Below are 1153433 nucleotides of genomic sequence, written 5' to 3' on the forward strand. Positions count from 1 at the left end.
GGTGGGGGTGGATGGTGCGGGGGGTGGATGGTGCGGGGTCGGTGGATGGTGCGGGGGGGGTGGATGGTGTGGGGGGGGTGGATGGTGCGGGGGTGGATGGTGCGGGGGTGTGGATGGTGCGGGGGGGTGGTGCGGGGGGGGATGGTGCGGGGGGGGTGGATGGTGCGGGGGGGGTGGATGGTGCGGGGGGGGTGGATGGTGCGGGGGGTGTGGATGGTGCGAGGGGTGTCGATGGTGCGGGGGGTGTGGATGGTGCGGGGGGGTGGTGCGGGGGGGGATGGTGCGGGGGGGTTGAATGGTGCGGGGGGGTGGATGGCGCGAGGGGTGGATGGTGCGGGGGGGGTGGATGGTGCGGGGGGGGTGGATGGTGCGGTGGGGGTGGATGGTGCGGGGGGTGTGGATGGTGCGGGGGGTGTCGATGGTGCGGGGGGGTGGTGCGGGGTGGTGGTGGTGCGGGGGGGGTGGATGGTGCGATGGGGGTGGATGGTGCGGGGGTGGTGGATGGTGCGGGGGGGGTGGATGCTGCGGGGGTGTGGATGGTGCGGGGGGGGTGGTGCGGGGGGGGTGGATGGTGCGGGGGGGGTGGATGGTGCGAGGAGGGTGGATGGTGCGGGGGGGGTGGATGGTGCGGGAGGTGTGGATGGTGCGGGGGGGTGGTGCGGCGGGGGGATGGTGCGGGGGGGTGGATGGTGCGGGGGGGGGATGGTGCGTGGGGTGTGGATGGTGCAGGGGTTGTGGATGGTGCAGGGGGTAATGGTGCGGGGGGGGGTGGATGGTGCGGTGGGGGTGGATGGTGCGGGGGGTGGATGGTGCGGGGTCGGTGGATGGTGCGGGGGGGTGGATGGTGTGGGGGGTGGATGGTGCGGGGGTGGATGGTGCGGGGGGTGTGGATGGTGCGGGGGGGTGGTGCGGGGGGGGATGGTGCGGGGGGGTTGAATGGTGCGGGGGGGGGTGGATGGTGCGAGGGGTGGATGGTGCGGGGGGGGGTGGATGGTGCGGGGGGTGTCGATGTTGCGGGGGGTGTCGATGGTGCGGGTGGGGTGGATGGTGCGGGGGGGGGTGGATGGTGCCGGGGGTGTCGATGGTGCGGGGGGTGTCGATGGTGCGGGGGGGGGTGGATGGTGCGGGGGGTGTGGATGGTGCGGGGTGGGTATATGGTGCGGGGGGGGTGGATGGTGCGGGCGGATTGGATGGTGCGGGGGGGGTGGATGGTGCGGGTGGGGTGGATGGTGCGGGGGGGGATGGTGCGGGGGGTGTGGATGGTGCGGGGGGGATTGTGCGGGGGTGGGATGGTGCGGGGGGTTGGATGGTGCGAGGGGTGTGGATGGTGCGGGGGGTGTCGATGGTGCGGGGGGGTGTCGATGGTGCGGGGTGGGTGGATGGTGCGGGGGGTGTGGATGGTGCGGGGTGGGTATATGGTGCGGGGGGGGTGGATGGTGCGGGGGGATTGGATGGTGCGGAGGGGGTGGATGGTGCGGGTGGGGTGGATGGTGCGGGGGAGGGATGGTGCGGGGGGTGTGGATGGTGCGGGGGGGGGTGATGCGGGGGTGGGATGGTGCCGGGGGTTGGATGGTGCGAGGGGGGTGGATGGTGCGGGGGGTGTGGATGGTGCGGGGGGGGGTGGATGGTGCGGGGGGGTGGATGGTGCAGGGGGGGTGGATGGTGCGGGGGGGGTGGATGGTGCAGGGGGGGTGAATGGTGCGGGGGGGTGGATGGTGCAGGGGGGGTGGATGGTGCTGGGGGGGTGGATGGTGTGGGGGAGGTGGATAGTTTGGGGCAGGTGGATGGTTAGGGGCGGGTGGATGGTGCGGGGGGGTGGATGCTGCGGGGGGGTGGATGGTGCGGGGGTGGTGGATGGTGCGGGGGTGGTGGATGGTGCGGGGGGGGGTGAATGCTGCGGGGGTGTGGATGGTGCGGGGGGGGTGGTGCGGGGGGGTTGGATGGTGCGGGGGGGTGGATGGTGCGGGGGGGGGTGGATGGTGCGAGGAGGGTGGATGGTGCGGGGGGGGTGGGTGGTGCGGGGGGTGTGGATGGTGCGGGGGGGGTGGTGCGGCGGGGGGATGGTGCGGGGGGGTGGATGGTGCGGGGGGGGGATGGTGCGGGGGGTGTGGATGGTGCAGGGGGTGTGGATGGTGCGGGGGGTAATGGTGCGGGGGGGGTGGATGGTGCGGTGGGGGTGGATGGTGCGGGGGGTGGATGGTGCGGGGTCGGTGGATGGTGCGGGGGGGGTGGATGGTGTGGGGGGTGTGGATGGTGCGGGGGTGGATGGTGCGGGGGGTGTGGATGGTGCGGGGGGGTGGTGCGGGGGGGGATGGTGCGGGGGGGTTGAATGGTGCGGGGTGGTGGATGGCGCGAGGGGTGGATGGTGCGGGGGGGGTGGATGGTGCGGGGGGGGTGGATGGTGCGGTGGTGGTGGATGGTGCGGGGGGTGTGGATGGTGCGGGGGGTGTCGATGGTGCGGGGGGGTGGTGCGGGGTGGTGGTGGTGCGGGGGGGGTGGATGGTGCGATGGGGGTGGATGGTGCGGGGGTGGTGGATGGTGCGGGGGGGGTGGATGCTGCGGGGGTGTGGATGGTGCGGGGGGGGTGATGCGGGGGGGTGGATGGTGCGGGGGGGTGGATGGTGCGGGGGGGGTGGATGGTGCGAGGAGGGTGGATGGTGCGGGGGGGGTGGATGGTGCGGGGGGTGTGGATGGTGCGGGGGGGTGGTGCGGCGGGGGGATGGTGCGGGGGGGTGGATGGTGCGGGGGGGGGATGGTGCGTGGGGTGTGGATGGTGCAGGGGTTGTGGATGGTGCAGGGGGTAATGGTGCGGGGGGGGTGGATGGTGCGGTGGGGGTGGATGGTGCGGGGGGTGGATGGTGCGGGGTCGGTGGATGGTGCGGGGGGGTGGATGGTGTGGGGGGTGGATGGTGTGGGGGTGGATGGTGCGGGGGGTGTGGATGGTGCGGGGGGGTGGTGCGGGGGGGGGATGGTGCGGGGGGGTTGAATGGTGCGGGGGGGGTGGATGGTGCGAGGGGTGGATGGTGCGGGGGGGGGGTGGATGGTGCGGGGGGTGTCGATGTTGCGGGGGGTGTCGATGGTGCGGGTGGGGTGGATGGTGCGGGGGGGGGTGGATGGTGCCGGGGGTGTCGATGGTGCGGGGGGTGTCGATGGTGCGGGGGGGGTGGATGGTGCGGGGGGTGTGGATGGTGCGGGGTGGGTATATGGTGCGGGGGGGGTGGATGGTGCGGGGGGATTGGATGGTGCGGGGGGGGTGGATGGTGCGGGTGGGGTGGATGGTGCGGGGGGGGCTGGTGCGGGGGGTGTGGATGGTGCGGGGGGGATTGTGCGGGGGTGGGATGGTGCGGGGGGTTGGATGGTGCGAGGGGTGTGGATGGTGCGGGGGGTGTGGATGGTGCGGGGGGGGGTGGTGCGGGGGGGTGATGGTGCGGGGGGTTGGATGGTGCGAGGGGGGTGGATGGCGCGGGGGGGTGGATGGTGCGGGGGGGTGTGGATGGTGCGGGGGGGTGGATGGTGCGGGGGGGGTGGATGGTGCAGGGGGTGTGGATGGTGCGGGGGGTGTGGATGGTGCGGGGTGGGTATATGGTGCGGGGGGGGTGGATGGTGCGGGGGGATTGGATGGTGCGGGGGGGGTGGATGGTGCGGGTGGGGTGGATGGTGCGGGGGGGGCTGGTGCGGGGGGTGTGGATGGTGCGGGGGGGATTGTGCGGGGGTGGGATGGTGCGGGGGGTTGGATGGTGCGAGGGGTGTGGATGGTGCGGGGGGTGTGGATGGTGCGGGGGGGGGTGGTGCGGGGGGGTGATGGTGCGGGGGGTTGGATGGTGCGAGGGGGGTGGATGGCGCGGGGGGGTGGATGGTGCGGGGGGGTGTGGATGGTGCGGGGGGGTGGATGGTGCGGGGGGGTGGATGGTGCAGGGGGTGTGGATGGTGCGGGGGGGGGTGGATGGTGCAGGGGGGGTGAATCGTGCGGGGGGGTGGATGGTGCAGGGGGGGTGGATGGTGCTGGGGGGGTGGATGGTGTGGGGGAGGTGGATAGTTTGGGGCAGGTGGATGGTTAGGGGCGGGTGGATGGTGCGGGGGGGTGGATGGTGCGGGGGTGGTGGATGGTGCGGGGGTGGTGGATGGTGCGGGGGGGGTGGATGCTGCGGGGGTGTGGATGGTGCGGGGGGGTGGTGCGGGGGGGTGGATGGTGCGGGGGGGGTGGATGGTGCGAGGAGGGTGGATGGTGCGGGGGGGGTGGATGGTGCGGGGGGTGTGGATGGTGCGGGGGGGGTGGTGCGGCGGGGGGATGGTGCGGGGGGGTGGATGGTGCGGGGGGGAGATGGTGCGGGGGGTGTGGATGGTGCAGGGGGTGTGGATGGTGCGGGGGGTAATGGTGCGGGGGGTGGATGGTGCGGTGGGGGTGGATGGTGCGGGGGGTGGATGGTGCGGGGTCGGTGGATGGTGCGGGGGGGGTGGATGGTGTGGGGGGGGTGGATGGTGCGGGGGTGGATGGTGCGGGGGTGTGGATGGTGCGGGGGGGTGGTGCGGGGGGGGATGGTGCGGGGGGGGTGGATGGTGCGGGGGGGGTCGATGGTGCGGGGGGGGTGGATGGTGCGGGGGGTGTGGATGGTGCGAGGGGTGTCGATGGTGCGGGGGGTGTGGATGGTGCGGGGGGGTGGTGCGGGGGGGGATGGTGGGGGGGGTTGAATGGTGCGGGGGGGTGGATGGCGCGAGGGGTGGATGGTGCGGGGGGGGTGGATGGTGCGGGGGGGGTGGATGGTGCGGTGGGGGTGGATGGTGCGGGGGGTGTGGATGGTGCGGGGGGTGTCGATGGTGCGGGGGGGTGGTGCGGGGTGGTGGTGGTGCGGGGGGGGTGGATGGTGCGATGGGGGTGGATGGTGCGGGGGTGGTAGATGGTGCGGGGGGGGTGGATGCTGCGGGGGTGTGGATGGTGCGGGGGGGGTGGTGCGGGGGGGTGTATGGTGCGGGGGGGGTAGATGGTGCGAGGAGGGTGGATGGTGCGGGGGGGGTGGATGGTGCGGGAGGTGTGGATGGTGCGGGGGGGTGGTGCGGCGGGGGGATGGTGCGGGGGGGTGGATGGTGCGGGGGGGGATGGTGCGTGGGGTGTGGATGGTGCAGGGGTTGTGGATGGTGCAGGGGGTAATGGTGCGGGGGGGGTGGATGGTGCGGTGGGGGTGGATGGTGCGGGGGGTGGATGGTGCGGGGTCGGTGGATGGTGCGGGGGGGTGGATGGTGTGGGGGGTGGCTGGTGCGGGGGTGGATGGTGCGGGGGGTGTGGATGGTGCGGGGGGGTGGTGCGGGGGGGGATGGTGCGGGGGGGTTGAATGGTGCGGGGGGGGGTGGATGGTGCGAGGGGTGGATGGTGCGGGGGGGGGTGGATGGTGCGGGGGGTGTCGATGTTGCGGGGGGTGTCGATGGTGCGGGTGGGGTGGATGGTGCGGGGGGGGGTGGATGGTGCCGGGGGTGTCGATGGTGCGGGGGGTGTCGATGGTGCGGGGGGGGTGGATGGTGCGGGGGGTGTGGATGGTGCGGGGTGGGTATATGGTGCGGGGGGGGTGGATGGTGCGGGGGGATTGGATGGTGCGGGGGGGGTGGATGGTGCGGGTGGGGTGGATGGTGCGGGGGGGGATGGTGCGGGGGGTGTGGATGGTGCGGGGGGGATTGTGCGGGGGTGGGATGTTGCGGGGGGTTGGATGGTGCGAGGGGTGTGGATGGTGCGGGGGGTGTGGATGGTGCGGGGGGGGGTGGTGCGGGGGGGTGATGGTGCGGGGGGTTGGATGGTGCGAGGGGGGTGGATGGCGCGGGGGGGTGGATGGTGCGGGGGGTGTGGATGGTGCGGGAGGGTGGATGGTGCGGGGGGGGTGGATGGTGCAGGGGGTGTGGATGGTGCGGGGGGGGGTGGATGGTGCAGGGGGGGTGAATCGTGCGGGGGGGTGGATGGTGCAGGGGGGGTGGATGGTGCTGGGGGGGTGGATGGTGTGGGGGAGGTGGATAGTTTGGGGCAGGTGGATGGTTAGGGGCGGGTGGATGGTGCGGGGGGGTGGATGGTGCGGGGGTGGTGGATGGTGCGGGGGTGGTGGATGGTGCGGGGGGGGTGGATGCTGCGGGGGTGTGGATGGTGCGGGGGGGTGGTGCGGGGGGGTGGATGGTGCGGGGGGGTGGATGGTGCGGGGGGGGTGGATGGTGCGAGGAGGGTGGATGGTGCGGGGGGGGTGGATGGTGCGGGGGGTGTGGATGGTGCGGGGGGGGTGGTGCGGCGGGGGGATGGTGCGGGGGGGTGGATGGTGCGGGGGGGAGATGGTGCGGGGGGTGTGGATGGTGCAGGGGGTGTGGATGGTGCGGGGGGTAATGGTGCGGGGGGGTGGATGGTGCGGTGGGGGTGGATGGTGCGGGGGGTGGATGGTGCGGGGTCGGTGGATGGTGCGGGGGGGGTGGATGGTGTGGGGGGGGTGGATGGTGTGGGGGGGGTGGATGGTGCGGGGGTGGATGGTGCGGGGGTGTGGATGGTGCGGGGGGGTGGTGCGGGGGTGGATGGTGCGGGGGGGGTGGATGGTGCGGGGGGGGTGGATGGTGCGGGGGGTGTGGATGGTGCGAGGGGTGTCGATGGTGCGGGGGGGTGGTGCAGGGTGGTGGTGGTGCGGGGGGGGGTGGATGGTGCGATGGGGGTGGATGGTGCGGGGGTGGTGGATGGTGCGGGGGGGTGGATGCTGCGGGGGTGTGGATGGTGCGGGGGGGTTGGTGCGGGGGGTGGATGATGCGGGGGGGTGGATGGTGCGGGGGGGGTGGATGGTGCGAGGAGGGTGGATGGTACGGGGGGGGTGGATGGTGCGGGGGGTGTGGATGGTGCGGGGGGGGGTGGTGCGGCGGGGGGATGGTGCGGGGGCGGTGGATGGTGCGGGGGGGGATGGTGCGGGGGGTGTGGATGGTGCAGGGGGTGTGGATGGTGCGGGGGGTAATGGTGCGGGGGGGGTGGATGGTGCGGTGGGGGTGGATGGTGCGGGGGGTGGATGGTGCGGGGTCGGTGGATGGTGCGGGGGGGGTGGATGGTGTGGGGGGGGGTGGATGGTGCGGGGGTGGATGGTGCGGGGGGTGTGGATGGTGCGGGGGGGTGGTGCGGGGGGGGATGGTGCGGGGGGGTTCAATGGTGCGGGGGGGGGTGGATGGTGCGAGGGGTGGATGGTGCGGGGGTGGTGGATGGTGCGGGGGGGGTGGATGGTGCGGGGGGTGTCGATGGTGCGGGGGGTGTCGATGGTGCGGGGGTTGGTGCAGGGTGGTGGTGGTGCGGGGGGGGTGGATGGTGCGAGGGGGGTGGATGGTGCGGGGGCGGTGGATGGTGCGGGGGGGGTGGATGGTGCGGGGGGTGTGGATGGTGCGGGGGGTGTGGATGTTGCGGGGGGTGTGGATGGTGCGGGGGGTGTGGATGGTGCGGGGGGGGGTGGTGCGGGGGGGTGGATGGTGCGGGGGGGGTGGATGGTGCGGGGGCTGTGGATGGTGCGGGGGGGTATGGTGCGGGGGGGTGGATGGTGCGAGGGGGTAGATGGTGCGCGGGGGGTGGATGGTGCGGGGGGGGTGGATGGTGCGGGGGGGTGGATGGTGCGGGGGGGTGGATGGTGCGGGGGGTGTGGATGGTGCGGGGGGGTTGTGCGGGGGCGATGGTGTGGGGGGATTGGATGGTGCGGGGGGGGTGGATGGTGCGGGGGGGGTGGATGGTGCGGGGGGGGGATGGTGCGGGGGGTGTGGATGGTGCGGGGGGTGTGGATGGTGCGGGGGGGTTGTGCGGGGGCGATGGTGTGGGGGGATTGGATGGTGCGGGGGGGGTGGATGGTGCGGGGGGGGGTGGATGGTGCGGGGGGGGGATGGTGCGGGGGGTGTGGATGGTGCGGGGGGGGTGGATGGTGCGGGGGGTGGATTGTGTGGGGGGTGTGGATGGTGCGGGGGGTTGGATGGTGCGAGGGGGTGGATGGTGTGGGGGGTGTGGATGGTGCGGGGGGTGTGGATGATGCGGGGGGGGGTGAATGGTGCGGGTGGTGTGGATGGTGCGGGGGGGTGGTGCGGGGGTGGGATGGTGCGGGGGGTTGGATGGTGCGAGGGGGGTGGATGGTGCGGGGGGGTGGATGGTGCGGGGGGTGTGGATGGTGCGGGGGGGTGGATGGTGCGGTGGGGTGGATGGTGCGGGGGGGTGGATGGTGCGGGGGGGGTGGATGGTGTGGGGGGGGTGGATGGTGCGGGGGGTGTGGATGGTGCGTGGGTGTGGATGGGGGAGGGGGTTGGATGGTGTGGGGGGTGTGGATGGTGCGGTGGGGTGGATGATGCGGGGGGGGGTGGATGGTGCGGGTGGTGTGGATGGTGCGGGGGGGGTGGTGCGGGGGTGGGATGGTGCGGGGGGTTGGATGGTGCGAGGGGGGTGGATGGTGCGGGGGGGTGGATGGTGCGGGGGTGTGTGGATGGTGCGGGGGGGGTGGATGGTGCGGTGGGGTGGATGGTGCGGGGGGGTGGATGGTGCGGGGGGGTGGATGGTGTGGGGGGGGGGTGGATGGTGCGGGGGGGGTGTGGATGGTGCGTGGGGGTGGATGGGGGAGGGGGTTGGATGGTGCGCGGGGCTGGATGCTGTGGGGGGGTGTGAATGGTGTGGGGGGGGTGGATGGCGGGTTGGGGGGGGATGGATGGTGGACAGGGGTCTCTTATTCAGTGCCTGATCAAGGATTTTAGCATTGGGAAGGGGGTCCACTGTGAGCCACCTCCCCTGCTCTTTGATGTGAACACCCGTCACCATTGCCTCTGCAAGAACCCCCACCTCAACACCCGTTCCCGCCAACACTCACCTGCGCATGGGACCCTTCTTAATCAAGATCCCGGATGGGTTTCATAACAGCAACAGTTGCCATTTCCCTGCTCGCCACGCTGAGTACTAAAGTGTTCCAGCCTCTGATTGACCAGCAGCTTTTGGTAGTTGGGTCTTCCATCCCCGGGTCCCTGTTCCCAGGAGGTGAAGGCCAGCTGTTGGCCTGATATGTCTCTGAGTGGCAGAAGATGTGGTGGGCCTTGTCAAAAAAAGACAATGTGAGAATCTTGGCGGTTCTTCATTTCAGTTGGGTAGATAATCAGTGTGGTGCCAACTGGTGGCAACAGTACTAGTTTTGATCCCTATTTTGGCTGGGGTGAATTTAGGACATGCCTCCTTGCCCTGACCATAGCGGAGGTCAATGGTGCTGCAAGTCGGAACTTGCCTTGGGCAGAGAAAAGGATATTTCATGTCGAGGTCTTCATATTCAGCTAAAAGCCTATTTTAATTCAAATTTTCATCTAACTAAAGCATCACTGTAAGAATTTTGCAGGCTGTTGCTGAGACATGTCACATAATAAATATTATTCCCGATTTACTGACCAGTCCCTTTCCGGTTTTCAATTTACTCCAGCAGACTATCATGGTTTCTAGCTGCCTGTGATTGCCTCATGCATTGTCCAGTCATTGTATTTATGCAGACTCCATTTTAAAATGAAAGCTGTTGGGATGAAGGAAAAACTGAAAATTGGATAAAGGATTCATGTTGGGCAACAAACAAAAATAAAGTTCGAATTGGATAGTTGAGCACTGTCAATGTTAAGTCTTAATGGACTCTCTCTTAAATTGTGACTGGAATAAGATGTAATCTTGAAGAGACAGATGGGTTGGTTTAATTTGCATGAATGATGCATTCCAATTGAGACCAATTGGGTTCAGATCCACTTTGGTCTTTAAAAATATAGAACAAGATAATACAGGTCATGCACAAAGGCCAAAGTGCTTCCCTGTTCATTCCAGTCTGTCTGTGTCATGAGGTTACAGCACTTTATTTTTTTAAAATTAATTGTCAAAATCTACAACTGGGATTCTGTAACCTGAAATGAAACAAAACAAACGGCTTTAAAATGCAAGGCCACCTTCCAAAGTAGAGATCAGAAAGGCAAAGAAGAATTGTCAAAAAGGGAGTGTAAAAGGGACATTTTTGCACCTCAGCAGACATCCAAATCCCTTCTCCTGCTGATCGATATCTCAAAATGTAGATGGTCTGAGTGCAAAGAAATCTGACTGGCTTGTGATGCATGTTGCTTGTTTTCTTTCAGGATACACAAGGAATTGGGATTTTAAAAATTCCAACTGCAAATCTGCTCTGTGTGTACTGGTGTGCTGATGTATCGGAGTGTATGTGTGACATGGAAACAAGAAGGAACTGCAGCCAGGTACCCTTGCAGCAAGCCTTCAAGCTTAAAAAAGGTCTCTCTCTCTCTCTCTGTTGCTTAAGGAAAGCTCAGCAAAAGCCACAGGCTAAAGTAAATCAAACAGCTTTTCAGCCATGCTGCAGAATCCAGCGTCTCCAAACTAACTGTTCGCCTGTCAGAATCAGCTCTACTGGAATCACCCAACTTAATGGCCGCAATTTATCACCATCGAAACTCACGGACTAGCCAGAGAGACTGATTTTTTTTTTAATGCCTATCTGGACTTTTAACTTTTCAGATGTTACAATTATAAAAAATCAGAGATTGCTTACAGTACAGAAGGAGGCCATTTGACCCATTGGGCGGAATTCGCCGACCCCCCGGCGGGTCAGAGAATCCCCAGGGGGCGGAGCAAATCCCGCCCCGACGCCAGCTGCTGTATTCTCCGGTGCCGTTTTTTGGACGGGGGCAGGATTCCCGCCTCACCGGTTGGGGGCCGTTGGCGATTCACCGGGCCCCAATGGGCCGAGCGGCCATCCAGTTTTGGCCAGTCCCGCCGCCATGAATCACTCAAGTTACGTACCGGCGGGACCTGGCAGGTAAGTCTGTGAGGGCGGTCCTCGGGGGGGCGTGGGGGGATCCAACCCCGGGGAGGGCCCCCACGGTGGCCTGGCCCACGATCGGGGCCCACCAATCTGTGGGCGGGCTTGTTCTGTGGGGGCACCCCTTTGTTCCGCGCCGGTTTTTGTAGGGCTCCGCCATGGCCGGCGCATGTGCCAAAATACGCCGGCTGGTCTGCGCATGCGTGGAATCACGCCGGCGGTTCCGCACATGCGTGAGATCACGCCAATCCCTCCGGCGTCCACCTAGAAAGGGCAGACAATTCTGCACTTTCGGGGGCTGTTGATGCCGGAGTGGTTAGCGCCAGTTCTCCCGCCGCCGTGGGGTCTTAGTCCCCAGAAGGGAGAATCCCGGCCATTGAGTCTGCACTGGCCCACTCCCCACCCTATCCCAGCCTAACCCGCACATCTTTGGACACTAAGAGACAATTAAGCATGGCTAATCCTCCTAACCTGCAAATTTTTGGACTATGGTAGGAAACTGGAGCACCCGGAGGAAACCCACACAGACACGGGAAGAACATGAAAACTCCATGCAGTCATCCAATGCCAGAATTGAACCCGGGTCCTGTGAGGCAGGAGTGCTAACCACTATGCCACCGTGCTGGCCCGTTGCATTCTTTTATTATTTTTCTCTGATTTTTATTAAATAAATACCATAATAAACTTTCTCTTTCTTTGACTCAAGAAAACCTGGTTAAATTGGTTTAAATATATTTGGACTGGAAATAAACATCCACGGGGGAGAAGGGATTCCTTTTAAACTAATCTTATGTGACCAACTGATGGAGAGGCTGGGGTCCTGTGATGAACGATTACTGCCTTATCATCATGTAAGGTGATGTCCCCTTTAAGACCAGGCTTGGAACCCTGGGGACTCCGCCTCTGGCTCCGCCCATCTGGGAGCCATACATAAAGGCCTGCCTCATGGTCTGTATAGCAGTCAGCTCTCGTCCAAATCTGTAGCATAGTTATTAGCCTAATAAAGCCTTCTTTACAGTTTAATCTCGAAGCATCATTATTGAGGGTACCTCAGGTCCCGTTCTGGAAACTAACAAATTATGGAACCTTGTCTGGGGGCTGAATCTAGCAGCTCTGATGGACATAAGCACCCAGTGCTGACAAGAATAGAAATTGTAGAGAAAGAAATTAGATACATAGTGTGCTGCTCAAACGTATCCTGGTTCCCAGGGAGGCAGCAACATTACGAGGGTACTAGGTCCACAACCAGAACAACATTCTTCAAAGACTTCAATAATATTGCTAGAACCGACGCCAAATGAATGAATTTCAACCCAAAGTCTTTTTCTCTTGTCCGTTTAACAGACTGCACCTGATTGTCATGGTTAATTAAAAACCTGCTGCACAGAAAAAAGTCCATCACTCCTGTCCTGGCCACTTATTAAAAGAGCAATTCAAATAGTTGCACGCCCCTGCTCTACCCCTTAGCCCTGCAAAGGTATTCCTTGTCCAGCAGAAATTCTATTCCCTTGTGTAATATCCTGTCGAATCTTTTTCCACCACCCTTTCAGGCAACGCATTCCAAATCAGAACAGCTTGCTGGTTAAAAAATATGTCCCCTCATATCCCTGCTGGGTTCTTTTTATCAGCACCGTGCTCTTTTAAATTCTGTTTGATTAATGGTAGTTTTGAGTGTAGGTAGGTTAAAAATTGGGGAGGCGGCACAGAGCAAATAGCTTGCACGATGCAATCGCCGACTTCCCTGCACATCCCTGACCTTGCCAATTTCTAGGTGACCCAGAACACCCACTCAAAACAGACTGGAGCCTTGTTAATACCGGCTAATGGAGTGAAATAATATAGATATGACCCCTGACACCATTCTCCTCTCTGCCCACGTTGCTGCTGCGAGCTGCTGCTTCCGCCCGTCAATTATGGGTGACATAAGTCAGGCGAGAAGCCATTTTCACCGACGGTTTAAAGGGATCCTCGGCAGGGTTGGACAAATTGAGAGCTTTGAAGGCATTTTCCTTGAATTAAAGACCTTAGTTGCTTGGCTACTTGGAGAATTTCAAAGCATTTGGGGCAGCTGTTGGATCTAAGTGGCTGCTGGCACAGTACTTACTTTCTTCCCATGTGGGGTGCAGGCCTTTTTTGTGGGTGATGTTGGCGGGGGGGGCGGGGGGGGGGGGCGCATTTATTCTGCAAATTCCATTCAGGCAAGAGGAAGATTAGAAGCAGCATCAGAAAGAAGATGCAGAAGGTGCAAAGGCATCAGCAAATGTGTGGGGTATGGGGGTGGGGAGACCAAGATGTGGGCTTGCATGCATTTTACACAAAACCCTCCCTATCTGCCATCTGCAATTATCTCAATCCCAAAGCGGTTGGTGAAATATGAAATCAGATATTAATACCCTTCTTGATAATGGGTGTATTCATAGAATACAGCATCACCAATTGTCCCAGCAGTCTTTCTTTAGAAATGCTCTAAGTACTTAATTAGACAATACCCGACATGTGTATATCTTAACAGTACAATTAACAAACAAATAACTCTGATTCCACCCCACCCGCCCCACACCACCACCACCACTGGCCCAGAAAAACATAACTACAATTCTTTGATGATAAACACATAAGGAAGGGTTGATTCTTTTGTGAGGCTTTGACAGACTTGAGTTGCCTTTTGACAAAAATAGGCACTACCATATGCTATGGCACTGTTTTAATCCAAATGGCTGACTAACAAACTGAGGCAGCTCAGTGTCAGATTTTTCCCTCTATTCCTGTCGGACTATTCCTAGCTTTTACTTGATCCTTGCCCCTGACTGCTCACCTAAGCTTTGGAATTCAGAGTGTGAGGAATTTAGGATTCACCTCAGCACCCCATCTATCTTGGTGCTTTATGAAAAATGATCCTCTCGAGGACTTCCGGTGGTGGCTAAGGAGTAAGTTGCACATTTGGTGGCTCCCGCTCGGGTCGGACTTTTGGACCTTTTCCCCCAATTTTCTACTGGACTTGATTTGAAAAATCGACGACAGAGGCAATTGTGTACTGGATTCCCACATCGGTGCATGGAGAGGAGGATTAGAAGTGCTCGCAAAGGCAGAAACAGAAGAACAGAGAAGGCTTGGGCTGAAGCTGCAGCGGGAGACAGCATGGCGGGCAACCGGAGCTCTGGCTTGTCGACCCAGCGGTCAACGGAGCAGCTGATGCAGGTTATCCAGGATGGCTTCGCCAAGCAGAAGCGGGACAGCTTGGACCCAATTAAAGAGGCAATTGCACGGCTGGAGCTTAGATTGGAGGCCCAAGATCGGGCGTTCAGAAAGTAGAGAAGACGCTGGCTGACCAGGAGGAACATCAAACTGCGGTGGAGTTGGAGGTGGGGATGCTGAGAGACTAGTAGAAAAGGCTCCTGGAGAAGGTGGAGGACCTAGAAAATAGGTCCCGCCGGCAGAACTTGAGAATTGTTGGGCTCCCGGAGGGGTCCGAAGGAGCGGACGCTGGGGCATACACAGCAGGCATGTTCGAGAGGCTGCTGGGGGATGGGGCATTCCCTCGATCCTTGGAGGTGGACAGGGCTCACAGAGCGCTCGCGAGGAAGCCGCGAATGGGAGACCCCCCCCGAGTGCAATGGTGGCGAGATTCCACAGGTATTTGGATAAGGAGCGTATTTTACAGTGGGCCAAGCAGACACGGAGCTATAAATGGAACAACAGTATCCTGCGGATCTATCAGGACCCGTGTGCGGAGGTGGCCAGGTGAAGAGCGGGATTTAACCAGATAAGGTCAACCCTTTTTGAGAAAAAGGTGAAGTTCGGACTGCTGTATCATGCCCATCTCTGGGTCACATACGACGAGCAACATTTTTATTTCCAGTCTCCTGAGGAAGCGTTGGACTTCGCAAAAAGGACTGGTGTCGGACTGACAACTTTGAACTTTGCTGCAATGTTCATGTTGAAAAAAGTTTCTTGTTTTTCATTTTGTGGACGTTATTTGTAATGCCTTCTGTATAGATTTGGGGCCAGTTGCAGAGCTGAGTGAATTAAAGATTACATTTGCACTGTTGGGGGATGGAGGTGTGTTTGTCTAGATGCTGGATCTTTTGCTTGATCTTTTCTTTGTATAGTGTTTTTTTTTTCCTCTTCTCTGTCGGGCAATTGTGCTGGGATTGTTTTTCATTTGAATATGTATGAGTGGGGTGGAGGGTGGGGAAGGAATAATAGGTGGAAGAATGTCTGGCGCCAGGGGCGAGGGCCACCAAGCTAGCTGGGTGGGCTAGCTCACGGAAGCGTAGTGGGGGGTGAGCAGATGCTAAGCTTATCAAAGGGGTTGATTTACATCGTGCTGTTACTAGGGGGGGGGGGGAATGTTCTGCTGATGAGGGAGGGGCTTTTGCTGAGGGACAGAGAGGAAGTCAGGGGCGGAGACTGCCTTGGGGTGGGCCGGTGGAGACATGGGACGCAGGCTGGAGACTGGCCCAAGAGAGTGGATGGTTGATCAACTAAGAGGGGGGGTGGGGCGATGAGCCCCCCAACTAGACTGATCACCTGCAATGTAAGAGGGCTAAATGGGCAGGTGAAGAGGGCACACGTGTTCACGCATTTGAGAGGACAGAAGGCGGACGTGGTAATGCTGCAGGAGACGCACCTTAGAGTAGCTGACCAGATTAGATTAAGGAAAGGTTGAGTCGGACAGCTTTTTCACTCGGGACTGGACTCGAAGACTAGAGGGGTCGCGATCCTGATCAACAAGCGAGTGGTGTTTGAGGCGGGAAGAATAGTTTCGGATGTGGGAGGCCGGTACATTATGGTCAGTGGAAAATTGGAGGGAGTGCAGGTGGTATTAGTAAATGTGTATGCGCCAAATTAGGACGATGTGGAGTTTATAAAGAGGATGCTCGGGAAGATACGGGACCTGGATTCGCATAAGCTGGTCATGGGAGGGGACTTCAACACAGTTATTGACCCTGGTTTAGACCGGTCAAGCTCAAAAACGGGCAGTGTGCCAGGAACGGCAAAGGAGCTAAAAGGGTTCATGGAGCAGATGGGAGGGTGGATCCATGGAGATTTGGGCAACCGAGAGTGAAGGAGTTCTTCTTCTACTCACACGTGCATAAAGTGTACTCCCGGATTGATTTTCTTATTCTGAGCAGGGCTCTACTGGCGGTGGTGGTGGACACGGGGTACTCGGCGATCACAATCGCAGACCATACCCCCCACTGGGTTGACATACAGGTTAGTAAAGATGGTAACCAGCGCCTGCATTGGAGGTTAGACGTGGGACTTTTAGCAGACGAAGAGGTGTGCAGGCGGTTGAGGAAATGTATTCAGAACTACCTGAAGGTCAATGACACAGGGGAAATTTCAGCAGCGGTGGTCTGGGACGCATTGAAGGCGGTGGTTAGAGGGGAGCTGATCTAGATTCGGGCCCACAGGGAGAAGGTAGACAGGGCAGACACGGACCGACTGGTAAAGCAGATACTACAGGTCGACAGGAGGTATGCGGAGACCCCAGAGGCAGGGCTTTTAAGGGCACAGCAGAGGCTACAGGCAGAGTTTGGCTTGTTAACCACAGGGATGTTATGTTATGCTTCTTCACGTAGCATAAGCTGCTTCCTTGATGTATACTCTGACAAAGGAAGGTTCAGACTTGGAGATAGATTTAACACATTTATTGAACAGTTAACAATTCTCCTACTTGGATTCGACTCTCCTGCTAATCTATCTATAGTAACTCAATCTAATCCATGTGGTGGGTGTGATGCTTCCCTGTTCTGCCCCTGTGTCTCTGAGTGTCGCCTGTGGAAAGAGAAAGAGCATGTGTGTCCTGTCCTTTTATATGGGTAGCCCCCTAGTGGTAGTGTCACCTCTGGGTGTGTCTTGAATGCTCATTGGTAGTGTCCTATCTTACTGACCTATTGGTTGAATGTCTGTGTGTCATGATGTCTCTGGTGCTCCCTCTAGTGTTTATTTAGTTCTAGTGTATCTACATTAACCCCTTGTGTATTTACAGTGATGCATATCACCACAAGGGAGGGCGGTAGAGCAGCTGAGAAAGGCGAGAGGGGCGATTTATGAGCATGGAGAGAAGGCCAGTAGAATGCTTGCACAGCAGCTTAGAAAGAGGGAGGCAGCCAGGGAGATAGGGAAAGTAAAGGATGGAGACGGGAACCTGGTGGGAGACTCAGAAGGGGTGAATAAGGCGTTTAAGGAGTTTTATAGTAGGCTGTATGGGTCGGAACCCCTACCTGGGCCGGAGGGGATGAGGCACTTCCTAGGGGGGCTGAATTTCCCGAAGGTGGACTGGGAGCTGGTAGAAGGACTGGGGGCCCCGATCGGGATCGAAGAGATAGCGGAAGGGCTGAAGGCCATGCAGTCGGAAAAAGCCCCGGGGCCGGACGGGTACCCAGTGGAGTTCTATAAAAAGTTCTCTGGGATATTGGGGCCGCTGTTGATGAGGACATTCAATGAGGCAAGGCAGAGAGGGGTGCTTCCCCCGACGATGTCACAGGCCACGATTTCGCTGATCCTGAAGCGGGACAAGGACCTGGAGATGTGTGGGTCCTCCAGGCCGATATCCCTATTGAATGTGGACGCCAAACTGCTGGCCAAAATTTTGTCCTCTAGGATTGAGGATTGTGTTCTGGACGTTATTGTGGAGGACCAGACAGGGTTTGTTAAGGAAAGGCAGTTGGTGGCCAATGTAAGAAGGCTGTTAAACGTGATCATGATGCGCCCGGAATGTAGGGACGTGGAGACAGTGGTTGCAATGGACGCAGAGAAGGCCTTCGATCGAGTAGAATGGGAATATCTGTGGGAGGTACTGGGAAGGTTCAGATTTGGGCGGGACTTTATTGATTAGGTCAGGTTGCTGTATCAGGCTCCTGTGGTGAGCGTACGGATGAATAGGGCAACATCGGACTATTTAGGCTGCATCGGGGGATGAGACAGGGATGCCCCCTCTCCCCACTGTTGTTCGCATTAGCCATAGAGCCGTTGGCAATTGCACTGAGAGCTTCAAGGGGCTGGAAGGGGCTGGTCCGGGGGGGGGGGGGGGGGGGGGGGAGTGGAATACAGAATCTCGCTGTAAGCAGATGACCTGCTTAATCGGACCCAGCAGAGGGGATGGAATTTGGCCGGTTTTCGGGGTATAAACTAAATATGGGGAAAAGTGAGATATTTGCGGTCCAGACGAGGGGACAGGATAGGCGACTGGGGGAACTGCCGTTTAGATTAGCAGGGGAAGCTTTCGATATCTAGGCATCCAAGTGGTGCGGGAATGGGAACGGCTGCACAAACTAAATCTGGCCCGGCTAGTAGACCAAATGAAGGACGATTTCCAAAGGTGGGACGCGCTCCCGTTGTCATTAGCTGGGAGGGTGCAGACGGTGAAGGTGACGGTCCTCCCGAGATTCCTGTTTGTGTTTCAGTATCTCCCCATCTTTATTCCACGGTCCTTTTTTAAACGGGTCAACAAAGTGATCACTGGCTTTGTATGGGCAGGCAAAAATCCTGCGAGTAAAAAAGGCAATGCTTGAGCGGAGCCGGGTAGAGAGCAGGCTGGCGCTGCCAAACTTCAGTCACTACTATTGGGCGGCGAATATAGCCATGATCAGGAAGTGGGTGGTGGGCAAGGATCGACATGGGAGCGTATGGAGGCGGTTTCATGTAAGGGCACCAGCTTGGGGGCGTTGATAACGGCACCTCTGCCGTTCCCGCTGGCACGGTACTCCACCAGCCCCGTGGTGGTGGCGGCCCTGAGAGTCTGGGGGCAATGGAGGAAGCATGTGGGAGCGGAGGTTGCATCGGTCTGGTCTCCAATTTGTAATAATCACCGTTTTGCCCCGGGAAGGCTGGATGGAGGGTTTCGGAGATGGCAGAGAGCAGGGATTGAGAGGATGGGGGATATGTTTATAGAGGGGCGCTTTCCCAGCTTGAGGGAGCTGGAGGAGAAATTTGGATTGGCGAGGGGAAACTAATTTAGGTACCTGCAGGTGCGGGACTTCCTACGTAGGCAGGTCTCAACCTTCCCGCTCCTACCGCCAAGGGTGGATACAGGACAGGGTAGTTTTCAGAGGGAGGGTGGGAGAAGGGGAGGTCTCTGACATCTATAAGGAACTCATGGGGTCAGAGGATACGCAGACTGAGGAGCTGAAGCGCAAGTGGGAGGAGGAGTTGGGAGGTGAGATAGAGGATGGTCTCTGGGCGGACGTGTTGAGTAGAGTCAACGCGTCCACAACATGTGCCAGGCTCAGCCTGATACAATTCAAGGTCGTTCACCGGGCTCACATGACAGTGACCCGGATGAGCAGATTCTTTGGGGGAGAAGATAGGTGTGCAAAGTGTGCAGGAGGGCCAGCGAACCATGTCCACATGTTCTGGACATGTCCAATGCTTAGGGGATTTTGGCAGGGGTTTGCAGACATCATGTCCACGGTGTTAAAAGCAAGTGTGGCACCGAGTTCAGAGGTGGCGATTTTCGGGGTGTCGGAAGATCTGGGTGTCCAGGAGGAGAAAGAGGCAGACGTTCTGGCCTTTGCTTCCCTGGTTGCCCGGAGAAGGATATTATTAGCTTGGAGGGACTCAAAGCCCCCGAAGTTGGAGACCTGGCTATCTGGCATGGCTAGCTTTCTCTGTTTGGAGAAAATCAAGTTCGCCTTGAGAGGGTCAATGTTAGGGTTCGCCCGGAGGTGGCAGCCGTTCGTCGGCTTCTTTGCGGAAAACTAATCGTCAGCAGGGGGGGGGGGGGGTTTGTTTAGATTAGAGTTGGGGGTTAATAAAGGTGGGACCTGTAAGGGAGAAACCAGGCTTTTTCACTCTGTTTATGGATTCATGTACATTGTTTATTTTGTTGTTGTTGTAAAACCAAATATACCTCAATAAAATGTTTCTTAAAAAAGAAACTCTCGTATTGTGGAATTTAAGTTGTTTTTGATTCTCTTTCACAACCCCTCTATCCTTTATACTCCATCAGTGATGGAGAAATTGTATAAGTGTGAGATCGCACAGTTTGTCAATCAGAGATCCTCAGAAAAAAAAATGAATTAGTTTTGGACATTCATGTCTAATGATAAACTGGGGTATAACTCACCAGGTAACGGTGTAAACTGGAGTTAGTAAGGGTTAACAAACAGAGAGACACAGTGACTGCAGTGGAATTTTATCAGCATGACAGTAAGGATTATTGATTGGACAATGGGGAAAATGGGAGAAATAAGAGATGCTGCAGGCCCCAATCCTGGTTATAGTTCAAGTTACTAATAACCCTGTATGTTTTATTTAGCAAAGAAGAAGTCCGAGCGAAATATAGAAGTGTAAAGTTCTATAATTTATATGTAATAGTTAAGCTCTTGCAGTGTTACACATGGGGGCCTGGAGTTTTATGTGATCTCAGGAAAATGTGACTAGCACACTTTCTCGCCCAGGATTCTTGTCTTCTTACACAAGGGTCTGCAGTGCATTTTACAAACTGCAATGGAGTGTGTGAGGAGTGTGGGTATAAAGGCAGGCTGGTCAGAATGCCAACCTCAGTGCTCCAATCCAGCAGCCCAGCACCCAACATAATTTAAAGGTCCCCTGAATCTCATCCCTCACCCATATCTCACACCATGCCCTGCACCCTCAGGTCACCTATATCGCCCCATGCTCCCTCCACCCTCCAACCACCATACCAAACGATGCCCCCTTAGATCGCTATGTCACCCCCATGCCCCTTCATATTCCCCCCTGTCACCTAATGCCACCTCCGTTTCCTTCAGTCCCACCATGTCAGCCAAGCTAAATTCATACTTCCCATGTATCCTTCACAGCCACTTATCCAGTATCCATTGTGCGCAGTCCTCAGGAGCTATGAAATTACATTGGGAATTATTTTAGCATTTTTGGGAAAACAATTAAACCTCCAACAATCCAACAAAAGACTATCATTGACAATGGAAAGAAAATATAATCCACTCCAGTGTTATAATGTAATAAAAGCAAATTACAGCGAATGCTGGCATCAAAAACAGAAAATGCTGGAAAATCGTAGCAGATCTGAGAGCATCTGTGGAGAGACAACGGGGCTAACATTTCAAGTCTGGATGACTCCTCGTCAGCTCTGACAAAGCGTCATCCAGACTCAAAACTCTTAGCTCTATTAGCTCTGTTCTCCCACCACAAATACTGACAGACCTGCTGAGACTTTCCTGCATTGCCTGTTTTTGTTAAACAAATAATCCTTTGAGTGCTCATTAGATTTGTAAGTAAACAAGAAACCACTTAAAAGGCATATTCTCTTAATACAGTTGCTTAAAAGTGTCAATCATTCTTGGACCAATAGAGCTGTGCATTGAAGAAATTATTATCTTTTGAAACCCAGCCAATTGCTGTCATAACAACAACTTCATGCCAAATTACCTGAAACTGACAGAACTGAATGGTAGTCTAGTTCTATTTCAAAATAGAGTGCTTGTCAGTCAATGCTGGGGAGCAGACGCAGAGATTTATTTTTCAAATTTCAAAAACTTTTATTTTAAACAGTCAGAGCTGTCAATCAATTCAAATCATAACACAAAATAAGGCAGCAGAGGTTGCCAAGGCCTTTTTTAAACATTTTAATTAATGGCACTTTCTCCAATGGATGAAGTATTGTAATTGATGACAACACCTATAGAATGGTCAACTTACCCTTTCAGAATAGATCCCTATGATGACTCATAGCCTTATAACCACATCTGCATTACAATATGGCATCTAACAGTAACATTCAAATGTGTGTCAAAACATTTTGCATTTACCTATCAGAATGTTCCAGACTCCTCACCAGGCTTCGATCCGCAGTTATGGACGTTCTTAGTGGTGTGCAGGAGGAAATATTTCTCAGATTCAAGAAGGGTAATGGTTTCTAAAGTGCCTGTTTAAGCCTGTTTTTTATGACAGATTTGTGAGCTTCCCTATTCTCTTTTTTAAATTAGTTTGTGGGGTGTGGCATCACTGGCTCGACCAGCATTTTTTGTTCATCCCAAATTGCGTCTTAGAAGGAAGGGCTCGTAAGTTCGAGGTGATTATGTGAGGGGGGGGGGGTGAAGAGATTGAGGGACAGTGAAGGGGGAGAAGGGGTGAGGGAAGGTGGGGAGTGAAGGGGTTTGATGCAGGTGACAGGGGTGAAGGGTGTGAGTTGGATGAAGAGGTGGTAAAGGCGGTGAGGGGCTGAGAGCAGGTGAAGGGGCGAAGGGGTAGGAAGGGTGAGCCCATCAGCATCAAACATGAGAGCGAAACAACCTATTGTTGGGGCAGCAGCTCCATACAGAATCTGTCACATCTGTTTACTTTTTTTAGAACACTGGATCCATGAGCAGGTCAGAAATTCTTGGTGGGCTGAACTCTGGTCCCTGGGCCATATGCTGGACAATACTGCTTTGGAAGTTTACAAAAAACTCAAAGCTTTTAATATTTTAAAGGTACAACTTTCTTGCACATGATCTTGCAGAAACAAACAAAATATATATATTGTACCATTGTCTTTAGGTTTCTTCAGCGAGAAAGGGCAACATTTCAGTTTCGCAAACAATGTTTTTATTCAGTACTGTGGTAGTACGGTCCAGTTGCTTAGCATTTTGCTTGTTTGCCTTAGCAACCATGTCCAGCAGAGGCTGATGGATGAAATTATTTATGGTTCCAACCCGTGAGAAATTAATTTGTACACTTTCAATTGGGTGGACACAGTTCCCTAAGACATACCTCAACAATAAATTGACAATCTTGTTTCCTGGTGCAGGAAACAAGGCATAATTGCACGAGAGGGAATGCTGAGCCTGGATAAACATTACTGTTGATTTTGAGAGAGTTTAAGCCTGCACCAAGATTCTACTGTATCCGACTGGCTGATAACATTGGGTCAGAAAAGTGGTTAAGTGTTTCATTAACACATTGGCATTCATACATATTGATGCACAAAGTTTCCACCATTTCCTTCCACTGTTCCATGCATGCAATTGTGATACATGAAGTGGCTGTCAACCTGTCACCCTGCTTTTTTTCTGGTTATATCAGTGCGATGTTATCAATGCAAGCTGAAGGTATCTAGACATTTTAAGCTCACGACTTGCGAAAGATTATAAACACTGCTTTGGATACATCCTGGTGCTTGTTTATATGGCTTCCTGTTACATTTTGAGGTTCACATTTATCACTTAAAAGTTGCTGCTGCCTTCAAATATTGTGGAGTGACACAAGGAGCTTAATTTTGATAGTGCGTAAGCGTATATATCAGTGACTTATATATCGTTGGATGACATTGAGATTTTACAGTCATTCAGTCATACAGGCTGCTTAAAATCATTCAGTTCTGTTATTTTAGCCCAACAACGTTTTGTTAAAATTATCAGTAATATTCTGGTGTCATTTATTTTGGATAATGACTAAGACAATAAAAATGAAAGCTGGACAGGGTGTAAACAGGTGGCTGATCCATCTCTCACTCATTAGCTGCATAATCTAGAACTAAACATTCTCCCTCTTAGTTTTATATTATAATTAAATAAATTACATTTGTAGCCTTTTCTGTATGCAGGACAACTCAAAGTACTTGACAGACAACTGGCAACGTTGGAAATTGTCAGTTTGAAAACATTTTTGTTAGTATTGATTGAGGGATGAGATTTGGCCAGGGGGGCCAGCAGAAACATTCAACTGTTCTTCGAAATAAGTACCAGGGGATATTTTATGGGGCCTCAGTTTTAATATCGGAATCTGAGAGATGACAAGTCCATTGATACAGCACTCCTTCAGTACTGCAGTCAGGTGCCAGGCCAAATTGTGCACTCGTGTCTATAGTACAACTGACTCAGGAGGAGAAAATGTTACGACTGATACGGACATTACAAAATACATGATTAGGACTAAGTTCCATTGGTAAATGCAACCAAATTTCATTTGGGAATAAAATGTTAATCTAGAATTGCAAAGTTGTCTCATCTCGAACACCTCCAGACAATGCTGTGGTTTTATTTGTTGCATATATTAATTTGAGTGAACCCCAGCTGAATTTTCAGCCAGTTTTGGAATAAACAAAGATGAAGGTTTGGGGCCATCTGAAAATGGTAGCTACAGAATTGACTCTGTTCCTGCAGAAAACAATTGTTTTCCTGCCTCATGATCAAACTCTCGCATGACCGGGATTTCTAAGCTGCTCATTAAATGTAAAACTTTTCAAAACATTTCAAAATAATTCCGTGAAAGTTTGGAAAAATGCCCGCTATCCCGCCCTATTCCCATAACCCCACTTAACCTATACATCCTTTGACACTAAGGGGCAACGTAGTGTGGCCAATCCACCTAACCTACACATCTTTGGACTGTGGGAGGAATCCGGAGCACCTGGAGGAATCCCATACAGACACAGGGAGATCAACCAAACTCCAGGCAGACTCTCATCCAAGGCCGGAATCAATCCCAGATCCCTGGCACAGTGAGGCAGCAGTGCTAATCACTGTGCCATCATGCTGCTACTTCATATACATGTTCCTGCTGTGACCTCTGAACCAAAGATAAAAGCACCAGCACACTAGTCACCCGCACCAAGTCCCCTATTGCCTGTATTCGCTCTCGTTCAAGCAATGTCATAATTTTAAAATTTACATGTTTGCTTCCAAATCCTTTCATGGCTTTGCCTCTCTCTGTCTCTGTAATCTCCGACCTACTACTCTCCTAGCTCTCTGCGCTCTGCTACATCTGACCTCTTGACCATCCCCGATTTTAACTGTTCCATCATTGGTGGCTGGACCTTCAGTTGTCTAGGTGCTGCAAGCTCTGGAATTCCCTCCTCACTTGTCTCCCCCTCTCTACTTTGCTTTTCTCTTTAGGATGTTCCTTGAAACCTTTGATCAAACTTCTGGTCATCAGACGAGTGGGATTTTCCACCCAGTGACTGGAAATTCCTGCCCGAGGTGGACAGACCTTTCAGTTGTTCGTCAAATTGTCTCCCCCACCCGCAACAATTCCTGCAGCGGGTGGGAATGGCAAATTTACCCCAATATCTCCTTATGTGTTTTGGTGTCTTACTTTATTTTATAATGCTCCTGCGATCTGCCTTGCGGTATTTTATGATATTAAAGGCACCTTGCAAATCCTTAGGATGTAAGGATCAGACTTTGCATTGGTACAAACCCTTGGACCACGCTCTGTCTTCATCTGCCACATAATTATTACCGGTCATCGTTGCAGGTTAAAAGACAGACAGTAAAGTTTTAATGCGAAGCATGAATAGATTTGTGGCTGAATGCCCTTTGTCCTTGTTGGAAAGAGATCCCTGTTCTCCCAGGGCTGAAAGCAAGAACATTTCAACAACTTAAACACAGAGACAGATTTTGTTTAAATTGGTTTAATTTTTTTTAGTGAATCCATAAATAATTGTAACTGACAAAGTGAAAAAATGTCCTTAAGACTATATAAGTTTTACTAAACTCATTACAGTTTGTATACAGTACATACAGAATGTGCTTTTACAGGTAATTAGAACAACAATTAAGTTACAGAGAAAGTCAAGTACTGCTCATCCTGAAGCGTATTCAATTTTCAACCAATAGTTTGTGCAAAGTAACAGCTACAAAGATACATTGTCATGTATACTACCATAAACAATCCATAAAATGACCAAAAACACAAAATCACCACCTGTCTCTCTCTTAGCAGATACATTTTCCCCATACTAAAGTAAAAATGTTATATTAACAATAGTTTGTCTTATAGCCAGTTAAATACTTGCTACAAAAACGTCTAATCTGTATTTTTTAATTAATCAAGATAATGAGCTATCACACTGCAACTGGTTCTGAAGCTAGTTCAAAACTGTGGATATAAAACTTCACCCAAGTTTATATATATGGTGAGAAGGCTGAACGACTGCTACAAATCCTACACTGAAGAGGTACACAAAATAAAAAGATACTATTGTAGCAGACCTCGCAGGTCATTTGGATTGGATTAGTAATAAGTAGAGTGAAAGTAATGTGATACAGGTTTCCCAAGGCGGGGGGTGCATCCACTTTGCAGTAAATATCACAGTTTCCATCAAACAAAGCCAGAAATCCATTTGCAGGACTTGGAAAAAAAATGTGTTGTCTCGGTTTAAACTGCATCTGATCAGAGCTGGAACTCTCTAATTGCTCCTTGGTGTAGCCAATGCTATAGTGTTATCACAGTACCTTTCCAATGTTCTTTCGTACAATTTAAACCTTTAAGACTCAAAACTTCACCCTCCACCACAACGTTTCACAACACATAGGTTACTTTTTGTCTGCGATGTACATATTTAAATCTTTATCAAACAAGCTTGCTAATCTAAAAGATTACTTGGTAGTCTTATATAAAATTAAATGAAAGAAATGAACAAAGGACAAACAGATTACAATGTTGCACGTTCCACTATTTAAGAACTCCTGATATTTTGACTGATCGGTATTATTTACTCACCTACCTTTCTTTTCATTCTCTTTGTTGTCTCTGCTGATCTTCCACTACTTTTTCCCATGTTCACGTTGCTAGATTTCTGACGGTAATAATACCAGTGGCGGGATTGACACAGATATTGAATCCTGAAGCCAGATACAGGGCACATGCCACACGCCAGAAACGTATTGACTGCAAAATGTGCCATTTCAGATTACTTTCATTGCAACTCCTGGTCAGTGAATTATCATTGCAAGAGTGAGTGTGGGATGTACTGAATGAGCTAAAATGTCACAGTGTTAGTTCTCTTTATCTCTTATGCTCCTAGTTTTCATTCTGGTGCTGTCTGGTAACATTTCACTCAACAAAGAGTTAGATGTCTGGGCTCATGGATTGAGGTTATAATGGAACAACTTAACTCGTGTTAATATTTAACTCCTCTGCAATTTTTCCTTTCCACATGTGCTGCTATTTCTAGTGGTCCATCCTTTTGTGTTATGTCCTACCTCAGTTTACAGCTTAAAATTACTGGTGCTTGGATCACTGTCTTTTTAAATATAACAAATTTAGACATTTCTTTCCCCTGCTGGTTTAGTAGAGAGTCAATCTGCCCCGGGGAATTTCCTTGGACCTGATCTGTCCTGCGTTTAGTCAGATGATGGTATGCCTTTAAGAAAGTCATTTACTCATAATATGAGCAGCCAGTATTCACGTACAGAGCCTGCTTTCTCAGCCCTGTGCCCCCACCCACACACATGAAAAAAATGGCTGTCAAGATGGCTGTGAGCTAAAACAGGGTGCAAAGCTTTTGCATTGAGAACAACATAGCTGGAGCCTTGCCCGCTGAATTCTGTGGTGAGGGGTAGGATAACTTAAGGATATGGAAGTAAACAATGTTCAAATGGGGTAGGAGAAAGACAAGATAATGTTTCACAGTTAGAAAATAACCAGGAGTGCAATGAAGATGTCGTTTTAGAGAAACCATTCATGCAATAATGGAGGGATCTGACATTGAGTTGCTAAATTGGAGGTATCTGAAATCTAACTTTTCAAACAGGTGGAAATGCAGATTAAACTCATGGTAAATGGTGCAATTATCTCAGTAAATTGGGATGGATGATAATCATTTTAAAAAGTAGCTGTCATCAAAGGCAACAATAACATCGAAAGGTGGGCGTTTTTCACACCAGGGATAGTTTGAGCTCTCACTAACTGTCAAAGGTAGCTGCTTGTGGACTGAGGCAACAAACTGATGCCAGGCTTTTCACTCATTATGCTGAGGTGAGGCAGTTTTACTGTTGCGATGACAACAGGGAAATACTTTTACCTTCTGACTACAGAACCATCGCTGGCACAACCTATCTCGGAACATGATTTACGATGGAAAGAGTAGTCAGCTAATTACCAAAACAATTATTCAATTTTTCAATCATCTAGATTGTTGACTACTCCATTATTTCAGAATTATTCAAACAATTACTCTGTCTCCATTTTACACGCCTGATTTGTCCCAATTTATACTGTTGAATGCAATTTCTTAAGAGCACCTGCCTAAAATCTTCTCCTGGTAGATTCCACTGTTTGATATCCTCTGTTAACAACCTAAATAATTTTTTAACATTCCATCGAAACATCACTTTAATATTGTCAAAGAGACTATAACACCATCTTCTAAATAGTAAGTTGCAACTACTATTGTGCTTTAATCAATAAATTGTACATTAGCTTGAAAGCGTCACTTTTATTTAGTTGGTGTCACTGTATTATTTACAGATAATATACAAACTATAACAGAGGTGTACTATATTCTTTCAAAACTACAAATCCGCCCCCCCCCCCCCCCCACCCCTCCCGACCTTTATATCCCTTTCCTATCTTGACCTCTGCCTGGGACATTACAATTCTTACCAATAACACCACTCTCCAGAGCAAACAGATGAATCAGTCACTGATTTGTGGCTTGTCCTTGTTTTTCTAAGCATTGTGACTGATAATTTGACGTGAGCAAGGCAGGCACCAGATTTGGCTTGAAAACTGGTCACGCAGATAACTCCAACTATCGGTTTTTTTCTGATGGGCTTATTTTATGTTTGGTCTTCCAATTCACTGCAATGACGGCAACGCAGAAGTGGATGGGTATCCTGATGTTATAAGCAATCAGCTACTCTCACTGTCAGCCACAAGACTGACCCCGAGAACTAAGGTATCACTTGGTAAGTCACATCAATTGAAGAGGAAATTATTTCTGGTGGATTAACCATTTTACATAATAATAACTTCCCGCTTTAGAACACTATCTCAATTATATCCTTGTATTAATGATGTGCTCTTTGAGCCATTGTTGTGAACAACTTTCTCTATCAACCTAGCTAAATACATGTAAAAGGTCAGTTTATGTTTGTGGAAACCACAATTTGAACCATGACCTCCAAGCTTGAGAGTTCAAAGCACCACCATAAGATCTACTTATATTTTCCTGCTTTGTTGACTTGAGTGTAAACTAGCCTCCCTTTAGATCTTAAAGCCAATGCAAATTTCAGTTCTCACTCATCAACTGGTTGAAAGGCTGTGAAATGTCTCCTCATACACATTGCTGGGTAACGCACAATGTTGCTGACACTTTTATAGCTTGACATATGTCTCCATGGAAACATGACTGGTGAGGTCCCCAGGCCTATTACATTATGAAAGTATCTAGATAATTAAAATAGCACTACCATTCAAATAAAAATTATCCCAATTGTATTTTTGTACCTGAAGTACTTTTACTGCTCAGGATCTTGCTAATGAAGATAAAATCCATATTTGATGCAATTCATTATCACTTAATGGCCATTTTGCACAGAAATCCCCAAGTACATTTCAAGGCTGCCCAAATAGTATTAAAGATCACACCATTGCTGCATTACAGAAAAACCTCTACTTGTCACCTCAAGCCATTCATTTTAGAGGTCAAATGACGTATAAATCATTCACCACAGTACAATAAATTCCTCAACAGGCCACACGGATCCAATATTTATATATAATTTCAAACTTGCATACCACAATTTTCACAAATTTTGTTTTACAAATCCAGACGCTCCACCATCTTTGTGAGCAGTGGATGTCGGAATATTTAACATGCTAATGTGGGCAAATATGGATTTTCAGACCCACTCACAAAACATCCTGTGCACCTTTTTAAATTACGCCAAATTTCATTATCAGTTTGCGCACCGGTGCCTAAGTCTCTGCTGTAAGCTTTGCTGCACATACAGCATTGTGCCCATCTGATCAGAAGTGTCAGACACATCATCAGCGTTAAAGGAGAGCAAACGTGAACAAAACGCAACACAGCAAGGGGCAACTTTTTTGAAGATCGAAAGTGAGTGAGTATTGGAAAAGCATGAATGTCGAAAGAAAAGCACCAAAAATGGAGGCAGAAAAATTAATGTCTTCAAGGAAGGATAAACATTCTGAAGAAAGGAGATGTCACAGTGCCATTAAAATAAAGAGAAGCAAGGGTGGTAGAGAGAAATGAAAGGCAAAAGGAGAGGAAAGGATCTGGAAAAAAGGACACTTGTAGAATCAAAAATGAACAAAGCCTGTTTCTACCACCTTCTACGAGATTGCCAAAACTTGTAGTGATTTGTCAGAATGTCTGACAGCTTTTGGCGACAAGCTCTCGGTGACTAATAAAAATGATAAATTTTCATTTGATTCACGTCAATCTGAATTTAGCCAACAGTCCTGATTGATGATTTCAATGCCCGTATGAGTGGCATTCCATTCTCCAGCAGCAAACTAGATAATAATTAAGTTTTTTTAAAAAATGGTCAGTAATGGCCTCCAGGGTTCAAAAATCAATTTGCAGAGTCACATGTCCATGGAATAAACTCGATATTTTGTCAATACTGCAAAGTCCTCCAGCATTCTTGCACGCAGCAAAATTTTAAAAAGGAGTCTTTCATTCTCTTGAGAAAAATACCACACAGCTCATTACCACTGATAGAAAATGGTAGAGATATGCTCGGTAACGAACAATTATTTTCTTGCTAAGGTGAAACTATCCAAGGCATCTTATCTCCCTAGTCCTAGAATTCAAAGCAACCATCTCACCATTCGAAGGGGCACAAGAAGCACATCCAGCTGTGCCCCATACTTTCCATGGAAATGGTCAGCCATGAATTGGTCTACTTATAATTTTACTGTACATGCTTAGAAGATGGTAAATTTTTCACGTTTTATATGTTTAATTTGGGATGATATGGTACAAGCTTTATTTGTTTTTATTGAGCAAACACATCAATTCTGACTAATTACCAAATGAATCCAGTATCCCCCAAACCAAATAGCCTCAATCTCCAAAAGTAGCATTACCAATTGGTTAGAAATTTAACCATTGACTTTGTTACTCTATAAGCCCTTTTAATTGACTACCCTACCACATGGCTTCCTTTGATAGAAACTGTCAGGTGACCTGGATGGTACACTACCATCTGTTGTGCTAATGTACCAACTAAAATGAAAACCTTGAATGAAACAACGAACTGATGTTAAGTGTCTCTGAAAAGACTGAAGCCTTGTATAGAATGCCACTTTGTTTAGGTAAAACAAACGCATTTGCTCAAATAACATGGCAGGAATTAGGGCATGAGTAATTAGTGTGGTCTGACAATGCCATTGTCCTCTGGCTCACTGGCAAATATTCCAGACTCTTGTTATAATGGAATCGGTAATGCGCATTTTTAAGATCAGACAGTTACTTCTGTTTTGCTGGCTGTATGGTAGTTACGGTGATGTCCTGGGATATAGTGGAGCTGTTCCACGGTGTTGTGCCGACGTGAAGCAAAGGCATGTCGCTTAGCAGCAGTGTGGTTTGTTTGATTTGTATTTAAGGTATTATACGAAGAGTTTGAGGCACTGGGATGCGAGTGCATTTTTGTCATCTTATAACGATCTAAGACTGGCGTGGAAACAAAGACATCTGTGTGGGACTGGGACAAGGCCCTGGACATGCCTTTTTCAAGGAACCCAGAGCGTTTGAGGGACATAACTTTATCAGGAGAGAGCAGCGGATCCTGGGATTGAAGACGTTCAGCTGACAACAGTTGTTCATCAGACAGGATGCGCTCATAGGACATGACACATTCTTGAGGTATGTCTCTCTCTGGAGACAGGACTCTGTCCTGTGACATTGCTCGCACTGGTCGTCTAGGCCTTTCCCTGGTGTTACTGTGTTCCTGATTCATTTTCATGATGTGGAGAGGCAGGGTTCCTCTTGCTGCCAAATCTGGAAGGTGCCTTCTTTTCATATAATATTCATCAATCTCCTTTTCACCTGCAGGAATGATGCAAAATACCTTTTAGAATGACTTTGCTATGTCAGCCACTCAATGGGCAGGATTTTCCAGCCCTGCCTTCCGTTGGGATCATCTGGTCCTGCCAAAGGTCCATGGATCTTTGGTTGGGCTGCCAAATTTCCAACAGTGGATCCCGACACTACAGGGCTATAAAATCCGCGCCAAAATTGCACATTCAAAAAATAGCAGTTATCACAGTTAGGGCTGCCACGTACCCAGTTTTGTGCGATTTTTAATTCTAATACCTGCCATATTCTACAGGGTAAATGAGATGCCAATAATCTGAAGAGAAGTCTGTACTTTCTCGCTCCTACCATGCCTTTTGATAGTGAGGCATTGGTTCATCATATCTTCAACTACCGCAAAAATAAACAGCAAATTCTTTGGTCATTATCCCACTTTGACTGTCCCACCACTGGGCAACCTTCTTATCGAATTCTGGATTTGCTAAAAATTCAGCAGCCCTAATTGCAACTTTATTTAAGACAATGAAACCAACATAGATTTGAGGCTGTATTCAATTACGCACATCTTGGGCGGGATTCATCCCTACCTGGCTGGGCGGGGGGTTCCGGAGTAATGGAGTGGCGGGACCCACTCCGGCGTCGGGCTGCCCCAAAAGATGCGGAAGTCTCCGCACCTTTAGGGGCCAAGCCCTCACCTTGAGGGGCTAGACCCACGCTGGAGTGGTGTCCGCTCCGCCGGCTGGAGGAAAAGGCCTTTGGCGCCACGCCAGCCGGCGCCGAAAGGTCTTCGCCGGGCGACGCATGCGCGGGAGCGTCAGTGGCTGCTGACGTCATGCCCACGTATGCGCAGGGGAGGGGATCTCTTCCGCCTCCGCCATAGTGAAGACCATGGCGAAGGCGGAAGAAAGAGAGTGCCATCACGGCACAGACCCGCCTGCAGATCGGTGCGCCTTGATTGCGGGCCAGGCCACCCTGGGGGCAACCCCCCCACACCCGCCCCAGGACCCCGGAGCCCGCCCGCGCCTTATCCCGCTATTCAAAAGGTGGTTTAATCCACGCCGGCGGGAGAGGGTTGACAGCGGCGGGACTTCGGCCCACCGCGGGCCGGAGAATCGCCGGGTGGGCCCGCAGACCGGCGCGATTCCCGCCCCCGCCAACCGGCGCGGCGCGATTCCCGCCCCCGCCGAATCTCTGGTGGCGGAGAATTTGGGACACGGCAGGGGCGGGATTCACGCCAGCCCCCGGCGATTCTCCAACCCGGTGGGGGGTCGGAGAATCGCGCCCATAGTGTTTGTGTCTTCAATGTACACAACCGTCATTTATGTTTTCATTTATAAACAGAATTATACATAAGATATTCATGCAGAGAAATGTGCAATGTTGATAGTGGGATGCATGAGCTGCTGTCATACAGATAAATGCTGACAGAAAAGTCTCCCACGAGGACAGGTATCAATGAAAATGCGTAGCAGAAGCAGACAGGCATCAGTAGAGTAACTGCAACTCTCATGGTACCCTTTGCTCAGTTGTCCTATATGGAATTTAATCTGCCTATTTTTTCCCCCGGCAAAACACTGTTACAATTCCCAGGGTGGTCGATGACCCTCTTCCATGGTTAAACCGCACTTGCACTGCAGCAGTTTCCCAGACTTGCATCTCGAGTGTTAGTTCATCCCTTCTGAGTAGTGAACCTGAATGAGGCATGGTTCATGTACAACCGTAATAACATTATTCTTACTGTTCAACCTTATTTTGTGATTGCAAAATCTTCCAACAAGCCCACAATTCTGTAAAGGGCTCGAGACTCTGGTGGAAAATTACCAAGTCATCCACCTGTGCCTTACTAATAATTTTGAGTAAATTACTGGTTAGATTCCAGCACCCCACTCAACTCATTAGTACCTGCTGATTTCTTACATCCAGTACAAAAAGGCTGCCACATTTTGGTTCCTACTTTCTATTTTTAGTTCTCTATATTTGTCTTTTTAAGCAATTCTTACTTTTTAGATGTGCATGCTTCAAGCACTTAAGAAAAATACCATCGCATATTTTCTTTTTTTAGATTTTTATTCAGTTTCCTGATATCTTGCACTCTGATCTCTCAAAGTGTGAAATTTTACGGTCCTGCTGAAGTCAATGGACCTTTGAACAGTTCCATGCATTTTATGACACTGCCTCCGCCACCCCGGGGCTGTTAAAATCAGCCCCGTGTATCCAAACTTTTCTCCATTTTGTTTTTCATCCTCTGCTCTAAATTGTAATTGTTTGGGTTCCTTTCACTTGTCCTCATTCCCTTATTTTATTCTTATTAATTTTTCCTTTGCTTTTTCAGGAATTTCTGAGTACTTTTTGTTTTGTTCCATTTCCCTCTTTATAATTGTCTTTGCTTCCGTTTTGTCTTCAGTTATTTTATGTTTATTTTGTTAGGTTCCTTTCATCCCCTTCTAGCATTGATACTTTTTACTTTTAAGACAGGCTGCTATTCTTCTTGTATGGGTGAATTCCCATGGGAGGTTCAGCTTGCAGAGCCTGACTTCCAATAGGAATTGCAATATCAGGCTCAATAGGGCTTGCAATGAGCATCCTTTACCAGATAGAACTACTTCAAAACAAGGTGGCATTGTGAAGTGGGTCTCATTCACATTTCAGGGAGGGCTGCATTATCCACGGAGCACCACTGGTCAAAACAGGCCAGAAATGAAGACACCCATCCTTTGGACAGACCGAAGGATTAGCTTAATTGTAGCCTCAAAAAATACCGATAGCCTCTTCAGGTGATATTGCTCATATTTTTCATTGGGAGCCCTGTTGCTACCTCACCTAAAGAGGGGTATTTATTTAATGCCCCTGCTGCCGCACCTCACTTGCCCTGTAATATGACCCACAAGGTTACTGTCATGCAACAGCATTGCAAAGGAACGGTTCTGAATAGTGGGTTAACAGCACACGTAACTTTCCCACCCCTGCAATGAGTTGAATTATCCATGGGATTTTCAACTGAAACAAAGAGCTTGGCCATCAATGAATGATGGCTTACCATGAAGTTATACAGTTTGTCACTCTTATTTACCAAGCAGCTGGGGACTCTGCAAGGCTGAAGCCGTTGAAAGATAGCAGCAGTTAATAATAGAATAAATTACCAGATTCGATTTCCTAGGTATGATGCAAAATAATGTTAATGGAAAATTATGGGACACCTACTTAATCGTTTTAGTGAAGAATACTTGCTTAAGTCAGATTTGACTGCAGACTCGTAAGATGGTGGAAGGTGCGACAGACTCTGGTAGGATCTTGAGAAAGACAAATCATATGGTTCCGTTGCAGAAGTAAGAATACTGTTCATCCGAGGTTTTTCTGTGAGAATGGAGGTAGGGGGAGAGATAAAAGGGAAGAATTATGTAAGATCAAGTAAGGGGAGAGCGTACAGATTTTCAATCATATGAATAAAAACCGGACACTGGAATCTGAAACACAAAACAGAAAATGCTGAAAAACCGCAACAGGTCTGGCAGCATTTGTGTAGAGAGAAAATAGAGTTAATGTTTCGGGTCTATCTGACTCTTCTTCAGAGCTAAAGGGAGTGAGGAATGTGATGGATTATAGCCTGTATAAGGGGATTGGGCACCTGGAGCAGAGTAGAAGGTAAGCAATTGGTGAGAGCTAGGAGAGATTTCAACACAAATGTGCAGGTCACAAGACAGAGGAAGTGTTAATGGCAGGAAAATGCATAAAGGTAAGGTATCAGGGGCGGGATTCTCCGACCCCCCCCGCCGGGTCGGAGAATCGCCGGGGGGGCGGCGGGAATCATGCCCTCGCCGGCTGCCGAATTCTCCGGCACCGGAAATTCAGCGGGGGCGGGAATCGCGCCGTGCCGGTCGGTGGGCCCCCCCGGCGATTCACCTGCCTGCGATGGGCCGAAGACCCACTGCTGTCATGCCAGTCCTGCCGGCATGAATCAAACCACCTACCTCATCGGCTGGACTGGCGGCGCGGGCGGGCTCCAGGGTCCTGGGGGGGTGCACGGGGTGATCTGGCCCCAGGGGGTGCCCCCATAGTGGCCTGGCCCGTGTACGCGGCCCACCGATCCCGGGCGGGCCTGTGCCATGGGGGCACTCTTTTCCCTCTGCCTCGGCCACAGCCTCCGCTATGGCCAACGCGTAAGGGACACCCTCCCTGCACATGCGCCCGCGCATGCACGGATTTCCGCCGCCTGGCGAAGTCTTTTTGGCCCCGGCTGACGTGGCACCAAAGGCCTTCCACGCCAGCTGGTGGAGCGGAAATCACTCCGGCGCGGGCCAAGCCCCTCACGGTGAGTGCTTGGCCCGTAAAGTGAGGAGAAATATGCACCTTTGGGGTGGCCTGACGCCTGAGTGGTTCACGCCACTCCATCCCGCCGGGACCCCCAACCCCGCCAAGTAGGGGAGAATCCCGGCCCCGAATGTGTTAATGGCAGAATAAAGGTCCGTTCTCAGTCAAATGAAAATTAAAGAACAAGCGACAGATGGCCTGGTGGAGAAGGGAAATGGATGGTTTTTCATTTTGCTCGAAAAATGTTGATTTCATTTCCTCTTATTCGCAGAATAAAATTGCTCTTTTGATGTAGTTAGGAGCTGTCAATCATGGTAAGAGTGTTTATAAACATCACGGTTAGCATCAAAGCAGGGTACGTGAAATGCATTCAAGTGTGAAGGGAAAGATAGATAAATAATCCATCAATCAACATCTCTGGACTAATAAAACTGTCAATCACTGGCCAGCGAAATGTATTGTTGTGTGAAATTGAATGGGAGTTTGATATTTCAAAGGCTGTCAAGGGATGTGAAACCCTTTGAATGTCCTTGGCTTTAGATGGAGCATCTGACACTTGTAACTGCTGCTGCTTGAAACACTTTCGACTGCGGCAGCAAATGATCGGGAAGGGTAAGTGAAAATGTAGTGTTCTTTCACTGTATTGCCTGGACTGCTTTTCAGCTTTCAGGCAGAGGTGATTGATGTGGGTTTCTGGTGGGGGTCACTGCTATGGGTCTCTAATGTAGGTCTCTGATGGGGATCTCTGATGGGGGTCTCTGATGAGTGTCTCTGATGGGCATCTAATGGGGGGGGGTCGGATGGGGGTCTGATGAGGGTGACAGATGGGGGTGACTGATGGGCAGCTCTGATGAGGCCATTGACGGAGGTGAGTGATGGGGTAGGTCATGGGGGTAGCTAATGGGGGTGTCTGATGGGGGTGATTGATGGGGTTGACTGATGGGGCTTACTGTTGGGAGCCTGATCAGAAGGGCCTGATGGGGATTGATGGGGTGTCTGGTGGGGATCTGGTGGGGGTAACTGATGGGGGGGGCTCTGATGAGAGGAACTCATGGGAGTGATTGATGGGGGGGTCTGATGGAGGGGGCTGTGGGGGCTGTGGAGGTCAGTGGAAGTCAGTGGGGAAAGGGTTGGGTCATCCTCATGCGTGCGAGCTGTGGGGTGGTGATCCATTCTTCCCTTGGTGTGGGGAGGCTGCCCCTATTTGTCAGCAGAGGGCGGAGGCAGAATATTCGCTTTGGGATGGGGGGGGGCTGCTGATGGACTTTGGGGGGCACCTCAGTTATGCATTGAACTCCTTGACCCACCTATGGGTCCACCGCGTCAGGGCCATACTTGGGGTAAACTTGCACCAAAGAACACCCGATAGATTTCCCGCTGTGGGGACGGAGCCTGAGCCCAATAATTATGTTGAAATGGATGCAAATTACTGATGAGCATCCTCCTGCCAGCGAAGGGCAGGTAGCGCGCCGAGGCTGCTGGTGGGGTATTGGAACATTGCAACTGGTTTGATGCCTGGTGCCAATCCCGTTTTTCGTGCAACTCACCATTCTCCACACGATCAGGAATTTCAATACTGGTGTCGGGAAATGGAGAATCCACCCCGTAGCTCCCTGGTAGCCCCCGAACACCTCAGCCAAGTAACCTTTCCAAAAAGACACCACACCCAATCTAACCTCCATCTCCACATGCCAGTGAGAGACTATAGCAACTGGAAGTGGGAATCCTGGATACTTTTCCCCCTCAGTAATGGTGGTTGGGAGGTGGGGGGAGGGAAAGAGGCCATTGATAGTTAGATAACTGAGCACAAAACATGGAACGTTCAAATCTGCACAGCTTAATAACACACCATGTTAGTGAATTTAACTGTCAAGCCAAAAGGGATTTCAAATTTCCACTTTAATCAATCTATTTATCGGGTGTAATCTGAAAATATGCATTGCAGCAGATTACATATTCAAAGTCATCTTACAGATTGTGTGGGTGAGAGATCAAAAGATGTAACATCTAGGTACTTTCTTCAAATAGTGAGAGCTGTCTTGCTGTGAGCATAGGGGATAAATTAGTCATGAGATACCTTAGTTGTCAGCCTTGCGTTACTTGGAGCATCCAAGCTTATATTCACAAGTGAGAAATGGGGCCTAATACTAATGCATTTTTTGGGTAAAAGTAACAGCAGTATTCAGTACAGGTTTGTACTGCTGACCAAACCAGCGAAATGGTGGGAGTGCTTGTCGTACCACAGCTGTGTGTGTCAAAGGCAAAATCATGCACAAGTTCGATGTCCCCAATTCATTCCACTCATAACAGAGGCCGACTGCCTCCCCTTGCTGGGAGTGAAGCTTTTGGAGCCAATGCCACATCAGGGGCGGGATTCTCCGCAATCAGTCCGGCATCACGCCGCCCCAAAGGTACGGAGTCCTCCGCATCTTGAGGGGCCGAGCCCTGGGCGAGATTCTCCGCAATCGGCGCGATGTCCGCCGACCGGCGCCAAAAACGGCGCGAAGCAGTCCGGCATCGGCCGCCCCAAAGGTGCGAAATCCTCCGCATCTTGAGGGGCCGAGCCCTAACCTTGAGGGGCTAGGCCTGCGCCGGACTGATTTCCGCCCCGCCAGCTGGCGGGAAAGGCCTGTGCACCGCCAGCTGGCGCGAAACTGACTTTGCCGTGCGGCGCATGCGTGGGAGCATCAGTTGGCCGCTCACGGCATCCCCACGCATGCGCAGTGGAGGGGGTCTCTTCCTCCACTGAAAAGAGTGTCCCCACGGCACAGGCCCGCCCGTGGATCGGTGGGCCCCGATCGCGGGCCAGGCCACCGTGGGGGCACCCCCCGGGGCCAGATCACCCCGCACCCCCCCCCAGGACCCCGGAGCCCGCCCGCGCCGCCTTGTCCTGCCGGTAAGAGAGGTGGTTTGATTCTCGCCGGCGGGACAGGCATTCCAGCAGCGGGACTTCGGCCCATCGCGGGCCGGAGAATCGCCGTGGGGGGGGGCCCGCCAACCGGCGCGGCGCGATTCCCACCCCCGTTGAATATCCGGTGCCGGCATCAAATTGGGTAGGGAGGAATGGGAATGGGAAAGTTAGTTAGGACAGGAACTTGGATTATTTCTGGAGGGGTTCGGAGGACAATTGATGTTCCACCATAAACCCTACTTTTAAACGTACCTGCCCTGTCTGAAAAAAATCACATCATTTGGCATCATTTGTTTTCAAAAGCTTTTGTTTGATGTCAACTAATAATAACCTTTTATTGTCACAAGTATGAAGTTATTGTGAACAGCCCCTATTCAACACATTCCGGCGCCTGTTCGGGTAAGCTGGTACGGGAATTGAATCCGCGCTGATAGCATTGTTCTGCATCACAAACCAGCTATCTAGCCCACTGAGCTACCTGCACTTAATTGAAATAATTTTGCCGTCATTTGATATAATTTCTTCTCAAATGCTAAAATGTTGGTTTAGCACACTGGGCTAAATCGCTGGCTTTGAAAGCAGACCAAGGCAGGCCAGCAGCACGGTTCAATTCCCGTACCAGCCTCCCCGAACAGGCGCCGGAATGTGGCGACTAGGGGCTTTTCACAGTAACTTCATTTGAAGCCTACTTGTGACAATAAGCGATTTTCATTTCATTTCATTTTCATTTTGTCATCACTCAATATCACTTCCACTCACAAGCAAACATCTGGCTATCGTTCAATTTCATTTTCACTCAGAACTGGCCATTTGGCTTTCATATTCACACAGAACCACATTTGTGATGTCAAATGGTGGTTATCAAATGACATCATTGCCACCAACTGTTGTGCAACTGTGATCACAACATGTGTCCACATATACTGCCAAATGTTTCCTATGTGCCAACAGATTGTCTCTGCAGTGTGTAGGGTCACACTCTCCCACACCCCGATCTAACCTCTCTCTTTCCTTCCCTCTCTTCCCTCCCTCCCACCACACCCTTTCTTCCCCTCCCAAAATCTCATTTACCCTCTCCCAAAACACCACTTACTTCCCCTCTCCCCTCCCTTCTTCCCTCCCTCCTTTCCCCCTTGCCCCTTTCCCTCTGCCTGCTTTCTTCTTTGCTCCTCCCTCCTTCCCTATTTCCTCCTCCCATTCCCTTCCTTTCCCAGCTGCTCCTTATCCTTCTCCTCCTTCCCGCTCCCCGCCTTCGCCCTCTCCTCCTCTCCCCAGCTGAAGATCTCTGCTAGTAGTGCTGGCTGGAAACTGAAAGGGAGCCTTTCTGGGCCAGTCCTATAAATATTTTAAGTCAGCCTGGGATCAGCGAAGACTGTCCAGGCCTGGATCCAGTTGAGGTCAGTGAGGCTGGGATCAAGAGGATGTTGGAGAGGCCGGGATTGAGCTGGAGTCTGAGAAGCTAGGATCGAGCTGAGGTCGGAGAGGCCCTGTTGAGTTGAGGTCGGAGAGGCCCTGATGAGGCGAAGTTGCAGAAGCCCTGATGAGGTGAGGCCCGGATCAAGGTGAGGTTGGTGAGGCCCGGATCAAGTTGAGGTTGGTGAGGCCTGGATCAAGGTGAGGTTGGTGAAGCCCGGATCAAGGTGAGGTTGGTGAGGCCCGGATCAAGGTGAGGTTGGTGAAGCCCGGATCAAGGTGAGGTTGGTGAAGCCCGGATCAAGGTGAGGTTGGTGAGGCCCGGATCAAGGTGAGGTTGGTGAAGCCCGGATCAAGGTGAGGTTGGTGAGGCCCGGATCAAGGTGAGGTTGCTGAGGCCCGGATCAAGGTGAGGTTGGTGAGGCCCGGATCAAGGTGAGGTTGGTGAAGCCCGGATCAAGGTGAGGTTGGTGAAGCCCGGATCAAGGTGAGGTTGGTGAGGCCCGGATCAAGGTGAGGTTGGTGAGGCCCGGATCAAGGTGAGGTTGGTGAGGCCCGGATCAAGGTGAGGTTGGTGAGGCCCAGATCAAGGTGAGGTTGGTGATGCCTGGATGAAGGTGAGGTTGGTGATGCCCGGATCAAGGTGAGGTTGGTGATGCCCGGATCAAGGTGAGGTTGGTGATGCCTGGATCAAGGTGAGGTTGGTGATGCCCGGATCAAGGTGAGGTTGGTGATGCCCGGATCAAGGTGAGGTTGGTGAAGCCCGGATCAAGGTGAGGTTGGTGAGGCCCGGATCAAGGTGAGATCGAAGTGGTCCAGATGAGCTGAGGTCAGAGAAACCCAGACTGAGGTGAGATCAGAGCGGCACGGATCATCGTTAGGTTGGTGAGGCCGGGACCGAGATGAGGTTAGTAGGTTCCACCTCCCCTCCTCAAATTCCTCTTACTTGCCTCCCAAAGCCTCTACTTCCCCCCTCCTTCTTCCCTTCCTTATTTTCCCCTTCCTCCTTTCCCTCTGCCCACTGTCTGTTTCTCCGCTCACCTGTTTTGCTCTTTCCCTCTTCCCCATTCACAGCGCTTCTTTCCCCACTCCTCCTTCCCCTACCCCTCCTTCCCTAGTCCTCATCTTCCGTAATCCCCTCCTTTTGCATCCTCATTCCTCTTCATATCTCCTCCCTCCCCATCCTGCCTCCCCCTTCCTACCTCCCCCTCACTCCTTCGGCCTTCTCCTCCCCTTTCCCACCTCCAACTCGCCCCTTTCTGGCTGCCCCTTCCCCTCCATTCCCCTTCCCACCTCCCCTGCCCTTCCTACAACCTCTCCTTCCATTTTCTCCCCCTCCCATTCCCTCTCCTTCCCGTCCCCTTCCTCCCCCCCCCCCCCCTTCTCTTCCCTCACATCCCTACTCCCCTCATATGACCATCAGCCTCCAGCTGCCCCAGCCCTATGCTCCCGTCATTGATCACCAACGGGTCTGTCCTCCTGGTGCCCACCCTTCCCAGATAATGACCATTCCAATCCAACTGGGTGATGCTTCTCTGTCAGTCAAACCTTTTACCCCTTCCCCAATCATTTTATACCTATTAAACTGAAATGTTGATTGCGCATGGAAGTACACATTATTTTTTAATGCCCCAGTGATTTTTCTCCTGTGTTTTCTCACAGTATTCTGGTGATTAACCTCCAATTCTTAGCGATCTTGCAATGTTTTTTTTGCAAGTACTCAACAAGAAAAAGAAACTGATGCCACTCAAACAATGGTAAAGCTGCATGTCCAGATTTTTTTGGGTGAAGTTCTCCATGGTTGTGGAATAGTGGTAACATTTTATCAAAACTGTACACACACACTTCCAGAATTCGGAACGGTTACATTTCAAAATTAATATTTTCGGGAGGTAGTTACAACAACACATTCTCTGACATGTGGGGCGTCATTCTCCGAACCCCGCCGGGTCGGAGAATCGCCGGGGGCTGCCGCGAATCCCGCCCCTGCCGGTTGCCGAAGTCTCTGGCACCGGAGATTCGGCGGGGGCGGGAATCGCGCCGCGCCGGTTGGCGGCCCCCCCCCCCGCTCGATTCTCCGGCCCGGATGGGCCGAAGTCCCGCGGATAAATTGCCTGTCCTGCCGGCGTAAATTAAAGCAACTATTTACCGGTGGGACAAGGCGGCGCGGGCGGGCTCCGGGGTCCCTGGGGGGGGCGCGGGGCGATCTGACCCCGGGGGGTGCCCCCACGGTGGCCTGGCCCGCGATCGGGGCCCACCGATCCGCGGGCGGGCCTGTGCCGTGGGGGCACTCTTCCCCTTCCGCCTCCGCCACGGTCTCCACCATGGCGGAGGTGGAAGAGTCTCCCTCCACTGCGCATGCGCGGGAAACTGTCAGCGGCCGCTGACGCTCCCGCGCATGCGCCGCCCCGACATGTCATTTCCGCGCCAGCTGGCGGGGCAACAAAGGCCATTTCCGCCAGCTGGCGGGGCGGAAACTCCTCCGGCGTCGGCCTAGCCCCTCAATGTTGGGGCTCGGCCCCCAAAGATGCGGAGCAATCCGCACCTTTGGGGCGGCGCGATGCCCGTCTGATTGGCGCCATTTTGGGCGCCAGTCGGCGGACATCGCGCCGTTTCGGGAGAATTTCGCCCCTGATCTTTGTCATCATTGAGCAAATGTAGCCATGGTTTTAAACATCGTAAAGTCACTCATTCATAACCATTGAATAATGAAGCTAAATGTCACCTTCTTTAAAGAGCTTTGAGAAATACCAGCCTGTCACTAACCCCAATTAGTATTGTCTTTAATGTTGAGAATTGCAAATGACATAGCCTGAATTGTTACACATGTGAACATAAAAATAGTAACAGGCTGGTAAAGATGGCCAAACCTGTCGCACACACATGGTAGCTGCAGTATCACAAAACCTCTTCCAACACTGCTAGATGTTGGGGGAAGTGTTGCTGACATTAACATGTTGTGCCACCTCCCACCATTTGTGTTTCCAATTTGGTGTGGTTCCAGTTGATGTCCTGCAGGGTTGGCGGGAGGTTTAGGATCTCATTTCTACTGTGAATTTCCTCTGTAGTGATCTCGACAGCTGCATCCCCCAACTACGGAGCCTGGCTAGAAATCTTTCCCGAAGGCACGGTTCCAGGAATGGGAGATTTTAGTTACAAGGTTAGGTTGGAAAAGCTGGAATTGTTTTCCTTGGAGCAAAAGAGGTGAATAGGATTGCGACTGTCTCAGTTCAGATAGGGAAAGGGAATCTGTTCCCATTAGCTCGTAGCACGAGAAATATGGCACACAGGTCTTGGGCAAGAGATTCAGGTGAATGTGAAAATGATTGTTTTTGGCGCAGTGAGGGGTAATGGCCTGGAACTCACTGCCTACAAGTGTGGCGGAATCAGAGATGATCAATGATTTCAAAAGGAAATTGGATGGCTCTTTAAGGAAATAAATTTGCAGTGTCACGGGGGTCAAGCGGGAGAATGGGATTGACTTGGTTTCTCGACAAAAACCCAGCATAGACTCGATGTGCCGAATGGTTCCTTCTATGCCAACAATGACCCCAGGACTCTATGACCAGACACTCGCTCCCCTCAAAACAAGTCTGCCAAAGTTTTGCAATATTTCCCTAGCTATGAAAAAGGAAAACAAGAAACATAAAAGTCAAGTGATAACTATTGTCTCAGCTCAGTCAAGTGCATCAGAACTGATTAAAAATTGAGACCATTGAGACAACAGCCTGTTTTTTTTTACTCCATGGCAGATAGAGGCAGGCAGGAAATTTCCTGGTTTACTATATCTACTTTGGTAAAAAGTGATCCAAATGGATCTTCTTTCTGGGTGGATTGGTGCAGATGTAGTCAGGCCCGTTGCCCCCAGACGCAGATTGGAGGTAGCCACGGAGGCTGCCGAATGTCAAGGTGTGCTGTTTAAAAGACCTGCCTTAGTTCTGTGCTACTTCATCCCAGTTGTTTTCTTAAATATTAGGCACTCTAGCCCTCACCCCTCAGAGTCCTTCATCTCCCCACTCACCCGCATGTCCATACACACCAGTTCTTGAGCCCCTGTCCATTCCCATAGCCTTTCCTTTTCTATAAATATAAAATCAATAAATTGAGCTAACAGGGTGGGGGTGGGGGGCACCTCTGATCAGCAAAAGTCAAAATTCCAAAAGGAAACTTACAAAGTAAAACTAAAATATGATTCCCCGGGACGATGACACACCCCAGCCCCACAGGAACCAATGGTCATGAATGCTTCAAGCCTCATAACCCTTTGTAGCCCTATGCCAATTTTGTGCAAACTCAACACCCCCACTCACCACTCTTTGCTCTTATCCCCACCCTGTCAACAATCCAGCATCCACCTTGGGCAGACCTGAGAAGCCATGCTGAAGTGAAGTAAAATTATGTCCTAAATATCTGTAGCACTTCACTATATTAAAATAGTCCCATTCATAAAAGTCCAATCACTTCAAGTACTTAATCCTGAAGCAAAACAAACAGACATGTGAGTAGTCATTTTGTAGTACTGAACCTGAGTATTGCTGAAAAGAGACATGTCAAAGCTTTTAATCTTTGCACTCATCAGGACACTTTGCAACAATATCAGTATAAGGGGGAAACAACAATTTATACTGTATGAGAAGAAAACGCTGATTGGGTGGCAAGCAGACACTGATTGGTAGAGGCATTGGCATGGAGAATGCACCAGTTGATGGTACATAAATTAATACACAAGGCCCTATTCTTTGAAGACAGAAAGAACATATACACACTTTCATTTGTTTCAGCTAAACTAAATAAGTGACGGTCATTTGCTGAATCATTCCCCAGGGCCAACTGTTTCCATGGTTTAAATTTAAAAGAATACTTGGCAGTTATCTGTCAGTCACTTTTAACTGGTAATGAATGGGAACCCATCTATATTATAAACAATACTTTTTGTGAAGCATTCAGTGAACAATGCTGATCAAACCTGATTGTTGCTTTCTCCGTAATAAGCTGTATATAGCCTCCACTCATACCTTTAGTCACTAATCAGGGCACAATAATGTGATGTGGTCATTACCATTCATGCCTTGTGATGTGTCTGGTATGAATCCACCACCATACAGACAATACATAACCTCATTAGAAGCTGGCCCTGGGCTGGTTACAAACGTTTCAGTCCAATATATCTACACTTTCACTTGTTATGAACCTTTCTGCAGTGGTTACAGTTCAAGATGGGAGTCCAGGTTGCTGAAGCAACATGCATACTTTGTCCGGCGCTATGGATAGTGATGGCAGAGGCCTCAACATTCTTCATCTCATATGGCTGACCAGGAATCTCTCCTTCTGTTACGGTCCAAGACTGGGATGTTTCAGAAGCATTTGCAGGGTGATATCCATTGTGAACACACCTACCTTGGCCATTGGACTCTGGAATAGGATTTGAACCCAGTGCTTCAGGCTCAGAGGTGGGGATGCTGTAGTGAGGAATGTAGGAATTTCAGATATGTTGTATTATATGGATTTGGCGCTGTAAGGATTAAAAGCCTGGGTTAGTGTGTTCCCTGTGGAGTAGTTAATTAGATAACATTGGGCGGGATTCTCCTTCTTCGGGGTCCTCCGCTTCGCCTGCAATGCAATCACGGCGCTGATTTCCCGACGGCGTGGCAGTGGCCACAATGGGAAACCCCATTGGCCGGCTGTTGGGAAGGAGGCTACCGCTGCCGGCGGGGGTGCACCTCGCTGCGCCAGAAAATGGACGTGGCAGGCGGAAAATCCCGCCCATTGTGTTTCAGCTTGGTAAGATAATGTAACTAATGGGAGGAGCTAGAGTACCAGGAATTTTAACAGAGAAGCAGAGATTGTTCAATTTTCCTGAAAATTAAACCATGAAGACAGTCTCTGAAGACGTCAGCTAGAGATCCTGCATTGTTCTGAGATGATTCAGATCTATCTCTTCAAACGGTCTCAAAGAACATCTCAGTGCAGCAAGTATACCTGGGTCTGCTAACTGTATTGAAAAGTTGATTGAGTATGACATGGTTTTGTTGTTTGAGGGAGCATAAAGATAGCATTTAAGGGTAGTGTGTTGATTAGCATTGTTCAAAGGGTAATTGTAAGCTATTTTTCTTGTGTGATGTTAATAATATTTTAAAACTGTGTTAGTAATAAAGTTTGATTTAATTTCTATGGGGCGGGATTCTCTGACCCCTCGCCGGGTCGGGGAATCGCCGGGAGCTGGCATGAATCCCGACCGGCCGGTTGCCGAATTCTCCGGCACCGGATATTCGGTGGGGGCGGGAATCGCACCGCGCTGGTCGCCGGGCCCCCCCCCGGCGATTCTCCGGCCCGCAATGGGCTGAAGTCCCACTGTTGGAATGCCTTTCCCGCCGGCAAGAATCAAACCACCTCACCTCTCTTACCGGCGGGACTAGGCGGCGCGGGCGGGCTCCGCGGTTCTGGGAGGGGGGGGGGCGCGGGGCGATCTGGCCCCGGGGGGTGCCCCCACAGTGGCCTGGCCCGCGATTGGGGCCCACCGACACGCAGGTGGGCCTGTGCCGTGGGGGCACTCTTTTCCCTCCGCCTCAGCCACAGCCTTCACCATGGCCGACGCGTAAGAGATACCCCTCCCCGCGCATGCGCGGGGATGACGTCAACAGCCGCTGACGCTCCCGCGCATGGCCTTCTGCGCCAGCCGGTGGAGCGGAAACCACTCTGGCGTGGCCCTAGCCCCTCACGGGTTGGGCTTGGCCCCTAAAGGTGCGGAGAAATCCGCAACTTTGGGGCGGCCCGACGCCAGAGTGGTTCACGCCACTCCATCCCGCCGGGACCCCCCACCCTGCCGGGTCGGGGAGAATCCCGGCCTATGTTCTTATTTTGCGTGAAACACTCCTGGAGCGAGGTATCCTTTCCCCACAGTTTGACAAAATTAAAATAAAATATTGAGGTTTCTGTCCAGTATCCTAACCACTGCTGAGGCTGGTCCAGGATTGTAATACTATCCACTGCGTCACAAGACTTAGCCCTTAGCAGTATGAAACACTGAATAAATGGCAACTAGCAAACTAAGCTGTGAGTAACTATCCATAGTTACCATGTCTTCTGCCTGAAAACGTGCTCAGATTGTGTGCATTTCCATGGCAGGCGAATGTCGCAGTGTGCACTAATTAGATATTTTTGCTGCAGCAGCATGCAAACTCAAATATAATTCCATCACTTAATCACCACACCTGTACTGTGTAATTGTAATTGTATTTGCAGAAAGGCAACACATTGTTATCTCTCTAGGAACCCATTTCCAAATACGGAGATCACAAGAAATAATTCATGATGAAGGATGTGATACAGCAGGCGTCTAATTGTGAAGCAATCCTGAGGACCACTTCAGCTAGCACGGCCGTTTACTAGATACGAAATAAGCAAACATAAAGAAAATCATGTGTTTTGGCGTAATAGGGTTTTTGCCTTTTATTGAACATTCTTAATATATTAAGCTGCACCGGGAAAACAAATTTCCCTTCAAACAGAATTTTCAAAGTGATCGTTGCTTTGATTTACCCACTTTTGGGAGCCATGTCTCCAGAAGATCCAGGCCCAAAACTCTGTAATTTCTTTCTTGAAACTCTCCTCCTTTAAAACCTGATTAAACCTAACCTCTTTGGCCCATGCTCTAATGTCTCCTTCTTTGGTTTGGCATTTTTACTGCCTGATTGCATACTGCGAAACACTGTGGGAAGCTTCACGTATTTAGAGGTGTCATTGTTAAGAATACAAGGATTTATAAGGTGGTTATGTTTTAAACTGTCTTGCCGAGCAATAAGCCAATGTGACCACGGGCGAAATTCTCCGGAAACGGCGCGATGTCCGCCAACTGGCGCCCAAAACGGCGCAAATCAGACAGGCATCGCGCCGCCCCAAAGGTGCGGAACGCGCGGCCCCAAAGGTGCGGAATGCTCCGCACCTTTGGGGGCCGAGCCCCAACCTTGAGGGGCTAGGTCGGCGCCGGACGAATTTCCGCCCCGCCAGCTGGCGGAAAAGGCCTTTGGTGCCCCGGCAGCTGGCGCGGAAATGACATCTCCGGGCGGCGCATGCGCGGGAGCGTCAGCGGGCGCTGACAGCTTCCCACGCATGCGCAGTGGAGGGAGTCTTTTCTGCCTCCGCCATGGTGGAGACCGTGGCGGAGGCGGAAGGGAAAGAGTGCCACCACGGCACAGGCCCGCCCACGGATCGGTGGGCCCCGATCGTGGGCCAGGCCACCGTGGGGGCACCCCCCCGGGGCCAGATCGCCCCCGCCCCCCCCAGGACCCCGGAGCCCGCCCGCGCCGCCTTGTCCCGCTGGTAAGGTAGGTGGTTTAATTTACGCCGGCGGGACAGGCATTTTAGCGTTGGGACTTCGGCCCAGTCGGGCCTGAGAATCGAGCGGGGGGGGCCGCCAACCGGCGCGGCGCGATTCCCGCCCCCGCCGAATCTCTGGTGCCGGAGACTTCGACAACCGGCGGGGGTGGGATTCACGGCAGCCCCCGGCGATTCTCCGACCCGGCGGGGGGTCGGAGAATCTCGCCCCTGATTACCATGGGGACAAGGGCCCAGGTAAAGTGCTATTGAAAGTCATGTACCAGGTTCAGCAATAACGCTGAACAGAGATAGAGAAATAGAGAGATTTTACATATCGCTATTTTCAGGTGGCAGAGCCTGGCAGAGATTGTGGTGTCGGCTAATGTCACTGAACTAGTAATCCAGGCACGGGTTTAAATCACACCACAGCAACTGATGGAATTTAAATTCAATTAATAAACTTGGAATATAAAGTTAGCTTCAGTAATAGTGGCCATAAAGCTATTAGTTAACGTAATCGTACCAAATTGTCATAAAAACCCATCTGGCTCATTCGTGTCCTTTAGTGAAGAAAATGTGCCATCATTACCTAGTCTGGCCTTCATGTGACTCCAGACCCTCAGCAATGGGGTTGACTCTTTATCTCTCTTTAAAATGTTCTAACAAGCCATTCAGTTCAAAGTCAAATTGGAATAGGCAATAAATGCTGGCCTCGGCAGTCTTGCCCACCCATCATAGAAGAATAAGGAAAAAGGCTTTTCTTGATTTTTCATTCAATCCGCAGATTTTAAGTTTGTATTGTTACTTGACTGACCCACCAGTTTTGAGGGGGGGGGAATCCAAAGGGTGTGAGAGACCCAGAGTGACATCACCAATTACTTCCTCGCCATGATCGATAGGTTGGCTTCCAGTCAGATTGGTTGTAAAGGCTGTAGGACCAGGTAAGTCATTGCTGGTGGGAACAAGGATTCATTGGGATGGGAGAGAAAGGTGGTTGATTAACGATGATGGGGTTTGATTGGGATGTTCCATTGAGGCCTTGAGATGGAAGATTGGGGGGGGGGGGGGGGATGTAAATGAACAAACAAGGAAGATCCTCAGACAGGCACCTAAATCCAGGAGGTAGGTGTAAAGGCACTGACCTCCTGAATCTGTCAAGTCCCCGCCTTGATAAAGCTGTTGGAAAACCCAAACACCATAGTCAAAAAGCTGAATGACAATAAAACTCAAAGACTGATTGCCACATTTAAAGTTCCAACCCGGGGAGGTGGTTGCGTAGTGGTATTGTCACTGGACTAGTTAACTAGAGACCCAGAGTAATTACGCGGACTCCCAACCGGAAGTGTGGGGGCCCGTATCCGCAGCCAGAGCTGCGAGAAGCACTCCGGGGCCCTGCTAGTCCCCTGCAGGTAGGAGAATCGCTGTAAATTTTTATATGGAAAGTCTTGTGTGAAACGTCAACGTCTTTGTGCCAGCGTGGGGACATAGCCTCATTTTTGGAGAATCATAGATTTCATAGAATTTACAGTGCAGAAGGAGGCCATTCGGCCCATCGAGTCTGCACCGGCTTTTGGAAAGAGCACCCTATCCAAGGTCAACACCTCCACCCTATCCCCATAACTCAGTAACCCCACCCAACACTAAGGGCAATTTTGGACACTAAGGGCAATTTAGCATGGCCAATCCACTTAACCTGCACATCTTTGGACTGTGGGAGGAAACCGGAGCACCCGGAGGAAACCCACGCACACACGGTGACCCAAGCCAGGATCGAACCTGGGACCCTGGAGCTGTGAAGCAATTGTGCTATCCACAATGCTACCATGCTGCCCCATCCAGCCCAATGTGCTTGGTTGTAAAATGGTGTGTGTCGGAAGATGAGTCCTTACAGTACAGTGCAATAAACAACTGAATGTAATGGAAAGAGGAGTAAACCCATTAGCAGAAATGTCATGAACAGCCAAGTGTTGTATTTCACTCCATTTGTGTGTTAACTCATTTGGCTATGTGCAGAATGACACCAAGGTTTGTGGTTTCAAACCTTCTGGAGGTTCATGGAGGTTCTATTTCCTCAGACCCCATCAAGCAGGTGTTGAACCATTTCCCTGAAGCTATATAACCAATTGTCTCTCTATGGAAGGGTCATGGCATTGTGAACTCACTTAAAAGAGTATGGAGTAGCCACAGCATCTCGATTACAACAAAAATTTGCCTTTTGAAAGACCTTGCAAGGCCAATGTATGGTTGGGAAATCTGGAGCATCTCGAAGAGTGGCGTGGCTCAAATAAGGGCCGGGATTCTCAGAGCCCGCTCCGGGTCGGAGAATCGCCGGTCACGCCGGAAATTCCCGCCACGCTGCTCCGACAGCGGGATGCGATACTCCGGCGACCGGAGAATCGGCGTCAGTCGCGCGTGCGTGGTCGATGCGGCGCCGGTCGGGTTCCCCCGGGTTCCGCTGCCGTGTTTCCAACCCGATGCCAGCCGGCGGGTGCTCGGACCCGTGGCCATGGTGGCCGTCCTGGTGGGGGGGCAGGAGGATCAGACTCCGGGGGGGGAGGGGGGGCCTGCATGACGGCCAGGCCCGCGATCGGCAGCTACCGTCTGGAGGGGGCCTACCTGCTTCCGCGCGGGTCCACTGTGTGGCTCTGCCATGCTGCGCAGCGCCGGAGCGAAAACTGCCACCATGTGCATGTGCCGGCGTGGAAACGGCCACCACGCGCATGAGCCGGTGCGGAAACGGCCCCCACGCACATGCGCGGACCCGCGCCGGCAGTGCAGGGCGCGTATTGGCACCAGAGCAGCGTGCAGCTCTCCGCATCGTGCTGGCCCCCTGTGGCCCACTGAATTGCTGGGCCAAGAGGCCGTTGACGTCGGCGTGATACACTCCAGTGTTTATGCCGGCGTCAACATTTGGCCGGGATTTTGGAGAATCCCGGCCCAGGTATTTGAAATAAAAGTACTCAGGCAACATTATGTGTTATGGACAGCCAAGTGGACAAATCAGTGGGTGCTCGAGATTGCTGGTGTTAAGAAGAATTTGTTTGATGCAGTGGTATCAAGGAATATAAGAATTTAAGAACTAGGATCAGAAGTAGGCAATTCAGCCCCTTGCATCCGCTCCGCCATTCAATACGCTCATAGCTGATCTTCTCATGGCCTCAACTCCACTTACCTGCCTGTTCTCCATAACCCTTCAACCCATTACTAATCTGTCAATCTCCACTTTAAATTTCCTCAAGGTCCCAGCATCCACCGCACTATGTTAATTCCACAGGTTCATGTCCCTTTGAGAGAAGTAATTTCTTCTTATCTGTTTTAAATTTGCTACGCCTTTTCCTCTCGTTCCAGATTGCCCCATAAGTGGAAAGAACCCGCTCTACGTCTACTTTGTCAATAACTTTTATCATCTTATATACCCAAGTTAGATCTCCTCCCATTCTTCTAAACTCGGGTGAGTTTAGGTCTAAACTGCGCAATCTGTCTTCATAAGTTACACCCCTCATCTCTGGAATCAATCTAGTACATCTGAGATGGGGGACCATAAAGTTGCACGGACAAGATTCCCTTCAGGATTCCACTTGCCCCAATCCGGAAGCTCATACTTTTTACATGTGTTGCAAACAGGAGGGGAGTTTTTCGAAAAAAGTAAAACACGGCAAAACACTTGAACCAGAATTTTCAGGCTCGGCCCCCACCATCAGAAGAGTCGGTGGGGAACACATCGCCACCAACTCCAGCAGGCCCAATGCCATTTCACGCTCTAACGAGCATTGATTGGCAGAGGCTGGACTTGTGCTGTCAGAAACACGCCCCTTTGAGTCATCCAGACTCGAAACATTAGCTCCCTTTTCTCTCCACGGATGCTGTCAGACCTGCTGAGATTGTCCAGTATTTTCTGATTTTGTTTCAGATTCCAGTATCTGCAGTAATTTGCTTTGATCTCTTTGTAGATTATCTGGCAACTCTCCAGTCATTCCAGGAACAGCACTGCAGTGGCCAGAAGATAAGTGGCAGGGGTCGGGGGAGATTGTGAGTGGGGAGATCAAGATCTTAGGGGAAAGGCTGTGGGGGATAGGGTAATCTGAAAGTCACTGGACCTGAAGGGGAATGTCCCCCAGTTAGAAAGGGGCATCTGATGGAAGTGCAGCCCCCTCACCTTCCTGTCCGAGATAGAATGGTGTTCAATTTCAACTGCCCCCCAGATCTATCATCTGCTCACCAGCCTACAAATTGAGGTTAGGAGGGAAAAGACCTTTAAGTGATTTTTAAGCGGCCTTAATTGGGACAAGGGCCCATTCCTATGAGGCCCTGTCCATCCTGGTGTAAAATCATGACCCGGTCAGGGTGGGTGGGATCCTGGAGGGAATCCTGTGCATGCAATTTTATGTTCCCCCAACTCATGATCCTCCAGGTGGGGGTGAGTGTAAACTCTGACCTTGGAGAATGTGCACAAGGAAGACTCAACATTTCCTGGATGGATAAAATTCGGATGTGGACTGGCCTCTGTATGAGACAGGCAGTGAGGAAAGCGGAGAACAGGAATCAGTGGAGAAAGAATTTTCATAGAGCGTCTAACCCTCCGCATGAGGGTGGATTAAAGACAGATACAAGCAGACAGAGCGACATTGGAGGACAATGCCTACGCTCCTTTGTGGACTGTAGCTAATTACCAGTACCAAAGTAGAGATGTTTCTTGGTTACAGTAAAATTCCCTTGCTAAAATAATTAATTTAAGTGATATTTTCACTAGCCTAAGTGTGAATTCTCTGGGCTGTAAATGAATTTAATCTGCTCAATCTGACAAGCATGACTTTAAAACATATTAACGCCTGGGCTTCAACCCTTCACACCTTTTTGCTGTTAGCGCTTTTTGCAGCATTTTTGCACCTTTCTTTCTCACGTTTTAATCTTCCAGTCTCCTTCGACATTTCCCTCACTTCTTCTTTGTTTTCTCATATGTTCCTCCATATCTAATCTTCTTTATTAAACCAACCCAATGTCAGAGGGAGCATCCTACCATAATTTGGTGTACAGGTTAGCAGCCACAGATATCAGTGGATGAAGGCTTCTCGCACACATAAAGGTGGCTCTGTCCACTCCTTTGGCAGATATGTCAGCTCTTGCATTAGTGCCTGCTTAGCTTAGTGGGAGCACACTTGTTCCTGGGGTGGAAGGTTGTCGATCCAAACAATAAGCATTATTGTCCTAACATCCATGGGACCCACGGGCTGGGCCGATTAGGTTCACCATGAGACTCATGGAGTATGAGCTCCCCCGCTAAGGGACAGAGCCCCCTCATCAGCGGGGGAGAAAACTAGACTACAAAAACTCAGCCCGAATGTGAGCCGGGTGCGGGTAGTCCCTTCTGGGACATGAGTACGTAGTATTTCCTTACCTCTGTGAATAAACCATTTTGTTCCCAATGCTTCCCGTGTCACAGAACGTGAACTCAACAATTACACTTCCGTGTAGCACCAAAGAAAAGCTGTATTGTCAGAGGTGCTGATATGTTAAACTGAGGCCCCGTCTGCCTGTTTTGATAGACATAAAATATTCCCGGTAATATACAGAAAGGGGCAGGTGAGTTTGCACAGTGCCATGTCCAACCTTTATACCCCAGCCAATGCACCACTGAAATATATTAGCTCGTCTTAAATATCATTATTGGTTGTGAGACCTGGCTGTGTTTGATTAGAGCAGTGACGTCAAAAGTAATTAATTGGATGTGAAGTACTTGGAAATACACTTGACGTTGTGAAAAGCACAAAAATTGTAAGTTTTTTTTCATTAAACAGTGAACAATAGTGGTCACAGCTTCTTCACTAACATCAATGACAGCAAATGAAATCTCTGTTTAAAAATGCAGACAACAGATTTTGATACAAAACCATGATATCAAAGAGTAATTGTATCCAGCCTTGTATCAAAAGAGTTGTTCAATCAATTGTTAGAAATGTCTGTCGCTCATTCAAATTTGGTATTATTACCACAGCGAAAAGTCTCACAAAGTAACTGTTGAGCGAAATATTCACCCTTCCACAGACCAACTCATTTCAACTATGAATAAATTAAAAATTAAACATGATTTGAATCGATGTATAATGCCGACCCATCATTGTTTAAGAGACCTTCTATCTCCCAATTTATATTGCTAAGTAATTGCTACACTTATTGCCAGCACATCATTTCTAACTGTGAAACTACTTCGGTAACATGTTCAAGGAGCTTATATAGAATTGGAAACATTTTCTCCACGTCTACCTTATGCCATGAAATGTCATAATCTTAAAGATCTCTTACAGGTCACCAAGTGGCAGATTTTTCAATGCCGTGTGTCCTGTTTATAGTCTGGCATTCAGGACTGTGCTTAGTACTCCAAGTGTGGCAGAACCGAGGTTCTGAAGAGATTTAACATAACCCCCCTGCTTTTCAATCCTATCCTGACAGAAATAAATCCATGGATGACTTCTTGGCTTGGCCTCAGTAACTTGGCCTGAATATGTATATACTTTTGATGATTTGTGTATCTGTACCCTGAGGTCTCTTTGCTCTTCTAACTATTAGACTCTTAGTAGTTTTCCAAGGAATGTGAGCACTTATTCGTCCTAAAAAAATTCTATGTGAGGCACTTATACCAAAGATGTAGCTATTAATGTATCTTGTACTCAGGATGCATGATGACTCTCAACAAAAGCGTCCACAAGCGCAACGTCTATCGTCACCTCACTCACAACTTTACTGATGGACAATTATCTAATGTAAAGAAAATAGATCTTCTTTAGTTTTTAAAAATGACCTTACAAACTTCGATTTAATGATGTTAACTTTCACTGGGGAACGGCTGGAAAACTGATAGCTGCAGATTGGTCATCTGCTTCATATTCCAACTGACAGGAAAAATACATGATGTGTGGGATTCTCCATTACCCGACGCCGGTATCGTAATCGGCGATTGGGCGGAGAATCCCTTCCAATGCCCAAAGCGGGGACGGCGCCGGTTTGACGCCAGTTTTCAAGTCTCCGCCCCCTCTGAAATGGCGTAATTGCATCATGTGTCATGCACCGCATGCCATTGCAACAGGGTTGGCGCGTCATCGGCAGGCCCTCCCACGATGCTCCGCCCCTGATGGGCCAAGTTCCCGACCAGAAAGTTGACGTGTGGTCTGAGCAGTCGGGAACCTGACGTGGCAGCTGCGGATTGTGTCCAGCAGCACCACACTCAGCCGGGATCTGTGCCGCTAGCTGGGAGGGCTTCCGCAGGGGCCGGGGGGGACTGGTGGGGCGTGGCAGGGGCTGGCCAGGGGGTAGCCTGTGGGGTCACATTTGGCGGGTCAGGATCGCGCACGGCTGACGCATGTTGTACGGCACGACGGCTGCAGGTCATCGGCGTGTGCATGCATGACCAGGGACCCGGCCGTTTTTGGCGCGGGAGCTGGGGGTTTCATCCAGCACCGCTGCTAGCCCCTCACAGGTTCCGGAATTGCTGAGAGTTTAATTTTGGCGTCTTAAAACGCCCGCAAATTCTCAGTTTCAGCCGGCACTTAGCCACTGAAAAGGAGAATCCAGTCCGACAATTGTCATGGAAATTTGATCAACAACCACCAAATTTCCATTTGCAAACCATAATGAAAATGATCCCAATCACACTTTTTCTGATTTGCTGTCTGCTCATCTGAGCTTTCCTCTTTCCAGCAGTCGTATGAACGATGTGAGCACTTCTTTGTCAATCTGCCATTCGGTTTGGGTCCCCTCATTTGTCAATCCGTGCTCTCTCAGTAGCATATTTGTTGCTTTTGGGCAGCATGGCAGCATTGTGGATAGCACAATTGCTTCACAGCTCCAATGTCCCAGGTTCGATTCCGGCTTGGGTCACTGTCTGTGCAGAGTCTGCACGTCCTCCCCGTGTGTGCGTGGGTTTCCTCCGAGTGCTCCGATTTCCTCCCACAGTCCAAAGATGTGCAGGTTAGGTGGATTGGCCATGATAAATTGCCCTTAGTGTCCAAAATTGCCCTTAGTGTTGGGTGGGGTTGCTGGGTTGTGGGGATCGGGTGGAGGTGTTGACCTTGGGTAGGGTACTCTTTCCAAGAGCCAGTGCAGACTCGCTGGGCCGAATGGCCTCCTTCTGCACTGTAAATTCTATGATTCTATGATTCATGCCTAGGGTGGGTGGCACAGTGAATAGCACTGCTGCTTCACAGCGCCGGGGACCCGGGTTCAATTTCGGCCTTGGGTGACTGTCTGTGTGACGTCTGCACATTCTCCCCTTTTCTGTGGTTTCTTCCGGGTGCTCAGGTTTGCTCCTACAGTCCAAATATGTGCAAGTTAAGTGAATTGACCGTGCTAATTTGCCCTTTAATGTCCAGGGATGTGCAAGTTAGAGTAAGAGGGGAGGGCAGGTGAGTGGACCTAGGTAGAGTGTTTGGAAGGTCGGTGCAGTCTCAATGGACTGAATGGCCTCTTTCTGCACTGTAGGGATTCTACAATTCTATGGGCCTGAGTAATCCATGGCCTTATTTCCCCACCTTTCCTCCTGTCAGGATACAGGTCAGGGTGAGCGCACAATTAGGCCATTTGTTTAGGTCCTATATTCTCCTGGTGGAGATCCACTTCATGGCAAACGCCGGTGCCTAGAATTAGGTTGGAACTTGAGCTGGTGCTGTAGGTGGCACCGTAGCACAGTGGTTAGCACTGTTGCTTCACAACGGACCCCGGTTCGATTCCCAGCTTGAGTCACTGTCTGTGCGGGGTCTATACATTCTCCCTGTGTCTGCGTGGGTTTCCTCCGGGTGCTCCGGTTTCCTCCCACAAGTCTCGAAAGACGTGCTTGTTAAGTGAATTGGACATTCTGAATTCTCCCTCAATGTACCCGAACAGGCGCCGGAGTGTGGCGACTAGGGGATTTTCACAGTAACTTCATTGCATTGTTAATACAAGCCTACTTGTGACACTAATAAAGATTTATTTATTTATTTAAGCTTGCGAGACCTGCAGTACCAGCAATGGCTGCCAGCTATGGGGGTTATGCAGCCAAGGACCAATTGGAGACCTGCATGAAGAGTTTCACTCAGCTTTTGAGTCATCCCAGAATATGTGACCAGCCCCTGTTGAACTCTTCAACTTAAGAGGAGGTGAGGTGAATTGGTGGAGGGGGAGGGAGGAGGGGAGGAGGAGGGGGCTGTGGACACCACTATTAGTACAGTCAAGGTCAAGTAATGATGTGGAGATGCCGGCATTGGACTGGGGTGGGCACAGGAAGAAGTCTTACAACACCAGGTTAAAGTCCAACAGATTTGTTTGGAATCATGAGCTTTTGGAGCGTAGCTCCTTCATCAGGTGAGTGAAGAGGTAAGTTACTCAAACACAGCATGTATAGACAAAGCCAATGGTGCGAGATGATACTTCGATTACCTGCAAAGACTCGCATTCAAAGTATCACCTTGCATCATTGGCATTGTCTTTTTATGCTGTGTTTGTGTAGCCTACCTCTTCACTCACCTGATAAAGGACCTATGCTCTGAAACCTCGTGATTCCAAATAAATCTGTTGGACTTTACCCAAGGTCAAGTAATGTACTAGAAATTCTGATGCAACTTAAAAAGGCTGAAGACCCTACATTGGAGAATCAGTCCTCCCTTTCTCTCCTTCATATTAAGGAACGGAGTACACCTCCCAGATCACCTGCGGTTACATGGAGAACTGGTATGAATGACACGTCCATGAACCTTTAATTTGAAATCACTGCATCATCACTCACTTCAATGCATTATTTTCGAGCAGCTTAAAACAATGGAATCATTTACCTTCTCCTCCTATGCCCAGCAGAATTTTAGAATATAGACTTGAAGTGGGCACATTCATTAGGAAGGTACAGGGATGAGGGATATTGCTACATAAAGGGATTAAAGAAGCTTGGATTGCTTCCCTCAGGGCAGAGACGGCTAATCGGAAATGTAATAAAGGTTTTGGAGAAACTGTGACCGCCGTCAGGAGGGTTGATAATCAAAAGACACAGATCTAAGTAAATTGGCAAAGGAAATAAGATGAATTTCTTACAGGCAACAAGTTGTTATGATCTACAGTGCACTTCTAGTAAAGGTGAAGGACGCAGATTCAATAGTAAATCACAGAAACGTGTACTTGAGAAGGAAAGATTCATATAATTATGGAGAAAGACTCAAGACTGCAACTAATAGGATAGCTCTTTCAATGAGCTATCACGGCATAAGACCATAAGACCATAAGACATAGAAGCGGAAGTAAGGCTATTCGGCCCAACGAGTCCACTCCACCATTCAATCATGGCTGATTTCAACTCCATTTACCCGCTCTCTCTCCATAGCCCTTAATTCCTCGAGAAATCAAGAATTTATCAACTTCTGTCTTAAAGACACTCAACGTCCCGGCCTCCACCGCCCTCTGTGGCAATGAATTCCACAGACCCACCACTCTCTGGCTGAAGAAATTTCTCCTCATCTCTGTTCAAAAGTGACTCCCTTTTATTCTAAGGCTGTGCCCCCGGGTCCTAGTCTCCCCTGCTAATGGAAACAACTTCCCTACGTCCACCCTATCTAAGCCATTCATTATCTTGTAAGTTTCTATTAGATCTCCCCTTAACCTCCTAAACTCCAATGAATATAATCCCAGGATCCTCAGACGTTCATCGTATGTTAGGCATACCATTCCTGGGATCATCCGTGTGAATCTCCGCTGGACGCGCTCCAGTGCCAGTATGTCCTTCCTGAGGTGTGGGGCCCAAAATTGCTCACAGTATTCTAAATGGGGCCTAACTAGTGCTTTATAAAGCTTCAGAAGTACATCCCTGCTTTTATATTCCAAGCCTCTTGAGATAAATGACAACATTGCATTTGCTTTCTTAATTACGGACTCAACCTGCAAGTTTACCTTTAGAGAATCCTGGACTAGGACTCCGAAGTCCCTTTGCACTTCAGCATTATGAATTTTGTCACCGTTTAAAAAATAGTCCATGCCTCTATTCTTTTTTCCAAAGTGCAAGACCTCGCACTTCCCCACGTTGAATTTCATCAGCCATTTCTTGGACCAACCACTCTCCTAAACTGTCTAAATCTTTCTGTAGCCTCCCCACCTCCTCAATACTACCTGCCCCTCCACCTATCTTTGTATCATCGGCAAACTTAGCCAGAATGCCCCCAGTCCCGTCATCTAGATCGTTAATATATAAAGAGAACAGCTGTGGCCCCAACACTGCGGGACACCACTCGTCACCGGTTGCCATTCCAAAAAAGAACCTTTTATCCCAACTCTCTGCCTTCTGCCTGACAGCCAATCGTGAATCCATGTTAGTACCTTGCCTCGAATACCATGGGCCCTTATTTTACTCAGCAGTCTCCCGTGAGGCACCTTATCAAAGGCCTTTTGGAAGTCAAGATAGATAACATACATTGGCTCTCCTTGGTCTAACCTGTTTGTTATCTCTTCAAAGAACTCTAACAGGTTTGTCAGGCACGACCTCCCCTTACTAAATCCATGCTGACTTGTCCTAATCCGACCCTGCACTTCCAAGAATTTAGAAATCTCATCCTTAACGATGGATTTTAGAATCTTGCCAACAACCGACGTTAGGCTAATTGGCCTATAATTTTCCATCTTTTTTCTTGTTCCCTTCTTGAACAGGGGGGTTACAACAGCGATTTTCCAATCCTCTGGGACTTTCCCTGACTGCAGTGACTTTTGAAAGATCATAACTAACACCTCCACTATTTCTTCAGCTATCTCCTTTAGAACTCTAGGATGTAGCCCATCTGGGCCCGGAGATTTATCAATTTTTAGACCTCTTAGATTCACTAGCACTTTCTCCTTTGTGATGGCTACCATATTCAACTCTGCCCCCTGACTCTCCTGAATTGTTGGGATATTACTCATGTCTTCTACTGTGAAGACTGACGCAAAGTACTTATTTAGTTCCTCAGCTATTTCCTTGTCTCCCATCACTAGATTACCAGCGTCATTTTGGAGCGGCCCAATGTCTACTTTTGCCTCCCGTTTGTTTTTAATGTATTTAAAGAAACTTTTACTTTCATTCCTAATGTTACTGGCTTGTCTACCTTCATATTTGATCCTCTCTTTCTTTATTTCTCTCTTTGTTATCCTCTGTTTGTTTTTGTAGCCTTCCCAATCTTCTGACTTCCCACTACTCTTTGCCACATTATAGGCTTTCTCTTTTGCTTTGATGCATTCCCTGACTTCCTTTGTCAGCCATGGCTGCCTAATCCCCCCTCTGATAACCTTTCTTTTCTTTGGGATGAACCTCTGTACTGTGTCCTCAATTACTCCCAGAAACTCCTGCCATTGCTGTTCTACTGTCTTTCCAACTAGGCTCTGCTCCCAGTCGATTTTCGTCAGTTCCTCCCTCATGCCCCTGTAGTTACATTTATTTAACTGTAACATCTTTACATCTGATTCTACCTTCTTTCTTTCAAATTGCAGACTGAATTCTACCATATTATGATCACTGCCTCCTAAGTGTTCCCTTACTTTAAGATCTTTAATCAAGTCTGGCTCATTACCTAACACTAAGTCCAGAATGGCCAGTTCCCTCGTGGGCTCCATCACAATCTGTTCCAAAAAGCCCTCCTGTAAACATTCAATGAATTCCCTTACTTTGGGTCCACTGGCAACATTATTTACCCAGTCCACCTGCATATTGAAGTCCCCCATGATCACTGTGACCTTGCCTTTCTGACGTGCCCTTTCTATTTCATGGTGCATTTTGTGCCCATGAATGGGGCATGATGGGGCGAAAGGCCTCGCTCTGGGCTGAACGATTCTATGAGACTTCACCTGAACTGACAACCACTTCTTTGTTTATCAAATTTCCTCTCCTACTATATCCAACCTTGGTGGTCTCCTGCCTTGCTGTCCTTGACCTTTGCTGATCTTTCCCTTTAAAAGCAAAAGCAACAAATGCTACTGCTGTAAGTAAGAGGATTTGTGAGGTCTCATTCCATTTTAAAATGATGTGCATCTTTTCTTCGGGTCGGTTGAAGCACAAAAGGTGAATTAGTTCAAAGGAAAAACTGTGACCGAAGAATTCAAGTTCTTTAAAACGCCTGTCTAAAGCTGACATGATATTGAAAGTGGTAATGAATTGTGTTAGTCAGCAAGGGATTCTATTGTAAACTTCAAATATTAGTAGTCCATCTGGCTGAACAGAAATTATATTGCCCATTTTTACTTGAGTGATTTGGTGTTAATCAAACTGTCTGATGGACATTTAATTAGTTGTCTTTACAACGTGATGCCACATTAAGCAATTTACAGTCTGCCTGCATAATAACTGATAAAAAAATTGCATGTGTAGGTTTCTGATGACAGTACTCAGAGTGTATGAAAACTGCCATTTGTATTAATGAGGCTTGTTTATTCAACTCAAACCATAATTCAGCTGTAAAACAAGCTAATTCCGCCAACAATTCTTTACATTTCTGTACAAAATTGCACTGTGGGTATTCTATGGATTCTATGTCCTGACTAAGATTTGATCCTCAATCAGCATCACCAGAACAGATTATCTCGTCATTATCACAATGCTGTTTGTGGAATCTTGTTATGCACACATTGATTGCCGTGCTTTCAACATCACAACAATGATAACTTCATAAACTATAAAGTGTTTGGGGTGTCCCGAGGTTGTGACAGGTGCCATATAAATGCATGTTCTAATTTTCTTGTATAAATAAACACTGTTGTTGGAATACACAGTTCGTACGAGGAATTAAAGTTGCTTTGTGTGTTGCTTTTAGTTCTTGCCAATTATTGTGTGCAATGTTTTAAAACCTATTCATTTTGAAATTGAACACGATTGGAGTTCACTCCAAAGTATTTTGGTTGTTCATAAATGGCAGCCAAGAATCAGCAATGAACAAGTCTGTTGTTCCAGAATTCACCCTGTTTAATTTGTGAATTGGCAGTGTTAATAATACCGTAGGATTCTCATCTGCGCAAACATTTCTTGCAGATATATCAAAACCATAAATAATGTACATTATAGCAGATTCTTTTTTTAATTAAATTTAGAATACCCAATTCATTTTTTCCAATTAAGGGGCAATTTAGCGTAGCCAATCCAGCTACCCTGCACATCTTTGGGTTGTGGGGGTGAAACCCTCGCAAACACGGGGAGAATGTGAAAATTCCAAATGGACAGTGACTCAGAGCCGGGATCGAACCTGGGGGGCACCGAAAATTTGGCGGGGCGGGAATCGCGCCGCGCCGGTCGACGGGCCCCCCCCCCGGTGATTCTCTGGCCCACGATGGGCTGAAGTCCCGCTGTTGTCATGCCAGTCCCGCCAGCATGAATCAAACCACCTACCTTACTGGTGGGACTGGCGGCGCGGGCGGGCTCCGGGGTTCCGGGGGGGGGCACGGGGCGATCTGGCCCCGGGGGGGTGCCCCCACGGTGGCCTGGCTCGCGATCGGGGCCCACGGGTGGGCCTGTGCCGTGAGGTCACTCTTTTCCTTCCGCCTCGGCCATAGCATGCGCGGACTTCCGCCAACCGGTGAAGTCCTTTCGGCCCTGGAGGACGTGGCGCCAAATGCTTTTCCCGCCGGCTGGCGGCGTGCCAACCACTCCGGCGCGGGGCTAGCCCCTCAATGTGAGGGCTTGGCCCCTAAAGGTGCGGAGAAATCCGCATCTTTGGGGCGGCCTGATGCCGGAGTGGTTCCCACCACTCCATCCCGCCAGGACTCCCCGCCCTGCTGGGTAGGGGAGAATCCTGGCCGGGGTCTCAACGCCGTGAGGCAGCAATGCTAACCACTGCGCCACCGTGCTGCCCTGTATTATAGCAGATTCCACATCGCAGCCAAAACATGCTCAGTGACTGCACCAACTTTATGCATTTATTCACTTAACTAAACTGGAATTCACACTGAGATACTAATAGGCATTTCCATTACAGAAGTTCTTGCATATACTTTAACAGCTTTAAAAGATTCTCCGAAATATAGAGCACACCACGAGATTTCTGCATTCACCTTGGGCATGATTCTTCGCTCCCGCACCGAAGTGCCCACGCCGTCGAGGTTCACGACGGCGCGAAACAGCCCCTATCCCGACCGATTCAGGGCCCGATAATGGGCTAGGATCGGGGCCGCGTCATTTACACGCGCCAGGCCTTGTCGCCACGTAAAGGCGGCGCCGCATACATGACGCGGCCGGCGCCGCATAACTGGCGTTACCCGCGCATGCGCAGGTTGGCCGGCACCAACCCGCGCATGTGTGGTTGCCGTCCTCTCCGAGTCCTCCCCGCAAGAAGATGTCAGGCGGATCTTGCGGGGCTGCGGAAGAAAGGAGGTCCTCCTTCAGAGAGGATGGCCCGACGATCGGTTGGCACAGATCGCGGGCCAGACCCCATTTGAGGCCCCCCCCCCGGTGCAGGATTCCCCCCCCCACCCCCCCGCAGGCCGCCCCCCCCCCAGCGATCCCGCGCTGCTCCCGCCGGCAGCGACCAGGTGTAGACGGCGCCGGGGGGAACCCGCCGTTTTGGCCGGACCGCTCGGCCCATCTGGGCCTGAGAATAGGAGGGGTGCCGGATAATCGCCATTTTGGGTGTCTTGGGCGATTCTCCGGCCTGCGCCGCGTGGAACTCGACGGGGCCATTCTCGCCGCTTGGGAGAATCGCGGGAGGGCATCGGACCGGCGCCGCGGGAAAATTCGGCGACCCAGGTGATTCTCCCAACTGGCGCGGGTGCGGAGAATCCCGCCCCGTGTGTGTGGTTCAGCTTCTGTTCATTGAAGAGCATTCACTTTACAACTATTCATTTAAACAGGTTTGCAAAGTATGAGAATATCCCAGTTAAATCAGTGGAATCCATAATTTATTTAGAGTACCCAATTTATTTTTTCCAATTAAGGGGTAATTTAACATGGCCAATCCACCTAACCTGCACATCTTTGGGTTATGAGGGTGAAACCCACGCAAACACGGGGAGAATGTGCAAACTCCACACGGATAGTGACCCAGAGCAGGGATTGAACCTGGGACCTCGGCGCCGTGAGGCAGCAATGCTATAGAATCCATAATTAAGGACAGTATCACTGCGCACTTGAACAAACATGATTAGAAAGAGCCAGCATGGGATTATAAAGAGAATCTCAAGTCTAATGAAGATAGTTGACATTTTTGTGCAGGGTAAATGATCAGGAGTATCTATGGATGTTATGGACTTCCAGAAGGCATTCAGCAAGATTCCACATACCAGACTATTGGAAACAACTTATTGACATGGGTAGATAGATAATTAGCCATAGTCCACCAAGGACCAAAGGCATCTCTCTCCATTAAAGGGAGATTCGTCCGACCTGAGCAACTCATAAGTGATAACAGTACTCAGTTCATATCAGCCGAATTTGAGGACTACCTGAAGGGGTGTGGCATCTGTGATATCAAATCTGCTCCCTACCATCCAGCTACCAATGGCTTGGCTGAATGTTTCATACAATCACTCAAGCATGCACTGAAGTTTCGAGGGATAAAAGCTCACTACATAAACGAGTCAATAACTTTGTAATGACATACCGAAAGACTACGCATTGAACAACATAAAGATCACCGGCTACACTAATGTTCAAAAGGAAACGATGCACACAGTCGATCTTTTGCCTCCGTCTTTAACTTCAGAGATAGTCAAGCACCAACATCAGCGCAAATGGCTAGAAGGAAATAACATTCCAAAAGCAGAATCTTTGACCGTGGAAAATGTGTTCTCGTGAGAAATTACACCTCAGGCAAACAATGGACTCCAGCAATTGCATTCGCTAAAAGCGGGTCTGATTTCAGAGACTACGTTCGGGATTCTCCTGCAACTGGCCGGATGGTCTGACGCCAGCGCCAAGAGCGGCGTGAACCGCTCCTGCATCGGGCCGTCCGGAAGTTGCGGAATCTTCCGCACTTCCGGGGGCTAGGCTGGTGCCTGAGGGATTGGCGCCGCGTCAACCGGCGCTGAAGGGCTACCGTGGGCCAGCGCGAGTTGGCGCATGCGCAAAACCGCCGGCGTGTTTCCTGCGCAGGGGGATTCTTCTCCGTGCCGGCCATGGCGGAGCCCTACAGAGGCCGGCATGGAGGGAAAGATCAGTGGGCTCCAATAGTGGGCTAGGCAACCAGGGCTGGATCCCCCTGTGCCTGCCCCGAGGACACCGCTAGCCGCCTTCCAAGCCAGATTCCGACATGATGGACCATGTCCATTTCACGCCGGCGGGACTGGCCAGGAACGCGCGGCCGCTCAGCCCATCGGGGCCCGGAGAATTGCCGGGGGGGTGCCGCTGCCAACGGCCCCCAACCGGCGCGGCGTGATCCCCGCCCCCGCCCGAAAACCGGAGCCGGAGAATTCGGCAGCCAGCATTGGAGCGGTGGGGCGCGATTTACGCCACCCCCCGGCGATTCGTCGACCTGGCGGGAGGGTCGGAGAATCCCGCCCTACAATCTGACAATGATCAAATTTGGCATCAGCATGCTGACCAATTATTGTCTGCACGTAGTGAGAGTACAGAATCTATACCAGATGCTTTAACCACAGAGAGTACAGACAGTTACATGCCCGACTTCAGGACGACAGCTGCCAAAATTGCAGAATCTATTACAACAGAATAATTCACACAACCAGAGACAGTTCCTGAGTTCATTTCACCAGATGTAACATCGAGTGGTGGACATGAAGACACACCTAACATCTCTCAGAGCCAAGTTCCTGAATGTTGTGTCTGCCAAAAGGAGACAGATATCCACCCAAGAGATTGTCTTACTAATGTACATATGTATCCATACCATAACAATATTAATTATGGCATAATATGTTGGATCTGTGTTAAAGTGTTTGATTAAGCAAAAGTGCTGGGAGCACTAAAGGAGTAAAGAGGGAGGGATATTATGTATCTGAGCAACACCATTGGCTGGTGTAATGTTACATGTTATGCAATGATGTTTTCGCTGCCTTTTGTGGCGTTCAGCATTGTACCCTGTTTGTGCAGCATCTTGTAAACAAACCTCTTGCACTGTTATAAAAAATGTGCCGTGTGCTACCTCTGATTCTTTTTCTTTGCAACTACAACAGAGAACTTAATATTTGTTTTTCAGAAAAAACTGATTGTAATTGTTAGACCTGAGTACATGATTTGGCAAAATTAGGCGATTTTGTAGCATTGTCTGGCAATGAGCTTTTGTGTTTTTTTTCTAAGTCTTGGCACAGCAAATGACGGTCCAGGTTGTGTTGATGCTGAGATTGTCAGTATTGTTCTCTGAAACTGACAGCAAATTCTGGCCTCCACCCATGTGCATTTATATGTGGAAATCTGAAATTTGCTGTCAGTGATTCCCTGCTCCTCTACAAGTTGAGCTATTGAAAACCTTGCTGTTGGAAATTAATTTGAAATCACTGAACTGATGTGAATTTCAGCTTTTTATGCATATATTCTCACTGTATTAATCCTTGAAAATGTTATGCCTTATTTAATGAGGTGTATCTACATTTTTAATTGTGTGCTAAGTTAAAATTACTGCTGGAAACCTCTCGGGGCTGTATAGAAAATATTTCCATTTCATGGTAAACATTCTGTCTGGTTTAAAAAAATATTTTTTTAAAGTTTGTATATGATTTTTCAACTTTTACCTCAATCCCATGTGTATGTCTCAATCTTTATTTTTTATTCTATAAAATGATTAAAAAGGGAAGGATAATCATTGCCTTTAATTTCCTGGTTTGTTGCCTGTGAGAATTCTTCAATGCGATTGGCTACTTTTTTTGCCGGCTTGATAATATCACACTTGCTGGCTGCCAGAGATTTCTTGATGTTGATGGCGGAATGAAATTGACTTTGGGAAAGATGAAATCCAGACTACAGAGGTGTTCTTTTATCACTGTGCTAAATGAGATAGATTAATAACAAATCAAACAACCCAAAATTGCGCATCCATGAGGTGCTGTGGGCCATCAGCAGCAGCAGAATGGTATTCAGCCGCATTCTATAACCTCATGGCTTGGCATAACCCTCACCCTAGCAGCAATAAAATATCCATCAACATAAAATGGCTAGTAATTTTAGTCATTGCCAATGTATATATTAAAGAAAAGAAGCTTTCAGGTAGTGAGAAACTGGAATGAAGCCAATGAATGAAGAATAGACATCTGCGCTTAGAGTTGATATACTTTTTAACAAAATCGTCTCTGAATGCAAAATCACTTCAGATAACCAATGATTACAAATGTAGTCCGGTATAAGTCAGTAAGTTCATACAATGGGCTGGATTCTCTGGTCCCCCAGCTGCGTGTTTCTCGGCAGCACGCTGTTCGCTGGTGGCGAGACTCTCTGATCCCGCCATTTGTCAATGGGATTTCTCATTGAAGCCACCTCAGGGCGCCGGGAAACCCCACGGGCAGGGGTGTGTTGCTGGCGGGAAAAGAGAATCCCAAAGGCCGGAGAATTCCGGCCATTGTCTTAAAGCCAGTCTAACTTCTGGGTGGATAACTAATTTACTATTGGAAGGTAGTGAACCAGCCAGCCAATTCAAAACACGCAATTACACAGGTTAGAAAGAAAACATACCATCTTCACTATATTTTTGAATTGATGAACCTTATTAATAAACTAGACATTGAAAGTTTGTTTTGTTACTGCAGAGACTTTCTTTAAAAACACAAGGAATTGAGTTCCCTTTGGAGAAGTCCCACTGGGTTGAGTCAGAGCTATTTCAAAATCTAATAAAACCATATTAAGTGTGTGAGCATATTCTTTTTTATTACCATTTGTTTGAGTATCCAACATGGTTTGCTGATCAGGTGGATTTAGAAATGTTATGTACACAGACTACATTATTGACATGCTATGATTAGCATTAGTTATCATTTATAACTTAATGTATAAGCTGTAACCCACAATGGGCTTCAGTAAAATGTATATATTTTTGAAGTATATGGCATATTGCAATATGCAATATATATTATCTCAAGAATCCACATTTAATTTACTCTATAAGTCAAATTTCTAAGAGTTGATTTTGGTGAACTTTCAAAGAAGTTGGTCTTCTAAGACATGCCTCACTGTACATCTCATCTTAAGTAGTTATAGGGGCTCTGAGACTCCTGGAAGGGGACATGTATTTGAGGACCTCCTCTTAGACTATGTTTCTTTAATGCTTAGAAATTTATTTTGTTTGAAACTTTAAGCTAGCAATAAGTTCAAAGGAATTGGCTTAACTTGCCAGGGGGTAAATGTAGTAGAACCATTAATAAATCTGATCCAGCCAATTACCTCCCCATCAGCCTACTGTTGATCATTCGCAACTCTTCAGAGGCTGAAGCAGTCCATGTCCAGATACAGCAAGACCTGGACATCTTTCAGGCTCAAGCTGATAAGTGGCTAATACGATTTGGGCCACATAAGTGTCAGGCAATGACAATCTCCGACAGAAGAGCATCTACTCATGTCCTCTTGACATTTAATGATGTTACCATCACTGATTTCCTCAATGTAATTCCAGTGTTGACCAGTAACCTAACTGGGTGAGCCATATCAATACTGTAGCAATAAGATCAATTCAGAGGCTGAAAACTCACCATCTGACTCCCCAAAGCCTGTCCACCATTTAAAAGGCACAGGTCAGGACTGTGATGGAATACCCTCCACTTCCCTGAATGAGTGTAGCTCAAAAAACACTCAAGAAGCTCAACATCTTTTTATGACAAAGCAATCAGTTTGCTTGGCATCTCAGCCACCAACTTGGACATCCACTCCCTCTAGCACTGCTGTACGTTTGCCGCAATGTGTACCACATAAAACATGCTTTGCCAAAACTCCTTCGACAGTACCTTACAGACATGCAACCTCCAACACTTAGAAGTACAAGGGCAGCAAATGCATGGGAACATCACCACCCCCAGGTTCCACCACAAGTTACAAACCGCACTGACTTGGAATTATTCCATTGTTACTTCACTGTTGCTGGGTCAAAATCCTGAACCTCCCTCCTTAGCAACACTGTGGGTGTATCTATGCCACATGGGCTGCAGCGGTTCAACCAGGCAGCTCTTCACCACCTTCGCAAAGTCAATTAGGGAAAGGCAACAAATGATGGTCGATGCTGCGATGCTCATCTTCCACAAAAGTATGAAAAAATCATGAGATCACTATGGGAAGCTTTCTTCATTATCGGAAGTTAATGTTGGCAGTTCACTATGACCCCAAAGACTCCAGAGGTAGAAATTTACACCACTCCCTGGGAATGTGATCACAGATGCAAAATTGGGTGACATGCCAGAGATGCCATGCCTGTGGCCTGCCCATCCCTGCCCTTGTGGTTTGTGGATATTTTCCCGTGGCAATGGAGTCATGGATGGCCGAGTCACTTGTAAACAAATTGAGGATTTTAAGTGGCCATTAATGGCCTCTTAAGGGCCTCTTCCCATTGTCCATGCTAGTGTAGGCCCAAGGCATGTCTCCACACAACCCAGAAAGAACTCTCGGTCTAATGGACAATATTGGATGGGAGGAAGCCTCCTGGCTAGTTAGCTCTGTGCTCATTGGAAGCAATCCACAAGGTGAAAACTCCCAAACTCCCCCTGCAAGTCCCTTCCCCCGACACTCTTTTCCATGCCTGGCAACACTGCTTCTACCCATTTTGGGGGCCTGCCAGCCACCTTACAATCCACACTCCATGCCTGAGTATCTTTGCCTGGGACTGTTGTAGTCCCAGCAGTGGCCACCATGTATCGTGGTGCAGCTGGAACTAGAGAGCTGCCGGCAATTTGATTTGGTTGGCAGCACTCTGATGCAGGGCTTTCCCTTGGATGGTGGAAGAAGACCTGCCTCCAGCCAATTAAAGGCCCAATGCCTATTGAATGGTTGCACAGTAAGCTGTCCAATCACAAGCCAGTTTGCTTCTGACTTTTATGTTGGGGCGAGGTGTGGGGGGGGGGGGGGGGGGGGGGTGAGATCTTGTCACCACCACATTGAGCCCCAGGCGTAGTTTGATTCAGATACTTTGAGGCATGATGGTAGTTTTTCACATATGACGCATAAGCTGGGCCAAATGATGAACTGCGATGGCATGGTAATCTTGTAGCTTGCACTTTCTGCTGCCCTAACAGTGCTGTTCCAATGTGTCATAGACTTTTGCAGCACATAAAGAGGCCTTTCAGGACATCGTGTCTGCACTGGCCATCAAGCACCTATTCTAATCCCATTTTCCAGCACTTAGCCCGTAGCCCTGTATGCTACGGCGTTTCAAGTGTTCACCTAAATGCTTCTTATATGTTGTGAGGGTTTCTACCTCTACCACCCTTTCAGGCAGTGAGTCCAGATTCCCACCACCCTCTGGTTGAAATAATCTTCCTCAAATTCCCTGATCTTAAATCTCTGCCCCCTGGTTATTGGCCCCACTACTAAGGGGAAACATTTCTTCCTAGCTACCCTATCCATAATCACTCATAATATTTTACACCTCGTTGAAGTCCCCTTCAACCTTCTCTGCTTTAAGGAAAACCACCCGAGTCTAATCAGCCTGTCTTCATAGCAGAAATGCTAGAGCCCAGGCAACATCCTGGTAAATCTCCTCCGCACCCTTTCTTGTACAATCACATCCTTCCTACAGTGTGGTGACTAGAGCTACACACAGTATTCCAGCTGTGGCCTAATGAGCGTTTTATACAGCTCCATAATAACCTCCGTACTCTTATGTTCTGTTCTTTGGCTAATAAAGGCAAGTATTACATATAAAGAACAAACAAAGAACAAAGAAAAGTACAGCACAGGAACAGGTCCTTCGGCCCTCCAAGCCCGTGCCGACCATGCTGCCCGACTAACCTAAAATCTTCTACACTTCCTGGGTCTGTATCCCTCTATTCCCATCCTATTCACGTATTTGTCAAGATGCCCTTAACTGTCACTATGTTCCTGCTTCCACCACCTCCTCCGGCAGCGAGTTCCAGGCACCCACTACCCACTGTGTAAAAACTTGCCTCGTACATCTCCTCTAAACCTTGCCCCTCGCACCTTAAACCTATGCCCGCTAGTAATTGATCCCTCTACTCTGGGGAAAAGCCTCTGACTATCCACTCTGTCTATGCCCCTCATAATTTTGTAGACCTCTATCAGCTCGCCCCTCAACCTCCGTCGTTCCAGTGAGAACAAACTGAGTTTATTCAACCTCTCCTCATAGCTAATGCCCTCCATACCAGGCAACATCCTGGTAAATCTCTTCTGCACCCTCTCTAAAGCCTCCACATCCTTCTGGTAGTGTGGCGACCAGAATTGAACACTATACTCTAAGTGTGGCCTAACTAAGGTTCTATACAGCTGCAACATGACTTGCCAATTCTTGTACTCAATGCCCCGGCCAATGAAGGCAAGCATGCCGTATGCCTTCTTGACTACCTTCTCCACCTGTGTTGCCCCTTTCAGTGACCTGTGGACCTGTACACATAGATCTCTCTGACTTTCAATACTCTTGAGGGTTCTACCATTCACTCTATATTCCCTACCTGCATTAGACCTTCCAAAATGCATTACCTCACATTTGTCCGGATTAAACTCCATCTGCCATCTCTCCGTCCAAGTGTCCAAACAATCTAAATCCTGCTGTATCCTCTAACAGTCCTCATTGCAATTCCACCAACCTTTGTGTCATCTGCAAACTTCCTAATCAGTCCAGTTACATTTTCCTCCAAATCATTTATATATACTACGAACAGCAAAGGTCCCAGCACTGGTCCCTACGGAACACCACTAGTCACAGCCCCCCAATTAGAAAAGCACCCTTCCATTGCTACTCTCTGCCTTCTATGACCTAGCCAGTTCTGTATCCACCTTGCCAGCTCACCCCTGATCCCGTGTGACTTCACCTTTTGTGAAGTGTACCATGAGGGACCTTGTCAAAGGCCTTACTGAAGTCCATATAGACAACATCCACTGCCCTTCCTGCATCAACCATCTTTGTGACCTCTTCGAAAAACTCTACCAAGTTAATGAGACACGACCTCCCCTTCACATAACCATGCTGCCTCTCACTAATACATCCATTTGCTTCCAAATGGGTGTAGATTCTGTCTCGAAGAATTCTCTCCAGTAATTTCCCTACCACTGATGTAAGGCTCACCGGCCTGTAGTTCCATGGATTAGCCTTGCTACCCTTCTTAAACAAAGGAACAACATTGGCTATTCTCCAGTCCTCCGGGGCATCACCTGAAGACAGTGAGGATCCAAAGATTTCTGTCAAGGCCTCAGCAATTTCCTCTCTAGCCTCCTTCAGTATTCTAGGGTAGATCCCATCAGGCCCTGGGGACTCAGCTACCTTAATATTTTTCAAGGCGCCCAACACCTCGTCTTTTTGGATCTCAATGTGCCCCAGGCTATCTACACACCCTTCTCCAGACTCAACATCCATCAATTCCTTCTCTTTGGTGAATACTGATGCAAAGTATTAATTTAGTACCTCGCCCATTTCCTCTGGCTCCACACATAGATTCCCTTGCCTATCCTTCAGTGGGCCAACCCTGTATACCCTCTTGCTTTTTATGTACATGTAAAAAGCCTTGGAATTTTCCTTAACCCTATTTGCCAATGACTTTTCGTGACCCCTTCTAGCCCTCCTGACTCCTTGCTTAAGTTTCTTCCTACTATGTCTTCTTAACCACCTTGTCTACCTGCCCTGCTGCGATCAGAGATCTTTGGACATGTATCCCAAGATCCCTCTGGTTCTCTGTACTTTGTGGTGTCCTTCAGATCATTGTTTATTGCCTTGTTTTGTTAGTCCTCCTGAAATGCATCACCTCACACATTTTAGGGTTAAATTTTATTTGTCACTGCCCATCTGACCAGCCCGAGTGTAATATTCTGCAATCTAAGGCTTTCCTCCTCGCTATTTAGCACACTACCAATCTTTGTGTCATCTGAGGAGTTACTGATCATAACCCCACATTCACATCTCGATCATTAATGTGCTGCAAATTTACCCAAGCATTGATGCTGAGAGGGTTTTTGTTTGTTTCTACAATTGTCCTATTACCCTTAGCTAGGTTGATCAGGTCGGAAACATGAAAACTGTTTGCCAAGTACAACCTAAGGTAACTACGATAGTCAATGATGAGTCCGGAAAGGAGATTTTAAAAAAAGGTTTATTTCCAACTCTTGGTTCAGGAAAGTATGTACAAGCTACAGTCTAATTCCCAGCCCAGACTGGAATTCCGGCTCCTACCTGGGCCAGGTTTGATCCTGTGGAATTAACGGTCCCGCTGATGGACTTCTGCCCTCAGTGGGGGAGCTCATACTCCACGAGGCTCACGGGGAGATTAACCGGATCATCCTGTGGGTCTTGTGGGGGTTATAACATCCCTTCCCACAAAGTCCGTAAGTCCCTCTGAAGAAGGGCATGTAGGAGGCCGTCTTCTCCTCTTTACCCGAGGCTGCACCTCCTGTGGCTACGGGGCTGGGTCGGGGGGGGAGGGGGGGGTGGTGTAGCGTATTGGGATTTTTCAGCCCCACCCCCATCCCCTTTCTCCTCCCCACCCTCTTCCATGGCACGTTTTCCAGCGGTGGAGTCGGGTCACTATTGGCTGGTGAGCAACCCAAATGGCCATTGACTTCAGTCGAACCGGATGATCCCTCCGGCAGCCAATGGCGAGCCTCTTCCACAGCCAGAAAGCCCCCCCCCCAACTGGGGGCCCGGAGATTCCCGGCCATAACCTTATCACACTAGTCACTGCTGCACCATTGGTAACACTGCAGTGCCTCAGTTAAATGCCTCTGATCTTCAGAATGCGCTTTAGAGGTATCCTTATGCTGCAAAAACCCTGCTTCTCTTGCTTTCCATGTTGCTGTAAGGTTAGCTGTTTGACTATGAATAACATAAAGTCAAATTATTACATAAAATAAGGATCATGTATGACTTTAAAATGGAAAGGGAATTGCATCTCCATAGAGAGTTCAATAATCTTTGAACCCATAAGCTCCTGAAGACTTTGCTTGTATCGCTGAAAACAAGCAGACATACTGGGCTGGATTCTCCAGTCCCCCAGCCGTGTGTTTCCCAGTGGTCTGCCGTTCCCTGGCAGCGGTATTCTCCATTCCCGCCATTTGTAACCCCACGTCGCCAGGAAACCACAGGGGTGTGCGCTGCCGGCAGGAATGGCGAATTGCAATAGCCGGAGAACTCCGGCCATTGTTAAAGCATTTCACCTGACTCTCATCAGGACAGATGCAAGAATGCCAAATGTTAAAGGGAGTTACAATTTAAACTGCATGAGAAAAGGGTGATGATTGGTTGGCAAGTCGACTCTGATGGTCGAGGCACTGCCATGGAGAATGTACCATGCAGGATAAATTGTTGCTCCCTTTGAAATTTGGTATTCCTTCATCTGTCCTGATGAGTATAAGATGAAAAGCTTCGACAGCATGACTCTTTATTCAGCAATACTCAAGTTGTGCACTACCGACCTAACTTGGCCGTTCTACTTGCAAAAGAAAGGGAGATCGAATATTATCGAACATTTTGACAGAAGTAACTGGCAAAGGAAAATGGATAGTTTGTGATGTTTCTACTTATAAACACTGTGCTGTCATGCGGAGAGAAGTTGATGAGAGATCATATTTTAAAAATCTTACAGTTTGGAGAACCTTTTAACAACTTTGAGTCGGCGGAGGAACCTTACCTGACCAAGCTGCTCTGTATCACTGATTCGCTTTTCTCTGAATATTCCGAGGTAAAATTGTGGATCGCGCTTTTCTAGGCAGTGCGATTATTATTTTTTTTTAATTAATTTGGACTTTATATAAAACACCAGAACAGAACAGCTTTGAAAGGATGGATATCTATTAACACAGCAGGAAGCCTGTACATTTCTTTGACAGATCGGTCACCCTTTAGATTTCCCAGCCGCAGTTAGAAAAAATATTTTTCTACATTAATGAGGCTATGTATTATCTTCTCATTCATTTCATTTATAGATTTCACTATGTACAAATGGTTGCTCTGTTTTCTCACATTACAACAGTAATTTCACTTCAAGTGTGACTCCTTGGCTGAAAAGTGCTTTGGGATTTTTTGAGGTTAAACTGCTAGGTCAATGCAGTTAACTTTTTAGAAATATAGAATTCATAAAGTGCAGAAGAAGGCCATGTGGTCCATCGAGTCTGCAGCGACCCTTTGAAAGAGAACCATAACCTAGGCTCACTCACCCACTCTACCCCCATAACCCCACCTAACCTTTGGACACTAAGGGGTAACTTGGCATGGCCAATCCACCTACCCTGCAATCTTTGGACTATTGGAGGAAACCGGAGCACCCGAAGGAAACCCATGCAGTCATGGGGAGAAGGTACAAACTCCACACAGTCACTCGAGGTCAGAATCAAACCCGGGTTCCTGTGAGGCAGTAATGCTAACCACTGTGCCACCATGCCGCCCTGTTTATTTCTTAAGTGCTGATGTATTTTGTCCAAAATCTTGCATTAGAAGTGGAGAACACAAGAAGCAAGAGAAAATGTAATATAGAGTTGAAAAAGGAGAGTGTTTTTCAAACTTTGAACAATGTAGATTTCTCGCTCCTGTTTTAGAATTAAAATATGAAATAAGTATGGTTTGGATTATTGTCCTTTACTGGTGTTGACTTCGAGCTGGATGAGGGTTCTCCTACTCTATGAGTTACTTGGACACAGTCGGCATGAAGCATTTTTAAAATCCATTTATTTATATATGTTGACATCCAAGACCTCACGTAAGTATGTTATTCTCCGGACACACAGGACAAGGGGCTGGATTCCCCACCCCGCCGCGCCACATTTCTGCCTCGATCCGCCGGCGGGATTCTCCGTTATGCCGGCCGGTCAATGGGGTTTCCCATTGTGGGGCAGCCCCGCGCCGTCAGGAAAATCCCGGGTGCCGGCAAAACGGAGAATCTCGCCGTCGGAGAATCAAATCTTCCAAGGGCGGAGGCGGCTCCCAATTGGTTGCCGGCGACATCTTCCGGTCCCGCCGATCTCTATGGCATTTTATGTGATTCATCAGTTCTGCCACAGAGGAACCCACCGCGGAGGTGGCCAATTGTCTTCAGAAGGACTAGAAGGTCCCGTCGATGGAAAAGGCCAGAAAATCGCATTCCTTTTTTGTGACTTGTTCCCTTGGAGACTCTTGGTCGTCCGACCCTGATGTCTTGCTTACATCATTAGTAACGTTACTGTCTAGCTAACAAAACCATTCACCTTTTACTCTGCAATCTACCGAATGCGCCAGTTCCCCAATATTTATATCCTGCCAGTATAAAGGGTGAGTGCTGAACGTAAAGCCCCGTTGAATTAGACTCCCATGCCTCAGCAATACAAACATTTCATACTCACCATTTGTGGGGGTTTGAGTTGGGCTGATCAGTCCCAAGTGATTATAATTGTGTTGATGATCACCTGCAACATAAGGAAGCAAGAAATAAAGCAAAAAACGAAAAAATTGTACCTTTACAAACATCATTTCAAATGGATACGAGTGGGCAGATATTTATGCATAGCCAATACTCAGAATGTCACTGATTTATTGATTTCTGCATTATTTTGTGAGCAATTAATTGGCGACAGTGGACAAAAGAAATAAAAATTGGATTGGATTTTTCCTTCGGCAAGGGGGAAACAGGACTGTTCTGGGTTCTGAACAGAGACCGGGATGGGAAAGAAACAGTCGCACATTGGGATTCGCTGTCCAATTAAAGATGATAGCTGGAGGCCTCCTGTAGGAGGTTGCAATAAAGGATTGATAAGGGAGAAGGTGCTTTAACATGGGGTGCCTTCTCTTCATTTTTTTAAGATTTACATTGAAAATTGGTTCTTGCAGCCATTCCATCACTGTGGGGTCGGTTGATGCTTTGGGGGAAATGTGCGGTGGTGGGTGCAGGAGGCGAGCTGCCTCTACAGTGCAGTGTGTGGCTGTTCTTACACCTAAGCAGGCAGGGAAGGCTGTCAATCCCAATCCCACTTTTTAGGGTGGCACGGCAGCCAGAGGAGCTCATGCTGCCCAGCTCAGGAAAGGGGCTGAAAATCCGGCCCATTGTCTTTCTCTGACCACTCTTGTGTTGCTGTCATTTTAATTTGGATCGCAGGTTTTCACTGCCGTTGAATGGGAAATCTCAGTATTTATGCAATCAAATCGGGATTCATCATTCGAGGAACAGCCCTCTATTCTGTTTTCACTTTGGTCTGCTCATAGATCCTACTCAGAATCTGAATCAAAATAGCTTGAGAACAAAAAGCAGTTTTTCTCCCCTTCTACCCCAGTGAATCACATGTATACAAGCAATTCATTTTTTAACCCATTGACGAAGTTGGTGAAATTTAACAAACTCTATAGACGCGACCTACCTAAAATAATGGATTCCTTTCTGGCCAGGATTAGTCGCGTCGTTCCTGGATATTGTAGCATTGGGAATGACCCCACTATCTAAGGGCACTCTGTTTATTTTTGTGCGCCGGCGCAGAGAACAGCCAACAGGGCAATACTCAGCTTCATTTTAAAATGGCGCCCCTATCTCTTGACTCATCCCCCCTCCCTGTTGGCACGACCCCCAGACCCCCGCAATGCCCCAACTCACATGGGCAGGCCACCTCCAGGTCCAATCACCGACGTGGGCAGAGTGTCACCTGGACACCTTGGCGCTTCCTGCCTGGAACACTGGCAGTTCCCTGCCAGCCTGAAGTGCCATCTGGGCACCCTAGCAATCCAACCCAGATGCCAGGCTGGCAGTACCAAGGCTCCAGGTGGCACGAGCCATCCCAGGGTGCCACCCTGCCCCGAGGTCGACCACCCGGGGGCCTGCAATTGCCTGGAAGACCCACCCAGGTATCGTTCCACCTGGTCCCCATTTGTGGGGACCAGTGCTGTGTGGTGCCTGGCTGAGGCCCTCTCAGCAAGGCTGGTAAATCCTGGGTAACCATTCGATCTGATGGCAGCATGGCTAATGGGGTTCTTAAACTCACTTAGTCGTGCAAGACTGGGTCCCTCCCATTGGTGGCGCGGTCCACATCATGACATCTTGTGAGATCTAATTCGATCTCATGAGGCTTAATGGCCATAGGGAATCCTGGGATCTACCAGCTGCTTCTCGCCCCAGTTCCGGCAGGACATGGCCAGTAGATCGCGACCAATAACTACTACTCCACTCACTAACTTCCAAGCCCCTGATCAATCCATCCATTAGCAATTCAGCCAGACTGGAAACCCATGAATGTAGAGTAGCAAAGGTATCATCATTGTTTAACTGAGCTGAATTCTTCAAACTGATTGTCAGAATAAGCAGACAGTAAAATTTAACAGATTTGTAACTGGAAATAATGACAACAAGGAATAGCACAATTAATTGTGGATCATAATACTTTGACATCACAATGTGAAACCCAAATTTACCCAATACATGCAGCTTCAGTGATGCTAAAGTACATGAGATACCAACTTCCAGGCATCATCTTTAATCCAGTTGGGCACAAGTTATTCAGAAGGGACAGATCATTCAGAAAGTATACATTTGAGCAGGCTCACTGGTCTCCTTTTCTTGTCTTTGGGTCTTGTTATGAGAGTTCTGTTGCTCACTTGGCATTGTTCATCATGCTTCCTTGACCACCGGGAAAATGAAATTCCTCCCCCCACTTGTTTCTTCCGACTGTTTGCGAGTTGTCTTCCTTTGATGCAAAGTTTTCAATTGAAGGTTCACAAAAAGGTGCAGGAGAGGCCAAAAAAATGAAGGCAAAATAGAAATGAAGCTCACCCAAAAGCTTACGCACTGCTGCCCCAGAGCGCCATGGATTCAGGTTCATTCCGGATTGGGTGATTGTGTATGTGGAGTTTCCACATTTTCCCTGTGTCTGCCTGGGTTTCTTCTGGGTGCTCCAGTTTCCTCCCGCAATCCAAAGATGCGCAGGTGAGGTGGATTGGTCATGCTAAATTGGTTCAGTATCTCTGCCATCTCTGCGTTCCCCATTATTACCTCACCAGCATTGTCTAATAAAGGGCCAACATTTACTTTAGCTATTCTCTTCCTCTTTATACCCTTATAGAAGCTTTTGGTATCAGTGTTTCTGTTTTCTATTAGTTTCTCTTCATAATTCATCTCAGCTCTTTTGATTTTATTTTTAGTGGCCTTTTGCTAAACATTAAAGTTTTCCCAATCCTTCAACTTAGCTTTTGCAGTACGGTATGCCCTAGCTTTTGCCTTCAAGTCTTCCTTGACTTCCTTGTTTAACCATGGAATGTTTATTTCCCTTTTACAATTCCCTTTTACAATTCCTCTTCCTCTCAGGAATATACTTTATTTGAGAGGTGTTTAATATCTCCCTGAGCAGCCATCACAGTTTCTTAGCTGTCCTACCCTCAATTATCTGTTCCCAGTATACTCTTTCTTCAGGCCTATATAATTATCTCTGTCCAACGCTAAAACTCTAGTATGGCACTCTGTCTTCTCTTGCTCAATCTGAATTTGAAATTCTAGCATGCTGTGATCACTCCTTCCAAGAGGATCCTTAATGCCAAGACTATTTATCACCCCTTCTTTGTTACACAATGCTAGATCTAAAATAGCCTGTTCATTGGTTGGCTACATAACAAACTGCTCGAAGAATCAATCCCTCATACATTCCCTGAAATCCCCCTTGAGGCTATCCTTGCCAATTTGATTAATCCAGTCAAAATGCATATTAAAATCACCCATGAATATTGTTGTGCCTTTCTCACAAGCCCTCATTATTTCTTAGTTTATACTATGACCCACTTTGGAAGTTTTGCTCACGGGGCCTGTAAATTACTCTTACCAAAGTGTTTTTTCCTTTGTTTTTTTATTTCCACCTAGATCGGTTCAACGTTTTGGCCCTTAGCACCAATATAATTTCTTAATACAGCCTTGATGTCACCTTTAACCAATAAACTAACTGAACTTCCTGTTCCATCCTGTCTATCCTTTCTGAATACTGAGTACCCTAGGACATTCAAATCCCAATCACGGTCCACCTGCAACCATGTTTCAGTAATCCCCTCCAAATCACACCCTTTTGTCTCTACTTGTGCTGTCAGCTCATTGACCTTATTCCGAATACTGCGTGCATTTGGGTACAAGGTGCTTATATATGTCGTACTGATTTGTCTTTCCCTTGCAGGATTTTCTTGTGCACAATGCTTTTCACACATTCTGACCTCCTTTATTAATCTCTGATAACACTCAGGCCTCATCCTCAACTTTTATTTCCACAGTCACCTTACATTTTGATTTTTTTACATTTCCTTTCCCCTCCGTATATGTTTAAAAAAATTTTTTTTTTACAGTACCCAATTATTCTTTTTCCCAATTAAGGGGCAGCACAGTGGCTAGCACAATAGCTTCACAGCGCCAGGGTCCCTGGTTCGATTCCCCATTGGGTGACTGTCTGTGCAGAGTCTGCACGTTCTCCCCGTGTCTGCGTGGGTTTCCGCCGGGAGCTCCGGTTTCCTCCCACAGTCTAAAGACATGCAGGTTAGGTGGATAGGCCATGCTAAATTGCTCTTAGTATCCAAAAAAAAAGGTTCGGAGGGGTTATTGTGTTACGGGGCTAGGATGGAAGTGAGGGTTTAACTGGGTCGGTGCAGACACGATAGGCCAAATGGCCTCCTTCTGCACTGTATGTTCTATGTTTAATTTAGCGGGGCCAATCCACCTAACGTGCACATCGTTGGGTTGTGGGGTGAAACCCACGCAGACACGGGGAGAACGTGCAAACTCCACACGGCCAATGACCCAGAGCCAGGATTCACAGTGCTGACCACTGTGCCATGTGCCACTTCCCCCAATCTGTATTTGTTCGTAAGTTAATTTTGGTTGGGTTTTACTGAATGTGTGAACCATCAGAGTAAATACAATCTATTCTGTAATATCCCCCATGGGACTTATGTGGTGGGAATTATTATCTTACCCCATGGTTCTCATGGAATACAAGCTCCCCTGCTGAGGGGCAGGGGAACTCAATTTAGCATTGCATAAAAGGTGAGCCTGTAAGTCACTGACCAGAGAGAGACCCGGTAGGGATCTACTGGGAATTGTACATACAGTATTGCAAATAAATCAAAGTTCTTTACTTTATTCGGTGTGGACTCCCTGTGTCCTGATCAAACATTCCATACAAAGAAATGAAGGTTGACCTTCGACACAAGCTGATTCCTGTGGTATCAGCCTTAGCTTGTGGATCGCACACTTTCAGCGGAACCAGAAGGTAGTTGGGTTCAAGGCTTCCTCCGGAGGCACGAACACTTTACCTAGTCTCGCACTGGGGTGCTGCATTGTTAGGGGTCCTGCTCTTCAAATGAGAATAGCGGCTGTGCCTTTGTCCACAGGATTCTTTTGAAGATGAGTAGGGGAATTGTCTGGATGTGTCCTGGCCAACATTTGTTCCATATCCAATGTCACTAAAACAGATTATCTGCCTATTAATCTCATTGCTGTTTGTGGGGCCTTGCTGTGCATAATTTGGGTACAATGTTTCCTTAAAGTAGAATAGTGACTTACATTTCAAGAGAAACTCATTGACTGCAAAGTGCTTTAGGACAATCTGAGATTATACAAGACACTTTACACGTGCAAGCATGTTCATTCTTTCTTCACACTACAAACTGCTCACCTTTCTTTACGTGATACAGGTTAAGGCAAATTATTGCTACATCTGTGTATTTTGAAGCTGGCTCACTTAATGAAAATCCAGCAATAGTTACCTACAAAACCACAGGAGCTGGGCCAGTATTTTTCCAACATATTTTCCCGGGACCTACTTTTGCCAACTGGCCGACCTTCGGGACCCACGCTGGCTGAACTTCGCGACCCACACCAGCCAACCTTCACGACAAACGTCATGTTTGCTGACCTTTAGTAAGAAGTCTTACAACACCAGGTTAAAGTCCAACAGGTTTGTTTCAAATCACGAAGTTTCAGAGCACTGCTCCTTTGGAAGGAGCAGTGCTCCAAAAGCTAGTGATTTGAAACAAATCTGTTGGGCTTTAACCTGGTGTTGTAAGACTTCTTCCTGTGCTCACCCCAGTCCAACGCCGGCATCTCCACATCATGGCTGCCTTTAATGTGAAAGGGAAGCCTGCTTGGTCCTCATGATATCACTTGAATCAGGTTCAAAGGAGCAGACAACAATGTGCACATCAGGTGCAGATTTCAACCAGTTCCTTTGTGTCGCCTGCACCTTAAAGAAAAATGGAAAATCTAATCTCGAATATGTAGGTCGTCGTGAAGGGCAATGGCAACAAACTACTTGTTTTACTCAGCACTGGATACTCCTGGGAGATACTACTCCAGAATTCTGACATCCTCATGGACCTTTAGCCAGATTTTTATATGGTATTACAAGTCAGCTACAGCAGCGTAGTCTTTTAATTTGGAGTCAGCTGTAAGTTAATAACTGACTCTGGGGTCTCAACCTCAAAAGGAACTTTTCACCCACCACTTCTCTTTCAAAATCTGAAACTTCTCTCATTTGCCAGTATTTCCCTGCATATAACACAAATGGGCTTTGCATCCTTATTTGCATTGGCACAATTGACAAAACCAGTCCTCAAGAAATCATTCTTATCCTGCTTTGTTCCCGAGTTAAGTTTCTTCTTTGTTGGTTGTTAACCAGAGACCTTGGAGCTAATACTAGTACTGCTCTGTCCTGCACTGGACTCTCCTGGCAAGTCTCTCCAGCAGCTTCTGTTGTGAAATCCTGTCCAATAGGTTAACTGACTATTTTTGTCTCTGGCCATCTATTATTTTTAAGAAAACCATTCATCTTCACAGCTCACCTGCCTGGCTTGCCAGCATCTGGAAAAGGGAAGAAACACTGCTCTGTGATTTGGCGCCAAAAGCACGAACCAGGATGGCGCTTGACTTCAAGTGTGTGTGCAGGGCACATGATCTGCCCTCTTGTCGCTTCTGGATGGAAGAGTCCACTCATTTATGATCATTTAAAAGGCAGCAGCGGCCTCCATTCTCAATGTAAAACCAGAAGCGGCAATTAGTGCTTCTTTCGCTATTGGGACCACCAAGGGAACGGCGCGACAGATCGCTCCGCTATTCTGCCAACACTTGCTTGTGATGCACACTTTTGAAAAACCCTGAGCTAGACTGCTGGACTAGTTTCACCATGATATTCCAACCTATATGTTGAAGACACCATTGAAACATATTTTCTTGAAGATAGAAAGCATACATGCAGTGCAGACATGAATGGTGACATGGTAATATTTCAGGTCATTGAACATGTAATCCCACATACACCCATTGATAAATACCATGAAGTATCTGTGGTAACCTCCTTCTAAAGAAATTTTGCTATATGACAATCAATGCCCATTTAATATATATTTTTGCCAAGCTATTAGAGATCATGCCTGAAGAACCTTATAGATGATTCATGCTCTTCCCTGCAGCAGTGATCCTCCTGCTGATTGTAGCATTGACACCAACCAGAAAGAAAGCTACAGTTAAAGCATGTAGCTCAAACCATCTAAATAGGAAGACCGATGCTGTTGTGTATTTAAAATTCCATTCTGCTTTTTGTCCACATGAGGCTACCATATACACATGTACCAGTAGAGGGAGTCTGCTAGGAAGAGAATAATAAAGAATCCATGCCTAACAGCTTTTGCAGTCTAATTGAAAGAATGTCTGTCTCAGTATATAACCTTTTCTGTACCAAATATTTACAGATACATATCAGATACATATCAAGGTGAATTTGGTTAATATTTTTTCAGTGGCTCTGGAGGAGAGGTTGCACATGATGGAATTTTTGGATGGCGTGTCTGCCCAGTGTGGAATGGGAGAGAAGAGAGGAGTTGGAATCCCTATTGAGCCCAGAGGAGATCATGAAATGTATGGGTTTAATGCAGTCGGGTAAAGTTTCGGGCCTGGATGGATTCACAATTGAATTTTATAAGAGATTTTCAGGTCAGCTGATCCCATTGTTGTGAGACATGTTTAACAATTCTATGTATTGGGGGCAGCACAGTGACACAAGTGGTTAGCACTGCTGCCTCACAGCGCAGAGGTCCCAGGTTAAATCCTGGCTCTGGGTCACTGTCCGTGTGGAGTTTGCACATTCTCCACGTGTTTGCGTGGATTTCGCCCCTACAACCCAAAGATGTGCAGGGTAGGCGGATTGGCCACGCTAAATTGCTCCTTAATTGGAAAAAATGAATTGGGTACTCTAAATTGATAAACAAAAAAACAATTCTATGTATTGTGGGGTATTGCCAGTCACACTGGCATATGCATCGACCTCCTTGATTTTGATGAAGGATAAGGATCTGACAGAGTGTGGGACGTACCATCCTATTTCGTTACTGTCAAGGGCAGGCAGCTATCAGCCAATATACGTCGGCTACTTAATATTATTTTGTCACCCTCTTAAATCCTTGAGCCAGATGGGATAATTTCAATGGACTGTGAAAAAGCATTTTAATAGGGTCGAGTGAGATTATCTGTTTGAGATCCTTGAAAGGTTTGGTTAGGGTCTAAGTTTATATTTTGGATCTGCCTTCTATACAGCACCCCTACTGCAAGTGTCCATATGAATGCCCTGAGCAGACCCGCAGCGCCCCTGACACCAGTATCGGCAGCTGGAGCGGCGTGGGTCACTCCAGCGCCGTGCTGGCCTACTGAGGTGCTCGGAATCGCTGCTCCCGGGGGCCTGTTGACGCCGTCATAAAACGGGACGGCGTTTACAACGGCGTCAACACTTAGCCTCACGATCAGAGAATCCCGCCCATATTCTTTCATTATTGGAGGAGAACCTACATACAAGATTGAACACCATACAGACTGATATCCTTCCATCTTTGATACCCCCATGGTTTTATCCCTGTTTCCTTTTTCCTGTAGCTTTTGATTGTTACTGATATTTGGGTTCCTGGCTATTCTGCCTCTCCAAATCTACCACCCACATATTTACTTGCTACGTGTCTGAATCTACATGGGGAGAGTTTGGCAGGTTATTCATTAAAGTGACCTCGCTTTTACACACAAGTAGTAGAAATTGAGAATTCTTTCCTCCTTCCCTTCACAAAATGCTGTGGACAATTGAAGCATTGAAGGCTGAGATCACGATATGTTTGGTTGGTTCAGAGTAAGGGGTGCATGAATAAGGGATATAGGGTCAATGTGGGTAAATAGAATTGAGGTACAGGTCAGCTATGATCAAAGTGAAACTTGGAGAATGTTCAGGGGTCTGAGTGACCTCCTCCTGTTTCTGTATCCATACTTAACTCTGTTCACCAGTGTTGGCATCTACCTTTCCAGAAAGAATTGCTCGATAGTAAACAGGAATTCTGGCTAATGTGGTGTTGGGTGTTCTAACACACAGAAGAGCCAACACAGTTGCATATGGTACAACACTTGTTTATTTAAACTCACTATTTACAACTTGGTCTTTGCACTCTGCACGTGGGGGGCTCCCTGCTTGTGGTGTTTCAACAGCTCTTTCATGCTTCCTTCTCCCCAGACCTACTGACCTCCAGGTGTCGTGCTCGTGCTTTTTATGTGGTTGGTGTTCTTGTCTGTGATTGGTTGTGGTGTTGTGTACTCTGATTTGCCTGTTAGTGTGTCCATCATGATGTGTGTGTTTGAATATCATGACATCCCCCCTTTTTACAAAGATATGTGCCTACGTGGTAATAAATATGATCGTGACGTGAGTGCATCTAAGAGTGTGTGTGTGTCGTGTGCAGCATGTGTCTATGACGGAACTATGTACATGGGGCGATGTCGAGTGCGTCACATGAATCCAGTTGTACCATAACATAACAGAAATGCGAACGAGAGAAGAAGAAAAAAAAAATTTTGAACAGTTGTCCAGTCAGACGACATCTGGAACGATAAACAACAACAGGTTATCATGTAAAATTGTCCAACTTATTAAACATATGAACTGTATTATAAGTCCATTCTAATGGGTTTGCGACGAATTCGGGTTGACCGCCTTAAGGGTGGATCAAGAACCACCGGCTGCTGTGCAGGCATGGCCATGGGTGGCGATGGAAAGGGCGTGATGTGCGGCAGCTCCACAAAGTCATCCTCGGAAGCCTGTTGAGGATCTGGCGTGTTGTGTGGCTGTGAACGTGGAAGTCGGCGAAGGGCGCGCCGATTGCGGCGACGCACGGAACCATCCGGCATGCGAACCAGGAACGAGCGGGGAGCCACTTGTCGGAGGACTTCGGCCGGTGCTGACCAGCCACCATACGGTTGATGGACGCGTACTTTGTCTCCGGAGGACAGGGGGGGCAGGTCCGTCGCTCGTGTGTCGTACCGACCTTTCTGGCGATCACGCTGCAGTTGCATGTCCCGAAGAACCGCCTCATGGTCTGTTGTCGGTGCCAGGACGGAAGGTACCGTCGTCCTGAGGGAGCGACCCATTAGTAGCTGCGCTGGCGAGAGGCCCGTGGATAACGGGGCCGATCGATAGGCCAGCAAGGCAAGGTTAAAGTCCGATCCGGCATCAGCCGCCTTGCACAGGAGCCGCTTTGCGATGTGGACACCCTTTTCAGCCTTCCCGTTCGATTGTGGATGCAGAGGGCTGGATGTCACATGAGTGAAACCATATGCTGCGGCAAAGGACGACCATTCACGGCTGGCAAAACAAGGTCCATTGTCTGACATGACAGTCCTTGGAATGCCATGGCGAGCAAACGTTTCCTTGCAGGCCCCAATGACTGCGGACGACGTCAGATCATGGAGAGGCATGACTTCCGGGTAGTTTGAGAAGTAGTCTATAATAACAATGTAATCTCTGCCGAGCGCGTGAAATAGGTCAACACCCACCTTCGCCCAGGGGGACGTCACCATCTCGTGTGGTAGAAGTGTTTCCGGAGGTTGCGCCGGCTGAAACCTCTGACAGGTTGTGCAGTTGAGCACCATGTTGGCTATGTCTTCATTAATACCCGGCCAATATACCGCCGCCCGGGCCCTTCGTCTGCATTTTTCGACACCCAAGTGGCCTTCGTGTAGTTGACGAAGAATCATCTGGCGCACACTGTGTGGAATGACGATCCTATGCGATTTCATAAGGACCCCGTCTATATTGGTGAGATCATCTCGCACATTGTAAAACTGGGGGCACTGCCCTTTTAGCCACCCTTCCGTCATGTGGCGCATCACTCGCTGCAGCAGAGGGTCAGTCGCCGTCTCTGCGCGTATGTGGGCCAGACAAGGATCATCAGCTGGCATATTTGCTGCTGTCAGAGTCACGTGTGCCTCAATTTGACGCACGAACCCCTCCGCATCTGGTGGTGTGCTCACTGCTCGGGAAAGAGTGTCCGCCACTATGAGTTCCTTCCCCGGAGTGTAGATCAGTTCAAAATCGTACCTCCTGAGTTTGAGTAAGATGCGCTGGAGGCGAGGAGTCATGTCGTTCAGGTCTTTGTTAATGATGTTGACCAGGGGGCGGTGGTCAGTTTCGACCGTGAATCGTGGCAGGCCATACACATAGTCGTGGAACTTGTCCAGTCCAGTTAACAAGCCCAGGCATTCTTTTTCGATTTGCGCGTAGCGCTGTTCGGTAGGGGTCATGGCTCGTGAGGCATACGCAACCGGGGCCCATGATGACGTGCTGTCTTTTTGCAGGAGTACCGCTCCAATACCAGATTGGCTGGCGTCTGTTGAGATCTTTGTAGGGCGAGTCGCGTCAAAGAAGGCCAGCACTGGTGCCGTGACCAGTTTGTGCTTGAGCTCCTCCCATTCCTGCTGATGCGACTGGTGCCAGTTGAATTCCGTCGATTTTTTTACGAGATGGCGCATGTTTGTTGTATGAGAAGCCAGGTTGGGAATGAACTTCCCAAGGAAGTTGACCATGCCCAGGAATCTTAAGACAGCCTTCTTGTCAGCCGGTCGTGGCATGGCTGTGATGGCGCTAACCTTGTCTGCATCGGGACGGACCCCGGACCTTGAGATGTGGTCCCCGAGGAATTTCAGCTCCGTCTGGCCGAAAGCACACTTCGCACGGTTGAGACGCAGGCCATTTTGCCGTATGCGGGTGAAGACACGTCGAAGACGATGCATGTGTTCCTGCGGAGTGGTGGACCAAATGATGATATCGTCCACATATACACGTACCCCTTCGATGCCTTCCATCATCTGCTCCATAATGCGGTGGAATACTTCAGATGCCGAAATGATGCCGAATGGCATCCGGTTGTAGCAGAATCTGCCAAAAGGGGTGTTGAATGTGCATAGTCTTCGGCTGGCCGGGTCCAGTTGGATCTGCCAGAATCCTTTGGACGCATCCAATTTAGTGAATATGTTGGCTCGCGCCATCTCGCTGGTGAGGTCTTCTCGTTTTGGGATGGGATAGTGTTCCCGCATGATGTTGTTGTTCAGATCTTTTGGATCTATACATATACGGAGCTCGCCAGAGGGCTTCTTTACACAGACCATGGAGCTGACCCATGGCGTGGGCTCCGTGACCTTGGATAGGACCCCTTGGTCCTGAAGAATCTGCAGTTGTGCCTTGAGGCGGTCTTTGAGAGGCGCAGGAACCCTGCGAGGTGCGTGAACGACAGGGATGGCGTCCGGTCTGAGTCGAATCTTGTACGTGTGTGGCAATGTCCCCATGCCTTCAAAAACCTCCTGGTTGTGAGCGAGGAGGGAATGGAGATTCGCGTGGAACTCAGCATCCGGGAAGTCGGATATCTCATCTGGAGAGAGAGACATGATGCGCTGTACCAGGTGAAGGACCTTACACGCTTGTGCGCCCAGTAACGAGTCCTTTGATGAGCCCACAACTTCGAAGGGGAGTGTGGCCGTGTACCCCTTGTGAGTCACCTGTAGCTGGCAAGATCCTACGGACGGGATAACGTTCCCGTTATAGTCAACCATCTTAAGCCGGGATGGTGTGATGAGTGGTTTGACCTTCATGGCCTGGACTGCAGAGTAAGCAATCAGGTTGGCGGATGCGCCGGTGTCCAGACGGAAGGCGACGCGCGATCGGTTGACCGTCAGGGTGGCACACCACTCATCGTCTGGATTGATGGCATTGACCTTGTTGACATCAATGACGGCAACTCTGAAGTCATCCTGGTCATCTGCATCACTTAACTGGAAGTCTTGATGCGTGGGCTGGACGGTCCTGACTCGTGTGCGAGGTTGTCGAGGATGCGCCGGATCCATGGGTTGAGCCGCACGACAGCGGGCTGCGTAGTGGCCTATCATGGCACATCTGTTGCACTGTTGGTATTTTGCAGGACATTGCCCTTTTAAGTGTAGACCTCCACACTTGCTGCACGTCATGACGTCACGGCGTTCGTTGCGCCACTGCGCATGCGCAGTGCGATCTTGCGGTGGGCGCGCCTGCGCAGTGCGTCCCTCGTTGTGGCCGTTATTCTTGGCGCGCACCTGCGCGGGAGACCGCGAAAAGCGCGGGAAGCGGCCGCTGTCGTCCGGGCCGTGGGGCGGGAAGAAATCGACGGCCTGGATGCGTTCAACGTCGTGGGCGGCCTGGCTTGCCGATTCGACGGCTGGGGACCCCCTCCGTGCCAACTCGGACGCCTGAAATCGGGCAAAACGGCAGGCAGCATTTTCATGGAGGACACAGGCTTCCACAGCAGACGCTAAGGTGAGGCTCTTTATTTTAAGAAGCTGCTGGCGTAGGCCACTGGAGGCAACGCCAAAAACAATCTGGTCCCTGATCATGGACTCTGTGGTGGTGCCGTAACCGCAGGACTGCGCTAGAATCCGGAGGTGCGTCAAAAAGGGTTGAAAAAGCTCCTCCTTACCTTGCAGGCGTTGCTGAAAGATGTATCTTTCGAAAGTTTCGTTTACTTCAGTTTGAAAGTGCTGGTCCATTTTGAGGATGACCGTGTCATATTTGGCCTGGTTTTCGCCTTCCTCGAACACCAGTGAATTAAAGACATCATTTGGGTGGGGGCCTGCGTAGAAGAGGAGCATTGCAATCTTCGAATCATCCGAGACATTCTGTTTTTCGGTGGCACGGATGTACAGGTCAAATCGCTGCCTGTAGAGCTTCCAGTTGGTGCCTAGGTTCCCCGTGACTTGCATCGGCTGCGGTTTGCCGGTGTGGTCCATGTCCAGAATGGCAGGTTGGTAGGCAGGTATCGACCCACTCCTGTACCATGTGGTGTTGGGTGTTCTAACACACAGAAGAGCCAACACAGTTGCATATGGTACAACACTTGTTTATTTAAACTCACTATTTACAACTTGGTCTTTGCACTCTGCACGTGGGGGGCTCCCTGCTTGTGGTGTTTCAACAGCTCTTTCATGCTTCCTTCTCCCCAGACCTACTGACCTCCAGGTGTCGTGCTCGTGCTTTTTATGTGGTTGGTGTTCTTGTCTGTGATTGGTTGTGGTGTTGTGTACTCTGATTTGCCTGTTAGTGTGTCCATCATGATGTGTGTGTTTGAATATCATGACAGCTAATATCCTAATTCCTTTCTTGCCCAGAGACATTGGAGACTATTTCCTCCATTGCGGTCCTGTTTAAGATGGAATAGCTCAGCATAGAACAAGGATCAAATCCAGTCTGCAAGACTCATGCCACAAATCACCCACACAACTATCCATTGATCTTATCACATGCTCTCATCCGGAGCATGTGTCGAGTATTACGATCAAAAAATTGGCGCTGTCCCCGCACCGATGCTCCGCCCAGTGGGGGGCTAGCAGCTGCACCACGTAACCCCCCCATCCGGCTTTCCCTGCAGATACGGATGGAAAGTTGCCGGGTCCGTGGCCGTTCATGCACACGGCGGCAACCTACAATTTTCGAGCCATACATGGCGGCAACCGCGCGCAGACCCGGCCTGTCTGATAGTGCCCCCCTGTAACACCCCTCGGACCCCACCCCCCCCACCCGTCCCCAAGCCAAAGCCCCCCTGGCCAGCGAAGCGGGTCCCCCCCCAACTGTGGCAGTGCTGGACACAATCCTCAGCCGCCACGCAAGGTTGCCTCAGACCACAAGTAATCCACGCGGTCGGGAAGTCGGCCCATCGGGGGCGGAGCATTGGGGGAGGGCCTTCAGGTAATGTCCTGAGGTCATCCCAACAGCATGCGACCTACTCACCGATGACGCCTTTTATGGAGGGGGCAGAGCATCCGAAAACAGGCGCTAGCCCCGATTTTGGCATCAAAAGGGATTCTCTGCCCAATCGCCGAATGCGATTTCGGTGTTGGCAATTGGAGAATCCCACCCTCAATGTCTCCATTCCAGAGCCTTACAGAAGATCATACAGAAAGATATTCAAGTTAGAATCCTATGATGTCTGTAGTGATCTCTGTAGTAATCAGTAGCACCACATGATCACTAGAGGGCCGGACCAACAGGGGTATAAAAGACAGCCGCATTGGGGCACTCTCTCTCTCTTGGGTGCTACTGGGACCAAGGCAATAGCAGACTAGTTTAGATGGCTCGTGGAGTTACATGTAGTTACCGTAGTTAGATCTTGTTAACCTTATTACTGGTATCAAAGTTAAAGTAAAGAACTCATGTAAATATTGTTGTAGTTACTCAATAAACCTTTTGTTACTACTGGACGAGTTCGAATCTTCCTCATCGAGATTCAGAATACCTCATCACTAACCAAGGATTGAGTAGCATATGTTATCTACCACACAGGTAACAAAACATGGTACCAGGCGAGTGGCTTTAACAGAACTAGTTAGATTAGGTTAGACAAAAAGAGAAGAAAAAGAGAAGACTGGACATTCGACTGTGGAAGACTTCGTAGCAAATGGCTCCTCGACGACTAACTATGAGACTCATTGGACCTCTAGGGCAGCTGGAAACAACCGGTAATTTAAGTTCTGACTGGAAAAGATTTGAACAGATATTCCAAATATTTATCGCAGCTAAAGCTTTAAGCACGGTCTCGAAAGCAACGAAAACAGCACTACTACTCTCAATAGGAGGGCAAGAAGCTAGAGAAATCTATAATTGCTTTAATTACTTAGAAGGTGAAGGTGGCACCAAAATAGAAGTAATACTCAAAAAATATGATGAACACTGTAAGAGTCAGTCTGGTGAGATGCTGGAAAGATTTAACAATTGTCATAAATGCCAGAGAAGCGGAGGGACCATCACTGATTTTATTACAAATCTCAAGTTAATACCACAAGGCTGTGATTATGCTTATTTCAGAGACACTGTGATAATGAATCAATTAATTTCTGGACTACCTGATAAAAATTTGAGGGAAGAACTATCACAAAATAAGTTTCTAACTCTAGAAATCACTATACAAAAATGCCTTGCATACGAACAGAAACAAAATCAATACTTTGAGTCTTTACAAACACAGAATCATTATCTAGAAAACAAAATCGGTAAAAGAGGCACCAATACTCACCACGAGGCGAAGGTAGGCCTGCAAATGCAGAAAACGGCAGTTTTGATTGGCAGCCATCTTGAGGAAGCGGCCGTGCCTGCGCACTTCCCTAAAAGAAGCAAACCGGCAAAACAGTGTTTTGCGCATGCGCGAGAAGCTGCGCATGCGCAGTTGTGAAAAGAGTGCACAGCACAGGAAACTCGGAGTGCGCATGCGCAATCGAGTCCTACGCGTGACGTCACGAGCGTCATGACATCAGAGGACCAGACCACGCCCACTTAAAAGGAAAATGCACGAAAATGAACAAAAAGAAATTTAAAGCTGCAAAACCCAATTTTCTTACCTCAAAAGACAGAACAATGCCCAAACTTACACTAGCAATTGAAAATAACTTTCACAACACCCTGGAACAAGCAGTCTACACCACCCTAAGTGAAGAGCACAATGACAAATCCGAAACCCAGAAGATGATTTGTTCATTGAACATGAAAAGAGCAATGACAAATCCAAAACAAGAAGAGATGATTTGTTCATTGAAGACTACTGCTCAGACATGAATGAGTTATTCGTAATTGATGATCATTGCATCAGCAACACGGTTGAAAAGCTCAACACGATTCTTCTCATGGTAGAATACCATGATGCCATGGCAGATCGTCGATACATTGGATGACAGCAATACCCAAGAAGAAAACAACGCCACACAGACAGCACAGAATGACTCCGTTGAGAGAGCACAGATCGACTCTACAGCGAGAACACTGCACCACTCCACAAATAGTGCGATGACAGACTCCAGAGAGAAAGCGATGACAGACTCCACAGAGAGAGCGCTGAAAGACTCCACAGAGAGAGCGATGAAGGCCTCCACAGAGAGAGCGATGAAGGACTACACAGAGCGAGCGATGAAAGACTCCACAGAGAGAGGGATGAAAGACTCCACAAAGAGAGCGACACAAGCCTCCACAAAGAGAGCGACACACGCCTCCACAAAGAGAGCGACACAAGCCTCCACAAAGAGAGTGACACACGCCTCCACAAAGAGAGCAACACAAGCCTCCACAAAGAGAGTGACGCAAGCCTCCACAGACAGCTCGGTGACAGACTCAAAAATGGAAGCAAGCAAACACTCCATAGCGAACGCCATGCATGAACAAAACTATGAAAGTTTACCAAGCTCACTGAACAACAAAAAGACTATGACAGTCTAGCCAGCTTATTTGAGCCGCCAAAATCCAGCTCATTTAACCAACAAGAAGACACTAAATGTCTACCCACTGTATGTGAGACAAGTGACGATGTAATCACAATTCCCATACAGGATGTGCAGGATCTCAGCGAGACTGACAGATCTCAGCTCATCTGCACAGAAGCACTCAACAATCAGAGGAGGGCTACTCATGAGTCCAGAGAGACCACGTCAAATGAAATCGTGAAGATTTTGACTCCAAAAGAGGAGCACCAAGAGTCCAGAGAGACCACGTCAATAGTAATCCTGAAGATTTTGACTCCAGAAGAGGAGCACCAAGAAAGCAAAGGTGATTCAAATGAACCAGAAATAACTTCAGAAGAGGAGCACAAAGAGATCACAGATGATTCAAGTGAACCAGAAATGACTCTATAAGAGGAGTACCCAGGAAGCAAAGAAGAGGAATCAAATCCACCACAAATGACTGATGCCACCAACATCAGATCATTCTCACAATTCTCAAGAAGAAACACTCAATGTAATAGATACCACAAAGGACACTGACACCAATAACCGTGACAATGACTCACATCATCCACACGGAACACTCATTGAGCGCAACAAGAACAACAAAAACCGCAAGAAGCACAGCAGAAACAAGAACAAAAACAACAAGAAGCATAACAAAAACAGAAAAACAAGCATGACAAGAAAAACAAGAACAACAGCGAAAACAACAAAAACAGAAACAACAAGCATGACAAAAACAACAACAAAAATGACAACAATAAGAATGACAATGAAACCAACCAAGACAGAAACGACAACAATGAAACAACGACCTGTACAACATGGTACAACTCTGTACATGAAGGACAATGCCACAGCACACTGCAAAACAATGGCAAGTGTACAAACATGCCATGGCATGGCAACAAATCTCACAAATTCACATTTGCTCCACAGCAAACAAGCAAACCAGCTGTCAAGCAAGATGACATGCAGATTCAATACCACAAACACAAAAAAAGGTCAAGGTCAGACAACAAAGATGACTTACAGAATCAACACCACAAACACAGGAAAACGTCCGGGTCAGACAACAAAGATGTAACACAGAATCGCTACCACAAGCATAGAAAGAAAAAGCATAAATCAGACAACAAAGTAATTCGACCATTCAAACACCTTATTGATGACTCCTTGGTTACTTAAACACAGGAACACTGATGACGTTCACAAAGAAATAACAACATCAACATCACCACTTCAACAACAGAAGAAGAAAGCAACTCGACCGAACAAACTCATAAAGTATAGACTCACAAATGTTTTTAAAAATTCAGATTGGACTCATAAATATTAACTGGCTTTGTATAATCGTCAAGATCATCACAACTTGTACATAACATCATTTGTCTACCTATTTTACGCAAGCAAAAAAAAAAGAGACTAAATGTATTAACATTTGACAGACTAACTCATTGATTTTATGTAATGTCTTTGCAAACTGCATCCATTATGTTTGTTCAATTTTCTTTACAACGTACAGAAAATATGTAACACGAAAAAAAAGGGGATGTAGTGATCTCTTTTTGTGCATGTACACAAGGGGTTAATGTGTAATCAGTAGCACTACATGATCACTAGAGGGCCGGACCAATAGGGGTATAAAAGGCAGCCATATTGGGTTTCTCTCTCTCTCTTGGGTGCACTGTGACCAAAGCAATAACAGACTAGTTTAGATGGCTTTTGGAGTTACGCATAGTTTCCGTAGTTAGATCTTGTTAACCTTATCACTAGTATCAAAGTTAAAGTAAAGAACCCATGTAAATATTGTTGTAGTTACTCAATAAACCTTTTGTTACTACTGGACGAGTTCGAATCTTCTTCATCGAGATTCAGAATGCCTCATCACTAACCAAGGATTGAGTAGCCCATGTTCCCTACCACACAGGTAACAAAACAATGTCCTTGAGAGTAGAAGGTTTACAAAGCTCCAAAGCACTTAATAAATTGGTGTTTTTTCAGCACACAGCCACCAATTATTCCCAAGTACACACGAGGTATTGTGGCAATACATTTCAAATTAAAATGCCATTTGTCACAAACCCTGCAGTTTCCATTGAGGAAAAGATTGTTTCCATGCAGCTTCATTCTGCAAGAAAATATATGTAGTTAGGTTCTTATTCTTGGCTGTGCTGTCATGTATAGCTGTATGAAGCTGTGTAGCATCCATTAGTATAGTGTGCTGTCAAGCCCATGTAAACCCACAGATTTATGGATAATGAACACTTCAATTTTTTAAAAGCATCATGGAGAATGGGCAACCTGCATTAAAACAACATGAATTTGAGAGGTCAGATTACTTCTCTGTTTGTCTGCTAATGTACATGAAACTGCTTTTAGTAACTCAGAGAAACCTTAATCCACTAACAGGCAAAGAGTGAGCTTAGCCTTTTACTAACGAATTTGTAGAATCAAGCCAGGTCTTTGCCGCAGGGACTCGGCTGCTGCCTGTTAGCTACCGTGAATTATTTGATGGAAGCTTCAAGCTTCCATTTTGAAAGATTCCAGTGCAACAGTGATATTTGGACGTTTTAATAACCTGAGTGCATGCTACTTCTTTGTAATCACCTTTTCTCATGTGTGTATGTATCTTGTGTATGCCCGTGCTATTGCAAATACATTTGCATGTTGAGAAATAAAACAATAGTTCTTCCTTTTTTAAAGTATGGGAATGCCTGTTTTTTTAAAAAAAGAGAGAATAACATTACACAGGGATTAAAAATATCTTTCTCTTCAAAAGAAAAAAAAACACACCCACCAGTCAGGAGGTGGAAAAAGGAGGAAACCATCCTTCCGTCTCTCCCCTGTCCATAACAACTACATAGGTAAAAGAAGGCAATTTACAGAAGGTGGATACTGAGGGGGCAGAGAGACGACAACGGACGTTGAGAGATGTTTTTGGTTGAAACCTGAATGTTTAAATTATTTCAAACTGATGTACAATAAAGTCAGGGAAGGGAAATAATGTATGGAAAGATTAACAAACAAGCATAACATTTTTTTTGTTCAGTGTGAGGTAAATGTTCTTGAAACTATTGTATCTCGTGTTGATCAAGTGTCTTTATTTAATTGTTCTGATTGTTTTCCTATTGCATTTTGTGGTACAGGTATTTGCAATAAATGTTTTTTTTTAAGAGGTGTGGCTCCCTCTGTTTTAAGGACTTTTTCCCCCTTCATTACAGTTATGCCTCTTATTCCTCAAAATGTCCATATGAAGAGCATGACAATGCCAACTCATCATCCAATTTTCCCTCCTACTGAGGAAAAGTAACTTGGCATTTGCTTTGCTTATCATGGAGTTTGAGGGCCTTCATGAGGTTAGGGGTCATGCAGCTGAAGTAACATTCCATTACATAAGCTTTCAATGTAATGGGACATCAATGTTTTGAAGTCCCATGGCATCAGATCAAACATGGGCAAGGTAACCTCCTGTTATTTACCATGTGCCGTACCCCTCAGCTAATGAATGAGCATTCCTCCGCCTCGAGGGAAACGGAAGATGGAAGTGTGGAAGGTTTTCAGTTGGATGGACAGCATAGTCGGCGCAGGCTTTGAAGGCCGAAGGGCCTGTTCCTGTGCTGTACTTTTCTTTGTTCTTTGATTGAGAGCTGAGATAGTTTTTTTATTGTTTGAGTGGTAATAGAGATATAGTTAAGGGTTACTGTATTCATTACGTGGATTAGCACTGTTTAGGGCTGGCACGGTGGTACAGTGGTTAGCACTGCTGCCTCACGGTGCTGAGGACCCAAGTTTGATCCAGGCCCCGGGTCACTGTATGGAGTTTGTACACTCTCCTCATGTCTGCGTGGGTCTCACTCCCACTACCCAAAGATGTGCAGGGTAGGTGGACTGGCCACGCTAAATTGCTCCTTAATTGGAAAAAATATTTCCCAATTTAAAAAAAAAAAAGCATTGTTTAAGGGGTTTTCTGGTGTGATGTAGAACAAATATTAATACTGTGTCAGTAATAAAGTTTGTTGTAATATACCCAATCGCTATTTTGCGCAAAGATCACTCCTGGAGCGAGGAATCCTTTCCTCACAGTCTTACAAATTAAAAATAAAATATTGGGGTTTCTGTCCAGTGTCTTAGCCACTGTTGAGGTCTGGTCCAGAATCGTAATAACTTTAACTCTGCGCTGGAGTCAAACCAAGATTCAGAGGTTGAGAGCCAATATTGGGAATCATGGGACAATTATGCAATCTAGCCAGTTATTACATTTGACTTACAAGTTTGCTGCATTACCGAAAACTTGCCGTGATGATGCCTCAGTGTCGAAGAACTGAGGCATTCTGATTATTCTTGCTGTGAATGATCAGCGGTTAAACAAATGAGATTCAAGAGAATATTGCAGAAATAGGCTGAGGAAGTAAAAAGGACTTTTTTTTTTTCAATAATGTTGCAGAGCAAATGATCCTTGTTAAACAAGCGAGGTCATAAATTGCAACAAAAAATAATTGCAAGCACATTTCTGAATCTGACCCCAGGTCATAAATAAAACCGATTGATTGAACATAACCTGAGGTAATCATTGTTTGAAACACAGCAGTTGTCATCAGTTCTGCTTGAACATTCACGGGGCCCCTATGTTTACTTTTACATGAAACAGGAAGCAAATCGTCATCTGCTTTGTTTTCCTAGTCCGTTAAAATATACAGCAAGATGCATTTTTCCATAAAGGCAGATTACATCGTTATTGAGTAAAGCCAGTTTTGTGCTCGTTTTTAATTACTTTGAGGTGGTGCCAGTACTGTAGGTACAGCTGGTATCAGCTGATGCTTTTAGCTTTGTACTGACTTTTATATTGACTGTTTTAAAAAAATAATAGTTGATAATCCGATTAGAACAGAAGTGAGGGCAGTACTGAGTGTCATGATATGCAGACATGCAGATTATGATATACAGACAGGCACAGACAGGCAGCTAATGAACACAGAGAACAGGACATGACCAATGAGCAGGCAGGACACTCAGGGGTGGTATCTCACTATAAAAGGCACGAGGCACTCACACACCGCCTCTTTCCACTGATGAACATCTACAGAGCGAGTCAGGGTGTATGTACAGTATCACACCTCCAGCACGTGGCTAAGAGCTAGTCTGGTTCAGTCAGACAGAGTAAACACAATTAGATTAGCAGAGAGTCGAACTCATAGAGAACTGTGCTAACTGTGCTACTGGTCCACGAAGTCAGATTGAATTATCTTCAAGGTCTGGAGTATCTTTTGGTTAAAGCTGCATCCAGTTGCAGCCTGTGTTATCCCAGAGTACATAACACAACATGCTACCAGGAGACTGCTTAATCTAGGTGGTTTACATCAGTCCGTTCCGTGACGACCAGCGAATGTATCCCGGCACCATGGAGAAGATTCAGGCTCCTCGCCAGCTCAGGACCTCGGGCAATCTCAGTGCCAACTGGCGGACATTCAAGCTAAAGTTTCTGCTGTACATCGAAGCTTCAGACCTCGTGGGTGCGTGTGATGCAAGGAAGATTGCGCTTCTCCCCTCAACAGCGGGTGATCAAGCCATCGAACTCTTCAACTCTTTTCACTTCACCGAAGGCCAGGACAAGACAAAGTTTCAGACCATCCTGGACAAGTTTGGCAGTCACTGTGAAATGGACACCAATGAAATCTTCGAGCGCTGCATATTCAAACAGCGTCTACAATGTTAAGATGAATCTTTCAACTCCTTCTGAACTAACCTCCGCCTGCTCGCGCTGTCCTGCAACTTTGGTGATATTGCTGACTCCATGATCAGAGACCAAATCGTTTTTGGAGCTCACTCCTATCCTCTGGGAGAGCAGCGACTGAAAATCAAGCATATGACCCTGCCAGTCGCGAGTGAAACATGCACAGTGCATGAGCACGGCAAAAATCGCTACGCCCAGTACAAATCAGCTGAAAATGAGAAACTTGCCTCCCACGAGGCAGAGAGTGTGCAGGCCATCTCCCGGATGCAGCGCCATCTCCCGGCTGAAAGTGGCCATTTCACGCGCTTTTCCCGGGCCCCATGAATGCGCGATATGAACGGGATAATGAAGCGGCCGACTCCCGCACTGCGCATGAGCGACGATGAGCTGAGCATCAGGACGTCGACGTCACGACGTGCTCGAACTGCGGCAACGCCCACTTAAAGAAACACTGCCCTGCAAAAGGCAGGCGATGTTTAAACTGCGAGAAGCTTGGACACTATGCAGCCTTGTGCAGGTCTGCACCACCAGTCAGGGGCCAGCGCTCCCAATTCCGACGACGACGCGTTCAAAGTGTGCAACAACCATTACAGGATTCTGATCCTGGCAGCACAACGGATCGAGAGGAAGAATGCCTGGACTCCGCCTACTGTGTGGGCATCATTACCAAATGTGAATATGCCACATCCAACTCATCACAAATTCAATCCATCCTCGCTGTGGATTCTGCGGACGAATGGCGTGCAGTGATGCAGGTCAACCACTGCTCCATCCAGTTTAAGCTGGACACAGGTGCTTCTGCCAACCTCCTCTCACAGGCAGGTTTCAAACGCATCAAGAAGCCCCCCCAAGGTCCTACCAGCAGCCTGCAGGCTCCTGGACTACAATGGAAATGCCATCACGGCACTGGGATCCTGCCAACTACTCGTCTCCAGCCGGAGCACCCATACACGGTTACGTTTTGAAATTGTCAAGCCAGACTGGGCATCCCTACTTGGCGTGCAGGCCTGCAAGCAGCTGACCCTCGTGCAGCAGGTTTACACAACGACATCCTCCAATGTGGATCTTCAGGCCGGCATTGACGATATCCTCGCTCAGTATCCGATGAGGTTGACGGGATGGGCACGCTGCCATATCGATAAAAGATTCTGCTACGATCTGATGCCAAGCCAGTGGTCCACACACCACGCCGGGTCCCGGCTCCACTGCGGGAGAGCCTGAAGGCACAGCTCAAGGATCTTCAGCAACAGTGCATCATTTCCAAGGTAACCAAACCGACTGACTGGGTCAGCTCGATGGTATGTGTTAGAAATCCTTCGGGAGACCTGTGCATCTGCATTGATCCCAAGGATCTCAATAAGAATATAATGCGTGAACATTACCCCATTCCAAAGCGGGAGGAACTCACCAGTGAGATGGCACATACACGTTTTTTCCCCAAGTTAGATGCATCACATGGATTTTGGCAAATCCAGCTGGATGAGTCCAGCAGAAGGCTCAGCACCTTCAACACGCCGTTTGGCAGATACTGCTATAATCGCATGCCGTTTGGCATTGCCTCGGCATCAGAGATCTTCAATCGCATCATGGAGCAGATGATGGAAAGCATTGCAGGGGTTCATGTGTATGTGGACAACATCATCATATGGTCCACGACCCCTGAAGAGCATGTTTCCCGTCTCCAGCAGGTATTCCGCCGTGTCCATGCCAATGGCCTGAAGCTGAACAGGTCCAAATGTTGCTTTGGCATGTTGACACTCAAGTTCCTAGGAGACCAGATCACTCAGCAGGGCGTGCGCCTGGACACAGACAAGGTCAAGGCCATCGAAGCCATGAAGATCCCTGAAGTCAAGAAGGCGGTGTTGCGCTTCCTGGGCATGTTCATCCCAAACCTGGCCTCACACACCACGGCCCTCCGAAACCTGGTGAAAAAGTCCACTGCCTTTGAGTGGAAGGCAGCACATCAGGCAGAGTGGTTGGACTGAAAGCCAAACTCACCACTGCACCCGTCTTGGCATTTTTCAACCCAGACAGGGAGACGAAGATCTCGACAGATGCGAGCCAGGATGGCCACCGGTGCGGTGCTGCTTCAACGCGATGACACTTCATTCTGGGCACCGGTAGCCTACGCATCGAGAGCCATGACGCCCACCAAAACAAGGTATGTGCAAATAGAGAAGGAATGCCTGGGTCTTCTCACTGGCATTCTCAAGTTTCACGACTATGTCTATGGCCTGCCGACATTCACTGTCGAGACGGATCATAGGCCTCTGTTCCACATTATCCACAAGGACCTGAACGACATGCCTCGGTTGGAGCGCATCCTCCTCAAACTCAGAAGGTACGACTTTGACTTAGTGTACACACCTGGCAAGGAGCTCATCATTGCTGATGCATTGTCCCGCTCCATCACATTGCCGAGTGAACCGCTGGAAATCATCCGGCAGATTGAATCACAGGTGCAGCTGTGTGCTAGCACCCTCCCAGTGCCTGATGAGAAGGTGGTTCGTATCCGCGAGGAGGCAGCCAAAGATCCCCTCTTGCAGCGGGTCATGCACCACCTCACCAATGGCTGGCAGAAAGGGCAGTGCCCTCAATTTTTCAATGTAAAGGATGACCTGACGGTGATTGATGGTATCCTCCGCAAGCTGGATCGGATTGTCATTCCACTCACTCTCCGGAGCTGGGTGCTCCGCCAAATCCACGAGGGACACCTGGGCATCAAGAAGTGCAGACGCAGAGCCAGGCAGGCTGTCAACTGGCCCGGTACTAGCAAGGACATCTCGAACATGGTCCTCACCTGTGCGACCTGTCAATGTTTCCAGCCAGCGCAGAGCAAGGAGACGCCCAAGCAGCATGGAATCGAGACCTCCCCGTGGTCCAAGGTTGGCATCGACCTCTTTCATGCGAATGGTCGTGACTACATGTTGATTATTGACTATTTCTCCAATTACCCTGAAGTCGTGAAGCTCTCAGACCTCACATCTCGGACCGTCATCAAGGCCTGTAAGGAGACGTTCTCCAGGCATGGTGTCCCACTCACTGTCATGAGTGACAATGGCCCGTGCTTCAACAGTCACGAGTGGTCTATGTTTGCCAAGTCATACCATTTCAAACATGTCACTTCCAGCCCACACTATCCGCAGTCCAATGGGAAGGTTGAAAAAGGGGTGCACATTGTGAAACAGCTCATCTGCAAGGCTGCGGATTCTGCTTCTGACATCTACCTCGCTCTGCTTGCGTACATGGCGACCCCACTGTCCACTGACATGTCGCCGGTTCAACTCCTGATGAACAGGGATCTGCGGACGACACTTCCAGCCATACACTTGCCCAACCTGTATCACCTCCCGGTGCTGCAGAAGGTGCAGCAGCTCCGAAACCAGCAAAAGCAGGGCTGCGATGCTCATGCCACCGATTTGCCCATGTTATCCTCGGCAGACAGTGTCAGGATCATGATACCAGATGGTGGCTGGTCTGCTCCAGCTGTCGTTGTTCAACAGGCTGCGCCCCACTCGTATGTTGTATGTATGGCTGATGGTTCTGTTGTGCGACGAAACAGACGGGTACTGCGCAAAGTTGCCTGCCCGCAACCGCTCTCTTCTCCATTTCCGTCCGTTGTTTTGCCACCTCCTGATACCTCGAACTACGAGGCCACCAGTCAGGCTTCCATCCCACCTGTCAAGACGCCGTCGTCCCCACCACCACCTCTCTGGCGGTCGACAAGGATCAGACGCAAGCCCCAGAGACTGGCCTTATGAACATTTGTTTTGTTTGCTATGTTCTGTTTTCTCACATTAGACAGCTGTCTTCACATGTAAATACGTTCACATATGCCACCGCTTGTAAATATGTTAATATATGCCATCACATGTAAGTACGTTCCCACATGCCAACAAAACATTTTTAAAAAAGGAGATGTCATGATATGCAGACATGCAGATAATGATATACAGACAGGCACAGACAGGCAGCTAATGAACACAGAGAACAGGACATGACCAATGAGCAAGCATGACACTCAGGGGTGGTATCTCACTATAAAAGGCACGAGGCACTCACACTCCGCCTCTTTCCACTGATGAACATCGACAGAGTGAGTCAGGGTGTATGTACAGTATCACATCTCCAGCACGTGGCTCGAGCTAGTCTGATTCAGTCAGACAGAGTAACCACACTTAGATTAGCAGAGAGTCGAACTCATCGAGAACTGTGGTAACTGTGCTACTGGTTCAATAAATCAGATTGAACTATCTTCAAGGTCTGGAGTATCTTTTGGTTAAAGCTGCACCCAGTTGCAGCCTGTGTTATCCCAGAGTACATAACACAAGACTGAGACTCTTGTGAGAAAGAAAATGACCAAATGTGATGAGGGTTATGAACTTGTTAAAAATGATCTGGATTACCCAGGAAATTGACTATATGTTAACAAGGGTATGGGAGAGTCATGTTGACAAGATGGGCTGGAAGTCTGGCTGCAAGAGATGAACCACATGGTAGATGGCCCAGTTGGGTCTGAAGGTCAGCTACCAGTCAAACTTGCATAGGTAAAGGTTGCATGGATTAAGGTTATTGATGGACTCAGTGCAGTTATGCAGGTCCATGTACCTGGATCCAAATGAGAGGAACGTTTGCTACTTTTAGAATGTAAGTTGGAGGCAACTGTACACATCGCACTTGTTCACATTTCTTTTGTGGCTCGTCAACCTTGGTACAATCATATTTTGGAATTCCCATCCCCTCTTGGAGGTATCAGGTGAAATACTGGGAGCCACCATTGCCCTTTGACTCACACTGTTAATTAAAGTTGCAAAGTTGGAGTGTTGAAGTTGGCTAGGATAACAAGGAGAACACATAGCTTTTGAGGCGAAGGTGCTCCTTTGCTGCTGAAGACTTTCTTGTGTTGCCAGCAGATTGTATACAGAGGGTTGCCCATTTCTGTTCAAAGGCATCCTCTCAATGTTGTTTCTCCTTTGTCTAATATAGGTGGGGAAGGTTCTGTGGCACAGTGGTACCTCTGGGCCAGAAGCTCCGGGTTCAAGTCCCACATCAGGACTAGCTGGCCACGGAAATTGTGCCCATAACGTGGTGAAGCAGGTTGAGTATCAGCTTGTCATTCCTTCCAATACGCCTGCTGGCAGGAGGATTTCCTGGTCAGCCATACTTGCAGAAGAAAGTGCCAAACCACTGCAGTACCTTTCCAAGCATAATCATGGACCAATCCAATGGAAGTCCATGGTTGCCAGTCCTGGAGGAAGAGTGAATAATATAGACATTGTAGCTTGCTGCATAATGGGGGCATCGAGGCTTCTCACTGAGTAGCCAGTATTTGGCAGGTCTCATTTCTGTTATTAAATGGCATCAATTCAGTTATTAAATGCACTTTGGACTCAGATAAATCATGGTGTAGATGTGAGGAGCTCTTGTGTCCACACAGGTGCCATCTTTAATACTTTCTACCACCCCTCTCTGTAATGATATGTATATTGACCGGGATGTAAAAAGTTAATGATAATGCTTCTTACCACTAGAGGGAACCACAGAACAGTCATATATATCATGTGACTTTGGGGATTCTGGGATTAGATAATTAGGAGTTACGAGTTGGGAGAGAGTTGGAAGAGGGTCAGGCAGTTGCATACTTGTGAGATCTGTAAGTTAGAGATAGCATAATTTTATACAATAACCTTCTACTTCACGAATGTGAACAAAATCTTAGTTAGTAGTGTAATAAATTTATAGTTCTGTTTGTTAACAAAGCTTTGTGTACTTTATTCAACACTACGCATCCGAGCCATCCAGGTAAAGTAGGATAGAGAATACAACACTTTTCATTGAGAAAAAGATCACGGCGTTGCCCCTTGCAGGAAAATCCAGGAATTTCCTCGCAATATGTTGGCCAGCCCCCAGTCTCCTGCTTGGTGGATACAGATAACTAGGAGGTTTGGAAGCTTTGCAAAAGGGGAATAGTTTGCACTAGCACAGATTGGTGGCCACTTTGAGGACTTCTCCTCAAGCAGTGATATGCCTTCACTATCCCAGAAAGAGGTGTTTGGCTGTCAAATTGTTCTGCCCCTTATTCCAAATAGAATTATGCACACCTTTCTTGCTACCAATGAAAGAATATAAAGAATTATCCCAATCCAAATTGCAGAGAGACACTTACTCATTCCATCAGTGACTCACTTAGAACTAATTCACAAGGTAGGTCACGGAGTACAAATCAGACAGCATAGGGGACATTATTGTAGCAAACATAAAACACATTGTTGCATACATGATTTAATTTTGTTGAATATTTTAGTTGTTACTTCTTTTGTTCTTATCAGGAAAGCAGACGATAAAAATGGTATGATTGGCTGCATGTACTTAAGAGTGAGGATTCTATCTGCAATAAATTCTTCTCAATGTAGCACCCTTGATTTTTCGAAAGTACCTGAGGGGTAAGGCAGGGAGGCAGGCCCAAAATTGACCTTAGCTAGGACAGGGATAGCATTCCAAGCTATGGGTTTTACTCTGAGCCACACGCCAGCTGTCTAGCCAAATGAGGCAACCAGCCCAATTAAAGCATTAAGAATTTGAAATTAATGTTCTGCAGTTGTATTGTGAGGGATCTGCATTATTCCATGCTGCATGCATTGTGCCTTAATGTGAGAAATCCTTGTGTGCTTAATGCAACTTGTTTTGCATTGAGCAAGACTGACTTCTGTTCTTATTCCTCAAGTGAAGATATTAGCAATTCGTGCCTGAAGCCATAGAATCCTTATTTTTCCCTAGCTGTTCCTTGGCTTGTATCCTCGCAACCTCTCTGGTGTCATATTGCTCCTCAGTGTAACTGGGGGGGAGTTTGCAACTGTGACTGTGTTGTGCAGTATGCAACATAGTGGTACAATTAACGCGGTTTGGTCTGAGCCACACTGCATTGTTCTCCCTAAGCAAACCTGACATCTGAAGAATTACATTGCAAACGTTTGTAATGTCAAGGATTCCTGCTTATTCACATGCCTTTTTATAGCTTTTTGCTGGAGTATCGGGATCAACATAGGTGCCATTACTGTGGTAGTCACCACTAACTGTATATTAGATGTGGTACGGTAAGGCTCCTGTACTAGAGGTACATGGGTAAATCCCTGCCTTCTGGCTCCGCCCAGTAGGCGGCGTATAAATGTGTGTGCTCACCAGAGCTGCTCCCATTCTGGTAGCAGCTACAGGAGGCAACACATCTTTGCTCAATAAAGCCTCGATTATTCACTACTCTCGTCTTTGTAGTAATTGAGAGTGCATCAATTACCCACAGCAAATTAGATTTACAAGAATGACACCAGAACTAGTGTGCCTATCAGGGAAGGAATATACGAGCTGGGTCTCTTTACTCTTGAAAGAAGATAGCTGAGGGGTGATCTTACAGAGGTTTTTAAAGTTTTTGATTGAACAGACAACTGGAGAGGGTGTCCTCACTGAATGAGGGAATACGCTCAAGGGGATAAATGGCTGACTGATGTTCCTTTGTTCCTTGGGAGCATCAAGATAAGTTAGTTATCGAGAAATCCTACAGGGTATTTAGAAAATAGTTTCTATACCTAGAGACGGATTAAAGTGCAGAACTCACTATCATACGGAATAGCTGAGGTTAATTGTTGAGATGCATTTAAGTGGAAGCTCAATAAATTCATGAGGGAGCAGGTAATAGAGGGTGATGCTGATCAAGCTAGATGCGGGAGAATGTAAAGAGGCTTGAGTGCAGCATAAATGCTGGCATGGACTCATTGGGCCGGATGTCCTGTACTAAGATTATGTATTCTATGTAACTCAGGAGTGATGTTCTAAATGTAGCCCCCATGCTGCTATGAAGACAGAACAATTCAGCGTGCACCAAATCTCCATTGTATTGTGAAATTCTACAACCCAATGTAAAAGGTGTCCTGCAGTAAAAATATTGGGAACTGTGGGCCGATGAATACATAAGAGAGCAGGAGCTGAGTAAGATTGCTATTGAACTGGAGTTAGCCACAGAACTTCTGTTAATATTCCAGATAAAAGGGAGGAATTTTGGGCGTAGTCGTTATCAGCTATTGTTTGGTAAAACCCACCATCTTAATCAATATTTCGGTGTTGGGTTAAAATGAGCTCAACGAGAAATGTATCGATGAGGCTGTAACAAATCTCTCCCTCGCTTCATCTTCAAGTACAGATGCAGAAGAAATCCAATATTTACAAAAATTTAAATCATGCAAGACCTTTGGCAACATTCATGATCCAGCATAATTACATCTTCACAAATTCTTACTGGCACAGAAACAATTTATGCTCAGTGAGAAAAAGAGGCTTAGAGCATCATTTTCAGGGTAACAACATGTCAGCGTTAACTTTATGGACATCATTTTACTCTTCTGATGGATCATCAACCCTTGACGATAATCTTTGGGCCGTATAAACGTATTCCTTCTTGAGTAGCCTGCAGGCTACAAAGATGGTCTTTGATATTATCGGCACACATGTACGATATCCAATATTGCATGTCGGACCAACATGCAAATGCTGAAGCTTTGTGAAGATTGCCGTTACAATTCAAGCATGAATTTGAAGAACATTTCATCGACATCCTGTATTTCTCGCTCGTGGATAATGTACCTGTGACTTAATCTCAAGTTCAAAAATACACAAGGAGTGATCCAGTGATGGGGAAGGTGATGGACATAGACCGAAAGAGAACGACGTTGATTGGAAAAGTCCAGACCTCAAGCCCTACATCACATGAAGGCTTGAGTTGATAGTAAAGAATGGAGTTTTATTATGGGGATTCCGAGTGATTATTTCTCCGCGCATGTGCAATAAAGTCCTTTGACCAACTGCATGATGGATATCCTGATGTGGTGAGGATGAAGGAATTGGCGCACAGTTATTGTTGGCAGCCAGGATTAGATGCTCAAAATGAAGAGAAAGTGGGGCAATGTCAATCTTGTACAAAACAAAGGAACACTCCACCATTGCAACCATTGCATCCTTGGGAATGGCCAACGTAGCCATGGCAGAGAGTACACATAGACTACACTGGTCCACTGGAGGGACACATGTTCCTAGTGATTGTGAATGCACACCTTGAATGGCCGGAGGTCGTGATCATGAAATCCATGGTGACAGAACAAACTATTGAGAAGCTGAACAAAATATTTGCAAGATTTGGAACACTGGAGTAGGCCATGAGTGACAATGGTACTCAGTTCACTTTGAAGAAGTTCCAAGGACTACCTGAAGACAAACGGTATCCACAGCATCAAGTCAGCTCCATACCATCCTGCAACAGATGGTTTTGTTCAATCATTGAAACATTTCATCAAGGCATTGAAGGACCAGGGTACATTGGCAAGAAGAGTGAACAAATTCTTGATGTCTTACCAGAGCACCACATACGTAACAACACAAATTTCACCAGCAATGCTATTGTTCAAAAGGAAACTGAGAACATAGTTTGATTTGTTGATACCACTTGATACTTCTGAGATTGTCAAATGTCAACAACAAGCACAGAATGCTAGGAGGCAACAAAACTCGAAAAAGTGAGTATTCAGTCAAGGAGAGTGAGTGCTAGCCAGAAGCTACACCATCAGTGGGAAATGGGTACGTGCTGTGATCCCAGCAAATACAGGCCCAATATCATACACCGTACTGCCGGCTGATCAAAGAGTTTGGCAACATCATACTGATCGGCAACTAGCATCACAAAGTGAAATCATTGATCCTTCTCAAGAAGTACTTCCCCTAGAAAGTATAGAGAGCGATACTTGGGAACACAGATCAAACTCAGAAGCAAGTTCAGTTTCTGAGGACTTTCCAGTATCTATAGACACTGGAGTAACTTCCAAGCAAGTATCAACTACTGAAGACAAATAAAATACTTCCAAGGTCTCAAGCAGCCAGGTTCGAGAACATTGAATACAACCAAAAAGGAATACACACCCACCTGAGAGACTGTCTTATTAAGATCTATCTATATGAAATTCAACGTGGGCAAGTGCGAGGTCTTGCACTTTGGAAAAAAGAATAGAGGCATGGACTATTTTCTAACCAGTGTCAAAATTCATAATGCTGAAGTGCAAAGGGACTTGGGAGTCCTAGTCCAGGATTCTCTAAAGGTAAACTTGCAGGTTGAGTCCGTAATTAAGAAAGCAAATGCAATGTTGTCATTCATCTCAAGAGGCTTGGAATATAAAAGCAGGGATGTACTTCTGAAGCTTTATAAAGCATTAGTTAGGCCCCATTTAGAATACTGGGAGCAATTTTGGGCCCCACACCTCAGGAAGGACATACTGGCACTGGAGCGGGTCCAGCGGAGATTCACACGGATGATCCCAGGAATGGTAGGCCTAACATACGATGAACGTCTGAGGATCCTGGGATTATATTCATTGGAGTTTAGGAGGTTGAGGGGAGATCTAATAGAAACTTACAAGATAATGAATAGCTTAGATAGGGTGGATGTAGGGAAGTTGTTTCCATTAGCAGGGGAGACTAGGACCCGGGGGCACAGCCTTAGAATAAAAGGGAGTCACTTTAGAACAAAGATGAGGAGAAATTTCTTCAGCCAGAGAGTGGTGGGTCTGTGGAATTCATTGCCACAGAGGGCGGTGGAGGCCGGGACGTTGAGTGTCTTTAAGACAGAAGTTGATAAATTCTTGATTTCTCGAGGAATTAAGGGCTATGGAGAGAGAGCGGGTAAATGGAGTTGAAATCAGCCATGATTGAATGGCGGAGTGGACTCGATGGGCCGAATGGCCTTACTTCCGCTCCTAGGTCTTATGGTCTTATATGTATAGATATAATGCATAATGTGACTGTTGTAAAAAATGTCAAGTCATTGTTGTTGTACTAACGAAGTAAAGGTGGAGGAGTTTTATGTATCAGAGACTACATCCCTTCTGGTGAAGCATCACATGATCTCTGGTGACGCCAGCAGAGAGTGTTTTGCGTGGGCTTTAAGTTCTCTAAGATTGCATGAGCGACATCCCTAAAAAAAACTCTCATCCTGTTTGCAACAATCCGGCATGTGGGCACCTTTGTACCTTATCTCTTTGCAGCAAACTCAGAGATATACCGACTACAGACTGATTCTCAAAATCACTGCCTGACTTTGCTGCAGACTGATTTACTACTGTTCCACTGTGCTACAGACAGATTCACTACTGTCCCACCGTGTTACAGACTGATTCTCTAACACACCGTCTCACTGTGCTCCAGAGTGACTCTATAACACATCGCCCCAATGTGACGGAATCTCAAACATATTGTCCCATTAGCTACAGAATGTTTCTCTAAACCATTATCCTAGTGTGCTACAGACAGCCTCTCCAGTGCACTGCCCCACCATAGTAGAGACGGGATTCACTAATATCCTCCTACACTGTACTAAATACTGATTCTCAAACACACTGTCCCACTGTGCTACAGACTGGGGGCTGCATTCTCCGATTTTGGGGCTATGTCCGGAGGAAGTGCCTCGTCCTACGATGAAAAAATTGTCGAGGCCTCAGCACCATTTCTCCGTCCGATGAGGGGCTAGCAGCTGCGCCACGAAAAAAAAAGCCTTCACGGAATAAACAGCCGGAGAATTGCCAGGTCCGTGGCCGCACATGCGCACAGCGATGACCTGCAGCGCCGGCCTACCTGCCAGATAGTGCCACCCTGGACACTCCCTCTCTACCCCTGGACCCCCCCCCCTCCCCCACCCCCAGCTCTCGCCGAAGCCACCCACACCAGTGCACGATTCCCCCCCCCCCCGGACTCTGACCATAGTTCGCAGCCGCCACGCCAGGTTCACGAAAACTGAGAGCACAAGTGAACCGCACTGTTGTGCACTCTGCCCATCGGGGCGGAGCATCGGGCAAGGGCCTTCAGGTAACTTCCTGATGCTGTCCCAACGGTGTGCGATGTACTCCCTGATGACGCCATTTTGGAGGGGACGGAGTATCCAAAACCAGGCACTGCCCCCAATTCGGTCGTAAAACATAATTCTCCGCCCGGTCGCCGATTACAAAATTGGGGTCGGCAGGAGGAGAATCTCGCCCTGATTCTCTAACACACTGGGCGGGATTCTCCGTTTTTCAGACGTGAGGCTGGATTCTCCGATTCTGAGGCTCTGCCCTGACGCCGGTCTGGGAACAGTGGTCTTTTATGACCGAAAATGTGGTGCAAAATGGCCACCAATCCTCCATTTGGCTGGGGGCTAGCAGGAATGCAGCATAGAGCACCCGGCTCTAGCTGCCGATATGGCACAGAGACTTGCGAGCCCCGGACCACCCCCAACAATGCCCCCAGCCCCTGCCAAAGTCCCCCTGCCCACGGATCGGCCCTTCCCTGACTATAGCACCGCTGGACTGTGTCCGCAGCCGCCACGCCGAGTTCCCGATAGGTAATACCATGAGAGTCTCACGCCGTCGGAAACTCGGCCGGTCGGGGCCGGTGCTTTGGGGTGAGTGTCGATACAGGGCATGGCATATTCATAGAGTAGGCCTCTTTGGAGGATTCTCCCCATGGGGCGGGATTCTCCATCTCCCAATGCCGACTTCGTAATCAGCGATTGGGCGGTGAATCCATTTTTGCCACCGAATCGGGGACGACGTCTGTTTTTCACAAACCGGTGTCATTGAGGAGTGGGTCGCACACCGTTGGGATGGCCTCAGGATGTCAGCTGAGGCCCTGCCCTGATGCTCCGCCCCAATGGGCTGTGTTCCCGACTGCACGGTTGATGTGTGGTCTCAGTTGTTGGGAACCCAGCGTGGCGGCTCCGGACTGCGTCCAGCGCCGATACAGTTGGGCGGGAGCCGTGCTTCTGGCCGGTGTGTTTCAGTGAAGGCTGGGGGGACTGGTGGGGGTTGGCCAGGGGGTGCCGAAGGGTGTCCAGGGAGGCACTATCTTGCAGGTCGGGACCACGTATGGCTGCGCCATGTTGTACGACGCAACCGCTGCAGGTCGCCGCCGTGTGTATGCGTAGCCACGGACCTGGCAATTCTCCGGCCGTTTATTTCGTGAAGGTTGGGTGTTTCACATAGCACGGCTGGTCGGAGGATCGGTACCGGCTGGGGTGCTGAGGTGACGCCGATTTTTCCCAAGTTAAACGCCACGGATCCTCCGGACATAGCCTCAAAATTGGAGAATCCAGCCCCAAGTTCAATTTGTTCAAAAAGGGGAGCAGAGACAACCCCGGCAACTATAGACCGGTGAGCCTCACGTCTGTAGTGGGTAAAGTCTTGGAGGGGATTATAAGAGACAAGATTTATAATCATCTAGATAGGAATAATATGATCACGGATAGTCAGCATGGCTTTGTGAAGGGTAGGTCATGCCTCACAAATCTTATTGAGTTCTTTGAGAAGGTGACTGAACAGGTAGACGAGGGTAGAGCAGTTGATGTGGTGTATATGGATTTCAGTAAAGCGTTTGATAAGGTTCCCCACGGTAGGCTATTGCAGAAAATACGGAGGCTGGGAATTGAGGGTGATTTAGAGATGTGGATCAGAAATTGGCTAGCTGAAAGAAGACAGAGGGTGGTGGTTGATGGGAAATGTTCAGAATGGAGTTCAGTTACAAGTGGCGTACCACAAGAATCTGTTCTGGGGCCGTTGCTGTTTGTCATTTTTATCAATGACCTAGAGGAAGGCGCAGAAGGGTGGGTGAGTAAATTTGCAGACGACACTAAAGTCGGTGGTGTTGTCGACAGTGTGGAAGGATGTAGCAGGTTACAGAGGGACATAGATAAGCTGCAGAGCTGGGCTGAGAGGTGGCAAATGGAGTTTAATGAATAGAAGTGTGAGGTGATTCACTTTGGAAGGAATAACAGGAATGCGGAATATTTGGCTAATGGTAAAGTTCTTGGAAGTGTGGATGAGCAGAGGGATCTAGGTGTCCATGTACATAGATCCCTGAAAGTTGCCACCCAGGTTGATAGGGTTGTGAAGAAGACCTATGGAGTGTTGGCCTTTATTGGTAGAGGGATTGGGTTCCGGAGTCAGGAGGTCATGTTGCAGCTGTACAAAACTCTGGTACGGCCGCATTTGGAGTATTGCGTACAGTTCTGGTCACCGCATTATAGGAAGGACGTGGAGGCTTTGGAGCGGGTGCAGAGGAGATTTACCAGGATGTTGCCTGGTATGGAGGGAAAATCTTATGAGGAAAGGCTGATGGACTTGAGGTTGTTTTCGTTGGAGAGAAGAAGGTTAAGAGGAGACTTAATAGAGGCATACAAAATGATCAGGGGGTTAGATAGGGTGGACAGTGAGAGCCTTCTCCCGCGGATGGAAATGGCTGGCACGAGGGGACATAGCTTTAAACTGAGGGGTAATAGATATAGGATAGAGGTCAGAGGTAGGTTCTTTACGCAAAGAGTGGTGAGGCCGTGGAATGCCCTACCTGCAACAGTAGTGAACTCGCCAACATTGAGGGCATTTAAAAGTTTATTGGATAAGCATATGGATGATAATGGCATAGTGTAGGTTAGATGGCTTTTGTTTCGGTGCAACATCGTGGGCCGAAGGGCCTGTACTGCGCTGTATCGTTCTATGTTCTATGTTAAGTGTTGACGCCGGGGCTGAATTTGTGGAGTTTCATGACAGCAAATCTGGCGCTGCGACTGGATCGATTCAGCAACTGTGGAGGGACTAGCACCAGCGCCACGTGGAAAACAATCGATTCCAATGAAAAATGGTGCGGGATTCGCCGGGTCCGTGATTGGTACTAGGGTTCCTGAATAGCTGCATCCGCTTATGCATATTACAATCCCTGCACATACCCATCCCAGCCAATAAGATGACACTGGTTGTGCTGGGGTGTGTCCATAAAGTTGATGGGTTGACTGGGGCCAGAGGGCACCGAGGGGATGGCCTGGGGGGGACACTTATACAACGCCTGTACCCAGTGGGCTGTTAGCAGCGTGTGCAGCTGCATGGCTGCCTTGCCAGCTGTGGCAATGGTGTTCTGTGCCAGTCCACGAAAACCCCAGAGCTCACCTCCTGGCCACCCGGCATGACTGCCAGCAAACTATGGCGATGTTGGACACTTTCCGTATCCCCTCTCTCTCCCTCTGCAGCCATGACGCCGGTTTCAAGATTTTTAAAACCACAAGTGAACCACACCGTTGGGAACTCAGCCCATCGAAGGCAGAGCATCGCGAAGGCCCCGGAGAATACCCAGTTCGGTCCGCTAATGACATGCAATTGATGTTTACTGTACGTGCGTAGTGGACCACATTGACGCCACTGTCAAGGTGATAGAGAATAGCGGTTTGGTGTCAAATCGGCACCCGCCGTGATTTTAGCATAGAAATCCATTCTCTACCCAATCACGTTTCGCGGTTTTGCCGTCAGCCAACGGAAAATCTCGCACACTGTCTCATTGCACTACAGTCTGATTGTCTGACACACTGTCTCACTGCACTACAGTCTGATTGTCTAACACACTGTCGCACTGCACTACAGTCTGATTGTCTAACACATTGCCCCGCTGTGCTACAGTCCGATTGTCTAACACACTGTCTCACTGCACTACAGTCGGATTGTCTAACACACTGTCTCACTGCACTACAGTCGGATTGTCTAACACATTGTCTCATTGCACGACAGTCTGATTGTCTGACACACTGTGTCACTGCACTACAGTCTGATTGTCTGACACACTGTCTCACTGCACTACAGTCTGATTGTCTAACACACTGTCGCACTGCACTACAGTCTGATTGTCTAACACATTGCCCCGCTGTGCTACAGTCCGATTGTCTAACACACTGTCTCACTGCACTACAGTCGGATTGTCTAACACACTGTCTCACTGCACTACAGTCTGATTGTCTAACACATTGTCTCACTGCACTCTAGTCTGATTGTCTAACACACTGTCTCACTGCACTACAGTCTGATTGTCTAACACACTGTCTCACTGCACTACAGTCTGATTGTCTAACACACTGTCTCACTGCACTCTAGTCCGATTGTCTAAAACAATGTCTGACTGCACTACAGTCTGATTGTCTAACACACTGTCCCGCTGTGCTAGTCTGATTGTCTAACACACTGTCTCACTGCGCTACAGTCTGATTGTCTAACACACTGTCCCACTGTGCTCCAGTCTGATTGACTAAAACACTGTCCCACTGTGCAACAGTCTGATTGTCTAACACACTGTCCCACTGTGTTCCAGTCTGATTGTCTAACACACTGTCCCACTGTGTAACAGTCTGATTGTCTAACACACTGCCCTGCTGTGCTACAGTCTGATTATCTAACACACTGTCTCACTGCACTACAGTCTGATTGTCTAACACACTGTCCCACTGTGCTAGTCTGATTGTCTAACACACTGTCTCACTGCACTACAGTCTGATTGTCTAACACACTGTCCCACTGTGCTAGCCTGATTGTCTAACACACTGTCCCACTGTGCTACTGTCTATTTGTCTAACACACTGCCCCGCTGTGCTACAGTCTGATTGTCTAACACACTGTCCTACTGTGCAGAAGTCTGATTGTCTAACACACTGTCTCACTGTGCTTGTCTGATTACGTAACACACTGTCACACTGTGCAACAGTCTGATTGTCTAACACACTGTCCCACTGTGCTACAGCCTGATTGTCTAACACACTGTCTCACTGTGCTATAGTCTGATTGTCTAACACACTGTCCCACTGTGCTCCAGTCTGGTTGTCTAACACACTGTCCCACTGTGCTCCAGTCTGATTCTCTAACACACTGTCCCACTGTGCAACATTCTGATTGTCTAACACACTGTCCCACTGTGCAACAGTCTGATTGTCTAACACACTGTCCCACTGTGCAACAGTCTGATTGTCTAACACACTATCTCACTGTGCTTGTCTGATTGCGTAACACACTGTCCCACTGTGCAACATTCTGATTGTCTAACACACTGTCCCACTGTGCTACAGTCTGATTGTCTAACAAACTGTCCCACTGTGCCACAGTCTGATTGTCTAACACACTGTCCCACTGTGCAACAGTCTGATTGTCTAACACACTGTCCCACTGTGCAACAGTCTGATTGTCGAACACACTGTCTCACTGTGCTTGTCTGATTGCGCAATACACTGTCCCACTGTGCAACATTCTGATTGTCTAACACACTGTCCCACTGTGCTACAGTCTGATTGTCTAACACACTGTCGCACTGTGCTCCAGTCTGATTGTCTAACACACTGTCCCACTGTCCAACAGTCTGATTGTCCAACACACTGTCCAGTGCTAGTCTGATTGTCTAACACACTGTCCTACTGTGTCACAGTCTGATTGTCTAACACACTGTCCCACTGCGCTACAGTCTGATTGTCCAACACACTGTCCCACTGTGCTCCAGTCTGATTGTCTAACACACTGTCCTGTGCTACAGTCTAATTGTCCAACACACTGTCCTGTGCTACAGTCAGTCTGATTGTATAATACACTGTCCTACTGTGCCACAGTCTGATTGTCTAACACACTGTCCCACTGTGCAACAGTCTGATTGTCTAACACACTGTCCCACTGTGCAACAGTCTGATTGTCCAACACACTGTCCCACTGTGCTCCAGTCTGATTGTCTAACACACTGTCCTGTGCTACAGTCTAATTGTCCAACACACTGTCCTGTGCTACAGTCAGTCTGATTGTATAATACACTGTCCTACTGTGCCACAGTCTGATTGTCTAACACACTGTCCCACTGTGCAACAGTCTGATTGTCTAACACACTGTCCCACTGTGCAACAGTCTGATTGTCTAACACACTGTCCCACTGTCCATCAGTCTGATTGTCCAACACACTGTCCTGTGCTAGTCTGATTGTCTAACACACTGTCCTACTGTGTCACAGTCTGATTGTCTAACACACTGTCCCACTGCGCTACAGTCTGATTGTCCAACACACTGTCCCACTGTGCTACAGTCTGATTGTCTAACACACTGTCGCACTGTGCTCCAGTCTGATTGTCTAACACACTGTCCCACTGTCCAACAGTCTGATTGTCCAACACACTGTCCAGTGCTAGTCTGATTGTCTAACACACTGTCCTACTGTGTCACAGTCTGATTGTCTAACACACTGTCCCACTGCGCTACAGTCTGATTGTCCAACACACTGTCCCACTGTGCTCCAGTCTGATTGTCTAACACACTGTCCTGTGCTACAGTCTAATTGTCCAACACACTGTCCTGTGCTACAGTCAGTCTGATTGTATAATACACTGTCCTACTGTGCCACAGTCTGATTGTCTAACACACTGTCCCACTGTGCAACAGTCTGATTGTCTAACACACTGTCCCACTGTGCAACAGTCTGATTGTCTAACACACTGTCCCACTGTCCATCAGTCTGATTGTCCAACACACTGTCCTGTGCTAGTCTGATTGTCTAACACACTGTCCTACTGTGTCACAGTCTGATTGTCTAACACACTGTCCCACTGCGCTACAGTCTGATTGTCCAACACACTGTCCCACTGTGCTCCAGCCTGATTGTCTAACACACTGTCCCACTGTGCTCCAGTCTGATTGTCTAACACACTGTCCCACTGTGCTACAGCCTGATTGTCTAACACACTGCCCCACTGTGCTACAGGCTGATTGTCTAGCACACTGCCCTGTGCTACAGTCTGATTGTCTAACACACTGTCCCACTGTGCCACAGTCTGATTGTCTAACACACTGTCCCACTGTGCTGCAGCCTGATTGTCTAACACACTGTCCCACTGTGCAACAGTCTGATTGTCTAACACACTGTCCCACTGTGCTCCAGTCTGGTTGTCTAACACATTGTCCCACTGTGCAACAGTTTGATTGTCTAACACACTGTCCCACTTTGCTCCAGTCTGATTGTCTAACACACTGTCCCACTGTGCAACTGCCTGATTGTCTAACACACTGTCCCACTGTGCTACAGCCTGATTGTCTAACACACTGTCCCACTGTGCTCCAGTCTGGTTGTCTAACACACTGTCCCACTGTGCAACAGTCTGATTGTCTAACACACTGTCCCACTGTGCTCCAGTCTGATTGTCTAACACACTGTCCCACTGTGCAACTGTCTGATTGTCTAACACACTGTCACACTGTGCTGCAGCCTGATTGTCTAACACACTGTCCCACTGTGCAACAGTCTGATTGTCTAACACACTGTCTCACTGTGCTCCCGTCTGGTTGTCTAACACACTGTCCCACTGTGCAACAGTCTGATTGTCTAACACACTGTCCCACTGTGCTCCAGTCTGATTGTCTAACACACTGCCCTGCTGTGCAACAGTGTGATTGTCTAACTCACAGTCCCACTGTGCTACAGCCTGATTGTCTATCACACAGTCCCACTGTGCTACAGCCTGATTGTCTAACACACAGTCCCACTGTGCTACAGCCTGATTGTCTAACACACAGTCCCACTGTGCTACAGATTGATTCTCTGATTCTATATTACATTCGCTCATTGTGCAACATCCTGGGCTAGATTCTCCATTTGCCAACGCCAAAATCGTGAAACAGGGTTGGGGAGAGAATAGCTTTCGACACCGAAATCGCGGTTGACTCCGATTTGACGCCAAATCAGTATGCTCTGGCAGTCTCAAAATAGCGTAAATGCAGCCCTTGCCTCGCGGGCTAAAAGTACAGTAGGCATATCATTAGCGGGCCTGACACCAAATGCTCCGGGGCCTCCGCGACTTACCACCTCTAATGGGCCGACTTCCCGATGGCGGGTTCACTTGTGGTTATAAAAACTGTGAACCTGGCATCCTGGCTGCCGAGTGAGTGAGAGGAGGTTGGAAATGTCCTGGAGCGACTGCAGGCTGCCGGCCTGCACGCGGCCTTGCTCGCCGCGGGAGGGGGACCCTGCCAGGGGCGGGGGAGAGGGGGAGGGGACGACAGGCTGAGCAGCTGGGGTGCCCCCCCATAGGACTGGGACAGTGCCCAGGCACTGACCGCCATTACGGCAGCCATCTTGCTGATCATCCACCCGGGCCCCTGCTTCTACACAGTGACACTGGCCGGATGGGTGTGCCCACCCCCGCACCTCACCATCCAGACCAGGTGCAACACCCGCCCTGAACACCCCACCCAACAGGCCGCCATCCACCGCGGTGTCATCCAGGGCCACACCCACGGCAGATACCAGTGAGGGCAGTGCCAACCAATGGTGCCCCTGGCAGCAGGGACGGACGGCAGGACTAGAGGCACCCATGGAGCCGGATACCGAGGGGGCAGGGATGCGGGGGTGGGGGAGATGCGTGGGTGGGGCCCGCAGTGCCAACCAGGGAGACCATGTAGCCCATGGAACCTGGATGTATGCGCCATGCTAGCATGTTGGCCTTTCATGCCCTGCAGAGAATAACATTCGGTCATCAACCGGCGATGCTGGCCACCGTGGTGATGGCCGCAGCTCTACAAGGTGCCCTGTGGCAGCGTGAGCGGGGGTGGCTCAGGGCGGTGGCAGAGGCTGCAGCAGCGGAGTGGGCAGCAGCAGAGCGGGCAGCAGCGGAGCAGGCTGTAAAGTGGCAGGTGGTGTCCGCACAGGCTGGAGAGCGGATCACCCAACTGGCCGAGGAGGTGCCAAGGGCACCAGATGAGGATCCGCATGTACCGCAACCGCATGTCCTTTGAGGACCTGTCAGACCGGGCATGCAGACGGAGACAGTGGTCAGCTGAGGGACTATGAGACACATATGCCAGATGATGGCACACCTGGCACCGTGGGGGTATGGAGGATACTCGCTCCCGGTGACCGTCAAGGTGATGGTCGTGCTGAACTTTTATGCAACGGGGTGGTTCCAGTCATCAAGTGGGGACCAGTATGGGATTTCACAGACAACGATGCACAGGTGTATCTGTGCCATCACAGTCGCCCTCTATGCCCAGGCGGACCAGTATATACAGTATAATGTGGATCGCGCCCACCAGGATGCCCGGGCAGCGGGGTTCGCTGCCTTTGCCGTGATGCCCCGGGTCTTGGGGGTGATAACAGGTTGTTATACACAAACAGGAAGGGCTACCACTCCATGAACATACAGCTGGTGTGTGACCAACAGATGCGCATTGTGCGCGTCTGCGCCCGATACCCGGGCAATGTGCACAACGCATTCACACTGGCACACTCGGTGATCCCCGACATGTTTGAGGGGCACCCCCCTCCAGCTGCAGAGCTGACTGCTGGGTGACAGGGGTTTCCCGGCACGCCCATCTTGAGGCCACTGATTGACGCGGAGAACCACTACAACGACGCCCATACGGCGACCAGGGGTGTGGTCGAGCGGTGATTTGGAGTCCTGAAGATGCGCTTCAGGTGCCTGGACTGCTCTGGAGGGGCCCTCCACTATGAGGCTATGATGATCGCCCGCATCCTGGTGGCCTGCTGCGTGGTCCACAATTTAGCCCAGCAGAGGGGCGATGTGCTAGAGGAGGATGAGGAGGAAGATCAGGCCTCGTCCGATGAGGAGGATGGAGGGGAGGGGGATAATGAGCAGGACATGGGGCCCAGGCAGGCGCAGGAGGCTGCACAATTAATCGCCAGGGACAGCGCGCACGGGACGCCCTGATCGCCTCATGTTTCACCGACTAGTGGGGGGGGGGCGGGTGCTGGCCATGGGCACGGGCACCACCATCCCAGACCGACACCCCTTCACCTCCCCCACGACCAAACCACCCGCATGCACATCCCCTCCATGACACATACCTGCGGCATGACAAGCTGGGGGCACTGGATTGGCAGTGACAGCAGGTCTGGTCCATGGATGGAGGATGATAAAAAACCGCCCTGCGATGAGCTCTGAGCTCCATATCGTTTGACAATGTCTGATCCATGCCCGCAATAGCACCTTCCACCTGGGTGATCTCTACATCTGAGCTGGCCTGTCTATCACACGATCCTGTCGAATCCTTGGGGTGGGGGTGCTGGGGAGGGTCGGGCAGGTGGGTGGGTGGGGGTGGGGAGCACGGTCCACCCACGGGACCTGCATTGGTCCCCCACTCCCCCCGGCCATTACTGACCGGCCCATACTCACACCCATCAGGCAGAGTACCGAGGCAGGTTTCAACAGTGTTAACAGGCAAATATATACAGTATGTGCGCTAGACACTATAACTAAACTGTGCCCTGCATCCGTGCCAACTTATCTGGATTCTAACTTTCTGGTCTTACGGGCCCTAACACGATGTCTAGGTGGTTCCCCAGATGGTGCAGCAGGAGTGGAGGCGGCCTGCTATGACTCTTGCCCTGCGACAAGGGTCCCTTTTGGCGTACGTCTCCTGGGGCAAACCGGCCTGGATGGGCCCAGCTGCTGCTCGGGCGTCCCGGGTGGCATGGTGCCACCCTGTTATGTCCGTTGCCCACCAGATGCACCAGGAATAGGAGGGGGTGGGGTGGGGAGTCCGAGATGCTGCGTTGTTCCAGCACCTCCCCTGCGGGTGTCACCGGCACGGGCCCCAGCACCTCCTCCTCCCTCGGGGTGCTCGATGGCCCCTGGGTCACTCCATTGGGCGGGGCTGCGAGCAGAACTATCGACTGAGGCCCCCCTGCCACCTGACGCTACCAATCCTGATGGCCATCTCTAGTCTCGACCAGGGCCTGCACGTTCACGGCCATGGAGCACAAGGACTGGAACATCTCCATCTGGGACTGTGCCACCACTCTGAGGGTCTGTGCCACATCAGCCAGTGACTGGGCCATGTATTTCTAGGTCTGGGCCATGTTCCTCTGAGACTAGGCCACCCCGCCCAATGTCTGTCCCACGCCAGCCAGCGCCTGGGCAATGCCACCGATGCCCTCAGCCATGGCCTGCTGTGACTGGGCCACGCTGAGACGTGCTGCTGCGATGTCCAGGTGCCTCTGGCACATGACTGCCTGTGAGAGGGCAGCCCTTCCCTGGACCTCGGCCCCCGTCTGCACAGAATGCCCCAGGCCTTGCATACGCTAGCCCATATCGCCCCCATTGCCTCCACCAGCACCACCCCTTGCTCCTCCACGCAGGTGGACACTTCCACCTGCGCCTGCAGGTGCTGGAAGCCAGCCGTGTGTGGTGCGCACCAGATAGTGTCCCAGGAGCCTCTTCACTAATAGGCCCAACTGAGGTGATAGACTCTGAGATGGTGGAGGGTGTTGGAGACAGCACTGACGGAAAGTCCATGTTCTCCTCTGAACCAAACTCTGGGGTGTCCGGAGGGCTGGTGTTTGGGCTGCTGTCCCCGTCAGTGCTCCGTTGTCTGGAGGGCACCGGCTCTGGTATGGGCTGGGGGCGTGGGGCACCGGATGGACCAGCCCCATCTTACAGGTCCTGTAAGACACAAGTTGACAAGTATGGTTAGACAGTGGGCTGGGGGGGGGGGGGGGGGATTACTGCTGAGGGCACAGCGCTGCCTACTCACCCTGGCCGCCCTGAGGAGGTTCTGCAGTTTCTCCCTGCACTGGATGCCAGTCCAGGCCATATTGCGTACGGCGCTGACCGCGTCTGCCACCTACGTTCAGGCATGGTGAACGGTGCCGCCTGGCGGACTCCTCCCGGGCCGGGGTAAAGGGTCATCCGCCTCCCTTCCACAGCATCCAGGAGGGTCTCCAGATCTGCGTCCCTGAACCGTGGCGCTGCTTTCCTTGCAGCCATCTTGTTGACTGGGATGGTGTGTGTGGGGGGGGGTGGATAGTTTAAGTGCGGCTGCGACGTATGAGCCTCATGTGCGCCAATCACGTACCCGACAAATCCGGCAGCATTTCGCATGGAACCGGTTGTGCCCCACGTGGCAATACTGCCAGCCCATTTAGAGTTGCTGAATCGGTGAACCTGTTGCGCTATTTTTGTTGTCGTGAAACACCACTGTTTCCACACTGACGTCAGCACCTCGTCTCAAAATCGGAGAATCCAGCTTCCTTATTATGTATCACACTCGAGGAAATACTTGTTAGGAAGGAAGATGTGTTGGGCATTTTGAAAAACTTGAGGATAGACAAGTCCCCCGGGCCTGACGGGATATATCCAAGGATTCTATGAGAAGCAAGAGATGAAATAGCAGAGCCGTTGGCAATGATCTTTTCGTCCTCACTGTCAACAGGGGTGGTACCAGGGGATTGGAGAGTGGCGAATGTCGTGCACCTGTTCAAAAAAGGGACTAGGGATAACCCTGGGAATTACAGGCCAGTTAGTCTTACTTCAGTGGTAGGCAAAGTAATGGAAAGAGTACTGAAGGATAGGATTTCTGAGCATCTAGAAAGACACTGCTTGATTAGGGATAGTCAGCACGGATTTGTGAGGGGTAGGTCTTGCCTTACAAGTCTTATTGAATTATTTGAGGAGGTGACCAAGCATGTGGATGAAGGTAAAGCAGTGGATGAAGTGTACATGGATTTCAGTAAGGCATTTGATAAGGTTCCCTATGGTAGGCTTATGCAGAAAGTAAGGAGGCATGGGATAGTGGGAAATTTGGTCAGTTGGATAACGAACTGGCTAACCGATAGAAGTCAGAGAGTGGTGGTAGATGGCAAATATTCAGCCTGGATCCCAGTTACCAGTGGCGTACCGCAGGGATCAGTTCTGGGTCCTCTGCTGTTTGTGATTTTCATTAATGACTTGGATGAGGGAGTTGAAGGGTGGGTCAGTAAATTTGCAGACGATATGAAGATTGGTGGAGTTGTGGATAGTGAGGATGGTTGTTGTCGACTGGAAAGAGACATAGATAGGATGCAGAGCTGGGCTGAGAAGTGGCAGATGGAGTTTAACCCTGAAAAGTGTGAGGTTGTCCATTTTGGAAGGACAAATATGAATGCGGAATACAGGGTTAACGGTAGAGTTCTTAGCAATGTGGAGGAACAGAGAGATCTTGGGGTCTATGTTCATACATCTTTGAAAGTTGCCACTCAAGTGGATAGAGCTGTGAAGAAGGCCTATGGTGTGCTAGCGTTCATTAACAGAGGGATTGAATTTAAGAGCCGTGAGGTGATGATGCAGCTGTACAAAACTTTGGTAAGGCCACATTTGGAGTACTGTGTACAGTTCTGGTCGCCTCATTTTAGGAAGGATGTGGAAGCTTTGGAAAAGGTGCAAAGGAGATTTACCAGGATGTTGCCTGGAATGGAGAGTAGGTCATACGAGGAAAGGTTGAGGGTGCTAGGCCTTTTCTCATTAGAACGGAGAAGGATGAGGGGCGACTTGATAGAGGTTTATAAGATGATCAGGGGAATAGATAGAGTAGACAGTCAGAGACTTTTTCCCCGGGTGGAACAAACCATTACAAGGGGACATAAATTTAAGATGAATGGTGGAAGATATAGGGGGGATGTGAGAGGTAGGTTCTTTACCCAGAGAGTAGTGGGGGCATGGAATGCACTGCCTGTGGAAGTAGTTGAGTCGGAAACAATAGGGACCTTCAAGCAGCTATTGGATAAGTACATGGATTAAGAATTTGTTCTTAAGGGCAGCACAGTAGCAATGTGGATAGCATACAGAATCAGGATGCAGCTCAATGAGAGAGTGCAATTACAAATCCGCCTGTAGCACAATGACAGTGTAATACAGAATCAGGCTGTAGCACAATCAGAGAGTGTAATAAAGAATCAGGCTGCAGCACAATGAGTGAGTGTAATACAGAATTACACAACAGGAGAGTGTAATACAGAATGGGGCTGTAGCATAATGAGAAAGTGTAATACAGAATCGGCTTTTAGCACAATGAGAGAGTGTAATAGAGAATCAGGATGTAGCACAATGAGAGTGTAATATAGAATCAGCCTGTAGCACAATGAGAAAGTGTATTCAAGAATCAGGGTGTAGCGCAATGAGAGAGTGTGATACAGAATCAGGCTGCAGCACAATCGGAGCCTGTAATACAGACTCAGGCTGTAGCACAATGAGAGTGTAATACAGAATGAGGATACTGCTCAATGAGAGAGTGCAATACCGAATCACTCTGTAGCACAATGAGAGTGTAATACAGAATCAGCCTGTATCACAATGAGAGAGTGTAATACAGAATGAGGATGTAGCACAATAAGAGTGAAGAGAACATAGAAAAATAAAGCACAGAACAGGCCCTTCGACCCACAATGTTGTGCCAAAACTTTTTCCTAGACAATCATAGAATTTACAGTGCAGAAGGAGGCCATTCGGCCCATTGTGTCTGCACCAGCTCTTGGAAAGAGCACCCCACCCAAGGTCAACACCTGCACCCAACACTAAGGGCAATTTATCATGGCCAATCCACCTAACCCGCACATCTTTGGACTGAGGGAGGAAATCGGAGCACCCGGAGCAAACGCACGCACACACGGGGAGGATGTGCAGACTCTGCACAGACAGTGACCCAAGCTGGGAATCGAACCTGGGACCCTGGAGCTGTGAAGCAATTGTGCTAACCACAATGCTACCGTGCTGCCCTCATTCTGTATTACACTCTCATTGCGCTACACCCTGATTCTTTAATACACTTTCTCATTGTTCTACTGCCTGATTTTGTATTACACTGTCTCATGGTGCTACAGCCTGATTCTGTAATACACACTCATTGTGCTACATCCTGATTTTGTATTGCACTTTCTCATTATGCTACAGCCTGATTCTGTATTACACTCTCATTGTGCTACTGGCTGATTCTGTATTACACTCTCATTGTGCAACAGGCTGATTTGGTATTCCTCTCTCTCATTGTGCTACGGCCTGATTCTGTATTACACTCTCATTGTGCTGCAGCCTGATTCTGTATTATACTCTCTGATTGTGTTTCAGCCTGATTCTGTAATACACTTTCTCATTGTGCTACAGCCTGATTCTGTATTACACTCTCTCATTGTGCTACAGCCTGATTCTCTATTACACTCTCTCATTGTGCTGCAGCCTGATTCTGTATTATACTCTCTGATTGTGTTTCAGCCTGATTCTGTAATACACTTTCTCATTGTGCTACAGCCTGATTCTCTATTACACTCTCTCATTGTGCTGCAGCCTGATTCTGTATTACACTCTCTCATTGTGCTGCAGCCTGATTCTGTCTTACACTTTCTCATTGTGCTGCAGGCTGATTCTGTATCACACTCTAACTGTGCTACAGCCTGATTCTGTATTACATTCTCTTTGTGCAACATCCTGATTCTGTATTACACTCTCTCATTGTGCTAAAAGCCGATTCTGTATTACACTTTCCCATTATGCTACAGCCTGATTCTGTAATACACTCTCCGGTTGTGCTGCAGCCTGATTCTGTATTACACTCTCTGTGTGCTACAGCCTGATTCTGTGTTATACTCTCTCATTGTGCTACAGCCTGATTTTGTAATACACTTTCTCATTGTGCTACAGCCTGACTCTGTATTACACTCTCACATTGTGCAACATCCTGATTCTGTATTACACTCTCTCATTGTGCTACTGGCTGATTCTGCATTACACTTTCATTCTGCTGCAGGCTGATTCGGTATTGCACTCTCTCATTGTGCAACATCCTGATTCTCTATTACAGTCTCTCATTGTGCTCCTGGCTGGTCCTGTACTACACACTCATTGTGCTACAGGCTGAATCTGTATTACACTATCTCATTGTGTTGCAGCCTGATTCTGTGTTACACTCTCATTTTGCTACAGCCTGATTCTGAATTGCACTCTCTCAGTGTGCTGCAGCCTGATTCTGTATTACACTCTCTCATTGTGCTGCATCCTGATTCTGTATTACACTCTCTCATTGTGCTAAAAGCTGATTCTGTATTACACTCTCTCATTGTGCTGCAGCCTGATTCTGTATTACACTCTCTCACTGTTCTCAGGGCTGATTCTGCACTACACTCTCGTTGTGCTACATGCTGATTTGGCATTGCACTCTCTCATTGTGCAACATCCTGATTCTCTATTACACTCTCTCATGGTGCTCCTGGCTGATCCTGTATTACACTGTCATTGTGCTACAGGCGGATTCGTAATTGCACTCTCTCATTCTGCTGCATCCCGATTCTGTATGACACTTTTTCATTGTGCTGCAGCCTGATTCTGTATTACAGTCTCTCATTGTGCTACATCCTGATTCGGTATTACACTCTCTCATTGTGCTAAAAGCTGATTCTGTATTACACTCTTTCATTGTGCTACAGGCTGATTCCCTATTGCAGGCTCCGATTGTGCTACAGCCTGATTCTGTATTACACTTTCTCATTATGCTACAGCCTGACTCTGTCTTACACTCTCACATTGTGCAACATCCTGATTCTGTATTACACTCTCTCACTGTGCTACAGCCTGATTCTGTGTTACACTCTCTCAATGTGCTACAGGCTGATTCTCTATTATAGGCTTCAAATGTGCTACAACCTGATTCTGTATTACACTTTCTCATTATGCTATATCCTGACTCTGTATTACACTCTCACATTGTGCAACATCATGATTCTGTATTACACTCTCTCATTGTGCTGCAGCCTGATTCTGTATTGCACTCTCTGTGTGCTACAGCCTGATACTGTGTTATACTCTCTCATTGTGCTACAGTCTGATTTTGTAATACACATTCTCATTGTGCTACAGCCTGACTCTGTATTATACTCTCAGATTGTGCAACATCCTGATTCTGTATTACACTCGCACATTGTGCAACATCCTGATTCTGTATTACACTCTCTAATTGTGCTACCGGCTGATTCTGCATTACACTTTCATTCTGCTACAGGCTGATTCGGTATTGCACTCTCTCATTGTGCAACATCCTGATTCTCTATTACAGTCTCTCATTGTGCTCCTGGCTGGTCCTGTATTACACACTCATTGTGCTACAGGCTGAATCTGTATTACACTATTTAATTGTGTTGCAGCCTGATTCTGTGTTACACTCTCATTTTGCTACAGCCTGATTCTGTATTACACTCTCTCAGTGTGCTACAGCCTGATTCTGTATTACACTCTCTCATTATGCTGCATCCTGATTCTGTATTACACTCTCTCATTGTGCTAAAAACTGATTCTGTATTACACTCTCTCATTATGCTAAAAGCTGATTCTGTATTACACTCTCTCACTGTGCTACAGCCTGATTCTGTGTTACACTCTCTCACTGTGCTCAGGGCTGATTCTGCACTCCACTCTCATTATGCTAGAGGCTGATTTGGCATTGCACTCTCTCATTGTGCAACATCCTGATTCTCTATTACACTCTCTCATGGTGCTCCTGGCTGATCCTGTATTACACTGTCATTGTGCTACAGGCGGATTCGTAATTGAACTCTCTCATTCTGCTGCATCCCGATTCTGTATGACACTTTTTCATTGTGCTGCAGCCTGATTCTGTATTACACTCTCTCATTGTGCTACAGCCTGATTCTGTATTACAGTCTCTCATTGTGCTACATCCTGATTCGGTATTACACTCTCTCATTGTGCTAAAAGCTGATTCTGTATTATTCGCTTCAAATGTGCTACAACCTTGATTCTGTATTACACGTTCTCATTATGCTACAGCCTGACTCTGTATTACACTCTCTCACTGTGCTACTGGTTGATTCTGAATTACACTCTCATTGTGCTACATGCTTATTCGGTATTGCACTCTCTCATTGTGCAACATCCTGATTCTATATTACACTCACTCATTGTGCTACTAGCTGATCCTGTATTACACTCTAATTGTGCCACATCCTGATTTTGTATTACACTCTCATAGTGCTACATCATGATTCTGTATTACACTCTCACATTGTGCGAAAAGCCGATTCTGTATTACACTTTCTCACTGTGCTATAGGCTGATTCTGTATTACAGGCTCCGAATGTGCTACAGCCTGATTCTGTCTTACATTTTTCTTTATGCTACAGACTGACTCTGTACTACACTCTCTCATTGTGCAACATTCTCATTCTGTATTACACTCTCTCATTGTGCGACAGGCAGATTCGCTATTGCATTCTCTCATTGCGCAGCACCCTGATTCTGTATTACAGTCTCTCATTGTGCTGCAGCCTCATTCTGTATTATAGTCTCTGCTGGTGCTACAGCCTGTGTCGGTATTACAGACTCCGATTGTGCTACAGCCTGATTCTGTATCACGCTTTCTCATTGCGCGTGCACCTTGATTCTTCAATACAGTTTCTCATTGTGCTACTGCCTGATTGTGTATTACACTCTCTCATGGGGCTACCACCTGATTCTGTAATACACTTTCTCATTGTGCTAAAGCCTGATTCTGCATTACACTCTCATTGTGCTACATCCGGATTCTGTACTGCACTCTCTCATGATGCTACAGCCTGGTTCTGTATAACACTCTCTCATTGTGCTACAGGCTGACTCGGTATTGCACTCTCTCATTGTGCAGCATCCTGATTCTGTGTTACACTCTCACTGTGCTACAGCCTGATTCTGTATTACACTCTCTCATTGAGCTACAGCCTGATTCTGTATTACACTCTCTCATTGCGCTACAGCCTGATTTCGCATTACACTCTCATTGTGCTACATCCTGATTCTGTATTACACTCGCACATTATGCTAAAAGCAGATTCTGTAGTACACTTTCTTATTATGCTACAGCCTGATTCTCTATTACAGTCTCTCATTGTGCTCCTGGCTGGTCCTGTATTACACACTCATTATGCTGCAGGCTGAATCTGTATTACACTATTTCATTGTGTTGCAGCCTGATTCTGTGTTACACTCCCATTTTGCTACAGCCTGATTCTGTATTACACTCTCTCATTGTGCTGCAGGCTGATTCTGTATTACACTCTCTCACTGTTCTCAGGGCTGATTCTGCACTACACTCTCATTGTGCTACAGGCTGAATCGGCATTGCTCTCTCTCATTGTGCAACATCCTGATTCTCTGTTACACTCTCTCATGGTGCACCTGGCTGATCCTGTATTTCACTGTCATTGTGCTACAGGCGGATTCGTAATTGCACTCTCTCATTGTGCTGCATCCCGATTCTGTATGACACTTTTTCATTGTGCTGCAGCCTGATTCTGTATTACACTCTTTCATTGTGCTACAGCCTGATTCTGTATTACAGTCTCTCATTGTGCTACATCCTGATTCGGTATTACACTCTCTCATTGTGCTAAAAGCTGATTCTGTATTATTCGCTTCAAATGTGCTACAACCTTGATTCTGTATTACACGTTCTCATTATGCTACAGCCTGACTCTGTATTACACTCTCTCACTGTGCTACTGGTTGATTCTGAATTACACTCTCATTGTGCTACACGCTTATTCGGTATTGCACTCTCTCATTGTGCAACATCCTGATTCTATATTACACTCTCTCATTGTGCTACTAGCTGATCCTGTATTACACTCTAATTGTGCCACAGCCTGATTCTGTATTACACTCTCATAGTGCTACATCATGATTCTGTATTACACTCTCACATTGTGCGAAAAGCCGATTCTGTATCACACTTTCTCACTGTGCTATAGGCTGATTCTGTATTACAGGCTCCGAATGTGCTACAGCCTGATTCTGTCTTACATTTTTCTTTATGCTACAGACTGACTCTGTACTACACTCTCTCATTGTGCAACATCCTCATTCTGTATTACACTCTCTCATTGTGCGACAGGCAGATTCGCTATTGCATTCTCTCATTGCGCAGCACCCTGATTCTGTATTACAGTCTCTCATTGTGCTGCAGCCTCATTCTGTATTATAGTCTCTGCTGGTGCTACAGCCTGTGTCGGTATTACAGACTCCGATTGTGCTACAGCCTGATTCTGTATCACAATTTCTCATTGCGCGTGCACCTTGATTCTTTAATACAGTTTCTCATTGTGCTATTGCCTGATTGTGTATTACACTCTCTCATGGGGCTACCACCTGATTCTGTAATACACTTTCTCATTGTGCTAAAGCCTGATTCTGCATTACACTCTCATTGTGCTACATCCGGATTCTGTACTGCACTCTCTCATGATGCTACAGCCTGGTTCTGTATAACACTCTCTCATTGTGCTACAGGCTGACTCGGTATTGCACTCTCTCATTGTGCAGCATCCTGATTCTGTGTTACACTCTCACTGTGCTACAGCCTGATTCTGTATTACACTCTCTCATTGTGCTACAGCCTGATTCTGTATTACACTCTCTCATTGCGCTACAGCCTGATTTCGCATTACACTCTCATTGTGCTACATCCTGATTCTGTATTACACTCGCACATTATGCTAAAAGCAGATTCTGTAGTACACTTTCTTATTATGCTACAGCCTGATTCTCTATTACAGTCTCTCATTGTGCTCCTGGCTGGTCCTGTATTACACACTCATTATGCTGCAGGCTGAATCTGTATTACACTATTTCATTGTGTTGCAGCCTGATTCTGTGTTACACTCTCATTTTGCTACAGCCTGATTCTGTATTACACTCTCTCATTGTGCTGCAGGCTGATTCTGTGTTACACTCTCTCACTGTGCTCAGGGCTGATTCTGCACTACACTCTCATTGTGCTACAGGCTGATTCGGCATTGCTCTCTCTCATTGTGCAACATCCTGATTCTCTGTTACACTCTCTCACGGTGCACCTGGCTGATCCTGTATTTCACTGTCATTGTGCTACAGGCGGATTCGTAATTGCACTCTCTCATTGTGCTGCATCCCGATTCTGTATGACACTTTTTCATTGTGCTGCAGCCTGATTCTGGATTACACTCTCTCATTGTGCTACAGCGTGATTCTGTATTACAGTCTCTCATTGTGCTACATCCTGATTCGGTATTACACTCTCTCATTGTGCTAAAAGCTAATTCTGTATTATTCGCTTCAAATGTGCTACAACCTTGATTCTGTATTACACGTTCTCATTATGCTAATGCCTGACTCTGTATTACGCTCTCTCACTGTGCTACTGGTTGATTCTGAATTACACTCTCATTGTGCTACATGCTTATTCGGTATTGCACTCTCTCATTGTGCAACATCCTGATTCTATATTACACTCTCTCATTGTGCTACTAGCTGATCCTGTATTACACTCTAATTGTGCCACAGCCTGATTCTGTATTACACTCTCATAGTGCTACATCATGATTCTGTATTACACTCTCACATTGTGCGAAAAGCCGATTCTGTATTACACTTTCTCACTTTGCTATAGGCTGATTCTGTATTACAGGCTCCGAATGTGCTACAGCCTGATTCTGTCTTACATTTTTCTTTATGCTATAGCCTGACTCTGTACTACACTCTCTCATTGTGCAACATCCTCATTCTGTATTACACTCTCTCATTGTGCAACATCCTCATTCTGTATTACACTCTCTCATTGTGCTACTGGCTGATTCTGTATTACACTCTCATTGTGCTACAGGCAGATTCGTTATTGCATTCTCTCATTGCGCAGCACCCTGATTCTGTATTACAGTCTCTCATTGTGCTGCAGCCTCATTCTGTATTATAGTCTCTGCTGGTGCTACAGCCTGTGTCTGTATTACAGACTCCGATTGTGCTACAGCCTGATTCTGTATCACACTTTCTCATTGCGCGTGCACCTTGATTCTTTAATACACTTTCTCATTGTGCTACAGCCTGATTCTGTCTTACACTCTCTCATGGGGCTACCACCTGATTCTGTAATACACTTTCTCATTGTGCTAAAGCCTGATTCTGTATTACACTCTCATTGTGCTACATCCGGAATCTGTACTGCACTCTCATTGTGCTACATCCTGATTCTGTATTGCACTCTCTTATGATGCTACAGCCTGATTCTGTATAACACTCTCTCATTGTGCTACAGGCTGATTCGGTATTGCACTCTCTCATTGTGCAGCATCCTGATTCTGTGTTACACTCTCACTGTGCTACAGCCTGACTCTGTATTACACTCTCTCATTGTGCTACAGCCTGATTCTGTATTACACTCTCTCATTGCGCTACAGCCTGATTTCGCATTACACTCTCATTGTGCTACATCCTGATTCTGTATTACACTCGCACATTATGCTAAAAGCAGATTCTGTAGTACAATTTCTGATTATGCTACAGCCTGATTCTCTATTACAGTCTCTGGTCCTGTATTACACACTCATTATGCTACAGGCTGAATCTGTATTACACTTTCTCATTGTGCTACAGCCTGACTCTGTCTTACACTCTCACATTGTGCAACATCCTGATTCTGTATTACACTCTCTCACTGTGCTACAGCCTGATTCTGTGTGACACTCTCTCACTGTGCTCAGGGCTGATTCTGCACTACACTCTCATTGTGCTACAGGCGGACTCGTAATTGCGCACTCTCATTGTGCTGCATCCTGATTCTGTATTACACTTTTTCATTGCGCTGCAGGCTGATTCAGTATTACACTCTCTCATTGTGCTGCAGCCTGATTCTTTATTACTCTCTCTGATTGTGCTACAACCTAATTTTGTCATACACTTTCTCATTGTGCTACAGTCTGATTCGGTATTACACTTTCTCATTGTGCTTCAGCCTGATTCTGAAATTCACTTTCTCATTATGCTACATCCGGATTCTGACTACAGCCTGACTCTGTACTACACTCTCTCATTGTGCTACAGGCCGATTCTGTATTACAGGCTCCGAATGTGCTGCACCCTGATTCTGTATTACACGTTCTCATTGGGCTACAGACTGATTCGGCATTGCACTCTCATATTGTGCACCACCCTGATTCTATATTACACGCTCTCATTGTGCCGCATCCTGATTCTGGATTATACTCTCTGATTGTGCTACAGCCTGAGTCTGTATCACACTCTCTCATGAAATGAAATGAAAATCGCTTATTGTCACAAGTAGGCTTCAAATGAAGTTACTGTGAAAAGCCCCTAGTCGCCACATTACGCGCCTGTTCGGGGAGGCTGGTACAGGAATTGAACCGTGCTGCTGGCCTGCCTTGGTCTGCTTTCAAAGTCAGCGATTTAGCCCTGTGCTAAGTGCACTACACCCTGATTCTTTAATACACTTTCTCATTGTGCTACTGCCTGATTGTGTGTTACACTCTCTCATGGTGCTACAGCCTGATTCTGTAATACGCCTTCTCATTTTGCTAAAGCCTCATTCTGTAATACACTCTCATTGTGCTACATCCTGATTCTGTAGTGCACTCTCATTGTGCTGTAGCCTGTTTCTGTATTACACTCTCTCATTGTGCTACATCCTGATTCTGTATTACACTCTTATGGTGCTGCTGCCTGATTCTGTATTACGCTCACTCATTGTGCTCCAGCCTGATTCTGTATTACACTCTCTCACTGTGCTACAGGCTGATTCTGTATTCCAGGCTCCAAATGTGCTGCAGCCTGATTCTGTATTATACTTTCACATTGTGCTACAGGCTGATTCGGTATTGCACTGTCTCATTGTGCAACATCCTGATTCTGTATTACACCCGCTCATTGTGCTCCTGGCTGATCCTGTATTACACTCGCATTGTGCTACAGGCTGATTCGGTATTGCACTGTCTCATTGTGCAACATCCTGATTTTGTATTACACCCGCTCATTGTGCTCCTGGCTGATCCTGTATTACACTCGCATTGTGCTACAGGCTGATTCGGTATTGCACTTTCTCATTGTGCAGCACACTGATTCTGTATTACACGCTCTCATTCTGCTGCAGCCTGATTCTGTATTATACTCTCTGATTGTGCTACAGCCTGAGTCTGTATAACAGGCTCCGATTGTGCTACAGCCTGATTCTGTATCACACTCTCTCATTGCGCTACACCCTGATTCTTGAATACACTTTCTCATTGTGCTACTGCCTGATTGTGTATTACATTCTCTCATGGTGCTACAGCATGAATCTTTATTACACTCTTTCATTGTGCTACAGGCTGATTCTGTATAACACTCTCTTTCTGCTACACCCTGATTCTGTATTCCTCTCTCTCATTGTGCTACAGCCTGATTGTGTATTACATTCTCTCATGGTGCTACAGCCTGAATCTTTATTACACTTTCTCATTGTGCTACAGCCTCATTCTGTATTGCACTCTCTCATTGTGCTGCATGCTGATTCAGTATTACACTTTCTCATTATGCTACAGCCTGACTCTGTATTGTACTCTCTCATTGCGCAACATCCTGATTCTATATTACACTCTCTCATTGTGCTACAGCCTGATTCTGTATTCCACTCTCATTGTGCTACAGCCTGATTCTGTATTCCACTCTCATTGTGCTACATCGTGATTCTGCATTACACTCTCACATTGTATGAAAAGCCGATCCTGTATTACACTTTCTCATTACGCTACAGCCTGATTCTGTATTACACTCTCTCATTGTGCAACATCCTGAAATTCTGTATTACACTCTCTCATTGTGCTACAGCCTAGTTCTGTAATATACTTTCTCATTGTGCTACAGGCTGATTCCTTATGACACTCTCATTGTGCTACAGCCTGATTCTGTATTACACTCTCTTATTGTGCTACTGGTTGATTCTGTATTACACTCTCATTGTGCGACATGCTTATTCGGTATTGCACTCTCTCATTGTGCAACATCCTGATTCTATATTACACTCTCTCATTGTGCTACTAGCTGATCCTGTATTACACTCTAATTGTGCTACAGCCTGATTCTGTATTATACTCTCATTGTGCTGCATCATGATTCTGTATTACACTCTCACATTGTGCTAAAAGCCGATTCTGTATTACATTTTCTTACTGTGCTATAGGCTGAATCTGTATTACAGGCTCCGAATGTGCTACAGCCTGATTCTGTATTACATTTTTATTTATGCTACAGCCTGACTCTGCACTACACTCTCTCATTGTGCAACATCCTCATTCTGTATTACACTCTCTCATTGTGCTACTGGCTGATTCTGTATTACACTCTCATTGTGCTACAGGCAGATTCGCTGTTGCATTCTCTCATTGCGCAGCACCCTGATTCTGTATTACAGTCTCTCATTGTGCTACAGCCTGATTCTGTATTATACTCTCTGATGGTGCTACAGCCTGAGTCTGTATTACAGAGTCCGATTGTGCTACACCCTGATTCTGTATCACACACTTTCTCATTGCGCGCACACCTTGATTCTTTAATACACTTTCTCATTTTGCTACTGCCTGATTGTGTATTACACTCTCTCATGGGGCTACCACCTGATTCTGCAATACATTTTCTCATTGTGCTAAAGCCTGATTCTGTATTACACTCTCATTGTTCTACATCCGGATTCTTTACTGCACTCTCATTGTGCTACATCCTGATTCTGTATTGCACTTTCTCATTATGCTACAGCCTGATTCTGTATTACACTCTCCCATTGTGCTACAGGCTGATTAGGTATTGCACTCTCTCATTGTGCAGCATCCTGATTCTGTATTACACTCTCATTGTGCAGCATACTGATTCTGTATTACACTCTCATTGTGCAGCAGCCTAATTCTGTATTACACACTCTCATTGTGCTTCAGCCTGATTCTGTGTTACACTCTCACTGTGCTACAGCCTGATTCTGTATTACACTCTCTCATTGATTGTGCTACAGCCTGATTCTGTATTACACTCTCTCATTGTGCTACAGGCTGATTCTGTTTTACACTCGCACATTATGCTAAAAGCAGATTTTGTAGTACACTTTCTTATTATGCTACAGCCTAATTCTGTATTACACTCTCTCATTGTGCAACATCCTGATTCTTTATTACTCTCTCATTGTGCTACATCCTGATAATGTATTGCACTCTCATAGTGCTTCATCCAGATTCTGTAGCGCAATGAGAGAGTGTGATACAGAATCAGGCTGCAGCACAATCATAGCCTGTAATACAGACTCAGGCTGTAGCACAATGAGAGAGTATAATATCAGGGGCTGTTGAGCACAGGGCTAAATCGCTGGGTTTGAAAGCAGACCGAGGCAGGCCAGCAGCACGGTTTGATTCCCGTAACAGTCTCTCCGAACAGACGCCGGAATGTGGTGACAAGGGGCTTTTCACTGTAACTTCATTTGAAGCCTACTTGTGACAATAAGCGATTTTCATTTCATTTTTTCATTATTGCAATTTCTCATTATGCTACAGCCTGATTCTGTATTACACTCTCTCATTGTGCTACTGGCTGATCCTGTATTACACTCACATTGTGCTACAGGTTGATTCGGTATTGCACTCTCTCATTGTGCAATATTCTGATTCTGTATTACACTCTCTCATTGTGCTACTGGCTGATCCTGTATTAGAATCTCATTGTGCTACAGGTTGATTTGGTATTGCACTCACTCATTGTGCAGCAGCCTGATTCTGTATTATACTCTCGCATTATGCTACACCCTAATTGTGTAATGCACCTTCTCATTGAGCTACAGCCTTATTCTGTATTACACTCTCCGGTTGTGCTACAGCCTAATTCTGTGTTACACCCTCTCATTGTGCTGCAGCCTGATTCTGTATTACACTCTCTGATTGTGCTACAGCCTGATTCTGTATTACACTCACTCATTGTGCTACAGCCTGATTCTGTATTAAACTCTCTCATTATGCTACAGGCTGATTCTGTATTACACTCTAATTGTGCTACAGCCTGATTCTGTATTATACTCTCATTGTGCAACATCCTGATTCTATATTACACTCTCATTGTGCTGCAGCCTGATTCTATATTACACTCTGTCATTGTGCTACAGCCTAATTCTGTAATACACTTTCTCATTGTGCTACAGGCGGATTCTGTATTACACTCTCTCATTGTGCTGCAGTCAGATTCTGTATTACACTCTCTCATTGTACTACAGCCTGATTCTGTATTACACTCTCTCATTGTGCTACAGGCTGGTTCTGTATTACAGGCTCCGAATGTGCTACAACCTGATTCTGTATTACACTTTCTCATTATGCTACAGCCTGGCTCTGTATTACACTTTCTCATTGTGCAACATCCTGATTCTGTATTACACTCTCTCATTGTGCTACTGGCTGACCCTGTATTACACTCTCATTGTGCTACAGGCTGATTCGGTATTGCACTCTCTCATTCTGCTGCAGCCTGATTCTGTATTACAGACTCAGATTGTGCTACAGCCTGATTCTGTTTCACACTCTCTCATTGCGCTACACCCTGATTCTTTAATACACTTTCTCATTGTGATACTGCCTGATCCTGTGTATTACACTCTCTTATGGTGCCACAGCCTTTTTCTATATTACACTCTCTCATTGTGCTTCAGGCTGATCCTGCAGAACACTCTCATTGTGCTACACCCTGATTCTGTATTCCTGTCTCTCACTGTGCTACAGCCTGATTCTGTCTTACACTCTTCAATTGTGCTGCAGCCTGATTCTGTATTACAGGCTCCGATTGTGCTACAGCCTATTTCTGTAATACATTTTCTCATTGTGCTGCAGACTGATTCTGTATTACAGGCTCCGATTGTGCGACAGCCTATTTCTGTAATAAACATTCGCATTGTTCTATTCTTATTCTGTATTACACTTTCTCATTGTGCTACAGCCTGAGTCTGTAACACACATGAAATGAAATGAAATGAAAATCGCTTATTGTCACAAGTAGGCTTCAAATGAAGTCACTGTGAAAAGCCCCTAGTCGCCACATTCCGGCGCCTGTTCGGGGAGGCTGGGTTACATTGCGCAACAGCCTGATTCGGTATTGCACTCTCTCATTGTGTGACAGCCTGATTCTTTATTACACTCTCTGATTGTGCTACAGGCTGATTCTGTATAAAACTCTCACTGTGCTACACTCTGATTCTGTATTACACTCTCTCATTGTGCAGCAACCTGACTCATAGAATTTACAGTCCAGAAGGAGGCGATTCGGCCCATCGAGTCTGCACCGGCTCTTGGAAAGAGCATCCTAGCCAAGCCCACACCTCCACCCTATCACCATCACCCAGTAACCCCACCCAACACTAAGGGCAATTTTGGACACTGAGGACAATTTAGCATGGCCAATCCACCTAACCCGCACATCTTTGGAATGTGGGAGGAAACCGGAGCACCCGGAGCAAACCCACGCACACACGGGGAGAACGTGCAGACTCCGCACAGACAGTGACCCAAGCCGGGAATCGAAACTGGGAACCTGGAGCTGTGATGCAATTGTGCTAACCACAATGCTACTGTGCTGCCCTCGTTCTGTATTACACTCTCTCATTGTGCTGCAGCCTGATTCTGTATTATACTCTCTGATTGTGCTACAGCCTGATACTGTATTACACTCACTCATTGTGCTACAGCCTGATTCTGTATTACACTCACTCATTATGCTACAGGCTGATTCTGTATTACACTCTAATTGTGCTACAGCCTGATTATGTATGACACTCTCATTGTGCTGCAGCCTGATTCTGTATTACACTCTCTCATTGCGCTACAGCCTAATTCTGTAATACACTTTCTCATTTTGCTACAGGCTGGTTCTGTATTACAGGCTCCAAATGTGCTACAGCCTGATTCTGTATTACACTCTATCATTGTGCAACATCCGGATTCTGTATTACACTCTCTCATTGTGCTACTGGCTGATTCTGTATTACACTCTCATTGTGCTACAGGCGGGGCGGATTCTGTATTACACTCTCTCATTGTGCTGCAGCCTAATTCTGTAATACACTTTCTCATTGTGCTGCAGGCGGATTCTGTATTACACTCTCTCATTGTGCTGCAGGCAGATTCTGTATTACACTCTCTCATTGTGCTACAGGCTGGTTCTGTATTACAGGCTCCGAATGTTCTACAGCCTGATTCGGAATTACATTCTCTCATTGCGCTACACCCTGATTCTTTAATACACTTTCTCATTGTGATACTGCCTGATTCTGTGTATTACACTCTCTTATGGTGCTACAGCCTGTTTCTATATTACACTCTGTCATTGTGCTTCAGGCTGATTCTGTATAACACTCTCATTGTGCTACACCCTGATTCTGTATTCCTGTCTCTCACTGTGCTACAGCCTTTTTCTGTATTACACTCTCCAATTGTGCTGCACCCTGATTCTGTATTACAGGCTCCGAGTGTGCTACAGCCTATTTCTGAAATACTTTTTCTCATTGTGCTACAGTCTGATTCTGTATTACACTTTCTCATTGTGCTACAGCCTAATTCCGTATTACACTCTCTTGTTGTGCTACTGGCTGATCCTGTATTACACTCTCGTTGTGCTACAGGCTGATTCAGTATTGCACTCTCTCATTGTGCTACTGGCTGATCCTGTATTACACTCTCATTGTGCTACAGGTTGATTCGGTATTGCACTCTCTCATTGTGCAATATCCTGATTCTGTATTACACTCTCTCATTGTGCTACTGGCTGATCCTGTATTACAATCTCATTGTGCCAGAGGTTGATTTGGTATTGCACTCACTCATTGTGCAGCATCCTGATTCTGTATTACACTCTCATTGTGCAGCAGCCTGATTCTGTATTACACTCTCGCATTATGCTACACCCTAATTGTGTAATGCACCTTCTCATTGAGCTACAGCCTTATTTGGTATTACACTCTCCGGTTGTGCTACAGCCTAATTCTGTGTTACACCCTCTCATTGTGCTGCAGCCTGATTCTGTATTACACTCTCTGATTGTGCTACAGCCTGATTCTGTATTAAACTCTCTCATTATGCTACAGGCTGATTCTCTATTACACTCTAATTGTGCTACAGCCTGATTCTGTATTATACTATCATTGTGCAACATCCTGATTCTATATTACACTCTAATTGTGCTGCAGCCTGATTCTATATTACACTCTGTCATTGTGCTACAGCCTAATTCTGTAATACACTTTCTCATTGTGCTACAGGCGGATTCTGTATTACACTCTCTCATTGTGCTGCAGTCAGATTCTGTATTACACTCTCTCATTGTACTACAGCCTGATTCTGTATTACACTCTCTCATTGTGCTACAGGCTGGTTCTGTATTACAGGCTCCGAATGTGCTACAACCTGATTCTGTATTACACTTTCTCATTATGCTACAGCCTGACTCTGTATTACACTTTCTCATTGTGCAACATCCTGATTCTGTATTACACTCTCTCATCGTGCTACTGGCTGATCCTGTATTACACTCTCATTGTGCTACAGGCTGATTCGGTATTGCACTCTCTCATTGTGCAGCACACTGATTCTGTATTACACTCTCTCATTCTGCTGCAGCCTGATTCTGTATTACAGACTCAGATTGTGCTACAGCCTGATTCTGTTTCACACTCTCTCATTGCGCTACACCCTGATTCTTTAATACACTTTCTCATTGTGATACTGCCTGATCCTGTGTATTACACTCTCTTATGGTGCTACAGCCTTTTTCTATATTACACTCTCTCATTGTGCTTCAGGCTGATTCTGTATAACACTCTCATTGTGCTACACCCTGATTCTGTATTCCTGTCTCTCACTGTGCTACAGCCTGATTCTATCTTACACTCTCCAATTGTGCTGCAGCCTGATTCTGTATTACAGGCTCCGATTGTGCTACAGCCTATTTCTGTAATAAATTTTCTCATTGTGCTGCAGACTGATTCTGTATTACAGGCTCCAATTGTGCGACAGCCTATTTCTGTAATAAACGTTCGCATTGTTCTATTCTTATTCTGTATTACACTTTCTCATTGTGCTACAGCCTGAGTCTGTAACACACATGAAATGAAATAAAAATCGCTTATTGTCACAAGTAGGCTTCAAATGAAGTTACTGTGAAAAGCCCCTAGTCGCCACATTCCGGCGCCTGTTCGGGGAGGCTGGGTTACATTGCGCAACAGCCTGATTCGGTATTGCACTCTCTCATTGTGTGACAGCCTGATTCTTTATTACACTCTTTCATTGTGCTACAGGCTGATTCTGTATAAAACTCTCACTGTGCTACACCCTGATTCTGTATTACACTCTCTCATTGTGCTACACCCTGATTCTGTATTACACTCTCTCATTGTGCAGCAACCTGACTCATAGAATTTACAGTCCAGAAGGAGGCGATTCGGCCCATCGAGTCTGCACCGGCTCTTGGAAAGAGCATCCTAGCCAAGCCCACACCTCCACCCTATCACCATCACCCAGTAACCCCACCCAACACTAAGGGCAATTTTGGACACTGAGGACAATTTAGCATGGCCAATCCACCTAACCCGCACATCTTTGGAATGTGGGAGGAAACCGGAGCACCCGGAGCAAACCCACGCACACACGGGGAGAACGTGCAGACTCCGCACAGACAGTGACCCAAGCCGGGAATCGAAACTGGGAACCTGGAGCTGTGATGCAATTGTGCTAACCACAATGCTACTGTGCTGCCCTCGTTCTGTATTACACTCTCTCATTGTGCTGCAGCCTGATTCTGTATTATACTCTCTGATTGTGCTACAGCCTGATACTGTATTACACTCACTCATTGTGCTACAGCCTGATTCTGTATTACACTCTCTCATTGTGCTACAGCCTGATTCTGTATTACACTCACTCATTATGCTACAGGCTGATTCTGTATTACACTCTAATTGTGCTACAGCCTGATTATGTATGACACTCTCATTGTGCTGCAGCCTGATTCTGTATTACACTCTCTCATTGCGCTACAGCCTAATTCTGTAATACACTTTCTCATTTTGCTACAGGCTGGTTCTGTATTACAGGCTCCAAATGTGCTACAGCCTGATTCTGTATTACACTCTATCATTGTGCAACATCCGGATTCTGTATTACACTCTCTCATTGTGCTACTGGCTGATTCTGTATTACACTCTCATTGTGCTACAGGCGGGGCGGATTCTGTATTACACTCTCTCATTGTGCTGCAGCCTAATTCTGTAATACACTTTCTCATTGTGCTGCAGGCGGATTCTGTATTACACTCTCTCATTGTGCTGCAGGCAGATTCTGTATTACACTCTCTCATTGTGCTACAGGCTGGTTCTGTATTACAGGCTCCGAATGTTCTACAGCCTGATTCGGAATTACATTCTCTCATTGCGCTACACCCTGATTCTTTAATACACTTTCTCATTGTGATACTGCCTGATTCTGTGTATTACACTCTCTTATGGTGCTACAGCCTGTTTCTATATTACACTCTGTCATTGTGCTTCAGGCTGATTCTGTATAACACTCTCATTGTGCTACACCCTGATTCTGTATTCCTGTCTCTCACTGTGCTACAGCCTTTTTCTGTATTACACTCTCCAATTGTGCTGCACCCTGATTCTGTATTACAGGCTCCGAGTGTGCTACAGCCTATTTCTGAAATACTTTTTCTCATTGTGCTACAGTCTGATTCTGTATTACACTTTCTCATTGTGCTACAGCCTAATTCCGTATTACACTCTCTTGTTGTGCTACTGGCTGATCCTGTATTACACTCTCGTTGTGCTACAGGCTGATTCAGTATTGCACTCTCTCATTGTGCTACTGGCTGATCCTGTATTACACTCTCATTGTGCTACAGGTTGATTCGGTATTGCACTCTCTCATTGTGCAATATCCTGATTCTGTATTACACTCTCTCATTGTGCTACTGGCTGATCCTGTATTACAATCTCATTGTGCCAGAGGTTGATTTGGTATTGCACTCACTCATTGTGCAGCATCCTGATTCTGTATTACACTCTCATTGTGCAGCAGCCTGATTCTGTATTACACTCTCGCATTATGCTACACCCTAATTGTGTAATGCACCTTCTCATTGAGCTACAGCCTTATTTGGTATTACACTCTCCGGTTGTGCTACAGCCTAATTCTGTGTTACACCCTCTCATTGTGCTGCAGCCTGATTCTGTATTACACTCTCTGATTGTGCTACAGCCTGATTCTGTATTAAACTCTCTCATTATGCTACAGGCTGATTCTCTATTACACTCTAATTGTGCCACAGCCTGATTCTGTATTATACTATCATTGTGCAACATCCTGATTCTATATTACACTCTAATTGTGCTGCAGCCTGATTCTATATTACACTCTGTCATTGTGCTACAGCCTAATTCTGTAATACACTTTCTCATTGTGCTACAGGCGGATTCTGTATTACACTCTCTCATTGTGCTGCAGTCAGATTCTGTATTACACTCTCTCATTGTACTACAGCCTGATTCTGTATTACACTCTCTCATTGTGCTACAGGCTGGTTCTGTATTACAGGCTCCGAATGTGCTACAACCTGATTCTGTATTACACTTTCTCATTATGCTACAGCCTGACTCTGTATTACACTTTCTCATTGTGCAACATCCTGATTCTGTATTACACTCTCTCATCGTGCTACTGGCTGATCCTGTATTACACTCTCATTGTGCTACAGGCTGATTCGGTATTGCACTCTCTCATTGTGCAGCACACTGATTCTGTATTACACTCTCTCATTCTGCTGCAGCCTGATTCTGTATTACAGACTCAGATTGTGCTACAGCCTGATTCTGTTTCACACTCTCTCATTGCGCTACACCCTGATTCTTTAATACACTTTCTCATTGTGATACTGCCTGATCCTGTGTATTACACTCTCTTATGGTGCTACAGCCTTTTTCTATATTACACTCTCTCATTGTGCTTCAGGCTGATTCTGTATAACACTCTCATTGTGCTACACCCTGATTCTGTATTCCTGTCTCTCACTGTGCTACAGCCTGATTCTATCTTACACTCTCCAATTGTGCTGCAGCCTGATTCTGTATTACAGGCTCCGATTGTGCTACAGCCTATTTCTGTAATAAATTTTCTCATTGTGCTGCAGACTGATTCTGTATTACAGGCTCCGATTGTGCGACAGCCTATTTCTGTAATAAACGTTCGCATTGTTCTATTCTTATTCTGTATTACACTTTCTCATTGTGCTACAGCCTGAGTCTGTAACACACATGAAATGAAATAAAAATCGCTTATTGTCACAAGTAGGCTTCAAATGAAGTTACTGTGAAAAGCCCCTAGTCGCCACATTCCGGCGCCTGTTCGGGGAGGCTGGGTTACATTGCGCAACAGCCTGATTCGGTATTGCACTCTCTCATTGTGTGACAGCCTGATTCTTTATTACACTCTTTCATTGTGCTACAGGCTGATTCTGTATAAAACTCTCACTGTGCTACACCCTGATTCTGTATTACACTCTCTCATTGTGCAGCAACCTGACTTATAGAATTTACAGTCCAGAAGGAGGCGATTCGGCCCATCGAGTCTCTTGGAAAGAGCATCCTAGCCAAGCCCACACCTCCACCCTATCACCATCACCCAGTAACCCCACCCAACACTAAGGGCAATTTTGGACACTGAGGACAATTTAGCATGGCCAATCCACCTAACCCGCACATCTTTGGAATGTGGGAGGAAACCGGAGCACCCGGAGCAAACCCACGCACACACGGGGAGAACGTGCAGACTCCGCACAGACAGTGACCCAAGCCGGGAATCGAAACTGGGACCCTGGAGCTGTGATGCAATTGTGCTAACCACAATGCTACTGTGCTGCCCTCATTCTGTATTACACTCTCTCATTGTGCTGCAGCCTAATTCTGTAATACACTTTCTCATTGTGCTACAGGCGGATTCTGTATTACACTCTCTCATTGTGCTGCAGGCAGATTCTGTATTACACTCTCTCATTGTGCTACAGGCTGGTTCTGTATTACAGGCTCCGAATGTTCTACAGCCTGATTCGGAATTACACTCTCTCATTGCGCTACACCCTGATTCTTTAATACACTTTCTCATTGTGATACTGCCTGATTCTGTGTATTACACTCTCTTATGGTGCCACAGCCTGTTTCTATATTACACTCTCTCATTGTGCTTCAGGCTGATTCTGTATAACACTCTCATTGTGCTACACCCTGAGTCTGTATTCCTGTCTCTCACTGTGCTACAGCCTTTTTCTGTATTACACTCTCCAATTGTGCTGCAGCCTGATTCTGTATTACAGGCTGCGAGTGTGCTACAGCCTATTTCTGAAATACGTTTTCTCATTGTGCTACAGTCTGATTCTGTATTACACTTTCTCATTGTGCTACAGCCTAATTCCGTATTACACTTTCTTGTTGTGCTACTGGCTGATCCTGTATTACACTCTCGTTGTGCTACAGGCTGATTCAGTATTGCACTCTCTCATTGTGCTACTGGCTGATCCTGTATTACACTCTCATTGTGCTACAGGTTGATTCGGTATTGCACTCTCTCATTGTGCAATATCCTGATTCTGTATTACACTCTCTCATTGTGCTACTGGCTGATCCTGTATTACAATCTCATTGTGCCAGAGGTTGATTTGGTATTGCACTCACTCATTGTGCAGCATCCTGATTCTGTATTACACTCTCATTGTGCAGCAGCCTGATTCTGTATTACACTCTCGCATTATGCTACACCCTAATTGTGTAATGCACCTTCTCATTGAGCTACAGCCTTATTTGGTATTACACTCTCCGGTTGTGCTCCAGCCTAATTCTGTGTTACACCCTCTCATTGTGCTGCAGCCTGATTCTGTATTACACTCTCTGATTGTGCTACAGCCTGATTCTGTATTAAACTCTCTCATTATGCTACAGGCTGATTCTCTATTACACTCTAATTGTGCTACAGCCTGATTCTATATTACACTCTCATTGTGCTGCAGCCTGATTCTATATTACACTCTGTCATTGTGCTACAGCCTAATTCTGTTATACACTTTCTCATTGTGCTACAGGCGGATTCTGTATTACACTCTCTCATTGTGCTGCAGTCAGATTCTGTATTACACTCTCTCATTGTACTACAGCCTGATTCTGTATTACACTCTCTCATTGTGCTACAGGCTGGTTCTGTATTACAGGCTCCGAATGTGCTACAACCTGATTCTGTATTACACTTTCTCATTATGCTACAGCCTGACTCTGTATTACACTTTCTCATTGTGCAACATCCTGATTCTGTATTACACTCTCTCATTGTGCTACTGGCTGATCCTGTATTACACTCTCATTGTGCTACAGGCTGATTCGGTATTGCACTCTCTCATTGTGCAGCACACTGATTCTGTATTACACTCTCTCATTCTGCTGCAGCCTGATTCTGTATTACAGACTCAGATTGTGCTACAGCCTGATTCTGTTTCACACTCTCTCATTGCGCTACACCCTGATTCTTTAATACACTTTCTCATTGTGATACTGCCTGATCCTGTGTATTACACTCTCTTATGGTGCTACAGCCTTTTTCTATATTACACTCTCTCATTGTGCTTCAGGCTGATTCTGTATAACACTCTCATTGTGCTACACCCTGATTCTGTATTCCTGTCTCTCACTGTGCTACAGCCTGATTCTGTCTTACACTCTCCAATTGTGCTGCAGCCTGATTCAGTATTACAGGCTCCGATTGTGCTACAGCCTATTTCTGTAATAAATTTTCTCATTGTGCTGCAGACTGATTCTGTATTACAGGCTCCGATTGTGCGACAGCCTATTTCTGTAATAAACGTTCGCATTGTTCTATTCTTATTCTGTATTACACTTTCTCATTGTGCTACAGCCTGAGTCTGTAACACACATGAAATGAAATAAAAATCGCTTATTGTCACAAGTAGGCTTCAAATGAAGTTACTGTGAAAAGCCCCTAGTCGCCACATTCCGGCGCCTGTTCGGGGAGGCTGGGTTACATTGCGCAACAGCCTGATTCGGTATTGCACTCTCTCATTGTGTGACAGCCTGATTCTTTATTACACTCTCTCATTGTGCTACAGGCTGATTCTGTATAAAACTCTCACTGTGCTACACCCTGATTCTGTATTACACTCTCTCATTGTGCAGCAACCTGACTTATAGAATTTACAGTCCAGAAGGAGGCGATTCGGCCCATCGAGTCTCTTGGAAAGAGCATCCTAGCCAAGCCCACACCTCCACCCTATCACCATCACCCAGTAACCCCACCCAACACTAAGGGCAATTTTGGACACTGAGGACAATTTAGCATGGCCAATCCACCTAACCCGCACATCTTTGGAATGTGGGAGGAAACCGGAGCACCCGGAGCAAACCCACGCCCACACGGGGAGAACGTGCTGACTCCGCACAGACAGTGACCCAAGCCGGGAATCGAAACTGGGACCCTGGAGCTGTGATGCAATTGTGCTAACCACAATGCTACTGTGCTGCCCTCATTCTGTATTACACTCTCTCATTGTGCTGCAGCCTGATTCTGTATTATACTCTCTGATTGTGCTACAGCCTGATACTGTATTACACTCACTCATTGTGCTACAGCCTGATTCTGTATTACACTCTCTCATTGTGCTACAGCCTGATTCTGTATTACACTCACTCATTATGCTACAGGCTGATTCTGTATTACACTTTAATTGTGCTACAGCCTGATTATGTATGACACTCTCATTGTGCTGCAGCCTGATTCTGTATTACACTCTCTCATTGCGCTACAGCCTAATTCTGTAATACACTTTCTCATTTTGCTACAGGCTGGTTCTGTATTACATGCTCCAAATGTGCTACAGCCTGATTCTGTATTACACTCTCTCATTGTGCTACTGGCTGATTCTGTATTACACTCTCATTGTGCTACAGGCGGGGCGGATTCTGTATTACACTCGCTCATTGTGCTACAGCCTAATTCTGTAATACACTTTCTCATTGTGCTACAGGCGGATTCTGTATTACACTCTCTCATTGTGCTGCAGGCAGATTCTGTATTACACTCTCTCATTGTACTATAGCCTGATTCTGTATTACACTCTCTCATTGTGCTACAGGCTGGTTCTGTATTACAGGCTCCGAATGTGCTACAGCCTGATTCTGTGTTACACGTTCTCATTATGCTACATCCTGACTCTGAATTACACTCTCTCATTGCGTTACAGCCTAATTCTGTAATACACTTTCTCATTTTGCTACAGGCTGGTTCTGTATTACAGGCTCCAAGTGTGCTACAGCCTGATTCTGTATTACATTCTCTCATTGTGCAACATCCGGATTCTGTATTACACTCTCTCATTGTGCTACTGGCTGATTCTGTATTACACTCTCATTGTGCTACAGGCGGGGCGGATTCTGTATTACACTCTCTCATTGTGCTGCAGCCTAATTCTGTAATACACTTTCTCATTGTGCTACAGGCGGATTCTGTATTACACTCTCTCATTGTGCTGCAGGCAGATTCTGTATTACACTCTCTCATTGTGCTACAGGCTGGTTCTGTATTACAGGCTCCGAATGTTCTACAGCCTGATTCGGAATTACACTCTCTCATTGCGCTACACCCTGATTCTTTAATACACTTTCTCATTGTGATACTGCCTGATTCTGTGTATTACACTCTCTTATGGTGCTACAGCATGTTTCAATATTACACTCTCTCATTGTGCTTCAGGCTGATTCTGTATAACACTCTCATTGTGCTACACCCTGATTCTGTATTCCTGTCTCTCACTGTGCTGCAGCCTGATTCTGTATTACAGGCTCCGAGTGTGCTACAGCCTATTTCTGAAATAATTTTTCTCATTGTGCTACAGTCTGATTCTGTATTACACTTTCTCATTGTGCTTCAGCCTAATTCCGTATTACACTCTCTTGTTGTGCTACTGGCTGATCCTGTATTACACTCTCGTTGTGCTACAGGTTGATTTGGTATTGCACTCACTCATTGTGCAGCAGGATGATTCTGTATAACACTCTCATTGTGCTAAACCCTGATTCTGTATTCCTCTCTCTCACTGTGCTACAGCCTGATTCTGTATTACACTCTCCAATTGTGCTGCAGCCTGATTCTGTATTACAGACTCCGATTGAGCGACCGCCTATTTCTGTAATAAACTTTCTCAATGTGCTACAGTCTGATTCAGTGTTACACTTTCTCATTGTGCTACAGTCTGAGCCTGTAATACACTTTCTCATTGTGCAACCGCCTGATTCTGCACTACACTCTCTCATTGTGCTACAGACTGATTCTTTATTACACTCTCTCATTGTGCTACAGCCTGATTCTGTATTACACTCTTTAATTGTGCTACAGCCTGATTCTGTATTACACTCTCTCATTGTGCTACAGCCTGATTCTGTATTACACTCTCTCATTGTGCTACAGCCTGATTCTGTATTACACTCTCTCATTGTGCTGCAGCCTGATTCTGTATTACACTCTCTCATTGTACTATAGCTTGATTCTGTATTACACTCTCTCATTGTGCTACAGGCTGGTTCTGTATTACAGGCTCCAAATGTGCTACAGCCTGATTCTGTGTTACACTTTCTCATTATGCTACATCCTGACTCTGAATTACACTCTCTCATTGCGCTACACCCTGATTCTTTAATACACTTTCTCATTGTGATACTGCCTGATTCTGTGTATTACACTCTCTTATGGTGCTACAGCCTGTTTCTATATTACACTCTCTCATTGTGCTTCAGGCTGATGCTGTATAACACTCTCATTGTGCTACACCCTGATTCTGTATTCCTGTCTCTCACTGTGCTACAGCCTGATTCTGTATTACACTCTCCAATTGTGCTGCAGCCTGATTCCGTATTACAGGCTCCGAGTGTGCTACAGCCTATTTCTGAAATAATTTTTCTCATTGTGCTACAGTCTGATTCTGTATTACACGTTCTCATTGTGCTACAGCCTAATTCCGTATTACACTCTCTTGTTGTGCTACTGGCTGATCCTGTATTACATTCTCGTTGTGCTACAAGCTGATTCAGTATTGCAATCTCTCATTGTGCAGCACCCTGATTCTGTATTACACTCTCTCATTCTGCTGCAGCCTGATTCTGTATGATTCTCTCTGATTGTGCCACAGCCTGAGTCTGCATTACAGGCTCCGATTGTGCTGAAGCCTGATTCTGTTTCACACACTCTCATTGCGCTACACCCTGATTCTTTCATACACTTTCTCATTGCGATACTGCCTGATTGTGTATTACACTCTCTTATGGTGCTACAGCCTGTTTCTTTATTACACCCTCTCATTGTGCTGCAGGCTGATTCTGTATAACACTCTCATTGTGCTAAACCCTGATTCTGTATTACACTCTCCAATTGTGCTGCAGCCTGATTCTGTATTACAGGCTCCGATTGAGCGACCGCCTATTTCTGTAATAAACTTTCTCATTGTGCTACAGTCTGATTCAGTGTTACACTTTCTCACTGTGCTACAGCCTGATTCTGTATTACACTCTCTGATTGTGCCACAGCCTGAGTCTGCATTACAGGCTCCGATTGTGCTACAGCCTGATTCTGTTTCACACTCTCTCATTGCGCTACACCCTGATTCTTTCATGCACTTTCTCATTGCGATACTGCTTGATTGTGTATTACACTCTCTTATGGTGCTACAGCCTGTTTCTTTATTACACTCTCTCACTGTGCTACAGCCTGATTCTGTATTACACTCTCTCATTGTGCTGCAGCCTGATTCTGTATTACACTCTCTCATTGTACTATAGCTTGATTCTGTATTACACTCTCATTGTGCTACAGGCTGGTTCTGTATTATAGGCTCCAAATGTGCTACAGCCTGATTCTTTAATACACTTTCTCATTGTGATACTGCCTGATTCTGTGTATTCCACTCTCTTATGGTGCTACAGCCTGTTTCTATATTACACTCTCTCATTGTGCTTCAGGCTGATTCTGTATAACACTCTCATTGTGCTACACCCTGATTCTGTATTCCTGTCTCTCACTGTGCTACAGCCTGATTCTGTATTACACTCTCCAATTGTGCTGCAGCCTGATTCTGTATTACAGGCTCCGAGTGTGCTACAGCCTATTTCTGAAATAATTTTTCTCATTGTGCTACAGTCTGATTCTGTATTACACTTTCTCATTGTGCTACAGCCTAATTCCGTATTACACTCTCTTGTTGTGCTACTGGCTGATCCTGTATTACACTCTCGTTGTGCTACAGGCTGATTCAGTATTGCAATCTCTCATTGTGCAGCACCCTGATTCTGTATTACACTCTCTCATTCTGCTGCAGCCTGATTCTGTATGATACTCTCTGATTGTGCCACAGCCTGAGTCTGCATTACAGGCTCCGATTGTGCTGCAGCCTGATTCTGTTTCAAACACTCTCATTGCGCTACACCCTGATTCTTTCATACACTTTCTCATTGCGATACTGCCTGATTGTGTATTACACTCTCTTATGGTGCTACAGCCTGTTTCTTTATTACACCCTCTCATTGTGCTGCAGGCTGATTCTGTATAACACTCTCATTGTGCTAAACCCTGATTCTGTATTCCTCTCTCTCACTGTGCTACAGCCTGATTCTGTATTACACTCTCCAATTGTGCTGCAGCCTGATTCTGTATTACAGGCTCCGATTGAGCGACCGCCTATTTCTGTAATAAACTTTCTCATTGTGCTACAGTCTGATTCAGTGTTACACTTTCTCACTGTGCTACAGCCTGATTCTGTATTACACTCTCTGATTGTGCCACAGCCTGAGTCTGCATTACAGGCTCCGATTGTGCTACAGCCTGATTCTGTTTCACACTCTCTCATTGCGCTACACCCTGATTCTTTCATACACTTTCTCATTGCGATACTGCTTGATTGTGTATTACACTCTCTTATGGTGCTACAGCCTGTTTCTTTATTACACTCTCTCACTGTGCTACAGCCTGATTCTGTATTACACTCTCCAATTGTGCTGCAGCCTGATTCTGTATTACAGGCTCCGATTGAGCGACCGCCTATTTCTGTAATAAACTTTCTCATTGTGCTACAGTCTGATTCAGTGTTACACTTTCTCATTGTGCTACAGTCTGAGTCTGTAATACACTTTCTCATTGTGCAACCGCCTGATTTTGTACTACACTTTCTCATTGTGCTACAGACTGATTCTTTATTACACTCTCTTATTGTGCTCCAGCCTGATTCTGTATTACACTCTCTCATTGTGCTACAGCCTGATTCTGTATTACACTCTCTCATTGTGCTACAGCCTGATTCTGTATTACACTCTCTCATTGTGCTGCAGCCTGATTCTGTATTACACTCTCTCATTGTGCTACAGCCTGATTCTGTGTTACACTTTCTCATTATGCTACATCCTGACTCTGAATTACACACTCTCATTGCGCTACACCCTGATTCTTTAATACACTTTCTCATTGTGCTACAGCCTGATTCTGTGTATTACACTCTCTTATGGTGCTACAGCCTGTTTCTATATTACACTCTCTCATTGTGCTTCAGGCTGATGCTGTATAACACTCTCATTGTGCTACACCCTGATTCTGTATTCCTGTCTCTCACTGTGCTACAGCCTGATTCTGTATTACACTCTCCAATTGTGCTGCAGCCTGATTCCGTATTACAGGCTCCGAGTGTGCTACAGCCTATTTCTGAAATAATTTTTCTCATTGTGCTACAGTCTGATTCTGTATTACACGTTCTCATTGTGCTACAGCCTAATTCCGTATTACACTCTCTTGTTGTGCTACTGGCTGATCCTGTATTACATTCTCGTTGTGCTACAGGCTGATTCAGTATTGCAATCTCTCATTGTGCAGCACCCTGATTCTGTATTACACTCTCTCATTCTGCTGCAGCCTGATTCTGTATGATTCTCTCTGATTGTGCCACAGCCTGAGTCTGCATTACAGGCTCCGATTGTGCTGAAGCCTGATTCTGTTTCACACACTCTCATTGCGCTACACCCTGATTCTTTCATACACTTTCTCATTGCGATACTGCCTGATTGTGTATTACACTCTCTTATGGTGCTACAGCCTGTTTCTTTATTACACCCTCTCATTGTGCTGCAGGCTGATTCTGTATAACACTCTCATTGTGCTAAACCCTGATTCTGTATTACACTCTCCAATTGTGCTGCAGCCTGATTCTGTATTACACTCTCCAATTGTGCTGCAGCCTGATTCTGTATTACAGGCTCCGATTGAGCGACCGCCTATTTCTGTAATAAACTTTCTCATTGTGCTACAGTCTGATTCAGTGTTACACTTTCTCACTGTGCTACAGCCTGATTCTGTATTACACTCTCTGATTGTGCCACAGCCTGAGTCTGCATTACAGGCTCCGATTGTGCTACAGCCTGATTCTGTTTCACACTCTCTCATTGCGCTACACCCTGATTCTTTCATGCACTTTCTCATTGCGATACTGCTTGATTGTGTATTACACTCTCTTATGGTGCTACAGCCTGTTTCTTTATTACACTCTCTCACTGTGCTACAGCCTGATTCTGTATTACACTCTCTCATTGTGCTGCAGCCTGATTCTGTATTACACTCTCTCATTGTACTATAGCTTGATTCTGTATTACACTCTCTCATTGTGCTACAGGCTGGTTCTGTATTATAGGCTCCAAATGTGCTACAGCCTGATTCTTTAATACACTTTCTCATTGTGATACTGCCTGATTCTGTGTATTCCACTCTCTTATGGTGCTACAGCCTGTTTCTATATTACACTCTCTCATTGTGCTTCAGGCTGATTCTGTATAACACTCTCATTGTGCTACACCCTGATTCTGTATTCCTGTCTCTCACTGTGCTACAGCCTGATTCTGTATTACACTCTCCAATTGTGCTGCAGCCTGATTCTGTATTACAGGCTCCGAGTGTGCTACAGCCTATTTCTGAAATAATTTTTCTCATTGTGCTACAGTCTGATTCTGTACTACACTTTCTCATTGTGCTACAGCCTCATTCCGTATTACACTCTCTTGTTGTGCTACTGGCTGATCCTGTATTACACTCTCGTTGTGCTACAGGCTGATTCAGTATTGCAATCTCTCATTGTGCAGCACCCTGATTCTGTATTACACTCTCTCATTCTGCTGCAGCCTGATTCTGTATGATACTCTCTGATTGTGCCACAGCCTGAGTCTGCATTACAGGCTCCGATTGTGCTGCAGCCTGATTCTGTTTCAAACACTCTCATTGCGCTACACCCTGATTCTTTCATACACTTTCTCATTGCGATACTGCCTGATTGTGTATTACACTCTCTTATGGTGCTACAGCCTGTTTCTTTATTACACCCTCTCATTGTGCTGCAGGCTGATTCTGTATAACACTCTCATTGTGCTAAACCCTGATTCTGTATTCCTCTCTCTCACTGTGCTACAGCCTGATTCTGTATTACACTCTCCAATTGTGCTGCAGCCTGATTCTGTATTACAGGCTCCGATTGAGCGACCGCCTATTTCTGTAATAAACTTTCTCATTGTGCTACAGTCTGATTCAGTGTTACACTTTCTCACTGTGCTACAGCCTGATTCTGTATTACACTCTCTGATTGTGCCACAGCCTGAGTCTGCATTACAGGCTCCGATTGTGCTACAGCCTGATTCTGTTTCACACTCTCTCATTGCGCTACACCCTGATTCTTTCATACACTTTCTCATTGCGATACTGCTTGATTGTGTATTACACTCTCTTATGGTGCTACAGCCTGTTTCTTTATTACACTCTCTCACTGTGCTACAGCCTGATTCTGTATTACACTCTCCAATTGTGCTGCAGCCTGATTCTGTATTACAGGCTCCGATTGAGCGACCGCCTATTTCTGTAATAAACTTTCTCATTGTGCTACAGTCTGATTCAGTGTTACACTTTCTCATTGTGCTACAGTCTGAGTCTGTAATACACTTTCTCATTGTGCAACCGCCTGATTTTGTACTACACTTTCTCATTGTGCTACAGACTGATTCTTTATTACACTCTCTTATTGTGCTCCAGCCTGATTCTGTATTACACTCTCTCATTGTGCTACAGCCTGATTCTGTATTACACTCTCTCATTGTGCTACAGCCTGATTCTGTATTACACTCTCTCATTGTGCTGCAGCCTGATTCTGTATTACACTCTCTCATTGTGCTACAGCTTGATTCTGTGTTACACTTTCTCATTATGCTACATCCTGACTCTGAATTACACTCTCTCATTGCGCTACACCCTGATTCTTTAATACACTTTCTCATTGTGCTACAGCCTGATTCTGTGTATTACACTCTCTTATGGTGCTACAGCCTGTTTCTATATTACACTCTCTCATTGTGCTTCAGGCTGATGCTGTATAACACTCTCATTGTGCTACACCCTGATTCTGTATTCCTGTCTCTCACTGTGCTACAGCCTGATTCTGTATTACACTCTCTGATTGTACTATAGCTTGATTCTGTATTACACTCTCTCATTGTGCTACAGGCTGGTTCTGTATTATAGGCTCCAAATGTGCTACAGCCTGATTCTGTGTTACACTTTCTCATTATGCTACATCCTGACTCTGAATTACACTCTCTCATTGCGCTACACCCTGATTCTTTAATACACTTTCTCATTGTGATACTGCCTGATTCTGTGTATTACACTCTCTTATGGTGCTACAGCCTGTTTCTATATTACACTCTCTCATTGTGCTTCAGGCTGATTATGTATAACACTCTCATTGTGCTACACCCTGATTCTGTATTCCTGTCTCTCACTGTGCTACAGCCTGATTCTGTATTACACTCTCCAATTGTGCTGCAGCCTGATTCTGTATTACAGGCTCCGAGTGTGCTACAGCCTATTTCTGAAATAATTTTTCTCATTGTGCTACAGTCTGATTCTGTATTACACTTTCTCATTGTGCTACAGCCTAATTCCGTATTACACTCTCTTGTTGTGCTACTGGCTGATCCTGTATTACACTCTCGTTGTGCTACAGGCTGATTCAGTATTGCAATCTCTCATTGTGCAGCACCCTGATTCTGTATTACACTCTCTCATTCTGCTGCAGCCTGATTCTGTATGATACTCTCTGATTGTGCCACAGCCTGAGTCTGCATTACAGGCTCCGATTGTGCTGCAGCCTGATTCTGTTTCAAACACTCTCATTGCGCTACACCCTGATTCTTTCATACACTTTCTCATTGCGATACTGCCTGATTGTGTATTACACTCTCTTATGGTGCTACAGCCTGTTTCTTTATTACACCCTCTCATTGTGCTGCAGGCTGATTCTGTATAACACTCTCATTGTGCTAAACCCTGATTCTGTATTCCTCTCTCTCACTGTGCTACAGCCTGATTCTGTATTACACTCTCCAATTGTGCTGCAGCCTGATTCTGTATTACAGGCTCCGATTGAGCGACCGCCTATTTCTGTAATAAACTTTCTCATTGTGCTACAGTCTGATTCAGTGTTACACTTTCTCACTGTGCTACAGCCTGATTCTGTATTACACTCTCTGATTGTGCCACAGCCTGAGTCTGCATTACAGGCTCAAATTGTGCTACAGCCTGATTCTGTTTCACACTCTCTCATTGCGCTACACCCTGATTCTTTCATACACTTTCTCATTGCGATACTGCTTGATTGTGTATTACACTCTCTTATGGTGCTACAGCCTGTTTCTTTATTACACTCTCTCACTGTGCTACAGCCTGATTCTGTATTACACTCTCCAATTGTGCTGCAGCCTGATTCTGTATTACAGGCTCCGATTGAGCGACCGCCTATTTCTGTAATAAACTTTCTCATTGTGCTACAGTCTGATTCAGTGTTACACTTTCTCATTGTGCTACAGTCTGAGTCTGTAATACACTTTCTCATTGTGCAACCGCCTGATTTTGTACTACACTTTCTCATTGTGCTACAGACTGATTCTTTATTACACTCTCTTATTGTGCTCCAGCCTGATTCTGTATTACACTCTCTCATTGTGCTACAGCCTGATTCTGTATTACACTCTCTCATTGTGCTACAGCCTGATTCTGTATTACACTCTCTCATTGTGCTGCAGCCTGATTCTGTATTACACTCTCTCATTGTGCTGCAGCCTGATTCTGTATTACACTCCCTCATTGTGCTACAGGCTTATTCTGTATTACACTCTAATTATGTTCCAGACTAATTCTGTATTACAGTCTCTCATTGTGCTACAGGCTGATTCTATATAACATTCTCATTGTGCTACACCCAGATTCTGTATTCCTCTCTGTCATTGTGCTACAGCCTGATTCTGTATTACACTCTCCAATTGTGCTGCAGCCTGATTCTGTTTTACATGCTCCGATTGTGCTACAGCCTATTTCTGGAATAAATTTTCTCATTGTGCTACAGACTGATTCTGTATTACACTTTCTCATTGTGCTACAGCCAGAGTCTGTAATACACTTTCTCATTGTGCAACCGCCTGATTCTATACTACAATCTCTCATTGTGCTGCAGCCTGATTCTTTATTACACTCTCTCATTGTGCTACAGCCTGATTCTGTATTACAGGCTCCGATTGTGCGGCAGCCTATTTCTGCAATAAACTTTCCCATTGTACTATTCTTATTCTGTATTACACTTTCTCATTGTGCTACAGCCTGAGTCTGTAATACACATGAAATGAAATGAAATGAAAATCGCTTATTGTCACAAGTAGGCTTCAAATGAAGTTACTGTGAAAAGCACCTAGTCGCCACATTCCGTCGCCTGTTCGGGGAGGCTGTTACGGGAAACATTCCCGTAACATATGGGTTACATTGCGCAACAGCCTGATTCTGTATCACACTCTCTCATTGTGCTACAGCCTGATTCTATACTACACTCTCTCATTGTGCTACAGCCTGATTCTTTATTGCACTCTCTCATTGTGCTACAGTCTGATTCTGTATAAAACTCTCATTGTGCTACACCCTGATTCTGTATTACACACTCTCATTGTGCTACAGGCTGATTTGGTATTGCACTCTCTCATTGTGCAGCAACCTGACTCATAGAATTTACAGTCCAGAAGGAGGCGATTCGGCCCATCGAGTCTGCACCGGCTCTTGGAAAGAGCATCCTAGCCAAGCCCACACCTCCACCCTATCACCATCACCCAGTAACCCCACCCAACACTAAGGGCAGGTTTGGACACTGAGGACAATTTAGCATGGCCAATCCACCTAACCCGCACATCTTTACAATGTGGGAGGAAACCGGAGCACCCGGAGCAAACCCACGCACACACGGGGAGAACGTGCAGACTTCGCACAGACAGTGACCCAAGCCGGGAATCGAAATAGGGACCCTGGAGCTGTGAAGGAATTGTGCTAACCACAATGCTACCGTGCTGCCCTCATTCTGTATTACACTCTCTCATTGTGCTGCAGCCTGAGTTTGTATTACAGGCTCCGATTGCGCGACAGCATGATTCTGTATTACACTCTCTCATTGCGCTACACCCTGATTCTGTAATTCACTTTCTCATTGTGCTAAAGCCTGATTCTGTATTACACTCTCTCATTATGCTACAGCCTGATTCTGTATTACACTCTCTCAGTGTGCTACTGGCTGATTCTGTAATACACTTTCTCATTGTGCTACAGCCTAATTCTGTAATACACTTTCTCATTGTGCTACAGGCGGATTCTGTATTACACTCTCTCATTGTGCTGCAGGCAGATTCTGTATTACACTCTCTCATTGTGCTATAGCCTGATTCTGTATTACACTCTCTCATTGTGCTACAGGCTGGTTCTGTATTACAGGCTCCGAATGTGCTACAGCCTGATTCTGTATTACACTTTCTCATTATGCTACAGCCTGCCTCTGAATTACACTCTCTCATTGCGCTACACCCTGATTCTTTAATACACTTTCTCATTGTGATACTGCCTGATTCTGTGTATTACACTCTCTTATGGTGCTACAGCCTGTTACTATATTATACTCTCTCATTGTGCTTCAGGCTGATTCTGTATAACACTCTCATTATGCAGCACCCTGATTCTGTATTAAACTCTCTCATTCTGCTGCAGCCTGATTCTGTATTATACTCTCTGATTGTGCCACAACCTGAGTCTGCATTACAGGCTCCGATTGTGCTACAGCCTGATTCTGTTTCACACACTCTCATTGCGCTACACCCTGATTCTTTCATACACTTTCTCATTGCGATACTGCTTGATTGTGTATTACACTCTCTTATGGTGCTACAGCCTGTTTCTTTATTACACCCTCTCATTGTGCTTCAGGCAGATTCTGTATAACACTCTCATTGTGCTACACTCTGATTCTGTATTCCTGTCTCTCACTGTGCTACAGCCTGATTCTGTATTACACTCTCCAATTGTGCTGCAGCCTGATTCTGTATTACAGGCACCGAGTGTGCTACAGCCTATTTCTGAAATAATTTTTCTCATTGTGCTACAGTCTGATTCTGTATTCCACTTTCTCATTGTGCTACAGCCTAATTCCGTATTACACTCTCTTGTTGTGCTACTGGCTGATCCTGTATTACACTCTCGTTGTGCTACAGGCTGATTCAGTATTACACTCTCTCATTGTGCAGCACCCTGATTCTGTATTACACTCTCTCATTCTGCTGCAGCCTGATTCTGTATGATACTCTCTGATTGTGCCACAGCCTGAGTCTGCATTACAGGCTCCGATTGTGCTACAGCCTGATTCTGTTTCACACTCTCTCCTTGTGCTACAGCCTGAGTCTGTATTACAGGCTCGGATTGTGCTGCAGCCTGATTCTGTTTCACACTCTCTCATTGCGCTACACCCTGATTCTTTCATACACTTTCTCATTGCGATACTGCTTGTTTGTGTATTACACTCTCTTATGGTGCTACAGCCTGTTTCTTTATTACACTCTCTCATTGTGCTACAGGCTGATTCTGTATAACACTCTCATTGTGCTAAACCCTGATTCTGTATTCCTCTCTCTCACTGTGCTACAGCCTGATTCTGTATTACACTCTCCAATTGTGCTGCAGCCTGATTCTGTATTACAGGCTCCGATTGAGCGACCGCCTATTTCTGTGATAAACTTTCTCATTGTGCTACAGTCTGATTCAGTGTTACACTTTCTCACTGTGCTACAGCCTGATTCTGTATTACACTCTCTGATTGTGCCACAGCCTGAGTCTGCATTACAGGCTCCGATTGTGCTACAGCCTGATTCTGTTTCACACTCTCTCATTGCGCTACACCCTGATTCTTTCATACACTTTCTCATTGCGATACTGCTTGATTGTGTATTACACTCTCTTATGGTGCTACAGCCTGTTTCTTTATTACACTCTCTCACTGTGCTACAGCCTGACTCTGTATTACACTCTCCAATTGTGCTGCAGCCTGATTCTGTATTACAGGCTCCGATTGAGCGACCGCCTATTTCTGTAATACACTTTCTCATTGTGCAACCGCCTGATTCTGTACTACACTTTCTCATTGTGCGACAGACTGATTCTTTATTACACTCTCTTATTGTGCTCCAGCCTGATTCTGTATTACACTCTCTCATTGTGCTACAGCCTGATTCTGTATTACACTCTCTCATTGTGCTACAGCCTGATTCTGTATTACACTCTCTCATTGTGCTGCAGCCTGATTCTGTATTACACTCTCTCATTGTGCTGCAGCCTGATTCTGTATTACACTCTCTCATTGTGCTACAGGCTTATTCTGTCTTACACTCTAATTATGTTCCAGACTAATTCTGTATTACAGTCTCTCATTGTGCTACAGGCTGATTCTATATAACATTCTCATTGTGCTACACCCAGATTCTGTATTCCTCTCTGTCATTGTGCTACAGCCTGATTCTGTATTACACTCTCCAATTGTGCTGCAGCCTGATTCTGTATTACATGCTCCGATTGTGCTACAGCCTATTTCTGTAATAAATTTTCTCATTGTGCTGCAGACTGATTCTGTATTACACTTTCTCATTGTGCTACACCCAGATTCTGTATTCCTCTCTGTCATTGTGCTACAGCCTGATTCTGTATTACACTCTCCAATTGTGCTGCAGCCTGATTCTGTATTACATGCTCCGATTGTGCTAAAGCCTATTTCTGTAATAAATTTTCTCATTGTGCTGCAGACTGATTCTGTATTACACTTTCTCATTGTGCTACAGCCAGAGTCTGTAATACACTTTCTCATTGTGCAACCGCCTGATTCTATACTACACTCTCTCATTGTGCTACAGCCTGATTCTTTATTACACTCTCTCATTGTGCTACAGCCTGATTCTGTATTACAGGCTCCGATTGTGCGGCAGCCTATTTCTGTAATAAACTTTTCCATTGTACTATTCTTATTCTGTATTACACTTTCTCATTGTGCTACAGCCTGAGTCTGTAATGCACATGAAATGAAATGAAATGAAAATCGCTTATTGTCACAAGTAGGCTTCAAATGAAGTTACTGTGAAAAGCCCCTAGTCGCCACATTGCGTCGCCTGTTCGGGGAGGCTGTTCCCGTAACATATGGGTTACATTGCGCAACAGCCTGATTCTGTATCACACTCTCTCATTGTGCTACAGCCTGATTCTATACTACACTCTCTCATTGTGCTACAGCCTGATTCTTTATTACACTCTCTCATTGTGCTACAGTCTGATTCTGTATAAAACTCTCATTGTGCTACACCCTGATTCTGTATTACACACTCTCATTGTGCTACAGGCTGATTCTGTATTACACTCTCATTGTGCTACAGGCTGATTCGGTATTGCACTCTCTCATTGTGCAGCAACCTGACTCATAGAATTTACAGTCCAGAAGGAGGCGATTCGGCCCATCGAGTCTGCACCGGCTCTTGGAAAGAGCATCCTAGCCAAGCCCACACCTCCACCCTATCACCATCACCCAGTAACCCCACCCAACACTAAGGGCAGTTTTGGACACTGAGGACAATTTAGCATGGCCAATCCCACCTAATCTTTGGAATGTGGGAGGAAACCGGAGCACCCGGAGCAAACCCACGCACACACGGGGAGAACGTGCAGACTCCGCACAGACAGTGACCCAAGCCGGGAATCGAAATAGGGACCCTGGAGCTGTGAAGCAATTGTGCTAACCACAATGCTACCGTGCTGCCCTCATTCTGTATTACACTCTCTCATTGTGTTGCAGCCTGAATTTGTTTTACAGGCTCCGATTGCGCTACAGCATGATTCTGTATTACACTTTCTCATTGCGCTACACCCTGATTCTGTAATACACTTTCTCATTGTACTAAAGCCTGATTCTGTATTACACTCACTCAGTGTGCTACTGGCTGATTCTGTAATACACTTTCTCATTGTGCTACAGCCTAATTCTGTAATACACTTTCTCATTGTGCTACAGGCGGATTCTGTATTACACTCTCTCATTGTGCTGCAGGCAGATTCTGTATTACACTCTCTCATTGTGCTATAGCCTGATTCTGTATTACACTCTCTCATTGTGCTACAGGCTGGTTCTGTATTACAGGCTCCGAATGTGCTACAGCCTGATTCTGTATTACACTTTCTCATTATGCTACAGCCTGCCTCTGAATTACACTCTCTCATTGCGCTACACCCTGATTCTTTAATACACTTTCTCATTGTGATACTGCCTGATTCTGTGTATTACACTCTCTTATGGTGCTACAGCCTGTTAATATATTATACTCTCTCATTGTGCTTCAGGCTGATTCTGTATAACACTCTCATTATGCAGCACCCTGATTCTGTATTAAACTCTCTCATTCTGCTGCAGCCTGATTCTGTATTATACTCTTTGATTGTGCCACAGCCTGAGTCTGTATTACAGGCTGTGATTGTGCTACAGTCTGATTCTGTTTCACACCCTCTCATTGCGCTATACCCTGATTCTTTCATACATTTCTCATTGGGATATTGCCTGATTGTGTATTACACTCTCTCATTATGCTACAGCCTGATTCTGTATTACACTCTCATTGTGCTACAGGTTGATTCGATATTGCAATCTCTCATTGTGCAGCATCCTGATTCTATACTACACTCTCATTGTGCAGCTGCCTGATTCTGCATTACACTCTCTCATTGTGCTACAGGCTGATTCTGTTTTACAATCTAATTGTGCTACAGCCTAATTCTGTATTACACTCACTTATTGTGCTGCAGTCTGATTCTGTATTACACTCTGTGATTGTGCTTCAGCCTGATTCTGTAATACACATTTTCATTGCGCTACAGCCTGATTCTGTCTTACACTCTCTCATGGTGCTACAGCCTGATTCTGTAATACACTTTCTCATTATGCTAAAGGCTGATTCTGTATTACACTCTCATTGTGCTACATCCTGATTCTGTATTGCACTCTCATTGTGCTACATCCTGAATTTGTATTGCACATTCTTATTATGCTACAGCCTGATTCTGTATTACACTCTCATTGTGCTGCAGGTTGATTTGGTATTGCACTCTCTCATTGTGCAGCATCCTGATTCTGCATTACACTCTCATTGTGCAGCAGCCTGATTCTGTAATACACTTTTTCATTGTGCTACAGCCTGATTCTGTGTTACACTCTCTCATTGTGCTGCAGCCTAATTCCGCATTACACTCTCTCATTGTGCTATTGGCTGATCCTGTATTACACTCTCGTTGTGCTACAGGCTGATTCAGTATTGCACTCACACATTGCGATACACCCTGATTCTTTCATACACTTTCTCATTGTGATACTGCCTGATTGTGTATTACACTCTCTTATGGTGCTGCAGCCTGTTTCTTTATTACACTCTCTCATTGTGCTACAGGCTGATTCTGTATAACACTCTCATTGTGCTAAACCCTGATTCTGTATTCCTCTCTCTCACTGTGCTACAGCCTGATTCTGTATTACACTCTCCAATTGTGCTGCAGCCTGATTCTGTATTCCAGGCTCCGATTGTGCGACCGCCTATTTCTGTAATAAACTTTCTCATTTTGCTACAGTCTGATTCTGTATTACACTTTCGCATTGTGCTGCAGCCTGAGTCTGTAATACACTTTCTCATTGTGTAACATCCTGATTCTGTATTACAATCTCATTGTGCTACAGGTTGATTCGGTATTGCACTCTCTCATTGTGCAGCATCCTGATTCTGTATTACACTCTGATTGTGCTGCAGCCTGATACTGTAATACACTTTTTCATTGTGCTACAGCCTGATTCGGTGTTACACTCTCTCATTGTGCTACAGCCTAATTCTGTATTACACTCTCTCATTGTGCTACTGGCTGATCCTGTATTACACTCTTGTTGTGCTACAGGCTGATTCAGTATTGCACTCTCTCATTGTGCAGCCCCCTGATTCTGTATTACACTCTCTCATTCTGCTGCAGCCTGATTCTGTATTATACTCTCTGATTGTGCCACAGCCTTAGTCTGTATTACAGGCTCCGATTGTGCTACAGCATGATTCTGTTTCACACTCTCTCATTGTGCTACAGCCTGGTTCTTTATTACACTCTCTCATTGTGCTACAGGCTGATTCCGTATAACATTCTCATTGTGCTGCACCCAGATTCTGTATTCCTCTCTCTCATTGTGCTACAACCTGATTCTGTATTACACTCTCCGATTGTGCTACAGCCTATATCTGAAATAAATGTTCTCATTGTGCTATAGTCTGATTCTGTATTACACTTTCTCATTGTGCTACAGCCGGAATCTGTAATACACTTTCTCATTGTGCAACCGCCTGATTCTGTAATACACTCTCTCATTGTGCTACAGCCTGATTCTTTATTGCACTCTCTCAATGTGCTGCAGCCTGAGTCTGTAATATACTCGCCGGTTGTGCTACAGCCTTATTCTGTATTACACTCTCTCATTATGCTGCAGCCTGATTCTGTATTACACTCTCTCATTGTGCTGCAGCCTGATTCTGTATTACACTTTCTCATTGTGCCACAGTCTGAGTCTGTAATATACTCGCCGGTTGTGCTACAGCCTAATTCTGTATTACACCCTCTAATTGAGCTGCGGCCTGAATCTGTATTGCATTCTCTGATTGTGCTTCAGCCTGATTCTGTAATACACTTTCTCATTGCGCTACAGCCTGATTCTGTGTTGCACTCTCTCATTGTGCGATAGCCTAATTCTGTATTACACTTTCTCATTGTGCCACAGTCTGAGTCTGTAATATACTCGCCGGTTGTGCTACAGCCTAATTCTGTATTACACCCTCTAATTGAGCTGCGGCCTGAATCTGTATTACACTCTCCGGTTGTGCTACAGCCTGATTCTGTATTACACTCTCTAATTGTGCTACAGCCTAATTCTGTAATACACTTTCTCATTGTGCTACAGGCTGATTCTGTCTTCCACTCTCTCATTGTGCTGCAGACTAATTCTGTATTACAGGCTATGATTGTGCGACAGCCTGATTCTTTATTAATCTCTTTCATTGTGCGACAGGCTGATTCTGTATAACACTCGCTCATTGTGCTGCAGCCTATTTATCACATTCTGTCATTGTGCTGCAGACTGAACCTTTATTATACTTACTCATAGTGCAACTGCCTGATTCTTTATCACACTCTATTATTGTGCTACAGCCTGATTCTGTATTACAGTTTCTCATTGTGCTACAGCCTGATTCTATATTACATTCTCCAATTGCTGCTACAACCTGATTCAGCATTACACTCACTCCTTGTGCTGCAGCCTGCTTCTGTATTCCACTCTCTGATTGAGCTACAGCCTGGTTCTGTATTACACTCTCCTATTGTGTTACAACCTGATTCCTGATTCTATGTTACACTCTCTCATTGTGCTACAGACTGATTCTGTATTACACTCTCCCATTGTGCTGCAGCCTGATTCTGCATTACACTCTCTCATTTGCTCTCGCCTTATTCTGGATTACACTCTCCGATTGTGCTACAGCTGGATTCTGTATTATATTCTCTCATTGTGCAACACCCTTATTCTGTGTTACACTCTCTCATTGTGTTACAGCCTGCTTCTGTATTATATTATCTCATTGTGCAACACCCTTATTCTGTATTACCCTCTCTCATTTTGCTCCAGCCTGATTCTGTATTACAATCTCCCATTATGCGACAGCCTGGTTTCTGTACTACACTCTCTCATTGTGTTCCATCCTGATTCTGTATTACTCTCTTTCTTGTGCTACAGATTGATTCTGTATTACAATTTCCCACTATGCTAGAACCTGTTTCTGTATTAAACTCTCTCATTGTGCTCCAGCCAGATTATGTATTACACTCTCTCATTGTGCTGCAGCCTGATTCTGTATTACAGTTTCTCATTGTGCTACAGCCTGATTCTATATTACACTCGCTCATTGTGCTACAGCCTGATTCTATATTACACTCTCCAATTGCTGCTACAACCTGATTCAGCATTACACTCTCTCCTTGTCCTGCAGCTTTATTCTGTATTACACTCTCTCATTGTACTACAGCCTGATTGTGTATTACATTCTCTCATTGTGCTACAGCCTGATTCTGTATTACACTCTCCCATTGTGCTGCAGCCTGATTCTGTATCACACTCTCTCATTTTGCCATCGGCTTATCCTGTATTACACTCTCTCATTTTGCTATAGCCTTATTCTGTATTACACTCTCTCATTCTGCTACAGCCTGATTCTATATTACAATCGCCGATTGTGCGACAGCCTGATTCTGTGTTACACTCACTTCATTATGCTACAGCCTTATCCTGTATTACACTCTCTCATTGTGCTACATCCTGATTCTGTATTCCTCTCTCTGTGCTACAACCTGGTTCAGCATTACACTCACTCCTTGTGCTGCAGCCTGCTTCTGTATTCCACTCTCTGATTGAGCTACAGCCTGATTCTGTATTACACTCTCCTATTGTGTTACAACCTGATTCTATATTACACTCTCTCATTGTGCTGCAGACTGATTCTGTATTACACTCTCTCATTGTGCTGCAGCCTGGTTATGCATTTCACTCTCCCATTGTGCCGCAGCCTGATTCTATATTCTATTCTCACATTTTGCTTTCGCTTTATTCTGTATTACGCTCTCATATTGTGCTACAGTCTGATTCTGTATTACAGTCGCCGATTGTGCGAACGCCTAATTCTGTATTACACTCTCTTCATTATACTGCAGCCTCATCCTGTATTGCACTCTCTCATTGTGCTGCAGCCTGATTCTGTATTACACTCTCTCATTTGCTCTCGCCTTATTCTGGATTACACTCTCCGATTGTGCTACAGCCGGATTCTGTAATCCTCACTCATTGTGCAACATCCTTATTCTGTGTTACACTCTCTCATTGTGCTACAGCCTGCTTCTGTATTATATTCTCTCATTGTGCAACACCCTTATTCTGTATTACCCTCTCTCATTGTGCTCCAGCCTGATTCTGTATTACAATCTCCTATTATGCGACAGCCTGGCTTCTGTACTACACTCTCTCATGGTGTTCCATCCTGATTCTGTATTAATCTCTTTCTTGTGCTCCAGATTGATTCTGTATTACAATTTCCCACTGTGCTAGAACCTGTTTCTGTATTAAACTCTCTCATTGTGCTCCAGCCAGATTATGTATTACACTCGCTCATTGTGCTGCAGCCTGACTCTTTATCACACTCTCTCATTGTGCTGCAGCCTGATTCTGTCTTACACTCTCTCATTGTACTGCAGCCTGATTCTTGATTACATTCTCTCATTGTGCTAAAGTCTGATTCTGTATTACACTCTCCCATTGTGCGAGAGCCTGATTCTGTATCACACTCTCTCATTTTGCCATAGGCTTATCCTGTATTACACTCTCTCATTGTGCTACAGCCTGATTCTATATTACACTCGCCAATTGTGCGAGAGCCTGATTCTGTGTTACACTCACTTCATTATGCTGCAGCCTTATCCTGTGTTACAATCTCTCATTGTGCTACAGCCTGATTCTATATTACAATCGCCGATTGTGCGAGAGCCTGATTCTGTGTTACACTCACTTCATTATGCAGCAGCCTTATCCTGTATTACACTCTCTCATTGTGCTACATCCTGATTCTGTATTCCTCTCTCTGTGCTACAACCTGATTCTGAATTACACTCTCCGATTGTGCTATAGCCTGATTCGGTATTACACTCTTTCATTTTGCTCTCGCCTTGTTCTGTATTACACGCTCCGATTGTGCTACAGCCTGATTCTGTAATCCTCTCTCTCATTGTGCAACATCCTTATTTTGTGTTACACTCTCTCATTGTGCTCCAGCCTGAATCTGTATTACAATCTCCCACTGTGCGACAGCCTGGTTTCTCTATTACACTCTCTCATTATGTTGCATCCTGATTCTGTATTACTCTTTTCATTGTGCTATGGCTCGATTCTTTATTACAATCTCCCACTATGCTATAACCTGTTTCTGTATTAAACTCTCTCATTGTGCTCCAGCCAGAATATATGTTACACTCGCTCAGTGTGCTGCAGCCTGACTCTTTATCACACTCTCTCATTGTGCTACAGCCTGATTCTGTATTACAGTTTCTCATTGTAGCTGCAGCCTGATTCTGTATTCCTCTCTCTTTGCTACAGTCTGATTCTATATTACACTCTCCGATTGTGCTATACCTTGATTCTGTAACCCTCACTCATTGTGCAACATCCTTATTCTGTGTTACACTCTCTCATTGTGCTACAGCCTGATTCTGTATTATAATCTCTCATTGTGCAACACCTTTATTCTGTATTACTCTCTCTCATTGTGCTCCAGCCTGATTCTGTATTACAATCTGCCACTATGCGACAACCTGGTGTCTGTATTACACTCTCTCATTGTGTTGCATCTTGATTCTGTAATACTCTCGTTCTTGTCCTCCAGCCTGATTCTGTATTACAATCTCCCACTATGCTAGAACCTGTTGCTGTATTAAACTCTCTCATTGTGCTCCAGCCAGATTATGTATTACACTCGCTCATTGTGCTGCAGCCTGACTCTTTATCACACTCTCTCATTGTGCTGCAGCCTGATTTTGTATAACAGTTTCTCATTGTGCTACAGCTTGATTCTATATTACACTCGCTCATTGTGCTACAGCCTGATTCTATATTACACTCTCCAATTGCTGCTACAACCTGATTCAGCAGTACACTCTCTCCTTGTGCTGCAGCTTTATTCTGTATTACACTCTCTCATTGTACTACAGCCTGATTCTGTATTACATTCTCTCATTGTGCTACAGCCTGATTCTGTATTACACTCTCCCATTGTGCTGCAGCCTGATTCTGTATCACACTCTCTCATTTTGCCATCGGCTTATCCTGTATTACACTCTCTCATTGTGCTACATCCTGATTCTGTATTCCTCTCTCTGTGCTACAACGTGATTCTGTATTACACTCTGATTGTGCTATAGCCTCATTCTATATTACACTCTTTCATTTTGCTCTCGCCTTATTCTGTATTACACGCTCCGATTGTGCTACAACCTGATTCTGTAATCCTCTCTCTCATTGTGCAACATCGTTATGTTGTGTTACACTCTCTCATTGTGCTTCAGCCTGAATCTGTATTACAATCTCCCACTGTGCGACAGCCTGGTTTCTATATTACACTCTCTCATTATGTTGCATCCTGATTCTGTATTGCTCTCTTCATTGTGCTACAGCTTGATTCTTTATTACAATCTCCCACTATGCTATAACCTGTTTCTGTATTAATCTCCCTCATTGTGCTCCAGCCAGATTCTGTGTTACACTCGCTCATTGTGCTGCAGCCTGAATCTTTATCACATTCTGTCTATGTGCTGCAGCCTGATTCTCAATTACACTCTCTCATTGTGCTACAGGTGATTCTGTATTACAGTTTCTCATTGTGCTACAGCCTGATTCTATATTACACTCTCCAATTGCTGCTACAACCTGATTCAGCATTACACTCTCTCCTTGTGCTGCAGCTTTATTCTGTATTACACTCTCTCATTGTGCTACAGCCTGATTCTGTACTACACTCTCTCATTGTGCTACAGCCTGATTCTATATTACACTCGCCAATTGTGCGAGAGCCTGATTCTGTGTTACACTCACTTCATTATGCAGCAGCCTTATCCTGTATTACACTCTCTCATTGTGCTACATCCTGATTCTGTACTCCTCTCTCTGTGCTACAACCTGATTATGAATTACACTCTCCGATTGTGCTATAGACTGATTCTGTATTACACGCTTTCATTTTGCTCTCGTTTTATTCTGTATTACACGCTCCAATTGTGCTACAGCCTGATTCTGAAATCCTCTGTCTCATTGTGCAACATCCTTATTTTGTGTTACACTCTCTCATTGTGCTCCAGCCTGAATCTGTATTACAATCTCCCACCGTGCGACAGCCTGGTTTCTGTATTACACACTCTCATTATGTTGCAGCCTGATTCTGTATTACTCTTTTCATTGTGCTACAGCTTGATTCTTTATTGCAATCTCCCACTATGCTATAACCTGTTTCTGTATTAAACTCTCTCATTGTGCTCCAGCCAGAATATATGTTACACTCGCTCAGTGTGCTGCAGCCTGACTCTTTATCACACTCTCTCATTGTGCTACAGCCTGATTCTGTATGACAGTTTCTCATTGTAGCTGCAGCCTGTTTCTGTATGCCTCTCTCTTTGCTACAGTCTGATTCTATATTACACTCTCCGATTGTGCTATACCTTGATTCTGTAACCCTCACTCATTGTGCAACATCCTTATTCTGTGTTACACACTCTCATTGTGCTACATCCTGATTCTGTATTCCTCTCTCTGTGCTACAACGTGATTCTGTATTACACTCTGATTGTGCTATAGCCTCATTCTATATTACACTCTTTCATTTTGCTCCCGCCTTATTCTGTATTACACGCTCCGATTGTGCTACAACCTGATTCTGTAATCCTCTCTCTCATTGTGCAACATCGTTATGTTGTGTTACACTCTCTCATTGTGCTTCAGCCTGAATCTGTATTACAACCTCCCACTGTGCGACAGCCTGGTTTCTATATTACACTCTCTCATTATGTTGCATCCTGATTCTGTATTGCTCTCTTCATTGTGCTACAGCTTGATTCTTTATTACAATCTCCCACTATGCTATAACCTGTTTCTGTATTAATCTCCCTCATTGTGCTCCAGCCAGATTCTGTGTTACACTCGCTCATTGTGCTGCAGCCTGAATCTTTATCACATTCTGTCTATGTGCTGCAGCCTGATTCTCAATTACACTCTCTCATTGTGCTACAGGTGATTCTGTATTACAGTTTCTCATTGTGCTACAGCCTGATTCTATATTACACTCTCCAATTGCTGCTACAACCTGATTCAGCATTACACTCTCTCCTTGTGCTGCAGCTTTATTCTGTATTACACTCTCTCATTGTGCTACAGCCTGATTCTGTACTACACTCTCTCATTGTGCTACAGCCTGATTCTATATTACACTCGCCAATTGTGCGAGAGCCTGATTCTGTGTTACACTCACTTCATTATGCAGCAGCCTTATCCTGTATTACACTCTCTCATTGTGCTACATCCTGATTCTGTACTCCTCTCTCTGTGCTACAACCTGATTATGAATTACACTCTCCGATTGTGCTATAGACTGATTCTGTATTACACGCTTTCATTTTGCTCTCGTTTTATTCTGTATTACACGCTCCAATTGTGCTACAGCCTGATTCTGAAATCCTCTGTCTCATTGTGCAACATCCTTATTTTGTGTTACACTCTCTCATTGTGCTCCAGCCTGAATCTGTATTACAATCTCCCACCGTGCGACAGCCTGGTTTCTGTATTACACACTCTCATTATGTTGCAGCCTGATTCTGTATTACTCTTTTCATTGTGCTACAGCTTGATTCTTTATTGCAATCTCCCACTATGCTATAACCTGTTTCTGTATTAAACTCTCTCATTGTGCTCCAGCCAGAATATATGTTACACTCGCTCAGTGTGCTGCAGCCTGACTCTTTATCACACTCTCTCATTGTGCTACAGCCTGATTCTGTATGACAGTTTCTCATTGTAGCTGCAGCCTGTTTCTGTATGCCTCTCTCTTTGCTACAGTCTGATTCTATATTACACTCTCCGATTGTGCTATACCTTGATTCTGTAACCCTCACTCATTGTGCAACATCCTTATTCTGTGTTACACACTCTCATTGTGCTACATCCTGATTCTGTATTCCTCTCTCTGTGCTACAACGTGATTCTGTATTACACTCTGATTGTGCTATAGCCTCATTCTATATTACACTCTTTCATTTTGCTCCCGCCTTATTCTGTATTACACGCTCCGATTGTGCTACAACCTGATTCTGTAATCCTCTCTCTCATTGTGCAACATCGTTATGTTGTGTTACACTCTCTCATTGTGCTTCAGCCTGAATCTGTATTACAACCTCCCACTGTGCGACAGCCTGGTTTCTATATTACACTCTCTCATTATGTTGCATCCTGATTCTGTATTGCTCTCTTCATTGTGCTACAGCTTGATTCTTTATTACAATCTCCCACTATGCTATAACCTGTTTCTGTATTAATCTCCCTCATTGTGCTCCAGCCAGATTCTGTGTTACACTCGCTCATTGTGCTGCAGCCTGAATCTTTATCACATTCTGTCTATGTGCTGCAGCCTGATTCTCAATTACACTCTCTCATTGTGCTACAGGTGATTCTGTATTACAGTTTCTCATTGTGCTACAGCCTGATTCTATATTACACTCTCCAATTGCTGCTACAACCTGATTCAGCATTACACTCTCTCCTTGTGCTGCAGCTTTATTCTGTATTACACTCTCTCATTGTGCTACAGCCTGATTCTGTACTACACTCTCTCATTGTGCTACAGCCTGATTCTATATTACACTCGCCAATTGTGCGAGAGCCTGATTCTGTGTTACACTCACTTCATTATGCAGCAGCCTTATCCTGTATTACACTCTCTCATTGTGCTACATCCTGATTCTGTACTCCTCTCTCTGTGCTACAACCTGATTATGAATTACACTCTCCGATTGTGCTATAGACTGATTCTGTATTACACGCTTTCATTTTGCTTTCGTTTTATTCTGTATTACACGCTCCAATTGTGCTACAGCCTGATTCTGAAATCCTCTGTCTCATTGTGCAACATCCTTATCTTGTGTTACACTCTCTCATTGTGCTCCAGCCTGAATCTGTATTACAATCTCCCACCGTGCGACAGCCTGGTTTCTGTATTACACACTCTCATTATGTTGCAGCCTGATTCTGTATTACTCTTTTCATTGTGCTACAGCTTGATTCTTTATTGCAATCTCCCACTATGCTATAAGCTGTTTCTGTATTAAACTCTCTCATTGTGCTCCAGCCAGAATATATGTTACACTCGCTCAGTGTGCTGCAGCCTGACTCTTTATCACACTCTCTCATTGTGCTACAGCCTGATTCTGTATTACAGTTTCTCATTGTAGCTGCAGCCTGTTTCTGTATGCCTCTCTCTTTGCTACAGTCTGATTCTATATTACACTCTCCGATTGTGCTATACCTTGATTCTGTAACCCTCACTCATTGTGCAACATCCTTATTCTGTGTTACACACTCTCATTGTGCTACAGCCTGATTCTGTATTATAATCTCTCATTGTGCAACACCCTTATTATTCTGTATTACCCTCTCTCATTGTGCTCCAGCCTGATTCTGTATTACAATCTCCCACTATGCAACAACCTGGTGTCTGTATTACACTCTCTCATTATGTTGCATCCTGATTCTGTATTGCTTTCTTCATTGTGCTACAGCTTGATTCTTTATTACAATCTCCCACTATGCTATAACCTGTTTCTGTATTAAACTCCCTCATTGTGCTCCAGCCAGATTCTGTGTTACACTCTCCACTATGCGACAGCCTGGTGTCTGTATTACACTCTCTCATTGTGTTGCATCTTGATTCTGTATTACTCTCTTTCTTGTGCCACAGCTTGATTCTGTATTACAATCTCCCACTATGCTAGAACCTGTTTCTGTATTAAACTCTCTCATTGTGCTCCAGTCAGATTCTGTATTACACTCGCTCATTGTGCTGCAGCCTGACTCTTTATCACACTCTCTCATTGTGCTACAGCTGATTCTGTATTACAGGTTCGTATTGTGCTACAGCCTGATTCTATATTACACTCTCCAATTGCTGCTACAACCTGATTCAGCATTACACTCTCACATTGTGCTACAGACTGATTCTGTATTACATTCTCTCATTGTGCTACAGCCTGATTCTGTGTTACACTCTCATTGTGCAACATCCTAATTCTGTATTACACTCTCTCATTGTGCTACATCCTAATTCTGTATTACACTCTCTCATTGTGCTACATCCTAATTCCGTATTACACTCTCTTGTTGTGCTACTGGCTGATCCTGTATTACACTCTCCTTGTGCTTCAGGCTGATTCGGTATTGCACTCTCACATTGTGCAGCACCCTGATTCTGTATTACACTCTCTCATTGTGCTGCAGCCTGATTCTGTATTACAGGCTCCGATTGTGCTACAGCCTGATTCTGTATTACACTCTCTCATGGTGCTACAGCCTGATTTTTTATTACACTCTCTCATTGTGCTGCAGGCTGATTCTGTATAACACTCTCATTGTGCTACACCCTGATTCTGTATTACACTCTCACATTGTGCTACAGCCTGATTCTGTATTACATGCTCTCATTGTGCTACAGCCTGATTCTGTGTTACACTCTCATTGTGCAACATCCTAATTCTGTATTACACTCTCTCATTGTGCTACTTGCTGATCCTGTATTACACTCTCCTTGTGCTACAGGCTGATTCGGCATTGCACTCTCACATTGTGCAGCACCCTGATTCTGTATTACACTCTCTCATTGTGCTGCAGCCTGATTCTGTGTTACACTCTCTCATGGTGCTACAGCCTGATTTTTTTATTACACTCTCCAATTGTGCTGCAGCCTGATTCTGTATTACAGGATCCGATTGTGCTACAGCCTAATTCTGTAATACACTTTCTCATTGTGCTACATTCTGATTCTGTATTACACTCACTCATTATGCTACATTCTGATTCTGTATTACAGTCTCTCATTGCGCTACAGGCTGATATAACACTCTCATTGTGCTACACCCTGATTCTGTATTCCTCTCTCTCATTGTGCTACAGCTTGATTCTTTATTACACTGTCTGATTGTGCTTCAGCCTGATTCTGTAATACACTTTCTCATTGTGCAATATCCTGGGCGGGATTCTCCACTCCCACGCCGAAGTGGCCTCGCCGTCGTGAACGCCGTCGAGGTTCACGACGGCGCGGAATGGCCCCGGTCCCGACCGATTCAGGCCCTGACAATGGGCCAGTATCGGGGCCGTGTCATCTATACGCGCCAGGCCTTGTCGCCCGCGTAAAAGCAGCGCCGCATAAATGACGCGGCCGGCGCCGCATAACGGAAGTCATCCGCGCATGCATGGTTGCCGTCCTCTTTAAGTCCGCCCCGCAAGAAGATGGGGGACGTATCTTGCTGGGCCGTGGAAGGAAGGAGGTCCTCCTTCAGAGGGGACGGCCCGACGATCGGTGGGCACCGATCGCGAGTCACCCCACATTCCAGGTGAAGCCCGGTGCAGGATCCCCTCTCGCCCCCCCACAGGCCGCCCCCCCACAGGCCACCCCCCCAGCGTTCACGCACCGCCCACGACTGCAGCGAACAGGTGTGGACGGCGCCGGGGGGAACCCGCTGTTTTTGCCTGGCCGCTTGGCCCATCCGGGCCTCAAAATAGCGGGGGTGACAGTGAATCGCCATTTTGGGTGTCTCCGGCGATTCTCCGGCCTGCGAAACTCGACCGGGCCGTTCCCGCCGCTTGGGAGAATCGCGGGAGGGCGTCGGACCGGCGTCCCCGGAAATTTTGGCGGCCCAGGCGATTCTCCCAACCGGCGTGGGAGTGGAGAATCGCACCCACACTCTCCCATTGTGCTACTGGCTGATCCTGTATTACACTCTCATTGTGCTACAGGTTCATTTGGTATTTCACTCTCTCATTGAGCAGCAGCATGATTCTGTATTACACTCTTGCATTGTGCTACAGCGTAATTGTGTCATACACTTTCTCATTGTGCGACAGCCTAATTCTGTATTACACCCTCTCATTGTGCTGCAGCCTGATTCTGTGTCACACTCTCTCATTGCGCTACACTTTGATTTTTTAATACACTTTCTCATTGTGCTACTGCCTGATTGTGTATTACACTCTCTCATGGTGCTACAGCCTGATTCTTTATGACACTCTCTCATTGTGCTCCAGGCTGATTCTGTATAACTCTCTCATTGTGCAACAGCCTGATTCGGTATTACACTCTCCAATTGTGCTGCAGCCTGATTCTGTGTTACACTCTCTCATTGTGCTCCAGCCTGATTCTTTATTACACTCTCTCATTGTGCTACAGGCTGATTTTGTATAACACTCTCATTGTGCTACAGGCTGATTCGGTATTGCACTCTATCATTGTGCAATATCCTGATTCTGTATTGCACTCTCTCATTGTGCTACTGGCTGATCCTGTATTACACACTCATTGTGCTACAGGCTGATTCTGTATTACACTCTCTCATTGTGCAATATCCTGATTCTGTATAACACTCTCTCATTGTGCTACTGGCTGATCCTGTATTACACTCTCATTGTGCTACAGGTTGATTTGGTATTACACTCTCTCATTGTGCAGCAGCCTGATTCTGTATTACACTCTCGCATTGTGCTGCAGCCTGATTCTGTATCACACTCTGGCATTGTGCTGCAGCCTGATTCTGTATTACACTCTCTCATTGTGCAGCAGCCTGATTCTGTATTCCTCTCTCTCATTGTGCTACAGCCTGATTCTGCATTGCACTTTCCAATTGTGCTGCAGCATGATTCTGTATTACACTTTCCAATTGTGCTACAGCCTGATTCTGTATTACACTTTCCAATTGTGCTGCAGCCTCATTCTGTATTACAGGCTGCGATTGTGCTACAGCCTAATTCTGAAATACATTTTCTCATTGTGCTACAGTCTGATTCTGTATTACACTCTCATTGTCCAACAGCCTGATTCTGTATTACACTCTCTCATTGTGCTACAGCCCGATTATTTATTACACTCTCTCATTGCGCTCCACCCTGATTCTGTATTCCTCTCTCTCATTGTGCTACAGCCTGATTTTGAATTACACTCTCTTCATTATATGCTGCAGCCTTATCCTGTATTCCCCTCTCTCATTGTGCTTCAGCCTGATTCTGTACTCCTCACCCTGTGCTACAGTCCGATTGTATTACAATGTCCCACTATGCTAGAACCTGTTTCTGAATTATACTCTCTCATTGTGCTCTCGCCTTATTCTGTATTACACCCTCTCATTGTGCTCCAGCCTGATTCTCAATTACAATCTCCCACTATGCTAGAACCTGTTTCTGTCTTGTACTCTCTCATTGTGCTCTTGCCTTATTCTGTGTTACACCCTCCGATTTTGCTATAGCCTGATTCTGTATAACACTCTCTATTTTGCTCTTGCCTTATTCTGTATTACACCCTCTCATTGTGCTCCAGCCTGATTCTGAATTACAATCTCCCACTATGCTGGAACCTGTTTCTGTCTTATACTCTCTCATTGCGCTCTCGCCTTATTCTGTGTTACACTCTCCGATTTTGCTATAGCCTGATTCTGTATTCCTCTCTCACATTGTGCGATCGCCTGATTCTGTATTACACTCTCTCATTGTGCTCCAGCCTGATTCTGTATTACACTCTCTCATTGTGCTCCAGCCTGATTCTGTATTGCACTCTCTCATTGTGCTCCAGCCTGATTCTGAATTACAATCTCCCACTATGCTAGAACCTGTTTCTCTATTAAACTCTCTCATTGTGCTCCAGCCAGATTCTGTATTACACTCGCTCATTGTGCTGCAGCCTGATTCTATATTACTCTCTTTCATTGTGCTACAGCTTGATTCTGTATTACAATGTCCTACTCTGCTAGAACCTGTTTCTGGATTAAACTCTCTCATTGTGCTCCAGCCAGATTCTGTATTACAGTCGCTCATTGTGCTGCAGCCTGACTCTTGATCAAACTCTCTCATTGTGCTGCAGGCTGATTCTGTATTACACTCTCTCATTGTACTACAGCCTGATTCTGTATTACACTCTAATTGTGCTACAGCCTGATTCTGTATTACACTCTCTTCATTGTGCTGCAGCCTTATCCTGTATTACACTCTCTCATTGTGCTACAGCCTGATTCTGTATTACACTATCCGATTGTGCTATAGCCTGATTCTTTATTACACTCTCTCATTTTGCTCTCGCCTTATTTTGTATTACACTCTCCGATTGTGCTACAGCCTGATTCTGTAATCCTCTCTCTCATTGTGCTACAGCCTGATTCTGTATTATACTCTCATTGTGTGCAGCCTGATTCTGTATTCCTCTCTCTCAATTGTGCTTCAGCCTGATTCTGCATTACACTCTCCGATTGTAGGACAGCCTCATTCCGTAATCCTCTCTCTCATTGTGCAAATCCTTATTCTGTGTTACACTCTCTCATTGTGCTGCAGCCTGATTCTGTATTACACTCTCTCATTTTGCCATAGCCCTATTCTGTATTACACTCTCTCATTGTGCTCCACCCTGATTCTGTATTACAATCTCTCATTGTGCTACAACCTGATTCTGTATTACACTCTCCCATTGTGCTACAGCCTGATTCAGCATTACAATCTCTTCATTGTGCTGCAGCCTTATCCTGTATTACACTCTCTCATTGTGCTACAGCCTGATTCTGTATTACACTCTCATTGTGCTACAGCCTGATTCTGTATTACACTCTCCGATTGTGCTGTAGCCTGATTCTGTACTACACTCTCTCATTTTGCTCTCTCCTTAATCTGTATTACACTCTCCGATTATGCTACAGCCTGATTCTGTATTTCTCTCTCTCATTGTGCTACAGGCTGATTCTGTATTATACTGTCATTGAGTGCAGCCTGATTCTGTATTCCTCTCTCTCATTGTGCTCCAGCCTGATTCTGTATTACACTCTCTCATTTGGCTCTCTCCTTAATCTGTATTACACTCTCCGATTATGCTACAGCCTGATTCTGTATTACTCTCTTTCATTGTGCTACAGGCTGATTCTGTATAACAATCTGCCACGATGCTACAGCCTGTTTCTATGTAACACTCTCTCATTGTGTTGCATCCTGATTCTGTATTACTCTCTTTCATTGTGCTACAGCTTGATTCTGTATTACAATCTCACACTATGCAAAACCTGTTTCTGTATTAAACTCTCTCCTTGTGCTCCAGCCAGATTCTGTATTACACTCTCTTTTTGTGCTGCAGCCTGAATCTGTATTGCACTCGCTCATTGTGCTACAGCCTGATTCTTTATCACACGCTCTCATTGTGCTACAGCCTGATTCTTTATCACACGCTCTCATTGTGCTACAGCCTGATTCTGAATTACACTCTCTCATTGTGTTACAGCCTGATTCTGTATTACACTCTCTCATTGTGCTACAGCCTGATTCTATACTACACTCTCTCATTGTGCTACATCCTGATTCTGCATTACACTCTCTCATTGTGCTACAACTTGATTCTCTTTGCCACTTTCTATTGTGCTACAGTCTGAACCTCGAACACACTGTTGCAAAGCGGTATAAACTGATTCTCTAACATGCTACCCCAGTGACCTAGTCATTTTAGTTCAATTGATATCAAAAAATCTACTTTTAAATGGGACTAAGGCGTTGTCGCAGGGTGCATTTATAAATTTTTAGGCTGGGCATAAATGCTTTTCAAAGTTGAATAAAGTATATTGAACTGTCCAGCTGTCATGTATTTTGAATCCCCTGCATTTTGAAAGCTGTTAAACTTCCCTCTGTGAGAGAAGTTTTTTGAAATCTGATTACAGTTTCAGTAGCTGTGTGTTGACATGTCCCTCTGTACTTTCCTTAGGACATTAGAAATGCTTGACTGCATTGCACAACCTGTTTTTCTTACAGCCAGGGGTTGTAAATTCACAGTTAGATTGACAGCTTGGTAATCTATTCCATGATTACCCATTTTTGATATGGGGCTTAGAAACATAAATGTTTGTTTTTATAAGGGGTTTAGAACTTGGGGGATTTGAATATATCAAGTGGGCTTTAATGAATGAGAATGTGTGGTGATTTGTGGTGATTGTATATTTTAGGGCAACACAGCAGACTAAGGGTCACCTGTCTTAGGGGACCAATTGGGGTGCAGAATGGGTAATCTCCTCAGGGGTGAGTCCTCTCTTAGGCAGGAGATATATGGGGAGCCAACAATAGCAGCGTGACTGGGGCCATTGTCCAATTCTTCTTACGAATGAATACTTTTGTTTGTCTAATATAGCCTGAAATGACATCATTACATCTGGTGATGAGGACAAAATTATCATTACACTGCCTCTGGTCTGACACCTGTGAATTTTAATTGAAGTCTAAAAAAAAGTACTCACCATAATGTATCTCTTTGGGCATTTGCGATATTCAGATACTTCAGGACTCTAGAGGGATAGATGCAGACGAACCTGGCTATTTTGAGGCTATGTCTGGAGCATGTGTCTAGTCTTACGACATAAAAGTCGGCGAGGCCCCTGCAAGAATGCTCCACCTGGTGGGGGGCTCACAACCGCACCTCTTAAAGCCCCCAGCTTTACCTGTAGGTACTGATGGAGAAATGGCGGGTATGTGGCTGCGCATGCGCACGGCGGCGACCTGCAGCTGTCGTGACGTACAACTTGGTGCCGGCCACGCGCGGAACCAGCCTTCCAGATAGTGCCTCCCTGTACGCCCCTCGCCACCCCCGGACCAACCCCCACCAGTCCTCCCAGCCCCCGCCAAAGCCTCCCTGGCCAACAGAATGGCTCCCCCCTCCCCGATTGTGGCGGCGCTGGACACAGTCCGCAGCTGCCACGTGAGGTCCCCGAAAACTGAGAGCACACGGGCCCGTGCCGTCGGGAAGTCAACCCATCGGGGGCGGAGCATCGGGGGAGGGCCTTCTAATGGCGCACTGAGGCCGTCCCAAGGTGTGCGGCGTACTCACCGATGATGCCGTTTTGGAGGGGGCGGAGCATCTGAAAAACGACACCGCCTCCGATTTCTGCATCAAAGCACATTCTCCGACCAATCGCCGAATGCGATTCCGACGTCAGCAATCAGAAAATCCAGCCCCTGATTGGCCAGCGGAATTAAAAGTTTAGAAACGTATATAGAGAAAAAAAAATCAATAGGAAGTAAACCTGCGAAGCAAGAGCTGTTGCTTTAAGTTTAAAATAAAACTTAAGTTATAAAAAACAGAGTCGTTCCAAAGATATTTTTTAAAAGGGAAATAAGTGCTTTTAGTAGAAGAAAAACACCAGGTGAGCTGTAGAGAGGTGTCCGGAAGCATAGGAAAATCAAGGAGCTGAAGCTGACAGGTGTTCGGTGTCACAGCAGAGCATTCGTGTGTTCTGTGGCAGCAATCACTGCACTGATGAACTTCATTCAAAAGAAGATACATCTAGATAAGTTAACAAGTTCATAAAATTGCCCCTGGACATTGAGAACTTCGGGTCTCTGGGTGAAATCGACAAAAACCTGATAGCTCAAAAAAAAACGGACTTTCCAAAAGGCCAGAAGAAGAAATAAATTCCAGAGACTGCTGGAAGAACTTTTAATCAGTAAAAGTGGTAGTTATAAAAATTCAACAAAAAGCAGTCAGGCTTGCACCAAAACTCCAAAAGTGAAGGAAAAACACAGAGTGAAACCAACAATTGCTGACAGTTCAATAATAAAAATGACAGTCTTAAAGCGGAAATGCATTTAAAGTGGCAATGCGCTTCAAGCAGCAACGACAAGAAGGAACAAATGGCGATGGGCAGGAAAATTGGATAAGATCGTAGTTAGAGGGAACTCTCAACAAAGGTCCATAAGCAATGAAGACTCATGGAAGAGGCAACGCAGTACCTAAGGGGAGACAAAGAGCACCTCAAGGAAAAGGCAACAGGAGACCACGGAGTAGGCAATGAAGACCTCAAAGATAGGGCAAAATAGACATCAGACAGGAGGCAATAGAATCATCATAGAATAGAATCATAGAATCTCTACAGTGCAGAAGGAAGCCATCAAATCTGCATTGACCCTCTGAAAAAGTATTCCACCGAAGCTCAGTTCCCCGCCCTGTCCCGTAGCGTCTCGAGGATGGTGTCAAAGGTAGTGAATTCCAGGGTTAGGCCAAGCTGGAGCTCGTAATATTTGGGGTTTCGGACGAGCCGGGAGTGCAGGAGGCGAAAGAGGGTAAGTCCGTGTCTCGTAGGGGTGATGCGACCATCAATTCACTGAGAGACACGTTGAGAAGTAAACCGTAGTTTTAATCAGCTTACAACTGAGCCTGCCTGTGACCGGTACAACAATGAATGCGGCCCCGCAGGTCAGCTGCCTTTATACTTCCTGTAAGGTCATGGTGTCGGAGCCTGCGGGTGCCAGGTCCCGGAGGGAGACGGTATCCTGCCGGCCATCGGGGTGTCTGATATACGCATAGTGTGGGTTGGACTGCAGGAGCTGGACCCTCTTTACCAGGGGGTCGGTGTTATGGCTCCGAACATGTTTTCGGAGGAGGACTGGATCCGGTGTCATCAGCCAGGGCAGAAGCGAGGCACCTGAGGTAGCTCCCCTAGGGAAAACAAACAAGTGGTCATGAGGGGTCTGGTTTGTGACCATGCAAAGGAGGGACCTAATAGAGTGGAGCGCATCGGGGAGGACCTCCTGCCAGTGAGAAACCGGGAAATTCCTGGACCGTAGGGTCAGTAGGACGGTCTTCCAGACCATCGCGTTCTCCTTCTCCACCTGCCCGTTTCCCCTGGGGTTATAGCTGGTAGTCCTGCTCGAGGCGATGCCCATACTGAGCAGGTACTGACGCAGTTCGTCGCTCATGAACGACGAGCCCCTGTCGCTGTGGACATAGCTGGGGAAACCAAACAGGGTGAAGGCACTTTGCAGGGCTTTGATGACTGTGGGAGTGGTCATATCGGGGCAGGGAATGGCGAACGGAAAATGGGAGAACTCGGGCGAAATTCTCCATTATTGGCGGAAAGTCCGCCGATCGGCGCAAAAAACGGCGCAAATCCCACTTGCGTCACGTCATAAAAATGGGCCGATAGTCTGCGGCCCGAAATGGGCTAGCAGCGACGTAACGGGATCCGCGCTTGCGCAGTGGTTCACGCCGTGCAGCGTCATACGCGCTGCACGGCGTGACGGCTCATAAGGCCGCGCAGCTCCCCCCCACCCGACCGGAACAGCCGACCGCAACACCCGACTTGATGGCTGGCCGTCGCTCAGGCCCGAGGTTCGAGTCACGCGATGTGGAGGCGCTCCTGGACGCGGTGGAGCAGAGGAGGGACGTCCTGTATCCCGGGCACGGCCGCAGAGTTGCCCCACGCCACAGCCGGCGTCTGTGGAGGGAGGTGGCAGAGGCCGTCACCGCTGTGGCCCTAACACCACGGACAGGCACCCAGTGCCACAAGAAGGTGAACGACCTCGTCAGAGCAGGCAGGATGAGCCTCCCCATATCCCCCCTCCCCCAAATCCCCCCCTCCCCCATATCCCCCCTCCCCCATATCCCCCCTCCCCCATATCCCCCATATCCCCCCTCCACCATATCCCCCCCTCCCCCATATCCCCCATATCCCCCCCTCCCCCATATCCCCCATATCCCCCCCTCCACCATATCCCCCATATCCCCCCCTCCCCCATCCCCCATATCCCCCCTCCCCCATATCCCCCATATCCCCCCTCCCCCATATCCCCCATATCCCCCCTCCCCCATATCCCCCATATTCCCCCCTCACCATATCCCCCATATCCCCCCTCCCCCATATCCCCCATATCCCCCCTCCCCCATAGCCCCCCTCCCCCATATCCCCCCTCCCCCATATCCCCCTCCCCCATATCCCCCCTCACCATATCCCCTCCTCCCCCATATCCCCCCTCCCCCATATCCCCCATATCCCCCCTCCCCCATATCCCCCATATCCCCCCTCCCCATATCCCCCCTCCCCCATATCCCCTCCCCCATATCCCCCCTCCCCCATATCCCCCATATCCCCCCTCCCCCATATCCCCTATATCCCCCCTCCCCCATATCCCCCCTGCCCCATATCCCCCATATCCCCCCTCCCCCATATCCCCCATATCCCCCCTCCCCCATATCCCCCATATCCCCCCCTCCCCCATATCCCCAAGTGAATCCAGCCCTAACCTTAACCTCTGCAATGCACGCGCAACCGATGGCGTGCATTCATATACCTGCCTAACACTGTTGCCTTTTACCCCTGCCACCACCCCCCCCCCCCCAGGAGAAGCGCGCACACAACAATAGGGAGCATGTGAGGACTGGAGGAGGGCCCGCTGATGAGAGGCCACTGACCGTACACGAGGAAAGGGCCCTGGAACTGGCTGGCGGACCTGAGGACCGGGAGGTTGCTGATGCAGAGGTCGGGGCCCCACGAGCAAGTGAGCCACCAACAGCCCGTCCCCATATCCCCCCTCCCCTATATCCCCCTCCCCCGTATCACCTGATCACTGCCTGATGTCTAACCATGCATGCTTCATTGTGTATCGCAGGACCAAACGTCCAGGCACCCATCCCCGCAGATGCACACCGCCCGCAGGATGCCCCTCGGAGACCACAGGAGACGGAGAGACCCGCACCCTCCAGCATGCGACGCCCGCAGGATGCCCCTCGGAGACCACAGGAGACGGAGAGACCCGCACCCTCCAGCATGCGACGCCCGCAGGATGCCCCTCGGAGACCACAGGAGACGGAGAGACCCGCACCCTCCAGCATGCGACGCCCGCAGGATGCCCCTCGGAGACCACAGGAGACGGAGAGACCCGCACCCTCCAGCATGCGACGCCCGCAGGATGCCCCTCGGAGACCACGGGAGACGGAGAGACCCGCACCCTCCAGCATGCGACGCCCGCAGGATGCCCCTCGGAGACCACGGGAGACGGAGAGACCTGGAGCAACAGGGAGACGACACCCCCGTCACGTGCGGGAGCGACCACCCAGCGATGAGGGGGGCAGCCACAGGCCCCCGTCACATCCGAGCCAGGACACCCCTACCCGGGACACCACTACCCAGGACACCCCTACCCGGGACACCACTACCCAGGACACCCCTACCCGGGACACCACTACCCGGGACACCACTACCCGGGACAGCACTACCCGGGACAGCACTACCCGGGACAGCACTACCCAGGACACCCCTACCCGGGAAGACGAAATACCGGACAGTGACTCAGAGTGGATGGGTGGAGACGAACCCCCACCCCAAAGTGCCATGGACTCAGAGTGGGACGAAGAGCACGACACAACGCCACTGCTGTCACCAACACCCTCCACCATCGCAGAAACACTCACCACGGTTGGGCACTTTAGTGATGAGGCGTCTGGTACACTCACTGGTGCGCACAACACAGCCGTCCCGGTACAGCAGGTGGAGGTAGGAGCAGCAGAGGGACCGGGCGGTCGGAGGGCAGCCCAGGCCAAGCGAACATCTGCCGCCCAGATGGATCCCGGGTTCCTGCAGTTACCACACCCACACATAGATCCGATGCAACCACCGACACGGAGACGAGCGAAGAGGGTGACGGGTGGCTTGCGGCGGCTGCGGTCGCAGGTGGAGGAGTCCACCCGCGTCCAGGAGCTGGGAGTGGTCCCGGTCATGCGTGCCACCCAGGCTGACACCGCACGGGTGGCGTCCGCGGTGGAGGCAATGGGTGCGACGGTGTCAGACATGGGGAACGGTTTGCGAGGCCTGGGGCCTTCCGTGCAGGCGGCGTCTGTGGCCCAGGAAATGGCTGCCCTCTCACAGGAGGCCATGAGCCAGTGCCAGCGCCAGATGGCAGAGGCGCTCAACGCCATAGCCCAGTCTCAGCAGGCCATGGCCCAGTCTCAGCAGGCCATGGCCCAGTCTCAGCAGGCCATAGCCCAGTCTCTGCAGGCCATGGCCCAGTCTCTGCAGGCCATGGCCCAGTCTCAGCAGGCCATCGCTGAGGGCATCGGCGCCAGTGGCCATGTGCGAGCTGGCGTCGCACTGTCGCAGACAGGGTTCGACAACCCCCTGGGCTCCATGGCTGCAAACCTGCAGACCCCTGTCGATACCAGCACGGGCCTCCAGGACTGGCAGCGCCAGATGTCGGGGGCGCGTCGGATGGCCAGTCCGTTCGCATCCCCCACCCATGTAGAGGCCTGGGGGCCATCGGGCACCCCGAGGGAGGAGGAGGTGGTGTGGTCCATCCCGGCTCCCTCTGTAGGGGAGGTCCCGGTACACCGCGACACCTCGGACTCCCCCCCTTCCGTCCCAGGTGCATCGGGTGGGCAACGGGCAGGACAGGCTGGCAGCTCGCCATCCCAGTCGCCCGGGCCGCAGCCTGGCCCATCTAGGCCAGGACGCCCCAGGAAACGGCCGCCAAAGGGATCCAGTGTCAGAGGGCAGGAATCACAGGAGTCCACCTCCAGTTCTGCTGTACCGTCTGGGGAACCACGTAGACGTAGTCAAAGGGCCCGTAAGGCCAAACAATTAGACACTGAGTAAGTTGGCACGGGTGCAGGGCACAGATGAGTTTTAGGGGCTAGGGCACGTGCATGAACTCCTTTGGTTATTAAAGTCAATGTTACACCTACCGAAGCTGCCTTTGTGCTCTGTCCAAAGTGTGCGGGGGTGTCCTGTACGTTGAGCGCAAGTGTGTGTGTGAGGGGTGGTCTTACCTCAGCCCCAGGTGAGTCTGCCCCCTTCCCCCTGGGCCGCCATCAACATCCCCCGGGCAGAGGACGGGACCGTGCGCTGCAGTGTCACAGCCGCATGCAGGGATGGTCCGGGTGGATGGTGGTACTGTGGCCATGGGTCAGACATAGTCCAACGATGTAGAGCCAGGAGCTCATCGGAGGCGGGTTGTCATCATTCTCCATGGCCTGCAATAGACACGCGTCCACCCGCAACTGGGTGAGCCCGGCCCGTTGTGCCGCCGGTGGATCGGCAATTGGGGGTGGGGGGGTGGTGTGCATGCGGGTGGGGTGTGTGGGGTTGGGGAGGGGGGTGAGGGTGCTGGGTGGGTGGATGGGTGGGGGGTGTGGGTGGTCGGCTGTTGTCATGGTGTGCGGTCTGTGGCCATACTACCCGATTCCCACGCCCATCTAGTCAGTGAAGCGGGCGTCTATCAATCTGTCCCGTGCCCGCTGGGCCAGCCGGTAACGGTGGACAGCCACCCGCCTGTGTCTACCCCGTCTGCCCTGACCATTGCCCCCATCCCCCTCATCTGGGGAGGACTGGGCCTCTTCCTGCTGCTCCTCCACTCCGCCCTCCTCTGCCTGCGGCACATCGCCCCTCTGCTGGGCTATGTTGTGCAGGACGCAGCACACCACAATGATGCGGCCGACCCTATCTGACCGATACTGGAGGGCGCCCCCAGAGAGGTCCAGGCACCTGAAACGCATCTTCAGCACGCCAAAGCACCTCTCGATCACTCCCCTTGTCGCTACATGGGCATCATTGTAGCGGTTCTCCGCCTCATTGCGTGGCCTCCGTATAGGCGTCATCAGCCACGATCGCAATGGGTAGCCCCTGTCGCCCAGCAACCAGCCCCTCAGCCGGGGATGGCGTCCCTCGTACATGCCGGGGATGGATGACCGCGACAACACGAATGAGTCGTGTACACTGCCTGGGTGACGGGCGCAGACGTGCAGGATCATCATGCGGTGGTCGCAGACCACCTGTACGTTCATTGAATAGGTCCCCTTCCTATTAGTGAACACGGCCCTGTTCTCTGCAGGTGGCCGCACGGCGACGTGTATCCCATCGATCGCGCCCTGGACCATGGGGAACCCGGCAACGGCAGAGAAGCCCACGGCCCGGGCATCTTGGCTGGCCCGGTCCACGGGGAAGCGGATGTAGCGGTGCGCCATGGCATAAAGGGCATCTGTCACTGCCCAGATGCACTGATGCACCGATGTCTGCGATATGCCGGACAGGTCCCCACTCGGTGCCTGGAATGACCCCGTTGCATAAAAGTTCAGGGCCACCGTAACCTTGACGGACACGGGGAGAGGGTGTCCCCCGCCAGTGCCACGCGGTGACAGGTGTGCCAGCAGGTGGCAGATGTGTGCCACGGTTTCCCGGCTCATCCGGAGTCTCCTCCTGCATTCCCGGTCCGTGAGGTCCTGGTATGACTGCCGGGGCCGGTACACACGGGGCGCCCTCGGGTGCCTCCGTTGCCGTGGGGCCGCGACGTCCTCCTCCCCCTCCTCGTCCTGTCGGTCAGGTGTCCCTCCAGCCTGGGCGGCTGCCGCCTGCCCCTCTGCGGCAGCATGCGCCGCCTCTCTGGCACGCTCCTCCTCCTCCTCCTCCTCCTCATCCAGGGCAACATAGACATGAGCGGCTGCCACCACGGCGGCCAACATCGCTGGATGGTCTGAAAACATGACGGCCTGGTGGGGGGGAGGGGAACGACGACATGTCATCATTGCCCATATCCCCTCCTCCCCCCAGCCAGGTGGCATGGACCGCATGGGTCCAACTGTTGGAGGCTGGCACCTGGCCAGGTGGACCAACTCATTTGCCCTCCCATCACCCACCCCGGCACGGACCCCAACCCCCAACCTCCACCCCGGCACGGACCCCCCCCCCCAACCTCCACCCCGGCACGGACCCCCCCCCCCAACCCCCAACCTCCACCCCGGCACGGACCCCAACCCCCAACCTCCACCCCAGCACGGACCCCCCCCCAACCCCCAACCTCCACCCCGGCACGGACCCCCCCCCAACCTCCACCCCGGCACGGACCCCCCCCAACCCCCAACCTCCACCCCGGCACGGACCCCAACCCCCAACCTCCACCCCAGCACGGACCCCCCCCCAACCCCCAACCTCCACCCCAGCACGGACCCCCCCCCCAACCTCCACCCCGGCACGGACCCCCCCCCCCCAACCTCCACCCCGGCACGGACCCCCCCCCCCAACCTCCACCCCAGCACGGACCCCCTCCCGGCACTCCCCCAGAGCCCAGCCTACTCTAACCACCCCCCCCCCCCCCCCCCCCGCCGCACACACACACACAAGCCGAGACACACCTCTCCTCACGCAATCAGTCTGCGGCCACGCCATTTCCTGCCCAGAGCCAACCCCCCAGGCCGTCACTCACCTCCTCGCTGGTCGGCGTGAGCCTGGAGCACCGGGTCACGCCGATGAAAAGGAGGTTTGATTCACGTCGACGTGAACGGTCATCACGTCGACGGGACTTCGGCCCATCCGGAAGGGAGAATATCGGCAGGCCGAAAATCGGCTGCCTTGCGCAGACCCGTGACATTCTCCGCGGCAGCGGCGCCATTAACGCCCCGCCGACTTTTCTCCCTTCGGAGACTTCGGCGGGGGCGGGGGCGGGATTCACGGCGGCCAACGGCCATTCTCCGACCCGGCGGGGGGTCGGAGAATGACGCCCCTCGTCTATGATGTTCAGGAAGTACATGTTGCGATTATTGGAGGGGAGGAACCCTTTGAAATCGATACTAAGGCGTTCAAAGGGCTGGGACACCTTTACCAGGTGGGCCTTATCTGCTCGATAGAAGTGCGGTTTACACTCCGCACAGATTTGGCAGTCTCTGGTTACAGCTTTGACCTCCTCGATGGAGTAGGGCAGGTTGCGGGCCTTGATGTAGTGGGCGACCCGGGTGACCCCCGGGTGGCAAAGGTCATCGTGGATAGCACATAATCGCTGGCACACGTGCTGCGGGACAGGGCATCTATATCGTAGTTATAGGTGGAGAGTTCAATCCTCCACCTCAAGATCTTATCGTTCTTGATCTTGCCCCGCTGCGTATTGTCAAACATAAAGGCAACCGATCATTGGTCGGTGATGAGGATAAACCTCCTACCAGCGAGGTAGTGCCTCCAGTGCCGTACGGCTTCCACGATGGCTTGGGCTTCTTTTTCGACCGAGGAGTGTCGAATTTCAGAGGTGGTGAGGGTGCGGGAAAAGAACGCTACCGGTCTGCCTGCTTGGTTGAGATTGGTGGCGAGAGCGGCCTCTGAGGCATCGCTCTCCACCTGGAAGGGGGCGGACTCATCCACCGCGTGCATTGCAGCTTTGGCGATGTCCGCCTTGATGCAGTTGAAGGCCAGGCGAGCCTCGGCTGCCAGTGGAAAAATGGTGGCGTTAAATAGTGGGCGGGCTTTGTCCGCATACTGGGGGACCCACTGGGCGTAATAGGAGAAAAATCCAAGGCACCTCTTCAGGGCCTTGGGGCAGTGAGGGAGAGGGATTTGGAGGAGGGGCGCATACGGTCAGGGTCGGGCCCTAGGACCCTGTTGTCCATGACGTAGCCGAGGATGGCTAGCCTGGTTGTGTGGAAAACGCATTTCTCCTTGTTGTCGGTGAGGTTGAGTTTTCGGGCGGTTTGGAGAAATCGGTGGAGGTTGGCGTCGTGGTCCTGCTGATCATGGCCGCAGATGGTTACATTGTCCAAGTACGGAAACGTGGCCCGCAACCCGTACTGGTCCACCATTCGGTCCATTGCTTGTTGGAACACCAAAACCCCGTTTGTGATGCCACAAGGGTCCCAGAGGAAATGGAAAATGCGGCCATCTGCCTCAAACGCCGTGTAGTGGCGGTCCTCCGGGCGGATTGGGAGCTGGTGATATGCAGACATCAGATCTACCGTAGAGAACACGTGGTAGTGCGCGATCTGATTTACCATGTCTGCAATCCGTGGAAGGGGGTACGCATCGAGTTGCGTAAAGCGGTTCATGGTCTGGCTGTAATCAACCACCATCCGGAACTTTTCCCCGGTCTTGACGACCACCACCTGAGCTCTCCAGGGGCTATTGCTGGCTTCTAAGACCCCTTCCCGCAAGAGACGCTGGACCTCGGACCTAATGAACGTCCTGTCCTGCATACTATACCGCCTGCTTCTGGTGGCTATTGGCTTACAATCGGCGGTGAGGTTCGCAAAGAGGGGGAGGGTCGATTTTTAGGGCTGCGAGGCTGCATATGGTGAGCAGGGGCAGGGGCCCCCAGAATTTAAGAGTTAGGCTCCTGAGGTTGCACTGGAAATCGAGTCCTAAGAGGAGAGGAGCACAGAGGTCTGGGAGCCCATATAGTTTAAAATTAGCATATTCAGTGCCCTGGATCGCTAGGGTTGCAGTAGTGCACCCTTGGATTTGCACCGAGTGCGACCCAGAGGCGAGGGAGATAGTTTGTCGCTTCGGGAATATTGGGAGCGAACAACGTCTTACCATGTCCTGGTGAATAAAGCTCTCTGTGCTCCCTGAGTCGAAAAGGCAAGGTGTCTTGTACCCGTTTACCCAGACGGCCATCATGGAGCTCCAGAGGTGCTTCGGTCGCGACTGGTCCAGTGTGACCGCGCTGAGCTGGGGGTAGTCGGCGGCGTGATCGGAGGTGCTGGGGCAGCCAAGCGATGGCTGCTGTCCATGTCGTTCGTGCATCTCGGGCGGTGTAGCAGATGGCGGCCAATATGGCGGCCCCCGTTGGTCAAGCGTGGCGGGCGGTGAGGACGATGGTGTCCAAGATGGCGGCCCCCATGGACGCACGTGGCCGGCCACGTGGTGGGGGATGGTCAAGATGGCGGCCCCCATGAGTCGCACGTGTTGTGCGGAGGCGGAGGCGGCAGACATGCTGCCACTTTGCGGGGTTTGCGGGCCTGTGGATCGGGTCTGTGAGTTCGGGTTTTTAGACCTGGCCAGGCAGACCTTGGCGAAGTATCATTTTCGCCCGCAGTTACTACAGTTCGCGTTGCGGGCCGGGCAGTGCTGTCAGGGGTGTTTGGACTGGCCGTAAAAATAGCAGGGCAGCCCCCATGATGGGCAGCCAGCCGCGTGGCACAAGCCTGGGGTAGTCTCTGGTGGGGGGCCCACGAGGGTGTCGCATGGTCGGCGGGGAACGCAGTAAGGCTCTCCAACACGATCTCCAGAGAGGTAGCTAGTGTTACCGTGTTCTCCAGGTCCTGGTCCCCTTTTTCGAGCAGGCGCTGTCTTACATAGTTCGATCGGACCCCTGCCACGTAAACGTCTCGTATAGCGAGCTCCATATGCTGAGGGGCCGTAACGGCCTGGTAGTTACAGCTGCGCGCGAGGGCTTTGAGGTCGCGTAGGTAGTCATCTAGCGACTCCCCGGGGCGCTGGCGGTGAGTGGTGAAGATGTGTCGTGCGTACACCTCATTCACGGGCGTACATGCGTTCGAGTAGTGCGAGGTCCTCTGTATCGGATGCGGCGCCGTCGTGCTGGACAGAAATACGATGGCTCACCCGTGCGTGGAGAAGACTCAGTTTCTGTTTGTCCGTGACGGATGGCGTAGACGACACGGTGAGATACGCCTTGAAGCATCGAAGCCAGTGCGAAACATTTTCTCTCGCCTCCGCAGCCTGTGGATCGAGTTCCAGCCTATCAGGTTTGAGGGCTGATTCCATAGTAGTATTTTAAGCTGATTAAATTGATGCGACCATCAATTCACTGAGAGACACTTTGAGAAGTAAACCATGGTTTTAATCAGCCTACAACTGAGCCTGCCTGTGACCGGTACAACAATGAATGCGGCCCTGCAGGTCAGCTGCCTTTATACTTCCTGTAAGGGGTGGAGCCATGGGCGAGCCCGTACATGCCCCGACATATCCCCCTGTGGGTGAAGCCGTACAATGGCCCATAGGTGGAGCCCACAGGGTTAAACACATAACGTAACACGATACAGCAGTAACATGATATCACAGTGCACTGGTGAATTAACAGTAGTTCCATTCACCACACTCAGTAAGCAGCAAGCCTGCATGGAACAGTCCCATGCTAGACTATATTTGGAACTTTACATAGTTAAAGCTTACCAATAGTTTATGTTTAAACGCACAAGCCTCAAGATTCTATCAGTGAGACATCACCACTGTAACAATAAAACACCCATGGTGTCTCAATATGAAACATCGGTAGTGGATTTAGGTCTCCAGAATTATAGTCTCAGAGAATGGACCTCTGTCGTACCCAATAGAGAAGGAGGGACAGATTGTTCGAATTCAGGACTGAGTAACTTAATTATTGAAGATTGTTTAAAGATGTTAAAGGGGGAGGGATGTGGTGATTTGTGGTGATTGTACCTTTAAGGCAAACACAGCAGAGTAAGTCTCACCTGACATGGGGGGCCAATTGGGCCGCAGAGTGGGCAATCTCCCAGAAGGTGACTCCACTCTTGGAAAGCGCACATGTAGGGAGATAGCAGCAACCGTGTAGCTGCTGGCAGCTGTTCAATGCTTCTTATTAATAAATCTTTTTGTGTTTCTAAGGACGTCAGTGAAAGTGCATCATTACAGAATGTTTATTTTTATATTATGATTTTTAGAGCTTCATTTCGTTTAAACTCAATGGCTCCTGATATATGCCCATGGTGGAGAGGGGGGAACAGTGTTGGGGGTGGGGTCATGAGTTAGCAGCAAGATGCCATCGGGGCTATTAAGGGCTGTTGGGGTTGGCTGGGGTCATAGGTTGGCATGAACCGGCATGTATGGGTATGGGGAATGATTGTGGGTTTGTGTGAGGGATAGAGGGCCTAATTTTCAACAAAACAACTGGGACAAATTCCCACAGAACTGGGGCAGGCTTAATTAACAATCTGCCTTGGCACTCCAATGTATGCCTGAGGCTGGTGGTCCCAGGTCCATTCCATACCACCCTGACCTATCCAACCCCAGCCACAAAGATCCCACTATTCGTAGAACCTTGGTAGGAAATTTCCCCACTCTGTCCACCCACCTTGAGAGTGAAAATCCAGGCCTGAATCTATAACCTACCACCTCACTGATCTACGATTTCATTCCCTGCTGCACTGTGCTACGCTATTCCCGTCTTATTTTAAGGATGGTTATTGCACAATATAATATTGTTCATTAGTTACCGTCCCAACTATTCTCTGGCATGCAGTGCAATATTTAACAGGGATATCTTTAATCGCAGTTTATTCTAGTCAACCATATCTTCACTACAAAACACATGTCTCAGAAAAATAAACTTCATGCCGATAATGTTCTGACTATGTGCTGCCTAGAGGTTTCCTTCCAGCTGTGCATACAGAAATATCTGCCCATATGTAATAAATTCTTCCACTATGTTAGGCCTTCAACAAACAGTGGCAGCAAAGTACATATTTAATCATTTTTAAATCTATGAAAAATATTAGTCCAATGTGAAAAAGTGTGTCATTCCCATCCCAACTTGTGATCTCTCTGTCAGAGATTCAATACTGTGCCAATAACTGCCTAATTTTGGGCAGCGTTGTTGCTATAAACTTGCACCTATTCGAGGCAGAGTTAAGCTCCGCCAAACTCATCCAACTAATAGGTCTGTGGGCTACAGTCAATTCCAAGTTTCCTGAGTACAGAAATAAAAGGACAGTGTGCAAACCCACTGCACCTCTACTGATTTTCTTTGAAAATTTCAGGCATAAGTTTTATTTCTTCTGGGGGTCCTTTATTTTCAGAGAAAACTATTTACAGACAAAAACAACACAATGTGAAATCATTACGTATCTGTGAAAGAGGAATGAGGTTAAACTGAGCACAGGTAATGATTATCAGTAGTATTGTCTGGAAAAGGATTGCTAAGTTTGCCTCTTTTTGATGAGGCTGAAGTCTATGCTTGTTGCCATATCCTGGAGGTTGCTTTTGGTGACAATGTCCTCCAAACGCTTGTCCATCAGAATAGCAGAGGAATTTGATACAAGCTTTATCAACAGGAACGGGTAACCTTGTGTTTACAGACCAGGCACGTCCACAAAGCTCTGCCATCTGCACATACCAGGAAACTGGTTGGAGAGAGCTTCTTTGGAGGATTCATGTGCAACCAGGCAGACTTACCTGTATCAAAATATTAAGCTACTGTGACAAAGTGTAATTTCAGTACATGTGAAAAGGCATATCTTAGGCTTAGTCACCTGTTCATAACGTTCTTGTGGATCAGCCAAAAAAGGCTCCCAGTTTTACTAAGAGAGAAAAAAAACATTTACAACCACATTTCAAATACCTGATTTTAACTGACCTGTTCGACCACTGACTTTGATCTCATGCTGCAGGATGATAGCATGATAATGTTGAACACCTTTGCCCAAATTGATTTGAGCCGATGTGCCAACTGATTTACTTCTCGAGGGTTGAAGTATTAAATAGCAGAGGGAAAAATTTTGCTTGAACAAATTAAGTATTTTCCATGTTATTCTTTCATCGTGCATTTACAAAGCTTTCATTAATCCGAGCCTGAGATTGCTGCAATTGAAGGTACTTTTATGGCTTTTCTTAAGTGTGTTAGTGGTAGAAAATTTGATTGTGTACAGTGCTGAAGAATTGGGGAGAGGAAATACCATGAGCACCCTTTTGCATTCTGAGAATTGTTTTGGGGAGTGGGTGGTGGTGAAGGGGGTGGGGTGGGATGGTGGGTAGGAAGGGAGGTCAGGGCATGGAAGTTGAGAAATTTGACATACCAAGGGATCCAAGTTCTCTGTATCTTTGGGGAAACATCTGAACGTTTTGGGCCTCCCAGTCCAGATATGCAATTTGTTCCTTATGGCATGTTGGTTTGGAATATTGGAAAGGATCTCTGAAACAGTCTAGAAAAAAGGAAAAGGATTGGAGTCAATTCTGCCCGTCATGAAAGACTGGCCCAAATATCAACAGAAAATGGGCATTGAGTTAGAATCAAGCCTTTGGTTTGAAAATACATAATTTGGACACATTGCTTTTGCTTCCCCACACCTTCCAAATACAGGTGCACGATAATGTCTTACTTCACTGATGAATGATAGTGAATGAAAGTACCTCCTTTTCCTTTATGAGATTACCATACAGTTGATTAATGCTTTCTTTGAGAACATTACTGTTCCATTATTAATCTGCTCAAGAACCACATTACATGGCTGTTACCTACTTTGAGATTTCTTTTGCACATTTATAATATAAGGCAACAGTGATTTATATGACCCCAGAGCACCAGTTTATTCTGAGCATGTAATCCAGTGGAAAAAAGTGTTAATTACATATTTAAGTGGTTAAAAATTAATTTCTTATGTAAATTATCACAGAACTCAGCAAGCTGAAGTAACATCCCCACCAGCATGACAAAATACTTGCCAGTGCATTCAGTCCACCCAACAGGGGCTATAATTTTAAGCAAGCATGATCTTGAGAACAATGGTTATACTTTGGTATTCCTGTGAATTTTCCTGATGAGTGCAAGATAGAAAGCTTCGACTGCACATGTCCTTTTACAGTCATACTCAAGTTCTGTACGACCAAACAACTAATTATGACCTTTGTGTCACAATTAATCTACTTCCTCCTCAGCATCAAATACAGTTGCTCAATTTTTGTTGAACACTCCAGTTTCAGTTGCCCTTTCATTTCCAACACTGATGTGAGATCTCTGTTACCGTGGTGACCACAATTTCTGCATCTGCAAATGGCCTGGATAAGTCAAGAATTGGGGCAAGGCAGGGGTTAATGGAGGATATGAACGCCGTCAAGAACACTAAACAGAGAGGACACGGGGATAGATTTTCCAATCAATTCTGTTGGTTGGCCAAGCATATGATGGGTGGATATGGCTGAATCAGTGAAGTTCAGTGCTGAACAGCAGAGTAGGCTCGAGGGGCTATTTGGCCTGCTCCTGCTCCCATTTCTTATGCTCTTATGATCAAACATTTTTTTTTTAAATTTAGAGTACCCAATTAATTTTTTCCAATTAAGGGGCAATTTAGCGTGTTCAATCCACCTAGCCTGCACATCTTTGGGTTGTGGGGGCGAAATCCACGCAAACACGGGGAGAATGTGCAAACTCCACACGGACAGTGACCCAGAGCCGGGATCGAACCTGGGACCACGGCGCCGTGAGACTGCAGTGCTACCACTGCGGCATCGTGCTGCCCTTTCTTATGATCAAACATATTTTCCACCTGACATCGATAGCCTGGAATATTTCAGGTGGCTGCACGTTGCACATAACTTTATTGATGCTCCAGAACATATGTTTCCAGAATAAGTAAATGGCCATGTGCTATACTTTCCTGACATAGGAACAGGAGTACGTCAATCTGCCCCTCGAGCCTGTCCCGCCATTAAATAAGATCATGGCTGATCTGTGGCCTAAATCCATATACCTGTCTTTGGCCCATGTCCCTGAATATCTTTACATTAGGTTTGCCCTCTTGTCATTGACCCACGAATGAAGACCTGTGTCCAATAGAACTCTGAAAGGCAAACAAACTTTCCTGATGAGTGCAAGGTAGAAAGCTTCGACAGCACGTGTCCTTTTACAGTCATACTCAAGTTCTGTACGACTAACCAACTAATTATTACCTTTGTGTAACAATTAATCTACTTCCTCCTCAGCATCATGTTATTTCCAACATTCACAGCATGTTTGTAGTTTTTATTACAAATGTTTTAATAATTCAGAAATTTTTATTCATATCTTGTGTTTTGGAGATATTTTTGTGTGGTTAATGCTATCATGCCAGAAGCTCTATTTTCAAGCTTGGGTATACTCAGTGCTAATGCCCAAGGACTAACTGCCCCCTACAGAGTCTGGGGACCAGAATCAGTACTGTGCCAACTGCAGTCAACTTGTCATCGGTAGGCAAGGTGATCACCATCATGAACGCACAGAATAGAGAGACTGTGCAATGTGATTGGGAAGCTGGAAAATGTATAAATGCTATAACATTGGCATGTTTTGTAATTTACTTCACTTCACATTGTTACAGAGTTCAAGTTGTTGGTTGGGTTGATTGGCATTCTGTGTTGTGACGGTTATATCTTATTTTAGTGAATTGTGTGGGATGGATTGTTGTTGTTTTTTTTTCACTGGGACTGGGTGGGAGGGGACGGTATACCTTGGGGGGGGGTGGGGGGAGCCACCCGCGCTAGCTAACTAAAGTCGGCTCGTGAACGGAGGTGAGGTGAGAGGAGGGCTGTGGACATTGGAGCCTGGTTAGCAGGTTTTGATGGGCCTACGAGGCGAGCAAGGGGGGGAATGTAGGGGGGGGATTTTGGGAGGGGGGGAAGGGGTTCGATGTTAGTAATAGATAGGGGCAGGTCAGGCTCATGGGGCAGGGCCTGGTGGTATGATGATGGTGGATAAGAGGGGTGGGGGGGGGTGAGAGACCCCCAGTTAGGATAGTCACGTGGAACGAGAGGGGGTTAGGAGGTCCTGTCAAGAGGTCAAGGGTGCTTGCGCATCTTAAAAGTTTGAAAGCCGATGTAGCAATACTGCAGGAGACTCACTTGAGGGTGAAGGACTAGGTGAGTCTTAAAAAGGGCTGGGTTAGTCAGGTGTTTCACTTTGGATTTGATGGAAGGGCTCAAAGGGTAGCGGTGTTGGTCAGCAAAAGGGTACGGTTCCAGATAGAGAAGGTGGTGGCAGATCAGGGAGGTAGATATGTGATTGTGACAGCAGCGCTGGAGGGAAGGTTAGTGCCGCTGTTAAGTGTATACGATCCCAATTGGGACGATGTGGGATTCACAAAGAAGGTGTTTGGGGCCTTTCCCGACTTGGACACACACAAACTGATAGTGGGGGGGGACTGGAACTTGATGCAGGTGCCAAGGTTGGACAGGTCACGGCTGCGCTCGCTGGTCCCATCAGGAGGGGGTGAAGGCGCAGGTTGGGTTAATGGTGGAAATGGGTGGGGTGGACCCTTGGAAGTTTCTGCACCCGAGGGAACGGGAGTACTCATTTTTCTCGGCAGTTCACAAGGTATACTCGCGGATCGACTTTTTCGTGGTGGGGAAGGCTTTGCTGGCTGGGATTAAGGGGTCGGAATACTTGGCAATTGCAGTTTCAGATCATGCTCCGCATTGGGTGGATATGGTACTGGAGAAGGGGGCAGCGCAGAGGCCGGGTTGGAAATTAGGGGCGAGATTCTCCGACCCCCCCCCGCCGGGTCGGAGACTCGCCGGGGCTGGCGTGAATCCCGCCCCCGCCGTTTGCCAAATTCTCCGGCACCGGAGATTCGGCGGAGGCAGGAATCCCGCCGCGCCGGTTGGCGGGGCCCCCTCCGCGATTCTCCAGCCCGGATGGGCCGAAGTCCCGCAGCTAAAATGCCTATCCCGCCGGCGTAGATTAAACCACTTACCTTACCGGCGGGACAAGGCAGCGCGGGCGGGCTCCGGGGTCCTGGGGGGGGCGCGGGGCGATCTGGCCTCGGGGGGTGCCCCCACGGTGGCCTGGCCCGCGATTGGGGCCCACCGCGGGCGGCCCTGTGCCGTGGGGGCACTCTTTTCCTTCCGCCTTCGCCACGGTCTCCACCATGGCGGAGGCGGAAGAGACTCCCTCCACTGTGCATGAGCGGGAATGCCGTCAGCGGCCTCTAACGCTCCCGCGCATGCGCCGCCCGGAGATGCCATTTCCGCGCCAGCTGGCAGGGCACCATAGTCCTTTTCCGCCAGCTGGCGGGGCGGAAATTCGTCCGGCGCGGGCCTAGCCCCTTAAGGTTGGGGCTTGGCCCCCAAAGATGCGGAGCATTCCGCACTTTTGTGGCGGCGCGATGCCCGACTGATTTGCGCCGTTTTGGGCGCCAGTCGGCGGACATCGCGCCGATACCGGAGAATTTCGCCCATGATGTGGGACTTTTGGGGGAGCAAGGGTTCTGTGACAAAATTGAAAAGGTAATTGAGGAATCTGTAGGTTTCAACGGTACGGGTGAGGTGTCGAAGGCAGTTGTCTGGGAGGCTCTAAAGGCGGTGGTGGGGGGTGAGGTGATTTTGTTTAAGGCCAGGGTGGACAAAGAAGAGAGGTTGGAGCAGCAGAGGGTAATCGATGAGATATTGGAGGTAGATAGGAGTTATGCAAAAGGTGGTGACCCAGCGAAGTTGGAAAAGAGGAAGGAACTACAGGCGAGCTTTGACCGACTATCCACCAGGAAGGTGGTGCGCCATCTGAGACGAGCAAGGGGTGGAGTTTACGAGTATGGAGATAAGGCAGGTCAGCTCCGGAGGGAGGCAACGGTAAGGGAAATTGTTCAGGTGAGGGACAGGGCAGGGAAGTTGGTGGTGGCTCCGGATCTGATTAATAATGTCTTTGAGGAATTTTATGAGAGGTTGTACAGGTCAGAGCCACCTGGGGGAGACGGGGAGATGCAGAAATTTCTAGATGGGTTGGAGCACCCAAGGTTAGGGGAGGGGGACAGGGCTACATTGGAAGGAGCGATAGTGGAGCAGGAGATAAAAGATGCGATTGGGAGGATGCAGTCGGGGAAGGTGGTAGGGCCGGATGGGTTTCCGGTGGAATATTATAAAAAATTCAAGGAGAAGCTGGCACCCCTGATGGTGGGGATGTTTGAAGAGGCGATAGGGAAGGGGGTGTTGCCACAAACTATGGGGCAGGCACGATTTCCCTGTTGCTAAAAAAATACAAGGACCCGACGAAGCGTGGTTCGTATAGGCCCATATCACTTTTAAACGTGGACGCAAAGATATTGGCGAAGTTACTGGCAGGTAGACGAGAGGAATGCCTCCCGAAGGTGATAGGTGAAGATCAGACGGGATTCGTGAGAGGGAGGCTGCTCTTTTCAAACGTTCGAAGGGTATTGAACGTGGTTATGATACAGGCGGAGGGGAAGGAAATGGAGGTGGTTGTGTCATTGGTCGCTGAGAAGGCATTTGACCGGGTAGAATGGGGGTACTTGATGGCAGTTCTGTCGCGGTTTGGGACTGGACCAAGATTTGTGAACTGGGTAAAGCTACTATATAAGGGCAAGTGTCCGCACAAACAAAATCAGCTCGAGTTACTTTTCTCTCCACCATGGGACGAGACAGGGATGTCCTATGTCCCCCCTGCTGTTTGCACTTGCGATTGAGCCTTTGGCCATCGCATTAAGAAGTTCGGGGGTATGGAAAGGAATAGTGCGGGGGGTGGATAGAGCATTGGGTGTCCTTATATGCCAATGACTTGCTGTTTTCCGTGTCGGAACCGAGAGTGTCAATAGGGGGAATATTGGAGCTGCTTCGGGTGTTTGGGTCTTTCTCAGGGTACAAACTAAATCTAGACAAGAGTGAGTATTTTGTGGTGTCTCGGCCGGGGTTGGGGGCAGGGGTGGGGGGGCTGCCATTCCGTAGGGCAGGGACTCACTTTAGATACCTGGGGGTGCAGGTTGCCCGGGAGTGGGGGGTGCTCCGCAGGTACAACATTTCTCGTTTGGTGAGGAGAGTGAAAGTTGATCTGGCAAGGTGGGATGGTCTCCCTCTGTCAATGGCGGGTCGGGTACAGGCGGTTAAAATGAACGTGTTGCTGCGATTTCTATTTATTTTCCAATGCCTGCCGATTTTCCTGCCAACGGCTTTTTTCAGAGAGATTGAGGGGATGATTGCTTTGTTCATATGGGAGAGAAGGTGGCCAGAGTTAGAAAGGTGCTGCTACAGAGGGGAAGGCAGGCCAGGGGGTTTGGGTCTTCCGAACCTGATGTATTAATACTGGGCGGCGAATGTGGAGAAGGTGCCGAGCTGGGTCAGAGGGGTGGATTCTCAGTGGGTCAGAATGGAGGAGAGTTTGTGCAGGGGGTCGGGATTGAAAGCACTAGCAACAGCGCCGCTCCCGATGGCCCCGGGAAAATACTCAGGGTGTCCGGTAATAATAGCTCCATTGAGAATTTGGAGGCAGTTTCGCCAACACTTCGGGTTGGGGGCAGGGTCAAGGGAAATGCCGATTCAGGGGAACCACAGATTTGAGCCAGGGAAGTGGAATGGAAATTTTCAGAAATGGGAGGAGAAGGGGATTAAGACACTAAAAGATTTGTTTCTTCGGGATCGGTTTGTAGGATTGAAGGAGCTGGAAGCGAAGTATGGGCTGGAGCAGGGGGAAATGTTTAGATACGTGCAGGTTCGAGATTTTGCCAGAAAGGAGATACAGAGCTTCCTGGTGGAGCCGGCCTCCACATTGCTGGAGGAGGTGCTGACGACAGGGGAACTGGAGAAGGGGGTAGTGTTGGCGGTTTACGGAGCTATTTTGGAAGAGGAGAAGGCACCGCTGGAAGGGATCAATACAAAGTGGGAGGAAGACTTGGGAGACGATATGGAGGAGGGGTTCTGGTGTGAGGTGCTCCGGAAAGTGAACACCTCCACCTAGTGCGCGAGGTTGGGGCTGATACAGCTGAAAGTGGTATACAGAGCACACCTCACGAGGGTGAGGATGAGCCGATTCTTTGAAGGAGTAGAAGATGTGTGTGAATGTTGCGGTATGGGCCCCGCTAATCACGTTCATATGTTTTGGTCCTGTCCAAAGCTGGAGGATTACTGGAAGGTGGTTTTTAGGGTAATTTCTAAAGTGGTGCACGGGAAACTGGACCCGGGCCCCCGGGAGGACATAGTCAGGGTGTCGGACCAGCCAGAGTTGGAAACGGGTGCGGAGGCAGATGTTGTAGCCTTCGCCTCGTTGATCACCCGAAGGCGGATCCTGATGGGTTAGAGAGCAACCTCTCCACCCTGTGCCCTGGAGTGGCGGGGGGGACCTGTTGGAATTCTTGACTCTTGAGAAGGTTAAGTTTGAACTGAGGGGAAGGATGGAGGGGTTCGACAATTCATGGGCATTATTTATTATGAACTTTCACGAACTGGATAACATCGAACATTAGTTGGGCGTGTGGGTGGGAGGGTTGGGGGGAGGGGGGCTGTGTGTGTTAATGGCGACTATGGGTGATCCCTAATTCCTTTTTGTCATTTGTTTATGTGAACATGCGGGTTAATGTCTGGGGTTTGGTGGGAGGATGGGATCGTTGTTATTGATATGGGGATTGACATATTTGTTACTGATTATTGATTATTGTTGGTGGGTGTAAATTTGGGAGAAAATGTGAAAAAGGAGGAGAATAAAATTATTTTAAAAAAACAATGAACGCACAGAATCCCAGAATAATATAGCAGAGAAGAGGTCCTTCAGCCCTTCGAGTCTCCACCGACGCATGAAAAACACCTGCCCTGCCTACCTAATGCCAGCACTTGGCCCATAGCCTTCAATGTTATGACGTGCCAAGTGCTCATCAGGTACTTGTTAAAGGATGTGAGGCAACCTGCCTCTACCAGCCTTCCAGGCAGTGCATTCCAGACCATCACCACCCTCTGGATAAAAAAGGTTTTCCTCAAATCCTCCCTAAACCTCCTGAACCTGACCTTGAACTTGTGTCCCCTTGTAACTGACTCTTCAACTAAGGGGAACAGCTGTTATTCAGGATCACATGCGAGCCATCTATCCAACTGAGTTAACCAGCCTTTTGCAAAGGGTACAAACTGTTTATTAAAAAGAACACTTTGAATTCTAACTTTCATTTTGATACACCATCAATAATAGACGATAGAGTGATGAACGTAACTGAGGCTTTAATGCACTAAACAGCAAGCCTCCTGGCGGGGGTGGTGCAAGATGGCATCCAAGATGGCGGCCCTCGTGGGTCGCACGTGGCGGGTGAGGTGTATCATATCAAAGCTCCAAAACCTAGGTCTTGGCTCCCCACTCTGCAACTGGATCCTCGATTTACTAACCAACAGACCACAATCCGTAAGAATGAACAACAACACCTCCTCCACAATAGTCCTCAACACCGGGGCCCCGCAAGGCTGCGTACTTAGCCGCCTACTCTACTCCCTGTACACACACGACTGCGTGGCAAAACTTGGTTCCAACTCCATCTACAAGTTTGCTGACGATACGACCATAGTGGGCCGGATCTCGAATAACGATGAGTCCGAATACAGGCGGGAGATAGAGAACCTAGTGGAGTGGTGTAGCAACAACAATCTCTCCCTCAATGCCAGCAAAACTAAAGAGCTGGTCATTGACTTCAGGAAGCAAAGTACTGTACACACCCCTGTCAGCATTAAGGGGGCCGAGGTGGAGATGGTTAGCAGTTTCAAATTCCTAGGGGTGCACATCTCCAAAAATCTGTCCTGGTCCACCCACGTTGACGCTACCACCAAGAAAGCACAACAGCGCCTATACTTCCTCAGGAAACTAAGAAAATTCGGCATGTCCACATTAACCCTTACCAACTTTTACAGATGCACCATAGAAAGCATCCTATCGGGCTGCATCACAGCCTGGTATGGCAACTGCTCGGCCCAGGACCGCAAGAAACTTCAGAGAGTCGTGAACACCGCCCAGTCCATCACACAAACCTGCCTCCCATCAATTGACTCCATCTACACCTCCCGCTGCCTGGGGAAAGCGGGCAGCATAATCAAAGATCCCTCCCACCCGGCTTACTCACTCTTCCAACTTCTTCCATCGGGCAGGAGATGCAGAAGTCTGAGAACACGCACGAACAGACTCAAAAACAGCTTCTTCGCCACAGTCACCAGACTCCTAAATGACCCTCTTATGGACTGACCTCATTAACAATACACCCTGTATGCTTCATCTGATGCCAGTGCTTATGTAGTTACATTGTATATGTTGTGTTGCACTATTATGTATTTTCTTTTCTTCCCTTTTCTTCCCATGTACTTAATGATCTGTTGAGCTGCTCGCAGAAAAATACTTTTCACTATACCTCGGTACACGTGACAATAAACAAATCCAATCCAATCCAATCCAAGATGGCGTCCATGATGGCGGCCCCCCCTGGGTCACACGTGTCGGTCAAAATTAAAGATCGCGATGCCCACGGGTCGCACATGGCGGGTGGCACGGCAGCTGGGTGTGGCCCCGACAGGCAGCAGGCAACGCTGCTGGGGTAGAAGATTTAGCGGGGGGTCGGGCCTGGCAGGCCTTTGCAAAGTGGCCCTTCTTCCCACAGCCATTACAGGTTGCGTTCCTTGCCGGGCAGCGTGTCGGGGGTGATTACTCTGGCCGCAGAAGTAGCACTTCGGGCCTCCGGTGTTGGCAGGCCGCTGCGCAGCGCAGGCTTGCGTCGCACCCGGGTCGGTTGATGGCTGCGCCCATGAGGGTGCCGCGCACTCTGGGGTATAGGCCCCCATGTTCTGGGAGGCCACCTCCAGTCAGCTGGAGAGTTGTACTGTCTCTGGGTGGCCGAGTGTCCCCCCTTCTAATAATCGTTGGCGGATATAGTTTGAGTAGTAGGCATCCCTGATCAGCAGCTCCGCGTGCTGGGTAGCCGATATCGCCCGGCCATCACAGTTACGGCAGAGGATGCGCAAGGCACACAGGAATTCCGCAAGTGATTCCCCAGGGCATTGCTGTCTCGTGGCGAGGAGGTGCATATACCTGGTTAATGGATTTCACGTAATATCCTTTTAGCATCGTTGTAGCCTCCGCGTATGAGGGGGCGTCCCTGATGAGGTTAAAGACTCATGGGCGCACCCTTGCGTGGAGGATCTGCTTCTTCTGGAGGTCTGTGAAGTCTTCGTTGAAGGATGCGAGGTACGCCTCGAAGCAGGCTTAGCCAGTGTTCAAAGGTCTCTGTAGTGTCGGCTGCTTGTGGGTCCAGTTGCAAGCGATCCGGCTTGAGTTAGGAGTTTATCTTGAGTGAAGAGTCCATCTTTAGAAGTTTAGTTTATTAAATTGATACACCATCAATAATAGACGACGAGTGATAAACGTAACTGCGGCTTTAATGCACTAAACAGCAAGCCTCCTGCCTCTGGACCCGAACCTGAGGCGGAGACTTGCCACTTTTATACAGAAGCCTGAGGGGAGGAGCCACAGGCAGAGCCAGCCTGGACAAGCCCAGGTATGTACAATACAGCACCATTCATATAATACAATAACGTGGTTTACCACACATTTGTTGCCTCTTACTTGTATGTAACAACATTACTTTAGATTTGAGTTGCAGCTCTTTGAGAACTGCATGTTTGTGACTATTCCTCCTCTAGGCCCAGTTAGGCTGCAAAAGGTATGATGCTGCAGGGAGATTTGAAGAACCATTGAACGTGTTGTTCCTAGAATCCAGCTGGAAGTAAACACTTCACTCAATGCATGGGAAGGAGATTGTACCCTACTGTTACTTGCTATTTTGAAATTCTGTTTTATATATCCTGTCTCATAGTCCTGGGAAGCAGAGGTTGAATCTTGGGATACTACTCAGTGCACAGTAGCATTGCTTTAAGGTATGGTTTCCCAGACACCATGTTGCTGTTTGCATAAGCTTCAAGCTTTATTCCTTGAAGCCACAGATCTCTCTCCCCTTGTTTGTACTGACAGATGCTATTTCTGCAACATAGAAATATACTCATAGGAAGACAGACCGTGAACTTTGATATGTGCAATCTCGTACGCTGCGCCCATAGCTGTAACAAGGGATAACATGGATTTCTTTTTTTTAATGATTTATTGACAAGCCTCTGGTTGTGTCAACACCTCATTCGTCCTTTTTTAAGCATGGATTAGCTGTAATGTGCTTCTGGGTGGACTTGTGTTGGACTCCAGTGGTATTGAATAAGTAAACAACAAAGGAGGTGCATAAATTTGCCTCAACATCACATTGAATTTATTCACTTCCTCAGTCCGCTCAGCTGAAAGCCTTGTGTCAAGAACATCATTCAAGAAGCTCAAATATTAACAGGAATTTCAATTGTGATTTTTACCAAGGTGAATTATGTTGAGTTTGCTATTTATTTTGAAATAATTTGGAGGAGGAGATGGAATTTAGACTTTTTAGCCACATTGATCATAGAATTTACAGTGCAGAAGGAGGCCATTCGGCCCATCGGGTCTGCACCGGCTCTTGGAAAGAGCACCCCACCCAATCATCTCTCAAAATGGTTTACAATTTAGATTCTCTGAGATACCAATTGTCCACTGCTCCTCCTAACGTTGTGAGTTGATCTGCCAAGTCACCAAGCTGCTCAGGCTGTTGCGATTTTTCCACCTAAAATGATGTAAATCACACGGTCGAGTTTTAATTGTTTTGCATGTGAAATCCAAATGGGCAAAAACACACTTGTACATCAATGGAATATAATTTACTGGATGTTCATGAAATTCCTGTGGGAACTTGATTGGAAGCTTTTGCGAATTAGTAGAGTTAGGGTCATGTGAGGCATTGCGCTGAATTTTACAGCCCCCCCCCCCCCCCATGGGTTCAAATCAAGTAAGTGGACCCATAAATTAAGATGCTATGCCACCTGCGGTATGCCCGCCACTGACCAGGTTGCTTCCACCCCTACCCCGATTTGACGAGCGATGGAGGAGGCGTGGGTCTTCCACCTTTGGCCTAATTGAGGACTTTTTAAAGTGTGCAATTAATGTCCTTTAACAGGCCTCATCCCATCGCCGCTCTGATTTACCGAGCAGCAGAAGAAGCCGATGTTCAAACAGGTTTAACCCTGCATGTTGCTAGCAATCTAAAGATGGTGGATGCCTTTTTACCAGGCCCCCATTGCCAAAAGGAGCCAATTCCCCACAGTTTTGTCTCCCTATGTCCAACCTCCACCCCCTGCCCAGTCCTTCATATCCCCACTGCCTTCTTGGGCTGTCGAATTCCCCTCTCCCAGTTTTCAATTCATGTTATCAACATTCAATGTTAAGACACCAAGCACCTGATAAAATGATTTCTCACGTGGTCATGCTTTGTTGTTTAAAAGGGGCTCCAATCTTTCAAACCCGCTTGACAGGCTCATGAAAAATACTTTGTATGATGAATGGCTTTGTATCTCTTGTGTGTTACGGAGAGGACACAACAGGAGCTTCTCAGCATCCTCGTCCATAGCGTATGTTTTATGAATTAATTTAAGTGGGTGGAAAATATTGTACCGCCATTTATTCTTTCACCAAATTGAATGTCTACCACCATGCAGTCAGAATTGATTCAATGTCACACTCTCATCACAACAGTTTGGCTTGTGTTGTATTTTGCTGACACCACAAGTCCCAGTAAGATTAGAGATGGTCAGCTAATATCCCGTCAATCTAAAGATGTGGAGCGGGATTCTCCGTAGCTCCATGCCGAAATCGGGATCGGCGATCAGACGGAGAATGGCTTCCGAAGGCGAAATTGGGGCAGGCGCTGGTTTGATGCCGGTTCGCGACGCTCTGCCCGCTCCAAATCGGCGTCATCGGGATGCAAACCGCGCGCAGTCGCAATGCCGTTTGCTCGTCAACAGCCAGCCCACCCGTGATGCTCCGTCCCAGATTTGCCGAGTTCCCGATGGCGCGGGCCACATGTGGTCCCAGCAGTCGGGAACCTGGTGTGCCGGCTGCGGACAGTGTCCAGCGCCACCACACTCAGCCGGGATCCATGCTGCTGGATGGGGGGCTTCTGCTAGGGCTGGGGGAAGAGGGGGGGGGGGGGGGGCTGGTGGCCAAGGGGTGGGCTGTTGGGTCGGAGTGGGAGGTTAGCGGTCCAGCATGGCCGGGGCCATGTTTCATGACGTGACCGATGGCGGCGTAGGCGAGCACTGCTGCAGCTTGTGAGACCAGCGCATGCATGGCCCGGGACCATGCGATTCTTCGGCCATTCTCCGTGCGATCCACGGGTGTTCCAAATGGCACCGATGCTAGCCCCTCACCAGTGCCGGAATCGGTGAGGGGTTTGCGCCGATTTCCCCATTGTAGAGCACAAGGATTCACCATTGCCGCTGGTACTTAGCCTCAGAAACGGAGAATCCAGCCCTTGGAAATCACACTGCTGTGAATAACTAGAATTGATTTTATGCACACTATTTAGACCATGTAACTATTTTCCACCCACTGCATTTTGTTGGAGAAATATTTCTACTGGATTCAGGATGCTGTTGCAATTTCTGTTCAGTGTTTGGAGACTCTACAAATTAATAACATAAGTCTCACCCCCCCCCCCCCCCCTGCCCATTGATAATATATATATATTTAAAATTACACTTCTTCACCTCTGCTCCTTTAGCCGTTAGTTTGGTTCATTTGTTAAAACAGCTTCAGCTTTGCATCTGACATTATAATCCATAGAATCCCAACAGTGCAGAAGGATGCCATTCGACCCATTGTGTCTGGACCGGCCCTCTGAAAGAGCATTCCACCTCAGCCCACTCCCCCGCCCTATACCCATAATCCCACGCATTCATTATGACCAATCCATCTAATTTACACATCTTTGGACTATGGGAGGAAACCGGAGCACCCGGAGGAAATGCGTGCAGACATTATAGGAACAACCATCACACCAGGATTTGAGCCTGACACTCCAGTGCAATTCTGATGGAGTGCTGACTTGTCAGCGATGCCATCCTTCAAAAGAGGCATTTAACCAAGGCTCAGCCTGCTCGCTCTGATGCTCAGACACGTAGTAAATAATCTATAGATCTGTTTAAACAACAGGAGGATTTGCTGCCAATATACAGGTCAACATTCTCCTTTCAAACAAAAACCTCCAAAACAGATTAACAGGTCATTTATCTCAGGCTGTCTGTGGGATCTTGTGTGCAGAATGCAAGCTGTCCCGTCTACATAGCTACAGTTTACTGCAATTTAACAATATTCATTGCCTGTAAAATCCATCAAGGTGTTCTGAGAGATATGAGATACTCTAAAATTATTCTTAATTTATACACCCCCAATTATTTATGCTTCCAAACAATAGACCCGCTGAGGTAACTCATTACTCCAGATAACACTTTACCATTGAAGATTTTTGGTCAGATTGTTGGAGATACTTTTGTGATTCTACCAGCAGAAATGCTAATTGACACATATTGCTTCTTTCGAGATGTCTTAGTGAGGATTTATCAACAACATTACAATTGAAAAAGTTTCAAGAAACAGAATTAATGAAGAAAAGCTAGAGTTAATCTTGGGAGGAGAATGGTGAACAATGGGAAGAGCAGTGGGAAAAATCCGTTCAGGAATTAACAGTATCTTTTCAGGCTTACTTGGGAGTAACAACAATTGAAAAGAAAGGTCTGGTTAGAAGAGTTGAACAGGCACTTTACATTTACTCTGTTAATTGTGACAAGATAGAATGTGCTCCTTGCCATGTGTTTGGACAAAAATCCAAATCAACCTCTTTCGGATACCAAGGAAATTGGTGTTAAATATATTCACCTGAGGAAGGAGCTGTGCTCCGAAAGCTAGTGATTCGAAAAAAACCTGTTAGACTTTAACCTGGTATTGTAAGACTTCTTACTGTGCCCACCCCAGACCAACACCGGCATCTCCACATCTTAAATATATTTAACAGCAGGGTTTGAATTAATTCATCACCGGCTGCTGAAAGAAATGGCAGGTGCCTACTGTGCCCTGGATAAAGGGTGTAATTCTACCTACCCCCCACCCCCGTTACACTCGGTGCATCTCCCGCTATTCCCAGAGAATCGCAAGGGAGCCCCTAAACAGGGTAACAGAGCATGAAGTTTCTGGCCCACGGCACCCGATGCGATCTGGTCCATGTCCTCACTGGATGTGAACCAGATGAGCATATTTTCATGAGCCTTTAAATCCATGTAAATATGTTCAGCCCCTTCAAAACTGGAGTCTCCCCACTACCGGGATTTTCTGCTCCCAGCAGCACAGGCTGAGGCCGGTGGGAATCTCTACTGGTGTCCAAAAAACAAAACTAGTCTGGTGTCAGGGGGCAATGCCAAGGTGGCAAAGGAACTGTCAAGTGGCAAAGCCTGAGGCCGGCGGGAATCACAACTGGTTTCCAAAAATGGAACCTGGTCGTGATGACTACGGCAGGGCAGTTCGGAGGCCATTGGAGTCCCTGGGTCAGTGGCAAGGCTGGTATGCTGGCTCCCTGGCAGTGTCAACTGTTGGCACTGCCAGTGTGTCAGGGGGCACTGCCAGGGTGGCAAGGGGAGCTACCAATGGTGGGGCCTGAGAGGTGTCATGCCTATGATGGGAGGGAGCTAGGGTAGGCATGAAGGAAAGCCTAAAGAAGGGTAGGGGCTAAAGGTCAGGGGACCTGAAGGGGGTGCATGAAATGTGGTGCTGAAGGCGTACATGGAGGGGAGAGGCCTAAAAGGGGGGTTAAAAGTGGGCATTAAGGGGGTCTCTCGGTGATGCCATAATGGGGTATCACTCATTGCGGGGGGGGGGTTGCTCCAATGCCAGCGAGGATGGATGGGGGGGGTGGTTGCCCCTCTTGGGTCAAGGGTTAGAGGTATTTCCCACGGCTGCAAGGGTCGTGATGTTTTTGGGGAGGGAAACCTTCAACTTAACTTTGAGATCAGGGCGTCCTTTAAACATTGTGCCCGATCTCTGAGGAGCCGGTTTTGCTGGTGTCTTTAGGTACACACTCCATAAAAAAATTCGAAGTGTTGGACGATTCAGTGACAAGCACCCCAGGTTCCAAGAAAATGACTGAGTGCGCGAATCAGCAAACCCACTGCGTCCAGCGGGCATCTGGGCACAACGGGGGAATTGCATGTGAACCCCAAATAAAGTTCTGCGCCAGGTGTCCAGCTGATTGCAAGTTACCCGACTCGCTCTGCCCGGTGCGATCTGGATCCCGCCCTCACCAATGGTAATGTTTTGGGATAATCGCCCCCAAAATGTTTTTAACTTGCGGAGAATTCCCGGGCCCTCGGGAGGCCATATTTGGGGTGACGGACCAGCCAGGGTTGTAAACGGGTGCGGAGGCAGATGTTGTAGCCTTCGCCTCACTTATCGTCCGAAGACGGATCCTGTTAGGGTTGAGATCAACCTCGCCACCCTGTGCCCTGGCATGGCGGGAGACCTGCTGGAATTCCTGACACTTGAGAAGGTCAAATTTGAACTGAGGGGAAGGATGGAGGGGTTCTACAATTCATGGGCATTATTCATTATGCACTTTCGAGATTTGGATTACATCGAACATTGGGGGGGGGGGCGCTGGGAGGGTTACGGGGAGTGGGACTGTTTGTGTTAATGGTTATTGTTGATGATTCCTAATTCCTTTTTGTCATTTGTTTATGTTAACATGCAAGCTAATATTTGGGGGCTTGGTGGGAGGATGGGATCGCTGTTATTGATATGGGGATTGACATTGCAATCGTTAGTGATTATTGTTTATTGTTGGGTGTAAATTTGGGAGAAAATGTGAAAAAGGAGGAGAATAAAAATATTTTCTAAAAACTTGCGGAGAATTATTATATTGCTAACAGTTTGGAAGAATATGTATGCGCCCCTCCATTCAAAAGTCAAATCATGAGAATGAGAAATATATACTAATGATCCACACCTCAGTGATGCGAAGTTAATTGAAGCTATTGTACAAGATGCTGTAGATGAGCACTTCAAACATATGGGAATGATAGAGAGTGCTGAACATGGCTTCAGAAATCAAAGGTCAGAATTGACAAAGTAGATCCAGTTTATTGAAGAAATAATTATAATTGTGAATTTGCAGATTTGGGTAATATTCATCAACTCAAATTTCCAAAGAGCTTTTAATAAAATGCCACATGGGTATTTGTGTGATAGAATCTGGCTTCACATCAAGGGGGCAAGTACAAGGGCCGGGGTTCTCCGAAATCCAGGCCAAGTGTTGACGCCGGCCTAAACACCGGAGTGATGTACGCCGGCATCAACGGGCCTCCTGGGACAGCAATTCACTGCTGTTCAGGGGGCTAGCACGGTGCCAGAGAGCTGCGCGCTGCTCTGGCGCTGAAAGACGGCCCTGCACAGCCGCGCGGGTCCGGAACATAGCCCCCCCCCCCCGAATGAGCACACTTGCCGATCGGTAGCCCCCAATCGCGGGCCTGGTACACTCCCCGGAGTCGGATCCCCCCTCCCCCCCCCCTACCAGTATGGCCCCTGCAGCCAGAACGCCGAGGTTCCGCCGGGTGGGACCACATGTGAACATGCCGGCGGGACTCGGCGGAACTCGGCGAGCACTCGGCGTGAACGGCTATTCTCCGCCCCCGCACCAGGCACGATTCCGACGCGGAGGGTCAGAGAATCCCGCCCAGGAACTGTCAACAAATGATGGTTTCAAATGGACTAACCACCCAATAGATTCTGGTCACCATTAATGTGCACTTTAATTGGACATCTAGTCCATGTTCGTGTAGGGGCAGCACGGTAGCCTTGTGGATAGCACAATTGCTTCACAGCTCCAGGGTCCCAGGTTCGATTCCGGCTTGGGTCACTGTCTGTGCGGATTCTGCACATCCTCCCCGTGTGTGCGTGGGTTTCCTCCGGGTGTTCCGGTTTCCTCCCACAGTCCAAAGATGTGCAGGTTAGGTGGATTGGCCATGATAAATTGCCCTTAGTGTCCAAAATTGCCCTTAGTGTTGGATGGGGTTACTGGGTTATGGGGATAGGGTGGCGGTGTTGACCTTGGGTAGGGTGCTCTTTCCAAGAGCCGGTGCAGACTCGATGGGCCGAATGGCCTCCTTCTGCACTGTAAATTCTATGATAATCTATGATAATCCATGATGATAATTCAGTGCTGGGTCCTTCCGATGATTATATTCATTGATGATCAAAAGGAAGGGACAAAGAGCACAAATGTTATTTTTTTCAGAAAACACAAAAGAGAGTTTGGAGGAAGAAAACTGAATGTAATTAATAAGGAAGTGAGCCAATAAATAGGAAATATCCTTTATGTAGATGTATATGAAGTTATGCATAGAAATGCTGGACTTTATAACATGAATATGTTTAAACTTGGCCAACGGGATTCTCTGTTCCTGCTAGCAGTGAACCACTGCCCATGGGTTTCTTGGCGCGTGGGGTGGCTTCAATAAGAAATCCCACTGACAAGTGATGGGAGTAGAGAATCAAACCTCCAGCGAATGGCACGTGCCAAGAAACCTGCGACCCGAGGGAACTGATGAATTCAGCCCCCTGATGAATTTCAAGATTATATAATGCACTTTGGACAGGGAGATATGACCTCTTACAATGCCTGTCCAGAGACAAACCGATGTGATCTGCCTGTTATGGAGACACAAACTCAAATCAAAACCTATTGAAAGTAAGGTGCAAGTTGTAACACCTTCACACAAAGCTTGCCTTGCTGCAGTCAGACAGGAAGATTAAGGGGGAAGAAGACTCATAACTGGTGTTGTGATGCCAGGCAGAAGACAAAGATTGTTTTCCAGGTTAACCACCAGAGTGGTGAAGATGGATTCCATGTTTGATGAAATGAGGCTCGTAGAGTCACCAGAGGGTGCCATGTTACAGGAAATACATTCAAGGATGCTCAGAAGGTTGGTTGGGCAGGGCCTTCATTTAAAACAATGCTGGAAGATTAACCCTGGTGAGGCAAGGAGAAGAAATCCTGCTTAAACGGGGGGAGCTTGGGACATTAAACAGAATGCTACACTTCAGCTGAGAGTGTGATGTAGGACGTGATTCCGCAGACAAAAATTTAAGTCTGTTTTTGGGCGGGTTTGGTGGGTGTTTCTCAGCGGCTGCAGCACTTTGGTCTGAACACTGGCAGTGCCAAGCTGGCATCCAGGCACTGACAGCCTGGCACACTGGCAGTGCCCTGGCAGCGCCAAGGTGCCTGCGTGCCAGAGGGAGTGCCAGGTAATATACTGCCCTATCCCCGACCATTCGGGTGTCTCTAATGGCCTGCGAGGCCCCCCCAAGGTGCGATTACATCTCGTCCATGTTCGTGTAGACCAGTATTAAATGGTGCCCTCGCGGAGTCTCGCTGGGGCGGCCATTGACTCCCAGGCGCCGGCTGAATCCCGAGTCCGGGTATTTCAATGAACCCAATTGTTTATTTAAATAGGCAGATCTAGACCTCACCCAGTGAGGGCGTGATCAAGGTGGAGCGAATTGGATAACCCACGATCGGCCTGGTGCCTAGCCTGGAGCCTGATTTAGGTCTCTCGCCCGATTCATCGGTTATGGCCAGATTCACACCAGGTGAATCGCAGTTGCTGAATCACGCCTGTAATATATAAACATGGCGTGGGATTTTCAGTTGTGTTAGGAAGATAATGCAAAATACCTTTACTGTACTTTACTACATTAGTCACGTACTGTATTAAGTAATGTCTAGCCGATGTTGATTTTAGTTTGTTGCAGCAAAAATCATGGGCTGGATTCTCCATTTCAACAAAACAACAAAACAAAGAACAAAGAAAAGTACAGCACAGGAACAGGCCCTTCGGCCCTCCAAGCCCGTGCCGACCATGCTGCCCGACTAAACTACAATCTTCTACACTTCCTGGGTCCGTATCCCTCTATTCCCATCCTATTGTAACGGCTAAGTGCCGGCTCGAACGGAGAATTTTCAGGCGTTTTACGGCCCAACAGTCGGCGGCGACTCCTCGCTGGTTCCAGGACCGGTGAGGGGCTAGCAGCGGCGCCGGGTGAAACTCCCGGTTCCTTCACCGAAAACGGCCAGAGAATGACCGGGTCCGTGGCTGCGCATGCGCACAGCGGTGGCCTGCAGCATTCACGCCGTACAAAATGGCGCCAGCCGTGCGTGGTCCCGACCTGCCATCTGCGACCCCACAGGCCATCCCCAGCCACCGCCCACCAGTCCCCACTTCTTGTGGAAGCCAGTGGCATGGATCCCAGTTGAGAGTGGTGGTACTGGACACAGTCCGCAGCCACCATGCCAGGTTCCCGACCGCTAAGACCACACGTGTCCTGCGCGGTCGGGAAATCGGCACCTCGGGGGCCTGCGAATGACGCACCAACGGCGTTGCAACGGCGTGCGGCATGCAATGCGATTACGCCATTTCGGAGTTGGCGGAGCAGTGCTGACTGTCGTCAAACCTGCGCTGGCCCACATTTGGGTGTCGGAGTGGATTCTCCGCCTGATCGCTGATTACGGTATTGGTGTCGGTCAACGGAGAATCCTGCCCCATGTGATTCCACTGCGTCAGTCACTGGGAAATTCAGATCTCCCCTCAGTTGCTATCCCTCACAATGGGGATTGTAACAACAGGTAAAGAAAATTAGAATGTAGAGTATAATAAAATCACAAGTCAGGAATGTTCCCTTCCAGTTGGGAAACACTTCAGCAGTCAGGGGTATTCTGCCTCTGATCTTTGGGTAAGCGTTCTCCAAGGTGGCCTTCAGGACGCACGACAATGCAGAATCGCCGAGCAGAAACTGATAGCCAAGTTCCGCACGCATGAGTACGACCTCAACCGGGACCTTGGATTCATGTCTGACTACATTCATCCCCCACCATCTGGCCTGGGTTTACGAAATCCTACCAACTGTCCTGGCTTGAGACAATTCACACCTCTTTAACCTGTGATTGTCCCTCTCTCCAGTCACACCATCTGGACCTGTAAAGACTTAATTACCTGCAAAGAGTCACATTCAAAGTATCATCATGCATCATTGACTCACCTGATGAAGGGGCTGCGCTCCGAAAGCTAGTGATTCCAAATAAAACTGTTGGACTTTAGCCTGGTGTTGCAAGACTTCTTACTGTGCCCACCCCAGTCCAACGCCGGCATCTCCACATCAAGTGTAATAGAAATGATATAAAAGTAAATTACTGAGGATGCTGGAATCTGAAACAAAAAATGCTGGACAATCTCAGTGGGTCTGAGAGCATTTGTTGAGAGAGAACAGAGCTCACCTTTCAAGTCTGGATGGCTAGAGAGAACTGGAAATGGGGTCAGATTTATACTGTAGTGGGGGGCAGGGGGCGGTGGGGCTGGATAGGGGGCCAGCGATAAGTGGAGATTGACATAGATGTCGTGGACAAATAGACAAGGGGAATGTAAATGGTGGTGATTATGACTAAGAAGGGTGCTGATAGGGACACATTAAGAGAGCAGAATGTGTTAAAGGCAGACGTAAGCACTTTGTCAAAGGACAACTTGGAACCGGGGAACAGATGGTGCTGGTGGGATGGGATGGCAGGAGGGGAGACAGTGGTGAGGGGAAAAACAGATTGATGGAAGAAATTAAAATAAATTGGAAGAAATAAAAATGGGGTGAAGGCAGAGGAGGGAGTTCACAATCTGAAGTTGTTAAACTCGATGCTGAATTCAGAAGGCTGAAATGTGCCTAATTGGAAGAATGTAAGTAAGTGTTGGCTCAAGGAAACTAAGATGGAGGACAATTCAGTTGTCATTAACTGCCAACATCCAGTTTCAACAAAGAACAATACAGCACAGGAACAGGACCTTCGGCCCTCCAAACCTGCACCAACCTTTGCCAAAATCCTTAACACTTCCTTGTGCCATATCCCTCTATACCCATCCTATCCGTGTGTTTGTCAAGATGCCATTTGGATGCCGATAATGTATCTGCTTCCACAACCTCCCCTGGCAACGTGTTCTAGGTACTCACCACCCATTGTGTAAAATACCTGCCTCGCACATCTCCTCTAAACTTAGCCCCATGGATCGTAAACTATGCCCCTTGGTGACTGAATTCTCCACCCTGGGAAAGAGTGCCTGCCCATCCACTCTATCCATGCCGCTCATAATCTTGTAGACCTATATAAAATCACCCCTCAACCTCCGTCTTTCTAATATAAACAGTCCGCATCTATTCAGCCTCTTCACAGAGCTAACACCCTCAAGACCAGCAATATCCTGGTAAACCTCCTCTGCATCCTTCCAAAGCTTTCACATCCTTCTGGTAGTGTGGCGACTAGAATTGTGCGCAATATTCCAAGTGCGGCCTTACCAAGGTTCTATACAACTGTAGCATGACTTGCCAGTTTTTATACTCGATGCCCCGTCCAATTAAGATAAAGATAGATAGTTTTTTGAGGAATAAAGGGATTAAGGGTTATGGTGTTTGGGCCGGAAAGTGGAGCTGAGTCCACAAAAGATCAGCCATGATCTCATTGAATGGTGGAGCAAGCTCGAGGGGCCAGATGGCCTACTCCTGCTCCTAGTTCGTATGTTCTTATGTTCTTATTCTGTATGCTTTCTTGACTACCTTGTCCACTTATGTTGCCACCTTCAAAGATCTGTGGACCTGCACGTCCAGATCTCTCTGACTTTCTGTATTCCTAAGAGTTTTATCATTTACGGTATATTTCCCTTCTATGTTAGACCTACCAAAATGCATTACCACACATTTGTCCGGATTAAACTCAATTTGCCATTTCACTGCCCAATCTCCAACCTATCTATGTCCTACTGTATCTTCTGAAAATCCTCAACAGTATCTGCCACTCCACCAACCTTGGTGTCATCCGCGAACTTACTAATCAGACCAGCTACATTTTCTTCCAAATCATTTATGTACACCACAAACAACAGAGGCCCAAGCACCGATCCCCGTGGAATACCACCAGTCACAACCTTCCATTCAGAAAACATCCTTCTACTGCTACACTTTGCCTTCTGTGACTGAGCCAGTTCTGTATCCATATTACCACCTCACCTCTGATCCCATGTGACTTCACCTTTTGTACCAGTCTGCCATGAGGCACCTTGTCAAAGGCTTTACTGAAGTCCATGTAAACAACATCCACCGCCCTCCCCTCATCAATCATCTTTGTCATCTCGGGAAAAAACTCGATCAAGTTAGTAAGGCACGAACTCCTCTTCACAAAACCATGCTGTCTATCGCTTATGAGTCCACTTGTTTCCAAATGGGTATAAATCATGTCCTTGAGAATTCTCTCCAATAACTTATCTACTACCGACGTGAGGCTCACCAGCCTATAGTTTCCAGGATTATCCCTGCTACCTTTCTTAAACAGCGGTACCACATTAACTATTCTTCAGTCCTCTGGGATCTCACAGGTAGCCAATGAGGATACCAAAGCTGTCAGTCAAGGCCCCAGCAATTTCCTCCCCTGCTTCCCTCAGGATTCTGGATAAATCCCATCTGGCCCAGGAGACCTATCTACCTTAATATCTTTTAAAAGAATCAATACCTCCTCCTTTTTGATGTTAACATGATCCAGACTGTCCACACACCCTACCTAAGAATCAGCTTCCACAAAGTCCCTTGCTTTAATGAACACTAATGCAAAGTATTCATTTAGTACCTCGCCCATTTCCTCTGGCCCAACACATAGATTCCCCCCATTGTCCTTAAGCGGTCCAATTCTTTCCCTGTCCACCCTCTTGCTTTTTACATATGAATAAAAAGCTTTGGGATTCACCTTACTCCTACTTGCCAAGGACTTTTCATGACTCCTCCTAGCGCTCCTAATTTCCCGCTTCAGTACCTTCCTACTTTCTTTATCCTCCTCAACGGTTTTAACTGTTCCCACCCAGCTAGACCGTGTAAAAGTCTCCTTTTTCTTTTTGACGAGGTTCACAATATTCCTTGTTATCCAAGGCTCCCTAAACTGCCCATACTTATCCTTCATTTTCTCAGGAACGTAACTTTCCTGAATCCTGATCAACTGTCGCTTGAAAGACTCCCACATGTCCGTGTTGATTTATTATCCAACAGCTGCACCCAATCGAAATTCTTCAATTCTTGTCTAATGTCATCATAATTTGTCTTTTCCATTAACGCGAGGGTTACCCTCATCTCTGTTCAAAAGTACCCTAGAAATTACAGAATGTGGTCACTACTCCCAAAATGTGCCCCTACTGAAACCTCAACCACCTGTCCAGGCTCATTCCCTAATACCAGATCCAGTACTGCCCCTTCCCTAGTTGGACTACCTACATATTGCATCAAGAAGGTATCCTTGATACACCTTACAAACTCTGCCTCATCCAAACCCCTAGCACTAAATGAATATAACTCCAGTATAACTCAATCTGTCAGGCACCTTTTGAACACAGAACATTGATTGGTGTTGCACTTGTTTTACACCCAGAAAATTAGTTCAACAAGGTCCAATTTTTTGGTTGTGATAATCTAGTTAGTATGTCAAGGGTGAGCGGGCTACAATGTTACGTAACTTGCGATTCAGAATGGTATAAGTAGATATTTGTCAGAGTGATTCGATTTGAGAATGCAAGAGGTATGGGTCAATTTATTGGAGCAACTATTGCTGCTGAGCTCAACATATCTGGAGCTCAGATTTGTAATTCTAAGTAAAGGGAGGTGCAGCGGAAGAATAAGGTGGGACGCAGTGAGGAGCAGGAGGTTTCGGTGCTGAAAGAAATCCAGGCAGCTTTGTATCAGGTAGTGGCTAGAAAATTGAGTAAAATTTTGCAGTTATAGAGATGAATCTGAAGTATATCTTTCGAACAACAATCTCGAGGATGGCCTTGGTTACACATAGAAGCCTCTCAGGTAATTATGTAGGGCAATTAAATCCTTTCAAGGTGAAGAAAGAATAGGGAATATTCCAAATTCCATTTGGTAATTTATTAGGTGCGTATAGGATGGGAAAAAATCCTTTTGTGACAGTTCTGCTTAATTTTGTGCTGCATATTCTCTGAAAGACATGCTATTACTATGCATTCGGGACACCGCCAGTAAGAGGATGGCATTGTGGGTTTGCAGTGGAACAGAGGGCACCATTCTTTCGAGCGGATCAGGGAGGTGCAAAAGATGTTGTCGATTTCTTGTTTCATTACTTTTAAAAAGAGAACTAGTAAATAGGAATTAGCTTTGTGTTGGAACTTCAATGCTTTAAAGTGCTGTAGGCTTCCTAGAGGCATGGATCATGTCTAGCTTTTTCACTTAAGTCGGTGGAATGTGCAATTTAGTAAAATTGTGAAAACTACTTTTTTTTTAACACTAAAGACAATGTGTCTCCTTCTAAAGTATTTGCAATTGGTTATTGTTATGCCCAGTAAAGGCTTGTCGTATTTATAATTTTAAACATTGACTGTATTCAGCATAGAATACAGAATTTTCTAGAACAGCCTTTCCATTTCTAGATGGACAGTAAAAGGCTGCTAAGATGGCTGCTGAGGGTCAGGGGGCATTTGCAATTTTTCAAAGATGCAGAAGAATCTTAGGTCTCTGGAAAATTGATAATTGAATGATCATTGGTGAAGTAATGCCCTTGAATGGACATACCAAGATGAAACCATTTGTGGAATTCACACCTCCTACTGTTTATGGACTTGCCTGAAACTCAAAATCCATGAGCTCTGAGACTCATTTGTTTCCAAACTCAAATCTTAACAAGGAGAGTTGCAGAGAAACCAGTTCATTGATCATGTGGTTACCAGAATGAAACGGTCTTCAGATAAAAAATCTTACTTTCTTCAGACACCAGGGAGGAACCAATCAGTCTGGAAAGAACACGGCAAGAAATGGCAGCAACAGCTACAAGGCAGCAACATCAATGCCCTAAGACTGGAGACTGTGTGTTCATAAGCTCCTCAAGCCTGCTCCCTTTTAAATCCACCAGTATAGAAAACGTACCTCTTAGTAATAAGACTACAAACAACTAACTTTGTGTGACCATATGAAATTGTTTCTCTCCAAGGGAATCCTGCAACAACTTTGACATACGACTTTGATTATTGACTTGGTCTAGCTGCACGTCAAGAATGGAATGAACCTCTTCTTCACCAGTACTGCACCAAGATGAGCAAATTATGTGACTTATAACTATTTCTTTACTAGTAACTTGTAGAAGTGCACTATCGTCTTTAACTGATTTTGTTTCTCAAATGTGCATGTCCATGTGTTTGTCATGAATGGGTGACGTAGGGTTAGATTTTCAGGTTGAATCCACAAATAAATAACCCTCTTTATTGAAACCCTCGAAAGCTTGCTCATTAGTAAAATCTTGCTGGGTATTTAAATTGAAGGTGCGCTCAACGGCTAGAAACACGCACATCTTCCTTCTAACTAACTTTGTATGTTAACATTGGAGTAAACTTTGGTTTTAAAATGATTGTCGAGCCTAGAAGGGATGGTGCAAAAGGAGAGATATGGCTCGAGTTTCATTTGTGATTGATGGAAATGTCTTAATTCTCACCATTTCCAAACCATAAGAGTAAGATGTAAGTTGGGAAAAATGCATATGTATATTTTGAATATTACATATTCTTTCATTGTTTAATTTTGTCCTGCCCTTTCCTGAGTTTATTATCCCTGGTCACTGTTTTTTGGGTGTTATCTTCACCACTATACCTCACCCAAGAATTCATTCTTCATAAATGAACCTAAGCTGTAAACGTCAGTCACCTATTTGGCCATAGGAAGCGACTTTGCAAAAGCTCACTTAAAAAATAGCGCTGCCTGTTCAAAAAGCAGAACAGACCACTGGCAATCCACTTCTGTCGCCACATTTGGAAGAGATTTGTGCTGTTAGCTTTCAGCTCAAGTAAATTGGTCTCACACTTGACAAATCTTTTCAACGCATTGGATTAAGGACTGTTCTTGTGCACTTCAATCTAAACTGTATTGTATTGCTTATCTTGCTGTGCAAAAGAAAACAACTTATTTGTCATTACAAAAGTAGAGAATTAAGATTCTGATTCTACTTTTTCCATCTGCCTGTTGCAACGTCAGAGCAACAGTAAAATCAGCTTAAACATTGCGCTGCACAGCACCCATTTACCAGGTACCAAATAGCCTTCCAACTCTGAGTCTGGCAGGCAGGAAATGTGCATGTACATTTGACTGGAGATATGCTGCCCACTACAGTGGATAAAATAGATATGCCGGCAGCAGGAGTGCACGTCGGGTAGAGTTTAAGTGCGGAGCAGTTTATTAAAATTATAAAATTATTTGTTGAGTTATTTTCTGAGTAACTTTGTATTTTAACTTTGGAATGGACCTGGGGTTCACAATATGGTTGCCAAAAATAGGTGGGGATGGCACAGAAAGTGAGGTATGGCTAGAGTTCTGATACTTTGCTGCAGATGATGTTGATACCATAGGAGTAAAATTTAAGTTGGGGTAAGAGTGGATCCTTTGGATAAATTTGCCTCTTTATGCAGCTGGAGCTGGGTATCTGACACCTCGCCTGCTCCATTTGTGGTTTTAGGTGTGTGGTATTATCAGGTATTGCGGTACCTAATAGGCTGATGACCATTGGTTAAACCTAGGAGTTTACCATTGGCTGTTGATACGTAGCTCCACCCTGACAGGCAGAGTATAAGAACCGGTGCCGTCCCAGCAGCCTTCACTTTCTGTACCGAAGCTGCTGGGGAACAAGTTCTAGTCGATTAAAGCCTTCAGTTATGAAATCAATTTGTCTAGAGTGTAATTGATCGTGCATCAATTTAATCGACTAGACTTAAGCTGGAAGGATGAATCTCCGAATCAAACCAGAGTGCCTACAACTCAGCCCCCACGCGGAGAACTTGGCTGCAATATTTAAACACTGGCTGGCGTGCTTTAAAGGCTACCTTGAGACGGCCGGAGACACCCCCTCAGAAGGACAGAAAATGCATCTCCTGCGCTCAAGTGTCAGCCCTGGGATCTACACCCTTATCGAGGAGGCGGAGGACTATGATGCCGCGATCGAACTGTTAAAATGACATTATATCCGCCCTGTAAATCAGGTCTACGCACGTCACCTGCTTGCAACTAGACGGCAAAGCCCCGGGGAGTCGTTGGAGGATTTCTACCGGGCGCTACTGGTGCTGGGCCGAAACTGTGGCTGCCTGCAAGTTTCGGGGAGCGAGCACATGGAACTTTTAATCAGGGTTGCCTTCGTAGCAGGTATGAGCTCCTCAGTGATCCGCCAAAGACTCCTAGAAAAGGACACCCTGGGACTTAGAGAGGCACGGGCCCTGGCAGGGTCCATGGACGTAGCCTCCCAAAACGCGCAGTCCTATGCGCCCGACCGCGCGGCGGCCCCCTGGGCTGCGTGGCACCCCGCAGCGGCAGCCCCAAAGACCTTCCCCCGACCCCGCAGGCCTGCACGGCGAGACGGCCCGCTAACGCCGCCGGGCCCTGCTGTTTCTTCTTCGGGCAGGTGAATCATCCCCACCCGCGCTGCCCGGCCCGCACGCCACCTGCAAAGGGTGCGGCAAGAAGGGCCACTTTGTGGGGGTCTGCCAGGCCTGCGCCGTGGCCGCGGTCTCCAGCGACTCCGGACCGCTGCGGCAACCCCCACTTTAGGCCCTGACAGGCCAGCGCTCACCGGCACCCCCCTATCCTAGGGCCACGTGCGACCCATGGGTGCGGCCAACTTGCCCCCCGGACACCACGCTGGATGGGTGGGCGCCGCCATTTTGACCATCCCCGGCCACCATGTGCGACCCATGGGAGACGCCATCTTGGATGGGGCCCCAGGCCCCCAGCACGGCCAACTACACGCTGCCCGATCAGAACTCGCAACTGCTTCGTCTGGCCTCGGTGACACTGGACCAAAGTCGACCTCGGACACTCGCAACAGCAACAACGACGGTCTTCCTCAACGGCCACGAGACGTCTTGCCTGATTGACTCTGGGAGCACGGAAAGCTTTGTTCACCCCGACACGGTAAGGCGCTGTTCACTTGTTACCCACCCTGTAAACCAAAGGTTCTCCCTGGCCTCTGGGTCACACTCGGTGGAGATAAAGGGGTTCTGCCTCGCGAACCTCACTGTCCATGGAGAGGCAGGAGATTCAACAATTTCCGCCTTGATGTCCTGCCGCACCTCTGCGCGACTACCCTCCTTGGGTTGGACTTCCAATGTAACTTGCAAAGCCTGACCTTTAAATTCGGCGGCCCTATACCCCCCCTTACTGTCTGCGGCCTCGCGACCCTTACGGTCGACCCGCCTTCCCTGTTTGCGAACCTCACCCCAAATTGCAAACCCGTCGCCACCAGGAGCAGGCGGTACAGTGCCCAGGACCGGACCTTCATCAGGTCAGAGGTCCAAAGGCGGCTGAGGGAAGGGGTTATCGAAGTGAACAACAGTCCCTGGAGAGCTCAAGTAGTGGTGGTAAAGACCGGGGAGAAACATAGGATGGTCATTGACTACAGTCAGACCATCAACAGGTTTACGCAGCTGGACGGGTACCCTCTCCCCCGTATAGCCGGCCTGGTAAACAGGATCGCGCAATACAAGTCTTCTCCACGGTGGATCTCAAGTCCACCTACCACCAGATACCCCTCCGTAATAGTGACCGCAAGTACACTGCCTTCGAAGCAGATGGGCAGCTATATCAATTTTTAAGAGTTCCCTTTGGTGTCACTAATGGGGTCTCGGTCTTCCAGCGAGAGATGGACCGAATGGTTGACCGGTACGGCTTACGCGCAACGTTCCCATATCTGGATAACGTCACCATCTGCGGCCATGACCAGCAGGACCACGACACCACCTCCGCAAATTTCTCCAGACCACGAAAATCCTTAACTTAACGTACAATAAGGATAAATGCGTATTTAGCACCGACCGTCTAGCCATTCTAGGCTACGTAGTGCGAAATGGAGTTATAGGCCCCAACCCTGAGCGCATGCGCCCCCTTATGGAGTTCCCCCTCCCTCACTGCCCCAAGGCCCTGAAGCACTGCCTAGGGTTTTTCATGTTACTACGCCCAGTGGGTCCCTAACTACGCAGACAAAGCCCGACCCCTAATCCAGTCCACAACCTAGCGATGCGTCCGACATAGCTCTGGCGGCCACCCTCAACCAAGCGGGCAGGCCCGTGGCCTTCTTCTCCCGTACCCTCCATACTTCCGAAATTCGCCATTCCTCGGTCGAAAAAGAGGCACAAGTCATAGTTGAAGCTGTGAGACATTGGAGGCATTACCTGGCCGGCAGGAGATTCACTCTCCTCATGGACCAACGGTCGGTTGCTTTCATGTTCGATAATGCACAGCGGGGCAAGATTAAAAACGACAAGATCTTGCGGTGGAGGATAGAACTCTCCACCTTCAACTACAAGATCTTGTATCGTCCCGGGAAGCTAAACGAGCCTCCTGGTGCCCTGTCCCGCGGCACTTGTGCCACTGCACAAGTGGACCACCTCCGAGCCCTCCACGAGGACCTCTGCCACCCGGGGGTCACTCGTTTCTTCCACTTCATCAAGACTCGCAACCTGCCCTACTCTATCAAGGAGGTCAGGACAGTCACCAGGGACTGACAAATCTGCGCGGAGTGCAAACCGCACTTCTACCGGCCAGAGAGGGCGCACCTGATAAAGGCTTCCCGTCCCTCTGAACGCCTCAGCATGGATTTCAAAGGCCCCCTCCCCTCCACCGACTGCAACACGTATTTCCTGAACGGGATTGACGAATACTCCCGGTTCCCATTCTCCACCCCCAACCGGCCAAGTTCCCATGGAACTAACCTGCTATTGCCGGTCGGGATGCTCGCATGGCGGCTACGGACCGATCAGAGGTCATGGGGTCCTTATAGGCGGCTGGAGAATGATTGTGCGGGGTTTGAGGGTCAGGCGCGCAGCGGATCGGGGGGAGGTCTCTTTCTTGGGTCTGTCTTTGCGGTCCGAATCCACCATGGAGCACAGCGCGACCGCCAGAGGCCGCCTCCGTGCGCATGCACGCCCTCCGACCCGGAAGTGCAGGGGCCCGTATTGCAGCAAAAGCTGCGAGATTTACTCCAGGTTCTGCTAGCCCCCTCCAGGGTGATGGATTTGTGTCTCTTTTTTCCAGGATTTTCAGGAGTTAAACTCCATGGTTTTGACGCCGGTGTGGGGACATAGTCCCAATAATGGAGAAACCAGCTCACGTATTTTCATAAGCGTGGAGAATTTGAATCCAGGGATGTGCTTTAGTCAAACGCAGGATCTAAGTACAGGGAAGCATAGTTAAAAGTTAAAAATGTTCAAGAACACAGGAAATTTAGTCAACACATTTTAGGGAAACAAATCCTGATGTTGAACAGACTGCCAATTGGTGTGGAGGAATGGAAATTATTAGCTGGGTGTAAAAATTATTGTCAGCAAAGGAGCTACAAGATGATTGGTTTGGAAACACTGGAAGGAAACTGATGTTTTTTTTGGAAGGATAGTTTACATGGGTCAATAGTCCCCTTTGCCCAAACATGGGCCTGGATTCTCCAAAATCCCAGCTAAGTGTTGACACCGGCGTAAACACTGGAGTGTTTCACGCCGGCATCAATGGGCCTCTTGGGGGCCAACACGGCGCCGGAGTGCTCCACACATCTCCGGCGCCGATACGTGACCCTGTACTGTCTGCGCGGGTCCGCGCGTTCTACGCCGGCGCATGCGTGGTGGCCGATTCCAAGCCGGTGCTGCGCAACATGGCGTACTGACACAGCGGGCCCGCGCGGAAGAAGGTAGGCCCCCCCCAGATCACGCGCACCCGCTGATCGGTAGCCCCCGATCGCGGGCCTGACCATCGTGGAGGGCCCCCCCGGAGTCTGATTCCCCCACCCCTCCCACCAGGACGGCCACCCTAGCCACGGTTCTGAACTCCTGCCGAGTTCCACGGCGGTGGAACTCAGCGGGAACTTGGCCGGTCGGCCGCAGAGAATCGTCGCGGGGGCCTCTTTCAACAGCCCCCGACCGGCACTGCGTCGATTGTCTGGTCGCCGGAAAATCGCGTCCTGGCCCCGGAGCGGCGTGGCGGGAATTTTCGGCGTCAACAGCAATTCTCTGACCCGGCGCGGGCTCGGAGACTCCCGGCCATGAAATTTGCCGTTTCTAGGCATTTCGCAGCAAGCCCATTTAGTTGGATCTTTCCCTGCACTCTGGAGTTCAAAAATAAATTTCCTTGTGTGTTGCTGTGGGTGCATGTTGATAACAGTACAGAGGGGACAATGGGGCATTGAGGATCTTGGGGAACAATGCGACCAACAATGTGTCTCTTTGAACAATTAGAATTAAGTTTGAGAAAGAAACAGAGGACTGAGAATGAGAGAGAATTAGAGTGGGTGAATTCAATGTCAGAAAGAGAAAGAGAGAGGGGAAGAAAGATTTGGTTGAGAGAAAGAAAAAAGGAAAGTTAAAAATGTTTTCAAAATTCAACATTTAAAAAATCTATAAGAGTAAGTCGTGGCATGGAAAGTGAGACCCCCCGCATACATAATTGCTCACTTTCAGAGTCATAATCATAGAATTTACAGTGCAGAAGGAGGCCATTCGGCCCCTCTAGTCAGCACTGGCCCTTGGAAAAAGCACCCTACTTAAGCTCAAGCCTCCACCACCCCATCCCCGTAACCCAGTAACCCCATCTAACCTTTTTGACACTAAGAGGCAAATTAGCATGGCCAATCCACCTAACCCACTCATCTTTGGACTGTGGGAGGAAACCGGATCACCCAGAGGAAACCCAGGCAGACGTGGGGAGAAAGTGAAAACTCCACACAGACAGGGAGGTTGATTGACAGTCAATAATAATAATCATGTTATGCCGGGTACTTATACTGATAATTGCTAGACTTAACATTTTATGGTGAGTTTAATGGAAAATGATTGCGCAAATGCAGCAACTTCCTCAGAAACACTAAGGGGTTAGGGTGAGATGCCATTTTTACGAAATGTAGCATAAATCATCCAGTAATTAGTGAAAATTGCCAATTCGTGGCATATCCCTTCCCTGTCACCTATTGCTGCCTGAGTTGCACATTAATGACACTGTACATTTCTCAGACAGCATTATTTTTTCAACAAATTCAGCTCCTTTCTGTTTTGTGTTACATATTTACGGGTATGCACGTGTGCTTTATTTGGGTTTTTTGAATGCGCTACATGTCAGATGTCACAGTTCACCACAAATTCAAAACAATCATAGAAAAGAAAGCCAGTCATTATTTCTGAATGTTTTCTGATTCAGGGAGCAGCCTGGGACATACTACCAGTTACTAAACAATAAAGAAGCAATTCCTCTCTAGCTGACCCTGGAACATGCATATTTAAAGCAATTCGATCTTCTGGACTTAAATGAAGGACAATAGGTTGTACATTACAATAAATAATGGGCGGCACAATGGCACAGTGGTTAGCACTGCTCCCTCACAGTGCCAGGGACCTGGTTCGCTTCTGACCTCAGGTGACTGTCTGTTTGGAGTTTGTACTTTCTCCCCGTGTCTGCGTGGGTTTCCTCCGGGTGTTCCAGTTTCCTCCCAAAGCCCAAAGATGTGCAGGTTTGGTGGATTGGCCATGCTAAATTGCTCCATAGTGTCCAAAGGGTTAGGTGAGGTTATGGGATAGGGCAGGGGAGTGGATCTAGCCCGAGGTAGGATGCTCTTTCGGAGGGTTGGTGCAGACACGCTTGGCCGAATGGCCTCCATCTGCATTGTAGGGATTTTATGATTCTACAATAACGCTCCTATTAAATAATAAATGCTCTGCCACGGGTTCAGTAGCTATTAGCTATGTGCCTCAATGAGGTGTGAGCTGTGAAAGGACAGAAGTTGCCAGGCTGTCTTGACAGTATTAGCTGTATTCCCAGCTACATCCCCTGCAATTCTTAACCTCTTCTGAAATGACATTCCCTGTCCATCATTTCAAATGTTGGCATTACAAAATCATTTACAATGCAAAAGTTGACACGATGATATTGACTGACAAAATATCTGCTTTAAAATACATCTTAATTGCAATTTCTCACAAAGACTCATTCTCTGTTTATTGTTTATCCCTGAGATTAAATAAATTACCATACTACTTTGAAGCTGGGAACAATATGAAGGCATGTTCTAAATCCATTAAGCCTGTTACCCTCAAAGGACCTGTTCCGTCAAATACAGTTTGTTTATTCTCGGCAATAACGCTTTCTAGATATTGACAGTGCTGCTGGTAACAGTCTATGCTTTATTAGACTGCAAAGCCTTCATCTGCTTTATTTTTCAATGCTAATCAATGTGAAAGGTGACTCAATATTCCATTCGACATCCGGAGCATTCTGGCACTTGTTTATCAATGTTGCCTTGTATATCAGACAAATTTGAGCACAATTTGAGCACAAAATTGAATTCTTGAAATGCATTTGTCAGCATAAAATTGAATCCTTGCAATACATCATTAACAGATATTGGACTCCTGGGGGCAATTGCAAGATGGACATCTGATCAAACATTTCACACTGTGTTATAAACTGCAGAAGCAATGCTTGAGTTGGTTTCAGACTGACATCCAACACTCAGAATTAGAGTTATGCTTTAAATAGAAAAGATTTGTTTGGGAATTGTGCCTATTGTTAATTATTTTATGGTGAGAGTGCAATTTCAATTCAAGTAATCCCATGTCAAAACAACTCCAATGTACAAGGTAAGATCACAGCCTGTTGCAGTGTAGAGACACAAGTTAGTCCCTTACTTTAGAACCATCAAAGATGAGAAAAATGCTACATGTGAACAAAACTCAATTGAGACTCAGTGGTGGTGCTTGCAACTAGGCGTCAGAAGGTTGAGGGCTCACGTGTCACTCCAAAGACTTGAGCACAACATCTCGGCTGTGCAACATTGAGGGCATGCTGTACTGTTGCAGGTGTTGTCATGTTGAACTTTTAAGAATATAGCAACAGTAGTTTGGCCTTCAGCCTGCCCTAGTATTCAGTTAGATCTTAGGCTTATCTCTGTCTGAACTCCGTTTACCCAATTTTGCTCGATAACCTTGCAAACACAAATTAGAAGTTGTGTTTCTTACATTATAAGAGTGACTACACTTCAAAAGTACTTTGCTGACTGCAAAGCATTTTGGTGAGTTCTATGGCCGTGATACTTTTTTCTTTACTCTTGCATGGGATGTGGGCATCATTGGCAAGGCCAGCATTTATTGCCCATCCTTAATTGTCCTTGAACTGCGTGGTTTGCGAGGCTATTACAGAGTCAACCATATTGTGGTGCGTTTGGAGTCACAGGTAGGCGAGAGCAGGTAAGTTAGGCAGAGTTAATTCTCTGAAGGACGTTATTCAACCAGGTAAGATTTTATGAAAAATCGTGATAGTTGTCATGGCCACCCATTGTCATGGCCGGTTTAGCTCAGAGGACTAGACAGCTGGTTTGTGCTGCAGAACAAGGCCAGCAGCGTGGGTTCAATTCCTGTACCGGTTGAGGTTATTCATGAAAGCCCATCTTCTCAATCTTGCCCTGCGCCGAAGGTGTGGTGATCCACATGATAACCATCACCAGTCAACTCTCCCCCTCAAAGGGGAAAACAGCCTATGTTCATCTGGGACTATGGTGACTTTGCTTTACTGAGGTTAGCTTTATGTTCCAGATTGATTAATTGAATTTAACTTCCACTAGTTGGTTTGGTGGGATATGAACCATGTCCAGGGTAATAGCCTGGGTCTCTGGATTACTAACCCATTGCAGCTGTGCCACCGTCTCACCCTAAGAGCAACATAATGGTTTCATTAAAGAAAATTGTTGTTGGTACACTGGGTGACACAATGGGTGAGCATATTGACCTGCTGATTCTGAGATTTGAGTTCAACCCCAACCTAGACTGAGGGGATTAAAGTATTTTCAGATTGGCTGCAAAGGGTCCTATTTTACAATAATGACCACTTCCTGGTGGGAATGGGGCCACTACATAAAATGGGTGCCAAAACTCTTGGATTGAGGCTACAGGGTCACCGGCATGGTGAATGATTTGATTTGATTTGATTTATTGTCACATGTATTGAAGTACAGTGAAAAGTATTTTTCTGCGGCCAAGGGAATGGACACAGTATGTGCATAGTAGACAAAAAGAATAATCAACAGAATACATTGACAAATGATACATCGACAAACAGTGATTGGTTACAGTGCGGAACAAGGGGCCAATCAAAGCCAATACATGAGCAAGAGCAGCATAGGGCGTCGTGATTAGTGTTCTTACAGGGAACAGGTCAGTCCTAGGGGGAGTCGTTGAGGAGTCTTGTAGCTGTGGGGAAGAAGCTGTTCCTATGTCTGGATGCAGGTCTTCTGACTTCTGTACCTTCTGCCTGATGGAAGGATCTAGAAGAAGGCAATGCCTGGGTGTGAGGGATCTCTGATAATGCTGTCTGCCGGGGTCTCTGAATGGAAAGTATCTTGCTGGGTTTTTGCTGTTAAGAGTTGTGTTGTGGCAAGGGTGGCTTGTGGTGTGGGGGGAGGGGGAGTGTTCTTATGAGGAGTGGGGGGCTATATGCTGCAACGCTTCTGATTTGGAACAGACTAGAAAATGGAAAATGGTCCGTTCCCCAGAATTAGTATGAGTTCACAAAAATGCAACAGCTTCCTTCTGCACAGCACACCTGAAACACAATTGCCACAAGATAAGATCAATTTCCTGCTTTCTAGCAGCCTGTCTGCTGTTGCTCCTGGCAACATGACATCAATCTTCCAATCTTTGACTCATGTTGACAGTGATACAACAAATGCTGGATTTTCTCATTGAAATAAACGAGGCTCGGTTATTTGAAGCCATTAAAAGGTACTTATAATTTATATGAGCATTTTTAGAAAAGTATATTCTGCCTTTGCATGCCTTCTCCAGAGGTAGAAATCCATCTTGGGCGAGAGCACAAGGCATGAGGTATTAAATCGACTATCTGTGAAATCTGCTGTCTGATATTCAATTCAATTGATGATAAAAGAAATATCAGTCAGGACAAATAATTGGCTCTTGATGTAATATTGTCTGTTTTTCATGAGCATTCAATGCAGGCTTCTACCCCATAATTCCCAATACTTAAGGTGTTTTCATTCTCAAGATGCCTCATATGGCTCCACCTGGATAGCTCCTTATCATTCACCTTCAAGTTAATTCCAAACTGCCAGGCAAAGCTATTCTGGTCAATGAAAAGTCCCAATAGATTTAGGCCGGTATTTATAGGAGACCAAATAAAACTGGTATTTCACACAGGTTGAAGGTTGTGAGTACATAGGAACATCATTAAGATAGCAAAATGTTTCTGAATAGATTTTGCCCTCTGAACATTTTGCACACAAAAAAATTCAATAGTTCTCTGCGAAGATTATTACAGAGTTCAAATGATATGGTAAAGACTTGGTGCAACAAACTGATCAGATTGGGGGACAGTGCTGTGTACCTCATACGTTTTACTCTGCTTTGTCATCAATCATGGGGGTTTAGCACTGTGGGCTAAACAGCTGACTTGTATTGCAGAACAATGCCAGTCGCGTGGGTTCAATTCCCATACCGGCCTCCCCGAACAGGCGCCAGAATATGGCAACTAGGGGCTTTTCACAGTAACTTCATTGAAGCCAACTTGTGACAATAAGTGATTATTATTATTTTTTTAACTTTACTATAAACAGAAGATGTGTACATATGGTGTATTGAGCCAACAGTTTTCAGTGCCTTTGTCCCCTCTCTTATTACAAAGTACTGCACATAGGATTGAAATGGAAATAAAACTATGTATATCACCATCATGATACCTAGAGTTGTCCATGGGTATGATACCAGGTTGAGTTCTTTGTAACATTTGGGAGCTTGGAAAACCTACAGTTCGCTATTGCTATCTCCATGACAATGCTTTGGTAAACCTGCCAATCAAGCAGCACCTTTTCCACCTGTGGTATAAATTGTGCTTTTCCTGATGAGTCCAAGATGAAAAGCTTCAGCAACATTTCTCTCTTTCGAGCAATTTACAAAAAACTTATGACTTAGATCTGCATTAATGTTTCCTTGCTTATCTTAGCCTAAAATTACAAGTTCATGCTGAGAGTAATGGGAGAATTAAAATTTGTGTTTCTTTTTGTGTGGTCCATTCATTTGTTACAAGGTTTATAGAATCCAGCCCACCACCCCAAAAGTGATACGGTTACATAGTTGTCAGATCTGAAAGAGATAACATTATCTTCACTCTCTCAGTTCCATTCTCCGATATCATAGACCAAATGTTCTGAGATTAGGATAGGAGGTTAGGCTGGTAAAGATTCTGGCAAGGCTGGTGGCATCTGTGCAGACACAGAGCAAGAGGTCGTGGTATAATTGTATTATTGCTGGACTAATAATCCAGAGCCCCAGGGTAATGCTCCAGGGACCCAGGTTCAAATCCCATCCATTGCAGTGGTGAAATTTGAATTCAGTTAAAAATCTGGAATTAAAAGTCTAATAATAATCATGAAACCATTGCCGATTGTTGTGAAAATCCATCTGGTTCACGAATGTCCTTGAGGGAAGGAAATCTGTTATCTTTGTCTGGTCTGGCCGATATGTCACTCCAGATCTAACGTGGTTAACTCTTAAATGCCCTCAGGGATGGGCAATAAATGCTGGCCCAGCCAGCGATGCCCACATCCCATGAATGGATAAAAACAAGAAAGAGTGAGATTTATGTGAAGTACAGACTCAATTGGAAAATCACACGAAAGCTCTGACTGTGAAAGTCAAGCTAGCTCATGCTCTCGTTGCCATTTTAGATAATACCATTCCAGTGCTTCTGTTGGAAAACAGAATTTCACTTCCATAATAACAAATTCCTTCCAACACATGCTCCTTCGAAACATTCAATTTATATTGGCTGATTGCCTCCGATGAAACTGTTTTGAATTTCTGACAGCTGTTATTACAAGGACGGGGGAACAGCAAACAAATCGTTGTCTTCAGCCAAATAATGAAAGTAGCTTACACTTCATTTTTGCGGTCATAGTAACATCCAAGCCCAGGGGAAATATTGAAAGTACGACTACCAGCTTAATGCTAAATTATATTGCCAAACCTTGCTAATTAGCTACCACAAACCAGTCATCAAAAATTCAAAAGGAGCAAATGTGTTTTATTTATCTTTTTGACTTTAGTCTTCAGATATTTTTTTATGACTGGCTATATTACAAACATGGCTATTGTGCAAAGCCAAACTTTGCCACAGAATATGTTGGTCTTTACAGCAAATTTGTTTCCATGCCTGCAAGCAACCAGGCCACTATCAGGATAAATATAGAGGTTATAGCGTCTTCCTAATTCTCTTAAAATGAAGCCTGGAAAACCAAGATGAGAAAATACCATTGTCATATTTTCTGGTGGGGAAGATTGGCGTGTGTATTGTATTTACTTTGAAGAGGGGGGTGAGTTCTTGACCAGGGCCGAGATCACATCATTAAAAAGGTAAGTGTCTTCGTGGCTACCACTTGGTCGTCTGAGGAGTCTGGGGAGGAATTTTATAAAGTATGTTTTTCCTTATTAGTCCTTTGGTTTTTTTTGCCTCTCTTGGGAAACAACATGGTTGTAGGAGAAGGCAGGGAAGCAGTTTAATCACGATGGACTGGCAATCACAGTATGGGGTAGCTGGTTTTTCACTACCCCTCAGTTATAAATGTTCATACACCTGCTTTACGTTGTTACTGGTTACTGACAGTTTGTTCAGCCTGGAGGGAGCACGCCTTCTCCTCTTGGCCCACACGCACAGCTATAAAAGCATTTACCTCATGGATTCAACCCTTCTGCCTCCTTTTACTTATTGGGATTTTGAGGTTTGGTAAACCTGGATGAATATGATGAAAAATAAAATCACTGTTAAAAAGTCATTAAAATATTTAGATGACAAACATTCCTCCTGCGAACGGATTGGTTGCCCACATCTTGTTCTGGCTGTTGAAACCAGAGGTGGTTGGGTTTGAGGCAGATCAGTATCTCAGTTCAGATTTTTTTTAGCTTTTTAACTTCCCTCTGGATTCAAGCGGTGAAAAGCACCCCCTCCCTGAATTTCTGCAGTGTTTCGATGGTGTTGTGGATGAGTTAGCAGTTGAACTCAAGCACTTTCCCGTCCTTGTGCATTTCTTTTAGTAGGGGTGATTTCCTCCTCGTCAACCCCAGCAAACTAACACTCCAAGACATTGGATACTAAAGTTAACCTTGGCTCCGCAATGCGACCCAAACCAACAATGTGTATCAATACTAACGGGGAAAGAGAAAAAATAAATTACCATGGAGTTCCTGAAACTCTTTCCCCTTCATGTGAACTGTTTCAATTTTTTAATCATAGTTGCACATGTACCAGTGAAAGAAAAAGAGGAAGTGCATGGGGTTTATGACATTTATGGAAGTGTGAATGTGAATGCACGTTTTGTGCAGAACCCATTGATTTGGCTGTTTGGAAACCAGAACAGAGGTCTATTGGAAGTACAGAATCTCGTGATATGTCACCAACCTTAATCTGCACATAATGGATTGAGGCAACCAATTGTGACTCACATCAGCTGCTTTTAAACTGAAAGACATCCAGGGTTTCACGCTGAGCCCCCAATAGTTCATCTGAAGCACTGACCTGCTTCACCTCAGCTGGTATTATGGCTCTCATTAATGCAAAATTCACATGACTCATCAATGATTAAAATAAATATATTGGAATAAATTATCTTACCATTAGCATCGAGAACAACCTGTAATGCTGCGGATCCTGCATCAGAATTAATGATCTTTAAAGCCAAATACCACCATACTGACATTTCTCTAAATAGAATCAGAGAATCATAGGCCAAAACTGTACAGAAGAAGCTGGTGGTGGGTGGGGTGATGGTTCCTGTGGTCCGCTATAACTGGGAATGGCGTTGAAAGAAGAAGGAAACAGACACTTAGAAAGTTTGTTGGGTAGCACGCCTGCTCCTCGTGTCCTACAAGCAGTGCTGTAAAGGCACTTGAATCCTGGATACAGCCCTAAGTGGCTCCTTTCACTTTCTGAGATTTTGAGGACTGGGAAACCTAGCCGACTGTGATTAAGTGGAGCCATGTTAAAGTGAAGGCACACAGCCTCAATAAAATAGTTAAATGGAAAACCTGCCTTCTGCAAGTAATTGGTTGCTATGCCTCATTCTGCCCATCATACCTATACGAGCTCCTCAAATGAGCAATCCGTTTAGTTCCACTCCCCTGTTTTTTCCCTTTGGACCCGGCAATTCTTTCCCCTTCAGATTTTTATCCAATTCTGTTTTAATAAACACTTCAATTTGCTTCCACCACACATTGTATTCCAGATCACAACAACTTGCTGCGGAATCATTTTTTCCCTTGCGTTGCCACTGGTTTGTTGAATTTTTGTCATAGCTTTCAGAGTGCCCATGATTTCTGCCGAGTGATAGTGCTTTTCTATAAATGTCAAATTAGGCTATAGCCTACTGTGGTATGAATTCAAGGTATCGGACAGAAAGCTGATTGGTGTACTTAGCTAGCACCACATTGTAATTGGCTCAGTATCTTTTATCCATGGGTAGAAGAACATAAAACATAAGAACTAAGGGCAGGAGTAGACCATCTGACCCATCGAGTCTGCTCCGCTATTCAATAAGATCATGGCTGATCTTTTTGTGGACTCAGCTCCACTTACCTGCCTGCTCAAACCCTTAATTTCTTTACTGTTCAAAAATCTATCTATCTTTGCCTTAAAAACATTCAACTTGGTAGCCTCTACTGCTTCACTGGGTAGGGAATTCCGCAGATTCACAACCTTTTGGGTGAAGAAGTTCCTCCACAACTCAGTCCTAAATCTGCTCCCCCTTATTTTGAGGCTATTTTCACCCGCCAGTGGAAACAACCTACCTGCTTCTACCTTATCTATTCCTTCATAATTTTATATGTTTCGATAAGATCCCCCCTCATTCTTCTAAATTCCAATGAGCATAGTCCCAGTCTACTCAATCTCTTCTCATAAGTCAATCTGCTCAATTTTGGAATCTCCTCTGCACCTACTGCCATGCCAGGACATCCTTTCTTAAGTAAGGAGGCCAGAACTGTACACAGTTCTCCAGGTGTAGCCTCACCAGCACCCTATACAGCTGCAACATTCCATAGTATTTCTTTCTATACCTCAGAAAGAATTATTTTGAAGTAGGTTCTGCTAGATGAAGATTCATGCTTGAGCGTTTGATTCACAAAATAACCTGCTCAGTGTGGAACTGAGCCACATAAAGTCAGGGAAGTCCACTGTTTTGGTTCTTGATCTTTTCCAAATTGGCTGACGATAAGAAGGATTGCATTTGTAGTCCTGCAGTTGACTGTAGGGCTTGTAGGCTGGGAAGGATTACGTCAATTGGTCCTGTTTGCAAAGTTCCTAATGGAAAGTGGAATTATCAGTGAGTAAATAGCAATAGGAGTCGATCATTCAACCCCTCAGCCTTTCACTTAGATTATGACTGATCCGTGGCATCATCAATTTGCCATGGTTCTATACCCCTCACCTAACAAAACTCTATCAATGCTGGAAAAGCAAAATACCAAAGATTCTGGAAATCTGAAAAATTTGAAATTTTTCTATGATGGGGAAGCAAGTGTGAAGTCTTTCTGTCTCATACTAAAGTCATTCCAACTTTTGCCACGGTAAAAACGAGTTGGAAGTAGTTGGAAACATTAATGTGGGGAAATGCTTGTTTCCTATCCTTCCTACCCCATTGAGCAGAGGATGGAATTCAGCAAGTTCCTCAGTAGGCTTTAGAAAATGATCAGGCTGACCGCGTAATTCCATTGTGATTCATTAGTCAATGATTACTCTGGCCAGCCTCCACTATCTGCAGCAGGTGGAAGTGAATTACCAGGCAGAAGATTGGCCAAGGGATTTGGATGAAATATTGGAGCTGTAATGTTAACAACAGTAGTTAAACCCTCTGTGATTCTGTGCTGACTGATCCAGCAGGTTTGGACTGGGAGATAGAAAACTAATTTAATAAAGAGCTGGCCTGGAGTGCTTTAATTAGCTGGAGGCCCCCCAATAGCAGCATAAAGCCTGCAGCCATCAAACTCGGTTCTGGATGAGCTACTCTTACATTCAGCTTGATGTTTCTGCGTGAAACATGACAGCTCTGTCATTCAGACCAAATAGCTGTCCAATTTGCAACAGCATCACCCACAGCTCAGTGCAAATCCGTGTCCTATTTATTTCCTGCATCAATTCTCCACCCCTTCTCTCCGAACAGTACTAACTCAACCTGCAATAATGCTCAATAGGCAATAAAGTGAGGACTTGCATTTCAATGCTGCCTTTCACTGGCTCAGGGCAAGCCAATGAAGTATCATTGAAGTTCAGTCACTGCTATAGTGTTGGAAATACAGCAGCCAATTTGTACACAGCAGGATCTCACAAACTGCATTGCGATAATGATCAGATAATATATTCTATTGATGGCAATTGAGGGATAGATATGCGCTATGATAGCAAGAGGAGAATCCCCTGTTCTTTTTCTAAATAATGCCTTTGGATCTTTTATATCCACCTGAGAGGGCACAAAGAGCCTCTGTTTAATATTGCGCCCAAAAGACAGCGGGCGGGATTCTCTGTTTCGCCAGACCCGTTTTTTGGCACGGCGCATCCCAGCTGGCAGCGGGATCCTCCGTCCCGGCAGCCGGCCAATGGAGTTTCCTGTTGTGGCCCCCCCCACGTCATTCGGAAATCCACGGGCGTGAGTGCGCAGCCGGCGAAGCGGAGAATCCGACCGATGGAGATTCCCGCCCAACACCTTTGACAGTGCTGCACTCCCTCTGTACAACAATGGGCTGTCAGCCTGGATTATTTGCTCAAGTTTCTGGATTGGGACTTGACCCCACAACCTTCGGACTCGGAGATTATCACAGAATTTACAGTGCAGACGGAGGCCATTCAGCCCATCGAGTCTGCACCGGCTCTTGGAAAGAGCACCCTACCCAAAGTCAACACCTCCACCCTATCCCTATAATCCAGTAACCCCACCCAACACTAAGGGCAATTTTGGACACTAAGGGCAATTTATCATGGCCAATCCACCTAACCTGCACATCTTTGGACTGTGGGAGGAAACCGGAGCACCCGGAGGAAACCCACGCACACACGGGGAGGATGTGCAGACTCCGCACAGACAGTGACCCAAGCCGGAATCGAACCTGGGACCCTGAAGCTGTGAAGCAATTGTGCTATCCACAATGCTACCGTGCACAATGCTACAATGCGGCATGACTAAACGAAGGCTGACCTGTCATCGCCAAAGAGCAACCTGGAGGTGAGAGTCTACATGTGGAATGTGAGGCAGTTATATTTCCATGAACAACATCAGAACAGATCCTCAGTCTGCTGTGGATTGAAAGTTATGTCACTGTAATTTAAAACTCTGATTAGAGGCCATCTGGAGTATTGCATTAAATTCTGGGAACGGTACTTGGAAGGGTATATTGACCTTGGAGGGGAGGGGGAGGGGGGGGAGATCCACCTGAATGGTACTGGAACTAAAATGGTTAAGTCACGATGACAGGCTGTATGGACTAGGATTGTCTTCCCTTGATTATAAAATATTAAGGGGTGATCTAATTCAGGTTTTAACAGAAATAAATGTTGGAAATACTCAGCAAGTCTGGCAGCATCTGTGGAGAAAGAAAAACAGAGTCAACATTTCGAGTCGAATGATGACTCTGCTTTAGAGCGTCTTTCGTCAAGAACTTTCCTGATTTCTGCTTCCCATTTCGTCCATAAAAATCTGGTCCTTCTTTTTCCCCCCTCATACTTCCAAAGTAATCTTGGTACATAAAAGTAACCCTTTATTAAAAGTTATGTCATTCTGGATTAGGAGAGGTTTGGTTCAAAAGCTGAGGTCAGGGCCATTTGGGGATTTGCGCTGTGATGAGTCATAGAGCTGTACAGTACAGAAAAGACCTTTCAGCTCATCGAGTCTGCACCAACAATAACTACCCCTCATCTCACACTAATCCCATTTACCATCACTTGGTCTATATCCTTGAATGTGACGGTTTTTGAATGTCGCTCCTCACACTGAAACCAACAGATTTTATTCACAACGTCTACCCATCACTATTACGTTGCGGATTTTTATTTATAAATCTCATTAGATGGCAGGCAAGTCATTTAATTTAATTGCCGATGTTCCTTAAAACGTACATGTCAGGATCAAAAAGCATTGTATGAAAGCACACCAGCCATTAATAAAGGGCTCTAGGTTTGTCAATACTCTCAGAGCCTCTATGATTTGAAACCTGACCTCCTGGGCCCTGCTGTAACCAACCCAGGGGAAAAAAAACAATAAAATAAATTCTGTTTTTAAAAAATATTTTAATTAACACTTCCATTCATTAGTTATAAATGTCTTAGGGATGGGGATAAAGTAAGTCGAGTGTTTGGAGTTAGAGTTGTTTGTCACCAGAAACTCATCCAACCAGAATTGGCCAACTGACCATCTCGTGAATTGATCACTAGAGCTGTAGCAGATAGTTGATCCATACATGGATTGGACTTCAGCTCCATCCAGTATACATCTCAGCACTGGTTTCTCTCCAATCCACCACTCTCTTCCTTCCCACCATCACTGATTTCCATTCCCAAGTTTTTCATATGCATTCCCATTGGTCTGTGGAAGTGTGGAGCATCAAACAGATGGGAACCCTGGTGCATGTTTTTCAGTGGTGGAGGTGGCCTGCCATTGGCCGGCAGAAGTATCTTCCGGATCAAAGGAATTATCTTGGGATGGGGAAAGAAAAGAGTCTCATGAGTGTTGATGGTGGGATTACGACTCATTCCTGTCCACATTGACTGTTTTGATTCAAACTAGTTAATGTGACACATATTGCTAAATTGGGACTGGAGTTTGAACCTGTGGAGGCTGCTCAGGAACAAGAAAATAAATTGGTTTAGTTGCTATAATTTTGAAGTGTACTTCAAATTATTAAATAATCTATTGTTGAATATGTGTCATAATTGATTCCCAACTTTTCCACCATCAGGAGCTCATTGAATGGCTTATCCAGATGTCCCGGCACTTTTTGATGCCAACTCCTAGTCATGGCAGCCGCTTTTAACCAGTGTGTGGGATAAATTAAAAAGAGAGTAATTGGATCTGATCCCCTCTGCCCTTTGTGAGAAGTTGAAAAATGTCAAAGCTCAAATTAAATCACAGGATTATCATGAAGGTCGATGTGCTGCAGTGTTCAATGGTTTGTATTCTCTGTGTTTGATTATGCTAGTCTGACAACCGATCCTTGAACACTTGCTTTATTACTTAAGTCTCTGGGTGGAGATAGTGATTTATTCCACACAGGGAATGTTCCAGAAAGAATCTGGAATCTAGCAAAGGCAATGGGCGCAATCCTCCCAAACTGCGACCAATTGCTCCCGCCAGCAGGTAACCTGAGTGATTCTCATTGCCGCTGGGGGTGACCCCAATGTGCCATGCTATGGCACTTGGAAATCTTTTTGCAGAATCGGCTTTACCATGCCATTCCTTGGCACTCTGGTTTGCGCTGCAATTAAGAGGGGTGGAACCTCACCTCGCTGACAGGTCCCACATCTCTGAGATTGGAGCACCTTTTTAAAGAGCAGTCCAATCTCAAAGAGCTGCTGTAGCTGACCCCCCGCTCACTTGCAGGGCATCCCCCACTCAAATCACTGGCAAGAGCCCACCCCCTCAGAACTCCTCTTCACTCCCCCAGCCTCCCATTCAGCCTGCCCGTCAATCCCCCCTATACTGCCCCCACTTTCCTGCTTCAATGCCCCCCACCAATCACTCGTTTCAGGCCTTGCCCATTGGCAATTCCAACCTGGCACCTTGCAGTTTGAGGGGTGGCTTGTGCTGAGCTGGAAGGGCTCAAGTTGGGGATTGTGGTGGCATGGTCCCTTTAAGAGAGTTGGCTCCATGAACCACATTACCAGCTTGGGACCAATCGTACGGGAGCGGGTGAACCCCAGCCAGTGAGGATTTGCGGGGGGGGGGCCTTGTTAGCAGGACACCAGGCATTATGGACTAGGGAGCTGAAGTGTAAATCCTGTTGTATAGCGTTCTGTGTCTGTTATCTAATTGTCTTAGCTTTTCATCAATAAACACCTTTGTTTATTACTGGAAGCTTCCAGGATATGTCTCGGGCCACCACACTGGCGATGAGGTAAACGTTTTTGATCGCAGCCGACAGTCGTTGTGAATTGAAGGGGGAAGTTGAGAAATTAGAGGAGCTCCAGCAAGAGTCAGAATTATTCAAATTGTGATTGGAAATATGTACCATTGGGAAACAATACACATTTGACCAAGGGCTGAGGATTTGAGTCAGTACATCAAACGGCTCAGTTTCCTTCCACCGCGAACAAGATCACAGGTGAAGACAAGCAGAAGGTAATACTTCTGACAGCTTGCAGGCCCCAAATGTATAATTTGATTAGGAACCTTGGGCTGGATTCTCCGACCCCCTGCCGGGTCGGAGAATCCCCGGGGACGGCGCGAATCCTGCCCCGCCGCCCCCGACGCCGGCTACCGTATTCTCGTGACCCATTTTTCAGGCGGGATTCCCGCCACGCTGGTCGGGGGCCATTGGCAGTGGCCCCCCTGGCGATTCTTCATGCCCCGATGGGCCGAGCGGCCGTCCATTTTTGGCCAGTCCCGCCGGCGTGAATCAGTCTACTCACGTACTGGCGGGACCTGGCAGGTAAGTCGGCGGGGGCGGTCCTTGGGAGGAACACGGGGGGGATCCGACCTTGGGGGGGGCCCCCACGGTGGCCTAACCTGCGATCGTGGCCCACCGATCTGCAGGCGGGCTTGTTCCATGAGGCACTCCTGTCTTCCACACCGGCCCCTGTAGGGCTCCGCCATGGCCGGTGCGGAGAAGAGAACCCCCTGCACATGCGGCAAAATACGCCGGCCAGTCTGTGCATGTGCGGAAGCACGGCGGCGGTTCTGCACATTCGCGAGATCACGCCGGACCTTCGGCGCATACGCGAATTCGCGCCGTCCCTTCGCCGCCGGCTGAAGCGGCGGCCACTACATCCACCTAGCCCCCGAAAGTGCAGAGAATTCTGCACTTTCGGGGGCCGTTGACACCGGAGTGGTAGGCGCCGGTTCTCCCGCCGGCATGGGGACTTAGCCCCAGAAGGGAGAATCCCGGCCCTTAAGTCCCAGAGGCACCCAACTTGAAGACCTTTAACCAGATAGTGAAATTGGTTAAAGGACATTACAACCAAGGCCTTTGATTATCCTCCAATATTATAGGTGTATCTCTACAGTGAGGGACCATAAGAAGTCTGTCTCAGCTTCCATAGCCAAGCTTCATAAGATTGCTGAGCCCTGTGAGTATGGGACAGCACTGAGCGACAAGTTTCGCAACAGGCTGGTTTGTGGGATCCATAGCCTTAATATCCAGATAAATTCTGGAGGTGACCACAATTACATTGGAAAAAGCGATTGAGAAGGCTCAGTGTGCTGAAAAAGGTGCCACTGGCTTCAAAGTGTGGTTGAAGGGGAAGTTAACCAAGTATGGGGGGGTACAGCCGCGTTCAGAGTCAGACATGATTATCAGTGCACGATTGGAACCTCAGGAATGAGAAGGAATCAAGGCATCAGACTGAATCTGAGGCGGACTGCTGCCATTGCAGGAGAAGGACGGGGTGGGGCGTGTGGAGGGGGGGGGGGGGGGCGGTGGGAGGTGGGTGGGGCGGGGGGGGTGGTCACAGAACCATCTCCAGGAGACCTGCCACATTTGGGAGTTTGTTTGATTCTGTTGCAACGGAAGGGAGCACATTCAAGCAAGTTACTGCGTGAGGCAAAATACGCCAATGCAAAACAAAACAGCAACAGCAAGTCACAGCGCCACTGAATATAGTGGAGACGTGCTCTGAAGAAGAGCACGCAATGTATCAGTTGAACAAGATGGCTCTGGTTGAAATTGTCTCAAGGGTAAATGGTAGACCCCTTAAAATGGAAGTTGACACCAGGACTTCGGTGATCGGAGTGGGTGAGCAGAACTTCCAATATCTGTGTGTAGAATCACAGTCTTTAAACTTGAAGAGTACGACAGCCAAACATTCAACATATATCGGGAGGGATTTCGAAGATCCTCAGGACAACCAAGACCCAATCTGCCTTTGGCTGTCATGGAAGGACATAGACCCAGTCTGTTAAGAAGAGACTGGTTGCAGAAGATTAGGCTCAACTGGCTGGAAATCTTCAAAATATCCAACAGCGTCCTCCAAGATGTCTTAAGCGGGTATGAAAACATCTTCCACAAATAATTGGGCTGGATTAAGGGTGTAAAAGCCACAATATATGGCTTGCACTCAAAGGTTCTTCAGGATTGGCCCAGACCAGTGACATGCGCATTGCAATAGAAGGCTGAAGAAGAGCTGAAGGGATTGGAAGAGCTGGGTATAATCAAGCTGATTCAGTTTTCAGAGTGGATGGTGTCAATAGCCCCTGTCCTTAAACCTGATCGGATGACAATGTTTTGTGGGAACTATAAGTTGACCATAAATCAGGCTTCCCAGGTCAATCAGTATCCGATTCTCCAAATTCAAGGCCTCTATGCCAAGTTGGCGGGGGTGGGTCTCACCTATTCAAATTTAAACCTCAATCAAACCTACCTGCAACTGGAGTTGGATGAGGAGTCTGAGAGGTTTGCTACAATCGATACTTCTTCCAATATACCAGACTGCCGTTTGGCATTGCTTCAGCCTGCACTATTTTCCAGTGCACAATGGAAAATCTCTTCCAGGGAATTATTTATTTATTTCCAAGGTGATTATTTACCTTGATGACATGCTAGTCACCGGCACTACAGCAGAAGAACACATGGCCAGCCGAGAGGAAGTAAAGAGATTTTGTGATGCAGGGTCCACCTAAAACACGAAAAAACTTCTGGCCTCCGAAGTAGCGTACCTGGGATTTTGCATTGATGCGACAGGGTTGCAACCATTGGTAGAAAAGGTCAAGGTCAAGGTCATACGAGACGTCCCTTCACCCAGAAATGGCAACGAGCATAAGTCCTTTCTTGGTATGGTCAATTACTATGGAAGGTTTATTTTGATCTAGCCCCAACTTCGGAGCCACTACACCAGCTATTAAGGATGAATCAGCGGTGGTAATGGAGCATCAAAAGGACACCTTCCGAGTTGTGAAGCAAGCATTACAACCTCATGCCTCTTGGTGCATTTTGCTCTGGAGAAACCAATCGTGCTGATTTGTAATGCATTCCCTTACGGTATAGGGCCGTTTTGTCCTACAAAATGGTAGATGGTGCAGAACATCCTATCACCTTTGCCTCACGGACCCTTTCTGAAGCAGAATGAAACGAAGGAGGGCTTCGCGGTTATATTCGGTGTGAAGAAATTCCACCAGTATGTGTTCAACATAGTGACCGACCACAAGGCATTACTGAGCCTTTTAAGGGAAGATAAGCCCATATTTCCCATAGTTGGTGGCCTACAACTATGCTTTTCAGCGCAAATTGCTAATGCGGATGTATTAAGTAGCCTGCCCCTACCCAAGAGCATTACGCCACCACCTGTACCCCAGCAGATCATTCTAGCCCTAAACATCCAACAAACCCTGCCAGTATCCGCGTGGCACATCCGCAGCTGGACACAAAGAGACCCTATTCTTTCAAAGGTCAAACGGATGATAAAATCTGGTTGATGGTCCGAGAAGTCTGAACATCTGAGGCCCTACTTTACTCATCAAGACAAGTTGATAAGTGAAGAGAGCGTGATTCTGTAGGGAACTAAGGACGTCATCCTGTCTCAGGACAGGGGTCTCCTCCTTCAAGAATTACAAAGCACCCGCCCTGGGCAGACAAAGATGAAGATGTAGGTACGCAGTCCCGATTGGTGGCCAGGCATCGACAAAGCTATTGAAGAACTAGTACAACAGTGCCACCCTTGCCACATCCAGATATCTTTGCCACCTTACGCCAGCCTTCACCTCTGGGAATGGCCAGGTCGCCCATGGACCAGGGCTTACGTTGATTATGCAGGCACATTGCTGGGCATGATGTTTTTGGTGCTGGTTGATGCCCACTCAAAATGGCTACCAGTTCAAGAGATGGGGACCGCTACCTCAGCAACTAGGTTGGATGCCTTGCACCAAGTGTTTGCCAGTCATGGGCTTCTCAAGTGAATTGTTTCGGACAATGGCACCCCCTTCACCGACGACGATTTCCAGCACTTTGGGTGAGCAAATGGCATGTGACACACAAGGATAGCCCCCTACCACCCAGCGTTGAACGGTCTGGCTGGGGGCCATTCAAACCTTCAAGAATGCCATGTAAAAACAATCCGATAAATTATTTCACCAAAATCTTTTGTTGTTGCATCACAAAACCTCTCATTCAACCATGGTGGTCATGTTGAGAAGCCAATTGGATATTGTATTTCCAAATTTGGCGGGGAGGGTGGAGGCATGTCAGGCCTTCCAGACGAGTCAGAGGTCACAACGGAGAGGTGGCAGGTCACTCCGGGTGGGAGACCCTGACTTGGTCCGAAATTCTGTTGCCAGTTCATTTTGGTTAAAAGGACGGATTATGGCCCAGTCAGGGCATGTGTCTTATGTGGTCGAGTTAAACAGGAAGACTGTCAACATGCATGTCGACCGCTGAGTAGTTGAGTGGTGACGACCACCGGCATATAGTTGACAAATCCAGTGAGCATTGTGAATGCTTCTGTAGCTCGGTCAAACCAAGGGGTGCCAGTGATCCACTTTTCGGTACAACCTGCTGAGGCCAGTGAGGCTAGTCAAAGTGGGCCCTCTTGAGGTGGCATCGAGTGTGGACAGCTCAATCACCCAAAAGAGTGATGAGCCTGTGGCTGGGCTACTGAGGTCCAGGAGGACCCAGAGGTCTCTGGGTTGATTGGCTTTTTAATGAACTCTCTTCCATTGCTTGTCCCTGTACACATTGAAATAGCTTTGGAGTGGTGTGTTAAGGGATTTAAGGGGGGAGTGATGTGGTAGTGTGGCCCCTTTAAGGGGTCGAGTTTCATGGACCACGTGACCGGCTCGGGGCAAATCATACAGGAACTCGTCAATGGGTAGTTTGCACGGGGCCCTGGGAGCAGGACCCGGGGCAGCTGAAATGTAAAGACGTTTCTACAGTGTTCTGTGCCTGTTATCTAACTGCTGATGCCTTTCATCAATAAACCAATTTGTTTACTACTGGAAGTCTCCAGTGTATGCCTTGAGCCACACGAGGGGTCTTCCCTTTGGATTGGGCTTGTTTGTCTGCTCTCCACTTCAACAGTTTTTAAACCCATTAAGGGGCTGCCTCTGTACTTTCTAAGAAGCACATGAGAACAAAGAGGTTGACCCATAACAAAAGCTGCGGTTAGGAACATACCCCCTACCCTGTGTTAATGGATCCCTGTAGAGCTATAAAGCTAAACAATCTGATTCTCCCCTTTGAAACTGACTTGACCTGTTAACCAAGAAGCTTTCAGCAGGCAATGGAGTGTGAAAGTGACTGCAAACAATACAGTTCACAGCTTTCAGCTTTCTAACCATACACGCAGACTTCTATACTTTAAAGGGCAATGGAATTGACTGTAAAAACCATTTCAAACATTTCCACCACTTTGAACAGATAACTATTAGTTTTACCTCAAAGATTTTTAAACATGGCATACTGATAGACGTTTTAAATGGTCGAGGGAGCACTTTCACTTTATTATGATAAAACTTTAATTTGACATTCTGACTGAATGTTTAATAGGTTTAAAGGCTGCAGATGGGGAGAGCAGACAATAATAATAATAATCTTTATTGTCACAAGTAGGCTTACATTAACACTGCAATGAATTTCCTGTGAAAAACCCCCAATCGCCTCACTCCGGTGCCTGTTCGGGTACACAGAGGGAGGATTCAGAATGTCCAAATTACCTACAACACGTCTTTCAGGACTTGTGGGAGGAAACAGGAGCACCCGGAGGAAACCCTGCAGACACAGGGAAAACGTGCATACTCCGCACAGACAGTGACCCAAGCCAGGAATCGAAACTGGGACCCTGGCGCTGTGAAGCAACAGTGCTAACCACTGTGCTACCGTGCCACCATTCCAGAGGAATACAAGCCCCATTCTAGGGGAGACCCCCAATCTGAGACCCTCCAGCGCAAGCCCCCCTCATTCGCACCTCCCATGAAGGACCCCCTCGGCACTCTGGTTGTTGGGAGGGTACTGCCCATCTTGCCAACCCAATGTGGTACTGCCAACCTGTCACTGATAACCTGTGTTGGGCATGTTCCTATACCCCTCTGGGGGCTAAACCTATCTCTGCATCCCCGCAGGGATCCCTTTGACTGTCTCACGCCTGGCCAAACCTGTTGTAAATGATGCTGGCGTGACGGCACACCACCGCCCATGAAGCAGAAGTGTTAATTTGTCTTTCCTCTCTTCAGGTGCTGATTGTTCTGATTCCTGCATTTTTGTTTTAATTTCCAATTTCCTGTATTTCTTTGGAACACTTCTGCTTCATGTTGTGAAAGCAAATAAATTTAGAATCATTCATTTAGCATTTGATTAGCGTTGTGATGATCACGAAGGACACAGGGGATTGTCAATAGATCTCACCGTGGGCTTTCTGGAATATAAAATCCCCTATTGAGCGGGCAGAAGCTCGTTCGATAGGAGATGGATGCCGAGAGTTTAAAACCGCAGTTCCGACCTGGACCGGCACCTCTGTAGGTCCCCTGGCTGGACACAAGTGTTGTACACTACAACCCTTTTTTCTGTTACTGTAATAAAGGGAGTTATTGTTGGTGGACTGGCGTCAGCGAAGTCTTTGCATTGCCTACAAGGAGTAAAAACAAGAGGTGAACACCTGCAGCCTCTCCCGTAATAAACAAAATGGCATGGTAGTACAGTGGTTAGCACTGTTACTTCACAGCGCCAGGGACCTGGGTTCGATTCCTGGCTTGGGTCACGGTCCGTGCGGAGTCTGCACGTTCTCCCCGTGTCTGCGTGGGTCTCCTCTGGGTGCTCCGGTTTACTCCCACAAGTCCCGAAAGACGTGTTTGTTAGGTGAATTGGACATTCTGAATTCTCCCTCAGTGTGCCCGAACAGGTGCCGGAGTGTGGCGACTAGAGGCTTCTCGCAGTAACTTCATGCAGTGTTAATGTTAGCCTACTTGTGACACTAATAAAGATTATAAAATGCCTCTCTTCGGTAAGCCTTAGCATTATGATGTTAATGGAGAAGGCTGGAGTGTATACATTACTTCTTTCTGGCCAATAACATTGTGGCAGATGAGAAGCAGAAAGTGATTCTGCTGACAGCAGGCGGGGCCCTGACAGTCAGCGTAAGAAAAAGCCTGACCTACACAGATGCCCCTACTCGAAAATCTTTGATGAGCTCGTGGTGCGAAATCATGTGACTCAAAGCCCTCTATTATCTTTCAGATATACTGCTTTAAAACTGCAGTGAGTACCCCGGGGGAACTCGTCACTGAATTTTTAACCGGGTTGCGGAAACTAGCAGGGCATTGTGATTTCAGCCTACCCCTGACCGAGATGTTGCGAGACAGATTGGTGTGTGGAATAAACAATGCTACAATTCAAAAAACGTTACGAGCAGAGCCCAATCTGGATCTCAAAAAAGCCATTGAGATGGGCCTATATCTGGTGAACACAGAAAAAGGGGCTCAGGAGCTACAAGGAGCACCTGCCTGTAATATTCTCCAGGTAGCGGGTGGGACATTGTGTTAAAGTATTCATTTCTTCATTGAAGGTGCCTGTGTGAATCGCCTGCCACCAAATCAGAGCTCTGCTGGTGTCCCCTGGCAGGCAAGGAAATTTTATGACACTCCGAAGGATGCTGGGGAACCCGGACCGGAAGAATGCAGAGATCAGACGAGGGACTAATGTAAGCACTGTAAAAGGACACAACCAAGGCAAGGGTACAGGAATCGGCTTTACGGGTGCTACTCAGAGAAAAGGCCAAGGCCAGCACAGACTTGTATCATGCAGATGTGCCCACTCTCAGATGAAGAGACAATGCAATGAAACTATATCATCATGACCAAGATTGCCCAATAACAATAAAGATGCCCACGGGGGCCGCTGTCTCCGCTATTGAAGAGCAGATGTTTAATCGCCTTCAAACTGGCATCCAATCCTTGAGTTCGGAAGATACTTGAGCCAGATTAGCCACCTACATGGAGGAATTTTACTGATTAAGGGTACCTCAATGACCCTGGTGACCTACAGGCAGCAGTCACCCTGGCTTCCACTCATCACTGTGCGAGGACAAGGACCAGGTCTTATGGGAGAAATTGGCTCCAGCGGATCAGGCTGGATTGGCTAGAGATTTTCAGACTGGGCATTGGAGGACTGTATGAAGTTATCAGCACCTTGAAGCCTTCCAGGAGGGCCTTGGGAAAGTAAGAGGAGCCAGGGCCAAAATCTATGTCGATGCTATGCTTAAATATTTCAGAGCAAGACCTGTTCCATATTTCCTGTGGGAGATGGTTGAGACCATGTTTGGGTGTATGGAAAGTCTTGGCATCGTAAGAATCGTGTAATTCACGAAGTGGGCGGTGCCTGTCGTTCCCGTCCTTACCGGACAAATCAGTCCGCCTTTGCAGGAATTATAAGCTTACGGTCAATTGGGTTTCTAAATTGGATAGGTACCCCTAGCCGCAAATAGAAGAACTATATGCCAAACTAGCAGGTGGCCGGACATTCACTAAGTCAGATATGAGCCCTGCCTTTCTTCAACTTGAATTAGACGAGTCTTCCTGCAAATACATCACGATAAATAAACATAAGGGCCTCTCTGAGTGTACTCGCTTGCCCTTCAGGGTCTTGTCAGCGTGCATCATATTCCAAAAGGATCTGGAGAACATACTCCAAGGATTACCTAAAGTGGTGGTGTACTTGGATGATGTTCTGATCACAGGAACCTCAGAACAAGAGCACCTGACAAACCTAGATGAGATCTTGTTGTGATTTTCAAAACCAGTGATACATTTCAAATTGGAGAAGTGTATTTTTCATCAGCGCAGTGACTTATTTGGGCTATTGAATGGACAGAAAAGGGCTTTCATCAGTGCATCTATGGCAGGCGTTTTATGATCGTGAGCTACAAGCCCTCATTGGGACTTTTTATGAAGGATGAGACAATCCCCTAATCGGCTCCACCCGGATACAGCATTGGGCCTTGAATCTTGAAGCTTATGAATATCTCTTAGAGCACCGCCCTGCAATGCGAAAAGCTGACGCTGATGCCTTTGGTCACCTCCTGCTGCCCACAAGCCTGGCTCCCTTGCCAGTGTTAGAAGAAGTCACAATGACCCTGAATGTTTGAGAGACATTGCCAGTATCTGCAAAACATATCAAGGCCTGGACGTAGAAGGACCCAACATTGACAAAATTGAGGCATATGATCCTGAACGGCAGAGTCCGAGGACAATGCTCAGATGACATGATACTTTATATGACCAAAAAGGATGAACGTAATCTTGGGTACGGTATCATTCTTTCGGTGTCCTGGGTAGTTATCACCTACCCTGGGTGGCATCCAAACCTACTGGAGCTACATAATGGCCAACCTGGGATCTCTAAAATGAAAATGCTCACCAGGAGTTACATCTGGAGGCCCAGTCCTGACTCACATTTAACGGACTTGGTGAAGCAGTGCAATTCATGCAAGGAGAATCAGAAACTCCCTCCTTCAATCTCTCTACACCCGCGAGTGTGGCGTGGCAGGCAATGGGTGTGAATGCACATAGACATTGCTGGGCCTTTTCTGGGGCCCATATTTTTGATCCTGACGGACACACACTCCAAATGGTTGGAGATACACCACATGAGCTGCATAACCTCCCAAGTTACGATCCAGAAACTGAGACAGGTTTTGCACACATGGCATACCGGAAGTCTTGGCTTCCGATGGCTTTCACCAGTGGTGAGATCCAGGCCTTCATGAAATCAAATGGTATCAGACAATTAGAATAGCACCATATCATCTGTTGTCCAATGTACTGGCAGATCAGGCGGAATCATTGCAGGGAGTGCTGCAATGTCAGAGGTGCCTCCTTTGCTTGAGTGATAAAGATCTTGTGATACTATTCTGAAGAAAAGTGGGGCCATTTTCCCTAGTACCCTGACTAATGTTCATTCTTCAGCTAACATCACTGAAACATGGGTTGAATTTCTACTGCTGAAACCCATTGGGAGCAGTTGAGTAGAATCTGGAACTGAGGGTTCCTGTGCCTCCTATGAAGGATGGTTGCAGTTGATCAGGTAGCAAGTTGGTGAAGGCTGCAGGAGCATGTTTGGGAATGGTCCTGACTCTTGTGGGGGCTAGCAAAGGGTTACTTTGGGGTGAAGAGGTGGAATTGAGTGGGTTGCCAATTCCAGGGCCCCAGGGGTGTGGATTGGAAGCCCGGGAAGGATGGGAGGCCTGTGGGGAAAGGCTGGGCACATGGAGGGATGGGAATCGCATGGTGCAGGGTGGGTTGAGGGGGAAAGGATGGGAGGTTTGACGGTACGGGGGGGGGGGGTGATAAAGGATCTCGAGGTGGGATTGAGGCCTTAGGTGGCAGGAGTGATGCTTAATGTGGGTGGTGGGGGGCAATTTAAGAAGCTCGCCAACAGGCACCTAAATCCAGGAGGTATGTGTATGGGCACTTACCTCTGAATTTACCAAGTCCTCACTTCGATGAAGCTGCCGGAAAACCTGACCCAAACCTGCGCTCTTATTCGGTCAAAATTGATGCCTGAATTACCTGATCAATAAGACACTTTGCTCTGCGTAAAACAGATGCTGCATTTTCTACATTGCAACGAGTACAGTTCAGAATATATTTCAATAGCCATCAAGTGCTTTGGAGCACCTTGAGGTTGTGAAAGGTGCTATATAAATGCAATTATTTTTCTTTTTGTACAGTGACCCCATGTTGTTTATTTTCTATTATTTTAGGCTTTAAGAAGCAAGCCGGCACGGGAATCACGCTCCAACTGAACTCATGCCCTCAAACCAATATTTCATCATTGAGAGAGCAGCAGGTCTACTGCTCTCATTCTGCTATGAGATGCATGTGGATGTCCTCGATTCACAAGTCTGGTAATTCCTCTTTCCCTGGCATATTAACATGCACAACTTTTAAGAGACAAATTAGATTTCTTTTGTTGCTGTCTTGTTTCACAGTGGAATGTTAGTATGTTGGAAAATTAACATTTATTTGAAATACTCGAAGGTTACATTTCACCTTTGGTGTAATTTTGACAAACTCCCAAATTGTTTGAATTGTATCCATGGTCGATGCACCACCAGCCAGCCCCCACTCCACCAACCCCCACCCCCATAAACTGAAGCATCCAGTGTTGTCCTTGTCACAACTAGGTGAGCGTGCCAGAGAATCAAGTTATTCCTTTGGTTTTATTTAGCTGCCTTGCACCATAGCATTCGCACCATGGACAAGTTCCCCTTTCGGGACTGAAAACAATCCTGTGTAAACCTGAAAGCCATCATGTTTCTTTGAGAAAGACACTTGATGGGGTTTCAACAGCCAGTAAAATTTAATCAGCCAACTGTAAATTTACCACCATGGACTTTTCAATTGTGTTCACCTGTAACAGTATACGGTACTTCACGCTGGATGCTTTTGTTAAGGAATTCAGGAATAAGGGCAGCATGGTAGCACAGTGGTTAGCACAATTGCTTCACAGCTCCAGGGTCCCAGGTTCGATTCCGGCTTGGGTCACTGTCCGTGGGGAGTCTGCACGTTCTCCCCGTGTCTGCGTGGGTTTCCTCCGGGTGCTCCGGTTTCCTCCCACAGTCCAAACATGGTCAGGTTAGGTGGATTGGCCATGAAAAATTGCCCTTCGTGTCCAAAAAGGTTTGGAAGGATTACTGGGTTCCGGGGATGGGGTGGAGGTTTAAGTGGGGTGCTCTTTCCAAGGGCCGGTGCAAACTTGATGGGCCAAATGGCCTCCTTTTGAATCTATGAATCTATAATTTAATAAAGCCCGGTCCTTAACCCAACCGATGAAGGATTTAAATCTTTGCCATGCGCAGGGAGTAAAGTGACAAACAATTTTGACCACAAAACGTGGAAAAATAATATCGGTTAGGTGGGGTTACGAGGTTATGGGGATAGGGCAGTGGAGTGGGCCTAGGTAGAGTGCAGACCCGATGGGCTGAATGGCCTCCTTCTGCACTGTAGGGATTCTATGAACTCAATGGATTCTATGGAATGTAACTAATCCTGAGACTCAGGCAGTGAGCAAAAACCTTGAAGCTGTTTTCTACAAATTGGGAAAATACTGATTAGTCCTGAAGAATTCAAAACCAAAAAGAGTCCTAGGAACTTTATGATGTCCATTTTGCTCTGCCTGTGCTCTATGTTAGAAACAAATGGACTTTTGTGTTTTTCTCATTTTCCTGCAGGGTAACACTTTGTATCTTGGCAATGCAAAATGTAAGTCCTGATAAGACTTATAAAACTCAAGATGGAAATGTATAAATACTTGGTGACAGAGGTCTTTTGATGCAATGTGGAGCCTTCCTGTCTCAGAGCCAGAAGCTCCAGATTCAAGTTCCACTACTGGACTTGATGGCCGAGGAAGGTTGAGTACCAACTTATGTACCCTTCCAACACACGGCAATGGCAGGCAGTAAAAGATTTCTGAGGGCGGCATGCGGCGCAGTGGTTAGCACTGGGACTGCGGCGCTGAGGACCCGGGTTCGAATCCCAGCCCTGGGTCACTGTCCGTGTGGAGTTTGCACATTCTCCCCATGTCTGTGTGGGTTTCACCCCCATAACCTAAAGATGTGCAGGTTAGGTGGATTGGCCACGCTAAATTGCCCCTTAATTGGGAAAAAAAAATTTATAATTGGGTACTCTAAATTTATTTTTAAAAATAAATTTTAAAAAAGATTTCTGTTCAGCCACACGATGAAAAGAACATTGGGGCCTCAATCATCACTATCTCTGAACTACAGGGCGGGAATCGCGCCGCGCCGGTTGGCGCCCCCCCCCACCGGCGATTCTCCGGCCCGTATGGGCCGAAGTCCCGCTGCTAGAATGCCTGTCCCGCCGGTGTGGATTAAACCACCTCTCTTACCGGCGGGCCAAGGCGGCGCGGGCGGGCTCCGGGGTCCTGGGGGGGGGCGCGGGGCGATCTGGCCCCGGGGGGTGCCCCCACAGTGGCTTGGCCCCCGATCGGGGCCCACCGATCCGCGGGCGGGCCTGTGCCGTGGGGGCACTCTTTTCCTTCCGCCTTCACCATGGCGGAGGCGGAAGAGACCCCCTCCACTGCGTATGCGCGGGGATGCCGTGAGCGGCCGCTAACGCTCCCGCGCATGCGCCGCCTGGCAATGTCATTTCCGCGCCAGCTGGCGGGGCACCAAAGACCTTTCCCGCCAGCTGGCGGGGCGGAAATCAGTCTGGCACGGGCCTAGCCCCTCAAGGTTAGGGCTCGGTCGCTCAATATGCGGAGGATTCCACACCTTTGGGGCGGCGCGATGCCGGACTGATTTGCGCTGTTTTTGGCGCCGGTCGACGGACATCGCGCCGATTACGGAGAATTTCGCCCCTGGTGTCGACAGAGAACTCGAGAAAAAGATGATATTCGGTACAAAGAGAAATTGAGGAGTTTGAGGCACTGTGGGTTGGATTTTGCGGCGGTAGAGTGTGGGTGTGAGAAGGGGAACTTTGAGGCCAAACGTCAGCATTTGCCATCATTCACCCCTCTGAAATTGATCACAACTTCATGCCGGACATGCACAGATTAGCATGGAAACCTTGAAGTTATGGGGCGGGATTCTCCATCCAGCCAGCCCCGTTTTCCTGCGTTGCGCGCCCTCACCGGCAGTGGGATTCTCCGTTCTTGCAGCTGCCCAAAACGTTTTCCATTGTGGGCCACCCCATGCCGTTGGGCGTGGGTGCGCTGCCGGCATGGCGGAGGATCCTGCCGACGGAGAATCCCGCAGATGATCTGTCATTCTAGGTTGACACAGGCTGTACTGCGAACAACTCCCACCACACTGTTCCCCCTCCTCACCCCCACTAAGGAATGACTGAACTCAATGAGAATTTCATCATACCCGTTTCCACATTGCAGCTACAAACCCCATAAAAAGATATGACTTATTCAATCAGGTGTAACTGGAATTGTAAGGACAAGATGACTAATAACATTTGATGACCAATAGAAACGGTCTAGGAAAAGTAATTTTAGAATTATCCATTGCTCGTTAATAATTAATTGGTGGATATTTGAAACTAAATGGAATATTACACCTTCAACCCATGTGGATGGCACGATTATTAATTTGTTTTCTGTAAAAATTTAAAAGTGGTTTATCTGACTGCTTGCTGTTTCCTGTTTGGGAGTCTGAAAATACATGACCATTGGATAGACGACCATTACTGATTCTCTACACTGAATGCCCAGTGGTTGCAGTTCCACTGTGTGGCGAGAGAGGGAACACCGCCTGGAAGTTCCCCTCCAAGCCACTTCAGTCACTTGGAACTACATCACCATTCCTTCTCTGTCGCTGGCCAAGATCCTGGGATTCCCTCCTTAATGACCCTGTGGGTGTACCGACACACGGACTGCAGCGCTTCAAGATGGCGGCTCACGATCATCTCCTCAAGGGCGGTTAGGGATGGACAATAAAAATTGGCCCAGTCAGCGATGTCTACATGACAAGAATGAATATATAACAGTGGTTAGCAATGCTGCCTCACAGCACCAGGGACCCGAATTTGATTCTGAAATTGGGTGACTGTGTGGAGTCTGCACATTCCCCTGTGTCTGCGTGGGTTTCCTTCGGGTGCTCCGGTTTCCTCCCACAGTCCAAAGATGTGCAGGTTAGGTGAATTGGCCCTTAGTGTCCCAAGATGAGGTGGGGTCACGGGGGTGAGGGGTTGGGAGGGAGGTAGAGTGCTCTTTCGGAGGGTCGGTGCAGACCTGATGGGCCAAATCATCTCCCTCTGCACTGTAGGTATTCTATGAATATATAAAAAATAATTCTCACCAGTCGGCTCACTAGATCTCTCAGCCAGACAATTTGTGTCGTCAGTGGTGAGCATCTTTGCTTTGAATCTGACCGGAAACTCTGGGAGAAAGTGTCAGTCTGCTCTCAAAGTGGGAACCTTTGCCAGGCGGGAATGCTGAAAAGATATCTGCTCTCCACTGAGGCTCTGCACTGGGAGCGGAGTCTTGCAAAACTGATTGATAATTTTCAAACTTTGCAGGGGCAGATAGACTACAATTGTCCTGTACATTACTCTAACATAAGAGTTTGTCAAGATTATTCGTCACTGTCATGCACCGCTGACATTAATGACACGGTATCTATACTAGACTTGGAAGCTTTAAAAAAATCTCATCCATTAATATCAAGATTGGCCAGTTTTTGCAATCTTTTAATCGGTTGTCAAACTCTTTTTAAGATCAATATCAAACTCTGTATTAACCTAAAATGCTTCAACTGCTTCACTGAGGTAATGGAGGAAAGTGGTTTATCACAATTTTATGAGATCTTATTATTGTGTCTGCTGTCGGACATATCTGGAATTTTAGCTTGAGAGGCCATTGCCCTCTCCTGTCTCTCCATATATTTTACCTCAGTGTACAGCCCAACAGGCAGCAGGGAGTCGTGATTATTTATTAACTTTATTAATCCCTGCCGTTTTCAGAGTTGTACTGGAATCATTATTGTTTTTATTAAAGTTTTATCCCTCCATTCTTAATTATTTCTTTGTTACCTTTGTCAATTAATTCATGGATATTTTAAAAAAGAAATTCTACACATTGCTTTTTAGGATTCCTGGTGATCTGATGATTTGGGAATAACATGTCAGGTTAGGATGGAAGAGACAGAAGAGAGATAAAGCAAGTGTATGGTTTTCTCCAATTTAATGTAGCCTCTCTAAAAGGAAAAAAAACAATGAAATACCGGTAACATTTTCTCAATCAGTGTCAAACAGTATTGTGTTCCAGTCTTGTTAATATAGCACAAAACAAAACTTTGAATCTAATCTGTCACTCAACAAGCATTTCTGTGTCATGTGTTTTCAGTTCGAGATTATCAGCTGCATTGGCAGATGGTGGACCGTTTTTGCCTGCCATGTATAGGAACTGTCTGCAGGCTCTTATTTTGCTCAATGTTGAAAAAGAAGCCAATTCCGTCCATGCTATAGGCACTATTCAACGTAGATTCAGCTCGGTTGTTCCAAGTAACATTACATTCAGCGATTGTTAAGGGTAGCACGTGGTTAGCACTGTTGCTTCACAGCGCCAGGGACCCGGGTTCGATTCCCAACTTGGTAACTGTCTGTGTGGAGTCTGTACATTCTCCGCATGTCCGCGCGGGTTTCCTCCGGGCACTCAGGTTTCCTCCTACAAGTCCCGACAGATGTGTTTGTTAGGTGAATTGGACATTCTGAATTCTCCCTCAGTGCTCCCGAACAGGCGCCGGAGTGGGGCCACTAGGGGTTTTCACAGTAACTTCATTGCAGTGTTAATGTAAGCCTACTTGTGACACTAATAAAGATTATTATTATTGATAGATGCTTCTATGTGCAGCATTTTCAAACCGGTGCTCTGTGGTTTCTTAAGCAGCAGTATTCACAGGAGCAGCCAGAGTAATTAATATTCAAACTCATCTGCCTTTGCCACTTGGCCATTAAGGAACACAGTATGCGTCTCGACGATATTATGGGAGCACCGCTGCCTGGATGTCCTCCTTTTCGGTTGCCTTTTGGTTTCAGAAGGGGCATTCGTCGCCCTGTTGCCAGACAAAGTTTTCTCCTGTCTCGTAACCACGCGACGCGATGACGTAATTCGCGTCGTGATGATGTAACTTGTGTCGAAAAACGTCATCGCGTCGCAAAAACGTCATCACGCCGCTTACGCGTGATGTCGTGGTGGAGGTCGATATGACATGTGGTTCTCCGAGGCTTTCTGTTCCACACCGATGAGTGTTTACTTTCAAAACATGTCCCTCTTACTCAGCGACCAAACCGCCCTTTAATTGACTATAAAACTTCACTTACCGTCAATTATGCTTGTTAGTTGGTACTTGTGACCAATTTCTTTCTGTAACATGTGTGATACCGAAGGGTGTTGACACTAGTAATAGGAAAATAATCATCTTCTGTGGTGGCTAGCAAATCTCTCCTTTGCTATTTCAAGCATTTCTAGGCCAATTTTCAAAGTCTACAGTACAATTTGTACAGTATACTAGAAAAAAGCTCAATATACAGATAGGCATGTCCTCAGCACTGCATAAACACCGATGAACCTGGACATTTGTCATTCGCACCTGGTTTTGTGTAACTGCACATTCAGCAACACATTTCATTTTGCATAATAGTCATTCAATCTGCTGTGCAATCAGATTTTACTGCATGTCGATAGATGAGGAACAAATTGTAGTCAAAGAATGCATTCCTAATGCATTTATCCTGTCACAGTCAAAAGTCCAGGTTGTCAAATTATCAATGTCACATACTGCACGGAGGCAATTTTAATCTAATGTGCCCATCGAGACACTGACAGGAACTCGCTGGGTTTACAACCCACCCATTTGTTTTTGTCAAATTGATGTGGCACTTTGCAGCTGTTGGATTGATTAGAATTTGAAATAAAACTCTAGTCCTCTGTATGTATGCACATGTCAACATTAACTATTCTCCAGGCTAACACTTCTGAAACTGAATTGGCCATTTTGCGAGTTTAAGTGTCCTCAATCTCCTCCATGATGTTATTTTTTCACAACTGAGTGACTAGAATGTATTCTGTGAACTGAGACGGTGTTAATATATTGCAGTAGAACCTTCTATCTGCCAGAATCAGTTCAGCAGACTTTCTGTATTTATCTTCTCCAAGCGTGTAGAGAAGGTTCTTGTCATGTTCAAAAGCTGGGAACTGTTTACCATTTTAAATTTCTGTGCAGCAAGGAAGAATACGGGAATCTGAATTTCACTGTGTGGAAGTGAACAATTTGGATTTGGTGGAAATGCTGTTTTTCCCAGCAAGAGGATGAGTAGGATCATTGGTACTAAATGTTGTGCAAGTTATAGACGGCATGGTAGCACAGTGGTTAGCACTGTTGCTTCACAGCTCCAGGGTCCCAGGTTCAATTCCCGGCTTAGGTCACTGTCTGTGCGGAATCTGCACGTTCTTCCCGTGTCTGCGTGGGTTTCCTCTGGGTGCTCTGGTTTCCTCCCACAGTCCAAAGATGTGCAGGTTAGGTGGATAGACCATGTTAAATTGCCCTTAGTGTCCAAAAAGGTTAGGTGGGGCTACTGGGTTACGGGGATAGGGTGGAGGTGTGGGCTTAGGTGGGGTGCTCTTTCCAAAGAAAGAGGCCAAATGGCCTCCTTCTGCACTGTAACATTTTCTGAAGTTCATAAGAGTCCAAATTCAACAAAGTTGAATGTTGCATGTTTTACAGGCATCAAACAAGTACAGCAGCCACTGATTAAAGCCCGCATTCCACCTGCAAAGCCAGTCACACCACTCCCACTAAATTAGTTGGGCCTTCTATTAATGAGCCTTCCTGAACTGAAATGAAGGTCTTGTGCGCATTTCAGACTATGACTCCAAAATGTGTTTCGACCAGTTGGAGCATTACATACGTTGGTTCTGATTAGTATTCCCGAATAGAAACGTTATGGTGTCAAAAGAGGCCATTCTGCCCGTCGTGCCTGCATCGGTCAAAAAGAGAAACAGGAAACTAGCCGCTCATTTCAATCCCATTTTTCAGCCCTTGGTCCGTAGCTTTACAGGGTCCAGCACTTCAGTTGCAGATACAGGTGCCTTTTAAATGAGTTGAGCATTTCAGCCTCAACTACCAGCTTAGGCAGAGAATTCCAGATGCCCACCACTCTCTGGGTGAAAAACTTTTCCTCATGACCCCTCTAATCCTCTTTTTGTCTTTGAATGCCTCTCCCACTGGTTTGACACAGTTTTTCCTTCTAATCGCTGTAACCAGTCCACTCTTGCCAGCTCATCTCTCAGCTTTGTAAAATTTGTCTTCCCCCAATTTGGAACTTTTACTCCTGTTCTCTAGAATTCATAAGGTTCCTACAGTGCAGAAGGAGGCCATTCAACCCAACAAGTCTTCACCGTCCCTCTGAAAGAGCACCCTACCTAGGCCCACTCCCCCCACCCTCCCGTAACCCCATAATGCCACCTAAACTGCACATCCCTGGGCACTAAGCAGCAATTTTATCATGGCCAATCCATCAAACCTACACACCTTTGGACTGTGGGAGGAAACCAGAGGGCACCCATGCAGACATGGGAGAATGTGCAAACTCCGCACAGTCACCCAAGGCCAAAATTAAGCCCAGGTTCCTGGCACTGTGTGGTAGCAGTGATAACCACTGTGCCCCATAATGATGCTAAATCTAACTGAGGTGACTATCTCCAAAATGGCCCCCTACTGCTACTTCATCCACTTTCCCAGCTTAATTTCCAAAGACTAAATCTAGAATTGCACCCTATAATAAATGCAATGACTGGTGACCACCAGCTGGCTAACGCACAACAAAAGGGTTTATTAACTTACAAACTATATACAGAGCACAACCAGCGATGTCTTCAAACTCAGCACTAGGATCACAACTGACTGCAAAGCCAGCGCTCTGCAACGAGGTCCCCATGCTCATACTCCAATGCATGTCCACTTAAAGAGATGAGTACTACATCCCTCTCCCTTTAAGTATCTTCTTACATAGTACATTGATATACAGCTTTCAAAACATTAACAGTAATGAACAATTTTTAATACAGTTAATCATAAACTCTGTCAGGGGACTTCCTCTTTCTTTGGGAACGACATAGCTCAACTGGTTGTGTTTCCGCTGCAGAGGTAACTTCAGTTGGACCTGCCTCACTGGAACTTTCACTTGGTAGCAGTACATCACTTTCCTCTGTTTCCTCAGTTCCACTGGGAGCAACACTTTGGCCTACCACTGGCTGACCAATCGCTTCATTCGCTGGACACACAACGTAGCTGGCTGGCACAATTGGATCAGGCAGTAACACTGGCTCTTGGGACGACTATCTTGGGATGATCTATGCGCATCAGCAAAAACTTGACCTGCACTTTCCCATCATGGAACAGTGGCACTGGCTTGATCACCACGACTCCTAGGACCCAACTTGGCCCAATTCCAAAATTCTTGACAAATATTTGCATCGCCTGTCTCAAAAACTCTTTCCACACTTGCCAATCATGGTTCCTTTTTTGACAACTCTGCCTTGTCTCCACCCTCCCCGCCAAATTTGGAACCACCAGGCTTAAACTGGTTCTCAAGTGACGACCCATCAGCAACTCAGCTGGGGCTAGGCCTGTAATGGAATGTGGGGTGCTCCTGTGGGAAAACCATAGCTATGCTGTCTTGGTTTCCAGCGACGCAGTTGATTGCTTCTCGAGACCAGCCTTGGGCATCTGAACTGTGCCTTCAGCCGATTCATTCGACGAGGGGTGATATGATGCGGTGTGAACATGTTTCAATCAGTCAAACATCATGCACTGCTGGAATTCCACACCTGTGAACGCCGTTCCATTGTCCGAGACCAGCACACCTGGTACGCCGTGGGTGCGGAACATTGGCACAGTTTCTCATCGGTGGTGGATGAAGGTGTTGACTTCATTTCAAATACTATTTGAATGGACGTCCACGAGAAAAAGGTACATGATTCCCATGAATGGGCCAATATAATCTAGCGTCGCGATTTAACTAAATGGCAACAAAGTTCCATAACGAGCGTGTTTAGCCGTGTGTTCCCCTGCGCTAACAACACTGGAAAACACAATGCTATCGATCTGCGCTCAGGTTAGATAGGGAGCCTCAACGGGGAACGTATGGCTGAGGTCGTACATAGCCACGTTTTTTACACTGAGGAGCTCTGCTCGCTGGAACTCCTCAGTGTAGCGAGAGGGCGGGACACCATTTTTAAATGGCATCTTGATCTCTGGAGCCCGATGCGACCTCCGACCCTACACAAGCCCCCGCCCCTCCCATACCCCCTTAACACCCGTGCATGGCACTGTCAGCCCGATTGCTGCCATGCGGAAAATGCCAGTTTGGCACCTTGGCAGTGCCAACCTAGTAGCCTGGCAATTCCCCTTCCAGCTGGCAGTGCCACCTGGGCACCTTGGAAGTGCCAGACTGGCACCTGGGTGGAATTTTCACGGTTCCAGATTGCCTGGATGGCACCATCAGTGCCAGGGTACCACCCTGCCTAAAAGGCATGCACGTGGGGGGGCCTCCCATCCCCTGGGAGACCCCCAAGAGTGAGGTTCCATCTGGTACCCATTTGTGGAGACCAATACTGAATGGCGTTCGGCCAAGGCTTCCGAGGCGAAGGGGATAGATGCCAATGCCTCAGGTATCCCGGGAAACTGCATATTTCAGTGAGACTGGCTGTCTTGCCCTAATATGCAGATTTGCCAAAACGTGCTCTCACCCACAATGAGCGGGATTCAAATCGCTGCAACTGACGAGATTACACTAGATCTCGCAAGGTGCTGGGAGCTGGATAGACCCCGGGTTTCCCGGCTTCTCTTGGCCACATTGTGCCATGGCGCACTGCTTTTCATATGCAGTGTGGCCGCTCGATCATGCCCTACATCAACCCTCAACCCCAAGGTCAACCTGGTCATTCCAAGGGGTGCAAGGAGGCTGTGGCTGGTAACTTCTGGTTCAACTGGCATGGTTACATTGTTTCACAACCCTTTCTATATCCGCATCGATTCCAAGCCACCACCAGCATTTCCATCTTGGACACGTCCGATTAGGCGTCATGTAATTCACCAAGCAGTAATTCTCTTTCTGGTATGGGGATGACCACTCTCGTTCTCCAAAGGATAACACCATCCTCACAATTAAGCTACTTTTTTCTGGGCTGAGAAGGCTTGATTTCCTCTGAAGCTTTCTCATTTAACTATCAATGCAGTATCATATGTTTAACCTTCAATAATAATGGGTCTTTACTTTATTAGTCCAGCATTTAATTTGGTGCACCATCACAGCTAAAGAGTCCAGAGATTTTAAGGCCATTACAATCTCTTGCGGTACTAGAGAGGGTGACACACCTTCTGGTCATGGAAGTCTATTTAAGACAACTGCATTGGCTATGTGAGCCCCTGACTGATAATGGAAAGTATAATTGCAGGTCATAAGAGTAGTGCCAACTCCGTAACCTAGCAGAAGCAATTGGTGTAATCACTTTGTCCTCACTGATGAGCCTTAAAAGTGGCTTGTGGTCTGTGATGACAGTGAAATTCATCCCATATACGTATTGCTGAAATTTCTTGATGTCATGGATAATAGCCAGGCCTTCTTTTTCTATTTGAGGGTATCCTCTTTCCACATCTGTTAGAGTACTTGATAGGTATCCAATGGGTCTCCCGGGCCTCTCCTCCATCGTATGAAATAACACAGCCCCTTTCCCATATGGTGATGCATCGCATGTAAGCACTATCTTCTAAGAGGGGCTGAAAGGCACCAGTAAGCATGAAGACTGCAGTGCCCACTTAACCTGGTTAAAAACTTATGACTAGGTGCTTTCCAACCCTACCTGTGGCGTTACTTTAACATCGCATGCAATAGTGTTAGCAATGTCGATAGTTTCGGGAGGAATCACCCATAATAGTTGACCATTTCCAGGCAAGATCTGAATTCTAAGTTGCCTCTGAGGGGCTGGTGCCTCCTTAACTGTTCTCACTTTGTCTACTACAGTGTGTAATCCCTGAGCATCCACCTGATAATCAAGATCACCTAATTTGCTTGAAAGGTGCCCTTCTCTCTCTTTCAGCACACTCCCACATCTTCAAAAAGTTTGCCCAAATTGGCCAGATGTTCCTCTTCAGTGGATCCCGTTATTAAAATGATGTCCAAATAAATGTAAACCCTGTGAAAATCCTGCATCAAACTCTCCTTAGTTCACTGCAAGTTGACACAAGCTGATAAAACTCCAAACAATATATTGGTATAAATCCTTTGAGTATTCATGGTGACAAATCCTCTTGATGCGTTGTCCAGTTCTAACTGTTGGTAAGCGTTGTCCAGTCCAACTTAGTGTATGTCAAACCCCCAGCCAACTTGGCGTAAAGATCCCTTATTTTCGGGATGCGGTATTTACTGTCAGCTTGTAATCTCCCCAAATGCGGATTGTCTTGGCTGGTTTGACTACCAGCACATTGGGTGCCGCCCACTTTGCAAATTATATGAGCCTACTGTTGCTCAAATCCGCAAGTCATTTTAATTCAGTTTCTACCTTCTCTACTAATATGTATGGCACAGAACGCAATCTAAACATTTTCAGTGTGGCCTCCAGGTCCACATGGACTTTTGTTTGCAATACTTTGATTTTTTCCAATTCCTCCTGGAACACATACTGGTATTTTTAAATTTTTCATACAAACCCCCTTCTTTCAATTCATAAAAGTCCAGCCAGTTCAATTTGACCTCTTGGAGCCAATCACGTCTCATTAAACGTGGTCCTTGGCCCTACACAACTAACAGTGGTAGCTGAACAGACTGGTGTGCATAACTCACTGGAGATATGGTCATCCTGGCTATTTTTATTTTTATGGTCACTCGGGTATCTGTAGCCAGTTTAGCTGCAGTGTTGTCCAACCGCAAGGGTTGAACCCCTTCTTGGAGATACCTGTAGGTCTTTTCGCTGATGAAAGTTGCCGACACCCCCATGTCTGCTTCCACCTTCAGTGGCTGGCCATTCACTAACAACACCACTGTGATGGGGCCTACCTTTCCTGCTCTCACATTGCTCAGATGTTCCGCTCACCTGCTGGGCCATCCTTCAAATCATGCACTGAGCTGGATTATTTATTCTGCTTGTACTAGACAGGCCCTGCTTGCTTTTACACCCCTGCCTCAAATGTCCCTATTCTTCCACATGCCAAGCACATATTTCTTAAAATATACACGTTCTGGGGAGTGACCTCCCCCGCACAGATAGCACTCTAGTATTCTAAGGCTGTTGTTTAAATCTGTTATACCTTGTGTCTCTTCCAGCTTCTGCATTATTCGCTCTACTTAAACCAGCGCCTTCACTCTTGGCACCGCTGCTGCTTGCAGCTTCGGCCCTAACTGGTGGACCTCTCACTCTGTGAACTTTGCAGCTCCTGGGCATCCTTCACAACTCTCTCTATTGCTGACATAATATCCAGCACCTTCTTAAAGATTAACTCTGATATAGCTAACAATTTTCTTTGCATAGCTGCATGGTTTACACTACGTACTAATCGGTCCCTTATCATGTCATTCAACGCTAACCCAAAATCGAAATGCTCCCCTATTTGTCTTAGTCTTGTTACAAAGGCTACAATGATCTCTCCTGGGCTTTTAAAAAAAAAAAAAAAATCTTTATTATTGTCACAAGTAGGCTTACAGTAACACTGCAATGAAGTTACTGTGAAAATGCCCTAATCGCCACACTCCTGTTCAGGTACACAGAGGAAGAATTCAGAATGTCCAATTCACCTAACAAGCTTGTCTTTTGGGACTTGTGACAGGAAACCCGAGCATCTGGCAGAAACCCATGCAGACACGGGGAGAATGTGCAGAGTCCACACAGAGAGTGACCCAAGCCGAGAATCGAACCCAGATCCCAGGCGCTGTGAAGCAACAGTGTTAACCACTCTGTTACCGTGCCATCCTAAAGGGTAACTCCCCTTTACTAGCTCAATGAGCTCTGCAAATGTCCTTGTGTCTGGAGCATCTGGGGTCATTATACTTCGGGTTCCACATGCAGTCAGCAAAATTACTTTCTTTCTATCTACCCCTCTATTCATTACCCTGGAAAAAAGTATTGCAAACGGTCTTCATTCTGTACCCAGTCCTCTGTAACAACTAAGCTTCTAATTTTCCGAAGAGGGCCATGACTACTTTGCTGCTTTTTCAGGCTGGACTCAATTGGACTTGACTCTTGCAACTGAACTTGCCTTCAAAATTTTACTCTGGTGCAAATTGAGATGCTATTTTATTTGTGTAGTAAATGCAATGATTGATGACCATCAGTTATCTAACGAACAACAAAGGGTTTATTAACTAAAAAACTAGATACAGAGCACAATCAACAATGTCTTCATTCTAAGCACCAGGATTACAACTGACTACAAAGTCCATGCTCTGCACTGAGATCCCATATGGATATCGAGGACACCAGGAGTATCCATGACGTCCCACATCCTACAAGACATGCATTCCACATGACCGAGCTGTCATTAAATTTATTTTACTTTCACAATAGCTATCACCAAACGTGAACCTAGCGCGGTAGATCTCTCAGTGGACCAAGGGGGTAACTCCTTAAGGAAGTTGCCCCCAAGGTCTATCCGAGGACCCCCCCACAATTCATGCCTTGCCCACCCCTCCCTGACCACAAACCCCTACTTACCCTCCCCCCCCCCACAGTGATCCCCTTACTAGAGGGACCCCCCAAGAGACCCCCCCGAATAGGGAGACCCCTCACAGGGACCACTAACTAAAGGGATTCACCACTCAGAGACCCCCAAACTAGAGGGACCCCCACAGGGATTCCCTACCGAGAGGGACCTCCCACAGGTCCCCCCTTCAATGTTTACAAACATCAACCACATCAAAGTTTGATAAGTGCATTCCAATCATACCCGTTCATCCTTGAGTGATTTTGAAGTGCTGAGCTGGAAATTGACAGCACTTAATTTCTTTGATGTGGTTGATTTTATAAACATTGTTTTCAACACTTAGAATGAAGAAGTAGAATGAAGCTAGGCTAACAACTGTTTTGTGGTAGCTGTCAATCACAGCCCACTGTGGGAAATTAATGAATGGCTTGCAGCTAATGGATCTGAGGGGTTTAAACACAGCTCACAACTGTTCTATTTTCAGGAATGGACACGTGGTGCTTCCAAGTAAGAGTTCTACCTGTGATATTTTTCACTGCCCCTATCTGGACTACTCTCTAACTTCCAGACAGAGGTCTCTTTTCTGGGGGTCCCTGTGTGGGGGTCCCCTCTAGTTAGAGGGTCTCTGTGACAATCTCCCTTTTTAGGGAGCACTTCTGGGAGGGTCTCCCTATTTAGATGATCTCTGTGGGAGATCTCCCTATTTTGGGAGTGCCCGCAGCGGGGGGGGGCGGGGGGTCCCTCCATTTAGAGGGTTCCTGTGGGCGTCTCCCTGATTATGGGGACCCTGGGGGGGGGGGGGTTGGTCATCCCTGTACTTGAGGGAAGGGGGTCACCCAGAAAATCCAGCGTTAGGGGGCTGCTTTGTGATGCGGGGGTGGGGGGGGAGGGTGGTGAGGGGCTGATTTACGGTGCGGGGTGGTGACGGCCACAGGACGTCAATATCGGACCGCCCACTCAAAATGGCTGCCCGATTCTGGGATTCCCTGGAGAATCTCTTGTATTCCTCATCATGCATAAATTTTTACGGCAAGGGATACTGAATTTCTCCGAGATTTGAGACGGCATATCACGTGCATTTCGGCTCCAACGGCAGTCTCCCAAATGGAGAATTTTGCCCATGATTTTCCCTTTAGAAATCCATGATAGCTCTTCCAAATCAACCAAAATTTTTCCAGGTGACTACTAATTTTATCTAGGGCAGTACAGCAGCATAATGGTTAGCACTGTGGCTTCACAGCGCCAGGGTCCCAGGTTCAATTCCCTGCTGGGTCACTGTCTGTGCGGAGTCTGCACGTTCTCCCCGTGTGTGTGTGGGTTTCCTCCGGGTGCTCCAGTTTCCTCACACAGTCCAAAGATGTGCAGGTTAGGTGGATTGGCCATGCTAAATTGCCCTTAGTGTCCAGAAAGGTTAGGAGGGGTTATTGGGTTAGGGAGATAAGGTGGAAGTGAGGACATAAGTGGGTCGGTGTAGATGCGATGGGCAGAATGGCCTCCTTCTGCACTGCATCATCTATGTTCTATGTTCTATCCCGAACAATAAGGGCATAACATTTGCAATTCTCCAGTCCTCCAGCATCTCCCCCAAGACTAGAGAAGATGGAAGATGATGGACAATGCCCCTGCAAATGTCTATTGTCACTTCCTTCAATATCGTTGGATGCGTCTCATCTGATCCCGGAGTCTTGTCAACTTTAAGTGCTCATGGTCTTTTCAACACTTCCATCTTATTGAATTTGAACCCTTCTAGGGGCAGAAGTTCCTTGTCTATTCCTTGTCTATTCCTCTCTAATGTTTCCTCTTGGTTCCTGCGGTACACGGCCCCTTTAAGGGGACAGGACCATGTGACTGAAAGGGGGCCAATCGCACAGGAACCCGCGAACCCCAACCAGTAGGGAGTTTGTGCGGGGCCTTGGGAGCAGGACCCTGGGCAGTGTGGACCAGGGAGCCGAAGTATTAAGGCCTGTTGTATAGTGTTCTGTGCCTGTTAATGAACTGCCTTTGCCTTTTATCAATAAAGCCTCTCGTTAACCACTGGGAGCCTCCAGTATATGTCTCTGTGCCACCACATTGACGACGAGGTAAAAGTTTTCTCGCAGCTGACAGTCAACATGAATCGAGGGAAGAAGGAAGGAGCAGTTAAGAAAGTAGAGAAGCTCCAGCAAAAGTCAAAATTATTTAAACCATATGTGGAAATGCCTATCATTGGAAAACTAGCCACGTTTAACCAAGAGATTGTGGATTGCAGTCAATACATCAAACAGCTCCATTTTATTTTACTGCAAATGAGATCACAGAAAAGAATGAGGAGAAGGTGATAATTCTGACAGTTTGCGGGCCCCAAGCGTATAATTTGATTCGGAACCTCACGTCCCTGGAGGTACTCGACTCAAAAACCTTTGACCAGATAGTGAAATTGGTTGAGGAACAATATAACCCAAGGCCCTTCATTATCCTCCAATGTAATAAGTTTAATTCTGCAGTGAGGAACCATGAAACGTCTGTGTCAGCCTTCAGAGCCAGCTTGCTGGGCATGTTGAGCTCGGGACCACGATTAGTGACATTCTGTGGTTTGTGGGATCCATAACCTTAATATCCAGAAGAAGCTTCTGCTGGAGACCACAATTACATTGGAAAAAGCGATTCAGATAGCTCAGGGAATGGAGTGTGCCAAAAATGCGTCACTGAGCTCTAAAGTGTGGCTGAAGGGGAGAATAACCAGGTACGGGGAGGTATGACAGCGAGGTCTGCAGCAGGATCAACAGGCACAACGCAGAACCAGACATAGTTCTTGGGATTGGACCAGAACAGAAAGAGCAGGAAGGAGTTTCCACCTCCTAATCCGAGGTGGACTGCTGTCGTCGGGGGGTGGGACCAACCCCAGGAATGAGTTTCTAATGCAACCGAAGGCGGCACATTCAAGCACGTTGCCGTGCGAGGCAAAGGACGCAATTACCAAAATAAAACAGCAGCAGTCCACAGTGCCACTGAACATAGTGCAGAAGTACAATGAAGAATAGGATCATAGATTTTATCATAGAATTTACAGTACAGAAGGAGGCCATTCGGCCCATCGAGTCGGCACCGGCTCTTGGGAAGAGCACCCTACCCAAGGTCAACACCTCCACCCTATCCCCATAACCCAGTAACCCCACCCGACACTAAGGGCAATTTTGGACACTAATGGCAATTTATCATGGCCAATCCACCTAACCTGACATCGTTGTACTGTGGGAGGAAACCGGAGCACCCGGAGGAAACCCACGCAGACACGGGGAGGATGTGCAGAATCCGCACAGACAGTGACCGAGGCCGGAATCGAACCTGGGACCCTGGAGCTGTGAAGCAAATGTGCTATCCACAATGCTACCGTGCTGCCCTTGTATGCAATGTATCGGTTGAATGCAGAACAATTAACAAAGATGGCTCCAACTGAAATTGTCTTCAGGGTAAATGGTAAGCCCATTAAAAGGGAAGTAAACACCGTGACAGTAATGCGTGAGCAGATGTTCCAATATCTTTGTGCAGGAACACAGGGCTGGATTCTCAGATTATGCGACTATGTCCGGAGGATGCGTCTGGTCTTACGACCAAAAAGTTGGCGCCATCCCCGCACCGTTACTCCGCCAGCAGTCGCTCCAGTAAAGCCCCCCGGCTTTACCTGCCGACATCGACGCAGAATGGTTGGGTCCGTGGCTGCGCATGCGCATGGTGGCGGCCTGCGGTGGCTGCACGGTACAACATGGCGCGGCCGCACGTGGACCAGGCCTGCCAAAAACTGCCCCCCTGTAACCACCCTAGCCACCCCCAGACCACCCCCCACCAGTCCCCCCAGCCCCCGCTGAAGCCCTCCCTGCCAGCGGACTGAGTCCGCCCCCCAACTGTGGTAGCGCTGGACACAGTCCGCAGCCACCACGCTAGGTTTACGAAAGTTGAGAGGACACGCGACCGACGCTGTCGGGAAGTCGGCCCATCAGGGGCGGAGCATCAGGGGAGGACCTCCGGTGGCGTCCTGAGGCCGTCCCAACGGCGTGCGCCGTACTCCTCAAGTATGCTATTTTTGAGGGGGCAGAGCATCGGAAAAACAGCGCCGCTCCCGATTTCGGCATCAGCAATCGAGGAATCCCGCCCACAGTCTTTAACCTGGAAGAGTATTGAAGCCAAGCTATACATCGGGGAATTTTGAAGATCCTTGGAATAGTCAATACCACAGTGACATACTGAGGGCAGGAGGCCAAGCTGTGTTTGGTTGTCGCGGAAGGACATGGCTCCAGTTTGTTGGTAAGATACTGGTTACAGAAGATTAGTCTCAACTGGCAGGAAACCTTCAAAATATCTAACAGCGTCCTCCAAGTTGTCCTCAATTAGAAGATGTCTTCTACAAAGAATTGGCCTAGATTAAAGGTGTAAAAGACAAGTTACATTTCAATCCTGTTTCGATGCCCAAGTTCCTTTGAGCCAGACAAGTATCATACACACTGCATCAGAACGTTGCAGCTGAATTAAAGAGATTGGAAAAGCTGGGTACAATCAAGCTAGCGTGGGCGTCGCCGATAGTCCCTGGGCTGGATTCTCCGATTCTGAGGCTAAGTGCTGACGCCAGCATGGGAATGGTGGCCTTTTATGACTGAACAAACAGTGCAAAAAGGCCACCGATCCCCCGTCTGGTGGGGGGTTAGCAGGCACGCATCGCGGAGAACCGGTCCGAGCTGCCAATACGGCCAGAGGATTGCTGGGTCTGTGGCCGCACATGCGCACGGTGGCGGCCTGCAGCGGTCTCGCCGTGCAACATGGCGCCATCCGCGTGCAGACGAGGCCTGCCAAATAGCGTCCCCCTTTGGCCAGGCTCACCACCCCGGACCACACCCCACCAGTACCCCCAGCGCATGCCGAAGACCCCGGCCCGCGGATCGACTCTCCCCTGACTGTGGTGGCACTAGACTCAGTTCGCAGCCGTCACAACGAGTTCCTGAAAAAGAAAATAGCATGATTGTCCCATGGCATCGGGAACTCGGCCTGTCAGGGGCGGAGCATCGGGGGGATGCCATCAGGTAACATCCTGAGGTTGTCCGTGCGGCGTACTCCTAGAGTAATAAAAGCAAATTACTGCGGATGCTGGACAAAGCTTTGACAAAGAGTCATCGGACTCGAAACGTCACCTCTTTTCTCCCCTACAGATGCTACAAGACCTGCTGAGATTTTCCAGCATTTTCTCTTTTGTACTCCAAGAGTACGCCGTTTTGGAGGGGTGGAGCATCGCAAAAGCGGCAGCGCCCCCGATTTCGGCGCAGACGTGGAATCTACGGCCGATCACCGAACGTGATTTCAACGCGGAGACCGGAGTATCCCGCCCCCTGTCTTTAAATCTGATCGTTCATTAAAGAGTGGTGGGGACTAAGCTGACCATAAATCAGGCTACCCAGGTAATCGGTATCTGATTCCTCGAATTGAAGACCGCTATGCCAAGTTGGCGGGCGGCCTCACCCATTCAAATGTGAACCTCAGCCACGCTTACCTATAACTAGAACTGGATGAGGAGTTGCAGAAGTTGCAATAATCAATCTCCACAAAGGCCTCTTCCAGTATACCAGACTGCCATTTAGCATTGCTTCAGCCTGCGCTATCTTCCAGCACATGGTGGAAAATCTCCTCTTGGGAATTCCCAGGTTGATGGTTTACCTTGATGATGTGCGAATCATTGGCACTACACCAGAAGTACATATGGGCAGCCTCGAGGAAGTATTGAGCAGGCTTTGTGATGCAGGAGTCCACCTAAAATGTGGATGCGCTAAGTCACCTGCCCCTATCTCAGAGCATTCCGCCACCACCTGTACCCAAGGGGATCATTCTAGCCATAAACCTTAGAGACAGCCTGCCAGTGGCTGCGGGCCCCATCAACAGTTGGACCCAAAGAGGCCCTGGGTGGGATTCTTCATCTGTCATTGAAGTGGTGCACGGCCACAGATCCAGCAATCTTCTGGCCGTATCGGCAGTTAGGACCGGGTGCTCTACGCTGCCTGCCTGCTAGCCCCCCACCAGCCGGGGGATCGGTGGCCATTTTGCGCAGTTTGTTCGGTCATAAATGGACACCATTCCCATGCCGGCGTCAGCACTTAGTCTCCGAATCGGAGAATCCAGCCCAGGGACTATCCACGCTAAACACTGAACCAGCTTGATTGTACCCAGCTTTTCCAATTTCTTTCGTTCAGCTTCAACATTCTGATGCAGTGTGTATGGCGCTTGTCTGGCTCAAAGGAACTTGGGCATTAAATCAGGATTGAACTAGGTAGAAAATTAGCAAGCAGGACCAATTGTTGACCACTCGATTGCCCAAAAGAATCTCGAGCCTGTGGCAGGGTTACGGAGGTCTGGGAGGACTCGGAGGTCTCTGAACAAATTGGCTTTTGGATGGATACTCTTTCCCCTGTTGATTCTGTTAGCATTTGTAATTTCTGTTTATAGTTTTTGGGGTAGTTGTAATAAGTGACTTAAGAGTGGAGGGGTGAGGTAACACAGCCCCATTAAGGGGACAGGCTCCACAGAACATGAAACTAGCCTGGGACCAATTGCGTGGGAGTGCATGAATCTCGGCCAATGGGAGTCTGTACTTGGCCATGGGATGAGGACCCCGGGCAATGTGTGACCAGGAGCCAAAGTGTTCTGTGCCTATTACCTAACTGCCGGTCAGGGCTGGGACATCAATATCTTTCATCAATAGACCACTTTGTTAATTACTGGAAGCGTCCAGTTTATGTTTCGAGAAACCACAGTTCCCTCACCCCTGTCGAGTTAGTTTAAAGTTCTCCCAACAGTACGAACAAAAGACCCCACAAGGAACTCAGTACCAGCCCTGTCCGGCTTGTACAGGTGCCATCTCCCCCAGAGGCAGTCCCAGAATTCCAGGAATTTTTACACCATCTTTTCAGCAACACATTAATTTGCCTTTGGGCAGTGCGTTGGCACGGTGGTTAGCACAGTTGCTTCACAGCTCCAGGGTCCCAGGTACGATTCCCGGCTTGGGTCATGGTATGTGCGGAGTCTGCTCGTTCTCCCCTTGTCTGCGTGGGTTTCCTCCGGGTGCTCTGGTTTCCTCCCACAGTCCAAAAATGTGCAGGTTAGGTGGATTGGCCATGATAAATTGCCCTTAGTGTCCAAAAAAGGTGAAGTGGGGTTACTGGGTAACGGGTATAGTGTGGGAGCGTGGGCTTGAGTGGGGTGCTCTTTCCAAGGGCCGGTACAGACTCGATGGGCTGAATGGCCTCCTTCTGCTCTGTAAATTCTATGATCCTATGATCCTTATCGTCCTCTCCTATTTCTGGAATACAAGCAAAATACTGTGGATTCTGGAAATCTGAAATAAAAATAGGAACTGCTGGATAATCTCAGCAGTTCTGAAGGCATCCGTGGAGAGACAAATAAACTTAACGGTGCCCTGGTGGCAGAGCAAAGGTGTCAGGCTGGCAGTGCCAAGGTGTCCAGGTGCCAACAGGAGTGGGTCAGAGTACTACCTTGCTCAGAACCCAACCGCCCAGGGGCCTCTAATGGCCTGGAGACCTACCCAGGTTCCATTACGCCTTGTCCACGTTTGTGGAAACTAATGTTAAACACACCCTAGTGGGATCTCGCCAGCCAAGTTAGTTCCCGGATCAATTAAATATGTTAATCTGGAACGCACCCAGTGAGGGCGAGATCCAGATCGTAACGTCACGTGAGATCTCATTAAATCTCGTGAGGCGTTTCGAGCATTTCAAATCAAGCAAGAGGCACGATGAGGCCGTTAAATCACGCCCAACATTTCATATCTAAATGATCATTTAGATCCGAAACGTTAACTCCATTTCTCTCTTCCTATTTCTATACTCACTTGCATGTGGCACTGGGAGTAATCTGGAAATTACTATTTTTGAGGTCCTGCATGCTAATTTTCTACATATTTCCCTAAATTCTGACTGCTGGACCCCCATCCCCTTCCTACCTAAGTTATTGTGGACCACGACCTCTGGCAGTTCACCCTATACCAGAATGATGTCCTGTAGCCACTCTGTGATATCCTTGACCCTGGCACCAGGGAGGCGACATACCATCCTGTATGTTTATTTAGTCCCTATTCACTATTGCTCTTCCATTTTTCTTCCCTTCTGTACAGCCCAGTCTCTTGCGGTGCCACAAATCATTCAGGAGAGATATTAGGAAGCATTTCTTCACTCAAAGAGTGGTAGAGGTTTGGAAAGTTGTTAATTTTATATCTGAGATAGATAGGTTTTTGTTAAGCAAGGATATTAAGAGATATGGGCCTAAGGCAGGTATATAGAGTTAGGTCACAGATTAGCCATGATTTCATTGAATGGCGGGACAGGCTTGAGGGGATGAATGGCCTACTCCTGTTTCTATGTTCCTAAACCTGGCACTGACAGCAATCATCTGAGGAACCAGCTTCCGAAATGGAAAAATGATTCCAGAGCGGGACGCCTGGGGCTCCTTCACTACCTGCCTAGTTCTCTTGAACTGCCTGATGGTCTCCTATTCACTCTCTGCCTCCAGGCCCTTAAATGGTGGTGTGACCACCTCTCCGAATGTTCTATCCATCTAGCTCTCAGTTGTTGTGAAGGACTTGCTTAAAAAGATGTCCATATCTCCCACTACTAGATGCTGCCCATATCTGCAAAATTTCTCATTTGGATTGAATCAAAAACTGAGGGGAATATTTTCACGATAAAAAAACTTCCCATATTTTTAAATTGGCAGAGGGAGCAGAGAGTAGTCCACACCTCCACTGATTTGTGGAGGTGTGGACACTGCTAGCTTTTTTTGATGGTTTATGTGTTTTGGGCATCTGGTGATGATGAACCCTTCCAATGCCAGCTTTACACTTGCTGTGAATGAACGTATTTGTTGCCAAATCTCCTCTTGTACTTCATGTCAAGGCCTGTTTGTGATTGCCCTCACAATGTTTGTGCTGGAACCGCGTCAGCCTTCAATATTTGGACTTCCAGTTGACTTTAAAACAACCCGTCTAAGCTGTTTTCAGCTACTTAAACCCCAATTTTAAAGTGTTGCTCCCACTTCCCAAGTGGAATGTGGTTCTGACTGATTAGGTGATGGATGAAAATTCAATTGCAGCCTTTCAAAAGGGAATTGGACAAATGCTTGAAAGAGAAAATAGATTGCGGGAAAGGGAAAGGGGCAGTGGTGGGAGGCTAATTGGATTTCTCTTTGAAGAGCCAATATATTCTGGATGGGCCAAATGGCCTCAACTTGTCCTCTACTATCCTACCATTCAATGTCCCTTCTGCTATGATTATGTTTAGCTACGCTTATTAAGTGGTGCCTCGCCCTCATTTTGGATTTTTGCTCACACTTTGAGTAATGCTGGAGCAGCCAAACTTTGTTTTTGTGTAACCCTCGTCACAAATAAATTTGGACCTCTGGATCAGCTTGGAAATTAATCCAGAACATTCTTATTACCAGCAAAAATGTAATGCCACCTAAACAAATGAAGGTTTTGAATTTCCTTTGCGACTTACAAAATTACCTCGAGACATCGTAAAGTGCTTGACAGACAAAGCACTTTTTTCTTTCAAAGCGCCATCCCGGTTGTGAAGTAAGAAACCGAGCAACCAATTTCTGTGACCCGCAACACCTAGACGGTAACTGGCAGCATTGGATGGAGACACCACCACCAACAAGCCATACAGCATCCTGAATTGGAAACATATCGCCGCTCCTTCACTGTCACCGTGCCAAAATCCTAGGACACGAGGGCAGCAAGGTGGTGCAGTGGTTAGCACTTCTGCCTCACGGCGCTGAGGATCCGGGTTCGAGCCCAGCCCCGGGTCACTGTCCGTGTGGAGTTTGCACACTCTCCTCTGTCTGCATGTGTCTCACCCCCACAACCCAAAAAGATGTGCAGGGTAGGTGAATTGGCCAAGCTAAATTGCCCCTTAATTAAAAAAGAAAGAATTGGGTACCCTAAATTTGTGAGAAAAAAAATCTGAGAATACTCTTCCTAGGTAGCACGATGGCACAGTGGTTAGCATTGCTGCCTCACAGCGCCGAGGTCCCAGGTTCGATCCCGGCTTTGGGTCTTGGTCCATGTGGAGTTTGCACATTCCCCTCCGTGTTTGCGCGGGTTTCGCCCCCACAACCCAAAAGATGTGCATGCTAGGTCAATTGGCCACGCTTAATTGGAAAAAATTAATTGGGTACTCTAAAAAAAAATTTAAATATTTTTTTTTTAAATACCCTTCCTAATGGTGCTGTGGATGCTCCTACACCACATGGACGACAGCGGTTCACCACACCTTATAAAAGGCAATTAGGGGTGGACAACAAATGATGGTGAAGGCCTCACTGCATGAAAGAATGGTAGATGAAAAGATGGTCATGATAAAAAGTAGGTCCCACAAACAGCATTGTGATAATGGCCAGCGTTTGATGATAATGTTTTGTAATTATCTTGCTTGAGAGATAAATACTGCCTGCAATCTTCAGGAAGCTTCACTGCTCTTCTTCAACATGGTGCCATGGAATCTTTTACATTTGTCTGACAGGGCAGATGGGGGACTTGGTCCATCTGAAAGACAGTTGTAGGTGCACAGTGGCAATTTCCACAGTATTATATGGAACAGCTTGAGAACTCCAAGGCTGCCAATAAACATATCTCTTCAGAGACAGTTAGAGTGGGGAGACTGGAAATTGTAGTCTTTTATGAGTTGGAAAATGAATAATTGAAAAAAAAACCCAACCAAGTTCAATTTTTTTTACAATAAAAATAGATTGGATCGGCAGAGCTTTCTGTTTTAACCCGTCGCACACGCTTTCACACCTCCCCCACCCCGGTTTTTTACCTTCACTAAAGGTCACACAATGATACAACACTTCAACAAGCACGTCAACTGAAACGTCTATGCTGACATCTTTAAAAAAAAATTGAGAGGCTCTATAACCAGTTGAGAAAAAAAACTCTACAAGAGCATGCATACAAATACAGTAACCTGTTAAATTTCAGTACAAAGTAATTGAATCTAGCCCCATCCCTCTCTTGGGTTAGGCAGAAGATCAATGCCGTATAGAATTTGCCACAGAAAATGGCACACAGCTCTCCACTTCGGCTCCATGAGACACTGAAAAGATCAATACCATCCACTGCTGTCGGCGGGTCTGTGCTGCTGCCTCAAAACCATTATCATTTAAATTGTTCAGTCGGCATATTAAATTGTTGAGTGTGGAATAAAATCATTGGACTTTCCAAAAATTAATTTTGCTCCCTCGTCTGAATGGATCACACACTGAGATTTCCCACCCGGTTGCTCAGGAGTCTGCTCTACCAGTGAAGCTTTTCAAGATCTTCCGATGTGAACTCACTTTCATCACACTCTTCGGGGGGGCTACATCACCAGGTATTATTTTCTGGTGACATTTGTCAAATGCAATACAAGTGACAGAGGAGGTCTGTGTCTGAAATGTTGGGAGTCTTTTTGTGATACGATACCCTCATGATGTTGCGTTCATAAATAATTAACACACACCTAATTACCTCAAGGCTCCAGGATCACACACCAGTCACCAGTGGAAGGCAGTGAGATAAGAGCAATTGCTGGCCTGAACTACAAGGCTGATAAAAAATTACTGCAACACTCTTGAGACCTGGAGGGATAAAATTCCTCACTAGACCTATCTAAATTGAGAATTATATTCATTATCTGTAAAGTGTTACGAGTCATTGTATCTTCAAGCTATAATTCCTGTAGCTTCCATTTTCATTTTGTTTTAATACATATACCATGGTGATACTTATCATTTTCATACCAAGGAGCATCTCTTGCTAACAATGTACGGTTTTGTTGAGCAATGCCTGACTTAACACTAAAACTGTTGTAAGTTTCGCAGAATGGCTCCTTTCAATTTTTATGTTAAGATTTGGTACATACACAGAACTGAGCTGTTTAAAGATGGTTTTAGTTGAAGTAGCTAATCATAGACTCATAGAATTAACAGTGCAGCAGGAGGCCATTCAGCCCATCGAGTCTGCACCAGCCCTCGGAAAGGGCATGAGGCAGACTTGACCATGAGCGGATACAGTACAATGGCCAGGACCGACTGTTTGCAAGTTTGAGTATAGTGGCACGCGTGGAAGCGGGAATGATATCTGCCATGGGACGGGATTGCTAATCACATGCAATCTTGCGCAGTTCAGTCCATTAAATATGTACCTGCGATGAACTCGCAGATTCCCTTGGTGGGGGCAGGCAGAAAGACGCTGTCCATGCCATCACCACATGGGGTTGAAGGTCCAGGCACCATATTTAAAGGGCACCCAGACAGCTTGCAATATCCCTTCCACCTTTTCCTTAGTCTCTGCTCTATCTTTCCCAACTAACCCTTCCTCCCTTCCTTGGTCATTCTCTACACGACGCACCATGAATAAAATCTGTTGTACACAGAGGGTGAATTTCCCCCCCCAAAAAATGGCAAAGTGACAGGTTCTGATTGAAAACTGGTGTGTTTCCCCCAGAGAAAAAGTTTGGTTTTCTCTCCAGATCTTCTGATATTTGTCAAGAAAAGTAGGTGGGAATGTTTTGTACTGTCACTCTGGTGGGTTTGAGCCTCATAGAGCTGACAAGCCCGGGTCTACAGGGATTGGTGCACCATTTTTAAAGGACGCCCCAATCTCAAAATAAAAGTGAAGCTCCCCCCCCAAGCATCGGGCCTTCAATGCGCCGCCCCTGCACCGTGCCCCACACTACCATCACTGGTATCCCCACATAGTGGGAAATCCTCTCCAATGGGTTTCACTGGGGACCCCTCCACTTGGCCCTGGCCCTGGCCTTGATCCCGACCCTCTAACAATGCTAATTTGCTACTGCTAACCTGCTACTGCCAGGGTGCCACTGGGAAGTGCTCTGTCATGTCCCTGATGGTCCGAGTGCCACACTGACCCCTGCACTTCTGACGTGGTACTCTCGCCTGTTGGAGAGCAGTAGCGATTGCTGCCGACGTGACGTCATGCTGAGCCGGGGGGGGGGGGGGGGATCACCCCGGCGTAAACCTTATTATGCCCCTTTCACGAGAGTGAGTGGCCTAAACGGGATTTGCACCCATGGCAAACGGGCTAGGAAATCACCCTCATAGAAACTAGTGTCCTCTCTCCATATCTCTGAAGCATATAAAATATGCAGCTGATACCAACGACAGAATGAGAGAGGTACACGGAAGGCACATTGAAGAAGATTTAAAATATTTTTTGTGTCACAGAATGAAAGTACCAATGCTAAATGATGTTGGGAGAAACCTCCAGAGGATAATGGCAAAGTGACTGGGTGGTTTGCCCCCTGTGGTGCAGCAGAGATAAAGGAAGAAGTAAGTAAGACAATGCATCCAGAATATGATTAAAATAGTGTAGAATGAAACTCAGCATGACCTTCACTTGACTACTCAGGAATGTAGAACAAAATAAATTGAGTGTCAGGGCCTGAGCAGCGATTTTTGCAATTTTTAATATAATTGGCTTCTATGGATCTTCCTGGGACGATGGTCCTGGTCTGTGGGCAGAACAGTAAATTCATAAATGTGACTTTTTTGCAGCCACTCAGAGTCATTCATTACCCATACTCCTTGAAGTTGTATTTGCAGTGTTGCCAATGATTTTCAAATGGATACAACAGTAATACGCAAGGCAAACATGCACAATGGGAAGCAGGTATTTATTTTATATATTCATTCTCAGGATATGGCTGGTCCTGGATAAAACTGAGTCACTTGCGAAACGCGATTGGGCAGAGGCGAGGTTCCGACGCCAAACTCACGTCGGGCGCCCATTTGACACCAAATCACAATTTACCGTTACCTCGACTGCGGTGTTAATGAGGTCCAGAAAGCACGTACAGTAAACACCGTTTTCATTTCATTAGTAGGCCTGACCCGGTATTCTCTGGGACCTCCATGATGCTCCGCCTCCGATGGGCTGAGTTTCCGATGGTGCGGTTCACTTGTGCTTTTAAAAATCATGAAATTGGCGTTGTGGCTCCGAGTATGCCGCGCCACGTATCGACGGTCTCAGGACATTGGCTGAGGCCCGCCCCCCGATGCTCCGCCCCTGACCGGCCGAGTTCCTGACAGTGGCGATCGTGTGTAGTCTCATCCGTCAGGAACTCGGCGTAGCGGCTGCGGCCTCAGCACAGTGCCGCCACAGTCGGGGAGGGACTTTATTCGGGGCTGGGGGCACTGTGGGGGGGGGGGGGTTTGGTCTGGAGCACATGAGCCGGACAAAAGGAGGGCACTATTTCATGGTCCGAGTCCGCGAGCGGCCTCTGCCATTTAGCATGGCATGGCCGCTGCAGGCCACTGCCGTGCGCATGCGCGGTCACGGAACCGGCAATTCTCCGGGCCATATCGACAACTAGAACCGGGTGCTCTTCACTGCCGGCATTATAGCCAGATGCAAAACGGGGAATCGGTGCCTGTTTTACGCCATTTATTTCTAGCATAAAACGCCACCGTTCCCACACCGGCGTGGGGACATAGCCTCGGAATCGGAGAATCCAGCCCCTCATCTATTAAGTTCTTCTTCAGGTTGGATTGAAGTTTAAGAACTTCTTGTTTGTTCATGAACATTTAGCCAACCGTTCTGATTCATCAGCAAGTCCTTCTCCTGTTTCAGGCATTTCTCATGGTACTTAGTGGAGACTTCTGTTGCTTGAAGCATGAAGTTTTAATTGGAGACCTATATTTCTTGAATTTACCTCTATAAGTTTACCATTTAGGCATTTCAAGCCTTGTTTCCAGTATTCAACACCCTGTGTGTGATACTCCAGTGTTCTCTTCAGTTCTTGTTTTTCATTAGCAAACCCCTCTTTCATGTGTGAAAATTGGTTCTCTACACTGATCAGTTTCTTGCAGAGCCTAATTTCTTTATACTATCTTTCAAACTCACATTGTAAACGTTCCTGATGCTAATTGTTTCTCAGACACCTTATGCTCTTTTGTGAGAACAACTACTGTCTCTTGCCATCAAGGTTCTTGGTTTTCATTTCTTCATATATCTTCGGAAAGGTAATATTTTCCAAGTATTCTTCCAAATGTCCAACAGCTTTCTTCAGCTGTGTAGTTTCTTTCTTGTCCTTCTAGAAGTCATCTTGGAATGTAGAACATTGCTGAGCCTTTTTCCAACTGATTCTTCAGTTCATTCAGAGTGATATTCAATTAATTTTGTTGCTCTTCCTAATCTTCCAGATGTCTTGATCTGAGGGATCTCTGGAATGTGTGGAGGCTCTTTAGCAGGTGTACTCTCTCTTTGAAAAGCTCAGTTGCATCGTCATCAGTTTTTTGGGACTTCAACAGAGGTTGCTTGAGCTTCTCTGCTGTTTTTCCATGCTGCTGTTCAAGACAGTCTCCATTTTCTCATGCTTCGAAGGGTTACATATTCATTTTGCATTTGGTCTTGAAGGACTCAACTGTTCATTTTCTTGTTGACCTCACGGCATCTCATGCTTTTCTTCAGTGCATTTCTTTGTCGCTACTGATAGCTCCAACACTGCTTTTGCTGAATTAGTATTTTTTGTGACTGCCACGAAGAATCCAGCACGAGTTTTAAGGATACAAAGTAATAACATTTATTTACAATAACATATATATATATATATATATATATAATGGCAGCAGCAACTTCTATTGCTGCACACTCCTTCCTGCTGGTTCCAAACTGGCCAGCTTTATTTATACTTGGAGTTTACTAATGGTTTCTCCGCCCCCCTCATTGGGGAAGCTCATACTCCCACAGGATTGTGGGATAGTCATTAGTCCCCAGCCAATGGTAAGCAGGCAGGTTATAACATCCCTCCCCCCCCAAAGTCCAAGGAATCCACCGAAGACCCTGGCAAAGGAGGGCGTCGGAGTCGTTTTGCCGCAGACCGGACACCATTTGCACGCGGTGCTGGATCAGGCGGCGTGTAACAAGATGGAGACCGGTGCTTCCGTGATGAACGGTGTAACGGTTGTACATCCATGGCCCGTGGACCCGAGGATTCCCCCTCTGATGCGTCCTGTGTCTCCATCTCGGAGTCAGAGTCTGCTGCCTCCGTCATGTCAGCGTCTCTATCTCCATTTGGTTCTGTAACGACCTGCGCAGGCTTTGAATGAGGCACCAGTGGAAGATTGTGAGGACTACCTTCCATTGTCTCTGGTCTCTGCAGCTGTAGAAATGAGCTCCGGGGGCGGGGAATCTTTGGAGGGGATAGTCTTCTGGACCGAACGTGGTCTACATGTTTGTGCTGGAGACGACCCTGGGCTTGCACCTGGTAAGATATAGGGCCCGTTTGGTGAAAGATTATGCTTGGACCCCACTGGGCACCACCAGCAAACTTCCGAACGAACACTGGGTCACCGAGCGCAAACTGCCGAATCAGCCGATGCCGAGAAAATCCCTGTCCCTGCCGTTCTTTTGTGCGGCGTACCTTTGCGCCAATGTCCGGGAAAACCATACTAAGGCGGGTGCGAAGTCTCCGGCCCATTAGGAGTTCTGCGGGAGCTACCCCAGTCACCGCATGGGGGGTGGTCCTATACGTAAACAAAAAGCGAGCCAGTCTTGTGTCCATTGATCTGGAAGACTGCTTCTTTAGGCCTCTGTTGAATGTCTTCACTGCGCGCTCTGCCAACCCATTTGAAGCCGGGTGGTAAGGGGCAGTGTGGATATGGCGTATGCCGTTCATCTTCATGAACCTCGCAAACTGCTCACTCGTGAATGGAGTGCCGTTATCCATGACCAGCACCTCGGGGAGGCCATACGTACTAAAAGACAAACGTATCTTTTCAATTGTTGCGCAGGACGTTGTCCCCTGCATCTTATGCACCTCTAGCCATTTAGACTGGGTGTCGATTAATAGAAGGAACATGGATCCTTGAAAAGGGCCTGCGAAATCTGCATGCAAGCATGCCCAAGGCTGCCCTGGCCATTCCCAGTGATGTAGGGGCGTGGCCGGCGGAAGCTTCTGATGCTCCTGGCAAATGGAGCAGTTTTGGGCCACCTTCTCAATGTCGGTGTCGAGGCCTGGCCACCAGACATAACTCCGGGCCAACATTTTCATTTTGGTCACACCATAGTCATAGTACTCCGCAATCCTGTGTAGCCTGGATAGAAAATCGGCAAGGGATTCTCCAGGGTCCTCTCAGTGGTATTAAACCGGTAACACTGGACTATCGTGGACGGGGTTGGGTTAAAATGTTGCCCCACTATATTCACAAGTTCATCAAACGTTTTGGTGTCCGGCGCAGCTGGGTACGTAAGGTTCCTAATCACCCAAACGTATGCGGGCCGCAGGCGGTGAGCAATATGACCACCTGGCGCTCGTTTTCGGTGATATTGTTTGCCCGGAAATAGTAACGCATCCGTTGTGCGTACTGGTTCCAGCTTTCCAGCGCAGCATCAAAAACATCCAAACGTCCGTACAGAGGCATGGTATAATAGTAAACAACTTCCAACCTGTATCCAACAAAAATCCAGGGAGGTGATTTCAGCAGTGTAGACAGCTATTCACTTTAACCCTCGTCGCCAGTTTTGTGACGGGCATGAAGAATCCAGCACGAGTTTTAAGGATACAAAGTAATAACATTTATTTACAATAACATATATATATGACGGCAGCAACAACTTCCCTTGCTGCACACTCCTTCCTGCTGGTTCCAAACTGGCCAGCTTTATTTATACTTGGAGTTTACTAATGGTTTCTCTGCCCCCCTCATTGGGGAAGCTCATAATCCCACAGGATTGTGGGATAGTCATTAGTCCCCAGCCAATGGTAAGCAGGCAGGTTATAACAGTATTCAACATCTTTTAGCTCCTCATGTTTTCCCATGGCTAAGTACTGACTCTTCAAGGAATCTTTCAGGGCCGCAACATCTTTGCGGCCTTTTTAGCTTGCTGGTTGTTTTCCTAATGCCCATTTGATTTTTCAACTGTGGAATTTAAGGTCATTATTTCCTCCGAGTACCTTGGTGACACCTCAGAAATCTGTTTGTTCAGATGTCAAACAGCTTACTTCATTGAAGACTGCAGTCTACTGTGCATTTCCAAAGATATATACACAGCTTGTAATTTAAATTTCAAATCTTCCAGTTCAACTTTGAAACAAACATTTTCTAATTTTATTTCTGTATCTTCTTGCTCTGCCTGCTGGAGGGCTTTTTCCTTGTCACTCACTACAAACCGCTGGGACAGTTCTGGAAACATACCGTGGCTTTAAAAAGGAAATAATTTGCAACTTCTGTCTTGGGTTTCCAAGAAGATAGATTCCTGGGACTTCTGAAAAGTTTGGTGCCTCTCTGGCCCCTTCATGTGGTTTGGTTGGGGACAGTCTTTTATCAGCTCATTGTTTTTCTGGGAGCTTTTTAAGCCTCTTTTAAAGCTCTATGTGGTCCTCAACTTGAAGATTAAAACATTCATCAAATATCTACCTAATATTTCATCAAAGCTGTCTGAGGACATCCAATGTATTGCATTAATATTACTTCATCAGCAAGTTCGCTAAACGAGTATAAAACTGTATTAATCTGGACTTCGTCAGATTTTGTGCTTAGGCCTGATGCATTCCAATAATTTAAAAAAATTATTCTCCAACAATGCCAATCAGGAACTGGTTTACCCTTGCCTTCGCCAAAGTGGGGATGGTAGTTTTGATTTACTACTTGTGGTTGTTGTTCCTCATGGACAAGACTTCTTAAATAATTTTTTCTCTTCAAGACGGCTATGTAGCTGCTTCATTTTTCCCTGTGGGAGCGTTCCATGTTTGACAGTTTTGGCACGCTTCCATTGCTCTGATAGGGCCACTTAAAAAAAATCTTTTGCAAAAAAAAAATCTCCAAAATTGACCACATTTGCCAGCAATTCACTCCTAAGTTTTGAAAATTGATTGCAAGGTGATTCTTTTTTGTCCCTTTTCAGACCAGCTCAGCCATCATATGTTTTGGTGCCAGCTGGGGACCCACCGCTGAAGCTTTCTTGTAGCTGTGCATTGAATGTGCTAATTCTGATGGCTGCCTATTTTTTAAAATAAGTACAGTTGCTCACTGAATTTTCTCACCATTCTTTTGATTTGGCCAGGTCTCTTGACTCTTGTCTTCACTGGGGTTCTTTTTTTCATCTGCACAGTGGATTCTCCATTTTTCAGCCTTTTTGCTTCCCTTTTTATTTAAATTTTGCTCATGCATTTTATGATTTGGCCAGCTTCCTTGACTCTGCCCTCTTTGATCCGGTCTGGCAATCGATCTGCTCGTGCCTTGGTGGTGTCCTTCAGCCTCCACATCTGCAATGGAGTTTTCCATTTAGGCTTTCTCCAATTGTGTCTTCAATTTAGGCATAGGTCTATCAGACGAGACCTCAGCTTCTTTAGGTTTTCATGCTTTGAGAATCTTGGTTCCTTCTCCATCTTCTCTGGTATTTTGGGGTCCATCCCGACACCGACGTCATATTGTAAAGGGTCGTTTGGTGTCTCATGGAGGGGTCTGGAAGCTTGTATGGTTAAATATAAATTATTTATTGTTAACCTACAACTATACATATATCCAAGATGTTGCCCCGCATAGGTGCTGGCTCCTTCCAGACTCTACCCATGTGCACTACTGTCATCTGACTACATCAAACCGTTTTCCAGTCCCCTTGCTCTGCCGAACACCTTTATACTACAGTGGCACGCTGTTACTCTTAAAGGCATTCTACAACACATGCTACACTGCTTTAGAAGGCAATTGACAGTCAGCCATGTTGCTGTGGGCCTGGTGTCACACATTGATAAGATTGGGTAAAGACAGGAGGCGAAATACTCTGCCCCACCGCACTCGTTTTCTGGTGCGGCGCGCCTTCACAGGCAGGGGGATTCGCCCTTCCGGTAGCCGGCCAATGGGGGGGGTTCCCATTGTTGGGAATCCCGTGGGCGTGAGTGCGCTTCTGCTGAAATGGAGGATCCCACTGACGGAGAACTCAGCCCAACAGTTTTCCTTCTCGCAGGTACATGAGTGAATTTGTTAGGTTTTTGCAACAATCCAACAGCTTCATGTTCACTTTTACTGTTGTAGGTTCTCCACTTGCAGATACTTTAAAACTGAATTCAAGTTCTCAGTATCCTCAAAAGATATTTGGTCTAGAAAGAATTCCGAGATGTAACTTGGGATCATTCTGTCAGAGTTAGGCAATCTATAATCCCACCCAATGCAGAACATTAAGTTTTCAACAAAATACATTAGCAAAAGGATCATATATCTTTCTAACTGTGGTTTCAGCTAGAGATACTGATTTTGTGGTAGACGACTTTTGATGGGACATAGACTGCATGGCTGGGATTCTCCAATAGGATCAGTGCAAGTTTGATCCGTCTCAGGTTCTCTTCTGGCTAACTAGTGTAACAAAAATACGTACAAACAGTCATTTGGTTGTATAGAACTTGGGTATTGATGAAACGAAACGCATGCTGTCAAAGCTTTTCACCTTGCACGTATCAGGCCAATTCACAAGAATGCTACATGTAAAGGGAACAACAATTTATGCTTCATGAGAAGAGATTGTTGATTATTTGGCAAGTGGAGCCTGAATGGTAGAGGTGTTGCCATGGAGAATGCACCAGCTAACTAAGAAAACTTTAAGCAATAGGTGAAGCTAGCTGTTTCACGCTGCTATTATGCAGCAGCAACATGAGTGATGTTTACCACTAACAGGATGCTGCTGTCAAGCCCAAAAAGGCATTCAAAGGTAGAAACATACATAGAAAATAGGAGCAGGAGGAGGCCATTCGGCCCTTCATGCCTGCTCCACCATTCATTATGATCATAGCTGATCATCAAGTTAAATATCTTGATCCCGCCTTCCCCCCATATCCCTTGAACCCTTTATCCCAGAGAGCTATATCAAATTCCTTCTTGAAATTACACAACATTTCATAGAATTTACAGTGCAGAAGGAGGCCATTCGGCCCATCGAGTCTGCACCGGCTCTTGGAAAGAGCACCCCACCCAAGGTCAACACCTCCACCCTATCCCCATAACCCAGTAACCCCACCCAATACTAAGGGCAATTTTGGACACTAAGGGCAATTTATCATGGCCAATCCACCTAACCTGCACATCTTTGGACTGTGGGAGGAAACCGGAGCACCCGGAGGAAACCCACGCACACACGGGGAGGACGTGCAGACTCCGCACAGACAGTGACCCAAGCCGGAATTGAACCTGGGACCCTGGAGCTGTGAAGCAATTGTGCTATCCACAATGCTACCGTGCTGCCCCATTTTGGCCTCAACTACTTTCTGTTGGAGTGAATTCCACAGATTCACCACTTTCTGGGTGAAGAAATTTCACCTTACCTTAGTCCTAATTGGTTTACCCCTTGTCCTCAAACTATGACCCCTAGTTCTGGACTCCCCCACCATCAGGAACATTCTTGTAAATCTACACTGTTTAATCCTGTTAAAATTTTTAAGTTTGTATGAGATTCCCTCTCACTCTTCTAAACCCCAATGAATATGATCCTAACTGACTTAGCCTCGCTTCATATGACAGTCCCGTCATTCCAGGAATCAGCCTGGTAAACCTTTACTACACTTGCTCCATAGCAAGAACATCCTTCCTCAGATAAGGACACCAAAACTCCAGGCCTCACCAATGCCCTACACAATTGCAGTAAAACATCTCTATTCCTATACTCAAATCCTCTCGCTATGAAAGCCAACATATCATTTGCCTTCTTTACTGCCTGCCGTACCTGGGTGCTTAATTTCAGCGACTGATGCAGGAGATCACCAAGGTCTTGCTGAGTATCCATCTCTCTCAAATTACACCCATTTAAATAATAATCTGCCTTCCTATTTTTGCTACCGAAACAGATAACCTCACATTTATACTGCATCTGCCGTGCATGTGCCCATTCACTCAGCCTGTCCAAATCCCACTGAACCATCTCTGCATCCTCCTCACAGCTCACCCTCCCACCCAACTTTGTATCATCTGCAAACTTAGATAATACATTCAGTTCCCTCGTCCAAATCATTGATGTATAATGTGAACAGTTGGGATCCTAGCACAGTTCCCTGCGATCCTACCACATACACTCTGCCTATCACCATGTGATAAATGAATTTCAGTGCTGGTGTGTTGGTAGTTATGTAGGCATTGTGCCCTAAAGACTGGCAGATAATATCAGCATGTCCCTTTCGCTGTTCGCAACAGGCAGTCTATTGACATTACCCAAGTAGCCTGTGCTTGCAAACTTCAAAACAGTGTCCAACATTGGCTGTGACTCTGAAATTAAATAACATTTGCTAAACAATCCCAAGTGCGCAAAGAATTATGCTGATATCCAATTCAAGATTATCGGTCGGACTCGCAGTGTGGTTCTCGGATTGTGCTGGAAACTGCATTTATTAATACACAGACAGAATTTGCAGACAGAAAGAACATGCACACACATTGCACTTGTTTCAACTGAACAAAATAGGCGACAGCTATCCTCCGGTTCATTCCCCAAGCAAATGCCTTGATTAGTCAGAGTCAACCTGCCTGGTTTGAATTTAAACAAAGCTTGGAAGTTAACTGTCAGTCATCAGTTAACTGGTGCATTCTCCATGGCAACACTTATACCTATCAGTGTCCACTTGCCAACCAATCAGCGTTCTCTTCTCATGAAGTGCACATTGTTGTTCCCTTTACATTTGGTAGCAATACATCTGTCAGCAATACGAAAATAAAACACAATTCTCTTTGATAGCCATTGGAAATTTTGGGGTAGACAAAGGACTCTTCTGTTCATGTTATTTAAATCAAGTCTGCCATGTGGTACATTTCTGACATTAAAATGTATTTTAGCAATGTTGCTTTATCCCCACATTAAAACATGAAAACATCATTACATTACATTAGAAAATAGCTCGAGGTCACTTGCTGCATTTGCTGAAAAAGCCCTGTCTCCATTTCGAGTTGCCAGAACATTTATTTGTCAAGCTGTCATGCTGATTTCCCTCACAGCTAGCGGGCAGCAGCAACAGACCCTGCTCCCTGGCAAGGAACAGCAAGTAAATTTAGTAATGTATCCAGGCTGTATTCTCAAGAATATCCGTGGGAGGAAATTAAAGGCAGTAATGCCAGTTTATCTTGGATTGAGGTAACATCCATAATCCCTATTTGAACTTTATTCTTCAGAACCATGATTTCTGAATGGCTGCTCAAAGGAACTCACAGCTAGCTGTTCCATATTTTGCCTTTGTGCATACTTGTACTCACCAAGTGCTGGGAGTGGAATATATGCTGACTGACAACATGAAGTGCTCTCTCGTCAGGAACACAACACATCAGCTATAACGGAGGATTCAATGTGACAATATGACTTAACCCCCATTTGGATAGCATTGCCTGTTCTATTTTGTAAATCTGGGATGCTGAAGGTATCTTGATGAGATTGGAATGCTTTGCTCTCTTATGCCCATTAGGAAGCTGATTGGAACTGCTTTCAGATGTATGAGCCTCATGGAGGAACACTGCTATGATGAGGAGTATTTAAACTGAATGTACTTCTCACCTCTTCTTGCTTTCCAAAATAAAACCAAGGCACCATGATCTCAAGTCAACTACAATGTAAGATAAATATCGCCTATTCACCTGGAATATTCTGCACTATTATATCCCCTTATTTTTGTTTACTTGTTATTTACACAGAAAGAGGCCATTCAGCCCCTCGTGTCCGCACCGGCTCCCAAAAGAGCTAGCCAGCTAGTCCCATTCTCCGTAGCCCTCTAAATTAATCCATTTCAAATATATATCCAGCTCTGTTTTGAGACCTCCTACGGAATCCACCTCCACCACTCTCCCAGGCAGTGCATTCCAAATTCCAACAGCGGAGTAAAGAAGTTTCTCCTCGTCTCACTCCTAGTTCGCTTGCTGACCATCTTGAAATTGTGGCGCCTAGTCACCGACATACCAACTAGCGGAAACAGAATATCCTTCTTTCCCCTGTCAAAATTGTTCATAGTTTTGAACACCTCAATAAGGTCGCCCCTTAATCTTCTCTGTTCCAAGGAGAATAAGGCCAATTTCTCCAATCTTCCCTTGTGTCTAAAATTCCTCACTCTTGGTATCATTCTAGTAAATCTCCTCTTCACTCTCTCTAGGGCTTTAACATTCTTCCTTAAATAAGATGCCCAGAACAGAACACAAAACCCCAAATGTGGCCTGACCAATGATTTGTAGAGGTGTGGCATCACTTCGTTGCTTTTATACTCTATGCCTCAATTTATAAACCCAAGGATCCTGCAAGCCTTCTTAACAACTGTTTAAACTTGCCTGACCATCTTCAGAGAAATATGCACTTTAACCCCAAGGTTCTGCTCCTGTAACCCCCTCAAAGTTGTACCATTAAGCCTATATTGTCTCCCCATGTTTCACCTCCCAAAATGCATTACCTCACACTCCACTGCACTGAAATTCATCTGCCTGGTGTCAACCCTCTGGCCAACCTGTCAATGCCCCTCTGATGTCACTCAGAGTCATCCTCACAATTCACTATACTCCCTAGCTTAGTATCATCTGCAAATTTACAGATTTGGCCCTCAACACCCACCTCTAAATCATTTATATAAATCAGAAAAAGCCAGGGTCCTGACAATGAGCCCTGGGGAGCACCACTTTCAACTCATCTCTAGTCTGAGAAATGCCCACTTATACTACCCTGTGTTTCCTATCTCTTAGCCAACTTCTAATTCATGCTGCCTCGGACCAATCAATCCAAAACATTTTTAATTTTCTAACCAACCTGCCACGTGGCACCGTATCAAATGCTTTCTGAAAGCCCAAATATACAAAACTACCTTCATCCACTGCCTTTGTCACCTCATCAAAGAACTCAATTAAATTTGGAAGACATGACCTGCCCTTGACAAAGTCATGTTGATTGTCTAGTATTAACTTATTTTTCTCTAAGTGTATATTTATCTTATCCTGTATTATGGCCTCCATCAGTTTTCCCATATTGATGCCAAGCTGATAGGTCTGTAGTTTCCTGGGTTATCCTTTGCCTCTTTCTTAAACAATGGCATCACATTTGCAAACCTCCAGTCCCCCAGGACTAATCCTGTGTTCAGAGAGGCCTGGAAATGTTTTGTCAATGGCTCTGCAATATGCTTTCTTATTTCTCTCAGCAATCTACAATGCATCCCATCTGGGCCTGGTGAATTCTCTACCTGGAGTGCTGCCAGCCTTTTCAGCACCTTTTCTTTATCTATCACTGTACTGCTTAGTTGCTCAACACCCACATTTTCAACTGAGCCATTGTCTCCACCTTTTAATTTGGTAAAGAAAGAAGCAAAGTACTCATTTAGTACCACTGCCATGCCCTCCACTTCAGTGAGCAGCTTACCCTGCTTGTCCCTTATGGGCCCCATTCTATCCTTTGCTAATCTTTTACCATTAATATGTTTGAAGAGCATTCTGCTATTTGTTTCAACACAGCCTTCCATCTTTTTCTCGTGCTTCCTCTTAGCCTTCCTTATTCCAACCTTAGCCTTTCTCTTGCATTTGAGATACTCTTCCTGATTTCTATTGCTATTATTATTCCGACAGGCATCATATGCCTCTTTTTCCTTCCTTATTTTATCATTAATATCCTTGGTCATCCAGGGTACTATAGTTTTGATACCCCATATTCATTTCTCATGGATATGTACCTAGCTTGCACCCTATTCATCTCTCCTTTGAAAGTCTCCCATTTTTCATCTATTGTTTAATCCACCAAAATGCGTTTCCAATCAACCTGCTCCAGTTCAACTTTTAGACGCTTAAAATTTACGCTTTTCCAGTCTGGGATCTTAATCCGTGACTGATTTTTATTCTTTTCCAGCTTAATATTAAATCATTTATATTATTTTTTCAAAAAAAAATTTAGAGACCCAATTAATTTTTTTTTCAATTAAGGGGCAATTTAGCATGGCCAATCCACCTACCCTGCACATCTTTGGGTTGTGGGGCAAAACCCATGCAAACACGGAGAGAATGTGCAAACTCCACACGGACAGTGACCCAGAGCGGGATCGAACCTGGGACCTCGGCGCCGTGAGGCAGCAGTGCTAAACACTGCCACACCGTGCTGCCCAAATCATATTATATTATGATCACTATTTTCTAACTGCTCCCCCACTCTAATGTTCTCCACCTGCCCTGCCTCATTTCCGAGGACCAGATCCAGCACAGCTTGCTCCCTGGTAGGACTGTAAATGGATTGTTCCAGAAAATTCTCCTGCACACACTGCAGGGATTGCTCCCCTTCCGTGCCCCACACACTAACCTTATCCCAGTCTATCCGAGGGTAATTGAAATCCCCAACTATGATAACTCTACTCGTCCTGCAAGTTTCCATAATCTGCCTACATATGCTCCCTTCCATTTTCTCCACACTATTTGGAGGTCTGTAATAAATACCAAATAAGGTCATGGCTCCCTTCCTGTCTCTCACCTCCAACCATATATATTCTAATTCAGGAATTGCATCTCGTTCAAGAGCTATGATATTATCTTTGACCAAGACTGCTAAACCCCCTCCCTTTTTACAAATCCTGTTTCTATTAAAAATCTTATAACCCGGGATGCTAAGTATACGGACGATCCTGTTCTGGCTTGATCCATACTTCTATCAATGCTGCTACGGCATATGCTCCTCGAGCAATTTCTGCTTCCAGTTCCCCAATTCTGTTCACTATACTCCGTGCATTTACATACATACAATTTAACCCTGTCCTTATCCCTTTCTTGCCTTTGGGAGGTGACCATTTCTTTGTTCACTGTCAACACTCAAGCTTTCCCTGACTTCCTTTTCCATGTTCCCATCTTCGCTCTTTTGCCCTCACTGTACTTCTAAAACTAGACCCATTAGTCAACACACTCCTCTGCCTTACAAGTTTAAATCCAACCCTACTGCACTATTTACTCTCTCAGCCAGGCGATTGGTTCCATTTCAACTCAGATGAAGCCCATCTCTCCATTCGCCGGTTAACTCCTCCAGCGCTGTCACATCTGCAACTGGTTCTAAGAGAGATCCGACTGACTGCTATCCTGCTAACCAGGAGTTTGTATTCAGTACTGGAGAGTAATAATGGGCATTACAATTAGATGGTTAATTCTGCCCAAGCTCACGTGTGGAGAAAGACTACTTGAGCAAGGGTCTCAGTGTCCATTAAACTGTAATACACTGAAGGTGGTGAGTTCAAGCCCCACTCCAGCAATTTGTTTTAATTCTTTTACGGGAATATGGGAATCATTGGCAAGGCCAGCCTTTCTTATCCACCCCTAATTTTGATTGAGAAGGTGGTGATGAACTGCCTTCTTAAACTGAGTGACATTACGGGGACATTTCAGAGTCAACAACATGATCTGTCAGCCAGACGAGGTAAGGATGGCAGGTTTCTTTCCATATACGGGAAATTAGTGAACCAAAGCCGGGATTCTCTGTATTTTTGCACCGGTGGGATTCTCTGATCCCGTTGCAGTGAATGGAGTTTTGGCTGAGCGCCAAATTCTCCGTTCTCACTAGCAGCGGTGGCGGGACGGATTTGGATTGGAGAATCCGGACCCAAATGTGTTTCTACAGCAATCTATGGTAGCTTCATGGCCACTGTTACAACTCCAATGGAGGTCCCGGGATCAGGACTATACGATTTCCCATGACCTCCCCGGAATATGAACTTCCCCTTTAAGACAGGCAGGCCTTCTCCTTTAAGGGGGCGGGGTTTCCCCTTTACAAGGAAAGCCTCAGTTATGTCAAAACCCCGGCCTAGCTGTAGACCGAGGAAGGAGACCCTTGGGGAGAGTGTAGAAGTTTTGTAATCGCATCAAAATAAACCTTGTTCTGTCATTTCTACTTTTGTCTACTGCGGATTCGACAGCCACCGTTACTGATTAATTTTCAATCCAGATTAACCAATTGAATTAAATACCAGCAGTCAACGTGGTGGCATTCAAACACTTCCCCTGAAGCATTAGCCTGGGCCTCTGGATTACTTGTCCAGTAAATGACCACTATGCCACCCATCATCCTTGAAGCCGATTTGAGTGCAAATATCTAGTGCTGCACCTCTGAGAGATGCCCTTTCTCGGATGCAACATTAAACCAAGCCACCATCTGCTCTCTCAGGTAGATATGACTGATTCCGGGATGCTAACTGCAGAAAAGAGCAGGGGAGTTATTCCCGATGTTCTGGTCAACATTCCTCCCTCAAGCATTTCACCAAAACAGATGATCTGGTCATTGTCGTATTGCTGTCTGTGGGAGCTTGCTGTTCACAAATAGACCTCCATGTTTCCTACATTACAACAGTGACTAATATTTCATTGGCTTCAAAGCAGTTTGGGATGATCTGAGGCCATGAATGGTGTTATGATCTTCTACAGCAACATCTGAATGCCAAGGGGAATGAGAAATAACTACTTGCGATACACAAAGCAAATTCACATTAATTTAATCAGGTGCGAACGCGTGGAAAATTAAATCCTATTTGACAAATTATTGCACAGTGTTGAAAATGTTATACTGAATTTTGTTTTTTGGAATACAGTAGTTTCTTTACAACTTTTAGTTTGAAGGAAACATCCTTGTCGCGGCCTTGAAATGAAAAGGGCTTTGGTGCTATTTTGTGGGGAAATCAGGTTGCAGCGGAGATTGTTTTGACAATTTGAAATTCACAGCAACATGAAATGAACACAGAAAAGAAAGGAAGCAAACAGAAAAACTGACAGATTCTTGCAATCTTCTAATGAAGTTTGAATGGGTGTTAATTGTATGTGCTGCACCAGAGGAAATGTAAGGCCCGGCTGCTGGATTAAGGTTCATGCTGACAGGAGCTCTGATCAAACACAGCTGATCTGTTTCATTTCAGTCTGCCCTTCATCCATGGAAATTATAATTAGAGTGTTACGCAGCGCTGGCTCTGTTCATACTAGGCAAAGTGAAAGAGAACTCTCTGATGAACAAGTTCATTAGTTCAAAGAATGAAATTTTAATAAGGGCACGGGAGTCCACGCCGAGTGCGATAAGAAACAACGTTTATAAACAAGAGCGATATGTACACGAACCGGTAGATCCCTACCAGATTCTCCACAGGTCTGCCTATTGTACAGTGATTAATGATATACCCCGCTTGGAGAGGGGGGGCTCGTATTCCGCAAGGAGAAGACAAGCGTTCCCACCCATAGGTCCCACGCGGGATATTACAGAAATGACCAACAGTTCAGGTGACAGTATGAGGAAAAAAGCAATTGTGCCATCACTAAGGAGATTTCTCAGACATGAAGATTCGGAAAAGATTAGAAGGCATTAACCTAGAAAAATTGCGGGGAATCCAGTAAAAGTCAGGTCAGCTTGGATTCGACAGATGTGAAAGCAGAAGTAAAAACAAAAGTTTTGTTTTTAACTATTGCGCAGTTAAAAAATGTTATTAAGGTGTTATTCAGCAAGGAAGAACAACTTTATTGTCGATTTCTTTTTGGCAAGTGTTTGACAATAAATATAATCCAGAATGTGAATATCACTAATTGAAAAAAGACGCTGGTTAAAGTAAAATCAGGCTGGTCGTTAGCTAGAAAACTGACTGAAGAATGAAAGCCACAAGGAGATGATAAATTGAAATGAGTTGGGGAGATATCTTAAGTCCCCCCACCCCCCCCCCCCCCTGAGGTTTATTCCGCATTTTTAAAGTTCGATGTACGATGGTCAAAATGTGAAGGAAAGTATTTGTTGGAAGATATGCACTGATATAGTGGCCGGAATCGACCAGCCTTGTCGCGTCAAATTCGGTATCGGGACGAGGCCGTTACATTTCACGAGAGGCACTTTGTGAGATTTTCGACCCCCAGGATCTCCAAGGCAATCGGCGCCCTCTGGGTGGTCGGCCTCTGGGCAGCGTGGTACGCTGGCACCCCTGATGCCACCTGGACAACGTGGCACTGCTCAGTTTGCAGGGGAGGAGGGCGAGGGAAACAGTGTGGAGGGGAGCAGGGCCAGCGAAACAGTGTGCAGGGGAGCGGGGCCAGGGAAACAGTGTGCAGGGGAGCGGGGCCAGCGAAACAGTGTGCAGGGGAGCAGGGCCAGGGAAACAGTGTGCAGGGGAGCGGGGCCGGCGAAACAGTGTGCAGGGGAGCGGGGCCAGGGAAACAGTGTGCAGGGGAGCGGGGCCAGCGAAACAGTGTGCAGGGGAGCGGGGCCAGCGAAACTGTGTGCAGGGGAGCGGGGCCAGGGAAACAGTGTGCAGGGGAGCGGGGCCAGGGAAACAGTGTGCAGGGGAGCGGGGCCAGGGAAACAGTGTGCAGGGGAGCAGGGCCAGGGAAACAGTGTGCAGGGGAGCAGGGCCAGGGAAACAGTGTGCATGGTAGCGGGGCCAGGGAAACAGTGTGCAGGGGAGCAGGGCCAGGGAAACAGTGTGCAGGGGAGCAGGGCCAGGGAAACAGTGTGCATGGTAGCGGGGCCAGGGAAACAGTGTGCAAGGGACAGCGAGAGTGAGGTTGAAACTTGGTAATTTGATGCAGTGAGGTAGTTCGATGCAGTGTGGGAGGAGGTGCTTTTTCCCTATCATTTTGTTTTCCTTTTGGCTTGTAACTGTTAATCTGTTAAATTTGAAAAAAATAACATTGAAAAAAAAATCTAATTAAAACTTACTGCTAAACTAGGTAGAGGAGTAACTAAACCGGAGGGCAGAGATTAGTATTTAGCATTTAATTTCACAGTAAAAATCTAGTGTCAGGGCCATATAGTCAGTTATAACTCAATCTAACAATAATTCATGTATTTATTTTAAATTAACTAACTGGTGCTTAAATGTCACTCAGTGGAGTGCAGTGCTCCAACTGTGAGATGTGGCAGAACTGTGATGCTTCCAGCGTTTCGGTCGACTACATCTGCAGCAAGTGTAACCAATGGCAGCTCCTCACAGACCGCGTGGTTCGGTTGGAGCAGCAGTTGGATGCACTTAGGAGCATGCAGGTGGCGGAAAGCATCATAGATAGGAGTTATAGAGATGTGGTCACACCCACGGTGCAGGCAGGCAGATAGGTGGCCACTGGAATGGGCAGGCAGTCAGCACAGGAATCCCCTTTGCTTGTCACCCTCTCTAACAGGTATACCATTTTGGAGACTGTTGGGGGGGGATAGCCTATCAGGGGAAAACAACAGCAGCCAGAACAGTGGCACCGCAACTGGCTCAGTTGCTCAGCAGGGGAAAGCAAAGTGCAGGAGAGCGATAGTTATAGGGAACTCTACAGTAAAGGGCACAAATAGCCGCTTCTATGGACGTGAAAGAGACTCCAGGATGGTATGTTGCCTCCCTGGTGCCAGGGTCAAGGATGTCTCTGAACGAACACAGGACATCCTGAAGGGGGAGGGTGAACAGCCACAGGTCGTGGTTCATATAGGTACTAACGACATAGGCAGGAAGAGTGATGAGGTCCTGCATGGGGCTGTTTAGCACAGGGCTAAATCGCTGACTTTGAAGGCAGGCCAACAGCACGTTTCGATTCCCATAACAGCCTCCCCGAATAGGCGCCGGAATGTGGCGACTAGGGGCTTTTCACAGTAACTTCATTTGAAGCCTACTTGTGACAATAAGTGATTTTTTCATTTTCAGAAGGAGTTCAGGGAGTTAGGCAGTAAGCTAAAAAGCAGGACTTCTAGGGTTGTCATCTCAGGATTACTCCCTGTGCCACGTGCCAGTGAGGCTAGAAATAGGATAGTGCAGCTAAACACATGGCTAAGCTGGTGGTGTAGGAGGGAGGGTTTCAGATTTTTGGACCATTGGGATCTCTTCTGGGGCAGGTGGGACCTGTACAAGAAGGACGTGTTACATCTAAACTGGAGAGGCACTGATAGCGTGGCTGGGAGGTTTGCTAGAGTCACTCGGGAGGATTTAAATTAATATGGCAGGAGGGTGGGAACCAGAATGTGAGCTTAGAAGGTGTAATAACTGAAGGGGAAATAGAGAACCAAAATAAAAGAACAACATTACCCTCAGGCAGAGCAAAAAAGGTGACAAGTGTGAAAAAGGAAGTGGTCAATGCAGGTTTGAGGGTGTTGTACCTAAATGCAGTATACGGAACAAGGTAAATGAGCTTGTTGCGCACATTGAAATTGGCCGGAACGATATTATGGGCATCACAGAGACGTGGCTGCAAGGGGATCAGGGCTGGGATCTAAATATACAAGGATATGTGTCCTATCGAAAGGACAGGCAGATGGGCAAAGGGGGCGGGGTTGCATTGTTGGTAAGGAGTGAAGTTAAATCGAAAGCAAGGAGCGATACAGGATCAGAAAGCATAGAATTTCTGTGGGTAGAATTGAGGAATAGCAAAGGAAAAAAGACCCTGATGGGAGTTCTGTACAGGCCCCCTAGCAGTAGTCAGGAGGTGGGCAGAAAATAAATCAGGAGATAGAAAAGACATGTAAAAAAGGCAATATTACAATAATCATGGGGGACTTCAATATGCAGGTGGACTGGGAAAATCAGGTTGGTAGTGGATCCCAAGAAAAGGAATTTGTGGAATGTCGAAGAGATGTTTTTTGGAGCAGCTTGTGACAGTGCCTACGAGGGAACAGGCAATTCTGGATTTAGTGATGTGTAATGAGGCAGACTTGATTAGGGAACTTAAGGTGAACGAACCCTTAGGGAGCAGTGACCACAATATGATAGAATTTACACTGCAGTTTGAGAGGGAGAAGCTGCAATCAGATGTAATGGTATTACAATTAAATAAGGGTAACTACAAAGACATGAGGGAGGAGCTGGCCAGATTGAAAAAGGAGCCTAGCAGGGAAGACAGTGGAACAGCAATACAGGAATTTTTGGGGTTATTCGGGAGGCACAACAGAAATTCATCCCAAGGAGGAACAAACGTGTAAAGGGGAGGACAAGGCATCCATGGCTGATGAGGGAAGTCAAGGACAGCAAAAAAGCTAAAGAAAAAGCATACAAAGTGGCGATGATTAGTGGGAAGTCAGAGGATTGGGAAACCTTTAAAAGCGAGCAGAGGACAACTAAAAAAGCAATAAGGGGGGAGAAGATGAAGTATGAATGCTAGCTAGCTAGTAATATAAAGGAAGATAGGAAGAGTTTTTTTCAATATATAAAAGGTAAGAGAGAAGCAAAAATATACATTGGACCACTGGAAAATGTGGCTGGAGAAGTAATAATTAGAAACAAAGAAATGGCAGACGAACTGAATAGTTACATTGCATCAGTCTTCACGGTGGAAGATACCAGTGGGATGCCAGAGCTCCAGGAGAACCAGGGGGCAGAGGTGAGTGTAATGACCATTACTAAGGAGAAGGTTCTGGGGAAACTGAAAGGTCTGAAGGTGGATAAATCACCTGGACCGGATGGACTATACCCCAGAGTTTTAAAACAGATAGTTGAGGAGATTGTGGAGGCATTGGTGATGATCTTTCAGGAATCACTGGAGGCAGGAAGGGTTCCAGAAGACTGGAAAGTGGCTAATGTAATGCCACTGTTTAAGAAGGGAGGGAGGCAGAAGACGGGAAATTATCGGCCAGTTAGTCTGACTTTGGTCATTGGTAAGATTTTAGAGTCCATTATTAATGATGAGATCGCGGAGTACTTGGAAGTGCATGATAAAATAGGACTGAGTCAGCACGGCTTCGTCAAGGGGAGGTCATGTCTGACAAATCTGTTAGAGTTCTTTGAGGAAGTAACAAGGAAGTTGGACAAAGGAGAACCAGTGGACGTGATTTATTTAGATTTCCAGAAAGCCTTTGACAATGTGCCGCATAGGAGACTGTAAATTAGTTAAGAGCCAATGGTGTTCAGGGTAAGATCCTGGCATGGATAGAGGATTGGCTGACTGGCAGAAGGCAGAGTGGGGATAAAGGGGTCTTTTTCAGGATGGCAGTGGTGTACATCAGGGGTCTGTTCTGGGACCACAATTTTTCACAATATACATTAATGATCTGGAGGAAGGAACTGAAGGCACAGTTGTTAAGTTTGCAGTTGACACAAATATCTGTAGAGGGGCAGGTAGTATTAAGGAAGCAGACGGGCTTCAGAAGGACTTAGACAGGTTAGGAGAGTGGGCAAAGAAGTGACAATGGAATACAATGCTGAAAAGTATGAGGTTATGCACTTTGGAAGGAGAAATGGAGGCAAAGACTATTTTCTAAATGGGAAGATGCCAAGGAAATCAGCAGCACAAAGGGACTTGGGAGTCCTTTTCACGATTCTCTTAAGGTTAACGTGCAGGTTCAATCGGCAGTTAGGAAGGCAAATGCAATGTTAGCATTCATGTTGAGAGGGCTAGAATACAAGAAAAGTGATGTACTTCGGAGGTTATAACAGGCTCTGGTCAGACCCCATTTGGAGTATTGTGACCAGTTTTGGGCCCCGTATCTAAGGAAGGATGTGCTGCCCTTGGAAAGGGTCCAGAGGAGGTTCACAAGAATGATCCCTGGAATTAAGAGCTTGTCATATGAGGAATGGTTGAGGACTCTGGGTCTGTACTCGTTGGAGTTTAGAAGGATGAGGGGGCTCTTATTGAAACTTACAGGATACTGTGTGGCCTGGATAGAGTGGACGTGGAGAGAATGTTTCCACTTGTAGGAAAAACTAGAAGCAGAGGGCACAATCTCAGACTAAAGGGACAATCCTTTCAAACAGACTTGGTGAGGAATTTCTTCAGCCAGAGGGTGGTGAATCTGTGGAACACTTTGCCGCAGAAGGCTGTGGAGGCCAAATCACTGAGTGTCTTTAAAACAGATAAATGGGTCTTTGATCAATAAGGGGATCAGGGGTATTGGGGAGAAGGCAGGCGAATGGGGATGAGAAAAGTATCAGCCATGATTGAATGGCAGAGCAGACTCGATGGGCCGAGTAGCCTAATTCTGCTCCTATGTCTTATGGTCTTGTGGTCTTATGGGAGCAGGGCCAGGGAAACAGTGTGCAGGGGAGTGGGGCCAGAAAAACAGTGTGCAGGGGAGTGAAGCCAGGAAAACAGTGTGCAGGGGAGCAGGGCCAGGGAAACAGTGTGCAGGGGAGCAGGGCCAGGGAAACAGTGTGCAGTGGAGCAGGGCCAGGGAAACAGTGTGCAGGGGAGTGAGGCCAGGAAAACAGTGTGCAGTGGAGTGTGGCCAGGAAAAGTGTGCAGTGGAGCAGGGCCAGGGAAACAGCGTGCAGGGGAGTGGGGCCAGGGAAAGAGTGTGCAGGGGAGTGGGGCCAGGAAAAGAGTGTGCAGTGGAGCAGGGCCAGGAAAACAGTGTGCAGGGGAGTGGGGCCAGGAAAACAGTGTGCAGTGGAGCAGGGCCAGGGAAACAGTGTGCAGGGGAGTGGGGCCAGGGAAACAGTGTGCAGGGGAGTGGGGCCAGGGAAAGAGTGTGCAGTGGAGCAGGGCCAGGAAAACAGTGTGCAGGGGAGTGGGGCCAGGAAAACAGTGTGCAGTGGAGCAGGGCCTGGGAAACAGTGTGCAGGGGAGTGGGACCAGGGAAATAGTGTGCACGGTAATGGGGCCAGGGACACAGTGTGCAGGGGAGTGGGGCCAGGGAAACGGTATGCAGTGGAGTGTGGCCAGGGACACAATGTGCAGGGTATGCGGCCAGAGAAACAATGTGCAGGGGAGTGGGGCCAGGGACACAGTGTGCAGGGGAGCAGGGCAAGGGAAACAGTGTGCAGGGGAGTGGAGCCTGGGAAACAGTGTGCCGGGGAGCGGAGCCAGGGAAACAGTGTGCAGGGGAATGGGGCCAGGGAAACAGTGTGCAGGGGAGTGGGGCCAGGGAAATTGTGTGCAGGGGAGCAGGGCCAGGGAAAGAGTGTGCAGTGGAGCAGGGCCAGGGAAACAGTGTGCAGGGGAATGTGCCCAGGGAAACAGTGTGCAGGGGAGTGGGGCCAGGGAAATTGTGTGCAGGGGAGCAGGGCCAGGGAAACAGTGTGCAGGGGAGCAGGGCCAGATGTAGTGAAGTGCATCACTATATAAACAAGGGGTTAATGTAAATGCACTATAACTAAGTAACCACTAGAAGGAGCACCAGAGATGTCATGACATGCAGACACACAACCAATGGGTCATTAGAACAGGACACAACCAATTGGCAATTGTGGTAGTCACCACTGATGTATTATACTGTATATATATGGGTTTTACGGTAAGGCCCCTGTACTACAGGTACGGGGGTAGATCCCTGCCTGCTGGCTCTGCCCAGCAGGCGGAGTATAAATATGTGTGCTCCCAGTACAGCAGCCATTTCATCAGCTGCTGTAGGAGGCCACACATCTCTGTGTAATAAAGCCTCGATTACATTCTACTGTCGTCTCGTCGTAATTGATAGTGCATCAATTTATTAACAGAGATTTTTCAGAGATGGACCTCCGCATCAAGCCGGATCGCCTGCAGCTGCATCCTCAAGCAGACAACGGCAAAAAAGACTTCGAACTTCGGCTAGCCTGTTTTGAAGCATACATCGGGCCTGCGCCAGACCCAAACGCAGAAACACAGAAGCTCCAAATTCTGTACACGCGGCTGAGCTCCAACTTTTTTCCCCTCGTCCAGGATGCGCCGACCTACACATAAGCCATGGCGCTACTGAAGAAAAATTACGCTCAGCGGACCAACCAAATCTACGCCAGGCCTATCCACGTGGTGCCAACTTCCCGGTGAGTCTGTGGAAGATTTCTGGCATGCCCTGCTCGCCCTAGTTAGAGACTGTGACTGCCAGGCCGTTTCGGCCACTGAACACTCGAATCTACTGATAGAGACGTGTTTGTTACGGGCATAGGGTCTGACTACATCCGCCAGCACCTCTTAGAAGCGGCCACGCTTGACCTCGCAGCGACCAAAAAATTAGCACCCTCGCTCATGGTCGCCTCACGCAATGTACAGGCCTATGCCCTGACCGCGCGGTCCACACCCCCTGTGCATCGTGGATCCTGCCGACGGCCACCCCATCATGGACCCCATCAGCAACAGCCCCCAGCCAACCCTACGCCTGCGCCGCGCGGCATCCTACCAACCCCGGGGGACCCAAATGCTACTTCTGTGGACAGTCAAAACACCCCGGGAGCGCTGCCCGGAGCGGAGTGCCCTCTGCAAAGCCTGTGGCAAGAAGGGACATTTCGCTGCAGTGTGCCAGGTCCGCTCAATCGCCGCTATTGTCCTGGCACCCCCCGCGTGCAGCCCATGGGCGCCGCCATCTAGGCCTACTCACAACACGTGCGGCCCGTGGGCGCCGCCATCTTGCCTCCCAAGGACACATGCAGACCGTGGGCGCCAGCATCTTGCCCGCCTCGGGACCCCTGCCCGTCGGTCACCTCATCAGGCCGCTTATCGGCTGCAACCGCCGATGACCAGCCGCGTCCCGTCTCGGTCACAATTGACCAGTCTCGACCGCACAACCTCGCGACCGCTTCGACAAAGGTGAAGGTCGACGGGTCCAAGATCTCCTGCACTCGGGACTCTGGGAGCACTGAGAGCTTCATCCACCACGATACGGTAAGGCGCTGCTCCCTCTCGTTGCACCCCTCTAACCAGAGAATCTCCCTGCCCTCCAGATCCCACTCCGGAGGTACTGCATCGCCACCCTCACCGTCCAGGGCGTCGAGTTCAGCGGCTTCTGCCTCTACGCCCTCCCCAATCTCTGCGTTGCCTTGCTACTCGGCCTGGACTTCCAGTTCAACCTCCAGAGCCAGGGATACAGTGTGCAGGGTAGTGGGGGCCAGGAAAACAGTGTGCAGGGGAGTGCGGCCAGGGAAACAGTGTGCAGGGGAGTGGGGCCAGGGAAACAGTGTGCAGGGGAGTGGGGCCTGGGAAACAGTGCGCAGGGGAGTGGGGCCAGGGAAACAGTGCGCAGGGGAGTGGGGCCAGGGAAACAGTGCGCAGGGGAGTGGGGCCAGGGAAACTGTGCACAGGGGAGTGGGGCCAGGGAAACAGTGCGCAGGGGAGTGGGGCCAGGGAAACAGTGTGCAGGGGAGCGGGGCCAGGGAAACAATGTGCAGGGGAGCAGAGCCAGGGAACAGTGTGCAGGGGATCGGGGCCAGGCAAACAGTGTGCAGATGAGTGGGGCCAGGGAAACAGTGTGCAGGAGAGTGGGGCCAGGGAAACAGTGCAGGGGAGTGGGGCCAGGGAAACAGTGTGCAGTGGATCGGGGCCAGGGAAACAGTGTGCAGGGGAGTGGGGCCAGGGAAACAATGTGCAGGGGAGTGGGGCCAGGGAAACAGTGTGCAGTGGATCGGGGCCAGGGAAACAGTGTGTAGGGGAGTGGGGCCAGGGAAACAGTGTGCAGGGGAGTGGGGCCAGGGAAACAGTGCAGGGGAATGGGGCCAGGGAAACAGTGTGCAGTGGATCGGGGCCAGGGAAACAGTGTGCAGGGGAGTGGGGCCAGGGAAACAGTGTGCATGGGGAGTGGGGCCAGGGAAACAGTGTGCACGGGAGTGGGGCCAGGGAAACAGTGTGCAGGGGAGTGGGGCCAGGGAAACAGTGCGCAGGGGAGTGGGGCCAGGGAAACAGTGTGCAGGGGAGTGGTGCCAGGGAAACAGTGTGCAGGGGAGTGGGGCCAGGGAAACAGTGCGCAGGGGAGTGGGGCCAGGGAAACAGTGTGCAGGGGAGTGGGGCCAGGGAAACAGTGCGCAGGGGAGTGGGACCAGGGAAACAGTGTGCACGGGAGTGGGGCCAGGGAAACAGAGTGCAGGGGAGTGTGCAGGGGCCCAGAACCTGGACAACACGGTAAAACTGGCTACATCTCTGGTGGCCGCTTTTCAGAGCCTTACTGCGTTCCCGGCCGACCACGTGACCCCCTCGTGGGCCCCCGATCCGAGACTACCCCAGGCCTGTGCGGACCGTGGGCGCCAGCATCTTACCCGCCTCAGGACCCCTGCCCGTCGTGCACCTCATCAGGCAGTTTATCGCCTGCAACCGCCGGTGACCAGCCGCGCCTCGCCTCGGTCACGATTGACCAGTCTCGACCACACAACTTCGCGACCGCTTCAACAAAGGTGAAGGTCGACGGGTCCAAGTTCTCCTGCGTTCGGGACTCTGGGAGCACTGAGAGCTTCATCCACCCCGATACGGTAAGGCGCTGCTCCCTCGCGGTGCACCCCGATAACCAGAGAATCTCCCTGGCCTCCGGACCCCACTCCGGAGGTACTGCATCGCCACCCTCACCGTCCAGGGCCTCGAGTTCAGCGGCTTCCACCTCTACGCCCTTCCCAACCTCTGCGCTGCCTTGCGACTCGGCCTGGACCTCCAGTGCAACCTCCAGAGCCAGGGATACAGTGTGCAGGGTAGTGGGGCCAGGGAAACAGTGTGCAGGGGAGTGGGGCCAGGAAAACAGTGTGCAGGGGAGTGGGGCCAGGGAAACAGTGTGCACGGGAGTGGGGCCAGGGAAACAGTGTGCAGGGGAGTCTGGCCAGGGAAACAGTGTGCAGGGGAGTGGGGCCAGGGAAACAGTGTGCAGGGGAGTGGGGCCAGGGAAACAGTGTGTAGGGGAGTGGGGCATGGAAACAATGTGCAGGGGAGTGTGGCCAGGGAAACAGTGTGCAGGATAGTGGGGCCAGGGAAACAGTGTGTGGTAGTCACCACACGTCGTACATTACATCTATTACGGCACTGCCCGTATATTAGAGGTACAAGGGTACATTCCTGCCTGCTGGCTCCGCCCCATAGGCGACGTATAAATGTGTGTGCTCTCCTGTGCTGCAGCCATTCTGGTTCCAGCTACAGGAGGCACAACATTTTGCTCAATAAAGCCTCGATTGTTCCACTATTCTCGTCTTTGTCATATTTGACGGTGCATCAATGTATTGAGCAGAGATTTTTTAAACGATGGATCTCTGCATCAAGCCTGATCGCCTGCAGCTAAGCACTCAATCAGTCATTGCTGCGTCCACCTTTGACCACTGGCTAGCCTGCTTCGAAAGCTATCTCAGAACAGCCGCTGAGGAACCCTCGGACTTGCAGAAGCTCAAAATCCTCTATTCATGGGTGAGCACTGACATTTTTCCCGTCATCCGGGATGCACCCAACTACTCCGAAGCGATGTAGCTCCTGAAGGGACATTATGTTCGACCAGTAAATCAAGTATTCGCCAGGCACCTCCTGGCCACGAGACAGCAACTCCCCGGGGAGTCTCTGGATGATTTCTGGCGTGCCCTGCACATCCTAGGTAGGAACTGTGACTGCCAGGCAGTTTCGGCAGTCCAGAACACAGAACTTTTAATTAGAGACGCTTACGTCACAGGCACGAGGTCTGCATACGTCCGGCAACAGCTACTGGAAGTGGGTACGCTTGATCTTGCGGGAACAGGCTCGCTAACTCGATAGAAGTGGCCTCCCGTAACGTTCAGTCCTACGCCCCCGACCGCGCGGCACCCTCGTGGGCATCGTGGGCCCCACCAGCTGCCGACTCTAGCACACCGCAAGTCTGCACCGCGCGGCAGCCAGCCAACTCTGGGGGGCCCAAGTGTTATTTTTGCGGGCAAGACAAGCACCCCAGGCAGAGCTGCCCGGCGCGGAGCGCCATCTGCAACGGGTGTGGGAAGAAAGGACACTTCGCTTCTGTTTGCCAGGCTCGGTCGGTCGCCGCTGTTTTCAGGCCCGGCGTTCCTACACCCCCCACGTGTGACCCAGGGGCGCCGCGATCTTCCTCATCGCAAGCCACGTGCGGCCCGTGGGCGCCGCCATCTTCCTCACCGCAAGCCACGTGCGGCCCGTGGGCACCGCCATCTTTGATGCTGGCCGCCATGTGCGCCTCGTGGGCGCCGCCGTTTTGGACGGTGTCTCAGGACCCCTGCTCGTCTGGCCGTTCATCGCCCACCGCTACCTCCGCCACCGCTGACCAGTCCGGGACCTCCCAGCATCTGCTGCAGCTTGCCTCTATCACCCTGGATCAGTCCTGGCCCCGCAAACTGGCGACCGCGATGACGACGATGAAGATCGATGGGCACGAGACGACCTGTCTTTTTGACTCCGGGAGCATGGAGAGCTTCATCCACCCCATTATGGTAAGGTGCTGCTCCCTCCCGGTACACCCCATCACCCAGAAAATCTCCCTGGCCTCTGGATCCGATTCTGTGGAAATCTGAAATCTGAGGGTACTGCATCGCGACTTTCACCATCCAAGGCGTAGAGTTCAGCAACTTCTGGCTCTACGTCCTCCCCCACATCTGCACTGCCCTGTTACTCGGCCTGGATTTTCAGTGCCATCTCCAAAGCCTAACTTTAAAATTTGTCTGACTCCTACTCCCCCTCACCGTCTGTGGCCTCACGATCCTTAAGGTCGACCCACCCTCCCTGTTTGCGAACCTGACCTCGGATAGCAAACCCGTTGCCACCAGGAGTAGACGGTACAGTGCCCAGGACAGGACCTTCATCAAGTCGGAGGTCCAATGGCTTCTGCGGGAAGGGGTCTTTGAGGCCAGCAACAGCCCCTGGAGAGCTCAAGTGGTGGTTGCGAGGACTGGGGAGAAGCACAGGATGGTCATCGACTACAGTCAGACCATCAATCGGTACACGCAACTCGACGCGTACCTCCTCCCACGCATATCTGACATGGTCAATCAGATTGCGCAGTATCGAGTCTTTTCCACAGTGGACTTGAAGTCTGCCTACTACCAGCTCCCCATCTGCCCGGAGGACCGCCAGTACACTGCGTTTGAAGCAGATGGCCGCCTCTATCATTTCCTTCGGGTTCCCTTCGGCGTGACTAATGGGGTCTCGGTCTTCCAGCGAGAGAGGGACTGAATGGTTGACTGGTACGGACTGCGGGCCACCTTCCTGTACCTAGCTAATGTCACCATCTGCGGCCACAATCAGCAGGACCACGACACGAAGCTCCAAAAATTCCTCCAGACCGCCAAACTCCTTAATCTCACATACAATAAGGAGAAATGCGTGTTCCGCACCAACCGCTTAGCCATCCTTGGCTATGTAGTGGAAAATGGAGCCCTTGGGCCCGACCCCGACCGCATGCGCCCCCTCATGGAACTCCCTCTCCCCCACTGCCCCATGGTCCTGAAACGATGCCTGTGGTTTTTCTCCTATTACGCTCAGTGGGTCCCTAATTATGCAGACAAGGCCCGCCCACTCATTCAGCCCGCAGTTTTCCCCCTGGAAGCTGAGGCCCTCCAGGCCTTCAAACGCATCAAGGCAGACATCGCCAAGGCCACGATGCACGCGGTCGACGAGTCCCTCCCCTTCCAGGTGGAGAGCGATGCATCGGACGTAGGTCTGGCCGCCACCCTCAACCAGGCGGGCAGGCCCGTGGCCTTCTTTTCCCGCACCCTCCATGCCTCCGAAATTCGGCACTCCTCTGTCAAAAAGGGGGCCCAGGCCATTGTGGAAGCTGTGAGACATTGGCGGCATTACCTGGCCGGCAGGAGATTCACTCTCCTCACTGACCAACGGTCGGTTGCCTTCTTGTTTAATAATACACAGCGGGGTAAGATCAAAAATGACAAGATCTCGAGGTGGAGGATCGAGCTCTCCACCAATAATTACGAGATTTTGTATCGCCCGGGGAAGCTCCATGAGCCCCCGATGCCCTATCCCGCGGTACATGTGCCAGCGCACAAGTGAACCGACTCCGGGCTCTCCCCTGGAAGTCCACCTCCGGGGTCTCGTTCCCAACATGGCTGCCACCCGGGGTCACCCGGTTCTTCCATTTCATCAAGACCCGCAACATGCCCTACTCCATTGAGGAGGTCAGGACCGTCACCAGAGACTGCCAAGTCTGCGCAGAGTGCAAGCCGCACTTCTACCAGCCAGATAGAGTGCACCTGGTGAAGGCCTCCCGCCCTTTTGAACGCATCAGTGTGGACTTCAAAGAGCCCCACCCCTCCACCGACTGTAACACGTACTTTCTGTACATGATTGATGAGTACTCCCGGTTCCCTTTTGCCATCCCATGCCCCGATATGACTTCTGCCACGGTAATCAAAGCCCTGCACAGCATCTTCACTCTGTTTGGTTTCCCCACCTACATCCACAGCGATCGGGGATCCTCTTTTATGAGCGATGAGCTGCATCAGTTCCTGCTAAGCAAGGGCATCGCCTCAAGCAGGACGACCAGCTACAACCCCTGGGGAAACAGGCAGGTGGAGAGGGAGAACGGGACGGTCTGGAAGGCCGTCCTGCTGGCCCTGCGGTCTAAAAATCTCCCGGTCTCCCACTGGCAGGAGGTCCTCCCCAACGCGCTCCACTCCATCCAATCGCCCCTCTGCACCGCGACGAATGAGACCCCTCACGAACGTGTGTTTGCCTTCCCCAGGAAGTCCACCTCCGGCGTCTCGCTCCCAACGTGGCTGACAGTTCCTGGACCCGTCCTCCTCCGGAAGCATGTGCGGACCCATAAGTCGGACCCCTTCGTCGAAAAAGTCCACCTCTTACATGCTAACCTGCAGTACGCCTACATGGCGCACCCCGACGGGCGCCAAGACACAGTCTCCCTCTGGGACCTGGCACCCGCGGGATCCCCACCCATGACCCTTGACCTGACACCGCCCCCCCTTCCCCCCGGTTGCCTCTTTCACCCCTGCACCAGTCATCCTCCCTCCAGCAAACCTCACCACAGCCCCCACCCCAGCAGGATCCGTCCTCCCAATGGTTCCACTCAGGGGAGACGAAGACGATGACAACACGCTCCCGGAATCGCAGGTGACCAAGTCGGTGCCCACATCACCACCAGGACTGAGGCGATCGCAGAGGAGGGTCAAAGCCCCCAACAGATTTAACTTGTAATATTTTCCACCACCCCCGTGGACTCTTTTTTAACAGGGGGTGAATGTGGTAGTCACCACGAGTAGTATATTACATGTATTACGGCACTGCCTGTATATTAGAGGTACGACGGTAAATCCCTGCCTGCTGGCTCCGCCCAGTAGGCGGCGTATAAATATGTGTGCTCTCCTGTGCTGCAACCATTCTGGTTCCAGCTTAATGAGGCACAACATCTTTTCTCAATAAAGCCTCGATTGTTCCACGATTCTCGTCTTGTGGTAATTGACGGTGCATCACAGTGTGCAGGGGAGTAGGGCCAGGGAAACAGTGTGCAGGGGAGTGCGGCCAGGGAAACAGTGTGCAGGGGAGTGCGGCCAGGGAAACAGTGTGCAGGGGAGCAGGGCCAGGGAAACAGTGTGCAGGGAAGCTGGGCCAGGGAAACAGTGTGCAGGGGAGTGTGGCCAGGGAAACAGTGTACAGGGGAGTCTGGCCAGGGAAACAGTGTGCAGGGGAGCGGGGCCAGGGAAACCGTGTGCAGGGAATGGGGCCAGGGAAACAGTGTGCAGGGAATGGGCCCAGGGAAACAGTGTGCAGGGGAGTGGGGCCAGGGAAACAGTGTGCAGGGGAGTGGGGCCAGGGAAACAGTGTGAAGGGGAGTGGGGCCAGGGAAACAGTGTGCAGGGGAGTGGGGCCAGGGAAACAGTGTGCAGGGGAGTGGGGCCAGGGAAACAGTGTGCAGGAGAGCAGGGCCAGGGAAACAGTGTGCAGGGGAGTCTGGCCAGGGAAACAGTGTGCAGGGGAGTGGGGCCATGGAAACAGTGTGCAGGGGAGTGGGGCCAGGGAAACAGTGTGCAGGGGAGTGGGGCCAGGGAAACAGTGTGCTGGGGAGTGGGGCCAGGGGAACAGTGTGCAGGGCCAGGGAAACAGTGTGCACGGGAGTGGGGCCAGGGAAACAGTGTGCAGGAGAGCAGGGCCGGGGAAACAGTGTACAGGGGAGTCTGGCCAGGGAAACAGTGTGCAGGGGAGTGGGGCCAGGGAAACAGTATGCAGGGGAGTGGGGCCAGGGAAACAGTGTGCAGGAGAGCAGGGCCAGGGAAACAGTGTGCAGGGGAGTCTGGCCAGGGAAACAGTGTGCAGGGGAGTGGGGCCAGGGAAACAGTGTGCTGGGGAGTGGGGCCAGGGAAACAGTGTGCAGGGGAGTGGGGCCAGGGAAACAGGGTGCAGGGCCAGGGAAACAGTGTGCAGGGGAGCAGGGCAAGGGAAACAGTGTGCAGGGGGAGTGGGGCCAGAGAAACAGTGTGCAGGGGAATCTGGCCAGGGAAACAGTGTGAAGGGGAGCAGGGCCAGGGAAACAGTGTTGATGTGTTGGGTGTTCGGGATCACAGACAGGTCACCAACACTTGAAGTAGTGCAATACTATTTTATTAAAAGGTTAAGTATTTAAACGTACTTGAACTGTGGGTAAATACGATACTTACTTTAACTAAAGACCTTTGCCTTGTCCTAACCAGTTGATGCACTCAGCACATGGTGAATGTCTGTGTTGCAGGTTGTGAGCTCTGTCCTCCTAGCTAGCTGCTACTCGAATGAGCGGGAACTCTGATGCCCCCTGTCTTCATAGTGCGTGTGCTCTCACTGGTGATTGGCTGCGGTGTTGTGTATGTTGATTGGTCCCACTGTGTGTCCATCAGTGTGTGTCTGCACCATGATATACTGGTGTATATTATGACAAGTGTTGCGGTGACTAGGGCCAGGGAAACAGTGCGCAGGCGAGCAAACTGCGATTAGCAGTGTCCTAGATTATTTTTGGAGACTCTGCTTGCAAGAACCGTGTGTGAGATGTTGTGGAGCCATACGTCACTGAGGTGGATATGCTCACTGTTTTGTGTGGGAGATTGAGCATGTGTGCAAGTGAGAGAGAGTGTGGGGGAGTGAGAGACACAGAGTGACTGTGTGGCAGTGAAAAGGAGGAGTCTGAGTGCGAATACAAGAGGGAGTGAATAAGTGTGTGTGTGTGTGCAAGAGACTGAGTGACCGAGTGGGAGTAAACGTGAATCTGCATTATGCCCAGTCTCGGGTGTCTCACTCTCTCTCACTCCCACACACCAACAGCTACACGTGCACTCTCACTCCTCCCCACCCACAAACTCCGGCCCTCTCACATGCTGGTCATTTTTATCGCTTTCATTTTAACTGAACAATTTATTGCTCTTGCATTGCCTTAATTTTGCTGAGAAATCGTTTCTGTTACAAAAACACCATTTAAAAAAAAAAAATTAAGATTATTGTTCTGCCAAACCTTAACTTTCTGAAATGTTCTCATTGTCCCCTTGAGTGAAGATAACATGCCAATGTACCCAACCCCCCCTACAAATGAAAAGGTTGGATAAGCCTGATCTCTGCCTTGTTGTGCAGGGCACAATTTCAAAAGCTGTAGCAGATACAAAACGTACACAATGTGGAAGTATTGTGAACTGTGAAGAGGATAGTGTAAACCTTCAAAGTGTCATGGACAAGTTGGTGGAGTAGGTGAAGAAGTGGCAGCTGTAATTTAGTGCAGAGAACTGTGAAGTAGGTCAGTGGGAAGAACACAGGGGGACAGTACAAAATGGTCGGTACAATTCTAAAGGGTGTAAGGGTAGAGGAACCTGACTGTATTTGGGCATAAATTAGTGAAGGTGGCAGAATGGCTTGGCAGAGCAGTTAATAAAATATGAAACCTGCTCGGCTTTATCAACAGGGTCAGAGAGCACAAAAGTCAGAAAGTTATCCTCAACACTGGCTTGACCTCAACTGTAGAATTGCCTCTAGTTCTGGACATTACACTGTCAGAAAGGTGTGAAGGAATTTGAGATAGTGCAAAAGAATGTTCACATGAATAGTGGCAGGGACGAGGAGCTTCAGTGACAGGGATAGATTTGAGAGGTAAAAACTGTTCTCCTTAGAGAAGAGAGGGTGGAGAAGAAATTTGACAGAGGTATTCAAAATCATGAGAAGTCTGGGTCTGAGTAAGATAGGGAGAAACTGTTCCCGCTGGCAAAACCATCACGACCCAGATGGCACAGAGCTACGTTAATTGGCAAAATAAGCAATGGAGATGTGAGGAAAATACTTTCCATGAAGCGAGTGGTGAGATCTGGAATGCGCTGCCTGAGAGTGTGGTGGCATTCCAGGCATTCAGGCGGAGATTGGATTATCTGAAAAAGAAGAACGTGCAGTGCTATGGGGAGAAGGTGGGGATGCAGCTCTCAATGAATTGCACCTTTTGTGTGTCAGCACAGACATGAAGTGCCAAATGGCCGCCTTCTGTGCTTTAACCATTTTATGATCCTCATTGCTTTCTGAAGAGTTCACTATTGATCGGTCAGCTGGAGTATGCTTTTTCTATTAGAGCAAAGCAGATTTGACCTTGCGTCAATGTAAAATACATAACATAATTGATTTAAATAAATTAAACTGACAGGGCAAGACCCTGTGAGCACATGCAAAATTCAGCTTACATTGGCTGCCTTCAGATAACAATCTCTTCAGGCAAAACACTTGCTGAAGTATAGAGATGTAGTTGCTTCCGAATTACCTTGGATTTTTTTTTTCTCTGTTAACGGTTGATAATTATTTTATAATTTTACTCTAATTCCTGTTGAGATGCATCTGGTTAATTTGTATCTCATTCGCACACTGTCCCGCAGGTGCAAACTAAATAAACAAAGCTAGCAGTGCAGAGAGAAATGTAGGTTAATTCCATCTGGAGCACCGTTTGTTCCGAGCTCAATACAAGTGCTTGTGAAAGACTGACTGAGCACATGCGCATGGCAATGGTGCACTGAAGCATGCCACATGTGTTGCTGTCAATTGTTTTTGCTACCTTCTCAACAGACTCAATAAAATCACATTATGAGAATTTGCAGGGTTTGAACAGAGTGAAGCTATGTCCCTGCATGGCGCATGTCTGTAACTGTCCAAAGTGACTGATGAGCTTGTTAGGATTCTACTCTCATTCTCAGATTGATTTATTGGCCAGCTATTTAAAAACTTCATGGCAGAGAAAAAACAAAGCTGGTTGTTGCACAGAGGTAATATTCAAGAATGATACTATGGACTCTTTAAACTTGAAGCGGTTCTGTTCACCTAGATAATTTGGTCAGAGATGCACTCAGTCCAAGGCTGGATTCTGTATTGGCCATCCAATAAATGATACACTCCGTTAGATGTATTTCCAGAGCTGCTGCATTAGAGGAGCAGGGAGAACAGGTTATTTCCCAATGTTAATACTTATTTTTATTCATTTACGGGATGTGGGCATCGCTGACTAGGCCAGATTTTATTGCCCATCCCTCGATGCCCTTCAGAAGGTGGTGATGAACTGCTTTTTGAACCGCTGCAATCCCTGAGGTATGGGTACACCCACAGTGCTGTTAGGGAGGGAGTTCCAGGATTTTGACCCAGTGACAGTGAAGGAACGACGATATATTTCCAAGTAAAGATGGTGAGTGACTTGGAAATGAGTGAGCGAATGGGGGATTCAGCGATGGAACCTCTAGGTGGTGGAGTTCCTAGGAATCTGCTACTCTTGTCCTTCCAGAAGGTAGCGGTTGTGGGTTTGGAAGGTGCTGTCTAAGGAACCTTGGCGAATTACTGCAGTGCATCTTGTAGATGTTACACACGGCTGCCACTGTTCACCAGGGATTGAATGTTTGTGGAAGGGTTGCAATCAAGCAGGCTGTTTTGTCTTGGCTGGTGTCGAACCGCTTGGGTGTTGTTGGAGCTGCGCTCATCCAGGCAAGTGAAGAGTATTCCATCACACTCCTGACTTGTGCCTTATAGATGGTTGTCAGGCTTTGGGAAGTCAGGACCTGAGTTACTCGTCATAGGATTCCTAGCCTTTGACCTGCTCTGGCAGCCACAGTATTAATATGGCTTGTCCTGTTCAGTTTCTGATCAATTGTAACCCCCAGGGTGTTGATGTGGGGGAATTCAGTGATAGTAATGCCATTGAATGTCAAGGCTGATGGTTAGATCCTCTCTTGTAGGAGACGGTCATTGCCTAGCACTTGTGTGGCGCGAACGTAACTCACAATGGGGTGGGTTGCACCCGAATGTGAGATGACTTAATAGAATCTTAAACGGTTTACGCCACATTAAGTGGCTACTTGGCTCATCGTGTCTGCACCGGCTGAGAAACAAGCCACCAAGGCTAACCCCCCTTTCCAGCATTTGGTTCATTGCCCTGTAGGTTACGGCACTGAGGTGTGCATGTCCAGACACCATTTAAATAAGTTGCAGATTTAAGCCTCTACCGCGCTTTCAGGCAGTGAGTTCCAGACCCTCGGAACTCGTTGGGTAAAAAAACGTTTTTCTCATCTCTCCTCTAATAGTTCCACCAATCACTTTAAATCTATGCCCTCCTGTCACTGGCCTCTCTGCTGAGAGAAATAGGCTCTACCCATCCATTCTATCCAGGCCCCTCACAATGTTGTACATCTCAATCAAATCTCCCCTCTGACTCCTCTGTTCCAAGGTGAACAATCTTAACCTATCCAATCTTTCCTCATAGTTGCAACTTTCCAGTCCTGGCCACTGCCTCATAAATCTCTGCTTCACCCTCTCCAAGGCAATGACATCCTTTCTGTAATGTGGTGACCAGAACTGCGCACAAGCATAAAAACATATCAAACTAACAGGCCAGTCCATCAAGCTTGCCCTATGCTCATGATAGCCAGAGCATCATGACTAAACAATTCCCAAGCCCTCCTTCTTGCAGACATTTACTCTCCTTGGGAGAAGCATAAAATCAGGAGACAACCCAGGGCCAAAAGTGGGGGGGCGATACTGGAAAATACCTCTCTTTAGCTTTCTGCCAGTGGACTTTCACTGCATTTTTCAGCCAATTATATTCAGAAAAAGTTATATTTTCCACAGTTTGGGGACGCATTATGACTAATAGGATCTGATTGTCCTCCATACCTTAGCCCTCTGGAGGATCCCTAAAAATTCTTTGATTCTGTGTACTGCAATGCAAATAATAATTCTGTTTACTCTTTCACCTTAAAAAGAAGTCTCTTTCTTTTTGAAGTTATCTTTTCAAAAAGTGCACATCAATTGATATCTGAAAAGATAAAAGACGGGCTCAGGTTTTGAGTAGAAACCATTTCAGTGAAGTTAATGGGCTGCTACCCAGAGAGCTGTCCCATTGTTTAATTTAGGCATTCCCCCAGCACTTGCCTGTCTTTTCCATTTACCCAAGTGGCGGCGCACTTGCGCTGGCATTGCACCAGACAATCGCTGACCATTCTGCTCACTAACCCATCTGGGTCTGATGGGTGCCATTTTCCTCACTGCTGATGAAACGCCAAGTAGAATGTTGGCTGAGTGAGATCCTTGCAACCAGACCTGTAGAATGGCTGCTTGATTTACTCGGCACGACTGGGAACAAGCTTGCTAATTCTCAGACTGAATGGTGCTTTACAAGGAAGAGCAGGGGGTTAGGTCCACCTCTATTTAGCTGGGCTGCACTTTACCCTCAGGTTTTCTTTGTGAACATTTATATTATGATTGGCAAAAAATGGCACCTCCGACCTCCAGCCTGCCGCAATCAAAGAAATGTGTTGCACTTTCCTTCCTAGCAACTTTTAACATCAGCAACACAATCTTGCCCAGCCTGTAAATGACGTCAGTATTGCGACTTAAGTCACCGCACGCAGAAGGATACATGGACAATTTTCACTCACAAGGCTCTCAAATTTCAGCCGAGATCAAGACAGGAGAGCGAGCAAATCAAGTGAAGTCATTTTTCAGTTGAATTTTGCATTTTCCAATTCTTCCAACCATGCCCCCTCCCACCCCACCAGGTTAAGGGCATGTATTAGGGTAGTGGGGTGGCAATTTCTAGTCTACTCTGGGTATTTTATTCATCATTTGTAGATCTTAACACAGCTCACACCAACTACAAACTATGCAAGGCCCATTGAGGCCTTTTGTAAAATGCTTCAAATTTTACCTGGAGATCAAGAAAATTGGCCCCCAATTTTAATTGCCTCACAACTTTAATTTCATGCTTGGCACCGATGGACCTTCAGATATATCAGTTGGAACAGCCGTTGGTCACTGGGCCTTACCGAACTAAATCCTCAGCAGACCAGTACCCCCAGAAGTTCTGCCCACTGAGTGGTACCTGCGATAGAATAATGAGTGACATTCACTGCGTGGTCATCTAAAATGGCCACGCGCAAAGGATGATGGGAATTGTGGTCAGGTTGGGACACAGACAAGATGCAGCTTGTGTGTATTTGCAAACAACAACCCAGATCTATACAGAAACTCACACCTGCTGGAGGCCATTCAGAAGTCTCCCCAGGACAATGTGCTTCAGATTGAAACTTAACATTAGTAGCAGACTCAGGGGCACATATTCACCTTATTTGGAAGTGCAGAATGGTGCCTTCGACAATAACAACTAGGAACCACCCAGCTATCGAGGTACCCACCCCTAATTGGCCAGAATCAATCAGGGTGATTGAAATCCTATCGATCCATTGGATCTCTACCTGGGACCGCCCAAAAGAGCGCGAAAGATCGGAGGATAAGAAGAACTGCGTGACCAACATTCTGGCTGGAATGATCCCCGGAATGAAGAACTTGCCGTATGAGGAACGGTTGAGGACTCTGGGTCTGTACTTGTTGGAGTTTAGAAGGATGAGGGGGGATCGTATTGAAACTTACAGGATACTTCAAGGCCTGGATAGTGTGGACGTGGAGAGGATGTTTCCACTTGTAGGAAAAACTAGAACCAGAGGACACCATCTCAGATTAAAGGGGCAATCCTTTAAAACAGAGATGAGGAGGAATGTCTTCAGCCAGAGGGTGGTGAATCTGTGGAACTCTTTGCCACGGAAGGCCGAGGAGGCCAAATCACTGAGTGTCTTTAAGACAGAGATATATAGGTTCTTGATTATTAAGGGGATCAGGGGTTATGGGGAGAAGGCAGGAGAATGGGGATGAGAAAATATCAGCCATGATTGAATGGCAGAGCAGGCTCGATGGGCCGAGTGGCCTAATTCTGCTCCTATGTCTTATGGTCTTATGGCTCATTTGGAGGACCGGCCTCTATCATCCACCTACAGCACATCGACCAGCCAAGTTCAAGAATCCGCGATCTACACCTGAAAGACGACACTCAGCTTAGACGCACCAGACGACCTCCAGCCACCAAACGTTGGGAACCAGATAAAGGCCTTATCTAACCTGCACATAGCCGGTCACTTGGAAGTTAAGTAAAGGTCATTTAAGCTGCTAGATATAGTCTAATGTGTAGTAGTGTGTAAGTTATTAAGTATAGAACCAATCCTATGTTTGATAATAAACTATAATTGTACTAAAATACTGGTCGTGTGGTCATTTGTCCAATACACGGAACGCACTCACATATTGTGGTTATTAATAGTAATAACGATAAAGGGCAACAACTACGTCTGAGCCAAAATATTCCTTGGGGAAGAGGGGATTGACAGAATCAATTTCAGCTTCTGCATGCAGAGCCCTCAGCTGATTTGCACCAACATCCATATAATAATTTTTTTAAAAATTGAAGAGCTCGTATCCTATGGAATTATAAAGAAATAAAAGACAAATATCTCTGCCTTCTTTGACAATAGTATGAACATGAGATCCCTTCACCTTTTCAGCTGTTTTGTTGAATTTTATGTAAATCAGAATGCCACAGGCAGACATCAAGTAGAGTAAATCTACCTGTTACTTAGTACCAGAAGTATGTCTTAAGGCCACAGAAAAGCATGCCCTAATATACCAGTATGACATTCCCAGTATAGTCTTTACAGTTTCTCTGAGGCTGCCCATTTATGCCCAACTGTTGTTGTAATAACATTCTGGTTTGAGACGCGTTCCACTTGGGACACTCACAAAATGAGAGAATTTTATTCCTGTAGGCTGTATTTGAGCAGATGTTGGAATATTATAAGAATTGTGTGCTCATCTATCATCCAGTCTATTCCATCATGAATGGTACTTGCATATTGTTGACTGAACACTGGATGCACATTTTAGTGATTTCATTTCAACAGCTGGCTTGCATTGTTTTGAAATGCTTGAACAGATTATTCCAGAGAGTCTGGAAATAAATGGAACTGGGTTTCCCATATCAAGGTGTTTATCTATTCAGATGTAACAGTGGCGACAAGGATAAAGAACTGTGCATTGTTAAAAGATTGACTGCTAGATATTGATTTCTTGGGTTTTTGTCTACCTTATCACTGAATACATTTTTAATGCTGGCAGAAGAAGGTACTCTTTCTTTAGAGGAGAGAGTATTTTTCTTTGTAGTATAAAGACATCAGCATAATTGGATTGTGTGGCATAATTAAGAAAATTAGCCACAATGAATAGGCAATCCTGATTGTACCTGTGGTATAACCTCACCAAAATGGATCATGGATCATTTCTGAAAGTGGAATTACCATGACCAACATCAAAACTCATGATTGGATACTGGTGGGTGGCTTCAAAGAGGAGCAGTAGAAAGTGCTCAATCAAGAATGCAAGATGAAATAGGACTGTGAATTTCTCCTTGGCCTTCAGTTCATATCTGTCTGTGTCCAAAAATCCAGATAGTTCACCAACAATGAGTGATTTTGTCCTTGATGAGATTGGTCTGAACAAACTAATGAACTATCTTTGGATGCCCCACATATGCTGAACATGGAGGGGCTGGGGGTTCAATGTCTCGACCGATCAGAGTCCACTTGCCACCCAATCAGCACTCTCTTCTCATTCAGTTTAAATAGTTTTTCCGTTTGCTCTTGGCATTCTTGTGATCTGTCCCGATGAGGGTAAGATGAAAAACTTCTCTCTTTTCAAGAATAGTCAAGTTACCATCTACTGCTTCTGCTATTAGCCCTGCCTTATCATAGATTATCATAGAATTTACAGTGCAGAAGGAGGCCATTCGGCCCATTGAGTCTGCACCGGCTCTTGGAAAGAGCACCCTACCCAAGGTCACACCTCCACCCTATCCCCATAACCCAGTAATCCCACCCAACACTAAGGGCAATTTTGAACACTAAGGGCAATTTATCATGGCCAATCCACCTAACCTGCACATCTTTGGACTGTGGGAGGAAACCGGAGCACCCGGAGGAAACCCACGCACACACGGGGAGGATGTGGAGACTCCACACAGACAGTGACCCAAGCCGGAATCGAACCTGGGACCCTGGAGCTGTGAAGCAATTGTGCTAACCACCATGCTACCGTGCTGCCCCGACAATTGGCAATTCCAATGAAAGATGCTGAAAATGATGATAGAAACCTGAAACTCAATTTGGCTTGTAGAAAGTCCCTGGTGGAGTGGATTTCATTATGGTTGCCATACCAACATAACCCTTATTTCCACAGCACGACTGATCATTTGCTATGATTTGTTAACATATTTTTGTAATTTCTTTTTTAATTTCTTTACTTGTTTTTTCTCTAAAGTCTAAAACCAGGCTCGTACTTGGGGATTACTATTTTCATTTGGTAACTCAGAAAGTGATTTGCATCGGATTTGCATATTGTTAATTGTACATTCTCTAATGGGGAGCAAGCTTATCACAGCAATAACACTCCAGGGTCTCGTATTGCTTTCCTGTTTTTGACGGAATATTCCAGAAGGTCTTAGAAACATTACCATCCCAATTTGATTGGTTTTTTGGACATTGGATAGCTCTCTACTAAAGAGACTGCTCTCTTTTTTTAAGGTGATGGGACAAAATTCAAACTCAAAACATCTTTCTCCAGCCTCGTTGAGGTATGACATCTTGGAAACTGAATGTTTGTTGCGTTGTTGCTCATTTCATACATTGTTTCAGGAGGAGATGGTGGAATAAGATCGACAACGTATAGATTTATACAGCACCTTTTAAAGTAAAGTTGGGTGACACAGTGGTACAGTGGTTAGCACTGCTGCCTCACAGCACCAAGGACCCAGGTTGAATTCCGGCCTTGGGTGACTGTCTGTGTGGAGCTTGTACATTATCCCCATGTCTGTGTGGGTTTACTCCGGGTGCTCCGGTTTCCTCCCACAGTCCAAAGATGTGAACGTTCGGTAGATTGGCCATGTAAATTTCCCCTTCATGTCCAAAATGTTAGGTGGGGTTACTGGGTTACAGGGATAGGGTGGGGACCTGACCCTAGGTAGGGTGCCATTTCTGAGGGTCGGTACAGATTTGATGGGCTTCTGCACTGTAGGGATTCTATGATCTATAATGGAAGTGCCCATGGTGCTTCATGGGAGCACTATAAAACAAAGTGACAACAACCCACTTAAGGAGATATTAGGTCAGGTGACCCAAAACCTAGCCAAAGAGTTCACTTTTAAGACTAGATGGGAAAATTGCATCCTCTTCAGCCTTGGACACTAAGTCACAGAATGTATATGTCATAGGAATATAAAAGACCGAAAAGCACCCCTGCAGTTTATCTAGGTGATCCCAGTGTCTAGAAATGATCATGTCTCATGATGGTGCAGTTGGTCTTCAAACTACCTATTCAACTCCCTCTTGAATTTGTCCATGCAATCACTCCACACTGCCTCCCTTGGAATTCCAATCCATATACTTCTGTGATCATTATCATTGTGGGTCTTAGTTTAGGTTGTCTTTGGTTAGAATCAATAGAGGCTGCTGGAGGCAAGGCTGATGGTAAACTTTGCCTTTTATCAAACATTTTTCTAATTTTTCTGAAAAAAGAGACATATCAATATATAAGGCATAGCACGAGGCTCCATACAGAACCATCACTCATAGGTTCGGTTGTCATGAGATCTTACATTAATGATGATATGGACTATCAATTCATATATTTACAGCATGGAAACAGGCCCTTTGGTCCAGCTTGTCCATGCCACCCAGTTTCTATCACTAAGCTAGTTCCACTTGCCCGCATTTGGCCCATATCCCTCTATACCCACCCTGCCCATGTCCTTTCCCACTTCCCTGCATCAGGTTTCTGACTCTGTTCAAGACATTATTTACATTATCCTACATTTCCCTTTAATCACCCTTTTGCATAAATCCAACTGGTCTTTTCACTTTCTCTCTTTCATCAGTTTCTATAAACTCTCTTGTAAAAACTGACCTGAAACACATTGACATTTTCTTTGTTTTGGCCTTTTAGGATCTCAAGTGCTTCAGCATAATTATACTGAGCCTTGTTTCTCATGTGTAAAGAGTTCCAACTTCTGCTAATTCTCCTCCTGCTAATCCTTAGCAGGCAAAATGGTTGCCTACTGTACAGTGCAGTCCTTCATTGCGCCTTTTCTAAGGTTTTTCTCTTCATATGTCTTTTCAGGATGTTGAACAGAATTGTGTGTAGTATTCCAGGTGGAGCTAAACCAGCGGGCGAGACAAACTGTGACTCACTTCCTCTGATTTCAGTCCCAACTTCATTGCAACCCCAACATGACTGGTGAATAATTGGACTGAAAGCACTGGCCTATGCATTAAACTGTCTCTTTAAACTCGTTTTATTTTTTGTTAATGCTTCCAGTCTGAATGTTTTATCACCCCAATTCCAAATTTTTACTCTATGATTTTTAGTTTTCTTCACTGCTGTGTGGGTTAACAGAATTATACTTATTCCAATTACAGCAGAGGAAAAGCTACCATGAACAGTCGGTGCGATCTCACCAAATTGCAAGACGAGTGTGTTTAGCCGGTTGTGTCACGGTGCTCGCAGCATTGAAAAACACTATGCCGTCTATTGGGAATTTGGTGCAGCGTCCTATTTAGTCCTATTGCCTGCACCAAGGAGCCCCACGAGCCGGAACTCCTCAGTGCCGGAAGAGATCGGGATGCCATTTTTAAATGAGGCTGGTAGGTCACGCTCAATGTTTCTTCAATGATTGTTTAACCTGAACCAGTTGAGAGTGCTTAATATATAAAACCAAACCCTTGACTCGATGTAGCAAGGGACAGTTGTGACACTGATGATCACAAATTATGTATCTGCCGCTATAATATTCTCATGAATCCTGAGAAGGATTTAAACTTAGCGACTTATTAAGTTAAATAAATGCAATGCCGCGAAGCAGCGGGCAGCGCATCAAGTCCCAGCCGAGACCATATGAAGATGCTGGTTCCCATCTTGGCTGGCTGTTATCAGTCTGATTTAATGAGGCCTGCCGTTAGACCTCTGCCCCTCAGTGGGGGTGCTCGTATTCCACGAGCCCCACGGGGAGATCAATCGAGCCATCCCCTTTGGGGTTATTACACCCGCTTTCCTCTGCACCAAGGTTACCACCTATGTCTTGCGTAAATTTGGTGGAAACATGCGACAAGCTGATGATTGTGACTTGAACTGCAAAGTTGATGGAATCAGCTTTAAACGTTGTCATAATATACACACATGTATATGATGGTGCACAGACAGACAGTGAGTGACACAAAGGATGACCAATGAACATACAGAACACAGCAGCCAATCACCAGACAGGACACGGCCACTATATAACCAGGGGGCACTAGTTTTCCCGCTCTCTCGGGATGCAGCCTCTGAGACAGTCAGAGCCTGTGAGCAACAACTAGAACATCCACCATGTGGTAGTAAGATAGTCTGGTCAGGTTAGCCTCAGGTCTCCAGTCAACTCAGCATAGTGTCAACCCACAGTTCAAGCATGTTTAATAGTTAAGAGTTTAATAAAATAGAGTTGCATTTCTTCAAGTGTTGGAAGTCTGTCTCTCCCTCTCTGCTCCAGTAAACACAGTCCTCGCAGACCCAGCTTACCCAACACATCATGGTACCAGTGAGTTCTGTTTGAGTTTGACGGACCCACCTTGAGATAGTCTGCCTTTGACCAGCGATCAGCCATCCGGTAACATGGACAGCGTCCACCCTCCCCCGCCGCTCCGCATCGCCAGCAACCTCGGTGCGAACCGGAAGATTTTTAAGCCGAAGTTTCAGCTGTATCTTGAAGCCATCGAACTCGAGGCCGCATTGGATAGCAGAAAGATTGCCCTCTTCCTCTTTACAGCCGGGGACCACGCTATCCACATTTTTACTCCCTCACCTTTGCTGAAGGTGAGGACAAGACAAAGTTCAAAACAGTCCTGCTGAAGTTCGACAGCCACTGTGACATCGAAGTCAACGAGAGCTTTGAACGTTATGTGTTCCAGCAGAGGCTTCAGTGTAAGGATGAACCTTTTCAGTCCTTCTTAACCCATCTCCGTATCCTCGCGCAATCCTGCAACTACGGCTCCACTTCCGACTCCATGATCCGCGACCAGATCGTTTTCGGGGTCCATTCCGATCCCCTTTGCCAGCAACTCCTCAAAGTTAAGTAGCTTACCCTCACCATCACCAGCGAAACCTGCATCCTCCATGAGCACGCTAATGACCGGTACTCTCACATGAAGGTGGCAGAGACGGCGCGGCAAGGCCCTCATGATGTGGAGCGAGTGCAGGCCGTAAAACAGCTCCAGGGCCTGGGTTTGGATGAGGGCAGCCATTTTGCGCGCTTTTCCCGGACTCCTGCGCATGCGCACAATGACCGAGGGGACGGCGAGGCCGAGGATCGAACTGCGCATGTGCGCACATCTTTCGACCGCACCACGCATGCGCGGTGGCGCACAGAACGTCCTGACGTCTGCGTCATGACATGCAACAACTGTGGCTCTGCCCACTTAAAGCGGCAATGTCCCACGAAATCTCGACGTGTCTCCAGTGTGGCAAGCTTGGCCACTACGCAGCCCTGTGCAGATCTGCTCAACTGCCCACCACACAGCGATCCCAGCCACAGCGCAGGAACGTCCGGTCAGTGCAGCAACCCGTTGCAGACTCCGACTCCGACATGGTTCCAGATCCCGACACCGAGGATCTCACATCCCCATTCCGGGTGGGCATCATCACCAAGCATACGATGCTTTCTAAAACAAAGGCTAATCCACTCCCAGTGCTGAGCATTGATCCGGATGATGAGTGGTGTGCCACCCTTCCGGTCAACAAATCTTGCATACGCTTCAGGCAGGACACCGGCGCTTCAGCGAACCTCATTTCGAAGTCTGACCTGGATACCATCCACGTCAAGCCAAGCATTCTTCCATCGGCCTGCCAGCTCATCGACTACAATGGCAATGCCATTGCTGCCTGTGGCTCATGCCAGCTTGTGGTTTCTCATCGTTCCTCAAGAGCCACCCTGCGTTTCGAAATAGTTGCGTCCAACAAAAGCTTCCTTGCTCGGTGCTCAGGCCTGCAAAATCCTGAATCTTGTGTAGCGGGTTTTCTCCATGTCGCCCGCTGAGGCATCAGCCTCGCCAGATGCCAATTAGATGACATCATAGCACGATACCACAGCGTCTTCGAGGGTATGTGCACACTCCCCTACACAGACAAGATACTTCTGAAACTGAATGCCACACCCAAAAGTAACTCTCAGAAGGGAATTGGATATATTCTAGAGAGAGGGAAACAAACAATTGCAGGGCGATGAGGAATCAGCACCGGAGTGGCCTAATCTGCTGACTTTTTCAAAGAGCCAGCACAGATGCGATGGACTGAATGGACTCCCCTGTGCTATATGATTAAACAAATACAATTCCACTGGCCCAACAAACTTACTAAATTGCGCACAGCAGAATCCCAGGAGCCAGCCTCCACTTGAATGCAATTTAGTCTCCCACTGCTCCTGACACGTCCTCTATTTTTGTGATTGATCATGTGAATAACTAGTCAGGCCAGGCACTGAAACAGTAACACATTCAGCTCTAATTATTGCACTAAATTGGGGCAGGCCTCCTGTAGCAAAGTGCCTCAGAGACCAACAGCAAATTTGTTTGCAATCATTTGGGGATCTTGTAAATTGAGAAGTCAAAACTACTGCTTTATTGCTTCTGGTTGCCCACCAAAATGGCAAATAATGTAAGAAAGAAGATACTCACTGACAAGTGAGAATTACTAAATGCTAATGACCCTGGTAATCAGTATTGTGAATTAATGCTGAATAATGAGGCAATTAGCTTCAAACCCATCCAAGTCTCCATCAACATATTACTTGCTCTCCATTAACCGTTTAGGGGTTTTCAGCAGTGGTAAATGCTTTGGAAAGATTTCTCGCAGACGTTGCAATGTCACCGTTTCTATACTCAAGTTTTAGTGCATCATGGCATGATAATGTGCACCAGAACAACCTAAAATTACATATGTTAAAATATATCCAGCAGAGCTCACTGAAACACTAAAGCGCAAAAGGTCTCTGCTTATATTTCCCCCCTCCTTTCCCCAAGGTTGATGTGGCCACCCTGGTTGCGATCAGTGGACACAACGCAGTGTGGGAATCGAACCTTCAACCTCCCTGCCAGGTTTGGCACCAGACAGCAATCACAGAGCCTTTATCTATTAAATGAAATACCTTGCTGCGATTTAGCATTCAGTCAGCATCTACTGAGATGGACTGGCACAAAGCGTCAGAGCCACGTCCCGTTCATTCATCCTCTCTGGCCGACATTGGCTCCTCCAGACTGGCAATACTTCAATGTTAAATTTCTCACCCTTGCTTGGAATCTCCATGCTCCTGCTCTGCCCTGTCTCTGTCATCCCCTTCATCTCCACTAGCCTCTCAGAAATCTGGGGCGTCATTCTCCGACCCCCCGCCGGGTCGGAGAATGGCCGTTGGCCGCCGTGAATCCCGCCCCCGCCCCCGCCGAAGTCTCCGGTACCGGAGATTGGGCGGGGGCGGGAATCGGGCCGCGCCGGTTGGCGGGACCCCCCCGCTCAATTCTCCATCCAGAAATTGCCTGTCCCGCCGGCGTAAATCAAAGCTGGTATTTACCGGCGGGACCAGGCAGCGTGGGCGGGCTCCGGGGTCCTGGGGGGGGCGCGGGGCGATCAAACCCCGGGGGGTGCCCCCACGGTGGCCTGGCCCACGATCGGGGCCCACCGATCTGCGGGCGGGCCTGTGCCGTGGGGGCACTCTTTCCCTTCCGCCTCCGCCACGGCCTCCACCATGGCGGAGGCGGAAGAGACTCTCCCCACTGCGCATGCGCGGGAAACTGTCGGCAGCCGCTGATGCTCCCGCGCATGCGCCGCATTTCCGCGCCAGCTGGCGGGGCAACAAACGCCATTTCCGCCAGCTGGCGGGGCGGAAATCCCTCCGGCGCCGACCTAGCCCCTCAATGTTGGGGCTCGGCCCCCAAAGATGCGGAGCATTCCGCACCTTTGGGCCGGCGCGATGCCCGTCTGATTGGCGCCGTTTTTGGCGCCAGTCGGCGGACATCGCGCCGTTGGGGGATAATTTCGCCGCTGTGCTCTTCCAATTCTAGTCACTTTGGGCAGGCACAATTTTAATTGCTTCATCATTGATAACTGTGGCTTCAGCAGCCTGGTTGCTGAGCACCAGAAATATCTCCTGGAACCTCTCTATCTCTATCTCCTCCTTTAAGCTGCTTCTTAAAATCTACATCTTTGACTAAATGTCCTAATTTGTCCTTTTGTGAATTGGGGCGAGATTCACCGACGTCCCAGCTGCGTGTTTTCTGACGGCGGGAGGCAGCGCACCGTTCGCTGGTGGCGGAATTCTCTGTTCCCGCTGCTGTCAATGGGATTTCCCATTGAAACCACCCCACAGCATTGGAAAACCTAGGAACGAGGGTGCGACGCTGGCAGGATCAGAGAACCCCACCACCAGCGAACGGCCTGAGAATTCCAGCCTTGGTGGCAAATTCTATTTGATAATCACAGATCCGGTGAATAATCTTTCGGCACTTAACTATGTTGAAGGCTCTGTGTAAATATTAGTTCGTGTCAGAATTTTCCTCCATTATATTTAATTTACCAATATAAGATAGCCTTGATTGACTGTCGTATACCTCGTTTAGTACAATGACGATGGCCACATGTTAATTAACCTCAGGGCCCTTTCCTACTGCATGCAAAATATTCCATCACACTGTGTGAAGAAAAGAGGGAAGCTGGTTGTGTGCCTTGGCCAATATACATCCTTCAGCAAGCCAACCAAAACAGATTAGCTGACTATTTATCTCTTTGCTCTTTGTGGCTCCTAGCAGTGTGAAAATTGCCAGCTGTGTTTCCCTAGTAAAACAACAGTGACCAAAATGTAAAAACTCAAGTTACTGAGCGTGAAGCACTTAGCGTGTCTGAAGGACTTGGAATGTACTGCATAAATCCAACACCTACTTCTGTTGAGGTAACAATAGTCGATCGGAAAAATTATAAAATAGCATTGGCACCAGATCCAATTGAAAATTATCCAGGTGGAGGAGACTAAGCCATAGAGTTTTACAACAAAGAGATTGGCCCTTTGGCCCATCATGTCAGCACCAGCCATCAAGCACCTATCTATTCTAATCCCATTTTCCAGCACTTGGTCCATAGCCTTGTATGCTATGGTGTTTCAAGTGTTCACCTAAATGTTTCTCAAATGTTGTGAGGGTTTCCACCTCTACCACCCTTTCTGGCAGTGAAACTTTGTGATGCTTCATGTGATATAGCAGTTTAGTAGCAATGGTCTCGCACCAAATATGAATTATATTTTCCTTGTTTATTTCGTGACTTATCCACTATTCACTATTATACCAATTTTTGCCTCAGAGCACACCAGATCACTTGTCATCGATACATTAACAGTGATGATAATGATACCACAACAGGAATCTACTATTTGACTTTAACATTTTCAACATTGGCTTCATGTTATTAAGTAAATACCAGTCCTGGATAAAATCATTCACAATCCAAGCATTGAGACATTTTTGATGCAAAACCAGATTCATGCAAATAATGATTCAAGAGTGAAGATTCCCCCCCCCCCCCCCCCCCCTTCATTTCTGGTTTTGACACTTTCGCACTGAAAAGTATCAGCATTGCCCATCCGTTATGTTTCACACGCCAGCAAACTTGTGTGTAAAGTTCAATGTAATCAATATCCATCCAAAGTTTCAGGAAAGTATCTGAATAGGGCTGGGTACTTAACATTCTGTATAAGTATTGCAAAAGATTGGAGCCCTGAATGCATGAGAAGTAACGGATTTAGGGCAAAACAATTACTTAGTGCATTGGCTCTTGACGAGAGGATCATATTATGAAGACACAAAACAGAAATTGGGAAGAATTGGCCTAGTGTAAAATTGCCAGAGTGCCTTGCATTTGATGGTGGGGAAATGGGGAGGGGAGCCTGTTTCTCATGCTTCAGGGATCATATTGTGTAGAGCAGAGTTTACGCATTGGCTCATCTTTCCCTACCTGAGAATTTCACATTCATTATTAACTGGTCAAAAGGTTTGCGGAACATGGTGGCACAGTGCTAATGCCACTGGGCCAGTATGTAGCCTGAACGGTTTTTGTAAAGATACCAGCAAAATGATGACAGCAGCAAAGTCTGATGGTTAAAAAGGCTAACTGTATCAGCATAAACAGCAGGGGTCGGTAGTGAAGGACAGGATGTGCAATCAGGGAGTGAGCACAGGAACTGATTGGACAATGGTTGTTGCTATGCCTTAGACTGACAGTGATTGACCACCGACCTCTGCGTGTCGTGCTCCTGAGAAGAAATTCGACCCCTAAGTAAGTCACGACTCTTGAGCATTCGTGACCAGAAAATACATTGATTGATTAGTGCTGTCCTGTGAGTACACGACTGGAAGCATGAGTGAGATAAAAGGTCATACTATGTGTCTTTGTTTCTGGTTTTCCAGTCCTGATCAAACACACTGTTCCCTCATTTACGTTTAATAGCTTACAAGAAAACCAAGCAAATGACTTTTTTTTAACTATAAATACTTTCAGAAAATTCATCAACATGAGCGAGGTCAGAAATTACTGTCCAGATCAAGGAAACTTCTGAAGTGATAACCTGTAGGAATAACCATCATAAGAAGCTGTGTCCTGGGTCCAGGACCCAGAGAAGACATTGGGATCCCCCAGGTGGAAGTCTGGGGCGACAGGGTGGCACAGCGCCAGGGACCCAGGTTCAATTCCGGCCTTGGGTGACTGTGTGGAGTTTGCACATTCTCCCCATGTCTGGATGGGTTTCCTCTGGGTGCTCCAGTTTCTTCCCACAGTACAAAGATGTGCAGGTTAGGTGGACTGGGAATGCTAAATTGCCCCTTAAGAGTCCAAAAGGTTAGTTGGGGTTGTGAATAATAATAATCTTTATTAGTGTCACAAGTAGGCTTACATTAACGCTGCAATGGAATTACTGTGAAAATCCCTGGTCGCCACACTCTCGCACCTGTTTGGGTACACTGAGGGAGAATTCATAATGTCCAATTCACCTAACAAACACGCATTTGGGGACTTGTGGGAGGAAACCGAAGCACCCAGGGGAAACCTACGCAGATATAGGGAGAATGTGCATACTCTGTTTAATGTGAACAGATTGCGCCCTAGCCCCTGTGACTAAACTGTGTCCTGCATCCGTGCCAACCTAACTAGTGTCTAACCTCCTGGCTTTACGGGCCTTAACACTATGCCTAGGTAGATCCCCAGATGGCACAACAGGAGTGGAGACGGCCAACTGTGATTCCCGCCCTGCGACCTGGGTCCCGTTGGCGGGCCTCTTCTGGGGCGACCGGGCCTGGATGGGCCCGGCTGCTGCTCGGGTGTCCTGGGTGGTGTGGTGCTGCCCTATTGTGCCCGCTGCCCACCAGATGCCCAGGGACAGGAGGGGTGGGGGGTCCGAGGTGCTGCAGTGTTCCGGGATCTCCCCTGCGGGAGTCACTACGGGCCCCATCACCTCCTCCTCCATAAGGGTGCTGGATGGTCCCCAGGATACTCATGGGATGCGGGTGAGAGGGGAGTTATCCTCTGAGGCTCCCCGCCACCTGGCACTGCTAGTCCTGGAGGCCCTTCTGGTCTTAACCGCGGTCTGCACGCTCACGCTGCAACTGTGCCACCATCTTCTGGGATTGTGTCACATCAGCCGGTGACTGCGCTAACTCCCTCTGGGATTAGGTCACCTCCGTCTGTGTCTGCGCCACGTCAGACAGCACCTGGACAATGCTGCCGACGTTCCCAGCCATGGCCTGCTGTGACTAGGCCATGCTCAGGAGCACCGCTGTGATTTCAAGGTGGCCCTGGGACATGGTTGCCTGTGCGAAGACACCCCTGTCCTGGGACAAGGCCAGCGCCTGCAAAGAATGCCCCAGGTCTTGGACATGCTGATCCCTAGCCGAAGCTGTCGCCCCCAATGCCTCCACTGCGGACGCCACGTGTGCGGTGTTGGCCTGGATGGCATGCATTGTTGGCACCAACTCCTGCTCTTGCAAGCGTTTGGACTCCTCCAACTGCACCTGCAGTTACTGGATGCTCACCGAAAACCTCTCATGTCGTCTATGGCTCTGCGACTGCCTCGCCACTATGGATGGGACTGTTTGTTCCAGAAGCTCGAGACCCGTCTGGACGACAGCTGGTCCCTGGGGGCGGCCTGCCCTCCGACCGTCCACCCCCTTGGGTGCTCCTACCTCTAGCTGCTGTGCTGGATCAGCTGTGTGCTGTGCACCAGGTAGTGTCCCAGGAGCCTCTTCACTAAAGTGCACAACCGAGGTGAGTGTGTCTGGGATGGTGTAGGATGTAGGAGACAGCTGTGACGGGAGGTCAGTGTCATCCTCAGGCTCGAGCTGCAGGGCGTCCTGAGCTTCGGGCGGAGGGCTGGTGCCCTAGCTGCTCCCATCACTGCTCGGCTCATGGGGGGGGGGAGTCTCGGGCTGTGGCACTGGCTGGGGGCGGGGAACACCTGATCGACCCGCCCCATCACCAGCAGATCCTGCAAGACACAAGACAAGACACATGATTAGGCGTGAGGGTGGTGTGGGGGTGAGGATGGGGGTGAGGGTGGTGCGGGGGTGGTGTTGGCGGTTGGGTGACACACGTGTCACGGGGAATGGCAACTAAGTGGGGTCTCACTTCCTTTGCAGATGGTTGATTTCCAATTCGGCAACCTCCTGTTCCTCCGTGCCGCCGAACACGTCCAGGACCCTCTGCTCTGCCACAATGAGGGGCCGCAGGTCCGGCGGTCCCCCTCTTGTCCTCTCCCGGAGGCTGTGTGCGGCCTTCTCCTGGGGGGGGGGGGGGGGCAACAAATGACGACAGTATTAGACAGTCCGATGCATGCAGCCCAGTGGTGAGAAACTGGTGGCCTCAGTGACCAGGGCACCCGGTCATGGCAGCTAGTATGGGTACTGGCATGTGGTGCAGGGTGGGGTTTCAGCCGCCCTCCTGGTGGGGGGTGGCAGGGTTACGGGGGTATGGGAAGCGGGTTGCTGCCAGGGGTACAGTGCTGCCTACTAACCCTGGCCACCCTGAGGAGGTTGTGCAGTTTTTTGCGGCACTGCTATCCAGTCCGGACGGTGTTGCCCACGTCGCTCACGGCCTCTGCCACCTGCGTCCAGGCACGATGAACAGCGGCAGCTGGCAGCCTCCTTCCTGGGCCAAGGATCATCTCTGCTCCTCCATCGTGTCCGAGAAGGTCTCCTGCTCGGCATCTGTAAACCTCAGGGCTGCTCTCCTCGCTGCCAACCTGTTGGCTGGGATGGTGTGTGTGTGTATGCGGCTGCAGCCTGTCAGTCTCATGAGTGTGACTCACGAAACCGGCGAATCCGGCACCGTTTCTCATTAGAATCAATTGTGTTCCACGTGGCGCCGGTGCTAGACCCTTAGCAGTAGCAGAATCAGTCCAGGTGTGGCACCAGTTTTTCTGTCGTGAAAGGCCATGAATTCCACGTTAGCCTCAACAATTAGGGTGGGATTCTCCGGTTGCCGACCCCGAAATCACGTTTGCCGATCGGCTGGAGAATCCCCGTTTGCACCGAAATCGGGGGCGGCACCGCTTTTGCAATGCTCCTCCCCCTTGAAAACAGTGTACTCAAGGAGTATGGCGCTCGCCTTCGGGATGGCCTCCGGACCTCACTTGAGGCCCTCCCCCGATGCTCCGCCCCCGATGGGCCGAGTTCCAGATGATGTGGAACACTTATCCTGTCTTTTTTAGTGAAACCGGCATGGCGGCTGCGGACAGAGTCCAGCGCCACCGCAGTCGGGTGGTAAGCCATTCCGCGGGCACGGGGGATGTGACAGGGGCTGGGGGCACTGGTGGGAGGTGATCCGGAGGTGGTGAGGAGGTTACTTCGGGACAGTGTGTGGCAGGCTGGATCCGCGTGCGACCGGTGCCATGTTGCATGGCGTGGCCGCTGCAGGCCACCGCGTGCGAATGCACGGCAAAGGATCTGGCAAATCTCAGGCCGTTTCCGCAGGTAAAGCCGGGGGCTTTAGGCTGTGTGGTTCCTAGCCCCCCCACCTGACAGAGGATCGGTGCAGCTTTGGCGCCATTTATTTTGGTGTAAAACGCCACTGTTTCCACACCAGCGTCAGCACTTAGTCTTCAAATCAGAGAATTCAGCCCTTAACGTCTCAGAATCCAGCATTGGGCAGCACGGTAGCACAAGTCGATACCACTGTGGCTTCACAGCACCAGGGTCCCGGGTTCGATTCCGTGCTGGGTCACTGTCTGTGCGGAGTCTGCACCTTCTCCCCGTGTCTGCGTGGGTTTCCTCCGGGTGCTCCGGTTTCCTCCCACAGTCCAAAAACGTGCAGGTTAGGTGGATTGGCAATGATAAATTGCCCTTAGTGACCAAAGAGGTTAGGAGGGGTTATTGGGTTACGGGGATAGGGTGGAAGTGAGGGCTAAAGTGGGTCGGTGCAGACACGATGGGCCGAATGGCCTCCTTCTGCACTGTATGTTCTATGTTCTAATCCATGGGGCTGGATTCTCCAGATGCCGAAATTGCGTTCTGCGCCGGGGCGGAGAATCCAGTTCCACGCATGGAATCGGGACCGGCGTCGGTTCCTCGATTCTCCGGCCCAGAAAAGCCACGTATCCTTACCTGCTGCCATTGCCAGACGCCTGCCCCGCTATTCGCCGCCCCCAACCGGCCAAAGTCCCGACGGTGTGGACCACTCATCGTGAGTCCGCAGCCGCCACGGTCAGGGTGCGGGCCGATCAAAGGGCAGGCGGGGGCTTCATACGGGACCGGGCTATTTTTGAGCGGGCGGTCTGGGTCGGGCACGTGGCCAATTGGGGGCACTATTTCCGCAGTCCAGCTCCGCGATCTGTGCCCGCCATGGAGCATGGTGCGTGGCACGGCCGCTGGAGGCTGCCACTGTGCGCATGCGCGGCCTCTGACCCGGATGTGCGGGGGGCCGTACCTGCAGCTGGAGCTGCGAGCCTCACGACGGCTCCTTGCTAGCCCCCTGCAGGTGAATCTGTGGCCTTTTTACGCCAGTTTATCCGGCGTAAAAGGCCACAGTTTTCACGACGGCTTGGTGACATAGTCCCTGAAACGTAGAATCCAGCCCATGGTATCGACCAGATGACTGGTGCAATGGTCCCAGTCAAAAACCAATACAGAGATCCCGGCTCTGGTGACATGGGTTTAAATCCCACCACAACAGCTGGTGGAGTTTCAATTCAATTCATAAACTCTGGATAATAAAGCTAGTCTCAGTGATGGTGACCACCATGGATTGCAAAAATCGACCTGGCTCACTAATGTCCTTTCGGGAAGAATATCTCCCATCAGTACCCAGGCTGGCCGACCTGCAACTCCAGAACCACAGCAATAACCGCCCTCTGAAATGACCACGCAAGTCAGTCAGTTCAAGAGCAATTAGGGATGGGCAACAAGTAGTGGCCTTGCCAGCGATGCCCACATCCCATGAAAGAATTTTTTACAAAGTCAAATGAAAATGCTCTGATCTCTCACTGCTAGGCAGATCACTACGAGTTGACAACGGCTGAATTGCATGCTGATTCGGAGACATGTTCAGCTGTAGTTTGACTGAGAGAATCCCGCAAACACGTTGAGCCAAGGCACGCATTTGGCCCTTAATCCTTCTCGCTGGCTGGCGGTCTCCTATATAAGCTGTTTAACAGACTGACACACTTGTTTCCATTTTACCTGAACTGTTTGAACTAGCAAAGACCTGCAGCTAGGGAGAGACCTTACTTGCCATGCACAAGAGGAGCTCTGTGGGAATTCAAGGAACTGCGTACAAGGACATGAGTGGTGGCTGGGATTGGCTGCAGTCAAAGACCATTTATCATCTGCCAGTTCAGCTAGAGTTGACTTTAGAAAAGAGAAGTTAAAGCTCTTTATTTCTATCAGTCAGTTAAAAAGGAACTTGTCCAAGAATCAGTTCTCTAATATACTCACTGTTGGAGAGAGACATTTTCAACTATAATAGCCAAGGCCTAAGCGTGCGTGCAATCTGAATGGTTTTATGATACCAGTGAAACCACATTTACAATTCTAGTCCAGTACAAAGTGTCAGTCACAGTCCTCATTAGTGAACACATGTAACGTGCCACACTGCATGCTAATGATGCATTAACTCATTTGAATGCTCATTAAATGAAATCTTTACACAAAATCCTCGAAAGGTGATGAAGCAGAGCAGAGCCCTGGCAGATAGCACCAAGTCACATTTAGGATGGCAGAGGTTAAGTGTTACATTAGTAATGGGAACATGGGAATGCTGCCCCCACAACCTACCACAGCAGGAGATTATCACAAAAGTAACCTTTGGGTCAATTCAGTAAGGTTTGCATTGAAAGATCACGAGGCATTAGCCATGTGAAGTGGAATTGATTAAAATTGATGGTTCGACAAAAGCCAATGGTAATTATTGTTTGTACCTCCACTGCTTGATAAGTCAAACCCATAATTATTTCTCTGCCATGTCATTTGGGGTAACAGAATGTGTTAGCAGTCAGCAGTGGCAAGGTGCATGGGGGTCAGCCTCTAATGCTAATGTGATTGGGGTGCATTCTCTACCTTCCCAGCCACATGTTTCTCGGTGGTGCGCCGTCGCTGGCAGTGGCATGCTCTGTTCCCACAGCTGGCCAATGGGATTTCCCAGGCCGCTGGGAAACCTGCGAGCGCAGTGCACTGCCGGCGGAACGGAGAATCCCGCCGGCGGAGAATTCACCCCATTATTCCTCTTTCACTAAAATAAGAGTCCGTTAGATTATTGAAATAAAATAATTTAATATAATCAAGAAGCAACCACGGGTGCGATTGGATGGAAAAAAACAGAGTCCCATTTTGGGCGCAAATAGCGAGGTGCCGAGAATGACCCCGCTTTAAAACTGGATTTTTCTTTTTGGTCATGCCCAGGAACGCCCCCGTCGAGACCACACTTACCTCACTTCCTGCACTGACGTCCTCAGCTCAGTGCAGGAAGAGATTGAGGCATCAGTTGTAATTGCCACCCTGATCTCTCAATCCCTTTAGCTACCCCACTGCGGCCTGAGGGCCCTCCCATCTCCCTCTTATGGGTCCTCGAACTTCCCACCTTACCTCTTAAGGGCAGGGTATTCCAAGGCCCGATCCCTGGTATGGGTAATCTGGCACCTGGGCACCTTGGCACTGCCTTTCTAGCACCCTGCCAGTGCCCTTGCCAGCCTGGAAGTGCCACCCAGAACTGCCAGATTGCCAGGTGGCTCTGCCAAAGTGCCAGGCTGACAGTGCCAAAGTGCCTGGGTGGCAGCAGGAGTACCAGGGTACCACCCTGACCAGAGCCCGACCACCCGGGTGCCTCTGATAGCCTGGGAGACCCCCCAGATGCCGTTACACCTGGTCCACGTTTGTGTTGGCCAGTGCTAAACGGTGCCCTGGCAGGTTTCGTTCCTGGGCTTCAGGATAATCGGGTGCAGACATATTTAAATGAGCCTAATGGCTCATTTAAATATATTAATCTGGATGTCGCCCAGCGAGGGCGCGATCCTGATCTTGGCATCTTGTGAGATCTCGTTAGGTCTCGCAAGCTATTCCAAGTGTTCCAAATCTTGCGAGAGATCTCTTGCGAGATTTAATGGTCTTGTCGCATCCCCGAGTCGGACATCACGAGGCCGTTCAATCGCGCCCCATAGGAGTGTAAAAAGCTGGGACGGAATTCTCTGGGTGTTGGGATTCTCTTTTCCCGCCGGCAGTGCACCCCCGCCATTCTGTTACATTGTTGAAGAATTCCAGTGTTCTTTTAGTTGAAACCTTGTTTTGTAACAATCCCATTATGGACTTTAAAAAAATTGTCTTCACTTCTTATTGCTTTTAATTCCTTCCCTTTGTAATGGATGTGCATTTTCCCTCTGTGAATAATTTTAAGCATTGGATTAGAAACACATCATTTACCTTAAATCCTCTGGCACTATTTCATTCTCTGGGCATTTCAGGATGTGGAAATGAGGCTGCTTTAGAAAACCAACTGTTTTAATGTGTGTGAAATTCAACTTCAAAGAATGAAGATACTCAGAGTGTGTATCAGTCTCAGGCCTCTGCTCTACGCCTTATCTCTCCAGGAGGTCACTTACATTAACTGGCCACTGATAATTTCCAGCCAAAATTGTAGAATTAGTTCCTCAGCGGTTTGGTCCACTTTGCTTTGTGACAAATACAACTCTATATCCTTCCTCAGAAACTTTTGAATACATTAATATGACAGGTGAGGATGATTTCTTCCCCCCCCCCCCACACCTAATTTGTTTTTGAAGTTTCAAAGCTGGTTAAATTCCATGAACTGTTGAGAATAATCCTAAATGGGAACACAACCCTATTTAGAATTCCAAGATACTTGAGGTAATGTGTCAAAATTGGCGCCCCCATTGAAACAAATTTCATTCTCTTGAGTGATACTTCAAAGGAATATTTAAATTAATCCATATGCAGATGAAACGCTTGGGTTTTACTGTGAATTTGAATCAAAGTTTGCATGTGAGTAGATTAATATAGAATGCAAACAGATAATTACATGGCATATTAAGAAAAAATGAATGTGGAAAAAGGAATCTTGATGTTTTGCGAGGCAGATTAACATTAGTGACTTCAACACTGAGTTACTGTTTAAAAGTGATTGAATTAAATTATAATCTGTTCACCATGCAACGCATGCAATCAATTTGACTCCTAATACAAAAGCAAAGTACTGCAGATGTGGCAAATCTGAAATAAAAACAAAACATGCTGGAAATACCCAGCTAGTCAGGCTGGAGCTGTAGAAAGAACCAGAGTTTGCGGGTGGCATTTTTCACACCAGGAACCTGTCACTCCCTCCCCGCCCTGTGGCATGTTTTGCGTAGGTGGCCTGCCATTGGCCAGTAATGTAATTTTCTAGGCCAGATGCTGTCAGCGGGTTTCCCTATTGCTCACACCCTCTGCCACCGGGGAACCCACAGTGGGAGAGGGGGGCGGAGGGGGGGGGGGGCACCATTGGCGGGACCTGAAGATCCCGCCAGTGGGAACTGCCGGAAAATCCCACCCAATATATTAGGTTGTGATTGCCATTCATCAGAGCCGGTTTGCTGCACTGGTAAACCAAACAGGGTGACCTTTCTGCGGGCACACAAAAGCCATGTAGCCCCCATTTGATCCTTAAGCCAGCACTAAATTGCAGTGAGCTCAGTGATAATGGGTGTCAATTGGCTCATTTAATAAGCCGAATCGGCATGCTGCCTGTGTGTGGCCGGGAATCCTGCTTCAGCCGTTTCTGCCCTCCGAATTGTTCAGGGGAGGTTTTGCCACTGCTGGGACACTGACACGGAGCCTCTCCCCATATTTTGTGAGCCCGGTCGCCATGGTTCCTGTCAGAATGGGCTGCATTCAATCCAAACCTATATCTCAGCTTGACTGTATTCTATTGAGTACAGGAAATTTCCAAGAACCTCTGGGTTCAGAGATGAAAAGTAAAAAGCGAATGCATTACTCCACATTGCTCTTCCTTCTGGTCCAGAAACTGACCTCATTATTTTCATCTTTGGGTCAAGTCGTATTCTTATGTATGTTGATCAGATCTGTACACAGTACTCCAAAAAAGTCCCATCAGAGCACAGTATAGCTCTCCTTAGATTAAACAGACACTTGCTAAGTGCTGTTCCACGGCTAAGAGAGTGATCAATGACTTTCTCCGAGGCCTCTGTCAATTCTAACCTCCAACTGCCGACTGGAGGATGTATGAGGTTAGCAAAGGATCACTTGCCCTTTCGCCTCTATGTTGTGTCTTTTTATTGAAAGCAACCTAGTTTAAACAATTTATTATGAAACAACTGCGTGATAAATATAACTAGGATTAAATAAGATAAGAAACTTCTAACACTGATTAACTATTGTAGAGCTACTCCAAAATACGTCTATCCTCCAACACAATCTACTCCCAACTCCCCAGCCACAGGGTCATGTGACGGGTTTACACTGCCACCTAGTGGTCAGAGGGTGCATAACATTATGTACAGAATTGCTTTATGCATATCAACCACAGGCCTATGCTATGTAGCAACAACGAGAGTGAAAAGGGAATTGTCATGATGGTAGCTGTAACATTTCTTTATTTTGTATCCTGGAAGATTATGAAAAGATTGTCACCCTAATTTCATAGGATTTATTGCAGATTGATGTTGGTACTCAATGTTCAGTTATATCCCAATTGTTTGTACAATTGTCTCATTACTTTTTTTGATCAGCTGGGTATCTGACATCTAAAAGCAGCACTCGTTTTTGTCTGCATTAATGGACAAGTGGTTGATGACTCCACAATGCTAGTGGAGAAGAAGGCCGCACTAGTACATAAATGCCTTCGCACCGTCTGAGGAGATCCTTGTGCCAAAATATTTTCCCTCTTCGCCACACCAACTCCTTAGCTTGAAGAAACGGTTTGAAGGGCCAGGAGAGCTGTAACTATTGAATGTTGAAGTTCTTTTGAGATAAAACAATAAGAATGTGAAGTTATACTCTGGGGAAGGTGAGCGTTAGTTATAAATTTCACTTTGGCACTTGGCGGTTCAAAATTACACTCCAACTTGTTTGCATACGCTATTTTATTTCTTCGTCATCCAGCTACTGTTTGACATACTGGGAAGAATTACTCAGTAAGTGATGTGGGAGGATCTGAGAGAATGGAGACCAAATCCAGCATTCTGTCCACAGCGATGGTGTGTGAAGCTATGATTCAGGGTAGATGGTGGTGGTGAAGTGGCAACATCACTGGATTTGTAATCTAAAGGGATGCCTAAGGCCCTGGGTTCAAATCTCACCATGGCAGGTGGTGGAATTCAAATTCAATTAACTAATAAAGCAAGATCTGGAATTGAAAGCTAATCTCAGTAAGAGTGCCAAGAAGCTGTCATTAACTGGTGTAAAACTTCATCTGGTTTGCTTACTGCATTTAGGGATGGAAATCTGGCCCAGCCTACAGGTCCACAGCAATGTAGTTGATTCTTAATTGCCCCCTGAAATGGCCCAGCCTGGGCAATTTGAGGTGAGCAACAAATCTTCATATCCTGTGGAAGAATACTTTAAAAGTTTTTTTACGTCTCCTGGGTATAACAATCATTGCTGAAGTCTAGATTATATCTGTTTTGATAATGTACATTAATGTGTTCATGTACGCCTACTTGTGACAATAAAGATCATTTAATTGACTGTGTGCAAACTATTTCAAAACTTTCCACCACTTTAAATAGATTACTTTTACCTTCCTCTCAGACCTTTAAACTTGGCATACTGAAAGGCTCTTGAAAGGGTTTAGGGGTACATTTAGGGAACATTTTCACTTTATTGTGAGAAAACTTTAATTTTGACAGACTGGGATTGTCTGCCGCATCGGTGGGGGGGATCTGGTGGGAGCCTCTGGTGGAGGGATCTGCTTGAGGTCTCTGTTGGGGGTTTCTGGTGGGGGTCTCTGATGAGGGGGTCAGTGGGAGGGTGTTTGGTTCATCCCCCTTTTTGCATGCTTGGGGGGGGGGTGACCTAGCAATTCCTGTGGTGGGGGGAGGTGCCCTTATTTTTCAGCATGGTGGTGGGGGGGAGAGGGGGACAGGATCTGCTTTGTGGGGGCAGTGACTCCGGCCTCGGAACAAAATCCATTGCGCTCCCCGTCATGCGTCTACTTGCATGGCTGGGGAAAGTGAATCACTTCTGGTGCTGTTCCCAGCACCAGTGCAAACTAGAAACGATTCCACTCTGGCTGGATAACAGTCTCCCAAAGAATGAACCCAGCCCACTGACTGATGTTTTAATTGGTTGAAAGACTGCAGAGGGGGAAAGCAACCAAACGAGCTCCATCCCAGAAAGGACCCCCAACCTGAGCCCCTCCAGCCCAGCGAAAGTCCCCCTGACCCCCACCTTCCATGAAGGGCTCCTCGCGTCACCTTGGCAGCCATTGTTAAGCATCTACTTACCACCTTGCCATCCCTCGGACTGCAGGCCACCGGGTCCATGCTCCTCGATGTTTGTACAGATTCATGCCATTGGGACACTCGGCTCAGGGCTTGAGGGCGATGGGGTGTTTGAGCATCCTGCCCGTCAATGAGATGGAAAATCGCTCTAATGAGCTATTAGCATCGTCCCGCAGGGTGTTGGGGCGGAATGCTCGACAGGAACATCAAGAAATCCGCTTGGTCGACAGGGTGGGCACGGAGACTCATGGGGCTGGATTCCCCACAGCCCCACGCCAAAATCGCGTTTGGCACGGGGGCGGAGAATCTAATTTGGCGCTGAAATCGAGCCTGGTGCCAGTCTGGCGATTCCCCTGGCCCAGAAAATCGGCGCGTGCGTGTAGTACTCCACGCGGCTGGGGGGGCAATTGTCAGAGGCTCGCCCAGCGATCCTCCGCTCCCGAGTGGCCAAGTTCCCGATGGCGTGGAACTAACATGCTATGACTAGTCGGGACACTCGTGTGGCAGCTGCGGACCTAGTCCGCGGCTGCGCTGGTGGGGGTGGGGCGATCGGGCACCGGGGGAGGCCTTATGGGCGGCGGGGGGAGCGATCGGGCCGGGGGGATCCTCGGGCGTGCAGGCGATCAGGGGAGCCTACATCTTCCAGATGCCTCCGCATTCCTAGTCTGCCATGGTGCTCTGCATGGCCGCTAGAGGCATGCTCATGCGCGGGCTCGCTTGAAGTGTGGGAGCCCCTATCCACAGCCAAAGCTGCGTGAAGCACCCCTGCTTGCCCCCTGAAGGTAAGTAAATCAGCTTGTATTATTTTGAGGAAACTCGGGAGTGCAACGCCAGGGTTTTGTACGCCAGCATGGGGACATAGACCATTTTGGGAGAATCCAGCCCATCGTTCCCGTGCACACTGACAGTGGATGTATGCACCATTTTGAGAATACTGACGTCCTCAAAGAAGAAAAGGAACAAAAGATAATCATTGTGAAGAAAGTCACCAGTCAGGATTAATATCTCATCACCGAGTTCCTTGGGTTAAATTTAGGAGCAAATGTGCAGAAACGTGGTAGACTAGTTTCGCACAGCATTCCCACGTGAGTAAGGTTTAATGATTGCATGCTCCAGGCAGATGAGGCTCCCTGCTGCGAGTGCTCTTTTGTAAAATTGGCTCAAAGGTCTTCATCATTTCAAGTGCCAAGAATTTATCTGAAGTCGCTTCTGCTTGCGTCAGTCAAAAAAAACGTTTTGCTGCGTTCTGTTCGAATGTTCTGAATCCGTTCCAAGTTGCCTAAAATAAAATTTGCTGTGGCTTTCAAGTAATGAATTGTATTGAATCATAAATGGTGAATTTATCTGATTTAATGAAGCCATATCTATTACAAAATAAATCTTGCCGACAAGGCACTGACTGATTTGCTTGCTGTGTTTAGAACCTCTGGCATGGCTGCTGTGGTTATATTTGTGCCTGAAGTTGCTGAAAATGTCAGTCCCCTGGGATTGTGTGTGTAATACTTTGTTTTATTTATACCGCCAGCTATGGCGTATTTAGACGAAAGGAGTGATTCGAGAAATGGAAGTAGTCGATTAAGTGTTGCCAATGCTTCCTGCCACATGAGTCTTTTCACTTAGTCGAATTAGTATTAATATTATGACTGAATTAGGTTGTCATTTCAATAATTATCTGGAAAGATGAAACAATTTAGCCATCATCTTACAGCTAACAAAGACATACAATAATAAATGAATTGAAAGAAATCTACTGATTATTTTTCAAACTTAGTTCTCAAGGTTTTGTGTTTCTTGCCTTTAATTAATACCAAGTACCTCATGACTAGTAAGTAGCCTGTAATATGTTATGTGTTATGGGCCAGTGTTTAGAAAACTCCAAAGTATATCATGGAGTTCACCTGACGTACAAATGTTTATTAATTTTGGTTACGATGAGCACAAGAGCCTGCCTTTCAGCTGTTAATTCAACAGAGTTCTCAGGCACTTTTAATCAAAAAAACAAGCTTTCTTCTAAGAATTTAGTTAACATTTGTATAAACACACACAGTAAGAATTTTATTCAACTACAACCATAAAGACCTCACACACCAACTGTAATCTATGTATTTTTTAAAATAAACTTAGAGTTCCCAATTCATTTTTTCCAATTAAGGGGCAATTTAGCGTGGCCAATCCACCTACCCTGCACATCTTTGGGTTGTGGGGGTGAAACCCACGCAAACACAGGGAGAATAGGCAAATTCCACACAGGCAGTGACCCAGAGCCAGGATCGAACCTGGAACATCGGTGCCATGAGGCAGCAGTGCTAACCACTGTGCCACCATGCTGCCCCTACAGTAATCTATGCATAACCCTTAATGGATTCCCCCTTAACTGTTCCAATTCAATAACAAAATCCAAGTAAAACCAGAAATCCCTTTTCAAAGGTGTGGCCCAGCACACGGCATTCTTATTCTTACTGGTATAAGACTTGTTAGTGATACTTTCCAAATAGCAGGTTTGAACTCCTTACAGAAAGCAATTACCTCTTTTAAGTTATCAAATAGTCTGGAAACAGCTTTTAAAATGAAGATAGAGTAACACTTTAAGCAACCTGTGCAGTTCAAAACCAGTCCAAACTCAAAGCGAAAGTAAAACCCAGATCCACAGCACAGCTTCACCCACACAATGTCATCACTGAAGTCATGTGATAAGACAAAAACATTTCTTAAAGGGACACTCCCATGACACATGTCTGAGGCTCAAACAGTTAATATAATTTCACCTACATCCCTGCTGCTGTGATTACCCACTTCAAAACCAAATATCCTTGCGAAAGGCAAATGGTGTCTCACATGTTGGCACACTGTTCCTGAGGAACAGGATGCTGAGTCATGACACTTTAGCAGTTAACACACAGGATCCTGATGCTCTAAATTACCAAAGAGATTACCCTTGCTGAATACTCAATAATGTCTAGCTTTTAAATTGTTTTCATGAACTTTCTTTGCAGGGATTCTCTGAATTCTACCACTAGTTAAGACAAATTCAATGGGACTTCCGGTGGCGACCATGAAGTGACTGGTTGAGCAGGTGTCTCCCACTCGAGGTGGAATTTCATGGTCCCTTCCCACGAGATTTAGGGGGTGTTTGGTGGTGTGAGATACATGGGCACTGAGGAAGTGAAGTACTCTAATGGTGGGGCCGGTTTATGGCTTACCAGAGGAGGAGTATTACAATAAGAAGCTGCAGCTTGGGTGGGAGCTTATTCAAGGTGAGACACAGGAAAATATGGTGGCGTCATTGCCTGCGCATTGTTCTACTGAGCAACTTGTGGACTTTTTGAATGCAAAGTTCCAGCAGCAGAGGCAGAAGGCCTTAGAGGACCTGGCAAAGGTGGCGGGCTGCTTAGGGGGAGTATCGAGAGAATGGAGCAGAGGATTCAGGTGCAGGGTCTGGCACTCCAGAAGGTGAAGGAGTTAGTGGGAGAGCATGAGGACCGGCTGGCCTCGCTGGAGGCAGAGGTGGTGCTCATGACAGATAGCCATAAGAGGTTGAGGGAGAAGGTAGAGGACCTCAAGAACTGTTCCAGGAGGCAGGATCTCTGGATTCTGGCACTACCTGAGGGGATCGAGGGAACGCAGGCCACAAAGTATGTGGCGAGTATGTTGGGGGATTTGGTGGGGGAGGGGGTCTTTGGCTGTCCCCCGAGTTGGATCAAGTGCACAGGGCGCTGAGGAAGAGGCAAAAGGTGGGGGAGCCACTGAGGGCGATGGCAGTGCGGCTGCATCACTTTCTTGACAAGGAGAAGATATTTAAGTGGACAAAGCAAACTAAAAAGTGCACCTGGGAAGGAATCGTGCTGAGTATTTAACAGGACCTGGGTGCGGAGTTGACCAAGCAGCAAGCCGGTTGTAATCGGATCAAGGCTGCCCTCTACAAGGAAGGAGTTAAGTTTGGGGTATTGTATCCTGCTCATCTGTGGGTCACACACCAGAATCGAGAATTTTATTTTGATATACAGGAGGAGGGGAATTAATTTATGAGAGATGATGGACTGGGTGGTGTGAGGACACTGAACTTTGGAGATGCTAAAGTGGGGAATGTGGGTTTACATGATAGGTAGTTTGTTGTATTTAATAAATGTGGGTGTGGAGTGGGTGAATGTGTTTTCACGTTTTTTACTGGTATTGGAGATTTGTGGGTGAAGAGTGGTTGTGGGGATGGGGTTGACAGAGGCATCGAGTAGGGGCCACCATGCTAGCTGGTTGGATAGTTAACAGGAGTGAAGTGGAGGGTTTGCCTCTGGAGGGTGTGGGGGATCAGGAGCGGTGGTTGGATTTTCTTTGTCTTTGTTTATGGAGGGGAGTGAGGGGAGGGAAGGGACATGGGTGGTATTGATGTGGTGCAGTTGGTTCAAGGTGATGGCGACGGACATCTTGGGGAGGACCCGAGGGTGAGCGAGGCACGTACCTGGGGGAGCTGCCTAAGGAGGAGTTATGGCTGATTAGCAAGTGGGGGGGGGGGTTGCAGGCAGCCCCCTGACCCGGTTGGTGATGTGGACCGTACGGGGTTTAAATGGCCCGGTCAAAAGGTCACGCGTTTGTGCACATTTAAGGAGTTTGAAGGCGGATGTTGTGTTTCTTCAGGAGACACAGCTGAAGCTGGGGGACCAGACAAGGCTGAGGAAGGACTAAGTGGGATAGGTGTTTCACTCAAGCCTGGATATGAAGACAAGGGGGGGAGCGGGGGGGGGGGGGGGGGGGGGGGCGGTGCTGGTCAACAAGAGGGTGGCCTTTGAGGTCGGTAGTATTGTAATTGATGCTGGGGGTAGATTTGTGATGGTTAGCGTGAAGCTAGAGGGGAAGTCTGTGGTGCGAGTGAATATTTATGCTCCAAGAATTGATGTGGATTTCCTGAGGCGGTTTCTAGGGAAGATTCTAGACCTGGACTTGCACCAGCTGATTATAGGGATAGATTTTAATGCTGTTCTAGATCCTAAGTTGGACTGGCCATGCCCTATGTCCCTGAAGGTTTCGGCTACGGCGAGAGAGTTGTTGGAGTTTATGGAGCGTATGGGGGGCGGGCAGATTCATGGCGTTTCGAGAGGCCGAGGGTGAAGGAATTTTCGTATATTTTGCACGTGCATCAGGTGTGCTCCCGGATCGATTTCTTTGTTTTAGACACAGCGTTGTTGGCAGGGGTGGTTGGATCGTAGTATTCGGCAATTGTGGTCTCTGATCACGCACTATACTGGATGGATTTGTGGTTGGTGCAGGTGAATGCTGAGCTGCCACAATGGGGGTTGGATATGGGGTTACTGGTGGACAAAGTGGTCTGCGAGAGGTGGCCATCCAAAATTATGTGGAGCTGAATAATACGGACATACACTGCGGGAGGCTCTGAAGGCAGTGGTAAGGGAGGAATTTCTATTGATTTGGGCGCAGAGGGAGAGAGCAGAGCGAGCTGAGATGCTGAGGTTGGTGGAGCACATTCTGAGAGTGGGACGAAGATAATTGGTGCGCTTGAGGAAGTGTTCCTGAAGGAGAGGCAAAGGCTCCAAATGGAGTTTGGGCTCGTGTCCACTGGAAAGGCAGTGGGACAACTGCATGGCGCCAGAGGGGTGTTTTATGAGTATAGGGAGAAAGCGAGTAGAATGCTTGTGCATCAGTTGAGGAAGCAGACGGGGGCGAGAAAGACTGGCAGGGTAAGGGATGAGAAGAGCTCGGTGGTATCAGAGCTGGAGAGGGTGAATGGAGTTTTTGAGACTTTCAATCAGAGGTTGTATAACTCGGAGCCTCCAATGGGGGATGAAGGGATGAGACGGTTTTTGGATGGGTTGGAATTTCAGAGGGTTGGGAAGGCGAACATGCAGGGATTGTGGGCCCTGATGGGGCTGAGGGAGGTGATGGATTGCATGGGGGCAATGCAGGCAGAGTAGGCCAGGAACCGTTTGGGTTCCCAACTGGCTTTTATAAGAAACACCATTATAAGGGGCGGGGGGGGGGAATATATATATATATATAGAAAGACAAGAAATAAATAAAATGTCAAAGACAGTTAAAATGAAATGGAATGAAAACAAAAGGGTCGAGGTGGGGTAGAGCTAATCATCTGAAGTTGTTGAAATCAAAGTTGAGACCGGAAGATGAGATGCTGTTGCTCCAGTTTGCGTTGAGCTTCACTGGGACATTGCAGAAGGCCAAGGACAGATATGTGGGCACGGGAGCAGGGTCTTGTGTTAAAATGGCAAGCAACGGGAAGGTCAGGGTCCTGAATGCCCACATTCTTCCTTGTCTTTATTTATATATATATTACCCCCCCCTCCATTTTATCTGCCCTCCCTTCACCTTTTCTCCCCTTTGCTTCTCCCCCCCGCCCCTACATCTGTCACAGCTTCTCCTCTGATTTTAGTTTATCTGCTGTTTGGCCATTCACTACCATTTATTCTCTCTGCGGACTGCCATGAGCACTCTTTTCCCTCGGTTTCCGTGGCTATTCGCACTCTTTTTCCTTGGTTCCGTTGCTATGACTCATCTTTCATTTCCTCGCCCCACAGTATAAATATCTCCCACTTTCCATGTCTTTTAGCTTTGACAAAGGTTCATCTGGACTTGAAACATTAGCCCTTTTTCTCTCGCTAAAGATGCTGTCAGACCTGCTGAGATTTTCCAGCATTTTCTCTTCTGTTCATATCCGCTCTGGTTCTTGTACCTTAGATCAGTCGTCATACCCAACTTCATTCAGCAAGCTCTGTTATATCTGAGCTGGAAGAAGATCGCAATGAGCTGAAGACAAGAGTAACTTTCAACTGTACAAATACCTCATTGAGGCCAGGTTACGATGATAACCACAACATGGTTGGAATTTAGTTCAACCCTCCCAAGCAGATTTTATGATGCAAAGGGCCATAGGATTGGATGGGTGCGGGCAAGTGGACATCCCGATGGTGGAAAGTGGCAGCTGGTGGGAAGGCAGCGAACATGCACAAAAGCACTGGGAAAAACAGCAGTGTGGTAGTAGAGGTATTACGGTACCTGGTATGCTGGAGCACCATGGGTGGAAACTGTATGCTTTCTATTGGTTAAGATGCATGGTAGCTCCGCCCTGCTAGGCAGGGTATAACAGCCCGTGCCGCCCCAGCTGCCTTCATTCTGTACCTGAGCTTCTGGGGGAAACATCTAGCTTATTAAAGCCTTCAGTTGGACTACAACCTCGCTTTAGTGGTCATTCATCGTGCATCAAGCAGATGTAAGGAAACACTAGTACCATTCTGAAACTTGGTACGATGTCGCCGTTTCTGCAGTGACGCTGAGTAAAAACTACAGTCTAACAGCACTCACTGTGGCTGTAGCTACATCACATAGACTATAAGACCATAAGACATAGGAGCGGAAGTAAGGCCATTTGGCCCATCGAGTCCACTCCACCATTCAATCATAGCTGATTTCAACTCCATTTACCCGCTCTCTCTCCATAGCCCTTAATTCCTCGAGAAATCAAGAATTTATCAACTTCTGTCTTAAAGACACTCAACGTCCCGGCCTCCACCGCCCTCTGTGGCAATGAATTCCACAGACCCACCACTCTCTGGCTGAAGAAATTTCTCCTCATCTCTGATCTAAAGTGACTCCCTTTTATTCTACGGCTGTGCCCCCGGGTCCTAGTCTCCCCTGCTAATGGAAACAACTTCCCTACATCCACCCTATCTAAGCCATTCATTATCTTGTAAGTTTCTATTAGATCTCCCCTCAACCTCCTAAACTCCAATGAATATAATCCCGGGATCCTCAGACGTTCATCGTATGTTAGGCCTACCATTCCTGGGATCATCCGTGTGAATCTCCGCTGGACCCGCTCCAGTGCCAGTATGTCCTTCCTAAGGTGTGGGGCCCAAAATTGCTCACAGTATTCTAAATGGGGCCTAACTAATGCTTTATAAAGCTTCAGAAGTACATCCCTGCTTTTATATTCCAAGAATCTTGAGATAAATGACATTACATTTTCTTTCTTAATTACGGACTCAACCTGCAAGTTTACCTTTAGAGAATCCTGGACTAGGACTCCCAAGTCCCTTTGCACTTCAGCATTATGAATTTTGTCACCATTTAGAAAATAGTCCATGCCTCTATTCCTTTTTCCAAAGTGCAAGACCTCGCACTTGCCCACGTTGAATTTCATCAGCCATTTCTTGGACCACTCTCCTAAACTGTCTAAATCTTTCTGCAGCCTCCCCACCTCCTCAATACTACCTGCCCCTCCACCTATCTTTGTATCATCGGCAAACTTAGCCAGAATGCCCCCAGTCCCATCATCTAGATCGTTAATATATAAAGAGAACAGCTGTGGCCTCAACACTGAACCCTGCGGGACACCACTCGTCACCGGTTGCCATTCCGAAAAATAACCTTTTATCCCAACTCTCTGCCTTCTGCCTGACAGCCAATCGTCAATCCATGTTAGTACCTTGCCTCGAATACCATGGGCCCTTATTTTACTCAGCAGTCTCCCGTGAGGCACCTTATCAAAGGCCTTTTGGAAGTCAAGATAGATAACATCCATTGGCTCTCCTTTGTCTAACCTATTTGTTATCTCTTCAAAGAACTCTAACAGGTTTGTCAGGCACGACCTCCCCTTACTAAATCCATGCTGACTTGTCCTAATCCGACCCTGCACTTCCAAGAATTTAGAAATCTCATCCTTAACAATGGATTCTAGAATCTTGCCAACAACCGAGGTTAGGCTAATTGGCCTATAATTTTCCATCTTTTTCCTTGTTCCCTTCTTGAACAGGGGGGTTACAACAGCGATTTTCCAATCCTCTGGGACTTTCCCTGACTCCAGTGACTTTTGAAAGATCATAACTAACGCCTCCACTATTTCTTCAGCGATCTCCTTTTGAACTCTAGGACTGCAACGGTTCAGGAAGGTGACTCACCACCATCTTCTCAAGGGCAATAAGGGATGGGTGATATAACCGCTGGCCTATAGCCAGTGATGTCCACATCATATGATAGAATAAAATAAAAGATAGCTAGGAAGGCTGTCAACTTTCATTTGCATGCTCCTGAATGGTATCACATGTACCTTTTGGGACTAAGTGAGTGTCGTGCAGAAATAACAGGTCATCGGATTCCTGACAAGTGAAAGCTTGCCTCGTTGAAGAAGATAGGGCAGCCATTTTGCTGCTGTTTTCCACAGGAAGAAAGAAAGGTGTTCGTGAAGTTGCAGTCCAAGTGGCACAGATTAGAGGATAGAGCCTGTTGGAACACATGTCAGAGAGGGAGAGGGTTGATGGAGCAATCTGAGGAACATACATCAGAGAGCGAGGGGCTGAGGGAATAGTCTGAGGAACTCACATCAGAGAAGGAGGGGCTGAGGAAAATGTCTGAGGTACATGCATCAGAGAGGGAGGGGCTGAGGGAACAGTCTGAGGAACTCACATCAGAGAAGGAGGGCCTGAGGGAATAGTCTGAGGTACATGCATCACAGAGGGAGGGGATGAGGGAACAGTCCGAGGAACTCACATCAGAGAAGGAGGGGCTGAGGGAATAGTCTGAGGTACCTGCATGAGAGAGGGAGGGGCTGAGGGAACAGTCTGAGGAACTCACATCAGAGAAGGAGGGGCTGAGGGAATAGTCTGAGGTACCTGCATCAGAGAGGGAGGGGCTGAGGGAACAGTCTGAGGAACTCACATCAGAGAAGAAGGAGCTGAGGGAATAGTCTGAGGTACATGCATCAGAGAGGGAGGGGATGAGGGAACAGTCTGAGGTACATACATCGGAGAGAGGGGTTGAGGGAACAGTTTGAGGTACATACATCAGAGAGGGAGGGGCTGAGGGAACAGTCTGAGGTACATGCATCAGAGAAGGAGTGGCTGAGGGAACAGTCTGAGGTACTGATGTACCATCAATAACGACAGAAGATGAGTTGAGAGTGAAACTGTGGCTTTAATTAGCTTAAAGATACCTGCTGGCAGCCGGCCCCAGACTGAAGGCACACCCGGAGGTTGGCCACCTTCATATCTGAGCCCGGGGGGAGGAGCCACAGGTGGAGCCAGCAGGGGCAAGCCCAGGCATGTTACATACAGCAGGTATAATACAAGTCAATGGTTTATCACATTCACCCTCTGTTAAAAAGGAGTCCGGCGGGGGTGAAGTGGACGGGTTGAATTATATATCGAGTCTGTCGGGGGCTTTGACCTTCCGCTGTGACTGCCGCAGTCCCGGCTGTGGTGTGGATACTAGTGTCGGATGAAGTTTTGAGGCCTGTGTGTCCAGGAGCGTGTCGTCTTCTGTGTCACCAGGTAGATGAGCGCCTGGCGATGGACCCTGAGGCTCTGGTGTGCCATGCACTGGAATTAGCGGAGTATGCCGTGGCCCTGGTGCATCATGGGTATCAATGGAGGGAAAAGTTGTCGGGTCGGGGTAGTGCTGATGGTCGTTGCGGAACCTGCGGGTGCCAAATCCCGAAGGGATTCTGTGTCCTCCCGCCCGTCATGGTGTGCCACGTAGGCATATTGGGGGTTAGCATGGAGGAGACGGACCCTTTCGACCAGGGATCCGACTTATGACTCCTCGCATGCTTCCGGAGGAGGACGGGCCCTGGGACCATCAGCTTGGACGGGAGCGAGACCCCTGAGGTGGACTTCCTGGGGAAGACAAACATTCTCTCATGAAGGGTCACATTGGTTGCGGTACACAGGAGTGATAGCTGGTAGTCCTTATTGAGGCAATGCCCTTGGTAAGCAGGTACTGACGCAGCTCATCACTCTTGAAGGAAGAACCCCGATCACTATGGATGGAGTTGGGGAAACCGAACAAGGCGAAGGGGCCATGCAGGGCCTTGATGACTGTGGTAGAGGTCATGTCTGGCCATGGGATGGCGAAAGGGAAACGTGAGTACTCATCAATGATGTTAAGGAAGTACAGTTACGGTCAGTGGAGGGGAGAGGCCCTTTGAAATCGACGCTGAGGCGCTCAAAGGGGCAGGAGGTCTTTACCAGGTGTGCTCTGGCCGATAGAAGTGTGATTTGCACTCCATGCAGACCTGGCAGTCCCTGGTCATGGTCCTGACCTCCTCGATGGAGTAAGGCAGGTTGCGGGCCTTGATAAAGTGGAAAATCCGGGTGACACCTGGGTGACGGGTCATTGTGGAGGGCCCGAAGTCGGTCTATTTGTGCGCTGGCACATGTACCGCGGGATAGGGCATCTGGGGGCTCATTTAGCTTCCCAGGTCGATACAAGATATCACAATTATAGGTGGAGAGTTCGATCCTCCTCCTTAGGATCTTGTCATTCTTGATCTTGCCCCGCTGTGTGTTATTGAACATGAAGGCAACCGACCGTTGGTCAGTGAGGAGAGTGAATCGCCTGCCGGCCAGGTAATGCCTCCAATATTGCACAGCTTCCACAATGGCGTGGGCTTCCTTTTCGACGTAGGAGTGTCGAATTTCGGAACTCTGGAGGATACGGGAGAAGAAAGCTACGGGCCTGCCTGCCTGGTAGAGGGTAGTGGCCAGGGCAAAGTCCGAGGCATCGCTCTCCACCTGGAACTGGATCGACTCGTCTACTGCGTGCATTACGGCCTTGGCAATATCTGCTTTGATGCGGTTGAAGGCCAGGTGAGCCTCAGCCGTCAGGGAGAAAGGGTGGATTTAATGAGTGGGTGGGCCTTGTCCGCATAATTGGGGACCCACTGGGCATAGTAGGAAAAGAACCCCAGGCATCTCTTCAGGGCCTTGAGGCAGGGGGAAAGGGGAAGTTCCAGAAGGGGGCGCATGCGGTCAGGGTCGGGTCCTAGGACTCCGTTTTCCACAACATTGCCAAGGATGGCTAAAACGCATTTCTCCTTATTGTATATGAGGTTAAGGAGCTTGGCGGTGTGGAGGAATTGTTGGAGGTTAGCGTCATGGTCCTGCTGGTCATGGCTGCAGATGGTGACATTATCCAGATACGGGAACTTGGCCCGCAGCTCGTACTGGTCAACCATTCGGTCCATCTCTCGTTGGAAGACCAAGACCTCATTGGTGACGCTGGAGGAGACCCTGAGGAAGTGATAGAGGCGGCCATCTGCCTCGAAGGCAGTGTATTGGCGGTCTCCGGGCGGATAGGGAGCTGGTGGTACGTGGACCTCAGATTATTGGTGGAGAAGACTCGGTACTGCGCAATCTGATTGACCATGTCAGATACGCGGGGGAGAGGGTACGCATCGAGCTGTGTGTACCGGCTGATAGTCTGACTGTAGTCGATGACCAACCGGTGCTTCTTCCCAGTCTTGATGACCACCACTTGGGCTCTCCAGGGGCTAGTACTGGCCTCTGTGATTCCCTTCCCGCAGGGTGCGCTGGACCTCCGACCTGATAAAGGCCTTGTCCCGAGCACTGTATCGCCTGCTCCTAGTGGCGACGGGCTTACAGTCCGAGGTGAGGTTAGCAAAGAGCAGGGGTGGGGCGACCTTAAGTGTCGAGAGGCTACAGAGGATGAGGGGGGGCAGGGGTCCATTGAACTCCAAGGTAACACATTTGAGATGGCACTGGAAATCGAGCCCCAGTAGCACGGCAGCGCAGTGTTGTGGGAGGATGTAGAGATTGAAGTTTTTGTACTCAACGCCCCGTACTTTAAGGGTTGCAACACAGTACCCACAGACTTCCACGGTATGTGATTCGGAAGCCAGGGAGATTTCTGGGTCGCGGGTAAGATTGGGAGGGAGCAGCACCGTACCTTATCTGGTTGAACGAAACTCTTTGTGCTCCCGGAGTCGAAAAGGCAGGTCGTCTCGTGGCCATTGATCTGGACAGCCATAATGGAGTTGGCGAGGTGATGCGGTCGAGACTGATCGAGGGTAGTGGAGGCCAGCTTACGATCGGGTGAGCAGGGGTTCTGGGAGGCGGCGGGGTGATTCAAAGATGGCGGCGCCCAGGGGTTGAACGTGGCGAGTGACGGTGAAGATAGCGGCCTCCACGGGCTACACGCAGCACTGCTGGGATTAAAAACAGGACGGGCCTGGCAGACTTTAACGGAATGGCCCTTCTTTCCGCACCCGTTGCAGGTCATGCTCCTCGCTGGGCAGCAGAAGTAGCACTTTGGGGCTCCGGAATTGGCGGGTTGCTATGCGGCAAAGGCTTGTAGCACCCCACGGGTCGGGTGATGGCGGCGCCCACGACGCCCACGAGGGTACCGCGTGGTCGGAGGTGTAGGCATCCATGTTGTGGAAGGCCACTTCTAACGAGTCCGAAAGCTGTACTGTCTCTTGGAGGTCTAGTGTACCCCTTTCTAGTCGGCCTGGCGGGTGTAATTTTACTTTATGCCTGTGACATAGGCGTCCCGGATCAATAACTCTGTGTGCTTGACAACCAATACTGCCGTACAATTGCAGTTCCGGCCGAATACCCGCAATGCGCGCAGAAATTCAGCTTGCGATTCTCCGGGGCGCTGTTGCCTCATGGCAAGGAGATGCCTAGCGTACACCTCATTGACTTTCCTGACATACTGTCCTTTCAGCAGCGTTATCGCATCCGCGTACGAGGCAGCGTCCCTGATAATAAGGTATACTTGCTGGCTCACCCAGGGGTTGAGAATTCGCAGCTTGTGGGTCTCGGTGACGGCGATGGCGGAGGATTCGATGTAGGATTCGAAGCAGCGTAGCCAGTGTTCGAACGTGGTAGTGGCGTCAGCTGCTTGGGGATCCGGCTCCAGGCAATCAGGTTTGAGTGATTGGTGCATCTTAAAACTTTAAGCTAATTAAATTGATGTACCGTCAATAAACAATTTTATTGAGGTATTTTTGGCATATAAAACAATGACATTGTATAGTACTGTATAAAAAGAGAAGCAAATAACGCGTAGTACAAACCACAACTCCATTCTCGCAAGGACCTGCCTAAACCACCCCCTACTCTACTGTACCCTAGCCCCCCCCCTCCCCGCTGATGATTAATTCTCCGTGAAGAAGTTAATGAATGGCTGCCACCTCCGGGCTAACCCTGATAGTGAACCTCTCAAGGCGAACTTAACTTTCTCTAGATGGATAAAGCTTGCCATGTCTGAAAGCCATACTTCGGTCTTCGGGGGCTTTGAGTCCCTCCATGGCAACAGTATGCGTTGCCGGGCTACCAGGGCAGCCAACGTCAAGATGTCGGCCTCCTTCTCCTCTTGGACCCCCGGGTCCTCCGACACCCCAAAGATTGCCACCTCAGGACTCATTACCACCCCAGTTTTTAAAACCCGGGATATGATGTCCGCGAATCCCTGCCAGTAACCCCCCCCCCGCCGAGTCTAGGGCACGACCAGAACATGTGCACGTGATTAGCCGGCCCACCGGCGCATCTGTACACTTGTCCTCCAGCCCGAAGAATTTACTCATCCGGGCCACCGTCATGTGGGCCCGGTGCACGACCTTAAACTGGATCAGACTGAGCCTGGCGCATGTTGCGGTCGTGTTTACTCTGCCCAGAGCTTCTGCCCAAATACCGTCCTCCATCTCCCCCCCTCTGAGCTCCTCCTCCCACTTAAGCTTCAGGTTCTCAGTCTGTGTATCCTCTGCTCCCATTAGTTCTTTGTAAATATCTGAGACTCTACCCTCACCTATCTCTCCACTCGATACTATCCTGTCCTGCCTCCCCTTTGGTGGGAGGCATGGGAAGGACGGCACCAGCCTGCACACAAAATCCCGCACCTGTAAGTATCTAAAGTCATTCCCTCCCGCCAGCCCAAATTTCTCCTCCAATGCCCTCATGCTCGGGAAGCTCCCTTCCAAGAACAGATCACCCACCCTCGCAATCCCCGCCCTCCGCCACAGTCGATATCTGCCATCCATGTTCCCCGGGGCAAATCGGTGATTGCCGCAGATTGGTGTACATACACACTGATGCACTCACTTCCCCTATGTGCCTCCTCCACTGGCCCCAGATCCGAAGAGCCGCTACCACTATAGGGCTGGTGGAGCACCGCGCCGGCGGTAGCGGCAGAGGCGCCGTAACTAGGGCTGCCAAACCTGTGCCCCTGCACGAGGCAGCATCTATCCGCTCCCAAGCCAACCCCGTACCCACCATCCATTTCCTTATCATTGCTCTGTTGGCCGCCCAGTAGTCGTTGCTGAAGTTCGGCAACGCCAGCCCCCCTTCCCCTCTGTTCCTTTCGAGCATCACCTTCCTCACCCGCGGGGACTTCCCCGCCCAGACAAATGCCAGGATAATTTTATTCAGCCTCTTAAAGATAGACCGCGGGATGAAAATGGGGAGACACTGAAATATGAACAAGAATCTCGGGAGAATCGTCATCTTAACAGTCTGCACCCTCCCCGCTAGTGACAGCGGGAGCGCATACCATTTTCGGAACTCGTCCCTCACTTGCTCCACCAACCGGGACAAGTTTAGCTTATGCAACTTGCCCCAGTCCCATGCCACCTGTATCCCCAAGTATCTGAAGCTTTCTCCTACCAGCCTGAACGGCAACCCCTTCAGCCTACTCTCCTTCCCCCTCGCCTGAATTACAAACAACTCACTCTTAGCCATGTTCAATTTATATCCTGAAAACCGGCCAAATTCCCTCAGGGTTTCCATGATACCGTCCATCCCAACCATTGGGTCCGATACGTATAATAGCAGGTCATCCGCGTATAACGAGACTTTATGTTCCACTCCCCCCTGGACCAACCCTTTCCAGTCCCTTGAAGCTCTCGGAGCAATTGCCAGGGGCTCTATGGCCAGTGCGAACAGCAGTGGGGAGAGAGGGCAACCCTGTTTTGTCCCACGGTACAGTCTGAAGTAATCTGATGTCGTCCTATTCGTCCTCACACTAGCCCCTGGGGCCTGATATAACAGCCTAACCCAGTCAATGAACCTCTCCCCGAACCCAAACCTTCCCAGCACCTCCCACAGATAGACCCACTCGACCCGGTCGAAAGCCTTTTCTGTATCCATAGCTATCACTATCTCTGCCTCCCTGCTCCCCGGGGGCATCATGATCACATTAAGCAGCCTTCTTAGATTGGCCACCAGTTGCCTACCCTTTACGAACCTGGTTTGGTCCTCCGCAATTACGTCCGGTGTGCAGTCCTCAATTCTAGTTGCCAAGATCTTGGCCAATAACTTAGCGTCTACGTTGATCAAAGATATCGGCCTGTAAGACCGACAAGCCTCCGGGTCTTTACCCTGTTTCAGACTAAGCGAAATAGTGGCCTGCGGCATCGTCGGGGGTAAAACCCCTTTGTCTCTTGCCTCGTTAAAAACCCTGACCAGCACCGGCCCCACTATTTCGGCAAACTTTTTATAAAACTCCGCCGGATACCCATCCAGCCCCAGGGATTTACCCGATTGCATGACCTTCAGGCCCCCTAATACCTCTTCGATCCTGACCAAGGCCCCCAATCCGTCTACCAGCCCCCTACCCACTCTTGGGAAGGTCAGTCCGTCCAGGAATCGCCTCATCCCCTCCGGTCCCCCTGGTGGTTCCGAAGTGTACAGCTGACTATAAAAGTCCTGACACACCTTGTTCAGCCCTGCCGGGTCCCCCACCAGATTTCCCTCCCCATCCTTCCTATCTCCCTAGCCGCTTGTCTTTTCCTTAGTTGTTGCGCGAGCATTCTGCTGGCCTTCTCTCCATGCTCATATATCGTGCCTTTTGCCTTTCTAAGCTGCTCTACGGCCTTGACTGCAGTCAGCACCCCGAACTCGGCCTGCAGCCTCTGTCGTTTCCTGAGTAACTCTGGCCTCGGGGACTCCGCATAGCTCCTGTCCGTCCGAAGAATTTCCCTAACCAGTCGGTCCGTTTCTGCCCTGTCTGTCCTGTCCCTATGGGCCCGGATTGAGATCAGCTCCCCTCTCACCACTGCCTTCAGCGCCTCCCAGAGCACCGCTGCTGAGACTTCTCCGGTATCATTTACCTGCAGGTAATTCTGCATGCACCTCCTGAGTCTCTCACACACTGCCTCGTCCGCAAGCAATCCAACATCCAGCCTCCATTGTGGGCGCTGAAAGCTACCCTTACAAATCTGTAGATCTACCCATTGCGGAGCATGATCCGATATGGCAATTACCGAATATTCTGCCCCCACCATCCCGGCCAGCAAGTCCCTACTTATGACAAAGAAATCGATTCGGGAATACACCTTTTATGCGTGGGAGTAGCACGAAAACTTCTTCGCCGACGGCTGGCTAAATCTCCACGGATCAGCTCCCCCCATTTGCTCCATGAACCCTCTCAGTTCCTTTGCCATCGCTGGCAACCTGCCTGTTTTTGAACACGACCGATCCAGGCTCGGGTCCAGGACTGTGTTAAAGTCCCCGCCCATGATCAGCTTACTCGAGTCCAAGTCAGGGATCTTCCCTAGCAACCTCCTGATAAAATCCACATCGTCCCAATTAGGGGCATACACACTAACCAAGACTACTCTCACCCCTTCGAGCTTACCCCTAACCATAAAAAATCTGCTGCCCCCGTTCGCAACTGTACCCTCCGCCTCAAATTGAACCCTTTTATTCATTAGGACCGCAACTACCCTAGTCTTAATGTCAAGCCCAGAATGAAAGACCTGACTAACCCAGCCCATCCTTAACCTAACCTGTTCTGCCACTTTCAGCTGCATCTTCTGCAGCATGACTACATCCGCCTTCAGAACCCGCAAATGCGCGAACACACGCACCCTCTTCACTGGCCCGTTTAACCCTCTAACATTCCAGGTGATCAGCCTCCCCCACCCTTTGCCGATTAGCCATCCCTTTTCCTTGGTCAGCCCCCCAGCCATGTGTCGCGCATCCTCTGACCCACTTCCTGGCCGGCTCCACCCATGACCTCCTCACTGTTGCCATGTCCATGTCCAATTTTCATCCTCATCAGCAGATCAGCTCCCCCCCCCCCCCCCCCCCCCCAACAACACCATCCTACCACCTAACCCCTGCTCTAATCTAACTATATGAACACCCCCCACCTGGCTTCCGTTGACTAGCCCACCCAGCTAGTCTGGTGGCTCCCAGCTTCGGCACCAGTGCATCTCTCACCCATTGTTCCCTGGCTCCCCTCCCCCCGGCCCATCCATACCATTTCCCCAAACCAGCCCTGCTTAAACAGAAACTCTATACAAGTCAGAAACATCCCCAATAATAGTGCAATTTAAGTCCAACAAATAGAGATAAGAGGTACCCGGCACTCTCAGCCCTTCCCCTCCAAACACAGAAAAAGATTGCAAAAATAATTCCCACGAAACCCCCATCATAACCACACCTTTTTAACTATTTTCTTTTTAATATTTTCCCCCTTCCAAAACTCCAACCAAACAAGAAACCCAAAAAGGAAACATTCAAGGAAACCCCCAAAAAGAACAAGAAAAAACACATCGCAACCAAAATACATCAACCGAAAAAGGTCGAAAAAAACCTGAAAAGAACAGACCCAAGCATGCAGGCATCTCTCACAGCGAGAGAGGAACAAAATAGACTTAAGAGTTCTACCATGAGTCCAAGAGTCCTCAGCTCAGGGCCAGCCCATGCTCCTTAACAAAGTCCATCGCCTCTTCGGGTTCCTCAACATAGTGGTGCTGGCTCTCATATGTAGCCCACTGTCGCACCAGAAAAAGCATCCCAAACTTCACCTTGTTCTTGTGCAGAATCTCCTTCACCTGCCTGTAGCGTCCCCTCCTCCTGGCCACCTCAGAACTCAGGTTTGGTAAACACGCAGGGTGCTACTGTCCCAAGTACAGCTTCGTGTGCTCTTGGCCCATTGCAGAACCCGTTCCTTGTCCAGGTACCTTTGGAACCGGATCACCGTCGCTCGTGCGATACCCTCTCATCGCGGCTGCCTCACCTGCACTCTGTGTGCCCTGTCCACCACTGGCGGGCGAGGGAAAACCTCGTTCCCTAACAGCTTCTGAAACATATCCCCCACATACGCAGCAGCATCCAGCCCCTCAGCCCCCTCTGGGAGGTCAACTATTCTTACATTCTGCTGGTGTGATCTGTTGTCCAGGTCCTCCAGCCTTTCCAGGAGCATCTTTTGCTGATCCCTCAACCTCGGAATTTTACGGTCCCTCCAGCTTCTTAAGTCCATACAACTCTGTATCGGTTCAGCGCCTGAGTACTATTGCTTTCCAGTTCCGAGCTCAAAAGCGCAAAAAAGTCAGGGGAAAAGGTCCAAAAGTCCGACCGAAACGGGAGCCACCAAAAGAGCGACCTACTCCCTCATAGCCGCCACCGGAAGTCCTCGATTTACCATCAATAACGACAGAAGATGAGTTGAGAGTGAAACTGGGGCTTTAATTAGCTTAAAGATACCTGCTGGCAGCCGGGCCCAGACTGAAGGCAGGGCCGGAGGTTGGCCACCTTTATACCTGAGCCTGGGAGGAGGAGCCATAGGCGGAGCCTGCAGGGGCAAGCCCAGGCATGTTACATACAGCAGGTATTGTACAATACAGTGGTTTACCACAGGTACATGCATCAGAGAGGGAGGGGCTGAGGGAACAGTCTGAGGTACTGAGATCAGAGAGGGAGGGGCTGAGGGAACAGTCTGAGGTACTGAGATCAGAGCGGGAGGGGCTGGAGGAACAGTCTGAGGTACTGAGATCAGAGAGGGAGGGGCTGAGGTACTGAGATCATAGAGGGAGGGGCTGAGGTACTGAGATCAGAGAGGGAGGGGCTGAGGTACTGAGATCAGAGAGGGATGGGCTGAGGTACTGAGATCAGAGAGGGAGGGGCTGGGGGAACAGTCTGAGGTAGTGAGATCAGAGAGGGAGGGGCTGGGGGAACAGACTGAGGAACTGCAATCAGAGAAGGAGGGGCTGGGGGAACAGTCTGAGGTACTGAGATCAGAGAGGGAGGGGCTGGAGGAACAGTCTGAGGTACTGAGATCAGAGAGGGCGGGACTGATGTACTGAGATCAGAGAGGGAGGGGCTGGGGTACTGAGATCAGAGAGGGAGGGGCTGAGGTACTGAGATCAGAGAGGGATGGGTTGAGGTACTGAGATCAGAGAGGGCGGGGCTGAGGTACTGAGATCAGGGAGGGCGGGGCTGAGGTACTGACATCAAAGAGGGAGGGGCTGAGGTACTGAGATCAGAGAGGGAGCGGCTGGGGTACTGAGATCAAAGAGGGAGGTGCTGAGGTACTGAGATCAGAGAGGGAGGGGCTGAGGTACAGAGATCAGCGAGGGAGGGGCTGAGGTACCGAGATCAAAGAGGGAGGGGCTGAGGTACTGAGATCAGAGAGGGAGGGGCTGAGGTACTGAGATCAGAGAGGGAGGGGCTGAGGTACTGAGATCAGAGAGGGAGGGGCTGAGGTACTGAGATCAGAGAGGGAGGGGCTGGGGGTACAGTCTGAGGTAGTGAGATCAGAGAGGGATGGGCTGAGGTGCTGAGATCAGAGAGGGAGGGGCTGAGGTACTGAGATCAGAGAGGGATGGGCTGAGGTACTGAGATCAGAGAGGGAGGGGCTGAGGTACTGAGATCAGAGAGGGAGGGGCTGAGGTACTGAGATCAGAGAGGGAGGGGCTGGGGGAACAGTCTGAGGGGTACAGAATGGTACATCAAATTCAGTGTCAGAAATCAGTGACATCTTTTTTCAGGTACAACATGACTTCTTTGACAGAAGTCAGAAGTAGCTTTTGCGCCTCACAACTGCCAGGCAATGACTATCTTTTAGTGGCCACAGAGGAATCTGGTAAGAAAGTTCAACAGAGAGGTTTACTGTCAAACTAAACTACCTCCAAGTTTAGTTGCTACCTACAAGTTTAGTCAAACTAAACTACCTCCAAGTTTAGTTGCTACCTACAAGTTTAGTCAAACTAAACTACCTACAAGTTTAGTCCGCTCTCAGAGGCAGATCCAAAGCAGTCACAGGAGCAGCCATGTGCAAAGGCGGGCCGGTTAAATGACCCATCTTGGTCCTATTTGGCTTTGTCCCAATTGTTTTGCTCAATATTAGGCAATCTAACCTTACCCCTCTCACCTCGCCACCCCTCCTCCACTCCCCATGTCCATCCATGCCAACCCATGCCCCCCACATCCGCAATGGGCCCTCATATATTCCATGCCAGCCCCCAATGGCCCCTCATGCCCTCTAGACCAATTCATTGCACTTACATGCCAATTCACCCAGTATATATTGTGCGGAACCTATGAACCTTATCGTAACAAAGGCAAGTGTTGAAACGCAATAAAAAACAGCCATTCCTTAAAGAAACTGCTGTTGGTAATGAATTTGCCTCGCAACAGCAGTAAAACATGGTGAACAAAACGTAATAGGATGCGAGATGTCCAGCAACAGGTAGAAATCTGCCAAGACACAGCAGTGGACAGTATATATGTATATGTTAATGTATAATCAAAGAAGTTGATTATACATTAACATACACAAAGTTAAATACACAAAGGACATAATCACAGAGGAACAAATGCATAATTGGCCGAATGATCAGAAGCCAAGGAGGCCAGTTAGCATCTAGCAGTGGATAGGTTGAAGACATTGGGACTGTTTTCCTTCACGAAGAGTAGGTTGAGAGGAGATTTGACAGAGGCATTCAAAATGATTCAGGTTCTGGGCAGAGTAGATAGGGAGAAACTGTTCCCATGAGCAGAAGGGCTGAGAAGACACTGATGCAAGGTGAATAGCAAAAGAAGCACTAGCGTCAAAAAGGAAAACTTGTTTATGCAGCGAGTGGTTAGAGTCTGGAATGTACTGCTTGAGAGTGGGGGAAAGGCAGATCCAGTCATAGTTTTCCAAAGGGTATTGGATTATTCTCTACATGAAGAAGATTTGCAGGACTACGTGGACAAAATGGGAGGGGGGGAGAGGGAGTGGGGCGAGCTGAGCTACGCGGGCAGAGAGCCAGCAGGGACCCAATGGGCCAAATGACCGCCTCCTGCACTATAACCATTCTGTGATTTTCTAAAGAGGCAACCGATGATGGAACTGCACTTCTCATTCTGTCTGCTGTTCAGCTTCTTGTATTTCTGAAGATGAATTATGTGCCAATACTTAACCTGGAACTCTAGCCTTGATAATTAAATTCCTCCTCATCTGACTGCGCGCTCTGAATATTTTATAGAATTAGAATAAAACATAAAAATAATATTGCAAAGGCTAGGGGAACAGAGTTCAGCAGAAGGTGAGAGGAAGGGTACTTTCCACACATTATGATTTTCTGTAGATTGATCAGCTTGAGCACACGGGGACACACGGCGGTACTTAAATGGTGTAAGTGTGTACAATTGACTGAACAGATAGGCCCCTAATTGCATTCTGATTGCAACTCAGCAACTGAATAATACTTGAAACTGGTCTCCCCTGTCATTTTATTCAATAAAATTTAACTACATTCGTTCGAGTCTCTAAAATGTATGAACATAATTGGGCACACAATTAAACTGTTAGTCTTGGAGCTGCATAGGTTTTTATGAGAAAGTACAGACCTGTCAGCTCAGTCCACAAAACATGTTTTTCAGATGTATTCTTTCACGGGATGAGGGCATTGTCCGCTGAGCCGGCATTCATTGCCCTCTTTAATTGTTCCATGAGCACCTTTCTTGAACCACATTAGAAACTGAAACCGAAGTACTGAACATATTATCATATAAAGGATGATTCTGAGATGAGTGGAATCTCCTGTGAGGAGAGATTGGATAGAATAGACTTATAATACCTAGGCGGGAATTTTACACACGTTGTGCATGCACGGTGGGCTTAGTAAGGAATTCCCGCATTTTCCAGTCAGAAATCTCGGACAGCTCGAGATCCTGGAAGGATGGCGATATTACGCTGGCTGGCCAGTTAAGTGCTGGCCAGCGTGAAACGCATCTGGATAGGAGCCGGCAGCGGCTGCCCGAGATGGCTAAAGACATGCGAGGAAGCCAAGGGAGCAGCATGGCAGCAGCATCTGGTAGACACTACAGGTGCGAGGGCATGCCCGGTGGGCATCAAGCCCCCCCGGACTGCCTCCGTGCTCTTGCAGAGGCGGTGAATGCCAGGATGGACATCCTAATGTTGCAGGATGGCTAGAGGAGGCCATCCCACCTCACCAAGAAGGCCTGGGCCGAGGTCATTGGGCACAACGTGGCCCGCCTGCCGTACATGGATTCAGTGCCATAAAAATGTCAGTGATCTTCTGTGCTTGGCAAGGGTGAGCACCGAGTTGGCATGGTCCAGTGTGGAGAAGTGTGGAAAGGTGCCCTCCTTAGTTGCACTCATAGGTGTCGGAATCAGGATTTCAGAGGACACCTCTGCCTGTGCGTGTTAAGGCTGGAAGAGAAGATCAGAAGCCATCAATCTATCTCAGGGTCAGGTGTGAAGAGGTGTTTTGAACATGCACATAGTTCACAAGGGTGAAGGGGTGTGGGGAGCTCAGCATGGAATGGTTTTGGAGTTGGACAGTTCAGTAGTGAATGAGGCTTTGCACTTACAGGAGAAACATAGCCACAAGAATGCAGAGCAATCTGCCCCCAGTGGTGGGGTGTTGAACCTGGCTATCCTCACCAGCCATGAGCTGGGAGCCCTGGAGCTGGATGCGAGTGAGGAGGAAGGTTCTCATGTCATGGAGAGGCTGGAGTCTCTGAGGAAGTTAAAAGTCCAATTGGCAGAAGCGGAGTAGGTGGAGAGAGAAAATAATGTATCATCATCTCATTCCTCATAAGGGCTTCTGAGAAACAGTGTCCAGTGATTCAACAATCATGGAGCCACTGTGATGCCATTGGTATCACTCGCACCCGACCGCACTGAGTGTGTGATGAATACAGTACTTAGAGATTGTTTTCCTGCCTCAGATGAACCATCCTCCAGAGCCAGCAAGGACCTCTATGAGTCTCTATTAACACAGAAGCGTACGCGGATGACAGATGCACCTGCTGTCCACACCAAGCACCAGTGCAGATACAGGCGTGTGGAGGGCATTAGACACTACTGCAGAGTGGTGATGGCACATCATGCTTGCTTGAGCATTTGGTGGGCTGCTGGAGACTAGGACCATGCTGAGTCCAAGGAAGAAGAGAAGCCTCTGGATTCGTCCATCAGGCGACAAATCCATGGAATCTCTACAGTGGGGAAGGATGTCATTCGGCCCATCGAGTCCGCACTGACCCTCTGAAAGAGAACCCTACTTAGGCCCAACTGACCTGCACACCTTTAAACACCAACGCACAATATTTTAGAATGGCCAATCCACATAACCTGCACATCTTTGGACTGAATGCTGGATGTCCAGCAGGATGCATGGGAGATCTGGTCCAGATCCCTGAAAGTCGCAAACGTAAGTTCAAAGCTCAGCGAGCACAGCAATGGGTGTGCACATGTCTGTTTTTTTTTCAACATTACATGTGTAGTTATCAGTTAAGGTTGTATTTTTTTTGTTTCACTTCTTAAATGTCAGGAAGATAAATAATTACTTTGCTCACAAGCCCTGAGTGTCCTGTGTTTGACAGGCTTTGGCCTCATCAGTGCCTGTTGAAGGATGATTGGTATTACAGAGGCAGTGTTGCAACATCGGATTCATGACTTGGTTATGTGTGAAATGTTTGGGAAGGAGGCGGTGCCCTTGAGCTCAGCTGGAAGGCAAGCCGTGGCAGCCTAGCTGAAGGAACGCTGAATCTAGGCCTCTCTGGTGTTCCTGCCTCCCTGAAGCTTCCTTGTGTCTGGCTCCTTGTCCTCACCGTGTGCCTGCCCAGGCTCTGCAACTAAGTGATCATTGGACTCCACCTTTGAGGAAAGCGCACCTGTCTCAGTGTCATCCTGGTCCAATGATTTTCCCTTGAAAGAGAAAAATTATCCTTCTGCACCTTGGGGATTCTATGAATTCCATGAATATGCACAGCTGACTCCGCAAAGGTCACCCACTGACCCTTGGAAATATCCGGAACCATGGAAGTTACAGTGACCTGAAGAGCCAAGGTCAGTACTCCTGCGATACGGCAGCTCGGTCATGCCGATGGAGTTGGATCACTGCTTGTACACCCTGGCAGCAGGATAATGGGAAACCTCTGCTGGGCCATCTTCCTTTCCCTCCCTGATGGTTTTGAACACCCTGTGCCTGCCCCTCTTTTCTGAGGTAATGTCTGCGACCACCTGACCACCTCTCTCTTTGCCCCCTGTCTTCCTCCTTAGAGGAGGTGATCCATGCTAGGTGAACGATACCCATCTGCTGATATGGAGATGGGGCTGACCCATGCACTGGGGGAACCAAAGGGTTAGAAATGTCATGAAAAGTCAAAACTATATGCACAAATCTCTTAAGAAAGCAGTGAAATAGTTCACCAAACTCTAGTATGAGCCCAAACCAAATTCTCACTCACTTCTACCAACTCACCCTGCTTTTATCCCACCATTGGATGACAAATTGGCAAAAACTGATTGTCGGTTGCGCCGACCTAAAAACTGTACGGGCAATGTAAAATCCAGGTTTATTGTTATTCAAATCATTTAAATTGCCTTCTTAATTGTCAGGGGGCACGCATCCGACTCGAGCCATTGACCAAAATATCAAGCAAGTACCCAATGACATTGGGATGCTTGCCTGACATCCTCTTACATAATTTTGTGCACTTTCGGATCAGGCACGCACCCGAACTTTGGGAGTGACATTTTGCAGCTGGAGTTCAGAAGAATGAGAGGTGATCATCAAAATGTGCAACGTTCTTAGAGATCTTGACATGGTAGATGCTTTAGAAGCTGTTTGCCCCTGGCTGGACAGTCTAGATCAGGGGGTCAGCTATTTAGGACAGAAATGAGGTGAGATTTCATCACTCATCGGGTTCTGAATCTTAGGAATTCTCTAATCTAAAGGACTGAGCCAGTCGCTGTGTATATTCAGGACTGAGATCAATAGATATTTGGGCAGAATATGTGGATAGAGCAGGAAAGTAGAATTGATGGAGAGGCTCAGTAATGATTTTATTAAATGGCGGAGCAGGCTTAAGGGGCAATAGGGCCTGCTCCTATTCCTTGTTCTTATGTTTCTTGTGAATTACAATTACCTGCATTATTTTATAAGGACCATATTTAATCTGGATTCTATTTGCAGGCCAAGTTGGGAAAGTTCACCTCCGCCATCTTTTTTTGGTTTTTGCTCCAAACTTTGCAAATGTATATAATTACTCAAACTGCAAAGGAGATTATTTGGCATCATTTTACCTGAATTTTGGGTCTTTGGATGGAAAGGCAAGATTCTCGCCAAAGGCATCCTTGGGATTATTGGAAAAATGGTCAGAAGAGTTTCTATAGAAACAGTGGCCAAGTGGTCAGAGGGATTTCCATGGAAACGGTTGCCAGGTGTTCAGAGCTCACTTATTGGAAATGTTAGTCAGGTGTTCGGAGGTTTTTTTTGTGGAACTTCCAACAATAGGACAAATTGATTTACTAAATGTGTTTTTAGATGCTTTTAAAGCCAAGGGGCTCTAATCTCCGGTTGCCGACGTCGAAATCACGTTCGATGATCGGCAGGAGAATCAAATCGGGGACGGTGCCGCTTTTGCGATGCTCCGCCCCCTCCAAAGTGGCATACTCGCAGAGTACACTGTGCCATGTATCGACGGCCTCAGGACAATGCCTGATGCCCACACCCCCGATTCTCCGCCGCCGAGCGGCCGGGTTGGCGTCGGTCGTGCGTGGTCTCATCCCTCGGGAACTCGGCATGGCACCTGCGGACTCAATCCAGTGCTGCCACAGTCGGGGGAGGGCAGATCCGCGGGCAGGGGGGGACTTCATCAGGGGTTTGGGGCACTGCGGGGGAGGGTCCAGGGCACACGAGCCGGCCGAAGGGAAGGAACATTTTCCATCTGGGTCCGTGGGTGGCGGCTGCCATGTAGCACGTCGCGGCCACTGTAGACCGCCGCTGTGCGCATGCGCGACCACGGACCTGGTAGGTTAACAAGGGCTGCCCCACCCACTCACATAACTGGTTGGCAGTTAAGTATCAGTCACTTTAATCTACTTTGATCTAAAAGCAGGTGGGGGAGGGGAGTCAACTCAGGCCAATTTAAAAAGAGCAACTTGTAACTCACGCCCAGTGAGTTCTCCCAGTGAGCCAGAGAACACACAGCCAGAGTGAGACAGCAAAGAATGAGTTTGGGAATTTGAATATAGGTGGGAATTCGAAGCTGGGTAGGGAGGAGGTGCTTTTTATCCCTGGTAAGTGACTGGTAAGTAATTTTTCTTTTCATTGTCTAATTTATTTATTTTTTCTTTCATTTTTTGGAATTGTAGTTGTATAAGTTAACCTAAGGTTTAAGGCATGGCAGGAGATCCCAGACCCGTGTCATGCTCCTCGTTTGCGATGTGGGAGCTCAGGGACAAGTCCACAGTCCCTGGCTCCTTCACGTGCAAGAAGTGTGTCCTGTTGCAGCTCCTGTTAGACCACTTGACGGCTCTGGAGCTGCTGATGGACTCACTTTGGAGCATCTACGATGCTGAGGACGTCGTGGATAGCACGTTTAGCAAGTTGGTCACACCGCAGGTGAAAGGTACTGAGGGAGATAGAAAATGGGTGACCAAAAGACAGAGCAAGAGTAGGAAGGCAGTGCAGGTATCCCCTGCGGTCATCTCCCTGCAAAACAGATATACCACTTTGGAGACTGTTGAGGGAGATGGCTCACCAGGGGAAGGCAGCAGCAGCCAGGTTCATGGCACCGTGGCTGGCTCTGCTGCGCAGCTGGGCAGGAAGAAGAATGGCAGGGCTATAGTGATAGGGGACTTAATCGTAAGGGCAATAGACAGGCGGTTCTGCGGACGCAATCGAGATGCCAGGATGGTATGTTGCCTCCCTGGTGCAAGGATCAAGGATGTCTCGGAGCGGCTGCAGGACATTCTTGGGGGGGGGGGGGGGGGGGGGCGAACAGCCAGCTGTCGTGGTGCACATAAGCACCAACGATCTAGGTATAAAACAGGATGAGGTCCTACAAGCTGAATTCAGGGAGTTAGGAGTTAAACTAAAAAGTAGAACCTCAAAGGTTTGTAATCTCAGGATTGCTACCAGTGCCACAAGCTAGTCAGAGTAGGAATGTCAGGATAGATAGGATGAATACGTGGCTCGAGAGATGGTGCAAGAGGGAGGGATTCAAATTCCTGGGGCATTGGAACCGGTTCTGGGGGAGGTGGGACCAGTACAAACCGGACGGTCTGCATCTGGGTAGGACTGGAACCGATGTCCTAGGGGGTATTTGCTAGAGCTGTTGGGGAGGTTTTAAACTAATGTGGCAGGGGGTTGGGAACCGATGCAAGAAGTTTGAAGGTAGTAAAACAGGGACAGAAACAAAATGCAGTAAGGGGGAAAGTGTAAGGCAGAGAAGCCACAATCAAAAATCAAAAAGGGCGACAGTACAAGGTACAGTGACTGAAGGGAGCTCAGTGACTAGTCCCAGTAATACTAAAAGGAATAAAACGGGAAGTAAAAACATTAATGGTAAGCGACGTGGCAGGTTGTTACATGAAGATATGGGTTCAACGACTAGGAAAATTAGGAGAAAAGTTAAGAGGAAATATAACTGAGGAGATGTTACTGATCGAGCTGTTAAGATTCCAAACAGAGGTAAAAAAGCCAACATATGTGTACTTTACCTGAATGCTCGTAGTATTCGGAATAAGGTAAATGAGTTGATTGCGCAAATCATCATGAAAGACTATGATTTAGTGGCCATTACTGAAATATGGTTAAAGGATGGTCACGACTGGGAGTTAAATATCCAAGGGTTTCAAACTATTCGGAAGGACAGAGTGGATGGTAAGGGAGGTGGTGTAGCTCTGTTATTTAAGGATGACATCCGGGCAATAGTAAGAGATGACATCGGTGCTATGGAGGATAAGGTTGAATCCATTTGGGTGGAAATCAGGAATAGTAAGGCAAAAAAGTCACTGATAGGAGTAGTCTATAGGCCACCAAACAGTAACATTATGGTGGGGCAGGCAATAAACAAAGAAATAACGGATGCATGTAGAAATGGTACAGCAGTTATCATGGGGATTTTAATCTACATGTCGATTGGTTTAACCAGGTCGGTCAAGGCAGCCTTGTATCCGCGATAGTTTCCTAGAACAGTATGTAATGGAACCTACGAGGGAACAAGCAGTCCTAGATCTGGTCCTGTGTAATGAGACAGAATTGATTCATGATCTCACAGTTAGGGATCCTCTCGGAAGGAGTGATCACAATATGGTGGAATTTAAAATACAGATGGAGGGTGAGAAGGTAAAATCAAACACTAGTATTTTGTGCTTAAACAAAGGAGATTACAATGGGATGAGAGAAGAACTAGCTAAGGTAGACTGGGAGCAAAGACTTTATGGTGAAACAGTTGAGGAACAGTGGAGAACCTTCCAAGCGATTTTTCACAGTGCTCAGCAAAGGTTTATACCAACAAAAAGGAAGGACGGTAGAAAGAGGGAAAATCGACCGTGGATATCTAAGGAAATAAGGGAGAGTATCAAATTGAAGGAAAAAGCATACAAAGTGGCAAAGATTAGTGGGGGACTGGAGGACTGGGAAATCCTTAGGGGGCAACAAAAAGCTACTAAAAAAGCTATAAAGAAGCGTAAGATAGATTATGAGAGTAAACTTGCTCAGAATATAAAAACAGATAGTAAAAGTTTCTACAAATATATAAAACAAAAAAGAATGGTTAAGGTAAATATTGGTCCTTTAGAGGATGAGAAGGGAGATTTAATAATGGGAGATGAGGAAATGGCTGAGGAACTGAACAGGTTTTTTGGATCGGTCTTCACAGTGGAAGACACAATAACATTCCAGTGACTGATAGAAATGAGGCTATGACAGGTGAGGACCTTGAGAGGATTATCATCACTAAGGAGGTAGTGATGGGCAAGCTAATGGGGTTAAAGGTAGACAAGTCTCCTGGCCCTGATGGAATGCATCCCAGAGTGCTAAAAGAGATGGCTAGGGAAATTGCAAATGCACTAGTGATAATTTACCAAAATTCACTAGACTCTGGGGTGGTCCCGGAGGATTGGAAATTAGCAAACGTGACACCACTGTTTAAAAAAGGAGGTCGGCAAAAAGCGGGTTATTATAGGCCAGTGAGCTTAACTTCGGTAGTAGGGAAGATGCTGGAATCTATCATCAAGGAAGAAATAGCGAGGCATCTGGATGGAAATTGTCCCATTGGGTAGACACAGCATGGGTTCATAAAGGGCAGGTTGTGCCTAACTAATTTAGTGGAATTTTTTGAGGACGTTACCAGTGCGGTAGATAACGGGGAGCCAATGGATGTGGTATATCTGGATTTCCAGAAAGCCTTTGACAAGGTGCCACTCAAAAGGTTGCTGCATAAGATAAAGATGCATGGCATTAAGGGTAAAGGAGGAGCATGGATAGAGGATTGGTTAATTAATAGAAAGCAAAGAGTGGGGATTAATGGGTGTTCTCTGGTTGGCAATCAGTAGCTAGTGGTGTCCCTCAGGGATCAGTGTTGGGCCCACAATTGTTCACAATTTACATAGATGATTTGGAGTTGGGGACCAAGGGCAATGTGTCCAAGTTTGCAGATGACACTAAGATGAGTGGTAAAGCAAAAAGTGCAGAGGATACTGGAAGTCTGCAGAGGGATTTGGATAGGCTAAGTGGATGGGCTAGGGTCTGGCAGATGGAATACAATGTTGACAAATGTGAGGTTATCCATTTTGGTAGGAATAACAGCAAAAGGGATTATTATTTAAATGATAAAATATTAGAACATGCTGCTGTGCAGAGAGACCTGGGTGTGCTAGTGCATGAGTCGCAAAAAGTTGGTTTACAGGTGATTAAGAAGGCAAATGGAATGTTGTCCTTCATTGCTAGAGGAATGGAGTTTAAGACTAGGGAGGTTATGCTGCAATCGAATAAGGTGTTCGTGAGACCATACCTGGAGTACTGTGTTCAGTTTTGGTCTCCTTACTTGAGAAAGGACGTACTGGCACTGGAGGGTGTGCAGAGGAGATTCACGAGGTTAATCACAGAGCTAAAGGAGTTGGATTTCGAGGAGAGGTTGAGTAGATTGGAACTGTACTCGTTGGAATTTAGAAGGATGAGGGGGAATCTTATAGAAACATATAAAATTATGAAGGGAATAGATAGGATAGATGCGGGCAGGTTGTTTCCACTGGCGGGTGAAAGCAAAACTAGGGGGCATAGCCTCAAAATAAGGTGAAGTAGATTTCGGACTGAGTTTAGGAGGAACTTCTTCATCCAAAGGGTTGTGAATCTATGGAATTCCTTGCCCAGTGAAGCAGTAGAGGCTCCTTCATTAAATGTTTTTAAGATAAAGATAGATAGTTTTTTGAAGAATAAAGGGATTAAGGGTTATGGTGTTCGGGCCGGAAAGTGGAGCTGAGTCCGCAAAAGATCAGCCATGATCTTATTGAATGATGGAACAGGCTCGAGGGGCCAGATGGCCTACTCCTGCTCCTAGTTCTTATGTTCTTATGTTCTTATCACGCTTGCCATTGCCTGGCTATCCCTGGATCATATATATTCTCCTCTTCATACTTCTTTCCCCTTTACTCTGGAAGTACAAGCTGAACATAAACCTAACTAAGTTATACAATTGTATATTGGTCAGGATTTTGTGGTAGAAATAACAGAGAATAATTGCGAAATAACATCACCCACTGTTACTAGTAAATCAAATAGCAACCTCCGGTGAACGGACATGTGCTGTTAAATGTGGAGTTCAATAAGTGGCTATCTACTCTTCCAGAGGTTTTGTTGTAATGCTATCTCACTGAGACATTCAGCACTCAAATACATGGAAAAGTAGAAAGTCACAGTAATTATGTGGATACCCAATAAAAATGATGGAAAAAGTTAGGGGTTGTCCATTCCTGTATAAGTAAAATTTTAACAGTGTGGAATCTTTTGATTCCCTTATTTCCTATTTCTTTTACTTTGCCATTATTGTTTTAATCCATATATATTTAATGGACATATATTTAATTCGAGCAGAGGAAATGAGGAACTCAAAATTTGCAATATAGTACACTGTGCTATGAAGATTTATATTTTTAACAGAAGAACTCAGACTTTCCGGCACCTGAGAGATTGGAGGGATTCGGTTTGATTGGCTGGCCGGTACCAATGGAATGGTCAAAGATTGTATTCTGCCTGGCAACAGGCCCAGGAAGGAAACAGAACTCTCCTGGATGCGCAGAGAAAAAGCTGAGTTTCTCTCTATTTCTCTCTCTCTCCAAAAAAGGTTTCCTGCCTGCTAGTTTCTGAATCTGCAGAGAAGTCTTGAGATCCTGATGAATCTACTGTGAAAACCATTACATACGGAAAGCAAGACCTCACCCAACTGAAGATTAAAAGATGGAGTGGAAGACATCCATCTGAAACTGAGACTTGTATCCTTTTTACTTTTCGTATTATTTTCCCTTAACACCTCTTTCCCCTCTGTATTTGTCTGTCGTATGTGTATGGAGTGAGTTAAATTAGGGGATTTAGAAATTAGATAATAGTTAACCAGTTGCATTTGCTACCTATTCACTTATAGTTATTGTTATTAATAAAAACAAATTGTGTTTACATTTATAAACCTGGTGATTATAGTTATTGGGCAACCAAAGACCAAAAGACGTCTGGTATTTTCGAAGAATTAACAGTTAATTCCAATTGTGTAGTGACTCCTGGTCAAGTGGGGCTGCAATTGACCATACACTAGCCCAGGGTGTCGTAACAACTACCAAACACTAGCAGCACTGTGGGCAGCACGGTAGCACAGTGGTTAGCACAGTTGCTTCACAGCTCCAGGGTTCCAGATTCGATTCCGGCTTGGGCCACTCTCTGCGCGGAGTCTGCACGTTCTCCCCATGTCTGCGTGGGTTTCCCCCGGGTGCTCCGGAGTTTCCTCCCACAGTCCAAAGATGTGCAGGTTAGGTGGATTTGCAATGCTAAACTGCCCTTAGTGTCCAAAAAAGGTGAGGTGGGTTTACTGGGTTACGGGGATAGGGTAGAGGTGCGGGCTTGGGTAGGGTGCTCTTTCCAAGGGCCGGTGCAGACTCAATGGGCCAAATGGCCTCCTTCTACACTGTAAATTCTGCATTGTAAATTCTATGAGCACTGATTATTAATTTTTACAAGTGTAAAGTCTCATCCCTACAGACTTTTATATTGTGCGAGATTTTTAAACATTAAACCATTTTCTTCTTCATTTTTCTTTTGGTTTCTTTCATCTCCCTCTCAATCTTATATTTTTCCTCAGTGTTTCATTTTCCATTTCTAATTTTAGAATGAACTAATATTCCATCTCTCACAGTCTGATTCAGACTTTATATAGCTCAGTAAAGATTCTTCAACCTGAGGGATGCAACCCTTACGACCAGCATCTGGGTGGAAAGGCCATCCATGAGCCTAATTGAATGCTCATCCCTGCTCTCAAATCTGCTGCCGGGGTGGTGGAGATAAATTATGTCGATAGTCGCTTGCCCTGTTTTCACATATCCAAGATCCCTTTGGTGGATGTTTTGGATTTCTAATGACTGCAAGTGTCAGTGCAAAGGCCCAAAGCAAATCTGTGGGTAAGTATAAGTGTGATGAACAACAGTTATGTGTTCGCTGTCCACAATATCATAGAATAATAGAATCTCCAGCGTGCAGAAGGAAGCCATTCGTCCCATTAAGTCTGCACCGACTCTCTGAAAGAGCGCTCTACCAAGGTCCATACCCCCACTCACCCCACCCTATCCCCATTGCTGGATACTAAGGAGCAATTTAGCATGGCCAATCCACCAACGCTGCACATCTTTGGACTGTGGGAGGAAACCAGAGCACCCAGAGGAAACCCACGCAGGCACGGGGAGAATGTGCAAACTCTATACAGACAGTCACCCGAAGCCAGAATTGAACCCTGGTCCCTGGCGCTGTGAGGCAGCAGTGCTAACCATTATGCCACCATGCTGCTTAATATCTGAACTTTAATCTTGTAGTTAATGTATCCAATTTAATTTGAATTGCAAAACAATTTGTCAACTCATATTTTAATCATACAGTCATAAGCATTACTGAAATATTTTACAATTTGTTTCCAGATCTCCAAAAGCACTATTTTGCATCGGATTGCAGAGTCTGTCTCTTGACTTTATGTATTATTTTCACTTGTAGAAGACGCTGTAGTCTTTGTGGCAGGTCTGTAACCCTGGTGTAATTCAATATTTTCCCGAGCATACACTGTCAGGATTTGACTGATGTCAAGAATGCAATTTCAAGAGTCATCATCAGGAGAGCACCGCACACAGTAGCTGAAATCTTGCCAGTGTGAGTGACGATTGTGCCCTGAAGAGCAGAGAGGTGGCAAGAAATGCACCACCATGAAACTTTTAAAAGCACTCAGCATTTGCTCACTGACTCCTCCACTCCAGAGAGTTGCTGTTAATATCCCAAATCATGCCTTGCCAAAGATGGACCCACTATGGATGATTTCTGTTTAGCTGCATAATGGCAGAATGGTTTTGAATGTGACAGCTACGTTAATGCCTTCTACTCTAAGCACACATTGTTCCCTCTGGCATTCCACCCTTTCTGAATGTCATTTTCTGTTGGGAAGGTGGTAATGTGAACTGTATAGTTTGTAACAGGTGAACATGGATACATCTCTCGTGTCGAGCTCTATATGTCTTGTGGAAGCAGCAGTTCAACCTCTTTCACTGCACATTTTAAAATGGATACGTGTATTATCCGCCACCACGTGGATAGTTGAAATGACTATCAAGACTGCATTTAAGGGACGTTCACTAAGTACATGAGGGAGAAAGAAATGAAAGAATGCGCTGATAAATTAGATGAAGTGGGGTGAGGGGAGGCTTCTGCAGAGCATAAACACCACCATGGATAAGTTGGGCCAAATGACCTGTTTCTGTAATCTCATTGTAATGCTATAACTGTCCTATCAGTGTTGCGAATGTTTCAAAATAAGGTATCATGGTCATTTGAGACCTAAGGAGGTGATCGTTCCAGGCCCAAATAAGGGTCACGGTTATGAGCCACGGCTAACGGTGCGACCAGTGGATTTTCGGTGGTGATGGTGGAAGAGCTGGAACCTCAGGAGACAATGGCTGCTTCCAGGCAGAGGATCCTTCAAGAAGAGAGCTTGTGTTTCCTCTAAGCACACATGAGGGAAGTGACGGGCACCGCCTTATGTCTTCTTTTCCCTTGTCAAACTGCTCATTGAAATTGAAAATCAGAAGCTCTTGCAAGTAACTGAGAAGAAAGGACAAGACTGTGAGATGTGGAGAAATGAGCAGAGGACCACTTTGGCGAACCATTATTACAATGTTTTAAGAGTCGGACAATCATAGATCATAGAATTTACAGTGCAGAAGGAGGCCATTTGGCCCATCGAATCTGCACCGGCTTTTGGAAGAGCACCCCACCCAAGGTCCACACCTCCACCCTATCCCCATAACCCAGTAACCCCACCCAACACTAAGGGCAATTTTGGACACTAAGGGCAATTTATCATGGCCAATCCACCTAACCTGCACAGCTTTGGACTGTGGGAGGAAACCGGAGCACCCGGAGGAAACTCACGCACACACGGGGAGGATGTGCAGACTCCGCACAGACAGTGACCCAAGCTGGAATCGAACCTGGGACCCTGGAGCTGTGAAGTAATTGTGCTATCCACAATACTACCGTGCTGCCCTTACTGCTGATAGAAAAGCTAATATTCATGTGTGTAACATTTCAGATGGGTTTAGCAATGGCTTTGATGCAGTACGAACCCTATCTAAATGATTAATCACTAAAGTTCAAATGGCTTGCCCATGTGATGAGGTTTTATATAGTGTACACTGTAACTCTCATCCTGCAGTAATTCCATATATTGGAACTCGCAACGCTCTGGGCGGGATTTAACTGAATGGGAGCATAACCCCATAATAAGTGTGTTTAGCTATGTGTTTCCCAGGGCTCGCAACACCAAGAAACACAATGCTATAAAACGGCTAGGTAGGGGGCCTCAGCGGGGAGCACACGGCCAAGGCTGCAAATAGCCCCGTTTTGTGCACTGAGGAACTCCGCTCCCCGGAACACCTCAGTGTAGCAGATCCCAATCTCTGGAGCTCTCCAAGTGATCCCCGACCCCCCAAATGCACTATGGGAGGGTCCCTGCACACACTGCACCTCCCAACACCCACGCAGGGGACCCCCAACCCAATCCACAGTGCATGCACCTAAGGGCCTAGTTGTCTCACTTTAATATGCAGATTTACCTAAAAGTGATCCCGCGCACAATGGGCAGGATTTACAGTGCAATGTGAGGCGTTGCGAGCTGTATAGATCCCAGGAGCGGGGTCTCCCAGCTTCTATCGGCCATGCTGCACTGTGGCAAGCTGCTTTTCAGGCGCAGCGTGGCTGTTGGATCGTGCCCACCGGTACATCAAATTATTTAATTTTATGAATGTAAATTTGAATTGTGTTTGAAGGTTTTGGCAGCTGTACTATATGGAATTCCAGTTTCTATAGGAGACTGAGGATATTGGTGTCAGAGAAAATCTGCCTTGAATGTGAAACACCAACAGAAAATATATTTAACATTCACACGGTGTACATCCTCATAACATTGACTCACACTCGAGCGGTACAGTGACAGAGGGCGTGTGCCATGCATATTTTGTGCTGGTGAAGGATTACTAAAGCAGTACTGCTCTCTACTTATGCAGGTTTTAAAGAATGGAGTCTGGACTGCGAACATGTCAACGCAGAGATATCCTACTATGCCTCTGGTGGCTCAACTGATAAGCAAGCTGTCAAGTAGACAACTGATGTGAACCGATCAGGTAAGGCAGCGTGAATCAATGGTGTCCTGAGTTTACTGGTCTCAGTGAAAGCAGCACTCAAGGTGTTCTCAAAAGAACAACAACTTATCTCTATATGGTGACTCCAAACATGGTCGAATGTCCTAACACATTTCACAGGAGCATTATCAAACAAGATTCTACACAAGCCACACGAGGAGAGATGGCCAGAAGCCATGTCAAAGAGGTAGGCAAAAGTTTTATGGCCGTTCCTGCTGTTGAGACCTTCTGATCATGCCAACGACAACCCCCAACCGCACCCCCCCCCCCCCCCCCCCCCCACCCTAACCGCACCACACCACATGTTCCCTAGTGTCTAAAGGCACAAACAATGGGTAAACCCACTGAGAGCAGCAGGACCAGAAAATCCTACCACTGGCCAATGAACATGGACAGGGGTGTCGTCACATGGCTAAGGATTGGAGTTGGTCAAGGTGACTGAAAAAATGGCTTCTGTCTTCTTAATATTTCACGGGGAGAATTTTCTGTTCATTCAAGACTGGGATGTCGAACGAACAGAATGAAAAATCTGAGGCAGCGGGGACGCAAGAGAGACACTGGTAGGTGGACCTGGGTATTGGCAGCATATATGAGGGACAAGATGTTGTGTCATTGAATGAAGTTGCTGAGGGACATCTTGTAGGTGAGAAATGTGAGGAATCCAAGGATAGATCATTGGCGGATTCCATCTTAATTATGTGGGAGAGGGAAGGGAACATGGCTACTCCACAGCCTTTTAACACTCCATGTAGTGTTTTCGGCTGGATTTAGGACTTCCAACCCACACTCAAGAGGAAGACCTGTTTCAGAGAGCTTCCAGTCAACCTTATTGGTTGGACAGTCCCTTGATTCAAAGTGCCGGGGATCTGGACAAGGTAAGTTCAGGTGGTCTTGTGGCAGGGTGGGGTGGTGATGCCCGGGGAGGTCAGGAGGAAAGTATCTTGTTGGAGAGACCATGAGGATGGGAGAGAGCATGTGTGGGGTGCAGACATTGGGAGAAGGGGGCAACTGGTGTGGAAAGGGGGCAATTTTGGGAGGTGCCTCCACTTTACTGCCTAAGCAGGGGAATGTTCTGGGTTTTGCTCGTGTTTCTGAACTCCTCCCGCCAGCCTAAAAAAACGGCCCTTATGTGGTCAGTAATTGCCCACATAAGAGCCTCAATTGGGGCAAGGATGGGCGAACAGTAAAATTACACTCATGTCGTTCCTCTGTCCCCATTATCAGCTCCTTCACTTTAGGATGTGTGGCAAAGGAATCTTTTTTGAACAGCAATGTTAGCACACGGGACTTTGATAACCTTCAGACTTCTCGAAAACTAATGGCGCGTATTCATTTTAATACACTGCAGTTATCATCAGTTGTTGATCAGTGAGTTGAATATTTCCAATTCATAGATTTATAGCAGCTATCATTGTGTGAAGGTAGCTACAAAATGAAAGCTGGTACTGTGAGATATTTGAAGGTCACCATCTTTTGGGTCAAACCTAATTTATGTATCAAGTATGTCATCCCTTTAAAGTTTAATTTATTTGATCCAGTCCACATTTGATATTTGTTGGATTTGCATGAAAGTTAAAGCTATCTCTGCCATTTGTCTGGTTTGATATTATTTTTAGAATTTTTGTAACTTCTGTGAATTGATCAAAAGCAAGCCTCCCGCTGCTGATCATAATACTTTGCTTTGATCATTTGGTGGAATAGTGCACTCATGACAGTGAGAGGTTGCTGGGGGGAGGTGGGGAGACACAAATTTTTTGTGTCTATTGGGATTTTCAATTTTCTTTTACCAACAATTTGCATCAAACAAATAAAAGGAGAAAGCTCGCTCTAGGGTGTCAATGTACAACAGTACAGCACAAAACAATAGTCATTACATAATGGGGAACAAATAAGACTGGAAGAATCAGAGACAAAATCCCTATCATGTTCCTTCCACGGCTAAATGACCTGTGTGGTAGTCTGTGTAGAGGTATTACGGTACCTGGTAATGCTGGAACACCATTGGTAGATATTGTATGTTTCCTATTGGTCAAGCTGTATGGTAGCTCCGCCCTGCAAGGCGGTGTATAAGAGCCTGTGCCGCCCCAGCAGCCTTCTTTCTGTCCCTGAGCTGCTGGGGGAAACATCTCGCTTATTAAAGCCTTCAGTTGGACTACAACCTCGCTTTAGTAGTCATTGATCGTGCATCAATTTAATAAGCTAGATTTAAAAGGATGGAGCTCCGAATCAAGCCGGAGTGTCTGCAACTCAGCCCCCATGCGGCGAACTCAGCGGCAACCTTCAAGCACTGGCTGGCGTGTTTTAAAGGATATCTCGGTACGCCGAAAACACACCCACGGGAGAACAGAAATTGCAAATCCTGCACTCGAGGGTGAGCCCGGAAATTTACACCCTCATCGAGGACGCGGACGACTTCGATGCAGCAATGGAGCTGCTAAAAGGACATTATATTCACCCGGTAAACCAGGTCTACGCCCGACATCTGCTAGCAATGAGGCGACAAATTCCTGGGGAATCGCTGGAAGTATTCTACTGTGCGCTCCTGGTGTTGGGGAGAAACTGCAGCTGCCCCCATGTTTCGGCGAGCGACCACACAGAACTCTTGATCCGGGACGCTTTCGTGGCAGGTATACTGTCCTCCCAAATCCGCCAGCGATTGCTGGAAAAAGACACCCTAGGACTCAAGGGAGCACGGGCCCTTGCAGGCTCCCTGGATGTGGCCTCCTGAAACGCCCGCGCTTACGTTCCCGACCGCGCGGCAGCCCCCTGGGCAGATGGAACCCCTCCGCAGCCGACCCCGAGACATCCCCCATCCCCCCACAAGCTTGTGCTGCAAGGCGGCCTGGCAACCCCGGGGGGCCCCGCTGCAACTTTTGTGGGCAGGTCAAGCTCCCCCAGCAGCGCTGCCCGGCCCGCACATCCACCTGTTTACCAGGTCGGATATGCGGGGGAGAAGCATAGGATGGTCATCAACTACAATCAGACCATCAACAGGTTTACGCAACTGGACGGGTACCCTCTCCCCCGCCTATCCGACCTGGTGAACAGGATCGCGCATTACAAGATCTTCTCCACGGTGGATCTTAAGTCCGCCTACCACCAGCTCCCCATCCGCACTAGTGACCGCAAATACACTGCCTTCAAAGCAGATGGGCGGCTCTATCACTTCTTAAGGGTTCCCTTCGGTGTCACCGATGGGGTCTCGGTCTTCCAACTCATGATGGACCGACTGGTTGACCGGTACGGTTTACGGGCAACATTCCCGTATCCCGATAATGTCACTATCTGTGGCCACGACCAGCAGGACCATGACACCAACCTCTGAAAATTTCTCCAGACCGCAAAGATCCTTAACCTTACGTATAACAAGGATAAGTGCGTGTTTATCACCGACCACCTAGCCATCCTCGGCTACGTAGTGCGAAATGGAGTTATCAGCCCCGACCCTGAACGCATGCGCCCCCTTATGGAGTTCCCTCTCCCTCACTGCCCCAAGGCCCTGAAGCGCTGCCTAGGGTTTTTCTCTTACTATGCCCAGTGAGTCCCCAACTATGCGGACAAGGCCCGTCCCCTGATCCAATCCACAGCTTTTCCCCTGTCGATAGAGGCCCGCCAGGCCTTCAGCCACATCAAAGCAGACATTACAAAGGCCACGATGCACGCCATCGATGAGTCCCTCCCCTTCCAGGTCGAGAGCGACGCGTCTGACGTAGCTCTGGCGGCCAGTCTCAACCAAGCGGGCAGACCCATGGCCTTCTTCTCACGTACCCTCCATGCTTCCGAAATCCGCCACTCCTCAGTCGAAAAGGAGGCCCAAGCCATAGTAGACGCTGTGCGACATTGGAGGCATTACCTGGCCGGCAGGAGATTCACTCTCCTCACTGACCAACGGTCAGTTGCTGTCATGTTCGATAATGCACAGCAGGGCAAGATAAAAAACGATAAGATCTTGCGGTGGAGGATCGAACTCTCCACCTACAACTATGAGATCTTGTATCATCCCAGGAAGCTAAACGAGCCCCCTGATGCCCTGTCCCGCGGCACATGTGCCAACGCACAAGTGGACCACCTCCGAGCCCTCCACGAGGACCTCTGCCAACCGGGGGTCACTCGCTTTTTCCACTTTATCAAGACCTGCAAACTGCTCTACTCCACCGAGGAGGTCAGGACAGCCACCAGGGACTGCCAAATCTGCGCAGAGTGCAAACTGCACTTATTGGCCAGAGAAAGCGCACCTGATAAAGGCTTCCCGTCGCTTTGAACACCTCAGCATGGACTTCAAAGGCCCCCTCCCCTCCACCGACTGCAACACGTAATTCCTGAACGTGATTGACGAATACTCCCGGTTCCCATTTGCCATCCCCTGCCCCGACATGACCGCAACCACCGTCATCAAGGCACTCCATAGCATCTTTGCACTGTGCGGGTTCCCCGCTTACATACATAGTGATAGGGGGTCCTCCTTTATGAGCGACGAACTGCGTCAATTCCTGCTCAGCAAGGGCATCGTCTTGAGCAGGACGACCAGTTACAACCCCCGGGATAACAGACAGGTAGAGAGGGAGAACGGAACGGTCTGGAAGACCGTTCTACTGGCCCTACAGTCCAGAAGTCTCCCAGTCCCTCGCTGGCAGGAAGTCCTCCCGCGTGCTCTCCACTCCATCCGGTCACTGCTTTGTACAACGACCAACCAAGCACCTCACGAACGTCTCCTTGTCTTCCCCAGGAAGTCCTCCTCTGGGACCTCGCTCCCAACCTGGCTGGCAGCTCCCGGACCCATCCTGTTCCAAAAACACGTGCGGGCGCACAAGTCGGACCTGTTGGTCGAGAGGGTCCACCTTCTCCACGCTAACCCCTAGTACGCCTACGTGGCGTACCCCGACGGCCGACAAGATACAGTCTCCCTACGAGACCTGCCACCCGCCAGATCCCCACGCACACCCCAGCCACCAGTCCCACCCTCCCTCCCACTGGTGCACCTTACAGGAGGATCGGTCCTTCAGCCGGCCCCGTCTCGGCCCCCCCCCCCCCACCCACCAATGCACCCCGCAGACGCTCCCTTCCCAGGTCAACCGTTTTCCCCACCAGCGCCGTCTAGGGGTGTTGAAGCTGCCACAGAGATCGCGGCCACGCTCCTGGAGTCACAGATGTCCGAGCCTCCACTGGCGTCACCACCGAAGCTTCGACGATCACAGAGGACGACCAGGGCCCCCGATCGACTGATTGCTTCATTTTAAAGTGAATAGTTAATTGTGAATCTGTAAATAGTTACAAAACGCTGTATGGAGGTATTACGGTACCTCCATAACTATAATTTCTACCACGTTACCATGTTGTAATATCAAGCCACCACCCCCGCCGGACTCTTTTTTAACAGGGGGTGAATATGGTAGTCTGTGTAGAGGTATTACGGTACCTGGTAATGCTGGACACCATTGGTAGATATTGTATGTTTCCTATTGGTCAAGCTGTATGGTAGCTCCGCCCTGCACGGGGCGGGGGGGGGGGGCGGGTATAAGAGCCCGTGCCGCCCCAGCAGCCTTCTTTCTGTACCTGAGCTGCTGGGGGAAACATCTCGCTTATTAAAGCCTTCTGTTGGACTACAACCTCGCTTTAGTGGTCATTGACCGTGCATCAACCTGTCTGCATCCAAACAGGATACAGGCAACATTATAGACCTGCACCTCACCCATCGCTACAAAACAGAACGACAGAAGAAGAAAACAACAACCTGAGAACTCCAGTGCTGAGGGGAATCGATTCACTCTTCACCCAATTTAAAACTCTCCTCTAGATCCAGGCTCGAATAAGCAGCTATCCTACACCTTTGAAATGAGAAAATGACCAAACCAAAGACAAAGAGAGGACCGGGCACAACAAAACCTGAATACTCAGCCTAGGGTCTCCCAAGAACAAGGGCCAAGAATAAGAGAACTTCCACAATCTCAACTTCCAGCCCCAGGTCATGGTGCAGGACATCACACCCAACATACTTACTTCCAGATAAAACAGATCATCTGGCACCGTTCCCCCACCTCCCCCACCACCCCCCCACCCCCCCCTTCCCAGCATGTGGTAATTCGGCACTCACCCGCCCAAAACCAGGACAACATGAGAAAAGAAAGGATGAGGTCACCAAAAGCCAATGCAGATCAGTATCTAATTCTCCATGACATCAAGGCTCACCAGACAACACTACAACAGCCAGCCTTTACAGGCACCAGTACTAAGACAGAGGTAGAAGCAATGTCCCCCAAACCTCTCAAAGTCAGAGGAAAAGTGACAAAGGTAAAGTAGAACTGTCAGAACGAACCCCTTGGACCCCCAAACCACCTCCTAGATCTTATGACTACACGAGTACCATTCAACCAACTGCCAAGTGGGCCCCTCACAACTCAAATGGAATAAGGATAAATACTGGAGAATACCTTCAGACTCTGCCCCAATTTTCATCTCTCTCCGGATGTGGACCTACCCACATTGGACTCCCCCATGACACCCCTAAAGTGTCCTGGTCCAAGGAGCAACAGGATACTGACCATGATTCCAAGCCTGACCATGATGCCGAACCTGGCCTAGCCCAACACAGCCATGATCAAAGGTCAGAGAACAGGCTCCAAGGACTCCCATGCCACCTCGATCTTTACACCCCTCTGAAATTAAGCCAGTTTTGTCCCGAGCAAGACACAACACCTCTCCTCCCCATCAAACCATCCAACACCTACTCGAACAACGGGACCAAAACCCCTCACCCCACCATGAGAAGAGAAAAAAGAAACCCTCTTCGGAGGGACCACTCCACCAGACACATCACCTACGATCAGATAAAGGATATTCAGACCGGCCTCACTCAGAAGAGTTCTGACAGGAGTTAAAAACGTCAAAGAGAGAGACTCACATCAGGAGAAACTACCAATTCCCCCGTAAAGGGAAGTCCACAAACCCCAGTCCTCAGCAGGATAATAAATGGTCTACCTGGGCCTGAAGAAGAAAAAGACGCAGCAAAAAATAACAAAACCACTGACTATCGGGCACCTTCCTCGAATGTTGTGGGGTCAGAACTAACCTTACCAACCACAACCTCCAACCCTCCCCCCACTCTGGCTCTGCTCATCTTCCCTGCAAGGATATACTAGGATAAAGAAACTGCACAAATCCCAAACTCAATATTCAGCATAACATGATAAAACCTCTCAGAACAACCCATGGTGCAGGACATCACACCAACATACTTACTTCCCTGCAAACAGATAAATTGACAACATTAACAGACAGCAACATGATTACCAGGGAGTAAAGTCCAGGATAACAATTGAGGAATGAGGCAGTCATCATGGTAAAGACCACTCCACCATCACATGAATAAAGTAAACATCTGGGATAAAGCAGGACCTTAAACGGAGAGCACGCTTCAGGATCTTCCAAGGATTTCACCAATTGGAACACAAATCTCATTACTTCCAACATGCCGACTCAACCAAGCCCAAGTGGTAAACTGCCGAGGCTCCAGGAGGAGGAGATCGGCCCAGTCAGCTCAGGCAATCCCAACCCCTCTCGACCGACAAAAAGAAGAGGACAACATAGAACCAGAGGTTGGAAGGCCAACCCAACCCCAGGCCTTGGGGACAGGTTTATATGTACCCCATAGAATTTGAGCTACCTGGCCTCCACATCGAAATTCTTGAAACATGGCAGCCAGCTCTCGAATTCGGCTAGAAACATCTCTACCACCTCACTGGAGATCCTCATCAGTTCACTTTCATCCTCACTCGAATGACTTAGGCCATGTAACAGGAACTCAACTGTGCGGAGGCAGGCTTCCAACAGGGACAGTGCTCTCTCTGCTGCAAAATCTTCCTCGTGCAGCCCCACCGTCTCGATAATGACACCTTGCAACTCTTGAAATTGGGCTTTAATGCACTGCACCATAGAACCAAGACTACCCGAAGGATCACCTTCATCGCTAGTAGCCATCATCCATCGGTGTACACTATATCGTCAAGGCCGGAAACATCCCAAAGTTATCTGCGCCTCCAAAGACAAGGACCCACCTCCAACTCCCTCCACCCATCACGAACCAATGAGGAATAAAGCATATTGCCTTGACTCAAAACTGCTGAAATATTGACCAACAAGCAAAAGCCATGTAAACCGAAAAAAGACATTAAAGAGGTGTGCACACGGATAAGAATAAATCCTTGGGATAAATCCTTGAAAGATAAGCAGAACTGGAGCTCGTGAAAATGCAGCCACCCCAGCGTTCACGTCACGTGGAGTCATGATTTTGATCCCAAGGATGCGTGAGTTCAGGGAAGGTGGAAAGTAAATATTTTTGAAATCACAAACCTGATTGTAGTATGGGTTGAAGTCAGAAATAGGAAAGGAGCAGTCACCTTGTTAGGAGTTTTCTATAGGCCCCCCAATAGTAGCAGAGATGTGGAGGAACAGATTGGGAAACAGATTTTGGAAAGGTGCAGAAGTCACAGGGTAGTAGTCATGGGTGACTTTAACTTCCCAAACATTCAGTGGAAACTCTTTAGATCAAATAGTTTGGATGGGTGATGTTTGTGCAGTGTGTCCAGGAAGCTTTTCTAACACAGTATGTAGATTGTCCGACCAGAGGGGAGGCAATATTGGATTTGGTACTTGGTAATGAACCAGGGCAAGTGATAGATTTGTTAGTGGGGGAGCATTTTGGAGATAGTGACCACAATTCTGTGACTTTTACTTTAGTAATGGCGAGGGATAGGTGCGTGCAACAGGGCAAGGTTTACAATTGGGGGAAGGATAAATACGATGTTGTCAGACAAGAATTGAAGTGCATAAGTTGGGAACATAGGCTGTCAGGGAAGGAGACAAGTGAAATGTGGAACTTGTTCAAGGAACAGGCACTACGTGTCCTTGACATGTATGTCCCTGTAAGGCAGGGAAGAGATGGTCGAGTGAGGGAACCATGGTTGACAAGAGAGGTTGAATGTCTTGTTAAGAGGAAAAAGGAGACTTATGTAAGGCTGAGGAAACAAGGTTCAGACAGGGCGCTGGAGGGATACAAGATAGCCAGGAGGGAACTGAAGAAAGGGATTAGGAGAGCTAAGAGAGGGCATGAACAATCTTTGGGCAGGTCGGATCAAGGAAAACCCCAAGGCGTTTTACACATATGTAAGAAATATGAGAATGACTAGAGCAAGGGTAGGTCCGATCAAGGACAGTAGCGGGCGATCTCTGAGCATCTGGAAAGACACTGCTTGATTAGGAATAGTCAGCACGGTTTGTGAGGGGTAGGTCTTGCCTTACAAGTCTTATTGAATTCTTTGACCAAGCATGTGGATGAAGGTAAAGCAGTGGATGTAGTGTACATGGATTTTAGTAAGGCATTTGATAAGGTTCCCCATGGTAGGCTTATGCAGAAAGTAAGGAGGCATGGGATAGTGGGAAATTTGGCCAGTTGGATAATGAACTGGCTAACCGATAGAAGTCAGAGAGTGGTGATGGATGGCAAATATTCAGCCTGGATCCCAGTTACCAGTGGCGTACCGCAGGGATCAGTTCTGGGCCCTCTGCTGTTTGTGATTTTCATTAATGACTTGGATGAGGGAGTTGAAGGGTGGGTCAGTAAATTTGCAGACGATACAAAGATTGGTGGATTTGTGGATAGTGAGGAGGGCTGTTGTCAGCTCCAAAGAGACATAGATAGGATGCAGAGCTGGGCTGAGAAGTGGCAGATGGAGTTTAACCCTGAAAAGTGTGAGGTTGTCCATTTTGGAAGGACAAATATGAATGCGGAATACAGGGTTAACGGTAGAGTTCTTGGCAATGTGGAGGAGCAGAGAGATCTTGGGGTCTATGTTCATACATCTTTGAAAGTTGCCACTCAAGTAGATAGAGCTGTGAAGAAGGCCTATGGTGTGCTAACGTTCATTAACAGAGGGATTGAATTTAAGAGCAGTGAGGTGATGATGCAGCTGTACAAAACTTTGGTAAGGCCACATTTGGAGTACTGTGTACAGTTCTGGTCGCCTCATTTTAGGAAGGATGTGAAAGCTTTGGAAAAGGTGCAAAGGAGATTTACCAGGATGTTGCCTGGAATGGAGAGGAGGTCTTACGAGGAAAGGTTGAGGGTGCTAGGCCTTTTCTCATTAGAACGGAGAAGGATGAGGGGCAACTTGATAGAGGTTTATAAGATGATCGGGGGAATAGATAGACAGTCAGAGACTTTTTCCCCGGGTGGAATAAACCATTACAAGGGGACATAAATTTAAGGTGAATGGTGGAAGATATAGGGGGGATGTCAGAGGTAGGTTCTTTACCCAGAGAGTAGTGGGGCCATGGAATGCACTGCCTGTGGAAGTAGTTGAGTCGGAAACATTAGGGACCTTCAAGCAGCTATTGGATAGGTACATGGATTACGGAAGAATGATATCGTGTAGATTAATTTGTTCTTAAGGGCAGCACGGTAGCATTGTGGATAGCACAATTGCTTCACAGCTCCAGGGTCCCAGGTTCGATTCCGGCTTAGGTCACTGTCTGTGCGGAGTCTGCACATCCTCCCCGTGTGTGCGTGGGTTTCCTCCAGGTGCTCCGGTTTCCTCCCACAGTCCAAAGATGCGCAGGTTAGGTGGATTGGCCATGATAAATTGCCCTTAGTGTCCAAAATTGCCCTTAGAGTTGCGTGGAGGCGTTGACCTTGGGTAGGGTGCTCTTTCCAAGAGCCGGTGCAGACTCAATGGGCCAAATGGCCCCCTTCTGCACTGTAAATTCGATGATAATCTATGATTAATCTTGGACAAAGGTTCGGCACAACATCGTGGGCCGAAGGGCTTGTTCTGTGCTGTATTTTTCTATGTTCTATGTTCTATGAACCATAATCCAACTCCGTCCCACTTACATTTCCGTTTTCAACAATGATGGTTTGGGTGGTAGGCAACCAATCCACTCTCAGGAGACGGGCCAGTCAGTAAAATTGTGTGCCTCTAATTTAATAGTTCTTAAATTTTTAACCAATGGAAGCAAGACAACATGGAGGTAACAGGAAATAGGAAGGGCTGGATCAGTGAGGTGATTTAGATCTGTGTTGCGAGTCAGAAGGTGCTGCAATGTTTCCCTTGGCTCAACAAACAAATCTGAAAGTCCCCCGAAACGCCCAATCTCCACTCTCCCCGTCAGGGACGGTATTCTCCACCCCCCCCCCCCCCCCCCTGCCGGGTGGGAGAATTGCCGGGATGGCACTCGAATCGCGACCCGACCCCCGCACGCGATTCTCCCACCCCCCCAAAATCAGTGCTGCGCAAATCGCGCCGGGCCGCTCGGAGAATCGCCGCAAACGTCGAGCGCCGATTCTCAGGCCCGGATGGGCTGAGCGGCTGTGCGTAAACGGCCTAGTCCCACCGGCGCTGTCCACTCCTGGGGCGAAATGCTCCCTAATCGGCGCGATGACCGGCGCCAAAAATGGCGCAAATCAGTCGGGCATCGCGCCGCCCCAAAGGTGCGGAATCCTCTGCATCTTGAGCGGCCGAGCCCTAACCTTGAGGGGCTAGGCCCACGCTGGACTGATTTCCGCCCCGCCAACTGGCGAGAAAGGCCTGTGGGACCCATGCGCGGGAGCGTCTGCGGCCGCTCACGGCATCCCCGCGCATGCGCAGTGGAGGTGTTCTCTTCCGCACCATGGCGATTGTGGAAGGAAAAGATTGCCCCCATGGCACAAGCCCGCCCGCGGATCGGTGGGCCCTGTTCATGGGCCAGGCCACCGTGGGGGCACCCCCCGGGGCTAGATCGCCCCACGCCCCCCCCCAGGACCCCGGAGCTCGCCCACGCCGCCTTGCCCCGCCGGTAAGAGAGGTGGTTTAATCCACACCGGCGGGACAGGCATTCCAGCAGCGGGACTTCGGCCCATCCGGGCCGGAGAATCGCCGGGGGAGGCCCGTCAACCGGTGCGGCGCGAATCCCGCCCCTGCCGAATCTCTGGCGCCGGAGAATTCGGCAACAGGCGGGGGCGGGATTCACGCCAGCTCCCGGCATTTCTCCGTCCCGGCGGGGGACGGAGAATCCCGCCCCTGGTCGCTGCCGGTGGGTACTCATTGCGAAGGCTTGGGGGATGGCCTGTGTGGGGGGGGGGGGGGGTGGGGGGGGGGAGAGGGGGGCTCCGTCCCGGGGGGGCCTCCGGAGAGGCCTGGTACGCGATCGGGACCAACCGAACGGCGGACCGGCCTCTCTGTCGGTGGGCCTCCTTTCTTCCGCCGGCGAGCCTGGATCCATCCGCCATGTTTGTGCGGGCAGCCTGGGGGAGGACGGCCACCGCGCATGCGCTAGTTGGCGCCGGCCCAACTGTGCATGCGTGGGACCCAAGACGTGGTGCCGGGTCTCTGATGCTGCGCCGAGGCCCCGCCCCCGTAAATCGCGTGACGCCCTGCTAGCCCCACGGAGGGGGGAGAATAGGGGCCTGGGAACGGACGGCGACGCCGGAGTAAAACACTCCAGTTTTTACTCCAGCGTCGGCACTTAGACTCCCGTTGGGAGAATCCCGCCCCAGATCGCTCACTCTGCTCACCCACTGAATCATTCACACACCCACCCTATTACACACTCCCCCTTCCCATCTCCCTCTCCCACTCTACCCAATCTCGCACTCTCTCCCCAACCGATCTTCATCACCCCGCCCCTCACCCGATCTACCACTCTCTCAATGTTCGACTGCTTCGATCCCGCTTTTCCATTCATTTCATCCCCTGGAGCTCCAACTCCCCTATACCCACTTCTCCTAATCTCCAACTCCCTCACATTTAGCGGTTTGATGTTTGGAATTCCTCCTTACCACACGATCTTCACCCCATTTCCCTCCCCCCCTCACCCCAACCCCAAATCTATTTATGACCCCATGTCATTTATGCAGCCAATGCAAAACTCACACATCCAACCGATCCCTTAATCATGGTTTTCGAAGCACATCACTTGCTGCCTTTTGCACAACAGCTATTTAGGTGGCCTTTCTTATATCCCCATTGTAGCACACATTTAGGGCTGGTGTCAGGTATAGTGTACAGTTTCCAAAGCTACTCTAAGTGTGTGGTCTTCCAAAGAAGAACACTTTTAAGGAAGTTTCAATGACTAATCCGGGTGTGCTTTCAGAACTTACTTATTTTTCTGAACCATCTTCATTTATTCTCTTTTTTTTCTCTTCAGTAACAAAAGGATCAAAAAATCAAGCTCTGGATGATTACAATGTAGATTCTATTCAATATTTTTTCCCCAAAGGCAGCAAATTAATCTTGCACACTGTGCTAATAACTTTGAACAGCAGATTTTAATCTATAATTCAAATTATTCTGTTCCAAATGTGTTGCACAGGCTCCATTCCAGCTGCTTATTTCTCAGTTCCTGTTTAACATGCACTATTCGCAGATATGAACTGTTCATGTCGTACAATACCTCTGGGATGGGCAGAATTCTAAAATGAGGAACGAGTTAAACAGGTTTGTCAAAATCTAAAGACCCCAAGAGGCAGCACGGTGGTGCAGTAGTTAGCACTGCTGCTTCACGGCACCAAGGACCCGTGTTCGATCTGCTGTCCATTTGGAGTTTTCACATATCCCCTGTGTCTGCGTGGGTTTCACCCCCACAAACCAAAGATGTGCAGGGTAGGCGGATTGGCCACACTAAGTTGCACCTTAATTGGAAAAATTAAAAAACAAAACTACAGCAACCCAAGCCGAGGAAGCTGCCAGTCTCCACCTAACCCCCCCACCCCTTCCCTGCGCTTCTTGCCAGGGAATTATCCACTCTCCCACTGCTCTTACCATGTATATTTTTTCCAGTATGAATCCAGTCAATCTGAGTGTAACAAAACTATCTGAGTTTCACATGCCCGATCCTCATTGGAACACATAAAGCTGTAAGGACAAGAAGCGCTGGCCTATTTCTCTTTTGTTTTTCGCCTTCACCTCTGAACTGAGCAGCTTAAGCGAACTGCAATGCTCTCAATAGTGTTGCCTGTTTGTGATCAGATGATTCAGGACAGACTCAGGGTTAAACTGGCAACCTCCTTGACCTGTTTGTCTTTGTCTTAACCACCTGAGTACTGTGATAGGACAAGGTAAATAAGCAACAGCTACATGTGGCTGATGGCGTACAGATGGTGTGGTAGAGACGTTCTGATTCCTCACGACGATGGCGAGGCACAAATTCTGACACTCGATAATCCAGCAGGAATAATTGTAGGTGGCCTCAAACTTGTGATATTCAGGGCATGTGGCACAGTAGATAGCACTGGGACTGCGGCGCTGAGGACCCGGGTTCGAATCCCGCCCCTGGGTCACTGTCCTTGTGGAGTTTGCACATTCTCCCCATGTCTGCGTGGGTTTCACCCCCACAACCATGGATTGGCCACGCTAAATTGCCCCTTAATTGGAAAAAAACATAATTGGGTACTCTAAATTTATTTTTAAAAAACAACTCATGATATTCCCATCAGACTAAGGTAAGGGAAAGAAAGAAGTCGATGATCATGTTCTCGTGACACCTACGTTCAATCCATGTATCAAGGTGTGTTTTGAATTACTTTTCACCTGGAATTGGTTCCACGGTTTGGATATTTCACGGTTTGAATATTTTGCTATCCTTTCAGATTTTTATAGTTCATAGAAGATGATAGAATCCCTACAGTGCAGAAGGAGGCCATTCGGCCCATCGAGTCGGCACCGACCATTTTTGGAAGACCTCTCTACACGGACCCAATCCCCGTCCTACCCCTGTAACCCCGCCTAACCTTTAGACATTTAGAGGCAATTTAGCATGGCCAATCCACCTAACCTGAACATCTTTGGACACCCGTGAATAATCAAATTTGGCACCTCCCGAAGCCAAATTGAAAACCGAAACCAACTACAATTCTGGTCTTCAATTCAAACTCGCTTTCTAATCACAGTTCATCTCTTTTCACTGTTAGAAAAGTCATACAATGTGCTAAAATTACAAACATTACCACAGACATTTGAAAAGTTTTCTTTCCCCCCCCCCCCCCCCCCCAATAAAATCTGTTTCTGACGCAAAATTATTTAGCCAATTACCTAATTTCGGTACACTGCAATTAAGAAATTATTGGCATCCAAAAGCAAAGTGGGTCAGAGAACCGAGTATGCATTTTGATTGGATGGCAGATTAACCAGTATAGTCAAACGCTTTAACTTAAGGGCAAGGTGACGCAGTATGGCTAATTTTAGTCTCTGCAAGCTCGGCACACACCTTGGTGAGCAAAACTAAATTAACATTGTCTTCTGTCACTGGCATCTGTCAAGTGAACTGAAGTCCCGACTGAATATGATATGCAGCAAACGATAGAAGACTGTAAAGGTGGAATTCACTTCGCTCGTATTTAGCTTCTCAATTGATAGGTCATCCTGAAAAGGGGTTTATTTGAGGAGTAACAAGAGTCCAGAGTAACTTCCATTGTGTCTTCCCCAGGATGTAGAATTACCCATACTTACCTGGAATGTCAGACACAGAGAATTAAGCTCAAGAACACAAGAATTAGAAGCAGGAATAGTTCATTCCTTCCCACTCTGCCATTCAACATGGCCATGGCTGATCTGACTCTGGCCTCTACTCCACTTTCTTCTGTGCCTCCATCTCCCCCCCCCCTTCCTTCCCCCCCCCTCCCCCTGCCCCCCCCCCCCCCCACACACACACACTCCCTCCCCGCCCCAAAACCCTTGGCTCCCTTGTTGATCTAAAATGTAACTAAGCCTTGAATATATTTAATGGCCATGTCACAACTTCTTTATTTTTAATTCATTTGTACAGCATGTGGGCTTCGCTGGCTAGGCCAGCATATTTGTTGCCCATCTCTAATTGCCCTTGAGAAGGTGGTGGTGAGCTTCCTTCTTGAACCGCTGCAGTCCATGTGGGGTAGGTACATCCACAATGCCGTTTGGAAGAGTGTTCCAGGTTATTGACCCAGCGACGGAGAAGGAATGGTGATGTATTTCCAAGTCACGATGGTGAGTGTCTTGGAGCGGAACTTCCAGGTGGTGGTGTTCTTGTGTATCTACTACCCTTGTCCTTCTAGATTGAAGGGGTCCTGTGTTTGGAAGGTGATCTCTGGGGAAGAGAGTTCCTTAGACTAACAACCCTCTGAGAGAAAGAATCTCCTAACTTCAATCTTAAATGAGATATCCTTATTTTTAGACTGTTCCCCCTAGTTCTCTTCTCTCCCATAAGGAGAACATCTTTTCAGCATCCATCCTGTCAACTCCCATCAGAATCTTATGTGTTAGAGCACCTGTCACTTTTTTAAACTCCAATGGTTATAGGCCCAATCTGTCCAACCTCTCCTCATAAGGCAATGCCAACATCCCAGGAATCAGCTGAATGAATTGCTCCATGACAGTGTTTATGTTCCACTCAAGCCTCCTCCCATCCTTCTGCATCCAACATATGGCAATACAGTTTGTATGCTTCTGTATTTATAAGTAATGATTCGTCAAACACGTCATTGTACAAATAATTCCTCTTTAAAAGAATATGATGGTACACAGCAATCATCTTATTCACTCTTAGCCAAGATAAAAGTACTTTGGAATAGGATACGCTTTTGAATGCCTCCCCGGTACAGGAGTTTGCAGCACTTTTGCCTATGACTCCAGTGCATGACAATACCAAAGTTAAAATTTGGATTAGCTTATGGAGTAATATATAAAGCAAAAGCCCTTTGAAACCACAGAAATTTCTTGGTCTTCATCGCATTGTACAGAAATATAATCCTCAATCCATCCAGCTTCTTTGCCTGCATTCAGTTAGTTCATTTAAGCTGCAGTACAGTTGGCCTCAGTATTGCCAGGCTAAAGGAAAGAAAATTCAGCGAGGGTTCTTGCTTCATCTCCTACTCTGGGAAAGTGCTCCGATGTAAACATACGGTAAGAATGAGGTTAGTCTCAGTTGTTCACTCTGCCTTAAACAAATAATAACCTATTGTCGGTTTTGTCTTGTTTTATGCATAAAGGAGTGGGAATCTCCATTCCTGGATGCTGATTTTGTAATCGGCGATTGGACGGAGAATCCCTTTTGACGCCGAAATCGTGGACGGTGCCTGTTCGATCAGGTTTCATATGTTCTGCCCCCTCTGAAACGGCATCATCGTGGTTGCACACGCCGTTGGGGCGGCCTCAGCCCATCACCTGAAGGCCCCCCCCCGATGCTCTACGCCCGATGGGCCAAGTTCCGATGGCGCGGTTCACTTATGGTCTCAGCCGTGCGGGAACCCGGTGTGGCAGTTGCGGAATGTGTCCAGCGCCACCATATTCGGGCGGGAGCCATGCTGCTGGCTGGAGGGGGGGGGCTTCCGCGAGGGCTGGGGGACTGGTGGGGGGTGGCAAAGGGGTGGCCAGGGGGGCACTATCTGGCAGGTCTGGTCCATGCGCAGCCGGAGACATGTTTTACGCCGCGACCAATGCAGGTTGTCGCCGTGCGCATGCACGGCCATGGACCCGGCCGTTTATTTCGTGGAGGTCGGGGGTTTTACGAGGCACGGCTACTAGCCCCTCAGTCGCAGCATCGGTGAGGGGGCGCTGCCAATGTTTTCCATGTAAAACGCTACAGATCCTCCATACTTAACCTCAGAATCAGAGAGTCTGGCCCCAGATATTTAGGTGGGGAATCACTTGATCGAAACCTTTAATATCTGAGGGGTATTGACAGGGGCGATGTGGAGAGGATGTTCCAGCTTGTTGAAGAATCTAGGGGCACTTTGGGTGTCAGTCAATTCAGATGCAGGTGAGTAGAAATCTTTTTCTCTCAGAGCGTTTTGAATCTCTGGAACTCTTCTCCTCAAAAGGCAATGGAAGCATAGTGTTTGAATATTTTTAAGGCAGAGATAGATAGATTCTTTATTAGGGGTGAAGGGTTATCCGGGGGGTAGGCAGTGATGTATGGTTGAAGTTACAAGTAGATCAGCCATGATCTTATTAAATGGCAGAGCAGGCTCGAGGGACTGAGTGGCCTATTCCTGCTCCTAATTCATATATTTATATATATAACCAGAGGACATCCAGTGCCATGTGTTGGGAAAACAAAGGTAGTTTAAAAAAATATATATGTTTTAAAAAAAATTCAGAGTACCCAATTAATTTTTTCCAATTAGCGGGCAATTTAGAGTGGCCAATCCACCTACCTTGCACATCTTTGGGTTGTGGGGGTGAAACCCAAGCAAACACGGGGAGAATGTGCAAACTCCACACGGACAGTGACCCAGAGGCGGAATTGAACCTGGGACCTCGGCGCCATAAGGCAGCAATGATAACCATTGTGCCACCGTGCTGCCCCTAAAACAAAGGTAGTTTTAAGAGACTTATATTTGTATGAGCAAACATTATAAGTTATAGTTTTAACTGAGTTTAATTCAATTTTTCTGTGTCTGGAAGGATAATACCTCTCGTTCGATTCAAGGTATTTGTATGAGTTGGGATTGGTTAAGTTCCAACTGTGCTTCTATTGTGCTTAGCGAGGGCTACAGTGTAATGGATAAATAAACCAGCAGTGGTTGCTCAGCAACTGGGGCCCTTGTAAGGATAATAAAAGCTTTTAAGTTTTAGTTCAGCTAATTTGATCGCAGTTGGAGATAGGTAGTGAGAGAGAAGGAATTCTCACGGCTCTGCTGGAAGCAAATGATTTTAGAAGTCTAAAGAGGGGACATCTCTCTCAGCCTTGTGAGAAGAAAGGCCATAATATGGAGTAATGGTTAAGAAAACAGATGCCAGAAATCTGAAGTCCAGATAGTTAAGGAAACTAGAGAAATGAAGAGAAATGTCCAAGAAGTTTGGAGTTATGTGAACAGAGACCCAGGTATCATTCAGAGGAATTCAAGGATGAGTAAATAAAGTGCTCTGAGTTAAAGAGACAGTTGCATAACCAGATTTAAAGTGGGACAGCAGCCTTCTGAGATCAATCAAACATCTGATGCCATTTTAATATAGTCTGGGAATTGAGAGTTGAAGCAATTGTGATAGTTTGCACAGCAGTCACGACAAAGAAATCCTAAAGGGGTTGGTGTAAAATCCTGGACTGGTATCGCTGTTAAAAGTGGAGTGGCAGCTTTGCTAAAAGGGCCATTTGGAAAACCTGGTCTGGGTTTCGGAATGTAAACCGCTAATTATGAGGGAGATTTTAAAGAGTATTTTTGGGAGTGGAGTTTGGAAACTCTCACGTGGCGGTCAGCTGAGGGGAATTCTGAAGAGACATCCACAGCCATTAACTTGGTTTCAGAGTGGAGAATGTATTTGCCCACAGTCATCATGTGTGCATAAAAGGGACATTAAGATGTACCTTGTAATCTGTGTTAATCTGAAGACCTGTGAGTAATTGTTAAAATAAGGGAGGGGGGTATATTGGTGTATGATAAAGGTATATTGTATTATAATCCAGGTTTTCCGTGTTTAATAAGTGGTTTTTTTGTTGTTGTTAGAACTCATTACCGGCCCTATGACTCTGTTCCTCCAGGTTTTATTAAAAAAAACTTACGGGGCTGGATTCTCCGCCGTCGGATTGCTCCATTTTGACAGCAGCCCGGGGGTTTCCTGACGGCGTGGGGCTGCCCCACAATGGGAAACCCCATTGACCAACCGGCGTAATGGAGCATCCCGTTGGCGTGTTGAACCAATAATGTGGCGTGGTGGGGCGGAGAATCCAGCCCACGGTCTTTTGTACAGGGTTCCATTCTGGAATCTTCCTGTCCAGTTATGACATCAACTGAGAGGTGGAAAATAGTTACATGACCACAAAGAAACAGGAGTAGACCATTCAGCCCTTTGAGCCTGTCCTTCTTTCACTTAGGTTTACCTAATCTTAACTCCATGGGGTTTATGTAGGCGATTGGGCTCTTGGGACCAGGCTGGAGTGCCAGAGGGAAATCAGTGTTGCCTCCTTTGGGGAAGGCTCACCAAATTACGAGTCAATCGGGAAATTAACAGGCACCGGCAGGACTTCTATGGGATCAGGACCCCAGCGATGGAAAGTCCCACCTGCCGGGAGCCAAATCAAACGTTGGCAGCTCTTTTGTTCAGTAATGCCACTTGGGAGGCAATGGCTGCTGCAGCGAGTGCACCCACCAGGATCGCAAAGTGATCTAGGCTGGAAGACAGTGATGGTGGGAGGGGTTTCATGGGGTGGTGGGTCATAAGAGGGAGCAGGGACAGCAGCAAAGGCTTTGGCTCCCATCAACCCCCCCCTTATCCCCCACCCACCTCAACCCCTACCCCATTCCTGATTTCAGGTCCCTCGTTATGTCACCAAATGCCTTTTATTGAGGCCCCCTCTCCGGGAGACCACGAGAAACCGCACACTGGTTTGCCTGTTGTGGTTCACGTGTGGCATCAGGCCCACATGCTGCTGGGTTAATACTAGCAGTGGTGGAATGAGGGCCTCAATTAGAAGTGGGGCAGGGAGACCATCCATGGGCTATTCTACTATTGATTTCATGAGGGTGGAGTTATCAGGATGACGGTATTCCCACCTGCCAGCACCCCACCCAATTAAATGTCCTGCCTACCTCCAAGCTTACTGCAGAAGAGGGCATAAAATCCCAACACGTCTGACTGCCTCACCTAACACAATTTTATCAACCTCAGTTTTGATCTAGTCTCAGTACCTTTTTGGGAGAGAAAATTCCCATATTTCTAGATATCACCCCTGAACAGCTTTGCTCTGAACCACCTAATTGAAAAAAATATGTTCTCCCTATTAACTCCTTAAAATCATCTTAAACACTTCAATAAGATCAGACTTTAATCTGTTATCCCCAAGGCATTATAATCCTAGTCTGTGGAACATAAGGAACAGATGTTCTTCCCTATTCCTCCACCATTTTGTTCACGAGACTATGGTCCCCTGAAGTGCACATCGCTCAAATAACTAGGTTTGATCACTGTGCTGTGCTCTGCTGGCTGAAATCAAAAATTCCAATTAATGCCGATACCTATTATGTGCCTTGGAACAATTTGTATTAGGTCAGAGTACAGAAGGCTTTAGCGACGGCAAGATTGGTGAACACGATCTTTGGCTTTTCACTCTGGAAACTTAAATTCCACAAAGACTATTTAGCAAGTAATCAATCAGAGTGGAAAATGAGACAAACTTCGGCTAATCATTGAAATAACTCAATGGACTAATTGTTCAAATCTGTCAGCAAATAGCTGCTTTGGTTTGCTAACTCTGAAAGCTAATTGCAAAAAGAAACCTCTGAGATAGTTTTGTGGCAAGCATGGAATCGTCTGTGCTACAGTTGCTGGAGATGCCCAAAACTAGCTCTGGGATTTGTTGGCAAATTTATAATGATATTAAAATATATCACAATTAACCAATGGCATATCAATAGATTAGATTAGTGATCTTGCCAGTCAGCAACTGAATCCACAGTCAGCAATTGAATCCACTCAATTCAGGCATGTGCGCTTGATGGCTTTCTTACAGTAACGTGTGCTCCTTTTAAATGTATAATGCACTTTCTGCAAATTCATGTAGATATACACAGATTAAAAGGGGTCGCTAGAAAGTCAACTATTGTACAGAAAGTAATTTGCATGTAAGAATTAACATTACAGCAATATGACAGTTCATGAGTACTTAAGGAGCTTACAGTCTGTTTACACTGCTGGTCTCTGAGCTCTAGAGAAAATTAGCATGTATAATAGCTAGAATTGGATCTGGATTGAAGTGTTTTTGCATAAATTCTCCTTAGTTGCACTTAATAGAAAAAACTCCCCTGTGAATCGATGGGCAACACTTTGACTGTGAGCTATACATTAAGCAGCAGTAGTAACTTAAGTAGAGTTGATTCTATTTGTTGACTGTTTGTATCTCCTATGGATGGTAATCAGTCACAGAATGCAACCTAGATGAAAAACTATTGATTACATGTCAAATACGAAGCCTGCACTGCAAATCCAATTGACGATTTTACTGAGCTTTCTCCTTGATAGCAAAACCTTTTACACATGAGCGTTCACTGGTGACAATGGACTAACCCCCTGTCATTGGACAGAAGAGGGTTATTGGGGAGGGTTTCAGAAGTACTGATCCTTGGCTGGTTGGTTCCATGGAGGATGAGACCGAGGAGTTAATTGTGGGGAACAGAAATGGCAGAGATGCTAAATCAATATTTTGCCTCTGTTTTCACGGTGGAATACCGTCCCAATAGTAACAGATAATACAAAGGTAATGGAAAGGGAAGAATGTAAAACAATCATCATCAATAAGGAAAAAGTACTAAACAAACTATTGGGATTGAAGGCAGACAAGTTCCCAGGACCTGAAGGCCTACATTCTAGGGTCTCAAAGGAAGTGGCAACGGGGCTGGTGGATCCAGTGGTTATTCCAAAATTACCTAGATGCGGTAAAGGTTCAAGTGGATTGGAAAAATGCTAATGTCACGCCCATATTCAAAAATTAACATCTGCCGTTGGAAATTGTTAGAATCCATTATTAGGGAAGCAATAACAGGACATTTGGAAAGTCAAAAGATGGGCAGCACAGTAGCACAGTTGTTTCGCAGCTCCTGGGTCCCATGTTTGATTCCCCGCTGGGTCACTGTCTGTGCGGAGTCTGCATGTTCTCCCCGTGTCTGCGTGGGTTTCCTCCGGGTGCTCCGGTTTCCTCCCACAGTCCAAAGATGTGCAGGTTCGGCGAATTGGCCATGATAAATTGCCCTTAGTGTCCAAAAAAGGTGAGATGGGGTCACAGGGATAAGGTAGAGGTGCGGGGATAGATGGAGGTGTGGACTTAAGGTGCTCTTTCCATGGGCCGGTGCAGACACGATGGGCCAAATGGCCTCCTTCTGCACTGTAAATTCTATGATAATCCATCAGAGTCAGCATGGTTGTATGAAGGATAAATTGTGTTTGACTAATTTGCTAGAGTTTTTCAAAGATATAACATGTCAAATTGATAATGGAGATCCTGCAGATGTAAGGGGCGAGATTCTCCAATCCCACGTTAGAGTGTCCACGCCGTCGTACACGCCGTCGACACAACTAATTCTGGCCCCTGCAGGGAGCCAGCAGGGCGCAGGAGCGCTTCGCGGCGCTCCAGCTGCAGATCCCGGCGCGAACTGTGCCCCGCGGGATCCGCGCATGTGTAGTTGTGCCAGCGCCAATGAGGACATGTGCAGTGGCACCGGCACCAGCGCACGCATGCGCAGTGGTCTCTTTCAACGCGCCTGCCCCGACGCAACATGGCGCAGGACTACAGGGGGCCCCGATCGCGGGCCAGGCCACATCGGAGGCCCCCCCAGGGTTGGACCCCCCCTCCCCCCCACAAAGGCCACCACCCGACCCTTGCACGCCAAGGTCCCACAGGCCCAGAGCAGGTTAGAATGGCGCCAGCGGGACTCGGTTCTTTACTCACGGCCGCTCGGCCCATCTGGGCCGGAGAATCGGTGGGCCAGCCACGTAGAGCGGCCCACGATCGGCGCCGCACCAACTACGCCAGCGCCAATGGTGCCGATTCTCGGCTCTGCGGAGAATCGCATGCCGCCGTCGGGGCGGCGTGGAGCGATTCACGCATCCCGCCGCCGATTCTCCGACCCGGCGCGGGGTTGGAGAATCCCGCCCAGTATATCTGGACTTTCAGAAGGCATTTGGTGAGGTGCCACACAAAAGGTAAGATCACATGGGATTAGGATAATTCATTCGGTTGGATAGAAGACTGGCTAACTGACAGAAGGCAGAGTCGGATAAATGGGTCCTTTTCAGGTTGGCAAGATGTAACTAGTGGGGTGCCACAGGATTCAGTGATTGACCCCCAACTATTTATAATATGCATTAATGACTTGGATGCAGGGACAAAAGGTACGACAGCCAAATTTGCAGATGAAACTAAAATAGGTGGGACAGTAAGATGCAATGAGGAAATAAGAGATTTACAAATGTATATAGATAGGTTAGGTGAGTGGATCAAAATTTGGCAAATGGAGTTTAACGTGAATATCCATTTTGGTCGGATAAATGGAAAGGCAACTTATTATCTGAATGGAAACAAACTTCAGATACTTCCTTGCAGAGGGATTTGAGTGTCCTCATGCATGAATACAATATAAAAGTAGGGAAGTGTTGCTGCAACTGTTCAAAGCATTGGTGAGACTGTACCTGGAGTACTGTGTACAGTTTTGATCCCCGTATTTGAGGAGGAATGGAGTTGTATTCGAGCCAGTTCAGAGGAGGTTCAGTAGATTTATTCCTGAGGTAAGGTATTTGTCTTATGAAGAGAGATTGAGCAGGCCTATACTCTCTCGGGCTTAGAAGAATGACCGGAGATCTAGTTGAGGTATATAAGATGATGAAAGCCATTGACCATGTAGACGTAGAGCAGATGCTCCCTCTTGTGCGGCAATCTAGAATGAGAGGTCATAGTTTTCGGATAAGGGGCAGCACAGAGGCGCAGTGGTTAGCACTGCTGCTTCACGGCACCGAGGACCTGGTTCGATCCTGTAGTAATCTCTGTAGGTGCATGCACACAAGGGGTTAATGGGTAAATAGCAGCACCACATGATCACTATTGGGCTGGACCAACAGGGGTATAAAAAGCAGCCACACGGGGTCTCTCTCGCTCTCTCATGGGTGTACTGTGAACAAGGTAACATCAGAATCACATAGATAGTTAGAGGAGTTACGTTTAGTTATTATTGGTAAATCTTGTTAACCAATTCCTAGTTTCCATGTTAAGGTAAAGAACTCATGCATTAATAGTTATAGTTACTGTATAAATCTTTGTTGTTACTGGACGAGTTTGAGTCTTCTTCAACAAGATTCAGAGGACCTCACCATCAACCAAGGATTGAGAAACACGTGTTATCGACCACGCAGGTAACACAACAGATCCCGGCCCCGGCTCACTGTTTGTGTGGAGTTTACACATTCTCCCTTTGTCTGCGTGGGTCACACTCCCAGAACCCAAAGGTGTGCAGGGGAGGTGGATTTGCCATGCTAAACTGCCTCTTGATTGTAAAAAAAACTTTCAAAAATGGTTTTAGGATAAGGGGTAACAGAGATGAGGAGAAATTACTTCTCTCAAAGGGTCGTGGATCTGTGGAATTTACTACCCCAGAGTCCGGTGGATGCCGAGACATTGAATAAATTTAAGGAAGGGATAGACAGATTTTTAATTAGTAATAGTTTGAAGAGTTATGGAGAATAGGCAGGAAAGTGGAGCTGAGGTCAAGATGAGATCAGCCATGATTGTGTTGAATGGCAGAGCGGGCTCGAAGTGCTGAATTGCCTACTCCTGCTCGGAGTTTGTGTATTCTTATGTTTTCCTTTTATTTTTCACTGATGTTTATACCCTGTGCCTCATATGGCAAATCATTTTTCTTTGCTAAAGGGACTTATTTTTGTACAAGTCTGGAGTGTTATCCAGACTCAATGGCATTTGGCTGTGCCTTGAAAAAACTAAATTATCCTGTTCTATTTGGTAGAAGTCCCAGTTTTGATTTTCCATTAATGGTATTCTTACATCTGTTGACAGAAAAAAAGGCTACAGCTGACAAGTATTCACAAAGGAAATTTTATTGCAAATTTAGATAAAGAATCAAGGCCCAAGGTGCAAACAGACCTTAAGGTCCACTATAACAGGAGAGATGAGGAAGTAATGCCAAAATTCAACTTTAGTGGCACGTGGAATTTGGGAGGAAGGAAAGACTGGCATAAAGCGTTCTATCATTTTCAGATTCTCAGACAGATTAAAATAGAAAACAATATAATGTGTCTTGGACCTCAACACATTGTGGACGCAAAGACGAGGACAAACTACTGACTCACAGTGGTAAAGCTTAGTCGATGCAAAGCCAATGATAAGCTCTTGGCAGCATTTTACCAGAAAATATAGCCCAACAATTTGAGTTGATCTAGGCATTTACAACATGTAAGGATTAATATCTGCCAGACGCTTCGATTGCATATTTACTAACAAATTGTGCAATCAATTATTTAGCCCCCAAAGCTAGGGGGTGGAATTCTCCACACACCCCCACGCCGGGTGGGAGAATCGCCCAGGTGCCGCGCGAGTCCTGCCAGGCCGCCCGACGCCCGCACGCAATTCTCCCACACCCCCCAAACCGGCGCGGCACGAATCACGGCTGGCCGCTGGGAGAATCGCCGCTTGCCGTTGGTAATGGGTGATCGGCGATTCTCCGGCCCGGATGGGCCGAGCGGCCTACCCAACACGACAGGTTCCCGCCGGCGCCATCGCAAGTTGCTGCCGGCGGGAACAGCGCGGGATCGCTGGGGGGGGGGTGTGGCCTGTGGGGGGGCGAGGGGGGTTCCTGCACCGGTGGGGGCTCAAAAGGGGTCTGGCTCGCGATCGGTGCCCACCGATTGGCGGGCTGGCCTCTCTGAAGGAGGACCTCCTTTCCTCCGCTGCCCCGCAAGATTGATCCGCCATCTTCTTGCGTGGCGGCCGCGGAGAGGACGGCAACTGCGCATGCGCGGGTTGGCGCAGGCCAATTCGCGCATGCGGGTGACGTCATTTACGTGGCACCGGCCGCGTCATTTACGCAACGCCGTTTTACACAGCGCCAAGGCCCGGCGCGCGTAAATGACGCGGCGCCGCACCAAGCCCCCCGGGGGCGTGAGAATGGGGGGCTGGGAACGGCCTCCGACGCCAGAGTGAAACACTCCGGTTTTCACTCCGGTGTCGGAACATAGGGCGAAATTCTCCGTTATCGGCGGAAAGTCCGCCGATCGGCGCAAAAAACGGCGCAAATCCCACTTGCGTCACGTCATAAAAATGGGCCGATAGTCTGCGGCCCGAAATGGGCTAGCAGTGACGTAACGGGATCCGCGCTTGCGCAGTGGTTCACGCCGTGCAGCGTCATACGTGCTGCACGGCATGACGGCTCATAAGGCCGCGCAGCTCCCCCCCACCCGACCGGAACACCCGACCGCAACACCCGACTTGATGGCTGGCCGTCGCTCAGCCCCGAGGTTCGAGTCACGCGATGTGGAGGCGCTCCTGGATGCGGTGGAGCAGAGGAGGGACGCCCTGTATCCCGGGCACGGCCGCAGAGTTGCCCCACGCCACAGCCGGCGTCTGTGGAGGGAGGTGGCAGAGGCTGTCACCGCTGTGGCCCTAACACCACGGACAGGCACCCAGTGCCACAAGAAGGTGAACGACCTCGTCAGAGCAGGCAGGGTGAGCCTCCCCCATATCCCCCATATCCCCCCCTCCCCATATCCCCCATATCCCCCCCTCCCCCATATCCCCCCTCCCCCATATCCCCCATACCCCCCCTCCCCATATCCCCCCTCCCCCATATCCCTCCTCCCCCATATCCCCCTCCCCCATATCCCCCCCTCCCCCATATCCCCCCTCCCCCATATCCCCCCTCCCCCATATCCCCCCTCCCCATATCCCCCCTCCCCCATATCCCCCATATCCCCCCTCCCCCATATCCCCCCTCCCCCATATCCCCCCTCCCCCATATCCCCCATATCCCCCCTCCCCCATATCCCCCCCTCCCCATATCCCCCCCTCCCCCATATCCCCCCTCCCCCATATCCCCCTCCCCCATATCCCCCTCCCCCATACCCACCTCCCCCATATCCCCCATATCCCCCCCTCCCCCATATCCCCCCTCCCCCATATCCCCCCGCTCCCCCATATCCCCCATATCCCCCCTCCCCCATATCCCCCCTCCCCCATATCCCCCCTCCCCCATATCCCCCATATCCCCCCTCCCCCATATCCCCCCCTCCCCCATATCCCCCCTCCCCCATATCCCCCATATCCCCAAGTGAATCCAGCCCTAACCTTAACCTCTGCAATGCACGCGCAACCGATGGCGTGCATTCATATACCTGCCTAACACTGTTGCCTTTTACCCCTGCCACCACCCCCCCCCCCACAGGAGAAGCGCGCACACAACAATAGGGAGCATGTGAGGACTGGAGGAGGGCCCGCTGATGAGAGGCCACTGACCGTACACGAGGAAAGGGCCCTGGAACTGGCTGGCGGACCTGAGGACCGGGAGGTTGCTGATGCAGATGTCGGGGCCCCACGAGCAAGTGAGTCACCAACAGCCCGTCCCCATATCCCCCCTCCCCTATATCCCCCTCCCCCGTATCACCTGATCACTGCCTGATGTCTAACCATGCATGCTTCATTGTGTATCGCAGGACCAAACGTCCAGGCACCCATCCCCGCAGATGCAGACCGCCCGCAGGATGCCCCTCGGAGACCACAGGAGACGGAGAGACCCGCACCCTCCAGCATGCGACGCCCGCAGGATGCCCCTCGGAGACCACGGGAGACGGAGAGACCCGCACCCTCCAGCATGCGACGCCCGCAGGATGCCCCTCGGAGACCACGGGAGACGGAGAGACCTGGAGCAACAGGGAGACGACACCCCCGTCACGTGCGGGAGCGACCACCCAGCGATGAGGGGGGCAGCCACAGGCCCCCGTCACATCCGAGCCAGGACACCCAGGCTGACACCGCACGGGTGGCGTCCGCGGTGGAGGCAATGGGTGCGACGGTGTCAGACATGGGGAACGGTTTGCGAGGCCTGGGGCCTTCCGTGCAGGCGGCGTCTGTGGTCCAGGAAATGGCTGCCCTCTCACAGGAGGCCATGAGCCAGTGCCAGCGCCAGATGGCAGAGGCGCTCAACGCCATAGCCCAGTCTCAGCAGGCCATGGCCCAGTCTCAGCAGGCCATGGCCCAGTCTCAGCAGGCCATAGCCCAGTCTCTGCAGGCCATGGCCCAGTCTCTGCAGGCCATGGCCCAGTCTCAGCAGGCCATCGCTGAGGGCATCGGCGCCAGTGGCCATGTGCGAGCTGGCGTCGCACTGTCGCAGACAGGGTTCGACAACCCCCTGGGCTCCATGGCTGCAAACCTGCAGACCCCTGTCGATACCAGCACGGGCCTCCAGGACTGGCAGCGCCAGATGTCGGGGGCGCGTCGGATGGCCAGTCCGTTCGCATCCCCCACCCATGTAGAGGCCTGGGGGCCATCGGGCACCCCGAGGGAGGAGGAGGTGGTGTGGTCCGTCCCGGCTCCCTCTGTAGGGGAGGTCCCGGTACACCGCAACACCTCGGACTCCCCCCCTTCCGTCCCAGGTGCATCGGGTGGGCAACGGGCAGGACAGGCTGGCAGCTCGCCATCCCAGTCGCCCGGGCCGCAGCCTGGCCCATCTAGGCCAGGACGCCTCAGGAAACGGCCGCCAAAGGGATCCGGTGTCAGAGGGCAGGAATCACAGGAGTCCACCTCCAGTTCTGCTGTACCGTCTGGGGAACCACGTAGACGTAGTCAAAGGGCCCGTAAGGCCAAACAATTAGACACTGAGTAAGTTGGCACGGGTGCAGGGCACAGATGAGTTTTAGGGGCTAGGGCACGTGCATGAACTCCTTTGGTTATTAAAGTCAATGTTACACCTACCGAAGCTGCCTTTGTGCTCTGTCCAAAGTGTGCGGGCGTGTCATGTACGTTGAGCGCAAGTGTGTGTGTGACGGGTGGTCTTACCTCAGCCCCAGGTGAGTCTGCCCCCTTCCCCCTGGGCCGCCATCAACATCCCCCGGGCAGAGGACGGGACCGTGCGCTGCAGTGTCACAGCCGCATGCAGGGATGGTCCGGGTGGATGGTGGTACTGTGGCCATGGGTCAGACATAGTCCAACGATGTAGAGCCAGGAGCTCATCGGAGGCGGGTTGTCATCATCCTCCATGGCCTGCGATAGACACGCGTCCACCCGCAACTGGGTGAGCCCGGCCCGTTGTGCCGCCGGTGGATCGGCAATTGGGGGTGGGGGGGTGGTGTGCATGCGGGTGGGGTGTGTGGGGTTGGGGAGGGGGGTGAGGGTGCTGGGTGGGTGGATGGGTGGGGGGTGTGGGTGGTCGGCTGTTGTCATGGTGTGCGGTCTGTGGCCATACTACCCGATTCCCACGCCCATCTAGTCAGTGAAGCGGGCGTCTATCAGTCTGTCCCGTGCCCGCTGGGCCAGCCGGTAACGGTGGACAGCCACCCGCCTGTGTCTACCCCGTCTGCCCTGACCATTGCCCCCATCCCCCTCATCTGGGAGGACTGGGCCTCTTCCTGCTGCTCCTCCACTCCGCCCTCCTCTGCCTGCGGCACATCGCCCCTCTGCTGGGGTATGTTGTGCAGGACGCAGCACACCACAATGATGCGGCCGACCCTATCTGACCGATACTGGAGGGCGCCCCAGAGAGGTCCAGGCACCTGAAACGCATCTTCAGCACGCCAAAGCACCTCTCGATCACTCCCCTTGTCGCTACATGGGCATCATTGTAGCGGTCCTCCGCCTCATTGCGTGGCCTCCGTATAGGCGTCATCAGCCACGATCGCAATGGGTTGCCCCTGTCGCCCAGCAACCAGCCCCTCAGCCGGGGATGGCGTCCCTCGTACATGCCGGGGATGGATGACCGCGACAACACAAATGAGTCGTGTACACTGCCTGGGTGACGGGCGCAGACGTGCAGGATCATCATGCGGTGGTCGCAGACCACCTGTACGTTCATTGAATAGGTCCCCTTCCTATTAGTGAACACGGCCCTGTTCTCTGCAGGTGGCCGCACGGCGACGTGCATCCCATCGATCGCGCCCTGGACCATGGGGAACCCGGCAACGGCAGAGAAGCCCACGGCCCGGGCATCTTGGCTGGCCCGGTCCACGGGGAAGCGGATGTAGCGGTGCGCCATGGCATAAAGGGCATCTGTCACTGCCCGGATGCACCGATGCACCGATGTCTGCGATATGCCGGACAGGTCCCCACTCGGTGCCTGGAATGACCCCGTTGCATAAAAGTTCAGGGCCACCGTAACCTTGACGGACACGGGGAGAGGGTGTCCCCCGCCAGTGCCACGCGGTGACAGGTGTGCCAGCAGGTGGCAGATGTGTGCCACGGTTTCCCGGCTCATCCGGAGTCTCCTCTTGCATTCCCGGTCCGTGAGGTCCTGGTATGACTGCCGGAGCCGGTACACACGGGGCGCCCTCGGGTGCCTCCGTTGCCGTGGGGCCACGACGTCCTCCTCCCCCTCCTCGTCCTGTTGGTCAGGTGTCCCTCCAGCCTGGGCGGCTGCCGCCTGCCCCTCTGCGGCAGCCTGCGCCGCCTCTCTGGCACGCTCCACCTCCTCCTCCTCCTCCTCCTCATCCAGGGCAACATAGACATGAGCGGCTGCCACCACGGCGGCCAACATCGCTGGATGGTCTGAAAACATGACGGCCTGGTGGGGGGGAGGGGAACGACGACATGTCATCATTGCCCATATCCCCTCCTCCCCCCAGCCAGGTGGCATGGACCGCATTGGTCCAACTGTTGGAGACTGGCACCTGGCCAGGTGGACCAACTCATTTGCCCTCCCATCACCCACCCCGGCACGGACCCCCTCCCCAACCCCCAACCTCCACCCCAGCACGGACCCCCCCCCAACCTCCACCCCGGCACGGACCCCCTCCCCAACCCCCAACCTACACCCCAGCACGGACCCCCCCCCCCAACCTCCACCCCGGCACGGACACCCTCCCCAACCCCCAACCTCCACCCTAGCACGGACCGCCTCCCCAACCTCCACCCCGGTACGGACCCCCTCCCCAACCTCCACCCCGGCACGGACCCCCTCCCCAACCTCCACCCCAGCACGGACCCCCCCCCCCAACCTCCACCCCGGCACGGACCCCCTCCCCAACCTCCACCCCGGCACGGACCCCCTCCCCAACCTCCACCCCAGCCCGGACCCCCCCCCCAACCTCCACCCCGGCACGGACCCCCTCCCCAACCTCCACCCCAGCACGGACCCCCCCCCAACCTCCACCCCGGCACGGACCCCCTCCCCAACCTCCACCCCGGCACGGACCCCCTCCCCAACCTCCACCACAGCACGGACCCCCTCCCCAACCTCCACCCCAGCACGGACCCCCCCCCCAACCTCCACCCCGGCACGGACCCCCTCCCCAACCTCCACCCCGGCACGGACCCCCTCCCCAACCCCCAACCTCCACCCCAGCACGGACCCCCCCCCCAACCTCCACCCCGGCACGGACCCCCTCCCCAACCTCCACCCCAGCACGGACCCCCCCCCAACCTCCACCCCGGCACGGACCCCCTCCCCAACCCCCAACCTCCACCCCAGCACGGACCCCCCCCCAACCTCCACCCCGGCACGGACCCCCACCCCAACCCCCAACCTCCACCCCAGCACGGACCCCCCCCCAACCTCCACCCCGGCACGGACCCCCTCCCCAACCTCCACCCCGGCACGACCCCCTCACCAACCTCCACCCCAGCACGGACCCCACCCCGCAACCTCCACCCCGGCACGGACCCCCTCCCCAACCTCCACCCCGGCACGGACCCCCTCCCCAACCTCCACCCCAGCACGGACCCCCTCCCCAACCTCCACCCCAGCACGGACCCCCCCCCCAACCTCCACCCCGGCACGGACCCCCTCCCCAACCTCCACCCCGGCACGGACCCCCTCCCCAACCCCCAACCTCCACCCCAGCACGGACCACCCCCCCAACCTCCACCCCGGCACGGACCCCCTCCCCAACCTCCACCCCAGCACGGACCCCCCCCCCAACCTCCACCCCGGCACGGACCCCCTCCCCAACCCCCAACCTCCACCCCAGCACGGACCCCCCCAACCTCCACCCTGGCACGGACCCCCTCCCCAACCCCCAACCTCCACCCCAGCACGGACCCCCCCCTAACCTCCACCCCGGCACGGACCCCCTCCCCAACCCCCAACCTCCACCCCAGCACGTACCCCCCCCAACCTCCACCCCGGCACGGACCCACCCCCCAACCTCCACCCCGGCACGGACCCCCTCCCCAACCTCCACCCCGGCACGGACCCCCTCCCCAACCTCCACCCCGGCACGGACCCCCCCCCAACCTCCACCCCGGCACGGACCCCCTCCCCAACCCCCAACCTCCACCCCAGCACGGACCCCCCCCCAACCTCCACCCCGGCACGGACCCCCTCCCCAACCTCCACCCCGGCACGGACCCCCTCCCCAACCTCCACCCCAGTACGGACCCCCCCCCAACCTCCACCCCGACACGGACCCCCTCCCCAACCTGCACCCCGGCACGGACCCCCTCCCCAACCCCCAATCTCCACCCCAGCACGGACCCCCCCCCCAACCTCCACCCCGGCACGGACCCCCTCCACAACCCCCAACATCCACCCCGGCACGGACCCCCTCCCGGCACTCCCCCGGAGCCCAGCCTACTCTAACCACCCCCCCCCCTCCGCCGCACACACACACAAGCCGAGACACACCTCTCCTCAGGCAATCAGTCTGCGGCCACGCCATTTCCTGCCCAGAGCCAACCCCCCAGGCCGTCACTCACCTCCTCGCTGGTCGGCGTGAGCCTGGAGCACCGGGTCGCGCCGATGAAAAGGAGGTTTGATTGACGTCGACGTGAACGGTCATCACGTCGACGGGACTTCGGCCCATCCGGAAGGGAGAATATCGGCAGGCCGAAAATCGGCTGCCTTGCGCAGACCCGTGACATTCTCCGCGGCAGCGGCGCCATTAACGCCCCGCCGACTTTTCTCCCTTCGGAGACTTCGGCGGGGGCGGGGGCGGGATTCACGGCGGCCAACGGCCATTCTCCGACCCGGCGGGGGGTCGGAGAATGACGCCCATAGTCTCCCGATGGGAGAATTGCGCCCAGGGTGAAATTCTCCGGTATCGGCGCGATGTCCGCCGACCGGCGCCAAAAACGGCGCAAATCAGTCGGGCATCGCGCCGCCCCAAAGATGTGGAATCCTCCGCCCCTTGACTGGCCGAGCCCTAACCTTGAGGAGCTAGGCCCGCGCCGGACTGATTTATGCCCCTACAGCTGGCGCGGAAATGACATTGCCGGGCGGCTCATGCGCGGGAGCGTTAGCGGCCGCTCACGGCATTCCCGCGCATGCGCTGTGGAGGGCGTCTCTTCCACTTCTGCCATGGTGGAGACCGTGGCAAAGGCGGAAGGAAAAGAGTACCCCCACGGCAGAGGCCCGCCCGCGGATCAGTGGGCCCCGATCGCTGGTCAGGCCACCGTGGGGGCACCCCCCGGGGCCAGATTGCCCCGCGCCCCTCCCAGGACCCCGGAGCCCGCCCGCGCCGCCTTGTCCCGCCGGTAAGGTAGGTGGTTTAATTCACGCCGGCGGGACAGGCATTCTAGCAGCGGGACTTCGGCCCATCCGGCCCGGAGAATCGCGGGGGGGGGGGCCGCCAACCGGCGTGGCGCGATTCCCGCCCCCCGCCGAATCTCCGGTGCCGGAGAATTCGGCAACAGGTGGGGGCGGGATTCACGCCAGCCCCCGGCGATTCTCCGACCCAGCGGGGGGGTCGGAGAATCTCGCCCAGAGGCACTGCGCTCCCCATTATGCCTGGGAGTGGCTCCTATCAGCTCATTTCCTCTCTTAGAACTGCAAAATGTGACCACTGAGTTATGTGCCTCTTCACGGGCGCGATTCTCCAGCCCCGCGCCGGGCCGGAGAATCGCCGCAACCGCGCCACGCTGCCCCGACGCTGGCGCGCGATTCTCTGAGGTGTGGAGAATCGGCGGCATTTGCGCCGGCGCGTTTGGCGTGGCGCCGGTCACGGGCTGCTGTCCGCGGCAGGGCCGCCGATTCTCCGGCCCGGATGGGTTGAGTGGCCGCGCGGAAACGGCAGAGTCCCGACGGCGCTGTTCATCCCTGGTCGCTGCTGGTGGGAACTCTGCGCAAAGGGTCGTGGGGGGCGACCTGTGGGGCGGGGAAAAGCGCTCCTTCACTGGGGGGAGGCCTCTGATGAGGTCTGGCCCGTGATCGGGGCTCACCGATCGGCGGCCCGGCCTCTCTCCCCCCGGGCCTACTTTGTTCCGCTTCCGGCCCCAGAACCCCCGCGCCATGTTGCGTCGGGGCCGGAGCGTTCCGTGAGTCTAACGCGCATGCGTCGGTTGGCACTTCGCCACTGCGCACGCGCGGGTTGGTGCCGCCCCCAGTCCACACCAGGATGTAAAGCTAGAGCGGCGTGAACCGCTCCAGCGCCGTGCTGGCCCCCTGTGGGGCCAGAGTCGGTTGTCCCCGCGCCCATTTCGCACCATCGTGAAACGCGACGGCGTTCACGACGGCGCGAACACTTAGTCCCACGATCGGAGAATTGCGCCCCACATCTTTGTAATATTTCTGAGAAAGTTGCTGAAGTAAAATGAACCGTAACCTTGAAAAAAGTTTTTAAAGTGGAAATCCATTGCCAACCGATAGTTTGCAAATGTTTCTAATGAACAGGATATGTTTTAGTTGGATAAAAAGTCTCAACACAGATCTCTGGATTTGGTTTGTATGGGGCACTTTACTATTGGTATCTTCAAAAGCAATTTATCTATTTTTTAAATACCTCTGAAGCAATGGCCAGGTGTAGGGGGTGATTCTCCGATATGGAGGCCAAGTGTTCGCGCCGTCGTGAACGCCGTCGCGTTTCACGATGGCGCGAACAGGGCCCGGGCACAACCTATTCTGGTCCCCAGAGGGGGCCAGCACGGCGCTGGAGTGGTTCACACCGCTCCAGCGTCCGCCGACCCGCACATGCGCAGTTGGGGCAGCCCAATCCTGCGCATGCACAGTTGGGCCGCGCCATCCTGCGCATGCGCGGGGAACGTCTTACGCACGCCGGCCCCTCACCAACATGGGGCCGGTGTTCTGGGGCTGTGCGTGGAAGGAGGCCACGCCCCATCGGGGGCCACCCTAGTGAAGGAGCCCCCCCTCCCTCCCCCACAGGCCACCCCCCCCCCAGCGTTCCCGCAGAGTTCTCGCTGGCAGCGACCAGGGGTGGACTGCACCGGCGGGAACCTGTTGTGTTGTAGCGGCCGCTCGGCCCATCCGGGCTGGAGAATCGCCGCTCGCCGGTTCTCTGAGCGGCCCGGTGCGAATCGTGCGCCGCTGGTTTCCGGGGGGTGGGAGAATCGCGTGCGGGGGTCGGGGCGGCGTGGCGCGATTCGCGCGGCGTCCCAGCGATTCTCCCACCCGGCATGGGGGGGGGGGGAGAATAGTGCCCACTATTTTTGTGGAAGCAATAGAAATAGAATGAATTCCAATCCATATTTACTCATAATCCCTATTTCCAAACTCGCTTCAATATGAATACAATATTCATATTTGCAAACATTGAACAAGAACCAAACTTAGGCAACACAAATGCACTAGCTAATGGACTGAGGTAGCTTACATACTTACAAGTCTATTTTGTTCTCTCTTGCCTGGTACTTTTGCTTTTAATTCCATGTAATTGCTATATAGCTTCAATTGTTCCCCTTCTTACTAATCACCTTACTACCATGCAGATCGACATCTTGGTTTTGGACAAGTAAGAAGAAGGGGGAATACATTTTTACCAGGATTTAGACACAGGTGCTGCAAAAAAATCATATTTGGAAAATAATTTGGAAGGTTGAAAAGTTTATATTGGAGATGAACCTCAGGGCAAGTTTTTCTTTCATCATTCACAGGTGGTGGGCATCGATGCAAAGGCCAACATTTATTGCTCACCCCTAGTTTCCCTTTAACCTGAGGGTGAGCTATCTTCTTAGATTGCTGTAGTTCATGGGGCATAGGTACACCCACAGTGCTGATAGGGAAGGAGTTCCAGGATTTTAACCTCGGGACAGTGAAGGAAAGGTGACAACATTCCAAGTCAGGATGATATGTAACTTGGAGGTAAATTTGGAGGTAGTGCTGATCCCCTGTGCATGCACCCCCTAGTTCTAGATGGTAGAGGCTGTGTATTGAGAGATTATTTTCAGGAAGTCTTAATCATTTGCTGCACTGTACTTTGTAGAGTCAAAGAGTCTTTGAGGTTTACAACATGGAAACATGCCGCCCAGATTTTACCATGAAGCTAATCCAAATTAAGAACAAAGAAATGTACAGCACAGGAACAGACCCTTCGGTCCTCCAAACCCGTGCCGATCATGCTGCCCGACTAAACTACATTCTTCTACACTTCCTGGGTCCGTATCCCTCTATTCCCATCCGATTCATGTATTTGTCGAGATGCCCCTTAAATGTCACTATCGTCCCTGCTTCCACCACCTCCTCCGGCAGCGAGTTCCAGGCACCCACTACCCTCTGTGTAAAAAACTTGCCTTGTACATCTACTCGAAACCTTGCCCCTCGCACCTTAAACCTATGCCCCCTAGTAATTGACCCCTCTACCTCCACTCTGTCTATGCCCCTCACAATTTTGTAGACCTCTATCAGGTCGCCCCTCAACCTCCGTCGTTCCAGTGAGAACAAACCAAGTTTATTCAACCGCTCCTCCTAGCTAATGCCCTCCATGCCAGGCAACATTCTGGTAAATCTCTTCTGCACCCTCTCTAAAGCCTCCACATCCTTCTGGTAGTGTGGCGACCAGAATTGAACACTAGACTCGCAAATTGCCCGCATTTGGCTCATATCCCTCTATACCCATCTTACCCATATATCTATCTAAATGGTTTAAAAAAAAAATTTTTATTATGGTTTTCACAGAATATCAGTAACAAAATGAAAAAGGAACCCAACAGGGTTAAGTACAAAACACAGTCCAAAAAAGCAACCCTCCATACTCTCCTCCCCCCTGAACATAAATAATAAATTAACACCCCGACTTAACACAAAGCAAACATAGCAAATATATACACCCCCTCAGACCCCCCAGTGTAAATAAACAAAAACAAAAATAAAGTAACCCCCCCCCCCCGAGTTGCTGCTGCCATTGACCAATGTCTACCGTTGTCTAGACATTGACCAATGTCTACATTGACCAATTTCACCCTCTCCAACTTAATAAACCCTGCCATATTGTTGATCCAGGATTCCACGCTTGGGGGCCACGCATCTTTCCATTGAAGAAGAATCCTCCGCCGGGCTACCAGGGACGCAAAGGCCAGAATACCGGCCTCTTTCGCCCCCTGCACTCCCGGCTCCTCTGCCACCCCAAATATTGCGAGCCCCCAGTCCGGCTTGACCCTGGAACCTACCACCCTCGACACCGTCCTCGCTACACCCCTCCAAAATTCCTCCAGCGCTGGGCATGCCCAGAACATATGGGTGTGATTCGCTGGGCGCCCCAAGCACCTAACACACCTGTCCTCGCCCCCAAAGAACCGGCTCATCCTTGTCCCGGTCATGTGTGCCCAGTGCAGCACCTTAAACTGTATGAGGCTGAGCCTCGCACACGAAGAGACAGAGTTCACCCTCCCTAGGGCATCTGCCCACGTCCCTTCCTCGATATCCTCTCCCAACTTCTCCTCCCACTTACCTTTCACCTCCACCACCGAAGCCCTCCTCCTCCTGCATCACCTGGTAAGTTTCTGAGATCTTCCCCACTCCCACCCACCCCTGAATGCGAATGTGCGGAGAGCACCCTGTCCTGTACTGTGCGTGGCAGCAGCCGCGGGAATTCCACCACCGGCTGCCTGGCAAACGCCCTTACCTGTAAGTACCTGAAGGTGTTCCCCGGGGGGAGCCCGTACTTCTTCTCCAGCTCACCCAGGCTCGCGAACTTCCTGTCCACAAACAGGTCTCCCAACCTTCGTATCCCTGCCCTGTGCCACCCTGAAAACCCTTCATCTGTTCTCCCTGGGACGAACCGGTGGTTCCCCCGTATTGGGGTCCACACCGAGGCCCCAACATCCCCCCTGTGCCACCTCCACTGCCCCCAGATTTTGAGGGCAGCCGCCACTACCGGGCTCGTGGTATACCTCCTTGGAGGGACCGGCAGCGGCGCCGTTGCCAGCGCCCCCAGACTCGTACCCACACAAGACGCCGTCTCCAGCCTCTTCCATGCAGCCCCCTCCCCCTCCATCACCCACCTGCGCACCATCGTCGCATTGGTGGCCCAGAGGTTGGGCAGCGCCAGCCCCCCCCTATCTCTACTCCGCTCCAGGAACACCCTTCTCACCCTCGGAGTCCCTCGCGCCCACACAAACCCCATTATGCTCCTGTTGACCCGCCTAAAAAAGGCCTTCGGGATAAACATGGGGAGGCACTGGAACAGGAACAAAAACCTTGGGAGCACCGTCATTTTGATTGACTGTACCCTACCCGCAAAGGACAGCGGCAACGTGTCCCACCTCTTGAACTCCTCCTCCATTTGCTGTAGTTCATGGGGCATAGGTACACCCTTGTGCCAGCCTTGTGAAATTAAGCCTATGCAGGGCCCCCCAGCTTCTGGCCACCTGGACCCCCAAATACCTGAAGCTCCTCTCCGCCCTTTTTAGTAGGAGCTCGCCAATCCCCCCTCTCCTGGTCCCCTGGGTGAACCACGAACAGCTCGCTCTTCCCCATGTTAAGCTTGTACCCCGAGAAATACCCAAATTACCTGAGGATCCTCATTACCTCCGGCATTCCCCCCACCGGGTCCGCCACATATAGCAGCAAGTCGTCCGCATAGAGCGACACCCTATGCTCCTCCCCACCCCGCACCAACCACTTCCAGTTCCTTGGCTCCCTCAGTGCCATAGCCAGGGGTTCAATCGCCAGTGCGAAGAGTAGGGGGGGAAAGGGGCCACCCCGCCTCGTCCCTCGGTACAACCAAAAGTACTCGGACCTCCTCCTGTTCGTGGCCACCCTCGCCATCAGGACCTCATACAACATACTCACCCACCTGACAAACCCCTCCCCAAACCCGAACCTCTTCAGCACCTTCCACAGGTACCCCCACTCTACCCTATCGAAGGCTTTCTCAGCGTCCATCGGCACCACTATCTCCGCCTCCCTCTCCCTCGCCGGCATCATGATAACGTTCAGAAGCCTCCGCACATTCGTGTTCAACTGCCTTCCCTTCACGAACCCCGTCTGGTCTTCGTGGATGACCTGCGGCACACAATCCTCAATCCTTGTGGCTAAGACCTTCGCCAGCACCTTGGCATCTACGTTTAGCAACGAAATCGGCCTGTAAGACCCACACTGCAGGGGATCCTTGTCCCGCTTCAGGATCAAGGAGATCAGTGCCCGGGACATAGTCGGGGGAAAAGCCCCCCCTCCCTTGCCTCATTTAAGGTCCTAACTAGCAACGGGCCCGGTGCCTTCCCCGCCTGCATGCTCCCTATCCCGTTGGTCAGCTCCTCCAGCCTAATCGGGGCCCCCAGTCCCACCACCAATCCCTCCTCCACCTTCTGAAACCTCAATTGGTCCAGGAAGCGGCCCATCCCTCCCTCCTCCAGTGGGGGCTCGGACCGATACAATTCCTCATAAAAGTCCCTGAAGACCCCATTGATGCCAACCCCACTCCGCACCACACTCCCTCCCCTGTCCTTAACTCCCCCAATCTCCCTAGCTGCGTCCCGCTTCCGAAGCTGATGTGCCAGCATCCGGCTTGCCTTTTCCCCATACTCGTAAATCGCCCCCTGGACCTTCCTCCACTGCACCTCTGCCTTTCTGGTGGTGACCATGTCGAATTCGGCCTGGAGGCTGCGCGTCTTCCTCAACAGTCCTTCCTCAGGTACCTCCGCATACCTCCTGTCTACCGTCACCATCTCCCCCACCAGCCTCTCCCTCTCCCCCCGCTCCCTCCGCTCCTTGTGGGCCCTAATGGAGATCAGCTCTCCCCTAACCACCGCCTTCAGCGCCTCCCATACCATCCCCACTCGGACCTCCCCATTATCGTTGGCCTCCAGGTACCTCTCTATGCTTCCTCGGACCCGCTCACTCACCTGCTCGTCCGCCAACAGCCCCACCTCCAAGCACCACAACGGGTGCTGGTCCCTCTCCTCCCCCAGCTCTAAGTCCACCCAATGCGGGGTGTGATCCGAAATGGCTATCGCCGAGTACTCGGTATCCTCTACTCTCGCTATCAGCGCCCTGCTCAAAATAAAAATGTCCATCCGGGAATAAGCCTTATGGACATGTGAGAAGAATGAAAATTCCCTAGCCCCCGGCCTTGCAAATCTCCAAGGATCCACCCCTCCCAACTGGTCCATAAACCCCCTCAGCACCTTAGCCGCCGCCGGCTTCCTACCCGTCCTAGACCTGGAGCGATCCAGTGCCGGATCCAACACGGTGTTAAAGTCTCCCCCCATTATCAGGCCCCCCACTTCCAAGTCTGGGGTCCGACCCAACATGCGCCGCATAAAACCCGCATCGTCCCAGTTCGGGGCATACACATTGACCAGTACCACCCTCTCTCCCTGAAGCTTACCACTTTCCATTACGTACCTACCGCCATTGTCTGCCACAATGCTCGACTCCTCGAATTACACCTTAATTTCCACCAAGATCGCCACCCCTCGATTTTTGGCATCCAGCCCTGAATGAAACACCTGACCAACCCACCCTTTCCTCAATCTTACCTGGTCTGCCACCTTCAGGTGTGTCTCCTGGAGCATGACCACATCCGTCTTCAGCCCCTTCAGGTGAGCGAACACGCGGACCCGCTTGACCGGCCCGTTCAGTCCCTTTACATTCCAGGTTATCAGCCAGATCAGGGGGCTACCCGCCCCCATCCCCGCCAACTAGCCATAACCCCTCCTCGGCCAGCCACGCGCCCGGCCCGTTCCCCACGGCGGCAGGCCCCGTCTCGACCCCCCCCCGCTCGCTCCAGCTCCCCCTTGACTATAGCAGCAGCAACTCGATTCCCCAAACGCCCATCCCGACCCTCAATCTGTGTCCAACTTCTCGGCCTGAACAAAAGCCCACGCCTCCTCCGGAGATTCAAAATAATGGTGCCTGTCCGTGTAGGTGACCCACAGTCGCGCCGGCTGCAACATGCCAAACTTCACCCCCTTCCTGTGCAGCACCGCCTTCGCTCAATTTTACCCGGCCCTCCGCTTCGCCACTTCCGCACTCCAGTCCTGGTATATTCGAACCTCCACGTTCTCCCACCTGCTGCTCCTCTCCTTCTTGGCCCACCTGAGCACACATTCCCGATCAGCGAACCGATGAAACTGCGCCAGCACCGCCCGCGGAGGCACGTTAGACTTGGGCCTCCTCGCCAGCACTCTAAGGGACCCTTCCAGCTCCAGGGGCCCCTGGAAGGACCCCGCTCCCATCAGCTTATCGATAGAAGCCTTCATCGGCTCCAGCATGTCCGCTTTAATCTCCCTGAAGCAGCGCTGGATAAGCTGCTGTTGCTCCTGCGCCCACTGCATCCATGCTGCCTGGTCCCCGCCCGCTGCCATTTTGTTCTTCTTCCCTCGCACCTTCTTCGGGTCCACCATCACGTTTTAGTTGCCCCGCTCCTAGTAAAAGCCATATACTGTCGGGGATCTATTGTACTCTCCTTCCCACAGCAGGAAACGTCGAAAAGAATCCTGTTGGGGGCCCTGAAAAGAGCCCAAAAGTCTGTTTTTTGCGGGAGCATAGCCGCAACCGGAAGTGACTGTCTAAATGTTTTTTAAAAGACAAAAATTGTACCCACCTCTACTATTGCCTCTGGCAGCTCGTTCCAGACACGCACCACCCTCTGTGTGAAAATATTGTCCCTCTGGGCCCTTTTGTTTCTCTCCCCTCTCACCTTAAACCTATGCCCTCTAGTTTTAGACTCCCCTGCCTTTGGGAAAAGAGTACGAAGTCTTACAACACCAGGTTAAAGTCCAACAGGTTTGTTTCGATGTCACTAGCTTTCGGAGCGCTGCTCCTTCCTCAGGTGAATGAAGAGGAAAAGATGTTGACTATCTACCTGATCTATGCCCCTCATTATTTATGGACCTCTATATGATCACCCCCAAGCCTCCTACGCTCCAGGGAAAAAAGTCCCAGTCTATCCAGCGTCTCCTTTTAAATCAAACCAAGTCCTGGTAGCATCCTAGTAAATCCTTTCTGCACTCTTTCTAGTTTAATAACATCCTTTCTATAATAGGATGACACAGTATTCCAAGATTCAAGGTTGGGGTGGTGAGGAGGTGGTCAAAAGTATGGGGGTAAGGAGGGCCTAGAAGGAAGTGGGGTGGAAAGATTGGGGCTGTCGGACGAAATGCCGCCCGATCTGCGACTGGCCTTTACTCGCCAGCTGGGAACCCTCTAAGTATAGCCTTCGTGGGGTGAAATTCCCCGAGGCTAAACAAATGACAAAGTGTCGATGAATAGCGGGATGTTTCTTGGCACTGCAGGCGCCACAAAACACTGCACCAATAACACCATTCAGCGGACTTTAATTATCGTCCACTCAAATGCGCACAGCGTCTTTGAATTGTTGCTAAGTAAAGCAAAAGGGACTTGATTCAACCAAATAGGAACAAGTCTCATAGTGAGCACGTTTAGTCACATGCTTCCCGGCACTCGCAGTGCCAAGAAAAACATGACTATTCAATGTGACTTGCGTTGTATAAGGGATCTTTATGGGGAACGCATGGCCGAGACAGCACAAAGCCCCCTTTTGTACAATGGGAAGCTTTGCTTGCCAGAACTCCCCAGTGTAGTGAAAGAAAATAGCGTCCCAATCTCCGAGGCCCCCGAAGCAATCCCCGAACTCCCCTCACAGCCCAAATGCAGTGTGGGAGGGTTTCCAGCACCCCCCACCCCCCCTCCCCACCACCCCCCAAAGACCCATGCAAGGCACTTCCAGCAGAATCCCATGCATGCACAAAAATGCCAGCCTGGCACCCTGGCAATGCCACCTGGGCACCATCTGGCTAGCACCCAGATTGCATTTCCAGGGTGCCCAGGTAGCACCAACAGTGCCAGGGCACCACCATCCCCCAAGGGCATGCAGCTGGAGGCCTCTGATCCCCTAGGAAACCCCACAAGTGCTGATCCATCTGGTCCCCATTTGTGGGACTTGTGCTGAACGGTGCTTACCCAAGGTCTCCAAGGCAAAAAGGATCAATTCTAAAGCCTCATGTCGCTTGGGAATCTGTACATTACAGTGAGCCTATCGGTTGGATATTGATGAAAGTTTGGCTATTCTATTAGGTTTCATGAATGAAATATCCCAGGAAAATGATCGATCGGATGCCTACGAGATGTGAACAAAGAACAAAGAAATGTACAGCACAGGAACAGGCCCTTCGGTCCTCCAAGCCCGTGCCGACCATGCTGCCCGACTAAACTACAATCTTCTACACTTCCTGGGTCCGTAGCCCTCTATTCCCATCCTATTCATGTATTTGTCAAGATGCCCCTTAAATGTCACTATCGTCCCTGCTTCCACCACCTCCTCCGGTAGCGAGTTCCAGGCACCCACTACCCTCTGCGTAAAAAACTTGCCTCGTACATCTACTCTAAACCTTGCCCCTCTCACCTTAAACCTATGCCCCCGAGTAAATGACCCCTCTACCCCGGGGAAAAGCCTCTGACTATCCACTCTGTCTATGCCCCTCATAATTTTGTAGACCTCTATCAGGTCTCCCCTCAACCTCCTTCGTTCCAGTGAGAACAAACCGAGTTTATTCAACCGCTCCTCATAGCTAATGCCCTCCATACCAGGCAACATTCTGGTAAATCTCTTCTGCACCCTCTCTAAAGCCTCCACATCCTTCTGGTAGTGTGGCGACCAGAATTGAACACTATACTCCAAGTGTGGCCTAACTAAGGTTCTATACAGCTGCAACATGACTTGCCAATTCTTATACTCAATGCCCCGGCCAATGAAGGCAAGCATGCCGTATGCCTTCTTGACTACCTTCTCCACCTGTGTTGCCCCTTTCAGTGACCTGTGGACCTGTACTCCTAGATCTCTTTGACTTTCAATACTCTTGAGGGTTCTACCATTCACTGTATATTCCCTCCCTGCATTAGACCTTCCAAAATGCATTACCTCACATTTGTCCGGATTAAACTCCATCTGCCATCTCTCCACCCAAGTCTCCAAACAATCTAAATCCTGCAGTATCCTCTGACAGTCCTCATCGCTATCCGCAATTCCACCAACCTTTGTGTCGTCTGCAAACTTACTAATCAGACCAGTTACATTTTCCTCCAAATCATTTATATATACTACAAACAGCAAAGGTCCTGCACTGATCCCTGTGGAACACCACTGGTCACAGCCCTCCAATTAGAAAAGCATCCTTCCATTGCTACTCTCTGCCTTCCAAGACCTAGCCAGTTCTGTATCCACCTTGCCAGCTCACCCCTGATCCCGTGTGACTTCATCTTTTGTACTAGTCTACCACGAGGGACCTTGTCAAAGGCCTTACTGAAGTCCATATAGACAACATCCACTGCCCTACCTGCATCAATCATCTTAGTGACCTCCTCGAAAAACTCTATCAAGTTAGTGAGACACGACCTCCCCTTCACAAAACCATGCTGCCTCTCACTAATACGTCCATTTGCTTCCAAATGGGAGTAGATCCTGTCTCGAAGAATTCTCTCCAGTAATTTCCCTACCACTGAAGTAAGGCTCACCGGCCTGTAGTTCCCTGGATTATCCTTGCTACCCTTCTTAAACAGAGGAACAACATTGGCTATTCTCCAGTCCTCCGGGACATCCCCTGAAGACAGTGAAGATCCAAAGATTTCTGTCAAGGCCTCAGCAATTTCCTCTCCAGCCTCCTTCAGTATTCTGGGGTAGATCCCATCAGCCCCTGGGGACTTATCTACCTTAATATTTTTTAAGACACCCAACACCTCGTCTTTTTGGATCTCAATGTGACCCAGGCTATCTACACACCCTTCTCCAGACTCAACATCGACCAATTTCTTCTCTTTGGTGAATACTGATGCAAAGTATTAATTTAGTACCTCGCCCATTTCCTCTGGCTCCACACATAGATTCCCTTGCCTATCCTTCAGTGGGCCAACCCTTTCCCTGGCTACCCTCTTGCTTTTTATGTACGTGTAAAAAGCCTTGGGATTTTCCTTAACCCTATTTGCTAATGACTTTTCGTGAACCCCTTCTAGCCCTCCTGACTCCCTGCTTAAGTTCCTTCCTACTTTCCTTATATCCCACGCAGGCTTCGTCTGTTCCCAGCCTTTTAGCCCTGACAAATGCCTCCTTTTTCTTTTTGACGAGGCCTACAATATCTCTCGTTAGCCAAGGTTCCCGAAAATTGCCGTATTTATCCTTCTTCCTCACAGGAACATGCCAGTCCTGAATTCCTTTCAACTGCCACTTGAAAGCCTCCCACATGTCAGATGTTGATTTGCCCTCAAACATCCGCCCCCAATCTATGTTCTTCAGTTCACGCCTAATATTGTTACAATTAGCCTTCCCCCAATTTAGCACATTCATCCTAGGACCACTCTTATCCTTGTCCACCAGTACCTTAAAACTTACTGAATTGTGGTCACTGTTACCGAAATGCTCCCCTACTGAAACATCTACCACCTGGCCGGGCTCATTCCCCAATACCAGGTCCAGTACCGCCCCTTCCCTAGTTGGACTGTCTACATATTGTTTTAAGAAGCCCTCCTGGAAGCTCCTTACAAACTCTGCCCCGTCTAAGCCCCTGGCACTAAGTGAGTCCCAGTCAATATTGGGGAAGTTGAAGTCTCCCATCACCACAACCCTGTTGTTTTTACTCTTTTCCAAAATCTGTCTACCTATCTGCTCCTCTATCTCCCGCTGGCTGTTGGGAGGCCTGTAGTAAACCCCCAACATTGTGACTGCACCCTTCTTATTCCTGATCTCTACCCATATAGCCTCACTGCCCTCTGAGGTGTCCTCCCGCAGTACAGCTGTGATATTCTCCCGAACCAGTAGCGCAACTCCGCCTCCCCTTTTACATCCCCCTCTATCCCGCCTGAAACATCTAAATCCTGGAACGTTTAGCTGCCAATCCTGCCCTTCCCTCAACCAGGTCTCTGTAATGGCAACAACATCATAGTTCCAAGTACTAATCCAAGCTCTAAGTTCATCTGCCTTACCTGTAATACTTCTTGCATTAAAACATATGCACTTCAGGCCACCAGACCCGCTGTGTTCAGCAACTTCCCCCTGTCTGCTCTGCCTCAGAGCCCCACTGTCCCTATTCCCTGGTTCTCCCTCAATGCTCTCACCTTCTGACCTAGTGCTCCCGTGCCCACCCCCCTGCCATACTAGTTTAAACCCTCCCGTGTGACACTAGCAAACCTCGCGGCCAGGATATTTATGCCTCTCCGGTTTAGATGTAACCCGTCCTTATATAGGTCACACCTGCCCCGGAAGAGCTCCCAGTGGTCCAGATAACGTAAACCCTCCCTCCTACACCAGCTGTTTAGCCACGTGTTTAGCTGCTCTCTCTTCCTATTTCTAGCCTCACTGGCACGTGGCACAGGGAGTAATCCCGAGATTACAACCCTAGAGGTCCTGGGCGAAAGTCTCCTACCCGCCCCGCCACATTTCTGCGCTGACCGGCCGGCGGGAGTCTCCGTAACGCCGGCCGGTCAATGGGGTTTCCCATTGTGGGGCAGCCCCACGCCGTCGGGAAACCCCCGGGCGCCGGCAGAACGGAGACTCCCGCCGGCGGAGAATGACGCCCCCTGTCTTTTAACTTTCTGCCTAGCTCCCTGAACTCCTGCTGCAGGACCTCATGCCCCTTCCTGCCTATGTCGTTAGTACCAATATGTACAACGACCTCTGCCTGTTTGCCCTGTGGTCAGATTTTGTTTGCTTTTGAAACATGGACAGTTCGTCAATGGAGGAGCATGTCATGGACTTTAACAGATTGCATAAAAGATTGAAGAAATTCAACTTGGAAATTCCCTGTTCAAATCTCGCATTTAAATCACGAAATTGTGCTCAGGTGATGCATATGGACATCTCTTGATTTTGCCAGTGATTGTATTCTCGGAAAGGTAGTCCCATTCGGATCAGGGGCGAAATTCTCCGGAAACGGCGCGATGTCCGTCAACTGGCGCCCAAAACGGCGCCAATCAGACGGGCATCGCGCCGCCCCGCCACATCTTTGGGGGCCGAGCCCCAACATTGAGGGGCTAGGCCGACGCCGGAGGAATTTCCGCCCCGCCAGCTGGCGGAAACGGCCTTTGTTGCCCCGCCAGCTGCCGCGGAAATGACATCTCCGGGCGGCGCATGCGCGGGAGCGTCAGCGGCCGCTGACAGTTTCCCACGCATGCGCAGTGGAGGGAGTCTCTTCCACCTCTGCCATGGTGGAGACCGTGGCGGAGGCGGAAGGGAAAGAGTGGCCCCACGGCACAGGCCCGCCCGCGGATCGGTGGGCCCCGTTCGCGGGCCAGGCCACCGTGGGGGCATCTCCCGGGGTCAGATCGCCCCGCGCCCCCCCCCCAGGACCCCGGAGCCCCCCCACGCTGCCTTGTCCCGCCGGTAAGGTAGGTGGTTTAATTTACACCGGCGGGACAGGCAATTTATCGGCGGGACTTCGGCCCATCCGGGCCGGAGAATCGAGCGGGGGGGCCTGCCAACCGGCGAGGCGCGATTCCCGCCCCCGCCGAATATCCAGTGCCGGAGACTTCTGCAACCGGCGGGGGCGGGATTCACGCCTGCCCCCGGCGATTCTCCGACCCGGCGGGTCGTCGGAGAATGTCGCCCCAGATGTCTGCTGCATTGAAAAGTATCCGAGGGAAGTTAACATTTCCAGCAACCTTTTGAGATCGTCCAGATACTGGACACAGGTGCCAGTACAATGGAAGCATTGCAGACAAAAGGAATGAGGGTAAAAGCACTTGAGCAAATCTTGATACCACAGGAGCCAACAGGAACAGTAGGTAAATGAATTCCAGGAACACCCAGGGAACAGTTAACTGATGATTCATGTATGACTCAAAATATAATTTTGTGATTAACTGCCCAAAGTGGAACAGTAAGGTTCTCGAAGTGACCCATGTCACAGAATTTGATGATGATGTTGATGATTAGTTTGAAAGAATTATACTAGTCACAAGAAGCTTTAGTCCAATGATGAGTGTATTAGTTATGGATTTATTAACTGTGTGGCACTAGATAGTGGTTGCATAATGATGATGTAGAACGGATGAGCTATCTAGAATCACTCAGTCGTGAGGATCAACGTAAGGTCAGGGAGTATGAAAGTTCTATTTCCTTTAGGCTTAGGGATGACAACACGCTGGCATCACTAAAAAGAGTGGTGATTCTATGTAAAATTGCTGGAGTAAGCCACATTATTAGTACAGTTGCAATGTTGAATGAGATACCATTGCTGTTAATAAAGCTTTCAATGAAAAAATTAAACTGGACATGTTTTTGGAAGGTCAGTGGATCAGCAGTCAGGGCATTATTATATTTCCTCAAAAAAATCTACTGTTCCAAATCAGAATGTTAGAGAGGCATTAATGGTATCAGGTGGAAGCATCAAAGAGAAAAAACAAACAAATTGTCTTAAAGCTGCACAGACAATTTGTTTACCCTCCTATTGAAGGATGCAGGTTTGGTTGCTAAGGAGTATACAAGGTACATCAAAGAGGTTCTGCAAAACGTGAAATATGTAAGCAGTACTGAAGGACACCGCCACATCCTGTCGTGTTCTTCCATTAGCACATGACTTTAATGAGGTGGTTGCCATGGATCTAAAGGTATGGGACAGAAATATTTTCATTTTATACTTTGTTGACATGGCAACCAGATTTAGGCTGGAATTTTCCGGCCGTTGCGATTCACTTTTTCTGCTGCCAGTGCACCCCCGACCGGTTTCCTGCAGGGTGGGATGGTTCCCTGCAGGGTGGGATGGTTTCAATGGGAAATCCCATTTCCAAACGGAGGAGTACAGCATCTCACCGCCAGCTAACAGCGCACCGCCAAGGAACATGTGTGTCCCGTTCAGGTCCCTTATTCAAAGTGAGTCACATTGAATAGCCTTTCCACAGTAATACGTGGCAAGGATAAAAGGATGATTGTAGATAAAGTCATGGCGTGATGGATAGGGGTTGGATTTGGGATACTGGCTCAGTTTCTGTATGATAATGATAGGGAATTTATTCATGATGAGTTTAAAGACCTGTGTGAAAACATGAACATTGTGGTCATGAATACTGCAGCCTGAAAGTCCTTTCAACAATGGACTTTGGGAATGGAACCATAGTGATAGATGCGATGCTGCAAAATTCTTGACTGATCAACAAAACTACAAGTGGACAACTGCGCCATCACAGGAGGTTCATGCAAACAATTCATTTCAGGGGCGGGATGCTCCGCAATCGGCGCGACGTCCGCCGGCCGGCGCCAAAAACGACACAAATCAGTCCGGCATCGCGCCGCCCCAAAGGTGCGGAATCCTCCGCATCTTGAGGGACCGAGCCCTCACCTTGAGGGGCTAGGCCCGCGCCGGACTGATTTCCGCCCCGCCAGCTGGCGGGAAAGGCCTCTGGTGCCCCGCCAGCTGGCGTGAAACTGACTTTGCCGTGCGACGCATGTGGGCCGCTCACTGCATCCCCGCGCATGCGCAGTGGAGGGGGTCTCTTCCGCCTCTGCCATAGTGGAAACCATGGCGAAGGCGGAAGGAAGAGAGTGCCCCCATGGCACAGGCCCGCCCGCGGATCGGTGGGCCCCGATCGCAGGCCATGCCACCATGGGGGCACCCCCCGGGGCCAGATCGCCCCGCGTCCCCCCCAGGACCACGGAGCCCGCCCGCGCCGCCTTGTCCCGCCGGTAAGAGAGGTGGTTTGATTCTCGCCGGTGGGACAGGCATTGCAGCAGCGGGACTTCGGCCCATCGCTAGCGGGAGAATCGCCGGGGGGGGCCTGCCAACCGGCGCGGCCCGATTCCCGCCCCTGCCGAATATCCGGTACCGGAGACTTCGGCAACCGGCGGGGGCGGGATTCACGGCGGCCAACGCCTATTCTCCTACCCGCTGGGAGGTCGGAGAACGACGCCCCTGTCCCAGAAGGGACCATAATTAGTTCAATTTTTTCTGCATTTTTTAATGCTTTATGTGCAGGGAGAAGGGCTTTCATTAAGCCTGGGGTCTCAGAGACAATTCAGAGATCTCTAAAGCATTGTATGAGGCTGTCTGAGATGGACATTAATTCTGGTGATTTGGTGTATCACAGAAGAGAGGGTTGTAGGGAGTGAAATCGCCCGTGAAAGGTAATAAAGTTGCCACAGTCCCAGTTGACCATTGGCTACTTTCCCCTTTGATGAGGAGAGCCGATTTGTGGTGATTTAACCTGTGGATCACCACATCTCAGGCGAGGGCAAGGTTAAGAAGGCGAGGCCTTCATGAATAACCTCAGCCGGTACAGGGATTGAACCCATGCTGTTTGCCTCGCTCTGTATCACAAACTACCTGTCCAGCCAACTGAACTGAACCGGCCCCATGATAAGGTAATAGGGCACAATGGTAAAACAGTGGTTAGCCAAATATCTCTCAGTTAATCAGAATTGATTACAAGCTCTCAGAATTCAAACAACTGATAGGAGGTGACAAGGCACTCTGTGCGTGACTCAATCATGAGTGTTGCAATGACAGATCTAAGGAAGAGAATCCGATAGATCAGGGGCTGGATGAAGGCTGTCTATCTAACCATGACACACAGAATAGGCTATCACATCAAGGCCAATTGCCTAAGGTGGGTAATCGAGTGGTATGGGCACAAATAAGTCAGATTTTGAACGTCTATGCCTGATCAGACAGAAAACTACCCACTTACCTGTGGATGGTCTTTCTGTCAAAACTTCCAATCAAAGATCCTGCAGAACTCACATGGTGCAGGAGTCAATAGAGAGAACAGTGTAGAGAATCTGTGCAGAGGCAACGTCCCATTTTTACAGCGTTGGCTACCATATTCTGATATGTGTTTAGATGTTCCCAAGCATCACTGTGTGTTCATGAATGAGTGAGTGAATGGGTGAGTACGTAGTTGTGTGAGTGGGTAGGATGGCAGCTGGTAGGGTGGGTGAGTAGGTAGGTTTGTTGGGGTGGGTGGGAGGGGAGGTAGTCAGGTGGCTGAGAGGCAAATTTGGGGTGTTTGTTACCCAAGGGTTAAACTAGGATTTTTCTATCTCACGTTTTCCGGGTAACCACCCAGGTAAGTAAGTCAGAACTGCCCGAAGTCTTCAATCTAACCCAGAGTCAGAGACTTTTTCTGAAGGTCTTGGGGAGAAGGAGAATTGCCCATCGGAAGTTCAAACATCCCAGGCAATTCCCACAGTCTGTCCGTCGAGACCTTTGCGGGGTCTGATATCTCAACACGTGATTGAAGGCGGTCAATTTTCAGAAATTAAAATGAACGCTGAACAGATTAGAAGAGCGGCCTAAAGTACCTTATACCCTGGTGTGGCAAATATTTAGACCTTATATGTTGCTGGTGGTATAGAATATTAAAGAGTACGTAGCAGTCTGACCAATTATCCTTCAGTCTTGTCAACATCATCACAAATGCAGTCATTATGTTTCATACAAACATATCTCCAACATTTTTAATGCAACTACTAGAACCATTCAGTGACGGCTTCATGGAGGTTTTGTGGCACAATGGATGGCTTCCACCACTCTGAACCAGAGGCTCTTCGTTTCAGTCCCACCCCAGGACTTCATGGCTACGTTTTGCAGCGTGACCAAGCAGGTTGACAGTCAACCTGTGAATCCTTCAGGTATGCAAAAGTCAGCGGTAAGAGCAGGAGAGTTTCCTGGTCAGCCAGAACCATGTGGTAGCTGCAGCGGAACAACCTCCCCATGTTAAATGGGTTCCAATGGAAAGGTTCCTCCTCGATTCGAGGGACCGTTAGTAAGAGAGACTGGGCGAAATTCTCCTGAAACGGCGCGATGTCCGCCGACTGGCGCCCAAAACGGCGCAAATCAGACGGGCATCGCGCCGCCCCAAAGGTGCAGAATGCTCCGCATCTTTGGGGGCCGAGTCCCAACCTTAAGGGGCTAGGTTGGCGCCGGACGAATTTCCGCCCCGCCAGCTGGCGGAAAAGGCCTTTGGTGCCCCGCCAGCTGGCGCGGAAATGACATCTCCGGGCAGCGCATGCGCGGGAGCGTCAGCGGCCGCTGACGGCATTCCCGCGCATGCGCAGTGGAGGGAGTCTCTTCTGCCTCCGCCATGGTGGAGACCGTGGCGGAGGCGGAAGGGAAAGAGTGCCCGCACGGCACAGGGCCGCCCGCGGATCGGTGGGCCCCGATCGCGGGCCAGGCCACCGTGGGGGCACCCCCCGGGGCCAGATCGCCCTGCGCCCCCCCCCAGGACCCCGAAGCCCGCCCTCACCGCCTTGTCCCGCCGGTAAGGTAGGTGGTTTAATTTACGCCGGCGGGACAGGTATTTTAGCGGCGGGACTTCGACCCATCCGGGCCGGAGAATCGCGCGGGGGGGCCCGCCAACCGGCGCGACGCGATTCCCGCCCCCGCTGAATATCCGGTGCCAGAGACTTCGGCAACTGGCGGGGGCGGGATTCACGCCAGCCCCCAGCGATTCTCCGACCCGGCGGGGGGGTCGGAGAATCTCGCCCAGGTTCTCTCTAACAGAAATATATTATTTTCTGTTAAGTATGGACGATTATTTCTGCTTTTTTTTGTTGTGAAATTTGCAATGAGGGGGTTGAAATTCATTCACAAAGTGCCGAATGCTTGTGGAGGTATTTCGTTCAGATGAACAGAAACAAAGATAAATGTTAACTACATAATTCCAGATTCACACTTACAAATGAATTGAAACCAGCGGTATTCAGTAAAAGGCATAAATCATCTATTTATATCATCTGAACTGTTCAAGCAAATTACTACCCGACTACCGACCACTGGTAGCCATTCCACACGCACAAAGTGCTTTGAAAGGTCAGTAGCCACATTGCTGGTTGCATCACTATTGAACTGTCGGGGTTAAGGAAAATCATTAGATTTAATTTCACCTCTAAATTGATTGCAAATAAAGAAGTTAATATTCAATAGAATCATATCATAGAAGAATAAAATTTACAGTGCAGAAGGAGGCCAGTCAGCCCAACAAGTCTGTAAAGGCCCTTGGAAAGAGCACCCTACTTAAGCCCACGCCACCTTACTCCAGTAACCCAGTAATCCTACCTAACCTTTTTGGACACTAAATAGGCAATTTAGCATGGCCAATCCACCTAACCTGCACATCTTTGGACTGTGGGAGGAAACCTGAGCACCCGGAGGAAACTCACGCAGGCACTGGGAGAACGTGCAGACTCTGCACAGACAATGACCCAAGTCGGGAATCGAACTGCAGACCCTGGAGCTGTGAAGCAACAGTGCTAACCACTGTGCTACTGTGCCGCCCAATAGGAATTTTAACAGAATGTTGAAAAGACTTTGGGTTGAATTCTCTGTCCAGCAATGCCGGAATTGTGAAACGCAATCGGGCGGAGAATCTCGTGACAGCCGGAAATCGAGGTCGGCGCTGGGTGCCAAACCAAATGTCATGCTCCGGTTCCGTGACCAGCGGTATGAATGCTTTATACGCTGCACACTTTATAAATGACCTGGAGGAGGGCGTAGAAGGATGGGTGAGTAAATTTGCAGATGACACTAAAGTCGGTGGAATTGTGGACAGTGCGGAAGGATGTTACAAGTTACAGAAGGACATAGATAAGCTGCAGCGCTGGGCTGAGAGGTGGCAAATGGAGTTTAATGCAGAAAAGTGTGAGGTGATTCATTTTGGAAGGAATAACAGGAAGACAGAGTACTGGGCTAATGGTAAGATTCGTTGTAATGTTGTAAGACTTCGTACGGTAAGATTCTTGGCAGTGTGGATGAGCAGAGAGATCTCGGTGTCCATGTACATAGATCCCTGAAAGTTGCCACCCAGGTTGAGAGGGTTGTAAAGAAGGTGTACGGTGTGTTAGCTTTTATTGGTAGAGGGATTGAGTTTCGGAGCCATGAGGTCATGTTGCAGTTGTACAAAACTCTGGTGCAGCCGCATTTGGAGTATTGCGTGCAATTCTGGTCGCCGCATTATAGGAAGCATTTGGAAGCATTGGAAAGGGTGCAGAGGAGATTTACCAGAATGTTGCCTGGTATGGAGGGAAGATCTTATGAGGAAAGACTGAGGGACTTGAGGCTGTTTTCGTTAGAGAGAAGAAGGTTAAGAGGTGACTTAATTGAGGCATACAAGATGATCAGAGGATTGGATAGGGTGGACAGTGAGAGCCTTTTTCATTGGATGGTGATGTCTAGCACAAGGGGACATAGCTTTAAATTGAGGGGAGATAGATATAAGACAGATGTCAGGTAGGTTCTTTACTCAGAGAGTAGTAAGGGCGTGGAATGCCCTGCCTGCAACAGTAGTGGACTCGCCAACACTAAGGGCATTCAAATGGTCATTGGATCGACATATGGACGATAAGGGAATAGTGTAGATGGGCTTTAGAGTGGTTTCACAGGTCGGCGCAACATCGAGGTTCGAAGGGCCTGTACTGCGCTGTAATGTTCTATGTTCACTGGCGTGACCATGCAAATTGTACAGAAAACGCCGTGGCCATTGTTGTAGATGAAGGAACAGACTCCACAAGAGGCCAGGCTGACATGGTACAACTCACTTTATTCCACACCAGTCACAATAATCACTTCTCTCCACTCTGCTCTCTCCTCTCTCCTCTCCACTCTCCCCTCTCCCCTCTCCGCTCTCACCTCTCCACTATCCACTCTCCCCTCTCCCCTCTCACTATCCCCTCTCCCCTCTCCCCTCTCCCCTCTCCACTCTCCCCTCTCCCCTCTCTCCACTCTCCCCTCTCCCCTCTCCGCTCTCACCTCTCCACTATCCACTCTCCCCTCTCCCCTCTCCACTCTCCCCTCTCCCCTCTCCCCTCTCCACTCTCCCCTCTCCACTCTCCCCTCTCTCCTCTCCCCTCTCCCCTCTCCCCTATCCCCTCTCCCCTCTCCACTGTCCACTCTCACCTCTCCACTCTCCACTCTCCCCTCTCCCCTCTCCACTCTCCACTCTCCACTCTCCACTCTCCACCTTCCCCTCTCCCCTCTCCACTCTCCCCTCTCCCCTCTCCACTCTCCCCTCTCTCCTCTCCACTCTCCCTCTCCACTCTCCCCTCTCCCCTCTCCACTATCCACTCTCACCTCTCCACTCTCCACTTTCCCCTCTCACCTCTCCACTCTCCCCTCTCCCCTCTCCACTCTCCACTCCCCACTCCCCCACAGGGTCTCCTTCCCCAAACTGATTCCAGGTTGGGAAGCTCTGTGGGAGCTCCTCCAATTAGGTGGGAGGTCCGCCCCATAGTCACCTGAGTAGCTCATACTCAGGTGTGTAGGAGGGGAAGCGGAGGTTATACAGTTCTGTCCCTGTAGGGGATCGTAACACCCCCCCCACCCCTCTCCCCCCACCCCGCCCCACCAAGTCCTGAGAAATGTTCACGTCCTCAGGCGAAGAGTCCCGTGTAAACTTGTGTTGCGGGTGAAGTTCCAGGGGCGATTCAATCAATCCTGGAGGTGTGTAGCGTACTGGGGACCGCCGCTTCCGCGAAGAACGTTGCAGCTGGCATGGCCCAGCCGGTAAGGCTGCCAGTACAAGTGGTGCCGGTGTGTCGTCGCTGGCCGATCCAATATCGGAATCCGCCTCGCTGTCCACGCCGTCGCTGACCGGATCCCCCAGCATCTCAGCAGTCAACAGGAGGCAGAATGGGCGGGTGGGGTCCCGGTTCCCCACTGGCCTCGGGTCTCCTCCTTGGCCATACAGGGGACGGTGTCTGGGTCCTGCATGGGGCCTTCTGGCCATGCGCCGGTAGTTCCTGGTCATGTCATCGTAAGTAGTCCAGGAGGAGGTGTGTCTCGGCCCCCTGCCCCTGAATCGCGTAGGAGACCGTCCCCATCCCCGAGGACTGTCCCAAGGATCCATGTGTCTCCCAGAGTTCTTTGAGGAGGTAACAAGGAAGTTAGACAAAGGAGAACCAGTGGACTTGATTTTTTTAGATTTCCAGAAAGCCTTTGACAAGGTGACGCATAAGAGACTGTTGAATAAGTTAAAAGCCAATGGTGTTAAGGGTAAGATTCTGGCATGGATAGAGGATTGGCTGAATGGCAGAAGGCAGAGAGTGGGGATAAAGGGGTCTTTTTCAGGATGGCAGCCGGTGACTAGTGGTGTGCCTCAGGGGTCTGTGCCGGGACCACAACTTTTCACGATATACATTAATGATCTGGAAGAAGGTACTGAAGGCACTGTTGCTAAGTTTGCAGATGATACAAAGATCGGTAGAGGGACAGGTAGTATTGAGGAAGCAAGGGGTCTACAGAAGGATTTGGACAAGGTGGGAGAGTGGGCAATGAAGTGGCAAATGAAATACAATGTGGAAAAGTGTGAGGTTATGCACTTTGGAAGGAGAAATTTAGGCATAGACTATTTTCTAAATGGGGAAATGCTTAGGAAATCAGAAGCACAAAGGGGCTTGGGAGTCCTTGTTCACGATTCTCTTAAGGTTAATGTGCAGGTTCAGTCGGTAGTTAAGAAGGCAAATGCAATGTTAGCATTCATGTCAAGAGGGCTAGAATACAAGAGCAGGGATGTACTTCTGAGGCTGTATAAGGCTCTGGTCAGACCCCATTGGGAGTATTGTGAGCAGTTTTGGGCCCCGTATCTAAGGAAGGATGTGCTGGCCTTGGAAATGGTCCAGAGGAGGTTCACAAGAATGATCCCTGGAATGAAGAACTTGTATGAGGAACGGTTGAGGACTCTGGGTCTGTACTCATTGGAGTTTAGAAGGATGAAGGGGGAGCTTATTGAAACTTACAGGATACTGCGAGGCCTGGATAGAGTGGATGTGGAGAGGATGTTTCCACTTGTAGGAAAAACTAGAACCAGAGGACACCATCTCAGAATAAAGGGATGATCCTTTAAAACAGAGATGAGGAGGAATTTCTTCAGCCAGAGGGTGGTGAATCTGTGGAACTCTTTGCTGCAGAAGGCTGTAGAGGGTAAATCACTGAGTGGCTTTAAGACAGAGATAGATAGGTTTTTGATGAATAAGGGCATCAGGGGATATGGGGAGAAGGCAGGAGAATGGGGATGAGAAAATATCAGCCATGATTGAATAGCGGAGCAGACTCGATGGGCCGAGTGGCCTAATTCTGCTCCTATGTCTTATGGTCTTATGACTCCAGTCCCGAAGTTCCTCACATAGATCTCTGAGATGGATGGACGAACCGGGTTCCTTTATTTCAACAGCTTCATGTCTGTTTCAATTGTTGACTGCTCACCCATATACAAGCGCACCTGGAAATTGCAAATTAGGGCTTCTTTCTCCTCTCTTGCTGGCCATCAGTTTGTCAGATGAGTAACAGTTAGCAGGCAGTTGAAACCACTCCCTCCCCATCTCCTGCATTTGTCACTTGGCTTATTTCACCAAAACATTTGCATATTTGACTGAATTCGCTGACAACATCTGTTTCTATGCTGGCGCGATCTTCCGGTCACGCTGCACCGGAAAGGAAGCTCACCACGGTGCAGCGTGGTCGGTGAAAGCTGGAAGACACCGCTCCCAGGATCTACCCATCTCGCAACGCCTTGTGAGATTCAATGCAATCTTGCGAGGCATTGCAAGGGAAACGCCACCCACAATGGGCGGGATCAACTTTTGACAAATCTGCATATTAGATTAGAACGGGGCAGTAAGTCTCACTCTAACGTGCAGATTTCCGAGGTATCTAAGGCTTTGGGATTCAATCCCTTCACCTCGGGGACCTCGGGCGAGCGCCGGTTGGCACTGGTCCCCACAAATGGGGACCAGACGGAACGTCACTCGTGGGGATCTCCAAGGGGATCGCAGGCCCCGAACTGCATGCCCTTTGGGAAGGGTGGTGCCCTGGCACTGCTAGTGTCACCTGGGTACCCGAGCAGCGCCACCTGGGTGCCAGATTGGTGGTGCCAAGCTGCAATTTATTTGCCTGCTTGCAATTGGGCTAGAGTTGCCGTTGTTGGGCGGTGTGGGGTGGGTGTAGGGAGATCCTCCCATGTTGTGTTCGGGCTGGGGGGAGGTTGTGGATTTTTTTGTGGGCCTTGGAGATGCCATTTAAAATGGCGTCCCAATCTCTCGCTACAATGGAGGTCCGGCTAGCAGAGCTCCCCATTGTACAAAATGGGGCTATGTGCGGCCTTGGCTGTGCCTTCCCCATTTAGGCCCCTTATTCAAAGTGAGTCGTGTCGAATAGCATGTGTTTCTCGGCATTGCAAGTGCCGGGGAACACACGGCTAAACGCGGTCGGTCGGGGACTTTGTTCCCTTTTGGGAAGATCACACCATGATTCTCTAAGCAGTCTGTTTTTCATTGGTGTCCATTTTGAATTATTAGGTCTTATAATCTTGAAGGTTTTGCTAAGAGCTCCTCTGGATGGGAGGCTACAATGCCCATCAGTAAGAGTAGCTTGGTAACATTACTATTAAATAAGTTAGCTAAGTCCTGAAGGAAATATCTACCAGACTGGGCTTGCAGAAGATGGTGAGAGAACCAACAAGAGAAAAGCCTCATCCTGACCAAATTACTTGTTGTAGATGCAGCCATCCATGTCAGTATTGATAGGAGGTGATAATCCCACAGTCCTTGTGAGGAGAAAGTCCCAGCTTCACACCGATGATAGCAATCCATAGTATTGTGTGCACTATTATCATGTTAAATGGCATAAATTCAGAAAAGACCCAACAGTTCAGGCCTGGGCGACAGTGAAATGCTGTGGGCCATCAGCAGGAGTAGAACTGTATTTCACCAAAACAGTAACCTCATGGCCAGGTAGGTGTTCCAGCTTGGTGTTCCATGACCAGGTAGGTCTCACTGAACCAAGATTGGTGTTCCAGCTTGATGGCAATAGTAAAGTGATTCATATCCCTCACTTTGCAATTGCCATTAAGCTGGAACACCGACCTTGGTTCAGTGAGGAGTGTGTAGGAGCACGCCAGCAGCAGCTGGCACACTCAGAAATGAGGTGCCAACCTGGTAAAGTGACAACACAGCACTACATTCATACGAAACAGTGGAAACAGCATGCTTGTAGACAGAGCTAAGCAAATCCCACAACCAACAAATCAGGTCAAAGCTCTGAGGTCCTGGTATATCCAGGCACGGATAGTGATGGGCAATTTAACAACTAACAAGAAGAGGAGGAGGCTTCAAGAACATTCACATCCAAAAGTGCCAAGTGGATGGTCCAGTTCAGCTTTTCCTGAGGGCTCCAGAGTCACAGAAGACAGTCTTCAGCCATTTCAATTTACTTCCCGTTATTTCACGAAACGGCTGACTGAACTGAACACAGAAAATCCTACCTGGCAGCAATACTGATGACAGATGCTCTAGAACTAGCTGCACTGCTTGCCAAGCTATCCCCAGTACGGCTACAATGTTGGCATCTGTCGGCCAAAGTGAAAAATAGGCCGGGTATGTTCTGTCATCTGAAATACGAACCAATCAGCCTACTCTAGATCGTCAGCGAAGTGGAGAAAGAGGGTCGATAACCGTGCTATCAAGCAGCATTTACTCACCAATAACCTGCCACTGAATCACAGTGTGGGTTCTGCCAGGACAACCTGGTTCCAAATATCATTTCAGCCTTGGTCCGAACATTGAAAAGAGAGCTGAATTTCAGAGGTGAGGTGAGAGTAACTGAGCTTGATGTCAAGGCGGCTTTTAGCCAAGTGTGGTAGCCTGAGTAAAGCTGAAATCAGAGTAAATCAGTGTTAAACTCCTGACAGACTTCTGTAGGAAACAGGGAGCTAATCTTTACTCAAGTTTTAGATTTATTCTAGAGCAAGACGTTCGTGGAGCAATTTTACGGCTGCGTTGTGCTTGAGTGAGAGCGCGACGCGTCTGTTAGAATGCGGGAGAGGCCTAACAAAATCGTGACCATGCCGGGCGTCGGTCGGTTTGCGATCTAACCGCCCCACTCCTGTTGGTGAAATCAGGATTCCGCTGTGGTGTGGCAAGAAACCAATAATCACCAATTAAAGCCAAACTCCATTCAATTAATGGAAACCACCCCCGATCTAACGGCCTCCCGTGATCTAACCACTTCCCCAGCAAGTGGTCACGCGAGCACCGATGAGTACTCCTTTTTAAAAACGTAAAGCTGGCGAATGGCTGCTGTGGGATCTGAGGAGGTGAGTAGCCATCTTCTCTCCCGGGCAATGAGCCTGGCAGAACTGTGCTTGCGGAGAGAGAGCCCCTTAAGGGGCCGGCCTCGGTTGGGGGGGGGGGGGGGGGGGGGGGGGTGGGGGGGGGGGGGGTGCGGTGTTCTGCCATCGGTGGTGGTCGCCCATGGGCTGGGGAGCGTGGGTGTCTTGACATCCGCGGGTCCGCTATGCCACCCCCTAGATTATCTGTACCCATAACAGGGGTCACCCCAGCCCCTGCCTGTCCCACTGAACACCAATAACTCCCACTGACCGTGGAGACGTCTGCCCGCGCGGCTGAAGACTATTGCTAATAGGAAATTGGCAATCACAGATAAGTGGATTCCCCCGGGTAGGTGTGCCGTATAGCATGTGGAAGTTATTGCCTAACATCCCAATCAGAGAAGGCAGTGCCAGCAGCATCGACAGAGGCTCAAGGCAGCGGCCCATGTGTAGGGCCCCGCCCCACACACCGCGGACCCGGCCACGCATCAGGCCAGGAAGGGACACAGAAGGGGAGGCCGGTGACAGCCCAAGGTGTACAGGTGTTGTTGACCTTTCTGACAGATGATGGACAGCATGTGCTGCAGGAGGCTCCACCTCAACAAAGGGGATAGAGTGGCACCTGTGCCATGTCCTCGCGGACTTGGCACCACGTGGAGGAGGAGGATAACTGCTCCTGGTGGCTGTCAAGTATGGTATTATACATGTGTAAGTTTTTCGGGCAACACCAACACCAAAAACGCACATTGGCCATTTTAAATGGTAGAAGTGGCCACATTTGGCTGCAGAAACTGGCTGTTTCTCCCAGCAGGCTCAGCCCCCAGTCGAATTCACAAACGGTCAGAGCCCAGATGGGCTGCTGGTTAGATTAACTGAAACACAAAGGGAGCAGATGACATCACCAGACCAGACCCGCATCGAGATTGGAAGATCGATACCAACCACAATGGACCTGGATAAGATACAATAGACACGATAATGGGGCTATCCAGCAGTAAGGAGAAACCCATCTCCATGATGGGAAAGCAATCTGTAACTGTGCTATCACTGAGGCTGATAACAATCCGGGACCATTGTTCTTGCAATTGCCGATGGGGGCGGAGCTCACGGGACTTTTTGAAATCTGAACTTTAAAAAGTGCGGCTTGGCAGCCTTTTCGCTCTCTTTTCTCTTCGGACCCACATGGCAACTCTCTTTCTCTTCGGACTCTCCTGGACCGAGTTCAGACAGCAGGTTTTTTTCACAGCACGCAGCCAGCCCAGAAGGTCAAGCGCGACTCAACTGAGTAATTTATAATCCAGGATTGTGAGTATTTCCTAGTAATTCGCGAAGTTCCCGAGGGTAGCATAGCAGTTGAGGCTTTGTGGGAATGGTGGGTGCATGAACCTTTCACAGTGGAATACATTGCTAATACTGTTTACAGTTAGAATTTACGTTGTGTCCGTTTAGTTTTTATTCTCATAGTCATAGTTTATAGAGTATAAGATACCTACATGTTGTTTTCCGGTGTTGATGAGGTTTAATCTTGGTGGCTAATAAAAGATATATGATTTGAACTTGATTGGAGTCCATCTTGCTCTTTCATTTTCTCATCAGTTATCCCTGGTCGGGTCACAATTTAAATATCCCTTACCATAATTCCGGAGTCGAGAACCGAGGGCACTCTGGGCGATTCGAACCCGTCCACTCAGGAAAGGCTGCCAGGTAGTGGATAGGCATCAGTTTTCCTTTTCTCTCTCTTGGGGGGGCGGTACTCTAGTGAAGTAGGCGCAAGGTGGCTGTTGTTCCACCGGCGAGAGAGAGAGAGAGAGAGAATCACTCGGGCATTGGTGGGGTTTGGGCAACGGAGAACCAAACCCAGAATAAGCCAGCGAGTGGAGGTAAAAAGAGGGAGCCCGCTACCACATGCCAGTAAAGTAAGGGTTAATAAAATGTACACAGAGAACCATGAGAGGGAGCTTGTCTCAGAAGTATATAAGGGATGATGCAGAGCCTTGTGGGGCAGAAGTTAGGAGTAGATAGTAGGAGCAGGAGCTGGCTAGAAGGACTGAAGATAGTGATAGAGCAAAAGAGTAGTTTATTACGTTAGTGAGTTAGATGTAGATGAGTATAGTGAGCATAGTTTATGTGTGACCAATCAACTGTTTGTTTCCTAGCAATAAGTGTCGAATCCAGTTAGTCGTGGTTAATGAAATAGTTTTGTCGGTTTACAAGACTCGTTGTTCTCTGATCAACACCACACATCAAAGCCATCCGGATACAGCAGGTAAGAGAACAATACATCAAGGTCACCGCAGCCCTGAACTTTTACGCCTCAGGATCATTCCAGGACTCAAGTGGGGTATTGCGTGGCACCTCAGAAGCTACAGACCACAAGTGCTTCTATATAAAGACTTTATAAAGTTTGACATGGATCAGGCTCAACAAGATGCCTGGGAAGCAGGATTCTCCGCCATCAATGGGATGCAGTAATAGATGGCACGCATGCCACCTTACGCGTACCGGGCTTTTGGGGAGTGCCCTTAATAATAATAATAATAATAATAATAACAATAATCGCTTATTGTCACAAGTAGGCTTCAATGAAGTTACTGTGAAACGCCCCTCGTCGCCACATTCCGGCGCCTGTTTGGGGAGGCTGGTATGGGAATTGAACCCGCGCTGCTGGCCTTATTCTGCATTACAGTGCCCCCGGCGATTCTCCGACCCGGCGGGGGGTCGGAGAATGACACCCCTGTTTCTATGTTCTTACTTGAGCTATTTTATGACCTTATTGTTGCCCCAGACTTGCATCACTCTGTTGTTGATTGGGTTTACAAACATTAATTTAAAAAAAGAACATTTGACAATGGTAACACGACCACTAACCTGCATTAACTATCAACAGAGGTGAGATTAAGTAGTTTAGGAAACACAAAAATATATTTCTTTTGCAAAAGTAAATGCCTCAAACAAATTCTCGTTCCATTTCTAAATCTCCTATCTCCTTTGAAGCACAATCTTCTTTTTGATTCAGGCAGAAATAACACATTTCCCACACATAAATTAACACACGGGTTTGACGACTCTCGCCTTTTGTTTGATTACAAAGGTTAACAATTCAATCTGAGGTGAGTTCTGCGCTAAATAGGCAGCTCATACTTTACATTTTCAAATGACTCATGCTTACATACCCTTGAGCAGTTAGAACCATGGGATCCCTACATATCAGCCTCCTTTTCCTTAATTACTAGGACTCTGTGTTGTTGTTAAACATCCTAGAAATGGTACCACTGAGAGAAAAGCTGTTGTCTCATTTCAGCCAGCAACTTCTGTTGCACCAGTCAATTGCAAATGCCAACATTTTACAGCAAAGTATGTTAATCTCCAGTTTATGATACTCCTGAAATTGGGTTAGGAGTCTACTATGGCAGATGGATTCAAATAAAGCCGCACACACGTGTTATATCAGGGCAAATGACCTTTATAGCAGGGAGAATCTTCCAGCAGTCATTCTGGGGTAGCAAACGGACTGATCACTGAACCTCTTGCTCTGTTTTGAAGAGATCTTGCAAACACAGCACAACATTTCCAACATAGTCTGAACCAAGGAACTGAGTTGACATTCAATAAGATGACAGCCTTGTTGGCCCCCCCGCCACTCAGCTTTTCTCCCGAATTCAATCTGCAGGTCAAGGTTCACTGCCCAAAGACAACTCACGTTGCAATATCCCACTGCGACTTTATGTTGAACTTTGGGCCTGTTAGTTACAGAAATAAATTTAAAAATGGAGAAGGCATGCAATTAATTTCCCGTTTATAATTTGGAAGCATTCCGGTGACGGGTTGGACAAAGTAAGGGGCGCAATTCTCCCATCGGGAGACGACAAAGTAAGGGGCGCAATTCTCCCATCGGGAGACTAAGTCCCGATGCCGGAGTGAAAACCGGAGTGTTTCACTCCGGCATCGGAGGCCGTTCCCAGCCCCCTATTCTCCCTCCCCCGGGGGACTAGGAGCGGTGCCGCGTCATTTATACGCGCCGGCGCCACGTAAAAGCGGTACTGCGTAAATGACGCGACCGGCACCGCGTAAATGACATCACCCGCGCATGCGTGGGTTGGCCGGCGGCAACCCACGCATGCACGGTTGCCGTCCTCCCCGCGGCCTCTCCGCAAGAAGGTGGCGGATCGATCTTGCGGGGAGCGGACGAAAGGAGGTTCTCCTACAGAGAGGCCGGCCCGCCGATCGGTGGGCACCGATCGCGGGCCAGACCACTTTTGAGCCCCCCCCCCGCGGTGCACGAGCCCCCCTCGCCCCCTCACAGGTCGCCACCCCAGCGTTCCTGCGCTGTTCCCGCCGGCAGCGACCAGGTGTGGATGGCGCCGGCGGGAACCTGTCGTGTAGGGCAGGCCGCTTGGCCAATCCAGGCCGGAGAATCGCCGCTCGCCCATTACCAACGGCACGAGGCGATTCTCCCAGCGGCCAGCCATGATTCGCGCCACGCCGGTTTGGGCGGGGGGGGGGGGGAAGAATCGCCTGCGGGCGTCGGGACAGCGTGGCGGGACTCGCGCGGCGCCCGGGCGATTCTCCCACCCGGCGTGGGGGTGGACAATTCCGCCCAAGGACTGTTACAGTGTAAAGCAGGCTGGCCATGAGGCCTCTATTGGCATAGCTGTTGATTTGGGGTAGGCTTGATGGAGCAGCTGGACTTTTCCTAACCATCATTTTTGCATGTCCCTGTGTAAGACGCCACAATGTGCAATGAGCTTGTAATAGACCAGGGGCGGAATTCTCCACCCCCCCCTCGCCGGGTGGGAGAATCGCCGGGGCGCCGCGCGAGTCTCGCCACACCATCTCGACACCCGCACGCGATTCTCTCACCCCCCCCCCCCAAACCGGCGCGGCGCTGGTCACGGCTGGCCGCTGGGAGACTCGTCGCTTGGTAATGGGCGAGCGGCGATTCTCCGGCCCGGATGAGCCGAGCGGCCTGCCCAACACGACAGGTTCCAGCCGGCGCCATCCACACCTGGTCGCTGCCGGTGGGAACAGCGTGGGAACGCTGGGGGGGGCGGCCTGTGGTGGGGCAAGGGGGGTTCCTGCACTGGGGGGGGGGCTCAAAAGGGGTCTGGCCCGCGATCGGTGCCCACCGATCGGCGGTCCGGCCTCTCTGAAGGAGGACCTCCTTTCCTCCACCAAGATTGATGCAAGATTGATCCGCCATCTTCTTGCGGGGCGGCCGCGGGGAGGACGGCAACCGCGCATGCGCGGGTGATGTCATTTACGCAACGCCGGTCGCGTCATTTACGCGGTGCCGCTTTTACGCGGCGCCAAGTCCCGGCGCGCGTAAATAACACGGCGCCTCTCCTAGCCCCCCGGGGGGCGGGAGAATAGGGGGCTGGGAACGGCCTCCGACGCTGGAGTGAAACACTCCGGTTTTCCCTCCGGCGTCGGGACTTAGTCTCCCAATGGGAGAATTGTGCCCCAGATTCCCAAAGATCATTTAGTGATGCTGAGCTCTGGAACTTCAGAGAGGAGTGAGGTGAAAAATTGGCCATGAATTAAATTATCTATCCACAACCTGTGCTCCCAAGAATTCAACAGTTGACCATTGAAAAGTGTTTTCAGCAGGTTTTTAATTGTAAAAAATTGCAACAGATAATTTGATTAGTGACACAGTTGGTAACTGCACCATCCATTACCATTATACATAGCTTATTATTGAAATGATGTGAAAGTGACTGAAGGAATCCTTAGCACAGCATCTCTTCTATATCTCTGTGACTCTTGGCTGCATCTACAGTAACAATGCAAGACATGCTTGGTCACTTCTACAGAATGTGCTGTTGCAGCACCTGAGTACCTGCCACACCATAATTTATTACCTTCCTGTTCAGGCCTTAAAATATGGTGTTGCAGCCCAAAACTTGCATCACCTTCATACAGAGATTGTCGGCCAGATATCACCGACAAATTTATCACAACAAAGGATGCAAACAAATTCACCGCATATATAACTTGAGTGCAAAGCAAGGGATAATATAAGTGAGTTAAAGTATGGGGTTCAGAAAACACAACTCTCTTGTGAATTTGTGATATTATCCATAAAATTCTCTGTAACCTACATCCTTGGGATCAGTTCGCATTACTTCATGTATGTGTCACCAATGTTTTTCTTTGCATGGATTTTTTTCATCGGTTTCCTGTGCCTTGCATTTAGATTTACCACTCTAAAGTGTTTGCAGAATAATTTGAATTCTGGTGAATCCTTCGCTCCTCTGATCTCGAGCAGTCCAAAAGTATGTTCATCACATTGGCTAATGACACCAGCCTTACTGGCAACATGGGCTCTCATTGCTATTTGCCAGCATCCTGGCCAGGATCCCATGTTATTTTTCTTGCTTCTTTCACCTCTGATTCCGCCCCCTCCCCCCCCCCCCCCCCCTCCTCACAACCCCCATTTCTTTTCAGTAAAGGAAATGCTGAGGCAGGCTCGTGCCAATCCTCTCAGGCAGCTCAGGTGCTTTGGAACTGCTCAAAAGGAGCCAACGGTGAATTGTCCTCAATTTTCCCAGCTCTCAGCAAAATAATAATTTATAACAAAAACAAAATAGGTCTCTGACAGCATCTGTGGAGAGAGAATCAGAGTTAATGTTCTGAGTCCGTATTCTCTTCTTCAGAGCTCTGAAGAGGTGTCACGGACTCAAAATGTTCACCCCACTTCTCTCTCCATGGATGCTGCCTGACCTCAGCTTTTCCAACATTTTCTGTTTTTATTTCCGACTTCCAGCATCCGCAGTATTTTGCTTATACAAGTGCCCTTCCTGTTTATTTCCTTTGTTCCCATTTAGTTTATTTTTATTATTTTGTCCAGGGACACATAATCGGGATGTGCCTTTAAGCAGAAGACTCAAAGTTGAAACAGCCTGCTTGGCAGGACACTGTGGGCAGGATTCTGTGATCCTGAGGCTAAGTGTAAACACCGTCGGAAACGCTGCCGCGTTTCTTGACGGCGTCATCACGGCCTCAGGATCAGCAATTCTGGCCCCTACAGGGAACCAGCACAGCGCTGGAGCGGTTCACGCTGCTCTAGCTGCAGATCCCGGTGTCAACTGGTAACCGCGGGATCCACGCATACGCAGTGGCACAGGCGCCAACACGCACAGGCGCAGTGGCTTCCTTCAGCGCGCTGGCCCTGACGCAACATGGCACAGGACTACAGGGGCCGGCACGGAAGAAAGGAGGCTGCCAGCCAGAGAGGCCGGCCCGCTGATTGGTGGGCCCCGATCGCGGGCCAGGCCACATTAGAGGCCCACCCCGGGTCGGACCCCCCTCCTCCCCTACAGGCTGCACCCCGACTCTTCCACGCCGAGTTCCCGCCAGCTGAGAGCAGATGAGGACGGCGCTGGCGGGACTCAGCGTTTTTACGATGGCCGCTCGGCCCACCCCGAGCCGAGAATCGGAGGGGGGGGGGCCGCGTAGAGCGGCCCCCGACCATCGCCACACCAACCACACCGGCACCAATGGCGCCAATTCTTCCCCCTGCGCGATTCGCTCCAGTCACAAGGATTCTCCGGCCCGGCCCCGGGCTGAGAGAATCCCGTCCTGTGTTCCCAGGGGCGTCATTCTCCGACCCCGCGCTGGGTCGGAGAATGGCCGTTGGCCGCCGTGAATCCCGCCCCCGCACCCGCCGAAGTCTTCGGTACCGGAGATTGGGCGGGGGCGGGAATCGGGCCGCGCCGGTTGGCGGGACCCCCCGCTCAATTCTCCGGCCCGGATGGGCCGAAGTCCCGCCCAGAAATTGCCTGTCCCGCCGACATAAATCAAACCTGGTATTTACCGGCGGGACCAGGCGGCGTGGGCGGGCTCCGGGGTCCTGGGGGGGTGCCCCCACGGTTGCCTGGCCCGCGATCGGGGCCCGCCGATCCACGGGAGTGCCTGTGCCGTCCGGGCACTCTTTCCCTTCCGCCTCCGCCACGGTCTCCACCATGGCGGAGGCAGAAGAGACTCTCCCCACTGCGCATGCGCGGGAAACTGACAGCGGCCGCTGATGCTCCCGCGCATGTGCCGCATTTCCGCGCCAGCTGGCGGGGCAACAAACGCCATTTCCGCCAGCTGGCGGGGCGGAAATCCCTCCGGCGTCGGCCTAGCCCCTCAATGTCGGGGCTAGGCCGCCAAAGATGCGGAGCATTCCGCACCTTTGAGCCGGCGCGATGCCCGTCTGATTGGTGCCATTTTTGGCGCCAGTCGGCGGACATCGCGCCTTTGGGGGAGAATTTCACCCCAGGTTTTGTATTTTGGAGAGGAGAATCCAGACTTCTTGGCCAGGATTCTCCAAAATCCCGGCTAAGTGTTGACGCCGGCGTAAACACTGGAGTGTTTCACGCCGGCGTCAACGGGCCTCTTGGCCCAGTGATTCAGTGGCCCACAGGGGGCCAGCATGGCTCCACGTGGCCCTGCACTGCCGGCACGGGTCCGTGCATGCATGCGGCGGCCGCTTCTGCACCGGCTCATGCGCGTGGTGCTCGTTTCCGTGCCGGCGTCGCGCAACATGTCGCAGTGACACAGCGGGCCCGCGCGGAAGAAGGTAGCCCCCGATCTCGGGCCTAGCCATCGTGGAGGCCCCCCCACAGTCTGATCCCCTGCTCCCCACACCAGGACGGCCACTGCGGCCGCGGGTCAGAGCTACCGTCGGGTGGTACCATATGTGAACCACGCTGGCGGAACTCGGCGGGAACTCAGCCGGTCGATGGTGGAGAATCGCCACGGGGGCCTCTTTCAACGGCCCCCCATCGACGATGCGTCGACTGCGCGCGCGCGACTTGCGCCAATTCTCCGGTCACCAGAGAATCGCGTCCCGGCGTCGGAGCAGTGTGGATGGGATTCTCAGTGTCAATGCCGATTCTCCGGCCCGGCGCAGGCTAGGAGAATCCCAGCCCTTGGCACTGAGGGGATTTAGGAACCTGGGGCGAAATTCTCCCCCAACGGCGCGATGTCCGCCGACTGGCGCCAAAAACGGCGCCAATCAGACGGGCATCGCGCCGGCCCAAAGGTGCGGAATGCTCCGCATCTTTGGGGGCCGAGCCCCAACATTGAGGGGCTAGGCAGACGCCGGAGGGATTTCCGCCCCGCCAGCTGGGGGCGGAAATCCTGGGGCAGGGGGTCGGAGAATGACGCCCCAGAAGTGTTTAAACTTTAGAAGTGAAATGAACTCTCTCTCTCTTTGCTGAAGTGAAAGAATTGCTTGACTGTTCTGGAAGCAGTGATTGCCTGGCACATCTGCTGCTGTGAACCTGAAATTATGCTGAGTCTGCAGAGAAAGTAGACAACCTTGCAGAGAAAACCTTCTCAAGCCGAGAAGGAAGAAGTGTCAAAACGAAAGCCTGAACGTCAGAAGGACATTGACTGGAAGTCATCCGTGTGCATCAAAATCCTTATACTTTTATTTATATTTTCTTTCCCTTTCCACCACCCTTTCCCCTCTTTATTGTTTGTCTGTGTGTGTGTAGAGAGAGTGTAGTGAGATAGGAAGGAGGGGTTGCGAAAGGGGTAGTAGTCAGTTACATCTTCTGTCTGTCTAAATATTATACTGTACATTATAAAAGATTACTTGTGTTTCAAAGTTACAAACCTGGGGCGACATTCTCCGACCCCCCGCTGGGTCGGAGAATCGCCGGGGGCTGGCGTGAATCCCGCCCCTACCGGTTGCCGAAGTCTCCGACACCGGAGATTCGGCGGGGGCGGGAATCGCGTTGCGCCGGTTGGCGGGCCCCCCCGCTCGATTCTCCGGCCCGGCGGGGGTCGGAGAATCCCGCCCCATGTCCCCACGCTGGCGTAAAAACGGTGCAATAAGTTCAACGAATTCATAGCCCTGCAGAGGGCAAGCAGGGACCCGGAGTGAATCTCTCAGCTTTTGCTGCAGATACGGGCCCCCGCACTTCTGGGTCAGAGGCCGCGCATGCGCACGGCGGCGACCTCCAGCTGCCACGCTGTGCTCTATGGCGGACTCGGACAGTGGAGCCACACCGAAGAAAGACACCCCCCGATCAGCCGTGCGCCCGACCCTCAAACCATGCACATTTAATCGCCAGCCACCTATAAGCCCCCCCCTGGTCTGTGATCCTCCCGCCCCCAACCAGGGCGGCTGTGAACTGAATTCGAAGCCACCGCACGTGCATCTCGACCGGCAATATGTGGTTAGTTCCACGCCATTGGGAACTCGGTTATTTGCAAGATGGCATGGAGGATGCAGTGGGGGTGGTGTATGGAAGGGACATGAAAGGGACATGGAGGGGACATGGACATGGATTCTGTGATTCAGTGAATATCAGTGCTGGGGCAATTGGTTCAAAATGAAAGCTACAGCTGTCAAGTGGAAAGCTGTCACATTGAAACAATGGAGCCGTGTTCTTTCTAGGCAGATTAGTAATAGTCGATAGAAGGTCAAAAAACAGGAAGTAAAGGTTTGAATACACGTTTAAAGGCCGCTGCCCAATTCACACGATGAGGATAAGGGCAAACAAAAGCATCAGCTTGAAGCTGTTTTAAAGTTGTGCAACAGCAGTTGATTGGCACTCGGGGTCCACTGTGTGGAGACTTGGAATGTAACCAAGGAACTGGAAGAGGCTGCGTCCTTTCACTAACATCTGCTTGAAAAGGGTTCATTGGGCAGGACATATGACAAACTAGGAAATCAGCAGACCCAGATAACATCTGGTCAGCTCTTTGACTTAGATTAGGTTCGAATAATTTTTTAAAAACATGCAGATGGAGGTATTTCAACTTAATTTTGTCGGGAGGAAAGAAGACAACAAAGGAAAGGTGACACTCTTAGGAGTGTTGCCAGGGTAGGTGCAAGCGAGCATTTCCCATCTCGGGGGAATTTATAGGTTGCATGTTTCCAAAATAATTCTCCCATCGGGAGACTAAGTCCCGATGCCGGAGTGAAACCCGGAGTGTTTCACTCCGGTGTCTGAGGCCGTTCCCAGCCCCCTATTCTCCTGTCCCCGGGGGGCTAGGAGAGGCGCCGCGTCATTTACGCGCGACGGGCCTTGGCGTCGCGTAAAAGCGGCGACGCGTAAATGACGTGACCGCGCCGCGTAAATAACGTCACCCGCATATGCACGGTTGCCGTCCTCCCCGCGGCCGCCCTGCAAGAAGATGTCGGATGGATCTTGCGGGACAGCGGAAGAAAGGAGGTTCTCCTTCAGAGAGACCACTTTTGAGCCCCCGCCCCGGAGCAGGAACCCCCCTTGCCCCCCCCCACAGGCCGCCCCCCCCCAGCTTTCCCACGCTGTTCCCACCGGCAGCGACCAGGTGTAGATGGCGCCGGCGGGAACCTGTTGTGTTGGGTAGGCCGCACGGCCCATCCGGGCCGGAGAATCGCCGCTCGCCCATTACCAACGGCAAGAGGCAATTCTCCCAGCGGCTAGCCATGATTGGCGCCGCGTCGGTTTGGGGGGGGTGGGAGAATCGCGTGTGGGCGTCGGGACGGCGAGGCGGGACTCGCGCGGCGCCTGGGCGATTCTCCCACCCGGTGTGGGGGGGGGAGAATTCTGCCCAAGGACTCTCCCATTTCAGGCGGAGGTGAGGAAGAATTTCTTCTCACAGAGGATTGTGGATGTTTGGAATTCTCTTTCCAAAAGAGCAGTGGAGGCTGGATCATTGAATAAATCCAAGGCTGAGTCGAGGGTTATCGGGGGGGGAGAGCTGCGAAAGTGGAGTAAAAGCCACAATCTGGGGCGAAATTCTCCCGTAATGGCCCGATGTCCGCCGACTGGCGCCCAAAACTGCGCCAATCAGACGGGCATCGCGCCAGCCCAAAGGTGCGGAATGCTCCGCATCTTTGGGGGCTGAGCCCCAACATTGAGGGGCTAGGCCGACGCCGGAGGAATTTCCACCCCGCCAGCTGGCGGAAACGGCCTTTGGTGCCCCGCCAGCTGGCGCGGAAATGACATCTCCGGGCGGCGCATGCGCGGGAGCGTCAGTGGCCGCTGACAGTTTCCCGCGCATGCGCAGTGGAGGGAGTCTCTTCCGCCTCCGCCATGGTGGAGACCGTGGCGGAGGCGGAAGGTAAAGAGTGCCCCCACGGCACAGGCCCGCCCGCGGATCGGTGGGCCCCGATCGCGGGCCAGGCCACCGTAGGGGCACCCCCCGGGGCCAGATCGCCCCGCGCCCCCCCCCAGGACCTCGGAGCCCGCCCGCGCCGCCTTGTCCCGCCGGTAAATAGCTGTTTTAATTTACGCCGGCGGGACAGGCAATTTATCGGCGGGACTTCGTCCCATCCGGGCCGGAGAATCGAGCGGGGGGGCCCGCCAACTGGTGCGGCGCGATTCCTGCCCCCGCCGAATCTCCGGTGCCGGAGACTTCGGCAACCAGCGTGGGCGGGATTCACGGCAGCCCCCCGGCGATTCTCTGACCCGGCGGGGGGTCGGAGAATGACGCCCCAGATCAGCCATGTTATTGAATGGTGGAGCAGGCTTGAGGGGCTGAATGGCCTGCTCCTGCTCCTTCTTATGTTCTTCCTTGCTGAACCGATAAGAGTTTGGAGTTGTGTAGTGACATTCAGGGCGGGACTCTCCGTCCGCTCACGGCAACGGGATTCTCCGGTCACCGTGCAGTGAATGGGAGATTTGGCTGAGCGCCAGATTCTCCCTCCTCGCTGGCAGCAGCAGCAGGACAGACTGGCAAGAGAGGATTGCGGCCCCCAACTCCAAAATAATGTACTTAACATTTATTTCTGAAAGTACTGACAATAAAGACCACATAAAAGAATAGACTTGACATCACAACAGAGCTTCAATGGATTCTCTTGTACTTCAAACATTGAAAAATGTACAATGTTTTTTTGGGGGGGGATTATCTGCCCGTCCACACTGGCGGTATCTAACAGTCCCGCCAATGGCACCCCTCCCCACGTGCCCGCAGGTTTCACGGTGCCCGCTGACAATGGTGGCACCAGAAAATCCTGCCACCTGCCACGCGAGCTGACTTCCGCCGCTGCAGAACACGCCGGGGGGAGGGGGTGGGAAATCTGGCCCAATGTATATTTTGGTTCCAGCACACGTGTTAGAGTTGTGCTGTGATCATCCCCATGGTAACAACACCCTCAAACGATCATCATACTGCTTACTTGTGACTCATTACGGTCAGCTTCAGTTTATGGATGTTGTAGGGTAGCCACTTATAAATGATGATTTAAATAAGCAGTTATATGATTTTCGTGATGGGTATTTATGAATATAGGACGATGGCAAGCAGATAATAAGGGAGACATTCACTAGACACTACTATTATTGGGGGTATAGATGATATCAGTGGAGCAGCTTAATTGTTCTTGTGTTCCTTACAGGTCTAGGCGGATCACTGGAGCAGTTTGTTGGCTCCAGGTTGCTCAGTGGGAGTGGCTGTCTGTGAGAGAACTCAGTGGGGCAGCTTTGCAGCTAAGTGTTTCTTTTTGGGAACAGGTGCGATGCCTTTGGCTGCAGCTCAGAGTGATCAGTAAACCTGTGCGGCAGATTGAAGACTGAGTCCTTCCTATCATGAGGCAGCACGGTAGCATAGTGGTTAGCACAATTGCTTCACAGCTCCAGGGTCCCAGGTTCGATTCCCGGCTTGGGTCGCTGTCTGTGTGGAGTCTGCACGTTCTCCCCGTGTGTGCGTGGGTTTCCACCGGGTGCTCTGGTTTCCTCCCACAGTCCAAAGATGTGCGGGTTAGGTGGATTGGCCATGCTAAAATTGCCCTTAGTGTCCAAAATTGCCCTTAGTGTTGGGTGGGGTTACTGGGTTATGGGGATAGGGTGGGGGTATGGGCTTGGGTAGGGTGCTCTTTCCAAGAGCTGGTGCAGACTCGATGGGCCAAATGGCCTCCTTCTGCACTGTAAATTCTATGATTCTATGAGTGGATGAACTGCTGGCGCCCACCGATGAGCAAGATCAGCAGATCTGTCTGCCAGCTTGATGCCTAAACGTTTCTGGCAGATTTACAATGGTGATGCCAGAACTGAGAGGTTGTACCTGTAAGGAAAGATTGAAAAGGCAGGTCTCCTTTCCCGAGAAAGGAAAAGGCTTGGAGTGCTTGCATGGTGATCTTTAAGACTATGATAAGTTTGAGAGAGGAAGCGTAGGGCATCATTTACTAGCCTCGTCTCACCCAACGTGGTGTCGGGACGAGGTCGTTAAACCTCACGAGTGGCCTCTTGCAGTTTTGCGATGCTCAAAATGCCTTGAGAGATTTTAAGGCGTCTCGCAAGACGTTGCGACCTGGATCTCGTCCTCACTGGGTGTGATCCAGATCGGAATGGCTCATTTAAATATATGTTCTCAGGATTCTCAGGCACACAGGATTTAACAGCCGCCCCTGGGAATCGTCGCCAGGGCGCCGTTTAGTACTGATTTCCACAAATGTGGACCAGTTATAATGGCACCTGGAGAGAGTCTCTCAGGCCATTAGACACACCCGGGTGTTTGGGGACAGGGCAGGATGGTACCCGGCAATCAATCTGGTAACCGGGCCCCTTGGCACTGCCAACCTGGCACCCTGACAGTACACCCAGTCACCCTGGCAGTGAGGGTGCCTGTGTGGCACTGGCAGGATGGTAGGTGCACTGCCAGGGTGACTGGGTAGCACTGCAGGGGCACTGCCAGTGTGCCAGGCTCACAGTGCAATGGTGTCCGGATGCCAGGCTGACATTGCCAGGGGTTAGGCCCGGTCTTACCAGGTAGAGGGGGGGGGAGAGGGGCTTAACGGGGGCCTTTGCAAGGTTCGGGGGGAGTGGGAGGTAAAAATGGGGGGGGAGAGGCCTGAAAGCAAGGGGTGGGAGCTTTGGGGCAGCCTTCCAAAATGGCGCCCCGATGTGTGAGGAAACTTCAGGAAATCCATCTGAGTGCGGCCTTGAAAGTACCATTGAATAGCTGAGAAACACCCCATTAAACAGGCCCCAAACCAGACATAGAAATGTTTTGGTGAATCGCCGCCAGTATTTCATTGGAGACATTTCAGAGAAGGTTCACTAGGATGACTCCTGGTGTGGAGGGACTGTCTTATGAGCAAAGGTTAAACAGGTTGGGAAGTTACTCATTGGAATTTAGAAGAATGAGAGGTGATCTCATTGAAGCATAGAGGGGGGAATCTTACCAGAATTTGGCAAAGTGTCAGGATCTCACAAAAAACTGGTGTGGAAATCTCCAGTTCCAGTTCTTTGCAGAGTTTGAGCCACTTTGCCAAAGAAAAGTGAACGGGTGTGGTTTACGCTGTCACTCTGGTGGGACGGGGACTTTTAGTGCCAGGAACCGGCACCACACAGGTTGGGGCGCCATCATTAAAGGGCCCTGACCAGAGCTGCAGCCAACAGAACAGAAGTCTCCATAGCAGTTCCCCCCCACCCGACATTCATTGCCGGCACCCCTCCCCACCCCGGATATTAATCGCCAGCACGCCCCACCGCGCCCATTCCCCCCAATTCTTTCACTAACAAACACCCGCCCCCACTTTTCACAGACCCCCCCCCATGGAACTCCCACTCAAGTTAACCCCTGGCAGTACCCCTTAGCATGAGGGGGGGAAGCACTGTGCCAGCCTGACCTGGCATGTCCCTCTACCACCCCCCCCCATCAGATGTAAGGATCCTTCCTGACGATTCCCTTATTTACCCTCTTGTTTATTTTTTTGCCTTTACCATTTTAATCCATGGATGCTTAATGCACATGTATCTTTAAGTCAAGCAGCAGAAAGATAGAGGAATTCAAAAGTTGCAACATAATATGTGGTGGTAGTCTTTGGGTAACAGAACTCAAACTTTGTGGCACCCGAGAGATGGGGTGGGGCTCTGTTCAATTGGATGTGTGGTGGCCAATGAATTGACCAAAACGCCATGGGCTGGATTCTCCGCGAACCGGCGGGGTGGGCAACTCCAGCGCGAAGGACTAGCGTGAATCCTCCGCACCTTCAGGGGCTAGCCGGCGCTGGACTGGTTTGCGCCCCGCCGGCTGGCACGGAAGGGGCTTGGTGCCATGCCAACCGGCGCCGAAGGGCTTCCGCCAGCTGGCGCGAGTTGGCGCATGCGCAGGAGCGCCAGCGTGTGCTGGCGTCATCCCAGCACATGCGCGGGGGGGGGAAATCATCTCCACGTCGGCCAATGCGGAGGACCACAGCAGTCGATGCGGAGGAATAGAGTGCCCCCACGGCACAGGCCTGCCCACGGATCGGTGGTCCCCGATCACGGGCCAGGCCCACGCCCCCCGAGGACCCCGGAGGCCGCCCGCGCAGCCAGGTCCTGCCGGTAAATACCTACTCTAATTTACACCGGCGGGACCGGCCGAAAATGGGCGGTCACTCGGCCCATCGCAGGCCGGCGAATCGCCGGGGGGGGGCCCTGCCAGCGGCCGCCGACCGGGGCGGCACGATTCCCGCCCCCACCAAATCCCCGCCGCACCGGAGAATTCGGCAGCCGGCGGGGACGGGATTCATGCCGCCCCACGGCGATTCTCCGACACGGCGATTCTCCGACACGGCGGGGGGTCGGAGAATCCCGCCCCTTATTCTCCCTGCTAAGGTGGTGATCCTGCCTGAGTAGGATGATTTCCAGAGACTCACCGGAAGCAGAAACAGGTCCCTGGGCACTCAGGAAAATGGACCTTCTCTCTCTCTCGTTCTTGTTTTCTCCAAAAAAGCAGCTGTATTTCTGAAACTGCCGACGTTTGAATGAATCTACAGTGAAAACCATTACAAACTGGATACAGAAGATCTCAAACTGAAAGCCTAGATTGAAGAACGGTGCAAGAAACTACCATCGGAAACAAAGAATCTTGGGCGTCATTCTCCGACCCCCCGCCACGTCGGAGAATGGCCGTTGGCCGCCGTGAATCCCGCCCCTGCCCCCGCCGAAGTCTCCGGTACTGGAGATTGGGCGGGGGCGGGAATTGGGCCGCGCCGGTTGGCGGGCCCCCCCCGCTCAATTCTCCGGCCCGGATGGGCCGAAGACCCGCCCAGAAATTGCCTGTCCCGCCAGCGTAAATCAAAGCTGGTATTTACCGGCGGGACCAGGCGGTGTGGGCGGGCTCCGGGGTCCTGGGGGGGGGGGGGGGGGGGGCGGGGTGATCTGACCCCGGGGGGGGCCCCCACGGTGGCCTGGCCCGCGATCGGGGCCCACCGATCCGCGGGTGTGCCTGTGCCGTGGGGGGCACTCTTTCCCTTCCGCCTCCGCCACCATGGTGGAGGCGGAAGAGACTCTCCCCACTGCGCATGCGCGGGAAACTGTCGGCGGCTGCTGACGCTCCCGCGCATGCGCCGCATTTCCGCGCCAGCTGGTGGGGCAACAAATGCCATTTCTGCCAGCTGGCGGGGCGGAAATCCCTCCGGCGCCGGCCTAGCCCCTCAATGTTGGGGCTCGACCCCCAAAGATGCCATTTTTGGCGCCAGTCGGCGGACATCGCGCCGTTGGGGTAGACTTTCGCCCCTTGTCTTTTTACTTCAATTATTATTTTCAACCCGCTCTTCCACTCTGTGTTTGTTTGTCTTGTGTGTGTGTGAACAGAGGGTAGGGACAGGTTAAACTGGGGGGGTGTAAGAATTAGATCACAGTTAAACAGTTGTATTTGCTGCATATTTCATTATAGTTCTTGTTATAAATAAAAAGTAATTGTGTTTAAATGTACAAACCTGGTGACTGTAATTATTGGGAAGCCAGGAGCCAAAGATTCTGGGTATTTTTCTCAGAAATATCGATTAATTCAATTGCGTTGTGACTCCATTCAAGGGGGGGCAGGAATTGAACTTGCCCTCCCAGGGTGTCCTAACACAGAAAAGATCATTAAAGCCCAAATGACTTGTTTCCACCATCTAGACCTTGACGTAACATTTTAATTTTATAATCATCATCTGGGGCGAAATTCTCCGGAAACGGCGCGATGTCCGCCGACTGGCGCCCAAAACGGCGCCAATCAGACAAGCATCGCGCTGCCCCAAAGGTGCGGAATGCTCCGCATCTTTGGGGGCCGAGCCCCAACTTTGAGGGGCTAGGCCGACGCCGGAGGAATTTCCGCCCCGCCAGCTGGCGGAAAAGGCCTTTGTTGCACTGCCGCCAGCTGGCGCGGAAATGACATCTCCGGGCAGCGCATGCGCGAGAGCGTCAGTGGCCGCTGACAGTTTCCCACGCATGCGCAGTGGAGGGAGTCTCTTCCACCTCCACCATGGTGGAGACCGTGGCAGAGGCGGAAGGGAAAGAGTGCCCCCACGGCACAGGCCCGCCCGCGGATCGGTGGGCCCCGATCACGGGCCAGGCCACCGTGAGGGCACCCCCCAGGGTCAGATCGCCCCGCGCCCCCCCCAGGACCCCGCCCATGCCGCCTTGTCCTGCCGGTAAGGTAGGTGATTTAATTTACGCTGGTGGGACAGGCAATTTATCGGCGGGACTTCAGCCCATCCAGGCCGGAGAATCGAGCGGGGGGCCCGCCAACCGGCGCGGCGCGATTCCCGCCCCCGCCGAATATCCAGTGCGGGAGACTTCGGCAACCAGCGGGGGCGGGATTCACGCCAGTTCCCGGCGATTCTCCGACCCGGCGGGGGGTCGGAGAATGTCGCCCCTCATCTCTGTTTGTTTGGCTATAAAGTATGAATTTTAGTTTGGTTCTTAAAATTTTGAAGAAAGTTGATTTGTCAACAATTATCACTCTTTGTGATTACTGAAAGGGTGCTTGATAAACTGACAGCGACGGAGGTCATGGGCTAGGAGTGAGATGATAGCATTTGCGGGGATCCTGCCACGATAGCCCAAGGACATTGCAGCCAGAGTTCTGCAGGGTCGCGCCCCCAGCCCAACCACCTTCAGCTGCTTCCTCAGATCCTTACTAAATTCAGACCAAATTCTGCATTTATCCCGCGAGTGAAGGTTGACCTCAAAATGATTCTTTCACTGGTGGAACTTAAACAGGGCAATATTAAAACAGATAGGATGGACGAAAACAGGCAAATGACAGTGACTGGATAGATGATGATGATGATGGTGGATATATTACAGTGATTGGATAGGAAACAATGATATCTGGGAGGGATTACATTCGAGTAATATCATCAAAGTCTCTGAGGGCTCTCGACTGTAACACTGAAGCTGGAGTGTTAAATTTAATTTAAATTTCTGTTCTGAACTGTCTGTTACGTTTTGCTGGGAGCAAATTGTCAACGTCATGCTCCCCTGTGAGTTACTGTACACTTTCACATCTTTGTGGGCTCTTTAAATGAAACGGTCAATTTCATGCCATTTTACCAACTGTTATGAAGTGGGAAGCTGGGTTGAGGCTTGTCAAACCTTTAGGACTCTTACTGCTGAGAGTGTGAAGATATTCACAGGTCACTCCAGGGGGGCATTGGAGTGCAAGTCCTAGAGGTGAATCACTAACATTGTACAAAAAATGATTGACTACAGTGATGCCAGAACTGCGAGCTTTCGCCAATCAAGAAAGATTATACAGTCTGGGACTCTTCTCACTGGAAAAATGGCTGAACGATGGCCTGCTAGAGGTTTCTCAGGAGTTGATAGGGTAGACTTATAAAAGATATTTCCGCTTTCAGGGAGACCAAAACTAGAGTTGAAATGTAAATTAGTTTCTAATGAATGCAATAGTGAGTTCTTTACCCAGATAGCAGTTAGATTATGGAACTCACTATCACCAGGGATGGTTGAGGTGAGTAAGAATGATACATGGAATCCCTACCGTGCAGAAGGAGGCCATTCATCCCCCCGGGTCTGCACCGACCCTCTGCCCTGCCCTGTCCCCATAACCCCACCTAACTTGCACATCTTTGGACTAAGGGGCAATTTTAGCATGGTCAATTCACCTACCCTGCACATCTTTGGACTGTGGGTGGAAACTAGAGCATCTGGAGGAAACCCATGCAGACTTAGGAAGAACGCGCAAACTGTACACAGTCACCCAAGGTCAGAATTGTACCTGGCACTGTGAGGTAGCCACCGTGCCACCCTGCAATGATGCATTTAGAATAATAATAATCTTTATTGTCACAAGTAGGCTTACATTAACACTGCAATGAATTTACTGTGAAAAGCATCGAGTTGCCACAGTCCGGCGCCTGCTCGGGTACACAAAGGGAGAATTCAAAATGTCCAAACTACTTAACAGCACATCTTTTGGGACCTCATTAGTTAAACACATGGTGGAAAATAGGACAGAAGTAAATGTTGATGAGGTTAGATGAACATTGCTTTTATTATTTCATGGGTATGCGTTTGGCTGGCTAGACCAGCATTTTTATTGCCCATCCCTAATTGCCCTCGAGAAGGTGGTGGTGAACTGTCTTATTAAATCACTGCCATCCAAGTGGTGTTGGGGAGGGAGTTTGACCCAGCGACAGTGAAGGAACAATAATATATTTCCAAGTCAGGATGGTGTTTGGCTTGGAGGAGAAGTTGCAGGTGGTGGTGTTTCCATACATCTGCTGCCCTTTTCTTTCTAGGTGGTTAGGGGTTTGAAAGGTGCTCTCAAAGGGTGAGTTGCTGCAGAGCATATCATATACAGTACACGCACAGCTGCCACTGTGTGGCAGTGGTAGATGGTGTGAATGTGAAGGTTGGTGGATGGGGTGACGATCAAGTGGGCTCCTTTGTCGTGGATGATGGTGAGCTTCTTGAGTGATATTGGAGTTGCACTCATCCAGGCACGTGGAGAGTATTCTATCACACTCCTGACTTGTGTCTTGTAGATGGTGGACAGGCTTTGAAGAGTCAGGCGACGCATTACGCTCTACAGAATTCCCAGCTTCTGACCGGTTCTTGTAGCCACAGCTTTTATATGGCAGGTCCAGTTCAGGTTCCGGCCAATGGTAACACCTAGGACATTGATCGTGGGCAACTCAGCAATGATGATACCATTGAATGTCAAGGAGAGGTGGTTAGATTCTCTCTTATTGAAGATGGTCATTGCCTCACACTTGTGTGGCACAAATGTATCACATGGGTGAAAGGAGGTTTGCCGAGCACAAACACTGATATAATGTTGGGCCAAATGGCCTATTTCTGAGCTGTGAATACTATGATACAATTAGACATGATGGGCTGATTTTGTTCTGCTTCAGGTTCTGTTTTTGATCTAACATGCCTTACTATAGAGAAATGGGTGAAGAAGGCAATTGCTTCCCAATAAGAGTCAGTAAATTGTCTTTGCTGGATCATTTGTACAGACAATTTAGAGTGATGTTGGTGGAAGTTTGGGAACATGTTGCTGACCCATTTTAGCCCCAGAGTGAAGAGAGAAAAGAATAAGAGAGGAGATAACAATTTACGAGAGCAATGTGGTGTTCTTTGTGATTCTGTTATCAGGATGGATGTTGTAGTATTCACAAAGACCACAGAAGCTAAGTTCATGAACAAAGTTAACTTTTATTTACACTACTATTAAAGCTTGACCACTTACTCCTATAATAAACAATAATCTAGTAACCTACAATCTGCACTCTACTAACACTTGTCTCTACACTCTATAACTGTACTCTGCACTCTCTCACTGCTCCTGTGCAGCCTTTTCCAATCTTCTCCAGCCTTCTCGAAGAAGTCTGTGAGTCAGTGCTTTATATAGTTCTGCAACTAGCTCCATCTAGTGGTTAATTAGGATATGACATTAACCCTTTGTATTCTGAACATTTCACATAATGTCGCAAGCACGAGGAATCTCAACCCACAAAAATGTCTACTACACTATATAAATTCAGTAGGATGGTAAATAACTGAAAACAGAGAATGAAACAGGAGTAGATTGAGTACTGGCGCAGCCTGGAAATCAAGGCACAAAGAATATTTAATATCAACATAAAAATATAAATAGCAAACTAACCAAGTACATACAAAAGTTTTAAAAGTTTCTTTATTCTCGGGTTCATTAATTTTTTAAAAATCTATTTTTCACTGATTTATTTTGATGGAATGGTGCAGTGGGGATGTAATACTGACACTGCAGCAGAAATTTAATCTGGAGCATCACTGCTTTAACGATCCATTACCAGATCTGGCTGGACTGCATCAAGCATTAATAGGGCCTGACACTATTCTGTACAAACTGCTCATTACGCAGGGATAATCATAGTGAGCAACATAATCCCAGCCTTCTTATCTACACTATTAATTATCTTCTTAACCAGCACCCACCCTGCCTTCTGTGGCGCCCCCACACTTATCTCCAACTTGAGGTTGAGATTGCTTTGCCACATTTTCCTCCCTTCTACATGCCCACCATTGTCCAGAACCCATAGTTTTCATAGAAATTATAGAATTTACAGTGCAGAAGGAGGCCATTCGGCCCATCGAGTCTGCACCGACTCTTGGAAAGAGCACCCCACCCACGGTCGACACCTCCACCCTATCCCCATAACCCAGTAACCCCACCCAACACTAAGGGCAATTTTGGACACTAAGGGCAATTTATCATGCCCAATCCACCTAACCTGCACATCTTTGGACTGTGGGAGGAAACCGGAGCACCCGGAGGAAACCCACGCACACACGGGGAGGATGTGCAGACTCCGCACAGACAGTGACCCAAGCCGGAATCGAACCTGGGACCCTGGAGCTGTGAAGCAATTGTGCTATCCCCAATGCTACCGTGCTGCCCTATGTGCGGGATTCTCCGACCCCGCACCGGGTCAGAGAATCGCCGGGGGGGGGGGGGGGCGTGAATCACGTGACGCCGCTACGATGCCGGTCCACCGGCATTGCGCGGTTGGCGCGGCACCAGTTGGGGGCCGCGTTGCCCTGGCGATTCTCCCCGCACGATGGGCCTGTGCCCGCAATGTTCGGCCGATTCCCGCCGGCCTCGTTCTCGTGTCATCCTACCCGGAGGGACCTCGGTATTCTGGCTGCGGGGGACAGCCTGGTGGGGGGGAGGGGGGATCCAACTCCAGTGGGGGCCTCCACGGTGGCCTGGCCCATGATTGGGGCCTACTGATAGGCTGGCGGGCTTATCCCGGTGGGGGCCTATGGTCCTCCGCGCCGGGCCCCTGTAGGTCTCTGCCATGTTGCGTCGGTGCCGGTGCGGAGAAGTCAACCCACACGCATGCACGAACTTGCGTCGGCCGTGGCGCGCATGCGCGGACCCGTGCCACCCGTGCTGATGCCCGGATCGGCATGCTGGAGCAGCGTGAGGCTCTCCAGTGCCGTGCTTGCCCCTTGTGCGGCGCAGGATCGCTGATCCTAGGGGCTCTGTCGTTTACAACGGCGTCAACATTTAGTCCCAGGATCGGAGAATCCCGCCCCATGCCTTTGGCTGGGATCTTCCCCCCCACCCCCCACAGCGGGTTTCTCTATGACAAAGGTGGACCACCATTGCTTGGCAGCGGGATCTTCCAGTCCTGCCAATGTCAATGCTGTTTTGCGTGAATCAAGCCCTCTGCTGCTGGTGAACCCAACGCGAGGCATCGCCATCACCAGGACCAGAAGATCCCACCACCAGGGCTAGAAAATTCTGCCCCTTCTCTTTAACCTTCAAACCTATCTGCCTCGATGCCTGTAAGGTGTGCTGATAAAAATAAATTGTGTTTTTTTGTTTCCCACAGTTTGTTAAATATTGCCAAGATAGCCTTCAGAAAAAAAAACAAATCAGTCCATAATATTTCAGAGTGGAGTAGATGTTCAATCTGATGCATTTTAGATTTTTTTTTTGTGAAATGGTCATAATGGCCATCTGGTGTATGCAAGGTTTTCAAAGCAGATTAATGCCATTAACAATAATCAAACTGACTTGAAGCTCAAATTAATGCCGTTTGATCTGCTGAAATATGATTGAAGAGAGATAGAAATTGGAGGTGAAATGTTAAATGCAAGGGAAAAGTGAAAGATTCAGGAAATAAAGAGTGAATCCAAAAGACACTAATCTAGAGAAAAAGAAGAAATGAGGGGGAAACCGTGAGGTGAGATTGACAGCCCTTGACATCAAGATAGCGTTTGATGAGTGTGACCTCAAGGAGCCGTCACAAAATTGGCGTCAATGGGAATCGGGAGAAAACTCTCCACTTTGGAGTTATACCTCACAAAAGGAATATTGTTGTGGTTGTTCGAGGCCAATTATCTTAGCCCAGGATATTGCTGCAGAGGTCCCTCAGGGTAGTGCCCTTGGTCCAGCTGCTTCATCAATGACCTTCCCTCCATCATAGGATCAGAAATTGGGGTATCTGCGAACGATTGCACAATGTTTAGTACCGTGCGGGATGCCTCAGATACTGAAGCAGTCCTTGTACCTATACAACAAGACTTAGATGATATTCAGGCTTAAGCTGATAAGTAGCATGTAACATTGGCACCAATATGTGTCAGACAGTGACTATCTCCAAAAAGCGAACAACTAACCATTGTCTCTTAACATTCGATAGCATTAATAACACTTGAATTCTCCACCATCATCATCCTGGGAGTTACCTTTCACCAAAAACTGAACTAGACCAGCCGTATAGATACTGTGGCTGCAAGAGCAGGTCAAAAGCTGGGAATTCTGCAGAAAGTAACTCACCTCCTGAATTCCCAAAGCCTTTTTACAATCGACAAGGCACAAGTCAGGAGTAAGATGGAATACTCTCCACTTATCTGGATGAGCGCAGCTCCAACAACACTCAAGAAGCTCGATACCATCCAGGACAAAGCAGCCCGCTTGATTGGCATGTCATTCACCACCTTAAGCATTCACTTACTCCATCATCATCACACAATAGCAGCAGTGTTTACCACCTACAAGGTGCACTGTAGCAACATACCAAGGCTCCTTTGACAGCATCTTCCAAACCTGTGACATCTAACACAGAGAAGGACAAGAGCTACAGTCACATAAGATCGCCACCAACTGCAAGTTCCCCTCCAAGCCACATACTATCCTGACTCAGAACCGGGGTGAAATTCTCCGGAAACGGCGTGATGTCCGCCGACTGGCGCCCAAAACGGCGCAAATCAGACGGGTATCGCGCCGCCCCAAAGGTGCGGAATCCTCCGCATCTTTGGGGGCCGAGCCCCAACCTTGAGGGGCTAGTTCGGCGCCGGACGAATTTCCGCCCCACCAGCTGGCGGAAAAGGCCTTCGGTGCCCCGCCAGCTGGCGCGGAAATGACATCTCCGGGCGGCGCATGCGCGGGAGCGTCAGCGGCCGCTGACAGCTTCCCACGCATGCGCAGTGGAGGGAGTCTCTTCTGCCTCCGCCATGGTGGAGACCGTGGCGGAGGCGGAAGGGAAAGAGTGCCCCCACGGCACAGGCCCGCCCGCGGAACGGTGGGCCCCGATCGCGGGCCAGGCCACCGTGGGGGCACCCCTCGGGGCCAGATCGCCCCGCGCCCCCCCCCCCAGGACCCCGCCCGTGCCGCCTTGTCCCGCCGGTAAGGTAGGTGGTTTAATTTACGCCGGCGGGACAGGCATTTTAGCGGAGGGACTTCGGCACATCCGGGCCGGAGAATCGAGCGGGGGGGGCCCGCCAACCGGCGCGCCGCGATTCCCGCCCCCGCCGACTCTCCGGTGCCGGAGACTTCGGCAACCGGCGGGGGCGGGATTCACGCCAGCCCCCGGCGATTCTCCGACCCGGCGGGGGGTCGGAGAATCTCGCCCCTGATCATTGTTCTTTCACTGTTGCTGGGTTAAGATTCTGGAACTCCCTTCCTAACAGCACAGTGGGTGCACTCACACCAGGTGAACTGCAGCAGTTCAAGAAGGCACCACTTTTTATGGGCAATTTGCGGTGAGTAACAAATGGTGACTTGCTAGTAATCCTCATATCACATGAATGAATAAGATAAACTCTAATGACGAGCAGTAGTTGTCTTGCTGTTTTCATCTTAGATCAGAAAAACACATTTTGACCCCTTATAGTAAATCTATTGCTATGTTTCTGCCTGAGGATTACTGTCATGTTTGAAATTTTCTGAAACAAAGACAGATGATTAGAATGTACACTTGTACCAATTCCATATTTGCATGATGTGGCTGACAGCCTGAACTCTGAATTGAAATGAAATGCAAAATTCATTTCCCATGACTCTGCAGCTGAATATAAGTTTGACGTCTAAAAAAATGCATACTGCTCCGCATCACAGCCTAGTTTAATTAACCTTTTACTATCTTTACTATGTCAACCGTGTGAGAGCAAGAAAAACTGAATAACAGTCATTCATTCCATGGGTGCGATCTAACGGAAAAGTTTCCAAGTGTCATTTGTGGTGGGTTTTGCTGGAGGTTTCCTACCAGCTCTGTCGGCGGGTTCCCCACCGCTACCTAACCACATTTAGTCTCTTTACTGGGCTCTGGGCAGTTTCTTCCCGGCCAAGTTCACATTTAGGGCGCGATCTACCGGTTGTTCACGCCGGCAGGACATTCCGGTCCCATGCCGGGGCACTGGTTTCACTGTGGCAAGAGGTTCAGTCACCGGAAAATCCCTTTGACAACGGCGGGGTCAGTAAATCCCACTGGCAGGCCGCCTCCACCGCCACAAAACACGTGGCGGGTTGGTTGGTAAAACCCGCCCTTAGAATTATTTTCATCACTGGGGTGCTGAACCTGCTGGCCAGACTGCTCCTCAGAGATCGGGGCACCATTTTGAAAGGATGCTCTGATCTTTCGGAGGGTTTAACCCCAGCCCATGGGCAATATAACCCCCCCCCACACACATGGGCATTACCCCACACTCTCCCAAGTGATGACACCCCGCTATGGGGTCGATGAGGGCCCCCCTTTTCAGGCCTTCCCATGCCCCCTTTCAGCTCCCCGCTTCCAGGACCTCTACCCTTCACCTCCCAGAGACACTGCACCCCCTCACTCTTCATACCCCTCTCAACCCTACTTCCATGGGCATGGTTGCCCCAGGCCCTGACCCTTGGCAGTGCCATCCTGGCACCTGGGCACCCTGGCATTGCCACCCTGGCAGTGCTCTTACTGGCTTGGCAGTGCCAGGGCAACAGTGTCAAGGTACCACCCTGCACTGCCAAGGTGTCTGCATTGCAGGGGAAGGGCCAGGGGGCCACTGTGCCCTGTCCACCCACTGGCATCCGATGGCCCGAGAGACCGCATATGTACACATCAAATGATGGTTCCTTCCCACACCCACTATGCAGCCAAAACACCTGCTAACAAGACAAATTCAAAGTTCAATTCTATCTTCTTCCTTTGTATTCGGGGCTACCAGATCGCTATTGGGTGAGGGAAGGCTGGGTGGCTTTCTTTCCCCCTCTGCACATTAGCTGATATGAGATCAATCGCAGAAACCCAAAGTCTTCCCTCGATGAGGTCAGCTAGCCTGGCACTGACCATGGATCGGACTGGGGATTATTTGGTTGGTGTAACTTAACACACTCCATAAAGTGTTGCAGTCATTTCAAACTGGTTTTTGAAATCACCACTTCATATTATGCAGAAAATGAATAGATATTTCACTGAAATATGTACAGGACAATAATCTTATATTAGGTTGGATACCTGGGGAAGCTGCCTTATTGAAAAGTTATTGCAACAGCCACTGTTATTATACCTCTTATTATCAACCAGTAAATCCTCCCAAAACATCAATGACAGGCAGTAAGAGTGGGAGAGTCTCCATGTAAGCCGTACTCAATGTGGAGAGCTTCCCCTCGGGATGTTGGACGGGATCTATTGGCTGTTCACACCAGCGGGAAATTCTGGTCCCATGCCAGCAAACAGGTTTCCCGATGATGAGGGGCGCTGTCAACGGGAAATCCTGTTGACAACAGTGGGACCAGTAGATCCCGTTGGCAGGCCACCGCCATCGTCGAAAAACACCCGGCGGGTTGATGGGAAAATCCCGCCCATTACCTCTGGTGAAAGACTGGTGACCTGTTCCAGGGAAAACTGGCCATGGAAACAGATATAAGCAGGTGCTTTGTCTGTGTTTCAATTTTGGTGTTTTTCAATTCTGGTAGACTGCCCATGAAAATTATTTAACGTGATTGGCTGCTTGGACAACCTGATGACATCACTGCTGCTCCCTTCTGGGGGTGCCAATTAAAGAGTGCTACAGTCACGAGAGGTAAAGTTCTTGCCCCAAAGATCACAAGATCTTCCTTTCTGGCTTTCTTTGAGGTCAGTGGAGTGTGCCTTTGCAATTGAATTCGGCCAGAAATAGAGGAGTGTAAATATCTCGAGGGGTGTGAGGTGGAGGAGGTTACAAAGATCGGGAGGGACCATGGAAGGATTTGAAAACTTGCTCGAGAAATTTAAGATTGAAGCTTTGCCAGACTGGAAGCCTGTCACTCAGTGAGGTCAGGGTTGATGGGTGCGTGGAATTTGTTGTGAGTTAGGAAGCATGAGGCAGAGGTTTGGATGATCTCCAGTTCATTAAGAGTAGAGAATGGGAAACCAGCCAGGAGGGATATTGGCTTCATAATAGATGAGGGTTTCAGAAGCAGAGGAGCTCAGATATTGGTGGAGATAGGGAATGTTATGGTGTTGGAAGTAACCTATCTTGATGAATGAGCAAATTTGTGGTCAGAGCTTATTTCAGGATAGGATGCCAAGGTTGCAATTGGTGTAGTTTAGCCTCAGTCAATGAGTAGTCAATTGGCAGCTAGGGAATAGAGTATATGGTGAGGTCCAAAGACATCCTTTGACTTTAGTATGCCCAATATGTAGTGGAGGAAATTTCTGCTCATTGGGGACTGGAGGTCCAGAAAAATGAATATTAAGACAATGGAGGGTTCAAGGGAGGTGGTGGTGTAAGTGAGTTGGGTGATGAGGTAAAGCTTGGTGTCATCAGCATACATGTGCAAGCTGACATGTCACCAAGTAACAGCATGTAGATGAGAAATGGAAGGGGACCAAAGATAGGTCCTTGGGGGGACCCATAGGTACTAACGCAGGAGGAGGAAGAGAAGCCATTGCAAGTGATTCATTCCTGTGACTGGGTAGATAAGAATGAATAAAACACATTGAATTCTGGAAATTCTCAGAAGGTCAGGAAGCATCTAATTAACTAAAGATCACAGATTTGAAGGCCTGAATTTTCATCCTCGAAGCGGAAAGGAGGAGATGGGGAAATCCTGGCTCAGCCTGCTTGTCTCAGGGGAAAGTGCCCACAAAGGTGAGATCTTCATTCTTGAGGGTGAGGTGAGGGGAGGAAGAGGGAGGAGGGATGCAAGGGGGAAGGTGCAGGCTGTCGTCGGGCCAGCTGGTTTTGAAGCAGCTATAGGGCTGTTGGGTGCAGAGGCAGACAATTAAAGAGGCCAGCCTCATGCTATCTCAGGTGAAATGAAAACACAAAGGTCATCAAGCTCTCACCCTCATACCCCTTCTCCCTCTAAACACACTCCATTATCATCCATGCCACCTCATGACCCCAGCAACCCCCATATTCCATTGCACCCTCTATGCCAAGCTGTGCCCTTCCACACACCCCCTATGGCCACTCATGCCCTCTATGCCCAGCTATGGCACTTTCATGCCCGTTGGTACACTGTCCAGAACCAATGAACCCTACCGTGTACAGTGGTATGTGTAAAATATTTTTGAAAGTAATTCATTCGTACCTTCACCTATGTTGGAACAAAAGTAATTTCACCCCAGCTAATATAAGTGTCAGTCATCCAGACCCTTTAAAGTAAACCTTCAATAACAGAAACAACAAACTCTTCAACCACTTAACTTCTGCAAACAAATATACTGTGAAATGATCAGAGAGCAGAGATCAGAGAGCTTAAACTGTCAATTAAACAATTATTTCCCTGTAGTGCTGGTGTTTTACTACTCTAATCGTTATCTGGGCTCACAACCAAGCATACATAATGAGGCTTTTTTATTTTCATTTTCCAGCACTTACTGTTTTTATTTCAGATTTCCAGCATTTTCAGAGTTTTGTTTTCATATTCAATGAGAATGGAATTTAATAAGTCCATTCCCACTCAGCTGGCTTGCCTCTTGTGTTATTATACTCTTAGTTGAAAGTCCAAACCTCTCTCTGAAGCATATGCTTCTGAGCATGTGCACTGCACCTCAATTCACAGGAAATGCTATTCAGTCAGCTCTCCTGTTGGGATATTTTCTTTCATTGCTCGCACTTGCTTCCCAATTGTTTTTCTGCGAACAGTTTTGGGAAAACAAAACGGCATATTTCAAAGAAACTTGAGTGAGATAAGTTTGCTATTGTTTTTGTTCCAAAATGGAAAGGCTTTGTGAGAGAAAAGAATGACGGCATCCTGAATACGATGTTCTGCCTCGTGTTTTGCACAACTTTAAAAGTTGATTAAACTGAGGGGAAGAGATTGTACGTTTCTTCATTTAAGTTTTCGATTAAAATGGTGGTTGTATTTTAAAGCCAACAAAGTACCTTGAATTGTGTTTTGTGGACCCAATGCTAATTACGTACACATTTAGATATTCTAATATTTAACAGCAGTGAGAAAGTGAGGGAAAGGGAGTCAAGGCAGTTTCTTTCCTTTCAAAGAGTTTGATCTTGTCAGAAAAGCAACAGTTTTTAAAAAAGTTTATTCTTTCATGGCGTTGGCAGCAAGGCCAGCATTTGTTGCCCGTCCCTAATTGCCCTTGAACTGATTGGCTTGTTCGGCCATTTTAGAGCGGAGTTAAGATTCAACTGCTGGAGGTCTTAAAGTGCAGTGGGTAGCATTTCTGCCTCTGGGACAGAAGCTCTGGGTTCAAGTCCAGATGGCCGTGGAAGGTATCTTCATAACTTGGCCAAACAAGTTGACAACCAACTGGTAAATTCTTCTGATACGCCTATGGCAGGTAGGAAAGTCTCCTGGTCAGCCAGAACTTTGTGGTACCTGCAGTGCAACAACCCATCCATGTTAAAAGACCCCATGTGCAGGTTCCTGCCATGCCATGAGCTACATGGCAAGTGTTCTCCTTACTTCGAAGCACTGCCAACCATAAAGAGTCAACCACATTACCATGGATCTAGAGTCACATGTAGTCCAGACCAGCTAAATGTTGCAAGATTTCCTTGTTTAAAGGAAGGACATCAGTGAACCAGATAGGTTTCTTTTTGCGATTGACCCTAGTCTTACGGTTACGATTATGGAGCCTAACTTTCAATGTTAGATTTTATGAAATGAATTTGAATTCCACCAGCTGCCACGGTGGGATTTGAACCTGTGTCCCCAGAGTATTATCCCTGGCCTCGGAATTACTAGTCCAGTGACAGTGTCATGATATTCAAGTGAACATCACAGCACATACACACATACATAATGATGGACAGATCAACGGACCAATTAGCACACACACCACGACAGCCAATCACAGCCAAGAGCATACACAATACAAAACAAGGAACACGACACTTCCTGGCGAGTCCAGCAGAAGACGGCTCAGGGCAAGGACCTCCATGCCAGACACTCAGACAGTCACCATGTGCTGAGTACCAGAGTTTGTTATATAAATAGTTAAAAGAAATAAAACTGCGTTGTATCAATCGCAACCGTGTTGGTTCGTCTGTGTCTCAGAGTACCCAACATTTCAGACAATACCTCTATAGGAGCACTAGCTGATTTCCATTTGGGGAGGGGTGCTTCAAGTGGTGGTGTTGAGGGCAATGTGAATGCAGCACTGTGAATTGGGTGGTGGTGGTGGTTATAATGGTTGTACACTGCGGGAGGTGAGAGTTGTGCCAGATGAACAAGAATAGTGCTCATAAATGACAAGTGAAAAGGTGAAGACGTTGAGGAAGTGATTGGAGCAAGCCAAATGACTGAAGGTGACAATAAGAAGATCGCCAAGTGAGTCACATTTTCCTGGAGTATCCATCATGAAAAATGAAATGAAATGAAAATCGCTTATTGTTTGCACCAATGCAACCTGCAGTTTTGGATATTCTTTTACAATGCAACGCATCACCTTCTAGCTGAAAGGAAAGAAGAAAAGCACAGAGCTTGAAGTGCAGGAGGGAAATAGAAGGAAGAAGAAGGAGACTTAAGGGGAGAGAAGAGAAGTATCGAGATGAAATGAAACAGGAACATCAACACATCAGAATATGCACAGCATTACAACTTTGACAAGCAAATTAAATAAATCCATTTCGTGAAGTCAGAATATGCTTATGCTACGATGCATGCCTCTGAACATAACTGTGATGTCTCTGTCAAAGAAACATTCTTAATTATGAAAATAATGTTTAATAATTAGGCCATTAGCATTTTCTTAAAAGATTGATGTACTGTGACATGCGGGTGAGTAAATGGTGACATGATTTTATGGGAATTATTAGATCAGTGTTAAATAGTTTTTTAAAAACATGTAACGGACTCCAACAACCACTACTCTTTCACTGACAATGGAACAGTAAGCCTGGCCAAAATCTTTCATTTGCACTCCCTCCCTATTCAGAAGGGTCCTGCCCTATTCACCACACAATGGCTCAATGATCAATGCTGAAGCAACTGATCTGACATCGGAGAAAGCATCCCACAAAAATCTATTAATTTTCTCTTTATTGGGTTGTTTTGAACCTGGCACCATGTCAAGGCGATCTCCAGGCCCCAGCAACAACGGTGACCTCAAACAGGGTAAACAACCAAACACATTGAGATATTCTTTTTTTTTCTTTTTTCTAAATTTAGAGGATCCAATTCTTTTTTTCCAAGGGGCAATTTAGTGTGTCCAATTCACCTAACCAGTACATTTTTGGGGTTGTGGAGTTGAGACCACAGACACGGGGAGAATGTGAAAACTCCACACGGACAGTGACCTGGGGCCAGGATCGAATCTGGGTCCTCAGCGGCATGAGGCAGCAGTGCAAGCACTGCGCCACCGTGCTGCCCGTACATTCAGATATTTGTATAGACTGCAAACTATGAAGGAAAATGCACTGATTATCCATCACATTTAAGCATGTTTTTACAGATAGAGAAAGAAATGTTTGAGATATGCACAGAGAATTAAGATGAAATATCAAAACTTCACATATTTTATTGTTTTTAATAGGAAAGGAGGATTTTGACATTCCACAAATACAAAATTTGTCTATTTTTATTCATTTATGAGATTTGTGCATTGCTGGCTTGGCCAGCATTTATTGCCCATCCCTAGTTGCCCTTCAGAAGGGGTAGGAAGCTGCCTTCTTGAACTGCTGCCACCCCTGAGGTGTAGGTACACCCACTGTGCTATTAGGGAGGGAGTTTCAGGATTTTGATTCAGCGACAGTGAAGGAACGGTGATATATTTCCAAGTCGGGATGGTGAGTGACTTGGAGTAGAACCTCCAGGTGGTGGGGTTCCCAGGTACCTGCTGCTCTTGTCCTTCCAGATGGTACTGGGCGTGGGTTTGGAAGGTGCTGCCTAAGGAACCTTGGCGACTTACTGCAGTGCATCTTGTAAATGGTACACAGGGCTGTCACTGTTCGTTGGTGGTGAAGGGAATCAATATTTGTAGAAGGGGTAGCAATCAAACCCTAACCCTAAGTGCTTTGTCCTGGATGGTGTCGGCTTCTTGAGTGTTGGAGTCGCACTCATCCAGGCAAGTGGAGTGTATTCCATTAGACTCCTAACTTGTGCCCTGTAGATGGTAGACAGGCTTTGGGGGGACAGGAAGTAAGTTACTTGCCGTAGGCTTCCTAGCCTTTGACCTGCCCTGGTACCTACAGTATTAATATGGTTCATCCAATTCAGATTCTGATCAATGGTAACCCCCAGGATGTTGATTGTAGGGATCCAGTAATGGTGATGCCGTTGAATGTCAAGAGACAATGGTTATTGCCTGGCACTTGTGGAACACAAATGTATCTTTCCACTTGTCAGTCCAAGCCTGGATATTGTCTAGGCCTTGCTGCATTTGGACTGCTTCATTGTCTGAGGAGTCACGAATGGGGCAGGATGTTTAACAGTAATAATTAACTTGCACCTCATACAAAATGGTCTAATTTTTTCAAGAGATTTTAAGTGAGACTACTGGTGTAAAAAGGCAAGTTTTCAACAGTTCAGTAGTTTCTAATTGACTGCAAATTGCAGGGAGCCAACAGTGCACCCTACAGAGAAATGTAGAATCGCTGACATATCTTGACTTTCTGATTTGCGCATTTAACTACACATGAGCGGACTCCTGAAGCTGCTGTCAGTTCCAGGAGGGTATTGACAGCGAATGCTGACAAATTCACCATCCTCACTGCTGCAAACTCTGGGCCATTCTCTCTCCACAATGTCCCAGCTCAGAGCAGCACAGTTAGCTGCCTCAAAGCAAAGCAATAATTTTACCGTAAGAATATCATAGAAATTCGAGCAGAGGTTGCTTAGCCCTGCAAAAGACACACTTCAGCTGCCTATCAGTCTAGCACAGGGTCCCTGTATACCAGGGTCTCACATTTCTTGAGCTCTATTTTAACTTAGTGGAATTGCAAGATTCCTGACTGGAGGCCTGATGAATGCTTGTACTTTTAAGAGAAGGGGCTTTATTCCTATAATATATTGTAGCCACTTTCAGCACCATTTACTGACGTGGGAAATAATTTAATGGAATAAATCTGGAGATTGTATATTGATGAAGTAATTAATAGATTACACCTTAATGATTGGTACCATTCTCGTAGCCACATGCATAAATCACTGAATTGTTATAGCACAGGAGGAGGCCATTTGGCCCATCGTGGCTGCACCGACTCTCCAAACGAGAAGCATGGCTTAATGCCATTCCCCTACAGAGTCACATAATTGAAAAGCACTACCGCCTGAGCGACCCCAAGATCCCTACTAGTAAATAATGCCCTTAAATGATTTTAGACATCAACTCAAAAATTATCAATGATTCATGTTATTTTCTAGAGGAGCGATTCTCCGAGCCCTGCGCCGGGCCGGAGAATCGCCGCAACCATGCCATGACGCCCCGATGCCGGCGCGCGAGTCTCTGAGATGCCATTTGCGCCAGCGCATTTGATGCGGCGCCGGCCACGGGCCGCTGGAATGGCCCGGATGGGCCAAGTGGCCGCACGGATATGACAGAATTCCGCTGGCGCTGTTCACCCCTGGTCGCTGCCAGCGGGAACTCTACGCGAAGGGTCGGGGGCGGCCTGTGGGGCGGGGAAAAGCGCTCCTTCACCGGTGGGGGCCTCCAATGGGGTCTGGCCCGCGATCGGGGCCCACCGATCGGCGGGCCAGCCTCTCCCCCCCCCCGGGGCCTACTTTCCTGCGTGGCCGGCTCCTGAACACCGACGTCATGTTGAGCCGAGGCCGGCGCGCTGAAGAAGTCCCCCGCGCATGCGCAGGTTGATGCGGCGCCCATTTGGCGCCGGGAAGGGAGGCTGGAGTGATGGGAACCGCTCCAGCGCCATTCTGGCCCCCTGTGGGGGACAGAATCGGCCATCCCCGTGCCCATTTTGCGCCATCGTGAAACACGACGGCGTTCATGACGGCGCAAACACTTGGGCTCCATTTTGGAGAATCGCCCCCATGATTTAAAAAAAATGGGTTTTAGATACTCAGATGTGATAAATTAGCAATGGCAGAGTTCATTCTTACTGAACTCAAAATTCGGTACTTAATTATACATTGTAACTTGACAGGCATCTGCCCCGTGGCCCTGACACATGACTTTATAGCAGAACCAGGTAATAGCTTATTACTGCCTACAAGAAGATTCCCACTGCACCATCCCCCCCCCCACCCCCCCAGAAGAAAGCAAAATGCAAGCATAAGAGCACCCAAATTTAAATAACATGATCACTGAATACTACAAATTACTTTTTAAAAGAGCTTAAAAATTTCAGATTAATTTAGTTGCTCTCATTTTTCACAATTAGCCTTCTGATTTGCCATCAATTACAGTTCCCTCTCTAGGCTGCTTCATCAGGATGAACTTAGAACTTATGCAACCTTTATTTATGCCTTGAACTTTCAAATCAATGGCATTTGAAAAATAGTACAATTCTTTCTTATCAACAAACACGACTACTCAGTCAGGTCAGATATATTAATCGCTCATGAAAGCCTGAACTTCACCACCAAGAAGGTTTATACCCTTCCCCATGTTTTCTCAAAAGTGTAGGAGGCCAATCGGACCATCGATTCAGCACCAACCCTCTGAAAGAACACCCTACTTCGGCCCACTCCCCAGGCCTATGCCCGTAATCGCACCTGACCTGACATCTTTAGACACAAAGGGGCAATTTAGCATGGCCAATCCACCTAACCTGAACATTTTTGGGCTGTGGGAGGAAACCGGAAAGAACCCACGCAGACATGGGGAGAAAGTGAGAACCCAGACAGTCACCCCAGACTGGAATTGAACACCGGTCCCTGGCGCTGAGAGGAGCAGTGCTTCTGGAAGTGAGAAGGCCAAAGCCTCCATATTAAAACAAATCTGTCATCACTCTTATTTTTAAAGAAGGTGATAATTGTTCTGCAGGTTTCACCTTATCCTGATTGTACAGACATCATGCACGCGAGCCGGTCAGAAACCTAAATGCTGAAATTCTGACTTTACAACAACTGGACATGCAGATGTGCCTTGTACATAAGCAGTTGCTTCATTGTTGCCTACTATGTAAATCAGGTGAATTCAAAACTCTGAAGGATTGCGGAAGCTTCAATCCCACCGCATAAATTTAGCGCATAGACACAGTGCAAACTGGTTCCCTGATTTTCCTTCCTGCATCCTGTTCTGAGTGGAGCACTTAAAGGTGAAGAAGAAGAGTGAAGGTGTGATCATTATCTGTTTACACTGATAGACTCAAGATAACATCGAGCTCATCACGGGCATTATCTCGCTGAGCATATCCTTCCTGACTGGCTGGGTGTCTAACTGCTCCAGAAAGGCTCCCTGGGATGTTCTACCCAGCAGGGAGTGCACGAGAATTTTGCAATGTTCCCATGCCATAGGTACTAATCAGAGAGAAGCTACACTGTCAGGAAAGTCAATCAGTTCAGAACCTGCTACCATTAGCAGCATATTGAACAAGTTGTGGTTTAATTCTCTGCAGAGGACACATTTTGCTGGCGATTTGTGAATGAATGTCTACGGCAGAGGCATTTATTTATTGCTGAAGATTTGGAATAAATGTGGAATTCAGCTTATTGATTAGGCCTCCTGCAACAACAGTGTGAAAATGCAGGGGGAGGAAATCACACGGTTTGTTTTACTGGCTTGTAAAAGCTAAGGGAATTGGGGCACGTTTTGGCCTTTTGTCATTCACTTCAGTGCACCTAGCTGCAAATTGGGCATTGTATCGCATTATATAGAATCAACAGGACAAAAATGGACCATTCAGTCTAACTGGTCTATACTGGCATACATTCTCCCACCATAATTACTTTTTGGTCTCCTGCATCCAGAATACTCTATTCCCTCCACCTTATGCATGTATCTACCCTATCCTGAAATGCATCAATGCTGTCACTTTCAACCATATTCTCACCAGTCTATGTGAAGAAATTCCTCCTAAATTCTTTAATTGATCTGTGAGTAGCTATTTTGGATTTTGGCCTGTCAAATCCCGCACAGGACTTACGGGGTGGGAATATGATTATCTTCCCCGTGGTTCCTGGGGAGTATGAGCTCCCCCTCTACCTGGAGTTGTATATAACATAACTGTAAATAAACCAAAGTTCTTTAATCTTACTCAGTGTGGACTGCCCTTGTCCTGAATAGATGTCCCCTTAATTTGAATTCACTGACAAGAGGAAACACATTCACAATATTGAGCCTCTTTCATAATTTTTACTGATCTATAACTGACCTCCTTTCGATCTTTTCTTTTCTCGAGCGGACAGTTCCAGCCTGCTTAAATCTTCACTGGTAGCTGAAACCCCTCAATTGTGGCAATCTATTTTCTGTACTAGTCCAGTGCGTAAATATCCAAGGTTATCTTTTGTTAAAATTTTTATTTCCAAGCTCACCATATTCCATTTTGATAATTTTTCTTTATTAATAGGTGGAAGGCGTGGATGGGCTGATGGAATAGGTGGACCCATGGCAGATGCGATTCAAGGCAGAGAATTGCAAGGTGACATATTTTGGTGGGAAGAATGTGGAGGAATGAGACAAGTGAAATGATCCAAATTTAAAGAAACCTGGACGTGTTTGTGAACAAAACTTTGAGGGTGGCAGGAGAGATGAATAAATCAATTAAGAAATGATATGAGATCTTGAGATTTATACCTAGAGAGGCATTCTGTCCATCCCTGAGGTGAATTTGGTGGTGGAGAGAGGGCATTTAATCAGGGAGGATGGTGGCAGGTGGGGGATGGTGGCAGGTGGGGACCCTACCATCTTCCCACCTCCACTCAGATTAGGTATGTGGCCATCCTTCACACTCACTGTCAATTGAGATGCATACATGGTCAATTAATACCCAATTAAAGGCCTCATGCCAACAAAATGTGGGCCTGTTGCCGCACAGGGAGGATGACAAGGAAAGTTGTGTGAGGTTGCTAGTGGTCTCCCGGAAAATTGGGGCACATGATCTCACGGGTGAGAATTTGTTTCCCGATTCTCGTGAGAATTTGCACCCTGTCGGCATTCTCACCCATGGCGAATGCGGGCACAAAACCGCCCCTTTGGAGTATTTGTTGCTGACTAGGCAATGTTTAGTTGATGTTGTTTTTGGTTTGTTACAGTAGAACTCTTAAAATTTAAAGGAATTATATGATGAGATTTAAAGTTGGTTACTGGTTAAAACTATCCTTCACGACAGGGATTGTAACAGGATAGACTGGAGAAGCTGAGCTTAATTGTTCTTTCTTAGGGCAGAGAAGGCTACCAGGAGATTTTATCGTAGTATTCAATAAAATGAATAGCTTGGATGGAGTAATAAAGACAACTGTTTCTAATGGCTGATGGGTTGCTAACCAAAGAAAATAAATTTAAGGTGATTAGCAAAAGAACCAGAGAGAATAGACCAATGACAATAGTCATTTATTAACTAAGGCATAGAATATAAGAGCGGGGAGGTTATGCCGGGAAGATATATAACATTAGTGAGGTCACAAAGTTGAGTTTTATGTGCAGTTCTGGTCACCTCATTACTGAAGGATTGCAATTGCTTTCGAGAGGGTATAGAGGAGATTTATGTGGATGTGGCCAGGACTGGAAAATTGCAGCTATGAGGAAGGATTGGATAGGTTGGGATTGCTCACCTTGGAACAGAGGAATCTGAGTGGAGATTTGATTGTAATATACAAAATTGTGAGAGGCCTGGATAAAGTGGATGGGAAGGCGATAACAGGTAGAAGCAGAAGTAGGCCACACATCTCATCGAGCCTGTTCCACCATTCAATGAGATCATGACTGATCCAATGATATCCCTCAACTCCACTTTCCCACCTTATCCCCATAACCCTTGATTCCCTAACTGAATAAAAGTTTGCCTATCTCAACCTTGAACATACTGAATGACCAAGACTCGACAGCTCCTGCGGTAAAGAATTCCACAGATTCACTACCCTCTGAGAGAAGAAATTCCTCCTCATCTCTGTCATAAATGGATGATCCCTTACTCTGAGATTCTGCCTTCTATCCAAGTCAATCCCACAAGAGGAAACATCTCCTCGGTATCTTTGCTGCCAAGCCCTCAAGAATCATTTATATCTCAATAAGGCCTTCCAACCTCAATCTTCTAAACTCCAATGAGTAGAGGCCCAACATACTCAAACTCTCCTCATAAGAAACAGGAACAACCCAGTGAACTTTCTCTGCACTGCCTCCATTACCAGTATATCTTTCCTTAGATAAGGGGACCAAAACTGTTCACAGAATTCCAGGTGTGGTCTAACTAGTATCTCGTATAATTTTAGAAAGACTTCCCTATTTTTATACTCCACTCCCTTTCAAATAAAAGGCAATATTCAATTTGCCTTCCTTATTACCTGAACTTTTGTTATTTTTTTATGATTTATGCATAAAGACCCCAAAATCGCTCTGTGCTGTAGTCTTTCTCCATTTAAATAATATTCAGCTCTTTTATTCGTCCTACTAAAGTGCGAAACTTCACATTTTCCTGCATTAGATTCCATCTGCCAACTTTGTGCCCACACACTTCACCTGTCTATACTTAACAGAGAGGTCAGTGACTAGGGGGCGTAGATTGGATTTGTTTATTGTCATGTGTACCGAAGTATAGTGAAAAGGATTGTTCAGCATGCAGTTCAGACAGATCATTCCATAAATGAAAAGAAAATACATAGGGCAAACACAAATACACATAGACACAGGCATCGGGTGAAGCATACATGAGTGTGGTACCATTCAGTAGAGAAGATGTGTGAAGAGGAAATTTTTGAATCTGTTAGAGTGTGTTCTCAGACTTTTGTATCTCCTGCCCGATGGAAGAAGTTGGAAGATTGAATAAGCCGGGTGGGAGGGGTCTTTGATTATGCTGCCCGCTTTCCCAAGGCAGCAGGAGGAGGAGGCAGTCAATGGATGGGAGGCGGGTTCGCGTTTTAAAGAGATTGTCAGAAAGATTAGCGGGGAGGCGAAAAACTTCAGAGAGTTTTGGGGTTCTGGAAATCACTGCCTCAAAGGGTAGCACAGGCAGAAATCCTCAATTCATTTAAAAGGTGTCCGGATGTGCACATCAAGTGCTGTCACCTGTAGGGCTATGGACTAAATGCTGGAAAGTGGGATTAGGCTAGATGCTTTGTTTCTCGGCCGGTTGAGACACGATGAGCCAAGGGGCCACTTCCTGTACTGCAAACTTCCTATGGTTTTAAGAGTCGGATTTTTTTAAATGGAACAAGTATTTAGGGATTGACACACTGCCTGACAGAGCAATGGATACAAATTCAGTAAATAGCTTTCAAAAGGGAATGAGATAAACACTTGAAGGAAAACACATTGCAGGGAAATAGGGAAAGAACTTGAAGGTGGGAATAACTGGAGTTTATAACAGCCTGCATAAGTGGCCGAAATCTGTGCTGCACAAGAAGGTTTACACATTGTTAAATCGCCATACCATTCCCTTGGATCAATTATAATTCTTTGCCTTTTATTCATTTTACACATTCAGTTTCATTTTCCTCTCCTCATTTGCTTCTCACTATTTGAGGTGCTGTGATAGATCCTGAACAATGAGAATGATTCCTTCTTATTCGCTATCCCAACCCATATAGAACAAAGAAAAGTACAGCACAGGAACAGGCCCATCGGCCCTCCAAGCCTGCGCCGACCATGCTGTCCATCTGACCTAAAACCTTTTACACCTCTGGGGCATGTATCTCTCTATTCCCATTCTATTCATGGTATTTGTCAAGACGCCCTTGAAACGTCACTATTTGTCCCTGCTTCCACCACCTCCTCTGGCAGCGAGTTCCAGGCACCCACTACCCTCTATGTAAAAAAACTTCCCTCGCACACTCCTCTAAACGTTGCCCCTCGAACCTTAAACCTATGTTTTTGGGCGGAATTTTTTCAATTTGAGACCAAGTGCTGTGGCGGAGGCCGGAGCGTGGCGTGTTTCCCGCTGTGGTGGCTGGCGGTAAAACACACCAAATCTTCCACCCCGACCAAATCAATTATACACCTGGATGTTTTATGGCATATTCAGTGATGAGACAGGCCTGGGTGGCATGTCGTCCACCATTGTGCCTGGACGCCATATTAAAACATCACTGACCCACTGTTGAAGAAAGACGGTGATCCTCCTGAAAATTAGGTTCGACCTCCAGGGACACCCTGAAGCTAGAAGATGCAGCTCCTGTGAATATTCTGAGACCGGAAGGTGGACCCTTCCAGGACACCTGGGGTGGAATTTTCTGAAGAAATGCCAAAGTGCCATTTACGGCGGGAAAAATCGGTGTGAATCCCATCGGCCCCGGCAGTGCGATCCAGATCCAGATCGCAATCTTCAGGCACCTGGGAAAAAAATATTCCCCATGTGAAAAATGCTGCGACTGAGGTGCAAAGCGCCTGATTCACCCAACCTGCGGGTCATCTGAGCACTTCAATGAACTACATTTAAACTGTTCCACAGAACTTGAACTCATTCAAGCCAGGAAGATGGCAACAAGGAAACCAGCTCCTAGATTTAAGGAGGGTGCCATCAGCCATCTACTGGTTACCATGGAGGCAAGGCAGGCAACAATATACCCTCGATTTGGCAGGAGGCCCTCCAGCAAGGTGGCAAATCCTGACTGAGAGACAATGGCAGCATTGGTCAGTGCCAGCAGCCTGACCAAGAGGACAGGAGTGCAATCTAGGAAAAAGATGAACAATCTCATACGATCAGCAAGAGTAAGTGTCCCGGTCTCCTCCTGGCACCCCACCCTTCCATCACCCCCTGATATGTCACCTGGAACCCACATGCCGCCACCTCGCAGGTTCCCAGCACCCAAACTCCCAACTTCAAACCCTCCTGTCAATCTTCATCAGAACCCCTCCCTGATTAGGCGCAGATCCTAAACATGCCAGTTGTCATCGACTCCTGACCCAAAAGGCATCCTGCTCACATTATCCCAATTTGTGTTTCTGCAGGAGAAGATCGCCCACAACAACCGAGGGAGAGAGAAAACAGACAGTATGACGCCAGAGCTAAAGATCCTGACTCCATGCACGGAGAGGGCCATGGAGCTCACAGGGGAGGAGCAGGCCTGCATTGAGTGTGAGCTGGGCCTGTGACAGAAAGATGAGGAGCCACTGCACCTTCATCCAGATGACGAATCTCAAGTGAGTTCTTTGTAGTCCAAGCCCTGGACTAGGTCATGCACTAAAACCATGTCCCTTGCCTTCCAAGAACACCAGCTGAAGAACCTGTCCAGCCTACCAGCTATTCCCACCATCCACCCTCAACACCACCTCAGAGGATGATGCATCACAGTTATCTCCTGCACCATCCACTGTTACAGAGACACACCCCTCAGTGGGCGAACCTAGCAGGCAGGCTTCTGGGTCACTATCTGTTGAGCTCCTCACTGCTTCTGATGCACATTAGGTGGAGTCAGGAAGCCCCAAGGATTGGGCAACCAGAGGTCTGCTAGATCCCAGGACTCAGCTGTGCCCCAGCCAGGTGTCGTGCCTCTGGACATGTTCATCTCTCAGCTGCTTCAGATGCAAAGGTAGAGCTAGGAATAACAGGGGGACTTGTCAGCTACATTCCTGCGACTGCAAGGCAGAATGGAGGAATCACAAAGCCTCCTGTCGCAGGAGATGTTGTAGACAATGTGTGGCACCCAGGCCAAGACAGCAAGGGTGGAACGAAAATCCAAATCCTGAATGGGATCCAGCACATAGGCAGACACAGTTTCTCTTGCGCCTTTATACCCAAATGTTTATCCTTGAACCCTGAGTTATCACCCCTCTCCTTGGGCGAAATTCTCCCCCAACGGCGGGATGTCCGCCGACTGGCGCCAAAGCCGGCGCCAATCAGACGGGCATCGCGCCGGCCCAAAGGTGCGGAAGTCTCCGCATCTTTGGCGGCCTAGCCCCAACATTGAGGGGCTAGGCCGACGCCGGAGGGATTTCCGCCCCGCCAGCTGGCGGAAATGGCGTTTGTTTCCCCGCCAGCTGGCGCGGAAATGCGGCACATGCGCGGGAGCGTCAGCGGCCGCTGTCAGTTTCCCAGCGCATGCGCGGGAGCGTCAGCGGCCGCTGTCAGTTTCCCGCGCATGCGCAGTGGGGGGAGTCTCTTCCGCCTCCGCCATGGTGGAGGCCGTGGCGGAGGCGGAAGGGAAAGAGTGCCCCCACGGCACAGGCCCGCCCGCGGATCGGTGGGCCCCGATCGCAGGCCAGGTCACCGTGGGGGCACCCCCCGGGGTCAGATCGCCCCGCGCCCCCCCCCAGGACCCCGGAGCCCGCCCACGCTGCCTGGTCCCGCCGGTAAATACCAGGTTTGATTTACGTCGGCGGGACAGGCAATTCCTGGGCGGGACTTCGGCCCATCCGGGCCGGAGAATCCAGCGGGGGGTCCCGCCAACCGGCGCGGCCGGATTCCCGTCCCCGCCCAATCTCCGGGAGCGGAGACTTCGGCGGGGGCGGGGGCGGGATTCACGGCGGCCAACGGCCATTCTCCGACCCGGCGGGGGGTCGGAGAATGACGCCCCTGAACTTTGAATTGTGGGCAGCTGACATTATTAAGGGTTAACGCTTGATAGCCAATTCGTTTAACGAGCATGAGCCTCAGGAATGTTAGAGGGCACAATTACTTTCTGCATCAGGGATAGGCAAGATTAACAGGCACCCTTCTTACTCAGGCTGCATAAATCTGAGATCTCATTGCTGTCGGGCCTTTACACTTAAGAGTCTTGGAAGCTACTCCATTAATTGTTTTAATCATGCCACCCCCCTCCCTCCCACAGCTCACTCTAAGAACTTTGTAAATAACACAGGCAGCAGAGTCACACAGCTCTCTAAGAACATGTGTTCTAACACAGCAGCAGGCTTCAGGGTCACGTACCAGTCGCGTCCCCCATCCCGGAAGACCCCGAACTGTCCTGCCGCTACCCTTCCATCCTCTGGAGCTGGCCAAGGGGCTTTGTCTCCTTCAACTCCCTGGCGCAAGGTGGAGAGTGGTGCTCACCCCCTTTTTCTCTCTCAGAGGTCATGGCGCCTGGTGCCCAATTTTAAAAGGCAGTAGTAACTCCTGCCCTCATGACTTCATGCTGGGGGCAGGAAGATTCAATGAGGTCTGAAGATTCGACTTTAATCTCGAATCTTATAATGCATTCAAATTGATGCAAATCAGATTTGTACTCTTCCTTGGCATGAACCTGATCATGCCATCGGGGTGAGCCAAAGAATATTACGTTCTGATATCACACCGGCGCAAATCCCTTCTTTGGCCACTTGTGATATTTTGCGACCATTACAGGATTTGAACCAGCGGCTAATGGGCCTGCTAAATCCCGCCCCTGAATTGGAAGGTCCACCTGCAGATGCAACCTTTACCGAGTGCTGTGGTATTCCAGGGTTGAGGGTGGCCTCCATCCTGAACTCCATGGACGCCCACAGCCATTGTTCAGATGAGTCCCGACATCTGCACGCACGTTGTACGAGCGTGTTTCAAGTTGATGTGTTTCCCCGTTGGAATTGCGGAGAATATGGGGCGAAATTCTCCCGAAACGGCGCAATGTCCGCCGACTGGGGCCCAAAACGCGCCAATCAGACGGGCATCGCGCTGCCCCAAAGGTGCGGAATGCTCTGTATCTTTGGGGCCCGGGCCCCAACATTGAGGGGCTAGGCCGACGGCGGAGGGATTTCCGCCCCGCCAGCTGGCAGAAATGGCCTTTGTTGCCCCGCCAGCTGGCGAGGAAATGACATCTCCGGGCGGCGCATGCGCGGGAGCGTCAGCGGCCGCTGACAGTTTCCCGCGCATGCGCAGTGGAGGGAGTCTCTTCCGCTTCCGCCATGGTGGAGACCGTGGCGGAGGCGGAAGGGAAAGAGTGCCCCCACGGCACAGGCCCGCCCGCGGATCGGTGGGCCCTGATCGCGGGCCAGGCCACCGTGGGGGCACCCCCCGGGGCCAGATCGCCCCGCGCCCCCCCAGGACCCCGGAGCCTGCCCACAACTCCTTGTCCCGCCGTTCAAAAGGTGGTTTAATCCACGCCGGCGGGACAGGCAATTTATCGGCGGGACTTCGGCCCATCCGTGCCGGAGCATCCAGCGGGGGGGCCCGCCAACCGGCGCGGCCCGATTCCCGCCCCCGCCGAATATCCGGTACCAGAGACTTCGGCAACCAGCGGGGGCGGGATTCACGGCAGCCCCCGGCGATTCTCCAACCCGGTGGGGGGTCGGAGATTATCGCCCCTGATGTGGGCAGGCTTGTGCCTTCATCTGCATTCTATTAACGAGATGCAAATGAGGTTCATCCCGTCCTGTGTTGGGTTTTCCTACTTGCCATGGTGGGCACCAGCGGAGGATCCCACGGTAAATTCACATCGGCCTCAAAATGATTTCTGCTTCTCCCGCCATATTCTACCACCCTGCCTGCCATGAAACACACCAATGGGGCTTGGAAGAATTGGGCCCATAGTCTCTGTTTTGATCTTTTAATTGAATATGTCTTTTCCCACTTCTGGTATGTGTTACTTCTGATTAATTGGCCTATCCCACCACCCCTCCTCCTTCCTTATCATCTGCAAGTACTTAAGAGCTCCATCCTTTCTCCAGCTCTGTTTCCATTATACCTATCTCTTCACTTATAATTATCGCTTCCAATCAGTATTCAAGAGCTGTATAATTCTCTGCAGCCTATCTTATGTCCGGTGTAAATAAAACAGTTTGAAGTAACTGCCAGAATCAGACGAGGGTTACTTAAGATAACATAGGTCACGTGACCAAAGTATGAAACAGGGGCGTCATTCTCCGACCCCCCGCCGGGTCGGAGAATGGCCGTTGGCCGCCGTGAATCCCGTCCCCGTCCCCGCCGAAGTCTCCGGTACCGGGGCTTGGGCGGGGGCGGGAATCGGGCCGCGCCGGTTGGCGGGACCCCCCGCTCAATTCTCCGGCCCGGATGGGCCTAAGTCCCGCCCAGAAATTGCCTGTCCCGCCGGCGTAAATCAAACCTGGTATTTACCGGCGGGACCAGGCGGCGTGGGCGGGCTCCGGGGTCCTGGGGGGGGCGCGGGGCGATCTGACCCCGGGGGGTGCCCCCACGGTGGCCTGGCCCGCGATCGGGGCCCACCCCGGACCTGTGACCTAGGGGCACTCTTTCCCTTCTGCCTCCGCCACGGCCTCCACCATGGCAGAGGCGGAAGAGACTCTCCCCACTGCGCATGCGCGGGAAACTGTCGGCGCCCGCTGACGCTCCCACGCATGCGCCGGGAAACTGTCAGCGGCCGCTGACGCTCCCGCGCATGCGCCGCATTTCCGCGCCAGCTGGCGGGGCAACAAACGCCATTTCCGCCAGCTGGTGGGGCGGAAATCCCTCTGGCGTCGGCCTAACCCCTCAATGTTGGGGCTCGGCCCACAAAGATGCGGAGCATTCCGCAGCTTTGGGCCGGCGCGATGCCCGTCTGATTGGCGCCGTTTTTGGCGCCAGTCGGCGGACATCACGCCGTTGGTGGAGAATTTCCCCCCAGATACCTTATGGTGTTATGATCCTTGGCCAGACCCCCAAGTTGTTGTGAAGTCCGGTTAGGGACCAATAGCTTGTTGTTTAAAGTCAATAGTTTGAGATTCAAGACATTTACGAAGTGAAGAAAGCTGCAAGATTCCATGGGCTTTGGACAAACAAAAATGGCCTATACTGCGCAAGGTTATAAAGATGAAACAACTTCCAACATCTATCTAATACGCTAGCATTCAGGGTAAGTGTGAATTAAATTAATGAGCCAACTGTAATGTAATTAATGAACACATCACATGGTGCAACACATGCCAAGTGCGACCAAAACAGGTTCCATTGATTTTGCAATAACCCATTGAGACATCTGTAACACTGAGTTAACAAAATTCACTGAAGATTCAAGTCTCTGAGGGTTTCCGATCTTCAAAGATCTTGCTTTGGGATTCTCTCCGAAGCCGCTTCAAAGATAGCCCAGCTAGCGGATTTCAGTCTCGTCTTCCAAAATTTCATTCCCCTGGGTTCCCATGGGCACTGCAATCTCAATTTACAAACAGAATTTCAGCTCTTCGGCTGTGCGAAGCCGAACACCACTGCCCCAACAGCCTGCAGCATGGAATCATAAACCTTCAGCTGCCTTCTTGGGCTTTCAGAGCTTCTCCTCAGCAAATTTCACTTAAGGTCAGCTCCCCGCAGCCCTTTTTCTGCTTGAAACCTGTTTCTCTGCTCCTCTCTTTCTTAATTTAATTGGGACCTGTTTCTGTCCCCTGTCTTTGTCCCATACCTGGGATTTCCTTTTGGGACATCACCCTGTTCCCCTCCCTTGTCCCCTTCTTCTTTGATATCTTCTTGTCCTTTTTTTCTTATCCCGTATCCGGGGCACTTGCTGGTCGCGGCGCTTCATACTTGGCCACCTGACCTAGGTCTTCACACCTTTTTCTTTTTCCTCCAGCCAAAGGCATGCAGAATCTATCTTGGGCCCGAAGACTGTGAAGATGTTAAACTGCATGTGTGCAGCCAGCTCACTGCCTGAGCCTACGCAGGAGGGCCAAAGTTGGCTGGAACTTAGAGTTCCCGACCTTGTTTGTGACAAGTTGGTAAGAATGAGCTTCATAACAGTGTGGCAATCTTTAATACAACACTGAGCAAAACTACAAAAAAAAACCATAGAATTCTTTGAGGATGTAACAAGACACATTGATGAAAATCGGGCAGTGGATGTGGTGTACATGGATTTCAGTAAGGCATTTGATAAGGCTCATTCAGAAAGTTAGGGTGCATGGAATACAGGGAAATTTGGCTGTCTGGATACAGAATTTGCTGGCCGAAAGAAAACAGCAAATGGTAGTGGATGGAAAGTATTCCGCCTGGAGGTCGGTGACCAGTGGTGTCCCGCAGGGATCTGTTCTGGGGCCTCTGCTCTTTGTGGTTTTTATAAATGACTTGGATGAGGAAGTGGAAGGGTGGGTTAGTAAGTTTGCCGATGACACAAAGGTTGGTGGAGTTGTAGATCGTGTCGAGGGCTATTGCAGGTTACAACAGGACATTGACAGGATGCAGAGCTGGGCTGAGAAGTGGCAGATGGAGTTCAACCTAGATAAATGTGAAGTGATTGATTTTGGAAGTTCGAATTTGAATGCTGAATACAGGGTCAAAGGCAGGATTCTTGGAAGTGTGGAGGAACAGAGGGATCTTGGGGTCCATGTACATAGATCCCTTGAAGTTGCCACCCAGGTTGAAAGGGTTGTTAAGAAGGTGGATGATGTATTGGCTTTCATTAACAGGGGGATTGAGTTTAAGAGCCGCGAGGTTTTGCTGCAGCTTTATAAAACCCTGGTTAGACCACACTTGGGATATTGTGTCCAGTTCTGGTCGCCTCATTATAGGAAGGATGTGGATGCTTTGGAGAGGGTGCAGAGGAGATTTACCAGGCTGCTGCCTGGACTGGAGGGCATGTCTTCTGAAGAAAGGTTGAGGGAGCTAGGGCTTTTCTCACTGGAGCGAAGAAGGAAGAGAGGTGACTTGATAGAGGTGTACAAGGTGATGAGAGGCATAGATAGAGTGGATAGCCAGAGACTTTTCCCAGGGCGGAAATGACTGTCACGAGGGAACATAATTTTAAGGTGATTGAAGGAAGGTATAGGGGAGATGTTAGAGGTAGGTTCTTTACACAGAGAGTGGTGGGTGCGTGGAATGCACTGCCAGCAGAGATGGTGGAGTCAGAGTCATTCGGGACATTTTAGCGACTCTTGGACAGGCACATGGACAGCAGTAAATTGAATGGGTGTAGGTTAGGTTGATCTTAGATTAGGATAAATGGTCAGCACAACATCATGGGCCAAAGGGCCTGTACTGTGCTGTACTTCTATGTTCTATGTTCTAATACCAACAGTGCGGAAGGAGACCATTTGGTCAATTGAGTCTGCACTGAGGCTCTGAAAGAGCACCCTATCTGAGCCCACTCCCCCCCGCCCGATCACCGTAACCCAACCTAACCTGCACCTTTGGACACTAAGGGGCATTTTTTTTGAAAAATATTTTATTGGAGGCATTTCCAAATATATATACAACAAATAACAAAAACCAACCGCGACAATAACAAACAGCCAAAACAGCCTGACACTCCCCCAAAAATCTCCCCCCCCCCCCCACTACCCACTGCCACCCCGACACCTACCGACCCTTTTTTGACGGTTAACCCAGACCCCCCAGCCCAAACAGAAAAAGAGCCCACCCCTCACCCCGCTGACAACTCAATACTCGTTAAAGAAGTCGATTAACAGCTTCCACCTTGAGGTGAACCCCTTCCCTGCACCTCTGACGGCGAGCTTGATTTCCTCTAAGTGCAGGAACTCTGCTAAATCGCTCACCCATACGAACTCTGCCAAATCGCTCACCCATACGCCCGCACTCTGCGGCTGAGTCCCTCCAGCCCAACAGGATCCATCTCCGGATTATGAGGGAGGCAAAGGCCATCACGGTGGCCTCTCTCCTCACCTGCACTCCAGATCTTCCAACACTCCAAATATTGTCACCTCCGGACTCAAAGCTATTGTTACCCCCGAAATCTTTGTCATTATAACTGCAAATCCTGTCCAAAACTCCCCCAACCTATGGACATGGTTCGGCAGCCTCCTGACACACCACCCACACCTATCCTCCACCCCTTGAAAGAACCGACTGCCGCTGCCCCTGTGAACCACTTTGAACTGGATGAGACTCAGTCTTGCACACAAAGAGGTTGCATTAACACTCCGCAAAGCCTCACTCCTTACTCCAGTCCCCAGCACAGCTCCTCATCCCACTTACGCCTAACCTCCCCCATGGGTCACTCACTCACTTTTCAACAGTTCCCCACATATATCCAAGACCTTGCCCGATCCTATTTCCTCCTCTGACAGGAGTTTGTCCTGCAGCACAGGGGGTGACAGCGCCAGAAACAAAAGCACCTCCTTTCTCATGAAGTCCCTAACCTGCAAACACTTGAACTCATTCTCCTTCGACAACTGATATGACCCTCCAGTTCCTCCAGGTCTGCAAACTTCCGTCCAACAAACAAATCCTTAAAGTATTCTACCTCCACCCTTTACCGCCAGGGTAAATCTATGATTGTTACAAATTGGCACCCACAGAGATGTGCCTTCCATTCTAAAATGCACTGATTTCACACCCTCAAACAGGTGCTGCTGGTTTCCTTTCCTTGATTAGGTCAGGCAGTTTAGCATCAGCACCTGGAGACAAGAGAGTCAATAGGATTGCTAAGTTATTCTGCTGTGTTTTCGCCATCCAACTCTTCCATGACAAACGGGCTTCCAATGGTGTCTAGAGCTTCCTTGTAGACATTGTTTTCCTGAGAGTACAACTCAAGGTGGTGCTCCACTGACCTCTCCAGTTGTTTCATGCAACTGATGGATGACTTTCCCTGTGTTTGTTCGCAATGGAGCCGCTTCCTTTGCTAATGAACCTGTTGCCTTTGTTTATCTCTTCTTACATGCCCCTAGCATTGCCTGTGTCACTAGACATCTGGGGCAGAATTCTCCGCAATCGGCGCGATGTCCGCCAACCGGCGCCAAAAAACGGCGCGAATCAGTCCGGCATCGCGCCGCCCCAAAGGTGCGGAATCCTCCGCATCTTGAGCGGCCGAGCCCTAACCTTGAGGGGCTAGGCCTGTGCTGGACTGATTTCCGCCCCGTCAGCTGGGAAAGGTCCATTTCACTCCTGCACTCTGTGGGAGAATACTGGAGAGCACCTGTTCAGTCGAGTCAAAGAACTGTTGGTTTTTAATCTGGCTAGGCAGTATGGCTGATGTTGATACAAGGACAGCATTTCTGCTTTAAACGACAAAGCTTCAGGGGTTGCATTCTAACCCTGATGAACACCAGGGAATGAATTGTATCACAGTCAGCTCTGTGGCAGCTGTGTGTGTCGAGAATGCTAGTCAGAGTCATGTCTGGTGATGTGACTCAGATGGTACCTGATCTTGGATGTCTCCAGGCCTTGGGGCTTGGTTTGTTCTGAAAGTAACACAATGCTCATGGTAGCAGCAAAACTCATGTAATCTCTGCCCATTTGTCATTTATCTTACCGTGATATCCTAGGCAGGAGGATCATGCCACAGACACTGAAATCCCCTAGTCGGCAAAAATGTTCTGTCTTAGGGATTCTGTTGACAGCATTGTTATGTTCTTTGCAGGAGTGGTCTGTTATTTCTGTAGAGGAGAACAACATTGGAACATAGATATTCATGAGGTTAACTGGTCCTGTTTGAGTTGAGTGGCAGATGGAGCGAACCCATTCTGAACTATTTGTGAGCAGAGTCTTATCAGCGAGAGTGACGAGTTCCCTACAGTGAAGTGTACACTGCTCCTCTGAACACTTCCTCTGCCATGTTTAAGTGTAATGTTCTTCTTTCAGCGATCCCTTTCCAGTGAGCCTTGTTTCTTGTAGGTAAGTTATGTCAATGCTCGGCCTTATGTCAATGTTCGGCCTCTCAGGTTTCACGTTGATCACAGCTGTTTTTGTGCCTGTTATTGACCTGATGCCATCCACCCATCAATCCCATGCGCATTGTCCTAACATTCCACCTTGTTAACTGAACAGTTGATATTTGGGATATATGGGAAGTCTGTAGATTAGTTACTCGCCACAGAATTCCCAGTCTCTGATCTGTTCTTGTAGCCTCAGTATTTACATGGCTGGTCCAGTTGAGTTTCTGTTGAGTAGTGATCCCCAAGATGTTGACTGTGGGCAATCTGACAATAATTATGCCTTTAAGTGTCAAGGGAAAGTGATAAGACTCTTTCGCAGGAGATAGTCAGTGCCTGACATTTGTGTGGCATGATAAGCTTGCACTTATCAGTCTAAACCTGAATGATGTCCAAGTTTTGTTGCATGAAGTCAAAGCTTGCCTCATTAATGACAAAACATCGAATGGAGCTGAACACTGTGCGACCATCAGCGGACATCCCCATCGTTGAACTTATGATGGAGGGAAGGTAATTGATGAAGCAGCTGAAGATGGTTGGGCTGTAGACACCATCCTGACATGATAAACTCTTGCAACCTTGAGGTCGGGGTGGTTGAAAGTGATATAGATGCGGTCAGTCAATTCCCAAGGTATTTAATTTCAGCTGTAAGATTGGATTCGCATTTGTTTTCATTGAATAAACAGACAAGCTCACACCAACATTGTTTGAAGTTTGTGACTTGAAATGGATTTAATTTGGGTATTTTTCCAATTTTTTGCTGCAAGAACTCAAACATGTTGAATGACTCCGGTTCCAGCTGGGTGTTTTAAATTAATATTAATGAGGTGACATCATTTATTTAAATTCCATGCTGTCCATGGACTTTTATAATTGGCCAGTTGGGAATTTTACATGGACCAGAGGAACTTCATGGAACAGAGAAGCTGTTCATTGCAAATTAACCACAGAAGTTTCAAATACATGCTGAGAAACGGTCTTAGTCATTGACAAATATATGAAGTAGGCATTCAGGGGTTTTTGAAGGTCCTCATGCATTAATATCCGGTGGACATGGAACTGGGGTTGGGATCTCCCCCAATCCCCCCCAATCCCCACCCCCACCCCCCCAACCCAGTCTCCTGTATTTGAATTGCTTTCCAACATTTGCTAATCAGGCTTAGAATGAATAGTGGTCACTTGGTTAAGGTCACAAAAGGACCATAGACCTACGATTCTGAGAAATTCAGTGTGATTCAAAAGAGGAGAGAAAATAATAATAATCTTTATTGTCACAAGTCGGCTTACATTAATGCTGCAATGAAGTTACTGTGAAAAAAAATATCCAAATAATAAGCTTGAATGCAGGGGAAAATATGTGCCACTCAAGTCCTGGGCAGTGACTGTCTCTATCAAGAGAGAAGTCAACTATTGCCACTTGATTCAATGGCATTAACATCGCTGAATCCCCACGATCAACTTCCTGGGAATTACCATTGACTAGAAACTGAACTGGACTAGCTATATAAATGCTGTGGCTACAAGAGCAAGTCAGAAGCAGGGAATTATGTGACGAGTATCTCACCTCCTGACTTCCCAACACCTGTCCACCATCTACAAGGCACAAATCAGGAGCGTGATGGAATTTTTCTCCATTTGCTTGGATGAGTGCATCTCCAACAGAACTCAGGAAGCTTGACACCATGCAGGCCAAAGCAGTTTGCTCGATTGGCACCCATCCACCACCTTCTATATTCCCTCGCTCTGCCACCAATGCACTGTGGCAGTAGTGTGCACCATATATAAGCAATGCAACAACTCACCAACTTTCCTTTCACAGCACTTTCCACAACCATGATCTCTGCCACCTAGAAGGACAGGAACAGCAGATGCATGAGAACACGACCACCTGGATGCTCCCCTAAGCCAGATACCATCCTGACTTTCCTTCGCTGCCACTGGATCAGAATCTTGGAACTTCCTTCCTAACAGCATTGTGGATGTATCTCCACCACATGGTCCGCAGCAGTTCAAGAAGGCAGCTCACCACCACCTTCTCAACGGCAACTAGAGGTGGACAATCAACACAGGCCTAGACAGCGACACCCATGAATTAACTTACAAAAGCATTTTAGAACCTTTAAGCAGTGTGTCAGTGATTCAGCATTCACAGACATCAGTGGGTTTTAAGTAAATATTTTATTTTTCTGCACTTGCTATTTTTAAGAATTGTATAATGTAGGATATTTGGCAGATACAAGACTATTGAAATTGCCTGAGGTAAAAACCTCAGTCTCACTTACAATTCACACAATTAACCTTCTTCAACCTTTCAGGTGAAGCTGGGTCAGAGAGAGATTACTTTCTGTTCAAGTGTAACCTCAGGACCCAGACTAGAATGAAACACAGAAAGGATGTGCATTTATACAGCATCTTGCACAATCTCAGTACATCGCATGATGCTCTCGAGCCAATAAAATACTTCTGAAGGGTAGTCACCGTTGTAATGTAGAGAAACAAATTCCATAAACAGCAAGGACCAAATCATCTGTATTTTTAATGGATGGTTTTTGATGGATAAAAATAGAACTCTCGAATTCTCCGAAATCTTTGGATCTTTTATGTCCATTTGAGAGGTGAAACAGGACATCAGTCTAACATCCCCCAAAAAACTGTACCTTTGTGTTGCACTGCTTCATGTTCAAAGTGTCAGCCTGGATTATGTGCTCAAGAATTTGGAAGCAGAGTTTGAACTCTCAGCTATCTGTCTCTTCGGTAATCGTACTACCAGTGAGCCGAGACTGGCAGCTAAATTTGAACAGTTAACATTTGAAAATTCCGAGGTGGGGGTGAGAGGTCAGTGCAACACTCCCTTCAAAAGAAAATTGAAATTTGCAATTCTCCTGCTCCTTATGGTTCTTAGAAACATGTCAAAGCAGGCAGCATACAACAAATGGTGGCTTCGCCAATCATAGGCAATTGGACCTCCATTTTGCAATGCCAGATCTGGCTGGGCCATTTCAAACACAATTAGGCCTTGCTTTCTTGTGTTAAAACTGCTCACTACTCCAGCATCAGCCCATTGCAAAAAAGACCCGCGGCTTATTTTCTCTTTTACAAACCGTCATTCGAAACTCCTCTGCTCTGTCCCCTCTACATTTCTCTCCAGAAAGAAGGGGGAAAATCTCATGGACTTCATCACTGAGATCGAAACCATGTGATCAGCTGCCTCAGCCTTGTCCGTCCCTCCCACTCACCTACCTTGCCAAACGTCCTTTAATGTTTTAGCCCCAAATGTGCATTTTTCTCTAGTTTCTCTCCTATTTCCTCTCATGCCTACTCTGACTCATCCTGCCCATGAAAACCACCATTCTATTCCTACTGATCACCCAACTTCACTGCGGGCCATGTAAAATGATGTTACAAAATGGTTCTCTCTCTCTTTTCACCTGTTGTCCCACTTTCCACTAAATCTGCTATCATCATCTCTATCTCTATTCTTCCAGTCCTTGCAAATTACTGTCCCTTCTCTAACTTTGCTTTATTTTCCAAACTCCCTCAACATGTGAAAATGTTGAACACCCCCACCCCCCCACAACGGTACCAATAGAGCTCTTATCAAAGTCACAAATTACATTCTTTTTGACGGTGACAAAGGGAAACTTTCCCTCCTGGTCCTTCTCAACCTGTCAGCAGTTTTTGACATGATTGACCATGTTATCCTCCTCCAACACCAAGAATCCCTACAGTGCAGAAGGAGGCCATTAGGCCCATCGAGGCTGCACCATCCCTTGGAAAGAGCACTCTACTTTAACCCGTGCCTCCACCCAATCCCCGTAACCCAGTAACCCCACCTGACCTTTTAGACACTAAGGGGCAATTTAGCATGGCCAATCCACCTAACCTGCACATCTTTGGACTGTGTGAGGAAGCGGAGCACCCAGAGAAAACCCACGCAGACATGGGGAGAAAGTGCGAACTTCACCCAGACAGTCACTCAAGGCCAGAAGTAAACCCGGGTCCCTAGAGCTGTGAGGCAGCAGTGCTAACCACTGTGCCACCGTGCCACCTCTCCCCTATCGTTCAGCTGGGTGGGATTGCTGGTTCCATTCTCATTATTCCATTATTCTGAACCTAATTGCAGCCAGAAAATCATGATCGATGGCGTCTGTCCTGTTCCCACGTCTTTACCTCTGGTGTCTCCCAAGGATCTATCCTTGGCCTCTCTTCTCTTTCTCATCTACAATGCTGCCTCTCAGACTCACATGTACAGTGATGACACCCAGGTCTTCCCCACCGACACCTCTCTTCACTCATCCCACTGTTGTTAAATTATCAAACTGCTTATCCGACATCCAGTGCTGGAGAGCAGAAATTTCCTACAATTAAATATTGTGAACGTGGAAGCCATTGCTTTTGGTCTCCCTCCCAAACTCTGTTCCTCAGCTTCCAACTCAACCGTCTTTGTGGCAACAGTTTGAGATTAAGCCAGTCAGTTTCAACCTTGATATTTCACTTCATCTCAGGGTGAGCTGCTGATCTCATATTCTGACCTTGTATTCATTAAAACCATCTGTTTCCGCTCTGTAGCATCGCCTTCACCCCTCTCTCAGCTCATCTGCTACTGAAACCCTCATTTGTCCCTTTGTTATGTATAGACTTGACTGTGCAACTCCTAACTGTTGCCCCGTTTTACCCTCCGTGAACCTGCGATCATCCAAAACTCTGCCTATGTCTAGACTTGCATGAAATCCTGTTGCCCTATCTGCCCGGGGCTCACAGGCCTACATTGGCTCCCAATCCAAGCTGCATTCCCATCCTTGTTTTCAAATTTCTCCATGGCCCCGCCCTTCCCTATTTCTGTAATCTTGCACTACTCTGATTCTGGTCTCTTGTGCATTCCCAATTTCGATTGCTCCACCACTGATGGCCGTACCTTCAGTTACCTCCACCCAAAATTCTGGAATTTCCTCCTTGCATCTCTCTGCCCCTTTAGCTTGCTTTAAGATACTCGTTAAAACCTACCTCCTTGACCAAACTTTCTGGTCATCTGGCCTAATATTTTCTCATGTGGCTCAGTATCATAGTTTGTTTTATGGTCTGTGACGCGCCTTGGGATGTTTCATGATGTTAATGGTGCTATATAAATGCAAGTTGTTGCCACAGGAGTAATGAGATGAGCTACCTTGAACTTGGTCTTGGTGGTATTAGATTCAGGCAGAATGTTGGCTATTGAGAGAGCCTCTAGAGCCATGAACTTATTAATGCCATCTGAATAACTGCACCAGAAAGATCGGGCAGTATTTAATGCCTCAGGACTTTTGCCATCAAGCTTGTAACTGAGCGAGAGTTTTACTAACTGAAGCAGGCTGATGCCAGTGTGGATGCCGAGATCTGTTGAAAATCCCCCAACAAATTAGCTGAATAATAAGGCATAACTTTGGAATAAGTATCAAAATGTCAGTGGACATTCTGGCGCTGAACCCAGAGATAAGCAAAATGATCTCAAGGCTCCCAGCACTAAACTAGAAATTAGAATAAATGCTGTCCAAACAAAATGTTACTGACTGATGCTCATCTGAATGACTGAGATTAAAGTTCATCCTATCTTGAATATGGTGAAAGATAAGGTGCATTTTTCCTAGGAGTTCCTATTTGTTCCTAGGAGGAGTCTATCAGGCTTGATAAATGTACCAGGTTTATTCTGTCATCTGGCATAAAGTACACTTCCCACCACTTAAGATATTGTAAAAATCAGAATGGGAAGGAAGGATTTTCTGTGCAAATTACACCAGATTTAATATCACAACTGATCTGCCAATAAAACTATTGACAAAGAGAGAACTCTAGCATGGAAGCCGACAACAGGGGATTGCCTGTTCCTCAGGAGTGCACTAGCCCTAGTTAAAATTCAGTTTGGTATGTAAATCACAAAATAGTATGCCTATTTCGCACCCTTATTCTAATGCACCAACTCCACAACTCCAAAGCTCAGTAGCACAATGATAGTCTGTCAGATCCAGGATAATAACTACAGTCTACATTACACAGAATTTAATGCATGTCATTTCATAAGCAAGTCTGAGTGCTGGGCCTGGCAGTATTGATGGTCAGTATATCTAATATTTGCACAATTAAATTATACTCTACAATTAATCAGCAACTGAACTGGTCTAACGATATTAATACTGTGGCTACAAGAGCGTTGGCAGTGGAGGGAATAAATGTTTGTGAAAGGGATTCCAATCAAATGGGCTGCTTTGTCCTGGATGGTGTTGAGCTTCTTGTGTGTTGTTGCAGCTGCACTCATCCAGGAAAGTGGGGAGTATTCTATCAAACTGCTTGTGTTTTGTAGGTGATGGACAGGCTTTAGGGAGTCAGGAATGAGTTACTCACCACAGGATTCTCAGCTTCTGACCTGCTCTCACAGCCACAGTATTTCTATGGCTAGTCCAGTTCAGTTTCTGGTTAATGGTAACTCCCAGAATGTTGATAGTGGGGGGTTCAATGATGGTAATGCCATGGAATGTCAAGGGGCGATAGTTGGATTCTCTCTTGTTGGTGATGGTCATTGCTTTGCACTTGTGTGGCACAGATGTTACTTGTCAGCCCAAGCCTGGATATTATCCCAGTCATGCTGCGTTTGGACAAGGATGCCTAATGCCTGCAGTGAGTATATAGATAATCTGCCCAGAAAGCATGAGGGGATTTTAGCTTAGCTATTTCCATAGACACGCAACAGTATAACTTAAACTACAATGAAACCGTTTATTAAGCTTCAAATCAACATTGATTTTGCTGTCTGGACTTTCAGACCTCTGATGCCAAATTGAATCAATTTGTCCGCTTAACCCATATCACCACAATTTTCAACAGTCGTTTCTATGGATTCTAATGATCAAAGCCATGGGTGCATGTTATTTATGGACAAATGAGCAAAATTGTGAAATATGTACCTGAGTAATAAAATATGACATTTGAGTGATTCAGTCACAATCGAACATACTGAACCTGTTGATTTACCTTGAGACATTTAAGTGTTCATCAGTTGTAACATCAATATGACATCATTTTTGCCCAGCGAATCATCCTTTCCTATTCCAATTTTTGCTATTAAATGAAAGGCACTGTGCAGTACTTGACGCCAGATAACAAAACTAACATTGTGTTTTCATCCGAGGTACGGTGAGCATGCACTTATTTTTCACCCATTCTGGTTTGAAGTGAGCGCATTTTTTTTTATTTCAACCATTCACATCTGCACCAGTAGGTAACATCCTTTGACAGTATGTTATTGTGACTTGTTTTCTACTGCTAGGGACCTTTAGATCATTTTGTTTATCTCTGCATTCAGCAAGAATAATGTTCCGAAATTGCCCCCAAGAAATGTTCACTGACATTTAAAACTTAATTTACAGTTGTGCTTTATTAGCCAGCTAATTCGTTGTGTTTTTTTTATTTTGAAGAAAATCTGCAAAGAACATTTTTCCTCGTTTTCTGACCTCTTCCCCTGAACGTATTAATGATCCCTGTGTGATATCTCCTGAGTACCTTTCATGGTGCCCAGGCAGTGATGGTAGGCAATGATAGCAGAAGTTGGAATTAAAGCCCATCCTGTATTCAATGGACATGCTTGCTGTGCAGGAGGGAGAAAACTTGGCCAACTCTCATTTGTACTGTTCCTTCGCCTGCCTAAAATGAGGCAAATTATAATGCTAACATGCAATCATTAAGTAGGCAGGGTAGTGTAGAAGTAATGGCACTTGACTAGTAAACTACAGCTGGAGAGTTCAAATCCCATTGTGACAGATTATGAAATTGATGTTTGAATATTGCTGAAAAGATAAGCATTTGCTCAAGCTTTTCACCTTGCACTCATTTTCTTTTTTAAATTTAGAGTACCCAATTCATTTTTTCCAATTAAGGTGCAATTTAGCATGGCCAATCCACCTACTCTGCACATTTTTGGGTTGTGGGGGCGAAACCCACGCAAACACGGGGAGAATGGGCAAACTCCACACGGACAGTGACCCAGAGCCGGGATCGAACCTGGGACCTCGGCGCTGTGAGGCTGCAGGGCTAACCCACTGCGCCACCATGCTGTCCCCATCTTGCACTCATCAGGACAAATGCAAGAATGCCAATTTTCAAATGATGTCAAATTTCAAATTATCACAACGATTTGCTGCCAAGTGACTTTCTGCACTTGGGACAGAAATTGACTCAAAGGATAAATTGTCATGGCCATTTCAAACTTGGCATTCTTGCATTTGTCCTCATGAATACCAGATGAAAAGCTTTGTAACATGGGCGGCACGGTGGCACAATGGTTAGCACTGCTGTCTCAGAGTGCCAGGAACACGGATTCGATTCCGGCCTTGGGTGAATGTCTGTGTGGAGTTTGCATGTTCTCCCCATGTCTGCGTGGGTTTCCTCTTGGTGCTCCAGATTCCTCCCACAGTTCAATGATTTCAGATTATGTGAAGCTAAATTGCCCCATAGTGTCCAGGGAGATGCAGGTTAGGTTCCGGCTTATGGGGATAGAGCAGGGTGGACAGGGGATTGGACCTGGTAAGAGTGCTCTTTCGGAGGGGCGGTGCAGACTCAATGGATCGAATGGCCACCTTCTGCACTGTATGAATTCTATGAATCTGTGTTTCTTTTGTCAGTAAAATTGAGTTCAACTTGTTAAATGGGAACAATGATATTTCTGAAGTTGAACAATGGCTTTGATCATCATTGATGGAAAGGAATCACCAACTCCACCTGGTCTGGCCTATGTGTGTGACTCCTATCCAATATGAAACAATTGGTACTTAATGCTTTCTGACATGACCTGGTAAGTTAGGGATGGGTAAGAAATGTTGTCTTTCCTGTTTCTCTCAGAATGCACAGGCCAGGAATCAAACAGGGACCCATCTTGTAAGAAATAATAGTGGCTTTGCCAGCATCATCCACATCCTGAATACCATTTAAAAAAAAAAGAATTGTACAGGGATTCCCTGGACTGTATAACTCTACATATTTAGTCATTCGGGGGATCCTGACTATTTCTTTAAAACATTTTCCCTAATATTTAATGTGCTGATTCTGTTTTTACCTCTTTATGCTTCACTCCCAAATAAGGAATGAGCAATCTGGCTGTTCCAGCCCCCAGTGTTCCTTTTGTCCTGAAATGTGGAACTTCTTTGACTTTCTCTCCCTGCCTTTGAGACATTCAGGAGAGAGATTCATAACACAGTTCACTTTAAATGTGTGGAAATTACATTTGGCTTTCAAAAGGGAATTGGAAAGACACCTGGAGGAAAACAAAAATGCAGGTCTATTGGGAAAGGGCATGGGAGTGAGACCAGCTACATTGCTCTTATAGGGTGGAATATTATGCTCTTAAAACATAAGCATGGGTCCCAACCCTGCCTTTGCTTCCACCCGCCTGGGAGATCTTCCCAGAGCTAGCCAATTAAGAGGCTGTCTCTGGGTCCAATGTCCAATTAAGGATGGTGAGCAGCTTCTTGAGGCTGAAGGACCAATCAGTGGAAGGAATGCAGCCCTGCTGGTAGAGGTGGAGAGGTGCTCTCTGAAGAGGTATCCGACTTGATGAAATAAATGGTCATCCCAGTTGCCAGACCATCTCTATGGAGGACAAAACTCTGGCACAGGATGGCCAGAGGCTGCAGCCCACTGGTGGCTGTGGTTCTGGAGTTGAGTGAGTGCAGCAGGCTTTATGGGATTCCAGGACAGCTGCCAGCAGGCTTAATGGGGAGGGGATGGGGGGAGGGGGGGAACCTATCTATCGCTGGGAAGATACTGGCAGTAGCCCCAATCAGCCCACAAATGAGCAGTTAAATGCTCTGCTGGCGATGGCCTGTCTCATGGCAAATAAAGGTCCATGTTAGCCCACTGACCCGATGCTTATATCTCTGAAATTCCTCCCAGTGCCGTCTTCAGTGGAGCAGGACAGGTTCTGCCCACGGAAAGCCAGCATTGACTCGCTCAGAGAAAAGGCCTCTTCCTCTGCTGCAACCACTTTATAGTTCTTCAAGAGACCGGCAACAGAGGTACTATGACATTTGCTGATTTGGTGACTGGCATCTTGCCCACCTTGAGACACGAAGTAACTGTTAACGGGCTGGCAATTTGCAACATGGCATACTAACTCTTTCTGAGTGACCCCAGTTAGTGCCAACTAGTTCCTGAAGATATTAATCATTCTCCTGCTGTATAGAATATGGCCAACTTGTATGTCTTAGTGCTATGACTCATCAATTCAAACAGAACGCATAATTTCAAGCGTAGCCAATTGACTTAAGATTTTGTGATGAATATATGCGTATTAAATAATTTCATACATATAACTATTTTTTAACTTGAACAAAGTAAGGCTTACTTAAATTTTTCATATTGTTCATTGAGCTTTCTTCCCTCTGAAAATTCCACCTGCATCTATGGGGTAATGGCTAGCTGGGAAGTGTTTTCAAGTTAATGATGCCTTGAAGAAATTCAAAAATGACCATGGGCAAGAACAAAGCTCCAATGTTTTACGTCACCTGAATTCCTATTGCTAGCATTGCTATTAAATTCTTTATCTAAGCATGTTAATCTCCATTTGGCTTTTTGTCCAATTCCTCCCTTTAAAACTCACCTCTTTTGAAGAAATGGTGACTCTTTGATGGGGCTTGAGTCCGTGGTAGCTGGCATCTGTCCAATGCATCCATCTGGCACATGGGCCTGGGCTGTGAATGCTGCCAGACACTTTGACCATGTGATAAAATTCAAACTGAGCCCAATTCCATCCATTTCCAAAGATAAAATGCAACCAAATCGAAAGCAATCAAAACAAAAAAACCTGGATGGTGCCCCCTCATAAGTGTGAGCTCAATCAGGAAGGGAATCGAACCTGTTTGCCTTCAGGTCTGTATGACTTAGTTCCACTCTATGGAGCACATTTACCCAATGCAGACAACTGTATAGGACCCCCATTTTTCACATTGCTCACAGGATTAATATTATAAAGTTATTAGTGAAGAGATTTAGAGCATTAATTGTTCCAAGTGTATTCTTTGAAGAAATGAAATAATACCAACCTAATTTTAAAACTGTCAAGGAGATTGAAATGATGGTTGGAATGGAATAAATCTAATTGTTGTTAATAAATAAGTCACTCTTCTACCAGTTAGAAACCATGAACATCTCAGTGACTGTTAGTTCGATGTTTTTTATTAATCTTGCTCCTTTTTTGCAGAGGGTCTTCTCAAAAGGCAGACTGACTACACTGAGATATTTGAAATGAGCCTGAGATTTACTAATTCTTGTATTAGCTTGTCACCAGTAGCCATTCATTGTTGTTGACGGTGCTGAGAGGGGAATGAGGATGAAAAACTAAGCAGAGACGACTTTCAGCATTCAGAGCATTTTGTATGCACCACTAGGCTAACAACTAGAAAGGGTTGAGTAATTGTTTGGATGTGTGTACAAATGCGCTTGTAGGCATTGGGTGACTGTCTTATGTGGAGTTTACACATTCTCCCCGTGTCTGCATGGGTTTCCTCCGAGTGCTCCAATTTCCTCCCACAGTCCAAAGATGTGCAGGTTAGGTGGATTGACCATGTTAAAGTTGCCCTTAGTGCCCACAGATGTGCAGGTTAGGTGGGGTTACACAGTTACATGGATAGGGCGGGGGATTGGGCTTAGGTAGGGTGCGCATTTGGTGGGTCAGTGCAGACCCGATGGACCGAATGGCCTCCTTCTGTATTGCAGGGGTTCTGTAATACAAAGCTTACTCGAAGAGACTCAATATTTAGAGAGAAACGTGTACAACTGGAGAGTTACACACCAGTTTTGAGTCTGAGCCTGATAGGATTCCACCCTCAATAATAATAATAATAATTGCTTATTGTCACAAGTAGGCTTCAATGAAGTTACTGTGAAAAGCCCCTAGTCACCACATTCCGGCACCTGTTCGGGGAGGCCGGTACGGGAATTGAACCCGCGCTGCTGGCAATTACAAGCCACTATTTAGTCCACTGTGCTAACCAGCCCCTGCTAGTGATCGATTGTATCAAATTCATTTGATTTTTCTTTCATACTCTTTCATGGCGTTTGGGTGTCACCAGCTAGGCTAGCATTTGTTGCCCACCTCTAATTTCCCCTGTGAAGATGCTGGTGTGCTGACTTATTGAACCACTGCAGTCCTTGTGGTGTAGGTATACTCACTATGCTGTTAGGAAGGGAGTTCCAAGATTTTGATCCAGTGACAATGAAGGAACGGTGATATATTTGCAATTCAGGATGGTGAGTGACTTGGAGAGGAACTTGAAGGTGGTGATGTGTCTGCTCCCTTTGTCCTTCTTGGTGGTAAAAGTCATCGGTTTGGAAAGTCTGCCAGAATTATCACAAGACAACATTTTTTGTGAGGTGCTGCCTCAGGGAGGCGGTGGTGTAGTGGTAATCATTGCTGAAGTGATCAATCAGATTACGTCGTAAATCTGACAGACTGAACTTGTAATAAACTGTGTACAGTTTTGTAACATGGGCGGCACGGTGGCACAATGGTTAGCACTGCTGTCTCAGAGTGCCAGGAACACGGATTCGATTCCGGCCTTGGGTGAATGTCTGTGTGGAGTTTGCATGTTCTCCCCATGTCTGCGTGGGTTTCCTCTTGGTGCTCCAGATTCCTCCCACAGTTCAAAGATTTCAGATTATGTGAAGCTAAATTGCCCCATAGTGTCCAGGGAGATGCAGGTTAGGTTCCGGCTTATGGGGATAGAGCAGGGTGGACAGGGGATTGGACCTGGTAAGAGTGCTCTTTCGGAGGGGCGGTGCAGACTCAATGGATCGAATGGCCACCTTCTGCACTGTATGAATTCTATGAATCTGTGTTTCTTTTGTCAGTAAAATTGAGTTCAACTTGTTAAATGGGAACAATGATATTTCTGAAGTCGAACAATGGCTTTGATCATCATTGATGGAAAGGAATCACCAACTCCACCTGGTCTGGCCTATGTGTGTGACTCCTATCCAATATGAAACAATTGGTACTGAATGCTTTCTGACATGACCTGGTAAGTTAGGGATGGGTAAGAAATGTTGTCTTTCCTGTTTCTCTCAGAATGTACAGGCCAGGAATCAAACAGGGACCCATCTTGTAAGAAATAATAGTGGCTTTGCCAGCATCATCCACATCCTGAATACCATTTTTAAAAAAAAGAATTGTACAGGGATTCCCTGGACTATATAACTCTACATATTTAGTCATTCGGGGGATCCTGACTATTTCTTTAAAACATTTTCCCTAATATTTAATGTGCTGATTCTGTTTTTACCTCTTTATGCTTCACTCCCAAATAAGGAATGAGCAATCTGGCTGTCCCAGCCCCCAGTGTTCCTTTTGTCCTGAAATGTGGAACTTCTTTGACTTTCTCTCCCTGCCTTTGAGACATTCAGGAGAGAGATTCATAACACAGTTCACTTTAAATGTGTGGAAATTACATTTGGCTTTCAAAAGGGAATTGGAAAGACACCTGGAGGAAAACAAAAATGCAGGTCTATTGGGAAAGGGCATGGGAGTGAGACCAGCTACATTGCTCTTATAGGGTGGAATATTATGCTCTTAAAACATAAGCATGGGTCCCAACCCTGCCTTTGCTTCCACCCGCCTGGGAGATCTTCCCAGAGCTAGCCAATTAAGAGGCTGCCTCTGGGTCCAATGTCCAATTAAGGATGGTGAGCAGCTTCTTGAGGGTGAAGGACCAATCAGTGGGCCTGCAGCTTTGGAAGGAGAGCAGCCCTGCTGGTAGAGGTGGAGAGGTGCTCTCTGAAGAGGTATTCGACTTGATAAAATAAATGGTCATCCCAGTTGCCAGACCATCTCTATGGAGGACAAAACTCTGGCACAGGATGGCCAGAGGCTGCAGCCCACTGGTGGCTGTGGTTCTGGAGTTGAGTGAGTGCAGCAGGCTTTATGGGATTCCAGGACAGCTGCCAGCAGGCATTTTAATGTGGAGGGGAGGGGGGGGGGGGGAAGGGGGGGAACCTATCTATCGCTGGGAAGATACTGGCAGTAGCCCCAATCAGCCCACAAATGAGCAGTTAAATGCTCTGCTGGCGATAGCCTGTCTCATGGCAAATAAAGGTCCATGTTAGCCCACTGACCCGATGCTTATATCTCCGAAATTCCTCCCAGTGCCGTCTTCAGTGGAGCAGGACAGGTTCTGCCCACAGAAAGCCAGCATTGACTCGCTCAGAGAAAAGGCCTCTTCCTCTGTTGCAACCACTTTATAGTTCTTCAAGAGACCGGCAACAGAGGTACTATGACATTTGCTGATTTGGTGACTGGCATCTTGCCCACCTTGAGACACGAAGTAACTGTTAACGGGCTGGCAATTTGCAACATGGCATACTAACTCTTTCTGAGTGACCCCAGTTAGTGCCAACTAGTTCCTGAAGATTTTAATCATTCTCCTGCTGTATAAAATATGGCCAACTTGCATGTCTTAGTGCTATGACTCATCAATTCAAACAGAACGCATAATTTCAAGCGTAGCCAATTGACTTAAGATTTTGTGATGAATATATGCATATTAAATAATTTCATACATATAACTATTTTTTAACTTGAACAAAGTAAGGCTTACTTAAATTTTTCATATTGTTCATTGAGCTTTCTTCCCTCTGAAAATTCCACCTGCATCTATGGGGTAATGGCTAGCTGGGAAGTGTTTTCAAGTTAATGATGCCTTGAAGAAATTCAAAAATTGCCATGGGCAAGAACAAAGCTCCAATGTTTTACGTCACCTGAATTCCTATTGCTAGCATTGCTATTAAATTCTTTATCTAAGCATGTGGTGATATGCATGTACACCTCAATGTATATGGGCAGCACGGTAGCATTCTGGTTAGCACAATTGCTTCACAGCTCCAGGGTCCCAGATTCGATTCTCAGTTTGGGTCACTGTCTGGGTGGAGTTTGCACGTTCTCCCCGTGTGTGCGTGCGTTTCCTCTGGGTGCTCCAGTTTCCTCCCACAGTCCAAAGATGTGCGGGTCAGGTGTTTTGGCCATGATAAATTGTCCTTAGGGTCCAAAATTGTCCTTAGTGTTGGGTGTGGTTACTGGGTAATGGGGAGAGTGTGGAGGTGTGGGTTGGGTAGGGTGCTCTTTCCAAGAGCTGGTGCAGACTCAATGGGCCAAATGGCCTCCTTCTGCACTGTAAATTCTATATATAGTTACCTATCAACGTATATAGTATATAATTATCGGTACGACCTCTGGCCAGCAGGTGGCGATGGAGATCTATCATGTCACTTGAGACACCCAGCAGTTGGTAACAAGTCGTACAAGAGGATAGTCACACTTAGAATAGCTCCAGGAGAATTCACCGAATTCATTTAGTAGCCATCATCTATATGATGGTTTGTTAGTTATCTTTCCATGTGTTTGTTAATAAATCATCTTTCTAGTTAAAGAACTAAATGTTCTGTGTACATCATTACCATGGAGCACAACACAAACTACTCAGTTGAAGGGCAATTAGTGATAAGTAATAAATGCTGGCTCAGCAAGTGACACCCATTCAATTGATCAAAATAAATCTGCAAATACCTAACATTCATCACAGCCCAACAGTGATTAAATTGAAAAGCAAAATATTGTGGATTCTGAATCAAAAAACAAGAACTGTTGGAAATATTCAATTCAGGTCAGGTAGCATTTGTAGAGAGAAACAAAGTCAAAGTCAAAGCTATGATAAAAGTTAACTGTTTTTCTCTTCACAGAAGTGTTGAGTATTTCCAGCATTTTCTATTTTTATTAAAGCGTAAATTCAATCTGCTTCATTTGTACATTGCATTTACTACTTCCTGCCTAGTTATTATTATACTATATACCTCATCGCCTGCAAGCTTCGGGAATATTCTGTTATTTACCCTTTTACATAATCCACAATGCATGTCCTCCACTATAGGAGTTCCATTGTAGTCATATTAACATATCCAATTATCTGTCCGTTTGGATACTTTTTATTAGGGATAAGCATTTGAGGTGATTGTCACTTTATGAGCAGGCTTGCTGAGTAAGGGTCACCTGGCCTGAACAACCACTCAACACCAAGCTTAGGGAATCTCTCTGGAGCAAGGAGTTTTCACAGTTAAAATGAGTGTACTATGGACTAGTTTGAAGCATGCAGATAATGAAACAATTTGCAAATAAAGTTTATTTATTTAATTTACGAAGTCTATAGGAGAACATCTTCATATCTGGCAATGAGGATAAATAATCCTGGCTGCAAATGTGCAAGTGAGGTAGAAAACAAGCCATGATTCGCATAGTAAAGTCTGGAAATTTATGGTAGATGAAGCTGTAAATGTGAGAAAAAAAAATTTGGTAGTGGACCAAGTTGGATCCCAGGAATGATTGTCTCTGAAACTGGACCACTTTCATACCAAGTAGACATGGAGGGTCGTTGATAAACTGATGGACCACTTGAGGAGTGGAGAAACATTTCAGCAATCCGTTATGCCACCAAGAAATTTTTTTGAGCCAGTAAACAGCGAAGTACATGATTGACCTGTCATAGACATAACTGATGCCTCTTTGAAACAAATAATATTGAACTGTCTGTGCCAGAAGTGGTACCCATTATTACAGTTTCCATAAATGTCAACCCTGTGGAATCATCTCAGATTATAGAATTACGCTGCTCTACCAGAAACAGAAAAAACCCTTAGAAACCTGATTTATAATTATCGAACCTATGTTTACGGTGTGTAAATCGAATTCAGGACAAATGTAATTATTTCTCTGATTTTTATCGTGTTTTCTAGTCACCTCTATAGAGTTATTTGGTAAGTAAGGATTGTAAAAAGGAATTAAAGGGGGAGGCATGTGATGATTGTCACTTTAAGTCCAGCCTTACTGACTAAATAAGTGGTTGGAATAAACAATCGACACCTAGTATGGGGAATCTCTCTAATGGGAGAACTTTCCTAGGTAGAAAGATTGTGGACTGGCTTCACACAAGCAGCTAATGAGGCAACATTGTAAGTAAAGTTTGTTTGTTCAACTTAAGAAGCCTCAGGAGTACATCTTCACAGCACTTACTGCCAGGTTATGGGTTATAAGTTAAAGCAATACCTCACTTGAGTTTGCTACTCCAATATAGTGCCAAGCTTTCCTTGGGCTTGAAAATAAAGAAAAATTAAGTCCTTTCAGAGAATTATGAAATAGTACACAGACGGAAGCTATTTGGCCCATCAAAGCTGTGCCATATATTTCCCATCTGAACACAGAAAGATGTTTTGGGGACAGTGGAGTAATGATATGAAATAAAGAAGGAAGATTTTTGGAAAACGTTTTAATGAGTTGAACTTTTGCAAGATGTTTCCGAACCATTTCCTGAGCCCTTTCTGGCTTTAATCCTTTATATGTGTTCATGTCTGAACACTCCTTGAAATGTTGGGAAGTTTATATTCCTGTGTGGTCAAGAGGAGTACTTGCTTATTAAACACTGGAATGCATTACTCTGATAGAAGCCTGAAACGCATTTTCCATGTATTGCTGGTTTAAAATCCACTCTGCTGACCCCGTTTCTTCTTTCAATTGAAACATGATATGTCAGACTCTGTCATTTTATTATTGCAGTGAAATTGGCTATTTGATCTTGTTCATGTAGTGTACATTAAAGCTACAATTTGCACATCATCCTCTGGAGACCTGCTTCTTTGTTGACATCTGGTCGGCAATTCCACTTGTTGACTTCATTGTTAATAGCTGACATTTACTTTTGAGTAGCGAGCAATAAGAATGAAAAAAACACGGTGGGCGCGATCTACTGGCCACACTGTGCCCAAAAAGCTGCGTGCAGGGCAGCACGGTAGCACAGTGGTTAGCCCTGCAGTCTCACGGCACTGAGGTCACAGGTTCGATCCCGGTTCTGCATCACTGTCCATGTGGAGTTTGCACATTCTCCCCGTAATTGGTGCATTTCACCCCCACAGCCCAAAGATGTGCAGGGTAGGGCGATTGGCCACGCTAAATTGTCCCTTAATAGGAAAAAATGAATTGGGCACTCTAAATTTAAAAAAAAAGCTTCATGCCACGGCGCAGTGAAATGGGCAGTAAATAATGGGAGGCCTCGCTCCCGGGATTGACCCGGCTCGCCATGCCACGGGAGATCTAGTGCCATCTTGGGAGATGCTGCGATGTGAAGCTCACCCATTTGTAGGTGGGATCACTTTCTGGCACATCTATATATTAGAACGAGATAGCTAGTCTCACTCTAATATGCAGTTCCCTGAGGTAACCAAGGCATTGGGATTTATCCCCTTCACCTTGGGAACCTCATGCGAGCACTGGTCAGTGCTGGTCTCTACAAACGAGCACCAGACAGAATGGCATTCGTAGGGGTCACCCAGAGTATTGGAGGCAGGTGCATGCTCTCTGGGCAGGATGGTACCCTGACAATGCTGGTGCCACCTGGGCACCTTGGCAGTGCCAACCTGGCAGTGCCATCTGGATGCCAGCCAGGCACTGCCAGATGGTGGGGACACTGCCAAGGTACCAAACTGGCATTTGTTGCATAGTGGTGACTGGGTGGGGGTGCGCTGCACAGGTATGAGGGTTGAGGGGGTCCTGGAGACCCCATACAGCGAGTTGGGGCTTGGCAGGAGCTCGAGAGATTGGGACACCTTCAGCCAGCGGGGCTCCTCAATGCAGGAAACGGAACAAAGAGCAGCTTCAGCCAGACGTTCCCCGCTGAAGCCCCGTATTTAACCAAAATCACATTAGATGACGTACTTCCCGGCGTCGCCAGAACCGGGGAATACGTGGCTAAAAGCGCTTGCTAGGGGGCATAGTTCCCATTTGATTAGAGAGCACCCGGTATGAAAGAGATGAAATCCTGAGGGGGGGGGGGCACATTGAATTAAACACAGCTAAAGGAATAAATACACTGTTTTTTTACTAGCATGTCATGTGAGAGTACTTTTAAGACATGGATGTTCAAGCAATGTACCTTTAAGAAAACAGTGATGTCATAGAGTGGGTGGAGCTCAGCTCAGGTCAGCCATTTTGCAGTTTAGTTTTTAGTTTCAGTTTGAAAAGTGCCTGGCTGGTTTTACTGAGAGCAGTTTAAAAGTGCCTGGCTGGTTTTGCTGAGAGCAGCTAAAAAGTGCCTGGCTTGTTTTGCTGAGAGCAGTTAAAAAGTAGAAAGCCAGTTTGAGACAGCAGCTTGAGACGTGCTGTTTTGCTGTGATCTGCTTGAAGGGAGAAAGCCAGGTTTGAGAAAGCAGCGTGGGTGTGTCTGTGAGTTTCCAGAGAGCTGCATGAAGAAAGCAAGGTGCTGGAGCTGAAGTCACCAAAGCTAATATATCTCTGACATTCTACAGAAAAAATATATATCCTTTAACCTGATGTGATACTGTTTAAAGGTGTTAAGTCTCTTGGAAGTTTGAAGGAACATTTTAAGGAGTTATTTACTGTTGCAATATTTTCTGAGTTATCTTTGAAGTAAAGGGTGTTAAGAGATCCAATGCTTATTTAAGATGTTAAATTGAGTTCATGGAATAAATATTGTTTTGTGTTTAAAAACCAACATGTCCATAATTATAATCCCACACCTAGGGAAAAAGCCTTGTGCTCGGAAAAGCAACAAATACATTAAAGGGTGAGGTTGGTTGAACTCCATGATACATTTTGGTGTTCTGAAAATGCCTCGCCCCAGAACAATTGGGGGCTCGAGGGGGATAAAAGTCTATCTATTGGATTGGCTTTTGAGAACTTAAAGACAGTGAAGGATTGTTGCTTTTCTGGTGTGGTATTTTAGTTTAAGTGGGGAGAGTGTTGTGAACAATGGCTCTTTCAGAGGCTCAGACGTTTTTGGGGGTGGAGAATATCACACGTAGTACCTTACGGATAGAAACGAAAAGCAGACTGTTTGATTTGGCAAGAACATTGCAGTTAACATTACCTCACAAAATGCGAAAAGATGAGGTAATTATGGCGGTGGTTAAGCATTTAAAGTTGCCTGAGATACAGTTTGACTCATTGGAAATGGCAAAAATTCAGTTGCAAATTTAAAAAATGGAACATGGGAAAGAACTGAAGCAGCTTGAATACGAAAGAGAGAGAGCGGAAAAAGAAAAGGAGAGAGAAGAAAGGAGAAAAGAAAGAATAGCCTTAGCAGAACAAAAAGAAAAAGAAAGGGAGATACAGATCAGGGAAAAAGATAAAGAGAGGGAGTTTGAACTTCAGAAAATGGCCATGATACATGACAATCTGTTAAAATTGGCAGATGTAAAGGGAAACGTACAGTTGGATGATAGTGATGAGGATAGTGAGAAAGAACGTCATAGTCGAAGGTTTGGTGGGAATCTATTTAAATATGTCCAAGCATTGCCAAGATTTGCCAAGAAGGAAGTGGAAGCCTTTTTCATTTCATTTGAGAAGGTAGCGAAACAAATAAAATGGCCACAGGACATGTGGGTGTTACTGCTTCAAACAAAGCTGGTAGGTAGAGCTAGTGAAGTGTTTGCACTACCGGAGGAGGTACTTGGAACATATGAGGAGGTGAAGAAATCCATCTTAAGTGCATATGAGCTAGTGCCTGAAGCTTACAGTCAAAGGTTTAGAAATTTAAGGAAAGAATTTGGTCAAATATACATGGAGTTTGAAAGGCTCAAACAGAGTAATTTTGATAGGTGGATAAGGGCTTTGAAAATAGACCAAGCGTATGAAGCTCTCAGAGAAATTGTACTTTTGGAGGAGTTTAAAAATTCAATTCCTGATGTAGTGAGAACTCATGTGCAAGAACAGAGGGTTAAAACTGCGAGATTAGCAGCGGAAATGGCAGATGATTATGAATTAGTTCATAAATCAAAGCTTGGTTTCCAACATCAGTTTCAGTCAGTGAGGGATAGAAACTGGGGACATGAGAAATACTCAAGTGGTAAAGGTAAAGGTGGTCTGATGGGAGACAATAAAGAGAGTGTACCTCAGATTAAAAAAGAAACCCAGGAGGGTGGAAAAGAAATGAAAAGTTTCAGATGTTTTCACTGTAATAAACTAGGCCATGTAAAGTCACAGTGTTGGTGGTTGAAGAAAAGCACTGGGAAGGCTGATGTGGTAAAACAGGATAAGACAGTGGGGTTTGTAAGAGTGGTAAAGGAAAGTCCAAGGGAAGCGAAGGAGGTGCAAACGATTGTACAGCCTGTTCAAGAAGTAATTGTTAAGAAGATGCCAGATGTCTTTAAAGAATTTACTTGTGTGGGTAAAGTTTACTCATGTGACTCAGGAGGAGCAGGTAAAGAAATCACAATTTTAAGAGATACAGGGGCTAGTCAATCTTTAATGGTAAGAGATGAGGAATTATATAGTTTGGGAAGAATGTTGCCAGAAAAGGTGGTGATATGTGGAATTCAGGGTGAGAGGAGTAGCATTCCATTATATAAGGTAAGGTTGGAAAGTCCAGTGAAGAGTGGTGAAGTGGTAGTAGGAGTAATAGATAAACTATCTTGTCCAGGAATACAGTTTATTTTGGGTAATGATATAGCTGGATTGCAGGTGGGAGTGATGCCTACTGTGGTTGATAAGCCAGTGGAAAATCAGTCAACTGAAATGTTGAAGGACAAATATCCTGGGATTTTTCCGTATTGTGTAGTAACACGGTCGCAAAGTCACAGGTTAAGACAAGAGGAGAAATCAAAGAGTGAAGATGAAGTTGAAGTGCAATTATCAGAAACGATTTTTGATCAGATGGTTGAAAAAGAACAAGAGCAGGTGGAGAATGAGGCGGTTATTTTTAGTTCAGGAAAATTGGCAGAGTTACAACAGAAAGATGTAGAAATAAAATGGATATATCAGAAAGCATATACGGAAGAGGAATCTGAGAGTATCCCAGAGTGTTATTACCGTAAAAATGATGTCTTGATGAGAAAATGGAGACCTGTATATATGCAGGCGGATGAAAAGTGGGCAGAAGTTCATCAAGTAGTATTGCCGGTAGGATATAGAAAGGAAGTGTTGCGAGTTGCACATGAGGTACCAGTGGGAGGTCATTTGGGAATAAGGAAAACTCGAGCTTAAATCCAGAAACCTTTTTATTGGCCTGGTCTACATAAAGATGTAGTTAAATTTTGTTAATAATGTCACACATGTCAAGTGATAGGAAAACCTCAAGCAGTGATAAAACCAGCGCCCTTAATACCCATTCCAGCATTTGAGGAACCTTTTACAAGGGTCCTAATCGATTGTGTAGGACCGCTTCCTAAAACAAAGAGCAGAAATCAATATCTTTTGACTGTAATGGATGTGTTTACTAGGTTTCCAGAGGCCATTCCAGTATGTAATATTACAGCTAAAAGGATTGTGGAGGAGTTACTTAAATTCCTTACTAGATATGGACTACCCACAGAAATTCAATCAGATCAAGGATAGAATTTTACTTCAAAGTTATTCAAAGAAGTTATGGATAGCTTAGGAATAAAACAATTTAAATCAACTGCGTACCATCCAGAATCGCAGGGAGCGTTAGAAAGGTGGCATCAAACATTAAAGACAATGTTGAGGGCGTATTGTCAAGATTATCCAGAGGATTGGGATAAAGGAATCCCATTCGTATTGTTTGCAATTAGGGATGCACCTAATGAGTCTACCAAATGTAGTCCTTTTGAACTAATTTTTGGTCATGAGGTAAGAGGACCACTTAAATTGATTAAGGAAAAATTGGTGGGTGAGAAATCGGAAATTACGCTATTGGATTACGTGTCAAATTTTAGAGAACGATTAAATAGAGCAGGTGAATTGATTAGACAACATTGCACAAAATGTGATGAAACGGGTAGCGGACAAGAAATCCAAACTTTGTAGTTTTGCCAGTGGGGATAAAGTTTTAGTGTTGTTACCAGTGGTAGGGGAGCCTTTCAAAACTAGGTTTTGTGGACCGTATCAGATTGAAAGGAAATTAAGTGAGGTGAATTATGTCGTAAAAACAACAGATAGAAGGAAGATTCACCGAGTGTGTCATGTGAATATGCTTAAAAGGTACTTTGAAAGGGAAGGAGAGAAAAAGGAGGTTTTAATGATTCTAACTCAAAGTGATGAACCAAATCCAGATGACTGAATCTGACATACCTCAAACTAAATTGGAAAATGAGGATGTTCTTAAAAATTGGGATGAATTGTTAAGTTGCCTTCCAAAGGAAAAACAAACTGACCTGAAAGAGTTATTGATATCACATGGGCAAGTTTGTAGAGATAAATTGGGAAGAACTAAAATGGCTATACATGATGTAGATGTGGGAGATGCTGTTCCTATCAAACAACATCCATATCGACTTAATCCTTTAAAATTGGCACAGGTTAACAAAGAGATTGAGAATATGCTTAAAAATGGCATAATTGAAGTGGGTTGCAGCCAATGGAGCTCACCCATAGTGATGGTACCTAAACCAGACGGTACCCAACGGTTGTGTGTGGACTATCGAAAAGTGAATGCAGTTACAAGAACGGACTCTTATCCCATCCCATGTTTGAAGGATTGCATTGAGAAAGTGGGACAATCTGCTTTTATTTCTAACTTCCAGACATGGAAAGAACATTTAAAGCATCGTATGGAGTTCTTCGATCGACTTCAGGTGGCGGGTTTGGTGATAAACCTAGCCGAAAGTGAATTGGGAGAAGCCCGAATCAGTTTCCTTGCGGAGTTTCCGATATCCTCAAGACAAAGGGAAATAAGCCGATTTTTTAGCATGAATGGATTTGATCGAACATTTGTGCAAAAGTTTTGTGGCGTGATTACTCCACTGATGGAATTGCTGAAGAAACGTAAAAAAATTCAATGGACAGCGGACTTTCAACAGGCATTTGACTGCCTGAAAGCTGTGATCTCACCAATGTTCCTGTATTGGAGATTGAACTAAAGTATCTGATTCTAAAGAGAAATGCTGAGGAGTAGAGGAATGGATGGATCGTGCTGAGACTTTGTTCAAAGAGACTGTCAATCGAGAAGGATTTAGGTTAGAGGAAGAAGAGCAAAGAAAAATGGACTATATTATTAAACCTGTTTGCATGTGTTTTTTTTTAAACAAAAAGGTATATTTATATTTATATATATTAATATATTTATTGTGTACGTTTCTTAGTGGATGGTGCAAAAGTGAAAAATGAAACCATCTTGAAGTTAATGGTTTATTTTTCTTTCTTGGGGGGATGTGTTATGTGAGAGTACTTTTAAGACATGGATGTTTAAGCAATGTAACTTTAAGAAAACAGTGATGTCATAGAGTGGGTGAAGCTCAGCTGAGGTCAGCCATTTTGCAGTTTAGTTTTTAGTTTCAATTTGAAAAGTGCCTAGCTGGTTTTGCTGAGAGCAGTTTAAAAGTGCCTGGCTGGTTTTGCTGAGAGCAGCTAAAAAGTGCCTGGCTGGTTTTGCTGAGAGTAGTTTAAAAGTAGAAAGCCAGTTTGAGACACCAGCTTGAGAAGTGCTGTTTTGCTGTGATCTGCTTGAAGGGAGAAAGCCAGGTTTCAGAAAACAGCGTGGGTGTGTCTGTGGGTTTCCAGAGAGCTGCATGAAGAAAGCAAGGTGCTGGAGCTGAAGTCACCAAAGCTAATATATCTCTGCCATTCGACAGAAAATATATATAGCCTTTAACCTGATGTGATACTGTTTAAAGGTGTTAAGTCTCTTGGAAGTTTGAAGGAACATTTTAAGGAGTTATTTACTGTTGCAATATTTTCTGAGTTATCTTTGAAGTAAGGGGTGTTAAGAGATCCAATGTTTATTTAAGATGTTAAGTTGAGTTCATGGAATAAACAGTGTTTTGTGTTTAAAAACCCACGTGTCCATAATTGTAATCCCACACCTAGGGAAAAAGCCTTGTGCTCAGAAAAGCAACAAATACATTGTAGCGCACAAAGACTCCGTGAGACGAATAGAGTGAAGTCGATGAGGCTTTATTAAGCGTGTCTGTTCCCCCGCAGCTCGATAGTAAACTAGCCTGCGGGGGAAGACTCCGGCTTCTTATACTCCGCCTTCAGGGCGGAGCTAGAGGTCAACGGCCAACCAGGACCCGGGATCTGTCAGCCAATGACATTAGGGCTTCCAGTCCCACATGACCCCCAATACATACTACCACATTCACCCCTTGTCAAAAATGAACCCGGCGGGGTGATGCTTCGTATGGTGGTAAGGGTTTACAGGGCTGATCCTGGGAGGAAAAGAAAAAAACATTCGCAAGGCAATACAGTATTGTACAATTTTGTCCTATTGTAACTATTTACAGAGGGTATGGGAAGAAAAGCAAAATGTTCTTGTGAAAGTCCATATTTAGTTTTAGGTCAACGCCACGAGTCGGTCGGGTGGTCTGGTCGTCCGTGTCGATTGCCTCGGCCCCGGTGGTGGTGGTGCTTGTACCGTTGTCGTCGCCTCCAGGAACCTTACGGTTTCAGCTTGGGCTTTATTCTTGGTCGGTGCTGAGGGGAGGGGGACCGATCCTCCTGGGAAGGGGGGGGTCGCGGGGTGCGGCGGTGGCAGGAAGGGGGGGGGGTTGGGTTGATGATGTCGGGGGGGGGTGCGTGTTGCCGGCGGGCGCCAGATCCCGTAGGGAGACCGTGTCCTGTCGGCCGTCGGGGTACTCCACGTAGGCGTACTGGGGGTTCGCATGGAGGAGGTAAACCCTTTCGACCAACGGATCCGCCTTATGTGCCCGCACATGCTTTCGGAGCAGGATGGGTCCTGGGGCCGCCAGCCAGGTCGGCAGCGACGTTCCAGAGGAGGACCTCCTAGGGAAAACAAGGAGACGCTCATGAGACGTTTGATTAGTGCTCGTACATAATAACGACCGGATGGAGTGGAGAGCGTCCGGGAGGACCTCCTGCCACCGTGAAACTGGGAGGTCCCTGTACCGTAGGGCCAGTAGGACGGCCTTCCAGACCGTGCCGTTCTCTCTCTCTACTTGCCCGTTCCCCCGGGGGTTGTAGCTGGTCGTCCTGCTTGAGGCTATGCCCTTGCTGAGCAGGAACTGGTGCAGCTCGTCACTCATGACCCCCTGTCGCTGTGGACGTAAGCGGGGTAACCGAACAGTGTGAAGATGCTGTTCAGGGCTTTAATGACTGTGGCCGCGGTCATGTCAGAACAGGGAATGGCAAAAAGGAAGCGGGAGTATTCGTCCACCACATTAAGAAAATATGCGTTGCGGTCGGTGGAGGGGAGGGGCCCTTTGAAATCGAGACTGAGGCGTTCAAAGGGGCGGGAAGCCTTAATCAGGTGCGCTCCATCTGGCCTGAAAAAATGCGGCTTGCATTCCGCGCAGATGTGGCAGCCCCTTGTGACTGTACGGACCTCCTCTAAAGAGTATGGGAGATTGCGGGACTTGATGAAGTGGTAAAACCGAGTGACCCCCCCGGGTGGCAGAGGTCCTCGTGGAGGGTTTGGAGGCGGTTAATTTGTGCGTTGGCACATGTGCCGCGGGATAGGGCATCGGACGGCTCGTTCAGCTTTCCGGGACGATACAAAATCTCATAGTTGAAGGTGGAGAGCTCGATCCTCCACCTTAAGATCTTGTCGTTTTTGATTTTGCCCCGCTGTGCATTATCGAACATGAAGGCTACCGACTGTTGGTCCGTGAGGAGAGTGAATCTCCTGCCGGTCAGGTAATGCCTCCAATGTCGCACAGTTTCCACTATGGCTTGGGCTTCCTTTTCTACTGAAGAGTGGCGGATTTCTGAGGCGTGGAGGGTCCGGGAGAAAAAGGCCACGGGTCTGCCCGCTTGGTTAAGGGTGGCCGCTAGAGCTACGTCGGAGGCGTCGCTCTCGACCTGGAAGGGGAGGGACTCGTCGATGGCGCGCATCGTGGCCTTTGCGATATCCGCTTTGATGCGGCTGAAGGCCTGGCAAGCCTCTGTCGACAGAGGGAAGGTCGTGGTCTGTATTAGGGGGCGGGCCTTGTCTGCGTACTGGGGGACCCACTGGGCGTAGTATGAAAAGAACCCCAAGCAGCGTTTCAGAGCTTTTGGGCAGGCGGGAGGGGAAATTCCATGAGTGCGCGCATACGTTCGGGGTCGGGGCCTATTATCCCATTGCGCACTACGTAGCCCAGAATGGCTAGCCGATCGGTGCTAAAAACGCACTTGTCCTCGTTGTACGTGAGGTTCAAGGCTTTGGCGGTCTGGAGGAATTTTTGGAGGTTGGCGTCGTGGTCCTGCTGATCGTGGCCGCAGATGGTTACATTGTCGAGATACGGGAATGTGGCCCGCAACCCATGTTGATCAACCATTCGGTCCATCTCCCGTTGGAAGACCGAGACCCCGTTTGTGACGCCAAAAGGGACCCGTAGGAAATGGTATAATCGCCCGTCTGCCTCGAAGGCTGTGTACTTGCGGTCACTTGGGCGGATGGGGAGCTGATGGTAGGCGGACTTGAGGTCCACGGTGGAGAAGACTTTATATTGGGCAATCCGGTTGACCATGTCGGATATGCGGGGGAGAGGGTACGCGTCTAGTTGTGTGTACCTGTTGATGGTCTGGCTATAGTCAATGACCATCCTTTGTTTCTCCCCTGTCTTCACGACTACCACCTGCGCTCTCCAGGGACTATTGCTGGCCTGGATTATGCCCTCCTTTAGTAGCCGCTGGACTTCGGACCGAATGAAGGTCCGGTCCTGGGCGCTGTACCGTCTGCTCCTAGTGGCGACGGGTTTGCAATCCGGGGTGAGGTTCGCAAACAAGGACGGGGGTTGCACCTTGAGGGTTGCGAGGCCGCAGATAGTGAGTGGGGGTATTGGGCCGCCGAATTTGAACGTAAGGCTCTGTAGATTGCATTGGAAATCTAATCCCAGCAAGGTGGGGGCACAGAGTTTGGGAAGGAGGTTTAGTTTGTAGTTTTTGAACTCCCTCCCCTGCACCGTTAGGGTAACTATGCAGAATCCCTGGATCTGTACGGAGTTGGATCCTGCAGCTAGGGAAATCTTTTGTGCGCTGGGATAGGTGGTCAAGGAACAGCGTCTTACCATATCGGGGTGTATAAAGCTCTCCGTGCTCCCGGAGTCGACTAGGCATGGCGTCTCGTGGCCGTTTATTAGCACCGTTGTCGTCGTCACCTGGAGTGTCCGGGGCCGAGCTTGATCGAGCGTGATTGAAGCGAGACGTGGTTGTAGTAGTGGAGTGGGGTCCGTTGTTGCCGTCCAAGATGGCGTAGGGGATGGACAAAATGGCCGACCCCATACATCGCACGTGGCTGGGGGGTCACAAGATGGCGGCGGGGGTGGACAAAATGGCCGCCCCCACGCGTCGTACAGGTCTGGGGCGGTCCAAGATGCGGGGCCCCTCCTCCCCTCGTGGTGACCGGGACCCAAAATGGCGGCGTCTGTGGGTCGCACATGGTGTGCTGGGGGGGCTGGGGAGCGCTAGGACCGCGAGCGCTAGGACCGCGAGCGCTAGGACCGCGCGGAGCTTCCTCACCGGGGACAGCGGTGGTCGGGGCCCAAATAGGTGGCGCCGGCGGGTCAGGCGTGGGGCGCGGGGTGGGGGTTAGGGTGGCGTTAGGGACGCGCAAAACCCCCTCCTCTCCGTGGAGAGTGTTGGCCGGGACCCAAAGCGGTAGCGCCGGCGGCGGGTCATAAATGGGCTGCGGGGAGGGGAGTTGGGGAGCGTAGAGCGTAGTGCAGAGCTCCCAGTTCTCCCGGGACCGCGGTGGTCGGGACCCAGAGCGGCTGCGCCTGCGGGTCGTACATGGCGTGCTGCGGGGGTTGGGGCGCGTAAACTACTTGCAGGGCTCCCTGTGCTCCCGGGACAGCGGCGACCTCGCAGGACCGGCACACAACCGCATAATGGCCCTTTTTCCCGCAGCTTTTGCAGATAGCTGCGCGGGCCGGGCAGCGCTGTCGGGGGTGTTTCGCCTGGCCGCAGAAATAACAGCGGGCGCCCCCGGTGCGACTCGGCGTTTGGACCGCGCAAGCCTGTGGGGTGTCCGGGGGGGGGGGGGGTAGGGGGTTTGCCGCGACGGGTACGTACGGGGCCCAATGGGTCGCCACGCGGTCGGGGCCGTAGGCGCGGGTATTACGCGCGGCCATGTCTAGGAAGGCTGCTAGGGCCCGGGCCTCTGAGAGTCCTAGCGACTCTTTTTCTAGAAGTCTTTGGCGGATTTGGGAGGATTGCATACCTGCCACAAAAGCGTCGCGCATTAACATGTCCGTGTGTTCGTTTGCGTTCACCGACGGGCAGCTGCAGGCTCGTCCCAAAATCAGCAGCGCGGCGTAGAACTCGTCCATCGATTCTCCGGGAGCTTGCCGTCTCGTCGCGAGCTGGTAGCGAGCGTAGATGTGGTTAACTGGGCGGACATGGAGACGTTTCAGTGCTGCGAACGCCGTCTGGAAATCCTCCGAGTCTTCGATGAGGGAGAAAATCTCCGTGCTCACCCTCGAGTGCAGGACCTGCAGTTTTTGGTCTTCTGAGACTCGGCCGGTGGTCGTTCTGAGGTAGGCCTCGAAGCAAGTCTGCCAGTGCTTGAAGGCTGCTGCCGTGTTCACTGCGTGGGGGCTGATCCTCAGGCATTCCGGAATGATCCTGAGCTCCATAGTCCTTTTTAGGCACGCTTAATAAATTGTAGCGCACAAAGACTCCGTGAGACGAATAGAGTGAAGTCGATGAGGCTTTATTAAGTGTGTCTGTTCCCCCGCAGCTCGATAGTAAACTGGCCTGCGGGGGAAGACTCTGGCTTCTTATACTCCGCCTTCAGGGCGGAGCTAGAGGTCAACGGCCAACCAGGACCCGGGATCTGTCAGCCAATGACATTAGGGCTTCCAGTCCCACATGACCCCCAATACATACTACCACATACATTAAAGGGTGAGGTTGGTTGAACTCCATGATACATTTTGGGGTTCTGAAATGCCTCGCCCTATAACAAGCACAATGGTACTCATTTTCTATTTGGATCCAAATTCAGATTGACTTTGAGAGTTGTACTGTGGAACTGAGCAACCCGACAGAGAGGGGTTTCGGTGCCAAATGCATCGTTACTTGCTGCCCTGTATTTTATATTCATCGTGGGCAAACTTACATGAGATTCAAATGTTACCGGACAAAAACTGCTGAAAGTGTGTGCAACCTGTTGGTTACATTTGCTTGTGCGAAGTTTCAAAACTGCTCCCTCCCTCCTCTCGCCTCACCATCCATTTGTAAACTATACACAAAGAATTCACACAAAAAAAACAGTTGTTTTCAATGTCAGAAGATCAGCAGTACATTGGTTGACAGAATGATTTCACACTTGAGCTTTAATACACAGTGATTAGAGTACCATAACACTAGGGGTTAAATCAAAAATGCCTGGTTCCCATTTACCTCTACAAGGTATAAAATGCTACCACCCACATATATGCAATTTGTACATCAGAATTGATACTGTTAGAGGTCCTGCAGTATAAAAGGAATGTGAATTTGCGTCATTTACACTTCATGACACATTCAGAACATGGGTGGTAATCTCGGAACTGCGCACAAAATCATTTAAAAAAAAAACCTCGAGGGCAACTTTACGCTCAGCTTGCTTGTGGAATTTTGTGAAAATCGCATTGCTGGTTTATATGGACAGGGTGAGAACTGAGCCATTTATACAGCAGTCCTACCCACACAGAGAGGGCTATCATGTAAATTGAGCAGTAATACAGTGTCACACACTGAGAGACACACTGTAATTTTATCACTTCAGGCAAGGCTCTCCACATTTTAGCATGTCGCTAGCATGCAGTAAGTTAGAGAATGTGCTGTTTAACAGGATCGTTGTACGATGAAATGCAAACTGCTTTATTTTACTGAAGCAAAGCCGTGTGTGACAGAGCTTGCTTCTGTAACACAACAAAGTACAATTGTGTGCCGCCTTCAGGTCAGTTAGAGGTTAATTGCTCTGAGGCAGATCCTCAGATTAATTAAATGTCAGACGTGTATTTTAACTGTGACTCCTTCAGATAATTAGCTGTTTCTCCGTAGATTAGAATAGCCTCTCTCTGACTTCCCTCTAATACTTTTTTTTGGTGTGACACAGAAATTTGCATGTGAAGTGCATTCGGCTTTTTTGAGATTTTATCCAGATGGCTCAGTATTACTGTTGCTGGTCATATCCTTGTGATTGCCAAACCTCCAGTGTGGAATTTAGGAACAACTAAATGTACCTGAAAATGTCAAGAGTTGCATTTTGTTGATTTTGAACATGGATCTACACATATCATCAACAAAACAGGAGGGAAATCTGGGCACACACAATTGTATAGACACTTGGATGGGATTAGTGGCTGTCCTTCAGTCGACATTTGTTAAACAATTAATGAGGTCAGGTCAGAAGATAGATTTTTATGGAACAGTTCCCGTTCAGCTGTGAATTAGTTATCTGTCGCAAATTTGAATATCCTTCTGTTTTGTAGTGGTTGTTTCTGGATAAATAACCATTGATTTCCATGTGACCATTTGACCGTTGGGCAGGGTGGGGGATTTATTTGGTGTATTTCACCCTCAACCCTGTAATGCTACTCATCCTGGGGCTTTGATTTGAAAGATATTTTTAAAACGTTGCTTTTTGTTGACAATTTTGAAATATCCTGTACTTCTGGAATATTTTCAATGGCTTTATTATTGATCAATGTCCTCCCTATGCAAACCCTACGGTAGCCAAAATGACATTGTCCATATCCGATCTGAAACATCTCATTGGTTTTCATTGAGTCCATTCTCCAGTTATGATTCCCAACGAGTCGATTTCGGCGGGAGAAGAGCTGGTGAGTCAATTTCAGCGGGGGCAGTGCGGAAGTGATTACTGGGAGGTAAGTCTGTCCTTTAAAAACACTTACCTGGTCCCGTTTTCGGTCCCTCTTTTCTGTTTTTTTATTTTTTAAATTTTTAAAAATATTTTAGTATTTAAGGCGGGAACATGAAGTTCGACCCGCGGACTTCTGGGAAGACCCTCACCAATAAATTCTGGTGGAGAGGAAACGTGTAGTGTCTCCCACCCACCCTCCTCCTCTAACCTAATAATAAAACCCATTGGTGTGAGGTAAGTACCATATTTTATTATTAACACTAAGAAGGTAAGTAAGTGATTTTTACTCATTTTTACTGTTGTACCTTTTTCAAATTGTGTGTGTGTCGGGGGGAAACTGAAGTGACATCACAGAAAAGCTGTGGCCTGAGTGGCTGGTTGGGATTCTACACTAAATTAAAAAAAATTGAGCATTGGTAACTAATTAAACATAATTACTTAATTATAATTTAGAGGGATATCTAAGCCAGAGATCGGAGAGTGCTATATTTAGCTTTCGCATTTCTATTAGAAATCTAGTGCTAGGAAACAGATAGTTAACAGTAACTTTGAAATTAAAAAAAAAATATTCAAAAAAAAAACAATGTAAATTTTAATTTTAATTAATTGACGCAATGTCAGTTAGAGGGGTGCTGTGCTCTGACTGTGAGATGTGGCGGGTCCAGGAGGCTTCCAGCATCCTGGATGGCTTCATCTGCAGAAAGTGCAACCAACTGGAGCTCCTCACAGACCGCATGGTTCGGTTGGAGCAGTAATTGGATGCACTTAGGAGCATGCAGGTGGTGGAAAGCGTCATAGATCGCAGTTATGTAAATGTGGTCACACCCAAGGTGCAGGCAGAGAAATGGGTGACCACCAGAAATGGCAGGCAGTCAGTGCAGGAATCCCCTGTGGTTGTCCCCCTCTCGAACAGATATACCCCTTTGGGTACTGTCAGGGGGGATAGCCTATCAGGGGAAAACAGCAGTAGCCAGAGCAGTGGCACCACGGCTGGCTCTGATGTTCAGAAGGGAGGGTCAAAGCGCAGAAGAGTAATAGTAATAGGGGACACTATAGTCAGGGGCACAGATAGGCGCTTCTGTGGACGTGAAAGAGACTCCAGGATGGTATGTTGCCTCCCTGGTGCCAGGGTCCAGGATGTCTCCGAACGGGTAGAGGGCATCCTGAAGGGGGAGGGCAAACAGGCAGAGGTCGTTGTACATATTGGTACTAACGACATAGGCAGGAAGGGGCATGAGGTCCTGCAGCAGGAGTTCAGGGAGCTAGGCAGAAAGTTAAAAGACAGGACCTCGAGGGTTGTAATCTCGGGATTACTCCCTGTGCCACGTGCCAATGAGGCTAGAAATAGAAAGATAGAGCAGCTAAACACGTGGCTAAACAGCTGGTGTAGGAGGGAGGGTTTCCATTATCCGGACCACTGGGAGCTCTTCCGGGGCAGGTGTGACCTGTATAAGAAGGACGGGTTGCATCTAAACCGGAGAGGCATAAATATCCTGGCCGCGAGGTTTGCTAGTGTCACACGGGAGGGTTTAAACTAGTATGGCAGGGGGGTGGGCACGGGAGCAATAGGTCAGAAGGTGAGAGCATTGAGGGAGAACTAGGGAATAGGGACAGTGTGGCTCTGAGGCAGAGCAGACAGGGAGAAGTTGCTGAACACAGCGGGTCTGGTGGCCTAAAGTGCATATGTTTTAATGCAAGAAGTATTACGGGTAAGGCAGATGAACTTAGAGCTTGGATTAGTACTTGGAACTATGATGTTGTTGCCATTACAGAGACCTGGTTGAGGGAAGGGCAGGATTGGCAGCTAAACGTTCCAGGATTTAGATGTTTCAGGCGGGATAGAGGGGGATGTAAAAGGGGAGGCGGAGTTGCGCTACTGGTTCGGGAGAATATCACAGCTGTACTGCGAGAGGACACCTCAGAGGGCAGTGAGGCTATATGGGTAGAGATCAGGAATAAGAAGGGTGCAGTCACAATGTTGGGGGTTTACTACAGGCCTCCCAACAGCCAGCGGGAGATAGAGGAGCAGATAGGTAGACAGATTTTGGAAAAGAGTAAAAACAACAGGGTTGTGGTGATGGGAGACTTCAACTTCCCCAATATTGACTGGGACTCACTTAGTGCCAGGGGCTTAGACGGGGCGGCGTTTGTAAGGAGCACCCAGGAGGGCTTCTTAAAACAATATGTAGACAGTCCAACTAGGGAAGGGGCGGTACTGGACCTGATATTGGGGAATGAGCCCGGCCAGGTGGTAGATGTTTCAGTAGGGGAGCATTTCGGTAACAGTGACCACAATTCAGTAAGTTTTAAAGTACTGGTGGATAGGGATAAGAGTGGTCCTAGGATGAATGTGCTAAATTGGGGGAAGGCTAATTATAACAATATTAGGCGGGAACTGAAGAACATAGATTGGGGGCGGATGTTTGAGGGCAAATCAACATCTGACATGTGGGAGGCTTTCAAGTGGCAGTTGAAAGGAATTCAGGACCGGCATGTTCCTGTGAGGAAGAAGGATAAATACGGAAATTTTTGGGAACCTTGGATGACGAGAGGTATTGTAGGCCTCGTCAAAAAGAAAAAGGAGGCATTTGTCAGGGCTAAAAGGCTGGGAACAGACGAAGCCTGCGTGGAATATAAGGAAAGTTGGAAGGAACTTAAGCAAGGAATCAGGAGGGCTAGAAGGGGTCACGAAAAGTCATTGGCAAATAGGGTTAAGGAAAATCCCAAGGCTTTTTACACGTACATAAAAAGCAAGAGGGTAGCCAGGGAAAGGGTTGGCCCACTGAAGGATAGGCAAGGGAATCTATGTGTGGAGCCAGAGGAAATGGGCGAGGTACTAAATGAATACTTTGCATCAGTATTCACCAAGCGAAGAAATTGGTAGATGTTGAGTCTGGAGAAGGGTGCGTAGATAGCCTGGGTCACATTGAGATCCAAAAAGACGAGGTGTTGGGTGTCTTAAAAAATATTAAGGTAGATAAGTCCCCGGGGCCTGATGGGATCTACCCCAGAATACTGAAGGAGGCTGGAGAGGAAATTGCTGAGGCCTTGACAGAAATCTTTGGATCCTCGCTGTCTTCAGGGGATGTCCCGGAGGACTGGAGAATAGCCAATGTTGTTCCTCTGTTTAAGAAGGGTAGCAAGGATAATCCCGGGAACTACAGGCCGGTGAGCCTTACTTCAGTGGTCGGGAAATTACTGGAGAGAATTCTTCGAGACAGGATCTACTCCCATTTGGAAGCAAATGGACGTATTAGTGAGAGGCAGCACGGTTTTGTGAAGGGGAGGTCGTGTCTCACCAACTTGATAGAGTTTTTCGAGGAGGTCACTAAGATGATTGATGCAGGTAGGGCAGTGGGTGTTGTCTATATGGACTTCAGTAAGGCCTTTGACAAGGTCCCTCATGGTAGACTAGTACAAAAGGTGAAGTCACACTGGATCAGGGGTGAGCTGGCAAGGTGGATACAGAACTGGCTAGGCCATAGAAGGCAGAGAGTAGCAATGGAAGGATGCTTTTCTCATTGGAGGGCTGTGACCAGTGGTGTTCCACAGGGATCAGTGCTGGGACCTTTGCTCTTTGTAGTATATATAAATGATTTGGAGGAAAATGTAACTGGTCTGATTAGTAAGTTTGCAGACGAGGCAAAGGTTGGTGGAATTGCGGATAGCGATGAGGACTGTCGGAGGATACAGCAGGATTTAGATTGTTTGGAGACTTGGGCGGAGAGATGGCAGATGGAGTTTAATCCGGACAAATGTGAGGTAATGCATTTTGGAAGGTCTACTGCAGGTAGGGAATATACAGTGAATGGTAGAACCCTCAAGAGTATTGAAAGTCAAAGAGATCTAGGAGTACAGGTCCACAGGTCATTGAAAGGGGCAACACAGGTGGAGAAGGTAGTCAAGAAGGCATACAGCATGCTTGCCTTCATTGGCCGGGGCATTGAGTATAAGAATTGGCAAATCATGTTGCAGCTGTATAGAACCTTAGTTAGGCCACACTTGGAGTATAGGGTTCAATTCTGGTCGCCACACTACCAGAAGGATGTGGAGGCTTTAGAGAGGGTGCAGAAGAGATTTCCCAGAATTTTGCCTGGTATGGAGGGCATTAGCTATGAGGAGAGGTTGAATAAACTCGGTTTGTTCTCACTGGAACGAAGGAGGTTGAGGGGAGACCTGATAGAGGTCTACAAAATTATGAGGGGCATAGACAGAGTGGATAGTCAGAGGCTTTTCCCCAGGGTAGAGGGGTCAATTACTAGGGGGCATAGGTTTAAGGTGAGAGGGGCAAGGTTTAGAGTAGATGTACGAGGCAAGTTTTTTACGCAGAGGGTAGTGGGTGCCTGGAACTCGCTACCGGAGGTGGTGGTGGAAGCAGGGACGATAGTGACATTTAAGGGGCATCTTGACAAATACATGAATAGGATGGGAATAGAGGGATACGGACCCAGGAAGTGTAGAAGATTGTAGGTTAGTCGGGCAGCATGGTCGGCACGGGCTTGGAGGGCCGAAGGGCCTGTTCCTGTGCTGTACATTTCTTTGTTCTTTGTTCAACCCCGGCTCTGAATATACCAGAATGGACCATTGAGATCCTAAGTACTGAGACTGGCCAAAGGAAAGAAAACATGCACATTGTGGTGTACCCTGCGCATGCAGCACCCAGTGTTGGCTGAACCATGCTGACCACTCTGCTATTTGGGTTTTTAAAAAATGCTTCCTTTCCTGTTGTGTGACTGGTGGACCGGATCAATGAAAGCCACCTGGGAACTGTGTAAGTCCTGAGAGAGGAACTAGCAGAGAGAGGGAGAGAGAAATGTAATCTGGGAGCGAGATGAGAGAAAGAAACACACTGGGGGAGAGATGGACAGAAAGAAAAACACAAAGAGAGAGAAGAAGAAACTAGGGGAGTGAGCAAGAAAGAAACAGAAACTTGGGAAGCGAGGATGAGAGAGAAACACAAACTGTGGCAAAGGGAGAGTTTGTGTCAGCCTGTTATATGTGCTGTTGTATAATGTATTTTATTGTGGGAATCCGATAGCTTTGATACTTCTCCCAGAGGATTGAACCTCACCTCCCTGAAACCCGGTGTGAGTTAGTGAATTGCATTAAGTTTGATTTAATTTATTTTCATAACTTGCTATGTATTGCAAAAAGTCATAAAATTGCATGAAATCTTCAGTTGCAAGTTACTTATATCGATTTAGATTTTTTGAGTTGGTGGTATTTTTACTTGGTGTTTACAGGTGATACTGTGGAAACATTGAAGTAGTTTCATTTTAAAATTATTTAGCCCTCAATCTTCTACTTTGCATTCTTCCTTTTGTTATCTGTCTTGTCATAAAACAAAAGCTCAAATAATTTGTAAAATCCCAGGTTGGATTCCAACACAGAAGGAGGCCATTCAGCCTATCATGTCTGCGCTGGCCCTGAACCATCTACTATGTGCCACTCGAGGGCCTTTTCCATGTAGCCCTACAATTATTTCCCTTTCAGATAACAATCCAATTCCCTTTTTAATGCCTCAGTCGAACCTGCCTCCACCACCCAGTCAGGCAATGCATTCCAGTTCCTAGCCATTTACTGCGTTAAAAGGATTTTCGTCATGTCGCCATTGCTTTGTTTGCCAAATACCTGAAATCTCTTCCTTCTCGTTCTCGATCGTCCTTTCAACATAGAGAAAGTGTTTTCACCATCTGTCCAGAACACTCATGGCTATTAAAACCTCCCTCAAATCTCATCTCCTGCAAGGAAAACAGTTGCAACTTCTCCAATCTTTCGAAGTAACCGATCCAGGATTTTGTTTTGCTTGTTCTTTATCTCGACACGCACTTTCTTCCCCGATGGAGAATATTGGGGAAGTGCTGGAAGGATTATCAGACTAATCATCAACCTGGTTGAACCAAGTCGTAAATGGGACTTGAACCCAGAGCTTCTGACTCACAGGTACCGTCTGAGACACAAAGGGCTGGATTCTCTGCCGTCAGGGTGCTCCGTTTTGCCGGCAGCCCGGGGGTTTCCCGACGGCGTGGGGCTGCCCCATAATGGGAAACCCCATTGACCAGCCAATAAAATGGAGCATCCCGCCGGCGTGCTGAACCAGAAATCTGGCGCGGGGGGACAGAGAATCCAGTCCAAGACCTCCAGTAGGCTTGGTGATATTGAGACAATCAATTCCGGTCATGCAATGACATTTTCAAACAATGGGAAAATGTCATGTGTTGCGATTGAGTATTGTGAACAATGTCACATGATTGCAAACTTAGAAAATGTCATATGATCAAATCTCCAGGAGTAATTCACGTCAGTGTTGACAGCCTTCCCCCCGGCACATACATTTTAAAATCCTAGTACTTTTTATAGCTACCCTTCTATGGTCTTGGTCCACTGTACCACCGAAGCATTCTCCAGTTCCATCCCTTTTGACAAATCCATGCTTTCGGGCTCTGGCTCTCAGTGTTTCTTCTCTCCCTGTGTTCCAGCAATATTGGCAGAGCCTGCAGTCATTGAGCCCCTGAACTCTGGTACAACTTTGTTATTTCATAGATATTTAGCTCTTTTGGTTTTGCAGGCCCTTCCAAAATCTGGGGCGAAATTCTCCCCCAACGGCGAGATGTCCGCCGACTGGCGCCAAAGACGGCGCCAATCAGACGGGCATCGCGCCGGCCCAAAGGTGCGGAATGCTTCGCATCTTTGGCGGCCTAGCCCCAACATTGAGGGGCTAGGCCGACGCCGGAGGGATTTCCGCCCCATCAGCTGGCGGAAATGGCGTTTGTTGCCCCGCCAGCTGGCGCGGAAATGCGGCGCATGTGCGGGAGCGTCAGCAGCCGCTGTCAGTTTCCCGGCGCATGCGCGGGAGCGTCAGCGGCTGATGTCAGTTCCCCGCGCATGCGCAGTGGGGAGAGTCTCTTCCGCCTCCGCCATGGTGGAGGCCGTAGCGGAGGCGGAAGGGAAAGGGTGCCCCCATGGCACAGGCCCGCCCACAGATCGGTGGGCCCCGATCGCGGGCCAGGCCACCGTGGGGGCACCCCCCAGGGTCAGATCGCCCCGTGCCCCCCCCAAGGACCCCGGAGCCCGCCCACGCTGCCTTGTCCCGCCGGTAAATACCAGCTTTGATTTACGTCGGAGGGACAGGCAATTTCTGGGCGGGACTTCGGCCCATCCGGGCCGGAGAATCCAGCGGGGGGTCCCGCCAACCGGCGTGGCCCGATTCCCGCCCCCGCCCAATCTCCGGTACCCGGAGACTTCGGCGGGGGCGGGGGCGGGATTCACGGCGGCCAACGGCCATTCTCCGACCCGGCGGGGGGTCGGAGAATGACGCCCAAGATCTCTGACATGGGGCTGCTCACCTGGTGGTTTCATTGTAAGGACATTATGCCAGCAGAGCAAGACCCCAATGATTTTTCACATCATTGAGTTTATATCCATTGCATTAGATTAGCTACCAATATCTAGGTATTTCCTTTGAAGATATAGGTTGGAAGTGAATCTACCAACTGTTTTCTTTTCCCTTTAATTCTTACCCTAGATATGGGCATCACTGGCAAAGACAGCATTTAATATTCATCCCGAGCTGCCCTTGAGAAGGTGATTCTGAGCCACCACCTTAACTATAATTGACTTGCACACATTTTATGATTAAGAATCAGACACATTGCTGTGGATCTGAGGTCACACAGAGGTGAGACAAGGCAAGGACAGCAGATTTCCTTCCCTAAAGGACTTGAATGAACCAAATGTTTTTTTAAGGCAATCCAGTAGTTTTATGGTTATTATTACTGAAATGGCAGGGGAAAATTTCACTTACGTAGCGCTGCTTTGTGGACTTGCACTGCTTCCCAAAGGACAGACAACACTGCACGCCACTACTTAACACATGCTTCCTCATTGTTGCCATTGAAGAACATCACACGGGCAGGAAAGGGACCTGCCCTTGGGGAATCAATGCAGTTTGAAAAGTGCCACTTTCAAGCAAGTAAATGTCACCCTTTAGATTTAAATTCCAAATTTTAAATTTCCAAAGTGACTGTTTGCTTTCAGAGTTTACAAAGTACATACCCATCTGAAAGGTAGAGACAAAACTCAGATTCAGTCAGCATTGTTCAGGTTCATTTAGAGTAAGCATGTGTAATTAAAGAAGTCAAAGCATTGATTTGATGTAACTGAAAACCTGCAGAGAAATAAGTGAGGCAATAGTTAATAATTCCAGATGCTCTATTAGTACAGGATTACACCTGAGGAATACAAATTTTGATCCTGATATTCTGAAAAACTGTGCGACAAACCAGGAGTTATAGCCTAGTTAGCCAACATTATCAGTGCTGGGCATTTAACAAGATACAATCAATGGTTAGCTGAAGAGTACATTTAGAACTGTCTCTCTGATCGTTGCTCACAGATATAGATGATCAAACACTCTTGTGCTATTGAGACAATGGGAGATGTCATCTGTAGAATGTGATTGGTCAAAAATCAAGTAGTGTGGGTTGTAAATTGAGGTTGATGTTCTCGGATTCACTTTGATTAGTTTTGATTGTTGAACGTGCTGTCATCTCCAAAATCAGTTCCCATTTTTCCCAAAAATGGTTTCATCCTTGAATCCCTCCAATCAGGTTTTTGCTCCTGCCACAATGCCAAAACAGTTCTTATCAAAGTTTCAAATTACATGCTGTATGATTGTGAAAAAGGCAAACTATTTCTCCTTTAACCTGCCTACAACCTTTGACATGACTGACCATGCTGTCTTCCTCTCCTCTCCACCATCGTCTATCTGGGTGGGACTGCATTCACCAGGTTCCATTTGTGTCGGTCTAATCATAGCCAGAGAATCACCTCAAATGATTTCACGTCTCACTCTTGCTCTGTTATCTCTGGTGTCACCAGAGGATTTATCTTTGACCCGCCCCTCTTATTTCTCACCTAGTGCTGCCCCTCAGCGACATGGGGCAAAATTCTCCATCCCGCCGCGCCACATTTCTGCCCCGACCTGCCGGCGGGATGCTCCGTTACACCGGCCGGTCAATGGGGTTTCCCATTGTGGGGCAGCCCCACGCCATCGGGAAACCCCCGGGCGCCGGCAAAACGGAGACTCCCGCCGGCGGAGAATGACGCCCATGATTCGGAAACGATGCAGTGGTTTCCACAGGTACAGTGACAGTGCGTCTATCTTGACTTGTTCGTTGTCTCTAATTTGTCAGGCTGCTTATCCAACATCCAATACAGGATGAGCAGAAATTTCCTTCAATTAAGTATTGGGAGGTTTGAAGACATTGGGCAGAATTCTCCCATCTGGGATTAAGTCCCATGGTGGGGACGGGAGCATGGAGTACTTTCCACTGTGGAGGCCTGTGGAAAAGCATTCTACAGCTTCCGGCACTGATCTCATTAATTATGCAACCTGGTGGTGGCACTGTATTCCCTGGTGGGGAAGGCCTGATGCTGTGTAATATGTTGTCATATATGGATACCATATTAAAAAGGCACCAAACATCACTGGCCCACTATTTAAGGAAGAAGATGGGCTTCCTGAGAATTAAAATGGATCTCCAGGAGCATTCTGAGGCTGGAGGATGGACCTCCTGGATGACATTGAATCTGGAAGATCCACCTGTAGATGCTTCCACCCCCCCCCCCCCCCCCCCCCCCCGCCCCCCCCCACCACTGCTGTGGTGGTCTGGGGTCCCGGGGTGCTGGCAGCCTCCATTCCAACTCCAGAGGCAGCCCCAAGCATCATTCAGGTGAGTCCTGACATCTGCATGTCACGTGTCACGTTGTTCCAGATGTGTTTTGGATCGGTGCATTTTCCCGCGAGCATCGTGGAGAATTGGGTGTGGGTGCAAGATTCTGGTTGGGCCTTCATCTGCATCTCATTAACAGGATGCAAATCCATTTCATGCCAATCTCTAGCATGTTTCCCTTTCCGCCAAATGGGCACCAGTGGAAGGTACCATCGGAAATTTACGCTAGCGCGAAACCAAATTTTGCACTTCCACCATTGAAACCACCGGCGAGGCCATGGGAGAATTCTACCCATTATCCTCTGTCCCTGCCAGAAATTCCGTTCCCTCGCCACTGATTCCATCACTCTCCCTGCCAACTGTGCGAGGCTGAACGAGTCTGGTCACAACCTTGGTGTCATATTTGATCCAAGGTAAACTCCTGACCACTTTCCCCATCATCAGCAAGTACGATGATCCCGTTACATTTCGTTTCTGGTGCATGGCCTGTTTATTTCAATGCATGGTATCTTTTTAAACTTTTGTGCATGGCCTTAAAAACAGGGTGGATTCTGATTGGCCTGCGCTGTGCCTCTTCGATTGCAGCAGCGCCACACATACACTCATCCAGCTTGGAGGAAAATTCAGGGAACCTATTTCCACCCCCTCCTGGGGTGCAGTGATACAGAATGGAATCACTGCGGGTTTGGTGAGAAGGGAGTGAAAAATGTTATAAAACCTAGTGCTGCTCGCTTGCAATTTAGCATTTTACTTAAATTTACTGTTTCGAATTTCTTTGAGACTTGATGGGGAAATTCAGGGCTAACCAAGCAAATCAGGCCTTATGCTGGAGCACAGGTAAGATCGGCAAATTCAGTAACTGGTCTAATCTGGTTCTGAAATTGCCAGATAGGAGAGTCATCCGAATCTTAGTAATATAAATAAGAGAGGTTAAGTGCACTGTAATGGAGTGTGCTGGTACAGAGTAGGATCACTGTGTTGGTGAGAAGGGGAGGGAGATGCTCGTTCCTTTTCCTTTCTCTATAGTATACAGCCTCCAGGAAACTTAAGAGTTGAAAAGCTGCACGAGAGGAGTGATTTTTGAAAGTACCCTAGAGTGACATCACAGGGGAAGCATCAGTCCATCAAGCGAGGCTAGGAGCCAGCGTGAGGGAGTAGCGGCCTTGGTAAGTAGGAGCAGTTGAGAATTTCTACTGTCATGTCTTTAAAGTAAAAATCGGTCCTTGGTTTAGGCTAGGATGTGTTTAAAGTACAAGAAGTAAAGAAAGGTCCTTTATATATTTTTAACATTCTTTAGCAACTAGAGGAAATAAAGGGACCAACTTAAGGGTAGGTCATGGCAGAGCATGGAAAGTATCCACGTGGAATGTTCCTCCTGTGCGATGTGGGATGTACATCCTTCCCTGTGCGATTTCTCCCGCTCCACTCCAGCCCGACTTCCCCCCTTTTCCATCTGACCTGACCACCCCCTTCCTCCCAGACTGACCACCCCCTTCCCAGATTGACACCCTCCATTCCTCCGATTGCAACCTCCCCCTCCCCCACTCCCACACCTCTGGTCTGTCTTCTACCCCCTCTGGTCCACCCGGCACAACACCGCCCCTCCCACACCTTCCTGCTGGCCTCCTCCGCTGCCCCCCCACCCTTCTGCTGGTCTCCTCCACTGACCCCACTTCCCCGTTTCCTCTTCTCACTCTCCTCGTTGGTATCCCCGCCACCCCCGTTGTCTGAACCACTTACCCTCTCCCTCTAAACTGTGCCTTTAAACACCTCTTTTACAGCAGTTAGTGCCATAAAAAGGGGGCGTGTCTTCTTCTTTGCGCCCCAGTTATTCCAGACTGATGCAGCCTGGGGCGCACTTTGCTCATGCTGTCTCACCCAGCCTGGATAAGGAAGATTGGGCTAGACAGGAGCTTTGCAACTTTAAGGTGGGTAAATCGATTGAGAATGACAAGCCGTCGAAGGTTGCTAAGCTGAGAAGTTACAGGCCATTGTCTTTAGTGGTATTTGTCTTTGACAGTACAATTAACAATTTGTATATTAGTACCTTGTATTTTTTTGCATCTTTACCCTATCCATACTGTGATTATCCAAACAGTGTGTGGATTTCTTGTTCATCTTGCCAAAATGAACGACCTCATATTTATCATTAGTGAAATTTATTTGCCAACTAACCACCAATTCTACAAGATTGTTAATGTCTTCTTGTATTTTGGCATATTGTTTATTTGTATTAATGACACCATTTCTGCCCCCCCCCCCCCCCCCCGCCCCCCTCTCCCCCACCAACCCCCAGCAAATTGGCCTTTCTGCAAATCTCGAACTGGTTCTTCTGATTGCCAAGACCAAATGTAAGGACGTGCAGGGAAAGGAGGCAAGGGAAAAAGGGAGAGCAGTGAAGGTTTACCAGACTGATCCCTGGGTTGGCTGGACTGACTTTTGAGGAGAGAGTGCATCAGTTAGGATTGAATGTGCTGGAGTTCAAAAGAATGAGATGGGGATCTCATAGAATCCTATAAAATTCTAGCAGGACTAGACAGGGTAGATGCAGGAAGGATGTTCCCGATGGTGGGGGTATCCAGAACCAGGGGTCACAGTCTGAGGATATGGGGTAGAGCATTTAGGACAGAAAGTAGGAGAACGTTCTTCATCTGGAAAGGGGTTGGCCTGTGGAATTCGTTACCACAGGAAGTAGTTGAGGCCAAAACATTGTATGTTTTCAAGTAACATTTAGATACAGCACTTAGGCGAAGTGGACCAAAGGATATGGGGGAAAGCAGGATTAGGCAATTGAGTTGGATGATCTGCCATGATCATAATGAATTGCAGAGCAGGCTTGAAGGGCCGAACGGCCTCCTCCTGCTCCTATTTTCTATGTTTCTATGTAAGTTGTGAACCACATTAATCCCAGCCCCAATACCAGTGGATTATCACTTCTCAACTTTTGTCAATCTGAGTAGTTGCCCTTAAACTCTTTGTTCTTGAGAAATCAGCTAATAGGTTACCTGTACTGTCTACTGCAAGCCTTTCTTTACTGGCTAACATATGGATGGTAATTCCTGGAGCTCCACAAAATTGGCCAGATTGGGAATCTTATGCGCCATTTGCAAACTTGAGAACCTGTCTCAAAGCGATTGTGCGGGATACTGTGTGCATCGCATACGCATGACTTGAAAAGTGCCCAGTCAGCCTAAAATTACCATGGAAGAGTAAAATGCCTCAATCTGGAGCAACAGGAGAAGCTAGCCATTTCACACTGCCACTATGCATGGAAACATGAGTGGTGTTTTTCACTAACAGGAGGCTGCCATCAAACCAAAAAGACAGTCTGCCTACAACACATGTGACTAATGTGGGGTGGGATTCTCCGGTGTCCCAGCCATGTATTTCTTGGCAGCGCGCCGTTCGCTGGCGGCTGGATTTCCCATTTAAGCCACCTCACACCGCTGGGAAATCCACAGTAGGGGGCGCGCTGCCGGCGGGAACAGAGAATCCCAAAGGCCGGAGAATTCCGGCTGTGGTATATGAATTTTGGTGCTAGTCAATGCCAAGCACACAGGTCGTATATCTCAATGACTGGTGGCAGGCAGATTGTTTCACACAGCAAATCCCTTTGGCTGTTTGCACTCATCAGAGTACTGATTGTAATCAAACCAACCCATGCTTGCAAAACTCAATACATAAAGAACACGAATCATTGGACTTGAGTTAAAGTTGCTGAACGGCGTGTCGAGCGGGGTGTTTCTCAGTGCCTGTAGTGCAGTGTAGCACTGCCCGTATACACAGGTGGCTTTTCCAAGGTGCCAAGCTGACAGTGCCAGGGTGCCACCCCCTGCCCTGTGTGGTAAACCACTGTGTTCTTATATTAGGAGTTGTACGTTGGAATCTGCAGTACAGGTTCACCTATGGCCCCTGCATGCTAGCTCCGCCCAGGAGGCGGGTTATAAATATGTGTGGCCTCCAGCTCGCAGCCATTTGGCCAGCTGCTGTGGGAGGCCACGCATCTGATACTAATAAAGCCTCAGTTTGGATTCAACTTCGTCGCCAGTCAAATTGATCGTGCCTCAATTTATTAGTATCAGACTCAGAAGATGGACCTCCGGATTAAACCAGATCTCCTGCAGCTGCATCCACACGCAAGCGATGCCAGAAAGGACTTCCAGCACTGGCTAGCTTGTTTTGAAGCGTATATCAACGCGGCGCCGACCCCTGTTCCAGAGGCTCAGAAGATCCAAATATTGTACTCCAGACTCAGCTCCAAAGTCTTCCCGCTGGTTCAGGATGCGCCCAATTACGCTGACGCCATGACTCGACTCAAAGAAAATTATGAACAGAAGACGAACACGCTCTTCGCCAGACACGCACTCGCAACGCGTACTCAACTACCTGGTGAGTCAATCGAGGACTTCTGGAAGGCCCTGATCCCACTAGTTCGGGACTGTGACTGCCAGGACGTTACAGCTAAGGAGCACTCAGATCTCCTTATGCGGGACGCTTTTGTAACTGGGATGCAAACTTGAGAACCTGTCTCAAAGCGATTGTGCGGGATACTGTGTGCATCACATACGCATGACTTGAAAAGTGCCCAGTCAACCTAAAATTACCATGGAAGAGTAAAATGCCTCAATCTGGAGCAACAGGAGAAGCTAGCCATTTCACACTGCCACTATGCATGGAAACATGAGTGGTGTTTTTCACTAACAGGAGGCTGCCATCAAACCAAAAAGACAGTCTGCCTACAACACATGTGACTAATGTGGGGTGGGATTCTCCGGTGTCCCAGCCATGTATTTCTTGGCAGCGCGCCGTTCGCTGACGGCTGGATTTCCCATTTAAGCCACCTCACACCGCTGGGAAATCCGCAGGAGGGGGTGCGCTGCCGGCGGGAACAGAGAATCCCAAAGGCCGGAGAATTCCGGCTGTGGTATATGAATTTTGGTGCTAGTCAATGCCAAGTACACAGGTCGTATATCTCGATGACTGGTGGCAGGCAGATTGTTTCACACAGCAAATCCCTTTGGCTGTTTGCACTCATCAGAGTACTGATTGTAATCAAACCAACCCATTTAACTACCTGGTGAGTCAATCGAGGACTTCTGGAGGGCCCTGATCCCACTAGTTCGGGACTGTGACTGCCAGGACGTTACAGCTAAGGAGCACTCAGATTTCCTTATGCGGGACGCTTTTGTAACTGGGATGCTATCAGGCAGCGGCTCTGCATGACCTCGCAGAGACTAAAACACTAGAGCTCTCCATGACAGTCGCCCTGTGCAATGTCCAGTCCTACGCCCCCAATTGCGCGGCCCACTCCTCCTACGCTTCATGGGCCCCACAGGCAGCTGCCCCAGCGGGGGTGCTACCTACCCAATATGCCTGCGCTATGCGCCAGCCAGTGATCTCCGGGGGCCCCCGATGCTATTTCTGCGGCTAGCAAAAACGCTACCGGCCCGCTCTGCCCTTTGTAAGGCCTGCGGGAAGAAGGGCCACTTCGCTGCGGTGTGCCAGGCCCGCTCAGTGGCCGCGGTTGCCTCCACCCCCCCCCCCCACCCCCCAGCCCCGGTCACCGACAATGGGCGCCGCCATCGTCCTTCCCTCCCCAGGCCATGTGCGACCAATGGGTGTTGCCATCTTCTCCCCCGCACAACATGTGCGTTTCATGGGCACCGCCATCTTGCTCCACCCCCGCAACGTGCATTCCATGTGTGCCGCCATTTTGGAATCCCCAGGATCTCCCCCGCCGCCATCTTGTCCACCCCGCGGCACATGGATACCAATGGCTTTCCAGGACCTCAACTCAACAGTCGCCTCACTACCCGATGATCAACCACTGCTCGTCTCCTTGGCAATCGACCAGTCCCAACCACATAATCTGACCAACGCATCCACCAGCGTGAAAGTCAACGGCCATGTGACTTCCTGCCTACTGGACTCCGGGAGCACCGAGAGCTTTGTACACCCAAATACGGTAAGGCACTGCTCCCTTAAGGTACACCCCACCAAAGTATCTCCCTGGCCTCCGGATCCCATCGCGTAGCGATCCGGGGGTACTGCACGGTCACACTCACAGTCCAACGCGTAGAGTTCCACGGCTTTCACCTCTACGTCCTCTCTAACCTCTGCACTGCACTTACCCTCGGCCTGGGCTTCCAGTGCAACCTCCAGAGCCTGACCCTTAAATTCGGCGGACCCTTACCACCCCTCACTGTGTGCGGCCTTGGGACCCTAAAGGTCGATCCTCCTTCCCTCTTTGCCAATCTAACTCCAGATTACAAACCCGTTGCAACCAGGAGCAGACGGTACAGTGCCCAGGATAAGGCCTTCATCAGGTCCGAGGTCCAGCGGTTGCTTCGGGAGGGCGTCATCAAGGCCAGCAACAGCCCCTGGAGAGCTCAAGTGGTAGTGGTTAAGTCTGGGGAAAAAAAACGAATGGTCGTGTACTACAGCCAGACCATCAACAGGTACACGCAGCTCGACGCGTACGCCCTCCCACGCATATCTGACATGTTTAACCAGATTGCACAGTACCGGGTCTTCTCAACGGTGGACCTGAAATCCGCTTACCACCAGCTCTCCATCCATAAATCGGTCCGGCCACACACCGCCTTCGAGGCAGACGGCCGTAGGGTCCCCTTCGGCGTCACCATGGGGTTTTGGTCTTCCAAAGGGAGATGGACCGAATGGTCGACTGGTACGGCTTGCGGGCCACGTTTCCGTACCTAAACAATGTGACCATCTGCGGCCATGATCAGGGACCACGACACCAACCTCTCTAAATTTCTCCACACCGCCACTCTCCTCAACCTCACGTATAACAAGGAGAAGTGTGTGTTCCGCACAAACCGCTTAGCCATCCTCGACTACATGGTCCAGAACGGAGTTCTGGGGCCCGACCCCGACCACATGCGCCCCCTCATGGAGCTCCCCCACTGCCCCAAGGCCCTCAAACGCTGCCTGGGGCTCTTCTCATATTACGCGCAATGTGTCCCAAACTATGCGGACAAGGCCCGCCCACTCATAGTCCACTCATTTCCCCCTGACGGCCGAGGCCCAACAGGCTTTCGCCCGGATCAGAGCTGATATTGCTAAAGCTGGAATGCACGCTGTAGACGAAACCCTTCCTTTCCAAGTAGAAAGCAATGCATCGGACGTCGCCCTTGCCGCCACCTTCAACCAGGCAGGCAGGCCCGTGGCATTCTTTTCCCGCACCCTCCATGTCTCCAAAATTCGGCACTCATCCGTTCAAAAGGAGGCCCAGGCTATCGTTGAGGCTGTGCGACATTGGAGGCATTACCTGGCCGGCAGGAGATTCACTCTCCTCACTGACTAACGGTCGGTAGCCTTCATGTTCAACAACACACAGCGGGGCAAGATCAAAAATGATAAAATCTTGCGGTGGAGAATCGAGCTCTCCACCTTTAATTACGAGATTAAGTATCGCCCTGGCAAATTCAACGAGCCCCACAGATGCCCTATCCCGAGGTACAAGTGCCAGCGTACAAGTAGACCGACTCCGGACCCTGCACGACAGCCTTTGTCACCCAGGGGTCACTCGGTTGTACCATTTCATTCAGGCACAAAATTTGCCCTACTCCATCGAGGAAGTAAGGACAATCACCAGGGACTGCCAGGTCTGTGCGGAGCACAAGCCATACTTCTACCGGCCGGACCGCGCGCACCTGGTGAAGGCCTCCCGCCCCTTTGAACGCCTCAGCATGGATTTCAAAGGCCCCCTCCCCTCCTCTGATCGACACAGATATTTCCTCAGTGTGATCGATGAATACTCCCGGTTTCCCTTCGCCATCCCATGCCCCGACATGACTTCTGCCACCGTCATTAAAGTCCTTAATTCTATTTTCACTCTGTAAATAGTCAATGCCAAGTCCCATTCTATTTTCACCCCGCCTACATCCACAGTGACAGGGGATCCTCATTCATGAGCGATGAGCTACGTCAGTTCCTGCTCAGCAGGGATATCGCCTCCAGCAGGACGACGAGCTACAACCCCCGGGGAAACGCACAGGTAGATAGGGAGAATGGGACGGTATGGAGGGCCGTCCAGCAGGCCCTACAGTCCAGATATCTCCCAGCCTCCTGCTGGCAAGAGGTCCTCCCTGATACACTACATTCCATTCGCTCATTACTCTGCACTGCTACTAACAGTACACCACATGAACGTCTTTTTGCCTTCCCCAGGAAGTCCACATCCGGGGTATCGCTCCCAACTTGGCTTACAGCTCCGGGAACCGTGCTTCTCCGTAAACATGTACAGCTCCACAAGGCGGATCTGTTGGTGGAAAGGGTGCACCTGCTCCATGCAAACCCACAGTACGCCTACGTGGCGTTCCCCGACGGCCGCCAGGATACCGTCTCCCTCAGGGACCTGGCACCAGCAGGTTCCGCCCACACACCACCCCCGTCGCCCCCGGCGCCACCCTCCCCTCCCCCGCCTCCCCCATCACTCCCCCCTATGAGCGTCCGTCCTCCCCCTGCCCACCCCTGTTGATGAAGAGGATTTTGGCACGCTCAACTTCGACCACGACAGCGCCAACATCGCCGTCATCACTTCGCCGATCTCAAAGAACCATCAAGGCACCGGACCGGCTGAACCTCTGACCGGCCCGCCGGATGCCAAGAGACATTTTTTTACTGCTCTGTAAATATTAAAAATTGCTAATTGTATATAGTTATCTCCCCCCCTCCCTTCCCTCCTCCCCCCCCACCCCGCCCCCCGCCGGACTAAATTTTAACAGGGGGTTAATGTGGTAAACCACTGTGTTCTGATATTAGAGGTTGTACGGTAGAACCTGCACTACAGGTTCACCTGTGGCCCCTGCATGCTAGCTCCGCCCAGGAGGCGGGTTATAAATATGCGTGGCCTCCAGCTCGCAGCCATTTCGCCAGCTGCTGTGGGAGGCCACACATCTTATACTAATAAAGCCTCAGTTTGGATTCAACTTCGTCTCCAGTCAAATTGATTGTGCCTCAGTTGAGTTAAAGTTCGCTGAACGGCGTGTTGAGCGGGGTGTTTATCAGTGCCTGGAGTGCAGGGTAGCACTGCCCATATACACAGGTGACTTTTCCAAGGTGCCAAGCTGACAGTGCCAGGGTGCCACCCCTGCCCTGTCCCCCATCCATGGGGTCTCCACTGGCCTAAGAGACTCCTCAGGTGCCGCTATGACTTATGGACAAAATGGCGTCCTGGTGCAGTCTCCCAGGCACAGCCAGTGAATCCTGGGCCCTGGTAAATCTGGCAAACATATATTTAAGGCTCATTTAAACATGCGCCCCTGGATCTCACCCAGCGAGATCCAGATCGTGGTGCCTCACGAGATTCCATTGAATCTCGCGAGATGTTTTGAGCATCGAGAATCTCGCCAGAGGTCTCTCGAGATTCAACAGCCTCGTCCTGACACCAAGTCAGGTTCGACGAGGCCGTTGAATCATGCCCAAGGTCTAACATTAAATGCAATTTGTAATTGGGCAGCATTTACTGAACAATCCTGAGTGTACTCAGAATTACTCCAAGAAATAATTTAAGAGTGTGCTCACAATGTAGTTCACATACACTTGCTAGAAGCTACATATATTCACACTCAAGGGGCTGTCCTCTGCAGGAAAAAGGAATAGGTCCAGACATTGCACTTTTTTGAAATAAACAAATGCGTGGAGACAAAAACTCACTGGTGCATTGACCCATCAGTGTTGACCTGCCAACTAATCAACACCCCTTTTTTCATGCAGTATAAATTGTTGTTCCCTTGGAAATGTGTTATGTTTGTGTCTGCCTTGATGTGTAAGCCAAAAAGCTGCAACAACATGTCTCTTTTTTTTCCCGCAGCGATGCTCAAATTTATGTTACCAAGCAACAAATTCATGGATTGATTCTAAAATGTTGGGTCAGGATGGGGTGGGGGAGGGGGCTGCAATCTGATCAGACAGGGTAGTTGAAGAAGAGAGTTTCTGCTTTAAAATTTCCAGGAATACATCTCCCCAGAGTTGGCAACCTGAGCGATATGCCGGATTTTCAAATGTGCCAGAGATGTAACAGCTTTTGTTTCAACTGTGATCTCATGGAGGATCAATAAATCTTTCAAGCTTCCAAATACCGGTAAGAATAAAGTGGCAAGACTGACTGGGGACATGTCTCTGTTCCTGCCTGCTAGTCATTCATTTTAACTATATTTTAATTTATGCCCATTGTGTCCTTGAGGAGGTTTTTCTTCTTCTTATTCATTCACGAGATGTGGGCATTGCTAGCTGGGCTAGCATTTATTGCCCATCCCTAATTGCCCTTGAAGGAGCAGTTAAGAGTCAACCACACACATTGCTGTGGATTTGGAGCCACATGTAGGTACATGTAGGCCAGACCAGTTAAGAATGGTATATCACCTCCTCCTGCGCAAGGCTAAGCCTAATGCAGCTCAAAGTGGTGCACAGAGCGCACCTGACCAGAACCCGAATGAGCAGATTCTTCCCGGAGGTCGAGGACAAATGTGAGCGGTGCCAGAGGGGCCCGGCCAACCACACCCACATGTTCTGGGCTTGCCCCAAGCTTGCTGGGTTCTGGACAGCCTTCTCCGAGGCAATGTACAAGATTGTGGGGTGAGGATGAAGCCATGCCCAATAGTGGGAATCTTCGGGGTATCGGAGCAGCCAGAGTTACACATGGGAAGGGGGCCAACGCCCTTGCTTTCGGCTGGCGATCGGCAGCACCACCCAAAGCTGCAGACTGACTCGCCGACCTCTCGGAATTTCTCCGCCTGGAGAAGATTAAGTACGCCATCCAAGAGTCAGAGGAAGGCTTCCTGGATACTTGAGGGCAGTTCGTCGGCCTGTTCCAAAACCTGTTCGAGGCCAGAAACGAGGAGTAAGCTAAGAAAAAAAAAGATGAGGAACCAAAGGACTGCGCAACCCAGGTCGGGGGTGGTGGGGGGCGGAAGGAAGGTGGGGAAACCACAAGAGAAGAGGAAGGGTGCTGAAGCCAATGGGTGGGGGGTGGGGGAGGGAGGAAGGGGGGGGGGGGGGGAAATCATAGACCGACCCAGAGGGCAACAAAATGTACATAGAGTTAGTTAAATGAAGGACAAAACAAACCTCTCTGTAAATTGGCACGGGCAAGAAAAATGTAATGTATATACACAACAACTGTCTATAAATATGAGAAAAGCCAATAAAAAGATTTTTTTTAAAAAAGTGACATATTTCTTTCCCTTCAGTTACAATTAGTGAACCAGATGTTTTTTTTTTACAACAATCCTCATCATCAGACTTTAATTCCACATTTTGTTGGAAATCAAGTTCCACCATCTGCTGCGGTGGGATTCGAACCCGAGTCTCCGGAGCATTACCCTGGATCTCTCGGTTACTGGTCCGGTGGTAATACCACTGCGCAATTGCCTTCCCAATTTGAGTTGTGACAGATGCAAAAACTCTGGCACTGTCATTGGCAAGAATCATTACACGTTCAAGTTTAGAGAGCTAGGACATAGTACCTAGCACACACCAGTCCTGCAGCAGTGAGGTTTTTAACTGTGCTTACTGCTCTGGAATGCCAAAATCCTCACGATGTAGAGCGCAGATATCTACCCTCCTAGCATAAGCCAGTGAATTTAAGGCTGTTTCTAATTCCTGGTTCTGCAGACCCAACATGTTTAACTTGCTGAGTAAAATTGGACATTTTGGGGTAGAATTTCCAAGAAATTCTCCTGCTGTAACTTTGGTGAAAGTTGAGAAAAAAACATTGGAGTAATGGTACAAACAGTGACATAAAAATGTCACATTTGTAATCCTAAGTCATTGAACTGAGAAGCAGAGTCAGGGGAATTCTGGTTATATTTATGGATCAAGTTCAGTGAAATTCTTAGATTGCTGTTTCTTTAAAAACAACCAATATTGCCTGTCAAAGCTGTTTAAATCTAATCCTTGTCAGGCTCCTATCATTTCAATTCAACAGATTTATTGATTATTCCAAGAGTACAGTGCAGTGCAATGCAAGGAAAGTCAATACAGAATCTCCCCTCCGACCCTACGTATTCCGTTTCATATCTGAGTTCAGAGGAGAGTTACTCTTGTATCTGTTAGCAAATAATACTCATCACCATGCAGTACTGGATCTGCGATATTTCCCCCTATCTTTGAAATATTTTTATTCTCAGACAGAAGTGGATCAGACAAGTGGATTGGAGACTGCCAATGCACCTTATCATTGTTTAATTCCCCCCACTCATGTGTGGCATTATGTAGAATGTCCAGAATATAAAGGGTTAATGTAATATCATAATTGACCACTAGATGGAGCTAGATACAGAACTATATAAAGCACTGACTCTCAGGCTTCTGGGAGAGGGTTGGAGAGAGTGCGGAGGAGAGATCTAGAGAGTGCAGAGTACAGATATAGGTAGAATGTAGAGACTAGTGTTAGAGTGTTGGTTGTGGATTACTAGATTATTGCTCGCTATAGGAGTAAGTGGTTGAGCTTTAATAAGTAGTGTAATAAATGTTAGCTTTGTGATTGAACTTAGCTTCAGTGGTCTTTGTGAACACTACGACATCAATCCTGATAATAAGAATCACAAAGAACACCACATCATGAACCATGGTTCCATCTTAAACACTTAGTTTTAAATAAACTTGAAAGCTGAAAAATGACCTCCAATGCTTACAAACTGGAACCTGGCAGGATATTCATGGGACCAAGGTAGAAAAATGTCCATTTGTTGAAAGTTACATATTCTGATTCCTTTGAAAATCCCTCCGTTTATGGGTGGCAATTTTCAAATGCCATCCACTCGCCTTTTGTGTGGAAAAACAGACAGCCAGAAGAGAAGAAAGAGGGAAGGATCTTTGGCTCGTGCCTGGATAACTAAGATCCACGTGATGCAATCATCAGTAAACCTGCAAATGGGTAGACAACACCCACACATTTTTGGTGGCAATCTGTTATTTTTTTTTATTCCTTAATGGCAATGCCAACATTTATTGACCATCCATAATTGCCCTCAAACTGATTGGCAGAGGGTAACTGAGAGTCAACCACATTGCTGAGGGTCCAGACTCGCATGTAGGCCAGACCAGGTAAGGACGGACGATTTCCTTCACAAAAATACATTAGTGAACCAATTGGGGGGGTTTTCAGAACAATTGATGATAGTGTGGTCACCATTACTCAGCGACTACCTTACAATTCCAGATTTATTACTTGAAATTAAATTCCACCAGCTGCTCTGGTGGTATTTGAATCCATGTCACAAGAGCATTGCTCTGGGTCTCTGGATTACGAGTCCAGTGACATTACCACTGCTCCACCATCTCCCCTCCTTTAATATGCAAATTTTGGTCATCCTACTTCGAGGAGCTCACTTGCAAGTTTGAAGTATGACTGGTCAGTGAGGGACAAGCACACAGACCCTGGTAGTGAGAGAGCAGCTGACTGTTTTCCAGCTCTTACACAATCTGTGTGAAAGCTGCAGCAGAGCACTCATTGCATCTGCACAAGTTACCCTGAGCTTGCAAATGCCCCCTCCCATAGGTTTACCTCAAAATGCTTCTTTCTCTTGACATGTTACAAAACGTCAATACTTCTTTGTTCCTTTTGCAGCAGCGCATCAAACCCCTACAATTAAACTGTAGGCTGCGATAACAATCCGAATGGCTTGCTAATAGTCGCTGAAAAGGTTCCCCTTTGATGATGGCTAATGACCAGCAACACAAATCTGTGCTCTTCACAACTGCAGATAGCTGTCAGGGCAATAATTAATCCATCAGAGAAGAGTACATCCTGCACTCTCCACATGACAGGGAGTACTGTAAAGCAAGCCTCCCAAGGGTCATTGATGATTCGGGAAAGATAGACTCACAAGGTTGTCTCTAATGATTCAATCTGCTGATTGCATTCCTCATATCGCAAATTGAAGCCGATTTTGCCCAAATCAGATGTCAATCAGAAATGCTTTCCGACTTCAGATTCATGACTACAGCCACAAGAAACCAATCACTGTGAACTAAGGAAAGGGTGTCTAATTTCTGTGCTGCTGAGTGTAAATTTATATTTGAGTTTGAAAGTACAATGGATAACGCCATGATCGAATACTCCCAGAAGCAGAACTCAAAAGGTAGTGTGGGCTAGAGGTTAAGGTGAATCACATCTCCATGGTCCCTGTGCAGAAAGCAGGGGTGGTATCTCCCATCCCACCTATGGTGGGTTTGGTGGCGTGGATGGGGGCGGAGGAAGGAGAATTTGGCAGGAGCCAAAAATGTCAGAAACTATCCGGTGTAAAATTACGTCACAATTCCCTCAATTGGGGGGGGGGGTTTGTCCTTACCGCTGGCTCTATTTGCACCCCATGAATTAAAACAGCTGCCTGCCAGTATCCCATCAGGCCTAAGAGTGGCGTGCACAAACAAAACATTTCTACAATCGTGCCGCGCTGCTCCTGATACGCTCTACACCACTTTGCCGGGGCAGACCGGTTCCTGCTCTCCATATCCATGCCAAGCTAGTTTTCACGGACAGCAGCGTGCTGCTGGACCTATTGATCCCCCTGTGCCACCGTCTCGGATCAGTACTGCACCTGGGGTTAGGGAGTACAGGGGCCTCTTCCACCGCCCCCTGCCCCCTTCCCCTTGTGGCACACACCAGTGTCTATCCTGACAGCGCAATGATGTGGACCTCATACAGCCACCACAACAAAGGTCCAAAGTTTGACCGAGGAGTGGGAGCTGAGGTGATTGGGGAGAGGTGGACTGTGCAAGAGAGAATGGTGGGAGGACAACCATCATGAGGGGCAAGTAGGTGGATGAAGAAGACAAACAATTGAAGGCAAAGGGAAGACCGAAGGATGGGAATCTGGACCCCGATAAGGCTGCATAAAACTCGGGGGGGGGGGGGGGGTCAAAGAGATACCACGTTGTTTACTGAAAGGGGATGGATGAAGAATCCAGAGGCAGTGCCTAGAGGTCCAAGTGGGGCAGAGGGGCCTTGCACTGGAGGGGGGTGGGGGGGGGGTTGAATCAAGGAACAGGCTTCATCTTGAGGCTGCTAGCTTTTCCCCTCTGGGTTGCTGACATCCTGCACGGTCTGGTGTAGACAAGTGGGCTGGCGCATATGATAGGAGTGTGCTGAACTGGTGCCATATGGTGCCAGGACCTTTGAAACTGCCAGCTAACAGCAGGAAGTTGAATCGCCTGTCAGCCGGCCATGCGAGTTGGAGGGGAACTCACTTGTGCATAATCAATGAGGTTCCAAATACTGAGGGCAGGATTCTCCATTGCCCAACGTTGAAATCGGGAAAGGTAATCGGGCGGAGAATGGCTCCTGATGCTGGAATCGGGGCAGGCGTCGGTTTGACACCAGGTCGCTATGCTCCGCCCCCTCCAAATTGGCGTCATCGGGACGCGCGCCGCGCGCAGATGCAACCCCCTTGGTAAGTCATTAGCCAGCCCACCTGTGATGTTCTACCTCCGATGGGCCGAGATACTGACGGCGCGGGCCACGGTGGTCCCAGCGGTCGGGCGCCTGGCATGCAAGCTGCGAAGAGAGAGGGAGGGCATGCCGATAGTGTCCAGTGCTGCTGCACTCGGCCGAGATGTATGCCGCTGGCCAGGGGGCTTCTGCCAGGGCTGGTGGGAATGGTGGGGGGTGGCCAGGAGGTGGGCTGTGGGGTCGGGGTGGGCGGGTACGCGGTCCAGCATGGGCACCGCCATCATTTCCGCCATGACCGGTGCGTGTGTGGGGGTTGTAGACATATGCACGGCTGCAGCTTGTCAGCCCTGCGCATGTGCAGCACGTACCTGCCGATTTTCCAGCTCTTTTCCGCACATTCCGTGGGTATTTCATGCGGCCCCGGTGGGCGCTAGCCCCTCACCGGTAGCAGAATCGGTGACGGTGTCATGCTGGTTTTCCCATTGTGAAATGCCACGGATCATCCATTGGCATCAGCACATAGCCTCAGCAATGGGGGCCCTAAACCTGACTAGGGACCCGATCAGTAGGAGAGGCATTACCGAAACCGCCTACTACTGCACTTAGTCTCAAAATGGGAGAATTCGCCCAAGGTTTGTGGGATTAACCTGATTCTTGGTCAGATAAAATCTACAGATATAACTGACTTTTTAAAAAATCATTCGTGGGATATGGGAATTGCTGATGTAAGCATTTGCTATCCATCACTAATTGCCCACCAAAGCAGTTAAGTGTTTTTTAAAAAAAAATTTAGAGTACCCAATTAATTTTTTCCAATTAAGGGGCAATTTAGCTTGGCCAATCCACCTACCCTGCACATCTTTGAGTTGTGGGGGCGAAACCCACGCAAACACGGGGAGAATGTGCAAACTCCACACGGACAGTGACCCAGAGCCGAGATCGAACCCTGGACCTCGGTGCCGTGAGGCACAGGGCTAACCCACTGCACCAATGTGCTGCCCACCAAAGCAGTTAAGTATTAACCACATGGAGTCATATGTAGGCCAGATCCGGTAAAAATGATTTCCCTATCCTTGGATGGTAGCTTTAAGCTCATTATTACTATGACTAGCTTTAAACTCAAAGACGTTTTAAAATATATTAATTGAAATTAAATTCCACCAGTTGCCATGGTAGGATTTGAACCCACGTCCCCAGAAAATTAGCCTGGGCCTCAAAATTGCTCATCTGGTGACATTATGGCGCCAGGTGATGGAATTTTGGGGCAGCACGGTAGCATTGTGGATAGCACAATTGCTTCACAGCTCCAGGGTCCCAGGTTCGATTCCGGCTTGGGTCACTGTCTGTGCGGAGTCTGCACATCCTCCCCGTATGTGCGTGGGTTTCCTCCGATAGCTCCGGTTTCCTCCCACAGTCCAAAGATGTGCAGGGTTAGGTGGATTGGCCATGATAAATTGCCCTTAGTGTCCAAAATTGCCCTTAGGGTTGGGTGGGGTTGCTGGGTTATGGGGATAGGGTGGCGGTGTTGACCTTGGGCAGGCTGCTCTTTCCAAGAGCCGGTGCAGACTCGATGGGCTGAATGGCCTCCTTCTGCACTGTAAATTCTATGAAATTATCACCACATCACCGCAGTTTCCTTTTGTAAGGATTGTTTCCAATGTGTCTATTCAGGGGATTAACCACACTACAACATAATAGTGGGTGAGGATATAGAAAATAAATTGAGAGCAAAATTAAAAATGGCGCAATAAGAAAGATGTTCACACTACCCGGCTCTGAATAAAAAGTGGCATTTCCCTGATAAAACTAGGATGGCGATTCACATTAATCTCAATAGCTGCCCAAGTATTTGCTGGGCCGCTTTAATCTATTGTACAGTGCTGATCTTAAAGATAAACATCTCCAGTTGCACAGTGCATCAACGTAAGTCAGCTATCTGTTCCCCTCTTTTGTTTTACAAATTTAGAATACCCAATTAATTTTTTCCAATTAAGGGACAATTTAGCGTGGCCAATCCACCTAACCTGCACATCTTTGGGTTGTGGGGCAAAACCTGCGCAAACACAGGGAGAATGTGCAAACTCCACACGGATAGTGACCCAGAGCCAGGATCGAACCTGGGACCTCAGCGCTGTGAGGCAGCAATGCGAACCACTGCGCCACCGCCCTATCTGTTCACCTCTTGAGTTGTATCATATCCAGGCGCTTGGGGACTGGAGAACTGGTGAGAACACCCGCGTCGTCTCGTTTGGGGAACGCAGCAGGCCTTCCCCATGGTCAAGGGCCCCAAAGTCACCCCCCCCCCAATTGCTGCTAGTCGGAGGCTGGCAGCTGGCCATTAAGGGCAGTGTAAATGTAAATGTAAATGGGTAATAACTGCAGGCACTACATCCACCAGAGGTTTAAGATCAACGAGGGATCCAGGCCACAGATGAGTGAGGGTGGGTGCGGCTTGCAGGGTGGGGATTGTGGGAGAGTGGCGGAGGGGATTCGGCAGCAAATGGTGAGGAGCGGCGTGGGGTGGGGAGGGGGGTGTGTGGAGTGGGGGGGGGGGCATTTGGCTCTCAGCAGGATCTTTCCCACTTAGAGCCACCCCTTTCCCGATGCCAAGTCCCTTGCTCAGACACTGTGTGGCTGACAACAAGGGAGTACCACCCCCTATCCCAGGAGCTAACAAGCATTCCTGATATAATAATGCCTGCCTCCTGCAAATTGAATAACAGGGACAACAGGATAAGGCTCTTAAATGGATTTTGCTCTCTAGGGCCTCAATTGGTGTCAGTGCAGGAAGGTTGTCCACGAACCTTCTCACCCTGCACTCAATCATGGCAGAGGCAGGAAGGTAATAGGATCTCCAGCGCTTCTGTCCAATTAAATGTCCCCCATGCCTCCAGGTTCACCTTGGGTGGGGGCATTAAACCGGCCCCTTGTGTCAATTTCTCTGCGCTTCTCAAAATAAATCAGTGCGTTTCACCGGCATTGGAATTGGCCAGTGTGAAGTCTTCAGATCACTTGGGCCTGGAGTCTGGGAGTATCAGGAAGGTTAGAGGACAGGACTGGAATCAGTCGCAGGTTACCTTCTCCGATTGTTTGTCACTGACAAACTTGAGGGGGAAAAAATGGAGTTGCTAATTTCTGAAGTTCCAGTTCATTTTGGTTACAATTCATAAATAGATTGTGAAAAGCTGTTGCTTTTCCTTGGGATTAATTTACTTGTAAATGTCAGACTGCTGCAATGTGTGAAGGTTTCTTTATTTAATTATCAGTTTTTTTTATGTTGAGGGAAACTTGATGTCTGCTGGTGTGAATTTATTAACTAGGTTTATCTGGAAAGACCTACCATGTTATTCATGGAAGGTTTGGAAATGAAAAGGGAATTGGGATTGGAATGATGTCATTTGCTTCAATAAAGCATTTTGTCGAGAATCACACTCAGAATTGGAGTTGGCTATGAAAAGCCAATACATGTGCCAAATTGTGAGTCAAGATAAAAATGATTTTGAGGGAGAGGCATGCACAGCCCTCAACGCAGCCTTCACTACTCTCCCACCCCAGCACTCACCGTTCTCCCAACCCAGCACTCACCGCTCTCCCACCCCAGCCCTCGCCGCTCTCCCACCCCAGCCCTCGCCGCTCTCCCACCCCAGCACTCACCGCTCTCCCACCCCAGCCCACGCCGCTCTCCCACCCCAGCACACACCGCTCTCCCACCCCAGCCCTCGCCGCTCTCCCACCCCAGCACACACCGCTCTCCCACCCCAGCACTCAGCGCTCTCTCACCCCAGCCCTCGCCGCTCTCCCACCCCAGCACACACCGCTCTCCCACCCCAGCACTCAGCGCTCTCTCACCCCAGCCCTCGCCGCTCTCCCATCCCAGCACACACCGCTCTCCCACCCCAGCACTCAGCGCTCTCTCACCCCAACCCTCTCCGCCCTCCCACCCCAGCCCTCTCCGCCCTCCCACCCCAGCCGTCACCGTGCTCTCACCCCAGCCCTCACCGCTCTCTCACCCCAGCCCTCACCGCTCTCCCACCTCAGCCCTCGCCGCCCTCCTACCCCAGCCCTCTCCGCCCTCCCACCCCAGCCGTCACCGTGCTCTCACCCCAGCCCTCACCGCTCTCTCACCCCAGCCCTCACCACTCTCTCACCCCAGCCCTCGCCGCCCTCCCACCCCAGCCCTCGCCGCTCTCCCACCCTAGCACTCACCGCTCTCACACCCCAGCACTCAGCGCTCTCCCACCCCAGCCCTCACCGTGCTCTTACCCCAGCCCTCGCCGCTCTCCCATCCCAGCCCTCACCGTGCTCTCACCCCAGCCCTTACCGCTCTCCCACCACAGCCCTCACCGCGCTATCACCCCAGCCCTCACCGCCCTCCCACCCCAGCCCTCTCCGCCCTCCCACCCCAGCCGTCACCGTGCTCTCACCCCAGCCCTCACCGCTCTCTCACCCCAGCCCTCACCGCTCTCCCACCTCAGCCCTCGCCGCCCTCCTACCCCAGCCCTCTCCGCCCTCCCACCCCAGCCCTCACCGTGCTCTCACCCCAGCCCTCACCGCTCTCCCACCACAGCCCTCACCGCGCTATCACCCCAGCCCTCACCGCTCTCCCACCCCAGCCCTCGCCGCTCTCACACCCCAGCACTCGCCGCTCTCCCACCCCAGCCCTCACCGCTCTCCCACCCCAGCCCTCGCCGCTCTCCCACCCCAGCACTCGCCGCTCTCTCACCCCAGCACTCGCCGCTCTCACACCCCAGCACTCGCGCTCTCCCACCACAGCCCTCACCGCTCTCCCACCCCAGCCCTCGCCGCTCTCACACCCCAGCCCTCGCCGCTCTCACACCCCAGCACTCACCGCTCTCCCACCCCAGCCCTCACCGTGCTCTCACCCCAGCACTCACCGCTCTCCCACCCCAGCACTCACCGCTCTCCCACCCCAGCCCTCGCCGCTCTCCCACCCCAGCCCTTGCCGCTCTCCCACCCCAGCCCTCACCGCGCTCTCACCCCAGCCCTCACCGCTCTCCCACCCCAGCCCTCGCCGCTCTCCCACCCCAGCACTCAGCTCTCTCCCACCCCAGCCCTCGCCGCTCTCCCACCCCAGCACTCACCGCCCTCCCACCCCAGCACTCACCGCTCTCACACCCCAGCACTCACCGCTCTCCCACCCCAGCCCTCTCCGCCCTCCCACCCCAGCCCTCACCGCGCTCTCACCCAGCTCTCGACGCTCTCTCACCCCAGCCCTTGACGCTCTCTCACCCCAGCCCTCACCGCTCTCTCACCCCAGCCCTCACTTCTCTCTCACCCCAGCCCTCACTGCTCTCTCACCCCAGCCCTCACTTCTCTCCCACCCCAGCCCTCGCCACTCTCCCACCCCAGCCCTTGCCGCTCTCCCACCCCAGCCCTCACCGCGCTCTCACCCCAGCCCTCACCGCTCTCCCACCCCAGCCCTCGCCGCTCTCCCACCCCAGCACTCAGCTCTCTCCCACCCCAGCCCTCGACGCTCTCTCACCCCAGCCCTCGACGCTCTCTCACCCCTGGATAATAACTCTCGCACCTTCAGCGTCGCAAACTACTCTGCCACTGCTGCAACATTAAAGTGATGGAAGGTTGGGTTATCTGCAGCAGTGATTCTGCCAAATCCATGTCCATGTTCATTTTCAGTCCAACGCCCTGTCCTCCTTTTTTGCAGATATTTATTGAGCTGCTTTTGAGTGGTCAGGTTTTTGGGGCGAAATCAGCTTTTTTTTTATTGGCTCCTCGTTTCCTGGGTTTGGCATGTCTGCTGCTAGATTTTAATGACAGCAAAATCGTGCATTAATATCTCATTAAACCAAGGACACTGCGGATTAAACAGGGACTTTAGAGATCAAGATTGCGTATAAACGTATTGATTAATTCGAGACAGTTCTCAGACCGAGACAGAAATAGATGCTGTTGTTGCGAGAACAGTTTTGATGGATTTTTAAAAGCTTATTAATGCCAAAATTATTTTGCAGCTGTAGTCATGAAAAAGTGCTTTTCACCAGTCTGCTCCTAAAGTTTCTGATTATTGTTTTATTCTGTGCTCCATTGAAAGTTGCCACTTTGGGTAGATATTTATCAATCAAGTAGGCTCTCCAAACTGACTGGTAATTTAACCAATTGCCATATCAATGCCTTAAGGTGTTAGTCTGCCTTTACTTACTTTCAAGTGTGTCAGTTGTGAATGTCTTTCAACAGTGTACTATTTTACTACTGCACTAGCCTTTATCCATCAATGACATATTTTGCTACACGTTTATTGTATCGCAATTCTTGGATCTAACAATACAATGCAGCTTAAATTGCATGCTACGATACAAGCAAATTACTGCAGGTGCTGGAATCTGAAAGAAAAATTGAAAATTCTGGACAATCTTAGCAGGTCTGACAGCATTTGTGGAGTGAGACTAAAGTTAATGGGCATAATTTAATGACCTTGTCGCACCTGATTTGGTGACGCGACAAGGTCGTTTAATCCCCCAAGAGGCCTCGTGTGAGATTGCAAAGACCGAAATGTCTCACGAGATTCAATAGATTCTTTCCAGGCGTCAGGATCTGGATCTCACCCTCGCTGGGCAAGATCCAGATTAACATATTTAAGTGAATCATTTGGCACTTCTAAATATGCCTGGGCTGTATTCTCTCGGAGCCTGGGGACTAATGGCCATGCCTGGGAGACATCGCCATGGCGCCGTTTAGCACTGGTTTCCACAAACGTGGACTAGGTGTATAGGCACCTGGGAGTCTCCCAGGCCATTAGAGACCCCTGGGAGGTCGAGCTCGGGCACGATGGTACCCTCACACTTCTACAGATATCCGGGCACTGCCAGGGTACCTGGTTGGCCCATACAGGTTGGCAGCGCTCCGCCAGCATGCCAGGCTCTCAGTGCTAAGGTGCGCAGGTGCCAGGTTGCCCGTGTCAGAGATCGGTCTGGAATGCCTTGCCCTTAAGAGTTGGGGTGAGGGGAGCTCGTCCCTGTAAGAGGTAAGTTGTGTGCGGGTGGGGAGGCTCAGAGGCCACGGGGGAATGGCTGAGGGGATACGGAAGATGGGATGGCATTTAAAAATGGTGCCCCGATCATTGAAGATAAGTGTGGCTTTAGTGGGTAAAGTGGTGTTAACAAGCAGGCAGCACAAATAAATACCCCGCTAACCGTGCCCAGAACGGGACTCTGTACCTGTTCCGTTAAATCGCATCCAATGTTTTGAGTCTGGATGACCCTTTCTCAAAACTTTTACACAGAGTCATCCAGACTTGAAATGTTAGCTTGTTTCTCCCTCCACAGATGCTGTCAGACCTGCTGGGAGTCTCCAGCACTTTCTGTTTTTGTTTTAAATTCCACACTGCTGTGTGAATCCAGAATGCACGCTGAAAAATCTTAATGGAATTATCGGAAGGTCAAAGCATGGAGTGTGAAAAATACTGAACAAACGCTGTGAGTATCTTGCCCATGGCAACAACACTTTACTTTGATGCGTTATATGGAAAATAAAGTAAAATTCCTCATTCATATACAGAAATCAGACACTTTCAGATATAACTTAAGTTGCAGATTGATAAATGAAACCAAATAGATGGTTCAAAATATTAGAACGAGGGCAGCACGGTGGCACAGTGGTTAGCATTGCTGCCTCACGGCTCTGGGTCACTGTTCGTGTGGAGTTTGAACATTCTCCTCATGTTTGCGTGGGTTTCGCCCCCACAATCCAAAGATGTGCAGGGTAGGTGGATTGGCCATGCTAAATTGCCCCTTAATTGGAAAAAAATGAATTGTGCACTCTAAATTTTTTTTTTTAAATATTAGAACGTGATTTGGAATTTTCCTGAATGAACAGAATTAAGGAATGTATTTTGGATTTGTGTTTTTCTTTTACTGCATCCACATGTTGAATCCCGAGGACTACTTTTGTTTTGCAATTAATTTTTCATCCCCTCTTTCCAGTTTGCAGTATATATATCACACTATTTCCTGCTGGAGGGAATAGTTCCTCATTTCTACTCGCTCTGTCTATGTGTGTAGTGAATTGCATGCAGCTACAATACTTGCACATTGATATGCCATCAATAAACACATGACGAGCGGTGAACATAACTGAGGCATTAATACACTAAACTATAAGCTTCCTGGCCTCTGATCCTGAACTAGATCGGAGGCGGAGACCAGCCACCGTTACACCGGGCCAGAGGGGGGCGGAGACATCGGGCAGTGGTTTACCGCATTCGCTATAATACTGTGGCCATCTGCCGTAATACACATAATATACAGTACAGTGGCTTACCACATTCACCCCCAGCGGGGGTGAAGTGGACTTGACCTTCCGCCGTGATCGCCTCAGTCCCGGCTGTGGTGTGGGCACCAATGTCGAGACCTGTGCGTCCGGGAGCGTGTTGTCCTCTTCTTCACCCAGTTGTTGAGTGGGTGGAGAGGGGGGCGGTATATGGGCGGGGGTGGTGGTGATGGTCGCCGGTGGGTTCACGGGTGCCAGTTCTTGGAGTAGGTGGGTAGAGGTGGGGGGAGATGGTGTCGGGTCGGGAGTGGTGGTGATGGTCGCTGGGGAACCTGCAGGTGCCAAATCCCGGAGGGAGACTGTGTCCTGTTGCCTGTCCTGATGTGCCACGTAGGCATATTGTGGATTGGCATGGAGGAGCAGGACCTTCTCGACAAGGGGATCTAACTTATGGCTCCTCGCATGCTTCCGGAGGAGGTCGGGCCTGAGACTGTCAGCCAGGACGGGAGCGAGACCCCGGAGGTGGGCTTCCTGGGGAAGGCAAACATACGTTCATGAGGGGTCTCGTTGGTGGCAGTGCACAGAAGCGACCGGATGGAATGGAGCGCATCGGGAAAGCTCCAGCCAGCGGGAGACTGGGAGACTTCTAGACTGTGGGGCCAGAAGGACGGCCTTCCAGACCGTCGCGTTCTTCCTCTCCACTTGTCCGTTGCCCCGGGGGTTGGAGCTGGTCGTCCTGCTGGAGGCGATGCCTTTACAGAGCAGGAACTGACGCAACTCGTCGCTCATGAAGGAGGAGCCCCGGTCGCTGTAGATGTAGGAGGGGAACCCGAACAGGGTGAAAAGACTGTGCAGGGCCTTGATGACAGTGGCAGAGGTCATGTCAGGGCACGGGATGGCAAAGGGGAATCTTGTGTATTCGTCAACAATGGTGAGGAAGTACACGTTACGGTCAGTGGAGGGGAGGGGCCCTTTGAAGTTGACGCTGAGCCGTTCAAAGGGGCGAGAGGCCTTTACCAGGTGCGCTCTGTCTGGCCGATAGAAGTGCGGTTTGCACTCTGCGCAGACCTGGCAGTGCCTGGTCACGGTCCTGACCTCCTCGATGGAGTAAGGCAGGTTGCGAGCCTTTATAAAGTGAAAAAAATGGGTGACCCCCAGGTCATTGTGGAGGGTCCGGAATCGGTCTATTTGTGCGCTGGCACATGTACCGCGGGATAGGACATCTGGGGGATCATTGAGCTTCCCAGGTCGATACAAGGTATCATAGTTGTAGGTGGAGAGCTCGATCGTCCACCTCAGAATCTTATCATTCTTGATTTTGCCCCGCTGTGTATTGTTAAACATGAAGGCAACCGACCATTGGTCAGTGAGGAGAGTGAATCGCCTGCCGGCCAGGTAATGCCTCCAATGTCGCACAACTTCTACAATGGCTTGGGCTTCCTTTTCGACGGAGGAGTGTCGAATTTCGGAGACATGGTGGGTACGGGAGAAGAAAGCCACGGCCTGCCCGCCTGGTTGAGGGTAATGTCCAGAGCAAAGTCCGACGCATCGCTTTCCACTTGGAATGAAATGGACTCGTCCTTAGCGTGCATCGCGGCTTTGGCAATATCTGCGTTGATGCGGTTGAAGGCCATGCGGGCCTCAGCCGTCAGGGGAAAAACGGTGGATTTAATAAGTGGACGGGCCTTGTCCACATAAATGGGGACCCACTGGGCATAGTAGGAGAAGAACCGCAGGCATCTCTTCAGGGCCTTGGGGCAGTGGGGGAGGGGGAGTTCCATGAGGGGGCGCATGCGGTCAGGGTCGGGCCCTAGGACTCCGTTTTCCACAACGTAGCCGAGGATGGCTAGGCGGGTTGTGCGGAAAACGCATTTTTCCTTATTGTAAGTGACGTTCAGGAGTTTGGCGGTGTGGAGGAAGTGCCGGAGGTTTTCGTCATGGTCCTGCTGGTCATGGCTGCAGATGGTGACATTATCTAAGTACGGGAACATGGCCCGCAGCCCGTGCTGGTCAACTATTCGGTCTATTTTTCATTGGAAGACCGAGACCCCATTGGTGACACCAAAGGGAACCCTGAGGAAGTGGTAGGGGCGGCCAACTGCCTCGAAGGCAGTGTATTGGCGGTCCTCTGGGCAGATAGGGAGCTGGTGGTATGCGGACTTCAAGTCAACAGTGGAGAAGACTCGATACTGCACAATCTGATTGATCTTGTCAGATATGCTGGGGATGGGGTACGCATCGAGCTGTGTGTACCGGTTGATGGTCTGACTGTAGTCGATGACCATCCAGTGCTTCTCCCTAGTCTTGACGACCACCACTTGGGCTCTCCAGTGGCTGTTACTAGCCTCAATGATCCCCTCTAATAGGAGTCGCTAGACCTCCGACCTGATAAAGGTCCTATCCCGGGCACTGTATCGCCTGCTCCAAGTAGCGACGGGCTTACAGTCCGGGGTGAGGTTAGCGAAGAGCGAGGGTGGGGCGACCTTATGGGTCGCGAGGCTACAGACAGTGAGGGGGGGCAGGGGTCCGCCAAACTTTAAAGTACGGCTTTGGAGGTGGCACTGGAAGTCGAGTCCCAGTAATAGGGCTGCACAGAGATGGGGAAGGACGTAGAGCTTAAAGTGAGCGTACTCTACGCCTTGTACAGTAAGGGTCGCGACACAGTACCCCCAGATTGCTACTGAATGTGATCCGGAAGCCAGGGAGATTTTCATGGGTCGCACCTGGCGGCCGAAATCGAAGATGGCGGTGCCCACGGGTCGTATGTGGCGGGTGAGGTACAATATAGCGTTGAAAATGGTGGCCCCCATGGGTCGCACGTGGCGGCCGAAATCGAAGATGGCGGTGCCCACGGGTCGCACATGGCGGGTGGCGTGGCAGCTGGGGCCGGCCCTGACAGGCAGCGGGCAGCGCTGCTGGGCTTAGAAGCTTTAGAGAGAGATCGGGCCTGGCAAGCTTTTGCAAAGTGGCCCTTCCTCCCACACCCGTTGCAAGTCGCGTTCCATGCAGGGCAGCATTGTCTAGCATGATAACCCTGGCTGCAAAAATAGCACTTCTGACTTCCGGCGTTGGCGGGCTACTGCGCGGAACAGGCTTGCGCCGTACCCGGTTCAGGTGATGGCGGCGCCCACGAGGACCACGAGGGTGCCGTGCGGTTGGAGGTGTAGGCTTCCATGTTCTGGTAGGCCACCTCCAGCAAGTTGGAGAGCTGCACTGTCTCTGGGAGGCCGAGTGTACCCCCTTCGAGCAATCGCTGGCGGATGTAGTTTGACATCATGCCTGCGACAAAAAGGTCCTGACCAGCAGCTCTGCGTGTTGGGTAGCTGATACTGCCTCGCAGTCACAGCTCTGGCAGAGTACCGGCAAGGCACGCAGGAATTCTGCAACTGATTCCCCCGGGCGCTGTCATCTCGTGGCAAGAAGGTGCCTAGCATACACCTCGTTCACAGACTTAACATAGTGTCCCTTCGGCAGCATTATTGCCTCCGTATACGAGGGGGCGTCTCTGATGAGGAGAAAGACTTGCGGGCTCCGTGCGTGGAGGATCTGCTTCTTTTGTAGGTCGGTGAAGTCTTTGGTGAAGTATCCGAGGTACGCTTCGAAGCAGCTTAGCCAGTGCTCGAATGTTGCCGTGGCGTCGGCTGCCTGCGGGTCCTGCTCCAGGCGATCCGGCTTGAGTGATGAATTCATATTAGATGTTTAGTGTATTAAATTGATATGCCATCAATAAACACACAACGAGTGGTGAACGTAACTGAGGCTTTAATACACTAAACTGTAAGCCTCCTGGCCTCTGATCCTGAACTGGATTGGAGGCGGAGATCAGCCACCTTTATACCGGGCCCGAAGGGGGGCGGAGCCATTGGAAAGTGGTTTAGCACATTCACTATAACACAGTGGCCAAGTGCCACAATACACATAATATACAGTACAGTGGTTTACCACACACATGTGCCATCATTTTAACAAACACTGATATTTAACTCTTCCAATAAAAGGTCAGAGTTGTCTGATTGTAATCAAGGCCTAAATATTTTGAATGGTGGGGTTATCCCGTCCCGCCATCTGAAGAGTCGGCTGAGAACACATTCCTGCCGACTCTGACTGAGCCTCAGTCCTTTCACACTTTCACCAGCATCAATTGTCTGCAGGCAGTGCTTCTGCCCCTCACTCAGAGTGGGAAATCCTATCTTAGGGAGTCAATGTGATTGGTTAGAAGTTCTCTGGTCCCTGTAGCGAAAGACGACAGAAGAGGAAGTGCTCCAACATACCAGAGCCTAAGCCCTGGAACTGGACACAAAGGTAAGTTCTGAGGGCCCAGGGTAAGGAAGACCTAGAGGGTGGGGTGGATTATTGGGGTGTCAGGGAAGAGGCCAGGAGGGGGAGGGAGGTCCAGCAGCCATGTGACCTTTTGGAAGGGGGGTGGGTGCGTGGACACCCAAAGGCAGCAGGGGATTCCTGATGGAAGCGCCCACCTTCCCCCATCCACCACCACCTTCCTGCTCAAGGTCTAAGCCTGTTCATTTATGTGCTTCACCCAAATCAGATGAAGAGTGTGGCTTCCACAGCACTCCCCCCTTCCAGATGTTGGTATCCTAGAATTAGGCAATGACCAGTGTGCACCTGACAATGAGGAAACACAAACCACCCCTGACCCCAGTAGGTCTCTGGAAAACAGGGGTTGTGGGTGACCATTGGGAGGCACAGGAAAACCATGTGATTCCCATTTAATGCTTGAGCCAACACTAAATCCTGGTGGGCTCAGGTGTCAATTTGCTTATTAATGAAGCTAAATTCTCCGTTCTCCGACTCCGAAATCGCGTTCGGCGATTGGCCGGAGAATCCACGTCAGCGTCGAAATCGGGGACGGCGTCACTTTTGCGATGCTCCGCCTCCCCCAAAACGACACACTCTAGGAGTTCGCCGCACGCCATATGGACAGCCTCAGGACATTACCTGAGGCCCTCCCCCCCGATGCTCCGCCCCTGACTGGACGAGTTACTGACGGCGGGGGTCTCTCATGCTATTTTTTTTCCGGGAACGCGGCATGGCGGCTGTAGACTGAATCCAGGACCATCACAGTCGGGTGAGAGCTGATCCGTGGGCAGGGGAGTCTTTGGCAGGGGCTGGGGGCACTGGTGGGGGGTGGTCCGGGGATGGCGAGCCTGGCCAAAGGGGGGACACTATTTGGCAGGCCGGTTCCATGCGTGGCCGGCGCCATGTTGCAGGCCGCTGCCATGCGCATGCGCGGCCACGGATCCGGAAATTCTCTGGCAGTATCGGCAGCTAGAACCGGGGGATTGGTGGCCATTTTGCGCCAATTTTTCGGTCGTAAAGCGCTACCGTTCCCATGCCGGCATCAGGGCATTGTCTCCAAATCGGAGAATCCAGCTCCTTGTCTTAAATGTGTGACATTTACTCTGAGATTATGCCCTCTGTTCCTAGACTTTCCCACAAGGGGAAACAACCTCTCAGCATCTACCCTGTCAAGTCCCCTGAGATCCCCCTGAGATCCTATGGGCTGGATTCTCTGGTCTGGCAACAACATGTGTCTCAGCTGGTGACGGGATTCTCTACTCCCGCCGCTTGTCAATGCGATTTGTCATTGATGCCACACATTGGCGCTGGGAAACCCAAGGGCGGGGCTTTGCTGCCTGCATGAACAGAGAATCCAACGGCTGGAGAATTCAGGTCTATATGTCTCAGTAAGATCACCTCTCATTCTTCTAAACTCCAATGAGTACAGGCCCAACCTCCTCATGATAAAAATCCCTCCATACCCATAAAGTCATCCTCAGTCCCAAGGGACAGCCTAGGAAGAAGGATAGCAAACAAGCTCAATGATTGTCATGGTGGTTACTACTGGTCGTATGTTGCTGCTGGTTTCAAGAGCTGGGACATATCACCAGTGGCTTCCTAAGTGGCAGAAAACCTTGTCACACAGAGTGCTTTGGCAGATTGATATAACATTGATAATACACACTTGACCTCAGACTAGTAGTGGATCCTGGTACTCCTCTTTCTATGGCTTTACATCTTTGTCCTACTCATTGTCCTTTGCCCCCAAGATTTTCTTTAAATATCTTCCCTGGATGTGAACATTCACTGCCCTTGAGAAGGTGGTGTTGGGCCATCTTCATGAACTGCAGTAGTGCATGTGGTGGAGGTATACCCACGATGCTTTCGTTGGTCGCGGTTCCACATGCAACTTAATGGCTTGCTCAGACAAATCAATGGGAAGTTAAGAGTCAACAACATTGCTGCGGTTTTGGCATCACAGGTAGGCCAGACAGGGTGAGGATGGCATATTTCATCGCCTGAAGGATATTAATGAACCAGATGGGTTTTTACAACAATCTGATAGTTTCAAGATCATTATTAATGAGACAAACATTTTATCCCAGCTGCCATGGGAAGAGTTGAATTCCTGGGCGTGACTTAATGGAAATGAAGCAGAGTGTTGTGTCTGGGGCACTTAGCCAGATGTTTCCCGGTGCCAGTAGCGCCATGATCAACCCTACTATTAAATGGGACTCTGCTTCATTTCTGGGCCTCGGCGAGGAACCACTAGTGCGGCTGAGGCTGCATAGTCCCATTTCCTGCACTAACAAGCTCCACTCTCGGGATCTCTGAATCCCTCATCATGGCCTATGGATCCCCCCAACACCCCAAGCTACAAATAAGGGGGTTCTTCAGCCCCCCCTCAAGGCAAAAGGGCAGGGCACCCCCAGGCCAGATCCTCTGCGTGGGCAAGATGCCACCCAGGTACCTTGGCACTGTCTACTCAGGGTACCAGAATGGCAGAGCCACTGTGCCCAGGTGGCATCAGGCATCGTACCACTCTACCCAGAGACTGACCACCCAGGGGCCCCAATCGCCTGGAAGACCCCCTAAGTGCCAGTATGCCTTGTCTACATTGGTGGAAACCTGTGCTAAACAGTGCTCGTTTGGGGTCTCTGAGGCTCGTGCATTAGCTCCCACTCTTGTGCGAACATATTCAAGTGAGCCTGACTGCATACCTGAATATGAGAATCTGGATTCCACTCATTGTGGGCGGAATCCAGATCACGGCGCCTCGTAGTGAAACTGTTGATATATTCATGGTATTACTTGGAGTGAAATATTTGTGTTGTTACATTTATTGACTCTCTGCTTTCTAAATTATTTCAGACCTATGTGAAGGAAATTTGCATTTTTCCCCAGGACTTAAAAGGACAGAAATACTTTCAAGATCCTCAAACAGCAATGAGATAAATGACCAGTTTTTGTTGATTTTTGCTAAGGGAAGAATGTTAGGAGATTGATGCTTAAACCTTGAGTTGAAAATCCTTTAGTACCTTGGGATTATTGTGTACTAATTTGCATTGAACTGTGGGTTCCAGAAGAATTTTACAAAGGTGACATGGATGAGGCGCCTTGGGTTGGATTCTCTGTTCCTGAGGCTAAGTGTTGACGCTGGGGCAGGATTTGTGGACTTCCACACTGGAAGCTGAACCATGTTCGATTCAGCGATTGTGGAGTGACTAGCACTGGTACCACGTGGAACATAAATGATTCCAATGAAAAACGGTGCAGGATTCGCCTGGTCCGTGATTGACACTCGGGAGGTTGACAAGCTGCAGCCGCATATCCACATTACAATCCCGACAGACACTCATCCCAGCCATGGTAGCACGGTGGTTAGCACAGTTGCTTCACAGCTCCAGGGTGCCAGGTTCGATTCCCTGTTTGTGTGACTGTCTGTGCAGAGTCTGCACGTTCTCCCCGTATCTGTGTGGGTTCCCTTGGAGGCTCCGGTTTCCTCCCACAGTCCAAAGATGTGCTGGTTAGGTGGATTGGTCATGATAAATTCTCCTTAATGTCCAAAAAGGTTAGCTGGGGTTACTGGGTTACGGGGATAGGGTGGAGGTGTGGGCTTAAGTAGAGCGCTCTTTCCAAGGGCCGTTGCAGACCCGATGGGCCGAATGGCCACCTTCTGCAATGTAAATTCTATGATTCTATAACAAGATGGCACTGGTTGCGCTGGAGCGCGCCCATCCTGCCGATGGGTCGGCTGGGGCTAGAGGGTACCTAGGGGAGTGTGAGAGTGCCCTGGGGGACACCCATATGACCTGTGGCCCTAAGTTCACAGTGGGCAGTAAGCAGTGTGCGCAGATGCATGGCTGCCTTGCAGGCTGCGGCAATGGTGCCCAAGGCCCATCCACCCCGAACTCACCAGCCCACCTCCTGGTCACCTGCTGCTACTCCCCCCGACCCTCGCAGAAGCCACCTGGCCAGCAGCACAACTGTCAGAAAATTATGGCGATGTTGGACACTTTCCGTACCCCCTCTCTCTCTCATCAACCACAATGTTGCTTTCACGATTTGTAAAAACACAAGTGAACCTCGCCATCGGGAATTCGCCCCAGCCGAGGCAGAGAATTGCGGAAGCCCCGGAGAATACCAGGTCGGGCCTGCTAATGATATGCAAAGAGTGTTTACTGTAATTGCGTTCTGGAACGCATTGATGCCGTTGTCGAGGCGACAGAGAATTGCGATTTGGCGTGAAAACGTCACTCGCCGTGATATCGGCGTCGGAACCGATTCTCCGCCCAATCGTGTTTCACGATTCCGCCGTCGCTTAATGGAGAAGGACCAGTGCCTTGCAAATGAGTGGTCACTGTGCTGTAATCCTCAGGGAAACCTTCCAGGGAAGATGAGGTCCTGAAATGCAGAAAAGCAGGCAAGAAATGCTATCGAAATCCTAAGAAACTCTGGGACAACTCTGGAGCTACACAGCAATGAACTGCCAATGAGAATGTAAGTGATGGTACTTTAGGGGCCTTTTATCCCACCCGCAAATGAGGAAATGTTGAACCTTGTTTTCCGTCCACCCGCTTTGCCCATGCGATGAGCTGAAAATCACTTATGCCCTGTAAAATCACTGCTGTTGCCTTCTAAATGGCCTTGATTGGCCCTTTCATTGTGAGCGGATGTGCATCCTACTCGCGCACAAAATCTGCCATCGTCAAAATTGTACGATGATGTCAGCAAGCACAACCAACATCATGTGTCGCTATTTTATGTTCGGTCAGAATGCCCTGCTACCAATGCCCACATTCTGTGAATGAATAAGAAGGAAATATTTGAGGAAGGGAAGTTATTAGCCCTTACCCAGGTCAAAGTTCTTCAATGGCCCTTGAGTCCTAAACAAAAGTTATCAATAAGAGGTAAGTGTTCCTAGTCCACTATTGGTTACGCTATCTCTGTTCTCCCTCCCCCAAAGGCCAATGATTGGTGACCAAAATTTGATTCACAAGTCTACTGAGTTATCTATGGAGAGGCAACAGATGCCCGTGGCTTGTCCAGATTCTTCATTTGAGGCCTCAGGCCCAAATTTAAACACATTTAAGGAGGAGATAGGTTCTTAATTAGTAGCAGGATGAAGGGTTATGGGGAGCGGCAGGAAGATGGAGATGAGGTCAGCCATGTTTGTATTGAATGACAGAACAGGCCCGAGGGGCTTAATTGTGTCCTAGTTCTTACGGTATTACGTAATTTTGGGCAGGACTCAGGGATGGGGGTGGGCACACCCCAGTTCAGGTGTGCACTGGAGACACATCAATGCCTCCTTGCCAAAATTGGACACCAACGAATTTCTACCCTGGAATGTAACCCCCTTTCGGAATTTATCCCCTTAATGTATTTTCACGTCCAGCAGCATTTTGCATTAATCTACAAGGGTGCAATGTTGGGAACAGAGATGTTGACGCCCTTATTTTCAAACCCCTTTTAACAACTTCACTGAAGAAGAGTCTATGATTAATCATTCATGATGGATTGAACCCATTACAAGGGACTGTCACAAAAGATTACAGCTGTGACTGATGGTTGAGCGGCCATCCATTAAAACACCATGGGAAACCAGTGGCCTTTCAGTGGGGCTTCACAAAAGATTGCTCCAATTACAACTGCCACAGTAAATGTATTTTTGTCACCATTTTCCCCAGAGTGGATATCATGGATGTGATGAGCCTTGTATTTCAAGCCATTTCTATCCTTCCCCTAATGCGTAGAGATGCTATTGGCACTCCAAGTCCATTAAAAAATAATGGAATTGGGTGAATAACCAGCTTTATTATGCCAGAACTAGCGATGCAGCAAACATGAAGTGTTGCAAATGCTTGAAAGATCAGTTTCTGAGCTAAATACGTTCATTAACGTACACTTTCTCAACCAGAGTGAGCAATTCATTAATAGAGAGGGATTTTCCACTTTTGAAATGTCCAGTCCATTAAAGCACACTGTACTCAAAATAAACATTTGAGTTCTTTGCCAAGATTAGAACTGTCTTAAGATGCAGGTGAAGCATCCCATATTTCTACTGTCACCTCCCAAATCGGATTAAGTAGTCTGTAACTAGACCAAAACATATGTAATGAAATGACTCCAACTCATACATATTGAATTCTGATATCAATGTCGTTATAACATGTTGAATTTTATATCTTTCCCCCTGTGTTCATTGGAGAGTTTCTTTTCAGAATTCATATGCTGTTCGAAATTGGCTTCCCAAGATGATGGCAGAAATATTTGATTATTTCCTCAATCACGCTGCAGAACTCCCAAGGTAAGACAAACCTTCAAAAATCTCAGTGGCGCTTAAAAGTGAGTTCTGGGTTGGAAAGTAAAACCGCTGCTATCTTTGGCTTTAAAAGTCTGGATTTCAGCTCCTTCTTTTGGTCAAAATTTCATGCGGAGCCACTGTTAGTTGATAGGAAAGTTGGTCATATGTCACAGACTCAGTGCAACACCATAGTCGTGTCGCTGGAATCTTATTGCTGCAATATACAAGTGGGAGGGCGGGGTTGTGGGAGAGAGATTGGCCAGTTATCTGTCTGGAAGACTTAAGAAGATAAATTCCTAGTTAAGAAAAGCACTGCTGGACAAGTCCCTGAGTGAGTGGTTGCTATGAGGATGACTAAGGAGAACCGCTTGTGAAGTGTTAACAGGAAGAGACTGTGAAAGCTGGGAAGGGTGGGTATAGTGGAGCTGCGGATTGTTAACTGGTTGGGGAAATCAGTGAGAGACGTGCCTGATCAGTTAAAGCTGACAAGAAAGAGACTGAATCAGGAAAATCTGGATCCTATGCGACATGGATTAAGAGCTGAATTGAAGAGGTGGTTTTTATTTAATCAGCTTTAAATAGAAAGGATTTATTGGGTGCGGATGATTACAATAGTCAAATGTCTCAATACTTCAGAATTAGGTTTAGAGCGAAAGAATTAAATCTTATGAAAATAAAATGTGCAGAGCCTGAATTAGATTTTTTTTAAAACATCACCAATTTTCAATGTTTTGTTCCAACCATGCCAGTTTTAAAGTTTTATAAAACTTAGAAGGGACCAACCGAAAATGTACTCTGATGAACTATACACAAAGAAAGTGATTTTTTTCTGACAGTCAGCACAGGTAGCATTATAGTCAGTGTTGTAAATAATTTAAGCCATGGAGCTGGCCTCATGTTTCCTGTAGTAGCAACAAGAACCTTGGCCAAGTGCCACAGCAACTGTGCAAGTTATACCTCTTTGTTGTGTTCTGTCCGAAAGGGAACTAGGTACCCACAATGGGATTCTCCGACCCCCCGCCGGGTCGTAGAATTGCCGGGGGGCGGTGTGAATCCCGCCCCCGCCGGCTGCCGAATTCTCTGGCGCCGTGGTTTTAGCGGGGGCGGGAATCGCGCCGTGCTGGTCGGGAGCCGTTGGCAGTGGCCCCCCCCGGCGATTCTCCGGCCCGCGATGGGCCGAGCGGCCGCCCGTTTTCGGCCGGTCCCGTCGCCGTAAATCACAACAGGTCCTTACCGGCGGAACCTGGCTCCACAGGCGGCCTGCAGAGTCCTCGGGGGGGGGGGTGCAGGGGGGGGGGATCTGGCCCCGGGGGGTGCCCCCACGGTGGCCTGGCCCGCGATTGGGGTGGGCCTGCGCCGTGGGGGCACTCTTTCCCTCCGCTGTCAACCTCCGCCATGGCCGGGGCAGAGAAGAACCCCCCTGCACATGCACTGGGATGACGCCAGCACATGCTGGTGCTCCCGCACATGCGCCAACTCGCGCCAACCAACGGAGGCCCTTCGGCACCGGTTGGCGTGGCACCAAGCCCTTCCGCGCCGGCTGGTGCGGCGCCAAACACTCCGGCACTGGCTTAGCCCCTGAAGGTGCGGAGGATTCTGCACCTTTGGGGTGGCCCGACGCCGGAGTGGTTCACGCCACTCCTCGGCGCAGGAGTGGCCCACCCCGCCGGTCCGTGGAGAATCCCGCAACAGCACTTCCACTGCACAAGTAGCGCAAATGCTGGTTACCAGCATGATGGGAAAATTCGACAATTTGCTACTCCAACTAGTTAACAACGGACCATCATGATGTTGTGCCAGGGCATGTAACAGCATCTGATGCTAGTTAGACTTGCCATCGCACATGTAGATTCTTAAAGTTTTGCACATCAGGTTGCCTAAAGTGTGAGCTGATAATATCATAATGAAGCATCTGGGACCTGAGTCAACAGGGCAAGCGACTATGTATCTCCTCAACCAATCAGATTGAAGGATTGTGAAATTGACATGCAAGGACTTAAAAGGAACTGTACATGAAAGTGGCTGAATTCAATGTTCAATCAGATACAGAAAGGGAAATAAAGAGAATGAAAGAAAGATTGAATTCAGAAGAAAAGAAAGGAAGAGCAAATTTAAAAGAAAAATTATTTTACATTTTTTAAAACTTCCAATTAAAAATTTAAACCTGAAGAAACGAGGCCTGGTGCCAAGCCGGCTGACTGGCAGTAGTTTACACTTATCATGCAGTTAGGTGGGTACTTTGACTGAAATGCCAGGATTTTGTTTTCAGCAGTGAGCTTAGATGGAAATACTGCAATTCCACACCGTTCGACGCATTTCAACAGTGAGCGAAGTTTTGGTGAAGTAATAGCAGAGCAGTGCATTACAAACATCATTGGATAGTTGAATTTAGCTGCATTTTCAACTCTCACCTGAAGTTTCAGTACAATCCTGGCCAAAACTGATCTTTTATCCAACTTAACAAACAATTATCCGGACACTGTGTATGAAAACTGGATGCCGTTTTAAAACTGTCACTACACTTCAAAAGTGTTTACTTAGCTGTAAAATGTTCTAGGAGGTCCTGAGTTGGGAAAGGCTGGATTCTCTGAGAAATTAAGTGCTGACATTGGGACTGAATGAGGGAGTTCCACGGTCCCGATGGCAGTGCCAGTCTCGGAGCAATTCAGGACATGCAAATGGACCAGCCTCACGCCACATGGAACTAGTGCAATTCCAACTGACACCGGCATCAGATATGCTGTGGTCAGGATTGGCACTGGAGAGCCGGACAAGTGGGTGCTGCATATAAGCACTTCACTCCCCAAACACTCTCATTCCAGCCAGAAAATGCCACCCCAAAGAGCGGCCCAGGGTCCACAGATGCAGAGCTCGAGATATTGCTGGATGCCTTGGAGGAGAGGTGGCACACCCTGTTCCCCGGGGTGGGAAGGAGGCTGCCACCAACCGACTTCAACTGGGGCTGGGTGCAGGTGGCAGAGGCGGTCAGTGCCCTTGGCCCCACCGAAAGGACCGGGCAGCAGTGCTGGACAAAGCTGCACGACTTCCACAGGGTGGCTCGTGTGAGTCACCAACTCCATGCCCCAGCACCAGCCCCCTGTCTCGCACACTCTCACCCTACACCCCTCAACCCCCACCCACCCTCTCCCCCAATCCCTTGTGGCCCTCACCAGGCAGAACAATGGGCAGTGCTGAGTTAGGATGGACAACCCCCCAGGCCATACATTGTAAGTCACCACCTCCGTGCCCCTGGCACCACCCCAATTCCACACGCCTCCACCCCACATACTTCACCCCTGCCCTCCGGCCCCCAGAGCACGACTGCACGTCACTTGCCGGCAGTCCTCTTGCACCCCTCCCTGCACCACATGCCAACACCCATACCACCCACCATGGCCGAGTGCCTCACTGGCCACCAGCTGGAAACCCCCTGTGCCACCCGCATCCAAGTGTCTCACCCTGTGCATTATCAGTGCCCCCAGGAGAAAGCGGCTCACAACTGCCCGGAGAGAGAAAAGACTGGAGGAGTCTGCCGGTCTTGCGGCCCCTCACCATTGCGGAGCAGAGGAAGTTGGACCTGGTCGATGGAGTGGCAGAGTGGGCAGTCGCAGTCACAGAGGTCAACATGGGACCACCAAGTGAGCCCCCAATACGTTGCGATGTCCCTATTGTACGTGAGTTACCCCGCCCCCTACACCACCCGTACCCGCGATCTCACTATGTCTTGTGTCTTGCAAAGTCATCACCAAATGATGTGGAACCAGTTGACGTTCCCCGCCCCAGACACAACCCAGCGACAAGGCGGGGTTGGGCGGGGTTGTGTCTGGGGGCTGCACTGCAGCCCTGCAACACCCCAGAGCACATGTCCGGGGATGACACCGACTTCTCTTCACTGCTGTCACCGGCACTCGCTACCATCCTAGAGACATTCATCTCTGCTGGGCATTTTAGTGAAGAGGCTCCTGGGGCAGTATCTGGTGTGCACCATACACATATAGCGGTACATCAGATGGAGAGAGGAATCCTTGAGGGGCGGATGGTCGGAGGGTGGCCTGACCCCATGGACAAGCTGCCGCCCAGACGGGGTGTCAGTAACCATCCATAGCCTGCAGGTGCAGTTGGAGGAGTCTAACCACCTGAAGGAGCAGGAGGGGGTGCAGACTATGTGTGCCACCCAGGCCAACACCTCACGGATGGCGTCCGCGATGGAGGGCTTGGGTGCGAATGTATCGGCCATGGGTCAGGATGTCCAAGGCCTGGGGCACTCTGTGTGGCGGTGGCTGAGACACAGGACAGGGCGGCCATGCCAGAGGCAGCCATGTACCAGGGTCACATCGACATTGCTGCGGACATCAAGAGCATTGGCCTGGTGCTGGCTGACCTGAGCCAGTCCCAGAGGGACCTGGCATGGTTGCTGAGTGACGTAGCCCAGTCCCAGAAGGATGTGGCCCAGCCCCAGAGGGACATAGCCCAGTCCCAGAGGACCGTGGCACTGTCCCTGTGCTCCATGCCTGCACGCATTGTCACCCTGGTCGAGACGAGATCGGGCCTCCTGGACTGGCAGGCCAGGCGATGATGGAGCCCACGGAGCTTGCAACGACCACACGCCCCTCCCAAGGAGTAGCCCGGGGGCCATCGGGCACCCCGAGGCAGAGGAGGTGATGGCGCCCATGCCGATGATACACGCAGAGAGGATGCTGTAACACTAAGTAATCCGTAAGCTGTCCTTTTAACATCCAGAAGACTTTAAAAAAAAACTTTAAACAGAAGCACATCAGGTTAAAGTCACTACTGAGAGCAGTTAGTAGTTTTAAATCACCAATGGATCGATTTGCAGTTTTTAGATTACAGAGAGAAAGACTAATACCCCTTCTGTCTGTGACTGCAACTATCCAGCTCTGAAAACGAAACTAAAACACACCCTGCAGCAAACAGCCTAAAACGAAAGTAAAAAGCTGACAGACAACCCAGCTCCACCCACTTTCTGACATCACTGCAGTAGTAAACGCCCATTTCTTAAAGGTACTCTCACAACAGATATTTATATACATACCCATTTATAAACACCCATTTCTTCAAGGTATTCTCACATGACAACACCAAAATCCATTTTATGCAGGGGGTAAAGGGGCAGACATGTTAGCATGGTCAGAACTCCCGTGTCCAACCAGGTCCAATGGGCTAAGAGGGGGCCTTGACCTGCACTGCCCCTGCAAGTCGCGCTCCCTCCTCCCGATCCTAGCACCAACCCCGACTGTTCCCCCTGACACTCTTCCCTCTGCACCACGCCCCTGGCCCTGCCAGTGTCTGCAACCGGAGGAGGGGGTGCGGTCTCCTGTCCCGCCACCTGTCCCTGCCAGCATTACGCTCTGCGAGCCCTGTCCTGCCCCTTCCTGTGGGGTCTACCATGGGTGACCTACCTGGGTGGGCTGTATGCTATCCTGCCAACAGGGTGCCACCTAGTTGCGGGATATCTTGTTGGTGCAAATCCCTTTTTAGGCCTCCCACGAGGTTTCGTGGCCATTCCAGGATTTACGCCTGTGGTCAATGGGGCTGTTAAATCTATTACTGTGCATTACCTAACAGACAGATCCTTGAGGCCTGATTGTTGCTGCAAAAATGGCCTGTGAAAAGACAGCTGCAGAAAACCTTGCATTTTAAACAATTCCCATCACGCCAATCTCCTCCTCACTCAGAAGCTAAAGTAACCCCAGGAGCTGAAACTAAGCCCCACCCCTGCTCAGCAGCTGAAACTAAATAACCCCAGCCCTTAGTGATATCCGTGGCTCACCTTAAAACCAATACACAAAACTATCCTCCACTCCGATGGAGTGTTATCCACATCAGTGGTTAAGCCCTGATGGAGATACAATGCGATCAAGGCAAACAGAAGTTTAACGCTTGATATCGTGCTTCAAATCTAATCTAAAACAGAAGCTCGGTAACATTGTAATGAAATCAGTTATCAGCTTTCACTTGTGCTCAGGCTGCAGAAGGAAATCAATATAAATGAGTCATCCCCTGTAACGTCAGAGGTGGTACGAGCTACTTACCATTCAAGGCTGCTGGTTGCTTCAAATACATTTTATTATTTTGAAAACGTGTGCATAGTCTTTTGTTATATCAGTTGCTATGTCTGCTCGGTGCAGTGTTCTGAAGTGCACAACCGAGTACACAGGATTGAGCTGCACTGAAGTGAATGGAAGATGTAGAAATGTCACTTCCTAATGGCAGGATACTGGTTTGGGGCGATGGCCTTGTTTGGTGGACAAGGAAGTAGTGCTTTAGAATTGTTATGGATTGGAGGGGCTTTTTAATATAACTGCAAGGCATCCAATTTTGATCAATCATTAATATATTTTTAAAAATTATTTCAAGGATCATGGGTGTCTCTGGCAAGACCACTATTTGTTAATCAGCCTTAGTTGCCCATGAATTGAGCAGCCTAATAGGCCATTTCAGAGAGCAGTTAAGAGTGATATGTAGGCCAGATTTCCATCCCAAAATGGCATTCGAAAACCGGATGGGTTTTACAACAATTACTGATAGTTGTCATCGTCCCCATTAAGCTCCTACAGCGAGCAAGTGAAGCCAACAGATAATGTTTTTCAACAGGGGAGGTGGCCCGCCTGCGGATTTACCAGGTCCGCCGTTGTCAATGGGATTTCCCGTTGACAGCATCCCTCGTCGCTGGGAAACATGTGCTTCGGCGTGAACAGCCTGTACATCCCGCCCTGTATGTTTTCAAGAAGCAATTAGATATAGCACTTGGAGGGGGAAGGCGGGATTAGGCTATTGAGTTGGATGATTAGCCTCAGTCATAATGAATGGCGGAGCAGGCTAGGAGGGCCGAATGGCCTCCTGCTCCTATTTAATTGCAGATTTATTAATCAAATTTAAGCTTGAGCAATTACAATGGTGAGATTTGACCCCAGGTCCCCAGAGCATGAACGTAAATTTATGGATTACCAGTCCAGTGACGTTTCCATTATGCTACTACCTTCCCACTTTGTCGGGTTTTACATTATATCCCTCAATCTCCTTTCTTTACAGATTTGGATGTTACCGCCTTCTGTTTGAAGGCTGGAACGTATTTGAGATGCGCAAACTCTACAAAGAACACGACTTAAAGGCAAATTCCTCCTCCCTCTAATTTTGCAGAAGATTGGATTTAAAGGTTCTGCCTAATCTGCCTAATCTTAATTTAAACAAATCTTATACCCTGTCATTCAAATGCCATGCCATAATCTCTGAATCAGCTTTGCCAAAATCTTTCCAATCTCAGAAACTTCCGTTAGCTTGTTGCAAAGTCTTCGCCTTTTCAAACCAATCGTATTTCCTCAACTCTTTATCTTAAGTTAAATAGCATTCGGGCAGAATCATCCTTGTTCTGTTCCACAGCCTCAAGGGCAATAGATATCCTTCTAAGGATCAGGAGACGTAAACAGTTGATTTTGAAAAGTTTCTGTATTCACTCAGATAATGGGAGAGTTTAGAAAGCACGCTTGCTAATGTGAATCCCCAAACCTCCTCGTCAGGTTGAAATTCTGGGGATAGAGTTCGATACAAGTGTTTTAAATGTATGTCTAATGTTCTGCAACTCTGCTCTTTCCGCTAGAAGCCATGCTTACAGTAAGTGAGCACCAGGGAATCAGGATTACAATGTCATATCTCAACCTGAAAGCTGCACAGCCTATGAGCCGCAAATTCAAAATCGCTCCACAATAATATCAGCAGCAGTTTTAGACTAACTTAAGGGCATTTGCGCCAATTTGAATTTGGAATATTCGGCTAAACTAATATATTGCTGATAGAGTATTAAGCGCAAAAGAAAATGAGTTTTATGTTTATATAGCACTCAAAAAAGAAACGTGAAACCGTCCTGAATCTCCAATTTCTTAGAGCAGGAAGAGGGGAGACCTAATTTTCCTGTTGTGTGGTCGGGGTCTTGACGGGAGCTTCTGGGGATTGTCCATTCTCTCAAAATATGCTGCTCAAGTCTGATGTTGCTCAAAACCGTTAATTTTTATTTATAGCATGTATTTACACATATGGGCCTCTACACGAGGTTGGAGCGTCTGCTCCTTCCAGGTCTTTCTTACTTCTCAGTCATGTGATCTGACATCATTATTACATAATAATAATCTTTATTAGCGTCACAAGTAGGCTTACATTAACACTGCAATAAAACTACTGGGAAAATGTCTTAGTCACCACACTCTGGCACCCGTTCGGGTACAAAGAGGGAGAATTCAGAATGTCCAATTCACCTAACCAGCACGTCTTTCAGGACTTCTGGTAGGAAACCGGAGCGTCCAGAGGAAACTCATGCAGACACAGGGAGAACGTGCAGAGTCTGCACTGAGTGACCCAAGCCAGGAATCGAACCCGGGTCCCCGGCGCTGTGAAGCAATTGCGCTAACCACTGTGCTATCATGCCGCCCTACATGTATGATTGTCATGTTAACCCTTTAATCTATATTTCAGAGAGATTTTTAATGCCTGTTTGTTTATTTTGACAGTTCCATGAACATTTCCAAGACTTGCCAGCATTCTACAAGGCTCACTGGTTCTCTATCTCATGGATACGGAGTGGTATGCAGGGTGCAAGGGGGAGGGAGCAGGGATTTGGAAAGGGATTATGGAGAATGCATGTGGGTATGGAGGTGGCATAGATGTAGATGAGGGGAGGAAGGGGATGAAGCCTAGGAAACTAGGAGACCGAAGAAACATGCAGAGAATTTGACGTATTTTCCCAGCAGTCGGAGGCAGACCTACCACCTCAGCATTCACCTGCGTGAATTGTCATCTCAGGATTGCTTTGGGAGACAACCTCCTTCGGATAAAAATACAGCCGGGCAGCACTGCCAGGACTGAGGCGGCATCCCAGAGTTGTAAAAGTCTGGTTCTGTGGAGCTCCCTGAGATGAGGTGGCCAACATTGGCACTCTTTCGCCCTCCTACCCTTAGTCTGCAAATCTCCCTTTCTCCCCCACCTCTCTGCTCAATGCTTTTCCACCAAATGTGCTGCACCACTGTGCCACTCAGCGTGAGTTCATTTCACAAAACCTTTCCTATTTGCGGGTTCACTAAAGTGATCGAACTCAGAATACTTCAACGCAGAACGAGAGCGGCTGCACAGCTCTCCGTAATTGCAGCAGCATCCAAATGACTTTGCTCCTCAGAATATGTTTTCTGTGGCTGGAGCTATTTGCTATTTGCTTCAATGGGGATTCATTACTGAATATTGAGCTTCAACTGTCTGACACAACCGGTCGCTCTGACTCTGTCAGCAGACACACAGTGGTTGTGCTCGTTTTTTTTTTAACATCTGAATTCATACCCGTGTGAGACACGCTATTGACAGCCAGGCTCCAATGTTCAGTGAGAGGGACAGCACAAACCTTTCTGTTCATTTCATGCAATATTCTCAGTTTGGGCAAGTTATCATTCATTTCATATCAGAATCTTAACTCCTTCGCTGCCAAGTTTCCACGTGATAACTGAAAGCTGCATGTGCTATTTACTTATTTCTTAATTTTTGATTTCTGTAAGCCACCAAACATGAAAATACTGTTTCTCGTATCCTTGAAACGATAAGATAATGCGGGTCAATACATGAAGAAAACAATTGGCCGTGGAATGCCACCTCTATTACATCATTTGCACTGAGCTGACTCAATATTAGTTATGCCACAATATAATATAACATATAATATGTAGGGGCTGGTTTAGCACAGTGGGCTAAATAGCTGGCTTGTAATGCAGAACAAGGCAGCAGCGCGGGTTCAATTCCCGTACCGGCCTCCCCGAACAGCGCCGGAATGTGGCGACTAGGGGCTTTTCACAGTAGCTTTATTGAAGCCTACTTGTGACAATAAGCAATTATAAATTAGAATTAAATATAAAGTCAGCCAGGCGGAATTTTGCCAAGTGGCATTATTCCCTTGAGCACGTAATCTCTCACCTCTTCACCATCAGGAAAACTGCAGTAACACTGAAAGTGCGACAAAGCAAGGACTTGAAAGCTCCCAGGTGGTCAGTTGGACCACCAGGACACTTTTTAAACAAGCAGTTTAAAAGAGAAGGTTGTCCTGTCGAAAGAAACACACAACAGAGTGGATCTTATGCTCCCCGCCCTGTTTTGAAGAGGCAGTTGTGAGGGAGAGGGGGTGGGCATCATAAATGACACTGTGGGGCCTTCCCGCCATCTTCCCATCTGCTCCTGGCCTGTCTCCCATTTATCGGTGGATAGGGTTGTCAGGCAGCCTGCCAGTCCTTGGGCCTATTGAAGTTCTTGAGTAGCCACTTATGTGCCTCATTGCACCTCCACTTCTATTTTGCCCATGGCAGGGCAAGGCTGCGCTAGACAGGTGACTCAGCAACTTGTGCTGCATGGGCTGGTGCTAGGAAAGTCAGGGAAAGGGCCTCCTTTGGGTTGGGGGTCTCCATGCGCCCCTCTGAAGCAACCTCCTCACCCTCCTGCCTCCTTAGTGTCAGAACCGATTTTTAGCACTTCTGCTTTTTTTAGCACTTCCCCTTGTATCCCAAATCTGGTCCATAGATCGGCAATGGCCGATAACCCAGCAGTGGTCACTGCTTGAACCTGGCATGGCTGACACTACAGAGGTGCTGGCCAGTCAGTTTGGCCTGTGTGTCCCAATGAACATCTGTATGCTGGGTCCCACTTTAGATGGAAAAAGGTTGGTGCAGGGCTGGGGGTACAATTCACATCCAGGAGGTCTAGTATCACTGCAAGGGGGTATCAATTTGTAAACGATAGCAGTATTCTGTAACATATTGCAAATAGTGAGCTTTCCTTCAATCCACTGATTAGTTATGGCAAAGTAGAATCGATCAACCTTTGGGTGCCATAAAAAACACAACACAGAAACATAGAAAGATTTATAGCAGGTGGTAGTCATTTGGCCAATTATATCTGTGCCCTCTCTTTGAAAGGGTTGTCCAGTGCGTCGCCTCTTCTTTTCCCATAGTCCTGCAAGTGTTTCGACTTATTTATTTATCCAATTCCCTTTTGAAAATTATTATTGAATCTGCTTCCGCCGCCGTTTCATGCAGTGCAACAGACTGCAACAACAGATTGCACAAAAAATAATCCTCGTGTCACATCTGGTTTTGTGTCAATTGCCTTAATTCCAGAACCTTCTGCTACTCGAAAGATTTTCTCTGGATTAAATCTTCCAAAACCATTTGTGACATTGTTTTTTATGCCTCTCTCAAATCTTCCATGAACTTTCTCTGGCAGGAGACCCCCAACTCTGGTTCCTCTGGACTCTAATCTTACCGGAAGTCTTTTGTTTCTGTTATCATTCTAGTAAATCTTCACTGCACCTTCCCTGAGATGCCCACATTCATCCTGAAGTGTGGTGTCCAGAATCAGCCACAGCACTTCAGCTGGGGCCCAATCATTACATTATGAGATACGGCTTGAAGTAGCCTCTTGTGTGCCATGCAATCATTTCTCAATGGTAGAACAGCATTTACTGAAAAGCTGTCTCTCTATGCAGTACAGAATAACACTAGCCTTTGTTCTTGACAACAAATCTTAAAAGAATAACCATTCTATTGAGGTCTACCGCTGATGTGTATCATCCCCATGCGCGCACACACACTTTTTATGCAGTATGCATTACTGATGACTTCGTCAAGAAGCCACATGAATCATTCTCTCAATAGCTGGTGTTATATTGCTGCTGTATCTGTACCAAAACGTTTAATTGTGGTGTTGTCATCGGTTGTGTGATCGGGCGCCAGCAGTAAGCCAAAGAAATGCAGCTCATTACATACCAGGAGTATCCGTGAACATTGAAGGGCAGTGAAAGAATTAAAAGGAAAAGCTTATGGCAGAAATTAAAAGGAAACATCTAAAGGAAGCTAAGTTAAAAGACGCCTTCGAGAGAAAAAATTAAAGGAAGCTTTTTTAAGGACACTGTTTGCTGTGTGGTGTTTACATAGCAGAAAACCTGACATTACAGCGGGAGGAAGATGGCAGTTTTTATTGTCCAAGACCTGAAGTATAGGGTTGTGACTCAGATGAGGTTGCAGAGACAGACAAAGCATGGAGACATTCAAAGACTGTTAGATAATAGTAGGCTTGATAAGTGAACCGCCACAGGTCTGTACAATGGATGAATTAGAATTCACGTGAGTCTTCAGGCAGATGGAGGCCAGAGCAACCAGGTAGAATGTTGCCTGGAGAAAGGGAGAAGCATTTGGGGGGAATCAATAAAAGAGCGAATGGATTAATGTGGGGAAAAAGTGGTTGAAAAGCTATGAGAGCTGGCAAAATGACTCTCGTGATTATATCAGCCCCAACCAATTATACAGAAGAAAATCAGGTCATAGTACAAAGAGGTAACTAGAAATCCAGAGAAAATAGCTGAGGCAAGAATTAAAGTTGAGGTGTGACTCTGGGGAGTTAATTACTGGGTCATTCAAGGGAGAGTTGCTTACTGGTAGCTAGAACAGTGTACAATGAAGAATGGATGGAAGTCTACTGGGTGGTACAAGAACAGGGCCATTTATAGGTAAACAATACATACAGCAAGAATGTAGAAGCTTTATATAAATATACATGAGATTGCCTTAAAACTCAGTACATGCAAAATTACGCTCATTGGTCTTATCGATGACCTTTTCCTCTCATCTATTCCCAGCCTAACCCCGCCCCTCGATCCTGTAAACATCCTATAGGCTCACGTTCAGAGAAGCCAAAGTGTAGGAATTAGAAAACAGGTTACAATAGTACTGTTGGGGAAGATACCACCGCCAACAGCCCCCCACCTCTCCAACCCCCACCCCAAACCTCCCACACCCCACAACCCTTCGGAGGTTGAGGCAGAGTCGATGGACCTTCACTCTCCCTTAGACTGCACTCATGTTACTGGGTAAACAATATCTGCATGATCCAAACATATTCCTTCCCAACAGCTCAGGTTTGACATATTTAGTTATTGCTTCAATAATTTGTGCATATTTGCAGCTTCTCAATAATAAATGTAGATTTTGTGGCAGATTCTTTCTTGTCCTTCGAGCAGCCGATTAGCGACTGCACAGAATAGAGCCTGAGCTTTAGCTTCAGGCATATGCTCGTTAACATAGTCAGAGATACAGTAAATTTCCCTCCACACAATCCCAACAAAATCTCTTAATTCCAGGAAAATTCCCTCGATTTGATCATTGTCCAATTCCCACACTAGTTACCTGTGACCGTCCTGAGTGAGATTCCAATCTGATTGGCTGTCATGAGATTTGGAAGTCACACCCCACAATGGTGCATCAATAAATAAATAAAGACCCTTGGGTCCAACGAATCGATGCTGCCCCATTATCACTCAACATGGCACCTATTCTGCCTTAGAAAAAACATGGAATATGCTTTAAGGCTGCAAAATATTTTTGTTTATTTTGGGGGGGGAGGTTTACCACAAATTCCTTCTTTATTGTAACCTTTGTTCAGCATAAGGAAAAGCATTATCCTCGCAGTGAATAATCATTGAATATATTGGCCCTAGCTGGCATTTGTTCAACTTGTGCAAAACACACATTGACTCAAATGCACTCTGATGCCTGGGGTTACTGTTTAATTATACCCCAAATTGACCGGAGTGACAAGCTATTAGCAGTTTTGCTATATGTATATTTATTAATTACATGGATTAATTTGGGTATGCAAATGCCAACAAGCATTTTTCCTGGACCAATTTACAGCACAAGTCTATCTCAATGATTTTGTCTCAATATTCAACAGAATGCACGTGAATAATACATTTTATAGGCCAAGGTGCCTCTGGCTAGTGAAAGACATCTGGTGAGAATGCAGGTTCCATCTCCCTCAGCATGTGCCTGAAAGGAAGTAAAAATGTTTTAAGAAGTAATTGGGCGTAAACATGATAAAGGCACCTCCCTGAACTGCGGTTACAGCCTGCGATTTGTTACTTTTTTTTTCTCTTGCTAGAAAACCAAGGTGAAGGACCCAATGTAAGACCCAAGGTCAAAAAGACGAAACAGCAAGAAACAGGGACACCAAACTTGCAGATTTCAATGGATGTAGAATGCAAGAAGAGAAAGGAGGGACAGGAGAAATGCATGATGATCAAACAGATCAACACTAGTAGAACATCCACAATTAGATAAGTACAGGAGTCTGAAATGAAGAGAAGGATATGTTGATCAACTCAGGTGAAGTAGCATGGGAGGAGCATCTTGTGGAGCATCAACACAACATCGACCTGTTGCGCAGAATGACCTTTTTGTACGTTGTACATTCTATGTAATTCCACTTCACCGCTGAACATTATTAATGTTTTCCCTCCCCATGAATTAGGCATCACTGTTTATAAATAAGGCATTGCCCCATTTGAAATAGGGGTGAGGAAATCTTTCTTGTTCTCTGAGGGTCATTAGTCTTTGGAACTCTCTTACTCAGAAGGTGATGGAGTCAGAACCTTTGAATATTTTTAAGGCAGAGCTAGATACATCCTTGATAAGAAAGGGAATGAAAGGTTTTCGGGGTGGGCGGGAACATGGAGTTGAGGTTAAAATCAGATCAGCTAATGGCAGAACAGGCTTAAAGGGCTGAGTTGACCTACTCCTACTTCTCATTAGTACGTTCATATAAGTTGTTGAAGTAGCATTCCTAGAGCCATAGTATCCCTACATTGCAGAAGGAGGCCATTCAGCCCTTCAAGACCCTCTAAAAGAGCACCCTATCTCGGCCCATTCTCCCACCCTATCCCCATAATCCCACCTAAATTGCACATCATTGGACACTAAGGGGCAATTTAGCTTGGCCAATCCACCTAACCTGCACATCTTTGGACTGTGAGAGGATGGACAGAGGGAGGAGGTGAAAACTCCACATAGATAATCCACCAGGACCAGAATTGAACCTGGGTCCCTGGTGCTGTGAGGTAGCAGTGCTCACCACTGTGCCACCACGCCACCCTGGTACCTCATGATTTCGAAATAAAGAGCTCTAATTGCCACCTTTACTGAGGTTGACTGATTTGACGTGGACTAGAAGCTAAACATCTTCTCAGTCCAGCCTAATTCCTTCACAGTAAGCCATGGGGAGCGGGGGAGTGGGGTGGGGAGGGGGGTGGAATTTATTTTCCATGGCTCGCTAGTGAAGGCCATAATTTAATTCTTGCCAATGCGAGTGCTTCTTGCATGAAGCTCTGGTATACCTAAGGCAGTTTAAAACAGGGAAACAATTGATGTTCTCCTGAAGTCGGTCATGAAAGTGTCAACAACAAAATCTTGCATTTATAGAGCACTTTTGACATCAAAGGAATATGCCAAGGTACTTCAAAGAGGCGTACTCAGACAAAAATTAATGCCAGTCTAAGGAGGAGACATTAGGAACGTGGGGCGTCATTCTCCGACCCCCTGCCGGGTCGGAGAATCGCCGGGAGCTGGCGTGAATCCCGCCCCCGCCGGTTGCCAAAGTCTCAGGCACCGGAGATTTGGCGGGGGCGGGAATCGGGCCGCGCCGGTTGGCGGGCCCCCCCGCTGGATTCTCCGGCCCGGATGGGCCGAAGTCCCGCCGATAAATTGCCTGTCCCGCCGGCGTGGATTAAACCACATTTTGAACGGCGGGACAAGGTGGCGTGGGCGGGCTCCGGAGTCCTGAGGGGGCGCGGGGCGATCTGGCCCCAGGGGGTGCCCCCACGGTGGCCTGGCCCGCGATTGGGGCCCACCGATCCGCGGGCGGGCCTGTGCCGTGGGGGCACTCTTTCCCTTCCGCCTCCGCCACGGTCTCCACCATGGCGGAGGCGGAAGAGACTCCTTCCACTGCGCATGCGTGGGAAACTGTCAGCGGCCGCTGACGCTCCCGCGCATGCGCCGCCCGGAGATGTCATTTCCGCGCCAGCTGGCGGGGCAACAAAGGCCGTTTCCGCCAGCTTGCGGGGCGGAAATTCCTCCGGCGCCGGCCTAGCTCCTCAATGTTGGGGCTCGGCCCCTAAAGATGCAGAGCATTCCGCACCTTTGGGGCAGCACGATGCCCGTCTGATTGGCACCGTTTTGGGCGCCAGTCGGCGGACATCGCGCCGTTTCGGGAGAATTTCGCCCCTGGTCACAAAGCTTGAAGGAAAGTCTAAAGAAAGAAGTGGTCGCTGGACATGGGTAAACATGTAATTTTAGTTCCAATCAAACTAGGGCTGAGATAAAGCCTCAGCAAGGAACACTTTGGTGTCTAGAACTATTCCTGGCATCCGTAAAAGCTTGTAGCAATAAATTGGTGACATAGTTGGACCACATTGTGCTTGGAAAGCTCAGTATCCACGATGAATAATAAATTTGTGAATGGATCAGCCAACCTCTCATATGGACCAACTGAAAATAGGAAAATGTATCTGAAAGCATTGCCAAATTCTGAAAATAACACAACAATTTATATTTTGTAATCCCTTTAATATCATAAAATGTCCCAAGGTGCCTCTCAAGAGCATTATCAAACAGAATTTGACACTAAGTCACTACAGGATAGGTGATTAAAAGCTTGGTGAAAGAGGTTAGTTCTGATGATAGTCTTAATGGTAAAATGAGGTGTAGAGAGGTGAGAGACTTGCAGAGAGAATGTTAGTTTGAAGCCTCAGGAGCTGCAGTAGGGCCCTCAGTGGTGAAGGGGTTAGGATTGAAGATGCTCAAGAGGGCAGAATTGGAGGGAGGAGCGTTGTTGCAGCGTTGAATGTCTGGGGCAGGACTGGAAAGGTGTTCTCAGAGGCAGGATGGGACTGCTGGCCGATTAACTGCATGGTCAAGTGGCACGGCCAATTGTGTGGCATGGGGCAGACAGGAAGTAGGTGACCCCGCTGTGACTTCACGGTGGTTGAAGGACTGAGTTCCATATTTAAATGGCACCCAGTCAGGCATCCATACCCTGCGAGCCAGCAGCATCATTCAGCCTCTCTGAGAGAAGGTTTTTGAACTGGAACAATTGCCATCCATCCCCACTTGCCACTTAAATCCTTGGAGCTACAGGCCATCATGCTGCACTCCCTCGGTCACCTTTGATCTTCTCTCCATCACTCCAGTCTGATGTGTTAAGTAAATTGTTCAACGTTGACTGCAACTGGATGCAGTGAAACTAGAAACAGGCTTCTGACACAGGAGATGGTCCAACACTGTTTTATTGAACTTCCTGATTGCTGTACATAGTCTGCTGTGAGTTGACACTCTATCAAATCTAATTGATAACCTCCTACTGGCTTGACCAGACTAACTCTCTACCTCATGGCGATTGTGCTCAATGGCTTGTGCACTCTTACGATCTCAGTAGCTGTGTCCCGTAGAGAGAGGAAGCGTCTTAATGCCCTGTGTGCTTTATAGTGGTGGTGTCCTGTCTGGTGATTGGTTGTTGTGTGTCGTGTGTGTTCATTGGTTATCCTGTGTGTCAATCACTGCCTGTCTGCATCTCATTATATACATAAGTGGATATTATGACATCTCCCATTTTTGAAGTAAATTTTGGAACGTGGCGATATATATACATGCATGGTTATATACAAGTGGTGAGTGAATGAACATATGTACATGGGAAAGTGTCTATCATGCAGATACAGAGCAAACTGAACAAAATTTACAAGATTTAAATCTATAGATTCAGTCATTGTGGCGGCCGGCAAATTCTTGTCGATCGCCTCAGAGGTGGAGGGGGGGGACGCCGGCACTTGGACAGGCGGGATTGCTGCCATGTCGGTTGCCTCATGGAGAGGCGGGATCGCTGCCAGATCGGTGGCCTCGTGGTGCGAGATGTCCGGAGGAGGCATGATGACATGCGGAGAAGTGCGGCCAGGCGGTGGGCAGGGAACTTTTCGTAGCGCCCTCCTGTTGTGCCGTAGAATGGAGCCATCAGCCATTTGGACAATGAAGGACCTGAGGGCAGCCTGCCTGACGACAATAGCTGGGGCTGACCAACCTCCCTCAGGCAACTGGATGCAATCGTCTGGAGCCAACGCAGGTAGATCCTTGGCATGAGCATCACACGCAATCTTCTGCTGGTCCCTGGATCGCTGCACTTTCTGCAGCACCATGAGGCGGTCCAGGTGTGGAACATGGATGGCTGGAACAGTCGTCCTCAGGTTGCGGTTCATGAGCAGCTGCGCCAGAGACAAACCAGTCGACAGAGGGGTTGCCCTGTATGCCAACAGCGCCAGGTTGAAGTCCGAGGCTGAGTCTGCAGCCTTGCACAGCAACCGCTTGACAATATGGACCCCTTTCTCGGCCTTCCCGTTTGCGGGTAATGGGGACTGGATGTGATGTGACTGAAGTGGTAGGATCGTGCAAAGTCGGACCACTCTTGGCTGTCGAAACATGGGCCGTTGTCACTCATTACTGTGAGTGGTATGCCGTGCCTGGCAAACGTTTCTTTGCAGGCTTTGATGACTGACTTGGACGTGAGGTCCGACAGTTTCACCACTTCCGGGTAGCTGGAGATGTAATCGACCAAGAGCACGTAATCACGCCCATTTGCGTGAAAGAGGTCTATCCCCACCTTGGACCATGGAGAAGTCACGATCTCGTGCTGTTACAGTGTTTCCTTGGGCTGAGCTGGTTGAAACTTCTGGCATGTTGTGCAGTTGAGGACCGTGTTGGCAATATCCTGGCTGATGCCAGGCCAGTAGACTCCCTGCCGAGCTCTGCATCGACATATTTCGACCCCAAGGTGACCCTCATGGATCTGTCTGAGGACCATGGCTTGCATGCTTTGGGGAATGACGAATCTATCTAATTTAAGAAGGATCCCCTCGACAACCGTTAACACGTCCTTAACGTTGAGGAACTGGGGGCACTGTCCCCTTTGCCAGCCATGGGCGAGATGTTGCATCACGTGCTGCAATAGAGGATCTTTGGCAGTTTCTTCGCGTATCTGGACAACTCGTCCTTCAGTGGCTGGGAGGTTGCTGGCACACAACTGCACCTGTGCCTCGATGTGGCGAATGAAGTCGCCCGGTTCACACGGCATGGTGATGGGTCGGGATAGGGCATCCATGATGATCAGCTCCTTGCCCGGTGTGTAGACGAGTTTGAAGTCATATCGGCGGAGATGAAGAAGAATTTGCTTCAGCCGAGGTGTCATGTCATTTAAATCCTTCTAGATTATGTGGACTAAAGGCCTGTGGTCTGTTTCCACCGTGAACTTCGGCAGACCGTATATGTAGTCATGAAACTTGACTATTCCTGTCAGGAGACCCAGACACTCCGTTTCGATCTGGGCATACCGTTGTTCGGTCGGTGTCATGGCCCTGGAGGCAAATGCCACTGGAGCCCAGGCAAAGGAATCCTTTCGCTGGGGGTGCACCGCCCCAATGCCATCCTGGCGTGCATCTGTGGATATCTTGGTATCCTTGGTTGGGTCAAAGAACGCCAATACTGGGGCTGTGGTGAGCTTCGCCTTCAGCTCAAGCCACTCCGCTTGATGTGCGGGAAGCCACTGGAACACTGTCGACTTTTTAACGAGATGCCGGAGGGTCGTGGTGTGGGATGACATGTTGGGAATGAATTTTCCGTGAAAATTTACCATCCCGAGAAAACAGAGGACCGTCTTTTTGTCCTCTGGGGTCTTCATGGCATTGATTGCCAGCACCTTGTCGACGTCAGTTGCACACCTTGCTGTGAAATGTGGTCGCCTAAAAACTTGATAGCGGACCGCCCAAACGAGCATTTGGTCCTGTTGAGCTGGAGGCTATTTTCATGAATCCTCTGGAAAACCTGTTTGAGGCGAGCAATGTGATCCTCGGGCGTCGTGGACCAGACGATCACGTCGTCCACATAGACTCGCATCCTCTCGATGCCCTCCATCATTTGCTCCATTAAGCGATGAAATACTTCGGAAGCTGAGATGATACCAAAAGGCCTGCGGTTGGAGCAATACCTGCCGAACGGAGTGTTAAACGTGCACAGCTTCCGACTGGTCTCGTCCAGCTCAATTTGCCAGAAGCCACGGGAGGCGTCCAGCTTGGTAAAGAATTTGGCCTGAGCCATCTCACAGGTCAATTCTTCACGCTTCGGGATCGGGTAATGCTCTCGCATGATGTTGCGATTCAGGTCTTTGGGATCAATGCAAATGCGGAGTTCGCCAGAGGGTTTCTTAATGCAGACCATGGAGCTGACCCAGTCTGTGGGTTCCGTGACCTTTGAGATGATGCCCTGGTCTTGGAGCTCTCGTAGTTGCATATTCCGACGATCCTTGAGAGGAGCCGGCACCCGGCGTGGTGCATGGATAACTGGGGTGGCATTCGGCTTGAGTAATATCTTGTAGTGATATGGGAGCGTGCCCATCCCATCAACTACACTGTGGTATTGTGTGAGAATGTCGTCTATCTCAGCCTGGAGATTCGCATTGGGCGAGGCCGTCGCCAGTGTCGAGGACATGGCATGAACTCGCTGTACCAGATTTAGGGGTTTGCATGCGCGAGCACTGAGCAGGGATGCCTTGTCAGGCCGGATGATCTCGAATCTCAACGTCGCCTTGATTGCCTTGTGAGAGACACCTAGCTGACACGGCCCACTGGCAGCTATGGCATTACCATTGTAGTCAAGGAGCTGGCAGGCTGGTGGAAAAATGCTAGGTTGGTGTCGGATGCTGTCGAGGTCCGACTGTGATATGAGGTTCGCAGACGCACCAGTGTCCAATTTAAATCGGATGCGCGACTGGTTGACCATGATGACGGCACACCACTCGTCGTCAGGATCCACACTAAGGCTCGAAAGGCGGTTGGCAGGCATGGTAGAGACCAACTCGCGTGCGGTGATGATGCCCACCTGATGTGGAGACTCGAGGCAGTCAGCATCGGGGTCCGTTGCGCTGTCTGGATCAGAATCCTGCATGCCCTGTTGTACGCAGCGGACAGGTCTGCGCTGCAGCTGGGATCGCTGGCTGTTGTTCAGTGGAGCGGATCTGCAGAAGGCCGTGTAGTGACCAGGCTTTCCACATTGTAGACATCGCCTGCCTTTGGCTGGACATTGCCATTTTAAATGGGCGGAGTCACAATTCGGAAACATCATGACGCTGACATCAGCACGTTCCGTGTGTCATCGCGCATGCGCAGTGCGGTCGGCCGACGTTCGCGCATGCGTCTCAGGGTCTTCGGCCTCATCGTCCACCCGGCTGAGGCGCGCATGCGTGGGGACCCGAGAAAAGCGCGCAAAACGGCCACTCTCCTCGATGCTCAGGCCTTGCATTTTCGCTATGGCCTGCACCCTTTCTGCCTCGTAGGAGGCCAGTTTTGCAGTTTTTGCCGCCCTGATGCGGGAGTAGCGATTTCTGGCATGCTCTTGGACAACGCACGTTTCGATGGCGACGGAGAGGGTCAACTGTTTGATTTTGAGGAGGTGCTCCCGCAGGGAGTCGGACTGGACCCCAAAAACGATCTGATCCCGGATCATGGAATCAGTCGTCGAGTCATAATTACATGACTGCGCTAGGATGCGGAGATGGGTCAAGAAGGACTGAAAAGGTTCATCCTTATCCTGAAGCCTCTGTTGGAAGATGTACCGTTCAAAGCTCTCATTCACCTCAATGTCGCAGTGGCTGTCGAATTTCAGCAGAACTGTCTTGAACTTTGTCTTGTCTTCGCCATCGGCAAACGTGAGCGAGTTATAGATGTGGATGGCGTAATCCCCCGCAGTCGACAGGAACAGCGCAATCTTTCTGGCATCCGATGCTGCCTCGAGGTCGGAGGCCTCGATGTACAGGAGGAACTTTTGTTTGAAGACATTCCAGTTGGCGCCGAGGTTGCCGGAGATCCGGAGTTGTGAAGGAGGCTGGATCCTTTCCATGCCGCTGGATGGCTGCTTGCTGGTCGTTGCAGATGCACTCGAGGTAGGTTTGTTAGGATTAATAGCACTCTGGGGTACCATGATGTGTTAAGTAAGTTGGTTCAATGTTGACTGCAACTGGATGCAGTGAAGCTAGAAACAAGCTTCTGACACAGGAGATGGTCCAACATTGTTTTATTGAACTTCCTGGTTGCTGTACATAGTCTGCTGTGAGTTGACACTCTATCAATCTAACTGATAACCTCCTACTGGCTTGACCAGACTAACTCTCTACCTCATGGTGATGGTGCTCACTGGCTTGTGCACTCTTACTATCTCAGTAGCTGTGACCTGTAGAGAGAGGGAGAGTCTTAATGCCCTGTGTGCTTTATAGTGGTGGTGTCCTGTCTGGTGATTGGTTGTTATGTGTCGTGTGTGTTCATTGGTTATCCTGTGTGTCAATCACTGCCTGTCTGCATCTCATTATATACATGAGTGGATATTATGACATCTCCCATTTTTAAAATAAATTTTGGAACGTGGCGGTACATACATGCATGACTATATGTACCTCACCGTGCTCTCACCCCAGCCCTCTCCACCCTCCCACTGCAGCCCTCCCCGCCCTCCCACCCCTGCCCGCTCTGCCCTCCCACCCCAGCCCTCACCACGCTCTCACCCAGCCCTCACCGCGCTCTCACCCAGCCCTCACCGCTCTTCCACCCCAGCCCTCACCGCTTTCCCACCCCAGCCCTCACCGCTCTTCCACCCCAGCCCTCACCGCTTTCCCACCCCAGCACTCACCGCTCTTCCACCCCAGCCTTCACTACTCTCTCACCCCAGCCTTCACTACTCTCTCACCCAGCCCTCACCGCTCTTCCACCCCAGCCCTCACCGCTCTCCCACCCCAGCCTTCACTACTCTCTCACCCCAGGCCTCACCGCTCTCTCACCCCTGATGTGTTATGTGAGTTGGTTCAACGTTGACTGCAACTGGATCCAGTGAAACTAGAAACAGGCTTCCGACACAGGAGATGGTCCAACACTGTTTTATTGAACTTCCAGATTGCTGTACATAGTCTGCTGTGAGTTGACACTCTATCAATCTAACTGATAACCTCCTACTGGCTTGACCAGACTAACTCGCTACCTCATGGTGATAGTGCTCACTGGCTTGTGCACTCTTACTATCTCAGTAGCTGTGACCTGTAGAGAGAGGGAGTGTCTTAAAGCCCTGTGTGCTTTATAGTGGTGGTGTCCTGTCTGGTGATTGGTTGTTATGTGTCGTGTGTGTTCATTGGTTATCTGTCACTGTCATCAGTCACTGCCTGTCTGCATCTCATTATATACATGAGTGGATATTATGACACAGTCCTGCCTTATGTCACCCTCGAGCCACTCACCATCACGCTTGTCAAGCTAGAGCTGCCCCCCGTCATCTCAAACTGCCAATCTTGACTTTCAATTCTCCTCTGTCACCCTTGATAAGTCCTCAGTTAATCGTGACACTACCAGCCTCACCATTGGATCTGCCCTCAATCACCTTTGATCTCCTCTCTATATTGCTTATGCTGCCTTGGGCAGAAATTGGCCTTCCTCCTGTCATCCAGCTCTCTCCTTCTGTCCCCCATTACCTGACCTCCCTCCCTCACTACGACAGCCATGCCCTGACCTCCATGGGCAGCCGGCACCTGAGCTCAGCACAACAGCTCAACCTCCTCTTCCCTGAATCAACAGTGGTCCCCATACAAGCAAAGCAGCGCTTACTCACTCCAAACCCACCAGGAAGACAACCTTGCCAGCGACATGTTACCTTTAACCAGGCGGAAATCTGAAGGCATGTGTTTCTTATGAATCACAAAGGTACAGCTTAACCTGGCAACTCTGTGTTTTAACGAATATGCATGGCATCCTAATGCATCAAAAATAGGTGCTTGGGCAGCACGGTGACACAGTGGTTAGCACTCCTGCCTCACAGCGCTGAGGTCCCAGGTTCGATCCCGGCTCTGGGTCACTGTCGATGTGGAGTTTGCACATTCTCCCCTTATTTGCATGGGTTTCGCCCCCACAACCCAAAGATGTGCAGAGTAGGTGGATTGGCCACGCTAAATTGCCCCTTAATTGGAAAAAATTAATTGGGTGTGGAAGTCACCACTGTTGTATTGTATATACTGCATACAAGGGTATTACGGTAAGGCCCCTGTACTACAGGTACGGGGGTAGATCCATGCCTGCTGGCTCCGCCCAGTAGGCGGCGTATAAATGTGTGGGCTCTCCGAGCTGCAGCCATTTCTGCAGCAGCTGCGGGCGGCTCCGCATCTCTGCGTAATAAAGCCTCGATTACTCTCTACTCTCATCTCGTCATAATTGATAGTGCATCAATTTATCACGCAGAGCTTTTACAACGATGGATCTCCGCATCAAGCCTGATCGCTTGCAGCTGCACCCTCAAACAGACAATGCCGAGTCCGCCTTCGCACATTGGCTAGCTTGCTTTGAAGCATACATCGGATCTGCGACAGACCCACCGTCAGAGGCACAGAAACTCCCGATCCTTTTCACGTGGCTGAGCGCTGATATCTTTCCCCTCATCCAGGACGCACCGACCTACGCTGAGGTCATGGAGCTACTGAAGGAGAACTACACTCAGCAGACTAAAAAAATCTACGGCAGGCACCTCCTGTCCACGCGGCATCAACTCCCCGGTGAGTCTGTGGAAGATTTCTGGCGTGCCCTGCACGTCCTGGTGAGAGACTGTGATTGCCAGGCCGTTTCAGCCGCTGAACATTCTGACCTGATACTTAGAGACGCTTTTGTTAATGGCATAGGGTCGGCCTACATCCGCCAGTGCCTCTTAGAAGGGGCTACCCTCGACCTCGCGGCGACCAAGAAACTAGCGCTCTCACTCACAGTCGCCTCACGCAATATACAGGCTTATGCCCCCGACCGCACGGCCCACTCCTCCTAGGCATCATGGACCCCGCCAGCAAACACCCCACCGTGGTCCCCGTCAGCTACTTCCCCCAACAAACCCCAGGCCTGCGCCGCGCGGCAGCCAACCAACCCCGGGGGACCCAAGTGCTACTTCTGCGGACACTCAAAACACTCCCGACAGCGCTGCCCGGCACGGAGCACGCTCTGCAAGGCCTGCGGGAAGAAAGGAAGTTTTGCTGTTGTCTGCCAGGCCCGCTCGGTCGCTGCTATTGTCCCGGCACCCCCGATGTGCGACCTACGAGCACCGACATCTTGCTCCCCTCACAACACATGCGGCCCGTGGGCGCCGCCATCTTGCTCGCCTCACAACACGTGCGGCCCATGGGCACCGCCATCTTGCCTGCCTCAGGACACTTGCGGCCACTCATCGCCTGCAACTGCCGACGACCAGCTGCCATCTGGCCTCCATCACGATCGACCAGTCCCGACCGCACAACCTCACGACCGCGTCGGTGACAGTGAAGGTCGATGGGCACAAGATATCCTGCCTTCTGGACTCTGGGAGCACTGAGAGCTTCATCCACCCCGATACGGTAAGGCGCTGCTCCCTCACGGTACACCCCATCAACCAGAGAATTGCCCTGGCCTCCGGATCCATGACGATCCGGGGGTATTGCACCACCACCCTCAGCATCCAGGGCGTAGAGTTCAGCGGCTTCCAGCTCTACGTCCTCCCCAACCTCTGCGCTGCCTTGCTACTTGGCCTGGACTTCCAGTGCAACCTCCAGAGCCTAACCCTGAAATTTGGCGGGCCCCTACCACCCCTTACTGTATGCGGCCTCACGACCCTTAAGGTCGACCCGCCTTCCCTGTTTGCGAACCTCACCCCGGATTGCAAACCCGTCGCCACCAGGAGCCGACGGTACAGTGCCCAGGAAAAGATCTTCATCAGGTCTGAGGTCCAGCAGCTGCTGCGGGAAGGTATTATCGAGGCCAGCAACAGCCCCTGGAGAGCCCAAGTGGTAGTGGTGAAAACTGGGGAGAAAAACAGGATGGTCGTTGACTACAGTCAGACCATCAATCGGTACATGCAGCTCGACACGTACCCCTCCCACGCGGATGGTCAATCAGATTGCACAGTACTGGGTCTTCTCGACAGTGGACCTTAAACCTGCCTACCACCAGCTCCCCATTCGCAAGGCGGACCGCCAGTACACTGCGTTTGAAGTGGACGGCCGCCTTTACCATTTCCTTAGGGTTCCCTTCAGCGTCACTACCAGGGTCTCGGTCTTCAAACAGGAGATGGACCGAATGGTTGACCGGAACGGACTGTGGGCCTCTTTCCCATACCTGGATAACATCACCTTCTGTGGCCACAACCAGCAGGACCATGACACTAATCTTTCCAAATTCCTCCACACCGCCAAACTCCTCAACCTGACCTACAACAAGGAGAAGTGCGTGTTCAGCACGAATCGATTAGCCATCCTCGGCTATGTGGTTCAGAACAGAGTTCTAGGGCCCAACCCCGATCGAATGCGCCCCCTCATGGAACTCCCCCTTCCCCACTGCCCCAAGGCCCTCAAACGATGCCTGGAGTTCTTCTCGTACTACGCCCAGTGGGTCCCTAACTATGCGGACGAGGCCTGCCCATTCATCCACTCCACAGTTGCACACGGTCGACGAGATGCTCCCCTTCCAAGTCGAGAGCGATGCATCAGACGTCGCTCTGGCCGCCACCCTCAACTAGGCACGCAGGCCCGTGGCATTCTTTTCCCACACCCTCCATGCCTCTGAAATTCGGCACTCCTCTGTCGAAAAGGAGGCCCAAGCTATCGTTGAAGCTGTGTGGCATTGGAGGCATTACCTGGCCAGCAGGAGATTCACTCTCCTCACTGAACAACGGTTGGTTGCCTTCATGTTTAACAACACACAGCGGGGTAAGATCAAAAATGATAAGATCTTGAGGTGGAGGATCGAGCTCACCACCTACAATTACGAGATTTTGTATCGCCCCGGTCAGCTCAATGAGCCTCCCGATGCCCTATCCCGAGGTACATGTGCCAGCGCACAAGTGCAGCGGCTCCGGACCCTGCACGATGCTCTCTGTCACCCAGGGGTCACCCGCTTCTATCACTTCATAAAGGCCCACAATCTGCCCTACTCCATCGAGGAAGTCAGGGCTACCATCAGAGACTGCCAGGTCTGCGCGGAGTGTAAACCGCACTTCTACCGGCCAGACCGTGCGTGCCTGGTGAAGGCCTCCCGCCTCGTTGAATGCCTCAGCGTGCACATCAAAGGGCCCCTCCCCTCCACCGACCGCAACACGTACTTTCTTAATGTGGTCGACGAATATTCCAGATTCCCCTTCACCATCCCATGCCCCGATATGACATCTGCCACCATCGTCAAAGCCCTCAACATCATCTTCGCTCTGTTCGGTTTCCCCGCCTACATCCACAGCGACCGGGGATCCTCATTTATGATGAGCTCAGCAGGGGCATTGCCTCGAGCAGGATGACCAGCTACAACCCACGTGGAAATGGGCAGGTGCAGCGGGAGAATGGGACTGTCTGGGAGGCCGTCCGGCTGGCCCTACGGTCTAGAAATCCCCCGGCCTCCCGCTGGCAGGACATACTCCCCGACGCCCTTCACTCCATTCGGTCCCACCTGTGCACTGCGACTAACGAAGCTCCCCATGAACGTCTCTTTGCCTTCCCCAGGAATTCCACCTCCGGGGTTTTGCTCCCAACATGGCTGGCAGCTCCAGGACCCGTTCTCCTCCGCAAGCACGTGCGGCTCCACAAGGTGGACCCGTTGGTTGAGAGGGTACAGCAACTCCACGCGGACCCGCAGTACGCCTACGTAGCCGTCAAGACACAGTTTCCCTCAGGGACCTGGCGCCAGCTGGGTCCCCACAACCCCCCCTCCCTCTGCCCCGGCGCCACCCTCCCTTCCCTCCCGGCGCATCCCACCACAGCTCCTGCTCCAGGACGATCTGTCCTCCCCTTGGTCCCACCCGGGGATGAAGATGAGGTCATCACGCTCCCGGAGTCACCGACGAGGGTCACCACTGTTGTATTGTATATACTGCATACGAGGGTATTACGGTAAGGCCCCTGTACTACAGGTACGGGGGTAGATCCCTGCCTGCTGGCTCCGCCCAGTAGGCGGAGTATAAATGTGTGGGCTCTCCGAGCTGCAGCCATTTCGGCAGCAGCTGCGGGAGGCTCCGCATTTCTGCGTAATAATGCCTTGATTACTCTCTACTGTCGTCTCGCGTAATTGATAGTGCATCATTGGGTACTCTAAATTAAATTTTTTTAAAATAGGTTCCTGCCACTAACTGTCAGGAACCACAATCAGCATTTAGTCCAGCCTACTTCCCAACTTTAATCCTGCTGTCGGAAAGCTGACATCATACCTCCCTCACAATTAAGTGCCCCCACCCACCTCTTTTCCCGTTTCCAGAAGCTTTACCAGATTCTGCCCGAGGACTGCAGATATCTCGGTGGGTTGGCGGACAAGAGGAGGTGACAGGAATAGGTGACACCATGGAGGGATTTGAAAACAAGGATGAAAATTTGATAAGTGTTGCTTGTTTGGGAGCTAAGAATAAGAATTGAAGAATATAAAGAAAGTAGGAAGGAACTTAAGCATGGAGTTAGGAGGGCTAAAAGGGGTCATGAAATGTCCTTGGCAAACAGGATTAAGGAGAATCCCAAGGCATTTTATACGTATGTAAAGGGCAAGAAGGTAGCCGGGGAAAGGGTTGGCCCACTCAAGGACAGAGGAGAGAATCTTTGCATGGAGCCAGAGGAAATGGATAAGGTACTAAATTGGTACTTTGTATCAGTATTCACCTAGAGAAGGACTTGGCAGATGGTGTTTAATCCGGACAAATGCGAGGAAGGCATTTTGGAAGGTTTAATACAGGTGGAAATTATACAGTAAATGGCATTGAGTATCAAAATTGGCAAGTCATGCTGCAGCTGCACAGAACCTTAGTTAGGCCACAAATGGAATATTGCGTACAATTTTGGTTGTGGACGTTTACTGAAGGATGTGGACGTTTGGAGCGGGTACAGAAGAGATTTACTAGGATATTGCCTGGTCTGGAGAGTATTAGCTATGAGGAGAGGTTGGATAAACTCGGATTGATTTCACCGGAACAAAGGAGGTTGAGGGGCGACCTGATAGAGGTTTACAAAATTATGAGTGATATGGAGACTGGAGAGTCAGAATTTATTTCCCAGAGTGGAAAAGTCAATTACTGGGGAACATCAGTTAAAGATGCGATGGGGAAAGTTTAGAGAAGATATGTGAGGCACGTTTTTTACACAGAGGGTGGTGACTGCCAGGAACGTGCTGCTGGGGGAGATGGTGGAAGCAGATACAATAATGGTGTTTAAGAGGCACCTTGACAAATACATGAATAGGTTGGGAATGGAGGGATACGGATCCCGAAAGTGCCAAAAGGTTTTGGTTTAGACAGGCCCAATGACCAGCACAGTCTTGGAGGGCCGAATGGCCTGTTCCTGTGCTGTACTTCATTTTTGTTCTAATGTAGATCAATTAACACAGGGACAATTGGGGGGTGGGACTTTATACAGGTCAGGACATGGAATCAATGTTTCGGATGACCTCAAGTTCACAAAGAGTGGAACTTATAGATTAAAAAGGTATGAATTAGGGTTTCAGCATCAGATGAGCTGAAGTGTGGCAGAGTTGGATCATGTTTAAGGGGTGGAAAAAGGCAGTTTTTGTGATGATGGATATGTGGCCTGAAGCTGACCCTGGGGTCAAATATGACAGCAAGGTTGCGAACAGATTGGTCCAGCCTGATACAGTAGCCAAGAAGGGGCATAGCGTTAGTAATTAGGGAATATAGTTTGTGGCAGTGGCTGAAGACCATGGCTTTGGTCTTCCCAATACCTAACAGAGGACATTTCTGCCCATTTTGTGCCAGACGCTAGACAAGAAGTCAAGGAATTTAGAGGCAGTAATGCAGATGAGAAGATGGCGAGGCAAAGCTGAGTATTTGTGGAAACTCCCATTCTGATTTCAGATGCTGTCACTAAGGGCAGCTTGCAGGTGTGAAATATGAATGGGTCATAAATAGATCCTTGAGAGATACATCAAGTAACTTAGAACTTACCCATAAATGCACCAATGCTATTTGCCTCAACATTATAAAAAAATTATTCATGGAATTGCTGAGACCAGCATTTGTTGCCCATTCCTAATTGCCTTTGAGAAGGTGGTGTTGAGCTGCCTTCTTGAACCTCTGCAGGTACATCCACAGTGCTTTAAAGGAGGGAGGTCCAGGTTTTTGAGTCAACGATTGTGAGGAGCAGTAATTATTTCCAAGCCGTAACGATGTGTGGCTTGGAGGGGAATTTGCAGGCGGTGGTGTTCTCGTCCACCTGCTGCCCTTGTCTTTCTGGGTGGTAGAGACTATGAGTTTGGATGGTACTGTGGAACGTGGTTGCTGCAGTGCACCTTGTAGATGGTACACACTGCTGCCACAGTGTGCAGGTGGTGGATGAGGTGCCAATTGAGCAAGCTTCTTTGCTTAAATAATACCAAGTTCTATATTCTAACGACTCTCTGGGAAAGAGTTTTCAGCGGAAACTTCACTTCAACAGACTTAGAGGGTTCAATGAGATAGCGCTTGAAAACAGATTTGTAGATTGTGCTGTGCGATTAATCCTTGCTGGTTAATTGAAATGCAGACAGCACATCCAATTTCCAGGGAATACAACCCTAGTTTCTGAAATCTCGCCTCACAATTTATCTTTTGGAGTCCAGGTATTATTCTGGTAAATCTACACCGTGCTCTCTCCAAGGCCAATATATTCTTCCTGAGATGTGGTACTGGGTTTTCAATTACTACTGGGGGTGAGGTTGGTTGGGGTACATATCATAAATTGTACACTCAAATGGCATGTCAGTCTTTTGATGCCTTCGGGGTGAGTGGAATTTTTAAAGGGAGGGTGGGTGGGGAGGTTGCGGGGATCAGGCAACCCACATGCCTCCAGTTAAGTTGCTGTTAAGCTTGTTGAAGTGCCGATTAATGAGCTAAAACAAGATAATTCTCTCAATGTTAATAACAAGAAGAGTGAACAATGTGTGGCATGTGAGAGTGCAGCAGTTGAGGGCAGAGCCATTAATCATAGTAGAACCTGATGAAAAAGTGTGCACAAAATATGGATGATCAAACTGAGTTGCTCGCGCAGTGGGGCAAAGATGGCAGGGTTCAACAGATCAGTTTAAGCACCTGGGGCAAAATTCTCCCCCAACGGCACGATGTCCGCCGACTGGCGCCAAAGACGGCGCCAATCAGACGGGCATCGCGCTGGCCCAAAGGTGCGGAAGGCTCCGCATCTTTGGCGGCCTAGCCCCAACATTGAGGGGCTAGGCCGACGCCGGAGGGATTTCCGCCCCGCCAGCTGGCGGAAATGGCGTTTGTTTCCCCGCCAGCTGGCGCGGAAATGCGGCGCATGCGCGGGAGCGTCAGCGGCCGCTGAAAGTTTCCCGCGCATGCGCAGTGTGGTGAGTCTCTTCCGCCTCCGCCATGGTGGAGGCCGTAGCGGAGGCGGAAGGGAAAGAGTGCCCCCACGGCACAGGCCCGCCCGCGGATCGGTGGGCCCCGATCGCGGGCCAGGCCACCGTGGGGGCACCCCCCGGGGTCAGATCGCCCCGCGCCCCCCCCAGGACCCCGGAGCCCGCCCACGCCGCCTGGTCCCGCCGGTAAATACCAGGTTTGATTTACGCCGGCGGGACAGGCAATTTCTGGGCGGGACTTCGGCCCATCCGGGCCGGAGAATTGAACGGGGGGGTCCCGCCAACCGGCGCGGCCCGATTCCCGCCCCCGCCCAATCTCCGGTACCGGAGACTTCGGCGGGGGCGGGGGCGGGATTCACGGCGGCCTACGGCCATTCTCCGACCCGGCGGGGGGTCGGAGAATGACGCCCCTGAAGTGTGAGTTCTTGGACAGTTATGTGGACTGTGAGGTTACTGACCAAATGCCCTTCTCCCTGCTCCATTCTTCCATGCGATGACTAGCCCAGTAATGACTGATGTTTGCTTTTTAGAATTGCTCTTCCTCAGGACGTCCTGTCTCCAGCCTGCTTCCGGTGCCACTGATTGGACGCTGAATATGCCTCTGGACCAATTAAGTCCTTTGCTTTTAAAAATTACATTGTGTCACTGACATGGTGGAGGGTGGGGACTCGGAACCTCGGATAGAAAACGTAGACTGCTCACTATCCTCCGGTATGGTCTAACCGGAGCTTTGTATAGCTGAAGAATAACTTCAACCCCCTTGTACTCTAGTCCTCAAGATATAAAGGCCAAGGTTGGATTAGCCTTTTATTATTTTTAGATCCAAAGAACAATCATATTGGACTCGAAATGTCAGCTTTGTTTCTCTCTCCACAGATGCTACCAGACCGGTTGAATTTATCCAGCACTTTCTATTTTTATTTCAGATCGGCAGCATCTGCAGTATTTTGCTTTTACTCGATTATTTTCTGTACCTGTTCCTGACATTTTAGCCGACAATAAACCCAAACCTCCACATCTTTTTGGATCTCCGCTATTTATAGCTTTTCACCATTTAGAAACTACTCTGTTCTATCTTTTATCAATCCAAAGCTGATGACCTCACATTTGTTCTATCTGTGGGTGTGTGGGTTGTGCACTTGGGTCATCCGTCCTGTGGTGCGTGAATAGGCCTTGGCTGGTTTAGCTCAGTTGGCTGGACAGCTGGTTCATGATGCAGAGCAAGACCAACAGCGTGGGTTAAATCCCCGTTCCGGCTGAGGTTATTCATGATAGTCCCTGCTTTCTCAACCTCGCCCCTTGCCTGAGGTGTGGTGACCCTCAGGTTAAATCACCACCAGTCGGCTCTACCCTTCAAAGGGGAAAGCAGCCTATGGTCATCAGAACAATGGCTACTTTACTGGATAGAACTCATTGTCCAACTGACACCCTTTGGTTTACCATGTTGGCTCAAATGGCACAAGGCAGCATGAAGGTTGTCATGAGTGCTACCAGGATGTTGGGCATTGGACCTGCTGCATTTTTGAGTATGGGTGCACATCTGCTGGATGTTGAAGGAGTGAAGTCCCTTTCAGCTCCAGGGTGTTCATGAAGAAGACAGAGTTCCCATGTGAAGCCCGTTAAGCTATTTCATGAAGCCAGTGGCATCATATAAAAAATTGCACTCCTAGCAAGGCCCTGTGCTTGCTCTGTGCACTGTTCTCTGGCAAGAGGGAATGAAATGTAGTTAACTTTCTTTGAATAGAGCTTTAGTGACTGCCCTCACACAACAGCACACTGGGAGATAATGCAAATATCTCCAGCTCCAATCTGAAGAGTCCCAGCACATAAATGTTGATGGCCACAGTCACTTCACAGTCACTGGCATTGCTTTCCTTGTTGGACTGTACTGTTGCAGTTGTGGCAGATTTCAGTGACGATGTCCTTGCTGTGTCGCAGACATCTACGCATTCAAGTTTCAGGTTGGGTTAATGCTTCAGGGTCATACTTCCTGAACACCCTGAGCAAATATGGGGTGTGATCCAAAGACCATGCTACGCCCGAAAATCAGCTCACCGCACAGCAGCATGGCTGATAAAAGCCAGGTAACCCTGCTCCCGGGATCTAGACGGCTCGCAATGCCTCACGAGATCCAATGCGATCTTACAAGACGTTGCGATGTGAATCCCGCCCATTGTGGACGGGATCACCTTTTGGAAAATCTGCATATTAGAGCGGGACAGTTAGTCTTACTCTAATGTGCAAATTCCCGAGGTACCTGAGGCTTTGGTATTCATCGCCTTGGCCTTGGAGACCTCGGGTGAGCGTCGTTTGGTACTGGTCTCCAGAAACGGGGACCAGATGGAACAGAACTTGTGGGGGTCTCCCAGGTGATCGGAGGCCCCTAGCTGAATGCCCTTTGGGCAGGGTGGACATCCTGCCAGTGTCACCTGGGTGCCAGGTGCCCACATGGCATTTTCAAATGGCATAGGCATTGCCAACGTGCCAGGTTGGCACTGCCAAGGTGTCAAGCTGGCATTCTTTGTATGCATTTGATCATGCCGGGCAGTGACTCATCCAAATTGACCCTCCCATAGTGTGTTCGGGCTGGGGGGGGGGGTCGGGATTGCTTCGGGGTCCTCGGAGATCAGGACACCATTTTTGAATGGCGTCCCGATCTCTTGCTACACTGGGGAGTTCTGGCGAGCGGAGTTCCCTGGTGTACAAAACGGGGGCACGTGTGGTTCCATCCCCGCTGAGCCACGAGCACCGGATAACACGTGGCTAAACGTGCTCGCTATGGCACTTTGTTCCTATTTGGTTGAATCGAGCCCATGATCTCCTGATGAGAATCCATCTCCTCTCTTTCCAACAGTCTGCCCTGCTCAACGTGATGCCTCTTCATTCGTCAAGTTATGCAGCATTACAAGAGGAAAGTCCATATCTGGTGATTTGTGCTGGATCCTTGAAGCAGCAAAAGTCCATCACCACCTGCCACACCACTCCGCATAGATTTTTGCAACTTAAAAGAACAGTAGAATACACTCGTGTTATCATTGCTGCAATCAGAAGAAATTAACCAACAACTAACCTGACAGCATTTGATGATTCCTTTACATTGTGCAATTGGGCAATCCTTCCTGCGCTGAATGTGTGCCCAATTGTGCGAGATTAAGAGAGGCCATCAGTTGAAACATAAATGACAAATTGACATCACATAAGTGTTGCAAACTAATTGTAATCCTGCCACATCTGACTGCCATGCACCGTGTGTTCAGTAATGCTTCCACCAATATGCTGTTCAGCACCATTTACCCCTGAAGTAAATGCATGTCTCACGGATGCCATTTTAGAGCTGTAAGGTGCCCACAGTCCTCCAGAACCAGTGCTAAAGAGCCCAATTTCTCATTGATCAATTCCTTGTGTTAGATTGCCATCTGTCACTATGCTGAAAGGTAATGTATCTGTCTAAGTAAATTACCAGACATTAATCCGATCAAAGGGCTAAAATGAGACCTCAAGCCACAAGTGCTAATCTTTAATAGGATTAGTGCCTTAAATTCATTTAGCGTACGGTTTTCTTTTTGATTTAAAAAAAATCGGTATGATGAGATCTGTCAGGCTGCTTATTGATACGAAAGATTTCCATGGCCACTTAAAAGATAAATGTAATGATCGTTATGAGGCACCATCGGTTTATCCACTGAATGATGTAGAATTTAAGATATATTGGATGACTTGCCCAGGCATCACAATGTTTCAAAGTTACCTCGAGCCAGAAATTAAAGTAAGAATTATTAATATACGAACACAGAGAACAATGAATATCTGGGAGCAATTACCATGCGGTAATTTCATCAAGAGATTTGATTGCTTCTAGTATGAAAGCACATCCAATTTTTTTTAAATGGCATTTGAAAACTGAGAGAAAAGGAACAGACCTAATTCAACACCTTACAAAATGAAGCCCTTCCGAAATGTTGCCACTGTTGTCACAAAGCAAGCAACGTGCACATGGAAAGATCCTATGAAAAGTGAGGAGTCAAATGTCCAATTAAATTGTTTTAGTGGTGTTTATTGAAGGATAAATGTTGGCCAGGACACTAGGAGAACCGCCCTGCTCTTCTTTGTGTTGCACCGTGGGATGTGCTAAGTCCACTTTAGTGGTTTAACATCTTATTATCAAGACCATGGGGCGGGATTCTCCGGTCCGCCAGCCGTGCTTTCCAGCGCGGTGTGCCCCTGCCGGCAGCGGGATTCTCCGTTCCTGCAGCCGGCCAATGGGGTTTCCCATTGTAGTCACCTCAGGCTGTTGGGAAACCTGTTGGAACCCAGAGGATCCTGCCGAAGGAGAAGTCCGCTGAAAGTATTTCAGACAGTTCAGCACTCCTTCAGTGGTGGAGAAGAATGTCGAATGGGGTTAGATATTCAAGTCGTGGAGTGGGGCTTGAACCGACAACCTTCTGATTCTGAGGGGAGAGTGCTGTCACTGAGTGAAGATTAATACTGGATGCATTATCATAAAGTCAAGTGTTTAACGGCATTGTGGTTTGGGGTTTTCAGGGGTTCTCCTGTTCAATGTTGCAACGTGTGATTGCCATTACTAATTTCCAGAATAGATTAAGTCCAGTTATTCTCAGATGTCAGTTCCAAGTGACAATGTGGAGTCCTGAGAACTTGCCAGCTGCAGGACGGTTGGAGGATAGAAAATGTCTGCGAACATTTTTCCAGGCGTTTAATCATTTCCCTCCTGTTCTCATTCTGATCTCTCCGTGCCCAGCAGCATGCTTAATGGAGAGGGAAGCACAATCCCTATTCCCAGCGCTTTTCCTATCCTCCTTAGTGAACAATTTTATGTGATCCACATCTGTGTGCTCTCTATCCAATGCCACCTCCCCCATCACCGTCTCATTATGTGAAAGTGCTTGACATCCGCTCATCAACCCTGATATTGGCTCAACTGAAACAACATATTTTCTAAGAGATCTATGTTTGTGCAAGGGACTTTATGCTGCTTTCTGTTGATTTTAAGGTGAATCTGATGAACTAACTAAAGATAGGTCAAGTGTGCCAAAATATATCATCGTTTGAAATTAGTATTTGAATCATGAGACTGTATAATAACACAGTGCTGCATAGGTTTGACACCAACTTTATTTCTGTCAGCATGTGGGTGGCATGGTGGTTAGCACTGCTGCCTCACAGCACCAGAGACCCAGGGCAGGATTCTTCCACCCGGAACGTTCTCGAGATACCGACAATGGAAAAATCAATTGACGTCAGGAAGGATTCTCCGGTTGCTCGGCAAATGCAGCTGGAGAATCCCGCTCCCAGGTTCAATTCCGGCCTTGAGTGAGTGTCTGTGTGGAGTTTGTACGTTCTCCCTGTGTCTATGTGGGTTTCCTCCGGGTGCTGCGGTTTCCTCCCACAGTCCAAAAATGTGCAAGTGAGGTGGATTGGCCATGATAAATTGCCCCTTAGTATCCAGGGATGTGCAGTTTTGCTTACGGGATTACAGGCATAGGGCGGAGTGGATCGATGCAGACTCGATGGGCCAAATGGCCTCCTTCTGCACTATAGGGATTCTATGATTCTTAACTCCATCTGGCTGTGCAGCTGAAATCAATATCTGCTTTTGTAGAAACTAGTCTACAGTTTAATTCAGGGATAAATTATACAGGTCGGTGGGATATCACAAAGCAACTTGTATCATTTCTTGGTACTGTAGCAGTGACTCATCAAGATTGACTTATATTTAATCACTCACCTATCATAATCCTCACGAATGATTGAGTATTTTCCTGTCATACTTTGCTATTTAAGTTGTTCGATCAAATGTCTGCAACATCTCATCACCCTTATTCATTTTACAATAGGTGTATTTTGTTTTAATAAAATTCAGTATCTTGTTAAGCAGGAAAAGGTGACGAGCTCTTGATAAGCAGATCAAACCCAGTACCAATGTAGGAATCCAGATGCTGTCCACTTATTGCACCCGTTATGTTTACTGAAATGATTTGGCAATTTTATTCAATCTTCCGATTACAAAATATTAATTTATTTATCTCTTCTCATTCCTTCATGCTCTCTTGCTTGCCCACTAATTTTCAGTGACATTTATTCTCAGTAATTTATAATGAATGTAAAATTAACCTTTTTCAATCAAGTGAATCTGTTTTTTCCAATGTTTTTGTGGAGAGTTGTTGTAAGAACATTACATTTAGGTTTAGTTCAATAAATGTTGGCTATTACTAAAGCCTTCTAACCAAACAGCTGGGATTATAAAATGGGTTGAAAAATGAATAACACAGTATGCATGGAGCCCATGGTGACATCTTCATTTTCAGGAGGCCCACCTTCATTCTTCAGTAGTGGGTCAGTGATGTGGGGGCGCATTTTCAATATGGCTCCTGGATAGGATAGCGGGCTAAGTGCCATCAGATTTGCCCCCCAGCCCCTCCCTCCCCCACGCAATATGATGAAAGATCTCCCAGGTGCATAATTAATGAGATAGGGACTGAAAGATTTGGCATGTTTTCCCGCCGGCCTCTGAATTGGAAAACATTCCACATTCCCACATTAAGGGTGGCATGGTGGCACAGTGGTTAGCACTGCTACTTGGCAGTACCAGGAACCCCGATTCAATTCTGACCTTGAGTGACCGTATGTGTGGAGTTCTCCCCGTGTCTGCATAAATTTCCTCCGGGTGTTTCAGTTTCCTCCCACAGCCCAAAGACATGCAGGTTAGGTGGATCGGCCGTGCTAAATTGCCCCATAGATGTGCAGGTTAGGTGGATTGGCCATGCTAAATTTCCCCATAGTGTCCATAGAGGTACAGGTTAAGTGGGGTTACAGGGATAAGATGGGGTGGGGGTGGGAGGGGGAGTTGGCCTCGGTAGGGTGCTCGTTCAGAGGATCGGTGTAGACTTGATGGGCTGAATGGCCTCCTTCTGCACTTTGGGGATTCTACGATTCCCCCCCCCCAACCATGCCACTTTAACCCTCTATTCTTTTCTACCCATTTAGCAGGCTGATCATTTTGCTTACCCGTATAATGATATGATGCAGCCCAGACCTTCCCCAGGCAATAGTGGGTAGGGCACACACAGAAAAGGAAGTGAAGATTATTGTGGTCATGTGCGTAAACTTGTCCTCGTGCAGTTGTATTTTAAATTGCTGCTGGGACAATGGAATCTACTCTGCAATGCAAATGGGACTGAAACCATGGCAACTGCGACAAACAGAATTAGAGTGTGTATCATTTAATTGAAAGTGTTTGTGTACAACAGAATTTGAGGATAATTCCTTCTTACTCCCTTTGGAAATGTCCTTGCTGCTGCTCTGAGTCATTCTCTAATGGTGCAACAGACATGGGTAATTCATCCCTGCCGCTGTATTACTCCCAAACTCCTCAATATCTCATTGTTCTTTGGCTGAAATGTTTGTCAATTAAGAGTTTTTTTTTCACTGAATATATTTTCCTGAAACTTCAGACTTTGTTCTTTCCTTTTGTAAACAACACATGACATGGTCTCCGCTCATCAGTTGATACCATCAATCAGCTTTTTGTCACTTTAACTAAGTCTGATTACACAGTAATTAACAGTAATTGCCACCTTTAGTCATTTCCCATCACTAATTACCAAATAATTGGCAATAAATCACCCAGTTATGACTTCAGTACACAGAATCGAGGAAACAGTGTGAAATGGCAAGTTTAGTTGTACGGTTAATAAAGAAACCAATGATTGCTCTGTTTCTATAATTTTTTCTGCTGGTTAACAGTTCGTGGGGCCTTCTCCCTTTTCAGACCTAAGAGGTAGCCTATCCCCAGCTTGGATGTCCGAAAGAACTTACTTTGTCAGTCAACTTTGCAATGGATTCTGTGCCCTTTGAACAACCATTGGAAAATGGTGGGATTCCCTTGTTCCGCCGGCAGCGTGCCCCCTTCCATGGGTTTCCCAGCGACATGGGGTGGCTTCAATGGGAAATCCCTTTGACAGCGGCAGAAGCAAAGGGTCCCGCCGTCAGTGAATGGCAAGTCGCTTCCCGCTGCCGAGAAACACACGGCCAGGGGGCCGAAGAATCCCACCTCTGATGTCAGAATCTTTCGAAGGTTTACGAATTGACTTTGGTTTCTATCTCAAGATTCTACTGGAGTCTTTCTTTCGCCCTGGCTCACAGAATGCCCACAAAAATGCAATATCATGTTCATTCTGCCTGGCTATAAAGTTATGAGGCTAGATTGGAGAGCATGGAACTGTTCTCCTTGGAGAGGAGAAGGCAAAGAGGAGATTTTTGATTTGATTTGATTTGATTTATTATTGTCACATGTATTGGTATACAGTGAAAAGTATAGTTTCTTGCATGCTGTACAAACAATGCATGCCGTACATAGGGAAGGAAGGAGAGACTGCAGAATATAATGTTACAGTTATAGCACGGTGTAGAGAAAAGATTTGAAGTTCAAAATCATGAGGAAGTTGGACAGAATGGAGAAACTGCTCCGTCTCAGAAAAGGATCAAGAACGAGAGGGCACATATTGAAAGTGATTTGCAAAAGAAGCAAATGTGATGTGAGAAAAAACTTTTATCACACAAGGCCTGAGTCGGGTCTGGAATGCACTGCCTGGAAGTGTGGTGGAGGCAGGCTTAATCAAGGCATTCAAGAATAGAAACAGTGTGCAGGGGTCCGGGCAAAAGGCAGAGGAATGCCACTAAGTCATGATTCTCATTCGGACAGCCTGTACAAACATAATGGGCCAAATGGCCTCTTTATGCCCTGTAACAATTCTGTGATTCTGTGAAGTCTAAATTTCCCTCAGTGAAAAGGCTTTGTGATTGTTACACAATGGTTAGGAGGTGTTTCCTGATCTGCCCGGTTGACTTTCAGCATGTCAGGCTGGGTATGTTAGAGTTTATCTACCAGTCTGGTCTTAACTGGTGCCGATTCAGCCTTGACACGAAGGTTGCAGCCATGTCTGCTAAGTCTGATCGTTGTGGGTTCAAGTCCCAATCCAGAGTTTTGAGGATAAATTCAAGGTTGACACTCCAGTGCAGTGCTGAGTGAGTGCTGCCTTTTCAGTGGTGCTGTCTATCAGGTAGCACACAACAGTGTTTTCCAAACTTTTTGAATCTTTATGAGAACTCAATTACACAGATGTAGGTCATCGTGAAGGACAATAGCAATCAAATACTTGTTTTACTCAGCACTGGATCTGGTGGGAGATGCTACTCCAGAATGCTGACAGTCTCATGTGTTTTTGATATGTTTTTAATGTGCTGTCACAGGTCAGGTACAGCAGATCAGTCTTTTCATTTGGAGTTGGGTGTAAGTTAATAACTGACTATGGGGTCTCCATCTCAAAAGGAATTTTTCACCCACACTTCTCATTTGTCAGTACTTCCCTACATATAACACACTGGGCTTTGCATCCTAATTTGCATTGGCACAATTGACACAACCATACCTCAAGAAATCATCTTTGCACTGCGTTGTTCCCGAATTAAGTTTCTTCTTTGTAGGCTGTTAACCAGAAGCCCTGGAGCTCTGTACAGAGCTAACACTAGCACTGCTCTGTAATACTCTGGACTCCTGAGCAGCTCTCTCCAGCAGATTCAGATGTAAGATCCTGACCAGTAGGTACTCTGCCTATTTGTGTATCTGGCTGTCTCTTTCTTGGAACAAAATTATTCATCGTCACAGTCCTCTTGCATTGCTTGCTAGGAGCTAGAAAATGGAAGATGCTCTCTTCCATGATTTGATGCCAAAAGCATGTACATGCAGAGTCCTTGGCATCAAGTGATCGTGTAGGGCATGTGACCTGCTCACTGCTACCGCTTATGACTGGAATACTGCACACAAACTCATTTCATTCTCATTTAAAAGGTGACAGCGGCCGCTGTTCTGAATAAAAATGCTGGTATCATCTCCAGCGATCAGGATCACCGTGGGAAGCCCTCCCAACACTCCCCTATGACCCATGCTTTGAAAGCGCTCCACTACAGTATTCGAAAAGCATGGGAGTTCTCCCCAGTATACCAGCTAATATTTCTGCCTGGGCCAACATTTAAAAAAACATAGATAATCCGGTCATTAATTTCATTGCTGTTTGTGGGACATTGGGGTATGAAAATTGGCTGCCACTTCATAACAGTGATTTCACTTCAGAAATACTTAATTGCCTTTGAAGTGCTGGACATTCTGAGGTCATGGAAGGCACAATATGAATATATTATCTCTTATGGATGCATAGGTCTTACTCAATGTTCTTTTAGACTGGACATCATTATGGTTCAGATTAAATTTTTACTTGCAGGCGGAGACATGTTCAATGTTTTAGCTAATAAAATATTTGGGCTTATCTCCCATTCTGTGCACTTCTAAGTGAAGTTCCAGTGCACTTTTTAAAATTGATGCAATATTATTAACAGCTTTTTATTCTCTCCCCAGTCCACTAGGGTTGCCATTTCTCTAAGATTGATCTGAAGTCTCCAGGCGCTGATTATTCTGGGAGAAAACTTAGGAGCATTAAAAAATAATTGTGCATTATGCAGCATTAATGGAAAAGAAACAAGCCATTCATCCAAATTGGACTATGCCTGTGTTTACTCTTCACATATCCTTCAATTCTTTGCACTCTTATGAGCTTAGCTCACTTCCCTTCAAATGCATCAAAGGCACTGCAAACACTTTTGTTTAATATTTACAAAAATAGCCAGGATATAAACAAAGGTTCTTTTACTGTCCGGGGCAGCTGGAGGCAACGAACATATAATAAAATGTCCAGGAAAGTGTCCAACTAGAATTGGCAACCTTGTTAAGAGGAAATATAACTAAGTCTAGTGTCTTATCCTGGTCAATGCACTCAGCGCAGATTAAGGACCACACTCAGACATTTTTGGTCTATATGGACCTCATGCCAAACCAGTCAGTGCACTTACCCACTGAATCAAAATTGTTTATTTTGTTGAACAAACAGAATAATGGACAATTTCTCTACCCTCGCATTCAGGGGATCTTCAACTTGTAGAAGATTCCTTTTAACCGAATGGAAGAGTAAGTACGTTACATGCAGTAATCTCGTGATTAATCTATATCTTAAGGGCCCTGACAGCACTTTGACAAATAGATCAAATAAATTGTTACAAAGTCCTGCTACGTTTTTCAAACAGGTGAATGTACCCGCAGCAATATTGCTTTAATGCTCATCTGGGCATTGCTGCCTAAGTCTGAATAGACCCATCTCCACTTGAATGCACAGTGAATTTCATAACACTAATCCAATTGAAGGACCTCTTAAACACTGAGCAGCTCACCTTGGGTCATCAGACAACTGAATGAATTCTTGTATTAAATTCACTGGCAGGCAGTGCGTACATAAAAGCTTTTTTCTCAATGTTCATCGTGTTATTGATATAGGACCTTGAGGATCATAGCAAGGTGAGAAATATTTGGGTCATGGAAAGGCCATTAAAGCCCAACAAGTCCGTACCTTTGTGATGTTCCTGGTAAAAGAGTGAACACAGAACCATGGCATTACATGCCCCTGCAAAGATTGACCATGAAAATACGATGGCTTAACTCCATTTTTGCCTAGCATTAAGATCCAGTCCAGAAGTTTCACATTCAACCAGATTGTTTGAAATGGAGCAGTGACTTCAGTAGCGCTGTGATTAAATTTTTGTTTGTTACTGGGTGACTTAGACTAAAAGCTGCACACACTGAGGGAATGTTTTTTTTCCCTGTAATTCCTATATTTATTAACTTTTGTGTGTCTGTCAGATGTTTAACAAAATTTCAAAATGTCAAACATTTTTTTAGAAAGGGAAGGAAGCCTTTCACAGCACAATGCTCCTTGCTCTGGAGTCATGCTAAATGTCCTCCTTTCACTATCCCTATTCATACTCAAAGCCCCTTCTGCACAATCACTCCCCTCTGCTTCATGACCAGTTTAAGCTTGCATTCTCAGTCACCAGATTGAAATCTCTGGGGTCAGATTCTCTGATTCTAAGGCTAAGTGCGGTGGTTCCGTGGTGTTTTACATGGAAAAAATCGGCGGCACCCCCTCATCGATGCTGTGACTGGTGATAGGCGAGCAGCCGTGCCACATAAAACGTCCGGCCTCCACAAATTAAACAACCGGAGAATTGCCGGGTTCGTGGCCGCGTATGCGCACTCTGACGACCTGGAGCGGTTGGGCCGTACAACATGGCGCCAGCCATGCGCAGACCCGACCTGCCAGATAGTATCCCCCTGGACAACCCCTCACCACCTCCTGGCCAACTCCCACCAGTCCTCCTAGCCCTCGCGGAAGCCCCGCAAACCAGTAGCACGGCTCCCGCCCAACTGTGGCGGTGATGGATACAGTCCGCAGCCGCCACGCTGGATTCCCGCATGGCTGGGACCATACGTCCCCCGCGCCGTGGTGAACCCAGCCCATCAGGGGCAGGCCATCGGGGGAGGGCGTTCAGGTGACGTTCTTAGGCTGTCTCAGCAGCGTGCGGCACGTGCCGTGATGATGCCACTTCAGAGGGGGCGGAGCATACGAAACCTGCGTCAAACAGGCGTTGCCCCCAATTCCGTCATAAAAAGGGATTCTCCGCCCGATCACCGATTACGAAATCGCCATCTGGAAGAGGAGAATCCCGCCCCGACTTCTTGTGACAGTAAATGTGGAATGAGAGGGTGATGAGAAACGCATACTTGTGCACTGTATTTCAGAAATTAGATAGGTGGGTCAGTTTAATGACTGCATTACATATTTCCTTGTTGGTGCTTGCCCACCTGTCTGAGTCACAATAGGTGGGATTCTCTGTTTCAAAGATAAGTGCTGACTCCGGGACTGAATCGCCAGTGTTCAATAGTTACGGTGCAGGCATTTGTCCCGGAGCCATTCAGGACATGCTAATGGACTAGCACTGGTGCCATGTGGAACTAGTGCGATCCCAATGCATGCCGGCGTGTGATTTGCCAGGGACTGTAAAGCCACATATAAGCACTCCACTCCCCACACTCTCATCCCAACCAAGAAGATGCTACCCCAAAGTGCGGAACTGATGGGGGTTGGGGTGGGAAAGAGTGTGGGGGGGGGGGGGGGGGGGATGGGGGGGGTGCAGTGCACCACCGACCAGCGTCATGCTTTGCAATATGTGTATGGGCAATACCCATGGGTGGGGCTTGGACAGGGAGGTGCGCACCTATTGGGACTGTATCTGCAGTGTGCTGTGGGTCCTTTGTGTGACGCACCGGTTGTGCCTATTTGTGTGGGGAAGGAAGGATGGATGGGGGCAGGGGCAGGGCTTGGTGACAGCTGGTGGTCCTACTGGGTGGGCTAGCTGATGGTGTCAATGGTGGGACGTCTATGTTGCTGGGGCAATGTATAAGATAGGGTGCTGATGTCCACGGTGCATGCATGCACCTGTTGAGGCGTGCTCAACAACTGCGGTGGGCCAACTCCTCAGATGGGTGCACTGGCTGTGCCAATATCTTGTGAGCACAGTACGAAGTCTTACAACACCAGGTTAAAGTCCAACAGGTTTTTAGCCTGGTGTTGTAAGACTTCGTACTGTGCTCACCCCAGTCCAACGCCGGCATCTCCACATAATATCTTGTGAGCCACAGGTGGTTCATGGATGGGCCAGCTGGGGTCTGTGTGTTTCTATGGAGTTGGCCTGTGCGGGGGTGGGGGGTGGAATCCATACAGCCGAAGGTTCTCAAAGCATCAATGGACCACAGTGGGTAGTCAGTGGGGTGCATAGCCAGATGGCTGGCTTGCAAGCTATGGCACTGATGCTCTGTGCCCGACACCCTGGACCCATGGCCCATCTCCTGGTCACCTCTGGCTTCTCCCCCTGGCCCTGGCAGACACCCCCAGCCAACGGCACAGCGGTCAGCCCACCGCTGCGCTTTTGGAGACATTATCTACCTCCTATCTCTCCCTCAGGAGCTTTATTTCACAATCAGCGTTGAACACACGGCAAGTTTAAGACTAGTGTTTTAAACCCGAAAAAAGGCAATTATAAGGATATGAAAGCACATCTAGTGAATTGGGAACTAGATTAAAATGTAAGACAGTGGAAATCCAGTGTGAGAGTTTAGATGAAGTGAGAGTAATTGCCCTCAACATTAAGCTCACATTTGATTGAGTGTGACATTGGCCTGAGGTTTATGCTCCAGGCACGCCTTAAGTCGGTGCAGGTGGGAGCAGATGTGAAACCCGTTCCTGACCGTGATCAGTTGTTAACGTGATATTACGCTGGCTGGCCAATTACTGGCTATCCAGCATGAAACACACTATGGGAAAGTCTGAGCACTGTTGGGGAGGTATTGCAGAACTCAGTGGTACAGAGGGATGTGGATGTCCTGGTACATGAATCACAAAACGTTAGTATGCAGGTACAGCAAGTGATTGGGAAGGCAAACGGAATATTGCATTTATTATGGGTCAGGGTTTAGAGAACCCCAAAGTGTATCATGGAGTTCACCCGAACCACAACTTTTAATCGATTTTGGTTATGGGGAGCACAAGGGCCTATTCTACTCGTGTGATGCAACAGAGATTTAAAGTACTTTTAAAACAAAACAATGTTTATTATATGAATCTAGTTAACATTTTATAAACACACAGTAAACATCTTAGCAACTATCTACTCAAATACTTCCCCCAAAGAATACAGTACTCTATAAGTAACCCTTAATCTTTCCTAGCAACATCCATAAGGGAAGCACGGTAGCATTGTGGATAGCACAATTGCTTCACAGCTCCAGGGTCCCAGGTTCGATTCCCGGCTTGGGTCACTGTCTGTGCAGAGTCTGCACATTCTCCCTGTGTGTGCGTGGGTTTCCTCCGGGTGCACCGGTTTCCTCCCACAGTCCAAAGATGTACAGGTTAGGTGGATTGGCCATGCTAAATTGCCCTTAGTGTCGAAAATTGCCCTTAGTGTTGGGTGGGCTACTGGGTTATGGGGATAGGGTGAAGGTGTGGACCTTGGGTGGGGTGCTCTTTCCAAGAGCAGGTGCAGACCTGATGGGCCGAATGGCCTCCTTCTGCACTGTAAATTCTATAAATACTCTCTTTAACAAAGACAGCAGGTTTAAATTCTCTACTGAGAGCAGTTATCACTTTTAAATTAGCTAGTGATCTGAAGACATTCTTTTCATGCAGACAATGATCAAAATTACACCGTGTTTGGCTGGATGCAGCTCCAACTCTGAAAATGAAACTAAACACATACTGTAGCTGCCAGCTCAAAAACAAAAGTAAAAGCAGACAGACAGCCCAGCTCCACCCACACTCTGACATCACTGCAGCTATTTGATAAACACCCATTTCTTAAAGGTACTCTCACATGACATGTTTATTACGAAGGGAATGGAATATAAAAGTCGGGAAACTTCGCTGCAGCTATACAGGTCATTGGTGAGACCACATCTGGAATACTGTGCATACATTTGGCCTCTTCATTTGAAAAGAGAAATACCTGCATTAGAAACAGTTCAGAGAAGGTTCTCTCATCTCAATCATGGGAAAAGGGGCCTATCTTACGTAGAAAGTCGAACAGGTTGGGCCTATACCCCTTGGAGTTAGAAGAATGAGGGGTGATCTCATTCAAACATATAAAATCCTGAAGGGTTTGATAGGTGGAGACCCAGAGAATGTTTCCTCTTGAGGGAGAGTCGAGAACTAGGGGACACAGTTTAAGAATAAGAGCACTATCGTTGAAGACAGAGATGAGAATATTTTTTCTCTCAGAGTATCATTCGTCTGTGGAATTCTCTTCCCCCAGACAGCAGTGGGGACTGGGGGTCGTTGAATCTATTCAGTACAGAGTTGGACAGTTTTGATAGACAAGGGTGTCAAGGGTTATGGGGGGCAGATAGCAGAGTAGAATTGAGACAGCAACCAGTTCAAGCATGATCTTATCGAATGGTGGAGCATGTGCGAAGGGCTGAATGGCCTACTCCTGCTCCTAAATTCCATACTCTGATGGTCCTATAATCAACATAAATCCCATTTACTGAGCTCAATTGCACATATAGCATAGGAAATGAAAGAAAGAAAGGCTGGGATTTATATGGTGCCTTTTCAGAACTGAGGAATTTTACTAAAATTTGTCAGCCGGACTGTGCTGGGGACAGTGCCGGTGGCGATTCCAGGCCATGTCCCTCTCCCCCAGTGAAGATATTCTGCATGTGATCTGGAGGCCATCTTGGCTAATGAACCTTGGACGAGACCATGGACGTTCAATGTAATGATTGGAAATGCGCAAACTGGCATATCTCTCCTCAATATACCTTTTCAATACTTGCAGCCTGTGACATTTTTTAAAAACTGTGCAAATAAATTGTGTTCTAAAGCACAACCCTTCCACTTAATTCAATTCTGCAATCATTTCCAGGAAGATACAAGACAGTTATGATCTCAAAGGAGTTCATTAACCTTTAAAAAAACAATTCAAACTTTGATCTGAAAAATATATAAATACTTTACGACCTTCCTTTGATCTGAGACCGACATGAACAATTTAAACGCCTTCAGAAACAACTGTGGATATCGTGTCCCTACCAAGTCAGTACACATTCATAGAATAGAATCATAGAAACCTTACAGGCAGAAGGAGGTCATTCGGCCCATCGAGTCTGCGCCGGCCCTTGGGAAGAGCACCCTACTGAAGCCCATGACTCCTCCCTATCCCCGTAACCCTACCTAACCTTTTGGACACTAAGGGGGAATTTAGCACAGCCAGACCGCCTACCCTGCACATCTTTGGACTGTGGGAGGAAACTGGAGAGCTCGGAGGAAACCCTCACAGACACAGGGAGAAAATGCAAACTTCACGCAGTCAGCCGAGGCCGGATTTGAACCCAGGTCCTTGGAGCTGTGAGGCAAAAGTGCTAACCACTGTGCCACCGTTCCGCCTTTGATGTGCAAATAGCTTTGGTGATTTGGCAACTTCTGAATTGGAGTTTCCATTAACTGTCATTTATAGATTTAATTGCCCCAAAACTAATAGTTATATTCTGACAATATATGAATCCTGAAATTAAACATTTTCACATGAAGATTAAACAGGTACAAAGTGACTCACGTTTTAATAGCCTAATCAGTGTGGTGGTTTTCAGTCTCCAAATAATACTCGTAACTAAATTAAACCATCATTTAAAAAACAGTCATCAAATTCCTCTGGACTGCTTGGTATTTGATTGACAAAAGGCAGGGAGGAACGAGGGAGAAGGCAGGAAAGAGATTTTGTTGTCCCCCTCCATCCCTACTGAATAGTTACTTATTTTGGTACCCTGACCGCCAGCACAGGTGAAGCAGCTTGCAGGGGCAGGTGTAAATTCATTCCACACACAAAATATTACTGTTCCTTTCATTCATAAAATTGATCCAGTCTTATTGGACTACTGTGTTCGGAACCATATTTTTCAGCTATATTTTCTGGAATCTGACACTCCTGCTGCCCCCGCCAATCCATTTCTTCTTGAGAAGTATCGCTTCCCTCTGTGGTTTCCCGCTGATAACAAACACTGGCAGCTGCCTCCTTATTAAACTTGAAAACTCATCATTCAAGTAGAAGCACAGAAGGTTAAACAACAATGTTCATGAGCATGTACATCTGTATTTTCTTTAATTACATGGTGCAATTAATTCATTACCTGGGAAATTCACAAAATACATATTAGTTAATTAGTAAATGTTGCTCAAGTGGAACAAGTACAAGGACACCATTGCCTTTATAGTATTGGTAATTTGAATTATTTTTGTCCCTAAAGTGCTGTCCTAAAATCTAACTCCACCTCTGATCGTTCTTTTAATGACAGTTAGATTGTAACATAATGTTTAGCATTCATTTAACTCTGGTCTCAAATCGACTGGTGGGACTTAAAAATGCGTTTGAAATTCAAAACCAAACTGGGATGAAAGTACGTGGAAGATTCTTTGTTCATCCTTAGTTGAGGAACAATTCTATAATCTCAAACACTTTTAAGAAGATTATGGGAATAAATTTGAAATCGGCCACAGAGGTTGTATACAAAGTTAACTTGTGCCTATTGTTTCCGATGTCGGCATGGTGCCAACTTCTCACTGCATGCTAATTTAAATGATTGTAACATGCAGTCAGCACAAACTTTGTGGTTGAGTGGTTGCGTGCCTGAGCAGGGGGGCACAATATTGTGAAAGGTTAGCAACAATTAAAGCTAGTGGACACCACTTAAAGCCAGCTTGCACTGTTGTATTTTTGCCAGCTAGTTGTATGTTTTATAGATCTAATTTATCTCAGAGCAATGCAGAGACAACACGAGTTTAAGTCTGCAACAGGTTTATTTACAGTGCTTTAAAGTATCTCAGCAATCACAGTATTTCTACACATATATTTGAGTCAAGTCTTTTTGGAAGTTTCTGTTTACTTTAGCTCTCAGAGGCTCCACTCAGAATTAACCAATGAAGCATGGTGAACGCATATCAATCAACAGACCAACATAACCAAACACAGATCAGCTAAACCATTGAACACTGTATTTATCTCTTAAAGGGGAGGTGCAGTATGGGTGGAGCAGATGCTGGAAGTCATTGTACAGCTAATTATTACCTGGTAAAGAGAGAAGAATGGAACCACATGGCAGAGAATGGACTTCAATATTTTCTAGTGCTGCACTGGAAGCCTGGGTTGAGAAGGTGCAAAGGACGAACTAGGAACTTTATCTAGAGGAGACTCTCCAGGCAAACATGAAGAAGGTGGTGAGAGCAGGTAGTCGTGCCAATCTATGCCTGGAATCAAGCCACAAGGGGCTGGTGCAGTGCTGCAAAAAAGCTCAATGATCTCATGTGAGTGGTCAAGATCAGTCAATGGATTTTCAAATATCATATCCCAGCAATGACAACAACTAGTTTCAGGTGCTGCTCCGTTCACTGTACCCCATCACTCACCTAGCAGCAATCGCTATCATCAGAACTCATACTCAATATTCAGAACTTCACCTCATCCTGACCCACTTAGTATTGCTGCAAACCTCACACCCACATGGCAAAGCTTACACACAATCCAACTAATTAACCATGAAAGCCACCCAAACAGATTACGCCACACTCACTGACCCACTTCATTTGCACTTGTCGGACAAATTGCCACACAACTGGAGGCAGCAGGCACTAACTGACAGCCGTGGCTGCATGTTCTTACACCAATAGAGGAAACAGTACTCGCAACCATTGGAGTGGTCATTGCTGAGGCTGTGACCAGTGACAGAACTGAAATGATAGAAGCTGATGAAATCCTTCTACCTCGAACCCCGTTTCATGTCCCACACCCCCTCATACCATTATTTCTGATTTAGAAGCTACAGATGGTATAGGTCTGCACCTCCTGCTTCACCCCGACTTTCCTGACCACAGTCCTGACCACAGTCCCTACCCTTATTCCTTACTGTTTTCAGATAGAAAAGTACTGTAGCCTTGTCAGGCACAAATGTAAGTGCAAGAAGTGGAAAAGCAGGAAAACAGTGGCCCAAAGTTTAGGCCCAATGCTGACGTATTTGAAGACAGAAGGCTCATAAAATAAAATGGGTGGCAGATCAGCCACTTATCCGCCATCCCCCGACCTTACCTCCATGATGTAACGTATCAGGTAGACCGTCAGCCCTTAGGCCTGCTGAGACCCTTAAGTGAGACCTGTGGGAAGCGACGGGCCCCGACGGAGTCCCTGGGCGAGGTCTCAGAGCCTGCGCTGACCAGCTGGTGAGTGTATTTGCAGATATCTTCAACACCTCATTCCTCTGCTCTGAAGTCCCTACCTGCTTCAAGAAGACCACCATAATACCGGTATTAAAGAAGAACAAGGTAGAGTACCGACTGATGGTCCTGATGTCTGTTATCATGAAATGCTTCGAGCGGCTAGTCATGAGACGGATCAACACCAGTCTCCCAGATGGTCTTGATGCAATGCAGTTTGACGATAGCCGCAACTGATCCACAGCAGATGCTATCTCTCTGGTCGTACAATCAACACTCAAACATCTCGACGACAAGATCACCGACTTCAGATTGCTGTTCATTGACTGCAGCTGCGCCTTCAACACCATTATCCCGGCAACACTAATAACCAAACCCTGCAACCTTGGACTTGACCCCTCCCTGTGCAGCTGGATCCTTGACTTCCTCACCAACAGACCGCAATCTGTCAGGATAGATAACACCACCTCCTCCTCTATAGACCTCAACACCGGGGCCTGTAAGGATGTGTGCTCAGTTCTCTACTGTACTCCCTATAATGCAGACATGCCAAATTTCTTTAGCTTCCATAGGAAGTAGGGACATTGTTGGGCTTTCTTGACTGTTGCATCAATGTGAGTGGACCAGGACAGACTGTTGGTGATGGTGACCCCCAGGAACTTAAAGCTATCGACCTTCTGCACTTCAGAGCCATTGATGCAGATGGGGGGGGGGGGGGGGGGGGGGGTCGTGCTATGTTTCCTGAAGTCGATGATCAGTTCCTTGGTCTTTCTGAAATTTAGAGAGAGGTTGTCTTCGGTACACCATGCAACCAAGTGATCTATCTCCTTTTGTCGTCTGATTGGTCGTTGTTTGAGATACAACCCACCACAGTCATATTATCCGCAAACGTGTATTTAACTCTATTTCGATCTACACGTTTGCGGATAATATGACTGTGATCCTTTTGAATAGAATTGATGTGTGGATCATTCCTGTTGCTGAATATGTATTCAGTTATGTGAGGTTAAGAGAGGATATTACTATTGAGCTCCAAAATGGCAGCATTGGCTCAAATCAGCATTGGATGCTGATAGCTGCAGTGAACTGTCTGTTTTGAACACATATGGTGGATGGTTAATGTGTTCTCACCATGCTGGGGCCCAACATGACATGCACAGAAGACTTTCACGATGGCACACTGCTGCTTCACAGTGCCAGGGACCCGGATTCAATTCCAGCCTTCGGTGACTGTGTGGAGTTTGCATGTTCTCCCCGTGTCGGCATGGGTTTCCTTTGGGTGCTCTGGTTTCTTCCCACAGTCCAAAGATCTGCAGATTAGGTGGGGTTATGGGGATAGGGTGGGGGAGTGCACCTTGGTACGGTGCTCTTTTGAAGGATCAGTGAAGACTCAATGGGCTGAATGGCCTCCCTTCTGAACTGTAGGGTTTAATGGATTCTATGGATTTTGGATCTTATAGGCATTCACCAATAACTGGTGATATGCATCTGTGTCAGAGGCCAAGACTTAGTTTTCAAACTGGCAGTCAGAGATTGGAGCTTAAAGCCTATGCCCTATTTCTCTGCACTGACCAGGAAATAGCTGCACATGCACAGTTCAAGTTTTTATTTTGCATTCTTCAGCCGAGAACCAGCCCTAGATGCCTGCACAGAAGAAGAGAAAAAGTGAAATTGCAGGTCAGGTGACCTGAACCAGAGTGCCATTCCAGAGGAAGGTGTCCCGGGGAGTAGGTCACATTGAGGGGGGCACTGGAGAAGGTCCTAAACCAAAGTGTGGGACAGAAAGAAGTTCTAGGAAAAAGGTCCAGTCAAGGGACAAGGACAGAGATCAGAAACAGATCCAATTTAAGAGAAAGGAGCAGAGAAATAGGCTCTGCGTTAATGAGAGAGCAATGCAGGCCTGAAGCACAGTCGACTTCAGAAATGCCCTGAAGATCTGAGAGGCAGCTGAAGATTGGTGACTCTATACTGAGAGCAGTTGAGACAAAGATATTGTTTTGAAGCAGTGATGTTCTGATTGGCACGTCCAAAGATCTGAGTGTGCTTGGAAGGTGAAGCTTGAATGCAAGCGATGATCTGGGAGAAAGGAATCTCGGGTGGTGAAATTGAAACTCTGGAGTTGGATCCTGGTTGAAGCCATCCGAGTGAGAGCAATGTTTGGAGAGAATTCCAAGACGAGTTTTTCAAATGTGGAGATTGGAAGCTCTTGTGAGAAAGATAGAGTTTAAGTGAGACCTGATGGCTTACGGGGTGACAAGTGTCTGGGTTGAGAAATCAAAAAATTCTGCACTGGTCATATCTGCCATTCACTTTGGAGTGTGGTGTATCTGACTACAGTTCCCTAGTTGATTCACATGTACTGCATATTCACCCTGAATCTTAGAGTATAAGTTAGATATGATCAACTGTTTTATCTTTCTTAATTTGTATGTGTCTGTAAAGTCATGGTTGGGATAAAAGCATAATGAATATCTGAAAGATTTTCTTGACATTGGCTTCTTAGCCACATTTACCCAGTTGATACCATCATTTGTATCTATTTATTATCCCCACTCTTAATATAGAAATGGCACATTTATCACACGTCTATTCATTACAGTTCATGTGCCACAAGAGCAAACTTGTCCCATATAAATAAAAGTAATGAAAATAAAGTCAGTCATTTGGAATGTAATTTGGCACAAGAATGAATCTCTCTGCGATCTGTGGCATTGCTACGCCATTATTGAATAAAGAAACAAAGCCGGTAATTTCACCTTGAATTTGACCTGCAGCGTGAAGGTCAGAGTCTTTGATCCCAGTCAGTGTTCATTTAGCTACAATTAAAACTTAAAGACAAACCATTTTACTAGAGTAGCATAATAACTACACTGTGCACTTCACAGTATATTTTTAAAAATGTGTTCATGGAATGTGAATGTCACTGGCAAGAACGTTTATTGCCCATACTTAATTGCCCTTGCCAAGATGGTGGTGAGTTGCCTTCTTGAATCGCTGCAGTCTATGTGGTGTAGGTACACGCACAGTGCTGGTAGGGAGGGACTTCCAGGATTTTGACCCAGTGACACTGAAGGAATGGCTATCTAGTTCCTGTCATGATATTCAAACATACATCATAACATATACATAATGATAGGCAGACCAATGGACCAATTAGCACACATAACACAACAGCCAATCACAGACAAGAGCAGACACAGTATAAGACAAGAAACACAACACTTCCTGGGCTGTCCATCTGGAGACAGCACAGGGCCAGGACCTCATTAGCAAGACACTCACATAGTCACAACGTGCTGAGTACCAAGTCAGGTGTGTAAATAGTTAGTTGGAATAAAACTGCGTTGTACCAATCGCAACCGTGTTGGTTCGTCTGTACCTCAGAGCACCCAACACCTCATGGTACCAATGACTGAATCGATACCTACCGGCAAAGCTGCCATCCTGAGTCATGGACACCCACAACAAACCGCAGCCGTTGCAAGTCGCTGGGAACCTGGGCACAAATTGGAAGCTCTTCAAGCAGCGATTCATGCAAGCCAATGAAAAGCAGGGCGCCTCGTACGAAACAAAGATTGCCATGCTCCTCACTACCGCAGGTCAGCACGCCATCGACGTATACAACTCCTTGGTGTTCGCGGAAGGCGAGAACAAATCTAAGTATGACACGGTCCTCCTCAAGCTCGACAAGCACTTCAACGTTGAGGTCAATGAAAGCTTTGAGAGGTATGTCTTTCAGCAGCGCCTGCAAGGTAAGGATGAGCTCTTTCAGTCCTTCCTGACGCACCTCCGCATACTCACGCAGTCTTGCGGTTACGACACCACCTCAGAGTCCATGATCCGGGACCAGATCGTTTTTGGCATTGCCTCCAGTGGCCTACGCCAGCAGCTTCTAAAAATTAAAGGCATGACCTTAGCATCTGCAGTTGAAGCCTGTGTCCTGCATGAAAATGCGACCAGCCGCAATGCAAATTCAGACGACCAAATCAGCACGGAGGGGGTCCCACGCGATCGAATCGGCAAGCCAGGCCGCCCACGAGGCCGCACGCTTCCAGGCAATCGAGTTTCTCCTGGCCCGCGGCCCAGACAAGGGCGGCCGTTTCGCCCGCTTTTTAAGGCCTCCCGCGTTTGTGCGCGCCAAAACCTACGGCAACACTGAGGGACGTGCTGCGCAGGCGCGCCCGACGCAAGACCAAACTGCGCATGCGCAGTGGCGTAACGAACGCCATGATGTCATGACGTGCGGCAACTGTGGAGCTGCACATTTAAAAGGGCAATGTCCTGCAAAAACCCGACAATGCCTACGCTGTGGCAAGATGGGCCACTACGCTGCCTATTGTCGAGCGGCTCAACCTGTGGATCTTTCACATCTCCGACAACCTCGCAGGAACGTGCGGACCATTCAGCCTCCACATCACGACATCCAAACCGACGACATAGGTGACCAAGACACCTTCCGGGTTGCGGGCATTGATGCGAACCGGGTCAACACCATCAATCCGGTCGATGAATGGAGTGCCACCCTAACGGTCAACCCAAATTCATTGCCCACCTACTGGACTGGACTTATGAGACTGTTCACTCGTCAAATTTTAGCAACTACTGTTTTGTAACATGTCACTGTTTTATCGTTCCAAACCTCGTTTGATCGTTCCAAATTTCAACGTTGTTCTTCTTTTGTTATGGTACAACCTCATTGGCATGTCTCACCTGACATCGCCCCTTGTATATAGTTAAGCCCCATGTACATGATGTAAATATTACGCACACACACCTTTAGCTGCACTCAGGACACATTTATATTTATAACCACGTAGGCACATAATCTTGTAAAAAAAGGGGGGATGTCATGATATTCAAACATACATCATAACACATACATAATGATAGACAGACCAACGGACCAATTAGCACACATAACACGACAGCCAATCACAGACAAGAGCAGACACAGTATAAGACAAGAAACACAACACTTCCTGGGCAGTCCATCTGGAGACAGCACAGGGCCAGGACCTCATTAGCAAGACACTCACACAGTCACAACGTGCTGAGTACCAAGTCAGATGTGTAAATAGTTAGTTGGAATAAAACTGCGTTATACCAATCGCAACCGTGTTCGTTCGTCTGTACCTCAGAGCACCCAACACCTCAGTTCCAAGTCAGGATGGTGAGTGACATGGAAGGGAACTTGCAGGTGGTGGTGGCCTGGATTCTCCGTTTGGGAGACTAAAATGTTGCCGCCGGGACTGAATAGCTTGCGATTTGTGTTCCCTTTCATGGCGCAACTCGGTAAGTGAGTCAGGACATGCAAATGGACCAGCACCCTGCCGGCACCAATTAAGAGCAATTCACGGCCCAGCGGGCGTTGTAACCACTGGGGCCGGAGTTTGAGCCAAACAGCCGAGTAGCAGGAGCTGTTTTTTTTTTTTTATTAAATATTTTATTGAAAATTTTTGGTCAACCAACACAGTACATTGTGCATCCTTTACACAATATTATAACAACACAAATAACAATGACCTATTTTATAAACAAAAAATGAATAAATAATAAATAACAAAAATGAAAACTAGCCCTAATTGGCAACTGCCTTGTCACAAGTAACACTCTCCAAAAATATAATTTAACAGTCCAATATATAATTATCTGTAGCAACGACCTATACATACTATACAGTATATATTAACAACCCTGAGAGTCCTTCTGGTTCCTCCCCCCCCCCCAACCCCCGCCCCCCCCCCCCCCCCCCCCCCCCACCCCCCGATCCTGAGCTGCTGCTGCTGCCTTCTTTTTCCCATTCCGTCTATCTTTCTGCGAGGTATTCGACGAACGGTTGCCACTGCCTGGTGAACCCTTGAGCCGACCCCCTTAGGACGAACTTAATCCGCTCTAGCTTTATAAACCCCGCCATGTCATTTATCCAGGTCTCCACCCCCGGGGGCTTGGCTTCTTTCCACATTAGCAATATCCTGCGCCGGGCTACTAGGGACGCAAAGGCCAAAACATCGGCCTCTCTCGCCTCCTGCACTCCCGGCTCTTGTGCAACCCCAAATATAGCCAACCCCCAGCTTGGTTCGACCCGGACTCCTACTACTTTTGAAAGCACCTTTGTCACCCCCATCCAAAACCTCTGTAGTGCCGGGCATGACCAAAACATATGGGTATGATTCGCTGGGCTTCTCGAGCACCTCGCACACCTATCCTCCACCCCAAAAAATTTACTGAGCCGTGCTCCAGTCATATGTGCCCTGTGTAATACCTTAAACTGAATCAGGCTTAGCCTGGCACACGAGGACGACGAGTTTACCCTGCTTAGGGCATTTGCCCACAGCCCCTCCTCGATCTCCTCCCCCAGCTCTTCTTCCCATTTCCCTTTTAGTTCATCTACCATAGTCTCCCCTTCGTCCCTCATTTCCCTATATATATCTGACACCTTACCATCCCCCACCCATGTCTTTGAGATCACTCTGTCCTGCACCTCTTGTGTCGGGAGCTGCGGGAATTCCCTCACCTGTTGCCTCGCAAAAGCCCTCAGTTGCATATACCTGAATGCATTCCCTTGGGGCAACCCATATTTCTCGGTCAGCGCTCCCAGACTCGCGAACTTCCCATCCACAAACAGATCTTTCAGTTGCGTTATTCCTGCTCTTTGCCACATTCCATATCCCCCATCCATTCCCCCCGGGGCAAACCTATGGTTGTTTCTTATCGGGGACCCCCCCAAGGCTCCAGTCTTTACCCTATGCCGTCTCCACTGTCCCCAAATCTTCAGTGTAGCCACCACCACCGGGCTTGTGGTGTAGTTCCTCGGTGAGAACGGCAATGGGGCTGTCACCATAGCCTGTAGGCTAGTCCCCCTACAGGACGCCCTCTCTAATCTCTTCCACGCCGCTCCCTCCTCCTCTCCCATCCACTTACACACCATTGAAATATTAGCGGCCCAATAATACTCACTTAGGCTCGGTAGTGCCAGCCCCCCCCCTATCCCTACTACACTGTAAGAATCCCTTCCTCACTCTCGGGGTCTTCCCGGCCCACACAAAACCCATGATGCTCTTTTCGATCCTTTTTAAAAAAGCCTTCGTGATCACCACCGGGAGGCACTGAAACACAAAGAGGAATCTCGGGAGGACCACCATCTTAACCGCCTGCACCCTCCCTGCCATTGACAGGGATACCATATCACATCTCTTGAAATCCTCCATCTGTTCCACCAACCGCGTTAAATTTAACCTATGCAATGTGCCCCAATTCTTAGCTATCTGGATCCCCAGGTAACGAAAGTCCCTTGTTACCTTCCTCAACGGTAGGTCCTCTATTTCTCTACTCTGCTCCCCTGGATGCACCACAAACAACTCACTTTTCCCCATGTTCAATTTATACCCTGAAAAATCCCCAAACTCCCCAAGTATCCGCATTATTTCTGGCATCCCCTCCGCCGGGTCCGCCACGTATAGTAGCAAATCGTCCGCATACAAAGATACCCGGTGCTCTTCTCCTCCCCTAAGTACTCCCCTCCACTTCTTGGAACCCCTCAACGCTATCGCCAGGGGCTCAATCGCCAGTGCAAACAATAATGGGGACAGAGGGCATCCCTGCCTTGTCCCTCTATGGAGCCGAAAATATGCAGATCCCCGTCCATTCGTGACCACGCTCGCCACTGGGGCCCTATACAACAGCTACACCCATCTAACATACCCCTCTCCAAAACCAAATCTCCTCAACACCTCCCACAAATAATCCCACTCCACTCTATCAAATGCTTTCTCGGCATCCATCGCCACTACTATCTCCGTTTCTCCCTCTGGTGGGGCCATCATCATTACCCCTAACAACTTCCGTATATTCGTGTTCAGCTGTCTCCCCTTCACAAACCCAGTTTGGTCCTCGTGGACCACCCCCGGGACACATTCCTTTATTCTCATTGCCATTACCTTGGCCAGGACCTTGGCATCTACATTTAGGAGGGAAATAGGTCTATAGGACCCGCATTGTAGCGGGTCCTTTTCCTTCTTTATGAGAAGCGATATCGTTGCTTCAGACATAGTCGGGGGCAGTTGTCCCCTTTCCTTTGCCTCATTAAAGGTCCTCGTCAGTACCGGGGCGAGCAAGTCCACATATTTTCTATAGAATTCGACTGGGAATCCATCCGGTCCCGGGGCCTTTCCCGCCTGCATGCTCCTAATTCCTTTCACCACTTCTTCTACCTCGATCTGTGCTCCCAGTCCCACCCTTTCCTGCTCTTCCACCTTGGGAAATTCCAGCCGATCCAAGAAGCCCATCATTCTCTCCCTCCCATCCGGGGGTTGAGCTTCATATAATTTTTTATAAAATGTCTTGAACACTCCATTCACTCTCTCCGCTCCCCGCTCCATCTCTCCTTCCTCATCCCTCACTCCCCCTATTTCCCTCGCTGCTCCCCTTTTCCTCAATTGGTGTGCCAGAAACCTGCTCGCCTTCTCCCCATATTCGTACTGTACACCCTGTGCCTTCCTCCATTGTGCCTCTGCAGTGCCTGTAGTCAGCAAGTCAAATTCTACATGTAGCCTTTGCCTTTCCCTGTACAGTCCCTCCTCCGGTGCTTCCGCATATTGTCTGTCCACCCTCAAAAGTTCTTGCAGCAACCGCTCCCGTTCCTTACTCTCCTGCTTCCCTTTATGTGCCCTTATTGATATCAGCTCCCCTCTAACCACCGCCTTCAACGCCTCCCAGACCACTCCCACCTGGACCTCCCCATTATCATTGAGTTCCAAGTACTTTTCAATGCACCCCCTCACCCTTAGACACACCCCCTCATCTGCCATTAGTCCCATGTCCATTCTCCAGGGTGGGCGCCCTCCTGTTTCCTCCCCTATCTCCAAGTCCACCCAGCGTGGAGCGTGATCCGAAATGGCTATAGCCGTATACTCCGTTCCCCTCACCTTCGGGATCAATGCCCTACCCAGCACAAAAAAGTCTATTCGCGAGTAGACTTTATGGACATAGGAGAAAAACGAGAACTCTTTACTCCTAGGTCTACTGAATCTCCACGGGTCCACACCTCCCATCTGCTCCATAAAATCTTTAAGCACCTTGGCTGCTGCCGGCCTCCTTCCAGTCCTGGACTTCGACCTATCCAGCCCTGGTTCCAACACCGTATTAAAATCTCCCCCCATTATCAGCTTTCCCATCTCTAGGTCTGGAATGCGTCCTAGCATCCGCCTCATAAAATTGGCATCATCCCAGTTCGGGGCATATACGTTTACCAAAACCACCGTCTCCCCCTGTAGTTTGCCACTCACCATCACGTATCTGCCCCCGTTATCCGCCACTATAGTCTTTGCCTCGAACATTACCCGCTTCCCCACTAATATAGCCACCCCCCTGTTTTTTGCATCTAGCCCCGAATGGAACACCTGCCCCACCCATCCTTTGCGTAGCCTAACCTGGTCTATCAGTTTCAGGTGGGTTTCCTGTAACTTAACCACATCTGCCTTAAGTTTCTTAAGGTGTGCGAGTACCCGTGCCCTCTTTATCGGCCGGTTCAGCCCTCTCACGTTCCACGTGATCAGCCGAGTTGGGGGGCTTCCTACCCCCCCCCCCCCTTGTCGATTAGCCATCACCTTTTTCCAGCTCCTCACCCAGTTCCCACGCAGCTGTATCTCCCCCAGGCGGTGCCCCCCCGCTCATCCTCTCCCATACCAGCTCCCCCCTCTCCCCAGCAGCAGCAACCCAGTAATTCCCCCCTCCCACCCCCCCGCTAGATCCCCCGCTAGCGTAATTACTCCCCCCATGTTGCTCCCAGAAGTCAGCAAACTCTGGCTGACCTCGGCTTCCCCCCGTGACCTCGGCTCGCACCGTGCGACGCCCCCTCCTTCCTGCTTCTCTATTCCCGCCATGATTATCATAGCGCGGGAACCAAGCCCGCGCTTCTCCCTTGGCCCCGCCCCCAATGGCCAACGCCCCATCTCCTCCACCTCCCCTCCTCCCCCCATCACCACCTGTGGGAGAGAGAAAAGTTACCACATCGCAGGATTAGTACATAAAACCCCTCTTTGCCCCCCACATTCGCCCCACCACTTTGTTCGAACGTTCTTTTTAATAACCCGCTCATTCCAGTTTTTCTTCCACAATAAAAGTCCACGCTTCATCCGCCGTCTCAAAGTAGTGGTGCCTCCCTCGATATGTGACCCACAGTCTTGCCGGTTGCAGCATTCCAAATTTTATCTTCTTTTTATGAAGCACCGCCTTGGCCCGATTAAAGCTCGCCCTCCTTCTCGCCACCTCCGCACTCCAGTCTTGATAAACGCGGATCACCGCGTTCTCCCATTTACTGCTCCGAGTTTTCTTTGCCCATCTAAGGACCATTTCTCTATCCTTAAAACGGAGGAATCTCACCACTATGGCTCTGGGAATTTCTCCTGCTCTCGGTCCTCGCGCCATCACTCGGTATGCTCCCTCCACCTCCAACGGACCCGCCGGGGCCTCCGCTCCCATTAACGAGTGCAGCATCGTGCTCACATATGCCCCGACATCCGCTCCCTCCACACCTTCAGGAAGACCAAGAATCCTCAGGTTGTTCCTCCTTGCGTTGTTTTCCAGTGCCTCCAACCTTTCCACACATCGTTTCTGATGTGCCTCCTGCGTCTCCGTCTTCACCACCAGGCCCTGTATATCGTCCTCATTCTCGGCTGCCTTTGCCTTCACGACCCGAAGCTCCCGCTCCTGGGTCTTTTGTTCCTCCTTTAGCCCTTCGATCGCCTGTAGTATCGGGGCCAACAGCTCTTTCTTCATTTCCTTTTTGATCTCTTCCACACAGCATTTCAAGAACTCTTGTTGTTCAGGGCCCCATGTTAAACTGCCACCTTCCGACGCCATCTTGGATTTTGCTTGCCTTCCTTGCCGCTGTTCTAAAGGATCCACTGCAATCTGGCCACTCTCTCCTCCTTTTTCCATCCGTATCCAGGGGGGATTCCCTTCTGGTTTACCGCACAGTGTTTTTAGCCGTCAAAATTGCCGTTGGGGCTCCTATCAAGACCCCAAACGTCCGTTTCACAGGGAGCTGCCGAAACGTGCGACTCAGCTGGTCATCGCCGCACCCGGAAACCGCAGGAGCTGTTTTTAAGCGCTCCACTTATCACACACTCACTGAATAAGCACCAGCCAAAAATCTCAATTTTTGAAGGACACCCGATTCTCTGCACGATCACGATTCATGTTTCTGGCGTCGCAAGACAGAGAATCCAGCCTGGTGTTCCCATGTGTCTACTGCCCTTGACCTTCTAGATTTGAGTGGCCATGGGTTTGGAAGCGGCTATCTAATAAGCCTTAGTGAGTTGCTGCAATGGATCTTGTAGATGGTACACATTGCTGCCACTGTGCGTCGGTAATGGAGAGAGTGAATGTTTATGGATGAGGTGTTAATCAAGTGGGTTGCTTTTTCCTGGATGATGTTGCTTTGTTTCCTGATGTCAGTTTTACCTGCCCAATCTTAGCTACCCGATCTTAGCTACCTGATCTTAGCTACCTGATCTTGGTCACAATGCAAGTTGCAATTGGCTGCAGTTCCCCATAACTGGAGCTGAGAAAACCAGCCAAGATTCCTGGTCTGAAATATATATTTGCATTGCCTGCTGTCACAAGGACATCCAATGCACGGAGAACCTTAATGAAAATCAATAGCTTCAGGAAAGGCCAGGGAAGATGGCAGAAACGAGGTCAAAGTGGGTTGTCTGTGTTAAGAAAATGACCAGACCCTATGGTATTACACTAACATATTTTCATCTGGTTCCTCAGCTCCCCACCCCTCACCCCCGGTCAAACATGTGCAGACATACTCATACGCATATAGAAGCTCACACACACACAAATGTACACACACACACACTCACACAATTACATACTGACACATACTCACACAAACTCTCACATACACACAGTCTTACACAAACTCTCGGATGCACACACACTCATATGCACACACTCACATTCCCAAACTCATACTCACATGCACACACACTTATACACACACTCTCACAAGACACACTCACATACACATACTCACACACACTCTCACAATATGCACTCACATGCACATATTCACACACAAGGCTGGATTCTCCGTCAGCAGGATGCTCCGTTTTGCCGGCAGCAAACACATACACTTGCACACACATACACACACACACACTGATGTACACAGACACTTATGCACACACTCTCACCTACATATACACAAACACTCATACACACATACAAATACATACACACACTCCGACTTACACATACACTTATACACACACACTCATACACACACTCTCACCTACACACACATAAACACAAGCACTCATATGCACACTCTTACACACCCGCACACATATACTTGCACACACATACATACACACACTCTGAAGTACACATACACTCATACCCACTCTCACATACATACACATACACACAAACACTCATACACACACACTCCCACATACACATACTCTCATACACACACACTCATACACATTCTTACCTACACACACATAAACACAAGCACTCATACGCACACTCTCACATACACACTCATACTCATACACACACTCTCACTTACAAATACATACATGCACACACACACATTTGCTCTCACATACACACACGCACAATACTCACACATATTCACACACACTCACTCATACTTATACACACACTCACACATGCACAGCCCCACTCTCATATACACATACACTCATACACATTCGCTCACTCACACACACATAACACACATTTATGCACACATACACACACTCATACACACACATACTCACACATACATATACTCACACATACTCACAAACTCTCACATACACATACTCATATACAAACCCTTGTATGCACACACAGTCATATGCACACACACTCTCACATACCTAAACTCATACACACACACACTCACGTGTACACACACTCATACACACACACTCATACTCATACATACACTCTCACAAGACACACTCACATACCCATACTCACACACACTCTCACAATATACACTCACATGCACATATTCACACACAGGGCAGTTTTACCGGCAGCCTGGGGGTTTCCCGACGCATGGGGCTGCCCCACAGTGGGAAACCCCATTGACCGGTCGGCATAATGGAGCATCCCGCCGGCGGGGTGAAACGGAAATGTGGCACGGCAGAACGGAGAATCCATCCCACACTATCACAACACACACTCACATACACATACTCATACACACTCTTACATACACACACTTATGCACACAATTATACTCATACACACACTCTTACACACCCACACACATACACTTGCACACACATACACACACTCTGATGGACACATACACTCATACAAACACTCTCACATACATACACATATACACACACTCACCTACACACATACACACAAGCACTCATACACATAATCTCATGTGCATATACATGCACACACACACTCCCACATATACTCACACACGTCCACACACTCTCACATGCACACTCATCCTCATCCACACACTCTCACATACAAACACATACATGCACACACTCTCACACACACATATGCTCTCACATACTCACACATATTCACGCACACTCACTCATACTTATACACACACTCTCACATACATACACATGCACATACACATGCACACCCCCTCTCTTATATACACATACACTCATACACATTCGCTCACTCACACACACAGAACACACATTCATACATACACACATAGACACACTGATACACACACACACTCACGCATACTCAAACACACACGCACTCAAACACATTCTCACACACATACTCACTCGCATACACACACACTCACTCGCTCACAGACACACACTGTCACGCACTCACTCGTATGCACAAACATACTCACACTCACACACACACACGCACACACACAGTCACTCATGCACACTCTTGCACATACACACCCACACACACTGACTTGCACATGCACTCGCACACACACACTCGTACAAACACACATACAGACTCACACACACTCTCAACACATTCCCTTGCACACACAGACATTCACTCACTGCAGGTCAGGTGTGTTATTTATTTCTTCTTCTCATTCACACACAAAAGAACAAAAGTCCTCCATTCCACAGTTTAGCGTAACCTCCCTGGGGATTCTCTCCTCCAGGCCGTCCAGGAAATATGGACAAAGGAGCTTGTCCCACTGGACCATACCCACCGGGAGGAGGTCATCATGGAGGTCAGTGCCCCTAGTCAATCCTGTAAGATCCTGCACAAACGGCATCTTAATCCCTTACTGGGGAGGGCTCAGCACATGCAGCAGGCATATATCATTGATTATCATAGAATTTACAGTGCAGAAGGAGGCCATTCGGCCCATCGAGTCTGCACCGGCTCTTGGAAAGAGCACCCTACCCAAGGTCAACACCTCCACCCTATCCCCATAACCCAGTAACCCCACCCAACACTAAGGGCAATTTTGGACACTAAGGGCAATTTATCATGGCCAATCCACCTAACCTGCACATCTTTGGGCTGTGGGAGGAAACCGGAGCACCCGGAGGAAACCCACGCACACACGGGGAGGATGTGCAGACTCTGCACAGACAGTGACCCAAGCCGGAATCGAACCTGGGACCCTGTGAAGCAATTGTGCTATCCACTATGCTACCGTGCTGCTTTGGAACTGCTCTTTCATCCATCTGCCCTCAACGGAAAGGAAGAGCGAAGGTCAGAGGCGGGTCCCCAGAGCTGAAGACACTCTCCTCTCACAAGGAGCAGTTACAGAGCTGGCTGCAGAGGCTGGAGATCACTCCAGTGAAGGTGCATCCAGTTTACATCAGCAACACAGGGGCAATGTTTGTGGGACCTATGACGCTAGAGTCTGCCTAGTCAGTCACTAATTGTCTCTTCCCTCTATTCTAGCTCCAACAAGAAAACGGTGGAGGAAGACCTGCAGTATGCATCTCAGCCACAGTCCCCAGAACACCTCAGATGAGGATGCAGCACAACCTAGAGCTTAAGACGTCAATCAGTGTCCACCTGCACCCGCGACCAGTGCAGATACACGCACCTCAGTGGGACCTAGTTCAAGACGAGGCTCGGGTTCACAATCTGGTAACAAACACTTTTCCGCTGCAGGTGGAGGCAGTAGCAGCCCGACATCTCTGACACTTGCTGGAGACCAAGCCCGTGCTGAGTTGGAATCTTATGATGAGCCTCTGTAATTGGTCCTGAGAGAAATGTTGGAGATGCAAAAACAGACAGCAAAACATCCGGCAGAGTTGTCAAACGCCATTAGCGGGATTTAACAAAGCATGGCGGGATCCATCCAAGTTCTGTCTGATGTCATGACTCCAGCATGTGAGCATCATGCCCTTACCATTATTGGCCTGCCTGAATTGTCACCCTCTTCAGATTCATCCCCTTCCAAGTCTTCCACAACTGAGGAGACCTCTAACTCCTCCATGTCTCCCTCTAGCATCACGTCACACTTTGCAGTGGCAGGTTGTTCAGGACGCAGCAAACAGTGATGATGCAGGATACTCCCTGCTGTATCGGAGAGCCAACTGACCTGTCCAAACTTAGAAATGAATTTTAAGAGGCCAATAGTCTGCTCTACTAAAGACCTTGAGGCAGCATTGTATTTCCCCTCAGGTGAACTCTGTGGCCGACGGACTGGTGACATTTGCTATGTCTCCTGGGGGTATGCCTTATCACCGAGGAGCCAACCCTCTAAGTGCCAAGCACCCTCAGATACCCCTGGTACCTGGCAGTGACTCAAAATGTACAAGTCATGTGGGCTCTCTGGGAATTTGGCACAAAAATGCTTTCGGTTATCACAAATGAGCTGAATATCCAGAACATAGAACGTGAAACCTTTTTCTTTGAAGGAATCTCACAGTCTGCAGCCAGGCAGCTCTTATAGTCACATGTGTGCAGTCGATGGTGCCCTGCACGTGCAGCAAACCTTAAAATGCAGTGAGTCCCATAACTCTGGCAGAATGGCTTACTTCATCCAAGCGGGACGACATGTAATGGTGAGCTTTACTGAAAAGGGTATTTGTCATCTCCATTGTGTGTCGCCAACTACGAATTGTGAGATTCTACAAATGTCCCCAGTGGAACCCTGGAAGGATCCGCTGACAAAAAAGTTCAGTGCAGCAGTAACCTTCAGAACTAACCGGATTGGATGCCCTCCACGTTCATGCAGCGTGAGTTCCTCAGGAGAATGTGACAACTATGAGCTACTACATCCCTGGACAAGTGGAGACGTCTGCAGCACCATCTTTTGCTCATCTCCCTGCCTGTGCTCCGTCTTCTGTGGATTCTTGGTCTTTCTAAATGCCTTTGAGGATTTGGCCCCTCCCTGTCAGCAATTGGCACTTGTTGAGGCCCCGTTCATTCTTGTTCTTCAGGGCAAGGCTCTTCCCTGAGCTATGTCAATTAGTGATGAGTCTGTCTTTTCCTCATTCTAATCTAAGCAATCAAGAAGGCAGCTTTGCCTGCAGCCTGCATTCTTCAATCCTGCTGGTATCTGTGATTGGATACCATTGAGGTCGAATGACCTCCCTCCATAGATAAGGCAGGGTTGCGATCTTTGACACTTGACTTGTTCTCACTCTGTACATGACATATCAAGGCCACCCCTTGCAGGGTGAGATCATTCTGGAGGACAATAGGGAGCTGTGCTTTCCCCTCAGGTGTGACTACATAATTACAATGAGGGTCTTAATTGGGGTCAAAAGACCCAAATCCTTTTTTTTTTTCATTTGTTCATGGGGCGTGGATGTCGCAGGCTGGGCCAGCATTTTTTGCCCACACCTAATTGTCTTTAAGAGTCCACCATGTTGCTGTGTGGGTCTGGAGTCACGTGTAGGCCAGACTAGGTAAGGAAGGCAGATTTCCTTCCCTAAAGGACATTCGTAAACCAGATGGGTTTTTCTGGTAATCGGCAATGGTTTCATGGTCACCATTGGACTTTTAATTCCAAATGTTTATTTAATTCAAATTTCACCACCTGCAATGGTGGGATTTGATTTTGGGTCCCAAGAACATTATTCTGGGTCTCTAGTGTACTAGTCCAGTGACAATACCACTACACCATCGCCTAACCTATGACCCACAGTCAGGCTTTTGGTGGTTGTTCCCCAGTGACCTTGACAATAACTAGCGATACCTAGGGTGGGATTCTGCGGGAATCGGCGGGGCGGGCAACTCCAGCGCGAAGGAGTGGCGTGAACCACTCTGGTGTCGAGCCGCCCCAAAGCTGCAGAATCCTCCGCGCCTTCAGGGGCTAGGCCGGCACTGGAGTGGTTTGCGCCGTGCCGGCCGGCGGGGAAGGGGCTTGGCGCCATGCCAACCGGCGTCAGAGGGTCTCCGCCGGCCGGCACGGGTTGGCGCATGCGCGGAAGCGTCAGTATGTGCTGGCGTCATCCCAGCGCACGCGCAGGGGGGTTCATCTCCACGTCAGTCATCGCGGACGACCACAGCAACTGACGCGGAAGAATAGAGTGCCCCCACGGCACAGGCCCGCCCGCGGATCGGTAGGCCCCGATCGCGGGCCAGGTCACTGTGGGGGCACCTCCCGGGGCCAGACCGCCCCGCACCCCTCCGAGGACCCGGAGGCTGCCCTCGCAGCCACGTCCCGTCGGCAAATACCTGGTGTAATATACGCCGGCGGGACTGGCCGCAAACAGGCGGCCACTTGGCCCATCGCGGGCCGGAGAATCGCCGGGGACCGCTGCTAGCGGCCGCCAACAGGCGCGGCGCGATTCCCACCCCCTCAAATCCCCACCGCCAGAGAATTTGGCAACCGGTGGGGGCGGGAATCACGCCGCCCCCCCGGCGATTCTCCAACACGGGGGGTGGGGGGTGGGGGGGGGGGTCATAGAATCCTGCCCCTAATCTTTGCACTTATGCATGACTGTGCCCATGGTGAATTGAAGGCATGACCAGTATTCCGTGTCATGTAGCTGGGCCTCTTTCTTTTTAAAAATGTGATTTTTTACCTTTCAACTGACTGGAAATTTTGCAATTTGAACTGAGACGGAACTAAAAATGCAAGGTCACATTCCAAGTGAAGTTGGAAAATAATCAAATCAGTGTGAAGGGAGAAATATTTGCTGTAATCCAGGCACCCATCGAAACTTGTAACTGTCTAAGGCAGAGACATTGGGCGGGACACTCCATTTATGAAACTAAGTGTTGACTCCGGCGCAGAATTCGTGGACTTTCACGACAGCAAAACTGGTGCCAAATCTGGACCGATTCAACAACTGTGGCGGGGCTAGCACTGGCGCCACGTGGAACACGACCGAATCCAGTGAAAAAAGGTGCAGGATTCGCCGAGCCCGTGATTGACACTGGGAAGCTGACAAGCTGCAGCCGCATATACACTCCCCGCACGCACTCATCCCAGCCAACAAGATGGCACTGGTTGTGCTGGAGCGCGCCCATACAGCTGATGGCTCGGCTGGGGCCAGAGGGCAGCTAGGGGCGTGGCCGCTTTCGGCCCATCGGAGGCGGAGAATTGCGGAGACCCTGGAGAATACTGGGTAGGGGCCCGCTAATGATATGCAAATGGTATTTATTGCATGTGCGTTCCGGACCGCGTTGAGGCCTCTGTCGAGGTGATGGAGAATTGCGATTTGGCGTCAAGTCAGTGCTTGCCATGATTTTGATATTGGAACCCATTCTCCGCCCAATCGCGTTTCCCGATTTCAGCGTCAGCCAATGGATAATCCCGCCCATTAACTCAAAACCTCTTGGAATTACACAATGGATGACGCATTCCAAGGTCAGGCTACCAAGGCACTTGAGAGAGATTGAAAGTGATGCAGATGGTGTCAAGAAAGTCTTTAGTCAAGGAAACAGGCTGTGGGCGGCTCTCTCCCTCTCTCTTTTAGAATAAGAGCATTGCCCGGTTTGAGAATCCAACTCTACCAGAAAGCTACCAGCAAACTGAGACCATGCAATAATTGCAGCCTCTTTTAAATCTCAGCACATCCAAGAAACCAACATGTGTGTGTGTGTCTTTGTGTGTGTGCCAAATGGTTGACATTGAATTTTCAGTTTCCTTCTACAGTTTTGTGGTTGAATATTTACCCTTTGACTCAAGGAAGGCTTGTTCGATCGGCGCCTTATTGTTCACAGTATAAATAGTTACATACATTCTCATTTGGAAAAAGGTGGATCTGCAAAAAAAATGTAAACCTTCCTTGTGACCAACTGAAAAGGTTGAATAGAAGGGAACCAGTCCACCCCTTCTCACCTGTTCATAACAATTGATAATATGCAAATGTCATATCCCCCACGGGACTTATGGGGTGGGAATGATTATCTTCCCCGTGGTTCTTGCGGAGCACGAGCTCCCCCCCCCCCCACTGAGGGGTGGGGATCTCCATTCAGCTATGTATAAAAGGTCAGCTAGTAAGGCACTGACTGTGGAGAGAACTGATAGGGATCTACCAGGAGTTGTTTATAAAGTCAAATACACCAAAGTTCTTTCTTCTTACTCCGTGTGGACTCCCAAGTCCTTATTAAAGGAGACTTGTTGTATCCATGCTGCTTCTGCCCCATGCTATTTGCCGACCTGACCCCCTCCCCTTCTCAAGCCCAGAAGCAACCTTACTTTTTGAGACGCCTCCCATGAGGCTATTCAATACCCCCATTGTCTTTTCAGCGGCCGACTTTCAGGATCCAGATACCTCCGCTGTATGTTACTCAGCCCACTGCCTCACAGTACCATGACTGAAAATTTCAGGACAAAATTCCTTAGGTGATTGACCGGGCTCTGCACACCATACTGTGCATGACCGTCTCTGCTCTCAGAGGCTTTCCCTCACTCAAGACTGGAACCGATACATGTGTGTCATGCAGGGTCCTTGGACATGGCCTTCACAGCCCCAAGATGGTCTCTGACTCTTCTTTGGACAGTCTTATTACTCTTGCACCAGGACAGTTTTTTACTATTCCACTCTGTTTCTTGACCACTCCCCAAGTCCTGCGCCTCTGTCTCACTCCTCCCCTGGCGTTCTCCCACCCACTCACCGACCCCACCCGAACCAATCCTGCCTCTGTCTCAAGCGTCCTTGCTGATCTTGCCTCCCATGCCCAGCCTTGTTGCTGTTTATACTGCCGGCACCCAATATTTCACAGCAACACTGACCCTGCCGACGTGATCTTTTGGTTGCGCCGGAACGGCAGGGGGTTCATACAACAGGAAATCCCATTGACAATGGAGGGGGAACCAGAAAATCCCACCTCCTCCGTCACCACAAAACAAGCCACAGGACGCGGGGGAAGTCTTGTCCAATGTTGTGATGTGACTTTGCAGGATTCTCACCAGTTTGCATGTCACTGCCATTTAAAAATTAAGAACGATGGACCTATTATTTTCCTTGCACACACAGTTAATCATGTGCCAATCCAAGGCTCCAGGTCCTGTAAATTCTCTTTACCAATGTGGTCAATATAGAAGCAATGAGCACAGATTGGCTTCATGCAAGCAGCTTTGCAGAAAGTTTGCTTCACAGCCTCATTTATATATTCATGGAAACGATGGGACAAAATACCTGTGCTGCTTTACTACCAATCTCATCACTTATTGCAAAAAGCAATGCAGGAAAATATCAGCTTGAATTGCATGGTGGGGAAAGTGGGGGTCGATTCCACCTACCCCCTGTTGCACGAGTCAATACATCCTGGAATGATAGTACGCTGTTGGGGAGGTTAGGTAGGTAAGAGTGGGATTTCTGCACCTCAATGGGAGATACTCCCAGCCTCGAGAGCTGCCAGCCCATCTGCCAGCCACTGCTAATTCCTGGTGCTGCTAGAACTGCAAGCAATCCCAGGAAGAACTTCAATGTATCCTGGAGCCAAATAAGTCCTGGGCTTTCAGGCAGATAAAGAGAGGGGACTGTGGGATGTGTTTTGGAGACCTGGGCGAAATGCTGCAGTATCGGCGCAATGTCCGCCGACCGACGTCAAAAACGGCGCAAATCAGTCGGGCATCGCACCGCCCCAAAGGTGCGGAATCCTCCGCATCTTTGCGGGCCGAGCCCCAACCTTGAGGGGCTAGGCCCGCGCCGGACTAATCTCCGCCCCGCCAGCTGGCGGAAAAGGCCTTTGGTGCCCCGCCAGCTGGCGCAGAAATGACATCTCCGGGCGGCGCATGCGCGGGAGCGTTAGCGGCCGCTCACGGCATCCCCGCGCATGCGCTGTGGAGGGAGTCTCTTCCGCCTCCGCCATGGTGGAGACCGTGGTGAAGGCGGAAGGAAAAGAGTGCCACCACGGCACAGGCCCGCCCGCGGATCGGTGGACCCTGATCGCGGGCCAGGCCACCGTGGGGGTACCCCCTGGAGCCAGATCGCCCCGCGCCCACCCCAGGACCCCGGAGCCCACCCGCGCCGCCTTGTCCCGCCGGTAAGGTAGGTGGTTCAATCCACGCCGGCGGGACAGGCATCCTAGCAGCGGGACTTCGGCCCATCCGGGCCGGAGAATCACGGGGGGGGGCCCGCCAACCGGCGCAGCGCGATTCCCGCCCTCGCCGAATCTCCGCTGCCGGAGAATTCGGCAACCGCCGGGGGCAGGATTCACGCCAGCCCCCGACGATTCTCCGACCCGGAGGGGGGTCGGAGAATCTCGCCCCTGATGTGGAGGAATAAGTGGGGGGGGGGGCAGCGGTTAACATCTTTGGGTGGGGGGGAATGACCCCCCTTTCCTTCTCACCTTTCTAAAACAATGCTTCAAAAGCGGACTGACCCTTTCTGCCTGCCCTCCCAAGCCAACCTTTGTGTGACATGGGCATTATGAAATATGGGTCAATTGGCTTGGTAATAAGCTCCATTGCGGGTTAAGTGTTTGCAAATGGTGGACGGGCTGCCAATTTTGTCACCACCTTCTTCCCACCCACCATGTTCATGCCAACCTGGACAGAGGTGGATAAAAAGGCGATGAGTTGACCACACTTTGTATTTTACATGCCTCCCCTTTGAATAAAGGGGCATAAAAAAACAACTCGAGGAGAATGTCATCTAGCGTGAGACAAGTGCAATGTGTAGCTCAACGAGCAGTGAGCATTGCACTCCAGGAAGATCTGGGCCAAGGACTGTAGCAGTTTAAGTCGGCAGTACATCATAACCACCTTGACAGCTGAGGATGAGCAATAAATGCAGTCCTGTCAGCATCGACCACATCAAAAGAACAAATTTTTAAAAAAGAGACACAATGCTCTCTCTATTATTATACTACCACCATGCGCCTCCTGGGTAACTGTAGCTCAGCATGCTGTGTTCAGTTCAGACATTCTGTCGACAGCATCTGTGGTGAACTTTGATAAGCCTGTGGACCTCTTCCCCAGATGGAGCCATCACATGGAACCCCCATTCCCTTTCTGGAGATATTCAGATGCTGTGAATTTAATATCAACTGTACAAACACAGCATGCTCTGGTGCACATTCCAGTATAATTCTTTGGTGAGCTAAAATCATGCTTGTCACTCATATCGCATAGCAGCAACTCACCTCCTGAGCCTGTGATGTACTCAACAACCACTAAGATGAATTTCAAGAGCCAACTGCCCTAGTTACAGATGTCTTCAGCAGCCAGCTGTTACACCACCACTTGTACAACCAAAAAGCTAACTTAAGAGGACATGAAAAAATAGACATTTAAAAAGTTGATTTGTGCTTATGTTCTACAATTCTTTTCACATATCTATTTATGACACAAAGTAAAAAGAAAATTGGACCAATAGCAGCTTAACTGAGATCGGTATTTGGTCAGTGGGAAGAGGGATGGTAGCAAAATAAATATAACTTATTTAAAAAAGGGTCCTTGCATTTTTTTGTGGACTTTAGTATTTGGGGATAGTGCTAATGAAATAATCCGACAATTATTCATCCAAAATGATAAAATCCATGTTGCAACAATCCAGATGAAGGGTGAATTGTTGGTGAACATGAAGCATACAAAGACATCTTTCTGAAAACAGTGCCGATCTCCAAATGGCTAATTTAATCAAAGGCAATTGATCTGCTGCTTTCCACTTTACCATTTAGGACAGTGCCCAACGGAATCAGAGATGTACTGATAATACAAGGTTGGGGCAGCATTTTCGGTGGTCCAGTTACTAATATTAGGATTGAGTTTTTAAGCCATTGCTCGCTCGATCAGTGAATAAAGAGCTCTGCGAGGCACTGCTGAAAAATTCTCGATAATGAATCTCTGTCTTTGGCACTTGGTAATAAATTGGTCCTGACTCTCCAGCAAGACACAGGAAGCAGATTAACAGCACAGAGAGGTGTTTGTGATGACATGCTGAATGATAAGGAATATAAATATATATTGTCATGTGAGAGTACCTTTAAGAAATGGGTGTTTTTAAATGCGTGTGTATCTAAGTATCTGTAGTGAGAGTACCTTTGAGAAATGGGTGTTTATTACGGCAGTGATGTCAGAGAGTGTGTGGAGCTGGGCTGTCTGTCAGCTTTTTACTTTCATATTAGGCTGTTTGCTGCAGGGTGTGTTTTAGTTTTGTTTTCAGAGCTGGACAGCTGCAGTCATAGCCAGAAGGTGTATTAGAGTCTCTCTCTGTAATCTAAAGACTGTAAATCGATCCTGGTGATTTAAAACTAATAACAGTAGTGACTTTAACATGATGTGCTTCTGGTGAAAGGTGTTTTAAGTCTTATGGATGTTAAAAGGAAAGCTTAAAGATTACTTAGTGTTGTATTCTTTGGGGGTTGTATTTGAATTAATGGTTGCTAAGATGTTCACTGTATGTTTTAAAAAGGTTAACTTGAGTTCAGAGAATAAACATTGTTTTGTTTTAAAAAATACTTTTCCATTTCTGACCACCCCTGTAAAGTGGGCCATGTGCTCCCCATACCACAATCTATTAAAGGTTGTGGGTCAGCTGAACTTCATGATACATTTTGGGGTTCTCTAAACCATGGCGCATAACATATCGTCTGGGATAAAAGTCTATCTATTGGATTGGCTTAGTGAACTTAAAGACAGTGAGGGGTGAGCATATTGTGGTTGCTTTTCAGGTGTGGTATTGAGGTGTGTTGTGAACAATGGCTCTTTAAGAGGATCTGAAGTTTTTGGTGTAAAGACGGTCACACGCAGTACCTTACGGACAGAGACTAAAAGCAGACTGTTAGATTTCGCAAAAACATTGCAGTTAATATTACCTGACAAAATGAGAAAAGATGAGGTAATTATGGCGGTGGCTAAGCATTTAAAGTTGCCTGAGATACAGTTTGACTCATTGGAAATGGCAAAAATTCAGTTACGAATTAAACAAATGGAACATGAGAAATAATTAAAGCAGCTTGAATACGAAAGAGAGAGAGGGGAAAAAGAAAGAGAAAGAGAGAGAGAGAGGGGAAAAAGAGAGAGAAGAAAGGAAAACAGAAAGAATAGCCCTAGCAGAACAAAAAGAAAGAGAAAGGGAGATACAGATCAGGGAAAAATATAAAGAGAGAGAGTTTGAACTTCAGAAAATGGCCACGAAACATGACAGTCAGTTAAAATTGGCAGACGTAAAGGTAAACAGACAGTTGGTTGATAGTGGTGAGAAACAGCGTCATAGTCGAAGGCTTGGTGGGGATCTATTTAAATATGCCCAAGCATTGCCAAGGTTTGATGAGAAGGAGGTAGAAGCCTTTTTCATTTCATTTGAGAAGATGGCTAAACAAATGAAATGGCCACAGGACATGTGGGTATTACTGATTCAAACAAAGCTGGTAGGTAGGGCTTGTGAAGTGTTTGCATCACTACCGGAGGAGGTATCTGAAAAGTATGAGGAGGTGAAAAAATTCATCTTGGGTGCATATGAACTAGTGCCTGAAGTCTACAGCCAAAGGTTTAGAAATTTAAGGAAAGAATTTGGTCAAACATACATGGAGTTTGAAAGGATCAAACAGAGTAATTTTGATAGGTGGATAAAGGCTTTGATAATTGACAAAACATATGAAGCTCTCGGAGAAATTATACTTTAGGAGGAGTTTAAAAATTCAATTCCTGATGTAGTGAGAATTCATGTGGAAGAGCAGAGGGTTAAAACTGCGAGATTAGCAGCAAAAATGGTAGATGATTATCAATTAGTTCATAATTCAAAGCTTGGTTTCCGACCTCAGTTTCAGCCTGTGAGGGATAGAAATTGAGGAGAGGAGAAATACTCAAGCGGTAAAGGTAAAGGTTATCTGATGGGAGATAATAAGGAAAGTGACACTCAGATTAAAAAATAAATCAGGAGGGTGGAAAAGAAATGAAACGTTTCAAATGTTTTCACTGTAATAAACTAGGCCATATAAAGTCATAGTGTCGGTGGTTGAAGAAAAGCACTGGGAAGGCTGATGTGGTAAAACAGGATAAGACAGTGGGGTTTGTTGAAGTGTTAAAGGAAAGCCCAAGTGAAGTGAAGGAGGTGCAAAAGATTGTACAGCCTGATCAAGAGGTGATTGATAAGAAGGTGCCAGATGTCTTTAAAGAATTTACTTGTGTGGGTAAAATTTACTCATGTGTATCAGGAGGAGTAGGTAAAGAAGTCACAATGTTAAGAGATACAGAAGCAAGTCAATCTTTAATGGTAAGAGATGAGGTGTTACGTAGTTTGGGAAGAATGTTGCCAGAAAAGGTGGTAATATGTGGAATTCAGGGTGAGAGGAGTAGTGTTCCATAATACAAGGTAATGTTGGAAAGTCCAGTGAAGAGTGGTGAAACGGTAGTAGGAGTAATAGGGAAACTATCTTGTCCAGGAATACAGTTTATCTTGGGTACTGATATAGCTTGATCTCAGGCGGGAGTGATGCCTACTGTGGTTGATAAGCTAGTGGAGTATCAGACAACTGAAGTGTTGAAGGACGAATATCCTGGGATTTTTCCGGATCGTGTCGTGAAAAGGTCGCAAAGTCACAGGTTAAGACAAGAGGAGAAATCAAAGAGTGAAGATGACGTTGAAGTGCAATTGTCAGAAACGATTTTTGATCAGATGTTTGAAAACGAACAAGAACAGGTGGAGGATGAGGCTGATATTTTTAGTTCAGGAAAATTGGCGGAGTTACAACAAAAAGATAAAGAAATAAAACGGATGTATCAGGAAGCATACACGGAAGAGGAATCTGAGTGTATACCAGAGTGTTATTACCTTAAAAGTGATGACTTGATGAGAAGATGGAGACCTTTACATATGCAGGCGGATGAAAAGTGGGCAGAAGTTCATCAAGTAGTATTGCCAGTAGGTACCGTCTGGTTTTGGTACCATCCTTTTCGAAAGGAGGTGTTGCGAGTTGCACATGAGGTACCAGTGGGAGGTCATTTGGGAATAAGGAAAACTCAAGCTTAAATATTTTTATTGGCCTGGACTACATAAAGATGTAGTTAAATTTTGTCAATCATGTCACACATGTTAAGTGATAGGGAAACCTCAAGCAGTGATAAAACCAGCACCCTTAATACCCATTCCAGCATTTAAGGAACCTTTTACAAGGGTCTTAATTGATTGCGTAGGACCACTTCCTAAAACAAAAAGTGGAAATCAATATCTTTTGACGATAATGGATGTGTCTACTAGGTTTCCGGAGGCCATTCCAGTATGTAATATTACAGCTAAAAAGATTATGGAGGAGTTACTTAAATTCTTTACCAGATATGCTCTACCCACAGAAATACAATCGGATCAAGGATCAAATTTTACCTCAAGGTCATTCAAAGAAGTTATGGATAGCTGAGGAATAGAACAATTTAAATCAACTGTGTACCATCCAGAATCGCAGGGAGCGTTAGAAAGGTGGCATCAGACATTAAAGACAATGTTGAGAGCTTATTGTCAAGATAATCCAGAGGATTGGGATAAAGGAATCCCATTCGTACTGTTTGCAATTAGGGATGCACCTAATGAGTCAACCAAATTTAGTCCTTTTGAACTAATTATTGGTCATGTGTTAAGAGGACCACTTAAATTGATTAATGAAAAATTGGTGAGTGGGAAATCGGTAATTACATTATTGAACTACGTGTCAAATTTTAAGGAATGATTAAATAGAGCAGGTGAATTGGCTAGACAACATTTAAAAGTTGCACAAAATGAGATGAAACGGGTAGCGGACAAGAAATACAAAGTTTGTAGTTTTGCCAGTGGAGATAAAGTTTTAATGTTGTTACCAGTGGTAGGTGAATCTTTAAATGCAAGGTTTTGTGGACCGTATCAGATTGAAAGTAAATTAAGTGAGGTGAATTATGTGGTAAAAACACCAGATAGAAGGAAAACGCACCGAATGTCTGTCATGTGAATATGCTTAAAAGGCACTTTGAAAGGGAAGGAGAGAAAAAGGTTTCAATGATTCGAACTCAAAGTGACGAACCAAATCCAGATGACTGTGAATTTGACATACCTCAAATTAAATTGGAAAACGAGGATGTTCTTAAAAATTGGGATAAATTGTTGAGTTACCTTCCAGAGGATAAACGGACTGACCTGACAGGGTTATTGATATCACATGGGCAAGTTTGTAGAGATAAATTGGGAAGTATTAAAATGGCTATACATGATGTGGATGTGGAAAATGCTGTTCCAATCAAACAACATCCATACAGACTTAACCCTTTAAAATTGGCACAGGGTAACAAAGAGATTGAGAGTATGCTTAAATATGGCATAATTAGAACATAGAACATAAACATTACAGCGCAGTACAGGCCCTTCGGCCCTCGATGTTGCACCGGCTTGTGAAACCACTCTAAAGCCCATCTACACCATTCCCTTATCGTCCATATATCTATCCAATGACCATTTGAATGCCCTTAGTGTTGGCGAGTCCACTACTGTTGCAGGCAGGGCATTCCACGCCCTTACTATTCTCTGAGTAAAGAACCTACCTCTGGCATCTGTCCTGTATCTATCTCCCCTCAATTTAAAGCTATGTCCCCTCGTGCTAGACATCACCATCCGAGGAAAAAGGCTCTCACTGTCCACCCTATCCAATCCTCTGATCATCTTGTATGCGTCAATTAAGTCACCTCTTATCCTTCTTCTCTATAACGAAAACAGCCTCAAGTCCCTCAGCCTTTCCTCATAAGATCTTTCCTCCAGACCAGGCAACATTCTGGTAAATCTCCTTTGCACCCTTTCCAATGCTTCCACATCCTTCCTACAATGAGCCGACCAGAATTGCACGCAATACTCCAAATGCGGCCGCACCAGAGTTTTGTACAGCTGCAACATGACCTCATGGCTCCGAAACTCAATCCCTCTACCAATAAAAGCTAACACACCGTACGCCTTCTTAACAAGCCTCTCAACCTGGGTCCCAACTTTCAGGGATCTATGTAGATGGACACCGAGGTCTCTCTGCTCATCCACACTGCCAAGAATCTTACCATTAGCCCAGTACTCTGTCTTCCTGTTATTCCTTCCATAATGATTCACCTCACACTTTTCTGCATTAAACTTCATTTGCCACCTCTCAGCCCAGCGCTGCAGCTTATCTATGTCCCTCTGTAACTTGTAACATCCTTCCGCACTGTCCACAACTCCACCGACTTTAGTGTCATCTGCAAATTTACTCACCCATCTTTCTACGCCCTCCTCCAGGTCATTCATAAAAATGACAAACAGCAGTGGCCCCAAAACAGATCCTTGTGGTACACCACTAGTAACTGGACTCCAGTCTGAACATTTCCCATCAACCACCACCCTTTGTCTTCTTCCAGCTTGCCAATTTCTGATCCAAACTGCTAAATCACCCTGAATCCCATGCCTCCGTATTTTCTGCAGTAGCCTACCGTGGGGAACCTTATCAAACGCTTTACTGAAATCCATATACACCACATCAACTGCTTTACCGTCATCCACCTGTTTGGTCAACTTCTCAAAGAACTTGAAGTGGGTTGCAGCCAATGGAGCTCACCCATAGTCATGGTGCCAAAACCAGATAGTACCCAACGTTTTTGTGTGGACTATAGAACGGTTAATGCAGTTACAAGAACGGACTCTTACCCTATCTCACGTTTGGAAGATTGCATTGAGAAAGTGGGACAATCAGCTTTTATTTCCAAACTGGATTTACTTAAAGGTTACTGGCAGGTACCTTTATCCGACAGGGCGAAGGAGATTTCAGCTTTTGTGACTCCAGATGGTATATACCAATTCAAAGTTAACGAACAAAGTTGTTTCAGGATTACCCAATTGTGTGGTATACATCGACGATCTGGTAATTTTCAGCCAGACATGGAAAGAACGTTTAAAACATCTGATGGTGTCATTCGATCGACTTCAGGAGGCGGGTTTGGTGGTAAACCCAGCTAAAAGTGAATTTGGAAAAGCCCAAGTCACTTTCCTTGACCATATAATTGGACAGGGTCGAATGGTCACAAGGGATGTGAAACCAACAGTTATTGAGGAGTTTCCGATACCTTCGACACGACGGGAAATGATGCGATTTCTTGGCATGAGTGGATTTGATCGAACATTGGTGAACAATTTTTGTAACGTGGTTGCTCCACTGATGGACTTGCTGAAGAAACGTTGAAAATTTCAGTGGACAGCAGAATTTCAACAGGCATTTGACGGCCTGTAAGCTGTGCTAACCAATGCTCTTGTGTTGAAGAATTACAAGGGACTCTGTGATCAGATTGAACTAAAGTATCTGACTTTAAAGGGAAATGCTGAGGCATAGAGAAATGGACGGATCGAGCAGAGAACTTCTTGTTCAAAGAGACTGTCAATCGAGAAGGATTTCAGTTGGAGGAAGAAGAACGAAAAATAATGGACTATATTATTGTACCTGTTTGCGTGTGTTGTTTTTTTTTCAAACGAAAAAGTATATTTACTGTGTGCATTTCTTAAAGGATAGTGAAAAGGTGAAAAATGAAACCATCTTGAAGTTGATAGGTTTTTTTTCTTGGGGGAGGTGCCTTTAAGAAATGGGAGTTTATAAGTGGGTGTGTATATACGTATCTGTAGTGAGAGTACCTTTAAGAAATGGGTGTTTATTACGGCAGTGATGTCAGAGAGTGGGTGCAGCTGGGCTGTCTGTTAACTTTTTATTTTCGTTTTAGACAGTTTGCTGCAGGGCGTGTTTTAGTTCTGTTTTCAGAGCTGGATAGCTGCAGTCACAGCCAGAATGTGTATTATAGTCTCTCTCTGTAATCTGAAGACTGCAAATCACTCCTGGTGATTTCAAACTAATAACAGTAGTGAATTTAACCTGATGTACTTCTGGTAAAAAGGTGTTTTAAGTCTTATGGATGTTAAAAGGAAAGTTTAAAGATTACTTAGTGTTGTATTCTTTGGGAGTTGTATTTGACTTAATGGTTGCTAACATGTTCACTGTATGTTTTAAAAAGGTTAACTTGAGTTCATAGAATAAACATTGTTTTGCTTTAAAAAATACTTTTCCATTTCTGCTCTACCACACCTGTAGAGTGGACCATGTGCTCCCCATACCACAGTCTATTGAAAGTTGTGGGTCAGGCGAACTCCATGATACACTTTGGTGTTCTCTAAACCCTGGCCCATTGTCATGATATTTAGATCAGCATATCATGGTGCAATCACACACACACTGATGGACATGCAGTAGGACCAACCAACACACACACAACATTGCAGCCAATCACCAGTGAGAGCACACGCACTATAAAACCAGGGGACACTACAGATCCCGCTCTTTCCAGCAACAGCCAGCTCAGAGCACCGAGCTCAGAACCTGCCACTCAGACATTCACCATGTGCTGAGTGCCTCACCCAGATAGTAATAGTACAGGGTCCACAGATTAGCTGGTAATGCACGTACCCAATTTAGCAGTGTGCTGTTACAGTTAAGTAGTTAATAAAATTGAGTTCCACCATCTCCAGCCGTGTTGGATCGTTTGTATATCAGAACACCCAACACAACACCAACAACAATATATATAAAATAACATCCCAAACTTTCCATTGATTTGACAAATTGCTAAGCTGACTAGTTACCTGGTTGTATCGGTAGGCTGCCTGACTGGTGTGTTGACTGTTTTTGTTTGCTGATTGGCACTTTGACTTTTGACTGTTTGTGAGATTGTCCCTTTAATGGCAACACCGCAGAATAAAGGTTACATGGCCTGTCTGACCAATGTGGTCCAAGTAGAGGGAATCAGGGAGTGAAAGAGCCATTTTGGGAGCTAGCTTCAGCAATATAGCTGCTGTACATTTCTTGTTAACAAGTATCTTTTGTGTTCAGTTTATATGGCCACAAAGGAGTCCACTGCGAATAGTTCAAAGAAACTTAGTTTGTTTACAATAACTATTTTTGACATCACATAGTAGATCCAAACTGAGTTTGCCTTGCTGATGCCTAACTGGCTGGCTTTATACACCCTACAACGATGCATTTTCTAGAGTTTCCCGTCCCCTTTATGGGGGAGCTTGTATTCTGCAAAGGAAGTTAATTGTTCCCACCCGTAAGGTGTTTGCAGGTTACAACAGTTCACTAATGAATTCTGTGAAAGTGCATCATTCCAATGTTATTGAATGGTGTGTAAGCCAGTTTTATGGTTGACTCCTACCTCACCAGTTAGCTTGTTGAGCTTCCATCTATAGCAATCTCATAATTTCAGGAAGGTTTTGAAGGTCGCTAGCTGGGTTAGCACCAACATTGCAGAGGATGGGGATTGAAAAACCATGTGAGATCAGAGAAGCGGGGGAGCAGGCTGGGACGTACGACTGGTGAAGATCATTTAGGTAATGCCGAGCAAGGTCAAAGAGTAATTGCAGTAAACTTAATGATTAACATAACTGTAAAAGAGGGTAATGTGATGCCACAATAATTAGCAGCTCTTCAGCAATGGGCCTGTTATATTAACACAATAGTTAATTCTAGTGGTAATGTTTCAATTGGGTTTTAATATAGATTCATCGTGAATGAACAAGTGTCCTGGAATATTATGAGACATGTATTGCTGGAATAAACATCACCTGGGAACTACTGCAAAGCAGTCATTCTCAGGACAAACACAAAAAATGTAAAGAAACAGTCAATGGTGAAGTCCAGAAAAACAAAAGAAAAAAAATCTGTGCTTGAAATTCTGCATTATGTTATATTTCCGTAGCTCTGTGAAGCAAAGCACTTTCCTCTGCTTTGTTCTGTCAGTGGCCATTTGTTCTGCAAGATCCCCCAAAGAACAATGAGTTGAAGATCTTTCAGTTTATTTTTGGTGACGTTGATTGAGGAAATAGTTTTGACTATGGCACCAGGAGAACAGTATTTGCAATAATACAATACCTTTTTAGTATTGCAGTGGACAGTTAATCGAGAACATATGATCAAATGCTGCGTCAGCACTTGGACCCACAAACCTCAAAGGCAAGAATGCTCTCAACTGAGCTAAAAAAAATAGCAATAAGTTCTTCAAGTCTGCGGTATTATCATAAATGTAAGAACTGCAATGGTTAATGAAATGTCTCAGAACAGTCACTAGAGGGAGCTACAGTTACAAGTATATAAGACATTAATGTTAAGCCTTGTGGGAGAGACAGTAGTGAAAGAGTTAGATAATGTGAGTAAGAGCAGATTATAGTTCATAACAGTACAGAGATTAGTTGTAGATGAGTGTAGTTTATATGTTAATAATCAACTGTATTATTTTGGAGTACGTGGCGAATCCAAATTAGTAGTGTAAATAAATTTATGGCTTTGTTCAAGTTCAAGCTATTTTGTGGTCTTTGTGAACACGATGCCAACCATCCTGAACTTAGCAACACAAAGAACACCACAAGGACTAAGAGAACATACGATGAACTGGCCTTTTCCCATTTCATATATGTTCATTGCTTTATAACGGAATTTCAATTCTAACAAAGGCTCCAACTAAAATGTTAACCTGTATCTTTTTCAGAGGTTGACTGATTTCCAATATTTTCCCATTATGTTTCACCTTGAAGGTAATAATTTATTTTTCTAATGAGGGCAGAGCTTTTGTAATTATGCATTCATTGTGAATCTGTATTTAAACTCCACTGAAAAATTGTCTTCAATTGAAATGAAATGAAAATCGCTTATTGTCACAAGTAGGCTTCAAATGAAGTTACTGTGAAAAGCCCCTAGTCGCCACATTCCGGCACCTGTTCGGGGAGGCTATTACGGGAATCGAGCGGTGCTGCTGGCCTGCCTCGCTCTGCTTTCAAAGCCAGCGATTTAGCCCTGTGCTAAACAGCCAATTCATTTAAGAATGACAATGATTCGATGATGCACCTCCAAGGTTCATTAGCTCTGGACATTTATCTACATTGGAATAACACATGAGAATTATATCTTGTGTGGGATAAAGAAAGGAAATATATAGCATGGAATGAGATACTGATCTAACACATTGTGAAGAATGGGACACTGCCTTATATTTTCTTCACAGTGTTTCAAACCCGATTATGTTGCCATGTGACAGCAAGCGGAAATTGCATTTTTGACTGCTCCAACACGCAAGGAATGATGCAAACAATAATTCCCATGGATCAAATTAGGTTTTGCAGCTGAGAGTCAAATGCAATTTTTTATTTCAGAAAAAAACAGATTCCTCTTTTAATAAAGTGCCTGAAATCCATGGTTTACCATCACTTGTACAAGTTGAACAGAACTGAAACCCTTATTTTTGTCAGACCCAATTTTGGGAAATTATCTTTGTTATGATCTTAGACCTAATCCCCATTTTACTGGCCAATAGCTCTTCTTGGCCTCATTTGCTTTCCTATCCCCGCACTTTGCATACTTCTCTAGGCTTCTGCAGTATTCAGCTCTCAATCTTTGACATAACTTCCCTTTTCTGCCATATCGTACCCTTTATGCTCTTTGACGTCCAAGGGGCTCCAGATTTAGAAGTCCGCCCTTTTTTGTGTGGGACTATATGCTGTTCTGAACTTTCACTGTGTCCTCCTTGAATGCCTCACATAGCCCTGACATTGATTTACCTTCAAGCAGCTGTTTGCAGCCCACTTTTGCCAGATCATCACTCAGCTTAGTAACATTTGCTTTTCCTCAGATGAGAACATTTATTCTCGGTCTATCATTGCTCTTATCTACAGCGATGCTGAAACAAATTAATTTATGACCACCATGACCAACATGCTCTTCCACCTGTTCACCTTCATTTCCCAAATCTAACTTGAGAACCACCCTTTCTCTTGTGCAAATTGACTAAAAAAATGTTCTCCTGAATGCATTGAAGAATTCTATGTCTTCCCTACCTTTTACACCAATTACGTCCCAGTTAATAACAAGGTAGTTAAAGACACCACCATTACTGTCTTAATTGGGAGTAGGATATTTAGCCATTACTAAAATGTGGCTTAAAGAACAGCAAGAATGGTGGCTCCACATTCTCATTAATCAGGATTTCAGATGGGACAGAGAGGGAGAGAAACAACATGGGCGGGGGGGCTAGTGAGGATGGTCACAGTAAGCAATCAAAGAAACTATTGCAGCTATGAGGAGGTTTAGTGTGTGAAAAGGATCAGAAAATGAGGCCATATATGGTATTGTCACTGGACGAGTAATCCAGAAACCCAGGATAATTGGGGATAGGGGTTCGAATCCCATCACAGCAAGTTTTGAAATTTGAATTCAATAAAAGTCTGGAATTAAAATCTAATGATAACCAAATGTCAATTGTTGTAAAAGCCCACCTAGTTCACAAATTTACCTTTAGTGAAGGGAAGGAAGTCTGCCATCCTTCTCTGGTCTGGCCTACATGTGACTCCAGACCCACAGCGATGTGGTTGGTCCTTAAATGCCCTCTGAAATGGTCCAGCAAGCCAGTCAGTTCAAAGGCAATTAGGAATGGGCAATAAATGCTGGCCCAGCCTATGACCCCCAAATTCCATGAATGAATTTTTAAAAAAGCTCAGCAACAAAAATGGGGCGATGATACTGCTGGAACGATGACTGTCCCATTGTATCTGCATTTCTTGGAAATTCACCTCTATATTTGCTCCTCTACCTCCCGTGTAAGTTCCAGAGCATACTTCCAGCAGCGTGAATGCCCCTGTTCAGTTCAATCCATATGGCCTCATTTGATGAAAGAAAGGCTTGCTTTGATATAGCTCTTTACATGCCCACCAGACATCACAAGTGCTTTGCAACCAATGCAGTGTTTTTTTGAATTGTCATCACAGTTTGTAATGTAGGAATCATGATAGCCAATCTGTACTCTGCAAACTCCCGTAAAAGGGATTGTAATAGTATTGGGTTGCAATAACTGGCAACCAAGGACTGTAACAACAAAGGTTCATTGCTAACTCTGAGCAGCTCTTACATGCTGCATGTCTGCCCGTGCTCTGGGAGAACTCTTGTGCCCCTGACACATGATCCCTTGTGTACCCGTGTCATCCCAGTGTCTATCTGACCACACAATCTACAATGAAAATGACTAGATAATCTGTTGTTTTGTAATGTTGATGGAAGGATAAATATTTGCCAGGTCACCAACAAAACCCCCCCTGCTCTTCTTTAAAATAGAACCGTGGGATATTTCATGTCCTGCTGAGCAGGCAGGTGAGACCTAAGTTTGTGTTTTATCCAGAAGACAGCACCTCTGACAGTGCAGCATTCCCTCAATACTGCACTGGAATATTAAGCTGGAATTTTTTGCTCATGTTATATTACTTGGGAGTAATATATGTTATTCATTTGTTTATGCCGAGTTGAACTTAACTTTGATGATGAGTACTCAAAGTCGTCAAGTGATAACAAATAATTTATTGAGTAACTAATCAATTTACTTGTGAGTTTGATTTTTCAATACTTTTACCAGTAGTCAAATTAAACAAGATAGAATGAGATTAGCTATGAATATAATACTCTACACTCTGAGATTACTATACTTCTGTTCTCTAGCTGCAACACACCCGAAGAGAGCGGGAAAACAGAATGAGTTTGTGTTTATATACTCCCTGTTAGTGTTGCCTTCTGGTGATCATCTGACAGTACTGACTGCACATTAACCTTTCATGTATTTACATATACAGAGATCACTACATCCCATTTTTTGTGATCCATATTTTCTATATGCTGGAAAGAAGATTGTACATAAAGAAATGATGCAGCTTGTCATGCATTACACAGTGGTCATGAATCAATCAGTTCAATGTTCACAAGTTTAAATTATTGGGTTTACGTTGTCGTCTGCTTGATCTTCTCAGTTGACTTGGAGTGGTTGATATTTTAATATCCTTCTGATCAATGTCAGCTAGTTTTCTGATATTCAAGTGCTGGTGATTTAGAGATTGATGTAAATTCAACATAGGAAATACAGGTTGAGAAATTTGTATTTTTAAAGGTCTCGCCGACTTTGTCGAATTAGTACACCCTCTGCAGTCTTGATAATATATGAACGTGGTGCTGCTTGTCTGATTACTGTGGTGGCTTGAGACCATCCTCCTTCTGGATGTCGAAGTCTAACAATATCATCTGTTGTTAGTGGGTTCAGTGGTTTCGCATGCAGATCATAATACTGTCGTTATTTGTTGCATTGTTGTTCAATCTTACACAGTACACACGATTGATCTGGATTGGTGATGTGTATTTTGGGTAGCATTGTCCTCATAATCATAATTGAAAAGCATTTGAGCTGGAGATAGCCCTGAGCTTAATGGTAAGGCTCGATATGAAAGTAAAGCCAAGTGAATACCGGATTGCGAATCACTCGCCTTGCTTATTAGTTGCTTTACAATGTGCACATCTTTCTCTAGTTTGCCGTTTGACTGAGGAAAGTCGAGGTGATATGGTTGAAATTAAATATTTTTGAGAAGTCTGTCCACTCCCAGCTTGCGAAGCAAGGACCATTATCTGACATAATGGTTTGCAGAATGCGATGTCTCGCAAATGTCGCCCTACAAGCCTTAATCACTGACATGAAGTGAGATCTGGAAGTCTCATCACGTCAGGAAAATTGGAGAAGTAGTCTATAATGAGAACATAGTCTCTCCCTTTAGCATGGAACAAGTCAATCAATGCCTACTTTCGTCCACAGTGACGTAGCTATGTCATGCTGCTGGAGTGTCTCCTTTCATTGTGCCGATTGATGTCGTTGACATGTGGAACACATCATTACCATGTCGGTTATCTCTTTATTTATTCCACAGTAAGAAGTCTTACAACACCAGGTTAAAGTCCAACAGGTTTGTTTCGATGTCACTCATGTTTCCACATCATTATTTATTCCAGGCCAATGTACAGCTTTCCGCGCTCTTCTTTTGCATTTCACGATTCCAAGATGTCCCTCATGAATCTTGCTGAGCATCTCTGACCTGAGAATTAGCGGAATGACGATCTGGTCATTTCTTCATCGCAATCCATCCACTACAGTTAGTTCTGCTTGGATGTTTTGGAACTGAGGACAGTGTCCCTTTGGCCAATCATGCTGGAGATGATGTAGTACTCGGAGCAAGGTCGTATCTTTTGTGTCTCAAGTATTTGCTGCAACTTTCAGTCAGATACCGGAAGATTCTCTTTGTAAACTGCAGTTGAGCTTCTTTTTTGTCAATGGACTCAGGAGGTTAGCTTTCCATATTGATGGATCTGGATAGTGTGTCTGCTATGATGAGGTCCTTTCCTGGAGTGTAGACTCGTGTGAAATCATACCTCCTCAACTTCATCATCATTCTTTGCAGGCGAGGAGTCATATCATTTAGGTTTTTCTCAATTATATTGACTAGTGATCCGTGATCCGTTTCTATGATGAACGAAGGTAACCCATACACATAGTCATGAAGCTTTGTGATGCCTGCGATCAGCCCAAGACACTCTTTCAATTTGTGCATACCTGTACTCCGTGGCGGTCATCACTCTGGACGCAGATGCTACAGGAACCCAGTTTGTTTGGCTGTCTTGTTGAAGTAGTACCGCACCAATTCCACCTTGATTGGCGTCGGTTGAGATCTTTGTAGGTTTGGTTGGATCAAAAAAAGTCAAACTTGGAGCTATCATCAATAGCTGCTTGAGGTCCACCCATTCTTCCTAGTGGCATGGAGTCCACTCAAACCAAGTAGTCTTTCTGATAAAGTTTCATAGAGCTGACGTCCTCGTCTATAAGTTTGAAAATGAATTTCCCTAGGAAATTAATGAATCTAAGAAATCGAAGCACAGCTTTTTTATCTTTTGGCTGCTGCATGTTCTGTATTGCAGATATTTTTTCATTATCTGGCCTGACAACTTGAGTTGAAATTGTATCAACCAAGAAATTTAAGATGAACGTGCAAACGTGCACTTAGATTGGTTGAGTTTCAGTCCATATTGTTGTATTCTGTGAAATACCATTCTGAATCTGGCAATATGCTCTTTTTCCGTAGTTGACCAAATGATAATGTCATCGACATATACTCCGACACCTTCAATATTCTCCGCCATCTGCTCCATGATTCGGTGAAAAATCTCTGAGGCTGAGATGATCCCGAAAGGTATTCGATTAAAACAGTAACGTCCAAATAGCGCATTGAACGTACTAAGCAATTTGCTGGAATCATCTAGCTGCATCTGCCAGAAACCTTGTGAAGTGTCGAGTTTGGTAAAAATGCGAGCGTTTGCCATCTCACAAGTTATCTCCTCTTACCTGGGGATAGGGTAGTGTTTCCTACGGATGTCCTTGTTTAAATCTTTGGGATCCATACAGATTCTGAGATCAGTTGAAGGTTTCTTGACGCAGACCAACAAGCTGACCCAGTCAATCGGTTGTGTGATGCTTGAGATGATTCCTTGAGACTGTAATCGTTGTAATTCTGCTTTCAGCCTTTCACGCAGAGGAGTTGGTACCCTCCTTGGCGGATGAATGATGGGTTTTGCATCCTTCGTGAGCAAAATTTTGTATTGGTATGGTGATGTCCCCATACCTTGAAATACGTCAGGGTATTCACTAAGCAGTTGCTGGATGTCATCGTCCAGTCGTGATGTGTCTTTGGTATTCATGAAGATTCTTTGGATAAGCTGCATGTCCTTGCAGGCTTGAGCACCTAGCAGCGAAGATTTCTGGTCAGCAATGATTTCGAAATGTCGTAATTTCTTGACCTTCTTATTGACTACTTTCCAATGGCACGATTCTTTGGAAGCAATCTGGTTACCATTATAGTCTTTTAACTTGCATGCAGCAGGTATCATCTCGTAATTTCCTTGGATTGATGCGAGATCTTTGCTAGTCATCAAGTTTGCGGAAGCGCCAGTGTCAAATTAAAAAAAAAAATTAGAGTACCTAATTAATTTTTTCCAATGTGGGGAGAATGTGCAAACTTCACACGGACAGTGACCCAGAGCCGGAATTGAACCTAGGACCTCGGCGCCGTGAGGCAGAAGTGTTAACCACTGTGCCACCGTGCTGCCCCCAGTGTCAAGTTTGAATAGAATTGGGCAATTATTCATTTGCACTGTCGTGGTCCATTCACTGTTGGAGTCAATGTGATTTATTTGTTGAGGAGCCTTGGTCGTTGAATGAAGTTCCTCTACTGTATCTATGATTCCTACGAAGAACGTGGTCTCCAATCAAAAAAATCCTCTTTGTCAGAAAAATCTTTCTTAGATTTGTGGTTCTCCATCTTATCAATACTGCGAACATTGATAATTTGTAGTTTCTGTGTAGGACTCTGATATATCGCTGTTGATGACCTGCATTGGGAAGCAAAGTGGTTAAGCTTGGAGCACCTTAAACATCTTTTTCCTGTCCTGGGCATTTCCCCTTTAAGTGGGCATTACCACATTGGTAGCACGTCATGACGTTGTCTCTCTGACGCATGATGCATGTTCGGGCCTGCACGGACTTCTCTTTAGCCCCGCATTTTTGTACGAACTGCGCATGTCCCGAACTGGTGAGGGCGCACGCAAGATAGCTGCTGTCCTGAATGTGCTTTATTGCAGCCATTTTATTTATATAAATTTAGAGTACCCAATGGATTTTTTCCAATTAAGGGGCAATTTAGAATGGCCAATCTACCTACCCTGCACATCTTTGGGTTGTGGGGGCAAAACCCACGCAAACACGGGGAGAATGTGCAAACTCCACACGGACAGTGACCCAGAGTCGGGATCGAACCTGGGACCTCGGCAGTGTGAGGCAGCAATGCTAACCGCTGTGCCACCGTGCTGCCCCTGTGACCTCAGTTTAACACTCTCAACCTCATGCTGGACTTTCACGCCCCTTCCCTTTCCCGGTGATAAAACTCTAAATATTGATTTCTGCTTTGCTCATGAGAAATACATTTTTCGATTGCGATTTTGAGCATCAGATCGTTTTGTCTCAATACTGCTTCTCTTAAGCTTTCATAATTAAGTCCGTAAACAATTCGATCCTTTATTAATGAATCATGGAAATCAGCGAAATTACATATTTGTGCTAGCAGTTTTAAGTCGGTGACAAAACCTGTAATCAGTTCGCTGTTTTTTTGCAATCTTTTATGAAATCTGAAATGCTCCAGTCTGTCATTAGTCTGCATCTTGCAGTGGTCATCAAACTTTGCGATAATCACACTAAATTTGCTTTTATCTTCACCTTCCGAGAATATAAATGAGTTATATATCTCTATAGCTTGTTGACTGCCATTGACAGTAGCAGTGCTATTCTTCTGGCTTCAGAGGCAGTATTTAGATCATGAACTTCAAAATAGAGTCAGAACTGTTGCTTAAAGAGTTTCCAGTTTAAATTTAAATTACCGGTAATTTTCAGCTGCCAAGGAGCTTGAACGCGGTCCCTATAGTCGATTTGTTGTCAAGGATCCGATTGCTGAGAAGTCTTCCACAGTTGAATAGTCAGTACTGGAATTTTATCTTTTCTTGCCTAATCTTTCTAGTTATCTTTCTTAAAGATTTTATCCTGGTACTGTGTTATATTACTTGGGAGTAATATATGTTACTCATTTCTTTATGCCGAGTTGAAGTTAACTTTGATGATGAGTGATAACAAATTATTTATTGCGTAACTAATCAATTTACTTGTGAGTTTGATTTTTCAGTACTTTTACTAGTAGTCAAATTAAACAAGATAGAATTAGATTAACTATGAATATTATACTATACATTCTGAACTTACTATACTTCTGTTCTCTAGCTACAAGACATCCGAAGGGCGCGGGAAAACAGATTGAGCTTGTTTATATACTCCCTGTTAGTGTTGCCCTCTAGTGATCATCTGACTGTACTGACTGCACATTAACCCTTCATGTATTTACATATACAGAGATCACCACAGGTGAAACCTAGGTTTGAGTCTTACCCAGAAGACGGCAACTCTGGCAGTGCAGCATTCCCTCAGTATTGCACTGGAATATTAGCTGGAATTTTTTTTCAAGCACTGGAATGGGAATTTAGTCCAGAACCGCGTGATTTAGAGGCCAGTGTGCTGCTAACTGAATCATGGCTGACACATGGCTAATCGGAAAAAGTGTGAAGCAGGTCAGCATCACTGTGAAGAGACCAGGATGAAAGTGAATCAGGTCAGCATCACTGTGAAGAAACCGGGAGGAGTGTGAAGCAGGTCTGGGTTGCTATGAAGCAGACCGTGAGGAGAGTGAAGCAGGGATGATCACCGAAATGAGAGAGATAAAAATCAAACTGTCCCGCCCGCCGAGCGCACACTTTGTGTGTGAAATTCTGCTCTATCTATCAGATGATAAAACTTACTAGTTAAAAGTAAAGACTCACCAGCAACTAATTTATCTTCTGTTGTCACTTAAATATAGGAAGATTAACTGAAATGCTTTACTAATCCTAACCAAAAAAATTTAACTTTTAATTTCCAGCTCCTTGAACGACAAAAACTACAATACTCACCACCTCCGGTGGCTGCTAAGGTCAGCGGGCAAGACCTTGTCTTGTGCACCTGGACACAGTGCCATTCCATGCTTGGCACGGGTGAGTGATGTGTGAGCATTGCCCAGTGTAGGGGACAGAGGAAGGGTGTCCGATCATTGTTGCAATGAAGCTGTGGGTTTCAGGGAGTCTCAGATCACACATGCCGTGCGCCTCAAGGCTGGAGAGATGAGTCTGAAGTTCATCAAAGGATCAGGGGCGTCATTCTCCGACCCCCCGCCGGGTCGGAGAATGGCCGTTGGCCGCCGTGAATCCCGCCCCCGCCGAAGTCTCCGCTCCCGGAGATTGGGCGGGGGCGGGAATCCGGCCGCGCCGGTTGGCGGGACCCCCCCGCTGGATTCTCCGGCCCGGATGGGCCGAAGTCCCGCCCAGGAATTGCCTGTCCCGCCGGCGTAAATCAAACCTGGTATTTACCGGCGGGACCAGGCGGCGTGGGCGGGCTCCGGGGTCCTGGGGGGGGCGCGGGGCGATCTGACCCCGGGGGGTGCCCCCACGGTGGCCTGGCCCGCGATCGGGGCCCACCGATCCGCGGGCGGGCCTGTGCCGTGGGGGCACTCTTTCCCTTCCGCCTCCGCTACGGCCTCCACCATGGCGGAGGTGGAAGAGACTCTCCCCACTGCGCATGCGCTGGGAAACTGACAGCGGCCGCTGACGCTCCCGCGCATGCGCCGCATTTCCGCGCCAGCTGGCGGGGCAACAAACACCATTTCCGCCAGCTGGCGGGTCGGAAATCCCTCCGGCGTCGGCCTAGCCCCTCAATGTTGGGGCTAGGCCGCCAAAGATGCGGAGACTTCTGCACCTTTTTGCCGGCGCGATGCCCGTCTGATTGGCGCCGGTTTTGGCGCCAGTCGGCGGGCATCCCGCCGTTGGGGGAGAATTTCGCCCCAGGTGTCCATAGCGGTGGTAACATTCTCCAGTCTCTTGGGGATGATCTGGGTTGGTGGCTGTGGGGAGGGGGGACAGCATGCGATGCTGTTGGACTTAAAGAGTTGAGGTCTTAATGCAACTGAGAACCAATCGCAATAGGCAGCAAATGGTGAAAATAAAGCCTGTGTGATATGAGTTATTCTCTGAATGTTTGTTTTCATCCTTTAGATTAGCTGTCCACTGGGTCGGGGGTCCAACCTGGCTGGGTCGGGGTCCAACCAGGTTGGGTTGAGAGGTCCAGCGGTTTGGGGTTCAAGTCTAGTCAGGGATTAGGGTCGGGCCTACCGGTTGAGGGGTAGGGATATCCTGAATGGGTGGGAGGTTGAGGCGCGGGGAGAATCCCATGAGGGATCAGGATGCGGGGAATACCTTGGGAGAGTGATTAGTCGGGGAGTGGCGGGGGGGGGGGGGGAGGTGAGGAATCCTGTGGGGGGATCGATCTTCGTATTTAAAATAGTTATGCAGAAGTTAGAAGAGATTTTATTTAATCTAATCATTTCTGAGCCACTATTAGCGCAATACTGGTGGAACCATCTGAAGTTAGCGATTTAAATCGCTTTATCGATGGTTCCCAGTGCAGTGCAATTGTCCAGGGGGATACTAGCTTTTCTGGACAATTGCCGTGCAAATCTTGACCTGGGAAGTTTTGAGATGGATTCCCCAGCACATCTTTGCAGTCTCCCCCAAATCTGCTGCTGGGGTGTCAGGCAGTTATGGCCCAATGAGTAGTTATTACGTGTCAGTAGGGGGAAATTTAGGGTCAGTAATCATTGTATCATAAGGTCGATGCTAACTATAGAAAATGACAAGGAACCAGCCAGAGTAAGAATAATTAACTGGGGGAAAGCCAAATTCAATGGTGTGAGAATGGGTCAGCACAGATGAACTGGAATCAAAGGTTAACAGGCATGACTGTAACTGAACAATGAGCTGCCTTGAAAGAGGCGATGTCTGACGTACATTCAAGCTGTAATCCCACAAAAGGGAAACATAGGGCAAACCAGTCCAGAGCTCCATGGATGATGGAAGATGTAGAGATTAAGAACAAGCAGGAGCAGTGTGCTTATTACGTGTCAGGTTGACTACAATTGAGAATCAGGCTCAATATAAAACGTTCAGAAAAGAATTGAAATAGCAAATAATAGCACATGACATTGTACTTCCAAGTCTGTGCCCTCAGCGTATCTGCCTTTTTCTCCTAAGGTCTCCAGCATCACAGGTGCCAATCTGCAGCCAATTCGATTCACCCCATGTGATATCAAGAAACAATTGAAGGCACTGGATATTCCAAAGGTAATGAGTTCTGCCAATTTCCCAGCAATTGTACTGCAGACTTGCACCCCTAGCCAAGCTATTCCACTACAGCTACAACACTGGGATCAACCGAGCAATGTGGAAGACTGCCCAGGTATTTCTATATGCACAAAGCAGGACAAATCCAGCCCAGCCAATCAACACCCTATCAATCTACTATTGCCGGGAAATTGGCAGAACTCATTACCTTTGGAATATTCAGTGCCTTCAATTGTTTCTTGATACCACATGGGGTGAATCGAATTGGCTGCAGATTAGCACCTGTGATGCTGGGGAATTACCATACAAGACACATGTCAGTGTCAGGCATGTGATGGAACGCTGTCCACTTGCCTGGATGAGTGTAACTTAAACAACACTCAAGAAGCTCGACACTATCCAGGACAAAGCAGCCCACTTGATTGGCACCCCTTCCACAAACATTCACCCCCTCCACCACCAACTCGCAAAGTGTGTACCATTTACAAGATGCTCTGCAGGGACTCACAGAGGCTCCTTAGGCAGCACCTTCCAAATCCATGACTACACCTGTCTTGAAGGAGAAGGGCAGAAGACACATGGGAGTAACACAACCTGGAAAGTCCCCTCCACCATCCTGACATGGAAATATATCGCTGTTCCTTCACTATCTCTGGGTCAAAGTCCTCAAACTACCTCCCTGCAATGTAGGTGGACCTATACCACAAGAATGCAGTGGTTCAAGAAGGCAGCTCACCAACACCTTCTCAGGGGCAATTAGGAATGGGCAATAAATTCTGGCCAAGCCAATGATGCCCACACCCCATGAACAAACTAAAAAATATATTACTTTCATGCTTTCTCCCAATCTAGCCCCTACTGTGTTTCCAGTGTATATTCGACCCTGAACATAATGAGAAGTAGCTCGTCTTCCACCTTTATTGTGAAGTGTTCCCTGGCTGTGCTCTGGATAAATGTTACGGAGCCAGTGTAGGCATGGGTGATAAAATACTTCAACAATACTGTACTCCTTTAGGTTTACAGTTAAGTATTCGCCTAGGTTATGTGCTTAACCAATAATGGGGTTGGAATCCACCATTTTCTGTTTCAGAAACTGTCACCTAGAAGTTTACATGATTGGGTAGGTGTGCTAAAGTTTGACTTCAGTCATTCTGGAGTTCAGCATGAACACTGTAGTATGTTCCCTCAGACTAAATAAGCACACTGAAATTTATGACAGGATGTGGAAAGAAGAGGCTTGACAGACAAGTGACTGACTCATTGCATACTTTCTTGGGCTCTTACAAAATATTATCGTATGGAGCTTCAAGGATTTTAGTCATAATACTGTCTATTCCACTTGAAAGTACAGTCAGCTTTCATTACAAAAATTGTGAATCAAATGTAGGGCTGACAGCTCTGTATTCTTATTCATGGTGTCACTGAAGTGGACCTTCGTGTCAGACCAGTTGAGCTTCACTTAAAATATCTGTTCCAATTTGCTCAATGTGCACTGAGCCAAAAAAGTATGAGGTTTGGTGCACAGTCAGTGCTCAGTTGGCTGAGCTCAACCATGGCAGTAGCAAATTTACAAAGGGGTTTAAATGCCTTGTTCTTGGAACGGGTGAAATAAAGCCTCAGAGTCCCACTTTGGATTGATGTTCTCAGGCCCAAGATGGAAGAATAAGTTTGTTTGGACATTGGTCTGTGCTGATGTTTCCTTGCTATTGATCCTCACTGGCTTTATCCTCTTGGGCATCATATTGGAGGGCAATAGACTGCTACTGACCTTACCCCTGTCTGTGCCTTCAGGAGAGGGTCATGTGCGGAGCAAAAGAGCTGGAAATGATACGTTGCAAGGCCGCTTATCATTCATATTTTTAATTAAAGCAAAATGCATAATAAAAAGGGACAACACAAGTTGTTGTTGATCCATCGACAGCTTTCTGTGAGATATTACACAATATTCTGTCCACTTTAAAATTCAACTGTCAGAGCCCTTCGAATTCACAATCTGACAGGATTTAATTGCTTTTTTTTTTGCACGTTAATCTTCATCCCTAGTGAACCGAAAGCATTTTAGGCTGTGTAACATTGATTTGGATGAATAAGCTTTTCGGTGAAACGCAAGAGAAAAAAATCAGAATATTTTGAGATCATATTGTTAACTGACAAGTATCTACAAAATTGGAGCTGGTGCTGAAACATTTAAGTGCTGATGACATTCTTGCCCATATTATTTTGAGCAGCCTCCATCCAGTTCCAAATGAACAATAGCCCACAGCGCGCAGTGTTACTTGAATACAGTTGGCACAGAATTGGGAGTCAAGATGACTGGTGCAGTGGAAATTCAGAATAGTTGTGGTAGTTGTGCTAATGCACTACTGGCAGCTATACATACAAGGACACACAAGAACAAATACAAACATTCCATTTGCCTTCATAGTCACTTCCTACTTCTGCATGCCACCTTTTTGTTATGTGTATAAGAGGGCACCCAGTTCCTCTCTACCTCAGAGTTCTGCAGCCTCTCCATTTAAACATTATACCGCTTTTCTACTCTTCCCACCTGATGCGCAATCAATATACTCGAGACGAAGGTATTCAGTAACTGAGGCTTTACTGCACTAGAACTGATCCCCAGCAGCTTTGTAACAGAAAGTGAAGGCTGCTGGGATGGCACCATCTCTTATACCCCGCCTTCAGGGCGGAGCTACTTCACACAGCCAATGGTAGACTCCAGGGTCTCAATACCTGGTGTTACCACATTCACCCCCTGTTAAGAAGGAGTCCGGCGTGGGGGTGGTGGCCAGTGAAAAAAAAATAGCCCTTCACATGGTAGGACCAGTGTGGTAGTATGCATTAGGGGTCATGTGGGACTGTGAAGCCGTGATGTCATTGGCTGACAGATCCCGGGTACTGGTTGGACGTTGACCTCTAGCTCCGCCCTGAAGGCACAGTATAAGTACCTGGAGTCCTCCCCCGCAGGCAGTCTACTACTGAACTGCGGGGGAACAGTCACGCTTAATAAAGCCTCATCGACTTCACTCTATTCGTCTATCGGAGTCTTTGTGCGCTACAATTTATTAAGCGTGACTAAAGGACTATGGAGCTCAGGATCATCCCGGAATGCCTGAGGATCAGCCCCCACGCAGTGAACGCGGCAGCAGCTTTCAAGCACTGGCAGACTTGTTTCGAGGCCTACCTCAGAACGGCCCCCGGCCAGGACACAGAAGACCAAAAACTATAGGTCCTGCACTCGAGGTTAAGCACGGAGATTTTCTCCCTCATCGAAGACGCAGAGGATTTCCAGACGGCGTTCGCAGCACTAAAAAGTCTCTATGTCCGCCCAGTAAACCAGATCTACGCTCGCTATCAACTCGCAATGAGACGGCAAAGTCCCGGAGAATCGATAGATGAATTCTACGCCGCGCTACTAATTTTGGGACGGGCCTGCAGCTGCCCACCGGTGAACGCAAACGAACACACGGACATGTTAATGCGCGATGCTTTTGTGGCAGGTATGAACTCCTCCCAAATCCGCCAAAGACTTCTAGAAAAAGAGTCGCGAGGACTCTCAGAGGCACGGGCCCTAGCAGCCTCCCTAGACGTGGCCGCGCGAAATACCCGCGCCTACGGCCCCGACCGCGCGGCAGCCCATTGGGCCCCGTATGCACCCGTCACGACAAACCCACCCCCCCCGGACACCCCACAGGCTTGCGTGGTTCAAACGCCAAGCCGCTCCGGGCGAGCACGCTGCTATTTCTGCGGCCAAGCGAAACACCCCCGGCAGCGCTGCCCGGCCCGCGCAGCGATCTGTAAGAGCTGCGGGGAAAAGGGCCATTTCGCGGCTGTGTGCCGGTCCCGCGAGGTCGCCGCTGTCCCGGGAGAACAGGGAGCCCTGCACGCCGCTTACGGTCCCCAACCCCCCCCAGCGCCCCATGTATGACCCGCCGGCGCTACCACTCTGGGTCCCGACCACCGCTCTCCCTGGAGAACAGGGAGCCCTGCACGCTGTTTACGCTCCCCAACCCCCCCCCGCGCCCCATGTCTGACCCACCGGCGCTACCACTTTGGGTCCCGACCACCGCTCTCCCCGGAGAAGAGGGAGTTCTGCGCGTCTCTAACGCTCCCCAAACCACCCCCCCGGCGCCCCACGTATGACCCGCCGGCGCTACCAATTTGGGTCCCAGCCACCGCTGCCCCCAGAGAAGAGGGAGCCCCGCGCATTCCTAACGCTCCCCAACCCCCCCAGCGCCCCATGTGCGACCCGCAGGCGCCGCCATTTTGGGTCCCGGCCACCACGAGGGGAAGAAGGGCGCCGCCATCTTGGACCACCCCAGACCTGTGCGACGCATGGGGGCGGCCATTTTGTCCACCCCCACCGCCATCTTGTGACCCCCCAGCCATGTGCAATGCATGGGGGCAGCCATCTTGTTCACCCCCGACGCCATCTTGGACGGCAACAACGGACCCCAGTGTCGACGGCTACACGGGGTTCGAAGAAGACGCTCAACCACTACAACCACGTCTGGCTTCAATGACGCTGGACCAAGCTCGGCCCCGGACACTCCAGACGACGACGACAACGGTGCTGATAAACGGGCACGAGACACCATGCCTGGTCGACTCCGGGAGCACGGAGAGCTTTATCCACCCCGACACGGTAAGACGCTGTTCTTTGACCATCCATCCCAAAGCACAAAAGATTTCCCTAGCTGCAGGATCCCACTCCGTACAGATCAAAGGCTTCTGCATAGTTACCCTAACGGTGCAAGGGAGGGAGTTCAAAAACTACAGGCTCTACGTCCTTCCCCAACTCTGCGCCCCCACATTACTGGGATTGGATTTCCAGTGCAATCTACAGAGCCTAACCTTCAAATTCGACGGCCCAATACCACCACTCACTATCTGCGGCCTCGCAACCCTCAAGGTGCAACCCCCATCCTTGTTTGCAAACCTCACCCCGGATTGCAAACCCGTCGCCACTAGGAGCAGACGGTACAGCGCCCAGGACCGGACCTTCATTCGGTCCAAAGTCCAGCAGCTACTAAAGGAAGGCATAATCCAGGCCAGCAATAGTCCCTGGAGAGCACAGGTGGTAGTAGTAAAGACAGGGGAGAAGCAAAGGATGGTCATAGACTATAGCCAGACCATCAACAGGTACACACAACTAGACGCGTACCCTCTCCCCCGCATATCCGACATGGTCAATCGGATTGCCCAATATAAGGTCTTCTCCACCGTGGACCTCAAGTCCGCCTACCATCAGCTCCCCATCCGCCCAAGTGACCGCAAGTACACAGCCTTCGAGGCAGACGGGCGATTATACCATTTCCTAAGGGTCCCATTTGGCGTCACAAACGGGGTCTCGGTCTTCCAATGAGAGATGGACCGAATGGTTGATCAACACGGGTTACGGGCCACGTTCCCGTATCTCGACAATGTAACCATTTGTGGCCACGATCAGCAGGACCACGACGCCAACCTCCAAAAATTCCTCCAGACCGCTAAAGCCTTGAACCTCACGTGCAACGAGGACAAGTGCGTCTTTAGCACAAACCGGCTAGCCATCCTGGGCTACGTAGGGCGCAATGGGATAATAGGCCCCGACCCCGAACGTATGCGCGCCCTCATAGAATTTCCCCTCCCGCACTGCTCAAAAGCCCTAAAACGCTGCCTGGGGTTCTTTTCATACTACGCCCAGTGGGTCCCCCAGTACGCAGACAAGGCCCGCCCCCTAATACAGACCACGACCTTCCCTCTGTCGACAAAGGCTTGCCAGGCCTTCAGCCGCATCAAAGCGGATATCGCAAAGGCCACGATGCGCGCCATCGACGAGTCCCTCCCCTTCCAGGTCGAGAGCGACGCCTCCGACGTAGCTCTAGCGGCCACCCTTAACCAAGGGGGCAGACCCGTGGCCTTTTTCTCCCGAACCCTCCACGCTTCAGAAATCCGCCACTCCTCAGTGGAAAAGGAAGCCCAAGCCATAGTGGAAGCTGTGCGACATTGGAGGCATTAACTGGCCGGCATGAGATTCACTCTCCTCACGGACCAACGGTCGGTAGCCTTCATGTTCGATAATGCACAGCGGGGCAAAATCAAAAACGACAAGATCTTAAGGTGGAGGATCGAGCTCTCCACCTTCAACTACGAGATCTTGTATCGTCCCGGAAAGCTGAACGAGCCGTCCGATGCCCTATCCCGCGGCACATGTGCCAACGCACAAATTAACCGCCTCCAAACCCTCCACGAGGACCTCTGCCACCCGGGGGTCACTCGGTTTTACCACTTTATCAAGTCCCGCAACCTCCCATACTCTTTAGAGGAGGTCCGTACAGTCACAAGGAACTGCCACATCTGCGCAGAGTGCAAACTGCATTTTTTCAGGCCGGATGGTGCGCACCTGATTAAGGCTTCCCGCCCCTTTGAACGCCTCAGTCTGGATTTCAAAGGACCCCTCCCCTCCACCGACCGCAACATATACTTCCTTAATGTGGTGGACGAGTACTCCCGCTTCCCATTCGCCATCCCCTGCTCTGACATGACCGCGACCACAGTCATTAAAGCCCTGAACACCATATTCACACTGTTCGGTTGCCCCGCATACGTCCACAGCGACAGGGGGTCCTCCTTCATGAGTGACGAGCTGCGCCAGTTCCTGCTCAGCAACGGTATAGCCTCGAGCAGGACAACCAGCTACAACCCCCGGGGGAACGGGCAAGTAGAGAGGGAGAACGGCACGGTCTGGAAGACCGTCCTACTGGCCCTACGGTCCAGGGACCTCCCAGTTTTACGGTAGCAGGAGGTCCTCCCGGACGCCCTCCACTCCATCCGGTCACTACTGTGTACTAGCACTAACCAAACGCCCCATGAGCGCCTCCTTGTCTTCCCCAGGAAGTCCTCCTCTGGAACGTCGCTACCGACCTGGCTGGCGGCCCCAGGACCCATCTTGCTCCGAAAACATGTGCGGGCGCACAAGTCGGACCCGTTGGTCGAAAGGGTTCACCTCCTTCACGTGAACCCGCAGTACGCTTACGTGGAGTACCCCGACGGCCGACAGGACACGGTCTCCCTGCGAGATCTGGCGCCCGCCGGCAACACACACACCCCCCCGACACCAATCACCCAACCCCCCCCCCTTCCTGCCATCGCCGCATCCCGCGACCGCCCCCTTCCCAGGAGGATCAGTCCTCCTCCCAGGCCCGACCAGGAATGAAGCCCAAGCTGAAACCGTAAGGCTCCCGGAGACGACAACACCGGAACAAGCACCACCACCACCGGGGCCGAGGTGATCGACACGGACGACCAGACCGCCCGACCGACTCGTGGCGTCGATCTAACAGTACTATATGTGGACTTTTAACGAGAACATTTTGTCTTTTCCTGACGATTACAGTAAATAGTTTGAAACAAAAAAACCCCTGTACATACTGTAATAACATGCGAAAGTTTTCCTCCCAGGACCAGCCTTGTAAACCCTTACCACCATGCGAAGCATCACCCCGCCGGGTTCATTTTTAACAAGGGGTGAATGTGGTAGTATGCATTAGGGGTCATGTGGGACTGTGAAGCCGTGATGTCATTGGCTGACAGATCCCGGGTCCTGGTTGGACGTTGATCTCTAGCTCCGCCCTGAAGGCGGAGTATAAGTACCTGGAGTCCTCCCCCGCAGGCAGTCTACTACTGAACTGCGGGGGAACAGTCACGCTTAATAAAGCCTCATCGACTTCACTCTATTCGTCTCTCGGAGTCTTTGTGCGCTACAACCAGGTATTGAGGCACCGTACAATCGAGGATTCGATCAAAATGTTCATTTATTGTGAGAGTCAGGATGAATCAATAAATCGCTCTGGTGGCCTGATTGTCCTCCTGGAGCGTCGGAGCTTCAGTGGTGATCCTGGTGTAGGTCTCGGTGGTTACGATTCCGGGAGCATAGTTTCGGCCTCCTCGGCAGCTTCGTCACCCCTGGGCGGCGCTGTTGGGGAAAGCGGTTGGCCTGGGGGGGGGGGAACCTGTAGGGGGCGCCGATGAGTGGATGGGCCAGGGCCAGAGTGGCGGGAGTACTGAGCCCTCCCACTGCTGTGGGGGTGGTGGAGGTGGGGGTAATGGGTCGGGAGCGCGTGGGGTTCCGGCGGGCGCTAGGTCCCGAAGGGAGGCCGTGTCTTGCCTGCCGTCGGGGAACGCCACGTAGGCGTACTGCGGGTTAGCGTGCAGCAGGTGGACCCTCTCGACCAATGGGTCCGACTTGTGCACTCGCACGTGCTTCCGAAGCAGGATGGGTCCAGGTGTTGCTAGCCAGGTTGGGAGTGAGGTCCCGGAGGAGGACTTCCTGGGGAAGACAAGAAGACGCTTGTGAGGTGTCTGATTTGCGGCTGTACAGAGCAGTGACCGGTTGGCATGAAGGGCCACCGGGAGGACTTCTTGCCAGCGGGAGACTGGGAGATTCCTAGACCGGAGGGCCAGTAGGACGGTCTTCCAGACCGTTCTGTTCTCCCTCTCTACCTGCCCGTTTCCCCGAGGGTTGTAACTGGTCGTCCTGCTCGAGGCGATGCCTTTGCTGAGCAGAAATTGACGCAGTTCGTCGCTCATAAAAGAGGAGCGCCTATCGCTGTGTATGTACGCGGGGAAACCGAACAGTGTAAAGACACCCTGGAGGGCCTTGATTTCGGTGGTTGTGGACATGTCTGGGCAGGGGATGGTGAAGGGGAACCGGGAGTACTCGTCAATCATGTTCAGGAAATACGTGTTGCGGTCAGTGGAGTGGAGGGGGCCTTTGAAGTCCATTCTGAGGCATTCAAAGGGATGGGCAGCCTTTATCAGGTGCCGGTAGAAGTGCGGTTTGCACTCCGCGCAGATTTGGCAGTCCCTGGTGACTGTACTGACCTCCTCGATTGGGTAGGGCAGGTTGCGGATCTTAACGAAGTGGAAGAAACGAGTGACCCCCGGGTGGCAGAGGTCCTCGTGGAGGGCGCGGAGACGGTCCACTTGTGCAGTGGCACAAGTGCTGCGGGACAGAGCATCAGGAGGCTCATTGAGCTTCCCTGGACGGTACAAGATCTCGTAGTTGTAGGTGGAGAGTTCTATCCTCCACCGCAAGATCTTGTCGTTCTTAATCTTTCCCCGCTGTGCGTCATCGAACATGAAGGCTACCGACTGTTGGTCTGTGAGGAGAGTGAACCTCCTGCCGGCCAGATAATGCCTCCAATGCCTCACAGCCTCTACTATGGCCTGGGCCTCCTTTTTGATCGAGGAGTGGCGGATTTCGGAAGCATGTAGGGTACGGGAAAAGACAGCCACGGGCCTGCCCGCTTGGTTGAGGGTGGCCGCCAGAGCTACGTCGGACGCATCACTCTCGACCTGGAAGAGGAGGGACTCGTCGATAGCGTGCATCGTGTCCCTTGCAATGTCTGCTTTGATGCGGCTGAAAGCATGGCGGGCCTCAGTCGACAGAGGGAAGGCCGTGGACTGGATTAGGGGTCGGGCTTTGTCTGCGTAGTTTGGGACCCACTGAACGTAATAGCTGAAGAACCCGAGGCAGCGTTTCAGGGCCTTGGGGCAGTGAGGGAGGGGGAACTCCATAAGGGGGCGCATGCGTTCGGGGTCAGGGCCTATAACTCCGTTCCGCACTACGTAGCCAAGGATGGCTAGGCGGTCGGTGCGGAACACACACTTATCCTTATTGTACGTGAGGTTAAGGATTTGTGCGGTCTGGAGGAATTTGCGGAGGTTGGTGTCGTGGTCCTGCTGATCATGGCCGCAGATGGTGATGTTATCCAGATCCGGAAACGTTGCGCGTAAGCCGTACCGGTCAACCATTCGGTCCATCTCTCGCTGGAAGACCGAGACCCCATTAGTGACACCGAAGGGAACCCTTAAGAATTGGTAGAGCCGCCCATCAGCTTCGAAGGCAGTGTACTTGTGGTCACTATTACGGAGGGGTAGCTGGTGGTAGGCGGACTTGAGATCCACCGTGGAGAAGACCTTGTATTGCGCGATCCTGGTTACCATGTTGGCTATACGGGGGAGAGGGTACGCGTCCAGCTGCGTAAACCTGTTGATGGTCTGACTGTAGTCAATGACCATCCTATGTTTCTCCCCGGTCTTTACCACCACTACTTGAGCTCTCCAGGGACTGTTGCTCGCTTCGATGACTCCTTCCTTCAGCAGCCTTTGGACTCCTGACCTGATGAAGGTCCGGTCCTGGGCACTGTACCGTCTGCTCCCGGTGGCGACGGGTTTGCAATCCGGGGTGAGGTTTGCAAACAGGGAAGGCGGGTTGACCTTCAGGGTCGCGAGGCCGCAGACAGTAAGGGGAGGTATAGGGCCGCCGAATTCAAAGGTCAGGCTTTGCAGGTGGCATTGGAAGTCCAGCCCCAGGAGGGTAGCCGCGCAGAGTTGCGGCAGGACATACAGGCGGAAATTATCGAATTTCCGACCTTGGACAGTGAGGTTCGCCAGGCAGTACCCCTTTATTTCCACCGAATGTGACCCGGAGGCCAGGGAGATCCTTTGGCTTACAGGGTGGGTCACGAGTGAACAGCGCCTTACCGTGTCAGGGTGGACGAAGCTTTCCGTGCTCCCGGAGTCAATCAAGCAGGGCGTCTTGTGGCCGTTGACGAGGACCGTTGTTGTAGCCTTCGTGAGTGTCCGGGGGCGACTTTGGTCCAACGTCACCGATGCCAGGTGAAGCAGCTGCGAGCTCTGGTCAGGCAGCATGTAGTCATCCGAGCTGGGGGCCTGGGGCCCCATCCAAGAATGCGTCACCCACGGGTCACACATGGTGTCCGGGGAACCCCAAGATGGCGGCGGGGATGGAAAAAATGGCGGCGCGGTGTTCGGGGCGCAAAATGGCCGCGTCCTTAGGTTGCGAATGGCCCTAGGAAAGGAGTGGTGGTCGGTCATGGCCTGGGGGCGGTTTTGCCGCGGCGGTCCGGAGCCACCGGAGAGCACGGCGACGGCGCGGGCCTGACAGACCCCTACGTAGCGGCCCTTCTTGCCGCACCCTTTGCAGGTGACGGTGCGTGCCGGGCAGCGCGCGCGCGGATGACCTGCCTGCCTGCAGAAAAAGCAGCGGGCTCCGACGGCGTTAGCGGACCGTCCGATATCGCAGGCCAGCGGGGTCAGGGGGAAGATCTGGGGGGCTGTCGCAGCGGGGTGCCATGCGGGCCAGGGGGCGGACGCGCGGTCGGGAGCATAGGCTTGCGCGTTTTGGTATGTGATGTCCATGGACCCAGCCAGGGCCCGTGCCTCTCTGAGCCCAAGTGTGTCCTTCTCCAGGAGTCTCCTGCGGATATCAGAGGAGCTCAAACCTGCCACAAAAGCATCTCTTATTAAAAGTTCAGTGTGCTTGCTCCCCGGAACTGGTGGGCAGCCGCAGCTTTGGCCCAGCACCAGTAGGGCCCGGTAGAAGTCTTCCAGCGATTCCCCGGGGCTTTGCCGCCTCGTAGCGAGCAGGTGGCGAGCGTAGACCTGGTTAACAGGGCGGATGTAATGTCCTTCCAGTAGTAGGATGGTGGCATCGTCGTTCGCCGCCTCCTTGATAAGGGGATAGATCCCAGGGCTGACCCTTGATCGCAGGAGATGCATTTTCTGGCCTTCAGTGGGCTCTCCTTCGGCCGTCTCCAGGTAACCCTTAAAATACGGCAGCCAGTTTTTAAATATAGCGGCCGAGTTTGCCGCGTAGGGGCTGAGTTGGAGGCACTCCGGCTTGATACGGAGATCCATCCTTCCAGCTTAGTTTCAGTGCATTAAACTGATGCGCAATCAATATACTCGAGACAAAGGTATTTAGTAACTGAGGCTTTAATGCACTAGATCTGATCCCCAGCAGCTTCGTAACAGAAAGTTGCTGGGATGAAGGATGCTGGGATGGCACCATCTCTTATACCCCGCCTTCAGGGCGGAGCTACTTCACACAGCCAATGGTAGACTCCAGGGTCTCAACCAATGGCTTCGGCCTCTCAGGTACCGCAATACCTGGTATTACCACACCGCCAAAATGGACAAGTTCACATCTTCTCACATCTCCCATCTGCTACATTTTTTGCCAACATGCTTAACCTATCCAAACCTCTCTGTAGACATTTTATATCCTCTTGACAACCTGCTTTCCCACCTATCTTTGTATCATCAGCCCCTTCATCCAACTCATTGATATAGGAGGGTTAGAATTGTCTATACGTGTGCTTAACGGTGGCATTGTGGTAACGTCACTGGACGGTAATCCAGGAATCTTGGTGAATGTTTTTGGGACACTGGTCAAATCCGACCACGCAGTTGGTGGAATCTTAATATCTGGAATTGAAAGCTAGCCCCAGTCATGGTGACCATGAAATTATCATTGATTGTTGTAAAACACCATCTGGTTCATTCTGGGAAGGAAACTGTCATCCTTACCTGATCTGGTCTACTGGTGACTCCAACAATGTGGTTGACTTGTAACAGATCTCTGAAATAGCCTAGCAAGCCATTTTGTTCCAAGCAATTAGGGACTGGCAACAAATGCTAGCCTTGCCAGCGACATCCTCCTACCATGCGTCAAAACCCCTATTCGGACCAAGGTGAAACCATCTCCCTGTGGGACTCAGGGACTGCAAGACGAAGGTCACCCACCTGGGACTTGTTATGAACTAAGATAAAAGCTGGCCCAAAGCAGGGTCTGATATGATTAGTTCTCCCAGCAAGGACTGTATTGGGAGCGAGTTGCTGCCTCGAGCAGAACTTCGTAAATCGTGAAATAAAACTATGTTCATTTACCGCCAGCTTCCTCTGAGTTACTAATTTGGCGGCAAGGATTAAAGGAAACTCCGGACACACTCGTAGATCCGCCTTGCAACGCCGTAGCAATTTAAGGTGCCATTATTCCGAAAGTTGGAAGCCTTTGACGCAGGCATGGAAGACTGGAACCAGTATGCGGAGCGCATGAGGTATTTTTCCCAGGCAAACGGGATTTTGGGGGAAGCCCGACAGAAAGTCCTCCTCCTGACCGCCTGCGGGGCCCAGATATTTGGAATCATAAAGAGTCTGACTTACCCGGCTGCACCAGACTCCAAATCCACTTTGGTTTCGGAACACAATGATCCCAAACCTTCTGTAATTATGCAGTGGTATCATTTTAATATGCCGATTCGGTCTGCTGGCGAGTCAGTGGACTTCTTTCATTCTTTCAGTCATGGACTTCTTAACTCGCCGGCAGTGTCTGGCTGAACACTCCAAGTTCAGACCGTCCTCTCCGAGATGTTGAGGGACCGGCTCGTGTGTGGCATTAACAATACAGCCACACAGAGGAAGTTGCTGGCAGACACCACCCTTGATTTGAAATGGGCCATTCAATTTTTCCTATCTTGAGAGCACCCAGTTGCTGGCCTTGTCAGAAACATCCACATACAGTGAAAAGAATAACATTTTAAAACATTTTTTTTAATGAGTGCTCATGGAAGAGCAATGCGAGTGAACAGTGTAACCTTGGCTGCATGCTAGCCCTGATCTTAGAAATCTCTCTGGAGTATTGGACTCCAATTATTATACAGGATTTATAGCATGGATATGGGCCAGTCTGCCTGAAAGGTCTGCGCTGGTGGTTGTACTTGATGCAAGTCTCCTCCAAGCTCACAATAACATGTATTTATATAGCATCATAGAATCGTAGAATTCCTACAGTGCAAAAGAAGGCCATTCAGCCCATCGACCCTTTGAATGAGCATTCTATCCATGTCCACCCCCTGTCACCCCGCCCTACCCCACAACTCCATAACCTGACCTGCACATCCCTGGACACTAAGGGGTAATTTTTTTAGCATGGCCAATCCACCTAACATGCACATCCCTGGACACTAAGGGGTAATTCTTTAGCATGGCCAATCCACCTAACCTGCACATCTTTAGACTGTGGGAGGGAACCAGAGCACCCGAAGGAAATGCACGCAGACACAGGGAGAACGTATAAAATTCACACAGACATTGACCCCAAGGCCAGAATTGAATTCGGGTACCTGGCGCTGTGAGGCAGCAGTACCAACCACTGTGCCACCTTGCTGCCCCAATATGTCCCAAGATAATTTGCAGAAGCTCAAGGTTTCAAAATAGCTGAACCAAAGAAAGAGCAATTAAGGGCAGTGAAGATTTTGTCATTGGAGTTTTAAGCAGCCTTGAAGGAGTGGCAAATGATGAGGCAGAAGCCTTTAGGAAGGAATTTTCAAATGTATCACCGATATGGCTGAAGGCAAGGCTGCCAATGAGAGGAGGTGGGGGAAGACTCCACAAAGGACAGAGTCAAGGTAATTGGAGGATAAAAAAATAGATATAGTTGAGGTCAGATTTAAATACAAGCATAAGAAGTTTACACTTGAGGTGATGGATGGTTTTTGCAACAGTAGTTAGTGTTGGCGGTAATTGTGTCAAATCCCTATTGGTTGCAGATCAACAGATTTTTCCTTAATGGAGTAATCAAGATACATCTATGTCCCAAGCACGTTAAAGTTTCATAGGTTGGTAGGATGGAAGCTGGTTTGTTGGTTTTGTCAAATCCTACTTTCCATGCACCAAACAAGGCCTTAAATAGTCGGAATATTTAGATTTAATCATGCATCGATATATCTGATGGCTTAAACAACTGCTGTGAATGTGCACTTGCCAGAAGTCCAGGTGTCTGCAAACCATGTAACTAATTGTGGGTTGTCCTTTATCTTAACCATGTATTGTTTTCTTGTAGTTCAGTAATGTTCAAAATTTAAAATAAAACCTTGATTTTCTCTCAGCCTCCCATGCTAAAAATAAAAACTGAAAGAAAACACATGCTTTTGAATCAGTACCAAAAACTGACGTCAACATGTATATTTCCCAATCAATAACTAAGACTATCACTCCCTGGGTGCTGGCTCCTACAATCCAACCCTAATGATATGAGCACCATATGTACAAAGTGTGCCCTGCAACGGTTTCCACAGCAATAAGAGCTAAAAGTCATTAGAATAAATTTGTTAGAATGCATTTTTTGATTCTCTCAGAGGCCATTGCAACTCGAACAGGCGTCACCTTCATGGTGTTTAGCAAACCAAAATATTCAGACTCTGATTGCAGTCAGTTTAATTGCACCAACACAGCATCATATATGACAGTTCAATGGAAATAATGAAGACGTATTTCCCCCCTCCAAAAACACCACCCTTTTATAAATATTCCATCAGTTCATCTAACCTAATCTAACTCTGAAGGATGATATTTTGCCAAAGAACTAGAATTTTGTGTATGTTTATATTATGTTTTTTTTAAAGCAGATGAGAGTCGATACTCAGGGAATCAATTCAGCAGCATACAATTCCATGCCAGGCACACTGCTTTAGCCTTCGGGCAGAGAGGGGGGTGTCAGAACTGTAACAATAAGACTGTTTAATAAATAATGCATTCAATAAATTACTGCGTCCTGACAGTGCTTCCAGCAAATCTGGATAGCCTGAGATAGTGGTGGAGTTTAGCGACAGCAGGATTTCAACATTGAGACAACACAAGAAATGAATGAGGGTCCATCTCCCATTCATTTCAATAAAACAGATGGCTTTGAATAACAGTGCAATACTTGTGGACATTTTCAACTATCGGGCTCAGTGAAACGGAAGTGCTCCACTTAAAATTCAATTGATCCACTTCCCGTAATAATCCATTCAGCAGTATGACTTTTATGACTATTACCAGAGTCCGATGCCTTTGATTGTAAAAAAAAAATGCCGCATTCCAGTCAGAAAGCTGAAGGCAATGCATCTGGCACTCCCACCTGCCTCCTCTTTCGCCTCGGTGACCCCACTGCAAAATGCCAATAGACTGGTTCATATTTGTCTCTCTGAGTCTGTCATCCATCGTATATCACAATGCCTGCGCCGCTCAGTGACTGCTTGACTGATTTGAGATTTTGCATTTATATTCCGCCCCATTAACTTTTATTGCCTCCTATGAGTCTCCTCTTGGGTCATGCTAGAGTCAGCGCTGCTGCTCTCTCAGGACATATGTATTCCAGGTTCAGTGAGTTTTGCACGCTTTGACTTAACGCTGCTATGTAATCAAAATTCAGGAGACTGCAGTAGGTATAAAGAATGAAATACTGCCTGTCCAGTTTGTTACTACGTGTAAGAGATGGGAGTTAAAGGTTACAGTTTTTTTAAAAATGTGTCCTCTGTGTGTAGGTGATGCTCACAAGGCAGCATTTTGTTCCCTTCCCTAGTTGCCCGGTAGAGGTGGTGAGGTGGCGGGTAACCTTGTTGCAGTCTTTGTGACTATCGTGATATTGATTCAGGAATTCCAAGATTTCCAAGCAGCAAAGATGAAGGAACAGTGATATATGTATCTCCAAATCTGATATTATATCACCTGGAGGGTAACTTGGAAGTGATTTGTGTCCATGTGACTTTGCTGTTCTTATTCTTTCATTATGGTAGAAGTTATCAGCTGGGATGGTGCTGTTATAATGGCCTTGATGAATTGCTGCACTGCATTCAGCAAATCATTGGCAATGGAGGGAGGAGACATTCAGTCCATTGGCAGAGATGTCAAGCAGGTAGGCTGCACTGCACTGGATGTTTTTAATCTCCTTCAGTGTTGCAGCGGCACTCGTCCAGGCAAGTACTGAGCATTATATCAAACTCCTCACTTGAGCCCTGTAGATGTGAAGAGACTTTGAGGAACAAGAAATTGAATGATTCATAACAGAGTACATAGCCTCTGCCCTGTTCCCGCAGCTACATAATTGACATGGTAACTCCCCAGGGTGTTAACGACTGGGGATTCGTCAGTGGTGGTAGAGCAGAGTAAATGGTTGGACCTAATGCTGTTCAATTGTCATTATTGAGCACGTCTATGGTATGAAAGAATCATAGAATTTACAGTGCAGAAAGAGGCCATTCGGCCCATCGAGTCTGCACCAGCCCTTGGAAAGAGCACCCTATTTAAGACTATGCTTCCACCTTATCCCCGTAACCCAGTAAAACCACCTGATTTTTTGGACACTTAGGGCCAATTTAGCATGGCCAATCCACCTAACCTGCACATCTTTGGCCTGCTGCCTACAATTTGTTTATCAAAGACAGAATGGTGTCCAAATCCTGCTGTGGTTGGCATAGGTGTCTTGTGATCAGAAGTTTTGAATGATGCTGAACACTGATATTGTAAATGAACAGCCCCATTCTTGACTTTATGATGGAGGGTTGCTCCTTCATGAAGCAGCTATAAGTAGTTGAGCCAAGGTCTCATGTTCACTGTTAGCTGCACATGCATGCGACAAATCAGAAGGTACTGCATAGGTCACTCACAAGCTGTCCGCTTTAAGAAACTGTGAAAGGTACCTTGTACTGTAAGGAACAGGCCACACACTATTAAAAGAAATTAGTGGGGCACATTGGCGAGGAAATTTCCCTGAGGAACTCCTACAACAATTTCCTGGGCCTCCTCCAAATATCATAATGATATAGATATGACAATCTCCCTAATTCTGGTCACACATTGAGGTGGGTAGGCAGCTGGCCCTGGTTCCCAATCTATGTTGCTGTTGAGTTGGTTGCTAAGACACATAACAAAATCTGCAGGGTTTAATGTTTCAACTGAGTCTAACCATATTTTCTCTTTTTGTGTGCACCGGGCCTTTCTTAGTTTAAAAAGTCATTGACTGAGAAGTCTCAGGGGTGGGGGAGGGAGGATGGCCACATCTGACCACTGTTAACATCTGTGTAGAGACTGGTCACTTTTGAAAATAAATTTGAACCTCCAGTTGATAGCTGAAAGGATGACATGACAAAATTTCAAGTTTTAGGATTTTTACTGTAACAAACAGACTAAAAGCACTGATGACTAAACACTACTTTAATAGGCAACTTATACTTTAAATCACCAAACAGAACATTCCCCTTTTGTTTTTAACAATACTGAATAGTCCACTTTACACGTGTCCTTTACATAGTCCTTTAAGTAATCATTCAAATCTCCTGGACTGCGTCCAAATTTATTCTTAACGCCTGAGGGTTGACTTCTGTTCTTTTCCTTTCCCAGCCTGGTAACTTTTAACTCAGAATTGTCTGTCATGGTAAGAGACTTTTCCTGGAAACTCTCACTCTGGCGCAAGGTAGCCGAATCTTCCAGTCTTGATTCAAATCCTCACTAATTTGGTCTTTTCAATTCAAACAGAAGCTCCCACCCACATTCCTGTATGGTGGCCCACAAAGACTTTCACCCCCTAGCTTTACAGTGTCTCCCTGATACTGGCAGACTAACTTCTAGGTGTGTTCGGGATATTTTCGAAACCCTTCCTCTCTTGGAGTTGTCTCCATGGCAATGCGATTCACATGGGTCTCGTATCCGGGTATAAATACTGATTATCTATGCTTGAAACCCCAATCCTCTTTTATCTTGGATGTAAATGGACAATTTAAAACATAACTGTTTATAACCCGACATTCTTAACACTTTTGTGGGACTTTGGAGACTAGCAGCCTGACCACTGTAAACAGAGCTGCTTCTACCATTGTCTCCAAGTGTGAACTGCTTGCGCCTTCCTTCCAGAAAAATAACCCAGACCTTTTTTATTCTTTAATAGCTGCCCAGGTCTGTTGTTATACATATGTCAGAATAGATCACATGACCCTCTTCATTTTATCCTCAATTAAAGACACATCCCAAAAACATAACAATACACCTCTTATTTGTAACACCACACCATACAATGACCATTGTAAAATCAAATACCAAAAATCAATCAACCCATTTTGTCTGTAGTGATTGTTTAGGACATTAAAACACCATTAAAAGGAAAGGCACATTTTACTTATTGAAAAAAATGAATTCACTTATAAATGTAATCTTTACACACTTCACAGTCCAAATTTGACTAGTCCTACTTTGCTGTTTGCTATCTATGGATCTGGGTGAGTGAAAAATATGACTCATGTCTGAAAATCTTTGTGTCGGTTAGCATGTATGCAGAAACATCCAGCCACAGATCCAACATTTCCCACATTAAACAATAACAGAGTCACTTCCCCACTGTTCAATTTGTTCAAAGATTTTAAGTAATGATGAATGGTTAGCAGAAGAATTTTAATTCTGTGAAGTACTGTGAACTCAAGGGCTGCGCTGTGGAAAGGTGGTTTTGGGGCTGATCCTCCCAACACTGGAGAAGAGAGCTGGAGTGATGGGGGGTGCGGGGGAAACTGATTATAAAAGCTACACCAGTAGATGTTGTGAAGGGGGGTGGGCAGAGAAAGGCAAAAGGTGATACCTGGCTGCAGTGGCTTATAATTCCAATGTATATATCGTGTTTGGCGTTCTATCCAGGTTTTATGTTGCTCTTTGCATATACAAGTATAAAGAGACAAACGCCTTTAGGATCTGTTATTATCAAAAGAAAAATCTACTTTTAAATAATGATCATATTTAAGGTAGAATTTTATTTTTATCTTTTATATATCTCTCTTTGTGTGTTTTCACATTCTAAGAAGGTGAGCTACTATTTCCAGACTTTTCCACTTCTATCTCTAAAACGATCAGTAGCATCTATGTATGAACAACATAGTGGCAATTGGAAACCTAACACAACAAAGTCCTCATCCTGCCACTACAGTCAGGCATTGTATATCTCTTTTGTGGAACTTTCTAAATCTCTTCCAACAAATGGGCAACAGGCATTAGTTTGTTCTCTCACTGGAAGTCATTTACTTGCTTGCTGAATGATGTGCTTTGGAGGATTTCACAGCCTGCTGATGACATCCACATACAGAGATAGTGCCCTCATTTTTTTGACAGGTTCAAGTTTTAGGGGAACTGGGGTATGGTGCGGTTAATACAGGAGCAACACCCAAACCCAACAGGGCCCCTGGAACACAGTGCCAAGTTCAAACAGGCCCAATTCAGGCTATTGCAAGAGCCTTAATCCGCAATGTGGGAATCACGAATTGATGGTGTAGATGTAGATGCTCTTAAAGGACAGATAAGGTCTATTTAACTGTCAAGTATGCCTTGGTGGCTGCCGATGCTGTGCTTCAGGAGTCAGCAGGCGCACTCGAACACATATTCACGTCCCCAACTTCCCCCCTCCCACCACCCACCTACTGTCCCCCAATAGCGAGCAAAATTGAATGTGTCGAGGCACCTTTTACCAGGGTGTGTTTTCAGCCCAAAATCTTATGAGAACCGGGAAACATGATTCTCACCAACAAGATCTTGTACCCAATTTTTTTACACTCCTCGCCAGTAACGTAATGATGTTCCTGCCCTGAGATTTTAATACATTTGAAGATAATTGAAGAGCTTCCTCTCATTGAATATTCATACTGTTTTCAATAGGTTTTTAAAAACTTGAAGCAATTAGGGGAACCCGCCAGGGACACTAAGGTAAATATAGTCCCTGGGAGGAGAGGGACATGCCCGTCATTGCCCCCTGGAACTGTTCCCATTTCTTCTGAAAATGTTTATTCATGCTGGAATGCAGTTGCATGGCTGCCAACTACACATAAGTAGTCTATCCAATCTGTATGCGGGGGTGTTGACGGTATACATTATTGCACGGGGCATCAAAATTGAACAGCCACACCCTATTTCACACATCTGTGTATCTGTTAATATATAGATGATTATCTGCTGGACAGAAATATTAGCTTGAATCTTTTCTATTCACCCCCCCCCCCCATCCCCACACTCTCCCAATCACTGCCCCACATGTTCTCTAGACCCCTGAGGTTTTGAGGCTTATTTTAAGCACACCTCTGACCACCCTGCTGAGAACAGCTTTAAGAACTCACACCAAAGTGTCCAAAAGGTTGGGTAGGGTTACTGGGTTACAGAGATAGGGTAAGGGTGTGGGCCTAGGTAGGGTTCTCTTTCAGAGGGTTGATGCAGACCTGATGGGTCAAATAGCCTCCTTCTGCATGTGAGGGATTCTATGACCGGTCATTGATCCCACAATCTCTTGGAGTCCTGCAGTGGGAGTTGCACTAAAATTGTAGGCAGAAGCAAAATAAAAGTTAAACATAGGTAATTTGCAGCCAGGAAATTTCCACAAAATACCAGAAAATGTAAAGCTGAAGTTGAAAGATGGTTGAGTATGCTCAACAGAGAACAGAATCTCTGCTGCCAACTCTGCTGACGAGTAGTTTGTGAGATTAATCAGGCCACTGATTTTCTGCATCAAGATATTAAACAGATGGTGAAGTTGAGCTTCTCCATATCAGATCTCAGCTTCCTTTAGTAACAATATTGTTCAGATTTGAAGACCATTGAGTTGAAAATCGACGCATAATGGCGGATCGGGCCCCAAGTCTTTAACACCTCCATGCAAGGATTAGCGAACTGCTAGGCAACAGATTTGTTTGTTTTGCTAATGTTAACTAATTAAAAGTGTTAATGATGTTACAAGAGAGTTTAATGACACTATTTATGAATGATTTAACACATTACTGTAATTATGGGAAGAAGGACAGAGACTTCAATCATTTTGCACTCAGAGCTGTGTTTTTGGAATCACGGACTGAGAGTTTTGAGGCATTATTTCCGACGGCTGGTTTCACTGGCGTGAAGGTTTCTGGTGGCATTGATGAAAAGCATGGCTGTCAGCCTTCTGCCAACCCCGACACTGATTTAGCAGTTTCTATCGAATTGGACTCGTCAGGGCACAAGGGAGATGGCAATGTGAGGACGTTGATTTTCTTGAGACCATGTGGGCATAGTTTTGAAAGAAAGTGTCCAGATTTTCAGCTCAGTTTACAATGATGGAGAGACAAGCCCACAAACATTGCAAATCCCATTAAACCCACACAATGGAGAGCATTGGGAGCCATTTTCCTTCACCAAAATACGTTAAATTGTGGCGATTATCTATGTTCCCATTGGCAGGACGTCAAAAGCGTTAAAAATAATGCAACGGGCAAATATCTGGAATATTGTGCCCAGTTTTGGTGTCCTTGCCTGAGGAAGGATGTTCCAGCTATGGAGGGAGTTCAGCAAAGGTTGAGCAGACTGATTCCTGGGATGGCGGGACTGATGTATGAGGAGAGATTGAGTCGGTTAGGATTACATTCGCTGGAGTTCAGAAGGATGAAGGGGGATCCCCAAGAGATCTATAAAGTTCTAACAGGACCTAACAGGGTAGATACAGGAAGGATGTCCCCGATGATGGGGGAGTCCAAAACCAGGGGTCACACTCTGAGGATGCGGGATAAACCATTTAGGACTGAGATGAGGTGAACCTTCTTCACCCAGAGGATGGTGACCCAGTGGAATTATCTACCACAAAAAGCAGTTGAGGCCAAAACATTGTATGTTTTCAGGAAGGATTCAGATGTAGCTCTTGGGGCTAACAGGATCAACAGATATGGGGGGAAAAGCAGGAACAGGTTACTGAGCTGAATGATCAGCTATGATCATGATGAATGGCAGAGCAGGCTCCAAGGGCCGAATGGTCTACTCCTGCTCCTAGTTTATAGGTTTTTATGAATAAGCAGGCTATATTTCTCCCACATACTCCACTTTTGTGAGTATTTCAGTTACTGATGAGACCCCAATCACTCAGATTTAAATTCAGTCCAGCTCTTTGCTAGCATTATAGCCCAGGTTTATTTTATTTTCCCACTAAATTATGCTTCAGTTCTAAAACTCTTTTTCTAACCCCACCAAAACAATATATGTATAATATTTGGTACTTTTGCTAAATTTAACTGCTTTCGATATTCTCATGCTCCCATTGTCAAGTAACAGGAGAAGTGCCCCATGGATTGTCTTAAATGTGCCCTTAAAGTTGGATCAATTGTCTGACTAAATGGTGGGAAAAGAAAGAGCTAATGCTAATTAACATGAAAACAAGTGAAAAGGGCATTAGTAGAGCGCACAACTACACTGCACTGTGTTAACTCAACGTTATTACATTTATGAGGGTTTTCCTTGCCTAGTTTAAGTTCTGTAACTACAAAGCTGAAAAAATAAATAGTTTTATTAAGAGCATCAAGGCCCTTGGAGCCTGCTCCACCATTGATTATGGTCCTGGCTGATCATCTTATTGATGAAGCTTCAGACCAATCCAACAACCTGCTTTGAAAACTCTGCTCACATTTTGACAATAAATCTAACGGCTTCTTCCTTGGGTTATACCCTGTCTACATACCAAGTTTAATTGAAATCCATCGATTTGTATTTGAGATATATTGGCTAGATTTCTTCAGCCGTTCGCTGGCGGTGGAATCCGCTGATCCCACCGGCAGCACACACCTGCTCAAGGGTTTCCCGGCGGTATGGGGTGTCTTCAATGGGAATTCCCATTGACAGAAAACAGCACGCCACCTCCCGCCTCACGCGGCTGGGAGGCTGGAGAATCCCACCCATTGTTTGGAAACAGGTTAACAGAGGGGTGTAAACCTCTGCCCATTTCAGTGGCAGAGGTAATACGGCATTCCTCAACAAGGATTAGAAGGCAAGCAACTGGTTCCAGAAATAGCTCATTAAGGGAGATATGAAGATATCCTGCCCTTTTGGACTTGTGTGAATCCCTTATGAACAAAGAATGAGACTCTCGGGAGTAAATAAGCAACCTCTTATATTTATTGATTTGGAAATGCAGGCACCCCAAAGTGACTGTCTGAGGTGACTGACAGAGAAAATGTACTCAGTTTCTTCAATAATATTGAGGGGGTTTCTTTGGTATTAAGGATGTATAAGATGCTTTATTGATGTTAACTTTTCAGTCTCCAGTCCCTAGTTTTTATTTATTTATTTTTGTAAGACCTTGTAGCAGAAAGTGTAGCAATATCGAACAAGATCGTCTGACTGTTCACAGCAGCGGGATACTCTGGTTCTGCCAATGGTGCACCCTCCCTGTGGGTTTGCCAGTGGTGTAGGGTGGATTCAATGATAAATCCCATTGATAGTGGTGGGGCCACCACAGTGAAGCCAAAGATTCTCACCCATATTGTCCAGTATCGTATAAAGGTGTTGTTGGAGGTGCCTATTGTGAAGACCACACCAGCTGCTTGTTCATGCTATTCTATTTCAACCCCTGTAATATTTCCTGACTTTGTCCCTGCCTGAACGCACCTGCTGCCGAAACCCACATTCATAACTTTGTTATCTTTAGACTTGATGATTGTAGTGCTTGCCTGGCTGGCCTCCTACGTTCTAGTCTCTGTCAACCTGAGGTCATCTAAACTCTCCTTATCATAGCTCACACCCAAAGTTGTCTGTCAATCATCCCTGTGCTCGTTGACCTATAGTGGCTCCCAGTCAAGCAACATCTTGATTTTTATAATGCACATGCTTGTTTTCAACTCCCTCCATGGCCTTGCTCCTCTCTATAATCACCTTGAATTCCACAACCTTCCAAGGAACCTGAGCTTATGATACTGGCTTCTTCAAGCAACTCCAATTTTTATTGCTTCACCATTGCTGACCATGCCTTCAGTTGCCTGGGCCCTAAGATCTGGAATGGCCTCCCTAGAGCTTCAACTCTCAACCTCTCTGCTTTCCTTTAAGGTGCTCCTTGAAATCTACCTCTTCAACCTAATATCGTCTTATGTGTCTTGGTGTCTATTTTTGCTTTACAACACTCTTTTGAAGCCCTCTGAGATATTTTCTTGCATTAAATGCATTATATAAATCTAACTTGTTGGCTGATGGAGGAAGGAGCGCGAGAGTGTTTTGGCTGCACTGAGAAGACAGCACTTGGATTAAATAAAATGTCCATTTCAGTGAAAAAAGTTAGAAAGGTACCATTGTGAACCCCTTTGTTGTCAAACTCCGAGAACCAGTTACGACAGTACCAGGTGATTTTCAGCTGTGCTGGGCCAAAGCTTTTGGGTGTATATCTACGTCAGCCTATTACCCACGTCAATGTAGGAAACTGGGGCGATGTTCTCAGTGAATCGGCGCGGTGGCCCGAACCCGGCGCCAAAAACGGCGTGAATCACTCCTGCGTCGGGCCCCCCAAAACATTGTGAATTCTGCGGCCCGGAATGGGCTAGCAGTGGCGTGGCGCCATTCGCGACGGCGTCACCCGTCACGGACTCGCGTAGCGTCGCAGCACAAAGGATAGCCCCCCCCCCCGCGTCGCAGCACAAATGACGGCCTGCCCCCGCGTCGCAGCAAAAAGACGCCCCCCCCCCCCCACGCCTCTGGAGACCCGTCAAAATGGCCGCCCGCCCGCCGTGCAACGCCGAGGTTCCTGGAGCGGGACATCGAGGAATTCCCGGACGCAGTGGACAGGAAGAGGGAGGCCCTGTACCCCGGACACGGCCGCAAGGTCGCACCACGCCTCAGCCGGCACCTGTGGAGGGAGGTGGCAGAGGCCGTCATCGCCGTGGCCGTGACAGCAAGGACAGGTGGCCGTGACAGCAAGGACAGGTGTCCAGTGTCACAAGAAGATCAATGACCTTGTCGGGGCAGCCAGGATGAGTACCCCACCCCCCCTCACCTCCGATGGGCGGCACAGCCCTAGGTGCAACCGACATGGCTGCACCCACCCATGCAGGCTGCAGTGGCAGGATGGGTTGTGAACCTCTGCCAACATACACACAACCGCTGGTCCGCATGTATATGTCTGCCTAACATTGTTGCCCTTTATCGCTGCCACCCTCCCGCCCCCCACAGGAGAAGCGTGCTCACAACAACCGGGAGCGTGAGAGGACTGGAGTGGATCCACCCGAACTGCGACCACTCACCATTCATGAGGAGAGGGCCCTGGAACATGCAGGCAGACCCGAGGACCGGGAGGTTGCGGATGCAGAGGACAGGGGCGCACCACCAAGTGAGACCCTCCACTGCCTGCCCCCCTTTCCCCTTCCCCCTTCCCACATATCCCCTTTCCCCATATCCCCCTTATTCCCCTTCCGCCATATCCCCCTTCCCCCATATCCCCCTGCCCCTATCCCCGTCTGCCTGTATAACCATGCATGCTGTATTGTGTATTGCAGGACCAAACGTCGACCCACCCGTCCCCGCGGATGGCGACCACCCCCAGGATGACCCAAGATGGCCACGAGCCAAGGACAGACCTGGCCCATCAGGCATACGACACCCCCAGGACGTTCCTGGGCGGCCACGAGCCAGGGACAGACCCGGCCCATCAGGCATACGACGCCCCCAGGACGATTCAGGGTAGCCATGAGCCAGGGACAGACCCAGAGCACCAGGGAGACGACGCTCCATCTAGTGCGAGTGCGGCGACGCCGGCGGGTCAGACCCAGCGACGAGGTGGGAAGCCACAGGAACAGGCCCCCATCGCAGCCGACCCAGGACACACCTACCCAGGACATACCTACCCAGGACACACCTACCCAGGCAGCCATGAGCCAGAGCCAGCAGCAGATCAAAGAGGCGCTGTATGCCGTGGCCCAGTCTCTGCAGGCCGTGGCCCAGTCTCAGCAGGTCATGGCTGAGGACATCGGCGCCATTGCCCAGGTGCTGGCCGGTGTCACCCAGACACAAAGGGATGGCCAGCTCCCTGAGCTCCATGGCTACAAACTTGCAGATCCTTGTTGAAACTAGGGTGGGCCTCCAGGACTGGCAGCGCTAGGTGTCGGGGGGGCATCAGATGCTTGGTCCATTCGCATCCCCCCAATGTAGAGCCCCGGGGGCCATCGGTCACCCCGAGGGAGGAGGAGGTGCTGGGGCCGATTCCAGGTCCCCCTGTAGGGGATGTCCCGGAACACCGCGACACCTCGGACTCCCCTCCTTCTGTCCCAGGTGCATCTGGTGGGCAATGGGCAGGACAGGCTGGCAGCTCGCCATCCCAGTCACCCGAGCCGCAGCCTGGCCCATCTAGGCCGGGCCACCCCAGGAAACGGCCGCCAACAGGGTCCCTAGTCACAGGCAGGAATCACAGGAGTCCACCTCCAGTTCTGCTGTACCATCTGGGGAACCACCTAAACGTAGTCAAAGGGGCCGTAAGGCCAAAACATTAGACACTGAGTAAGTTGGCACGGGTGCAGGGCACAGATTAGTTATAGGGGCTAGGGCACGTGTATGAACTGTTTGTTATTAAAATCACTTTCACACCTACAGATGCTGCCTTGGTGCTCTGTCCGATGCGTGCGGAGGGGTGGTGTGAGGTGAGCACCAGTGTGTGTGTGTGTGAGGGGTGATAGAACGTTGGCCTCAGGTGTGTTTGCCCCCCCCCCCCTCCCACCGGGTCGCCCTCGCCATCCCTCCGGGCAGATGACGGGACCGTATGCTGCAGTGTCACGGCCGCATGCAGGGATGGTCCGGCTGGAGGGTGGCACTGTGGCCATGGGTCAGACATTGTCCAACGACGTGGAGCCTAGAGCTCATCGCAGAGCGGGTTGTCATCATCCTACATGGCCTCCAATAGACACGCTTCCACCGGCGACCGTGTGAGCCCGGCCCATTGTGCCGCAGGTGGATGTGCAATGGAGGGGTGGTGTGCATGCGGGTGGGGTGAGGGTGGTAGGCTGGTGGGTGGGTGGGGTGAGGATGGTAGCCTGGTAATGTGCAGTCTGTGCCCTTACCCGGTGATTCCCACACCCCCCTAGTCCGTGAACCGGGCGGCTATCAGCCTGTCCCATGCCCGCTGGCCCAGCCGGTAATGGTGGGCAACCTCCCGTCCATATCCAGCCCGTCTGTCCTGACCATTGCCCCCATCCTCCTCATCTGGGGATGTCTGCGCCTCATCTTGCTGCTCCTCCCCTTCCCCCTCCTCTGCTTGCAGCACATCGCCCCTCTGCTGGGCTATGGTGTACAGAACGAAGCAGACCACAACGATGCGGTCGACCCTATCTGCCGGTACTGGAGGGCCCCTCCAGAGCGGTCCAGGAACCTGAAGTGCATCTTTAGCAGTCCAAAGCACCTCTCTATCACACCCCTGGTCGCTGCATGGGCATCGTTGTAGCAGTTCGCCGAGGGGTCAGAGAATCCGGCCCCTGGCGTGAGCTGATCTTTTGTTTCGGAACGGGGCTGTGCAAATGCCCGGCAGGGGATTTCAGCAGACATTTTTAGGAATTCGCTCAAAAATTGAAGAAATTCACACGTACGCACATTTCAGCATATAACTGGTGGAAATTTGTTTCAGGCTAATTTTCTTGCGATAAACAAATCAAAGCCACTTATACCAAAACTTCCCCAAACATTCTGCCAAATTATGTCAATCTCGGACATTGCTCTCTTCTGTGAGTTCATAATCAATGAGTAGTTGATGCTGAATGTCAGTAATGTAACTTTGATACCTTATCGATAACCCTCCACCTCTAAGTACCAGGCCCTAAGAAGGCAACTGTGACCATGGGCCTCCATTGGATTGGTCCATGATTATGCTGGGTAAAGTACTACAGTATGGCTGATGAGGAAACTCTCCTGCCCACACCTCCTATTGGAAGGATTTGCAGGCAGACGATCAACCTGTTTGGCCCGTTCACTTATTGTGGCTTCCAATCGAGCAACATCTTGATTTTTATAATGCGCAACTTTTCGTGGCCACCAATTCCCGGACTGGTACTCGAACTTTCTGACCCAGAAGTAGGGATGTTACAGCTGGTTCTAGATCTTCTGATTAGCCCTATCTCCTGATATTTTCTGATGTAATCTATAACTTTAATTACTGCTACCTGTAACTCTAAAGGTTAAAAAACAATTGTTAGTTGATGGCTCTGTTGCCTGACCTCACCTTTGGCAAGGAAGTATGAGTTTGTTTGCTCAGTAGCTTGAGTGGACCCTGATGACAAATTGGTAGCGCAAATAATAGTATCATCAAACTGGTTCATATGGGAAAGTTTGGCGATGCAAATCTAAGCATCATTCACTTGAGGCATAAACCAGTGATTAACTTCATACTGATCTTTGACGAGAAATTATAATGAAAGCCTTATGAAGTTGTCACTACTTGTGATAAATATTCTTGTACTTTCTTGATCCCAGCATTGGAATATCCACATACCCACATATTTTAATCACTGGAATTTCTTTCTGCCACCACCCCACCCCATCCAGGGGTATAAATTACTCATCACTGCCTTGAGAGGAAAGTCTGCTTTCACCCTCACAACAAGAAGCAACTTAATGATGGTTGAACCATTTTGAAAGACAAGCTGAGGAGCAGGAATATAAGAAAACATTATCTGTCAGACGAGAGCAGCCTGGTAACCAAGGACAAATACTGGGTTGCTATGCGATCAGCAGGATGGAGTGGTCGAGTCTTGAGATAAGACACCACCAGGCAGCAAGAGGTGAAATGCATGATGAAGCAACTTCAAAAACCTTTGAACCAATGATGAATAACGAGGTTGGCACATTTAAAAGAACAAATCATTCAGATGTGTATGTAGGACTCGCAAAAGAAATGTGGACAAAATACTTTGAGAATTAAACACTATCTGGGTTTTCTCTTACTGCAGCTGGCAAGAGAAAGCATCTTAAAAATTCCAACAGATTTTGAGTGAATGTTGGCTTTTACCAGTAGGACTCCAGGATAGGTCAAGTTGTGTTACACATTTAATCCGTGTATTAGTGGTCAAATAAAACATAATCCCGCTGAGAGATTGTGGGGTCAGATTTTTGTGGAATTTGGAAGACTCCAGGGGTCTTCAGAAATAGTGGCGGGACCTGATTAAGGATGCTCTGTCCCCATTTCCGACCAATCCAATGTTTGCTGGTAGGAGTGCGGCATAATTTATACAGGAGGGAAACCCAAAGTCAGAATAGCCATTTGAACTCAGTGCTGAGTTCAAACAGACTCCAACTTGGCTGCTAAAAGGGTATTAGCCCATAGTGTGAAAGTTATAACTCGATGGAACAGGCGTAAAGACTCTGTCAGCGCAGATGAAGTCTGTATAGCACTGACATAAGCCTGTCAGGATCCAAAGGAGCAGAAGGTAGAGACAAATATATCCATTAGTGGCACCTACAGGCTAACAGGAAGTTGGCCCCTGCTGCTGGAAAAATGATTGCGCTTTAATAAAGTTCTGTGATACTTCAGAGGTCGGACTTCTCTGGCCGTTGCGATTCATTTTACCCACTGGCAGCGCACACCCGCCCCGCGAGTTTCCTGATGATGTGGGGTGGCTTAAATGGGAAATCCCATTGACAAGCGGCAGGAGTATAGAATCCCACCGCCAGCGAATGGTGCGCTGCCAAGAAACACGTGGCTGGAGTATTGGAGAATCCAGCCCAGAGCTTATGACCGATGGCTGATTTACTCATGGAAGAACATTATAAAACATTTGCAAACTCATCTACTGATTTTCAATTAAGAGACTACATTCTGTGACATAGAGGAAACATCTTTAGCGGGCAATTAATAAAAATATCATTATGAACTTTTGCCATTGTATCAGTGCAATATAGACATAAACAAGACTACTTCCATCAGTGTTTTCATATTCCCAGCAAAAACCTGATCATTTGTTCCTTGCATCACATTTTATTTTACGACATATCATCAAATATAGATTTTCAAAACCCCTGTGTACGTTGATCCTTGCTGTCTTTCCCTTAGTTAGAATGCCAATTGTGGAATGCTAATTTCTAGTCAGGCTGGCAGAACAAGCTTCTTTGGTCCACTACATAGATAACAAAATGTTTTTTCCTTCTTCACTCTGATGTTAACTGGATTCCTAATGCTTCTTTATTGGAACTGGAGGAATTATGCTTATGAGGTTTTTTTTTAGTCCATCGTGCTTTTGTGAAGCTGCCTAATAAAAACTAATAAGCATTGGCTTGCAAGCAAATCGATGTGACAGTGCAGCAAACTAAACCTTGATAAGATGTTTTTTTCAAATCACTCTGTTTTTCAGGTAATTAAATCTGTAAGATGGGCTGTTGAAAAATCTAAAACCCAGTCAAATCTCCATGCAATAATGTCCAGTGTTTTGCAAGAGAAGACTAAAGCAGTGTTAGAGCAGGTAAGGTAAAGGATTAATGGTGCAAGTGGCAAAAGTAAAATGGAAACCTTGGTTCCTGCATTTAATTGATTGTCCGTTCATTGTCCCCACAATTATTCAAGCAAATCACAGCCCTCTAAGAGGCACTTAAACAGCTCATAAAAACACACTATTGGGGATAATATGTTCGTCTGTAATATGGTGATACGCAGAGCAAGACAAAGATTCATTGGCAGCAACAAAACACAGATTGTTTGTCATGGTATCTGCCTACAAGAGTTCAATAAATGTAGAAACTGCAATGTGCTGAAACCTTAGTCCACCTGAATAAATACACCGCTTGTAAATGGTAAATGGATAAATTGCATACGGAACCATTTGGATATAGACATATATCTGTGTATTTGTCTTTAAATATTTTATTTATGTATAAATATATGAATTTGTGAACTTACAGAAGAGATAATGTGTGGCAGCAAAAGGAAATTAAGCAACCTTATTTGGAGCCAAATCAATTGCAAATGCTAATTAAGCTCTGCTTACCATTTTACATTTTGCTTCAGTGCAAGTATTGACGTTTATGTTTCTCCATATATCCTGCAAAGCTATGTCCAGGGTTACGAGCATAAGGTCTAGGTATCACAAGGGAGTGGGAATCTCAAGCTCACAAGGTTAGACATGCAGCGCTGGGAATCTCCAGGACAGGCAGGGCATGAAATATTGCCCTTGGAGTACTGTGTTGGGAAGGAGCAGAGGATGACATATTCTGCCCCGAGAACCACTGGGGTGATCAGATACAGGGATTCGCAGAACAACTATACTTTGGAAACATACTAAAGCACAATTGGAGATACCAACATCCAAACCCAATTGTTACAATGCATAGAGGCGCGTGCATGAATATCCCTTTTTTTAAAAAAAATATCTCCGCCCTCCTGTTTTTTTTAACATCAGTTCCCAATGTCTAGGAAACACACCAACAATGGCTACCATCAGATTGGGAAATGCTTGGTCTGTGCCTGGCACTTCTTTCTTGACAGCATCGTTGCAACCCAAAAACCTTTCTCTTTATAAATTATGAACAAATATATTTATTGTCTCACAGTGCAACACAGTAATACATTTTTCTTTGCATCGACATGTCATCTTTAATACAAACAAGCAGCTGAATTACCACAATATGGCTGCACTCTTGCAGAACATTTATCTTCCATTTGGACGGGCTTATTGATGCAAAGCCCAGATTCCGATTGAATGAATACCATGTTTTGTAACCACAACACAAGAAGCTGAAATAGATTTATTATTGCATGTGTGTTCATATAATCACTTTAATTGTGCTGTGCTTTTGCCAACCTACACTAAAATCCCCTTTCCTTCTAATGGGCACACAAACATTGCATCATGCGGGAATGTGGACGGCAAGTCATAAGCATGAAGCACTTTTTGCAAAGAAGTGGTTTCTACTGTACCCTTGAGATGTCCTCGTCCCAGTGTCACAAATCCTGAAGAGATGAAGTTATGCAAGTCTGGTCCTCCACTACGATAGCCATGACTGGTGCTTGAATCTTTTCCATGTAGTCCTGTTGGCAGACAAAGAGTTGCTCACATTTTTCACTGCGTTAACTGTGGCAAAAGCTTTGGATTAACTGGCATCTAGATGTATTTGTACACAGCAATTACTAGTTATCAGTGCAATGGACGTTGTTAGAAAATTTCAATGGCCTCTGCTTTCGTAGGCTGTGCCCAAAGAAAATGGCAAGACACATCAATAATAATGAATTGATTAGCTACATTAAACTGACAAACAATTGCTCCAGGGTCTGGCTTTAAAGGAATGTCATGGTGATGCAGGGTCACAGATTTGTTGCCGCACAGAAGGAGGTCATTCGGCCTGTCATGTCTGCACCAGCTCTTCTAATGAGCAATGAACCAAGTGCAACATTGTGTTTGGTGTAGCAGCAGCCTGTACCAAAAGCCAAGATGTTCATGTTAAGGGTCAGGTTGATCTCCCTGTAATCCTGTACTTTATTCCTTTACAGCCAATAATCCAGTTCAATCTTGAATGTCCCGATAGAACCTGCTCCCCCCCCCCCCCCCCCCCCCCCCGCCATACTCACTGGCAGCACATTCCAAATCTTAACCACTCCCTATGTGAAAAAGCATCTCCTCATGTCTCCATTCCTTCTTTTGCCAATTACCTTAAAATCTGTGCCCTCTCTTTCGCAATCCTTTCCCCAGCGGGAACAATTTCCTCCTATCTACTCTACCCAGGCTCCTCATGATTTTGAATACCTCTACCTAATCTCCTCCCAACCTTCTTTTCTCTTTGGAAAGCAATCCCAGTTCCTCCAATCTATCTACGCAATTGAAGTTCCTCATCCCTGGAACCATTCTTGTGAATCTTTTCTGTGCTCTCTCTAATGCCTGCACATCTTTCCATAAGCGTGATGTGCAGAACTGGATGCAGCACTCAGCTCGAGACCAAACCAGTGCCGTATACAAGTTTAATATGCCATCAATGTTCGCACTATGACAACAGCCAAAAATTCATGGAGGGAAAAGGAGAATACTGTGACATCATACCAGAGCATCACATTGGAGCCTGAACGTGGTAGAATGCAACCTTGAGATGCATGCTGCACGCAGTCGCAACCCCCGTTGGAACATCATTAGTGGCCCGAGATCCGTGCCACTGGCCGGGGGCTTCTGCCAGAGCTGGGGGGAGTGGTTTGGGGCAGCCAGGAGATGGGCTGTGAGGTCGGGGTGGACGAGTACGTGGTCCAGCACAGCCACTGCCATCTTTTCTGGCATGATCGGTGCATGTGGGGGGGGGGGGGGGGGGGGGTGGGGGGGGGGGTGTTGTAGGTGTACGCATGGCTGTAGCTCGTCAGCACTGCACATGTGCAGCACAGACCCGCCGATTCTCCAACCGTTTTCTGTGCATTCTGCTGCGGGTGTATCATGCGGCACTGGTGCTAGCTCCTCACCGGTAACGGAATTGGTGTAGGTTTCGTGCCGATTTTCCCATCGTGAAACACCACGGATCCTCCATTGGCGTCGGTGCTTAGCCTCAGGAACGGAGAATCCAGTCCTATATTTTTGTTGGATGGCGTCTATTTCTTATGTCACTTGTCTTGCTTACTGATTGCTAACATAGTGCCATTAATAGTTCAAGAGAACACCAGGTCAAGCTTTGGACTAACCAGTTGTCCAGTTTTGGAGAAATTAGAGAGTAAAAAAAATACAATTTTATTTGTTGGGACTACATAGAACATACAGTGCAGAAGGAGGCCGTTCGGCCCATTGAGTCTGCACCGACCCACTTAAGCCCTCACTTCCACCCTATCCCAATAATCCCTCCTAACCTTTTTGGACATTAAAGGGCAATTTAGCATGGCCAATTCACCTAACCTGCACGTCTTTGGACTGTGGGAGGAAACCGGAGCACCCGGAGGAAACCCACGCAGACACGGGGAGAACGTGCAGACTCCACACAGACAGAGACCCAGCGAGGAATTGAACCTGGGACCCTGGCGCTGTGAAGCCACAATGCTATCCACTGTGCTACCGTGCTGCCCGCATGCAGGTTATTCAGGTTTTACTCATGCATGTAATTCAGGTTTAGGACATGTTGGTGCATAGAACACAATGTCATCAGTTTACAGTCCAGGCATTTTGTGAATGAGTAAGCCACATATGCCACAGTCACTTTCAGAATTTCCTTTTAGGTTATGAAACAATTGTGTTCCATGTATCAGAAACATAACTGGCAAAGTCCTAGACAATAAGCTGCTTATCTCAAAGTAAAGCAGAAATATTTAGGCCCTTATCATTTTACACATTGGTAACTTCCCACAGTAAATGCTAAATCTGCAAAAGATCATTGCCCTTTGCTTCTTGTGCATAATAGCCTCAAATGACAACACGCATCAATAGCATGGATACGTGAAGTATTCCTTTATTTGTTTTAAATGTACAAGAGGAATAATGATTCTAAGAAGTGAGTGCTGTAATGAGGTAGGGCAGGAATTTTTTGCAAGTTCCCAGAAAGATAGAAGCTGCTCCTTCATAAATCTCATGAAGCACATTGCAGAAATTGAATTTTCATGCATGTAATAATGTCTCCTGTTTAAAAGACAGTGGCATAATTGATTGCTATGACTTGAAATTGGAACTGAATACTTCCTTCTCAAAATGCCAACTCCAAAATGTGCGGTTGCACTTTCAGGCTGATTGCCTGGTCTTGGTCTCACAATCATGGTCAACTTTATCTTCCATTTGAAACAATCGGTATAAAATCTGAGGTTTTGGCCAATAATCTTCTGACCAACACAACTGTATATTTTGGGAATGACTTGCTTCCTGCTAAAATAATTGTCAACTGTGGCTCGATTACTGTGACCTTTTTGAAATTTAGACATAAATGAATGAGGTAGAATTTGTGCAGTGGTTGGGGGATGGAGGCGGGGTGGTGCCCCTATTCCTCCATGTATCTTTGACAGAAGTTTCAAGGAATCCTGAAGAGTGTCAATAGCTATTTACAGAACTGTTTACCGACACTTTGCAGCACAGAAATAGGTCACTTAGTTTAACAGGTTTATGAAGGTGTTTAATGCTCGAAATAAGCCTCATTCCATCTTATTTCATCTCATCCGATCCTGCATATACTTCTCTGACTTTCTCCACATGTACCTATCTGACATTCCTTTAAAGGCATCTCAGTTATTTGCTTCCATGGGGTAGCAGGTTCCACACTCTAGCCACTCTCTGAATGAAAAGGTTTCTCCTGAATTTTTCACAGAATTTATTTCTGATTCTCTTATATTTATGACCTCTGGTTCCAGACGTGCCCGCAAATGGAAAGTGCATGACATTTTACCAGCCATAAGCTTCCTCTGTCAGATGCTCAACAACAATTTTCAATATTTATTATGACCTCTGACTGCGCAGCCTTCAAATCCGACATATATGGCCAGAAATTTCCACGGGAATTCTTTGGATTTTCTGCTATTACTTTGGCGAAAGGTCAGTTGAAACTCCAGAGAAATAGCTTTAAGAAATACACAACAATGACACCAGAACTTAGAATTTGTAACTATGAGAAAAGACTGGACAAGCTGGAACTCTGTTCTATAGAACAGAGTGGCACTGGTAGCACAGTGGTTAGGCCTGCTGCTTCACAGCACCCGGGTCCCAGGTTCAATTCCCAGCTTGGGTCACTGTCTGTGTGGAGTCTGCACGTTCTCCCCGTGTCTGCGTGGGTTTCCTCTGGATGCTCCGGTTTCCTCCCACAAGTCCCGTAAGACGGACTTGTTAGGTAATTTGGACAGTCTGAATTCTCCCTCGGTGTACCCGAACAGGTGTCGGAATGTGGCGTCGAGGGGATTTTCACAGAAACTTTATTACAGTGTTAATGTAAGCCTACTTGTGACAATAAAGATATTATTATTATTAGAAAAGGGAAGTCTGAAAGGTGGACTGATCAAGGTTTATAACAGTGTGAAGGCTTTGGTAGGGTAGGGTTTACAGCACAGAAACTGGAATTATGTGTTATGTTTTAAGGGTTTTGCTATTACTTCACAGTCGAGACAAAGGATGACCAGGCTGCCACACTGTAGGTTACTTAATCAGAGCTTATTGCAGAAGTGTTGCTTGAGGGGCTGGTTTAGCACAGTGGGCTAAACAGCTGGCTTGTAATGCGGAACAAGGCCAGCAGCGCTGGTTCAGTCCCCGTACCAGCCTCTCCAAACAGGCGCCAGAATGTGGCGACTAGGGGCTTTTCACAGAAACTTCATTGAAGCCTACTTGTGACAATAAGCTATTATTATTATTATGTTCAGTCTAAGATGGAAAAGAGGGAATATCTCCCAAGTCAAGTGAACAGTTGTTGAACTGAAAATAAATGCTTGGCATAAAGACCTCGCCAGGTTATTACAAGCAGTTTACACAGTGAAGGAGCTATGTGGGTTACATACAAACTCGACGGAGACCATGAGGCTAAAAATATTGATAAATGATAAAATGGAAGTGAAGCTTTCAATGGTAAGAAGTAGCGGCTAGTCAGATTCTCAAGAAACATGAAGAAATAATTTTGTTGAATACTTCAAATCAACAATATTGCCATTGAGGTGTGTGCAGGAAGCCAAATACAAGCAGTTTGATGAGGCTGTTTGGCTATGTTTTAACTAAACATATAGGCCTGAATTTTTAGGATGGCGGGAGCTCGCCTCCTGCCATCCAGAGAGTCAGGGGTAACAAATCCTCACTGACTCCAATTGGCCCAATGCCATTTCACCCTCTAACCAGTATTGATTGGCAGAAGGGGAGACTGCCGTTCTCACTTTCATGGACGTCCTGGTTTGGAGAGCTGCCACCCATTCAGATTGATACATTGCTTTCTAATTGCTTGATGGAGAAGTGCACTGTGTGTGTTAGTGTTAAGCCCTACAGATAGACAGGTCTTGAGATAGAGCCTTGCTCTGTGTTGTTAGTCAGATTGTCCGGGAGCTCTCCATCCTCTCCAGGCACAGCAATGCAGTGGCCGGAAGAGGCATTGCAGCAACATGTCGAGAACTCAGGGCGGGGAGCCAGAGTTGAGGTCCTGGGAGAGTAGCGGATTCCTGGGGAGGGGGTTACAAGGGTCATTTGGGGTCTTGGGGAATCGGCTGGTGGGGGAGGGTGGTCCGGAGGTATCCTGGCCTTGAGGGGAGAATGCCCCCAGTCAAAAGGGGGCTTCTGGAGCCCATCCCTCCATGCTCCTCCACCCCCCACCCGAGGTATAGCTTTGGCTATTTTTCTATTCCCCCCCCCCCCAACACCCCCCGATGCGTCATCTGCCCAACTGCCAGCTTAAAAGTTGATGCTGTGCGGGAAAAGGCCATTAAGTGCCGACTTAAGGACTTTCATTGGGGCAGGGATGGGCTCCACCCCCCAACCCCATCTCCCTCACCTCCCCTCATCCTCCCACCACCCCCAAGGTCTTGCCCACCCCACTGCAAAATTACTTCTAGTCTGGGCGAGCAAGATCCTGGAGGGAATCTTGTCCATGCAATTCCATCCTCCCTCACCCTTACTCCCAACCGCTCCCCCCCCCCCCCCCCCTCCCCCCACACACACACACCCCAAACCCTAAGAACCTACCGGAGTGGGAGGGTATAATTCGAGCCATAGAATCTCAGAATAGTTACATCCTTAGTCTGTGTCATGCGCTGCTGGGCATTCAAGTGTAGGAGATTCAGTTGTCCTTTTCTTTGTCTTTTTCTAGTCTAAGGGTGCTGATGTCAATTTAACGCCCCAATTACTATATGGCTTCAATCAGATTATTCAGCACAGAATGGAAATGAAATGGAGAACTTCCTAGTCTGTGTGTCTCCTGGTATTGCATTTACTCTGCCCACTGAAACATCAAAGAGCTTTAAGGGTGGCTTGTTTTATTCAATCTTTATGTCTGCTTTACTGAATCACATGACTTCTAGCATGGAGGATTAATGACTTTAGTGTCGTCATTGTTGTTTAAAAGACAAAATGAACCGTTGCATGACAAGAAAATAGTATTAACTTTATTAATTGTTAGATTGTTCATGGTTAGATTACAGCATTCACAATGGTGTAGCCAGAGATGTTCAGCATATTATTTAAAATCAGTGAAACATCTTCTCGCAAAATATTCACTCAAATATTTGAGGTTACATGAATAGATTTTGTTTATGCAATTAAGTGGTGAAGTGAGCAGGTATGTCGGAGCTACAACGCATTCCCCCCCCCACATCTCACCTAATTTCTCTGAGCAGGGCGTCTACCATAGGAGAGTGAGGGTAATTACTCTCTGTATGCCTCCTAGTGGTTAATCTGGAGTAGCATCAGAACCCGGGACCAATGTGGAAAAGAGTAATAAGCAACCAAACGTAAATGTCACCCCTGGACAGAGTCTGTGCTTCTCCATATCGGTCCATTGTGTCATTGCCTTCTTTGGCCTGTCCAGTGGCAGCATTTCATTTCATCAGTAGATCTCTGGATTTTGTGATTCAGAGACGGTAAAACATTGCAGCAAAGTGGATAAGTGCAGAGGCATCATATCAATCCAGGAAGCAGACCCATTTAAAACAAGGAAGAAGAGGTGCCACAAAGACAGCAGATTCACCATGCTACCATTCAACCTTCCTTAGACTTGGGGGAAATTCAATCAGTTATAAAAATTAAATTAAATGGGGGCGGCACGGTGGTGCAGCGGTTAGCACTGCTGCCTCACGCCACCGCATACCCAGGTTCGATCCCCGGGTCACTGCCTGAGTAGAGTTTTGCACATTCTCCCCATGTCAGCATGGGTCTCACCCCCTGCACATATCACCGCTCTAAGCCACACAGAAAGAGAGGTCTCGGGTCTGAGCTTTGAACCGCGGTGTTAACCAATCTTTGCTGGCCAGCACTAAAATTAGATACTTCATCACCAGGATGGTGAAGGGAAAATTCAATCCGAGTTCTGCTCCTACTTCCTAATCAGTTGGAAAGTGTATAACCATACCACAAACAGTGGGATTAATTCTATTCCACAAGATATCTTAATGACTATAAAATTTATATTTCGAAAAATAAAATGTTTGAAGCCTTTTGGATCATTGTTAGCATACATACCTCAAGACAGCCATTGCCTGCTTGAATTTGTCCTTGCCTAAATATCCACCTTAGTGTGCATGCATTGAGGTGAGTGGAATACTAACCCAAAGTATCGTAAGATGGCAGTGAGAAAACCATTCCAAGCAATGGAACAATGGCAGGGATTGGGCACCTGACCTTTGAACGTAACTTGTTGAATTTAAAAAAAAAAGTAATATCTTCAAAAAATATGTAGTTTTCTTTATATTTTCCATCGTTGTTTTCCTTCCCGCACCTCGTGATGCACAAGACAGACTTTCATCTGTTCCCTTAGCGGGTTGCTAGTCTGTCACCAGAGGCTTGAGGGGCGCCAAGCCTGGCTGACCAGGGGTCTCTCCCACTCTTACCACCTGCCATTGGCATGTTGAAAGATTTTGCAGGTTGATATTTAACCTGCTTGGCCATGTTATGAACGCACCTTCCTTGGCCATCAAGTCGTGGGGTGGGCGTGAACACAGAGCTTCTAGCTCAGAGGTAGGGATACGCCACAAGACCTCCTCAAAAACTTTCTATTGGTATTAACTGCACTATACCATTTTGTTTTCATACCCAGAGAAGGAGCCAAATCCCAGGGGGAAGGATACAAATAGGGATGGGAAGGTTAGCAAAGATTTTTTGTTTAAATCAAGAAGTTGGGTTTTAAAGGCCTGCAGACTGTAAAGGATAAGGATCTCCAGTTTGCATAGAGGATAATGCATATGTCTTAACTTAAACACATCAAAGAGAAATAGTGTGTGCATAGGATGCAGCATTTTGCAGCATTGGGAAACACGAAAGGAAATTTCAGACAGCCACTGACCATTAATAGTCTGAACTACAAGAAATTTAAACCACAAGAGGGAGTGGTGGCAGTGATTAATCTTTAAATGAAATTCTTCTTTGGCACTTCTTCATATGCAGAGAGTGCCTTTCTGACTGCTTATCCATGCACCTTGATTTCTTATGCATTACTTTTATTCTCTCTAGTTATGTCCTGAAACATGTGCTCCATATACTTCCCTCCTAAATCTGCATTCCTGCGTAAGACTGCACAGCTTTAACTATCACAATTACATTCCTGTCAAATCCATGGCATATTTAATAAATTTCACCGCATCATCACAGCCGCATCATCTCCGTCGTCATAGATCCAGAGCACTATTGTGAAGCACCTTGTTGGAGCAGAGCAGAAGAAGTTTTATTTTGCATCTGGTCAGTGGTATGTATGATTTGGGAGCACTGAATGGCAAAAATGGAACAAATTTCTCCTTGGCAACATTTACAACGCTCACCTTGGTGAGCACCATCTGTTTTTCTGCTTTTGAGTCGCCATTGACTTATCCGAGGTTGGCTGCAGCAGCTCGTCTGAGGCTGCTGCTTCAGTTGAACATTTCCCAGGACTTGAGTGAGCATTGGTCCATGAAATTGTGGCCAAGTGTGTCATTGAAATGACTGATCTCACTTAGCAGTGGATGCCTAATAGTGTAATACATGTAACATGGAGGAAACCCATATGCGGTTGTAGATAAAAATCTTTTAACGGACTGACAATGCAAATAAAGTCTAATTGAGCATAATTTTGGAATACTATAGTCAGCTAACAATCCAGTGAATGTCCATATTAATGTTGAACTACATTGTGTAATGCTGATTAGTTGGGGATCATGAGCATTTAAGATGTGGAGGTGCCGGCGTTGAACTGGGGTGGGCACAGTAAAAGGTCTTACAACACAAGGTTGAAGTCCAACAGGGTTGTTTGGAATCACTAGCTTTCAGAGCGCAGCTCCTTCGTCAGGTGAGTGGTCATCACCTGATGAAGGAGCTGCGCTCCGAAAGATCGTGATTCCAAATAAACCTGTTGGACTTTAACCTGGTGCTGTAAGACCTCTTAATGAGCATTTAAAGAACAGGATTAAGGCAGAGTCATTGTTATTAAACAGATAGATGGTTCCCCTTAAGAGTGAGTTGAATTTATTGAAGATGTGAATCACACTGTTAAATTGAATTTCCACTACTTTACTGATTAGAGACATTATCCAAAGCACTATGGAAACATAATAATGTCGTAAATACAATTGCTTATTGTAGCTACAGGTTTGCAGCAGACATATCTGCAGTGCAGTCAATGTATATAAACATCTAATGGAAAATGGCTGCTAGTGAGTTGAAGACATGGCTTTAGTTAAACGGTTCTAATAAAATCATAAACCACTGGAGCAAAACTGAGGTAATATAAGTCAGCAAAACCTTGATGAGTGTCCGTATTTATTTTTCTCTTTTTTTTATACCAGCTGTCCTTGTGACATCTCTGAGTGAGATTCCAATTTAGTGCTAATTAGTTCCAAATTATAGACAGTTTTGTACTGTAGACACCCACCTGCTTGAATATGGATTGAGCTGCTAAACTAATTTAGCACCTTTGATTGAATTTCAGAGAGGAAAGGTCATTTTTCCCATTCACCCTGGAGGACCTTCTTATACTTGTTTACTTTTGAAAGAAATCAAAACCATAACTAAACATGGAAGGACTGAAATTAAGCTGTGGGATATTATTAACTCACTTAATTTAAGTAAGTTGCCACCTCAGCCAATTGAGCTAATTTCAGAGCTCAAATACTTCTGTTGAGATTATACAGCTGAAGCACCTCTTCCTTAACTCTCTTCTCAAGTCAGTCTCGGCTCCTTGTTCAGGTTAATTATAAGTTAATGAAATGAATTAAAAATTTCTTGTTTTACATGTATATTGATTGCAAAATTTGGCTGTCCTGTCGTGTAACTCACAGGAAACCAGACAATACGCTGTTATAATGGCAGAACTGTTATACTATGTAATGCACAGGGCATTATTCTGCTGCTCAGGCTGAGTTATATTCAACATGGTGGACGGGGCCTTCCTATTAATTCTATTATTGCTCCTTTCTTTTATTTTGATATTATCATTTTTGATCCTTGGATGATTAATGGACATGTATCTTTAAGTCCAGCAGCAGGAAGAATGAGGAGTTCAGAGGTTACAGGAGAGAACACTCTGCTTGTTTGAACAAGAGCTTCAGTCTTTTCAGCACCAGGAGAGAGAAATGGGGTGGGCATCGATTTGATTGATTGGCTGGTGGCTAATTAATTGGCCCAAAAGGTTGTACTCTGCCCGGTAAGAAGTGGTGATCGGATCCTATCTCAATCCAATGATTTTCAGGATCTCAAAGAGCTCAGTTTGGCTCTTGGAAGCATATGGACAAGATCCCACTCTCTTTTGCCCATGTTTTTTCCAGAAAAACTATGAGTGCTGTATTCCTGGAACTGCAGAGAACCTGAATTAATTAATCTACAGAAAACCCATTACAGACTGCAAACAAAGACAAGAACCTTCGCTCACTCTCCAGAAGGCTGTGAGTGCTGTATTTTTGGAACTACAGAGGCTAAAATAAATTTACAGTAAAGCTTCGAACTGAAAGCAAAATGTGAAGAGGAGTCCTGAAAACAACTACCTGAAACCAAGACTCTTTTGACTTTTTACTTACAATTTTCTACCTCTTTCTTCCCCTCTGTGTTTGTCAGTCTTGTGTATGTGTGTATGTGGCTGAGTAGGGAGGCGGGGCAAGTTAAAGTGGCGAATTAGGAATTAGATAATAGTTAACCAGTTGCATTTTCTGCATATTTCATTATAGTTCTTGTGATTAATGAAAAATAATTGTGTTTAATTTACACACCTGGTGACAGTAATTATTGGGCAGACAAGGGCCAAACACTTGGGTATTTTTCTAAGAATTGTTGGTTCATCACTTGTGTTGTGACTCTGCATCAAGTGGGGCTGGAATTGACTGCTCACTAGCCCAGAATTGCGTAACAATGGCACGTCACTTTAAGGGCACTGATTTCTAAAATAAGACACAGTATGGGTTTAATTACAGATTGTTTGTTGGTGCGGAGGGAAGTTTGCAGATTCCTAATGATCTGTTGACTTCTCAATTTCTAGTTCCAGGTCAGAAGAAACCAACGAGAAATGATAACCTTTAGTTTTCTTTTTTTTTAAATACCTTTTGACACTTTGAAGTGAAAGATCTGAAGTTAATGGCCGGGATTCTCAAATCCCGCGCCCAAGTTCTAACGCCGGCGTGAAAAGCGGCGCCAACCACTATGGCATCAACGGTCATCGATCATCCGGTATGCTCTCTTTCCTTGGGGGCAAGGTCGGCGTCGAAGTGGTCCCCACAGCTCCAGCCGGCGCGGAAGACAGGCGCGAGTTTGCGCTTGCGCGCTACGGCCGGCGTGATTCCACGTATGCTCGTGGGTTCCCGTCTCCCCGCCGGCCCCCGGGCAATATGGCGGAGCCCTACAGGGACCCGGCGCGGAGGAACATAGGCCCCCATGGAACTAGTCCGCCCACCGATCGGTAGGTCCCAATCACAGGCCAGGCCACCGTGGAGGCCCCCCCCCCCCCGGGGTCGGATCCCCCCCCCCCCCGACCCCCCAACCAGGACGGCCCCCGCACACAGAATTTCCAGGTCCCGCGGTGTGGGACCTGAGTAACCCACGCCGGCGGGACTCGGCCGAACTCGGCGGCCACTCGGCCCGTCGGGACCAGGAGAATCGCCGGGGGGGGACCTCTTTCAACTGCCCCCTACCGGCGTGGCGGTGATCCCGCGGGCACCCGAGAATCAGAGCCCGAGAATCGGCGAGCCGGCGTCTGGCGCAGGATTGGAGAATCCCGGCCAATATCTGAGACTGGGACACCGGAGAATTCCCTCTTTATTCCCTCCTTTGCTTTATTGGTGTGAGCCACACTGGGGTTATTTTAGTAAGGCTGTTAGCATGCAGGGAGAATCTGTCGCAAGTTTGCAGAGTAGGCAGATTGTGACGTCAATCCTCATGGAAAGCTGGTTTGAAACTGGCACTGCCATTTTTGAGCTTAATGCTCCATCTGATCATGCATTCAGGAGCAGGAAGGAGCCTCTGGCCAGCACTATTTGAAGGTATCATCTCCTTTCAAATGATTTCAGTTGATAGATTTCACTCTTCTCTGAGGCTGCAATAGGTGACAGATTTCAGTGAGGAGTCCCTCAGTGAAGTAGACATGTCCGACACACTGTTTTTTCCGAAGGTTGGGGTGGAAGATTTGATCCCTGACGATGCGAGACAGATTATGGCTTCCTGCTCCGCCCTCTTCTCCCACTTTCCCCTCCTACTGGCAAAAAAGTGCAGTGATGATGTTAGAAACAGCTTTTTTAAGCAGCAAATGGTTAGGGTCTGGAATACACTGTCGGAGTACGTGATAGAGTCAGATTCGCCCGAGGCTTTCTGTTATGTATTCAAGTAATGCTATTGGCTGGTGAAATGTTACGTGACATGCAGTGGCGTCAGCGGATTGTGTTGCGGGCTTTGGGTGTACCAAGTTCCTGAATAGCAGATATTACCCAAAAAAGCCAGATGTCTGCCAAAGAGACTATTTCACTGGCTTTGTCGGCGCAGGCTTAGAGGGCCGAAGGGCCTGTTCCTGTGCTGTACTTTTCTTTGTTCTTTGAGTATATATGTATAAATAACAGGATGATGTGATGTGATGAATATGTTGTTGGATCTATTCTTTAAGTGTTTAAAAGAAAAGTTGTTAGCACTAAAGGGGGAAGGGTGTTATGTATTTGAGTAACACTATTGGCTTTGAAATGTCATGTGATAGCATTGACGTCAGGGGAGTGTTTCGCCGGCTTTGGAGGACTTCACCACCTTACCCTGCAGTGGTAACATCTCCTCATAAACCCTGCACAATGTTTTTATGAACTTGTAGCATGGCCCCTCTACTTCTTTTTCTCTTTGCAACAACAACAAATATATAAGACTTTCAAAGAGAATTGAACAGACAGAAGGAAAAACAAACATTAAAAACTGGTAAATAGGAATACTAGTCTGAACTGCTTTTTCACTATTGGGTAATTATCTGAAGAGAAAGAATTTGCAGGGCTGCAAGGAAAAAAGGCGGGAAATGAGACTAGATGAGTTGTTCTTGCAGAGAGCCGGCACATACACAATGCAAATCACTTTAAATCTGTGCCCTCTTGTTCTCAATCCTTTTACGAGCAGGAACAATTTCACCCCATCAACTCTGTTCAGCCCCCCTCATGATTTTGAACATGTCTGTCAAATCTCTTCTCAGTCTTCTTCTCTCCAAGGAGAACAGTTCCACCCTCTCCAACCTATTCTCACAACTGAAGTTTCTCATCTCTGAAAACATTCTTGGAAACTTCTTCTGCACTCTCTCCAATGTATTCATGTCCTTTCTATTGTGCAGCAGCCAGAACTGTGCACAGTATTGCATCTGAGGTCTCAGTAGTGTCCTGTGTTAGTTCAACATAACCTCCTTGATCTTGTATTCTGTGTGCCTATTCATGAAATCCAGAATACTATATGCTTTATTAACTGCTCTCTCCACCTGTACTGCTACCTTTAATGACTTATGCACACATACGTCCAAGTCCCTCTGCTCCTGCAAAATCTTAAAAATTGTACCCATTATTTCTATTGTCTCTCCATGTCCTTACTACCAAAATGCATCACCTCACACCACATTGAGCTTCATCTGCCACCCATTCCACCAAACTTGTCTATGTCCTTTTTAAGGTCTACACTGCCCCCCTCCCCCACAGATTACAATACTTTCAAGTGTAGTATCATTCGCAAACTTTGAAATATTCTCTTGCACACCAAGATCTTGATCATTAATATTATAGATCAGATAAAGCAAGGGCACCTGGGGAACACCATTACTAATCTTCCTCCAGCCTGAAAAATATCCATTGAACTGTGCTCTCTGCTTCGTTTTATTCAGCCAATGTTATATCCACATTGCAACTCCATGAGCTCTAACTTTTCTCACAAGTCTGTTACGTGGCACAGTATCGATTGCCCTTTGAAAGTCCATGGACACCAAATCAACCGCATTACAGGAGTACTGGCACTGGGCGGGGGGGGGGGGGGGGACGGGGGGGGGGGGGGGACGGACTCCAAGGTGATTAGGGGCTCCTGGGTTGTTGGAGTTTGGGCAGAATGGTACACTGGCATGCCTAATGTTACCTTGGCACCCTGGCAGTGCACCCTGGGTACCTGGCTGTGTTGTCTGGGTGCCAGTCTGGCAAGGCCAGAGTGCCCAGGTGGCAGTGACAGCCTGGCAGGGGAGTGCCAGGTGGCATTTTGCCTACTCCAGGGATCGGGCCTGGGGGTGCCCTGCCCTTATGAGGTGGGATGCGAAGAGTCTCGACGACCCCCTTATAGGTGAGTTGGGGTGATGGGAGAGTCCATTGGCCGCGATGCGCATTCTAGAGATCTTCCACTAGTGCAGAAAATAGTACTGAGTCCAGCCTCAAGGGGGCGTTCCTCGCCAAAGCCTCGAAATGCGTCAGAATCCCGTTTGATAGCGGAGTCGTTCTCAGCACTGAAGGCGCCAGAAACACCCGGCTAAACGCACTCCAACATGGGGCTCTGTATCATTTCCGCTAGATCGTGCCCAGAGTCCAGTTTTGGGTGCATTTAGCAGGGTGTTTTGTGGCACCTGCAGCGCTGAGAACGACCCCGCTATCAAACGGGACCTTTATATTCGCTCTCGTCAAGGAACGTCCCGCCGAGGCGGCACTTACCTTCATTTGCCATTTTTAAATGCCGCCCCGATCTCTCGAGACTTTCTCTGGTGTTTAGAGCTCGCTCGGTGATTGCGCTGCCTCCTGGGTACCACTCAAGGTCGTGTTCCACCCATCTCCCCAACTGTTTATTGTAGTCACTGATGACCTCCCCTGCCTTTGTTTTAAATGGAGACATTCTCTTTGTTGATGAAGCTGTTCTCTTTTTGATCCCTTCATGTATAACTCTACCAGTCCCTGTATCAAAGGACATCTAGATATTCTGGCAAAGCCGTAACCAGTAATTATTGGTGCACCACCACGCAATTTGTTGGGCTTTACTCTGTGCGGCTCCTAATGGACTCAGAGGGGTCACTCATTCAATTGAGTGTGAACTGCTTGGCTTCAATGACAAGTTCCATCTCAGTGATGTTAGCCTTGAAGCGGTCAGCATTTTCCCACTCTTGCTTCCCCACATAATGAGAGTACGTTACTGTAGATGGAACCTCAAAGTATTTTCCATTTCGGTTCTGCATTCTATGTGGGAATGCTCGTCGAGCCAGTGACGCTCACATCCAATGAACGAATAAATAAATACATTTTTAAAAATGCACCTCCCCTTTCCGAGGTTCAGACTGGCTTTCAGCGTTGTAGACTAGTTGAACTCATGTTCACCTCTTACGATTTTGTGTCCCTTGCTTTGGCAAGCAGCCATTCACCAGCACGCTTAGTGTTGGCTCCACCGCTACAATCATTTAAAGTAACATCGGCAGCGACAGGCACAGCATAATCCCTCACTGTGATCCCAGCTCCCGTTTTTGGGTCCTTTCGTGGCCATAATATACCCGTGGTTAAAATATTAACCAGCTGACAGGATACATGATACTCCCATTCTATGTGCTGCACAAACTGAAAGGTAATTGCTGTTTGCGGCACATAGATTTGTCAAGTAGACTGTTTTAAAAATGAATTCCTCTTGTTGCCAGCTGGCCTGACTCCTGTAATTGAGAAGCATTGGCGCTGCACACATGTAAGAGTAGCAAATCCAATAGTAACCTGCCCATCACCAAATTTCCCTGCGTTCTGGTCTTTTCAAAATGTGCTGGAAAAGCAAAGATTCCTTTTTAATTGGTTAATGGTGCCGAAAATGAGGTGACATCACGTGATCTAAGCAATGGTTATGACTGTCACAAAATATTCAATACAAGCAATATAAAGTAATTGATGACAGAATCTCTCCCTCTAAATACAGTGTCGCAGTTGTTAGCCATCTGCTTGAGTGAAAGTGATGGCTCTTTGATTTACGTCATGCTTTTTGAAGGTCTCTAGAACTGTGAAGAACAACTGCTGAGTAATTGGCCTGTACCTTGCGGGTGTTACAGAATTCTAAAATGAACCTGCAACCTGTGAAGTTCGCAATATCGTAATCGGGTGTAGCCGGCACATCTTGAAATGTTGTAGGTCTGACCTACAGATATGTGATGGTGGCCTAACCTTTCCGCTATCTTGTTGGATCCCATAACCGGACTGATGATTATTACACTCGAGTGACTGAGGCACTTCAGGTGGAGCCTTACAGCCCTCCCCACTGGTGAGATCTTCCATTCCCACCAAAGTCAATGGAGTTTTGAAGCGCTGGCCGTATTTCCGACCCCACAACAGGGCCAGGAAATTCCGCCCTCAGTTACAGAAGTTGTGGAATTATCTGAAAGTGGCATTTGTGGCTAAAGAGGTCGGCATTCATTAAAATGGTACACGCAAGCTGAAAATAATATGGCACATATGTGTCAGCTTGGCCCAGTGATGAGTGAATTCTGCACTGTAAATTCTATCATTCTATGATCTATGAATTGTCCCTGATTCAGAAGGCTGTGGATTCATAGTGTTCAGAATGTTTAGCTGTTGCCTGGGGAAGAATTTAATGCCTTCCCCCTTGATTTGTTATGTTGTAAGTGTAACATAAGCGGCTTCCTTGTGGTGCACTTGACAAAGGAAGGTTCAGACGTGGAGATAACTTCAACACATTTATTAAACTATTTGCACTTCTATTACTCGGGTTTGACACGACTGCTAATCCTACTATAGCTACCCAGACTGACTAACCAGTTGCTGCATTCCACGTGGTGGGTGTAATATTGAATCAACCCAGTGTCTCTACTCACTGACTGTCTCCACTGGAAAGAGGCATATCATGTGTGTGGTGTCCTTTATATATGGGTTGGTGTAATGCCCCCCTGTGGTCGTGTCACCTCCGTGTGTATTGTGAATGTCCGTTGGTCATCTCCTATCTAACTGATTTATTGGCTGAGTGTGTGTGTGTGATGTCTTTGGTGCTCCCTCTAGCTAGCCTATATGTATTTACATTGATGCACATCACCACACCCCTTAGCAAGTTTAGGGTTCATTTAATCAGGAAAAAGGGTGGCATGTTGGGATCAGCCACATTCAGGCCACTGTCCCAAAAAAGTCCATAACCAGAAGACTCATTGGCAACCTTCACAGCTGATCACCATTGAGGCCCTTAAGTGTGCAATTAATGCCCATTTGAGAGTCTTGAATTCCCACCCCTGATATTCACCCAGAGACGGGTGAGGTTCTCAGTATGCAGGAAGCCTGAAAAGTAAACCCTGTCTGTATTGCTTGTGGGCCCCAGGCTTTTTTGGGGGTGGAGGGGGGTGGAGGGGGGGGGGGGGAAGTCTTTGTTCTGAAGGACTCAGTTCCTGTGTGAGGGACCTAGCAGTGGGAATTGGGTTGCCGGCTGAGAGCCACCCTTCCGCCTTTGCTGCTGAACTCCCTCCCCTGCGATCTCGACCCCATGGCCTCTCTCTTGCCATCACTCATCTGTGCCTGGGCCCACGGTGATCCTGAGCCTTGATTGGGTGTCATACCGGCAGCAGTCACCATCTCCCTGGTGGCGCTGCCAATAAATGAAGTGCTGCTGGCCTCAGATTTTGGTGGACGGGATTTCTACCTCTTTGGTCCGGGCAAAGGTTCACGACTTGCCTGTTAAAAGACTCAGCAGCACTTAACACAGTGTGCTTACCCAAAGGCGGTGACGTGGGGCTCTTGTCAGTTCTTCAGGCTACTGGTGAGGCCCCATTTCCTGAATTTAATATCACCCATAATTTTTTATTACGTTGCCCAGTTTTGCACATTGGTTCGACTGGACTTAGTCCCAGGGTTGGTATAATTCGGCTAATTCCTCAGAGTGATACTGGCGGTGTGCTGCATTTGCAGAGGCCTCCACAGAATCATAGAATTTACTGTGCAGAAGGAGGCCATTTGGCCCATCGAGTCTGCACCAGCCCTTGGAAAGAGCACCCTACCTAGGCCCACACCTCCACCCTAATCCCGTAAACCCACTAAGGGCAACGTAGCAGAGCCAATCCAACTAACCTGCACATCTTTGGACTGTGGGAGAAAACCGGAGCACCCGGAGGAAACCCACACAGGCTTGGGGAAAACATACAGACTCCGCACAGTGACCCAAGCCGGGAATCGAACCTGGGACCCTGGAACTGTGAAGCAACTGTGCTAACCACTGTGCAACTGTACTGCCCATCTCTCAGTCAAGACATTAAACTGAAGGTCTTGCTTACACTCAGCTGAGTACAGAATGCCCCATAAAATCTTTTCATAGGGGGGTGGGGATTTCTACTGCCCCAGTCATCATCCATCCCTTGACCAATACACAGCCCATTCACCTGTTTCTGGAACTTACTGTTCACCAATTGGTTGCTGTATGTGCTTAGAAATCAATTAGCAGCTACTCTCTGAAAATAATTAATTGTTGTGAAGTACTTTGGTCCATCCTAAAGATCTTAAATGTGCGATATAAATGGAAGTCTTTCAATTGTTTTTATTTAAACCTTAAGGTAAATAACCCAGTGGATGGTTTATGTAAGTAAATCATGTCTAACATATCTGTATCCCAACTAAACTACTGCAAAAAGCCCCAATGAGAGGGTTTATTTTGCCCTAGACATGCACACGAAGGGTGCATCTCGCTTACCTAAGTAGAAAGGGTTTATGCACTGATGGGCGACGTACAGGGCTCAGTGACTTCAAAATGTATCTCTGGGTACCACTTGGGTTTAACCTATTAAAATCATTCAGCTTTCAGATGTATAGCATCGGTGAGTTTTATACTGCCCTATCCGGCTGAGAACCGCTTGGATAACGGTTTTCAGATATATCTGGGTTAGTAGGTTAAAAATCCCATCTACCAGTGAGTGCCCCATCCCTTCATGTCCCACTAATGAGCCAATCTATCTGACTAAACATCTTGAGACCTTCCCTGTTAGGGTACTGAATTACTGGGCTGCATTTTCCCAGCGCTGCAGAGTCGGAAGAAGGGATAAAGCTTGCCACCGGACAAATTCCCCAGGATCACATAACCTGCCACCTGCTGCACAGAGTCAGGCAATTTTAATAATTGAGGTTGCATATTTTGCGACCCCATCAGGCTCCATCCCCAAAATAGAGGGCTGCAGGCAAGATAGGTTTCCCCTACAGCCCAAACAATCCAGCTGGAGGGTTTATTTCCTCTGATCCAAAGTGGCCTTCATCCCTCTTCAACATTTAATACTTTTTACTCCTCTGAGGATGCCTCCATTTTAATGTGCCCGTGAATACCTGCTTCAGCACTGCCCACCTCTCCCAGTGGAGGTGCGAGTCCCTAGAGCTGCTGGCTCTGTGATGATTGCAGCATTTGGAGTCAGAAGGCCAGTGAGTATGGAGGCGGCCAATTAGCAAAACATCTCTGATTAGGAGACAGCTCTGGGAAAATAGCTCCACTTTCTGGCTCCTGGCAAGTACAAGCTCGGGATTCCCATTTGGTCCTGATATCGGAATCTCAAACCCCAAGAGAAAATCCTGCCCATTGAGTTTGGTACGATGTGCTAACTTGGCTCTAATTTTCCATCTGGACAGTTGACATATTCGAGACTTGTTACCGACATGTGGTAAGAACAGCAAATGGGCGGCAGGGTGGCACAGTGGTTAGCATTGCTGCCTCACAGCGCCAGGGACCCGGGTTCGATTCCGAGCTCAGATGACTGTCTGTGTGAAGTTTGCACTTTCTCCCCTTGTCTGCATGAGATTCCTCCAGGTGCTCCGGAGTTTCCTCCCACAGCCCAAAGGTGTGCAGGTTAGGTGGATTGGCCATGCGAACGTGGCCCTAGGTGGGGTTATGGGGATAACGTGGGGTCTGGGCCTAGGTAAGGTGCTCTTTCAGAGGATCGGTGCAGACTCAATGGGCCGAATGGTCTCCTTCTGCACTGTAGGGATTCTATGAAGCTTGCCGAAAATGAAAGTTCATGGAACTGAAGACAAATGATTGATCTGGCTGGGGAACTGGATGAGCAGCAAACAACAGGGAATCAGGATGATGGGCAAGTATATAAATGGCAGGATGTGACTAGTCCTGGAGCATCAACTATTCACCATAGTTAATAATGACTTAGATTACAGGATATCAAAGCCATATGTATGAGTTTTCTGATGACACAAAGATTGTAACGAATGTAGAAGAAAAAATTAAATCACAAAGAGAATTACGAGACTAAAATGAAAAGGCAAAACTGTGGCAAATGGATTCCAGTGTAGGTAAATATGAGATCATTCACTTTGGGCCCGAAAAGGTTGTAACAGTGTACTTTCTAAATGGTGAAATGCCTGACACTGTGAAGGCCCAAAGAGACTTAGGGGTCCAGGTACATGTATGCAAATCCCTGGTTAGCCCACACCTGGAGTCACTGTGAGCATTTCTGGTTACCACACCATAGGAAGGATTTTTTTTGTCCTTAGACGGCCATGTAGATTTACCACGATGATACCTGAACTTCAAGGGTTAACTGAGGAGACTAAACAAACAAGGGCTGTATTTCCTGCAAGTTAAAAGGTTAAGAGATGATTTAATTGAATATTTCAAGATGTTAAGGGGGAAAAAAAAGAGGGTCGAGAGAGGAACAATCTTCAATGGTTGGGAATTTGAATACAAAGGGGGCATAATCAGAAAATTGGAACCATACTTTTCAGGAATGAACCTGTCAGGAGTGAAATAAGGAAACACCTGTACACAGGAGGAGGAGTAGAAGTTGAAAACTCCCATCCCATGGTGTGATACACAGAACTGCTCACAGTAACTCCAGGTGTGGCCTAACCAGAGTTTTGTATGAATGTACCCAATCTGCATCAGCTTTCCAGAGATATGCGCACAGTATTTGTGGATGTCAATTCAGAGGAGTATTATGGGCCAGGGTTTAGAGAACCCCAAAGTGTATCATGGAGTTCACCTGACCCACAACTTTTAATAGATTGTGGCATGGGGAGCACACGGTCCACTCTACAGGCGTGTTACAGCAGAAATGGAAAAGTAAATTTTAAAGCAAAACAATGTTTATTCTATGAACTCAAGTTAACCTTTTTGAAACACACAGTGAACATCATAGCAACCATCAATTCAAATACAACCCCCAAAGAATACAACACTAAGTAATCCTTAATAACTTTCCAAACAACATGCAGAAGACAAAAGAAACACCTTTTAACAGAAGCACATTAGGTTTACATTCACTACTGAGAACATAGAATTCTGAATTCACCAAATAATCAAGAGATAGTCTTTTCATGGCAGAGAGATCAACAGTACACCTGCTCTGTCTGGCTTCAGCTCCAACACTGAAAACAAAACTAAAATACACCCTGCAGCAAACAGCCTAAAATGAAAGTAAAAAGCCGACAGACAGCCCAGCTCCACCCACTCTCTGACATCACTGCAGTAGTAAACACCCATTCCTTAAAGGTACTCTCACTGCAGATATTTATACACACCCATTTATAAACACCCATTTCCTAAAGGTACTCTCACATTACACCTCCCCCCAAGAAAAAAAATAAACCATCAACTTCAAGATGGTTTCATTGTTCACCTTTTCACTATCCTTTAAGAACTGCACACAGTAAATATACTTTTTTGTTTCAAAAAAAACAACACATGCAAACAGGTACAATAATATAGTCCATTTTTTTTACTTCTTCCTCCAACTGAAATCCTTCTCGATTGACAGTCTCTTTGATGTGGAGATGCCGGCGTTAGACTGGGGTGAGCACAGTAAGAAGTCTTACAACGCCAGGTTAAAGTCTAACAGGTTTGTTTCGATGTCACTAGCTTTCGGAGCGCTGCTCCTTCCTCAGGTGAATGAAGAGGTATGTTCCAGAATCATATATATAGACAGATTCAAAGATGCCAGACAATGCTAGGAATGCCGCATTAACAGGTGATTAAATCTTTACAGATCCAGAGATGGGGTAACCCCAGGTTAAAGAGGTGTGAATTGTGTCAAGCCAGGACAGTTGGTAGGATTTCGCAGGCCAGATGGTGGGGCATGAATGTAATGAGACATGAATCCCAGGTCCTGGTTGAGGCTGCACTCATGTGTGCGGAACTTGGCTATAAGCTTCTGCTCGGCGATTCTGCGTTGTTGCGCGGCCTGAAGGCCGCCTTGGAGAACGCTTACCCGGAGATCAGAGGCTGAATGCTCTTGACTGCTGAAGTGTTCCCCGACTGGAAGGGAACATTCCTGCCTGGTGATTGTCGCGCAATGTCCGTTCATTCGTTGTCGCAGCGTCGGCATGGTCTCGCCAATGTACCACGCTTCGGGACATCCTTTCCTGCAGCGTATGAGGTAGACAACATTGGCCGAGTCGCACGAGTATGTACCGCGTACCTGGTGGGTGGTGTTCTTACGCGTAATGATGGTATCCATGTCGATGATCTGGCACGTCTTGCAGAGATTGCCATGGCAGGGTTGTGTGGTGTCGTGGTCACTGTTCTGAAGGCTGGGTAGTTTGCTGCAAACAATGGTTTGTTTGAGGTTGCGCGGTTGTTTGAAGGCAAGGTGGTGTGGGGATGACCTTGGCAAGATGTTCATCTTCATCGATGACGTGTTGAAGGCTGTCAAGAAGCTGTCGTAGTTTCTCCGCTCCGTGAAAGTACTGGGAGACGAACGGTATTCTGTCGGTTGTGTCCCATGTTTGTCTTCTGAGGAGGTCGGTACGGTTTTTTGCTGTGGCGCGTTGGAACTGTCGATCGATGAGTCGAGCGCCATATCCCGTTCGCACAAGGGCATCTTTCAATGTCTGTAGATGTCTGTTACGCTCCTCCTCGTCTGAGCAGATTGTCTCTTTGACAGTCTCTTTGCACAAGAAGGTCTCTGCACGATCCGTCCATTTCTCTACGCCTCAGCATTTCTCTTTAAAGTCAGATACTTTAGATCAAATCTGATAGCAGAGTCCCTTGTAGTTGTCCAACACATTAGCATTGGTTATCACAGCTTTCAGGCAGTCAAATGCCTATTGAAACTCTGCTGTCCATTGAAATTTTCGACGTTTCTTCAGCAAGTCCATCAGTGGAGCAATCATGCTATAAAACCTTTGCACAAATGTTCGATCAAATCCACTCATGCCAAGAAATCACATTATTTCCCTTCGTCTTGAGGGTATTGAATACTCCTCAATAACTGTTGGTTTCACATCCCGTGTGACCATTCGACCCTGTCCACTGGTATGGCCAAGGAAAGTCATGTGTGCTTTTCTAAATTTTGGCTAGGTTTATCACCAAACCCATCTTCTGAAGTCGATCGAATAACTCCATCAGATGTTTCAAATGTTCTGTCCATGTCTGGCTGAAAATTGCATCGATGTATACCGAACAATTGGGTAATCCTGAAACAACTTTGTTAGTTAACTGTTGAAATGTGGCTGGGGTGTTTTTCATGCCAAATGGCATAACTTTGAATTGGTATATACCATCTGGAGTCACAAACGCTGAAATCTCTTTCGCCCTTTTGGATAAAGTAACCTTTAAGTAAATCCAGTTTGGAAATAAAAGCTGATTGTCCCACTTTATCAATGCAATCCTCCAAACGTGGGATAGGAGAAGAGTCCATTCTTGTAACTGCATTAACCTTTCTATAGTCCACACACAACTGTTGGGTACCATCTGGTTTTGGTACCATCACTATGGGTGAGCTCCACTAGCTGCAACCCACTTCAATTATACCATTTTTAAACATACTCTCAATCTCTTTGTTAATTGTGCCAATTTTAAAGGGTTAAGTCGATATGGATGGTGTTTGATTGGAACAGCATTTCCCACATCTACATCATGTATAGCCATTTTAGTACTTCCCAATTTATTTTCACAAACTTGCCCATGTGATATCAATAACTCTTTCAGGTCAGTTCGTTTTTCCTCTGGAAGGTAACTCAACAATTTATCCCAATTTTTAAGAACATCCTCGTTTTCCAATTTAATGTGAGGTATGTCAAATTCACAGTCATCTGGATTTGGTTCGTCACTTTGAGTTAGAATCATTAAAACCTCCTCCTTTTTCTCTCCTTCCCTTTCAAAGTACCTTTTAAGCATATTCACATGACAAACCCGGTGAGTCTTCCTTCTATCTGGTGTTTTTACCACATAATTCACCTCACTTAATTTCCTTTCAATCTGATAAGGTCCACAAAACCTGGCTTTTAAAGGTTTACCTACCACTGGTAACAACACTAAAACTTTATCTCCACAGGCAAAACTACGAACTTTGGATTTCTTGCCCACTACCCATTTCATCACATTTTGTGCAACTTTTAAATGTTGTCTAGCCAATTCACCTGCTCTATTTAATCATTCCTTAAAATTTGACACGTAATCCAAGAATGTAATTTCTGATTTCTCACTCACCAATTTTTCATTAATCAATTTAAGTGGTGCTCTTACTTCATAACCAAAAATTAGTTCAAAAGGAATAAATTTGGTTGACTCATTAGGTGCATCCCTAATTGCAAACAGTACGAATGGAATTCCTTTATCCCAATCCTCTGGATAATCTTGACAATAAGCCCTCAACATTGTCTTTAATGTCTAATGCCACCTTTCTAATGCTCCCTGCGATTCTAGATGGTACGCAGTTGATTTAAATTGTTTTATTCCTAAGCTATCCATAACATCTTTGAATAACCTTGAGGTAAAATTTGATCCTTGATCCGATTGTATTTCTGTATATCTAGTAAAGAATTTAAGCAACTCCTCCACAATCTTTTTAGCTGTAATATTAAGTACTGGAATGGCCTCTGGAAACCAAGTCGACACATCCATTATTGTCAACAGATATTGATTCCCACTTTTTGTTTTAGGAAGCGGTCCTACACAATCAATTAGGACCCTTGTAAAAGGTTCCTCAAATACTGGAATGGGTATTAAGGGTGCTGGTTTTATCACTGCTTGAGGTTTCCCTATCACTTGACATGTGTGACATGATTGACAAAATGTAATTACATCTTTATGTAGTCCAGGCCATTAAAAATGTTTCTGGATTTTAGCTTGAGTTTTCCTTATTCCTAAATGACCTCCCACTAGTACCTCATATGCAACTCGCAACATCTCCTTTCTATACCCTACCGGCAATACTATTTGATGAACCTCTGCCCATTTTTCATCCGCCTGCATATGTAAAGGTCTCCATTTTCTCATCAAGACATTACATTTACGGTAATAACACTCTGGTATACACTCAGATTCCTCTTCCGTGTATGCTTTCTGATACATCCGTTTTATTTCTACATCTTTCTGTTGTAACTCCACCAATTTTCCTGAACTAAAAATATTTGCCTCATCCTCCACCTGTTCTTGTTCTTTTTCAACCATCTGATCAAAAATCGTTTCTGATAATTGCACTTCAACTTCATCTTCACTCTTTAATTTCTCCTCTTGTCTTAACCTGTGACTTTGCGACCTTGTTACTACACAATCTGGAAAAATCCCAGGATATTCGTCCTTCAACACTTCAGTTGCCTGCTTTTCCACTGGCTTATCAACCACCGTAGGCATCACTCCCTCCTGTGATCCAGCTGTATCATCACCCAAGATAAACTATATTCCTGGACAAGATAGTTTCTCTATTACTCCTACTATCACTTCACCACTCTTCACTGGACTTTCCAACCGTACTTTATTTAATTGAACACTACTCCTCTCACCCTGAATTCCACATATTACTACCTTTTCTGGCAACATTCTTCCCAAACGACATAACTCCTCACCTCTTACTATTAAAGATTGACTAGCTCCCATATCTCTTAAAATTGTGACTTCTTTACCTGCTCCTCCTGATACACATGAATAGACTTTACCCGCACAAGTAAATTATTTAAAGAGATCTGGCACCTTCTTATCAATCACCTCTTGATCAGGCTGTACAATCTTTTGCACCTCCTTCGCTTCACTTGGGCTTTCATTTACCACTTTAACAACCCCAGTGTCTTATCCTGTTTTACCACATCAACCTTCCCAGTGTTTTTCTTCAACCACCAACACTGTGACTTTATATGGCCTAGTTTATTACAGTGAAAACATTTGACACTTTTCATTTCTTTTCCACCCTCCTGGATTTCTTTTTTAATCTGAGGTAAACTCTCCTTATTATCTCCCATCAGATCACCTTTACCTTTACCACTTGAGTATTTCTCATGTCCCCAGTTTCTATCCCTCACAGGCTGAAACTGATGTCGGAAACCAAGCTTTGATTTATGAACTAATTCATAATCATCTGCCATTTCTGCTGTTAATCTCGCAGTTTTAACCCTCTGTTCTTCCACATGAGTTCTCACTACATCAGGAATTGAATTTTTAAACGCCTCCAAAAGTATAATTTCTCTGAGAGCTTCATACGTTTGGTCTATTTTCAAAGGCCTTATCCACCTATCAAAATTACTCTGTTTGAGCCTTTCAAACTCCATGTATGTTTGACCAAATTCTTTCCTTAAATTTCTAAACCTTTGCTGTAGGCTTCAGGCACTAGTTCATATGCACCTAAGATAGATTTTTTCACCTCCTCATACGTCCCAGATATCTCTTCCAGTAGTGATGCAAACACTTCACTAGCCCTACCTACCAGCTTTGTTTGAATCAGTAATACCCACATGTCCTGTGGCCATTTCAGTTGTTTAGCCACCTTCTCAAATGAAATGAAAAAGGCTTCTACCTCCTTCGTGTCAAACCTTGGCAATGCTTTGACATATTTAAATAGATCCCCACCACGCCTTCGACTTTGATGCTCTTTCTCACTATCCTCATCACTATCATCCAACTGTACGTTTCCCTTTATGTCTGCCAATTTTGCCTGACTGTCATGTTTCATGGCCATTTTCTGAAGTTCAAACTCTCTCTCTTTATCTTTTTCCTTATCTGTATCTCCCTTTCTTTTTGTTTTGCTAGGGCTATTCTTTCTTTTCTCCTTTCTTCTCTCTCCTTTTCTTTTTCCTCTCTCTCTCTTTCTTTTTCCTCTCTCTCTTTCTTTTTCCTCTCGATCTCTTTCTCTCTCTCTTTCTTTTTCATCTTTCTCATATTCAAGCTGCTTTAATTCTTTCTCATGTGCCATTTGTTTAATTTGTAACTGAATTTTTGCCATTTCCAATGAGTTAAACTGTATCTCAGGCAACTTTAAATGCTTAGCCACCACCATAATTACCTCACCTTTTCGCCTTTTGTCAGGTATTGTTAACTGCAATCTTTTTGCCAAATCTAACAGTCTGCTTTTAGTTTCTGTCCATAAGGTACTGCGTGTGACCGTCTCTACCCCCAAAAACTTCTGAGCCTCTGAAAGAGCCATTGTCCAAAACACACTCCCCGTATAAACAAGAATACCAGACCTGAAAAGCAACCACAATATGCTCACCCCTCACTGTCTTTAAGTTCACTAAGCCAATCCAATAGATAGACCTTTATCCCCCTCGAGCCCCCAATTTGTTATGGGCCAGAGTTTAGAGAACACCAAAGTGTATCATGGAGTTCACCTGACCCACAACTTTTAATAGATTGTGTTATGGGGAGCACATGGCCCACTCTACAGGTGTGGTACAGCAGAACTGGAAAAGTAATTTTGAAAGCAAAACAATGTTTATTCTATGAACTCAAGTTAACCTTTTTGAAACATACAGTGAACATTTTAGCAACCATCAATTCAAATACAACCCCCAAAGAATACAACACTTAATCCTTAATAACTTCCCAAACAACATCCAGAAGACAAAAGAAACAACTTTTAACAGAAGCACATTAGGTTTGCATTCACTATTGAGAACATTTATAATTCTGAATTCACCAAATGATCAAGAGATAGTCTTTTCATGGCAGAGAGATCAACAGTACACCTGCTCTGTCTGGCTTCAGCTCCAACACTGAAAACGAAACTAAAACACATCCTGCAGCAAACAGCCTAAAACAAAAGTAAAAAGCTGACAGATAGCCCAGCTCCACCCACTCTCTGACCTCACTGCAGTAGTAAACACCCATTTCCTCAAGGTACTCTCACTACAGATATTTATATACACACCCATTTATAAACACCCATTTCTTAAAGATACTCTACATGACAGGAGAAACTGCCTCATCTCCCAGGGCAAGGACTTGATAACCGCTTTGTTCCTGAATTGTGTTCACTAGCATAAAGGTTGTGTAGGAACTTGCAGCTTTCTTCCTGTTGTGTCTGAATGGCAACTCGAATCCTTTAGAGCAGTGAAATAACTGCAGTACCTCGCTTGATACTTGACCTTTCATAACCTTAATGAGCGCCTGCTATAATGCTATGCTTACACGTTATTGACTTCTATCAATAGCCTCATCAATCCTGCATTCATGATGTGCAATATCGCATGTCACTTCAAAGCATAGAAGATCTTAATGAGCGTTCTTGTCTCTCTAATGCGCAATTATAATGCGTAGATTGTTTTTCAAAGTAATTACATAGCCCCAGTGAAAGCATTCTTTTGTGAACTTCATGATATTCAGTTTTGTTAAAAGCCACATTGCATCACGTCTCCAGCATTTATTACATGAGCCTGAAGAAAGTTGAGGGTTTTTTTAAAACTGAGAAGTGTAGAGGAAGAGCCAAGGCTCAGTCATTTGCAATGCTGAGAAGAATAGGTTTGAAGGCTAAAAAGACCTCTTCCTTCAGTTCTGCAACCTGTTGGTGAATCTTTGAAAAATATACAAAATAGCAAAATTGTCAACATGCAATCTGGAGAGTTAACAAAGTTAAATGGTTTGAGTGCATATCACCCAAAGCCATGATCAGCTCCAGTTTTGCATCGTCTACTTTCACGGAAAATTCTTGCTGCTGCTGCATTCTTTATCCTGTATTAATTTGAAGAACGAGTAATTGAGTGAGCCTTCTGTACCCTCTTTGTATTTTCCAGTATCTTATGGATGGTACAGTATGTCCAGAATTATGAGAAACACCATTTGTGCCTGAAAGACTTATCTTAAATGTGAGACTTTTTCCTGATAAATCGCAGGGATTCCAGTTAGCAACCGACTACAACACTGCTGTAACCTGTGGTAGGTTCAAATATGACTCTGGCCCCATTCTTTCTGATAATCTGTGCACGGAATCAGAATGCACACCACGGTTCACTCATCAACGGCTCCAAATGCATGCCATTTTCTTTCCCCTCACCAACTCTCTCTCCTCCACTCACTTTCTTAGAGTATTTACTCTTTGCTGGAGTATGGTTCCCTGGGGACCATTTAAATAAATCATAAATAAATAATCACTTATTGTCACAAGTAGGCTTCAATGAAGTTACTGTGAAAAGCCCCTAGTCGCCACATTCCGGCGCCTGTTCGGGGAGGTGGGTACGGGAATTGAACCCGCACTGCTGCCTTGTTCTGCATTACAAGCCAGTTATTTAGCCCACTGTGCTAAACCAATCCCTCGTCCTTTAGTTTGGGTGCCCCAAAAATAGGCACTGGATGGCTATGCAATATTGATGCCTTGGCCATCCACTGCTGCCCAACTGTATCCTGATATGACTTCCAGCAAACATCATTGTGTTAGAATTGCCTCATTTTGCTTGTCCTACCCTAGGGGTCATCATCCCTCTATCATCACTCCAGTCGGCAGCTAAGCAAGCACATACAGCGAATCAAACATGGGATATGTCTCGTCTGTATGGATAAGCTTTCAAAGCTATTGGTGGTAAATATCACTGCTTCTTTGTACACACAGGATTATGGAAGCTTTAATTATGAACATAAATAGCAGGGAGTGACTGAAATTTGTTGCTCTATTTAAGCGATCAAATTACATCTTAACCATGAGGATACACCTCAAGATCTTATACTTGTCAACTGAATCTGAAGGTTAAATTACAACTTTTCAACGATGAGCTGCGAGCAATTATTTATTATTATAAAACGCTTTAATGTTCCATCTTAATTCTTTGTACATCTCACTGTTTTCCGCTGTCACCCTGAGAGAGATGTGAGGTCACTGATTGAGATGCCAATGAGGCGTGGGGTCACGGTAGGGGTTAATGAAAGTGTGCAAATTGATGGAATGAGGTTATGAATATTTAGTGCGGTCAGAAATTGGGCTAATGAGGACATGTAAGATCATAGAATGAAGTGACTACCATCATTATAATGTTGAGAAATGTACAGAGCAAGATCCCACAAACGGCATTGAGATAACCGGCTTTTGTTGTGATGTTGTCAAAAACGTCAATCAGAACAATGCAGAAAACCCCATCAGTTCTTTGAAAACTATTTATGGATCTACTTGAGAGGCGCCACAGTTTAATGTCCCATCTGAAAGAGGGCGCTCCCAAAATTACTACATTTATAGTATCAGATGAGATTGTGTTCAAATCCTGGGTTGAGGCTTGAATCCGTGACAATTTGATTTAGTTGCATGACTGCTTCCACTGAGCAAAATCATAGAAACAAACGTGACGTTGTGTTGTGAAATAATGATGGTGTGAATAGCCGTGCAATGGGACGATGAAGATAGGCAAGGAGTGGATGTGCACAAGTTTCATCTCAAGAGCTTTTGTTCTTCTAAGCACTTTGTAAATTTCTTATGGATTTATATAAACAGCAAGAGTGGAGTTGAGGAAAACAACATTTGGCTTACGCTTATAAATGTATCGTCATCACTTATGAAATATACTTTTTAATTTTCCATCACCTTTATTTTCCACCTCTATTCTCTTTGATGAGTGTGCAGTTGACTGTGCAATGTTCATTGAAGGATACTAAAAGGAATTTATGATAGCAGGGGAACTACCCTGGTTCATTGAAGAAGTATCGGGTGCCAAAGAGCATTAGCAGCAAGTAATAGACAGGGCTAAGCAATTCCATGACCAATGGATCAGATATAAGCTCTGCAGTCCTGCCATATGCAGTTGTGAATGCTGGTGGACAATTAAACAACTCACTAGAGGAGGAGGCTCCACAAATATCCCATCCTCAATCTTGGAGGAGCCCTGCACATCACTGCAAAAGATAAGACTGAAGCCTCCGCGCAATCTAACAATCTTCAGCCAGAAGTGCTGAGTGGATGACCCATCTCAACCTCCTCCACCAAGAAACGGTTCAATGCACTGAATGTTGCAAAGACCCTAATTTTATCCCGGCAATAGTACTGAAGGCCTGTGCTCCTGAACTACTGGAATTCCTAGCCAAGCTGTTCCAGTTTAGCAACAACACTGGCATCCACCTGGCAATATGAACATTTGCCCACGTATATCCTGTCCACAAAAAGCTTGGCAAATCCAACCTTGCCAATTACCACCTCATAAGTCTTACTCTTGATCATCAGTAAGGTGATAGAACGGGTCATCAAATGTGCTATCAAGCGACACTTCCTTCGCAATAACCTGCCAACTGACACTCAATTTGGGTCCTGCCAGGGTCATTTAGAATCATAGAATCATAGAATCCCGGCAGTGCAGAAGGAGGCCATTTGAACCGTCGAGCTGGTTGGCACCGACCCTTCAAGACCCTTCACCCTACCTAGGCCCAATCCCCTATCCTATTCCCCTTAGTGGAGGGGTCAATAAGCAGGAGGCTAAGATTTAAGGTAATGGGAAGGAGGTTTAGAGGAGATGTGTGGAATTTTTTTTTTGACCCGGAGGGTAGTTGGAATCTGGAACTCACTGCCTGATAGGTTGGTAGAGGTGGGAACCCGCACAACTTTTAAGAAGTATTTAGATGAGTACTTGAAATACCATAGCATACAAGGCTATGGATCAAGAGCTGCAAAATGGGATTCGAATAGTAAGGTGCCCAATGGTCACCGTGGATACGATGGGCTGAAGGGCCTCTTTCTGTGCTGTAAAACTCATAACTTTATCGCCTCTTGACACTGAATCCCTCATAATAACATCTTGGGGTTACCATTGACGGGAAACTGTACTGGACTAGCCATATAATTATGGTGGCTACAAGAACAGAGCAGAGGCTAGAAATCCTGTGGTGAGTAACTCATTTCCTGACCCTGGAAAGCCTGCCCACCACATACAAGGCACAAGTCAGGAATGTGCTGTAATACTCTCTACTTGACTGTGTGAGTGCACCTCCAACAACACTCAAGAAGCTCAACACTATCTAGGAAACTGCAACTCGCTTGATTGGTACTCCATCCACAAACAGGGTAAGTGTACATCATGTACATGTTGGAAGGATATGATATATTATTCGATTAGGAATTCTGGGTCTATAAATAGTGAATGTCACTGTTGAACTATGTATTCAATGTGCATTGGAAATCACTAAATGTATTAACATCGAGGGTGAGAATTTGGGATTGACTGCTCTTGATTTTCTTTGGCAAATTAAGTGTGCTTCAAGCTCCAAAATGATATCTGTGGCACGGACCCACTTGTGAGGTGAATAGCTCCATGAGGGTGTTAGTGTGCAGGCAGTGAATGTTCGTAGGCAAGCAGATCAAGGGTGCTACCAGTGTGCAATACTGATTTTACACGAGCGGTGCCACTTTGGAGCTCAACATTCCAGTTACCGCCCTCTCTTAACCTTGGACAGCTGAATATATTTCAGCAGAAGGAAGATCCATTTCCCAGCAGTGTGATTTGAAGGAATTACTAAATACTTACAGATCCAACGCTGGTGGAATTCTGCTGGCTCACGCAATGATTCTACAAATGTTTGGTGCTTTTATTAGTTGTTTAAAATTGCAAACGGTTGGAGAGAGTGGGGCTGAAGACTTCTGCACAAATCAGTTATTCCATGACATATTTGCAAGCGTATGAATCCCTTAGAATACAGCATAGCTCGGAGAATTGGCAGAAGCCATGCAGAGCAGAGCAAGCTACATGTTGCTGCGAGAGTGAAGGGGAGAAGGAGAAGGAGGTCTCATCCTCCCTGGCTATTCAGAGAGCAATTCCCCTACCTGATCTCAGCAAGGAACACTGTGTACAGTGAAAGCCATGATGCTGCACAATGGTGATAAAACAGGCCACTGGTGTACAGAAACAATGGATCACTTCTCAGGGACCTTTCTGTGCTTGGTAATGCAGGTGTCTAGATTCATTCTGATTTGCTGCATGATGCAACACCTCACCATCATGAGGTGACAGCCTAATTGCCACCAGCTATGTAGGGAGGAGCTGAGGAGCAGGAGGAAGAGAGGAGGCAACCAAAATAGCCCTTTCTGCCATAGCTAACCATGAAAAAATCATCCCAGTGCACTCCCTTAGAGCAAGTCTTTGCTTGTCCTACTGGTCTGATTCTGACTATGCTCCACCACAGCATGGGTGGTGGTCAGCTGCTAACTTACAGTATAGTAGGCTGCCTTGGAAGATGACCTGGAGCGGCTCTGGGACTACAAGTCACGGTTTCAGACTTCACCATCTCGGCATTGTAGCCACCTAAAATGGCTGATTCCCTATTAATTTGGCCAAAACCCAATTTAAAATGGCTAACCGAAAAGGCTGATGGGAAAAGCAGCCAACAGGACAAAAACGGAGAGCTGCAGACAGAATAGCGTATTCGGATCTGGGGAAGTCGGCCCAGATCGATACCTAAGACTATTAGCAGCACATCAACACAGACATCTGCAGTTTAATCTGCTATCCACGGGAACAATTGCAATATATTAGCAATTGAATGCCGGGCCAGACCTCTCGGCGCCTGCAGTGGCCGAAACAAAGACAGGTGAGCGACCACCCACCGATCGAGGAATTGCCCCATTATTGGAGCATATCGAACCCAGTGATTGGGAACAAGTCCAATCACTTGGGACTCAGGGTCAAGGGCCTCCTTGAGAGGCGGGAAGCCCCTGGGCCCTATAAAGTGAGGGGCCAAGTTCAGATCTCTCTCTCTCTCCCTTCTTCACCTGCTCGCAACCTTCGCAAGAACCTTCGACAAAGAACCGTAAGTCTGACTCCAGCGATCGCTACCCAATAGAGATTCCTAGCCATCGACCCGTATCAGCCCTTTGAATCCCGCAGGCCAGATCCAATTCGATAAACCATTTGTTTCCCTGACCTGGTGGGCCATCTCCTAAAGTTAAGTATTGGTTAGTAGTGGTAGGTTTTGATATAGATAGTAGGATTATTGTGTAAGTATTGATTGCTGTACATAATAAATGACCGTTGATTTCAATCTTACTAAGCGGTGTGCTGTCTTATTAATCATAACTCGAGCTTGAGCCACGTGGTGGTATCAGAACGATACCTGGTGACTCGTGAGCAAAGGTGACATAATCAGAGCTAATAAAACTAAGGCTAAAAAGAGCAACAGCATGCATGCCAGCAGTCTGGGCTAGCTGGCTGACCAGCAAGGGCAGTGCTGGAGTGTGACAGGGCCGGAAGAAGGAATGCTGTCACCCTGAGCAAAGGCAGTATCACGCTCCCTACAGCCACTGCCATTTCCCTGTGGTGGTGTCTCACCTATCCTAGCAACCTGTTTCAGAGAGGATTCCTAGACAGCTCAGCCAAACCGCAAGCCCCTTTGCAACTGTAATCCACAGCCATGATGAGACCAATCTGACCATGTATGGCAGCAATCTGAACTTCCATTGTAACAATCCATCATTGGCTGGTTGCTGCTTGTACTGCAATGGAAGCCACAAGATCAGCCATCAGATACTCCAACTTCATTGCTTCCACAACAGTTCAAATGGAATTGTCCAGCACTTCCATACTGGAGAGGATGGATTACAAGCTCTGCTCAAAGCCCTGGACCATGTTGGTTCTGGACTCCTCCATGATCTTTGACACTGACTGCAGGCTTTCCACACTAAGCATTTTGTTGTACATGCCACCCAGCCTTGTTCAGTAGGCCATCTGTCCCATTTAAGTATTCACCTCTGCAACAGAACTCGCATATGACCTTCCAATCTGGTGAACTGATGCCTGTGCTAGCTTTTCCCCCACTGTCCTAGCTGCAGGTCACTTGTACCTGGTCTCATCACATCCAAATGGCGCCTCTACGGTATTTTCTAAATCTCATGAAGTATCTGAGCTGGTGGCTGTGAGTGTGAAATTGAGCAATGCCGTCTCTTCATCATTGCTCTCTCCTTACTGTTAGATCACTGCCTGGCTAGGTCGCACTTCTTGAGTATTTTGAATGGAGAATGGCACAAGGCTAAACTGTAGGGTGCGAGCAGGGGAAGTGAGTTATTCAGCTGCAGCGTATAAGCCAGACCGGCGTGTATGAGGAAGGAGAGGTGGGACTTGAGGAGGATTAGGTGCAAAGATACCATCAACTTTCATAGTTTGAGCCCTGCCACTGGCCTTGGCTGCAGCAAAGACCATCGCAATAACGTATTGCGCTGACTCCTCCTGGGTTGGGACATGCAAGCTCAGCTGATGCCTTCTGGTTAGCTCCTGCTGCTTCCGATTGTGAGTCACATTGTCCTGCAAGAGAGGGAGGAAAGTGTGTCTGTGAATGTTGTGCAATCTGCTTGGGTGATGTGGCTGTCATGGTCGGATCGCTGGCAATGTGAACAAGCTGTGAGATGAGGATGTTATGCCTGTGGATATGCTAAGTGTGTAGGGTTGTAATATTTGTTTCAAGTCCTTATTGACAGAGATTGTCAGTAGGTGTGTGACTTTGTGATGACTTTATCAGTCTCAGACAGGTCTGCTTGGCCCCCATTAGAATACAGAACGTCTCCTGTTTTCCACCCCCTCGATCAAGGACTCCAGTGCAATGCACAGAATCTTTGGAACCAAATCTATCTCATGCTGTGCCATTCTTCTACGTTCCTCAGGTCAGAAGCACTCCTTGCACAACTGCCAGCACTGGCTTCATCCACAGTACACCTCACCTTTAAGATGTACTGACTAGTTTTAAGAGATGATGCCACGTATGATATTGGCTCCCTGCTGATGCATCCAGAGTGATTAGCACAGGGTTGGAGGCTGAAAACATTTCATGGGTATCATAGAATCCCAACAGTGCAGAAGGAGGCCATTTGGCCCATCGAGCCTACTCCGACCCTCTGAAAGAGCACCCCATCTAGGCCTACGTCCCCACCCCAAAATCCAGTAACCCCACCTAACCTTTTGGACATTAAGGGGCAATTTAGCATGGCCAATCTACCTAACCAAGACTTGATGGCTACGTCTTTGGATTGTGGGTGAAAACCGGAGCACCCGGAGGAAACCCACACAGACACGGGGAGAACGTGCAGACTCCACACAGACACCCAAGACCAGAATTGAACCCAAGTCCCGAGCGCTGTGAGGCAGCAGTGTGCCACCATGTCGCCCCAAATGAACAAATTGTATGTAGTTGCCATGGGTTAACCCCAAATTGCGATTCCGAGGCCCGTTTTCAGCGGTTGGCAGATTTAGCCCTGTAGATGCTTGTTATGGAAAGTCCCATCAAATAACCATAAACTATCTATGAATTGTCATTCATCAGTGCACAGTGTCACTCATTAATGTTTTGTCATCACATATTAGATGCTGCTGTTCACACTGACGGGTTTGACTATCCTGATAAAGTAATCAAAATCTGTATAAAATCATGAAATAGTTACCTTATTTACTTTTTCACAAAAGAGATACTTCGGAGCGAATCCATGAGAGTAACCCTTCTGATGGTTTTCAAGGACACTGGCTTTCTGTTGGATTAATCCAAGATTATACTTGGCAAAGTCCTGCAGTGGTTTACCATTGCCATCTGCAGTATGTTTGAGCAGAATACTCTCTCGCTCATCATCACGCAGATTGGGAGGATTTACAAGCTGTATAATCAACCTGCTTTGCCATGTTGCGAAGGCACCTTTCGGAGGCGTCAAGTCCTGAAGTGGGGCTTGAACCCGGAGCTTCTAGCCCAGAGGTAGGAACACTACACACTGCACCACACGACTTCCCCCACATAAAGCAAACTGTTGATTTCTGAAATCAGCTCTCCTTGAATTCACTGCAAGAATGCTGCAATAATCAGAGGAACAAGTGAGCCCCCTTTTCTTTGTTCCTTGCAGGACTCACTGTCATAGGCTGCAATGTTACAGAAGTTAAGAGAAAGCTGGTTTAAATCCTCAAATTCTGATTGTACTTTCAGTCCGTTAACAAACCCCATTCACAGCACCACCATATTTTTCTCCATTCGTAGTAGATGGAAGAGAAACATTGCCAGAGGCAGACAATTGTGTCACAAAGCAGGCAAACCAAAATTTGTGTTAAACAAGCTGCTGTGTCTTTTATCTCATCTCTCCAATGGTATTGTCCTACACTGTTGAATTTGGCTTTTCTTGCAAGGAAAGTGATATGAGTGCAGTCTTCTCCAAAGCCAACATACCCAGCACTGAGGCACGAATCACTCAAAAAACAGTTTGGTTGAGCGGGACATGTTCTTCGTATGCCTGACATCAGACTCCTGAAGTGACTGCTCTCCTCAGAACTCGGCCGCGGCAGGAGACTCCCAGGAGAAGATCAGAAACAATTTAAGGATGTCCTCAAAGCATCCCTGAAAAGGTCAAACATCTGCACTGACTCATCCTTGGCTTATGACCAACCCAATTGGAGGAGGCTCATTTACAACGGCATCAAACACATCAAGAGACTGAGTTAGGAGCGTACGGAGGCAAAGTTGAGATATCAGCACAAATCTCCAAACTACCCACCTGCCCGACCTTTCAAGCATCACCTGCCCCACAGGTGACAGAGCCTGCAGACCGCGCATTGGACTTATCAATGTCTTAGAATCCACCGGACTGGAGGGGAAGCAAGTCATTCTTGATCCTGAGGGACTACCTAAAGAGGAAGAAGAGAGAAGTTTGCACTCCAGCTGTGTTTCTCCATTTAAGAAAGCACTGTGACCATTGTCCTTGTGTCTTAAACTGACTGCACATCTTTGTCTCCTCAAATTGATAGTAAATTATGTCTTTCAAATCCTCCTGTTTCTTACAAAGGATGCTTTTAAAACCCAGGTTGAAATTAAAATACAAGCAGCGCTCGGAGATTGGATGCAATTTAAATCACATTGATTTTGAATGGATGAAATCTCTGCTCTGCTTATACGACCTCGGCTCAGAGACAGACAATAGATGTGTAGCCATGTAATTCTGAATAGCAATGTTATGGTATCTGTAAGAGCACTGACCAGCCTGATAACAGAATGAAAAGCACACAGGAAAACAACAGGGGGATGATAAAAGGATTAGCTGAAGGGTTAAAGAAAATGTGTAACCAATTAACCAGTGAAGGGTGAAGAGGGAAGAGAAGGCTTTACAGGTCTACAATCATTCTCAATGCCTGTGATTCTGCTGCCATTCATGCCATTCTGCATGTCATTGCTCAAGTTATTGAAATGAGAGGCTGGATTTTCTCAGAAAGGTAGGTAGCCCCATGGTCGGAAGAGAAATCAGGAACTGAGACAAAGCGGGAGGGTACTGGGTCTCTGGATGGCATTTGTTCACTGGCAGCCAATTAAAATTCTGTCACTGGGATTGCCAGGCAATCAAGGGCAGCTGCCCACCTTCCCAAGCAGCCGACCCAGTCAAAGCGACGCTGCTGAGGCTACAGGTGGAAAGATTCAAAGAAAAGGGGCGTGATTCTCCGAACACCCGCTGGGTCGGGGAATCTCCAGGGGGCGGCGTGAATCCCACCCTGCTGCTCCGACGCCGGCGGCCGTATTCTCTGGCACCGGTTTTCGGGCGTGGGTGGGGTTTACGCCACGCCGGTTGGCGGCCGTTGGTAGCGGCCCCCCCCCCCGGCAATTCTCCGGGCCCCGATGGGCCAAGCAGCCGTCAGTTCCTGGCCAGTGCCGCCGCCATGAAATGGACATGGTCCCACACGGCGGGACCTGGCTGGTAGGCCGTCTAGTGGAGTCCTCGGGGGGATGCAGGGCGTCCGGCTCCGGCCCCGGGGAGGGGGCCCCCACACTGGCCTGGCCCGGGATCGGGGCCCACCAATCTGCGGGCGGGCCTGTACCGTCGGGGCACTCCTTCCTTCTGCGCCAGCCTCTGTAGGGCTCCGCCATGGCCGGCACGGAGAAGAAGCCCCCTGCGCTTGCGCAGGAACACGCCGGTCTGCACATGCACGGAACCACGCTGACGGTTCTGCGCATGCGCCAACTCGCACCAGCCCTTCATCACCGGTTGGCGCAGCGCCAACCCCTCCAGCGCTGGCCTAGCCCCCGTAAGTGCGGAGGATTTTGCAACTTCCGGTTGGCGCGACGCTGGAGTGGTTCGCGCCGTTCTTGGTGCCGGTGTCGGGCCATCCCGCCAATTGCGGGAGAATCCCGCCCAAGGTCAGATCTCTAACATACTGGGGTTATGCAGACTGGCATAGGTTGCTGATGTTGGGGGAGGGAATTGCTTTCCGCGGTAGCCTGTTGGTCACGGGGAGAGCGATGAGGTCACGGGGAGAGCGATGATGCCAGAGGCCCCCACTGGGAATCCACAGGGAGTGCCACCAAGGTTTACCACAGTAGTCTCCCCATGTAGCGATGACGCCTCCTGAGGTCACTGAGGTTTTGGTCACTGGTAACACCTGGTGATGGTATGAAGATGTCAGGCTCCTTTCCCAACACTTTGCACCACCATTTTACCAAACCTTCCACCTCCCAGCCCCTCTCCAAAGGGCTGTGAAACTGCAGCTCAACATTTCGATTTGTTTTCTCTACTGATGTTCCTCTGAGTGGACTATGCGTACAATTCTGTAACTTTTATGCAATGTCATAGTAGAGAGGAAAATAGAAATTTATTGTACTGTTATCAGCACACACATCAGAACAACTGGGCCAGCTTCCAAACCACATTGAGGTTCGTTATCCATCTGATGAGCTCATACTGAGAATTTGCTACAGCCTTACATCTGGGAGTACCAACGAAAACATTCTGATTACCTTAATTTTTTTCCGATTTTCACCATCTTTCTTCCCCCATCCAATTTTGCTCAGTTGCCCTTTCTACATGTGTGAAACAGACCATGGGTAAAAGACAAAGCTGTATACAATACGGAAGGTGACAAATGTGCCCTACTCTGACGCTGGCTTGATTCAGCTCAGATGGTCCTCATGGGTAATTAGCCTCAACATACTTTCCACATGAACTCAAAACAATGAGTATTTGGAAAAGGCAAACGGCCATCAACCTTTGTGAGTTGATAACCCCAGCAACTTCAGATGAGAAAAGTGGAGAAAAGTAATTGTTCTGGTATCCTGTGACTTCACCCTCAGATAAACAGAGTCGCTCCTCCTAACTCCCCTCCTGGGTAGGTACCAGTAACTGGTCTTTTCCAGCAATACACTGCTGGTGTTTTGGTTATTGGAGTAATAATGAAGTTCCTTCTTTTTCACAAACAAAGACAAGCATTGAAAAATTCAGATTGCAAAGTATGACAACATTACATGGGAGCGTTTCTGAACTCTGCAATTACTCATGATTTTGGGATCGGAGAGGCCATTAAGCTCCTTGAGCCTGTTCCACCATAACATCATGGCTAACTTGTATCCAACTCTGTCTCTCCACTGTGACTCCATACCCTTTAGTACCTTGGCTAGCAGAAAGCTATCAATCCAAGATTTGATATTAATTAAGCAAACATCAACTGCTTTTTTTTGGGAGGGAGATCAACGCGTAATTTCCACCATGTTTTATATGAAGATTTGTTTCCTGACTTATCTTTTGAAAAGCCTGACTCTGTTCCCAAAGATTTTCCCCCTTGTTCTGGATTTCCCCACCGGTGGGTGAAAGTTATTTTTCTAATTAACCTATCAAATTCATTTTAAAATCCTAGAAACCACAATCAAATCACCCTCAACGTCCTATTTTTCCCCAAAATACAGGCTCAGTTTATGAAGGGTTAGATTCTGCGTTTGAGAGATGTTCTCCTGCCGGAGATGAATTGCCTCTAATTTGTGCTCGTGATGGGAGCTGCACCCAGAGGTGATTCGCTATCACGTGCCATGCATATTTATGCAGAGGAACTTAGGAACATAGGAATTAGGAACAGAGGTAAGCAATTCAGCCCTTCGAGCCTGCACCGCTATTAAATGGCTGATCTCTTCCTGGTCTCAAATCCACTTCCCTGCAGGATTTACTGGGTCAACCCCCCTACAGTACAAAGGTGACCTGACATCTCACTATCGACCCCCCTGTGGTGATCTCTGCAGGTGTATGCACACAAGGGGTTAATGGGTAGATAGCAGCACCACATGATCACCAGAGGACTGGACCAACAGGGGTATAAAGGGCAGCCACACGGGGTCTCTCGCTCTCTCGGGTGTGCTGTGAACAGGGAAACATCAGAATCACATAGATAGTTAGTGGAGTTACATTTAGTTACAATTGTTAAATCTTGTTATCCAATTCCTAGTTCCCATGTTAAGGCAAAGAACTCACGCATTAATAGTTATAGTTACTCAATGAACCTTTGTTGTAACTGGACGCGTTTGAGTCTTCTTCAACAAGATTCAGAGGACCTCACCATCAGCCAAGGATTGAGTAACACGTGTTATCGACCACACAAGTAACACTACATGATACCACGGAGTGTATTGGTCTTAACAACTAAAATAGAAACTAGCTAGCTTAGGTTCGACAGACAAGAGAAAACAGAAAAAAAGAAAAAAACTCGGATAAGATATTCGGCCAAGGAAGGCATCGCTACACTCGGATCTCTCGGGCACAAACCGCTGAGATGGAATCACCTCCAGAACACCTCAGAACCTCTGGTAATCTCCAGTATAATTGGAAGGTTTTCCTGCAACAATTTAATTTGTTTCTGGAAATTAAGGACATGACCGCTGCGCCAGATTAAAAAGAAAATTGCATACCTCTTAGCTGTGGCAGGGAAACCGGCCATGGAGATATATAACTCATTTACCTATGCCGAAGGGGAGGACAAGGATAAGTGGGACACAATTATAAAAAATTCGATACCCACTGCAAATCGGAGGTGAATGAAACATTTGAACGCTTCAAGTTCACCAGGCGTATACAAAGACCAGGAGAATCATTCAGCAGCTTTCTCACTGACTTAAAGCTGCTGGCCCAATCCTGTCATTATGAGACCCTCCGTGACTCCCTCATCAGAGACCAGATTGTCAGTGGCATTTCTGATGAGGGACTCAGAAAATCTCTCCTTAAGCATAAAGATCTTGATCTTGAAATGGCTGCACAACTATTTCTGCTCATGAAATCACTGAAGCACAATATCAACAGTTTACTTACTGGGACCAAGGCCTTCACCACGAGGTTGGAGCAGTCAAAATGGTGGCCCAGGCTTCTCGAAGGCGCCCGAATCTGCAAGTGGCCCACACACATGCGGAGTTTGCACGGAGAGTGGAACCAGCTGAGAACGCTACTGCACATGCGCGAACGTGCCAGGATGGCGTCATGACGTGTCATAACTGCGGACACGCCCACTTAAAAGGACAATGTCCAGCTTATGGCAAACAGTGCCTGAGGTGTGGAAAGTACAACCACTATGCCTTCAAATGTCGAGCTGTGCTACAGATGACTTCCACGGGACAACAACTAAGACCCTGCGACGTTCGGAACGTGGCATCTGTGGACCGCCAACCAATATTCAGTGATTACCTGTCCAAAAATGATGACATTGTCTAAGATGACTCCTATGGTGTGGACACGATTACAGTAACGGAGGAACCTTACATCACCATGCCTCATCCAAAATGCCCGAAAGTGAGCAAAAAGGGGTTTAAAGTCTCAACAAAAAAAAATATTTTCCCCAGCGACAGAATGAAGCTCGAGCCTCCACTTACAGTTAAAGATCACTGCCGCAGCACCCTGAAACATACCGTTTGCAACACCCAAAGAGAAGAGCACAATGACAAATCCATAGCAAAAGATTTGTTCATTGACGATGATTACTCAGGGGATGAGTTCTTCATTGAACAAATAGAGCACCATGACTCATCCTTGACAAGAAGCGATGATTTGCTCGCTGACGAATGCCACTCAGCCATGGGTCAGTTCTCCGGATCTGATGGTCATTGCAGCAGCAACATGGGTGCCAAGTCCCATATGAGTCTCATGGTGGGACAATCCAGTACCATGATGACATGGCAGCACGTCGACAAAATGGGTGACAACCACATGTCATATATCCTAGCAGAAGGCGACGCCACGCAGAGAGCACAGATTGACTCCACTGAGGGAGTGATACCGGCCTCCATAGCAAGCTCGTTGACAGGCTCCAGAATGGCCACAAGCGACGACTCCGGAGCGACAGCTGTGAACGAGGAAGACTATGATAGGTCTATCTGCCTTGTATGAGCAGCCAGCAGCAGACATTAAATGTCTACCCACTATTGATCAAAGCAGTGAACAAAACCACAACAACAACAGATCTCGTGATTTTGTGTCTGCGCCGCAGCAATCACCCAACCCAGCTTGTAAAAAAGATGACATATGGGGTCCACACTGCAAGCACAAAAGAAAGTCCGCTACTAACGTCAACGTACTTCGACCATTCCGATGTCTCAGGATGTCCTCACGGCCACACATAAACACTGACAGTCACAACGACATGGCGACATCAACGCTGCCATCTCAACGACAGGCGAAAGGATCAAACGCATACAGTCTGGACTCACAAAGTTTTCCGTTAGAATTGGACTTTTTAAACGTTGATTGACTTTGTACAGTCATTAATACCCTCCCGTTCTGTACACAGCGTTACTTGTTTTATCTGTTCCCAGTTGACTTAATTCGTTATGTTTGTTTAGTTTTCGTTACACCATACAGAAAACCGGTAGCACATTAAAAAGGGGGAGGTGTGGAGATCTCTGTAGGTGCATGCACACAAGGGGTTAATGGGTAGATAGCAGCACCACATGATCACCAGAGGGCTGGACCAACAGGGGTATAAAGGAAAGCCACACGGGGTATCTCTCGCTCTCTCGGGTGGGCTGTGAACAGGGAAACATCAGAATCACATTGATAGTTAGTGGAGTTACATTTAGTTACAATTGTTAAATCTTGTTATCCAATTCCTTGTTCCCATGTTAAGGTAAAGAACTCATGCATTAATAGTTATAGTTACTCAATAAACCTTTGTTGATACTGGACGAGTTTGAGTCTTCTTCAACAAGATTCAGAGGACCTCACCATCAGCCAAGGATTGAGTAACACGTGTTATCGACCACGCAGGTAACACTGCACCCCCCACCAGAGACCCCTATATCAGAGCCCCCCACCAGAGACTCCTATATCAGGGCCCCCCACCAGAGACTCCAAAAGCAGAGCCCCCCCCACCAGAAACCCCCTCCCAGAGAGCCCCCAAAGCAGAATCCCCCACCAGAGCCCAATAACAGAGCCCTCCACCAGAGACCCCTCATAATAGAATCCCCCACCAGAGCTCCCCCACCAGAGATCCCCCAAAGCAGAGCCACCCCACCAGAGACCCCCTACCAGAGGCCCCCCAACCAGAGACCCCCATAACAGAGACCCCCACCAGAGACCCCATTATCAGAGCCCCCACCCCCCCCCCCCCCAAAGCAGAACCCCAACCAGAGACCCGCCATAACTGAGCCCTCCACCAGGGACTCCAATAACAGAGCTCTCCACCAAAGACCTCCCCATAACAGAGTCCCCCACTTGAGATCCCATATAACGCCAAACCAGAGACCCACATAAGAGAGTCCCCATTACAGAGCCCCCACTAGAGACCTCGTTAGCGAGCCCCCCCCCCGCCCCCCGACCAAAGAACTGTCAGAAAAGGGCCCCCTACGAGAGCCCCCATATAACACAGCCTTCCACCAGAGACCCCGCCATTACAGAGCCTCCCACTAGAGACTCCCCCATATCAGAGTCCCCTGCCTGGAAGCCAGAGAGTTGTCCAGACAGAGACAGTGAAAATATTGTTGCTTTAAAACACACCTGTGCCCTACACTTGCTACCTCAAGCAGAGAAAGCTCCAGCTGCAAATTCCTTGAAAGTGACACATCTCTAGGATTTAAACCCCCTCAGATCTTTTATAATAATAATCTTTATTGTCTCAAGTAGGCTTACATTGCAATGAAGTTACTGTGAAAAGCCCCTAGTCATCACACAACGAAGCCTGTTCAGGTACACAGAGGGAGAATTCAGTATGTCCAATTCACCTAACAGCATGTCTTTCGGGACTTGTGGGAGGAAACCGGAGCACCCGGAGGAAACCCACACAGACACGGGGAGAATGTGCAGGCTCCGCACAGACAGTGACCCAGCCGGGAATTGAACCTGGAACCCTGGTGCTGTCAAGCCACAGTCCTAACCACTATGCTACCTTGCTGCCCGAACTGCAAGGCTTTCATTCACATCAATGGGAAATTGCTTGTACTAGGCTGTGGTTGAAAGCTCCCACTCTGCTGTGTAACTACCCACAATGTTTATAAACATCTAGCTATGATTGACAGCTCTTGATCACATCAGAAGCAGTAACGTGCTTTCTTCAGAGAAAAAGAGGAAGTGTGAGCACTTTACTGCTCTGTTATGGAGGGTCTCTGGTGGAGAGTTCTGGTATGGGAGTTTCTGGTGGACGGCTCTATTGTAGCGGCACTGATGGGGGCTGTGTTGGGGCTCTCTGGTTGGGGGCTCTGATGGGAGATCGTCTGGAGGGGTCTGGTAGGTGGGCAGGAATTGCATTGTGGGAGGGATGGAGGCCCTCTGAAGGACTTTGGGGACTTGAAGACTTATCCTCTTGGCTCACCGTGAGGTCCACCGCGCCAGGGCCACGCTGGTCAATAACTGCACCAATCCACACCCATGTGAAACCCGGCCCAGAGGAGCTGCGCATCATGGAGGTGTAGAGAATCTGGTGCCCAGACCATTAATAGGATGCAAATGGGTCAACTAGACCTATTTAGCATCCTTCTGCTGGCGTGGGGCATGAACGTCAATGCCGCCACCGTCGAGGGACCGGAGCATTGCCACCAATCTTGTTTGTTTCTCCGACACGGGAAGTCCGCTACTGGCGGCGGGCAGCAAAGAATCCCGCCCATAATCTTTCCTCATAATTTAACCCTTGCAACCCTGCTAACACCCTGGCCAAGGCCAATACATCATTATAAAGTATGGTGCCCAACAGCTTTGACAAAGGGTCATCTGGACACGAAACGTTAGCTCTCTTCTCTCCCTACAGATGCTGCCAGACCTGCTGAGATTTTCCAGCATTTTCTCTTTGGGCCCAACATTGTACTTGATACTCCAGATGTGTTCTAACCAGGATCTTTGTACAGCTTTATCAAAACTTCCTCTCCTTTATATTCTCACCTTCTTGTTTTAAAAGCTAACATTCCATTAGCCCTTTTGATTAGTTTTGTACCTGCTTGCTACATATTAACGACCTGCATACACAGACTCCTAAATTCTCTGCTCCTGGCATTTCACAATTAAAAATAAATATCTCAAACCTATTTTTTATTGATGCATAAAGGATCAACTTCCATTTGTCTACATTGAAATTATCTGCCTCAGTTTTTCTCACTCAAGCTATCAATGACTCTTTGTGATTGTATTGTAATTCTGTACTATTGACTCTGCCATTAATCTTTATATAATCAACAGACTTCAATGGCTCTTTATTCTATTCTTTAAGTCATTAATAATTTCCTTAATTTGTCTCATTGGTTTGAATGTGGTTGAGCAACATGGTAAACCTTTGCGAACAAAGTTTTAACTGGTGAAATGTCTTAAGCAATAAAAATGATTAACTTTATAAGTAATTCACAATCCATGTGTTCGGGCTCCAATGGGATAACATAGGCCGGAATTCTCCGCCGCTAGGATTCTCTTTTCCCGTTGGCAGCACACTCCCGCCTGCGGGCTTCCCAGCAGCGTGATCTGACTTCAATGGGAAATCCGATTGACAAGCGGCTGGAGTAGAGAATCTCACTGCCTGTACGCGGTGCGCCACAGAGAAACACAAAGCTGGGGGACCATTGAATCCCACCCCTGGGGTTCACATACTCAAAACGCTGAGCATGGAAGAACAAGCTGATAAGACCATTAAGTCTGGGTCCTTGGTTTGCTAAGTCGAGAGACAAAAGCAAGGAAGTTATGCTAAACCTTTGGAAGTCACTATTTAAGCCTTAACTGGAGTATTGTATCCCATTTTGGAAGGAGGTCAAGCTCTTGGCGAGGATGCAGAGGAGATTTACAAGCACAAAATTAGGGGTGAAATTACATGGAGAGACCAGATAAACTGGAACTATTCCTCTTTAGATAAAGCTTAGAGGGATTTAATAGAGGTGTTCAAAATTGTGAATGGTTTTGATGGAATAAATAAAGAGAAACGAGTTTGATTCGCAGTAGAGTCCATAAGCAAAGGGCACAGATTGAAGAGACTTGGCCGAAGAACCAGAAGGAGAGTTGAGAGGTGTTTCCTTCGCATTGTGTATTGTTATGATATTGGAATGCATTGAAGCTGATACTGTATCGACCACCAACCCAAGAAGTGTTCAATGTATTGCACCAAGTGCATATCACCTTGATGATTTCCGAAACCAGCTCCCTATTTGTCTGCTTGAAGGGGTTGGAGAAACCTTATTTTGACAAATGAGTGCAGGATTAGAGGCACTTTGTACCCACTTGGAGTAGGATTGACACTGCCCAGCTGTATCTGATTCAGACTGTGACAGTTAATTGCTACAGGAGATTCTATCTTGTACATCCAAAGACCAATAGAGCTGAAATAGCTTTCCAGCATACTGAGCCGCCCAGGCTTCACTTAAACCCTACATCAGCGTTTATTATAGTGACATGCTACCCTGGGGAAATACACTTGGCTCTGATGAGTGTGCCTCTTGTCATTTGCGCGATGCAATGAATAAGCTGTGAAGAGGCCCATGGCCCATTCATTGTCTGCACCCAGGATAGCTGGCAGAGGCAAGCAGCTGTGAGGCAAGAAAATAATTAGAGTTCTTTCAAGTAAAAGGTAACAAAATGGAAAATCTGAAGCTGGTAGACAAAAGGTGTTGCAGATGTGGCTGAATACATTGGATAGAAAATAATTTAAGATCCCTGACACAGTTATCATTGCATTACTATCATCAAATCCTCTGCCATCAAAATCCTGGGGTCACTATTGACCTGAGTATGAACCGAACCAGCCACATAAACAATTGTCTCTGAAAAAGCAGGTCAATAGGCTGGGAATTCTGCAGTGGGTCACTGACCTCCTGACTCCTAAAACTCTGTCACACATCTACAATTGTCTGGATGACTACAGTTCAAACAATGTTCAGGAAGCTCGACACATACCATCCAGGATAAAGCATGATCGCATGATCATCACTCCATTAAACATTAGCTCCCTCCATCACTGGCACCACATGGCTGCAGTATGAACCGTCTACAAGATGCACCGCAGCAAATCCGCAAGGCTTTGGCACCTCCCAAATCCCTGACCTCTACCATCTAAAAAGACAAGGGTGCATGGGAATGCCACCAGCTGGAAATTCCTCTCTGAGTCACACACCATCATGACTTGGACATACATTGCCATTCCTTCATTGTTGCTAGGTCAAAATCCTGGAACTCCCGACCAGGCAGCAATATGGGAGTACCATCATGATGCAGACTGCAGGGGTTCAAGAAAACAGCTCATCACCGCCGCTAGATGAAGGACAATTAAGTGACCAGGCAATATATACTGCCCTTGCCAACAAAACCCACTTCCAGTGAATTCATCATTCCAAAAACAATTTCTGTTAGTTCCTCAGGGACTATGTTCAGTTCTTGTTGTTTTTGCAGCTGCTCCCTCACCCATCTTTTCTTAACATGGTGAGTCATTCATTTCCATAATGGGTCACCTTCTACTCCCTCAGCCAAGCAGTCATCCTTCCTGTGTGGGCTAAGATGAGTGCTGGTGGGGTGTGAGGCAGCAAAGACCAAAACAGATGAACATAATTGTATCCTCTTCCAAGATCTTCACATTAGAAATAGACAGAAGCACTGGCCAGTTAGTTTACCTCTTAGTAACTCTGAGGCATTGAGATAGATCATTTGCCCATATTGCCCATACCTCTAGTTACCCTTTAGAAGGTGGTGGTGAGCTACCTTCTTGAATTGCGCCTGTTCATGTGGGGTAGGGACACTCACTGTGCTGTGAGGGAGGGAGTTCCAGAATGTTGATCCAATGAAAGTGAAGTATAAGGTGGTGAATGGCTTGGGGTAACCCAGGTGATGGGGGGCCCAGGTATCTGCTGCACTTGTCCTTCTAGATGGTAATGGTTGTGGGTTTGGAAGGTGCTGCATAAGGAGCTTTGATAAATTCCTGCAGTGCATCTTGTAGATGGTACTCATGGCTGCAACTGTTTGTTGGGGGTGGAGGGATTGAATGTCTGTGGGACACCTTCCATGCAAACAGGCTATTTGTCTTGAATGATGATGAGCTTCTTGAGTGTTGCTGGAGCTGCACACATCCAGACATTCCATCACACTCCTGACTTATGCCTTGTAGATGGTGGGCAGGCATGGGGAGTCAGGAAGTGAGTTACTCACTGCAGATTTCTCAGCCTCTGACCTGCTCTTACAGCCACATTATTTATATGGTTAGTCCAGTTCAGTTGCTGATCAATGGTAACGCCATGCTGATAGTGCGACATTCACAAGGGCCTAGTAAGTTTCTGTTGACTATCTGATGCTTATGTGGGCAACAAATATGTGATAGGTTGCTAATGTCAACTGCATCCGCCTGGATGAATGAGCGGTGAAGAAGGAAAGAGTAACAGTGATTTTCACAGCTGCTCAGAGGGCTGACCTTGCCCTGGTATGAGGTGTTTTGAAGGAGAAGGTACAACTCTTTCATAACCTCCATCATGAAGTCAAGCATCCTGAGGCACTGGTCCTGACTCATTGTGTGATGAATGTAGGAATTTCCGATATATATTGTACTATTTGTATCTGGCCCAGTAATGATTAGAAGCCTAGGTTAGTGTGTGTATACATCTGCTGCTGTACAAAATAGATCATTAACGTATTGTAAAAAATGAGATAATCCTTATTTCAAGCCATGCTTACGTTTAAAAGGACAAGCCTAATAGATTTTTGTTATAATTTCTGAAGAGTAGATAATCAGTGATATTCGACATGAATCTCCAGTCCCCCTGCCGTGTGTTACTCGGTGGTGCACCATTCACTGGAGGCAGGATTCCATCTTCCCGCTGCTTGTCAATGGGATTTCCATTGAAACCAGGTCACTCCGCCGTGAAACCCATTGACAGGGGTGCGCTGCCAGCAGGAAAAACGAATCACAACGACCGGAGAATTCCGGCCATTGTGTTTAAACTTAAGTAATCAGGTCATGCAATTTGAGTACGATTAGGATGATGTAACTAGTGGGAGCTAGGTCTGTACTAGGGGCGGGATTCTCCGACCCCCTGCCGGTGTGGAGAATCCCCCGGGGGGCGGCGTGAATTCCGCCCCGCCGCTCCGACGCCGGCTGCCGAATTCTCCGGCATCGGTTTTCGGGTGGGGGTGGGGTTTACGCCACGCCAGTCGGGGGCCGTTGGCAGTTCCCCGGGCCTTGATGAGCCAAGCGGCCGCGCGTTCCTGGCCAGTCCCTGCGGCGTGAAATGGACTTGGTCCATCCCGGTGGGACCTGGCTTGGAGGGCGGTTAGTGGAGTCCTCGGGGGGTGAGGGAGGTGCGGGGGGATCTGGCCCTGGGGGGGGGCCACAGTGGCCTCACCCGTGATCGGGGCCCACCAATCTGCGGGCAGGCCTGTGCCATGGGGTGCACTCTTTCCCTATGCGCCGGCCTCTGTAAGGCTCTGCCATGGCCGGCACGGAGAAGAGCCGCCCTGCGCATGCGCAGGAAACACGCCGGCGGTTCTGCACATGCGCCAGAACACGCCGGCGGTTCTGCACATGCGCCAGCCCACGGCGGCCCTTCGGCACCAGTTGGCGCGGCGCCAACCCCTCCGCCGCTGGCCTAGTCCCCGGAAGTGCGGAGGATTCCATAACTTCCGGGTCGACCGACGCCGGAGTGGTTCATGCCGCTCCTAGAGCTGGCGTTGGGCAGTCCCGCCAATTGCGGGAGAATCCCAGCCTAGGTCTCTCGCAATGAGTCAGTCAGTGTGGTTTGACACAGACAAGAATATGCAGGCTGTGTTTTGAAGGATCTTTCTCTCTCCAAGACATCTCTATGTTTACTGTATTTAAAAGTGGGTTTTCACCTGAGATGGCTTTTGCTTGATTGGAAATAAAGATAGCAGTTAGGATGTTAAAAAGTGTTTCATTTTATTGTTAAGCATTGCTTAACTGGTAATTTAAGTTCTTTATTCTATAATTTTAAAGTTAGTTTAATACTGTGGTAATAATTTGTTTTAATATACCATGGGCGCAATTCTCCGGCCTCATTTGTTCTTGCTCAAGTGTAACGAGGCTGGTGAATAATAGGAGAGGCCAAATATGAGATCCGCGCCAGGCGCCAAACAATTTGCGATGCAATCGGCCCGCTCCCATAGGCGAAATCGGGATCCTGCCATAGCGTGGCCAGAAACCAATTGATCACCACTTAAGACCCATTTCCATGCAAATAACGAGAACGACCCCATATCCATGGCCTCCCATCATTCAGCAGCCTCCCCAGCAAGTGCTCACGCTGGCGCCGATTAGTACTCCTTTTATAAAACATGAACGTGGCGGAAGGGCTTCTGTGGAGGGCCGAGGAGGTGGGTAGCCATCTTTGCTTACAGGCAAAGAGACCGGGGTCGCTGGGTTTGCCTCTCCAGTGCTCGGCGGGGGGTGGGGGGGCTCTCGGTTGGAGGTGGGAGACCCTCCTCAGGCGTGGGCTGCCATGGGGGGGGGGGGGGGGGGGGTGATGGGGGGGAGGCGCTTGGATGGCAACTGGGGGCAACCACTCACGGCACCACCGTGCCACCACTGGATCATGTTTACCCATTCCGAGGGCAACACTTGTCCTTCCCATCTGCCCGTCTGCCCCACGATTACCCATACCGTCCACCAACTGTTGAGGCCTCTGGCTGCGTGGCTGAAGGCTATTGCTGATAGGGAATTGGCAATCGTGGTTAAGTGAACACTTCATACATGTCAAGTGGATTTCCATGGGTGGGTGGGCCATGTAGCATGTGGGAGTCATTGCCTAGCATCCCAATCACACCTTGATGCCTGGACACTGTGCTTGAACACTGCAGGAGGCAACACCACACATGCAACATCCGAATACAGCTCCGGGGACATGTCCACGGCCAGAGGGTGGGTGAGTGCCACCTGGAGAGATGGGCAAAGGGTCCGGGGGTCAGCCCGCATTGCGGACAAAGTGACAGAGGCATAATGGTCATGCAAAAGTGAGTTTAATGTGCTGAACAATACCCACTCCCGGTGGTGCACCCCCCAAACCTCCCCCTTCCCACCCCCTACCGATGCCCTCAGTGATCCTCAATGGGCATTGCCCTCCTAACTCTACCACTATGTCTCGGTGTTTCCCCAGGATGTACATCTGAGGTGGAGGCAGCCAGCTGCTTACCTCGTCCCGTGGCCTTCGATGCCTCTGGCGGGCATCCTCTGGTGGCTCTGGGGCCAGAGGGCCCCGGCACATTTGTCGGCAGCACATGCACAACCATGTCCCGTGTGCTGACCTCGAGACGCGACCTCATCGTAGGAGTGGAACTCGGGGGAGCTGGTGCCACCGTTGTCACTCCGTGTGACGGGTCCGGGTTGGTACACAGCGCCTCCTCCCGATCAGTGCCCGTAGGGACCTGGGGGTTCACCTTAGGGTGGAGGGGCGGCTGGTTCAAGTCCTGGCTTCCGCTGTGACACCTGGATCTGCCAGCCCTGGCGGTTCCCCAATGTCTGCACCATGGTGTCAACGCCCTCGGCGATGCTCCACAGTGATTAGGCCATGCTCTGCAGTGCCTCGATAATGCCCACCTGCGACTGGGTCAAGCAGTGTACTTGAACAGGCACCACAATGTGGCAACCAGTCTTTTCACAGTAACAGCATTGCAGTGTTAATGTAAGCCTACTTGTGACAATAAAGATTATTACACTGAGAAATGTTTCTGGAGAATCGCGCCCAATATGGAGCGAAGTATCCTTTTTTCACAGCTTTATAAATGATCCCTGCAGTACAGAGAGAGGCCATTCGGGGCTATGTAAAGATCAATGATACAGGTGAGGTTTCGGCAGAGGTGGTGTGGTAGGCACTGAAAGCGGTTATTTTAGGGGGGAACTCATCTCAATTCGTGCACATAAGGAGAAGACTGAGTGGGCGGAGTTGGACAGGCTGGTAGGTGAACTTTTGCAGGTGGACAGAAGTTATGCGGAGTCTCCGGCTGACAGGCCTCTGAAGGAGCGTCAGAGACTGCAGCTGGAATTTGGGCTCCTGTCCACAGGTAAGGCGGAGGGACAGCTGAGGAGGGTGAAGGGGGCAGTGTATGAATATGGGGAAAAAGCCAGCAGGATGTTGGCACACCAGCTGAGGAACAGGAGACGGCGAGAGAGATTGGGAAAGTAAAAGATACAGGTGGATGTTGGTTTTGGATCCGGCAGGGGTGAATGATGTGTTTCGGGAGTTTTCCAGTAGATTGTACAAATTGGAACCCCCAGCCGGGAAGGAGGGTATGAAGCAATTCCTGGGGGGGCTGGAGATCCTGAGGATAGATATGGGGTTGGTGGAGGGTTTGGTAGCCCCAATTGGGTTTGGGGAGGTTATAAACGGGTTGGGGGCGATGCGATTGGGTAAGGCCCCGGACACTATGGATACCGGCTGAGTTTTATAAAAAGTTCTCCGGGTTGCTAGGGCCGCTCCTGGCAAAGGCTTTTAATTAGTCCAAGGAGCTGGGAGTCCTCCTCCCATCATTATCACAGGCATCGATCTCCCTTATTTTGAAGCGGGTTAAGGATCCTGAGAGTTGTGGGTTGGATAGGCCGATCTCCCTGTTGAATGTGGATGCTAAATGATAATGATGCCTGCGGAGGGGCACGAGGTCGAGGTGGTGGTGGCCATGGATGCAGAGAAGGCCTTTGATTGAGTGGAGTGGAGGTACTTGTGGGATGATCTGGGAAGGTTCGGGTTCGGGCAGGGATTTGTGGATTGGTCCGGTTGCTTTATCAGGCACCAGTGGCGAATGTAAGGACCAACCAGGTCCGGTCAGAGTATTTTAGTCTGTGCAGGGGGACAAGGCAGAGGTGCTCACTCTCCACACTACTGTTTGCCCTGGCCATAGAGCCTTTGACAATTGCGCTGAGGGCATCGAACATTTGGCGGGGGATAGTGAGATGGGGGTGGAGCAAAGTGTCTCGCTCTAAGCGACGATTTGCTCCTGTATATAACGGACCCGTTGGGGGAGGGATTGCTGGAATTATGGGTATAATGGAGGAATGTGGCTGATTCTCAGGCTACAAATTAAACATGAGCAAGAGCGAGGTCTTTGCGATCCAGGCAAGAGGGCAGGAGAGGAGACTGAGGGAGATGCCGTTCAAAGTGGTGGGAGGGAGTTTTAGGTATCTGGAGATTCAGGTGGCAAGGGACTGGGGGCAGCTTCATGAACTAAATTTGGGCAGGGAGATTGAACAAATGAAAGGGGACTTCCACAGGTGGGACATGCTCCCGCTGTCATTGGCGGGGAGGGTACAGGCTGTGAAAATGACAGTCCTCAAATTGCTGTTTGTGTTTCAGTGTCTCTCAATCTTTATCCCCAAGGCATTTTTTAGGAAAATGAACGTGGGATCTCGGGTTTTATATGGGCTGGGAAAACCCCGAGGGTGAAGAAGGGCCTTCTTAAGCGGGGGTGTGGGGAGGGAGGCTTGGCCCATCCGAACTTTATTAATTACTGCTGGGCAGTTAATATTTCAATGGTTAGAAAGTGTGTAGTGGGGGAGGGGTCAGTGAAGGAGCGGGTAGAGGCGACATCGTGTAAGGGCACGGGTCTGGAGGCTCTGTTAACGGCACCTCTGCCATTCTCGCTGGCTCGGTACTCCACATGCCCAGTGGTAGTGGCAGCCCTGAGAGTGTGGGGGCAATGGAGGCAGCACATGAGACTGGAGGGGGCATCGGTGTGGTCACCGATCTGTGACAATCATCGGTTCGCTCCAGGAGGGCTGGATGGGGGCTTTAGGAGGTGGTAGCGGGCAGGTACTGAGAGATTTGGGGGCCTTTTCATTGATGAGGGTTTCCCGAGCCTGGAGGAGCTAGAGGAGGAGTTTGAGTTACCGGGTGGGAACGGATTTCGGTACCTGCAGGTACGAGACTTTGTCTGGAAGCAGGCTCCAAGCTTTCCTCACCTCCCTCTGAGGGGACTATAGGATAAGATGTTGTCAAAAACAGGGGACGGGGAGGGGAGGGTCTCGGAAATATATAAGGAATTGATGGAGTGCGAAGGGGTCCCAATCGGGGAGGTGAAGAGGAAGTGGGAAGACGAGTTGCGGTGGGGGGGGGGGGGGGGAGTTGGAAGTTTGGCCAGGGGAGAAGGCCCTGAAGAGAATCCATGCATCTTCGTCGTGTGCCAGGTTCAGCCTGATCCAGTTCAAAGTGATCCACAGGGCTCATATGACTGTGGCCCGGATGAGTAGGTTTTTTGAGGAGGTAGAGGACAGGTGTGGGAGGTGCTGGGGTAGTCCAGCGAATCATGTACATATGTTTTGGGCATGTCCGAAGATGAGGGGATTTTGGCAGGGATTCACAGATGTCATGTCAGAGGTCCTGGAAGGGAGGGTGACTCCGAGTCCAGAGCTGGTAATATTTGGAGCATCAGAAGATCCTGGAGCCCAGGGCAGAGGAAGGCTGAAGTTTTGGCCTTTGCCTCCCTGGTGGCCCAGAGACGGAGTTTGCTGAGATAGAGAGACTCGGAGCCTCTAAAGTCGAGGGTGTGGGTCAGTGACATGGCAGTTTCTCAGGCTAGAAAAGATTAAGTTCGCCCTAAGGGGTTCAATACAAGAGTTCACTCGGAGGTGGCAGCCGTTCATCGACTTCTTTAAGAAAAACTGACTGTCAGCAGAAGAGGGGGGAATGGATGGAGAGAAGGGGAGGTATGGAAGTGGAAAATAAGGGCAGGAAATCTAATATATGGGTAGCTAGGAGTTGGGGCGGGGGGAAGTTGGGTATGTTACTGTGGGGTTTTTGCATGTGTCAGACCATTCTGTTATTTAGAATGTTAATATGTTAAAATGTTAAAATTATAAATGCCTCAATAAAATGTTTCCTAAAAAAAAGATTTCATATTATTATTTGTTAACCATGCAGATTGTCATAAATAATTGCATTTAATCAGACTTCAACTACATGTAATAGTCAATGCTGCGAAACAAATTGTAAGGTTGTCCTCCTGGCAAAAGGAAATTGAAATAGTTTACTCTGCAGCACTCAAACTTTGGTCTGGTGCCATTTCACTGAAATTTCCTGCACAGTTTTCTAACTCATGGCCTTATCTAATCTGCTTTTCCCAGCAGAGGGCAGTAGAGCGGAGCTGCTGATTGGCTGTTGTGGGGACATTTACATCAGTGCATTGCGGTCACTGCATCCAGAACGTGTACCTGAGCAAGACACCCTCCGTGTTCAAGTGAAGGCAAGCATCCAGCAGAGAGCAGTAGAGTGGAGCTGCTGATTGGCTGTTGTGGGGAAAATTTGCATCAATGCATTGCGGTCACCGTATCGTGAAGGTGGTTTGTGGAGGAGCTGTTGACAAGTGACGGTTAAACCCCAAACACTTCTTCAGTGCTTCCCTCCCTACCTCCTCCTTTAACCAAAACACACACACACACACGCACACATACAAACAATCACTGTAAGGATCCCAGACGCATAAAGATAAAGAGGGAGACTCGAGGGCAGGTAGAAGTAGAAAGAAGTTGAACCGTGACGTCACAGCCTGCAGGTAAACGATTGGCTGGTGACTGGTAAGTAGGTTTTCTTTTCCCTGAGGTGTTATTGTGCAGGTCACAGTGGTTGCTGAGTGAGTGCTTGCTGAGAAGGGGAGAACATTTTTAACAAGCCTACTGTTGGAAGTTTCCTGCTGAATCCGGTCGGAGTGAGGACAGAGTGACTGCTGGGTAAGTAGTAAAGATTTAAATTGTTTGTGCAGGCCCATAATAGCTGATTGCTGTTCTTGTGTGGGGCGCAGTGGTTGCTGGTTAAGTGTTTTATTTTTACCTGTATTTAAGTTGAGCAGTTCCTAAACCCTAGACACTACACTTGTAGTATCCCCCACCTTTCCACCTCCTTTAACCTAAGGGGTAGAGTGAATAACAGGTAAGCTCTTTCTTTCTTTTTCTTGTTTTATCCAGAGGGGATGGCAGGGAAGGCAGTGCAATGTTCCACCTGCAGAATGTTTGAGGTGAGGGACGCCGTCAGTGTCCCTGCTGATTTCACCTGTGGGAAGTGCACCTATCTCCAGCTCCTCAGAAACCGCGTTAGGGAACTGGAGCTAGATGAACTTCGGATCATCCGGGAGGCAGAGGTGGTCATAGATAGTAGCTTCAAGGATGTAGTTACTCCGAAGAATCAAGATAGATGGGTGACGGTGAGAGGGGCTGGGAGGAAGCAGTCAGTGCAGGGATCCTCTGTGGTCGTTCCCCTCAGTAACAAGTATACCGTTTTGGATACTGTTGAGGGGGACGACCTACCAGGGGTAAGCCACGGTGACCGGATCTCCAGCACTGAGTCCGTCGCTGTGGCTCAGAAGGGAAGGAGGGAGAGCAGGAGAGCAATAGTTATTGGGGACTCAATAGTTAGAGGGACAGATAGATGGTTCTGTGGCAGCAAAAGAGACTCACAATGATATGTTGCCTCCCGGGTGCCAGGGTCCGTGACGTCTCGGACCGTGTTTTCAGAATCCTTAAGGGGGACAGGGAACAGTTACAAGTCGTGGTACACATCAGTACCAACAACATAGGTAAGAGAAGGGACGGGGATTTAAAACTGGAATTTAGGGTGTTCGCGTGGCAGCTGAGAGCCAGGACAAACCATGTTGTCATCTCTGGTTTGTTGCCGGTGAGGTGAGGAACAGGGAGAGACTGTAGATAAACACATGGCTGCAGGGATGGTGTAGGAGGGAGGGTTTCAGGTACGTGGATAATTGGTGCACATTCTGGGGAAGGTGGGACCTGTACAGAGAGGACGGTTTGCACTTGAACCAGAGGGGCACCAATATCCTGGGAGGGAAATTTGCTACGGCTCTTCGGGGGGGGGTTTAAACTAATTTGTCAGGGGGCTGGGAAAACGAGCTGTAGTCCAGAAGCCAGTGTTGAGAGTAGTGAGGTACTGAGGAGGGTATCAAAGTCGCAGGAGTGTACCGGCAGACAGAAAGGTGGGTTGAAGTGTGCCGACTTCAATGCAAGGAGCATCCAGAATCAGTTGGTGAACTTGGAGCATGGATTGGTACTTGGGACTACGATGTTGTAGCCATTACGGAGTCATGGTTAGAACAGGGACAAGAATGGTTGTTGGAAGTTCCGGGGTATAGATGTTTCAGTAAGAGTAGGGATGGTGGTAAAAGAGGTGGAGGAGTGGCATTGTTAATCAAGGATAGTTTAACGGCTGCAGGAAGGCAGTTCGAAGAGGATCTGCCTACTGAGGTAATATGGGCCGAAGATAGAAATAGGAAAGGAGCGGTCACATTGTTAGGAGTTTTCTATAGGCCCCCAAATAGTAATTGAGATGTGGAGGAAGAAATTGCAAAACAGATTATGGATAGGTGTGGAGGTCCCAGGGTAGTTGTCATGGGTGACTTTAACATCCCAAATATTGATTGGAACCTCTATAGGTCGAACAGTTCGGATGGGGCAGCTTTTGAACAGTGTGTGCAGGATGGTTTCCTGACACAATTTGTGGATAAGCCAACAAGAGGGGGGGCCACATTGGATTTGGTACTGAGTAATGAACTGGGCTAAGTGTAAGATTTGTTTGTGGGAGAGCACTTTGGAGATAGTGATCACAATTCGGTGTCTTTCCCTATTGCAATGGTAAGGGATCGGGCCATACCGCAGGGCAAGGTTTATAATTGGGGGAGGGGTAATTATGATGCGATTAGGCAAGAATTAGGGAGCATAAGATGGGAACAGAAACTGTCAGGGAAAGGCACAAATGAAAAGTGGAGCTTGTTCAAGGAACAAATACTGCGTGCCCTTTCTTAGGTATGTCCCTGTTAGGCAGGAAGGAAATGGCCGTGTGAGGGAACCATGGTTCACAAAAGAGGTTGAATGTCTTGTCAAGAGGAAAAAGGAAGAGTATGTAAGGATGAGAAAACAAGGTTCAGTTGGGTCGCTTGAGGGTGACAAGGGAGCAAGGAATGAGCTAAAAAAAGGGCTTAGGGGAGCTAGGAGAGGGCATGAGAAGTCCTTGGTGGGTCGGATCAAGGAAAACCCCAAGGCTTTTTACTCTTATGTGACAAATAAAACCAGGGTGAAGGTAGGGCCTGTCAAGGACAGTAGTGGGAACTTGTGCATGGAGTCAGAAGAAATAGGTGTTGAATTAATACTTTTCTTCAATGTTCACCAAGGAGAGGGGCCATGTTTTTGAGGATGAGTGTGTGATACAGGCGGGTAGGCTGGAGGAGGTAGATGTTCTGAGGAAGGATGTATTAGCAATTTTGAAAAACCTGAGGGTCGACAAGTTCCCTGGGCCAGATGGGATATATCCAAGGATTCTTTGGGAGGCAAGGGATGAGATTGCAGAGCCTTTGGCTTTGATCTTTGAGCCCTCACTGTCCATGGGGATAGTGCCAGAGGATTGGAGAGTGGCAAATGTTGTTCCTCTGTTCAAGAAAGGGAATAGGAATGACCCTGGTAATTATAGGCCAGTTAGTCTTACTTCGGTGGTCGGTAAGTTAATGGAAAAGGTCTTGAAGGATAGGATTTATGACCATTTGGAAAGATGCAGCTTAATCCAGGATAGTCAACATGGATTTGTGAAGGGTAAGTCTTTCCTCACAAATTTGATTGAATTCTTTAAGGAGGTAACTAAGTGTGTAGATGAAGGTAGAGCAGTTGATGTCATATACATGGATTTTAGTAAGGCGTTTGATAACGTTCCCCATGGTCGGCTCATGAAGAAAGAAAGGTGGTGTGGGATAGAGGGAAATTTGGCCAATTGGATAAGTAACTGGTTATCACATAGAAGACAGAGGGTGGTGGTGGATGGAAAATTTTCAGACTGGAGACCAGTTACCAGCGATGTACCACAGGGATCAGTGCTGGGTCCTCTGCAATTTGTGATTTTTATCAATGACTTGGAGGAGGCGGCTGAAGGGTGGGTCAGTAAATTTGCTGATGACACCAAGATTGGTGAAGTAGTGGATGAGGTGGAGGGTTGTTGTAGGCTGCAAAGAGACATTGATAGGATGCAGAGCTGGGCCGAAAAATGGCAGATCGAGTTTAACCCTGATAAGTGCGAGGTGATTCATTTTGATAGAAAAAATTTGAATGCAGATTACAGGATCAACGGCAGGGTTCTGAGGAATGTGGAGGAAAAGAGAGATCTTGGGGTTCATGTCCACAGATCTCTGAAGGTTGCCGCTCAAGTGGATAGAGCCGTGAAGAAGGCTTATAGTGTGTTAGCGTTTATTACAGGGGGCTTGAGTTTAAGAGCCGCGGGGTTATGCTGCAACTATACATGACCCTCACTGAGACCACATTTGGAGTATTGTGTGCAGTTCTGGTAACCTCATTATAGGAAGGATGTGGAAGCATTGGAAAGGGTGCAAAGGAGATTTACCAGGATGCTGCCTGGTTTGCAGGATAGGTCTTATGAGGAAAGGTTGAGGGAGCTAGGGCTTTTCTCTTTGGAGCGGAGGAGGATGAGAGGCGACTTAATAGAGGTTTATAAGATGATGAGGGGGATAGAGTGGACGTTCATAATTTCCTCGGGTGGATGTCGCTGTTACAAGGGGGCATAACTATAAGATTCAGGGTGGGAGATATAGGAGGGATGACCGAGGTAGGTTCTTTACTCAGAGAGTGGTTAGGGTGTGGAATGGACTGCCTGCTGTGATAGTGGAGTCGGACACTTTAAGAACTTTCAAGCGGTTATTGGATAGGCACATGGAGCACACCAGAATGACAGGGAGTGGGATAGCTTGATCTTGGTTTCGGACAATGCTCGGCACAACATCGAGGGCCGAAGGGCCTGTTCTGTGCTGTACTGTTCTATGTTCTATGCTTGTAGTGCAAAACATTTTTCTTCCATTTAATAGGAAGCATCTTCAGGGACAAACAGTCTGATGTAGCGGGTGATTGGTGTCAATCATCCCTGAAGTGGTGACTCAAATTCGAATTTGAATTCTCTTCTCGCACTTAGTGGTGCACTAAGGCAGACCTTCATCTGTTTCCATAGTTCATAATTCCCGGAACTGGCCGCTAGTCTGTCACCAGAGGTTTATAGCTTACGAGGCATCACTCCACATCAAGCTTGGCTGACCAGGGTTCTCTCCCGTTCTTATCGACATCCATTGGTGTGTTGGAAGGATTCAATCTGTTTGGACGCGTTATGAATGCTCCTTCCTAGGCCACCAAGTCCTGGAGTAGGACTCTGGTCATAACCCCCATGACGGCCACGGGGAAACAATCATTGATCTCCCTGTGGGACTTGTGGAGTACAACCCAGGGAAGGGGACGGAGGCCAACGCACCTGGGTCTTGTAATGAGCAAGGTATAAAAGTAGGCTCAACTCAGAGCCTGGTGTAACAAGTCCTTCCACCTGTTATATTACGTGATTGTAATACATCGTTACTCTTTTGTTTACTACCAGAATAGTCTGATGGTTGTAGTTCAATGAAACTATCAGTCTTCAAGTTAAGCAAATAACATTTAATGAAAAACAAATATAAATATCTATGAGTTTGTTTACTCTTCTACAACTATAACTGATGATTAAGTAAATAAGAGGAAGTATAAATAATGTTTAACTACACGTGCCAACTAAGCTATATCTCTCTAACACTCTGCTATCTAGTCACTCTTGATACGAAGAGACGGAAATATCCTCTGAGTGCAGTTTATATACATGGATCTGGTGCTGCCATCTAGTGGTTGTCTAGCACTATAATACAGTTGTTAATCCTTTACATACCAGCAGATATACAGATCACTACACCACGTAGGGTTGCACTGGGAGTGAGATGCTGCATTACGCAGATTATTGTAAATATGTAAATAAATCCATCTTTATTTATGGCAGCTTTCCTCGGAGTTGACCTGAACCTGGAGCTTGGCTCAGGGGCAGGGATGTTACTCACTGTGTCACAAGACCTCCTGGTTTTACAAATGGGGGGAGATAAAATATTTAGAAAGGGATCCTCAGGGACAAATGGAAAAAGAATAATGAGAAAATGTCTTTTGGTGCTCAGTTAACAAGTAGATTCTATTACCTGAAATCTGAACAGACAACACTGCAGCTGTTAGTTTATTATAGTTCATTCTGTTTGTCAAAGAGGGTCTCAGTAACACATCGCTGATTAGGCCTAAACTCCCTTGGTGATTTTCCACCCAAATTGTTCCCTGCAGGTACTGACTGTTCTCACAGCAAGCACCAGTACAAATTGTCACTGCTGGGCTTCTAATGATTATCTCAAGCTCTGTCTCTCTTGTAACCACCTGTTATTATAATGTTATGTGTAAGTGAGAATATGCCATCCAAAAACATCAGTTGCTGGTGATGTTTCTCTGAGATTATTCCTCTCTGCAGTTTATTTGGTTGAATCATTGATTTTCTGAAAGCGACTGCGAAAAGCATGAGTTCACAGCTGCTGACACCAGTGTTAAGAGCGTAAGGTGCTTTTGTAATAATATTCAGGGATTTGCATGCAACCAGACCTAGAAAACAAGTCCAAATTGACCAACTGTCAAAACCAGCCTTGGATATTTGGGGCTAGATTCTCCGCTGGTGGGATGCTCCGTTTTGCCAGCAGCCCGGGCGTGGGGCTGCCCCACAATGGGAAACCCCATTGACCAGCTGGCGTATCGGAGCATCCCGCCACCATGCTGAACCAAAAATCTGGTGCAGCGGGGCAGAGAATCCAGCCCTTGATAGGCGAAGACAAAGTGCAGAGTGACACAGGGCTTGTCGTAAATTAACCATGCTATTGCTTTTAGTTACTCCTGACATTAGTCATGGTATGTCACGCTTATCTGTCTTGCGGCATCTTCACGCATCCACTATAGCTCGTCAACAACTACTCTGTGACGTCCATCATCCAACTATGTCTAGATCGATCTCTCTTTCTCCTCCCTCCATTTTTCCCTCTCACAGGACTCTCTGTAGCTTTTCAGCTCTGATCAAATGTCAGAAATACTGACATTCTCTTTTCTGGATGGCATATTTTCGAGGCCATTTTGTTCTTGCAATTTTAAGCATGTTTTCATTTATCTTATGGTCAATATATGGAATTTTTAGCATATGTCTGAGCATCCACATTTCAAAGGCCTCTATTTGCTTCCACATCTCTTTATTCATTGTCTAGGTTTCTGAGGCAGATAGAAAAGTGGGCACAATGTCGCATCTTATGAGTTTTTTCCTTGTTATAGGCTTGAATTTTCTTGTTCATACATCCTTCATCTTCACAAAATTACATCTGGCTATCTCTATCCTCTTAATCTTGGCAATCGATCGACCATATTCTGTTCTCATTTGTCTTCAATAGACAAACTTATCAACTGTTAAAGGTACAGGTAAACCTCAATGACTTGAATCAAAAGGTTGCAAATGAACTAAGTGCAGCTACAGCAGTTGATATAGAAAGAAAAATTTGATTGGAGTTGTGTATTCATGTTTGTTCCTAGTTGGAACAAGGTCACTTTGAGAGTCCTATCTCATGACGTACTGATGTTATCATCGACAATTTGGGTGGGCTTACACTCAGTCTATTCTAGCAGCCAGTGAGAAAACACCTTCCCAATAAAGCTCTTGTTTGTTTGTACCTTCATGATCCATAAACCTATCCTTCAAAATATACCACAATGAATCTGGCGATGAGGAGGTTGAAACCACACTGGCAGACTCCTGGAGAAGAAAATAAAATCGATAAATACTCGCTGATCCGTGTGTAGACATCCGAAAAGGATTAAGAAGGTCAAACCATTGTCACCTCAAAGCTGAAAATGGAGGGGTGGTGAATAATAGCAGCAGCCATCAGAGGAACCAAAATGGAAATAGATACTTTGGTGGAAACAACACCAAAACGAAGCTTGCCACGTGCTTTGCCTAGACAGTTCTGTAACAGTGCTCCCTCTACTGTGCATAGCAAGTAATGGGGGTGTTCCAAACTCGGAAAAGAACAGGCTAAGCTCAGGGTTACTTTGTTTGAAAGGGAAAATAAACAAAGCAAGGTAGCGGTCAAAACTTTGTGGCACATTTGTGCTTATGCAAACCTTCCCATAATAAAATGGCAGGAGTGTTTGGCACCATGGGGCTGTTTGATGAAAGCACCGAGCACTGGAGCTCATACACTGAAAGATTCCTTGTCCAGGTGAACAAAACTTTGACGGACACGGCAGCCCCGACTTTCCTGATCACAATTGGGGGGGGCAGTGGAGATACTTTCAACCTCCTGCAAAGTCTGGCGCAACCAGAAAAAACAGGCTCAAAAGAATTATAATGAGATTGTGGAGATATTGCAGGGCCACTTCTCACCTGAAATTTTGCTCATTGCCGAGAGGTTCAGGTTCCACAAATGTAACCAGCAAGAAGGTGACCCAATCATACAGATCGTAGCTATTTTTAATTAATTATCTGAATACTGTGAACTTGGAGATTTCTTGAACGACACCATTGGAAACAGTGTGGGTTAAGAAGCAAAGATATCCAGAAAAGGTTGTTAACGTACATTGGCCATTGCTGGTGCAGCAAACCATTACTGAGTCACTCCTTTACTGGATAGATAACCGGTGACAATGGAACTGGACATTGGAGCTGGACACTGGAACTGGACACTGGACACTGGAACTGGACACTGGAACTGGACACTGGAACTGGACACTGGAACTGGACACTGGCGCAGCTGTTTCATTGGTATCAAAAACTGTTGACCAAGAGAAACTATGGCACATCACCTTAAAACCCTCAAAGATCACTTTAAAACCCTCGAAGTAATTCTGTTGAGGGGTCATACCGATGTAAATGCAGCTAAATGGACAGTCTGCAGACTTGTCACGGCACATTGTTAAAGTTAACTATCCAGCCCTAACGGGGAGAACCTAGCTGGAGAGAATCAATCTAAACTGGGCCGAGGTGAATCTTATGTCGGAGAAGCAAGTAGCAGCTACCAAAAAAGCTCGATAAACAGCTGTGGTCAAGGCACAGTTAGCACTGCTGGGACCAAGATGACAAAGCCCAGAGTACTGCTAAATGTGTGGTTCAGGATCGACGGACAAAAGATGAAGAGATTACGGAAGATGCATCAGAATGTTTTGGCAAAAATGAGGGTCAAAAGTATGGTGAAAAATTCAGCGAGGATGACCGTTAGGAATTTCCGTGCTCCCTTTGTAAATTCCGAACCACAGAGGAACAGGAAATTGAGGTGCATTTTGAATGCCTGGCCATAAGGAAACTCTCAAGTTCATTGAAAAGAACATTTTGTTTGGGAAAAGATCTGCTGATTCCCTTCAGGCATTAAGGGTCAACAAGAATAAAAAGATTGCTGACCATAAACAACGGCAACAGCCAGCACAGAAACTCAGGAAGGATGTTTGAATGGGAGTTACGCCAGATGACCAAATGAAAAGAGTTGGAGCTGCTCAGAGTGCAATCTGCAACAGCAATATTCCTTTCCTATTTCACTCTGTGCAGCAGCATCTGAAGTCCAATGAACTTACAAACAGCAAGAAGAATTCCGTAACTTGACTTTGCTGAACAAACTTAAAGACTAAATGATATGTTCTTAAAGGGCAAGAACCCTTTTGGAAATCCTCAGAAGCAGTCGGTTCAACTGGAGAGGCCAGGAGTTGCATTCCAGAAACAAGACCTAAAACGCAAGGGTGAATGTTGCGAGAATGAAATCTCGAGGGGTGAGACGCAGTGTTTGACATCAAAATCTGGAGAAGACATCGCAGAGGTTGTACCACGAGATTCAGGTAAACGAGTACTTGGTGCGCAGGCTGGAAGGTAAGTTGGCAATGAAAAAACATATTGACAGCCTCGGACAAGAACTGAAGAGGCTGGAAACACCTGTGTAACTCTGGCTCCACCTTACTCCAGATAAGATCTATTCTGGGTGTATCACACGCAGCGGTGTGAATGAAAGTTCGTACCTTCTGAAGTGAAAGCTCTGAAAAAGCAGCTGCATCAGGTTTTGTGACGTGAGAACAGGGCTAAGTGTCATGGGCAAGATTCTCTGATCCTGAGGCTAAGTGTTGACGCCGTCGTAAACGCCGCTGCGTTTCACGACAGCGTCAACAGGCCCCCTGGAGCAGCTATTCCGACCCCTACAGGGGGCCAGCATGGCACTGGAGCGACCCACGCCACTCCAGCTGCCGATACCAGCCTCAAATGGGCGCTGCAGGTCTGCGTATGCGTGCTGCGACTGCCGCAATTGCGTGCATGCGCAGTGGCTTCTTTCTCCGCGCCAGTCCCGACACAACATGGCGTAGGGCTACAGGGGCCGGCGCGGAGCAAAAGAGGCCCCCAACCCGAGAGGCCGGCCCGCCGCTCGGTAGGCCCAAACGTGGGTCAGGCCACAGCGAAGGCCCCCCACCAGGCCGCCCCCGGATGGATGCACGGCGATGTCCCGGTGGGTAAGATCACACGTGGATGGCGCCGGTGGGACTCGGATTTTTTTTGCGGCCACTCAGCCCATCCCGGGCGGAGAATCACCGGGGGGGTGGCCGCATAGAGTGACCCCCAAACGTGCTAGCCAATGGTGCCGATTCTCCTCTCACCGGAGAATAGGCGGACCGGCGTCGCGCGATTCGCGCTCGGCCCAGCGATTCGCCAGCCTGGCGTGGCCCGAGAGAATCGCGCCCCATGTTTTTCATTATGGTCAAAAGGTATTGGCAAGGAACTATACCTCCAGTGAGAAGTGGATTAGCACAGACAGGACTGCTCTCCTGCACCGTTCAAACTCGGGACGATGTGTGGGGAAGATACACTGACTAACCTTTAACAGCTAGAATAAGGTTGCCAGAGACCGTCAACAAGAGTCCACAACAAACTGTGCCAAAGGAAGACCTGGACATTCTTGAAAACCTGGCAATACCAGAGGTAAGTGTGGAAGGTATTACCCCAGTTGCGGACATTTCAACACTGAGTCAACCTCCGAACGCTACATCGACTCCAAATGAGGCAACAAAGAACGACTTCCAAACTACACCAATAACACCAGAGGTTACAGTCAGCACGAAACAGCAGATGCCTTAGATTCACCGACAACCACACAAGAATCAACGTCCTCTGAAATCTCTAACCTATTGACTGTTGTTTTGTTAATTGTTCATATTGTAAATCTTGATTGTCAACAATATACCCAGTTTCATTGCAGGAACTTCTGATGTAAAGGGGGAGGAATGTTGTGTATTCATGTTTATTCCTAGTTGGAACAAGGTCACTTTCAAAGTTTGATCACATGATGTACTGATGACATCATCAGCAGTTTGGGCAGGTTAACAGTCAGCCTACTCTAGCAGCCTGTGAGAATACACCTTTCCAATAAAGCTCTTGTTTGTACCTTCGTGGCCTGCAAGCCTATCCTTTAAAAATACCACAATTGGAAAGTTCAAAGCTGATGTGATCAAGAAACAAATGCTTTAGTGCAAATGCTGGGCTCAGATTTTTAATTTTTATGTGTCTTTGTTGCAATGAATTGGGCATGACCTTGAATTCTCAATCCACCAACACTGTTTTAAGTAGCAGGATGATGTTGGAAACAATGTATAATTTTAGGTTTTCTTATATTTTTATTTTGTGTATTAAGAAAGATGTAACTGAGTTTTAGTTTCATTTAGAGGTTTTTTTGAGCTTTGTGCTGGGAGGTCTGGGGCCCTGTTTGATTACATCCATTTTTAATGAGGTTTTATAACTCTTGGAAATGAAGAGATGGGTTACCAATTGGTTAGTAGTTTAGTGAAATTTAAAAAAACATAAAGTAGAAAACCTAAAGTAGGGGTAGCATGGTGACACAATGGTTAGCACTGCTGCCTAAGTGCCAGGAACCCTGGTTAAAATCTGTCCTTGGGTGACTGTCTATGTGGAGACTGCATGTTCTTCCTGTGCCTGTGTAGGTTTCCACTGGGGCCTCAGGTTTCCTCCCATAGTCCAAAGATGTACAGGTTAGATAGATTGACCATGCTAAATTGTCCCTTAATGTCCAGGGATGTGCAGGTTAAATTAAGGGAGTAGGGCAGAGTGGGCAGGTGAGTGGAGGTTGGTACAGACTCGATGGACTGAATGGTCCCCTTCTGCACTGTCGGGATTCTATGATTCTATGACAACACTGTGCTGTTGCCTAGCTATAGAGGTCCAGATACGGACAGAAAGCCAAGGAAACACGAGGGTGGTCAGTTAGTTTGGGCATTCCTGAGAGGGAAGGCGAAAGATCAAGGGCGGGATTCTCCGCTATCCGGTAGGGCGGGCCGTACCGGCACAGAGGAGTGGCATGAACCACTCCGGCGTCGGCCCGTCCAGAAGGTGTGGAATCCTCCGCACCTTCAGGGGCTAGGCCGGCGCCGGCAGGGTTAGCGCCGTGCCAAACAGCGCCAAAGGGCCTCCGCCGGCCGGCGCGAATTGGCACATGCGCGGGAGCGCCTGCATGACCTGGCGTCATCCCACTGCACGCGCAGGGGGATTCTTCTCTGCACCGGCCATGGCGGACCGTTACAGTGGCCGGCGCAGAGGGAAAGAGTGCCCCCACGGTACAGGCCCGCCCGCTGATCAGTGGGCCCCGATGGCGGGCCTGGCCACCGTGGGTACCCCCCCCACCTCGGGGCCAGATCCCCCATGCCCCCGCCCCGCCCCCGAGGACTCCGCAGGCCGCCCGCAGAGCCAGATCCCACCGGTACGGACTTGGTGTAATCTACGCCAGTGGGACAGGCCGAAAAAGGGCGGCCGCTTGGCCAATCGCAGGGCGGAGAATCACCGGGGGGGCCGCTGGCAAAGGCCCCTGACTGGTGCGATGCGGTTCCTGCCCCCGCCGAAAAACCGGCGCCGGCCGCCGGGCAGCGGGGCGAGATTCACGCCACCCCCCGGCGATTCTCTGGCCCGGCGGGGGGTCGGAGAATCCCGCCCCTAATCTCTCGAAGGAAATCCTGTAAGCCCAATGGGGCTCTACCACTTTCAGTGCAGACTCGATGGGCCGAATGGCGTCCTTCTGCACTGTAGCAATTCTCAGCCAGGTTTCACTCTGGGAACTGACTGTCGACTATTAACATCAGCTGAGCACACAACAATTTCTGTTGTATATGTTCGGTACAGGTGAGACAAGGAATTAATTAATAAGTAATTTCCTGAAACTCCATTGATGAAAAGATTTTAAAAGCTGTCATAATTGGGAGATTAATAAACCCAGATGGGTTTATGCTGCAACTGTGTATTTTAATACATGTCTCCAATAGTAACATGCTCAGGATTCAAGTTACATTATTTGGAAGCACTTCAAGCGGCAGTTCTGAATTTGTTCACGCCTAAAGCTGTGTCATTTATACAGATGGTGAGAACACGCTTCATAAACCTCTGCAACATGCCTTCCATAAAATTGCCTTTGGAAGGCATTTTCAAAAATGGGCTCAGGTGAATGGATGCAAAGGACGTGTTGTTTGATGCACAGGACAACACCATATTCGAAAGGTGAAATTTGACAGCAATATATCAAAATCAGGAGATGTTTGATTCATTTTACAGAATGTGGGTGTTGCTGGTCAGGTCAACATTTATTGCCCAACTTCTGTTGTCCTTCAGAAGGTGGTGGGGGGCTACCTTCTTGAACCACTGTGGTTCGTAAGGTGTAGATACACCCAGTGCTGTTAGGGAGAGAATTCCAGGATTTTGACTCAGTAACAGTGAAGGAATGGTGACATATTTCAAAGTCAGGATAATGAGTGACTTGGAGGGGAACCTCCTGGTGGTGGGGTCCCGGGTACCTGCTGCTCTTGTCCTTATAGATAGATGATGGTGGTTGTGGATTTGTAAGGTGATGCCTCAGAAGACTTGGCGAATTCCTGCAGTGCATTTTGTAGATAGTACACACAGCTGCCACAGTTAGAACATAGAACTGTACAGCACAGTACAGGCCCTTCGGCCCACGATGTTGTGCCGAACTAGTCTGAAACTAAGATCAAATCAACCTACTCCCAATCATTCTAGTGCACTCCATATCCCTATCCAATAACCGCTTGAAAGTTCCTAAAGTGTCCGACTCCACTACCATAGCTGGGAGTGCGTTCCACGCCCCAACCACACTCTGAGTAAAGAACCTACCTCTGACATCCCTCCTATATCTTCCACCATGAACCTCATAGTTATGCCCCCTTGTAACAGCTACATCCACCTGAGGAAAAAGTCGCTGAACGTCCACTTTATCTATCCCCCTCATCATCTTACACACCTCAATTAAGTCACCTCTCATCCTCCTTCGCTCCAATGAGAAAAGCCCTAGCTCCCTCAACCTTTCCTCATAGGACCTACCCTCCAATCCAGGCAGCATCCTGGTAAATCTCCTTTGCACCCTTTCCAATGCTTCCACATCCTTCCGATAATGAGGTGACCAGAACTGCACACAATACTCCAAATGTGGTCTAGCCAAGGTCTAGTACAGTTGCAGCATAACCTCACAGCTATTAAACTCAATCCCCCTGTTAATAAATGGGAATACTCTATTACATTCACACAGGGTGAAAATAATGCTTAACACTGAGTTCTGTTGTCTTGGAACACGCACTGGAGTGTGTTATCCTTTGTATCATTCAGAGCAGACATTCTGTCCCATTACTCAGAGGTAGTCAGTGACCTAAACGATACATTCGGATCTTTATTGCAGTCCTTCAATCTGAACAAAATACGAGTTTATTTGTTGATGTAATATAGTATATTTACTGGTGTTGATGTTACTTCGTATGGGATAACACAGGGGGGTTCTCATTTCCACAGAACCATTTCTTGTTGAGTAACAATTCTATGGAATTCGAGGTTGTGACATATATGTTACTCGGAGAGACTAGAGAATTTGTGGAATATATGTGCATCACACCAAACAATAAAATCAAATTACTACCACAATGGTGATTATAACTGATTTAAAAAAAAAAAATTCTTAAAATTTTTGAAAATTCATTCATGGAATGTGGGTTTCGCTGGCTGGGCTAACATTAATCCCCCACACCTAATTGCCCTTGAGAAGATGGTGGTGAACTGCCTTCTCAAACTACTGCAATCCATGTGGTGCAGGTACATTCAGAGTGCTGTTAGCGAAGGAATTCCAGATGGTGGTGTTCCCCTATGTTTGATGCCCTTGTGCTTCTGGATGGTAGCAGTCATAAGTTTGGAAGTTGCTGTCTAAGCAAAGAAGATTTGGTGAATTCCTGCACTGTGTCTTGTAGATTGTAAACATTGCTGCCACTGTGCGTTGGTAGTAGAGGAAGTGAAGGTTTGTGGATGGGATATCAATAAAGTGGACTGCTTAATCCTGGATCATGTCAAGTTTCTTGAATGTTGTTGGAGCTGCACTCAGCCAGGCAAGTGGAGCTTATTCCATCAAACTCCTGATTTATGACTTTTAGATGGCTGACAGGCTTTGTGGAGTCAGGAGGTAACTTATTTGCTACAGGATTCCAAGCCTTTGACCTGCTCTTGTAGCTACAGTATTTATGTGGCTAGACCAGTTCGGTTTCTGGTCAATGATAATTCCCAAAATGTTGTTATTGGGGAATTGAGCGATGGTAATGCTTTTGAATGGGTACAATAATGGGTACAATACAGTGGCATGCTTATAATACGCAAGGCAAAATTTAGGTTGGTAGATGTGTTGGGAGGTAAGCTTCAGCCGCAAGTAGAGCTCTCTGCCATACTTTATGTAGAAAGGGTACAATAGTGATCTGATAAACAGTTTGTATGAAAGAAAACAAGACACAAAATGTGGTCACGATTCATGTAAGAGCCCCAGACTTAATTTCAAATGACCCCAGCTTAAGTTTTTAATTTCCTCTCAAGGATCTCAACTTACATGGTGACTCATTCTGGGCTCAGTTTGATCTTATTATGTCCAGGTCATCTCAATTAATAATTTATACTTACATTAAGAAACCCCTGTTGAACTCATTGCTCTTAAAGCAAGTCCCCCACTGTGGCTATTATATATGTGTCATTATGTTGCATTATTCTAATTTTAAGTCCTCACTTGGCTGCACTAGATTTTTGAATGTGAACTTCTTTACAGCTTGCAATGTTGTTACAGGCGATCAGAGGAACTTACTATCATGGATGGTCCATCACTTTCATTCATTTATGAACCACTTCCATTTCAATTTGCTTAGAAAATAACAGTGCAATAAATCTAACAGTTATGTAAAATGGATATTTTGTTGCCTCAGCCATTATTTTAAAGGAACATTCATGTTTTGCACCTCCAGGGAGAATCTAACCATTGCCCCTTGATATTCAGTGACATTATCATCACCGGATCTCCACTGTCAACATCTTGGGAGTTACCATTGACCAGAAACTGAACTGGATTAGACAAATAATGACATTTACAACTCCTTAGATACTGAAGCAGTCCATGTCCAAATGCAGCAAGACCTGGAAAATATCCAGGCCTGGGCTGACAAGTGGTAATTAACATTTGTACAACACCATTGCCAGGCAATGATCACCTCCAACAAGTGTTACGACACCCTGGGCTGGTGTGCAGTCAATTACAGCCCCACATGCCCCGGAGTTACAACGCAAGTGAATTAACCAATAATTCTTATAAACATGCCCAAAATCTTTGGCTCTTGGCTGCCCAATAATTACAATCACCAGGGGTTTGTAAATGTAAACACGGTTAGTGTTTATTTATACCAAGAACTATCATTAAATATGCAGTAAATACAACTCGTTGATGTCAATTTAATCCCTACTACCCACTTTAACTGACCGACCCTCTACCCACACATACAAGACAGAAAAACACAGAGGGGGGAAGATAATAAGGATGAAAGTCTAAACACAAGAGTCTTTGCTTCAGGTGGTGGTTCTTTTAGCACATTTTCTTCACAGCAAGCCTGCAGATTAGAGTCTTTGGTTTGCAGCCTGTAATGGTCTTCTTTGTAGATTCATTCGTTTCGGATCCCTGTAGTTTAGAAAATGCAGCACTCACTGGCAACAGGCTTTCTGGAGGGACATCTTATTTCTCATCATAATTGGCCTTCAGCTCAATATTCACATTCTATCTTTATGGGAGACACTTCAAACTTCGCTTTTAGCTCATGGTTTATCTTCAGGCCTCCACAGTCTCAGAGAGCAGCACCCAGAGGCTTGCTGGAGACAGAGTCAGCCCTCACAGTGACTTTCTGGAGAGAATTAACTGGACCTTTTTGGAGATATTTAGTTGGATCTCTGCATCGGGCTGCCAAAATCAAACCAGAAACCAAGCTCAAGCCTTGGGACTCTGAAAAACGTATCAGTGGGATCATATTCAATCGCCGCCTGTTACTGGGCAGAGCACAGCCTTTTGAGCCAATTCAGTGGCCACCAGCCAATCAATCAAACTGAGTCCTCACTGATGCTGGCCATTCTGCAATCACCAGTTTAAACCAATGCAGCCTTCTGGATTCTTCTGTTCGAATTAAAGGTACAAGCGTCTTACAGGCTGCTTGCCTTAAAGTGAGATGTCCATCATTTATCCATAGATCAAAAGTGCAACAGCAAAATAAAAGAATGGGAAATCAGGGAATAAACAGGAAGGACCCTTACACAAGACAGAATCTAACCATTGTCCCTTGACATTCAAAGACATTAACATTGCTGGATCCCCCACTATCAACATCCTGGCAGTTACCATTGACCAGAACCTGAATTGGACTAGCCATATAAATACTATAGCTACAAGAACAGGTCAAAGGCTAGGAATCTTGCTGCGAGTAGATTACCTTCTGATTCCACAAAGTCTGCTCACCATCTACAAGGCACATGTCAGAAGTGTGATGGAATACTCTCCATTTGCCTGGATGAGTGCAGATCCAATAACACTCAAGAACACTGATACCATCCAGGACAAAACAATGCACTTGATTGGCACTCCTTCCACATATAGTCATTCCTTCTACCACCATCATAATGTGGCAGCAGCGTGTACCATCTCCAAGATGCACTTCAGGAGCTCACCAAGGCTCCTTAGACAACAGCTTCCAAAACTACAACCACTACCGTCCAGAAGGACAAGGACAGCAGACAAGTGGGGACACCACCACCTGGAGGTTCCCCTCCAGACCACCCACCATGCTAACTTGGAACTATATCACCCTTCCCTCACTGTCGTCAAGTCAAAATCCTGGAACTCCCTCCCTAACAGCATTGTGGGTGTACCTATACCACATGGGCTTCAGCAGTTCAGGAAAGTGCCTCACCACCATTTTCCCCAGGACAATTAGAGTGGGCAGTAAAAATGCTGGTCCAATCAGTGATACCACACGCCGTGAACAAACAAAAAAAAGTTCTGTGAAACAAGACACCCCTGCAGTGATGAGTTTAGGGACTTATTTGTAACTGTCCTGTAAACTGTGCTTGTTAACAAAGAGCTAGCGGCTCATAGTGTTTGCCGCGGCAGTAAATTAGTAGGAGTTGTTAATGATTGGTGACTTTGGTCACTGCCAGTAAGTTGCTGTTTGTCGAGGATGATAAACATGCCTAAATATGGAGCCTAACGCAGGGAAAGTCTTTCAAAGTTCTTGCGATTGGTCTTATTTTTAAATAATTTGGATATCTGCACCAACTTTATTCATGAGTGGATCCTTTGTTCCCAATTTTTTTTGCCGTGTTGTGGAATTTCATTTAAAATATAAACTCTTGGCACTGAGATGTTTTTGCAACTTCACCCCGCTTTAATTCCGGATGAGGTGATACTGAGACCATCTTGTCAAGCTGCTCCTCATTTAATTAATACAGTGGTTTAATAAATGGAACAGGTAATTATTGAGTTTTTATACTCATACATTTTTGGAAGCACTGTGGTGCAAACCAGCTGGCTGGAATCATTTATTATCCAGAATGCACAACACAAAAGGTAGGTTTTGGTTTCCAGCAGGAGAAACGAAAACTAGAAGGTTACTCTCAGGTTTGGCATTTGTGCCTCGCAAAGTTCAAAGCCACCGGGAAAATGACATTGTTTATGAGTGAACTAATTTTTTTCTCTCCAAAAGGATTGCATTGTAGGTTGTGTAGGTTAGGTGGATTGATCGTGCTAAATTTCCCCTTAGTGTCCAGGTGTCCAGGGAGGTGCAGGTTCCTTTATGCGGTTAAAGGGATAGGGGGGGGGGGGGGGGGGGGGGGGGGCATGGGTAGAGTGTTCATTCGAAGGTTCGGCACAGACTTGTTGGGCTAAATAGCCCCCTTCCGCACTGTTGGGATTCTATGATTCTATGAAAAGGCAGCAGATACATGGGAACATCACCATCTACAAGTTCCCCTCCAAACCACTCACCATCCTGACTTGGAAATATATCGCCATTTCTTCACTGTCATTGGGTCACAATCCTGAAACTCCCTCCCTAACAGTACTGTGGGTGTACCTACACCACCGAGACTGCAGCGGTTCAAGAAGGCAACTCACTCCCAATTTCTCAAGGGCAATTTGGATAGGCAATAAATGCTGGCCTAGCCAGTGGAGCCCACATTCCTTGAATGAATCAATAAATATAATACAAGACATTGTTGTTGACTGAAGAAGCTACCGGATTGCATGTTGTGAAACATTTTGGTAAAAGTATAATGAGACACAGCATTGTTTTTATAGATAACTTTATCACATCTTTCAGAAAGGTTTCAAAGTATTTTGCATTCAATGAACTATTCTGAATGCAGTCACTATTGCTATGCAGGGTAACACAGTGGCCATCTTGCTTGCAGGTTTACCTTATGATGGTGGTAATTGGAGTATGAGGATACTCGGGTAATTTCTTGCTCTTACAAAATAGTGCCAGTGTAGAGTAAAGGGTTAATAGTCATGTTAATGAGGCAATGATGATGTAAGCAATGTAAGAGACCCCAAGAGAGCAAGAGACAGAATAGACAGTGTCTACAGCACCATACAATGATGTCTTGTAAATAATATCAATAAATATTTTCTAGAAAATCAATATATTACTTGTAAAATAAGTGAAACCCCTTCAAATCACTTAGCTCTTGCATAGCCACCTGAACCATTGGAGCATAACAATCGGGCCTTGGTTTAATGTATCCTCCACAGGACTTCAGTTGTGGGAGTGCTGCGTTAGCTCAGATTACATTGGAGTCTCAGTCCACACAAATCTTGCAGTGGGGCCTGAACACAAAATTGTCATCAATCTAGCCGAGATAACACTCTTCAGAATATTTCTGACAAAATCTTTTATTCACTTCATTCCTGGGATATGGGTATTGCTGGTTAGGCAAACATTTTTTGTCCATCTCCAATTGGGCTGAAAAGGTGGTGGTGAGCTGCCTCCTTCAACCACTGTTGTGTGATTACACTCATAGTGCTGTTATGGGGGTGAGTTCGGGATTTTGATCCAGCGACAGTGAAGGAGCGGCGATATATTTCAAAGTCAGGATGGTGGGTGGCTTGGAAAGGTATTTTCAGGTGGTGGTGTTCCCAAGTGTTTGCAGCATTTGTTCTTCTAGATGGTAGTGGTTGTGGGTTTGGAAGGTGCTGCGAAAGGAGGTTTGGTGAATTTCTCTGGGGCATCTTGTAGATGGTGCACACTGCTGCCGCTGTTCGTGCGTGGTGAAGGACATAGATGTTGAAGGTGGTGGATGGGATGCCAATCAAGCACACTGCTTTGTCCTCAATGGTGTTGAGCTTCTTGAGTGTTGTTGGAGCTAAGCTCATTCTATCACGTGGAGAAAATTGCATCACATTCCTGACGTATGCCTTGTAGACAGTCTGCAGGCTTGGGGAGTCAGGAGGCGAGTTACTCGCCACAGAATACCCAGCCTCTGACCTGCTCTTGTAGTTACAGTATTTCTATGGCTGGTCCAATTTAGTTTCTGGTCAATGGTAAGCCCCCAAGATATTTTATAGTGGGGGATTCAGCAATGGCAATTTCATTGAATGTCAATGGGGGGTGATTAGTTTCTCTCTTTTTGGAAATGGTCATTAGCAGACACTTCTGTGGTGCAAATGTTACTTGCTACTTATCAGTTAAAGCCTGAAATAGGTCCAGGACTTGGTGCATTTGGGCACGGACTGCTTCAGTGTCTGGTGTGTCGGGAATGATGCTAAACATTGTGCAGTCATCAGCGAATATCACCATTTCTGACTTTCTGATAGAAGGTCATTGATGAAGCAGATGAAGATGGTTGGGCCTGGGACATTACACAGAGGAACTCCTGCTGTTATGTCCTGGGACTGTGATGAGTGACCTCCAACAACCACAACCACTTCCTTTGTATTCGGTAAGACTCCATCAGAGGAGAGTTTTCCCTATTTTTAAAATACATCCAGGAGAACTTTTTAAGCCAGTATATAGAAGGTCCTGCAAGAGAGGGGGTGGTGCTGGACTCAATTTTAGGTAACAAAGCCGATTTGAGTGGTTGAAGTACCAGTAGGGTGGGTGGCACGGTGGCATAGTGATTAGCACTGCTGCCTACAGCGCTGAGGACCCAGGTTCAATTCCCGGCCCTGGGTCACTGTCCGTGTGGAGTTTGCATATTCTCCCCGCGTCTGCGTGGGTTTCACCCCCACAACCCAAAGATGTGCAGGTTAGGTGGATTGGCCACGCTAACTTGCCCATTAATTGGAAAAATATAATTGGGTACTCTAAATTTATAAAAAAAGAAGTACCAGTGGGGGAGCATTTTGCAGACTGCGATTATAACTCCGTTAGATTCTAGATTGTTATGGAAAAGGACAAGGATGGTCCTGAACTCAATGTTTTTAACTAGGGTAAGGCGGATATTAATAATATCAGAAACGATTTGGCCAGAGTGGACTGGGAGCAGCCACTTTTAGGTAAATTTGTGACAGAACAGGAGATGAATTCAAGAAGGAAATAGAGAGGGTACAAGGCCTACATGTTCCAATGAAGAAAAGAGATGGGACCAACAAACCCAGTGAACACTGGATATTGAGGGAAATGCAGCACTGGATAAAAAAAGGGAGGTTTATGGCAGATATCGAAGACTCAAAACAGCAGAAATCCTAAAGACATAGAGAATGTGCAAGAGGGAACTTAAAAAGGAAAGTAAGAGAGGAAAAAGGGGACATTAAAAAATACTAGCAGGTAAAACAAAGGAAAATCCGAAGTTGTTTCACAAGTACATTAAGGATAAAAGGATAACTAGGGAAAGAGTAGGGCCCATTGAGGACCACAGTGGTAATTTGTGTGAGGAGCCAGAGAAGGTAGATAAAATTCTAAATTAATACATTGTGTCGCTGTACATTAGTGAGAGGGACGGTGTGTCTATAGAAACCAGGAATAAGGTGTGATATTATGTGTCATGTCGAGCACATTAAGGGTGAATATAATATTTTATCCTACCACCAGATAGAGCTGGGGAGCAGACCTATAAAAAGTAATGCCTCTCAGACTTCTGGGAGAAGGCGGGAGAAGGTTAGAGAGAGTAGGATGAGAGCAGAAAACAAGTAGAGATAGTGTGCGTGAGAGATAGGTGTTAGTATAGTGTAGATTGTAATTATAGTTTATAGTGTTGCTAGCTTTAGGAATAGTGTTTGAACTGTATAATAAGTTGTGTAATAAAATTTAGCTTTGTTAATTTAACTTAGCTTTGTGGTCTTTGTGTACACTATGCCCAGAATCCATCCTGAGTATTAGCAACACAAAGGAAACCACAGAAGGACTGTGATAAAATTAAAGAAATTAATATAGACAGATAGGCGGTTCTGAGTGGTCTGGCCAGATGAAATGTATCCTAGGCTGTTGAGTGAGGCAAGGGTGAAATAATTTTCAATTCTTTTTTGACCACAGAATAGGTGCCGCAGGACTGGAGGATAGCCAATGTGGTACCATTATTCAAGAAGAGAGGAAGGGAGAAACCAAGAAATATCACGCCAGTCAGTCTAATCTCAGTGGTGAAGAAACTATTGGAAGCAATTGTGGGAATCAGAATTCATCTGCATTGGGAGATGCAGGGAGTAAACAGGAACAGACAGCATGGTTTTGTGAAGGGTAGGTCATGCCTGACCAACTTGATTCAATTTTTTGAAGAGGTGGCCAGGTGTATAGATGAGAGAAATGCATTTGATGTAGTCTACTCAGACTTCAGCAATGCTTCTGATAAGGTCCCACATGGGAGAATTGATAGTGAAGTTAAAACCCCATGGGATTCAAGGAATTTTAGCAAATTGGATCAAGAATTGGCTGAATGGCAGGAAGCAGAGGGTCACAGTCGAGGGGTGCTTTTCTGACTGGAAGCCTATGCAGTGAAGTCCAGGAATCAGTGTTGGGCCTTTGCTGTTTGTGCTTTGTATCAATGATTTAGACATGAATGTAGGAGGGTTGATCATAAATTTTCGGATGATATGAAAATTGGCGGAGTGGTAAATGATGATGAATATAGCCTTAGATTACAGGGAGACATAGACAGGCTGATCAGATGGGCTGATCAGTGGCAAATGGAATTCAATTGGATACGTGTGAGGTGATGCAGTTGGGTAGGACAAAGAAGGCAAGGGAATACACGATGAAAGGCAAGACCCTTGGAAGCACCGAGGGTCAGAGGGACCTTGGCATCCATGTACACCGGTCCCTTAAGGTAGCAGGGCAGGTGGATACAATGGTTGGGAAGGCATATGGTATGCTTGACTTTATTAGCCAAGGCATAGAGTTTAAGAGCAGGGAGGTTATGCTGGAATTATATAAAACTTTGGTCGGCCACAGCTAGCGTATTGTGTGCCGTTCTAGAACTCATATTATAGAAGGGATGTGACAGCACTGGAAAGGGTGCAGAGGAGATTTCCCGGGATGCTGCCTGGGCTGGAGAGCTTTAGTTATGAAGAGAGATTGGATAGACTGGGGTTGTTTTCATTGGCGCAGCGGAGACTCGGGGACATGATTGCGTGTATAAAATTATGAGGGGCATAGATAGAGTAGACAGAATAAAACTTTTGCCCTTGGTGGAGGGATCAATGATTAGGGGGCATAGATTTAAGGTAAGGGGAAGGAGGTTTAGAGAGGATGTGAGGAAAGTCTTTTTACCCAGAGGGTGATGGGAGTTTGGAACTCACTACCTGAAAGGGTGGTGGGGGCAAAGACCCTCAGAACATTGAGGTGTGCACTTGTGATGCCAAGGCATACAAGGCTATCGGCCAAGTACTGGAAAATGGGATTAGAATTCTTCGATGGTTGTATTTGGCCAGCACAGGCACGATGGGCTGAAGGGCCTTTTCTGTACTGTAGACCTCTATGACACAGTAACTCTATTTCCATTGACTCCAGTTTTGCTAGGCCTTCTTGATGTGACACTCTGTCAAATGCTGCCTTGATGTCTACGGCATTCACTCTCACTGCACCTGTTGAGTTTAACTCTTTTATCCATGTTTAGGCCAAGGCTGTAATGAGCTCAGTGGCTGAGTGACCCTGGCGGAACTCAAACTGAGCATCTGTGAGCAGGTTATTGCTAAGAAAGTGCCCCTTGATAGCACTGTCGGTGACACCTTCCATCACTTTCCTGATGATCCAGAGTAGACTGATGGGGCAGTACTTGGCCAGGTTGGATATGTCTTGCTTTTAGCGGACATGACATTCCTGAGCAATTTTCCACATTGCCGATTAGATGTGAGTGCTTCTGCTGTACCGGAACAGTTTGGCTAAGGGCACAGCTAGTCCTGGAGAAAAAGTCTTCTGTACTATTGCTGTTATCAGGGCCCATAGCTTTTTGCAGGATGCAGTGCTTTCAGCTGTTCCTTGATATCATGTGGGGTGAATAGGATTGGCTGAGGCTAGCATCTGTGGGGACCTACGGAGAAGGCGGAGATGGATCATCCACTCTGCACCTCTGACAGATTTTACATGCAGCTAGGTAATCTCCTAAAAGAGATGAATTATTAACCTTTCGAAAAACTTAATGATATTGAAACCAGAGTGACAATTTACCTGACCCTTATGCCCAGAAAATATCATTTCCGTCGGGACAAAGTGCAGAGACTTGGCCCAACAGATCTCTGCCCCTCTTACATTGTACCAGAATTCCAAGGCTGGGTGAAAATATGTCATCTTGGCTTGCCCCAAGCTCCAACCAATCCAGAATCCGCAGAGCAGACAAAAGACGGGCAGCACGGTGGCACAGTGCTTAGCACTGCTGCCTCACAGCACCAGGGATTTGGGTTCAATTCCAGCCTTGGGTGACTGTGTGCAGTTTGTACTTTCTCCCCGTGGGTTTCTTCAAGGTGCTCCAGTTTCCTACCACGGTTCAAAGATGTGCAGTGGAATTCTCCGTCAGCCAGATCCGGGTTCCCGACGGCGTGGGGTGGCCACAATGGGAAACCCCATTGGCCAGCTGCGGGAACAGAAAATCCTGCTGCCGGCGGTGGCACAACGTGCCAGCAGTTTAAGTAGATTGACCACACTAAATTTCCCATTAGTGTCCACAGGTGTACAGTTTAGGTTACAGGGATAGGGCAGGAAAATGGGCCTAGGTAGGGTGCTCTTTCAGAGGGTGGGTGCAGACTCGATGGGCTGAATGGCCTCTTTCTGCACTGTAGGAATTCTATGGTTCTATGTGAGTATCAGCATTTTGTCTTTGAGGCTGGGAAACACACACTGGAGTCTCTCCCAGGCTGTCTAGCTCTAATTTCTACAGGCATTAAAGAGGTCCTGATCTCCAAGAGTTAGCATGCAAATGCCAGCCTGAGTCATGTAGTGCTCCTGTTCAGTGCTGAGGAAGGTAAAGCTGGCCTTAGATGCACCAGGTTACCAGGTATGCCATGGTATAGATATATTGGTCGGGATTCTCCGGTTCCCCAGCTGCGTGTTTCTCGGCGGTGCGCCATTCGCTGGTGCCGGGATTCTCTACTCCCACCACTTGTCTACTGGATTTTCCATTGAAGCCACTCCACGTCGCCAGGAAACCCATGGGCACGGTACACTGCTGGCACGTAAAGGGAATCACAAAAGCCAGAGTATGAACCAGTTGTGGGGGGGGGGGGGGGGGGGGTGGGGGGGGGGGGGGGGGGGGGGGGCGTGTACACATTATTAATGTATCAGATGGGTTAACGTTATTGTATTTCGGGGGTTGGTATTATTTGTGATGGACAGGATTCTCTATTCTGCACCCCCCCCCCCCCCTCCACCACAACGTGTTTTGATTCGCCGGAGGTGAGATCTTCTGGTCCCGGCACTTTCAATGGTATTTCCCATTGAATTTACCCCATGCCATCGGCAAACCCATGGTGGGGTTGCGCCATCGGCAGGACCGGAAGATCCCGCCGGCACGAAGAGTTGGACGATCTTAAAGTATGGCTGCTGGTTAGAGATGTGGAATCTGCAAAGCGTGCCTCCAGCGAAAAGCGTCTTTAAATAATTCTATACATACTAGGCTCCACTGTTTTACCCTTGGCAACCTGGCTATTTAAGTTTTAACAGGGAAAGTGAAGAGGGTGGTCCTTTGGTTTCTCCCCAAATCCAGAAGAATTTTTTTTCGGTTAATTCTTACTGTCACTCTATTTTGGTTGGGACAGTATTAAATAAACATGACCTAATTGTCTTGGGCTATGTGTCATTTCATCTTCTGCTTCCAACATGTCACTGTTGTGGACTCTTGTCCATTCACAGTTTTAAAATTTTGCGAGGTAACACTTACAATCCCACATGTACAGTTGCTTTAACACGTTGCTTCCCTTGGTCACAAGTTATTGAGTTCAATGGTCTCAGAAACAGGAAGCATGACTGAGGTGTAGAACAGTTAGACTGCAAGCATTGTACTTCCTAGGTAGGGCTGTCCACTTCCCTGACCCATTTAATTTCTCACTCAAAGGCAAGAAAGGATGTGCACATCCCATTGGTTTAAGGAAATGTCTTGTGTTCACTACACCACGTCCCTGAAATTGACAACCCGTGGGGAACAAGTGTCCCACTTTTGGTTCAGAAAGATTATTTTTTGTTCACTCACTAGTCTATTTTGAAAAAGTCAATTTTCACATGATTTATACTTATAATTGAATTCTTGATATATGTTACAGTTTAGCTTTATTTGGTACCAAATATGAAGCATGTTTTAAATTCTATTATAAGCATCTAAGTATATGACTTGGTGGAACACTGCACTAAAACCAATAATGCCATATTTACTTTTTAAAATCCTTGAGACCATGTTTGATGATTTGTAGATCTCCAGAACTTACTAAGTGGAATTCTATGACCCATTTCTGTAACATAGAAAGAGTGTTCCTAATAAATGGGTCAGAGAATTCCACTTAATAAGTTCTGGAGATCTAAATTGTGGGGAAGTTACTGGAATCTAATATCAGGGCAGGAGGACTAAGCACTTGGGACAAGTAAAAGTTGATCAAAGGCAGTATAGAATTGTGAAAACTAGGTCATGTCTAACCAATCTAGTTGAATTTATTTGTGGAAATTGCTCACATGGTAAACAGCTGATTGTCCATATGGACTTCCAAAAGGCATTCAATAAGGTTCTGCGCAATAAGCTATTGGCGAAAAACAATTGAATTGATTATAATTGTCTGGAAATTAGGAAACAGGAGGAGTAAAGGGAACGTTGTAGAAAATGGTGTTCCCCAGGTACCTTTGGTTTCTCCTCTAGATACCAATGACTTGGATGAAGGAATGGAAAGTCATTTGTGTGGTGATATGCATCACTGTAAATACACAAGGGGTTAATGCAAATACACTAGGACTGGGTAAACACTAGAGGGAGCACCAGAGACATCATGACATGCAGACATACAGCTAATGAACACATAGAATAGGACATGACCAATGGGCAGTCAAGACACCCAGAGGTAACACTACCACAAGGGGGTAACCCATATAAAAGGACAGGGCACACATGCTCTTTCTCTTTTCCACAGGTGACACTCAGAGAGCCAGGGGCAGATCAGAAGCATCACACCCACCACATGGATTAGAGCAGACTGGTTAGTTAGACTGAGTTACTATAGCAAGATTAGCAGGAGAGTCGAACTCAAGTAGGAGAATTGTTAACTGTCAATAAATGTGTTAAACCTCCAAGTCTGAACCTTCCTTTGTCAGAGTATACATCAAGGAAGCAGCTTATGCTCCATGAAGAAGCATAACACAACAATTTACACTTGCCATAAACAACTCACATTCATACACAGGGACCCATTGTCTGCAACAAAATAAATATTTTTCAGCCTTGCGCCTTTTTTGAATTACTCGGGAACTTGGCAAGCTTGTAGTTTCCCCATTGCTTTCTTCATGACAATGCCTCGGCCAATCCAGGTCAATTTGCCACCAATAAGCACCCTATCCTCCTGTCGTTTAAATTGTTGTGAGCTTTTGAAATTTGGCTTTCTTGCATTTGTCCTGATGAGTGGAAAATAAAAAGTTGGATGTGCAGATTTTCTGAAGACACTCAAGTTAGCAGGCATGGTACTTGGGAATATAGACAGGCTATGTGGCTGTGCAAAAACAATGGCCAGGATATTCCGTCCTTTGTGAGTAACACGAATAGCCCATTGACATTAATGGGACCAAAAGTTTTCACCAATGGCCAATGGGGAACCAATTCCACTGCCAAGAAACCCACCGCGTGGCTGGGGCAGGGGGGACACGGAGAATTCCTGCTTATTTTTGATTGAGATCAATATAAGGAAGTGTGACGTCATTTACTTTTTATATAAGAAAAACAAATGAGAGTATTTTATTAATGGGTGAGAGGCTAGCTGGGATATTCAAAGGGATGTGAGTTTCCAGGTACAAAAACCTGCAATAGAAAGGAATGTAAGTTATGCTTTAGAACTGCACTCAGTTTTGTAAACTGGACTTCAAGAAGGACATATTGGCAATGGAGGATTCTGGAATGACACTAGGGCTTAAAGATTTAGGGCTGGATTCTTTGCAGCCCCGCGCAAAAATCGCGGCCGGCGCGGGAACAGAGAATCCATTTTCACGCCGTAATCAAGCCCGCCGTCGGTCCGCTGATTCTTCGGGGCCCGAAAATTTCCGTGAGCGCAGAGTGTGCCACTCAGCCGGGGGCCAATTGCCAGGGACCCGCCCAGCAAACCTCCGCCCCCGACCGGCCGAGTGCCCGACTGCGTGGAACTAACCACCCATTGCCGGTCGGGATACTGCTGTGGCAACTGTGGACTCAGTCCGCGGCCGCCCTGGTCGGGATGGTCAGAGGCCAGGGGGGGCCTTATAGGCGGCCGGGGATTAGATCTGCAAGGTTAGATGCTCGGGCGCGTGGCCAATCAGGGGCGGTCTCATTTCTCGGTGTGGCTCCGTGGTCCGAGTCCGCTGGAGGCCGCCACCGTGCGCATGCGCGGACTCCGAACCGGACGTGTGGGGGCCCGTATCTGCAGCTAAAGCTGCGCGAGTTACACCGGGTCCCTGCTAGCCCCCTGCAGGGCATTGAATTAGGTAAACTTTTTAATTGGAATTTCGGGAGTAAAACGCCCCCTTTTTTACGCTAGCATGGGGACATTTTGGAGTCTCCCATTTTGGGAGACTCCAGCCCGTAAACTATGAGAAGTTGTATTTCATTAAGTGAATAAGGTTTGGAGGTGATTTAATTATGGTTTTAAAATGATAAAACAATTTCAGACAGAAACAATTTCCTATGATCAGGGAGTTCAGAAAAAGGGATGATAAAATTAGAACAAGGCCATTCACGAAGAGATCAGAAAGCACTTTTTTCACACAAAGAACAATGGACATTGCTGGAATCCATTCTCAAGGATTTCATAACACAACATTTGGAAAGCGGTGGTGTAATCAGACAAAGTCAGCGTGGATTTATGAAAGGAAAATCATGCTTGACAATTCTACTAGAATTCTTTGAAGATGTAACCTAGACTGTGGGAGGAAACCAGAGCACCCGGAGGAAACTCACGGAGTCACAGGGAGAAAGTGCAAACTTCACACAGTCACCCGAGGCCGGAATTGAATCCGGGTCCCAGGAGCCCGGGGGCAGCACGGTAGCATTGTGGATAGCACAATTGCTTCACAGCTCCAGGGTCCCAGGTTCGATTCCCGACTTGGGTCACTATCTGTGCGGAGTCTGCACGTTCTCCCCGTGTGTATGTGGGTTTCCTCCGGGTGCTCCGGTTTCCTCCCACAGTCCAAAGATGTGCAGGTTAGGTGGATTGGCCATGCTAAATTGCCCACAGTGTACAAAATTGCCCTTAGTGTTGGGTGGGGTTACTGGGTTATGGGGATAGGGTGGAGTGTGGACCTTGGGTGGGGTGCCCTTTCTAAGAGCCGGTGCAGACTCGATGGGCTGAATGGCCTCCTTCTGCACTGTAAATTCTATGAAATCTATGAGCCGTGAGGCAGCAGTGCTAACCACTGTGCCACCATGCCGCCCCCTAGGGCATTGGTGAGCCACACCTGGAGCATTGTGTGTAGTTTTGGTGTTCTTATCTGATGAATTATGTTCTTGCTATGGAGGGAGTGCAGCAAAGATTCACCAGGCTGATTCCTGGGATAGTTGGACTGCCATATGAGGAAAGACTAAATGGGTTCGGATTATATTCATTGTAGTTTAGAAGAGTGAGAGGGGATCTCATGGAAATTTACAAAATTCTCGCAAGATTAGTCATGGTAGATTCAGAAAGAATGTTCCCGATGGCAGGGGAGTCCAAAACTAGGGGTCATAATTTGAGGACAAGGAGTAAACCTTTTAAGACTGAGGTGAGGAGAAATTTCTTCACCCAGAGAGTGATGAATCTGTGGAATTCACTACCACAAGAAGTAGTTGAGGCCCAAGCGTTGTGTGATTTCAAGAAGGAATTAGATATAGCTCTTGAGGCTAAAGGGATCAAGAGAAATGGGGGAAGGCGGGATAAGGGTATTGAACTTGATGATCAGCCATGATCATAATGAATGGCGGAGCAGGTTCGAAGGGCCAAATGACTTTCTCCTGCTTCTATTTTCTATGTTTTGAAATTTTCCTAAGGCTGGGGATACCGAGTCAATAGAATTTTTCAACATTGGGATCAATAATTATTTTATTAGGTGAGAGTTCCAAAGGGTACGAAGTAAACATGAGTAAAAGAAGATAAGGTACAAATCTATATGGCTGGATTTTACGAGGTGCCCAGGTCCCCAATAGTGCCCCCCACCCAAAAAAAAACCACTACGCCCCTCTGCAGCTGAAATGTTGGGGTAGCGCACCCATGTTTCCAATGGCTGCCCCACAGTAACTTAATCTTGAGAGCTGCATTAATTGCTTTCAGGCACAACTTCAACCCTCTTCTCAGTGAGGAATTTCGGCCTTAGAAATCTTCCAGCCAATCAGATTGGCTGGCAGCTCTGTAGTACCACCGGAGCCAGCTGGGAGAGGTAGTCACCACTGGGAGTACCATCAGTCCCACCACACCAAGAAGCCCATGGGTACGTCTAGGAGTGGGGATCTCAGCAAGTGAGTGAGAGCTTGGGGGTTGTTGGGAGGGGTGGTGTCCAAAATGTCAGGGAGAGGGTTAACGGGGGTCGAGGGATTAACCTTGAGGGAGGGTTTCTCTAATGGGCCCAGGGGAACTGCAAAGGAGGACATTCCGCAAACCCAAAACTAGCCCAGTTACCTAAAGCTACTGGGGTTGTCACATGGCGTGGGCCTTCTTTTGCGACAGGTAAAATATCAGCAGCAGTGCGTTTAAGCCCTTAAGCAGCCATTAATCAGCCACTTAAGGGCGTCTATAGGCCCAAGAGCAGGTGGGTTACCCAATGCCTCTCCTGCCTCCCCCACATAAGATATCAGACAGATTGGGGGCTGGTGGGTAGGCGGCGGGAAGTTCTCCCACTGGACTTTACGTGCCTCCAGCTTTCAAAACTGCTGCTGGAGAATGTAAAGTCCAGCCCAGAGAATCATAACTGTACAGAAGGAGGCCAATCAGCCCATCAAAATGTAATGATCGAAATGACTGCTGGCACTGGCTTGAGGGCCGAATGACTTACTCCTGCCTTCATGTGACTAATTAAGCCTTATGAAGGCTTAATTTCATACATATTATTAAATTGTCAACTTGCTGAACGTTTGTAATAAACCTTTATATTTGCTTATGTAACTGCAGTGTTTAATGGTACTGAGGTGAAGCAAAACTTCCCAAGAGCTTCAGCGTCATAGAATCCCCACAGTACAAAAGGAGGCCATTTGGCCCATCAAGTGTGATCTGACCCTCTGAAAGAGCACCCCACCTAGGCCCAGTCCCCCACCCCATCCCGGTAACCCCACCTAACCTTTGGACACAAAGATGCAATTTAGCATGGCCAATCCACCTAACCAGCACATCTTTGGACTGTGGGAGGAAACTGAAGCACTCGGAGGAAACCCACGCAGACATGGGAAGAACATGCAGACTCTACACAATCACCCAGGGTCGGAATCAAACCCGGGTCCCTCGCACTGTGAGGCAGTAGTGCTAACCACTGTGCCGCCATCATCTTAATTGTATATAAATATTTTGCTTGTTGGTGTTCTGGGACTGCCTGTAGTTCCAGCAGTGGCAACCGCTCCCAGCTGGCTTTGGTGGTGCTACATATCTGCAGGCCAATCTGGTTGGCTGGCAGCTCTCTAAGGCAGGATGTCTTCCCTGGGAAAAGAGTGAGAGTCTAGACTTAAAGTGATCAATGCTGCTGTCAGGGTTAAATTGCTGCGGGCAGCTTTTGGGAACATAGGCAGGCTCCCGCAGATATTTTAGCTGGGAGGTGGAGGGAGAGGGTGAGTGGGGACCTTAGCAACCCATAACATCCAGCCGTATGACTCTAGATCTGTACTTCGACTCCTTTTACTGATGTTTTGATCTCCTACAAAACAAAACCCAAGTGATCTCAGTATTATTCTTTATTAAAAAAAGAACAGGGGCGGGATTCGCTGACTCCTCCGCCGGGTCGTAGAATCGCCGGGGGGGGGGCGGCGTGAATCCCGACCCGCCGGCCGCCGAATTCTCCAGCACCGAACATTCAGCGGGGATGGGAATCACACTGCGCCGGTCGGCACACCCCCTCCCCGGCGATTCTCTGGCCCGTAATGGGCCAAATTCCCGCTGCTTTCATGCCAGTCCTGCCGCCGTGAATCAAACCACCTCCCTTCCCGGCGGGTGGTCTCCGGGGTCCTGGGGGGGCGCGGGGCGATCTGGCCCCGGGGGGTGCCCCCACGGTGGCTGGCCCACGATCAGGGCCCACCGATCCGCGGGCGGGCCTGTGCCATGGGGGCACTCTTTCCCTTCCGCCTCGGCCATTGCCTCCGTGATGGCTGATGCGGAAGTGACCCCTCCCCCTGCGCATGCGCGGGGAAGACGTCAGCAGCCGCCGATGCTCCCGCGCATGCGCGGCCTTCCACCGACCGGCTTCGGCCCCGGCTGGCGTGGCGCCAAAGGCCTTTCCCGCCAGCCGGGGGCACCTTTGGGGAGGCGCCAGGACCCCCCGCCCCGCCGGGTAGGGGAGAATCCCGACCCAGTTCTTAGTACCTTTGACAAAGAGTCATCCAGATTCGAAACTTTAGCTCCCTTTTCTCTCCACGGATACTGTCAGACCTGCTGAGATTGTTCATTATTTTCTGTTTTTGTTTCAGCTTCCAGCATCCGCAGTAATTTGCTTTTATCTTAGTATCTGTCTTCCTTTTCTTAAAATCAAAGCATTATTCAATTTGAACTAACCAAGGTTATGAATTTAAACAGATGAAATTGCACATGGCACGGGGGACAGGCCAAATACAGAATAAATCATCTGACATTACCTCAAACCCATCTTCAGAGCAGTACTGACACTTTACCAGTCTCACATTGCATTCTCTACCCCAGCTTTCCTGCTTCCTCTTGGATCAAAAGCGTGAATTATGATCATTTAATACAGAATGATGGATACCTTTTTATCATTAAGTCATCTCCACTACAAAAAGTGGGTTAATGCTGAAAAATTTTAGAGGCAGCAGAATGTGAAAAAAGCTTTCATCCCAAGAGTCTAGACTGGATCTGAACTTAGATCACCAAAGTACAAGGACAGTGCTATAACCCAATTTTTTTTTTGTTTTCCTTTTACTTCAGGTGCTGCCTGTTTTCTGTTCCCCTGGAGGTTAGAATTTAGAATTACTGGTCTGGAACATTGAGATCTGAAGACAATTGTTAGACTGACACAGTTTTATTTTTGGCATGGGGAAAGAGAGAAAGACCTGCATCACTAAGTAAAAGTTGACAAGGAGATGTATCATTGACTCATATTTTGGAAGGTTATTGTAGAGTAGATGCAATTTGGGAATATAAATTAATTGTTAATAACATGCCTTGTATGTTGTTAATATGAGGCTACGGCCTACTGTAAATTGTAATTACTTTGCGATTGTTAATTGATCCTAATTAAAGATAACAAAATGAGAAGTATCCTGATTAAGAACTGTTATAAACCCCTGATATGCAGTTTCAATCAGCCTCAAAATATTCTAGTGAGCTCCACCACAGAACATTAGATTTGCAGTTAAACTGTCATTCCCGTGTTAACACAGGGTAGGGTTGGATGTGCATCAGGGGGAATGTGACAATGTCTTGTGGAAGTCAGTTCCCAAATTTGATCTGAGGTGCACAGAAACCTCAAGACAATTTTGAGCAGGTAGACTGAGGCTCATTTGAATTTGTGCTACATGGGAAGGTGCATTTCGAAAGGCTCAGCCTCCTCAAAACTTAAGAATTTTGTGTTCTGATGAGTTTCTTCTGTTGCAATTGAGGAAATCAACATTACCTTCACCAAACATGAACAGTTTGGAAAACAGAGCACTGCAAGCACATTCAAGCATGTGTGGTGGGCTCCGTCGTCACCGACCTCAGTGCAACTTCAGCAAGGTACCTACTTCTGACTGTATAACTTGGACCTGCCCAGTTTTTAAGGTTCTAGTGATAACACATCAGCTGAATTAAAAATAAACTCAAAAATATCAAGAATAAGCAATAATCACAATGACAATTAACTCATAGTCAAATTTGTATATTTGTCCAGTTTTCACTGCACTGGTTTAGGTCTTAGGTTTGTGAATTACAGCTGTTTATTCATTGCTGCGTTGCTGATTCACTGTAGCAAACGGCTGAGCAGAAATCTGATATTTCAATCAACAGTAGAAATCACAAAACACAAGTAAGATCACAGTTTCAGGATGAAGTTTTGCTCACCGTGATTGCCTTTGGATGTCCGCACAGGTGTAAAATGGTTTTTGGAGGTTCTAACAGGTGAATTATCCTTGGGCGATCCATCTATTGCAGTCATGTTCTCTCGCTCGTAGTGTGGTACTGGAATCGGTCCCTGGTTTCGTAAAATGTCTGCCAAGGCCCTGTGAAATTTCACAAGAAAATAAGGTTTGAAACAAAACACTGTGTATTAACATCAGTTGCTTCCAGTGTCCCAGAGTTTCTAGGTTTCGCAGAAAACATCGCTGGGATTGCTTTTTGCTATTTGGTTGAAAGTAATTATTAATGCTGCGGTTGGTTGAAACACCAGTGTATGGTGACTGGTATAACCACTTGCATACATGACAGCACTTAAATCCCTTACTGCATCATTGACAGGCATAATTAATTGAAATCATTATGTTCATTTTAACCAACAAGCATTGGTATGAAACTTAGAACCCCTGCTAAGCTGTGGCAGTAATAAATAATGATTAGCTTCAAGATGTGACTTTTCCCTTTCTTTTGCAAGTAAACAAGTATAGACTGATATATATAGTATGTGAAGTACATAATGCATTATGTAATGCATGGTTTGACCGGTGATGCATGGTTGTGGGTGGTTTGTAGATAATGTAGACCAACAAATGTCCAAAATAATTGTGTTCCTCAAATCAGCAACATTAATACCCTGCAAGCTCTTTAACCATCCCAATTTTGAAGCATGCAAAAGCATTGATCCCACTCGCAAGGGTTTTGTTAGAAAATCAGCTTTTTGGACCAATCAGAAACCATTCTTTACCATTCTTCCAACTTTAAACAATTGAAACTTTAAAATCTTTAAATTCCGGGAAGGAAGCGATGGAAGATTGAAAAATGGCAGTGGGGCTGTGGGAGGGTTAAGTGAGATGAGAGGGAATATGAGAAACGGGAAAGTGGACGGGAGGATGGGGAAGAATTGGGCTTATTTATTGTGAATGGGCTTACACGGCTGTATAGTCATATACAGCCCAATTACTGTTCTCAAAATGTATGCTCAGTTCACAGCTTCGGAAGATTGGGTACCAGGCCTCAGCATTTATTCCGTTTACCCCAAGAGAGGTCAGAGGTAGGAAATGTTTACAAAGATGTACAATTGTGTGGAACCCCCTCTTCAATTTACCCCTCATTTGTACAGGAGTAAGGAAGTCACGTTGAACTTGTATAAAACACTAGTTAGGCCTCATCTGGATTCCGGCATCCAGTTCTGGGTGCGATACTTGAGGTGGGATGTAGAGGCATTGGAGAGAGTACAGAGTAGATTCACAGGAATTATTCCAGGATTAAAAGGACAGATTGTAGAGGTTGGGAATGTTTTCCTTGGAGAAAAGACAGCAGTTAGAAGACAAGATCCTCAGGGGTATGAACAGGGCAAGTAATGAGAAACGGTTTCCATTCAAGACAGTATCAAGAAAAAGAGGGCAGGGATTCAAAATCATTTGCAAAAGTTATGAGAGAAAAATATTTCTTCCTGAGAGGGTGGTTGGAGACTGGAGCGAACTTCCTGAGAGGCTAGTGAAGGTAGGTTTGATCAAGGCATTCAAAAAGGAATTCAAAAAGAATGTGCAATGTTACGGAGATAAGGCAGCGGAGTGGGATTAGGTAGAATACTCTTGCAGGGAGCCAGTGCAGACTAGATGATTCAAATGACCTCCTTCAGCACTGTAAAGATTCTGTGATTTGGTTGTGAGGGCTATTGTATACTTCTCCACCGTGCATTCTTTTAATTGCACTGTCTGTGTAACTGCTGAACTCTACCTTGTGTCAAAACAATGTCAGGTGCGACAGTTTGTACAAATTGTCACATTCATTATCACCTCATGCAGTAATTTTCCACTTTGAAATACTTTTCATGTGTTCTGTCAGTTGCTCACCATGATTCCTCTTTGCCTTTGATATTCTGTGAGTAAAACCAGTTAAGGCAATGAATCAATTCTCTATATCACCAGATATTTTTTAAAAGTCTTCACGCAGCTATGTACTTATATTCCAATTTAAAACATGTGCTTCAGTCTTTTTTGTTGAACTAAATGCAAGTAATGTGTGAAGTGTTTTCCTCGTCAACTGTTGCAAAAAATCCACTTGAAATGAAATGAAAATTGCTTATTGTCACAAGTAGGCTTCAAATGAAGTTACTGTGAAAAGCCCCTAGTCGCCACATTCTAGCACCTGTTCAGGGAGGCTGTTACAGGAATCGAACCTTGTTGGTGGCTTGTTTTGGTCTGCTTTCAAAGCCAGCGATTTAGCCCTGTGCTAAACAGCCCCTTCTTTATAACATGAGAAAAATAATTACAAGGGTTCTGTGTAGTTGTTTAATATTTGTGAATAAAAAAGATTAAAACAACTTGATTTTCTGGAGGAAGTTGGATAAAACTTTATATGCCGCACTATGTCACTGCCCTTTCACGCTTCAGGTAATCTTTAACATCATCACCCAGTGGAATTTGTACTAGCAGAAAATTAGAGTCTATCTATGTTTTTGTTATTATATGTGGGTTAAATTTCTTGATCAATTTACACCCTCATTTACACAGTCAATCTGCCTCGAGACTTTTTTCAATTTGTTCATGAGATGTAGGTGTCGCTGGATGGGTCAGCATTCATTGCCTAACCCAGAGAGCATTTAAAAGTCAGCCACCACTATGGGTCTGGAATCAAATGGAGGCCAGACCAGCTAGGGATGACAGATTCCCTTCCCGAAAGGACGTTAGTGAACCAGATGGGTTTTTACAACAATCGGCAGCGGTTTCAATGTCATCATTAGACTTGTAATTCCAGATTTTTATTGAATTTAAATTTACCTACCTGCCAAGGTGGGATTTGAACCTGGATCCCCAGAGCATTACCCGAGATCTCTGGTCCAGTGACAGTGCCAGGTCGCCACTGCCTCTCATTTCCACAACCTGGTGCATTATTGGCTCAACATGCTAGTTGTGTCTTTAGTCTTTGGGAGAATTGCTTTAATCTTTCTGGTAAATGAGCAGCTATCTGGTTGTATATTCACTTGTACTTTTGCACCACACCTAGTCCCCTACAGGGCAATTTGCCATCAGTTGTCATGACTGTATCCTGCCGGGTACATGGTCTGTGTCTTCACTTTTCGAAAAAAAAAGGATTAACGCCGCTCATTCCAACTCTATTACGTGTGAATAGATGATATGCTATGTTGCCCGTCCATTATTTTTTCCATATTTTTCTCTCAACTGGCATTGGGCACATTTCTCAACTCTGGTTATTCATGTGGTCCTTGATTCCAGACTCAGATTCTCCATTCTGAACTACAGACCGGGATTCTCCGATTGCCGACGCCAAAATCACGTTCCCGATGGCGTGGGACATGTGTCCTCTCAACTTTCGTGAACCTGGCGTGGCGGCTGCGGACAGTGTCCAACGCCGGCACAGTCGGGGGGGGGGGGAGGGGGGAGCAGGAGCCCTTCTGCTGGCAAAGGGGGCTTCGGCCAGGGCTGGGGGCACTGGTGGGGGGGTGGTCCGGGGATGGCGAGTGGGGTTACAGGGGGCCGTATTTGGCAGGCCGGGTCTGCGTGAGGCCGGCGCCATGTTGTACTGCGTGGCCGCCGCTGAGCGCATTCGACCCCACGGACCCAGCCATTCTGCACCCATATCAGCAGGTAAAGCTGGGGGCTTTATGTGGCATGGCTGATAGCCCCCCATCGGGCGGAGCATCAGTGCGGTGGCGGTGCCAACCTTCTGGTCCTAAAACCAGATGCTTCCTCCGGACATAGCCGCAGAATTGGAGAATCCAGCCTATGAACTTCACTTTCAGTGTTCCAGGCACATGTGGCTGGATTCTCCGATTCTGGGGCTATGTCCCCCACGCCGGCGTGGGAACGGTGACGTTTTATGCCAAAAGAAATGGCGTAAAACGGCCATCAATTCCCCGTTTTGCTGGGGCCTAGCATGCAGGCAGCTGCCGATATGCCCCGGAAAACTGCCGGGTACGTGGCCATGCATGCTCAAGGAGGCGGCCTGCAGCGGCCACGCCAAGCTATATGGTGGAGGCCGCTCGTGGACCGGGCCCGTGAAATAGTGCCCCCTCCTTTGGCCAGCTCGTGTGCCCCGGACCACCCCCCCACAGTGCCCCGAACCCCTAATGCAGTCCCCCCCATGCCCGCGGATCGGCCGACCCCGACTGTGGTGGCGCTGGACTGAGTTCGCAGCCGCCTTGTCGTGTTCCCGACGGGTGAGCCATGAGGGACCCACGGCGTCGGGAACTCGGCTGGTCGGAGCGGAGCATCGGGGGCGTGCCTCAGGCAATGTCCTGAGGCCGTTGATACGTGGTGTGGCATATGCTTTGGAGAGGGTGGAGCATCGCAAAAGCAGCACCCCCCCGAGTCTGGTCGGAAACTTGGATTCTCTGGCTGATCGCCGAACGCGATTTTGGCGTTGGTGACCAGAGAATCCAGCCCATGATTTATATTACAGTATTATTTAACAAGATCTTTTCCTAAATCAGTCCTCATCATGGAGAGTTGATTGTGGGACAGATTTTCCGCTGGCTCCTGCCCTGCTCCCCCTCCGCCCCCCCCCCCCCCCCCCCCCCCCCCAACCCTCTCAGCATGTTTTCTGGAGGCGGAGCTGGCTCGCCATTGGCCACCAGCAATATCATCCGGCCTAGCTGATGTCTATGGCATTTTGCATGGTTCACCCGTGACGGCAATGGAGAACCCGTCACAGGCAGTCAATGAGACAAGAAAATCCCACTGGTGGGAAGGCCTGGAATATCCCACCCTGTATCTTTTCTTACCTTTTAATTCATTGACCAGGTGAACAAAGCAAGAGCTGATTAACTTGTCTTCAGGATGTTCATATCCTGGAGGCATCTCCTCATGACAAGATTTGTCTTGGTTTGTAATTCTACCTTGATGGAAAATGATCTTCTCTGGTTTGTTAGGTTCACTCCTATTAAATAGTTGCCCTCACTCAGATTAACGTGGTTTATATGGACAAATCTGGTTGATTAAACAAAGCCAGCATGGACATGTTAAGGGTTAATCGTGTATAACTAACATGCAGATGTGTTTTGAAGAGGTAACAGCGAGACTTGATGAGGGCAATACTGTTGATATGGCCTACATGGACTTCCAAAATGTATTCGATACAGTGCCACAGAAGAGATTTGCGAGCAAAATTATAAATAAAAGCCATAAGAGGGACAGTAGCAACATATATATAAAATTGGTTGAATGACAGGAAACAGAGAGTAACGGTTAACGCATGTTTTTCGGGCGGGATAAAGGTTTGCAGAGGATTTCCCCAGGGTTCAGTGTTGGCACCTTTGCTTTTCCTGCTATATATTAATGACCGAGACCTTTGTCTGGAGGGTACAATTTCAACATTTTCAAATGATAGAAAACTTGGAAGCACCATGAACTATGAAGAGGAACTAAGTTGGTGGAATTGGCAGACAAGTGGCAGCTGAAGTTCAATGCAGAGAAATGTTAAGTGATTCAGTTTAGTAGGAATTCTCCGTTTGGGAGACTAAAGGCAGGATTGGCGCTGATCCGAATGCGATGCTCTGACGCCCCACTGGTGGTGTGAACGAGGTCCACGATGGTGGGGGGGATGTTCATTAATGCAAATGGATTTTAATGACCAATTTGCATCTATTTAGTGGCCCCGCCGCCCCGTGCACCGACCTCCCATGATTCTCCGGTCTCCCCATGGATCACTTGCAGTCTCTACCAGCATGGCCCTGGCGCGGTGAACCTTGTGGTGGACCAACCACTTTGAGGTCCACCATGCCAGGACAATGCTGGTAGAGACCATCCGAAGGCCACCGCCCCCCCTAACAATGCACTGCCTGTCCATGCCTCCTCTACCAGACCACCCCCCCCCCCCCAACAAACCCCACAGGGACACCTGTGACAGGGGGACCCCCCACAGGGACTCCTGTAATAGGGAGAACCCCCACAGGGAACCTCCACAGGGTTTCCAATAATAGGAAGTCCCCCCCACAGGGACCAATGTAATTAGGGGTCCACTACAAGGATCCCTGTAATAGGGTGACCCCACACAGGCACCCCCTGCCAGAAAAGAGCCTCCTGTCTGGAAGCCAGAAAGAAGTCCAGACAGGGTCAGTGAGAGGCATTACAGTTGTAACACTTACCTCGCAACTCCACGTGTCCATTCCTCGATGAATAGCTGCTGTGATGTGACCTGCATTGTTCCCAAGGGGGCCATTAGCTGCAAGCCATTCATAGCTTTCCTGTAGTGGTCTGTGATTGACAGGTTCTACAAACCATCTGCAGCTTTGATTCGTTCGTCTCCCTTCATGGTTCAGTGGCCTATGTGGCAAAATTTCATTGGGTACGATTCATTTGCTATGCTGTGCCTGATAGTCAGCCGGGAGACCTCGCTACCGGGATCTACTCAGCTCGCAACCCCTCACGAGATCTAACGCGATCTCACAAGACGTCTCAATGTAAATTCTGCCTAATGTAGGCAGGATCACTTTTTGGCAAATCTGCATATTAATGCAGATTAATGTGCGATTAAGTCTCACTCTAATGTGCAGATTCCCAAGGTATCTGAGGCTTTGGTATCTCTCCCCTTTATCTCAGAGGCCTCGGGTGGGTGCCATTCAGTACTGGTCTCCACAAATGGGCTTCTCCCATGGGATCGGAGGCCCCAACAGGCTCCCCCACCTTTTGGCAGGGTGGTGCCCTGGCACTGTCAACTGGGTGACAGTGTGGCACTGCCAAGGTGCCCAGGTGGCACTGACAGGGGCACTGTCAGGGGTGCCAGGTTGGCACTACCAAGGTGCCAAGTTGGCATTTTGTGTGCACGTGCGATTGGCCTGGGGTGCCATGAGTGGGTGTTGGGGGTGGGCCGAGACCTTCCCATAGTGTGTTCGTGTCCAGGGTCGCCTTGGGGGCCTCAGTGTCTGGGATATAATTTTTAAATGGCGTCCCGATCTCTCGCTACACTGGGGAGTTCCGGCGAGCGGAGCTCTTCAGTGTACAAAACAGGGCAATGTGCAGCCTCTGCCACACGTTGCCCGGTGAGGGAGGCCACTTTTACAACACGTTGTATAGCCATGTGTTTCTCGGCTGTGAATGCCAGGAAACACATAGCTAAACGTGCTTTTTATGGTACTTTGTTCAGGTTTAGTTGAATCGTGCCCAATGTTTGTACACATTGACCACATCAAAGATTCCCTTTAGGCAGGGAGTCCCTGTGGTGGTCCTCCTATTACAGTGGTCCATGTGGAAGTCTCCCTATCACAGAAGTCCCTGTGGGAGGTGTTGTGTTATGTACTCTGGGATAACGCAGGCTGCAACTCAGTGCAGCTTTGAGCAAAAGACACTCCAGACTTTGAAGTAAGTTTAATGTGACTTATTGAACCATTAGCACAGTTCTCTATGAGTTCGACTCTCCTACTAAGCAAGAGTAGCTTAGTCTAACTAACAGTCTGCTCTAAGCCACATGGTGGGTGTGATGCTTCTGATCTGCCCCTGTCCTACTCTCTAAGTGTCACCTGTGGAAAGAGACAGAGCATGTGTGCCCTGTCCTTATATTTGGGTTGCGTAATGCCCCCTTGTGGTAGTGTCACCTCTGGGTGTCTTGACTGCCCATTGGTCGTGTCCTAGTCTATGTGTTCATTAGCTGTATGTCTGCATGTCATGACGTCTCTGGTGCTCCCTCTAGTGTTTACTTAGTCTCAGTGTATTTACATTAACCCTTTGTGTATTTACAGTGATGCATATCACCACAGGGGGCCCCCTAATACAGGGTCTCTGTCGGTCCCCCTATTATAAGGTTCCCTGTGCAAGCTCTATAAATACAGGCATCCCAGGGAGCTTTCCCTATTACAGGCATCCCTGTGGGGCGTCCGTTTGGTCAGGGGATCCCTGGGGGTGTCGCCCTATCACAGTAGTCCCGGAGGGGGTCTTGCTATTACAGAGGTCCCTGAGGCGGGAATCTCCATATTAGAGGGCTCCTGGAAGGGGGGGCGTGGTGGGGGGGGAGCGGATCATCCCTGTACTTGGAGGTGGGGGCACCCAGTCAATCCAGGGATGGTGGACTGCTGTACGGTATTGGGGGGGGGGGGGGGGTTTCGGGGCCGATTTAGGTGTGGGGAGGTGAAAACTGCAGGAACTTGTTTTTGGGCCGCCTGCTCAAAAGCAGGATTCCCTGGGAATCCCATGTATTCCACACCCATGCATATATTTGTACGGCAAGGATTACGGAATTGCATCCCGTTTAGGACACCATGGGGATCGTAAAACTGGTGCAATTTAACTCCAGTGGGGGAACCCCAAACGGAGAATCCAGTCCTATGTTCTCCCACTGAGGCCGAATTGTACTTTTTTGGCACTCCTGCAGGGAACAAAACATTTCCCACTCCTTAGCCATTCAAAGTTTTGCATGGCAAGGATTGTGAGGGATTCCCGAGGGAATCACATTATCAGGCCACCATTTGAACAGGCAGCCCAAAAGCAATGTCATGTGGCTGGGACCGGTACCCCTGCAATGCAATTCAGCCCCCTCGCCCCGCAGCGCAATTCAGCGCCACCCCCTCTGGGATTTTCTGGGTCACCCCTCCTCGCCCCAATAGGGGCAGGTGACCTGTCCACACCCCACCCCACCAAACAGAGTTAAGTGCTCTCCATTCATCCCCTTTCATGGTTGAGTGACTTTGAAGTAGCCAGCAGTGAAACTAACAAAAAGTACTCAACTCTGTTTGATGTGGTCCTGGAGCTGCCAATCAAAGCTTGATGTTTATAAGCATAGTGGTTAGTTTCACAGCTGACCACTTCAAACTTATTCAACCATGAAGGGAAATGAATAGAACAATGCTGACAGCTGGGTGTGTGTGGAAGCCGTCAGTCACAGCCTTGTAAAATCAATATCAAAGATAAATCAATTAATGGCTGACAGCTCAAAGATCTGAGGGGGTTTCAACCCAGTTGACTGTTTTTCTCTTTCCAGAAATTGACACATGCTGCTTCCTCTGCCTGAGCCAGCAGACGTATTGCACAGGTGAGTTTTAAAGCAGGGATTTTTTCACTGCCTCTGTCTGGGTTTCTCTCTAGATTCCAGACAGGGATCTCTCTTCTGGGGAGGGTCTAACGGGGGGGTCTCTTTAATTAGAGGGTCTCTGTGGGGTCTCTTTGTTTAGGGATTCTGGGAGGTATCTCTTTAATTAGGAGGTCTGTGGTGGGGTTTCTTTATTTAGGGAGTTTGTGGGGGTCTCTTTATTTCAGGGGTCTCTGTGGGGGTCTCTCATTTTAGGAGGTCTGAGGGGTCTCTTTTATTAGAGTATCTTTGGGGGAGTCTCTTTATTTAAGGGGTCTCTGTGTAGGTCTATAATTTTAGGGGATCTGTGGGGGGTCTCTTTAATTAGGAGTTCTGGAGGGTGTCTCTTTAATCAGGGGGTCTCTGGGAAGATCTTTATTTATTGGGTCTGTGGGGGGCTCTTTAATTAGCAGGTCTCTGGGGTGCGATGGGGGGGGGGGTTCTGGTGGGAGTGGGGATGGGGTGGACAGGTCTTGCATTGTGTGGAGAGGGTGGCCCTCTAAAGGACTTTGGGGGCAACTCCCTTAAAGAGTTAACCCTTGGCCCACTGTGAGGTCCACCGTGTTAGGGCCACGATTGGTTGGACCTGCAGCAATTCTCACCAAGGTGATTCCGGGCCCAGTGGACCTGAAAATCACAAGGGCCCCAGGGAATATGGTACCCGGCGCAAACATCGATCCCAGCCATTTCGCTTTTTTCCCCGATGTTGGACTATCCGGCACATCAGGAACTCAACTACTGGTGGTGGGCGGCAGGGAGTCCAGCCCAATATAAAGTAAAGGATAATCTGAAGGGGATGCTGAAGGGACATAGTAATTGGCGACTCTAGTGGGACCCAACATAGAAGTGGAAAACCACTCCGGGAGAACCCCAGAAATTTGAATAGAATCCAATTGGAAACAAACAAAAAAAAAACCCACAAGTGTTCAAGCGGTTCTGGTTAATAATTCACAATTTGGAAGTGTGTGCATGCATGCGTAACTAACAGGGTTATAAGGTAAAACTGATAGATTTTGTTGCGTCAAAACTGTCGGAAGTCTGTATTTTTGGAAAGTAGCGCAAGCCGTACCCGCATCTACGACACCACCTTAGCCCCCTGTTCCAAATTTGAACGTAGCGAGCAGATAAGAGAGATGGCCATGCAGGCAATGCAGGCAATGCAACGCCTCATGAACCCCGAAGAATTTGCGGTCGCACCGATCAGCAGCATTAAAGTGGGACAGTGTCCCATTTGGGAAGTGGAAATTCGGAAATTTCTGCAGGGCAAAGGATGGCCCGTGTGGAGCGGTTTCTGTAATAATGACGACTCAGGTCCGGGATATATAGGGCATACTTGGTGGGAGAACATGAGTGAAATTCATAAGAAAAGCTTAGCGAAAGCGGGCAAGCCGATGGCAATCGTGTCCTGCATGGCACAATTGCGAGGCACAGAGGAGGTCGTCAGGACGCTCTGAAAAGAAATAGAAGGCATACATCGTATGAGTAAAATCGATGTATGCGAGATGGAAAAAGAGAACCTGGAACTGAAAAGGCAGTTAGAAGCCAAGGACGAAGAGGTGGCTGACGCCAAACGGGGTCACCAGTCTTGTCTGGCGCATTTAAGCAGTTTTCAATCCCAGTATGAGAAGGCTTATCAGGACACGCAGCGTGCAGTCCTGGTTAAGAAAGAGACAGAGAAGCAGGCGGAGACGCTACAGAAGCAATGTAGTGATCTCAAGGCAGCCTTGAGAGCACTCCACACTGCAACGACGGAACAAAGGCAGAGTACCTTAGACCATGCGAAGTGCCGAAAGCAAATTGCAGACCTGCAATCAATGCTTTCTGTCCAAAAGGGATTCCAAGACACCTTTGGGGAAGGTTTAGAACAGGAAGACAGCCCTGATTGGGAAGAATTGCAGGAGACAGCGCAGAGATATGTTCAGGGAACATGTGTGCAGGGAAAGCCCCAAAGGAGAAAAGCACCCCCACCCCCCACACAGCAGGTAGTACAGGCTCCCATGAACCCTGTAACAATCCACTGCACCGCCACAGCAGACGAGGCGGAAGTCTTATATTCCCCCCCCCCACAGTGACCCAATTACGGGACGCGTGTGCTAAAATCACACCGTTCCTCCCCGCTTCAGACCCACACCATTTCTTTTCCACCGTCAAACACCAGGCGACCTTGTACGGCCTGGATGAGAAAGAGCAGGTAAAGCTCACAGTCCTCAGCTTAGACCCATCGGTCACAGCAGCCCTTCCCGACCCACAGAATGTAGGAGGAGGCACCCTTGCAGAAATGCATACCGCGATCCTGGATGCGATCGGGTATAACCGGGGCGACCCCACAGATGGCCTAACTAAGTGCAGACAGAAAAAGTCTGAACATCCCACAGCGTTTGCAGGACGCTTGTGGATTCACTTTGAAGCCGTTTTCGGAAACGTAGACCGTGCCCATTTGGCCGCAGACAATATGGCCAAATGGACCCGCATCCTTATCTCCCATGCCACGGAAGCAGGACAGAATGCCTGTAGTAATTATGACGCCTCGGACGAGGCTCATAATGAGAAGTGGGTGGTAAAAAGATTGTCCCGCGTTTGAGAACAGTCGGCTCACAATAAACCCGCCGCTAGAACCCCCGAGAAAAAACAAGCAACCGCAGACGTGCAGGCAGTAAGAACCACTCTTCACAACCCTGCCTGGGTAAATGAGGGAAAGAGCAGCCCCCCAGCAAAACCGCAAGAATACTACAATTGCGGACAGTTGGGACATTTTGCCAAAGAATGCAATGGCCCTAAAAAGCCACAGAGAGCCCAACAGACAAGCACTACCAATAAGAAAAAAACAGAACACATACATAGCATTAGCGCCCAGTCGGATCAGACAGACTTGACCGGAACGGACTGACGGTTTACAGGCTCCCCCAGTTGGGACTGCGAAAACCTTTGGGATAGGTCAGGACGACCCGTAGTCACAGCAAAGGTTAGGGGACAGCCGATCGAGCTTCTCTGGGACACAGGAGGGTCCCGCACAACCTTAAATTCCTCCACCCTTGGTAAGGACACGTGGCCCACTACAGCCACTATCACCCTCAGCGGCTTCACAGGCCACTCACAACAGGGACATATCACAACCCATGTACCCATCCAAATCGGAACCATTAATACAAAGCACCCCGTAGTGTTAGTCGACCTGCCCCCAACAGCAGAGCACATTTTTGGGATCGACTTCATGAATTCCCACCACCTATCTTTCGACCCAGTCAACTAGTGTGTCTGGAAGATGGCGAAATCCGCTAGAGCCCCTGCAACGCTCACCATAGGGGACTATATGAACAAAATTAGCGCAGTGGGCGAGTTTTGGTTCAACCCCACCACACTCAGCACGGATCAACAGGTTAGGGCAGTCCTGCAAAAGAACAGGGCAGCATTCGTGACCCACAAGCACGACTGTGGACGGATGACTGGCTCCGTACAAATAACAGGACCAGACCCTAGACCCCAAAAGCAGTACGGATTCCCCCTAGAAGCAGAGGGAGAAATCCTAAAGGTTATAGAAAGTTTATTAGAGCAGGGCGTCCTAAGATCGGTAGCCTCAACTGATAATGCCCCGATTTGGCCAGTAAGGAAGCCCGACGGAGCATGGCGCTTGACCATAGATTATCGGGAACTCAATAAAGTCACCCCCGTAGCAGCCCCCACCGTTGCAACAAGTCCCGTGACCATGCTCAAACAGGGACTCCATGCCCGATATTTCACGGTTTTGGAAGTCAGTAATGGGTTCTGGTCCATTCCATTGGCAAAGGCGTGCCAGTATAAATTTGCCTTCACTTTCCGAGCGCAGCAATACACGTGGACATGCCTGCCACAAGGCTTCCACAACTCCCCCTCCATTTTCCACCAACAGCTGGCAAATGGACTAGCAAAATTTTCTCGCCCCGAATGTCTGGTACAGTATGTAGACGATCTACTACTGCAGACAGACACAAAGGAAGAGCACATTAAGCTTCTGTCCGAACTCCTTGAATTACTACATTCCATCAGCTGTAACGTAAACCCCAAAAAGGCCCAGATATTGGAAGAGACAGTGGTATATTTGGGTATTATTATCACACACGGCAAACGCGAGATCGAGCACAAAAGAATTGACTCGATCGCTAAATTGCCCCTTCCCCAACACGTTTCAGCCCTCCGGTCATTTTTAGGACTGGTTGGCTACAGCCGAAACCACATTGACGGTTTCACCAGCAAGGCAGCGCCCCTCTCAGACCTCCTAAAGAAAGGCGCCCCCTGGGAATGGCTTCCGCAGCATACGGATGCTGTGGAATCATTAAAACAGGCGCTCATAGCCGCCCCCACACTACAAGTTCCCGACCCGCTTTCCCCTTACGCAATAGAGGTAGCGACCACAGACTGCACCCTTTCGGCCGTGCTCCTGCAGGAACGGCACGACCAGCTAAGACCCGTGGCTTATGCCTCCTGAATTTTAGATGCTGTGGAGCAGGGATTCTCAGCCTGTGAGAGGCACCTGCTCGCAGTTTTCTGAGCAGTCCAGTACTTTTCATACATTACCGGACTGAACCCCATCACCATTTTGACCGAGCACACCCCCACCCAACTTTTACTAGACGGACGACTTAAAGACGGTACCATCAGCCAAATCCGCGCTGCTAGATGGACCCTTCTCTTACAAGGACGGGACTCACAGTCAAACGGACCAAAACACACACATACTTAGCGGACATTCTACAGTACCCCGGAACCCCCATGAGTGTGAAATCATCTCGCCCCACCATAATACAGGCCCCTTTATAGCTAAAACACCCCCAAAAAACTAGCCACTCCATCTCAGAACCCCCCTCACCCGGACACGTGTGATCCCATTAGGATCTATGTGGATGGATCTTCCACGGGCCTGGATGGGCAACGCATAACAGGTTGTGGGATTTATGTGGAGGACGCGCAGGGACGCGCCCTCGAGGAAATCGCATTAAAATTACCCTGACACTTAGGCGCGCAGGCAGCAGAGCTTGCGGCCATCGCTTACATCGTAGAGCACCCAGATTCCTTCCCCAGCCCAGCAGACATATATTCAGACAGCCTATACGTGTGCAACAGCCTCACTGAATTTTGCCCCTCTGGGAAACAAGAGGATTTGTTTCCGCGGATGGGAAACCCCTCCCCTCAGCCCCATTACTCCGCCATATTTTGAAAAAAGCCAAGAACCGGACCTTTGGCATTATAAAAGTCCGCAGCCACCATCGTTCCTCCCCGCCCTGGAAATGTAAAAGCCACGCGCTGGCTAAGGCAGGATCCAGGCATGGGTACTTTTGGAAGCCACCCGAGAGCGCCCCAGTGAGTGCACCAGTGAGTGCAGTTCAGGTCGCGCAGACTAGGATCGAAGATCTAGTAGAGGCCCAGAAGCAGGATAGCGCTCTCACTGAAATCGTGAAAGGGAAGTTTCCAGCCTCATACGAGTGGAACAGAAATGCAATAACCACACACGACGGTGTGGTGCTAAAGGACACCCTTTATGTAGTTCCTGAGCAGGATAGGAACCAAATAATCTGTTTATTCCATGATGGTCATGGACACCAGGGAATCGAACCCACTGCAGCCCACCTCAAACAGCTTTGTTGGTGGCCTAATCTCAAAGAGGATGTATCCCACTACATTGAGAATTGCCTCATCTGCGCTCAGAACAACCCAGATAGATATGCCAAAAAGGCACGTGTGAAAGTGTACAAACTCAGCAATAGCATGATGGGAAAAATAGCCAACTTATGTAACCAAGTGTAAGACAGCTGTGTCAGCTAAGTGCCAAGATCAGACCCTGACAAACTAGACAAAGCTAAGAATCCACATAATCGTATCATACAAGGCCAGAAGAGGGAAAATAGTGCCTGACCTTAGTAAAACCTGATAACAAAGCCACGATCTAGGAATGTCCTAATAACACAACCTCCTCATGACCTAGGTCCATCTGCGTCAAGGCATCATGAGGGCAGAGGTGAAAAACAAAATAGGACCACGTCTTAAATCCTCTAAAGACAAAATACTGCAAATAAGCCGAGTCAGGGTCTTTCCATGACAACATGTTTGATCAGAAGTTATGACTGTATTGACATTTTTGAACAAGGTCTGTTTTTGTAAAATGATACAGCTTTTGTATAAATATTGAACATTTTCTCCATGTCTTTGTGAGCTTGAGAAAGAATGAGCAGGTTTACCTTAACAGCTCTCTCTCTCTCTAACCTGTAGCCATCTGCATGCAGACTTTGGTCAATAAAGACGAAGTTAGTTTTATCGAAACCAAGGTGTAAAGTTGTTTTTTCTCACAGTCTTGAAGTAGGAAAGATTTTAAAAGACGACAGTGGCGCTGCGAGCCCTCACCAATACCCTGAGTGGCTTCCGTGGGGGACCGAACAAGTGATCGAGCACGAACCCGGAGAGCGGAGACGGACGGCGCAACAAGGTAAGCTTTAACCTTGGTCTCTCTCTCTCTCTCTCGGATCGGTGCTGTGACCCCTCGTCCCTGACGGATAACGCTGACAGGTGACGGTGTTCGAATCTAAATTTGACTGTGAGTAATGTTCTTAGGGTCTGGGACCCGGTTGTCGTTCAAAGCCTAAGGTCAGGGACCACCTGCTCTTGTTTTGTTTTCCCAGGACAGGGATACACAGGCTTGGCTAGGTCAGGGACCAGATTTGGATTTTTGACTTTTAAATTTACAAGGCAGTTTTTCCCCATTTTTTTTCTCTTCTCTCTCTCTTTTAATTTTTTTTCCACTCCTTAAAAGTCATGGGCCAGAGCCTGGACAAAACGGAGGACAATTCTCCCTTGCTTTTTATGTGCACCATGTTCCCTGATAAGGAACGCAATTTACGCCTCTTGTCTTCAGCTTTAAATAAGAAATTCGGATCTGAAATTTGGCCACTAGGTGGAATTTAGAAAACTGCACCGCAGCAGAGACAGCCATTTGGTCTCGGAATGCCGGAGCCAAATGGAAGAAATTAATTACCAAATGGCAAAAAGAATCAGACAGACGACCTTGTTAATGAGTTGGAGGGACAATGCACGTAGGAGAGGGATTGCTGATTATAAAGACGTAGAACCAAAGACTGGGAAACGTTGAAATTCGAATGTGAACTATGGGACAGGAAAGATCCTAAGAATCAAGGAGGGATAATACTGCATCGGGTGGTAAGCAGGTCGGAATAGCCCATCAGATTAAAAATCAGGAGGATCCTCCCACTACCTCTGGCATGCCGTTGTTTCCCTATTTGATTGATACAGAGGAGGAGGAGGAGGAATTAAATCCCACGATGCCCCCATGGCCACCTCTTCCCAGCTCCATGGTGCGGCAGCCCCGTTCTCACCCTCCCCCTTGTAACAACCTTGCTGCCGATAATCTCCCTGCTCCTATTACTCCCATTGCAACACGCACCAACCACCTTCCTCGATCAGCCCGTTAATCTCTGTTAACCTCTGTTAATCAGGCTTTCCAAGAAATAACTATCAGTACAGCACCGGTAGAGGAGCCTTTTCCACCACCGCCTCCCCCTGCAAATTTTCCAATCCGACGTCTCGTTAACCCTCGAGCGACTGATGACGACGACCAATTTATTGAGACATGGCAGGCTGTTAAACCTCAGGAGCTCTGTTTGATCATGGCTCACTGTCCGTCACATAAAACGGACCCAGAGGGCTTTACTGAATATCTGAGGAGAACTGCGACTGTGTATGGTGCTACCCCTAAGGATCAGTATTCCCTTATTTATTCATCCCTTCCCCCAGATTTAGGTGAGAAATGGAAACGAGAATTAGGGGATCATGGAACCACATGGGATGTGTTTAAAACCAACAATTCATCAGATGAGGCTCAGCTCGCTTTAATGTTCCCAGCACTTAAGCGTGCTCTCCGTAAACCTGTAGATATCTCCAAAATTCTTGATTGTACACCCACTCCTAAGGAGGAGGGTCCTGAACTTTTTGACCGCTTTTGTGGAATTTACACTCTTTATTCCGGTGATGAGACTTTTAATGCGGGCTTGAAATCTCCCCAGTTCAATGCGCTGCTTATGCAGGTCGTGCCTGACCGCATAGCAACCAGTATTAAAACTAATAATATGGATTGGTCTGATAGCTCCAAATCCCACATGCGACGTGCTATCTCTTATTACTGGAGCAATGGCCGTGACAGAGAAGCTTTCGGAAGGGACCCTCCTACACCCAAAATAAAGTCGGAGTTTGTCCAGCGACCCCCTCGCAGAAACCCCCCACCCTATGAACGTCACCATGGCCCTCCCCGGCCTTGTCCTCCAACTCGAGACAGTGTCACTTGCTTTAATTGCAGACGGACGGGTCACTACGCTAGGGATTGCCTTGCATCACGCAGAGACAGGGCACCCCCTCCACGGCGGTATGCTCCCTTCACTGACTCCCACCCCTATTGACTGGCCCGCTCCAATTTCCCGGTTCTCTCTGGCGACCACTCTGAGGAACCCACAGCTACAATTCACATTGAGGGTATTCCCGTCCCCTTCCTCATTGATACAGGGGCAACTGCTTCTACGTTGAATTTGACGTTAGTTAAACAGTATTGTTTTCCTCTCTCAGACGAATATGTGGAACTTTCTGGTTTTATGGGTGAGGGGGCTACATACCAACTCACGAAACCCCTTCTGGTTCAATTTAATGACCGTCAATGTTGTATTCCCTTCACTGTCACGCGTACCCTCGGTGTTAATCTTGCTGGCCGTGATCTGTTATGTCCATTACAAGTTGAGATTGTTTGCCTTGACGACGGAGTCACGATCTCCACGACTCCACAAGTCCAGCCTCAAAATTTACCCCTTTTTTTCACTCCCCAATGGTGGTCCGTTGATTTTGATCCCTCCAATTTTTCACCTCCCTTGCATGTTCCTCATCCACACGTGACCCTTTGCTATGACCACATAGGGTGCTCGCCCGATTTGGAGACCATCTACCAGGACTCCCTCGGGTCCACGGTGGCGGTTACTTTCATCGCTCATGCTGAGGGAAAAGAGGGCTCTGCATTTCTTGTTGAAGTGCCCCTCGTATTCTGGAAACAGTCTGGACTAGTGGCACCTCACGTTACCCTCACTGTCAATGCAGACTACAGTGCCATGTCACTGGGCTTTCTGGTTGCTACCCTCCAAGGAAAATGTGATCCTTTTAATACTGGACGACAGACCTTCCCTGAAGGCACGTTACAGTATTTTTCACAGCCCTTTTGTGTTGATGGTACATTGAACCACCATCGGACCAACCGTTCCCCATCCCCAGAGATTCCTGCAGACTTATGGGCTGCGTCCAAACACGAAGTTGGTCTTACTAATGTGCCTCCAGTTCTCATTAAGGTTAAGTCCGGTGTGCCCCTGCCCTCCATTTCTCAGTACCCTATTCCCCCTGACGCTGAGGAAGGAATCTCCAGCATGATACAGTCCTTCCTTCAACAGGGAATTTTGGTTCCGTGCCAACCGCCCTGTAACACCCCTATTCTTCCGGTTCCTAAGGTTGGGCGGCCGTCTGAATGGCGTTTGGTCCAGGACCTCCGCCGTATCAATCAGATCGTTGAACCCTTGCATCCCCTGGTCACTAACCCGGCTACAATCCTCAGTAATATCCCGCCTGAGGCAGCTGTCTTTACCCTTGTGGACTTACAACACGCCTTTATTGTGATACCCCTTGCCGCTGAATCCCAGTATTTGTTTGCCTTCACATTCAAAGGGCACCAGTACACTTGGACTAGGCTACCGCAAGGTTTCATTCATTCACCGACACTCTTCTCACAGGCACTGCACTCCCAATTAGCTACTTTGACACCCCCGGGGGGATCTACTATTATACAGTATGTCGATGACTTACTCCTTGCTAGCCCTGACTTTGCTTCTAACGAACGTGACTCCATTTATCTGCTCACCCGTCTCCATTCCTGGGGATATGTAATACCACCTAATAAAGTACACAAAGGACAGAGGCAGGTTAAATTTCTGGGCGTTCTGATAAGCGCTACTGAAGGTTCCCTTACGCAGGATCGTATTACTCCCATTTTGCAAACCGCACTTCCTACCTCGCCAAAGCAGATGAGAGCCTTTTTAGGTTTAGTGAACTTTTGCAGACAATGGATTCCGAATGTTACTGCTCATACTAAGGAGCTTACTCCTTATTCCTCCCAGAATTCACCACTTAAGTTTGAACTACCCGATTTAGCACAGCAATCTTTTGTTACTCTTAAGAACGCGCTGGCTTCCGCCCCGGCTCTAGAACGACCTCTTTATGACAGGCCCTTCCAGTTGTATGTTAATGTCCTTGACCTATGTGCCACGGGTGTCTTGACACAGGAACATGGTGACCAACGCCATCCGGTTGCCTATTCTTCTATAAAATTGGATCCAGTAGCTTGTGGTTTGCCCCCCTGCACTCAAATTCTCACTGCTGTACATGTGTTAGCTCAGGCAGCCTCTAATCTAACCCTTCATCAGCCCGTGTATGTGTATACCTCACACTCTGTTGTGGCTCTCCTTACATCTCAGCAGACCCAGCATCTGACACAGGCCCGCTTGAGCCGATATGAGGTCTCACTATTACAGAACCCATATCTGTCTTTCCATTACTGTTCCACTTTAAATCCCGCAGCATTCCTCGAACATCCCCCTGATGTACTTGTTGATCCACCACATGATTGTATGCTTAGGAATCACTTCCTTACCGCACCTCGTCCCGATTTAACTGACCACCCTCTTGATAATCCTGATCTCACTTTTTATGTTGATGGCAGTTCTTCTATTTCCCAAATGGGTGTCCCGCAATCGGGATATGCCATTGTTACAGACACTGACATTCTGGAAGCAGCTGCTTTCCAGATTCCAGTCTCGGCACAGAACTATTCGCCCTTACTAGAGCTTGTGTTCTGGCCAAAGACCAAAGTGCGAATGTGTACACAGACTCTAGGTACGCTTTTGGTGTCACCCACGATTTTGGCCGCCTCTGGCAGCAACGTGGATTCCTTACCTCTGCAGGCTCTCCCATTCTAAATGCTCTTTGGGTTAAAAATCTCCTCGTTGCTATTCAACTTCCTCGTCAATTGGCTATCATTAAATGTGCTGCGCACACTTTCGGGGGTACTCCTGTGCAATTAGGAAACGCCCGTGCTGATTCAGCCGCTAAGGCAGCGTCTGCATCAGCCTCTATGATTGTTCCCGCAGGGGGTACACAGGCTTTAAATCAGCTACCTATTCTAGCAACAAAGGGCATGCCAGAGTTAGCTGAAATTCAAAGGTTACAGAGGGACGCCTCTGATTCTGAGCGCACACTATGGAAGTCAATGGGGTGTTCGCACTCGTTGACACAAAACCTCTGGCTTACCCCAGTAGGTCAAGTTTGTGTTCCAGATTCGTTATTGCCGATACTTATTGATTATTTGCATTCTTGTACACATCTTGGCAAGGAGGGAATGATACAGCTACTTTTGAAAACTTGGTGGCACCCAGATCTGAATACAGCAGCACAAATGCGGCTGGATCGATTTCTTATTTGCATGAAAAATAATAAGGGTAAAGGCATTAAATGCCCTCCTGGAACAACCCCCTTGCCAGATGGTCCTTTTGCCTGTATACAGCTTGATTTTATTGAATTACCTAAAGTACAATGCTATAAATATTGTTTAGTGATCATTGATGTATTTAGTAAATGGATTGAAGCCTTCCCCACCACCAACTGTACTGCACATACGGTGGTAAAATTACTATTGACAGAAATTATTCCCCGATTTGGGATTCCCAGAATGATGAGCTCAGACAATGGAACACATTTTGTGGCTCGAATCAATTCTGAATTATGCGAAGCACTCAAAATTAAACAACAACTGCACTGCGCGTATCATCCACAGGCAGCAGGAATTGTAGAAAGAGCAAATGGGACCTGAAAAGAAAAATTATCTAAATTGACCGAAGAAACTGGATTAAATTGGCTAAAGGTATTGCCTTTGGCACTGTTTCACATGAGGGTTACTCCACATTCGCGGTCCGGAATGTCAGCTGCAGAGATAGTCTACGGTCGGCCAATGAGGACTCCCTGGGATGCCCATGAAGAACCCCTAGAGGGAGTAGACCTCCACGTTATGGGAGATAAAATGCTGAGTTATTTAGAACAAAGAACAAAGAACAAAGAAATGTACAGCACAGGAACAGGCCCTTCGGCCCTCCAAGCCCGTGCCGACCATACTGCCCGACTAAACTACAATCTTCTACACTTCCTGGGTCCGTATCCTTCTATTCCCATCCTATTCATATATTTGTCAAGATGCCCCTTAAATGTCCCTATCGTCCCTGCCTCCACTACCTCCTCCGGTAGTGAGTTCCAGGCACCCACTACCCTCTGCGTAAAAAACTTGCCTCGTACATCTACTCTAAACTTTGCCCCTCTCACCTTAAACCTATGCCCCCTAGTAATTGACCCCTCTACCCTGGGGAAAAGCCTCTGACTATCCACTCTGTCTATGCCCCTCATAATTTTGTATACCTCTATCAGGTCGCCCCTCAACCTCCTTCGTTCCAGTGAGAACAAACCGAGTTTATTCAATCGCTCCTCATAGCTTATGCCCTCCATACCAGGCAACATTCTGGTAAATCTCTTCTGCACCCTCTCTAAAGCCTCCACATCCTTCTGGTAGTGTGGCGACCAGAATTGAACACTATACTCCAAGTGTGGCCTAACTAAGGTTCTATACAGCTGCAACATGACTTGCCAATTCTTATACTCAATGCCCCGGCCAATGAAGGCAAGCATGCCGTATGCCTTCTTGACTACCTTCTCCACCTGTGTAGCCCCTTTCAGTGATCTGTGGACCTGTACTCCTAGATCTCTTTGACTTTCAATACTCTTGAGGGTTCTACCATTCACTGTATATTCCCTACCTGCATTAGCCCTTCCAAAATGCATTACCTCACATTTGTCCAGGTTAAACTCCATCTGCCATCTCTCCGCCCAAGTCTCCAGACAATCTAAATCCTGCTGTATCCTCAGACAGTCCTCATCGCTATCCGCAATTCCACCAACCTTTGTGTCGTCTGCAAACTTACTAATCAAAATGAAAATCGCTTATTGTCACAAGTAGGCTTCAAATGAAGTTACTGTGAAAACCCCCTAGTCGCCACATTCCGGCGCCTGTTCGGGGAGGCTGTTACGGGAATTGAACCGTGCTGCTGGCCTGCCTTGGTCTGCTTTCAAAGCCAGCGATTTAGCCCTGTGCTAAACAGCCCCTGAAGCAATTAACATTTTCTTTGAAGTTTCTCCACTCGCAGATAAAACAGGCCCATCTCCCAGCAACAGCCGGAACAAAGATCCCTCGATATCCAGTAGTCAAACCAGGAGACTACGTGCTGATAAAGAATTGGGACAGAGAGAAGTTAGGGCAACGCTGGAGCGGCCCTTTTCAAGTATTGCTGACTACACCGACTGCCGTTAAACTCGAAGGACGTTCGAGTTGGGTACACCTATCGGATTGTAAGAAGATTGGTTTCAGCCCCAACTAGGACGCAGAACGAGGATCTTCATTATCACATTTGGACTATTTGGACTAATTGGTCTTAATGGCCATTCGACAGTAGGCGAACAAACTGACCAAGAGCTGCGTGCTAATAGCTTTCTATATATGTCATATATTTATGCTGACAGATTGAATGTAAGTAACTGTTGGGTTTGTACCCGTATCCCCATCCATTCCAAGGAGGGGCTACCTCTCCAATCACTCCCATTCCCCTTAGCAGAAACAGTTGAGTGGATACTGCGTCAAAACCGAACACAGGGGTTCGGTGGAGATATGAAAATTTGGAGATCGGCTGGCTATGGGATGACTAGATTTTCAGCCTGTTATCAACCTGGATATCCCCATGTCTCGAATCCCCCTGCCCTTACCATCCCATCGAGCGCTGCGCAAGGATCCCTATGTTTTAGTAAATCAGGAGAAGGACCATCAATGGGGCAGAGTAGGTGTAATCTTACAACCGAATGGCAGGGACCGATACCAAACCCTCCAACAAGGGTATGTTTGTTCTTGATTGGTCCAGGGTGTGGAATAAAACATCAAATAGCTCATGAACGCATAATTCCCAGGTACCCTGGATGACAATGGCTGAGAATTTTACGGCCTATAACGGGACCTATTTCACATGTGGCACTAAAGCATACTCCTGGCTTCCCAGAAATTGGACAGGGTCCTGTTATCTAGGATATGTCGTACCCTGCATGCACCACCTACTCTCCCTTAAACAACACTCCTCACGAATCAGGAGGACCATTAGTAAAACCGAGGAGTTCTTTATGATCGCCTTTCCACAATACGGAACAGGCAAGGCAGCAAACGAACTGATCCTTATGGCCTCGGCATTGGAACAACTGTCGAACATAACAGCAGCAGAATCCAGGGCAACCGGACGGGCACTAGCCGAGGTCTCGGCTGAGCATTACTGTGGCATTACAAAATCGAATGGCTCTGAATTATCTGTTAGCCTCGCAGGGAGGAACGTGTGCCATTATAGGTCAGGAATGCTGTACTTATATCCCACATGCCTCTGAAAATATTACCAACCTAGCTGACCATATAAGAAGACAGGCGGATCAACTTCAAGAAATTGGCCAAGAATTTCACAATTATAACCAACCAGGTTGGTTAGGTTGGCTGGGACACGGATTGTTCGATTGGATCTTTAAGGCCTTCATATTATTACTATTATTACTATTTGCAATAGGATTGCTTGGATGCTTGTGTCAATGTATTTACACCCGTCTCCTGAATATCCCTATTTGAACAATTTGAGTGGTTGTCCTGATGGGACAACAGGAGGGAATGTGAAAGTGTACAAACTCAGCAACAGCATGATGGGAAAAATAGCCAACTTATGTAACCAAGTGTAAGACAGCTGTGTCAGCTATGTGCCAAGATCAGACCCTGACAAACTAGACAAAGCTAAGAATCTACATAATCGTATCATACAAGGCCAGAAGAGGGAAAATAGTGCCTGACCTTAGTAAAACCTGATAACAAAGCCACGATCTAGGAATGTCCTAATAACACAACCTCCTCATGACCTAGGTCCATCTGCGTCAAGGCATCATAAGGGCAGAGGTGAAAAACAAAATAGGACCACGTCTTAAATCCTCTAAAGACAAAATACTGCAAATAAGCCGAGTCAGGGTCTTTCCATGACAACATGTTTGATCAGAAGTTATGACTGTATTGACATTTTTGAACAAGGTCTGTTTTTGTAAAATGATACAGCTTTTGTATAAATATTGAACATTTTCTCCATGTCTTTGCGAGCTTGAGAAAGAATGAGCAGGTTTACCTTAACAGCTCTCTCTCTCTCTAACCTGTAGCCATCTGCATGCAGACTTTGGTCAATAAAGACAAAGTTAGTTTTATCGAAACCAAGGTGTAAAGTTGTTTTTTCTCACAGTCTTGAAGTAGGAAAGATTTTAAAAGACGACACACATCCGACCCGTTAACGGCCCCTGGACTAACCTCCAGATCGATTTTATAGGTCCATTGCCCCCTTGCAGGAATGGCTATAAATATGTTCTGGTGGTCATAGGCACTTTCACAAAGTGGGTGGAAGCATTTCCAGCCCACACCAACACCGCGAAAACCACCGCCAAAATCCTAACCCACCTTATCTTCACAAGATGGGGACTCCCCTGCAGTATTGAGTCGGACCAAGGTTCTCACTTTATGGGACGGGTCATGCAGAACGTCCTCACGCTATTTGGCATAACCCAAAAATTTCACATTGCGTACCACCCACAGTCGAGTGGTATAGTGGAGCGCATGAATCGGACCCTAAAAACCACCCTTAGAAAAATGGTCCAGCAGAACAATACCACTTGGGATTCAGTCCTCCCCTTTGCGCTGATGTTTTTGCGTAACACTGTTTCCACCTCCACAGGTTTCACCCCACACACCCTCATGACCGGACGCCCCATGAAAGGGACAGAGTACTTGTTGGGTTTAGACCTGACCAGCCCTGAAGTTACGGCCCTCACCCATGAGAAAGCCGTTGAACAATTACTTGCAAATGTAAAAACGGCTCAGTTAGCAGCCGCTGTTAAACTGGGTACTAAAAGAAAACAGAGCAAGGCCTGTTTTGATAAGGCAGTACATGCAACGGAGTATAATATAGGGCAACAAGTGATGGTGTCTGTGTATAACCCCAGCACATTTCTGTCTCCAAAATACTCAGGTCCGTACTCCATTACGGATAAAGTAAGCCCATCGGTATACAAAATCAAATACCAAAATGGTAAGACTGCATGCTTTCACATAAACCAGCTAAAGGCTTATGGAGCACAGTCAAACCATGCCCACCACGTCATGCTTGACGCAGCAGACCAAATCCCGCCCACAGCCAATGTGACCACATCAACCCCCTCCACGTCCAGCCCAGACATGGACTCGCCCCCGACTCCACCCCAAACTTTACACTCTGCCCCGCAACGCCCACAGACTGCAGCAGCAGAGACAGCGACTGTGACTCTGACGACAGCCACAGCACGCCTCCCTACTATCCTGGTCCCACACCCAGCGACTCCGAGTTTGACTCCAGTGATCCCTTCCTCATCACTTTCTTAAACAAACCACACCACCGACCACCGAACCACACGGACGACCCCGACTTTATCCCCACACAACTTGACGAACGCCATTGGCACCGCGACAACGCCTACAGACTCGTCCGCAACGACGAGAGCATCCCCAACTCATACCACGCAGCCCTCTCAACATTAATTCACTCCAGAATTTGGCACCCGGGAGAAGGGGACGACCCCGAGTCAGACCCCCAATCCGCCAACCCCTTTGCGACCCTGTTCGCAACAGAGAACTGAGGTGTCCACATGGTGATTTAAGGGAGACACTTGGTGAAAAGTGTTGTCCTTCCTGATGGAACCTGCAGGATGTTTTACGTTTAAGTGTTGTTCGTCCGACAGAAGAATTTTTCTCACACGCCCGTTCTGCCGAAACCTCTGAGGACTTGCCTCAGAGACCCACCACGGTCCCAACTTGTCCACAGATACCACAATGGTACCAACTTGTCCACAGATATCTGGTCAGCAGACCACACGCTCGTTCAGAGGAACTAGCTTTTCAGCTGGTACTGGTCCAAGTGCCAGACGCCCGTTCTGATTCGATGGTAGAAGTACAGCACTAGCTTTTCAGCTGGTACTGGTTCAAGGCCAGATGCCCGATCTGATTTGACAGGAGAATCACAGCAGCAACCCCACCATGAGGACTACATTTTTGCCCGTTCTTGTCTTTGCTCAGGCAGTGGAGAAACGGCGTGAGACCCGCCCTGCCTGGGGACCCCTCCGTTGGTCAAAAACGCTCGGGTAGGGGAGATACGGTATTGGTAGCCATCCTACCCGGGGACTCCATCCAAATCTTACCCGTCATGGCCCATACGCACCTCATTCGACCTTTTCCTTTCAAAAACAGTTTTATTTATTTAGGCAACCTTTGGATTGCTGACAAATGCTATTTACATCCAGGAACATTTGGATGATAAACTTAGCACTGGTTCACCATTGGGAAGTGTGCTGTGTCCTAACATTTGTTTTGAAAAAAATAAAATGAGGGAGTCACATAAAGTGACCAATTATAAGGGAATAATTGGCCCCGAAGGTCAGACACACTAACATACCGGATATTATACCAAGGTAGTTACAGATACTATGCTTGTTTTACAGAACTCCAGAAGCTCCAGGACCGGAGAAAACAGAGAACACAAAGAAAGAAAAAGAAAGAGGACAGCCATGAGGACTTCTTTCATCGTGATCAAGATTTTTATACTGAACATTTGGTTGCGCGGGAACGCGGACCTCATTACTTCAAACCCCCCTACCGTTAATGTTTCACTGCCCCGCAGCACCGAGGGCCCAGTCACCAGCCACGCTGCATTATCCTGGTGTGCCAAGTTCATAACTTGGTACTCCCTGTCGTACGTTATTGAAGCACTATTAGCATTGGCAATACTCTGCTGTGCAGTGCAGACTATGCACCTCCGCAAATGGAGACGGAGAGCGTACCGCGCTCGAACCCCGGTATATCGGATCCAATCCCCTATATTCGGTTATGACCAGACCCCAGACCCCCACGACCTATAAAAAAAAAAAAAATAAAGAACAAGCACTTGCGTTTTTCTGTAAATAAAAGATGTACAAAACTGCCAGTAACAAAAAAAGTATGATCCTGAGCTTGACTGCCAAGCCAGGAAAGAATATATGGAATGTTATGATTGTTGTTGGATGTTTTAGAGAGATAGGGTGATGCAATGCTTGATGAGTGTATTTAGGTAAAATTAGAGGTTCCAAGTTTTTACTTTTTAGATGCATGCCCCTGCCTGACATAGCGCCCTCAAGAATTGTTTAGGTAAAATTTTTGTGCATAGCTAGGGTCAGAGTAGTGGCCATGTAGGAGGTATCCCCACCCCCGGTTAGGGAACGGAAAGGACAAAATTTATGTGATCCTTCACGCTTCGCGTTAGGATCACAAGGAGGGTTGTAGCCATCTAAAATGGCTGATTCCCTATTAATTCGGCCAAAACCCGATTTAAAATGGCTAACCGAAAAGGCTGATGGGAAAAGCAGTCAACAGGACACAAACGGACAGCTGCAGACAGAATAGCGTATTTGGCTCTGGGGAAGTCGGCCCAGATCGATACTCAAGACGATTAGCAGCACATCAACCCAGACATCTGCAGTTTAATCGGCTATCCCCGGGAACAATTGCAACATATTCGCAACTGAATGCCGGGCCAGACCTCTCGGCGCCTGCAGTGGCCGAAACAAAGACAGGTGAACGACCACCCCGCGATCGAGGAATCGCCCCATTATTGGAGCATATCGAACCCAGTGATTGGGAACAAGTCCAATCACTTGGGACTCAGGGTCAAGGGCCGCCCCGGGAGACGGGGAGCCCCTGGACCCTATAAAGTAAGGGGCCAAGTTCAGATCGCTCTCTCTCTCCCTTCTTCACCTGCTCGCAACCTTCGCAAGAACCTTCGACAAAGAACTGTAAGTCTGACTCCAGCGATCGCTACCCGATAGAGATTCCTAGCCATCGACCCGTATCAGCCTTTTTGAATCCCGCAGGCCAAATCCAATTCGATAAACTATTTGTTTCCCTGACCTGGTGGGCCATCTCCTAAAGTTAAGTATTGGCCAGTAGTGGTAGGTTTTGATATAGATAGTAGGATTATTGTGTAAGTATTGATTGCTGTACATAATAAATGACCGTTGATTTCAATCTTACTAAGCGGTGTGCTGACTTATTAATCATAACTCGAGCTTGAACCACGTGGCGGTATCAGAAAGATACCTGGTGACTCGTGAGCAAAGGTGACACAATCAGAGCTAATAAAACTAAGGCTAAAAAGAGCAACAGAGTCCAGCCCAATATAAAGTAAAGGATAATCTGAAGGGGATGCTGAAGGGACATAGGTATAATTAAAGGTGCCAGGCAAGGTTGAGAGCATGGTTAGTACAGCATAGGTGATAGAGTATTGTTTTATTCATAGTTTATTCATATTGGGGCTAGTTGATTGCATATAGCTAAGAGTGCTAAATATTAAAAGTGTCTTGACTGTGAGTCATTGCCTCATATAATGAATTAACCAATGTATTCTAGTGTATTCAACATGAAGAATGTATTGTTCTTTGTCTAATCAACTAATCAGTTACAGCAAGGTCCCCGCTGAGTTGTGTAACATGGAGAGTGTGAGAAACATATCCAGTAATTTTCCTAAGACTGCGCACACAGACACTAAGCTAGTCAATCTTAAGTAATGTCCAATGTTTGATTAACAAATCATCCTTTGAGTAACATTTGAACAAATCAGAAGGTCTCAGCTGAGAATTAGAAGCAATGAAAGTAAATGAGGGGCTAAACCAGAGTTGGGCGGGATTCTCCCCTACCCGGCGTGCGGGGGGTCTCGGCGGGATGGAGTGGCATCCTCCCCAAACAGGCGCCGGAATGTGGCGACTAGGAGCTTTTCACAGTAACTTCATTTGAAGCCTACTTGTGACAATAAGCAATTTTCATTTCATTTCATTTCACTCAGCCTTCACTTCTCCAAAGAGAAAGAACCCAACTTCTCCAACCTATCTTCATAACTGAAGTTCCACATCCCTAGAGCCATTCTCGTTAATATTTTCTACACTCACTCCAATGCCTCCACATCTTTCTTAAAGTGCGGTGCTCAAAGCTGGGTGCAATTCTCAAGCAAAGGCTGAACTAGTGTCTCATACAAGCTCAACACATTCTCCTTCATAATGTACTCCTTCTGCACTGAAATTCTATGATCTATGTACCCTATGTCTCTATTAATCAAGCCTCGGGTACCCTATTGTTGGGACTCTTATTTTACCTACTAATAAGAATCCGTAGTCCGGTTGATTGGAGTTGTCAAAAATACAACTTTATTGCTAATTACTCACTCGAACGCACTTGAATAAGAACTGAATCAAAACTTAGAAACAGAATATCAAACAATACATAAAAAGATCAAGTACATTGCAAAAAGCATAAAACATAAAAATAAATCACTTGAACACAAACAAACAGATAGATGATTCAACAATTCAGGAACAAAGACCTCGACCACAAGGTCCTTCAGTTAAGGGAATTGAGGGGCCGGATTCTCCGAACCCCCGCCGGGTCGGAGAATCGCCGGGGGCTGGCTTGAATCCTGCCCCCGCCGGTTGCCGAATTCTCCGGCACCGGATATTCGGCGGGGGCGGGAATCGCGCCGGACCGGTCGGTGAGCCCCCCCTGGCGATTCTCCGGCCCGAGATGGGCCAAAGTCCCGCTGCTGGAATGCCTGTCCCGCCGGCGAGAATCAAACCACCTCTCTTCCTGGCGGGACTAGACGGTGCGGGCGGGCTCCGGGGTCCTGGGGGGGTGGGGCGCGGGGTGATCTGGCCCCAGGGGGTGCCCCCACAGTGGACTGGCCCACCTGTGCCGTGGGGACATTTTTTTCACTCCGCCTCGGCCATAGTCTTCACCATGGCCGACGTGGGAGAGACACCTCCCCATGTGCGGGGATGATGTCAGCAGCCGCTGACGCTGCCGCGCATGCGCGGACTTCTGCCGCCCGGCGAAGTCCTTTCGGCCCCGGCTGGCGTGGCGCCAAAGGTCTTTCCCGCCGGTCGACGGCACGTCAACCACTCCGGCGCGCGCCTAGCCCCTCACGCCGAAGGAAAACAAACAGAATGACCCCTTGCTGCACCTGTTATGGGCCAGGGTTTAGTGAACCCCAAAGTGTATCATGCAGTTCACCTGACCCACAACTTTTAATAGATTGTGGTATGGGGAGCACACGGCCCACTCTACAGGAGTGGTACAACAGAAATGGAAAAGTATTTTTTAAATGCAAAACAATGTTTATTCTATGAACTCAAGTGAACCTTTTTAAAACCTATAGTGAACATCTCAGCAACCATCAATTCAAATACAACCCCCAAAGAATACAACACTAAGTAATCCTTAATAACTTCCCAAACAACATCCAGAAGACAAAAGAAACACCTTTTAACAGAAGCACATTACATTTACATTCACTTCTGAATTCACCAAACGATAAGAGAATGTCTTTTCATGGCAGAGCCATCAACAGTACACCTGCTCTGTCTGGCTTCAGCTCCAACACTGAAAACAAAACCAAAAACACACCCTGCAGCAAACAGCCTAAAATGAAAGTTAAAAGATGACAGTCAGCCCAGCTCAACCCACACTCTGACATCACTGATAAACACCCATTTCTTAAAGGTACATTTCTTAAACACCCAGTTCTTAAAGGTACTCTCACATGACACCACCCCCCAAGAAAAAAACGAAACCATCAACTTCAAGATGGTTTCATTTTTCACATTTTCACTGTCTTTTAAGAAATGCACACAGTAAATATACTTTTTCATTTCAAAAAACAACACACGCAAACAGATAATATAGTCCATTTTTTATTTGTTCTCCTTCCTCCAACTGAAATCCGTCTCGATTGACAGTCTCATTGAACAAGAAGGTCTCAGCACGATCCATCCATTTCTCTACGCCTTGGCATTTCTCTTTAATGTCAGATACTTTAGTTCAATCTGATTGCAGAGTCCCTTGTAATTCTCCAACACAGGAGCATTGGTTATCACTGCTTTCAGGCCCTCAAATGCCTGTTGAAAGTCCGCTGTCCACTGACGTTTTCGACATTTCTTCAGCAAGTCCATCAGTGGAGCAATCACATTTGCACAAATGTTCGATCAAATCCACTCATTCCAAGAAATCGCATTATTTCCTTTCGATTTGAGGGTATCGGAAACTCCTCAAGAAAAGTGACTTGGGCTTTTCCAAATTCACTTTTGGCTATGTTTATCACCAAACCCGCCTCCTGAAGTTGATCGAATAACTCCATCAGATGTTTCAAATGTTCTGCCCATGTCTGGCTGAAAATTACCAGATCGTCGATGTATACCGCACAACTTTGTTAGTTAACCGTTGAAATGTGGCTGGTGCGTTTTTCATGCCAAATGGCAGAACTTTGAATTGGTACATACCATCTGGAGTCACAAAAGCTGAAATCTCCTTTGCCCTTTCGGATAAAGGTATCTGCCAGTAACCTTTCAGTAAATCCAGTTTGGAAATAAATGCTGATTGTCCCACTTTCTCAATGCAATCCTCCAAACGTGGGATAGGATAAGAGTCCGTTCTTGTAACTGCATTAACCTTTCTATAGTCCACACACAACCATTGGGTATGGTCTGGTTTTGGTACCATCACTATGGGTGAGCTCCATTGGCTGCAACCCACTTCAATTATGCCATTTTTAAGCATACTCTCAATCACTTTGTTAACCTGTCCCAATTTTAAAAGGTTAAGTCTATATGGATGTTGTTTGATTGGAACAGCATTTCCCACATCTACATCATGTATAGCCATTTTAGTACTTCCCAATTTATCTCTACAAATGTGCCCACGTGACATCAATAACTCTTTCAGGTCAATTTGTTTATCCTCTGGAAGGTAACTCAACAATTTATCCCATTTTTTAAGAACATCCGCGTTTTCCAATTTAATTTGAGGTATGTCAAATTGGTTTGTCACTTTGAGTTAGAATCATTAAAACCACCTTCTTTTCTCTCCTTCCCTTTCAAAGTACCTTTTAAGGATATTCAGATGACACACTCGGTTTTCCTTCTATCTGGCGTTTTTACCACATAATTCACCTCACTTAATTCCCTTTCAATCCGATAAGTTCCACAAAACCTTGCTTTTAAAGGTTCACCTTCCACTGGTAACAATACTAAAACTTTATCTCTGGCAAAACTACGAACTTTGAATTTCTTGTCCACCACCCGTTTCATCACATCTTGTGCAATTTTTAAATGTTTTCTAGCCAATTCACCTGCTCTATTTAATCCTTCTCTAAAATTTGACACGTATTCCAATAATGTAAGTTCTGGAGCGGGATTCCTCCCTACCCGGCGGGGCGGGGGGTTCTGGCATAATGGAGTGGCGGGAACCATGCCAGCGTCAGGCCGCCCCAAAGGTGCGGAATTCTGCGCACCTTTAGGGGCCAAGCCCTCACCTTGAGGGGCTAGTCCCGTGCCGGAGTGGTTTCCGCTCCGCCGGCTGGCGGGAAAGGCCTTTGGCGTCACGCCAGCCGGCGCTGAAAGGTCTTCGCCGGGTGACGCATGCGTGGGAGCGCAGCGGCCGCTCACGCATCCTCACGCATGCACAGGGGAGGGGGTCTCTTCCACCTCCGCCATAGTGAAGACCATGGCAAAGGCGGAAGAAAAAGAGTGCCCCCACGGCAAAGGCCCACCCGCGGATTTGTGGGCCCCGATCGCGGGCCAGGCCACCGTGGGGGAATCCCCCGGGGCCAGATCGCCCCGTGCCCCACCCCCCAGGACCCCGGAGCCTGCCCGCGCCGCCTTGTCCCGCCGGTAAAGTAGGTGGTTTAATCCATGCCGGCGGGCGAGGGTTGACAGCGGCGGGACTTCTGCCCATCATGGGCCGGAGAATCGCCGGGGGTGGGCCCGCCGACCGGCGCGATTCCCGCCGACTGGCGCGGCGCGATTCCCACCCCCGCCGAATCTCTGGTGGCGGAGAATTCGGGACACGGCGGGGGCGGGATTCACGCCAGCCCCCGGCGATTCTCCGACCCGGTGGGGGGTCGGAAAATTGCGCCCCTGATTTCTCACTCACCAATTTTTCCTTCATCAATTTAAGTGGTCCTCTTACCTCATCACCAAAAATTAGTTCAAAAGGACTGAATTTGGTTTACTCATTAGGTACATCCCGAATTGCAAACAGTATGAAGGGAATTCCTCTACCCCAATCCTCTGGATAATCGTGCCAATAAGCCCTCAACATTGTCTTTAATGTCTGATGCCACCTTTCTAATGCTCACTGTGATTCTGGATAGTACGCAGTTGATTTAAATTGTTTTATTCTTAAGCTATCCATAGCTTCTTTGAATAGTCTTGAGGTAAAATGTGATCCTTGATCCGATTGTATTTCTGTGGGTAGTCCATATCTAGTAAAGAATTTAACTAACTCCTCCACAATCTTTTTAGCTGTAATGTTATGTACCGGAATGGCCTCTGGAAACCTAGTAGACACATCCATTATCGTCAAAAGATATTGATTCCCACTTTTTGTTTTAGGAAGCGGTCCTACGCAATCAATTAGAACCCTTGTAAAAGGTTCCTCAAATGCTGGAATGGGTATTAAGGGCACTAGTTTTATCACTGCTTGAGGTTTCCCTATCACGTGACATGTGTGACATGATCGACAAAATTTAACTACATCTTTATGTAGTCCAGGCCAATAAAAATGTTCCTGGATTTTAGCTTGAGTTTTCCTTATTCCCAAATGACCTCCCACTGGTACCTCATGTGCAACTCGCAACACCTCCTTTCTATAACCTCCCGGCAATAGTACTTGATGAACTTCTGCCCACTTTTCATCCGCCTGCATATGTTTAGGTCTCCATTTTCTCATCAAGACATTACTTTTACGGTAATAACACTCTGGAATACACTCAGATTCCTCTTCCGTATATGCTTTCTGAAACATCCATTGTATTTCTATATCTTTCTGTTGTAACCCCGCCAATTTCCTGACCGAAAAATATCCGCCTAATCCTCCACCTGTTCGTGTTCTTTTTCAACCATCTGATCAAAAATCGTTTCTGATAATTGCACTTCAACTTCAGCTTCACTCTTTGATTTCTCCTCTTGTCTTTACCTGTGACTTTGCGACCTTGTTACCGGATATTCATCCTTCAACACTTCAGTTGTCTGATTTTCCACTGGCTTATCAACCACAGTAGGCATCACTCCCACCTGCGATCTAGCTGTATCATTACCCAAGATAAACTGTATTCCTGGACAAGATAGTTTATCTATTACTCCTACTACCACTTCGTCACTCTTCACTGGATTTTCCAACCTTACCTTATATAATTGAACACTTCTCCTCTCACCCTGAATTCCACATATTACCACCTTTTCTGGCAACATTCTTCCCAAACTACATAACTCCACATCTCTTACCAGTAAAGATTGACTAGCTCCCGTATCTCTTAAAATTGTGACTTCTTTACCTGCTCCTCCTGATACACATGAGTAAACTTTACCCACACAAGTAAATTCTTTAAAGAGATCTGGCAGCTTATCAATCACCTTTTGATCAGGCTGTGCAATTTTTTGCCCCTCCTTCGCTTCACTTGGGCTTTCCTTTACACTTTAACAAACCCCACTGTCTTATCCTGTTTTACCACATCAGCCTTCCCAGTGCTTTTCTTCAACCACCAACACTGTGACTTTACATGGCCTCGTTTATTGCAGTGAAAACATTTGAAATCAATAATACCCACATGTCCTGTGGCCATGTCATTTGCTTAGCCGCCTTCTCAAATGAAATGAAAAAGGCTTCTACCTCCTTCTCGTCGAACCTTGGCAATGCTTGGACATATTTAAATAGATTCCCACCAAAGCTTCGTCTTTGATGCTCTTTCTCACTATCCTCATCACTATCATCCAACTGTACATTTCCCTTTATGCCTGCCAATTTTAACGACTGTCATGTTTCATGGTCATTTTCTGAATTTCAAACTCTCTCTCTTTATCTTTTTCCCAGATCTGTATCTCCCTTTCTCTTTCTTTTGTTCTGCTCTGGCTATTCTTTATTTTCTCCTTTCTTCTCTCTACTTTTCTTTTTCCTGTCTCTCTCTTTCTTTTTCCTCTCTCTCTTTCCTTTTCCTCTCTATCTCTTTCTCTCTCTCTTTCTTTTTCCTCTCTCTCGTATTCAAGCTGCTTTAATTCTTTCTCATGCTCCATTTGTTTAATTTGTAACTGAATTTTTGCCATTTCCAATGAGTCAAACTGTATTTCAGGCAACGTTAAATGCTTAGGCACCGCCATAATTACCTGACCTTTTCGCATTTTGTCAGGTAATGTTAACTGCAATGTTTTTGCCAAATCTAACAGTCTGCTATTAGTCTCTGTCCGTAAGGTACTGCGTGTGACCATCTCCACCCCAAAAAAATTCTGAGCCTCTGAAAGAGCCATTGTCCACAACACACTCCCGACTGAACTGAAATACCACACCTGGAAAGCAAACACAATATGCTCACACCTCACTGTCTTTAAGTTCACAAAGCCAATCCAATTGATATACTTTTATCCCGGACGAGCCCCCAATTTGTTATGGGCCAGGGTTTAGAGAACCCCAAAGTGTATCATGGAGTTCACCTGACCCACAACTTTTAATAGATTGTGGTATAGGGAGCACACGGCCCACTCTACAGGTGTGGTACAGCAGAAATGGAAAAGTATTTTTTAAAAGCAAAACAATGTTTAGTCTATGAACTCAAGTTAACCTTTTAAAAACATACAGTGAACATCTTATCAACCATCAATTCAAATATAACCCCAAAGAATACAACACTAAGTAATCCTTATTCCCAAATAAGATCTAGAAGACAAAAGAAACACCTTTCAACAGAAGCACATTAGGTTTACATTCACTACTGAGAACATTTTAAATTCTGAATTCACCAAATGATCTTTTCATGGCAGAGAGATCAACAGTACACCTGCTCTGTTTGGCTTCAGCTCCAACACTGAAAATGAAACCAAAAACACACCCTGCAGCAAACAGTCTAAAACAAAAGTAAAAAGCTGACAGACAGCCCAGCTCCACACACACTCTGACATCATTGATAAACACCCTTTTCTTAAAGGTAAATTTCTTAAACACCCATTTCTTAAAGGTACTCTCACATGACACACCTCATTTTGGTTCCTCTTGCTTGTGAAGTCAAATACAATGGGCCAGATCTTCCAGTTTCCAGATGGTCCCCAGAACTGCTGGGATATAAATACCCCAGCCCAAGTGAGGGCCAAGTGTGGGGATACCCTCACATAAAGGAGTGTATATTAAACTTAATTAACCTGGGCCGGTTGCACAAACTTGTCGGGTTTTGTGAGTTTTTTGCAACAGACATCACTCTGAGTGGTCGCTTGCCTGAGACTTTACACTGGCAATGAGGGTCAAGTGGAGCTGCTGGAGGCGCCATTTCCTCCAAACCGGGCCCACCTCGCTTAGGCCTCAGGAGGCCTCTACTCAGGTAGCAGAGATGCCACTCATCGGAATACTTGAAGCTTTTGACGCTGAGACAGGGGCTTGGACCCAGTACATAGAACGGATAAACTACTTGTTTCATTTGAACAACATAGTCAGCGACAACAGACAGACGGTGACACTCCTTGCAGTTTGAGGTGCAGAGGCATACAACATTATCAAAAGTTTAGCTTTTCCTGACTCGTCTGCCAACTGCGAGTTCGCGAAGCTCATTACGTTGATCGTCGACCACTTATCATTTGACGTTTCCACTTCCACACGGCTTCTCAATACCAGGACGCACCAATAGTAGAATTTCTGGGCCAGTTGCGCAAACATGTTGGCTTTTGCGAGTTCAGGCCAGCATTATCAGTGGCGCTCCAAGACTGTTTGGTTTGCGGAATCAGAGACGGGGCGACCCAAGAACATTTATTGAGTGAGACTGACATGGACCTTAAAAAAGCAACCGAGATCGTGTTGTCCCGGGTGGGTGCAGAGCGCGGTGTCCAGGAGCTGTCAGGGATGACCGTCCTGAACCTCGGATGCCCGGCAAGGCGTTGGTGACCCCCATTCCGGATGGAAATTTCCCACCAGGGTACGAGGGCCAACGGCACCAATTCCCTGCCAATGGACGCCGTGCATCCCATACACCGGAGTATCCTGACGTGCAGAATGAGAGCACCAGCACCCGAGGGAGACGGTGAGGCAGACACCAACAGGACACTTCGCCAACCCACCACTGCCGCACTGACGACAGCCCCTGAACGCGGACACAATTCGTAGACAATGAACCGGAGGTAGCCTACCGTCTTTACTGCATTTTGGCACAACAGGTGGCGTCTACCCGGGTCATGGTCATGTACCAGGCTGCCATTCAGGGTCTCGTCAGCATATGCCATATTCCAGAGGGTGATGGAAAATATCCTCCTAGGATTGCCACAAGTGGCCGTTTGCCTGGACGATGTGCTAATGACCGGTTCCACCAACCACGAGCATCTTCAAGCTGGCCGGGGTCCACCTGTGTGGCGCGAAACGTGCATGTTCATGCAACTGAAATGGCCTATCTGGGCTATAGGATTGACAGGCACGGACTACAGCTAGTGGATGATAAAGTTCAGGCCATCCGACAGGCGCCCGTACCAAGAGATCACACGGAGCTCCATTCATTTTTGGGCCTGGTAAACTATTACGGGAAGTTCATCCCGAATTTGGTGATTTTGGCCCCACTGCACATGTTTTTGAAGAAAAGCCAGCAGTGGATTTGTGACCCGTCGCAGCAGGGGGTGTTTGTTGAAGTAAAATGGCGGCTATCGTCTTCCCATTTGTTGACGCACTTCGACCTGGTGAAGCTCATGTTGCTCATGTGTGATGCCTCGCTCTACGTGATCGGGGCCATTTTGGCACACAGGATGGATGATGGTGCCGAGCGGCCCATTGCATTCACTTCAAGCACTTGGTAGCGGCAGAGTGAAATTATGCCCAAATAGAAAAGGAAGGGTTAGCATTGGTGTTTGGCGTTCTACGATCCCATCAATATGTCTACACCCATGCGTTCACGGCTTATACCGACCATAAACCAAATTCTCAGGGTAGTATACTCTTCAGCTACTTCATCAACAGCCTTCCCTTCATCATAAAGTCAGAAGTGGGGATAGTGGCTGATGATTGCACTTACAAGGAAGAAACTTAACTCGGGAACAAAGCAGTATAAAGATGATTTCTTGAGATATGGTTTTGTCAATTGCGCCAATGCAAATAAGGATCTGTGTTGTATGCAGGGATGGCTGGTGAATGACAGAAATTTCAGATTTGGAAAGAGAAATGGGTGAATAATTCCTTTTAAGGTTGAGACCCCAGAGTCAGTTATTAACTGACAACTGACTCCAAATTAAAAGACTAAGCCTCTGTACCTGACCTTGACAGCATATTACAAACACACCAAAAGTTCACGAGGCTGTCAGCATTCTGGAGTAGCATTTCCCAGGAGTGCCCAGTGCTGAGTAAAACAAGCATTTTGTTGCTATTACCGTTCACGACAACCTCCATGTGCAAGGTTGGATTTTACGTTCTCACAAAGATAAAGGCAACAAAACAGGGACTGGCTGAACTCTGCACATGACATGTGCCTTGTCTTCTCCTCCTGTGAACCTGATTAGAGCGGGATCGTGAGGACTAAGCATGCTCCCCTTTCGCATTAAAGTTAAGTGAATGTGGCGTGTGTCGCGAAGGTCAGCTGGCGTTGGTCGCAATGGTCGGCCAACGTTAGTCCCAAAGTTGAGCTGGTTGGCAAAATTGGATCCCGGGCAAAAGATTTGAAAAACACTGGCCTAAAAGAACAAGGGTGGCAGTATATGGGAATGTCATTACCTGCAAGTTTCCCTCCAAGTCATACACTATCGTGACGTGGTGATGTATCACCATTCCTTCACTGTCGTTGGGTGAAAATCCTGGTATTCCTTCCCTAACAGCACTGTGGGTGTCTCTACACCACATAGACTGCAGAAGTTCAAGAAGGCAGCTCACCACCACCTTTTCAAGGGCAATTGGATTGGGTAATAAATATTGACCTTGCTTGTGTAAAATCTCATGAATGATTAAAAAAGACTTGAAAAGCTGTGAAGGAAAATGGCACAACATTAAGACAAATTCAAAAAGTGATGTTTAAGATATAAAAAGGGCATCAAAATGAGACAGCTAGGCTAATACTCCCATTCATTCTTGGGATTTGGACATCACATTAGTTATCCATTCCTAATTGCCCTGGACTTGAACTGAAGGGCATTTAAGAGTCATCGAGACTTACAGCATGAAAATAGGCTCTTTGGCCCAACTTGTACATGCCGCCCAGTTTTTATCATTAAGCTGTGGATCTGTAGTTGCATGAAAGCCAGGATGGCAGACATCCTTCCCTAAAAGATATTAGCAAACCAGATGGATTTTTAAGGCAATTGACAATGGCTCCATGGTCTTTTAAAAGTCATAAGATCTTTAATTCCAGATATTTTGCTGAATTCAAATTTCACCATCTGCCATGGTGGGATGTGAACCTGGGTCCCCAGAGCATGACTCTGGGCCTCTGGTTTGCTAGCCCAGTGACAATACCATTGCACAACTGCCTCCCCTAATTTGCAATGTTATAAGAAATGGAAATGGATTGGTGGGTGAAATGAGATTCGGGTGAAGTCACAGCAACTGATGCAACACAGGCTGCAAAATATGAAGGAAACATTTTGCCTCAGTCTTTGCCAACAAGAGGACCGTAACCAAATCCAATCTGGAAAGGGAACAAGAGGGTGTTGCACGTTGTGAAACATGCTTGCTATAATATATATTGTATTGTGAATGGGGTAATTATTGTTTAATGTGCTAATCATATGCTGTGTTCATCATCAGGGGAGGCAATGGGATGGAATGTTGGCATAGTGATCACTGGACTAGTAATCCCAAAGTCCAGGGTAATGCACTGGGGACACAGGTTGAATTCCCACCATGGCAACTTGTGGCATTCAAATTCAATTAATAAATCTGGAACATGAAGGGCAGCACGGTGGCGCAGTGGTTAGCGTTGCTGCCGCATAGTGCCAGGGACCCGAGTTCGATGCCGACTTGGGTGGTTGTCTATGTGGAGTTTCCACATTCTCCCCGTGTCTGTGTGCATTTCCTCCAGATGCTTTGGTTTCCTCCCACAGTCAAATAGATGTGCAAGTTAGGTGGATTGACCATGTTAATTTACCCCTTGGTGTCCAAAGGTTAGGTGGGGTTAAGGGGTTGCAGGGCAGTGTGCCTAGATAGGGTGCTCTTTCAGAGGGTCAATGCAGACTCAATGGCCCAAATGGCATCCTACTGCACTGTAAGCATTCTATCATTCTGTAGCGAGTCTATGATAAAGCTAGTTTCAACAATAGTAACCATTGGCCGTTTTCCCCGTCGCGCTGCATCTGTTTGCTGGCGCGGTGCGCCCCGCCAGCAGCCGGATTCTCCGTCCCGGCCAATGGGGTTTCCTATTCTTGGTACCCACACGCCATTGAGAAATCCGTGGCCGTGAGTGTGCTGCCAGCAAAACAGAGGATCCCGCCGATGGAGAATCCAGCCTCGTGTTTTTTTTAAAAAAACACTTGACTTCGGAAGGGAAATCATCCATCCTTGCCTGGACTTGTCTACATGTGACTCCAGACCCAAACTGCCCACTGAAATGGCCTTACAAGCCACTCCGCTCAAGGGCAATTCGGGACAGGTATGGCAGGGATGTCCACATCCCAAGAACAAATTTTTAATAATGCAACATCACATGATTTGGTCTCTCGTACAGCCTGGTGGAAGATGTGAGCCAAAGCAGTAAGATGTGTTCTAATAAAGTTCCTGTTTCATTTACCTCTGTAGACTCATTAAGTATTTTGTATTAGTCTAACAAGGAGCAGAATGTTGTCTTGTGGAGGTAAGTTACACATTCCTCCCAGCATCGTTGCCAAACAGCTGTTCCAACCCGAAGGTAAATAAATCTCAGGGGTTGGATAAGATGCATCTGAGGATCCTTAAGGAAATAGGGGAGGAAATTGCAAGAACCCTGGCAGAAATCTTCCTGAAATCACTGAATATTCAAAGAGTGCCTCGGGACTGGAGAAAAGCAGATGTTGCTCATTATTTTTTTGAAAAAAGTACCAAAAGTGATGCTGGGAACTACAATCCAGTGAGTTTGGCATCCTTGTGGGTAAATGTGGAACACTTTGCACAATCCCTAAATTGGCAAGCTAATGAAAGTGGTAAGCATCAAAGCTGAGTAAATTGATCTAAAGGAGGATGTGAACATGTTTGGCATTTGGAGGGACAGTTGGCAGATGAAATTCATTGCAGAGGAAAGCAAAGCACGTCACATTGGAATAAAAGGTCCAGGAAAGGACGATCACTTAAATGGAATGAAAATATGTTGGCGGGATTCTCCGTTTCTGAGACGAAGGGCTGAATTCTCCGATTTTGAGGCTATGTCCGGAACAAAGTGTCTAGTTTTCCGATTATAAAGTCGGCAGCAACCCCGCACCGATTGTCCGCCCAGTAGGGGGCTCGCAGCCGCACCACATAAAACTCCTGGCGTTCCCGACATAAACGGACGGAGAATTGCCTGGTCCGTGGCCGTGCATGCGCATGGCGACGGGTTGCAGCGGTCGTGCCAGACAACATGGTGCCGGACGTACGCAGACCCGGCTGCCAGGCAGTGCCCCCCCCCCCACCACCCACGCCACCCCGGACCACTTCCCACCAGCACCCACCGAAGACCCCCCCACCCCCCGGCCAGCAGAATGCCCCCCCAGCCCCAACTGTGGCACCACAGGGCACTCAAAAGGGATTCTCCGCCCAATCCCATTTCGCGATTTCGGCGTTGGCAAGCGAAGAATCCCGCCCTAAGTGTTGACACCAAAGCATAATTCATGTAGTCCCACGACAATAAAACTGACGCCACGTCTGGACCGATTCAGCTACTATTGAGGCGTTAGCACTGGTGCCACGTGGAACACAATCGATTCCAATGAGAATAATAATAGTCATTATTAGTGTCACAAGTAGGCTTACATTGACACTGCAATGAAGTTACTGTGACAATCTCCTAGACGCCACACTCCAGCACCTATTTGGGTACACTGAGTGAGAATTCAGAATGTCCTATTCACGTAACAAGCACATCATTCGGAGCTTGTGGGAGGACACCGGAGTACCCGGAGGAAACCCACGCAGACTCAGAGAGAACGTGCAGACACCGCACAGTCATCGAATCCAGGTCCTTGGCGCTGTGAAACAACAGTGCTAACTACTGTGCTACCGTGGCGCCCATGGCACATAGAAACAGTGTGGGAGTCACCGCTTTCATGCTTGACAACCAGGAGGCTGACAAGCTGCAGCTTTGCGTCTACAAAATGTGGGGCCGCTCGTCTTGCTGCCATCTTGTTGGCTGGGATGGTGTGTGTATTTGAGTGAAGTGAGTATAAAACCCTCACCCCCACACCACAGCACCCCCACACCACCATCACCCGACACCAGCCCCAAACCGCCCTGACCCCCACACGACCCTTGCCCCCACACCACCCTCACCCCACACCACCCTCACCCTACACCACCCTCACTCCCACACCACCTCCATCCACCCTCACCCTACACGACCCCTACCTACACGCTCACACCCACCACCTCCTGGTCCGTGGCCTGATCATGCATCTTGTCTTGTGTCTTGCAGGAGCTGCTGGAGATGGGGCGGGTCATCCGGTGTCCCCCACCCCAGCCAGTGCCACAGCTGGAGCCACCCCGTGAGCCGAGCAACAACAAGGAGAGCAGCGGGATGGCAGCCTTCCGCAGACCCAGGAGGCCATGGAGCTCGAGTTGGAGGATGACACTGACTCCAACGCCCTCCACCATCCCAGAGACACTCACCTCGGTTGGGCACTTTAGTGAAGAGCTCCTGGGACACTCTCTGGTGCATACCGCACAGCTGATCCGGTGGAGTTAGGAACTCCTGTGCGGTAGGACGGCCAAAGGGCAGTCTGACCCCAGGAACTAGCTGCCGACCAGATGGGATTCGGGCTTCTGGATCGGACAGTGCCATTGATTATGGAGACGCAGTCGCAGAGCGAAGGACTACATGAGGGGTTGTCGGCGAGCATCCTGTACCTGGAGGAGTCCAACCGCGTGTAGCAGCATGAGGTGGTGCCAACCATGTGTGCCACGATGCGGGCGATCCTGTCATAATTAGTTAATAACTCCATTTTTATCATTTAACGTGAGTACAAAGAACAAAGAACAAAGAAATGTACAGCACAGGAACAGGCCCTTGGCCCTCCAAGCCCGTGCCGACCATGCTGCCCGACTAAACTACAATCTTCTACACTTCCTGGGTCCATATCCCTCTATTCCCATCCTATTCATGTATTTGTCAAGATGCCCCTTAAATGTCACTATCGTCCCTGCTTCCACCACCTCCTCCGGTAGCGAGTTCCAGGCACCCACTACCCTCTGCGTAAAAAACTTGCCTCGTACATCTACTCTAAACTTTGCCCCTCTCACCTTAAACCTATGCCCCCTAGTAATTGACCCCTCTACCCTGGGGAAAAGCCTCTGACTATCCACTCTGTCTATGAACCTCATAATTTTGTAGACCTCTATCAGGTCTCCCCTCAACCTCCTTCGTTCCAGTGAGAACAAACCGAGTTTATTCAACTGCTCCTCATAGCTAATGCCCTCCATACCAGGCAACATTCTGGTAAATCTCTTCTGCACCCTCTCTAAAGCCTCCACATCCTTCTGGTAGTGTGGCGACCAGAATTGAACACTATACTCCAAGTGTGGCCTAACTAAGGTTCTATACAGCTGCAACATGACTTGCCAATTCTTATACTCAATGCCCCGGCCAATGAAGGCAAGCATGCCGTATGCCTTCTTGACTACCTTCCCCACCTGTGTTGCCCCTTTCAATGACCTGTGGACTTGTACTCCTAGATCTCTTTGACTTTCAATACTCTTGAGGATTCTACCATTCACTGTATATTCCCTACCTGCATTAGACCTTCCAAAATGCATTACCTCACATTTGTCCGGATTAAACTCCATCTACCATCTCTCCGCCCAAGTCTCCAAACAATCTAAATCCTGCTGTATCCTCTGACAGTCCTCATCGCTATCCGCAATTCCACCAACCTTTGTGTCATCTGCAAACTTACTAATCAGACCAGTTACATTTTCCTCCAAATCATTTATATATACTACAAAGAGCAAAGGTCCCAGCACTGATCCCTGTGGAACACCACTGGTCACAGCCCTCCAATTAGAAAAGCATCCTTCCATTGCTACTCTCTGCCTTCTATGACCTAGCCAGTTCTCATAGATTATCATAGAATTTACAGTGCTGAAGGAGGCCATTCGGCCCATCAAGTCTGCACCGGCTCTTGGAAAGAGCACCCTACCCAAGGTCAACACCTCCACCCTATCCCCATAACCCAGTGACCCCACCCAACATTAAGGGCAATTGTGGTTACTAAGGGCAATTTATCATGGCCAATCCACCTAACCCGCACATCTTTGGACTGTGGGAGGAAACCGGAGGAAACCCACGCACACACGGGGAGGATGTGCAGACTCCGCACAGACAGTGACCCAAGCTGGAATCAAACCTGGGACCCTGGAGCTATGAAGCAATTGTGCTATCCACTATGCTACCGTGCTGCCCCAGCTTGCCAGCTCACCCCTGATCCCGTGTGACTTTACCTTTTGTACTAGTCTACCATGAGGGACCTTGTCAAAGGCCTTACTGAAGTCCAGATAGACAACATCCACTGCCCTACCTGCATCAATCATCTTAGTGACCTCCTCGAAAAATTCTATCAAGTTAGTATTAGGATCATAAATGATTAACAAAATGGATTGTGGTCTTTCTTCATCAGAACCTAGGAGCAACCTCTTGGCTGTTCAAGCCTGCTCCACTATTCAATAAGATCCTAGATCTCAGGTACAACTTCCCACATATCCATTGGTTCCTTTAGTATCCAAAAATCTTGTTGCTTGACTTGAATAACACTGAATAGCTGGTCATCCACATCTGTCCTCAGTGGAGAATTCAAAAGATGCCCAACCATGGGGATATCATGTTAATGTCATTGGGCTAATAATCCAGAGGCCCAGGCTAATGCTCTGGGACCATGGGTTCAAATGTCACCATGGCAGCTGGTGGAATTTAAAATCAATGAATAAAATCTGGAATGAAAAGCTAGCCAGTAGTAATGGTGACCATTACTAAAAATCTATCTGGTTCACTAATGTCCTTTAAGGTTAGGAAATCTTGCCTGGCCTCCACATGATCTACAGCAACATGACTGATGCTTAGCTGCCCTCTGAAATGGTCTAGCAAGCCATTCAGTTCAAGGGATGGGCAACAAATACCAATCTTGCCAGCAATGCCCACAGTCCATGAAATAATAAACAAAGATTTGAGTAAAGAAATCTCAGTTCTAAGTGTCTGACTCCTAATTCTGAGACTGTGATGCACCCCACCTGCAACCCTTCCCTTTGCTCTAGACCCCCCCTCAGCCAAGCAAAATTCCTTCCTGTATCTACTGTGTCAAGCCTCTCAATCGTCTTTGTTGGTCACCTTCTAAGAGAAGCATCTCTTTCCTTTTAGTCATTTGGGAGTACAGATCGTGAATTGCCAAAAAAGAGACATGCTGTTGAAGCTTTTCATTAAGGACTCATCAGGACAGACTCACAAGAATACCAAATCTTAAAGGGAAGAACAATTTCTACTGCATTAGAGGAGGGTGCTGATTGGTTGGCCAGTGGACTCTGATGGATACAGGCATTGCCATGGAGAATTCATCAGGTAAAAGTTAACTGCCAGGCTTTTGTTTAAATTCAAACCTGGCTAATTGATTCTGATTGGTCAAGGCATTGCAACAGTCTATTCTCTATGTCAAGGAAAGCGAAAGGAGAACAAAACTGCATACAGTGCTTTAGGTGTGGTCCAACCAAGGACCTGTACAATTAAAGTGTTCTTTACCCCTTATATAAAGGCTAACACATAATTTTCTTTCTTAAACGTTTGCTATACCTGCATATTGGCTGTCAGTGATTTGTGTCCACATTCACCTTAATCCCTCTGAATGCAAACATTTTCCAACGTCTTAACATTCAGAAAAATATTCTATTTTTCCTAGTAAAGTGAATAACTTCACATTTCTCCACATTATATTTGATTTTAACTAGTTCCTGCCTCCCCACTTTAACTCGTCTAAATGATTTCCCCTGCTAATATATTACACCAAACCCATGAGCCCTAATTATGTGTCATAATTGCTTGTGTGGCACCTTATTGAATTGCATTATGAAAATCCAAATACATCCACTCGTTCCCCTTTATCTACCCTGCCAATTACAACCTACAAAACACACTTATTAAACGCAATGTCCTTTACATGAATCCATGTTCACTCTGTCTAATCATATTACAGTTTTCTAAATGCTCTTTTACCATGTCCATAATCATAAATTCTAATATTTTCACTATTACTAATGTCAGAATTATCAGCAATCTGATGTTCTGTGTGGAAAGCCAGCACCATTACACAATCAGAATTACTGGTGAGCCATTAATGTGTCTGCTGCAGAAGGTCAAAAGGTCGGCAAAATGGGTACATAAATGCAAAGATAAAACTCATTATCATCTTTGATCAAATTATGTTATTTTGTGAGCCCAATACATGTTGGCCAGTGAGGATATGCAAGCTTTTTAAAATTTTATATCACCAAAATAAGAGCCTTTGCTGAAATGAAGATTCAGAGCACCCATTAGAAACTGGAAATGCCATTTTACCAAACAGTTATTGATTAACATGAATAATGCTGAAAAGGAAAGCTTTTCATCTTGCACTCATTGGGACAAAGACAGGAATGCCAAATCTTAAAACATCGTGACAATTTATGCTGCAGAGAAAAGGGTGCTGACACCGCGTCCATTGCCTGACGTCACGACCAGGATTGCTGATTGAGCAGAGAATGGAATGTCCCCCGATAAACGCGTTTGGCATCAGGCTCCAAACCTGAGTACTCCAATCCCCACCGGCGACCTCAGCGTGCTAAACGCCCCGCAACAGTGGGAGGATGCAAATTAGTAATTTGCATCCATTTCAGTATAATTAACGGGTTGGATTCCCCAGTCACCTCCCCCCCCTCCCATGAGGAATTGACACCCATAGTGGAAAATCCACCAGGCAGGTCATGGTTCAAGTTTGCCCAAGTGTGGCCCTGATGTGGTGGACCCGGAGGTTGGTCAAGGGAGTCAGTGTATAACTGAGGTGCCCTCCCCCAAAGTCCATCAGAAGGCCATCCTCCCCCCGCCGCACAGTGCAAATCCTTCCCCCTCCCACTGACAAGTAGCGGCATCCTCCCCCACACCACGGGAATAATGGGTCACCCCCCAACAACACGCACGCAATGAGGGTGACCCGACACCCCCTCCCCAACCAAACCCCCTACGGATCTTCCAGGCCTCCCATCAGACCCCTCCACCAACAGACCCCCCCCCCCTCTGTTGCCTACATCAGACATCCACATCAGTCTCACCTGTCTGAAAGCTGAAAACCAGTCCAGGCAGTAGAGTGAAAAATCCTTCCATTTTCACTTGTGCTTCTCTAACACCTGCTGCCTCAGACAAAAGTGTTTAAAGCAGCAGCTGTTACAAGTGTCAGAGGCTTTCTCAAAAGCCAAGTGCACTTGAAAGGGCTTCAAATCCTTTGGCGGCCTTTGAAATGCAAAATTACCATTCAATTTCACATAGCAAGACATTCACTAGCCAGTGAATTACAGATTTATTAGTCCAGAGATATGCGCTTGGTGAATTGTTTACCTATCTTTCTCTTCGTGCTGGAATGCATATCAAGTACTCTGCTTTGATGCTTGCAATGTTTATAAACACTCTTCACACTTGCTATGATTGACAGCTTCTCACCACATCAATAGAAACTAAGTGCTGTAAATAAGAGGAAGTGAAACCACTTAGCCGGAGTATTTAAACTCTTTTAAACATGTTAAACTGGAGTTTCCCAGCTTCAGAGATTCACTCCCAACCCCCTCCCCCCCCCCCCCCGCCTCCCCCCCCCCCCCCCCCCGTCCCCTCCCCAAGCAAAATGTTAGTCTGGGGGGAATCACGACTAATTTCCAAAAATGGAAAACAGATGTAATGTCAACATGGGTGTTGCACTCGGAGGCCACTGGAGTCAGGGTGGTCAAGGACAGGACAGGGCAGGGCAATGCGAGGTTGGTACTGCCGTAGTGCCTGGTTGGCACTGCCAGGGGGCAGGGCTTGAGAGGTGTAAGGGCATGAAGGGGGGACTTGAAGGGGTCCTGAAGGGGGTGCATGGAGGGGGCCTGAAGGGGGTGAATGGAGGAGGGGACTGAAAAGGGTGAGGCCTTAAAGGGGCGACTCTCGGCAATCCCATAGCAGGGTACTATTCACTTGGGGGGTGGGGGGGAGGCAATGCTGGCGAGGTCTGATGGGGGCAGCGCATCACGTTCATGTTTGTGTGGTGTGGGGGTGACGTGGGCATTTAGTGATTGTGGGAGGTTGCTCCTCCAAGGTCAATGTTTGGAGGAGTTGTCCATGTCTGCCATGTGAGGGGGGGGGGATTGCAGTGTCCATGGATGTGGGGGGGGGGGTGTAGGAATTCCCCCCCCGTCCATCATTCAAATATATATGTTTCTTCATCCTCCAAGGCAAGTGAATATATATTTGGCTATATGTATTGCTAAAGTACAAAGCACCTGTAGCTATTTACTTTCGAATGTCAGCCACTCTAGAATTGTCAACCTTTTGGGAGCTATGTCTACATTTTATGATGCTTTCGGTCAACAATTTACTCGTCCCCCAATTCAACCTGATGATCTAGAACAGTAAGAGTATAGCATTATGACAGAAGGAAAGACTTTCACAAACTGCAGAACATCTCAGTGCTTTCCAGCCAATACTTTCAAGGTATAGCCACTGTTGGCATAGAATCCCTACAGCGCAGAAGGGGGCCATTCCGCCCATCGAGCCTGCACCGACCCTGCAAAAACCATCCTACCTAAGCCCTATCTCCCACCCTTTCCCCATAACCCCAACTAAACTTTTGGACACTTAGGAGCAATTTAATGTGGCCAACCCACCTAACCTGCACATCTTTGGACTGTGGGAGGAAACCGGAGTACCCGGAGGAAACCCACGCAGACACGGGGAGAATGTAACTCCCACCCGACACAGTCACCCGAAACTGGCATCGAACCCGGGTCCCTGCCGCTGTGAGGCAGCAGTGCTGACCACTGTGCCACCATGCTGCCCATGTTGAGAAACAGGGCAGCCTGACTATGCGCTCAAGTCTCTGGATTGGGATCCACAATCGCCTGACTCGGAGATGTGTGTGCTACTATTGACCCACTGCTTACTGACCCATATAAGGCTATAAATAATTGAACACATCGCTGCCATGAATTTACACTGTAAACACCCATCGATCACGTCATTTCTGTGGGCAGCCCAATGCTTATGAGGTTCCACTCAGAGCAACGTAGAATTGTGGTGACTCACCAAAAATGTGCAACACACAATGAGGTGGAAATTGACCACAAGCAGTATCGGCTCGCCCTCCCATTATACAAAGGTATTTCCATTTAATTTCATTGCAGCCAATGGATCCACAAGGCGCTGCGTATATACAACAGGCAGCCTATCCAATATTGCCTGCTTTGCACTGCTGCCCTCAATGCATTTATACCCCAAAATGCCACATCGTTGTAAAAGATAATAATAAAGAGGTCGTTCTGGCCAGTAACACACTCTCAATGCGGCCGAGTCACCCCGTCGCTCCTGATATTGCTACTATTTTACTGCTGCTTTGTAATGTTCTCTTCGTTCATTTATCAGTTTCTTCCCCTTCAGACAATCACGTTTCAGTTTCACTTTTGAATCACACTATCAGCTGCATGTATCACTTATTTTTCACAATCATTTGTCTGATTTCCAAGTCTACCTTATTATTCAAGGGAAATTTGTTCTGTTCTGCAGAAACTACCCGAGTTCATTATTTTAAAATGGCACTGTTTAATCAACAACTCCCACAATGAAAGACAGGTTTCATTAAAACTACGCATTAAGGAAAATCCTCCTGGGCTCTGCATTCATTCCTGAAGTCTGTCTGATAAGTAGGCAAGCAATTATTTTTAATTTATTTGCCTCAGAAAACCTTTATATGTGATCTCAAATTTAATTCCAAAACTATAAGTGTTGGACCCAGCTCTCTTTGGAAATACGTAACTCAGTCATAATTTGGAAGACGGGCAGCACGGTGGCACAGTGGTTAGCACTGCTGCCTCGCGTCGCCGAGTTCCCAGGTTCGATCACGGCTCTGGGTCACTGCCCATGTGGAGTTTGTACATTCTCCCCGTGTTTGTGTGGGTTTACCCCCACAACCCAAACGATGTGCAGGGTAGGTGGATTGGCCATGTTAAATTTCCGCTTAATTGGAAAAAATGAATTCGGTACTCTAAATTTTTTTTAAAAATAAGAATAATTTGGAAGTATAGTATTTCTTATGATTGCCAATTATGTTTTAGAAATAATAATGATAATGTTTATTGTCACAAGTAAGCTTACATTAACACTGCAATGACGTTACTGTGAAAAGCCCCTAGTCACCACATACCGGCGCCTGTTCGGGTACACAGAAGGAGAAATCAGAATGTCCAAATTACCTAACAGCATGTCTTTTGGGACTTGTGGGAGGAAACCGGAGCACCCGGAGGAAACCCATACAGACACAAGGAGAACGAGCAGACTCCACACAGACAGTGACCTAAGCCGGGAATTTAACCCAGGTCCCTGACACTGTGAAGCAACAGTGCTAACCACAGTGCTACCTAGAGTTAAATGCAAGCTATCTTTACCTTAAAGAGAACAAAGCCCAGCTTCAAGATCTGCAGATTGAAAAGAATATAGAAGCTTTATTCGACATGTTAATCAAATTACTGGCTCTTTATTAAGTAACAAAGGCCTCATTTGCATCTCAATATAATGCAAATTGTGTTGTTGAGATGAGTGGGGTATATTGTTTGCCTTGCCTCAATGAATCTCTGCAGGAGATTTTATGTAAAGTATTAAAACACACATTCAGAGCAATAGGTGGTCAGTGCAGTGGTAGAACCCTTGAACAATCACAAGAATGACATTATCAAGCGATCAAAAATCTTTTTCTTTCAGTATTCTCAAAGGAAACCATATAATATCTTCCCAGTCGAGATGAGTGAAAATGTCCAGGAGCCGATGAGCAAGTATTAAGAATGTTAGAAATTGCAAATAATGGATACGTTGAGGCCATAAAAAATGACAATGTGACCAGCACAGATGATGAACCGCTTTAAGGATGACTAGAAACAGAAATATTGTCCAAGAGTTGAAAAAGAGCAAATGCATAAAATCTATAAAGATAACCCTGTAAGCTATCAGCTGATGAGTTTAACGTTCATAGTGGTGAATGCATCGGAGAACATAATGAAGGAGAGAATAATCAACTCCCTTGAGGTACAGGCCATTTCTGACATGTCTGCTGGGATTATTTGAGGAGCCAAGAGACCAAGTAGATGAGTGGAACTCACGACATGTTATATATTTAGATTCAAACAATGCACTTGACCACATTGGCCACATTAGATGGTATGCAATAGAAGGGAATCTTATGAAATGTATCAGAAATTAGGCATGAACTGAATAATCAATGAGTCATAGGGCGGCACGGTAGCGCAGTGGTTAGCACTGTTGCTTCACAGTGCCAGGGACCCGGGTTCGTTTCCCGGTTTGGGTCACTGTCTGCGCCGTGTTTGTGTGGGTTTCCTCCGGGTGCTCCCATTTTCTCCCACAAGTCCCAAAAGACAGGCTGTTAGGTAATTTGGACATTCTGTAGTCTCCCTCAGTGTACCCAAACAGGTTCTGGAGTGTGGCGACAAGGGGATTTTCACAGTAACTTCATTAGAGTGTTAATGTAAACCTACTTGTGACACTAATATAGATTATTATGTATGGAGCTGTATCAGAATGGAACCAGGTGATCATCAAGATGCTTCAAGAATTGGCACCGGAACCATTGTTTGGAAGTAAGGACAGAAATTAATCTACCTGTGTTTGCTGACGCTACAAACTGAAGGGACTGAAGGCAACTAATGAAACAAATTAACTAAAACAAAGGGATCTGGATAAATCTGGAGATTTCTCTCATGAGGAAAAGGTTTTGCAATGTCATAAATGCAGGGTGAAGAGGTTGTAGGAGGGGAATAAGTGATGGGAATATTTTCATAGAATTTACAGTGCAGAAGGAGGCCATTCAGCCCATCGAGTCTACACTGGCCCTTGGAAAGAACACCCTACCCAAGCCAATTCCTCCACCCTATCCCCACAATCCCACCTACCCTTTTTTGGACACTAGGGGCAATTTAGCATAGCCTATCCACCTAACCTGCACATCTTTGGACTGTGGGAGGAAACCAGAGCACCCGAAAGAAACCCACGCAGACATGGGGAGAATGTGCAGACTCCGCACAGACAGTGACCCCAGCCGGGAATCGAACCTGGGACCCTGGAGTTGTGAAGTAACTGTGCTAACCACTGCGCTACCGTGCTGCAAGGTAACAACTATAATATAGGATGCTACACAAAAGAAAGGACTGAGGTACCTGTGGTAAACTCATTGAAACAATGCACTGTGTGGTAGCAGTAAAGGAAACAAGCTCAGGACATTAAACCAGAGACAATAAAAGTAGTCAAAATTGACAATTGCCAGGTTTTGCAATCAGCAGTGACTCTGTACGCTAACCTCAAGGAAGTTGCACACAAAGGCTCACTGATCTCTGTGACATAGATTCCACCTTTCCTGATGTTAATTTGAATCTGGTGCCAGGTAATCTCCAGTAACAGCGATGTCACCAAGCAGGGTAATCAGCCAATCACATGGAAGAATTCTAATAAACAGAAATCCAGGAAGTAAATCTATAGAATCCCTAAAGGGGGCTACTTGGCCGCTCGAGTCTGCACTGACCTTCAAAGGAGCACCCTACCTCGAGCCACTCCCCCACCCCATCCCCATAATCCCTCGCATTGATCATGGCCAATCTGCACATCTTTGGACTGTGGGAGGAAACCGGGGCACCAGCAGCAAACCCACGCAGACACAGGGAGAAGGTGCAAACTCCACATAGACATTCACCTCTGGCCAGAATTGAACCCAGGTCCCTGGTGTTGTGAGGCAGCAGTGCTAACCACTGTGCCATCGTACCAGCAATATGTACTGATTTCCCTTCACGTTTTACAAATTTAGCAGAGCAAAAAATACAGATTGGGACATTCACGACATGTCATAAATAATTTTTAAAAATGTAATTTTTACTATGAAGAAAGACTATGTTTTTTAACATAGTGGGAAAGTTTGACATTACACAATATAAAATTACAATTACAGGGATGAAGACTTTCTTCAAAATATGTTATGGCTTAGTTCAGCATTAAAGACCGGGTTATACTTTGTTAACAAGATTTAACTTCTTTGGGGTTTTAACAGAATAAAAGGGGAAGTTTTCATCAGGCCCCTGATTTTTAGAAGATTGCCATCTGCAGAGACTTTAACAGCGCATCCTTTAGAGCAACAGAGAAACATTGAGAGAAACTCCTGCATTTCCATGTTTGGTTGCACATTGGTCACTGTACTATACTGAGGAGGTTCTGTCTTGAAAGAGGTTACCAAAGGCAGCAACTAAACCAATATGGGGGAATTAAACACCGGGAGCTATAAATTTGTTAGTCCAAAATAGGCACAGGGTTCACAATGTGCATTTAAGATGTGCTTGTTGAATGGAAAGCAAACAGCATAGCAACTTCAATCTGACTGTCAATTACCATTATTTCAACATGCAGCTAGTACTTCCCGTGTTGTCCATCAGCTGTACACATCAGCAGGGGCCACAATACCATTCGTAATTTTCATTTCTGCAAGTTAACCTGTATTGCAATTGAAACAGGTGCTGGGGGTTATTCTGCAGCTAAATCTAACCTGTGAATGAAAGACGGTACAAAATGGGAGAGAGGGGCCTCCAGGTTTTTGGACATCACACTGTGGAGGTGGAGAGGAAAATGAATGGCCTATATACTCAGGGAACATATGGCCCTCCAGACACATGATGAACACATAGTTGCAGAGGTCAATGGATGAAGTATGGCCCCAAGGACCTAGATTCAGGACCAGTAAAAGTTCAATGATTTCACATGTGTGCTCGAGGTCAGTGAATGCATCGTCAAATGCCATACTGTATTGTGTGCACCAATAGACTCATAAACTGCTCAATTTACCATACCCACATATTCTCTATCAATCACATCTCATGTCTAACATTGCGTTTCACCTCACCCTCACATAGTTGGCACTACTGCAAGCCTCATTGCCTACATTTCATAGCTTGCACACACTGGTAACTTTCCAACCATAAGAGTCACATCAGCCAAACGGTTTGGGCAATAGTCTTCATGCTGTCTTGTGGGAGAAGGAAGCATGTAGCCAGACACAGCAGGGACTAACCAGAGCGGTTCTGGAAGGTTCCAAATCCCCTGGAGGAAATTATGTTGGTCATTATGGGATACACTATTCTGAGGCCCCGTCGATTGGCAGCTGAAGCCATTGAAAAAGAAGGTATCCACATACCTAATCCCTCTCTTCTCATCACAGTTCCTCCACATCTAAGAGTCTTTTATGATAGTGTAAGAATTTAGCTCTTACTTTCTCCTCTCCTGTTAATACAACCCTATGCTTGTCTCTTTATCCTTTATGATAATGGCCAGATTTGGCAGTCAGTGGGGCCATTGCTCAATGACTGCAACATGCCAGGGCAATGGAGCAACAGCAAGAAGAGAGTGATGATGATGGGATGCCATCATTCAATTTCACTCCAACAGTTTAAATACTAACAGTGCACAATTTAAAGAATCCACACATGATGAGACACTAGGCACAAGTGCACTGCAGTCAGGGCCGGGAGTAAGATAGTGGAGGGACCAGCTTGCCAGAGGGAGACAGTTACACATTAGTTCTGCAGCTGAGGACTCAAATGAGAATCTCGATGGGGAAGCCTACAGAAGAAAGGTCATGGATATGCACAACAATATGCTTGGTGCTTTGGGAAGTCTGCTGGAAAGTTTGTGTTCAGTGTCAAAAGATTTGGAGGAATCCAGCACTAATTTTTCACAAGGCTTTGTGCGAAGCTTGGAGTCCACCCGATCTAGCATGGAAAGTATGGCCAACTCCCTTTGCTTACTTGTAGACCCAGCCATGATGTAGGGCAGTGATGGGCAAATTCAGAATGTCCAATTCACCCAACAGCACGTCTTTCGGGACTTGTGGGAGGAAACCGGAGCACCCGGGGGAAACCCACGCAGACACGGGGAGAACGTGCAGGCTCCACAGAGACAGTGGCCCAAGCCGGGAATCGAACCTGGGACCCCGGAGCTGTGAAGCAACAGTGCTAACTGCTGTGCTATTTGAGATTACTATGCTCATCATGACCACAAGGCCGATTCCTGGGCGGGAAGAAGTTGTCTTATGAGGAAAGGTTGAGCAGTTTGGAGCTATACTCATTGAGGTTTAGAAAAACGAGAGGTGATCTTATTGACACAGATAAAATTCTGAGGGAACTTGACTGGGTTGATACTGAGAGGACTCTTACCAAACACAGAGATGAAGAGGAATTAATTTTTTTCAGTAAGTTACTCTTCTCCAATGACCTGTGGAGACTGGGTCATTGAATACATTCATGGCTAAGTTAGGCAGATTTTGAACTGACAAGGGAGTTAAAGATTACTGGGGGCAGGTAGTCAGCCATGATCTTATCGAATGACAGAGAGGCTCAATGGGCTGAAGGCCTACTCTTGCTCCTGTTACTTATGATTTGAAGAGCATCAGTCTGTGGCCACTTAATCAACGCACATAGATAAATGTGGTTCATTTTCTCACTATGTCATTTATCTATTGTATTTCCAAGAACCTAGTACAAATATTCCAGAGCTATGTCAGATGACAGAAAAATAAAGGCAAAACCATTGGATGGGATGAACAAAGTTAGCAGAAAGGTTACTGACGTGATATTTTTCACAGAAGATGCTTTACACTCAAGCTCCTGGCAGGGAAATGTGTTTGAGAAGTTCTCTTTCCTTCCTGTAAAAAACTGACAGTGCTGGAAAAGGCCAGGATATAGATCTGGACTCCTCATCTCAAGGACTGGTCAATGCCAGACATTGACTGAAGAGTGAATGACTTGCACATCACTGCATGCTTTGTAGCAAAAGACATTGGGCTGGATTCTCTGTTTCTGAGGCTAAGTGCCAGCGCGAACGGAGAATCCGCGGGAGGTTCACGACAGGAAAATCGTCACGAAGCCCTCACCGATTCCGGTACCGGTGAGGGGTTAGCACTGGCGCCGCATGAAACTCCCGTGGATCACGCCAAAAACAGCTGGAGAATGGCCGGGTCCGGGGCCACGCATGCGCAGGGTTGACGACCTGCACTGGTCGCGCCGCTAAACATGGCGCTGGCCATGCTCGAACAAGAACCTGCCTACCCCGACCCCACAGCCCACCCCCTGGTCACCCCCCACCAGTCCCTTCAGCTGCACGGATTCCAGATGAGTGTGGCGGCGCTGGACACTGCCTGCAGCCGGTACGCCGGCTTCCCGACCGCTGGGACCACACGTGGCCCGCGCCACAGGAAACTCGGCCCAACCGAGAATGGAGCATCGTGGGTGGGCCGGCCGATGACGCGCCAATGGTGTTGAAATGGCACACGGCTTGGAGATGGCGGAGCATGCAGAGCATCATCAAACCGGCGCAGGCCCTGATTCCGGCGTCGGAATCCATTCTCCACCCGATCGCCGATCACAATTTTGGCGTCGGACTAGAGAGAATCCAGCCTCATGGTTTTTTTTTGCTCCCGAGTTTCCTATCCACCAATCAAAAAGCAAGAGAAGGGAATGAAAGAGAAGGAAATTTTAAAATGTAATTGTCCCACTTCTGACCTTCCATTAGAAATCCACGGATACATTTCCCAACACTGGCGCTATTCCAGGTCTGCTACAAGGACAGGCAGATGTTCTTAGGTTTCTCATGAGTCCACTTTGTTTTTAACCGATAAAACAAAACAATAGTTTATTTTTACAAGCCAGTGTTTAAAGTGCTGGGATTGCAGTTAAGCTGCTAATAAGTCTAACTCGACAGGGAACTGCCTCAACCACTCATGCTCAAAGAGCAGGAAATGCAGCATTGGTCTTTTCAATTTTGCGATCGAATTGCTGTATGATATGAACTCGAATTGGTCAGATAGTAAAGTCGCCATAATCCCAGATGACCATAGGCTGCTTTCCCCTTTGAGGGGATAGAGCTGACTGGTGGTGATTTAACCAGAGGATCACCACACCTCAGGCAAGGAGCAAGGTTGGGAAGGCAGGGCCTTCATGAATAACCTTAGCTGGTACGGGAATTGAACCCACACTATTCCACACGGTTAGCCTCACTCTGCATCACAAGCCTGCTGTTCAGCCAACTGAGCTAAATCATTCTTTTCTTTACCTCTCTCTGAAGGTGAAAGGGAGGTTACAAACCCTTTTTTCGCGTTTTGAGCGTGTGCAAATAAAGAAAACCATTTAGCTCATCTTAGCTTGAGTTTGCTGTGGGGTTAATAGAAAATTGGATCACACCAAAACCGAGGGATTGGGAAATACTCCACCAGTTATAAAGAGGTATGAAGACCCAGGAGCTGAATGAACACGTGTTTGTTGAAGTCATAGAAAACAGCCACCACAGCAGCGTACACACAGTCAGACCCGTCGGGACTACGAGGATGCCGTTCCCTGGCACAGCCAGGTAAGAAGCCCCAATGGGTTGGGCCTCTGCCCACTAGCGAGGAAGTTCGTATTCTACCAGTCCCATGGGGAGATCGGTGGGGGTACCCCCTGTGGGCCTCATGAGGGGTATTACACGCTTCCCCCACCGAGTCCGAAAGTTTCCTTCCAGTGGCCAGCCGAGGGGCCTTTGCATGTGACTGCGCCGATGCCAATGATTTGATTTGATTTATTGTCACATGGACTGAAGTACAGTGAAAAATATATTTCTGCGGCTGAGGGAATGTACACAGTGCATACATAGTGGACACAAGAATAATCAACAGAGAACATTGACAGATGGTACATAGACAGAACAGTCATTGGTTGCAGTGCGGAACAAGGGGGCAAACAAAGCAAATACATGAGCAAGAGCAGAATAGAGTGTCGTGAATAGTGTTCTTACAGGGAACAGATCAGTCCAAGTGGGAGTCGTTGAGGAGTCTTGTAGCTGTGGGGAAGAAGCTGTTCCTATGTCTGGATATGCGAGTCTTCAGACTTCTGTACCTTCTGCCTGATGGAAGGGTCTGGAAGAAGGCAATGCCTGGGGTGGGGCCAGGTTGGCGGGGGTGCGTATTCAGTCATCGATCACATTTTTCGTGATGAATAATGGAGTGTCATTGCTGGGGGCTTGGCTTGCAATGCCGTCCATAAGTGCTGATGCTTCCGTGTCCCTGTCTGAGACCGAGGTGTCATCATCCTGTTGGTCCCGATGCTGGAACCTGGTGCCTCTTGGCTATATGGCAGTACAAGGGGCGGTGGGGGCCTGGTGTGGCTTCCTCCCAAGTGGGTTCCTTGCCCTTGAGGTGGTCCACATGTCTCCACACGGTCTTCTCTCGGGTTCTGTCCTTGTACAAACCGGGTCCTGTTCTCCCCAACATGACCCCAGGGACCCAATTGGCGCCTTCCACGAACTTAGGGACATGCATAGCTTCTCCCGATTCAAAGCCTCTCCCACACGCTGGCTGGTCATGATACTTCTTTTGCTTTGTCTCTACTTTCTCGCCTAGACTTGGAAATGTCAGGCTCAGGCGCGTTCGGAGGCGTCGGTCCATTAATAGTTCTGTCGGTGGTACCCCTGATGTGACATGTGGCATGGTTCAAGAATGGAATAGGAACCTTGCCAGCTTTGGATAAAGGGCATCCATTTTCTACTTCCTTCTACCTTGTTTGAATGTTTGAACCATCTGCTCCACCAAACCATTCAGTAGATGGCTGGTATGGAGCAGTCCGGTTGTGCCTTACCCAGTTGGCATGACTAAACAATTGGAAATCCTCACTGGTGAACCGAGTCCCATTGTCCATGACCAGTACCTGTAGTATCCTGTGGGTGCTAAATGATTGGGGTAATTTCTCCAAGGTATTTCATCAGGTGGTGATGTGCATTCAGTGCATGCCGAGCCATTTTGTGTGCGCATCTTTGAGGACCAGAAACAATGACCTCATGAAGTCAGCATGCAACCACACTCAGAGGGGTCCTGGCCATTCTCAGGGATGAAGTGAGGTTAAGGGAGATAGCTTCTGCTATTCCTGGCATGCCGGGCACCGTTTAACCCGCTCTCTGTGTCACCGTCAATTCCAGGCCACCGCAAATAGCTCCTCACTGGCATCTTCACCTTCGAGGTCCCAGGGGTCAATCCACTATGCAGGTTCTGCAGGATCGTCTCTCGACCCAGTCATGGGACGATCACGCAAGTTCCCCATAACAGGATACCATCCTCCACATTGAGCATACAGCTGCTTAGTGGTGCAGGGCTATAGCATTGTTGGGGGCTTCCCTGTAACCCGCCATGTAGGATGATGTAGCGTAGTTTTGCCAGTGTGGGATCCCTCCAGGTCCACATATGGATCTGCCCAGCTATCACAGGCAGAGTATCCATGACATTCAGCATTGCCATGATCTCTTCCATGCTGGTGCAGAGAGGGGAATCACAGGCAACGGGGGTCGACTGAGTGCGTCAGCATTTGCGATCTGTATACCCGTGTCCTCATAAGCTGCCGGTAACAGTGTTCCAGTGCTGGATCCGGGCTTAGGCTATGGGAGGAAACTCTTTTTTCGCTTTAAAGAGGCCCAGCAGGGGTTAAAGGTTAGTGATGATAAAGAAGTGGCACCCATAGATGCACTGATAGAATTTCTTCATCGCGCATATCATGGCCAACCCTTCTTTCTCTATCTCGGGGTCACGACCGTCTGCATCAGCCAATGTCCTAGATGCATAGATCTTGAGCATTCCATACCATCGTCCCACTGCTGGGACAACACTGCTTCAATGCTGTATGGAGAGGCGTCGCACGTGCATATGAGGGGGCTTGAAGGGTCACTATATGTAAACAGCTGGGAGGGTAGTAGCTGCCTCTTTACCCCATCAAATACGTCCTCTTGTGGTTCTCCCGTGCTCATCTTTGATTCTTCTTCAGCAACGCATGAATGGGTGCCAAAAGAGTGGCCAAATTTGGGATAAATTTCCCATAATAGTTCACGAGCCCCCAAAATGACCTCAGCTTGGTCGTATTTTCTGGTGTTGAGGCTCCCTTTACGGTCTGGACCTTTTCTGCTATAGAGTGCAAGCCATCCTTTTCATTTTTCATTTCCTTGTCCACACGGTATCCCCTCTCTTCAGGTATATGCCCACTTGGAAGAACCGACTGAGCACCTCTTCCAAGTTGTCCAAGTGTTCCTCCTCAGTGGCCCCTGAAATGAGCACAGGTAAACCGCCACTTTGGGCAGTCCAGATGATGCCTTCTTTTGGAGAACCCGGAGGGTGTTAAGTAATGGGTTAAGAGACATTGCAATTAGTTGTCTCATTTATGTTAAGTATCCATTAATTGACACTGATATGTAAAGGGGCTTCAGGTGGCCTCTGTCAGGTGGTGTATAGTTTAGAGTTTTGTGCAAAGGCTGTTGGAATGAAATAAATGTGTGTTTGTGAAAAAGGAACAGAACTTTAGACTCTTCATATCACAGCAACTAAAACATCTAACAATTGGTAGCAGAGGATGGTTGCTGTGTAAATGTGAAGGGGTGAAAGATACAACTTTTCCAGATCAAACCAAGGAGTGAGTGAGAAAAAAAAAAGGGATATATGGTTGAACCGAGGATAAAGATGGCTGGATATGACTATCCTCCCTTATTTTCTGAAAGGGAATCGTACGACCAATGGAGAAGTGCAGTAGTTATGTGGACTAAAGTAACTGCTTTGGGAAAGAGAAAACAAGGTATGGCATTGGCTCTTTCTCTACCATATGGCAGTAAAATCTGAAACAATGTGCTTTCTGAGCTGGAATTGGAAGAGTTAGACTCCGAAGAAGGTCTGGAGACTTTATTACATTATATGGATAAGATTTATAAGAAGGATGACTTGTTAAGTGCATATGAAGCATGGTCGGATTTTGATAAGTTCCGGAAAATGGAGGATATCTCCATGGAAAACTATATAATGGAATTTGGCAGACTATATAATGGAATTTGGGCAGCACGGTAGCACAAGTGGTTAGCACAGTTGCTTCACAGCACCAGGTTCCCGGTTCGATTCCCCGCTGGGTCACTGTCTGTGTGGGGTTTGCACGTTCTCCCCGTGTCTGCGTGGGTTTCCTCCGGGTGCCCCGGTTTCTTCCCACAGTCCAAAGACATGCAGGTTAGGTGGATTGGCCATGATAAATTGCCCTTAGAGACCAAAAAATGTTAGGAAGGGTTATTGGGTTACAGGGATAGGGTGGACGTAAGGGCCTAAATGGGTGGTGCAGACTCAATGGGCCGATTGGCCTTCTTCTGCACTGTATGTTCTATATATAAAAGGCTGCAGAAACACACCCTGGAATTTCCACAGTCTGTGTTGGCCTTTAAATTACTTGACTGTGCTAGAGTGAGCAACATGGATAGGCTCCTGGTTTTGACAGGAATTCAGTTCACTGATAAGGATACCTTATTTGAACAGATGACAAAAGCTTTACAAAAGTTTCTGGGGAAACATTCGATTCCGATGGCTCTGATGACCCAAATAGGTCAGCCTGCAATAAAGCAGAATATGGAAGATACACTACTAACGGGATGGTGAAATCGTATGGCTACGAACAGGGCTCAAGACTATAGAAGGAGACCGAGACAAGGAAATTATGAAGACAGAAACCAAGTTAAAACCTACAGTAGGAAGATGAACCCCAGAAATGCATGGGGCATGATAAATCGATGTTTTCGATGTGACTCTCAATACCATTATGCTTTCAACTGTCCAACTCGTTATGATAGAGTGTTTGAAGCGACACATGACACGGAAGAGTCAGAAGAGGAAAAAGATAGTGACCAGAAATAAGGCATTGGCCTATTGCCAAGCAGTTTTACGCCGGTAATGAGGGTGTTGGTTGCAGAATCCTTCAACTGTGCTACATGGACAGTGGCTGCACATCTACTACGTGTGGAATTGACTGGTTAAAATGTTACCTGGACTCTTTGAATGCTGAAAATCGTAACAAGGTTAAGGAATTTGAAAGTTCCACAAGTTTCATGTTTGGGGATGATAATACTCTGAAGTTGCTGAAAAGAGTGGTGATCCCTTGCAATATTGCCGGAGTGAATAATTTCATTAGCACGGATGTTGTATCAAGTGAGATGCCTTTGCTTCTGAGCAGACCGTCGATGAAGAAAGCACACATGAAACTAGATATGGAACAGGATAAGGCAACAGGTTTTGGAAAGACGGTGGACTTACAATTTACACAGTCGGGACACTTATTGTATTCCATTACTGACAAATAATATTTCAAGTAGAGTGGTTAAGGATGTGTTAATGGCAGTTGAAAATGGGACTTTAGCTGATTAAAAGCTTGTGGTATTAAAACTGCATAGGCAATTTGCACATCCGTCTCCTCAGAGGCTGAAAAATTTATTAAAGGATGCAGGGGTAAGGGATGACGACTATATTAAACTGATAGAACAGGTTAGTGACCGCTGTGAAGTTTGTAGGAAGTACAGAAAGACACCAGTACGACCGATAGTAACCCTACCTTTGGCCAGAGATTTTAACAACATTGTGGCCATGGACCTTAAGATCTGGGATAAAGCAAATAATATATTTATTTTGCATTTTGTAGATTTAGCAACCAGATTTAGTCAATCAACGATTGTACGAAGTAAAGAAAAGAGAGTAATTCTGGATCAAATCGTGGAAAAATGGATAGGGCAGGAATGGGTCCACCAGCAAAATTCCTTACGGACAATGGGGGAGAATTTGCTAACGATGAGTTCAGGGATATGTGTGAAAACATGAATATCAGAGTTATGAATACGGCTGCAGAAAGCCCATTTAATAATGGTGTCTGTGAAAGAAATCATGCTGTCATCGATGACATGCTTCGGAAAATTTTGGCAGATTGACCAAATTGCAGGCTAAATTCAGCTTTAACATGGGCAGTGCATGCAAAGAATTCATTGCAGATGGTTGGGGGCTATAGACCTTATCAATTAGTGTTTGTTAGAAATCCTAATATTCCGTCCATTTTGGATGACCAGCCTCCAGCTTGGGAGGGGACTGCAATTAGCTCTGGTTTTGCTGAACATTTAAATGCATTACATAGCAGTAGAAAAGCTTTTTTGGAAGCAGAAGTCTCTGAAAGAATTTGCAGAGCTTTAAGACATAACGTACATAACATCAGATGCCGTTTTTCAGCAAGGAGGCATGGTATACTATAAGAGAGACAATTCTAATGAATGAAAAGGCCCAGGGACGATCATAGGCATAGATGGCAAAACAATTATTTTGCAACATGGTAATTAAACTGTTAGGGTACATTCATCAAGGATAATGGGTACAGATTACAAATTTTCAAATTTAGACAGAGCAGACCGACATGACGAGGAACCAGAGTCATTTGGTACGCATGTGTTACAGAACTATGAGGACCAATTAACTGATATTGACAGGGTTTCTGTGGAGGAACACAACACTTCTGATGAATTAGAACAGGCCATTTTTCCGAAAGGGCAACTGCCAAAAGTTGATACAAAAGTGACATACTTGCCTGAAGGGTCTAGTCAATGGAAGGATGCAACTGTTATTAGTAGAGCAGGGAAGGCCACTGGAAAGTATAAACATTGGTTGAATGTACAGCATTCAGGGGAAGGAGTCAAGACAATGGATTGGGAAAACAAAGTTCAAAATGGAGGGCACAGCAACGCAGTGCCAGTTCAGATAGTACATCGGATAGTGAACAGGTCCGCAGGAAAAGGTTGAGAACTATTGAAAGGACATCCCACAGCAGAAGGGAAAGATCAAGCAGTAGCAGTACAGAACGAGATACCAGGCGGGAAAGGGGACGTAGTTTATCAAGATCTCGGAACATGAGTAAGAGTATGAATACTATTAGGAATAGAAGCCCACATGCACGTGAGATTTTGGTGGCTTCAAATAAATTAGATGAAAAAGTTATCAAAGAAGGTAAACAGCAAGAATTGCATAGTTGGAGTGAATTTGGGGTATACACGGAAGTACCGGATAGGGGACAAAGAGCTCTATCCCACAGATGGATTTGCACAGCAAAGGTTCTTCCGGATGGAACTTATAAGGCAAAGGCCAGGCTTGTGGCAAGGGGATTTGAAGAAAACTTAGAAGGACAGGATTTAGGGGTTGATTCACCTACAGCAGGAAAGATTATTTTAAATATCTTCTTGGCTCTATTAGCCACAAAGGCATGGGAATGCAAATCGAAAGATATAAAAGCTGCCTTTTTGCAGGGGCAGCAGCTCCAGAGAGACATTTTTCTCTGTGCTCCTAAAGAAGTAGCTAACACAGAAGGGGTACTCTGGAAGTTAAACAAATGTGTATATGGATTGAATGATGCATCTAGAGTCTGGTATTTTCCGGTAAGGTCAGTTTTGTTAAAGTTAGGCTGTTGCCAGTTGAAAGCAGATCCTGCAATGTTTTACTGGCACTATAAAGGAAATCTTTCTGGCATTTTTATGATGCATGTCGATGATTTTTTGTGGGGTGGGACAAGTGATTTTGAAGCTATTGTAATCTCTGGTTTGAGGAACGAATTCAGGGTTGGAAGTCAGGCTTCCGGTGCATTTAAATATATTGGACTGGAAATTGGACAGAATAAGTTAGGGGCAACTTTACGTCAGCAATCTGATTTGGAAAGCATCAGCCCAATAGCAATTAGTTGTGGCCGAGTTTCACAAAAAGACGCAATGGTTTCAAAGATAGAAAAAGAGCAACGGGAAGTTTAATTGGGCAACTGAACTGGTTAGGTAGACAAACTCGACCAGACGTGAGTTTTGATGTCTTAGAGTTGAGTACAAAAATGAATGATCCCAAAGTGGAAGACATAATAAGAGCAAATAAAGCGTTGGCCAAACTAAAAATGTAGGAGTGTGTTTTGAAGCTCCCGGTTTTAGGTGACCTTAGGCACTTGAAACTCATAGTTTATAGTGATGTGTCCTACGCAAATTTATGTGATGGGGTTTCAAGCGCAGGAGGTTTTATAATTTTCCTTTTGGGGAACAATGGTAAATGTTGCCCGCTTGTGTGGGAAACAAAGAAAATAAGGAGAGTGGTAAAAAGCACTTTGGCTGCTGAGACGTTAAGCCTTGTAGAGGCGGTGGCTATGGCCTTTTATATAAGTATGATATTGACAGAAATGTTGGGATTAGGGGATTTGGGTAATATACCTATTGACTGTCACATTGACAATAAATCTCTGTGGGAAAATGTGCACTCTACAAAAAGTGTCAATGAAAAGAGGTTACGGATAGACATCGCAAGTTTGACGCAGATGTTGGACAGAGGGGAAATAACAAAAATTAAATGGGTCGACAGGAGCTATCAACTGTCAGACTGTTTTACAAAAAGAGGGGCGAGTTCACAGAAACTTTTGGATATTGTGAATGAAGGGCGATTGTTTCTGTGGCTTTTTTTTTTCTCGGCCAAACAAAAATAAAAGGGGGGTTTTGTAATGCATGTCCCTGTTTGACATAGCGTCCCTTAGAATTTTCAGTTAAAAGATGTTTGCATAGCTATGGTCAGTGTAGAGGCCATGAAAGAAGTGCTCACCAGGTCAGGGAATGAAGAAATGCAGTTATGTGATCCTTCACGCTTCGCGTTAGGATCACAAGGAGGGTGTGTAGCCACCTAAGTTGGCCAATTCCCGATTTAAAATGGCGAACGGCAAAGGCTGAAGGGAAATTCAGCCAACACAGGCAGAAACCAGCAGGTGTATGTTTGCTGTGTATTAAAACTCTGCAAAAGCCCAGACAGCATCGATACCAGCGACCATCAGCATGATAATGTAGCAGCCATCTACATACTAATGAGCAATCCCCGGGAACAATAGCAACATTTGGGACACACAAAACTAAGCCAGACTCCCCGGCGCCAGCAGGAGCCAACACAAAAGAGGTTAACGAACACCTCAAGACCGCCCATCGATCAGGGAACCGCTCCAGTATTGGAGAAATCGAACCAAGCGATTGGAACAAAGTCCAATCACCTAGAACCAGGCACAGGGTCTGCCCCGAAAGGCGGGAAGCCCTGGAGACTATAAAGTTAAGCCCCCAAGTTCAACTCACTCTCTTCTTCCTGCCCGGGTCACCCAGCAGCGCGAACCTACCTTGACCGTGGCCGGTGCAGTGACCGCCGAAAGATAGTAAGTCTTAATTCAATGCTCGCTATGAGATAGACGCTCCTAGCTACCAATCCGTACCAACTTCGAATCCCGCAGACTCAGAACCCGAACGAAAGGCCATTTGTTCCCCTGACCTGGTGGGCCAGTCCGAAGTTAAGTATAGGCCTGTTAGTTGTAGAAGTAGCTTAGACATAGAATTTGTGGATGAGTAGCGATTACTGTGTATAATAAATGTGCTTTGATTTGAATCTTACTAATCGGTGTATTAAGTTATTGATCATTACTTGGACTTGAACCTCATGGCGGTATCATAAAGATACCTGGCGACTCGAGAGCAAAGGTAATAAAACAGCAATAGAACCAATCGAAAGGTTAGCAACAGAAATCATGTGTGTGTTTTTGAGTTTCTTGAAATTTTGTTTTCACATAATTATGTTTTTTTTCCAAGGAAGGGGATTCTGTTCAGTCATGGGTTAAGAGACATTGCAATTAGTTGTCTCATTTATGTTAAGTATCCATTAATTGACACTGATATGTAAAGGGGCTTCAGGTGGCCTCTGGCAGGTGATGTATAGTTAGAGTTTTGTGCAAAGGCTGTTGGAATGAAATAAATGTGTGTTTGTGAAAAAGGAACAGAACTTTAGACTCTTCATATCACAGCGACTAAAATGTCTAACAGAGGGGAGCCGAGTATACTCATACAGACCCCTGTGGTCACGCACTCTGTGATGCTGTGTTTAGGTCTAGTTGGAGATATGTGTGGCTCATGCCGAGTTTCGTGATTGAGTAGCCTCCTGCTAGGTTTGCATATAGATCCTCCAGACTTAGCATGGGATATCGGTCCAGGCGGGAAGCCCTGTTCACTGTCAATTTATAATCGCTGCAGCGGCAAAACAAATGATCTGGTTTCAACACTGAAACCATTGGTGCAGCCCACTCTGCAAATCGGACCGGGCTCTCTAAGGGCCGTAATTCGGTTTTCACCTTCGCGAGAATGGTGTAGGGGACTGGTCGTCATCTGAAGTGCTTAGGCTGAGCCTTCAGGTCAACGTAAATTCTTGCCCTGGCTCCTCTTAATTTCCCCAGGCCCTCTTTTAAAACCTCTGGATATTTCCTGAGGCCCTTGTACAGGCTGCTGGCACCCATCCAAAAGATTTGTTGCCATTCCAGATGAAGTGTTTGCAGCCATCCGCAGCCCAATAGGTTGCGCCCGGCCCCTGTACCACTATTCGCGGCGGCCTGACAGTGTCCTGCCTGTGGTTGACTGAGGTCGCGGTGGTACCTATGATGTTCAATGCCTCCCCAGTATGCGTCATCAGCTAGGCCTTGGTAAAATGCAGGCCCATGGGATGCCCGTGCGAAGCTGGCAGAAGGCCTGTTGACCGATGATGGAGACAGCAGCCCCTGTGTCGATCTCCGTTGTCAGGGGTGACCATTGACTTGAAGTTTAACCCGAATTGGTGCCGCTTAAGCATCCGTGATGCAATTCAGCTGCATCAGGCCATTCTCCTTGGGCTGCACCACATGCAAGGCCCTGGCTCGGGATGGCCTTGTCATCTTCCCAGGGCAGCATGTTCTTTTTCAATTCTGGCAGCTTGTTTACTACGTGTTCTCCGACTGCAAACACAGCAATACGGCTGGTACTCCTCATCGTCCTCCGGGGAGATGTCATCCTGGTCTGTTTTGGCCCTTGACCATTGAGTCCAGATACAATTGTTCTGTAGTTGTTGCTTTGGTGGCGACCTGGCCATGCAAGAACTGCCCGAGTGGGCGCTGCAGTCTTGTACGGGGTCGTCCAATGCTATGGACGTTGTTGTCATCGGATCCCTGGAGCCACTTCTGAGCATTCTCACATAGCAGAGCTAGCTCGATGGGTCTTTTCAGGTCCAACATTAGCTCAACGAACAACTTCCTCTGAGTTGCCACATTGTTGATCCCGCACATCAAATGGTTCCGTAATATCTTCGAGAGGGATGGACCAAATTCACAATGTTGCGCCAGCCTTCGAAGCAGTGTCAGAAAGAATGCCACTGACTCCTCCGGAGATGGTACAGCGAGGTTAAACTGATACTTTTACATTATCACTGATGGTTTTGGGTGGTAATGATTCGCCACTAACTCCACTAGCTCATCGAAGAACATCGAGTCTGGGGCTCCCGGGTAAGTGAGGCTCTTGAATATGCTGAAAGTTGGGACGCCCCAGGCAGCCAGGAGGATTACCTTCCATCAGTCCTCTCCACTGATGCCATCCGTCCTGAAGAAATTACAATGGGTAGTACGGTGCCAGAGCAGCTAGCAAAGCTGCCTCACAGCGCTGGGGACCCAGGTTCAATTCCAGTCTTGGGTCACTGTCTGTGTGGAGTTTGTACATTCTCCTCGTCTCTGGGTGGGTTTCCTCTGGGTGCTCCAGTTTCCTCCCGCAGTCCAAAGATATGCAGTTAGGTGGACTGGCCATGATAAATTGCCCCTTCGTGTCCAAAAAGTTAGGTTGGGGTATTTGGTTCTGGGGGTACGGTGAGGGCATGGGCCTAGGTAGGGTGCTCCTTCAGAGAGTCGATGCAGACTTTAGGGGCCAAACGGCCTCCTTCTGCACTGTAGTGATTCAATGATTCTATGAAATAGCCTATTCACTTGGTATATTGGGCCAAATCCTCCAGGCCTACATCAAAGATCTCTAATTTCCCGAAGAGCAGCATTTTTAAAACATCACCGATCTCGTTTCTGCATTACAATATTCCGGTGCGACTGTGATGTCCAGAATCGTAATTGCTGCTTTCACCTCGTCGCCAGTATGAAGACCCAGGAACCCTTTATAGGTGAATAAACACAGGTTTAATGAAGTCGTAGAAAACGGCCACTACGTCGGTGCTCACACAATAAGTTCCCGTCAGGACTATCAGGATGCCGATCCCTGTCCAGGCCGGCTTTTACATAACCCGGTAACGAGCCCCAGCTGGGCATGCCCCCACCCATCCATCCACCCACTAGCTGGGAGGCTTGTATTCCACAAAGAGCTCGATTAGGGTATTCCCGTGGGACTCGTGATGCAAACAAATCAGAATGCTTTTCTGGTTACGGGCAAGTGATGAGAGGAGGAATTAGTGCTGATTGAATGAACCCTCCTCCTGTGTGTAACATTCCTAACATGTGGTCCACAATTAATTAGGAAGCTCAAATGACTGCCTGTCAGCTTCCATTTGTCAACATGTCAGGGTCATTTCAGTGTGTTAAGTGCCATTGATTAAAAACACCAGTGGTTTCACAAATAAATCTGCCTTGTCCACAATATCTTCACAAAGGGTCAGAGATTATAAATTGCTCCGATTGACCATCTTGACACATACACGATGCCAGAACGCAGCTCCTTTAACGACTCTCTCCATTTAACCCATTTCTCAGATGCACCAATTTACTGATGCGTTGAACATTAAAAACGGCCCAATCAGGCTGTTAAAATTTAGTTGGGCAGAACCTGCCAGTGATGATAAAGTTCCTCAGAACCCTGACACGTTTATCATTTTCTCACCAAGAAAGAACCTGGAGCTGAAGGCATTTAATGAAATAGGCGAGAACATTCCAGATGTCCCAACTTTAATCTTCCAAATACGTTCTCTTGATTTGGGAACCATCCTTTTCATTAGAAAATTACTCCTGCCACGAGCGAGCGAAACTAGGGATTTATTGGCCTGCTGTCAGGGAGTTGCTGGAGGTGATAACGAAGGCTAGGGTGAGTGAACACTAAAGATTTTCAGTTGATCAGAGAGGGCCAGCATGGATATGCAAATAGTGGGTCTTGTCTGAGAAAATCGATTCGATCAAAAATTGTGGACGGGGAGTGCGGGGGACGCGGGTGGTGGTGGGGAGCTGTTGATGGACATAACTTATATGGGCTTCCAGAAGATGAGAAATTATTAGCTAAAGTTAGAGCTCGTGGAATAGAAGATAAATAATTGAACCACTTAGGAACTTGGCTGAGCTGCAGCAGACAGAAAGTCGGGATAATGGCCTGGTACTTGAATTGGCAGAATGATACAAGTGGCATCCGGCAAGGATCTATGTTGGGGCCTCATCTATTCACAGTATTTATTAATGAGTTTGATAATGGGATAGAAATTCACATATTCAAATTTCTCAAGAACACAAGAGGTGATATTGCAAGCAGCCCGGAGAGAAACATAAAATTACAAAGAGATATAGATAGGTTAAGTGAATGTACAATGTGGCAAATCGATTTCAGGGTGGGCAAATGTGAGCTCATTCACCTTGAACTTAAAAAGGGATAGAACAGGGTGCTTTCTAAATGGTGATTAGCTGGAAACAGTGAAGGCTCAAAGAGACTTGCGGGTCCAGCTACATAGATCATGAAATGTCATGGCCTTTATATCTACTGGACCAGAATACACCATTACACAAATTAGGCACAGTGGCTAGCATTGCTGACTCACAGCGCCAGGGACCCGGGTTCATTTCCGACCTTGGATGTCTGTTTGTGTGCAGTTTGCACTTTCTCCCTGTGTCTGCGTGGGTTTCCTCCAGGTGGCTACAGTGTCCTCCCACAGTCCAAAGATGTGCAAGTTAGGTGGAATGGCCATGGTAAATTGCCCCTTGGTGTTCCGGGGATAAGGCGGGGGAGTGGGTCGAGGTAGGTACTCTTTTGGAGGGTCAGTGAAGAATTGATGGGCCGAATGACCTCATTTGCACTGTCAAGATTCCATGATACAACGGGGGTTGGAAGTCATGATTCAGCTTTCCTAAAACCTGGGAAGGCCACATCTTGAGTGCAGTGAACACCTGTGGGCAATCCTCCTTAGGAAGGAGACATTGATTTGAGAAGGTGTGTTGGTAAGGTATTCCTGAATGATTCCTCGACGACAAGGGTTAAATTGTGAAGAGGGATTTCACAAACGAGACTAAATTCCCTGGGTTTTTGAAGGTTAAAGGATGGTGCGATCGATGTTTTCAAGCTGGTCATGGGAACAGATAGGGTAGATGGAGGGAAACAATTTCTGCTAGTTGAGGAGTTAAGGAAAGTCAGCGTTGTCTAAACATAAGAACCAAACTGTCAGGAATGAAATTGGGAAACACTTTTACAATCAAAGCATGGTGAGAGTTGGGAAACAGAAATTAATAGATCTTGTTATCCAAAAGACATTCAGGAATTAAGGCACAGGAACAGCCGTGATTTAATTAACTGGCGGAATCGGCTCAAGCGACTAAATGGCTGACTCCTGGTCCCATGTTTGAATCCCTCTCTGGACTGGGATTGCTGTTTAGGTCACATGGCCTGAACTTCACATTCAAAATTGCAAAATGACTAGACATGCTACTGACCTCTCCTGATGAAAATTAAGTCTCCAGTGTCCCAAAGGCTGCTCTCCCCTTTGGAGAAAGAGAGAGAGAGCTGACTGGCGGTGATTTAACCTGAGGGTCACCACATCTCAAGCGGGGGCAAGATCGAGAAAGTGGTGCCATCACGGATAACCTCAGCCAGTACAGGAATTGAACCCACACTGTTGGCATGACTCTGCACCACAAACCAGCCGTCCAGCCAACTGAGATAACCAACACCCAGCTAGTGCTGAAGTATTGGCAGAGGCTGAAATCTCATTCAACATTTTCGTTATCAGGGTTGGAATTTACTGATGATAAGTGGGTGGTGGTGGAGGCTGTCCGACTGTGAAACAGCGTGTATCGACGCAGGTCAGACCACCAATGTCTTGCTGCTGGAATACCAGTTTACATGGGTTGACGGCGAGCCATCTGAGATAAAATTGAGATAGTTCAAAAAGCTGTTTGCATGCATTTCACATGCCCACAGCACCCTGCTGGCCACATGGGAGGCTGGAATCTCAGCAGCTTTTAAAGTTCAGCAATGGGGCAGCAGCTCCAGGGCCTTGCTACTGCCTCAGAGACTTTTTATTGACTGTGTGGAAAAAGAAAATAGCAGATAGTTGCGGTGGATCTGGGCCCACCTTGATAAGTGGTACTCCTCGTACGACCATCTTAAAGAGGTTTCTGAGAGAGGGCTGGTACTGCGTTTCCTCTCCACATGCACTGAAAAGGTCCGTGCCCCCCCCCCCCCCCCACCCTCCGATTATACATTCAGTACGCAGGTGGCATGGGCATAGTCTGCTCTAGTAGAGGTGTAGAGGTTGCACCAGTGAGGAGACAAGCCAGAGAAGGAGGGATGAGTGGGCAAGCGACCACAGCAAACAGCAACCCGCTGGCCACCTGCAGGTGGCAGTCTCAGGATGGGGAAGCGACAGAAGTCCACCTAGGGAACTGGACACAGAGACCTCCGAGGAGACGAACTTTGATACTCAGGCGTCGCTCTCGATCTTCAGAATGTTAGCCACAGAGCCCACATTCCAGATTCACTGCAGCCATTCACCTTTGCTGGAAGCTCAGACCCATTCGTCCATCAGTGACCTTTGCTTCTGCAATTGTCCATTTGATTTGCACACATGGCCTAGTCAACCCCATCCAGCCCCTGGGTCACCACATCCCACTCACTCATCTCACCATAGCCATAATCACTGCATTCAAATATTGGCATTTAATAAAGTAACCCTGGAATATTTTCAATGCCACAAAGTTTGATCTCGCACCCATGAAGCCCACGTGCAGTTCTGTTGTTTTCTTCATTCTCTTATGAGTGTCCCTACAATGTAGTCTTTTTTTGCTACCAGCCAGGGTGAAGTGAGGCTGCTGAACTTGTTGCCCTGTGGCCTGTGATGTCCACTGGTTGCTCGATGCCAGTAAGGCCCCAGCATACGCATAGGGACCTCCTCTGGCTTTTTGGTTTTCTGAGACAATTATGTCACTAGCAGAAGGGATGGGGACACATTTGGGGCACCCCGAGTGGATCCTACAGATGCAGAAGGCTTTTGCTCTTCTGCCATCTTAAAGAACACTTGTATCTAATCTCCCTTCTTACCTGAGGGAGCTGAGAACCTGGTGGTGACTCCTGGATCCCCATCCCCATCTTGCTTTGTTACCGGTCTCTCGCATTGAGCGACCAGGCAATGGAACGGAGATCTTCATTAATCGCTGGTAGCCAATGACTGGTCTCCATGATACCAAGAACAAAGAACAAAGGATAAAGAAAAGTACAGAACAGGAACAGGCCCATCAGCCCTCCAAGCCTGTGCCAACCATACTGCCCATCTACCCTAGAACCTTCTACACTTCCAGGGTCCGTATCCCTCTATTCCCATCCTATTCATGTATTTGCCAAGACGCTCCTTAAACGTCAATAAACATTGCTTCCAACAGCTCCTCTGGCAGCAAGGAAAAACTTGCCTCGCACGTCTCCTCTAAACTTTGCCCCTCGCACCTTAAACTTATGTCCCCTAGTAATTAACTCTTCTACCTTGGGAAAAATCTTCTGACGGTCCACTCTGTCCATGCCCCTCATAATTTTGTGGACTTCTATCAGGTTGCCCCTCAACCTCTGTTATTCCAATGAGAACAAACCAAGATACTCACCAATCTCTTAGTGGAGGAGGCTTGTCCATGGAGAAGAGATCCTAGAGCTGATGGGCCTGACTGCACTCCTCCACCCTGTTCGCCACACACCTTACACTGGGTCTCTAGCATCTGCTGCCTCACAGATTATTCCAGAATTTCATTATCGGACTGGGGCTCAACGTGGATCTGGCCTCCCACACTTATCCAATTATCAGAGCCCTCGAGAATGGTTTCATTGGCCGGTCTATAGAGACCACAAAGCGTAGTCGCGATGCAAACTTTCTACAGCCTCGGGGTGAATATCATGTATGTGTCAGTCTGGCACTTGGCAGCACCCATGTGTGGGACAATTGTGCCAAGCATATATGCCTTTCATCTGGTGGGGACAAACTCCCCAACACTCACCCATTTTCTGTCAACCCAAAGAAGAATGAATGTTATCAGGCACCCTGCCAGAACAGAGAAGGCTTTTGGCCCACTTGCAGCACTGGATCTAGGTTTGCCGGGTGACCGCATGACTGGTGACCTCCTCTGCTACCTAAGTCTTGACTTGCTTGGTTATGTGTGGTCGTCTTATTGTTCAGTCTCTGAGGAGAAGACCTGCTGCCTGGCCTGAGCTGCCTGGTGGAGGACATGCAGGATATGCCACGAAACCATGGGGTCACCTGGGTTCTTGCCTTAAACATGCCCCCAAGTGGGTTCCACAGGGATCACAGTCTTATTGATGAGTTGGTGTCAGTTCTGAGGAGTGGCCCTTGTGGTGAAGGCAGCTGAAGTGTAGTTCACCAAGGCTGAAGAGGGAGCACATTAATGCAGATGACGTGCCAAACCAAGGAAACTGCCATGTTCTCTCATACAATCTTCTGTGCACAGAAGATTGCTAATGCAGCACAATGTATCCTCCTGCAATCCACCGAGATTTTGGGTGATAAGGTTTTGATAATTCTACTCATTTTTAGAATCTGGAACATATTTGGAATTTATTCTTTAACCACTTTTTTAAAAAGATCGGTTTAAGTTTATGTTAGACAATTAACAGTGAAGGTAGTTGGGGGAAAGAAGAGTGGTTCTTTGTGAAGAAACAAATTTGTTTATTATTTTATAAGAACATAAGAACTAGGAGCAGGAGTCGGCCATCTGGCCCTTCGCACCTGCTTCTCCATTCAATGAGTTCATGGCTGATTAAAAGGCAAGACCACTTTCCCGCCCGAACACCATAACCCTTTATTCCTTTTATTCTTCAAAAAACTATCTATCGTTATCTTGAAAACATTTAATGAAGGAGCCTCAACTGCTTCACTGGGTAGGGAATTCCATAGATTCACAACGCTTTGGGTGAAGATGTTCCTCCTAAGCTCAGTCCTAAATGGATGGATTTCCATTGAGCTGAAGAAACTGTATGCTGTTTTAATGGCCACAATACAATTAGATTTTTAAAACAATCAATTTGAAGGAATGGCTACAAGCAATCTGAACTTAAGATGACACTATGCTTAAACAAGCCACGAATTGCTTCAATTGATCTCCACCAGAGAGGAAACCTTTATTCCCTGATATTATGATCGGAAGTGGTCTTGCCTTTTAATACCGTTAGTATCAGGCTTGGGTTAAAATACATCCCTGATAAAATGTGACTTTATTTATGTCTTCTCTTTATCTGGAAGGAAATGTGCATTTGTTTGTGATAAAATGTAAACTTCTGGAGTCGGATGAAATAATTGATAGAGTTGTGTCTCAGTTTATAACCCATAAAGCAGGGGTTGAAAAGGTGGGGTGACACAAGATAATTTGCATCTTTTACCAATAGGAGGGGTGAATTGGGACCATTTCCAATAAAAGGAAGTGCTGAATAATGAGAGACTGAGGGATAAAAGTTGAGATATTGTAATCCTCGTTGGCACAGTCATAGCTTCTGGGGTATGACACTTCTGGACACAGTTTAACATTGCATCTAAAGACAAAGAAAAGAGAGAGACATCTGTGCTGACAACACCAAGATTTCCTGGGATTGTGACAGATGAGAAACTTCTAAGTTGTGTCCATTGCTCCTTGTTAAGTACATGTAAAATCTTGCTTAATAAATTCTACTTGATTCATAAACACTGGTTATTTATAACCTGCAGGTCAAACACAACTCAGGACCAGAGCCTTAGAAATAAAAAATTCTGACCTCAAGAATGTTTAAATTAGAAGGGAAACCCTAAACCTCACAGCGTACTGACAGACTTTGAACATGCTGTCAACCCTTTCTTCTGGGCCATGGCCCACCCCCACCAATTCATCTGTGACACCGACGACTGGCTGCTCATTGGCTGGCTGTCAAGAAATCATGACGGGAGCAGAGGTCTGAGCAGGAGGAGCCTTTGTGACACACTTCCACTTCCACCCCTATGGCCTCATCGGGTAGAGTCAAACTATCCTGGGCAAGTTAGTCCTATTAACCTACTCGTAACATTTCAGAAATGACCTCATTAAGAATATAGGTGACTAACGTAATTGGTTACCTCTCAGTTAGCTTTTCAACGTTCTTCAAAGATTATTATTCTTTCAAATATTCCCCCAGATTTGAAAATGCTGATGCACTTCAGAAAGCATTTCCTGCAAGTTCCTACCGATGAACGTACCTGATGGAATGAGAGAAGTGCCGAGAACCAATATGCGAAATATATTGAAATTCTGTTCCACTTTTGATTCTGCGGCAGATACTGCAAACCTCAAAGCACGAGCAACACCTGCTGTTTGTGATTTTCATTAATGACTTGGATGAGGGAGTTGAAGGGTGGGTCAGTAAATTTGCAGACGATACGAAGATTGGTGGAGTTGTGGATAGTAAGGAGGGCTGTTGTCGGCTGCAAAGAGACATAGATAGGATGCAGAGCTGGGCTGAGAAGTGGCAGATGGAGTTTAACCCTGAAAAGTGTGAGGTTGTCCATTTTGGAAGGACAAATATGAATGCGGAATATAGGGTTAACGGTAGAGTTCTTGGCAATGTGGAGGAGCAGAGAGATCTTGGGGTCTATGTTCATACATCTTTGAAAGTTGCCACTCAGGTGGATGGAGCTGTGAAGAAGGCCTATGGTGTGCTCGCGTTCATTAACAGAGGGATTGAATTTAAGAGCTGTGAGGTGATGATGCAGCTGTACAAAACTTTGGTAAGGCCACATTTGGAGTACTGTGTACAGTTCTGGTCGCCTCATTTTAGGAAGGATGTGGAAGCTCTGGAAAAGGTGCAAAGAAGATTTACCAGGATGTTGCCTGGAATGGAGAGTAGGTCTTACGAGGAAAGGTTGCGGGTGCTAGGCCTTTTCTCATTAGAGCGGAGAAGGATGAGGGGCGACTTGATAGAGGTTTATAAGATGATCAGGGGAATAGATAGAGTAGACAGTCAGAGACTTTTTCCCCGGGTGGAACACACCATTACAAGGGGACATAAATTTAAGGTGAAAGGTGGAAGATATAGGAGGGATATCAGAGGTAGGTTCTTTATCCAGAGAGTAGTGGGGGCATGGAATGCACTGCCTGTGGAAGTAGTTGAGTCGGAAACATTAGGGACCTTCAAGCAGCTATTGGATAGGTATATGGATGACGGTAAAATGATATAGTGTAGATTTATTTGTTCTTAAGGGCAGCACGGTAGCATTGTGGATAACGCAATTGCTTCACAGCTCCATGGTCCCAGGTTCGATTCCGGCTTGGGTGACTGTCTGTGCGGAGTCTGCACGTCCTCCCCGTGTCTGCGTGGGTTTCCTCCGGGTGCTCCGGTTTCCTCCCACAGTCCAAAGATGTGCGGGTTAGGTGAATTGGCCAATGATAAATTGCCCTTAATGTCCAAATTGCCCTTGGTGTTGGGTGGAGGTGTTGAGTTTGGGTATGGTGCTCTTTCCAAGAGCCGGTGCAGACTCAAAGGGCCGAATGGCCTCCTTCTGCACTGTAAATTCAATGATAATCTATGATTAATCTAGGACAAAGGTTCGGCACAACATCGTGGGCCGAAGGGCCTGTTCTGTGCTGTATTTTCTATGTTCTATGTTCTATGATTAATTCAATCGAGACTGCTGAGGACGCTACATTAACCCTTCACCTCACCATGTATGTGTCACTCTAAAATTCGGGCCATTTGCTTGACGAATACCTACCTAAAACCTGCAGTGCATTTCAAAAAATCAGTTCCAGCATTTTCATATATAAATGGTTCATTTGTTTAGATATTGGAACTGGAGTTCATTTCTGAGACATGTGGCTTTGTTTTGAGTTTTAAGGAGGGTAATTAAAGGTGCACAATGCAATGGATGGATGCAATGCTGTGCAGGTAATTCAATTTCTTAATGAAGATCGTGCTGTTTGGCGTGGCGATATGGAGTAAAATAGAGCTTCCAACGTCATTCTGTAGCATCCCTCCTGACTTTTATGGCACAATGGGCGACATTCGCCGACCCCCCGTGGGTCGAAGAATCGCCGGGGGCTGGCGTGAATCCCGCCCCCGCCGGTTGCCGAAGTCTCTGGCACCAGAGATTCGGCGGGGGCGGGAATCGGGCCGCGCCGGTTGGCGGGCCCCCCCCCGCTCGATTCTCCGGCCCGCATGGGCCGAAATCCCGCCGATAAATTGCCTGTCCCGCCGGCGTAAATTAAACCACCTACCTTACCGGCGGGAAAAGGCGGCATGGGTGGGCTCCGGGGTCCTGGGGGGGGGGGCGTGTGGCGATCTGGCCCAGGGGGTGCCCCCACGGTGGCCTGGCCCACGATCGGTGCCCACCGATCCGCGGGCGGGCCTTTGCTGTGGGGGCACTCTTTCCCTTCCGCCTCCGCCACGGTCTCCACCATGGCGGAGGCGGAAGAGACTCCCTCCACTGCGCATGCGTGGGAAACTGTCAGCGGCTGCTGACGCTCCCGCGCATGTGCCGCCGCGAGATGTCATTTCCGCGCCAGCTGGCGGGGCACCAAAGGCCGTTTCCGCCAGCTGGCGGGGCGGAAATTCCTCCGGCGTCGGCCTAGCCCCTCAATGTTGGGGCTCGGCCCCCAAAGATGCGGAGGGGCGCGATGCCCATCTGATTGGCGCCGTTTTAGGCGCCAGTCGGCGGACATCGCGCCGTTTCGGGAGAATTTCGCCCAATACCTCTGCACAATGATACTGCTGCCTCACTGACACAAGCAGGGAGTTAGCAGAAGAAATCTATGTTTATCTATTGGCTGAAGCTATTGCAATCTTTAATGAAAAAGATACCTTCACGCCATCACTCCCATGAGGGATTATATGAACAAACTTGAAACAAGTTGAAATTATACGCAAGATGTTAGTTAAACAGCAAAACTGACAAAATCAATGGAGCCTGAGGCCTCCATTAATTTTAGTCAGATTCCAAAATGAACACCTTACGTCCATGTCCAGAATCTAAAATGGTGCTGAGCTTTGTTTGCATCACTCATATTAACCCCATGCTCTGCTCGCATTCCTCCCCCCTTTTCAATGTTCATTTGAGGAAAATGTCAACAAGTGATTGCATTGTTCTCATACCTCTCTGCAGCACATTTTGTGCCATTGCGTATATGCAAAAAAATTGATGATCTAGGTAAACACTGAGGAAGAGCGTTCTGTGTGCACAAAGGAAAAAACTTAATTTGAACTCAATTTGTAGAAATGTGAATAAATGACGTTGTCAAAAATCAGGGCGTCTTCCGAAAAAGTTATTCGCTGATTGCTGAAAGAATATTAATGAACGCCGAGATTCTCTGGCCCCCCCGGGGTGAGTTTCACATCAGCGGGGGGCAGCCCGCCATGGGCCAGTGGTGGGATCTTCTGGTTCCGCCACTGTAAATGGGATTTACCATTCAATCCACCACACGCCGCTGGGAAACCTGCGGCGGGGTTGCACCGTCGGTGTGACCAGAAAATCCCACAGACGTGAACAGCCTGAAGATCTCGGCCCATGTACTAAACATTTTATAACATGGTCATACCTCAATTGAGGAATGAAATAACGTACCAGTACATTAAGTAAAGATAAACAGATTGATCACAGAGGCAGCTGCTTTATCAGATTCCAAATTGTAAACTCGATTAATCCCAGCCATATTGTAAATAATGAGAGAACAATCTTGTATTTGTTTTGTTTCTGTTAACTGGCAGCTGCCTAGATCACAGGACCGATCACAGGTGCAGAGGTCAGAATAAGGGGCTGGGGCCCTAATGAAATGAATCTCGCCCTGGGTGGAATTGGGTCTGCACTTACATTTGTTGTCAGACCCATTGCGCTCATGCCAAGAGGTGTTTCATCCTCCCAGCTCCTCCTGCATACCTGTCATGGGTATGACAGAGGGGCAAGTTAAATTCCTGCTTTCAAACCCCTCCCCAGGATGCAGAGAGGTCAGCTGGAATTGCAGTCATTGATCAAAACCAACAACCAATCTCAGTGGCCAACACAATTAGTCATTCATCGTGCCTGAACCTGCAGAACAAGCAATGCTGCATTAATCCCCAGTGAGGAGCATTCCAGCCAGTCACTTTGTCCTGCCCTGTTATGGACACACATTTCCACCTGCAGCTCACTGGGTGGAAATCACAATCTCAATGATTTTTCCCTTCCTAGTTGGGCAATGCTAGGGTCAACTCTACCAACTTTACAGGTCTGGATGAACGCACCAAGTTCAAAATCAAACCCTACTAGACTTGTGACAAACATGCACACAAGGCCCAGCAACTATGACCACAGAGAGAGACCTTTGACGATCCTATTTTATGAGAGTGAGTTGCACACTTGATCCAAGCCTCATCATTTTACTTTATAATAAAACAAGAATCTTAAAAAAAACGAGAAAGTGACAAATAAACAGGTCAATTTAAAACCATAATTGGTCAATGAGTTATTTAACATATTTTGTAATACATCATCCTTTTCAAGCAAAGAATTTCTGCTGTTTTGTAGCAAAATACAAATAAAGTCAGAAGAGAACGATACCCTGGTCCTGCAGTGAAAGTTGACATTTCCGGTTCTATTCGAGGGACATTGCTCTGTTTATGTTTTTAATTAAGCATTTGCTAACTGTGGTGGTATGTATTAGGTGTACTACGGTACCTGTGAAGCCGAGAGGTTATTGGCTTATAGGTCCCGGGTCCTGGTTGGATCTGCCGACTGCTGGCTCTGCCCCAGAAGGCGGAGTATAAGAGTATAACCCACGTTCCCATACCGTGACAACGTAACCATCTGCGGCCATGACCAGCAGGACCACGACGCCAACCTCCAAAAATTCCTCCAAAAACGCCCTGAACCTCACATATAACGAGGAAAAATGCGTTTTTAGCACCAACCGTCTGGCCATCCTGGGATACGTAGTGCGCAATGGGGTGATAGGCCCCGACCCCGAACGCATGCGCCCCCTTATGGAATGTCCCCTCCCCCACTGCTCCAAAGCCCTGAAACGCTGCCTGGGCTTCTTTTCGTATTACGCCCAGACGGTTCCCCAGTACGCAGACAAGGCACGCCCGTTAATCCAGTCCACTACCTTCCCCGTGTCGACAGAGGCCCGCCAGGCCTTCAGCCACATCAAAGCGGATATCGCAAAGGCCACGATGCACGCAATCGACGGGTCCCTCCCCTTCCAAGTCGCGAGCGATGCATCCGATGTAGCTCTGGCGGCCACTCTCAACCAAGCGGGCAGACCCGTGGCCTTTTTCTCCCGGACCCTCCACGCCTCAGAAATCCGCCACTCCTCAGTGGAAAAGGAAGCCCAAGCCATAGTGGAAGCTGTGCGACATTGGAGGCATTACCTGGCCGGCAGGAGATTCACTCTCCTCACTGACCAACGGTCGGTAGCCTTTATGTTCGATAATGCACAGCGGGGCAAAATCAAGAATGACAAGATCTTGAGGTGGAGGATTGAGCTCTCCACCTTCAACTACGAGATCTTGTACCGTCCCGGAAAGCTGAACGAGCCGTCCGATGCCCTATCCCGCGGCACATGTGCCAACGCACAAGTAGACCGCCTCCAAGCCCTCCACGAGGACCTCTGCCACCCGGGGGTCACTCGGTTCTACCATTTCGTGAAGTCCCGCAACCTCCCCTACTCTGTGGAGGAGGTCCGTACAGTCAGCAGGAACTGCCAAATCTGCGCAGAGTGCAAACCGCACTTTTTCAGGCCAGATAGAGCGCACCTGATAAAGGCTTCCCGTCCCTTTGAACGCCTCAGTTTGAATTTCAAAGGCCCCCTCCCCTCCACCGACCGCAACGCATACTCCCTGAACGTGGTGGACGAGTACTCCCGCTTCCCCTTCACCATCCCCTGCCCCAACATGACAGCGGCCACAGTCATCAAAGCCCTCAGCACCATCTTTACACTGTTCGGTTTCCCCGCGTACATCCATAGCGACAGGGGGTCCTCCTTCATGAGCGACGAGCTGCGTCAGTTCCTGCTCAGCAGGGGCATTGCCTCGAGCAGGACGACCAGCTACAACCCCCGGGGAACGGTCAGGTAGAGAGGGAGAACGGTACGGTCTGGAAGACCGTCCTCCTGGCCCTGCGGTCCAGAAATCTCCCAGTTTCCCGTTGGCAGCAAGTCCTCCCGGATGCCCTCCACTCCATCCGGTCGTTACTGTGTACCACCACTAACCAAATGCCTCACGAGCGCCTCCTTGTCTTCCCTTGGAATTCCTCCTCCGGAACGTCGCTGCCGATCTGGTTGGCAGCCCCAGGACCCATCTTGCTCCGAAAGCATGTGCGGCCGCACAAATCGGACCCGTTGGTCAAACAAAAGAACAAAGAACAAAGAAATGTACAGCACAGGAACAGGCCCTTCGGCCCTCCAAGCCCGTGCCGACCATACTGCCCGACTAAACTACAATCTTCTACACTTCCTGGGTCCGTATCCTTCTATTCCCATCCTATTCATATATTTGTCAAGATGCCCCTTAAATGTCCCTATCGTCCCTGCTTCCACTACCTCCTCCGGTAGTGAGTTCCAGGCACCCACTACCCTCTGCGTAAAAAACTTGCCTCGTACATCTACTCTAAACCTTGCCCCTCTCACCTTAAACCTATGCCCCCTAGTAATTGACCCCTCTACCCTGGGGAAAAGCCTCTGACTATCCACTCTGTCTATGCCCCTCATAATTTTGTATACCTCTATCAGGTCGCCCCTCAACCTCCTTCGTTCCAGTGAGAACAAACCGAGTTTATTCAATCGCTCCTCATAGCTTATGCCCTCCATACCAGGCAACATTCTGGTAAATCTCTTCTGCACCCTCTCTAAAGCCTCCACATCCTTCTGATAGTGTGGCGACCAGAATTGAACACTATACTCCAAGTGTGGCCTAACTAAGGTTATATACAGCTGCAACATGACTTGCCAATTCTTATACTCAATGCCCCGGCCAATGAAGGCAAGCATGCCGTATGCCTTCTTGACTACCTTCTCCACCTGTGTTGCCCCTTTCAATGACCTGTAGACCTGTACTCCTAGATCTCTTTGACTTTCAATACTCTTGAGGGTTCTACCATTCACTGTATATTCCCTACCTGCATTAGCCCTTCCAAAATGCATTACCTCACATTTGTCCGGATTAAACTCCATCTGCCATCTCTCCGCCCAAGTCTCCAGACAATCTAAATCCTGCTGTATCCTCAGACAGTCCTCATCGCTATCCGCAATTCCACCAACCTTTGTGTCGTCTGCAAACTTACTAATCAGACCAGTTACATTTTCCTCCAAATCATTTATATATACTACAAAGAGCAAAGGTCCCAGCAATGATCCCTGTGGAACACCACTGGTCACAGCCCTCCAATTAGAAAAGCATCCCTCCATTGCTACCCTCTGCCTTCTATGGCCTAGCCAGTTCTGTATCCACCTTGCCAGTTCACCCCTGATCCCGTGTGACTTCACCTTTTGTACTAGTCTACCATGAGGGACCTTGTCAAAGGCCTTACTGAAGTCCATATAGACAACATCTACTGCCCTACCTGCATCAATCATCTTAGTGACCTCCTCGAAAAACTCTATCAAGTTAGTGAGACACGACCTCCCCTTCACAAAACCGTGCTGCCTCTCACTAATACGTCCATTTGCTTCCAAATGGGAGTAGATCCTGTCTCGAAGAATTCTCTCCAGTAATTTCCCTACCACTGAAGTAAGGCTCACCGGCCTGTAGTTCCCGGGATTATCCTTGCTACCCTTCTTAAACAGAGGAACAACATTGGCTATTCTCCAGTCCTCCGGGACATCCCCTGAAGACAGTGAGGATCCAAAAATTTCTGTCAAGGCCTCAGCAATTTCCTCTCCAGCCTCCTTCAGTATTCTGGGGTAGATCCCATCAGGCCCTGGGGACTTATCTACCTTAATATTTTTTAAGACACCCAACACCTCGTCTTTTTGGATCACAATGTGACCCAGGCATCTACACCCCCTTCTCCAGACTCAACATCTACCAATTCCTTCTCTTTGGTGAATACTGATGCAAAGTATTCATTTAGTACCTCGCCCATTTCCTCTGGCTCCACACATAGATTCCCTTGCCTATCCTTCAGTGGGCCAACCCTTTCCCTGGCTACCCTCTTGCTTTTTATGTACGTGTAAAAAGCCTTGGGATTTTCCTTAACCCTATTTGCCAATGACTTTTCATGACCCCTTCTAGCCCTCCTGACTCCTTGCTTAAGTTCCTTCCTACTTTCCTTATATGCCACACAGGCTTCGTCTGTTCCCAGCCTTTTAGCCCTGACAAATGCCTCCTTTTTCTTTTTGACGAGGCCTACAATATCACTCGTCATCCAAGGTTCCCGAAAATTGCCGTATTTATCTTTCTTCCTCACAGGAACATGCCTGTCCTGTATTCCTTTCAACTGACACTTGAAAGCCTCCCACATGTCAGATGTTGATTTGCCCTCAAACATCCGCCCCCAATCTATGTTCTTCAGTTCCCGCCTAATATTGTTATAATTAGCCTTCCCCCAATTTAGCACATTCATCCTCGGACCACTCTTATCCTTGTCCACCAGTACTTTAAAACTTACTGAATTGTGGTCACTGTTACCGAAATACTCCCCTACTGAAACATCTACCACCTGGCCGGGCTCATTACCCAATACCAGGTCCAGTACCGCCCCTTCCCTAGTTGGACTGTTTACATATTGTTTTAAGAAGCCCTCCTGGATGCTCCTTACAAACTCCGCCCCGTCTAAGCCCCTGGCACTAAGTGAGTCCCAGTCAATATTGAGGAAGTTGAAGTCTCCCATCACCACAACCCTGTTGTTTTTACTCTTTTCCAAAATCTGTCTACCTATCTGCTCCTCTATCTCCCGCTGGCTGTTGGGAGGCCTGTAGTATACCCCCAACATTGTGACTGCACCCTTCTTATTCCTGATCTCTACCCATATAGCCTCACTGCCCTCTGAGGTGTCCTCTCGCACTATAGCTGTGATATTCTCCCGAACAAGTAGCGCAACTCCGCCTCCCCTTTTACATCCCCCTCTATCCCGCCTGAAACATCTAAATCCTGGAACGTTTAGCTGCCAATCCTGCCCTTCCCTCAACCAGGTCTCTGTAATGGCAACAACATCATAGTTCCAAGTAGTAATCCAAGCTCGAAGTTCATCTGCCTTACCCGTAATGCTCCTTGCATTAAAACATATGCACTTCAGGCCACCAGACCCGCTGTGTTCAGCAACTTCTCCCCGTCTGCTCTGCCTCAGAGCCACACTGTCCCTATTCCCTAGTTCTCCCTCAATGCTCTCACCTTCTGACCTATTGCTCCCGTGCCCACCCCCCTGCCATACTAGTTTAAACCCTCCCGTGTGACACTAGCAAACCTCGCGGCCAGGATATTTATGCCTCTCCGGTTTAGATGCAACCCGTCCATCTTATACAGGTCACACCTGCCCCGGAAGAGCTCCCAGTGGTCCAGATAACGGAAACTCTCCCTCCTATACCAGCTGTTTAGCCACGTGTTTGTCTGCTCTATCTTCCTATTTCTAGCCTCACTGGCACGTGGCACAGGGAGTAATCCCGAGATTACAACCCTCGAGGTCCTGTCTTTTAACTTTCTGCCTAGCTCCCTGAACTCCTGCTGCAGGACCTCATGCCCCTTCCTGCCTATGTCGTTAGTACCAATATGTACAACGATCTCTGCCTGTTTGCCCTCCCCCTTCAGGATTCCCTCTACCCGTTCGGAGACATCCTGGACCCTGGCACCAGGGAGGCAACATACCATCCTGGAGTCTCTTTCACGTCCACAGAAGCGCCTATCTGTGCCCCTGACTATAGAGTCCCCTATTACTATTACTCTTCTGCGCTTTGACCCTCCCTTCTGAACATCAGAGCCAGCCGTGGTGCCACTGCTCTGGCTGCTGCTGTTTTCCCCTGATAGGCTATCCCCCCCGACAGTATCCAAAGGGGTATATCTGTTCGAGAGGGGGACAACCACAGGGGATTCCTGCACTGACTGCCTGCCCTTTCTGGTGGTCACCCATTTCTCTGCCTGCACCTTGGGTGTGACCACATTTACATAACTGCGATCTATGACGCTTTCCGCCACCTGCATGCTCCTAAGTGCATCCAATTGCTGCTCCAACCGAACTATGTGGTCTGTGAGGAGCTGCAGTTGGGTGCACTTTCTGCAGATGAAGCCATCCGGGACGCTGGAAGCCTCCCGGACCTGCCACATCTCACAGTCAGAGCACAGCACCCCTCTAACTGACATTGCGTCAATTAATTAAAATTAAAATTTGTCTTTTTTTTAAAAAATACTTTTTTTTTAAATTGCAAAGTTACTGTCAACTATCTGTTTCCTAGCACTAGATTTCTAATAGAAATGCGATAGCTAACTATAATACTCTCCGATCTCTGGCTTAGATATCCTCTAAATTATGTTAGTTATTATGTTTAATTAGTTCCCAAATACTCCAATTTTTTTAAAATTTAGGTTAGAATCCCAACCAGCCACTCAGGTCACAGCTTTTCTGTGATGTCACTTCAGTTTCCCCCCGACACACACAATTTGAAAAAAGGTATAAAAGTAAAAATCACTTACTTACCTTCTTACCTTCTGAGTGTCTGAGATGTTCTCAGGTTCTCTCGCTGACAGAGACTGCTCCTCCACCTCCGATCCTTGACCTGCACAATGCTAATAATATAATAATATAATATGGCACTTACCTTACACCAATGGGTCTTATTATTAGGTTAGAGGAGGAGGGCGGGTGGGAGACACTACACGTGTCGTGTCTCGGGTTTCCTCTCCACCAGAATTTATTGGTTGGGGGGGGGGGGGACTTGCCAGAGGTCGAACTTCCGGTTCCCGCCTTATATAAAAACAAATAAAACAGAAAAGAAGAACAGACACGGGACCAGGCAAGGCTTTTTAAATTCACTACTCACCTCCAAGAAGGCCCCTGCGCACCGCTGCCGCCGAAATCCAAAGGGCTGCTCCTGTAAAGGTAAGAGCTTTTAAACTCACTACTCACCTCCCAGAAGGCCCCTGCGCACCGCTGCCGCCGAAATCCAAAGGGCTGCTCCTGTAAAGGTAAGAGCTTTTAAACTCACTACTCACCTCCCAGAAGGCCCCTGCGCACCGCTGCCGCCGAAATCCAAAGGGCTGCTCCTGTAAAGGTACGGCTTTTTAAATACACTACTCACCTCCAAGAAGGCCCCTGCGCACCGCTGCCGCCGAAATCCAAAGGGCTGCTCCTGTAAAGGTAAGAGCTTTTTAAATACACTACTCACCTCCAAGAAGGCCCCTGCGCACCGCTGCCGCCGAAATCCAAAAAAGTCGAGAGGGTTCACCTTCTCCACGCCAACCCTCAGTACGCCTATGTGGCATACCCCAATGGCCGACAGGACACGGTCTCCCTGCGGGACCTGGCGCCCGCCGGACACACGCACACACTCCCGGCACCGATCACCCCCTCCTTGCCACCGGCGCACCCCACGGCCGCTCCCTTCCCGGGGGGATCGGTCCTCTGCCCGTGCCCACCCAGGAGTAAAGAAACAGGAACGAACAGCGCAACGCTCCCAGAGACGACAGTGCCCGAGCCAGCACCTGCACCACCACCGGGGCTGAGGCGATCGACAAGGACGACCAGGGCACCCGCTCGACTCGTGGAATCCGTGTGACACCAAAGAGAAAAAAACTTGTAAATAATTCTGACAAAACAGTACATAGTTAACTGTTGGGCTAAATGCATAGCCACTGTGCGAAAATTGTTCCAGGACCAGCCTTGTAAACCCCTACCACCATGCGGACCACCACCCCGCCGGGTTCTTTTTTAACAAGAGGTGAATGTGGTGGTATGTATTAGGTGTAGTACGGTACCTGTGAAGCCGAGAGGTTATTGGCTGACAGGTCCCGGGTCCTGGTTGGATCTGCCGACTGCTGGCTCTGCCCCAGAAGGCGGAGTATAAGAGCTCGAGTTCTCCCAGCAGCCGCATTCTGTAACTGAGCTGCTGGGGAACAAGTCTTGCTTAATAAAGCCTCGATAGACTTCATCGCTTCTCGTCTTGTGTAAGTCATTGTTGTGCTACACTAACATTCTACTATATTGGATATCGTAATACATTTGTGACATTCTGAAACGCTTCATTAATCAGAAAATAACAAGGTTATGTCATAAATGTACAGAAGCAAGGTCATTCAGATTACCTTGCCTCTTCTATTGAAGAAAACCTATACCACAGATATCAGCCGTCTCTTAAAAGACTCCAAAGCTGTTCCCTCCACTCACAAGATCATTTATTTTGTGGGAACAAGTTCACATGTTGGACCTAAATTTGAACCTCTGCCTCTCCCCTACTTTGGCATCATATGTTATCATCATCTAAAACCTTTCTCAGTTCTCTTCTGCAAAATCCCATCTCCCTTTCCTTCTGTCAATATTGAAAAGCCAATAATTCATTCCCTGAAAGTTCAATCCTCCAAAATAAGGAACCTGATTCATTCTTGGTTGTACTGTCTTCAGGCCTAAAATGCCCCCTTGTGCCCCTGTAACCGCAATTAGTGACAGCTCTCAAAATGTGGTCATACCAGAAGACGATGTAATTCAACGCGGCACCCTCTAGCCTGTCTCACACGGATGCTTCAAAATCAGTGCTGTAAGGCTAAGCTGGGAATTTCCTCGGCTTTGCAGCCGTGACTGCACCAGGAATCTTGCGGATGCCCTAGGTAGGTGTGGAAGTGGTGTTTCTGCCACACTTTCCGCAAAGTTACAACAGTACTGAAAACATTTTTGGCCTAGGATATGAATTTACTTTGAAAGTGCAATGAAGCTCATGCCTGTTGAAAAGACATTTGGTGCAGGCAAAACTATATCATTCAACCACCTGTATAATGGAAGAGTGTGGTCCTACTTTTCAGCAGAAAAATTACCTGCTATTATGGATAGGCACGTGCACTCTGTCACTAAACACAATTGTCAAAGCTTTTATACAGTGTTATAATCTTCGGCCAGACCCCCAAGTTATTGGTAAGATGTGGTTAGGGACCAAGAACGTTTTGTTTAAAGCAGAGAATGTTTGAGATTCAAGACACTTTCCCAGTGAATAAATCCCTAAGATGCCATGGATTTTGAACAAAGCACAATAAGCTTTACTATACAAGGTCAGAAAGATAAAACAATATACAATATCTATCTTACACTCTAGCATTCATGGTTAATATGATGTATATGTGAATTAACAAGCAAACACACCACACTACGCCATAAATGGCAGATGCAACCAAGATTGAGTCCATGGATTTTTCCACAACCCACCCAAACTTCAGTAAACAACCAATCTCACTGAAACTCTACTTTCCTAATGAGGATTTCCAATCTTCACCTTTGAAGATCTAACCTTGTAATTCTCTCCAAACATTGTTCCAACTTGAACAGCATCAATTAAAGCACACCTCACAAGGTTTCAATCTTGTCTCCTGTGATTCGGTTCCCTTAGATTCCCGGGAATACACACAGGCAACAACTTACAAGCACAGCTTCAGCTCTTTGGCTGTGCCAAGCAGAACTCTACTGGTCCAAAGGGATACCTTTGTCCCAATGGCCTGCAGCTGCCTTCCTGGAGCTTTGAGGCTTCTCCTGAGCCCTCTTCAATTTCCTAATTCAGGGAAAATCAATGATAGCCCAACTCACAGGCTGTCGCTTTTGTCTCCCAAGGTTCTGCTTCCCTGGATTCCTGAATATGCACTCAAGCACCAACTGTCAAGTACAACTTTGGCTGTACCAAGCAGAATTCTACTGCTCAAAAGAGGTTACCTTCATCACAATGACCCACAGCTCAGAATCAGCAACATTCAGCTCCCTTCTTCATTTGTAGTCTGCTCGCCTCACCCCTTTTTCAGTCTGGAGTCCAAATCCATAGAATCCCAACAGTGCAGAACAAGGCCATTCAGCCTATTAAGTCTGTACTGACCCTCTGAACGATCAATCTCACTCCCCCAGCATATCCCCATAGTCCCACTCATTGATCATGGCCAATCCACCTAACCTGCACATGTTCTATGAGCTTTTCCTGTCCCTGTCCACCCTCTGGGACTCTTCTTTTGGCATCTATCACAATCCTTTCTTCCTTCAGGACCTCTCCCTGCCCCCTACCAAGCCCCTGCCAGGGATTCTTGTCTCCAATGGCACTCCATTCCTGGTCACCTGCATTTAATTTTTATGCCATTTCCCTTCTTATGTAAGCACACTGGGCCCAGAAAATTGTAAAAATGCAAATCTGCACATGTGTGGCTCGCTCCTGCAAATTCTCCTTTCGGGAGTTGAAGTTTCGGATCTCCGCTCTCAACATTAAGGTAAGTATAATTTTCACAGCATAATTTCCAAAATCACACAGATAAACTCTTCTGTCCTCATCTGGCCTTCAGAAGATATTTATCTTATCCCATCTATTGTATATTTTATATGTCTCAAAGCAATTCAGAGGTGATATTACTTTCGAACTGTGCAACAGGTTTATTTACAAGCGTTTTAAAATATCTCTACAATGACAAAATGTCTGCACTCATGCTTCCAGTTCAGTTTCTAGGTCCTTCTGTGCTATCTGTTTACTTTGGTCTGAGTCCACTCCCTGGTTTAACCAATCAAGCACAGTGAGCATAGATCAGCTACCGGATGCACACAATCAAACACAGATCAATCAAGCCATTGAACACTGCACCATCCTTGTATGGCATATCACATGGGTAATTATCAACCCACCCCCCCAGCAGCGGAATAGTCAGTCCTCATTTGTCAGTTCACAATGTGTGAGCAATGGACAGTTGGGAAGGTTTCTAGAAAGTGCCTGCGGGACCATATGACAACATTGAATTAACATTTTGAAGAAAGGAGGGGAGAAAGTTCGAGAAAAAAAAAATTCTAATACTCCTTTCTAGCATTTCCTCCATTCCTTTTCAGGTGCCCTCATTTCCATTCATTGGGGAATCTTGGATTAAGGGACATAGCTAAAAGGTTAAACCAGGCCTTTCTGAAGTGAAGTTAGGAAATACTTTCAAATGCAAAGGTGGTAAGAAGTTTGGAAAGCTTTTCTGCAATCAATTAACCCTGAGATTGATAGATTTATGGGGCTGGTTTGGCACAGTGGGCTAAGACAGCTGGCTTGTGATGCAGAACAAGACCAGCGCAGGTTCAATTCCTGTTCCAGCCTCCCCGAACAGCCTCCCCGAACAGGCGCCGGAATGTGGCGACTAGGGGCTTTTCACAGTAACTTCATTGAAGCCCACTTGTGACAATAAGTGATTATTATTATTAACCCAAGGTTCATAGATGTGTCATAATGGCAGAGCATTCAATGTGAAAAATGGCAAACTACGTTCCAATGTCCCTAGTTCGTTGCACCTTGTTTTATTTAGACTTGGTGGTGCCTTGAATAAAGTTCATGCTGACACTTTTATTCCATTCCTCCACTCCAGTTCATTCTAACACTCTTTTTTTGTAAAATAACGCTGGCATTCTCTCTCTGTCTCGCACGCATGCCCTCTGTCCCTGTCTCTCCCCCTAACCCACTGTTTGCTAAGTGCCCAGAATCAACAAGTAAACTGAGCTTTCTTCTCACCATTCATGCACCCATTTCTCTTAAGATCTCAGGAATGCACAGGAGGCCCAAATTGGACCAAGGCAGAATATTTGGAGGGGTGCCAGGCTGGAGGAGGTTACAGAAATAAGGAAGGTGAGGCCACAGAATTAGATTTTAGAATTTGAGATGTTGCTGGGCTGGGAGCCAAATACAGGTCGTCGAGCAGAGGCTTGCTGTGAGTCACGATATGGGCAGTGCAGCTTTGAAGGAGCTGAAGTTTACTCATACGATGCAGGATGAGAGGCTGGGCAAGGGAGCATAACTGGTGGCAAGACATGTCAGTGGTTGGCATGTGTTGATTTATTGAGTGCCAAGTCAACTGACAGTTCTCTGCTTTCTTCAGTGTCACCCTTAGCTATTTCATAGTGAGATCCAGTACTTTAAATCAAAGCAATTTTGTTTGTAAACTGACTTTCAAATCTTTTTTTTTCCATCAAGACAAAAAGTTAAAAGTTATACTTTCCCAATATGTCAATGATGAACGACATCCATGAGCCAAGGCAGTCATAGAACAAGGAATATGTTATTGTATTTATAAGAGTAATCAAGCTCAGATTGGAAAGCATGGATGCAAGTTGAATTCCATGTTCCTTGTGTTTCCATTGCCGCATCTACCCCAAGCAAACAATGAGCTGTCAAATTTTCTCTCTGACACATGTGCTGTGTACCACAGAGACTGAGATGCACTGGGGTCCAACCCAGCCGCAGCTTTGAACTTTGTTCTTCATTGATATGCAGATGTGAAATTTTGAAAATGTTAACACGCAACAATGGGTAAATTCACATCTATATGGACATGTAGCTGGTACGCAGAAAGTATTGGCTTTTATATCAAGAGGGTAAGAATACAAGGCGGGCATGATTCAGCTTTAAAAAAACCTGGTTAGGCCACATCTTGAATGCAATGAACACCTATGGGCAATCCTCCGTAGGAAGGAGACACTGATTTGAGGATGAATCCTCACCTACAAGGGTTAAATTGTAAGGAGACATTTCACAAATCGACTATATTCCCTGGGTTTCTAAAGGTTAAAGATGGTACGATCGATGCTTTCAAGCTGGTCATGGGAACGGATAGGGTAGATGGAGGGAAATCATTTCTGCTTGTTGAGGAGCTTAGGCCTAGGAGGCATTGTCTAAACATCAGAGCCAAACATGTCACGAATGAAATTAGGAAACACTTTTACAATCAAAACATGGGGGAAGTTTGGAAACAGAAGAGATTCATGAACTAAGGCACAGGAACAGCCATGATTTAATTAACTGGCGGAATAGGCTCAAGGGACTAAATGGCCGACTCCTGTTCCCGTGTTTCAATCCCTCTCTGAACTGAGATTGTGACTAAGTTCAGATGGCCTGAAATTCACACTTAAAATAGCAAAATGACTAGACATGCTACTGACCTCTCCTGATGGAATAAAAGTCACCATTGTCGCAGAGGTTGCTCTCCCCTTTTGAGAGAGAGCTGACTGGCGGTGATTTAACCTGAGGGTCATCACACGTCAGGGGGGAGGCAAGATTGAGAAGGTGGTGCCTTCATAGATCACCTCAGCCAGTATGGGAATTGAACCCATGCTGTTGGGGGGCTCTGCATCACAACCCAGCCATCCAGCCAACTGAGATAACCGACACCCAGCTATTGCTGAAGTCATAGTTGAGACTGAAATCTCTTTCAACATCTTAGTTACCAGGGTTGGAGCTTACTGATGATAAGTGAATGGTGGTGGTGGCTGGCGGACTGTTAAGCAGCGTGTAACGACGCAGGTCAGGCCACCAACATCAGGCTGCTTGAGTACAAGTTTGCATAGGTTGACAGTGAGGCAAATGGAGGCTCCGCTCGTCATCTGTGATTAAACAAAATCTGCAGCATTTTGCTGGGAGATTGGAGTCAAGACACAACAATAGGTAAATTCACCATCTTTTATCTGGACGTGAAGCTGCTGCACAGCAAGTATTTAACTAGGGTAGCTATAATCTCCCAGCATGTGCTTGACATTGATCAATAATTAAAGTTAAGTATTATTTGACATTGCAAAATTCAATTAGTTGAGATTTTAAGAAGATTTTCCTCAGCTAGAGGGCGGGACAAGCTCTGGCATTGATTTTCCCTGCTTTCTTTCAAGATGCTGTTTATTTTTGTTAATTTATCTCAGCAATTTGTTTTCAATGACACAAGTCATTTTATTTCCATAAGGAGCTTTCAATTCATGGTCAGGATGCTCAATAAAATATTGCAGTCACAAGCAGAGCCATGGGACCATCAATCAGCCCCGAGCAGTGTCAGAGCACCTATTATTTTAAATTCTGTCCTTACTGTTAAATACCAATCTAAGTCCAAAAGTAGTAGCCCTGGGTCTTGGTATTTCAGCACTCCGTGCAGTGTACTTTGAACAAAAGCAATCAAAATGTATAATATTTAATATAAAATGCAATTAAAGTCAGCAAAAATATATCCGGACCATATCATGGGAAATATTTCCCTCATAATGTAGCCCAATGGATACTGGACTTTCTGTCTGTGACCTTTAAAGAAAAAGTGATTACAAGAATGAATTGCAGGAACTGAGAGTAATGCAAGTAAATGATTGGGAATGGTGCTGGTTTGTTTTAAGTAAAAGTGTTGAGTTCTATCCTATTAAAAAGATGGCTATAGGGCAGTGTGATGGCACAATGCATGGCTAGTTGTAAGGTTTTTGGGTAGGGTGTGATTTTACTATCATGGTTTTCCTCCCTCCGCTCTTCTCCCCACTCTCCAGCATGGCCACTTCCTAACTTTGAAGGTCCCATAAGTGGAGGTAGTGATTGGAGCCAGACTTTGCCCAGCACTGACCCCATTGTTGCTTCACCCTCGAGTACCATTTCAGGAGAGATTGAGAAACGGTGGAAAAATCACTGCAGGTGATTTTTACTGGTGGCTTCTGAGGAAGAAAGAAGGAACTTGCATTTATATCACACCTTTCATAAATTCAGAAATATCTTTGCAGCCATTTAATTATTTTTGAAGTGTAGTCACTGTGTTGGAAGGTAAGAAACACAACAGCCATTTGCACACAGCAAGGTCCCAATGAAGTAAATGCCAAGATAATCCATTTCAGTGATTCAAAGGCAAATATAGCAGATGCTGGAAATTTAAAATAAAAACAAAATGCTGGAAATACTCAGCAGAACTGGCAGTGTCTGTGGAGAGCTGTAGTAATGTTCGCTGAGAGATTTACGTTGGCCAGAACACAGTAGTGTCGTGGAAGCTTCTTTATCCAATTCATATGGCCAACTCAGCCATGATTTAATGTCTTAGAAGAAATCTCCAGGGCCAGTTTAGTTTAGTTGGCTGGACAGCTGGTTCGTGATGCTGAGTGAGGTCAACAACGTGAGTTCAGTTACCACAACGGCTGAAGTTATTCATGAAGGCTCCACCTTCTCAGCGTTTGCCCCTCACCTGAGGTGCGGTGATCCTCAAGTTAAATCACTGCCAGTCAGCTCTCCCTCTCAAAGGGGAAAACAGCCTGTGGTCATCTGGGACTGGGACGACTTTACTTTGGTATCTGAAATATGCAGTGGCAGAGGCCTGAAAAAGATCACTTGCTGATGCTTCCTGTCAGAGAGTAGCAATGTGGCACAAAGAGAGCGAAATAACAAAATAAATCGTACTATATAGCCCCATTTTGATTAGCTTGTTTAGGTTTGAGCACTGTTCTATCAGCTATTATTTTAAATGGCAATAAATAATGCCTACATGCTCATTGCACTCGTTGCAACTCTGATGACATCTCCCTGCCAGGAAATTAAGCTCTTGATAGGCTGACGCAATAATATCTTTCCTCTCGTATCATGTTCCGTCTCAACACTGATAAGATAAGCATTTGCGGACAATAGGATTGTACTTATAAAGCTCGGGTAGCAAGATCAAAGGGACTGAAGCTCAGTAACTCAATAGCTGTGATGCCAATCTCCTGATATTTTCCAAATGCACTTTTCATGATGATCTGGGACATGATAAAGAATAATCTGTGTTCCAGCTGACGGAAGTTCAGAAAATAAACCGCAGACTCTTCATTATTCCCTGGATGTTCCCACGGGTAAATCGCCAATTTAGTACATTGAACCAGTGTAATAATTCCAGGAGGCGCGAACTGAAAGGCCAAACTGATTTATTTTCAACTGAAGAAAACCGCTACCACAGCTCACAAAACAAACATCCCAGCCCGGGACTATCGGGAACTGCCGGTCCAGGTCTGGGAGCTACATTTTAAGGTCCCGCTAACGAGCCTCAGCTGGACAGACCTCAGCCCACTCACCATGGGAACTCGTATTCTACAAAGCCCACAAGGAAATCAATCAGCGATTCCCCTGTGGTCTTCTTGAGGGTTATCACAATCAGCAACGAAGAACAAATAGGCAAACCATTCTGCATCTTTACATTTTTAGTTTCTGACTGTCACAAGGACACTTAAATAAATAAGCATTTCACCCGCACAAACTGTCCCCATATTTTGTTCTGTCACAGTTTTCATGTCCTACTCAGCCTTGTCCTTCTCGTTTTCATCCCTGATGTCATCTGCTGGGGTTCCAGGGTGCATGCAAGGCGTGATTAAGAAGTAACGTTTTTTTAAATTGACATAATAATGTCAACAAATGCCCATATGTAGGGAATCATTCCATCAGTACTTAGTCCGAGAATTTATGATTGCCCACAGCTGACCTCAGAATTGAGGCCCCGTAGAAAGGTGTTTAAGGAAACTATTCATTCAACTTGAGCGCAAACAGTAGTCATACTTACCAAATCTTACTCATATGAAATGAGTCTCAATCATTTGATTTAAAAATGTAGCCACTTTTAATGTTACTTCAGCACTTAAAAATAACCCGAGCTCCATATGTTTAAATGAACTGGTGATCAGTCTCACTCGGTGATCATAAATCTCATTCGTAATAGCTCCCCCACCTTGACAGCTATGACTAAACATGGCATCTGTTGGAGATGGGAGTGACATATTTCAGGTACACAAAATGAATGCGTCTGTACTAGTGTTGATATAATACACAAATTTAAAGACCTGTTGTCACATAAATGGGGTGTTCGCAAGTCCTACTTCTCACATCAGCCATCAGCAATATCTTTGAAAATATAATGGCAGAGCTGCCAATATTCTGTGTCTATCACTACATTGAAGGAAAGACAAAATTGCAAATTCTCAGGATGTCCAAAAATGCTTCATAACCAATGAATTATTTAAGTATTTTTTTGTCTGTGAGCATGTGATTTAAGTATATATGAATAATATATATTTATATAATATATTCTGTTCATACTCACATGAAGGTTAACTTATATCAGTGTTCATGTTACCAACGTCCATTTTTGCCATTTGTTTATAATGATTTCAAATAAACTAAAATCAAATTAATAAAGTTTACTGATAATTTAGTCTGACTTTTTTTTTAGAACTGTTTTCTTGATATAGTACATGCAGGAGTAAACTGCCACCATGTGTCATTTTCAGGAATACTCTTCCTTTCCAGTTTTTACTGAGAAACCTCAATTTTAGTCCAAAGCTGATGATATATTTCACTACCAAGCTTGGAAATAAATCAAAAGCAATGATGGGATGACTATATGCTTGTGTTTTAAAAGTTTGCAGATTGAAATAAAATCAGAAACCTATGAAAAGGAGAAAACCAACTGGTCTGTCGAGCCTATCCCATGGTGTAAGTTTTCCTCTCCCTCATTAGGATGGGGCTGCGCTGCCAGCGGGAAGAGTAATCCCAATGGCCGGAGAATTCCAGCCCTGATTGCTTGGAAGGAAGCAAATGAGGAGGAATGAGTATTGCTGAAAAAAGAGACACGCTGTCAAAGTTTTTTGCCTTGCACTCAGCAGGACTGATATAATAATTCCAAATCTCAAAGGGAACAAAGGGAGCGTGCTGATTGCTTAGCAAGTGAACTCTGATTGGTAGAAATCTTGCTATGGAGAATGCGCCAGGGACCAATGAGGCCTAAAGTTGTCGCCTTTGGTCCTGAAAAGTGCCCAGCTAACCTCAGCTTACCCGGGAAGGGTAAGATAGCTCAGAAATTTGATATCCCAGAAACAGGTGAACCTAGCCATTTTGCGTTGCTACTGTGCACCAGCAAGACGGGTGATGTTCTCCACTAATAGGATGCTTCCAGCAAGTCAAGAAGACATTCTGCGCATGACTCAGGATGCGATATGGCCAATAAATCTCGAGAGGGGCCTCTCGTGAGAGATTTACCCAGCTCGCTACGCCTCGCAAAATCTAACAGCTTCTTGAGAGATGTTGCATTCTGGATCCCACTCGCAATGGGCGGGAACTAAATTTGCATACTCATGTGTGCAGTAAGGCTCACTTGAATATGCACTCATCAGAGTTACCCTAGACGCGGTAAAACTGCTCACAATATTCCACCTGGGGTCTGACCAGTTTTATACAGCCTTAACAGCACATCCCTGCTCTTGTATTCTAGCCCACTTGACATTGCATTTGCCTTCCTAACTGCCAACTGAGGCTGCATGTTAACTGAAAGATAATCCTGAATGAGAATTCCTAAGTCCCTGTGTGCTTCAGATTTCCGAAGCCTTTCCCATTTAGAAAATAGTCGATTCCTGGGGAGACTAGACGGGGTTTGTTAAGGGCAGGCAGTTGGTGGCCAATGTAAGAAGGCTGTTGAATGTGATCATGATGCCCCCGGAAGGTAGGGAGGTGCAGGTAGTGATTGCAATGGATGCAGAAAAGGTTTTTGATCGTGTAGAATGGGACTATCTGTGGGAGGTACTGGGATGGTTTGGATTCAAGTGGGGCTTTATCGACTGCGTCATGTTGCTGTATCAGGCTCCTGTGGCAAGTGTACGGACAAATAGGACTACATCGGACTATTTTAGACTGCACCGAGGGACGAGACAGGGATGCCCCCTCTCCCCACTGTTGTTTGCGCTGGCTATAGAGCCGTTGGCAATTGCTCTGAGAGCCTTGAGGGGCTGGAGAGGACTGGTCCAGGGGCGGGGGGGGGGGGGGGGGGCGGGGGGGTGGAGCACAGGGTTTCGCTCTATGCGGATAACCTGCTTCTGTACGTTTCGGACCCAATAGAGGAGATGGAAGAAATCATGACCGCTTTTGGGGAATTTGGCCGGTTTTCGGGGTATAAGCTTAATGTGGGAAAGAGTGAGATGTTTGTGGTCCAGGCGAGGGGATAGGAGAGGCGACTGGGAGAGCTGCCGTTTAGGTTAGTAAAGGGAAGCTTTAGGTACCTAGGTATCCAAGTGGCGCGGGAATGGGACCAGATGCATAAATTGAATCTGGCCCGGCTGGTGGACCAAATGAAGGACGATTTTCGGAGATGGGACGCGTTTCCGTTGTCTCTGGCTGGGACGGTGCAAACGGTGAAGATGACAGTCCTCCCGAGATTCCTATTTGTTTTTCAGTATCTCCCCATTTTTATTCCGCGGTCCTTTTTTAAGCGGGTCAACAGAGTGATCATGGGCTTTGTCTGGGTGGGCAAGACCCCGCAAGTAAGGAAGGTAATGCTTGAGCGGAGTCGGGGAGAGGGCGGGTGGGCGCTGCCAAATTTTAGCAACTATTACTGGGTGGCTAATATAGCCAGGATCAGGAAGTGGGTGGAAGGGAGGGGTCGGCATGCGTGCACATGGAGGTGGCTTCTTGTAAGGGCACCAGTTTGGGGGCGATGGTAACTGCACTTCTGCAGTTCCCGCCGATATGGTACTCCACCAGTCCAGTGGCGGTCCTGAGAGTTTGGAGCCAGTGAAGGCGGCATGTGGGAGCAGTGGGAGCATCGGTTTGGGCCCCAATCTGTAATAATCACCGATTTGCCCCGGGGAGTATGGACTGGGTGTTCCGGTTATGGCGGAGAGCGGGGATTCAGAGGATGGGGGATATGTTCATCGAGGGTAGCTTTCTGAGTGTGAGGGCGTTGGAGGAAACGTTTGGGTTGGCGAGGGGAAATTAATTCAGGTATCTGCAGGTGTGGGACTTCCTACGTAAACAGGTGTCAACCTTCCCTCTCCTACCGCTAAGGGGGATTCAGGACAGGGTAGTTTCCAGGGGATGTGTAGGAGCATGGAGCATCTCAGACATTTACAAGCAACTTATGGGGTGAGAGGAAACGCAGACCGAGGAGCTGGAGCGCAAGTGGGAGGAGGCGCTGGGAGGAGAGATAGAGGATGGTCTATGGGCGGACGCGTTGAGTAGAGTCAACGCGTCCGCAACATGTGCCAGGCTCAGCCTGATACAATTTAAGGTTGTTCATTGGGCTCACATGACACTGGCCCGGGTGAGCAGATTCTTTGGGGTGGAGGACAGGTGCGCAAAATGTGCGGGAGGACCGGCGAACAATGTCCACATGTTTTGGACATGTCCGAAGCTTAGGGGATTTTGGCAGGGGTTTGCGGACGTCATGTCCACGGTGTTAAAAACAAGGGTGGCGTTGAGTCCAGAGGTGGCGATTTTCAGGGTGTCAGAAGACCCGGGAATCCAGTAGGAGAAAGAGGCAAACGTTCTGGCCTTTGCTTCCCTGGTAGCCCGGAGACGGATACTATTAGCATGGAGGGACTCAAAGCCCCCGAAGTCGGAGACCTGGCTATCAGACTTTCTCTCTTTGGAGAAAATCAAGTTAGCCTTGAGAGGGTCACTGTTAGGGTTCACCCGGAGATGGCAACCGTTCGTCAACTTCTTTGCAGAAAATTAATCATCAGCAGATGGGGGGGGGGGGAGTAGTTTAGATTAGAGTAGGGTGTTAATAAGGGTGGGACCTGTATGAAAGGTAAATGGCTTTTGCACTATGTATATGGTTTCATGTATATTGCTTATTTTGTTGTTGTTGCTGTACCAAAAATACCTCAATAAAATGTTTATAAAAAAAAAAGAAAATAGTCTATTCCTGTATTCTTTGTACCACAGTGCATAACCTCACAATTTTCCACATTCTATTCTATCTGCCACTTCTTTGCCCACTCTCCGAGCCTGTCCAAGTCCATCTGTAGCCTCCCTGCTTCCTCCACACTACCTGAGCCTCCACATATCTTTGTATCATCTGCAAACTTAGCAACAGTGCCCTCAGTTCCTTCTTCCAGATCGTTAATGTATATCGTGAATAATTGTGGCCCCAACACTGACTCCTGCGTAACACAAGTCACCAGCTGTCATCCTGAAAAAGGCCCCTTTATCTCCACTCTCTGCCTTCTGCCAGTTAGCCAATCCTCTATCCATGCCAGTATCTTGTCCCTAATACCATGAGCTCTTATCTTACTTAGTAGCCTCCTGTATTTCACCTTGTCAAAGGTCTTCTGGAAATCCAAATAGATCACATCCTCTGGCTTTCCTTTGTCTAACTTCCTCATTGCCTTCTCAAAGAATCCTAACTGATTTGTCAGGCAGGAGCTCCTCTTGACAAATCCATGCTAACTCAGCCCTATTTTACCACGTACCCTGCAATCTCATCCTTAATAATGGACTCTAAAATCTTACCAATGACCAAAGTCAGGCTAACCGGCCGATAATTTCCCATCTTCTGCCTCCCTCCCTTCTTAAACAGGGGTGTTACATTAACCATTTTCCAGTCTTCTGGGACCCTCTCTGACTCCAGTGATTCCTGAAAGATCTCCACAAATTCCTCCACAATCTCCTCAGCGATCTCCTTCAGAACCCTGGTTTTAATCCATCCAGTCCGAGTGATTTACCTACCTTCAAACATTTCAGCTTCCCCAGTACTTTCTCCTTAATAATGGTCACTGCACTCATCTCTACCTCCTGACTCTTTTGATGTTCTGGTTAGCCACTGGAGTCTGCCATGCAAAGACTTATGTAGAGTACCTATGCAGTTCCTCTGCCATTTCTTTGTTCCCCATTACTACTTCTCCAGCCTCATTTTCCAGAGGTCCAATGTCCCTTCTTGCCTCTCTCTTACCTTTTATATATCGAAAAAAAACTCTTGCTACCTTCTTTGATATTACAGCTAGCACATGCTATAAAACGATACAAAGCTTATGCTTAAATGTATGACGCATGTATAACATGTTGCGTTTGCTTGTGCTATCATGAAATTTACTTCACAGAAGGTGCCCTTTTGGCCTCTCAGTCTGACCCAGTTCTAGCTGCTTAACTGGAGCTGTAAATTAAAATCACGTTTCGTTGCTATTATCGAATTTTCTCAACTCTATAAGTGTTTTCAGCTTCAAACAACTCTTGCAATCATCTTTTCTTCTTTGCACAATATATGCAAAAGTGTGCAATGTGGAAATCTTTGTGGCAATATACTGTATTATCATTCAATAAAACTGCTTCTTCATGACATTTGTGAGGCTGTATGTGGTATTGTTAAAAAAAAAGCAATTCTGACTGTGTGCTGTGAAGCTTAAGAACTCAAAATATGTTTGCAGCAAAACCAAGGACAAAGACTACAGCAACTACCAAACAAGTAAGATTATATGCATTTTATAAAGAAAATGTAAGATTGTAAGCGCATTAATTCTTTAATTATCTGTGCGTTCTTCGCAAATGCTGTCTGGTGCAGCTTCCTTCCAATTGTGCCGTTATGAATATATTGTTGCCATTTTACGGCTGTTAATCTCGGAAGGAAAGAACCAGAAGCCATAAAAACTTTGAACTGAGCACAAATACTAATATTCTCTGTGCTTAGCAGTACGAATTCAGCTTCAAATTAGGTGAGGCTGCCAGTTAACCAGCCAGTGGTGTAAACTATGAATGCGGCCATTCAGAAAGGACACTGATGCCATGGTTTCATGGAATGTTTTCAAATCACTTGCAAAAACCTTCATTTTCTTGCTGTTAAACGGAATGATCGTAACACAGTGTATGTGTATAAAACCCTGTTGTCTCAACCTTTGAGAATATCTGAAGGAGGCGAAGATGTTTGGCCAGGGGCTAAGTCGGCAAGAACTGCAAAGGGGGCAACGAGGAGTCAAAGATGCGGTTAAAGTGCAAAATTGAAACCAGAAATGCCTTCCAGACCGCGCTTATGTCTGTCTCTTTAACGTCCTCCAGCCCGAAAACACACACACACCACCCTCAGCCCCGAAAGTCAATTCCTCTGGCTCTGGACTTTTGTGCACCCTTTTGTTTACCATTGCTTTGCGCTACTATTGGCAGCCGTGTCATGAGCTGCCTGGGTCCGGCACTCTGGAATCCCCTCTCTAAACCTCCTCACCTCTCCATCTCTTCCATAAAGATGACTAAAACCCATTTATTTGACCAAGTTTGACCACCACCTGCTGTCTCCTCAGTGCCTAATTGTCTGGTTCAGCCTCTGTGATCACTTAGTGACATATTTTTGTGTTCAAGTTGCTATATCAAAGAACAAAGAAAAGTACAGCACAGGAACAGGCCCTTCAGCCCTCCAAGCCTGCGCCCACCATGCTGCCCGTCTAAACTAAAATCTTCTACACTTCCGGGGTCCTTATCCCTCTATTCCCATTCTATTCATGTATTTGTCAAGATACCCCTTAAACATCACTATCGTCCCTGCTTCCACCATCTCCTCCGGCAGCGAGTTCCAGGCACCCACTACCCTCTGCGTAAAAAACGTACCTCGTACATCTCCTCTAATCCTTGCCCCTCGCACCTTAAACCTATGCCCCCTAGTAATTGACCCCTCTACCCTGGGAAAAAGTCTCTGACTATCCACTCTGTCTATGCCCCTCATAATTTTGTGGACCTCAATACAAATTGTTGTTAATGCCAAGATGGTGAGAGTAAAAGGAAAAGAAGAGGGATGATTACTCGGTCAGATTTTAAAGGCCCAATAAGAGGAACGAATTGTTAAACCCAAGAAGTGAGAGGACTTTTCTGGGATAGATTTCTTTGGAAAATGGGAAGATGCCAATACAGATTCAAATTAAAGAAGACTTTGCTGAATTTTATTTACCTTTTTGTGAAATAGACCGGCAGAGATCAGCTATAATGGAACGCAGGGAACCTTAATGTCAAATGTTTCTATACAGTAGCTGACATGGTTAGCTTCCCAGGAACTTCAATGATGTAAATTTATTACATAGGGTGGGATTGTCTGGTCCAGCCAGCAGTGAAATGAAATGAAAATCGCTTATTGTCACAAGTAGGCTTCAAATGAAGTTACTGTGAAAAGCCCCTAGTCGCCACATTCCGGCGGCTGTTCAGGGAGGCTGGTATGGGAATTGAACCGAGCTGCTGGCCTGCCTTGGTCTGCTTTCAAAGCCAGCGATTTAGCCCTGTGCAGTACCGCTGCTCACGCAATTCTCGGCGACGTGGGGTAGTTTCACTGGGAAATCCCATTGACAAGCGGCAGGAGTAGAGAATCCCGCCATCAGCGAACAACAGGCCAAATTCTCCGACCTCGTTAGCAGTGGTAGCGGGGCAGACTCGCAGCGGAGAATCCCAGTCATAGTTTATACACGCATGCAAAGCAAATAATTTTCTCAGGATCCATGCAACCTTTCAGTGGCGTCCAGTAGCTTCTGATATATAATTTGCTACTGTATGGACAGAATTATGTCTCCCCAAAGATTCAAAAATCCAAACAATATTGTCAAATGTTGCCATCTAATCATGAGATTTTAGTTTGTCCAAGTGTGATTATTTTGGAAGCTGGGAGTTTCCCCCCCAAGTTCCAAAAGCAATGGATGTAATTGTAATTGCAGCCCCCTGGTATCTTGTTCAGGTAAGAAATCGACAAAGGCAGAATTTTCCCAGCCAGTTGGAGCTCGCTCCAGGATCAAGCTGGGTGGGACATTCCTAGAAAATGGGAATCGGTTAGGATCGCGACATGATCTCAAGGCTTTCCCCAGTGTTAAGACAGAGAAGGGATTTGATGTGTAAGGTAAGTAAATGAAGAGAAGCACGGTGGCGCAGTGGTTAAAGCTGCTGCCTCACGGCGCTGAATTCCCAGGTTCAATCTTGGCTCTGGGTCACTGTCCGTGTGGAGTTTGCACGTTCTCCCCATGTTTGCGCGGGTTTCAACCCCACAACCCAAAGATGAGCAGGGTAGGTGGATTGGCCACGCTAAATTGCCCCTTAATTGGAAAAAATGAATTGGGTACTCTACATTTTAAAAAAAAAGGTAAGTAAAATTCCTGTTATTACAATGTCTGTTATGAAGTGCTTCAGTCCTGAATCCTTTTTTAAATCTTTATTGTCACAAGTAGGCTTACATTAACACTGCAACAAAGTTACTGTGAAAAGCCCATAGTCGCCACATTCTGGCACCTGTTCGGGTACACAGAGGGAGAATTCAGAATGTCCAAATTCCCTAACAGCACGTCTTTGGGACTTGTGGGAAGAAACCCAGAGCAGCCGAAGGAATCCCTCGCAGACACAGGAAGAACGTGCAGACTCCGCTTAGATGGTGACCCAAGCCACGAATCGAACCTGGGACCCTGGAGCTGTGAAGCACCAGTGCTAAACACTAGAGTTCCCAATTATAGAACCTGCTTCCTGACCTTTCGGCAATTTACCAAGGTCAATAAGGTGAGTACATAATGGAAAGAGCTTCTTTACTGAACCTGGCAAATTGAAATTGCGAGTCTCAAGTACACTGAGGATCTTCAGCCATGGCCATTGAACGACTGCTGTCCAAAGCATTTCTCCTCTCCCAGACTGCTATCACTGTTCAATAGGTGATTGCCAACATGTTGGTAGGCACTTCGCCTGACCTGCAATTTACTGTCATCCCGCTTGCAACACTGCATGGAAACAGTTTATGCAGTTCTGCCTTCCACTTCTGCTGAGGGACAAGAGCAGAAGCCATTCTGCAAACTGCTCCAGCAAGAGCATAAGAACATAAGAACTAGGAACAGGAGTAGGCCATCTGGCCCCTCGAGCCTGCTCTGCCATTTAATGAGATCATGGCTGATCTTTGTGGACTCAGCTCCACTCTCCGGCCCGTACACCATATCCCCGAATCCCTTTATTCTTTAGAAAGGCATCTATCTTTTTCTTAAAAACGTTTAAAGAAGGAGCCTCAACTGCTTCACTGGACAAGGAATTCCAGAGATTCACAACCCTTTGGGTGAAGAAGTTCATCCTACACTCTGTCCTAAATCTACCTCCCCTTATTTTGAGGCTATGCCCCCTAGTTCTGCTTTCCCCGACCAGTGGAAACAACCTGCCCGCATCTATCCTATCTATTCCCTTCATAATTTTATATGTCTCAATAAGATCCCCCCGCATCCTTCTAAACTCCAATAAGTACAGTCCCAGTCTACTCAACCTCTCGTCATAATCTACTCCCCTCAACTCTGGGATCAACCTAGTGAATCTCCTCTGCACTCCCTCCAGTGCCAATATGTCCTTTCTCAGGTAAGGAGACCAAAGCTGAACACAATACTCCAGATGCGGCCTCACCAACACCCTATACAATTGCAGCATAACCTCACTAGTCTTGAACTCCATCCCTCTAGCAATGAAAGACAAAACTCGATTAGCCTTCTTAATCACCTGTTGCACCTGCACACCAACTTTTTGCGTCTCGTGCACCAGCACACCCAGGTCCCTCTGCACAGCAGCATGTTTTAACATCTTACCGTTTAAATAATAATCCATTCTGCTGTTATTCCTGCAGCAGGAGAAACACCAGCAGCAGCAATAGCGCAAGCTGCCTTCTCTTCGCCCGTGTGCCCCTCCACAGATAAATGGGATTAATACACAGATTTAGCTGGAAGGAGGTAATACCCCCAATATAGGGTCTACATCTCTCAAAACAGGTAAGACCCAGTGCCTCAGGAGAGTCTGGTTCTCATCGCAGGTCGCTACTGGCATCTTCAGCCTCCTGGAGCCGGTGGGCTTCCATTGTCGATCGCCAGTAGACCACCTGTAATTGGAGGGACGCCTCCAATCCCCCCAGGTCTCTGCCTCTTACCAAGTTGCATACTCCCTTCTCCTGCAAGGTGTGAAAGCAGTGAAGGTTTGCCATGGAATGTGTTGAGAGAAAGGGCATCATTTCTGGAAGTGAGGTGTAGATGCAAGAGAGTAACAGGCTGAGGGTGAACGTTGACTATTCAGCTGAGGATGAGAGATGCCTACTGAAAGAGGAATGAGTGGAGTTGCAAGGTGCGTAGGACAGGGAATGTGGAGGCAGAATGTCAATTGGTTTGCTTTGGTAAAGAGCAACTGCCGAGCGTGACGTGCAGATGGTCAAATTTCAAACTGGAAAATGGTCCTGTCATGTGGCGGGACAGAAGTGGTAAGATTCTGCCTCATGATCCTGTACAGTTTGTGTCAGAAGGCTACTCAAATATCAAGTAGCAAAGCCAAATTTTATTCTGTTCCCATCCAATGTTGACACATGCATACTTTCCAGCAGTGCTCATTGTGTAATGGTCTGGAGAAAGCTAACTCTATTTCCCATCTCTTAGCACCAGAGAATTAATGCCAATCACCATATATAATAATCATAATCTTTATTAGACTCACAAGTAGGCTTACATTAACACTGCAATGAAGTTACTGTGAAAATCCCCTAGTCACCACACAACGGCACCTGTTTGGGTACACTAAGGGAGAACTCAGAAAGTCCAATTCACCTAACAAGCACGTCTTTCAGGACTTGTTGGAGAAAACTGGAACACCTGGAGGAAACCCAGACAAACACGGGGAGAACGTGCAGACTCCGCACAGACAGTGACCCAAGCCGGGAATCGAACCCGGGTCCCTGGCGCTGTGAAGCTACGGTGCTAACCACTGTGCTGCTGTGCCACCCATATCCTATTTTCTCCCTCTCAACTCAGCACAAATCAGAGTTGGAACTATAACCTTTCTGATCTCTGTAGCTTAGTGCTGTACCAGAAGTTGCATTTACCAAATAAACTAAAATCTGAGCTACCTTCTGAATAACGTCAATTATTCTGTGAGCCATAACACTGATCTTATCACCCATTACTGAACTCTTGTGCTCCATTTCTACCTGGTGTTGCATTGTCCAGGATTTATGAGTTTGGCTGCATTGGAGTTTAGTAGCTCAAGGTTACAGATTTAGCATTGTGTCAGTGGTACCTAATAGAGAATGTATTTTCTCAAGGCTCGAGGTTTTTTTAAAGACTTATTGGTTTTACTTCATATTGCAGCAGTTCCATTGTGTTTCCTACTTTGCAGATCAGAGAATAATCTGTTGCGTGGAAGTTTGGAGTTGATCTGCTGAGCAGCCTGAGGGTTCATTGGTCAGAGTTGAACTATGTTCTTTTCATGGGCATGTGTTACATCATGTGTTCTCATTTAGATGGTGTCTGGAAGGCCTGTTTGCTTATCTTAACACGTTTCCAGATTGAACGTAAGCAGTTCAATCCACAGTGCTCCTTATTCCTTTTGGTAAATTTTGCTTGTGAAATTATTACATTGTGTCTCTTTCAGCCTCTGCCTATCAGTGTTCACAGCGTCTTTACAACCTGTTCCATCACCATCATCCTGTAACATGGATATTCACAGCTGGCTCTCTCAAAATTAATCACCATACCATTGCTCAAACTGCTGAAATATTTTTAGCTCAATAATCGTAGGAAAGTAATTAAGTTAAACAAGCTGTATATATTAATTTGACATTTTGGTTAGTACAATTGTTCGCACTGAAATTGGGACAGATATAAAACCTCTCTTGTGCTTCAATGAATTAACAGTGAAGGGTTCACTTCTGCTAGCCTCCCGGGTTTGAATAGACTACTCCTGTGCATTATTGTCAGCAGGTAACTTACCCAATCATTCTATACAGTATCACACCAACAGTATATACCAGGCTTCATGATACTTCAATCAGTGTACATTTCACTGACAGTATACCAAGTTCCCTGATACTTCAATCAGTATACATATCACTGGTGGTTTACCAAGCTTCCTGATGCTTCAATCAATGTATATTCCACTGGCAGTAAAGTAAATAAAGTTGCCACAGTCCCAAGTGACCATAGGCTGCTTTCCGCTTTGAGTGAGAGAGCTGGCTGGTGGTGATTTAACCTGAGGATCGCCACACCTCAGGCGAGAGGCAGGGCTGAGAAGACCTTCGTAACTAACCTCATGAATAATGTCGCTGGCTGTCTACCAGGCCATTCTGACACTTCAATCAGTGTATATTTCGCTGGCAATAAACCAGGCGTCTTGATAATTCAGTCACACAGCTGCTACTAAAAGGAGGAACAGCTTCATTTCAGGAATCCATTCCATAAACAATAGAATATGTTTTTCCCTAATATAAGATTTTATTACTTTCCTCTTTAGGCTTTACTTCTTCAATATTGTTTCGAGTTAAAAGCGACTCAGTTTACCTTGTAAATAAAATCCATCCAGAAATTATACAGAAATGGGCAACTTTCAATGCCTGTGCAAAAACAAATAAGAAGGAAATTTGCTGAATTCAACTGGAACATGCCAAAAGTGGAGAAGACCTTCGCTTTCAAACTGTGCTGGGAACCTCCACAAGTTCTCGCATTAATATTTATGGTTTGAATTCATATTAAGTTACTGCTAAAAACACCTTTACTAGAGCAAAGGAATATTTGTAAGCTGTGAGCAGTTTTAGTAAATAAAGCCACAGATTATATTCTTATATGCTCTAAAAGGGATGCCTACTGAACTGTGGATTGGCTAGTTGTTGAAATGGCAGTACAAACATTTTTTCACTAAGTTGCATTCTACTTGTGTCTCTAACATTTATGAGTGCACCGCCTCGTCATACATGAAAATCAATGTAGGCCATAGGTAGCTGATAATAAAACTGTTGAACAGAAGGATTCAGATGCTGGAACTGCAAGAGCAAAGCTCAATGAGTTTTAATTGTCAAAGCTCTATCATTCAATTTGAAATAAAAATAGAAAATGTGAGCAATACTCAGTGGATCATAGAAATATAGAAGCAGGAGAAGGCCATTTGGCCCTTCGAGCCTGCTCCACCATTCAGAATGATCATAGCTGTTCTTCCAACCCAATAGCCTGATCCCGCCTTCCCCCCATTTCCTTTGATCCCCTTCCCCTAAGTGCTATATCTAACTAATTCTTTTGGCCTCAACTACTTCCTGTGGTAGCCAATTCCATCGGCTGACCACTCTCTCGGTAAACAAATTTCTCCTCAGCTCAATCTTAAATGGTTTACCCTATATCCTCAGAGTGTGACTCCTGGGGCGTCATTCTCCGCCGGCAGGAGTCTCCGTTTTGCCGGTGCCCGGGGGTTTCCCGACGGCGTGGGGCTGCCCCACAATGGGAAACCCCATTGACCGGCCGGTGTTACGGAGACTCCCGCCGGCCGGTTGGGGCAGAAATGTGGCGAGGCGGGTAGGAGAATTTCGCCCCAGGTTCTGGACATCGGGAACATCCTTTTTGCAACTACCCTGTCTAGTTCTGTTAAAATTTTACAGGTTTCAATGAGACCCTCTGTCATGTTTCTGAACTGCAGCGAATATAATCCGAACTGACCCAATCTCTCCTCATACGTCAGTCTTGCCATCCCAGGAATCAGTTTGGTAAACCTCCTCTGCACTCCCTCTAGAGCAAGAACATCCTTCCTCAGATGAGTAGACCGAAACTGCACACAATATTCCAGGTGTGGCCTGACCAAGGCCCTGTATAATTGCAGCAAGACAGTGCTACTCCTGTACTCGAATCCTCTTGCTATGAAGGATCAGGCAGCATCTGCGTAGAAACAAAAACAGGCACCAATCTGAAACATTAGCTCTGTTTCTCTCTCCACAGGTGCTGTCCAACTTGCAGAGTACACCCAGCATTTTCTGTTTTTATTTCTGATTTCCAGCATCAGTAACGTTGTGCTTTTGTACCTTTGAATCAATTATTGCTTCATAACTCTGCCAGCCATATTTCATTCAGTAGAAAATACGCAAGGTCACACATATTGCTAAAGCTGGCACTTGCTGCATCTCCTCCTGTTGCTGTGTGAAGTTTGCAAGTGATGTACATGTTGGGAAAAGAAAAGGAAGAATGACAATTGGCTCAGGGATGAAGATAATTTGATTATGATTACTCCTGTGCAACAGTTCCTAGTTTCAGGCCAGTACCTGGAAAATGCGATTTTACAGATGGCAATCCCTAGGTTATACAGTTGTGCTTTGTAACAAAGGAGCTCTTTAATGCTTGCTTGTACTGAAACAATACAATAATGTTTATGGAATTCACGACTAAATTCAGCTTTCCACAGATTTTTTAAGCAGTGAAAGCTAAGTTTTTATTCTTCAGAGGAGGCATATGATGCCACCTCCAGTTTTGTCTGAGGCCAGAACTTTTCAGCACATCACTCAGCCCATGGAGTGTACGGCAATCTAAGGGTGGCATCTCTGTCTAGTGTCCAATTGTATCAAAATGGAAATAGTAGTATGTCTGCAGTCCAATTGTATCAAAATGGAAATAGCAGTATATCCGCAGTCCAATTGTATCAAAATGGAAATAACAGTATATCTACAGTCCAACTGTATCACAATGAAAATAGCAGTATATCTGCAGTCCAATTGTATCAAAATGGAAATAACAGTATATCTGCAATCCAATTGAATCACAATGGAAATAGCAGTATATCAGCAGTCCAATTCAATTTCAAGCGTTTCTTATGTATATGTTATATAGAGGTCGAGGAGACAAAGCGAAAGAGTGCACCGTCATTATACAAGTCTCTTTTCGCAATGGTCATGATCATTGTAATATACTAAGTTCCAAGGAGAATCATATTGTTAAGACCAACAAAATAAAATAAATTGTTATTTCACAGGGAAAATGACATCACTTTTAAAATAGCAACAGGCATATTAATTCATTACAAATAAATCATGACGCTGCCTGACTATATTACAGTAACTGGTGTTTCATCGGGGAGCAGAAATTAGGAAAATGGACAAAAATAAATAAACGCAAGGTCTGAAACTTCTCTTGACCAATGTGTTGGTAGTAGAGCACATTCCAATGGTCCCAAAATCTTCGTCTCAGGATTACCTGGTGAATATTCACCTTCCCTTGAAAACCTAAAATAATGGAGTGATGAGAGGGATAAACATGGAGAGGAATATGGTGCCTATTTATGGGTTGCTTAGATTGTGCTTAAAAGTTGAATTATTAGCCTAAAGCGATGTGTCCGATGCATTTGTTTTCGGGGCAATATTACAACCATTATATTTAGACAGATGGCTTTCATCACTGGGCAACTTTACTGAAACTTTATTTATACAGATTGACAAAAAAAATCACACACAGCATGGTCATGGTAGCACCATTGTCTGCAGTACGTTGCCAAATTGAAAGCAGTGCAGTTAAACTACAAAAACAAAATGCCACACTTATTTCCCTATGTTAAAATACACGTTGAGGTATTTTAGCTCACTTTTTTTTGTTTGGGTGGATGATTAACTCAGTTGAGGATTTGTAGGTGTGCTCTTTTCTTGTTCTGTGCTCTCGCAGTTTGGGGCAATTCTCCCTCCAGATTGCTAGCAGACAGCCCACGGCTCCAAGGACAAGCGTTCCTTTTCGGAGCACTGCACAATCCTCTCTCTGATCCCCACCCCATTCACCTTATACCCTGCAGAGTTCTCTCATCGGAGGCGCTCATACAAGTAAGTACCGCTCAACATATTTTAATTGGGACTATTTCACCTTTGAACATGGGAGAGTTGGAGGTATTTTAAATAGCACCACGTGGTTTTGCAGCGAGGGACCTGTCACCCTAAACAACCCCTGAGGTCTTGGGGGTCGATTCTTGTTCACACTCCATGAGATTCCTGTACTTTCTTTTTTAAAAGGTGTCGTTCTTATTAACGTATTTCAATGAATTGCGTTTCTCTTGGGCAGTTTACTGTCTTTGGGGGTGGGGGATTGGAGAACATTTCGATGCCTGGAATAGGCGAACATTTACAAAGAGGGCGTGTTCACCCACAGACACACAAGTTTGAAAGTCACTGATGTGGCAGGATATTGTTCTCATGTCAAAACAAAACGTACACACAAACCCATGGCTCTTACCTGGACACGTTCATTTCGCGAGGAGGACGAGTGGCTTTGTCATAGGCAACTTTACCAAAAACCCCCGCTATGATGACAAAGGCGATCACCCCGCAGGTGATGTAGACGGTGCTGTTGGTCTTGTCTTTGCTGGGGTCGTACACGTTCTCCAACTTGCCCAGATCCGGGTCGGTGGTGACTTGGATTTCCACTTTAGGCGTCACGTAGTTCTTGCAGCCGTTTTGCTCCAACCGGTAGTTCTTGTCCTGGCAGCAGTAGCGCATGTAGCAAGTGCCACAACAGTAATTGTAGGAAGTCCTGTTGCATTCGAAGTCGGGGTCCCACTGGCCCGCCACGTCGTAGTGACCCCGGCATTTCTCGGAGTGCTGCAGGACCAGGGGCTTCATCCTGTTGATCTGCAGGACGGGCACCACCACGGTGGTGTTGGCCGGTGCCGCCCGGGAGGTGTTGGCCCCTTGGCGCCGGGGAGATGGCAGCGTCCTGTTGTTCCTGCTCCTGCCTGCGCACACCAGCAGGCTCAACGGGTCCATGTAGACCAGAAAGAGGAGAAGATGCTGCATTGTCTTTGCAATTGGGCTGCCCTCCTTTGCGAAACGCGCCTTCCTCTCTCCGCCTCTGCTCTCCCCGGGGCAGCACTAGCTGTGTCCTCCCCTGCCCTGCTGGCAGGCAGCCCGGCTAGCGAGCTGCATGTCCACCAGCCATTAGCTTCACTCGCCCTCCAGCCGGCGCTGGGAACCCAGTGCCTTCCGATCACTCCTTCAGATGGACATGCACGGTGGTTGGTGGGGGGGTGGGTGGTGGGGGTGGATAAATCAAACCGAGTCGCTTTTTCACTGCGGCAAATTGGACAATGTGTCCCCCACCACCAACCACCCCCCTCCCCCCCTCCCACACACACACACCTCCAGACGCAAGAAGAGATCAGGGTCCCGCTCTGTCCAAGTGGCTGGCACTAAATCCCGGCAGTCGGTGGCAGGCGACAATTCCCTCCCTTTTCCTGTTGGAATGTGGAAGTTTGCAAGAGCATCTTGCTCCCCGCGACCATCATCACATCTTTGGGGGGAGGGGGGTCAATCACTTCTCACTTTCCACCCGTCTGATGGGTACAAAAGAACAAGGGGCGGAGGCAAGAAGAGGGGAGGGGAGGAAGTGGGGAGGGGGGGGGGGGGGGGGCAAGGCTGGTTAGAGCAGTGTGAGGTGGAGAAATAACGTTTTTTTTCTACATACTGAGCACAGACACAGCCAGGCGCATCCAGCAGAGAGAGAGAGAGAATCTCCACTCACTCACACACACTGTAGCACAGGAACAGGAGATGGGAACACGGTTACAATGCTCCGGATGGTGAGCTGGCTCACATACATTGAAGCAGGGAGCGGGGAGGATCTTTAAGTTTGAGGGATGGGATGGGGGGGGGGGGGGGGGTGGGTAGGGGGACTCTCCTCGGCTGCTCTGGGATCCGGGCTGAGTTGATGTCGAGCCCTGGGACCGATTGCTCTATTCTGTGGGTGAGAGCAGCCACTTACCGCACCTCTTGAACGGGCTGGCTCTGCGCTCGCCGGCTGATGGCACTCAGATTGGCAGAGGCATGAGAGAGGGAGGGAGGGAGGGAGTGGAGCTGAGAAGCGCTAAGCCTGGCCGCTCCGCCTCCACCTCCATCCAGCACCTCCAGCAAATGTAACCCACGCACATAAGCTCACCCAGTCAGCGAACGTCACAGCCTCAGTTATTGCCTTCTACTTAAAGATCCTTCCCCTTCCCAAACACCCACCCTCCCAAAATAAAAAATAGACTTAGTGAGAGAGAGAGGAGACATATAGAGAGAGAGACAGAGGGAGAGAAATATCCAGCATCACTGAGCTGTCATTTCCCTGTCTACCTACCACATGCTGAGATCGATGTGGGGCTGCTATTGGGGGAACGTTCCCAGAACTGGCCGGGATCGGGAATTGATAACTTAAAGGCTGAGTCCATCCTTTATCGATCGGGCTCCGAGCGATGCGAAAAAACTCTTCTGTGTCTGATAACATAAGATCAGATTTAGTTGGAACTATGTACCAAAGACAAGCCCCCCGGGGCCAGGTTCTGTTCCAACTGTGACCATTAGCCATCGGGGGAAACGTTTCCCAGTTGTTACCTTGTAGTTAGCCTGAACTGCTGTTGCTTGTGTGGGTTTTATTTGAACAGGCGGGCGTGAACCGGTCTGAACCTAACCCAAGGTTGGAAGTGCTGTGTTGTGCACTGACATGGGATTTTGGCAGATGTTTCAATTGTGGGATTGGGAAGCCCAGGGCAGAGATAGAGATACAAGAGGGAGGGAGGGGGTGGGGGCATTCAAGTTCAGAAACCCCCCAAATCTGTTGTACAACATGGTCCTGAGGTCCAACCTCTACAGAATGGCCTCCTTCTGCACTGTAAATTCTATGATTCTCTATGAGGAGCGCTTACAGCAATCTGTCCATTTGTTGTATTGAGCTTGCTGGGCTGTCAATGCAAGTAATTTACACAACAGATCATTGTCACGCCCGTTGAATATGTGCTGGACTGGTGCTTAACCAGACTCATTTCGAAATGTGGCAACACCTCAAGTCGATTTCTTTGCATCTTGTTTTTTTTAAAGTATGTACTGGCTTCTTGTAAGCAAAGGAGATAAAACCTGCTTCTCAAAGCAGGTAAAAAAAAACACACCAGCCACCGGACCTGTTAACGCCTCTTCAATTTTCCTGTCTAGCAGATGGATCGGAGTTAGGCTGGCACCTTCTGCGATCTCGGGCGGGGAGTTGGGACGCGGATGGGGGCGGAGAGGCCACCCGACTCCTCGCAATTCAACCCCCAGCCACTTGCTGAGAGGGTGAGTGTCAAATGCCCGCGGTTAGTCGCGCCAGCTTGGACACTGGGGAGAGAGGAGGAGGGATTGCCCTGGCCTCTCTACCTTCATCCATCTGGTGAACATCTGGTAATAAAAGCAAAATACAGCGGACGCTGGAGATCTGAAATCAAATCAGGAAATGCTGGCTAATCTCTGCAGGTCTGTGGAGAGAGTTAACCTTTCGAGTCCAACATATGACTCTGGTGAACATGACATTTTTCTCTCTCTCTGAAACAAAATGTGCACGTTGCTGCACATAGCCATTGATCCACCCTGTGGAGAATCTGCTCTGGCACCATATTGCTAACACTGTATCTAACTTGCTCCCTCTTTTTATGTTTTCAACGGGGCCGACTAACTCTGGTTGCGATTTTTAGCAACCCGGCAAATGTTTGCGAAGAGGCGATTTGGGCACATTGCAATCAGAAGAATTCTTCCCCGTAAATCCTATCGGATGTTTCGTCTCATCAAATGGCATCAGATTCTGTCCGTCGTATATACATACATATTAACTTTGATTAAAAACCAGGAGGCGGTGTATTTTGACGATAAGAGTTGAGAACACTCAAATGCTCATTTTAAATCAGATTAGTACACAATTCCCTATACAGGAATAACTATAACACTAAGTGGCAGTGTTACTGCTCCCTTCTCTATTTTTTTTTTACACCTCATACCATTGCTACCAGCCCACGTAGAGATCACCTCAGGCTCCTGTTACACCTTCCCACAAGTTTTAGTAGATGAGTCCCTTTTCCTGAAATGGTCAGTTCGGTTACCCACATTGTTGCAACGCCTTTTGAATGTTGGACGATTTCTCAGTCTCCTCGTTATAATCCAATTATTATTTATTGCACGAAAATACTTGAATTGTCCAATAATTTGAATGAAGCCACATGCAAATCACAATCAAGTGGGAAGTCGGTGATAAAAACAAGACAGAATGATCCGATAATATGAAATACGTGACTGAGTTAAGTGTCGACTTTGGTGCTCGATCCCATGCATATCCTTCAGAGAGGTGTGTGTGTGTAAATGTATGTATATGCGTGTATATACGTATGAGTGTGTATGTGCACATATGTATATGTGTGTATATGTGTGCGTGTATATATATGAGTTTGTATGTATGTGCATGTATGTATGTATGTGCCTGTGTTTGTATACCTGCTTGTGTATATGTATGTATATGTCTGTCTGCATGTGTACGTCTGCATATGTAAATGTGTGTCTGTATAGCTGTATGTGTAAATGTATGTGTGTGTGCTTGTATGTGTGTGAATGTATCTCTGTCTGTGTAAGTGTATATATGCATGCACCTATATGTGTGTACATGTATGCCTGTGTGTGTAAATGGATATATGTGTGTGCCTGTATGTATGTGTATGTGTGTATGTGCTTATATATATATCTGTATATATGTGCGTGTAAATATATATATGTGTGTATGTGTGTATAAATATAAATGTGTGTCTGCATGTGCATGTGTATGTCTGTATGTATAAATGTAAATATGTGTGTATGTAAATGTATATGTGTGTCTATATATGTATGCATATGTATGTCTGTATGTGTAAATGTATATATGTGTGTGTCTGTATATATGTGTGTAAATATATATGGCTGTGCCTGTATGTGTGTGTATGTATGTGTCTGTGTGTAAATGTTTATATGTGTGTGTCTGTATGTGTGTGTATGTATGTCTGTATGTGTAAATGTATACATGTGTGTGCCTGTGTGTGTGTAAATATATATTTGGGCAGCACGGTAGCACAAGTGATTAGCACTGTGGCTTCACAGCGCCAGGGTCCCAGGTTCGATTCCCCGCTGGGTCACTGTCTGTGCGGAGTTTGCACGTTCTCCCCGTGTCCGCGTGGGTTTCCTCCGGGTGCTCCGGTTTCCTCCCACAGTCCAAAGACGTGCAGGTTAGGTGGATTGGCCATGCTAAATTACCCGTAGTGTCCATAAGGGTTGGGAGGGGTTATTGGGTTGTGGGGATAAGGTGGAAGTGAGGGATTAATGTGGGTCGGTGCAGACTCGATGGGCCGAATGGCCTCCTTCTGCACTGTATGTTCTATGTAATCTATATGTCTGTGCCTGTATGTGTGTGTATGTATGTGTCTGTGTGTAAATGTTTATGTGTGTGTGTCTGTATGTCTGTATGTGTAAATGTTTATATGTGTGTATGTATGTATGTCTGTATGTGTAAATGTTTATATGTGTGTCTGTATGTGTGTGTATGTATGTCTGTATGTGTAAATGTATATATGTGTGTGACTGTATGTAAATGTATATATGTGTGTGCCTGTGTGTGTATGTCTCTGTGTGTAAATATTTATACGGGTGTGTCTGTATGTGTGTGTGTATGTCTATATGTGTAAATGTGGGCGTGTGTACATCAACTCCCTGCTTCAAGCAACTGAATCGGTCCCGGTTATGACTAAGCCATGATACTAGATGTTCCAACCTACACATTGTTTGCACGATTTCCCATCAATGCTGCGCTGTTGAAGATTTGTCTGACAAATCAGCATTTTCCCAGTCGTGAAATTGTTTTATGTTAGCTGTGGAGAAGAGTCCAGTCCTTCACTCCTGGTTTAACACGGAGTGACTGTTTGCAGGGAGGGGGTCCAAATGGAAAGTTGGTTCAGTTTAGTGCGGGAAAGGTCTAATCATTTGAAACATAAGCGAGTACCTCCAAGGAATAGGCTGGAAATTGGGCTCCAGTCCGGTGGGAATTCGCCTCAATAGAACCTTTAACAATCTGCTTTGAGTCCTTTGTAACTGGCCCGTGAATGGCGATGCATTTAGTGTTGACTAAAACACCGAGATTCAATAGAACGGGAAGAAGGGGATGAGCGGGGGAGGGGGGGGGCGGGGGGGCTGCTGGTTACAGAAAAACAAAGGATAGAGAATGATTCCTGACTCGGCAATCTGACTCTGTGCTGGCTCTTCCACTGAAACATCTCGACATGTTTTAAAAACAGGGGAAGAAAGTGCGAAGATTTGGAAGCGAAAAGATACAGGCGCGCCTGGTTGCCAAGCAACCAGAGAGTATCAAAGTTAGCAGCGGATTCTCAGGTTTCCTTCTGCTTTTAATAATTTAATTTTCATTCGATTTCCTCCTTTCTCGGGAGACAGTGGCGCCAATTGAGTTTTGGTGTTTGGGAGGGTTAAGAGTTTCACCCTCTGTGTAATCTGCCTGGCTGCTTTGCGACCTGGTCGCCTTCTGGTGAGGGTGAAATCGATACGGTGATGGAGATAGTTCCCGCTTTCCCATGCAGGTCTGAGCAACTTGGCCGGGATCAGGAGAGTAGTAGTAGATCAGGAGAGGCAGTGAAGGGCAGCGCTCCCCCGGCCCACACAGGACCCGTGCCCAGTGCAGTGCAGTGATGACCCCGGCTACAACACCCGCGTTATTCTTAAATGTAGTGGCGCCTCGCCGTGCATTGATTGATGGTGCGTTTTTGTCTTTCTGAATGATTCTCGGTTGCAGCTAAGAGTCCTGGCTCTGACTCTGGCTCGCCGACTCTTGAGCTCTCCGCTTTTCTCGGTCAATCGTCAACTTTTCTGGCAACTGTAGGAATGTCTTTCTTTAGCGCCGCCTGGACCAAAAATGAATGAAGTGCCGTTTTGTACTACTTCAAAATAGAAGTTCATCTGCAGAATGGAAAAACACACCACTGTATATACACTATAGATGCGTGCAGTTAACAGAGAGCTTTTACATTTATATATTTAATGTACTTATCATTTACATTTATATATTCAATATACGTATCATTTACATTTATATATTCAATATACTTATCATTTACATTTATATATTCAATATACTTATCATTGGCAGCACAAAAGTGAATAATTTTGATCACAAAAGTGGCTATTGCAAACTTTGCATGGGAAGGTTTGCTACACAGTGGAAATATTGATGTCAGCTATTATCAGTTAGGATCCTTTTCCTGATACTTGGTGGTTTCGAGGAGATATTAATCAGCTGAAATCCATGCTGCAATCCGTGTACTGACAACCTACCTACCATCGCACGCTGTGAGCACATAGATATCCGAAGTCACACTATTGACACTCTGTTTATTTAATTGCTCTCAATTTATGTGCCCACGTTTTACATCCGACTCGGGTATCTCCTGCTTCACACGCGTTTCCACCATTGGACGAGGACTCCAGAGGAAGCTTGAAAGCATTCTGCCAGTCTGTTCAGCAGCCACCAATTGCAGTGGTTTCTTTACTGGGGTGTCTCATTGACCAGGAATATTGCAAAGCGAGGAATAGCATTTCCTGTCTGCCACTGTCTCATTGCACACTGGCGTATCCCAGTGTTAAGAAGCTGTTGCTAGGCTACTGTAATATTGCCCTCTTCTTCTGCCTGGATAAAGGAATTCTGCCATTCAATCCATTCCTAGACCCACGGCCGCAGAGTACCAGAAGATGCTGTGAAACGATAAAGAATGGACAACAGAAACAGACTCAGCAAGTCTGGCAGCATCTGCAGAGAGAGTAAATCGAGTTAATGTTTGAGTCCATCTGGCTCCTCCTCAGAGGCTTCCTTTTACAAAGAATGGCTACTGTACACTACATAGGAGTAGTCCATTCAGCCCCACAAGCCTGTCCTGCCATTCAATGTCTGGTCTGTGTCCTAACTCCATATACCTGCATTTGACCCATATCCCTTAATATCCTTGCTTAACAAAAAAATCTATCTTTCTCAGATTTAAAATTAATAACTGTTCCAGCTTTAACTGCTGTTTGTGGGTGAGAGTTCCAAACCTCTACCACACTGATTTAATATAACAAAATGTTCCCATTTCGGATCAAACTTGGATCTCTTAGTCTATTATCCCCAATTTTTTTTGTTCCTTTTTATTCTTTCATGGCATGTGGGCAAGGTCAACATTCGTTGCCCATTCCTAATTACCCTTGAACTGAGTGATCTGCTCAGCCATTTCAGAGGGCAATTAACAATCACCCATATTGCTGTGGGTCTGAAGTCACATATAGGCCAGACCGGGTAAGAGGCAGATTTCCTTCCCTAAAGGACATTAGTGAACCAGATGGGGTTTTTACAAGAATCAATCGTAGTTTCATGGTCACTATTACTGAGATTAGCTTTCAATTCCAGACTTCCTTTTTAAAAGAATCAAATTGAAGTCCTGCCAGCCATCCTGGTGGGATTTGAACCGATGTCCCCAGAGCTTTTATTCACTCTTCCACTGTGTATTTGTTACTTTTTTTGGGAGTCCAAACTGCACCCCCACCCCTGCCCCACCGAACCCCCCCCCCCCCCCCCCCCCCCCCCCCACATGCATCATTAAAACTAAACAGCGAAATAACCATCAGTAATTTTCATGGGTAACATGTAAACTTATTGGCTGGTTACATGACCTCCAGGTTGCATGTTTCTTAATGGGGAACCCAATACAGATGAATCATTATAATGATGATGTGAGATGGAGAAGTGATTAACAATAGACTATAAATTGGCATATGATGGTTCTACTTTCATATTTCCTGACATTAGTGCAGATGATGGCAACAGACTGCATCCATAATCCAGCAATTACTGCAAATCATGGAATGAAAGGGACAGTAGCAACATGGATACAATTGTTAATGACTGTTTGTTGAGACTGGAGGAATGTTTATAGTGGAGATCTCCAGAGGTCGGTGTTGGGATCGCGGCTCTTTCTGATGTATATTAATAACCCAGGTCTTGGTGTACAGGGCACAATTTCAAAATTTGCAGATGATACAAAAACCATTGTGAACTGGGGGAGGATAATATTGAACATTAATAGGACATAGACATTTTGAAGTTCGTGGACTGGACGGACATGTGGCAGATTATATTTAATGCAGAAAAGAGTGAATTTATTCATTTTGGTAAGAAGAATGCAGAGTAACAATATAAAATAAAGAGTACAATTCTAAAGGGGGTGCAGGAGCAGCAGGTCCTGGGCGTATATATACAGATATCATTGAAGGTTACAGGACCAGTTGAGAGAGCCGTTAATAAAGCATATAGGGTTCTAGGCTTTATTCATGGGGGTAGAGAATATAAAAACAATGAATCTTTGTTAAACTTTGGGTATTGTGTCCGGTTCTGGCAACCACACTTCAAGAAAGATGTGAAGACCTTAGACCGAGTGGAGAAAAGGTTCACAAGAATGACCCTAAGGATGAGGAACACCAGTTACATAGGTAAATTGGCAACATTGTGGCTGCTTTCCTTGGGGAAGAGGAGGTTGAGAGGAGATTTGACAGAGGTATTGAAAATCATAAGGAGGCTGGACAAAGTGGAAGAGGTCACATATTTAAAGCATTGTTTCATAGAATTTGCAGTACAGAAGGAGGCCATTCGACCCATCAAGTCTGCACTGGCCCTTGGAAAGAGCACCCCACTTATGCCCACACCTCCACGCTATCCCCGTAACCCCTCCTAACCTTTTTGGACACTAAGGGCAATTTAGCATGGCCAATCCCGCTAACCTGCACATCTTTGGACTGTGAGATGAAACCGGAGCATGCGGAGGAAACCATGCAGACACGGGGAGAACATGCAGACTCCACACAGACAGTGACCCAAGCCAGGAATCGAACCTGGGACACTGGAGCTGTGAAGCAACTGTGCTATCCAGTGTGCTACCGTGCCGCCCTTTTGGCAAAAGAAGTAATGGCAACGTGAGGAAAAACATTTTTATGCAGCTTAGGATATCAAATCATAGATTATCATAGAATTTACAGTGCAGAACGAGGCCATTCGGCCCAGCGAGTCTGCACCAGCTCTTGGAAAGAGCACCCTACCCAAGGTCAACACCTCCACCCTATCCCCATAACCCAGTAACCCCACCCAACACTAAGGGCAATTTTGGACATTAAGGGCAATTTATCATAGCCAATCTACCTAACCTGCACATCTTTGGACTGTGGGAGGAAACCGGAGTACCCGGAGGAAACCCACTCATACACGGGGAGGAGGTGCAGACTCCGCACAGACAGTGACCCATGTCGGAATCGAACCTGGGACCCTGGAGCTGTGAAGCAATTGTGCTATCCACAATGCTACCGTGCTGCCCTATTCACTGCCTAAGAGTGTGGTGGAGGGAGGTTCAATCAAGGTTTTCAAGAGAGAATTGGATTACTATCTGAAAAGGAAGTGTGTGCAGGATCGGCGAGAAGGCTACAAGGTGGCATTAGATAAATTGCTCCTTCAGACAGCTGGAACAGACATGATGGGTCGAATGACTTCTTTATGTGCTGTAACAATTCTGTGAATTAAATTAGCCCAGACTGTAACTCCATTTCAAGATCACTTGCCCAGTCTATCCTTGTCATTTACCTCTCCCACATTTCTAAAATATTTACTGCCCTCAGGCTTAGTGAATAATCCTGCAATTCCCCTACCTGTCTCCCAAATGATTTAACTCTCGTTGTCTCTGTTTTTCCACATCTCCTGCGTCTTTATTTCACACATCCCTCCACAGCAAACTAATATGTGACAGGACGATGAGATGAGACATCCGGAAGTTGGGCAGGCAGCCAGCAGCTTCATGACAAAATGTCAAAAGATCCTTAGCTTTTTAAAGGAATCGTTGGCACCTACTCTAAGTATAAACCTGCTTGAGGAGAATTGTTGTTAATGATGGGGATTAATGAATTTAAATAATGGTCACAGAATGTTCAGCACTGGCTTTTTTGCACCGTGAGCTTTTGAACTTTTTAGCTTGTGGCAAGTGAGAAAGCTGAACTGCCATAGATGCACTTGAAGATTAACAACTCCATTTTACTTTAACAACCAATCCAATAATTTAGGGGTAACATATATATGTGTTTCTGGGATTTTATTTATGGTGTTCTTGTAACTTGCCATGGTTTTATGGTTGTTGTAATGATGCTGCATGTGGAGCCAGTACTGCTGGTAGATAAAGTCTGCAATGCTTTCTTCATAGAATCATAACATTTTACAGCACTGAAGGAGGCCATTCAGCCCATCGTGTCTGCACTGGCTCCCGAAAGAGCTACCTAGCTAGTCCCATTCCCCAACCCTATCTCCGTAGCCCTCTAAATTAATCACTTTCAGATATATATCCAGCGCTCTTTCGAAATCTCCAGTGGACACCTCCACAACTTTCCCCGGCAGCGCATTCCAAAACCCAAAAGCTCTCTGAGGAACAACGTTTTACCTCATCTCACTCCTAGCTCTCTTGCTGCCAACCTTCAAATAGTGACCACTAGTCACTGACTTACCAAGTAATGGGAACAGAATATCCTTCTTTACCCTGTCAAAATTGCTCATAATTCTGAACACTTCAATAAGGTCACCTCTCAATCTTCTCTGCTCCAATCTTTCCTTGTATCTAAAATTTCTCATTCCTGTCATCTTTCTAGTAAATCTCCTCTGCACTCTCTCCAGAGCTTTAATATTCTTCCTCAAATAAGGTGCCACGAACTGAACACAATATTCCAAATTTGGTCTGACAAATGATTTGTAGAGGTGTTGCATCACTTCCTTGCTTTTATACTCTATACCTCTATTTATAAACCCAAGGTTTCTATAAGCCTTCTTTTTTTAAAATAAATTTTGAGTGTCCAATTCATTTTTTTCAATTAAGGAGCAATTTAGCGTGGCCAATCCACCTACCATGCACATCTTTTGGGTCGTGGGGGCAAAACCCACGCAAACATGATGAGAATGTGCAAACGCCACACGGACAGTGACACAGAGCAAGGATCGAACCTGGGACCACGGCGCCGTGAGGCAACCATGCTAACCACTTGCGCCACTGTGCTGCCCTCCTACAAGCCTTTTTAACAGCTGTTTCAACTTGCCTGGCCACCCTCAGAGGATTATGCACTTGAACCCCGAGATCCCTCTGCTATTGTACTCCTCTCAAAGGTGTACCATTGAGCCTGTATTGTCTCCCTATGTTTCATCTCCCAAAATGCATTGCCTCACATTATGCTGCATTGAAATTCATGTGTCAGGTGCCTGCCCATTTGGCCAACTTGTCAATGTCCCTCTAAAGTTGATCAGCATCAACCTCACAATTTACTATTCTCCCTAGCTTAGTATCCTCTGAAAGTTTAGAGATTTTGCCCTCAACACCCATTTATATAAATCAGAAAAAGCAACGGTCCCAACACTGAGACCTGGGAACACCACTTTCAACTCGTCTTCAGTCTGAGAAATGCGTATCTATAACCTATCCTCTGCTTCATATCTCTTAGCCAACTTCTAATCCATGCTGCCAAAGACCTTTCAATCCCAAACATTTCTAATTTTCTAACCAACCTGCCATGTGACACCGGACTAAATGTCTTCTGAAAGTCCAAATGTACAACATCAACCACACCACCCTCATCTACTGCCTGTGTCACCTCAGCAAAGAACTCAATTAAATTTGCCTGACATGACCTGCCCTTTACAAAGCATGTTGACTTTTTAGTATTAACTTACTTTTCTCTAAATGTGTATTTATCTTATCCTGTATTATGGCCTCCATCCGTTTTCCCACTATAAATGTCAAACTGACAGGCCTGTCATTTTCTACATTATCCTTTGCTCCTTTCTTAAACAATGGAGTCAATCCGCCAGTCCACTGGGACTAATCCTGTGTTCAGAGAGGCCTGGAAAATGTCTGTCAATGGCTCTGCAATTTGCTCCCTTACCTCTCTAAGCAGTTAGGATGCTCCCATCCGGGTCTGGCAATTTCTCTGGAGTGCTGTCAATCACTTTACCACCTCTTCTTTATCTATCACGATACTGCTCAGTATTTTCAACTGGGCCATTATCACCATCTTCTATTTTGGTAAAGACAGATACAAAGTACTCATTTAGTAACTCTGCTTCAGTGAGCAGTTTACCCTGCTTGTTCCTTATGGGCCCCAGTTTATCCTGCACAAATATTTTATTATTAATAAGTTTGAAGAACATTTTACTATTTGTTTTAGTGCAGCTGCCATCCTTTCCTCATGCTTCCTCTTAGCCTTCCTTATTTCAGCCTTAGCCTCTGTCCTGCATTTGAGATACTCTTCCTGATTTCTATTGCTATTATTATTCTGGCATTTATCTTCCTTATTTTCTCTTCAATAATCTTAGTCATCCAGGCACTCTAGCTTTGGATACCCCATCTTTATTTCTCATGGGTACACACCTTGCTTGCACCCTATTCATTTCTCCATTGAAAATCTCCCATTTCTCATCCACTGTTTTATCCACCAAAATGCATTTCCAATCACCCTACTCCAGTTCAAATTTCACACACCTAAAATTTACCCTTTTCCAGTCTGGGATCTTAATCTGTGACTGATTTTTATCGTTTTCAAATTTAATATTGAACTTTATTATATTATGATCGCTATTTCCCAATTGCTCCCCCACTCTGGCCTTCTCCACCTGGCCTCCCTGATTTCCTAGAACCAGATCCTGCACAGTTTCCTCCCTAGTTGGACTGGAAATGTGCTGTTACAGAAAGTTTTCCTGCATACACTGCAGGAACTTCTCCCCTCATGTGCCTCACACTCTACCCTTCTCCCAGTCTACCTTAGAGTAATTGAAATCCCCAACTATCACAACCCTACTTGCCCTGCAGATTTCAATAATCTGCCTAAAAGTGCCCTCTTTTACTCCCTCCCCACTATCTGGAGGTGTATAATAAATATCCAACAAGAGAACCGCTTCCTTCCTGTTTCGCACCTCCAACCATAGAGATTCTAATTCAGGAACTGCATCTCATTCAAGGGCCATGATGGTACCTTTGACCAAGGCTGCTGCACCTCCTCCCTTTTTGCCCACCCGGTTTCTACTAAAAACCTTATAACCCGGATGCTAAGTATCCAGTTTTGTTCTGGCTTGAGCCACGTTTCTGTCAATGCTACTATGTCATTTCAGTTTCCAGTTCCCCAATTTTGTTCACTATACTCTGTGCATTTACAGACATATAATTTAACCTATCCTTATCTCATTCTTGCCCTTTGGGAGGTGACCATTTCTTTGTTCGTAATTTATTTTTAAATTAACAGTCATTTAGATTTACGTGCACTAAAATTGGAGTATTGTCCATCCCTTTCTGATATTTTCTCAGGTATTTAAGCAGTGGGGTAGAAAAAGACGAGAAATAAATTTGTGCTTCCCAGAGAGCCTGACTGGAAATGATTGAATCCACAGACAAATAAAAAATAGATGTTGCCTTTCCACAATGGTTAAGCAGCGAGAATCTGAACAAGTTACGAGAACATTGCAGGTTAAATCCCTGTTCTATAATGAGTTAGCTTCTGTCAGCCAGGGATGGCAGGAAATGTACAGATGATTTCCATTTGTTGTAGAATTATGGAAGGAAAAGACATCTTAAGATTGCTTAAGATCTCGATCTGTCAGCACATATAAAAACTCTGCAAGTGCATGTGTTGCGCAATTAAGGTTGGGTCTGTTGCGTTTTCCTCTTTTACTCTTTTACTCTGTCCTTTCTGTGGCTCTGTTCCAATTCTGGCAATCAGTGAGTTTGCCCTTCTTTCTATGTTATCTATATTCCGATGCTTAGAGTCGCCACGTATCAAATGATACCGCCCCAAGGTTCAACCGGCTATCGATCAAAGAGCCAAACACCAGTTAGTTAGTTCAAGGTCAAGGGTACTTTATTTGCACAATCAGTCATGCAACACAAACACCACTAGTTAACTACACCTATCGACTAAGACAACCTGTACTTAACTTCGGGCACCCGGCTTAGGTCAGAGAAACAGTTGCCGCTGCTCGATTCTGGATCTATCGAGTCCGAAGGAGTAACTGCTGCTCAGCTAGGCTCATCAGTCTGGTAGCGAGTGTTGAACTTGGACTTGGTTCTGGTGTTGCTGCAATTGGAGATGGCCATGACTGGGATACCACGTCCAAGAGAGGATGGACATGTGGCGAACTCTTCTTCTTGTACTTGGGGATTTTCGCGCTCTTTTGGGTGGTCCTTCAGCTTGGGCCCCACTAATTGGGTGATCCCTGATCACTCTGTTCGATTCCTAACCAATAAGTGGGCGGGGATCTGGATGGCTGGGCGTGTCCCAAGCGGTCACTGACCCCGTTGTTTATGCTTCCCTTGAACAGGGAGTGGCGCCGAAATGTCTGGGACTGTGCCGGTCGCTCGAGTACCAGTCCTTTGTTTTGGTGAAGATGGGCCATCAAATGCTAATCGGCCCCATTAAAATGCTAATTGGTTGTAGTTTCGATACCGTCTGGACTTCTTGCTTGCAAATATGCATTTCAGGCTCTGAGCCTGCCTGAGTCTTGGCTTGCCCATTTTACCCGCTAGGCTTTGCGAATTTCTCGGTATCTAGTTGTAAGTGGCCATCCCAGATGGCTACAGGACAGAATCAAAAATTGATTCTGATATTACGCCCCTCAACCATTCCCTCGCACCCAGCCCCCCACCACCAACTACCTCCACCCCCACATTGTTAATTAGCCTGGTAAAAAGCCCTGTCAAGGGTATCACTAAAGTTTAAAATCTCCGATGAGTCCAATGAACAAGTCTTTTCTTCCTATGTGCTGGAGTTTACCTTTATGTGAATGATAGCTAAATAATTTCCAGGGGGCCCAGAGGCAGAAAACCCCATGTCATTGCGCTTCAGCTTCCAGACATATTAATTGGTGGAGGGTGAACAGAAACACTGTCCATTTACAATAGTTACAAACTTAGCTCTCCTTCCATAGAAGATATAAAACAACATCTACATTACAGTGTCAATTCACAATGCTGACTGGGTGTCCCACTATTAAATCGTGTGCATGTTTTTCACTGGCTGTCTATGAAATTTCTCTCTCCTACCTAAACTTCTCTGATCTTGGCCACATTGTTCAAACTGTGATGGAGAAACAGGAAATTTAAATGTGCCTTGAATCCAAATAAACTTGTTAATTAAAAATGTGTTCAAACAAAGACCATAGGATCTTTGTATTTGAATTGAGTAGTTTTTCTCCACTCCACCACCTCAGTCTGTTACGGTCAGCCCCAGGTGAGGTTCCCCAAAATTTGTTTTCTGGGCGAGACACCCTTGATTTGTCACCTTCCAGCTGGGATACTGCAAAATGTTTACAAACTCAGGTGAGGAGCAATGGCTGACTCCATGTCTTTTTTCAACGCACCCTCTCCTGGTAGCAACAAAGTTTAATCTAAGAAGGTTCCATCACTTGAATACCTTTTCCATTCTCAATAGTTATGCTGAAAAGGGAGCCACTTTAACCAGGAGCTGGATTCTTCATTCCGGAGATTATGTTCTCCCGCCCGGAGCTGAATTGCTTCTGATTCGCTCTGGCATTGGTGCCCAGAAGCGATTCATTGTGCCCAGCCATGCAAATTTAATCATGGCAGGGATTGCAAGGGATTCCATCACAAATCATGTTATCGGGCCACCATTTTGAGTGGGAGGTCCAATAGTGAGGTCCAGCGGCTGGTCCCCTTCCCCCCCAGCAACACAAATCATGCCCCTCCCACTGACAGTTAGGGGCATCCTCCAATCCCTAACCACCATGGGAATTGCTGGGTCACCCCATCCCCAACAGAATGCTTGCATAAGGGTGATCTGACCCCCAACATCAACCCCCAACCAGTGACCCAATGAGAGACCCCCACCAGAGACCCCCAGCAGAGATCCCCACATCAGAGACCCGCTGATATCAGAGAACTCTATATCAAAGAACCCCGTCCATATCAGAGAATTCCCCATAACAGAGGACCCTCCATAACGGAGAACTCTTCCCAAAGCAGAAAAGCCCCTCCCCCACAGCAGAGAATCCCCCCCCCCCCCAACGCCACATCAGTCAACCCTGCTTGGAAGCTAAAGAGCAGTCCAGGCAGAAACAGAGGGCATGATTTAATGACCTTGTCACGCCAACTTGGTGATGCAACAGGGCCGTTGAATCTCGCAGGAAGCCTCTCGCCAGAGTCGTAGTGCTCGAAACGTCTCTTGAGAATTAGTGGAATCTCACGAGACGTCACTGGGCGAGATCCAAATTAACATATGTAAGTGAGCCATTAGGCTCATTCAAGTATGTCTGTGACATATTCTCCCAGGACTCAGGAGCTAACAGCTGTGCCTGGGTGACCTCACCAAGGCACTGTTTGGCCCTGGCTTCCACAAACCTGGACCAGGCATAACAACACCTTGGGGCCTCCCAATCCATTAGAGACCTCTGCTCTGGAAAGCAGTTAAGTGCTTTCTGCTGAGAAAAAAAAAGAAGTGAAATCAATTCGAGGGGTGATTTATGGGGGAGGGGGGTGATTCTCTGCTATGGGGAGGGGGTTTTCTGCTTTGGGATGTACCTTCTCACCCCCGCTGACACCTGGACAACTTGGCAGTGCCATCTGGACACCTCAATGGACCAAGGGAGTAACCCCTTAAGGGAGTTGCTCCCAAAGTCCATGAGGGCCACCCTCCCCCACAATGCCAAACCTTCCCATCCCACCCTCACCAGACACTCCCCAAGGCCCCTTAAAGGAAGAGATCCCCAATAGTGACCCCCCAGAGACTCCCAAAAATAAAGAGAACCCCTAGTGACCCCTTAAATAAAGAAACCCCCTCCAGAGACCCCCTAAATAGGGGGGGGGGGCACTGAGATACCCGAAATAGGGGACCACCACTGACCCGCCGAAGTGAGATCCCTGCCAAGAAACACTCCAGAAAAGAGGAATCTGTCAGGAAGCTGCAGGAAAGAGACCTCTTTTTGGAAGCCCCCCCAAAAAGAGAAACCTATCAGGAAGCTCCCAGAATAGAGACCTCTGGAAGCTAGAGAGTACGTTTCTCTTTTCTAAAGAAGCAAACCAAGCTCTGGCTTCAGTGCAGTTCCGGTCACTTGATTAAAAAAGGATAGAGAGTGTGCAGAGAAAATTTACAAGGATGACAATAGAAATGGGTGGGTTTGCTTATCAGGAAAGCATTGACAGGCTCTTGAAAAAAGGAGACAGAGGAATGACCTAATAGAGGTCTTTAAAATGCTGCCAGTGTGGATACAGGTGGAATGTTTTCTCTTGTGGGGAGTATGTTATTCTCTAAGTCTGAATAAAGATTGTAGACTTCCAGTTAACACAAACACTTTATTCAATGGGTTTGTTCTGTTTCCAGAACTTAACTAGATATAACACAGTCAAGAAGTATGACCAGTGAAGCTAAGGTAAACTGCCTATGCTGAGCTGTCTCTGTCTGCTGCTGCTCACTAGCCCTGTGCTTCTGAAAGAGGCAGTTCCTCCCTTGGGCTGGACCCATCTCTGATGCTGCCCTCTAGTGATGCTGTGGCTGTTACACCTGTCTGTAGTCCCTGGTGTATGTGCAGATGTATGTACAGATGTACAGATCACTACACCCCCCCCTTTTATTGGACATGTTTTCTAGACTAGCCTCAAGAAAACTGTACATAACAAGTGGTGAGAATATGCAAATCTGCACACTGTGAAAATGATAAAAGTAATACAGAAACAATTAACTGTGTTGTGAGTCCATTGTGAGAAATGACCATATTCGTCTTGTGCGTGTGTTGAAGTGTCGTTACAAATCTAGCCAGTCAGATGCCTTACAGCTTCTGCTGGAGCGTCTTAACGGTGGTAGTTGGGATGATCGTTTGATGTCATCAAGACTACTGTCTGGCGTTGTGTGACGAGGAACATCCTGCGGACAAATGAACTCGGTCAAGTCCTGTTTGGGAAATACTGGCATTGTAGGTCGCATTTCTAATAGATCCCGGTGGTTACGGCAAAAAAGTATTCCCGCAGACGATTTGACAATGTAGGACCGCGGTGCCTCCTGACTGATCACCGTGGCTGACTCAGACCATCCGCCTTCTGGGTCCCTGATTCTGATGGTATCACCTATTGTCAGTGGCTTGAGTGGGATCGCATGGTGATCGTAGTATAGTTTTCGTTTGGAGTATAGTGCCCGCATGTCATCAAGAATCGGTGTCGGGGTCTCGAAATTGCTTTGCCGGTAGGGTTGTCCGGACGTCTCTGCCGAAGAGCATTTGCGCTGGCGACAGACCTGAGCGCAATGGGGTTGCTCGGTACAATAACAGAGCTAGGTTGATGTCGGAACGTGACTCGGTTGCCTTGCTGGTGAGTTGTTTAATGATGTGGACACCTGTTTCCCTTGTTCCATTTGATTGTGGGTAGCGATTCTGTGTTGCACCGTTGTCTGACCTCGACTTTTTCCTGTGTTTGTTGTATTGATTCTGTATGTCATCGTTCGTGAAAGCTGTTTTGCTTGTTTGTTCTGGCGCAGATGTGAATTCGTGAGATTCTTTATCATGCCATGGCATGTTTGTAGTCTTGTCATTGTTTCGCAGTGTGCTGTGGCATTGTCCTTCACATGCAGAGTTGTACCATGTTGTACAGGTCATTTTTTTCATTGTTGTTGTTTCTGTCGTTTCTGCCTTTGTTGTTTTTGTTGTCGTTCTTGTTGTTGTTTTTGTAGTTTCTGTCATTTTTTGTTTTCGTTGGCGTTCTTGTTGTTGTCGTTCTTTTTGTCGTGCTTGTTGATTCTGTTTTCGTTGTTTTTGCTTTTATTCTTGCTCTTGTTGGGCTTGTTGTTTCTGGCATGCTTCTTGTTGCTTTTGTCGTTGTTGTTGCGCTGCATGTTGTTTTTCTTGTTGCTGTTGTTGTTCTTGTTTCTGCTGTGCTTCTTGTGGTTTTTGTTCTTGTTGCGTTCAATGAGTGTGCCGTGTGGATGATTTGAGTCATTGTCACAGTTATTGGTGTTAGTGTCCTTTGTGGTATCTGCTACATTGAGCATTTCTTCTTGAGAATTGTGAGAATGATCTGATGTTGCATTGATGTTGGTGACATCAGTCATTTGTGGTGGATCCGATTCCTCTTCTTTGCTTACTTGGTACTCCTCTTCTAGAGTCTTTTCTGGTTCACTTGAATCATCATTGTTCCTAGTTGCTCCTCTTTTGGAGTTATTTCAGGTTAACTTGAATTATCATTGATTTCTTGGTGCTCCTCTTCTGGAATCATTTTAGGTTCATTTGAATCATCTGTGATTTCTTTGTGCTCTTTTTCTGGAGTCAAAATCTTCAAGATTTATATTAACGTGGTCTCTCTGGACTCTTGGTGCTCCTCTACTGGAGTCAAAACCTTCAGGATTTCTATTGACGTGGTCTCTCTTGACTCTTGGTGCTCCTCTTCTGGAGTCAAAATCTTCAAGATTTCAATTGATGTGGTCTCTCGGGACTCATGGTTGGCCTTCCTCTGATTATTGAGTGCTACTGTGCAGACGAGCTGAGATATGTCAGTCGCGCTGTGATCCTGCACATCCTGTATGGGAATTGTGATTTCTTCGTCACTTGTCTCACATACAGTGGGTAGACATTCAGTGTCTTCTTCTGGTGGCCCAAATAAGCTTGATAGATCTTCATGGTCTTGTACATGCATGGCGTTCGCTTTGGAGTGTTTGCTTGCTGCCATTTTTGAGTCTGTCACCAAGCTGTCTGTGGAGGCTTGCGTCGCTCTCTTTGTGGAGTCCTTCATTGCACTCTCTGTGAAGTTTGTCTTCGCTCTCTCTGTGGAGTCGTGCAGTGTACTCGCTGTAGAGTCGGTCTGTGCTCTCTCAACGGAGTCGTTCTGTGCTCTCTGTGTGGCGTTGTCTTCGTCTTGGGTATTGCTGTCATCCAATGTACCGATGATCTGCCATGGCACCATGGTATTGGATTCATCTACCATGAGAAGAGTCGTATTGAGCTTTTCAACCGTGTTGCTGATGCTGTGATCAGGATCTCCGAATAACTCAACCATGTCTGAGCAGTATTGTGTGTATTGTTCGATAGACAAATCATCGCTTTTTGTTTCAGAGTTGTGATCGTTCTCGTCATGTTCAATGAGCAAATCATCTTCTTGTGTGGAGGCTGGGACCCTTCGTGGTGCGTGGACCACTCTCTGTTTCTTGGCGTCAGGCCGCAGCATAATCCTGCACTCATGAGTCGGGATGTCATATATGCTGGGCTGAAGATTCCCCATTCTGAAGAACTCATCGTCGGGGTCTTCACGGTACAACACCTCTAGTTGCGGATCGGATTTGGTACTGGGGTAGCCATCTCCCAAGATGAAATCTTCGTCTGAGTCGTAGTCTATAAGGACCATATCATCTTCTAGGGTGGTGCTTGTTCCAGGGTGTTGTGAAAGTTATTTTCAACTGCTGGTGTAAATTCAGGCATTGTTCTGTCTTTTGAGGCAAGAAAATTGAGTTTTGCAGCTTTAAATTTCTTGTTGTTCATTTTCGTGCATTTCCCTTTTAAGTGGGCGTAGTCTTGGTCCTCTGATATCATGACGCTCGCGACATCATGCGTAGGACTCGATTGCCCATGCGCACTCCGATTTTCCTGTACTGTGCCCTCTTTTCGCAACTGAGCATGTGCGGCTCCTTTCACAAGATGGCTGCTGCTCAAAACCTCCGTCTTTCTCCGATTTAATCCTGCCTCCGCCTCGTGGTGAGTGTTTGCGCCATTTTTACCGATTTTGTTTTCTAAATGATGATTCTGTGTTTGTAGAGACTCAAAGTGCTGATATTGTTTTTGTTCATAAGCAAGGCATTTTTGTATAGCAATTTCTAGAGTTAGATACTTATTTTGTGAAAGTTCTTCCCTCAAAGTTTTATCAGATAGTCCAGAAATTAATTGATGCATTATCAGTGTCTCTGAAATCAGCATATTCACAGCCCTGTGGTATTAACTTGAGATTTGTAATAAAATCAGAGATGGGCCCTCCATTTCTCTGACAAGAGTTAAATCTTTCCAGCATCTGACCGGACAGTGTTCAGCCAATATTTTGAGTATAACATCTATTTTGGTGTTGACCTCACCTTCTAAGTAATTAAAGCAATTATAGATTTCTCTAGCTTCATGCCCTCCTGTTGAGAGTAGTAGGGCTATTTACGTTGCGTCAGAGGCAGTGCTTAAATCATTAGCTATGATAAATATTTGGAACAGCTGTTCAAACATTTTCCAGTTATAGCTTACATTGTTTCTAGCTGACATGGAGTTCCAACAAGTTCCATCGAATCAGTTAGTTGTCGAGGATCCATTTGCTGCGAAGTCTTCCACAGTCGAATATCCAGTTTAAGTTTCTCTTCTCTTGCTGGTGTCTAGCTAGCTTTCTGAAATCACTCCTGGTATCATATGTTATTCTCTAAGTCTGAATAAAGATTGTAGACTTCCAGTTAACACAAACACTTTATTCAATGGGTTTGTTCTGTTTCCAGAGCTTTACTAGATATAATACAGTCAAGAGATATGACCAGTGAAGCTGAGGTAAACTGCCTATGCTGAGCTGTCTCTGTCTGCTGCTGCTCACTAGCCCTGTGCTTCTGAAAGAGGTGGATCCTCCCTTGGGCTGGACCCGTCTCTGATGCTGCCCTCTAGTGATGCTGTGGCTGTTACATCTGTCTGTAGTCCCTGGTGTATGTGCAGATGCATGTACAGATGTACAGATCACTACAGGAAGGACATAACTGAGGGGCCATCAATGTAAGATAGTCACCAAGAACTCCAAACAGGAATTGATCTTCATCCAAAGAGTGTTCAGAATGTATTTGCGTGAATGAAACCATGATTGCAAAACATTGTAGAGCAACATTTGGAACACCTTGTTTGTGTGTGTCTGTTTAATCAATACTTTTGCATCAACAGTCACTTGATTCCAACAGTTGTATTGAACCAGAATCTCTTTAGTGCAGAGCGGAGAATTATCAGGCATTGCCTAATGAAATGGTCAGAGCTGAAGGTCTGTTCCCATTACTCCATTAGTTTAGCAATGGTAAAATTGCAATACAGATCATGTTGAAGATGTTTAAATAGACAGCGCATTGTAATGTGGGACTTGTGCCCCAATTCCATGGTTCAGAAAATAGATTATAACCTGTTTAAATTCTTTTTGACGGGGTCCAAACCATTTTCCAGCTGCCTGCAATCCTTTGTGGAATTGCTTTCAGGCTAAATTGAAATTGCTAATTGGTTTGCATCCAATGATTCTTTGTAGACCTAATATTTATAATAAAGTAAATCCTGCATTTATAGAGCGCATCATTACAACCACAACGCACTTTGCAACCAATGGGTGACAATTCTATGTGGAGTTCCTGTCACACAGGCCAACTTTTATCTCAGAAACAACAACAACTTTGATTTATGTAGGGCGTATAGAAAAATAAAACAATTCACAGCACTTCACAATCGCAGCAGTATGACACTGAGTCACCATAGGAGATATTAGGGGAGGTAACCAAAAGCTTTGACAAGGAAGAGTGGTTTAAAGGTGGAAAGAGGGAGAGAGATTTAAAGAGGTAATTCCTGAGATTAGGGTGCCAGCAGCTGATCGCATGTCCGTGAATGGTGAAGTACTTACAATCGGCGATGCCCAAGAGGCCAGAATTCGAGATTCTAAGGTATCGTGTAAGGTTGAGTGGCTGGAAGAGATTGTCGAGTTAGGGAATGGTGAAGCCATGGAAGGATTTGGAAGCAATGATTAAAAATTCATTTCAATGATGAAAAATACTTTTCACTGTCTCTCGGTACACGTGACAATAACCAAATCCACAAATTCAAAAAACAAATAATCAGAAAATAACAATGATCTGCAATGGTTAAAAGCATCCTTTTCTGGGAAGAAAGGTAATTACAGCACCTCCCAGAGGTGTGGAATAACAAGCGAAAGTCAGAGCGATGGCCTCTGCATGACCTTGGCAATTGCAAATATAAAGCTACCAAATTCTGCGAGTAGTTAAAGTAATGAAAGGAAATAAACTCGTTAAACCTTTGTCTGTTTCACACTGAGAGTTTCCATCTCAGAAATCAGGCTTTGGATCTTTTCTCTAATACATTTTGAACCCATACAATGGAAACAATATTTATTTTTCAACACTATTTTAATGTGAGATACGATCAATGTCCGGTCGCATTGCTCACAGTGATTTGGAGGTGTTCCAAGATTAGATGCGATATCAATGAGGACATTAATTTCTCAGCCCCTGCATCAAGGAGTAGTCAATAGGACCCAGGGATATGTCAGTACTGGGAAAAGATTCCTGAATCCAACTATACTTTACGAAGTACTAATGGAAATACTAGGATTGGTGGGGTGTGGTGAGAGCAGTTGATCTTAGAGTTCAGAAGCAATGTGGTTAGGGGTTCTGGGAGCACTGGGCAGGTTTTGTGATTAGGGATCACCTAAGCAAAGGGTCCTGGGATCTCAGAGCTTTAGGGAGTAAGTCCTACTGTCAGGGAACACTAAGGGTCAGAGATCTAACGCACAAGTTGGGGCAGCACGGTAGCACAAGTGATTAGCACTGTGGCTTCACAGTGCCAGGGTTCAAGGTTTGATTCCCTGCTGGGTCACTGTCTGTGCGGAGTCTGCACGTTCTCCCGTGCCTGTGTGGGTTTCCTCCAGGTGCTCCGGTTTCCTCCCACAGTCCAAAGACGTGCAGGTTAGGTGGATTGGCCATGATAAATTGCCCTTAGTGACCAAAAAAGGTTAGGCGGGGTTATTGGGTTATGGGCCTCCTGCTGCACCTGGCGAAATGGCAGGGCACTGGAGGTCATGCATATTTATGCAGTTCTCAGTGGACGGAGCCAGCCGGCAGGAGCTACCGGCGAACCTGTGGTGCAGGCCCTACCTTACATCCCCTAATATAGTGGTTCCTTCCCCGTCCCCACAGCCCACCTCTTGGCCACCCCCCCGGTACTCCACCCCCCCACGCTGGCAGAAGCTTCCTGGCCAGTGGATGTCAGCACACAATGAACTTCCACCTCTATGTCCTTCCTAATCTCTGCGTTGCACTCCTGTTGGGCCTGGACTTCCAGAGCCTCACCCTCAAATTCGGCGGGCCCTTACAACCCCTTACCGTTTGCGGCCTCATGACCCTCAAGGCCGATACCCCCTCCCTTTTTGCCAATCTAACTATGGATTGCAAGCCCGTTGCCACTAGGAGCAGACGGTACAGCACCCAGGACAATACCTTCATCAGGTCCGAAGTCCAGCGGCTCCTTAAGGAAGGTATTATCGAGGCCAGCAACAGTCCCTGGAGAGCCCAAGTGGTAGTGGTTAAAACTGGGGAGAAACACAGGATGATCGTGGACTACAGCCAGACCATCAATCCGTACACGCAGCTCGACGCGTACCCCCTCCCACGCATATCTGATATGGTCAATCAGATTGCGCAGCACCGGGTCTTCTCAACAATTGACCTGAAATCCGCCTACCACCAGCTCCCCATCCGGTAGTCGGACCGGCCATACACGGCCTTCGAGGTGGACGGTCGTCTCTACCACTTCCTTAGGGTCCCTTTCGGCGTCACAAATGGGGTCTCGGTCTTCCAAAGGGCGATGGACCAAATGGTCGACCAGTACGGTTTGCAGGCCACCTTTCCGTACTTAGATAATGTCACCATCTGCGGCCATGACCAGTAGGACCACGATGCCAACCTTGATAAATTGCTCCGCACTGCTACTCTTCTCAACCTGACCTAGAACAAAGTGAAGTGTGTGTTCAACATGACCCGGTTAGCCATTCTCGGCTATGTCGTCCAAAACGGACTTCTCGGGCCCGATCCCGACCGCGTGCTTCCCCTCCCCCACTGCCCCAAGGCCCTCAAACGCTGCCTGGGTTCTTTTCCTACTACGCCCAGTGGGTCCCAAACTATGCAGATAAGGCCCACCCACTCATTCAGTCCACTCAATTCCCCCTCGCGGCCGAGGCACAACACGCTTTCACCCGCATCAAGCAGACATCGCCAAGGCCAGAATGCGCGCAGTGGACGAGTCACTGCCTTTCCAAGTAGAAAGCGATGCTTCAGACGTCGCCCTTGCCACCACTCTAAACCAGGCAGGCAGACCCGTGGCATTCTTTTCCCGCACCCTTCATGCCTCTGAAATTCGACACTCATCCGTCGAAAAGGAGGCCCAAGCTATCATTGAAGCTGTGTGGCATTGGAGGCATTACCTGGCAGGTAAGAGATTCACTCTCCTTACGGACCAACGGTTGGTAGCCTTCATGTTCAATAACACACAGCGGGGCAAGATCAAAAATGATAAAATCTTGCGGTGGAGAATCAAGCTCTCCACCTGTAATTACAAGATTTTGTATCGCCCGGTAAACTCAACGAGCCCCCAGATGTCCTCTCCAGAGGTACATGTGCCAGCGCACAAGTGGACCAACTCCGGGCCCTGCACGACAGCCTTTGTCACCCGGGGGTCACTCGATTGTACCATCTGGTCAAAGCTCGCATTCTGCCCTACTCGGTCGAGGAAGTAAAGACAGTCACCAGGGACTGCCAGGTCTTTGCGGAGTGCAAGCCGCACATCTACCGGCCAGGCCGAGCGCGCCAGGTGAAGGCTTCCCGCCCCTTTGAACGCCTCAGCGTGGATTTCAAAGGGCCCCTCCCCTCCACCGACCATAACACGTACATTCTCAGTGTGGTCGATGAGTACTCCAGATTCCCCTTCACCATCCCATGCCCCGATATGACGTCTGCCACCATCATCAAGGCCCTCAGCACCATCTTCGCTCTGTTCGGTTTCCCCGCCTACATCCACAGTGACAGGGGATCCTCATTCATGAGCGATGATCTGCGTCAGTTCCTGCTCAGCAGGGATATAGCCTCCAGCAGGACGACCAGCTACAACCCCCGGGGAAACGGGCAGGTAGAAAGGGAGAATGGGATGGTTTGGAGGGCCGTCCAGCTGGCCCTACGGTCCAGGAACCACCCAGCCTCTCGCTGGCAGGAGGTCCTCCCTGACGCTCTACACTCCATCCGGTCACTATTGTGCACCGCCACTAATAACACACCCCATGAACGTGTTTTTACCTTCCCCAGGGAGTCTACACCCGGGGTGTCGCTCCCGACTTGGCTCGCAGCTCCTGGACCAGTCCTTCTCAGTAGGCACGTCCGACTCCACAAGGTGGACCCCTTGGTGGACAGGGTTCACCTGCTTCACGCCAACCCTCAATATGCCTACGTTGAGTTCCCTGACGGCCGCCAAGAGACTGTCTCACTCAGGGACCTGGCACCGTCAGGTTCCACTCCAACACCCCCCCCCCCACCCATGCGCCCCCCCGCCCTGCCACCGCGCCGCCAATATTGACCCCACCAGACCACCCCCACTTTTCTGCACAAGAGGACGAAGAGGACTTCGGCACGCTCCCGGAGTTCCCCGATGACTGGCCAGCATCAGCACCGCCACCACCGCCACCGGTGCCATCTACACCACTGCCAGCACCGTCTTCGCCGTCACCGTTACACCGCTCCCGACGAAGCACCAAAGCACCGGACCGGCTGAACCTTTGACGGACTCCGGCCCGTCAACATGGACTTTTCTTTTTTTCCCCTCCCACTGTACATAATTGCACTAATTGTATGTAGTTTCACGTCACCCCCGCGGGACTCATTTTTAACAGGGGGTGACCGTGGTGAACCACTGTATTAGGGGAGGTAAGGTAGGACCTGCACTACAGGTTCGCCGATAGCTCCTGCCGGCTAGCTCCGCCCATGGAGAACTGTATAAATATGCGTGACCTCCATTGCCCTGCCATTTCGCCAACTGCAGCAGGAGGCCACGCATCTGACTGTAATAAAGCCACAGTTGTACTCAACTTTAGTCTTTGCGCAATTGATCGTGCATCAAATGTTTAGTGAATAATTGGTTTATTTTCTGTCTTCCGTAACCTTTAAAAAAGACATTGTTGGAATAAAGATTACCGCGTGAGCTACTTGAGTCACAAGAGGAATTTCTTCACTCAGAGTGTGGTAAATCATTACAATTCTCTATCCCAGAGGGCTGTGGAAGCTCAATGATTCAGATCAATAGATTTCTAGATACAAACCACATCAAGGGTTATGGGGATAATGTGGGAAAATTCGTGTTAAGATGATCAGCCATGATATAGTTGATTGGAGGAGCTGGCTCAAGGGGCTTAATGGCCTATTCCTGCTCCTATGATCTTGTGTTCCTCTGAAGAAGCTTGCCATGATTGACATGGACAATGACCAGTCCAGAATGTACCTCTAGGAAGACCACAAAACAAATATTTTCTGCACTAGGGGATAAGGATCACTTATAGAAACCACTATTAAACAATTGAGACAGCAAGATTACTGTTAACCCCATAATGCCGTACCATCCTCCCCGAACAGGCGTTGGAATGTGGCGACTAGGGGCTTTTCACTTCATTTGAAGCCTACTTGTGACAATAAGCGATTTTCATTTCATTTTTCATATAGTCCAATGTTACAATAATGTAGAAATAATTCCATATTTTGATTTTTAAAGTAATGGAGAACGAATTTTAGATTACATCTTTGAGTATTGCAATTGCCCTTCTAACCTCTGCAGCTGAGTAAACATTGCACCCTGTGTTATATTCAAGGTTTATGAGCTGTATAATTGTAGTGGATTGTAGAAACTATTCATGTGTACCAGGACAATGGTAAACTTCCCAGAGAACCAGCCACTGCTGTATGCAGTATCATTTGCCATTTGAGAGAGTGAAGAAGAATTGGGAGAGATGATTTTTTGGTAAGTTTTCCAATCTCCATCAAAGGTTCCAGAATAGGGAATGGCATTGCCTGCTGATGTTGGTGGTAGGTGTGTGGCAGAAGGAATTAGGTTTCCAACTTGCCACTTTAGTAAAGAAATGGCTTAGGGAGGTTGTCCCACCCCTCCCCCCTCTTCCTCCCTCCTCCCCCTCCTCCTCCTGTCCTCCCCTTCTGTCTGCCCTAGCCCTCCCTTGCCTCCTCGCTTGCCTCTCCTTCCCCCCATGCCATGGTCCTTTATAGCCACAATGCCAACTGATATTTCTTTCACAGCTTCACAGTATTAGTTTATGCACTTTTTACGCACAGTAGTGTCAAACTTTAACATTTCCAAAGGGCTCCTTACCCATTCTCCGTAGGGTATTTTACCTCTCCAAAGGTATCCCGAGACCAGGTTGAAAGAGGTATTTTACTTTTTCAAAGGGGTACCTTGGCTATCTAAATGACTCCACCAAGTTCAGACCTCCTCTTATCTGGTTTAACCTGCACACAATGGGTTTAACACTCCTGGCCTCCCAGAATCCTAACTGGTGATTTAGATGGCCTGCTGACTCCATGAACTGGGCGTGTACAAACCCTGAACCAACTCCACATCCGGCCCAGCAAAACCGGAACATGCCATGTTCAAGGTGGGACTTACAATTTCCATCTATCTCTGGGATTTTCGCCATGATGGTCCAATCATCGATTTTCGTAAAAACCCATCTGCTTCACTAATGTCCTGAGGGACAATAGGAACCATGCCCCCCACACCTGGTCTGACCTACATGTGACTCCAGACCCACAACAGTGTGATTAACTAGCAAATGAAATGGCCTAGCAAGCCATTCAGTTCCAGACCTATTAGGGAAGGATCACAAATGCTGGCCTTGCCAGTGATGCCCACATGCCATGAAATATATATTTTAGACAGCCTGTTGCAGACATTTAAGCTTTTGCTAATGAATTTTAAAATGTAATTTCACATACATCTTAGCCCCCATGTCTCAAATAATATTGTAATTAGTTTTGGAGGGTATTAGGCTTCTAAGCACAGTATTAGTGTATATATACAAAACATGTGCCTACTTAAAATAAATGGCTATACCCTTTGCGAATTCTTCCGATGAATCATATTTGTTGTGCATTTTTGAAAATGCTATTTGGCATATTGCGATAAATCAATTAAGATGATTAGTTTGTGCAGTTCCCGAACTGCACAAAATGATTGTTGTGTTTTGCTGGAAATATTCATTTTATAGTTCAAATTGTATTTTAAAATAGCAATTTTTCAATTTTCTGTATTATTTCAACAATCTACTAAATGACTATCTTGGTAAAACATAATCTTTCAAGTAACTATTCACACAAAGGCATGTTGCTAAGATGCAGAACATGCACAATTCTCCCAGGATCGATTCTTAGGCAATCCCACACAAACTGTTTGAAACAATTCACAGGGAAGCAAGGATTTATCTCTTGGCCTCCCACAATGTAACAGCAGGGTTTTTTCATTAAGAAGACATTTGAATCTGCAGGCAGAAAAATGAGAACTATATAAAGTTATTAACATTCTATTATGCAAATTTGAATTCATCCAAAATGATGCAGAAATTCAGTAAGTGAATATTGTCATTACATTTATCGTGTTGAGCCTTTATAATACAACAGGAACAGCAATTATTGAACAATGGTGATAATAGATGACACAAACTCAGCCGTAATTGTTATACATAGGAAACTAAGATTAACTTGTTCAAATTTAACATTCAAATAAAGTGAGTTTCGTGGTGAGGTGCCAACTGCGTAATCTTAACAAGTGCTTTAATTCGAAAATGTACATTACATTGTGCTTAGAAACTGTTTGGCGTCCTTTCTGAGCCAATCATTGTTTACAAAAAGTAATTAGTTTTCAGGCAGTAAATACATTGTGCTTTTTCCCAATTATTTTACTCGTCATTTTATAAGTTTAACAGTATATAGCCTATGGTCTATGTCATGATATGCAGACATGTAGATAATGATATACAGACAGGCACAGACAGGCAGCTAATGAACAAAGAGAACAAGACATGACCAATGAGCAGGCAGGACACTCAAGGGTGGTATCTCACTATAAAAGGCACGAGGCACTCACACTCTGCCTCTTTCCACTTTTGAACGTCTACAGAGTGAGTCAGGGTGTATTCACAGTATCACACCACCAGCACGTGGCTAAGAACTAGTCTGGTTCAGTCAGACAGAGTAACCACACTTAGGTTAGCAGAGTCAAACTCATAGAGAACTGCGCTAACTGAGCTACTGGTTCAATAAATCAGATTGAACTTCAAGGTCTGGAGTATCTTTTGGTTAAAGCTGCATCCAGTTGCAGCCTGTGTTATCCCAGAGTACATAACACAACATGCTACCAGGAGACTGCTTAATCTAGGTGGTTTATCTCAGTATGTTCCATGATGACCAGCGAATGTATCCCGGCACCATGGAGACGATTAAGGCTCCTCACCAGCTCAGGACCTCCAGCAATCTCAGTGCCAACTGGCGGACATTCAGGCAAAAGTTTCTGCTGTACATCAAAGCTTCAGACCTCTTGGGTACGTCTGATGCAAGGAAGATTGCGCTTCTCTTCTCAACAGGGGATGATCAAGCCATCAAACTTTTCAACTCTTTTCACGTCACCGAGGGCCAGGACAAGACAAAGTTTCAGACCATCCTGGACAAGTTTACCAGTCACTGTGAAGTGGACACCAATGAACTCTTCGAGCGCTACATATTAAAACAGGGTCTACAAGGTAAAGATGAATCTTTCAACTCCTTCTTAACTAACCTCCACCTTCTAGCGGTGTCCTGCAACTTTGGTGATATTGCTGACTCCATGATCAGAGACCAAATTGTTTTTGGAGTTCACTCTGATCCTCTGAGAGAGCAGCTACTGAAAATCAAGCATATGATCCTGCCAGTCGCGATTGAAACATGCACAGTGCATGAGCACGCCAAAAATCGCTATGCCCAGTACAAATCGGCTGAAAATGATAAACTTGCCTCCATTTCCCGGGTGCAGCGCCTCAGCATTGATGAAAGCGACCATTTTGCGCGCTTTTCCCACGATCCCACGTATGCGTGATGCGAACGGGATAACGAAGCGGCCAACACCCACACTGCGCATGTGCGATGACGTGCGGAGTGTCAGGACACCGACGTCATGACGTGCTCTAACTGCGGCAACGCCCACTTAAAGAAACACTGCCCTGCAAGAGGCAGGCGATGTTTAAACTGCGGGAAGCCTGGACACTATGCAGACTTGTGCAGGTCTGCACCACCAGTCAGGGGCCAGCGCTCCCAATTCCGACGACGGCGTGTTCAGAGTGTGCAACAACGATTACAGGATTCTGATTCTATCTGCACAACGGATCCAGAGGAAGAATGCCTGGACTCCTCCTACTGTGTGGGCATCATGACCAAATGTGAATCTGCCACATCCAACTCATCACAAAGTCAATCCATCCTCGCTGTGGATTCTGCGGATGAATGGCGTGCGGTGATGCAGGTCAACCACTGCTCCATCCAGTTTAAGCTAGACACAGGTGCTTCTGCCAGCCTCCTCTCACAGGCAGATTTCAAACGCATCAAGAAGCCCCCCAAGGTCCTTCCAGCAGCTGCAGGCTCCTGGACTACAACGGAAATGCCATCACGGCACTGGGATCCTGCCATCTACTCATCTCCAACCGGGGCACCCATACACGGTTACGTTTTGAAATTGTCAAGCCAGACAGCGCATCCCGACTTGGTGCGCATGCCTACAAGCAGCTGAACCTCGTGCAGCGGGTTTACTCAATGACATCCTCCAATGTGGGTCTTCAGGCCGGCATTGACGACATCCTCGCTCAGTATGCAGATGTGTTTGACGGGATGGGCATGCTGCCATATCGTTACAAGATTCTGCTACGAGCTGATGCCAAGCCAGTGGTCCACGCACCACGCCGAGTCCCTGCTCCGCTGAGGGAGCGCCTGAAGGCACAGCTCAAGGATCTTCAGCAATAGGGCATCATTTCCAAGGTAACCGAACCAACTGACTGGGTCAGCTCAATGGTATGTGTTAGAAAGCCTTCGGGAGACCTGCGCATCTGCATTGATCCCAAGAATCTCAATAAGAATATAATGCGTGAACACTACCCCATCCCAAAGCGGGAGGAACTCACCAGTGAGATGGCACATGCACGTTTTTTCACCAAGTTAGATGCGTCACATGGATTTTGGCAAATCCAGCTGGAAGAGTCAAGTAGAAGGCTCTGCACCTTCAGCACACCGTTTGGCAGATACTGCTACAATCGCATGCCATTTGGCATTGTCTCGGCATCGGAGATCTTCCATCGCATCATGGAGCAGGTGATGGAGGGCATTGAAGGGTTTTGTCTGTACATGGACCATCATATGGTCCACGACCTCTGAAGAGCATGTTTCCTGTCTCCAGCAGGTATTCCGCCGTGTCCACGCCAATGGCCTGGAGCTGAACAGGTCCAAATGTTGCTTTGGCATGTCGACACTCAAGTTCCTAGGTGACCAGATCTCTCAGCAGCGTGTGCGCCCGGACACAGACAAGGTCAAAGCCATCGAAGCCATGAAGGTCCCTGAAGACAAGAAGGCAGTGTTGCGCTTCCTGGGTGTAGCCATCTGGGATGGCCACTTCCTGATTATAAAATGGACACTTTCAAAGATTGCAGTGAAAATGGACAATACTGAGAAAACAAGCAGGTTCAGGATTTGTCTGTTTATTGGAGCCGCAGCTCCCAGACAAGACCAAAGCTGCAGGCCCATTAGCATACTAATGGCCCGTCTCCAGGAACAAAAGAGTAACATTTGAGTAACCGATACTAAGGCAGACACCCTGGCGCCAGAGGAAACCAGAACAAAGCAGGCAACGGCGACCGAGGACACGCCCAGCCATCAGGCATCCCTTTATTGGATGAGATCAATATGAATGATCAAGAAATGGCCCAATTGATTGTAGCCAAGTTCAAGGCCCGCCCAAAAGAGCGCGAAGCCCCTTTGGGTATAAGAAGGAGCCCCCAAGAGAGAATCGTTCTCTTGGACCACGCTCTCACCGAGGAGAGACCTGTCTACCAGCTGCACCAGAAACAAGTAAGTCCAAGGTCAATGCACGTTATGAGACAGACGACCTTAGCTGTTCCCCTTCACCATTTCAACCCCAGCAGCCTCAGAACCGAACAGTAGTCATTGTTCCTCTGACTGAGTGGGCACCCGAAGCTAAGTATAGGCTTTAGCAGTAGTGATAGTTTAGTCTGTCATATTTGTGCATGCGTATATTTAACTGTGTGTGTAAATAAATAAGCATTTGACTTTGAACTAACTAACTGGTGTATCGAGTCTTTGATCAGTATTCAGTTTGAACCTTGTGGCGGTATCAAAAGATACCTGGCGACTCTAGAGCAAACGTAATTAGAATTAAGGAAGGCAACCATATTGACCGCCATATTCAGAGCCAAATAAATATAGCAACATTTAGCAACATTTACAGACGACCTCTGACGGGACTCGACCTAGAAGTGGCCTAGTCTCTCCGAGAGAACCCAAATTTGAATTGGAATCCAATTGGAAACAGAAAAACCACAAGTGTGAGAACGATACTGATCAAACCGCCGAGATTCGGAAGTGTGTTAATGCATGCGTACTAACAGGGATATAAGGTAAACCTGAGTGATTTTGTTGCACAAAACTGTCAGGAGTTTTGTAGTCCGGAAAATAGCGTAAGCCGTACCCGTGTTTACATCACCACTTTATCACCCCCTGTTCCAAATTCAGTACAGAACCCAGAGATAGAGAGAAAATGGCAATGAAGGCAATGGAACGCCTTATGAACCCCCAGGAATTTGAGATCACAGCAACCAGTGGAATAGGACAGTGTCCCGTATGGGAAGGAGAGATCAGAAAATATCTCAAAGGGAAAGGAGATTGGAGTGAATTCTGCGCCAATGACGAAACAGGTCCCGGGAGTATAGGGCATACTTGGTGGGAGAACCTGTCAGAGATCCACAAGAAGAGTTTGGGGAAAGCTTGCAAGCCGATGGCAATCGTGTCCTGCTTGGCACAATTGCGAGGCACAGAGGAGGTCGTTAGGACGCTGCGTAGAGAGATTGAGGAGAGACAGAAATAGTGAGGGAGATGTGAGTGAATTTGAGAAGGAGAATAAGGAGTTAAGAGAACAGTTAGCAACGAGGGACAGAGAGGTGGATGATGCCAAGCGGGCACACCATTCTTGTCTCGCCCATTTGAGTAGCTTTCAGACCCAGTACGATAAGGCCTACCAGGACACGCAACGCGCGGTCTTGGTAAGACATGAAACTGAGCAACAGGTAGAGCAATTGCAGAAACTGTGCAATGAATTAAAAGCAGCCCTACGAGCACTCCACACTTCCACGACGGAACAAAGGCAGAGCTCCGTAGATCACGCAAAGTGCGAGAAGCAATTTGAAGAATTGCAATCTGTGCTTTCTGTCCAGAATGAGTTTCAAAGTACGTTTGGATCCCAGTTAGACCAGAAAAACGGCCCCGATTGGCAGGAGTTAAATGAAACTGCCCACAGATACATACATGGGACATGTACGCAAGAAAAACCACAATAAAGGAGAGCACCCCAACCCCCGACTGAACAGGCAGAACACACCTCCATGAACCCCGTAAACACAATGCAGGGCTGCAGCAGAAGGAAACACAGATTTCCTATACACAACCCCGTTAACATTGACCCAATTATGGGACGTATGTGGAAAATTTACACCGTTCCTTCCCACATCAGACCCCCACCACTTTTTCGCTAGAGTTAAACAGCAGGCTACCATGTACGGCCTGGACAAAAAGGAGCAAGTGAAGCTCGCAGTTTTAAGCCTCGACCCTTCAGTCGTGGCGGCCCTTCCCGACCCACAGAATGTAGGAGGAGGCACACTCCAAGAAATGCACACAGCGATCCTGGATGCGACCGGCTATAACAGAGGAGACCCCGTAGAAGGCCTAAACAAGTGTAGGCAAAAGAAAACAGAGCACCCCACAGCGTTTGCTGGATGCTTGTGGATACATTTCACAGCAGTATTTGGAGAGATAGCCCGCGCCCATTTGTCCGCGGATAATAAGGCCAAATGGACTTGAATCCTAGTCTCTCATGCGACAGAGGCAGGACAGAGAAATTGCGCAAATTACGGCCCCTCAGACGAGGCCCACAACGAGAAATGGGTTTTGAAAAGATTGTCCTGCACTTGGGAACAATCCGTCCAAGGCAAAACCGCATTTGCAAAACCAGAGGAAGAGCAGGCAGACAGCATCCAGTTAGGACGCACCAGAACCCCGCATGAGTAAATGAGGGCAGGAACAGCCCACCGCAGCCTAAATCCCAGGAATGCTACAATTGTGGACAATTAGGACACTATGCACGAGAATGTCAAGCCCCCCAGAACCAGCAATGACACCAACAGCCCGATCCCCACCCAGGGAACCATACCCAAGGGAGCAATGCACCAGAGAGCCTGCTCCACCTTACGTGCCCCAGTGGTCATGTTACAACTGTGGGCAGTCAGGACACTTCGCCCGAGATTGCAGGAGCTGTTTAGCACAGGGGCTGTTTAGCACAGGGCTAAATCGCTGGCTTTGAAAGCAGACCGAGGCAAGTCAGCAGCACGGTTCAATTTCTGTATCAGCCTCCCCGAACAGGTGCCGGAATGTGGTGACTAGGGGCTTTTCACAGCAACTTCATTTGAAGCCTACTTGTGACAATAAGCGATTTTCATTTCATTTTTCAAGAGACCCCCAGCCCCAGCTAGACTAGCCCCCGGATATGAAAGAGAACACCACCCACAGCAGCTGCATGGTCCCAGCTGCCCCATGCAAACTATGAGCGTGTATCCACCACTTCTCATGGCAGGGATATCTCAGCAATGCCACTTCATTTTTATTTCTCTCCTCCTTCCTCTCTTCTTCGGTCACACTACACTGACTCCATATGCTAGTTCCACCCCAAGCCAAATGTGATTTACGGTATCCCTTTCTGATGGAACCTGCACCATGTTTGTTGTATGCTTGTTCGTTTAATGTACATGTTAAATGTTGTTTATGAATTTAAAAGTTTCCATGGCCCCAAGTCACTAACCTTTTGACGCCCAATGGCTGTTAATGGAACAAGTTTGTCAACAGACAACCGTTCAGAGGAACTAGTTTGTCGGCAGACACCACTCATAACTACTCTCCTGATTTGAAGGTAATCACGAGAGGCAGCCCCCACGACGACCACATTCTTACCCGTTCTTGCCGGTCGCTCAGGCAGTGGAGAAACGGCACTGGTCCCCACCCAGCCTGAGGACCCCCCTCTGGTCAGCTACGCTCAGGTAGAGCACATAAGGCACTGATCACCATCCTACCCGGGGATTCCACCCAATTCATACCTGCCGCGGCCTATACGCACCCCATTTTGGCTCGTTACATTTGAAATTCTTTTGTTTGTTTCTGTCGACCCTTAGGTTGCTTCCATATGCTATTTACATCCTCAAACACTAGGATGGTAGATCGCACAGGGTGCGAGATGGCTCGCACTGTGTCAGTATTTCTTTCGGATGTCTTGTCCAAATATTCGATTTAAAATTTTTTAAAAATGATAGAGTCACAGATGGTGACCAATTATAATGGGTAATTGGCAACAAAGGACAGATAAACAGACATACAAGATCTTAAGAACATAAGAGCTAGAAGCAGGAGTAGGCCGACTGGCCCCTCAAGCCTGCTCCACCATTCAATGAGATCATGGCTGATCTTTTGTGGACTCAGCTCCACTTTCCGGCCCGAACACCATAACCCTTAATCCCTTTATTCTTCAAAAAACTATCTATCTTTATCTTAAAAACATTTAATGAAGGAGCCTCTACTGCTTCACTGAGCAAGGAATTCCATAGATTCACAACCCTTTGGGTGAAGATGTTCCTCCTAAACTCAGTCCTAAATCTACTTCCCCTTATTTTGAGGCTATGCCCCCTAGTTCTGCTTTCACCCACCAGTGGAAACAACCTGCCCGCATCTATCCTATCTATTCCCTTCATACTCTTATATGTTTCTATAAGATCCCCCCTCATCCTTCTAAATTCCAACGAGTACAGTCCCAGTCTACTCAGCCTCTCCTCGTAATCCAACCCCTTCAGCTCTGGGATTAACCTAGTGAATCTCCTCTGCACACCCTCCAGTGCCAGTACGTCCTTTCTCAAGTAAGGAGACCAAAACTCAACACAATACTCCAGGTGTGGCCTCACTAACACCTTATACAATTGCAGCATAACCTCCCTAGTCTTAAACTCCATCCCTCTAGCAATGAAGGACAAAATTCCATTTGCCTTCTTAATCACCTGTTGCACCTGTAAACCAACTTTTTGCAACTCATACACTAGCACACCCAGGTCTCTCTGCACAGCAGCATGTTTTAATATTTTATCATTTAAATAATAATCCCTTTTGCTGTTATTCCTACCAAAATGGATAACCTCACATTTGTCAACGTTGTATTCCATCTGCTAGACCCTAGCCCATTCACTTAGCCTATCCAAATTCCTCTGCAGACTTCCAGTATCCACTAAACCTTTTGCTTTACCACTTAGCTTAGTGTCGTCTGCAAACTTGGACACATTGCCCTTGGTCCCCAACTCCAAATCATCTATGTAAATTGTGAACAGTTGTGGGTCCAACACTGATCCCTGAGGGACACCACTAGCTACTGATTGCCAACCAGAGAAACACCCATTAATCCCCACTCTTTGCTTTCTATTAATTAACCAATCCTCTATCCATGCTTCTACTTTCCCCTTAATGCCATGCAACTTTATCTTATGCAGCAACCTTTTGTGTGGCACCTCGTCAAAGGCTTTCTGGAAATCCAGATCTCCCACATCCATTGGCTCCCCATTATCTACTGCACTGGTAATGTCCTCAAAAAATTCCATTAAATTAGTTAGGCATGACCTGCCCTTTATGAACCCTTGCTGCGTCTGCCCAATGGGACAATTTCCATCCAGATTCCTTGCTATTTCTTCCTTGATGATAGATTCCAGCATCTTCCCTACTACTGAAGTTAAGCTCACTGGCCTATAATTACCCGCTTTCTGCCTACCTCCTTTTTTAAACAGTGGTGTCACATTTGCTAATTTCCAGTCCGCCGGGACCACCCCAGAGTCTAGTGAATTTTGATAAATTATTACTAGTGCATTTGCAATTTCCCTAGCCATCTCTTTTAGCACTCTGGGATGCATTCCATCAGGGCCAGGAGACTTGTCTACCTTTAGCCCCATTAGCTTGTCCATCACTACCTCCTTGATGATAACAGTCCTCTCAAGGTCCTCACCTGTCATAGCCTCATTTCCATCAGTCACTGGCATGTTATTTGTGTCTTCCACTGTGAAGACCGACCCAAAAAACCTGATCAGTTCCTCAGCCATTTCCTCATCTCCCATTATTAAATCTCCCTTCTCATCCTCTAAAGGACCAATATTTACCTTAGCCACTCTTTTTAGTTTTATATATTTGTAGAAACTTTTACTATCTGTTTTTATATTCTGAGCAAGTTTACTCTCATAATCTATCTTACTTTTCTTTATAGCTTTTTTAGTAGCTTTCTGTTGCCCCATAAAGATTTACCAGTCCTCTAGTCTCCCACTAATCTTTGCTACTTTGTATGCTTTTTCCATTTTTTGATACTCTCCCTTATTTCCTTAGATATCCACGGTCGATTTTCCCTCTTTCTACCGTCCTTCCTTTTTGTTGGTATAAACCTTTGCTGAGCACTGTGAAAAATCGCTTGGAAGGTTATCCATTGTTCCTCAACTGTTTCACCATAAAGTCTTTGCTCCCAGTCTACCTTAGCTAGTTCTTCTCTCATCCCATTGTAATTTCCTTTGTTTAAGAATGAAACACGAGTGCTTGATTTTACCTCCTCACCCTCCATCTGTATTTTAAATTCCACCATGTTGTGATCGCTCCTTCCGAGAGGATCCTTAACTATGAGATCCTGAATCAATCCTGTCTCATTACACAGGACCAGATCTAGGACCGCTTGTTCCCTCACAGGTTCCATTACACACTGTTCTAGGAAACTACCGCGGATACATGCTCTAAACTACTCCTCAAGGCTGCCTTGACCGACCTGGTTAAACCAATCGACATGTAGATTAAAATCCCCCATGATAACTGCTGTACGATTTCTTCATGCATCAGTTATTTCTTTGTTTATTGCCTGCCCCACCATAATGTTACTATTTGGTGGCCTATAGACTAATCCTATCAGTGACTTTTTCGCCTTACTATTCCTGATTTCCACCCAAATGGATTCAACCTTATCCTCCATAGCACCGATGTCATCCCTTACTGTTGCCCGGATGACATCCTTAAATAACAGAGCTACACCACCTCCCTTACCATCCACTCTGTCCTTCCGAATAGTTTGATACCCTCGGATATTTAACTCCCAGTCGTGACCATCCTTTAACCATGTTTCAGTAATGGCCACTAAATCATAGTCATTCACGATCAACTCATTTACCTTATTCCGAACACTACGAGCATTCAGGTAAAGTACACTTATGTTGGCTTTTTTTTTTACCTCTGTTCTGAATCTTAACACCTCGATCAGTAACCTCTCCTAAGTTATATTTCCTCTTAACCTTTCTCTTAATTTTCCTTATCGTTGAACCCATATCTTCAAGTAACAACCTGCCACGTCGCTTACCATTAATGTTTTCACTTCCCGTTTTATTCCTTTTAGTATTCCTGGCCCTATTCACTGAGCTCCCCTCAGTCACTGTACCTTGTACTGTCGCCCTTTTTGATTTTTGACTATGGCTTCTCTGCCTTACACTTTCCCCCTTTCTGCCTTTTGTTTCTGTCCCTGTTTTACTACCTTCCAACTTCCTGCATCGGTTCCCACCCCCCTGCCACATTAGTTTAAACTCTCCCCAACAGCTCTAGCAAACATCCCCCCTCGGACATCGGTTCCAGTCCTGCCCAGGTGCAGACCGTCCGGTTTGTACTGGTCCCACCTCCCCCAGAACCAGTTCCAATGCCCCAGGAATTTGAATCCCTCCATCTTGCACCATCTCTCAAGCCATGCATTCATCCTATCTATCTGGATATTCCTACTCTGACTAGCTCGTGGCACTGGTAGCAATCCTGAGATTACTACCTTTGAGGTCCTACTTTTTAGTTTAACTCCTAACTCCCTGAATTCAGCTTGAAGGACCTCGTCTCGTTTTTATCTATAACGTTGGTGCACATGTGCACCATGACAGCTGGCTGTTCTCCCTCCCCCCCCAGAATGTCCTGCAGCCACTCCGAGGCATCCTAGACCCTTGCACCAGGGAGGCAACGTACCATCCTGGAGTCTCAATTGCGTCCGCAGAACCGCCTGTCTATTCCCCTTACAATTGAGTCCCCTATCACTATAGCCCTGCCATTATTCTTCCTGCCCAGCTGCGCAGCAGAGCCAGCCATGGTGCCATGAACCTAGCTGCTGCTGCCTTCCCCTGGTGAGCCATCTCCCTCAACAGTATCCAAAGCGGTATATATGTTTTGCAGGGAGATGACCGCAGAGGACACCTGCACTGCCTTCCTACTCTTGCTCTGTTTTTTGGTCACCCATTTTCTATCTCCCTCAGTAACTTTCACCTGTGGTGTGACCAACTATCCACGACGTCCTCAGCATCGCGGATGCTCCAAAGTGAGTCCATCCGCAGCTCCAGAGCCGTCAAGCGGTCTAACAGGAGCTGCAACTGGACACACTTCTTGCACGTGAAGGAGCCAGGGACAGTGGACGTGTCCCTGAGCTCCCACATCGCCCACGAGGAGCATGACACGGGTCTGAGATCTCCAGCCATGTCTGACACCTTCGGTTAACTTCAACAATTTCAATTTCCCCCCAAAATAAATAAATAAATAAACAACGAGGAAAAAAAGAAATAAATATACCAATGAAAAGAAAAAGAAAACAGAAACACTACTTACCAGTCACTTACCAGGGATAAAAAGCACTTCCTCTCCACCCAGCTTTGAATTCCCACCTAGATTCAAATTCCCAAACTCACTCTTGGTTCTGTCTCACTCTGGCTGTGTCTTCTCTGGCTCACTGGGAGAACTCACTGGGAGTGAGTTTACAAGTTGCTCTTTTTAAATTGTCCTGAATTGACTCCCCTCCCCCACTCTTGGTTCTGTCTCACTCTGGCTGTGTCTACTCTGACTCACTGGGAGAACTCAATCACTTAAGCAAGATAATAACAGATATTATGCTTGTTCCCATAGAACTCCGGACCCTCAGGAACCCCAGAGGAAGAAAAGGAAGAACACCGACAAAAGGAAAGATGAAGACAACCTTCATGTTTTTCACCTGGATCTTAGCGGGATCCCTTCAGTTGCGCGCGGACGCTACGCCCCTGACCCCAACCACACAGGCCGCGAATGATTCCCACCCCAGCCATACACGGTACCCCGAGATAGTTAACCCCGAGATAGTTACCCCCGAGACAGTTACCGACACCCCGACATGGTGTGACAAGTTTATCACCTGATATTCACTATCTTACATCGTAGAAGCGCTCTTAGTACTGGCGATACTCTGCAGTATCATGCAGACACTTAGACTCAGAAAATGGCGAAGGAGACCCTCCCGCTATCGCACCCCGGTATACACGTCTAGGTCCCCTATTTTCGGACCTCACCAAACCCCCCAACCCCTTGAGTGAATTAAAGTGCATCCGTTTTTCTATGTGTGTGTGTGTTGTTCGTTCAATAAAGAAATGTAAACCTCTGTGTTTAACTGCCAATGCAGAGAAACTTGTGTTGCTGCTATTTGTACAGTTTAAAGTATTGTAGATTTTTGATTGTTTGAGTGAGGATAGTTTTTTGAGGATAGTTAGAGGTTCCATTTTTTAAATTTTGTAATGCATGCCTGAATGTCATAGCACCCCGTAGAGCTTTATAATGATGTATGTATGGAAATGATTTTAGGTAAAAAATTGTGATTCATAGGATAGGGCAATGCTTCGCGTTGAGGATCACAAGGAGAGAGTGTAGCCATCTGGGATGGCCACTTCCCGATTACAAAATGGACACTTTGAAAAGATTGCAGGGAAAATGGACAATACTGAGAAAACAGGGCTTGTCTGTTTATTGGAGCCACATCTCCCAGACAAGACCAAAACTGTAGGCCCATTAGCATACTAATGGCCCATCTCCAGGAACAAAAGAGTAACATTTGAATAACCGATACTAAGGCAGACACCCCGGTGCCAGAGGAGACCAGAACAAAGCAGGCCAATGGCCACCTAGGACACACCCAGCCATCAGGGTACCCACCCCTTTATTGGATGAGATCAATATGAATGATCAAGAAACGGCCCAATTGATTGGGGCCAAGTTCAAGGCCCGCCCAAAAGAGTGCGAAGCCCCTTTGGGTATATGAAGAAGCCCCCAATAGAGAATTGTTCTCTTGGATCCGGCTCTCACCAAGGAGAGACCTGTCCACCAGCTGCATCAGAAACAAATAAGTCCAAGGTCAACGCTCGCTACCAGACAGATGACCTTAACTGTTATCCCGTTCCAGTTCCACCCCGGCAGCCTCAGAACCGAACAACGGCCATTGTTCCTCTGACTGTGTGGGCGCCCGAAGCTAAGAATAGGCTTTAGCAGTAGTGATAGTTTAGTCTGTAGTATTTGTGCATGAGTATATTTAACTGTATGTGTAAATAAATAAGCATTTGGCTTTGAACTAACTAACTGGTGTATCGAGTCTTCGATCAGTATTTGGTTTCAACCTTGTGGCGGTATCGAAAGATACCTGGCGACTCTAGAGCAAACGTAATTAGAATTAAGGAAGGCGACCATATTGACCGCCATATTCAGAGCCAAATAAATATAGCAACATTTAGCACCATGGGCATGGTCAATTTTCTGGGCAAGTCCACTGCACCCGTCTTGGCATTTTTCGACCCAGACAGGGAGACGAAGATCTCGACAGATGCGAGCCAGGATGGCAACGGTGCGGTGCTGCTTCAACGCGATGACACTTCATCCTGGGCACCGATGGCCTACGCATCGAGGGCTATGATGCCCACCGAAACAAGGTATGCACAAATAGAGAAGGAATGCCTGGGTCTTCTCACTAGCCATCTCAAGTTTTACAACTATGTCTACGGCCTGCCAACATTCATTGTCGAGACGGATCACAGGCCCCTGGTCCACATTATCCACATGGACCTGAACGACATGACGTCTCAGTTGCAGCGCATCGTCCTCAAACTCAGAAGGTATGACTTTGACTTCGTGTACACGCCTGGCAAGGAGCTCATCATCGCTGATGCATTGTCCCGCTCCATCACATTGCCTAGTGAACCGCTGGAAATCATCCGGCAGATTGAATCACAGGTGCAGCTCTGTGCTAGCACCCTCCCGGCGTCTGATGAGAAGGTGGTTCGTATCCACGAGGAGACAGCCAAAGACCCCCTCTTGCAGCTTGTCATGCACCGCCTCGCCAATGGCTGGCAGAAAGGACAGTGCCCTCAATTTTACAATGTAAAGGCCGACCTGACGGTGATTGATGGTATCCTCCTCAAGCTGGATCGGATTGTCATTCCACTCAGTCTCCAGAGCTTGGTGCTCCGTCAAATCCATGAGGGACACCTGGGCGTCGAGAAGTGCAGACTCAGAGCCAGGCAGGCTGTCTACTGGCCCGGTATGAGCCAGGCCATCTCGAACATGGTCCTCAACTGTGCCATGTGTCAATGCTTCCAGCCAGTGCAGAGCAAGGCGACACTCCAGCAGCATGGAATCGAGACCTCCCCGTGGTCCAAGGTTGGCATCGACCTCTTTCGTGCGAATGGTCTTGACTACGTGTTGATTATTGACTATTTCTCCAATTACCCTGAAGTAGTGAAGCTCTCAGTCCTCACATCTCAGACCGTCATCAAGGAGACGTTCTCCAGGCATGGTATCCCACTCACTGCCATGAGTGACAATGGCCCGAGCTTCAACAGTCACGAGTGGTCTATGTTTGCCAAGTCATACCATTTCAAACATGTCACTTCCAGCCCACACTATCCGCAGTCCAATGGGAAGGTTGAAAAAGGGGAGCACATTGTGAAGCAGCTCATCTGCAAGGCCGCGGATTCTGCTTCTGACATCTACTTCACGCTGCTTGCATACAGGGCGACCCCACTGTCCACTGGCATGTCGCCGGCTCAACTCCTGATGAATAGGGACCAGCGGATGACACTTCCAGCCATACACTTACCCAACCTGGATCACCTCCCGGTGCTGTAGAAGGTGCATCAGCTCCAAAACCAGCAAAAGCAGGGCTATGATGCTGATTCCACCGATTTGCCCGTGTTATCCCTGGCAGTCACTGTCAGGATCAAGATACCGGATGGTGGCTGGTCTGCTCCAGTTGTCATTGTTCGACAGGCTGCGCCCCGCTCGTATGTTGTACGTATGGCTGATGGTTCTGTTGTGCGATGAAACAGACGGGCACTGCACAAAGTTGCCTGCCTGCAACCACTTTCTTCTCCATTTCCATCCTTTGTTTTGCCACCTTCTGATACCTCGAACTATGAGGCCATCAGTCAGGCTTCCATCCCTCCTGTCAAGGCGCAGTCGTCCCCACCATCACCTCTCCGGCGGTCGACAAGGATCAGACACAAGCCCCAGAGACTGGACTTATGACCATTTGTTTTGTTTGCTATGTTCTGTTTTCTCACATTAGACAGCTCTCTTCATATGTAAATACGTTCACATATGCCACCGCTTGTAAATCTGTTAATATATGCCACCACATGTAATTACGTTCCCATGTGCCAACAAAACATTAAAAAAAGGGGAGATGTCATGATATGCAGACATGCAGATAATGATATACAGACAGGCAGACAGGCAGCTAATGAACACAGAGAACATGACATGACCAATGAGCAGGCAGGACATTCAGGGATGGTATCTCACTATAAAAGGCACTCGGCACTCACACTTCGCCTCTTTCCACTGATGAACATTTACAGAGTGAGTCAGGGTGTATGTACAGTATCACACCTCCAGCATGTGGCTAAGAGCTAGTCTGGTTCAGTCAGACACAGTAACCACACTTAGGTTAGCAGAGAGTCGAAATCATGGAGAACTGTGCTAACTGTGCTACTGGTTCAATAAATCAGATTGAACAAACTTCAAGGTCTGGAGTATCTTTTGGTTAAAGCTGCATCCAGTTGCAGCCTGTGTTATCCCAGAATACATAACACAACAGTCTACAGTTGTGTTTTCTTGTTTTTTAAATGGGCTTCAATTTGAAACATTTGAGAGTAAAGCTGTTATTGGTTTAACTGTTGTTGATTCTTGCCTTGCAGGCCTCAAAGAGTCAGTGGCAATGTTCAGGTAAACATCATTGATTTGCTGAGGCTGATAACCAGACAGATCCATACATTGGGATCCACCACACAACCAGTGAGAGATGACATTCATCCACTGAGAGCAAGTACCCCATTCATTGGGAGTCAAAAGCAGTACAGGTCCAGACAAAATAGAGCCAGCTTTGAAGCAAGTGCAGTGAAAGCAAACAAGTCCTGTTAAATTTAATAACCCTTTATAAATAATGAAAGGGTTAAAATCTTCTTGCAGCAGGGAGCCATTTAATATCTCAGTTGTGTGACGATTTTCCGGCCCTTCCAATCCCGCCGAAGGCGAACCCCTGCCCCAAGGCAGGTTCCCCGGCAGCAGCAAGGGCGAGCTATATTAAACGGCGTAGACCTTGGCGAGATCGGAAGATCCCAGCAACGGCCAATGGTGAATCGCCTCTGACACAGGAAAACACAACGCAGTGGGAAATCCTGCCGGATGTTAATTGCCCCCGAAAAATGACAGCTGCATTTATATAACACCTTTCAGGCAACAAAACGTGTCAAGTTGCTTCGTTGAAGTGTTACCAGAGAGAATTTGACACCCGAAGTCATTGAATTTGACATCTGAGTTCCCTGCCTGCTCATTGGTCATGTCCTGTTCTCTGTGTCTGCCTGTCTGTGTATCATGATCATGAGCTTCATCAAAGACACAATGCCACATGGAGTTGTTTCTGACCTACTGCCTGGGCTCAAATCCTTACTCTGCAATTAAAAAGAAGGGAAATACCAGGGAAGGCGGTGGCATAGTGGTATTGCCACTGGACTAGAAATCCAGAGACCCAGGATAATTATCTGGGAATCCTGGTTCAAATCCCACCACTGCAGGTGATGGAATTTAAATTCAATAAAATGTCTGACATTGATCATGAAACCATTGTCGTAAAAACCTATCTGGTTTAGGGAAGGAAATCTGCCATTCTTACCTCGTCTGACCTAAATGTGACTCCAGACCCCCAGCAATAATTATCTCCTTGAATGAATGAAAAAAACATCAGATAGCTGTTGTAAAAAGGGGAACTGAAATAGCTTGACTAAGCTCACTTTAAAGACTTCCTGCTGATGACGTTTTAATGTTTTCGAAGTGAGTATATCTTTTGAAATGATAATGAATCTTTTCCAAAATATATTTGATAATGTCCATATAATATCAGAAGTCCATCTGAAATTCTTTCCATAAACTAAATCATTTCATTTTGTATCTTAATGTCCAGTTAAATCTGTAATGAATATATTGTCTTTCAAACTAGATGTTCCCATTATGGGTGAGCACCTAGTTAGGCTGTGCCACATGCATCCTCCACCATTAACTCATATGTATCAGAAGTGATGGCCAGCTTGAGCATGCCATCGCTGGCTATTTTAAATTTGTCAGTGTATTCTGAGGCCTTTTTCATCTGATAAATCTGCACTCTAATTTCCGAAGAGTTTATTATCTTTCATGTAGAACACATTGGGCGAATTTTCCAGAATATTAGCAAAGGCTGATTGTAGGCGAGAAAAGCGACATTGAAGCCACCGGCACCAATGTGGCTTTCCCTGCTGTCTCGTTCGGCACATGGTGCAAAATTCTTAAGGGGTGAGTCCCATGATGTCCCGCTGGCATTCCAGAAACTTTGTTTCTAAAGATCGGGGTGCCCCAGTGCCCACAGTTGACCAAGGACCCACCTTTGCCCCCGTACCACACACACCCCTCACGCAACCCCCGCCACCGCCCCAGCACTGCCACGGTAGTGCCCAGGCATGACCCTCTCCCCCCTTAACTCCTCTGTAAGGTCTGCATACCTTAAAGTCGTGATTCACACCGGCCTGTCCTTACGCCAACATGAATGGACATTCTTACTAGCAGGGGATGGGGGGAATGATTCAGGCATAGAGACCTGAAAATGAAATGTTAATGTGTGGAAATGATGTCCTCGATGTTGAAGGTCAGGAATTCCATTATGCCACTGGTGAGGGGTGGGGACAATCGTGTCACACTTTTACGTCAGCGTGAGATTCAATTTGAACATCTCGAAAGATTTTCCGCTCCAATCGCCGATCTCGCCTGATGGAAATGGGAGCAGAAAATCCCCCCCCATTGAAAAACTATAGGAGGGATTTTCCAGTCCCCCTCTGGCATATTTTCTGCTGGTGGAGTCGACCCATCTCTGGCAGGTGATGGGTCCCGCCGATGTCGAGCATGCCTTGCACCGCCTGCCACCGGGGAACACGGGTGGGGGATCACCATCGGCAAGACTGGAAGATCCCACCGGAGGTAAGGGCCAGTGATCTTCAGCCTAAGTAACTAGATTAAATGCTCACATGTGGGTGGAGGATTTTCTTTGCTGCCTGTGGCCCTGTGGCCATTTTGTGTGACAGGCGGGAGGGGAGAATTTGGAGAGAGGCAAAAAATCAGGGGCTGGATTCTCCGATTTTGAGGTTATGTCCCCACGCTGGCATAGGAATGGTGGCGTTTTGCAACAGGAAAAATGGTGTAAAACGGCCACCGATCCTCTGTTTGGCTGGGGGCTAGCATCAATGCAGCTCTAGTTGCCAAATTGCCGGGTCCGTGGCCGCGCATGCTAATGACGGCGGCCAGCAGCGGCCGCGCCGTGCATCATGGTGCCGGCCGCTTGTGGACCCAGCCTGCAAAATAGTGCCCCCCACGTTGGCCGGCTCACGCGCCCCGGACCAACCCTCCACAGTGCCCCCAGCCCCTGGCAAAGGTCCCCCTGCCTGTGGATCGGTCCGCCCCTCACCCGACTGCGGCGGCACTGGAATGAGTCCGCAGCCGCATGTCGTGTTCCCAACGGATGAGACCATGAGAGACCTAGCCGTCGGGAACTCGGCCGGTCGGGGGAGGAGCATCGGGGGGTGGGCCTCAGGCAACGTCCTGAGGCTGTGGATATGCCGCTTTGGAGGGGAGGGGGAGCACGTGAAAGCTGCGCCGCCCCCGATTTGGTCGTAAACTTTGATTCTCCGGCCGCTCGCCGAACGCGATTTCAGCGTCGGTATCCAGAGAATCCCACCCGAGATTCCTGCTGGCAGGAATACAATTTGGAATTTTTCCCTCACCATTTTATGGCATGCTAATGGCAGATTGTAGTTCCCATTGATCCATGGCAGGAATGCCATTCACATGTCATCGATGTTCATCATATAATTGACTTGTCAGAATCATGTAACCCCTCCCAATCACGCACAACGTCAGTGGGAAATAAGACCCTCACTTTGCTGGTGACTTTGAAGTGAGTGATTCACTCAAAGCCTACCTGCAGCAGTGCCAGTAAGAGACTAAACTGGAGGAGGTGTAGGCTTACTCTGCTCATTGGTTTTCTCCATTCTCTGGGAAGGAAGTGCAGACATCTGGGATGGCCACGTTCCGATTACAAAATGGACACTTGCAAAGAATGCAGGGAAAATTGGACAATACCGAAAAAGCAAGCAGGTGCAAAGTCTGTCTGTTGATTAGAGCTGTAGCTCTCAGACTGGACCGGAACTGCTAAGCCATCTACATACTAATGAGCCATCCCCGGGAACAAAAGGCAACATTTAAGTGCACAATGCGAAGACAGACATCCCGGCGCCAGAGGAGACTAAAACAAAGTAGACCAACGGCCACCTAGGACACACCCAGCAACCAGGGAACCCACCCCTCTATTGGAGGAAAATCGATCGGAACGATTGGGAAACGGCCCAATTAATTAATTAAGTTCAAGGCCCACCCAAAAGCGCGCCTTTTGGGTATAAAAAGGACTCCCCAAGATAGAATCGCTCTCTTGGCCTTGGCTCTCAGTGAGGAGAGACCTGCCTAGCAGCTACACCAGACCAAGTAAGTTCCAAGTCAACGCATGCTACGAGATAGACGCTCCTAGCTGCTATCCTGTAGACAGCTCAACCCAGCAGCCTCAGAACCGAGCAACGGCCATTTTTCCTCTGACTGAGTGGGCACCCAAAGCTAAGTATAGGCTTTTAGTAACAGCGATAGTTTAGGTTGTAGAGTTTTATGCATGAGTAGATTTGACTGTGTGTAAATGAAATGAAATGAAATAAAAATTGCTTATTGTCACAAGTAGGCTTCAAATGAAGTTACTGGATTGGAATCCAATTGGAAACAGAAAAACCACAAGTGTAAGAACAGTACTGATCAAGCCTCTGAGACTCAGAAGTGTGTTAATGCATGCGTACTAACAGGGATATAAGGTAAACCTGAGAGATTTTGTTGCGTAAAACTGTCGGGAGTTTTGTCGACCGGAAATTAGGTAAGCCGTACCTGTGTTTACATCACCACTTTATCACCCCCTGTTCCAAATTCAGTAGAGAACCTAGATAGAGAAAATGGCAATGAAGGCAATGGAACGCCTTATGAACCCCCAGGAATTCGAGGTCGCAGCGACCAGTAGAGTAGGACAGTGTCCCATTTGGGAAGATGAGATGAGGAAATATCGCAAAGGGAAAGGATGGCCCCTTTGGAGCGAATTCTGGGCGAATGACGAAACAGGTCCCGGGAGTATAGGACATACTTGGTGGGAGAACCTGTCAGAGATCCACAAGAAGGGCTTAGGGAAAGTTTGCAAGCCGATGGCAATCGTGTCCTGTTTGGCGCAATTATGAGGCACAGAGGAGGTAATTAGGACGCTCCGTAGAGAGATAGAGGAGAGAGACAGAAAGAAGTAGTGAGGTAGACGTAAGCGAAGTATAGAAGGAGAATAGAGATTTAAAAGAGCAGTTAGCAGCAAGGGACAGAGAAGTGGATGATGCGAAGAGGGCACACCAGTCTTGTCTCGCGCATTTGAGTAGTGCGCAATATGGTAAGGCCTACCAGGACACGCAACATGCGGTCTTGGTAAGCCAAGAGACTGAGCAACAAGTTGAGAAATTGCAGAAACAGTGCAATGATTTGAAAGCTTCCCTACGAGCACTCCATACTTCCATGAAGGAACAAAGGCAGAGCTCTGTAGACCACGCCAAGTGCCGGAAGCAAATTGCAGAATTGCAATCTCTGCTTTCCGTTCAAAATGGGTTTCAAAGCACTTTTGGACCACAATTAGATCAGGAAAACGGCCCCGACTGGCAGGAATTGAACAAGACTACCCATAGATACGTACATGGGACATGGACGCAGGAAAACCCCCAGAAAAGGAGAGCGTCCCAACCCCCAACCGAACAGGCAAAACACACCCCCATGAACTCTGTAACCACACACCGCAGGGCCACGGCAGAAGGAGACTCAGATTACCGATATAGAACACCGTTAACCGTGACCCAATTACGGGATGCGTGTGGAAAAATTACACCGTTCCTTCCCACATCAGACCCCCACCAATTTTTCACGAAAGTCAAACAGCAGGCAACCATGTACGGCCTGGATGAAAAGGAGCAAGTGAAGCTCCACAGTTTTAAGCCTCGACCCTTCAGTCGTGGCAGCCCTTCCCGACCCACATAACGTAGGAGGAGGCACACTCCAAGAGATGGACACAGCGATCCTTGATGCGATCGGCTATAACAGAGGAGACCCCGTAGAAGGCCTAAACAAGTGTAGGCAAAAGAAAACAGACGCTTGTGGATACATTTCACAGCAGTTTTCGGAGAGTTAGCCCGCGCCCATTTTTCCCCAGATAATATGGCCAAATGGACTCGAATCCTAGTCTCTCACGCGACAGATGCAGGACAGAAAGCTTGCGCAAATTCTGACCCCCTCAGACGAGGCCCACAATGAAAAATGGGTTTTGAAAACATTGTCCCGCGCTTGGGAGCAATCAGTCCAAAGCAAAACCACATTTATAAAACCCGATGAAGAGCAGATAGATATGAACCCAGTTAAGGCACACCAGAACCCCGCATGGGTAAATGAGGGCAGAAACAGCCCACCCCAGCCCAAAGCTCAGGAATGTTACAACTGTGGACAGCTAGGACACTTTGCACGAGAGTGCAACGCGCCCCAAAAGCAGCAGAAAAACCAACAGACAGGCACACTAAACAGGAATAGGGCAAAGCCGATCCATAGCGTTAGCGCCCGTTCAAAGAATGCAGACATGAACGGCACCGACTGATGGTGTTTGGGCTCCCCAACTTGGGTCTGCCGACACTCTTTGGGACAAGTCCGGTAGACCGGTAGTGGCAGGCAAAGTTCGGGGACAGCCCGTAGAATTTCTTTGGGACACAGGAGGGTCCCGCACCACACTCAATTCCTCCACGATGTTTCAGCGAGACACATGGCCCACAACAGACACCATCACACTCAGCTGTTTGACAGGCCATTTACAATAGGGACACATCACAGCCCCTGTAGCAATACAAATAGGGAACATCACAACTAAGCACCCTGTAGTTTTGGTTGATCTGCCCCAGACAGCAGAACATATCCTTGGGATCGATTTCATGAGCTCCCATAACCTTTCTTTTGACCCAGTTAAGAAGTGTGTTTGGAAAATGGTAAAGGCAGCATGCGCCCCCTCCACGCTCACAGTAGGAGAGTACGTAAACAGGATTAGCTCAGTAGGAGACTTCTGGTTCGACCCTCGAACCATTAGTGCAGGCAAACAGTTTAGGGCAGTCATGCAGGAACATAAAGCAGCATTTGCACAGCACCAGCACGACTGTGGCAAATTGGCTGGCTTTGTGAACATTACAGGTCCCGACCTCAAACCCCAGAAGCAGTACGGATTTCCCCAGGAAGCAGAGGGAGAAATCTCCAAAGTAATAGAGAGTTTGTTCGATCAAGGCTTACTCAGATCAGTAGCCTCCACAAACAATGCACCAATTTGGCCCGTCAGGAAACCCGATCAATCATGGCGACTGACCATTGATTACCGGGAACTGAACAAAGTAACCCCAGCAGCAGCCCCCACCGTAGCCACGAGTCCCGAGACTCGGTTTTGGACATTAGTAACGGCTTTTGGTCCATTCCATTGGCTAAAGTGTGCCAGTACAAATTCACCTTTACATTCCAAGGGCAGTAGTACACGTGGACGTGCCTTCCACAAGGCTTCCACAACTCCCCCACCATTTTCCACCGACAGCTGGCAAATGGATTAGCAAAATATTCCCGCCCCGATTGTCTGGTCCAATACGTAGACGACTTGTTACTACAGACAGACACACAGGGAGAGCACATTTTCTTTCTCGCCGAACTCCTAGGACTCCTAAAAGAAATTGGTTTTAAAATCAACCCCAAGAAGGCCCAGATTTCAAAAGAGAAAGTGATTTACTTGGGAACAGTGATCTCACATGGTAAACGTGGGAGTGAGCAAAAGAGAATTGATTTGATCGTCAAATTGCCCCTTCCCCACAATGTCTCAGCCCTCTGGTCATTTTTAGGACTGGTTGGCTACTGCCGAAACCATATTGACGGTTTTGCCACTGAAGCAGTGCCCCTTTCCGAACTTGTCAAGAAGCAGGCACCTTGGGAATGGCTTCCACAGCATACAGATGCCGTGGATGCTTTAAAAAGAGCACTCAGCACAGCCCCTGCACTACAGGTCCCAGATCCACTTTCACCGTACGCTATCGAAGTAGCAAGCACCAACTGAACCCTTTCGGCCGTGCTCCTCCAGGAACGCCATGACCAATTGCGCCCATAGCATACGCCTGACGTGTGTTAGACCCTGTGGAGCAATGATTTTCTGCCTGTGAAAGGCACCTGCTCTCAGTTTTTTGGGCAGTACAATACTTCGCCTACATTACAGGACTCAACCCCATCACCATCCTCACAGAACACACCCGACACAGCTATTGTTAGACGGCCGACTTAAAGATGGCACAGTCAGCCAAATCCGCGCAGCCCGTTGGACCCTTCTTTTACAGGGACGGGACATCACAGTAAAAAGAACCAAGACCCACACCTTCCTAGCTGATAATTTGCAGTATGCAGGCACCCCTCATGAGTGTGAGATCATCACCACAAAACAGAACACAGGCCCATTTATTCCCAAAACACCTCCCAGGAAAACAGGTAGTACACTCCAGAGACCCCAGCCCACAGACACGTGCGCATCCCTGAAGATTTATGTGGATGACTCCTCCACAGTGCTAAATGAACTTACTAACTGGTGTATCGAGTCTTTGATCAGTATTCGGTTTTGAACCTTGTGGCGGTGTCCAAAGATACCTGGTGACTCTTGAGCAAACGTAATTAAACAGAGCCAAATTAAGAGATAACAAGTTAGCAACAGTACCTTCTGGGGGGTTGAACTAGGATTGGGGGCAGAGCCTTAAAGTAAGGGAGACCAGGTTTAGGACTGAGTTGAGGAGGAACTTCTTCATCTAAAGGGTTGTAAATCTGTCCAGTGAAGCAGTTGAGGCTACCTCATTGAATGTTTTCAAGGCAAAGGTCGATAGATTTTTGAGCAGTAAAGGAATTAAGCGTTATGGTGAGCAGGCGGGTTAGTGAAGTTGAGTCCACAAAAAGATTAGCCATGATCTTATTGAATGGTGGAGCAGGCTCGAGGAGCCATAAGGCCTCCCCCTGCTCCTAGTTCTTATGATCTTATACACGGTTGAGGCCAGCATTGCGACCAGATTGGGGGGGGTAAGGAAGACAGAAACATGGATGACAATGGGAGATGGTGAGATTGGAGAGATGGAGGAGACGATGGTCGGCAGAGGGGAGACCGAGGATGGGGAAGCTGGAGCTTGACATGGAAGACTAGAATGCAGGTACAGGAGAGGGTAGATGGGGATCGAACTGTGTGAATGGAAAGGGATGCATGCAGACCCCAGGATACAAGGGGGTGTGGCTCAAGAGGGATGGGTTGCACAGAGACTCATGGAAGTGAGAAAAGGGGAAAAGCATATACATGAGGGATGGGATGCTCAGAGGCTCAGGGGTGGGGGAGGGAGACTGTGTTGTCATCAGCAAAGAAAGAATGGGAAAGTTAATTGAAGAACAGTCATACCCCCTGGTCTGGGGCCAGGAGATCAGGGTGAGATTAAACACAATCCTGAGGCTTTATGGATCTCAGAGTCAGGGTGAAAGATGAAAGGAATTTCTGGGATTTTGCTACATGGCTATGCACGGCATGCACATCCTATCCCCTCTCCCTAGAGTAGCAAGGCCTGAGTGCTCATATGGAATAAGGCACAGCTTGGTATCCAGAGCCTGGTCATGATCTTACAGTCGCTGGCCATGGTGCTGTCTGCCTTGGTACTGGCCTGTAGATGGGATGGTCAGGGTTAGAAGTGGCATCTTCAGACTTTAAAGGGAATACATAATGCAGAGGGGGGGTAATCAAAATTCTCCTGGGAACGGGGCTCTCCTCTGTATGTGACCATGCTCACGGACTTGATATGGGGAGGGGTGAGGTCCACATTGGATATGGGGAAATCAACAGTGATGGGTTCAAGGGGAAGAGTTTGAATGTTGGGGAGCTCTACTTGCACACCGTGGAGTTCCGGGAAGATTGGAACACTCACAGGGGAAAGATTGAAGATGGTTTGAAAATAGTAAATGCAGCTCCCCCAACCACCAAGTTCAAAGTTGTGGCACAATTTGAAATCAAAACTGGAAAATAATCTGCGCGGGAATAACGTCCCGGGCTCCATTCAAGTGACGAATGTGATATAAAATAGTTACTTTAGAGATACTAGTTAATGTAATGTAGAAATAAGCCACTTTGATTCTGGCAGATAGAGACAAAGGGATTTGAGACCGCATGGAAAAAGCAGGAAGAGGTGTGTCTATGAGAGTGATGCTGCATTGATAGGGGCCAGAGAAAGGGATTGGAAGTGAGCCAATCAGAATAGATCAAACAGGTCAGGAGGGACATAGGCTGACCTATGGGCGTCGAGTATGTGAAACTTGATACCATTTGAATTGATTTTGCAGAGATCCCTTTGTCTCTTTGTTCATTCGCTTTCTGGAGTGTAGGAGACTGGATGTCTCTTATGTTTCTGTAAGATGAATTAAGCTTGCAAGCTAAATAAATAACTTCTTTTTACGTGCGAATCCATCTCGACTTTTATTGAGGCCAGACTGACAGAGAAAGAAATTTGGGAATCAACACAAGCGCCCTTACAGGAGGCACCCTCAAACAGGTTGGGATCACAACAAAGAAATTGAGCCACAGCTGAGCGAAACGAGGAAGATTTCCTTGAGAAGGTACAATTGGAGCCATTGCCTTGTGTTGCACTTTAACAAGACACCATAGGAGTCATTGGCTTCACAATAAAGTTGTTCCATTTAAGCTTTGACAAAAAGCTAAATTGAGCTTGGAATATCAACACAACCATTAAGGGGCAGAGCTACTGCATATCTGTCAGATCATCAACGAAAGCCTCTAATGTGCTTGCTCCAATTGGCATGGGGAATGGAACAAAGGACATCCAGTCAGTGCTGAATCGCAAGTTGAGCTTGATGAGTATACCAGATCAGAGATTGCAGGAGTGCCTTTGGTAAGGTGGCAAATCCCATGAATATGTCCAAACCTCTCCCAAGCTCTGTGGGATTGAGATGTCAAGGGTCAACGTTGGCATTGTGGTCAGATCTGTGAGTATGCGCCTCAACTACAAGGCCATGTCAGTGAAAAGCTATTAGTGCAGACGCAGCTCTAGGGCATGACATTGGCTCTCTGTGTCTGAGTGGAAGGTCAATTATATTTGCACAGTATTGATTAATCTGTTGCATCTATCAGTCCCCAGGGAGAAGGAGTGATGAATAATGGAGCCTGAATTCGATGTTGCCTTCTTGGTGGCAGTGATCCGATTGAGAAGGAGAAGGCCAGGCGCCACATAGTCCAGCTTCAAGAGGAGTGCCCACCTGAGGTCCATGTCCAGGGCATCCCAGAAACATCCAGATGAGGATGACCAAGGCTCTAATGAAAGAAGACATTGCTATCCAGAGATGAGCAACAGACAATTCCATGCATCTCAGTACTTGTCAAGAGTAGTGGCGGATCATATTTTAAAAACATTTTGTTCATTGGATGTGGACATCGCTGGCTGGGCCATCATTTATTGCCCATCCCTGAGGGCATTTATGAGTCAACCACAGTGCTGTGGGTCTGGAGTCACATGTCGGCCAGGCCAGGTAAGGATGACAGATTACAGGATGACAGATTACGTTCCCAAAAGGACATTAGTGCAACAGGTGGGTTTTTATGACAATCGACAATGGTTTCATGGTCATCATTAGACTTTTAATTCCAGATTTATTTATTGAATTCAAATTTCACCATCTGACATGGTGGGATTCGAACCCGGGTCCCCAGAGCATGATTCGTTGTTTCTGGATTACTAATCCAGCAACAATACCACGACGCCACTGTCTCCCCTGCCACATTCTACAGACAATCTAATGCCCTGTGAACTGGGAGGACACCTCCTGCAAGGGCCCTAAAGGTTGCCACCATACTCAATTCATTGTCTGTAGATTTGTTGTAGGAATCCATAGGGGACCTATGCAGCATCTCACAGTCCTCAGCACATAAATGTATCAAGGAGATAGCAGATTCCCTCTGCACTAATGCTCATCGTAATGTGAAATTCACACTCAGTGAAGCTAGTCAAGCTGCTAGATTCCTGGGTTTGCAGCTATCTCAGGTTACCCTAGAGTGCAATTGACTGCATACATGTGGCTTTGAGGACTCCAAGGCGCCAGTCCCTGATGTTCATTAGCAGGAAAGGTTTCCTCTCCATCAACGTTCAATTGGTGTGTGATCATCAGAAACACATCATGTATGTGTGTGCTAAGTACCGTGGGGTTTCCATGACTCCAAATCCTGAATCACTCCCAGATGCCTCACATATTCAAAGGGTGCCACCAAATACAGGGATAGCTACTTTGGGATAAGGGGTATCCGCTCAAGTGACAGCCCATGCCACTAGTGCGTCATCCTCTACGTCACTCACTGGAGAGATACAATACGGTGCTTAAGGCAACATAATTCATCATTGAGCAGACCATTGGGATCCTGAAGATGTGCTTCCGATGTTATGGCTGCTCAGGTGGAGCTCTGCAATGTTCTCCAAAGAGAGCGTCCTGCATTATTTTAGTCTGTTGCGCCCTTCACAATCTGTTACTTTGACGGGTGGTCCCATGCCAGATGGAGACATGGGGAGGCTGAGACCTCCTTGGATGATGAAGAGCAAGGAAGGGCAGAAACCTGAAAAGGGAAATAAGGGTCTGATTCCAAGTGAGGATGCCATTGAAGAAGCATTATGTGTAAGACATGCCCACGTCACACTGATAATCACAAAATCTCAGGAGGATCAAGGTACAGGCAGCAGACACACAGCCACATTCTTTCAGTCCCTTAGTGCCATTCCAGTGGACTGAAAGGCCTTTTCAACAGGTAACATTGAAAGCAAGTTTAGCATTTGGACTTGCACCTTCAACTCTCAAAATTCCTAAGGACCTAATCTTTGGAAAGGTCAGCAGTGAGGGCATCCTATGAAGTGATAGTCGCCTCAACAGGGCAGATGCTAAGTCAAAAGACTTGATGCAGTGGTGGCCACCTTTATAGAATCATAGAGACCCTACAGTGCAGAAAGAGGACATTTGGCTCATCGAGTCTGCACAGGCACTTCAAAAGACCACCCTACCTGGGCCCAATCCCCTGCCCTCTTACCTCACGTTAAGGGGCAATTTAGCATTGCTAATTCACCTAACCTGCACATCTTTGGACCATGGGAGGAAACCGGAGCACCCGGAGGAAACCCATACAGACACGGGGAGAACACGCAGACTCTGCACAGACAGTTACCTGAGGTCGAAATCGAACCTGGGTCCCTGATGCTGTGAGGCAGCACTGTGTCGCCGTGCCGCCCTGTAAGGTTTATGACACGCCGTTTGCGGATACTGAGATGCATGCATACGTGGAAAGAGCATCATGGTCGCAAGTCTTGTGTTTGGCACTACCAATGATGGCAGCCCTCACATTTGGAGAGACAATTATAGCTATCTCTCCAACACTAGCGAGGATGCAGAACTCCATGCTGTCTTTTAAGGAGTATGGTTGCTATCGCGTTTTGCAGATACTTCCAGTGAAGGGTTTGAGGCAACCTGGTGACTGCTTAGGCCAGTTGATTTTGATGATTGTGGTGGGCATCGTCGAGAGAGCCAAGACTTTGAGGGCCCTTCCCTGCTTTGGGATGGTGAAACCTCCGCAACCTTTTCAGCTGGAGGTGGCGGGATCACAGGCAAAGGGCTGGGCAGTGCCTGAGTCATCTGCATGGATGGTCCTGAAGTCTCCAGCTGCTGGTCCACAGGTTTCGGAGGATTTCTGCCTGACTTCCTGTGGAGAAGGGGTACCTTGAGGGAGAATAAGGTGCCTACCCCCTCACGACCCTTTGCTGAGTCACTTATGGATCCCAATAATACCTATAGCGATGGGGTACCGGTCCAAGTGCCAATCTAGCAGGATCCGCTGGACCAAGATCTCCAAGGTGGCTGTCATCCTTCTTGTAGAGACCGCGAGCCAAAACTTCAGAAAGATTGCAGATGGACTCATCCGTCCTTGGTTCTGCTTGTTGACTGCCTCTCGCAACTCTATCTGATTTTCCATCTCCTGGCATTGTAGCTCCAGCATGTGTGACACGGCCTATTCCAAAAGCTCATTATTAAACAGTGGCTCAGCAGGTGGTTGACCTCCAAGTATCAGAGATTTGGGCTGGTATTGTTTCTGACTGCTGTGGAGAAGCGTGCTTGAGTTGTTCCCAAGATGAGACCCCTAGCCTACTCCATAACTAGGACCCACCGGTGGCTGTGTGTCTCTGAGTTGATTGAGGGTGTTGGGGAATGTAGTTATAAATCTTCTTCCAATGGCTCCTCAAGTTCCTTGTCTGATGTGGCCTGTAGTCTGGACCACCAACTGGACCCTGTAAGCGAGAGCAAATGGATTTTGTTCACAAACAGACGGGATGCAACATTGCACCAAAATGCACGGCTGGTCAGAATATGAAGAACGGCAGAGAATGGCTTGACGTCTAACCAGGAAAAAGAAATTTGACTATGAGAGGAAGCTAGCTAGAAATTAAAAAAATGGAGAGCAAGAGTTTCTACAGGTATTAAAATGGACGAGACAAAGTAAAGTGCGTGTTGGTTCTCTAGAGAGCGATTGATAATAGATAATTTAAAAATGGCTGATGAAATGAACAAATATTTTGCTTCTAGCTTCACTGCAGATATACAAAAAGCCCTCCAGTACTAGTTAGAAAGCAAGAGGTGGAAGGGAGAGAGGAACCTGATGAAGTTACAATCACGAGATAAGCGGTACTGAGCAACTGATGGAGCTGTGGGCTGACAAGTTTCCGGGCCCTAATGGACTTCATCTTCTTGGCTTAAAAGAGGTGGCTAATGAGGTAGTAGGTGCAGAGGTGTTAATTTTCCAAAAGTATGCTGTGAAGTGGATGAGGGAGGTTGTAGATGGATATAGATAGACAGGTGGGTGGGCAAAAATCTGGCAGATGGAGACTAATGTGGGAAAATGTGAAGTTGTTCACTTAGGCAGGAAGAATTTTAAAAAATAGAGTATTCCTTAAATGGAGAACAACTCAGAATTCCAAGGTGTTGTAGTGCATGAGTCACAAAATGTCAGTATGCAAGTGCAGCACGTAATTAAGAAGGTGAATGGAATGCAATCCTTTATTACAAGAGGAATCAAAAATAAAAGTAAGGGTAATAAGGGTACTATGCTTCAGTTATACAGGGCGATTGTGAGACCACATTTTGAATATTGTGTGCAGTTTTGGTCTCCATATTTAAGGAAGGATGTAAGGAAGTGGATCAGATGAGGTTTACTGCATTGAAATCATTGGGTTGTCTTATGAAGAAAGATTACAGTAAGAAGTCTTACAACACCAGGTTAAAGTCCAACAGGTTTGTTTCGATATCACTAGCTTTTGGAGCGCTGCTCCTTCCTCAGGTGAATGAAGAGGTATGTTCCTGAAACATATATATAGACAAATTCAAAGATGCCAGACAATGCTTGGAATGCGAGCATTAGCAGGTGATTAAATCTTTACAGATCCAGAGATGGGGTAACCTCAGGTTAAAGAGGTGTGAATTGTGTCAAGCCAGGACAGTTGGTAGGATTTTGCAGGCCAGATGGTGGGGGATGAATGTAACGCGACATGAATCCCAGGTCCCGGTTGAGGCCGCACTCATGTGTGCGGAATTTGGCTATAAGTTTCTGCTCGGCGATTACCGAAGAAAGATTAGATAGGCTTGTTTGCTCTGGAGTTTAGAAGAGTGATGGGTGGCTTGATTGATGCATACAAGACCTTGAATGATCTTCACAAGGTGGAAGTGGAAAGCATTTTGTGGTTGAGTAGAGAACTAGGGAGCACTGTTTAAAAATTAGGGGTCGCCCTTTTCGGAAATAGATGAAGAGAATTCCGTTCTCTCAAAGGATTGTGTAACTTTGGAATTATTTGTGCCAGAAGGTGGTGGAGGTGGAGTCATTGAAAGTTTTTAAGGCAAAGGTAAATAAATTCTTAGATAAAAGCAAATTACTGCGAATGGTGGAATCTGAAACAAAAGCAGAAAATACTGGAAAATCTCAGCAGGTCCGACAGCATCTGTGGACAGAGAAGGGAGCTAATGTTTTGAGTCTGGATGACTCTTTGTCAAATCTAGAGAGAAATGGAAATGGGGTCAGATTTAAACTGCAGTGAGGGGGGGCGGTGTGGAGTGGTGGGGCTGGATAGGGGGGCAATGTTAGGCAGAGATTGACAAAGATGTCGACGACAGAATGACAAACAAATGTAAATGGAGTGATTAAGGCTAAGAAGAGTGCGAATAGTGGCTCAGAAAGAGATTAGAATGTGTGAATGACAGAACAAAGGTGAACAGTGAGTTAAAGGGTAACTAAGAACAGGGAACAGGGAACAGATGGACCAAGTCAAGTGAGGGGAGGGGGAACAATGATGAGGGGAAAACAGATCAATGGCAGAAATTTTTAAAAATTGCTAGAAATAAAAATGGTGTGTGTTGTATTACCACAATTGGTAATATGTTGTATTCTTTGTCTTTTCTTCCAGAAGACCCGATGTAGTGTTGACAAAGAATATGCCAATCAAAAGATTGAAACAAAACTAATTTATTACACTACTAATTAAATGAAGTTCGAACACTCTACTGAGTTACAGATGATAATAAATGATATTGAATTCTGTCTTACAGTATCCAATATTCTATCTAGTCACTAACTACACTATGATCTAACCTCGTGCTATCTCTAATTAACATTCACTCAACTCTCAGCTTCTTCTTGTGCTTTTCACCATGCTTCCCCCAGACTGCCCTGGGAAGAGTCCCTTCTCTTAAATACAGAGAAGTAGTAACACCCTCTAGTGTTTGATTTGCACAGAGATGTAATCATTAACCCTTCACTAACCTGACTATGTACATATCATTACAGGGTGGAGGTGGAGGAGAGAGTTCACAGACTGAAGTTGTTGAACTCAATGTTAAGTTCGGAAGGCTGTAATTGTCTAATTGGAAGATGAGGTGCTGGTCTTCACTGGAACATTGCAGCAGGCCAAAGATAGACATGTGCACACGGGAGCTGGATGGTGAGTTGAATTGGCAAGTGACAGGAACATCTGGGTCCTGCTTGTGGACGGACCAAAGGTGTACTGCAAAGCAATCACCCAGTCTGCGTTTAGTCTCTCCAATCTAGAGTAGACCACATTAGGAGCAGCAAATGCAATAGATCAGATTGAAGAAGGTGAATATGAAGCGCTGCCTCACCTGAAATGTGTATTTAAGATAGTGACCCTACCCTGGTTCTGGAAGGGAGGAGAGGGGATGCGGGCGAGGTGCAGGGGATGGGTTGAGAGCCCTGTCAACCACAGTGGTTGGGACTGTGGTTTTTCACACATTGTGGTCGACAGGGCTCTCAACCGTGTCCGACGCATCTCCCAGATACCAGGGTCCACTCTTCCATTACCTCCAACACCTCACCCTCTTCCCACAGCATCTTCCCATGCAATCGCAGAAGGTGTAACACCTGCCCCTTTACCTCCTCCCTGCTCACCATCCCATGCCCTAAACATTCTTTTCAAGTGAGGCAGTGCTTTACATGCACCTCCTGCAATCTGTTCCAATTACATTTGCTTCTCCCAATGTCTACTGTACATTGGAGAGACTAAATGCAGACTGGGTGACCACTTTGCAGAGCCTCTAGATGGTGGGGTTCCTATGTATCTGCTGCCTTTGACCTTCGAGATGGCAGTGGTTGTGGGTTTGGAAAGTGTTGCCTAAGGAAGATTGGTGAGCTCCTGTAGTGGATCTAGTAGATGATAACCCCTGGTACCACTGTGCTTTGGTGGCAGAGGGAGTGAAAGTTTGTGGAAGAGGTAGAAATCAAGCGGGCCACTTTGTTCTGGATAGTGTCAAGCTTCTTGAGTGTTGGCGGTGTTGCACACATTCAGACAAATGGAGAGTATTCCATTGCACTCCTGACTTGTGCCTTGTAAATTGTAGACAGGCTTTGGGGAGTCAGGAGTTGAGTTACTCACTGGAGGATTCCTAGCCTTTGACCTGTTCTGGTAGCCACAGTATTTACGTGGCTAGTCCAGTTCAATTTCTAGTCAATGGTAATGCCAGTATATTGACAGTGGGGGATTCAGTAATGATAATGCGACTGAATGTCAAGGAGCAATGGCGAGAACCTCTCTTGTTGGAGATGATCATCGCCTTGTACTTGTGTGGTGCGAATGTTATTAACCACTTGTCAGCATAAGCTTGGACATTGTCTAGGTCTTGCTGCATTTGAACGTGGATTGCTTCAGTATCTGAAGATTTGTGAATGGAAGTGAACATTGTGCAGTCATCCACGAACATCCCGACTTCTGACCTTATGTTGGAAGGAAGACTATTGATGAAGCAGCTGAAGATGGTTGGGTCTCGGACACTACCCTGAGGCACTCATACAGTGATGTCCTGAGATGACTGAACTCTAAAAACCAGAACCATCTTCCTCTGTGCCAGATATGACTCCAACCAGTGGAAGGTTTTCCCCCTGATTCCCACTGACTCCAGTTGTGCTAGAGCTCATTGATGCCATACTCGGTCAAATCATAGAATTCATAGAATTTGCAGTGCAGAAGGAGGCCATTCGGCCCATCGAGTCTGCACCGGCTCTTGGAAAGTGCACCCTACCCAAGGTCCACACCTCCACCCCATCCCTATAACCCAGTAACCCCATCCAACACTAAGGGCAATTTTGGACACTAAGGGCAATTTAGCATGGGCAATCCACCTAACCCGCACATCTTTGGACTGTGGGAGGAAACCGGAGCACCCGGAGGGATCCCGCGCAGAGACGGGGAGGATGTGCAGACTCCGCACAGACAGTCACCCAAGGCCGGGAATCAAACCAGGGCACCTGGCACTGTGAGGCAGCAGTGCTAACCGCTGTGCCACCGTACCACTGATGGGGCAATGTTTTTCCAGGTTGGATTTGTCCTGTTTTTTCTGCAATTTTCCACATTGCCGGGTAGATGCCAGCGTTGTAGCTGTACTGGAACAGCTTGGCTAGGGGCGTGGCAGGTTCAGTATTAATGCAGCTGACTAATACCCATTTCCCAATCCCCCCTTCCGAACTACCCCCACTATTTATATATGTATTCACACACACACACACACACACACAGACAAACAACACAGCGAGGAAAGGGTGGTGGAAAGGGAAAGAAAATATTAATAAAAATAAAAGGATAAAGATCTTTGATGCACTGGGATGAATTCTAGTTCGCATCTTTCTGAGTTCAGCTTTCACTTTGGTACATGTTCCTTCTAGTCTCGAGATGGTTTTCTCTGGCAAGGCTGTCTACTTTCTCTGCAGACTCAGCATCATTCTAAGTTCATAGTGAAGGATGTGTTGGACACTCAATGCTTTCAGAACAATAAAGCAGTTCTTTCACTTCAGCAAGCATGAGAGAGCGAGAGAGAGATCATTCCTTTCACTTCCAAGGTCTCGGCGCTTCCGCCCAGTTCTCTCAAAATGCATCACACAGGAACCAATCACAGACCGTTGTCAGGTAGAATATTGTTCCTAGTTAACCAGTCCATCTGATACCCTGCAAACCTGGTTCCTAAAATCCACTTTGTGCCGGAGAGTCTGGCTAAAAACAAAATCTGGGAACTAAGGCTGGGTGTCTCCCTTCCGCGGACAACGTCCCCACGCCGGCGGGAAGACCGGCGGCAACGACTCCGGCATCAACGGGCTCTCAAGGTGAAGAATTCTCACCTGTCACCAGTCATTGGCCTCTGCTTGAAATGGTTCGAGCTTACTGATATATGGCATATCGGCAGATGGATGAGAGGCCTCTCTAGGCTGAGACTAAGTGGCTCTGGTGCGTAGAACCTGCTGTTGATGGCATTTCCACTTTATTCTCATCGCCAGTGTAGAATCTGCTGAAGTAGCACACATTGCACACATTGACCAAGCAAGTAGAAAATAAAGGTTAGGATTATTTGCGATATACAAAGGGCCCCTACACTCCCCGAAGGGTTTTTATTCTAGTGATCTAATCCCCGTTAAGGGGAAGCCCTGTTTCCTTGTTACCAGGGAAGCTCGTATTCAATGAAGGTCACGGGGAATCTGATAGTCCTGATGCAATGACCTCCACGAAGGTTATAAAAGGGTCCCTGGAACAAAATAATAAATTAATATAAAATGAACGGGAACAAAGGAAATAAACAGGAAGAACCCTTCCAGCTATTAATCACTGTGTACGGCAATTGCCGTGTTAAGGGAATTGGCAGTTAAGCATGTGGCATTGATTATTCTATAAATACGGACAGATGGATCACTGGGTGTGAGAGCTTCTTGCGGGTTCGTAGTTATAAGGAAGCGTCTTACAATAAACCAGCTTGAACCTAAAAAGACCAGACTCGATTGATTCATTCACTGTAGTCCCTGGTTGTCAGTAACAAAGGGTGAACTTTAAGCTTGTTGATTGACTACCTTTTGCCTCAATCCCCTGAGGGAAAACAATTTACTGTTGCTGAAAATTGAAGTTGCAGAATGGCAGAAGGGTGGGGCAAAATTGTTAGTTTTGACTCTCTACTAATTTTTCCTGGCTGAGCCATATCAGCATTTGAAAGCTGAAGTTGAAATGTGGACCCAGGTTACTTCCATACTCCAAAAGGTGCAAGGTATGGTGTTAGCATATCGTTACCATCCAAAATTAAGATAAGGAGCAAGGTATTCTCAGAGTTGAAGGTGGATGATCTGGATCAAGAAGAGGGGTTGGACCTTATGTTACAATTTTTGTATACGTTTTACACAAAGGATGAGTTATTGGAAGCATATGAAGCCTGGGCAATCTTTGTTATGTTTAGAACATCAGAACATCTGTCTGTGGCAGAATCCATCGTGGATTTTGATAAATGTTACAACAGACTACAGAGATCTGCACTTCAAATTCCGGAATCCGTATTGTTTAAATTACTGGACTGTGCCTACATTCCCCATGTTGATAATCTTGTGGTACTATCAGGGCTTCAATTCTATTATTGAAGAGGTTCAATTCTAGAGGAAAGACATTTTCCAGATCAAATTGCTGCAGCCCTAAAAAGATTTTTGGGATTACAGCCATGCCCAGCCACTCTCTTGGCAAATACAAACAAAAATGCCGTAAAACATAGGATAGAGGATTCAGTTGTGGCTCAGTTTCAAAGTTGACCAAACGTGAGATGAAAATTCCAAAACAGAGATGGGGTTAATGACAGGGGGTTAGAAAAATGTCACCACCTTAGCCAATTTTAAAATTGGGACAAAAGCATACCTGGGATGGTAACCATAAACATTTAAACCTCAAAAAATGTACATTGTTAATCGGTAATACAGGTGTGATTACCAGTATGATAGAATCCCTATAGTGCAGAAGGAGGCCATTCGGCCCATCAAGTCTGCACCAACCCTCTGAGAGTTCACCCTACCAAGCCCGTTCCCCCCTTATCCCTGTAACCCCACCTAACCGACATGTATTTGGACACTAAGGAGCAACTTAGTATGGCCAATCCATCTGACCTGCACATCCTTAGACTGTGGGGGGAAATCAAAGCACCCAGAGGAAACTCATGCAGACACAGGGAAAAAGTGCAAACTCCACATCGACAGTCACCCAAGGATGGTATTAAACCCGGCCCCCTAGCGCTGTGAGGCAGCAGTGCTAATCACCATGCAACCTGCATGTGGTCATACTGGCGTCCTTCCAGTTCCAGGGTGAATGCAATGCAGTGGATCAGAGTACAATTATGTGATGAACCGTCCACAGTGAAGGAACCCATGAGATGGATTTATCTGAGACTGAAAATTGTGATGGTGTCTGCCATGATGGAGTTGCATTGGTCACAGAATTTGAATCCAGTAATGAGCATATTGATGGTTGATTCCTTTAGCTGTGCAGTTATGGACAGTGGTTGCACTTCTACAGGTGTGTGGTGTGGACTGACTTAACTGCTATCTGGGGTCTCAAGGAAACAGAGCGGCAGAAGGTCAGGGAGTATGAAAGCAACACGTGCTTCAGGTTTGGAGATGACAAAGACATTAAGATCTTCCAAATGAGTCATCCTCTCTTGCACGATCTCAGGGACCCTGATCCCACCGGCAGTGGGGGGCTGGAGCATAGCGATCGGTTCAGTGCCTTGTGCAAACCGCTATATCGGCCAAACCTCCGATTTCAGCGCCTAAGGGGGGAGAATTTTGGTCATATAATGTTGACAATCTGAACAACTAATAAACACAATTGTCAATAAGATAGACATTTCAGAAGACCTCAGAAGAGTTTAGCCCAGTTCTCATGTCGCAAAATCTGACTTTGCTGTTTACTCTCAACAATTTCTCTTAGGCGGCTTTAGCAAATCAAATGCTGTACGTAACTGACATTTTACCAGAACTAATGCCAGAGCATTTTGGGTTGTTGAATGTGTTCTATTCCCTGTATGTCATCAGGAACTGGCTTAATAATTTAGACAATGATCCTTGCTCGTGAATTACCTTCAATAAATGTTTCATTTCCTGAACAAACCTTTCAAACAACCATTTGTGGCATGAAGACAAGGGATACATCTGATGTGTTGGATTCTGTTCTCCTTCAGATAATTTGCGAATTCTTGCAAAATGAACTGTGGTCCATTATCGCTAACAAGTGTTCAGGGTAGCCAAATCTCGGAATAATCTCACCCAGTCTTTCTATCATTCTCACCGAGCATGTAGCCTTCATAATGGCAACGTCTGGCCATTTTGAATGCTCGTCTACCACAATAAAAACATTTGTTCTTTGACTGGTCTGGCATAACATATATGAACTCTTTGCCATGGTGCGCCTGGCCATTCCTATGGGTGTAATGGCGATACTGACATCAGGTTTCTAATCTTTGCACAAGCCGAATGCATGTCTGCCTTTTCCCTGATTTCACAATCGTGCCCTCGCCACCAAAAATAGCTTGCGGCTATCTCCTCCAGCCTTACTATCCCACAGTGACCTTCATGATGTTGGTTTTGGACACGTTTCCTCTTTTTAAACAAAATTCCCATTAAGGGACAATTTTAGCAAGACCAATTCACCTACCCTGCACATCTTTGGGTTGTGGGGGTGAGACCCACACAAACACAGGGAGAATGTGCAAACTCAGGACATGTTTCCTTAACAATGGCGGAAGGATGACCCTCATTCCCCAGAGGAGTTAAGCAACCTGTACGGATGGTTTGAGTCTTCAGGGAATATATGGTTTCAACTCCGGGTTTTCTCTCGCTGTCTTGTCACAAAGTACCATTTCCATAACTTCTGACAGTAGTGGATTATTTCTGATAAACGTCTTTTCTCCTGCAGTTACAGGAGTGTTATCGACTTTTTCGAAACAGAAAATATTTCCACTCAAACTATTAATTGACTCGTTCGGTAAAGGTAATCCAGAGAGCCCATCAATGTTCCCATGGAGATCTGATTGGCTATATTTTATCATTGTGTATGCATGTGCAGCCAACAGCAATGCTTATTTCTGCATCTGGCTCCCTGCTCGAGATGGAATTCCAGTGTGTGGCCCAAATATCCCTGTCAGTGATCAATAATCTGTGAGTAAAGGAAATTTCCTTCCATATAGTTATTGGTAAAAACGTTTGATTACAAAAATGATGCCTTGAGTTTATTTCTCCATCTGTGCATAATTTCATTTCTGCTTTGTTCAACGATCCCGGTACAAACACTATTGGCTTCTTTTCAACATTGGGCATTATGTGAGAAACCACTGCTCCCACTCCATAAGATGAGATGTTGCAAATTAGTTGTAAGGTTAAATTCGGATGAAAGTTTGTCAGGTCTTCTGACTTTAGGAGTGCCACTTTAGCTTGTATGAAGGCCTTCTTGAACCACCCATTTCCATTTCCTGTTTTAACACAAGTTGTGAAAACGCTTAAGAATAATTGTAGATAGCGATGATTCTAACATAATAGTTCAATAAGTCCAAAAATGATCTAAGGTGATTTACATTTTGAGGTGCAGGTACCTCCGTTATGGCTTTTACTTTGGAAGAGTTGAAGATGGGCATTTATACTTCCACACTTGTCCATAATGTTCTCGTCCCTTGAGCCTGGCGTCTAAATTTTGAAGATGTTCTTCATTCTTACCATGAAGTAAAATATTGTCTAAGTAGTGTTATGACACCTTGTGCGAGTACGTGGTCCATTCCAGACCCACTTGACCAGAGTCACAATGTAATTGAGATTAACAAATAATTCTTAGAGAATACCCAAAGTCTTTGGGACTGGATTTACTGTCGGCGGGATCCTCCGCAGACTCATGCCCGCGGATTTCCGACAGCTTGGGTGTGCCCACAATGGGAAACCCCATTGGCCAGCTGCCAGGACAGAGAATCCCGCTGCTCGTAGGGCATGCCATACCAGAAAATAGGTGCGACGGGTCGGAGGATCCCGCCTTTTTGGTCTCTGGATCCCCAAGAACTACAGACACCAGGGGGGGGGATTCTCCGACCACTTGCTAGGTCGGAAAATTGGCGGACAGCGGAATGAATCCCGCCCCGCCACTCCAACGCCAGCTGCTGAATTCTCCGGCGCCGGTTTTCGGGCGGGGGCGGGGTCTCGCTGCGCCGGTCGGTGGCCGTTGGCAGCGGCCCTCCCGGCAATTCTCCGGGTCCCGATGGGCCGACCGGCCACCCGTTTTCGGCCAGTCCTGCCAGCGTGAAATAGACATGGTCCATCCCGGCGGGACCTGGATTGAAGGGCGGCTTGCGGAGTCCTCGGGGGGGGGGGGGGGGGGGGCACGGGGGTTCCGGCCTGGCCCGCGATCAGGGCCCACCGATCTGCGGGCGGGCCTGCGCCGTGCGGGTACTCTTTCCGTCCGTGCTGGCCTCTGTAAGGCTCTGCAATGGCCGGCGCGGAGAACATGGCGGTTGTTCTGCACATGCACCAGAACACGCCGGCAGTCCTGCGCATGCGCCAACCCGCGCCGACCCTTCGCCACCGGTTGGCACGGTGCCAACCCCTCCAGCGCCAGCCTAGCCCCCGGAAGTGCAGAGAATTCCGCAACTTCCGGGTGGCCAGACGTCGGAGTGGTTCGCGCTGCTCTTGGTGCTGGTACAGACCTCCCCGCCAATTGCGTGAGATTCCTGCCAGCTTTGTAAATTTAAACGCAATTCATTTTATTAATAACAATAACTATAATTAAATAGGCACCAATTACTACAGGTTAACTATTATCTAATTCCTAACCCCCACTCTTTAATTTGTCCTACTCTCTACACAAACACAAGACAAACAAAAACAGAGGGGAAAGAGGTGTGTAGAAGAAATAATAATACGAGAGAGAGTTTTCTGTTCAAAAGCTAAAGATCCATGGCACAGTGTACCATCTTGCAACTTGCTCTGCTCGACTTAATGGTGTATGTCCATTAAATATCCATGGGCCAAGATGATGACGAAAAAGTAAAATAAATGGGCAATAAAGGCAATCAATAGTATGGGCCCTTACAATAGCACTAGTCCGCTTAGAATTTTATCCATGACACTTTGGAACAACACCTGTGCAGACATGATATCAAATGGAAGTTTTTTATATGCCAATAGGCCTTTGGGTATTATGATTGTGAAATATCATTGTGAATCTGGATCCACATTAACTCGAGATGAGCTTGGCTAAGGTCAACTTTGCTGAAATGCTGGCCTCCAGCCAACCCAGCAACTAAATCATCAATTAAAGGCAGAAGGTACGGCCCGGTACACAGTATCCGATTGAAAGTGACATTAAATTTGGCAGATAAGCATACCGAGCCATCTTTCTTCAACACGTGTATTATCGGTGTGGTCCAATCACTTCCATTAACAGGTTCAATGACCACCATGTTGACCTGCGTCGAGCTTAGGCCTGATGGTGTATATAACCTGTAAGCATCCTGCTTCGGTTTTGCCCTTAATATATAGCTTGACGGAGATCTCATTCATGCTTTCCATTAAAGACAATGGCATGTTTCTTTCAAATCTTCGGCAGACCTGCTTTGGACTTCGACATGAGATTCACCTCAGCCCAGTTTAGTTGATTCTCTCCGGCCAGGTTCTCCCCATTAGGGCTGGATAGCTACATTTAACGATGTGCAGGGACACATCTGCGGTCTGTCCATTTAGCTGAACACTTACATCGATATAGCCTCTCAATGGAATCACTTCCGAGTATAGGTTTTATGAATATCTTTTGAGAGTTTTAAGGCAATGTGTCATTGTTTCTCTTGGTACACAGTTTCCGGTAGCAACAAAACTGCGGCTCCAGTGTCCACCTTGATTTTCACTGGTGGTCCGTCCGGTAAAGGACTGACCCAGTAATGATTTGTTGATCCCGCAATAGCCAATACATTCAACAACAGTTCATCATCTGACTGTTGACTCTGGTCTTTTTTTGTGACCTCTTTGTATAATGTGGATCATTTCCCCTCTATTCGGTTATCCATTTAATAAACTTGGTTCTTTTTATCGTTCTTGTTTGAAACTTGTTTCTTTCCCCAATATGCACATTCGATGTGGCCCTTTTTACCATAATTCCTGCATTTTGCATCTTTGCACCAGCAGTCTACTGCTGCGTACCCAGTTTTTGCACATCAGTAACAATTTTGAACCTGTATCTGTGTTGGGCTCCAGCTAATATTTAATGGATTCTAATACTCCAACTTAGGCTTCCTTAGCTACTAATTCCATCGCGATTGTGACTTCTGAAGCCTTTTTTAGGTTTAAGTTGCTTTCTGTTAAGTCTTTTTTGGATAGTTTCACTTTTTAACTCACACAGGGTGTCATTCAAGACATGTCCAAATTCACAATATTAAGTGAATTTCTTCGAAGCAACAGTGAACATGTGAATGATTCACCTTCTTGTTGGTCATGTTTATGGAATCTTAACCTCTCAGCAATGACCAAAGGCTGAGGAGAGAAGTGGCCCTGCAATTTCCCATAATTTCATAGGTTTTCAATCCTGTTTTATCTGGCTGCACTAGATTTCAAGATTTGAATATTTTGCCCCCCACCCCCCTGTCCCTCATCGTTCTCAGGAAAGTTGGGATTATAATATAAAATCATAGAATCCTTGCAGTGCAGATGGAGGCAATTTGGCTTATCACATCTGCACAAGCCTTCTGAAAGTGCACTCTAACTAGGTCTACTCCCCACCCTATCCCTGTAACCCCATAACCCCACCTATCCTTTGGATACAAAGGGACAATTTAGCATTCCAATACAACCTGCACATCTTTGGACTGTGGAAGGAAACCAGAGCGCCCGGAGGAAACCCATGCAGACATGGGGAGAATGTTCAAACTCGATACAGACAGTCACTTGAGATTGGAATTGAACCTGGGTCCTTGGTGCTGTGAGCAACGGTGCTACCGTGCCACCAGAATTTTATTTGTTTGGACAAAATAATCTAATGTTTCAGTAAATGAGCTCCATCCCTCAGTGTTTTCATCATACATTCAAATGGCGCCAAAGATTCTCACCATTTTTACAAGGGAAAGGGCTTGTGTAAGCACGATGTGCCACCAATGTTTTAGCATGATCTCAATTTTTCAAACCAAGGCACCTCTAAGCTCAGCTTGCTTCCTTCTGAGTTTTGGAACACCCCCCAGCTCTAAATTATTGTTGCAGGGTACTTGCTACTCACCGTTCTCCCTGTTGTCATGGGAGTGTCCCTTTGAGAAATGTTTTGCCTTATCACATGGCTTCAGTGATGTTATTGTGTGGGTGGAGCTGCGCTGTGGCTCTGAGCTATAGTTTCATTTTTGAGCTGGGAGCTGTTGTGTGGCTCTGGGTTTTGCTTTTGTTTTCACATTTGGCTGCTGTATTCAGACAGGCATGTACCTTGGTGTGTCTCTCTCTACCTTCAGTTTAAAAGCTGTCTCCAGATGACTTGGTAACTTAAATGTGATAACTGTTTTCTGGAAGGAATTCAAACCTGCTGTTTTGGACAGGGAACAAGAAGTACCTATACCACGTCTTGGGTGCTGTGTGCTGGGCCACACCTTTGAAAAAGAGTTTCTGGTTTATGGGATCTTGTTACTAAGTTGGGACAGCCTTAAGGGGAAAATTTATTAAGGGTTATATATAGAGTACTGCAGCTGTGTGGGGTATTTATGTTGGTAGTTGATAAAAATGCTTACGTTGTGTGTTTATAAAATGTTAATTTGCAGAATTAACTTTGTTTTTGATTAAAAGTGCTTAAGGCCTCTGTTGAATAACACCTGAAAGGCAGGCCCTTGTGCTCCCCGTAACCAAAATTAATAAACAGTTGTAGGTCAGGGGAACTCCAGATTTACTTTGCAGTTTTCTAACCCTGGCCCATAACACTCTACTGTTCCAGATCTTTCCGGGCAGAGCATGTGGCGAGTTTATTTTCAATGTTGTTTCCTCTGAAATCTCTGTTTAAGTTTTGGTTCCTTCAATGGCTGCTATGGATATTTGACACCCCTGTATCGCCAGCTTAGGTGTAGTGAAGTTTTTAACTTAATCCTTTCCGGATTAAGTTAAATTAATCTGCCAACAGATCGATGATTTTTCTTACTTCTCCAGGAGTCTGCCAGTGCAGTTCCAATCTCCTTGTCCCCATTTTCTTTGGAGTTTTTTAAAGGATAGGCTTGCAGGCCATGAAGGTACAAACAAACATGAGCTTTTTTTGGAAGGTGATTACTCTACAGGCTGTTTGGATAGACTGTCCCTTTTGCCTGTGTACATGGCCTTTTGTCATCAATGTGTCGTATGATTGAACTCTTAAAGTGGCCTTATTCCAACAAGGACAAACATGAATCCACAACACCTGTATGCAGGCTTGAATGAAACTTTGTAAAAGGAATTCCAAGCAATGTTTTAGAATAAGCACTGAAATCATTTTTTTCTCATCTGAAAGGTTAGAACATGAAAACGCAAAAATTAATTTTGAATGGTCTACTTCTATAATGAATCTAACACTTGATTTTAATTGGCCTGCATAATAATCAAAATTGCACATTTTAGAAGCAGCAATTAGGACACTGACTACCAAGTCTTGGAGCCTGAATTTTGCCACCTCTGCCCCAGTTCAAGGCCATGGAATTGTCCATCTTTATAAACAAACATTAAGCTGCCCTGTACATACATTACTGCCCTGCTGTCTAAGTATTCCTTTTTTAAAGCTGGAAGTCCAAAATGTAGGGCATGAGCATGTTTTAAAATAATTGGAGCAAAGTCAGAGTCATTCAGAAAACTGTGATTAAGTGGTGCCAAGTTTGGATTTTAAAAATCTGAAGATTGTATAAGGAAGGAAAGTTTGAGAGAGGTAAATATTCCACAGCTTTGAGAGAGAGTGAGACAGAGTAAGGGACAAAGTGATCAAATTTGATGTTAACACTGTGAGAATGTATTGATCTGGAAACAAATGTAAAGTAACATCCTTGTAGCTTAGGATGAACTGTTGGCATTTTGTTTTTTTTAAAATCCTTCACCTAATCATAGAATTTACAGTGCAGAAGGAGGCCATTTGGCCCATCGAGTCTGCACCGGCTCTTGGAAAGAGCACCCTACCCAAGGTCAACACCTCCACCCTATCCCCATAACCCAGTAACCCCACCCAACACTAAGGGCAATTTTGGACACTAAGGGCAATTTACCACGGCCAATCCACCTAACCTGCACATCTTTGGACTGTGGGAGGAAACCTGAGCACCCGGAGGAAACCCACGCACACACGGGGAGAACGTGCAGACTTCGCACAGACAGTGACCCAAGCCGGAATCGAACCTGGGACCCTGGAGCTGTGAAGCAATTGTGCTAACCACTATGTTACCGTGCTGCCCCTGCTAATACAGGTGCAAAGTTTGCTGTTCTACATTTAGAGGAGATATTAAAATATGCACAAAAATACGATTTGTAATCATTGACAGCCTAGCCTTCTGGAGTATCAGGAGATTTCCCTCCTGCCTTTGTGAATAGTGCCACAGCATTGCATTATTTCGTCCACCATCCCCAACCCCCACATTCCCATTTTCCATGGAAATCCTGCTCCCTCCTGGGGGAGCTAGTCCACTCTTTTTGTATCTTCACAATAAATGCCAGAAACTGGCTGTGCATGCAGGGTGCCATATTAATCAGTGTCATGATCATTTATATAAAGAATAGCAGATGGCTAAATTGTATGCCTTGTGTTTTCAAGGTTGCAACACATTTTAGGAACTTGCATGAAATTGTGAACCACGGGTTGTTTGTGCCAATGAGTGTGGGATAAATCCGCTTTGCAATTTTAAGGATAAATATCTATGTTGTTCTCTTTGTTAAACTTTTGAAGATCTCTTGTTTAAAATTTTCGATCAGACTTTGTGCTTTCGACGGCCACTGAGATTTTATCCAGAAGACCCGCATGGACTCTCAAACATTGCTACATGGCAACATCATAATGTCAGGATTATTATCAGGTCAATTAACTGGATGAAGCCATTTCACTGAGAAATAACGTTGCAATTTTATTGGGGATATGCAGCACTATTTGCATGTATTTTCATCTGTTCTATAGATAAATGATATATATGGTCATTTCCATTTTGTCCATCGGATGTTCTCCATTTCTAACCTTCTCAACTAAATACTTTACTCTTTTCTTTTCTGCTTGAATAATAATGATCTCTTGCTTGCCCCCTCAGGGGCAGGGGAAAATGATTCATGTCTCCGAGGTTGTGAGCTGAATCTTTTAGCTTACTTCTACGTCCTGCTACAGGGACCCAATACTTTGCATGGACTGGAGGACCCTGGAGGAGCATTTTGCTGGTGGCGAGCAATTAAGAGGCCGTGCCATTCAATTAAGAATAATGGTTGCCCCCCAACTTCCTCCAAAAGCTGCTAGTGTATTCAGTGGGCTGGCAACTTGGCAGCCTCTCGAGCGGTGGTCACTGCTGAAGCTTGCACCACCAAGGTCAGGGCCTCAGTGGCAAGATGTCCTCAAGAGGAGCTGAGTACAGTTGGGGGCAAGCCGGAGCCAATTGGGCAGACAATTCAAGGAGCACCCCCCGCACCCCCCCTCCTCCTCCCCCTCCTCAGCCAGGAAATCATTGGGAGACCAGTAGGGCTTACCTGGCCATCTCACAATACAATGGAGGACCTCATGACCAGGGAAAAATGTCTGCAGCCATGGGAAGTGTCCCTTTAATTGGCCACCTAAGTGGCTCAATTGGCTGCCAAGGTTTCTGAGACTGGGAGTATGACATGGCGTTGTGAAAATATCAGCCTCCCCTCCCGGCGACGTCCCCCGCCATATTCCATTCCTCCCACCTCTCAAATGGACCAGGGATATTCAACCCCATAAGTTGTAAAAAATGCAATGGGGGGAAAAGCATTGAATTGTTATTGGTACATAGTCAATTTACAATCGAAATAAGCTCGGCAATTAGTCCAACCCACTTTCTACCGTTACAGCTGACAAAGTAATAATTAAAACTTTGGAGGCTTTTAAAATGAGCTATTTCTAGTACTCATTACTTTGGCCAATTAACTGCCTGCTTTGTTCATAATAAATTTGGAATATATCCGTTAACAGAAAAATAAATGACAAAACATTCTGCCTTTTCTGTTCTCGTGATAATTACAGTCACTTGAAAGAAGGTTGTACAAACAGGTGAAGCTGCATTTTATGTAATTTAAGGTTGTACACATGAAAAGAAACCTGTTTACTGAAATAAAAACAATGGGAATATTTAAATGGTGTGAGACGGATTCTATATTTTCTTTTTTATTGCCTTTATTAGAGTTAAATTTGGATAGAACATTAAGAGGCACAGTTCCATTCCTTTCCGACCTCAGGAAATTTTATAAATGCTTTCAAGTCCCATATTCTCCTTTCCCTTTAATGAGTTAGCATCTCTAATTGAGTTCTGGTATCTCATTTTAATTTTTATATTTTCTTTCATTAAAAGTCTTAATTCCTTGATGCCCACTTTCCATTCCGAAGCAAAGCTAAGCGTGTGCCTGAATGGGAAAATAATTTAGAAAGAGAATGGATCGAAGTTGATTTGTTCTGTTCCAGGATTAAATTGATACAGATTAAACTTAGTCAACCGATATGAATTGAGTGATAAAATGCATTTCAGGGGATCCATTTCTCTCTCTGAAAAACCATTGGGAACAAAAATCAGAAGCAGAGTGAATGAATCACCAAAATGTATGTGACTAATGATGAAGACAAACATTTAACTGGAGTGGTTTAGAAAGTGAGTGGTCCTCTTTATTGCAGAATACCAACACTCCATTACCTGAGGTGCTTCTGCAGTTGGACTTTGATTTGCTTTACACCACTTTACTATTTCTTGTCGATTAATGTACAGTTGTGTTTTAATTCCTTGATTGACCCAATAGCAGGGAGGCAGGTGGGTCACTGCTGAACTTACATGATTAAACCATAAGAGGTAGGAGCAGGAGTAGGCCATTCAGCCCATCGGGTCTGCTCCATCAGTCAATGACATCATGACTAATCTGATAGGATGATTCTTAGCTCCACTTTCCCACCTAATCCGCATAACCTTGGCGGCATGGTAGCACAGTGGTTAGCACAATTGCTTCAGGGACCCGGGTTCGATTCCTGGCTTGGGTCACCATCTGTGCGGAGTCTGCACATTCTCCCTGTGACTGCATGGATTTCCTCCGGGTGCTCCGGCTTCCTCCCACACGTCTCGAAAGACGTGCTGTTAGGTGCATTGGACATTCTGAATTCTCCTCTGAATACCTGAACGGGCGCCACCGTGTGGCGATTGGGGGATTTTCACAGTAACTTCATTGCAGTGGTAATGTAAGCCTACTTGTAACACAAATAAAGATTATTATTATTATTAACCTTTGATTCCCTTACTTTAAAATCTGTCTGTCTCAGCTTTGAACATACTGAATGACCCAGCCTCTGCAGCTCTCTGCGAAAAAGAATTCCACAGATTTACTACCCTTTAAGAGAATAAATTCTTCCTGATCTCTCTTTTAAATGGGTGACCACTGACTCTGAGATTATGGCCTCTGGTCCTAGACTCTCCCACAAAAGGAAATACACTCTCAGCATCTACCCTGTCTAACCCCCTGAGAATCCTAGATGTCTCAATAAGGTCGCCTCTCAGTCTTCGAAACTCCAACGAGTACAGGTCCAACCTACTCAACCTCTTCTCATAAGAAGATCCCTCCATACCCGGGATCAACCTCGTGAACCTTCTCTGGACTGCCTCCAATGCCAGTATCTCTTTACTTACACAGCATGACCAAAACTGTTCCCAGTATTCCAGGTGTGGTCTAACTAGTACCTTGTATAGTTTTAGCAATACTTCCATGTTTTTATACTCCATTCCCTTGGAAATAAGAGGCCAGTATTCTATTTGCCTTCCCTATTACTTGCTGAACTTGCATGCTAGCTTTTAGTGATGCATGAGGACCCCACAGAATCCCTCTGTGCTGCAACTTTCTGCAGTCTTTCTCCATTTAAATAATATTCAGCTCCGTATTCTTCCCACCTAAGTGCATAACTTCACATTTTCCTGCATTATATTCCATCTGTCAAGTTTTTTGCCCACTCACTTAACCTGTTGATATCCCTCTGTGGTATCATTCTCACTTGGAACAGGACATATGACTGCATCCATGAGCATATGGGTCACTTTTCTCTTACATGAGTTTTCTTTGGTTTACCACCCCAAATTACATGCTTTCTCTTTACTTTGGAAGCGTTAACCTAACTCTTGCCTAAGTAAAACTCTGTTCCAGCACAACAAACGTGCCCTTGATCCATGGACAGCAGCATAATTTCATTGGTATTGAAGGCCTTTTTAATAGCCAATTTATTGCTTCACAATCTGCCAGACTCACTGATCTAATTCTGTGATGTTTTATTGAGTCGTGAAATTTAGTGTGCCAGCAAGTTAGTAGCAGTGAGGTTTGCCAGTCTGTGGCCCATCATTAACCAGACACTGAGTTATGTATTTGAGCAATACTGAGTGCATTGTCAAAATTATGTGGCAGGGATTTTCTCCTGGCATTTGCCGAGGGTGAAAATGGCGACGCTACTGGAAAATCCTGCAGGAATGAGAATTTCATTCTGATTTTCCCTGCACCTCGCTGGTGACGTAACGATGAGTGGGAACCTCATTTAAATCCATTTCAATAAATTTACAGTTGTTTAAATGGCTTCCTCACCATAAGTTCCCCCAAATGAAGGATTTCCCCCTTGACGACGCAACATCACATTGGCGAGGTTTACAACGTGTATTTAAAAATGTAAAGCAGTTGAGGGAAACTCGCTGGGGGCGCAACGGTATACCCGGGGGGAGGGGGGGGGGAGGCAGAGAGAGACATAACAAGCTGGCAGGGCCACCTTGGCACTGCAAACATGGCACTGCCAGGATGGCACTAGGGGGAAGGCCCTCTGGAGAGCTCCACTGAGGGGGATTCCCTTATTTGGGGAGTCATGGGATTGAGGTGTCATGGGATTGCCCCGGTGTTTGTGGGAGGGCGGGGGGGGGGGGGGGGGTCGCCACATCTATGGGCAGGGGCAAATGTTTTCTGTTTAGCACAGATAAAGGGGCCCCAATCTTTGTGGAGCCAGTGTTGCCGGCTCTGCCTTTGTCAGGCGCTGCCCCACCAGCGTGACCACGAAAATCGCGCCCCCAGATTTTCTGCCATTGAGTGCTAGAGAACCTGGAGAGAAAACTCGGCTATTCAGCTGGAAAGCTACAGGCTGGTCTTCTTGCCTCAGCCAGCACTCTGTCCCACCCAACATGAGCAGCAAAAGAAAGAGATATGAAGCTCGCCGCCATAACCTAAGCACAGGATCAACTTAGTCGCAGAGTTGAAATACACTTTATACAGCAGTAATCATTTTTTTGGAGTCAGATCATGGCAACAAAAATAAAATGGTGAATATTGAAATCGCTAAGTATTTCTGTTAGTCAATGAATTTTCACATTTTTCTTTCGGATATTTATTATGGGGAAATAGAGAATCGTATTTTGGTTCTTGGGGGTAATTAGGGATGGGCAATACATTTTGGCCTTGCCAGTGACACCCATATCCCATGAATCAATAGAAAGAGTCCAGATATTCATGAAAAGGTAAATGAGTAATATTAGCTCACAAATTCTCAGAGGCCACAATGAGGGAGTGGGATTGACCATTCTCTGGTGGGTGATGGGACTCAGAGATACGCCAATCAAGTGGCTACCATCAATGCTGCTGTCCTGTTGAGGATGGCAGTCTGCCCCCGAGAACTGCCAGCCCAATGAGAAGGTTGGCAGCTCATTGGCGCCACAGGGACCTGTGGACACTGCTGGTCCTACACCGGAGGGTGAGGCCATGTCGATGGATGTGCACCTCACAACCAGGTAAGTGTGATTTGTGGATGCCAGGGAACAGTTTATGCTTCATCTGCCATCTTTCCCGCCCCTGGTAAAATGGTTTGGTAGTGGGAAGGCATTGGAAGTGCCACCTGATGCCTTCCTCGTGTGATTTTACAGCCTTCCTGCCTCTGAACCTGACCCCAAAGCCCCAGTAAAATCCTGACCATTGTTGTTGATAAATTGAATTGCCAAAGAAAACATTTGTTACACTTTATGGTAAATTTTAATTTTCACATACGTGCAACATTCCAGTAGAGAACATCACCCCCACCAGCTCCACATCCAGGTGAACTGATCCTCTCTGCAAATTTAATTTTCAATTAAGGGCCAATTTAGCACAGCCAATTCACCTACACTGCGCATCCTTTTGGGTTGTGGGGATGACACCACGCAGACACGGGAAGAATGTGCAAAATCCACACGGACAGTGAACCTGGGCCAGGGTTGAACTCGGGTCCTCGGCGCCGTGAGGCAGCAGTGCTAGCCCCTAGGCCCAATCTAAATCTAATGATGAAAAGTCGCAGACATTTGTTTCTCTCGTCAGATGCCTGACCTGCTGAGCATTTCCAGCACTCGCACTCTCTGTTTTCATTTCAGATTTGCACCATCTGCAGGATTTTGCTTTTACCAATCTCCACCTTCCTGTTCCACAAACCAAGTCAGGAGTAGGGTATGAATGGGCTTGTTGAGGAGACTAATATTGTTGAAAATGAGGCTTTGGAAATAAACGTTTCCCTTCACATTTTGTCCCCTGGAAGCCCACAACAGTACCCCTCTGAAGGATCCTTTAGCTGATCACGCCTGAAGAGGAAATGCAAGATGTAAGGAGCCCTTAAAATATAGATGCGGAAAATAATTTTCCAGCAATGTTCTGTGTCAGCCTGTAAGATGCTTTCCCCCATGTGGGAATATCTGAAACTAGTCCAGTTTGTGGAATTGCCCCAGTTAAATGACTGTGAATATTTATTTCCGGTTACCTAATTTGGGAATTGCTTTTTTCGAAGGGGGTTGCCCTAGATTGCATTTTCCATTGAACATAAATAACTGTCCTGCCTGTCTTAATGATTTAGTGCAACCCAGATTAAAGTATAAAAGTTGTATACACATTTGCTGCTGATTTGAAGAACAAGGAGAAAGGGGCTGTGAGGCTAATAGTATAACGGCTTAAATCAGAACTGTGACACCTCTGGATTAGAGAATTGAGACTGATTTGCTTCATAATAGAATTAGTGCATCTGTATGTTACCTGCAAGTTCATTAGAGCTGGGACTGAATAGCTTCTCCTCCACTGAGGATATTTTATTATTCTGGGTAACCTTGCTTTGCAATTTTTCAGTAGTAGTGATATGCACTTGGGCATCCTTTGCTACCTACTTGAGTGACTTTATTGCCTACGGGTACAAAATGAGAGTTACTTTCTTTCCTTTAATTTTGTGCATTCGAGGTCAGCAGTGTTATGGTATGCACTTTCTAGTGACAGTAGTTGTATCTAAATAAGAAACAGCCAATGTGTCAATTAGAATTTACCTGGAATAATTACATTGAGCCACTTGGTTACAAATACCTAACCATGTATATAAATCTGCTAATATCGGCTAATCCCCGATATAGTAAACAGACCACTGATGCCTTCTGTTCTGAGTGGTTCAGGCTAAAGTGTGGCAAATGCATTGCACCCAGAGAGTTTGGTATTAGCTTATGCCTGCAACAATAGCCATTGGGCGGGATTCTACGTCGGCTGATGCCGGAATCAGGAAACGCGATTGGGCAGAGAATCGGTTTTGACGCCAAAATTATGGCGGGCGATGGCTTCACACCAACTGGCAATTCTCCGGTGCCTCGACAGCAGTATCAATGTGTTCCACTCTGCACATACAGTAACCTCCATTAGCGTATCATTAGTGGGCCTGACCTGGTATTCCCCGGTGCCTCCGCGATGCTCCGCCTCAACTGGGGCGAATTCCCGACTATGAGATTGATTTGTGCTGTTAAAAATCATAAAACAGGCGCAGTGGCTGCTGAGGGAGAGAGATGGGTGCGGAAAGTGTCCAACATCACCATAGTTTGCTGACAGTTGTACCTCTGGCCAGGGGGGATTTCTGCCGAGGCCGGGGGGAGTAGCGGGGAGAGGCCAGGCAGTGGGCTGTGGGGTCAGGGTGGATGGGCATGGAGTACTATTACTGCGGTCAGCAAGGCAGCCATGCGGCTGAGCATGCCGCGAACATCCCACTGTGAACTTAGGGCCACATGTCTTTTAAATGTTCCCCCCAAGGCACACCCTAGGTGCCCTCTGGCCCCAGCCGACCCATCAGCAGGATGGGAATGCTCCAGTGCAACCAGCGCCAACTTGTTGGCTGCGATGAGTGTTTGTGGGGTATGTAATAGTTATATATGTGTCTGCAGCTTGTCAGCCTCCTGAGTATCAATCACGGACCAGGTGAATTCCGCACCGTTTCGCATTGGAATCGATTGTGTTCCATTTGGCACCGGTGTCAGCCCCTCAACCATTGCTGAATTGGTCCAGGTGCAGAGCCAGTTTTGCTGTCGTGATACTCCATGAACCCTGTCCTGGTGTCAACACTTAGGGATGGATTCTCCGATTCTGAGGCTATGTCGCAGGATTCGTCTGGTCTTACTACCAAAAGGTCGCCGCTGCCCCTGCACAGATGGTCCGTCCGGTGGAGGGCTAGCAGCCGCACCACATTACCTGCCGATACAGATGCAGAATGGCTGTGCCTGTGGCCGTGTGTGCGCACTGTGACGTCCTGCGGTGGCCGCGCCGTACAACATGGCACTGGCTGTGAGGACCCAGCCTGCCAAATACTTCCCCCCTGCAACCCTTCTCGCCACCCCCTGACCACCCCCCACCAATCACCTCAGCCCCCGTCAAAGCCCCCCTTGCCAGCAGAACGGCTGCGCACCCCCCTGACTTTGGTGCCGCTGGACACCGTCCGCAGCCGCCACGCGAGGTCCCCAAAAGGTGAGAGGACACGGGCCTCACGCCGTTGGGGACTCAGCCCATCGGGGACGGAGCATCAGTGAGTGATACGTCCCGGCGGTGTGCGGCATGAGTATGCCATTTTTGAGGGTGCGGAGCATCGGAAAAAAGGCCACCCCCGGTTCAGGCGTAAAAATTGATTTTCTGGCCGATAGCCGAACGTGGCTTCGGCAATCAGAGAACCCCGCCCTAAGTCTCAGGAATGGAGAATCCACTTCTGGTTGCGGCTATGCGGAGCTAAGCCGCACGATTCGGCAGCTCCCGCTATCACGGACTACAGGGCTCTTTAGAGGAGCCCCAACGGGAATTTTTTTGAAGACGACCCGTGGGGAAGGGAAGAGCGAGGTCCCCCTTCACCTTTTATGGACCGGACCAGAAGTGAAACGGCCAAAAAAGCGGCATTGGAGCAGCGGGAGAAGCGAGGGAAGAAAAGCAAAATGGCGGCGGCCGGGGACAAAGAGGAATGCGGGCTGGAGCTGCAGGAGTTCATCAAGCGCTGCTTCGAGGAGCTGCGGAAGGAGATGCTGGCGCCTATGCTGTCGGCAATTGAAGGACTAGGGATGACCCAGAAGGCCCACGAGGTAAAGATCTAGGAGGTGTAGAAAAAAGTCAGTGAGAATGAGGAGGAGATCTTGGGCCTGGCGGTGAGAGTGGAGGAGCACGAGGCGCTGCACAAGAGGTGGGCGGGAAGATTCGAAGACCTGGAGAACAGGTCGAGGAGAAAGAACCTACGGATCCTGGGTCTCCCTGAAGGAGTGGAGGGGGGGCCGATGCCGGGGCATATGCGAGCACGATGCTCGAGGCGATGATGGGCGCGGAGGCCCCTTCGAGGCCGCTGGAGCTGGATGGGGCACACCGGGTGCTGGCGAGGAGGCCCAAGGCGAATGAGCCGCCAAGGGTGATTGTGGTGAGGTTTCACCATTTCACGGACAGAGAGAGGGTCTTGAAATGGGCCAAGAAGGAGCGGAGCAGCAGGTGGGATAATGCGGAGATCCGAATATACCCGGATTGGAGCACGGAGGTTGCAAAGAGGAGAGCGGGTTTCAACCGGCCAAGGCGGTGTTGCACCGGAAAGGAGCGAGATTCGGAATGCTGCAGCCAGCGCGATTGTGGGTCACATACAAGGATCAGCACCATTATTTTGAAACGCCTGAAGAGGCGTGGACCTTTATTCAAACCGAAAAGTTGGACTCAAACTGAGGGTTTGTGTGGGTGGGGGGGATGTTTGATGTTTGTTGTATACAGGGTGTTAAGCACGCGCAGGAAATGTTACATGGGCTGGGGGAGAGAGGGGGATGGCGATGGGGGTAAAGAGACAAGGCCACGACAGGAGCTGCGCCAGAGGGGGCGGGGCAGGCTTAGGAAAGCACGGGGTTTTTCCTGCGCTAGGGAAGAAAGGTGGGAGGGGGATTGGAGGAACGCACGCTGATTGGGAGATTCCCACATGGGGAGGTCAATGGGACGGCGGGGGAAGCCGGGGTCAGCAGGTGTCAGCTGACTTACGGGAGTGATATGGGGGGAGCAAAAAAGCTAGACACGGGTCTAGCGGGGGGGAGGGGAAGGGGGGGGGGGGGGTGGAAGGGTTGCTGCTGCACTGGCCGAAGGGGAATGGGACACAGAAGAGGTGGTCGGGGCGGGGGTCTCCCGGCTGGGGGACTGGAGGGTGAGTGCGGCGCGGACACGGGACTGGCCTAGAAAAGGAGATGGCTAGTCGGCGGTGGGGGGACGGGACGGGACGGGGTTGCCCCCCCAATCCGGCTGATAACGTGGAATGTGAGGGGGCCTGAATGGGCCGGTGAACAGGGCCCGAGTGTTCGCGCACTTAAAGGGACTGAAGGCAGACGTGGTCATGCTCCAAGAGACACATTTGAAGGTGGCGGATCAGGTCAGGTTAAGAAAGGGGTGGGTAGGACAGGCATTCCATTCGGGGCTGGACGCGAAGAATAGAGGGGTGGCAATATTGGTAGGGAAGCGGGTGTCATTTGAGGCCAAGAATATCGTAGTGGACAACGGAGGGCGATATGTGATCGTGAGCGGTAAGTTGCAGGGGACGTGGGTGGCAGTGGTAAATGTATACGCCCCGAACTGGGATGATACCGGATTCATGAAGCGCATGTTGGGGTGCATTCCGGACCTGGAGGTAGGAGGCCTGATAATGGGTGGGGATTTCAATACGGTGTTGGACCCAGCACTGGACCGCTCCAGATCGAGGACTGGAGAGAGGCCGGCGGCGGCCAAGGTGCTTAAGGGGTTCATGGATCAGATGGGGGGAGTGGACCCATGGGCATTTGCCAGGCCACAGGCCGGGGAATTTTCTTTTTTCTCCCACGTGCACAAAGGCTACTCCCGGATAGATTTTTTTTGTTCTGGGCAGGGCGCTGATCCCGAAAGTGGAGGGAACGGAGTATTCGGACATAGCCGTTTCAGATCACGCCCCACACTGGGTAGAACTGGAGTTGGGAGAGGAGAGGGACCAACGCCCGCTGTGGCGGTTGGATGTGGGACTGCTGGCAGATGAGGTGGTATGTGGGAGGGTGAGGGGATGCATCGAAAGGTACTTGGAGGCCAACGACAACGGGGAGGTGTGGGTGGGGGTGGTATGGGAGGCGCTGAAGGCGGTGATCAGGGGAGAGCTAAGCTCCATTAGGGCTCATAGGGAGAAGATAGAGGGCATGGAAAAGGAGAGGTTAGTAGGGGAGATTTTAAGAGTGGACAGGAGATACGGAGAGGCCCCTGAGGAGGGATTACTTGGGGAAAGGCGACGTCTCCAGACGGAGTTTGATCTGTTGACCACAGGGAAGGCAGAGGCACAGTAGAGGAAGGCGCAGGGGGCGACCTACGAGTATGGGGAGAAGGCGAGTCGGATGCTGGCACACCAGCTCCGTAAGAGGATGGCAGTGAGGGAAATAGGGGGAGTCAAGGATGGAAGGGGAGCCACGGTGCGGAGTGCGACGAAAATAAACGAGGCATTCAAGGCCTTCTATGTGGAGCTATACAGATCCCAGCCCCCAGCGGGGGAAGAGGGGATGAGACGATTCCTAGACCAATTGAGATTCCCGAGGGTGGAGGAGCAAGAGGTGGCTGGTTTGGGGGCACCAATTGGGTTGTAGGAACTGAACAAGTGTTTGGGGAGTATGCAGGCGGGGAAGGCCCCGGGACCGGACGGGTTCCCGGTGGAGTTCTACAGGAAGTACGTAGACCTGTTGGGCCCGCTACTAGTGAGGACCTTTAATGAGGCAAGGGAGAAATGGACCCTGCCCCCGACAATATCGGAGGCGACGATTTATTTGATACTAAAGCGGGACATGGACCCACTGCAATGTGAATCGTACAGGCCGATCTCGCTCCTCAACGTGGATGCTAAGTTGCTGGCAAAAGTGCTGGCCACGAGGATCGAGGACTGTGTCCCGGGGGTGATTCACGAGGACCAGACGGGATTTGTAAAGGGTAGGTAACTAAACACCAATGTGCGGCGGCTCTTAAACGTGATAATGATGCCATCGGTGGAGGGAGAGTCGGAGATAGTGGCAGCTATGGACGCGGAGAAGGCCTTTGACCGAGTAGAGTGGGAGTACCTCTGGGAAGTGCTGCGTAGGTTTGGGTTCGAGGGAGGGTTTATTAGTTGGGTTAAGCTCCTTTACAGAGCCCCGGTGGCGAGAGTGGTGACGAATCGGCGGAGGTCGGAATATTTTCGGCTGTACCGTGGGACGAGGCAGGGGTGCCCCCTGTCCCCCCTGTTGTTTGCATTGGCGATTGAACCCTTGGCCATATCATTGAGGGAGTCTAGGAAATGGAGGGGGGTAGTCCAAAGGGGAGAAGAGCATCGAGTGTCACTTTATGTGGATGACCTGTTGCTGTATGTGGCGGATCCAGTGGAGGGGATGGTGGAGGTCATGCAGACCCTAAGGGAGTTTGGGGATTTTTCGGGCTATAAGCTCAATGTAGGGAAGAGTGAGCTTTTTGTAGTACAGGCAGGGGACCAAGAAAGAGGAATAGGCGATCTACCGCTGAGGAGGGCGGAGGGGAGCTTTCGGTACCTGGGGATCCAGATAGCCAGGAGTTGGGGGGCCCAACATAGACTGAATCTGACGAGGTTGGTGGAGCAGATGGAGGAGGAATTCAAAAGATGGGACATGTTACCGCTCTCGCTAGCGGGTAGAGTGCAGTCGGGCAAAATGGTGGTCCTTCCAAGGTTTCTTTTTGTGTTTCAGTGCCTTCCCATCGTGATCACCAAGGTCTTTTTTAAGAGAGTAGGCAGGAGTATTATGGGGTTTGCGTGAGCGAATAGGACCCCGAGGGTAAGGAGAGGGTTTCTGGAACGCAGTAGGGACCGAGGAGGGTTGGCGCTGCCGAACCTAGGGAGCTACTACTGGGCAGCAAATGTGGCGATTGTGGTGTTGGGTGTTCTGACACACAGATGAGCCAACACGGTTGTATATGGTACAACGCTATTTTATTCAAACTTACTATGTACAGTTTTGTCTTGACACTCTGCACGTGGGGGTTCCCTGCTTGTGATTTTGTAACAGCTCTTCTCTGTGTCTTTGTCCCCAGACCTACTGACCACCAGGTGTCGTGCTCGTGCTTTTTATGTGGTTGGTGTTCTTGTCTGTGATTGGTTGTGGTGTTGTGTGCTCTGATTTGCCTGTTGGTGTGTCCATCATGATGTGTGTGTTTGAATATCATGACATCCCCCCTTTTTACAAAGATATGTGCCTACGTGGTAATAAATATGATCGTGTCGTGAGTGCATCTAAGAGTGTGTGTGTGTCGTGTGCAGCATGTGCATATGACGGAACTATGTACATGGGGCGATGTCGGGAGCGTCACATGAACCAAGTTGTACCATAACATAACATAAATGCGAACGAGAGAAGAAAAAAAACTTGAACAGTTGTCCAGTCAGACGACATCTGGAACGATAAACAACAAAAGGTTATCATGTAAAATTGTGCAACTTGTTAGACATATGAACGGTGTTATAAGTCCAGTCTAATGGGCTTGCGACGAGTTCGGGTTGACCGTCAGGGTGGCACACCACTCATCGGCTGGATTGATGGCATTGACCTTGTTGACATCGATGACGGAAACGCGGAAGGCATCCTGGTCATCTGCATCACTTAACTGGAAGTCTTGATGCGTGGGCTGGACGGTCCTGACTTGTCTGCGAGATTGTCGAGGATGTGCCGGATCCATGGGTTGAGCCGAACGACAGTGGGCAGCGTAGTGGCCCATCTTGCCACATCTGAGGCACTGTCGGTTTTTTGCAGGACATTGCCCTTTTAAATGTAGAGCTCCACAATTGCCGCACGTCATGACGTCACGGCGTTCGTTGCGCCACTGCGCATGCGCAGTGCGATCTTGCGGTGGGCGCGCCTGCGCAGTGCGTCCCTCGTTGTGGCCGTTATTTTTGGCGCGCACCTGCGCGGGAGACCGCGAAAAGCGCGGGAAGCGGCCGCTGTCGTCCGGGCCGTGGGTCGGGAAGTAATCGACGGCCTGGATGCGTTCGACGTCGTGGGCGGCCTGGCTTGCCGATTCGACGGCTGGGGACCCCCTCCGTGCCAACTCGGACGCCTGAAATCGGGCAAAACGGCAGGTAGCATTTTCGTGGAGGACACAGGCTTCCACAGCAGACGCTAAGGTGAGGCTTTTTATTTTAAGAAGCTGCTGGCGTAGGCCACTAGAGGCAACGCCAAAAACAATCTGGTCCCTGATCATGGACTCTGTGGTGGTGCCGTAACCGCAGGACTGCGCTAGAATCCGGAGGTGCGTCAAGAAGGGTTGAAAAAGCTCCTCCTTACCTTGCAGGCGTTGCTGAAAGAGGTATCTTTCAAAACTTTCATTTACTTCAACTTTAAAGTGCTGGTCCAGTTTGAGGATGACCGTGTCATATTTGGATTGGTTTTCGCCTTCTTCGAACACCAGTGAGTTGAAGACGTCGACGGCGTGCTGACCTGCGTAGAAGAGGAGCATTGCAATCTTCGTTTCATCCGAGGCACTCTGTTTTTCGGTGGCACGGATGTACAGGTCAAATCGCTGCCTGAAGAGCTTCCAATTGGTACCTAGGTTCCCCGCGACTTGCAACGGCTGCGGTTTGTCGGTGCGGTCCATGTCCAGAATGGCAGGTTAGTAGGCAGGTATCGATCCACTCCTGTACCATGTGGTGTTGGGTGTTCTGACACACAGATGAGCCAACACGGTTGTATATGGTACAACGCTATTTTATTCAAACTTACTATGTACAGTTTTGTCTTGACACTCTGCACGTGGGGGTTCCCTGCTTGTGATTTTGTAACAGCTCTTCTCTGTGTCTTTGTCCCCAGACCTACTGACCACCAGGTGTCGTGCTCGTGCTTTTTATGTGGTTGGTGTTCTTGTCTGTGATTGGTTGTGGTGTTGTGTGCTCTGATTTGCCTGTTGGTGTGTCCATCATGATGTGTGTGTTTGAATATCATGACAGCGATGATCCGCAAGTGGGTGATGGAGGGAGAGGGAGCGGCATGGAAGAGGTTGGAGATGGCGTCCTGTAAAGGAACGAGCCTGGGGGCGCTGGTGACGGCACCGCTGCCGCTCTCGCCGTAAAAGTATACCACGAGACCGGTGGTGGCGGCAACGCTAAGGATCTGGGGCCAGTGGCGACGGCACAGGAGTGCGATGGGAGCCTCGGTGTGGTCCCCGATCAGGGGTAACCACTGGTTTGTCCCGGGGAGGATGGATGAGGGGTTTCAGAGCTGGCATCGGGTGGGGATTAGAAGAATGGGGGACCTGTTCATTGATGGGACGTTTGCGAGCCTAGGGGCACTAGAGGAGAAGTTTGAGATACCCCCGGGAAATGCTTTTAAATACATGCAGATGAGGGCGTTTGTGAGGCGGCAAGTGAGGGAATTCCTGTTGCTCCCGGCACAGGAAATTCAAGACAGGGTGATCTCGGGTGTATGGGTCGGGGAGGGCAAGGTGTCGGCAATATACCAGGAGATGAAAGAAGAGGGGGAAACATTGGTAGAGGAGCTGAAGGGTAAATGGGAGGAGGAGCTGGGGGAGGAGATTGAGGAGGGGTTATGGGCTGATGCCCTAGGTAGGGTTAATTCCTCCTCCTCGTGTGCCAGGCTCAGCCTGATACAATTTAAGGTGGTTCACAGAGCGCACTTGACGGGGGCGAGGTTGAGTAGGTTCTTTGGGGTAGAGGACAGGTATGGATGGTGCTCAGGGAGCCCGGCGAACCATGTCCATATGTTTTGGTCATGCCCGGCACTGGAGGGGTTCTGGAGAGGAGTGGCGGGAACAATATCTCAGGTGGTGAAAGTCCGGGTCTAGCCAAGCTGGGGGCTAGCAATATTTGGAGTAGTGGACAAGCCGGGAGTACAGGAGGCGAAAGAGGCTGGCATTCTGGCCTTTGCGTCCGTAGTAGCCCGGCGAAGGATCTTGCTAATGTGGAAGGAGGCGAAGCCTCCCAGCGTGGAGGCCTGGACAAACAACATGGCTGGGTTCATTAAGCTGGAGAGGATAAAGTTTGCCTTGAGAGGGTCTGTGCAGGGGTTCTACAGGCGGTGGCAACCGTTCCTAGACTATCTCGCGGAGCGTTAGAGGAAGGTCGGTCAGCAGCAGCAGCAACCCAGGGGGGAAGGGGGGGGGAAATGTCCTGTGAAGGGGAGGGGGGGGGGAGGGAGGGAGGGGGGAAGGGGGGTTTGCCTCGAGGGTGTTTGAGCAAGAGAACACATGAAAGACTTGGGAAACTGGCATGTACGGGAGGGAGCCAGTGTACAAAGCTCTGTAACATATCGTTTTACCATGTATATATCTTACTATGTGCATTTTCTTTCTATTTTGTTACGAGGGTGGGGGGGGGGCTATTGTTTGTAAGGCTGAAAAATTGTGTTAAAAAACTTTAATAAATATATTTTTTTTTAAAGGAATGGAGAATCCCGCCCCTTGTGTTTTTTCCAATTCTTTGTTGTGATGCAGGCTTGCTCTTGATCTGTGTGGGTTACTGGGTCTTTTCACAAGGCAGTTTGAGAGTCAACCACATTGCAGAGGACTGACAGTCACATGGAAACCAGACCGGGAAAGGATGGCAGGTTTCTCTTCCTGAACCAGATGGGACCTGAGCAATATTTAATATTTTACCAAATGAATGCTCAGATGACACAAATACACCTTGCATTTGTTCAAAAGTAAGAATGTGAAAACATATTCACTAATAAGAAACCCCTGTTGTGCTTGAAGGAACGAGGTGGTAATGACCTGATTGTAAAGATGACAGATGGAGAAAACAGTCCAAACAAAGAGAACATCATACAAAATAATTAGAACTCTATTAGCTGGTGGAAATGGAAAAATAACAAACCTTTCCATTTTTGCATTTACTTTTTTAAAGATTTTACCTTTATTCTACATCACAAATTGTACCCTCATGAATTATAGATAAGGTATTATAAAAATAAGAAATTTAAATGACAGTATAACAAACTGAGGTAATGGAAAACATTATACTACTGTGCTAGACGGTGCCAAAGTCCCAAATAAATTCTGCATGAATATCAAGAATACTGTTCAAAGACACATTTTCAAAGCTATCAGTGGGAAGATCACTGCATATTTTTGATTGCATACAATCAACACTGAACAGAAAGCACAAAATGCAAATAACTTGTCATGCAGGGGGATCTGACTGACCTTCATAGTTCTGAACAGCTAAGCCAATTTAAAATACATTTGTAGACACTAAACCCTCATCTTATGAGTTTGTGAAGTGTGCGTTTGAAATCTGTGAATTCATGGCTTTACTATGAACTCATTCAAAGTGGCAGTCTTTGTGCTACTTTAAAGGTGCAAACCCTTTATGAATCCTCCTTTCTACCTGTGAGGAACAGTACTTACTGGTGGCTCATTTCCCTCGATAAACGAATATTACCTGGACCAGAATTCAGAAAAACCAACTGAGGTAAGTTTGTCACCCAGTAATGCCACTACGTAACTAACTCCCAAGTTTATAGTTTCAACTTCTGGTCCATATCAAGTCTACTAATCACAGATGGAACATTAGTGAAGCTACTATATTCAGCCTCAGTGACCCTGGGTCCCAAGAGGAAAATGGGCTACAGACTTCGTCTTAATTGAATGATTTTGTGCTGGAAAGTTTGGTATGTCCATGTTGTAACAAGAGATCTATCACTATTCAATCCTATTGTTGTGAAATTTGGATCATTAACCAGTAATTGGGGACTAGAGGTAATATTTGGGGGTCCAAAATTGTGTAACCGACTCATTTTTTTGGGTGAGTCACTCTAGATGCAACATTGATGCGAGTGTTAGTCCCTGCGAAGTGAACATTCACAGAACAGAAGGACCATAATATCAATCTGTGTACTTGCCTGATTTGATGGTGCCATTTGGAGCTCAATGCTCTCAACCTCACACAGCTGTGTGGTGATCGTTGTGTTGCTAAATTCAGGATGGTTGGCATAGTGTTCAGAAAGACAACAAAATAGTTGGAACTTTAACTTAAATTTATTAACATTACAAATTTGGATTTGTCCTACACTTACTCCTAGATAATACACAGTTGATAATAAACATATAATATACACTCATCTACTACTAACCTCTACACTGTAACATTAACTATGATCTGTTCTCACTCACACGATCTTTCCATCAGTCTGTTCTCTAACTTTCTCCTCAACCTCTCACCCTCTTAGCATCAATGTCTTATATACTTGTACATCTAGCTCCCTCCAATGGTTGAGTTATACATTTCACTAACTCTTGCAATTCTTACAGTTATGATAATACCACAAGCTGAGCAGAGGCCAAGCCCCCATCCATGTCTATCTAATTTTCAGATAAAATGGTGTTGTTGGTCTTCTGCAGCAGTGCACTCACGTGGGACAGGTTTTTACAGTCCCGCCCACCTGGGGACCGGAAATTCCCACCCCACCAGGGCAACGGACTTTTTAATAGCCTATGAAATTGTTCATTCCTGTGGTGGGCATGATCAGCAAATTTATCCCATGGTCTCACTATGGGCAGGTAGTGGTATTGTCACTGGATTGCAGATCCAGTGACCCAGGGTAATACTCTGGGACCCGAGTTTGAATCCCACCACGGCAGGTGGAGGAAATTGAATCCAATAAATATCTGGAATTAAAAGTCTAATGATGACCAGAATTTAATAAGGGCACTTGGAATCCACACCAAGTAAAACGAAGAACTTTGAAGGATGTGGAAGCATTGGAAAGGGTGCAGAGGAGATTTACCAGAATGTTGTCTGGTATGGAGGGAAGATCTTATGAGGAAAGGCTGAGGGACTTGAGGCTGTTTTCGTTGGAGAGAAGAAGGTTAAGAGGTGACTTAATTGAGGCATACAAGATGATCAGAGGATTGGATAGGGTGGACAGTGAGAGCCTTTTTCCTTGGATGGTGATGTCTAGCACGAGGGGACATAGCTTTAAATTGAGGGGAGATAGATATAAGACAGATGTCAGAGGTAGGTTCTTTACTCAGAGAGTAGTAAGGGCATGGAATGCCCTATCTGCAACAGTAGTGGACTCGCCAACACTAAGGACATTCAAATGGTCATTGGATAGACATATGGACGATAAGGGAATAGTGTAGATAGGCTTTAGAGTGGTTTCACAGGTCGGCGCAACATCGAGGGCCAAAGGGCCTGTACTGCGCTGTAATGTTCTATGTTCTATGTTCTTATTTACAATGACAGTATATACACCTGAGACACTTACTGATAGATCCCGACTGGGTCTCTTTCTATTCGGTGCCTTACTGAACGACATTTTATACAATAATTAATGGAGTTCCCCTGCTCTTCAGCCGGGGAGCTTGTACTCCGTGAGAACCACAGGGCAGCACGGTAGCATAGTGGTTAGCACAGTTGCTTCACAGCTCCAGGGTCCCAGGTTCGATTCCTGGCTGGGTCACTGTCTGTGCAGAGTCTGCACGTTCTCCCCGTGGCTGCGTGGGTTTCCTCTGGGTGCTCCGGTTTCCTCCCACAGTCCAAAGATGCGCGGATTAAGTGGATTGGCCATGCTAAATTGTCCTTAGTGTCCAAAAAGATTTAGTGGGGGTTACTGGGATAGGGTAGATACGTGGGCTTGAGTAGGGAGGGTGCTCTTTGTAACGGCCGGTGGAGACTCGATGGGCCAAATGGCCTCCTTCTGCACTGCAAATTCTATGAAATTCTATGAATTCCATAAGATAATCATTCCCACCCTATAAATCCCATGTACGATATTACATTCTACCACCGCCCCCCCACCCCCACCCCCCCCAAGTGTGAAAGACCTCCTTGACAACCAAGGAGGAGCAGGTGGAGGACACTGGACTCTCTTTAGTTCCAATAAATCGTCGTGTAGCTGATGCGTCAGAGCAGTCGCTGTATACCTCGCAGGGGAACATCGTCTGCGACAGGAACGCCATGCTGGATAATCGGCAGGAGGCGGCTGAACCGTTGAATTGGCATCCGAGATCTCAGATGTCTGGGTCTCCATTTCTGAATCCGAAGATACAACGTTGGGCATGTCAGCGTCGACACATAGACTGGAGGTGTCACAGCAGGCTGGTTCAGCAATGGAATCAGAGGATCCAGGACAGGTTTCCTCATGAGGGACTAACCTCTGTGAGCGACTATGATCCAAATGATTTCGGCTTATGTCACTGTCTGTGTGGAGTCTGCACATCCTCCCCCTATGTGCGTGGGTTTCCTCCGGGTGCTCCGGTTTCCTCCCACAGTCCAAAGATGTGCAGGTTAGGTGAATTGGCCATGCTAAATTGCCCTTAGCGCCCAAAATTGTCCTTAGTGTTGGGTGGGGTTACTGGGTTATGGGGATAGGGTGGAGGTATTGACCTTGGGTAGGGTGCTCTTTCCAAGAGCCAGTGCAGACTCGATGGGCCGAATGGCCTCCTTCTGCACTGCAAAATTCTATGAAATGGCATCATCAGTTGTCCCTGACCCGAACGTGGTAAGAGACTGGTCCCGTTTGATGGGTAACAATCCGAGAGAGTCAGCGAGCATGGTTGTTGAAGTTACGAACAAACGTTGCTTCATTCGGTACGAAGTGTCGGAGACGTCAACGTTGAACCGGGCAACACCGTTTCAAATCCTGGTTACGGCGCACCTTTGTACCAATGTCCAGGAGCATCAAACTAAGTCAGGTATGAAGCCTTCGACCCATTAGTATCTCAGCATGCGGCGTGGTCCTGTACGAGAAGAAAAAAATATGTCAGCCAGGTGTCCATCGAGCCTGAATTTGGTGTATTTAGCCCCATTTAATCATCTGCATGGCCTCTCTGCCAGGCAATTTGATGCCGGATGGCATGGGGCAGTCCCACTGTGCCAAATCCTGTTGCTTCTCACGAAAGCGGCAAATTCTTCACTCGTTACAATGGCCCCGTTATCTGGAAGGAGGCCCTATTATCTGGAAATAGGCCCCATTACCTGTCACAAGCACCTTTGGAATTCCATGAGTGGAAAATAAATTTGCAATCACTCGGTGGTCGCCCAGAAGGTGATCGTCGCCATCTTGTGGACCTCCAGTCCCTTGGAGTGGGCATCCACAAGGAATAGGAGCATTGAACCCAGGAACGGACTGGCAAAATCGGTATGTACATGAGCCCACGGGTGCCCCGGCCACTCCTAAGGGTTGAGTCGTTGGGAGCTCCTAGTGCTCTTGATAGGTGGCATCCTGAGCCAATGTCGATATCCATGTCCAAACCCGGCCACCAGCATCTTCCTTTTGGACACTCCGGGGTGCCTGTTGTGAAGGTCCTTTAACATGATGCCTTGCCATTCACTGGAACAACAACCCTCATGCTCGGAGAACTACGAGGAGAAAGCCTTCAATTCCCCTGGTTGCTGCCAATGCTGGCCCATGTGTAGAGCCAGATGCCTCACCTTGGCAAGGACGGGGTCGGTCTGCGTCCAGTCACAAATATATGGTACAGTGATTGGCAAAGAGTCCATAAAATTCAGGACAATGACCGTCTTGTCCGCCATAGGCGGGGGGGGTGGGGGGGGGTGGGGGGGGGGGGGGGGGGTGGTGGTTTGCGGATTCAATCTGCAGCGGAAGACGACTCAATGCATCAGCATGCGCAATCTGGGTCCCTGGGCAGTGTTTGAAAGAGTATACAGACCAGTGCTGAATTCTTCTGGAAGCAATTGGTAAGATTGCCTTGTCTTCATGGAAGTGATCCAGGAACGGTTTGTGATCCGTGACAATAAAGAAATGGCGGCCATCGACGTACTGATGAAATTGTTTCACACCAAATACGACCACCAGACCTTCCTTTTTGATTTAAGCGCACCTTCACTCAGTCACAGCCAGCGTCCGTGAGGCAAAGGCGATCAGACGTTCACGGCCATCGCTCATCTGATGAGACAGGACTGCCCAATCCTATACAGCGAGGCATCACACAGGTCGAATAATGCCTTTTGAAGGATCGGAATGCGTCAACAACCCCGACGAGGACATCTGCTGTTTCACTTTCTTATACACTTCACCTTGGGCCTTGCTCCACACCCAAGGTTGGTGCTTCTTGAGGAAATTAAGGTGGGCCAGGACGTTTGCCAAATACGCAATGAATCTGCTATAATAATTGACCAATCCAAGAAAATAGTGAAGCTCTGTGGTGAAACATGCGGTTCACGCGGTGCAGGCAGACCCATACTCTGAAAATTGCTTCAACGCCGCTTCCAGGTTCTGCAAATGCTCCTGGTCCATGGTCCCTGTGACTAGCAAGTCACCTAAGTAAACCGCAACGCAAGGCAATCTGCGCCGGATGTTCTCCATGATGCGGTGGAAGACTGCACACGCTGAGGGTACTCCAAAGGGCAGTCTGGTGTGCTCATAGAGACCCTTGTGCGTATTGATTGTGATGTACTTCTGTCAGAACTTAACAAGCTCCAGCTGTAGATAAAGCGTTGCTCATGTCCAATTTCATTAATGTGCAGCCACCGACCAATGTCGCAAAATGATCCTTGATGCGGGGTAAAAGATAACGGTCTAACCTCAAAGCCATGTTCACTGTCAATTTATAGTCCCTGCAGAGGCAGACTGCCTAATCCGGCTTTGTGACAGGGACAACCGTTGCAGCACAATCAGCGAAGCGCACAGGTCTAATGATGCCCAAACTCTCCAAGCGAATTACGGCCTCGACTTTCTGCACTAAAGCGTAGGGAACCGGGCGAGCATGAAAATATCGGGGCTGGGCCTTGGGGCCATCTAGACCTTGGCCACTGCCCCTATAATGATACCCAAGCCAGACTGGAAAACCTCAGGGGAATTTACTCAGTACCACACACAGACCGCCAGATCCCATTTGGAGAATATTTTGCCAATCCAACTACAGCAGGTGTAGCCAATCGTGGCCTGACAGGTTAAGACTGCTTCCTTGCATGACAATGAGGGGAGGTGAAATGATTGGCACCCATAAACTACAGGAGTAAACTTCATGCCCACAATATTCAGGCATTCCTCAAGGCCCGGCCCTAGGGCTGACACCTACTTCGGGCGGGGCACCTGCAGCACTGGCCCTCCTGCTGCCTGAGGTTATGCTGAGACCAGTGCCTGCACGTTGCACACGTGCCAGAATCTCCCTCAACCAAGTCCAAGGACATCCCAAGCCTCAACAGCCGGTCATTCACTCAGAGGCCAGAGTCACTACCGCAGTCAGTCCTGGCCGAGGGGATACTATACGAGGGGCAACACCCCAAAGCATTCATCTCCATCACTTATATTTCCCTGCTCTCTCGGCACACCTGTTAAAAAGTCAGGGAGGTTTTGCCAAAAGTGTTTTTTTGTCTGTGTTTCCATAGTATTTATACCGCAAGCCAAGCGATTGGGGAGCATATTCAATAAAGCAGTTCAATATTCACAAAACCTGGCTATCTTCCATAGCCAAGAACTGGGTGACAGACTCACCGGGGAACCTCTCCATTGTATTAAAACAATACCTCTGAACGATCACTGACAAGGTCGGGTGTGTTGCACCACAGGTGCCACGGGTTGGTCAAATGAATGTGTATCTGGTGCCACCAGGTACATAACACTCCTGACGACTCTGATCGCGTGCAGGCCATCAACAGTATGACCATTTGGCGCTTGTTCTCTGCGATGTTGTTGGCCTGGTTCTGCATAGTGGTTCCAGTCTGCAACACCAGCGTCAAATGCAACTAATCGCCCAACCAGAGGCATGGCAAACCAGGGTCCAGAAAGTCAAGGAAGTGGCTCAACTGAGTACGTTGCAGCATCGGCAGTAAACCAGTTTACTCCTTGTCACCAGTTGAATAAAGACATGGGGTGTCCACACTGAGTAAAATAAATAACTTTGATTTATTTACTATAACTGTACATACACTTCACAGTAGATCCCTATTGGGTCTCTTTTTGGTGGTGCCATACTATCCGACCTTTTGTACAACGCTGAATGGAATTCCCCCACCCCTCAGCGGGGAAGCTCGTACTCCACGAAAACCACAGGGAAGATAATCATTCCCACCCTGTAAGTCCTGTGTGGAATATTAAACATAAAACCATTGACGTAAACAATGCAGCTTGTTCACTAATGTCCTTCAGGGAATGAAATCTGCTATCCTTCCCTGCTCTGGCCTACATGTGACTCCAGATTCACACCAATGAAATGGCCTAGCAAGTCACTCAGTTGCATCAAAGTATTAAAGAAGTCAATAACAGAAGAAAAAATGAAACGGACCACCAGGCATTGACCTAGGCACTCGACCCAGCAAATTCCTCCTTACTAACATCTGGGGACTTGTGCCAAAGTTAAGAGAGCTGTCTCTCAGACTAGTTAAGCAACAGTGTGACATAGTCATTCGGTCAGAATCATACCTTACAGATACCGTTCCAGACTATCACAGACTCTGGATATGTCCTACCCCACTAGCAGGATGGACGCAGCAGAGGTGTTGGCACAGTGGTATACAGTCTGGAGGGAGATGCCCTGGGAGCCCTCAACAGCGACTCTGGGCCACATGAAGTCTCTTGGCTTCAGGTCAAACATGGGCAAGGAAACCTCCTGCTGATTACCACGTACCGTCCACCCTCAGCTTATGAATCCGTACTCCTCCATGTTGAACACCACTTGGCAGAATCATTGAGGGTGGCAAGGACACAGAATGTACTCTGGAGGGGAAGTTCAAGGTCCATTATTAAGGTGGCTTGGTAGAACTACTATTGACTGAGCTGGCCAAATCTTAAAAGACATAGCTGCTCGACCTGGACTGCGACAGGTGGTGAGGGAACCAACAAAAATACTAGACCTCATCCTCACCAACCTGCCTGTCGCAGATGAATCTGTCCATGACAGCATCGGTAAGAGTGACCACCGCACAGTTCTTGAGGGGACAAAGTCCTGTCTTCACATTGAGGATACTGCCCATCGTGTTGTGTAGCACTGCCAGCGTGCTAAATGGGATAGATGCAGAACATATCCAGCAATTCAAGACTGTGCATCAATAAGGTGCTGTGGCCCAACAGCTGTAGCAGAATTGTACTCAGCCACAATCTGTAACCTCATGAGCCGGCGTAGCCCCCACTCTTACCACCAAGCCAGACGATCAACCCTGAAGCATTCGCAATAATCTTTAGCTATAAATTCCGAGGGGATGATATATCTCGGTCTCCTCCAGAGGTTCACAGCATCACAGATGCCAGTTTTCAGCCAATTCGATTCACCCCAGGTAATATCAATAGAAGGCGAAGACATTGGATATTGCAAGGGCTATGGGCCCTGAAAATATTCCAGAAATAGTACTGAAGACTTGTGCTCCATAACTTGCCATGCCCATGGCCAAGCTGTTATAGTCCAGCTACAACACTGGCATCTCCCCCGCAATGTGGGAAATTGCCCACAAGAAACAAGACAAATCTAACCTGGCCAATTACCACCCTACTCTCAATCATCAGTAAAGTAATGGAAGGGGGTCATCAACAGTGCTTGATTGGCAATAACCTGTTCAGTTTGGGTTCTGCCAAGTTCTGCCAGGGTAACTCAGCTCCTGACCTCATTTCAGCCTTGGTTCAAATATGGACGAAAGAGCTGAACTCAGAGGTGTGTTGAGTGTGACTGCCCTCGACATCAGGGCAGCATTTGATTGAGTATGGCATCAAGGAGTATGAGCACAACTGGAGTCAATGGGAATCAGGGGGACAATTTTCTACTGGTTGGAGTCATACCTGGCACAACGGAAGATGGTTGTGGTTGTTTGAGGTTGGTCATCTCAGTTCCAGAACATCATTGCAGGAGATCCTCAGTTATCTTAGGCCCAAACATCTTCAGCTGCTTCATCAATAACCTTTCTTCCAACATAAGGTCAGATGTGGGGATGTTCACCTATGGAATGTTCAGCGCCATTCACGACTCCTGGTTTAGCACACTGGTTTAGCAGAGGCGGGTTTAGCACACTGGGCTAAATCGCTGGCTTTTAAAGCAGACCAAGGCAGGCCAGCAGCACGGTTCAATTCCCATACCAGCCTCCCCGAACAGGCGCCGGAATGTGGCGACTAGGGGCTTTTCACAGTAACTTCATTTGAAGCCTACTTGTGACAATAAGCAATTTTCATTTCATTTTCCATTTCCTCAGACACTGAAGCGGTCCACACGCAAATGCAGAAAGACCTGGACAATATCCACGCCTGGGCTGGCAAGTGACAAGTAACATTCGTGCCACAGAAGTGCCAGGTAAAGACCATCACCAATAAGAGAGAATCAAACTCTGGCCCTGATATTCAATGGTATTACCATCGCTGAATACCCCCACTATCAACATCTTGGAAGCGACCACTGACCAGAAACTGAACTGTACCACCCATAGAAATGCTATGGCTACAAGAGCAGGTAAGAGGCTAGGAATCTTTTTGCAAGTAACTCGCCTCCTGACTCCCCAATGCCTGTCCACCATCTACAAGGCACAAGTCAAGAGTGTGATGGAATACACCTCACTTGCCTGGGAGAGTGCAGCTCCAACAACACTCAAAAATCGAGACACCATCCTGGACAAACAGCCCGCTTGATTGGCATCCCATCCACAAACATTCACTTCTAACACTCCCAGCACACAGTAGAAACAGTGTGTACCATCTGAAAGATGCACTGCAGGAACTCATCAAGTCTCCTTTGGCAGCACCTTCCAAACCCATGACCATGACCATCTAGAAGTACAAGAGCAACAGATACATGGGAATCCCACCACCTGGAGGTTTCCCTCCAAGCCACTCACCATCCTGACTTGGAAATATATTGCCATACCTTCACTGTTGCTGGGTCAAAATCCTGGAACTCCGTCCCAAACAGCACAGCGGGTGTACCTATACCATATGGCATATGGACTGCAGTGATTCAAGAAGACAGTTCACCACTACCTTTTCAAGGGCAATTAGGTTTGGGCAACAAATGCTGGCCTAGCCAGCAAAGCCCACATCCTGTAAACAAATAAAGAAAAAAAAGCCCCATCCATATTTATCACATTTTAAGATAAGACCATGAGACATAAGAGCAGAATTAAACCATGCGGCCCATCGGGTCTGCTCCGCCATTCAATCATGGCTGATATTTTTTTCATCCCCATTCTCCTGCCTTCTCCCCATAACCCCTGATCCCCTTATTAATCAAAAACCTATATATCTCTGTCTTAAGGACACTCAGTGATTCGGCCTCCACAGCCTTCAGAAGCAAAGAGTTCCACAGATTCACCATCCAGTGGCTGAGGAAATTCCTCCTCACTTCAGTTTTAAAGTTTCATCCCTTCAGTCTGAGGCTGTGCCCTCGGGTTCTACTTCTAGAGTGGTCGCGCACGAGGCAGCTCCGGCTCAAAGGCTTTGGTTGAGCTCTTTTTACCCGAAAGTGGGGTAATTTCAACAGGAAGGTGTGGCTGAAGGTGTGGAGGAAAAGATCCCTCCGTGAGTGGCGTGTCTGTTGGTTACCGACCTGTGGCACAGTAGCAATTATGAAGATGGCGGAGGAAGAGAAGCTGAAGGCGTTTATTAGAGAAGAGTTCCGCCAGCAGTGAAACGAGATGCAGGACGATCAGTCGAAGGCCATCGAGGGAACAGTAGCACTCCTGAAAGGATCAATGGAGCGAGTTGAGAAATGTCTGGAGGCACAGGGGTCGCAGATCCGGCAGATGGAGAAGGTGATGTCTGATCACAGTGATTGGGTGGTGGCGTTGGAGGCGGAGGTGGGGCTCCTGAGAGACCTTTGCTAGTTACTGAGGGTGAAGGTAGAGGAGCAGGAGAACAGGTCCAGAACTGTTGCAGTCCATGTGGTGTAGGGACACCCACAGTGCTGTTAAGGAGGGACCTCCAGGTTTTTGACCCTGTGACAGTGAAGGAACAGCAATGTAGTTCCAAGTCAGGGTGGTCAGTTACTTTGAGGAGAACTTGTGGGTGGTTGTATTCCCATGCATCTGCTGCACTTGTCCTTCTGGGCAGTAGGGGTTGGGATTTGGAAACTGCTGTTGAAGGAGCCTTGGCAAGTTGCTGCAGTGCTTCATGCAGATGGTGCACACTGCTGTTAATGTGCATCGGTGATGGAGGGAGTGGATGTTGGAGGTGGTGGATGGGGTGCCAATCAAGCGGGGCTGCTTTGTCCTGGATGGCGTCAAGCCTTTTGAGTGTCGTTGGAGCTGTACTCATCCAGGCAAGTGGATAATGGCAGAGAGAAACTAGAAGAGTGGTTAATGGATTCAAATTAGTATGGTGGTGATAGGATGTGGATAGGGAGAGGGGATAGTGGTGGTGGGTGGGCTGGTGGCAGGTGCATTTCAAAATCAGGGATCAGGTGATGTAGAATTGAACAACAGAGTGGGAATGTTGAAACAAGAATTGGCAGCAGATCAACAATGCAAACAGGTTATGAATTTTACTTCTGCTTTGGTTGTGTGGGCATCACAAACTAACATCTGTGTTCCTCCCGTGTTTATGAATGTGGTTATCACCAGCTGAACCAGATATAACCTGCTGAGATGATAGTAATTGTCATAATATACACCAGTATATTATGGTGCAGACACACACACACACACTGATGGACATGCAGTGGGACCAATCAGCATACACAATACCACAGCCAATCACCAGTGAGGGCACACGCACTATAAAGACAGGGGACAGGAAAGTTCCCGCTCATTCTAGAAGCAGCCAGCTTGTAGCACAGAGCTCACAGCCTGCAACACAGACATTCACCATGTGCTGAGTGCATCACCTGGTTAGGACTAGGCAAGGGTCAACAGTTAAAGCTGGTATTGCATTTACCCACAGTTCAAGTATGTTAATATAATTAATCTTATAATAAAATAGAGTTGCACCACTTCAAGTGTTGGTGACCTGTTTGTGATCCAGAACACCCAACACATCATGATACCAGGAGTGAACTGGTTCAGTCCAGATAGCCACACCTTAGCGTACAGTGACAACCAGCAATGATACCCAGGCAAGATGTTCAAGATCCGGGTTCCGCAGCAGCTCCAGTGCCACGGCGATCTCCGCAAAAACTGGCGGGCATTCCGGCAAAAGTTTGAAATCTTCCTGCTGGCAGCCGAACTAGAAGACCTTGCCGACCCTGAAAAAACAGAGCTTCTCCTCACCATCACCGGTGCCAGAGCAGAAGAAATCTTTAAAAAAATTAAAGTTCTCCAAGGGGCAAAACAGGTGCGACTTCCAGACAGTCCTGGACAAATTCGGCAAATACTGTGAGGAAAACACACTCCAACCAGCACGGAAAGGTAAGAGAAGCACCAGTACTCACCTCGAGGCCGAAATCCCGGAGCAGAGAACGATTTTGGTCGGCGGCCAACTTTCTAAAAATGAAATGAAATGAACTGAAAATCGCTTATTGTCACAAGTAGGCTTCAAATGAAGTTACTGTGAAAAGCCCCTAGTCGCCACATTCCGGCGCCTGTTCGGGGAGGCTGGTACGGGAATTGAACAGTGCTGCTGGCCTGCATTGGTCTGCTTTCAAAGCCAGCGATTTAGCCCTGTGCTAAACCAGCCGCGACGCCGCGCATGCGCAGTCATGAAAATGGCCATCAGTCATTGTGGAACTGTCCTTGGGACGAAAGGTTGTTGATTCACTGTCTTGGGAACTGCCTTTGTAGTTTTGTGGATGACTATCACGTGTTTTGTCAATGTTGGGGGGCACCAGGTACTTATTTCTATCTATTCCCACCAGCCCATTCCATATTTTAAAGAACACGGTCAGTCTATTTTTCTCCCTCCTTTGCTGCAGTGATTCCCATTTCAAATCTTTAACCCAGGATGTGACACTGGTGTATTCCCAATACTGATTAATGCAGAATCATGGGCGGGATTCTCCTGCCCCTCCCGCCAGATCGGAGAATCGCCGGGGGGGGGGGCGGTGTGAATCTCGCCCCCCCCGGCTGCCGTATTAACCGGCGGCGGGGTTTTGGCAGGGGCGGGAATCGCGCCGCGCCGGTCGGCGGCCACTCGCAGCGGCCTCCCCCGGTGATCCGCTGGCCCACAATGGGCCGAGTGGCTGCCCGTTTTCGACCGGTCCCACCGGCGTAAATCACAACAGGTCCTTACCGACGGGACCTGGCTCCACGGGCGGCCTGCAGAGTCCTCGTGGGAGCGCGGGGAGATCTGGCCCCGGGGGGGGGGGTGCCCCCACGGTGGCCTGGCCCGCGTCGGGGCCCGCGGATCCGCGGGCGGGCCTGTGCCGTGGGTGCACTCTTTCCCTCCGCAGCGGCTGCTGTCAACCTCCGCCATGGTCGTGGCGGCGGAGAACACCCCCTGCGCATGCGCTGGGATGATGCCAGCACATGCTGGTGCTCCCACGCATGCGCCAACATCGCACCGGCCATCGGAGGCCCTTCGGCGCCGGTTGGCGTGGCACCAAGCCCTTCCGCGCCAGTTGGCGTGGCGCCAAACACTCCGCCGCTGGCCTAGCCCCTGAAGGTGCAGAGGATTCCGCACCTTCGGGGCGGCCCGACGCCGGAGTGGTTCCCCTCGGCGCCGGAGTGGCCCGCCTCATCGGTTTGCGGAGAATCCCGCCCCATGTCTTTGGATCGTTTTGATCTTATTTATATCTCTCGTCATACAAGTGTCACACATGGCTTGTTAACTTTCAGATGGGATGAATAAATATTTGATAAGCTGAAACTCTGATTTTGTTTTTTGCAAACCAAAGGTTCCTCCTCAGAAATCCAAGCACCCCAATGACTGATGTCATGCCTGTCATTCTCAGTGACTGCTTCAGATAGTTAATGCCACCAAAGTTCAACAGGCGCCCTCAACTCTTTCACAAATGCTTACAGCGATTTAGTTAGAAAAATCCATTGGTCGGCAAAAGGGACAGTCCGTTATACTCGAAGCCGTTCCTGCGATCAACACACATATGCATTCAAACACCATCACTGGCACATGTGGCCTCATTTGTTCCTGCTTTAATTTTGCACAATTATACCCACTCTAAACTTTCAACTGGAATTACAGCTATTAACTCGATGAGCAAACTGTAATCTTGATAGAGGCTCCTCACACGTGTAATTAAGAGATGTGTGAACTGCTCATCAGGATAAAGGGTAATAATTGTTAACAAAAAGATACATTGAACCTCCTGACTGGAACCGTTAAATTATGAGGTCAGGTTTCATAGACAAGGCTTGTAGTCTCTTGAGTGCGGAAGATTAAGGGATGATCTAATTGAGATGCCGAAGATGATTGAAGGAGCTGTTATGGTGGATAGAGAGGAAATGATTTCCTCTGGTGTGTGTGTGGGGGGGGGGGGGGGGGGGGGGGGAGGAGGGGTGGGGTGGGGGGGGGGAGGGGTGGGGGGGGGCGGACAGAGAAATCGCCGGCCATTCGCTGACAGTGGGATTCTTCGGTCCACCCGTGGGTTTCCCGGTGGCTTGGGTGGCTTCAGTGGGAAGTCCCGTTGACAGCAGCCAGAGCAGAGAACCCCGCCACCAGCGAACGGCGGGCCGCCACTCGCTGCCGAGAAACACATGGCTGGGATGCTGAAGAATCCCATCCGCAATCAGAGCTAGGCCGTTAAGGGTGATACCAGCCTTAACTGATAGCAGTCTTATTACTAAGAAAGTAGAAATCTGGAACTATCTCTCCATCAGATCAGTGAAAATGGTAGAGGGGCTGAATGGCCCAATTTACTGTCCCCCAGCAATGCTGAGACATTGTTATGCATCAGTGTTAATTTATGTGAAGAGAGGCTGTCTAGAATGTATGTTTCACTATCATTTCAGTTTAATTACCAATTGGAGAAGACTCAAGAACTCCATAAAGACATGACACAATCCTAGATCACAAAGTTAGTGGTCGGAAAAAGTCTAAGCATTTCACATAAAATAATCTTGATGTCCAAATATCCAGTGTTTTGAGGATCTTTGTAACGGAGCGTGGTGTAGATGTGGGGTGGCTGGGGGCAAAAATGGGTCATGAAGCCAGGCTCCAGCCCTGACAGCATTTACATTCACTGAAGAAGGAGCAGTCGGCAGCTGCACTTGGACAGAGGAGGAAATGGATTATCAGCTGAGTTCAAACCTCACTCCAGCTACTTTAGCACAAAATCGGGGCTGGCACTCCAGTGCCGTACTGAGAATGTGTTGTTAAGCCAATGACTGGACTGTCTGCTCTGTCATGTGGACATAAAAAATCCCATGGCATTATTTTGCAAGGCAGCAGGTTCTCCCTGGTGTCCTGGACAATTAGTTATATTCAACCAACCAATTTTCTCGTTATTCTCCCAATTGTTGTTTGAGAGAGTTTGCTGTGTGTACAATGGCTTCTGCGTTTCCTACATTGCAACACTGACAACACTTCAAAAGTACTTAATATTGTGACATATGGGCCGGGATTCTCCAGTGCGAGTCCGACCCGCTCCCGCTGCGAGAGGGGACCGGGAATTTGACACTCAGCCAGATATCCCATTGGCTGCAGCGAGACCACAGAATCCCGCTGCTGTCAACAGACAGAGAACCCCACCCATGGTAATATAGTTTTACACTCAGTCTGACTTTGGGATTTGGCAGGTGAGGTCTGACTTAAAGAATTATTGGTGCGGCACTTCCGAGCAGCAGCAACGACGGCCTGATTGCTTCTGCACTGACTCGATGCTGCTGCATCTTTCTGTCAAAGGAATGTGCGGCAGAGCATCCCACAGGGAACTCCGCTCGGACACAGTAGAGTCGGGGGATGACAGGAGATGCAAATCCCCCCCTCCAATCCCCCACACCTCCCCCCTGCCCCCTCCATCTCCCCCCTCCCCCTCCGCAACAACACTGCACTCGCTGCTCTATGGTAAATTTAAATGTCCTCCCTTAATGTTAGTGAGTGGATGAGTGAGTGAGTGAGTGAATGAACAGGCGGGTAAGTGAATAGCTGAGGAGGTGGGTGAGGTTGGTAGTTGGCCAGAGGCTCATGAGGTGGTCAGGGTAGGGTCGGTGGGGTGGGGGGTTTGGGAGGGGTAGACTGGGAGGGGGAGTAGTCAGGTCAGGGGGGTTAGTCTGGTGGTCGGGGTGTTAGTTCAGCCAGGTTGTGTGGGAGGGGGGGTGGAGATGGGGGGGTTCAGTTGGGTGGTCAAGAAGGTAGTTGTGTTTGGGGGTAATCAGTCCAGGTTAGGGGGTAGTTGGGTGACTGATGGTTCATCAGAGGGGTAGTTGGGGTGTATGTGTGGTTCGTTGGATTTCGAGGATGTAGTCAGGGATTTGATTGGAGTGGGGGGGGGGGGGCTGGTGGTGGTCAGTTGTGGAGTTACTCAGATGTTTGATTAAGTTCTAACCTATCAGGCATTTCGTAGGTAGCTACCCACTCCTGCGGAACCAGCCTGAATCTCTAATTCTAGCTCAGAGTCCAAGACATTTCCGTAGGGCTCCAGGGAACAGTGGAACTGCCCATGAGAAGTTGAAACTTTCTGGGCAATCCCCACATATGTCTGTGCATCAGGACTTCCATGGGGTCGCGACCCATATCCAGTTTCCCACAATCCAAAGACGGGAAGATTAGGCCCAGTTCCTAATTATTTTTAAATTTTCAACAGATGTACATTAATAGTTCGAAGCAATCATAAAAGAATTGAAGAGCAATGATCATTTGTCAAAAGCACGTGATACTATATTCACCAAAAAAAAGACATTTCAGACATTTTCACCATGAAGCACTACATGTCTAATTTATGAGCCTCAATAAAGGCTTGCTAATGGGGTCAGGTCTCAGCGCTGGCTGCTGCACAAAAGTACATTCCATACTGCAGAACCAAAGGCAGCCGAGTATCTTGAAATGCACTTTACCCATCTCTGCATGAGCTGAAGATTGTGCGGCTTTAAGAGTGTTTGTCAAAAAGCCCTCAATTTTGAGTTACCTTCTCAGCATAGGGCTCGAGACAAAAGCTTTAATGGGCAAGATTAAAATGTAGGATTTTAAAAACATTGGGAGCCATTTACAATTCCACTGCCTGGACAGTAATGCAGTGGAGCAGGTTGACCGTCTGTTACAGAGTATGACCCATTTTCATTCCATTGATCCACCCCCGCCATTTCATCATCCAGACAGTCATGGTGAATATTTCCATCAATTTTTTATTATTCATGGGTTTTGTTTTCTGTTGTGGTGGGCAGGTTGGCTTTCCTTGGCTGTGGAATTTCAAACACTACAATTCCATTGCTGACCAACAATTGTAGTAGAATCATAGAATTTACAGTGCAGAAGGAGGCCATTCGGCCCATCGGGTTTGCGCCGACCCTCGGAAAGAGCACCCTACTTAAGCCCTCACCTCCAACGTATCCCCGTAACCCAGTAACCTCACCTAACCGGACCTTTTTGGACTCTAAGGGCAATTTAGCATGGTCAATCCACCCAACCTGCACATCTTTGGACTGTGGGAGGAAACCGGAGCACCCGGAGGAAACCCATGCAGACACGGGGAGAACGTGCAGACTCCGCACAGACAGTGATCCAAGCCGGGAATCGAACCTGGGACCCTGGAGCTGTGAAGCAACAGTGCTAACTACAGTGCTGCCGTGCTGCCCATGTGTGGATGTTGAAAATCTGAAATAAGAACAGGTAGTGCTGGAAGCACTCAGCACCTGTGGAGAGAGAAAGTGAGTTAATATATCAGTTGAGATAACTTGTTAACCTGAGCTGTTAACTCTGTCTATCCCTCCAGTGATGCTACCTGAGCTCCAGATTATTTCCAGCAGCTTCTGTTTTTACCGATAATTAGATTTTTACAATGTAGAAATCCAGGTGAATGGTCGGGGGCCCATGACATCGGACATCAGGATGGATGAAAAGTGTGCAAGAGAAGACAAAATCAATCAAGACTTTGTGCTCAGGTAATACCAAACTCCAGTTTTAAAATCCTGTAAAGAAAGATTAATTTACATTTATTTTATTTCCCCCTCATAGTTTTACATAAAGTGGATTGCTTTTGAAGTTACTGTTGCCGCGTAGGTGAATATGACGACATACTGGATTGCAAATGGAAGAGGTCTATGCCCAAGGTGAAAATTTTCAAAGTTTGTAGAGAAGATAAACAGTAGAGCTTGAAGAGCACAGGAGGAAATAACTCAGATGAGCAACAATGTCATCAATTAAAAAAAAGAGAAAGACAAGGAAGATGGCAATGGAGAGAAATTGGATGCTAGAAATGAAAAGTATAAGCAAGCCTTTCTCTGAAATGTTTCATATCCATATGGTGAACTATTAGCAAACTCCAGTCCACTTTAGGAAAGATACAAAGGTCCAAGAAGAGGAGATTTACCAGAATCATTCCAGGGATGGGGTTTCTAGTCACAAGATTAGGTTGGTAAGGCTGGGGTTGCTCTCCTTGGAGCAAAGGAAATTTGATAGAGGTTTGCACGATGACAGGCTTAGGTAAGATACACAAGTGAAAATTCTTCCCACGAGCTGATAGCACAAGGACTATAGGCAACATGGATATGCAGGGGGAATGTGGGGAAGAACTATTTTGTGTGATGAGTGGTAATGACCTGAAACTCGCTGCCCATGAGGATGGTGGAAACAATCAATGATTTCAATGGAAAATTGGATGGGCCTGCAAAGGAAGTAAAGTTTCAGGGCTACAGGGACCGTGAAGGAGTGGGGCAGATTGGATTGCTCCGCGGAGAGTCGGCATTAACTTGATGGGCCGAATGGTCACCTTCTGTGCCATAAATGATGCTATAGCTGGGATTTTCCAGCCCCACCATGGCAGGCCCCACCACAGGGGAGGCAGTGGACCAGCCAAAAGTCCATTGAGTGTTAGCAGGACCCAACAATCCCAACCTTTGACTATGAAGGAATGAGTTGTTACGATACATACACTTGGTCATCAGGAAAATTAGTGAAACAAAGTCCGACAGAACTGATGCATCTTAAGGAAAATTTAGGCAATAGGATATATGATGTAATTGGTTTTATATCACATTGAAACATTTAAAAGCGCATCACAACATGAAATACATTTTGATGTGATCATTAGACAGCAACTCTCCATTAGTAGTTAAGCTGTATATGTTGAGGAAGGTTTACTCAAACTAATACCAGGAATGGGAGGGTTGTCTTATGAGGAAACATTGGACTAGCTGGACTTGTATCCACCGGAGTTTAGGAGAGAAAGAGGCGAGTTGACTGAAACACAAGATCCTGAGGAGTCTAGACAGGGTGGGTGTCTTGGGGGAGAACATAGAACATAGAACATAGAAAAATACAGCACAGAACAGGCCCTTCGGCCCACGATGTTGTGCCGAACCTTTGTCCTGGATTAATCATAGATTAACATTGAATTTACAGTGCAGAAGGAGGCCACTCGGCCCCACGAGTCCGCACTGGCCCCTGGAAAGAGCACCCCACCCAAACTCAACACCCCCACCCAACACCAAGGGCAACCCAGACACCAAGGGCAATCCACCATTGGCCAATCCACCCAACCCGCACATCCCCGGACCGCGGGAGGAAACCGGAGCACCCGGAGGAAACCCACACAGACACGGGGAGGACGTGCAGACTCCGCACAGACAGCGACCCAAGCCGGAATCGAACCCGGGACCCCGGAGCTGCGAAGCAACCGCGCCATCCACAATGCTACCGTGCCGCCCTTGAGAACAAATAAATCTACACTATCATTTTACTGTAATCCATATACCTATCCAATAGCTGCTTGAAGGTCCCTAATGTTTCCGACTCAACTACTTCCACAGGCAGTGCATTCCATGCCCCCACTACTCTCTGGGTAAAGAACCTACCTCTGATATCCCTCCTATATCTTCCACCTTTCACCTTAAATTTATGTCCCCTTGTAATGGTTTGTTCCACCCGGGGGAAAAGTCTCTGACTGTCTACTCTATCTATTCCCCTGATCATCTTATAAACCTCTATCAAGTCGCCCCTCATCCTTCTCCGTTCTAATGAGAAAAGGCCTAGCACCCTCAACCTTTCCTCGTAAGACCTACTCTCCATTCCAGGCAACATCCTGGTAAATCTTCTTTGCACCTTTTCCAAAGCTTCCACATCCTTCCTAAAATGAGGCGACCAGAACTGTACACAGTACTCCAAATGTGGCCTTACCAAAGTTTTGTACAGCTGCATCATCACCTCACGGCTCTTAAATTCAATCCCTATGTTAATGAACGCGAGCACACCATAGGCCTTCTTCACAGCTCTATCCACTTGAGTGGCAACTTTCAAAGATGTATGAACATAGACCCCAAGATCTCTCTGCTCCTCCACATTGCCAAGAACTCTACCGTTAACCCTGTATTCCGCATTCATATTTGTCCTTCCAAAATGGACAACCTCACACTTTTCAGGGTTAAACTCCATCTGCCACTTCTCAGCCCAGCTCTGCATCCTATCTATGTCTCTTTGCAGCCGACAACAGCCCTCCTTACTATCCACAACTCCACCAATCTTCGTATCGTCTGCAAATTTACTGACCCACCCTTCAACTCCCTCATTCAAGTCATTAATGAAAATCACAAACAGCAGAGGACCCAGAACTGATCCCTGCGGTACGCCACTGGTAACTGGGATCCAGGCTGAATATTTGCCATCCACCACCACTCTCTGATTTCTATCGGTTAGCCAGTTCGTTATCCAACTGGCCAAATTTCCCACTATCCCATGCCTCCTTACTTTCTGCATAAGCCTACCATGGGGAACTTTATCAAATGCCTTACTAAAATCCATGTACACTACATCCACTGCTTTACCTTCATCCACATGCTTGGTCACCTCCTCAAAGAATTCAATAAGATTTGTAAGACAAGACCTACCCCTCACAAATCCGTGCTGACTATCCCTAATCAAGAAGTGTCTTTCCAGATGCTCAGAAATCCTATCCTTCAGTACCCTTTCCATTACTTTGCCTACCACCAAAGAAAGACTAACTGGCCTGTAATTCCCAGGGTTATCACTAGTCCCTTTTTTGAACAGGGGCACGACATTCACCACTCTCCAACCCCCTGGTACCACCCCTGTTGACAGTGAGGACGAAAAGATCATTGCCAACGGCTCTGCAATTTCATCTCTTGCTTCCCATAGAATCCTTGGATATATCCCGTCAGGCCCGGGGGACTTGTCGATCCTCAAGTTTTTCAAAATGCCCAACACATCTTCCTTCCTAACAAGTATTTCCTCGAGCTTACCAATCTGTTTCACACTGTCCTCTCCAACAATATCGCCCCTCTCATTTGTGAATACAGAAGAAAAGTACTCGTTCAAGACCTCTCCTATCTCTTCAGACTCAATACACAATCTCCCGCTACTGTCCTTGATCGGACCTACCCTCGCTCTAGTTATTCTCATATTTCTCACATATGTGTAAAAGGCCTTGATCCTACCCGCCAAAGATTGTTCATGCCCTCTCTTAGCTCTCCTAATCCCTTTCTTCAGTTCCCTCCTGGCTATCTTGTATCCCTCCAATGCCCTGTCTGAACCTTGTTTCCTCAGCCTTACATAAGTCACCTTTTTCCTCTAGAGAATCTAGAACTCCAGGGTCACTGTTTAAATATATGGGAGTCACCCATTTAAGGTCAAGATGAGGAGAATTATTTTCTCTCCATTAGTCTCAGTGAGTCTTTGAAACTTCCTCCCACAAAAGGCGGTGAAAGCAGATACTTTGAATGCTTTGAAGGCAGAGATGGATAGATTCTTGATAAGTAAGGGGGTGAAAGATTACCGGGGTTTGGATGAGAGGTTACAGTCAGATCAGCCTTGATCTTGTGGATGGTGGGGCAGGTTTGAAGGGCCAAGTAGCTTACTCCTCGTTCATATGTTTGTATGGAGGAACATTGAACAACGTGCCAAGACTCCCTGATGTGGGTGGGTTGGGTTGTGGGGTGGGGGGAGTTTGTTGTGGGGTGGTGTTAGGCGGCGTGGTGGATTGGCCCTAATATCCATCTCAATGTGCAATAGGAGCTACAACTTAACATTTGATCTGAAAGGTGGCAGTTCTTGTAAGATTGCATCCCTCATTACTGCATGGGAATGTTTGCCTAGATTACAGGTCGAAGCCCCTACTTAAGCATTAAACCCGCAGCCCTTTGACCTTTTACCAACTGAGCCAAGCTGATGCACTGAATTAAACTGATCCAAGCATTGAATTTGTTCACTGAATCCTTCCAACACATACCAATGACAGGTGGTGAGAGTGGGAGCGATTCCTGGTGGCGGAAAGAAAGTTGGAACGTCTACCCTCACTATTCATAGCTCCAGACTGCAACCTGTGAATAAAGGTGCATGTTGCCACAGCAACTCCGATTCCTTAGAGGGCTTGTTTACTGAGTTGACTGGATGGTTGCGGTGAATCAGATTGGGTGTCCACAGCACGGGGTTCGATCCCCATTCTGGATTCAGTACCTGCCTTCTTACCTTACCTATGGTGGAGATCATGGCACTGTGTGTCTGTCAGATCTGCGTTTGGGCAGAGAGCCGAGGGAGAATCAGTAAATGATGTTACAGTGAGGAGTGAGCAGCATGAATATCAAAGCAGTTTCAGTGACCATCACATAGGGGCCCCTAACAGCTGCATCACTGAATTCGATACAGCACCAATGATTGTTGTTTTTGAACACCAAAGTATCACTTGATTTTAGGGAAAGTGGAGCTTTCGGCACTGTGATGGGCAGACATTTGTTAGTTAAGGGTATCCAGAGATCTGGAGAAGTGATTGGAAAATGGACTGATCAGCCACGATCTAACTCCATGGTTCTCAATCTCTGGTCTGGCCAGCGAGAGTACTGCAGGTGGTCTGTAGCCGGGGGGGGGTTACATTATTATTTGCAATGTAATTTGCTTCACAAAGATCCTTGTGTAATATAATCAGCAATATATTTGTGAGTGTGCATCATAAAGTATGAGATATAGCTACGTTTTTAATACCCGTTGATATTGGCTCGTGTCAGCCATATGGTATGTTAAAAAAAATGTAGAAAATGGCTTGTGGAAATTGCGGTCCGCAAAAGCTTTTGATGACGATCTATGCTCTGGAAAAGGTTGGGAACCACTGATCTAACTGAATGATGCAACTGGCCTGAGAGGCTGAAGGACCAACTCCTCCTGATCCTACGTTCAATAATTGATCAATAAATTACGGTTGAGCTTGAAACTAGGTGAGTGCTGATTTCCATTGCAAGGCGACTGGTTAATTAATGTTCTTTAATACTTGCAATACCTTCCCTGCGTTCCGAAAAATTCCTTGAAAAAAATCCAAAGCACTGCAATAATTTGTTGACTTTGTGCAAAGTCAGCTGAAAATGCACCGTTACTGTGGAAGCTGACAGTGTAATTTAGTTACTAGTTAATTATACTTCCCTAAACTGATCTTATTCTGTACACACAATCGCAGAATAACTTATCACAGTAAAGGTCTACTGGGTGATATAAATCTTGAAGGACCTCCAGTCAAATAATTGAAGTGAACATCACATCCACAAATCTTGGGAAATCTGAATGCAGAATAGCAAAACTTAAACACATACAACAATTTTGTTTTTAATAGCCATGAGGTAAAGCACTCAGGAGAGAAAGAATTCAAATGTGTGCATAAACCGATCCCACCCTGAACTCTTTCCGAATCCTTCTCAGAAGGTATTGATTTTTAAAGATTCAAAATGGTTGGTGATTTGGCCAAATGGACTTGTTCACTTTGCAATTTAATATTTTCATGCTCTGATTTTAGATATAATTGGCTGGGATTTTCCCCTGCTGTTAGCGTCGGCAGGGAGGGGAAGATTTCACATGGAGGCCAAAGTCACGTTTTACATCGGCGTGAAAGCTCGCTGCGATCGTTCCTTCCCCCCCGTCGGTAACGAGCCATGTTTCCCACCTTTCAACAGTGGGAACATCGTTTCAATACATTTGCATCTCATTGTCAGTTCCATAAACAGGATTCATAGCCATGGTCAAAAAATCTGGTTTCCCCCAATTAGGGGGCGTGATATCAGAATGGCGCAAATCATTACTGGTTTCAAAAGACATGCATCTGGTGAGCACCCCTCTGAGCGGAGCTTGAAGACCGGGCGTACCCGGGGGTTAAATGCAGGGTATTGGGAAAAGGCTCCAGGGGATACTGGGGGGTTGAATGCAGGATACTGGGGGAAAGACTGCAGGGTATCAGGGACCTAGTTGGGGGAAACTAGGCAGATGGGGAACAGGTGAAAATTGCCAAAAATAAATTTGGTAAGTTGTAAAGCCATCATTGTCCTCCCCAACAAAAATATGTATAATTTAAATAAAAAGTATAATACATGAGCCAGTTATCACTGCTCAGGTGACCTTAAATTTATTTTTCTGGTGGTGCTGGGTGGAACACCGGGGGAAGACTGTCAAGTGTGAAAATTACCATTCCTGAGGTTGTCTTCTGCTACTAGGCACTGAGCTTCTTGCAAGGGCCTCAGAGGGAAGGGATGCCTGGGCAGTGCGGTGGGCAGTCATCACGGACTGACACTCAAACCTGGGGGTGGGGCTTCTGGAGGTGGGATGTTGACAATGTCAAGGCTAATGGAAAGAAATATCAGTGATCATTACCCCATTGCAGCTGAGACCGTCCAGCTTAACTCAATTGACAGGCCTGGAGTCTAACTACTCACGCAATTACTTATGTGCATGAGTGCCACTGATTGCTGCTCAGCAGTTAACCCTTGGCGCATTGGACTTGGTGTGCCTGTACCATTGGCTGACTGGGAAAGCAAATATATTCCCTTAGATAGTTGGCAATGCCACACTGCCCGAACAGAGTACCTCCAACCCTCTGTTGTGTGCTGTGGTGCGTACTGACTAGAGCCCCCCATAGACCAGGTTGAGCGCAAGACGTTGGAGTGAGGCTTGAGTCAATGCCTGCACCTGAGAGGAGAACTCAGGATTCAGTAGAGTGGTCAACCTTGTGGCTATTCAATCATGGAGTGTGGAGCAAGGGGGATGTGTGGTCTTGCCCAACCAGCATGTAAATGAAGGACTAGGCATCAATGTGGTGGCCAGAACATGAGTCATTGAGCTTTGAGGGGGAGCTTCAGATGATGAATGGACAAAGAGTGGTCCTTCAGAGAAAATGCTAACCATCAAGTCCCTCTCTTTGATACTGCAGTGAGGAGCCTGGTGATCTCCCTGTCATTCCTCTCACTTACAGACCTTAATTAGATCTCCTCGCATTCTTCTAAACTCCAGAGAGTATAGGCTTAACCTGCTCAAACTCTCTTCATAAGACAAACCCCTCATCTCTGGAAACAATCTAGTGAACCTCCTCTGAACTGTCTGCAATGGAACTATACCCTCCCTCAAACAAGGAGACCAAAACTGTACACAATCCTCCAGGTGCGGTCTCATTAATGCCTTGTGCAGTTGCAGCAACACTTCCCAACTTAGATACTCTATTCCTTTTGCTAAAAAAAGTCAAAATTCCATTTGCCTTCCTTATTACCTGCTGTACCTGCATACTAGCTTTCTGTGATTCATGCACGTGGACACCCATATCCTTCTGCACCGAAGCTGAGGTTTGTCTCCATTTAGATAATATGTTGCCTTTTCATTTTTCTCACCAAAATTGATATCCTCACACTTCTCCACATTAAATTCCATCTGCCACATTTTGGCCCATTCATCGAACCTATCTATATCCATTTGTAAGGTTCTTATTTCCTCATTGCAAATTACTGTCCCACCTATTTTCATGTCATCTGCAAATTTGGCTATAGAAGCTTATATCTCTGTATCCAAGTCATTTATATAGATTGTAAATAGCTGGGGCCCAAGGACTGAACACTGTGACACCCCATTAGTTACATCTTGCCATACAGGAAAAGACCCATTATGCCGACTCTCTATCTTCTGTCCGTCAGCCAGTCTTCTATCCTCTGGAGCACCAAGACCTGGAAGGCCCTAGAAGGCCCTCATCTGCTTTTGGGGTTCTGCTGTGTGGCCTCCTCAGCCTGTGAAGGTGGAGCAGAAGCAGTCACAGGAAGAAGGGATTCATATGGGTGAGACACCCCCTGAGTCACCTGCGTGGATGGCCCCGAGCTGTACACCAGTCGATCCTCCTCTCTGTGGGTGCCCAAGGGCCTCTCACCCCCTGCCTTGGGATAGAGGGGCAGCTGGAATGAGCTCAAGAAGCCCCGCTGTCCTCTGGCATTTGTGCTCTTGGATCCCAACAAGTGCCTGCACCATGGCGTGTATGTCATGCAGCAATACAAGACAAATGTCTTTCATCAAGAACTCAATGGAGGCTTCCACCCTAGCTGGGTTGACCTCATTGCATTGCAGTGTCGGCACAATCACCTCAGACATAAGGTGGAGAGACCCCTCACTGCAGTCTTTCAATCTGAGGAGTGTGCTAGACATCAGTTCCCCCCCCCCCCCCCACCTCCATCCCCCCTCACCCGCTCTGCGGCCAGCCCAGACCAGCCCAATCCTCACACCCTTCTGACAGAACACTGAGGCAGGTTGTAACATTGTGCACAGGCGTTTAATGTGAAAACACATATACAGATACATGCCCTAACCCCCATCATTAAACTCTGACCTGCACCCATGCCAACTTAACTGGTATCTACTTTTCTGGCCTTACGGATCCTAACACTATGCCTAGGTGGATCCCCAGGTGGTAATCAGGAGTGGAGGTGGCCTGCTATGAAAGCCGCCCTCCGTCCTCTTTGCCGGGTGTTTTCTGGGGCGACCGGGCTTGGATGCGCCCAGCTGCTGCTCGGGTATCCCAGGTGACATGGTGCTATCCAGTTCCTCCCACTTCCCACCAGATGCTCTGGAGACAGAGTTTGGGGGGGGGGGGGGGGAAGAGTGTTCTGGCACCTCACCTGCGGGAGTCACCCGCATGCCGCCCATCACCTTATCCTTCCTCGTGCATTCTCGCGGCCATGGAGCACAGGGAATGGATCACCTCCTTCTGGGACTGCGCCACATCACGCCACGACTTTGCCACCACCTTCTGGGTGTGTGCCACATCAGCCAATGACTGCACCATCTCCCTCTGGGACTGGACCATCTTCCTCCACGTCTGTGCTACTTTGGCATGGGCAATGCTGTTGATGCTCTCAGCCATGGCCCACAGTGACTGGGCCAGGCTCTCAAGAGCACCGCTTCAATGTCCAAGTGGCTCTGGCACATGGCTGCATGTGAGAGGGCAGCCCTGTCCTGGGCCTCGGCCACTGCCTGCACAGATTACCCATAGCCTTGGACCTGCTGATCCAAAGCCCCCTCACCCCCACGACCCCCACCGCGGGTGCCACACATGCAGTGGAGGCCTGGATGGCACCATGGCCGGCACCACCTCCTGCTCGTGCATGCAGTTGGACTCTTTCAACTGCGCATGCAGGTGCTGGATGCTCGCCAACAACCCCTCATGCAGTCCCTGGCTTTGCGACGGCATCTCCACAGTCGACGGGCCTGTCCATTCCAAAAGCCTGAAACCCATCTGGACGGCACCTCGTCCCTGAGGTCGGCCCACCCTCCGACCGTCCGTCACCTCGGGAGTTCCTACCTCCACCTGATGTACTGGAGCATTTTGTGTGGTGAGCACCAGATAGTGTCCCAGGAGCCTCTTCACTAAAGTGAGCAACCAAGGTGAGTGTCTCTGGGATGGTGGAGGGTTTGGGGACAGCTATGATGGAAAGTCAGTGTCATCATCCGACTTGAACTTCGGGGGTTCCTGGGTGCCGGGTATACGTCTACTATCTATGTTGGTATCCTCGTCGCTCCTCAGCACTGGGGCTCTGGCTATCTATGTGGCTGTGATTGGGAGCAGGGGACACCAGAAGGACTCACCCCATCACCAGCAGGTCCTGCAAGACACAAGACAGGACGCATGATTAGACCATGGGCCGGGGAGGAGTGGATTTGGTAGGGGTTTGTGGCATGGAGGTGAGGGGATGGTGTGGATGTAAGGGTGCTGAGCGGGTGGTATGGGGTTGAGGGAGGTGTGAGGGTGTGGATGGTGTGGGGGTGAGGGTGGTGTGGGGGTGAGGGTGGTGTTGGGAGGGTGACACATGTGTCACGGGGCACCGCAACTCAGCGGGGTCTTGCTTCCTTGCCCGAGGCCGATCTCCAGCCCGGTCCACGGTCCTTTGATGTGTCGAGGTGAGAGGCTGCACGTCCAGCGGTCCCCCTTGCCTTCTCCCACTTCCAGCCTTCTCCTTGGGGTGGAGGGGAACAAAAAACGCGCAGTGTTAGACATTCCGATGCATGCAGCCCAGGGGGTGGGTAGCTCGTGACTTCAGTGTCCAAGGCACCCAGCCATGGCGGCCGATATGGGTGCTGGCATGTGGTGCAGGGTTGGGGTTTGGCTGCATCCTAGTAGGGAGAGCGTAGAGTTACAGGTGTGTGGGGCGGCGGTTGGCCGCCATGAGGAGGTCAAGCAGTTTCTTACATCACTGCTGGCCGGTCCGGATGGTGTTGCTTGTGGCGCTTACTGCCTCTGCCACCTGCACCGAGGCACAGCGAATGGAGGGGGCTGACAGCCTCCTTCCGGGGCTGGGGTGCAGGGTGTCTTCCTCTCCTTCACGGCAACCAGGTGATTACAAAGAAATCCCATGACCCTCTTTAAATGTCAGCATCTTGGAAATTTTTTCCCACGATAAATATGTTATATCATCCAAGTCTGGATGGGCTTTGGAAGAGGTGAGGTGTACCGGAAAGCTCATCTGACCGCGAAGAGGGTCCAGAGAACCAGCAATTATTGCACCTTCTAAGCCCACTGTGTTCCTTTGTAGCAAATGCAGCAGCAACTGCCACGCCAGATTGGGTGTCCTCAACCCCACCCGCCGATGTTTAACGCAGAGTTGACCACCATGACACAAACCATGGCCCATCAAGGCGGAAGGCTGCCAAAGATAATGCAAGTTATTGGTGCAGAGCAGCCACATTCTCCTAAGGTCTTGGCCTCTCTGTCGGTGCTCTTTTGTGGCCTGTCAGTCAGCAGGCCAGACGTCCGACACCTGTGTCAAGATGGTTTAGCTTGCAGCCAGGCCTTCTAGGCCCTGAGCTGACCACGGTCATCCTTCAAGGTCATCTGCAGTCAACTCCACTGCAATCCCAACAGCAGCCTTCCCAACTAGCCATGCTACAACCAATGGGGTAGCATTGATTTGGAGAAACCAAAGGGAAAATGCTGGAAAATCTCAGCAGGTCTGCAGCATCTGTAGGGAGAGGCTCGACATCTGGACTCAAAACGTTAGCTCTTTTCTCTCCCTACAGATGTGAAATATTTAGGAGTCACAGAGCAGTCCTGAAAGGAGAGTCAAAATGAATGGTTTCTTACCAAAGTATGGTAAATGCAAGTAACAGCCCCAGTCCCAGCTGGGACTACTCTGAAGCATGTCTCCTACCTGGGCCAGCTTTTAATGTCCTCTGTTAACTAGTGGGGGGGATCTCATACTCCTCAATGCTCATAGGGAGATTAATTGTTTCTTTCTCGTGGGGGTTATAACAGAATGGTTCTTTTCCAGTGGCTTGCATTTTGCATTGTAGTCAAATGAGCACTGCGATAGTCAGTGGCAGAGGGAAGCTAAGTGTGGGATTCCTGCTGAATGACTTTACGCAAAGAGTAGTGAGGCCGTGGAATGCCCTACCTGCTACAGTAGTGAACTCGCCAACATTGAGGGCATTTAAAAGTTTATTGGATAAACATATGGATGATAATGGCATAGTGTAGGTTAGATGGCGTTTGTTTCGGTGCAACATCGTGGGCCGAAGGGCCTGTACTGCGCTGTATTGTTCTATGTTCTATGTTCTATGAATGGGGACTTAGGTTAAAGTTCCTGGAATTGCACTCAGATGAGTTTTTCATGGGCTATCCAGCCAAAGGGCTACTGTATAGATTGTTTCTTCCTTTTCTCTTTCTCTCCTTCATCTTTCTCTTCTCCATCCTCCTCTCCTCTCTTGTCCTCCTGTTTCTCCTCTTGCTCCTCAATTGCTCACTGAATAGCAAGTGGCAAGGGCTTCCTCCTCAAAATTGGTGAGGTTGTGTTGCATGCAACAGACCTGCACAAGTCTTGACATCCGCTCTGTTGAGCAAAACACAACTCCTCCAGAGTGGTACAAGAATTGGATGTTTTTTCAGAATACTAAATCGTCTGCTCGCTCATGTTTTGGTTGACAGCTTAACATTCATTGTATGCATGCTTCCCACCTGTGCATGGATTGCAGACTGGAGTCATTCGGCATGAATTCAGTGGATAGCCCTGTTTGTCCAGTAGCCACATATTAGTTTGCCATAGTGTCTAAGATGCTACTGAAACAATAAGACTACTGTAGAATGAAGACATCATGACTGCTGCCAGCATTGACCTGCATGTCTTGTTGCCTATGGTCACACAGCAGATGGACATTGAGGCACGTAATCCATTTGTACAACTAAGAGCCCCCACAATGTGATGTGCTGCAGTCAATAGTCACTTGCACCATGCGGAAGCCTGCAACCCTAGTGAAACCATGCGCTTGCTCTGACTGCTTGTTTCTGGCAATAGAGAATTAAATGGCTAAGTGGAAAGCCTCAATGATCTCCCTTATGCAAAAGTAGGTAGACAAATCTGAGATGCAAATGCCTTCAACTTCAGCCTGGTAGTAGCCAGATGCATAAACATTCATGAACACAGTCAGCTTTGCACCACTGGCAATGCCAACCTTACCCTTCTCTGCGGTGTTTGTGGCTGTAACATGGGTCAGAACTCACTGAAGATATCCTTAATGAAGAGCAGATACCTCGTGCATTGCTTTTTACTGAGGTTCAGGTAAGGGATTTGCTCCTTGATCGCCCCTGTATGAATTTAATTGCTTCCTCCTTCTCTTCCACCCTCCTCCAGCAACTTGCTTTGTTCTGTGTGACCTCTGTCTATTCTCCAATCCATTATGCATTCCAAGGCAAATACCTAGCACTGTATCCATATCAGGAAGCAAGTAGTTTGTACAGAAAACTTTGAAATCAGGTGCTTCAGCACCTGCTGCACCAGTCCCTCTGTAGGCTTTTCAACAATTACAGAAAACTCCACAAAAACTTGTAAAATCATAGCAACAACCAGAAGAAATCTGCCAGCAACTAATCTGAAAGTATTTAATGAACACTTCAAAACAGTGCTGCTGGGGATGTCCTTCCCACTACTGTATCGAATGGAGGATTTTAGGAATATTGGCTTCTCAATTTTGGGGCAATTTAAGGGTTAAAATCCTGGGGTTATAATGTGTTTGACTGCAGTGTTCATGTTTTTAAAAATAATTTTGCTTTGCAGGGCCTGGGAGCTTTTTGGAGCCCAAAGGTGAAATTAACCAGAGGAAGGTATTTTTCAGTCTGGGCTAATGCACTGTGGGTTTTTGACAGGGGAAGTCCCTGGAGAGTTAATGTGCTTTCAGCCTGGAGAGTTAATTTGTTTTTCAGCTTTGGGAAATATGCAATTGCTGGGTAGAGCCAAGGGATGCAGAGAGATATTTTGGGAAAGCTTTGTCAAGGAATTAAAATCTGATCTGGCTGACACTCAGCCCACAATTCTCTCATAGTAGGATAGTTGACACAAGAGTAATAAATTTAAAGCAGAGCAGTCTTGTCTGAGGAGAAGGAAGAACTGAAGCATGGCAGCTGAACCAGCTTTGTGACGATATTCAGCCAGAGTCTGAAAGGGTTCTTCCTGAAGCTACAACTGTCCTGTAAAGCAATTATTACTCTCTGCTGTGCAGATTTTAAAATTGATTGTGAGCTGTGTAGTTATTTTCTTGTTCTTTAATAGGGAATTGAGTAGGAGTGTTGACAGCATAATTGTAAGATTTATTTTCGGGTGCGAAGTTAAAGATATTTTGTTCCTAATAAAGTTTTGTTTTAAAAATACCAAATCCCTATTCCTTCATGCAATCACTCCTGGAGTGAATCATTCGTGGGTGGCACAGTAGCACAGTGGTTAGCACAGTTACTTCACAGCTCCAGGGTCCCAGGTTCGATATCTGACTTGGGTCACTTTCTGAGTGGAGTCTGCACATTCTCCCTGTGTCTGCGTGGGTTTCCTTTGGGTGCCCCGGTTTCCTCCCACAGTCCAAAGACATGCAGGTTAGATGGATTGGCAATACTAAATTGCCCTTAGTGTCTAAAAAGTTTGGATGGGGTTACTGGGTTACAGGGATAGGGTGGAGGAGTGGGCTTAAGTGGGGTGCTCTTTCCAAGGGTCGGTGCAGATTCGATAGGCCAATTGGCCTCCTTCTGTGCTGTAAATTTTATGATATTCTTTCTGCAGTCTTACAGATTGGAGTTTCGGACCAGCATCCCTAGCCACTGTTTGGGTCTGGTCTGGGATCGGATGTGCGATCTTTAGTATAATTCCTTTTTTGGCTTGCAGTTATTGAACTTAAAGACTGAGAGTGTGAGTGGAATGATTGCATTCTTTCAGGGTTTGAAATTTAAATAGGGAGCGATGGGAGATGGCTCTTTCAGTCGCAAACATTTTTGTGGGTATGTAAGTGATTACTCAGGAGAGTTTATAAAAAGAGACCAAAGCTAAACTTTTGGGTTTGGCGGAGAAGCTGCGGTTAACCTTATCTAAGGGGGTGAGGAAGGCAGAGATAATACAACCCATAACCCAATATTTAAATTTGGCAGACACACAGCCTGAATCAATAGAATTCAATTACAAATGAAACAATTAGAAATGCAGGAAAAAGATGAACAGAAAGAAATAGAACTGAAGAAATTGGATGTGAAGGAAAATGGGAGACTAGCAATGGCAGAAAAAAAGGAAAAGGAGAGATTGATAATGGCAGCAGAAAACGAAAAGGAGAAGGCGGAAAAGGAAAAGGGACTTTCAAAAGGAGGAAGATTTAGGTAGAAAAGAAAAGATTAGAAAAGAAAGAAAGGGATAAGGAAAGCGAGAATTTGAATTTCAGAAAATGGCACTGCACGCAGAACATCACATAAAAGGTTGGAGTTAAAGGCAGAAGCTGAGGACTGTCTAGAGGAAGAAGAAATACTTCCCATTCAAAAGCATGGTAGGGATATGTTTAAATATATGCAAGCATTGCCAATACCTGATGAGAAAGATGTGGAAGCCTTTTTCATCTCATCTGAGAAAGTGGCTAAACAATTGAATTGACCAAAGACCATGTGGGTAGTGTTGGTTCAAACAAAGTTGGTAGGTAGAGCTAGTGAAGTATTTGCATCACTATCAGAGCAGGTATCTAGGGATTATGATGAGGTGAAGAAAACCATATTAAGTGCAAATGAACTAGTGGCAAAAGTCTTCCGACAAAAGTTTAGAAACCTAAAGAACCAAATCAGACATATATTGAACTCAAAATTAAACAAAATAATTTGATAAGTGGATAAGAGCATTTAAAAATAGACCAACTGTGTGATTCTCTTAGAGAAATAATTATTGTGAAGGAATTTAAAGATTCACTTTCCACAGTAGTGAGAACTCATGTGGAAGAGCACAAAGTTAAAACTGCTAGGCAGGCATCAAAAATGGCAAATGATTTTGAATTGGTTCATAAAGCAAAGTTTGATTTTCGACATCAATTTCAATTGGTGAAGGTTAGAAACTGGGGAAAAGGAAATTCACAGGTTGTCAATGCAAAGGATGTTCAGTTGGTGATGTTAAGGAGAATATGTCTCAGAGTAAAATGGAACCCTATGGTAGTGGTAGAGAGGTAAGTAAATTTAGTGTTTCCCTTGTAATTAAGTTGGAATATGAGGTCACAGAGTTGATGGCTTAAGAAAAGTACTGCAAAGACAGACTCAATAAAACAGGATAAGCCAGTGGGGTTTATTAAAGTGGGAGAAAAAACTATTGTACAGCCTGTTCAGAGGTTGGTAGAAAAGCAAGTACCAGAACTTTTTGAGGATTTTACTTGTGAGGGTAAGGTTTACTCATTTGTACAATATGGAGTACATAACGAGATTAAGATCTTAAGTGATACAGGATCAAGTCAATCTTTAATGGCGAGAGATAAGGAGATATGTAGTTTGAGAAGAGTAATAATAAATAATAATAATAGCTTATTGTCACAAGTAGACTTCAATGAAGTTACTGTGAAAAGGCCTTAGTCTCCACATTCCGGCGCCTGTTCGGGGAGGCCGCTACGGGGATTGAACCCATGCTGCTGGTCTTGTTCTGCATTACAAGCCAGCTGTTTAGCCCACTGTGCTGAACCAGCCCCAGTGTATTGCCAGAAAAGGTGGTAATATGTGGAATTAGTGGTGAGAGCAGTAATGTGCCACTATAGTGAGGTTAGGTGAGGTTAGAGAGTCTGGTGAAAAGTGCTGAAGTGGCAGTAGGAATAATAGAAAAATTACTTTTTTCAGGGGTACAATTTATCCGAGGTCATGAGAAAGCTGGATCACAGTGGGGATTGCAGCCTTCTGTGGTTGAAAAGCCATTGGAAAGTCAAAAAACTGAGATGAAGCAATGAAGCAAGAAGTCTATCTGGGAGTGTTTCCTGATTGTGTGATCACCAGATCACAAAGCCATAGGTTGAGACAGGAGGAAGAGGTGTGCCAATAGGGAGGCTGAGGTTCAATTGCCAGAAACCATGTTTGATCAGATGGTTAGTAAAGAACAAGAGCAGGTGGTGGCTAAAGCCGGTATCTCTAGTTTAAACAAGTTGCTTGAATTACAACAGAAATATGCAGAGATAAAGCAGTTGGATCAGAAAGCATATACAGAAATGGAATCGGAGTGTATACCAGAGTGTTATTACATAACACAGATGGTATTAATGAGAAAATGGAGACCTTTACATATTCAAGCAGATGAGAAGTGGGCAGAAGTTCATCTTTCACAGTAACTTCATAGAAGCCTATTTGTGACAATAAGCGATTATTATTATTATATTATTATTAAGTGATATTACCAGTGAGGTATAGAAAGGAAGTTTTGCAGGTAGCGCATAAGGTTCCACTAGGGGTCATTTAGGGGTGAGAAAGACTACAAAAATATTTTTATTGACCTGGACCGTACAAGATGGTAATTTATTTTTGCCATACATGTCAGGTAACAGGGAAATCTCAGGCGATGATCAAACCATCACCTTTAAAACATATTCCAGCATTTGCGGAACCTTTTACTAGGGTTCTAATTGATTGTGTGGGGCCCTGCCTAATACCAAAAGTGGGAATTGGTATCTTTTGACTATAATGGATGTGTCTATTAGATTTCCGGAGGCAATTCCATCAAGAAACATTACATCTAAGAGGGTTGTAGAGGAGTAAACCAATTTTTTTACTAGATATGAACGAACAAAAGAATTCAATCAGATCAGATGTCCAATTGTATGTTCAAATGAATCAAGAAACTTATGGATATCTTAGGATTAAGCAAGTTAACTCAATGGTGTATCATCTTGAATCAAAAGAGCATTAGAAAGATGGCATCAAACACAAAAGACCATGTTGAGGGCCTATAGTCAAAATTATCCCGAGGATTGGGATAAAGGAATTCCATTTGTAATATTTTCAATTAGGGACACACCTAATGAATCACTAAATTCAGTCCATTCAAATTGATTTTGTGTCATGAGGCGAGTGGACCACTTAAGTTGATCAAAGAGAAAGTTGATCAGAGACTACATTGTTGAACTATGTGTCAAACTTTAGGGAGAGATTAACTAGGGTTGATAAATTGGCTAGGAAACATTTAAAATTGTCACAACATGTGATGAAAAAAGAGACAGGTAAGAAGGAGAAAATACTCATATTGTTACCAATGGTAGGTGAACCATTAAACGCAAGATTTAATAGGCCTTATCAAATTGAAAGAAAATTGAGTGAGGTGAATTATTTTATAAGAATGCCAGCCAGATGGAAAATTCACAGTATGTCATGTTGATATGCTGAAAAGGTATTTTGATAGAGAAGGAAAGAAGGAGCAAGTGTTATGTCATGTGTGAAGTTATGGATAGCTTAGGAATAAAACAATTACGTACCATCCAGAATCGCAGGGAGCATTAGAAAGGTGGCATCAGACATTAAAGACAATGTTGAGGGCATATTGTCAAGATTATCCAGAGGATTGGGATAAAGGAATCCCATTCGTATTGCTTGCAATTAGGGATGCACCTAATGAGTCTACCAAATTTAGTCTTTTTGAACTAATTTTTGGTCATGAGGTAAGAGGACCACTTAAATTGATTAAGGAAAAATTGGTGGGAAATTACACTGTTGGATTACGTGTCAAATTTTAGGGAATGAATAAATAGAGCAGGTGAATTGGCTAGACAACATTTGAAAGTTGCACAAAATGTGATGAAACGGGTCGCGGACATGAAATCCAAAGTTCGTAGTTTTGGCAGTGGGGATAAAGTTTTAGTGTTGTTACCAGTGGTGGGTAAGCCTTTAAAAGCTAGGTTTTGTGGACCGTATCAGATTGAAAGGAAATTAAGTGAGGTGAATTATGTGGTAAAAACACCAGATAGAAGGAAGACTCACCGAGTGTGTCATGTGAATATGCTTAAAAGGTACTTTGAAAGGGAAAGAGAGGAAAAGGAGGTTTTAATGATTCTTACTCAAAGTGATGAACCAAATCCAGATGACTGTGAATTTGACATACCTCAAATTAAATTGGAAAATGAGGATCTTAAAAATTGGGATGAATTGTTAAGTTACCTTCCAGAGGAAATACGAACTGACCTGAAAGAGTTATTGATATCACATGGCAAGTTTGTAAATATAAATTGGGAAATACTAAAATGGCTATACATGATGTAGACGTGGGAAATGCTGTTCCTAACAAACAACATCCATATAGACTTAATCCTTTAAAATTGGCACAGGTTAACAGAGAGATTGAGAGTATGCTCAAAAATGGCATAATTGAAGTGGGTTGCAGCCAATGGCGCTCACCCATAGTGATGGTACCTAAACCAGACGGTGCCCAACGCTTGTGTGTGGACTATAGAAAAGTGAATGCAGTTTCAAGAACAGACTCTTACCCTATCCCACGTTTGACGGATTGCATTGAGAAAGTGGGACCATCTGCTTTTATTTCCAACTTCCAGACATGTAAAGAACATTTTAAACATCGTATGGAGTTCTTCGATCAACTTCAGGTGGCAGGTTTGGTGATGAACCTAGCCGAAAGTGAATTTGGAGAAGCCCAAATCACTTTACTTGCGGAGTTTCCAATACCCTCAAGACGAAGGGAAACAATGCGATCTCTTAGCATGAATGAATTTGATCGAACCTTTGTGCAAACGATTTGTAGCGTGGTTGCTCCACTGATGGAATTGCTGAAGAAAAATTTCAATGGACAGGGGACTTTAAACAGGCAGTTGACTGCCTGAAAGCTGTGATCACCAATGATCCTATATTGGAGAATTGCAAGGGGCTCTGTGGTCAGATTGAACTAAAGTATCTGATTCTAAAGAGAATAGCCGAGGAGTAGAGGAATGGATGGATCGCGCAGAGATTTTCTTGTTCAAAGAGACTGTCAATCGAGAATGTTTTCGGTTGGAGGAAGAAGAACGGGAAACGTTGACTTTATTATTATGCCTGTTTGCGTGTGTTGTTTTTTAAAAATGAAAACATATATTTACTGAGTGCATTTCTTAGTGGATGGTGCAAAAGTGAAAAATGAAACCATCTTGAAGTTGATGGTTTTTTTTTTTTTCTTGGGGGAAGGTGTCATGTGAGAGTACCTTTAAGAAATGGATGTTTAAGCAAAGTACCTTTAAGAAACAAAGCTGATCATATTACTGAAGTGATGTCAGAGGCTGGGGGAAGCTGAGCTCACTTCTGCTTTTGGTTTCAGTTTGAGAGAGCAGCTGGGAGTGTTTGTGTGTTTTGCTGAGAGCTGCAGGAAGAAAAGCAAGGTGCTGGAGCTGAAGTCAACCAAGCTGATATATCTCTGCCATTCAACAGAAAATATATATTAACTGTGACCTGGTGTGTTACTGTTTTTGTGAAGGTGAAGTCTTTTGGATGTGTAAAGCAACAGTTTGCAGGATTGGGTAGTGTTGTATTATTTTCGGGGTTATCTTTGAAGTAAGGGGAGTTAAGAGATCCAATGTTTATTTAAAAGGTTAATTTGAGTTGAATGGAATAAACATTGTTTTGTTTTAAAATCACGTGTCCATAATTGTAATACTGCACCTGGGGATCAAGCCGTGTGCTTCAAAAGCAACAATCCATTAAAGGGAGGGGAGGGGCTGGTTGGTTGAACTCCATGATACATTTTGGAGTTCTGAAAACACCTCTCACGTAACAGTTAGTTGTTGTAACTCGGGAGAAGCGATAAATCCAAATGATTCTGAATTTGACATTCCTCAAATTAAATTGAATAATGAGGAAATATTTTTAAAATTGGCAGGTATCACTGAATTACCGTCTGGAAGAAAATCAAAATTACCTAAAAGAGTTATTACAGTCACAGAGAGCTATATGTGGGAATAAATTGGGAAGTACAGAAGTAATTTTGCATGATGTAGATATAGAACACAAACAAAGGGTGTTAGATAGCATTAAGGACTAAAGATGGTGTGAATAATGGCATCAGGTAAGATCTCAGAATAGTCACATTAAATCATTCTGGACTCAACAAGGAGCTCAACAACTTTAGACTGTGAATTTTCTCCTCCATCTTGACCCTGATTTTGTTTTTTCTGTGGTCCCAATACAAAATTGCCCCACCCGTACATTTCTACATGGTCATCTGGCACTTTTTCTTTAGTTTTGCTTTCACTGAGCACTGAACTTTTGTTCTCCTATTAACACATTCTGCTACCTTACCTTTATGTCACCACCAGTGCCTTCTTTAGTCCTTAATTCTACCATTAACACTCCCTTTGTCTTGTGGTCATGATATTTTTGTCAATCTCTCCTCAGCACCAACTTATCCCTGACCTTCTATTCTGCTCCACCTTCTCCACCCCTGAAGAGTCAGTCAGACTTGAAACATTAATGCTGTTTCTCCGTCCACATATGGTGCCAGATATGCTGAAAATATCCAGCATTTTCTGTTTTTATTTCAGATTTCCAGCATCTGCAATATTTTGCTTTTATTATGGATAAGAAATAGTTCATTTAGAATTAAAATCTGAGCCCACCCCTTCATCAATGAGATGATTGGATGAAGATATTAACAAGCAGACCGCAGCCCAGCAACAATTAACACCACCAAAAAGTCATAGCGTCATAGGATTTTACAGAGGCCCTTCAACCCATCATGTCTGCACTGGACATCAAGCACCTATGTATTCTAATCCTATTTTCAAGCATTTGAGTCCATATGCTATGATGTTTCAAGTGCTCACCTAAATGCTTCTTAAATGTTGTGAGGATTCTCGCCTCTATCACCCTATCAGGCAGTGACTTCAAGGTTCCCACCACCCTCTGGGTGTGAAAAGCTTTTCCTCAAATCCTCTCTAAATCTCCTGTCCATTACCTTAAACCGATAAGCCCTTGTTATTGGCCCCTTCACTATGGGGAAAAGTTCCTTTCCTATCTCCCCTATGTCCTGGAGGAAAGAAATGTACAAGATAATTATGTAACCAAAACGGTTTGTTCTTTCAGCAACACAAGCCTATATTTAGGTGTGAAATGTACTCCTCATCCTTTTCTGCTTGCCTTAAACAATGAAATGTTACACCTGCGAGACACTCTGTGAATGGAATAATCAGGAGCAGAATGCAACTTAAAAAGAACTACCAGCAATTAAAAAGAAATTAAAGCAACGTTTTGAAATGATGTAAGGATAATTAGCACATGGTATTTTGTTACCACTTCATGTGTGACCGGATTACCAACAAGATAAATAACTACCCGTGAACAATACATTCTGAATGCAGGACTATGCAGGCACTTTAATGGCCTGTTGCATATCTTAATGCCCTTTCCAATAGCACATAATTAATAAATTCATGATTATCTGAAAATACCTAATATGCAAATGTAGCATAACTTAAAGAACTGGCGAAAGATTTGTTTTGCAAAGCACTAATACCTCCACGATAATTTGGCTTATTATTATCCTTCATGCTCATTAGGGTGCAGGAAGACAGTGTGCATGAGTGATATTTAACTTTATGGCACACTATCAGGTTTGCAATTTATTAATTATGCACTATTGAAAAGGGGCACCATGATACAGAGCAGACCAACAAAATCCGATTGAAAATTGTATGGTTAATAAAATTTGCTGGGCACTATCTGACTTGATAAATCTTTTTTGTACATCCAACAGGCTTGTGATAAAATGCCTTGCATTGATCATTCTGACATTCGTTTTGAATGCTGCTTTCATTTGTTTTTAATCACTGCAGTAGTTCTATGTTCCAATTCTCTTCCCGCACCTAGAGGTACACTAAGACATACTGTTTCCATAGCTAATAATTCCCAGAATGGGTCGCTAGTCTGTCGCCTTTGGTGCCACTCCACATAGAACTCATTGAATCCCAACAGTGCAGAACGAGGCAATTCAGCACATCAAATCTGCACCAACCCTCCAACAGAGCAATCTGCCTAGCCCCCACCCCCTGCCCTATCCCCCTAACCCCGTCATTGATCATGGCCAATCTATCTAACCTGAACATCTTTGGACTGTGGGGGGAAACAAAAACATTTTGGAGTTCTGAAAACACCTCTCACGTAACAGTTAGTTGTTGTAACTCAGGGAGAAGCGATAAATCCAAACGATTCTGAATTTGACATTCCTCAAATTAAATTGAATAATGAGGAAATATTTTTAAAATTGGCAGGTATCACTGAATTACCGTCTGGAAGAAAATCAAAATTACCTAAAAGAGTTACAGTCACAGAGAGCTATATGTGGGAATAAATTGGGAAGTACAGAAGTAATTTTGCATGATGTAGATATAGAACACAAACAAAGGGTGTTAGATAGCATTAAGGACTAAAGATGGTGTGAATAATGGCATCAGGTAAGATCTCAGAATAGTCACATTAAATCATTCTGGACTCAACAAGGAGCTCAACAACTTTAGACTGTGAATTTTCTCCTCCATCTTGACCCTGATTTTGTTTTTTCTGTTGGTCCCAATACAAAATTGCCCCACCCGTACATTTCTACATGGTCATCTGGCACTTTTTCTTTAGTTTTGCTTTCACTGAGCACTGAACTTTTGTTATTAACACATTCTGCTACCTTACCTTTATGTCACCACCAGTGCCTTCTTTAGTCCTTAATTCTACCATTAACACTCCCTTTGTCTTGTGGTCATGATATTTTTGTCAATCTCTCTTCAGCACCAACTTATCCCTGACCTTCTATTCTACCATGAGAATATATGAACTAAGAGCAGTATTAGGCCACCTGGCCCCTCAAGCCTACTCCGCCATTAAATAAGATCATAACTGATCTTTCTGTGGACTCAGCTTCATTTACCCGCCCGCTCACCCGAACCCTTAATTCCTTTACTGTTCAAATATCTATCTATCTTTGCCTTAAAAACATCCAGCAAAGTAGCCTCAACTGCTTCACTGGGCAGGGAATTCCACAGATTCACAACCCTTTGGATGAAGAAGGTCCTCCTCAACCGAGTCCTAAATCTTCTCCCCCTTATTCTGAGGCTATACTTCTTAGTTCTCGTTTCACCCGCCAGTGGAAACAACCTCGCTGCTTCTATCTGAACTATTCCCTTCATAATTTTATATGTTTCTATCAGATCCCCGTCATTCTTCCAAATTCCAATGAGTGTAGTCCCAGTCTACTCAGTATGTCCTCACAAGCCCATCTCTCAACTCTGGAATCAACCAAGTGAATCTCCTCTGTACCCCCTCTAGTGCAAGTACATCCTTTCTCAAGTAAGGAGACCAAAACTGTACACAGTATTATAGGTATGGCCTCACCAGCACCCTATACAACTGCAGCATAACATTGCTGTTTTTAAAGTCCATCCCTCTAATAATGGAGGACAAAATTCCATTTGACTTCTTAATTACCTGCTGCACCTGCAAACCAACGTTTTGTGATTCATGCACCCAGGTCCCTCTGCATAGCAGAATGCTGCAATTCCTTCGAATCACCCGGAGGAAAACCACGCAGACACAGACAAGAATGTGCAAATGTCTGGCACCCAAGGCCAGAGTCAAAACCGGGTCCCTGCTAACCACTGCATGGCTGACCAGGAGTCTCTCCCGCTCTGACCACCAGCCATTGGCGTGTTTGGAAGGATTTGCAGGTTGATGCACTCATCCTGTTTGCCGCATTATGAACGCACATCAAGTTCTGGAGTGGGATTCAAATCTGGATCATATGGCTCAGAGGCAGGGACGCTACTCAATGTGTCACAAGACCTCCTGTCTCACTGCATATAGCCATCAAACCAGTTAACCCCAACATGGGCCTTAAACCTTAACAGTATTGCGAACAAAATAAGAAGGGGTTGAGGGTTGCTGTTTCTTTTGCTGGAATGGAAGATTCCGGCCTTTGGGTGGGATTTTCTGGCCTTTCCCACTAGTGGAATCTTCCAGTCCCACCAAAGTCGACCCCCCCGCCCCCCCCCCCCCACCCCTCCCCATACCGTGGAGGGTTCCCTGGCGGCACAACTGCTGAGCCATCTATATTGCCATTGACTTCGGCAGGACCGCAAAATCCCACCAGCAGCCAATAGCTCGCCACCTTGGCCACGGGAAAACCTGCCATGAGAGGGGGCTGGATAATTCCAGCCAGTGTGTGTCTTAGATCCCGAAAACAGACAAATGTCTTATCTGAGAGACTTGGAAAAGAAAATTTTGCAGGCTTATGAAGAAAGCAACGATCACCGGCACAACTGACTGAATAACCTTCTTCTGTGGTGCATGATTCTGTTTCAAGATTCTCAGTAGTGCACCTGTATGTCAACCTGGATTTTGTGCTCGAGTCCTGTATTGAGGCTTCACACGAACATACAAATTAACAGCAGGAGTAGACTACTCGGCCCTTCAGCCTGGTCTGCCATTCAGTAAGTTCATTGCTGATCTGACTGTAACCTTCCTGGCTACCCCAATAACCTTTCAGCCCCCTGTTAATCAAAGATCTATCTAGCTCTGCATTAAAAATATTCAACAAATCTGCTTCCACCGCCTTTTGAGGAAACAAATTCCAAAATCTAATGATCCTCTCGAGGGTAAAGGATTCTCCTCATCTCAAACGTAGTGGTCCCTTATTTTTAAACAGTGACTGCTAGTTCTAGATTCTCCCACAAGAGGAAACATCCTCTTCATATCCAACCTGGCTCTTATCTTTCAATCAAGTCACCTTCTAGACTCCAGCAGATCCAAGCCTAGCCTATCCAATCTTTCCTCTTAAAAAAACCCATCCATTCCAGATATTAGTCTGGTAAACCTTCTCTGAACTGCTTCTAATTCATTTCCATATTTCGTTAAATAAGGAGACCAGTACTGTACACAATCCTCCAGATGTGGCCTCATCATGTCCCTGTACAATTGAAGCATAGCCTCATTACTTTTGGAATCAATTCCCTTCACAATAAACAATAACATTCTATTAGCTTATCTAATTACTTCTGAACGGAAGGTCAGAGAGCTGTCAATTGAGTCAAGCTAGCACTTAACATTAGTTACACTTGGTATTGTGAGATTGCTGATATGTTCCAGTTGGTCAGTTTCAATGCTGGAAATGGATCAGGGCAAGACATCTGCCAATCATTTTGACCCTCCAGTGACCTCAGCCTAATTTCCTGGAGGAGTAACCACTTGGGCCTTTTTCCACCATCCAAGGAGATCTGAGACCTCACTATATATATCCATCATTTCTCCATATTCCTGAATATCATTGGTTAATAAAGACCCATTAACCTCAGATTAAAAATTTACAATTGGCCGATCATCAACTGCTGGTGTAAAAGATCTTTCTAATCTTTTAAGCACCCTATGCATGTAGAAATGGGGCTGTTACAACCTGCATGACAACTACGGGATCGGACCAATTAGTCTCCCCATGCGTCTCGTTGAGTATGAGCTTGCCTGCTCAGTGCGGGGCGGGGCGGGGCGGGGGGGGGGGGGGGCGGGGGGGTGGCAGTTGCCATGAGCAGAGCAATGAACAGTATGTATAAAAGCTCAACTCAAATGGGAGCCAAGCAGATCAGTCCCGACTGGGAGCTGTGTACATTGTGTAAATAGTTACTTGTATGATAAATAACTAGTTTCTACATACCTCTTGAGTGGACTCCTCTGTGGACACAATATTGGCGACGAGGAAAAAGTCAATCTGCACCGCTAATTGTTAGAAACCAGGCCACCTCCACTCGTACCACTGGAGAAAAATTTGCACTACTTTCAAAATGCCGCACTTCGGGAGATGGATGTGTTTGATGTGAGCATCGAAGATTGGACCCAATATATCGAACGTATGCGCTACTTCTTCAGGGCCATCGCTATAACGGGTTACGAGCGCCAGACAGTGACACTGTGACTGACTGCGGAGCATTCACCTCAGCATAACCAACAGTGGACGGCAGGGTCTCAGGTTCGATTCCTGGCTTGGGTCACTGTCTGTGCGGAATCTGCGCGTTCTTTCTGTCTCTGCATGGGTTTGCTCCGGGTGCTCCGGTTTCCTCCCACAAGTCATGAAAGACGTGCTGTTAGGTAATTTGGACATTCTGAATTCTCCCTCGGTGTACCTGAATAGGCGCTGGTGTATGGCCATGAGGGGATTTTCACAGTAACTTCATTGCAGTGTTAATGTAAGCCTACTTGTGGCAATAAAGATTATTATTAAGTCTAACTTACCCCGCATCCCCTGACACAAAGTCGTTTGAGGAGTTTGCAACTCTAGTGGTGAGCCATTATGACCCCAAGCCGTTGGTCACCATGTAACAGGAAACAGTTTAACATGGCTCAAAGAACCCCAGGAGAGTCTGTAACTGGGTTTCTGACTTGACTGAGGAAGCTGGCTGAATTTTGTGAGTAAGGCCCTTCTCTTTCTGAAATGCTAATGGACAGATCAGTCTGCGGTGTGAATAATATGGTGACTCAATGGAAGTTACTCGCCAAGCCACAGTTCAACTTGAGGAAAGCCGTGGAAACCTTTCTGTTAAGGAAAAGTGCAGAGAATGGAATGCAAGAGATTTTTAAAAATTCATTAATGCTGGTTATGCCAGCATTTATTAACCATCCATACTTGCCCTTCAGAAGGTGGTGGTGAGCTGCCTTCTTGAACCATTGCAGTTCCTGAGATGTAGGTGCACCCAAAGTGCTGTTAGGGAGGGAGTTCTAGGATTTTGTCCCAGTGAATGAACGGCGATATATTTCCAAGTCAACGTGGTGAGTGACTTGGAGAGGAATGAAAGTCAATCATGCGGGATGCACCTCCTCCTGGTGTATGACACCTCCTAAACTAGACACTCCCGGGAACCCATTTTGGACGGAACATCACTGAGGTCAGGATCGATTGTCTATGACCTAATCGACCAGGTAGGGCCCATCCCCCAAACCTGAAGGGGAAGACCCTAGACGATGCAGGGTGTACTGGGGAAAATGGAGCCTCAAAGGTACACTGAGGACAGCAAGGAAAAACCTGCCTGGAAAGGGTTAAACCGACAGTCTCCAAGCACCTAATCAAATTAACATAGTATAAGCCAGCATGCCACAGGTACCACATCTTCCACTTCAGTGACAGGAACTAATAGGACACCGATCAGCCTGGCTCCGGCCTGTCAAGGAAAGAAATTGTACAGCTAGCTACATGCAAATATCAGGGACATGGGGCAGTTACCACCCCATCATGGACCAATTGTTTAGACACGGTCCTTTTGCATCACAAAGCAGGTGGGTAAAATGTACCTCCGGAACGATTAAGAGCAATGTATGTAAAACAGTGTGTACTGTATCATCTAATCGGGAGTGACTGTAATCCCATCACGTTGCCGGTACTGATAATCGGTTGCATTGTACTATTTGAATCACTCAAATCATGCTGAATCATTCTGAATCACTCTGTATCGAGACGAAACAGTGTAAAGAATTGCGTGGGGGCTTTGTTCAGGGAGAGCAACTTGGACCGAGCTGTAGTTAAGACGGCTGAGCTTTAGCTCTAGCGCATGCATGTGACATGAAAAGACGTTTTGTTAAAGTTTCATACGGTCTGAAAAATTCGACTCATTTAACTTCGCTCACACAGAGCGTGCGGCCAGATAAGCCACAGGGAGTGGAAACCACAGGGTGTGTCATAATATACACCAGTATATCATGGTGCAGATACACACACTGATGGACACACAGCGGGACCAATCAACACACACAACACCGCAGCCAATCACCAGTTAGAGCACACGCACTATAAAGACAGGGGGCATCAGAGTTCCCGCTCATTCGAGCTGCAGCCTCCTAGTAGGACAGAGCTTACAGCTTGCAGCACAGATGTTCACCATGTGCTGAGTGCATAGACTGGTTAGGACAAGGCATAGGTATGTAGTTCAATCTAATATCGTGTTAACCCACAGCAAAAGTCTGTTCAACAGTTTCTGACTTAATAAAATAGTGTTGCACTATTTTGAGTGTTGGTGGCCTGTATGTGTTCCACGGATCCAGAGCACCCAACACATCATGATACCAGGAGTTGAGGAATATTAAAACTTCATAGACCTACCTGCAAGTGATCTGCCTTCCACCAGCATACAGTCATCCTACAAAATGGACAGCGTCTGCCCGCCACCGCCGCTCCGCATCACCGGTAACCTAGGGACCAACTGGAAGATATTCAAACAACGCTTCCAGCTCTACCTTGAAGCCACAGACTGGGAGGATACCTCGGACACCAGGAAGATCGCTCTCTTCCTATCCACGGCTGGGGACCATGCCATTCACATTTTCAATTCTCTCACCTTTGGGGATGATGAAGATGAAACAAAGTTCCAGACAGTCCTCCTCAAGTTTGACACTCACTGCAGCATAGAGGTGAATGAAGGTTTCGAGCGCTATGTATTCCAACAGCGTTAGCAGGGTAAGGGTGAACCTTTCCAGTCCTTTCTCACCCACCTCCACATCCTTGCGCAGTCCTGTAGCTACGGGCCCACCTTCGACTCCATGATTCGCGACCAGATGGTTTTCGGTGTTCAGTCAGACCCCCTACACCAGCAGCTCCTCAAGGTAAAGCAGCTCATCTTAGCGACCGCCATCGAGACCTGCGTGCTACACGAAAACGCCACGTGTCGGTATTCCCACATCCAAGTGGCTGAAACGACACAGCAAGGTCCTCACGAGGCGGAACAGCTCCAAGCAATTGAGCAACTCCAGGGCCTCAGCCTGGATGATGGCGGCCATTTTGCGCGCTTTTCGTGGACTCCCATGCTTGTGCGCACCAAACGAGGGGACGGCGACATCAACGAACGTAATGCGCAGGCACGCGCCATGTACAACCGCACCGCGCATGCGCGGTGGCGCAGCGAACGTACAGATGTTACGACGTGCGGCAACTGTGGCTCCGCCCATTTAAAGCGGCAATGCCCTGCCAAATCCCGACAATGCCTGAGATGTGGCAAACTTGGCCACTATGCTGCTTTATGCAGAGCAGCTCAGCCTGCCAACTCATATCGCTTCAGCCAGCCTCGCAGGAATGTCCGGGCCATTCAACCCACGGTCACCGAGTCCGATGCGGACCTACTACCCAACATTGACACCGAGGACTCGAAGGTGCCTTTTCGAATCGGTATCGTTACAAAAAACAGGGTGTCCCCGAAGCAAAGAATCCAGCCTCCATCGGTATACAGCATCGATCCAGACGATGAGTGGTGTGCCACCCTGACAGTCAACCGGTCCCAAATATGATTCCGCCTGGACACTGGTGCCTCCGCCAATCTCATTGCCTCCAAAGCCCTTGTGTCAAACCAGCCATCCTTCCATCAGCCTGCCAGTTATTAAAATACAATGGCAATGCCATTGCTGCCAGCGGCTCATGCCAACTTGAAGTGACGCACAGGTCACGCAAAGCCACCCTTCCCTTTGAAATCGTGGGCTCCTTGAAACCCTCCCTGCTTGACGCACAGGCATGCAAGCTGTTGAACCTAGTTCAGAAAGTTCACTCTCTCTCTCCTGCTGACACGTCTGCTTTTCAAGACACCGACTTCAGGGCGCAGCTCGATGCCATTATCAACCAGCACCACGACGTCTTCGAGGGCATGGGCACGCTCCCATACACCTACAAGATCTTATTAAAACAGAATGCCATGCCTGTGGTGCACGCATCTCGCAGGGTCCCAGAGCCCCTTAAGGGCCGCCTCAAGCAGCAGCTGAAGGACCTCCAGAACCAAGGAGTGATTTCCAAAGTCACGGAACCAACCGACTGGGTCAGTTCCATGGTATGTGTAAAAAAGCCTTCCAGCGAATTGAGAATTTGCATTGATCACAAGGGTCTAAATCGCAATATCATGAGGGAGCATTACCCAATTCCCAAGCGCGAAGAGCTCACATGTGAGATGGCTCCCTCCAACCTCTTCACCAAACTCGACGCCTCAAAAGGATTCTGGCAAATCCAGCTCGACAAATCCAGCAGGAAACTTTGCACATTTAACACCCCCTTTGGCAGATATTGTTACAACAGGATGCCGTTTGGGATCATATCTGCTTCAGAAGTGTTCCATAGGATTATGGAACAAATGATGGAAGGCATTGAAGGTGTTCGCGTCTATGTCGACGACATAATCATTTGGTCCACCACCCCGCAGGAGCATGTTAGTCGCCTCCAGCGCATATTCAAACGTATACATGAGCATGGCCTCCGCCTCAGCAGGGCCAAATGCTCTTTTGGTCAGACGGAACTCAAGTTCCTCGTGGACCACATCTCCCAATTGGGTGTGCAGCCGGATGCGGATAAGGTAGCTGCTATCACAGCTATGAAAACACCAGAGGACAAGAAGGTGGTGCTCCGATTCCTGGGCATGGTCAATTTATCCCTAACCTCGCCTCTCATACCACGGCTCTCAGGAACTGGTCAGGAAGACAACAGACTTCCAATGGCTCCCTGCCCACGAGCGCGAATGGAGAGAACTCAAAACAAAACTGACCACGGCCCCGGTCTTAGCTTTCTTTCATCCAGCAAAGGAGACCAAAATTTCGACCGATGCCAGCCAATCCGGCATTGGGGCAGTGCTCCTTCAACGTGATGAGGCCTCATCATGGGCCCCCGTTGCATATGCGTCACGCGCCATGACCCCCACGGAGCAGCGCTACGCGCAGATAGAAAAGGAGTGCCTGGGCCTTCAGACCGGAGTGGTTAACTTTCACAATTATGTCTACGGACTTCCTCAATTCACCGTCGAGACCAACCATCGCCCGCTAGTCAATATAATACAGAAAGACTTGAACGACATGACGCCTCGCCTCCAGCGTATTCTTCTCAAGCTCCGGCGATATGACTTCCAGTTGGTATACACCCCAGGCAAAGACCTCATCATTGCTGACGCTCTCTCCAGGGCAGTCAACACTCCATGTGACCCAACGAGGTTTGTCTGCCAGGTTGACGCCCATGTGGCATTCACAGCCTCTAATCTACCTGCCACGGATGAACGCCTCGTCCAAATTCGCCGCGAGACGGCGGCTGACCCTTTGCTACAGCGTGTCATGCGCCACCTAACAGATGGGTGGCTCAAGGGCCAATGCCCTCAGTTCTATAATGTCAGAGATGATCTGGTGGTAGTAGGCGGGGCTCTTCTAAAACTGGACCGCATTGTCATCCCGCATAGCATGCGCCAACTTGTCCTGGAACAACTACACAAGTGCCACCTTGGCGTGGAAAAGTGCCGCCGACGGGCCCGAGAGGCAGTGTACTGGCCCGGCATTAATGAGGACATAGCCAACACAGTGCTCAACTGCCCCACTTGTCAGCGCCTCCAGCCGGCCCAACCAAGTGAGACCCTGCAGCCCCATGATTTGGTCACGTCACCATTGACCAAGGTGGGCATCGACCTGTTCCACGCGCTGGGTAGAGACTATGTCCTGATCGTGGACTACTTTTCAAATTACTCAGAGGTAATATGGTTGCACGACATCACCTCCTCTGCAGTAATTCATGCCTGTAAAGAAACCTTTGCTCGACACGGCATTCTGCTCACGGTTATGTCGGACAATGGCCCCTGCTTCGCCAGCCAGGAATGGTCCAACTTTGACAGGTGGTACAATTTTGCCCATGTGACATCCAGCCCCTGTACCCCCAATCCAACGGCAAAGCGGAGAAGGGAGTACATATAGCCAAACGGCTCCTCTGCAAGGCTGCCGATGCTGGGTCCGATTTCTACCTCGCCTTGCTGGCCTATCGCTCCGCCCCACTGTCCACTGGCCTGTCGCCAGCCCAGTTGCTCATGGGTCATACCCTGAGGACGACGGTGCCGTCCATTAATGTCCCAGACCTCGACCACGTTCCGGTCCTTCGCCGGATGCAGCTGTCTCGTGCACAGCACAAGGTGGCTCATGACTCCCGTGCAGCTGATCGCCCTGCTCTGGCTCCAGATGACAACGTCCGCATCCAGCTTCTGGATGGTGGCTGGTCTGCAACCGTTGTTGTCCTTCGGCAGGTGGCCCCCCGCTCGTTCCTAGTTTGTCTACCGCATGGCTCTATTCTGCGCCGCAATCGACGCGCCATTCGTCTCGTTCCACGCTCGCTACGTGATCTTCCACTGTCGCCTCACCCTCCTGTTGACCCTGCCACGGACTATGCAGAAATCCCTGTTTCTCTGCATCCCCCTGACTCTGACGCAGTCCGGCCCGCTCCTGAACCGGCAGCTCCTGACCCACGCTTGAGGCGGTCAACCAGAATTCGTCGCCCATCTCAGAGACTTAATTTATGAACTTTGCAGACTTATAGACTTTCTGAATTGTTTCGTTGCTTTGTTTGATCATTTCCCTGGTTTGTATATAGTGTTCATCTCGTTATTCTTGTTGCATACTGCTTCTCTGCACCAAGCATCTTCCCATGTAAATAGCTTAGTTCTCATGTACGTAGTCCTGTAAATATGTCTTCGCACCCCACACGTAGTTAGGAATATTCTCACCATACATTATTTATTGCCACACATATACATTCTTTTATAAAAGGGGGGATGTCATAATATACACCAGTATATCATGGTGCAGATACACACACACTGATGGACACACAGCGGGACCAATCAACACACACAACACCGCAGCCAATCAACTATAAAGACAGGGGGCATCAGAGTTCCCGCTCATTCGAGCTGCAGCCTCCTAGTAGGACAGAGCTTACAGCTTGCAGCACAGATCTTCACCATGTGCTGAGTGCATAAACTGGTTAGGACAAGGCATAGGTCTTTAGTTCAATCTAATATCGTGTTAACCCATAGTGAAAGTATGTTCAACAGTTTCTGACTTAATAAAATAGTGTTGCATTATTTTAAGTGTTGGTGGCCTGTATGTGTTCCACGGATCCAGAGCACCCAGCACATCAGGGTGGACAGTTAACCTGCCACTCTACCATGTTTTGTTATGCTCTTGATGAAGCATAAGCTGCTTCCTTGATGTGCACTCTGACAAAGGAAGGTTCAGACTTGGAGATAGCTTTAACACATTTATTAAACTATCAACAATTCTCCTACTTGGATTCGACGCTACTGTTAATCCTTCTATAGCTACTCAGACTGACGAACCAATCTGCTACAATCCACATGGTGAGTGTAATGTTCAATCAACCCTGCGTCTGTACTCACTGAGTGTCTCCACTGGAAAGAGGAAGATCATGTGTGCTGTGTCCTTTTATATGGGTTGGTGCAATGCACTCCTGTGGCAGTGTCACCTCTGTGTGTATCTTGAATGCCCATTGGTCGTGTCCCATCTTACTGACCTATTGGTTGAATGTCTGTGTGTCATGTCTCTGGTGCTCCCTCTAGTGTCTAGCTAGGTGTAGTGTATGTACATTAACCCTTTGTGTACTTACAGTGATGTATATCACCACAAGCGTCAACCCAGATCCCGCACCTTGCTCTTGGAACAACCAGAGGATAAGTGTATGAAAGTGAATTACATTGTGGCAGCCAAAGTTGCCCCCATTAGAATTACCGTCCTCGGAAATGGAATTGAACACAGCAGCCACCATCTCGGTCATTGGCAGGCAAACATTTGAGAAAATCAAATCTGGAGTACAATGTCTGCAGTTATGAGATGCTGAGGCAAGATTGGCTGCTTATATGGGAGAATCTCTGACCATAGCGGAACTACGATGACCCCAGTAGTCCAAAGGCAGCAGTCGTAAGGTTACCACTGATTAAAATGAAAGGACAGGCCCCAGTTTGCTCTGACGCGAGTGGCTACATGTCACCGCCTTGATTGGCAGCGGATTTTCCTAATATGGTACGCGATATTGGGGATGTATCCCAAGGTTTTTCAGATCGGCTAAGGGAAAATCAATGGAACCATGGTGAAAATCCATGTAGACACTGACATACAACCTAAATATTTTGGGCTCACCCAGTTCCTTACACACTGCTACCAAAGGTTGAGGTGGAGCTTGTACAGCTACAAGTCCTGGGAATCATCAGTCCGATTAAATTCACCGACTGGGAAGCACTGGTAGTCCCCGTCCTAAAGCTGGACAAAACTGATCGTCTTTGTTATGAACTGACTTGAATAGGGCGACCAGATTAGACCGGGACCCAATGTCACAGATTAAGGATTTATATGCAAAATTGACTGGAGGGCAATCGTTCACAAAGTTCAATATAAGCCTGTATACCTTCAATTGGAATTGGACCTCGTGTCTCAGCGGTAAGTAAAGATAAATACCCACATGGGGTTGTATGAGTACACTAAGCTGCCTTTCGGGGTATCATGAAATTGCGGAATTTTCCAGTGAATTATGGAAAATATTCTGTGTAGTTTACCACGTGTGGCAGTCTATTTGGATGATGTTCTGGTCACTGGCACAATGGAACATGAGGACTTGAGCAATCTGGATGAGGTGTTGAAGCTTTTCAGAGGAAGGGGTGCGCCTCAAGGGAGAGGTGTGTTTTTCATGCCAAAGTGGTCGTCTATCTGGGGTATCGGGTAGACTGGGAGATTCTATTCCAAGTGGAGGAAAAGGTATGTGCCATCAAACAGGTCCCCACACCGGAAAGCACAACCAAACTGAGATCATTTTTGGGATTAGTAAACTACTACGGCAAATTTATCCCTGGCCTTGCCACCATATTAGTCCCCCTACACGCCCTGCTTAAATAATATCAGGAGTGGGAGTGGAGAGCACCACAGGAAGAAGTGTTTGCTAACGTGAAACGGCAGCTGACTCTACGGGGGTGGTTAGAATCGAAAATTACCCAGTGAGTTAAGGGCTTTTACCACCAAAATAGCAGAGTTCAGTGAGGAAGCCGACATCCTCCTCTCGCAGGTCAGTGTCCTCTCAGAGATCATAGTGCCATACAAAGGTCAGGACCCCATACTGAGGGACTTTCATAATGGACACTTGGGAGTGTCCAAAATAAAAAGGCTCGCCTGCAGCTATGTCTGGTGGCTGAGCTTGGCCACGGTCATAGAGCGACTGGCTCAACAATGTAGTGTGTGCCGAGAACTGTAGAGGTTCCCGTCTACTGCACCTCTTCATCCCTGGGAGTGGGCAGGATGGCCTTAGTTGTGCCCTCATGCCGATTTTGCTGGGCCTCTTCAAGGCCCCATGTTCCTGGTCATAATTGATGTGCATTCAAAATGGCTGGAGATCCACAGGATGTCGTCTATGACTTTGAAGGCAACAATTGAGAAACTTAGCGTACACAGTATCCCGGAAGCCTTAGTCACCAAGAATGGCACATTCAGTTACTAGCGAGGAGTTCGGGGCTTGATGAGAACTAACGAGGTATGCCACATCCGCATGACCCCGTATCACCCAGCTTCAAATGGGCTAGCTGAAAGAGTGAAACAAACGTTTAAGAGAGGATTAAAAAAGCACTTCTCGGGTTCCCTTGACACAGATTCTTATTTTGTTACCGTACCATTCCACATGCCGTGACCGGAACCAGCAGAGCGTTTGATGGGCCGCAGGGTTCGGACACGCCTCAGCATTGCTTTTCCAGATATTGGTGGGAAAATACACCATGGCCAAAAGGAGAAAGGGCCTTGCCTAAACAAGCAGAAACAGCCCAGACATTCGTACCAGGTGACGCAATTTACTGAAGGAGGTCGATCATTCTGACTCTGACATAGAGACCAGGCATTGGAAGTTTCTGACGGTGAACAGACTGACCAACAGCCACCAGTGGTCATCCGACCACGGCGGTCAGCGAGGAAGCGGTGTTCGCCGTCTCGGCACACACCTCCTGATCCAGCTTCACAAACGCACGAAGCACAGCCGCGGGTGTCAAAGAGCAGGCTCCCTCCGACTCCACCCTCATCGGAGGACTCTTAGGACTTTGGGAGGAGGGATGTTAAAACCCATGGGAGACCTACGGAGTTGGACCAATTAGTCTCAAAGTGACTCTCATTGAATACGAGATTCCCCGCTGAGGGGTGGGAGACCCCATCAGCAGAGCAATGGACATTATATATAAAAGTTCGGCCTGAGTGAGAGCCGGGCAGAGAAGCTCCGACTGGGACCTGTGTATGTTGTGTAAATAGTTACTTTTGTATTAACCAATTAATAATAGTAATCTTTATTATTGTAACTAGTAGGCTTACATTAACACTGCAATGAAGTTACTGTGAAAAGCCCCTGGTCGCCACACACCGGCGCCTGTTTGGGTAACAGAGGGAGATTTCAGAATGTCCAAATTACCTAAGAGCACGTCTTTCAGGACTTGTGGGAGGAAACCGGAGCACCCGGAGGAATCCCACTCAGGCAGGTGGTTTAGAATTTCTATACGCCTCTCATGAGGACTCCTCTTGTGGACACAATAGTGACCTCACTTCATCCTGAAGAATCTGTCAGTAAATGATGTCCCTTCATCCGAGACTCACCAACCAGGACAAATAATTTTTAATTAACATATTAATTCCCCTCAACGTCTTGAAAATGCCAGGCAATACTGGTTCGTGTAATCTCTCCTTGCAATTTAACCCTTATCTCTGTAAATGGGGAGAGATTGGGGAATATTCATGTCCAAAGGGACCTCGGTGTTTTTGTTCATACGTCACTAAAAGCTAGCATGCAGGTGCAACAAGCAATGCAAGTAACATGTTAGCCTTTATTGCAAGGAGATATGAGTACAGGAATAGGAAAGTCTTGCTGCAGTTGTATGGGACGACAACTGAAGTATTGCGTGCAGTTTTGGTCTCCTTAACTAAGGAAAGGTACACTGGCCATAGAGGGAGTGAAGGTTCATCAGATTAATTCTAGCGATGTCAGGATTTTCCAATGAGGAAATATCGAGGAGCCTGGGCTTGTATTCTTTAGAGGTTAGAAGAGGTGATCTCATTGAAGTGTACAAAATTCTTATAGGATGGATGCAGGATGTATGTCTTCCCTGATTGTGGTGTCTAGAAACAAGGGACAGTCTCAGAATAAGGGTTAGGCCATTTAGGACTGAGATGCAGAAAATTTGAATCTTTGGTGGTGAATCTTTGAAATTCTCTAGGAAGGCTCAGTCATTGTATACGTGTATGTGTCCAAAGCAGAGGATGATAGATTTCTAGATACCAGTGATGTGAAGTTATATGGGAAGGTAGGGTTGAGAAAATCAGCAACAATCTTGTTAAATGGCAAAGCAGGCTCAAGGGAACGAATCGCCTCCCCCTGCTTCGAAGTTCATTGGAGTCCACATATGTTTCGATAAATCGCCAAGGCCAATATATCCTTCCCAAGGTGTGGCACCCAGAACTGAACATGGTACACTAGGTGTGGTCTAACAAGGGCCTTGCACAGCGCCATGCATGTTGAACTTTGCAAGTTGATCATGTTTTAATATATCTCTTTAGCACAAAATAAAACAGGTGAATTCCTGGTACAGACATCAGATCAGAAAAATTCATATGTGACTTCAGGTTTCCATAGGAATGCTAGTTGGTAAGGGAGAGAATCGCATACGGAAACCCATTGGGGTGGAAAGTTGCAGTTTATACCATCTCTCACAGTAACTCACGGAAGAAAATAAAATGTTGCTGCTGCAAAGCAGGGAGAAAAGAATTGGAACTCTCCCAGAAATAACTGTGCTTATTTCTATAGGAAATGATGAGGAGAAATAAAACTCTCTATGGGAAAAACAGTTTTCAGTTTAACCAAAGCTGACAAAACCATTTAAAGAGGGCGAGTAAAGGAATCGCTGGAATTCTGGGTTGTCCCTTTTGCCATATCCTGAGGGAGAGCAGGAATTCATCAAGGTTTGCCTTGACGGTGATAATCAGATCTGGAAACATGCTCAGAGGGAAATGATTGTCGAATGAGACTGGACATTTCAATCTGGCATGATGGGGTATGTTGACCCTCTGCTGGAGAACTAGGAGTGACTTTGAGACTGTCCCTTTAAGAATACATGGTGTTATATTACTTTACATAATATATATATTACTCTTTGAACTAGCCGAGTTGATGAAATAAACAATAGTCTTCTTTTAGAACATAAGAATTAGGAGCAGGAGTAGGCCATCTGGCCCCTCGAGCCTGCTCCGCCATTCAATGAGATCATGGCTGATCTTTTGTGGACTCAGCTCCATTTTCCGGCCCGAAACCATAACCCTTAATCCCTTTATTCTTCAAAAAATTATCTATCTTTATCTTAAAAACATTTAATGAAGGAGCCTCAACTGCTTCACTGGGCAAGGAATTCCATAGATTCACAACCCTTTGAGTGAAGATGTTCCTCCTAAGCTCAGTCCTAAATCTACTTCCCAGTATTTTGAGGCTATGCCCCCTAGTTATGGTTTCACCCGCCAGTGGAAACAACCTGCCCGCATCTATCCTATCTATTCCCTTCATAATCTTATATGTTTCTATAAGATCCCCCCCCCGCATCCTTCTAAATTCCAACGAGTACAGTCCCAGTCTACTCAACCTCTCCTCATAATCCAACCCCCTCAACTCTGGGATTAACCTAGTGAATCTCCTCTGCACACCCTCCAGCGCCAGTACGTCCTTTCTCAAGTAAGGAGACCAAAACCGAACACAATACTCCAGGTGTGGCCTCACTAACAACTTATACAATTGCAGCATAACCTCCCTAGTCTTAAACTCCATCCCTCTAGCAATGACGAACAAAACTCCATTTGCCTTCTTAATCACCTGTTGCATCTGTAAACCAACTTTTTACGACTCATGCACTAGCACACCCAGGTCTCTCTGCACAGCAGCATGTTTTAATATTTTATCATTGAAATAATAATCTCGTTTGCTGTTATTCCTACCAAAATGGATAACCTCACATTTTTCAACATTGTATTCCATCTGCCAGACCCTAGCCCATTCACTTAACATACCAAATCCCTCTGCAGACTTCCGGTATCCTCTGCACTTTTTGCTTTACCACTCATCTTAGTGTCGTCTGCAAACTTGGGCACATTGCACTTGGTCCCCAACTCCAAATCATCTATGTAAATTGTGAACAATTGTGGGCCCAACACTGATCCCTGAGGGACACCACTAACTACTGATTACCAACTAGAGAAACACCCATTAATCCCCACTCTTTGTTTTCTATTAATTAACCAATCCTCTATCCATGAAAGTACTTTACCCTGAATGCCATGCATCTTTATCTTATGCAGCAACCTTTTGTGTGGCACCTTGTCAAATGCTTTCTGGAAATCCAGATATACCACATCCATTGGCTCCCCGTATCTACCGCACTGGTAATGTCCTCAAGAAATTCCACTAAATTAGTTAGGCACGACCTGCCCTTTATGAACCCATGCTGCGTCTGCCCAATGGGACAATTTCCATCCAGATGCCTCGCTATTTCTTCCTTGATGATAGATTCCAGCATCTTCCCGACTACCGAAGTTAAGCTAACTGGCCTATAATTACCCACTTTATGCCTACCTCCTTTCTTAAACAGTGGTATCAGGTTTGCTAATTTCCAATCCGCTGGGACCACCCCAGAGTCTAGTGAATTTTGGTAAATTATCACTAGTGCATTTGCAATTTCCCTAGCCATCTCTTTTAGCACTCTGGGATGCATTCCATCAGGGCCAGGAGACTTGTCTACCTTTAGCCCCATTAGCTTGCCCATCACTACCTCTTTAGTGATAACAATCATCTCAAGGTCCTCACCTGTCAGAGCCTCATTTCCATCAGTCACTGGCATGTTATTTATGTCTTCCACTGTGAAGACCGACCCAAAAAATCTGTTCAGTTCCTCATCTCCCATTATTAAATCACCCTTCTCATCCTCTAAACGACCAATATTTACCTTAGCCACTCTTTTATGTTTTTTATATTTGTAGAAACTTTACATTTTAAAGATTAACTAATTTAATGAGTAATATAAATAATTTTTGTGAGTCCTTTGTATAGAATACTCATCTAGTAAAATAAATAAAATGCAGTAAAGATAACTAACTAACTATACAATGTAATAGTGAAATAACTTATAACTTCTCTCTTTCTAGCTATTCTATGTCTTTTCTGTTCACTCTTCTGAAGCACACTCTCTCAGAAAGAGTGGGAAAGTCTTTCTTATACCTGATAGTGAGACATCTAGGGCGTCATTCTCCGACCCCCCGCCGGGTCGGAGAATGGCCGTTGGCCGCCGTGAATCCCGCCCCCGCCCCCGCCGAAGTCTCCGGTACCGGAGATTGGGCGGGGGCGGGAATCGGGCCGCGCCGGTTGGCGGGACCCCCGTTCAATTCTCCGGCCCGGATGGGCCGAAGTCCCGCCCAGAAATTGCCTGTCCCGCCGGCGTAAATCAAACCTGGTATTTACCGGCGGGACCAGGCAGCTTGGGCGGGCTCCGGGGTCCTGGGGGGGGGCGCGGGGCGATCTGACCCCGGGGGGTGCTCCCACGGTGGCCTGGCCCGCGATCGGGGCCCACCGATCCGCGGGCGGGCCTGTGCCGTGGGGGCACTCTTTCCCTTCCGCCTCCGCCACGGCCTCCACCATGGCGGAGGCGGAAGAGACTCTCCCCACTGCGCATGCGCGGGAAACTGACAGCGGCTGCTGACGCTCCCGCGCATGCGCCGGAAAACTGACAACGGCCGCTGACGCTCCCGCGCATGCGCCGCATTTCCGCGCCAGCTGGCGGGGCAACAAACGCCATTTCCGCCAGCTGGCGGGGCGGAAATCCCTCCGGTGTCAGCCTAGCCCCTCAATGTTGGGGCTAGGCCGCCAAAGATGCGGAGCATTCCGCACCTTTGGGCCGGCGCGATGCCCGTCTGATTGGCGCCGTCTTTGGCGCCAGTCGGCGGACATCCCGCCGTTGGGGGGGAATTTTGCCCCTAATGTTGAATTGATTGTACTTCATTTATATACATTGATCATGTATATTCAAATACAGAGATCACTACATATGGTAGAAAAGTACAGCATTTTTAGATCTATTACAGCATTATTAGACCTATTTTGGTTGCACAGTTCGTTAATGTTAAACTTCCTTTTTTCATTATTTTGTTTGATTTATCAGTTGTTCATTAATTAATGTCTGATCAAAGTTGACTTTAGATTTTGTTACAGTAAAAGTCTTTAAAAGCAAAATCTTGTCATTGGCTTTTTCCATTGACACCATGGGGATGCCTTACTTTAAAAAAATTATCAGTCTTTGCAGAATTTTAAAGGTTCCTTGCAGACTGTGACTCCGAATATGGCTGCCCCACAGTGATGTTACGCCGGGGAACTATTGGGGGGGGGGGCTGGATTTGAGAGGGCAGAGGGGGTAGGTTAAAGGAGCATAGGGGGCAGGTGTGGTTCTGCATTAAATTGAGCACTTTTTAGTTCTTCCAACTGTTATTCAGTAGGCACTCATGGAAAGATTGCTCTATTTACTGTGAACAATCTCTGTCTCATCAACATGACCTGCTTTTTTGCTTTCAAACATAATAATGAACTCGATCATATTATGATTGCTATTACAGAAATGTTTCAAACTAAATCTGGCTTGTTGCTCATTATTAAACCTATTATGGCCTGTCCCCTTCTTAGTTCTAGGATATATTATTGCAGAAGGCTGTCCTGAACTCAGTCAAGAAATTCATTACACTTATCCCAATCTATATGAAATCTTTGTAAAAGTTAAAATCTCCTATTAAACCAACTCAGCCTTTGCAACACACTTGTCTAATTCGACAATTACACATTCTGCTACTTTACAGCTATTACCAGGAGCCTGGACTCAACTTCTACCACAGTCTTAAATCCTTTTTTATTCCTTAATTCTACCCACAGGGCCTGCTTATGTCTCATTATATCTTATCTTAACATTGAAGTTATTTCAAATCCTTATCTTTAATCAACAATCCTACTCTTCCACTTCCAATAATTTCCATATCCTTCCTGTAGAACATCTAATTCGAAACCGGGGGGGGTGGGGGGGGCTTCGTTTACCATAGTGGGAGAGTAGACTTTTCAATATCTTCATACTGGAACTCAGCCTTTAAGCTTTAACCACCAACACACCAGTGGCGTACAAAGGGTAGGAGGTCAATCTGCCCTAGGTTGTCATGGAAAGGCACAGACCCAGCCTGACGGGAAGAGACTTGTTACAGAAGATTAGACTCAAATGGAGGAAATCTTCAAAAAAGCGAATGGCATCCTCCACCATGTTCTGAGGAGGTAAGAAAACGTTTTAACAAGGAACTAGGTTGGATTAAAGACATCAAAGCCAAAACCTACGTCAGTTTGGAGCTAGACCAGCTCAAAAGATTGCAAGAGCTGGGCATAATCAAGCCGTTTCAATTTACGGAGTGGATGGCATCTGTTGTCGAACCAGATCATTCAAGAAGAAACTAACCAAAAATTAGGCAGCCCAAGTCAATGGGTACCCGATTCCCCTGATGGTGGGCCTCAATGCTAAGCTGGCGGATGGCCCTACCTATTCAAAATTGGACCTTAGTCACGTTTACCTGTAACCAGGACTGAACGAAAAGCGTCAGAAGCTTGCAACAATACCCACAAAGGCCTCGTACAGTATACAAGACTACCTTTCGACATCGCTTCAGCTTGTGTTATTTTCCAGAGTACAATGGAAAATCTCTTCCAGATAATTCCTAAGGTGATGGTCTACCTTAATCGCCGACACTATCCCTGAAGAACACATGTCTAGCTTAGAGGACATATTAAAGAGGTTTTGGAATGCGGAGGTCCGCCTCAGACATGAAATATGTACTTTCCAGGCCTCGTAAGTGCCCTAGGATTTCACATTGATGTGACAGGGTTGCAACCCCTGGAAGAAAAGGTCCAGGTTAAACGTAAAGTCCTTATACTCAAAATGTCAGTGAGCTGAAATCCTTCCTCAGCATTAAATTATTATGGAGGGTTCATTTTGTATTTGGCTACAACATTGGCACCATTACACCAGCTACTAAAGAATCATCAGTGGTGCAATGGAGGGAGCCCGAAGAGGAAACCTTTCGAGTTGTGAAGCAAGCCGTGCAGTCCTTGAATCACTTGGTTCATTTTGACCTGGGAAAACAAATCATATTCACATGTGATGCGTCCCCTTACGGTGTAGGGGCAGATTCATCCCACAAAATTGGAGATGGTTCTCAGTGGCTTTCGCCTTTGCCTCAAGGAGCCTTTCAGAAGTAGAATGGAACGATGCCCAGACCGGGAACAAGGGCTTAGTAGTTATATACGGTGTGAAGAAATTACACAAATATGTGGTTTGACATAGAGAGTAATCCATTACTGGGTCATTTAAGGGAAGATAAGCCCATACTGCCCACAGCTTTGGCTAGGTGCAACATTGGGCCTTGCTTATGGAAGCCTGCAATTATGCTTTCCAGCACTGGCCTGGCACACAAATTGCCAAGGTGGATGCATTGAGTTGCCAATCGTTGTTAAAGAGCATTTTGCCACCACCAGTACCCCAGGAGATTATACTGGCTTTGATCCTCCTAGACACTCTGCTAGTGTCCATCAGCTTCATCCGACACTGGACTGAGAGAGACCCATGCTATCAAATGTGAAAAGAATGGTACAGACTGGGTGGCACTATGAGAAATCTGAGCAACTATGGCCCTTCTTCACCCGTCAGGATGAGTTAATCTGTGAGGGTAGTGTGATTCTGTGGGGATCACGAGTGGTAGTTCCGCCTCCAGCCAGGGGGCTTCTCCTATCAGAGCTACGTAACGTCCACCCAGGGTTATACATGGAACAAAGAACAAGAGCAAAGAACAATACAGCACAGGAGCAGGCCCTTTAGCCCTCCAAGCCTGCGCCGATCGTGTGTCCTTTCTCGACCAAATGCTTTTATCCTTCTATACCTCGTCTGTTCATGTGCCTATCCAGATAAGCCTTAAAGATCGCTAACGTATCTGCCTCAACCACCTCACTTGGCAGTGCATTCCAGGCCACCACCACCCGCTGTGCAAAAAACTTCCCACGCACATCTCCACTGAACCTTTCCCCCCCTCACCTTGAACTTGTGCCCCCTTGTAATTGTCATTTCCACCCCGGTAAAAAGCATCCAAGTATTCACCCTATCTATACGCCTAATAATTTTATAAACTTCTATCAGGTCGCCCTCAGCCTCCGCACTGTAGGAATTCTATGGTTCTAACGCAGCCCACCACAAGGGCCACATTTGCTGAGCTGTTCATGGGCTGTTGGTTGAGAATGCGGTTGGATCTTGTGTTTCCAAATTTGGCTGGGAGGTTGAAGGCATGTAAGGCCTCCGAGAAGAGTCAACAGTCAGAGCAGGGGGACAACAGGTCGTTCTGGTTGGGGAGACACGGTTTTGGTCCGTAATTTCGCTTCACGTCCACCTTTGTTAGCGGGATGGGTTGTTGCCCAATCGGGGCTAATGTCTTATGTGGCCAATGTCAACGGGATGACCATCAAGAAACACATTGGCGCTTGAGGAGTTAGGGGATTGCGACCTCCAGCTTGGAGTCAACAAGTCCCGCCAGTATTGCAAACATTCCTGTAACTCTGTCTGGCCAAGGGTAGCAAAGAACTCTGCAATCTATTCAACCAGCTGCACTCGTCGAGGCTGGTGAGGCCAGGTCACCTGCTTGTTGATGTGGTGCCTCCTCGGGTGTCACCAACTGTTGACAATTCGATTACCCAGAAGGATGTCAAGCCTGTGCCAGGGTTGCAGAGGTTCAGAGGACCCGAAGATCTCCAGACCAATTGACATTTTGATGGAATCTCTTTCCCCTGTTGTTTCTTAAAACATTTGTAAACTCTGTATATAGTTTTTGGGGCACCTTGCAAAATGGGACTTAAGGGAGGAGGATTGTGGCAGAGTGGCCCCATTAAAGGGGCTGGCTTGACAAACCATGTGATCGGCTTAGCACCAATCATGTGGGACTGCACAAACCCTGGCCAATAGGGAGTTGACCCAGGACTCTGGGAGCGGGACCTTGGGCAGTGTGGTCCCCGGAATCAAAGTATTAAATCCTGTCTTATTGTGGTCTATGCCTATTGCGATGAATGCAAAAAATTTATTATATATTATTTTGTTCTAATAATGTTATTAAAACCCCTGGGTACAAATATATACAGGCAGTATTATTGCTAAAGCTGTGATTAAGGGGTTGTAAAGGTCATTTAATCATTGATTTTCACTTTTTTCTTGTTTACAGAGAGATGGCAAATGGAGTATTATTTCTGTTTAGGAGCTTCCATGGATGTAGATAATTTGGGAAATATTGTGCCTATACCTAACTAAGCAGGTCAGAAGACATCTCAGTGGGAGGAGATTGGAGATTGCCATGTGCTTGGAATGCAAATGATGTAATTAATGAGAAGAGCCAGGTCTGCCTGTAATTTTGCAGTAAGTTGAACAAAAGTTCGCCATAGGATTCTAGTCCGACGAGACAGAAGGATTTTCAGATTGTTCCTGAAAGATTCTCTTTCTAAAGGTCTGCACATAGAAGCAAGTATCCCTGATTGTTGACTTTATTTGTGAGTGGCATTGAACTGCTTAATTGGACAATACAAGGGAGGTAAACATAGTGAGTTAACGTTTTCTTTCCTCCTTTTATTTAAGAACTGTTTTGGCTATTAATTGGAAAGCTATTAGTGTGCTGCTAATGTGATTGATTCTGTGTTTAAATTAAAGTTTGTTTTGCCATAAAAGATACCGATTGGTCAGCGTTAACACTCCTGTGGTTTAATAGTCTTCCTTCACAGTCTTACAAATTGCAAATCATTGGAATTCTCGTACGGGAATGCTAACACTGTTACTTAACTGCCTTTGCCTTTCATCAATAAACCTCTTTGTTAACTACTGGAAGCCTCCAGTGTGTGTCTCGAACCACCACGAATTTAAAACTTTAATTAATTGTCTTTTGTGAATAATGTCTTCATCGATATTTTATTAAAAGAAAGTGAGAAATCTTAAACCGCATCCTTTTTATTTTAAACCTGCCGTCAATATTAAATGGACCACACAATCATGTCCAATGCATCATGGTTCATATGAACAACTTAACAGATTGGCTGGAATTGCTCGGCCATTTGCCGGCGGTAGGATTCTCTGGTCCCCTGCGCAACTCCCTGCCATGGGTTTCCTGGCGCTGTGGAGTGGCTTCAATGGGAATTCCCACTGACAGTGGCAGGACCAGAGAATCCCGCCACCACCAAGAAAGACACGGCTGGAAGGCCAGAACATCTCACACATTATTTGTAACGTCTTTCGATGCCAGCCCACAGAGTCTGAAATCCTGGGGCTATCAGATGTGTACAGGCATAAACCGAAAAATAAGCTGTAGTTTGCATAACCACCCTAGGATTTGGAAGGATTCCTGTCCTAATTAATTTATTGTTCATCAGGTTAAACCTAAATTTCCAACCGCATTCAGTTCAGGTGGTGTGTCCATACAAATATAAAAGCGGTTCACATATGACAGAGGTGTATTGGCAGGCTGGGCGCAGTACAATGATGGCATCATCATTCCGCACATGCATAGGCCATTAGCACATGTGCAGACCAGCTATTTTGTGTTCGCAGTGTCATGATATCCATATTAATATATCATGGTGCAATCACACACACACACTGATGGACAGGTAGACGGACCAATCAACACACACACATCACAGCCAATCACCAGTGAGAGCACACGCACTATAAGACAGGGAACACCACAGTTCCCGTTCATTCTACCAGGAGGTAGCTCTAGCACAGAGCTCACAGCGTGCCACTCAGACATACAGCAAGTGCTGAGTGCCTCTCTAAGATAGTGCTAGGGCTGGGTCCACAGGTTAACTGGTGAAGTACGAACCACAGCCAGAAGTTAACAGTTGTTATTGTACAGAATAATGGAGTTGTACCATCTACAACCGTGTTGGTTCATTTGTGTATCGGAACACCCAACACGACATGATACCAGGTCTGGAAACTCGCCAGCGACTGTGAGACCTACCTGCACCTCTTCAGAGATCCGCCATCCTGCGCCATGGACACCATCAGCCCGCCGCAGCCGCTCCATATCGCTGGAAATCTCGGCGTCAACTGGAAGCTGTTTAAACAGTGCTTCCAGCTCTTCTTAGAAGCCACAGACAGGGAGAATGCATCGGACACCAGGAAGATCGCCCTCATCCTCTCCACGGTGGGGCAACATGCCATCCACAGCTACAACTCCCTGGCATTCGCGGAAGGCGAGGACAAGACGAAGTACAAGATGGTCCTTCTTAAAATTGAGCAACAAAGTAAATGAGAGCTTCAAGAGGTACCTCTTCCAGCAGCACCTGCAGGGTAAGGATGAGCCTTTTCAATCTTTTGATCCTTCAATCCTCCGCATCCTCGCACAGTCCTGCGGCTATGAGGCCACCTCCGATTCCATGATTCGGGATCAGATAGTTTTTGGGGTCACCTCGGACACCCTGCACCAGCAGCTCCTCAAAATAAAGCGCCTCACCCTAGCCACTGCCATCGAAACCTGCGTCCTCCACGAAAACGCGATCAGCCGCTACTCCCAATTCCAGGCGGCCGAATCGGCACGGCAGGGGTCCAACGAGGCCGAGTGGGTCCAGTCGATCGAGTTTCTCCCGGCCCGCGGCCCGGACGAGGGCGGCCATTTTGCGTGCTTTCCGAGGCTTCCCGCGCTTGTACACGCCAAAAGAGGGGACGTCGACGCAGAGGGACGTGATGCGCAGGCACACTCTACGCGGGACCACACCGCGCATGCGCGGTGGCGCAACGAACGCCATGACGTCACGACGTGCAGCAACTGTGGATCCGCACACTCAAAGCGGCAATGTCCAGCCAAAACTCGACAATGCCTCTGCTGTGGCAAGGTGGGCCACTACGCTGCCGACTGTCGAGCAGCTCAACCTGCCAACGCTCCGCAATTCCGCCAGTCTCGCAGGGACGTGCGGGCCATTCAGCCTCCATACACCGAGTCATACCCTGACGACGTACATACCGGTGATACCGACGACCGGGAACCCTTCCGCGTTGCGGTAATAGACAGAAATTGGATGTCCCCAAGTAGGACCCACCAGCTGATGCCAGTGCACAGCGTTAATCCGGGTGATGAATGGTGTGCCACCCTAACGGTCAACCGATCACCAATCACATTCTGTTTAGACACTGATGCCTCCGCCAATCTCATTGTATGGTCAGCCTTCCACACCTTGAAGGTCAAACCACCGATTCGGCCATCCCACTGTCAGTTGGTCGATTACAACGGTAATGTTATCCCGGCCATGGGATCCTGCCAGCTCGAGGTTGCACACAATTCACACACAGCCACACTGTCTTTTGAGATAGTTGGATCCTCGAAGGACTCTCTGCTAGGCGCACAGGCTTGCAAGATCCTCCACCTCGTTCAGCGGCTACACACTCTGTATCCAGAAGGCACGTCCGATTTCCCGGATGCAGACTTTAGGGCGCAGCTCCACTCACTCCTCGCCCACAACCAGGAGGTTTTCAAGGGCATGAGCACACTGCCCTACACATACAGAATACGGCTCAAACCGGACGCCACCCCGGTCATTCATGCACCTCGTAGAGTCCCAGCACCACTCAAGGATCGCCTCAAGCAGCAGCTGCAGGATCTGCAGGACCAAGGAGTGTTTTCCCGAGTCACGGAGCCTACGCCATGGGTCAGCTCCATGGTGTGCGTAAAAAAGCCCTCTGGCGAGCTCCGGATTTGCATCGACCCAAAAGACCTGAACAATAACATCATGAGGGAACACTACCCCATACCCAAACGGGAAGAAATCACGAGCGAAATGGCCCGGGCTAAAATCTTTACCAAGCTTGATGCCTCAAAGGGTTTTGGCAGATTCAGCTGGATCAGTCCAGCAGGAAGCTGTGCACATTCAACACTCCCTTTGGCAGAAACTGCAACAATAGGATGCCGTTTGGCATCATCTCGGCATCCGAGGTGTCTCATCGAATCATGGAACAGATGATGGAGGGCATCGACGGGGTACGCGTCTATGTTGACGACGTCAACATCTGGTCCACCATACCACAGGAGCACATCAGTCGTCTCCAGCGTGTCTTTGCTCGGATACGAGATCACGGCCTGCGCCTCAACCGAGCCAAGTGTTCTTTTGGCCAAACTGAGCTAAAGTTTCTGGGGGACCACATATCCCAGTCAGGGGTGCGTCCGGATGCCGACAAAGTGGCAGCTATTGCAGCCATGCCGCAGCCGGCAGACAAGAAGGCAGTGCTACGCTTTCTCGCGATGATCAACTTCCTGGGGAAGTTTATTCCCAACCTTGCCTCGCACACAACGGCTCTTCGCCACCTGGTAAAGAAGACTATGGAATTCCAGTGACTGCCTGCACACCAGAAGGAATGGGAGGAGCTCAAGATCAAGCTCACCACCACCCCGGTATTGGCGTTCTTCGACACTACTCGAGACACAAAGATCTCGACTAATGCCAGCCAGTCCGGCATTGGGGCGGTACTCCTGCAACGGGACGATACTGCATCATGGGCCCCGGTCGCCTATGCCTCGCGGGCCATAACTCCCACAGAACAGCGCTATGCGCAGATTGAAAAGGAGTGCCTGGGTTTGTTAACCGGCATCGATAAATTCCACGACTATGTATATGGTCTTCCGCAGTTCACCATGGAGACCGACCATCACCCCCTGGTCGTCATCATACAAAAGGACCTCAACGAGATGACCCCTCGCCTCCAGCGCATTCTGCTCAAGCTCCGGAGGTACGACTTTCAACTTGTCTACACCCTGGGAAAGGACCTCAACATCGCGGATGCCCTGTCCAATGCAGTGGGCACACCGCCCGAATTGGAGGGGTTCGTTTGTCAGGTCGACGCACAAGTAGCCTTCACATCGACCAATCTGCTGGCAACTGATGCAAGTCTGGCCCGTATTCGCCGGGAGACTGCAGCTGACCCCCTTCTACAACGTGTGATGCGCCACATGACGGAAGGGTGGCTCAACGGGCAGTGCCCACAATTCTACAATGTCCGGGATGACTTGGCCGTCATTGATGGTGTCCTCCTAAAGTTGGACCGGATTGTGATCCCTACAGCATGCACCGGCTTGTCCTCGAACAATTGCACGAAGGCCACCTCGGGGTTGAAAAGTGCAGGCGGAGGGCCCGAGAAGCTGTGTACTGGCCGGGCATCAGCGTCGACATCGCCAACATGGTGCTCAACTGCCCCACCTGCCAAAGGTTTCAGCCGGCGCAACCCCCTGAGACACTTCAGCCCCATGAGTTGGTAACGTCCCCCTGGGCGAAGGTGGGGGTGGACCTTTTTCATGCGCTCGGCAGGGACTACGTCATTATAATTGACTATTTTTCCAATTATCCGGAGGTCATAGGCCTGCACGACTTGACATCATCAGCTGTAATCAGAGCATGTAAAGAAACCTTCGCTCGCCATGGCATTCCGCTTACCGTCACATCGGACAATGGGCCCTGTTTTGCGAACCAAGAATGGTCTTCTTTTGCCGCTTCATACAGCTTCACACATGTGACGTCCAGCCCTTTGCATCCCCAGTCGAATGGCAAGGTGGAAAAGGGCGTCCATATCGTGAAGCGGCTCCTCTGCAAGGCTGCTCATGCCGGATCTGACTTCTGTTTAGCCCTGCTGGCCTATCGCTCGGCCCCACTGTCCACAGGCCTCTCACCAGCCCAGCTGTTGATGGGTCGCGCCCTCAGGACCACTGTGCCGTCCATTCATGTTCCTAAACCCGACCATGTTCCAGTACTGCAAAGGATGCGACAGCTGCGTGCTCAGCAGAAGGTGGCACATGACACTCGGGCAACTGATCTTCCTGCCCTGGCGCCTGGAGACAACGTCCGCATACATCTACCAGAGGGTGGCTGGTCGGCAACTGCCGAGGTTCTCCGCCGCGTGGCTCCCCGCTCATTCCTGGTTCGCATGCCTGATGGTTCCATTCACCGGCGTAATCGGCGGGCCCTTCGGCTGCTTCCGCGCTCGCTACGTGATCATGCACCGGTGTCACCCCCTCCTGGTGTCTCTGATGTTGACTTTGTTGAGCTTCCTGCCACTCTGCCTATTCCTCTATTGCCCGTGGCCAGGCCCATTCCTCAGCCGGTGGATCCTGACCCACCCTTGAGGCGGTCAATCCGAATTCGTCGCCCACCTACTAGGCTGGACTTATGAGCCTGTTTGCACATTGGACTCACTGAATTGTTACCGTGTTTCTTTTTTTTGTCGTTCCAGGAGTCCTCTTTCGATATTTGATGATTGCACTTGTTATGTTTGTGGTACAACCTCATTGCTCTGTTGCACCTGACACCTTCCTCTGTATATAGTTTAGCCTCATGTACATGTTGTAAATATTGCACACACATACTCAGCCGCACTCAGTACACACCAATATTTATTACCATGTAGGCACATAGTCTTGTGAAAAGGGGGATGTCATGATATCCATATTAACATATCATGGTGCAATCACACACACACACTGATGGACAGGTAGACGGACCAATCAACACACACACAACATCACAGCCAATTACCAGTGAGAGCACACGCACTATAAAACAGGAAACACCACAGTTCCCGTTCATTCCACCAGGAGGTAGCTCAGAGAGACATACACTGGTTGGGGCTGGTTTAGCTCACTGGGCTAAATCACTGGCTTTTAAAGCAGAGAAAGGCAGGCCAGCAGCACGGTTCAATTCCCGTACCAGCCTCCCCGAACAGGCGACGGAATGTGGTGACTAGGGGCTTTTCACAGTAACTTCATTGAAGCCTACTTGTGACAATAAGCGATTTTCATTTCATTACACCATGTGCTGAGTGCCTCTCCAAGATAGTGCTAGTTCTGGGCCCACAGGTTAATGGGTAAAGTACGAACCACAGCCAGAAGTTAACAGTTGTTATTGTACAGAATAATAAAACAGAGTTGTACCATCTACAACCGTGTTGGTTCGTTTGCGTATCGGAGCACCCAACATGACAGGCAGGAGTTAAACAATGCCCTTCACTTGTGGATATTAGCAATGTGATTAATGTACCATTCACGCTGAAGCAATGCTTCTGCTGTTCGGGTCACTCTGAAGGTGCCCTATTGTACTCAGCTGAGCAGATGTCAAGATTCCTGGTAGTCGGGCAGGACGGTGGCGCAGTGGATAACACTGCTGCATCACGGCACCGAGGTCCCAGGTTCAATCCCGGCTCAGGGTCACTGTCCGTATAGAGTTTGCACATTCTCCTCGTGTTTGCGTGGGTTTCGCCCCCACAACCAAAAGATGTGCAGGGTAGGTGGATTGGCCACGCTAAATTGTCCCTTAATTGGAAAAAATGAATTGGGTGTTCTAAATTAAAAAAAAAAAAGATTCCTGGTGGTCTGCTGGCTACAGCACAATCTCCAAATCACGAGGAGATAGTCCATGGTGTCAGGTGTATGCTGAGTACCTGAGGAGCAGGAGCATAATGATGAGAATCAGGAGAAGCAGAAGGAAAAAAGAGAGAGGAAGCAACCGGGAGAAATTCGTTCTGCCTGAGCTGCCCATGAAGAGTTCATCCAAATGCAACTCCATTAATCAACAGTCCAATTCCAATTCTATTCCCACACCGAGCGGTGGTCTAAGGGAGAAATCCATCCGTTTCCACAGCTAGTAGTTCCTGGAACAGGTCACTAGTCTATTGCCAGGGGCTTACAGCGTGAGGGGTGCCACTCTACTTCAAGTGGGGCTGATCAGAAGTCTCTTCCCGCTCTCACCACCAACCATTGGCGTATTGGAAGGATTTGCAGGTTGACACATTCCACTGTTGAGCCCCGTCATGAATGCACATACCTTTCACCAATAGTCCTGAACAATAGCTTCCCCATCAACTGGCAAAAAGTTGCTGGAAAAAGTAGCTTGAAGATTGGGGACAGTTTAGAATTCAGCAAAAGAGGATCAAGGCATTGATTAAGAGGGGAAATATAGAGTATGAGAGTAAACTTTTGAGGAACATAAAAGCAGAATGTAAAAGCTTCGATAAGTATTCAAAAAGAAAAAGATTACTGATGACAAATAAAGGTCCCTTACAGTCTGAAAAGAAGAATTTATAATAGAGAACAAGGAAATGGCAGAGCAATCAAACAATTGCTTTAGTTCTGTCTTCACGGAGGAAGACACAAATAACTTCCCAGAAATAGCTTCCCAGGATGGGACGATGGCACTGTAGTTAGCACTGCTGCCTCACAGCGCCAGGAATGTGGGTTTGATTCCGAACTTGGGTGACTGTCTCTGTGCAGTTTGCACATTCTCCCCGAGACTGCGTGGGTTTCCTCCGGGTGCTCCGGTTTCCTGCTGCAGTCCAAAGATGTGCAGGTTAGGTGGATTGGCCAAGTTAAATTGCCCCTTGGGATGGGGTTTCAGAAATAGGAGAGGGGATTTGACCTAGGTAGGGTGGTCTTTCAAAGGGTCGGTGCAGACACGCTGGGCCAAATGGCCTCCTTCTGAATCGTAGGGATTCTATGATTCTGTGAAATGTTGTGGAACCAAGGGTGTGGCGATAAAGAAGAACTGAAGCAAGTTAGTATTACTAAAAACAGTGCAGGAGAAACTAATGGGACTGAAAACCAATAAATCCCCAGGGTCTGGTAATCTACATCCCAGAGTGCTAAAGGAAGTGATCATGAATATAGTGGATGTGTCGGTTGTCATCTTCCAAAATTCTGTCGTTGCTGGGACATTCCCAGCAGTTTGGAGTGAGGCAAATATAACCCCACTTTTTTAATAAGGAGAGCGGGAGAAAACATCAAGCTGCAGACTGGTTAACCACACATCAGGAGCAGGGAAAATACTCAAGTCTGTGATAAATGATGCGATAACAGGATACTTAGAAAATATCACTGGGCTCAAACAAAGTCAATGTGGATTTATGAAAGGGAGTGTATTTGAGGACGGATCTATTAGAAAAGAGTCATAGAGTCACAGAGATTTATAGCATGGAAACAAGCCCTTCGGCCCAACTTGTCCATGCCGCCCAGTTTTTAACTACTACTCTAGTCCCAATTGTCCGCATTTGGTCCATAGCCCTCTATACCCATCTTACCAATATAACTGTCCAAATGCTTTTTAAAAGACAAAATTGTACCCCCCTGTCATGTGAGAGTACCTTTAAGAAACGGATGTTTATAAATGGGTGTGTATATAAATATCTGTAGTGAGAGTACCTTTAAGAAATGGGTGTTTATTACTGCAGTGATGTCAGAGAGTGGGTGGAGCTGGGCTGTCTGTCAGCTTTTTACTTTCGCTTTCGGCTTTTTGCTGCAGGGTGGGTTTGGTTTCATTTTAGTTTTGGAGAAGCTGCAATCACAGCAGGATGTGTGTGAATCTCTGCAAGCTTATGAATGTCCATTTGCTGATTTCAATGTGGTAACTGTTCTCAGTAGTGATGTTAAACCTGTGGTGCTTCTGTTAAAGCTTTTGTTTTTAAGTCTTATGGATGTTAAAAGGAAAGCTCAAAGGATTACTTAGTGTTGTAGTCTTTGGGGTCTGTATTTGAATTAATGGCTGCGAAGATGTTCACTGTGTGCTTTAAAAAGGTTAACTTGAGTTCATAGAATAAACATTGTTTTGCTTTAAAAAATACTTTTCCATTTCTGACCACCCCTGTAGAGTGGGCCATGTGCTCCCCATACCACAATCTATTAAAAGGTGTGGATCAGGTGAACCCCATGATACACTTTGGGGTTCACTAAACCCTGGTCCATAACAAATTGGGGGCTCGAGGGGAGAACAGTCTATCTATTGGATTGGCTTAGTGAACTTAAAGACAGTGAGGGGTGAGCATATTGTGGTTGCTTTTCAGGTGTGGTATTCCAGTTTAAATGAGGAGTGTGTTGTGGACAATGGCTCTTTCAGAGGCTCTGAAGTTTTTGCGGGTGGAGATGGTCACATGCAGTACCTTAGGAACAGAGACTAAAAGCAGAATGTTAGATTTGGCAAAAACATTGCAGTTAACATTACCAGACAAAATGTGAAAAGATGAGGTCATTATGGCAGTGGCTAAGCATATAAAATTGCCTGAGATACAGTTTGACTCATTGGAAATGGCAAAAATTTAGTTACAAATTAAACAAATGGAACATGAGAAAGAATTAAAGCAGATTGAATATGAAAGAGATAGAGAGGAAAAAGAAAGAGAGAGAGAGGAAAAAGAAAGAGAAAGGGAGATACAGATCAGGGAAAAAGATAAAGAGAGAGAGTTTGAACTTCAGAAAATGGCCATGAACCATGACAGTCAGGTAGAATTGGCAGGCATAAAGGGAAACGTACAGTTGGATGATAGTGATGAGGATAGTGAGAAAGAGCGTCATAATTGAAGGCTTGGTGGGGATCCATTTAAATATGTCCAAGCATTACCAAGATTTGATCAGAAGGAGGTAGAAGCCATTTTCATTTCATTTGAGAAGGTAGCTAAACAAATGAAATGGCCGCAGGACAGGTGGGTATTACTGATTCAAACAAGGCTGATAGGTAGGGCTAGTGAAGTGTTTGCATCACTACCGGAGGAGGTACCTGGGACATATGAGGAGGTGAAAAAATCCATCTTAAGTGCATATGTACTAGTGCCTGAAGCCTACAGACAAAGGTTTAGAAATTTAAGGAAAGAATTTGGTCAAACATACATGGAGTTTGAAAGGCTCAAACAGAGTAATTTTGATAGGTGGATAAGGGCTTTGAAAATAGACCAAACGTATGAAGCTCTCAGAGAAATTATACTTTTGAAGGAGTTTAAAAATTCAATTCTTGATGTAGTGAGAACTCATGTGGAAGAACAGAGGGTTAAAACTGCGAGATTTACAGCAGAAATGGCAGATGACTATCAATTAGTTCATAAATCAAAGCTTGGTTTCTGACATCATGTGAGGGATAGAAACTGGGGACATGTGAAATACTCAAATGGTAAAGGTAAAGAACATAAGAACTAGGAGCAGGAGTAGGCCATCTGGCCCCTCGAGCCTGCTCCACCATTCAATGAGATCATGGCTGATCTTTTGTGGACTCAGCTCCACTTTCCGGCCCGAACACCATAACCCTTAATCCCTTTATTCTTCAAAAAACTATCTATCTTTATCTTCAAGACATTTAATGAAGGAGCCTCTACTGCTTCACTGGGCAAGGAATTCCATCGATTCACAACCCTTTGGGTGAAGAAGTTCCTCCTAAACTCAGTCCTAAATCTACTTCCCCTTATTTTGAGGCTATGCCCCCTAGTTCTGCTTTCACCCACCAGTGGAAACAACCTGCCCGCATCTATCCTATCTATTCCCTTCATAATCTTATATGTTTCTATAAGATCCCCCCTCATCCTTCTAAATTCCAATGAGTACAGTCCCAGTCTACTCAGCCTCTCCTCGTAATCCAACCCCTTTAGCTCTGGGATTAACCTAGTGAATCTCCTCTGCACACCCTCCAGTGCCAGTACGTCCTTTCTCAAGTAAGGAGACCAAAACTGAACACAATACTCCAGGTGTGGCCTCACTAACACCTTATACAATTGCAGCATAACCGCCCTAGTCTTAAACTCCATCCCTCTAGCAATGAAGGACAAAATTCCATTTGACTTCTTAATCACCTGTTGCACCTGTAAACCAACTTTTTGCGACTCATGCACTAGCACACCCAGGTCTCTCTGCACAGCAGCATGTTTTAATATTTTATCATTGAAATAATAATCCCTTTTGCTGTTATTCCTACCAAAATGGATAACCTCACATTTTTCAACACTGTATTTCATCTGCCAGACCCTAGCCCATTCACTTAGCCTATCCAAATCCCTCTGCAGACGTCCAGTATCCTCTGCACTTTTTGCTTTACCACTTATCTTAGTGTCGTCTGCAAACTTGGACACATTGCCCTTGGTCCCCAACTCCAAATCATCTATGTAAATTGTGAACAGTTGTGGGCCTAACACAGATCCCTGAGGAACACCACTAACTACTGATTGCCAACCAGAGAAACACCCATTAATCCCCACTCTTTGCTTTCTATTAATTAACCAATCCTCTATCCATTCTACTACTTTCCCCTTAATGCCATGCATCTTTATCTTATGCAGTAAGCTTTTGTGTGGCACCTTGTCAAAGGCTTTATGGAAATCCAGATATACCACATCCATTGGCTCCCCGTTATCTACCGCACTGTTAATGTCCTCAAAAAATTCCACTAAATTAGTTAGGCACGACCTGCCCTTTATGAACCCATGCTGCGTCTGCCCAATGGGACAATTTCCATCCAGATGCCTCGCTATTTCTTCCTTGATGACAAATACCAGCATCTTCCCTACTACCAAAGTTAAGCTCACTGGCCTATAATTACCCGCTTTCTGCCTACCTCCTTTTTTAAACAGTGGTGTCACGTTTGCTCATTTCCAATCCGCCGGGACCACCCAGAGTCCAGTGAATTTGGGGAATTTATCACTAGTGCATTTGCAATTTCCCTAGCCATCTCTTTTAGCAATCTGGGATGCATTCCATCAGGTCCAGGAGACTTGTCTACCTTTAGCCCCATTAGCTTGCCCATCACTACCTCCTTGGTGATAACAATCCTCTCAAGGTCCTCACCTGTCATAGCCTCATTTCCACCAGTCACTGGCATGTTATTTGTGTCTTCCACTGTGTCTTCCATTTCCTCATCTCCCATTATTAAATCTCCCTTCTCATCCTCTAAAGGACCAATATTTACCTTAGCCACTCTTTTTTGTTTTATATATTTGTAGAAACTTTCACTATCTGTTTTTATATTCTGAGCAAGTTTACTCTCATAATCTATTTTACTCTTCTTTATAGCTTTTTTAGTAGCTTTTTGTTGCCCCCTAAAGATTTCCCAGTCCTCTAGTCTCCCACTGATCTTTGCTACTTTGTATGTTTTTTCCTTCAATTTGTTACTCTCCCTTATTTCCTCAGATATCCACGGTCGATTTTCCCTCTTTTTACTGTCCTTCCTTTTTGTTGGTATAAGCCTTTGCTGAGCACTGTGAAAAATCACTTGGAAGGTTCTCCACTGTTCCTCAACTGTTTCACCATAAAGTCTTTGCTCCCAGTCTACATTAGCTAGTTCTTCTCTCATCCCATTGTTAGCTCCTTTGTTTAAGCACAAAACACTAGTGCTTGATTTTACCTTCTCACCCTCCATCAGTATTTTAAATTCCACCATATTGTGATCGCTCCTTCCGAGAAGATACCTAACTATGAGATCCTGAATCAATCCTGTCTCATTACACAGGACCAGATCTAGGACCGCTTGTTCCCTCGTAGGTTCCATTACATACTGTTCTAGGAAACTATCGTGGGTACATTCTATAAACTCCTCCTCAAGGCTGCCTTGACCGACCTGGTTAAACCAATCGACATGTAGATTAAAATCCCCCATGATAACTGCTGTACCATTTCTACATGCATCAGTTATTTCTTTGTTTATTGCCTGCCCCACCATAATGTTACTATTTGGTGGCCTATAGACTACTCCGATCAGTGACTTTTTCGCCTTACTTCACCCAAATGGATTCAACCTTATCCTCCATAGCACCGATGTCATCCCTTACTGTTGTCCGGATGTCATCCTTAAATAACAGAGCTACACCACCTCCCTTACCATCCACTCTGTCCTTCCGAATAGTTTGATACCCTCGGATATTTAACTCCCAGTCGTGACCATCCTTTAACCATGTTTCAGTAATGGCCACTAAATCATAGTCATTCACGATGATTTGTGCCATCAACTCATTTACCTTATTCCGAATACTACGAGCATTCAGGTAAAGTACACTTATGTTGGCTTTTTTACCTCTGTTCTGAATCTTAACACCTCGATCAGTAACCTCTCCTAAGTTGTATTTCCTCTTAACTTTTCTCCTAATATTCCTTGTCGTTGAACCCATATCTTCATGTAACAACCTGCCGCGTCGCTTACCATTAATGTTTTTACTTCCCGTTTTATTCCTTTTAGTATTCCTGGCCCTTTTTGATTTTTGACTATGGCTTCTCTGCCTTACAATTTCCCCCTTATTGCCTTTTGTTTCTGTCCCTGTTTTACTACCTTCCAACTTTCTGCATCGATTCCCATCCCCCTGCCACATTAGTTTAAACTCTCCCCAACAGCTCTGGCAAATACCCCCTCTAGGACATCGGTTCCAGTCCTGCCCAGGTGCAGACCGTCCGGTTTGTACTGGTCTCACATCTCCCAGAACCGGTTCCAATGTCCCAGGAATTTGAATCCCTCCCTCTTGCACCATCTCTCGAGCCACGCATTAATCCTATCTATCCTGACATTCCTACTCTGACTAGCTCGTGGCACTGGTAGCAATCCTGAGATTACTACCTTTGAGGTCCTACTTTTTAGTTTAACTCGTAACTCCCTAAATTCAGCTTGTAGGACCTTGTCCCGTTTTTTACCTATATCGTTGGTGCCTATGTGCACCACGACAGCTGGCTGTTCACCCTGCCCCCCCCCCAGAATGTCCTGCAACTGCTCCGAGACATCCTTGACCCTTACGCCAGGGAGGCAACATACCATCCTGGAGTCTCGATTGCGTCCGCAGAACCGCCTGCCTATTCCCCTTACAATTGAGTCCCCTATCACTATAGCCCGGCCATTCTTCTCCCTGCCCAGTTGCGCAGCAGAGCCAGCCATGGTGCCATGAACCTGGCTGCTGCTGCCTTCCCCTGGTGAGCCATCTCCCTCAACAGTATCAAAAGCGGTATATCTGTTTTGCAGGGAGATGACCACAGAGGACACCTGCACTGCCTTCCTACTCTTGTTATGTCTTTTGTCACCCATTTTCTATCTCCCTCAGTACCTTTCACCTGCGGTGTGACCAACTCGCTAAACGTGCTATCCACGACGTCCTCAGCATCGCGGATGCTCCAAAGTGAGTCCATCCGCAGCTCCAGAGCCGTCAAGCGGTCTAACAGGAGCTGCAACTGGACACACTTCTTGCACGTGAAGGAGCAAGGGACAGTGGACGTGTCCCTGAGCTCCCACATTGCAAACGAGGAGCATGACACCGGTCTGAGATCTCCTGCCATGTCTTAAACCTTCGGTTAACTTCAACAATTACAATTTACCCCCCAAAATTAAATAAATAAATAAACAACGAAGAAAAAAATATATCAATATACCAATGAAAAGAAAACAGAAACACTACTTCCCAGTCACTGACCTCGAGCCTTCCTCTTGATCTTCACAGCGGTTGTTTTTTTTTTGGTTAGAGGAGGGGTTGGGAGGGAAATACTGAAGAAGTGTTTCGGGTTTAAGTGTGACTTGACAACAGCTCCTCCACAAACTAACTTCAAATTAGGGTGACCACGACGGAGGTATGCAAATTTCCTTTATAACACCAATCAGCAGCTCCGCTCTACTGCCCTTTGCTGGATGCTTGTCTTCACTCGAACAGCTAGGGTCTTTAGCTCAGGAACACCTGCAATTTAGGGTGACCACGACGGAGGTATGCAAATTTCCCTTGTAACACCAATCAGCAGCTCCGCTCTACTGCCCTCTGCTGGATCTTGGGGTCTTGAGGTGATCTGATGGGAGATAATAAGGAGGGTGTACCTCAGAAAAAAAGAAATCCAGGAGGGTGGAAGAGACATGAAAAATTTCAAATGTTTTCACTGAAATAAACTAGGCCACGTAAAGTCACAGTGTTGGTGGTTGAACAAAAGCACTGGGAAGTCTAATGTGGTAAAACAGGATAAGACAGTGGGGTTTGTTAAAGTGGTAAAGGAAAGCCCAAGTGAAGCAAAGGAGGTGCAAATGATTATACAGCCTGATCAAGAGGTGATTGATAAGAAGGTGCCAGATGTCATTAAAGAATTTACTTGTGTGGGTAAAGTTTACTCATGTGTATCAGGAGGAGCAGGTAAAGAAGTCACAATTTTAAGAGATACAGTAGCTAGTCAATCTTTAATGGTAAGAGATGAGGAGTTATGTAGTTTGGGAAGAATGTTGCCAGAAAAGGTGGTAATATGTGGAATTCAGGGTGAGAGGAGTAGTGTTCCATGAGATAAGGTAAGGTTGGAAAGTCCAGTGAAGAGTGGTGAAGTGGTAGTTGGAGTAATAGAGAAACAATCTTGTCCAGAAATACAGTTTATCTTGGCTAATGATACAGCTGGATCGCAGGTGGGAGTGATGCCTACTGTGGTTGATAAGCCAGTGGAAAATCAGACAACTGAAGTGTTGAAGGACGAATATCCTGGGATTTTTCCGGATTGTGTAGTAACAAGGTTGCAAAGTCACAAGTTAAGACAAGAGGCGAAATCAAAGAGTTAAGCTCAAGTTGAAGTGCAATTATCAGAAACGATTTTTGATCAGATGGTTGAAAAAGAAAAAGAACAGGTGGAGGATGAGGCTGATATTTTTAGTTCAGGAAAATTGGCGGAGTTACAACAGAAAGATGTAGAAATAAAACGGATGTATCAGAAAGCATACACAGAAGAGGAGTCTGAGTGTATACCAGAGTGTTATTAACGTAAAAGTGATGTCTTGATGAGAAAATGGAGACCTTTACATATGCAGGTGGATGAAAAGTGGGCAGAAGTTATTCAAATAGTATTGCCAGTAGGGTATAGAAAGGAGGTGTTGCGAGTTGCACATGAGGTACCAGTGGAAGGTCATTTGGGAATAAGGAAAACTCACGCTAAAATCCAGAAACATTTTTATTGACCTGGACTACATAAAGATGTAGTTAAATTTTGTCAATCATGGCACACGGGTCAAGTGACAGGGAAACCATAAGCAGTGATAAAACCAGTGCCGTTAATACCCATTCCAGCGTTTGAGGAACCTTTTACAAGGGTCCTAATTGATTGCATAGGATCGCTTTCTAAAACAAAAAGTGGGAATCAATATCTTTTGACGATAATGGATGTGTCAACTAGGTTTCCAGAGGCCATTCCAATACTTAATATTACAGCTAAAAAGATCGTGGAAGAGTTACTTAAATTCTTTACTAGATATGGACTACCCACAGAGATACAATCGGATCAAGGATCAAATTTTATCTCAAGGTTATTCAAAGAAGTTATGGATAGCTTAGGAATAAAACAATTTAAATCAACTGCGTACCATCCAGAATCGCAGGGGGCGTTAGAAAGGTGGCATCAGACATTAAAGACAATGTTGAGGGCTTATTGTCATGATTATCCAGAGGATTGGGATAAAGGAATTCCATTCGTACTGTTTGCAATTAGGGATGCACCTAATGAATCAATCAAATTCAATCCTTTTGAACTAATTTTTGGTCATGAGGTAAGAGAACCACTTAAATTGATTCAGGAAAAATTGGTGGGTGAGAAATCGGAAATTACATTACGTGTCAAATTTTAGGGAACGATTAAATAGAGCAGGTGAATTGGCTCGACAACATTTAAAAGTTGCACAAAATGTGATGAAACCTGTAGCAGACAAGAAATCCAAAGTTTGTAGTTTTGCCAGTGGAGAACACTTTTTAGTATTGTTACCAGTGGTAGGTGAGCCTTTAAAAGCAAGGTTTTGTGGACCTTATCAGATTGAAAGGAAATTAAGTGAGGTGAATTATGTGGTAAAAACACCAGATAGAAGGAAGACTCACCGAGTGTGTCATGTGAATATGCTTAAAAGATACTTTGAAAGGGAAGGAGAGAAAAAGGAGGTTTTAATGATTCTAACTCAAAGTGACGAACTAAATCCAGATGACTGTGAATTTGACATACCTCAAATTAAATTGGAAAATGAGGATGTTCTTAAAAATTGGGATGAATTGTTAAGTTACCTTCCAGAGGAAAAACAAACTGACCTGAAAGAGTTATTGATATCACATGGGCAAGTTTATAGAGATAAATTGGGAAGTACTAAAATGGCGAGACATGATGTAGATGTGGGAACTGCTGTTCCTATCAAACAACATCCATATAGACTTAATCCTATAAAATTGGCACAGGTTAGCAAAGAGATTGAGAGTATGCTTGAAGAATGGCATAATTGAAGTAGGTTGCAGTCAATGGAGCTCATCCATAGTGATGGTACCTAAACCAGACAGTACCCAATGGTTGTGTGTGGACTATCAAAATCTGAATGCAGTTACAAGAACGGACTCTTATCCTATCCCGCATTTGAAAGATTGCATTGAGAAATTGGGACAATCTGCTTTTATTTACAACTTCCAGACATGGAAAGAACATTTAAAACATCATCAGGAGTTCTTCGATCGACTTCAGGAGGCGGGTTTGGTGATGAACCTAGCCGAAAGGGAATTTAGAGAAGCCCGGATCACTTTCCTGAAGGAGTTTCCGATACCCTCAAGGCGAAGGGAAATTATACGATTTCTTAGCATGAGTGGATTTGATCAAACCGTTGTGCAAAAGTTTTGTGCACGTGATTACTCCACTGATGGAATTGCTGAAGAAACATTCAAAAGATTCAATGGACAGCGGACTTTCAACAGGCATTTGACTGCCTGAAAGCTGTGATCACCAATGCTCCTGTATTGGATAATTACAAGGGGCTCTGTGGTCAGATTGAACTACAGTATCTGATTCTAAAGAGACATTCCGAGGAGTAGAGGAATGGATGGATTGTGCAGAGACTTTGTTCAAAGAGACTGTCAATCGAGAAGGATTTCGGTTGGAGGAAGAAGAACAAAAAAAATGGACTATATTATCATACCTGTTTGCGTGTGTTTTTTTTTTAAATGAAAAGGTATATTTACTGTGTGCATTTCTTAGTGGATGGTGCAAAAGTGAAAAATGAAACCATCTTGAAGTTGATGGTTTATTTTTTTTCTTGGGGGGAGGTGTCATGTGAGAGTGCCTTTCAGAAATGGATGTTTAAGCAATGTACATTTAAGAAAATGTCAGAGAGTGGGTGGAGCTGAGCTCAGTTAAGCCATTTTGCAGTTTAGTTTTAGTTTGAAAAGAGCTTGGGAGTGTCTGTGTTTGCAGTGAGCTGGATCTGCTGTGATCTCTGCCATGAAAGACTATCTCTGGATCATTTGGGTGATTTAAACTCATAATAGTAAAGCCTTTAAACTGATGTGTTTCTGTTTAAAGGTATTAAGTCTCATGGTTGTTCAAAGGAATAACTGAAGGATTATTTAGTGTTGTAATATTTCAGGGTTATCTTTGAAGTAAAGGGTGTTAAGAGATCCAATGTTTATTTAAGAGGTTAAGTTGAGTTTATGGAATAAACATTGTTTTGTGTTTAAAAACCCACGTGTCCATAATTGTAATCCCACTCCTGGAGAACAAACCATGTGCTCGGAAAAGCAACAAATACATTAAAGGGAGAGGTTGGTTGAACTCCATGATACATTTTGGGGTTCTGAAAACGCCTCTCCTATAACAATTGACACTATGAAAGAGCACCCTTTCCATGCCTAAACTCCCGCCCTGTCACCGTAACCCCACTAAGGGGCAATTTAGCAAGGCCAATCCACTTCACCTTCACATTTTGGAGGAAAACCGAAGCACCTGGAGGAAAGCCATGCAGACAAGGGGAGAATGTGCAAACACCACACAGTCACCCAAGGTCCGAATTATCAGCTGAACAATTACAATAAACTACCTCAACTTTAACAAATTTCTTGCATAAAATATATTTTCTCACTGTAACACAATGGTCAATAAAATATATTTTTCCAAATAAATAGAACAGTTCTGCTCAGTTGTAAAGGTGAGGGGAGGGAAGAGGGGGAAAAGGGAGGGAAGAAGGGGGGGTGGGCTGCGCCCCCAGGTGACCTGTCAATAAGGCATCATTGGATCATTGCACACAAAAAGCCCTTTTCGAAACCCCATTGGTAAAAGGCCACAGGAAATGGAAAACGGTCGCAAAGCCAGAGGGGGATAAAAGCAGGTACGCCAGACCCCTCGGCAGCGAAGACTTGGCACGCGAGGTGACCTTAACCGGATCGGAGAAGTGAAGACCAGACCAAACCATGAATAGCCCAGAAGCAAGGAAGGAATAGACCACTTCATGAAGATGAGCCAGAGTAATTCCAGTGGTCAGATCCATAGCCTACCAAGCCATCTTTATGGGTAGTATACACTAATCTTGGGCACCTCTAGTGTTTTGTGGGCAATTTAAGGGTTAATTGTGTTAAATAAATATTGTTGAATTTTGAACTTGTGTTTGTGGTTTGATTTCTTGTAAATAAAGACACCCTCGGTAAAACCTTTAAATCAATAAACTGGTCGAAATTACCTGAGGTTTTACAGGTACATCAGAATGGAACCCATTCTTGTTGATGAATGAAACTGCCATTTCTTGGTATCTTAAATGCAATATGTGTTCCATTGACAGCCCCAATTACTTTTGGGAAACCAGCAATCTTGTAGAATGCAATGGACCTTTCTGTCATCTTCACAGGGGATGTCAAAAATAATAACCTCTGAAGCTTTACAATAAATTGCATTCATTACCTGGTGAATGCAGGTCCGAGCAGCATTCTGTGAAATGTTACATATGTCACTAATGCCATGTTGAAAGGACCCAGATGCAAAATAATTCAGTGCTGTTGTGAATTACATTTCCAGCGTTAAGGCAGTGCGGCAGTTAGAGTTTGACTTCCGGTCTTCATTCAACATCTATCAAAGGCAACTTATTGCTTCCTTGCTGAAGCGCAATCTCCTGGCACACATGTCCTCTGACATCATTTCATATGATATCCTTTGCCTGTACACTCTTAGGAGTGTGTAATTGATCCGCTTCCTCGCCAGGCAGAGATGTAGCCTTTCTCTTCTCTCATGATTCCTGTGCCTAAGTTGAAACCTGAAAAGAAGTTCAAGGATTTTAAAAAGCAACGCTGTACGTGTGATGCCCCAGCGGAGGTGAACTATTACAACAGATTTTGAATCTGCACGGGATTCTGCAATACCTGTCAGAGAGATAGTTCACATTAGCTTACAGGAGGCTTGCATATGTCAACTAAAGCATTAAACATTGTTAAAGCATTTGAAATCATCACTGAGGTTCTTAAGGGTGAATATTATATCAGAGAGACTCTTAAACAACAAAGCTTAATATATTTTTCAAAATTCAAATGTACTTTAGCTCTGATTCAGCTGGGAGGACAGCTGTGCTATCATTAGTATCCTTGATGGAGTCAATAGCACCAGTATCAAGATCATGATCATCTGAAACCAACCATATACTTAGGATATCAGAGAACTGACTACCAAAGCAAATCTTCTTCCCGAACAAGAGGAGGACAAAGGAAGCTCTTCAAAGACACCTAAAAGGCTTACCTCAATAAACGGAACATAGACATCAATGCCTGGGAGACCTTTGCTCAGAAGGGACCTACTTGGAGGAACCTCCTGATTGAAGGGACACCCAACAGCAACAGGAGGCCTGGATAAGGAGTCTGAGAAAGAAGTACCCATGACCTAGAGTCTAAGGGCCAGTCCCACCATTTGGAAACTCCTTCCAAGTGAGTGACTGAAGATGTGGCTCTACAATCAGGCTCATCAGCCAAGCAAGGGCCCACAGAACCCGTGACCAGTAATACGGAGTATCTTAGGTGGACAATCTTACTCGTTAGCTAGTGATACACTCCAAACCTATTCTATTCATTATACTTCCTTTAATGGAATTATCATCCTTATGACAAACCAAAGTTAATAAAAATCTTGTTTTCATTTTCTGTGACTCCAAACTCATTTCATACAGTAAAGTTTCTATTTAATGAAATTAATAGCCTCATAACAAGTTTAAACAAAATATAAATATATCTGCCTTTCACTTTATTTGCATTTTAAACATATTTATCATGACTAGGCATATAAAACATTATAGTACAATAAAACATTAACCCATCAAAAAAATGGCTTCTAATGTCTCCTACCGCTGGTCGATGATTCTGGACCAAGAAAAAATACGCCAATAAAAACGTGTAAAAACTCACCTGATATCGGAACAAGCTGGCGAAGTTAGCACAGTCCCTGGATTTTTCATCTGTCTGCCCAGCACAGTAATCGAAGGAAATGAGGTGAAAAAAAAAGCACCGGGAGTTTAAATATGGCCCGTTTCCAGCGCACCTGTCCCTTGTGTGGCGGCCAATCAACGCAAGTACAAAAACAGACAGGAAGTCACAGGCCAATTTTTAGCCTATGGTGCTACAGCAGAGCATGCAATGTAGCATCAGAAGGGACAGGTGCTACACACAGAAAGAAGCTGCGGGATTCTCCGTCGGTGGGATCCTCTGGTCTATCGGCATCGCACCCATGCCCACGTGTTTCACAATGGCGTGGGGTGCCCCACAATGGAAAACCCCATTGGCAAACTGCAGGAATGGAGAATGCGTTGTTTTGCCCAAACAGTCCATGCCAGAGATTTTACTTAATTTCAGCCTCCTCCCATCCTCCTTTATTTAACCCTCACACCATTACCCAGAATTACTTCCTTCCTCGTATGCTTCCCTTAAAAGCGTCTGTTCTATTCTCTTCATCTGTATTGTGTGTTCGTGAGTTCCACATTTTCTCCACCCTATGGGTAAAAAGGCTTCGCTGTCAGAATTCTCGATTTGACTCTCTGGTTTCTGATGTGTTGGGTGTTCTGGATCACAAACAGGTCACCAACACTGGAAGTGGGGCAACTCTATTTTATTATAATGTTAACTATATTGACATACTTGAACTGTGGGTAAATGCAATACCAGCTTTAACTGTTGACCCTTGCCTAGTCCTAACCAGGTGATGCACTCAGCACATGGTGAATGTCTGTGTTGCAGGCTGTGAGCTCTGTGCTCCGAGCTGGCTGCTACTAGAATGAGATGGAACTCTCCTGTCCCCTGTCTTTATAGTGCGTGTGCTCTCACTGGTGATTGGCTGCGGTGTTGTGTATGCTGATTGGTCCCACTGCATGTCCATCAGTGTGTGTGTGTGTGTGTCTGCACCGTGATATACTGGTGTGTATTATGACAGTTTCTAGACTTAGATTTAGATTTATTGTCAAGTGGACCGAGGTACAGTGAAAGGTATTGTTCGGTGTACAATCCAGGCAGATTGTTCCATAAATGAAATACATAGGGCATATGATAAATACACAATGAAAATATAGACATAGACATCAGGTGAAGCATACAGAGTATAGTGCTACCATATCAATCGCCTCAAATTTTGTTTTTCTCCGTATGTTGGAAACATTCCTTCTGTCTCTGCACGAGCAAAACTTTTCAGAATTTAAAAACCTCTATTGGGTGATCACTCAGTTTTCTCTTTTTCAGGAGAAAGGTATAACCTTACAGTTCTGTTATCATCCTTGTAAATCTTTTTTGCACCCGCTCCAGTGTCTTCATATCATTTTGTTTGTAAATGGCTACTGAAACTGTTCACAGCACTAGAATTGCGGTTTGATAAATATGCAATACAGGTTTAGCATTGCTTCTCTAGCCCGAGTGCAAAAGGGAGGGAAACATTTCTGACAGTTTTAACACAAATGGTTTTGAATTAATCCATTGCAGAGCTGTGAGGATTAAGAGACTGTGAAGGACGCTATTTTGCCTATACATGGTTCTAATTGACTGAGCATGGTAACTATGTTGAGTCTAATCACAATTGTCTAATAAATCTCTGAGAACATGCACAAAAATATTTTGTTCATAGAGAGAGCCACAGCGACCAGTTTTGTTGCGATTTTTTATTCAGTATGTTTGTGGGTGTTCCTGACTGAACCAGGAGATGCTATGCATTAATGATGAGAGGATGACTCAGCTGGTCCCAGACTCATTAGCCTCTTTGGTTAATATAAATAGAGCTTTGAATAAAGCAAATATTGGGAATCTTGTCAACACAAGAATTCAACACATGTCGTGTCACACTGTCAGCAAGATGCAAGTTTGTACCTGTAATAACCCGCACAAGACCTACGGGGTCGGACAATTAGCTTCCCCAGGAGACTCGTTGGGTATGAGTCCATGCTGAGGTGCGGGGCTCCATAAACTGGGCTATGGGCACTATGTATAAAAGGTCTGCCCAGGTGGGAGCAGAGCAGAGATGGCCCGACTGGGACTTGTGTGCAACATATAAATAGTTACTTATACAATAAAAAACGTTTTTTTAAACCTCTTGTGTGGATTCCTCTGTTGACTCAATATTGGCGACAAGGATAAAGTGGAGCTGCAGGCAGCATTGCTAGTCATTGGAAACCAGGCCATCTCTATTCGTACCACTGGGGAAAGGTTTGCACAACTTTTAAAATGCCGCTGTTTGGGAGATTGGATGTATTTGATGCGGGCATAGAAGATCAGATGCAATACATAGAATGTAAGGACAATGCTATAATGACTGCCAAACACCAGACAGTGCTACTATTGACTGCCTGTGGAGCGCCAACCTTCAGAGGAATCAAAAGTATAACATACTCTGCGTCTCTAGCCACTGTGTCTCCAGACACAAAGACGTTTGAGGAGTTGGTAATGCTAATTACAAACCATTACCACCCCAAGCCATTGGTTATTGAACAACAGTGCCTATTTTCACACGGTTGAAAGAATACCAGGGCAGTCTGTAACCGAGTTTTTGACACGTCTGAGGAAACTGGTTGAGGTTGTGAGAATGATCCTTTTTCTGAAATGCTTCGGAACAGATTAGTCTGTGGCATGAATAATCTGATGACTCAGCGGAGGTTGCTCACCGAGCCACTGCCAAACTTAAAGAAGGCCGTGGAAATATCTCTGTCGAGATAGAGTTCAGAGAAGTGAGTGCAAGAGTTGCAAGGAATGGAAGTCACTAGTGTGGTACTCCCCTCCTCCCAGCGTAGGGCACCCCCTAACATGGGAAACACCGGGACCCCTCCTGGACTGAACACCGTCAAGGTCAGGGCCAATGGTCTAGGACCAAGTTGACCAGGCAGGATCCTTCCCCCAAAACTGAAGAAAATGACCCTCGGCGATGTGAGGCCTTGTTGCTGGAGAAGGTGCAGGGATCAGAAACCACAGGATGGACAGTCAGCCTGTTGCACCACCAGAGGTGGCCTCAACCTGGATCCCGTACCTTTATCTTAGCACCGTCAGAGGACAAGTGTATGCAACTAAATTGCATCGCGGCAGCCAAAGTTGCTCCCATTAGAGTCATCATCCAAGTAAATGTGCAAGAGGCAGCATGGTGGCACAGTGGTTAGCATTGTTGCGTCACAGCTCCAGGGTCCCAGTTCGATTACCGACTTGGGTCACTGTCTGTGCGGAGTGTGCATGTTCTCCCCATGTCTGCGTGGGTTTACTCCGGGTGCTCCGGTTTCCTCCCACAGTCCAAGGACGTGCGGGTTAGGTGGATTGGTCACGCTAAATTGCCCATAGTGTCCAAAGATTAGGTGGGGTTACTGGGTTACGGGGAGAGGGTGGAGGTGTGGCCTCAAGCAGGGTGCTCTTCCAAACGCTGGTGTAGGCTTGATGGGCAGAATAGCCTCCTTCTGCACTGTAAATTCTATGACTCTATGAATCTATTCCTTGCAAATCGAATTGGACATGGGAGCCCCCATCTTGCTCATTGGCAGGCAAACATTTGAGAAAATTAAATCTGGAGTACAATGTCTGCAGGATACTGAGGCCTGATTGACCACATATACGGGAAATCCGCTGGCCATAGCGGGGACTACAATGACCCCAGTAGTCTGTAAGGTTACCACTGATTATAGTTAAAGAACATGGCCCCAATTTGCTTGGATGCGATTGGCTGCAGCATCACTGCCTTGATTGGCAACATATTTTCCAGATGGAATCCGGAGGCCTCTACGAGATATTGGGGAAGCATCCCAAGGTTTGCCAGGCTGGCTTGGGGAAAATAAAAGGGGCCATGGTGAAAATCTATGCAGACCCTAATGCAGAACCTAAATATTTTCAGGCTCGCCTGGTTCTACACGCGCTGTTACCAAAGATTGAGACAGAACTCGGACAGTTATAAGACCTGGGAATATTCAGGCCGCTTAAATTTGCCGACTGGATAGCACCAGTAGTTCTCGTCCTGAAGCCGGACAAAACTGTTCACCTTTGTTGCGATTATAAACTGACTGTGAATAGGTCCTCCAGATTGGACTGATACCCAATGCCACGGATCGAGGACTTAGATGCAAAATTGGCCGATAAAGCTCGATATAAGCCATGCACACCTCCAATTGGATTTGGACCCTGAGTCTTAGCAATACGTGATGATAAATGCCCACAGGGTATTGTATGAGTACACTAGACTGCCTTTCGGGGTATCATCGGCTTGTGCCATTTTCCAGTGAGTTATGAAAAATATTCTGCAGAGCTTGGCATGTGTAGTGGTCTATTTGGCTGACATTCTGGTCAAGGGCATGATGGAGTGTGAGCACCTGAGAAATCTGGATGAGGTATTGTGCTGCTTTTCGGGGTCGGGCATCCGCCTCAAGAGAGAGAAGTGTGTTTTTCACGCCAAAGAGGTAATCTATCTGGGGTATCAGGTAGACTGGGAGGTTCTATGCCCAGTGGAGGAAAAGGTACGTGCCATCAAACAAGCCCCCACACCGGAAAGCACAACCAAACTGCGATCATTTCTGGGACTAGTAAACTACGATGGCAAATTCATCCGAGGCCTTGCCACCATATTAGCCCCCCTGCATCCCTTGCTTAAATAATACCAGGAGTGGTCGTGAAGAGCACCGCCGGAAGAAACATTTGCTAACGTGAAATGGTAGCTGACTTCATCCGGCCTCCTGACGTACTATAATCAATGAAAACTAATGGAGTGCAACACATCCACATGGCCCCATAACACCCAACTTCAAAGGGGCTAGCTGAAAGAGCGAAACAAATGTTTAAGAGAGGATTGAAAAAGCAGGTCTCGTGCTCCCTTGACACAAGCCTGCCCAGATTCTTATTTGTTACTGTACCACTCCACATGCAGCGACCGGTGTAGCACTGGCAGAACTTTCGATGAGCCGCAGGCTTTGGACCTGCCTCAGCCTTGCTTTTCCAGATATTGACAGGAAAATATGAAACGGTCAAGAGTAGCAAGGGCGTAGGCAGCACAGTGGTGCAGTGGTTAGCATTGCTGCCTCACGACGCTGATGTCCCAGATTCGATCCCGGCTCTGGGTCACTGTCCGTGTGGAGTGGGACATTCTCACTGTGTTTGCGTGGGTTTCGCCCCCACAACCCAAAGATGTGTAGATTAGGTGGATTGGCCGCACTAAATTGCCCCTGATTGGAAAAGAATAATTGGGCACTCTAAATTTAATTTAAAAAAAGAGTAGCAAGGGCATTACCCAGACAAGTGTAAACAGACCAGACAGTTAATACCAGATGACACAGTTTATGTTAGGCACTTCGGTGATGATGCAACGTGGGTTCCAGGCACGGTAGTTCGACAAATATCGATCGATATCGTATCAAGTTCAGGAACAGGACTATGAAATGATTAGGAACCAAGATCATCTCCACACCAGGAGGCCAGCGATATGCAAAACTAATCCCAAGGAGCCAGCTTTGACTCAGACAGCCCCGGCACCAGCAGCTTCTAGCGTGTTGCGCCAAGGGGGCCCTGGTGCGGAAATGAAGGAGGCTGAGGATTCCCACTCTGACATGGAGACCCAGGCATCAGAACTTTCTGACAGTGAACAGACCGACGAGTGGCCACCAGTGGTCATACATCCATGATGATCAGCAAGGAAGCAACGTTCGCCGTCTAGTTGTATTCCATCTGATGCAGCTCCATAAGCACATGAAGCACAGCCATGGGCAAAAAAGAGTAGGCGCCCTTCTACTCCAACTTCCTCAGAGGAGTCTTCAGACTTGGGCGGAGGAGGACAGATGTTATAACCTGCACGCGAACTATGGGGTTTGACCAATTAGTCTCCCCATGAGTCTCATTGAGTATGAGTTTGCCCGCTAAGGGCCCCATCAGTGGAGCTATGGACACTATTACAAAAGCTCGGCCCGAATGGGAGCCAAGCAAAGAAGTTCCAACTGGGACCTGTGTGCAACCTGTAAATAGTTACTTATGTAATAAATGACCAGTTTCTATCCGCGGACTCCTCAGTGGACACAATAGTACCCTTGGTGAGATGCAAGATGGGCTGTTGGGAGTACCCCTGTAAAAATCTGGGTGATGAAATGAAATGAAAATGAAAATCGTTTATTGTCACAAGTAGGTTTCAAATGAAGTTACTGTGAAAAGCCCCTAGTCGCCACATTCCGGCGCCTGTTCGGGGAGGCTGGTACGAGAATTGAACCGTGCTGCTGGCCTGCTTGGTCTCCTTTAAAAGCCAGCGATTTAGCCCAGTGTGCTAAACCAGCCCCTGATTCATCACAATGAAGGAAGGAAACCACTGCATCATGGTTGCTTGTGTCCCACTGAGTCTATCTTGCTCAGAAGCATCAGCCAAAGCCTGTGACTCAGTCACAAGTTCTGCCCACTTGGCACAGCATGTGGTTCAGTGGAGCACTGCATATATAAGTGTTATAACCTGCCAGGATCCTATTGGCTGGGGACAATTGGTTACCCCATGTTTCTTGGGGAATATGAGCTCCCTCAATGAAGGTAGGGGAGGCAATTAGCATCAATGTATAAATAGAGATGGCCACTGTGCTACTGGCTCGAGAGGGAACCAGTAGTGAACTACTGGTACTTTGTACATATTGTTGTAAATAAAGTTACTTTTTTTGATTCTACAAACTCGTGCTGGATTCTTCATGGGCCTCACAAAACAAAGAAAGTCAGGAAAAGGCCGTCTGCATTATTTTCTTTATCAGCAATTTTTGATGCACATCCAACAGAATCATCATTTGTCCAAGTTTGAAAAGATTAATGCTCAACGGAATGCTGGCAATCTCTAAATGATGCCTGTCTACAAATAGTAGTGGGAGCAATTTCCGCCTGCTTGAAGCAGTGACCTTGGACTGATTTCAACACAAGGCACAAGCCTGCACTCTAACACATTATTACCAAGTGAATACCAGCTTTGCGATTGGATTGTAGCTCATTATTCACTGTGAATCACTCAGTAGCAACCAGTCAGATGATTTAGCTCATGTTGCAATTGCCCCTTTACTGACACTGGTGGGCAGGGGCTGGGCAGAGAGCTGTTGCTCACAAAAGTGGGCAAGTGAAACATGAAAATTTAATGAAGATAAATGGAATTCAGTCATTGAATCACAATTCATAAAGAAATTCCATTTGCAAAAAAATAATGAATTAGAAAACGAAATTACTGGAGCAACTAAATTAAAGTAAATCACTGAGCTATTACAGTCATATTTTGTGATATGAGCAATTTGGTAGATTCCGAATTCATCAGATGTTCAGTTACAACATTGATGGATATGATATCTGTGTCATCAATAAGGTGTAGAAACATACTGTGACATCTTTAATGTAAAATAATATTTCCATGCGTTTGACGATTGGGTTTAATTGAATTAGTTTCTGCAATAAATTACTGGGAGTCTAGTTCATCATCTTTCTCATTATACAATAATTTGTGATTGTCCAAAACTTAATATTTACCTCCTGTTCCAGACTGCGGGCTGAAATACTTACTCTGCGTAAATTGTTTTTTCCCTGTTCACTCAGGACATGGAATCATAGAATCACTGCAGTGCAGAACAAGTCCATTCAGCCCATCTAGTTTACACTGCCCCTCTGAAAGAGCATCCTACCTAGGCCCATGCCCCACCCTATCCCCGTAACCCAATAGCCCCACCTAACTTTTTAGACACTTAAGGGGCAATTTAGCATGGCCAATCTACCAGATGTGGGAGGAAACCGGAGCACCTGGAGTAAACCCATGCAGACACAGGGACAATGAGCAAATTCCACAAATACAATCGCCCAAGGCCGGAATCGAACCCGGGTCCCTGATGCTGTGAGGTACCAGGGCTAACCACTGTGCCACCATGCCACCCATGTACATTTGGTTTAAAATATCAACTTCTGGTTGCTTCTCTGTGTCTGTTTATTTATCTCTGAGCCCACACCCAGGCTCAACCAATCAAGCACTGTGAACACAGATCAATTACCAGACTTACATCATCAAACACTGAACAATTGAACACTGCACTCGCATTCAGACATAGTGGTTATACTTTTGTTTTAATCATCTGGATGAAAATTTGACAGATTGCTTGTCCTTTGTACAGCCTCCCCAATCTTTTTTCCATTGATTTCAACAAAATGACATTCAGACCATTTCTATAACAGGTAGGTGATCCGCCCATTCATATTACTGCCCAGATTTTAAAAAAAAATGTCCATAGCTCTTCACTGGAAATGACGAAGTGTTGACACCCAGAATATCAACAGCTATCATTTACTACAAGGGAACATTAGTGAATGCTCCTGGTCCCATTTTCCTGGAACAGAAAATGCTAGAAATACACAGCAGGTCTGACAATGCCTCTTGTCAGATAAAATCCTGCTTGGTGTATCTTCCTCTTTCTATTTGCAGAGTTGCAGCACTTATTCTCTGTAAGAATGAACACATTTAAGAGCGGACTTCCTTTTATGTTGCTCTTCACCCTGTCCTTACAATGTTCTGAAGACTTTCATTTCAAAATAATTAGCTTATAATGGATTTAATAAACTTCTGCCTCGAGATGCCATGGTTACTGTTTCTCTTTTTTTACCCAGCACTATTTATAATCACTTCATAAAGAGTAAATGTATTGCTTTACATATTGAAAGCTTCAATATTGTGATTTTCTTCAAATGTGCAAAGTAAACAGAGTGGAGCTTTCTTTCTGTCCCTCAATAATCCCGCAATAACCAGAAAATTAATATGAATAATACCGTCATATTCTGAGCAACGATGATTTAATTTCCTGAAAGATATTTCCATTTAACTCCTGCTCTTAAACCTATGGTGAATCTTTATTGGATCAAGTGAAGGACAGATCATCAGGCTAAAATTCTGATGTTTTCCTAACTGCTGATATAAACTAATTGAAATCTTCAATAAGTAATGCCTCTCAGAAATAAAAACAGATGTTCTCTTGAAATCAGGTCTTTTGGTTGTTAATGGTATGTTAATTAGATTGTTAAGATACACAGATGAAGGACATTGTTTAATTAAGCACTATAGAGAGAGACCACTGATGCTGTAGGTTGGTAGGGAGGGGCTAAATACAGGTAATGCCGCATTCTGTAAACAAATCTACTACCATATTTGCATCTAATTTCATACTGCACCAGCTGGTTTGGGATCCATTTATTACTGGTGTAAAGTCTCCACTTACAAATTGAATCTCCAGTCCATAATCTGAGAGGCGAGGGCCATGAAGAATCCAGCACAAGTTTGGAGAGTAAAACAGAAATTAACTTTATTTACAACAATATTTACACAGCACCAGTAAATAGTTCACTACTAGTTCCTTCTCTAACCACACTGGCCAGCTCTATTTATACAGCTGCAAAGCTAACAATTGCCCCACCCCCCTCATTGAGGGAGCTCATATTCCCCAACAGGCTTGGGGTAACCAATTGTCTCCAGCCAATAGGGTCCAGGCAGGTGATAACAGTGATTGTGCAAGAACATGTTCTAAACTGTTGGAGAAATGTAGGAGGCTCATAGCAGATACACAAAAGATAAGGGTCTTAAGTTGTGTCGAGAGACTGAAGCAGCAGAGTATGCCAAGAGGAGATTTGATAGAGGTGTGCAACATAATGAACAATTTTGATAGAATAAATAAGGAGAAACTGTTTCCAATGGCCAAATGATGAGTGCAGAGGATTCAGATATAAGATTATTGGTAAAAGATCCAATGGCACAATGGGGGGGGGGGGGGGGGGGGGTATGAATGCAGTAAGTCATTTTGATCTCGGGTTCACTGCCTAAAAGGCTGGAGACTAATAACATTAGCATCTCTCATGACACAATAAAGGTTCTTAAACAAAACCTAATATTATAGTAATGAAGCTATTCAAATTGACGTCAGGTGGCACAATGGGTAGCATCCCTGCCTCTGAGATAGAAGCTCCAGGCTTGAGTCCCACCTCAGAACTTGATGGGCAAGGAAGGTGCAATGGTAAGACGACCAAACAGGTTGAGTATTAACTTGCAAAATCCATCCAAAACGCCAATAGCAGGCGGTGTGAGTGGGAGGGACTTGATGTGGAGTGGTGCCCCTTTGGTGAATAGACTGATATAAGCCTCTGGTGGCAGGCTAGTGACCTTCCAGGAAAAGCACGTTATGGGATCAGGTTAAAGTTTGCCTTGCAGACCACTCGGTATAGGAATTGAAATTGCAAATCAAAAAGCTAATCAGATGTAAGAGAAACTCAGTTATTGCAATCTGAACCCTACAAAGAAAATAAATGCAGAGGAGATCCTTCTTTTGAATTCAACTTCATATTTTCTGTTTCCTATATAATACCTAAATATAATCTATCAGCCCACAGCCTCCCATGCCTTAACTTTTAAGCACATTTTTTCCCCTTGTTTGGTGCACCACATCACCAGAGAGGGGGCTGTGATGTGGGTGGGGGGTAAGAGGGTGGAGTGCAAAGAGAGAGAGAGTGGGGGGGGGGGGGGGGGCAAAAGTGTGTCTGCTTCTGACCCCTGGCATTGTTTGAAAGGTTAATGGAGCAGTATGATCATACTCATTGGTTCATCTAGCCATGTAGTATTTCAGCTGAATGCTATAGACACAATTAAAAATATTCAAATTGGACCGGCTGTCAGTCAGTGGCAAACGTACACTTTGTGGAGTCCCATGCACTCAACATTTCTGCTGCCCCCTCCCCCCCCCCCATGACATCAGGCCTCTTCCCCCCTCGATCCTGCCAATCCTCACCCCACAAAACGCAAAGGAGCAAGACACAAAAATACACAAATTGATCGTTGATTAACTGCTTTAGTGCTTTTCAAACTTGCAAAAAAAAAAACCTGTATGAATAATTGCTAAATTGAAATCCAAGCTTACCTCTTGTCAGAATGGCAGCAAAGATGGTCAACCAATTTCTAATTTTCATCATTCCATTTCACTTCACCCTCAGAAATTGGGGCTTATGAAGACTTCTAACCTGCTTTCAGCATCCAACCACAAACTATTTTCTTGAATTTCCCATATTACCAATGTTTTCTGGTTTATTTAGCATGAAATATTCCATCATATCCAGTGGAACAGACCATAGGGCAATGTCTTCAGGGTAGATTTTCCCCCTCACTTCAACAGAAGAGATATCTTGAGGTTCCATTGCCATTTCAGATTCCAATTCTTGTTCAACTTTTTCAGGCAATGTGCTTTCTTCGGAAATTGGCAACTCTAAGTCATTAGATTATTCATCCATACCTTTGGTGGATGAGGATGAATGTGCAGTTTGTGCACTGTTCAATACTTCAAACATTTGTCAGTAAAATGACAAACTGTCTTTTTGGCGAGCTTTGTCCTTTGCCTCACCTTCAATTTTTTTGTGGTCTTGACTACTATATTGATAGTGTCGCTTCATACGAACTCATTTTTCTTTTTTTGAAAAATAATTTTCATTCAAGGTTTTCATAAAATATCAATAACAAAATGAAAAAGGAACCCAACAGGGTTAAGTCCAAAACACAGTCCAGAAAAGCAACCCTCCATACCCCCCTCCCCCCTGTACATAAATAATAAATTAACATTAACACCCCGACTTAATACCACAAGTATATACGCCCCCTCAGACCTTCCAGTGTAAATAACAAAAACAAACAATAAAGTAACCCCCCCCCACCCCCCCTCCCACCCCTCTCCCCCCGAGTTGCTGCTGCCATTGACCAATGTCTACCGTTCTGCCAGGAAGTCTAAGAACGGTTGCCACCACCTAAAGAACCCTTGTACCGACCCTCTCAAGGTGAATTTCACCCTCTCCAACTTAATAAACCCCGCCATATCGTTGATCCAGGATTCCACGCTTGGGGGCCTCGCATCCTTCCACTGAAGAAAAATCCTTTGCCGGGCTATTAGGGACGCAAAGGCCAGAATTCCGGCCTCTTTCGCCTCCTGCTCTCCCGGCTCCTCTGCCACCCCAAATATTGCGAGCCCCCAGCCTGGTTTGACCCTGGATCCTACCACCCTCGACACCGTCCTCGCTACGCCCTTCCAAAATTCCTCCAGCGCTGGGCATGCCCAGAACATATGGGTGTGATTTGCTGGGGTCCCTGAGCACCTAACACACCTGTCCTCAACCCCAAAAAACCGGCTCATCCTTGTCCCGGTCATGTGTGCCCTGTGCAGCACCTTAAACTGTATGAGGCTGAGCCTCGCACACGATGAGGAAGAGTTCACCCTCCCCAGGGCATCTGCCCACGTCCCTTCCGCAATTTCCTCTCCCAACTCCTCCTCCCACTTAACTTTTACCTCCACCACCGAGGCCTCCTCCTCCTCCTGCATCACCTGGTAAGCGTCCGAGATCTTCCCCACTCCCACCCAACCCCCCGAGAGCACCCTGTCCTGTACTGTGTGTGGCCGTAGCCGTGGGAATTCCACCACCTGCCGCCTGGCAAATGCCCTTACCTGTAAGTACCTGAAGGTGTTCCCCGGGGGGGAGCCCGTACATCTCCAGCTCACCCAGGCTCGCGAACCTCCCGTCCACAAACAGGTCCCCCAACTTTCGTATCCCGGCCCTGTGCCACCCCGCAAACACTCCACCTGTTCTTCCTGGGGCGAACCGGTGGTTCCCCCGTAATGGGGTCCACGCCGAGGCCCCAACTTCCCCCCTGTGCCGCCTTCACTGCCCCCAAATTTTGAGGGCAGCCACCACCACCGGGCTCGTGGTATACCTCCTTGGAGGGAGCGTCAGCGGCGCTGTTGCCAGTGCCCCCAGACTCGTACCCACACAAGACGCCGTCTCCAGCCTATTCCATGCAGCCCCCTCCCCCTCCATCACCCACTTGCGCACCATCGTCGCATTGGCGGCGCAGTAGTACCCACAAAGGTTGGGCAGCGCCAGTCCCCCCCTATCTCTACTCCACTCCAGGAACACTCTTCTCACCCTCGGAGTCCCACGCGCCCACACAAACCCCATTATACTCCTGTTAACCCGCCTGAAAAAAAACTTTGGGATAAACACAGGGAGGCACTGGAAGAGGAACAAAAACCTTGGGAGCACCGTCATTTTGATTGACTGCACCCTACCCGCCAAGGACAGCGGCAACGCGTCCCACCTCTTGAACTCCTCCTCCATTTGCTCCACCAGCCTTGTAAAATTAAGCCTATGCAAGGCCCCCCAGCTCCTGGCCACCTGGACTCCCAAATACCTGAAGCTCCTCTCCGCCTTTTTTAGTGGGAGCTCATCAATCCCCCTCTCCTGGTCCTCTGGATGAAATACGAACAGCTCGCTCTTCCCCATGTTGAGCTTGTACCACGAAAAGTCCCCGAATTCCCTAAGAATCCTCATTACCTCCGGCATTCCTCCCACCAGGTCCGCCACATACAGCAGCAGGTCGTCCGCATAAAGTGACACCCTATGCTCCTCCCCACCTCGCACCAACCCCCACCAGTTCCTTGACTCCCTCAGTGCCATAGTCAGGTTCAATCGCCAGTGCGAAGAGCAGGGAGGACAAAGGGACACCCCTGTCTCATCCCTCGGTGCAACCAAAAGTACTCGGACCTCCTCCTGTTTGTAGCCACATTCGCCATCGGGACCTCATACAACAGCCTAACCCACCTGACAAACCCCTCCCCAAACGCAAACCTCTTCAGCACCTCCCACAGGTACCCCCACTCTACCCTAACGAAGGCTTTCTCAGCGTCCATCGCCACCACTATCTCCGCCTCCCCCTCCCTCGCCGGCATCATGATAACGTTCAAAAGCCTCCGCACATTCGCGTTCAACTGTCTCCCCTTCACAAACCCCGTCTGGTCTTCATGGATGATCTGCGGCACACAGTCCTCAAACCTCGTAGCTAAGACCTTCACCAGCACCTTGGCATCTACATTTAGCAAGGAAATCGGTCTGTAAGACCCACATTGCAGGGGATCCTTGTCCCGCTTCAGGATCAAGGAGATCGTTGGTGGCAAAGCCCCCACCTCCCTTGCCTCATTAAAGGTCCTGACTAACAGCGGGCCCAACAGGTCCATATATTTTTTATAGAATTCGACCGGGAAACCATCCGGCCCCGATGCCTTCCCCGCCTGCATGCTTCCTATCCCTTTGATCAGCTCCTCTAGCCCAATCGGGGCCCCCAATCCCGCCACCAGTCCCTCTTCCACCTTTGGAAACCTCAATTGGTCCAGGAAGCAGCCCATCCCACCCTCCTCCCGTGGGGGCTCGGATCGGTACAATTCCTCGTAAAGGTCGCTGAAGACCCCATTGATGCCAACCCCACACCGCACCACACTCCCTCCCCTTTTCTTAACTCCCCCGATCTCCCTAGCTGCGTCCCGCTTCCGAAGCTGATGCGCCAGCATCCGGCTTGCCTTTTCCCCATACTCGTAAATCGCCCCCTGGGCCTTCCTCCACTGCACCTCCGCCTTCCTGGTGGTCACCAGGTCGAATTCGGCCTGGAGGCTACGCCTCTTCCTCAACAATCCTTCCTTGGGCTCCTCCGCATACCTCCTGTCGACCCTCACCATCTCCCCCACCAGCCTCTCCCTCCGCTCCCTCCGCCTTTTGTGGGCCCTAATGGAGATCAGCTCTCCCCTCACCACCGCCTTCAGTGCCTCCCATACCATCCCCACTCCCACCTCCCCATTGTCGTTGGTCTCCAAGTACCTCTCTATACTTCCTCGGACCCGCTCGCTCACCTCCTCGTCTGCCAACAGCCTCACCTCCAAGCGCCACAGCGGGCGCTGGTCCCTCTCCTCCTCCGTCTCCAAGTCCACCCAATTTGGGGGGTGGTCCGAAATGGCTATTGTCAAATACTCAGTGTCCTCTACTCTCGCTATCAGCGCCCTACTCAACATGAAAAAGTCAATTCGGGAATAAGCCTTATGGACATGTGAGAAGAATGAAAATTCCCTAGCCCCCGGCCTTTCAAATCTCCAAGGGTCCACCCCTCCCATCTGGTCCATAAACCCCCTCAGCACTCTAGCCGCCGCCGGCTTCCTACCCGTCCTAGACCTGGAGCGATCCAATGCCGGATCCAGCACCGTGTTAAAGTCTCCCCCCATTATCAGGCCCCCCACTTCCAAGTCTGGGTTCCGACCCAACATACGCCGCATAAAACGCGCATCGTCCCAGTTCGGGGCATACACATTGGCCAGTACCACCCTCTCATCTGCAACTTACCACTTACCATTATGTACCTACCGCCATTATCTGCCACAATGCTCGCCGCCTCAAATAACACCTTCTTTCCCACCAAGATCGCCACCCCTCGATTTTTGGCATCCAGCCCCGAGTGAAACACCTGACCTACCCACCCTTTCCTCAATCTTACCTGGTCTGCCACCTTCAGGTATGTCTCCTGAAGCATAACCACATCCGCCTTGAGCCCCTTCAGGTGCGCGAACACATGGGCCCGCTTAACCGGCCCATTCATTCCCCTTACATTCCAGGTTATCAGCCGGATCAGGGGGCTACCCACCCACCTCCCCGCCGACTAGCCATGACCCCTTCTTGGCTAGCCACGCGCCCGCACCCCACACCCGGCCCGTTCCCCACAGTGGCATACCCCCGTCTCGACCCCCCCCCCCACTCGCTCCAGCTCCTCCTTGACCATAGCAGCAGCAACTCGATTCCCCCCCACCCAACCCCCTCCCCCCCCGGCTAGGATCCATTCTAGCTGATTTACTCCCCCCATTGCACTTCCGCAAGTCAGCTGACTCCTGCTGACCCCGGCCACTCGCGCCTCTCCTTCGACTCCTCCCATTGTGTGGCACACCCTCCTCTCCCATGCCCATCCATAGGCTCTTCCCCTCCCCCTTCCGTTCTAAGCGCGGGAAACAACCCTCGCTTCCCCGGCCCGGCCCGGCCCCCTCCAGTCTTCAGCGTGGGAAAAAGCCCGCGCTTTCCACCTACCAGGCCCCGCCATCTCTGACGCAGCTCATTTTACAGGCCCGGTTCCCTCACCCCTAACTCGGGCCTCCCCCTCCCCCAAGGGGCCCCATCTCACTGCCATCCACCCCCCCCTGTTGCGTTTACCTACCCCCCTCCAAGAGCCCCCCCGACCAACCCAACCAAAACAGTGCCCAACCCGCCACAGCCACCCTCACCGACCCGAAAGAGAAAAACACAGAGAAAAAGAAACTCGGAGCAATACAAAGGCTCCCCCTCGAAACAAAAATAAACATAACATATCAATCGCAGTCTCCAATCACCCATCCAAACCCTCAATCTGTGTCCAACTTCTCGGCCTGAACAAAGGCCCACGCCTCCTCCAGAGACTCAAAATAATGGTGCCGGTCCTTGTAGGTAACCCACAGTCACGCCGGCTGCAACATACCAAACTTCACCCGCTTCCTGTGCAGCACCGCCTTCGCTGAATTGTACCCGGCCCTCCTCTTCGCCACCTCCGCACTCCAATCCTGAGATATCCGAACCTCCGCATTCTCCCACCTGCTGCTCCTCTCCTTCTTGGCCCACCTGAGCACACACTCCCGATCGATGAACCGATGGAACCTCACCAGCACCGCCCGCGGAGGCTCGTTAGCCTTGGGCCTCCTCGCCAGCACTCTATGGGCCCCTTCCAGCTCCAGGGGCCCCTGGAAGGACCCCGCTCCCATCAGCGAGTTCAACATGGTGATCACATAGGCCCCCACATCCGGCCCCTCCAGCCCCTCAGGGAGGCCCAGAATCCGCAGATTCTTCCGCCTCGACCGATTCTCCATCTCCTCGAACTGCTCCTGCCATTTCTTGTGGAGCGCCTTGTGCACCTCCACCTTTACCGCCAGGCCTATGATCTCGTCCTCATTGTCAGAGATCTTTTGTCGAGCCTCGCGGATCGCCACCCCCTGGACCGTCTGTGGCTTCAGCAGCTTATCAATAGAAGCCTTCATCGGCTCTAGCAGGTCCGTTTTAATCTCTCTGAAGCAGCGCTGAATACCCTCCTGCTGCTCTTCCGCCCACTGCATCCATGCTGCCTGGTCTCCGCTCGCCGCCATTTTGTCCTTCTTCCCTCGCACCTTCTTCGGGTCCACCACCACCTTTTTTGTCGCCCCCCTCTTAGTTGAAGCCATATACTGATGGGGAGCTGTTATAGACTCCTTCCCACACCGGAAAATGTCAGAAAAGTGCCATTGGGGGCCCTGAAAAGAGCCCAAAAGTCCATTTTTGCGGGAGCGGGAATGTGCGACTGAGCTCCGCATAGCCGCAACCAGAAGTGATGAACTGATTTTTCTTGATTTTGATGAATATGAATTTTCTGAACGAGCAGGCTGTTTTTGCCCTCCTCAGCCCTGAGGGCCGAGTCTCCCATGCTCCTTCGACGACTGCTTGCTTCCGAATCCTCACCAGCTGGCTGGATCACCACCACTCTCCCTCATGTCTTTTACCAACTCTGGTAGCATATCGCACCTCACCTCAAAGACCTTGCCTCACTGTTAGAAAGCTTGTAATGTGGCAAAGAGTAGTGGGAAGTCAGAAGATTGGGAAGGCTACAAAAACAAACAGAGGACAACAAAGAGAGAAATAAGGAAAGAGAGGATCAATTATGAAGGTAAGCTAGCCAGTAACATTAGGAATGATAGTAAAAGTTTCTTTAAATACATTAAAAACAAACGGGAGGCAAAAGTAGACATTGGGCCGCTCCAAAATGACGCTGGTAATCTAGTGATGGGAGACAAGGAAATAGCTGAGGAACTAAATAAGTACTTTGCGTCAGTCTTCACAGTAGAAGACATGAGTAATATCCCAACAATTCAGGAGAGTCAGGGGGCAGAGTTTAATATGGTAGCCATCACAAAGGAGAAAGTGCGAGAGAAAGTAAGAGGTCTAAAAATTGATAAATCTCCGGGCCCAGATGGGCTACATCCTAGAGTTCGAAAGGAGACAGCTGAAGAAATAGTGGAGGCGTTAGTTATGATCTTTCAAAAGTCACTGGAGTCAGGGAAAGTCCCAGAGGATTGGAAAATCGCTGTTGTAACCCCCCTGTTCAAGAAGGGAACAAGGAAAAAGATGGAAAATTATAGGCCAATTAGCCTAACGTCGGTTGTTGGCAAGATTCTAGAATCCATTGTTAAGGATGAGATTTCTAAATTCTTGGAAGTGCAGGGTCGGATTAGGACAAATCAGCATGGATTTTGTAAGGGGAGGTCGTGCCTGACAAACCTGTTAGAGTTCTTTGAAGAGATAACAAATAGGTTCGACCAAGGAGAGCCAATGGATGTTATCTATCTTGACTTCCAAAAGGCCTTTGATAAGGTGCCTCACGGGAGACTGCTGAGTAAAATAAGGGCCCATGGTATTCGAGGCAAGGTACTAACATGGATTGACGATTGGCTGTCAGGCAGAAGGCAGAGAGTTGGGATAAAAGGTTCTTTTTCGGAATGGCAACCGGTGACGAGTGGTGTCCCGCAGGGTTCAGTGTTGGGGCCACAGCTGTTCTCTTTATATATTAACGATCTAGATGACGGGACTGGGGGCATTCTGGCTAAGTTTGCCGATGATACAAAGATAGGTGGAGGGGCAGGTAGTATGGAGGAGATGGGGAGGCTGCAGAAAGATTTAGACAGTTTAGGAGAGTGGTCCAAGAAATGGCTGATGAAATTCAACGTGGGCAAGTGCGAGGTCTTGCACTTTGGAAAAAAGAATAGAGGCATGGACTATTTTTTAAACGGTGACAAAATTCATAATGCTGAAGTGCAAAGGGACTTGGGAGTCCTAGTCCAGGATTCTCTAAAGGTAAACTTGCAGGTTGAGTCCGTAATTAAGAAAGCAAATGCAATGTTGTCATTCATCTCAAGAGGCTTGGAATATAAAAGCAGGGATGTACTTCTGAAGCTTTATAAAGCATTAGTTAGGCCCCATTTAGAATACTGTGAGCAATTTTGGGCCCCACACCTCAGGAAGGGCATACTGGCACTGGAGCGGGTCCAGCGGAGATTCACACGGATGATCCCAGGAATGGTAGGCCTAACATACGATGAACGTCTGAGGATCCTGGGATTATATTCATTGGAGTTTAGGAGGTTGAGGGGAGATCTAATAGAAACTTACAAGATAATGAATGGCTTAGATAGGGTGGACGTAGGGAAGTTGTTTCCATTAGCAGGGGAGATTAGGACCCGGGGGCACAGCCTTAGAATAAAAGGGAGTCACTTTAGAACAGAGATGAGGAGAAATTTCTTCAGCCAGAGAGTGGTGGGTCTGTGGAATTCATTGCCACAGAGGGCGGTGGAGGCCGGGACGTTGAGTGTCTTTAAGACAGAAGTTGATAAATTCTTGATTTCTCGAGGAATTAAGGGCTATGGAGAGAGAGCGGGTAAATGGAGTTGAAATCAGCCATGACTGAATGGTGGAGTGGACTCGATGGGCCGAATGGCCTTACCTCCGCTCCTGTGTCTTATGGTCTTATGGCTGCCTGGCTGTGGCCTCCCAAGCCCTCCTCAGTTCTGGCCTGGGGGCCGTGTCTCCCCAGCTCCCCTTGACGATGGCTTATTTCCGAATCCCAGCTGGTTGGCTGGCTCAACACTTCCCTCCCTTGTGGCTTTTCTCGTCAATTCGCAAAAAGGTTAGTTAATTAATACACGAGGTCTTCGCCTCGGATGCTGCCTCTGTCAGCTAGTCACCTCAACGTTCACCAGTGTTTTCCTGCTCAAAAAGGACTCAACCAATCAAATTCTGATGTACCTCTGCATTGCCTGCTGATTGGTCTGCATTTGTTGACAGGCTCAATGTCTGGCAGGGTCTGATTGGTGCCCACAGACAGCCGCCGGCACGGGGCCTCCCGATTGTTTCATTGCACGACCGCCTCTGTTGTCAGTTAAATATTGATGCACGATCAATGATCTGCCACTAGGTGTCATTAACACATTTCATGACAACTATGTTCCATTATATAAGACCTCTATAGAAAACCTTCAAAGCTCTGCCAGCTTTTTTTGTTCGAACAGCACTGTGGGTGTACCTACACCACAGGGCCTGGCAGTGGTTCAAGCAGGCAGCTCACCACCACCTTCACCAGGGCAACTAAGGACGCACAATAAATGCTGGCCGAGCCAGCGACTTCCAGATCCCATAAAAGAATAGAATAATAAAACTAAAACTCATCAATAGCTGGGTCAAACCTCCAATAAGCACAATCCAACTTGTTTGTTTTCTGACTTGAACCTTTTTTAATAACATAGCTAATTATAACTATGAAGCATAATGTCAGATGCTGTTAAGGCTGGGTGCAGTGCGAATCGGCCAACAAGCCTGTGATTGCACTGCAATTTAAAAATTGGCATATTTCACTCTTTTCTGTAGTTAGGCTAACTATATAACTATTACTGGCAAGAGAGATAGACATGTGCAATACCAATGGACAGACGTGAGCAGGGAACCTGAGAAGCATACATTCTAGAACATAGAACATAGAACAATACAGCGCAGTACAGGCCCTTCGGCCCACGATGTTGCACCGAAACAAAAGCCATCTAACCTACACTATGCCATTATCATCCATATGTTTATCCAATAAACTTTTAAATGCCCTCAATGTTGGCGAGTTCACTACTGTAGCAGGTAGGGCATTCCACGGCCTCACTACTCTTTGCGTAAAGAACCTACCTCTGACCTCTGTCCTATATCTATTACCCCTCAGTTTAAAGTTATGTCCCCTCGTGCCAGCCATATCCATCCGCGGGAGAAGGCTCTCACTGTCCACCCTATCCAACCCCCTGATCATTTTGTATGCCTCTATTAAGTCTCCTCTTAACCTTCTTCTCTCCAACGAAAACAACCTCAAGTCCATCAGCCTTTCCTCAGAAGATTTTCCCTCCATACCAGGCAACATCCTGGTAAATCTCCTCTGCACCCGCTCCAAAGCCTCCACGTCCTTCCTATAATGCGGTGACCAGAACTGTACGCAATGCTCCAAATGCGGCCGTACCAGAGTTCTGTACAGCTGCAACATGACCTCCCGACTCCGGAACTCAATCCCTCTACCAATAAAGGCCAACACTCCATAGGCCTTCTTCACAACCCTATCAACCTGGGTGGCAACTTTCAGGGATCTATGTACATGGACACCTAGATCCCTCTGCTCATCCACACTTTCAAGAACTTTACCATTAGCCAAATATTCCGCATTCCTGTTATTCCTTCCAATGTGAATCACCTCACACTTCTCTACATTAAACTCCATTTGCCACCTCTCAGCCCAGCTCTGCAGCTTATCTATATCCCTCTGTAACCTGCTACATCCTTCCACACTATCGACAACACCACCGACTTTAGTATCGTCTGCAAATTTACTCACCCACCCTTCTGCGCCTTCCTCTAGGTCATTGATAAAAATGACAAACAGCAACGGCCCCAGAACAGATCCTTGTGGTTCTCCATAACAGCTGCAGAACTGTTGGCTGAATAAAGGCACGTTTGCAAAGGGATTGTTACAGGCCACGAGCAGAAGCATCCTCCAATTGAAAATTGGTTAGACCAAAGCCATTAATGGACCTGATTTTCCAGCCTCACAGAGGTGGGATCGCCTGCAACGGATGCAGTGAGCCAGCCAAAGGTCCATTGACTTTGGCCAGACCAGATGATCCCTCTGGTGGGTGGGACCAGAAAGCTTTGAACATTGTCTTTGGCTGACATCATGAACTCTGTTCCCTAGATGACTCCATCCCTTTCCCTGTCAATTGTCTGAGGCTGAACCAAACTGTTTACAACCTTACTGTTGCATTTGACTTCAAGATGAGCTTCCAGCTGTACATCTGTGCCACTGCTAGGACTGTCCATTTCCACCCCCATGACATCTCCCAACTCCAACCCCTGCTGCTGCTGAAACACAGAACGATGCCTTTGCTGTCTTTCGGCTTGACTATTTCAATGAAGCTGGCTGGCATCTTACCTTCCAACTCTATGAAGCCAGGCTCCTCCAGGCACCTGTACCCGAACTCACACCAAATCCAATTCATCCCCTATACTCATTGACGTACTTTACACCTCTCTGGCAATGCCTCAATTTTAAAATTCTCATGCTTTGCTTCAAAATCCCTCTATGCCTTACCCCTCACTACGTTTGCAACCCCTCTGGCCTTACAACCTGCTGAGATATCTGCATTCCTCTAACTCTGGCCTCTTGCCCATCCCCCGATTTCAATCGTTCCAAAGTTGCCAGGCTTGCCTTCAGGTGCCGAAACAAAAGCTTTGGAATTCCCTCCACAAAGCCTGATAAGGCTCTGGTTAAGCCACAACTAGAGTTTTGTATCCAGTTCTGGTCGATAGCAAAAACTTGAGGGCCCTGGAGAGGGTGAGGAGGGAAGTTTGCCAGGATGGTTTCAGGGTTGAGGAGACTCCAGCTACGAGGTGAGTTTGGAGAAGCTGGGGCTGTTCCCCTTGGAGCAAAGGAGATTGAGGGAAGATTTTTTGTGGGTCTACAAGATGATACCTTGTATAATGTCGACAAAGAAAGGTTTTTCCCATTGTCTGATGGTACAAGGACTGGGGGCAGTGACAGATTTAAGGTTTTGGGCAAGGGGTGGGGGGATTAGTCCCCTTCAGTGGACTAGTGTTCATTTTTGTCAGTTAATGCTCCTGTGAAGCATCGTGGGCCTCAGTTTAATATTTCTTTATTACTTTAAAAGATAATATACAAAGGCAGGTTGTTGTTTTAGTTATTCATCAGATATGAGCTGGGACTCTCTTTGGGGTATTCTCTTGTGGGGATATCATTGGAACAGAGTGTGATCCTGCATTCACTTGATGATCACAAATGCTCACTTTAAACCTGGAAGTCACAGGATTAGTCGTGTCAGTTGTAGCAATCTGGGCCGGCGAGTCCACCTTACTACTGCTGCTGGTGAGGATGTAGAATTTGACACTCAGCCAGATCAACCATTCAGAGGGACCGGAGAATCCCACTGTTGTGAACAGTTGGAGAATCCCACCCCTTGGCTCTTAAGCAGAAGGCCTGGGCTGCAAGCCTTACTCTGGACATACAGGCGCCCAATAAATGCTGACAGTTCAGTGCAGTACTGAGGGAGTGTTACTCATTGGAGGTGCCGTCTTTCCAAAGAAATGTTAAACTGAGGCCCCGTCCACCCCCTAAAAGATTGCATGGTATTGTATTGAAGAAGAACAAGGGAGTTCTTTCTGGTGCCTGGCCAATCCTTGGACCAACATCAATAAAAAAGATAATCTGATCTGATCATGTTGGTATTTGTTGGCCGCTGCCGAATGCAAATTACCTGCCTTGTTACTTTTACTTTACAGCAGCGACTATACTTCAAAAAGGCATAATTGGGCGTAAAGTACTTGGGGGCATTCTGGGTCATAAAGGACCCAGTATAAAAGTAAGACCTTTCCTTGGACAGAAATCAGGGGTAAACCCCTTGACTTATTTTCAAAGTTCCTAACTCAGCGGCCCTGAATCGCCACTGTTGTAGCAGTGGCTGAGATTGGTTAACTCAAAGAAGAACGAGGATTAAATCTATGATCTGTATTGTCTAGTGTCGTATCTATAGGTTCACCAGAGGTGAGCTTAACCTCTGTCAAAAAAAACATGATGCCAAATTTACACAGATCACAGATTCAAGGAAATGTAGCACATTTGTAAACCTCATGCAATTGGGTTCAATCATGTGAGTAAACATTCTATAGGCAGGGGTTTTCTGTTAAGTTAGATATGGTCACTAATGCACATAAAATAATACAGTGGATCAAGAAAGTCAAGATGTTCCTGGAGTTTTGTAGGGCTAAGGCCAAACTATTGTCTATTAACCTATTGAATTCCAAACAAAGATATAAGAGTGGTTCAAGATAGTTTGTCATAATATAGAAATATATATCCAACACTGTTCGGCAATTTGGTTGAATAATTTGAGAATAAGGTAAAGTAATTTTTGCCGTTTTAATAGATATTTGCTTTTGAAACTATTTTAAGGATCCTGGCAACCTTATGAGCTTTACTCACATATTAAAATCATATTCAATGAAAATCATATTCAAACATCATTGCAAGTTCTCCACCCATACCTATATTAGTTTGAAATGTGTTATGATTGACACCACCTTCAGTCGAGTCATGAATTTTTACAGCACAGAAAAGAGACCCTTCGGTTCATATGTCTATGCCAGCTGTCAAAAGCCTATTTATTCTAATCCCAATTTCCAGCCTTGTATGTATTGTGTTGGGTGTTCTGATTCACAAACAAGTCAACAATGCTGGAAGTGGTGTAACGCTATTTTATTAACTGTTCAACTATGTTAACAAACTGTAAACGTGGGTATAAGCAATACCAACTTAACTGTGGACCCTTTCCTATCACTAGCTATGGTGAGGCACTCAGCACATGGTGAATGTCTGTGTTGCAGGCTGTGAGCTCTGTGCTCTGAGCTGGCTGCTGCTAGAATGAGCGGGAACTCTCCTGTCCCCTGTCTTTATAGTGCTTGTGCTCTCACTGGTGATTGGCTGCGGTGTTATGTATGCTGGTTGGTCCTACTGCTTGTCCATCAGTGTGTGTATGTGATTGCACCATAATGTACTGATGTATATTATGACATATGCTATAGCTTTTTAAGTGCTCATCTAAATGCTTCTTAAATAATGTGAGGGTTCCCGTTTCTACCATCCCTTCAGGCAGTGCATTCCAGATTCCCATCACCCTCTGGATGAAAAACGTTTTCCTCAAATCCCCTCTAAATCTCTTGCTCCTTACCTTAAATCTATGCTTTTTATTGTCCCTTCTGCTGAGGGAAAAAGCTTCTTCCTAACTACTCTATCTATACCCCTTATATTTTGAACACCTCGATGACGTCCCCCCTCAGCCATCTCTGCTCTAAGGAAAACAACCCCAACCTAACCAGTCTCTCTTCATAGCTGAAATGCTCCAGCCCAGGCAATACCTTTTTTGTAAGGTCAACAAAGACTTCACACAGAGTAGGTCGAAACAAAAACTTACTTTAGTTATCTATTGGGTCTTCTCTAGTCGGTGTCTTACTGTCCGACTCTATTTATACGAAATCAAGTATTGTAAAGGATCCCCTGCCTCCTTACCCTGGAAGCTCATATTCTGCAAGATGCACGGGGTAGTTAATCATCCCTATGCAGGTTATAACAATCCTGATGAATCTCCTCTGCACCCTTTCTGGTGTAATCACATCATTTCCTATAGTGTGGTGACTAGAACTGCATGCAGTATTATAGCTGTGGCCTAATGAGCGTTTTTTACAGATCCGTCATAACCTCCCAGCTCTAATATTCTATGCCTCGGTTAATAAAGGCAAGTATCGTGCATGCCTTCATAACCACGTTATCTACTATTCCTGCTGCCTTCAGATTTCTTTGACATGCACCTAAAGGTCTCTCTGTACTTCCTAGCATCCTACCATTCATTGTGAGTTCCCTTGCCTTATTAGTCCTCGCAAAATGCATCACCTCACACTTCTGTAGTTGCTAGACAACTGGCCTGTAATGAGTCATTCAGTGGTGGACGCAACACAATATGCGAAGCACATGGCTTAATGCCTTGGGTGTGTCATCAAAACACAGCAGCTGCCACTAATATCATGTCATCAATATATGTTAAGAGCTTCTTGTATGGAGCAAAATATCAGTTCCTGGACAACGGAAAGTAATTAATGCCATTCGTTTGTTTAAAAAAACAACAAATAATTCAATGATATTAATTTGATCATTTTTATTTTAAGGGAATTAAGAAGGTTTTATCACAAAACGAAAATGAAAACAGTGGTTAGTACTGTTGTCTCACAGCGCCCGGGACCCAGGTTCATATTTGGCCTGGGGTAACTGTCTGTGGAGCTGGTACCTTCTCCCCGTGTCTGTGTGGGTTTCCTCTGGTGCTCTGGTTTCCCCTCACAGTCCAACGATGTGCAGTTAGGTGTATTTGGCCATGATAAATTGCCCCTTAGGGTCCAGGGATGTGCAGGCTGGATTACGGGGAGAGGAGGTGTGGATCAGTGCAGACTTGATGGGCTGAAGGGCCTCCTTCTGCACTGTAGGGATTCTATGATTAGCAGTCATGCTTCAGCTGTCTGGACCCTAAGTTCTTGCTTCCCCAGAAACCTTTCTGCTTCACTTTTTCTCTCTCTCTCTCTCATCCTTCATAACCTTCCTTTAAATTTATCTCTGATCAAAATTTTCAGTTCCCTGTCCTGATATCCCTTTATGTGGTTTGGTGTTTGATACTGCTCCTGCCAAGCACCTCCTTGCCACAGTTTATTATGTTACAGGCTGAATGCGTGACAGCTGCTGTTACTCATGGATTCATTCACACTCTAGAATATAAGCAGATACTGGAGGCTGACATTGCAGTGCAGAACCGAGCGAAATGGTACTTCTCAGATGAAATATGAAACCAAGCTTCTTATCTGTGTGAAACGAAGACCCCATGTTACTAATCAAAGGAGAACTAAGACTTTTTCTGGTACCCCACTACATTCTTCCCTCAACCAACCCCACCAGAAATAGCTTAAGTGTGACCTGATTTCTGTTTTCTGGGCCCTCATATTTGGTGAAATTTGCCGACCCAACAGTCACTGCACTGTAGAGTACTCACTTGCATATGAAACATTCTGTGCGATTTCTATGTACAAATGAAGCTCATTTGTTTTTCTGCTCATTTGAAGTATTGTTCGTTGACCACTGGCAGCCTTTAAGTATCTCATGGGACTGCTGACAATCTTTGTGAGCCCAGTTGGTGAACGCTTGATTGTGAAGGTTATCCAGGCATCATGCACTGTCCACACACACCGTACCTTTCCCAACCCAGGCCAGTGGTACTGTGGCCAGGTTTAGTATCTTGCTGTTTGCCTCACTCAGATGTGCACAGGCTGAGGAGCAGAAACCATGCTGGAAAGTTTCTCGATTAGAATTTCCTTCCACCCTCCCTATCCTCCCCCCTGCCCCCGCTCCTTTCTTAATGTTTTCATTAAAAAGGCAGTAACAAGTTTGGAATATAAATGTTTTAAAAAGGTTTTTAGCTAATGGATGAAGTATATTTTAGAAAAAAGTAATCAGTATCCTTCACTTCGTAAGCATCTCTTTAGTTAAAATCTCACTTAATTGTTGAACAGGGACATTTTAATTCCCCCTGACTTCCAATATTCTTCGACTCTTTCATCAGGAATCACTGAAACAGAAATTTTAGATGAGTTTCGTTATAGAACTATTAGCTGTCAGTGGAAGTATCACTCTTGTTCAAGCAAACCCCATGTCAAGTAATTAGAAATCGGCTATTGCGCGAAGCTCTGTGTCATCCAATAATGGAAATAGCCACTCCAACAATCATAAACATACAATTTTACAAGTCAATCATTCTCCTGCTGTATGTTTGTCTTGTCACACAAGCAGTTAACATTGCTACATATACATCTGATCTTCACTCTGGCACAAGTCTGTTGAAGAAAAATTAATTAGTCTCCTTTGGTTGGGAGTTGGAAGGAGAACAGTTGGGGGGGGGGGGGGGGAGGTGTTATCGAGGAGGAGAACAAAACTTAGTCCAAACATTTGCATTTCATTCATAATCTTCAAACGGTGTGAGCGATAGGAGTCTTTTGATTGCCTCAGAAAACATACAGTGATGTCAGGCGCATGCAGTGATGTCAGGCGCAATCTGTTAGCCTAATCATTAACACTTTAATCACAGCAAGTGGTTCATCTTCAAGGGCTAAGAACATTCTGGAAGAATGTGTTTTTTTTTCAAAATAATGTCCATTAAGGGGTTATTGCAAGGATTCTAGCTTCTGCTGTTCCTGGGAAAGACAGCATTTTACAAGAAAAGTAATAATTAAGCAGTTTTAAAGAAGCTGGATGGAGGTCTTGTAGCACAGTGAACTGGAAGCTCCAGGTTCAACTCCAACGTCAGGACTTGTTGGCCATGGAAGGAGTATTCATAACTTGGTTCAAAGGGTGATAACCAGCTTGAGTATCCTTCCACCAGTTCCCCACTATTCACCAGAGGGAAGACAAAGTGTGTGTGTACGAAGGTATGCTTAAAGAATAAGCTGGGAATCTCATGACCATGATGGGCTGTTTACAAAAGGGCCACATGGTGGTTTATGGCTCACACCACTCTCTGCATGAAAAACTTACATCTCCCTTGAACTTTTCCCCTCTCATCTTGAACCTGTTCCCCCTTGTAATTGACACTTCCACCCTAGGAGAAAGCCTCTGACTATCCTCCCTACCTATGCCTCTCATAATTTTGTAGACCTCTATCAGGTCTCCCCTCAGCCTCCATCTTTCAAGTGAAAACAATCCGAGTTCGTTCAAGCTCTCCTCATAGCCAACACCCTTGAGAGCAGGCAACATCATGCGCTCTTTCCAAAGCTTCCACGTCCTTCTGATAATGTGGTGACCAGCATGCAATACTCCAAATGCGGCCTAATCAAAGTTCTTTATAGTTGCAATGTGATTTCCCAACTCTTGTACTCAATACTCTGGCTGTTGAAGGCAAGCATGCATTCTTAATCACCTTGGCCACCTGTGTTGTCACTTTTAGGGATCTGTGGACCTGCACACTCAGATCCCTCTGCATGTTAATGTTCCTAAGGGTTCTGCCATTTACAGTACAATTCATGCCTAGATTTGATCCTCCAAAATGCATCACCTCGCATTTGTCCGGATTAAATTTGATCGGGTAATTCTGAGATTCATAGGTAAGACACATATTTGGTTGTATACCTACTATCTGGACAAATTATTTAAATATGTGCTGTGAACCGTGGAGTAGTAGAACTAGAGATAGACAGCGCAGTCTCAATTGTAACAATATCAATGCACCAAAGGAAATAATGCACTTAAGCCACATCAGTGCTATGTAATAGGCTTCATTTTTCCTCTCAAATTGAACAGCGACTACCAGCACTTCACCCAAGTGTACTCTAGTTCAAAATGCTTTCTCAAGGTACGGCACAAGACTAGAAGCTCAAAGTCGATGATTGTACTTTTAGCTAAAAATTCTGCATCTGAAGCACACATTATTAAAATCCCAGTGATAGCACAGCATGGATACAAAACTACATCCTGTAGATTGTTTTGGGTCCAGCGTTGCTTCTACTAAAACACCCTGCCAACAGTTTCAAACAGAAATAAGTGTTGAATAAGTGTCTCAAATTGAGTTCACATGCACAGCAGTACTGCTTACTAAAACCATTTACTTCCTTACAATTAGGAAAGCAGATGACAGACGAAACTTCTATAATTACAAGGAAGGATGTTGTACCTCAACAATTAATGGAAGACTTTAAAGCATCTCGTTTATTCATTACAATGAATACTTTAATAGCTTACTTACTACTTGTAAGCCTGCCACTTATTCAGTAATTGTGCTTTCTCAGCTGGCTAACTATAAAAAGAAGATACTTTGTGTGACACAAGTTACTTTATTACTCATCTAACTAGATATTATGTGTTTGCATAATAATAGGTTATAATTTTGCACAGGCTTACAGATGCATGATTCTACTTAGTGTTGAATCATTCAGTGCCATAAATTGTTCCCCGAGTTAGTAAATTGTTAAATTGCTTGTTGCTGGTGCATAAGTAAGTTGTATTCCATCCACGTCGGGTTTTGCAGCAATTATATCTCCCAACATCTTTGCTCTATTCTCCAATCACTTGATATGCACAAAAGTGCTGATGAACTTCCAGTTTCCTAGCAGTCAGTTACTGCTGGATGCGAAATTTCTCAGAACTCTCTTCATTTCTAGCTATGTTCAGGTCATGGGGTTAGCCACTGCTTAGGTTCAAAATCCATTAGGTATAATCTGTTTTGGCCAATGCTCGCTTACTACTTGCTACAGTCTGGCAGATGTTGCTTATACAACATACTTTATAAGACTGATGGCCGAGAGAAAGAAAACAAGACCGTGTCAAAATAATGTCATTCCTACATGCCATACAACTCTGCTCTGACTCTTTATTTCACACTTCCTGGATGATCTTGGGTTCAGGGAATCACCACTTCACCTATCCGAGTTCATAATAACAATCGGAAGCCACTGAAACTCTCAGTTTAAGTAGGAAGGGACCAAGTTATTTATCAAGGTGAAGTCCAGTTTGTGTAACATTTACAGCTTTTTGTAAAAAGAGGAGATGTTCTTAAATAACTTGGCTGTCGTGCTATCTGTGGTCCAGAAAGAAACATTGGATGAAGGGAACTTAACATCATGGTCGAGTTCAACCAAGTCCAGGAGGTAATATCACAGAGCTCATTGACTTATAAATGGCGAGTACCTCAATTTAACTGCTCTTGTACTTAAAAACCTTATTGGTACCTTGACCCAGTCCTCTTGTCCTCAAATACTGAGTTATTACTCATTTCTACCCAATTAACATCCATCTTTGAGATTATTGGATATCCCCCGCAGTTCATGTCCTTTGTCTGACTGCTCACCTTGCATTGAGATAGCTTCACTAAACGTGATCCATGGCTTTAAGGGATTGCAGCATGACATCACTAGAAGGGAATTGTGTTTTGTGATCCTGCCTCAGTTTCACTTTGGCCTGTGAGCAGAACACGGCAGGCATAGCCACGCTCCTGAAGCATTCAAACTTTATATCCATGTGTATATGTTTTTATTATTATTTATTTATTTATATGTTCTCATGTGTCTAGTTTAAATAAATTAACCCACATAATATTTACCGATTGTTGCCTTCATGTCACATAAAAACACAATAGCACCACCCTGAACAGACAATTAGACATTCTCTCTTTGCCCTGTGGAACGGTCTCGCTCATTATCTTCTGTTTTCCCTCATTCTTAGGCTCATTGCCTTCTCATTCCTCAAGCTCACACTTACTTCTCCCACCTGCTTATTTACTTCAGATGTAAAATATATTACTGGGCAGCAGGAGAGGGAAAAATCCAATTGGGCTGTCTTGGCAATCAGAATTTAATCAATTGTTGTTTATATAAGTCCTCTATTGTGGAAATGAAACACATTCATTGCTCCAGTTGTATGAGGGGGAGTATCATTTTGCTTCTGGTTGTAAATTATTACAATGGTTCCTATGTTCACTATTCACTCCCTATAATGCTCAGTGCTAAATGCTCCAACCCACCCCTGCCAGCCCTTTAGCTCATTGCACTTGTAATGTGATGCACCTGTACCTTTAAGGGCATGTCTTAAACTGTTGTCCATAACTACCCACTATGAAACAGAATGTGTTGCAAAATCCCATGATGCTGCAGTCAGAACTCAGCAGTAGCCCTACATGTCAGGCATATCTACTTAGCCTCCGAATCATCGTCTCATTTTCAAATAAAGAACCAGCATTATTGTTTTACCAATCCTTGCTGTGCAATTGGTTCTTCTGCGATACACAGGAGAACGTTATAATACTAAACGTTCATTCCGAGCCCTCCCCATACTTAACTTCTCTTCCTGCTCTTGTACGTCCTTTGTTCTCCACATTACTCACTGCATGGCTCACTCCCCTGTTCGATCCATCCTCCATTGCCTCATTCATCCCTCATTTGTTCTGTCCTTCCCTATTTCACTCATTGCTTTTTTCTCTGTTATTTTCCCTCCACCTCTTGCACTCACCTTTTCTTTTTTTACGTGGCATTAAGTGGATAGTGATAAAAACAATATTTCCACAAGTCCGAGAAAAGAATGAACACGTTTCAGGTCATTCGATGAGAGCAAAATCAAACAATAACATTCTACTGTCTTAATTCACCTTCCTATGAACAGCACAAAATGAGAGACAAGAATGCTGATGGCAGCTGTGTGCAATGAAAAGGTCAAGTGTTAACTATAGTGTCAAAGGGAAAACTTAGCACAGGTCACTGTATTAAAAGAGAAACAGTAAGCTGCATATATAGAAGATAGCCTGAAGAGGATAAGTTGGCAATTGGGGTGTCACTCCTTGTTGGTTCTGGTACTTTACGACTAAAGTCTAGCTGAAAGTTAGAACTGTTAGTGACTGAACTGATTTTGTTACAGTTACAATAAATGCAATAATGGGAAACATTGTGGACTTCCCTTGGATAGGTAAATCTGTTTTGGTTACACTTGGTTCTCAGTCAGCTTCTTATTCAGTAATCTACCTGAAGGCAGGTCCAACCCAAAGCACCATGGCCTCCACCATGTGTAGAGCAAATAGGTTCCAAATCCACCCCAGCCAGAACAGGGATCAAACCCTATGCTGTTGGCAGCAATCTGATAGCCACTGGCCAGCCAGCCAGGTTACTGTGCCAACTGACCCCACCAGGAGTCAGAATTGCTGCGGCACTTTTGTGGCAATCCACTTTTACATGCATGTTGTGATCTGGAGCAATGAATAATGATGGTAGATCCAATTTGTTTTCTATCAGATGGCTGACCAGAAACATCTTCCACTCTTCCTGTCTGCCATTGGCATATGTGTTTCAAGGATTTGCATGTTGGTACTCAACATCTTTGGCCACATTATGAATGCAATTTCTGTGGCCATCAAGTTCTGGAGTGCGACTTGAACCCAGAGCTTCTAGCTCAGAAGCAGAGATACTACCTATTGCGGCACAAAGACTCATTTTTAGATGGCTATTAACTTTCATTTTCCATGGTTATAATGTTTAGAGCAGTACAAGTATTGCCCTTCTGAGACTAGAGTGACTATTGCATCCATTGAAACTACAGATGCTAGGCTGAATGGAGATGATTGGGCAATTCCTCATCAATCATGTCTGAGGACCACATGACAATAAGTGATTGGGAATAGTTTTATGCACACAATTTGTGTGAGGTAACGGAGGTAACTATCCTCCACTCACTGCATCTTTTTTGGAGGAATAATTAAATTGTACTATACAACTATCATCCTCTTAATGTATTTTTTCTGGAGAAATTACCAACTTGTATTATGAAACTTACTGCCACTCCTTGGATTTTGCAGGGTAAAGAATCCAGCTGTAATTGGGAGACTTATTGTAGTTTTTGTCATGCCTCTGAAGACTCAGGGCCTGCCCAGCCCTGCACTGGCTCCCCTCTAACTCATTTGATTGGCACTATGATGTTAATATTCGCATTATTTAATTAACCCTCTTTTCCCTAATGTTATCAAAATCTCTAGGGTCAGTCATCAACACCTATAGCAGAAAGACGCATACATTTTTAACCGGAAGTGCCAACTTTGGAAAAGTGCCAATGAATAAGGGCTTAATTTAATCAAACATAGCTCACTATGTGAGGGCCGGTTCAACAAAGTTTTTTTAAAAACAACCAGCACATTACGTCTCCAATCTTGAGCATTGATTGCTCCTCTGCCCTGTTACCACCAACCTATACCCCACCCATATCCCACCCCTATCTGATTTTGGAACAATAGAAAGCTGATCAGTAATTTTCAATCTCACCCATGCCAGGGATGTTATGATCCCAGCTGACATCACTACTGGACAGTCAGGCCCCAGATTGGAATCCTGGCTCAAGAGACCGTAACTTATATTTTTTGGTTAGAAACATGGATGAACAGAGTCACAGGGATGCTGATTAACTTTTAACATCAGAATAAAATATAAAAACATGAAAATATTGACTTTAATACAATACTCCTTCACCTACCTATATCTTCACAGATGTACACCGACCTTTAAGGATAACACAAGTTACAATATATATGTTACAGTACAGTGTTCTCAGAAAGTACACTGTCCATGTAAACCAATAGGCCAACTATGGTCAGAGACACTGTTATGTTATGCTCCGTGGTCCACAAGTGGTTGTGGACCACGGAGAGGTCTCTAGGTCATGTAGTTGGAGCGCCTCCTTTCTCTGCGCTAGTTAGAATCTCTGACAGATTTCGCAGTTCAGGACCATGTCCGTGATGTCCTGGTTGATGCCGGGCCAGTAGACAGCTTGCCGGGCTCTGCGTCTGCAAATTTCTAAGCCCAGGTGTCCCTCATGAATCTGCCGCAGCACCATGCTCTGGAGACGTAGCGGGATGACTATCCTGTCCAGCTTGAGCAGGATGCAGTCGATCAGCGTCAGGTCGTCCTTGACGTTGTAGAATTGAGGGCATTGACCTTTCTACCAGCCATTGCTGAGGTTGTGGATGACTCGCTGCAACAGGGGGTCTTTGGCCATCTCTTCTCGGATGAGAATGCTCTTCTCATCTGTTGCTGGTAGAGTACTTGCACACAGTTGTACCTGCAATTCAATGTGCTGGATGATCTCCAGTGGTTCACTGGGTGAGTTGACGGAGCGGGACAATGCATCAGCGATGATGCGCTCCTTGCTAGGTGTGTACACCAAATTGAAATCATACCTCCGGAGTTTGAGCACAATTCTCTGCAAATGAGGCGTCATGTCGTTTAGGTCCTTTTGGATGATGTGGACCAGAGGCCTATGATCCGTCTCAACAGTAAATGTTGGCAAGCCGTAGACATAATCATGGAATTTGAGGATGCCGGTGAGAAGACTTAAACACTCCTTCTCAATCTGCGCATATCTGGTCTCAGTGGGTGTCATTGCCCGTGACACGTATGCTACTGGTACCCAGGATGACGTGTCGTCTCTTTGAAGCAACACCGCCCCAATGCCATCCTGGCTCGCCTCTGTGGATATCTTGGTCTCTCGGTCTGGGTCAAAGAATGCAAAGACGGGTGCAGTGGTGAGCTTGGCTTTCAGCTCCAGCCACTCTGTTCGGTGCTCTGCCTTCCACTCAAAGGCGGTTGATTTTTTCACCAGGTGCTGTGGTGTGTGTGGCCAAATTCGGGATGAACTTGCCAAGGAAATTGACCATTCCCAGTGTGGCGCACAAAGACTCCGTGAGACAAACAGAGTGAAGTCGATGAGGCTTTATTAAGCGTGTCTGTTCCCCAGCAGCCCGATAGTAAACTGGCATGCGGGGGAAGGCACCGGCTTCTTATACTTCGCCTTCAGGGCGGAGTATGAGGTCAACGGCCAACCAGGACCCGGGATCTGTCAGCCAATGACATTAGGGCTTCCAGTCCCACATGACCCCCAATACATACTACCACATTCACCCCTTGTCAAAAATGAACCCGGCGGGGTGATGCTTCGTATGGTGGTAAGGGTTTACAGTACTGGTCCTGGGAGGAGAGAACAGTTACATGGTAGGACCGTATTGGACAGTATCGTCCTGTTACAACTATTTACAGAGGATATAGGAAAACAAAATGTTCATTGGACAGTCCATCTTTGTTTTACATCGACGCCACGAGTCGGTCGGGCGGTCTGGTCGTCCGTGTCGATCGCCTCGGCCCCGGCGGCGGTGGTAGTGCTTGTACCAGCGTTGTCGCCTCCGGGAACCGCACGGTTTTAGCTGTCGGTGCAAAGGGGAGGGGGACTGATCCTCCTGGGAAGGGGGCGGTCGCGGGGTGCGGCGGTGGCAGGAAGGGGGGCGGTTGGGTTGATGGTGCCGGGGGGGTGTGCGTGGTGCCGGCGGGCGCCAGATCCCGCAGGGAGACCGTGTCCTGTCGGCCGTCGGGGTACTCCACGTAGGCGTACTGGGGGTTTGCGTGGAGGAGGTGAACCCTTTCGACCAACGGGTCCGCCTTATGTGCCCGCACGTGCTTTCGGAGCAGGATGGGTCCTGGGGCCGCCAGCCAGGTCGGCAGCGACGTTCCAGAGGAGGACCTCCTAGGGAAGACAAGGAGACGCTCGTGAGGCGTTTGATTAGTGCTCGTACATAATAACGACCGGATGGAATGGAGAGCGTCCGGGAGGACCTCCTGCCACCGTGAAACTGGGAGGTCCCTGGACCGTAGGGCCAGTAGGACGGCCTTCCAGACCGTGCCGTTCTCCCTTTCTACTTGCCCGTTCCCCCGGGGGTTGTAGCTGGTCGTCCTACTTGAAGCTATACCCTTGCTGAGCAGGAACTGGCGCAGCTCGTCACTCATGAAAGAGGACCCCCTGTCGCTGTGGACGTATGCGGGGTAACCGAACAGTGTGAATATGCTGTTCAGGGCTTTAATGACTGTGGCCGCGGTCATGTCGGAGCAGGGAATGGCAAAAGGGAAGCGGGAGTATTCGTCCACTACATTAAGGAAATACGCGTTGCGGTCGGTGGAGGGGAGGGGCCCTTTGAAATCGAGACTGAGGCGTTCAAAGGGACGGGAAGCCTTAATCAGGTGCGCTCCATCTGGCCTGAAAAAATGCGGTTTGCATTCTGCGCAGATGTGGCAGTCTCTTGTGACTGTACGGACCTCCTCTAAGGAGTAGGGGAGATTGCGGGACTTGATGAAGTGGTAAAACCGAGTGACCCCCGGGTGGCAGAGGTCCTCGTGGAGGGCTTGGAGGCGGTCAATTTGTGCGTTGGCACATGTCCCGCGGGATAGGGCATCAGACGGCTCGTTCAGCTTTCCGGGCCGGTACAAGATCTCATAGTTGAAGGTGGAGAGTTCGATCCTCCACCGCAAGATCTTGTCGTTCTTGATCTTGCCCCGCTGTGCATTATCGAACATGAAGGCAACCGACCGTTGGTCAGTGAGGAGAGTGAATCTCCTGCCGGCCAGGTAATGCCTCCAATGTCGCACAGCCTCCACTATGGCTTGGGCTTCCTTTTCCACTGAGGAGTGGCGGATTTCTGAGGCGTGGAGGGTTCGGGAGAAAAAGGCCACGGGTCTGCCCGCTTGGTTAAGGGTAGCAGCGAGAGCTACGTCAGAGGCGTCGCTCTCGACCTGGAAGGGGAGGGACTCGTCGATGGCGCGCATCGTGGCCTTTGCGATGTCCGCTTTGATGCGGCTGAAAGCCTGGCAAGCCTCTGTCGACAGCGGGAAAGTCGTGGTCTGTATTAGGGGGCGGGCCTTGTCTGCGTACTGGGGGACCCACTGGGCGTAGTATGAAAAGAACCCCAGGCAGCGTTTCAGGGCTTTTGGGCAGTGCGGGAGGGGAAATTCCATGAGTGCGCGCATACGTTCGGGGTCGGGGCCTATTATCCCATTGCGCACTATGTAGCCCAGAATGGCTAGCCGATCGGTGCTAAAAACGCACTTGTCCTCATTGTACGTGAGGTTCAAGGCTTTGGCAGTCTGGAGGAATTTGTGGAGGTTGGCGTCGTGGTCCTGCTGATCGTGGCCGCAGATGGTTACATTGTCGAGGTACGGGAACGTGGCCCGTAACCCATGTTGATCAACCATTCGGTCCATTTCCCGTTGGAAGACCGAGACGCCGTTTGTGACGCCAAAAGGGACCCTTAGGAAGTGGTATAATCGCCCGTCTGCCTCGAAGGCTGTGTACTTGCGGTCACTTGGGCGGATGGGGAGCTGATGGTAGGCGGACTTGAGGTCCACGGTGGAGAAGACTTTATACTGGGCAATCCGATTGACCATGTCGGATATGCGGGGGAGAGGGTACGCGTCTAGTTGTGTGTACCTGTTGATGGTCTGGCTATAGTCAATGACCATCCTTTGTTTCTCCCCTGTCTTCACTACTACCACCTGCGCTCTCCAGGGACTATTGCTGGCCTGGATTATGCCCTCCTTTAGTAGCCGCTGGACTTCGGAGCGAATGAAGGTCCGGTCCTGGGCGCTGTACCGTCTGCTCCTAGTGGCGACGGGTTTGCAATCCGGGGTGAGGTTCGCAAACAAGGACGGGGGTTGCACCTTGAGGGTGGCGAGGCCGCAGATAGTGAGTGGGGGTATGGGGCCGCCGAATTTAAACGTAAGGCTCTGTAGGTTACATTGAAAATCTAAGCCCAGCAAGGTGGGGGCACAGAGTTGGGGAAGGACGTTAAGTTTGTAGTTTTTGAATTCCCTCCCCTGTACCGTTAGGGTAACTATGCAGAATCCCTGGATCTGTACGGAGTGGGATCCTGCGGCTAGGCAAATCTTTTGTGCGCTGGGGTAGGTAGTTAAGGAACAGCGTCTTACCGTGTCGGGATGTATAAAACTTTCCGTGCTCCCGGAGTCGACTAGGCATGGCGTCTCGTGGCCGTTAATTAGGACCGTTGTCGTCGTCGTCTGGAGAGTCCGGGGCCGAGCCTGATCGAGCGTAACCGAAGCGAGCCGTGGTTGTAGTAGTGGGGTGGGGTCCGTTGTTGCCGTCCAAGAGGACGTCGGGGATGGATAAAATGGCCGCCCCCATACCTCGCCCGTAGATGAGGGGTCACAAGATGGCGTCGGGGGTGGACAAAATGGCCGCCCCCATGCGTCGTACAGGTCGGGGGCGGTCCAAGATGGCAGGGCCCCTCCTCCCCTCGTGGTGGTCGGGACCCAAAATGGCGGCGTCTGCGGGTCGCACATTGAGTGCTGGGGGGTCTGGGGGGCGCTAGGACCGCGCGGAGTTCCAGGGCCGCGGGCGCTAGGACCGCGCGGAGTTCCAGGGCCGCGGGCGCTAGGACCGCGCGGAGTTCCTTTGGTGCGAGCGCCAGGGCCGCGGGCGCTAGGACCGCGCGGAGCTCCCTCGCTGGGGACCGGCAGGTCAGTAGTGCGAGCGCTGGGACAGTGAGGAGGTTCCTCGCCGGGGACGGAGATCGTGGTCCAGGTAAGTTGTATTGCCGGCGGGTCAGGCGTGGGGCGCGGGACGGGGGTGAGGGACCAGGTCGGCGGCGTTGGCGGGTCAGGCGTGGGGCGCGGGACGGGGGCGAGGGCCCAGGTCAGCGGCTCCGGCGGGTCAGGCGTGGGGCGCGGGACGGGGGCGAGGGCCCAGGTCGGCGGCTCCGGCGGGTCAGGCGTGGGGCGCGGGACGGGGGCGAGGGCCCAGGTCGGCGGCTCCGGCGGGTCAGGTGTGGGGCGCGGGACGGGGGCGAGGGCCCAGGTCGGCGGCGCTGGCGGGTCAGGCGTGGGGCGCGGGACGGGGGCGAGGGCCCAGGTCGGCGGCTCCGGCGGGTCAGTCGTGGGGCCGCGAGCGCTGGCACCGCGCGGAGCTCCCTCGCCGGGGACAGCGGTGGTCGGGGTCAAGGTAGGTGGCGCCGGCGGGTCAGGCGTGGGGCGCGGGACGGGGGTGAGGGTGGCGTTCGGGATACGGAAAACCCCTTCCTCTCCGTGGAGAGTGTTGGCCGGCACCCAAATCGGGAGCGCCGGCGGCGGGTCATACATGGGCTGCGGGGAGGGGGGTTGGGGAGCGTAGGCGGCGTGCAGGGCTCCCAGTTCTCCCGGGGCCGCGGTGGTCGGGACCCAAAATGGCGGCGCCTGGGGGTCGCACATGGCGTGCTGGGGGGGTTGGGAGGCATAGACTGCCTGTAGGGCTCCCTGTTCTTCCGGGACGGCGGCGACCACGCGGGACCGGCACACCACCGCATAGTGGCCCTTTTTCCCGCAGCTTTTGCAGATGGCTGCGCGGGCCGGACAGCGTTGTCGGGGGTGCTTCGCCTGGCCGCAGAAATAACAGCGGGCGCCCCCGGTGCGACTCGGCGTTTGGACTGCGCAAGCTTGTGGGGTGTCCGGGGGGGGGGGTAGGGGGTTTGCCGCGGCGGGTACGTACGGGGCCCAATGGCCTGCCGCGCGGTCGGGGCCGTAGGCGCGGGTATTACGCGCGGCTACGTCCAGCGAGGCTGCCAGGGCCCGTGCCTCTGAGAGTCCTAGTGACTCTTTTTCTAGAAGTCTTTGGCGGATTTGGGAGGATTGTATACCTGCAACAAAAGCATCGCGCATTAACATGTCCGTGTGTTCGTTTGCGTTCACCGACGGGCAGCTGCAGGCTCGTCCCAAAATCAGCAGCGCGGCGTAGAACTCGTCCATCGATTCTCCGGGAGCTTGCCGTCTCGTCGCGAGCTGGTAGCGAGCGTAGATTTGGTTAACTGGGCGAACGTAGAGACTTCTCAGTGCTGCGAACGCCGTCTGGAAATCGCGGGTGTCTTCAATGAGGGTGAAAATCTCCGTGCTCACCCTCGAGTGCAGGACCTGCAGTTTTTGTTCATCTGAGACTCGGCCTGTGGTCGATGTGATGTAGGCCTCAAAGCAAGTCTGCCAGTGTTTGAAGGCTGCTGCTGCATTCACTGCGTGGGGGCTGATCCTCAGGCATTCTGGAATGATCCTGAGCTCCATAGTCCTTTTTAGGCACGCTTAATAAATTGTGGCGCACAAAGACTCCGTGAGACAAACAGAGTGAAGTCGATGAGGCTTTATTAAGCGTGTCTGTTCCCCAGCAGCCCGATAGTAAACTGGCCTGCGGGGGAAGGCACCGGCTTCTTATACTTTGCCTTCAGGGCGGAGTATGAGGTCAACGGCCAACCAGGACCCGGGATCTGTCAGCCAATGACATTAGGGCTTCCAGTCCCACATGACCCCCAATACATACTACCACACCCAGGAAGCGCAGTACTGCCTTCTTGTCCTTGGGGACTTTCATTGCCTCGATGGCTTTAATTTTGTCTGTGTCCGGGCACACACCGTGTCGCAAAATCTGATCGCCCAGGAACTTCAGCGTGGATGTTCCAAAACAGCACTTGGACCTATTTAGCCTGAGGCCATGTTCATATATGCGTCGGAATGCTTTCTTGAGTCACGACACATGTTCCTCTGGTGTTGTGGACCAGATTATGATATCGGCAACATGGACACAAACCCTTTCTATTCTCTCCATCATCTGTTCCATGGTGCGATGGAAAATCTCTGATGCCGAGATGATGCCAAATGGCATTCGGTTGTAGCAGAACCTTCCAAAAGGCGTGTGAAGGTGCCGAGCCTTCTGCTGGATTCTTCAAGTTGGATTTGCCAAAATTCTTGGGATGCGTCCAATTTTGTGAAGAAGCGCACGTGTGCCATCTCATTTGTGATTTCTTCCCTCTTCGGGGTGGGGTAATGTTCCCACATAATGTTTTTGTTTAGATCCTTGGGGTCAATGTAGATGCGTAGGTCCCCCGAAGGCTTCTTTACGCACACCATCGAGCTGACCCAGTCGGTTGGTTCAGTGACCTTGGGCATGATGCCTTTTTGTTGTAGACTCGTGAGCTCTGCCTTCAGGCACTCTCTCAGTGGAGCAGGGACTCGTCGTGGTGCGTGGACCACTGGCTTGGCATCAGGCTGCAGTAGAATCTTGTACTCGTACGGCAGTGTGCCCATCCCGCTAAATACATCTGGGTATTGGATTAGGATGTCGTCAATGATGGCCTGAAGATCCGAGTGGAACGGCGTCATGGTGTAGACCCTTTGAATGAGGTTCAGTTGCTTGCAGGTGTGCGCACCTAGCAGGGACGCCCTGTCTGGTTTAACAATCTCGAAGCGTAAGCTTGCTTGTGTGTGTCGGCTGGACACCTGCGGATGGCAGGACCCCAGTGCCTTGATTGCGTTTCCATTGTAGTCCAGGAGTTTGCAGGCAGCTGGAAGGATTATGGGGGCTTCTTGATTCTCTTGAAGTCCACCTGCGAAATCAGGTTGGCAGAGGCAGCTGTGTCCAGTTTGAACTGGATGGGGCAGTGGTTGACCTTCATCACTGCATGCCATTCGTCCTCAGAATACATGGCCAGGATTGATTGGACTCGCTATGTGTTTGGTGTGGCGTATTCGGACTTCATAATAATGCCCACTCGGTAAGTGTAGTCCAGGTATTCATCATCTGGATCCGTCGCACTGCCTGGATCAGAGTCATGCATTCGGTGTTGCACACCTCTGATGTGCCGCTGTAGGAATTGGGAGCGCTGGCTCCTGACGGGTGGTGCAGATCTGCACAGGGCTGCATAGTGGTTTGGTTTCCCACAGTGTAAACAGCGTTTGCCTCGTGCAGGGCAGTTTTTTAAAAAATGGGCGGTGCCGCAGTTCGCACACGTCATGACGTCGGCTTCATGACGCTCAGTGGCCTTGTTGCCCATGTGCGGTGCAGTTCTCGGACGTCTGCACCTGCACGGTGCCGTTTTCGTGTTCCCGATCGCATTGTGCATGCGTCGGCCCCCTGAAGAGCGCGCAAAATGGCCGCTTTCGTCAATGTGGAGGCGCTGCATCCGGGAGATGGCCTGAACACTCGCCACCTCGTGGGAGGCTTGTTTTTCACTTTCTGTCGTTTTGTACTGTGAATAGCGATTTTTAGAGTGCTCATCCACAGTACAGGTTTCAATCGCAACTGGCAGGGTCATGCGCTTGATTTTCAACAATTGCTCTCACAGAGGATCAGAGTGGACTCCAAAAACGACTTGGTCTCTGATCATGGAGTCAGTGATATCACGGAAGTTGCAGGATTGTGCTAGCAGTCTAAGGTTAGTTAGATAGGAGGTGAAGGATTCGTCTTTACCTTGCATCCTCTGCTTGACGATGTAGCGCTCGAAGATTTGATTGGTGTCCACCTCACAGTGGCTGTCGAATTTGTCCAGGATGGTTTTGGTACTTTGTTTTGTCCTGCCCTTCGGAAAAGTGAAAGGAGTTGAAGATCTCTATCACATGGTCATCTGTCGTGGTGAGTAGAAGAGCTATCTTCCGCGCATCGGTCGTGCCATTGAGGTTGGATGCTTCCACGTATAGTTGCAATTTGTGCTTGAATGATCGCCAGTTGGCACTAAGATTGCCGGTGGTCCTGAACTGATGAGGAGTCTGCATCTTATCCATTGTGCCTGTATTCAGTAGCTGGTTGTCACGGATCTTGCTGAGTTGAACTAAATAGATTGAACAGTCACTCCTGTTATGTTATGCTGCTTCGGATAACACAGGCGGCTACTTGATGCAGTCTTAACTAAAGGATGCTCCAGACTCTGAAATGAGTTCAATGTGTGTATTGATCTATTAACACAGTTCTCAAATAAGTTTGACTCTCTGCTAATCTAACTGTAGTAACTCAGTCTAACTGTACCGGCTTGCTCTAAGCCACATGCTGGGGTGTGATGCTGCTGGTCAACCCTGTCTAACTCTCTAGATGGCTGTCTGTGGAAAGAGGCAGGGTATGAGTGCCTCATCCCTTTTATAGTGTTTATGATGATGCCACCTCTGAGTGTCCTGACTGCCCATTGGTTGTGTCCTATTCTGAGTGTTCATTGGTTGCTTGTTTGCATATCATGACACACATCACACTCTGCCACCCAAAACAATTTAATAATAATAAGAAGAATCTTTAATATCACAAGTAGGCTTAAATTAACACTGCAATGAAGTTACTGTGAAAAGCGACTAGTCGCCACATTCCGGCACCTGTTCGGGTACACGGAGGGAGAATTCAGAATGTCCAATTCACATAACAGCACTCTATCGTGACTTGTGGGAGGAAATTGGAACACCCGGAGAAAACTCACTCAGACACGGGGAGAATGTGCAGACTCCGCAGACAGTGACCCAAGCCAGGAATCGAACCTGGGACCCTGGCACTATGAAGCAACAGTGCTAGCCACTGTGCTACCATGCCACCCATAACTCCTTACGGCCTGTACAAGCAGGATGGGCCTATTAGCCTCCTCTGTGTCGGAAACATTTAAGTTTCTACATGTATTGAGCCAACCGTAAAGGACTCTCATCCAAATCAGAACTGGATGACAGAATGGCACCTTTTATATCATTAAATAAACTTTGCTGAAATGGATTTCTTAGGATGACCTTCAAGTGAGATATCCAAATAAATAGAAGGCACATGAGGAAATGTAGGCTCGCCCCAGCACGGTTCGGTTATTCCAAAACTATACCTGAATCACCAGCAGTAAAATCCAGGCGAGGATTAGAGAGCTATGGGGAAAGAGCAGGAGGGCAGGTTAGGCAGCTCTGTCAGAGGCAGCAGCACAGACACGATGGCCCAAATGGACTCCTCCCATTTGGCACTATTCCCCAACCTTCGGCTTCACTGCCCATCAAGGGCTGGGATGCTTCAGATCCCGTGTGCACTCAGCACAATACCCAGCTGTGCCGCCCACAAGGATACAAGGTGCGGCTGTGGAAAAAAGGACAAGCTGCCCTTGGACTCTGACGGTCCCCGGCCTAGGCGTCACTGCAGATCCCTGGGCTCGAGTAGTGGCCTGGCTGCCTGAAAGGCTCCTTAAGCCGGGTTGCACTGCCGGTTTGAGGGAGAGGGAACAAACCGGGAGAAATCCCACCTCCTCAGCCCAACCCTTGTTAATGGGGTTCACCTGCTTGCCAGGCCTCCCATTCCCTCCACCCATTTTAGTGGATTCCTCATCAAATCCCTCCAATTGCTTACCACACTGCGAGCCAACTGGTCTTCCTGGAACCCTGACTTCTACAAGAGTATTTCCAAACTCTACTCTTGGAAAAACACACCTTGGAATCTACTCCCAAACAACGTTTTCTCTTGGATGCCTTCACCAAGGATCCACTTCCAGGATCCCAATCGCTCCTTTCAGTATCCCTGTGCTTCGATTGTCTCATGCATTCAAGCTTCGACACAATCTCTCAGGTACCCAACCATGCCAACAGAACACAATTGCTTCACAGGCTTTATGAAGATTTCACCAAACATTTGATTTTCTTGGATGTCTGACTTCTTACTTTAAACCTGATTTTTGTAGCTGTCTCTTTAACTCAGGACAGTTTCAACAAGGACACATATGTGAGACTGCTGTTCATCGTCTACAGCTCTGCCTTCAACACCAATATCTGACAAGACTAATAACCAAACTCTGCAATCTTGGACTTGACCCCTCCCTGTGCAGCCAGATCCTTGACTTCCTCACCAACAGACCGTAATCTGTCAGGATAGGCAACAGCACCTCCTCCACAATGGTCCTCAACACCGGGGCCCCGCAAGGATGTGTGCTCAGTCCTCTACTGTACTCCCTATACGCACATGATTGTGTGGCAAGATTTAATTCCAACTCAATCTATACGTTTGGGGATGATACAACTGTGGTGGGCCGTATCTCGAACAATGACGAATTAGATTACAGGAGGAAGGTAAATCATTTGGTTGCATGGTGTACCGAAAACAACCTCTCTCTAAATGTCAGAAAGACCAAGGAACTGAGCATCGACTTCAGGAAGCGCAGCATGACACACACTCCTGTCTGCATCAATGGCTCCGAAGTGGAGATGGTCGATAGCTTTAAGTTCCTGGGGGTCACCATCATCAACAGTCTGTCCTGGTCCACTCACATTGATGCAACAGTCAGGAAAACCCAACAACGTCTCTACTTCCTACGGAAGTTAAAGAAATTTGGATGTCTGCATCGATTCTCACAAACTTCGACAGATGCACGATAGAGAACATCCTATCTGGCTGCATCACTGCTCAGTCCAAGATCACAAGAAGCTGCAGAGTATGGTGGACTCAGCCCAACGTATCGTACAAGCTTGTCACCCCCACATTGATTCTGGATACACCTCACGCTGCCTCAGGAAAGCAGGCAACATTATCAGATACCCCTCCCACCCAGGCATTGCCTTCTTCCAGACCCTTCCATCAGGCAGAAGGTACAGAAATCTGAAGACCCGCACATCCATACATAGGAACAGCTTCTTCCCCACAGCTAAAAGACTCTTCAACGACTCCCCATCGCACTGATCTGTTCCCTGTAAGAACACTATTTACGACGCCCTATGCTGTTCTTGCTCATGTATTTGCTTTGATTGGCCCCTTGTTGCGCACTGTAACCAATCACTGTTTGTTGATGTACCATTTGTCAATGTTCTCTGTTGATTATTCTTTTTGTCTACTATGAACGTACTGTGTACATTCCCTCGGCCGCAGAAAAATACTTTTCACTGTACTTTGGTACATGTGACAATGAATTAAATCAAATCAGTTTCTTCGCTGTTAACTTTAACTTCACACAGTGAGGGGGGCTCCGCAGATACAACATTTCTAGTTTGGTGGGGAGAGTGAAAGCTGATATGGCAAGGTGGGATGATCTCCCTCTGTCACTGGCGGGTTGGGTACAGGCGGTTAAAATGAACGTTTTGCCGCGATTCCTGTTTATTTTCCAATGCCTGCCGATTTTCCTGCCAAAAGATTTTTTCATAGAGTCTGAGGGAATGATTACTTTGTTCATATGGGGAGGGAAGGTGGCCAGAGTTAGAAAGGTGCTGCTACAGAGGGGAAGGCAGGCACGGGGTTTGGGTCTTCCGAACCTGATGTATTATTACTGGGCGGCGAATGTGGAGAAGGTACGGAGCTGGGTCAGAGGTGTTGATTCCCAATGGGTCAGAATGAAGGAGAGTTTGTGCAGGGGGTCGGGATTGAAAGCACTAGCAACAGCGCCACTCCCGATAGCCCCGGGGAAGTACGCAGGGAGTCCGGTAATAATAGCTTCATTGAGAATTTGGAGGCAGTTTTGCCAACACTTCGGGTTGGGGGCGGGTCAAGGGAAATGCCGATTCGGGGGAACCACAGATTTGAGCCAGGGAAGTGGGATGGACATTTTCGGAAATGGGAGGAGAAAGCGATTAATACACTAAAAGATTTGTTTCTTAGGGATCAGTTTGCAGGATTGAAGGATCTGGAAGCAAAATATGGGCTGGAGCAAGGGGAAATGTTTAGATACATGCAGGTGCGAGATTTTGCCAGAAAGGAGGTACAGAGCTTCCCGGTGGAGCCGGCCTCCACATTGCTGGAGGAGGTGCTTGTGGTCGTCACTACTGTTGTATTATATTGTATATATGGGTATTACGAAAAGGCCCCTGTACTACAGGTATGGGGGTAGATCCCTGCCTGCTGGCTCCGCTCTCCAAACAGCAGCCATTTCGTAAGCTGCTGGAGGAGGCCACACATCTCTGTGTAATAAAGCCTCGATTACATTCTACTGTCGTCTCGTCGTAATTGATAGTGCATCAATTTATTACATAGAGATTTTTCAGAGATGAACCTCTGATCAAGCCAGATCACCTGCAGCTGCATCCTCAAGCAGACAATGCCAAAAAGGATTTCCAACATTGGCTAGCTTGCTTTGAAGCATACATCGGGTCTGCGCCAGACCCAATCTCAGAAGCACAGAGGCTCCAGATTCTGTATACGCGGCTGAGCTCCAACGTTTTTCCCCTCGTCCAGGGCACACCTACGTACGCAGAGGCCATGGCGCTACTGAAGGAGAATTATGCTCAGCAGACCAACAAGATCTGCGCCAGGTACTTCCTATCCACGCGGCACCAACTTCCCAGTGAGTCTGTGGAAGATTTCTGGCGTGCCCTGCTCGCCTTGGTGAGAGACTGTGACTGCCAGGCCATTTCGGCCACTGAACATTCGAACTTGCTGATGAGAGACGCGTTTGTTACGGGCATAGGGTCTGACTACATCCGCCAGCGCCTCTTAGAAGGGGCCACGCTTGACCATGCAGCGCCCAAGAAACTAGCGCTCTCGCTCATGGTCGCCTCACGCAATGTACAAGCCTAGGCCCCCGACCACACGGCCCACTCCCTTTGTGCATCGTGGACCCCGCCAGCGGCTACCCCATCGTGGACCCCATCAGCGACCGCCCTCAGCCAACCCCACGCCTGCGCCGTGCGGCAGCCAACCAACCCCGGGGACCCAAGTGCTACTTCTGCGGACATACAAAACACCCCTGGCAGCGCTGCCCGGTGCGGAGCCCGCTCTGCAAGGCCTGTGGAAAGAAAGGACATTTCGCTGCAGTGTGCCAGGCCCACTCAATCGCCGCTAATGTCCAGGTACAGTACGTGCGGCCAGTAGGCGCTGCCATCTTCCTCTCCTCAGACCACGTTTGGCCCGTGGGCACCGCCATCTTGCGCCACACCCAACACGTGTTCACCGCCATCTTGCCTGCCCCAGGACACGTGCGGCCCAAGGGCGTCGCCATCTTGCCTGCCCCAGGACACGTGCAGCCCGTGGGCGCCGCCATCTTACCCACCTCAGGACCCCTGCCCGTTGGCCACGTCATTGGGCCGCTCATCGCCTGCAACCGCCGCCGACCAGCCGCGTCTCGCCATCAGTCACGATCGACCAGTCTCGACCGCTCAACCTTGTGACCACTTCGACAAAGGTGAAGGTCGACGGGCACGAGATATCCTGCCTTCTGGATTCGGGTGCACTGAAAACGTCATCCTCCCCAATACGGTAAGGCGCTGCTCCCTTGCGGTGCACCCCGCGAACCAAAGAATCTCCCTGGCCTCTGGATCCCACTCCGTGGCGATCCGGGAGTATTGCATCGCCACCCTCACCGTCCAGGGTATAAAGTTCAGTAGCTTCCGGCTCTACGTCCTCCCCAACCTCTGCGCTGCCTTGCTACTCGGCCTGGACTTCCAGTGCAACCTCCAGAGCCTAACCCTGAAATTTGGCGGGCCCCTACCACCCCTTACTGTTTGCGGCCTCGTGATCCTTAAGGTTGACCCGCCTTCTCTGATTACAAACCTCACCCCGGATTGCAAACCCGTCGCCACCGGGTTCAGATGGTACAGCGCCCAGGACAGGACCTTCATCAGGTCTGAGGTCCAGTGGCTGCTGCGGGAAGGTATCATCGAGGCCAGCAACAGCCCCTGGAGAGCCCAAGTGGTAGTGGTGAAAACTGGGGAGAAAAACAGGATGGACGTTGACTAAAGTCAGACCATCAATCGGTACACGCAGCTCGACGCGTATCCCCTCCCACGCACATCTGATATGGTCAATCAGATTGCACAGTACTGGGTCTTCTCGACAGTAGATCTGAAATCTGCCTACCACCAGCTCCCCATTCGCAAGGCGGACCGCCCGTGCATCGCGTTTGAAGCGGACGGCCGCCTTTACCACTTCCTTAGGGTTCCCTTCAGCGTCACTACCAGGGTCTCGGTCTTCCAACGGGAGATGGACCGAATGGTTGACCGGCACGGACTGCGGGCCTCTTTCCCGTACCTGGATATCATCACCATCTGCGACCATGACCGGCAGGACCATGACACTAATCTTTCCAAATTCCTCCACACTGCCAAACTCCTCAACCTGACCTACAACAAGGAGAAGTGCATGTTCAGCACAAATCGATTAGCCATCCTCAGCTATGTGGTTCAGAACAGAGGTCTAGGGCCCGGCCCCGATCGCATGCGCCCCCTCAATGAACCCCCCCTCCCCCACTGCCCCAAGGCCATCAAACGATGCCTCTGATTCTTTTCGTATTACGCCCAGTGGGTCCCAAACTATGCGGACAAGGCCCGCCCACTCATTCAATCCACCGCTTTCCCACTGATGGCCGAGGCTCACCAGACCTTCAACCGTCTCAAGGCCGACATCGCCAAGGCCGCGGCGCACGCGGTCGACGAGACGCTCCCCTTCCAAGTCGAGAGCGATGCATCAGACGTCGCTCTGGCCGCCACTCTCTACCAGGCAGGCAGGCCCGTGGCATTCTTTTCCCGCACCCTCCATGCCTCCGTAATTCGGCAATCCTCCGTCGAAAAGGAGGCCCAAGCGATCGTTGAAGCTGTGCGACATTGGAGGCATTACCTGGCCGGCAGGAGATTCACTCTCCTCACTGATCAACAGTCGGTTGCCTTCATGTTTAACAACACACTGCGGGGTAAGATCAAAAATGATAAAATCTTGAGGTGGAGGATCGAGCTCTCCACCTACAATTACGAGATTTTGTATCGCCCCGGTAATACAACAAGCCCCCTGATGCCCTGTCCCAAGGTACATGTGCCAGCGCACAAGTGGACCGACTCCGGACCCTGCACGACGATCTCTGTCACCCGGGAGTCACCCGCTTTTACCACTTCATTAAGACCTGCAATCTGCCGTACTCCATCGAGTAAGTCAGCGCTATCATCAGAGACTGCCAGGTCTGTGCGGAGTGTCAACCGCACTTCTACCGCGGTGCCAGACCGTGCACGCCTGGTGAAGGCCTCCCGCCCCTTTGAACGTCTCAGCGTGGACTTCAAAGGGCCCCTCCCCTCCACCGACCGCAACACCTACTTTCTTAATGTGGTTGCCGAGTATTCCCGATTCCCCTTCACCATCCCATGCCCCGATATGACGTCTGCCACCGTCATCAAAGCCCTCAACACCATCTTCGCTCTGTTCGGTTTCCCCGCCTACATCCACAGCGACCGGGGATCCTCATTTATGAGCGATGAGCTGCGCCAGTACCTGCTCAACAGGGGCATTGCCTCGAGCAGGACGACCGACTCCAACCCCAGGGGAAACGGGCAGGTGGAGCGGGAGAATGGGACGGTCTGGAGGGCTGTCCAGCTGGCCCTACGGTCCAGAAATCTCCTGGCCTCCCACTGGCAAGAGGTTCTCCCCGACGCACTTCACTCCATTCGGTCGCTCCTGTGCACCGCGACCAACAAAATCCCCCATGAACGTCTCTTTGCCTTCTCCAGGACGTCCACCTCCGGGGTTTCGCTCCCAACTTAGGGGCTGGTTTCGCACACTGGGCTAAATCGCTGGCTTTTAAAGCAGACCAACAGGTCAGCAGCACGGTTCAATTCCCGGACCAGCCTTCCCGAACAGGCGCCGGAATGTGGCGACCAGGGGCTTTTCACAGTAATTTCATTGACAATAAGCGATTTTCATTTTTCATTTCATTTCATTTTCATTTCACGTGGCTGGCAGCTCCAGGACCCATTCTCCTCCGCAAGCACGTGCGGCTCCACAAGGCGCACCTGTTTGTTGAGAGAGTACAGCTACTCCATGCGAACCCGCAGTACGCCTACGTAGCGTACCCCGACGGCCGTCAAGACACAGTCTCCCTCAGGGATCTGGCATCAGCTGGGTCCCCACACACACACACCTGCCCCGGCTCCACCCTTCCCTCCCCCGGCGCACCCCACCGCAGCCCCCGCTCCAGGACAATCCGTCCGCTCCTTGCTCCCACCCGGGGATGAAGAGGATTTTGACACGCTCCTGGAGTCACCGAAGACCAAGCCGACGCCTGACTCGCCACCAGCACAACGGCGCTCTCAATGACAGATCAAGGCGCCCGATCGTCTAAATTTGTAACCTTCTCTGTAATTTTAAAACCCATCTGTATGTGTATAGTTTTCCACCACCCCCCTGGACTCATTTTTAACAGGGGGTGTATGTGGTAGTCACCACTGTTGTATTATATGGTATATATGGGTATTACGGTAAGGCCCCTGTACAACAGGTATGGGGGTAGATCCCCTGGCTGCTGGCTCCGCCCAGTAGGCAGAGTATAAACGTATGTGCTCTCCGAACAGCAGCTATTTCGTAAGCTGCTGTAGGAAGCCACACATCTCTGTGTTATAAAGCCTCGATTACATTCTGCTCTCGGCTCGCCGTAATTTATAGTGCATCAGTGCTGAAGACAGGGGACTGGAAAAAGGGGTAGTGTCAGCGGTTTACGGAGCTATTTTGGAAGAGGAGAAGGCACCACTGGAAGGAATCAAAGCAAAGTGGGAGGAAGAGCTGGGAGAGGATCTGGAGGAGGGGTTCTGGTGTGAGGTGCACCGGAGAGTGAATGCCTCCACCTCGTGCGCGATGTTGAGGCTGATACAGCTGATGGTGCTATATAGAGCACACCTCACGAGGGGGAGGATGAGCCGATTCTTGGAAGGAGGGGGGGGAGGGGGGGGGCGCTAATCATGTTCATATATTTTGGTCCTGTCCAAAGCTGAAGGATTACTGGAAGGAGGTTTTTAGGGTAATTTCTAAAGTGGTGCATGTGAAACTGGACCCGGGCCCCCGGGAGGACATATTTGGGGTGTCGGACCAGCCAGGATTGGAAACGGGTGCAGAGGCAGATGTTGTAGCCTTCGCCTCGTTGATCACCCGAAGGCGGATTCTGATGTCAGAGAGCAACCTCTCCACCCTGTGCCCTGGCGTGGCGGGGGGACCTGAAGGAATTCTTGACTCTTGAGAAGGTTAAGTTTGAACTGAGGGGAAGGATGGAGGGGTTCGACAATTCATGGGCATTATTCATTCTGCACTTTCAAGAACTGGATAACATCGAACATTAGTTGGGGGGAGTGGGTGAGAGGGTTGCGGGGAGGGGGGCTGTGTTTGTTAATGGTGACTATGGGTGATTCCTGATTCCTTTTTGTCATTTGTTTATGTGATCATGCGGGCTAATGTTGGGGTTTGGTGGGAGGATGGGATTGTTGTTATTGATATGGGGATTGACATGTTTGTTACTGAATATTGTTTATTGTTGGTGGCTGTAAATTTGGGAGAAAATGTGGAAAAGGAGAATAAAAATATGAAAAAAAAAACTTTAACTTGACACACCAGAACCTTTTTCAACTCTTTTTTTTTCGTCTTCAGTCTTCCTGGGGCTTTTCTATTCATTACCTGGTTTCGAGAACTATCTGTTGTTTAGCTTCTGGGACTTGTTTTCTGCCCATGACTCTATTGTTCTGCCACTCCACTGTGTGAGTTCTTATGCATATCTATGTGGGCCCTTGGTTGCTAAGCAACAGCCTCGTCCTTCTTTAAACTCTATTTGTTTTCATGTCATAAACCTTTTAATTACAATGCAGGCCCATTTTGAAATGAAACCAAAGTCCACAGACATGCAGGAACTTTTGTTTAACATGAGCTAACTGAAGTTTTAACCCTTTCTTACACAGAAGCAAAAAGTTTAAATCTATATCTTGTTTCTAATGACCAACAACATAAATGTAGATGACTTAAAACTACCTCGGTTTCCTGGCAGGGAAGCTTCTGTAAATGCTGATGACTGACTGACCTATGACGAGAGATTCAGGAGGCTGGACCTATTCTCAAGAACACAAGAAATAGAAGCAGGAGAAGGCTACCAGGCCATTCAAGCCTGCCCTGCCATTTAATACAATCGTGGCTGATCTATGCCGGCCTCAAATCCTTTTCTGTGTCATTTCCTCATAACCCCTATTCCTATCTATTAAATATTCAGCCACTTCCTCTTTAAATACTTCTAATGATCCAGCCTCAACCAGCCTCCGGGGCAGAGAATTCGAGAGAGCCACCACCCTCTGCAAGAAGAAATTTCTATTCACCTCAGTTTTAAATGACTGGCCTTTTATCTTGTACCAAGTCTCTTTGTTCGAGACTCTCCCATTAGTGAAAATCTACCCTGTCGAGCCCCCTCAGTACCTTACATCATCCAAAGGAAAATGGTACTGCAAACTGCAGAGGTCTTTCTTGAATATTTCCATTAAAGTAGTGATAACAAATGCTGAAATCTTATAAACGTCTAGAGTAGGTTTGAAAACCTATTTCCTGAATGCAACGTTGATCAACAAGGATTGATGAGTGATTAATTTCAGTTCTTCTCTTGTCTCAAATTGGATGGGAGGTTTCTTTGCTATTAAAAATGCATTTATTCCAGATGACTCAGCAGCAAATGCATTGCCCCAGAATGGTCCTGAGTTACCCAGTCTAATAAAGTTCCAGGTTCAGCCTTTGGTCTTGTTTGAGCTAGTTGTTCAAATCCTTGGTATCAGGGTTAATTGCTGCAATTTGCCTTTGCATTCCTTGAATAGAGAAGGGAAAGATTAGCCAGAATTTGTGCTCCAAATTTGCATTCCCCATAAAGGATCATTCTCATTCAGATGTTGATAAGTCTGTTGTTCATTTAGAGAAATTTATTTTTATTTTTATTCTGGCAGCTGATTATTAGGGCAGCACGGTAGCCTTGTGGATAGCACAATTGCTTCACAGCTCCAGGGTCCCAGGTTCGATTCTGGCTTGGGTCACTGTCTGTGCGGAGTCTGCACATCCTCCCCGTGTGTGCGTGGGTTTCCTCCGGGTGCTCCGGTTTCCTCCCACAGTCCAAAGATGTGCAGGTTAGGTGGATTGGCCATGATAAATTGCCCTTAGTGTCCAAAATTGCCCTTAGTGTTGGGTGGGGTTACTGGGGTATGGGGATAGGGTGGCGGTGTTGACCTTGGGTAGGATGCTCTTTCCAAGAGCCGGTGCAGACTCGATGGGCTGAATGGCCTCCTTCTGCTCTGTAAATTCTATGATTATTCAATGACCTGAGTTGGAAAATGCAAGTTTTAAAAAAATTTAGAGTACCCAATTATTTTTTTTTCCCAATTAAAGGGCAATTTAACATGGCCAATCCACCTAACCTGCACATCATTGGGGTGTGGGTGTGAAACCCACGCAGACATGGGGAGAATGTGCAAACTCCACACAGGCAGTGACCCAGGGCCGGGATTCGAACCTGGGTCCTCAGCGCCGCAGTCCCAGTGCTATCCACTGCGCCACATGCCGCCCGAAAAATGCAAGTATATAGATGCCAAAGAAGATAAAGATAAGGCTTGATTTGAATGCTCCCCAACAGTTGAATACCAACAACATGTATGCATGTTTTGCAATTATATCATTTCTTTATTGTCGTAAAATGTCCCAAAGCAATTGACAGGAGCATTATCAGACAAAATGCTGGCACCAAACCACAGGGGCAAAATGTATGGACAAAGATATCGGTTTTAAGAAGCATTTTAAAGAAGAGAGGTAGTGATGTAGGGACCTAATTGCAGAGCTTAGAGCCTAATTAGCTAAAGCCACAGCGACAAATACCCTGTCACCATTGTCTGTTAAATACACATATAGAATAACCTGTGGGCAAGTTACTGGTCGGTGTCTGGTACCTTTTCCGAACAATAATTTGTCCCTTCAGCCAACATTGGGAAAGATAAAATAAGGGAAGAAGTATGTCATTTTTCGAATTAAGACAATAAACAGACAAAGAAAAATGATGAACTGTCTGCTGTAGTCATATGCCAATGAATATTCCCCCAGCAATTTTACACACTTACAGAGTTTGTTCAAATTCATTGGTAAGAAGCAGTGAAGTATAATTGGAAATGTTCCTGGTCGTTCATCACTCACTTTAAAGGGTATTGTCACTGTCAATGTTTGGGCCTAGAAAAACACTTTCCAAATATCTATTTTGACAATCCTGTCACTTTTAAGCAGGAATAATGTTTCTCTATTGACGAAAACTGAGTGTAACACTAACATTTCCACTAATTTGCAAAAAAAGAATGAAAATCTGTACTTTCTCCTTAAACATACAAACAAAGCAAAAACAAAACCATTACTTTGCAACTTTCCTTTGATTTTGATGTATTGCTGTAAGTAACTTTGGCTGTCATACACTGTACTGTACTCTGTGCTGCCATGTATCTCAGGGCCTTAACTTGGATTTTGCAGAATTAACAGGCACAGAGGCAGACCCATTCTAACCATGGTAAAGGTACCAAACCTGCCATTCTAACAATGGGATCCTGAGATTAGATAACACTTTCCGACTCTAATGCCACCTTTAATTTCCAGGTAGTTGGAAGAATGTTAATTTGACATTAGGCACCTGGGAGTGGGAGGTCTCCTGTTCTCAACTCTACAGCCTGGGCAGCAACATGAGCATATTGCCTGCCCATGTAGAACATGTTGATTTCAGTGGAACAAAAGAATGGGAAGTTTCAAAAATGGCAGATGATTGGCTCCACCAAGTTATTCCTAAATTGAAAACGATCCCTTTTTTACTGCCATGTTTGATTTTCTTATATTATTACTATTGAATTCACCAATAATTCATAAACAAAATATGTTGGGCGGGATCCTCCGACCCCCCATCGGGTTGGAGAATCGCCGGGGGTCAGCGTGAATCCCGCCCCGCCGTCCTTCGAATTCTCCGGCCCCCAAAAAATTGCCCCGGCGTGAATTGCGCCGCCCGCCTCAGAGAATGGCGGGGACCGGCGTGACTCAATGGGCCCTGGGGCCGCCCCAATTCTCCAGGCCGCAATGGGCCAACGTCCCGCCCGTTTAACAAGGGTCCCGCCGGCGTAAATCAAGGTTGGTCCTTACTGGCGGGACCCAGCTCAGTGGGCGGCCTCCGGGGTTCTCGGGGGGGCGCGGGGGATCTGGCCCCGGGGGGTGCCCCCACGGTGGCCTGGCCCGCGATCGGGGCCCACCGATCCGCGGGCGGGCCTGTGCCGTAGAGACACTCTATTCCTCCGCATCGGCCGCGGTGGTCCTCCGCCATGGCCGATACGGAGACGAAGCCTCCTGTGCATGCATCTGGGTGATGCCAGCGCACGCTGGCACTCCCGTGCATGTGCCAACTCGCACTGGCCGGCAGAGGCCCTTTGCCGCCGGCCGGCGGGGCGCAAACCACTCCGTGGAGTGCCTAGCCCCTGAAGGTGCAGAGGATTCCGCACTTTTGGGGCGGCCTGACGCCGGAGTGGTTCATGCCACTCCTTGGCACCGGGACCCCCCGCCCCGCCGGGTAGGGGAGAATCCCGCCCAAAGTCCTTTGGCTCTTGGCTGCCCAATATTTACAGGCACTAGGTTTGTAAGTTTGAACACAATTACTGTTTATTCATAATAAGAACTATAATGAAATATGCAGTGAATGCAACTAGTTAACTATTATCTAATTCCTAGTTCTCTGCTTGAATTTATTCCGCACTATATATGCACACACACAAACACAGAGAGGGAGGAGAGGGGTGTAAAAAAAAATTAAGTAAAAGGAAAAGCAGTCTTTGTTTCAGAATGTGGTTTCCAGCACTTTACTCTTGTTAACTTGACTTTCAGTTCAAGGTTTTATTGTAGATTCATTCGGGCCTATGTAATTTCAGCAATACAGCACTCACAAATTTCCCGGAGAGAGAGAAAGTCCTGGTCTTGCTTGCAGCCTGTGATGGTTTTCCTGTAGATTCATTCATCCAGATTCTTTGCAGCTTCAAGAAAACAGCGCTCACAGCCTTTTTGGAGAGGGGGAAAAAGCAGGGCCTTGCCTTTCTGTGTCCTGGAGTCAAACTGAAACTCTTTGGGACTCTGAAAACCATTCCACTGGGGCAGGATGCAATCACCACCTGCTACCGGGAAGAGTTTGGCCTTTTGGGCCACTTCATTGGCCCCCAGCCAATCAATCAAACCGAATCCCAACCCACCTCTCTCTCTGATGCCAACAATTCTGTACTCTTCTGTTCAAATAAGCAGAATGTTCTCTCTTGTCACTTCTGAATTCCTCATTCTCTTTGCTGCTTGACTTAAAGATACATGTCCATTTATCACCCATAGTAATGGGTATTGCCAAAATAGAAGAAAGGGGGGATAAGGGAATAAACAGGTTGGATACATTCTCCATATTGATGAATTGTGGTAGTTGGAAGAAGTTGTATACTTTCATTGCCCAGAATTAATAAAGTGCTCCGTAGTAGAAGTGGATAAGATTAGATTGAATGGAATTTGACAAGAACCTGTTTGAAATCTCCATAGGCAGAGGGTAAACACCAATGGAGTCGGCTCATGAGAGGTGTTCTGTAGGGCTCTGTTGTGGCATTATTGCTGTTTATAATCTTCAAAAATGATTGCTGGGCCAATCACAATTTGGCAAGTGAGAAAAAGCATGCTCGTGTCCGGAGAATTTAGATTCAGTAATGAATAAGCTGAGTTAGATAAGCTAGAACAATAAAGCTGTCTGCCAGATGTCCTTCAATGTGGGTAAGAGTATTCGCCAACTCTTGACAGATCTGGAAATTACAGGAGTATCCATCAAAGGTTATGTGAGAAAGAAGATATTTAGGGCTCAACAACCAAATACGCATTGAAGCACAAAATCATTTAAAAACAAACAGAAATGTAAGATAATTTTCTATTACAGTGCAAGAAAAGCCAGTTAAGCTATACACATCTCGTTAAAACTACGAAGACTGCATCCAGTTTTTGTCCACAGATAGCATAGACTTGAAGATGAAAAACAAATTTGGGAAATGCTGCTTTCATGAGAGAAGCATAGCTTTCAGGAGATAGGATTTATTTTGTTTCAAATGGCAAATTATTGGATTTTGTCTTCGTTGGAGACAGCAGGAATGGGATAAAATAGTAGGTGGCTGTCAGGACATAGTCCCTTTCATAGAGAACCAGTGCCCTCTGTTTGCCCTGTTATGTATTTTCTTTTCATGTACGGTATGATCTGTTTGAGCGTGACAATAAACCGTAAGTCCACAAAGTTCACAAATTAAGTCTCTGAGGTGGGCGACAAATTCTGGATGACCGCCTCAAGGGTGGGTCGGGAGCTGCCGGCTGAGGAGCGGGCTGGACTACGTCAGAGTGAGGAGGATGCACAGTGACCGGAATCTCCGCATAGTCTGTCAGGATATCCAGATCAGCATATCATGGTGCAATCACACACACACTGATGGACAGGCATTTGGACCAACCAGCACACACACAACATCGCAGCCAATCACTAGTGAGAGCACACGCACTATAAAAGGGGGAATACGAGAGTTCCCGTTCATTCTGGTAGGAGATAGCTCGGGACACAGCTTGCAGCGTGACACTCAGACATAGACCATGTGCTGAGTGCCTCACCAACATTAGTGATAGGGCTAGGTCCATAGGTTAGCTGGTAGCGAACGTACCCTAGTCTATAGTTAGTTGCATCTGTTAGTTAACACAATAAAATCAAGTTGTACCATCTACAGCCGTGTTGGCTCATTTGTGTATCAGGACACCCAACACGACATGATACCACGAGTGGACGCAGACCAGCGACTGTGAGACCTACCTGCACCATTTCAGCAATCCGCCATCCTGATCCATGGAAAGCATCAGCCCGCCGCAGCCGCTCCGAATAGCTGGCAATCTAGGTGTAAACTGGAAGTTGTTCAAACAGCGCTTCCAGCTATTCCTCGAGGCCACAGGCAGGGAGAATGCATCGGACACCAGGAAGATAGCCCTTCTCCTCTCCACGGCAGGGCAACACGCCATCCACATTTTTAACTCCCTTCCATTCGCGGAAGGCGAGGGCTGAACAAAATACAAAACGGTGCTGTTCAAATTCGATGAACACATCAGCGTGGAAGTCAATGAGAGCTTCGAACGGTATCTATTTCAGCAGCTCCTGCAGGGTAAGGACGAACCTTTTCAATCATACCTAACACACCTCCGCATCCTTGCGCAGTCCTGCGGCTACAGGGCCACCTCCGACTCCATGATAAGGGATCAGATAGTTTTTGGGGTTGTGTCAGACACCCTACGCCAGCAGCTCCTTAAAGTGAAACAGCTCACTCTGGCGACTGCAATCGAGACCTGTGTCCTCCATGAAAACGCGACCAGCCAGTACTCTCATATACAGGTGGCCGAAACGGCGCGGCACGGGGCCCCCGAGGAGGAGTGGGTCCAGTCGATCGAGTACCTTCTGGTCCACGGCCCGGACGAGGGCGGCCATTTTGCGGGCTTTCCAAGGCCTACCGCGCTTGTATGCGCCAAAAGAGGGGACGCTGAGGCAGAGGAACGCGATGCGCAGGCGTGCACTACGCAGGACCGCACCGCGCATGTGCGGTGGCACAACGAACGTTATGAACGTAATGACGTCACGACATGCAGCAACTGTGGATCTGCACACTTAAAGCGGCAATGACCTGCTAGAACCCGACAGTGCCTACGCTGTGGCAGGTTGGGCCACTAGGCTGCCTGTTGTCGAGCACCTCAACCTGCCAACTCGCAACAATTCCGCCAGTCTCGCAGGACCGTGCGGGCCATTCAGCCTACATACACTAGCTCACCTCCAGACACCATGCAGACCGGCGACACCGAAGACAGCGAGCCCTTCCGCGTTGTGGTCATCCATAAGAACAGGCTGTCACCAAGTAGGCACCACCAGCGGCTGCCAGTCCACACCATTGATCCGGACGATGAGTGGTGTGCCACCCTGACGGTCAACCGATCCCAAGTCACATTTCGCCTGGACACTGGTGCCTCCGCCAATCTGCTCGCATGGTCAGCTTTCCAGGCATTAAAGGTCAAACCACCCATTCTACCTTCCCACTGTCAATTGGTGGATTACAATGGGAACGTCATCCCGGCCACGGGGTCCTGCCAGCTGGAAGTCACCCACAACCCGCTCACGGCCAAGCTGTCATTTGAGATCGTAGGATCCTCGAAGGACTCTCTGTTAGGCGCACAGGCGTGCAAGATTCTCCACCTCGTTCAGCGAGTCCACACTTTGTCTCTTGAAGGCACATCTGACTTTCTAGATGTAGACTTTAGGGCGCAGCTCCACTCACTCCTCGTGCACAACCAGGAGGTTTTCGAGGGCATGGGCACACTGCCCTACACGTACAAAATACGGCGCAACCGGATGCCACCCCAGTCATTCACGCCCCTCGTAGGGTCCCAGCACCCCTCAAGGACCGCCTCAAGCAACAGCTGCAGGACTTGCAGGACCAAGGAGTGCTTTCCCGGGTCATGGAACCAACGCCATGGGTCAGCTCCATGGTGTGTGTGAAGAAGCCATCCGGCGAGCTCCGGATCTGCATTGACCCGAAAGACTTGAATTCCAACATCATGAGGGAGCACTACCCTACACCTAAGCGGGAAGAGATCACGAGCGAAATGGCTCGGGCAAAAATATTTACCAAGCTTGATGCCGCAAAGGGCTTTTGGCAGATTCAACTGGATCCGTCCAGCTGGAAGCTCTGCACTTTCAACACTCCATTTGGCAGGTTCTGCTATAACAGAATGCCATTCGGCATCATTTCTGCTTCCGAAGTGTTCCATCGCATCATGGAACAGATGATGGAGGGCATCGAAGGGGTACGCATCTACTTAGACGATATTATCATCTGGTCAACAACACCACAGGAGCACATCAGTCTTCTCCAGCATGTCTTTGCACGAATTAGAGATCAAGGCCTGCGCCTTAACCAAGCTAAATGCTCTTTTGGCCAGACTGAACTGACGTTTTTGGGGGACCACATCTCCTGGTCGGGTGTCCGGCCGGATGCCGACAAGGTGGCAGCCATCACGGCCATGCAGCAGCCGTCAGACGAGAAGGCAGTGCTATGCTTTCTCGGGATGGTCAACTTCCTGGGGAAGTTCATTCCTAACCTTGCTTCACACACGACTGCTCTTCGCCACCTGGTCAAGAAGACCACGGAGTTCCAGAGGCTGCCTGCACACCAGAGTGAATGGGAGGAGCTCAAGGTCAAGCTCACCACCGCCCCGGTGCTGGCGTTTTTCGACACCACACGGGAGACAAAGATCTCCACGGATGCCAGCCAATTTGGTACTGGTGCGGTCCTCCTGCAATGGGACGGCACCTCATCATGGGCTCCGGTCGCCTATGACTCGCAGGCCATGACCCCCACAGAACAGCGCTATGCGCAGATCGAGGAGTGCCTGGGATTGTTGACGGGCATTGACAAGTTTCACGACTATGTCTATGGTCTTCCGAAGTTCACTGTAGAGACCGACCATCGCCCCCTGGTCGGGATCATTCAGAAGGATCTAAACGACATGACCCCTCGACTCCAGCGCATTCTGCTCAAGCTCCGGAGGTACGACTTTCAGCTTGTCAACACCCCGAGGGGTTCGTGTGCCAGGTCGAGGCACAGGTAGCCTTCACATCGGCCAATCTGCTGGCCACTGATGCACGTCTGCCCCACATTCGACGTGAGACTGCGGCTGACCCCCTGCTACAACGTGTGATGCGCCACATGACAGAAGGGTGGCTAAAGCGGCAGTGGCCACAATTTTACAATGTCCGGGGCGACCTGGCCGTCATTGATGGTATCCTCTTAAAATTGGATCGGATTGTGATCCCACACAGTATGCACCGGCTTGTCCTCAAGCAACTGCACGAAGGCCATCTCGGAGTCGAGAAGTGCAGACGGAGGACCCGAGAGGCTGTGTACTGATCGGGTATCAGCGACGACATCGCCAACATGGTGCTCAACTGCCCCACCTGCCAGAGGTTTCAGCCGGCGCAACCCCGGGAGACCCTTCAGCCCCACGAGTTGGTCACTTCCCCCTGGTCGAAGGTCGGCGTCGACCTCTTTCACGCGCTCGGCAGGGACTACGTTATTCTCATTGACTATTCCTCGAGTTACCCAGAGGTCATACGCCTGCACGACACTTCATCATCTGCTGTCATCCGGGCATGCAAGGAGACCTTCGCTCGCCATGGCATTCCGCTCACCGACATGTATGACAACGGACCTTGCTTTGCGAGTCAGGAATGGTCTTCCTTTGCCACTGCCTACAACTTCATGCATGTGACGTCCAGTCCGTTGTATCCTCAATTGAATGGCAAGGCAGAGAAGGGCGTCCATATTGTTAAGAGGCTTCTCTGCAAGGCTACTGATGCCGGGTTTGACTTCTGACTAGCCTTGCTGGCTTATCGCTCGGCCCCACTGTCCACGGGCCTGTCGCCGGCTCAGCTGTTGATGGGTCGCACCATCAGGTCAACTGTTCCGTCCGTTCATGTTCCTGACCTCAGTCATGCCCCGGCCTTGCTGAAGATGCAACAACAGCGCGATCAGCAGAAGGTGGCACATGATGCTCGGGCGACTGATCTTCCTGCCCTGGAGCCTGGCGACAATGTCCGCATACACCTTCCAGATGGTGGCTGGTCAGCAACTGCTGAGGTTCTCCGCCAGGTGGCTCCCCGATCATTCGTTGTTCGCATGCCTGATGGCTCAATTCGCCGCCGCAATCGGCGGGCCCTTCGTTTGACTCCGCGCTCACTACGACACTCTGCACCGGTGCCACGCCCTCCTGTTGCCCCTGATGTCGACTTTGTTGAGCTTCCTGCCACAATGCATTTTCCTCTCTCACCCGTCGATAGGCCCATTCCTCAGCCGGTGGTTCCTGACCCACCCTTGAGGCGGTCAACCCAAATTCGTCGCCCACCTGAGAGACTGAACTTATGAGCCTGTTTTGGTTTCATTTGTTCCATTAGACTTACTGAACTGGTTTACAGTACTGTTGACATGTTTCTATTATCGTTCTGTGTTTGAGAGTTTGCATTTGTTCCGTTCTTGGTACACTTTTGTTCTTATGTTGCACCTGACATCTTCCCATGTATATAGTTAGCCTCCTGAACATTTTGTAGTTAATCTCACTCACACATATTTAGTTGCACCCAGAACACAATCTTATTTATTATCATGCAAGCACATATTTCTTGTAAAAAGGGGGGATGTCAGGATATCCAAATCAGCATATCATGGTGCAATCACACACACACTGATGGACAGGCATTTGGACCAACCAGCACACACACAACATCGCAGCCAATCACTAGTGAGAGCACACGCACTATAAAAGGGGGAATACGAGAGTTCCCGTTCATTCTGGGAGGAGATAGCTCGGGACACAGCTTGCAGCGTGACACTCAGACATAGACCATGTGCTGAGTGCCTCACCAACATTAGTGATAGGGCTAGGTCCATAGGTTAGCTGGTAGCGAACGTACCCTAGTCTATAGTTAGTTGCATCTGTTAGTTAACACAATAAAATCAAGTTGTACCATCCACAGCCGTGTTGGCTCATTTGTTTTTCAGGACACCCAACATGACAAGTCCAGGTCAGGGGCAACAGGAGGGCGTGGCAATAGTGGAGGATCACGTAGCGAGCACGTAACGAGACAAAGGGCACGTCGATTGTGGCGCAGAATGGAGCCGTCCTGCAGACGAACAAGGAACGAGCGGGGAGCCACCTGCCGAAGAACCACAGCGGTTGCAGACCAGCCACCATCCGGAAGATGGATGAGGATGTTGTCATCTGGAGCCATAGCAGGGAGATCAGCTGCACGGTAGTCATGAGCCGCCTTGTGCTGTGCACGGGACAGTTGCATTTGTTGAAGGACCGGAACGTGGTCGAGGTCTGGGACGTGAATGGACGGCACCGTCGTCCTCAGGGTGCGACCCATGAGCAGCTGGGCTGGCGACAGGCCAGTGGACAGTGGGGCCAAGCGATAGGCCAGCAGGCGAGGTAGAAATTGGACCCAGCATCAGCAGCCTTGCAGAGGAGCCATTTTACTGTGTGGACGCCCTTCTCCGCTTTGCCGTTGGATTGGGGGTACAGGGGACTGGAAGTCACATGCACAAAGTTTTACCTCCTGGCAAAGTTGGACCATTCCTGGCTTGCAAAGCAGGGGCCATTGTCCGACATCACAGTGAGTGGGATGCCGTGTCAAGCAAAGGTGTCCTTACACTGCAGACAATGTGATGTTGTGTAAACGTACCACCTCCAGGTAGTTAGAAAAATAGTCTACAATCAGAACATAGTCCCTGCCCAGCATGTGGAACAGGTCTATGCCGACCTTGGATCAAGGGGACATGACCAACTCATGGGGCTGTAGGGTCTCACGTAGTTGGGCCGGCTGGAACCGCTGACAGGTGGGGCAGTTGAGCACTGTGTTGGCGATGTCGTCATTGATGCTGGGCCAGTATACTGCCTTTCGGGCCCGTCGGCAGCACTTCTCCATGCCAAGATGGCCCTCGTGTAGCTGTTCCAAGACGAGCTGGCGCATGCTGTGTGGGATGACAATGCGGTCCAGTTTCAGGAGAACACCATCGACTATCGCCAGATCGTCTCTGATGTTGTAGAACTGCGGGCATTGGCCCTTGAGCCACCCATCTGTTAGGTGGCACATGACACGCTGTAGCAGGGGTCAGCCGCTGTCTCATGGCAAATTTGAACGAGGCATACACCCGTGGCAGGTAAATTGGAGGCCACAAGGACACATGGGCGTCAACTTGGCAGACAAATCCTGCTGGGTCACACGGAGTGTTGACTGCCCTGGAGAGAGCGTCGGCAGTGATTAGGTCTTTGCCCGGGGTGTATACCAGCTGGAAGTCGTATCGCCGGAGCTTGAGCAGAATGCGCTGGAGGCGAGGCGTCATGTCGTTCATGTCTTTTGTGTTATGTTGACCAGCAGGCGATGGTCAGTCTCGACGGTGAATTGGGGAAGGCCGTACACAAAATCATGAAACTTGACGACACTGGTCAACAGGCCCAGGCACTCCTTTTCTATCTGCGTCTCATCAGGAGAGAGAGAGTGGACTCTTTGAACGAGGTTCAGCAGCTTGCACGCCTGTGCTCCAAGCAGGGAGTCCTTCGAGGAGCCCACGATCTTGAAAGGAAGGATGGCTTTTCGTGACTTGTGCATCACTTCAAGTTGGCACGAGCCGGTAGCAGTAATGATGTTGCCATTGGAGTCCACCAGCTGGCAGGCCGCTGGAATGATGGCTGGTTTGACACGAAGGCTTTGGAAAGCAGACCACGCCATGAGATTGGCGGAGGCACCAGTGTCCAGGCGGAATCGTATTTGGGATCGGTTGACCATCAGGGTGGCACACCACTCATCGTCTGGATCGATGCTGTACACCCACAGCGGCTGGTGTCTTTGCTTCGGGGACAGCCTGTTTTTCGTTACGACACCGACTCGAAAAGGCGCCTTCGGGTCCTCGGTGTCACTGCTGTGTGGGAGGCCCACATCGGACTTGGTGGCCATGGGTTGAATTGCCCGAACATTCCTGCGAGGCTGGCTGAAGCAATATGACTTGGCAGGCTGAGCTGCTCGACAGAAGGCAGTTTAGTGGCCAAGTCTGCCACATCGTAGGCATTGTCGAGATTTTGGGGGGCATTGGTGCTTTAAATGGGCGGAGCCACAGTTGCCGCACGTCGTGATGTCAGCACGTTCGCTGCGCCCCTGCGCATGCGCGGTGCAGTCATGCATGGTGCGCACCTATGCATTATGTTCCTCAACGTCGCCGTCCCCTCGTTTGGTGCGTACAAGCGTGGGGGTTCGTGAAAAGCACGCAAAATGGCCGCCCTCATCCAGGCTGAGGCCCTGGAAGTGCACAATCACTTGAACCTGCTCCGTCTCGTGGGGACCTTGCCGCGCCGTTTCAGCCGCTTGTATATGGGAATACCGACTCGTGGCATTTTCATGTAAGACACAGGTCTCGATGGCGGTCGCTAGGGTGAGTTGCTTTACTTTGAGGAGCTGCTGACGTAGGGGGTCCGAGTGAACACTGAAAACGATCTGGTCGCGTATCATGGAGTCGGAGGTGGGCCCGTAGCTGCAAGATTGCGCAAGGGTGCGGAGGTGCGTTAGAAAGGATTGGAAAGGTCCATCCCTACCCTGCAAACACTGTTGGAACACGTAGCGTTCAAAACTTTCATTCACCTCTACGCTGCAGTGAGTGTCAAACTTGAGGAGGACCGTCTTGAACTTCGTCTTATCTTCGTCATCTGCAAAGGTGAGAGAGTTGAAAATGTGGATGGCATGGTCTCCGGCCTTGGAGAGGAGAAGAACAATCTTCCTGGTGTCCGAGGCGCCCTCCCTGTCCGTGGCTTCGAGGAAGAGCTGGAAGCGCTGTTGAAAATCTTCCAGTTGGCCCCTAGGTTGCCGGTGATGCGGAGCGGCGGCGGCGGGCTGATGTTGTCCATGTTGCAGGATGACGGAATGCTGGCGGAAGGAAGATCACTTGCAGGTAGCTCCAAGAAGTGCTAGTATCCCACCACTCCTGGTATCATGATGTGTTGGGTGTTCTGGATCACATACAGGTCACCAACACTTGAAATAGTGCAACACTATTTTATTGAACCATTAACTGTTTAAACATATTTAGACTGTGGGTTAATACGATACTAGCTTTAACTAAAGACCTTTGCCTTGTCCGAACCAGTCGATGCACTCAGCACATGGTGACTGTCTGTGTTGCAGGCTATGAGCTCTGTCCTCCTAGCTAGCTGCTACTCGAATGAGCGGGAACTCTGATGCCTCTGTCTTTATAGTGCGTGTGCTCTCACTGGTGATTGGCTGCGGTGTTGTGAATGTTGATTGGTTCCACTGTGTGTCCGTCAGTGTGTGTCTGCACCATGATATACTGGTGTATATTATGACAGATCCGACTTGGCACCCATCCACCCCTCCTCCCGATCGGCGCCCATAGGACCCTGGGGTTCACCTTGGGATGGACGGGCAACTGGTTCAAACTCCAGCTGCCCCTGGATCATCTGGCTCTGCCAGCCCTGACAGTCTACTAACATGTCCCACCGAGGTGCGTGTATCCAGGCTTGTGGGGGGTGAGTATGACATCTGTGCCGCGACTATGGTGACAACCTCAGAGCTTTCCTCCAAGATGTCCTCCTCGAAGTCAGGAGACAGGGCTGCCCGGATCAGCGCCATCGGCTGGAAGACCTCCGGGAGATTGGACATGTGGTCAGTGGGAGGGATGGGTCAGTCAGTAAGGCAATAACAACTCACGTTTGACAGGTCCTCCAGGTGGAGCCCGGTGGTTCCTCACCTCTGCGGCACCCGCCAGCCTCCACGTGGGTGACCGATATGTCCACGACCACCCCCGTCACCTTCAGGGCACACTCCTTGAAGGTGGTGAGGATTCTTATGTCCGGCACCCCTCCGCCAGTCTGGACCATCTCCCGATGGTTAGGGTACAGAGAGGAGAGACAGAGTGGGCATTGATAGCCACATGCATGGTGCCTACTGGTGGGAGAGGGATGTGAAGGAGTGGTTGAGGGGGGTGGTTGAGCGGGAGGGGGATCAAGGTCGTGCTGTGGATCGATTGGGGAGTTGGCTCCCTTGGGGGGGGGGGGGGTCTACTCACTTGTGCTGCCTATTTAAGTTATTGACCTTCTTACGACACTGAAGGCAGTTCCTCCTGGTAATACACCCCGAGCTGACAGCTGCTGCCACCTCATCCCACTGGCTGCCTTGTGGCTGACTCTCCGGGACCTTTGGGGGAACAGGACATCCCTCCTGGCCTCCACGGCATCTAGCATTCTTCCCAGGTCAGCATCTTTGAATCTTGGTGCCAGTCTCCTCGGTGCCATTATTGCGCCATTATTGCGAGCTGGCTGGGGCTAGCTGAGCAAGTGCAGCTTAAATGCTGCTTGGCCTTGTTAGCGGGGGCCATGGCGAATCAGCTGGCGAGCCTTCATTTGCGTTGAGAAGCCTGTGTGGCCTCGTTAAGTGGATCAATTAACGTTGAATTGCGTTGCCGGCCTCGCTGGGCCGAGTGTTGGGAAGCTTGCCACCACACTTAGAAATTTTTACGGAGAATTGCGCCCAAAATATTTTGCCAGTTGAGGACTTGGGTAATGGTCACACTGTAATATTTTCCAATGCAAAAAAAAAAGTTGAGTTTCTTCAATTTATCTTCAGAATTTAGAGATTTCAGTTTCTTCATCATCCTATTCCTTCTTTGCCGAATGGTTTCCAAGGAATTGATGCCTTTTTGAAGATGCCGAAGTATGGACTTTGATGAGCCACATTTGAGTACAATGGATTGTAGAGTGTTAAAATAAGTTCCTTTGGTCTGCTATCAAGTTCTCTCGAGGTACATTCTCAATTCCCACTTAACTGTTCGGATCCCAGATGAGAACCCAACTATTTGCAATTTGTAAAGCGGTGAGGAAAGCTGACTGCATCATAGGAGAGATAATGCTGACCAATAGGTATATTTTGTGGTAAAACAATCTTTTAATTTAAAACAGAATTACCAACAATAACAACAAACAAAAGCTTAACAGTTAACAGTTCTTAAATCAAAGAAGGAACTCTCACTTACTTACTAAATCTGTCACAAAATAGTCCGATTAAGCAAACCAAAATAGTTCAGATACCACTTATAAATGCAGCTAACAATCAGGTTTTACAGCTTTTTCTGTGCAGATTCCTGGGAGATAATCTTTCAGGAGCAAACTGAAGACACTTCTCATCAGACTAAAATCCTATGGTAAACTCGAACTACAGACAGACCTGTCTCCTCCCACTGATTATACCATCCTTACCCACTGTACAAGGTATTCTTCTGTCTCCTCCCACTAAGATATCCCATGGCCTGTTTAGCCAGGACCAAACATAATTCCTCACAAATTATCCTCACAGGGACCTCGAAACCAAAACAATATTCCATTAACCAGCTATCTATAAACAAGTCAATGGTTAAAATCAGCTATTACCTCACTTAAACAATCCCATATTCAAAGCTTTAGCAGACAGGCTGTGTGTATGTATCTTTCCCAGATTTTCCAATAGCATTACTGCAGCAAAGATAAAATATAACAATTTCCTACATTCATCATACAACAGCCTCACGTTGACCAGATACTTTCTATACTTGAACAACAATCGCAGGGCAATTCTTTCCTTGTTAATGGAAACCTATCCACTGTATGTATGTCATCCTTGTTCCCTGCAGCAATACTCATCACCCTTCAATCCTTTCTCATAACCTCAATTTGCAATTCCTCAGCCCATTTTCAGAACTTCTTCGGGTCTAATTGAATGTTTTCTTTCTCCTCCACACAGGACACAGCTTGGTGTCATTAGCAAATTTCATGCATGAATGTTGGTCCATCATCATTTGTAAACAAAAACTCGCTCGTTACAGACTCCAATGAATTTCCAATTGTCACTAACCTCCAGACAGTCTCTGCTCCATTTATCAGCAATTTCTATTGCTCAGTCAATTTACAAGTACAAGTACGTGCTTCAGTATTCTTTAAAAGATTCAAGTGTGGAAGTTAATCAATTACCTTAAGAAAGTCCATGACAATTGTTGAACACCTCTCACTGAATATCTCCCACTTACAAATTTGTTCTCCTCAGAGAATTCCAGATGTTTGAGGCAAGCTTACCACTTCAAAAAGCTTCCTGATAATAACCTTCATAAGTCTTTCGGTTAAACCTCAATTGCATCTTGTGAGGGAAAAAAGACGTTCAGTGTTATCTCAACTCTGGATGCCAGGCCTATAATTATACATTTTCTGCCTGTGTCCTTTTCTTCAAACACTGGAACTATTTCGGCAACCTTCCAGTCCTTGGGTAGAGCCCAAGAATATATAGAACTCCTGAAAATTTAACTAGTTCTTCATGTAGTTCATCACTTGATTGCTTAATGACTCTAGGGTGTGTCCCATCTGGTGGAGGTGGCATATAAACATTTATTGCTTTGAGTTTGAAGCATACTTAACCACATCCTCTATGCATTCTACACCTAACTTCACTGTTCACCAGCATAATTTATGAAGACTCCGTTCAGAACATTAGCAATTTTTTGATCTTCCACATGCCTGTTCAAAGAATAACAGGCTGTTTATGCCCAATCATATGGTGACTGACTTTCAAATTAAGGTTTGAGGGAAAAGCCACTGAGACAGACAGGATAGAATGATACAGAACAGAAGGGGGCTTTTTGGACGATTGTACCCAACTTTTAAACAGCTACCCAATTCTGTTCACTTTCCTGTTCTTCACCCACAGTCATAGATTCATAGAATTTAAGCCGTGTAACATATTTCCCTATTTATCTAATCCCCATTTGAAATATTCAATTTAATACCCTCCCACTATTCTTTCAAGCAGAGCATTCCAGATCATAACAGCTCAATGTGAAAAAAAAAATGAAATTCCATCTCTGGTCTGGTTACATCTGCCAATTATCTTTAATTTGTGTCCTCTGATTGCCAACACTTGCTGCTAGCAGAAACAAATTCTCCCTGCTTACTCTTGCAAAACCCCTTTACTTTTCAATACCTCTATTAATCTTTCCTAGAACGCCTCTACTGTAAGGGCGATAATCCAATTTTCTCTACTCTTTCCACGGAACTGAATCCTTCATTCTGATACCATTCAAATAAATTTCCTCTGAAGCCTCACAATGGTCTTGCGATTCTTCCTGAAGTATGGTGCACAGAATTGGGCACACTGCCCCAAATGAGGTTACCCCGTGATTTATAAAGGTTTCACAGAACAACCTTGGCCATATGAACCCAGTGTGACAATGACAGCCGTGTGTATCTTCTACAAGTTGGACTGCAGCATCTCACCAACTGCAGGCTTTCAACAACAACCACCCCTAAACCCGACTGACCTTGGTGGCCTCCGCACACAGCTGAAGGCTATTGCTAAAACGGAACTGGCAATCCTAGTAATGTGAGCATTTCACAGCTCACAAGTGCATGCGTGCTTGCATATGCCATGACACAGGTTAGTGTTACTGCCTTGCATCCCAACCAGACCATGAGGCCTGGACACCATGTCTGAACACTGGAAGCTTCAACACCACAGAGGCAGAAGACAACATCCAAACATCCAAAAGCTGAACCTCAGCACTGGGGACATTCCCACAACCAAAGGGCGTGTGTCTGGAGGGGAGGGAACCAGCATCTTGTCCAGGTAACGTTACCAGGGGGTAACATGGTCTGGGTTCCGGTGCTCAGGGGTGCCCGTTGTGGCTGGGGTGTCTGTGTGGAATCCATAACAAGCTGTTTCTTAGTGAATGACATGGGTCTGCAGAGACAGAATGATGGATGTAGCAGAAACAAGAATGTGCTTTCTGTAAACTGCAGTAACATCCAAGGGCAGGTTGGGAGATACGTATGCAAACGAAGGATATAAAATACTCGTTTTTCCATTGGTCTATTTCCCTTATTTCTATTGGCTAGAATTACTGTCCTTTCTTTGGTTTAAAATGGAAGTTTAACCGTGGTATTATTGGTGTGTTGACATGCGAATAAGTGATTAGATTGCAACTGTAAACCTATTAGTTGAAAAAGTTAGAAGTGTTACTGCTTCGCTGGATGCAGACAGAACAGTGCAGTATTTTTCACTGTATTGTTCTTGTGAACAAGTCAATAAAAATTGATCAAAGAGTTACTCGCCGTGCCTACTTGTTAATTTCCACATATGTGTGCAGGGCATGTTGGATAGCACCCTGAAGATGTGAGGTGTGAGCCAGGGGGGACCAGAGGGTATCAGACTGTAAGCCATCGCTGATTGACTGTCCCTCACCGTTGTCAATTCTTTGCAGTTATTACATGATATGGATAATATTTTGTAACCCGTGGAAACTGCCATCGCGGTGCTGGCAGCAAGCCAGAGAAGGCGGCGGCAGCAGCATCGACAGAGGCTTGAGGCGTCGACCCATGTGCAGGGCCCTGTCCCACACCCAGAAGGTCCTTGGGGGATAAGGGGTACTCTCTTAGAACCTGGCTGATGACGCCAGTACAGAGGCTGGTGACCAATGTAGTGACCTGATATAACAAGATCCATCTGGCCACCTGGGCTGTCATTGAGCAATGCATCACATGCTCAAAATGTGGCTCCGATGCCTTGACCGCTCTGGTGGTGCACTGCAGTACACCCCGGAGGGTCGCCCACTTTGGGGTGGTCTGCAGTGCCCTCAACAACCTGACACAGCAGCAGGGCGACATGCCAGATGTGGAGGAACATGCAGCCACCTCCAAGGAGGAGGGCATGGAGTCTTCAAACAAGGAGGAACTAGAGGACGAGCCCGGGTACGACCCACAGTAACCGCCGGAGAATGGAGGACAGGTGGCAGCGGCGAGGGTCCGGCATGCCTGGAGGGCATGGGAGGCCCTCACCTCCACCCGTTTCACATCGGACGTGAGGTCGTCCGTCATCCCTCCCCTTCCCACCCGCTCTTCCCACCCTCCATCCCATCAGACCCATGCACCCATTACAATTCCCGGCTTCCCTTCCCTCCCCCTGCAGGATATGTGTTACATCACTCCAGGGCGATGGGTCTATGTCAGCACTGTCAGCGGGTCCATGTCGAGGGCAGGAGGGTGATGATAGCCCTCTGTGAACAGAGCACCGATGCTCCTCACTATGCCGTAGTGTGACTCCTGCCTGTGTGCTAAGTGCGCACTCCCACCCATCATCTGTACGTGGTATGTCTTGGGTGGGGGGGGTCAGATCCAGGACCACCATGCTCGGGGGTGCTGGGACAGAGGTTGGAGGTCGGCCCGCATTGCAGAATAACTTGCCAGTGGCTTCACATGTCTCCGGTGCAATAGGATTTATTGTTGTACAGTAGTGACCCGAACTGCCCTTAGCCCCCCCTTCCCTACCCTCCTTTCTCCATCCCAGTGCCCCCTCAGTGATCCTCTATCTGCTTAACCCTCTGTGCTCTGCCACTACATCGGGTTTTTCTCTAGGACAGGCATTGTCATACTTGGGGGCGTGACCCACGGGCGGGTGATGGGTGGGTCGCGGAGACGTCCGTCACGGCGCTCCCGATCGTGCAAATCCGCGTGCAACAGCCGCAGCCGCCGGCTTTTAATAATGCGAGCCTGCTTCAAAATGGCCAGGAACAGATAAAAACAATTTGGCCGCACTGCGCATGCGCAAAATGTGCATGCCCACCGATGATTGGACACGCATCCGCACTGCGGCCGCATTTGTTTTTATATGGCCGCAGCCTTTTTTTTTCAAGTTCGGGGGGTCAAAGGGACAAAGAAACCATTGGGGCCAAAGGGACTCAAAACCATTTCCTCCAAGGTAAGAGAAAATGGTGGGTCACGCAGGTCGGCCGGCGTGGGTCGCAAAGGTCGGTCCGCGTGGGTCGTGAAGGTCGGCCGGCGTGGGTCGCGAAAGTTGGCCGGGTTGGGTCCTGAAGGTTGGTCGGTTGGCAAAAATGGGTCCCGGGAAAAAAAGTTTGAAACACACTGCTCTAGGATGTACATCAGAGGTGGAGGCAGCCTGCTGTTTACCATGTCCGTGGCCTTTGATGCCCCTGGCAGATGTCCCCTGGGGCCAGAGGGCCCCGTGACACTTGCCGGTGGAACAGGAAGTGGCCAACTACGCCATTCCTTACTGAGTCATGATTGACACCTCAGTGGAATTTTGATCAGTTCAAGAGAAGGGACGGAGTTTTACACTCTGACCAGCTGGGGGAATTGTGGCAGGCAGGTGAGCAAGTTTTGGTGGGAAGTTAAAAATCAGTTGACCAATGTGAGGAAATGAGTTCAAAATCTTGTTCTCTTGACTTGGTTGAAGTTGGGTCAAGTGTTGGGCTGGTCTATGTCGGGAACCCCATTTGTATCTCATGAATGCTCAGTAAAAGCCCAACACACTGGAAACTTGCTCCCCCCTCCAAATTTAGCACCTCACTTTCGGAAATTTGGAACATTCTGTTTCACGACTTTGTGCGCACCTGGCGAGGTAGACTTCTTTCAGGTAAACTTCTTCTGGGACTTTCAGGTCAGTAAACATTGCTTTCACCTTCATGTCACACCGTCACTGAGAGATATCAGCTATCTGTCACACACACTGCACCAAGGCTGGGTGCAGGGGAGAAGTGAGTCTGAACCAGGACTCCGGGTCGGGCACGGGGGCAGAGTAGAAGAGTGAATGGCTGTCTGGGTGCAGTTCAAATATGGCATCCGGACATTGGAGCCTTTGAGGTTATGGCGGGGTGGGCCACCTCCTGTCTGCCCATCACGAGGGACATGCTCCTCATGTCTACATAATTAATGAGATCAACACAAGATCTCGCATGTTCACCTGCCCTGCTGTTTAATGGAAGTAACTCTAACTTTTGTTTCCACTACTGGACTTGGCCTCCAGAATGTAAATTCTACCCAAGGGTTTCGAGTTTGATTACTGACTAGACTAACCTGAATTTGGGGTACACGATATTCAACTTCTTCAGGACTCTATACAGAACGAGTGAAACGTGTCCCGGATCAATAGCCTTTGCTGAGATGGGGGTGAGGAAATAAAATTATGTTTGCTGAGGGAGATGGCAGTGTAGTGGTAATGTCACTGGGCCAATAATCCAATGGCACAAGATGTGTACTGAGGATATAGTTCAAATTGCACCACGGTAGCTGGATGAATTTAAATTCAATTTATAAAACTGGAAAATAAATTGCATCTCAATAACGGTGACCATTACCCGGTCTGACATACACGGGTCTCCAGATCCACAGCAAGGTGGTTGCCTCTTAAATAACCTCTGAAATGGCCCAGAAAGCCACTCAGTTCAAGGGCAATTAGCAGTAGACAATGAATACTGGCCCAACCAGCAACTCCCACGGCCCATGAATGAATGAAATAAAACTCTCCATTCACATTGTTCTTCCAAATTTTAATCTTATGTCCACATGTGTCTGCGTCTGGGCGGGATGGGTGTGTGTGTGTATGTGTGTGTGGGGGGGGGGGGTGCAAAGCGATTCCCCAATTCAGTTAAAATTGCACTTTCAAACTTCCAGCTCTCTAATCTTTGACCCTCTTGTCATAACCTGCATCCGCACGGGACTCAGGGGATGGGGACGATTATATTCCCCGTGTCCTTTGCGGAATACGGGTTATGACACCTCTGTGGCAGCACGGTAGCACAAGTGGATAGCACTGTGGCTTCACAGCGCCAGGGTCCTAGGTTCGATACTCCGCTGGGTAACTGTCTGTGCGGAGTCTGCACGTTCTCACCGTGTCTGCGTGGGTTTCCTCCGCGTGCTCTGGTTTGCTCCCACAGTCCAAAGACGTG

The 1153433-nt window shown here is 47.8% G+C and overlaps 1 protein-coding gene and 1 long non-coding RNA gene across 5 annotated transcripts; one reads left to right on the forward strand and one right to left on the reverse strand.

Annotated features, from left to right (window-relative positions):
- Positions 1-25133: 25133 nt before the first annotated feature.
- Positions 25134-902561, reverse strand: LOC140395406 (protein shisa-6-like). Of its 4 annotated transcripts, none has more exons than XM_072483129.1 (7): positions 901189-902561; positions 787897-788054; positions 696494-696604; positions 196928-197053; positions 76833-76895; positions 34756-34881; positions 25134-31539 (listed from the first exon to the last, which is right to left on the reverse strand). In XM_072483129.1, exons 1-7 carry the CDS (start codon positions 901746-901748, stop codon positions 30953-30955), a joined length of 1731 nt encoding a protein of 576 aa, XP_072339230.1. In that variant the 5' UTR covers positions 901749-902561; the 3' UTR covers positions 25134-30952. The 4 variants fall into 4 exon arrangements, with proteins under 4 accessions (XP_072339230.1, XP_072339228.1, XP_072339232.1 ...); XM_072483127.1 differs by having other exon boundaries at positions 34729-34881; XM_072483131.1 differs by lacking the exon at positions 196928-197053 and having other exon boundaries at positions 34729-34881.
- LOC140395407 (uncharacterized) lies at positions 442708-499591 on the forward strand. Its single transcript, XR_011936179.1, has 4 exons — positions 442708-442814; positions 479333-479404; positions 489345-489489; positions 495197-499591. It is a non-coding gene; the product is annotated as an uncharacterized lncRNA (long non-coding RNA).
- Positions 902562-1153433: the final 250872 nt, after the last annotated feature.

The sequence above is a fragment of the Scyliorhinus torazame genome, chromosome 18 (assembly GCF_047496885.1).
Source record: "Scyliorhinus torazame isolate Kashiwa2021f chromosome 18, sScyTor2.1, whole genome shotgun sequence".
NCBI lineage: Eukaryota > Metazoa > Chordata > Chondrichthyes > Carcharhiniformes > Scyliorhinidae > Scyliorhinus > Scyliorhinus torazame.

Excerpts from the sequence above, each read along its gene's own strand:
- LOC140395406 (XM_072483127.1), bottom strand. The coding sequence starts at position 901,748 with ATGCAGCATCTTCTCCTCTTTCTGGTCTACATGGACCCGTTGAGCCTG. Across the intron at positions 197,054-696,493 it reads GGGACGAGGACATCTCAAGG|ACTGTTTCAGAGATCCTTTC; the intron begins GTACAGTAGAAA and ends CCTTTTTTCTAG. Across the intron at positions 31,540-34,728 it reads TTCTTCACTAAAACGATTAA|GTGAAAAGGAGATTGATGAA; the intron begins GTAGGTGTCCCA and ends TCATTCCTGCAG.